This window comes from Chiloscyllium punctatum, chromosome 2 (genome assembly GCF_047496795.1).
Source record: "Chiloscyllium punctatum isolate Juve2018m chromosome 2, sChiPun1.3, whole genome shotgun sequence".
In the NCBI taxonomy this organism is placed as follows: domain Eukaryota; kingdom Metazoa; phylum Chordata; class Chondrichthyes; order Orectolobiformes; family Hemiscylliidae; genus Chiloscyllium; species Chiloscyllium punctatum.
This window is the reverse complement of record NC_092740.1, coordinates 70,784,595-71,800,426: the sequence shown is the minus strand read 5'-3', so window position 1 is coordinate 71,800,426 and position 1,015,832 is coordinate 70,784,595. Positions and strand designations below refer to the sequence as shown.

The 1,015,832-nt window shown below is 40.9% G+C and overlaps 6 protein-coding genes and 2 long non-coding RNA genes across 24 annotated transcripts; 5 read left to right on the top strand and 3 right to left on the bottom strand.

Moving 5' to 3' along the window:
- Positions 1–27,454: 27,454 nt before the first annotated feature.
- On the bottom strand, positions 27,455–69,305 carry dcp2 (decapping mRNA 2). 3 transcript variants are annotated; one of them, XM_072583808.1, is made up of 11 exons: positions 69,131–69,300; positions 57,588–57,739; positions 56,977–57,104; positions 53,994–54,092; positions 50,845–50,997; positions 49,474–49,586; positions 49,042–49,152; positions 42,545–42,683; positions 40,192–40,299; positions 36,808–36,859; positions 27,455–36,642 (listed from the first exon to the last, which is right to left on the bottom strand). In XM_072583808.1, exons 1-11 carry the CDS (start codon positions 69,181–69,183, stop codon positions 36,467–36,469), a joined length of 1,284 nt encoding a protein of 427 aa, XP_072439909.1. In that variant the 5' UTR covers positions 69,184–69,300; the 3' UTR covers positions 27,455–36,466. The 3 variants fall into 3 exon arrangements, with proteins under 3 accessions (XP_072439909.1, XP_072439926.1, XP_072439917.1); XM_072583825.1 differs by lacking the exon at positions 57,588–57,739 and adding an exon at positions 57,465–57,525 and having other exon boundaries at positions 56,977–57,071; positions 69,131–69,274; XM_072583816.1 differs by lacking the exon at positions 57,588–57,739 and having other exon boundaries at positions 56,977–57,071; positions 69,131–69,305.
- A 39,479-nt stretch (positions 69,306–108,784) lies between these two features.
- Positions 108,785–142,288, top strand: reep5 (receptor accessory protein 5). Its single transcript, XM_072583795.1, has 5 exons — positions 108,785–109,019; positions 109,671–109,764; positions 134,184–134,322; positions 140,399–140,567; positions 141,939–142,288. Exons 1-5 carry the CDS (start codon positions 108,902–108,904, stop codon positions 141,986–141,988), a joined length of 570 nt encoding a protein of 189 aa, XP_072439896.1. The 5' UTR covers positions 108,785–108,901; the 3' UTR covers positions 141,989–142,288.
- A 6,041-nt stretch (positions 142,289–148,329) lies between these two features.
- srp19 (signal recognition particle 19) lies at positions 148,330–165,214 on the bottom strand. 4 transcript variants are annotated; one of them, XM_072583748.1, is made up of 5 exons: positions 165,046–165,214; positions 161,523–161,598; positions 151,991–152,062; positions 151,792–151,900; positions 148,330–148,731 (listed from the first exon to the last, which is right to left on the bottom strand). In XM_072583748.1, the coding sequence occupies exons 1-5, from the start codon at positions 165,081–165,083 to the stop codon at positions 148,598–148,600; spliced, it is 429 nt and encodes a 142-aa protein (XP_072439849.1). In that variant the 5' UTR covers positions 165,084–165,214; the 3' UTR covers positions 148,330–148,597. The 4 variants fall into 4 exon arrangements, with proteins under 4 accessions (XP_072439849.1, XP_072439858.1, XP_072439864.1 ...); XM_072583757.1 differs by lacking the exon at positions 165,046–165,214 and adding an exon at positions 164,720–164,877; XM_072583763.1 differs by lacking the exon at positions 151,991–152,062.
- A 56-nt stretch (positions 165,215–165,270) lies between these two features.
- LOC140485556 (uncharacterized) lies at positions 165,271–174,202 on the top strand. The gene is made up of 3 exons (XR_011962384.1): positions 165,271–168,077; positions 168,520–168,696; positions 173,940–174,202. It is a non-coding gene; the product is annotated as an uncharacterized lncRNA (long non-coding RNA).
- A 24,816-nt stretch (positions 174,203–199,018) lies between these two features.
- apc (APC regulator of WNT signaling pathway) lies at positions 199,019–390,426 on the bottom strand. Of its 5 annotated transcripts, none has more exons than XM_072583698.1 (16): positions 390,268–390,426; positions 312,734–312,889; positions 272,487–272,577; positions 259,287–259,488; positions 247,640–247,748; positions 238,587–238,700; positions 238,064–238,147; positions 234,595–234,702; positions 228,039–228,161; positions 221,008–221,386; positions 217,909–218,004; positions 216,531–216,670; positions 215,068–215,145; positions 212,440–212,556; positions 209,027–209,241; positions 199,019–206,608 (listed from the first exon to the last, which is right to left on the bottom strand). In XM_072583698.1, exons 2-16 carry the CDS (start codon positions 312,869–312,871, stop codon positions 199,987–199,989), a joined length of 8,616 nt encoding a protein of 2,871 aa, XP_072439799.1. In that variant the 5' UTR covers positions 312,872–312,889; positions 390,268–390,426; the 3' UTR covers positions 199,019–199,986. The 5 variants fall into 5 exon arrangements, with proteins under 5 accessions (XP_072439799.1, XP_072439817.1, XP_072439808.1 ...); XM_072583716.1 differs by having other exon boundaries at positions 228,063–228,161; XM_072583707.1 differs by lacking the exon at positions 390,268–390,426 and adding an exon at positions 330,788–330,883.
- A 69-nt stretch (positions 390,427–390,495) lies between these two features.
- epb41l4a (erythrocyte membrane protein band 4.1 like 4A) lies at positions 390,496–728,612 on the top strand. Of its 4 annotated transcripts, XM_072583685.1 has the most exons (26): positions 390,505–390,561; positions 421,720–421,799; positions 425,298–425,720; positions 426,717–427,141; positions 547,227–547,331; positions 551,855–551,906; positions 578,078–578,156; positions 579,568–579,665; positions 580,413–580,533; positions 600,393–600,480; positions 610,641–610,729; positions 610,816–610,879; positions 640,479–640,570; positions 646,956–647,039; positions 650,446–650,567; positions 654,192–654,282; positions 666,958–667,038; positions 669,426–669,539; positions 672,279–672,329; positions 674,881–674,958; positions 681,645–681,764; positions 682,610–682,657; positions 687,741–687,809; positions 689,406–689,516; positions 717,289–717,376; positions 726,273–728,612. In XM_072583685.1, exons 4-26 carry the CDS (start codon positions 427,043–427,045, stop codon positions 726,399–726,401), a joined length of 2,073 nt encoding a protein of 690 aa, XP_072439786.1. In that variant the 5' UTR covers positions 390,505–390,561; positions 421,720–421,799; positions 425,298–425,720; positions 426,717–427,042; the 3' UTR covers positions 726,402–728,612. The 4 variants fall into 4 exon arrangements, with proteins under 4 accessions (XP_072439791.1, XP_072439790.1, XP_072439786.1 ...); XM_072583689.1 differs by lacking the exon at positions 666,958–667,038 and having other exon boundaries at positions 390,504–390,561; XM_072583687.1 differs by lacking the exons at positions 390,505–390,561; positions 421,720–421,799; positions 425,298–425,720 and adding an exon at positions 426,065–426,470.
- A 66,870-nt stretch (positions 728,613–795,482) lies between these two features.
- LOC140485474 (uncharacterized) lies at positions 795,483–825,274 on the top strand. Its single transcript, XR_011962344.1, has 5 exons — positions 795,483–795,779; positions 796,144–796,214; positions 811,331–811,437; positions 812,539–812,621; positions 823,057–825,274. It is a non-coding gene; the product is annotated as an uncharacterized lncRNA (long non-coding RNA).
- A 130,365-nt stretch (positions 825,275–955,639) lies between these two features.
- Positions 955,640–998,394, top strand: stard4 (StAR related lipid transfer domain containing 4). Of its 5 annotated transcripts, XM_072583666.1 has the most exons (8): positions 955,640–955,739; positions 956,025–956,096; positions 957,736–957,831; positions 970,740–970,846; positions 972,818–972,867; positions 980,989–981,115; positions 991,745–991,862; positions 997,996–998,394. In XM_072583666.1, exons 4-8 carry the CDS (start codon positions 970,742–970,744, stop codon positions 998,220–998,222), a joined length of 627 nt encoding a protein of 208 aa, XP_072439767.1. In that variant the 5' UTR covers positions 955,640–955,739; positions 956,025–956,096; positions 957,736–957,831; positions 970,740–970,741; the 3' UTR covers positions 998,223–998,394. The 5 variants fall into 5 exon arrangements, with proteins under 5 accessions (XP_072439767.1, XP_072439760.1, XP_072439775.1 ...); XM_072583659.1 differs by lacking the exon at positions 957,736–957,831; XM_072583674.1 differs by lacking the exon at positions 972,818–972,867.
- The last annotated feature ends 17,438 nt before the right edge of the window (positions 998,395–1,015,832 follow it).

The following is a 1,015,832-nucleotide window of genomic DNA, read 5'->3' as shown; positions in this document are numbered from 1 at the left end:
AAATTGTTATTTCTTGTTCTGCCGCAGATCTCTCGCTTTCCAAAGCTCAACGTTTGAGAGATCCCCTGCGTTTATCAACGGTGTAAACTATGTGCGAGTCAATGATTCTTTACTCGTCTGATGAAATCTGTTGTTCCTCCTTTCCGTCGGTTTAAATGGTGTTTCGTTTGTATTTCTCTTGGACGATAATTAAGAGTCAATCACATTCCTGTGCGTGTGGAGTCACAAGCCAGTGAACCAAATGTTTTATTCCCCCTACAATTGGCAACGGATTCATTCTTAATTCCGAATTTTATTGAACTTGTATAACACCATCTGCCATAGCAGAATTTGAACCCAGGTCTCCCAGCACTCCGATAATACTACTAGACTATCACCAACCCTTGCCAATAAGTTGTTTTCTTCCAACCTATATGAAATAAACAGCATGGGAAATATTGAAATAACTTGAGAAGCATGCAATCGCGTAAATTCCATCCAAGGAATGTCAGTTGAAGACTGAGGTTAAATAAATAACGACACTACACCAATGTTAAATTTTAAGGAAAACAACTTAACAGTTGCAGGATTGATGACAAAGAAGGGCAGTGTGAATATTAAAAAAAAACGAAAGGCTACACCTGTGGAAGCGAAATAAAATTAACAAGAAAAAGGGCTATAGAAGAGCTCGCAGTAGCCATAGTATTACTGTATGCAGCATGTTCACTGAAGTGGTTGTAGCGCAAGTGAAGAATGAACAGGGGGTGGGTTATCACCAGACACTGTAAAGGAAAGCAGGGAGTGTAGGAGTCCCCACCTATAACAGATGTATCATTTTAAATACTGTCAAATGGAGAGTAGAACTTCTTAGGGCATAGTAGTAGGAGCCGAAAATGTGTTGCTGGAAAAGCGCAGCAGATCAGGCAGCATCCAAGGAGCAGGAGAATCGACGTTTCGGGCCCTTCTTCAGGAATGAGGAAAATGTGTCCAGCAGGCCAAGATAAAAGGTAGGGAGGAGGGACTTGGGGGATGGGTACTGGAAATGTGATAGGTAGAAGGAGGTTAAGGTGAGGGTGATAGGCCAGAGTGGGGGTGGGGGCGGAGAGGTCAGGAAGAAGATTGCAGGTTAGGAAGGTGGTGGTGAGTTCGAGGGTTGGGACTGAGACAAGGTTTCCTGGAGGGGAAATGAGGAAACTGGAGAAATCTGAGTTCATCCCTTCTGGTTGGAGGGTTCGTAGGCAGAAGATGAGGCACTCTTCCTGCAGCCGTCGTGTTGCTATGGTCTGGCGATGGAGGAGTCCAAGGACCTGCATGTCCTTGGTAGAGTGGGAGGGGGAGTTGAAGTGTTGAGCTACAGGGGTGGTTGTTTTGGTTGGTCCGGGTGTCCCAGAGGTGTTCGCTGAAACGTTCCACAAGTAGGCGGCCTGTCTCCCCAATATAGAGGAGGCCACATCAGGTGCAGTAAATGATGTGTGTGGCGGTGCAGGTGAATTTGTGACAGATATAGAAGGATCCCTTGGGGCCTTGGAGGGAAGTAAGGGGGGAGGTGTGGGCGCATGTTTTACATTTCTTGGGGTTGCAGGGGAAGGTGCTGGGAGTGGAGGTTGGGTTGGTGGGGCGTGTGTACCTGACGAGGGAGTCACGGAGGGAGTGGTTTTTTCGGAACGCTGATAGGGGAGGGGAGGGAAATATATCCCTGCTGGTGGGGTCCGTTTGGAGGTGGCGGAAATGACGACGGATGATACGATGTATATGGAGGTTGGTGGGGTGGTAGGTGAGGACCAGTGGGGTTCTGTCCTGGTGGCGATTGGAGGGGTGGGACTCAAGGGCGGAGGAGCGGGAAGTGGAGGAAATCCGGTGGAGAGCATCGTCGATCACGTCTGGGGGGAAATTGCGGTCTTTGAAGAAGAAGACCATCTGGGTTGGACGGTATTGGAACTGGTCCTCCTGGGAGCAGATGCGACGGAGACGAAGGAATTGGGAATATGGGATGGCATTTTCACAAGGGGCAGGGTGGTCAAAGGTGTAGTCTAGGTAGCTGTGGGAGTCGGTCGGTTTATACTAAATGTCCGTGTTGATTCGGTCGCCTGAGATAGAAATGGAGAGGTCTAGGGAGGAGTCTGAGACGGTCCAGGTAAATTTGAGGTCGGGATGGGAGGTGTTGGTAAAGTGGATGAACTGTTCAACCTCCTCGTGGGAGCACGAGGCAGCCCTGATACAGTCATCGATGTAGCGGAGGAAAAGGTGGGGGTTGGTGCCAGTGTAGCTGCGGAAGATGGACTGTTCCACATATCCTACAAAGAGGCAGACATAGCTGGGGCCCATAGCTACTCCTTTGGTTTGGAGGAAGTGGGAGGATTGGAAAGAGAAGTTGTTCAGGGTGAGGACCAGTTCAGTCAGTCGAAGGAGGGTGTCAGTGGAAGGGTACTGGTTGGTTCGGCGGGAAAGGAAGAAGCGGAGGGCTTTCAGTCCTTCGTGATGGGGGATGGAGGTGTACAGGGACTGGATGTCCATGGTGAAGATAAGGCGTTGGGGACCGGGGAAGCGAAAATCATGGAGGAGGTGGAGGGCATGAGTGGTGTCCCAAACGTAGGTGGGGAGTTCTTGGACTAAGGGGGACAGGACCATGTCGGGTTATGCAGAGGTGAGTTCGGTGGGGCAGAAGCAGGCTAGGACAATGGGACAAATGTTCAACTGAACAATTCTTCCGTCGCCTTCGCTTTCGCGCCTACTTCTTCAACCAGGATTCTCGCCCAACCTCTGACGACCCCTTCTCCTGCCTCCAGGACACCCAATGCTGGCCTCTTACCTGCCCTCGATCTCTTCATAGCCAATTGCCGCCACGACATTAACCACCTCAACCTCTCCACCCCTCTCACCCACTCCAACCTCTCATCCTCGGAACGTGCAGCCCTCCACTCCCTCCGTTCCAACCACAACCTCACTATCAAACCGGCAGACAAGGGAGGCGTGGTAGTAGTTTGGTGCATTGACCTTTACACCGCTGAGGCTAAACGCCAGCTCGCAGACACCTCCTCCTACTGCCCCCTTGACCATGACCCCACCTCCCACCACCAAACCATCATCTCCCAGACCATCCATAACCTCATCACCTCAGGGGATCTCTCATCCACCGCCTCCAACCTCATAGTCCCACAACCCCGCACCGCCTGTTTCTACCTCCTGCCCAAAATCCACAAACCTGACTGCCCCGGCTGACCCATTGTCTCAGCCTGCTCCTGCCCCACCGAACCCATCCCTGCATACCTCGACATGGTCCTGTCCCCCTTAGTCCAAGAACTCCCCACCTACGTTCGGGACACCACCCGCACCCTCCACCTCTTCCATGATTTTCACTCCAATCTCCACCAGGACAGAACCCCACTGGACCTCACCTACCACCCCACCAACCTCCATATACATCGTATCATCCGTCGTCATTTCCGCCACCTCCGAACAGACCCCACCACCAGGGATATATTTCCCTCCCCTCCCCTATCAGCGTTCCGAAAAAAACACTCGCTCCGTGACTCCCTCGTCAGGTACACACCCCCCACCAACCCAACTTCCACTCCCGGCACCTTCCCCTGCAACCACAAGAAATACAAAACTTGCACCCACACTTCCCCCCTTACTTCCCTCCAAGTCCCCAAGGGATCCTTCCATATCCATCACAAATTCACCTGCACCTCCACACACATCATTTACTGCATCCGCTGCACCCGATGTGGCCTCCTCGATATTGGGGAGACAGGCCGCCTACTTGCGGAACGTTTCAGAGAACACCTCTGGGACACCCGGATCAACCAACCCAACCACCCCGTAGCTCAACACTTCAACTCCCCTTCCCACTCCACCAAGGACATGCAGGTCCTTGGACCCCTCCATCACCAGACCATAGCAACACGACAGCTGGAGGAAAAGCGCCTCATCTTCCGCCTACGAACCCTCCAACCACAAGGGATGAACTCAGATTTCTCCAGTTTCCTCATTTCCCCTCCAGGAAACCTTGTCTCAGTCCCAACCCTTGAACTCACCACCACCTTCCTAACCTGCAATCTTCTTCCTGACCTCTCCGCCCCCACCTCCACTCCAGTCTATCACCCTCACCTTAACCACCTTCCACCTATCACATTTCCAACGCCCCTCCCCCAAGTCCCTCCTCCCTACCTTTTTTCTTAGCCTGCTGGACACACTTTCCTCATTCCTGAAGAAGGGCTCATGCCCGAAACGTCTATTCTCCTGCTCCTTGGGTGCTGCCTGACCTGCTGCGCTTTTCCAGCAACACATTTTCAGCTCTGATCTCCAGCATCTGCAATCCTCACTTTCTCCTCCATAGTAGTAGGAGCCAAGTTCATGACACCTTGACTGGCTCTGCTGTACAACAGAAGAGGAAGAAGAATGGCAAGGTTGTAGTGAAAGGGAATTCAATTGTGAGGCAAACAGCAAGGCATTTCTAGGGCTACAAAAGAGTCTCGCTGGTGCTCGGGTCAATGATGACAGTGGATAGTTACTAGACATTGTGAACGGGATGTGAACAGCTAAGGGCCATTGTACATATTGGTATCAATGACATAAGTCAACCTTTCATTAGGACCTGAAACGTCAACTCCCCTACTCCTCTGATGTGCTTGACTTCCTGTGAGACTTGTTGCTCATAACATTTACCTCGTCCTCCACTTGCTGACCTGCTGCTGTATTTTCCAGCTCCCTGTCACTCTAGTTTAAACCCTCCTGAATAGCAATAGTGAAACTTCCCTGCGAGGATATTCGTTCCCCTTTAGGTTATGTGCAACTCGCCCCTCTTGAACAGGTCACACCTGTCCCAGAAGAAGTCCCAATGATCCAAGAACATGAAACCCTGCCCCTTGCACCAGCACCTAAGCGAATCATTCACTTGTCCTATTTTTCTATATCTTTGCTCAGTAGCACATGACACTGGGAATAGTCCAGAGATTAGAACCTTTGACACCTTACTCTCTAAGCTACTGCCTAGCTCCCTGAATACTTGATGCAAAACTTCATTCCTCATTTTGCCCATATCATTAGTACCAACATGTACCATGACTTCTAACTCATCATGGTCCCATTTCAGGATATCAGAGAATCATAGAATCCCTTCAGTATGGAAACAGGCCTTCAGCCCAACAGGTCCACACTGACTCTCCAAAGAGTAACCACCCCAGATCCATTCCCCTGCCCTATTACTCTACATTTACCCCAGACTAATGCACCCTAACTAGGAGAAAGTGAGGACTGCAAATAGAGTCATTCAGTGACATCCCTGACCCAGGTACCAGGGAGACAACACACCATCCTGGAGTCACATCTTTGGTCACAGAAGCACCTGTCTGCTCCCCTGACTAAAGAATCCCTCACCACTACTGCTCCCCACCACCCCCCTGCCCCGCCCACTCCACTCCATGCAGTCAGGCTGCGTGTGGTGCCAGAAGCTTGGGTCCGACTGCACTTTTCAGAGATATCAGCACCCTCACCAGCTTCCAAAATGAAATGTCAGTTAGTGAGTTGGACCCCAGAGGACACCTGTACTACCTGCCTCTTCTTTCTGGTCTGTCTGGTGGTTACCTATTCCCTTCTTTCCTGTAGTCCCTTGAACTGTGGTGTGATGATATATGATTGTCTCTTATGAAACATCAGGCTCAACATTACAGCTACTAAAGCCTCCTCCCTGAAATAGTCATTTCGATCCAAGTAGTTGGAGCTGCATTAGTACAGTTGCAATTACAAGACTAGAGAGAAAAGGGCTATCAAAGGAAATTTTCAAATTTCTTAAAACCAAACCTTGAAATTTGGAGCTATTAGGTTTTCAGGTCATGGTAATTACTCCTATACTCCCTTCATCAATATTTTTTTTTACATCTTCTTCCTGAAACTTTTCCATAGCATCACTGATATCCACTTGCTCTCGTTATGATTGTCATCCCAAATTATGCTCCCTATCCCTCCATTGCCTTGATCAGTTCCTATCTCTTCCTGCTTGACGACCATATTTTAATTTTCCATGTGTAAAGTGCAGCTCTCTATCTTGACTATCCTGAAGATCTCACCAATGCGAGGACCAGTGGTTAATGCAAATGATGCCAAATTTAAAGCCCAGCTGAAGAATATTTCAGAAACCGCAAACCAGGGACTGGTCATCATGCTATGTATTTTGACTATTACCATTAATGGCATGGCTAGGAGTAAAGGAACGCTCACTTTGAGGACAAGGACCAGGAGGTGTTGGTGGATGGGCAGTAGGGTGGTGGAGAAGAGGGCAGTTTTTTTTCCCTGTAGATGCCAAAGGAGGCTACACCACCAGACCAGAGCAGCCCGAATCCTGGTTCAGTGCTGTGAAGTATTCAGGAAAAAGGGAAGTGCAACAGTCTTCTCTCTGCTACCTCAAACTGCCAGGGTCACAACTCATCCTTATTTTGCCAATGCACACACACTCCTTGCCAAGATTTGTGGACTACAACTCACATGATTCCATGCATGATGTCCACCTAACACCTCTCACTCACCTCAGCCTCTCAAACTACTAACTCCTTTCTGAATGCACCCCCGCATCCCCCATGCTTCTTACTTACTCACTGGTATACCTCATCATCTCACCTGTTCATGTAGGACCCTGGATGGTTGTGTAAAAGGATGGTATATAAAACACCTGGTATGTGCTGTAGGTATGACATTTCTTAGCTTGGTATCATTCAGGGGCATGTTCAGACCCCTGACCCTCAGTAGCCAACCCCATGATAAGCTGCTTGCCTCTTCCTTTGTGCTAAAATTTATGCAAACTACAGAGGTCAGCAACATATAAATTGAGCACTAAAGACCATATAGACTAAAAGCAATGAGATGTAGGTGGAGGCTGACAGATAGATAGGTGCACAGTGAATAAGCACAAAGAAAGCAAGCTAAAATGCATCCAGTGTAGATGCGTGAGATGGCTGTCTGTCCTGGATACAAGGCAGCCTGGTAGAAACATGTATAAGTGTCCTTGAACTCCACAATAAAGTACTGAAGGGCTAAGATGGTGTGCGAGTTGGTCTGAAAGCAGTTATGATTTGGAGAGGCTGATGGTTTGCTGTTGCTAACATGAGAACGAAGGATCAAGGAGGATAGTGACCATGGAGAACATAATAATGTTGTTATGAGAAAGCATTTGGACAATGGCTGAGTCAAGCATTCAGAGAGTTTTAACTTTGATTCAATGTTCCGCATTTGCACAGTCTAGTTACTTGGAAGAGAGAATTGGAAGCAGTATGTAAGTGGAGACAAGGTTGAACTTTATTTCCATGCATTTGCATCTTATTAAGGTAGTTGCCACTCAATGGTGATATTATGAAGTCACTATTTAAGGCTTGAGGGGAAAATTGCAAATATTTTTCTCAATGACAAGGTTCTGAAACTTTTATTCTCGGTATTTTCTCACATTTTTTCACTATTATTCATGCCACAACATGGAGGGGAAAACTCCATAAACATTTTCAATTGGCTTATCTTATATTCTCTTCATAAATTTCATTGAATTTATAATTACATTATTTTACATTTTTCAAATTTCATCCTTGCTCTTTTGTCATTTTCTGTTCTCCTTTCCTTCTCTGCATCCTAAATAAGTAAATTTTGGCCTTTTCCAGTTTCTTTCCAGGTTTCCTTGCAAACATGGTATCAGCATTGACCTCTGATAAGTGTATAGCCTTCTATTCCTGTTTTCCCATGCTTACTGAATCTCACCCTGTATGCAAGCTTCTACACTCCGTGCCATCTCTTTGATATTGTCACCAAACAAGATTTTGGCTAGTTGGAACTTTCAATCTCTGATAAGGCCAGCTCCAGTCACAACCTGTTTGCTCCTGATTCTCATCCTATACTTCCAGATAAAGCTCTCTCATCAAATAACAGCTCCACCTCAACCTAATTCCCCAGCATTCAATTAACTCAATATTTCTCCTCCTGTCGATCTATCCGACAATTCTATTTTTTTCTATTTAATGCATATGCCCTCTACATGCTGCTGTTCTTTACAGTAAAGCTTCTATTCCTTTGCCCTTAAGTCCAATAGCACAGATTCAGTTGATTGTCTCGAGCTGAAATAAAAAGTACAACCGCAAACAGTGAAAAACAAAAAGTGTTTTACATTGTGTCCCCGTGGACATGGTCCATAATAGACCTCCAGATGAAGTGAAAGGTGGTTTGGGTGACTGCAATGGACATAGGCTCTGGAAATGGGCCAGCCCTGCACCACGAACAACAGAGAGAGTACCTCACACATGATGACAACATTTTTACCCTCAATGGAGAAGGAGCAGTGCTCTGAAAAACCTAATTTCTGCCTCACCTCAGCAATACTGTCCTCCCATATTTTTGTACATGCCCCAGCCCTTCCAAACCATATTCTCAGCACCTTCAAGTAATCTGTCCTGATGGTGAAGGGGTTAGAGGATCGGTTGGCCGAATTCCCAAAGAACATGGCCTCAGCCTTGCCTCTATTTACGTTGGCGCTCGAGGCTAGTTCAAACTGGTTGTAGATAATCATGAACCAGTGCACTGACAGCAAATTCAAGCAGAAAATGGCAACATCATCCATATACGGGGAAGTTTTAACCTGTAGACCTCCACTGCCTGGAACAGTCACTCCTTTCAGATTCTTGATAAATTTGGCAAAAAGCTCGATACAATGTACAAACAAGACAATAGCAAAAGTAGACTATTCAACCCATTGAGATCATGGCTGAATTGACAATTCTCAATTCCAGTTTTATGCCTTTCCCCATAACTTTTGATTACCTTACTTATTAAAGATATATTTATCGAGCTTTGAATATACTTAACAATCCCAACCTCAACAGCCCTCTGTGGTAAAGATTTCCATAGTTTCACTAACTACAAGAGAAGACATTTCTCTACATCTTGGTCTTAGATGAGAAACCTTTTATTCAGAAACCATGCACTCTGGTCCTGGACTGTCCCACAAGCATCTTTTCAGCATCTTTATACTCTTCTAAGGATTCACTCGATCTATCTTGTCTGTACCTGACATATGCTTCCTTCTTTTTATTAACCAAATCCTCAATTTCTTTCGTCATCCAGCATTCCCTTTAACTACCAGCTTTTCCTTTCACCCTGACAGGAATATAGTTTTTCTGGATTCTTGTTATCTCATTTCTGAAGGCTTCCCATTTTCCAGCCGTCCCTTTACCTGTGAACATCTGCACCCAATCAGCTTTTGAAAATTCTTGCCTAATACCATCAAAATTGTCCTTTCTCCAGTTTAGAACTTCAACTTTTAGATCTGGTCTATCCTTTCTCATCACAATTTGTCGCTGGCCCCAAAATGTTCCCCGACTGACACCTCAGTCACCTGCCCTGCCTTCTTTCCCAAGAGTAGGTCAAGTTTTGCACCTTCTCTAATAGGTACATTCACATACTGAATCAGAAAATTGTCTTGTACGCAAATTTCTCTCCATCTAAACCTTTAACACTATGGCAGTTCCAGTCTATGTTTGGAAAGTTAAAATCCCCTACCATAACCACCCTATTATTCTTACAGATAGTTGAGATCTCCTTACAAGTTTGTTTCTCAATTCCCCTCTGACTATGAGGGGGTCTATAATGCAAACCCAATAAGGTGACCATCCCTTTCTTATTTCTCAGTTCCACCCAAATAGTTTTCCTGGATGTATTTCCAGGAATATCCTCCCACAGCACAGCTGTAATGCTATCCCTTATCAAAAACGCCACTCCCCCTCCTCTCTTGACTTCCTTTCTATCCTTCCTGTAGCATTTGTATATTGGAACATTAAGCTGCCAGTCCTACCCATCCCTGAGCCATGTTTCTGTAATTGCTATGATATCCCAGTCCCATGTTCCTAACCATGCTCTGAGTTCATCTGCCTTCCCTGTTAGGCTCCTTGCATTGAAATAAATACAGTTTAATTTATTAGTCTTACCTTGTCCCTGGCTGCCCTGACTGTTTGCCTCACTTCTGTTCTCAACTGCACCAGTCTCAGATTGATCTCTTTCCTCATTATTTCCCTGGGTCCCACCCACCCCCCTCCCCCTCCACCTTCACCTTACTAGTTTAAATCCTCCCAAGCAGCTTGAACAAATCTCCCTGCCAGTATATTTGTCCCCTTCCAATTTAGATGCAATCTGTCCTTCTTGTACAGGTCACTTCTACCCCAAAAGAGACTCCAATGATCCAAAAATGTGAATCCTTCTTCCCATATACCAGCTCCTCAGCCATGCATTCATCTGCTCTATCCTCCTATTCCTGCCCTCACTAGCTCATATATCTGGATTACTCCCAGTGCTTACTATTCTCAAGGACCTCCTTTTTAAATTTCTGCCTAACTCTCTGTAATCTCCCTTCAGAATCTCAACCTTTTCCCTTCCTATGTCATTGGTTCCAAAGTGGACAATGACCTCTTGCTGGCCCCTCTCCCCAGTGAGAACATTCTGCACCCTCTCTGAGACATCCTTGATCCTGGCACCAGGGAAGCAACCCACCATTCTGCTTTTTCACTGCTGGCCACAGAAATGTCTGTCTGTACCTCAGACTACAGAATCCTCGAACACAACTGATCTCTTGGAACCCAATGTACCCCTTGTTGCATTAGACCCAGTCTCAATACCAGAAACTTGGCTGTTCATGCTACGCTCCCTTGAGAATCCATCACCCCCTACATTTTCCAAAACAGCATACCTGTTTGAAATGGGTATATCCACAAAAGACTCCTGCACTGCCTCGCTTACCCTTCCCGGAGTTAACCCATCTATATGACTGTATCTGAGGCTTTCCCTCCTTCCTATAAATGCCATCCATCACATACTGTTGCTGTTGCAAATTCCTCATCGCTTCTAACTGTCTCTCCAACCGATCCACTCGATCTGATAAGATTCGCATCCAACAGCATTTATGGCAGATATAATCCGCAGTAACCCTTAAACTCTCTTTAAACTCCCACATCTGACAAGAAGCACATATCACTCTACTAAAGGCCATTTTTGCTCCTTCACAGTGTACAGACCCAGAAAATAACACCATCTTATTCCTCTACAAAACACTGCTCCAGGTTAAATGAATAGTTATGGCTTATATTTTAAGTTTAATCAAGAGACATATCTCCAAAAACATTGGCAAACTTTACACAATATCTGGGACGGGAGATTTGCTAGAGCTCTTTGAGGGTATTTAAACTAGTCTGGCAGAGGATGTGAACCGGAACTATGGACCAGAGGATGGGGTAACTGGTGAACAGACAAATACAGTGTGCAGTGAGTCTGTGAGGAAGGATAGACAAAGTTGATACGGTAAAGTTGCAGTCAGTGTAACGGTTTGAAGTGTGTCTATTTTAATGCAAGAAGTGTCATGAGTAAGGCTGATTAGCTTCGAGCACAGATCAATATTTGGAGTGATGATGTTGTGGCCATTATGGAGACTTGGATAGCACAGAGGCAGGAATGGTTGTTGGATGTTCCAGGGTTTCTATGGTTTCAAAAGGAATACGGAGGGAGGTAAAAGAGGTGGAAGATGGCATTGCTAATCAGGAATAGTATCACATCTGCAGAAAGGGAGGTCATTGAGGAGGGTTTGTCCACTGAGTCAGTACGGGTAGGAGTCAGAAACAGGAAGGGAACAGTCTGTTTATTGCGTTTTCTATACACCCTCAATAGCAACAGAAACATGGAGCAGAAGATCGGGAGGGAGATTTTGGAAAGGTGTAGGAGTAACAGGGTTGTTGTCAACTTCCTTAATATTGATTAGAATCTCCTTAGTGCAAATAGTTTGGATGAGCAGAATTTGTTAGGTGTGTCCAGGAAGGATTTTGGACTCAATGTGTAGATAGGCTGACTAGAGGGAAGAGCATATTGGATTTGGTGCTTGGCAACGAACCAGGTCAGATGTCAGATCTCTCGGTGATAGTGATACAACTCCCTGACCTTTACTATAGTCACGGAGAGCAATAGGAGTAGACGGTATGAGAAAATATTTAATTGGGGGTGGAATTGCAATGCTATTAGGCAGAAACTGTGGAGCATAAATTGGAAACAGATATTCTCAGGGAAATGTACGACAGAAATGTGAAGGTTGTTTGGAGAGCACTTACTGTGAGTGCTGGGCAGGTTTGTCCCAGTGAGGCAAAGAAGGGATGGTAGGATGAAGGAACCTTTGGTGACAAGGGATGTGAAACATCTAGTCAAGAGGAAGAAGAAAGCTTACTTAAGGTTGAGGAAGCAAGGATCAGATAGGGCTCTAGACAGTTCCAAGGTAGCCAGGAAGGAACTGAAGAATGGACTTAGAAGAGCTAGAAGGTAGCATGAAAAAGCCTTGGTGGGTAGGATTAAGGGAAATCAAAGGTATTCTACGCATGTGAGGAACAAGAGAATGGCCAGATTGAGGGTAGGGCTGATCAGGTATAGTTGAGGGAACTTGTGCTTGGAGTCGGAGGAGATGGCGACATCCTTACCGAATACTTTGCTTCAGTATTCACAAGTGAGAGGGTCCTTGTCAATTGTGAGGAAAGCATGCAACAGACTAACATGCTCAAACAGGTTCATGTTAAGAAGGAAGATATGCTGGAAAGTTTGTAAAACATGAGGATAGATAAGTGCCCCATGCCAAAAGGGATACTACAGGAAGGAAGGGAAGAGATTGCTGCGTCTTCGGTAATGATCTTTATGTCCTCACTATCCACTGGAATAGTGCCAGATAATTAGAGGGTGGCAAATGTTATTCCCTTGTTCATAGAAGGCAGAGGGTGGTAGGTAATGGGAAGTATTCAGCCTGGAGTTCAGTGACCAGTGGTGTTCCGCAGGGATCTGTTTTGGGACCTCTGCGCTTTGTGATTTTTATAAGTAACTTGGATGAGGAAGTGGAAGGGTGGTTTAGTAAGTTTGCCGATGACACAAAGATTGGTGGAGTTGCGAAAATTGTGGAGGGCAGTTGTAAGTTGCAATGGAACATTGACAGGATGCAGAGCTGGTCAAGGTTAGAGTGATGCTAGAAAAGCACAGCAGGTCAGGCAGCATTTGAGGAACAGGAAAATCGACATTTTGGGCAAAAGCCTGTCATTCCTGAAGGGCTTTTGTCTGAAACGTTGATTTGCCTGCTCCTCGGATGCTGTCTGAGCTGCTGTGCTTTTCCAACACCACTCTAATCTTGACTCTAATCTCCAGCATTTGCAGTACCCACTTTCACCAGGATGTAGAGCTGGGCTAAGAAGTGGCAGATGGAGTTCAGCCTGGAAAAGTGATTCATTTTGGAAGGTTGATTTTGAATGCACATTATAGGGTTAAAAGGCAGGAATATTGGCAGTGTGGAGCAACAGAGAGTTCTTGGGGTCCATGTCCATAGATCCCGCAAAAGGTACCACTCAATTTGATAGGGTTGTTAAGAAGGCATATGGTGTGTTAGCAGGGGGATTGAGTTTAAGAGTCGCATGGTTATGCTGCAGTTCTATAAAGCCCTGGTTAGCCCACACTTGAAATTGTGTGTCCAGTTCTGGTTGCCTCATTATAGGAAGGATGTGGAAACTTTCGAGAAGGTGCTGAGGAGATTTACCAGGATGCTGCCTAGAATGGAGGCCATGTCTTGTGAAAAACAGTTGAGGGAGCTAGGGCTTTTCTCACTGGAGTAAAGAAGGATGAGAGGTGACTTGATAGAGGTGTACAAGACAGATAGAGTGGATAGCCAGTGACTTTTTTCCTGGGCAGAAATGACTATCACTGGGGGGCATAATTTTAAGGTGATTGGAGGAATATTTAGGCAAGATGTCAGAGGTGGATTCTTTACACAGAGTGGTGGGTGCGTGGAACGCACAGCCAGTAGTGGTAGTAAACATTACATTGGAAAGGCATATGGAAGATAATAAAAGGTAGCATATGCAGGTTAGTTTGATCTTAGAGTAGGATAAAAGATTGGCACAACACCAAGGGCCTGTACTATGCTGTACTGTTCTATGTTCTACATTCACTTTCCTCATCCAAGTCATTAATATATATTTTAAATAACTTGCCCAGCACTAAGCTGTGGCACTTCACTAGAATTTCATAGCATCCCTACAGTGTGGAAACAGGCCTTCTGGCCCAACAAGTCCACACTGACTCTTCGAAGAGTGTCCCACCCAGATCCATTCTATTTCTTTACATTTCCCCTGACAAATGCAACTAACCTACACATATCTGAACACTATGGGCAATTTAGCAAAGCCAATTCACCTAACTTGCACATCTTTGGACTGTGGGAGGAACCGGAGCACCTGGAGAAAGCCCACACAGACAAGGGGAGAATGTGCAAACTCCACACAGTCGCCAGAGGCTGGAATTGAACCCAGGTCCCTCACACTGTGAGGTAGCAGTGCTAACCACTGAGCCACCATGCTGCATTGTCTGAAAGAGTGGTGGAAGCAGATTTAAATGAGGCTTTAAAATAGAATTGAGAAGTTTTTTTTTGACAAGAAAGAGTTTGCAGAATGACTGAGAAAGGGGTGAGGGGATCTTAAGAAGGGAGGTGGAGTAAGTTCCCATGTAGCTCCTGCCCTTGTTCTCCTAGATAGAAGTGGAGGATTTGAAAGGTGCTATTATATGATCTTTGGTGGATTTCTTTATCATTCTATGATGCACAGATAAGCACATTCAGATCTGGTGTAGGAAAGGCATGATCAGAGAAAACAAAACTTTCACAGTATGAACTCCAATAACCCTTCATGGTGCCAAAACTACTAACCTGGGTTAACCTCAGAGACATGCAGATGTTATTCTTCTCCAGAACCTCTCCTAGGACCTGATGGAAGTCTTTATCCTTGGTCTCCATGGTGACGGTGAGTACAGCCTCATGAGGAGTGTCACAATCTGGTGTTCCCAGCCAGCAGTGGAATGAATCTCCCATCAGCCATCTGCATCCTGTCCACTTGTAGAAGGAACAATTGCTGGTCTTTGCCCTCCACCAAGACTGAGTGCATGCACATGACCACCACTGAGATGTCCAACAAACTGCTCAGTGAACAAGCGATAACAGCATGCATTTCTGTAGTGCCTTTCACTACCTCACGCTGTGTCATGGGCCTTTCACAGTCAAGGAAATGCTTTAAATTCAGTTGCTGAGGAGATGCCCTGACCCACCACCATCTTAATTTTTACCACGCTTGTTCTGGCTTTCAAATCCTCCCACAGTCTTGCCCTGCCCGCAGCGCTGGATTCAGCACTGGCCCCATTTCTTGCCAAGACCTTTATACGTCTCCAATTTTGACCTTTTGTGCATTCCCAATTTGAAATCTGTAATAATGCTGTCACTTTAAAGAGGTTATTTTGTCTTGTTTTTTTTTGAAGAGAAGTTGTGAAGGCAGAGGTGCCGAAATGGCCACTGGAGAAGGCCAATGTCAATAATTTAGGACGCCTTTAGGTTTTTTAAATTTAAAAACAGTTGTAACAATGGAAGGTCAGTGGACAGTTCTTATGGATCAGGCTTTCTAGTTTTTTTTTAAACTGTAGCAGTCAGAAGCTGTTTGGATCCCAGAAGGGTTAGAGCTTCAGTAAAATGATTCTCAACTGCATGTAAGAATCTGTATCTGAATGTGCCTTTTTGCCAAGGGGTGTGTTTATGGGATGTTACAATATTGGAACAGTTAATTAGTAGCAGGTAATGTATCTATTATTCAGTTAAGTTTTCTAATAGTTAAATTATTCTAAATTCCTCTTTCTTTTGTTTGCATTTTAACTGTAAGGTTTAAACAAATTTTTTAACATGGAGTAGTTTGACCAGTCGCATTGCATCTGGGACATGGCACTTCACATCTATCTTTACAAGAAGAAAAATTTAGGGTCTAGGTTACCTTCTTAAAACACTGAGGGGGTCTGGTCTGGTCCGTAACAAATCTCTCCACTATTTCCAATTGCAGCCTTCAGCTGTCCAGGTGCCCTCAGCTTTTGGAATTCCCTGCTTGGAACTTCTTTAAAAAATTAGTTCATGGATGTGGGCATCACTGGCTGGGCCAGTATTTATTGCCCATACCTAACTCCAACTTGAGAGGGTAGGGGTGAGCTGCCTTCATGAACCCCTGCAGTCCCGTGTTGTGGAGGGACACCCACACAGTACTGTTATGGAGGGAGTTCCAGGATTCTGACCCAGCGACACTGAAGGAACAGCTGGAACATTTCCAAGTAAAGATGGTGAGGGGCTCAGAGGGTAAGTTGCGGGGTGTGGCGTTCCCATGTTTCTGCTGCCCTTGTCCTTCTACATGGTGAAGGTTATAAGTTGGGAAGGTGCTGTTAAATGAGCATTGGTGTTTTGCTGTAATGCATCTTGTAGATGGGACACACTGCTGCTACTGAGCATCAGTGACAGATGGAGTGGATGATTGTAGGTGTGATGGGTCAAACTGATTGCTTTGTTCTGGGTGGTGTTGAGTCTTGTTGGAGCTGCAGCAATTCAGGAAAGTAAGGGGTATTCCCTCACACTCCTGGCTTGCGCCGTGTAAATGATGGACAGGTTTTGGGAGTCATAGAGATGTATAGCAGGGAAACAGTTCTGTCCAACATGTCCATACCGACCAGATATCACAACCCAATCTAGTCCCACCTGCCAGCACTTGGCCCATATCCCTCCAAGCCTTCCCTATTCATATACCCATCCAAATGCCTTTTAAATGTTGCAATTGTACTAGCCTCCACCACTTCCTCTGGCAGCCCATTCCACACATGCACCCCCTCTGGTGAAAAACTTACCCCTTAGGTCTCTTTAATATCTTTCCCCTCTCATCCTAAACCTACACCCTCTAGTTCTGGACTCCCCAACCCCAGGGAAAAGACTTTGCCTATTTACCCTATCCATGCCTCTCATGATTTTATAAACCTCTATAAAGTCACCCCTCAGCCTCCGACGCTCCAGGGAAAACAGCCAGAGCTCAAATCCTCCAACATTGGCAACATCATTGTCAATCTTTTCTGAACTCTTTCAGTTTTCACAACATCTTTTTGATAGGAGGGAGACCAGAATTGCACGCAGTATTCCAAAAGCGTCCGAACCAATGTCCTGTACAGCCGCAACATGGCTTCCTAACTCTTGTACTCAATACGCTGACCAATAAAGGAAAGCATACCAAACGCCTTCTTCACTATCATATCTACCTGAGACTCCACTTTCAAGGAGCTATGAACCTGCACTCCAAGGTCTCTTTGTTCAGCAACACTCCCTCGGACCTTACCGTTAAGTGTATGAGTCCTGCTAAGATTTGCTTTCCCAAAATGCAGCACCTCGCATTTATCTAAATCATACTCCATCTGCCACTTCTCAGCAACTGTTCATCTGATCAAGATCCCTTTGTAATCGGAGGTAACCCTCTTTGCTGTCCACTACACCTCCAATTTTAGTGTCATCTGCAACTTACTAACTTGGAAATGAAGTATTCCTGTGAAAGAAGTCCTGTCTACTGTAGAATGGAAATACAGGATCCAAATTTGAGTTGGAGGAAAACAGACTAGGAAGAGCTTCCACTTCAGTTTCTCGATGGGCCAAATAGCTGACTTAGGCTATGTCTTAGGGTCTTTGTTTCAATTTTAAGTTCTGTTCAACCTTAAAAATATGTGCTTAAATACTCAGAGAACTTGGTTTGTAATGTCAAGTGGTAAGAAAACTCTCCACTTTTCTCCCCTCCTTTAAGGCAAACTTCATTTATCCAACCCATTTGATCATCAGTCCTATCACTTTCCTAACAACACAATTTTAAAAATGCATTTTTTCATGGCATCTGGGCATCATCGGAAAAAATCAGTATATGGTGGCAAAACCGAATTGCCCTGGAGCTGAGCAGCTTTCTTGGTCAGGGGTAGTTCAGAATTCATAGTTATAGGTTACCATCCTAAAATGCCCCCCACTCCCCGTATCCCACTTTGTCTTCTATTGGTTAGCCAATCCTCTGACCATGCTAATATGCCACCTCCAACATCATGGACTCTTGTCTTAATATGTGGTAGTATGGAGATTTCACAATTCCTCCATAATGTGGCATCATCAGATTGGATGGAGCCTAGTCGAGACTTCAACATGAACCCTTTCAGAATGGTTACCTCATACAACAATGGTGACAATCCACTCTCAGAGAAAGTGTTTTGATGGTCCATTGTTAAGTTCCCGGTTATCCTTTGATAGAAAGGGAACTTTCAATCCTTTTTATATAAATCAAATCACATTAAGTCCTTGTTCTGCAATACCTGTAGTTGAGCTACCTCATTCCCCACATATGTAATTACCCTTAGATAGCATTTTTTGAGATATGGTAGACATCCCTTGGACAGTTGCTAAGTGTTTGGCTACTTTCAGATCATTTTTACTGTTTCTTTTGCAAACCAAAGATCCACGGATTTTGTATTAATTGATGAGGTTGAAGATTAATCGTCCATATTTGACATTATCATGATATCAAGGTATGCAAGGCTGAAAGTCAGAGAAACAGGTTTCACTTAGTGGAGCAGGTGAGGTGAGGATCCTAGCAGAGAAGTAAAAGGACAGACAGAACACCAGACTGGGACTTGGGTCAGAACCAAGAACATAATCTTTCTAGAAGCAAAGATAAATACACACAAGCATTCATGTCTGGGTAGTTCAAGGCTTATATTTTGACATCATACACAATGGGAAAGCCGAGACTTTCCTGGCAGTCTAAATGACCCCGTATGCAGGAAGTGCCTTCAGCTGGAGCAACTTGAGCTTTGAGTTTTGGATAATAAGCAGCAGTTGGGGGGGGGAAACAATGACACATTTGTGACATGGAGATGTTTGTGGACAGCAGCTTTCAGAATGTGGTCACTTAAGGTTTGATGTCAGTTTAAAGAAGTGCAAGCAGAGAGGGCATGGGTGACTACTAGACAGAAGGGGACCTGGCAGATAGTGAGGGAATACCATGACCATGCATAGTCCACAGGAGCAGTGAAGGGTGAAGTTATAATTTTGAACAAGTGATCAATTATAGCACTGAGGAGGGATGATATGATGGAAAAGAATAATCAAATGAGGTCTGTTGGGCGGAAGTAAAAAAAACCCAAAAAAGGACAAGCATGCTGTTCAGTGTTTACTTCAAGCCCTCAAACGCTCATAGATAATTTTCGCATGTAATAGAGAGAGAAAGGTAAATTCTTAAATTGTATTCAGGAGATTTTTAGCCAGTTCATAGAAAGCCCAACAAGGAAGGGGGAGCTCCACACCTCATCCAAAAAATGAACCTGAGCAGGTTGAAGGCTGCACTTTGGAGAAATTAACCATAATCCAATTAGTCTGGAACACTTATGAAAAAGGGAAAGGGTGGGCCAGGAATTAAAGTTATAAACCAGGGAAAGACTAATTTTACTAAGAGACAATGTGATTCACGGAGGCTGGGAACATTAAAATTAGAGCTGAAAAACGTGTTGCTGGAAAAGTGCAGCAGGTCAGACAGCATCTAAGGAGCAGGTGAATCAATGTTTCGGGCATAAGCCCTTCTTCAGGAATGAGGAAGGTGTGCCAAGCAGGTTAAGATAAAAGGTAGGGAGGAGGGACTTGGGGGAGGGGCATTGGGAATGCGATAGGTGGAAGGGGGTTAAGGTGAAGGTGATAGGCCAGAGAGGGGGTGGGGGCAGAGAGGTCAGGAAGAAGATGGCAGGTCAGGAAAAAGATTGCAGGTCAAGAAGGCGGTGCGGAGGCCGAGGGTTGGGACTGAGATAAGGTGGGGGGGGGGGGGGTAAAATCAGGAAGCTGGAGAAATCTGCATTCACCCCATGTGGTTGGAGGGTTCCTAGCGGAAGATGAGGCGCTCTTCCTCCAGGCGCCGCGAACCATGCAGCCTCCGCGATCGCCGCCCAGACAACCGTCTCCATAATCGCCAGGAAGACCATCGCAAACAGATTCACAGCCTCCGCGGGGTCCACAGCTACCAGGAACAACACCGTTTCTGCCGTTGCCGCAGCCACTTCCGCCCCCGGAGTTGCTGTCGCTGCATCTACTTCCAGCCCCAGTGATGTCACTCACCTACACAATGACCACGCCGCATGCATCTCTGCCCCCACACCCGGTCCTAGCTCCCAGCCCTGTCGAATTTTCACCATCCCTCCAGACCTCCCCCTCTCTAAAGGATGAAAGATCAGTCCTCAGCAGAGGCTTCACCTTTATCCCCCTACGCTCCCGGATTAAAGAGTTCAACATGCAGCGAGACATTGAACAATTCTTCCGCCGCCTTCGCCTCTGCGCCTACTTCATCAACCAGGATTCTCGCCCACCCTCTGAGGACCCATTCTCCTGCCTCCAACGTACCCCATCCACCTGGACACCCAGTGCTGGCCTCTTACCCGCTCTCGATCTCTTCAAAGCCAACTGCCACCATGACATTAACAGCCTCAACCTGTCAATCTCTCTTACCCACTCCAAACTCTCACCCTCACAATGTGCAGCCCTCCAATCCCTCCACTCCAACCCCAACCTCACTATCAAACCGGCAGACAAGGAAGGCGCGGTGGTAGTTTGACGCACCGATCTTTACACCGCTGAGGCTAAACGCCAGCTCGCAGACACCTCCTCCTACTGCCCCCTTGACCATGACCGCACCTTCCATCACCAAACCATCATCTCCCAGACCATCCGTAACCTCATCACCTCAGGGGATCTCCCATCCACTGCCTCCAACCTCATCGTCCCACAACCCCGCACCGCCCATTTCTACCTCCTGACCAAAATCCACAAACCTGGCTGCCCCGGCTGACCCATTTTCTCAGCCTGCTCCTGACCCACCGAAGTCAGCTCTGCATACCTCGACACGGTCCTGTCCCCCCTTAGTCCAAGAACTCCCCGCCTACGTTCGGGACACCACCCACGCCCTCCACGATTTTCACTTCCCTGGTCCCCAACGCCTTATCTTTACCATGGACATCCAGTCCCTGTACACCTCCATCCCCCATCACGAAGATCTCAAAGCCCTCCGCTTCTTCCTTTCCCGCCGAACCAACCAGTACCCTTCCACTGACACTCTCCTTCGACTGACTGAACTGGTCCTCACCCTGAACAACTTCTCTTTCCAATCCTCCCACTTGCTCCAAACCAAAGGAGTAGCCATGGGCACCCGCATGGGCCCCAGCTATGCCTGCCTCTTCGTAGGATATGTGGAACAGTCCATCTTCCGCAGCTACACTGGCACCACCTTTTACTCCGCTACATCGATGACTGTATCGGCGCTACCTCATACTCCCACGAGGAGGTTGAACAGTTCATCCTCAAATTTACCTGGACTCTTCCCTCCCCTTCCTAGACCTCTCCATTTCTATCTCAGGCGACCGAATCAACACGGACATTTAGTATAAACTGACCGACTCCCACAGCTACCCAGATTACACCTCCTCCCGCCCTGCCCCCTGTAAAAACGCCATCCCATATTCCCAATTCTTTCCCCTCCACCGCATTGGCTCCCAGGAGGACCAGTTCCAATACCGAACAACCCAGATGGCCTCCTTCTTCAAAAACCCTAATTTCCCCTCAGACGTGGTTGACCATGCTCTCCACCACATCTCCTCCACTCCCCGCTGCTCCACCCTTGAACCCCGCCCCTCCAATCGACACCAGGACAGAACCCCACTGGTCCTCACCCACCACCCCACCAACCTCCAGATATATCGTATCATCCATCGTCATTTCTGTCACCTCCAAACAGACCCCACCACCAAGGATATATTTCCCTCCCCTCCCCTATCAGCATTCCGGAAAGACCACTCCCTCCGCGACTCCCTAGTCAGGTCCACATCCCCAGCCCCTTCCCCTGCAATCGCAAGAAATGCAAAACTTGCCTCCACACCTCCTCCCTCACTTCCCTCTAAGGCCCCAAGGGATCCTTCCAGATCCATCACAAATTCACATGCACCTCCACACACATCATCATTTACTGCATCCGCTGCACCCGATGTGGCCTCCTCTACATTGGGGAGACAGGCCGCCTATTTGCGGAACGTTTCAGAGAACACCTCTGGGACACCCGCATCAACCAACCCAACTGCCCCGTGGCTGAACACTTCAACTCCCCCTCCCACTCCGCCAAGGGCATGCAGGTCCTTGACCTCCTCCATCGCCAGACCATGGCAACACAACGCCTGGAGGTAGAGCGCCTCATCTTGTGCCTAGGAACCCTCCAACCACAAGGGACGAATGCAGATTTCTCCAGCTTCTTCATTTCCCCCCCCCCCACCTTGTCTCAGTCCCAATCCTCGGACTCAGCACCGCCTTCTTGACCTGCAATCTTCTTCCTGACCTCTCCGCCCCCCCATCCCCTCTTCGGCCTATCACCTGCGCCTTAACCTCCTTCTACCTATTGCATTCCCAACTCCCTATCTTTTATCTGAGCCTGCTTGGCACACCTTCCTCATTCCTGAAGAAGGGCTTATGCCCAAAACATCGATTCTCCTGCACCTTGGATGCTGCCTGACCTGCTGCGCTTTTCCAGCAACACATTTTCAGCTCTGATCTGCAGCATCCGCAGTCCTCACTTTCTCCAACATTAAAATTCGGAAAAGAAAGACTGCGTGAGAAAGCATTGGCAAGTAGAATAATGGATATCTGAAAGTTATTTTTAAAACACTGGAATATTACAATGCACAAAGGTACCAAGCCAAACCAAATCAGTCTCCCTTTCACTAGATTTGCAATATAGCAAAATTTAAATATTCAATGACCCTTAAAATTGCTCAGTTGTTCCTAACAAGACATGACAAATAACAGATCTTGGTTACCAAGTATCTAATTTAAAGAAAAATGAACAATTTATTAGTAACTTTAGTGGATCACAAATGATCAAAACATTTTAATTAATATTTACAATCTATGGCCAATCTTCTTTGATCAGAAAACTCCACCCATACACCAGCAGGTGGAGTTAAGGTACAAATTTCGAAAACAAAAATAAATTAGCATTTTCCAGTTTGATAATCATTTCAATGAAGAATACCAGGCCTTCATGAAATGATTGGTTAATGTGTGGTATTACAGGCCTGTAGGACTGTATAGTCTTGTTTGAATTCCAGTCAATTAAACAGCTACTGAAGACATCAGTAGCATACCAGAATTTCAAGCGATCCGGGGCAGAAGTGAATATAGCAGCCACTCACAAGGTGCAGAAGAAGTTGAAAAGTTTGAAGGTGGGGGAAAAAAAAAAATCACACAAAGCAGATGGACTCACCCTTGAGTTCTAAGGGAGATAGTCATAGAGATTGTGGAGGTATTGGTCATGACCTTTCAGGAATCACTGGTGGGAGGGAGGGTGCCAGAGAACCTGAAAATGGCTAATGTAACATCCTGTTACAATGTTACAAGAAGGGAGGAAGACAGAAAACAGGAAACTATAGGTCAGTTAGCTCATTCTCAGTCATTGGAAAGATTTGAGAGTTCATTATAAAAAGGAGATTGCAGAGTAATGGAAGTGCATGGTAAAATTGGTCTCAGTCAGAATGGCTTTGTCAAGGGAAGGTCATGCCTGACCAATCTGTAAGAATTCTTTGAGGAGGTAACCAGAAAGTTAGACAAAGGATAGCCACTGAACATGATCTGTTTGAATTTCCAGAAGATGTTTGACAAGGTGAGACACAGGAGGCTTCTAAATACAATGAGCCCATGGTGTTACTGGCAAAATACTGATATCGATATAGGATTGACTGATTGGCAGAAGACAAAAGATAGAGTGCGTCTATAATGGGGGATTTTTCAGGGCAGCAGCTGGTGACTAGTGGAGTTCTGCATGAATAAGTGTAAGGAACATAACTATTCACATTATTTATTAGTGATCTGGATGAAGGAACTGAGGGCATTATTGCCAAGTCTGCAATGACACAAAGATAATTGAAGGAACAGGTTATGGTGAGGAAGTAGGCAGGCTGCAGAAGGACCTGGCCAGGCGAGGTGAGATGGCAAAGAAATGGCAGATGGAATCCATTGTGGGAAAGTGAGAGGTTCAATATGTTAGGAAGAAGTGTAGACTACTTTCTAAATGAGGAACACTTCAGAAATCTGAAGTGCAAAATGGACTTTGGAGTCCTAATTCAGAATTATCTGAAGGTTAGCACACAACTTCAAATCGGCAGTTAGGAAAACAAATGTAATGCTCACATTCATTGCAAGACGTCTGGAATATGAGAACAGAGGTGTACTGCTGAGACTGTATAAGGCTCTGGTCAGATTGCACTTGGAATCTTGTGAGCAGTTTTGGGTCCCATATCTAAGAAAGGATGTGCTGCCTTGGAGGAGCCCAAAGGAGGTTTACAAGAATGATCCCAGAGATGAAGGGCTTGTCATATAAGGAGCAGTTGAGAACTGGGTCTGTACTGGATGGAGTTTAGAAGGATGAAGGAGGATCTCATTGAAACTTGATAGGCCTGAATAGAGTGGATTTGGAGGAGATGTTTCTGCTAGTAGGAGAGACTAGGACCAGAGGGCACAGCCTAAGTGGAGGGACCGCCCTTTAGAGCTGAGAAGAGGGGGAACTTTCAGCAAAAGGGTGAGTAATCTGTAGAAATCATTGCTACAGAAGGCTCTGGAGGCCAATCATTGAATGTATTTAAGACAGAGATAGATAGGTTCTTGATTTGTAAAGGAATTGAAAATTACAAGAATAAGGCAGTAGAATAGGGTTAAGAAACATTTCAGCTATGATCAAATGGTGGAGCAGATTTGATAGGCTGAATAGCCTAATTCTTCTCTTATATCTTGCAATCTTATGGAGACTTTTACTTATGATTGGAATCTCTTTTCTCAGAACTTCCTACAGTTGATAACTGGAAAATAACGAGACAGCAAGACTAAACAAAAAACCCAGCCTAGTCCAGCAGCTTTCAGAGCAAACTGCCTCCTGCTCAAAACCCAGTGGGAGCCGGTTCACTAGGTTTTCTCCTTCCTTCTCAACATTCTCTGTGGTTGGCTGCCCAGCACGAGTCCTCCTTTGATCGACCAATTAAATAGCTAAGAAACTGCCAATACAGTGTTCCAACCACAGAAAAGGTGCAGAGAAATCAAAATTAACATTGAAGAGGTCTGTTCAAATGTCTGATAACTGCAAGGAAAAGCTATTCTTGAATCTGTTCATACATAACCTCTACCTGACAGAAGAGGGTGGAAGAGAGTATAAGCAGGATAGGAGGGATACTTAATGATGTTGGTCGCTTTCCCGAGGCAGCATGAAGTACAGATAGAGTCAGCAAATAGAAGGCTGGTTTAGGAGATGGACTGGGTTGTGTTCATGACTCTCTTTGGTTTCTTGCGGTCTTGGGAACAGCAGTTGCCATACCATGCTGTGATGTTTCCAGATGGAGAGCATCCACTCTGTTGCATCTATTAAAAAAATTGCTAAGGGTTCGTGTGGATGTACCAAATTTCCTTAGCAGAGATATTATGGTGCTTTCTTGACTGTTGCATCGGTCTGGGTTGACAAGGATAGATTGATGATTACCACTCCCAGGGACTCAATGCTGTCGACCATCCCACCTCAACACCAATGATACACACAGGGGTGTGCCCTCCACTCTGCTTCCTGAAGTCAATGACCAGCTCCTTCGTTTTGCTGATGTTGGAATGATTGTTGTCTTTACACAATGCGCTAAGGACTCAAATCTCTTTCCTGTATACAATCTTGTTTTTATTGAAGACCTGACCTACAATGGTGTCGTCATCAGCAAACTTGTTAATGGAATTGGGGTGGAATTTGGCCACACAGTTACAAGTGTATAAGGAGAGTAGTAGGGGACTGAGTATGCAGTCTTGTGGAGCACTGGTGTTGAGGATCATGGTGGAGGTGTTGTCAGTTAATCTTACTGATTGCAGTCTATGGGTCGGGAAGCCGCAAAGTAGAGGAGTTTGTTTGAAATTATGATATTCAAGACAGAACTGCAGTCATTAAGTAGCAGCTTGACGTAAGTATTCTTGTTATCCAGATGTTCCAAAGATGAGTTTAGAGACAGGGAGGTGGTGTCCGTTTTGGACTGTTACACCAGTAGGCAAATTGCAAAGGATCAAGGCAATCTTGTAGGAATTGATGTGAGCCATGACTAACCTCTTGAAACACTCCATAATTATGGAGGTCAGAGTCACCAGGCATTAGTCATTGAGGCACTCATGATTTCTTTTGGCACCAGAATGATGGCGATCTTCTTGAAGCAGGTGGGCACTTCAGATCATAGTCAGGAGAGGTTAAAGATATCTGTGAATACTCCTGCCAGCTGGTCCACACAGAATTTGTGCGCGGCCAGGGACTCCATCCAGGCCAGTCAGTTTCCTTGAGTTCAATCTCAAGAAGGCTGATCAAACATCTGTGGCAGTAACTGGGTACATGTGCATCCAAGGCTGATTGGACAGGTGACTGTTTCACTGATCTTCCATTCAAAGCAAGCACCAAATACTATGAGCATGTCAAGTGGGGATGTGTAGTTGCCTGTGATGCTGTCCACTTTGTAGGCATGGGAAAACTAGCAACAGTAAGTTTCCTTCCAAGTATCAGACCATTCTGGCAGTAATGATGATAGAATAGCTAGTATCGGAACTAACAGGGAATGCTGGCTGATCAGCACTTTGATAGGAATGGAGTCGAGAGAACAGGAAATCTAATAAACAAGATGAGCTCAGAGACAGCATAAAGTGACAGACAGAAAGTTGTCTTGGAATAAATAAGATTGTGATAGAAAAGAAACAGACAACTGATCAGATAGAATAAATTTGTGAGCCCTCACACTTGCAGAGAAAAGAATGGGCAGATATTGGAAGAAAACAGCTGTTGGTGAAGGAGCCATTGGATTATTTTTGCTTGGAGGAATGATCCTAGCACAATATGCAGCTTGGGCAGAGCAGTGAGGCTGAATAGGAGTTCCTCAAACCAGTTAATGGAGGTTAGAAAATTGTTTCTTACATGAGGTGTTAAGAGCATGCAATTGACTTCCATAAATCAAAACATAAAACAAATGCAATTTCTTAAACAAAAAGAAAAGCAGGTAATTACTCGATTGCTTTATAAATAAACAGATATCAATTTGGTGAGTAAATAGAATCAAAGCTCACATGGACAAATTTCATTGGCCAACTATCCAGCTTTTGTGCTGTAATATTGTAAATTATTAATTCCATGATGAATAGTCTGATGGTAGGAAGATCTGGAATTACTAACTGGGCTGATGTTGATAATGTACCATGAAAAATAACCGACCAGCACTTACATAAATGTCTTTTTCATGCAGAAGTTGATTTCAATTTTAATTTACAGCTTAATTGAATCATTAAACCCTCCAGTATCAACGGTGAAAATAAATATACAAGTCCCTCTCCCCAAACTGCACACAATGCTCTTGAGCCTAAAGTATTTTAAAAGTACACTAGTTCAACATTTAAATGTTAGGCTTTCTTTCAAGATCAATGCCTTCTTCAAACAGATTTAGATCAGCTACATTTCAGAATATAAAATTTCAGGCTTAAAATAAGCAAAGACGGATCACAAATTGATTCTCATTTATTTTTATATACACAGTTCCTTCATTAATGTCCAAAACATGGAAATTAAATACCTCCAAAATATCATTCCATTCACAGTTACTGTATATAACACTAATAAATTGTTGGTTTCAGAAAATAGGCTTGGACATTCTAGATGTGTTTGTCTACATACCTAGGTTTGTTACTATGCTCTCAAAATCTGAACTGGTAAAATTGGTGCTCACAAATTTTGCAGTCCTTAAAAGACTTTCCAAAACAAAAGATGTCAGTGACCATAAAACTATAAAATCATGTTACACAATACTTCAGCAATTCAATTTTGAAGTACTTGTCATTGTTATTTGTAACATATGCTAATTCAAACCAATTTTAGTATAAAAGTAAACTATCAACAAATGAACTCGAGTTTTGCACAATTATTTACATATTACAAAAAATGTAATGCGAAGCTAAAATGCTAATCAGTGTTATATAAAATGAACTGTGACAAATGAAAACAGAACATAAAAGCAAACAAACTGAACAGTTTTAAATATATTTTAGTCAACGCAGTCTGAGTTTTGAAAGGATTAGTATGCAATGTGTTAATCCTATTGTGTTCCTCTTGCTCCAGAAGGAAAACAAAAGCTTCCAATGACAAAGTTAAACATCACATAACACCAGGTTATAGTCCAACAGGTTTAATTGGAAGCACACTAGCTTTCGGAGCGATGGTCCTTCATCAGGTGATAGTCCAACTTTGTCCAATGACAAAGCCACTTTAAAAATCCAAAGAAGCATACTTGCCAGAAACTAGATATCAATTTAATATTCATTTATATAATCACTTTTGATCCTAAGATAGCATTTAAAATAAAACTAAAACTATGAAAAGTGGTTGATCAGGCATCAATGTTATAACAGACTCATTTACTATTTTAAATTGCAATATTTATTTTTGTATCAATGTACCCATCTGTCACTGGCCTGATTGATCCAAAGATAGAAGGGATGCATTCTACTTACTTGCATACATTGCCATATATTTACTGGGTTCAACTTGCAATTCGGTCAGTTCATTTCAATTTAAGAGCAGTCCATCCTGAAATGTATCCAAATATCAGTGATACTATCCTTACCCCAAATCATACAAACATCATACTGGACTTGTACACCACAATCTACACCATCTTCTAAAGCAATCATTATTTTAAACAAAAAATTGCTATATCTCTTGAATTAGTGAAATTAAATGTCTTTCTCTGACATAGTCCGTAGTTGAAATATAAATTTTGCACATTACTAGGAGCAATACTCCATCTTGGTACTGAAGTTAAAAATTACTACTGTGTTTTCCAAGAACAGAATCTAACCATGTACTCTTGACATGGAATGGTTTTAACATTGGTGTCTAAAAGCATCTTGGGGGAAGAGATATAGACGCAAATACAGGTCAGAGAGCAGGACAAGTGTGATTGAATACTCTTCACCTACCTAGATGAGTTTGGTTCCAACAACACTCAAGAAGCTCAACACCATCCAAGGCCAAAGTGGTCTACTTGATCATTATTGCATTCAATACCTTAAATATTAACTGCTTCCACCACTGATGCAACTGCAGAAGGGTGTTGTATATTGAAGTTGCACTTCAGCATCTCAACAAGGCTTCTTTGACAGATTCTTCTAAATCTGTAACCTTTACCAACTAGGACAGGAGAATAGGCACACAGAAATACCACACCTGCAAACTCCCCTCCAAGCCATGCACCATTTTACCTTAGAACTATATTGCTAATTCTTGTTGCTGGATCAGAATCCTGGAACTGACTGTGGGAAGTCCCTACACCAGATGGACTGCGGTGGTTCAAACTAGCAACTTTCACCACATTCTCAAAATCAACTCATGGTGGGCAATAAATGTTGGCCTTGCCAGCAATACTACCATCACATGAAACACTATTAAAAAATAATTTAAGTTCATAAGTATTGTGTGCTGTGTCATTTGGACTAAGAATTCCCTATGTTTGGAGAACATGAGAAATCTTTGAATTAAAATGTATCAAAATCAAAATGAAAGAAAAACATTTTCTCTCTGAATTATAGTTCTTTGCTAGAATTAAGACAGACATTCAAATGAAGCTACGCAAACTTCACACATTTACAATAACCAATTATCCAGTGATGTTTGCATTCTGATTGCATTCCAAAAGACAGTAAGGATAGTTTTAAAACTAAAAGCCCATATCACTAATCTTTCATAAAAACAATTGAAAAACAAAATAGAATTATTTGTTCTTCTTCCAAGAAGCAGAAAGCTTTAGATGTTACATTGATAAATCCCAGCTATAATATATAGCACAAAATAATTTCAGTTCAGTTCTTCAAAATGGACTTATACAAATTACAAAACAGATGCTTACTAGATTACATCACAACAAAAAAAAAACTCAGTTTATGTATTTATTGCCTAAAACAAGAATATCATGAGCCATTTTGTCTTTCACTAGTCTTCAAGGTAGGTGAGAAAATACCTCAAATTGTTAAATTAAAACATTAGTTTTTTTTAAAAAAATTTAAAAGATATAGTTCTTTTAAAATGAACGTTAACCTAAGCACAAATTAATTGAAACAAAATTATGGAAATAAAGCATTAAAATATAAACAAGCCAAACAGCAAAAAGAGAAAATTATAATCTACAAATTATTCTAAATTGGAGCCCCTTTGCACAGGGTTTTCAAGTTCAAAATTATCTTGCAATTATCACTTTGACTTTAAGTAATAAAATCATGGGTAAGTTTCATTGAAGTTTCAGTACCAGTCTGCATTGAAGTTACACTTATTCAACCATTTGTATCATTATAACTTACTAAAATTGTTTCATAAGTTATAAAGACTCAACTTAATTTCCATTAATCGCCTTGATTCAATTTTGAAACTTTCTCAAGTCTGTTTAAAAAATACAATCACAATATGAATAGATATTACGTATTCTAAGTTTATCATATAGAGAATGTATTTTGTTCCTATACTTACTATCAAGATCTCATTATTATCACATGTTAAACAATGATGTGGAAGTGCTGGTGTTGGACTGGGGTAGACAAAGTTAAAAATCACACACCAGGTTATAGTCCAACAGGTTTATTTGGAAGTACAAGCTTTTGGAGTGCTGCTCCTTTATCAGGTTGCTACCAGAAAGTACTCCAAAAGCTTGTACTTCCAAATAAACCTGTTGGACTATAACCTGGTGTTCTGTGATTTTTAACTATGTTAAACAATGATCAAAATTCTCTCCAACTAGTGAACACCAGATATATTAATTTAATGCAAACCTAAGACTAAAAGTCCATTTAAGCTGTGCTCATGGGTCTGCACACAGAGATTGGTGTGCTAATCCCATCTCCAGCATTAACTATTAGTTTTGGAAGTCACTCAGAGGTCCACCCAGAAGAAATAAAAAATAAGAGGGAAATTAGCCTGAAACTGTATTCACAGGCTCAAGTGAAGGGACACTGCATTTAGCACAGAAATCAAAGGTATGTTTCTGTGGAAGTATTTCTTTACTTTTTGTATCATCCATGATAGATCTATTCTGATATCCAAGATAAGGTGCTGTCAGAGAATATAATTAGGGGAAAAAAGTGGGAGAAGAGCTTTCCTCTTCCTCTATTTCTATATATTTAAATAGCACTGTTAACGTAGTGAAAGCATTGCAAAGTGCTTCACAGGAGATTTATCAAACAGCATGTGAAAATAAGTTACATAAGGGAAAAAGAGGTATGGAAAGTTTGGGACACAATTGCAGAGCTTAGGCCTCTAGGAATTGAGGCATAGTCAGCAATTGTGAGAAAGTTGGAGATGCACAAACAGCCAGATTTGGAAGGCGAATAGGTTAGCGGTCAGGAGGGGTTAAAAATAACAATGTGAATTTTACAAATGAAACATGTAATTGGAGTCATTGCAGGACAGCAAGCAGCGAGTTGATTGGTGAATGGTATTGGTGCAAGTTGAGACATCGATGATTTCAAATTTAATGAAAGTGCAAGGTCGGGAACAGAGGTAAGCATTGGAACCGTGGAGTCTATAGGCAATAAAAGAATGAATAAGGATGATGTATGCAACAGGGGAAAGTGAGGACTGCAGATGCTGGAGAACAGAGTCGAGAGTGTGGTGCTGGAAAAGCACAGCAGGTCAGGCAGCATCCGAGGAGCAGGAGAATCGATGTTTCGGGCAAGAATCCTTCATCGGGAGTAACGAATGCATGCAATAGACATCAGAGGTGCACTATCATATTGATGGAAGTAAGCAATCTGGGTGATGGACAGGTTAATGTCACAAGCTCACACAGAGGTTGTAGGATGACAAAAGGTTGAAAACATTTAGTTTTAGGTTCATCCTATGACTGTGGCTAGAGACTTTTCGATATGGACCAAAGGCATTGGCTTCAGTTCTTCCAATATTTTGTTGGAGGAAAATGTCTGATAATCCGGATCTGGATATCAGACAAGTAGCATGCCAAATCAAAGAAAGTAGAAGGGTCAAAATGAGGGGGCAAGGTAGATCTGGGAGTATTCACTCTGGAGAAGCAGACAGTAGGAATTGCAATTAGTAGAAGTGCTTCCTAGTTTGCACAAAATACTAACAAAGATCCAATCATGCGATCAGATCACTTGCCCCTCGTAATGTGGATTGGGAGTGCGGGGGAACAATAGTTTTCTTTGTATTTCAACAAGGCTGCACTTTAATTGTCATTATGAGTAACTGTGCTGTTGGTCAGAAAATGGTACTAATGGTGCTTGCATATAAATAGAAGTTAGACTTCTGAAATTTTCCAGTATAACTGACTGTATGAAATGAATTGATTTTCCCAATATACAATTACTCTATTTCAGTTTTCCATTTTCTAACAATGCTAAACAGCACCATTGGAGATTTTTAAATATAAATACACTAAAGATTAATTTTACCAACTAACATGAAGCCTGTGTTGAAGCAATAATGAGCCAATAAATATATCAGTGAACAACAATCACTAGAAGCTGCTAAAATATTATAAAAATGTTACTGCACAATAATTTTGACATATCTAACACAAATTTTGTGATACATATCACATATATTGTGCTGAGATCATATATAATTTGTTTGGACATTATCCAAGTGAAGTCATTTGGAGGAACTTGGAGAAGGCTGTGGGATTAAGTCATTTCTTTTAACTTAGAATCATTGGGTCATAGAGACGTACAGCATGGAAACAGACCCATCGATCCAACTCGTCCATGCCTACCAGATATCCTAACTTAATCCAGTCCCATTTGCCAGCACTTGGCCCATATCCCATTAAACCCTTCCTATTCATTTACCTATCCAGATGCCTTGTAAATGTTGTAATTGTAGCAGCCTCCACCACTTCCTCTGGCAGCTCATTTCAGACACGCACTGAAAACAGGACTTAAAACAGATTTACTTTATGTTTTGAATAGTTGATGCTTTAATAAGACATTATTTAACAGACAGAATTCTATTTTTATAATTCAGTGCTTTTGTTCTATTTATGGACGTTTTAGATAAATTGTCCTTAAGCTTCTGAAATTAAAACAAAATCACTAGCACACCAGCTTCACCCACCCACGCTGGAAAAAAAACACTTCCACATTTTTTCCCCATGACATTATTATTTTAAAAAAGGGGGAACTGGAGTATTTTTCAGCACAGTTCAATCAATATTAGTGAAAACTCCATGAAAGATTGCATTTTAAGATCAAATTGAGTTTCAATCATTTGTGCTACTTTAAAAACAAAATGTTGGTCATTAAATTTATCACATGCTCAAATTCAATCAATTAAATCACATTGGACACTTCTACTAATTGCACTTGTTTGAATGCCATTAAGGAAATATAAAACTACACCCACTTTATTCCCTTTATTCTTGAAAAGTAGACAAAACTAAAAGGAAGTTACTGCTTTAAATCAAGGAAACTGTGCAAAGAGATGGCTGCAGTTTTAAAAATCATGTTAACTGGAGCACACTAGGTTATATACAACACTGGGAGAAAGTGAGGACTGCAGATGCTGGAGATCAGAGCTGAAAATGTGTTGCTGGAAAAGCGCAGCAGGTCAGGCAGCAAAGGAGCAGGAGAATCGACGTTTCGACGATGCCTGAAGAAGGGCTGATGCCCGAAACGTTGATTCTCCTGTTCCTTGGATGCTGCGCTTTTCCAGCAACACATTTTCAGCTATATACAATACTGCTTTCCCTTGGACCATAGAGAACAAAAAACACACCACAAAGCCAATGGGTCTGAACTGAAGGACAATTGCTCAACAACAATATTCTGATTTGCTCTTAATCAAATGACCATGGCTGGTGTGGAGTTAATGCAGCAGAGAGCTATCTAGCCTGCAAAGAGAAACACTAATTTGTGTGTCTCCCTCTCATGTGGAGTAACTGGCTGTCTTCCACTCACTTTTCTCTACAAATGCCCTGTTGAAAGAGGGAAAAAAATCTTTAAAAAGAAAGTAAAAAGATGATTTCTTAACCAGTTAATGTAAAAGTATATTCTGTACAAAAAATGTTATGTCAGCAGCAAAAAACTAAAAAGGAACCAAAAGGAAAAGAAAGAAAGCAACTTGTTGCATGCTGTGGTCCAGACTAAAGCTATCAAACTGTGTTCTTTTGTCTTTAACCATCCTTAACATCAACATTTTGTATGTTTTTGTGCCTGTCTGTGAAGAAGGGAATTTAAGGGAGAGAGTTTAAGTTTACAGTTATAAGTTAGCAAATCAAATTTCCTAATTGCCATTGATTAAATACAATATATTCATAATAGACTGTCATTTTGTTGTTAAATACAGAAACCTCACAAGTGTTTTTTCATAAACTAAGTTTATCTGACTGATTAAGTCGGGAGACTGGATAGTTTGACTCAATCTTTTCACATTTGCAACAACTCTGGGAATATTGAGTTGTGACATTAGCTCTAAAAATGTAAGCTTATTCTTTTGAATGAAAGGACACTAATAAATATCTTACAAAAGATTTAGAAAAATTCCCTTCACATACTATGAATGACTGCTGTACTCCATTATAAATAATTTCTGTATACATTTAAGATCAAATTACTCATAGCTGGTAAACAGATTAAATTATTTTCATGAATAAAGCCATTTTAAGCCTTATAATTAAACTGTTCTGTTCTATTTACCACTCTTGAATATGTATGGAAATTGTTCTTAAAAATGCTTCCCAAAATGTTGTTGGATTCCACTGGTTTGAGAGAAATTTGATATTTACCAAAATGGAAGTGAATTTGAGCAAAATAACTTGCCAAAAAAAAATTGGCATAATTAATGCCCAGATTGCAGCCAAAGATGAAAATTTACCATCAGAATGTAGGACTTGCACTCAGTTTTGAAATAACCCCCCACCCAAAAATTCTATTCTGTACAAAAAGTGTTATTTCACAAGAGCTCAAAACAACCTCATACAAAATTTTATCACGTGCTTCGTTCAAACTCTTCCACTGCGTGGGAAAGATGAAAACCTGACAAACAAATGTATCTTTTATTATAACAATATTGTCACAGGCTTAAAACCCTACTGTTTTTATAAGGTTATAAAGCCTAACAAAGGTAAACTTTCATTAAACAGTTTACCATCATAATTTAGTTGGATGCTGTTTCTGCACTAACTGCATGCACTATATTTTTCCATAGAGAAGTTGAGCAGGATAAGTACAAAACTGAAAAATTCAATTCAGGAATTTGTTAAATTTCTCAAAATATAAATTTATAATCAAACAATTTGAGAGATTTTGGATTTGTAACTGGCTACAAATAAACAGGTCATGACTTTTGACGTTTCTTTTCTCTGCAATAGGATTGTAGTTAAGGTCGCATGTCTACTAAATAAGCAAGGTAACTGAAAAGGGATCTGAAATTACTCTTTGAATAATAGCCTTCATCTCACCAAGCCTATTTCCAAAACTAATTTGGATAAATTTCTGCAACGGGACAATGTTCAATAATGATTAAGTGGATTAAATTTAAAAATAACAAAATTACCATTACTTCAGATCTCCTGAGTTCAGGGTCGAGATTTGTAAGCTCACACATCAAGTACTTTGTCTAGTCACATGCTTTTTTAATAAAACATTAAGCAGTCAAGGAATTCAGTGGATTTTAATTTTTTGCTAGTAAGTCACTCAATATTTTTAAGTCAGTAATATATTGGAACTTAGAGTTCAAGGAATTCTACAGAATTGATTATTAATGGACTGTAAGTGAAAGATTGAAAGTAATAGTCTCCCACAGACTCAACAGCTTCCCATTTTCACCATTAACATAGATCTGATCCAGGAATACAATGAAGAATTTCCTTGAAACTTTAAAGCATATAAATTGAAGTGAAGAAAAAAAAACAATATGACCAGGTCCGAAACAACTGCCAGAAATAGCTTAAACATTCTGTAACTATAGCAACACCGAAGAGCACTCTAAATATCCAACGGAAACAAACAAATATCTACAGTATAATTACATGAATGACTACAGCATGAATATCATTGTAAATGGAATTGATTAAACTGCATAAAACAAAAGCCTAATACTGCAATAATCCATTCTGTCCTATCTTTCCTAACATCCACTCAAAAAAGCTCAATAACCTTCATCTGCTTAAAGTATCATATCCATGGCTAACTTACGGGGATGGAATCCAGAGAGAAAGGAAAAGATTATTTACAAAACAAAATTACAAATTTTTCCTTTCCAGGATTGCACTAATCTACTAAAATGAAACCAATGGCCAATTTCAAATACTGAAAAGGTTGCTTGCATACAAATGCTAAACTGTGTTAAACATGACCTCATCTTATTTATTTCTGCCCACTTTTAAAAACTCCACACTGTACTTTTTAAAATCCTTAGGAGTTTGTAATACTCAAGGGTCAAAAGGTCAGTTTTTCATTGATCTTGCAACTTGCTCCATGTAACCTTGTGATCTCTTTACATCAAAACTCAACATGCCGTCATAGGTCAAAGCATTTCATTATTGCATCACGATCAAACTTGAAGCTGAGAAAGGCTCTGGATGAGAAATTAAAATTGGAGTGTCTGCTGCAGGAATCCGAGGGCTCAGAACCCGATATGCACGTCCCAGTATATTCCAGGAGCTGATTCGAACTGCACAGTTCACAGACTGCATCTAAGTGAGGGTGGGGGGGGGAGAAATAAAGATAAAAGATATATTTGTATAACTAGAAATTAAAAAAAATCTTTCAAAATGAATTCTCATTAGAATCAAATTCTGCATAACAGAAATTTAAAAAGGCAATTGTAACTTTGAAAAGGTTTTACAAAGTGGTCTTACCTGTTTCAAAATTGTCTTGTAATCGTCTTGGTTGAAGCTTTTTATCAGGTTTCTAAAACATTTAAAACAAAAAAATTCTGAAGTTTACTGACAATTGGCTGTTGAGACATTATGGACATACAACTAAAATGTATGTCACAACAGAGGGAGAGGAGGACTGTTGTCACACAGCAGGAGGAGTGATAGAGGAGTCAACCTCGGCATTAATGGGAGTGTCCACAAGTTGGTGTTTACCTTCACCTCCATAAACTGTTGTTAAAAGTACCATATATTGATAACTGCACTGGGTGCTTTAATTTCAGACTACTTTTTAAAACACGATTTTATGTTTGCAAGAAAACTGTGGGAAGTTTATGAATAAAAAGAGTGGATAACTTCTGCAAAAACATATAACCCAAGCACATATTAAAGTATGAATAAATATATCTAAACCTTTTAAAATGAAACAGATGGGAACATAGGAATCCAATAAGATTTAAGGGATTATGCCTAATGGATAAATTTGATCTTGAGCACTGCAACTTGCCCTTATTCGAAGGAATCAGCAATACAGATTAAAAGATCCACTACAAACTTAAACAAAAGATTCTGACATTTTACTCTTCCTCTCCTAAATGCAATAATGCAAATGGGGGCAAACTTTCCAAGTTTGCAGAATTCTTTTGGCATCTCACCTAAAGAATAAATGTCAATGAGTGGAGACAGTGAGAGTCAGACAATAACCATGCTATGGCATCAAAATGAAGGCTAATCCTGTATTCATAGTTAAAAATCACACAACAACAGGTAATAAGGCCAACAGGTTTATTTGGAAGCAGTAGCTTTCAGGGCGCTGCTCCTTCATCAGGTGGTTGTGGAGTATACGATTGTAGGACACAGAATTTATAACAGAAGTTTACAGTGTGATGTAACTGAAATTATATATTGAAATTATATATTGAAAAAGACCTGGATTGTTTGTTAAATCCCTGGTCTTTTAGATGGGCATGTTGGTTTCAGTTCTTTCATATGTAAACCCCAGAACTTATTTAAAGTTACATTTTCAAGTGAACTTTAACAATAGGTGCCATGTTGGCCTAGATAATGCATTGAAGGTGTGAGGTGCACTGTGTAAGGTTGTCTGTGCCCCAATGTTCAGACTGATTCTAATCTAAAAAGGGGACTTACAGAATCTTACATGGAGTCATGCAGTTTTAGAGCAAAACAAAATATAATTCTGAAGTACAAATTCACCCTACAAACTTATATGTGGGTGTGTGCGCATGGGGGGTGAGAAGTGCCTGAGCGAGAGTATGTATGTGTATGTGTGTGAGTGTAAAGGGGTACAAGTCTGTGAGAGGGTGCGTTTGGGAGTGTATGTGTGAGTGTATGAGAGAGGGTGCGTGTGTGCGCGCAAGTACATGTGCATGTGCGTTCACCTGTAGTGTCACGTGAACCCAAGGTCCTGGTTGAGAACATCATGGAACCAAACTTGGCTATCAGCTTTTGCTTAGCCACTTTGCCTTGTCACCTTTCCTGAAGTCAGTCTTGAAGGGTCATTGTTCACAGCAAACTGCCCGGCTTTCAGAACAACACTATACAACCTTGTCACAGCAGACGCTTTTAGAGAGTTGACACAGATATCACCATTACACGTTGGGACACCTCCCACCATGTATGTGGCAGGTACTTGTGACTCAGCCAACGTTGTCCATCTCACACGCTGCAGACAAGGATGCCCTGAGGTATGGTACATTGGGGAGACCAAGCAGAGACTATGGCAATGGATGAATGGGCACCGCACAACAATCAGTAGACAGGAATGCTCCCTCCCAGTCGGAGAACACTTCAGAGGTCTGGGACATTCGACCTCGGACCTTCGGGTGACCATCCTCTAAGGCAGACTTCGGGTCAGGCAACAACGCAAAGTGGCCGAGCAGAGGCTGATAGCCAAGTTCAGTACCGATGTGGATGGCCTCAACTGGGACCTTGGGTTCATGTCACACTACAGGTGACTCCACTGATATATATATATATATATATATATATATATATTATCCACACACACACAATTCCTGTAGACCCAGACTCTCTCTCATATGCTCACACATACACTCCTACAGACCAATATCCCTTTACACTCTCCCTCTCACAGACACTCATACACCATCCACTCCACCCCACCCCACCCCAAACGTGCACAAATCCACAAAGTTTTGGGGTGAATTTGTACTCGCAGAATTACATTTTATTTTGCTCAAAAACTGCATGAATCCACGTAAGATTCTGTAAATTCCTTTTTTAGATTAGAATCAGTTTGAACATTGGGGCACAGACAGCCTCACATAGGGAAGCTCACACCTTCAATATATTATCTGGGCCAACATAGCACCTATTGTTAAAGTTCACTTGAGAATATGACTTTAAAAAAGTTCTGGGATTTACATATAAAAGAACTGAAACCAACACGGTCATTCTGAAAGATGAGACTTAACAAACAATCCAGGTCTTTTTCAAAATATATTTTCAGTTACATCACACTATAAACATTTGTTGTAAATTCTGTGTCCTACGATCTTATACTCCACAACCACCTGATGAAGGAGCAGCGCCCCGAAAACTAGTGTTTCCAAATAAACCCGTTGGACTATAACCTCCTCATGTGTGATTTTTAACTTTGTACACCCCAGTCCATCATCAGCACCTCTAAATCCTGTATTCATAGTCACACTTACAGTACAAAAGAAATTTACACCACCTGGCATGAAAAGGCAATTGTTTTTCTTTTGTCTAATCCAGAGAAAGCACAGAGCAGCTTTAATGCTTCTGATACTACTTCACTCTAATAAACAAATTCCACATGCCGCAGATCAAATCTGCACCTTCCTGATGCCAAATGACACTAATATATTGTAAGCAGTAATTACCATAAATACCATAAATTCTGATGTTGGCCTACATTCAAAAAATGAAAACCATATCTTTCTAAGAAAAATTTTAAAACGTTTTTGGAAATGCAAATAAAATACATACATAGCGTCTAGGCACAAAAAAAAACATTAAGCAGAGAAACAGAACATCCACAATCTAATTGAATGATAGGACAACTCAAAAGGTTAAATAGCACACTGATATTCCGATGTTCTCTCTCCACATTCCTAAATTATAATTAAAGAAGAATCGAAACATCGAACCATTTTAATAAAGTGAGATGTAGACTGGAAATGTTTCAAAGATGAATGCTAACTTTCCCCATGTAGCTGACTTTGAAGAGAGCTTTTTCCTTAATAATAAGACACTATGCTAATGTTGGAATTATAAACCTACCTTATTCCTTATTACAAATACCTTACAGCTATACTAGTGCAATTCAGAATTTTGACAGAAAATACAGCAAATACTCACCAATATCTGAAATTGCTTAACTTGCTGACTATTTACTCCATTAGGTTTCTTCTTCTGGTTTGGAGTATCTTGATACTGTTTTCTGCCATTACCCCTGACATTATGGGGCTAAAAATGTAACAAAAGTTCATATGTACAATGTAAATAAACCTGAGATCACTTGCTTCCTTCATTTAAAAATATTTTGCCAACCAGCAGAGCAAATTTCATACAAAAAGATATCTGCACCACTTACTTTGAGAAATACGAAATGAGTACGCTATAGTCATCACTTTTGAAAATACTTGACTGTTCGATGTTAATGACATTATTAAAGTGTAACATACCAGGGACTTGTGGCACAGTGCAGTGTCCTTGTCTCTGTGCCTGAATTCAAGTATCACCTGCCCTAAAGGTATGTCATAACATGCCCATACAGGCTGATTAAAAATAAATTAAAATGAGCACACCATCTTGAGTAGCATTATGAACCGCAAATAGATGTGACAGTTTTGTCAGACAATATCCAGCTAAAAGTGTATGGCGAGATGACACCTGTAATGCAAGTCCATCATCTCAATTTTCCAACATCTCACTGTACTCTGGGATGGTTTCTTTAGAGTTCGTGGAGGATAATATGGTCAAAGTATTCCTCCTCCCACCCAAAAAAAGGACCTGTGATTAAATAGCAATTTCCACAGCCATCAGAATGCAAGACTCCTTTACAGCCAATGCTGTTCTGTTGTAGGAAAAATGACAGTCTATTTATGCACAGTACACATTCCACAAGCAGCAACTTATCATGACCAGATACTTGTTGATCAAAGGAAGACCTGGCCAAGTCAGAGATAAATCCTCTGCTCTTCAAAATAACACCAAGGAATTTTTACATCTATCTGAGGGCAGGTGAAGCATTTTAATCTTTCATCCAAAAAGCAATATGTCAGATAGTACTGGCTGAGTGCTGCACTATGGAGTTGCAGCCTAGATTGCTGCACTCAAGACCTAGAAGAGAGATCTAAGCCACAACTTACTGTTTCTGAGGCAGGAGTGTTATCAACCAAAAACAATAGGCAAAATAAAAATTTTACAGTTCCCAGTAGATAGGTTTGGGAGGATAAGCAATTGGAATTTTAGGCTGCGTAAGGCCAGATCTAGGTTATTAACCCAGGGAATTATGGCTGTTGGCTTATTCAGTGAATGCTAAATCAACGAATTGCACTAAACGCAAATAAAACCATTTCAGAGTGGGGAGGAAATTGCAATATACAAAAGCTAGGCAGTGCAAGAGAATTTTCAGGGTCACAGGAAATCACAGCTAGTTTTAATTACCCAAAAGGAATCTGAGGAAATTCTCTAAATGGCTCTTTTTTTAAAAAAAAAAGCAGTTTTTCGTCTCTCCCAGATCATATAGTTTTGGGTGGCACAGAAGCAATTGTGACGCACAAGGTTTCACAGACTGTCAGTCACTATTTGTAAATTTATAGTTAACCAGTTACAAGGATTTGGAGATAACTATTTCTTGAAGATGCAGAGAGAAAAAAAAAAATGAAAACAAAGTTAAAAAAATTAAAACAATATGCAGTTTACTCTAAGACTATCTCTGTAAGGATGTCCTTGGCAGAGGAGTTAATTCCTTCCAGGGATACAGCAGATAGTGCTGTGCCAATATTTTTACGGAAAGTGGCACTGCTCAAATACAAACTTGAATCCATAATTTCCTATTATTTAGATTTGGTATATTCTTCATTTCAGCTAACACTTTTTAAAATTTGTATCACACTACTTATGTCTTGAAATTCTACTGCTTGAAATTATTGCATAAAGTTGTTTAATTATCTTTAACAATCCAGTATCTTGAAGTTATGTGCCTTTCCTACAACAGTATAAATCCTATTGAAAAGGAGTTTTTAAAAAAAATGTTAATGTACTTTACAAGAAGGCAAGCAGAAAGGTGGCAGAATGTAGGAAGACGCAAGACCAGGCTTGTCTTTTGAGTAAGGCTCAAATCTATGGCAGGGAGTTGAAGGAACTAAGAGGGGAATTTTGTGGATATGGACATCAAGCTTCAGCTGATCATATGAAGTAAAATTTCATGTATTAGTCAACGTCGTCAAAATGACAAAACAATTATTCTGTGCCTGCATTACATTAAAAGTTACATGAATAATGTGCACAAATAAAAACATGAACCCTAACCCAGTCAAAAACAGATGCCTAAAACAACCACCACAAATTCAGAGAAACAAAGCCATGAATAAATGCAGTACAGGAAAGATGTTAAAGCTACAGCAATTTAGGATAATTAACTGATTTTTAAAATTTAATTCTTAATGTATAGGCAATCCAAATATTTTTCTTCAATTAAAATTACCTTGCACTTCATGGTTTCAGAAGTGTCACACTGATTATTTTGACTGAAAGGCTTCTGCTGTGGCCTGTGTTTATTGGAGCATCCCCATGTTTCTCCTGTGAACCCCTCCAGTAACTGTGAATTCTGCCGTGTTCGTGATCTATGAAACATAAATACCCACACGTGTCAAGGAAGCTTGTGGTTTTTGGTGTAAGTGTTGAAACTTACAAATGTAAAATAATCAAAGTTTTCAAATCTAATCTAGAGCTCAGCACATAATTATGACTAACATTCCACTGCAGAGCTAATGAATGTTAAATGATCAGAGCTGTTATTTTTCCAGATGAGACATCAAGCAGGAAACTCTAACTGCTTTTGTGGAATTCACTGTGAAATACCTCTAGCCATTTAAGTAGTAAGGCACTTAGGTTCTTATTTTTCTCTATAGCTACAATGTGGTTCACGCCAAAATGTTCCTTTCAGTTCAAATTGATTATTGGATACTCAGTCAATAGTATAGCATAATTCAATCAAAGCCATCAGCAAATATGTATTTTATTACTAATGTAATATGGTATCACAACTCAATGGGGTAGCAGACTGGAAATAAAGCCCCACTATTCCCAGAATCAGTGTGAAAATGATTAAATCAACAAATTGCTCCATTTTATCACAGTGTCTAATTCAGACTCAAATAATATGCACATCAAGTTTTTGATCTTTAAAAAGAAAATAACTACTTTGTTTTTAAATAAATGACAAAAAAAGAAACATGAATTGCTAACTTATAATTCCATAATCTAAACACTCCCACTTTCTAAAATTTTCATACACATGAGAACAGATAGATGAGACAAAAATATTGATGGGGCATGGGAAAGGAAAAAAAAAAGTTAGAAAAGAAAAGTTCAGGCATCAGTCGGATTACAATGTTGACGAGTTGTTTGCTTTGGGTCCTTTCAATTTCTTTAGACTTTTTGCTGATAATGTAAGATTGTGGATTCTTCAATACTCAGTTTTGCATTCACTGGTTGAGGATTTATTCTTTCAGAGCCTTTGAAAATGGGTTCTCCTCTTTCTTTCAACTGGGATTATCAGAAAGAGCAGCTTATTTAGAAAAATATCGGACAGCAGCTACGAGGGATTTGTTTTAACTTTACCACATTGGTCAAATAGACAGTACAGACAAATACAACAGCAAATGAGAACGACACACAGCAAGAGCACGCATGTGAGATGGATGCTTTCTTTTTGCAAGTTAGACATTTCTGCTGTGTTGTCCGCACCCAAGGCTGCCGGCATCCAAGGTACCAATCAAGCTGTTGGGCCTGTTAAGCCCTCCTGAACCAACAACAATTGGTCCTAATTGAAAAGCCACTTGAAAGACTGGGCAAAATTGATGATCATACAGGTGATGCTATTCTGTCTAGAGTTCTCCCTTATTGCTGGAATAAGGCAAAGTTATAGATACAATTCGATGTGCTCCATCAACTTGTTTTCAAAACTGCAAACACCTTCTTACAGTTGCCTTGATTTAAAGCAACTTCTTTTCCATTTTTAGTCCAAAACAAAAATTGGTTTCATGATCAGAAATGCACTGGCCAATTTGCACACAAAAGGTCCCATAAACCAAGGTATAAGAGATAATGACAAGATAACTTGCTTTTGTAACATTGGTTGAAAGATAAATGTTGGCTAGAACACCAGCAAAACCTCGCCACTACTCTTTGAATCATATCATGGGAATATCTTACCTTCAAAAGAGGGGACAATGACCTCGTGGTGTTATCACTAAACTATTAATCCAGAAGCCCTGCTAATGTTCTGGAAACCTGGGTTTGAAACCCTGCCTTGACAGATAGTGGAATTTGATATTGATAAAAATATCTGGAATTAAGTATTTACTGATGACCATGAAACCATTGACGATGGTTGGAAAAACCCACCTGATTCACAAATATTCTTCAGGGAAGCAATCTGCCACCTGCACCTAGTATGGCCTACAATTACAGACCCATAGCTATGTGGTTGACTCTGAACTACCTTCTGAAATGGCTTAACAACTGAGTGGCTTGCATCAGTTGCTACAAGGTCTCAAGAAAAAGGAAATGAAACTGGACGGACCACACAGCATTGACCTAGGCAGTGAAACAGACAACAGCAGAAACAGCCCTTTCAACCCTGCAAAGCCCTCCTCAATTACATCTGCCAAAATTGGGTAAGCAGTGTCACACATTAGTCAAGCACTAGCCTGATATAGTCCAAGTTAGGAAATCATATCTGACAGATAATATCCAAAAACACTACCATTTTTGGATATGTCTTGTCCCACCAGCAAGGCAGACCCAGCAGAGATGGCAGCACAGTGGTTGAGCAACACTTGGAAGAAACACTGAGGGTGGTAAAGATGAAAATGTACTCTATGTGGGGGATTTCAATGTTCAATGAAGACGGACTCAGCAGGAACATTACCGATCGGACACAACTGCCAGTCTGGGTCTATGGCAGATTGTGAGGGACCAGCAAGAGGGAAAAGCATACCTGACCAATCTGCCAACTGCACATGCATCTACCCATTACAGTATTGGCAAGTGGATACTTGTCTGGAATGATTGCTTTATTGCAATCAATTAAATTCCCTGCAATTGGAAGTGGTCAACTAAATAAATTGAAATATAGTAAACTATGTTTTTACCAGCACCTTATGAACCAGCACTCTTAATAAACTAGCAAAAAATCATATCTCAAAAACTTTAAGCTTACTGTATTATCATGATCTCTGTGATGTTGAAGTAATCATTTGAGGTGCGAGTGAGAAGGCTCTCTGGCAGCAGGTTTGATTGAATTGAACTGAATTGATTGTCATGTGTACCAAGGCACAGTGAAATGCTTTGTCTTGCGAGCAACACAGGCAGACCACATAGTTAAATAGCATAGAGAAGTGAATAATAGGTAAACAGCAACAAAATAAAAACACAGGTACAGGCGAATGTTAAGAGTTTGAGAGTCCATTCAGTATTCCAACAATAAGGCACTAAATAAAGTATAACAGTGATGTTCATACCCCCTGCATTTCGTTTTGATTATTTAGTGTAAACTTTTACACTGATTACATGGACCTCTTGATCAACTGGAATTTTCAGATACTCCTGGTCCCATCGGTGCTGGTTAATAAAAGCTTTACTGTACAGTGAATAGTTTTGGACCATTTACATAAGAGTGATATACTAGCATTTGAGGTAGTCCATAGAAGGCTCACTAAGCTGATCCTGGGTATGAAGAGACTGTCTTGTGAGAAGTTGAGTAGGTTGGGCCTGTACTCACTGAAGTTTAGAATAATGAAAGGCGACCTTATTGAAGCATTTTAATTTCTTCGGGGCTTGACAGGGGAGATGCAAAAGGACATTTTTAAATCAGGAAGGGAATCGAGCCACCTCCACATCAGATTAACTCATTACCCAACCCGCTGTTTACTCTCACCACAAAACCATTTTAGTTCAGATGAATATCTTCAGCTTAATCTTTCCTGATGCAAACATTCACCCAATAGGAAATGTCCCTCCTGTACCAATCTTGTAGCCACTAACACTCTTTTGCTTAATATTACCAGTAAAGAGATTAATCAACAGGTTACTCAAAAATTAAAATGACAAAATTAAATTGTGATAAACGTTTCTCAATAGTATAGCATTCATGCATTTCATCACTGGAACATATAAATTGCGAGATACCAATTCCACTTGTGCTTTTTTTAAGTTTTGAAAACTAAGAAGTCTCTTTTGCTACTTCAGGGATTAAGAGGAAAGGTTTGGTTTTATTTCAGTATGTCATCTTGGACACAGAACAACAGTGTTCATAAAATACATAATATTTTCTGGTATTGCCATACCAGGTGTAGAACAAAACAAAAGGAGTGAATCCATAATAGTATGAATGAATTAAATGCTACAAGACCATATTAAATGGATGAGAATGAGGTTACAAAGACACAGACAGTAAGTGACAGAAAGAAATCATGCATGTTCTGGTAGGGATTGCACTATATCAACAAGCAGGTAGTTTTCAATGAATCAAAACCTGGAGGTGCAGATGGTGGTTAAACCATAGTCTCGATGCATTTTCAAAAATAGCACTACCAATTTAAAACATACTGCTGTATTTTCAGTTCTGATGCTCTGTAAACAAATTCAGCAGGTGAATTACAATATCTCTACACGACTGCCTCAGCAAAAAGAAAATGGCAGAATACAAGTAAATAAGTCCATACGTTTTCTAGAGGTCAGTCATACACTTTTTAAATTAAAACAATGAAAGAACTACGGATGGCGGAAATCAGAAACTAAAAGTGAAATTGCTGGAAAATCTCAGCAAGTCCAGCTGCGTCTGTGGAGACAAATCAGAATGTTTCAGGTCCAGTTACCCTTCTTCAGAACTTCTAGGAACTCAACATTGAGTCCAGAAAACTGAACAGTTCTCAAGTGGAAAATGAGGTGCTCTTCTTCCAGCTTGCTTGGAGCTTTCTCTGAGCTTCCATGCTAGAGCAGTGCAGCAAGCCAGAGACAGAGACGAACAAAGTGGAAAGTGATATTGAGGAGTTAATTTGCTCTGCCAACCTGCACGAAATTGAATGCCCTGGGGATCGGGTGGTGTGTCTTTGTCTTATTAGTGGAATATGGGAGGTTTACATTCTCATCCCTTGCCATTCAGGGATGGTTTACATTGTCATCATCACCTATTCAAAATCAATAAGAACATTATAGTTGGAATTCTGACTACGCCCTGAAGTTTACAAAAAATACAATTCACACCAGATCTGATCTTTAAGGGATGATTTGCATTACATTGTTTCTGGAGGTGAGGTGGTCACTGCATTGTGCGGCACAGTGGTTAGCTCTGCTGCCTCACAGCTCCAGATTCGATTCCAGCCTCGGGTGGCTGTCTGTGTGGAGTTTGCACATTCTCCCTGTGTTTGCGTGGGTTTCCTCCGGGTGATCCAGTTTCCTCCCACAGTCCAAAGATATGCTGGTCAGGTGAGTTGGCCATGCTAAATTGCCCATAGTGTTAGATGCATTTGTCAAAGGGAAATGGGTCTGGGTGGGTTACTCTTTGGAGGGTTGGTGTGGACTGGTTGGGCCAAAGGGCCTGTTTCCACACTGTAGGGAATCTAATCTAAAAGTGGCAGGCACCTGGAAGCTCAGGGTCTTTTTTGTAGGTAGAACACAGGTGTTTTGCAAAGCGGTTACCCAGATTACGCTTCATTACCCCAAAGTAAAAGGAGACCACATTGTGAGCAGCGAATGCAGTAGACTAGAATGAGTGAAGTGCAGGTAAAGCGTTGCTTCACCCAGAGGTCTGTTTAGGCTCTTGGAGACAGAGGGAGGGAGGAAGTAAATGGGCAGATACTACACCTTTTGTTGATTCAGGAAAAGGTGCAGAGGTTGTGGTGGTGGAAGTTGTTGAGAGTAAAGGTGGAATGGACCAGGGTGTCCCGGAGGGAACGGTCCTTGCAGAAGGCTGACAAGGGAGGGGAGAGGGATAGGCGACTGGTGGTGGTATCTTACTGAAGGTGGCGGCTAATGATCCTGTGGATGCTGGTGGGATGGTAGGCGAGGACCAGGGAGACTTTATCATTGTTGCGGGAGGGAAGAGAGGAGGTGAGGGCTGAAGGTCAGACCCAACTGAGGGCCCTGTCACCCATGGTGCTGGGAAATCCTCACTTGAGGAAGATAGTGGACATTTGAGGCCCCCTTGTCATAGTTGGCATCAGCAGAACAGATAGGACAAAGATGGAGAAATTAGTTTGTAGTGGGTATTGATGGCCAGCCAATCCCCAGAAATGGAAACAGAGGTGTCGCAAAAGGGAATGGGGGAGTCAAAGATGGACCAGGCAAAGTAGAGAGGTGGGTGGAAATTGAAAGCAAAATTGATACACTTTTCCAATTCCGGTCAAGAGGGAAGCAGCACCATCTATATACTGGAGAAAGGGTTGTGGATGGGGGATGGAGTAAGACTGAAGCAAGGAATATTCCATGTATCCCACAAGTAAACAGGGATTAATGGGGCTCATGAGGATACCCATGGCCATCCCTCTGCCCTGAAGAAACCGAGAGGAGTTAAACGACAAGTTGTTCAGAGTGAGGACAAGCTCAACCAAGCAGAAGAGGACGCTTCAGGCCTGTTTTTTCAGGGAGATGTGGAGAAGCCTGAGAGCATCCTGATGGACATATAAAGGGATTGCGTATCCATGGTGAAGACACGGCAGCTGGACCCCTCAGACTGGAAATTCTGAAACGGATGCATCAGAGGGATCATGAATATAAGTGGGAATGGAGTAGACAAGGGGAGAAAATAAACTAATCGAGATAGGAAGAGGTAAGTTCCATGGGGCAGGAGCAGGCCAACAATGGAGACACCTGGGCAGTCCTGTTTGTTGATTTTGTAAAGGAGGTAGAAGCGGGCAGTGTGGGGTTAGGAGATTATGAGCTTCAAGGTAGTGAGGAGGTTGGAGGTACACTTACCTTGCATTTATTTTTTCCAATGAAGTTTTGGATGGAGTTGCATTATTGGATACAAGGCCATCACTATCTGAAGAGTCTGCATAGTTTTTGGATATCCAGTCTCTTAGTGGCCTATGATAACAATAACACCAACAACAACAACAACAAGAAGAGATTATTTATGATACTGAACTAACTTAATGTGAAATGCTTACAGGACAAAGATATAAACAAATCTACCAAACTCAAATAACAAAGCAAGCTCTATATGAGCCACCTTGAACCAGTTTTGAAGAATGTTTTTCTATCTAAGGAACAAAACAGAATTTTAAATAATGAAAATATAATTTTGGTTTGATAGCTTATGCTATGAAGGTGAACCCAAAGTATGCAAAGGTAATTTAAAAAAAAAATTTAATTAGATTTTGAAAGTTTAAAAAAGTTCAACCATACCTTATAAATGGAATTGCCATGAAAAACTTATTTGGTGCTAAACCCAGTTTTGACTTGGGTGTCATGTCATTCCTATGGGATGGCAACTTCTCGATGGAAAACCACTCAATATTCTAAAAAACAAATACATAGCAAGATTAAAAGCTTGCAATTCTTTATCATTTAAAATCTAAAGCATGGCACCTTAAAGCATTTTACAAAATAAAAGGGGAACAGGTTGAGTGTACAGTGCTTAGAAAAATGAAAAGCAGGAGAAGCAGAAGTTGGGATAAGAACTGCATACATGGTTTAATAAGATGAATTTTTATGAAAGATTTTGAAAACAGCAAGAGGTTGAAAAGTAGAGGACCCGAGCACAATTGCAGATTACAGCATCATGATACAGAGGTTAACATCGATGGGGAAATAGAAACACTCTGGGATAAGGAGAACTCCTGATTTAGGAATAGAAAAGTACACATAGGAAAATAAGACTGAGTAAAGGTATGGCAAAATTTTAAAAGATGAGAATTTTGAAACTGGCACATGGATACAGGAGAGAGAAGATGGAACGCGGATACATTTTAGGTTTTGGCTATGAGCAAGCTGAAACTTGAGGAAAGATGATACAGGAAAACCAGACAGAATACAGAACACATCAAATCTTGAGATGAAGTTAGGGAATAAGAAGAGAAAGAGGAGAGTGGGAAGTTAAAGGCAGGCATTTTGGTAATTGACAAGGGGTGGCGAAGAAATCTCAATTTGGGGTTAAATACCAGTGACTTGCATTAGTTTTGTGAAAATATGCATCTCATGCTTTTTAATTTGTTCAGAGATTGTGGGCTTTGCTGGCAAGGTCAGCACTTATTGCCCATTCCTCATCATCCATAGGGCAATTAAGAGTCAACCAATCATTTTGCTGCAAAACTAGAGTCAGATATAAGTCAGAGTAGCTAAAGGTTGCAGATTTAATTCCCTAAAAAGGACATTACCAAATTAGATGACTGATTATGGCGATTTAGTAGTTACATGGTGCTATTAAGCTAGGACTTTTTCCTTATTGAAGATTTTGTATCATTCAAATTTCACAACTGCCATTGTGAAATTTGACCCCACATCCCCAGAACATTAGCCTCTGGTCAGGATTACTAATTCAGTGCACTATGCCGTCAACTCCCCTAAATAAAATAAAACATGATTCAATCAATTACTCTAAGAGAACTTGGATTACAGGAGATCAGAAAAGATATACAGACACATTCTCTTCAACACACTATTCAATGCAAAAGGAATCTGACAACTCCATGCACTGAAATACTCTGACAAAATTTCTGGGTTGTCTTTAAAAATGCAAATAAGCAAGGCTGATCTCAAAAATCAAATATTTTCTACCCGGATTTCTCTTCTTGTTTTAGGGTTAAACTTCGTATCCTTTGGTACACCTGGGATGATATACAGTCGAGCTAACTGATCATTGATTCTCTGTTCAATGAAGTCATCTTTACAAATGCGATCTCTTATGTCAAACCCAGTTTCTTCAAGAACCTTAAAGAAAACATACAAAACTTATCACCAAATGCTAAACATACTTTACATAAAATCAATCAAATTCCATACAATTCTAATCTAATTCCTTTTGAAAACTATTTTGTAATATTTATATTCATCAACTCAAGAAAGTCAGCACAGAGGATCTGTGTACAGGTGACCTGCCCCAGCCCTCTGAACAGCTAGATTGGTGGTGATTCAATGGTAGAGATTGATCAGGTTCTTCTTTTAAAACCAAAAAGAAAGTTGAGAAATGCTCTATAGATTTACGTGCTTCATCAATAATCATTTACAAATCAACAAAGTTAAAACAATCATGAAGAAATTCAGCAATAAGACCATAAAACATAGGAGTGGATACAAGGCCATTCGGCCCATCGGGTCCACTCCTCCATTTATAAAACCATAGAGATGTACAGCATGGAAACAGACCATTCAGTCCAACCCGCCCATGCTGACCAGATATCCCAACCCAATCTAGTCCCACCTGCCAGCACCTGGCCCAAATCCCTCCAAACCCTTCCTATTCATATACCCATCCAGATGCCTCTTAAATGTTGCAATTGTACCAGCCTCCACCACTTCCTCTGGCAGCTCAGTCCAGATATGTACCACCCTCTGCATGAAAAAGTTGCCCCTTAGATCTCTTTTATATTTTTCTCCCCTCACCCTAAACCTATGCCTCTCTCGTTCTGGACTCCCCGACCCCCAGGGAAAAGACTTTTGTCTATTTATTCTATCCATGCCTCTCATGATTTTATAAACCTCTATAAGGTCATCCCTCAGCCTCCGACCCTCCAGGGAAAACAGCCCTAGCCTATTCAACCTCTCCCTATAGCTCAAAGCCTCCAACACTGACAACATCCTTGTAAACCTTTTATGAATGCTTTCATGTTTCACAACATCTTTCTGATAGGAAGGAGGCCAGAATTGCACGCAATATTCCAACAGTAGCCTAACCAATGTCCTGTACAGCTGCAACATGACCTCCCAACTCCTGTCCTCAATACTCTGACCGATAAAGGAAAGCATACCAAACATTGCCTAGTCTATCCTATCTACCTGCGACTCCACTTTCAAGGAACTACGAACCTGCACTCCAAGGTCTCTTTGTTCAGCAACATTCCTTAAGTCCTGCTAAGATTTGCTTTAATCATGGCTGATGGGCATTTCAACTCCACTTACCTGCACTCGCCCCGTAGCCCTTAATTCCTTGCGAGATCAAGAATCTATCAATATCTGCCTTGAAGACATGTGCTCTGTGGCAATTAATTGCACAGACCCACCAGTCACTTGCTGAAGAAATGTCTCCTTATTTCCATTCTGAATTGACCCCCTCTAATTTTAAGGTTGTGCCCACAGGTTCTAGTCTCCCCACCTAACGGGAACTACTTCCCAGCATCAACCCTTTCTAAGCCATGCATTATTTTGTAAGTTTCTATTAGATCTCCCCTCAACTTTCTGAACTCTAATGAATACAATCCCAGGATCCTCAGCCGATCATGAAATGTTAGGCCTACCATCCCAGGGATCATCCATGTGAAGCTCCGCTAGACACGCTCCAGTGTCAGTATGTCCTTCCCGAGATGTGGGGCCCAAATTTGGATACAGTATTCTAAATGGGGCCTAACTAGAGCTTTATAAAGTCTCAGAAGCACATTCCTGCTTTTATATTCCAACCCTCTTGAGATAAATGACAACTTTACATTCGCTGTCTTAATCATGGACTCAACCTGCAAGTTAACCTTTAGAGAATCCTGGACTAGCACCCCCAGGTCCATTTGTACTTCGGATTTATGGATTTTCTCACCATTTAGAAAATAGTCCATGCCTGTATTCTTTTTTCCAAAGTGCAAGATCTTCCATTTGCTCACATTGAATTTTATCAGCCATTTCCTGGATCATTCTCCTAAACTGTCTAAATCTTTCTGCAACCTCCCCATCTCTTCAGTACTACCTGCCTGTCCACCTAACTTGCTATCATCGGCAAATTTCGCCAGAATGTCCCCAATCCCTTCATCCAGGTCATTAATATATAAAGTGAACAGCTGCTGCCCCAACACTGAACCCTGCAAGACATCACTTGTCATCTGCTGCCATAAAAAAGAACCTTTTATCCCAACTCTCTGCCTTCTGTCAGAGAGCCAATCCTCAATCCATGCCAGTAGCTCGCCTCGAACACCATGGGCCCTCACCTTATTCAGCAGCATCCCTGAAGCACTTTATCAATGGCCTTTTGGAAGTCTAGATAGAGGACATCCACTGGGCTTCCCTGGTCTAACCTACATGTTACCTCTTCAAAGAATTCTAACAGGTTTGTCAGGCACTACCTCCCCTTACTAAATCCATGATGACTTGTTTTAATCTGACTCTGCACTTCCAATAATTTAGAAATCTCATCCTTAACAATGGATTTTGCCAACAACTGAGGTTAGACTAATTTGCCTATAACTTTCCATCTTCTGTCGTGATCCTTTCTTGAACAAGGGGATTACAACAGCAATCATCTGGGACTTTCCCTGACTCCAGTGACTTTTGAAAGGTCACAACCAACGCCTCCACTATTTCTTCAGCCACCTCTCTCAGAACTCTAGGATGTAGTCCACCGGGACCAGGAGATTTATCAATTTTTAGATTCTCTGATTTTTAGATTTAGATTTTTAGATCAATTTATCAATTTTTTTTCACACTTTCTCTTTTGTAATGGCTATAACGTAGAAATTCAGGTCATTTCTAAATCCTAAATGGAGTACTTAAAATTTAATACACATTTACGTGAGTTGCATTGAGATAGAAAGAGGGTTTAAATGTTACACATTAGATTCTACCAATTGGCACTTGACTGAAAGCTTGTCCAAACGCTCTAAAACATTTTAGAAATAACAATGCCACTCTTAAAAAAGATTACTGAGGATAAATACAATATACTTACATAAAAAATTACAATAATCCAAATAAAAATTGATGTGTGTTCTTATCAAATCAATACCTACCTCTCTCACAGCACAGTCATGTGGGGCCTCCTCTTTGTTCACTTTACCCTTTGGAAATCCCCAACCAGACTTTGCCAAATAACCCTGAACAAGAAGGACCTATTGAAATAGGAACAGGAATAATTTTTAAATTGCTGTTTACTCAGATTTGAATGTGTTAAATACAATATCATTTTTGTTTTATTGGCACTGGGAAAGGGAAGGGAGTCAATCTAAGGCTTTATCCTTTTTTTTTGTCCACAGTATTTTGCATGTATTGTTGTCACCGAGCCATTCTCTTAACTATTCATAGCTAGAAAATAATTTGCAATGGCTTGTCTCTTCCTGCTCTTGCACCATCACTTCTGGTGTGCCTGACTCCCTATTTCTCATCTACATGTTGCCCCTTAGGAACAGTGTTAAGCTTTCATAGTATGTTCACCACAACCAGCTCTACATTATCACCATCTCCCTTGACTCCTCCACTGAGGCAATTAGTTTGCTTATGGAAGCAATTTCTTCTAATTAAATACTGGAAGGACTGAAGCAATTATTTTTATAGTCTCCTCCAAACTCTGTTCCCACTCTACCATTCTTCTTCCTGGTAGAAATCAGCGATTAAACCAAGCTGTTTGCAATCTTGTGTCATTTCTGATCGTAAAATAAGCTTCTGGTTTTACATTTGTTCTTTCAAAGCCACCTACATCCAGCTCTCCAATCTCATTGTGACTCTGCCTGCCTCAGCTGACCTGCTGCTAAAACCCTTGCTCTATCTAATGCACAGCTGGCTGGTCTCACATTGTTTATCCTCACTTTATTCACACTTCCAATTCCTTCCTGACCTATAACTTCCATATCTTTGTGATGTCCTCCAGACCCATAAACCTGTGCTCCTCTAATTCTGGCCTCCTTTAAATTCTGCTTCCTTGAGTGCCTCCAATCATAATTGCTCCACTGTTGATGTCTGTGCCTTTGGCGTCTCGCTCTGGGATTCCTTCCCTACACCTCACTGCCTTACTTGTTTCCTTTTAAGATTCTCGTCAAGAGTTCTCTCTTTCACCACGTTTTTGGTCAAGTGACCTAATATTTCCTCATATGACTGTGCGTTATTATGATAAATGTACTTTGTTGTTATTGAACCAATTAATTAATTCAAAATAACTGACTGTGGTATATTGTGCAGTGAATTCTACTTATTTCAAAGTTCTTATTTCTGTCCATTTATTTTATTTTATTTCAATGTCATAGCAATGTGGTGCTATAGAAAACTATAAATCTACAGCAGGAAATACTGACCAAAAAATTAGTAATCTATCACAATTCCAGTTCCCATTTGCTTCATTTCATTGAGGAGTCTTCCAATTAATTGGTAATTAAATATACAAACATGATCAGCGGGTAAGTACTTGTTCATAGATGGCTTCTCTTTAGAGATTGAAATTGCAGTGTTTTATTCAGCCAAGCTAACATGTTTCCCAATTTGTCTCACTGTAAGATCTTAAATGTTGTTTTGATGAAATTTTTGATTTTGTGCAAAATTTAAGTTTCACTGCTCTGTACTTAACAAAAGATGGTATATGACGAAATTTTATGGACCTAGTTCAACACATTTTCCACCTTACAGTTTAATGGGAGGCATGAATGTAATTTAGGGGGCAGTGAATTATAATGTAAATGGACTAGCATGCCAGAGAACCAAGCTAAAGCTTTACTGTACATGGTGAAATTTTAAAATCAGTCAAGTTCCGAATTAAAAGCTGTTTTAATTGTCAATTGGTTTAAGACTTATCTGGTTCCTTAATGTCCTTCAGGGAAGGAAAACTGGTGTCCTTACCTAGTCTAGTCTACATATGTCTCCAGACCCTCCCAATGTAACTGATTCTACTATTTTAAAACAAAAGTAAAGATTCCTCCACGGTGTCCCCATCAAACACTTCCAGCACAGGAACAGCTTGGTATAATTGTCTCTAAATGGCCCCTGAAGTGGCCTAGCAAGTTAGTCATTCAGTTCAGGACAATTAGGGATATATATACACTGGCATTTTTAGCAATATTTACATTCTATTATAAGAAAGAGAAAGCCCTAATTTATCAATATCCACAAGAAAACAGCGATACCCCCTGTTCAGGAATAGGACTAAAACTGCAGGACACAGTGCAGCTTGTATATCTATAAGAAATAGATAAGTTCAACTGTAACACAATCAATGGTTCTGTGAAGGGGTTCTCGTGGTGCAGTGGCAGTGTCCAGGAGGCATTTCTTTAAGTGTTATTATTAATTCTGCTTTGAGGACAGTTTCTGGTTGGGCATTCCATTTCCTAACAAGGTTTGTATTTTCGAAACACAGCCTGTACAGTCTCATTGAGTCAGTTTTATTCACCTATACTGCTTCAAAACATGTACCTGTAGGGCACAAAGCGTGAAGCTGACAACTAAATGATAGTCTAGCATGTCTGAAAGGAAGGTACTCTTCTAACCCAGGTAGATGTGGATGTTTGATCTTTGGGACAGGAAAGAAATGACACAGTTTTAAGATTTTGGGAAAGAGATTCAAGGGGAGTGTGAGGAAGAATTTTCCTTTTGCACCAATTGCTGCCTACGAGGGTGTGAACTAGAAGTGGTCAATCATTCAGACAGGAAATTAAATGGGTACTTTTAAAGAGACAAATTTACAGGGCTGTGGGACCAAGTGGGCAAACAGGACTTGTCAAGATTGCTTGCTACTTCCGGAACATCGATTTAATGGGCTAAATAACTCCATGATTCTGTTGATAAATAACTCCATGATTCGGTTGATAATCTTAAATTTATGCCTTCTAGTGACTGACTCACTAGCCTAGCACTAACATTTCATCTTTTTTAATATTATCGGTCTTCCTTATCAATTGACAAAAACCTGTCATTTATTTTATTTAACATAAACTTAGACTTGTGCACAGATGTGAATATCTTTCCCAAATATAAAATCTGGGACTGCAGAAGTCACTCCAGGTTATGACTTACATTTTCCAGTGCTTCATCTAATATAATTGCACCATATGTTGGGACTCCCATCTTGTACTCCTTCCATTCATCTAAAATCTTTTCCACGTCATCTCCTTTCCGAAGTAAAAATGAACAATGATTGAAGAGTATAACAGCAGTTAAGGAATAAGCAACATTTTGGCAACAATAGTTCAGGGATAAACAAACAATCTTTTAACTACATAACTTTCAGCCAATAGATTTTCTTGCCATGTAAAATGGATTTGAATCCAAAAGGTACCAGATTCCAAAAGTGACAAAACAGTCACAAGAAGAAAGATCAGTTTAATCAAGCACTGATTAGGAAATTTTCAGTGTAGATTTTAAAAGGTGGATTTGAATTGAAAGTAACTTTGTGGGGAGGGGAGAGGGAGGAAGAGGTGAAGGGGGTTTTCCACAATTTTGAAGTCCCACAAAAGAATGAACTGAGCGCAACAGGAAGTGTGCAAAGCAGATCAAAAACTAACCTGCTATTTCCATAGGCTGCAATATATTGCTACTCATCTAGTGATCAGTTCATCGACATGTCTGCAAGGAAAAATATTTTGCAGATGTTAACAAAATCTATCCTATATGTAGTTAAAGGATATCTGATTTGGCAAAATCTCTTATCCCACACTGAGGCAATCCTGGTGTGTTCTGCAAGTAGAAGTCCAAGTAAAACCAATGGGCCAGCTCAATCTGAAAGCATACTCTGATCGCATTGTCTCTTTCTTCACTTGGAATGTGCAAAATGAATCGGCTGTACAATAAATAAACCACACTTTTATAACATTTCATTGTCAGTTTCGCTATCATACATAAAAGGTTTCACAGTCTTGTACAGAATATAATGAAATATTTATCATGTTAGAAAGACATTGCAACAGATTAAATAGTAGGACTAGCTGTAAAGGTTATACAAAATATACCATTGAAATCGCCTATACTTTAGACAAGCTTTGTTGTTTTTGATCTTTTCACAACGTTCTCATGTTCAAAATTGCATATTATTAGGAAAATAATACTAGTTCCAAATAATATACTGTCAACTGCATAGTGCAAACTTCAATGCAGAAGGCTTCAAGATATCAATTAGAAGGAACACCATTTTGTTTAGAGCTTTGAGGATAATTAGTTCAAACACATGTACAAGCACAAATATCCACTACTTGCTCCACAAGCTTTATGACCAAAAATCAATGTAATAAATGAAAATGAAGCAAATTTGTTCTATAAAACGCTCCTTAACAAAATGGTTATGATGCAGGATGTGACAGGAGTGTGGTCTCACAGGAGTCTGACCTGAGGCCACTTTTTGTCCCTGAATTTATAATAACTTAGAGGGGGCAAATGAAGGAATGGTTGCTGTATTTGCAGATGATAACAATAGGAGAGAAAGTATATTGTGAAAAATCCCATGCCTGGTAGTATTATTGCTAGACTACTAATCCAGAGACCGCGGTAATGATTTGGGGGTCACCAAATTCAAATCTCACCATGTCAGATGTTGGAATTTGGATTAATGTAAAAAATTTGGAATTAGAAAGTCTTCATAAAACTGTGAAACCAACTATGGCAATTGTTGAAAAACCCATCCAATTCACTAATGTCATTGAGGGGAGGAGACTGTCTTTATTACTTGATCTAGCCTACATGCAATTTCAGATCCACAGCACAGTGGTTGACTCTTAACTCTCAATTAAGCAGGTAAAGCAAGTAATTAAGGCAGCTAAAGGATGCTATTCTTCATTACAAGAGAAACTGAACATAGAAGTAAGGATATGATGCTTCATTTATACAGGGCAATGGGGAGACCACATTTCAAATGCCCTGTGCTGTTTTGATCTCTTTAGTTAAAGGGGAGTTCAGAGGAGATTTATTGAGATTGATATTTGGCTAGAGTTTAGCAGAGTAAGGGTGATTTGGCTAAAGTATATCAGATCCTGAATGGTCTTAACAAGTTGGATGTTTCTTCTTGTAAGCAAACATAGAAGTAGTGGGCACTGTTTTAAAATTAAGGACTGCCCTTCTAGGACGGAGACAAAGAAACTTCCTTTGTCTCAAGTGTTTGTGCAACTCTGTAACTCTCCACTTCAGAAGATGGAGTAGTGGGCCACTGAATATCTTCAAGGCAAAAGGTTGATTATTTCATTACTGAACAATATAGAGGAACCTTGATTATTCGAATATCAATTATCCGAATACTGGATTATCCGAAGGAGGTCTCAAGGTCCCGATAGAAACATTACAGCAAAGATGTGTTTCCAACACTGATCGCATCTTTTGTTTACAGTGATTAAAAGTGCTGCTGAGAACAGTCCTGGACAGTCTCCAACTGATTGACCTCCCGCCCTCTCTCTCTCTCTCTCCCCCCACACACACTTTCCCTGGAGTTTCACACAGGGGTGTACCCTAAACCTTCCTTCCTCAGATAATCTCTCCAACATTGACCTATATAGGTGGAACTTGTCAAAAGTTGTAGTAAAAAGTTGTGTGTGTGTCCGTGCTCATGCACTATGTGGAGACTCACCACCACCACCCCAACTCCAAAAGGCAGTAGTCTTGTTGGCAGGTGGCGGGCAGGGGCTCGGGCTTGCACGGTGTGCTGCTGCCTAACCTGAACAGGGAGCAGACTTTACAGAAAACTCCAAGTCCCAGAGGAAAGACATTGAATCAGTTAACTGAATAGTCAATCATCCAAACAAAATAGTACCTGCTCATCTCAATCGAATAACCACCATTCCCCTGTAATCTAAAGTCTAGTGGAATAAATGGTGACTTTGAAACACAAGCACATCAGCTGCAATCTTATTGAGCGATGGAGCAGATTGGAGTGGCCACTTCTGATCCTAATTCACGAAAAAAAATTCATGTACATACACAAAAGCAGTTAGTTCCTGTATAGTCTTTGCAAATAGAGAACAAAAACATTGGAGTTTGACTTTTCTCCACAGTTGCAACTAACCTAAGAGCATTTCTTACTAATCAAGCTACAATTTATATTTAATTGAAGCACCAGGAGGGTCCGATAACTGAACAGATCCCACTGCACTTTGGCAGAAAGACCTCAGACCTTGGGTCTTTCCCAGTGCACCTTGGAAGTGGCTGCCCCAAGCTTTAGTGTCCCTCAGCATGTACTCCTGGACCTTGGAACATGCCAGTCTGCAATACTTGGTCAAGATCAACTGGAAGATTGACAAGATTTGAGCAGACCAAAGAACATTGTTCACCATATTGATGGTCCTCCAGGCGCAGGCGACGTTTGCCTCGATGTGTATCCCGGGGAAGAGACGATATAGTCGAGATTCCCGCATCACAGAGTTGCTTGGGACGAACCTTGACAAAAAAAAAGCATCTCTCTCCAGGAATTCTTTGCAAAGGCACATTCCAGAAAGCAATGTGTGACTGTCTCTTCACCAGTGCAGCCACATGCATGGTGGTGGTCGAGGGGGTCTGGGCGTGTATGAAGGATCTGACAGCGCTCTTCTCACCACCAGTCAAGCAGTGTCTTGGTGCTTGTTGGAAAGTTCTGCCAATGCAGCATTCTGCCAAATGGCTTTGACAGTCTGCTCAGGGAACAACCCAAAAGGATCCACCCTATCTTTCTGGATGTAGTTTTGCTCACCCAGAAGCCCACTGAAGATGTTACCTCGTAGGGTGATGAAATGTCTGGAAATGAACCTTCCAGCTCAGCCAACAAACCTACATCCAGAACCTCAACCTGAGCTACAAATCTTCTCAAAACTCACTAACACTATCTTTCGCCCCACAAGATCTTGATGACACCATGTGCTGACCACTGCCTGATGGACTTGTGGTCAAAAGGTGTTTACTTTCACAAAAGTTTCCATGAGGGGCAGGTGATGTGAAGCAGTCCAACTACTTGCAGCATTCAACAGCAACAAGGATAAGCCCATCCTTGGTAACACCAGGATCAGGTAGAACTTCAGTATGTAATAACAATTGGTGTTTGTGGTCCAGGAGACTATGCACAGCTTGATGCAGTCACTCACAAAAGGTGATCATCAAGATGAGAGGCAGCATTGTTTACACTCTTCACACCCTCGTCTACAGCTTTAAATATGGTATCCCTTTGGACCCAGTCCGTCTTTGACCTCCAGTTGAGGTGGAAGGTGGCTCAGGTGACTGGAGTGATGCAGGCTCGGGGAACAAGCCAAATCTACACCACATACTAAAGACAGAATATCTCATGCCTGATGACCAGGTTTCTACCTGCAGTGTAAGCAATGCTCACATATGACCAGTTTCTGCCTCACCTTGGCAACATGTTCCTCTCAAGTTTAGGCACATGCCCCTGCCCTCCCAACCACGTACCCAGCATCTTCAGGTAATGTGCCTTGACTGTGAAGGGTCTAAAGGACTGGCCGAGCCAGTTCCAAAAAAAAATGGCCTCACTTTTACCTCTATTTACCTTGGCAGATCTGAAGAGAAAAATGACAACATCATCCGTGTAGAGGGAGGCAGGCCCCCACGGCATGAAATAGTCACCCCTCTCAGGCTCTCATCCTATCTGATGGATTCAGCAAAAAGCTTTATACAAGGTAGGAGAGAGTGGGAAGCCCTGCCTGACTGGGAAGCTTTCTGATTCCCGCCCAGATTGAGACTGTACTACAGATCAAATTGCAGGTACACTACCCAAAGCACGTTTGAGAGCACATCCCTCAGATGGCTGTACAATAGCCTGTCAAATGCCTTCTCCTGGTATAGGCTGATGAAGCAGGTGTTCACTCGGCTGTCCTGCACGTAGGCGAATGTATCCCTAAGGAGCGCGGGAATCTCAGAGATTGTCCTGCCTAGTTTAGCACAGGTTTGGTTAGGGTGAAACACTGATCCTAGAGCAGACCTAACCTAATTGGCGATGACCTTAAGACAGTATTTACTAATCCACATTCAATAGTGATGTTGGTTGCCAATTTCTAACTTCCTCCCTCACTCCTTCTGCATGTAAATGAGGGTGATGATACCTGCTCTCATAGATTCCCACCTGTACCAGCCAGAAGCATACAGTCTGAAAAGCAACCTTCCATCACCACTCTGTCTTCTACTTTTGAACCAGTTCTGTATCCAAATGGCTAGTTCTCCCTGTATTACATGAGATCTAACCTTGCGAAACCAGTCTCCCATGGGGAACCTTGTCGAACACCTTACTGAAGTCCATATAGATCACATCTACTGCTCTGCCCTAATCAGTCCTCTTTGTTACTTCTTCAAAAAAAAACTGAATCAAGTTTGTGAGACATGATTTCCCACACACAAAGCCATGCTGACTATCCCTAATCAGCCCCTGCCTTTCCAAATACATGTATATCCTGTCCCTCAGGATTCCCTCCAACAACTTGCCCAATACCTAAAATACCTTAAAAAAAAGGTGCAGCTCTTACTGCCACAACATTTTCCCGTCCTCCTTCTTGGGGCCAGTGTGTCCACAATGGGCCAAATGGCCTACTTTCATGCTATAAGGATTCCATGAACTCACTTGTACTTGGATTGTGTGGGAGGTTGTTTAAAATTCTTGCGCAGAAACTATGTATTCATGGAATATACATGTCACTGTTTAGCCAATATTTACTTCGTCCATTCTCAAGTGCCCTGAAAGTTATGGTGAGCTGGTTTGTGAATTACTTGCTTACGCTATAACAGGATAGTCAGCATATATCACAATTCTTGCCTACAGATCTGGGAAGTGTAAAGCAATTTGTGTTCTCCTTTATTAGCATTCACTAGAGTCATGATAATATTGGAGTTGAAAAGTGTGGCACTGGGAAAGCACAGCAGGTCAGGCAGCATCCGAGGAGCAGGAGAATCGACGTTTCGAGCATAAGCTCTTCATCAGGAATGTGGGGTGAGGGGGTTGAGAGAATAATGGGGGGGGGGGGGGGGGGACAAGGTAGGTGGGAAGACAAAAAATACTGTTGGGGGAGGTGACAGTCATAGGTCGAAGAGGAAGGTGGAACAGATTGGTGGGAAAGATGATGGACAGGTAGGACAGTGCTGAGTTGGAGGGGTGGATCTGGGATGAGGTGGGGAGAAGGCAACATGAGGAAACTGGTGAAGATCGACATTGATGTCGTGTGGTTGGAGGGTCCCAAGACTGAAGAGGAGGTGTCTTTCCTCCAGGTGTTGAGTGGCTAGGATTTAGCGGTGGAGAATGCCCAGGACTTGCATGTACTTGGCAGAGTGGAAGGAGGAGTTGAACTGGTTGGCCACAGGCAGTGGGGTTGTTTGGTGTGCGTGTCCCAAAGACGTTCTCTGATACGTTCCACGAGTTGGCGTCCTGTCTCCCCAAATGTAGAGGAGAGCATATAGAGAGCAACAGGCATACTTATAACATTAGTCTACCACAGAATTTGAAAACCGTGCTTTCAAAACATCAAAAACTCGCTGATCAAAAGGAATCAAGGAACAGACTTCAGGGTTTTCTCTGCTTTTAAATTAAAATACTGAGTTCTGAAATGTGTTCTAACTAAACAACTTGAATGCATAACAAAAGAAACAATACATAACATACTTATGAAACTCACAGTCTGTGCCTGAAGAATAAAAGCCCAAAAGTACTATGCGTATGAGCAGATTCTCTTATTTTGAAATCTAGATTACATTTCCCTACAGTGTGGAAACAGGCCCTCCGAAGAGTAACCCACCCAGACCCATTTGTAACTCACCCAGACCCATTTATCAAAGAGACTAAGTATATGTTCAATATTTTAACTTTTGTATATCATAAAGCCTAGGTTTAAAGTTTAGTTTCAGCTTACAAACCTGATAAACATGATATCTTTTCTCATTAAACTAACGCAAAATACCATGGGTAACATGTAAATTGCAGGATGCATTTTAATGCAAGTAGATTTGGACCAAGACTCTGGTCCAGTTATATGACATAACTGCCACAGTCACACAACTATTTATAAATGCATTAATAAGTACTGAAATGGAAGAACTTACAAATTTAATCACTTTAACAAACTTTGTTTGGAAATGACAAACCTGCAATTCCTATAACCTCCAGTTCACTTCAAGAAGTGCGTCCCTACAATCTTGGTCGACTGAATATTTTGAAACATTTAGTAGCCAAGTCATACAGCAGGATTGTCGATTATAACAGCATGAAAAGTATGCTATCAAAGGTAACATTACTTATCATAGTTAATTTTGATCTCACTTAGCCAAGGTGCAGTCTCTCCCTATAAAACTCCCATCACTGCTGCACATGGTACACACAGTTTGATTAGACTACTTACAGTCCGCAACGACCCTCCAAAGAGCAACCCACCCAGACCCATTCCCCTACATTTACCCCTTCACCTAACACTATGGAGAATTTTGCATGGGCAACTCACCTGACCTGCACATTTTTGGACTGTGGGAAGAAATCGGAGCACCCGGAGGAAACCCACGCAGACACAGGGAGAATGTGCAAATTCCACACATGACAGTTGCCTGAGATGGGAATTGAACCCGGGTCTCCAGCACGGTGAGGCAGCAGTGCTAACTGTTTGGGGAGGGTACAACAGAATAATACCAGGTCTTGAAATTGAGACACATTTAAGGAGAATGTAATTCAACAACTATCCCTTTTCCTTGTACTGATAGGATTGGATGAAAAACAGAAGGGTTTCTCTGGAAGATAAACATCAGCAGAGACCTCTTGAGATGACTGTTTCAGTGCTGTATATCAACTAACACAAGTAATGTCAGTGTTATTAAGCAGCACATGCACAGCAATAGCCTGTTCAATGCTCATCAGTTTGGGTTCCACCAGGATCAGATAGCTCCTGATTTCAGCCTTGATTCAAACAGGGAAAAGTGCTGAACTCCAGAGCAGAGGTGAGCGTGACTATTCTTGACATCAAGGCCACATTTGACAAGAGTTTGACATCAGGGAACCCTAGCAAAGGGAGTGTTCATGAGAATCAGGAAAATGGTTTGGAGGAGCCAGTGTTGGATTAGGGTTGGACAAAGTTAAAGAGCACACAACACCAGCTTATAGTCCAAAAGGACTATAAAGGCCTCCAAATGAACCTGTTGTACGATAACCTGGTATTGTGATTTTTTTAACTTTAATCAGGAAAGGTCTCCATGGTTGAAATCAAAACACAAGGGAAGATGGTTACAGTTGTTGGAGGTCAATTACCTCAGCTCCAGGACACCTCAGTGGAAGTTCCTAAGCGTTTCAATTTGGCCCAACCATCTTCAACTGCTTCACATATGACCTTCCCTCCACAACAAGGTCAGAAGTGGGGATGCTTGCTGATGATTGCATGATGTTCAGCATTAGCCACTCCATTAGACACTGAAGCCATGCATATCCAAATGCAACAAGATCTGCACAATATCAATGCTTAGGTTGACAAGTGGTAAATAACTTTGGTGCTACAATATTGCCACAGCCAATGACCACCTCACAGAATTTAATGTGTATATTCTCCTAATATTTATGACTACATAGAACTAACATCTAGAAAGACAAGAGCAGCAGATACATGGAAACTCCATCTGGGAGATCCCCTCCACTCACTTCCTGAGTTGGGAATAAACTGTTGCTCTTTCAGTGTCGCTTAATCAAAATCCTGGATCGCTTTGCCGAACATAGCAAGTAGTCTGCAGCTGGTCAAAAAGGCAGCTTGTCTTCTTCTCAACAGCAATTAGGGATAAACAATAAGTGACCCAGCCATGAATGAATTACCAACAAAAAAAAAGTTAACACTTCAGTCTGACTGTAATCCAAAGCCAATGTTTGGCCATTGGTAGTTGAGCAAAAAGGCATGAATTTCCTCCAAAACTGTACTATAATTGGACATCTTCACATTTATCCTTCAAGGTAAATATATGTTTTAATATCCAAAGTGTTAGACAGACTTCCAGATGGTATATAGCGAACCGCTAAGACCATTTTGCACTGAACAGCTTCTGCTGCATATTGCAAAGGACACCATAGATTATTTGTGTTTTGAATGAGTTGGTTCCTGTTCTTACATTTTGTCTCTGCCTCTAAAATGCAGTTGCTTTTGTGGGAGGTCTTGAATTTATTGCATCAGTTGTAGTACCCATGGACAAACCTTTCCTAAGACTTCAAGTTACTATCAAAACTCCAGATTTGAGCCTTCAGACTCTTCTTATAGAGATACCCTTGAGCATCGCGAGGATAGAAGAAAGATCATCGATGAAGCAACTAAAGCTGGTTGGGCCTCAGAATCTCCCTGGAGGCACTTCTGCAGAGATGTCCTGAAGTTGTGATGACTGCCCTCTAAGGGCCATTGCTTAAATCAAAAGAAAGCTTTAAAACTAGGCTTGTATAGCAGCAAAAAGCTACTTAGTATATAATGATTGCACTTGTCTGACTGCATCTAGGCACACATGGAATGCCCGGACAAAAAAAAAATCAGGCCCTATTTTATCAACGACCAGTTCTGCACAATGTGAACTGAAAATAGTTGGGTGAGTTGCTACAACCAGTTTTACATATACATAATGAGGTACTCCTTCACATTTTCAGACTATCATATCGATAGCTTTGCAATGTTTGTGCTCATTTGACATTCACCAAAGTAGCACCCAAGGAGGCCACAGACATTTGTACTGCAGTTCTATATTATGATGAACTGGACACACCACCTTTATGTGGATAAATGGAACTTGTGATCTCAACAAATAGCTACAGTTGACTTCAGTTTTAACGACATCCTCCATACCCAAATAGCTGCTATTGCTATCAGCTAAACACTAGCCCCAGATGGCAAAAACATCTTTGTTCAGACCCATGAGAAACCTTTCTTCAATGGAACAAAGCCAAACTTCCTATCCTTTGAATACTTCCAATGCATAGATATTTAGCAGCTGTGATGGCCGAGTGGTTAAGGGCTTGAAATCCAATGGTGTCTCCTCACACATGTTCGGACCCTTGTTCGCAGATTTGTTTTTGTGGGTAGCACGGTGGCTCGGTGGTTAGCACTGCTGCCTCACAGTGCCAGGGACTCGGATTTGAGTCTGTGTGGAGTTTGCACATTCTCCCAGTGTCTGTGTAGGTTTCCTCCCACGATCCAAAGATGTGCAGGTTAGGTGAATTGGCCATGCTAAATTGCCCATAGTGTCAGGCGCATTAGTTAGAGGTAAATATAGGATAGGGGAATGGGTCTGGGTAGGTTACTCTTCAGAATAACAGTCGGTGTAGACTTGTTGGGCCAAATGGCCTCTTTCCACACTGTAGGGAATCTAATCTAATTGTTAAAAAAAAGATATTTTGCTATATTTGAACTGCAGCTAAACCTAGGATTTTCCTTACGTGTGTTATTAGGTTCCATCCTGTGCACAAATTCACCTTTGCAATGGAGCTCCTTTTCCACAATGTCCTAGTCAAGAAACCAGCTAGAAGCTTCTTGACTGTGTATCACCATTCCTGATGAAGGGATTTTGCCCGAGGTGTCCATTTTCCTGCTCCTCAGATGCTGCCTGGCCTGCTGTGTTTTTGCAGTACCACACTCTCTACTGTTGATCACAAGCCTACCTTCGTGAATCAATATAGATGGCTGGGAATTCCAAGCTTTACAAGATTGATCTTATCAACAACCGCATAAATAGGTCTCTATTGTTCACCAGAGCTACACTGATCACATCTTTTCTCACCTATATCATGCAAAATCATGATGAGGCCGAAGTTCATCACTTTTGGCCCTGATCAGATTTTTTCTGGGTATCTAAAAGGTTTGAGTTGCTACAGTGCAGTACCAACATGAGTAGCTTTTGCCATTAACTGCCATCAGACCAAATAAAGTTATTTGATCATCCAAATAGACAAATGAGTAATGTTGTATATGAACTTCTATATTGCTATCTCAATATACTAGGTATGTAGATAATATGCCCGATGACTAGCAGATTGTTTAAAATAGTTCATCCTTTATGCTGTTCACAATAACAAAAGGTACTTACTATACCCAATTACCTGCTTTTGCTTGCAACAGAATCCTGAACTTTGGAAGTGATTTTACAATCAAACTATATTTGCTATATAAACCTGACTGTTCTAAGAATTATGCTGACAATCAATGTAGAATGATCAGTTTCACAGTTTTGCATCCTTGCATGTATAATAATATGCACACACATATACACACAAACTGTACGAGTTCCAGCACAAAACGAGGTGACAGCCATTCTCTGGTTTATTTTTCAGGGCTTTGCAATGATCAGAATAAACTTGGTCTTTTTGAAATGTAAGCAAACAGAAGTTAACTACCATTCATCATAAACTGGTGCGTTCTCCAAAGACAATGTCACAACCAAAGTGTGCTTATCAAGGAACAAGCACCCTCTTCTCATACACTGTAAACCTTATCTTCCCTTTACTCTGGGAATCCTTGCAAATTGACCCAATGAGTGGAAGTTGAAAATGTGTTTTTTTTAAATGATCACATTACAAACGCATCTTGACCTGGTAGACTAAATAGTTGATATAATTATATCTTTAAGAAACAAAAACAGCAAGATTTTTCAAAAAAGTATAAAGTGCTAGTACATAAGATCTCTTTGTTTAAATACTTAAAGAGTGCGTGTTAAATTCTGCATTATAAATAAGGGATATCCAGGGGGGGGAAAAATGCCTAAGAGTGAGTAAAAGATGAATTGTCACCAGTTACACCTCGGAAGTAACTATTCACTTTTAAACACCCCACAGAAACACAACTGTGGCACGTATCGTTTTAATTTATTTCCTGTAAGCCCTAAGCTTTTAAAGTGTGAAACGAAACGTTTCTTCATTCTGTTTCTTCAGAACTAAAATGAGCTGTTGGCTTGTATTTTACGAAACAAAACACACCACAAAATGTCCTCTCGTACATTTCACAATTCGTTGTCGTAACCAGACTGAAAAGCGGGACTTTTTCCTCTCACTTCCTCATTTATGTAAAACAATATCCATTGATTTTTTTTTAAACACTTTACTCCTTTAAGTCGGATCCGACTCTAACTTTGGCCTTGGTCAGTCGGGCTCTTTGCTCCGAACGCATCTCCTCCTCCTCCTCCTCGGCCCTCACTTCCTCCTTTACAGTCACACTGCGCCGGAATGGGGTGGTGGGGGAACTAGAGCTTGTGTGTGTGTGTGTGTTTTCCAGGCCACTAGCTGTATGTTTACCTGCACAAGTCGTCCAGTACCCCAGTTGGAATCTCCACTCTCTTGCCCTCCATAGCGCACACATACCGCCGCCACCGCGGCTGCTGCAGCTCGAGACCGTCACCTCTTCCGGGAACCCGAACACCGCCGCCCGCTCCATTCGAGCCGGCCTTTGTGACGTCGCCGCTGATTGACAGTCGCTAAAGCCGCCAGACAGCGACTGGCAACAGAGTCACTCACTGAGCCCTATAGAGCAGAATATTCTGTACTGTGGAGGTGCCTCCGAGCTGGAATGAGTCGGTCTCACACAATTGACGGTAAATTATTTTCCCCTGTAAATAATCCCCACAGAGATCAGGTGTTCTTCCAACTCTGGCTTCCCACAGCTACACCATTTTCAGTCCGATGCCATGCCTGCCCCAGCTGAAGTCTATATTCGCTACCTGAATTTCGCTGCCCTTTTCCCACCTCTTTCCCCTTTTAAGGGGCTCCTTAAAAGCCAAAAGCGAAATATTGCCAGTGATGGAAATTTGAAATGTTAAGAAAAAAACAATGTTTTTTTCAGCTGGCTGGTAAGTTCAATTGACTCCTTCAATACTGGAGGATGATTGAAATGTAGTCGATTTTGATGGGGTAGGGGATGAAGATCAAAAGAGAAAGTGGAAAGAAAGGGTCGTGGTCATGGGAAATTAAATGACAGAATGGCAAAGGTGATGAGCACACGATTTGATTTAGGCCACTTGACCCCTCAAACCTGAATTGCCTGATATGATGTTAGCTGATCTGAATGTGACCTCAATCAACTTCAATGGTTACTTTCCCCCACCTTTTGACTCCCTGCTGATCAGAAATATATCTAACTCAGGCTTGAATATATTCTATATCCCAGATCCGTTGCTTCCTGGGAAGAAAATTTCTCAAACTAATGACCTTCTAAGAGGAAAAATATGCTCAACTCAGTCTTAAATGAGACACCCTTAATTTTTAAATCGTGTCCATTACTTGTGGACTCTTCCACAAGGAGAAACATCTTATCAGCATCCACTGTTAAGTCCATTCAAGATCTTATATGTTTGAATAGGATCATTGCATTCTTCTAATTGGATTAAGTACAACATTAAGAATCAGTTGCATGAACCTTTTCTGAACTGTTTCTAATGCAATTATATCCTTTCTTAAATGAGGAAAATAAACTCAACAGTGCTTCAGATGTGATCTAACAAAGGCTTTGTATAGTCAAAATCTGGACTGGTGTCAAACAAGGTTGTAGGATAGGCAACATACTATTTCTGATCTACCTGATGGTAGTTATTCACATCAAAGTTCAACTGTCCTCTGGTCTGAACAGTAAATATCACTTTGATGGAGAATTCTTTAACCTTAGTCACTTCCATACCAAAGCTAAACTGAGCATCATCAATAATCATGACCTACAGTATGCAACTTAGTGCAGTGCCATTGCCTACTCTAAATCAGATTTGCAAGCCATTCTTGATTCCTTTAATTCTGCATTCAAATAACTAAACCTGTCCTTGAATGTTGTCAAAACAAAACTTCTATATCAATACGAGCCTGGTAATCCAAATTTTCCAACTCTCACATATGTTGAAGGAAAGACTTTGGAAAATATTGAGCACTTCTCTTATCTTGACAGCCACCTCTCTCACAAAGGCACCAATGATGAAGTGATCCAACACTGGATAGACTGTGCCAACTCAGCCTACTACAAACTATCACAGCAAATGTTTGACAACAAAGACATTTGCAAGACAGCAAAAGGCCTTGTATTCAGAGCACCAAGTTCTTGTGATACAGTGAGCAATACTAAAAATGCCACAGAAATTTGATCAATAAAGCATTTGCATTCTCCAAATTCAATGATTCTTGATAAATGTCCTTCTTGAAGCCAGCTGTACAAACTCCTACAAAACCAACAACAATAGATTGGATGTTGCATTCAGATGGCTGAAAAGTCTCTCTTCTGCCAAGTTCTGTTTTCTCAACTCTTAAATTGTTAGTGTTCCAGAGGGCACAAAGAGAATCCTACAAAGACATTCTGAAGCTTTCCTTGAAGCGTGACAGCATTGATGTTAATGATTGGGAGGAGCTTGCTACCCATTTTCAAACTGGTGGCAACTGTTCATCGAGGTGCATCATGTTTCAACTCCAAATTCCTTAATGATAGAGCTGAGTAACAGCAGAGAGCAAAATAAAAATAAGCAAATCCTGCACTCTGGAACTCACTACCCTGTGGGATGCCACCAATGATGTTCGTGGTCTGATATTATTAAACTCAGTGTTAACTCCAGAAGATTCCAAACTGCTTAGATGAAATATAAGGTGCTGCTCTTTGGGTTTAGCTTTGAGCTTCTTTGGAACATTGCAGCAGGGCAGTAATGTGAACATCATAGTAAGACACAGTTTTGTCCTCAGCACAATCCAGGAGGATTAACATCCCTAAAGAATGGTTTATAAATATTGAGGATAGGATTGGGATATAGAAATACAAATCCAAAAATTCCCACAGGTCTAGAAAACAGGACAGATTGAGGAAAGGTGCAACATTTTAATCATTTACGTTTGAATTAAGGAACAAAGCAAACAATTGATATTATGTTCAGAGAACATTATTATTTATTATACAGTGAAAAGGTAATAGTGAAAAGATATGTAAATAAATTTCAAAAATAAGAGAATAAAGGGGCCATAAAAATAAGAGCTTTATTTATCCAAAAATGGGGAGGGGGTTTCTAAAGTGTCATGCCTTTGTGCTCAAAAGATCTGCATGTCAACAGTACCTGTTCAATTATATGAAGACCCAGGACTGAAATGCAACCTTGAGTAGATGTCATCCTAAATCAGGGATAGGATGATAAAGACAAATTTAGCAACATATTTATTCTTTCACGAAATGTGAGTGTGGCCGAGAAACTTGATTGTTGCTTATCCCAAATTGATTAAAATTGAGTAACTTGCTCATCCATTTCAGAGGGCAGTAAATAGACAATATATGATTGGCTGGAGGCCAGACCAAGAAAAGGGCAGAATTCCTTTCCTAAAGGATTTCAATGAACCATACTATATTATTCAACAATCAATGATGGTTTTATAGGATCCATTACTGGGTCTAGCTTATTTTTATAATTTCAGATTTTATTGATTTAATTTAAATCCCATCAGTTCCCATGATGAGGTTTGAACCTATGTTCCCAATGTAATAGCATGGGCCTCTGGATTTCCAGTAACATTACCACTATTCTGTACTTTTATAATATATATACTTAAATACAGTATTTTTATTAGATTACTTATAGTGTGGAACCAGGTCCTTCGGCCCAACAAGTCCACACCGACCCGCAACCCACCCATACCCCTAACCAAACACTACAGGCAATTTAGCATGGCCAATTCACCTGACCTGCACATCTCTGGACTGTGGGAGGAAACTGGAGCACCCAGAGGAAACCCACGCAGACACGGGGAGAATGTGCAAACTCCACACAGTCACCTGAGGCGGGAATTGAACCGGGGACTCTGGCGCTGTGAGGCAGCAGTGCACCACTGTGCCACCGTGCTGCCCACTCTCCTTGCAATAAATACGAGCATTCCACTTGCCTGCTGAGAAACCTGCAATACCTCTAAGCCAATTTCTTACAATTCATGGACTAGGGCACCCAGATCCCTTTGTGACCAGAGTTCTGCAGTCTCTCTAGTCAAGCAATGTAATGCTGCCAAAGTAGACAAATGCACATTTACCCAAATTATACTCCATCAGCCAAATGTTTGCTCACTCGTTCATAAATCCCTCTTCAAACTTTTATGTCCTTTTGATGATTTACTTTCATGTCATTATCAAATTTAGCTACCATATATCTCATCTTTTATCCAAGTCATTTTTATAATGGTAATGGTTGGAATGAAGAAGCAAAGTATTTATCCAGAATGTTTGTGGATGGCAGATTAATACATAACTCTATCCAAAAGCAAAATTAACAAAAAGAAGATTCAGGCTGTAGTGATTGAACACTTGGCACTGTTAATCTGTCCAATCAGGGAACCCTGACTGACAGATAGAAAGAGGAGTGTCAGACATTCTGACACTCTGTGAACTGGCTCTGAGGAAGCTGGACCGATGTCAAGGACTTTCCATGTGTAAATAAACAATGACTTGGTGACGGGATATTGGCCTCTGGAGTTATTTAATTGGCGACAAGTGTAAGGCACGTTCCTGAAGAAATTTGCTTGCAGCCGTTGTCTTTGAGTTGGGGTAAGCATTTCGAGCATCTTGTCGTTATTTGGGAAGCTTGACTCATTCAACTCTGCCCTCAAAGACTAGGCCCAGTGTAGGGAAATGACATCGGGGCAGTTGAAAAACAATGAGTAATTCTCTTGACAGCTTATAGACCTACAGCTTTTTAGGTTATTATGAGCCTAACTTTCCCTGAGGCACCAGATACTAAAACCTTTCAAGAGTTGAGAGATTTAGTTAAGGAATAGGACGACCCCAAGCCTCCTCTAAATCTGAGACACTATAGTTATTACTCAAGAACCAGGGGAATCTATATTGGGATTTTTGACTAGTTAAGACAACTGGCAGAGGCACCTGACTTTGGGTTAACCCTCATGAGATGCTGAGAGACCAGTTGGCATATGGGATTAATAATGTAACCATTGCAAAAGAGCCTACTAGCTGAAGCTCAACTGGACTTCAAACAGGCATTACATCTAGCTTTATCAATGAAAAATACAGCAAGTGGAGCATATGAATTACAGACCCTCACTAGTCCAACTGCGCTTTGGGAACACCACTTGAGTGAAGGCACACTCAGAACATATTTTGCACTGAGGGACTCTAGATCAGCCCACAGCAAAACCCCAAGACAAAGCCAATTTCTTCAGGATCTGGGTTGAAAAGCCAATGTAGTTGCTGCTGATATGAGGACTCAACACAACAAAGGAATCCTGCTAGACCTGAATTGAGTCAGAGCAGAGGGTGGTGTCTGTATGGAATGAGCTGCCAAAGGAAATAGTGGAGCCTGGTACAATTGCAACTTTTAAAAGCATCTGGATGGGTATATGAATAGGAAGGGTTTAGAGAGATATGGGCCAAATGCTGGCAAATGTGACAAGATGAATTCAGGTATTTGGTTTGCATGGAAGAGTTGGATCGAAGGGACTATTACCATGCTGTACAACTCTATAACTTAATGGAGGTCAATACCAGTACAGCCATTTCAGTGATCATGGAACCAGTCTTTAACAAAATTTTCTCCAGACTCCAACCCTTAAGATAGCGCAAGACCTGAGCTAGACTGAAAATCTATACCGGGGAACCTTTACAGATTAAGTGTAGATTTCAGTTCCACTCTCTTATGAGAAACAGCTGCTTCAATGACCAGTGATTGCAGGAAATGGCTTGGGCCCAAGTTTTATTGGACAAAATTAGGTTCAGAGAGCTTTACCTGGATTGGCTCAACTTTTTTTTATTAGAAAAAGGCTGCCTAAAAGTGAACTTCTAATTAAATACCCAGAAGTATTCCTTCAGGAAGGCCTAGGGACTGCCAAAGGAACCAGTGCAACCTTTCATGTTGACCAGGAAGCAATTCCATGATCCTGCAAGGCCTGCCCAGTGCCATTTGCCTCACAGGCAAAAGTAGAGGCAGAAATCAAAAAGTTATAAAGTGAAAGAATTATCAAACCCATACAGTTCGTGGAATGGGCAGCATCGATCATATCGATTTTGAAGCCGACAGATTGGTTCACCTTTGTGGAGATTTTAAACAAACGGTAAACCGTTTTTCACAACTGGATAAACACTCAATCCTTCACATAGTGGATTTGTATGTAAAGCTGTCCTTCACGCTGCACATGAGCCACGCTTACTAGCAATTGCGATTAGATAAGGATTCCCAGAAATATGCTACAGTTAATACCCATAAGGTTTTGTACCAATGTATGAGACTGCCCCTTCGGATATCATCAGCCTGTGCAATCTTTCAGCAGACAATGGAGAACATTTTACAAGGTCTATCCCAGGTCACCATTTTATCTAGATGACACGCTAATAACAGGGAAGACCAATAAGGAACATAGTCCTTAAACCTTTCATCCAGGTGGGTGAAGATGTAAGAAGGCAAAGAAAATGTATGTTCCAGGCACCCCAAGTGACTTGGTTGTGCTATAGAGTCGACAAAACCAGATTACATCTGTTGGAAGATAAACTGGGAGCTATCAAAAGTACACCGGCTCCCACGTCTGTATCGGATCTTAGGTCTTTCCTTGGCTTGGTGAATTATTATGGAAAGTTCTTACATAACCTGGCCTCCATCTTGGTATCATTGCATCAATTCCTAAAAAAAGGGTCAGACTTGGAAATAGTCACGTAGCGAAGCCATAACTTTCAGGGAAGTGCAAAAACAGCTATCATCTTCTAATGTTGGCAACTATGATCCCAAGCAACATCTGGTATTGACATGTGATGCCTCTCGGAAAGGCATTGGAATAGTATTAACTTATAAGTGGCCCAATGGAGAGGAATGCTCCCGTTTCCAGGACTTTGACTAAAGCAGAATGTGCCTACACCCAGATAGAGGAGGAAGGTTTGGTGGTCACATTTTAATTCAGGAAGTTTCACCAACACTTTTATGGATGTAAGTTTGTAATAATAATGACCACAAACCCCCTGCTAGGTCTACTAGGCAGTGTTGCCCTTAGTTTCAGGCCAAATTCAGCAGTGGGTTCTAATACTATGTGCATATATTTACAAATAGGAATGTTGTCTGGGAGGCCAAGTAGCAAATGCAGATCCATTGAGATGCCGCTCAGCCAGGTGGACCTCATAGAATAAGTTCCCTAATTGGGGCTGTTAACCTGGTCCAATCAGGGAGTCCTGGCAGACAGATAAGAACAGGAGTCTCAGATATCCTGTTCACTCTGAGAGTTGGCTGTGAGGGTGGATCAGTGTAAATGACTTTCCATGTGCAAATAAAGGGTGATTTGGTGACAGGATACTGGCCTTTGACAAGGTATTTCATCACTGATGCATACAGGGGAATCTCTGAAGGAGATAATCCTTCCCTCCTCACCTGGCACTTGCATATGCAGAAAAACCATCAGGGTATTAATTTGGCCTAGGCTCCCTCATGCTGTGAATAAAACAGTAGTGGAGGCAAAAAGAGGCATTTAAGAGGCTATTAATTGGCAAGGCTTTAATAAGCTCAAGGGTAATAGGCCATTTGCATGTCCACTGTCTCCTGCAAGATTGGACACGTATCAGGGTGGGTGGGCAGTTCCGTCATGAGCTGCATTTTAGAGTCCCTCACCTGCCTTCCAACATATCAGCAAAAGGCCATAAAATCTAACCTCAGGAAGGAATCAGAATAGATAAAGGGGAACTAGTAGATGTAATATGTTTGGATTTCCAAAAGGCATTCAATAAGGTACCACACATAATGCTACTTAATAATAGTTCATGGTGTTCAGGACAATATACTATAATGGATAGAAAATTGAGAAAAGATTAGAACACAGGGTTGGGATAAAGGAGGCATTTTCAGGATGGTAACCTGTAACTAATGAGTACCATTGAGGTCAGTGCGGGGGCCACAGTTATTTACAATATAGATGATTTGGATGATCAAAATGAATATAGTTTGCAGAGGTCACAAAAATAGATGGGAAGGCAAATGGTGAGGATGACAGAAAGTATCTACAAAGGGATTTAGACACGTTAAGTAAGTTAACTTAAGCTTGGTAGATTGAGTATAATGTGAGAAAATATGAGGATATGCACAGAGTACAGACCATTGAAGTTAGTCAGGCAGAAGTTATGTCTGATTCAGAGATTCACTGTGGTGAATGACTGCATCTTCCATCCTTTGAATTATAAATAACAAGTATGCTGAAACTGGTGAGATCAAACTCAGATTGAATGTTTTGTTCTGTAAGGGATGTGGCTTCACTTCTGAGTGGTGAAGTCCTTGAAAGGACAACAAGCATTACACAGATGAAAGACATCTGTTAGTACTGAATTTTATGTGAGGCTTAGGGCTTAGCATACTGCTATGACACAGTTACTTAAATGTAACCTCCAGAAAAGCTCACCTTGCCTTGTAATCTGTTAAAATATGAGTGACAGAGAGCTACCAAATTCCTCTATTTAAAGAAAATAATATAAATTTATACTTTAACTCTAAAAATGAATATTAAGCAACAATTATTCACAACTCTAAGCCCCCTTTCTCTTAATTGCTTATTATCTGCCTCCAACTTGATAACAATATACTGTTCCAATAAAACACTTATTAAAATTACATCAACTTTCAAAACCATACAACAGCTATCATCTTCAGTGTCTGTCTTCTTCTGGCTGAAGATCTCCCTGGGCTGTCTTCTTTCTTTTTACTGCAAATATATTTCATATGAAAAGGTACATTTGATAGAGAGTGTTCCTAATTTCTTGGCTCTCAATGGCAGTTGCTCTGTCTAATTTTCAAAATGCCTGCCTTTTTTATATCCCCGTCGTCGGATCATCTTATTGGTTCAATGTTGACAAAACAATAAATTTGAACTCGATTGGATTTTAGTATCCGCGGAGCATAATTTAAACTGATTCATTAAATTTGAATTGTTTTCAGAACAGCAATCAGGTATCTATTTCACAGTCAAATATTACATATTTTCAATTTTTGATGACACTCTGAGACTGTTCTTGTGAGCTCTCAGTGCAGAACAGCATTCACTGTGTCTTAAAGGTACAGTACACACAACTTCATAACATCTCCTCCTTAAGAAAAAAATGAAACATCATAATGAAAACATGGTTTCAATTTTTAAAAAATTCTTAATCCCATCACAATGAAATACATAGGCCATTAATCTAAGTTATACTTCCATATTAATTTCTGCACACATATATATAGTATTGGAATCCATCCTAGCTTATCTATAATTTATCCTTTAAATCCGCAGTAATGCATCTGCTATCACATCTTTAGGACCTGCAATGTGTAGAATTTGTAAATTAAAAGTCCGTAACATAAGACTGCAACAAAATAATCTCATGTTTTTTACTTTAAATCATTCCAAGAATGTAAGAGGATTGTGGTCCATGTACACAATCATCTCTGACACATTGTTCATCACACAGACATGAAAATGTTGTAAGGCCAGTACCAAACTCTATGGTAGAGTATTTTCTCTGGTGAGTGTTGAATTTCTTTGAAAAATAACTGCCTGACAGTTCAATTCCATCATCATCTCCTAGTAGCAGTACACCTCCAACTCCTATTTCACGAGGATCGATTGCAACTTTGAAGTGTTTTTTTAAAAATGGTATAGCTAAAACTGGTGCGGTGATTAATACTGCTTTTAAATTCTCAAATGCCTCCTGGCATTGTTCTGTCCACCAAATTTTGTGTTCTTCTTTAGTAAATCTCTTAGCGGTGCCACCATGCTGCTGAAGTGTGGAACAAACCTTGGGTAAAATCTGCTTAGTCCCAAAAATCAAAACACCTCTTTCTTTGAAAATGATTGTGAAAATTCCTTGATGGCCTTTGTCTTCACTTTGTTGGGGCCAGCCTTCCGTGACTGATGTTGTGTTGCTTTTATCACTTTCTCTGATAAAAGTACCTGTCAAGAAGCACACAGTAAATCCAACTTTGTGATGTAAGTGGCTTGTAGTCCTCTATGTAGTCCTCCAATCTTGGTATTCGATATGAGTCCGATTTTGTTATGGCATTGACCTTCCGATAGTCCACGTAGATTTAAGTTCCGTTAGGTTTGGGAACCAGCACAATGGGTGAACTCCACTCACTCTGACTTGGTTCGATGATATCTTCATTGAGCATCGCAACCACTTCCTTTTGGATTTGTGTGGCTTTGAAAGGATTAAGTCTATAAGGGTATTGTTTTATTGGAACAACATTCCCTACTTCCATCTCATGCATAATATTATTAGTCCTCCCATCTTATTCCTGCATATGTCCTCATACTGCTGTAACAAACCTTTCAACTTGGTTCTTTGCTCCTGAGACAGATAGTTCACTAACTTATCCTACTTGTCAAGGTCTTCCTAATTGTTGAACATATTTTGAGGTACATCAAAATCCACGACATCTGGATTTGCTTCCTCATTGTGCAGGGCAGTAACTAACACCCGTTTCTCCAGTTCCCAGTCTCTATTATAAGGTTTCAACATATTCAAATGCCTTACCAATACAGTTTTTTTTTCTATCCAGCATCTTTACCAGATAGTTTATCTGACTCAACTTTTTCTCAATTTGATAGGGACCACTAAACCTGGCTTTAAAGGGATCACTTGCCACTGGTAACAATACTAACATGTCATCCCCATGGGAAAACATCCAAAATTTAGAGTTTTTATCTGCTATGGTTTTTTTATGCTTCATTTTATGCCCTCTTTAGGCGCTGTTTAGCTAATTCACCTACCCGATTTATTCTTTCCCTCACCTCAGATACATAATCCAAGTGTGAGATCTCCGACTTCGGTCCTGTCAATTTTTCTTTAATTAATTTCAAAAGTCCTTCTTTTATGTCCAAATATTAACCCAAAGGGAGTAAACTGAGTAGATTCATTTGGGGCATCTCCAATGGCAAACATTTGGGTAATTTTGACAATATGCTCTTAACATGGTCTTCAGGGTGTTAAAATACTGTTCCAATAAAATCCTTATTAAAATTACAAATGTGACATACTTTCAAATTTTGAATACACTCTGAGACTCCTCTTGTAAGCGCACAGTGCAGAACAGCATTCACTCTCTCTTAAAAGTGCAGTACATGCCTTCAACTTCATGACAATACTATGCCAACAACACATCCTGGCAGAAAGTACTCTTTGGCACATAATACGAGATCAGGAATCAATTCCACTTATGTCCTTGATGCACAGGCAACCTTTTGAGGCCAGAAAGATTCATCCTAGTTACCAGAATTGGAAGCACCTTCCGAGTTGCCATATCCTGCACATGTTGCAGTCGTTGCTCTCTTCACATCTTGGTCCATAAATCATTGAATGGTACCATGGATAGCCAGGCTCCACACCTTGAATCTTTTAATTGCAACTGGACAGACATTTGCTTATGCACCTGATGGTGAAAAGTGAACATTTATTAACAAATGTGATCACATATTTACAATGAAGTGGCAGCTGTAGTCAGAAGATCCATTTTCTTTGCCACTGATTATGTTTTAGTGCAGATCTAGGCCCCACAGCTGGATGGATAGAGTTTGTTGACCTTGGAACTTTGGTCAGTTGACCTGAGGGGTATTGTGTATAAAAGGCGCAGACTTGCTGAATGTAGCCTGCCCAGAGGCAAATGCATCTCTCTCAACTTGCACTTCCATTGGACTGAGAGTGGCATGCAAGCTGAAGGTGGAAGACTTGGGTCTCTGGAGTTTCCTGGGAGGAGACTTTTAGGCACCTATATATCAGTTCCCTGTCTAGGTGTTTCCTGGTACTGCCCTGTCTCCTTGTGAGGGAGGGGAGCCTGGAGTGAGGTCAAGATCCTTCATATGTTGCTTTGCCTTATTGGTGCTATCGCCTAACACCAGTGGCTGGAGTGATGGAGTGCAGGACTGTTTGTCTATACAGCTGGCTCTCCATGGTCAACCTGCTTCCTATGGCTTCATTGAAGTCCTCCGACCTTCAGATCAGTTTGGTTCGTACCTCTAACAAACCTGCCTGTTGCTCCTGCGTCTGCTTGTGCATTTGTATGGAGTTGTTAATAGTCAATAACATGGGGTCCTCTCCTGCCTTGGACTGAGCAGATGGCATCTCTCTCTGGCAGTCCTTTGAGTGCTAGCACAGGGGTATTTCTACTGATAACCTGCAGGAGACAAGAGAGACTGCATCATGAGCAAGGGGTAGATGTTCAGGCATGTTAGCAGTACATTCACTCTAATATTGGGTGAGTAGCAGCAGGCAAGGCTTTTTGAGGTTTCAGCATCTGCACAGGAGTGGTCCAGGTTTACTTACACCAGGGCCAGATTCCTCTCTTCACAGAGGGTGAGGAAATAAATGTCAAGTACTGCACCACTGCCTTGGGTCTCTATTAAGGATAATTTTCTCTTTGAATGTGACAAAGGAAGGAACTGAGTGAGATGAAAGTAGTTGGCACAGCTGTTGTTGCTGGTACTAGTGGAAAGGTGGAGAGGTGAGTTGAGTGTGTGAATAGGCAATGCAGTGACCACGTAGGGTTAGTAGTGTAGAAGGATTGGGTAAGTGAGAATGAGTGAGGGAAGATTTTGTATGCAATAGTGAGAAGAATATTTCGTGAGGTTTGGTGGAAGGTGGGTGCAGTAACATAGTTACAGTGAGTGTGAGGTAGCTGAGAGAAGATAGTGGCATTTACTTTGGTGGTGTGGTGGAGGTCATTGAGCTTCTTCCTGCACTGCTGGCTCTTTCTATGGACCAGGAAGACTGTACTGACCAGGTAACCTCTGAGCAGGCTGATCTGCTGTCCCTCCTCTGTTAGTCCTGCAGGAAGAGGATGACACGCCTTGGCACCACCCAGTCCACCAGGGTCTTCAAGTTCCTGTCATCAAAGCAGGGTGTCGATTTACCCTTAACTTCCAAGTTATTAGATTAGATTACTTACAGTGTGGAAACAGGCCCTTCAGCCCAACAAGTCCACACCGCCCCGCTGAAGCGCGACCCACCCATGTTTCAATTAATATGTTTAATGCCTGCCATAAATTAAAGTGAACGTACTAAAGTGAAGCAGTAGATGTAGACGTCACATGATGACAGTAAGCCAGCCAGTACACTGTCGAACAATTATATTTCTGTAAAAAGCTCCATCCCAGAGTTTATTGAAAATAGGTGAGATAACAGATCATCATCATAATCTCCCAAAACATTCTTAATTCAGGAATCATCCTTTTAGACTGGAACATTTTAGATATAACTATAGTATAATACAACACAGCATAGGAACAGACCTTCAGCCCACCAATCCTGTGCCAATTTCTAATCTTTATTTAGACCCTCTACTTATTGCCCATGCACAGTTTCTATCCCTCTGTTCACCTTCTGTTCATGTTCTATCAAGATGTGCCTTAACCATTGCTGACATGCCTTCTTCCACCACCTCCAATGACAGCACATTTCAGGCACCCACCACTCTCGCTGTGAAAACTTTTCCCTGCATTTCTCCCTCATCCTTCATCTTTCCTGTGAAAATAATCTAAGTTTATCCAACCTCTCTTCATAACTAAAGCCCTGTAGACCAGGCAACATCCTGGTAAATCCTCTCCAAAGCATCCACGTTCTTCTAGTAGTGTGACAACCAGAACTGCACGCAATATTCGAAATGTGGCCTAACTAAAGTTTCTTACAGCTGTAACATAACTTGCCAACTTTTATATTCGATGCCTGAGCTGATAGTAAGACTCAAAGAGATATATAAATCTATGTACACAGTCACTAAAACATAGTGGACAAATCCAGAAAGTTGAATACAATATTGGCCATGACATTGGGATAGGCAGTTTGGAGAAGGAAGCTTTGCCACAGCCCTGTTTAAATCACATTTAGACCGCATCTAGTGACAGAGGTTCTTCCCCTGTCATCATGACCTGGTTAGATTCTCTCTCTTTTATAAAGCCAGATGCAAAGTGTTCATTTAACATTTTAGCCATTTCTCTTTTTAGTCCCCAATTAGCCCTACTCCTCCTTTTACCACGCTCACTATGTATATGCCTATAGAAGACTTTAGGATATCCCTTTATGTTCATACTAATCTTTTCCCATAATCCCTGTTTGGATCTCTTACTTGTTTTCTTTTACCATCCTTCTGACCTTACATGTTCCATATGGTTTAAAATTTTATTTTCTTCCTGACACCTGCAATCAGCACACCTTTTCGGAGGGGCACTGCAGACTAGTTGGGCCAAATGGCCTCTATCTGTACCTCCCTTCTGATATTGTTGCAACCACATATTCCTCTGTATGAAAGATTTTTGCAAAGTTACTTGTTTTATTTAAAACTCAGTGTAGGCCAGTCCCCAGCAGTTGTCTGACTGAGAGATTCTCAGGTACATGGTGTGGGCCTCAAGCCATATCCGTGATTCATAATATCCCACTGCACATTGCTCTCTCACAGGTCTGATGCTCCTCAACTCCCCGGTAATTGGTCAATGTTGTTGCTCGGATCTGATTACAGTGGAGCAGTATATGTGGTATCCTGAATCTGCATGATAATTTGTTCTGCTATTTGTAAAGAAATAGGAACTATGTAATAGTCTACTTTCTAAATTCCTATGCCCACATCTCTTTGTAGCTTTCAGTAAACGATCAATTGTACCTCCTTTCTTAGTTTCATCTGCAAACTTGGATATACAACACTTTTATTCCTTCTTCCAAGGCATTTTTATATGTATACCTCTGGTGAAAAATTGCCACCAGGGTACAGATCATCTAATGCATTAATTCACCAATTAGAGAACATTCTTTGTTTCTCCATTCCTCATTATACCAACTCTCAATATACGCCACATGGCTACCTTCAGTTCTTTGCATTTTAATTTATGTTATAATCTCTAACAACTCAAGTTACCAACTTATCAACAATTTGACAAGTTTGACCAGTTTCTTTTAGCTTTTTAGTATTATGATATTTGATATTGATTATTTTGCAAGTTAGGGTAATCATTATCTAACTTTAAAATGTCTAGCCATTGAATAAAAACCAAAAGAACTGCAGATGCTGTGAATCAGAGACAAAAATAGAAATTGCCGGAAAAGCTCAGCAGGTCTGGCAGCATCTTTGGAGAGAAATCAAAGTTAGCATTTTAGTCGAGTGACCCTTCCTCAGAATATTATGGTCTTGTCATTTAGAAGTTCATTTGTACATTTTTATTTGTTTATTTTCACCTTGCATAATTTTTTGTTAGGTTATTTTGATAAGATATATGCGTATAGACATCATAACATGAAAATTTAGATAATTAACAATCTGGTATTAAGGAATATTTAATTTGGTCTTGGAATGGTTCTGAGTCTCACTTATAATAAAGCTTCATTACTCAATAGCCTGATGAAATCATTGCTATTTTGCTATGTTACTTAATCAAATAGATCCTCTTAGTAAATATGATCAGATCTGTTGGTGTTGCTCGGGTTTGTTTGACTGCCAATCCAGATTCAATTAAGTGCAAAGAGTGTTGTAGAGGATTTTAGATACGTTTGAATTTGATAATTGTGTTGTTTTAGTCAAAGAAGGCAGTAAAGTGAGAAATTATATGTGAAAGTGAGAATAGATTGAATTCGGCCAAAACTCTAGACTACTTTGTTATTTATAAATCAGCTTAATGTAGAACAGTGGAAACCAGTGCTTAAATAATATCGGAGGTTTCAGAAATCAGTTGTGAGAAATACTTATTCATGCTTAAATTAATTGATCTTCTTCTATTCTGCAACACACAGTGGAGGTATCATGCTTTCTGTAAAGATAGTGACAGAAAACATGATACCTAGACTGTGTGTTGCAGGATAGAAGAAGTTATAGCACGAATTGGGAGAATGTCAGGAAGTCACAAGGCTCCAGCAGTTTGCTCACTCGTTCTTTCTGCAAGCATTTGTCCTTGCTGGTATCATCTACCCATAGAGTTATTGGCTTAAAGCTTCCACATTGAGGCAACCATTGTTGGATTGCTATTCCTCTTGGATAACCCCCAAATCAAAACTGCTTCAAACTTCTTCTAGAACCTTACCAATCTGGCTTTTCCAGAAATGAAGAAAGCAGTATCCATTGGAGATGTCCAATTTAGGAGAATTAGGCCAGAGGGAGGACAAGACATGCCCCTTTCTATTGGCACCGCAGTACATTTAAAGGTCTGCTTTAAAATTTAATAAATGGCTGAATGAGTGAATGGATGAATGAGTGAATATTTAAAGTAAGTAAGTTGGTGAAAAGGCAGGTGGGTGAGATGGTGGATAGTTGAGGCAGCAGGTGGGTAAAGTTTGGTTTGGGGTAAGTCAGCATTGGGGTAAGTTAGGTGGAGGGCTTATGTTGGAATGATTATCAGATGGTTATGGGTGTAGTTTGGAGGTTGAAGGGTAGTAGGGTGGTTCCAGGGGTTAATTAGAGTTCAGCATGAGTGGTTTGGTTGTCAGAGTGTTATTCCCAGATGTTAAATTAAGTTTTAATTTATCTTGCGTTTCCTGGTGACTATCCAGTTAAGCACAGAAAATTATCTGATGTCTCTGATTTTAGTTTTGAGTTGGAGACTTCCATAGAATGTATCAGGGAGCAAAATAATTCCCAATAAAAATTCGAAATTTGTTGGCAAAACTGACATGTTGGCATGGCAGGACTTGTACAGGGTTCTGACAACAATCTCCGATGATCAGGAAGATTTGGGTCATTGCATACAGTTTGGAAAGGATGTAAAGACATTCTTCCCTAATAGTTAGAGAAGAATAGTGAGGAAGAACAATGTGATCATCTGGTGAAAGAGGATAGAGGTCAGGTATAGATAGTTTTAGAACACACTTATAGCCAAATTTTTGCCAAGGGAAACAAGCTGGTTTGTTTTCAGGCAGATGTCCATCTCTAGTGTGAAACTGATTAAAAATTTTCACTGAAGCTGCTCTGTTATCAATACTGAATAAAAATTAGTATGTGTAGTGAAGCACATCAGGAAACAGGTTTTTGATTCCTTGACCTGTGATATTTACATGTTTTATGAAAGCAGAATTAATATTTACAGCTTCAAACTATCTGTCATCATAAGAGCAGTAACGCATTGCCCAGAGTTCTTAGAAGAATAACAAGGATAATTCTGGAACTTATATTGAAACCTGAATTTGTTTTCTTGATCAAAAAGATTGAGCAAGAACATGATCAGTGCATTTAACCTGATGAGTCATAAATAATAGAGTGGAGACAAGGTTTTAAATAGTGACTTGATACTACACCCATCATTGCAAGATCATGTTTCTGTGAAGCAAATAGCCAATCATATGCATTGAGACAGGAAGCTTTTCTTACTAGAGTGTAAACGCCTGTACATGTCCACCCACCTGTTCTCTGCTGCTTTTAGCTTTTAGAAATTGAGTGCTATGCTGGAGAATACCAAAACACTTTGTTTGCACCAGACTATTAAAAGCATAGAATATATTTGCATTGAAAACAGATAATGCTAAGTCAGTTAGTGGTGATAATGCTAAGCAGTAGTGGGTAAGTTACTTGAGAAAATTCTGAGATAAGATATATATGTATTTGGAAAGACAGGGTTTGATTCGGAGCAGTCAGCACGGTTTTGTGCATGGGAGATCATGCCTCACAAATTCGATAGAGTTCTTTGATGAAGTGATCAGGAAAGTTGATGAGGGCAAGGCAGTGGATGCAGTCTATTTGGATTTCAATAAGGCCTTTTATAAAGTTCCACATGGTAGGCTGCTCTGGAAGGTTAGATCGCATGGAATCCAAGGGGAGCTGGCAAATTGGATACACAATTGGCTTGATGGTGTGAAGAAGGGGGTAGTAGTGGATGGATGCTTGTCAGCCTGAATGCCTGTGACTAGTAGAGTGCCTCAGGGGTTAGTACTGGGCCCATTGCTGTTTGTTATCTATATCAATGATTTGGATGAGAATGTATGATTAATAAATTTGTGGATGACACTAAAATAGGTGGTATTGTGGACAGTGAGGAAGGTTATCAGAGATTGCAGCAGGACTTTGAACGGCTGGGGAAGTGAGCCAAGAAATGACAAATGGAGTTTAATATAGATAAGTGTGAGGTCTTGCACTTTGGGAAATCTAATCAAGGTAGGGATTTCATGGTGAATGGTAGGGCCTTAAGGCGTGTAGTGGAACAAAGAGATCTTGGAGTTCAGGTGCACAGTTCTTTAAAAGTGGAGTCACAAGCACTTAGAGCAATGAAGAAAGCTTTGGCACACTGGCCTTTATCAGCCAGAACATTGTTTTGAAAGTTGGGAAGTTATGTTGCAGTTTAACAGGATTTTGGTGAGGGCACACTGGAAATATTGTGTTCCGTTTTGGTCACCTTACTACAAGAAGTTAAAAATCACACAACACCAGGTTATAGTCCAACAGGTTTAATTGGAAGCACACTAGCTTTCGGAGCGACGCTCCCTCATCAGATGATAGTGGATGGCTTAATCCTAACACAGAATTTATAGCAAATATTTACAGTGTGATGTAAATTATATATTGAGATTATACATTGAAAAATTGATTTTCTGTTAAGTCTGTTTGAATGCCATGATTGTTTCACTTCTTTCAGGTGTAAATCACAAAACCTTTTTTTTAAAAAAATGTTGCATTCTCGGGTTGGCTGTTAACAATGGTGATAGCTAGACAGTATGTTGAAGGTGTTGGCCCCTTGTGTTCTCTGTCTATGCCATGATGCTTAGATTGATTCTAATCTAAAAAGTGAGATAATGGAGTTTTACATAAATTCATGCAGTTTTTGAGCTCAGAGTTCTACATGAATGCATGCAGTTTTTGAGCAAAGTACAATGTAACTCTGCAAGTACAAATTCACCGCACAAAATATATGTGTGCATGTGGGAATTTGTCTGTCTATGTGTGTATGTGGGTTGGGGGTTGTGAGTGTGAGAAAGTGTATGTGCGTGTGTAGTGAGTGCAGAGTGTCTTAAGTCTGTGAAGGGGTGCATGTGTGAGTGTAGGAGTATGTGTGTCTGTAAGGGTGTGTGTGGGTGTCTGTGTGCGCATCTGTGTGTATAGGAGTGCCTGTGTGTGTGTGAGAGAGTGTGTGTAGGAGTATCTGTGTGTGTGTATAGTGCAATGGTGGTCACCTGTAATGTGACATGAACCCAAGGTCCCGATTGAGGCCCTCCCTATGGGTACCAAACTTAGCTATCAGCCTCTGTTCGGCCACTTTTCTCTGCTGCCTGTCCCAAAGTCCGCCTTGGCGGATGGTCACCCGAAGGTCCGGGGCTGAATGTCCTGGACCACTGAAGTGTTCCCCAACTGGGTGGGAACCCTCCTGTCTGTTGATTGTTGTGCGGTGCCCATTTATCCATTGACGTAGCCTTTGCTCAGTTTCCCCAATGTACCGTGCCGCAGGGCATCCTTGCCTGCAACGTATAAGATAGACAACGTTGGCTGAGTCACATGAGTACCTGCCATATACAAGGTGGGAGGTGTCCCCACGCATAATGGCAGGTACTCATGTGACTCAGCCAACGTTGTCTATCTTATACGTTGCAGACAAGGATACCCTGAGGCATGGTACATTGGGGAAACTGAGCAAAGGCTACGACAATGGATGAATGGGCACCGCACAACAATCAACAGACAGGAGGGTTCCCTCCCAGTTGGGGAACACTTCAGTGGTCCAGGACATTCAGCCCCGGACCTTCGGGTGACCATCTGCCAAGGCGGACTTTGGGACAGGCAGCAGCAAAAAGTGGCCGAGCAGAGGCTGATAGCTAAGTTCGGTACCCATAGGGAGGGTCTCAACCGGGACCTTGGGTTCACGTCACATTACAGGTGATCACCATTGCACTATACACACACACACACACACACAGATACTCCTACACACACACACTCTCACACACACAGGCACTCCTATGCACACATACACACAGACACACATACAGACAGACACGCACACAGACAGCCACTCACACCCTCATAGACATGCACACTCCCACACTCACACATGCACCCCCTCACAGACTTAAGACACTCTGCACTCACTACACACACACACATACACTTTCTCACACTCACAACCCCCAACCCAGACAGACACACACACATAGACAGACAAAGACCCACATGCACACATATATTTTGTGGGGTGAATTTGTACTTTCAGGGTTACATTGTACTTTGCTCAAAAACTGCATGCATTCATGTAGAACTCTGAGCTCAAAAACTTCATGAATTAATGTAAAACTCCGTTATCTCACTTTTTAGATTAGAATCAATCTAAACATCATGGCATAGACAGAGAACACAGGGGACCAACCAACATATTGTCTAACTATCACCATTGTTAACAGCTAACCCGAGAATGCAACTCTTTTATAAAAAGGTTTTGTGATTTACACATGAAAGAAGTGAAACTATCACTGTATTCTAACAGATGAAAGGCTTAATAGACAATCAATTTTTCCATGTATAATTTCAGTTAAATCACACTGTAAATTTTTGCTATAAATTCTGTGTTAGGATTGAGCCCTCCACTATCACCTGATGAAGGAGCGTCGCTCTGAAAGCTAGTGTGCTTCCAATTAAACCTGTTGGACTGGTGTCGCATGATTTTTAACTTTGTACACCCCAGTCCATCACCGGCATCTCCAAATCATTGCTACAGGAAGGATGTTAATTAATAAACTGGAAACGGCACAGAAGAAATTTATAAGGCTGTTGCCTGGACTCAATTGTCTGAGTTATAGGGACAGGTTGGAAAAGCTAGGACTTTTTTCTTTAGCGTGTAAGAGACTGAGAGGGGAATCTTGAAGAAGTGAGAGGCATGGAAAGGGTAAATGCACTCAGTCTTTTTCTCAGGATTGGACAATCAAAGACTAGAGGGCATCAGTTTAAGGTTAGAAGGGAAAGAATAAAAGGGAACCTTAGGGGTAATGTTTTTACACAGAGGATGGTGTGCATATGGAATGAGCTGCTGGCAGAAGTTGTTGAGGTGGGTACATTAACATTTAAAAGACATTTGGACAAATACATGGATAGGAAAGCTTTAGAAAGATATTGGCCAAGTGCAGAGAAATGGTGTTAGTGTGGGTGGATATTTTGGTCAGCATGGACCAGTTTGGGCCAAAGGGCCTCTCTCTGTGCTGTAGAACTCTATAACTCGAATTCACTTCTGAAAAAATGCTGAATAAATCAGTAGCAAAATAGTGGGCTCTTATACACACACCTAAATCTGGACGGGGCAGTCTGGATTCAAGTGTGATAGCCATGTAGGTACATCATAGCATGCTTTAACATATTAATTTAAAGTAATAAAAAGGGATCTTAGATATGGAGAAAAATATCATAGTGATATAATCAAACTAATATGGTGGTTTCTGTACTATTGGAACCAGAGAAGGGTTATATTGCCACCAGTTAGAGTTAATTACTGTGAAAAATTGGATAAACTGCTGTGGCTATGTTTGACTACTCTTGAGCTTCAAGAACAAATTTTACCAAGCTTTATGCTTTTTTAGGCAGTTTTTTTGTTTACCAGTGTTTAGATGTCTGCCTCAGGTATTTATTAGAGCTTTCAAAAGACAAGTTGTATTTCAAAAATATTGTTTCAGAAATCTCTATGGCCATGCCCAATATAATGCCTATCCCTTGATACCATCTTGAACTGCACAATTTGCATGGTGAAGGTGGTTCTGTAATAATTTGGGTAAGGAGTTACATGATATTTATTCAACAATTGGGATGGAACAACAATATATGTCCAAATCAGGATGGTTCATGACTTGCAGGACATGATATTCCCATGATCTTGCTACTTCTGTCCTTCTTGGGATTAAATTCATTATTGAAGTAAGTTTAGGAAATTACTACATTGGAATTTTTTCTCCAATGGAGTTGAGCTTCTCAAGTGTTCTTACAAATGTTGCCATCCAGCCAGGCAATGAGCATTCTGTTACATTCCTAATTCAAGTCTTGAAGAATGATTACATTGGAATGTGATGAGCTGGTCTCATAAATTCAATGTTGAGTATGTGGCTTATTTCATGAAGCAGTGGTCAGTGGTGACCTCTAAAATGTTGATATTCGGGGAATTTCCAATGGTGGTGCCATTAAAAATCAGAAATAGACAGTAAGGGTTTCTTCTTGTTGAATATTCTCATTGCCTGACAGTCCACAACGTCACCATCATGATGTCACTACTTTTGCTGATAAAGCCATTTCTCATCATGCCCTTCTTATTATTCTCCATTAATATTCCCTTTCAATTTTCAATCCCACTTTCTTCAGCATATACACCTAGAATAAACTCTTCTTCAAGTCACTTATTACTCAATTTTCAAATACTCAGGTGTAAAGTTTTAGGGTTTATGCTCAGTTTCACTATCTCCACTATCTTTAATGCCCTGTCTCCATTAAGACCAAAGGTAACTCTTGCTAATCATAGTCATTCTCCTGATATGATCTCCATCACCACTCTCCTAAGTCTAAGGGATGTAAATTCAAATGCCAGATTTGAAGAGTTTGCTTAACTATACATCACCTAACTTGTTTGACCGCAAACAAAAATTGTTTCCTGCTGTTCTTTACCAAAGTTACTCAAAATTCAAAGACCATTGTAGGATGAAAAGAGAGCTCCTAACCTTTCTTCTTCATCATCACCATCCATCTTTATAAAGCCATATTGCTGTGCATTCTCCACTTTCTCATGCAACAACAAGCTGAGGAGTTCACAGACTCTTGTGACACAAAGATTGAGATCATCCATTCATCTGCCTCTGTTGCTTCTCTCCCTTCCATAGGCCTGCTGTGTCAAATTTCTGTTTATATTTCTGACTGCCCTAGCGATGAACTTGCATCTTAGTCAACATTACAGCTCATCTCCCAGCATGCTATCTTGGATCTTAACTTGTTTGGCAGATAGTTCCTTTCTATCCGATGTTACCCACAAAACTCCCTAGTGTCTTAGGCCACACCATCTTGAGCTGCTTAATCAATGACTTTCCCTTCAGATAAGATCAGAAGTGAGGATGTTCACTGATGATCGCACATTGTTCAGTACATTCACCACTTCTGAGATATTGTAGTTGTTCATGCTCAAATGTAGTAATATCCAGCTCTGGGCTGACAAGTGACATGCAATATTCACACAAGTGCCAGGCAATAGCCATCTCAAATCAAGAGAGAATCTAGCCTTAGCTGTTGTCATTGAATGGCATTATTATTGCTGTTATCCCACTATCAACATCTTTGGGTTACCATTTTGACCAGAAATTTAGCTAGACTAGCCACATAAATATTGTGGCTACAACTGCAGGTCAAAGGCTAGGAATCCTGCAGCAGTAACTCAGCTCCTAACTGCCCAAAGACTGTCCACTGTATACGAAGCACACGTCAGGAATATGATTTAATGTTCCCCATTCGGCTAAATAAGTGCAGTTCACAGAACCATTAAGAAGCGTTACACCATTCACGACAAAGCAGTTCCCCAGTTGGCACCACATCCACAAATATTCACTTCCTCCAATGTTGATGGTAAGCAGCAGCAGTATGTATAAGACGCACTACAGAAGTGTATCAAGGCATTTTAGCTGGCACCTTTCAAACCCATGACCACTACCACCTAGAAGGACAAGGACAGATATACAGCAACACCACCATCTGTATGCTCTCCTCCAAGGCACTCATCATCCTCATATGGAAATATATATCTATTCCTTGTCAAGATCCTGGAACTCCCTCCCTAAAAGAGGTGTGGACCTGTCTGCACCAGACTGCAGTGGTTCACGAAGGCAGCCCAGCATCACCTTTTCCAAGGCAACCAGGATGGAAAATGAATACTGGCCCGGCCAGCAATATACACATCCCAAGAATAAATTTTAAAATAATTTATCTTGAATGTACTCAATCACTTTCATTGAACATCTGTAGCTCTCTGTCTGCGAATTTGAATGCTGCACAACCCTTTGATTTGAAATACTCTTTCTTCTTGTTGTTCTAAATGGACAATTCCTTACTCTGAGAATCTGACTCCCTAGTTCTGGACTCCATGGTCATGGAAAACATTCTCTCAGCATCTACCACATCAAGTCCCTTAAAAATGTTTTCCTTTTCAATTAGATCACCTCTCATTCTCCTAAATTCTAGCAATACAGGTCTGTTGCTGTTAAGAAGGGTTACAGTATGACTAGTATGGAAGCGCAATATAATTGGAGCAATCCTTCCTTACCATTATACTCCAATCCCCTTTGCTTTAACAGCTAAAATACCATTTCCATTCCTACTTGTTTGTTGTACCTGAACGTTAGTTTATTGTGATGCAGGTACTGCAGCATCCAAAGCCCTCTGTATACCAATACTTTTTAGTTTCTTACAATATATAAAAACAATTCCCATTTCTATTCTTCCTATCACAGTAAATAATTTCACATTTTCTCACATTATACCCCATTTGCCATGTTCTTGCCTGCTCTCTTAATCCATCTATATCATTTGTGGACTTTTTGCTTTCTCCTTCCAGCTTATTCTCCTGTACAGCTTTGCATCATTAACAAACTGGATTTTATGGATTGAAAATAGCGGAGGCCCAAGCACACATCTTTGCAACACATTATTAGTTACAACTACCAACTGGATACAAAATACATTTAACCTGAAAATGTCTTAAAACCTGTGAATTAATCACATTCAGCACCTGACACAGAGTTCATTAAATTCACATTGAGTCACTTTGATGTGACATCATCATCAGAATCTTTACTCTTGATTAGATTTGGTGCTTTTGATTTCTGATTCATCCCTCCACAACAAATCATCATCCTCTCCATCCACCGAATTGGATTTATACTGCATTTTTTTAACATTCTAATGAAGTTTGTGTGCTAATAAGATCCCACAATGTGATGATGAAATCATACAAAACACTAATATGCTCATTTCCATTTGTCTCTGCCAAACATTTTTCTTTGAACCATCCACCTATTAGATTTGGCATGAACATGATCCTCAAATGGTTTGTTAAGGCACACTTCCAAAGGTTGAACTACAGACAATAGACTCACTGGCATAATAGCAAAGAGAACTTGATCTCTTCACAGGTGTCTCCTAATCTCACGAGATCTGGAAGTCTCCATATTAATAAACTGTATTCTTTATGTGGGTGGAAAAAGTGAGGACTGCAGATGCTGGAGATCAGAGCTGAAAATGTGTTGCTGGAAAAGCACAGCAGGTCAGGCAGCATCCAAGGTTCCTATCGCATTTCCAACGCCCCTCCCCCAAGTCCCTCCTCCCTACCTTTTATCTTAGCCTGCTGGACACACTTTCCTCATTCCTGAAGAAGGGCTCATGCCCGAAACGTCGATTCCCCTGCTCCTTGGATGCTGCGCTTTTCCAGCAACACATTTTCAGCTTCTTTATGTGGGTGACTAGGATACCTATTCTACAAATATTAATCCACGCTTTTAATTCATCCCCATTCATCAAATCACTGTCGTGGACATGTACAAAAATTTCTGAAGCAAGTTTGATATTACATGTTTTTACACTTGAAAATGACCATGTAAAAATTAGGCTATAATTTTATTCGATTAGTGGTGCTGGCAGAGCACAGCAGTTCAGATCTGTCAGCTATACAGGCTAGCAACATTAATGTTGTCTTCTCATTTCCTGGGGTTCTCACTAGAACTGTTTGTAAAGCTTTCTACTGCATAGCTTGGTTGCTGAGCATATTAAAATTTAGAGCTGTCTCATCCGTGTAGTAAAATGGAAATTCCTTTTTGCTACTGTCTGATGAATTGCTGGGAACTGGTAATTTTGACATAGTCATTGGGCGATCGTGGTCTTCTTCCATCAACAATTGACATTTTAGTTTTATACAAAAGCTATACCAACTAACTATTGCTTTGAAACCGGATTTGGTATTTGAATCTCCAAAGATTTCCTACCCTCTGAGTAAAGAATTTCCTCATCTTCACCCTAAATATCTTACCCCTAATTTTGCAATTGCGTCTCCTAATTCTAAATACTCCAGCCAGGCCAAACATTATTCTGTGTGATGCTTTAAGATCTTATGTCTCGTGTTGCTAAATACTGTAATTTTAAAAAAAGTAATCTAATGCTTGAAACAGTGAGAAATTATATCTTGGGATAGCTGTTCCTGCAATGGTTCTGAAATTGCATTCTGATTATCAATCATGTAAGAGGTACAGTGTTCTAACCATAGTCTACAGATCCAGTGTGAAAGTAATAGAAGAATTATTTTCTCTTGTAGTGAATGTTATTCAATATTTATTCTTGTTTATATCTTTCACCAATTTTCCAGAAGATATAAATAAATATTGGTTGGAGGCAGCACTCTAATAAAGATAGGCACTGTTGTGCTTTTATGAATGTCGTAACTATTTTCTCCAACATAGTCAGACATAAAATGCAGCTTTTTAGAGATTCCAGTTTTGAAAACAAACAGCATGCTGGGATCAGAGATGAATTAAGCTCTGTTGATAACCGTAATTAACTTTACATTCGGAGTCTTTAAATTTACATTCAAAGTTGGAATTCTTAGAAGAATCAACAGTTGAATGCATTTTTAATTATCCATTTGTAGTTCAGCTACTAATCTGCCACAATGCTTACTGCAATGTATGAATTATTTTAAGTGTATTGTGGTATGATAGAATGTTTTCAGCAGAGGAGGAGACCATTTTGCCTGTCATGTCTGTGCTGGCTCTATGAAGGAGCAGTTTACCTAATGGCACTCTCCTGATATTTTCCTTTTTAGATAATGACTTTATTAATTTCCATTTGAAAGCCTCATCTCAGCCTTACTGTTTGGCAGTGTATTCCAGATCCTAATCACTCTCTGTGGGAAAGGGTTCTACATATAGAGTCATAGAGTTGTGCAGCAAAGAAACAGATCCTTTGGTCCAACCCGTCCATGACAACCAGATATCCTAATGTAATTTTGTCTCATTTGCAAGCATTTGGCCAATATCCCTCGAAACTCATCTGATTCATATACCCATCCAGATGTCTTTTAAATGTTGTAATTATACCAGTCTCCACCACTTCCTCTGGCAGCTCATTCCATACACACACCACCCTCTATGTGAAAAAGTTGCCCCTTAGGTCCCTTTTAAACCTTTCTCCTTATCCTAAGCCAATGCCATCTAGTTCTAGACTTCCCCCACTCCAGGTAAAAGACCTTGTCTATTTACCCTATCCATGCCTCTCATGATTTTATAAACTCGATAAGGTCACCCATAGTCTCTGATATTATCGACTTATTTTGCCAATTACTCTACATCTGTGCACCTGGTCAATAATCCTTCTACTAATGGGAACAGTTTAATCCCTAACTACTCTATGCAGATACATTGGTCTTTTTGAATAACCATATTAAATCTCCTGTCAAATGAATGTTCAAATTCACTTGTATAGCATCAGGGAACATAACAATCTGGCTTATGCATATCAATATCAAAGCTTTAGCAAATCCTGGATCATTACTTTGTACTCAAAGGAAAGCAAAATATTTCAAATGTTGAAAATCTGAAAAAAAAAGAAAATTCTAAAGAAACTCCAAAATGGTCTAGCAGCACCTGTGGAGAAAGAAACACAGTTAGTGTTCAAAGTCTCATATGGTTCTTCCTCTGAAGAAGTGAGATCGGACTCAAAACATTAACTTGATTTCTGTCTGCACAGATGCTGCCAGACCTGCTGAGTTTCTTTAGCATTTTCTGTTTTTTATTCCAATATTTTACTAGTTTAGTGTTACTGAAGAGAATGAAAAAAAAACCTGAGAGCCAAAAGCTACATTGAATTACAAGATAAGCCAGATGACTATTTTTAATTTGTACCATTCACTGGATCTCATTAAAATCTTTATCCAGAGTGTAGTTAGAATACAGACTTGTAAGCATGTGGAATGGTTGAGGATATTAGTTATATATACAATGTGTTTTAGTGAAAACTACATGAGTACTTGAAGGAGAAAAGAATTATACATTATACATTCAGCAGAGAATAGGAGGTAAATAGGAATGCAGGAACCTCATGTGGAGCATAAATACTAACCTAGAGTGTTTTTTTATCGATATTTTTGTTGAAAATTTAACATATTTTTACAAGTTTACAAATAAAAAAAAACCCAAGTATAAACATTGATATACAATTAAATCTTAAATAAATAATAACCAAAATTTAACAAAAGAAAAATACCGAGACAAAAAACAAAACTCAACTAACTACTAATCTAACCTACAACTAACCAGAGTGTATAATTAAGTCTCTTACATTATTCAAATAAGAGAAAGAAAAAACCGACGGTTAACACAGAAATTGGATAGTGAGATACATGCTCGGAATGTATTAACATCAAATGTAACAAAACCCGTATTCGTGCGGGATTCCTCTCCCAAGGGGCCCCGGACCAGCCAGGTTCGCCATCTCAGTTAAATAAAAGCCCTTGTTAGGATGGCCGAAATATCTGTATTTATATAATTCAAGAAGGGCTGCCATATTTTATGGAATAATGGGGTCTTTTGGTGCACCATATTTGTAAGGAAGTCAAGGGGAATACATTCCATGATTAATCTGTGCCAATTTGAAAGTCCAGGGGGGCCCTCAGTTACCCAATTTACCAAAATATTTTTCCTTGCACAGAGAGAATAGAAAATAATCTCTTCCCGTGTATATCCAGGGAGGGTAAGTTCAAAAAGCCCAAAAGGAGAGATACAGGGTCCACTCTAATTTCAGTTCCTAAGATTTTCTGTCAGAGCACTTGCTACTTTAGTCCAATATCTACGGATCTTATGACAGGTACATAAGCAGTGAACAAGAGTACCCACCTCTATTTTACATTTGGGATACATTGGAGATGCTCCTGCCTTAAATTTTGCCAATCGTTCCGGTGCTATATGGGCCCTATGAAGTATCTTCAACTGAATGGCCTGAGTTCTGTTGCAGATGGTGATTCTTCTGGCGTTTTCCCAAATGTCATTCCACGTTTCTATAGAGATTTCTAGTCCCAAATCCTGATCCCATGCTTTAAGCAGATTGTCCATATCTCCCGATACTTCGTCATGTAATAAATGATAAATAGTACTGATGGAAGATACGCCCATTGGCCATAGCACTCTACGTTCTCTATCTGATTTATAAAGACAATCTAATAATGTAGTCTTCTTCTGTATGTAATCTCGAATTTGGAAGTATCGAAAGAGGTCTCCATTTGGTAATCCAAATTTCTGACGCAGCTCTTCAAAAGACATCAGGACCCCTTCTTTAAACAGATCCCCTAACCAGGAGATACTCTGGATCTCCAGAGTTTGAAAGTGGCATTTGTAAGCCCTAGTTGAAATCCCCCATGCTCCCACTATCGGAGCATAGGGGGATGTTTTATGTGAGTTGTCCTCATTTTGCCGCATTATATTCCAAGCTTTAATTGTGTTTAGTATTATAGGGTTTTTACAGTGGTCCATAATGATTTTCCTCTTGTCTGAAAATAAAAGTTTAATAAGTGGGCATTTTACTTGAGAAGCCCTGGTGTCCAGCCAGATTCATTGCGAGTCAGGTAACTTAATAGGGAACTTAACTGATATTTCCTAAAATCTGGGAAATCTAGTCCACCCCTTGCCTGTGGAAGCTGTAGCTTCTTCAGCTTAATGAGGGGCCGTCTATGATTCCAGATAAAGGAACCCAAGCAGCCATATAATTTACGTAGTGCCAGCCTCGGCAGCATCACCGGAAGCATTCTCATAGGGTATAGGAGACGGTGCAGGAACCTAGAGTGTTTTAATTTGGAGATGCCGGTGTTGGACTGGGGTGTACAAAGTTAAAAATCACACAACACCAGGTTATAGTCCAACAGGTTTATTTGGAAGCACTAGCTTTTGGAGTGCCGCTCCTTCATCAGGTGGTTGTGGAGGACACAATTGTAAGACACAGAATTCATAGCAAAAGTTTACAGTGTGATGTAACTGAAATTATATATTGAAAAATACCTTGATTGTTTGTTGAATCTTTCAAGAAGTAAAGACATTGTGATCAAGGATAAAGTGGATGAGTTGTAGGACGGTGTTTGGAGATTGGCAATTATTGTTGTTGAGTACTGAGGCTGTTGTTGTGATGCCGTCATTATGGGAGATGCTGGTGTAGAGTGCTGAAACATCCATTGTGACGAGGAATGTTCCCGGTTCGATTGATGCGTGGGTGCTGAGTTTCTGTTAGTCCGTAGTGTCGCGACAGAAGCTGGGGATCCTCTGTATAATAGGTTTCAAGGTTACTTCAACATAACCGGAGAGATTCTCACACAGAGACCCATTGCTTGACACGATGGGACGTCCTGGTGTATTGGCTTTGTGTATCTTTGGAAGGCATTAGAAGTCGCCTACATGAGATGTACGTGGGATGAGGGCAAGTAGGGAACTCCACCACTCGTCACAGCCTCCAGTCTGAAAAGCAACTCTCCACCACCACCCTCTGTCTTCTACATTTGAGCCAGTTCTGTATCCAAATGGCTAGTTCTCCCTGTGTTCCATGTGATCTAACCAGTCTACCATGAGGAACCTTGTTGAATGGCCTCATCAATCCTATTTGTTACTTCTTCAAAAAAATCAAATTAGTGAGACATGATTTCCCATGCTCAAGGCCATGTTGGCTATCCCTAATCAGTCCTTGCCTTTCCAAATACGTATAAATCCTGTCCTTCAGGATTCCCTTCAACAACTTGCCCACCACTGATATCAGGCTCACTGGTCTAGAGTTCCCTGACTTTTCCCTACCACCTTTCTTAGATAGTGGCACAATGTTAGCCAACCTCCAGTCTTCTGGCATCTCACCTGTGGCTATTAATGATAAAAGTATCTCAGCAAGGAGCCCAGCAATCACTTCCCTAGCTTCCCACAGAGTTCTAGGGTATACCTGATCAGGTCCTGGGGATTTATCGATCTTTATTTGTTTTAAGCCATCCAGTATCTCCTCCTCTATAATTTTTCAGTGGATCGCTGTTTAGTTCCCCATGTTCCTGATCTTCCATATACTTCTCCACCGAATACTCGTTTTGTATCTCCCCATCTCCTGTGGTTCCACATATAGGCTGCCTTGCTGATCTTTAAGGGGTCCAATTCTCCCTTGCTATTCTTTTGTCTTTAATGTGTTTGTAGAATCCCTTTGGATTCTCCTTAACCCTATTTGGCAAAACTATCTCATGTCCCCTTTTTGCCCTCCTGATTTCCCTCTAAGTATACTCCTGTTGTCTTTATACTTCTCTGGGGATTCACTCAATCCCTGCTTTCAGTACCTGACATTTGCTTCCTTCTTTTGCTTGACCAAAACCTCAATTTCTCAAGTCTTCCAACATTCCCTATCAGCCTTGCCCTTCAACCTAACAGAAACATATTGTCCCTGGTTTCTTGTTATCTCATGTTCAAAATATTGTTGGTAAAATATTACTACGCTCAGATCAATAGTGAGTCAAATACAGAGTTTATTGACAAAAGCTTTTGGGAGAAGTTAAGTCTTCAAACGGGTGCCTGGACTTGTCCTCGAATACAGCTTGGGCTGGTTTATTTATACAATTTTATGAATCTATGTGTACATTTTGAAAGAAACTGCCTTTGTTCCTGATCGGTGTTGTCAGCAGATGTTCTAGCTTAATATCTCCAGTGTCCTCCGTGATTTGATTTGTACACCAGGTGTTAATTGCTATATTCACACGCTCTTCTGCAAGTGCTTCCTAGCCCTTTGTCCTCCTTGATTTGATTTGCTGTACTTCCATTCATGAGGTCATTACAAGTCTGATGCTCATTTTGTGACTAACTAACACTTACAGATAACAATGGAGTCTTCCTGAGGTATTACCATGTTAATTACATTGTTACAAGATCTTAAGTATTAACCCTTTTCTCTCCGGCTTCAGAAACCTTCCGATTTTCCAGCTGTCCTTTTACTTGCCTGCCCTGTTTGACTTGCGCGTTTTCCTAACAGTACCAGTGTCAGACTGATCTCGTTCCTCACTATCTCCCTTGGTCCCACATCCCCCTTACTAATTTAAATCCTCTCTTGCATCTCTAACAACCGCCCCCCCCAACCACCAGTATATTACTCCCTTTCCAAATAAGGTGCAATCCGTCCTTCTACCTCAAAAATGTGAATCCTTCTCCCCTACACCAACTCCTCATTCTTCTAAACTCAAAAAAAAATAGTCCCATAGACTTTCTACATACATCAGTCCATGCTATCCCAGAAATCCTGTAAACCTTCACTGCACTCCCTCTATAACCAAATTATCTTCCTCAGATAAGGGGACCAATCTGCATGCAATACTCCAGGTGTGGTCTAATCAAAGCCCTGTAAACCTTCAGTAATATATCCCTGCTGCTGTACTCAAATCTACTCACGATAAAGGCCAACATACCATTTGTCGCCTTCACAGGCTGATGCACCTGCAGCCAATGTATTGGCGTTCACATGCTCCTATACCAATCTTTCACCATTCAGATAATAATCCATCTTCCTGTTTTTGCTACCAAAGTGAAAAAGCTCACACTTATCCACACTATACTCCAACTGCCATGCATTTGAAGTTTACTTGTGCAAAGCACAGTGAAGCACTTATGCATCCTCCCACTCAGCTTTGTGCTGTCTACAAACCTGGAGATACTACATTTAGTTCCCTCCTCTAAATATATTGTGAATTACTGGGGTCCAGCACAATCCCTGTGGTATCCCACTAGTCACTGGCTGCCATTCAGAAAATGGCCTATTTATTCCTGTTCTTTGTTTCCTGTCTGTCAGACAGTTCTCTATCCACATCAGTACACAACTGCCAATCCCATGCGCTTTAATTTTACATGCTAATCTCTTATGTGAGATATTACCAAAAGCTAAGAGTTCAAGTGAACTGCATCCACTTGCTCCCCCTTGTCAACTCTACCAGTTACATCCTTTAAAAATTCCAGTAGGTTTGTCAAACTTGATTTCCCTTTCCATGCTGACTCTGGCATTTTCCCTACTGCTGACGTCAGGCTAACTGGTCTACACTTCAGCTTCCCCCATCCTGGAGGGAGGTGGGATGGTGACTGTTTGGATTCTGACCTGAGCACCCCTTTAAAACTTGGTGACGGTTATACTGGGTCATAACAGTAGTGTTGACATTAGAAGTTGGGCAGTGCATTTCAAAGTACTTGGCCTTGCAGGTTAGTCAAAATGCTTTTGGTCTGTTTGGTTTTTGATGGTGACTGGCTTCCAGCACTAACCGCAAACAAGTGACTTTACTCTTTACCTGCATAACAAACTGCAAGGATGTCTAATGGCTGCCCTCAAGCTGTAACATATTCACACTAGCAGATATGCTCACTAACACACACAGACCTGGGGATGTAGTTGGTTTGTAACATTTTTTTGTGTATTCCTGGAATGGTAAAACACAAGTATGTCTTTCAGCTGATGACCACAGTCTGGATTTTAAATGTCAGAAGGTGTTTCTTGATGAGAGGAAACAATCCACCTGTGTCTTTGAGATTTCTCTCTTTTAAGCTTTCTTGACACCTTATTCATTCTGATATTCCAAGGTTTTACGTAGGGGGTTATTCAGCATTTTGTGAATACCATTCTTAGAAGTTACATTATTTTGGGCTCCAGGCTTAGTAAACATTTTTTTAAAGAGAAAACGCCAAAAATTCAACATATCTCTAAGAAATTTAGGGTTTTGATCTATCATCACGAGTAGACATTTAATCTGCACCTTCCTTTGTAGGTTAGGTTTTTACAGTCCTTTAGGTTAGGCTACTTACAGTGTGGAAACAGGCCCTTCGGCCCAACAAGTCCACACCAACCCACAACCCTACACCACAGGCAATTTAGTATGGTTAATTCACCTGACCTGCACATCTTTGGACTGTGGGAGGAAACCCGGGGAGAATGTGCAAACTCCACTCAGTTACCTGGGGTGGGAATTGAACCCAGGTCTCTGACACTGTGAGGCAGCAGTGCTAACCACTGTGCCACCGTGCCTTGTTGGATCACAACCTGACTTCCACGTGATGTCTAACACACAAATATACTGCTTAGGTGCAGTTGTCCATTCAGCCCCTCGGGCCTGCTCCATATTTAATAAACTGATCATAACTGATCTGACTGAAACCTTAAATCCATATTCCCACCTACCTTGATAACATTTTACTCCATTGCTTAACACGAACATATCTACCTCTGCCTTAAAAATAGTCAAGAACTCTGCTTCCAACAAGAAGAGTTTGAAATGTTCAGAAAAAATATTACTTCATCTCTGCCTTAAATGGATTACCCATTTTTAAAATGACCCCTACTTATAGATTCTCCCATAAGAAGAAACATCCTCTCCGCATCTACTCTGTCAAAAAGTCTCAGTATCATATGTTTCAATCAAATTACTTGCAACCTTCAGCAGATAGAAGCCTCTCACTCAGGTGTTAGTCTGCTAAACCTTTTCTGAACTGCCTCCAATGCATTTACATTATTTCAGAAGAATAGTATTGGAAAAGCAACATGCCTAATGGTGCAGTCATTTCAGGTCCTGACACCGTCATTTCCAAAATCATCAGGGGCTCAAGAATTCAGCTTTCACTGTCCATTGTAGAATTTTCACAATTATTCCACAACATTCTCAATTTTGAAATCAGTAATTTCACCAAAATAAGGAAATTGCAAACATTGCCAGGCAGTAAAGCTAACATTTAAATATTTGTGGTTTACTACAATGAGAGTGGAAAGAACTCTTAATCATGCTCACCTCTGTGCAATTTCCTGCATGTCTACATCTGTAAATTGCTTCATCTCTGGTTTAAATGGGTCACCGTTGTTTTTTTTAAAAAAGTGACCCATGTCACTGTTACTGTCCTGGTATGCACAATCTGACAATTGGTGGCTTGAATTCTACTATTTAATTTGAGAGACTTCCTTTCTCTCAAGGCCGATCTATCATCTTTATTTACTCTGATTTTTCATAGAGTGAAGCAAAGAAAGAATATGAAAAAATATTGGAAGCTAAAATCAAGGTAAATTCCAGGATGTTTGTCAGTAAGAATAAGAAGATAACTAAGGACAGGGTAGGGCTTTTCAGAGTTGAACAAGAAAATTTATGCATGGATGCAGAAGATGGGAGCAGATTTATAATTGGGTACTTTGTCTCTATCTGTACAAAGGAGAGAGATAATCAGAAGACCTTGTTAAAGAGCAGTATTATACGTTAGATTCAATAAGCATAAGGTGAGCAAAAATACTGGAGGGACTAAAATCCTCGAGGGTGGATGAATCACCAGGGTTGGATGAATTATATCCTAGATTAGTGGTGCTGGAAGAGCACAGCAGTTCAGGCAGCATCCAACGAGCAGCGAAATCGACGTTTCGGGCAAAAGCCCTTCATCAGGAATAAAGGCAGTGAGCCTGAAGCATGGAGAGATAAGCTAGAGGAGGGTGGGGAGAGAGTAGCATAGAGTACAATGGGTGAGTGGGGGAGGAGATGAAGGTGATAGGTCAAGGAGGAGAGGGTGGAGTGGATAAGTGGAAAAGAAGATAGGCAGGTCGGACAAGTCAAGGAGACAGTAACTGAGCTGGAAGTTTGAAACTAGGATGAGGTGGGGGAAGGGGAAATGAGAAAGCTGTTGAAGTCCACATTGATGCCCTGGGGTTGAAGTGTTCCGAGGCGGAAGATGAGGCGTTCTTCCTCCAGGCGTCTGGTGGTGAGGGAGCAGCGGTGAAGGAGGCCCAGGACCTCCATGTCCTCGGCAGAGTGGGAGGGGGAGTTGAAATGTTGGGCCACGGGCGGTGTGGTTGATTGGTGCGGGTGTCTCGGAGATGTTCCCTAAAGCGCTCTGCTAGGAGGCGCCCAGTCTCCCCAATGTAGAGGAGGCCACATCGGGAGCAACGGATACAATAAATGATATTGGTGGATGTGCAGGTGAAACTTTGATGGATGTGGAAGGCTCCTTCCTAGTTTGTTAAAGGAAGCCAGAAATAACAGATGTTCTGAACATTATTTTCTGATCCTCACTATTTACAGGTGATGTTAAAAATGTTCAATATTCAGGTACATTACACTTTGGTTTAAAATTGAGACAATGCATAGGCCAAGTAATTAGAGGCAGACCAGTCTGTCTTTCATAATGGAATTAATTATGAAAGATCAGATAAACGGCACTAATTAATCAGGATATCCAGCTTTTTAAAGGGAAGTTTGTGTTTTATGAACTTAATTGAATTTTTTGAGGAGCTAACAAGGAGGTTTGATGAGTGCAGTGGATGTTAACTACATATATTTTAAGAAGGCATTTAACAAGGCGCATTGGTCAGAAAAGTGTACACCCATGGAATACAGTAAAAGATAGTGAGTTAGATCCATAATTGACTCAGTGACAGGAAACAAAGTGTAATGGTTGATGGATGTTTTTACAAATGAAGAGCTGTTTCCAGCAGGATTCCAAAGGGCTGAGTGTTTGATCCTTGTTGTTTATTTGATATATTGATGATTTGGACTTACATTGGCAAGGAATGATTGAGAAATTTGTAGATGAAACAAAAAATAGTTGTGTAGTTGATAGTGAAGAGGATATCTGCTGATTTCAGATTGATATTAATACTTTGGCTAAGAGGGTGGAAAAGTAACAAATATAATACAATCTGCCAAAATTTGAGGTGATGCATGGACAAACAAAACAAGGGAGTACACAATAAGGTGGAGAATATTGGACGGGGGTAGAGGCATGGAATACATGTCCACAGGTTCTTGAAAGTGCAGAACAAATGGACAAAGGCAGAATCAAGTAGATAAAGGCAGAAACCCTCACACATTTCAAAGATGCCTGAAGTGCTGTAACCTGCAAGCTACAGAATAGATGTTGAGAGGTTAGATAATGGTGGGCTTTATTTTTAAATAGCACAAACACCCTTTGCCAGATGTTGAAGATAAGCAAATTTCTTTATAAAACCAAACCAGAAAGTGGGGAGAAATAGACAAAAGTCCATTTTTAATTTGTTTCTTCAGTCCTAAATGGTGCTTAACCATTATTCCAACTTCCAGTTCTGATGGATGGTCTGCCTCTGAATTGTCTACCATTTAAAGTTGTTACATAGTTCATTTTGTAATTTATTTAACATACCTTTAAATTGTCTGAATTCACATACCTTGAAAATTACTGGTAGCAAATTTTATAGTCTATCACCTGTGACAGAAATTTCAACCTTTTTTATCCTGGCTGAACAATATTTATTCAGTTATAATAAGGCATTCATGCCCTACCTAAAAAGACTGCGTTGTCACAGACTAATAACATAATTTTATTGTGGAGAAGTGGAGAATGAAAGCATACTGCCATTAGTGATGTACCTATTGTGTAAAATGGATTTGGAACACTCACTGTTAGACTTTAACACTTTTTTAAAATTACAAATATAAAGGATGGGTGAAATTGCATTCTACTGTTGATTTAGAATTTGTTACACACAATGGAAAGCAGCACTTCATTTGGCTGACTCATGAAATGTGCACAGGAAACCACAGTCTGACTCTTAGTACCAAAATGCTGGTTTACAAGGTCTGTGTTTTCAGCACCTCATTGTACAACTGTGAAGCATGGAAGACTTACAACTATTGTGAGGCTAGATACTGGAGGCCTGTGACCAGTGGAGTGCCACAAGGATCGGTGCTGGGTCCTCTACTTTTTGTCATTTACATAAATGATTTGGATGCGAGCATAAGAGGTGCAGTTAGTAAGTTGCAGATGACACCAAAATTGGAGGTGTAGTGGACAGCGAAGAGGGTTACCTCAGATTACAACAGGATCTTGACCAGATGGGCCAGTGGGCTGAGAAGTGACAGATGGGGTTTAATTCAGATAAATGCGAGGTGCTGCATTTTGGGAAAGCAAATCTTAGCAGGACTTATATACTTAATGGTAAGGTCCTAGGGAGTGTTGCTAAACAAAGAGACCTTGGAGTGCAGGTTCATAGCTCCTTGAAAGTGGAGTCGCAGGTAGATAGGATAGTGAAGAAGGCATACAGGAGTCGGGAGGTCATGTTACAGCTGTATAGGACATTGGTTAGGCCACTGTTGGAATATTGCGTGCAATTCTGGTCTCCTTCCTATTGGAAATATGTTGTGAAACTTGAAAGGGTTCAGAAAAGATCTACAAGGATATTACCAGGGTTGGAGGATTTGAGCTATAGGGAGAGGCTGGGGCTGTTTTCCCTGGAGCGTCGAACGATGAGGGGTGACCTTATAGAAGTTTACAAAATTATGAGGGGCATGGATAGGGTAAATAGGCAAAGTCTTTTCCCTGGGGTCAGGGAGTCCAGAACTAGAGGGCATAGGTTTAGGATGAGAGGGGAAAGATATAAAAGAGACCCAAGGGGCAACATTTTCACACAGAGGGTGGTATGTGTATGGACTGAGCTGCCAGAGGAAGTGGTGGAGGCTGGTACAATTGCAATATTTAAGAGGCATTTGGATGGGTATATGAATAGGAAGGGTTTGGAGGGGTATGGGCCTTGTGCTTGCAGGTGGGACTAGATTGGGTTCGGATATCTGGTTGGCATCGACTGAAGGGTCTGTTTATGTGCTGTACATCTCTGTGAGTCTAAATACCATTGATTTTAGGGTTTGGACTGAGAACTAGTGGCACACAGGTTTGTTCTGTCTATGAAGGGGTTTAATGATTAACTTGTAAGTATGTTTTTTTTTCCTTTAAAAAAAGTTTGACAGACTTCCTGGATACTAACGAGTTTTGATTTCAATGGGTGTATCTTATGAGTGAAAGGTGTAAACAGGTGTATTAAGTTTCTGGTAGAATTCTGGAAATTATTTTTCAGTGGGCGGCACGGTGGCACAGTGGTTAGCACTGCTGCCTCACAGCGCCAGAGACCCGGGTTCAATTCCCGCCTCAGGCGACTGACTGTGTGGAGTTTGCACGTTCTCCCCGTGTCTGCGTGGGTTTCCTCCGGGTGCTCCGGTTTTCTCCCACACTCCAAAGATGTGCAGGTCAGGTGAATTGGCCATGCTAAATTGCCTGTAGTGTTAGGTAAGGGGTAGATGCAGATGTAGGGGTAAGGGTGGGTTACGCTTCGGCGGGGCAGTGTGGACTTGTTGGGCCGAAGGGCCTGTTTCCACACTGTAAGTAATCTAATCTAATCTAATCTCATTAGGGAAAACAGACAACTGCAGAATATTCAAAATTTGCTACAAAAATATCTATAAGATTTAGGACACAGGAATTTCTGAAGAAGAAATGTGGAGTCAGAATCCTGAGATAGATTAGATTTCCTACAGTGTGGAAACAGGCCCTTCGGCCAAACAAGTCCACACCAACCCACCCAGATGACTCATGCACCTAATACTATGGACAACCCAGCATAGGCAATTCACTTAACCTGCACATATTTGGACGTTGGGAGGAAACCAGAGCACCCAGAGGAAACCCACACAGACAGTATTCCGAGGCTGGAATCGAATCTGGGACCCTAGTGCTATGAGGCAGCAATGCTAACCACTGAGCCACAGTGCCCCTAGATCTAGCTTGATTGTTCTATTCCAAAACACTGATTAATTTGAAAAGTGCTCCTAAGGTAAACCCAAAACTTGCACCTCGAACCAACCTGCAAATGGATAAAACAAAATAGAAAATGTGATATGATTCAGAGAAACTACGTGGAGATGCTCACAAACTGGACGCGAAAGCAGCGTGTAATATGACAGGCGAGGTCCCTGTTCAGCAGCAAAGTTCTAACAGGATGGTCAGAGGAAAATTTATAGTTAGAGGGACAACAGTTGACACAAAAAAATGAGATTCAGAAACAACGCCAGCACGGTGCAGTGAGTCAGGACAGTTGCAGTGGGATGTAGAGTTGACAAACAGCAGATTAAATGCGGACCCACCCGGCACCGCCTCTTCCTCACCATCTTCATCAAACACTGCAGCTGGCCATTGTGACGCAGGCGCCGTGACGCGCTCCGCGCTCCGGGCCCCGAGCCCCGCCCGCTGCAGACATTCCAAAGACGGAGCATTCGAGCCTGCAGCGCTGGGAAACAGGCAGCGAGTGCACAGACAACCAGACAGGCAAGCACACTGTGTCATTGTTGCTGACGCTAGTCATGGCCGAATCGTTCATGCAGCGTCTTGACAAGTTCCTCAAGGAAAAGAACCTGCTTGCAGATATCTTGGGGAAAATTGAGAGCAAGACAGGAGTGAACAGACGTTACATTGCGCTGGGTGAGTCACTGCAGGGTGGGGACAGCCCGAACACACGATCATTGCCAAAACTGCCTTCCAACTCGTGAATAGCAATGAAATCTATCCAACTAAGCACTAACTCAGTGTCATGCCATAGAATAATATCTACATATGATGCTGGAGCTGGAGACTGGATTTTTTAAACTAACACGCATCGTCACTTCCACAGAAATGCTGTGCAGTCGACTTTGTGCTTTATGTAGTTTCTGTAATCCGATACAATGTGTCAGAGAAGTGTGACTAAATTTGCAGCAGTTTGCACAGGGTGCTACAGTAAATGTATTTATAAACGAGACGTTTTGCCCTATCATATTTTTTGTTTAAATGTGGCATGATGAGGTGACCATTTCAAATAAACAATTTATATCCAATGGATGTCAACATCCTCCTTGAAGTATAATACTGGCAATGTCAATTCGAGGCTTTTACACCCTGAGTCGGGGAGTCACATTATAAACACAAGGTTATCTGTTATGCCACTTCCACACAGTTGAATATTTGCCAAAAAGAACGGGATTTGACGAGCATGTCGTATTTCGTTTCCGCCTTTTTGTTGTTGAATCGCATCACTAATACTCTGTGAAACAAAGAGTCATTAACATGCCTTCTATTATAATGTCTCTTTACCAGCTGTCATTGTAATCATTTCCGTTTACCTGGTGATCGGCTATGCAGCATCTTTACTTTGCAATTTGATCGGATTCGTTTACCCTGCTTATATCTCGTAAGTAACATCCGATTAATTTTAATTCGAAATTGAGTGAGTGGGATTAATTGGAGATTTAATCTTATGTTGGGAACAGTTGCTATCTTCCTAAATTAATCACCTGGTATTAATGGTGCACACTTAATCTAATCTTATTGTGTGCGAGGAACAGAAATTCCTAATCTTAATTGCTCTTATTAGTTATTTTATACTTTTTCTTTTGTAGAATGGGGATTTTTTTTAAAAAAAGAGGTGCCTATGAACTAGGGATAATTTAGTATCTTAGATATTGCCATACCAATTGTGTGTCTAGGTTGGGTGCTGTCAAATTTGTTTAACTTTAATAATCTTCTAGAAAGATTTTTGAATGTAGATAGGAGCAACTACTTTAAACACTTCTTTCACTACACTTTGATTTTAATTTTGTTACTTTGCCAAAGGTATTGAAATTGTGCTTGTGTGCCATTCCAAGTGTTCATTAGTACTTTGTTCATGTGACGATTCTTCATGTGAGACTTAATGATATTGCATCATGCAGTTGACATTCACCCTTGTCAGATGTTTCTAGAAAGGGTGGGTTTACAGTTAACACAGCCATGGGGTAAAAACAATGACTGCAGATGCTGGAAACCAAATTCTGGATTAGTGGTGCTGGAAGAGCACAGTTCAGGCAGCATCCAACGAGCAGCGAAATCGATGTTTCTGGCAAAAGCCCTTCATCAGGAATAAAGGCAGTGAGCCTGAAGTGTGGAGCGATAAGCTAGAGGAGGGTGGGGGTGGGGAGAGAGTAGCATAGAGTCACGACATGGTTGAAGAGCTTCAGGGCAGAGGAAATGACCTGGGAGTTGCAGTGGGTGAGGGACTCCCTGAGATTCTTGTAGAGAGGAGGAGGAAAACTTCTTCAAGGCAGGCATCCCATTGAGCAATATAACGCACAGTCAGCCAACATCACTGGCCCTGTCTCTTGATGGGCCGATAGTCATTTTAGTCTCTGGTGATGGAGAAGCAGTGGGATGCGGGCTGGCACCTGCTCAGTAGTAGGCCTGGGCAAAGCTTCCTGACTCTTGAAAGGTCCCATCCTTGGTAAGAGCTGCAGCAGCAGGGTGGGGAAGTTCTACTTTGGCAGCCTCCAACTCTACCTGTCCATTGTCCTTGGCCTGGTGACACCAGCAGTACATATACTCAAAGACATTTTCAAAGATGATCATTCCAGAAAGCATCACTCAATTGTGATCAGACAGGCCCTCCTTTCTTCTCTACCTTAGAGTTGCTGAGGTTAATTCTTGATCCTGCAGTCACAGTCTGAACTTGACAGATACTGATATTTGAACCAGGGGCCCTCAAACAAGGGCAGAGCTTGTACAATCAATGATAGTGCCCTGGGTAGTTTTGTAGAACAGAGAGACCTAGGAATTCAGGTACATAATTCTTTGAAATCTATGTCACATGTAGACAAGGTGTATAAGAAGGTGTTTTGCACACTTGCCTTCATTGTTCAGGCCTTTTTGAGTACAGGAGTTGAGATGTACTGTTGAGGTTGTACACGATATTGGTAAGGCTGCTTCTGAAGCAGTGTGTGTAGTTCTGGCTGTCCTTCTAAAGGAAGGGTATTACTAAATTAGAGAGGGTTCAGAAAAGACTTACCAGGACATTGCTGGGAATGGAGGGTTTGAGTTACAAAAATAGGTAGGATAGGCTGTGACTTTTTTCACTGGAGCAAAGGAGATTAAGAGGTGAACTTGTAGAGGTTTAGAAAATAATGAGGGGCATGAATAGCAAGCATCATTTCCCTACTGGAGCATATTCTTAAGGTGAGAGGAAAAAGATTTCAAAAGGACATTAGCAACTTTTTCGCAGTGGTTCATGTATGGAATGAACTGCCAGAGAAAGTAGTGGATGCAGGTACAGTTACACTGTGTTTAAATGACATTTTGGATAAGTACATGAATAGGAAAGTTTGGAGGGATATGGACCAAAGGCAGGCACGTGAGACTGGTTTAGTTTGGGAACATGGTCAGAGTGGACTAGTTGGACCAAAGATTCTGTTTCCATGCTGTGTGATGCTATGCTTCTAGTTTTGTGACTCAGCACGAGGGTATGTTTAACACTAATGTTCTTGAAAAGCTTTCAGCTTGATGGATAACTTTGCGGCAGCTTGGTAGCTATTGTGGGTGGAACTTAATACATTCCGTGGTGATGAGCTGGGAGTTTTGAAAGAGGAAATTCTTCAAATGGGTTGTTCACTCCCTAACAGCATTGTGGATCTACTTACCAAGTGGATTGCAGTAGTTCAAGAAATTAGCTCACACCACCTTCTAAGCGGCAGCAAATGCTGGCCTAGCCAGCCACATTCACATTCCATGAAAGGATGTTAAACATAAATAGGGATTTGCATGGTGAAGATGAATGGCTGTCCCAACATGGCCCCCCACGCCCTCCTCCACATGAAGTCCAGTGTAAAAGGGTCAAAGACAGTCTTCCACCCGGAGGTTAACTGAGTGCTGACTTAGAAACCTTAGCCCTGCCATGTCAAGTAGTTTGAAGAGGAGGGAGGGGTTCCCTTTTTCTAAGGTATCTAAGTCCAATGAGAGAACTCATCAATGGGAACTTCCTCAGGATGTTATCCGCTGTGTTTGACAAAAGCCTGTGTTCTCCCTGTCACTGAGCTGCTTGGCTTGATGAGCCTTCTGCCACTCCCTTTGATCCAGGGCTCCAGTGATGATTCTTCAAAACAGCCTCATTGCAGTATTCGCAGTGGCTCTGTTGCAGCGTTTAGGTTTGTCATGCAGATAATCGTGCTGTATTTAAATACAACTTTTGTTAAGAGTAACCAATGCCATAAAGTTTTTCATAAAAATTCTGCTTTCTTTAATAGTGGATGTCTAAGCTTTTATGGAAGTGTTGGTGTTCACATCGATAAGATCCAGTGTTGTTGGTATTAGACTTACTGTATTAGATATTTTTTAATTGAGATTAGTTTAGATCTTTTGAAAATCTTTGTCAAATGTACTTCTACATTTTCATCTGTACAAACACAAAGTTGATACATTTTTAATCATCTAAGCTTTCTTTATGGCAGTAGTATGGAAGGCAAGTGGTGAGGATGACAGACTGCAAAGCAAATTAGACAGGTTACGCGAGTGGGCAAAAACTTGGTAGATGGAATATAATGTATGAAACTGGTTATTTACTTTAGTAGAAAGAATAGAAGAGGTGAATATTATTTAAATAGAGAATGACTGCAGACAGCTGCAAAACAGGGATTTGTAATCCTCATCCAACATAATCTTGCATTCAAATTTAGCAAGAGTAGGGAAGGCCAACAGAATAATGGGAAAATATAGATGCATTGGGCAGGTGGTATTTAACACTGATCCACTTTGGAAGAAGAAACAAGATGAGGGAGTATTTAATGAATGGTAAGACACTCAATAGTTTTAGAGAAACAGGTTGAATGGAATGTATAGGTAGGGAGGTTTTGCCAAAACTGTACAAGGCCTTAGTCAATCACAGCTGAAATGCTGTGAACTGTTTTGTGTCTCTTGTCTCGGGAAAATACATACTGACGTTGGAAGCCTTCCAGAGAAGGTTCACTCGGTTGATACCAGCTATGGAGGGGCTGGCTTATGAGGAGACATTAAGTAGGTTAGGCCTCTGCTCATTGGAATTTATAATAAGAGACAACTTTATTGAAACGTATAAGATTCTGAAAGGACACACTAATTACAGTTAGGCTGATTCCCTAATGGGAAAGTCTGGGGCCAGAGGGTAAAGTGTTGTGGACTAGGCCAGACCACTCTAAACATTCTTAAGCAGGCAGCCCAGACCATAACTTTGCAACTGATTTGGTAAGTGTACAGTGAAAATTACCCAGAGTAAGTTAGTTTGGTTGACTACCAGGTTTTAAAACAGACAAAAATGTATTCACAAAATTCACAAAATGAGACACAAAGAATGGAATAAAGAACCCTACAGAACTCAGTCTGTCCAAACTAGACTTAATTATGATGTTCTGAATATACACAACAGTCCCAATAAGCAAAGCCCCTTTTTTGAAAAAAAAAGTAAAAATGGAAGAAATGCTTACAGGTTGAAGTTAGAAAGGCAGAAGGAAAGAATGTTTTTTGCAGCTTGTTCACACAGTCCACTGCTGTACCTCCAACTGGTTCTGGTCTGAACTGCTCAGCTTAGAGCTGACTATTCCCCTTTCATTGTACAGGTCACTTCTAAAACATGACCACTTTGGTCTGAAATCTTATCTGTTTGCATATAAACAAAATGCCTTTCAACATCCTTTTCATCTCTGTACCAAACGAGTCACCTCTGAGCCAGGAGTGATTTATGACCCCTCTGAAAAAAAGGCCAAGGACACAGTATCCTTGAGAAAAGGAAGAGCTTTAGAAAAAAGGGACCAGCTTTGTGACAAAAGTCTCAGAATAATTGCTCATTGTACAGCAATGAGAGGAATTTCTTCTGCGGATAGTGAATCTGTGGAATTCTTTACCACAGACTGAGTTGTTAAGTAAATACAGGGTTGAGATAGATAGGATTTTACCCAGTAAGGGAATCAAGGGTTATGGGGACAAGGCAGGAGAGTGGAGTTGAGGATTATCAGATCAGCTATTTCGGGTTTTTGAAAAGATTCGTAGCTTGGGTTGTGGATGAGGCCATAGCTTTGTTTGCTGACGTTTCGTCACCTTGCCAAGTGACATCGCCATCTTTATTGAAGACTTGTTGACTATGTCACCTAGCAAGGAGACAAAACATCTGCAGAAAAACACATCAGCTCAGTGAATGAATCCATGGCCCGATCAGCCGTTATCTAGCAGAGCAGATTTGATGAGCTGAATGGCCTACTTTACAGAAAAGTAAAGAAATTCTATATGTAACATTTTACTATAGGCAAGAATCTAATGTATTTATTAGTAAATGATAAAAATTGGTTGCTTCAATGGTGACCTGTTCAAAGATTGATGTATAAAAGCACAATTATAGGTGAAATTAATGAAACCTGTTCATAATGTTAGTTTTAGAATTCAGTGATCTTAATCTTAGAAAATTGGATCATTTTTATGCTTTTTATCTTAAGAAGAATTGCAGACTTACTGATTGTTCCTGCCAAAGAGACAGAAATTAAATTACTACATCGTAGTATTGAGATTTTACATCAATTCAGAAAGTTGAGCTCTTATTGAGATGAGCTACCTTTATTTAAATGTGGTTGCACCAATGTACAAAAACCAAAAAACAGCTGAGTCTTTCATTTTGAACAAATAAGGGATGTTTATGAAGTCGTTACCAGTTTTTATTTTGCTTTCTCCACCGTGTTCTCCCCCTCTTTGTCACTTGGTTTTCCATGTTCACTCATGCAATCTTGCTCAGCTATAAGGGTGTGTTAGCTCAACTTTCATGTGACTTTACTCAAGGTCACTTGACAGTCCAGTAGGGAGACATGAAAATTTGCTTATTAAAATTTTTATTACCTACATATTTAATTACCACAAAGCAGGCTTACCAAAAACTTTTAAAATCTGTTGCAATTTGAGAGGGTGCACTTTGTATTTCAATCTTGCTAAACTTTCCTATTGGGCATTGATTCTTGTCTTCTGACAGTCATTACTCATCAGGATGCTGTTGGTACTGTAATATTTTGCTTGGGTAACCCACTTTGTTGTATTTTAATTCTTGACAGTAAGAATTGGCAAACTTGACTGTAGAGCAGGCTGGTTCTGTATGTTATGACCTGCACAGGGGTAACGAGCTGAAATTTTTGTGATTGTGAGCTCTGAGGTACCAATAGTTGCTATGAAAATCTGACAATTATAACAGTTGTACATTACTCTAACAGGCCCCTGCTTTGAGACGCATGGCAATTTTCAAGCCTCTAAATAGGCTCCCAGTGGGAAATAGTTTGGGAACCATTATTGTATATTCACCCTTATCCTATGCTCACCTAAATAGACAATGCAATTTTTCAGCAGAAGGCACAGAACCAGTGGATTTACTGGTTTGAATGCACCTGTGCCATGTAATATGGTACATTTTGATCACAGACTTTTTTTTTGATATACAATGGGTGTTGATTTTTGAGTGAATGTACAACTTCCTTTGTAACTTACTTTAGGCGCACATCTGACAAAGATGGTGGTGAGCTGATGATATTCTAATTGTTGCCGCTTTAATGTTTTAAGCTTTTAAAATGATTTATTTAAGTACTCTGTGCTCTGAATATTATAGCAAATTCACACTGGTTGGTGGTCAACATAATCTTCTGGTATGAGTGAAATGAACATGGCTTTCAACATCCTTGTTGCACTAGATCATTACTGCAAGTTGACAATGATCCAAGATGATGATGTGGTAAAATGCTGCCAGTTTATCTGATCTATCATAGATTTCCCAGACAAACATCATTATGATGAAATGATGGTTCTTGGTGCTGGTAGTGATCACGAAAATGATAAAATACTGCTAGGAAACTGTAAAAGAGTAAAATCAAAACTTTGCATTATTAGGCCCATCCACAGATTAGAGGTTGGATGACTGCAGCAGCTCTTGCTTCACTTGTGTGGTTTGTGATGTAATTGAAAATTTCTGAAGACACAAATTACATAATCATACTTGTTTTGTGCTTTTTAACCAAAGGTAGTGAGAACTTCTAAACTCTTTTTGGTATTAGCAGAAACTAAGTATTAAATTGTTTACATAGCTTGTGAAAATCGAAACATATTTAGAAAGTGGAACCCTTCTAAAATATGTTATTGTAAATAGCAAAATGGAGAAGAATAATTATAGCTCCACCCTTAAACATGATGACATATAGATGCATGTTGAATGAAGTGGTAAGGAAGGGGAGGAAGGAAAGCACAACTGTTGCAACAATCTGTTTGTTTTTAACTTTTGAGCATGTCCTAAAACAAGGTCTACCTTAGAAAAGTAGCTGAAATGGATTCTTGTTTGCTTTTTCAGGTTTTAATCTTTTTAGGATAAGTTCCTTAGGCTGCAATTGTGGCTTAAGAACTGAAAACACACTTTTTATTTTTTAAAGTGGGGGGGAGGGGAGGAGCAGTCACATGAATTCATTGGAGGAGGTCATAAGCATTATTATAACAAAGTTCTGATGTCTTATTTCTGTATCACATACTGGGAGTGGGTTTTCTTTTAAAACCATGAATGACTTGTTTACATTTTAGGTGGTGTATACTCATGACTCCCAGAAGCCACTTATTTAGAAAAATGTTCTTTTGGTTTCATTGTTAACTACTTTTAGTTAGCTCCCTTATATTAACATTTTGGGCATTTGTGTCTTATTTCAGATTCTGTATTTTTGAAATTCTGTTGTGGATTGGTTTGCAGGTAAAGGGTTCCAGCATTCTTGATGTAAAATACTTCATGACTTATACATTGGCAGCAGTTCAGACAGGCTATTTGAATGCACAGTTGATTTTTTTTTGTTTCCCAGTTATAGAAAAAAAAAGTTACTTGCTTTACTTTTATATGGTAAAGTTTCCATTTAATTAAACATTTCATTTATTTAAAAGCTCAATTAAAATCAAATTGGTTTGGATTTGTACGTTTTAAAATGCTCAGTTTCCATCCAGTATTTTACAAAATAGCATATTTTTTTAACAATATACCTCTGCCTGTATTTCAAAAGAACTTGTATTACGGTACCTCCCAAATCTTCCCTTTTTTCCTTAATATTTTTGTCTGAGTTTTCACATCAGTACCAGACAGATGCTGTAGGAAACATTGAATATCTAAGTTCAGATACTTTACAGCTAATTGACAAATTCATTTCACTGAACAAAAGACCCAAAATGCTCATCCAATATCTTCCTTTTTAAACATTTTCCTCCCCCTTTTTTTAACCTCCCCAATGTATAGTTATAAATATTTATCATGTCTGAATCTCCTATCCCAATTCTGCAGAAATATACCCATTCAATTGATTCTTTGCAGCATCTAAGATTAACAACTTGAATAAGATACCATCTCTTTAAATCTTTTATTGAACTATTGAAAATAAATTCTGTTCTAGTGATGTGAAATCATGTGTAGGAATTTTGTGGACTTGCAGGTAAAATGGTTAACAGATGCCCATCAGTCTTCTGGATGTGGTTTCCCCAAAATGGCTAATTAATAATGGTGGGTGGGCCTTTGAAGTTGAAGGGCCTGAGGAAGGCTCTCCGGCTTCTTCCAAAAATCACGTTTCAAGATGGATTGAGGATAAAATAGACAATAGCCAATTTGAGGGAGATCTCAGAATGGTCAGTGGCTTGGCTTGTAAACTTGGATTGCTGGACCCTGTGGTGCTGCCAAACCGCCATCTCTAAGGTTTTATACTGGTGCCCAATGGTTCCAGGGACCTGGAGGTAATAGGCCTTAACAAAGTCAATTAACTACTTGTGGGCAAGTAAACTTTCTGATCCCTTACCCCATTCTCATTTAGTAAAATGGCCAGAGGAGAGGATGGAGGCAGGGTACTAGCACAGGCTAGTGGTGTGAAATTCTATGCCTCTAGATTCAGCTCTAAGAACTGTCATTTTTATCTCTGCTGGCTTGTATCTTTTCTTCATCAATTTTCCATACAAATAGTAATAACTAAAGACATGAGATCTGACTAAAGCTTGGGGCTGCTGTAAAAATTATTTGGACTTCAATGGGACCAATTTATTCCATTTGCTACTTCCATTGTATATCGGTACATCAACTTTGGTCACTTAAGCTTATTGCGCCTAGAATATTTTGCTGTATTGTTCCTCTCTGTATATCCTTAATTTGATCTGATTTTCTACTTTTACTAATATGTTGCTATCTTACCTTTCAACCACTGTCCTCCAAACTGCACCTGATCTCTAACATTTCTTCCAATTTAAAAGGTGTACAAAATAATGAGGGGCTTAAGGAAATGGGTCTTCCTGTCCACTCTAACAGAGGCTAGTAACCAGGAAGCGCACATTTTACGTAATAGAAGGTATAGAGGGGTGGAGAGTGTCTGGAAGTTGCCAAGCTAGTGGCTGAGACGCTAACCCTCAACTCATTTAAAGGGAACCTGGATCTATACCTGAAACTCTAACTTACCTGCACCTGGTCTGTAACCTTCTAAGTATGAATAGAATGGATGGCTAGTTTATTCAGCCATACAGATATATTTGCCTGAATGGCTTTCTGTTCTGTAATGTTTCAATACTTTTATGAGTGAAATAATTCCACGGCAGCTGGTATCCCATCACCAAGGCACCTTTTATTTACACGTGGAGAGTCCTTGATGCTGATCCAACTTCCTCAGAGCCAGCTCTGAGTGAACAGAATCTCTGGCATGCTGTTTATTTTTTTTGATTTTTATTAAACAATTCAGTTTACAAAACAATTAACATTTACAGCTGTCTACAGAGAAACAGCAATTTTACAAGGGAGAGGAATGGCAAAGCCAAGCCCCAAACCCTGGCATTCAACCTGTTTTCAGGGAAATGAGGACAAGCCTCAAATCCCGGCATGCACTAACTGCGGTAGTGCTTATTTTTTTCCCCAGCACCATGTTGTGTGTGTGTAGCTGTTTATATCTGTCAGTTAGGGCTCCCTGATTGGGGCTGTTAATCTGCTCCAATTAGGGAACTCATTCTACAAGATCCTCCTGACCTCAGAATCCCTGCATCCCTTCCCCTCTGAACCTGAGGACAAAGGCCAGTTTTTTTTTTGGGGTGGGGAGGGGGAACCACCTCCTGGGCATTTTAGCATCTGGTCAATTTGCCTGTAATACAGATGTTGTATAATATATGGTAGTTCACCCCTAGCACCCAGGTAGTCTCAGAAGAAATTCATTCTTTTCAGGTGGCTCAGGCTTTGAGGCGGTGACATTTGCCATGTTCATCTCCGATTTCAGAGGTATCTTCAATGCTTGATGGAGGGGGGGGGGGGGGGGGAGGGAAAGAGTGCACAGTTTCTAGAACCATTAGAAAGGCCATTGAACAACTGTCATTCAGCCATTGCTGAATTCAGCTATGGACAGCACTGCCTAGTAATGTTAAATACACCTAGCGGGGTTTGTGGTCTGTTATTATGACAAATTTACATCTATAAAAGTATTGATGAAACTACCTGACTCCAAATAGAATAGCCAAACCTTCCTTCTCTATCTGGGTGTATTTACACTCTGCATTAGCCAAAGTCCTGGATGCGTACACTATTGGGTGCTCCTCTCTATTGGGCCATATGAGCTAGCATTATGCAGATTTCAAATGGGGAAGCATTGCATGTCAATACCAGATATTGCTTAGGATTTTGGTGTGCCAAAACTTAGAGGGTGATAGCTGTTTCTTCACTTCCTTGCAAGCTATGGCATGACCAAGTGACCATTTCCAAGGCTGATCCTTTTTAAGAGTTAATGTGCCAGGATGGAGGCCAGGTTAGGTATGCACGTTTCTTAATAATTCACCAGCTCAAGCAAAGACCAAAGCTTCAGTATAGATGTGGGAGTCAGGACAATTTTGATCGCCATCACCTTATCTTCCAACGTGTGTAACCTTGTCTTGTTGACTTTGTAGTCCAAGTAGGTCACTTTGGGTGCTTGAACAAACATTTTACCCTTCTAAAATGTATGCCCATCTGGGAGAAAGGTCCAAGATCTATAAGTGCTCCTTATTGGTATTCCATGTTTTTAGTATGTCTTCTGGATAAATGGCAAGGTAGACCTTGTAAAAAGTTCTCCATTGCCCGCTGAAAAATTGCACAGGCTGACAGTACCCCAAATAGCAGTCTTGTATATTGGTACAAATCCTTATGAGTATTAATTGTAGCATACTTCTGGGAATCCACATGTAACTGAAGTTGCAAGTCCATGTGGCTCATGTCCAGCTTTGTGAAGGACACCGCCACTCCCCCACCTTCATGCGCCAGCTTTACTTATAAATCCTCAGCAAAGGATTGGATATTTATCCAGCTGAGAAAAGTGGTTTACAGTTTGTTTAAAATCACCACAAAAGTGAACTGATTCATCGGGCTTCATAATAGATACAATCAGTGCTGCTCATTCCGCAAACTGGACTGGTTTGATGATTCCTTCACTTTCCAGCCTTCTGATTTCTGCCTCTACCTTTGCACATAAAGCAAATTGCACTGGGCAGGCCTTGCAGAATCATGGAATTGCTTCCTGGTCAACATGCAAGGTGGCCTTGGCATCTTTTGATCTGTGCACCTTGCTGAAAAATATCCAGGGTTTTAATTGGGACTTCACACAGGCAGCTATTTTCTAATTGAAAAATATCTCTGTGAATCTTTCTCAACCAGTTTTGCCCCATCAAGCTTGGGTTCGGGCCTTTTACCACAATCAGCTACTTCTTGTAAGAGATCGGAACTGAAGATGTACTCTTAATGTGGAAAAGTTCCTCCATATAAGTTCTTAGTCTAGCCAATGTCTTACGCAAACTTAAGGGTTGGAGTCCAGAGGGAATATTGTTAAAGACTTGTTCAACAATCACCAAAGTAGCCGAGTCAATATCATCCTCCATCAGAACCAGATGACCATTTAGCCAGTTGTTTATTTTTATTGTTTCTGATTTGGATGGTGCTAAGCAATTTAAGTGTTCCAAACCAGATGTGGGTGGACTTTCCAGGGTGCGCGTATTCCTGGATACTGGCCTATGAGCTCCCTTACTCCATTTCAGTCGAATGGGACTTCTGCTGTCTCGAGTACACACAGCAGCAGCAACTACAATGGCTTATTGGCCTGGATCCTGAAGAAAATTCTAACTATTTGACTGAGGCTTTGCTTTGTTTAGAAATTTTGCTGTGGGCTCACCTAGAGTCCCTCTGTTCAAGCTATGTTTTGAGTGTGGCTATGCAATCGCCTTCACTCACTCGCTGTTCCCCAAGCTCGATTGGACTGGCGAGGATGTCCACTTCCAATTGGAAGACATTACAACTCCTATACTCCACTGGCCACATTTTCCAATGGTAAAGCCAGTTGTAGTGCCTATTTGAAGTCCAGTTGGGCTTCACATAGGTGCTTTTGCATGCTCATGTCATTAATCCCACATACCAACTCGTGTCTCTGTATCTCGTTAAGGGTTAAACCAAAATCGGATGCTTCTGCCAGTCATCTTGACCTAGTCAAAAATCCTAATAGGATTCCCCGGTTCTCAAATTGCTGACTAAAACAGCATCTCCAAATTAGAGACCGCTTGGGGTCATAATATTCCTTCACTAAATATGTCCATTTTTTGAAAGGTTTTAGTATCTGGTGCCTAAGGGAAAATTAGGCTCCTAATAACTGATAAAGCTGCAGGTCCACGAGCAGCCAGGAGAATTACACGTTGCTTTTCATCTGCCCCAATGCCATTTGTCCAGAAAGAAGAATACATTCTTTCTACGTACTGGACCCAGTCTTTGACTGTAGGATCAAACCAGCGAAGCTCCTCAGATAACAGCATGATGCCAGAAATGCTTGCCCCTACACAAAAGATGACTGTTGTGAGTGAATTTCTTTAGGACTGTGCTTTTCTCTCATCACCACTGAAATAACTCAAGTCCAGTATTCTGGTACCAAGTCATCCTTTATTAAAAGTGAGAGTCCTTGACATTAATTCAGCTTCCTAAGAACCTAGTCTAAGTGATCTGAACTTCTGGCAGTCCTGTTTTTCTTTTTTTTTTTCCCCAGCTCCCTCCGAGCCAGCTCTGAGTGAAAAGAATGTCTGACACCCCCCATTTTTTTCTTTTAAACTCCAAACTACCACCTAACTGCTGTAGTGCTTATTTTCCCCTCCAACTCTATTTTGATTTAATCCCTGCCCTCCCCTTCACTGTTTGATCACACAGCATTGCGTTTTGTGAAGGGCCCTGCTTGTCACTGGCCACCTGGGTGTTTTCCTATCTTCCTGGTGGTGGAAATCGAATAAAGATTCATGCACCTTGTGTCTCTCACTGTGTCTCACACACACACACACACACACACACACACACACACCCCATGGGTGCTGGGGAAAAAATAAGCAGTCTTGTTTATACCTGTCAGCCAGGGCTCCCTGACTGGACAAAATTAATAGTTCGAATCGGGGAACTCAGAGGTCCACCTGGCTGACCTCATTACAATCACTGCAATGGGTAGTGGCGTGTTCGTAGTCTCTCTTTAGTAATAAAGGTTCACTGTGCATTTCTTTTGTTTTTTTTAAAACAATAATTAAATTTGTTGCACTCAGATACTTGAGTGACCACAATTGTGGGAAGGTTCCCTTGCCTTTTGGTCTTTGTACAGAATTGTAGGAGTGCAACTAAAAGGTGTCTGCGAACAAATCCTTAGTAAGCTGTGCTACAAGCAGGAGGCCATAGTGTGCTTTCCAGTATCACCTATGTAGTCTTGTTAATTGCAATAGAGCTGATGTTGGTTGTTTCCTCTAATTGATACCAGATCTATGGGCCAATGGTGTTTAGAAATGCTGGAGGGTTTCTGTGGCAGCAAGATTTTCACGTCACCCAAGTATCAATACTGTTCCTGTTTTTAAAAATGGGAAGCATTTTCTACCAAAGTATGAGCTTTTCTGTCCCCTTTCATAACCTATGTAAATCACTTTTTTTTTCTACAGTCTGTCTCCAACAGCTGTTCTAACTATGGGAAACCATGGCATCGTTTCTTATCTAGCTTTGTTTACCGTAGTGGTCTCCATTTTGAAGTGTTCAACTAAATATTAAATTCCCTTTTCTTGTTTTGGACAAAAGTTGACATCCTCCTGTTTGCAGCATTTTCTGCTTTTGATTTCCAGCATTTATGTTATTCGCAATTTTTTGTTCTTCCTATCTTGTGTTCTTGCATCCTACAGCCAAATATTTGAATGCTTGACACACTCTAGGGGGGAGGGGGTGCTCATAATTCATTTAATTTGTTTGTTAGGGCTGTGTGCAAACTGGCTGTTATGTTTTCAACACTACGTTACTGACTACATTTCAGTAATCACTTTCTGATCACTGCACAGTGACTGTGCCGTGATAGCTGCCATACTAAAAACTGTCTCATACTTGAGTTTCAATATAACTAGAGAATTGCAATGTGGTAGCTGGTGGAAAGGTCAGCTGGTGGTGGCATTGTGCATGATGACAGTTTTAAACGGTTAAACCAAGCAATGTATAAAGAATTGGGAAGAATGATAATATCAGTGGTGTTCATTTTGTTCCTTCAATTTGTTTTAATTGCATTTTACCTGGTCATAGAGGATTTATTGAAGGTTAAAGTTTTTGAATGGTGAATAAACTTTCTACTATCCTGAGCTGACTGTCATTTAATAGTTACTATCTGGGTTACTATTTAAATAGTCACTTGACATTAAGCCTACTACAATGAGTCATGAAAATGGAAAATCCATCTGTTAATCTCCAAAGAGAGGTTCTATGTCTGCTATTAATATAAAGATCTGGTTTCATTTGCTGAGATTGGGGAGCAAATTAACTATCCAATCTAGCAGAATCTGCTGAAGGGAAACACTGAGCTGCAGTTATGGATTGAGGATAATGCCAATGAAGTAAACAGGATTGCGGAGAGAAGACCAGGAGAGTAGCAGAAGGGTGGGGTGAAAGCTTTTGCCGTCCTTTTAGCTGCAACAGATACTGTGGACGAAACTGTGGATTTGGCATAAAGAGTTGAACTGTTGAAATGTAACTTTTGTTTGGAAGGTGTGTTTGCAAAGATACAATTATCCTAAAATTCCTGAAAAAGAAAATCAAATTTGTACCTGGGATACAAACATTTGACTTAGGCACTGAACAGTTGGTGTGTAATTTATAGCCTGTTAAACATCCAATGGAAATTCATGTATACACATGGGCCAGAGAATTCATATACCAAGTAAGAAAAAGGTGATGTGAAAGTAAAGTGCTAAAATGTAGTTAGATATTTTCAACAGGGATTGCAAAAATAGTGGTGAAATTGCTTCCTTTTTTTTTGTTGAAAGAAGGTTTTGGTCACCTCTGTGGAGAATTCCACACTTTGATTCATGTCTTTTGGACTTTTTGTTCATCTGAATTATCTGAACAGTTAGGTGGAGCCTTTAATTTAACAGCTAATTTAACAATTATGGTACTACACGGTCTGTATCAGATTGTACAGGAAATGTGACACAAAAAAAGCCGATCAGCCTAACTACTCCATGTGCACATTCATGTTTGTGCTTGATTTGAGCTTCCTCAATCTAATTCTGTGATCATAACCCTCTATTCCTTTCTCTCTCATATGCTTGTCAAACCTTTTTTCCTTAAAAGCATCAATGTTCTTGAAGTGGATTTTAATGAATAGCTATTAACTTTAGTGAGAGGTCTTGTATTTTGTTGGCGCTTAATAGTGTTAATGGTTGTATGTCTATGTTAATGCTTGATGTATAACTTTGAGAATTTACAGTTGTATTACATCAGAGTATCATTGGCACGTGGAAAATCATATAAAAATCAATGTTCTGTGAAAAAATGTAGGCAACATTAACAGAATTACTGACGTGTATTAAAGTCACAAAGTTGGAAATTTTTTTCATCAACTACTGTTATTTTGTTCAGTGTGTTAGTTTTGGAATTGAGACTTGTGTTTTGAAGGTACAGTACCAGCTTGACTCACCTCTTGTCATTTTCTCATTGAGCACATACTTGGAAACATGAGCAGGACTTTTTTGTGAATTTGTTTGCCAGCAAATTAAGAAAGACATAAGCCTCTGATGTTACACTTTAACAATCCTGCTTTTGATCTAATTTTAGCTTTCTGAATTTTCATTTGTAATTGTCAAGGAAGGCTGCAGAAATCTACTTTTGGCTGCCTGGGGACACCATTTCAATTCAACACTGATTATAGCTACTTTTGTAACTTAAATTACATTTATGTTTATCAAACTAGTTTGTGTAATGTTAAAGCAATATAGGGAAAAATAAATACAAAAGCATTTTGGAGATAGTTTGCAATTTTAAGTTTTAATACTAACCTCTTTTGCTTTTCTTTGTTTCACTTTTGTATGCTAGGGACTGGCAGCATTGGCTTTCCTATAGGGAGAAGCAGAAGGAATCATCCCCAGTGACCAGTTATAGATTGACTTTGACTTTGGCTGAGGTTCATGATATGAGAAAAAAAACTTGCGCATATATGTAACATTTTTTTAATGTCCTCAGGACTTCCCACGGTGCTTCATGGCCAGTTAAATACTTTATGACGGGTAGTGTCTGATTTCTCTAGACAAATATAGCAGCCAGATTTATGCACACCAAGCCCCCCCACACAGAAATGAGACAAATGGACTGATTAATGTTGAGAAAGAATATTGATGAGGACACTCTGAAAAGTGGGCATTCTCCCTAAGTGTCAATGGCAACGTTTGTGTTCAACTGCAAGGTAAAAGGGTCTTGGGTTAGTATCTCAACCAAAACACAGTAACTCTAGATTTGTCAGCCTAGATTTATATGTCCAAGTCTTTGTGTTGGACCTCCTGAGGATAGTCTGCAGTGTAGAAAAAGGTCAAAATCATTTTTAATATTAATGGTTTAATCAGTAGTAATTGAACAATACTAAATGTACCAACTTGCACAATGCAACCACATTATGGAGCCTTCTGTTTACCAATGGTGTGTATCAGCAAATATGTTGGCATTGGATTCTATTGAAATCTGGACTATTGCTGTTAACTCTCTTGTTTTCTAATAATTGTGTGCACTGTTTTGGTTCTATTTGTTTTGTCCCTCAGAAGTTGGAAACTCCCAATTAGTAATCAAGTACAGCAATAGTTGAAGATTCCTTTTTTCCCTAAATATTAAAAACTACTAACTTGGTTGCAAGTACACATTTAATTTCTATAGCAAAGCATCTTGTCCTTAGAGCAAATCTTTTCTATTTATATGATTCATATGTTTTTTTTTAATAAACTATATGTTGAAGCTTTATATCTTGCATATATCAGGATACTTTTTCAAGAATATTAATGTAATGAGAAACAGTATTTATATAGAATGAGAAAAGAGTGTTGATTGCACGCTGTTGTTGCTTGGAGAATGCACCAGTTGGGATGACTGACTATTAACTGCTTCATTTATGTAAATGAACCAGAGAATGACTGTTGACTGTATTAACTAAAGATATGGGCACCTATTGTGCAATAGACCCCCGTGCATTAATATATGTAGCTTCAAGAATGTACATGTACGCCAAAATGAGAACCCAACTGATTTTAAATTGGTTGTTAGTATAATTCTTAACACAGTCAGAATAATTTAGCAAATGTCTTCCAGTTGTGATTCACATCTAACAAACATGTAAAATCAAAGCATGAGTAGGCCATTCAACCCTTCATACCTGCTCTGCCTTTCAGAATGATCGTGCCTGATATTCCAACTTTGTTCCCACTTGCCTTCTCATAATTTTTGATCCTTTTAGTTCTATGAACTTTCTCTAACTCCTTGAAAAACATTCAAATGTTTTGGTCTTGACCACTTGCAGTGGCAATGAATTCCACAGGTTTCACACTCCAGGTGAATAAATTTCTTCTCATCTCAGTCCTAAATGGCCCACCCCATGTCCACAAACTGCGACCTCTGGTTCCGGACTCCCTGGTCATTGGGAACATTGTGTTTATCCTGTATAGTTCTTTCAGAATTATGTTGACAACCAATTGAAGATTGTCATTTCAGGGTCACTGTCACGTGCTTGCACATACTGAAGGCACATCTATTAAGACCTGTGGCCCTGTACTCTGCAGACAGACAGAATATGTACACAGCCTGCTTTTTAATCAATTGAACCAAAGAGGTGAAAGCCATTCTCTGGTTAATTTCTCAGTACGATGCCTTGACCAATTTGCCTGTTGAAATTTAAGCAAAGCTTGGCAGTTGACTGTCAATGAGCTAATTTGTAAATTCTCCATGGCAACACCTCTTCCAACCAATCGCCACTCTAATACAGTATAATATTAGTGCATGACAAAGCTCTGACTGTTTGTTTTTAAAAGTAGCTTTCCAGTTCTACAGTACAAAATGGCCATTTATGTCTATTTTTATTGAAAAATAAAATCTTCACACAAACACCTCCTGCGGTGAGATAAATTAGAAGAAGGCTTGAACAGAATAGTTCAACTTAATTTTACATTTTAAAAGTAAAAATGCATGAAAGCATTTGCACTGAATGAAATTTTAAGACTATTTAGTATTTGCTGCAATAATCAATTTTTAGCACCAATATCCTGAGTCAAAACTTTTTAGCAATTCTGTGAATCGTGTTTAATGTGATTCACTTTGTTGTGTATAGAGAGCACTGGCTGAGTTAACATGCAAGGAAAAATTTTCTTTGGTTTTCTGAAGTCATAAACTAGTGTTCCTAGCAAATATATGAATAATAGGTATTGCAGGTACTAGTAAAGTAATGTGGATAATTTTTAAACACTCCAATTGCAATAAAACACGAAAGACTTTTCTGCTACAGAAGGAATAGAGTTTTAATTAAATTGTCTTCAAATTATTGGAAAATCTTTTAAATCCAATTTTTCATCTTCCAAACTTTGACAAGAAGTGGGTATTGCATGCTATAGTAGTTTTTATTGCCTATCTCTAACTCACATTGAGAAGGTGATGGTGATTTGCTGCCTTAAACCACTGGAGTCCATGAAAGGTATATACCCCCACAGCACTATCACAAAGGGATTTGAGGATCTGGGGCACATTATCACCAAGTGGAATTTCCACCCCACTGAAAGATGCACCTTTGGGCCCTGGTTGATTTTTCAAACCTGGAAAACACTTGCATGGATACATCACTGTAGTGGTGTCCTCTGTAACTGCTACTGTGCTTGCCTGCAGCTGGGGTGGAGAATAGTCTATGAAGGAGACAAGATGACAAAGTTGTTAGTAACAGATGTGCTTTCAAAGTGAATCTGTGATTGATGAAATAAATTTCTAGACTGCTTAAATTTAATGGTAAATACGTTTTTTTTTCCTCAAGGGAAAACTAGGTCCTGAAAACAAGAGAAGCTGTAGAATTCCTGCCGTGCCTGCCTTTTTCCTGTACTGAAAATTGGCAGACGATCAGCAGGATGTCTCAGCCCTTGTTATTTAAGATAACCAGCACTAACCAAGCTGTTATGGCAATTTCACCTCGAGGTTCTGGCTTGCTAAATCTTAAATAGTGAATAAAGGTGGCATGGCTAGACAACTGTTAAACATTATTCAACAAAGCGAATGTAGGCAACATTAGATCTTGGGGCTCGCCCCTGTTAAGCGCTATAAGCTACACTGGCTTAGTGAAGAACTACTGTTTCATTTTAGACACGGTTTCAATACTAAACATTCTTATGCTGTGCTCATAAACTGGACTGAATGCAGAATAAACCTCTGTTCCCTCCAGTCTGCTAGATGGTTTGCTTCACTTTCAGAAAAATAACCCTTCATCCCTTAAGGGTACTGTTAGCAATTGATGATTTATTGAAATCCATCATGCATTCATAATTTAGTATGAACAAAAAATTAAATGTTCAAGAATATTAACATATTCAAATAATTGAACAGAGCTGGACAACATTTTCATCGTCATTAAGTCAACAATAGGTGGTGGTTTCAGATCTCCAGTATTGGCAGTGAGGATGTTTTTATAAGGACTTAAGACCATAAGAGCCAGGAGCGGAGGAAAGGCCATTCGGCCCATCGAGTCTACTCCACCATTGGCTGATTGGCATTTCAACTGCACTTCACCCCACTCTTCCCCCAGCCCTTAATTCCTTGCGAGATCCAGAATTTATCAATCTCTGCCTTGAAGACATTTCATGTCCTGGCCTCCACTGTGCTCCATGGTAATGAATTCCACAGGCCCACCACTCTGTCTGAAGCAATATCTCCTTATTTCCATTCCAAATTGACCCCCTCTAATTCTAAGGCTATGCCCACGGGTCCTAGTCTCCCCGCCTCATGGAAACAACTTCCCAGCATCCACCCTTTCTAAGCCATGCGTTATCTTGTAAGTTTGAGATCTCCCCTCAACCTTCTAAACTCCATTGAATACAATCCCAGGATCCTCAGCCGTTCATCATATATTAGGCCTACCATTCTAGGGATCACCCATGTGAATCTCTGCTGGACACGCTCCAGTGTCAGTATGTCTTTCCTGTGGTATGGAGCCCAAAATTGGACACAGTATTCGAAATGGGGCCCAACTACAGCTTTATAAAGTCTCAGAAGCAAATTGCTGCTTTTATTTTCCAACCCTCTTGAGATAAATGAAAACATTACGTTCGCTTTCTTAATCACAGACTCAACCTGCAGGTTAACCTTCAGAGAATTCTAGACTAGCACTTCCAGGTCCCTTTGTACTTTGGCTTTATGAACTTTCTCACTTTTCAGAAAATAGTCCAAGCCTGTGTTTCTTTTTCCCCCAGAGTGCAGGACCTCATATTTTCTCATGTTGGATTTCATCCGCCATTTCATGGACCACTCTCCTAAACTTGCTAAATCTTTCTGCAACCTCCCCACCTTCTCAGTACTACCTACCTGTCCATTTAACTTCATATCATTGGCAAGCTTCTCCAGAACGCCCCCAGTTCCTTGATCCAGAACATTAATATATAAAATGAACAGCTGCAGCCCCCAACACTGAACCCTGTGGGACACCACTTGTCACCAGCTCCTGTTCCGAAAAAGAGCCTTTTATCCCAACTCTCTGCCTTCTGTCAGACAGCCAATCCTCAATCCATGCCAATAGCTCACCTTGAACACCATGGGCCCTCACCTTACTCAGCAGCCTCCAGTGAGGCACCTTATCAAAGGCTTTTTGGAAGTCTAGATAGATGACATCCACTGGGTTTCCCTGGTCTAACCTACTTGTTACCTCTTCAAAGAATTCTAACGGGTTTGTCAGGCACGACCTCCCCTGACTGAATCCACGCTGACTTGTTCTAATCTGACCCTGCACTTCCAATAATTTAGAAATCTCATCCTTAACAATGGATTCTGGAATTTTACCAACAACTAAGGTTAGGCTAATCGACCTATAATTCTCCATATTTTGTCTTGATCCTTTCTTGAACAAGGGAGTTACAATAGTGATTTTCCAACCATCTGGGACTTTCCCTGACTCCAGTGAATTTTGAAAGATCACAACCAATGCCTCCACTATTTCCTTAGCCACCTCCCTCAGAACTCTAGGATGTAGCCCATGAACCTCTATTGTGTCCTAAATTACACCCAGAAACCCCTGCCATTGTTGCTGTACTGACTTCCCCGTTAGGCTCTGCTTCCAGTTGATTTTCGTCAATTCCTCTCTCATGCCTCTGGAATTACCTTTATTTAACTGTAGCACCATTACATCTGATTTTTGCCTTCTCTCTCTTTCAAATTACCGACTGAACTCTGCCATATCATGATCGCTGCCTCCTAAGTTTTCCCTTACTTTAAGATCTTTTATGAAGTCTGGCTCATTACATAGCACTAAGTCCGGAATAGCCTGCTCCCATGTGGGCTCCATCACAATCTGTTCCAAAAAGCCAACCTGTAAGCATTCCATGAATTCCCTTGCTTTGGATCCACTAGCAACATTATTCACTCGGTCCCCCTGCATATTGAAGTCCCCCATAATCATCATGACCTTCTTGCCCTCTGACCTGCCCTATCTATTTCCTGGTACATATTGGGAGATCTGTACATAACTCCCATTATGGTTTATTGCATTTGTGGTTCCTCAACTCCACTCACACAGACTCAACACCATCTGACCCTATGTCATTCAGTGCCATAGATTTAATTTCATTCTTAACTAACAAGACAACCCCACCCCCTCTGTCCACCTCCCTGTCTTTTCAATTATTTGTAAATCCTTGTATGTTTAACTGCCAGTCCTGAACCCCCTGCACCACATCTGTGATGACTACCACATCATAATTATTCACGATGATTTTGTGTTACTAATTCTTCTAATTTGTTACGAATACTATGAGCATTCACGTAGAGTGTTTTAATGCTAATTTTCATATACTCGTGATTTCCAACATCTCTAGTATTATGTCCTAAGTTATCCTTTTTTTGTTTTTGCTTCATTCCTAATCTACTTTGAACTTAAACCCTGAACACATGCTAACCTGCTGCTTATCTTTCTACCTGACTCCATACTCCATCGTTTTCCCTTCGCCTCCCCGAGTCCTAATGGCCATCCTATTTATTTTATTTCACCAGAACATTGGTTCCATATCGGTTCAGGTGGAGACCATCCCAACCCATCCCATCAGTACAGATTTCCCCCTCCCCACCCCGGTTCCAAAACTGATGCCAATGTCCATGAAATGGAATCCGTCTTTCCCATACCAATCTCTTAGCCACATGTTTGCTTCCCTAATTTGCTTATCCCTATGCCAGTTAGCACGTGGCTAAGGCAGTAAACTGGACATTATGACCCTTGAGGACCTGTTTTTCAATTTCCTTCCGAGTGCTTGATACTCCCCAAACAGGTCCTTCTTTCCTAGCTTTGCCTATGTTGTTAGTCCCAATATCTTTTCAAATCAGTCGGAAATGTCCTTTACTCTGGCACTGGGTAGGCAACCCACCATGTGGGACTCCAGATCTGGCTCACAAAGGATACTATCTGTTCCCCCTAATCACAGAATCCCCAATAACAACTACTTGTCTTTTTGCTCCCCCTCTTGAGTGGCCTTCTGCACCATGGTGTCATGGCCAGCTGGCTCATCCATACTGGGAGCAAGAATCTCATACCTGTTCGACAAGGTAAAGGGCTGAGGCTCCTCCACCCCTGAACTCCAATTCCCCCTACATTTACAGTCACACCATGTTGTCCTTGATCACTAACTGAATTTGAGTCTACCAGACATGACTGCCTCCTGAAATAAAACGGCCAGGTAACTCTCCTCCTCTGATGTGCCGCAGTGTTTGAAACTCAGATTCCAGATCATCAACTCTGATCCGGAGTTCTTCCAGCAACCAACCCTTGCTGCAGATGTGGTCACTGCCGTTCACAGTGGGATCAGCCAGCTCCCATGTCGTACAGCTACAGCACATCACCTGCCCAGCCATCTCTACTTAATTAATTTATACAAATTTGAGTCAAATGATTCCTAGTACTTCTCTATGGTCTTATTCAACTAATCAACTAACAGTAAAGTTTCAATCAATCATACGATACACAAGAAATATCAATTGAAACGCCTTACTTTAGCTACACATGAACATCCTTTTTTATTTTGGTTAGAGATATACCCAGCAGTCCTCTGTTCCTCACTGTGACCTCTTCCTCAGCTGCTCCTTTAAAAATGGTTTGTGCGCTCTCTCTTCCTGGCAGCCCTCTGTTCTCTCTGCCCTCTCTCCTCGCCGCTCTGTAAAAATGGAACTTCTGGCGGACATGTTGGGAAAGTAGCCCCCTTTACCCTGAGTGGTTCTAATTAGACAACAAGATGATCGTCACAGTAAACTGAAGGTACTGCGTAAAATTGTCCTCAATCTGCTTGAAATATGAAAAGGATATCTGTTAAATTTATTGGTAAAATTAATCTACCATGTTGTTTGTGTATGGTATCACAGCCAAAAATAGAAATGTACTCCAGTCACATGGTGAGCATTCATAATAGGAATTTATCGCCTTTGTCAAATGCTCCACTGTTAATTGAGTTACAAATTCATTTGAATTTTACTTGAAAAGAGGCCTGAGGTTTAAGTACATGAATCATTTCAGGGACAGCTCACAAAACCATATTTATAACTACTGTTATTCAATGGATAAACATTATTCAGTACATCTGTGCCAGTGACCCCATTGTATTGCTCTAAGCTAACACAATCAGATAGATTACTAATTGTACCTAACATTTTCCTTCGTTTGCTAAATCTAGCATTTACAGCAAGTGAAGCTAAAGACTGCATGTGGCATAGTGAACTAGAAGATCACTGCTTCACTTGCATGGAAAATTCAACCTTTGTGCTGATTTGAGTTGATCTTACCCGCAGTAGTTCTTAACCTTGGTCTGGTGGCACTAAGATAGAGAAAAATAAGTTGAGCTACCAATCCTTACTCCTAGAATGCAAGTGATGGGACCAGAATGAAGTGACAATGGTAATGATTTCAACTCTGCCTTCTGTGGCCAACTGTTCATTCGAAGCTCAGTATCGATATAAAAGCTGTATGGATAAAATATTTAAAGTTAGCTGTTGCAGCACTATAATCCAGCAAGGGTAAGCATCGTCAATAAATAAAAATACTTTGAAAAACACTATGTACTCAATGTATACCTTCCTGGTGGGTGTTTTACAAATTTGTTTCACCAGGAATCTAGTTAAGCACACCGTGAATTTCTTAGGCTTTACGTGTCACTTGGATTGCCCATGTTAGAAAGTGATGCAATGTACCTAGACTTTCTGCAAGTTTTATTTGTTAAAGATAGATTTAAAATTAGCTTACTTTGTGCTGTTGAAATATTTGGTAAGTTTACTTTTCTTCCGTACAGAATCAAGGCTATCGAAAGCCCAGATAAAGATGACGATACAATATGGCTGATGTACTGGGTAGTATATGGTCTCTTCAGTGTAGGTGAATTCTTTTCTGACATCTTCTTTTCCTGGTTTCCATTTTATTACATGTTCAAGGTAAGTAGAAATTAGTTAATAATAAATTTGCATTGTAAAGTACATTAATGATTATTCTGGTCATTAACTGCTAATGCTGATGGCCTAAATATTCAGGCCATTATTAAGACGAATAGTTCATTTTGGTATTGAGGGAATGGAATGGAGCTGACAATGAAAGCTTCAGAGCATACTTGGAAGATCATAAAATATTTGAATGATGAAGACTAGTTGATAGTAAAGAGATCTGATATCTGTAGGAATAATAGGGTGGTTGTGATAGGGAATTTTAACTTTCCAAACATAGACTGGGACTGCCATAGTGTTAAGGTTTTGGATGGAGAGGAATATGTTAAGTATGTGACTGTACCTACTCGAGGGTGCAAAACTTGACCTACTCTTGGGAAATAAGGCAGGGTAGGTGACTGAGGTGTCAGTGGGGGAGCACTTTGGGGCCAGTGACCATAATTCTATTAGTTCTAAATTAGTGATGGAAAAGGATAGACATTATCCAAAAGTTGAAGTTCTAAACTGGAGGAAGGCCAATTTTGACAGTATCAGGCAAGAACTTTCAAAAGCTGACTGGGGCGGGGGGAGGGGGTGGTGGTGCAGATGTTTGCCGATAAAGGTATGGCTGGAAAATGGGAAGCCTCCAGAAATCCCCAGATGCTTCGGTTTCCTCCCACAATCCAAAGATGTGTAGGTCAGGTGAATTGGCCATGCTAAATTGCCCATAGTGTTAGGTGCATTAGTCAGAGGGAAATGGGTCTGGGTGGGTTACTCTTCGGAGGGTCGGTGTGGACTGGTTGGGCTGAAGTCTAGTCTAGTCTAGTCTAATCTAATCTAAATGAGATAACGAGAGTCCAGAGACAGGATATTCCTGTTAGGATGAAAAGAAAGGCTGGGAGGTATAGGGGATGCTAGATGACTGAAGAAATTGAGGGTTTGGTTAAGAAAAAGAAGGAAGCATATGTCAACTATAGACAGGATAGATAGTGAATCTGAAGAGTATAAAGGCAGTAGGAGTATACTTAAGAGGGAAATCAGGAGGACAAAAAGGGGACATGAGATAGTTTTGGCAAATAGGGTTCAGGAGAATCCAAAGGGTTTTTACAAATACATTTAAGAACAAAAGGGTAACTGGGGAAAGAATAGGGCCTCTCAAAGATCAGCAAGGCCGCCTTTGTATGGAGCTGCAGGAGATGGGGGAAGATACTAAACAAATATTTGCATCTGTGTTTACTGTGGAAGAGGAGATGAAAAAGAGAGAATGTAGAGAAATAGATGGTGACACCTTGAAAAATCCCCACATTACAGAGGAGGAAGTGCTGGATGGCTTGAAACGCATAAAAGTGGATAAATCCACAGGACCTGATCAGGTGTACCCTAGAACTGTGGGAAGCTAGGGAATTGATTGCTCGGCTCTTTGCTGAGATGGTTGTATCATCGATAGTCACAGGTGAGGTGCTGGAAGACTGAAGGTTGACTAACGTGGTGCCACTGTTTAAGAAGGGTGGTAAGGACAAGCCAGGGAGCTACAGACTGGTGAGCCTGACGTCGGTAGTGGGCAAGTTGTTGGAGGGAATCCTGAGGGACAGGATGCACATGTATTTGGAAAGGCAAGGACTGACAAGGATAGTCAACATAGCTTTGTACATGGGAAATAAATGTCTCTCGAACTAGATTGAGGTTTTTGAAAAAGTCAGAGGATTGATGAGGGCAGAGCAGTGGATAAGATCTAATATGGACTTCAATAAGCATTCAACAAGGTTCCCTGTGGGAGACTGGTGAGCAAGGTTAGATCTCATGGAATAAAGGGAGAACGAGCCATTTGGATACAGAACTGGCTCAAAGGTAGAAGACAGAGGGTGGTGGTGGAGGGTTGTTTTTCAGACTGGAGGTCTGTGACCAGTGGAGTGCCACAAGGATCGGTGCTGGGTCCTCTACTTTTTTGTCATTACTTAAATGATTTTGGATGAGAATATGAGGTACAGTTAATAAGTTTGCAAATGACACGAAAATTGGAGGTGTAGTGGACAGTGAAGAAGGTTACCTCAGATTACGATGGGATCGTGATCAGATGGGCCAATGGGCTGAGAAGTGGCAGATTGTATTCAGTTTAGATAAATGTGAGGTGATGCATTTTGGGAAAGCAAATCTCAGCAGGACTTTTACACCTTAATGGTAAGGTCCCTGGGAGTGTTGCTGAACAAATAGACCTTGGAGTGCAGGTTCATAGCTCCTTTGAAAGTAGAGTCAGAGTTAGATAGGATAGTGAAGAAGGCGTTTGGTATGCTTTCCTTTATTGGTCAGTGTATTGAGTACAGGAGTTGGGAGGTCATGTTGCGGTTGTACAGGACATTGGTTAGGCCACTGTTGGAATATTGTGTGCAATTCTGGTCTCCTTCCTATTGGAAAGATGTTATGAAACTTGAAAGGATTCAGAAAAGATTCGCAAGGATGTTGCTAGAGTTGGAGGATTTGAGCTATAGGGGGAGGTTGAATAGGCTAGGGCTGTTTTCCCTGGAGTGTCGGAGGCTGACGGGTGACCTTTGTAGAGGTTTATAAATTCATGAGAGTTGTGATAGGATAAATAGACCAAATCTTTTCCCTGGAGTGGGGAGTCCAGAACTAGAGGGCATAGTTTTAGGGTGAGAGGGGAAAGATATAAAAGACACCTACGGGGCAACTTTTTCATGCAGAGGGTGGTATGTGTATGGAATGAGCTGCCAGAGGAAGTGGTGGAGTCTGTTACAATTGCAACATTTAAGAGGCATTTGGATGGGTATATGAATAGGAAGGGTTTGGAGGGATATGGGCCGGGTGCTGGCAGGTGGGACTAGATTGGGTTGGGATATCTGGTTGGCATGGACGAGTTGGACTGAAGGGTCTGATTCTGTGCTGTACATCTCTATGACTCTAATTTATCCAATCCAAAACATATTGATAGTTCTTTGTACTCTTCCCCATATGGACAGGCCAAAGGCAAACAGGTCCTGTGCAAGATACTATCCAGGCAAAAGTGAGTAATGCATGCTGAAATTAGAGTCAAGAGTGTGGTGCTGGAAAAGCATAGCGGGTCAGGCAGCATCCGAGGAGCAGGATTATCGACGTTTTGAGCAAAAGCCCTTCAGGAATGAGGCTGGGAGCCTCTGGGTTGGAGAGATAAATGGCAGAGAGGTGGGGTTGTGGCAGGAAGGTAGCTGAGAGTGCAATAGGTGGATGGAGGTGGAGGGTAAAGGTGATAGGTTGAAGGGGAGGTTGTGTAGATAGATGGGAAGGAAGATGGACAGATGGATGGAGGCGGGTGGGGGGGGGGGGGGGGGGGTGGTGTGGATGCAGGTTTTTCAATTCCTGTGGTGCCAGGGGAAGGTTCCAGGAGGGGAGGGTGGGGGGGTGGCATGGACCTGACGTGGTAGTCGCGAAGGGAACGATCTTTACAGAAAGCAGATAAGAGTAGGGAGAGAAATATATCCCTGGTGGTGGGGTTCATTTGGTGGTGGTGAAATGGCAGAGGATGATCCAATGTATATGGAGGTTGGTGGGGCGGGAGGTGAGGACCTGAGGGGTTCTGTTCTTGTTGCGGTTGGAGCGGTGGGGTTCGAGAGCTGAGGTGTGGGAAGTGGATGAGATGCACTGGAGGGCATCATCAACCACAAGGGAGGGGAAATTGTGGCCTTTAGAGAAAGAGGACATCTGTTGTGTTCTGTGGTGGAACCGGTTCTGCAAGCAGATACAGTGGAGCAATTGCGAATAAGGGATAGCATTTTTGCAGGAGGTGGAGTGGGAGGAGTCTGTGGGTTTGCAGAAAATGTCAGTGTTGAGTCGGTCACCATTGATGTAGAGGTCCAGGTAAAGTTAAGTTCGGGGTGGAATGTGTTGAAGTTGCTGAACTGTTCAACCACCTCATGGGAGCATGAGATGGCACCAATATAGTCATTAATGTAGCGAAGGAAAAGGTGGGGAGTGGTGCCAGTGTCACTGCAGAAGGTAGACTGTTCCACATAGCTGACAGAGACGGGCATGGCTGTGGCCCATGTGGGTGCCAATGGCTACCCCTTTTGTCTGGAGGAAGTGGGCGGATTCAAAGGAGAAATTGAGGGTGAGGACCAGTTCAGCCAAACAGATTAGTGTCAGTGAAAGGGTACTGGTGGGGACGTCGGGGGAGGGTTAGAGGCCCTGGTCAGGGTGGATGGAGCGTATAGGGATGGGATGTCCATGGTGAAGATAAGGCGTTGGGGGCTAGGGAAATTGAGGTCTCGGAGGTGGTGGGCATGGGTAGTGTCCCAGATATATGTGGGGAGTTCCAGGACCAGGGGGGTAGGACAGTAAAGAGCTAAGTGGGGATGAATTTAGTGGGGTAGGAGCAGGCTGAGATGACAGGTCAGCCAGCATAGTCAGGTTTGTGGATTTTGGGTAGGAGGTAGAATTGGTCAGTCTGGGGTTCCTGAACTGAGGTTGGAAGCTGTGGGTGGGAGATCTCCTGAGATGAAGAAGTTGTTTATGGTCTGGGAGGTGAGGTTGTGGTCGTGGGGGTGGTAGGAGGAGGTGTCTTCAAGTTGGCACTTGGCTTCAGCGGTGTAGAGGTCAATGTGCCAGACTACCACTGCAGCGCCCCCTCCCCTTCTTTTCTGCTCGTTTGATAGTGAGGTTGGGGTTGGGGTTGGAGCAGAGGGAGTGGAGCGCTGCATGTTATGAGGGTGAGAGGTTGAAGATACTGTCCACCCTGACTAGAAGCCACTGGTTTAGGAGTGTTCTAGAATACACTGCACTTGCCTGAATGTGTACAGCTCCATCAAAATTCAAAGTTCAATGCCATTCAGGACAAAGTCTGTTTGATTCGCATTCTTTCAAACAATTACTACCTCTGCCGTCAGCATGCAGTGGAAATAATGTATACCATTTACATCATGCACTGCAATGAATTGCTGCCTTTGATAATATTTTCCAAACCACAACTTCTAGCTCCTGGAAACATTTCTTCTTGTATGTTTTTACTTCAAGTGGCACAGCATTCTGACTTCCTTCAAGAATGCTATGTCAAAATGCTGTCTTGCTAATAGCGCTGTGGGAATGTAGATTCCACCATTTTCAGAAGGTTGGTCTGAAAGCTCTAGAGAGTATTTGGGGGTGGCCAATAAATACTGCTGTTGTGAGCAATGCCCACATCCTGGCACTGAATAAATAAATACAGTCTAGGCTTCCTTCCTCTCTCTAGAGTATTGTCTCCATAGTGGCCTGTTTTGAAGAACAGGAAGCTCATTTGCTTTTAAAGAATTGGCTCAAAGTAAGAAACGCTTCTTCAGGAGCATTTAGACCAAGCTGCTTGAAGATTGAGAGATTGGGATGATGGCTGGTAAAGAATGACTTATAGGGTCGGGGCAGATGACGGTATTTGATAAATCAAGAGCTTGGGGAGGTTAAAAACCAAAAGAACCACGGATGCTCTAAAATCAGAAACTAAAACAGAAGTTGCTGGAAAAGCTTAGCAGGTCTAACAGCCTTTGAAAAGGAAAGTTACGGTTTTGGCTCTGGTGACCCTTGGTTGCAGATGGGCAAATCTGATAGCTTGAGAAATATTGTGTCTGACTAACTGTAATGTTGCTTCCTGCTTTTAGAGCAGATGTAGATTATTATTTTGGATAACTCTAAGTGAAATCACAAGATGATTTAGGATAATCCGTTCGAGACAGCAGAAGGATTTTGCAACAAATATTCGTAACATATTGACTTAAATCAAAATAAGTCATTAACAATCAAACTGCTCCAAGTGGTGATATTTGGAATGACAACTGGTAGGCAAACAAATTTAATAAGAATATAGGTCATTCTGGTATAACATGTTTTATCAACCTGATTAGGCTATAATGCGATTGACAAATTGTGGATGCTGTTTGGATAATGTGAACTTTCTACTGAATGGGTATAGTCCTTTTCTGTAGCGATCTTCTACAGCATGATTTTCTGTAGCAGTTTTCCATAGTGCGAAGTTGCAGAGGAACACTATTGCCACGTTATACTAGAATGCACTGTAGCATTGTGGACGAATATAGGATCTCAATTGTTTATTTTAATACATCTCTTTGATCATATCTAGTGTGCGTTCCTGGTTTGGTGTATGGTTCCCACTGCAAATAATGGCTCTCAAGTGATCTACAAGCGTTTCATTCGCCCTTTCTTTCTGAAACATGAGGCTAAATTGGATGAGGTTGTGAAGAATATTGGTGATCGGGCCTCAGAAGCTGCAGATACCATTAAAGAAAATGGTAAGATCAATAACTTATCATTTACAGCTGCAATATATTCCTTGCATGTCTGCTCCTGTTGAATAGGTCTGTTAAACAATAAAAACCTTCAAATGTTTTCTCGGTGATGATATTTTGTGTTTGGAGCTCTTGCAGAATGAATACCCTAACTCAGCCATACTTAATCAAGGAGAAAAAGAATCACTCATCAATGTCTGCTCTCATCTGAGTGGGCTGTTTTTTAAAAAAAAGCAACATTAATACGTTTGGGACAAAATTAGCATCAGCAAACATTACAAATCAGTTACTGTTTTTATTATTGGAGGTCTTTGTGGCCCTGTGAAAGTGTCGTTCGTTGCCTCTGAGCCTGGAGGCATCACTTCCATGACTTGATAGCCATGAAAACTATATTTGTAAATGTAGATTATCAATCCACACATCCTTCTGATATGTCTATGGCATATGAGTTGGAGAGTTCCTGGTTAGTGATGCTTAATGTGGAACAATGCCCCTCCAATGGAAGTGGATGTAATCAGTACTTTGCCTACTATACCAGTACAGCAAAGAGGAAAAAGACTCTTGCTTTTGTAATGGAGGACTGGTTAACATCAGTACAAGGGAATAACAATTCTTTTTTTTTTTTTGGATGAAACACTAAACCAAGACTTTGTCTATTGTGTCAGAAGGATTGATGGGTCAAGTGCTATTTTTGCAGAACAGGGGACTTTTCCCAGTCACGTGGCTAATATCACTAACACATCTAGGCCATTATGAAACAAGTTGTCTTTCCCACTTCTAGCCTATTGCATCTAGACATGTCACCTGGGTTTCTTGTTTTGCTGCACTCTGGTTTGGAGTTGCAATGCTGTCATCTCAAGTTAACAGCTTAATTTCCTGTTGAATGTGCTTTGATAACTCCCACGGAGGCAGAGCTTGAGATTTGGTGAAATACTGGATGGTGCGAACAAGGTTATAGGTGTTATTCCAGGCCCCTGCACTGGAATTCCAAAGTACTGTTTTGTATGGCTGCAATTTCAAAAGACAAATGCATACTAATGCTATTTAATGCTGTTAATCAGATCCTGATTATCATTATTCTGGAAAATGGGTGAAGATCAGATTGAACATAAGGGAAATGCTGCACTACTAAAACAGCTTCTCAACATTTACTGTTTGATCTTCTACTTGGGAGGAAATTATATGTTCTCAGTACCCCAGCATAGAATCCAATGCCTCGTAAGATGCAAATAATTCTTTGTTGTTGAAATTGAGTAAGCTGGTTTAGTTGGTAGGCACTGGACAATTGATCTATGCCAGAATGAGAATTTGTGTTTTGCTGGTTTGAAATTAACAATTTGAAGGTACTATCTTTGTTTGTTTGTGTTCTTCTAGCCAAAAAAGCAACAGCAAACTTGATCTTTGAAGAGAAGAAGAGTACTTAAACAATGGCCGATAAAACTCCCTGGAATCGAGTGCGTTAAGATATTGCCTTTGGAAATTTTTTTCAATGCACACTTTAAATGTATTTCTTTATACAACCTATTTGCTCAATTTTATCAAACTCAAAGTGGAAAAATGTATGGTACTCAAATGTAATATTACAATCAGTGTTTAATTGCTTGTTGCAAATATTTCATGGACTATTGCTAATAATGCAGATGCAGTTCTGAGAGTGGCATTTTTCTGGTTTGTCTTGTCCTTTTATTGTCTGATTTAAATGTTGAATAAACTTTTAAAGTTGACTCTCTTGTCACTTTTGAACCAAATGTTAAGTAAACTTGAAAACTGATACCTTTGAGAAAATGCAGCTTTTGCTAAAACAATTGTGTTCTTTGCTGCAGTGCTTGGGGCTTACAAAAAAATAACTAACTTTCCACAGAAACCAGACAGTTGCATGCCTTTATTTTGTGCTGTATTCATAACTTTTTTTTAATATCTGAAGTAGAGCTGTATCACTTGCTACGAGAGAGAGGTTTAACTGTGGTTTAAACCGTTCCTTTATTCAATATAATTGGTTTCTTCAAGGCCAGGCCAAGACTGCCAGCGGGGATACAAATTATGTCAAAAGTACATGGGGTTAGCTTAAAGGACCAGGAAATTGTCATCTTTCTTATGCTCGTGGAATAGCAAATAATTGAAAAGTGAAAAGATATTATACACTGAAATATTTATTGGAATTGTATCATATAGACAAAATACCAAATCATATGATGGCTTAATGTCTTTTTTTTTGTTCAGTTTGTTTCTTTGTTTTTCACATGATGTGGTGATGCTAGTGATGGACTAGTGTGAACAAGGTCAGAAGTCATACAACCAGATTATAGTCCAGCAGGTTTATTTGAAGTGACCAGCTTTTTGGAGTGCTGTTCCTTCTTCAGGTGAAGTCAGGACTTCACATGACAAAGGAGCAGCACTCCAAAAGCTTGTGACTTCAAATAAACTTGGACTGTAATCTGGTCGTGTGACTTCTGACCTTGTTTTACACTAAAATAACATTTTCACTTCAAGAAATTAATAGACTTCAATAGAATAACAATATTCATTTATAAAGTAATATTAATGGAAAAAGTGCATAAGTTTAAATTGTTAAAATTTTGGATCAAGGTTTTTTTTTGCATTCAAATTCCACCATCTGGCATGATGGGGCTTCAGAGCTGAGTGTGTGTTACTGGAAAAGTACGGCAGGTCAGGCAGCATCTGAGGAGCAGGAAAATTGACATTTTTGGGCCAGCGCCCTTCATCAGGAAACTGAAGGGCTTCAGCCCGAAATGTCGATTTTCCTGCTCCTCTGATGCTGCCTGACCTGCTATGCTTTTCCAACAACACACACAACGCTGATCTCTAGCATCTGCAGACCTCACTGTCTCCTGATAGTAATCCATAAATGGACTGAAGCCCTAATTCCATTCTGCTACACCATTACCTTGCTAAGCAGCAAGAACTGAATTAACGAGGGTTTCAGTAACATTGAGTAAATTGGGATTGGGAGGACATACACTTTAGTGGCGTAGAGGAAGGGAATAGAGATGCCAGAGTCAGAAGATGAGGACCTAGGAAGAGAGACCAGTTTGGAGAAGGCTGGCAGATCAAATGTCCTTGGAGTTTGAAAGAGGATTTAACTCACCAACACAACAATATACAGCATAGGACGTAAACCAGTGATTTGAGAGATGGACATTCAGAGAGCATCAATGCACCAACCTCAACTATCAATTACAAAGGTATGAATAATAATGTCTGAGGAATACCTCTGCCAGAAGCACATGTAAAGTAGGGAATGTTAAAGGATGAAAACTCATTTCACAATGTAATTTCCATGAACCTGTCAGATGCTGGACTCTGCAATAGGATTGATAATATATGCTGGTTGTGCCACCCTGCAGATTTGAAAAGGGCAGGCTTGTAAGGAACCAGTCCTGTTCTGCTCTGGAATGGGCATGGAAGTTTTTGACTTTTGATGTTTATTTGGAAAAACATTTCCCAAGAAATTACTATAGACGAGAAATATGCAGGTACTCTGGATCTTTCACTGAAACAGGCATAAGGAGAATCTGGAAATGATTAATCAGAGGCAGAATCCATATTGCTGTAGATGAGGCATAGGTACTGTTGGAGTATTGTTTGTAATAATTTCAGTCATTGCTACAACATAGACTTAGAGTCATAGAGATGTACAGCATGGAAACAGACCCTTTGGTCCAACCGGTCCACGCTGACCAGGTATCCCAACCCAATCTAGTCCCACCTACCAGCACCCGGCCCATATCCCTCCAAACCCTTCTTATTCATATACCCATCCAAATGCCTTTTAAATATTGCAATTATACCAGCCTCCACCACTTCCTCTGACAGCTCATTCCATACATGTACCAACCTCTGCGTGAAAAGGTTGCCCCTTATGTCTTTTCCCCTCTCACCCTAAACCTATGCCGTCTAGTTCTAGATTCCCCAACCCCAGGGAAAAGACTTTGTCTATTTATCCTATCAATACCCCTCATAATTTTGTAAACCTCTATAAGGTCACCCCTCAGCCTCCGATGCTCCAGGGGAAACAATCCCAGCCTGTTCAGCTTCTCCCTATAGCTCAAATCCTCCAACCCTGGCAACATCCTTGTAAACCTTTTCTGAATCCTTTCAAGTTTCATAACATCTTTCTGATAGGAAGGAGACCAGAATTGCATGTAATATTCCAACAGTGGCCTAACCAATGTCTTGTACAGCTGCAACATGACCTCCCAACTCCTCTACTCAATACTCTGACCAATAAAGGGAAGCATTCCAAACGCCTTCTTCACTATCCTATCTACCTGCGACTCCACTTTCAAGGAGCTCTGAACCTGCACTCCAAGGTCTCTTTGTTCAGCAACACTCCCTAGGACCTTACCATTAAGTGCTGCTAAGATTTGCTTTCCCAAAATGCAGCACCTTGCATTTATCTGAATTAAACTCCACCTGCCACTTCTCAGCCCATTGGCTCATCTGGTCCAGATCCTGTTGTAATCTGAGGTAACCCTTTTCACTGTCCGCTACACCTCCAATTTTTGTGTCATCTGCAAGCTTACTAACTGCACCTCTCATGTAAATGACTTAGATGCAAACATAAATGACAAAAAGTAGAGGACCATTACCGGCAATGTGGACAATGTCCTACAGGGCTTAGCTTCACAAATGAGTTGTGTCGAGGAGTTGTATTGAAGAGCCTGAGACTTTCATAGGTTGAAGGATAAAGTAAACTTTAATGCTCTCAGTATCCTTCAGGGAATAAACAAACAATGCTAATATTATGTTTCAGGTTATACAAACTTCAGAATTAAGGATATTACCCCTGGTGTAATAGCAGGCATGTTCTCAAAAATAAATCTGCAAATATGACTTGGAAATATGAAGGAACAAGCAATGGAAAAATCACTAGTTTTTGGGATTAGCCCAATGGACCCTTTTCAACCCTATACTTTCACATGAATCCAATTGTACTTTCAAGCTTATATTTAATCAAAACCTGACTTTGTAATGAAGCCACCTGACAAGTGTCATGCTGTTGTCTGGCAGATTGGCCTCTACATTGTGGAGGCTGAGCGCCAGTTCTCAGATATCTCCTACCTCCCCCTGGACCATGACCATTATGGAATACCAGACCATGGTGGCCACGACAGTGACTCACCTAGTTTCATCTGGTGGTCTCCCCACTGCCTCCGAGCTTATAGTCTCCCAACCCCACACAGCTTGCTTCTACCTCTTTCCCAAAGATACATAACTAGATGCCATAAGACCGTAAGACCTAGGAGCAGAAGTAAGGCCATTCGGCCCTGAGTCCACTCTGCCATTCAATCACGGCTGATGGGCATTTCAACTCCACTTACCCGCATTCTCCCCGTAGCCCTTAATTCCTTGTGACATCAAGAATTTATCAATCTCTGCCTTGAAGACATTTAGCATCCCAGCCTCCACTGCACTCTGCGGCAATGAATTCCACAGGCCCACCACTCTCTGGCTGAAGAAATGTCTCCGCATTTCTGTTCTGAATTTACCCCCTCTAATTCTAAGGCTGTGTCCACGGGTCCTAGTCTCCTCACCTAATCGAAACAATTTCCTAGCGTCCACCCAGACAGACCCATCGCTCCTGCTCCATAGAACTCACCTCTTCCTACCTGGAATTTTTTTCTCCCTTGTCCAGTCCCTTCCCACTTTCATTCAGGAATCCTCTGATACTTTACACAGCTCCAGCCAAGTCCTCTTTATTATGGATATGTAATCCTGTTACACATCCATTCCCCATCAGGATGGTCTCAGGGTTCTCCACTTCTTTGAGAAAGAAAGGCCTGAACCGTGTCCACACACCACCACCTTCCTCCATTGGCCGAGCTCCTCTTCACCCTGAACGACTTCTCTTTTAATTCCTGTCACTTCCATCAAGTCAAAGGTCTGGCCTTGGGTACGCGCATGGGCCCCAGTTATGCCGGTCTCTTTGTGGGAAGTGGAACATCCCTTGTTCCAGTTTTATTCTTGTCCCTAACCACAACTCTTTCTCTGGTATATCAATGATGTCATCAGTACAGCTTCCCTCTCTTGTCCTGAATTGGAAAAGTTCATCAATTTCACTTCTGACTTCCACTCTGCCCTCACCGTCATCTGGCCCATCTCTAACTCCTTCCTTCCCATCCTCTCCATCTGTTTCCATTTCTGGGCTTAGGCTGGCTACCACTATCCACTACAAACCAAGCAACTGCCACAGTTAACTGGACTATACATCCTCACATTCTGCTTCCTGTAAAGGACTCTATTCCATTCCATCTCTGTCCCATCTGTTATGATGCTGCTGACAGGGAGATCTCTGAAATGTCAACCTTCTTCCTCAATCAAGTCTTCCCCAGCACAGGCTGCTCAGCTCGGTCTGACCCATCTCCCACACAGCGATAGGGTCCCCCTTGTTCTCAGCTACCATCCCACCAGCATCCCAATCTACCACCTCCAGCAGGGTGCCATGTCCAGACACATTCCTCTCCCTTCCCCTATAAGCATTCTGCACACACTGTTTCCTCTGGGACACCCTGGTCCACTTCTCCTTCACTCCCAACATCCCCCATAGCTAAATATCAGCTTTCTCTACAACCACACAGTGTGTAACACCTGCCTGTTTACCTTCCCCCCCTTCTCAGAACCGAAGGGCCCAAACATACCTTCCAGGTGAAGCAGCACTTTACCTGCATTTCACTTCTCACAACGTGGTCTTCTCTGCAATGAGGAAACAAAGCATAGGCTGGGTGACCACTTCTGCATTCTATCCGCAGAAAAAAGGACCCTGAGCTTCCAGTTGCCTGCCATTTTAACACACCACCTTATTCCTTGGCCAACATCTCTATCTCAGGCTTGCTGTAGTGGTCTAGTGAACCTCAGTGCAAAGCTGTAAGAGCAGCACCTGATTTTTTGCTTGGGAACTTTGCAGCCTCAAAACTCAATATTGAGTGCAACAACTGTAGGGCTTGAGGCACCTTCTCCCATATCCTCACCCCAACCCCCACACACCAGGCCTTGTTTACACACAGGGTCTGTTATTGCACACAACCCATTGTCAGTCACTCATTATCCCCATTAGTAACTATTCATTCTCCTAGGCTGATTGCTATTCACTCCTATGTCTGTCCAAATGTTCTTCTCTGTCCTTGGGCTCTATCTTCACTATTGTTTACTCTTTACCCCCTGCATAAAACCAACCATTTCCTAGCTACCAATATCAGTTTTGAGGAAGGGTCACTGGAGCCAAAACATTAACTCGAGTCGCATCTGTGCAGAGAAATCAGAGTGCTAAGCCTTTCCAACGATATCGCAGTTCTTTTGGCTTTGACAATTAAATTTAGTTTGGTTTTGAAAATATGACACCAACTGAAAACAGAACAACTTATTTTATTACAATCAATTTGACAAATACGCCAATTTTTGTTAAAGTGAAGAAAAAGACTTTTGGCAGCTTTAACGTGCTTTACAGCTATTCATTTGTGTGGAGATATAGTGAGGGTCATGATAGAGTTCATGCATCCAGGGCAGCCAAACTTTGCAGCTTCACGAGTGGACAGATTCTTGTTTTAGTGTTTTTCCAATATTCACTTACTCGCAAAAAGTGCTTTGTCAAAGACATTCTGTTCCTGCTTCAATAGTTAAAGTTCCATTCTGGTGAGCTAGAAAACATGAATAACACTAAAATATTTTTAAAAAGTGGCTTTGCTCTTTAAAGTCATACGATGGGACTTGATTTGCACCTTACAGAACTCACAGCTGTCACAGGATCTATTGTTATATTTGTTTTATTAAACAGACATCAACTTAAACAACCAGGCAGTGAAAGGTTGATAATAGGACACATTTTTTGAAAACATTTCCAACTTAATCTAAGTAAGTGTAATAGTTTAAATTATTTGCTCCTGCTGATTAGAATATTAAAATATAAAGAAAAATATGATGGCAGCTTTGTCAGACAGTCCAGGTCAAATGACACAATGCTTATGATACAAGAATGTTTTCAAAATAAATACTTAATGCTAGTGACATTAGCAGGATTACTTCTTCTTCTTCTTCTTGCTCTTCTTTCCACCTTCCCCTGGTTGTGCGTTCTGATCTCCTCCTCCAGCCTTCTGGGTCCTAGTCTTCAGTTTTGGAATCATTTCTGCCACATATAACATTATTGATTTTCCTGTGTGAGGAGATAGAAAACAGATTTTCTTTACAAATTTATCAGTGGTTTTGAATTAGTTCATCCAGTTTAAACTTCTGTTTGCAGACTCAGCATAGAAAACTCGGGAGACAAAACAGAGGGGTCTCCTCAAACCTCATGATGTGGCCCTTTTCTAACCCAACAACAACTGGTCACTTAAAAGTAATCACTAGTCATACGTGAAGTAGTCAGCCATTCAACCCTTGTCATTCAATAAGATCATGGCTGATTGGAATCTTCAATTCCACTTTCCTACCTTTTCCCCATAATCCTCGATTACCTGACAAACTTTTAATCAGTAAATCTCAGTCTTGACAGCCCTCGGTGGTTAAGAATTTCACAGATTCATGACCCTCAAGAAGTACCTCCTTATCTGTCTTATCGTGTGACTTTTCATGCTCTCCAGTCCCAGACTCTCCTATAGCTTGGGTACCTCAAAATAATGGAGGGAAGACATTGTAGACAATGTTGAATTTCATCATCAATGTGCCAGTGCAGCCTTTAGTCACCTAAGCAACAGAACTGTTGGTGACAAAAAAACCTCAAAAGGTGTCATCACACTCATGGTCCATAGGACATCAGTGTTACTTGTCACCAGCGATGCCTCCATCTACTGAAGGGAAAGATGGTCCACGTGATACTGCTTGGCCTGCTGTGCTTTGTTCAGCTCCATTCTCTATCCACTGACTTTCCAGCATCTGCAATTCGCACTATGTCCGGGTCTATACGAGTGCCCTCTCAGCCAACATCACTAGCAATAAAGCTATTGGTGACAGTCAATTAACTGCTTTAGGCAGGCCATATATTTCCACATGTCCAACACAAGACTGAGCTTCATCATGCTGTGTTGTTACCAGGAGGGCAGAGGAAACATTTCATGGACATTCTCAAACCCTTCTTGAAAAGTGGAAGAACCACATCGACGAGTGGGAATCTTGTGCTCAAGAGCAATTAAACTAGAAAAGAAGTATCGGTGAAGGTGTCCCTCATTTTGAACACTGGCCTCAGTCAAGGTCAAACACATGTAGAAATCCAAGCATCCAACCCATTTGCCTCTTCAAACACTATTTGTGGTAGTGTGTAGGGATTCAGCATTGGATTGTGGTCATCTCAGGACCCACAACTCTGGAGTGGAAGAAAGTCATCCTCAGTCCCAAGGGACTACATAGGATGAATGAGCTCATACATCAATACAAATACAGAATATATTGTTATGTGACTGCATGACCTAATAAATGAACAAGTAAGAACGAAACAAAAAAGCCCCTGAAAATCATCTGTAGTCCTACAGAAAATCTCAAGATGTTTTCTCTCAAAAACAGGCACTCTGCTTCCTACATCTTTAGACTTTTTGCCCCTCTCAAGGTTCCAAGCTAAGCAGTCAAAAATATGTGCTTGCAAAGTGAAGTCAGTCAGATTGTCCAGTGTCTTCAATTGTTGACAGTCATTGGTAACCTCCATAATTTACAAAATAAAAGGAAGATTTTGCTGGTTATAAATACCCCATTAAAAACTCAGCCAGTGGAATCAGGAAGGCAGAGATAATAATTGAAATAAAATCCATAATGTTTCAGAGTAGGCTGGATAGGAAGTTAAAGAAAACAGGAATAAAGTATTATAGAAACAGTGAATTACAAAGGCTGCTCACGCGATGTGTAACGTGAATACAGACCAAACATCCCAACTTCATATTGTAATTTTTAGAAGTGCAATATCATAGGCTGCAGATAAAACAGAAATTGGTATCAAAAGACAAGAGGCTTCCATTCGAAATGAATATAACTCAGCACTTTTATAAATTGTAAGATCATGGCTGATGGTCAAATAAGCAAAATCACTGATAGGAAAGTGTACATAAATGAACAGAACTTCCACACAAACTGCCTCCCGTACAATTGGACACATGAAGTTCACTGATTTAAGGCTTTTGGTCTTTATGCAGCAGATTGAAAAATCAGTTTCACACACATCTCAAGTGGCATTCTTTAACTAATATAATTAACTTAAGCAGAATAAATTTTTTACTGCTACTGTAACTGAACACATTTTGAAAAATAGTCTTCACCCAAAATTTTAAAATCATAACATGGGACAGCACAGTGTGATGGTGATCAGAACAATAAGCCTGTGCCAGCTTTTTCACAGAACTGTGTAATTAGTCCCGTGCTCTTTCCATTTCAAACACTTATCATTCCAGCAAATCTCTTCTGAGCCTTTTCCAAGACCTTGACATGTTTCCCAAAACATTGCACTCAGAATTGAACAAAGTACTCCAGTTAAGATCAATCTTTTAGAAAGTAGTTGAACTTCCTTCCTTTCACATTCTCTGCTGTAGTTATTAAGGCAGTCAAGGATCCCATTTGCTTTTTAAACAAAAAAAAAGGCTTCTCCATTTGTTTTGCCACCTTCAACATTTGTGTACATGCACTCGAGTATCCCTATCATAGCAACCCTTTTAAAAGGAATTGTAACATTTTGTTTGTTACCTTATTCTCATTTTTCCTATTTAAATATATCACTTCACACTGGTGTTAAATTTTACCTGCCATTTAATCAGTCTAAGTTCGTCTGAATTCTGTTACCAATATTAACTACATTTTAGAGCTGATGTCATCTGCAAACTTTGAAATGATGTCCTTTATATCCAAGTTTGTTATTAATAGCTCTTAGATCTCCAAATTCTGAAGAATTTCATTGTATACTTTGATCCAGTATGAAAAATAACTAAATTATTACTTCATGTTTCCAATGTCTTAGCCATATTTCTACGTTTTCACTGCCTTTTTATTCCCAACAGTTTTAACTTGGCTAAAAAGTATGTTAAGCGACACTTTGACAAATACCTTAATTCCATCTTTAGGTTAATGGCACCTTAATATATTTCTGTTTTTAAATGAGTAAAAATCTAATAGTGAAACTTCTCTACTTGCTTTGAAAAAGTAAAGTGCATGGGATTATAAAAGTAAAAATTAGCTCACTCACAGAAATGACGTACAGTTAAGAGACCACTGTATATGTTTTGCAGATGGAATTACTTACGTGTGGGAAACTGTTCCAAACAAAAGGATCCATCTGCATTTTTCAGTTGAACTCGTATTCTACCTCTGAACTGTACATCTCTGTTCCACTCACGTGGGTACAGTTTATTCTGAAAAACAGTGTAAATTCTACATTAATAGGATGTGGGTAGAACACCAGGAATCTTAATATTCAGGAAAATATTAATTACAATAAGTACCTCTACAGCCACAATCAGTCCAGCTGCTGCACAAACATCTCGAATTTCTCCAAAAGTTGGGTTTTCAACAGCCTTTCACAGAAAATAAAGTTTCAATGACAAAACAGCTTCAATAGATGTTACACGTTTTGTGCAAAGCCTATACATATGCACTTCACAAAGCAAGTGCTTGGAAAACAGAAAAATAATGCTAAGAATGATTATACAAGAAAATCAAAAGTTTTACTAAAGAAGTTGACCTTCAGGAGATTTGTTAACATTTGATGAGAGAAGGAAGAGATTAAGGCAGAGAATTCCAGCAGCTAGGAACAGACAGCAAAAGGTCCCGCAACTGTTGAAGGGACTGAAGATACCTACTTTCACAAAGTTAACAGAAGGGTTTGGTGTCAGTTGTACACAATCTTCAAGCTAATCCTGTATCTGAAAAGGACCAATCTGTAACTGAGGAAAAAGGTGCTAAATACGTTGGTGATACCAATAATTCGGAGAGAAAATGAGACAATTGCTCAAATTAATAGGAAACTACTCAGCAAGTCAGCCAACTTTAAGGGAGTGAAATAAAGAGTCAGGCTTCAGCTGATGACTCCTTTGAAACAGCAAAACAAAAATATGGTAAAGTGTAAAAGTGAGAGTTGGAGCAGTAGGCCACTTGGCTCAGAAACCTGCTCCACCATTCTATAAGATTGTAGCCAATCCGATTACGTCGCATTCTGGTCTACCACATGATAACCTTACACTGTCTGAGGGAGAGAGATCCAAAAACTCATGACTGAGAAAAAAAAAAGACATCTTAAATGTCCCTATTTTTAAAAGAGTCCTCTAGTTCTAGATTTTCCTACAAGAGGAGTCCTTTCTGCATCGACTCCATCAAGACCCCTCAAGATTTAAAGATTTCAATTAAGTCATTTCTTACTTTTCTACACTCTAGCAGGTACAAACCCAGCTTACCCAACCTTCCCTCATGACAACTCATCTTTGCCAGCTACAAGGCTAATAAAGATTCTGAACTATTTTCAATTCCTTGAATCCTTCCTTAACTAAAGGAAACCAATGCTGTCCACCGTTCTCAGCTGTGGTCTCACTGTACAACTGTAGCATAACTTCCCTACTTTATGCAGTTCCCGTTATAATAAATAACATTTTATTTATGTTCCTAAATATTTGCTGTATCTACATACCAGCATTTGGCTACATCCGCAGCAACACCCTCTGCACTTCAGAACTCTGTATTTTATCATATAGATAATAGCTTCATTTTTATTCTTCCTGCCAAAATTGACAATTTATATTTTCTACAAATTATAGTTAGTTTGCTAATTTCAAGTCATTTTGTGTCTCATCCTCTTTTCTTTCAGACTTAAAGGATCATAAACTCCTAGAATTCATGGGTGTCTAGATGCTTAGACACTTCCCTCTCTCTTTACTTCCCCCTCACTTTCTTCTAAGCTTAAACCTTGCCATTTTTGCAAGTACCAAATGCAAAAATAGTCAGCATGACTTATCAGCACACATTGAGACATGTTAGGTTGCAAAGAAATTTACTGAGTATATGTATTCCTGCTTTTTCCCAGATCTTACAACTAGTTTAAAATTTAAAATAACTGTTGCAGTCTGGTTACTTTTTCTTGCGTGGAATAAATTTTGGTGACGTATGCACGGTCGTTTTGTGCCACATTCAGCAAGGTGTAACTGTCACTTTTCACACGCATGGACTGCAACACTCTACCCATCAAGGGACATTGCCCTTAAACACAGCCATTCACAATATCCTGCAACTTGGAGAATTTTCCAGAAGTTCCTATTTTTATTTCTAGCATCTACTGTGTTCTGCTTTTATGCTGGAATGATCTGACTGCACTGTGAATACACGCACGCACAGGCAGTCACACAGAGCCGGACAATGAAGAGACATTAAACATCTGCATGGTTGAAGCCAGTGAACTGGTAAGAATAATGTGAGCAAGTGAAGTCAAGTTTAAAACTAAAAATCACTCGTTAAGAAGCAGCTTACTGTAGAAGCTAAATGAAAAACTGAGGAAATTCTGAGATGGAAATCAGTGAGAGGTTTGGGCAGTGCCAGACCAACCTGGAGGATAAGATAATTAAAAGAAGGAGTAGAGGAATGCGTCAAACAGCCAGAGGTCTGCTGCACAGAAAATGGCCCTTCAGCCCATCAAGTCTGTGCGTCTTAAAAATCCCCACCTAACTATTCTAATCCCATTTTGCAGCACTTGGTCCATAGACTTGTATGCCTTGGCATCACACATGCACATCTAAATACTTTTTAGATTCCCTACAGCGTGGAAACAGGCCCTTCGGCCCAACCAGTCCACACCGACCCTCCGAAGAGTAACCCACCCAGACTCATTTCCCTCTAACTAGTGCACCTAACACTATGGGCAATTTAGCATGGCCAATTCACCTGACTCGCACATCTTTGGACTGTGGGAGGAAACCGGAGCACCCGGAGGAAACTCCGCACAGACAGTCACCTGAGGCTGGAATCGAACCGAGGACCTTGGTGCTGTGAGGCAGCAGTGCTAACTACTGAGCAACACAGTACTACAGATGTTATGGGGGTTTCGGCCTCCAGCGCCCTTGTAGGCAATCAGTTTCAGATTGCCACCATACTTTGGGTGGAAAAGAAATCCTCATAACCCCTCTAAACCTCCTGCACCCTTGCCTTATATCTACCCTTTGTAGAGATCAAGGATCACTTCCTGGTTCTTAAACTCTGTACCTTAGCTAGTAGAGGCAAGTATCTCACAAACCTTCTTAACCTACTTTATCTACCTGTCCTACTATGTTAAGGAAATGTTAGACATACACACCAAGGTCCCATTGATCATCAGTACTTCTCAGGGTCAAACCGTTCATCATGTATTCCCTTGCCTGGTTTGTCCTACCCAACAGCATCACTTATCCCAGACTGAATTTAGTTTGTCATTGATCAGCCCATCTGACCAGCCAGTCTATATCCTCCTATAGTCTAAAAGGTTATCCTCCTCACTATTTACTGCTCGACTAGTTTTCGCATCATCTGCAAACTTATTGATTAACCTTCCTACATTCACGTCTAAACAACAAGAGTCCTAGTGATCCTTCCTGAACTCCACTGGACACAGACTTCCTGTCACAAAAACACTCCCTTGATCATCACCCTCTGATTCCTGCCACTCAACCAATTCTAGACCCAATTTGCCGATTTCATTTGGAACCCATGGGCCTTCACTATCAGTCTCCCACGCGGAACCACAAGAAATAGGAACGGGAGTAGGCCATTTAGCCCCAAACCTGATCCACCATTCAAAAAGGTCATGCTGGTCCGACATTCTTCTTGTCCACTTGCCTGCATTTTCGCCAAAGCACTTAATTCCCTGACTGATCGAGAATCAATCAACCTATCTAAGTTTTGAATAAGGACTTTATAAAGTCATGAGGGCATGGATGGGGTGCATAGTCAAAAGGTAACTTTTTCATGCAGAGAATGGAGTGAGTATGGAATGAGCTGCTTCTGGATGGAGGCAGGTACAATTACAACATTTTAAAAGCATCTGGATGGATATACAAAAAGGAATGATTTAGAGGGTTATACAGTCATAGAGATTTACAGCACAGAAACAGACCCTTCGGTCCAACTCGTCCATACTGACCAGATACCCCAACCCAATCTCGTCCCACCTGCCAGCACCTGGCCCGTATCCCTCCAAACCCTTCCTATTCATATATGGGCCAATGCTGGAAAATGGGACCAGATCAGATTGGGATGTCTGGTCAGTGCAGTTGAGTTGAACCAAGGGGTCTGTTTCCATGCTGTATAACTTTATGAATCTGCTGCCACAGATCTCTGTAGGAAGAAATTCCAAAGACTCACAACACTCAGATGAAATTCCTCTTCATCTCTGTCTAAAAATTAGTGTCCCTTTATTCTGAGACAATGCTGCCTGGTCCTCAACCCTCCCGTGAGGGAAACATCCTGTCAGCATTTATCCGATCAAGCCCCTTAAGACTCCTATATGTTTCAATGAGATCATCTCGGATTCTTCTGAACTCCAATGAGTAGAGACACAACCTTTGTTCATAAAACAATTCCTTCATACTGGGAATCATTCTAGTATGAAGGCATAAACTACCTCTTATGAAATAATATACTTTTCTTAAATAGGGAGATCAAAATTGCTAACAGTGCTCCAGATGTGCTCTGGACACATTATACAGTTTCACTAAAACTTCCCAGTTTTGAAGAAGGGTCACTGAATCTGAAATGTTAACTCTGCTTACTCTGCACAGGGAAGACAGCGAGGTCTGCAGATGCTGGAGATCAGAGTTGACAGTGTATTGCTGGAAAAGCACAGTAGGTCAGGCAGCAACTGAGGAGCAGGAGAATTGACGTTTTGGGCCAGAGCCCTTCATCAGGAATGCTGCTCCTCGGATGCCCCTTTTCTCTCCACAAATGCTACCAGATCTGCAGAGTTTTCACAGCAATTTCTGTTTGGTTGCAGTTAGATTTCCCTACTCACACTCTAACCTAATCAAAAGCCTTGCTGAAGTCCAAGTAGACTACATCAAATGCATTGTCACCTACACACCTGGTCTATCTTCAAAAAATTTAATCAGATCTGTCAGACATGGTTCCTCCTTAACAAAACTATGCTGTTATTGACTAATCCCTGCCTCTCCAAATGCAGATTAACTCTGTCCATCTGAAATTTTCATCTCCAATAAGGTTAGATTTACGATGCTTAGTTTCTTGATTTATCTCTTCTTGAGAAATGGAATTGTTATCCAACACTTTTTCTGTGGCTAGGAAGGAAGTGAAAATTATTATCAACCTATTATATCCTCCCTTGACTTACTTACCAGCCTGGGATACTTTTAATCTGACATGGAGACTATTTTTAAGCATGCCAGACTACTCAGAACGTCCGACCAGAGAGAAGGCATTTCTGGATCTGGTATTGTGCAACGAACCAGAATTGGTCAGGGATCTCAAAGTGAAGGAGCCATTGGGAAGTAGTGACCATAATACAAATAGCTTCAGTCTGCAATTTGAGAGGGAGAGGGCACAATCGGAAGTGACAATATTTCTGTTGAATAAAGGGAACTATGGAGGAGGAGCTGGCCAAAGTTCAATGGTGCAATACCTTAGCAGGGATGACAGTGGAGGAACAATGGCGGATATTTCCGTGTATGATGCAGAAGATGCAGGATCAATTCATTCCAAAAAGGAAGATCGATCCTAGGAGGAGGCAGGGGTGGCCGTGGCTGACGAGGGAAGTTAAGAAACATATAAAGTTAAAAGAGAAAAAGTATAACATAGCAAAGGTAAGTGGGAAAACGGAGGACTGGGAAGCTTTTAAAGAACAACAGAAGATTACTAAGAAGGAAAAACACAGAAAAAGAATGAGGTACAAAGGTAAACTGGCCAATAACATAAAGGAGGATAGTAAAAGCTTTTTTAGGTATGTGAAAGGCAAAAAAATGGTTAAGACTAAAATTGGGCCCTTGAAGACAGAAACAGGGGAATATATTACGGGGAACAAAGAAATGGCAGAAGAATTGAATTGGTACTTCAGATCTGTGTTCACTGGGGAAGACACAAGCAGTCCTCCAAGTGGCTGAAGGACCTGAACTTAAGGGAATTTATATTTGCCAGGAATTGGTGTTGGAGAGACTGTTAGGTCTGAAGGTTGATAAGTCCCCGGGGCCTGATGGTCTACATCCCAGGGTACTGAAGTAGGTGGCTCGAGAAATCCTGGATGCGTTGGTGATTATTTTCCAGAGTTCAATAGATTTGGGATCAGTTCCTGCGGATTGGAGGGTGGCTAATGTTATACCACTTTTTAAGAAAGGTGGGAGAGAGAAAGCAGGAAATTATAGACCAGTTAGTCTGACCTCAGTAGTGGGAAAGATGCTGGAGTCTATTATAAAGGATGAAATTACGACACATCTGGATAGTAGTAACAGGATAGGACAGAGTCAGCATGGATTTATGAAGGGGAAATCATGCTTGACTAATCTTCTGGAATTTTTTGAGGACATAACTCTTAAGATGGATGAGGGAGATCCAGTAGATGTAATGTACCTGGACTTTCAGAAAGCTTTTGATAAAGTCCCACATAGGAGGTTAGTGAGCAAAATTAGGGCGCATGGTATTGGGGGCAAAGTCCTAACTTCCATCGAAGGTTGGTTGGCTGATAGGAAACAAAGAGTAGTGATAAACGGCTCCATTTCGGAATGGCAGGCAGTGACCAGTGGGGTACCGCAGGGATCAGTACTGGGACCTCAGCTTTTTACAATATATGTTAATGATATAGAAGATGGTATTAGTAATAACATTAGCAAATTTGCTGATGATACTAAGCTGGGTGGCAGGGTGAAATGTGATGAGGATGTTAGGAGATTGCAGGGTGACCTGGACAAGTTAGGTGAGTGGGCAGATGCATGGCAGATACAGTTTAATGTGGATAAATGTATGGTTATCCACTTTGGTGGCAAGAACAGGAAGGCAGATTACTACCTAAATGGAATCAATTTAGGGAAAGGGGCAGTACAAAGAGATCTGGGTGTTCTTGTACACCAGTCAATGAAGGTAAGCATGCAGGTACAGCAGGTAGTGAAGAAGGCTAATAGCATGCTGGCCTTCATAACAAGAGGGATTGAGTATAGAAGCAAAGAGGTTCTTCTGCAGCTGTACAGGGGCCTGGTGAGACCACACCTGGAGTACTGTGTGCAGTTCTGGTCTCCAAATTCGAGGAAAGACATTCTGGCTATTGAGGGAGTGCAGCGTAGGTTCATGAGGTCAATTCCTAGAATGGCGGGATTACCTTACACTGAAAGACTGGTGCGACTGGGCTTGTATACTCTTGAGTTTAGAAGACTGAGAGGGGATCTGATTGAGACATATAAAATTATTAAAGGATTGGACACTCTGGAGGTAGGAAACATGTTTCCACTGATGGGTGAGTGCCGAACCTGAGGACTCAGCTTAAAAATACAGGGTAGACCATTTAGGATAGAGATGAGGAGAAACTTCTTCACCCAGAGAGTGGTGGCTGTGTGGAATGCTCTGCCCCAGAGGGCAGTGGAGGCCCAGGCTCTGGATTCATTTAAGAAAGAGTTGGATAGAGCTCTCAAGGATTGTGGAATCAAGGGTTATGGAGATAAGGCAGGAACAGGATACTGATTAAGGATGATCAGCCATGATCATATTGAATGGTGGTGCAGGCTCGAAGGGAAGAATGGCCTACTCCTGCACTTTTTGTCTATTGTCTATTCTATCTATTGCTAACTTCTTCACAAACATCACAGTACTTCTCTCTGATTTTTATACCCTCAACGTCCCTTTCACAAGTGTTTACAAACCTAACTACATCCTCTGGCTCCAGGCACAAATTATCACAATGGTTCATAATGGGTCCTACTCTTTCCCTACAGAACTGGCTGAAAGGTAGAAGACAGAGGGTGGTGGTGGAGGGTTGTTTTTCAGACTGGAGGTCTGTGACCAGTGGAGTGCCACAAGGATCAGTGCTGGGTCCTCTACTTTTTGTCATTTACATAAATGATTTGGATGCGAGCATAAGAGGTACAGTTACTAAGTTTGCAGATGACACCAAAATTGGTGGTATAGTTGCCAGTGAAGAGGGTTACCTCAGATTACAACAGATCTTGACCAGATGGGCCAATGGGCTGAGAAGTGGCAGATGGAGTTTAATTCAGATAAATGTGAGATGCTGCATTTTGGGAAAACAAATCTTAACAGGACTTATACACTTAATGGTAAGGTCCTAGGGAGTGTTGCTGAACAAAGAGACCTTGGAGTGCAGGTTCATAGCTCCTTGAAAGTGGAGTCGCAGGCAGATAGGATAGTGAAGGAGGCATTTGGTATGCTTTCCTTTATTGGTCAGAGTATTGAGTACAGGAGTTGGGAGGTCATGTTGCGGCTGTACAGGACATTGGTTAGGCCACTGTTGGAATATTGCGTGTAATTCTGGTCTCCTTCCTATTGGAAAGATGTTGTGAAACTTGAAAGGGTTCAGACAAGATTTACAAGGATGTTGCCAGGGTTGGAGGATTTGAGCTACAGGGAGAGGCTGAACAGGCTGGGGCTGAGGGGTGACCTTATAGAGGTTTACAAAATTATGAGGGGCATGGATAGGGTAAATAGGCAAAGTCTTTTCCCTGGTGTTGGGGAGTCCAGAACTAGAGAGCATAGGTTTAGGGTGAGAGGGGAAAGGTATAAAAGAGACCTAAGTGGCAACTTTTTCACACAGAGGGTGGTACGTGTATGGAATGAGTTGCCAAAGGAAGTGGTGGCGGCTGGAATAATTGCAACATTTAAGAGGCATTTGGATGGGTATATGAATAGGAAGGGTTTGGAGGGATATGGGCCGGATGTTGGGAGGACTAGATTTAATTGGAATATCTGGTCAGCATGGATAGGTTGAACTGAGGGGTCTGTTTCCATGCTGTGCATCTCTATGACTCTTGTTGTAAAATAACTTCGGATTTTCCTTTATTTTACCTATTATTCCTTCATGCGTCCTTTTGCTGTCCTAATTTCCTTTTTGCAGTGTCCCCTGGCACATTCTGTATTCCTGTAAGGTTTCTGCTGTTTTGAGCCGTATCTGCCATAAATGTCCCTTTTTCTTTATTCAATCCCATCTCTCCCTTGCTACCCAGGTTTCACACGATTTGTTGTCCCACTCTATCTGTATTGGAACAAGTTTGCCCTGTACCCTCCCTATTTCCTGCTCAAATGCATCTCATTGCTCTGACACAGATTTACCTAAAACTATCTGCTCTCAGTCCATTCTGGCCAAATCATACCAGACCTATTAAAAAATCAGCCTTCACCCAGCTTAGAACTTGGATTTCATGCCCATTCCTATCCTTTTCCATAACAATCCTGAACCTAACAGAGTTATAATCACGGTCTGTAAAATGCTTCTTCAAATGATACTTCAACCAGTTACCTGACTTCATAACTTAACTTTGTGTGTTTGGGGGTGGGTTGGGGTATGGGCATAGTGGCTAAATATGGGTTATCCTGACCCTAACAGTCCCTATTAACAGCTATTCTCCCTCCAAGCCAGATCGTTATCCACTCCTTTGTCTGTTCAACTGTTCTCTCTTTTTGGGCTCTATCTCCACCTATCATTTAGCTCCACCCCCCCATCTTCTGCACAAAACCCAACTTTTTCCCAGATACCATCAGTTCGGAAGAAGGGTTACTCAGCCCAATATGTTAACTCTGACTTCTTTCCACAGATACTGCCCAGACCTGCTGGGTTTTTCCTGCAATCTCTGTATACGTTTTTGACTCCCTTGTTGTCTCTTCTAAGTTTGGCTATTCATCCTCTCTACCGAATCATCTCTCTATATGCCATTTCCCTGCCAAGATAGTCTAAGAGACCGAAGGTGCAACATAGAAATAAGGGCCATTATTGTTGAGACTTCATCTTCAAAACACATTCACTAATCAGAATGCAATTTATTTTTAAACAATTAGAAATCTTCCTTAGTTTCTCACCTTTTCGATTGGTATCCTTCTTCCTTCTGCTATAGTCTTTTTACTGTTTATGTATGCTGGATATATGCAAATGAACCTTCAAAGACAAAAAAGCTTGATTTAGATTTTGAACCCATCAAGAAAAGGTTTTCCTAAGTTATTTAAAATCATCTCTACTTTAAGAAATTAACTCATTGCTTTTAATGATTATTTGCTCCTATTAACATTGATTTTAACTTTTTTTCCGCATAAAGGTCTGGATAATTTTGATGAAAGCTTTTTTAAAATTCTTGTGGGATGTGGGCATTTCTGCCTGGCTGGCATTTATTCCCCATCCCTAGTTGTGAAGGAATGGTGACATGATTCCAAGTCAGGTGATGGTTCACCCATTTACCTGCTGCCTTTGTCCTTCTACATGGAAGTGGTGATGGGTTTGGAAAGTGCTAAGGCTCCTGGGCAAATTTCTGCACTACCTCTAGTAGATCATACACACTACAGATACAGAGTGTTGGTGGTAGAGGGAGTAAATAAATGCTTGTGGATGTGATGCCGATTAAGCAAGTTGCTTTGTACTGCCTGATGTCAACCTTCAAGTATTGTTGGAGCAACACTCATCCAGGTAATGCATCACACTGTTTACTTGTGCCTTGTGAATGGCAGATAAGCTTTACAGAGTCAGGAGGGGAGTTACTCACTGCAGTATTCATAGCCTCTGCTCTGCTCTTATATCCATTGTATTTATATGGTGAGTCTAGTTTCTGGAGCGAAGAGTGTGGTGCTGGAAAAGCACAGCCACTCAGGCAGCACCCCAGGAGCAAGAGAGTCGGCATTTTGGGCATAAGCCCTTCAACAGGAATGAGGCTTTTGGACCAAGAAGGCTTAGAGATAAATGGGAGGGGAGCATGGAGGAGCTAGCTGGGAATGTGATAAGTAGGATAAGGGTGGGCGTGATGGTGATAGGTCGGAGAGGAGGGTGGAACAGATAGGTGGGAAGGAAGATGGACAGGTAGGACCATTCAAGAGGGCCAAATTGGAAGGTTGGGACTGGGATAAGGCGGGGGAGGAGAAATGGAGAGACTGGTGAAATCCACATTGATCCTGTCTGGTTGGAGGGTCCCAAGGTGGAAGATGAGACATTCTTCCTCCAGGTATCAAGGTATCAGGTGGTTAGGATTTGGCGATAGAGGCGGCCCAGGAGCTGCATCTCCTTGGCGGGGGAGGGGGGGGTGGAGTTTGAGAGTTCAGCCACAGGACAGTGGGGTCGGTTGGTTGGTGCGGGTGCCCCAGAGATGTTCTATGAAATGATCTGCATGTAGGTGTCCTGAGTCCCCAGTGTCAAGACCACATCGGGTGTAACAGCTGCACTAGATGGCGTGTGTGGAAGTACAGGTGAATTTCTGTCAGATGTGGAAGGGTCCTTTGGGACCTTGGACAGAGGTGTGGGCACAGGTTTTGCATTTCCTGCCATGGCAGGGGAAGTTGCCAGGAGGGGTGGGTGGGTTGATGGGGGGCTTGGACCTGACAAGGGAGTCACAGAGGGAATGGTCTTTCTGAAATGCAGTTAGGGGTGGGGAGGGATATACACCTCTGGTGCTGGGTCTGTTTGTCGGTGGTGGAAATGGCAGAGGATGATGCAATATATCTGAAGGTTGATGGGGTGGAAGGTGAGGACGGGGGGGTAATCCTGTCCTTGCTGCAATTGGAGGGGGTGGAGTTCAAGGACAGAAGTGCATTGGAGATGGAGGATTTGGGAATAAGGTACAGCATTTTTACAGGTGTCAGGATGGGAAGAGGTGTAGTTCAGGTGGCTGTGGGAGACGGTGGGTTTGTAATGGATGTCCATGTTGAGTCAGTCACCATAAATGGAGATGGAGAGGTCCAGGAAGGGGAGGGAGGTTCAGAGATGGTCCAGGCAAACTTGAGCTGGGGGTGGAAGGTGTTTGTGAAGTTGTTTACTCCAGGGAGCACAAGGTAGCTCCAATACAGTCATCAATGTAGCAGAGGCAAAGATCGGGGATGGTGCCGGTGTAGCTGCGGAAGATGGACTGTTCCATGTATCTGACAAAGAGGCAGGCGTAGCTGGGGCCCATGCAGGTGCCCCAGTCTAGTTTCTGGTTAAAAGGTGACCCCCAGGATGTTCATAGTGGGATTCAGAGATGGTAACATCATTGTACTCAATAAAGATACAATCTATATTCAGTCATTAAATGATGTGTTGCACAAATGTTACTAGTGACTAGGAGAAAATGAGAACTGTAGATGATAGAGATCAGAGTCGAAAAGTGCGTTTTTTTAAAATCAGAAATGGCTTAAGAAGGACTTATATCCAAAACGTCGATTCTCCTGCTGCTCAGATGCTGCCTGACCTGCTGCACTTTTCCAGCACAACACTTCTTGACAAATGTTACTTGCCACTTGTCAGCTCAAGCCCAGATATTGTCTAAGTATTGCTGCATTTGAACATGGACTGCTTCAGTATCTGAGGAGTCATTAATAATGAACATTGTGCAATAATCAAACATCTCCACTTCTGACCTTATGACAGAAGGAAGGTCATTGATGAAATCACTGAAGACAAATGGGTCTAGGACACTATCCTAAGGAACCTCTACAGAAATGTCCTAGAGATGAGATGACCACACAAAGGCCAAACAACCATCATCCTATGTGCCAGGTATGACTCCAACTAGCAGAAAGGCTGCCCCCAATACCCACTGATTCTACTTTTCTCAGGGTTCCCTGCTGCCACGCTCCATTGAATGTGGCCTTGATATTGAGTCACCTCACTCTGGAATTCAGCTCACGTTCAGCAGCATGTTTGGACCAAATGAGGTCAGGAGTATGTGACCCTGGCAGAACCCACACCGGGCATCACTGAGCAGGTGCTGCTTCATAGCACTTAAATAACACCTTAAATTTGGTCTTTAAAAGCAAAAATAACATTTCATCATTGACGTGTTTCAGTTAGACTTTTTTTTTAAAAAGCCTTCATATGCTCCCAGCTATTGTTAGTCAATGTCTTTTTCAAAGGGAATTTCAGACAATGCTTGTAAGAGATTCCCCGTTATTGCAGTTTCGCAGACATCGGCATGTGCAATAGAGATCTACCAAAGACATAAACCGAGGCCTTGTTCAAAAAATTCGAGAGGCTGTGACTGCGTGAAGCCACGATAATGGTTACTGGGTGGCTTTATCCCCCACAAGAAATATCAACCAACACCAGTGTCTGTATCTCTGACTCTGGCTTCGGCATCTCCAAGTCAGTCCCACGTTATGTCCGGCCCAACAGCCGGTAGATGAGAGGCTGGGCTGGATTATCCCGAAAGGAGTGAGCTGCCGGCCACCGGCACTTCCCAAAGGAATCAGCGTGCGCATGGCCACTGGACCCGTCACCGGGCAACGCCAATCCGCTCTATGACGACACAATAGACCTGGTTGCAGAGGTTCCGGAATAGAATGCTCGGACATTCCGATACAAACCATGAGGTGCCCGGATCATTCCAAACTTCACCGCATTAAAAGCAGAGGCTCCGCCAGCTCCTACCTCTCCTTATCAGCGTGAGTTTTGTCCATATACACCATATCGCCTCACACCACTTCCCGTTGAGTCAGCCGGGAGCAAACCAGAAGTCCTCCCTCTGCACTTTGCTGACTGTATCCTAGCTCCTCAAGCCTCTCGATTTGACTGGATACTGGGGCCTTCAATCGACACAACTTCCGCTTTCCAACTGGCAATGAAAAATCTGGTCCGTCCCTGTCACATTTCCCCCAGTCACATTTCACCTTTAAGTACGGGTTCGAGAAGTATTCATCTAAAGCAGAAAAAAAACTAACAGCTTAAAAAGAAAACACAAGAACTGCGGATGCTGGAAGTCAGAAACAAAAGCATAAATTGCTTGAGAAACTCAAGTCCAGCAGCATGTGTGGAGAGAAAACAGAGTTAACGAGCAAGAAAGTTAGGCAACAGGGCTGAAAGGAGGCCATTCGGCCTCTCTTGTCTGTACCCTCATCAAAGTACCTCAATCATATTCTGCTTGCAGTCCTGCAAGTGTTTTTAATTGCATGTATTGTTGCTGTTGTTGATCACGTTAAATTTATGTCTACAGGTTCTGGTTTTTGTCAACAAGCTGTCCACTTTTTGGAGATCTCTCATGACCTAGAAAGATTTCCCCAATCTATCCCCCATAACAAGTGCTTCATCCCTGGACTCATTCTCATAAGCATTCTCTAAAACGTTTGCATCCTTCCTCAAGTGTAATGCCCAGAAAAAGATGCAATAGACTAGTTGAATATGAGCCAGTGTTTTATACAGGTGCATTAGCATAACTTCAAAAAGTGTGGCACCAGCTACAGAGAGAAAAGTTAATGTTTCAAATGTAATTTTTTAATGAACCCTCTGGCTCTTTGTAAATCACTATTAATCTGACTCTTCAGCAAGAGGAATTATTTACTCCACATCAAACTGGTCATGATTTCGAAAACCTGTTGAACCTCTTGACCTCTGTTAAAATGACAGCAACAGCAGCTTCTCCAATCTCGTCACACAACTGAAGCCATCTCATCTCTGGTACCCAGTAAATCTCTTCTGAAACCTTGCTGAGGTCTTGGAGGCTGCTGAGTAAAGTGAGGGTCCATGAGGTGAGCTACTGGCATGGATTGAGGATTAGCTGTCTGATAGAAGGCAGAGAGTTGAGATAAAAGGTTCTTTTTTGGAATGGCAGCTGGTGACAAGTGAGGTCCCGCAGGGTTTCAGTGTTGGGGCAGCAGCTGTTCACTTTATATGGGGGCATTCTGGTGAAGTTTGCTGATGATACGAAGTTAGGTGGACAGGCAGGTAGTTGTGAGGAGGTGGGGAGGCTGTGGAAAGATTTAGACAATTTAGGAGAATGGTCCAGGAAGTGGCTGATGAAATTCAACATGAGCAAGTGCGAGGTCTTGCACTTTGGAAAAAAAGAGTACAGCCTTTGACTATTTTTTTAAACAGTGAGAAAGTTCATAAAACCAAAGTACAAAGGGATCTGGGAGTGCTAGTCCAGAATTCTCTAAAGGTTGATTTGCAGATTGAGTCTGTGATTAAGAAAGCGAATGTAATGTTGTCATTTATCCCAAGAGGGTTGGACTATAAAAGGAGCGATGTGCTTCTGAGACTTTATAAAGCTCTAGTTAGGCCCCATTTAGAATACTGTGTCCAGTTTTGGGCTCTACCCCCAGGAAGGACATACTGGCACTGGAGTGTGTCTAGCGGAGATTCACACAGATGATCCTTAGGCCTAACGTATGATGAGAATGGAAATGAGACATTTGTTCAGCCAGAGAGTGGTGGGCCTGTGGAAGTCATTGCCATGGAGTGCAGTGGAGGCCGGGACATTGGGTGTCTTCAAGGCACAGATTGAAAAAATTCTTGATCTCACAAGGAATTAAGGGCTATGGGGAGAGTGCGGGTAAGTGGAATTGAAACACCCTTCAGCCATGATTAAATAGCGGAGTGGACCTGATCAGCCAAATGGCCTTGATTCCTAAAACATGGGGCAGGATTTTCTGAGGATTTGCCATCTTGCATAGGTGGAAGTAAGGACTGCAGACTGCAAAACGTGTGTTGCTGGAAAAACACATCCAGTCAGGCAGCATCTGACTCTCCTACTCCTCGGATGCTGCCTGACCGGCTGTGCTTTTCCAGCACAATCTTATATAGATTCCCAACCAGCCCTCTTTCCATGAAAGAAGGGAGCTCCATGTTTCTGATAGGAGATTCTGATCAGATTCATTTGTAGCATAGAACCCTTTTAACAGCAAATCAGTTGTCATCTTCTGAAATTCTGAAACAGCAGCTGTCAAACCATAAGGTAAGCATGATGTTAAAGTGCTAGGAGTGTACAGTTTCAGATGGACAAGGAGAGAGGGTGCCAGATCGATAGGGTTTCAGGAGAATATGGTGCCGGGGTCGAATGGCAGATAAGTTGGTGGTGGGGTGCCAGGTGGGTAGAATGCCAGTGAAGTAGGGTGACAGGTGGGGAGAGGGAAGGATGCCAGGTGGGTAGGATGGTAATTGAGCTGGGAGTAGAGTGCAAAGTAAGTGGCGCAGTGTTTAAGGTAGGTCAGGGTGAGAGAAAGGTGATCTGACAGAGTGTGGAGAAAATGGGTGTTGGGTCTGGGTGGATTCGGGTTCAGTGTTGTGGGAGGGGAAGTCGGGCTAAGGTCAGGGGTGGTTGGAATTGTTCTGGGGAAGATGTAGTTAGTTATGTGAGGTAAATATCAATTCAGTTTGACAGTTACTCAGTTAGACTATGTATTTAATAGCCTAACGTTTCCTGAGTAATCAGTTTACTTAATTTCATCTGAACTCTCCAAAATCCTCGACTTAAATGGAGACTTTAGGAGAATTCCAAGTGTAGTGGAATTGCCCAGTGGAAAATTCAGTCTCCCAGACAATTCCTTCGGAGTGTGCTGCAATGGGGATTCCACAAGGTCACCAACAACAAGTCCTAGCAGGTCAAAATAACGATGATCTGACCATCAGAAAAGCCAGGCCAATGTATCCAGAACAACACAGTATTCCACCTGAGGTCTACTGTGGATGTGAGTATATTAGTATATCTTTGAAGCCTTTTAGAAACATCTCTCACAAAGATGCAGGTTGACTTATATGATGAGCATAAACGTGAATTATGGTTTTCGATGATAACCATATTTGTCATTTGCCATCTGAGATCTACTCAGTGTAGACCAACCTTAAACTCCCACACATCTTCACAACGCAGCCCATATTGTCTGCTTGATTTTTTTACACACAGTTATAAGAAAAACATCAGTTCAAAAGTCAGTGAAAAACTGAGGTTGACTACTTATGCAAGTATAGCTGAAGAGGATTGACTTATGATTTATAGATTATATGCAAAGGCATGATTTTTGGAATCACAAAAGAGTTTGTCATATATGCCAAGTTCACTTATACACCATAATCTTTGTAGTCTGTGTTAATAAAGGCGTAGCTTAACTTGCTTGTTTTTTTGTACCCTAGGCCTCTAATTAAAAAATGCCAAGGATGTTTTTAATATGATTCTCAGACTGATCAGTCACTTTTGAAGATTTATCTTTACAAAGAATATAAGAATTTAAAATACTTTTACGGCATTCAGCTGCAGCAAATGTCCTTGTCTACCAGAAAGCAAGCATCTAAAATCTCAGCAGATCTCAGGTAATGATTGGGTTCGCCAATAAAAACCTGAAGATTCTTGGACAAATTAAGTTGTATTTTTGAATTTCATTCATATATTAGTGAGTAAACAAAAGATTGCTGTGCTTTTTAACATATTTCTATGAAGGTAGATTCAAGTTCATGAACCCACTCCAACACAGAATGTGAGAGTTGTGAAATTCATAAATAATTCTAACAGTCAATATTTATCTCTTAACTTCAAAAGCATTATATTAGCTGTAAAATTTTTTGCCATATCTGAGGTTATGCAAGTCTCTCTCCTTTGTTCTATATATTGTTCCTGAGCTTCATTGCCCAAAGGTGTATGGAGTAGTCCAGATGAACATATTTTATATCTTAGGTGAATGCATCTGCAGGTCCTGATGCATCATTGTTGGTATTTTTATGCAATCACAGATCTCATTCCAATTTGATAATGTTTTATCTGTTCTTTTTGGGGGACCAAAGGAAGGACAGGCAGTGTAATGTGATTGTTTGAGAGACCATTCTGTTCATATACAAACAGGGATTTGGTGATACAGCAGATTCCAATCTTGCAGTATCTTAAAACCGTGCTTTTCAATCCTATTTGGAAGCCAATATTTAGTATTTGGGACATATTTGCTGACTGTGCTCTGTAGGAATGTGATAGTGTAACTGGCCATGTCGGTATTACTGGAATAAGACCCTGACTGGATGAAGTGGAGGAATCATTGTAGTCTGTGCAAGGAGCAACGTGGATGGTTGGTTTGTTTTCAGTCTGTCTTTGTATTTATACTGACCAGGTGATGGAGAACTTCTTCTACAGTTCAATAATTTGGGAAGATACCATATTCTCTAGGATGTTTGGATCTTTAGCATTAAGCTTAGCATCTGCTATAGTTTTATTATATATTAAAATTGTGACTGGCTACAACATTCCAAAGGCACTGAGCACAAAGGTGATCTCATGCTTGGTAAATGTTACGTGACTCATTTAGTAAGGTTCCAAAGCATTTTTATGATTCCTGTGGAATCTGACAATCTGAAATAAAATTCAAACTCCCAGTTAGTCGTAAGATCTCATATTTTAAAACATTTACTGTATCCAATGATTTAAAACACACTCTTTTTCTTTTGAGAGGAAACTTACAACATCAATTGTAAAAAGAAATATTCCCCCTTCTCAATCTTTGCCCAAGCAAGAAATACACTTCAAGGATACACTTACTATGGTCCTTTAGGTAGATATTCAGATTTCCCAGAAACAATTCAAAGAATTCTCAGCTTCCATGGGTTTATTACTGCATTTTGGATTAGTGGTGCTGGAAGAGCACAGCAGCTCAGGCAGCATCCAAGTAGCTTCGAAATCAACGTTTCGGGCAAAAGCCCTTCATTAGGAATAAAGGCAGTGAGCCTGAAGCGTGGGGAGATAAGCTAGAGGAGGGTGGGGGTGGGGAGAAAGTAGCATAGAGTACAATAGGTGAGTGGGGGAGGGGATGAAGGTGATAGGTCAGGGAGGAGAGGATGGAGTGGATAGGTGGAAAAGGAGATAGGCAGGTAGGACAAGTCCGGACAAGTCATGGGGACAGTTACTGAGCTGGAATTTTAGAACTAGGGTGAGGTGGGGGAAGGGGAAATGAGGAAACTGTTGAAGTCCACATTGATGCCCTGGGGTTGAAGTGTTCCGAGGCAGAAAATGAGGTGTTCTTCCTCCAGGCGTCTGGTGGTGAAGGAGGCCCAGGACCTCCATGTCCCCGGCAGAGTGGGAGGGGGAGTTGAAATGTTGGGCCACGGGGCAGTGTGGTTGATTGGTGCGGGTGTCCCAGAGATCTTCCCCAAAGCGCTCTGCTAGGAGGCGCCCAGTCTCCCCAATGTAGAGGAGACCACATCGGGAGCAACGGATACAATAAATGATATTGGTGGATGTGCAAGTAAAACTATGATGGATGTGGAAGGCTCCTTTAGGGCCTTGGATAGAGATGAGGGAGGAGGTGTGGGCGCAGGTTTTACAGTTCCTGCGGTGGCAGGGGAAAGTGCCAGGATTGGAGGTTGGGTTGTTTGGGGGCGTGGACCTGACCAGGTAGTCGCGGAGGGAACGGTCTTTGCGGAAGGCGGAAAGGGGTGGGAAGGGAAATATATCCCTGGTGGTGGGGTCTGTTTGGAGGTGGCGGAAATGTCGGCGGATGATTTGGTTTATGCGAAGGTTGGTAGGGTGGAAGGTGAGCACCAGGGGCGTTCTGTCCTTGTTACGGTTGGAGGTCTGTTTGGACTCCCGCAGCTACCTGGATTACACCTCTTCCCACCCTACCTCTTGCAAAAATGCCATCCCGTATTCCCAATTCCTCCGCCTCCGCCGGATCTGCTCCCAGGAGGACCAGTTCCACCACAGAACACCCCAGATGGCCTCCTTCTTTAGAGACCACAATTTCCCTTCCCACATGGTTAAAGAGGCCCTCCAACGCATCTCATCTACATCCCGCACCTCTGCCCTCAGACCCCACCCCTCCAACCGTAACAAGGACAGAACGCCCCTGGTGCTCACCTTCCACCCTACAAACCTTCGCATAAACCAAATCATCCGCCAACATTTCCGCCACCTCCAAACAGACCCCACCACCAGGGATATATTTCCCTTCCCACCCCTTTCCGCCTTCCGCAAAGACCATTCCCTCCGCGACTACCTGGTCAGGTCCACGCCCCCAAACAAACCACCCTCCAATCCTGGCACTTTCCCCTGCCACCACAGGAACTGTAAAACCTGCGCTCACACCTCCTCCCTCACCTCTATCCAAGGCCCTAAAGGAGCCTTCCACATTCATCATACTTTTACTTGCACATCCACCAATATCATTTATTGTATCCGTTGCTCCCGATGCGGTCTCCTCTACATTGGGGAGACTGGGCGCCTCCTAGCAGAGCGCTTTAGGGAACATCTTTGGGACACCCAAACCAATCAACCACGCTGCCCCGTGGCCCAACATTTCAACTCCCCCTCCCACTCTGCCGAGGACATGGAGGTCCTGGGCCTCCTTCACCGCCGCTCCCTCACCACCAGATGCCTGGAGGAAGAACGCCTCATTTTTCGCCTCGGAACACTTCATTCCCAGGGCATCAATGTGGACTTCAACAGCTTCCTCATTTCCCCTTCCCCCACCTCACCCTAGTTCTAAAATTCCAGCTCAGCACTGTCCCCATGACTTGTCCGGACTTGTCCTACCTGCCTATCTCCTTTTCCACCTATCCACTCCACCCTGTCCTCCTTGACCTATCACCTTCATCCCCTCCCCCACTCACCCATTGTACTCTATGCTATTTTCTCCCCACCCCCACCCTCCTCTCGCTTATCTCTCCACGCTTCAGGCTCACTGCCTTTATTCCTGATGAAGGGCTTTTGCCCAAAACTTCGATTTCGAAGCTACTTGGATGCTGCCTGAACTGCTGTGCTCTTCCAGCACCACTAATCCAGAATCTGGTTTCCAGCATCTGCAGTCATTGTTTTTACCTTATTACTGCATTTCTCTTTTCTTAGCTTGGTAACTTGCAATCTTAGAATTCTCTCCTCTGTGAGGTTTTCTTTTCCTGGAGACACATACTCGTAAACCCTTCCAGCCTCATCTTAACTCCCCACGAATTTGAGCTCTTCCAATTGTGTGGAAGCTTCTGCTGACAATCCTGCATCACACACCATAGTGAGTTTTTGGTTTCTCGTAGTTTCCTGTTTCAGAGAGACTTACTATACTGTCAGTGATACTGTTTAATAGTCTTGCATGGCCTATAACCTGATCTTTATAATGGCTTCTTCTGCATTCTGGTAATATGAATCATATGGGCTTTGCATCTAGATCGAAATGCTAACTAGCTATCACTTTATTTCTTCTTGAAACTAAATGCTTAAAGCACAACTGCTTGCAATCTAACATTCTTAACACTTTTCTGAGATTTTGGACACTCAGTCTCAAATGTTAACACAGTTTGCAGCCATTATCTCAAAGCACCTTTTTCCCAGTTAAAAAAAACTAAACCTTTGATCTCTAACAATCAAACCACTTCGGTTTACTGACAGGCAGACTTAAGAAGAGGTCTCATCAACCCCTTCATTTTACCAACTTTTGTTTAGATTCGATTCCCTACGGGATGGAAACAGGCCATTTGGCCCAACCAGTCCACACCGACCCTCCAAAGAGTAACCTACCCTGACCCATTCCCTTACTCTATATTTACCCCTGACTAATGCACCTAACACTATGGGCAATTTAGTATGGCCAGTTCATCTAATCTGCACATCTTTGGATTGTGGGAGGAAACCAGAGCACCCAGAGGAAACCCACGGGGAGAATGTGCAAACTCCATTCAGACAGCCACCCGAAGCAGGAATCGAACCCGGGTCCCCCGGGCTGTGAGGCAGCAGTGCTAACCACTGAGCCACCATGCCATGATTTTATCAGAGCATAACTCTACAATAGTGCAGTTTTTGTTGTGGAGTCCGGTCGCAGGTTGACTTATATGCAAGCCAGAACATGGCGTAAGACAATGTAACGGTCCCATTCAAAAGTACAGGAAATGTTCATATGTCAGGTCTTTAAAATTACAGGCCTGCATGAGATCATCTTATTAACTGTGAACATTCGCATGTGTAAACCGGAGACCCCCTTTATTATAAACCTCGTAATTGTAACACTTTATGTGAAAGACTGTTAAAGATGTGAGATTAATCCAGAGTTTATTTTCGAATGAAGTGGTGAACATTAGGCTGGAAGTTAGACAAGCAGATTTGTGTCAAGAGACAAGCATGACTGGGTTGTGTTCTGTTACCATAATTATTCAATCTGTACACAAACAAATATTCCGTGAATATATATGTACTTCTAAAGGTGAAAATTAGAGGCAAGAACATAATAAAAATTTACAGTATACTGACCACACAGTGCCACTTTCAGAACCAAGAGAGACCCTACAAAATATTGCTTATCAAATAAAAGCTAGAAATTTAGAAAAGGATTGAGTATGAATACCAAAAAATGTCATTAAAATGAACTCTTTAGAAAAAACTAACGTAAAAATGGAAATGGATGATTTCACACTGCAGCAATTTAGGACGAATGATCACAGAAGATGGTACGTGTGATGCCAAAGGGAGAAGGGTAGAGATAGCCAAAAGCAAATTTGTAAAGCACAAGATGTGTCAACAACAAAAATCAAGCTTATACCAAAGAAAAATACCTTAAGATGTCATGTTCTGTCCACTTTCCTGCTTTCCTCAGAATCCTGAACACTACATAAAGATCTATGGAAGAAAAGAGAGACCTTTGAAATGTCGGTGCTCGGACATATGCTAAAATTTCCGCACGCAGACCATAAGACAATTAAAAACGTGCTTGAAATTGCAAAACCAAAAAGAACCCTTATGAAATGACATCCAGAAAAATGTCAACATTTCAGCCACTTCATCCGAACTGAAAAGCGACAGAGTTCTCTTCCAGGAGGCAAAGTGAAGAACAACAGAAAGAGGAGTCAACCTCAAGATGGTGAGGTAAGACATGAAAGTGGGTTACATGTAATCGACAGCGGATGTGTGAGGATTAGAGAAGGCAGATGACCATGACATACTTTGTCTGCAGACCTCATAGTAATAGTAACCAGCTACAAGTGGCAGCAATAGCATGTGACAGCCCACAGTACTAAGAGTAAATTACCTCTTGCGAGCATTTTCAATAGTTAGCTTGTTTCCATGCTTTGAGAAATAGTGCCTGACTGGTAGAGAGGTAAAGTAGCATAATTGAAATGAAACACTAGCAATTAAGAAGCTGTAATTAATTTTCTGGAGACATGCATTCATATCTTATCAGGGCATATAGGGATTGTAAGTTAAACAAAGTAAATAAAGCAGAATAAAATGCTAGACTCGAATTATCTTGAATGACCAGAAGGTTTTAAAAATCCATTTTGTTCATTAATGCCCTTTAAGAAAGAGATTTACCATCATAATGCATGACTCCAGCCCCACAGCTTTTAGTTGATTTTTAACTGCCCTCTGAAATGGCCCTGAAAGCCATTTAGTTGTATTAAACTGCTACGGTAAGAATACACTGGATGTACCTGTGTCAACCTGTCCACTGACAGTGGTAAAGGCAAACTCTTTGAAATGCTCCTTCCTTAACAATTTGGGTCTTGTGTTAAAAAGGGAGAGCTTTCTTACAGTTGAGTGAAAACAACAGCCCTACGTATTCATATTCACTGAATTGTGCCTTATACCCAATATCCTAGACTCCTCTGTCACCATCCCTGAGTATGGGTTCTGTCCCACTGACAGAACAGGATCACCAGAAGTGTCAACTCACTGGTATACAAGTAGTTGTGAAAAATGGTTGTTTTTCAAACTGGAGGATTGGCAGGCATTATTGGACGCTGTAGCACTATCAGCACTCAGACTACTGCTTTTCTGATTTAAACATCTGGCATCAATACTTGAATAAACGTTTCAATGTTGGTTCAACACCAGTGAAGGTTGCAATAGAATGCCAATAGATAGCAAACTGGGCAGACAAATGATAGATGCAATTTAATATTGAGACATGGGAGAGAACACTGTTGCATTGAAAGGATAGAAAGGCAATAGATATTCAATACTATGTAATCTAAAGAATGTGCAGGGAGAGAAGGACTTTGAGTTCATGCCCAAAGATCTTTGAAGGAGGCAAGACAAAGCATATAGGATCTTGGGCTTCATAAATATAGATACTCAATACAAAAGTCCCCAGGGAAAATTTCATGTAACTTTTATAGGCTACAGCAAGAAATGTGTGTCCCATTTCTGATCACCAACACTCAGGAATGATGTGAGCGTGCATGAGAGGGTGCTGATGGGTTTTACCAGAATGGTTCTAAGGAGGATGAATTTTTTAGCTGCAAGTTTAGGTTGGAGAAGATGGAGTTACTTGCCTTGGAATGAAGGAGATTCACAGGAGATTTGATTGATGTGTACACTATTCATGACAAATTTGCTAGAAGAGTACACTACTCATTAAAGATTTGATTGAGGTGTACAAAGAAAACCTATTACATAACTGATTGGACAGGGACTAATTGACACATGTTTAGAGTTTCTGCTAAAAGGAATAGGATAAATACCTTTCTTAAGAAGCAATGGATAAAGTTTGAAGTTCACTGCTTTGGAGGATTTCGGAAGGAGAGATGGTGGATGTTATCACAAGTGTGATGGGCACTTGAGAGTCAGAAGGGCACAGAGTGCACTCTGGATGACAGGCTTCAATGTCCATAATCAAGAATGTCTTAAGAACACCACTAGTAAGCAAACTGGCCCATATCTTGACCTTGTCCTTAACTGTTACAGATACTGTCTGTGGTAGGATTGGTAGGATTGGTAGGAATGACCACTGCTGGAGAAGTCCTTATTCACATTAAAGACACTTTTCATGATGACACAGAACCAAACTGGGATAGATTTGAAACAAATCTAGAAGCTCCAAATTGGCAGCATGTGACACAATTGGCCACCAACAACAGCAGGTCAGTTAGCTCAGTTGGCTGGATGGCTGTTGTGTGATACCAACATTGTGGGTTCAATTCCTGCACTGGCTGAGGTCACCATGAAGGACTCTCCCCTAACCTGAGTCTATGTGATCAACAGGTTAAACCACCACCAGTTAACTCTCTCTACTATGAGAGGAGCCCTATGGTCTGGTAGACAATGGGCAACCTTACCTTTTATCTTTAGAATTATAAAGAGAAATCATTGAGGGGAAAAAGTCTCCATGAAAAGGATGTATGGATAACTTAACATGATATTCAATTGAAAGAAACAATGTACAATTCTAGACAGATTAATGGTAGGCCAGAAGATTTGAGCATTTTAAGAACAAGCAAAGGATGACTGAAAGAAGGGGAGTATGAAATCGAAAGGCCAACAATAATTGTTTCCACAAGAATATTAAAAGGAAGAACAAAGCTAAAATAAACATTGGTCTCGTAATGGCTGAGACTAGGGAATAAGTAATGGGATTCAAGAATATGAACAATATTTTGTATCTGTCTTCACAGCAAAATAGATAAAAAGCACCCAAGAATAGTACAAAATTAAGAGGCTAAAGGGAGGAACTAGGGAGGATCAGTAACAATGATGAAAAAGTATCAGGAAAACTAATAAGATGAGAAGGCTATCCTGGACCTAACAGTCTGCACCCTAGGGTCTTAAATGAAGTGGCTACATTGTAATCTATCAAAACTTCCCAGGTAGTAGAAGCATCCCTGTAGATTGGAAAACTACAAAAATACTGCCTCTGTTCAGAAAAGGAATAAACTTAAAGTCAGTCAGCATAAACGATCTCATTCGATTAATGCCAATATTAAAGTAGTAGTAGCAGAACATTCAGAACATCATAATATAGTCAAGCAGAGTCAAAACGGTTTTATGAATTGGAAATTTTTCAAATTAATCAGTGCCTTTAAAAATATAATAAGCAGGATAGATAAAGGGGAACCAGTAGATGTAGCACATTTAGATTTCCAAGAAGCATTCAATATGGTGTTGCATAAAAACTTCCAGATTAAATAATAGTTCGTGCTGTAGGGAGTAATGTGTTAGCATGGATAGAGGATTGGTGAACTGAGAGGAGAAACTGTCTGGATCAATGATTCATTTTCACATTGGCCAATCAATGTTTGAGACACTATGGGCCCCAAACTGCTGGGGCCTCAACTGTTTACAGTCTGTTTTACAGAACTTAAATGGAGGGATAGAGTGTATTATAGTATGAGCAAATTGGTTACAAAGATAGATAAGAGAACAGGAAAACAAAAAATGCTGGAAATAACAGCAGATCAGGCAATGTCTGTGGAGAGAGAGGAAGCTAATGAATTGAGTCTTCATCACAGCTTTAAGCACTTTTTGTTTTCAGTACAGATTCAGCATCTCCAGTATCTTGCCCCTAGGTAAGAGAACAAGTTGTGGGGAGGACTCAAGAGCTTAAATTCTTTTCTAGGAAACGGAAACCTAGATGAGTCTGTTATTGTGTTCGAAATATTTTGGTGGAGTTTTGGATACCCCTGGGACGAGCCATTATTGACACATCTATGCACAGGAGTTGACCATCAGCCCCTCAGTTTTGCTTGGCCATTTGATAAGGTCATGACTGATCTGATTGTTTCCTGAATTCCACTTTCCCGCCTGCCCACTATGTTTCACTCTCTTGTCAATCAACTATCTATCTAACTCAGTACAAAAATACTAGATGATCATCTCTACTGCTCTCTTGGGAAAAGAATTCCATAGATCAGTGACCCTCTGAGAAAAATGTCTCCTTATTTCCATTCTAAATTGGAAACCCCTTATTTTTAAACTCTGTTTGCTAGTTTTAGTTTCCCACAAACCGGAACATTCTTTCAGCATCCACCCTGTCAGCCCTCTTCAGGATTTTGTATGTCACCTATCATTGTTCTAAATGCTAACAGATACAACACCAACCCATTCCCCTTTCTTCATAAGGAAATCAACCCAGAAATCACTCAAATTAACCTTCTCTAAAACATTTCAAAGATTTGGGGTTCACTTTAATTGGAAGATAAGTCAATTACAGTTATATAGGAGTTGAGAGAGCCAATCTCAAAGTTTACTCGTCCTAATATAGTCAGAGTATAAATGTGCTTTCACAACTTTTACAGAACTTATTAAGTTTATCATAAATTCTAAAGAAATAATGTTAAATATAGCAGTAGCTTTTTAGTTGATCCACTTTGGATTACCAGATCGCAAGACTTTCTTGTTCTGTTCTCTTGACTAAAGCTCTCCTTCTGTCTTCAGTTCTCTTTCCTGTGCCACGAAGACTACCAAGTAATAACCCTTGCTTCGGTAAAAACAATGACTACAGATGCTGAAAACCAGATTCTGGATTAGAGTGGTGCTGGAAAAGCACAGCAGTTCAGGCAGCATCCGAGAAGCAGGGCAATTTACGTTTCGGGCAAAAGCCCTTCACAGCCCTTTCCTGATGAAGGGCTTTTGCCTGAAACGTCGATTTCCCTGCTCCTCAGATGCTGCCTGAACTGCTCTGCTTTTCCAGCACCACTCTAATCCAATAAGCCTTGCTCGCCCGTGATCAGAGACATCCTGAAATGGCTTGTCAACACATGGACAGCACATCAACAATTCAAAGTCAACCTTGGATTGGCTAGATTGTGTCTGCCCAATTTGTGATTGGTTTCTTTAAAAATTATGGTTATCATAGTGACATCACTTTCAAACTGCCTCCTGGTTGACTTTGACTTGACAATCACTTTTGTAAGGTCACCCCCTTTGGAACAGCTTGTCCCTTTTAGCTTACCATTTCCAGAGTTCTTTGTCAAGGTGGCACCAATGACATGATTTATGTGTTTGCTTAAAGTATGTAGCATCACCTCCTAATGATTAACTATCACCCCGAATGTCAAATTGATACATCTTAAAAGATTTTAGAAATTACAGGACTTAATTTCAAAGCAATAGGTGAACACACATCTACCCTCATAGGCCTATTATTTACTTTTAAGTTACAAAACTAAGCCAATTTGAAACGTAATGTCCTTCAGGAAATACATTTTACCTCAAAACATTCTCATGTATGTTACCCTGAATTCACATGAACCATAAAAGCAATCATAAATCAAACCTCATAACCTTTCTTTTGACTGAGCCATATGGCTTTCTTCCTTACTGAAACACTTTTACAAATAATCACAATTAAACAAAATATTATTTACTTATTCCATTGCTTAATCAAATTAAAATGACTAATCATTTTAGGGGCAGTACGGTGGCTGAGTGGTTAGCACTGCTGTCTTACAGCACCAGGGACCCAGGTTCAATTCCTGCCTTGGGCGACTGTCTGTGTGGAGTTTGCACATTCTCCCCGTGCCTGCACAGGTTTCCTCCGGGTGCTTCGGCTTCCTCCCACAGTAGAAAGATGTGCAGGTCAGGTGAATAGGCCATGCTAAATTGCCCGTAGTGTTAGGTGCATTAATCAGGTGGAAATATAGGGTAGGGAATGGGTCTGAGTGGGTTAGTCTTCAGAGGGTCGGTTGGACTTGTTGGGCCGAAGGGCCTGTTTCCATACTGTAGGGAATCTAGTCTAATCATTGAAAAGTAATTTGCCTTATAAAATTCCATTTGACTCCCTAATCACTTGTTCTAGAGACGTAAAGCATGGAAACAAACCCTTCAGTCTAACCAGTCCATGCTTGACCATGCTTGCCTGTTTCTGGCCCATATCCTTCCAAATCTTTCCTATTCATATGCTGTCCAAATGTCTTTTCAATGTTGCAACTACTTGCATCCACCACTTCCTCTGGCAGTTCGTTCCACACATGAACCGCTCTGTGTAAAAACGTTGTCCCTCAGGTCCTTTGTAAAACTTTTTCCTCTCACCTGAAAAATATGCTCCCTAATTTTGAACTCCCCCACCCTTGTGGAAAAAGAGCCTTGTTATTCCTCTAGTCTAGATTAGAGTGGGGCTGGAAAAGCACAGCAGGTCAGGCAGCATCCAAGGAGCAGGAAAATCGATGTTTTCGGCAAAAGCTCTTCATCAGGAATACATGCAGAGTGCCTGCAAGATGGAGAGATAAATGAGAGGGGGGTGGGGGTGGGGAGAAAGTAGCATAGAGTACAATAGGTGAGTGGGGGTGGGGATGAAGGTGACAGGTCAGAGAGGAGGGTGGAGTGGATCGGTGGAAAGGAAGATAGGCAGGTAGGACAGGTCACGAGGATGGTACTGAGCTTTCCAGCACCACTCTAATCTAGACTCGGATGCTGCCCAACCTGCTGTGCTTTTCTAGATTCTGGTTTCCAGCATCTGCAGTCCTTGTTTTTACCTTGTTATTCCTCTTGTCTACCTGCATTCTCTTTTTGAAATTCATGGACTAAAACACCTAGATTCCTCTGTACTGCAGTTTTAAAGTTAATTCATGTGGATACTGAACAACTGGCCAATTAAAGTTAGTGAAGGCAGTCATGGAGACAGTTATCAGGCATCCAATGGTGGCATCATTGAAGCTGCTGGATGTCCCAAGGTAGAGAACATGTACCCTAGGCTATGTGACCACTACACCTCAAAGAACCACCACAGGAAGGCATGAGATCCTGGAGTCATGAGGGAATGACACAATGACTGAGAACCCTCCAGAAGGATACTGCAGTCAACGCCTGACTGCACCAGGAACCAGGCCCAGTTACTACAATAGCCCATCAGCTGGGATCTTGCTGTGTTGTCTAGCATTGGTAAAAGTGGCATCTATCAATTTGGTAATGGATTAGTCTGCAGCTGTCAGAGATGCTGCAGAGTTCTACAGCTGAGGAGAACACAAATGTCTCTGAACACTTGTTTTGAGTGGTTTCATTCAGCACTACGTCTCGATGTGCAGATCTCTTTGAGCATAAGATCAACTGGAAGAAACAATGTAGTGTCTCTTCCTCTGTACAGCTCCTCTGCCCCTTTGATGTTCATGCTTTGCAAGCTACTGTTAATCTCCATTGACCTTGATTTCTGAGGCTGCAGCATCTATTTCCATCTCCATCCTTCATGGTGCTTAGGTGAAGACTGTGCAGTTATTCCCACTGTTCTGATGCCTACACAATGCCAAGTTACTGCTGACCCACTCAGCTGGCAAAATTACATAGAACATAGAACATAGAAAAATACAGCGCAGTACAGGCCCTTCGGCCCTCGATGTTGCGCCGACTGAAGCCTACCTAACCTACACTAGCCCAATAACCTCCATATGCTTATCCAATGCCCACTTGAATGACCATAAAGAGGGATAGTCCATCACTGATACTGGCAGGGCATTCCATGAACTCACAACCCGCTGAGTAAAGAATCTACCCCTTAATTCTTAATGCTGCCTTCATCTGTCACCTCTGATAGGCTGCTTCAAGTTTAATTTCTAAGTATTACAAAGCATTTTTACTTACCTTTTAAAACTCTTTCTCCCTCCATGATCTCACACAGACATTGTCCTCACCTCGATAGCTGGTCTAATTCAGAGAACTGCTAAAATCTGGCCCCCTCTACACCAGGTATATTAAAACTTGCAGGACTGATGCATTTAATCAGCCTCAAATATTAATTATGACTTGAAGCTGAGATGGATTATAGACCAAGATTTTCTCAATCAACATCACACTTTACATTCCAAACAATTTACACTTGTCTAAATTTATTTAACAAAGGTTATCAATCATAGTTGTCAAGAATCTCAGTCTGACAAAATGATTAGAACCCACTTGATAGTTTAATTTGCCATGAGATGACAGTATGTTAAGTTGGTGTAGCAAGTAATGCATGAGAGATAATTTCCTGGATGTAATACTCGATAATGATAATTTATTGATATGTAGATAAATTAATACTTTTGTGACTTATAAAGAATTCCACTATTAATCCACTGAAAATATTTTATCAAAAAAACAAACGTTTAAAAGTTCAGTATGTGAGGACTGTTAGTACCGTTGAAAGTTAAAGCCATTTTGGATTGTGTGGATTTTATCTTTAAGCAATTGTATGATAATTATCTGCCTTTTTTGTAGTTTAGTTTTGTGCTGAGTGCCTTGTCTAGAATATGCTTGAGATGAGTGTTTTTGTAAACTTATAGGCAGGATCTTATGTTATAATTCACTGGGGCAGCGCACTGGATATCAAAGCCCGCTATTCTCCTCATCTTTAAGTTAAAAATCACACAACACCAAGTTTTATTATCCAACAGGTTTATTTGGGAGCACTTACTTTCAAGGCACTGCCTCTTCATTAGGTGATTTTGGATCAGGGCGAGAAGACACAGAATTTATAGCAAAAGGGTTACAGTGCCACGGAGTTGTAATGATGTATTAAACAAGCTTAGATTAAGTTTTGCATGATTTAGGATGGGATATGCTGGTTTAGGCTCTTTAATATGTAAATTTGAGAACTCCTTTTCAGTTACATTCACAAGGTGGCTTCATTTAATCTAACAATAGGTGTTATCTTAGTTTAGACAATGTATTAAATGTGTGACCTTAAAAATCTGTCCCAATGTTGAGTAGTTTTATTTCTAAAGTGGGACTTACAGAATATTACATGGATTTTGCAGTTCTTGAACAAAATAAAATGTAATTTTGCAAATATAGATCCACCCTATAAATTTGTATGTTTGTGCGTGCAGAAGAGATAATGCGAGTCTGTATGTGAATGTGATTGCATGTGAAAGAGTGTGTGTCTGTGTGTGTGTGTACGTGTAAGCTTGATGAAGTATGAGTGAGAGTGTGATGGGGGTGAGGATGTGAGAGGATGCATGTGTGGGTGTGAGTGCGGGGGGGGGGTGCATGTGTGTGTGGATAGGAGAGAGTTTGTGTATGAGCTAGGGTCAGCGTGAGTATGTAGGTGTGTGTGAGAGAGAGAGTGTATAGTGCAGTGGAGTCACCTGTAGTGTGACATGAACCCAAGGTCCCAGCTGAGGCCAACCCCATAGGTATCAGACTTGGCTATCAGCCTCTGCTTGGCCACTTTACATTGTTGTTTGTCCTGAAGTCCGCCTTGGGATGGTCACCCAAAGGTTCAAGGATGAAGGTCGTGGACCGCTGAAGTGATTCCCCAACTGGGAGGGAACAGTCCTTCTGGTGATTGTTGCGCAGTGTCCATTCATCCGTTACAGCGTCTGTTCGGTCTCACCAATGTACAAGCCTCAAGGCACCCCTGCCTCAGCATATGATTTGGAGATGTCGGTGTTGGGGTGGGGTGTACAGTTAAAAATCACACAACACTGGGTTATAGTCCAACAGGTTTAATTAGAAGCACTAACTCTCGGAGCGCCGCTCCTTCATCCGGTGGTAGTGGAGGACACAATTGTAAGACACAGAATTTATAGCAAAAGTTTAGTGTGTTGTAACTGAAATTATAATTGAAAAATACCTTGATTGTTTGTTAAATCTCTCATCTGTTAGAATGACCATGATAGTTTCGCTTCTTTCATATGTAAATCACAAAACTTTTTATTTAGAAGTTACATTCTCAGGTGAACTTTAATAATTGGTCAGGTAGGCAAAAGTGAGGACTGCAGATGCTGGAAATCAGAGTCTAGATTAGAGTGGTGCTGGAAAAACACAGCAAGTCAGGCAGCATCCAAGGAAAATCGACGTTTCGGGCAAAAGCCCTTCATCAGGACTGAAAGCAGGGAGCCTCCAGGGTGGAGAGATACATGGGAGGGGGTGGGGCTTGGGAGAGGGCAGCACGGTGGCATAGTGGTTAGCACTGCTGCCTCACAGCGCCAGAGACCTGGGTTCAATTCCTGACTCAGGCGACTGACTGTGTGGAGTTTGCACATTCTCCCCGTGTCTGCGTGGGTTTCCTCCGTGTGCTCCGGTTTCTTCCCACACTCCAAAGATGTGCAGGTCAGGTGAATTGGCCATGCTAAATTGCCCATAGTGTTAGGTAAAGGGGTAAATGTAGGGGAATGGGTGGGTGGCGGGTCGGTGTGGACTTGTTGGGCCGAAGGGCCTGTTTCCACACTGTAAGTAATGTAATCAAAAAGTATAGTAGGTGAATGGGGATGGGGATGGGGATGGAGGTAATAAGTTAGAGGGAATGGTGGAGCAGATAGGTGGGAAGGGAGATTGGCAGGTAGGAACAAGACTTCTCTACACAGGACTTCCAACCAACATTGTATACCAGATACACTGATGACATTTTCTTCCTCTGGACCCATGGTGAGGAGTCACTGATAAAACTACACAGTGACATCAACAAGTTTCATCCCACCACCAAACTTAGCATGGACTACTCTCTAGTATCTGTCTCACTCTTGGATACATGCATCTCCATCAAGGATGGACATCTCAGCATCTCACTCTACTACAAACCCACAGATAACCTCACAAAGCTACACCTCTCCAGCTTCCACCCAAAACATATTAAAACAGCCATCCCCTATGGACAAGCCCTACGCATACACCGGATCTGCTCAGATGAGGAGGAACGTGACGGGCACCTGGATGTGCTCAGAAGAACGGGGTACGATGCTCAACTCATCGACTGCCAGTTCCAACGTGCCACAGTGAGGAACCGTAATGACCTCCTCAGGAGACAGATACGGGCTGCAACCGACTTAATAAAAAAAAAGGTATTTTTCAATGTATAATCTCAGTTACTTTTGCTATAAATTCTGTGTCTTACACAACCACCTGATGAAGGCGCGGCACTCCGAAAGCTAGTGCTTCCAATTAAACCTGTTGGACTATAACTTGGTGTTGTGAGATTTTTAACTTTGTACAGCATATGAGATAGACGACATTGGCTGAGTCACATGAGTACTCGTTGCGTACATGGGGAGAGGTGTCCCCACGTGTAAAGGTGCTATCAGTGTCGACACTCTGACACATCTTGCAGTGGCTGCCACGACAGGGTTGTACGGTGTCCTGGTCAATGTTGTCCTGAAAGCTGAGCAGTTTGCTGTGAACAATGGTCTGTTTGAGGTTTGATGGTTGTTTAAGGGCAAGAAATGGAGACACTGGCAAGGTTTTGGTGAGGTGCTCATTCTCTTTGATAATAGTGTTGCCGGCCATAAAGAACATAGCATAGTCCTTCGGCTCCCGAGAAGTTCTGTACAACAAAGGGTGCCCTATCGGATGCAGCCCGTGTCTGTCTCCTGAGGAGGTCATTGTGGTTTCTCGCTGTGGCACGTTGGAACTGAATGGCCGATGAGTTGCGCATCATACCCTGCATCGTACAATACACTGTATCCTACACCGTACACTTCTTGCCTTTAAACAACCACCAAACCTCAAACAGACCATTGTTCACAGCAAACTGCCTGCCTTTAGGACAACATCGTCCATGACACAATACATCCCTGTTATGGCAGCTGCTGCAAGACATGTTAGCATTACACATGGGGATACCTCTGACCATGTACACGGCAGGTACTCATGTGACTCAGCCAACATTGTCTATCTCATATGCTGCAGGCAAGGTTGCCCTGAGGCATGGTACATTGGTGAGACTGAGCAAACACTATGATAACAGATAAATGCACACCGCAGAACAATCACCAGACGGGTGTTCCCTCCCAGGCGGGGAACACTTCAGCAGTTCGGGACATTCGGCCTCGGACCTTCAGGTGACCATCCTGCAAGGTGGACTTTCGGACAGGCAACAGCACAAAGTGGCTGTCAAGAGGCTGATAGCCAAGTTTGATACCCAGAGGGATGACCTCAACTGGGATGTTGGGTTCATGGCACACTACAGGTGACTCCACTGTACAATATACTCTCTGACACACTCAGACGCTCTCTCATGCACAAGCTCTCTCCCATGCGCACACACGTACACTCCCTGCATGCACCTTGTCATATCCTTACACCCCATCATGCTCATACATACTTGACCAAGCTTACACACAGTCTTTCACATGCACTCACACCCACATGCCACACTCACATACACACACCCACTCTGTCTCCCCGGCACACGCACACATATACAAATTTATGGGATGGATCTGTATTTGCAGAATTAGATTTTATTTTGCTCAAAAACTGCAAAAATCCATCTAATATTTTGTAAGTCCCACTTTAGAAATAAAACTGACTCAACATTTAGACAGACTTTTAAGTTCACACCTTTATTACATTGTCTGAGCTAAGATAACACTTATTGTTAGATACACTGAAGCCACCTTGAGAATGTAACTTAAAAGGAGTTCTTGAATTTACGTATGAAAGAACCGAAACCAGCGTAGCCCATCCTCAATGATGCAAGACTTAATCTAAGCTTGTTTAATATATCATTACAACTCCATGACACTGTAACCCTTTGCTATAAATTCTGTCTCTTCACCTAATGAAGAGGCAGTGCCTTGAAAGCTAGTGCTTCCAAAATAAACCTGTTGGACTATAACCTGGTGTTGTGTCTTTTACCTGATTTTTAACTTGGTCCACACCAGTCCAACAACAGCACCTCCAAATCAATTAACTCTGGTATGATTAACCAGAGGCAAGACTCTGTTGTCAACTGACCCAATTCCTCCCATCCTACCTTCCTTCTCCTACGTCTAAAGCTGTCTGAGTGGGACCAGTCATATTCTGCGTGTAGTTGTGCTGAATTGGACAGATAAGAAGTTTAAAAAAATAGAAACTGGAATAGGCCATTTGGTCCATCAAACCTGCTCCACTGTCCAATATAATCATGGATGATCTTGGCATTAATTCGACTTTACTGCCTGCCTCCAATAACCCTCAACTCCCTTGTAGATCAAAACTCAGCCTAGACTATAATCAGGACCAAAGCCTCCACTACTCTTTGTAGAAAATAATTCCAAAGACCAATGATCTCCTGAAATAAATTATTCTTTCTAGTTTCCATCAATTGAGAGATCCTTTATTTTGAAACATGCCCTCTATTTCTGGATACCTTCAGGAGCTGAACCATCCTTTCAGGATCTACCCTGTCAAGCCCCCTTGGTATCTTGTATATTTGAATATAGTCACTCTTCTAAGATCTAGTGAGTCTCACCCATACTGCTCAATGTGCTTTTCTAAAACAACCTGTTCATCCAGAAAACAGCCTGGAGCAGCTTCTCTGAAATGTTGCCAATGCAAGTGTATCCTTTCTAAATTAAAATTCACACAACACCAGGTTATAATCCAACAGGTTTAATTGGAAGCACACTAGCTTTTGAAGCGTCGCTCCTTCATTGGGTGATAGTGGAGGGCTCAAACCTAACACACAGAATTTATAGCAAAATTTAGTGTGATGTAACTGAAATTATACATTGAAAAATTGATTGTCTGTTAAGTCTTTCATCTGTTTGAATGCCATGATTGTTTCACTTCTTTCATGTGTAAATCACAAAACCTTTTTTAAAAAGTTGCATTCTCAGGTTAACAATGGTGATAGCTAGACAATATGTTGAAGGTGTTATCCCCCTGTGTTCTCTGTCTATGCCATGATGTTTAGATTGATTCTAATCTAAAAAGTGAGATAACGGAGTTTTACATTCATTCATGCAGTTTTTGAGCTCAGAGTTCTACATGAATGCATGCAGTTTTTGAGCAAAGTACAATGTAACTCTGCAAGTACAAATTCACCCCACAAAATATATGTGTGCATGTGGGTCTTTGTCTATGTGTGTGTGTGTGTGTCTGTCTGTCTGTCTGGAATGGGGGTTATGAGTGTGAGAAAGTGTATGTGTGTGTGTAGTGAGTGTAGAGTGTCTTAAGTCTGTGAGGGGGTACATGTGAGAGTGTGGGAATGTGTGTGTCTGTAAGGGTGTGTGTGGGTGTCTACGTGCGCATCTGTGTTTATGTGTGTTCGTGTGTATGTGTGTATAGGAGTGCCTGTATGTGTGTGTGAGTGGGTAGAAGTATCTGTGTGTGTGTAGTGCAATAGTGATCACCTGTAATGTGACATGAACCCAAGGTCCCGATTGAGGCCCTCCCAATGGGTACCGAACTTAGCTATCAGCCTCTGCTCGGCCACTTTTCGCTGCTGCCTGTCCCGAAGTCCACCTTGGAGGATGGTCACCCGAAGGTCCGAGGTCGAATGTCCTGGACCACTGAAGTGTTCCCCAACTGGGAGGGAACCCTCCTGTTTGTTGATTGTTGTACAGTGCCCATTCATCTGTTGTCGTAGCCTTTGCTCGGTTTCCCCAATGTACCATGCCTCCTGCAACATGGCAACAATCATGGCATTCAAACAGACGAAAGACTTAACAGACAATCAATTTTTCAATGTATAACTTCAGTTACATCAAACTAAATTTTTGCTGTAAATTCTGTGTTAGGATTGAGCCCTCCACTATGATGGTCCGAAAGCTAGTGTGCTTCCAATTAAACCTGTTGGATTATAACCTGGTGTTGAGTGATTTTTAACTTTGTACACCCCAATCCAACACTGGCATCTCCAAATCATGACGACTATCCTTTCGAAAGTATGGCAACTAAAACTGTACAGAGTAGTTTAATTGTTGTACTGTGCAGTTGTAGGAAAATTTCCCAACTTTTATACTTCATTTCCCTTACAATATTCCATTGGCCTTTATAATCGCTTGCTGTATCTTCATGCTAACTCGATGTGATTCGGGAGAATCAGATCTCTCTGTAATGCAGCATTCTGCAGCCTCTCCCCATCCAAATAATATTCCAGTTTTCTATTCTTTCTGGCAAATTATATCACGGTACACTGACCCACATTACATTCCATCTGCCGATTCGTTGCCCACTCAAATTACCCACATTCTTTTGCTGGCACTTTGTATTGTCCTTATTATAACTTGCTTGACTTATTTTGATATCATCAGCAAATTTGGCTTTGAGGCAGTTGCTTCCTTCATCCAAGTCTTTAATGTAGATTCTAACTAATTGAAGCCCCAGCAGTGAACCTTATGGTACTCTATCAGACACAGTTGACCAACTTTAGAAATGTGTTTCCTGCTGATTGGCCAAACCTCTAAAATGTCAATCCTCTTTGCTTGTGCAGGAGCCTTTTGTGTGGTATTTTATGGAATGCCTTCTGGACATTGAAATATATGGTTCCTCTTTATCCACTATGCTTGTAATGTCCTTAAATAACTTATATTCATTAATCCCATTAAGTTTTTATATTATTTGTTCTTGATTGATTGTATTTAAAATTTTCTCTCCTTTTTGTCATTTTATTTTCTAATCTTAGGAATTTAAAAAAATATCTTATGTTGTAAAGATGGATACAAAATACCTGTTCAGAGTATCTGACATTTTGTTCCTGATAATGAATTCCCAGTCTCCCCCGTTAGGGGTCAAGATTAACTGCTCTTCATTTTTATACACTTGCAGAAACATTGATTTTTTTGCTTTTATATTTCTTACCAGTTTTTTTTAATATCATGCTCCAGATTGTCCCCTTGGTTGGTCATTCTGGGCTACCACTATTCTTTGGAGTATTGCTCATCCTTTGATCCCACCGTTAAAATCCTCAGTTAGTTATAGCTGGTGTATCCTTCACATTGTCATTCTTTCTCAATCTTGCTGGGAAGTTATGAAATATCCTCTGAAATGTTCACCCTTGTTTTTTTTAAATAGTGATCTAGTTTTAAATAAAATTTTACTTTATTAAATTTATGAAGACAATCGGCTAAAGGCAATTACAAAGGTAAGACACTAGTTTCAAACACATACTGGTCACAGTCAAACTAAGTTTTGCTGAACAAAGAGACCTTGGAGTGCAGGTTCATAGCTCCTTGAAAGTGGAGTTGCAGGTAGATAGGATAGTGAAGGTGGTGTTTGGTATGCTTTCCTTTATTGGTCAGAGTATTGAGTACAGGAGTTGGGAGGTCATGTTGCTGCTGTACAGGACATTGGTTAGGCCACTGTTGGAATACTGCGTGCAATTCTGGTCTTCCTATCAGAAGGATGTTATGAAATTTGAAAGGGTTCAGAAAAGATTTACAAGGATTTTGCCAGGGTTGGAGGATTTGAGCTATAGGTTGAATAGGCTAGGGCTGTTTTCCCTTGAGCGTCAGAGGCTGAGGGGTGACCTTACAGAGGTTTATAAAATCAGGAGGGGTATGAATAGGATAAATAGGCAAAGTCTTTTCACTGGGGTCAGGGAGTCCAGAACTGGAGGGCATAGGTTTAGGGTGAGAGGGGAAAGATATGAGAGACCTAAGGGGCAACATATTCGTGCACAGTGTGGTATGTGTATGGAATGAGCTGCCAGAGGAAGTGGTGGAGGCTGGTACAATTGCAACATTTATAAGGCATCTGGATGGGTATATGAATAGGAAGGGTTTGGAGGGATATGGGTCAAGTGGGACTAGATTGGTTTGGATACCTGGTCAGCATTGACAAGTTGGTGTAAAGGGTCTGTTTCTGTGCTGTACATCTCCATGACTCTGTCAATGAAATTCTGCATGAAAATCGAAAGAACTGTGGAAGCTGGAAATCAGAAACAAAAACAAAGTGCTGGAAAATCTCAGGTCTGCAGCATCTATTGAGAGAAATCAGAGTTAATGTTTTGGGTGCAGTGACCCTTCAGAACTGATGTTAGCTAAAAAAATGTTTTTTTTTAATGCAGAAGGTAGGGTGGGGGTGGGGATAAGGAGTAAATGATATATGGAGATAGAGTCCAAAGAGAGAGAAGGACAGTTGGACAAATAAAGGAGATAATGATCAGCCTGAGAGAATTAATGGGGACAATTTGTGGCTAACAATGGGTTGTGTGTAATAGACCCTGGTGTGTTGGGATTGGGGTAAGAACATGAGAGAAGGTGCCTCAAGCCCAAAAATTGTTGAGTTTGACATTGAATCCAGAAGGCTGTAGAGTTCCCACGCAGAAAATGAGACTTTGCTCTGAACTTCATTGGAGCACTGTAACAAGCCCGAGATAGAGGTGTTGACCAGGGAACAAGGTGTGATGTGTTGAAGTGGCAGCTCAGGGTCTTCCTTGTAAACAGAGTGCAAATATTTTGTGAAGCGGTCACCCAGTTTATGCTTCATTTCCCCAATGTAGAGACCACATTGTGAGCAGGTGAATGCAGTAGATTAGACTGTGTGAAATGCAGGTAAAGCGCTGCTTCATCTGGAAGGTGTGTTTGGGCTCTTGGATACGGAGGAGGGAGGAAGGAAGGAAATGGCAGGTGTTATACCGTATGCACTTGCAGGGCAAGGTGCTGTGGGGGTAAGGTGGTGTGGAGTTTGGAGTGAAGGATGAGGAGTGGATCAGGGTGTTCCACAGGGAACGGTGTTTGTGGAAGGCTGACGGGAGGGAAGGGGAAGAGAATGTGTGGTGGTGGCATCCTGCTGGAGGTGATGGAAATGGTAGTTAATGATTCTTTGGATGTGGATGCTGGTGGGATGGTAGGTAGGACAAGGGGGACCCTATCACTGTTGTGGGAAGGGAGAGAGCAGGTGAGGGCTGAAGTGCAGGAGATGGGTCAGACCTGGCTGAGGGCCCTGTCTCCAGTTCAGCAATCCTCAGTTGAGGAAGAAGGCTCCCTTGGCATCTTCAGAACAGATGTGATGGAGGCTGAGGAAATGGAAGAATGAAAGAGTCTTTACAGGAAGCACGGTGCAAGGATGTATCATCAAGGGAACTGGGAGTCAGTTGGTTTGTGGTGGATATTGATGGCCATCTAGGAGAAAGTGAGGACTACAGATGCTGGAGATCAGAGCTGAAAAATGTGTTGCTGGAAAAGCGCAGCAGGTCAGGCACCATCCAAGGAGGAGAATCGACGTTTCGGGCATAAGCCCTTCTTCCCATTGATGGCCATCTCCAGAAATGGAAACAGAGATGTCGAGGAAGTGAAGGGAAGGGAGGAGTTGGAGATGGACCAGGTGAAGGTGAGAGAGAGGTAAACACGAAGCGAAATTGATAAAACTTTTCCAATTATGGACAACAGATGAAAGCAGCACCGATGATGGTGGATGGGGGTGATTAGCATTAGAACAAGGAATGTTCTATATACCCCACAAAGAGACAGACATAGCCGGGGCCCATAAAATTCTATTGTTTTGATTACTCTATTTAGAGGTCCTTTTATTATAAGGTCATTACTTACTCCTATCTCACTACCTAAAATAGCTGTAAAATAAATAAAATGGAAGTGTGGTAGAAACCGGATCAACTGTGCCATTCAAGAGAGCATTAGATGATTGAAACAATATACAGCTTTAAGGAAAAAGGTGGGAGAATAGAACAAAGTCATAATTCTTAATTGCTGAGCCAATGCAGACACAATTGGCCAACAATAGTATGATTCTGTATTATTCTCAGAGAGAATCGTGAATACACTCTACGAATGCATCCTTCAGACTACAGTAAAGACAACTTTTATTTGTTTGGACTGTACTGTGAAAATTAAAACAATATGGCTTTAAATCAAGAAAACTGTGCAAGATGGTGGTTACAGTTTTAAAACCAAGTTACTGGAGCACATTCTATATACTATGCTGACATATTGGAGCAGTGGGAGGCAAATATCCAGATAGATTGGCACCATCGGAGTGTTCAGGTCAGTCTTTTGATTGGCTTTTCAATTGGTACCAGTTGGTGTGGGTTAAGGAGTGCTCATTTCTTTTTAATTGAACCTATTTTTCTAATCAATCTAAGAAATGATATTATACTCCTGTGGAACAGGCAGGACACCCAGTCCAGGGGTAGGGAACTATCACTGTGTCATGAGAGCAGCCTCAAAGGAGTGCTTATCATCATAGCAACATCTTGATTGTACTCACTTGCTGAGGATCCAGTGCTGTGACAGAACAATACACTAAAAACATCTTGCCTGCAAAGAGAAAACATCTCACCCTTCCTTGTGTGTGGAGGACGAGGAGAGAATATTCTCCCTCACGTTTCTTGTGTAATTTGTTCGGTCTGCAAATCCCCCGTTGAAAGGAAATGTAGTAAACGAACTTTAGAGGCTCTGAAAGGGCAAATTCTTAACCAGTAAATCGAAGACTGGGAATCAGTGTACCCACAAATGTCATCAAACAGTTGGAAGGAATCAAAAGCAACCAAAGAGAGCAACTCATCGGTATGTGTGAGCTGCACTGTGCTACTCTGATCTTTTTTTTCCTCTTCCCCATCCATAATGTTTGAGTTTCATCTTGTCTCTGAATGTGTATGGGAATTTTAAGAGGGTGTAGAGTTTAAGTTAGAGTTACAAATTAGCAATTCATGTTTCTTTTTGGACATTGGTTTATACAATTTATTTGCATTAAATAGTGACTTATGTATAAATGAAGAAAAACCTGAATTAGACAGCTAAGAAGAATTGGGCGATTTGAGAAACAGTGGATTTGATTGACAGTGCACTATGCCCAGCGAGTTATGACACTACCATTGGACAGGGGTTGGGGGGTCAGTTTGCTGATGGTTGGTTTGTGAAGTACTGAGATTCAATTCCTGCACCACCTGGAATTACCATGAAGGATTCTCTTTCTCAACCTCTTCCCCCATCTGAGATATAGCGGCTTTCAGGTTAAACCACCAATTGTTTCTCTCTCTCTCTCTAATGAGGGAGTGGCTCTACAGTCTATGAAGAATATGGTGATACAATACCTTTGTCTAATCCATAAGATCACCCATGTTTAATGTAGACCCTTTCTTACAAGCCCTTGTTGATTTATACACTAGTGTATAGTCCTATAGTGCAGTAAGTGCTGGATGGTCGACATATACTATTACTAGTGCCTTCTTTCCTTTGCTATTTATCACCACAGAAACACCTTTATTTAACATGACATTGGTATTCTTCCTGATTATTCTTCTAAAGTGCTTATACACTAAAGTAGCTTTGCCAGTTTACTGGCTTTCAATCTTGGTTTTAAATCATCCTCTGAAAATAAGCAAACACCAAAATATTGATCATTGATTTATTACGTAGTCTGCAGTTCTGAGGTGTCCAGTATATTTTGCAAATGCCTAATTTAATTCATTGGGGTTTATTACTTGCTTTTTTGTAAATTGCTTTCTATATGTCTTTCCTGTTGATAGCAATAATTTAGCTTTCCTTTGTATGAACCAACAACCTGAATAATTTCTAACCACATACCTTTTACTTGGAATTCTTATAATCCTTCTCTTTTAACTCTGATCCTAAGTAGATAGAGATATATTCTCTCAGAGGCACACTAACATCTGGTCCACAATGCTGCTAATGCTTCAAGTTCTGGGTTTTCAGTTTCCCAGTCTTTTGAGCCTAATCCTCAGTGTATGATGATGCAAGGAGACAAAGCAGCAGACACACTGGACCTCTGAAACAAAGGCCCGTGGAAGAGCAGTACTGCTGGGCATTTACAAACAGCAGAAACTGAAAGTGGTGAGGATGACAGTGTCTGGTTATGGAAAGGTTAGGTGAGTTAGCAATAACTTGACTGTTTGTATTATAATGTGGGAAAATGTGAGGTTATGAACTTCGTTTTGTAGCTTTCTGCAATCTTCCTCCATTTAAATAATATTCAGCTCCTCCAGAGGGTCTTGGGAGTCTCCAACCATGAACTATAAAAAGCCAGCATCCAAGTTCAGCAAATAATAGGGAAAGCAACAGGAATATTAGCCTTTATTTCAAAGCGAATCAAATATAAAAGTAGGGATACTTTGTTAAAACTATACAAGGCACTAGTCAGAGCACAGCTGGAATAATGTGAAGTTTTGGGTCCCTTACCTTACTGAAGGTTTACTGGTATTGGAGGGCAGTTCAGAGAAGATTCACTGAGCTGATACTGGGTATGGAGGAACTGTCTTATGAGGAGATTGAGTAGGTTGGGCATGTACTCATTGGAATTTAGAAGAATAAGAGGCAATCTTATTGAAACATACAGAATTCCTAACATAATTGATGGGTAGATGCAGTGAGACTGTTTCCCCTGTGTGTCTTGGACCAGAGGGCATAATCTCAGAATAAGGGGTCACACGTTTAAGACAGAAATGAGGAGGAATTTCTTCTGAAGGTAATGAATCTATGGAATTCTTTACTGCAGAGTGCTGCTGAGATTGGGTCATTAAGTGTATACAAGGCAGAGATGGACAGTTTTTTTATTTTGTAAGGGAATCAAGGATTATGGCCAAAAGACAAGAAGAAAGTGAAGTTGAGTGTGATGAGCTCAGCTGAATGATCTACTGAATGACAGAGCAGAATGGCTTACCTCTGCTCCTATGTCCTCTGGTTCAAGCCTGAGTGCTTTTAATGTAATTAAAAATATTCCACTGTGCATTATAGAAGCATTGTAAAAGAAAAAGCCATAATACCAAGCCACATCAGAAGCAATGAGGGCAGATGACTAAAGGCTTGGTCAAACATGTAGGTTTTAAGAACATAATGGAGGAAAGCGAGGTGGCAAAGCAAACAGACAGAGTTAGGGAAGGAATTCCAGTAGTTAGGGCTCAGACAATTGGAGGCACAGCCAGTAACAGAGTGATTAAAATCACTATAATTAGAGGAACATAGCTATTTTGCGGAGTTTTGAGGTTGAAGGAGATTACAAGACAAAAGAGCAAAATCCAAGGAGGTTTGAAAACAAGAACGCGAATTTTAATCTCTAGCTCGCTTTTGGTTAAGCAATAGCCAATGTGGATCAGTGCCCAATGGGATGGTAAGTGAACTGGACTTGGTAAGAGTTAGGGCACAGACAGCAAAACTTTGGATGATTTTAAGTTTAAAGAGGGTACTAGTAACTAGATATTGGACTCCTTATTGCAAAAGCCAATTGACTATTACTTTCCCTTTATCGCTTATGTATAATCTCAAATTTATAATCTGGAAGTATTCAATTCACAATCTTTGCTAGGTTATGGACCTATTAAAAAAAAAGCAAAAATCAGTAGAATAAGTTCTGTCAGTAAATGTGTTTCCAGTTTCTTAACTGAGTAATCCGGAAGTTCAAGATAGACCCATTTGTAAAAGTGTAATAGTACACAGGGCTATTCCAGGTCACATCTTTCTCTTCGACTCATATTGTTTGTTGTCTTTGTATTTTGTGTAGTAATTCAACATTAAAGCTTTGACATACTGTACAGCTTTAAAGTTTTGAAAATTCACCCAGATGCTAAGCCTTATGTGAAATCCCTTGTAGTCTGTGGTTTCTTATTTGGGAGAATATGCGTTGCTCACCAAGCATTCAGGCTGTTGCCTTTCATCAAATTTAAACTTCCCAAATTAATAGTAGATATTTTTCATGTCAACAAGTTAGCGACTTTGTCAAAAGGGCAAAATTTGCAATCTATGAAATCTCTGTAAAAACAGATGAAAAGGGGAGTGCCATCATTGTACTTCGAAAAGAAAACTGCATACTGAGAGAAAATTAAACAATATTTGATTTCACTTTTACCAATTTTAAAGCACGTTGGAAATACTAGCAGGTCTGGCAGCATGTATGAATAGCAAAAGTTAAAATTTGATGATCTATTCAGTATTTCTAGCACGTTCTGTTTATAATAAAGATTTCAAGCATCTGCAGTAATTTTGCTCTCGTATTAAAATTTATGCTGTTTGCTGATCCTTAAGCCTGAAAATAAAGTCAATCAGTAAGCTGTGTAAAAAAAGTCATCCATTTCTTTGTTTCTCCAATCACAATTTCGTCCCATTCATAACAGCTAACATCATCAATAGTACACTTGTATCAAAGTCAACCTCCCTGATTTAATAAGCTCACCATGAATAAGATGCTTTCCCTAACTATCTTCCAATGTCTCTAAAGCCCTTGAAAATAATGCTAGGAGTGAAACCAAGAACCACTTCTCCACGAAGGGAAATCTGAAAAGTGTTCCATAAAAGGCTGGGTCAAATGAAAATTTCGAGTCTGAATGATAGTTTTTTTCTAGGCAACATATTCAGGCTATAAAGGAACAAAGGTAGATAAATAAAATGGACTACAAGTCCATAATAAGTACTACAGTCATGGTTCTGTAACCTAAATGGCAGAATGGGCTTCAGGGACCTGTTCCTAACATCTTCCTCCAACTCTCCCAAAGCTCCCTATTCAGGAGCTGAATAGTTTATTTAGCATTTGCAAATTAAAAATGAGCAGTTTAGAAGATTATGTTGTGGACTGTCTCTTTAATTCAATGTAACTGAGCAGTAAGGGAGAGTCATGTGAGCTGCTACAATTTCTGCTCAGCAAACTTGTGGAGCTTGGGTTACTATGGGTATGGGCCTGGTTGAGAATTATTTGGAGCAAGGGTACAAAATCTACCTGAAAACAAAGGCAGGAGCAGCTGGACAGACTTTCGCTCCATATTTTGGACAGGAGAGAGAAGGCACAAGAGACAAACTGCTGCCGTTGGTGTGGTCAGCAGGATGGACAGGGTTGCAAGTTACCAGGCAGAACAGCAAGCAGAGGATAGTCTCGGATCAAATACACAACCTAAAGATTCTAGAAGATTTGCCTTAAATAAAGCAGGGGCAGAAATCATGGACTCTACAGCATTTGCCTTGGTTCAGTCAGGAGGACAGATAGCATTATTTTCAAGGACATTAGAGGTGCTAGGCTATAGGTGATAGTTGGAGAAAGCATCTTATTCATGGTGGATTTAAGTAAATGAGGGAGAGTGTCTTTGAAACAGTACTAATGATATCAGCTATTCAGTGGGAAGATGATTGGGAGCTTGGAGAATCCAGGAAATGGATGTGTTTATTAGACAGTCTCCTAGTAACTAATTCAGGAATTCTCTGCAACTGAGGGAGGTACCGCCAGTCATTTGGTGTTATGACTCCACGTTGCCAGGATAATGAATTAATTGGAAGCTGGGAACGTTAGTAGACTGTTACCTATAAAGACTAATCCTGTGGATTATGTGCTATAATCTATTTGCTGTGGGAGTTATTGATCACATTAATCAGTTAAATTTCTGTAGTTTAGAATATTAGCTGCCATTAGGGAAAGTTTAGTTTGACACTGCTTATCATTTGTATGTATTAGTGCCAATGTTATGACCTGAAATTTTGTATTGCAATTTGTGAAAGTTGACCATTGACAATTCAAGTAATTTTTAAAAATGCTAACATCCCTAAAGGGGATTATAACATGTTTTCACAGTACTGAAACTGCCTTGTCCAAAATCACATCTATATAACTGATATTCCATTTCTTTTAACTTTACATCCTCCTGTTGTCCAGTTTGAAGGATTGCAGTAGAACCCCAGCAGGGATTATTTTCCCTGCTCACAGTTGTCACTTCTATACTTCCCTTAAAGATGTATCTTTATGCAAATAGTGCATGATTTTGGAAATGTAAAATTGTCCATTTTGGCAGGAAGAATGAAGCAGCAGCATATTATCTAAACGACGAGAGACTGCATGTTATCATTTATTGTGAGGGGAAGTGAACACAAGAATATGGAGATTATGCTTCAGTTATACAAGGCACTGTTGAGAGCACATCTGGATTACTGTGTATGGTACTGGTCATCTTATTTAAAGGAAGGATGAAAATGCCTTGAAAGAAGTTCAGATATGGTTTATTAACCACTACGGTTCAATAGAATAAGAAATGCATTGATTGAAACACAAGATCTAAAGAGGTCTTAACAGTATGGATGTGGAAAGGGTGGCAGAATCTAGAACTAGGCAGTCACTATTTAAAATTCACAGATAATGCATTTTTTTCCTCTAAGAGTTGAAAGTATTTGCAACTCTCTTCCAGAAAAGGTGGTTCAAGCAGAATCGTCCAATATTTTTAAGATAGAGATAGATTGGTTCCTCTGAAGCAAAGAGGTGATAGGTTAACTGGGGCAGGCAGGAATGTGAATTTGAGGATACAATCAGATCAGCAATGAGCAATGTTGAGGAACTGAATGACTCCTTGCTCATGTTCATTATAAGCGCAGAAATCACATTAAAAGTATTACAACATTTGTTTTATCAACATAAGGTTTATCCACAAAAATCCAACTGACAAACAAACTACATACAGTAATAATTTATTTTGAAATTTTCATTTAGTTATTCTGAAACAATTGTCCCATTCATAAAAGAGTAGCCATCTCACCTCAAATAACAATATACAACAAGTTACAGCATAGCAATGGCTCTAACTACTTTTCTGGTAAAATCTAGATCAGGAGAAAATACTCCAGTCCAAAGCTGTAAGGTTACAGACAATCTCTTTTTTTGCAGCACACACACAGCAGTGTATATTAACACACTGTAGCTATCTATGCACATCATGTGATCACAGAATTGAGTCATTGCTTCAAACAACATACCATCCAATCTGATCATGCACAAGAGCAGGCTGGGGAAGGTTGTTGCAGCAGAAATCATAAGGCTGTGAATTTCACAGCTGCATGATTGCTTAGAGGGTTAGGATACTTCACAATTACTAACAAGGAATATTAATACTCAGTTCATTCACTTTTTTTTGCATGTATATAATTAGATATCTAATTTTTAAAACTCCCTGACCTTTTTTTGCTATTAAAATGTTGAACATGATTCATAACGTTTTAATGGACTTACCTAGATAATTTCCAAGTATTTTAAAGTTATATAAGCCAAGCATTACATAAAAGGGTTATGGCAGGAACTCTTAATACATAATACAAGTAAAACTGACTGTACACTGTGTTGCTTTTATGACTTGCAGGAATAATCTCAAACCTCCTAACCAAATGCATCTGCCAAATTTCCACCAGCGTCTATATTGTTTCCTATCAAATATGGCTTCCTTAAGAGACCCTCTGCAAAGAGAAAAACAGTCAAGATATTTACAAAAGCATTTAAGTTGTTCAATATTTCATGTAAAACCAGTCACCTCCAAATATCAGCTAGTTAGGCCAAAATTATACATAATAAATCAATTTTCTACAATCACAGTTATTTCAAACAGAGGTCACTAAATATGATCCAGAATGACGCTTAGGACTTTGATTTCCACTGGACTCAGTGGTTTCAGATTTAGAGTTCTCTTTTCGTTTATTGTTGTTTACAGGTGTTGGGATTTGAGATGGCCGAGTGGAGCTGTTGTCTGTGCTACTTTTACGAGGGCTGGGTACGTAGTTGAAAGGAGTTACTCTTGCAGCAACAGTACCACTGGGTGAGTTGTGCTTGCTTGAGCTGTTTGAACTAAAAGGTGTACGTTCGGTGACAACCGTGGTCTCAATTTCTGGTGAGGTAGCCGAACTGTTCACAGCAGATTTTGCTTCTGTGATTTTTTTCTCTGGACTATCTAACTGTGTAAATGAATTTAAACATTTTTCCATTCTTAGACCATGAGGAGGAGTTCTGTGTCCTGACATTGGTTTGTTCTGTCCATCACCCGAGCCTTCTTCGTCACTGAGAAGTAACTTCTCAGGCACATCATCAATAACAGGGGGTGTATTGCCCGTTGGAGATTTTCCAGGCCGAGGATTGTTTATTGGGCAATCCTCAATTCTCACCCATACATCCTCAGTCTTTGATACAGGTGGCGCCATCTGGTATACTAAATGCTTGGATTCAACATTATTTGGTGCTGAAGAATTCAGATGGTGGTTCGTTGTTTGTGAAATTTCATTATCTTTAATTTTCCTCCAAGTTCCCCTTAAAGGAGCTTGGTTTTCCTTAGCTTGTTTATTACTGTGAGCAAAATTCTGATGTGGTCTTTCATCTTCACTTTTCGCCTTCTCACTTGATTCTGAAGAAGCTGACAGAATTGATGAAGAACTTCCTGTTCTTCGCCATGTGCTAACACGAGGAAGGGATGAAGAATGTTTGCTGTGTTCCCGTTTCCATGTACCTGATCGATTCACAGGAAGCCTTGAAGGACTTTCAGAATGAGATCGAGCTATATCATGTTTCCGCATTGGCCGTCCTTCAAGATATTCTGCAGTGAGATTCTGATTTGGAGGTACTTTTCTCCAACTGCTGGTTTGATTTGGTAAATGACTGGGCATCACATCTAGATTCTGAGATGGACTTAAAACTGGAGTCTGAGTTTGTGATCTAGTTGGTGATGCAGGCCTAGAAGGTGGTGACAAAGATTCAAATGAAGTAGATTCTTCTAATTTTCTCCTCAATGTTGGACTTGGGGCTTCTTTGATAAAGGTCGATTGACGCATTAATGTAGGCCTTTCGGATCTGTCGGATTCACTGCCACTTGATTTTGTTGAAGACATTCTTGAAAGTTCCACTCTTTTACCTGGTACAGTGTTACTGCCACTCTGGCTTAACCCCTTAGAATTTGATTCACTTCTTGTAATAGATGATGTGCCCTTTCCTAAACCTGTTTGCTTTGAGGATGCCTGCTGATTCAGTGGTCTACCTGAAGATGTGTAAGACATTCTTCCCGACCCTGTAGGTTTGGCTGAGGCAGTGCTTGGAGAAGATGTCCTTGGCAGTTGTGATATCTTGTTAGATGGACTGATCCCATTCCTACCTGGAGATATGGAGTTGCGACCAGGAGATTGCATTGGTCGTGACAGAGATTGTGGAGAAGGTCTCGATGGAGTAGAATCTCTAGATCCTGATCGAGAAGATCCTTTGCTGCTTGCTGCTCCCTGAGCACCTGATTGCTTGCTTACTGGACTCAACTCTGATTTTATTGGAGTTTTAATGCCTCTTGGTGTGTTGTGTGTGTTTTGACTTGGGCTTGGGCTTTTAGAAGTTGTATTTTTTGGTGGCATCTTCGGAATAGGACTGGTGCTAGGTGAACTGTTCCTTACACCAGGGATGTGAATCATGGTTCTTCCACGTGAGATCATTGGCATATTTGCCTGTTGATTGTACTTTGGCTGACTGGAAACAGTCTCAACATTGGAACGGGCCTTCCCAGTTATTAAACTTTTATAAACCCTTTTCCCTCCTCTAACAGCTTTAACATTTTCTTCATCATTCTTTTTGTTGTCATTGGTGATTTTCTCACCAGGTTTCACAATTTTAGGGCCTTTATTGGAACCAAATGGTTTTTCTTCCTGGTCAGGTGTAAGGTGAAAGGGTGATCCTAAAGAAATACCAGATTTAAGCGACAGAATGGAATCTGAATCAGAAGAGCCCTGCCTTGACAGGCAAGCAGCAGCCTGATGCAAGCTGCTCACGATAGAATTAGCACCCTCTTGAATGGCTTTCCAGTCAAAACTTTCAGAATCTGGCGAAAAAGCCTGTTCTGAAATAGGACTTTGTACTTGCTCTCTTAAATTCATAGGTTCATCTGTCTCTTCTACTGATGCTGCAGAAGTATCGCTTCCTGCATTTTCCCAGTTACCTTTAGCTTTCGTAAGGTGTTTTTTCTTTTTTGGCATAGCTGAACTTATGCATTCCTGTAGAAGATCATCTTCAGAGTCAATGCTGAGAGAACTAAGGGAACTGTTTCTAGAAAAACACACAGGTGTGTCTTCAACATGAAATGACTTGGGTGCATAGCCGGAGGCTGGAGGTCTGTTCACTGCAGCTTGACTATTTGTATGCTCTCCCTGTTCAGTGTGCTGTGTTGATTTTTTATTATTATTCTCTTGGTCAATATCACTGAGAGAACTTAAGGATGAATTTCGAGAAAAGCAGACAGGAGTATCTTCAATGGCAAAATTCTGCATTTTCTCATCTGTCCCAGTTTCTCGGTCACTGCTAACTTTTGGTGTTTGGGAGAAAACAGCTTGCCTCTGTAATGCAGCTTTTGACTGTCCTCTACTTGGCAAGGGGTTTTGACCTGGTTGTATTCTATCAGTAGGTTGTTCATTATTACAATTTTTTACATCAGTAGAAGCTTTGTCTTTTTTGCCTTTATCTTTTTTCAGTTCTGCTTTTTCTTTCGTGAGATCAGTATCATCGTCATCAAAGTCAAGTGAACTCAGTGAATCATTCCGTGAAAAACAATATGGAGTTCCTTCAATTGGAGTGTAATGATGTGGGGAGTCAAATAGAAAACCTCCACGAACACGGTTGTCATTACTTGATGGTTTATCGTGAAAATCCCCAACAGAATTTTTTGTGCTCTGCCTTTTACTAGCCTTTTCCATTTCTTTTCTGTGTTCTGTGTAGCCTTCAGCAGAAAAGCTACTTGGAGGATCTGATGTAGATGCTCGCTGTGAGGAACGTGCTTTATATTCAGTATTCTGAGATAGTGGTTTCACTGGAGATGTTGGTTTTCTTTTTTCAGTCTCTTGTTGATTTGCATTGTTCACAGATGTTGGTGCTTGTTGCATTTGATTCATCATTTTTTTAATTCTGTAGGGTTTATGGCTCTTTCCTTTTGGCATAGCAGAATTTATACATTCAGCAAGAATATCACCTTCCTCTAATTTATCATCTTGCCCTTGCTGAGCAGTACTGAGACCTTTGGCTGCCTCAGCTTCATCCATACTTCTGCCATCAGTTGGGATGGTATCTCTCTTTTCCATCATGGCAGGCTCAGATGCAGGCCGAATACCTTCTGAATTTGCCAATTCATTTGGAGGTGACTCAATTGTGAGATCACTTAGAGATGTAGCTGTTGAAAAGTTTATTGGAGTTCCTTCAACACAGTAGACACGTGGCATATCTTCTCTAAATAAGTCGTGATTAAAACTTACATGCTTTTGAGCATGGACTCTACTTTGATTAGAAAGTAATTTGTATACAGGCAGCTGACTAGGTTTTCTTGCGACAGGTGGTGGTATCCGTGAGGTTGAACTAGAAGGAGTTTTCTTTGCTTTACTGGAAGATTTAGTTGGCATGGCTGAATTTATGCATTCTTCTAAGATATCAATATCATCGTCGTCATCATCTTCCAGAATATCTTTCTCAGGTTCTGTAGCTTTTTCTGTTTTACATTTACTATTTACACTAGCATCTTCCTCTTTATCAAGTTCTTCACTCTTATGATCATCTTCATAAACAGGAGGCATTACTCTGAGCTCAAGATCTTTTTGAATAAATGGCTCATCAAGACTAAGAGCACTTAAACTTGATGCACAAGAAAACCCATCTGGAGTGTTTTCTGTGGCAAAATGCATTAAGCTATCACCGTCCTGAGGAACTTGAACTCTTTGGACTGCAGCATTAACAGCCTCTTGCCTTTGGCCAGTCTCTCTGCTTTTAACATTAGTTTGATCCTTGATTTTATGTACCTCTCTCTTTAGTTGAGCAGGTTGAGGTGGTGGTGTTTTACTTCTGCTAGGAGGCATTGTCTGTCCTGGACTGTCTGGAAGGTCACTTGGACTTATAACTCCACTGACCGTTTCACTGCAAGGCTCACTCTGGATGGAACTGGCAATTGATTGACTTTCAAAGCTCCCCAGTGAACTGACTGAACTACACCTACTGAATACTAAAGGAGTTTCCTGCACATAATGCTCTGGTGGGCTTTTAGGAGTCTGTGCTCCACTCTTGGATGGCGATTTGGCACCTGAAGAAAACTCAACAGCTTTTTGCCTAGAAATATCAGGTTGAGACACATTGGTGGCCTGCAGCCTACTCTGTTTCATTCGTGTATGCTGTGAAGTAGAAGAACCCTCACCTAATGCAGCCTCAGCAGGTAACTGGCCATGACTTTCCTTGAGGTCAATAATCTGCAAAGTGGTTCCATCATCTGATACATGCTTGGCTTGACCACGCCCTTCCATTTCATCCTCTGATGACAGAGATGATAGTGAACTACATCTTGAAAAGCAAATTGGAGTATCCTCTACACAATAAGTCTGCATAGTTTCTTGGTTAATTGAAGGAGCCTTACAAGTGGCTGATTTCTGTACTGCAGGAGTGGGAGTTGTTCTGGTTTGTGTAGAGCTAGGGTGAAGTTGCCTTGGTTGACTGGATGTGATTTTGGAACTTGATGTGCTTCCACGACTTGATGCTGAATGGTCTTTTGTTGCATCTTGAATTAAAGGACCTTTCGAGTACATAAAAGTTTGCTTCTGTGAAGTGGGGATTTCTGAGGAATACTTCAAACTATAATCAATTGGCTGTTCAACATGATGTTCTTCCTCTGTAAATTTTATACTATAATTTGTAGGCCTATCCTCTTCCTCCTCATGCTGCTCTTCCTCGGAGTACCGTTCACTATAGTTAGTTGGTTTGTCATCTTCATAATCATCTACCTGGCAAAGAGATGGATTAACTTTCTGGTTCTTTCTGTGCTCAGAATCTACTCTAATTTGCTCAGAATTGTTATGTGCCCTGGTGCTGTAAGAGCAATCTGCTTGACCAAATCGAGGTTGGAATTTAATATGTGCTTCATCTCCACTGCAGGTACTTTCACAGTAGATGGAATATTCAGAAGGTTGAGTTCTGGCCTGTTTATGTTCATTCCTTTTTATCTCTTCTTCCACAGTATGCTTTTGCCGTGCCCACTGTTCATTTTGAGATGGACTCTGTCGGCCAGAATTTAACTGTTCATCTGAATATTTAAGACTATAATTAATTGGTGTGTCTAATTCTGCATCATTGTCATCTAAATGATTAGCATTGTGAATTTTGTTGGCAAGATCAGCTGGATATTTTTCATAATTGCAGAATTTGCTTTCATCATCTTCTGAGTAAGATTCTATTGATGGTTTCATTTGCCCTCTTTTCCCATAGCCATCACTGCTACTAACGCTATTCAAGCTATCATTTGATGACCTTCTGTACTCCATTTTCCCATAAGGCATGGAAGTGGTTCTGTTGGAATTTTCAGGTTTAGCATAGTTAAAAATGTTAGAATTGGGATGAGATGATGATGCACGTCTCATTCCAGTCCTGTCCTCTGGCACACAGTGTAGGTCAGATGCAGACGCTGAATTCCTGTCCTCAGAGGATAAATGCATACTTGTTACTTCTTCCATCACCTTCACTATTTGAGCTGCAGTGGTAGGAATCTGTCGCCCTACTCTTTTAGAAGGATCTGGCACATTATCAGATGAAGCAGGAAAGGAGGTAGTATCTGTTCCTCTTCGATCTCTTTCTATGCTTCGGTCCTTTTCTCCTCTGGAACTTTCTACACTGCTTCTGCTGTCTCTCGAAGGACCAGATAACAAAGAAGTAGTCATATATGGTGACAGCACAGTCAAATTTCCAGTGTTGAAACTCTCTGATCTGCATACCCCATCATCATGCCGCCCAGAGTCCAAAACATACTCGCTGTATCTGCCTTGCTTGTGTCTTTGTCTGTTGCGATGGGATGTTTTAGGGCTCAAATTATCAATATTATCAAAAGTTTCTGATAATTGTTGAGCATCCAGCTCTGCTTCCAGAGCTTTTTGTTTTCGGACATGCAGAGATGGCAGACTCGATCCTGGAGACATAATATTGGCATCTTTGTATTTAGCAGGTCTGTTGGCCATTAGGTTCCTTAAAGCTGCAGCACTTCCCATTGCGATCATTTTGTGTTTAGAATGAATTAGATTTTTGAGCATGCTAACTGCTCCCATGTCCCACAAAGATTCCTGATCTTTTGCATTTCGAGCTGAGAGATTCCAAAGAGTTCCACACGCATTGCTAACTATTGTCAAACTGTGCGATTTTAAGTGCTGTAGCAACGTCTGCAGGCAATTATTTTCTCGTAGGATGTTTCTAGGAATTAGAATTAGAAAATTAATTTTTTAAATTTATAAAATCAATACACATTAGCATATATTAATTTCAATCAAGGCAAAAAAATCTAAAAATAAAAATAAGTTAACCATTCATAGATTAGTTACGCAGACTATTCTTTTCAAATTCATCAACTCAATCTTGAAGTACTTTTGAGTGAAGGAGGGAAGGAGAGAAGAGTTGAGGAAGCAGCAGTATGGATTGGGAAGGGAAGAAAGGAAGGGAAGAATGCAGGGAGGGATGTAGTAAAACAGAGGATTGCGCTGACAAAATGTTAAGTTTTCTCCTGCAAGAAAGAGACAGAGCCATCATTTACATGACTACTTTACAAGCAGCATCCTACAATAAGACTGATGCCTACTGCAGGGAATCAGCACCCTGCATGTGGGGGAACCTGCTTAGTGTATACAAGGCAGGCACATTCAAATCTATTTCCATTGACAATTCTGTCTTCAGAGAATTCCCAGAGTGAACACAGATAAATAGCCATTGCTTCAAGCTCATAACAGGACATATATTCAAATTGTTGTAGTGGTATAGGACTTTATGGAAGCACAAACCTGAACAGGACATACTCAGCAGTCTGAGATTGAAGGGGGAGAAACAGCTAACATTTCGAAATGATTATTTTCATTCGACTCCATTTCTATCTGACCTACTAAGATTTTTCCTAGCATTCTCGGTTTTTATTTCGGACGCAGTATATTGCTTTTCTATCCATAGAAGCAGATGTCTTCTATTTTTCTGTCTAAACAGAGTAAGGCTCTCAAAATATTGTATTACTGTGTCATAGACATGGTTTTGAAGTACCAATGTGAATTCACGTCTGTCATTTTGATTAATCATTTATTTTTGCCCTGTAATCAAAAATTACACCTTAGGATAATTTACAATTAGTTTTAGCTTGACTGATGTGACTTGACAGTAAGCGGTTTCCTCATATTCCTAATTTCTGCAAAATTTTTCATGGCAGTGCACACTATTATCTGTATATCCTCAGCAATTTTAGGGGGCATTAACTTAAAAAAAAATCTTGCACCTTTCACGTATCCTCTAAAATGGGCCAGAAATAGCAATGAGATAAATGTTTAGATGATCTGCTTTAGTGCTATTGGTTAAGGCATAGAAGATACTAAAGGTCCTAAGAGAAACTTTCCTGCTGTTTACTAAATTGTACCATGGAACCATTTATATTTACCTAAGCAGAAAAGGCTTCAATTTCATGATTCTTGATTACAGAAATGTACTTTTGCATTGAGGACTTGGATATATTATGAATAAATATGAATCTTTTACTTTGAATATTCTGTGCTTCAGAAAATTGTTACAAATTGTAAGTGTCAGTGTTGTTACCAAAAAGTTCAGGACTAAACATATACATGCTTTCAACAGAGGAATATTTTGCACTAAGCGTTGTTAACTGATTTAATTGCTTGAAAATAACTTTCTACATTTATGCAGGTGAACTAGTAAAATTCTTTGCAGAGATATTTTGTTTTTCTATGAAAGTATTCCCCATGTCATTAATAAATTAATAATTCAAAAGAGATTGGGGAATTTGCTTATTAAGTCAGGCAATGGTTACAAATTCATAAATGCAATCACGAGCCAAACTGTGCCTGTCCTGACAACTTTTGATCTCAAACCAGGAAAGGAAAATTTTAATATCTTAAATTCTGTGAAACCTGCAATTGTGTTAAAGGGTGTTTTAAAGAGACTAAAGTAGGGATAATAAATTGGACAATTCTACCATTGTTTCAGTTTTTCTAGAGCTAACTAAACCAAAGAGGTTTATTAAATAGTCAGCTAAAGAAGTCTTTCAGCTATCTGTAGCATCAAGCAAAGGAGATTTTACAGGAGTGTACTATTTGAATGATGATTGTTTCTGGAAAAGCTGAAAGGAGCAGAGTTCCAGTTTCTAGTGATTTGGCAACCAAACCATTGAGTGAGAACAGTGTGTGATCCAACATACTAAGGACAGAATTGTAAAGACAAAGACTGTAGACTGTGTCACATCTGTGTGGGGAGTGATGTGAATGCTTGGAATCTCATGTGATACACTTCATTGTACAGTTATTCCATGTGCAATTTATAGCTCATGCCAACTGTAATTTACTTTTAATTCATGTCTCATTTGTATTGATTCTGATTTATTTTGATGCTGCAAGTAGTAAAATCCAATTAGTGATTTCTTCACTTGGGAATTATTTGGTAAATTTGATGTGCGTATTCCCTACTGGGATCAGGTAATACAGAGGAGATGACTGAACTAATGGGAATAATTTGTTATAACACAAAAAATTTAAGAAATCATTTAAATCATTATTAGAAATCCACGTAATTGACTTTCATGAAGTAATGACCAATTATTTCCATAAATAAAGATGACACACACACCTGTGATCTTCATTTGTAGCAATCAGACTAGAAACATTTCGTAGGATTCCACCTCCACTTTCAATAATGGCAAGTGTATTAGTTTGACTTCTGTAGGTTAAAGTGCTGACCAAAAATGCAAGAGCACCACACACAGAACAGATGTCAGCCTTATTCTCAGTGCAGTGTGCAGATAAATTCCAAAGGGCACTAAGAACACTCTTCAGGGTTGATTCCTTTAAAAAAATGAGAATGATTTAAGTTCATTTTTGTTTGAAAGGCACCTTGAAAAACATTTTTGAATATTTCTATGGTATGTATTTTACATTATGCATCTTTCTGACATACTCCACATTTGAATGTTGCAACATATTTAATTTGCATCAGAACGTCTATGATCACCTCCCCTAAAACACAGATTTATAAAAACCTTGATAGATAGCACTTGTGGTATGTTACGATAGTGTATACAATCTTTATACTGAATATCAAATTCAATGAGACATTTATATCACATAATTCCCAATGTGCAATAAAAGGTATAGACATTTTTATTCCACACACCCGATAGAGGTCTGAGTAAAATTTGAGTATACCCTTTCAATTTTAACTCTGCCCTAGTTCGAATGATTCAAGGGTGGGAGAGTATATACTTGGTAACATTTAAAACAAATTTATTCCATATCTTTTAAGTTTGTTTTAATACCGTGTGCGCTAAACTTGCTAAGCAAAACAAGAGATAATTGTGTAGAGGTTAAACATAACATGGATAGGTTAGCTTACAGGAAGCAGAGATGAGACTAAAACGCCATTTTCAGGTTACCAAGATATGACAAGATCAATCAGTACTGGATCCTCAGCTATTTATATGAATGACTTAGATGCAAGAATTAAATGTATTTTGTTAAATCTGCTGAAGACACAAGATAAGTAGGAATGTAAGTTATGAAGAGTACACAGTGTGAAGAGGGATAAAGATAGGACTGTAAATGGGCAACAAATTGAAATTAAATTGTAGGTGTCATTGAAAAGAACAGCATTTATTGCTTGTTCTTAATTGCCCTTGAATTGAGTGGCTTACTAGGACATTACAGGGAATAATTAAGAGTTGACAAGGTAGATATGGCAAATTTCCTTCAAATTAATGAACCAGATGGGTTTTTACAACAATTGATGATAGTTTAAAGGTCACCATTGAGACTAGCTTTCAATTCCAGATCTAATAATTGAATATAAATTCCATCAGCTACCATGGTAGAATTTGAACCTGTTTCTCCAAAATATTAATGTGGGCTTCTGAATTACTAGTCCAGGGACAATACCACTGCATCACAGTCCATGTAATGTATAATGTAGGAAAATATGCATTTGCTCATTATGGCAGGAAGAACAGAAAATCAACAAATCACATAAATTGAGACAGTTTGCAGACATCAAATCCTGAGGGACATTGACAGGATGGATAATGAACAGATGTTTCCCCTTCTGCAAGAGACTAGAAATAAAGGAGACAGTTTAAAAATAAGCTAATTTACATATAAGGAGGTGAGAAATTTTTTAGTTTAGATCAGAGCGGTGCTGGAAAAACACAGCAGGTCAGGCAGCATCCAAGGAGCAGGAAAATCAACGTTTTGGGCAAAAGCTTTCATCAGGACTACAGGCAGGAAGCCTCCAGGGTGCAGAGATAAATGGTGGTGGTGGTGGTGGGGGGGGGGAGCGACTAGAGAGAAGGTAGCAAAGAGTACAATAGGTGAATGGGGGTACAGATGGAGGTGATAGGTCAGAGAGGAGGATGGGGGAAGGTAGCAAAGAGTACAATAGGTGAATGGGGGTGGGGATGAAGGTGATAGGTCAGAGGGGAGGGTGGAGCAGATAGGTGGGAAGCGAGATTGGCAGGTACGACAGGTCATGAGGACAGTGCTGAGCTGGAAGGTTGGAACTGGGGTAAGGTGGGGGGGAGGGGAAATGAGGAAACTGATGAAGTCCATATTGATGTCCTGGGGTTGAAGCATTCCGAGGCGTCGGGTGGTGACGGAGCGACAGTGGAGGCGGCCCAGGACCTGCATGTCCTCAGCAGAGTGGGAGGAGGAGTTGAAATGTTGGGCCACGGGGCAGTGGGGTTGATTGGTACAGGTGTCCCAGAGATGTTCCCTGAAGCGCTCTGTGAGGTGGTGTCCAGTCTCCGCAATGTAGAGGAGACCGCATTGGGAGCAACGGATACAATAAATGGCATTGGTGGATGTGCAGGTGAAACTTTGATGAATGTGGAAGGCTCCTTTGGGGCCTTAGATGGTGGTGAGGGAGGAGGCGTGGGACAGGTTTTGCAATTCCTGCAGTGGCAGGGGAGGGTGCCAGGACGGGAGGGTGGGTTATTGGGGGGCATGGACCTGACCAGGTAGTCACAGAGGGAACGGTCTTTCCCGAAAGTGGAAAGGGATAGGGAGGGAAATACATCTCTGGTGGTGGGGTCCGTTTGGAGGTGGCAGAAATGCTGGCGGATGATGCGGTTAATGTGAAGGTTGGTAGGGTGGAAAGTGAGGACCGGGGGGGGTTCTGTCCTTGTTACGGTTGGAGGGGTGGGGTTTGAGGGCAGAGTATGTCAAGAGTCTTTGAAATTCTTCTTCAGTCAGCAATGGAGACAGCTATTCAATGTTTTAAAGCAGCAGTAAGAAAGATTCTCAATTAACTAATGAGTCAAAGGGTATCAGAGTTGGTCAGAATGTGGAGTTGAGGCCACAACCGGCCTTGACCTTACCAAATGGATGAGCAAGTTGGAAGAGCCAGACATCCTCCTATTTAATATGTTTGCATGAATTGCTAGTCAGTGTTGCTCAGCAATTGGTAGAAGGGCTGGCATGGACACAAAGTTTTAACATGGGGAAATATTGAACATCACTTCTACTTTCAACAGTACTTACTCAAAATCATGAGGAAGAAGTCACTACCTTGAATGTATAAACTACCAAAACATGGCACAACTATGATCCTTCTGTAGTTACTATGTCTTTTTATGAATTACATATTTTATTTGGCTTATTCTTTTCTTGAGATACTTGTCTTCAAGTTAGAAAAGAAAGTACAGATTTAAAATAGCAAGATGGCAAGAGAGGTCTAACTTTTCACTGATTTGGAGATGCCAGTGTTGGACTGGGGTGTACAAAGTTAAAAATCACACCACACCAGGTTATACTCCAACAGGTTTATTTGGAAGCACGAGCTGTCAGAGCGCTGCTCCTTCATCAGGAGGTTGTGTAGTCCACAACCACCTGATGAAGGAGCAGCGGTCCAAAAGTTAGTGTTTCTAAATGAACCTGTTGGACTATAACTTAAGTGTTGAGAGATTTTTTAACTTTGTAACTTTTTAGTAGTTACATTTCTGTGAAAATTCTGAATAGAATATAGCTGAAATTTTAACTGTGAAAACATTCATCTACCTTCTTCACATCCAGTGCACATTCCATTAATGCACTCACACTTCCAACTTCACGCAAGATCTTTTTACTGTTTACATCAGCTCGCCAGGATAAATTTCGTAATACACTTGCAATTACCTGTAACAGGAAGTTATAGTTTACATATAAATGAAAATAATGCAATTCTTTTCCTGGAATTGCCAATTTTATTTTATTTTCTTCTTTATTTCTAATGCATGGCAGGTCATTAAATTCTCTCATGTTAATAAAAAAAAATTTCCCTTAAGTCTAACAGAAAAAGCCAGTCATAAAAAATGTTCAAGATGGTAAACTCGTCTTAGAACTCTTCTTGCAGATAAAAGGATGGCTGGAAAATGAGATAATGAGTCCAGAGACAATATATTCCTGTTAGGTTGAAGGGCAAGGCTGGTAGGTGTAGGGAATGCTGGATGACAAGAGAAATTGAGATTTCAATCAAGAGGAGGAAGGAAGCATATGCCAGGTATAGACAGCAGTGAATTGAGTGAATCCCTAGAGAAATATAAAGGCAGTAGGAGTATACTTAAGAGGGAAATCAGGAGGGCAAAAATGGGACATGAGAGAGCTTTGGCAAATAGAATTAAGGAGAATCCAAAGGGATTCTACAAATACATTAAGAACAAAAGAATGACGAGGGAGAATTGGGCCCCTTAAAGATCAGCAAGGCAGCATATGTGTGGAATCACAGGAGATGGGGAGATACTAAACGAGTATTTTGCATCAGTGTTTACTGTGGAGAAGGATATGAAGACCCATAAATGTGGATAAATCCCCAGGACCTGATCAGGTGTACCCTAGAACTGTGTGGGAACTTAGGGAAGTGATTGCTGGGCCCTCCTTGCTGAGATTTTTGTATCAATAGCTACAGGTGAGGTGCCAGAAGACTGGAGGTTGCTTAATGTGGTGCCACTGTTTAAGCAAGATGGTAAGGAAAAGTCAGAACTACAGACCGGTGAGCCTGACATCAGTGGGTAAGTTGTTGGAGGGAATCGTGAGGAACAGAATTTACATGTATTTAAAAGAGCAAGGACTGATTAGGGATGGTCAACCTGACTTTGTGCATGGGAAATTGTGTCTCATTAACTTGATTCAGTTTTTTGAAATAGTAACCGAGGGGATTGATGTGGGCAAAGCCATGGACATTATATACATGGACTTCAGTAAAGCATTCTACAAGATTTTGCATGGTAGACTGGTTAGCAGAGTTAGATCACAGGGAGGACTAGTCATTTAGATACAGAGCTGGCTCAAAGGTAGAAGACAGAAGGTGGTGGCAGAGGTTTGCTTTTCAGGCTGGAGGCCTGTGACCAACGCTGTGTCAAAGGGCCACATGTCCACTGTTTTTCATCATTTATATAAATGATTTGGATGTGAACATTGGAAGTATGGTTAGTAAATTTACAAATGACACCAAAATTAGAGGTGTAGTGGAAATCTGCCTCAAAGTACAAGAGGACCTTTATCAGATGGGCCAGTGGGGTTGTGTGGCAGATGGAGTTTAATTTAGATAAATGTGAGATGTTGCATTTTGGAAAGGCAAGTCAGGGCAGGACTTACACACTTAATGGTAAGGTCCTGGGGAGTGTTGCTGAACAAAGAGACCTTGGAGTACAGGTTCATAGGTCCTTGAAAGTGGAGGCACAGGTAGACAGGAGAGTGAAGGCGGCATTCGGTATGCTTGCCTTTATTGGTCAGTGCATTGAGTACAGTAGTTGAAAGGCCATGTTGTAGCTGTACATGACATTGGTTAGGCCACTTTTAGAATACTGCATTCAATTCTGGTCTTCCTGCTATAGAAAGCATGTTGTGAAACTTGAAAGGATTCAGAAAAGATTTAAAAGAATGTTACCAGGGTTTGAGCTATACGGAGAGGCTGAATAGGCTGGGGCTGTTTTCCATGGAGTGTTGCAGGCTAAGGCATGACCTTACAGAAGTTTATAAAACCATGAGGGCATGGATAGGATGAATAGCCAAGATATTTTCTTTGGTATGGGGGGAATCCAAAATTAGAAAGCATAGATTTAGGGTGAGGGGAAAGATTTAAAAGGGATCTAAGGGGCAGCTTTTCATGCAGAGGGTGGTATGTGTATGGAATGAGCTACCAGAGGAAGTGGCTGAGGCTGATACAATAACAACATTTAAATGGCATCTGGATGGGTTTATGAATAGGAAGGGTTTAAGAGGTATATGGGCCAAATGGCTGGCAAACGGGACTACATTAATTTAGGATATCTGGTTGGGATGGACAAGTTGGGCCAAAGGGTCTGTTTCCATGCTGCCCACCTCTATGACTAAGTGGTCTGATTGGATTAAAAGGCGAGGAACTGTACATATAACTAAAAAAAAATTGAAATGGATAATAAGCAATGTGCAGCATTTTCTCCAAATTAAAGATAGCATTACAATTATCAACGGACTATTATTTTGCTATTTTCCATATAGTTTCAACTTGGCAAGACAGTTCCCTGTTGAATGATCTGTATGTTTGATGCACTTAGCAAAGTCTTATACTTCAAATTACCTTGCTTACCCAATGTGATTACCAGAGGCTTTAAAAATTGGAGATAGTGAATTCCACTGATGCTTAGGTTTACAAATGAATACTTTTACCTGCTGTAGGTCTTCACTTTCTGACTTCAGTTGAGCTACCATTGCTCTCATACAGCCCTTCATAGAGCAGAGTGTGGCCTGTGAAGAGGAAACATCAGTGCGGAAGCAGCTCTTACACAAATGTAATTTGATTTTTTTATAATGGTAAGATTGCTGAAACATTTCAATCATGAGAAGTGGGAAATTTGAACAATAAAATGCAAACTGCAACACCAACTGCATTCTAGAGTGCCACCATGCCACGTACTTTCAGAAGCTCAAAGGCGGATGCCAGCCCTAAACGTGAGGCACTGGAAGAGCATTATTCTCCACCCCTCACCCCATTACATCTTTGGCTCAAGACCTTCAATCAGTTTGATCAATTTTAATCCAACTATTCACGTAAATTAATTGGGAATCATTATACAACAATTTAATTTCAGGTTTTTTTGTAAACCTCAAAATTTTATAGATGCTAGAATTGTGAAACAAAGCAGAAAATACTGGAAACATAAGGTAAGAGAATAGATAAGTTCAATTTTTTTGAATGCATGATTCACAGAAGCTTAGTATTCAGGTACAGCAAGTTATGGAATGTGAGGTGCTGCAAGGAGTGACATCCTTTATTAAAGATGTAATGCTTCAATAATATAGGGCATTGGTTAGCAAGTTGAGAAGACTTGTAGCTCAGATTGAGGTTCTGGATGTTGATTTGCTCACTGAGCTGGAAGGTTCATTTTCAGACATTTTGTCTCCATACTCAATAACATCTTCAATGAGACTCCAGACAAAGCACTGCCGGTGTTTCCTGCTTTCTATTTATATGTTTGGGTTTCCTTGGGTTGGTGATGTCACAGGGCATTGGTGTGCAATCTTGTTCTCCTTATTTAAGGAAGGAAATAAATACAGGTGGTGGATCAGAGGTGGTTTACTAGATTGAAAACGGGAATCAGCAGTTTGTCTAATAGTGAAAGACTGGACAAGCTTGGCTTTTCACTGGAGTTTGGATGGGCGGGGGGGGGGGGGGGGGGGGGGAAGGAGGAGGGGGGATGATTTAATTGAAATTCATAATATTTTGAGTGGTCATGATAGGTGGCTGTGGAAAGGATGCTGTCTTGTGTAGGTTAGTCCAGAAGTAAGGAACACCATTTTAAACTTGGGAGTTGCCCTTTCAGGGCAGAGATGAGAGAAATGCTTTTCCAATCAGAGGGCTGTGCGACTTTGGATCTCTCTGCCTTAAAAGATAATGGAGCCAGGGTCATAGAATATTTTTAAAGTAGAGGTAGATGCTGCTCATTACGCAAGGCGTAAAAGGTTATGGGGTAGTTGGGAATGCAGAACTTAGATGAAGAACAAATCAGTAATGGTCTTATCGAATAGCTGTGTAGGTTTCAGGGGCCAAATAGCCTACTGCTGCTCCTAATTCATGTATTGGTATGCTTAAGATACAAAATCTAAAACAAAAATTACAATAAACTGCCTACCTTATTTGCAACATCCCCAAAAGTTAAATTTGTAAGTGCCATCCCAGCATATCTTCGTAATGTGACACTGTAATGGTCATCGGTGAGTCCATACATTTCACAATCAACTTGCAACAATTCAGCTATTGCCTGCAAACCACCTGCGTATCAAAATAACATTAGTAAAAATTCAACTTCTTTACAAAAAAAAATTTTTTTATTTAAGAAGCAAAAGAATCAAAAGCATCTTAAAATGTTAAGCATGCCGAAAAATAATTCCTAATTGCATACTGTGGAATTCAATGTGATAAGCTTTGGCTCACAAATGGATAAATAGGTTCACAAAAGGTCTACAAGATATTCCAATACTTGCATAGTGCTTTCCTGAAAAGCATGTCATTGTTCATTTCAGTGTTTATGAAATCTTGTTGCACATATATTAGTTGCCTATAGTCTTTTCCGATTCTTACATATCCATATATTCCTGAATATTAAGAGCCCTGTCCTATTCTTACATATCCATATATTCCTGAATATTAAGAGCCCTGTCAAGATGTTGATGTTTCTGTGGAGGTACCGGTGTTGGACTGGGGTGGATAAAGTTACTTTGACAACGACAATTCACTCTTGCCCCAAAATCTGAATATATGGATAGCAGAGTGCATAGTTTCACAATCTTCTGGAGGGTCAGTATTACAAAAATAGGCTGGATCGGCTGGAACATATTTCACTGGAGGGCAGGAGGTTGAGGTTTATAAATTTGTATCAGGCATGATTTCCCTAAAGTGTTTACAGTTTACAGCTAGGGAGCATATTTTGAAGGTGAGAGGATAAAAGATTTAAGGAGGGCATGAGGGGCAACCTTTTCTTTTAAACAGAGTGATTCGTGTGTGGAATGAACTGCCAGAGGAAGTGATGGATATGGGTACATTTACAACACTTAAGAGACATTTGGATAAGTACATGAATAGACGGATATGGGTCAAATGCAGGCAGGTGGGATTAGTTTAGTTTGGGAACATGGTCGGAGTGGACTGAAGGGTCTGTTTCTGTGCTCTAAGACTCTATTTCTGTCATTTCCTCACATTAACTTAAAGGTGCTTTCTGGGAGGTACGATTACATTCTTACAGTTCCATTTTCTCTTTCATTCTCCCCATCATTATTTTCCCCCATTCCTGCCCAGTCATTCTAAATTAATTTTACAGATCAAATATATTGTGCTCTGATTTGGAGACCAACAAAAGGGATGACATTTCAGAGACACTGCAATTTGTTCTTGACGAAGAGCTCTTTAGTGATTCATATCAGTTGTGGTGCAGTTAAATTTTGAATACATCAAGCTGTACAGAATAGGACACACAAACTTTCCAATCTAGACAACAAGACTGCATTGTTTACCTAGTTCATTCATTGCATGTCTGTGTTCCTCATCAAATGAAAGCTTCATAAGTACGCACACTGCAGGACAGATCTGATGCTCCACCGGAGATGGCACTGTAGCAGTACAACAGATATGCAAAGCTTAAAAAGGCAATTCAAATTTACAAATGTTCTATTTTCACTACTTCAATATAATAACTCTTCCAAACAATAATTTTAGAATTCAAAGGTAATTAAAATCAATTTTAGCAAACAAAAGCTGATCTAATAGCCAGAGAAAAACTATTTGTTATTTAATAAGTTAATGTAGTTGAAACAAATCTTTGTTTGACGTCTTACAGCAGTGCAGAGTTAAAGTCAAAATTTTGAAATTATACTGCATATTTGGTTGGTATTGTTTACACATGTTAACCCGTCTACTCGCTTTAACTGGCTATGCTCACACACGTGAGCATACAAATGTAAAACCAAGGCCAAACCATCCAATGTTTTACCTTCTGTTTAAACAAAAACAGCCCTATTAGTATGCACACAGTTAAGAAAGCTGAACACTTGAATCAAATTAGTTGCTTATGAGGACAACATCCAATATGCCCCTGTGTTTTAACAGTTTATCATTCTAAGCCAAAGTCGCACCAATTAAATGAACATATATGGCAATGTTTAACTGAAGAGCTAACCATATAAGACAGAAAATAAATTACACTTTTATTGTAGAAATAGATAAAAACCTAAACATAGAAAATAGGAGTCATTTAGTCAATTGAGTCTACACTGCTATTCAACAAGATCACAGCCAATCCTCTACCTCACACTCTCTTGCCATAGCAATTAAAACTGATAGCCCCCAAAAATCTAGCTATTTCTGAAAATTATTCACTGACTTGGCCTCCACATCTTTCTGCCCTAGAGAGTTTCACAGTTCAACACCCTCTAAGTTAATACATTTCTCCTCAACATCATCTGAAATTGCCTACCCCATATCCTGAGTCTGTGACCCTTTGTTCTGTTTTTAAGTGCTCTGTTATCCCATTCTTTAGAACAGACCGTAGCATTTTCCTAACTACTGATGTCAGGCTAACCGGTCTGTAATTTCCTGACTCCTTTTAAGTATTGGGGTTTGCCACATTGCCATCCTCCAATATGCCAGTACTGTTCCAGAATTTATAAAGTTTTGGACGATGACAACTAATACATTGATATTTTCAATGGCTACCTCCTTTAGGCCCAATTTTCAGTCCCAATAGTTACTACAGAACTATTAAACTAATACTAATCTCCTTCAATTCTGCCTTCCCAAAGACCCTTGCTTCCCTGACATTTCTGGGAAGTCATTGCTGTCTTCTTCTGAGAAGACAGAACTGAAGTACAATGCAAATATCTTTTATCCACATGATCAAAAAGAAATATTTCTAGGATTCTAGGCTACGGTCAAGTGCTGTAAAATGGGATTAGAATAATTTGGTACATGTCTGCTCTGGTCAAAAACTTGATGAGCTGAAGAGTCTACATCTGTGCTGTATGACCTAAAAATTGAAGGTCTTTTTGAAAGTGGACCCAAACAGATCTGTCGACTTGTTGAATTCAGGCTCTTCAGGGAAAGAAAAGACCCTTTGCTTGCCTAAATGGACTGAATTTCTTTCTCCTCCAGAACCCAAACTCAGCATGTCCAAAGCTCTATTTGGGTTCTCAGGGGAATAAAAAGCTTGGCTGTTAGGTCCATTTGGTCAAGCAACTTTTCTCCAACTCCCCACATCCAACACACATAAAAGGACCTAAATATATTCAAACCTATCCAAAAACCAAAAATGTCCTTTCCCCAAAAAAAGCTGGTCCCAAGGTTTTGGGATAAATAGCTCTTGACCTATAATAGTTTAAATTGCTCTGCAATTTCCTGTTCTTCATTATTAATTTTCCTGTTTCAGCCTGTAAAAGGCCTACATTTATTTTCATTAATTTTAATTAGATTAGATTAGATTAGATTACTTACAGTGTGGAAACAGGCCCTTCGGCCCAACAAGTCCACACCGCCCCGCCGAAGCGTAACCCACCCATACCCCTACATCTACCTCTACCCCTTACCTAACACTACAGGCAATTTAGCATGGCCAATTCACCTGACCTGCACATCTTTGGACTGTGGGAGGAAACCGGAGCACCCGGAGGAAACCCACACAGACACGGGGAGAATGTGCAAACTCCACACAGTCAGTCGCCTGAGGCGGGAATTGAACCCGGGTCTCTGGCGCTGTGAGGCAGCAGTGCTAACCACTGTGCCACCGTGCCGCCCACTAATCTTTGAGCTCCTATGGTTGCTTTTATGTGCCTTACAAATTTACTGTCATACTCTTATTCCCCTTGTTTATCAACCTCGGGGACCTTCTTTGTTGAATTTTAAACTGGACCCAGGCCTGTTTTATATTTGAGCAACTTTATACAGTTCCTTTTAGGATTTAATATGAACAGGAACCAACCACGTCACAAATCCCTAACTTATTGCTAACCATGAGTGGATTACAATCCAGTATATTGACATAATACACTGCTAAGATGTAAATAGCCACCAGGAGTAGCCAAAGCTGGCTGCCAGGGATCATTTTAATGGCTGGCTTCACAACATGAAGGTGTAAAGGTTGTGTTTGCTGACACTGCATTTAAAGGGGAATCATCTGTTTTGGTGCGGATGACATACTGAGCAATGCCAATAATATGCTTTCTTTAGAGAGTTTCACTTCCCCACTGAGAATACTTCTGTTTAAATCTGTCAAATACTAGAACAATATCTATAACTATATGGGAAAACAAACATACTTTCTGTATAATGATTTCCCTCATGCCAACAGCTGTATCCCAAGCAGAACAGACTGAAAGGATGATCGATTATTTAAAAAAGTGAAATTCTTCAGGCTGAGACTGAGAAAACAATTTTAGACTGAATTATAAATTCAACTGAATAAACACTTAAAAGTAATTGCCATATATATGTGTATACAACTATGTTAAATTCAAAGAATTTAAAACCAGAACTTATCTACATTATTTTTCTTATTAAAATCTACTTCTTTTAATAAAAAGATGCACAAAAAAACACATTACACTGTAAAGAAAATGTCATACTTGGATTTTTATCCTGATCCACGCCTCGCTCATGTGCTTCCTGCCATTCCCAGCACGTCTCACAGTAAGCACGGATTTGTTCTAGTAAGTGAAGAACACGGGTCTCCCGTCTTCCTCTCTTGTCATCTGGCTGTGAATGGATGATATTGTGTAGTGCAGCACTAGCCCGCGCACGGGCCTCCTTACTGCCACGTGAATTGCCAAGCAGCACAGAGTCTTTATCATTGCCGTGCAAAAGCTGTATCAGCAGCGGAAGACACCCAGACTGACGCATAGCTATACAGCTGTCCTGAGAACTAGACATTGCTAGCAAAGTTCGAGACATATCATCCTTGTCGTGTGTACCAAGCATTGACAGCAGCGAATATACCATTTCCACCTACAGCCCAAGTGAATCAAAAAGGTTAAGTTCTGTTCATATCATAGGATCAATAATTAATGACGTGAAGTCAAATTACAGAAAACTTGACAAAAATTATACTCTGTTTAAAGACCTTTGTGACAGGAGCCATTTTTACCTTAGCAGATGTGGAATGAGAAAATTCTTACCAATTCAACGGTGTCTCGACAATAAACTAAATATATCCCATTATTTGCACTCCATTATTAGAAATGATATCATAATTGGACAATATCAGAAGATCCAAATCCATTTCAAATAAAATTCACCAATGCCTTTACTAAGTATTTTAAGTAATTTATAATTAACCTATTCAGAGATGTTATCACACATCTCTGGAGCAGGCAAGACTTGAACCCAATCCAAGACTTGGAGGTATGGACACTACCACTGCACCAGAAGAGCCCTGCACTCGATATTTTATATTGAGATGTAATAAATATTGTATACTACAGACTTATCAATGTTCCAGCCTATAGCACATTGGATGGGCAAATTCACAATGCACAGAAAGGGAACTTGGAGCTCTTATGGCGCAGTGACAGCATCCCTATTTCTACGCCAGTAGACCCCAGTTGAAGTCTTACTGACTCCAGAGATGTGGAGTACCATGTCTGAGAACGTTGATTAGTCAGCATCTAGAAGATGGTCTTAGCATTCTTCTGGTGTATTTGTAGCATTCCTGTCTCTGAGCCAGGAGATCCAGGTTCAAATCCCACCCGCTTCAGAAGTACACAATACCATCTCTAAACAAGTTGATTTTAAAATTATTAATAAATAAATAAGGATTTAAGGGCCGTTGTGGTACAGTGGTAGTATCCCTAACTGGTCCAGGAGGTCTGAGTTCAAGCCTCACCTGCTCCAGAGGTGTGATAATATCTGAACAGATTGATTAGAAAGCATCTAGAAGGGGGTTGTAGGACTCTTCTGGCACACTGGTAGTATTCCTACCTTTTGGCCACAAAGTCAGGGTTCAAGTCCTACCTCCCTTGGTGAGTCACAGTGTGTCTGAACAGGTTGATTAAAAATATCTACTTCCATAGAAGTTTACTAGTTCACAAAACTTGGCTTAAATAATTATGTGATCCAATGGATAAGGTGTCTAACTTTGGTGTGTTTTGCGATGATTGTAGGTTTAACTCCTGTTGCCATCGCTTTAAGGACTCTTGTGGTGCAGGAGTAGCATCCCTAACTCTGGGCCAGGAGGTATGGGTTCAAGTCCCATCTGATCAAGATGTGTGCCTGAACAAGCTGACTGAAAGTATCTACGCAGCATAGAGGAAGGCTCTTATGGTGCTGTGGTTGTGTCCCTATATCTGGGCCAGAAAGGCTGGGTTCAAATCCAACCTACTTCAGAGGGAGATATGAACACACTTGAACATGTGGATTAAAACTACACTGTATAGAAATGATTAAATTGGTTCCTTCTGGCATTTAAGCTCTATTAGTAATTTTCCACCTTCCGTAAATTAAACCCATCATCATGTCCACCTTCTTTGAACTAAACCTATCAACATGTCCTTCTATCAGTTTCTCATTTTGTAGTTTCTTCTTCAATAAATCTTTGCTACTTGCCTTAATAATATAGCAATGTATTCCACATTCTTTGGACAGAGGTTCATCCTGAATCCCTACTAGACATTTTACTTACCATGTTAGACATTATGGTCTCTACTTTGGACTCCCCACAAGTGCAAATATTTTTGCTGCATTTATACTTCATTTTCAATTGCATCAACCCTTTCATTATCTTAAAGCCGTCCCCAGCAGCTGTCTCTTTTATATACAGAAGACCCGCACCCTACACAATTCTACCTGGAATGTCATTCTTTTATTTCTTCTAGCATTTTAGTAATTTTTTGGATCTTCTTCAATGCTTCTAAATGAAAAACTGAACCATGTAAAGCATTCCAAATATAGCGGAACTAAATTTAATTTAATGTGCCTTCTCTTTAAGTCTAATTATTTTTAAATCATCCCGTTTAGATGTGTTAAGATCTCTCTCAGAGCAGGTGGCATTTAAACTAAACCTTCTAATCTAGGAGGTAGAGACACTACCACAATACCACAGGAGCTTTACACATCTAATATATCCTTTCAGAAATTAATCCCATGATTTTGATTTTTAAATTGACTCATCATCTTTTTGGGCCAGAGGGAAAAAGGATGGGCTCCCTCCTGTGCTAGATTTATTCTATGATTATGTACAACTAATTTGAACAATGTGGATCTCTATAATATTTTTGCTCCTATATAAATTCAGATTATTATCCATGCACTTTGAAGCTTCCCAATTCTTTACACTGATCATGTTTATCTATTTTGAAACTCATTTGTTAATTACTATAAGTTTGTATTTTGTTGGATTCTTCCTCAGTATTTATTATACTTAGCAATTTGGTATCATCTACAAAGTCTAAAATTGTATTTCTGATTCCCAAAACAAACTAGGAATATATAATCAACAGTTGTCTCAGTACAGATCCCTGTGGAACATGACTTGGCATTTGGATAGCTACCCTTAACATCTTTACAGCCAGTTTGTTATCGATATAATGTGCTAATACGATATGCTCTGAATCTACGCATTCTGAAATTAGTTATATCTCTACCACGTAGCACCGTTTTGAAGACCTTTTGAAAGTCCAAGCATGTTAAAGCACTCGTCTATACTTTTTGCCATTTCTTCAGAAGTGTGGTAAGTTTGATCAAATATGGCACCCCCTTCTGAAATTCTAAACGAGAATTCTATTTTTGGTTGCGAGTTGCTTTTCCATTAGGACTTAATGGCAAGATTCCACTATATTTCTTTTACTATCTTCCTTAAAGGTCAAATATTTATAGGTTTTGAACTTGTTCTTTCTTGATTTAAAAATAATATAGGAACAATGTTAGCTGTTGCCAGACCGTTAGTACTATTACATTTTTGAATAAATTGTTACATATGTATAAAAATGGTGCTTCTATTATTCTTTTTCCTAGCTTCTTCTAACGTGAAGGGATACAATCAAACCACACCTCAAAAGACAATACCTTTATCCTGGAAATCACCTTAGTGAACTTGTATGAACTACATCCAATGCAAGAATATTCTTCCTAAAGTCTAAAACTGTACTCTAGGTCTGGCCCCACCAATGCCCTGCGCGGCATTTGCAAGACTTTGCTATTTTTACACTCCATTCCCTGTTGCCTTCCTAATTACTTACTACATCCTGACCTTTTGTGATTCACGTACATCCAGATTTCTTTACTGCAGCATTCCACAGTCCATTTCAGTAATATTCTGCTTTTCTATTCTTCCTGGAAAAGTGTAAAACCTAATTTTCCCACATATTACTCCATCTGCCAAAATTTTGCCTACAAATTATCTCTTTTGTATCTTCTTCAAATTTTGCTTTCCTGCCTATCTTTGAGTTGCCTGGAAATTTTGCTACAATACAGTTTGATATCTCAAAAATACCCAATTTATCTCGACTGTTTCTTGTAGTTACCAATCCTCTATCCTCATTAATATACTACCTATGCATCTTGGTAACCTTTTATGAGGCGCTGTATTAAGAGCATTTTGAAACTCCAAATACATCACACCCTACTGACTGGTCTTTATTCACCTAGCTGTTACATCCTTGAAGAACTCAGATAGTAAAACGCTATCTTCACTTCACTAAACCATGCAAATCTGCATTATTGAAATATAATTTTACAAATGTCCACTGAATTCTTAATGATGAATTCTAGCATTTTCCAATGACAGGTGTTAATATACCTATAGTTCTCCACTTTTTGTCTCACCCATTTTTGAATGGATTTGGTACATTTGTGGTTTTCCAGCCAACTGAGACCTTTCCAGAATTTATTGCTGTTTGGAAGATTAAAGCCAATGCATCCAGTGTCTTTGCAGATACTTCCTTCAACATCATGGGATGCAGACTAGCAGATCCAAATGACTCAACAGCCTTTAAAGCTATTAGTATCCCAAACACTGTTCTCCTGGTCATTATTTGAAGTACCTCTTTTTTGCCCTTTGTTCCTGGTGTGCTTTTTGTATCTTACACTGTGAGGTCAGGTATAAAATGCTTGTCAAAGCTGCTGCCATTTCAATGCTTCCCATTATTGATCTTCCAGTCTTAGCTTCTAAGAGACCAACAGTTACTCATTTCCTTTGTATATATACTCAGAGCTTTTTGCTGTGGATGCACATATTTTTCTAGGTTTTACTCATGTTGCACTTTCTCCCTTTTTGTTTGAAAAGAAAAGCCATCCTTAAACTTGTTTATGGCAGTTTCCCAATGTTTTGGCCTCATGCTAATCTTTACTGCAATGCATGCATTTTTTTTTCAATTTACATGGTCTCAAACAGCACAGTGGCTCAGTGGTTAGCCTCACAGCACTAGGGTTCCAGATTCGATTCCAGCCTCCGGCGACTGTCTGTGCGGAGTTTGCACATTCTCCCAGTGTCTGCTCCAGTTTCCTCCCACAGGCCAAAGATGTGCAGGTCAGGTGGATTGACCATGCTAAATTGCCCGTAATGTTGTGCGCATTAGTCAGAGGGAAGTAGGTCTGGGTGGGTTACTCTTTGGAGGGTTGGTGTAGAATTGTTGGGCTGAAGGGCCTGTTTCCACACTGTAGGGAACCTAATTTAATCTAATCATAGAAAATAGGAGCAGGATTAGACCATTCATCCTTTTAACTGGGTCTGCCATTCAATATTGATTATTTACCTAACTATTATGTTCCTGTTTTCTCCTACATACCCTTTGATCCTTTTAGTCCCAAGATATCTATCATCTTGAAACTTTCAAATGTTTTGGCCTCATCCCTGTGGCAGAGAATTCACAGGCTTCACCATCTGTGTGAAGAAATTTCTCCTCATCACAGTCCTAAATGGCATACTCTGTGTTTTTAAACAGTGGCCCCGGTCTGGACTCCCTGGTCATTGGGAACAAACTGCCTGTGTTTACCCTGTCTAGTCCTGCTATTAATTACCATGAAATTCCTTAATGAGTCACAAATGGTACAACCTTCATATAGTCTCTCACATTAGAATAAAATGCTTCTGCTGCAAACTCTATTCCTCATTTAGTGATTAGCTGCAACTTTAACATTATCAGAATTATGAGGAATAGTATCTCCTTCCTGCAGCCTCCCCTAGAGGGGAAAGATATAAAAGAGACCAAAGGGGCAACTTTTTCATGCAGAGGGTGGAATGAGCTGCCAGAGGAAATGGTGGAGGCTGGTACAATTGCAACATTTAAAAGGCATCTGGATGGGTATATGAATAGGAAGGGTTTGGAGGGATATGGGCCGGGTGCTGGCAGGTGGGACTAGATTGGGTTGGGATATCTGGTCGGCATGGTCGGGTTGGACCGTACATCTCTAGGACTACGACTTTATTTGAGAATTTGAGTCAAAGCACCAAAATGCCCCATTTAGACAGTGAGTTAAAAAAGGTTGAGTTCAAAAAGTTTCACTATTGTTCTATTTGAAACAATAGAACATAGTATTCTAATCTATGCTTTTACTGATTGAGAAGGAAAGTCTCAAGAGTATTCAATATTCTCAACATTTCTAATTAGGAAGCCAAAATGCTACCGGGAGCCTTTATTCACTTATGTAGTAACTTTAAAAAAAAATACATTAATTGGAAGTGGCCACTGCTAACTAGACCAGCATTTATTGCCCGTCCCTAATTGCTCAGAGTCTGAAGTCAGGCTAGGTTAAGTGCAGCAGATTTCATTCCTTTAAAATCATTAGTGAACAAGACAGGTTTTTACAACAAACGACAGTGGTTACATGTCCACTAATCAGCTAGCTTCTCGATCCAGACATTTTAAATTAAATTCAAATTGCACCACCTGCAATGTCGCATTTCTCCAGAGCATTAAACTGGTTTTCTGGATTACTAGTCCAGTGACATTTTCACTATGCCACTGCCTTCCCAAATTCCAAATATTTGAAAAGCAATATGTAAAGATAAGCATTATCTGCACAATATTATTACTCCAAATATTTTTTAATACTTAACCATATATATCTAAATGTTGGCAGTTCAGTTCTGTAGTCCTATTGACTGGTACTATACTGACTTCTTGATTAAATTTACAATTACACCATATACAACATTTAAAGAAACAAATTCAAGCATTTAAAGCCAGCAAGCCCATTATAGAAAAGCAAGCTTTGCTACTTCTGCAGTTGGAATTAGAAGCAAAATGACAAAATATTGCCGAATGAATAACATTCAGACAAATACCCAAATTTCAGTTTGAGATTTCAAGTCATTTTTAACCTTTTGTGCAGAACACTGTCGTTTTGATTTTCTGGTTACAATATGGAAGTTATTTGAATATATTCAACAAGTGATTTAATTACTTAAGTTTCTGCTAGAATTCTGTTAGAACACTAAGTTCAATCAAATATAATCCTAATTATGAATTTCAGTTCTTCCTTTCCAATGTAGAGTACAGCTGTAATGATTGCCAATTAACATTACAAAGTATCATTTGGTAAATGTTGTCAAAGAACACAGTACAGAATACAACATGCATGTGTTAATGAAAGAAAAGCTATACTGCTAAAACAGCCAAAGCATTGTTAAAATGGATATATTAGAAAAATGCAATGTAGCGACCTGTAGTCTGGAATCTTCGGTTACCTTGGTACCCAGGTGGCTTGTCAATCTTCTGGGAACTGAGTAGGGATTACTACAGCTCATCACATTAGCAGCATCTTGTTCAACCTTTGATCCTGAATCCTAAAACACAGACAGAATTTGAAGCATTAAGTATTGTTCCTGAAATGCTTTGAAATAAATAGAATAGCAATTTATTATCACTTGTATTTATGAAAATGCAGAGAGATGTGTATTGTATGAGTCACCACAATTTGGCGCTATTTTATTTACTGAAATTATAAAAATAAATAATTGAGACAAATATTCTAATGTTACATAATTCCTTCCTTTGTAGGAATATTAGCATCATTTTTTGAAAGTGACAAATTGGGATTAATTTTCACTACGCAATGGGACTTGGTGTAGGAGTGAGCACCAAGGAAGATAGCTGTGGTTGCTGGAGGTCAGTCATCACAGCAAGAGTTATTCAGGATAGTGTCCTAGGTCAAATCAGCTTCAGCTGTTTCATCAATGACATCTCCTCCATAATAATCTTAGAAGCAGAGATGATGGCAAATCACTGCACAATGTTGAGCACCATTTACAACATCTCAGACACTGAAGCAGCCTGTTGTGTAACAGCTTTAGGACCCTAAGACAACCTTGCTATGGTGTCATGGAGCTGCTCGATGCTAGGTAGAAATAGCATAATGTGGTCAGAGTTGAGATGAGATAATACAGAGAAGTATATGGAGAGAACAGTGCTTCAATAAATGTAAAAGTAAAATTAAGAGTTTGATATATCTCTGATCGTGTATTGCAATATTAGGGCTTAACAGGCAACTAACAATGCTGTAAAGAAGCCCAAGTTGCAAGACAGCTCTTGACCTTGCCTTCTCCTCGGCCATTGTATTTGACTACTACTCTTGGATACAAGTGTAAAACCACACAATAAACAAAAGTGGCAGAGGGGGATAGAGTCATAGAGATGTACAGCATGGAATCAGACCCGCCGGTCCAACTCATCCATGCCGACCAGATATCCCAACCCAATCTGGACCCACCTGCCAGTACCCACGCCATATCCCTCCAAACCCTTCCTCTTCATATACCCATTCTCTGCCTTTTAAATGTTGCAGTTGTAATAGCCTCCACCACTTCCTCTGGCAGCTCATTCCATACACGTACCACCCTCTGTGTGAAAAGGTTACTCCTTAGGTCTCTTTTATATCTTTCCCCTCTCAACCTAAACCTATGCCCTCTAGTTCTGGACTCCCCCAACCCAGGGAAAAGACTTTGTCTATTTATCCTATCCATGCCCCTCATGATTTTATAAACTTTTATAAGATCACCCGTCAGCCCCTGATACTCCAGGGAAAACAGCCCTAGCCTATTCAACCTCTCTCTATAGCTCAAATCTTCCAAGACTGGCAACATCCTTGAAAGGGTTCAGAAAAGACTTACAAGTTTCACAACATCTTTCCAATAGGAAGGAGACCAGAATGCACGCTATATTCCAACAGTGACTGAATCAATGTCCTGCACAGCTGCAACGTGACCTCCCAACCCCTGTACTCAATACTCTGACCAATAAAGGAAAGCATACCAAACCCTTTCATTATCCTGCCTACCGCAACTCCATTTTCGAGCTAAGAACCTGCACTCCTTTGTTCAGCGGCACTCCCGAGGACCTTAAGTGTACAAGTCCTCTTAGGATTTGCTTTCCCAAAATGCAGCACCTCACATTTATCTAAATTAAGCTCCATCTGCCACTTCAGTCCATTGGCCCATCTGATCAAAATCCCGTTGTAATCTGAGATAACATTCTTAACTGTCCACCACACCTCCAATTTTGGTGTCATCTGCAAACTTACGAACTTTACCTCTTACGCTCACACCCAAATCATTTGTATAAATGGCGAAAAGTAGTGCACCCAGCACTGATCCTTGTGGCACTCCACTAGTCACAGGCCTCCAGTCTGAAAAACCACCATTCACCACTACCCTCTGTCTTCTACCTTTGAGCCAGTTCTGTATCCAAATGGCTATGTCTTCCTGTATTCCATGAGATCCAACCTTGCTAATCAGTCACCCATGGGGAACCTTGTTGAATGCCTTACTGAAGTCCACACAGATCATATCTACGACTCTGCCCTCATCAATACTCTTTATAACTTTTTCAAAAAACTGAATCAAATTTGAGACATGATTTCCCATGCATAAAGCCATGGTGACTATCCCTAATCAGTCCTTGCCTTTCCAAATACATGTACATCCTGTCCCTCAGGATTCCATCCAACAATTTGCCCACCGCCGACATCAGGCTCACTGGTCTGTAGTTCCCTGGCTTGTCCTTACCACCCTTCTTAAACAGTAGCACCACACTAGCCAATCTCCAGTCTTCCGGCACCTGACCTGTGACTATCTATAATATAAATATCTCAGTAAGAGGCCCAGCAAATACTTCCCTAGCTTCCCACAGAGTTCTAGGGTACACCTGATCAGGTCCTGGAGGATTTATCCACCTTTAACCGTTTCAAGACATCCAGCACTTCCTCCTCTGTATTTTGGACATTTTTCAAGATGTCACCATCTATTTCCCTACATTCTATATCTTCCATGTCCTTTTCTACAGTAAATACTGATGTAAAATACTCGTTTAGTATCTCTCCCATCTCCTGTGGCTCCACACAAAGGCTGCCTTGCTGATCTTTGAGGGACCCTATTCTCTCCCTAGTTAACATTTGTCCTTAATCTATTTGTAAAAACCCTTTGGATTCTCTTTAATCCTATTTGCCAAAGCTTTCTCATGTCCCCTTTTTGTCCTCCTGATTTCCCTCTTAAGTATACTCCTACTGCCTTTATACTCTAAGGATTCACTTGATCTATCCTGTCTATACCTGACATATGCTTCCTTCTTTTTCTTAACCAAACCCTCAATTTCTCTAGTCATCCAGCATTCCTTATATCTACCAGCCTTTCCTTTCACCCTACCAGGAATATACTGTCTCTGGACTTTTGTTATCTCACTTCTGCAGGCTTCCCATTTTCCAGTTGTCCCTTTACCTGTGAACACCTGCCCCCCCAGCCTGAAAGTTCTTGCCTAATACTGTTAAAATTGGCCTTTCTCCAATTTGGAACTTCAACTTTTAGATCTGGTCTATCATTTGCCATCATTATTTTAAAACTAATAGAATTCGGGTCGCTGGCCCCAAAGTGCTCCCCCACTGACACCTCAGTCACCTGCCCTGCCTTATTTCTCATGAGTAGGTCAAGTTTTGCACCTTCTGTAGTAGGTACATCCACATACTGAATCAGAAAATTTTCTTGTACACACTTAAATTCCTCTCCATCTAAACCCTTAATACTATGGCAGTCCCAGTCCATGTTTGGAAAGTTAGAATCCCCTATCATAACCACCCTATTATTCTTTCAGATAACTGAGATCTCCTTACAAATTTGATTCTCAATTTCCCTCTGACTATTTGGAGGTCTATAATACAAACCCAATAAGGTGATCATCCCTTTCTTATTTCTCAGTTCCACACAAATAACTTCCCTGGATGCATTTCCGGGAATATCCTCCCTCAGTACAGCTGTAATGCCAACGCATATCAAAAACACCACTCCCCCTCCTCTCTCGCTTCCCTTTCTATCCTTCCTGTAGCATTTATATCCTGAAACATTAAGTCGGCCAGTCCTGTCCATCCCTGAGCCACGTTTCTGTAATTGCTATGATATTCCAGTCCCATGTTCCTAAACATGCCCTGAGTTCATCTGCCTTACCTGTTAGGCCTCTTGCATTGAAATGAATGCGGTTTAATTGATCAGTCCTATCTTGTTCTCTACTTTGTCTCTGCCTGCCCTGACTGTTTGTCTTGCCTTTGTTCTCAACTCTACTAGTTTCAGATTGATCTCTTTCTTCACTCCCCTCCCCCCCCCCCCCAACTAGTTTAAATCCTCCCGGGCAGCTCTAGCAAATCTCCCTACAAGTATATTAGCCCCCTTCCAATTTAGATGCAAACCAACCTTCTTGTACAGGTCAGTTCTACCCCAAAAAGAGCTTCCAGTGATCCAAAAATATGAATCCTTCTCCCATACACCAGCTTCTCAGCCATGCGTTCATCTGCTCTATTCTCCTATTCCTACCCTCAGTAGCACTAGGAGTAATTCAGATATTACTAGTCTCGAGGAACTCTTTTTTTTAGTTCGTAGCACTAGGAGTAATTCAGATATTACTAGTCTCGAGGAACTCTTTTTTTTAAAATTCCTACCTAACTGTGTAATCTCCCTTCTGAATCTCAACCTTTTCCCTTCCTGTGTTCCAATGTGTACAATGACCTCCAGCTGGCTCCTCTCCCCTTGAGAACCTTCTGCACCCTCTCTGATACATCCTTGATCCTGGCACCAGGGAAACAACACACCATTCTGATTTTTCACTGTTGGCCACAGAAATGTCTGTCTGTACCTCAGACTGGAGAGTCCCCTAACACAATCGATCTCTTGGAACCTGACGTACTCCTCATTACATTAGGGCCAGTCTCAAAACCAGAAATTCGGCTGTTCGTGCTACGTCCCCCTGAGAATCCATCACCCCCTACATTTTCCAAAACAGCATACCTGTTTGAAATGGGGATAGCCACACTAGACCCCTGCACTAACCGCCTACCTCTCTTACCTTTCTTGGAGTTAACCCATCTATGCAACTGTATCTGAGGCTTTTCCCCTTTCCTATAACTGCCATCTATCACATCCCCTTAAGCTTGTAAATTCTTCATTGCCTCTAACTGTCTCTCCAACTGATCCATTCGATTTAATAGGATTCACAAGGCATTTATTGCAATTATAATCCTCAGTAACCCGTAAACTCTCCCTAAGCTCCCATATCTGACCATTAGTAGAGTGCTTCTTTCAATCTACAGACCCAGAAAATAGCACTGACTTATTCCTTGACAAAATACTGCTCCGGGTTAAATTAATATTTATGGCTTATATTTTAAGTTTAATCAAGAGACATATCTCAATAAAACATATAATCAAGAAAGAATGCACTCTACTCACTACTGCAGATTTACTGTAAAGGCCACGCTTAAAATATCCACATCTCTTTCTATACTGTGACCTCTCCAAACAGGTTCCTCCAAGATTAGTTGTGAATTTTAATGTTTGTTAATTTTCCCAGACACACTCCGACATCTAGTGATACATGAATTCAAACAGCAAAGGCAGAAACAGTGCAGATTCACTGCTCTGTCAATTAGCAACTTGGGTTTCTTTTTCTCTCTCCCCCCCCACTGACCTCACCATGTGCTTCCTTTGTCTGTTCCTCTCCCATTTAAAACTGCTACTGTTTTGACTTTTTTTTTCTCCAAGGTTCCAAAACAACACAACAGCATATAAAACATTAAATGCTGCTCCTGGAATTCGAGGAAATCACCTGCAACACCTAAAATACCTCAAAAAAGGAGTTGTTACAGCCAGATATTTTTCCAGTCCTCCATCTTGGACTACCCAGAATCCTTTTTTTGTCAGGACCTAAGAATAAAGGTGGATGTCAAATATGGTGACAGGGAGATGCCCCCAGATCTTGGGGCTGGTCACTGGATCCAGTGTCAGAGAGAACGGGAGATATCAGGTTCTGGTGGTTACTGGGAGGTTGCAGTTCTCAGGTCATGAAGATAAAGAGTGGGGGTTCTGGAACCTTTGGATTAGGGTAGGGTATCAGGTCCTAGGATAGAGGGGCAATGTCAACTGTAGGTTTGTAAGGAGCCTGGGGAAGGTGTAATTGTGAGGTTTTATGACAAATTGAGGTGAGGTCAGTTGAATAGTGACCCATGAGTTAGACTAGGTTTGCAGTCATCTAACTTCCAAGTATTAGTTTACATCCTCCAAATTCTCTCATTTAAATGGATATTTTTAAAGAGGGTTCCAGACATAAGCATATTGCCCAGCAAAATTTTCAATTTTCCAGACAATCCTCTCAGTGTCTGCAATATGGGGATTCCATATATTCTCCCTTTGTAACTCCTATCTATGCTGCAGAAACAATTATCAGGCCAACAGAAAATCCAGGCCATAATATTTCAGTTGGAATATAAAGCATATTCAACATGATACAAGGGTCTTCGTTCATATTTCTACAGGATTTCACATCATTTTCTAATGCAAATGAATTTTTCTTTGCCAATCCTACATAGTTCTTTGACAGGAATATTTCAGCTGACCATATAAAGTGATTAAGGATTAACATTAAATATTAGACACAAGTATGACTGTACTTCACTATAAATGTTCATCAAGTCATCACTCTTCTGTCTGAGCAATATTTGTTCATTACATCTAAATATATGGAATTAGGTCTATATTAGACAATATTGTTATTTTCATGGTGAATACTCTGAAATATAAACAAATAATGTAGATTTCAGAGAAAATTTACTTTAGGGGGTTGGTTTAGAGAAGAAAAAGAAAAAGGTGAGGAAAGAGACACAGAAGATACGTAAAATTCCTGTTACCAAATTATGTCCATCTAACTGACAATCCTCGTAATTGGTGCAAAATTGAATCTCCTTACCTGCCCACTCCCTGTAGTACCCATACTGGCTTCTGTTGTTTCCTGACAATCACTCTGTCGTTCTGCATCATGTGATGCTGTTTGTTCATGTTTACTTTGTGATGATTTCTGTTAAAGAATAGCCATGGCATTAAATTCAAAATACTGAAGTCTGGGGAATGTTTAAACCTTCCCTGTTGCAGTTCTACAATGGAACTGTGCTTGCATTTTGACTTATCCTTGGAAGTCAGCAGCAAGCACCACCCCAATCAGTGACATGACCTGATGAGAACACTGCACGTCCACAGAGAGCTCATGATGTATCACAAAAATCACAGAGCTGACTGGCTGCGCTGTTAAAATGACAGGATGTGAGAAAATCCTCTGGGAGTGGATGAGAATATACAAAGCTGTTCTGAGAGCATTTGATCACATGACAAACATCCTGAAAACCTATGGCCAATAAGCTCCTACTCTTTAAATTGCTTACATAATAGAATAGATTAATAAAATAGCTTCAGGGTGGACAGAAACACTCCTTCTATTTAGGGCACCCATTTTAGATAGCTGACCATGAAAAGATATGTTCTTAAAAGTCTATTTTGAGAACAATTGTCTATTAGGAGCACAAGTTATGACTAAAATTTCAAATGCTACAAATTCAAATGTAAAACATTCAATGTCATAATTAAAAGCATTCACTATTTAGTACAACAGCCATGATTGACTCAGTGGTAATATTCTCACCTTATTAATTAGCCCCACTTCAAAGGTCTGAGTACAGCATCTAGCTCACACTTCAGTGAAGTGTTCAATGTGTTCCAGGGTTGAAGGTGCCGTTTATTGAATATGGCACTAAACTGAGCCCTCTCAGACAGATGTCAAAAATGACAACAGTGACTCCATCTCAAAATATGCTTTGTTGTTTCTAAAGCACTTTGGGACAACCTGAAGTTCTGGAAGATATGACATAAGTGCAACTTTTTTTTTAAACAAAGCTGGAGCCAAAATGAATTGAATATTTAACAGGTGGATCACCAAGACTATAAACCTATTCAGGTATGTGATGTCAGTCAGCAATGAAACTCCAAGAGTTTCTTGTGATTTTACAGCTGGATCATTCATTAACTGCAAACCTGTGGAAAACATGAGAAAGGCTATATTTCTGTAAATAGGAAATGCTTAAGATAAATGAAAACAGCTGTACATATTGGTTGAAAATAATTATCAAATAATTTTAAAACTGTGCTATTCCAAGAGGAGATTGCATGATTTGAATCCTTTCAGTATTTAAATGCTGTTTCAGTGTTCACTGAAAAAAAAGCACAGTATTTTCCTTAATTACCATGTTTTAATACATCAAATAGGCTCACGTGATTGGACTTAAGACCTGACCATATCAATTAGAAATAAAAAGTCAAAAAATTATTTTCATTCCCTGCTGCAGCTAAAATATGATATGACCGACTCCCACAGCTACCTAGATTGCACTTCCTCTCACCCTGCCCCCCGTAAAAACGCCATCCCATATTCCCAATTCCTTTGCCTCTGCCGCATCTGCTCCCAGGAGGACCAATTCCAAAACCGAACAACCCAGATGGCCTCCTCCTTCAAAGACCGCAATTTCCCCTCAGATGTGGTTAACAATGCTCTCCACCGCATCTCCTCCACTTCCTGCTCCTCCGCCCTTGAACCCCGCCCCTCCAATCGTCACCAGGACAGAACCCAACTGGTCCTCACCTACCACCCCACCAACCTCCGTATATTTCGTATCATCCTTTGTCATTTCCACCACCACTAAACAGACCCACCACCAAGCATATATTTCCCTCCCCTCCCCTATCAGCATTCCGAAAAGACCACTTCCTCCGTGACTCCCTCGTCAGGTCCACAACCCCCACCAACCCAACCTCCACTCCCGGCACCTTCCCCTGCAACCGCAAGAAATGCAAAACTTGTACCCACACCTCCCCCCTCACTTCCCTCCAAGGCCCCAAGGGATCCTTGCATATCCGTCACAAATTCACCTGCACCACCATACACATCACTTACTGCATCCGCTGCACCCGATGTGGCCTCCTCTATATTGTGGAGACAGGCCGCCTACTTGCAGAACGTTTCAGCGAACACCTCTGGGACACCCGCACAAACCAACGCAACCGCCCCGTGGCTGAACACTTCAAATCCCCCTCCCACTTCGCCAAGGACATGCAGGTCCTTGACTGCCTCCATCGCCAGACCATGGTAACATGACACCTGGAGGAAGAGCGCCTCATCTTCTGCCTAGGAACCCTCCAACCACAAGGGATGAATGCAGATTTCTCCAGCTTCCTCATTTCCCCTCCCCCCACCTTATCTCAGTCCCAACCCTCGGACTCAGCACCGCCTTCTTGATCTGCAATCTTCTTCCCGACCTCTCCGCCCCCACCCCCTCTCTGGCCTATCACCCTCACCTTAACCTCCTTACACCTATCACATTCCCAACGCCCCTCCCCCAAGTCCTTCTTCCCTACCTTTCATCTTAGCCTGCTGGACACACCCTCCTCATTCCTGAAGAAGGGCTTATACCCGAAACGTCGATTCTCCTGCTCCTTGGATGCTGCCTGACCTGCTGCACTTTTCCAGCAACACATTTTTCAGCTTAGAGGAACTCTATACAGTTCCAAACTTCTCTCAACTCTTCTTCTGTAGGTTGTATTTCAAGAAGTGGGCATGGTTCATGTGTAACTTCAGATTGTGAGTTTTGGCAGACTGTTCAGTAGTGGGAATTATAAAAGTAAATCCAAACCTGTCTTCACCCAAGTCTATTAAACGTGCACTTTCCAGAAGGACAGGTCACCTTAAATGATACTGAAGCCCTCTTATTTTCTGATCAATCCAATGAATCGGCTTTTTGTCCCCTCAAATTACTCTGTGAAACAGCTCCCAACATCAGCGTGAAATCAGCCCTTTGCAAGCCTGGCTCCTCGTTCCACCATTATAGTTAGGTTTCCAGTTCTAATTAACTTGATGACGGAGTCAGACAGTATTCCAACACAGTAAACTTTGTTTTGGAGATATGGTAAACAATCACAACACTTAACTCATTAGCATTTAAAAATAAAAGATCTGTAAACTAAAATGTATTTGTTAAACTTTTGAATAAATACAAGTTAAACTCAAGATGATGCAAACACAGGGTTAGAAAACTGTTGAGTTTAGTCCTTTGAAATAGAAATAAATTTCCTTCAAACATGTTAGCTACATTAAAAAATGTAATCAGTATATTAAGTAGACATTTTGAAACAAAAAGTTTCAAAAATGTAGTGATCCTAAAGCCTTGCAGTTTCATACTGATTCCCCAACCAACAAATAACTATACGCAGTTCTGACATAATCATTCATAGAAGGAAAACTGACTTTCTCCAAGTTTGACGTTTGAAGTGAACCTTCAAATCAGAATAAATTTATAATTTCAATGCTTAATAAATTATAAAAAAGACATACTGACCTCAGTTTCTGTTGTTTGGGACTGCAAGTGCTGTCGCAAACGAAGCATATCCTTCTCTATTTGCTGAATTCGGACTACTCTCATCTGCATCAGGATAAACTAAAGTTAGAAAAATAATCTTTGCCTAGCCAGTTAAAACTGCATGACTACAATATTTCTGTTTTGCATATTTTATTCCTAATTGGAAAAAAACAAACTTTACCGTGTTTATAGAACTGCCACTTTATTCCTCTCAACAAAGTTTAAAATCTATGACCATTTTACCAAAAAATATTTTGAACTTTAAGCAACAATACCAACTCCCTTTTCTTTCCAACAGGTTGATAATTTATCTTGAGATTTTTATTTAAAATTATATTCCAGTGGCTAAATGATACAAATAAATGAACTATTCTGTTCAATCCCTTTAGTGCAAAGTTCAAATCTGTTATTTTCCAGCACTGTTATTTTCTCAAGTCATTTCACATTTAAGTTATTCCATATGAAGACACAACAATAGACTCTGAAATTGCTTTGATACTACCTGAGCTCGCTTCTCCATATCCTGGCAGGTTCCCAGTTGTTCTTCCATGGCAGATCGAATTTGCCGTGCTTCATACTCCAACTGTCTTCTAGTCATGTCTGTCTGCAGAGAAAACTATTCAAAGATGACCATATCAGTAGAATTATATATTATAATGATAATACAAGGAGGTAATTGATCGGATTTCACCTACCTCACCTTTGAAGTTGAGGTGTTGCACACATCCATTTCTCTTCTCTCAGTCATACTTTACTGACTTATAGAATCAGAGTCATACAGCATAGAAATCAACCCTTCAGTCCACCAATTCATGCTGAGCAGAATTCTAAACTAGCCCTACCTGCCTGCTCTTGGCCATATCTTTCCAAACATTTCCTACACAGGTTTTTAAATGTTGTAATTGTGCCCACATCCACCATTTCCTTAGGAAGTTCATGCGAACCACCCTGTGCAAAAGATTTATCTTTCATGTCTTTTTTCAAATTCCCTGCCCCCACCTTAAAAATGCTCCCCCTAGACTTGAAATGCCCAGTCAGTGGGAAAAGATAACTACCATTTACCTTATCTCTACCCGCCTCATGATTTTATAAACTTCTATAAGGTCATCTCTCAGTCTCCAATGCTCCAGTGAAAATAACTCCCAGTCTGTCCAGCCTTTACAACTCAAACCTTTCATATGTGGCAACATTCTGATAAATCTCTTCTGAGCCCGCTCCAGCTTAATAATATACTTCCCACAAGTGGGTGACCAGAACTGGACAGAGTACTTCAGATGAGGCCTCACCAATGTCCTGTACAACATCAACATGTCTTCCCAACTCCTATACTCAAAGGACTAAGCATTGAAGACAAGCATGCTAAACGCCTTTTTAACCACCCTATCTATATGCTGTGGTTGTCAGTATATTTGCCAAGCCAGGAAGATGATTTGCAGACATCTCATCCCGTCTAAGTGATATCTTCAGTGCTTTGGAGCATGTGAAGTGTTGTGGTGCTGTCGCGTCTGGAATTTATTTGGTTCCATTCCTGCTAGTTCTGGTTGTTCGTTGGAGTGGCTATCATATTGGGTCGAGGTCAATGTGATGGAGTCTGTGGTTGAGTGCCATGCCTCTTGACATTCTCTGGTTGTCCTGTGTTTAGCTTGTCCTATGATCGTTGTGTTGTCCTAGTCAAATTTGTAGCCCTTGTCATCTGTGAGAGTGGCTATGAGGGACAGCTGGTCATGGCAATTAGTGGCTAATTGGTGTTTGTGGACACAGATTGCTAGTTGTCTGCCCGTTTGTCCTTATCCATTGTTTCATGCAGTCTTTGCATGGATCTTCTAAATTACGTTTATCTTGCACATGATGGGTATAGGGTCTTTTGTTGTGGTGAGCTGTTGTCTGAGCATGGCTTTTGGTTCATGGGCTGTCATGAATCCTAGTGGTCAGAGAAATCTAGCTGTCAGTTCCAAGTTTTTTTTAATATAAGGTGGAGCGGTTAGTGTGTTGGGTTGTGGCATGTCCACATCACGTCGTTTGACTATTAGGCATCTGCAGATGAAGTTGTGGGGATCAGAGAGCAGCGGGAGCTGGGCGGAAGTGAAGGCAGAGCGCAAAGCCGGTCGGGAAGGTAAGTGATTGTTATTTGTGTGGGTGCGTTCTAGACCCCAGGTCCTACAAAGTAGAGCCTCCCTCCCTCCCTCCTCCTCTAACCTAAATTAAAAGTCCACAGACTTGCCCCAAAAAGAGGGTCCAAGAAAGTTCCTGTGGATTGAAGAGTGAGGCTTTAGCTCAGGAGTCTTTGACAAGGAGGTTGAGTGAAGTGATTACGCCACAGTTGAAGAGGGTGAAGACATGACTGCCCAGCTGGTTCAGTGTGCTACGTGCTTGATGTGGGAGGTCAATGACTCTGGTGTGTCTGGCTCATATAAGTGTGGAAAGCGTGTGCACGTTCAGCTACTGATAGAGCACATTGCAGCACTGAAGAAAGAACTTGAGGACCTTAGGCTCATCCGAGAGAACGAGATCTTTCTGGACAAGACCTTCAGCAAGGTTATTACACCATTCGTACCAGAAGAGAGCAGACGATGAGGAAGGCAGAGAGGAGACAGGTGCAAGAGACCCCGGGGAAGTACCTGTCAGGAACAAGTTGAATCTTTTGGAAACAGTAGAGACAGATGACACTGCCAGTCCGTGAGGCGGCCAGGTCTGTCAATCAAAAGTTGGCGTGGAGACAGAGCGGAAGAGTCGGACATTGCACAGAGCCGTGGTAATAGGGGACGCCATAGTTAGAGGAACTGACCAGGGTTTTTGTGGCAGCAGACGGGACTTAAGGACGGTGCGTTGCCTTCCTGGTGCCAGGGTTAAAGACATCACAGAGTGCAGGTAATCCTTAAGGACAAAGGTGAAGAGCCAGAGATGGTGGTACATGTCGGCACAGAAGAGGAGGAACATACTACAGCGGGACTTCAGAGAACTAGGAAGAAGGCTGAAAAGCAGGACGTCCAAGGTTTGCTTCCAGTTCCTTGGGCTGGTGAGGCCAGAAACAGGGAGATAATGGACTTGAACTGGCTGGGGAACTGGTGTGGGAAACAAGAATTTAAATTCTTGGATCACTGGGGTATGTTTTGTGGTAAGCATAAATTCTACAAGAGAGACGGTTTGCACCTTAACAGGTTAGGGACCAGCATTCTGGCAGACAGGTTTGCTACTGCAACACAGCTACGTTTAAATTAAGTAGCGGGGGGGAGGGGACAAACTGGATGTTTCAGAAGGAAATTGGAGGGAAAGTTAGAACAAGGGAAGTTAAGGAAGACAACTGTATCAATGAGGCAGAAAACTCAGAAAGGGATCATGCTGTAAGGTTGAGTGAAATAGGAGTTGATGGGAAGGGTGAGGGCAGAAACAAATTAAAAATACTATACATGAATGCACAAAGCATTAGAAATAAGATGGATGAGCTTGAGGCTCTTTTGGAAATTGACAGATACGATATTGTGGGGATAACTGAGATGTAGCTTCAAGTGGACAGGGCCTGGGAAATGAATATTCAAGGCTACACGAGCTATCGTAAGGACAGACTGACGGGCAGAGGGGGTGGGGTGGCCATGTTGGTAAGGGATGATATTCAGTCCCTTGCGCGGGAGGACCTAGAATCAGGGGATGTAGAGTCAGTATGGATAGAGCTGAGAAATACTAAGGGTAAGAAGACCCTCTTGGGAGTTATCTACAGGCCCCCAAACAGTAGTCTGGATGTTGGATGGAAGTTAAATCAGGAGCTGAAACTGGCCTGTCGCAAAGATGTTACTACAGTTGTTATGGGGGATTTCAACATGCAGGTAGACTGGGAGAATCAGGATGGTATTGGACCTCAAGACTTTCTGGAGTGCCTCAGAGATGGATTCTTAGAACAGCTGGTGCTGGAGCCAACCAGGGAGAAGGCAATTCTGGATCTGGTATTGTGCAATGAACCAGAATTGGTCAGGGACCTCGATGTGAAGGAGCCATTGGGAAGTAGTGACCATAATCCAATCAGCTTCAATCTGCAATTTGAGAGGGAGAGGGTACAATCGGAAGTGACAATATTTCTGTTGAATAAAGGGAACTATGGAGGAGGAGCTGGCCAAAGTTCAATGGTGCAATACCTTAGCAGGGATGACAGTGGAGGAACAATGGCGGATATTTCTGTGTATGATGCAGAAGATGCAGGATCAGTTCATTCCAAAAAGGAAGAAAGATTCTAGGAGGAGGCATGAGTGGCCGTGGCTGACGAGGGAAGTTAAGAAACATATAAAGTTAAAAGAGAAAAAGTATAACATAGCAAAGGTAAGTGGGAAAACGGAGGACTGGGAAGCTTTTAAAGAACAAGGATTACTAAGAAGGAAATACGCAGAGAAAAATGAAGTACGAAGGTAAACTGGCCAATAACATAAAGGAGGATAGTAAAAGTTTTTTTAGGTATGTGAAAGGCAAAAAAATGGTTAAGACTAAAATTGGGCCCTTGAAGACAGAAACAGGGGAATATATTACGGGGAACAAAGAAATGGCAGAAGAATTGAATTGTGTACTTCAGATCTGTGTTCACTGGGGATGACACAAGCAATCTCCCTGATGTAACAGTGGCTGACGGACCTGAACTGAAGGGAATTTATATTTCCCCGGAATTGGTGTTGGAGAGAATGTTAGGTCTGAAGGTTGATAAGTGTCCGGGGCCTGATGGTCTATATCCCAGGGTACGAAAGGAGGTGGCTCTAGAAACCGTGGATGCGTTGGCGATTATTTTCCAGAGTTCGATAGATTCGGGATCAGTTTCTGCAGATTGGAGGGTGGCTAATGTTATACCACTTTTTAAGAAAGGTGGGAGAGAGAAAGCAAGAAATTATAGACCAGTTAGTCTGACCTCAGTGGTGGGAAAGATGCTGGAGTCTACTATAAAGGATGAAATTACGACACATCTGGATAGTAGTAACAGGATAGGTCAGAGGCAGCATGGATTTATGAAGGGGAAATCATGCTTGACTAATCTTCTGGAATTTTTTGAGGATGTAACTCTGAAGATGGATGAGGGAGATCCAGTAGATGTAGTGTATCTAGACTTCCAGAAAGCCTTTGATAAAGTCCCACATAGGAGGTTAGTGAGCAAAATTAGGGCGCATGGTATTGGGGGCAAAGTACTAACTTGGATCGAAAGTTGGTTGGCTGATAGGAAACAAAGAGTAGTGGTAAACGGCTCCATTTCAGAATGGCAGGCAGTGACCAGTGGGGGTACCACAGGGATCAGTACTGGGACCGCAGCTTTTTACAATATATGTTAATGATATAGAAGATGGTATTAGTAATAACATTAGCAAATTTGCTGATGATACTAAGCTGGGTGGCAGGGTGAAATGTGATGAGGATGTTAGGAGATTGCAGGGTGACCTGGACAAGTTAGGTGAGTGGGCAGATGCAGTTTAATGTGGATAAATGTATGGTTATCCACTTTGGTGGCAAGAACAGGAAGGCAGATTACTACCTAAATGGAATCAATTTAGGTAAACGGGCAGTACAGAGAGATCTGGGTGTTCTTGTACACCAGTCAATGAAGGTAAGCATGGAGGTACAGCAGGTAGTGAAGAAGGCTAATAGCATGCTGGCCTTCATAACAAGAGGGATTGAGTATAGAAGCAAAGAGGTTCTTCTGCAGCTGTACAGGGCCCTGGTGAGACCACACCTGGAGTAGTGTGTGCAGTTCTGGTCTCCAAATTCGAGGAAAGACATTCTGGCTATTGAGGGAGTGCAGCGTAGGTTCACGAGGTCAATTCCTGGAATGGCAGGATTACCTTACACTGAAAGACTGGAGTGACTGGGCTTGCATACCCTTAAGTTTAGAAGACTGAGAGGGGATCTGATTGAGACAAATAAAATTATTAAAGGATTGGACTCTCTGGAGGCAGGAAACATGTTTCCACTGATAGGTGAGTGCCGAACCAGAGGATGCAGCTTAAAAATACAGGGTAGACCATTTAGGACAGAGATGAGGAGAACCTTCTTCACCCAGAGAATGGTGGCTGTGTGGAATGCTCTGCCCCAGAGGGCAGTGGAGGCTCAGTCTCTGGATTCATTTAAGAAAGAGTTGGATAGAGCTCTCAAGAATTGTGGAATCAAGGGTTATGGAGATCAGGCAGGAACAGGATACTGATTAAGGATGATCAGCCATGATCATATTGAATGGTGGTGCAGGCTCGAAGGGCAGAATGGCCTACTCCTGCACCTATTGTCTATTGTCTATCTATTGTCTATTGATATCCGTTCTTGAAGAAGACTCTGTAGAGATGTTCATCTTCTTTGTAGATCAAGAGTGCTGCAGTGTGTTGTAGCCCTTTTGAACAGGGTCCTAATGCAGCTTCTCTTGTGTGTGTTTGGGTGGTTGCTGTTCAGATCTAAAAGGTAAAAACAATGACTGCAGATGCTGGAAACCAGATGCTGGATTAGTGGTGCTGGAAGAGCACACCAGTTCAGGCAGCATCCAAGGAGCTTCGAAATCAACATTTCGGGCAAAAGCCCTTCACCAGGAATGAAGCTTCATGATGAAAGGCTTTTGCCTGAAACATCGATTTCGAAGCTCCTTGGATACTGCCTGAACTGTTGTGCTCTTCCAGCACCACTAATCCAGAAGCTGTTCAGGATCTGGTCTGTGTATGTGATTTTTCTGTACACTTCTATGGGCCATTCACCATTGTGTTATTTCTACGATCTCATCCAGGAATGGGAGATGATTGTTGATTTCTTCCTCTCTCGTAAATCTGATACCCGTCAGCGTGATGTTGATAATCCGTTGGGTTTTCTCTATTTCTGTTCTCTTAATAATTACAAAAGTGTCATCCATGTATCTGATAAGAGTTTGGGTCAGATTAGTGGGAGGCAATTTGTTCCAGTCTTTGCATCACTGCTTCTGCTCTGAGCCCGGAGATGGGTAAGCCCATAGGTGTCCCATTAATGTGTTCATATATTTGGTTCTTGAATGTGCAGTGTGTCGTCAAACACAGGTCTAGTAGTTTGAGTAGGAGTCCTTGTTGGTAGGATCCCCATCGTGTTGTCTATTCTGCCTGTCCAGGAGGCTGGACATTTGTCTCTCTGGCTAGAGTTTTGTCAATTGAAAATGAACAGTGCCATTACATCAAATGAGACCATTGCTTCGTCCTTGTCAACGTTTACATTATTGATGTTATCTAGGAATTCCTGTGATGAATGTATGGAGTGTTTGGATCCGCTGATAAGAGACAGCCAGAGAACACCTGGAGGCAGGTACTTATCCATGGATTGGAACAAACACATAGACCTAGACCCAATATACCGGCCATGACAACAAACAATCGGAATCAGCACCCGGAAGCAGCGGGAATGCAACTAAATAAATTCCAGTATCGCATTGTACCGCAGTGCTTCATAAGAGGCTCCAAAGCACTGAAGATGTCACCTAGACAGGAGACAAAACGTCTGCTCGGCGAATAAACCCATAACCATGGTAACTGGCACCCGAGTTACAAATCTTTACACAAACAGTCAGCCCTTTCTGTATTTGACAGAAATTTCGAAGAATTATGTACCTGAACCCCCAGGTCCCTTTGTTCTACAACACTACCCCAAAGCCTTACTTTTTGAACAAAATTGCTTCAAGTGATTGCAGACTCTCACTCAATATGCTGTCTGTAAAACCTGCCTATATATTGTATGCAACAATCCCTTCAGAATCTCTCTTTGACCAAGCCTTCATGCACCAATGCTACCTTTTTTCACTCTTTGCTGTTAATGCCTGGTAAATTTCATCTAGAGTTATTGTAAGAAACTAAAATGATCAGAATTATATACATTTCTGCTCTTGTAATCATCCATGTTTAAAAACGTTGAAGCTAATAACGTTTACCAATTCTAATAGCCAATTTTTATGAAGTTGAATAATGTTTCATGAAGACAGTTTCTTCCATCATGTGGCTCGACAATATCAATGGAACAGATTTAGAACAGATCTAGGAATTTAAAATGGAGCATTCATGGGGTCTATGGGAAGCTTCATTACATTCAACCACAAATTGTCATTCCCTGGTAACACATAGCCTTAATAGTACCTTTACCTTAAAAGGAGATCAACCCTTGAACAATGAGGAGTTAGCTGTATGTAAGGAGCAGCACCAGGTATACACAAAAATGAGATATGAAACTGGTAAAGTCACTAACCAGAGAATTGCCTCCATACCAAAAGTGAAAGTAGCTTGGAATTGGTGAGGCAACACAATGCCACACCTTATGAATCGATGTAAAGCTCTGTAGTCCTGTGGTGGACAACTAAGTAAGAGAAGGCACCATGCATAATCTGGATGCTCAATGATGATGCACTGCATGTTTGAAAGGACAGTTATCTAGTACAAGATCCATAGATGATGTTCTCATCATCAAAGAAGATAGTCTTTAACCAATATAATAAATTCCATGAGACATCCAGAAATGAAGACACTGGACACATTAAAGCCTACAGACTCCATCAACAATACTTGTGCTCAAGAAACGGGTCTCTCTTCCAGCTAGGACATTCCAGTGCACATGCAATACTGGCATTCATTTGGAAGTGAAAAAATAGTTTGGATATCACCTCAAAAATCAAGACAAATCCTCTCAAAATTCACTATCAAGACAAACTCAATCTGGCCAAGTAGAGGCCCATTAGTCTATTCTTGAACAAAGAAATGGAGTATCAACAACACAACAATCAGAACACAGACTTCCCGATAACCTGCTCACCAATATTCATATCTTCTATGGGAATCACTCAGTTCCAGATCTCATTAAAGCCTTGGTCAAACATAACCATGTGGTGATTTCAATAGTTTTCCCACTATTAAAGTTAGACTGATTGCCCTACAATTATTCAGCCTATCCCTCACATTCTTATTAAACAATGATACAGTATTTGCAGACATCCAATGACCAAGTACCATGTTTGTATCGAATGAGGATTGGAAAATGGTCCTCAGCACTTGTTGTTATAACCTACAGTGAAAATAACAACTTGGGATACAATTCATCTGGCCCTAGTGATGTTGGATGTCATTCTCTCCACTACTCCTTCATGCTTTATGCTTATTGTCTGCAATATATCTCTCTTCTTAACTATAAGGCCTACATCATCTCTGTGTCTCCTTTGTAAAGACAAGGCAATCATTTAGAACTCTGCCCAAATCTTGCGTATCTACACAAAGTTACTGTTTCCTTCCTATTAAAATGTATTGATAAAACATGTTTGGGTTTTCCTTAAAATTTTACCTGCCACAATTGTTCAATCTACATTATGCAGCTCCCTAAATTACAGCTTCATTATGCAGACTGCAGTGGTTGAAGGAGGTATTTGAATAGCACCTTCAGCATAATTAGGTTCAACAAGAAATGGGCCATTGCCAGTGAAGTCCACATCCCATGAGCGTACATAAAATTAAATGTGAAAAATTACAGGTAAGATTATTTTGCTAACAACAGAGGAATTTAACAAAATAATTCAATATAATAACTGTGGAAACAATCAGCAGAAATTCTACTTACATTTTCTGTGAGGGGGAGATTATCAATCCGCTTGGTGAGATTTTGAAGTTGTGCATAGTACCAATCCTTTTCCTTCTCTTCCTTTTCAATCTCAGCAAGTAATAAAGACCTTGCAAATCAAGAGAAACCATACATTTACAATGCACTTAATACAGAACATGTAAACAAGTCACATAGGTATTAGTCTGTTCTTGGAAGCAAATCATCTTTATGTTCTCCATTAAGTCTCCCATGGTCTTTCTAGATTCATGTAAAGGTCAAGCTGTGTTGCAAAGACTTCAGTTCAATTCCATGAAATGCACATTGCACAATGATTTTTTTTCATTGTTAAAGATGTTGTGGCATATTTATACAGTTCTTTGTGAAGCCAGTTTAGCTGCATAGGGTTCATAGGTGAGCCAGCTATGGACACAAAGTCTAATTATTAAGTAAACAAAAGTCAGGCCAATTATGACTGCCCTCTAAAGTGCCAAAGACTGTCTATGTCTGCCCAACCCTTTCCTAATTACCATCCTCTCCATTCTCTGCATTACATAAACCTGATGACTGCTTTGCCAACAAATATAGCATGCACCTGTAGGTCAACAGTCTTAAATGTTAAAAGGGAATCATGTCTCCTATAGAGTCATAGAGATGTACAGCGCAGAAACAGACCCTTCGGTCCAACTCAGCCATGCTACCTCTTCAAAGAATTCTAACAGGTTTGTCAGGCACAACCTCCCCTTACTAAATCCACGATGACTTGTTCTAATCCGACCCTGCAATTCCAATAATTTAGAAATTTCATCCTTGACGATGAATTCAAGAATTTTACCTACAACCGAGGTTAGGCTAATCGGCCTATAATTTGCCATCTTTTGTCTTGATCCCTTCTTGAACAAGGGGTTACAACAGCAATTTTCCAATCAGCTGGGACTTTCCCTGACTCCAGTGATTTTTGAAATATCACAATCAGCAGTTCCGCTATTTCCTCAGCCACATCCCTCAGAACTCTAGAATGTAGCCCATCAGGACCAGGAGATTTAATCAAATTTTAGACTTTTTAGCTTTTCTAGCATTTTCTCTTTTGTAATGGCTACCATACTTAACTCTGCCCCCGACTCTCCTTAATTGTTGGGATATTACTCATATCTTCCACTGTGAAGACTGACAGAAAGTACTTATTAAGTTCTTCAGCTATTTCCTTATCGCCCAGAACTAGCCTTCCAGCATCAATTTGGAGCAGCCCAATTTATACTTTTACTTCTTGTTTGTTTCATGAGAGTTGAAAGAATCTAGTCCCACCTGCCAGCACCTGGCCCATATCCCTCCAAACCCTTCCTATTCATATACATATCCAAATGCCTCTTCAATGTTGCAATTGTACGAGGCTCCACCACATCCTCTGGCAGTTCATTCCATACATATACCACCCTCTGCATGGAAAAAGTTGCCCCTTAGGCCTCTTTTATATCTTTCCCCTCTCACCTAAAACATATGCCCTGGAGTTCTGGACTCCCCCACCCCAGGGAAATTTATCCTATCAATGCCCTTCAAGATTTTATAAACCTCTATAAAGGTCACCCCTTAGCCTCTGACACTCCAGAGAAAACAGCCCCAGCCTATTCAACCTCTCCTTATAGCTCAAATCCTCCAACCCGGGCAATATCCTTGTTATCTTTTCTGAACTCTTTCAAGTTTCACAAAATTCTTCCAATAGGAAGGAGTCCAGAATTGCACGCAATATTCCAAAATGTACGCCTAACCAAAGTCCTGTGCAGCCACAACATGACCTCCCAACTCTTGTACTCAATGCTCTGACCAATAAAGGAAAGCATATCAAATGCCTTCTTCACTATTGTATCTACCCATGACTCTACTTTCAAGGAGCTATGAACCTGCACTCCAAGGTTTCCTTGTTCAGCAACACTCCTCAGAACCTTACCATTAAGTGTCTAAGTCCTGCTAAGATTTGCTTTCCCAAAATGCAGCACCTCACATTTATCTAAATTAAACTCCATCTGCCATTTCTCAGCTCAATGGCCCATCTGATCAAGGTCCCATTGTAGTCTGAGGTAACCTTCTTCACTGTCCACTACACCTCCAATTTTGGTGTCATCTGTAAACTTACATGTCTTTTATGCTCACATTCAAATTTATATAAATGACAAAATGTAGTGGACCCAGCACGATCTTCGTGGCACTCCACTAGTCACAGGCCTCCAGTCTGAAAAGCAATCCTCCACCATCATGCTCTGAGCCAGTTTTGTATCCAAATAGCTAGTTGTCCCTGTATTCCAGGAGATCGAAACTTGCTAATCAGTCTCCCTTGGGGAACCTTGTCAAACACCTTACTGAAGTTCATATAGATCACGCCTATTGCTCTGCCCTCATCAATCCTCCTTGTTACTTTGTCAAAATACTCAATCAGGTTCGTGAGACATGATTGCCACGCACAAAGCCACAATGACTACCCCTAATCAGTCCTTGCCATTCCAAATACATGTACATCCTGTCCTTCAGGATTCCTTCCATCAATTTGCCCACCACAGATGTTGAGCTCACTGGTCTATAGTTCCCTGACTTGTCCTTACCACCCTTCTTAAAACAGTGGCACCGTGTTAGCCAACCTCCAGTCTTCCGGCATCTCACCTGTGACTATCGATAATACAAATATCTCAGCAAGGGGCCCTGCAATCGCTTACCTATTGAGATGTGGTCTTGGACCCTGAACCCAGTTTGTGCCAGAAAGATGGCACTAACCAACTTCTCCCACATTGATCTAGTTTCACAAATATACTAATGGCACTTAGCTTCATCACCTGTTTCAACTTTTCCAGTATCTGTGTACTTTATCCCTGCTCTGCCTCTCTATCATGTTCCCCTCCTTTAAGGTAATCCTTCATCTTTGATCAAGCTTTTGATCACAAGCCTAATATCTGTTAAGGTGACTTGGTGTCAGACTTTGATATTACTCGTGATGCTCTTGGATTTTGTTTCTTCCAGTTCAGATAAACTGATAACACGATTCAACCATAGTAGTGCGATAAAAATGTCAAGGGATGATAGTTGAATTCTCTTTTGTTGGAACGGTTATTGCCTTTTATATGGCACAAATGTCACTTGTCACCCAAACTTGTATATTGTTCAGGTCTTGTTACATATGACCCAGAATTGCTTTAGTATCTGAGTCGCCATCAATGGTGTTAAAGATTGCACACAATCAAGTGAACATTCCTACCTCTGGTCTTTTGATGGAGGGAAGGTCATTGATAAAACAACTTGTGTTTTGGACGTGGATCTGAGTCTCTCCTCCAGAGATGTCTGGAACTGAAATGACTTACCCCCAACAACCACAAACATCCTTCATGTCAAGTAGGAGTCCAACCAGTAATAAGTTTACATCAGGATTCTATAGATGCTAGCTTTGCTAGGGTTCCTTGATTTCACTTGGTCAAATGTGGCCTTGATGTCAAGGGCAGCCAATGTCACCACAGCACTGGAATTCAGTTCTTTTGCTCATGTTTGAACAAGACTGTAATGAAGTCAAAAGCTGAGTGGCCCCTGTTTTATTATTTTAATGGATCTACATAACATAAAATTACTGTCATCAAAATATCTGGCATCTACATCCAGGTCAGACAACTTCTTCCACCGTGTGGGCGGCATGATGGCAGTGGGCAGCACGGTGCACAGTGGTTAGTACTGCTGCCTCGCAGCGCCAGAGACCCGGGTTCAATTCCTGCCTCAGGCGACTTACTGTGTGGAGTTTGCACATTCTCCCCGTGTGTGCGTGGGTTTCCACCGGGTGCTCCGGTTTCGCCCCCCCCCCCCCCCCCCCAGTCAGAAAGATATGCAGGTCAGGTGAATTGGCCATGCTAAATTGCCCGTAGTGTTAGGCGAAGGGGTAAATGTAGGGGTATGGGTGGGTTTCGCTTTGGCGGGTCGGTGTGGACTTGTTGGGCTGAAGGGCCTATTTCCTCACTCAGTAATCTAATCTAATCATTCTAGAAGTGTTGGGGTTGTCCTCAGTCTCTGCGCCATTCAAAACTGATCCCATTTCCTCCAGCATCACAGCTTTAAGATGAAGGCAACTTTGGCCTTTTCTCTGAATCCAAAATTAACTTGCAACTCCATATCTTGTCCATTATGAAAAGCAGCCAGTTTTCATCCATGATATATCTCTTTGTCATTGCTGTCAAAAATCAGCAGCCATGGCTTTGCCTTTTCAAAACTTGACTGTTCCCAATTTCAAGGACAGATGCACAATTGTCACTCGTCACTTTTCCTTCCCACCTTTAACTTTCTGCAGTCCCAAGTTCTGGAGTTTAAAGCCTAAACCTCCTTTAAGACACTCAATAAATAAACACTAATCAAGCTTTAAGTCATCCCTTCTAACATCTCTCAATTTTTCTCAATGTTTCTCTGAATAGCCTTCAGACCTTTTTTTTAAAATGGTCAGGGTAGGATACAAATCCAGGCTTTTGATGTTGAATGACAAATGTCTTATCTTTACTAACTCTCAAAACTTACACTGCTTGATATAGTTCCTCTGATGTTCAACAAAATAGCTATAGTGTAGTATTAAGCAGCCCTAGCAAAACTGAAATCAGTGGGTATCAAAGCAATCACTCTGCTGGTTGGATTCATATTTGCCACATAAAAAGATGGTTATGGTGGTTGCAGGTCAGCTATCTCAGTTCCAGGACACCTCTGCAGGAGTTCATTGGCGTAGTGTTCCAGGCCCACCCATCTTCAGCTGCTTCCCTCTATCATAAGTCAGAAGTGGGGATGTTGGCCTAAGATTGTACAATGTTCAGCACTATTCACAATTCCTCAGATACTGAAGCAGTCCATGTTCAAATGCCAAATCTAGATAATTTCCAGGCTTGGACTGACAAGTGACAAGTGACACTTGCACCATACAAATACCCGGTAATGACCATCTTCAGTAAGAGGCAATAGTCACTGCCCCCCGACATTCAATGATGTTACCATCACCAAATTTCCCTGGAAAAGATGTACTGGAAGAGATTGATGAGGCTGTTTCCTAGGATGAATGAGTTGAATGATCAACAACAGTTAAATTGGCTAGGTCTTTATTCAGTAGAGCTTAGAGGAACATGGGGTGATCTTATTGAAATTTACAAGTGTAAGAAGCACAGAGTCTTGTGGGACTGCAGCAGATTGAGACAAAGGGCAAGAGAGTTACTGACTGCTGTTGGAAATTTTGCTCAAAGTGGAAATACAACTCGTCTATCCTTGCCATATTCAGTTTTCAGAATTAATGCCACATTAGGACGCCAAATTAAAGGAGGTAAATGCTTGACTGTTCAAATTCAAGCCTCTGAATTCCTTTGTCTAAATAAGGTGTTGATTATTGTAGTAAAAAAGGTTCTCTGAACAGGCATTTATAGGAGAGAGAAATCATTCACTGCAGGTTAATATGCAACACGGCAGAAGAGGGAGACAAAGACCAAGAGAGTAACTGACTACTGCTGGAAATTTGGTATCAAGTGGGACAAGAGTAGTTTTTCACTAGGGTTGAATGTAAGAAGTAAACTCTCCAGAGTGAGAGATGAATGGGAGAGGTTAAAAGGAGGGGATCAAGGGCTGTCCTGAAGGGAGATCGGCAGTAGAGTATCACAAACCAGTGAGTGATACAAATACAGTGAATGCGGTGAATCAGACGGGTGAATACTTCTCGTCATTAAAAATACAATTCAGTTCATAAGATTGCGTTTAGGTCTCCAGTGTTTTTCGGCTTTCCTTCCTTAAAAACTCAAGAACTTCAAAGAGGTCCTTGCGGGTTGTAATATCTGGATTACTCCCAGTGCTATGAGCTAATGAGGGTAGGAATAGGAGAATAGAGCATATAGAGTGTGTGTGTATATATGGGGGGGTGGGGAGAACCAGGGAGATCAGTCGGAGACTGGTACGGTTGGGAAAAGGAGCAAATCAAACACTCAGGGCAGGCAGGAACAAAGCAGAGAATGAGGTAGCACTGATAAAATAAACTGAATTTACCATATATACTCAAGTAAAATTTAATCTCATGTAAAAGTCAACTTCCTATTTTTGCCAAATAACATGGCTTTTTCCACATATCTTGTGTGAAAGTTGATCCGGGTTCTTCACAGATAACAGATCAATGTTTATCAGTCAGTGTTCTGGCCGTCATGTTTTTGCTCCACTCCCAGTCTTCAAGTCCGCTGGATGTTCATTCCACTCCGGGTTTTCAGAATTACCATAATTCATTTCCTTTTAAATTCTTTTAGAGATCAGTTGGATTTCTGCTAATAATATGGTACGAATTTTGACAGGCATGAATTTCAGCCCCTCAAAAGTAGTATCCATGTAATAGTTGACAACATTAATTTAATCTCAAAAAGTCAAAAGAAATTCAACTATTACTGGAATATATACAGAATTTCAATGCAAGGGGCCTAACAGGCAAGGCAGAGAACTCAGGGACATGGGACTGGGATATCATTGCAATTACAGAGACGTGGTTCAGGGATGGACAGGACTGGCAGCTTAATGTTCCAGGATACAAATGCTATAGGAAGGATAAAAAGGGAGGCAAGACAGGAGAGGGAGTGGCATTTTTGATAAGGGATAACATTACAACTGTACTTAGGGAGGATATTCCTGGGAAAACGTCCAGGGAAGTTATTTGGGTGGAACTGAGAAATATCAAAGGGATGACCACCTTATTGGAATAGTACTATAGACCCCCTCCCCAACAGTCAGCAGGAAATTGACAAACAATTTGTAAGTAGATCTCAGTTATCTATAAGACTGTTAGGGCTGTTATGGTAGGTGATCTTAACTTTCCAAACATAGACTGGGACTGGCACAGTGTTAAGGGTTTAGATGGAGAGGAATTTGTTAAGTGTGTACAATAATATTTTCTGATTCAGTATGCGGATGTACCTACTAGAGGTGGTGCAAAAATTGATCTACCTTTGGGAAATAAGGCAGGTGTCAGTGAGTGAGCACTTTGGGGTCAGCGATCATAATTCTATCAGTTCTAAAATAGTGCAGGAAAAAGGATAGACCAGATCTAAAAGTTGAAGTTCTAAATTAGAGGAAAGCTAATTTTGATGGTATTAGGCAAGAATGCTCGAAAGTTGATTGGGACAGATGTTCACAGGTAAAGGGATGGCTGGAAAATGGGAAGCCTTCAAAAATGAAATAATGAGAGTTCACAGATATTATATTCCTGTTAGGGAATATGTCGTTGGTTTTGTCCATGGGTTGTACTGGGTCTTTTAAGTTTGTTAGTTTTTGTTTGAGAGCGTTTTGTTTGTTGGTGGGTTTGTGTCGCTACTAGGATTCCGAGGGGTCTTAGTAGTCTGGCTGTCATTTCTGAAACTTCTTTGATGTATGGTAAGGTGGTTAGGGTTTCTGGCTGTGTTTGGTCTGCTTGTCGTGGTTTGTTCTTGAGGAATCTGCGGACTGTATTTTTTGAGTATCCGTTCTTCTTGAATGCGTTGCATAGGTGGTTCTCCTCTGTTTTCCGAAGTTCGTCTGTGCGGAAGTATGCGGTGGCTCATTGGAATAGTGTTCTGATACAGTTTCATGTGTGTGTATTGGGATGGTTGCTGGTGTAGTTAAGTATTTGGTCAGTGTTTGTCGGTTTTCTGCATACGCAGGTTTGTAGTTCTCCATTGTCCGTTCTTTCTACTATGACATCCAGGAATGCGAGTTTGTTGTCGGTTTCTTCCTCCTTGGTGAAATTTATGCCTGTGAGGGTATTGTTGATGATGTTAAATGTCTCTATCTTGTTTTGTTTTGTGATGACAAAGGTGTCATCTATGTAGCGGACCATACATACATGGGTGTATGTATGGAGTGAGCTGCCAAAGTGGGGAAAGCTGGTACAATTACTTCATTTAAAAGGCATCTGGAAGGCTACATGAATAGGAAGTGTTTAGTGGGATATGAACCAAATGCTGGCAAATGGGACTAGATTAGTTTAGGATATCTGATCAGCATGGATGAGTTGGACTGAAGGATCTGTTTCTGTGCTGTACATATTTATGACTCTATTAGATTAATACTGGTTTATTTAGTTTATAAAACAAAATGTCAGTAGTGAAGTGAAAAGAGCATGAACTCAAGTGGTTAATTTATTAGTCAGATATGATCACGATGGCAGGATGGGTGATGTGTTGCTTCTGCAACATCTTGAAGCTGCCGTCATTCAGAATGAACACATCTGTTGCAAGTATTTACAGCTTGGAGAAACTTCAGATCCAAGTTAAGAAGTGGAGTTTGAGCTGCAGGTATTGAACCACATCAGGGAAGGGGCAAGTTACCTGTAACCTTGGCTCAAAAGTATTATCAGATTAGATAAGTCAAGATTAATAAATCAGGGACAGGAGAACGCGACTATAACTGAGGCTGGTATAATGGTCTGGGGTAACAACTGAGGACTTTCAATCCCTGCAGTTGTCCAACAGTTACACAGGGATTTTGTCAGATATGCAGATGAGGGAGGGGACTTCAGAGAGGATAAGCAAACTGACAGTGGCATCTTGGTTCAGGGAGCCATTTGAGGTGGGGAAGACGACAGGAATGTAGTTGTGGGAGGCGACATAATAGTTAGGGGGACATATATTTCTTTCTGCAACCAAGAGTGGGAATCCTAAAGACTGTGCTGCCTACCCAGAGCCAGGGTTAAGCACATCTCTGTGACTGAAATGAACTTGGAGAGGGAGAGGAAGAATCCCATAGTTATTGGTATCCCACATTGATACCAACAACATTGGTAGATCGAGAAAAGGGGGTTCTGCTGAACAACTTTGAACAGTTAGGAGCTAAACTGAAAAGCATAACCTCCAAGTGACTAATCTCTGAATTACTACTGAGCCACAGGCAAACTGACATTGGGTCAACTCTGTCAAGGAGAGAATTGTGTGGTTCAGATAGATGTGGGTGAAATGCCACACAATTCTTCAGTTTGTGGGGCATTAGCACCAGTCCTGGAGTAGAAGGGAGCTGTTCTGATGGGATATGCTTCATTTGAACTGTGTTGGGACCAGTTTCCTGGTCGAACAGTTGAGAGTTTTAACTAACTGGGGGAAAGACAGCAAGCGAGGGGAAGAAAGAGAAAATGTAGGCTTCCAAAGCAAAAGGAAAAGGCTACAGTACAGGGCAGCTAATTGAATAATACCCAGAGTGGCTTAGGAAGGGACAGGGTATACAAACATTGAAAACAATAGGGATGTGTGACTTTTTGAAAGGTTGGGCAGGAAGGAAAGGGTGGTGAGGTAGCATTGTTGGCATTGAATGGAGTAAGTACATTAGCAAGAAATGATCTTGAATTGAAAGCATAGAATCCAAATGGGTGGAGGTAAAAACATAAAAAGGTAGACAGGACACTGGTAAGAGTAGTCTACAGGCCCCCTTTTCATGGCTATGTGAGGGATAGAGAATAAATCAGATAATGAGGGCATATAACAAAGGCAGTATATTAATTCTAGGTGACTTGTTTTATTCATTCATGAGACGTTGGCATCGCTGGTTGACCACCATTTATTGCCTGTCACTAGTTGCCCTTGAGGTGATGATAAACTCCCTTTCTTGAACTGCTGCAATCCATTGCTGTAGGTAAACCACAAGGCTGTTCTGGAAGGAATCCCAGGATATTGACCTTGTGACAATGAAGGACTTGTGACATATTTCCAAGTCAGGATGGTGAGTGGTATTGGAGGCAGGTCATAGAATCCCTACAGTGTGAAAACAGGCCATTCAGCCCTTTGAAGTACATTGACCCTCTGAAGAACATCCCATCCAGACATCAATGCTCAGCAGCAGCTGTGTACTACCTACAAGATGCACTGCAGAAATTCATTAAAGATCCTTAGATCTTCCAAACCCAAGACTACTTCCATCTAGAAAGACAAGGGCAGCTAATACATGGAAATGCCACCACCTGCAAGTTCCCCTCGAAGCCACTTACCACTCAAATAGTAATCATACCACCGTTCCTTCAGTGTTACTAGGTCAAAGTCCTGGAATTTCTTCCATAATAGCATTGTGGTCTACCTACTACTAATGGACTGCTGTGATTTAAGCAGCTCACCACCACATTCTCAAGGGCAAATAGGGACAGGCTGCCCCATCTAACGAGGATCACTTTCCACAAGTGAATAAAGTCCCAAGCAGCACCAAACTGGAATACTTCTGTTGTACTGGGATCTTACTTTTGGACTGTTGTGATTCTGCTTACACAGCTTCATCCAGCGATATTTGGACCAAGACTCAGTGGCCCTGGCACAACCTAAATTGAGCACTGACAAGTAAGTAAATACTATGGATACTGGATATTTAAAATAAAACAACGTGCTTGAGAAACTCAACAGATCTGACACTATCTGTAGAGAAACAATGCTGGGCAACACTTCATAGGATTTCCTGTTTTGCTGATTGAAGTTTTTTGTTTTTGCTTAAACATGGCTGTTAAAAGGAAGTGATGTAACTTAAGTAACTCTTGTAGGCCCACTTAACAACAAAGTCTCACTGTAGTCAGATGAAATACCTCAGAAGCTGTTGCACAGTGCACAGCTTAGAGAGTACATAGATTTACATCCATCTTTAATCTCAAGTGTCCAGTATATGATCAATTTTGGCTTCCATCTGAAATCTGTGCCATTGTAAACTTAGACTTTGGCCAATTTCCACTACTTCAGATGATCTGAAGAAATAGCTGAGGGATCTGGAACAGTTCCAAAGAAGTCATTGGACTTGAAACATTAACTTGGTTTTTGTACCTCCACAGATGTTGCCAGATTAGAAGAGTTTCTTAAACATTTTGTTTTATTTCAAATATCCAGCATCCTTAGTATTTACTTACTCATCAGTGCCAAGACCTCTCCGTGCCTTGGTCCATACATAAGCACAAGAGCTAAATTGAGGGGAGGTGACTGCCTTGGGTTACAAGGTAACATTCAAACAAGCGTTAATGGAAATCAAGGGTAAAGTCCTCTGTGGAAGAGTCAAATTGACAAAATAAGACAATGCAGTTGTTGTCAGCTAATCATCTCATCTTAAGACATTACTACCAAACATCTTCAAAACAAATAATCACACAGAATAGGCATCAAATCTGTATCACCGAAGCTACATTAAATCTACACTAGTCCCATGGTTGTCAATGTTATGACAGCAGCATCCTGATTTCTTCAGTTATTCTATCAGTGAACCTACCTACATTGTAGACTGGGAAGAAATGTTCACTTGATTTAGTGTTCAGATTAATTCACACCAACTGAGTTATCAAACTCGCCCATTTTCACATGCAAACAACATTCATACTTAAGGTGATTATCAACACGTAACATTCATAGCACATGCCATGCAATGACCATATCCAAAGTTTAGCAAGTTTACACAATTTCATTCATAAACATAGAAAACAATAGAAAAAACTTGGTAGTAAGGTCTTATCGAAGGATCATGCCAATCATTAAGACTATCTGTAATATGGTAAATTAATAAAAATACAACTGATATTGGAATTGCTATTTTACTGTTAAATAAAATTATATACAAGTATATCTGCATTTTTCGGAACGTTTTCAGGAATTGTAGGTCCATAGATTAGGGACAAAAACTAATATCGCTATAGTTACTTCAAACATTATAAAGTAATATGTACCTCTCTTTTTCTAGCTCTTCCAAGTAGCCAGTACTTTCTCTGCTTCCATTGACTAATCCTCTTCTTGGAATTGAACCCATTGGAACTGGACTACACTCTCCTGACCGACTTGACACTGATCCTTCTCTACTTCCATACGAGTGCAGTGACATCTTTGGTTTTAATTTTACTGCAGATGAATTTGCACACTCCAAGTTCAGTTCTGAAAAATAAAAGCATTAAATAATTTTATGCAGTTTTGTAAAACTGCATTATGTATTAAGATAACTTTCCCTGAGAATTATAAATCTGTTTTAAGACAATTTTAAGACGTGACTGCATAATTCCCAAAACTAATCCATATACTTGACAAAAGAAAAACCTGTCATCAGTCAACTTCTTGAACAATGAGAACGATGAATAACCCTTCACCACTAGGAGCAAAACTTACTTACACAATGCCTGCTCAATGATGATCAGCTTTGGTTCTATTAGGTGAATTCAACTACAGACCATAATACAACCTTGTCCCAAACATGGACATTCTGAATGTGAACTATTCTTGCCATTCAGACAGTATTCTTAGAAGTGCAGCAAACAGCCCAAGTAAACACTGAAGCCAGTGTAGATGCAGGGAAAACTCACTAGTAATGGAATAATATCTAGCATAAAGATGGTTATGGTTGCTAGATGCAAATCATTTAAGGCCCATGATATTATTGATAAAGATTTCCAGCCAAGCTCCGAGGCACAACTATCTCCAGACTTGTTAATGGCTATCGCTTCACTGAGGTCAGAAGTAGAACCATTTGATGATGACGGTATTCATCTCAATTCGCAAATTCCCAGTTAAGGTACCAGTCCATGCCCACATGTAGTTAATATCAAATGTCAAGCATGACTGATGCAATACATTTTCACCATTCTAGTGTGAATGACTCTTGCCAGCAGGAGAATGAACTACCTCAGCAAGGCACCCAACCACATTTCAATTTCCCTAACATCAACAGCTTAGGTAGGAGGATAGAGAAAAGAGATAAATTGTTCTGGATCACTAGTGACTAGGTCAGAGCTGGGTCACCTCGTGGCACTTTATGATTGGATCAGTGCTTCATTTAAAAGCCTAAATATCCACCTGCTCTACTGCGTGGATCAAGACTGCAATTCATAAAATCCACAGGATAACCATAGCACTACACCATGGATTCTTCAGCACTACCTTCAAAACCTGACTTTCACCTCCTAGATAAATAAGAGCGCATGCATGGAAGCACTAACATGAGTCAGGCATATACTCATTAATGCTGAATCAATTTCCTGGAACTCATTACCTAATAGAATTGTGGAACCACTGCACTGCACGGATTGCAGCATTTCAAAATGGTCGCCCACCAGCACACTCTCAGGACAATAAGGGAAGCATATTAAAGTTGACAATTCAACAATGCATATCTATTATGCATTTTTTATTAAAGAGATGAAAACTGATATGTTCAAAATTTGGCCTTAGCTGATAGAAAAATAATAATTGGAATATGGCTCATGTAAGAACAAGCTGCATAAAACTTGTAACAAACAGGTTACGTAATGTTCTTTCACTCCAGAGAACTCCTCAAAAATATTTGAAAATGTTACATTAACAATAATTTATGCTGGGACCTGTTGAACAATATATCACCTTGAGATAAAGGAAAACCAAAGAGACAACTTTAAGTGTTCAAGTAGGCAACCAAACCATCCCTTACCAAACTGCTGTCCTCTACAGCCTCACTTCCTGTGCTTCAATTAGAAAAGATACACGACATTCACTGAACCTAGTTTGGATATGCTGCAAGTAATCAGACCTTTCTGCACTTTCAATCTCAAGCCTAATGTGTTATATTGACATATTCTCAAGTTCAAATTCAAAGCAGCATTCTTGACTCAGTGTTAATGCTCATATCTTTGAGGCAGAAAAGCATGGATTCAAATCCCATTGGACTCGAAACATTAACTCTGTCTTCTCTCCACAGATGAGTTTCTCTTGCAATTTGATTTTGTGTTTATTGGAGATAATAGGAACCAAGAAAAACAACCAAATTTCTGTTGTCACCAATGGAGTCGAAGAATGAGAGAAAAACAGTGCATTACTCCTAGCTCAGTTATAACATTTTCAGTTGAAATAGTTAATTAACCTTGATTTTTCTCACAAGTGCACAAAAATCTTGAAGAGGGAGGGATTTCATAAGTATTTTGTCCAAGTATTTATTCAAGTAACTAAAACAGATCAACAGATCATATTGTCCACTGCTGATTCTGGGGTGACATTTAAGAAAATGGAATATCAATTCTCTAAAGGACATTTATGATACTTAATTCAGCGAAAAGCACAAGAGGGCATGCCAGGAACAGCACCAGGCATACCTAAAAATGAAAGTGCTAACCTGGTGAAACTAGAATACTGGACTACTTGCATATCCAACAGAGAAAACAGCATGCAACAGACACAGAGAAAGCTAAACCACAGTCAAGCTTCTGCAGTCGTGCCACATCCAGTCAAGAGTGTTGCTTGTCAATTAAACAACAAACAGGATATGGTGGCTCCACAAATATCCCCCTCCTCAATAACGCTAGTGCTCAACACATCAGTGCAAAAGACATCAGTGGTACTTGCATCCATTTTATCGCAGAAGTTCTGAATAGATAATCTATCTCCTGATCTTCTCAGCATCACAGATGCCAACCTTCAGACAGTTTGATTCATTCTACATGATAATAACAGCTGAAGGCACTGGATGCAAAATCTTTAGACTCATACATCTAAGCTATATTACTCAAGACTTTTAGTCCAGAATCAGATGTAATTCTAGCCAAACTATTCCAATACACCTACAATACTAGCATTGTTTAACGATGTGGACAATTATCCAGATATATCCCATCCATAAAAGCAAGACCAAATCCAACTTGGCCGTCAGAATATTCTCAATCATAAGCAAAGTTTTGAAGGGGTCACTGACAATGCTATCAAGCTGCACTTGCAAAGAAGTAACCTACTCACCGATGCTCAGTTTGGGTTCTGCCACAAACACTTAGTTTCCAATTTTATTTCAGTCTTGGTCAATCATGGCGAAAAAAAAGAGCTGATCTCCAGAGGTGAGGTGAAAGTGATCACTCCTGACACAAAGGCAGCGTTTGAGTGCAACAGCAAGGAACTTTAGCAAAACTGAAGTCAATAGGAATTAAGGAAAAACTGTCCAATGACTCGAGTCATTCCTAACACAAAGGAAGGCAGCTTCAGTTGATGGAGTTCAATCAATGCAGGTCACTACTGCAAGAGTTTCTCAGGGTACAACCAGCTTCAGCTGATACAGCAATAACCTTTTCTCCATCAGAAGTTTAGAAGTGGAGCTATTTGTGAAAGATTGTAATGTTTGCCAAAAATTGAAACGTTCATTACCATTCATGAAGATTAGAATGAACCAAAGTTTCTAGTTATGATATGCATCATTAAATTCAATTGAATGTCCACAAGATGGCATGTGTAACGTATTTGCCAGATAAGTGTACTCTACTCTGCAAAACAGTATGATAGAAATAAAGTCATACAGCACGGCAAGAGGTCCTTCAGCCCGACTTATCCATACTGACCAGGTTTCCTAAACCAAACTAGTCCAATATTCTTGCATTTGGCCCATATTCCTTGAAACCTTTCCTATCTATGTAGCTGTTCAAATATCTTTTAAATGTTGTAATTGTACCCACTTCTATCATTTCCTCTGGCAGCTCATTTCATATATGCACCACTCACTGGATGAGACGCTCTTTGGAGAGTTGGTGTGCACTTGATGGGCCAAATGGCCTGCTTCCACACAGCATGGATTCCATGATTCTCAATGGTGCAGCAGTCTATGAACCTTGTCATTTCTTCATTAACAGACGAGTGCAGAGTACAGAAAGATGTAACAAAAACAGAAGTTGCTGGAAAAGCTCAGCAGGTCTGGCAGTATCTGAGAAGATAAATCAAAGTTAATGCGTTGGTCCTCACTGGACCCAAAACATTAACTTTGATTTCTCTTCAGAGATGCTGCCAGACCTGCTAAGCTATTCCAGCAACTTCTGCTTTTGTTTCTGTTTCACAGCAGTCACAGTTCTTTTGGTTTTTACACAAAGATGGAACCTTGGCACAAAGGATACGGTCAGATGAATTTGCAGGATATAGTTCTTGACCGGTTATTTATATTCATATTGAACATGGCTGGGGCCAGCACAGAGTCCTGTGGTAGCCTTTTGGCCGACCTTCTCCATGCACAAGGGTGACTGATTAGCCTAAGTGATCTTTTAGCTCTACCAATACAGATAGTCTACTTTTATCTTGCTAATAGCCATGTCCTTTTCCTCTAATGCCATTATTATTCTGCTACTGTACCTCCCTTTCCCTTTTTGAAATATAACAACATTCCAATGTGTAATTCCTCATCCTGACTTTTCTGTACCCACATCTATGTTACCATAATTTTGCTGGTTGCTTCCAATGCGTGATTGCCTCCAATTTCTCTATTTAATTACAAATATTAAATGCACTGCTGCACAAATATTTAAAATTCATTTTTAAATAAATTTCCCTTCAGTTCAGTTTTAATCAAATTTTTAGACTCAATTATTAATTCCCTTGCCATCAAATGGCCTTCTTTATCCTTTTCTACATTCTATTGTCAGGTGACTTTTTTCCTTGTTGCATTTACCTTTAAGCGACTTACATCTCTTATAGATGCCTTCCTCATTTTACTAGCTTAAAGCCTTGACCTGTTTACTCATCTGCTCAGAATTGAAAAACAATCAGTTCCATCATGGTTCAGGTGGAGCCTATCCCATCAGCACAGTTACTTCTGTTCCAGAACCGATACTGATATCCCATAAACAAAACCTATCTTTTAAGATATCAGCTTTTTATTCATGTGTTAATACTCCTCTGCTCTCATGCCTATTTCTATGTGGTTTGGTCAATAATTATTCTATGGCTATTGTTCTCAGGACTTTTCTTTTTAATTTAGAAGTTAACTCCTGATACTCTTTCAGCAGAACACTCTCCTGGTTCCTATGTAATGTCATTTGTTTCAATGTGAACCAAAACAACTGGATTTACTCCCACCATTTCCAAGTTTCTCTTCAGCCACCATAAAATAATCCTTAATTTAATATTTTGCAAGCAACACACATTTTGGGCTTCTTTGTGTAAACTGCGGAGTACATTATAATCATTCAAACCATTGTTTGGATACATTCCTGCAGAATGTAACATTTACATTTTTAGGTATCATCAATATAACATATTCAATAAGGAAAATAACTAATTTTATAGAAAACAAAGGAAACAGAGGAGAGATATCGATAAGATGTAATGGACTACAAAATGGCAGATGAAATTTAAATGTCAGTAATTGTGCTTTAAAGCAGTTTGGTCAAAAAACCTAAACTGTGAAGTATATTCAGTGCAGGGTGCAGTGGAAGACCGAAGGGACTCGAGATATAGATTAACAGGTCAGTAAAGGGAACATTTATATTGATAGAAGTTATTTTAAAATGCAACTAAAATTCCTGTTTTTACTTTGAGGGGTATGGAAATATAAAACCAACATACCCTGTGATAAGTATACATATTATCTTAATAAGGCTAAGTTAACTTAACTTGTCTGCTCGCGGACTGTTTGGCACCACTGGCAAGTCCAGCATAATGGTCCATTTTTAACTGTCTTTTTCTTTTGAGAGTGGAAGTGGTAACAATGAGCTATCTTCTTGAATTGGTGTTTCCAAAGTGCATGGATTACTGGGCTTCACATTATGGGGAGGATATAAAAGTGCAGAAAGAATACAAACCAGATTCACAAGTCTGTGAAAATAAAAATATAGCTTGAAATTGGAGGGGGTTGTCATACAGAATTGTTCTCATTAAAGAATTGTTCAAACTTCTGAAAGCAAGGAAAACTTAAAGGGAGATTGTTACCAGTAACTGACAAGAATGAGGGCCTTGTGGGCGACACGGTGGCTAGCACTGCTGCCTCACAGCACCAGAGACCCAGGTTCAATTCTCGCCTCAGGTGACTGTGTGTGGAGTTTGCACATTCTCCCCATGTCTGCGTGGGTTTCCTCCGGGTGCTCCGGTTTCCTCCCACAATCCAGAAATGTGCAGGTTAGGTGAAGGTGGCCATGCTAAATTGCACTGTAGCGTTAGGTGAAGGGGTAAATGTAGGGGAATGGGTCTGGGTGGGTTACGCTTCGGCAGGTCGGTGTGGACTTGTTGGGCCAAAGGGCCTGTTTCCACACTGTAAGTAATCTAATCTAATCTAAATACAAATTTAAATGCAAGAGATTTAGAAGAGAGTAAAAGAGAAAAACAAAGAAAACTTACAGCCCAGGAACAGGCCCTTCGGCCCTCCAAGCCTGAGCCGATACAAATGTACTGTCTAAACCTGTCGCTCAATTTCTAAGCATCTGTATCCCTCTGTTCCCCACCTACTCATGCATCTGTCCAGACACATCTTAAATGAATCTACCATGCCTGCCTCTACCACCTTTGCTGGCAACGCATTCCAAACGCCCACCAGCTTCTGTGTGAAGTATTTGCCGCGTGTATCCTCCTTAAACTTTCCATCTCTCACCTTGAAAGTTATTGAATCCTTCACCTTGGGAAAAAGCTTGTCTCTATCCACCTTGTCTATACCCTTCATGATTTTGTAAACCTCAATCAAGTCCCCCCTCAATGTCCTTTTTTCTAATGAAAATAAACCAAACCTACTCAACCTTTCTTCACAGCTAACAACTTCCATACCAGGCAACATCCTCGTAAACCTTCTCTGCACCCTTCCCAAAGTGTCCACATCTTTTGGTAATGTGGCAACCAGAACTGTACACAGTATTCTAAATGCGGCCGACCCAATGTCTTGTACAATTTTAACATGACTTGCCAGCTCTTATACTCAATACCCCGTCCAATGAAGGCAAGCATACTATATGCCTTCTTGAACACTTTATCCACCTGTGCAGCAACCTTCAGGGTAGAATGGACCTACACTCCAAGATCTCTCTGCCCATCAACTTTTCCCAAGGCTCTTCCGTTCATTGTATAATTCACTCTAGAATGCATCACCTCACATTTATCTGGATTGAAAACTAACTGCCACTTTTCCGCCCAACTCTCCAGTCTATCTATATCCTCCTCTATTCTCTGACAGTCCCTTATGCTTTCTGTTACTCAACCAATCTTCATGTCATCTGCAAACTTGATCATACTAACAGTGCCCTCTTCCAGATCATTTATGTATATCACAAACAACAGTGGCCCCAACACTGACCCCTGTGGAACACCACTGGTCACCTTCCTCCACTTAGAGAAACTCCCTTCAACTAGTACTCTCTGTCTCCTGTTGCTCCACCAGTTCTTTATCCACCTAGCTAGAACACCTTTCACAGCCTGTGACTTCACTTTCTCCATTAGTCTACCATGGGGAACCTTATCAAACATCTTACTAAAGTCCATGTATATGACATCAACAGCCCTTCCTTCATCTATCAACTTGGTCACTTCCTCGAACAACTCTATAAAGTTGGTAAGGCACGATCTGCCCCGCACAAAACCCTGTTGCCTATCACTGATAAGCCCATTCTTTTCGAAATATAAATAGATCCTATCACTCAGTACCTTCTCCAGCAACTTTCCCACCACTGACGTCAGGCTCACTGGTCTGTAGTTACCAGAAATATCCCTACTACCCTTCTTGTACAGGGGGATAACATGAGCAACCCTCCAGTCCTCTGGCACCTCACCTGTATTTAAGAATGCCACAAGGATATCTGTCAGGACCCCAGCTATATCCTCTCTCGCCTCCCTCAGCAACCTGGGATAGATCCCATGCAGACCTGAGGATTTGTCCACCTTAATAACCTCTAGCCTACTCAACACATCTTCCCTACTTATATCAACGTGATCCAGACTAATCAAACTTCTATCTCTAATCTCAACATTCATCATGTTCCTCCCCTCAGTGAACACTGATGCAAAGTAAATCATTCAGAATCTCACCCATTCTCTCAGGTTTGACACTCAGCCTTCCTTTGCTATCCTTTAGTAGACCAATTCTTTCTCTAGTGACCCACTTGCCTCTTATATAAGAATAAAATGCTTTGGGATTCTCCTTAATTCTGCTCACTAAAGCTATTTCATGACCCCTTTTAGCCCACTTGAATCCTTGTTCAAGGCATGTCCTACTCTTCTGATATTCTTGCAGGGCTCGTTCTGTTCTTAGCTGCCGAGACCTTTTGTATGCTTTGCCTTTCCTCTTGGCTAGTCACACAATTTCTCCTGTCATCCACGGTTCACGAATCTTGCCCTTCCTATCCTTTGCCTTCAATGGGACATGCCTATCCTGCACTATCTTTGAAAGTACTGGAGCAACTTCTTCATACAAGTAGTAGTCTAAAACTAAACGGTACAGGTTTAAGGTGAGAGCAAAGAGATACAAAAGGGCCCAGAGGGGCAATTCTTTTCAGAGGGTGGTGAGTGTCTGGAATGGGCTGCCAGAGGCAAGCACAATTTTGTCATTTAAGAAACATTTAGACAGGTACATGGATGGGAAAGGTATGGAGGAATATGGACCAAATACAGGCAAATTGGACTAGTTTTGCAGTCATTGTTTTTACCCAAATGGGACTAGTTTCATTGCGAAAACTGGGTGACAAGCAGCAGCTGGGCCGAAGGCTGTGTTTTCATCTTGTAAACTTCTATAGAAGACTGCAGCACAGGAATGGGCCTGTCAGCCCACAATACTGTGCCAAACATGACGCCAAATTAAATTAATCCTGTCTCCCTGCCCTTGGTCCATATCCCTCCATCACTTGTATATTCATGAGCTTATCTAAAAGTCTTTTAAAGCCCACTATTATATCTGCTACCACCACCACCATCACCACCTCCAGCAGTGCATTCCAGACTCCTACCACTCTCTGTAAAAATAAAACTTGCCCCTCACATCTCCTTTGAACTTTCTTCCTCTCATCTTAAATATATGCCGGCTAGTTTTATTAATTTCAATTCTTGGAAAAAGATTCTCACAGTCAACCCTATCTATGCATCACATCATTTTATAGATTTCTATCAAATCTCCTCTCAGCCTCCAATGCTCCAGAGAAAACAACCTGAGTTTTTCTAACCTTTTCTTATGGCTCATACCTCTAATCCAAGCAACATCCTAGTAAACTTTTTCTGCACCCTCTCTAAATCCTCCACATCCTTCCTGTAATGCGGCATACAGAACTGAACACAATACTTCGAATGTGGCCTAACCAAAGTCTTATAAAGCTGCAACATGACTCTTGTGCTCAATTCCCCAACCAATAAAGGCAAGCATGCCATTTGTCTTTTTTCCACCTTATCTACTTGTGTAGCCAGTTTTAGAGAGCTATGGACTTGAACCCAAGGTCCATCTGTAAATTAATGCTGTTCAGGGTCCTCTCATTAAGCGCATACTTTTCTTTTACATTTGATCTCCCAAAGTGCACAGTCTCACGCTTACCGGATTAAACTCCATCTGCCATTCCTACAACTGATCTAGATCCTGTTGTATCCTTTGAGAACCTTCTAAACTATCTACAATTCCACTAATCTTTATATCATCTGCAAACTTTCACACATCTACATTTTCATCCAAGTCATTTATATATATCACAAACAGCAGAAGTCCCAGTACAGACAGATCTTTGTGGAACACCACTAGTCCAGGTGGAAAACACCCTTCCAACACTACCCTCTATGCGCAAGCAAATTGTTCATGCAGCCAAGTGTCCATGGATCCCATATGTCTTAATGTTTTGAATGAGTGTACCATTGAGGGACCTTGTTGAAAGCCTTATTCAATGCCTTACTAAAATCCACGTAGACAACAGCCACAGCTCTACCCACATCCACCACCCTTGTCACCTCCTCGAAAATTTCAATCAAGTCAGTATCATTCAATCATCACAGTCTGACAGTCCCTAATGAGGCCATGCTTTTCCAAATGCACGTAAATCTTATCCCTAGGAATTCTCTCCATTAGCATCCCAAGCCCTGATAGGAGATTCACCAGTCTATAGTTTCCTGGATTATCCCTATTTTCTTCTCAATGAGTAACCAGAAGGCTGTGAAATCAACTTTGAGGCTCAGCAGTCAGGAACAAAGTATGAATGATTTGGAGGTGCTGGTGTTGGACTGGGGTGTACAAAGTTAAAAATCACACAACAGGTTATAGTTCAAATAAACCTGTTGAGCTATAACCTGGTGTTGTGTGATTTTTAACAAAGTATGAAAACACTCAAGATTAGATTGGATAGGTAATGGAAGGAAAAAAAGGCTAAACGGATATGGGTACAGGGTGCATAAACATGATTAGATTAAACGATCAAATAGAAAATAAATGCAGACTGTTTGGGGTGAATTACTAATTCCTACACGTATTTCTAAAACAGTTGTATAACAGGGTAAAAAGGAAGAATTTAAATTTTTACTGCTGTCAAGTTTCTAAATCATCTGAATTTCTTGAGTACTTGAGTTAAAGCCTACTTGTGAATCCAAAACAAGTCACATACAAGAAATTTAATGAAACTTGAATATCACTGAGAAATGGCAATGCTGAGTTTTTTTTTTACACCACACCATGTGCAACCATATATAAAATCGCAAATTCTATATTTCAGCTTTGAACTAATTGCAATCTAGTATTGAAAAACATTTTCACACAAGAAGCAAAAACAATTATAATAGCCAACTTCAGAGACATAGAACGTTATTTATTATTCAGTACTCGATCAATCAAAATGGCTGCATCCAATCTCCAGCAAAATGCTGCCTAGATATATAAGCGAATTGAAATGAAAATTAATAAATAAGCTATCAATAGATTGTAAAACATCTCTCAGAAAGCATACTAAATAAAATGCACAAAAGCCCAAACACACTTATGCATGCTTCTTGTGCACAAATGAAGTGATCAAATGTAACACTTGCATTATAGCTGAAATCAATCGTAAAAATACAGAGAGCAGATAGTTAGTTACAGAATACTAGCACATTATTAATGTGCAGAAATATACAGTTTTGAAATTAATATGGGTCATGCTTGCATAACAAAATCCATATCGTACACAGAATATTTTAATAAAACAAACAAATCAGGTGTAGTATTGTGTACTAGAATAATTTGAAAATTATTTTCACCAAAATAAGTTTCAAACTTATTTTTCCATTAAATAAATTAAATAATTACATATCAAAGATAGGGGAACAAAATAAATAAAGCAGTCATTAATAGACGTACTTCTGATCAAAGGGTAAGCTATACAGGGGACTAAGAACACAGGTCCTTCATTGCAGAGACATGGTTTCATCTGGTTAAACTAGATGGAAAACAAAAGTCTATTCCTGCTGTCCAAAAACAATAACAAAGGACAAAAAATACGGGAAACTAAACATCGAGTTGCCATGGTATATGTAGGTAATAATTTCAAGGTTAGGTCTAAGAAACTAGAACGAGTGGGGAATTTAACCTAAGGATTAAATGGAAAAGCAAAACAACAAAGGTCATAAATAATCTCAGAATGACTACCCAGGCCGCAAGAAAATTAGCAAATAAACTCAGAGTGTTGAATATGTGACTCAAAGATTGGTGTGGGAGAAATGGAGCACTGCCACTGGGAATGAGGAAGGATGGAGCTGATCTGTTGGAATAGGTTTTACCAGAATCTTGCTGTGATCAATATGCCATTAACTAGCAAGACATGTAAAATGGATGGAGTGCAGAGGGCTCAAGTGAGTAGAATTTTTGAAAACTAAAAAAGAAAGGACATGACAATAGTGCAGGATAGTGATATTGGCTATGATAACTGAGAAAGAGCCTGTCTTGGGCAGTGAATGACAGACCATAGCTACTGGATTTGCACATGCCCAGTGTTTTAAAGTTTTTGTCAGTTTTGGAGAGCTAATGATGCTAAATAGTATTTTGTAACTGATTGTACTGTATATTTAGCATTCCATCTGGTTTGACCTTTCTGCCTACCCAATTCTTGATCGCTTAATTATCCTGGATTATTCACTGGGCTTCATGTCAAAGTTCAGGGAAGTGTAATGAAGATGCACCAGCTCTTTTCAATGTGTGCTTGAATTCGTGCTGCTATTTTGTTGTTTTGTTTTAAGGTGCTTTAATTGACGGTTATAAATAACCAAACATTTACAGTAGAATCGTTCCCTAGAACAATTTATTAATTCAGAATACTAATAAGATCACCTTTAAAGCTCCAGGTGAACTGCAGGCTTTTGAAACAGCAAGGAGACATGTCAGTGCAAACCAGGAAACACTCCTGTCTCCCTACTTTCCTGCTTTCAGATTAGTTTGTTTCTACACATCTTGTACTGTTTGTGATGTGACTGAAATTGAACTACATTATTTGAAATGAAATATTATTGCACAAGAGTATATACTGTACTGAAATCACAACACATCTTATTCCTTTTATATTAGGAGTACCATACTCTACATAAATAACTGATTGGATAAATCTGATCAACTGTGCTTTCATTTCAACTGAGAGATTTTCCATTGTATTCTACAGTAATATACAACTTTGAGAATCTCAAACTACAATACCTACATGTCAACCACCAAAATCTGCTTTGTCTGTTATTGCAAATTCTCTCATTTGACGCATACCGCTGCAGAATGTGGTGCATATAGAAATCATACTACCAAAACCAAATCAAAATAAGCAAACAATCTCAAAAAAGTTGAATACAAAAATTCTAATGTAATGCAACACTCTAACCCTTCAAAGCTCAAAGGATCCCTTACTCCCTTTGCACATGAACTTCTAAGATCATCATTACTACATGGACTTAATCTCTGAAGATTAAGACAAGGATTTCCTAGAAACAAAATGCTAAAATTTGAGCTTTAAAAACATTCTTTATTTGTATTAAGTCAGTAAAATGTGAGCAGATTTTACATTAGGCACGAAAGCTTTAGCCATCCACATAAAAGTGACGATTCAGAACAAAAATCAATTGAGTAAATTACGAACAGCTCTAATCATTTATTTAATGAATAATCTGAGAAACACCACTATGCCTTTATTCATATAACTGAATCTACTTCTCTTGAAGACCATCTCGAACTAGTGTTTAAAAAGTCAGTTACCATTACATACTACAAGACTTACCTTTTAGTCGTTCCAGTAGATCAACCTGTCCAGCAGAAGCCAGAGCCAGAGCCTCGTCTTCAATGCTACCCTGCAGTTGCTTCAGGACCTCCTGCAGCACGAAGTGAAGCACAATCAGAATGGCTGTAATCATACTGAAATCGAACCTACAAGTCAGGCTGCATGTTACTTCAGCAGCCATACATTACAACCCTCAACTGAACAGAATTAACTTGCACCAAGTGCATCACAAAGATTTTTTGGGCCTATGCTTCGAATTCCATTTTACACGTGAGGTGATTGAAGTTAATTCCTTATCCAACAATTTAAATATTTGCAAGTACCTTCCACTTGAACTTGACAATTTACCTTCCTGCACTGCTTTGGATGCTCCAAATTTATCCATAATTACATACAAGTCTTCAACTGGTTAATATTTCTGCTGTGCTGCTTTTCCATTCCCTCTGAAAAGGTGCACAACTATATCTAAACTAACTTTTCATTGCCACAAGGTAGACAATTCTATGAAGTGAGGGCAAACTTTCAACCAAATCTCGACAAAGACCCACACCCAACTAACATACAGTATGCACTTGAACTGATGTGTATTACACCTGCATTGATTTACAGATTTATAAATATTAGAGATTTGAGGTACAGCTCTAAACAGGAATCCAAATCAACTACTAATTCAACTTATGCTTAATTACAAACAGTTGATTGGCACTGCCAAAAATTGCAAAAACCAAACACTTTCTTTTTCAGAGCAAAACATTCAAGTTTGCCCTTTTTGTTTTTCCATGACATTTGGGTGTTGCTGGCTAGGTTAGGATTTGTTGCCCATCCCTACCTAACTGCATTTGAAGTTGGTGCTCAACTACCTTCTGGAACTGTGGTCAGTCCACATGGAATAGGTGAACAGTGCTGTTCACTACCAAGTTCCAGGACTCTGGCACAGCAACAGTGAAGTCAAGGCAATTTGACCCCAAAATCAGGAAATGTGGCTTGGATTGCAACTTGCAGTTGATGACCTGCCCATGCATACCCTTTGTCATTCCGGGTGGAAGCAGCTGAGCGTTTGGATCGTGCTGCCAAAGGAGCCATGGTGAGTTCCTGTTGACCATCTTAAAAAGATTGCGGAACATGTGATGCATAAGGATCTGTGTCCTTGTGCGTTGTTCATAAAAAGGTAATTATATAAGTATAGAGCAATTAAGAAGTTTAATTAAATCAGAAGTAGGAAAGCAATGTTTCAGTTAAGCATGGCCACTGGTGGACTCTGTACAATATTGGTCTCCATAATTAATGATGGCTGTAAATGTAATCAAAGCAGTACAGAGAAAGTTTATTGGACTAATACCTGAAATCGGCGAGTTGACTCACGAGGAAATTTGAGACAAGCTAGGTTTTGTACCTTAAGTTCAGAAGAATATAAAGGAGCTTTATTGAAATATGTCAGATGCTTGATATGGTACATATAGGTAGGAGGTTTCCTTTCATGAAATGATCCAGATGATCCATAAGAGATCAAAAGCAAGGAATTACCAATTTAAGAGAGAGAGAGAGAGGAGGAGATTTTTTCAAGAGGGTAGCAAATTTTTGGAACTTTCTTCCTCAAAAGTTGATGGAACCAAATTCTTTTAATTAATTTTCAAGGCCAAGGTAGACAGATCCTTTTTAAGCAAAAAATGAAAGGCTATTGGAGATAGGCAGGATTGTGAAATTATTAGATCAGCCATGATCTTGTGAATGTTGACAGAATGGACTGCTCCCTCTGATCCCATTTTGTTCATGTATTTATAGGTGTGGTGCCACAGCACTTCGGTTGTGGATGTGGTACTAATCAAGCAAGCAGGTTTGGCCTGGATATTGTCGAGCTTCAAGTGTTGCAGCCATACTCATCCACAAATGTAGGAAATATTTCATCACACTCCTGACTTATACCTTGCAGATGGTAGACAGGGCATGGTTAGTCAGGAGACCACACAATTACATAATTCTGCAGAAGCAGTGGTTTGGTCAGAGGTCCAGCTACTGTAATTTTACTACCCAATTCGTTTTAAAACTATTAACCATGCTAATTTATTTTTGAAAAAACACAAGCTTAAGTGAAGAATGGAGCTTTATTCTAAAAAGATAAATCCACTGTGATTTCTAAATAAAATTATACTTTTAAGCCAGAGTGTTTCCATTGGTCTGTGTTCACCTTTGTCTCTTGGATTCTAAGTTTAGGAGTTTCATTCTTTCATTTTCTCAATAATGTGGCAGTTCAAAACTATTATATCAGTAGACAAAGCTCTTAACAAGTGCAATTTTTTTTTAATCCCCATTAAAAACTCAGTGAAAGGGCAAAAAAAAAGTGACCTTGCCAATAACTCGTATTCCAAAAGTAAATACATAATGATAGGTAAATTTTATGTTTTGTCATTTGTTGAATCTTTTCTCCAATGGAATCAAGAGTTAGAAGGTAGTGTTTTGGAAGTTCATTGACAAAGCATTCAAGGTGAAGAGGTGAGGGAGGAAAGGGCATCTTGTTGAAAAGAGGAGAAAATGACTTTGGTATATTAAAAAGAACAAGGAATTGGTACTATTTAATAACTGGCACAGACTTGATAGACTTAAGTAGCCATTTGTTGTGCTGTTCATTCAACGAATATGTCCAGCCATCTGCTAACTTAAAGATATGTTTTATCATTTTAAGTTATTGTATGTATCATGCAGATCAGCTTGGTAAAAGGCCTGTGCCACCTTGATCACTAGTATTGCTTACTAATGAACTTCTGAACTGCAGCATTTTCCAGGCAGAACAATGAGCTATGTAGTCAGAGTTGTGTCTGCAATATTGTGAAAAAACACACATGCTATTTTAGCTAAATCAAGAGACTCCAGCACAATTTCAATGAACTAATTCGAAGTGAAAATCAAACTATGTTTAATTTTCAAAAATAAGTTCATAGAATCATAGAACCCCTACAGCGTAGAAGCAGACCATTCAGTCAAGAGTCCACATTGACCTTCCAAAAAGCATCCCACCCAGGTCCAACCCTCCCCACCCCTCAAAATCTGATACCCTGCATTTCCCATGACTAATCCACCTCGCCTGAACATCCCTGGATGCTACAGGCAATTTAGCATAGCCAGTCCACTGCACCTGCACATCTTCGTGTACATGTAATGTCTATGGGGGCATAAGCCATTTATGACTAAGATAAGGAAGAATTTCTTCGCTCAGAGTTGTGAACCTGTCGAATTCTCTACCACAGAAAGCCGATGGGGCCAATTTGTTAGATATATTCAAAAGGGAGCTGGATGTGGCCCTTGCAACTAAAGTGATCAATGGTATTGAGAGAAAGCGGGAGTGGGATAGTGAAATCACATGATCAGCTATGATCATATTGAATGGTGGTGCAGGCTCAAAGGGATGAATGGTCTACTTCTGCAGCTTTTTCTATGTCTCTAAACAAATAGTTTTAAAAGTTGAGAAGCACATTTTAATGGATTAACTTTACACTGGAGCTTTTAAGGTTTTTTTTGGCAGTAATGACTAAAATAAACAGTCTTCCTTCTTAGAAAAAGCACAAAGTGAAGTGTAAAAGAATTTTACACAATTTATTAATCTGGGTTTCAGAGTCTGCAATTTGAGCATTAGAAGAGTTCTTCATGCACTGCAGCACATGCAGTGAAAACCTCCAAAATAAATTTAAATTTAGTTGAAAGATACTCCTTTAGGTCTCTTCTAGCTATAAATTTCTTCAAAGTCATGTCCTATACATACAGTCAGAATATACAACAGCATGGAAAGATGCCCTTTGCATCAGTGCCAATCACAAAGCACTGATCTACTCTCACTCCACTTCCCAGCACTTGCCCCAAAGTCTTATAATCTTTGGTGTTTCAAGTTTTGTGTAACTACTACTTAAATGCTGTGATGGTTCCTGCCTCTACCACCTTTTCAAGCGATGCGTTCCAGAAACCTAGCAACACCCTGGGTGGAAAATGCTTAATCAATTCTCTTCTAAATCTTACTCTACTTAGCTTAAGTCTATGCTTCTTGTGACCCCTCCATTAAAGTTTTTTTTTCTACCCTATGTTCCTCAAAACTTTATACTTCTCAAACAGATTCTCCTCAGTGTTCATGACTCTCAGGAAAACAACTCCTGCCTATTTAGCCTCTTATAGCTGTAAAGTTCCAGCCCTAGAAACATTATTATTTCTCCTGAACATCCTCTCCAGTGTAATATACTTTAATCGCCCTTTTATAATTTCACAACAGAGTACATTTGGTTCAAAGTACAGGATAACATACCCAGAGAATAGGATCAGAAATATCTGAAAATGAGATTCAGTCTGAAGCAGCTACAACACAGGACTACTTTCATGTCAATCAGCAGATCGAGTACGTGACTGACTGATCTAACTGATCACACAACCTGAGGAACAAATCTAAGTTTAGCAGGGCCACTACATCCAATTGTGAATGATAGGAGAAAGTTTAACTAACCAAAGAAGGAGTCTCTAAATATCCCTATTCTCTCTGATAGGGAAGCCCAGCACATCAGTACACAAAACAAAGTTGAACCATTTGCAACAATCTATAGCTGGAAGTGCTGAGTAGGTGATCCATCTCAAACTTTTCTTGAGGTCGTCAGTAATTCAGTCTTCAGCCAATTCAACTCATTGTCAATGACATCATAAATAAACTGAGGACAGTGGATAATGCAAAAGCTATGGACCCTGATATGCACCAGAATAGCCACATCCCTTGCCAAGCTGTCCTGATAGATACAATGGAATTTACCTGGCAAAATGCCCAGGTGGGTCATATCCACGAAAAGCAGAACAAATGGTTTCCTCCTGATCAAAATGATTAAAAGTTGTCATTGACAACTATCAAGAGCACTTAAACAAAAATAAGTTGCTCACTGACTTAGAGACCGCCAGAGCCATTCAACTCATGACTTCATTACACTTGCTCCAAACAAGAAAAGAGCTAATGCTGGAAGTGACATGAACAAGACTGCCATCTTGTTAATGCAGCATTTGGTCGAGTGTGGCATCAAGAAACCCTATCAAATAGGAATCAGGGAAAATTCTTGACTGGTTAGAGACAAGAGCCACAACTCATATAAAGGAAAATGATCACAGATTTGAGGTCTGCTATCGCAGTCCCAATACATAAGAATATAAGAAACAAGGGCAGGAGCAGACTATTTTGCCCTCAAGCCTGCCTTGCCATTCAACAAGATATGCTTGATCTGCCCCAGGCCTCAACTTCTCTTTTGTCAGCTTGTCTTAGTCCTCAACTCCCAGATATTTTAAAATCTAACAAACACTAAAATACTTGCAGTGATCAAGGCTCCAGAACTTTCTGGAGTAGAGAACTTCAGAGAATAACTTCTCTTAGGGAGAAGAAATTCTGTCACATCCCAGTTTTAAATGTCATCTTCTCTTGTAACTATAGCCCATAGTTTGAGATTTCCCATCAGTGGAAACAGCTACCCTGTTAAGCCCCTCAATCTTTATGCTCTCCTTTATACAATTGTGATCACCCACAGACATAGTGAATGCTTTGCAGAAGAGCAACCTCTGTCCATAGGAATGACTCTGAGCTTGCCATTTCAATAAACCACCTTGCTAACATTTCCACCCTGAGCCTGTTGCAATGGTTCAATAAAGCACAATGCAAACTCAAGTGACAACATCTCATTTTCCACTTGGGAGCTTTACAACCTCAAGTTCTCAATAATAAATTCCATACCCTCAGAAACTGACCGCATTGTGCCTGCTTATTTTTTTTATTCGTTTTTTTCTGCCCCCCTCCCACACAGCCTTGTCTTGTTTATAACAACAGAAATTGTTGGAGAAACTCAGGTCTGGCAGCATCTGTAGGAAGAAAGCAGAGTTAATGTCCAAGTTCGACATCTCTTCTCCTGAACTGGTTGAACTGTTGGCAGATCCACCATCAGGACAGTTCTGATGAAGTCACTGGGCTCAAAAATGTTAAATTGTTTTCCTCCCAAATATGTTGCCAGACCTGCTGGGTTTCTCCAGCAAAATCGGTTTCGGTTTCAGATTTTCAGCACCCACAGCTCTTCATTTCATATTATTGTCTTGTCTGTATCTTGTTTACTCTGCTCTTAGAAGACAGGATGCATTCTCTCTCTTCACACCTTCAACTCCTTTCATTCATTCACAGGATGTGGGTGTTGCTGGCGAGGCCAGCATTCATTATCCATCCTAATTGCCCAGAGAGCTGTTCAGAGCGAACAACGTTGCTGTGGGTCTGGAGTCACATCCAGGCCTGTCCAGCTACAGATAGCAGCTTCCTTCCCAAAAGGATATTAATGACCCAGATGAGTTTTTTCATGACAATCAACAATAGCTTCATAGTCATTATTAGCCTTTTAATTCCAAATTTCTCTTAGATTCAAATTCCACCATTGGGCATGGAAGGAATCAAATCCAGGTTCCCAGAGCACTACCTGGCCCTCTGAACTAATAAACTGACGATAATACCACAAAGATCACCTCATCCCCTTTCACCAGCATTAACAATTCCTTTGTCTTTTGCACTGAGCTTCTTTATCATATTACCTTTCTCCTTCTCCACCTCTGCCCAACTATATTTACATGGATGTTGGCAGGGTGGGAGGTTGAATAGGTTGGGGCTGTTTTCCCTGGAGTGTCGGAGACTGAGGGGTGGCCTTATGGAGGTTTATAAAATCACGGGGGGGGGGGGGGGGGCGGAAGAGACATAGATTTAGGGTGAGAGGGGAAAAAGACAAAAGACACCTAAGAGGCAATTTTTTCATGCAGAGGGTGGTAGGTGTATGGAATGAGCTGCCAGAGGAAGTGGTGGAGACTAGTACGACTGCAAAATTTAAAAAGCACCTGGATGGGTATATGAATAGGTAGGGTTTGGAGGGATATGGGTTGGGTGCTGTCAGGTGGGACTAGATTGGGTTGGGATATCTGGTCGGCATGGACGAGTTGGATCAAAGGGTCTGTTTCCGTGCTGTGCATCTCTATGACTCTATGATAGTAGGATCTAGTGATCATAATTCTATTTGTTTTGTAAACAATCGCACAATTATAGAATCCCTAAAGTGTGGAAGCAGACTATTCCGTCAAAGTCCACACCGACCCTCCAAAGAGCATCTCACTCAGACCTAGACCACCACACCACCCCACCCCACCCTCACTGACCCGACCCTGACATCCCTGAAATCCTGCATTTCCCATCGTTAATCCACCTAGCCTGCATATGCCTGGACACTACAGGCAATTTACCACGGCCAATCCACCTAATCTGTCCATCTCTGAACTGGGGAAGGAAACCCATGCAGACACAGGGAAAATGTGCAAAACCGATCAAACCCAGGTCCCTGTACTGTGAGGCAGCAGTGCTAGCTGCTGAGACACCATGCCGCACCAGATAGTTATGGAAAAAGGTAACACTTCCATAAAAATTAAAGTTTTTAATTGGATTAAGGCAAATTTTCATGGTTTGACACAAGAACTTTCAAATATTGATTGCAGTAGAGTGTTCGTATGTAAAAGAATGTCCGTTAAGTGGGAGGCCTTCACAAGCATGATAATGAGAGTTCCGAGTCATCATAGTGAAAGGTAAAACTGGTAGGATGAGAGAACAATGGTTGAATAAAGATAGAGACTCTCTTCAAGAGAGTACAGACAACTGGGTTCAAATGAATCTCTTGAACAGCATAAAGTTTGTAGGGACATTCTTAACAGGGAGATCAGGAAGGCAAAGAGGATATGAGATACCATCAGCAAATAACGTTAAGGATAATTCAAAGAGATTCTACACAGGCATTAAGATCAAGACAGCAACTAAAGAGAAAGTAGGGCTACTTAAAGATCAAAGAGAATTTCTTTGTGTTGAACCTCAACGAGATGGGAGAGATATTAAATGAATATTTCACAAGTTTTTACTGTGAAGAAATAATGGGGGCTAGAGAACTCAGGGAAATAAATATGGATGTGTTGAAAACAGTTAACATTACAGAAGAGAAAGTGCTGGAGGTCTTAGAAAATATGAAGGTGGATAAATCTCCTGGGCCTAATCTAGTGCATCTCAGGACATTGTGGAAAGTTAGGGAGAAAATTGTGAGGCCTCTTGCAGAAATATTTTCCTCAGCTAGAACCAAGGGTGAGGTGCCGGATGACTGGAGTGTGGCTAATGTTGTGCCTTTAAGAATTGATGTAAAGAGAAGACTGGAAACTAAAGACCGAGAAGTCGGACATCTGAAAGATAGGATTTATATGCACAGCAGGTCAGGCAGCATCAAAGGAGCAGGAGAATCGATGTTTCGGGCATCAGCCCTTCTTCAGGGGTTGGTCCTAATCATTGAGGAGAAAGTGAGGACTGCAGATGCTGGAGATCAGAGCTGAAAATGCATTGCTGGAAATGTGCAGCAAGTCAGGCAGCAAAGGAGCAGGAGAATCGACGTTTCGGGCATCAGCCCTTCCTGAAGAAGGGCTGATGCCTGAAACGTCGATTCTCCTGCTCCTTTGATGCTGCCTGACCTGCTGCGCTTTTCCAGCAATGCATTTTCAGCTCTGATCTCCAGCATCTGCAGTCCTCTCTTTCTCCTCAATGATTAGGACCAACCCATCTTCAACTGCTTCATCAATGACATTTCCTCTACCAATGCCAAAAGTGGGAAGGTTCACTGATGATTGCATAATGTTCTGTCCCATTCATGACTCCTCAGATTCTGAAGCAATACATAGCCCTTTGAAACAAGACCTGGACAATTAACTGGCAAAAAACATTCACACCTCAAGTGCTGACAATACCCACTTTTAACAAGAGAATCGAACCATTGCTCAATTCTCCACTATGAACATCATTGGCATTACCATTAACTGGAAACTTGACTGAACTAGTCACACTGTGGTAACAACGGCATGTCAGAAGCTAAGAATTCTTCACCAAGTAACTCAGCAACTGATTCTTTCAAGCCTGTCTACCAGCTACAAAGCATAAGTCAGGAGTGTGATGGAATACCCTCCATTTGTCCGAGTATAGCTCTAACAACACAAGAAACTCAACACCATCCATGACAAAGCTGCCCAATTGATTGACACTCCATCCTACACTTTCAACATTCAATTCAACAAATATACTAGCTAAACGTTACCTTGGAAAAAAAAGACGCCCAGGCTCTCTTATCTGCACCTTCCAAGCCCACCACTTCTATCACCTCAAAAGAACAAAGGAATGGCTTGTGACCCCTACTGCTGAAGTAGGAGGTCCAGGTTCAAGTCCCACCTGCTTCAGGAGACATATAACAACATCTCTGAACAGGTTGATTAAAAAAAAATTTACAAGAAAACACCACCATCTGCAAATTCTCCTTCACGCCATACAATAACCTGATTAAGAATATTTTACTATTCCTTTTCAGTCACTAGATTAAAATCCTGGAGCTCCAATGCTGTGATGTACCTATGCCACATGTACTTGAGCAGTTCACTACTGCCTTCTCAAGTGCAATTATGTTAGGGAAGAAACGATGACTGAAATCAATAATGCCCATATCCCATGAACAGATAAAATAAACTATTTTGTTAGGAAACAGACAAATGTAAACTAGCCAGCAAACTTCAAAACTGGGTTTGTTCTTGTAATTTGTAATTAAGAACAAAGAAGAAATTATGAAGAAATTAATCTGTCCTTTTCTGAATGTCAAATGTTCAGTAAAAATCCCTTTCCATGGGTTAGAGGTGAACTGCAATGCCCAAAACAGTGGAAAGTTACAATTTTTGCAGCAACAGTCCTGTTAATTCCCACTTTAGTCAGAACTTCAAGGATTGAACAGAGCTGTGAATCTTCCTTGAGAGACAAAAAATGGAAATGAAACTCAATCACTGCCATTACTATGTCCTGAAGCAAAGAATTATAAACAGGGCTTGACAGAAGTCTTGCAGGTTTGCTGCTTGGCCTATACAGAACCACCTCAGTTATCTAATTTCATATTATTAGAACAAGATCTCAAGGTCACATAAAAACATTATCTGTTATGCAATCAGTTATCCGCATAAAATACTCCCCATCCGTGTTGTTCAGATAATCTAGGTTATTCTGTCCATACAAGAAACACAATCGTATATTATTTGTTGGGGAGAGGTATGGGTTAAGGGTGAGGAACAACAATTCTTTTTAAAATGATGTGTAGAGACAGAGGAAATCACCAATTAAAATCCAGAAACTACGAGTTTAATTCTTACCTGTTTCGTATTCCATACTGCCCAGTTTAAAATTATTTAAATGGTGGTAAAAACCTGCAGTACACATCAAGTTAACATTTTTCCTGTACTTGTTCATTAGCACAAATGTAAAGCAAAACAATTACTGAAACCATAGAGACAGAATACTCTGACATCACAAACAACTGAAACCATAGTGATAGAATTTAATGTATTTTTAAAAATTGAATCAACCCAAGGGAACCAGAAAATAGCAAAGATTAAGGCATGACAAATCAAAAAATAGCAATTAGTTTCCATGTAAGTTTAAAAGCTGACAATTTTAAGACTACAGATTTCATTCTCTGATTTCGGGAAAATAATGAGTTATTTGTTGTTGGACACACCATAATGAATCCTGATCTCACTAGAGTATGAGCTACCCAGAATGATATATTAAATCATATTATTACATTTGTGTGCAAATTGTTAGCTCATACATAATTACTTAACAAGAATATCATTTTTAAAAATCTGACAATTAATCTCTATGCATAACAAGGTGGGAATTACATAAAAATTTAATTCATTTTTTAAAAGAAATTTTGTAATGGAAATATTTAGCATTTTGTTGGAATTTCTGCTTTGCAGGAATCTAATTTTGCATCTGGACTTAAATTGAGCTAATTTTCAGAACTGAATATTTTCCCAATTTCCAGCAGATCAAGCATCATAGGACTTTTCTTTTTCACATTAAATAATATTACACCTTTACCAGTGGGAACCTGTTGCAGTGTTATTAATTATCTGAAAATACATTTATGTTAAAAAGTAAATATTTTTAACAGAGTTATGCCTACCATTAAACTATTTAGATTTTAAATAATTGAAAATTACTCTAGGAAAATCTACAAGCCATTCACTAGTTTCAGTGGTTACAATAGTCAGTTTGAATAAATTCAATATTTTAATATGTAAAAGATTTTAAACCAGTATCAGTACCAGTGCACCTAAAAGAAAATGTACTATTTTAAGAGAAGACCCACCAAACTGAAAATTGCTATGATTATTAATATGATCTGCAGGCTCAGATATTCTATGTCTGCACCTACCATCTGTTCCACTTATTGCCATATATTCTGTCACAATTTGATGCAAACATTTTTCACCAAATATAAATATGTATGCCCATATTTGAAGTCAAAGTGAAAGTTAACAGAGTTAATGTTTTGAATCCAGTTCTGAAGAATTGCTGGACTTGAAACATTAACTATCTCTCTCTACAGATGCTACCAGACTTGCTGAGTTTCTACAGCAATTTCTGTTTTTGTCTCTTAATAAAAGTGTTTGCTAAGTGGGTGAATAAATGGTTCAGTGGGTCGTTAGGTAGAGGGTTTAGACAGTAGGTCTGGCAAAGATAGATAGCAGGAGTAACCCAGATGTTATGCCAGGCATTAACCTGTCTAACATCTCCTGAGTAACTATCAGGAGAAGTTGCAAATATCTCACCCAAAGCTCCACCCTAACCTCAGGGTCAGAGATTTTATTTTTCTTTTAAATTATTTATGGAGGGCCCCAAGACGTCAGGAAATCAGACCATGAGAAGTTTAAATTTCCCAGACAATTCCCATATATGTATGCAAGTCGGGACTTTTGAAGAGTTCTGAATCGATGATGTGGGTCATGGTTTTAATGATTCCTCCAAGTTCTAATGCCATCTTACATTTATTAATAAACCGATTTTCAAGATGATTGAGGTTTTAAATTCTTTTAAGCTTTTACATGTTCATATTTGTTTATTTTTAGTTTGTTCTGAAAAGATTTGTTCCTCATTGATATTTGAGCACATTGCTAGCTTGGGCTTCTCTACTGTCTGGTAGATTGACTTCTTAGGTGAAAATGGACCTAAGAAGCAAAGTTGAAAACTCTCTGATATGGTCTTCGACATTACCATCTTCTTGCCTACTCGGCGCCTTGAGTCAGATTTTCTTCACACTGCTACTGATCATTAGGTCAGCTGTTTCAAGACGTTCTTTCCACTATTCCATGTTGAATAGGTAGGGGTTCACAAGATCACAAGAAAGAGGAGTAAAGCATTCAGCCCTTTTCTTTCTATCCCAAGTTCATATACCCTCCATGTCCTTTATTCTGATAGAGTGACTTACCAACTCATAAGTATGGCTGACATTTTAATAGTACCTCAATTTCCAGACCACTCAGTGGCTCAACTAATTATTCTTGCACCCTTATTTTGTCAGCATCTTCTTGTTAAAACCAGATATAGTAGTAATTTAGTATCTTTGCTATGTTTTCTGCCTATGCGTATGTCTTAAAGAATCCCTACAGTGTGGAAACAGGTGTTTCAGCCCAACAAGTTCACACCAACTCTCTGAACAGTAACCCACCTTATTATTGTTTATTTATCCCTGACTAATGCACCTAACCTACATATCCTTTAACACTATGGATAATTTAACTCGGCCAATTCACATAACCTGCACATCTTTGGATTGTGGGAGGAAACGGGAGCACCAGGACGAAACCCACGTAGACACAGGAAGAATGGGCAAACTCCACACAGTCGGCCAAGGCTGGATTCAAACCCGGGTCCGTGGTGCTGAGGCAGCAGTGCTAACCACTGAGCCACCAGGCTACCCATTTTTGGTATTCAATTTAGTCAACAGTTTGCTCCATCTATTCCTGTCTATTTATTTTCAGTGTACAGAATTCCATTTCATTTTCACTGCTATTCTATTCACATATTCAATCTTCGCCCTTCTGTTTTTTTAATTCCTCTCTGAACTTCTATGTTCAGCATACTGCTACATGTTTGTCAGCCAATCCACTACTTCAGTTTACCTGGATCAGATCCATTCCCAACCACCTGAAATTGACACTGCTCCAATTAATTATTTTTACATTGGTTTGTTCTACATTCTTTTCAAGATATACATTAAAACTTAAGATGCTAAGACTACCGCTCCTAAATATTCTCCAACTGGCAAGTTGATCCACTCGACCCACATCAATCACTGAGAACCAGGTTCAGAATTGAGCAGAAGATTTTTTTTACATATCTACAGAATACAGACACAGCAAGAGAGAGTGCGAGAGAGAATGCAAGAGCAAAAAACCAATAAGTGAGCCATTTAGAACTAAGATAAGCAGGAATTTCTTCACTCAGAGAATTCTGAGTCTTTGGAAATCTCTGTTGCTGAATGCTATGGAAATTGTCATTAAATGTGTGCAAGACAAAGATTGATAAACCACTGATAAAGGATATGGGGATAATATAAAAAATGTAGAGGTTACTGATCACATATAATCTCGAACAATGGAGTGAATCTGAGGAATTGAATGGCTTATTCTTGTCCCTGTGTTTGTATAATGATATCTGGAATCATGCGGCTCTGGCAGAACAAACTGAACATTCAGCAGTGATTATTGTCAAGATTAGTGTGGTGCTCAAAAAGGACAGCAGGTCAGACAGCATCCGAGGAGCAGGAAAAATGCTATTTTGGGCAAAAGCCCTTCATCAGGAATGAGGCTGGAAGCCTCGGGGGTGGAGAGATAAATGGGTCATTGCTGAATAAGTGCTACTTGATAGCACTGACCTTCCATTACTTTGGTATAATTGTGAGTAGGCTGATAACTGGCCAATTTTATCCTGTGTCAGTAAATGCCAGCATACTAGCTGTACTCAAAGAGCTTTGCGGGAGACCTGGATAGTTCAGAAGACAAGGCTTCAGTAAAGCCTTTGCTAAACTCCATTCTTCAGTGCTCTCTTGACATCATGTGAAATCTAGAGTGTGGTGCTGAAAAAGCATAGCAGGTCAGGCTCCTCAACAAGCATGATGAGGGCTTATACATGAAACATTGATTCGCCTGCTCCTCGAACACTGCCTGACCTGCTGTGCTTTTTCAGCACTACACTCTCAACTCTGATCTCCAGCATCTGCAGTCCTCACTTTCTCCCATCATGTGAAATCTCCCAAATTGGCAGAAGATTTTCACCAATGAGGCTGGGGACTTTGGGAGGCAGACTTGGATCATCCACTCAGCACTTCTGACTGAATATGGATAAAAATGCTTCCACCATATCCTTTATACTGGTGTGCTGGACTCCGTCATTTTCATAACCTTGGGGATGGGGATGCTTACAAAAATCACTCCTCTGCCAATTAATTGTTTAGCTTTTCAGCACCATTCATAACTATATTTGTGCGGCTGCTGAGCTTTGGTTCTATTCTTGGTTAAGGGCTACTTATCGCTGATTATAGCGCTTTGCCTTCCACTGTTCAGCATACATGTAATCCTGCACTGTACCTTCGTCAGGGTGGTATCTCAGTTTTAGGTAATAGTGATGTTTGTCCTGGCACACACATTTCACTAAACTAGGGTTCGTTGATTTGATGGCAATGTCACACTGGGATATGCCAGATTATGCATGGTGCTTAAAGCAATCTGCTCCTCTTGGTCCAGTGTCTCATGATTCTCTGGTTCAGAGTAGATCTAGCAACTCAAAACTTTCATTTACCAATAGTATCAAATAATATGATGAAGTTTCAGTCAGAAGATGGGACTTCACAAGGGCTGTACAGTGTTCAACCCTGCTATCATTATGGGACAAAAAAAAACTGCACACGCTGGAATCCAAAGTAGACAGTCAGGAAGCTAGAACACTGCAAGCCAGGTAGCATCAGGAAGAGAAATCAAGGTTTCGGGTATAACCCTTCCTCAGGAATGGAGGCGTGGGGAGCTGGAGCTGCAGTTAAAGAGGGGAGGGGGTTTGGGGGGAATGGTGATGTTGCGATAGGTGAACATAGGTGGTGTGTACGACTCGGTTGGTCAATGGGAGGAATGGATCTGGTTGGTAGTTGAAAGGAAGGTTTTTGCAGATTGCTAAGAAAAGTGTTAAAGTAGGATCCTCCCTTCTGTTGGCTGTCTCACAACCTGCCACAAGTCTGATCTAGAAGCGAGTTTTTCTGGATTTGGTCAATCTTGCTCAACCAGAGTACATTCTGTGCATTACTACCTCTGCGCTTCTTTCAAGGTGTACTACATCATAAGTTGAGTGAAGGCAGCAGTTGAGGGTAGGTGATGATCAGCAGAATCTTTTCTTGTCAATGTTTGACCCAATAGCATTCAACTTAATGGGACTCGGAGTTTGCTGAGGATTTCAGGGACCACTCTCCGTGACAAGGATCACTATGCCTCAGGCGAGGGGAGAAATCAAGAAAGTGGAACCTTCATGGTGACATCAACTGGTACAGGAATGGAAGCCATATTGTTAGTTTCACTCTGCATCGCAAACCAGTCATCCAGCCAACTGAACTGACCCCCAAGAAAATAGTACACTGTGCATTACATTGTAGGATTTTGATTATATACCATACAATTTACAAAATATGCATAAGCATCCTTTTTCTCAATAATGGCATGACATTTACTAATAGTTTGAAACACATGATTTTGGAGTGTCTTTTTTTAAAAAAAGATTTCTCAGCATGTGGACATTACATGCAAAGCTGGCATTTAACCTCAAATGCTTTGAGAAGACTGTTCCCATGAACCAGAGCTGCCCAAAGGAAAAAGGCGCTATTACAATGTTATCCACAGGGTTTCAATGCATCTGCATGACAATTCAGCAGCATGTCAATTTTATTAACAGTAATTAGTTACTAAATTTCCAAATTTAAAAAGAAAGTAAACTTAAACCATAATCTGATGGAATGTGAATTTATACTCTTGAGATTTCTACTATAGATTGCTGGGATACTAGACCAATACTAGCACAATATTGCTGAAATGCTTACTGTTTCTCACTCCACAAACATGCCCAGACCAGCTAAAAACATCTTTCCACTAGTTTCTGTTTTTATTACAGATTTCCAGCACCTGCAGAATTTTTGTTTCCCCCCAGTTTTAGCAATTAAATACGGAATGCTGTCAGGAGAGAAACAGTAAGCGTTTTAGTACTAATTTGGTGGTACTGGCTTAGTTACCCAGCTCTGAACCAGACAGAAATACTCTTATTACACAACGAACATGAGCAATATTAAAACTGATAGAAATATGGGAATTCTAACCTCAAAAAAAATGTTATAATAGCAACTTTAAAAATCTCTCAACACCAGGTTATGGTCCAACAGGTTCATTTGGCTAGTGCTTCCAAATAAACCTGTTGAAGTATACCTCGTATTGTTTGATTTTTAACTTAATACACCCCAGTCCAACACAGGCATCTCCAAATTATTAATAGCAATTGACAGAAACATGTCTTCACTTTAAACTGTCTAAAACTGGAGTTCCAACAGAGGGCAGCAGATCTCTAAGTAAAAATGAGGTAACAAAAAAACCCCAAATCATTAAGTACAATAAACAATGGAAGATGTGAAAGAAATATATATCTGCAAAAAAAGACAGTGGCATTTTAAGTTACGTAAACAAGTTCAAGAGAGGATCAGTGAGTAAGCAATTGCGGACAAAGAATGAGTGTGAAAGCATGAGAAGAAATGAGAGAAAATTGCTGAGGAAGGAGTATACCAATGAGCAAGAAAGATCACGAGGGTGGAGAATAGAGGAGACATTCAGCTGCTCAAGATTGTTCTCCAGTTCAAGTAGATCACAACTGATCTATTTATACTCCATTTACCTGCCATGATTCCAAATCCCTTAATACCGTTAGTCCCAAAAGTCTTAATTTGACGACTTTCAACTGATCCAACCTCATAAGCAATTCCAGGAAGTTACAGATTTCCAGTACTTTTCGGGTAAAACGGGCTAGTGAATGAGATTTATTAAGTATTTCAATTGTATCCCTATGTTCCACGCATGTACAGTTTCGATGGAGATCGGGTCTGGGAATTTGCGTGAGGGGACGGAACCTTGGCAAGAAGTGGAGGAATGAAAGACAGAGTGATTGATAGGTAGGGGCAGTGGTGAGAGAACAGGAGAAACTATATTTCCCCAAAACCGAATCCCACTTCAATGTTATCCCTATACCGTGCACAGTGCGGGCTTTGCTCGTAGCGCAACGTCGAAGCTAGAGAGCCATGCACATGTGTGTTTCCGAGTGAACACAGGCGCAGATGCCCCGCAGTGTCGGCGTCCGCAAATACTGCGTAAATTCTGAGTAATTCTTACACATCCTCAATTTACGTCACCCCACGAGAGACAGCTAAACCTTCAACTACTTTGACCCGGGGTCTTGAATTCCCTCTCTCAACCTCTCTGCCTTTCCCAACACTCAGGCCATTTCTTACAAGTTACTTGATACCAAACCTTCGTTTATCTGGTTGGCGCTGACGAGTTGGACCGAAAGGTCTGTTTCCGTGCTGTATAACTCTATGACATCATAACATCTGTATGTGGTTGAATATTAGCTATTACTTGTTGATACTTCTATTAAGCCCTTGGAATGGTTTTAGTGTTAGAAGTGCTATATAAATGCAAGTTTTCGTATTAGGTTTGCGTTTGACTGTGCCAGAGTGGGAGTGTGTGTGGGATGAGAGACATTCAAATCACGAAGTGGATCCTCAACGAACTTAGGAGTCGAAGTAGACCATTCAGTCCACTGGGTCTATCATTCAGAGATCACCGCTGAAATGATAATCCTCAACTCCTTTCTTGTCTTTTCCCCACAGAAATCTGTCTCAGACTTGATTTCTAATAGATTCTATGTATAACCCAACTCACCAAGAATCTTATGTTTCAATAAGATCTCTTATTCTCCTAAATTCCAATGAGTACAAGTTCAGCTGAATCAACCTCGGTACCTGGACTGATTGAACTTAGCAAGGTCACTTATATTTTGATATTCCATTCACTTTGAAATAATGGTCAACATTCACTGGCCTTCCCCAATACCCATTTAACCTTGATGTTTGCTTTGTGATTCAAGCTAAAAAAGATCCCGAAATCCCTTGGTACTGTAGCTTTCGGCAGTCTTTCCCTGTTTAAGTAATATCCAGCGTTTCCAAACTTCCTGCATAATCTCACATTTTCCCAACTGTATATGCCATCTGCCAAGTCTTTATCCGATCACTTAACCTATCTATAGCTTTCCATTTAGGTCATTCACAAACATGGTAATAGTCCTTTTCCCGCTGTCATCCAAATGTACTATAAATAATTTCCCATCCATACTAATGCTGGTGGCATTCCACTATATGCAGGTTGCCATCCTGAAAATATCACCTTAAGCCCATCTGTCTTCTAGTAGTGAGGAAATCCTCTATTCATGCCAAGATACTAATTCTAATGCCATGGGGTCTTGTTAAGTATTTTATTATTATAAGGTACCTAATTGGATGCATTTTTGAAATCCAAATTGACAACATCCATCAGTTGCCCTTCATCTACCCTGCTTACTGTCACCTCAATTTGACAGGCAGGATTCCCCCTTGAAGCCATGCTAAACCTGTTTGATTATACTGTGTGCTTCTAATGCTCTGCTATTAGAGCCTTTACAATAGCATTATATTTTATATTATCTAATATTTTCTCAAGCCAACTGGCCTATAGGTTCCCTCCCTTTTGTATAAAAGGTTTTACTTAGGAAAACTACCAATCTTCTGAGACTTTTCTAGAACCTCAGGATTCTTGGGAAATTCCTTTCATTGCATCCACTATCACTATAGCTACTTCCTTTAAATTCCTACAATGTAACCCACCAGATCCAAAGTAGTTATCAGCCTTTAGCCTATTTGTTTCCCTAGTGCTTCTTCCCTAGTGTTAATTATTGTCCTTATTGTCACCACTACCAATCCCCCCATTCCTTTAGCGTCTTGATTATTTATAATTTTTGTAACACCATTAGTATCCTCTACTGACAAGACTGATGCAAATTTCTTTGCCATTTCTAAATGCCTCATTATTTCCCCTGCCTTATTAGCTAAGAGTGCTATTCACGGTTGCCTTTCTTTTCAGTTTTTACATATTTAAAGTAGCTTTTACTGTTTTATATTATTGCTGTTTATCCTCAACTTATTTCTCTCATTTTTAGGGCATCTTTTACTCGTTTTTAAAACTTCCCCAATCCTCTGATTTATCAGTAATCCCGGTCACGTTGTTTTACTATTTCAATTTGGTATTGTCCTCAACGTCCTGAGTTAACAATGGTCAGTTATTGCTCTTCGTGGAATCATTCTTCCTCCTCACCTTTGCTGTAAGTCATGAACAATTTTTCAAAAAATGTCTGTCATTGTTCATTAATTGACTTTTCTGCATAACTCCTTTCCCAGTCCATTCCACCCAACTCTTCCCTTATTCTCATGTAATTATCCTCATTTAAGTTTAGCACAGTTGTCTCTGATCCAATTTTTTCACTCTCAAACTAAATGCTAAAAATTCTATCAAGTTATTGTCACTATTCCCTTGGAGATCTTTTGTTGAAATCACTTATTAAACAGATCCAAAAGTAGCCTGATGCTTGGTTGGTTTCACAACACACTGTTCTCAAACTATCCAGAATGCACTTGAATTCTTCCTACGTCGACTAATTTGATTTTCTCAATTTATAAGATTAAAATTTATAAGAGTATCAGATCCATTTTTAAAATGTAAATTCTACGATGTGGCACAGGTGGAATTAAAACTGGATCCCCAGAACACACCTTGGTCTCTGGATTACTAACCTGGCAATAATATCATTATGCTATTACCTCCCCTTGAAAATAATAGGTCAGCTTTGCTTCATTGAATGGTTCCATATTTTCCTCATCTGTCAGAGAAGTGTCAGATTGCTTTCAATGACTTGGTCTAACCTCCAAATGCTTTCTCTAAAACAACTACTTCTGTGGCAGGTGGTGGAGAGGCAGATTCATTGGTGTATTTTTCTCCTTCTACTTTTTTCTGACTAAATCTTCATGAAACACATTAAAACTGTCTCTATTTAGAGGGTATTGTTATGATCCCTGATGAGCTGCCAAATGAGAGATAATGGACCAATAACTTAAAGTTTGAAATTCCAGGCATCAAGAATAAAAACACAAGATTCTACAGTTTTGAACAAACAATAAAAAAGTTTACAATAGGAAGTAAAGTAGAACACAACTTAGACTCTAACATCCAGAATTAACATGAAGTAACAATGATTTGGGGCTGACATAGCAGATGTCAATACAGATCCCACAAAGATTTAGCAAGTGCTCCCCCCCAGCTTGAATGACCATTTCACAAATCTCATTAAAACAAGGGAGTGATGATTGAGCCTCTGAAGTCCCTCAGACTGATACAACTACTTATGTTCTTGTAGTTCAATCTCCTTTCCTGTGACTAAGCCCCACCAGATTCCGGATGCTACACTTGAGCATTTACTCAATTTTATCCCCTTCATAAAGAGAGCACTTTCCTCAGGTTTCTGTGAACTCTCATTCGCCAAGTTCCAATAAAGAAACACTCAGTTGAGTTCTGAAGAGGAGTCACATCAAATTCGAAATGTTAATTGTTTCTCGCTCCACAAATGTGATCAGACCTGCTGTGTTTCTCCAGGATTTGTTTGATTTCTACACCCGCAGTACACAGTAGCGTCATCTCAGGCTGCATGTGTCCTATTCAAGTATTCAAGTGCTTCCATTGTAGGGTCCGTCATGTAAAAGGAGATCACTGGACCGGAGTTTATGAAGAGAAGCACTGCTGAATGGCTTCCTTCATCCCCACTTCCAGTCAACAAGTCATCATGGGACTTCAATGAGCCTGAGCCCCTCAGAACCAAAAGCTACACGGAGACACTTTCTTCAGCTGTTCGCCTCGCTCCAATGGGGAGAGTGAACTTTTGCTGAGTTTCCAGTTCCTCTTCACTCAAACCTCATCAAGCTGGAGAGTGTTAACACCACCTCTGCCTAGAGCATCTTTTCCTTGCTTTTAATTACCCGACTGACAAACAGCCCTATGATAGGAACCATCTGTTTAGATAGCCTCTGACCAATGGCCTGGGTTCCATGAGTTCTCTTTTCACATATACTTCAAGCCAGTGATCTGCTGTACATGACAGTCTTGACAAGGATCCTCAAGATGATCAGCTCCTTTAGGTACAAGGAAAAAAATGCTTGAAGAGAGCATATGCAGCCTGTGATGCTGCTGTGCATGTGTTGGGGATTCCCAGGGCATGCCAGGAATTGGAATACCCAGCCTCCACAGTAGTGCCACAAGTAGTAGTTGCTAAACCATCCCAAAAGCACGAAAGTTGACATTTCCTCTAAATAAGGTTTAGCCATGAACATGGAGATTCAAATATTTTAATTATCCCCAAAATCATTTCTCCCCAGCTGTCATGAAATTCTGAGTTACAGATTTTCAGTAATAGAAATGCATCCCCTTCAAGGGTAAACTAGAACAGCACCAGTATTGATTGAGAACAGGTAATACTCACTGGATTTTATATTTAAAAGCTGGATTCTTAGGGCCCTCTTGTGGTACAGTGGTAGCGTCGTACCCCTGGACCAGAAGGCTCGAGTTCAAGCGCCTTTTGCTCCAGAGGTGTGTAATAACATCTCTGAATAGGTTGATTATAAAAAATAGATCAAATTTTAAAAAAATGTAAAAGCTGGATTTTTCACCAGTTGTGGATGTGGTACACTTCTGGCCAGGGAAAGGTTGAAACTGGTGTTTGTGCTAAACATCATTTATAAATGAAATTTTTTTTTTTAAATTGCTGAATTCAACATATGGAACATAGGCGAGTTAAGTGTTTCTAGGTAAATGCCAGCTGGTGTTTCAGCCATTTATTTTGACAATTTCTCAGGGATAGACCTGAAGTTTGTGACCCAATAAATTCTCCTGGAATTCATCTGCACTCATTTTGGCTATACTTGGGTTGGGAGAATTTACAATATCCAAAGCCTGATCTTAGAGGGAGCAGAAAGTTTGGAACTTTTGTGTCAGTAATGCAAAAATTGAAAGGCAGAGTCAGAACGCAGTCTGGTTAAAGTTATTGGAAATCATGACCTGGCAGGACTAGACTCATGCATAACAGAAGGAAATCAAGAGCAACCTTCTGGACAGTAATATGTCAGGCTAGGAGATTGATTTACCACTAGAGGATTGGAAAAGTTTTACAAACCAAAATGACAGAAAAAAAAAGGAAGATCACCTTTGAACGTAAACTTGCAACTAATATTAAGACAGGCAGCAAGAGCATCTTTAAGGGCAGCACAATGGCACAGTGGTTAGCACTGCTGCCTCACAGTGCCAGAAATCTGGGTTCAATTCCCACCTCAGGCAACTGTGTGTGGAGTTTGCACATTCTTCCAGTGTCTGCGTGGGTTTCCTCCAGGTGGTCCGGTTTCCTCCCATAGTCCAAAAATGGGCAGGTCGGGTGAATTGGCCATGCTAAATTACCCATAGTGTTAGGTGAAAGGGTAAATGTAAGGGAATGGGTCTGGGTGGGTTGCTCTTCGGAGGGTCAGTATGGACTTGTTGGGACGAAGGGCCTGTTTCCACACACAGTAATCTAATCAAAATATAAAACAAAGAGAAGCCAAAACGAATACAGACCATTTAGAGAATGAGGCTTGGGAAATAATAATGGGAAACCTGGAAATGACAGAAGTATTGAATTAGCCTTCATTTTAGAAAATACAAAGCATTCCAAAATTACTGAATGATCAAGGGATAAAGAGAGGAGAGAAAATAAATAGTGACTAATCACTAAAGAAAAAGTGCGAAGGAAACTAATTGAACTAAAAACTGAACTTGATGGGATGCATCCTAGGATATTGAAGGAAGTGGCTAGAGATACTGGATGCATTGGTAGTGATCTTGTCAGAATCCTTATTTTCTGGAAAGTCCTTGAAGTCTGGAAAACTGCCAATTTAACATCTTTATTTAAATAGGAAAGCAGGCAAAAATCAGGTACAATACACCAATTAGCTTAGCATGTGTTATTGGAAAAATGTTAGAGTCTATCATAAAAGATGTAATAATAGAGCTATTTTAAGAAAAATGATCAAGCAGAATAACCACAGCTTTACAAATTTACTTGAATTCTTTCAGATGGTAACAAGCAGAATAGATACGGGGGAAGCAGCAGATGCAATATACAGTTGGATTTTCAGAAGGTATTTGCTAAGGTACCATATGTTAGGCTATTTAATCGGATAAGAGCCCATGGTGTTGGAGGTAGTACCCTCTCGTATGGCTAGAGGTTTGGCTACCTAATAGAAGACGGTTGGGACAAGGTTTGGATGGGGGTAAAGAATGGTAACTACTGGATTGCTAGTGACCAGTACTGGGGGCCATTCCTTTCAATATATGCTAGTGACTTCAATAAGGAAAATGAATGTACAATAGCTAGGCTTGTAGACTACACAAAAATCTATGTGGAGGCAAGTAGTAAGGATGACACAATCTGCAGAGGGATGTAGCCAGACTAAGCGGGTGGGCAAAAACTTAGCAGATGGAAGAATGAATGATGTTGGAAAATATGAGGTTGAGAAATTTGGCAGGCAGAGGAACTAATTATTATTTAAATAGGGAAAGACCGCAGAATGCTACAAATCAGAGGAATTTGGGAATCCTTATGCTTGACTCACAAGGAATTAACATCCACGTTCACTAGGTAATAGGGAAGACAAATTGAATGCCGACTTTTATTTCAGAATGGGATGAAGTATAAAATAGTGAAGTTTTGCTAAAACTATTGAAGACATTAATCATACCAAAACTGGAATACAGTGAACAGTTTCAGACTGACCTAAGGAAAGACATACCAGCATCACAGGTAGTCCCAGAGAAAGTACACTAGGCAGCTATTAGGTATGGGGAGGGCAAGGAAGGTGGGCCAGTACACATTAGAAGTATGAAAGGTGATCTAATTGAAACATACAAGATTTTTAAAGGGCTTGACAAAGTAGACACATACAGATTGCTTCCCCTGATGGAAGAGTCCAAAACTAGAAGATATAATCTCAGATTAGATGGTCATCCATTTAAATCCAAGATCAGGAATTTTGTCTCTGAGGATAGTGAATCCGTGGAATTCTTTACTGCAAAGGGATGTCAAAGCTAGGCTGTTTATAAGATTCAAGACAAGAAGATGCTGGTGTTGGATCAAGATGGACAAAGTCACAGGTCAAACAACACCAGGTTATAGTCCAACAGGTTTATTTAAAATCACAAGCTTTTGGAGCACTGCTCCTTCTTCAGGTGAAGGTATCTTCTGCCGAAGGAGTAGCCCTCCAAAAGCTGAAGATTGTAAATAAACCTGTTAGAATTCCCATAGCACTGTTATAGTCTGAGTGTGATAGTTAAAGCTGGGATAGAGAATATTTTAAATCAGTAAGGGAATGAAGAAAAGGCAGGAAAGTGAAGTTGAGGATAATCAGATCAGCCACAATCTCATTCAGTGCTCCTGTTCCAATGTGTTATGGATTAAGAATAGAGGAGTGAAAAACAGGTTCAATTTTTTTTGCAATATCAGATTGGTTGTTTTTTTCTGTACTGAGTCCCAGCGGACTGCTATATGTTATAATACCTCACACTTTTGAGAAGAATATTACAGTTTTAGAGAAAAATATAATTAACATTCACTCAAATCTACCTGGCATGACAGATGGTAAAGGTTGGCTTTAAAAGGTGGATATTTTTCTGTTTGAACAATGCATATGATGTCATAATAACAAAATTGCTTAATTTCACGACTAGATTGATTACATGGTTGAAGGAAAAGAAATTGAAACAATGTGGGAAATTGTATTAGAACTATTTGCTTATATGGAGGTTAGTGGATTCAACTGAACATCCTGTTTTTTGTGTTGTAACATCTTTGTATTTCTATGCAGAGTTTCCCAAAACTTTCACAAAACATTTTGTTATCTTGTTCCCTTCCTTGCAAAATCTTTTAAATAACTTTTGCCTGGACCATATTTTCTGGCTTTCATTACTGAATTTCTTGTCAACTTCTTTGTAAATCTCAGACATTATACACAATTTTTATGATAAAATACACATTTTAGTTACATATTATCTAATGATGCATCAAGCAAACCAAGGCTGTTTTGCAAATACAAAAATGTCTGCTCCATTAAGCAGCTTCTGTTCAATTTTAGATTCATAAAATGCAATTCTGGAAGCAAAACCCAGTTCAAACTCTCTCAGTTATGGAAACTTACAAGTTGATACAACAATAGGATTTAGGATTAGTTAATATTTTTCAAAAACATTATATATTATGGCAAGTGAAAGTGCATTCAATTTCAATCTTTTCTTGTCTGATTGAATGGGTTGCCCCATTGTTAAGCAGTCGATGCTTAACCACAAGCCTCAGGCTGCCAATCACCACATTGAATACTAATTTTGTTTCTTCAGTAGAGAGAGGCTGATAGCATAAAGTCGAGACAGAGGAAACTGGGCAAGGCCTAAAACTCATTCTAAATAGAAAGGAAACAAATTATGTTTAAATAGCGGCATGACCTCAGGGCATTCCAGTGCCTTACATGAAATACTTATGAAATTTAGCAACTGCCTGTATTACAGGAAACTTCACAGTCAAAGTTGCACGTGGCAAGGTGATAATGTGATAATTACTAGATTAATCTATTTTCATGTGTACAAGGAATAAATATAAATCAGGAAACTGGGGAAAAATCCTCTACTCTTCTTTGAAATAGCTTCTTTAGCAAAGTTCTACCTTTAACATCTGTCTGAGAGGGCCAACATAGTCTTAGTTTAACAACTCAGCTGAAAGCCAACACCTCTTGTAGTGTGATATGCTGGGCAGTCAGTCTATTACGCACACAGTCTGGATGCAAATCAATTACATGGTCTAATCAAGGAATTCCGGACATAAATGTATTCTTCATATCATAATAAAATGCTCATCCTCTGCATGTTTCATGTTCATTCATTAAACCTATAAAATGTGAATACCTTTCAAACATGCTGTTGGAGAAATGAGGTTGTGAAGATGCTTTTATCACTATATCCATATTTTCAGGTGTAGCAGGACTACTAATTTCACAAGTCCTTTGAAAAAATTTAACCTCACTTAGATGCGCTCTATCTTTCTTAGAATGCATTTTTCAGACAAAATAGGTCAGATTAAAAATTGGATCTCCACCGCAATTGTAGATTCTTAAAAATTTTGCATTCTTAAATGCATGAATGATAGTGAATAAGTGGAAGTCTTCAGTTTTAAAACTCAAAAGAAGAAATATACTATGTGGCTTTGTAATTTCTTTGGTTTCCAACTGTTCACACTGACCTATGTCCTTTTACACATCAAATTTGGGCATATTCTGATGAAATCATCAAATCAGATCTAAGTATCATTCCATTGATAAAACATTAGCAGTTTCAGCATAATTTTGAGAGCAATTTGTGTGGTACTCAAATGAGGAAAGATCCAGTTCACAAAGGCAAATGTTATAAGATAATTCAATTATGTTGCTTCAGTTTCTTACTGCACAAATAAAATATACAATATGATGTTATGTTACTTCTGGTAAAGCTTTATGCTGGTAAGCTAATAGTTTAGTATTTTAAATAGATCAGTAGTAAAAGGAAAGTTCAGTTGGAATTGTGAACAGGAATTTGGATTTATTGCACAAAACTACAAAATCTAGTCCTCTCACACTGTACAGTAAGGCTTTAATTTCAACAAAAAAGGACTTTATATTCCAACTTTCATTTGCAATGAATGCCCCATAGCAACTCAACAAACAAGTTGAAAGGATTTAAAAAACACAATAATTTACAGAGCAACATTTAATGGAACAGTTGTGAGCTGCTAGCTGCGGATAAGCTCAAGGACACAAAACTGTTAGTTAAACAATACATGGGACCTTTTGTTCTACAAGTCAACTTATCTGCAAGATAGCAAGGGAATAATAATGATAATGCTCACAGCTACACAATGAGTTTGTTTATTCATTGAACCTGAGCCTTGAAAGAAGTAATTAAAGCACGGAGGACTTTGAACAGGGGAGTATGATTGATGTACACCAGTCAGACCATATATCATTATGTTAAGGACAAATTGTAGCCTAGAGTGCAATCAGACATGATAGCATGTACGTGCCTTCATACTAAACATATACAATATGTATATGGTCAAACCTATATAAAAATAAGTTAACTGTACTCATTCTACGCATGATGTAAACTTAATCAATAGTAATGATTGCATTTGGAGAACTGTACACCTCTTAATTGGGATGTTAATTTTTTGTGACGGAACTCAAAAGTATAACTTCTTCTGTAATCCTTTGTGGAGTGCCTCCAGTGTCATTTTTCGATACTCTGGAGTCCCTTGCTGTAGCAAGTAATAAAGACCATTTTAAACACACTACAGATCTGTGTCTGGTCAGTCTCTGCTGATAAGGGTCAGAGGATAGTCGGGTGACTATTAGACCTGGAAATTTCCAAGTTAATAATTACAATTATAATAACTATACTTCAAAAAGGTTATACTAATAAACTGCCATTCTAGCAAAATTGTGCATACTAAGGTTTCATCAAATAGCACTGAGATATGTGGGAAGAGGTAGTCCACGATACAGACACTGATTGCAGGACAAATATTTGAGAGAATGCTGAAAGAGCTCCACTGCTTTTTGTTAAATTGTGCTATATGTGCCTCTAGTTGACAGATGTGACTCAGTTTAATATCTGATCTAATATTGGCACCTCTGATCATGCATTCACTTAGGTAATGCCCTTACATTCTTTGACTGGAACTTGAACACATGACCATGTGAATCAGACGCAAGACGTCCACCATTGAAAAATGACTAACAACGTGTGAACATTGCATGACAGTAATGTATTAATGAAATAATTTAGGATAAATAATTTAGTACAAAATATGAAGTTCTATTTTAAAAATTTAAAAAGTAATTACATACTGAAAACAAAAAGACCTTGCATTTATTCCTTTAACAATCAAAAATATCCCAAGGTGTCTCACAGGTAATTCACAGAGACAAATTCACTTTGCAGCACACGTGGTCTAATCTGGTTAAGTTTCTAACATACTTAAAAATAAAATCATCAGACACAATTGTATACAATGAATCATGTTTTACATTATGCCTCATACCATATTTTATCTATGAAGTGTCTGGCAACAGAACTAAATGTAGCTATCACAAAGTAACAAAGTAACAATCTTAAACATTCACTATCGGCTCCAAATAAATATCAATTCTAACTTCTTACGCAAAATAATTCATTTCGCAAAGGAAGAAGCCACAAAATAATTTTATTCATGGTCCTGATACATAGTTGCCACAATTTTAATGAATTTTCCATCACACAACATAAAACTTGCATTAATATAGAATACAAGTTGAGGATATTAACAATGATCTTTCATAAATGTACCATAATGCATAACATAAATTAAGAAAACTGATTTTATAACACTGTTCTATCCAAGAACAACTACCTGAAAAGTGTAGCGTTGTTAAATAAGTTTCATTATGATACAGTAACTAATCTAGAAATCAAGGGCCACAAAAGCATAAAAGTTGCTTGCAAATGTTCTAGCCTTTTTCCGGTGTTGAGTGACTGCCAGTAAATTGGTATGCTGGCTGGGAAACCTTTTCAGCCACACTTCCTTCTACTTCACTGCTTTAGCCTGGAGAACAGCAGCTGCCAGACATGCAATGTGGTATTACAATTTAGCGTGTCAAACCATTAGACTATGAATAAGGTAAGCCTATATAGTTTTCTGCAATTTCTAATGGCAATTTGATTCAACTTTATAATGTACATTCAACAAGAAACAATATGTCTTTACAACTATTCTTGAACAACTGAACCTTACCATAAGCAATTTACATTTTTTTGCCTTCAGCAAGAATTTTATTGTCTAAAATAATGACACACTTATCCCCACAGATGCTGCCTGACCTGGTGAGTATATTCAGCTTTACTCTTTGATTTTAGATAATGATCAGAGAAAGTTTAAGAAAATAGCCTTGTTTTTCTCCATGTGTATCAAATAATACATTTGTAATAACAAATTATTCAAGACGACAGAGGAATGCAAACTTATAAATGCTTTTAGATATAAAAGCTGGTACAAAAAATGAAGCAATTGCAGACCATCAGCCAGGTATTAAAGTTTTAGGTACAACTACTCGTACTGGTGTATCATAGAATCCCTAGAGTGTGGGAGTAGGTCATCTGGCCCATCGAGTCCACAATGACCCTCCAAATAGCATCTCACCCAAACCCACTCTCTACGCTATTTCTAGTAACCCTGCATTTCCCATGGCTAATCCACCTAGCCTGCATATCCTGTGATACTTTGGGCAATTTAGTATGGCCAATCCACAGAACCTGCACATCTTTGGACAGAGGGGAAACTGGAGCACTCAGACACTGGGAGAATGTGCAAACCCCACATAGTCACACGAGGCTGGAATTGAACACGGGTGCCTGGTGCTGTGAGGCAGCAATGCTAATCACTGTACACAGAAACCCCAAAGTACACAGGACAGAGAAAACAAGAAACTAATGTAGAAATGTAGTCTGCTGGACTATCCACAAAGTTATTTGGTGTTTCAAGAATGTACAAGTCACATGGTGTATAGGGACACTGGGCTCAAGAAATCTAATTCAGGAGGCGTGCCTAGAGATTATAATAAGATGCAAACAAAAAAAAATGTGCCCAGTATGCTGGCAGCAATACCAGAGATTGTGCTAGCAAACTGCATAGGTACAAATATATATAACAGCAAGGCAGACCATGGTTCAGATTGGTGTGGAAAAATCTTCAACTGGAAAGCATTCAAACTTTTCATATTGTAATATGACACAATGTGTGGATGAAGTTCTACAGTGGGAAAGTTTTAGTGAAATTAGAAAAAAAAATCCATCAAGCCATATTTTATTCTAGGATCCTGACCTATCCAGTGCCAACTTCAGCTGGGATCATAACACCATTATTAGTAATCGTGAGTGTGGTGCTGAAAAAGCACAGCCAATCAGGCAGCATCCGAGGAGGAGGAGAAATGACGTTTAGGGCATAAGCCCTTCATCAGGATTCTTGAAGGCGGCTTTATGCCCAAAATGTCGATTCTCATGCTCCTCTGATGCTTCCTGACTGGCTGTAGTTTTGCAGCACCACATTCTCAACTCTGGTCTCTGGCATCTGCACTCCTCACTTTGTCCCACCATTATTAGTAACAAATGCCTGAACAAAAACAAAAACACACATGGGAGGGTGTAAACATCATCATCAGAATCCCAAAAGATGTATATCAGGACCATTGGAAGTCACTGATTCAAGCTCCAGCAGCCAAATTAACTGTATATAGTGGGACAACCATTCTTTGTATAAGCACATGGACGAAGAAATGTAGATATGGCAAATCTGCATGGAAACCACAAGTGTTCTATCAGGTGATACACAAGTGGACCAGCAACAGCAGGGTTACTACTGGCAGAGTTTAACAATGTGTTGTTCGTAAGATTGCCAATTACACCAATAATGGCAGAAGATCTCAAAAATAATCCCAGAGTCCATCTGCGACGTAGATACACCCAGACAGAATCAATGTCATATAAACTTAAAGTGATGATACAAATTCATCAGTTGACCCTTCTAGAAAGTGCAGTATGTACTTTTAAGAGAAACTTGAGGGAATTGGATGACATGGAGCATAACAACATTATCCATTGTGATTAGCACAACTCTGATGCAGTTTTATCATTAGAGTGCTTAGTGAAAAATGACAAAGTGTGCTTCAACCCCTGATATCAATCTCAAACTTTGTTCAAAAGAGATGACCATACAAAATGCCAAAACTAGCAGAGCTGATTCCAAATTCATTAGCAATAAATTCCCAGCTCAATTTCAATCATCATACAGTACATTCACTTGGCAAAAGAATCGAAATAAATCACTGCTTTTGGGATATTATTTCGAAAATAATGTTTCCAGAGACACAGACAATCTTTTGGAGCAGGTCTTAACCTTCAGTTAAGATCTGCCCCAACAGGACACAAACAGAATACTGAAAATATTGCTGAATGCAAAGTATTGTTAATTATATTACAGTGTTGGGCAAAATGAAAGAGCACATAAACCAAGGTCTAAATTCATTGATGATAGCAACCTCAAAAGCTCATCTTCAACTGCAACAAATACTAGGTGAATGCAGATCAATATTTTCCACTGGCTGCAAAGTGCTTTGAGATATGCAGTAGCTGTGAAAAGCAGGATATAGATGCAAGTGTTTTGCTGTTTTAAATAGTTTTACTACCGTGATAAAGAATTGGACTAGAAGTTCAGTTTGAAGCTTATTAGGATGCCAACATTGCAGATTGACTGGTTAAGTTTCAGATGGTGGTCAGAGAGAACAATCGAGATGGCAGCCAGGGAACAAATGTTGCATTCGTGACCAAAGCTAATGGGCTTTGATCTTGCCAATATTTAGAGGAACCACAGAGTGGTGACAACATAACCATCATGGCTGTGCTGATTGACTGAAAGAATAACTGACTGTATTGGCGCTACATCGTGCTCCCATGAGGCGGCTGAACAGTTCATCAACTTCACGAACATGTTCCACCCCAACCTTAAGATCATCTGGACTATCTTGGACAACTCCCTCCTCTTTCTGGCCCTCTCCCATCAACGGTGACTGACTCAACACTGACATCTTCTACAAACCAGACTCCCACAGCTACCTGGACTACACCTCCTCCCAGCCTGCCTCCTATAAAAACGGTATCCTTTATACCCAATTCCTCCACCGCATCTGCTCCCAGAAGGACAATTCCAACCCAGAACACAATAGATGGCTCCTTCTTTCAAGGACACAATTTCCCCTCCCACATGGTCGATGGTACCCTCCAGCACATTTCATCCACTTCCCACATCTCCACCCTCAAAACCCACCCCTCCAACTGCAAAAAGGACAGAAACTCCCTGGTTCTCACCTTTCACTCCACCAACCTCCAGATACATCGCATCATCCTTTGCCATTTCCACCACATATAAATAGACCCCACCACCAGGGACGTATTTCCCTCCCCACCCTTACCTGCCTCCATCAACCCACCCTCCCCTCCCAGCACCTTCCCGTCACCACAAGAATTGCAAAACCTGCGCCCACACCTCTCCCCTCATCTCCGTCCGAGGCCCCAAAGGAGCCTTCCACATCTGTCAGAGATTTACCTGCACTTTCACATGCGTCATTCACTGTATCCGTTGCTCTCGATGCGATCTCCTCTATACTGGGGAGTCAGGATGCCTACTTGTGCAATGCTTCAGAGAATATCTCCAGGACACACGCACCAAGCAACCCCACCGAACACTTAACTCCCCCAAGGACATGCAGGCCCTGGGTCTCCTCCATCGCCAAACCCTTACCACCCACCACCTAGAGGAAGAATACCACCTCTTCCACCTTGGGACACTCCAACCACATGGGATCAATGTGGATTTCACCAGTTTCCTCAAATCCCGTCCTGCCACCTTATCGCAGATGCAACCTTCCAACTCAGCACTGTCCTCTTGACCTGTCCTACCTATCCATCTTCTTTCCCATCTATCCACTCCACTCTCCGGCCTATCACCTTCACCCCCCCACCTTTACCAACATCGCACTCTCAGCTACCTTATCCCCAGCCCCACCCCACCCTTGGCCTACAAGCCTCATTCCTGATGAAGGGCTTATGACCAAAACATATATTCTCCTGGTTCTGGGATGCTGCCTGACTGGCTGTGCTTTTCCAGCACCACAATCAACTCTGATCTCCAGCATCTGTCATCCTCACTTTCTCCTAAAGGAATAATTCCCCAAGTGCCATTCCCCTGCCTTCTCCCTATAGCCCCGCATATTTCTGCTTTGTGCATAATAATCCAATGCTCTCCCGAATGCATCAATTGTACCTTACTTTTAGGCAGTGCATTCCAGATCTTAACCATTTGCTTTGTAAAAAAAGTTTTACTTGTGCCACTTATGCAACGTTTGTGTCCTTTGCTTTCCAATCTTTCACCAATGAGAACTATTCCTTTCCATTCACATTATGCAGACTTCTCATTGTTTTTAACACCTCTTACTAAATTCCTTTCAGACAAAAGTCCCAACTCTTCCAAACCAACCACATAACCGAAGTTCACTGTCCCCGGTACCATGCTCAATCTATTCAAACTTCCACCTTCCTAAGTACAGTGCCCACAGTTGAATGTGGAGTCTAATCCAGTATTTTATACAAGTTTAATATAATTTACTTGTTTTCGTGTTACATGTCCCTATTGATAAAAATATTTTGGATATTTTCTAACTAATCTATTTGAGAAATGCCATTACACGCCTCCTGGCTCAGAGATAGGGACACTAACATTGTACCACAAGTGCCCTAAACACATGTTATGCTTTATTGCATGAGCTCTTAATTTGTTAACCATATTCAATGGCTTAGGCCCATGTATACTCAATTTATCTCAGTACCATGCTATTGAACCACTACTGTGATCTTGAACCTCTCCAGTTTCTGATCAACATTCCTCTTTTGAATAATACCTGTTATCTTAAGTGTCAAAGATCAATGTATAAATAATCAGTAAATAGTTTATTCCAATGGATTTAAATAGTATTGAAGGAAAACTATTTGCATAATGAAACAATTACTACATTCATTTTAATAGAGCTGGGTAAAGAGATCATCACTCCCCTGCCATGACGTTTACTAACAATTTTGCTGCACCTCAGTTTCACATCAGTAAATTTTGAAACTGTGCCTGGACATTAAGATCTAGGTCATCATTATCTATTGGGAAGAGCAGGCAACCATTTTACCCACATTTGGAGATTTTAAAGCCTCCTCCGGTCTCAAAAACAGACTTTAAATACTATTTTCAGTTTCTAGTCACTCGAATAATTCTGTACCATGTTGCCACTATCCCTTATGTTCCCCAACAATGCTCACAACTCCATTGAATGGCAATTTATTGAATGCTTTTGTCATTTCCACATATGCAACTTGAACATTATCCTCAGCAACCCAGTACATGGATAATCTAGCTATTGGTGCAGCAATTAGTTTGTTGAACTCTACTGCCACGTAAAAGCATTGCTCCAAGAATAAAACTCAATCAACTTGGAGTCCATCTCATTAATTTTTCTATAACTTAACAGGTGCATGGCATACCCATATCATAAAATTATAATAAATCTCCTGGCAAAGCGGAAAGATTTGAAAAGCCAAGAACTCTACATATTATTGTATTTTTTGACCCATCACAATGACTTTTGTGGATGTAACATACCTAATTGTACTTTGCAAAGAACAGAAAGGTAAGGATTTCAGATGTCCTAGCTAACAATTATCCCTCAAATCAACTTTCTCTTCAATTGCCCGTTTACCTCTCTTCACTAAATTAAAGCCTTGGCTTTTTAAGGACAAAATCAGAAAAGATGCAATTGATTGTTTGATACATTTGTTACATTTTGCACTTTGAAGGAAATCAGCTGACACATCACTTTTCAAGACTGAAATAGAAGTGCACTGATAAACAGCTCAGTACTACCCCATCACTTAAAAGGTCAAATTTAAAATGTGTAATAACTTGTATCACATTTGCATCAATGCCAATTTCAGAGTTTCCTGTTATACACCCAATCAAATACAGAACTAATTTAACAAATCAGTGGGAAGCGAACCCAAATGAAATAAGCTTTGCTGCTCATTAACTAGGTTTGCTGATGAAAGCTTTCTTAGGCAAGGGTCAACCGGGTCACAAAGTTGAGTGAAAAATATGGAATAATAATCTTTAGTTTCATAACCTGGTACAGTATCTTGGGCTGCCCTTAAAAAGGGAAAAGAAACAATTAGAACTGCTAAAACACACAAGTCACCTCATTGACAAATCAGTTTTTACAAAGCCTCTGAAATGAAATTACCAGAGCGCATTTCTAGGCAGTTCTGCAGATCTTCACAGCTTCATCTTTCTAGTCCCTGAAAAATTTAAAGACAACGCACCACACTGCATCTCAATTACAGAAAATTACAGGAACAAAAATGGCCTACAAACATTCTGTGTTAATGACACCTTGATAATGGGAGATCAAAGCTCAGATTGTGGCATACAATTGAAACAATCAGCTGTCATATGATCGAAATCCCACTGAGGATGTCTATTTGTACAAAGAGAGTCTGCAAAATGCAACAGTAATATCAGAAGAGCACCATGCAGAATGCAACAGGATCTCTCCCTCACTCTGCAATTCTTTAGCTTTAGTCCTAGCTCTGTTATATTTCAGAATACATCACTAAGATAGAGGATTTTTATTTCAAGGAACTTCAAGTGCCACAGCATGCAGCCAGTTTATCTATGAGAAACAAAAAGGAGGTTGCATTGACCATAAAATGTCAACTTTCAGAACCACCTGAGTGAACATTTATTTACCGCTTAATAACTTGCATTTTCTTCAACTCTTCTTCCCCCAACCCTATAATTTGCTTTCTTTTCCCACACTTGTGCATGCATGCCTCTCACCCTCTCTCATAGAATTCATAACAGGTTAATCCTTTTAATCAATTTTATTTTTTGATCAAGGGAACATTCACAAAAAACGATTTTTGGTTAACTCGACGAATCTGGCTGGCTTATTTCTTCATATACTGAAAATGTGTTGCTGGAAAAGCGTAGCAGGTCGGGCAGCATCCAAGGAACAGGAGAATCGACGTTTCTGGCATAAGCCCTTCTTCAGCACCGCGTTCCTAACCTGCAATCTTCTTTCTGAACTCTCCGCGCCCACCTCCACTCCGGCCTATCACCCTCGCCTTGACCTCCTTCCACCCATCACATTTCCAACGCCCCTCCCCCCTACCTTTTATCTTAGCCTGTTGGACACACTTTCCTCATTCCTGAATAAGGGCTCATGCCAGAAACGTCAAATCTCCTGTTCCTTGGATGCTGCCTGACCTGCGGCGCTTTTCCAGCAACACATTTTCAGCTCTGATCTCCAGCATCTGCAGTCCTCACTTTCTATTTCTTCATATAGACTTGCAAGGTCAAGAACATATTGAAAACGTAAAAAACAAAATCAGAATTTGTTAAAAGTTCAAACTTTGTTATAAATAACCTCAGGACTAGGAGAGACAAATTTATTTCCCCTCTGGACTCTTATTATAACCTCTGCAAGAGAGGGTTGAGAAAATGATAGTGAGCAATTTCAGAGGGACATTGACAAATTGGCCAAATGGGAGATGAATTTCTATGCAGAGAAATGTGAGGTAATGTATTTTGGTGTAAGAAATGTGAAAAAACAATACAGGCTCAAACGGTACAGGGGTTTGAACCTTGAGGTACAAGTACATAATTCTCCAAAGGTTGGCAAGTAAGTTGAAACAGTTGTTAGGAAGACTTATGGGATCTTTAGGATTTGGAGATGCCGGTGTTGGACTGGGGTGTACAAAAGTTAAATATCACACAACACCAGGTTATAGTCCAACAGGTTTAATTGGAAGCACACTAGCTTTTGGAGCGATGCTCCTTCATCATGTGGTAGTGGGTCTTTACATTTAGTAATAGAGGAACAGATGATAAAGGCATAGAAGTACACCTCTGCAAATCATGTGGTCTGACCAATATAAAGTAGCATGCTCAGTTCTGGGCACCTGATTTAAAAGGAAGGACATTAAAGCCCCAGAGAGAATGTAAAAGGATGATATTAAAAATGAGGGCTTTGAGCTAGAAGGAAAGATTAGAAAAATTGGGTTTATCCTCATTGGGGCAGAAAAGATTAAGAGGTGACCTTATTGAGGTGTTCAAAATTATATAAAGTCGTAGAGATGTACAGCATGGAAATAGACCCTTCAGTCCAACCTGTCCATGCCAACCATATATCCCAACCCAATCTAGTCCCACCTGCCAGCAACGGCCCATATCCATCCAAACCCTTCCTATTCAAATACGCATTCAAATGCCTTTTAAATATTGCAATTGTACCAGCCTCCACCACATCCTCTGGCAACTCATTCCATACACATACCACCCTCTGCGTGAAAAAATTACCCCTTGGGTCTCTTTTGTAGCTTTCCCCTCTCACCTTAAACCTATGCCCTCTTGTTCTGGACTCCCTGATCCAAGGGAAAAGACTTTGTCTATTTATCCTATCAATGCCCCTCATAATTTTGTAAACCTCTATAAAAGGTCACCCCTCAGCCTCCAACACTCCAGGGAAAACAGCCCCAGCCTGTTTTCTCTGGAGCAGGGAGATAGTGAACTGGTACAGTGGAGAACAAAAGAAAAGTCAAATAGTCAGGGCAGGCAGGACAAAGCAGGGAACAAGAGAGGACTGATCAATTAAACTGCATTTATTTCAACCCAAGAGGCCTAACAGGGAAGGCAGATGAACTCAGGGCATGGTTAGGAACATGGGACTGGAATATCAGCAATTACAGAAACATGGCTCAAGGATGAACAGGGCTGGCAGCTTAATGTCCCAGGATATAAATGCTACAGGAAGGATAGAAAGGGAGGCAAGAGAGGAGGGAGAGTGGGGTCTGATAAGGGATAGCATTACAGCTGCACTGAGGGAGGATATTCCTGGAAATTCATCCAGGTACGTTATTTTGGCGGAACTGTGAAATAAGAAAGGGATGATCACCTTATTGGGATTGTATTATAGACCCCCTAGAATCAGAGGGAAATTGAGAAACAAACTTGTAAGGAGATGTCATCTATCTGTAAGAATAATAGGGTGGTTATGGTAGGGGATCTTAACTTTCCAAACATACACTGGGACTGCCATAGTGTTAAGGGTTTAGATGGAGAGGAATTTAAGTGTGTACAAGAAAATTTTCTGGTTCAGTATGTGGATGTACCTACTAGAGAAAGTGCAAAACTTGACCTACTCTTGGGAAATAAGGCAGGGCAGGTGACTGAGGTGTCAGTGAGGGAGCACTTGGGGCTAGCGACCATAATTCTATTAGTTTTAAAACAGTGATAGAAAAGGATAGACCAGATCCAAAAGTTTAAGTTCTAAATTGGAGGAAGGCTAATTTTGATGGTATTAGGCAAGAACTTTCAAAGGCTGATTGGGGGCAGATGTTTGCAGGTAAAAGGACAGTTGGAAAATGGGAAGCCTTCAGAAATGAGATAAGCGTTCAGAGAAAGTATATTCCTGGTAGGGTGAATGGAAAGCTGGTTGACTAAAGAAATTGTGGGTTTTGTTCAGAAAAAGAAGGAAGCATATGTAAGGTATAGACAGGGTAGATCGAGTGAATCCTCAGAAGAGTATAAAGGCAGTAGGAGTATACTTGAGAGAGAAATCAGGAGGGCAAAAACAAGGCACGAGATATTTTGGCAAATAAGAGATAAGAAGAATCCAAAGGATTTTTATAAATACATTAAGGACAAAAGGGTAACTAGGGAGAGAATAGGGGCCCTCAAAAGTCAGCAAGGCAGCCTTTATGTCAAGCCGCAGGAGATAGGGGAAGATACTAAACTAGTATTTTGCGTCAGTATTTACTGTGGAAAAGGGCACGAAAGATATAGAGTGTAGGGAAATAGATGGTGATATCTTGAAAAATGTCCATATTACAGAGGAGGAAGTGCTGGATATCTTGAAACGCAAAGAAGTGGATAAATCCCTAGAACCTGATCAGGTGTACCCTAGTGCTCTGTAGGAAGCTAAGGAAGTGATTGCTGGGCCTCTTACGGAGATATTTGTATCATCAATAATCACAGGTGAGGTGCTGGAAGACTGGAGGTTGGCTAACGTGGTGCCACTGTTTAAGAAAGGTAGCAAGGACAAGCCAGGGAACTATAGACCTGTGAGCCAGACATTGGTGTTGGAGGGAATCCAAACGGACAGGATGTACATGTATTTGGAAAGGCAAGGACTGATTAGGGATAGTCAACAAGTCTGTGTGTGGGAAATCATGACTCAAACTTGATTGAGTTTTTTGAAGTAACAAAGAGAGACCTTGGAGTGCAGGTTCATAGCTCCTAGAAAGTGGAGTCGCAGTAAATAGGATAGTGAAGGCGGCGTTTGGTATGTTTTCCTTTACTGGTCAGAGTATGGAGTAGAGGAGTTAGGAGATCATATTGCGGATGTACAGGACATTGGTTAGGCCACATTTGGAATATTGCATGCAATTCTGGAAAGATGTTGTGAAATTTGAAAGGGTTCAGAAAAGATTTACAAGGATGCTGCCAGGGTTCGGGATTTGACCTATAGGGGGAGGTTGAATAGGCTGGGGCTATTTTGCCTGGAGCGTTGGGGGCTGAGGGATGACTTATAGAGGTTTATAAAATCATGAGGGGCATGGAGAGGATAAGTAGACAAAGTCTTTTCCCTGGGGTGGTGGGGGGGGGGAAAAAGAGGGGAAAGATATAAAAGAGACCCAAGGGACAACTTTTTCACACAGAGGGTGGTACGTGTATAGAATGAGCTGCCAGAGGAAGTGGTGGCGGCTAGTACGATAGCAGCATTTAAAAGGCATTTGGATGGGTAAATGAATATGAAGGGTTTGGGGGATATGGACTGGGTGCTGGTAGGTGGGACCTCTGGTCAGCATGGACTAGTTGAACCGAAGGGTCTGTTTCCGTGCTGTACATCTCTATCACTCTATTTGAAACTCAGTTTAATCACTTCCACCTTAATATTCAAATTGTTTAACTACAGACTCACCCATAATTTCATAGAGACTGCATGAACTCCTCTTTTGAATTAGTGTCTCTGCTATGCAAAAATGATGAATGATTTTTCCAAGATTCTTCTTGTAGGAAGGTATTATGGTAACACATATCAACCTCAACAAGCACAACAGCTGAGAAATTCCCGATTTATGGAAACAGCAAGTATAGACAGTTTCCCATATGCATATTCCACTACAAAGCCAATTGGAATTTTCAGCATTTCTTCCTTATGTGCCCATTTTTAAATCTGAATTTATCTTAAAATACAAGGACCACTTGACAACTGTATAATATTTTTAATAGAAACATGCTGCATGTAAAACTCAACTACATCAAATTTGACAACATCGACTTCCTTAAATGCCTCATATCTATTCGAGAACCAATAAGGGAAATTTCACCCAAGTGGAAAATCATCTTCAGTTTGCAGAAAACTGAGAAGTACCTTCATGTTGAATGCCTCTGTCTCTAGCTGTGTCAGATGGCTTGAGTTGTCCTCTAATTCCTGTCGCAGATTTGAATTCTCCATCTTAAGTGCCTCTACCTGCTTCAGCAGCTGATCATATGAAGCTGATGCAGCCATCCTGAACTAGACACTGACCTGTTTAAAAAAAATAAATATATTAACTACACTCCTATCTTTATATCATTTTTAAACAAAACTGACATGATTTATAATATGCTTATCAAAAAAGCATATTTGAAATATCAAGATTGCAAGTTATTCACAACACTTGCCATTTAATGATAGTGGATATAAATTTTGATATAATTTCTTCCCACTGATTTCCTTTAAATTACTGCTTAGCATTTGATGTCCAATGTTTAAACCACTTGGAACATAACTATAAACGATGGCACGAGGAGAAAATCAAGTTTATTGTCACTTTTACGTAACAGAATTCTGCCTCTTTGTAGGCATTATGTAATTTGATGGGCTGAAAGGCCTCCATCTCTACTTGTCTTATCATACTTCATATAGAAATCCACTAGAAATTTGGAAAGCAAGGAAAGTTAAATGGCAACTTGGGCCCAAAAGCCCATCCTTTCATACAACATATGCAATCTATATCAAGATTGACTTTGTCCTATTGATTTAGCTGCTGATGAATTTTTACCAGTTGTACAGATGCTTGGTTAGATCCAGCTGCAGCTGAAAATGCGTTGCTGGAAAAGCACAGCAGGTCAGGCAGCATCCAAGGAACAGGAGAATCGACGTCTTGGGCATGAGCCCTTCTCCAGGAATGAGGAAAGTGTGTCCAGCAGGCTAAGATAAAAGGTAGGGAGGAGGGACTTGGGGAGGGGCGTTGGAGATGTGATAGGTGGAAGGAGGTCAAGGCGAGGGTGATAGGCCGAAGTGGGGGTGGGCGCGGAGAGTCAGGCAGAAGATTGCAGGTCATGAAGGTGTTGCTGAGTTCAAGGGATTTGACTGAGACAAGGTGGGGGAGGGGAAATGAGGAAACTGGAGAAATCTGAGTTCATCCCTTGTGGTTGGAGGGTTCCTAGGCGGAAGATGAGGCACTCTTCCTGCAGCCGTTGTGTTGCTATGGTCTGGCGATGGAGGAGTCCAAGGACCTGCATGTCCTTGGTGGAGTGGGAGGGGGAGTTGAAGTGTTGAGCCACGGGGTGGTTGGGTTGGTTGGTCCAGGTGTCCCAGAGGTGTTCTCTGAAACATTCCGCAAGTAGGCGGCCTATCTCCCTAAAATAGAGGAGGCCACATCGGGTGCAGCGGATGCAATAAATGGTGTGTGTGGAGGTGCAGGTGAATTTGTGGTGGATATGGAAGGATCCCTTGGGGTCTTGGAGGGAAGTAAGGGGGGAGGTGTGGGCGCAAGTTTTGCATTTTTTGCGGTTGCAGGGGAACGTGCAGTGGAGGTTGGGTTGGTGGGGGGTGTGGACCTGACGAGGGAGTCACGGATGGAGTGGTCTTTTTGGAACGCTGATAGGGGAGGGGAGGGAAATATATCCTTGGTGGTGGGGTCCGTTTGGAGGTGACGGAAATGATGACAGATGATATGATGTATATGGAGGTTGGTGAGGTGGTAGGTGAGGACCAGTGGGGTTCTGTCCTGGTGGCGATTGGAGGGGCGGGGCTCAAGGGCAGAGGAGCAGGAAGTGGAGGAGATGTGGTGGAGGGCATCGCCGATCATGTCTGGAGGGAAATTGCGGTCCTTGAAGGAGGAGGCCATCTGGGTTGTTCGGTATTGGAACTGGTCTTCCTGGGAGCAGATTCGGCAGAGACGAAGGAATTGGGAATACGGGATGGCGTTTTTACAGGGGGCAGGGTGGGAGGAGGTGTAGTCTGGGCAGCTGTGGGAGTCGGTCGGTTTATAATAAATGGCCGTGTTGATTCAGTCGCCCGAGATAGAAATGGAAAGGTCTAGGAAGGGGAGGGAGGAGTGAGACGGTCCAGGTAAATTTGAGGTTGGGGTGGAAGGTAGGTAAAGTGGATGAACTGTTCAATCTCCTCGTGGGAGCACAAGGCAGCACCAATACAGTCATCGATGTAGCGGAGGAAAAGGTGGGGGGTGGTGCCAGTGTAGCTGCGGAAGATGGACTGTTCCACATATCCTACGAAGAGGCAGGCATAGCTGGGACCCATGTGGGTGCCCATGGCTACTCCTTTGGTTTGGAGCAAGTGGGAGGATTGGAAAGAGAAGTTGTTCAGGGTGAGGACCAGTTCAGTCAGTTAAAGGAGGGTGTCAGTGGAAGGGTACTGGTTGGTACGGCGGGAAAGGAAGAAGCGGAGGGCTTTGAGTCCTTCGTGATGGGGGATGGAGGTGTACAGGGACTGGATGTCCATGGTGAAGATAAGACGTTGGGGACCAGGGAAGTGAAAATCATGGAGGAGGTGGAGGGCATGGGTGGTGTCCCGAACGTAGGTGGGGAGTTCTTGGACTAAGGGGGACAGGACCGTGTCGAGGTATGCAGAGATGAGTTCGGTGAGGCAGGAGCAGGCTGAGACAATGGGTCAGCCAGGTTTGTGGATTTTGGGCAGGAGGTAGTAACGGGCGGTGCGGGGTTGTGGGACTGAGGTTGGAGGCGGTGGATGGGAGATCCCCTGAGGCGATGAGGTTATGGATGGTCTGGGAGATGATGGTTTGGTGGTGGGAGGTGGGGTCATGGTCAAGGGGGCAGTAGGAGGAGGTGTCTGCGAGCTGGCGTTTAGCCTCAGCGGTGTAAAGGTCAGTGCGCCAAACTACTACCGCGCCTCCCTTGTCTGCCGGTTTGATAGTGAGGTTGGGGTTGGAACAGAGGGAGTGCGTGCTGCACGTTCCGAGGGTGAGAGGTTGGAATGGGTGAGAGAGGTGAAGAGGTTGAGGTGGTTAATGTCACGGCGGCAGTTGGCTATGAAGAGATCGAGGGCAGGTAAGAGGCCAGCACGGCGTGTCCAGATCCAGCTGCATTCAATTTTGAGTAGCGCACTAGGAAGGAAAGAATAACCTTGGAATACTGCAGTATCATTTCAGTAGGTCTGACACTGCTGCCACACAGAACCAGGGTCCTGGGTTCAAGTCCCACGTGTCTGTGCGGAGTTTGCACAATCTCAGTGTCTGCGTGGGTTTCCTCAGGCTGCTCCGGTTTCCTCCCACAATCCAAAGATGTGCAGGTCATGTGAATTGGCCATGCTAAATTGCCCAGAGTGTTGGGTGGGGGGGAAATGTGGACTTGTTGGGCCGAAGGACTTGTTTCCACATTGTAGAGAATCTAATCTAATCTAAGGTCTGTACCCAGGTTAGGAGTTTTAATTTTGAAGACACATTGCATAAACTTGGGTTATATTCCTTCCAGTTTTGAAGGGTGAGGCATAAACTGATAGAGATGCTAAAATTTTATTAAGTAGGAAGATGCTGTTTCCGCTGTGGGGGGGGGGGGGGGGGGGGGCGGCGGCAAATAAAAATAAAGGGGTACAATCTTGAAAGTAGAGTCGAGCCATTTAGGGCCAAATCAGGAAGCATATTTTCACTTCAAATTTACAAAAGGCGCTGGGCTAACTGAAATTTTCAAGACTGAAACTGTTAAGATTTTTTAATGAAGTGAAGTGAAGATACCAAGAAATATTGAGCTAAGGTTGATAAATGAAGTTGAGGGTGCAAATCAGCTATGATCTAACTAAATGGTGAAACCAGTTCCAAGAACTGAATGGCCAACTTTGGTCAGATTGCTTTCAAGGCAAACAAAAACTGCAAACATAAACATATAACCTCAAGGAATTTTTAAAATACATTTAGAACAATTTTTAGTAATAATCAAATGAAATACTTGAATATGGCAAAAGAAACTTCAATATATCAAATAATTGCATTCCAAAATGCTACAAAATCTAGACATTTTAATGATTTTTTTATAATGCCATTGATTAAAACGAGTGTCTAAAAACATTCTCCTCGATGCGAAAAATATGAATATTACTACTTCACTATCATAAAAGAGGATGCTAGTACATAACATTCAGTATCCATTTGTTATGGACCTTCAAAATACATCAAGCAGATAGTTCAGACCTTAACAGCTTACACCAATGCCCAAACGAAAGCAAAACTATAACTGTGTGAGCATGATTCCTCCCACTCATACTTTTGTCTAATTTAAAATCAACAACAACTCAAAGCTGTTTACCCACTGTTTCTGAAGCAGACATTCCACGTGTGGCAACACCTCTCTGCAAACAAAACAGCACAGAACAAGTCTCTCCCAAAGGCACAGTATTATCACAATATAACATTAACACCCAGTCACTTTCACAAAACTAAGAATATGAAGCCAAATATTAAGCCAATAATTATTCCCAAAAAGAAACTTCAGCTTACATTATTTTGAGTAGGCATCAAGCTTATTTTAGCATTAGAGGGCCCCCAACTGAAATTAGCACTCAGGTACTCTCATGAAACATAATATCAAACGTTCACTAATGAGCAGTGGTAAAAATATCAAAGACCCATTCTGTGGCACATTTAAATATCTAGCTGTAATACTGAAAAATAAAATTATCTTGCCTAATTCAACAAAATTAGAGAGACATCTAAAACAATTAACTCAAAATTAACCCCTAAAATATAAATTAAACTGCATGACATTCATTTGAGAAAGAGGTCGTGATGCAGAAAGTCTCTAAGAACAGAAGTTAACTGATGATAGCAAACTTAAATCTAGATTTGGACGGATGGATTTAGAATGAGTCAGAGTCAATCATTTCCTCACAGAATCAGACCTTTTGAATTCCTCCACCGTAATCCCAAGCAGTTCATTTCAGCCCTTGAAAACTTTCTTTCATTTGTTCATTTATATTTGTGCCTTCTCTTTTACGATCCTTTCACAAATAGGAACAGTTTCTCACCAGCTATTCTGTCCAGATGCCTCATGTTTGAATCCTGCATTAAATTGCTTTTCAATGTTCTCTTCACTATTACTGCCCTCTTCTGTAGTCTTAAATAATCACCTTCCTGTTCTTTACATTTTTCTTGTAATTCCGCATCCATTTATGTAACCAATGACATTTATAGTTTTCCAAGGCAAGTAGGAAGTTTCATTTCTCAAGACGATTCACTTTGAAGGGAATTTATTTTATGCAGTGCACAAACTTACAAATCAGCTGCGAGAGCAGACTACTTGACCTTTCATGCCTGTTCCACCATTCAAAATAATGGCTGTCTTTATTTTAACCACACTCCACATCCCTGCTTCCCCACAAAACCTTTAACTCATATGTTTATTGAGAATCTATCTACCCCTGCTGCAAAAAAAAATTCAAAAGTTTTGTTTCCACTGACTTTTGAGGAAGAAAGTTCCAAAAGACATTCAACTCATCTGAAAGAAAACAAAATTCTCCTGATCTGTCTTAAGGATGTGACCTGTTGGTTGGATGATTGGTTTGCAAAGCAGCCACACCTCAGGAAGGACATACTGGCACTGGAACGTGTCCAGCAGAGATTCACACGGATGATCCCTGGAATGGTTGGTCTAACACATGAGGAACGGCCGAGGATCCTGGGATTGTATTCATTGGAGTTTAGAAGATTAAGGGGAGACTTAATAGAGACGTACAAGATAATACATGGCTTGGAAAGGGTGGACGCTAGGAAATTGTTTCCGTTAGGCGAGGAGACTAGGACCTGTGGACACAGCCTTAAAATTAGAGGGGGTCAATTCAGAACAGAAATGGGGGGACATTTCTTCAGCCAGAGAGTGGTGGGCCTGTGGAATTCATTGCCGAAGAGTGCAGTGGAGGCCAGGACACTAAATGTCTTCAAGGCAGAGATTGATAGATTATTGCTGTCTCGAGGAATTAAGGGCTACGGGGAGAATGCAGGTAAGTGCAGTTGAAATGCCCATCAGCCATGATTGAATGGCGGAGTGGACACGATGGGCCGAATGGCCTTACTTCCACTCCTATGTCTTATGGTCTTAATTCCCATCACTAGATGAGGTTACTATGAGGACTCTCCTTCTTAACCTCTACCATCTCCAAAGGCATAGTGGCCCTTAGGTTAAATCACCACCAGTTGTCTCTCTTTAATGAGAAAGCAGTCGTATTGGTCTGCTAAGACAATGCTGTTTTGACCCACTTGACCCCTTATTTTTGAACTGTGATCTCTGGTTCTACTCCTGATCAGAGGAAGCATTCTTTCCACATCCTGTCTCAGGATTCTCTTACCATTCTAAACTGCAGTGGATGCAATATATTAACTACATCATGAAAATTTATTTGCTGCAACAACCTTTCATGTAGCTTATCAAATGCGTTCCAAGAATTCTAAGTACTAATATCTATTGGTTCTCCTTCACCCATAGTGCTCAGGGATGTGTAGTTTAGGTACATTAGTCAGGGGTTAATGTAAAGTAATGGGGGATGGGTTTGGGTGGGATACGCTTTGGAAGGTCAGTGTGGACTGTTGGGCTGAATGGCCTGTTTCCACACTATAGGGATTCTATGATTCTAAAGTAAATAGTCTCAAAGTTTTCAACCTATCTTTATAGCTGAAGTTCTTCTCTGGATCCACTCTCAATCTTTTCTCCACTCTCTCCAATGTCTTTCTTCCTGTGCCATGGACTGGAAGCATTACTCCACCATTACTAAGATCCTATATGCTTCATAAAATGCGTAGACATTTCAATATACTACACAACCAACAGATAAATCTTGAATGACAGCTTTTTCAAAAAAAAACAAACCATAGTTAATTTCATAACAGCTCCATAACTGTAAATGGAACAAATGGCCAGTTTACATGTCTTTTGGGTGTTTATATCTTTTGAATATGGGTCATCCAGACACACACAAATCACTGCTCTCCTTTAAATGCTGTAATGGGATATTTCATGCTCACCTAACCTGTCAGAGTCTTGAGTTGTCTTGTCCAAGATTGTACCTCTGACATGACAGCACTTAAAATTCAGCCGAGATTAATTGCTGGAATAGTATATGGATCCAAATGTGTTTTTGGAAGGAAATGTGACCCAGATGGGCAAACCAAGGCTTTGAGAAGGACAGAGCCTGAGAAATAATGAGGTAAATGAAGGACTGTGCAATGTCACATCATCTTTAATCTGTTAAAATGAAGACAAAATAATAGGATAGACTGTTGCTAGTTTGGGAGAAAGGTTAATTATCAACGGAACTCTCCTCTAAATTTACTGCCCACCCTATCTGCCTTAATAGAAATGCTGCTAATCATACTCATGGTTTGTCCCTTGACCTTTCTGTCCCTGGTGCTTCCCTAATCCCTTAGTCTCTACATAGAATTGTAGACCTTTGATCACATGTATAAACATACTCCTTCTAACCCTGCTCCCGGACATGCTCATCACTGGGAAAATAAAGACTGTCCCTGGTCACTTCTAACTACACTTTTCAAATCATAGCCATCAAGCTATTGGACTTATTCATCACAATACTTCTGTAACACAAGTTTAACCACACTCACTTTTCTCTCCATGGAATAATTACTCTCAACTCATTCAATAATGCTACATGACCTCCATCTTCACTTCCTCAACTCCAAGGATTGCAGATTGGTATTTTGCACATGACTAATTCACCAGGTTGGCTAGATTCAGTCAAGCTCCATGCCCATGTCAAATGCTAGCTACTCAGAATCATCCTGGCTTATTTTCTGCAATACCAATCATCCCTGAAATCCTGAGCCATTCAACATATGCTGCTTTTCCCCCATATTTGGGGAACCAACCAAAATCTATGCTCAAACAGACTCCACATAATTAAAAAACCTATCAAATCTTGTCTGAATCTTTTGCTCTCCTAACTTCTCCAATTTATCGTCATAGCTGAAGTCTCTGATCCCTGGAACTCTTTGTAAACTTCTTCTGCACTCTCTCCAATGTTCATAATTCTCAAGTTGAGATCAAACTAGTGATTTGTACAAGTTGAGCGTAATCTTCCTGTTTTTGTTATCCAATAATAATGCCCAAAATGTTTTATTAAAACCTTCTGCCTGTCCAATCATCTTAAATGGACACAGATACCCAGGTTGTTCAAAGCAAAAAACTTGACACACATTGTAAGTGCAGATTACACAGCCACTTGTTCAAGCAATAGTGGAAGCATTGGGGTATGTAGCAATGGATGTCTGGCTGGAAACAATTAGCTAATTGGTCTATTCAATAAGAACTGGTTATTGATAAGAAAGACCTCTAGCTTGCAATTGGTACCCAGTTGAACAGCTTGGTAGTGTGGATATTTTGTGGAAGTCATGTGATCTCAAGGGCAGTTCTGCAATAAAAAGACACCTTGAGCCTCAAAAAAGCCTGCTTTTTCTTCCCTCAGCAGTTGCTACAAACTGTGGCTCTTAATCAGTGAGCCATAGACTGCATATGAGAGATAGCAACTCTATCTAGAAGCAAGTGAAATATCTAGCAAATGAGAATAGATGAGTAGAATATCCCAACAAATCAAAACAGGGACTAATGAACTGCCTTCCTAGTCTTTCCCTCCACTCATTGCAGTCATGTTTCTATTCCTTTTTATGTCTGTATGTGTACACACACGTATACCGGGAGGGAAGAAGAGTTTATATGGAGGTTAGAGTTTTAAGTCGATGATTCATAATTACTTATCATAGCTAGAATCTACTTATTTAGAATAAATAAAGTGATTGTTGTTCACTATAGAAAGCTGGTCTGTATTTTCTCTCTGCCTGGGTCTAAATGTCGAGTAAATTGGGGAATTTTGCATTCCTTAAAGAAAATCTTTAATTTTTACAACACCAGGAGTAACAGGATCGATTTCTAGCATGTTATCCCAGTTAGGTGTAACAAAATAAATAGACTAGGTATGCCATACAGCCATTCAAATCATAGCTGATGCGATTACGAACTCAACTCCAATTTTCTTGCCTGTTTCCATAGCATCAACTTCCTACAGGTCAAACACCTGTCTATCTCAATAACCTAACGTTCACAGTTCAAGAGGCTGAAAATTCCAAAGCCACCTCTGATCCTCAGAGGAGGAATTCCAACTCTATTCCCACCTGAAATGAGACAAGCACCAGCTTTTGGAATTATGTCCCCAGTTCTAGAATCCCCTACAAAGGAATTCTTAGTATCCACATTGTCATGGTCACTGAAAACCTTATATATTTGGATAAGAACAGGCCTCACATGCTTCTAAATTCCAACTAGTAAAGTCCAACTGGTGTACATTTTCCTTCTAAAACCATCCCTTTAACCAAGGCATCAATTTAGTGAATGATCATTTAGAAGAGTTCATCTATGTAAGATGTCTTTAGCAGCAGCAAATTTCAACAGTTGCATCGTGAGTGTTGCAAATGCCAGAAATTTGAAACAACCAGGGTTTGAATTATTTTAAGTGTGGAGAAGCAACAACATATGTTTCAGAACTCCCAACTGAACTGCCTATTGACAGAAGGTGCACACCCACAAAGCGAACTCTTGTCCCCTTCCTTGACATGCTCAGTGTCCTTCTTCCCTGAAATCTCAGGAGGTCTGCCCAATGCATAAGTTGAAAGGGAGCTGCAAGTTTTCAAAACTGGAATATAGTTTACTTAAAAATATAACACTGGTTCCTCTTTGAATCTTATTTTACTTGCTTCCATGTAGAATTTGAGAAAGAAACTAGGATAACTGATGTGACATAAGCTGCTTAGCAAATAAAAATCTTGTACTTCTCTTTGCTGACAGTTACATATTAGCTTTTAAAACATTACCTAGAGTGACAGATTGACAACTAAAATGTGTCCTCTTATCCTCAGCTAATTATTATTGCTTGCCATTTCCTCAGTGGTATGCAACAGGAATTAAACATCCAAGGAGTGTATAAATGGAATACTGCACTGTTTTAATCAACTATTTTACACTATTCCTGTTTTTGAATTAAAATGTCCCAAATGAACTGAAAACAAACGCAGATCCAGGAGAACGCCAGCTGCAGTTTCCCTATTTCATTTTGCAAAATAAAAATATATAAATAAGTAGATGAATAATACCACGTCAACAGTTTTGTCTCCAAACTGCAGAGAGGAGAGGAATCCTGATGAAATCATTATCATTCTCTGTCTCCTGAAACTTGTCACTACATGATGCACAAATGGAATATCTTCAAATTTTTCAATAACTTATCAGATTCATTGACTAATTAATATAAGCTTCTGAACAGTGACTCTTCCATGATAAACAAAATTTCTCTATTCAAATATTATCAACACCTGTCAAGTAGCTCCACTCTGTGAGAACATTCTAATACATGTGGACTAATATGCTGTCACTCAGAGTTAGGACATGTGCTGCAGAATGACAGCTGCTCAAGAGAATGACACATTGCTTGATAAGCTTCACAAACTAGACTTCCTAACCCACTCTTCAATCCACAGGACAAAACAAGTGCAATTTGGTGATGCTGCAGCTATCACTGCTGCACCCGAGACCTCATGAATGGTTTGTCTCCTTAGGGAATAAAACAAAAAGCTCGATAAAAAGCAAGTACTGGAGAAGGGAAGAAGCTCTATTAGAACCAAAAGATAAAAATAAAGACAGAAAAATAGAAAGGGAAAGAACCAAAGAATATAGAAAAATATAAATGGGAATGAGTATGAATCCAGCCCTTCAATTCTGTTCCACCATCTAATCTGGTCATAGCTGATCTTTCTGCAAACACTATTATCCTTCCTTCTCAACTGTTAATGCCTTTAATATTTAAAAAAATTATCAATACCTTTATTAAATTTACTCAGTAACGAAGCTTCCATAGCTTTCTGTAGAAGCAAATTTGACAACTTGATCACTATCTGAATAGGAAATATTTCCTTATTCTAAATGGCTTACTCCACATCCTGATACTGTAACCAGATTTCAATTCTCCAATCAGGAGAAAACATTCTCCCTGTGTCTAGTCTGTCCAGCCTGCTATGATTTTATATATTTCAATCAGATTCTCCCCTCTAAACTGTCATGAATACAGGGCAAAAATGAAGATGCTGGAGATCAGAGTCAAGATAAGTGTGGTGCTGGAAAAGCACAGGTCAGGCAGCATCCGAGAATGCTGCCTGAGCTGCTGTGCTTTTCCAGCACCACAATCTTGTAGTGAATACAGCTCCTATCTAATCAACTCTTTCATATGACAGTTCAACCATCCCAAGTATTAGCCAAGTAAACATTTACTGCACTCCCTGGCTAACCTCTCCCCTAAAAAGAGGAGACCAAGCCTGCACATAATACTCCAGATACAGTCTCACCATGATGCTATATAACTGCAAAGACATCCCTACGTCTCAACTCCAATCCTCTTGCAATGAAAGCCAATACAGAGGTAGCTTGATTATGCAAATGAGATGGGCAGGCACTATTTTGCTCGCAGAATTGATTCTGATGATCAATTTTACCTTAAAAGGAAGCCATGCTGTGCTTTACCAGAGAATTAAAAATCTATAATCTTAATGTATTGAGCGCAAGAGGACACAGATTTCACATGAACAAAATGATAACACGAGAAAACATTTTTAAAATGCAGCCGTAGCTAGCATTTGGCAATGAGTGGCGAAGACAGTATTAAACAAGGTCCTGAAGAGTTTCTACAATTGCAAGAGCATTTGTCAGTTTGTGAACTCAGCGTTGCAACAGAAAGACAGAAGCACTGCCTCACACATGCAATTACATTCTCAGCCTTTTTTCATGAATGGCCTGCTAAAGTGACGGTGATATGGTAAAACACTTTTGCAAAGGACTGTGTAACAACCCTTACCTAAAAAATATCCAGTTGCTGATGCTAGAGCTCCTTTTGTGCTCTTTTTTTTGCTGTTTTCATGTGTTCTTCAATACAGGTAAATTGAATATACTTACCTCTTTGATGTATTGTTTTTGCGGGACCTTGAAATCTTCAGATAATTTGGAATTCAGATAATCGATATTCGGATAATCGAGGTTCTTCTATATCATTTGCTTTCCTCACTGCCTGCTTAGTTTTATTCTGGATTAGTGGTGCTGGAAGAGCACAGCAGTTCAGGCAGCATCCGAGGAGCAATAAAATCGACGTTTCGGGCAAAAGCTTTAGTTTTATTGACCAGTGTCCAAGGACACCTAGATCCCTTTGTACAAATTCCCAATGTACCAACATTCAAATAACGTGTATGACTTCACATTTATCCACTGTGTACTGCATATGGCATGTGTTGGTCCACACATTTGTCATAATCACCCTGAAGCCTTCTTGCATCCTCCTCACAACTCAATTCCACCTAATTTTGCGTCATTAGTAAATGTGAAAATAATCATATTTGTTTCTCTCATCCAAGTCATTTAAAAATATTGGGAATATCCAGGGCTCAAGCACTGACCCAGTGGTACACCCTTAGTTGCTTACTGTTAGCCAATGTAATGTTAAAAGATTAAATTGGACCATCTCTCTGGACATGTGATAATAAAGTGCACTATCTTCCTCCAGAAACTGAACATTCTGGAAATGGATGGGGACGACATTCATGCAGGAATGTGGATGACTCCCACTTCACTTAGACAGCCATTTACCACTACCCTCCTGCTACTATCAAATTAACACTCATTCAATCCTTTTCATTCAGAAATGCTTTCACAGTCATCCCCCAAACCTAAGACATATTACATCTACATTGTCTTGGGGAATAACTGAGTCAGGAAATAGTTTGCATTGTATCTCGTGAGAAACCTCGCACCTAACACCAGGAAAAGACAGATTTATTCTCACCTTGTTTTCCGTCAACCAATTCTCAACCTATGTCAGTATACTACTCTATCCTGAGAGATTTAAATTTTACCCTTGAGCTTCTTGTGCACGACTTTTATGAAAATCATTCATGAAATCCAATTACACTGCATCCACTGGTTCTCCCTCAGCTATTTTATGAGTCAGATTTGCAAAAAAACTCTGGTCGAATAAGATTTCTGTTTCATAAATCCATGTCAAATTTGTTTCATCCTGTCAATATTTTCCAAATATGCTGTTATCATATCTTTTATAATAGACTCAAGCATTTTTGCCACTACTGATGTTAGGCTAACTGGATTGAAAGAGGCAGGAAGAAAAAGGAGTTATACAGGACTCAAAATATCAACTCTGTTGCCCTCTCCAGATAGTGCCAGAGCTCTTGAGTTTTTCCAGCATTTTCTCTCATCTTTTCAGATTTCCAGAACCTGCAGTATTTTTCTTTTATTTCTGCAAGCTATGTTTTCATGTAAGAAAACAATTTTTAGATTTAGATTTTTAAAGCTTCTAGGAATAATTTACTATATACAGTGAAACACTAATTTCATTCTTTTTTGGTCATTCAGGATCAAAGGGAATAGTGAAAACACAAAACTCAAGATCAGATGGTGTGGCTACGTTAAAGGAAAGGGGAAGCAAGATACAGAAGTTTGGCATCCAAGATTTGTCGGAACTTGCAATCCTCAACACCAGAAGGAAAAAGCTAGATGAGATGAAGGATGAAAAAGAACTCTGGATCAGCACAACTCTGAAATCGAGTCAGTCACTTGAAGAAACAGATCGTAACTTGCATGGGAACCTCAAGATTTGAGGAAGCCTGCTAGCTGTAACCATGGATGGATCTGAAACACCAAGGTTGAAATTTCAGTGGGAACCTATGTAGAATTATTAAGAATCAGCAGCAGTTGTTGTGGAGGAGCGATGTGACAATGAAACCAAGTTTTGGAAGTGACCTGATCAAACATGAGAAAGAAAATAATCAGCAGGTATTTTTAAGAATTCCCTGACATGTCTTATGGGCTCAGTCATGTTCTCAAATTCACCACTGAGAAGGAGATGTCAAATAACCTAATATCAACTGTTTGCACAAAAATAAGTCAGCAAAGTACTTTGGATTTGTAGAGATTACTGCATCCTAGCTTACAGGGGACTATGGTCTGACACGTGCTAAGATGTAAAGTATTAACAATAATTGAACAAGGCTATTTGTATGCTTTTACCATTGGATCAGACACAGTATAGAAGTCTAATTGGGACACTTAGAGGCATCTCCATTGAAAAATTAATATTGGTTATAAGTATAAAGGAGGATTTTTGGTTCAGGTGGGAAATTTAGTGGAGTGGCAATCTATCAGGCTTGTGCTGAAAAAGAGCTACCATTAAAAAAAGTTCTAAATGGCATTATGAGATTCACTTGCTTGTCTGATATTTCTCAACTAAATACAGTAAATCCTCAGTACCTGTGCATTCACAACTTACGAACTTATGTATCCATGCCAAAAAGTAAGTAGTAACAAAATTCAACATCCAGGGCAAAACTCAAGTATCCACCAGTTTTAATCTTTTAAAAAAAGTTTTATTTTTAATGGCTCCGCACTCGCAAATTTCATTGGTGGTGGCAGTGGAGGTGGTGATGGGCTCAGAACCGGATACTGAGGAATGACTAATTCTGATCATTTCTGATGACATCATTAAAAGCGAGCCTACAACCTGAACAAATATTGTCAGGTACCTCCAAAATAAAAACAAAGATGTTTTTTTAAAAAAAGACAAAATGCCAATAATCTACCAATGAAATTTAAAATAAAGTGGAAGACATATGTTTGTCTTATGTAAATCTTATGTAAAGACATATGTAAATCTTATCAGTGATTCAATAAATCAGCTGGTTTTAAATATATTTCATGTTTTCCTTCAAGCAAGCAGAAACCATTTTCATTCATTTCTATCTTATTGTTACTAAAATTTGTTTTTCTGTAGAGAATTATGTAGAGAATGATAATAAAGCTACAATTTAGAAGATGATTTAGAAAACAAATGTGATCAGAACTTGACAGGAAAGTCCATAATCTAATGAAAATATTACTTAACTCCCTCTTTAAAGATACTACCTGACCTATATCTACTTCCAACATGTTATGGTTTTACTATCCATTATCATCTTTTTGTACAGATTACAACATATAAAAATGACCTCAAAAATAATATCACAGACTTATAGGATACAATCTTTATTGCAGAATACAGATTCATAGATAAGTCAAGAAGCTTAATTTAAATATACTCAATTCTGAGTTAAAACTATTACTCCAACCAAAGGCAGCTCTAATAATTGACAAGACAAGGGTCAAGTTCAAATGTTTTGAATTTAAAATCAGATGGAGACATTAAACTAAGGACCCAGATATCTTCTCTGGTACAGGATTTCAATATACTATGTCAAGGAAAAGTAAGGGTATTCTGATATTCAGGTCAGTATTGATCCCTCAACTAATATCAGAAAACTGAACATCTGAGCACCATCCCAATGTGACAGAGACCTTGCTGTATGGAAATTGGCTGTAATTTTCTTATATTAGAGCTGTGACTACATTTTAACAGTACTTAATTGGCTGTACTTTGGGAAGTTCTGGAATCATGAAAGGCCTTACATATCTGCAATTTCATTTTTTACTTTCAAGCTCAGTGCTTTTTCAAAGTAAAAGTTTGGAAAGTCTTATTAATCCTCTACTTTACACTCACAGGTGGTTAGTTTCAGTCACACATTCTCGGAAGACTCGCATGGCCTTGGAGAGAAACTGCAAGGCAGGAACATAAGTATCAAAAAAGGCAAAGACAGCTTCCTGGAGGGTGAACCGTGAGCATAAGCAACCCCAAAAAACTGGGATAAACTTATGTTTGGACTAACCACTCCTCAAAATATTGTAATTATACTTTACCAGCTACGTAGCAAGCCTGTATAAAGCCATAATTAATAACCTTTGCAATAATCTAAATTGTAGAATTTCACAGTATATTGGACTAAATGGCACTCAACTTAATAAAAGTACATTTCTCAAACAAAAAGAAATCTGTAATTTGGCATTAAGGCATCAAACCCCAAATCTAGGCTGCAGTCGCACACTTTTGCTGAAGAGTTTAGAACATTCTAGTGGTTCAATTTCTTTTGGGTGGGGGTGAGGCTGTGCTTTCCTTTTATTGCTAATTATTCTGCTACAAAAGTGTACAAGTAAATAAGTTAAATAAAGACAGGACCAGTGTTGGTTCTAATTCCTTCCATAAAAGAACACCCTAATCTCTAACAATAATGAAAAATAGCTACTTGAATATAACACCATGGCCTGCCATAATCCCTAGAATGACACCTAAACAAGTCATACCTTTCAAGACAGAAGAAATTTTTTAAAAAAGGTATTTGATATATTCAATTTATTTTACCCAAATATGCCAAAGAAAAACAAGTATTCCACTTATTGCAATGGTGAAAAATTCAGTCGTTGAGGAAAAGTCAACAAATATCAATGAATTACTAAGTTTGTTACAAGGAACCATCACAACACCTGTACCTCCATGTTTTGCAGTTGCGTCAATTTCTGTTTTTTGTGTATTCATGCACTAGTTATACCAACTACAAATGGGATTGTGTATAAAAGACATTTTAAACAATTGCAAATTAAATCCCTTCAACACAAATGAGGGTAGGAACCATACGAAACTTGAAAAGATTCAGAAAAGATTTACAAGGATGTTGCCAGGGTTGGAGGATTTGAGCTAGAGGGAGAGGCTGAACAGGCTGGGGCTGTTTTCCCTGAAGTGTCGGAGGCTGAGGAGTGACCGTACAGTGGTTTACAAAATTATGAGGGCCATGGACAGGGTAAATAGGCAAAGCCTTTTCCCTGGAGTCGGGGAGTCCAGAACTAGAGGACAGAGGTTTAGGGTGAGAGGGGAAAGATATAAGAGAGACCTAAGGGGCAACTTTTTCACACACAGGGTGGTATGGGTATGGAATGAGCTGCCAGAGGAAGTGGTGGAGGCTGGTACAATTGCAACATTTAAAAGGCATTTGAATGGGTATATGAATAGGAAGGGTTTGGAGGGATATGGGCCAGGTCCTGGCAGGTGGGACTAGATTGGGTTGGGATATCTGGTTGACGTGGACGGGTTGGACCGAAGGGTCTGTTTCCATGCTGTACATCTCTAAAAAAATTTCTAGATAAGTATAAAGATGTACATAATTTAACCACATAACAAATATTCTTGAGGAAAACCAAACACCATAGCAAAACTCTATCATGATATACTGCAATTCAGCTGTTCGTAAGTCTTTGGTCCACAAATCTTCGTAAAAATTCTCCATTTTAAAACAGAATCTGAAAATATGTGGGGTAGAAAAGGCTTGTGGAATAACTAGAGTGACAGCACACAACCATATTACTGTAGATTCTGTTATGTTGCTGAAATGAAGTGTGGAAAATCCTGTATCTTAAATGACAGTTCATAAATAATTTAATATGATTTTCTGAGCATTCAGTTCAGAGTGCAGATTTCAGCTGAGCCATTGCATTATTTCATAGAATAAAAATCACAGCAGCTGTTTCCCTTTCCGTAAAGCCCACTTCATGGTACAATTTACTCTGACTAACATAGCTTCATTTCAGTTCGAATAATGTCATACGCAACATTTTTGTCTTTAATAGGGCTTCCACTGTAACATATAAAACCTGACTTCCAATTTTTTCTAAAATCAGCAATGCAGCAGCATTAGCTCTTACGCAGCTTTTGGAGCTGAGATTGCAATCACCCATAATAAGCACTCACTCTGTCACTATAAAGACACAGCAAAGCATCATTAAAACAAATACCTTATTGAGAATAAAAAAAAGAGGCTCATGACCACCAGATCAATAAAAAGAAACACATTGCAATTTTACCAATCTCCGCATCAAAACCTAATACTCAAATCAAGAAATCCACAATCGTTTCTTTATTCCTAATCAAAATAAACCAGGATTTCATTCAGCATGTCATTTAAATTTTTTGGGTTCATTCTAGTTTCTGGAGACATTGGTGCTTAAGCAGCAGACAGTATCAATCCTTTACAGAGTACAATGCCCCCTTCTTTCCCAACCCTTCTTTTCAGAACAGGAAAAGCTGATGTGCACAAAATGAAGCCATATCTAATCTGCTGCAATAACAAACCCATTTAACAGTAAATACAAACACAGTAGTACAATTATATAATACCGTCTAACAATAAGACAATAATTTTAAAAATTGTTTTTCACCTACCCCATTTCTGAAGCAGTGCATACCTCCATTTTCCCACCCTTCCTTGTGTTAAAGCACAAGTGAACACAGCCATTCCACTCACGTGATCACTTAATCATCCAATAAGATTGCAGACAATCTCCTTTAGTTCTGGAGGATATTTGCTGGCCTTCATCCAGAAGATTACACAGCTGCTTCCTATAGTCAATTAAATCCCTGTCTGTATGAGTGGTAGAGGCTGCTTGCCATAGCAGATGATTGGCACAAGGCCAATAGGTCCGAGCAACTAGAAGGTCACACCTGCTGTCACCAATGCTTGGAATCAGCAGCAATTTAAAAAACCAAAATCCACGTGTGCATTTGCCCAAATCAGCTATGAGCAGCTTTGTCTCACATTCGATAAAACATCCAAATCTGGCCACTGAATTCGTATTCCAAATGTTTTCTAATGGCAGTCAGAGTTAAAGAGTCATTTCTGCACAGAGATAAGTCAGTCCATTGACTCCATGTGGTCTCCCTCTGTACAGCAATGCATCAAGTTCCATTCTTTCCCTGTAGCCTGAAGAGTTTATTTCCCCTTAAGTGCATATCTGATTTTCTAGCCAATATCCATTTGAAATCTTCGACTGGCTAAGCTTCATCAAGTTCATTAACAGCAAATTTTGGGTCATTATGACTCACTGTTTTAAAAAAAATTCCTGGGAGGGCTTTCATGGCACAGTGATAGTGTCCTTACTTCTGAGCCAGGAGGACCAGGTTCAAGATCCACCTGCTCCAAATGTCTCTCATAACACATGCGAACAGGTTGATCAGAAAATATCTACAAGGAATGGAATAATCCCTGGTATTCATTCATCATGGATATAGTGAGGGGTCTCTTGTGGCACAGTGGTGTCTGAACTAGGAGACCCTCTGATCAAGTCCCATCTATTCCAAAAGTGTGTAATAATTTCTCTGACCAGGTTGATTAGAAAACATGAGGAAGTTTTCCTTCTTTCTTTAACCTCTTGCCCAAACCTTAAATCTGTGTCCTCTAGCTTTTGTTCTAGCAACAACTTTAACCCGTCCACCTGGAATACTCTGGACAGCTTTGGTCCCATTAGTTAAGGGGAGATATACTGGCTATGGAGGCAGTCCACAAAAGGTTCACAAGGTTGTTCCCAGATATGGAGGGACTGTCTTTTGAGGGGGTATTGAGTGGTTTGGGCCTGTATTCAATGATATTGAGAAGGATAAGGAATGAAATTATTAAAATACACAAGATTCTCAGGAGGGGTGTCAGGGTGGATACTGAGATGTTTCCAATAGTGTGGGGAGATCACGAGTTCTACTAGTAGCAGGGGTCATGAGCAAGGAAACATAATTAGAGAATCAGGGATACTCGCTTAAACCAGAGATAAAATCACTGAGGTCCATAGCACAGGAAATAACCTTCCAACCCATCATGTTGCACTGGTCAAAAACAACCACTTAATTATTCTAATCACATCCTCCAGGCACCTGGCCCAGAACCTCGTGGTCTTAGCATCCAAATGCCTATCTGAATATTTAAATATTATGAGGGTTTTTGCCTCTACCACCCTTCAGGCACTGATTTGAGGATTGCCACCATCCTCTAGGTGACGATTTTTTTTTCCACATCACATTCCCTCTAAACCTCATGCCCAATATCTTAAGGTAATTGATCCCTCTACCAAGGGGTAACATTCTCTCCTGTATACCTTATCCACGCCCCTCAATTTTATACATCTCAATCATGTGTCCCCCTCAAATTCCTCTGCTCCCAGTCTATCCAATCTCTCTTCATAACTAAAACACTCCAGCCCAGGTAACATCCTAATCAATCCCTCTGCACCCTCTCCAGTGCAATCGCATCCACCCTTTAATTTGGGCCCAACATTGATCCCAGCAGAGCCCCACAATACACAGGCTTGCACTCAACTCTTCGACCATCACCCTCTGCTTCATACCACACTGCCAATTCTGGATCCAATTTCCTCTCCCACCAGGGAGTCAATGTTTGGAAAACTCCTCAGAATCATGTGGAGGCTAGATCAATGCAAGTATTTAAAGAGGATGCAAATAGGTTTTTTTTAGGTACAAGAAACTATAGGCCTGTTAGCATGACCTCAGTTGTAATAAAGATTTTAGAGTCCATTATTAAGGATGAGATTGCAAACTATTTGGAAGGGCATGGTAAAATAGGCCAGAGTCAGCATGGCTTTGTCAAGGGGAAATCATACCTGACAAATCTGTTAGAATACTTGGAGGTAACAAGCAGGTTAGCCAAAGGAGAGCCGGTGAACCTCATCTATGAGGATTTCCAGAAGGCCTTTGACAAGGTGCTGCACTGGATGCAGCTAAGACAAGAGCCCATGCTATCAAGAACAAGATACTGGCATTAACAGAGGTATTGCTGACTGGCATAAGACAGAATAGAGATAAAGGGGAATTTTTCAGGATGGCAGCCAGTGACTAGTGGAGTTCTGCAGGGGTCAGTTTTGGGATCACAACTATTCATGTTGTACATTAATGATTTGGATGAAGGAACTGAAGCCATTTGTTGCTACATTTGTAGATGACACAAAGGTAGGTGTGGATCAGAGAATATGGAGGAAGTAGGGAGGTTGCAGATGGACTTGGACATGCTATGCAAGTGGGCAAAGAAGTGGCAGATGGAATACGATGTAGCAAACTGAGAGGTTATACATTTTAGTAGGATTAAGTCTGCTCTGCCATTCGAGCATGACTGAAGTGTTTCTCAAATCCATTCTCCTGCCTCTCCCCAAAACCCTTGATCCACTTACTAATCAAGAACCTGTCTAAAATACACTCAAATGACTCGGCCTCCACAGCCTTTTGCGGTGGAGTTCTACAGGCTCACCACCCTCTGGCTGAGGAAATTCCTCCTCATCTCAGTTCGAAAGAGTCATCACTTCATTCTGAGGCTTCGCCCTTGGGTCCTGATCTCTCCCATGAGTGGAAACATCTTCGCCACCTCTATTCTATCCAGGCCCTGGTGTATCCTGTAAATTTTGAACAGATTCCACCCCACACTCATGCACCAATTATTCTAAACTCTATTGAGAGCAGCAACAGAATTCTCAACCACTCCTCTTATGACAAGGCTTTCAGCCCTAGCATCATTGCTATAAACCTCCTCTGGAACTCCCTGACTCTAACATCCTAGTAAATCCTTTCTGAATCCTCTCCAATTTAATAATATCCTTCCTAAAGCAGGGCAACCAGAACTGTACACAGTACTTAAAAGTAGCCTCACAAACGTCCTGTACAACCGCAAAATGAAGTCCAAACTCCTACACTCAACAGTCTATACAATGAGGGCAAAATTGCCAAATGCATTCTTTGCCATCCTGTCTACATGTGAGACAACAATCAAGGAACCTTTTCAATGATAATTATTACCTTCAATTTCTTGTTCTCACTAGTCACCTAACTTTCTAATTCTGGGAGATCTTTTATATCTTCTTCAAAGACATAGAATACTCATTTCACTTCTCTGCTATTTCTTCTTTCCCCTCTATAATATCTCAGAGATGCACAGCACGGAAACAGACCCTTCGGTCCAACTTGTCGGTGCCGATCAGATATCCTCAACTAATCTCGTCCCATTTGCCAGCACTTAGCCCATGTCCCTCTAAACCCTTCCTCTTCATATACTCATCCAGATGCCTTTTAAATGTTGCAATTGTACCAGCCTCCAACACTTCCTCTGGCAGTTCATTCCAGACACACAACACCCTCTGTGTGAAAATGTTGCCACGGAGGTCCCGTTTAAATCTTTCCCCTCTTACTTATGCCCTCTAGATTGGGACTCCCCCACCCCAGGGAAAAAAACCTTGTCTCTTTACCCTACCCATGCCCCTCATGATTTTATAAACTTGTATAAGGTCACCCTTCAACCTCCAATGCTCCAGGGTAAATAGCCCCAGCCTATTCAGCCTCTCCCTATAGATTAAACCCTCCAACCCTGGCAACATCTTTGTAAATCTTTTCTGAACCCTTTCAAACTTCACAACATCCTTCCAATAGGAGGGAGATCAGAATTGCACACAATCTTCACTGTCTGCCTATAACTGACCCACAATTATCTTAATCAAACATTTCCTTTTTACATACTGATAGAAGCTATTGTCTAAAAGTCTGATTGTATGCTTTTGTTCATTTTTATTCAAATTCTATTCTCCCTGTCAGTTTCTTGCTCCTCCTTTGCTGTGGTCTGAAATTTTTCCAATGTTCAAGCTTTCTTCCATTTCTGGCAACTTTATAAGCCTTTTCGCTTCATTTTACATAAGCCCGAAAAACATCCTTTGTTAGCCACAGTTATCCGGCTCTTTTGGATGGTTTGTACTCTGAAGGAATGTAAATTAGATAGTAATTATTTAAAAATTATCCATTGTCTAGGTACTATACTTTCAAGTTAAGATGTAGTGAAGTCAAAAGATTTGTGTCTTATCCATGCTACATACTTCAAATCTCCAGATTAACTTCATACCCCATACTACCACTAATGTTTGGTGACCTATACTAATGCCTGCCGCCTCTTGCTCTCTCTTAGCTACATCTGGATTCCACATTTGTTCTTCCTAGATCCAAGATCCTCCCTCATATACTCACTGCATTGCTTATTAGAATCATCACAACACTACCTCCTTTCTCCTTGTGCCTGTCCTTTCCAAACGTTCAATATTCCTGATTATTCAATTCCCAATCTTAGTTATGCTGCAGCCATATTTCCATATTGGCAATCAGATCAGATCGTTTAACTTTACTTGTGTTTTTAAAACAGCATGCATTCAGGTGGAGCATCCTTTACATTGTACCTTTTGACATTATTCTGCATTCCAAGCTCGGAGGGAATAGTGTTTAAACAAATTTGTCACAAAAGTAGAACAAGAATGAAGTAGTAGTGTAGAGATCCAGTTTGGAGGGGCTTATGACACATTAACAGTTCTATCATAAAAAATACTCCAGGATGGATCAAACAGAGGAGCAGATGCAACATAGTCGATACTAGTATGGAGCATATGAGTGCAAATCCACAGTATGATAAAAAAAGGTTGACAAACTAAAAGATATAAGCAGTTACATTGCATTATGATATAATTACAAAAGGTCCAGCTCAAAGGAAGAATGGAAACTTAACATTTCTGAATAGCTTGCAACCAGGAAAGACAATAAAGAAAAATGGGCTTTTGGCAGCATAATTACTGTTATGAAACCACAAAGCAAAGAACAACAAAAGGCTTCAAAGACAGAATCTGTATGCTGTAATTTGAATTAAGACAAAAGTGAAGAGGTATTACACTCTTGGGTATAGACAATAGGCCAAATAGTGTGCAATAGAGAGGGGATTGCATATACTGCCAAATTACAGTGGGAAGAATTTTAGATAATGTTAGTGATAATGAAGAACAATTTATGTTAATAATAAAGAGAGAAATTCCTGAAACACAAATGAGAATTTTGTTCATCAGTTATGTTTCCTACAGAAGCGATTAAAAAACATTGCTGGATTGAGTTCAAAGTAATAAAGTACGGCAATGGAATGAGTTTCAGAAGGAGAACATTTAGGAAACAATGATTATAGTTGAAAGTATTTATTGAACAGATCAAAGTAAAATAAAATGTAAAGACATTCAACTCAAGAAAGGTTATTGTCAGCAAGTTGAAAAGTGAACTGGTCTCAGGGAAACAAAAACAAAAATTCGTCGGTAAAACAGTAAATGAATACTGGGAAATCTTCAAAGGGAAGATAGTCCTCTTTTTAATTCCTTCATACAGCGTGGGCATTCCTAGTTGGGTTATCATTAATTGTTCATCCTGATTTGCCCTTGGGAAGGCAGTGGTAAGGTGCTTTCTCAAACTGTTGCAGTTCATTTGGTGCAGGCACACCCACAATGCTGTTAGGGACGAACTTGGAGAGCTTTTACACAGCGACATTGAAAGAACAGCAATATGTTTCCAAGTCAGAAAGGTGAGTGGCTTGGAAAGAAATTTGCAGGTGGTAGCAGTGTTGCCACGTATCTGCTGCCCTAGTCCTTCTAGATGGTGCTGGTCACGTGCTTGACAGGTGATGATTTAAGCAGCCTTGGTGAATTTCTGCAGTTTATCACATAGAAGATACACAATGCTGCTACTGAGTGTCAGTATTGGAGGGACTGAATATCTGTGGATGTGGTGCCGATCAAATAGGCTGCTTTTTCCTGAATGATGTCAGGCTTCTTGAGTGCTAATGCAGCTGTACTCAACCAGACAAGAGAGTATTCCATCATACTCCTTACTTGTGCCTCGTAGTTGGTAGACAGACTTTGTAGAATCAGGTGAGCTACCGCTGCAGGATTCAAAGCCTCTAACCTGTTGTTATAGCCATAATATTTATGAGTAGTCCGGTTCCATTTCGCATTAATTGTAACTCTCCTCTCCCCCCTGCCCCCAGGGATTTTATAAAGGGATTTGGAATAAAACAATGACAAAGCATTGACTATTAAGCATGAACGTTATAGTCTCACTAATTGAAAATGGTCATTCGTGCAGCACTAATGTTACTTGCCACTTGTAAGCCCAAACCACGATACTGCCCATATTTTGGTGTGTTTGGACACATTGCTTCAGTATCTGTGGAGCCATGAATGGCGCTGGACTTCATGCAATCATAAACAAATATCCCCATTCTGACTTTATGATGAATGGAAGGATGACGAAACAGCTGAAGATGGTTGGATCTAGGACACTACCCAGAGGAACTCCTAGAGTAACTTCCTAGGTTTGAGATGGCTGACCTCCAACAACCACAACCATCTCATTCTGTATTGTGCATGACTTCAACTAGCAGAGAGTTTGCCCCCTGAGGCCCATTGATTCTACTTTTGCTAGGATTCTTCAATGCACTCTGCCAAATATAGCACTCTGATGTCAATGGCACACTTACACCATACATGTGGATTTCAGCACTTTTGCCCATGTTTGAATCAAGATTGTAAGGTGGTCGGGAACTCAGTGGCTCTTAAGAAACCTTAACTGATTATCAGTAGACTGATGAAGCAGTAATTGGCTTTATTTTATCTGTCCTGGTTTGGGTGCACAGGATGTGCCAGGGCAATTATCACATTAACAGGTACTTGCCAGTGTTGTAGCTGTACTAGACCAGTTTGCTAGGGACACGGCAATTTCTAGAGCATATCTTCAGTTTTATCGCCCAATTATGTTCTGCAGTATCCAATGAAAATCTGGTGAAGTGAATCAAACTTGATGAATGTGGCATCTGTGATGCTGGGGACCTCAGGAGGAGGCAGAGATAGATCATTCCCTCAACACCTCTGGCTGAAGACTGTTACAAATGTTTCTGTCTTATCTTTTGCTCTGATCTGTTGACCTCAATTATTGAGGATGGAGATATTTGTGGAGCCTTCTCTTCCGTTGATTTGTTTTGTTGTCCACTTTCAATCCATTAGTTATGGATTCACTAAGCCCATTCTAGTACTTGGTGTTTATAGGGTCTGGAGCCAATGTTAAGGATTCAGAGTAACTCCCATCCCAGCTCCATAGGATGCAAATGATGGAGGTGGGCTTTTAACAACAATTGAGCCATGGTTATCATGAGACTTGTAGTTCCAGTTTTTACTTTTAAAATGTCACCATTTACTGTGGTAAGAATCAAACCTGGGCCCCCAGCACATTATGTGACTCATTGGCTCACTTATCCAGCGACAACCTCTACTATCATCTCCCTGCCCATTCTATGACAACTAAGCAACTTTTAGGACATCAGAAAACAGAGCTTGCTGGATGGTTAAAGATATGGTGATGAAAATAAAATGGTAGAAGCTGAGGAGCAGCATTATATTTTAATTGAGTAGCCCACCAAGTTGAATACTTAAAGCACAAGGTTGTGTGACAAAGGAAATACCAAGAGCATCTGAGAATGGATTGACTAGTAATTTAAAATCAACTTTTAAAAATGACTTTTGAGTCCTTATCTATAATCATGTAACAAGTATAACTGATGGAAGAATAGGGCAATTAGACGCCAAAATGGAGATGATCGAATGGAGAAGACAGCATGGCTCGAGTACTTTGCATGGTTTTCATTAAAGTAGATGCTGCCAACGTCACAGTAAACAAGTCGTAAAATTAGATCAGGATGAAAATGGGTTGAGATTGGCAGAGAGTCACTAGCCAGGGCAGACAACTTTAAGATGATAATTTTTAAAAAATCAAAGACAATAAAGGACACAATATATGCCAAAAGGCATGGTCTGGAATGTCCTAAATAAAAACTGAAAGAACTGCGGATGTTGTAAATCAGAAACAAAACAAGAAATTGCTGGGAAAGCTCAAGAGGTCTGGCAGAATCTGTATAGAGAAATCAGAGTTAACACTTCGGGTCAGGTGACCGTTCAGAGGAACTGAAGTTTGAGGAACGGTCACCGGAACCTAAATGTTAACTCTGATTTTTCTTCAAAGATGCTGCCACACCAGCTGAGCATTTCCAACAATTTCTGGTTTTTTTTAAAATATAAAGTTATATTACAATAGGATCAAAATGATGATTTCAAATGTTTAAAAAAAAGTTTGGGAACTGGGCCACTGGCTTAAATTAATGCAAAAGTGACAAAATAAGTGTCATTTTATAAAATAATTGGAGTATCGAAAGCAGGCTAAGTTGATGCATGTAGAGTGAGGTTTACACACACTACCCTACCTGCCACAAACTCATCTTAATCTTATGTCATCAGTTTGCAATGAGATGTTGAGCAAGACTGATGTCTTGTTTAAACAAATATCACTTTCAGAAGATAACTGATGGTTAATGAGGTATGAAGAACTGACATATTATTTAAGGTGGATGTTGATAGATTCTTGTTTGATAAGAGAATTGAAAGTTATTGGGAATAAAGTGTGTTGCGGAACACAAACAGATCATTCATGATTTATTGATCGGTGAAGCAGGCTTGAAGGGCCAAATGGTCTACTTCTGCCCCTAATATACATACATATGTGCGTATATAGCTCAATTAAAAAATTAGACAAAGAACCAGAAAGAGCCTGGCATTTTATCATAAATCATTTAAATCAGATCGGAAACAAAATGGACAGAAAGAAAAAAAAAGGACCCCAAATTCCACAAACACAAGGAAAATGATTGACTAGAAGGACAAATGTAGCTTACATCCCCAGGTTCATAGGATTGAATGGTATCTAGAATCACAGAATCTCTACAGTGCAGATAGAGGCAATTCAACATATTGAGTCTGCACTGACCCTCAAAACAGCATCCCACCCACACCCAACCCTATACCCGAACCCCCCCCACCCCCCACCTCTTTCACCATGGCTAATCCATCTAGCCGACATGTCCCTGGACAATATGGGACAATTTAGCACAGTCAATTCTTCTAACCTGCAAATCTTTGGACTTTGGGAGGAAACCATATCACCAGCAGAAACCCACGCAATCAGGGGAGAATATGCAAACTCCACACAGACAGTCCCTCAAGTGTGGAACCAAACCCCAGTTCCTGGCATTTGAAGGCAGCAGTACTAACCACTGGGCACCGAGCTACCCTTTTAAATCACTATCTATGCAAGGTCTTAAGATGATAAAGATATACAATTGGATGTAGAAAATTTATTTTCTGTTTGAGTAATCTGAAACAAGAGGACATAATCTTAAAACTAAAATTAAACTATTGGGAGATGAAATCATGAAGCATGATTCACACACAAGAGGTAATGGAAATGTGGAATTTTCTTCAACAGAAGTCTGTGGAGGCTGACATTTTCAAGACTGAAAAGCAAATTTCTGTGCAAAATCATCAAGGAAAATGGAAGGAAGGCAGGTAAAAGAGATCAATCATGATTTAACTGAACAACAGAGCAGGCTCAAGTAGCGAAGTGGCCTATAGCTGTTGCTATACTTTGTGTATAGCCATAGTCATAGAGATGTACAGCAGGGAAACAGACCCTTCGGCCCAAAATATTACAATTCACTGTCGCAACGAACAACTATTTAAAAAGGAATCCCACAATGTCAATTGAAAGTGCTAGACACTTTGCACTTTTTAAAACTTTTACAGCAGCAAACCAATTGAAATCAACTTAAGTCAAACATGAATTAATGTTAGGAGACAGTAGTGGAGTGGTATTATTAGTTAATTAATAATTCATAACACCAGGCTACTGCTCTGTGGACATAACTTCGGAACTAGGGGCAGAAGTTGACAATTGTGCCCCTCAAGCCCGATCTCATCTCAACTTTACCTTTCTGCCCACACCCTATAATCCTTTAACTGATTAATTAAAAATCTGCCTACCTCCTCCTCAATTCAGTGAATTTTATCATCTGACGATCCTTTGAGAGAAACATTCCTCATCTGTTCTAAATCGGCCACCCTTCGCCTAAAACTATGACCTTTTCTTCTACAATGCCTCACAAGGGGAACCATTTACTCCATGTCCACTTTGTAAATCCCTTTAGCATTTTACAGATCTTAACCAGATCTTCTCTAATCCTTCTAAACTCGAGTGAGCATAAAATAGGACTTTCATCTCAAATTAAATCTAGTGAATCTTCATGAACTGCCTCCTACAGATTCATCTCCCATCATTGCAGAGGGTAAAATTTGAATTCAATAAAAGATAAAAAAAGGTGATTAATGGCGACCATATAACCACTGTCAACTGTTGTAAAACCCTATCTAGTTTGTTAATGCCCTTTCGGGAAGGAAATCTGCCGTCTGCACCCAGTCTGACTCTCAATTGTCCTCTGGGCAATTATGAATTGACAATGAATGCTTCCCTGCCCAATGACACCCACATCACATGAAAAATTACTTTTGAAAAGGTAAATGATATTTCAAACGAAAAAGATAAATGACTGTTTAAAGTGAAATTTAACTTTTATCAGAGTGGAATTTTGTTGATCGCTTTTTTGCCATAAGCTCAGCCACCAGGTGACTCACCTCTTGTGCATTATCTAGTACCTACGGACATTGGGTCTGCTTGACGTTGTATTCTCTCAAGTTTTTTTCAAGGTACTGAATATGTTTTTTGGCAGCATGTCGATGTTTCATCTGTAAATGGCGTCTTAACCTACTTGGCACGGTCATAGTGTTTGCCAACATCTCTGTAGAGGCGGCATTCCGGTAAGGTGCATTAGGCATCCTCTATTCATAAAATTAGATGATACCTCTCATTGTACTGTCCCTAAACAGTTGTTGCTTTTTTTTTCTTGGGATCAGACGTTTCTTTAGCAGAGTCAGAGAGATGTACAGCACGGAAACAGACCCTTCGGTCCAACCCGTCCATGCCGACCAGATATCCCAACCCAATCTAGTCCCACCTGCCAGCACCTGGCCCATATCCCTCCAAACCCTTCCTATTCATATACCCATCCAAATGCCTTTTAAATGTTGCAATTGTACCAACCTCCACCACTTCCTCTGGCAGCTCATTCCATACCCATACCACCCTGTGTGAGAAAAAGTTGCCCCTTAGGTCTCTCTTATATCTTTCCCCTCTCTCCCTCAACCTCTGTCCTCTAGTTCTGCACTCCCCCACCCCAGGGAAAGACTTTGTCTATTTATCCTACACAAAAAACTTATCCATTTCTTCTTAGAATCTAACATTTAGATAAGTGGTATGAGCAAAAATCAAACCAAAAATATTCACTGTAAAATCCATGTTTAAGGTGGAAATATCCAAGCCAGGCTGGTCAGTTCATGTGTCTCTGTACTGAGCCTGCACAGTTTCTCATCTTAATGAATGTTTAGTGCTGAATCGCCAAGTATGTACAGTATCAGAAGTCACTAGATAAGTCGGCACTGCTGCTGGGAATTTTGCAGCACAGTACTCATCCTGCCACGACATACTGTAAACCTCTGTTGTATGGTATTGTCATTACTGCTGAATTATGCTCCCATGCACTGCAGCAACATACTCTATTCATTACCACTTCAGATCTATCACATCGTGCCAGTTCTGAGACATTGCAAATGTTGCATACAATCATGTAGTTATTTATAGTATGAAGTGTAAGATGGCTATTTATCATGAATGTGACGTGCAAACAAAACAACATTTTCACAGCAAGTAGTTAGAATATGTATGGAATGACTGCCTGAAAATGTGGAGGAGGCAGGGTGAGTTGAAGATTCAAGAGGATTGTTTGGATAGAAATGGTGTAAGGATATTGGTAAAGAGGGGGAGATTGGCACTACGTAATATAACTGGTGCAAACGCAATGGGTTGAATAGCCTCCTTAACCATAGTGACCATTGAGAGATTTTTTGATCTGCCTATCTTTACTTCTTGTTCTACCCCTCTATGAAGCAACTCCATTTTAGTCAAGGATTTACAGTGAATATTGAGAAGTACAAAGGTGCATATATTTATACACACACACACACACACAATCTACTAGCTCGTGATAGGGTAATTATGCAATTCAGCTCTCCAACAATTCTCCTTACGAATCTACATGCCACGAATTTATCTTCCAAGTAATGACTCCAGTGTTACAGGCTTTCATGGTGGCAACAAATGTTACCTTGAAAAAAAATTATGATAAGACTTCGAAAAGAAGGATGTACAGACGTTATTTAAAATTGGTTAGGTAGAGTAGGATTCGTGACCTTTCATAGCACGTAGGAGCAGCGTTATCAATATCAGAAAAGTATTTATTCCAGCAGGAGAGCCAACAGATGTTAAAAACATCAATAACAAGACATATTAAGGAAACTGGTGCCCAAGTGCAGAGTTTTCATTTCTTACAATTTTGATATCTTCAACTTTGAAAGATTCACAAAACTCTACTGTAAGATACTGTGACAAAATGGAATTCTCAGATTTTGTGACAGAGTCTAAGTATTTTCCAAACTAATACTGCTCTAAGAACAGAGTTCAGCCTCAAACTGAATTTCTGTGCTGTAAATTAACAGTTCAAAATGAAAATAGTGTGTGTATTAGGAGTTCAACCACTATACTTTTATGCAAATAAGACAGCTTTCACTAGATGGATTGCCTTAAAACCATTTCAGTTGAAGCATTTCCAGTTACTCTTCAGTCTTATTCTGCCTCTATTCCTGATCCACAATGAATTTAAGAGTCATTGGTGGGAAATGCTTTGTGGAATGCTTCCAACCAAGTTCCCATCAGTCTTATTCAGTAAAGCAGTTCTTATGTTTTCACATAAGAATACAATCTTTATAAAAAGGAAACACAAAGTATATTGTACAAGAAATTAATCAATGACAAATTAGGTTTTCATAGTATCATAGCCACTTAAACAATGTTAAAGCAATTTAATAGTTGTCAGTTCAGGAAGTCCATCTCTGTTTCCTTCATCAAGAAATCTTAAGTTATCCCAGAGTCACTGAACAAATTGTTAAATGTATAAATTTATCTTCAATGCTCACTATAAAGCATCTATCAACCATAAATTCACCTATAAATCTATAAAGATAAACTATGAAGATTGATATTGCCAATGTGTTTAAAATTCACCAATTCGCGTTCATTACCTTGGCAATTAATAAACAAACCCCAACTTCCAATGGGGAAAAGTGGAATGAATCCCTGTGCAGTGCAATTTTTTTGAATGTGGCGGCATTGATAGTGGGTGGGATGACTTATACCATTCACATAGTAAAGGAGCGCTGCTCCAGTTATTGTAAAAAGTCTCAACATGCCTACAGAACAAGGAAAAGCTGACCAAAGGTTCAAATGAGAAATTTAACAAATCCATGAAAATGCTACAGCTAAAGGATCATAAAAATATATAGTCTGAATATTAGTTAGTTACGATCTGTTTGAGAATAATTAATATTTAAAGAGATATGAAAATCTCATCATAATGAATAGCACCACAAAATTCCACTTTTTTAAGAGCGCAAACTTTGCTGTAAAAGACACGTTGGTGAAGCTTTTCATCTTGAACTCCTCAGGACTTTTCACAAAAATAGTAATTCAAGATGAAAACTAGCATTTTTACTGCATGAGGGAGAATGTCAGTTGTTCGCAGATGCATCTGGCAGAGGTGTGGCCATGGTGAATGCATATATTAGGAGTGATTAACAGTTAATGGCCTTTGTTTAAATTTTAAACCAAGCAGGCTGATTTTGAATAGCCTTGAGCCACCTCATGAATATCACCTATTTTGTTGATATAGGTGCAGTGCATGTATATATTCTTTTTGTATGCAAAGAATCAGGTTCACTTTATCAATGTACAGCTTGCAGTACATGCAAGTTCATCACACTGTGAACCTGACTGACATTCTTAAATTAGTTATCAGAGTAATTTCTCACATTTTCAGGATTATCCAGCATAATATCTAAAGATGCACTTTTTGTTGCAAGTTTTCTAAGTCCTGGCTGGTTGGGTACAGTCAGTATCTGACTTGTTGTGAACAGCTGAAGCATCATGATGTTTGATATGATCCTCTAGGCTTTGGAACATACATACTATACACACACTGGCACATTACTCATTCACTAGTCCATTCCTCAAGATAATACCCTGACCAATCCATCAACCTACTTGGTTTAAAATTTAAGTAAAGCCTGGCAAATCAGAATTAACGGTTGTTTTCTCTGTGGAAGCTACCCATCAGAGATGACTTGACAATCAATCAGCACTCTCTCCTCATGCAATATAAATACTGGTTTTCCCCAAAACACAAGTTCTGTACTACCAAAACACAAACATTATTATATACAAAAATGAATACACAAAACACGTACTATTAACTTAGCAAGGTAATGTGTTGTCACAAGACTGGATAACACTAAGATTTTTCCACCAGTTTCAAATTCTGCAAGCTTCCGGCTTCGGTTCCCTCACAAACTTCAAACTCAACAGCATTCCATCCGTGAAAGAAATCAGTTATTTCATTCTGCTTACAGTGCAGGTCTGTCAATTACTTCTGTTATTTCCTCAGTAAACTCAAACCATGCAAGGTCAAAACTGAAACTACTCTCTTGGCAAACATACAAACAAGTTGAAACCAAAGATCTATCCATCACCATGACAATACTCACAAAAAGATCTTTTGATTGATTACCCTGTATTCAAAATTCCTTCTTTGACTTGATTAAATAAGAGGGTTCTGCAACATTACAAGGTTCAATAAATATTTTAAACTAAATTAACTCGACAAACTCAAAAGAAAATTAAATGGGCCAAACTACAAGGGCTTTTTTAAAACTCATTCACGGGATGATGGCATCACTGGCTGGGCCAGCATTTATTGCCCTTTCTTAAATGCCCAGGAGACAGCTGAGAATCCCCCATTGCTGTGGGTCTGGAGTCACATGTAGGCGGGACCAAATAAAGATGGCAGTTTCCTTCCCAAAATGACATTAGTGAACCAGATGAGTTTTTCCAATAATCGACAATGGATTCGTGGTCATCCTTACACTCAATTCCAGATTTTTACTGGATTCAAATTCCACATTTGCCATGGCAGGATTCACCTGTCTCACTTTCTGATTTATGATCTCACATTTCTAGTTGCTGACCTTAAGTCAACATCACCCAACCCTTTCAATGCAAAAGATTCCAAGCTTGCTTTAATAGTATTGTACAATTTTCTGCAGTTTGAGACTTGAATTCCCTAAACTAATCGCTATGCTCTAAACCTTATGAATCATGCACTGCATATTTCCAACAGTACTCAAAACATTGCTTTACTAGCTTTGGAAAAATATAAGCACATGAAAGTCCGAAAAGGAATTCCAAATACTAGTAACACAAAACTGAGGTTTTCATTTGAATGTCCAGTTGAAAGGCGGCATGTGGGATACGTGCCTAGAATAGTCAAGGCACAAGAGTGAGGAGCTTATAATGGAGTTATATATAACATTAGTTAGGTAACAGCTACAGTACTGTGTGCAGTTCTGGGTCCCCACACAAAAGGAAGAATGTGACTGCATGAGAGAGGGAGCAGAGGAGATTGACTAGGATGTTGTCTGGGCTGCAGCAATTCAGCTATGAAGACAGCCTGGATAAGTTGGGATGTTCTCATTGGAGCGGAGAAGACTGACAGGGAAGTCAACTGAGGGGTCAAAATTCTGAGCTACATAGACACAGCAGACCAGGGATAAACTTTTCCCTTAGTAGTGGGGTCAATATCCAACGGGTACAGTCTTAAGAAAAGGATCAGGAGATTTAGAGGGGATTTGAGGAAAAGGTCTTTCACCCAGGGATTTCTGGAACACAAAAGGCCAGAAATGGTGGTCGAGATGGGAATTCCCAAGGCATCTGAGAACTACATAGATGAGCACTTGAAATATTATGGGCTAAGTTCTGGAAAATCAAATTAGAGTGGATGGGTGTTTGATGATTGGCACAGGCAAATGGATCAAAGTACCTCTTTCTGTGCTGTAAAAACTCTGGCTTTATAACTGTAAAGGAAGGGGGACGGGGGGTGGGGGTTGATGGGAGAGGAAAGATGGGAAGTGTCATGATCAACTATTGAATTTTTATATCAAGTTGGTCAAGTCATTTTGTAAATTACTTTTACACTTCACAAATAATAACCTTTAATATTAAAAAAAGAAAGACAAAATGATATATAAATTATCCAACAGCTTTCCTCAATACTCTCTCGCCCTGATTTAATACGTTCCCATTGCTCAATGCATTCAAAAACTGCATGCAACTAATGGAAACACATGACCTCAAAGTCTCCATCTTTACAAAAAAAACTGTGCAGTTCATACTGGTATTCTTCATTTTTACAGCATTCCCACAAACTAATACGCACGGCCAATATATATCTTCCAGATTAAAGACAGTGCTAAACTGGCCCTTATTGGATACCTTTTCAATTGAAACCATTCAATACAAATTTGAGTAGAATAGGTTTAAAAATTAAAACAAGAGAAATGCATGGAAAAGGAATTCACCTGTTTCCTATTAATATGAAGCAGCTCAACCTGGAGAAGGCTTACAAAGTATCTATGTACCATGAATGCTGTTACAAAAAATAACAAAACTAGTACTTACAGAGCATCTTTATCGCAGAAAAAAAATCATCCAAGATGCATAAAACGAGACATAAGAGAAGTAAGCCATATGGCCCATCAAGTCTGTTTTGCCATTCAATACAACCATGCTTGATCTGATAATCCAAAACTCCACTTTCCTACCTTATCCCCTTGACCCTCAATTCCCTTATTAGAAATGTGTCTAGCTCAGTCTTGAATGTACTGTGTCTAGCTCAGTCTTGAATGTACCAAATGATCCTGCCTTAACAGCCCTTTGTGGTAATAAGTTCCACAGATTCACCACCGGCAAAGAAAGTCTCATCTGCCTTAATAAAGCAAGTTATTACTCTGAGATCATGTCCTTTGGTCTGAAACTCACCCACAAGGGGAAACAACCTCTCCATAACTATTCTGTCAAGCCTCCTATGAATTTCACGTTTTGATAAGGTCTCCTCTTATTCTTCTTAGCTCCGATGAGTAAAAGTCAAATCTACTCAACTTCTCCTCATAAGGAAATCACCATGTATCCAGAATCAATGCGTAAACCTTCTATGAACTGCCTTTAATGCCAGTACATCTTGCCTTAGATAAGGAGACCAGAACTGTTCAGAGTATTCTAGCTAACGTCTAACTAGTGCCTCGGATAGTTTTATCAAGATCTCCCTATTTTTATGTTCAATTACCTTTGAAATGAAGGCCAATATTCCAATCATCTTTCTATTCTCAATTGAACTTGGATGCGAATTTCTTTCAGGTTCGTGCACAAGGACCCCCAATTCTTTTGTGCAGCATCTTCCTGCAATTTTTCCCCATTTAAAGAGTATTCAGCTCTTCCAACCTTCCCGAGGTGCATTGCCTCAGATTTTTCCAAATTGTGCTTCATCTGCAAAATTTTTGCTTACTACCTATCCATATCCCTTCGCAGCACATTCGTTGCGCCATCCACACTACTTGCCTGCTCACCTATTTTTCCATCATCTGCAAAGTTGGCTGTAGTAAATTTCCAGAACACAGAGGAACCTCAATTATCTGAATTTCGGATTATCCAAAGAAGATCTCAAGGTCCCAACAGAAACATTACATCAAAGACGTGTTTCTGACACTGATCGCGTCTTTTGTTTACAGTGATTGAAAATGAACTTGGCTTACTGAAATGCTGTCGAAAACAGTCCTGGACATCGATGGGAGCCCAGGCACTGTCTACAAATGACTGGACTTCCCACCCTCCCTCTACACTTTCTCTGAATTCTACATAGGGCTGAACCCTAAAACCCCCTTCTCCAGATAGTCTCTCCAACATTTTCCTGTAACAGATCAAAGGGTGGAACTTGTCAAACCATTGCAGTAAAACATTGCACGTGCTGTTTTGAGACTCACCTCCCCTCCCCCAAAGGCAGCAGCAGTCTTGTTGTTGGTATCCAGTTAGGCTCCCCCGAGAAGGTGTGGGTGGGGATGGGGGCGGCAGTGGGCAGAGGGGGGGGGGGGGGGGAAACGGGGGGGACGGGGACAGGGGGACGGCGGGGGGGGGGTGGGCAGCGTTGGACAGGTTTGGGGGTGCAGACAGGAACGGCATTGGGCAGGGTTGCGGGGCGCGGACAGGGGCAGTGTTGGATGGGGTTGCAGGGATGGTGGGGGTAGACGAGTTGGGGTGGGCAGGTGGTGACGTTGGACAGGGTTGCAGGCAGGCGGGGCAGACAGGGGGAGGCGTTGGACAGGATTGCGGAGTGGGGGGGGGGGGGGGGGTGTTGGATGGGGATGGAGTGGGTGGAGGAGTGGTGTTGGACGGGGTCAAGGCGCGCAGGTGGTGGTGTTGGACGGGGTTGCGAGGCAGGCGGGGGCAGACAGGGGGCGGTGTTGGACAGGGTTGCGGGGTGGGCGGGGGTGAGGGCAGACAGGGTTGAGGCGGGCAGGTGGTGGTGTTGGACAGGGTTGTGGGGAGGGCAGGGGGTGGTGTTGGACGGGGTTGGGGACCGGACAGTGGGGTGAAGTTGGACTGGGGTTGCGGGGTGGGGGTGTACAGGGTCACAGCGTGGGGGTGGATGGGGGATGGTGTTGGACGGACTTGGGAGGAGCAGATGGAGGTGAAGGAGGTTGGGGGGGGGGGGGGGGGGGGGGGGAGAAGAGGGGCTGCTCACGCACATTGTACTGCTGCCGCATTTCCTGAATGGGGAGCAGACTTTAAAAACTCCGAGCCCCATAGAAAAGGCATTGAATCGCTAGTGCCCACCCATCTCGTTCAGATAATCAGAGGTTCCTCTGTATACACGATTTTGGAGAAGAAGATTTGTGGATCAGGTTGTAAGTTTGCTTGTTGAGTTGGTAGATTTTGTTCTTAATGTTTCATCACAATGCTAGGTAACAACATCAGTGAGTGAGCCTCTGAAGAAGTGCTGGTGTTCTGGCCTGCTTGCTATTTGTGTATCTTGGTCTGTTGTGGTGGGTGATATCGCTTCCAGTTCTTTTTCTGAGAGGTTGGTAAATGGGGTTCAGATCGATGTGTTTGTTCTGGTTTGAGTGCCAGGCTTCTAGGAATTCCCTTGCATGGTTTTATTTAGCCTGTGCCAGGATGGATGTATTGTCCCAATCAAACTGGTGCCCCTCTTTGTCTGTGTGTATCGATATTAGTGATAGCTGGTCTTGTCTTTTGGAGGCTAGTAGGTGCTCATGTATCCTGGTGGCTAGTTTCCTGCCCCTGTGTCCAATGTAATCCTTGTTGCAGCCCTTACAGGGTATTTTGTATATGACATTCGTCCTGCTGGTTGATGGTAAGGGGTCCTTTAAAATCATCAGGAACTGTTTGTGTGGTGTTAGGTTTGTGGGCTATCACGATCCCTAGGAGCCAGAGTAGTCTGGTCGTCATCTCAGAGATGCCTTTAATGTTTGGCAAGGTGGCTGGAGTCTCTGAGCGTGTCGTGTCTTCTTGTATAGGTATATTGTGTAGGAATCGGCAGACTGCACCAATTGGGTACCAGTCATTCCTGAATACAGTGTACACGTGTTTTTCCTTGGCTTCTCTTAGTTCCTAGGTACTACACCACGCAAGGGAATTCCTAGAGGCCTGGCACTCAAACCTGAACTCCATTAACAAACATACCGATCTGGACCTCGTTTACCAAACTTGAAGAACCGGAAGTGATGTCACCCACCACAACAGATCAAGACACACAAATAGAAAGCAGGTTAGAACACCAGTGCTTTACCAGAGGCTCTTCGATGATGTTACCTAGCATGATCTGAGAAACATCTGATCCAGCTCAGCGAGCAAACTTACAATCTGATCCCAAATATATATTGTAAATAATTGTGGCCTTAGAACAGAATAATTGCGGCACTCTACTAGTTACAGGTTACCGTCCTGATAATGTCCCACTTTATCCCAACTCCGTCTTCTATTAATTAACCAATCCTCAATCCATGCTAATATGCTACCATCACAGCACCTTATTAATGTAGGGTTATGGACCAGAGCAACCCCTAAAAACATACCAAGGAAGTAGCTTGGATCCTATCTTTAATCTTATTTAAAAGTAGAAGGCACTGCATTCCAGATGTGATTCAATTGCTCAAACTACTAGGTTTTAAGCAAAACCCACTTTATTCTTCCATCATAGTGAAAATACAAACCAATTGGTGTAACTTTAACTCTATTTAAATATTTAAAATATAGCAACATTTAAGAGGCATTTGGATGGGTATATGCATAGGAAGGATTCGGGCCAGGTGGGATTAGATTGGGTTGGGATATCTGGTCAGCATGGACGGGTTGGACCTAAGGAAACAGTCTGTTTCCATGCTGTACATCTAGATTAGATTAGATTAGATTACAGTGTGGAAACAGGCCCTTCGGCCCAACAAGTCCACACCGACCCGCCACCCACCCATCCCCCTACATTTACCCCTTACCTAACACTACGGGCAATTCACCTGACCTGCACATCTTTGTGACTCTGGGAGGAAACCGGAGCACCTGGAGGAAACCCACGCAGACACGGGGAGAATGTGCAAACTCCACACAGTCAGTTGCCTGAGGCGGGAATTGAACCCGGGTCTCTGGCGCTGTGAGGCAGCAGTGCTAACCACTGTGCCACCGTGCTGCCCTAACCATACTCATCAATTGTTCCAAAATAGTAGCATCCCATAAACACACTACTGGCAAAGGCAAATTCAGCAAAACAGACTTCCTTCGCTTACTATGACCTCCAGTCCAGGAAAAAAATACCGACAGAATGAATCTACTAGAGACAGAGCTCAAGCTTTTCGCAACAGAGCTATATCTAGCAACTTTGACTTCAAAAACCCCCTACTTCAACAACTGAAAGCAAAACTAAAAGCCTGACTCCATCCACTCTTGCTTCTTTTGTCCAATTTTTTTAAAAACGCAAAGCTATTTACTCCGCTTTCCATGGAGAAGACACCTCACCAATAGGTTTACAACATGCCTCTTCAAGACAAACAGGACAGGACAACTCCCTCATAAGGCGACTTTGATAGTGGTACCACATTCCACACGTTTTAGATATCCAAATATATTACATCTACTGGCTCCCTTTACCCATCCCATTGTTCCTTTCTCAAAGAGCTGTAATAAATTTGTCAGGCATGATTTCTCTTCATGGGGCCATGCTGATGATGCTTGATTTGTTTTTATAAATGCTCTGCTAAAACATCTTTTGTAATATTCTCGAACATTTCCACGACAACAAACATTATATTGGTGACCTGAAGTTTCTCTTTTTTTGTCTTTCTTCCTTTTTGAATATTTTATATGGACATTGTTAGCTGGGCCAACATTTATTACCCATACTTAGTTGCCCTTGAGAAGCTGTCTTCTTGAACAACAGCGATATATATCCAAGTCAGGATGATGATGGGCTTGGAGAGCTTGTGGTGCTCTCATGAAGCTGCTGCCCTTGTCCTTCTAAGTAGGCGTGGTCAAGGGTTCGGAAATTGCAGTTTAAGAATCCTGGGTGAATTTCTGCAGTGCATCTAGTACAGTACACATGGTATCAGTGGAGGAGCAAGTGGATGTGGTGCCAATCAACTGGGTTGCTTTGTTCTGGATGGTGTCAAGCTTCTTGAACGTTGTTGGAGCTGCAATTATCCAGGCAAGTGAGGAGTACTCCATCATCCTTGTGACTGGTGCCTTGGGGATCCTATCTACTGCATGGGCTAGTGATTTTTCTTGTTATAATAATTGTATGTTGAGAGTGAATAACTTACTTAACTATAGGCTATCAGTCTTATGAAAACTGGTAGCGCCATCTAGATGGTTATCATGGAATGATAAAAGGAGTGAATGTGATAACAGAGTTAACTTCTCTGCTGCCCTGCAGGAAATTGGATGTCCTGAAGCTATGGTAGGATGCCTGGGACTTACAGGTAGAATATAAGGAATTTACATTCTTTGCCATTCAGAGACATTTATATGGCCATCTCCTATTATTCAGAGATAATTTACATTTGCATCATCATCCTATTCAAAATTAATAAGAACATTACAGTTGGAATTTTGACGACCCCCTGTAGTTTAAAAAACAATTCACAACAGATTTGGCCAATAAGGGATTACCACCTGGTGATGGTCAGGTCACTGTATTATCTTGAGGGGCAGGTGACTGGGGGGTCTTGTGGGCATTACTGACTGAGATGTAAAGATTTTATAAAAAGGAAGGACTGATTCCTTTGTTCAGGGAGACCTCTCAACACGCTTCACAAGCATGGCAAAGAGTGTTAAGAGTTTCTCCACAGTTTGTACTGTATTTGCTTAATAAAATTTGGTTGTTCTTTGCAGAAGGTGCTGTATAGCAGCTGCATCAAGTGTGCAAGACTCAGAAAAAAGAACATAACAATCAGGAGCTAAACAGCCCTGGCGAAATCTAAACTGGGCATCAGTGAGTAGGCTGTTGCTAAGCAAGTGTTACTTGTTTGCACTGCAGATGATTCAATCATCAGTAAAGTGATGAAGGGTCAGTACACTCAAGGGGCAGTAAGTGGCCAGGGTGGATTTGTCCAGCTTTCTGTGCACAAAACAAATAGAAGTATTACCTGTCAACCACTAAACAAAGAAATCCTTGATTGGGGAAAACAATGGACATTTCTGAGGCCACACCTGCGAAAGGTCCACCTTTTCCGCCCCAACTGGGGATTCCTTGCTACTATGGTTGACAACGCCCTTAAATCTTGTCCAACCCATCTCTCACACTTCTGCCTTCAGCCCTTCTTTTGCGTTCTATAACGATACAGACCCTGGTCCTCACTTATCAGCACTAAGTTCAACATCCCGCAGTGACTGTTCTATCCAGGAAATCCTGGTCCACTCCTCCTCCATTCCCAACACCTTCATGGTACCTTCCCAGGTAAATGCAGGTGTAACGTCTGCCTGTTTACTTTCTCATCCAACTACCCAAGCCATCAGATGCACCTTCTAGGTGAAACAGCAACTTACCTGCACTTCATTTAATCTAGTATAATGTCCTTGCTGTTCACAGCCTGGTATTCTTTCCACTAGGGAGACAAAACTTCTAGCTTTGTGGAAGACCTACGCTGTCGATAAAAATGATCCTCAGCTTCCAAGTGCCTGCCATTTCAACACACCACTATGTTCCCAAGCCAACACTTCCGTCACAGGCTTGCTGCAGTGTTCCAGCAAGCCTCAGCACACACTCAAAGAACAGTCTGTCATTTTTCTGCTTTGGGACTTTGCAGCCTCTAACAATCAACATGAAGTTAAATAACTTTCAGCCTGATTCTGTCCTTTTTTTTAAACCTATGCCTATATCCTGGTACTGTCATGACATGAGTTGCTTTCACCACAGCCAACCTATTCTCATGAATTTTAGTCAGAGTCATAGAGATGTACAGCGTGGAAACAGACCCCTCGGTCCAACCCGTCCACACCGACCAGATATCCCAACCCAATCTAGTCCCACCTGTCAGCACACGCCCATATCCCTCCAAACCCTTCCTATTCATATACCCATCAAAATGCTTTTTAAAATGTTGCAACTGTACCAGCCTCCACCACTTCCTCTGGCAGCTCATTCCATACCCATACCACTCTGTGTAAAAGGTTGCCCCAAGGTCTCTTTTTTCAATCTTTCCCCTCTCACCCTAAACCTATGCCCTCCAGTTCTGGACTCCCCCACCCCAAGGAAAAGACTTTGCCTATTTACCCTATCCATGCCCCTCATAATTTTGTAAACCTCTAAAGTCACCCCCTCAGCCTCCGACACTCCAGGGAAAATAGCCCCAGCCTGTTCAGCCTCTCCCTATAGCTCAAACCCTCCAATCTTGACAACCTCCTTGTAAATCTTTTCTGAACTCTTTCAAGTTTCACAACATCTTTCTGATAGGAAGGAGACCAGAATTGCATGCAATATCCCAAAGGTAGCCTAACCAATGTCCTATACAGCTTCAACATGACCTCCCAACTCCTGTACTCAATACTCTGACCAATAAAGGAAAGCATATCAAATGCCTTTTTCACTATCCTATCTACCTGCTGCTCCACTTTCAAGGAGCTATGAACCTGCACTCCAAGGTCTCCTTGTTCAGCAACACTCCCTAGGACCTTACCATTAAGTGTATAAGTCCTGCGCTGATTTGCTTTCCCAAAATGCAGCACCTCACATTTATCTGAATTAAACTCCATCTGTCACTTCTCAGCCCATTGGCCCACCTGGTCAAGATCTTGTTGTAATTTCAGGTAACCTTCTTCACTGTCCACTGCACCTCCAATTTTGGTGTAACTTGCAAACTTACTAACTGTACCTGTTATGCTCGCATCCAAATCATTTATGTAAATGACAAAAAAAATTAGGACCCAGCACTGATCCTTGCGGTACTCCACTGGTCACAGACCTCCAATCTGATAAACAAACCTCCACCACCACCTCTGTATATGCAAATGGAGTGTTCAACCTGTGTTCCATGAGATCTAACCTTGCTTATCAGTCTCCCATTGGGAACCTTGTCAAACGCATTACTGAAGTCCATATAGATCACATCTACCGCTCTGCCCTCATCAATCCTCTTTGTTACTTCTTCAAAAACCTCAATCAAGTTTGAGAGACATGATTTCCCATGTACAAAGCCATGTTGATTATCCCTAATCAGTCCTTGCCTTTCCAAATACATGGACATCCTGTTCCTCAGGATTCCCTCCAACAACTTGCCCACCACCAACGTCAGGCGCATTGGTCTATAGTTCCCTGGCTTGTACTTACCACCCTTCCTAAACAGTGGCACCACATTTGCCAACCTCCAGTCTTCCAGCACCTCACCTGTGACTATCGATGATACAAATATCTCAGCAAGAGGCCCAGCAAACACTTCTCTAGCTTCCCACAAAGTTCTAGTGTACACCTGATCAAGTCCTGGGGATTTATCCATCTTTATGGTTTCAAGACATCCAGCACTTCCTCCTCTGTAAAATGGATATTTTGCAAGGTGTCACCATCTATTTCCCTACATTCAATATCTTCCATGTCCATCTCCACAGTAAATACTGACGCAAAATACTAGTTTAGCATCTCCCACAGTTTCTGGGGATCCACACAAAGGCTGCCTTGCTGATCTTTGAGGGGGCCTATTCTCCCCCACGTTACCCTTTTGTCCTTAATATATTTGTAAAAACCCTTTGGATTCTCCTAAATTCTATTTGCCAAAGTTATGTCCCCTTTTTGCTCTCCTGATTTCCCTATTAAGTATACTCCTACTGCCTTTATACTCTAAGGATTCACTCGATCTATCCTGTCTATGCCTTACATATGCTTCCTTCTTTTTCTTAACCAAACCCTCAATTTCTTTAGTCATCCAGCATTCCATATACCTACCAGCCTTTCCTTTCACCCTGACAGGAATATACTTTCTCTGGATTCTCGTTAACTCATTTCTGAAAGCTTCCTATTTTCCAGCCGTCCCTATACCTGCGAAAATCCACCCCCAATCAACTTTTGAAAGTTCTTGCCTAATACCGTCAAAATTGGCCTTTCTCCAATTTAGAACTTCAATTTTTAGATCTGGTCTATCCTTTTCCATCACCATTTTAAAACAAATAGAATCATGGTCGCTGGTCCTAAAGTGCTCCCCCACTGACACCTCAGTACTGTTCTGCCTTCTTTCCCAAGAGTAGGCCAGGTTTTGCACCTTCTCTAGTAGGTACATTCACATACTGAATCAGAATATTTTCTTGTACACACTTAATTTCCTCTCCATCTAAACCTTTAACACTATGGCAGTCCCAGTCTACGTTTGGGAAAAGTTAAAACCCCCTACCATAGCCTCCCTGTTATTCTTACAGATAGCGGAGGTCTCCTTACAGGTTTGTTTCTCAATTTCCCTGACTGTAGGTGATCTATAATACAATCCCAATAAGGTGATCATCCCTTTCTTATTTCTCAGTTCCACCCAAATAACTTCCCTGGATGTATTTCCGGGAATATCTTCCCTCAGTACAGCTGTAATGCTATCTCTTATCAAAAACACCACTCCCCCTCCTCTCTCGCTTCCCTTTCTATCCTTCCTGTAGCATTTGTATCCTGGAACATTAAGCTGCCAGTCCTGCCCATCCCTGAGCCATGTTTCTTTAATTGCTATGATATCCTAGTCCCATGTTCCTAACCATGCCCTGAGTTCATCTGCCTTCCCTGTTAGGCCCCTCACATTGAAATAAATGCAGTCTAATTTATTAGTCCTACCTTGTCCCTGCCTGCCCTGACTGTTTAACTCGCTTCTGTTCTCAACTGTACCAGTCTCAGATTTATCTCTTTCCTCACTATGTCCCTGGGTCCCACCTCCCCACCTTACTAGTTTAACTCCTCCCGAGCAGCTCTAGCAAATCTTCCTGCCAGTATATTGGTCCCCTTCCAATTTAGGTGCAATCCGTCCTTCTTGTACAGGTCACTTCTACCCCAAAAGAGATTCCAATGATCCAAAAATGTGAATCCTTCTCCCATACACCAGTTCCTCAGCCATGCATTCATCTGCTCTATTCTCCTATTCCTGCCCTCACTAGCTTGTAGTACCGAGAGTAATCCAGATATTACTACTCTCGAGGACCTCCTTCTTAAATTCCTGCCTAACTCTCTGTAATCTCCCTTCAGAATCTCAACCTTTTCCCTTCCTATGTTGTTGGTTCCAATGTGGACAATGACCTCTTGCTTGCCCCTCTCCCCCTTGAGAACATTCTGCACCCTCTCGGAGACATCCTTAATCCTGGCACCAGGAAGCAACACACCATTCTGATTTTTCGCTGCTGGTCACAGAAATGTCTGTCTGTACCTCGGACTAGAGAATTCCCTAACACAATTGATCTCTTGGAACCTGACATACGCCTCATTGCATTATAGCCAGTTTCAATACCAGAAACTTGGCTGTTCGTGCTACGTTCCCCTGAGAATCCATCACCCCCTACATTTTCCAAAACAGCATACTTGAAATGCGTAAAGCCACAGAAGACTCCTACGCTAGCTGCCTACCTCGCTTCCCTTCCTAGAGTTAACCCATCTATGTGACTGTATCTGAGACTTACCCCCCCCTTCCTATAACTGGACTTGAAATGTTAACTCTGCTTTCTCAACACAGACCTGCTGTTTTTTGCCAACAATTTCTGTTTTTGTTTCAAGTCCCTAACGTTTACAGTTTTTTAAAAATATAAGAAAACCTGTATGGAAATTTTAAATAATTCTGAATCAATTTGATTCCCACTTCAAATTCTTCACTGTCTCTTTCTTAAAAATCACAAGATTTTAGATCAGATTATTTTTAGATTAACTAAAGTGTGGAAACAGGCCCTTCAGCCAAACAAGTCCACACCGACCCTCCCAGACTCACTTCCCTACATTTCCCTCTGACTAATACATCTAACACTATGGGCAATTCAGCATGGCCAATTCACATAACCTGCACCATTTCTGCAGCAAAGAGTAGACCCTTTATGCCTGCACCTGCTCTTCAAATGTGCATTATATAGTGTCAATCATCTGCTTTTTCTCCACATCCAATCACGCAATGCCCTCTTGAATGCCTCATTTGAGCTACCTCCACAATTCCATGCAACCTACTCCTTACTCTAAGTACTCACTGAGTGAAAACCTTTTCTCACATAATCTTTTATTTTGCACACCAATTTAATTTTCGTCCCCTTCACAGGGATGCTGATGCACTGTACACTCCATGCAGTAATCATGCAGATGGGAAAACAGGTGACATGAAACTGAAACCATTGAACTTCAGGATCTGGGATATTCTGGCATTTTTAATTGGAGGTTCAGAAGCTATCAGAAAAATGGATAATGATCCAACAACTCATCGAACAGCGAGAAAACTAAAATTCAGTGGAAACTGATCCATAAATTTCCAGATCCAAAAAAAGCATTTGAGGGGTTAATTTTGGATGAAGGAGAACTAAAGAACAAGGCACAGCCAAGGGAGACCAACAGCGAGCTACAATTAGAAGAAATGTTTAGGATTTACAGCCAGGGATCACAATAGGTTACAAAACAGAAGTTGTGAGAACATCACAGCCAATAGGCAATGAAAGATGGACAACCATTTCATACTCCAGCACAAATATTCACTTGCTCACTAAGAGAAAAACATTCAAGAAAATAACACTATAAACATAATACATTCCAAAATACTTTAACTTAAAATGTTTCAGCTTTCACCTTCAATGTGTGTGAGGATGTGTTAGGGAGAGGAGGAAGTATGAGAAGTGCAAGCAAACTTCCAATTTCGCTCTCGATTAAAATTCAAAAGAAATATTTTTATTCAATTTTACTTTCAGCAGGGTGACAAAATTTACAGCTGAATCTGGCACATTTTATACACTTAATGGTAAGGTCCTGGGGAGTGTTGCTGAACAAAGAGACGTTGGAGTGCAGGTTCATAGCTCCTTGAAAGTGGAGTGACACAGAGAATATTGAAGGCGTTTTCCTATATTGGTCAGTGCACTGAATACAGGATTGGGGAGTTCATGTAGTGACTGTACAGGACATTGGTTAGGCTACATTTGGAATATTGTGCACAATTCTGGTCTCCCTGCTATAGGAAGAATTTTGTGAAACTTGAAAGGATTTAGAAAAGAGTTATAAAGGGTGTTTGGGCTATAGGGAGAAGCTGAATAGGCAGGGGCTATTTTCCCTGGAGCGGACGCTGAGGAGTGACTTTATATAGGTTTATAAAATCATGAGGGACATGGATTGAGTAAATAGACAGGTCTTTTCCCAGGGGAAAGGGAGTGCAAAATTAGATGGCATAGGTTTAAGGTGAGAGGGGAAGATTTAAAAGGAACATAAGGGACAACGTTTTCACACAGAGGGCTGTGCGTGTGTGGAATGAGCTGCCAGAGGAAGTGGCAAAGGCTGGCACAATTACCACATTTAAAAGGCATCTGGATGAGTGTATGATATGGGCCAAATGCTGGCAAATAGGACTAGATTAATTTAGGATATCTGGTCAGCATGAACGAGTTGGACCAAATGGTCTATTTCCACGTTGTACATTTCTATGTCTCTATTTGATCAGCTGGTTTTTTTTCAATGATGTACAATATTCTACACTCATGAAAACATTAAAACAACCTAAATTTAGACAAGACGAAGTAAACTCACAGATCTTAGTTAATAAATAGTTTCCCAGAAAATGATGTAAATGTTTGAAGACAAGCTTCAAGGCAACTAAAACTAAGGGTTATGTGTAATGAAAATGCTCCTCACTCCGTTACAGAAAATTCTAAAAATATTGCTTACTACACAAATTTCTGAACAACCATGACTTAACAAAAATTTTCCCCTTGAAAGGTACCAAAATATATTTCTTCAACAGCTGATAAAAGGATGTGATGGTACACAAGTGATAATGAAAATATCTTCTCAAAGGAAACCTAAAGGAAAATTTGACACATCTACTCGCTAATTTGTACAACAATTAAAGTGGGAATAATTTAAAAAGTTTGATTAAAATTGGTGATAAGAGTTCTGAGTAATACTCTAGTTAGTCCCATTCTGTGAAGCATCAACAGGCAGCTGCTGCAATTGACTGACAAAGAGAGACACACACCAGAAAGAAGTGAAACATTGACAAAGAAATGGATAGCGAGCCTTTCTAAATTAAAACAGTTGACAGTGCATCATGTTATGGACAGGTAAACATAATGAAGAGCTACTACTGAGGTCAGCTTGTTTAGAAAGCAAAGTTCTGAACTGTAAATGTTGAAATTTGAAATAAGAACACAATGTCCTGGAGCAATTCAATAGATTTGGCATCATCTGTGGAGGGAGAAACAGTTAACATTTTGTGTGCAATACGACTCTCCTTCTGAACCAGGTCCAAATAAGAGTCATGTTGGACTTGAACATTACTTCTGTTTCTCTTTCCACAGATACTGCCAGACCTCCTGAATTCAACTTATTTTGCAAGTTTTGTGAAATGCATTTTAAGAATTAACTCATATGATCAGCATTAGTATCCTTATGCAATGCACCACAATTACAACACAAATACATATTTCTGAGAACCAAAAGACAAATATTTACTTTTTCTTTGCAAGAATTTCTACTTTACTTTGGTAAAATCATGTGATAGCAATTACCTCCTGTAGTATGAATCATTTATTGTGTTAAGAGACAAATCTTTCAGCTGCACCTTTACTCCTGCAGTAAGTAACAACTCAGAATCAAATTAGACTGGCACAATTGATGACAGATAAACAATTTTTCTATTGCACTCAATTTATTTTATGGCAGAACAGATTTAATGGTCTAAAGGAGAATAAGCAATCTTAAAACTCAAAAGTCACAGGTAAACTGTTAATATTTTGATCCATTTGTCTAAAACATGCAAATACAATAATGTCAGGAACTAGAAAATTATTCTGAGCCCTGCATTTTTTTTTAAACACAGCAATTCAGACTTGTTAATTGGCAGTTATAACCATGGAAATATTGATATGCAATGCTTCTATTTGACAATTTTGTTAGTCATTCAACATATAATTAAAATTAATCATGAGGGTGTTGCTGGCTAGGCCAGCATTTATTGCCCATCAGGCAGTTAAGAATCAAAACACATTGCAATGTATCTGGAGTCACATGCAGATGAATCCAGATAGAAATGGCACTAATGGACATAGTGAACCAGAAAGAATTTTTCTGACAAATTGGTGATGGCTTCATGGTCATCGTAAAACTCCAGATTTTAACTGAATTCAAACTTCACCACCTGGATTAACAATCCAGCAAAAAACCACTATTGCTTATTGCCTCCTTTACACTGAGTTAATGCCATAATCCATACAATTTATCACTGTCAAATACTTGGTTACATTAAAAAAACCTCCCAATCATGAATGTTCCATATTCCTCCATCACCATCCCTGAATAAGTCGTGTCCTATTAACAAGGCATGTTGACCAGAGATGGCCTCACGTTTGGACTGGTGGCCCTAGGTCTCCAACTTTGGCCTCAAACCAATATCTTCCTCTAAGGTGCCTGGTCAACCCGAAGGTCTCCAAGGCAGGTCACATCCAGGTCAGCTCCTTCAAGTTACCACAGCTGCACAAAAACTTTTGAAAGCAATCACACACAAATAAATACACCTAAAAGCCCACGTGGTCTGGACAGTTCAAGTCAAACAACAGCAAGGAAACCTCTTACTGATTTGCACTTGCCATCTTGCATCTACCACCTCAAAACCCCGTGGATGAGAGACTTCAATGTCTCTCACCATGAGTAACTTAAGTGGCACCACTTTTCACAAGGATGGCTCAGCTCTGAATGACATATCACCTGGTTTGCAGCAGATCACGAAAAACGAATGGGAAAAACCTATCTGGCACATCTTCAATCTATTTGTCTGTTACACTTGTCCATGACAACTGCAGTCAGAATAATGATTCTAAAACAGTACCTAACAGCGGTATGCACATTCCATGATCAAATTATAAAATGAGAAATAAATACAGCAAACTTCTGAACCAGCACCCTTGACAACCCAGCAAAAATTATATATCTCAGTAAAGTTTACTGTATTATTCTGTCCAATTTTTAAAAAAATTTTAAAACTTATTTACCTCAATGTCAGTTTCCTTGTCATTCAATCAAATGACCACAAGAAATGTCAATAGTTGATTCAATTTCTCCTCAAATACCATGATCTACTGCAATGTCAGAACAGCCAGTTGAGGGTGAGAAGGCTCTCTGATGGTAAGTTTCATTTATGGCAAAGCTGCGTAATTAAGTGATTTATGTTGTAAATAAAGTATAACAGTGGTATGTTTACTCTCTGCATTACATTTCTATTACTTCACGTGGCTTTACATTTTTCATGTAAACCTCTTGATTATCTGGAATATTTGATCCAAGGAGGAGAATGGTTTGCATTATTTACTCCATCCTGGACCTGAGTATTTGTTATACATAAGTTGTAACTTATGTGTATGTCCAGAAGTTCAGATTTAACAACAAAAAAGCATCTGATTATCTGGTGGGGTAATGAGGAAAGCTAAGTACAGTCAGCGAATTATCCAACAGCTGTGGGACCAAGAGTTTTTTTTGACAGTACAAGAAATGATGTAAAGCAAAACCTTTTTTATGGAAATTAGAACACAGAATCAGATCACTTGAACCAATAAATCAGTATTGGTGCCTCCACTCTATGTGAGCAGACCTACTTCCATTCTCCTCACCATATCCCTCTGTAGCTTTTCCTTTAGCTACTATTTAGTCTATTACTAAATAATGTTGTGGTTCTGCCAACAGTATCCAACTCTAGTGGTGCAACTCAGCCTCGCACTAAAATGATTCCCCTACTCTGTTCTCTAATTTCATACTTAATGTGGTATCTATGTCCCCTTGCACCAAATCACTCAATCACTGAAAATCTGTTGCTATTTATATTGCCCTATCTTTCATATTTAAATGCTTCCATTAAATCACTCACTGCACAAGATATGTTCTCATCAAAGCAGCCTAATTTTCAAGTCTGTCATCATATTTGTACTTCATTCAAGGTAACATAGTCAGGGCGTATTTTGGAGAGGAGGCAGGCAGGAAGGACGATGGGGTACGATCCCTGGGTAAATTGCTCTTTCCTCCCCAGTCACACCTAAAGATACTAATGATCCTTTTCTTTCTACCCTTTAAAAAAATATTTTCCAAAAAAATAGGCTACATGCTTACATTCATCTGCCACAACCACATCATGAACCACATTATGTCAGGTTATAGGGATAGGAGAGAAGAGAGATTCTGGGTGGGATGTTTTTCGAGGGTCTGTGTGGCCTACTTCTACACTGTCGGGATTCTAAAGCATGTGAACAAGTTCACTCGTCCTTAATTATTTTTCATATTTTGGGTGCTTGCCACCCTTCCAAGTAAAGGAATGAATGGGAAGGTGATTGGCTAAGCACGACCTATTTTACATGCCTATTATCAAAATCTTAACTGGCAGCGGCACATAAATTCCAGCCCATCAATTTTAAGTACAAACTCCATGTCTCTGGTATGAAGGGACTGAACTTGCATGCATCCTGAAATCAAACACTAGAAAAAGCATAAAATGAAAGTCCCCAACAAGGCCTTGCAGCACATTGCAAATGAAAACAGCAATTGTTAACTGGGGTATTTCTGGCAAGAAATAAGTAGCTTTGTCTTATACATCCACTTTTACACTTCACTAAACTTCCCTTCCAGTTACATCAGAGAGCAATAATGCAGGCCAACACCCATTAATTTAATTAACACTGTGCCATGGTAACTGTTTGGTTAGATTGCACCATATTATAGGACACTACAACTTCATATTCCAGTGTCGAGGATTGGAATATTCTGGTGGCTAATGATGGCAATGAATTCCTGCAGTATGACTCACTAACTCTGAAGCATCGACATAGGAAAGACTAGTTTAAAGCAATTAAAGGGAAGGTACTTGGACATGGTGTTTTAAGAGGCATTTGCACCCCTTAAGTCAGTTACCTCAAATTTGTACCGTGATCAGGAACAAGGAGGTGTGACAAGTGAGGTATGCATAGGAATCCAGAACTTAGCTTTGAAGGAGCCTCAGCAATTGTACTTATCGGAGAGTGTGGTGCTGGAAAAGGACAGCAGGTCAGGCAGCATCCAAGATGCAGGAGATTGAAGTTTCAGGCATAAGCCCTTCATCAGGAATAAGGCTTCTGGGCCGAGGAACTGAGAGATAAATGGAAGGAGGGGTGGGGAGGTGGTGGATGCGTGTGGAGAAGGTAGCTGAAGGTATCTTACATAGAACATTACAGCGCAGTACATGTCCTTCAAACCTTGATGTCGCGCCACCCTGTGAAACTAATCTGAAGCCTAACTAACCTACACTATTCCATTCTCATCCATATGCCCCATAAAGTTTGCAACTGTTCCAGGCAGTGTGTTCCATGCCCCTAAGAGTAAAGAAATGACCTCTGACATCTGTCCTATATCTGTCGCCCTTCAATTTAAAGCTATGCCCCCTCATGCTAGCCATCACCATCCTTGGCAAAAGGCTCTCACTGTCCACCCAGTCCATTCCTTTGATTATCTTACATCTCAATTAAGTCACCTCTCAACCTTCTTCTAACGAAAACAGCCTCAAGTCCCTCAACCTTTCCTCGTAAGACCTTCCCTCCATACTAGGTAACATCTCCTCTGGGCCCTTAACTAAAGCTTCCACATCCTTCATAAAATGCGGTGACCAGAACTGCACGCAATACTTCAAGTGTGGTTGCACCAGAGTTTTGTGCAGCTGCAGCATGACTTCATGGTTTCGAAACTCGATCCCTTCGAAACGTCGATTTCGCTGCTCGTTGGATGCTGCCTGAACTGCTGTGCTCTTCCAGCACCACTAATCCAGTACTAAAAGTGTGGGATTGAGTTTCGGAACCATGCCTTCCTAACAGCCCTACCAACTTTGAGGGATCCACGTACATAGACACCGAGATCTCTCTGTTCATCTACATTACCAAGTTTCTTACCATTTGCCCATTACTCTGCATTCCTGGTACTCCTTCCAAAGTGAATCACCTCACACCTGCACTAAACTTCACTTGCCACCTCTCAGTCGAGCTCTGCACCTTATCTATGTCTTTCTGTAACCTACAACATCCTTTGGCAGTATCCACAACTTTACCAACCTTAGTGTTGTCCGCAAATTTACTAACCTATCCTTCTATGCCTTCATCCAGATAGTTTATAAAAATGACAAACAGCAGTGGACCTAAAACAGATCCTTGCGGTACACAAGTAACTGAACTCCAAGATAAACATTTCCCATCAATGTTTCGGACAGGAATGCTGATTTTCCTACGCTTTGGATGCTGCCAGACCAGCTGTGCTTTTCCAGCACCACTCCAATCTTGACTCTGATCTCCAGTGTCTGCAGTCCTCACTTTCGCCTTTCCCAATAACCACCACCTCTGTCTTCTTTCAGCTCGCCAATTTTGGATCAAAAATGCTAAATCACCCTCAATCCCATGCCTCCATATTTTGTGCTGTAGCCTACCATGGAGAACCTTATCAAATGCCTTACTGAAATCCATATACGCCACATCTAAAGGTGGGAGGTTGGAGAGGAAGGTGGAACGTATAAATGGGAATGGCAATGGGCAGGTCAAGAGGGCAGTGCCAAGTTGGAGGCTTGGGACTGAGATAATGTGGGGGGAGGGGAAATGAGGAAACTGGTGAAATCCACATTAATCCCATGTGGTTGCAGGGCCCCAAGGCAGAAGATGAGGCATTCGCCCTTCAGGTGTCAGGTGGTTAGGGCGTGGCGATGGAGGAGGCCCAGGACCTGGCAGAGTGGTAGGGGGAGTTGAAGTGTTCAGCTACGGGGCAGTGGGGTAGGTCGGTGTGGGTGTCCCAGAGATGTTCTCTGAAATGATCCACAAGTTGGCGTCCTGTTTCCCTGACATAGAGGAGACCACATCAGGTGCACCAGATATAGTGGATGACATTGGTGGAGGTGTAGGTAAATTTCTGCCAGATGTGGAAGGATCCTTTGGGGCCTTGGACAGAGGTGAGGGGCACAGGTTTTGCACTTCCTGCCGTGGCAGGGCAAGGTACCAGGAGTGGAGTGTGAGCTGATGGGGGGGGGGGGGGGGGGGGGGGGGGGCGTGGATCTGATGAGGGAGTCGCGGATAAGGGTGGGGGAGGAAATATATCCATAGTGGTGGGGTCTGTTTGTAGGTGGTGGAAGTGGCAGAGGATGATGCGATGCATACGGAGGTCAGTGGGTGTGGGAGGTGAGGACGGGGAGGGTCTGTACTTGTGGCGTTGGGAGGGATGGGGTTCAATGGCAGAGCTGCAGGAAGTGCAGAACATACACTGTATTTATCGATCTAACTGTATTGTATTTATCTAACAGGTTTGAGGTCCTTGCTTCCCAGATGGCAGTGAATATCTAGAATACCCCACACTCAGAAGGCTGTAGAGGCTAGATCACAAATTACTTAAAGAGGAGTTAGATATGTCTGTGTAATATCAGAGACTTCACAGCTATGCTCAGCTGGCTTAAAGGAGGATGAGGGGTCTGGGGCAAAATAGCCATGATCTTGTTGAAAGGCAGAGCATGGCTGCGGGAGTGAATGACCTACTTCTACTCCAATTTCTTTAGTTCATGTGATGTTCCAATTCAAATACTGTCGTGTCTCAGAAATTAATTCCTTGTATTGTAGCTTGAAATTTAATGAACAGTTCATAATTGAGGATATTGATGAATTTTTCTCATGCTACTCTTATGCGAGTCTGAATATTACATGTCAAAACAAATGAGCTAGTGAGAACAGAAAAAGGATATCCTGAAAACCTGAAAGTAACTCTAAAAATCAAAAAAGTTGTGCATGAAAAACCAAATAATCTTGACCCTGACCTTAATCTACAATTTGCTGCTCATTGCCAGGTAATAGAGGTTAAGATTTGGGAGATACTACGTTGAAACCTGTCAACAGAATAAATTGAAACCATAATGCACTAGCGCTGGACGTTTAGGCTAAGCCAATTGGAAAACCACCAACTCTACAGCATAACAGCACACCCAGTTATTATAAAAACACCCATTCCAAAACATGTGCTACAATATTCACTTATATAATTGTCACAAAAGTATAATTATAATAAAACAAAGGGGGCTAATAAATAATAGACAGCATTTAAAAATGGCAGCCTAGAGTCACATGACTGTTAATTCACTGCAAGCAAATAGGAGACAGACTATTTTTACCTCAATATTAATAGCAAAAGGAGCCATTTGGACTTCAGTTACCTCCTTTGACAACACAATGGGTCCTTAAAAGGTGTGAACATTCAACATTTTTGAAACAAGGCCGGCACTGACCAACACCCAGCGAATTCCAGCATAACTCATTTTGGTTTGTGGGACAGTGATTCATCAAAATTCAACATTGCAAGCAACTTGAGTTTTATCTGTATAAAACAGTGAAACAATTTTAAAATCACAGCACCAAAATTGACACTGATGAGACAGCATGAGTATTCTCAACAGGGTGAGGAGAAACAGGAAATCAGCCTAGGGATGCTGCACTGAAACCAGGCAATGACCACAACATGTAGTGCCAATAATAATTAAAAAAAAGATAAAAAGGTGACGACATGCACTTCAGAATGTGTTCTGTTCATCCACTTGGAAGATGCTTCTGGATCCGACTCCAAGTTTTTAACTTGCACTTTGAGAGGTAGAACTAAAAGTAACAGCGTGCAACAATTGTAGAGTGAACTGGTGTATCTTTCTAGTATCTTTTAACCTTAAATATCTTTCAGATTTTCAGGAGGTTCTTTCTCACTAATTCATTTATTAGGAGATACAGTCACATACTAACACAATCAACTGCATTTGCATTATCATACGCAATACTTAGTCGAGAGTGTGGTGCTGGAAAACACAGGTCAGGGAGCATCCGAGCAGCAGGAGAATCAATGTTTTGGGCAAAAGCCCTTCATCAAGAATGAGGCTTGGAGAGATAAATGGGAGGGGAATGGGACTAGGGAATGTAGGTACGGGTCAAAGTGATAGATCAGAGAGGAGGGTGGAGCAAATAGGTGGGAAGGAAGATGGACTGGTAGGATAGATCATGAGGGCAGTGCCAAGTTGGAAGGTTGGAACTGGGATAAGGTGGAGGGTGAGGGGAAATGAGGAAACTGGTGATGTTCACATTGACGTCATGTGGTTGGAGGGCCCCAAGGCAGAAGATTAGGCATTCTTCCTCCAAACATTGAGTGGTTAGGATGTGGCAATGGAGATGACCCAGGACCTGCATGTAGTTGGCAGAGTGGGAGGGGGAGTTGAAGTGTTTGGCCACGGGGTGGTGGGGTTGGTTGGTGCAGGTGTCCCAGAGATGTTCTTTGAAGTGCTCTGCAAGTAGGCGCCCAATCTCCCCAATGTAGAGGGGACCACAACGGGAGCAAGGGATACAGTAAATGACCCCTTTGGAGCCTTGGATGGAGGTGAGGGGGGGGGGGGGGGGGGGTGGGCACAGGCTTTGCAATTCCTGCAGTGGCAGGGGAAAATGCCAGGAGGGGTGGGTTGGTGGGGGAGCGTGGACCTGATAAGAGAGTCGCAGAGGGAGTTGTCTTTACGCAAAGTGGATGGGGCGGGAAGGGAAATATATGTTAGGTGGTGGAGTCCGTTTGTAGGTTGCAGAAACAACAGAGGATGATGCGATGTATACAGAGATTGGTGGGGTGGAAGGTGAAGACCGGGGAGTTCTGTACTTGTTGCAGTTGGAGGGGTGGGATTCGAAGGCAGAGGTGCAGGAAATGGATGAGATGCGCTGGAGGGGAAGTTGTGGTCTTTGAAGGAGTCTATCTGGTGTATTCTGCGGTGGAACTGGTCCTCCTAGGAGCAGATGCTAAGAGGTGGAGGAATTGAGAATAAGGGATAGCGTTTTTACATGACGCAGGGTGGAAGCAGGTGTAGTCCAGGTAGCTGTGGTAGTCGTTGGTTTTCTAGAAGATATCCCTGTTGAGTCGGTCACCGTTGATGGAGACGGAGAGGTCCAGGAAGAGGAGGGAGGTGTCTGAGATGGTCCAGGTGAACTTAAGGCTGGGGTATAATGTGTTGGTGAAGTTTTTGAACTGTTCAACCTCCTTGTGGGAGCACGAGATGGTGCCAATACACATCGATGTAGCAGAGTAAAAGGTGGGGAATGGTGCCAGTGCAACTGTGGAAGATGGACTGTTCCACATAACCGACAAAGAGACAGGCATAGCTGGGGCCCACGCGGGTGCCCATGGCTACTCCTTTCATCTGATGGAAGTGGGAGGATTCAAAAGGAAAAATTATTGAGGGTGAGGACGACTTCAACCAAACAAATGAGTGTATCAGTCGAGGGGTACTGGTGGGGACGCCAGGAGAGGAAGAAACGGAGGGCTTGGAGGCCCTTGTCATGGAGGATAGAGGTGCATAGTGATTGGATGTCCATGGTAAAGATGAGACATTGGTGGCCAGGGAAACAAAAGTCTTGGAGGTAGTGGAGGTAGTGGGTGGTATGGTATGTAGTGCCCCGAATGTATGTGGGGAGTTCGTGGACCGGGGGGGGTATAGGACAGTATCAAGTTATGTGGAGATGAGTGCTAACCACTCTACACCTGGAGGAAGAAAGCCTCATCTTCTGCCTTGGGGGCCCTCCAACCACATGGCATCAATGTGGACATCACCAGTTTCCTCATTTTCCCTCCCTTCCACCCTCCTCCCCCCCCCCCATCCCAGTTCCAACCTTCCACTCGGCACTACCCTCACGATCTGTCCTACCTGACCATCTTCCTTCCCAATTATCCACTCCGCTCTCCTCTCCGACCGATCACCTTTATCCCCATGTCCATCTACCTATCACACTCTCAGCTACCCCACCCCACCCCTAGCCTTAGTCCCCTCCCAGTTATCTCTCTACCCCCTGCAGCTCACAAGCCTCATTCCTGATGAAGGTCTCTTGCCCAAAAAGTCAATTTGCCTGCTCCTTGGATGCTGCCTGACCTGCTGTACTTTTCCAGTACCACACTATTGACTCTGATCTCTAGCACCTCACTTTCTCCTCATATGTAATACCTAAACTTCCATAACAGTAGAATTAGATGAATTCATCAACTTTCTCAATTATCAACTCTCCATTAAATTTCAAGCCACAACACACACTGGAAACGAAAATTTGAGCCTCCACAGTCTGTAAATTGACACTTTCAATCTTTGTATTCAGATTTATCTAATGACTGTATCATATACTACTGTAATAAATTTCAGCAGCAGTGGTTTAAGACCATAAGATGTAGGAGCAGAAATTAGGCCGTTCAGCCCATCAACTAGAAGAAAGTGAGGTCTGCAGATGCTGGAGATCAGAGCTGTGTGTGGGGTGCTGGAAAAGCACAGCAGGTCAGGCAGCATATGAGGAGCAGGAAATTCAATCATGGTTGATACGTTTCTCAACCCCATTCTCTCACTTTCTCCCCATAACCCTTAATCCCTTTGATACTCAAGAACCTATCGCAGTCTTAAATAGACTCATTGACCTGGTCTCCACAGCCTACTGTGACAATGAATTCCATAGATTCACCACTCTCTGGCTGAAGAAGTTTCTCCTTATTTCCATTGTAAAAGGTTTTCCCTTTCCTCTAAGGTTGTGCCCTCGTCCTCATCTCTCTTACCAATGGAAACATCTTTCCAATATCTATTATGTCCAGATCATTCAGTATTCTGTATGCTTCAATTAGATCCCCCTCTAAATTCCATCAAGTATAAACCCAGAATCCTGAAACGTTCCTCACATATTAAGCTTTTCATTCCTGGGACCATTCTTGTGAACATCCTCCACGGCCAGTACGCCCTTCGAGAAACGGGGTCCAAAACAGTTCACAATACGGTCTGACCAGGTCCATGCTGACCTAGTATCCTAAACTGAACTAGTCCCATTTGCCCGCATTTGGCCCATATCTCTCTAAACCATTACCATTCATACATATGTCCAAATGTCTTTTAAATATTGTAATTATATCCACCTTTGCTACTTCCTCTAGCAGCTCATTCCATAAAAGCATTACTTGCTATGTTAAAAAGTTTCCTCTCAGGTACATTTTAAATCTTCCCCCTTCTCACCTCAAAACAATGTCCTCTAGTTTTGGACTCCACTACCCTTTGAAAAAGATCTTGCCTATTCACCTTATCTATGCCTTCAATTTTAGAAATCTCTATAATCTCAGCCTTCAGCCTCTGATGCTCCAGGGACAAAAGTCACAGCATAGACAGCCTCTCCTTATAAATCAAACCCTCCAGTCCCTCTGAGTGAATTAGTTCTTATACACCTCAGTCTTCAATTTCTGACAGATAAGAGGCAAACATATTGCTGTGGGTCTGGAGTCATGTATAGGCCAAATTCAGGTAAAGTTGGTAGTTTTATTTATTTAAAACACAGTGAACCAGATGGGTTTTTATACCTATTGATGATGATTTCATGGTGACAATTATTCAGTCTAGCTTTGTAATTCCAGATTTAACTCTGAACTCAAATTCCAACAGCATGAGGAATTTTAACCTAGATTCTCACAGACATTAACACAAACTTTAGAATAACTTAGCCAGTGACATCACAACTACACCACTGACTTTGCCAAACTCAAGGAAAAATGAGCCATATAAATTCAGTTATGCTGACTATGCTGCAGATATCGGTGAGAGTTGTGATAATATTCTTGACAGAAGAATGTCCTGGGGCAATTCAAATGTAATCAGAAATAAATGAATGTAAGTAAACTGAGAAGATACAAGAAGGGGTGACCAAAAGCAGCCAAGGAATCTTAAGGTCTTCAAAGTGGAAGGTATACAACCAGGTGGTTTGATAAGTTCTAGAGAATGGAACCTGGATGACTCAAGGTGTAGCAATCAATGATTAGGAAAAGGAAGACAAGAAATGTACAAAGGGTTTGAGGAATAGAAAGCTACTGGGGTAATGAGGTTAGAAGATGCTAGACATTGTGATGACAAGGTCATGAAGGGAGTTACAAACCAGAATGAAAAAGGAAAATTGGAGTTGTTGGGAAATGGTAAGCAAGTACAAACAAAAAACAATACCATATGGAGTCTTTCACACCACTGCCATAACTCTCTTTGCTGCAAATATAGTTTGAAGATAATTTACACTTAATCATAAAGGTACAAGGATATTTGGGGGGGGGGGGGGGGATTTTAACCTACATATAGACATTACTTATCTGATTTTTAAAGATAGCTGACATGAGGAGTTCATAGAATGTTTTCAGTATACTTCCTGGGATCTTGATCAGATGGGCCAATAGGGCAACAAGTGGCAGATGGAGTTTAATTTAGATAAAAGAGCTCCTGCATTTTGGAAAGGCAAATCAGGAAAGTGCTTACACACTTAGTGGTAAAGTCCTGGCAAGTGTTGCTGAATAAAGAGACCTTGGAGTGCAGGTTCATAGTTCCTTGAAAGTAGAGTCGCAAGTAGATAGGATAGTGGAGGCGGTGTTTGGTATGTTTTCCTTTATTAGTCAGAGCATTGAGTATAGGAGTTGGGAGGTTATGTTGCAGCTGTACAGGACGCTCATTTGTCCACTTTCGGAATACCATGTGCAACCTTGGTCTCCCTCCTATCAGGATGTTGTTGTGAAACTTGAAAGGGTTCAGAAAAGATTTATGAGAATGTTGCCAGGGCTGGAGGGTTTGAGCTATAGGGAGAGGCTGAATAGGCTGGAGCTGTTTTCCTGGAGCATCAGAGGCTGAGAGGTGACCTATTCCTCAAATTATAAAATCATTATAAAATCATAAGATAAACAGACAAAGTCTTTTCTCCAGGTGGGGGAGTTGAGAACTAGAGGACATAGGTTTAGGGGGAAAATTTAAAAGGGACCTAAGGGGCAACATTTTCACGCAGAGGGTGGTGCATGCATGGAATGAGCTGCCTGTGGAGGTGGTGTAGGCTGGTACAATTACAATGATTTAAAAGGCATCTGGATTAGTGTATGAATAGGAAGATTTTAGAGGGATAAGGGCCAAGTGCTGACAACTAGATTGAGTTTAGGTTATATGGTTGGCATAACATGTTGGACTGAAGTGTCTGTTTCTGTGCTGTACATCTCTATGACTCTTGGAATAGCATCGTCTAAAGCCAAAGAGCAGGCTTTATGAGATCTTTTGTTGCACAGAAAGGATTAATTAGTGACTTCACAGTGCAGGTGTCCCTGTTTAGTGGATTATAATATGATTGAATTGTACATTCATATTGAGGGAGAGTAGTGGGGGTCCAAGACTAGTATTTTAAACTTAAACAATAGCAATTAACAGGGCATGAAAGAAGTGAATTGACAAATTAGATTAACATATAGTTCAATCGAGATAAACTGACAGATATTTAAGGGAATATTTCAGAATACATGAAATAGATACATTCTGAAAAGAAAGAAAAATTTGAAGGGAAGGGCCCACTATCCGTGGCTGCCTAAACAAAAACTACAGATCTTTTTAAACTTAACAAAAACCACATAAATGCACAAAGATAGATAACAGGTCAAAAGATTGGTCAGAATGTAAAATGCAAGAAAATAAAACAAGATTAATAAGGAGGAAAGGAAGTAGAGTAGAAAGCTAGCAAGAGTTTCTATAAATATTTAAGGAAAGGCAAGTTAAAGTAAGCTATAGAACAAGAGTCTCTGGAATTGATTATCAAAAAGAAAACATCGAATATATTGACCAGGTATTTTGCATTAGTCTTCACTGGACAGGACATAAATAATATTAGAAAGAGCTGTAACTCAGGAAATGGAAGGAAGCAGAGAATTTAGGAAAATTATAGTCACGTCAGAAAAGGGATACAGAGCAAACAGTGGGATGGCTTGGTTGTTGGCTGGGCAAGCATTTTTTGTCCATTCCTAGATGTCCTTGAGAAGGTGGTGGTGAGTTGCCTTCTTGAACTGCTACAGTCCATGAGCTCTAGGTAAACTCATGTCATTGGAAAAGAATTCCAAGATTTTAGCCCACTAACACTGAATGAATGGCAATATATTGCCAAGTCAAGAGTGGTGAGTGGCTTGGAAGAGAACTTTCAGGTGGCAGTGTTCTCATGTGTATGTGCTGCCTTTACCCTTTGGTCAAAGTGGTTATGGGTTTGTAAGGTGCTGTGTGGCAAGCGTTGGTGTATTTCAACAGATCCCCATGTGGATGGTAGTCAGTACTGCGATTGATTATTAATAACAGATGTGGATGTTTTTGGTCAAGGTACCAATCAAGTGGATTGTTTTGTCCTGGCTAATGTCAAGTTTCTTGAGTGTTTTTGAAATTGCACTCATCCAGGTAAGTGTGGTATATTCCATCACACTCCTGATTTGTGCCTTGTAGATGGTGAATAGGCTTTGTGGGGTCAGAGGTAAGTTACTAAATGCAGTATTCCTTGCCTCAGATGTGCCCTTCCAAACACAGTATTTATATGGCGTGACCAGTTCAGTTTCTGCTTAATTGTAACCCTCAGGATGTTGATAGTGGGGAATTCAGTGATGTAATGTGAACATCAAGGGTGCTGGTTAGGTAGTCTCTTATTGGAGATGGTCATTGTTGGCGTGGTATGAATGTTACTTGCCACATCTCAGCCCAAGCCTGGATATAGTCTGGATCTTGCTTCATTTAGATATAGGCTACTTCAAAATTTGAGGTGCTGTGAAGAGAGTCGCACCTGCTTAACCTTTGCTCCTAAAAGATAATTCCTCCATAGCAGGAATCATCCTGGTGAACCTCCTCTGAACTGCCTCCAACAAAATAATATCTTTCCTTAAATAAGTGGATCAAAGCTGCTCAGAGTATTCAAGCTATGATCTGACCAGCATATTATACAGTTGCAATAAGACTTCCTTACTCTTATACTCCAACTGCCTTGAAGTGAGAGCTGACATTCAATGAGCTTTCCTAATTACCTGCTGCACTTGTGTGCTAGCTTTGTGTTTCATGCAAGAGCACCCCCAAGTCCCTTTTTATTGCAGCTTTCTGCAGTATGTTTCTTCATTTAAATAACCTGTTTGTTTGCTCTTCCTACCAATGTGAACTTTACATTTTTCCACATGATACTCCATTTTCCAACTTGTTGCCCATTTATTTAATCTATCAATACTTCCCTAAAATGTTTGCATCCCTTTCACAACTTGTCTTTCCACCTATCAAAGGTTGTTCAACTTTTAAATCTTTTGAAAGAGAAGGATTTAAATTCCTTTGTTTAGAAGACAGAACTTTCACTGAATTCAGTAAACCACAGTGCCACTAACATTTGAATGGGATCTGTCTTGACTGCACAATTTATTTAAAAAATACACGGTCTGTGGAGTGTTGAACCACAGTTTGTCTATGATCTCATATTTACCCCATGTTATTCCTGAATGCTCGAATCTAATGATCAAATACATGCTGTCAATAATTTAGAAACATTACCCATGTTTAGTATACCTATACCTATTTAGTCATTCTTGTTTATTTTTCTTTGTGTCTCAAAATATGGAATCCTGTCACATTTTACTTTTGGTTCTTACATATATTCTATTTTTTAATAGACAATGGTCTAGTCATAACAATTTGACTTGCAGTATGTCACGGGGTAAACCCTCCTGTTTAATTTAAACTAGCAACACAGAAAAGATTTACCCTACACAGTCATCTGTGAAAATTTGAGAGACTAAGTAAAAGTTCACTTTATTTCTTAAAGTATAACATATTAATTAACTAACTATTTACAACTCCTTCCTCTAATCTATCTTTTACTTTTCCTTCTATAATACTAGTCTAATAAAACGCTTGATTAAGATTTACTGAAAAATTCAAATTTCAAAGCCAGCCAGCAGTCAAATCTTCTCTTTATATCTTCCTCTGTAGATTTGCTCTCTAGATTGGTGTTGATGTTTCTCTGTGCAGACTCCTTCTCTAGACAGGTATCTCTCAGAGTTTTGATTAGCAGCCTATATTTGTTGGTCTTTTGGCAATTCTCCCCCAAGTGTTCATTTTTTTCCCAGTCTTATATCCCCAAAGCATCAGATTGTGTCATTGGGCTTTTAATATTGTCAATATACTAAATTCAAATTTGATTGGAGTTTGGTACTGTTTGGGGAATAATTTAAATTGATTGGCCTAATTCAAATTTGGTTTTTTTGTCTCCAGGCAACCAGCTGCTGGACCAAAGGTTACATTGTATCTTGTTCAGAACATTTGGTGCTGTCAGGTAGTTCTTCCAGCTTTTAACTTTCTTAAAAGGTACAATAAACCCATGTCTTCATAACACCTCCCCCTTAAGGAAAAAATGAACCATGAAAAGAGAGTTTCTATTTTTTTTTCTAATATATTACCCTAACATACAGACACTTTAATATAAGTTCACCTTAACTTCTTCCTATATATAACATTAAATATAAATTGCATCTAAACTTTATCAGTTAAATCCACAATAATGCATTTGTGATTACATTCTTACAACCTGTAACATGGACAATTTTTAAATTAAATGCCTGGAACATAAGACTCCAACCCAATAGAACTTTAAAGACAATATGAAACTAAGAATGTAAGAGGATTGTGATCTATATACACCACCATCTCTGACACATGGTTTGTGACATACACATTCAAATGTTGTAAGGCCAGTACCAAACTCAACAGTTCTTTTTCGATTGTGGAGTATTTCCTCTGGTGGTTGTTGAACTTCTTCGAAAAGTAACCAACTGGTATTTCAATCCCATCCTCATCTTCTTGTAGGAGTACAGCTCCAACTCCTATGTCACTAGCATCAATGGCAACTTTTCAAAATATTTTAAAGTTTGGTGTAGGCAAAACTGGTTTGGTGGTTAATATTGATTCCAAATGGTCGAATGCCTCCTGGCATTGTTCTATCCACCGAAACTTTGCATTCTTCTTCAGCAAATGGGTTAATGGTGCCACTACACTGTTGAAGTTTGGAACAAACTTTTGAAAGAATCTGCTGAGTCCTAAGAATCGAAGCACCTCTTTCTTGGAGATTGGTTGTGAAATTCCTCAATGGCTTTTGTCTTTGCGTTCCGTGGGGTCAACCTTCCATGACCCGATGTTATGACCCAAAAACGTCACCTCTGCTTTCGCGAATTCAGTTTTATTTAAAGTTTACCAGTTTTGCTTCTTGTAGTCGTTCAAAGACCTCTGCCAACTGTACCATGTGATCTTTCCAGGATTTACTAAAGATCACTACATCGCCCAAATAGACTGCACACAGTTTGTTAACTCAGCCACAACTCTGTTCATGAGTCTTTGGAATGTGGCAGAAGCATTCTTTATTTCAAAGGGCATTACTTTAAATTGGTTAGACTAGATTCCCCTCAGATCATATTCCCTCAAGTGTGGAAACAGGCCATTTGGCTCAACAAGTCCACACCGACCCTCTAAAGAGTAATCCACCCAGACCCATTCCCCTACATTTACCCCTGACTAATGAACCTAACACCATGGGCAATTTAGCATGGCCAATTCACCTAATCTGCACATCTTTGGATTGCCAAAGGAAACTGGAGCATGCAGAGGAAACCCATGCACACACGGGAAGAATGTGCAAACTCCACACAGACAGTTACCCGAGGTGGGAATCGAAGCGGGGTCCCTGGTGCTGTGAGGCAGCAGTGCTAACCACTGAGCCACTGTGATAAAGCCCATTTGGGGTGACAAATGCAGAAATTTCTTTTACCGTTTCTGAAAAAGGTACCTGCCAGTAACGACGCATTAAGTCCAACTTGGTGATGTAACTGGTGACTTTTATACAGTCCTCCAATCTAGGAAATGGATGAGTCCGATTTTGTGATGGTGTTGACCTTCTGATAATCTATGCAGAATCGTTGAGTCCCGTCCAGTTTGGGAACTAATACAATCAGCGAACTCCACTTGCTCTGGCTTGGTTCGATGATGTCCTTGTCAAGCATGTCCTCCACCTTCATTTAGACCTGTTTGACTTTGAAAGTATTAAGCCGATAGGAGATGTTTTATCAGAGCAGTATTTCCGAAGTCTCCTTCATGTACAATAGCATTAGTCCTCCCCATCTGATTCTTACATATGGCCTTATACTGCAGTAACAAATCTTTCACCTGCATTCTATGCTCCTGAGACAGATAGCTTACTAATCTATCCCTCTCAAGGACTTCTTCATTTTTAATCTATTTTGAGACACATCAAAATCCACATCATCTGGATTTGACTTCTCACTCTGCAGGGAAGTAGCTAATATTGTTTCAACATGTTCACATGACATACCAGATACCTTTCTTTTCCATCTGGCATTTTTACTTAGCCTTTCAGGATTAAACACTTCTGTCTGACCCTCTGTCTGTTCAGGTTTTTCCTGCACCATTACATCAAACAGGGTATCCACTAACTGAACCTCAACTCCTTCATCTTTCTCTTTACTTTTCACTATATACTGTGACTTATGATAGTGGGATCCGATTACTTCAAAGTCTGGGAAAATATTAGGATAGTTTTGTTTTAAACCCCTCAGTTTCTTGGTCTTCCCCACAACAAGCGGTGTCACTCCCACCTTGGATCCTGCCAATACATTCCCAAGAATAAACTGAATTCCTGGAACTGACACGGTGTAAAATCGCTCCCACTGTAACTTCCCCAGTCTTGGGCTGGCACTCCAACCTGATCTTACATGGGGAATGCTAAAATTTCTGTCCATCTGTCTCACAAATTACCACACTCTCAGGTAGCAAATCAGAAACAGTGCATATTCGCTCATCCCTTACTATCAGTGACTGGTTAGATCCTGGATCTAACAAAATTATAACCTCTTGTCCTTCTCCCCCTGTTCTTTCTGAGTAGAGTTGACCCACAGAGGTGAATTCTTTGTAGAGATCAGGTCCTAACTCCATACCTGGCCCTTGCCTAGGTTGTGCACTCCTGCAGCTCCTCGGCTCTTCTTGGGGTCTCCTTCACTAATGACACTAGCTTAGCTTCTTTTACCACATCTTTTTCCGTAGTGCCTTTATTTAACGACCAGCACTGTGACTTTACATGTCCCACTTTATCACAGTGGAAACACCTGAGGCCTTTCACTTCCTTTCCACCCTCCTGGGCTTCTTTATTCTGTGATAAAATATTACCAGTGTATTTGAATCTTGGTTTAGTAGTGTAGGATCTCCCCTTTTCCCAACTTCTATCCCTCACAGAACGAAATACTGGCCAGAAGCTTGTCTTATACACCAACATGTGCTCATTGCTATTCAAATCTGTCTAAACCAGTTCAAATCTCAAATCCAAGACCCAAACTGTTCAAATCGCAGACAATCTGTGGCCTGAACAGACTCCTGAAACGACAAGAAGGTGTACTTCAGCCTGCAAGAAGGCAGCAGTCACGACACTGTCCATTCAGTCCAGAAGCAAAAGTGAACCTCACAACTTAACATTCTACCTTGTTTTTTGCATTGGCATCTCTATCTTTGAGAATGTATCTCATCTTTTAATTCAGCATTTTACAACCTTCAATACAGGGTTCAATAATTTCAGACTGTGAACTCTGCTGTCTCTTTCTCTGCAGTTCAATTTTTCTTCTATTCTTACTTTCAAACAGCAACACACCTGCTCTAGGCTCATCTTTTGTTTCTTTGAATTATTTTTTTGCTTTTGATTATTCCCTTTGATAGGCTCAGAGTCATTCACTCTCCTTTAATCCACAATGTCACAGATCCCTTTGTCCTTGTCCCATTCACATCTCAGTCAAAATCTATTTCTAAAATTTTACCAGTTCTGAAAGGTCATCAACCCGAAATTTAAATTCTGGTTTTCTCTCTACAGATGTTGCCTGACCTGACAAAAATTTACAGCATTTTCCATTCTTGTTTCAGATTTTAACCATGCTCACTATTCTTCTTTTCGTTCAGCATGCACAAGTTGGCTGATTGAAAGAAAAGAGTGCTGATCCTAGATTTGAATATGTAAGACACTTTCAAATTTGAAGATATCTTAAACTTTGAAACATACTAAGCTGTCATAAGTCTTTTCAATATTTGTTCATAAGACACGAGCATTGATAACTAGGACATCACTTATTTTCCATTGTCAATTGTCTTGGATAAGGTTTTGGTGAGTGGCCTTCTTGAATAGCTGCAGTTCACAAGAAGTAGGTAAACCTACAGTGCTAAGAAACGGAAATTTCAGGATTCTAACCCAGTGACAGTAATGGAACTGTCATAGAAACATCCAAAACAGTAGCAGAAGTAGGTCCTCTGAGACTTTGACTTCTCTGCCATTCATGATAATAGCCGGTCTTCCAATGCAGTATCCCATTTGTGCTGTCTCCCTCTACCCTGTGAACCCTTTACCCTCAAGAACTATATGTAATTTTCCTTGAAAATATTAAATGTTTTGCCCCAACCACTTCCTGTGACAGAGAATTCCACATGTTCACCATTCTCTGGGTGAAGAAATTCCTTCTCATCTCAGTCCTAAATGGCCTACCCTGTATCCTTAGACTGTGGCTGCTGGTTCTGAACACCCTATCAGGAACATCTTTCTTGTGTTTACCCTTTCTAATTTTGTTAGAATTTTACAACTTTCTGTAAGATTCTCACCTCAATTGTATAAACTCCACTAAACAATTCAGTCTCTATTTTTTTGTCAGTCTGGTCATCCCAGAAATCTCGCTGGTAAATCTTCACTGCACTTCTTTCACAACCAGAATACTCTTCTTCAGATAAGGAGACCAAAACTGCACACAACACTCCAGGTGTAGTCTCACCAAGGCCCTGTACTCAAATTCTCTTGCAATGAATGCCAATAAGTTGAGGTGTCAAGTGATCATATATTGTTAGTTTTAAAATAATTATGGAAAATGATACACCTGATCTAAAAGTTAAAGTTTGAAATTGGAGGAAGGCTAAATTTTGTTGGTATTAGCAAGAACTTTCAAAACTGGATTGGGGCAGATAAAGGGTTGGCTGGAAAGTGGAAAGCCTTCAAAAATGACATAACAAGAGTGCAGAGAGATAGAATGTTCCTGTTAGGATGAAGGGCAAGGCTGGTAGGTATAGGGAATGTTGAATGACTAGAGAATCAGAGTATAACAGAATCTTGATCAGATGGGCCAATGAGCTGAGTAGCAGCAGATAGAGTTTAATTCAGATAAATGTGAGGTGCTTCATTTTGGATGGGCAAATCAGGACAGGATGTATACACTTAATGGTAAGGTTCTGGGGAGTGTTGGTGAACAAAGAGACTTTGGAGCACAGGTTCATAGTTCCTTGAAAGAGAGGTCGTACATAGATAGAATAGTGAAGGCAGCATTTGGCACAGTTGCCTTTATTGGTCAGTGCATAGAGTATAGGAGTTGGGAGGTCATGTTGCGGCTGAACAGGACTTTGGTTCTGCCACTTCTACAATATGGTGCGCAGTTCCAAAGGATATTGTGAAACTTGAAAGGGTTTAGAAAAGATTTACAAGGATGTTGCCAGGGTTGGAGGGTTTGGGCTATAGGGAGAGGCTGAATATGCTGGGGCTATTTTCTGTGGAGCATCAGAAGCTGAGGGGTGACCTTATAGAGGTTTATAATATCATGAAGTGATTGGATATAGTAGACAGGCAAGGATTTTGCCCAGAGTGGGGAAATCCAAAACTACAGGGCAGAGGTTTAAGGTGAGGGTGGAAAAATTTAAAAGGAACCTAAGGGACAACGTTTTCATGCAGAGCGTGGTGTGTGTGGGGAATGAGCTACCAGAGGAAGTGGTGGAGACTGGTACAGTTACCACATTTAAAAGGCACATGAATGTGTATATGAATAGGAGGGTTTTAGAGGGACATGGGCGAAATGCTGGGAAATGGGACTAGATTTAGATAGGCTATCTGGCCAGCATGGAAAAGTTGAATCGGAGGGTCTGTTTCTGTGCTGTATATCTCTATGACTCTCAGTGGAGGTTCTGGTCAAGAAAAAGGAGAAAGAATGTCAGATGTAGACAGCAGGGATTGAGTGAATTCCTAAAGGATTATAAGGGCAGTAGGAATGCACTGAAAAGGGAAATCAGGAGGGCAAAAAGGGAACAAGACAGCTTTGGGAAAATAGGGTTAAGGAAAATCCAAAGGGTTTCTACAAATACTTTAATGGCAAAAGAGTAACTAGGGAGAGAATAGGACCCCTTAAAGATCGGCAGGGCTGCCTATGTGTGGAACTATAGAAAAAAGATGAGATTCTAACCGAGTATTTTGATCAGTGTTTACTGTGGAGAAAAATAGGGAAGCTAGAGAACTTGGAGAAATGAAAAGCAATATCCTGAAAAGCCTCCATACTCAAGAAACTATCCTATATTAATCTAGTCCCATTTGCCAGCATTTGGCCTGTATCTTTTTACATCCTTATTCACATATCCATCCAGGTTCTTTTAAATATTGTAACTGTACCAGCTCCACCCCTTTGCCTGGCAGTTCATTCCATACACACACTACTCTCTGCATGAAAATGTTGCCCCTCAGATTCCTTTTATATCTTTACCCTCTCACCTTAAACCTACATCCGCTAGTATTGGACTCCCCCCACCTTGGCAAACATATTGGCTATTCGCCCTATCTGTGCCCCTCATGATTTTATAAACCAGTAAAAGATGACCCCTCAACCTCTGACACTCCAGGGAAAATAGCCCCAGCTTATTCAGCTTCTCCCTATCACTCAAACCCTCCAATCCCGCCAACATTCTTATAAATCTGTTCTGAACCTTTTCAAGATTCACAACATCTTTCTTATAGCAGAGACACCAGAATTGAACAGAGTACTCCAGAAGTGGCCCAACCAGTATACTGTACAGCCACAACATAACCTCCCAACTCCTATGCTCAGTGTACTGACCAATAAAGGCAAAGGCACCAAACCTTCACTACCCTGTCTACCTGCATCTCCACTTTCAAGGAACTATGAACCTGCATTTCAAGGTCTTTTTGTTCGGCAACACTCGCCCTGCCCTGACTTGCCTGAACCAAAATACAGCTTATATTCATCTAGATTAAACTCCATCTACCACATCTTGGCCCATTAGCCCATCTGATCAAGGTTCTGTTGTTCTTGGAGGTAACCTTCTTTGCTGTCCACTGCACCATCAATTTTGGTGTCATCTGCAAACTTACTAACCATAACTCCTATATTCACATCCAAATCATTTATATAAATGACAAAACATTATGGACGAAACACCGACCCTTGTGGCACACGACTGGTTGTAGACTTCCAGTCCGAAAAGGAACCCTCCACCACCACCCAGTCTCTTCCCTCCAAGCCAATTTTGTACGCAAATGGCTAGTTCTCCCTGTATTCTATATGATCTAAACTTGTTAACTAGTCTACCATGCAGAACCTTTTTGAATGCCTTACTAAAGTCCATACAGACAACGTCCACCACTCTGCCTTCATCAACTTCTTCAAAAAACTCAAATCAAGTTAATGAGACATGATTTCCCACGCACAAAGCCATGTTGACTATCCCTAAGCAGTCCTTGCCTTCCCAAGTACGTATAAATCCTGTCCCTCAGAAACAACCTGCCCACCACTGATGTCAGGCTTACCATCTATAGTTCCCTAGCTTTTCCTTACCACCAGATTAGCCAACCTCCAGTCTTCCAGCATCTCACCCATGGCTATCGATGATACAAATATCTCAGCAGTGGGCCCAGCAATCTCTTCCCGAGCTTCCACAAAGTTCCAGGGTACACTTGATCCAATCCTAGGGATTTGTCCACCTCTATGGATTTTAAGATGTCCAGCACCACCTCCTCTGTAATATGGACACTTTTTAAGATACTGCTATTTATTTCCCCAAGATCTCTAGCTTCCATATTCTTCTCCACAGTAAACACCGATGCAAAATACTCATTTAGAATCTCTCCCATCTCCTGCGGTTCCACACACAGTTGGCTTTGCTGATCTTTACGAGGTCCTATTCTCTCCCCAGTTACGCTTTTGTCCTTAATGTACATGTTAAAATCTTTTAGATTCTCCTTAAACTTGTTGGCCAAAGCTCTCTCTTTCCCTTTTTGCCAACCCGATTTCCCTTTTAAGTATACTCCTATTGCGCTTATACTTCTCTAGGGATTCACTTGATCCCTGCTGTCTATACCTGTCATATGTTTCATTCTTTTTCTTGACCACGACCTAAATTTCTTTAGTCATTCAGCATTTCTACACCTACCAACCTTGTCTTTCAACCTAGTAGGAAATGTACTGTATCTGGACTCTCGTCTCATTTTTGAAGGCTTCTCACTTTCCAGCTGTTCCTTTATCTGCAAATATCTGCCAATCAACTTTTGACTAATACTATCAAAATTGGCACTCCTCCAATTTAGAATTTTAACTTTTAGATGGGATGAGGAGAAATTTCTTCACCCAGAAATGGTGAGGCTTTGGAATTCATTACCAAACAAAGTGGTTGATGTCAAAACATTATTTTCAGACAGGAGGTAGATATAGCTCTTATGGATAGACAGATCATGTTTGAGATGGGCATGCAGGGGGAGAGAGAGAGAGAGAGAGAGAGAGAGAGAGAGAGAGAGAGAGAGATTAGGGTATCAGACGTGATGGCACATTGATTGGCAGAGCAGGCTCGAGGGGTTGAATGGACTACACCTGCTCCTATCTTCTATGTTGCTACGTTTCTATGTAACTTATTCAATATGATCAATTAATGTACATAGTACTTCCGCTGAGATCTAACACGTGTCTTGTACAAGTTCAAAAGCACCTTGTTGCACTTACTCTCTGACCCTAACAAGGGGACTCTATACTGCTCTCTCCACCTGTACTGTCACATCAATGATCTGTGCAAATACTCATCGGTCCCTCTGTTCCTGTATCACCTTCAGAATTAAACTCCTTATTTAACATTGTTTTTCAATCTTCTTCTGACCAAATTACATCACCTGATACTTTTCTGCATTGAAGCTCATCTGCCAAGCTGCGCACTCCCCCAGCTTGTCAATACTTTTTGGAATCCCACACTGGCTTCCTCTCAGCTTACAATTCTTCAAAATTTAGTGACATCTGCAGACTTTGAAATTGTCCCCTGCACACCAAGATGCAATTAATTAATTTCTATCAGGAAAAGTAAGGGCCCCAGAACTGACCACTGGAGAGCTCGACTACAAACATTCCTCCAGCCTGAAAAAACATCCATTGACTGTTACTCTCTTTTTCCTGCCACTCAGCCAATTAAACATCCTTGTTACTACTGTCCTTTTTATACCATGATCTATAACTTTGCACACTAGTCTGTCATGGAACACCATCATACACATTCTGGAAATCCATATACCACATTAACAGTGTTACCTTCATCAAACCTGCTACCTCTTCAAAATTTCCAGCAAGGTCGACAGAGTTTCCCCTTTATAAATCCTGTTGATTCTTCCTAATCAATTCACCTTTTCCATGTGACTCCTAATTTTATCCTAAATAATTGTTTCAGTAGTTTCCCTACCAGCGAAGTTAAACTAACTGATTTATAATTTCTGGGATTATACTTACAACTTCTCTCAAACAAGGCAGTAATGTTTGCAATTCTCCAGTCTTCTGGGACCCCCAAGTTTAAGAAAGACTAAAAGATTATAGCCAATGCCCCTGCAATTACTGACTGAAGATGACTGACACAAACATCAAAGGCATTGTGAGAAAAACTTTCTGATGAAATGAGTGGTTAAAATCTGGTTTGCACCTTATTCCAAATAAGTGTAGGATTACAGGAAAACTGAGAGAAATTTGGACTAGTTGACTTGCTCTTAGGGAGCCAGCACAGACATGAAGAGTCAAACGCTTACAGCACAGCTGAAGGAAATTCTAAATACTCATATGAAATACTCTACCTAGAAAGAGGTTCCAACTACACTCCAGAAGTTCATCACCAAACAAGACAAAGTGGAGTGAATTAATGGCAACAAATTCACAAACTTAAAACATTCACTTATTCCAACACAGATGTACATTGGCAGCTTTATGCTCCATCTACAAGATGTACTGCAGCAACTCAGAGGCTCATTCAACAGCACATTTCACACTTGCGACCTCTACCACTGAGAAAGACAAAAGGTATCAGATGTATGGCACCAAATCGATTGCAGGTTCCAAGAAGCAGTTCACCACCACCTCCTCAAGGACACAAGGATAAGTAATAAATGTTGGCCTCAGCAGCAACATCCACCACATTCCATGAAAAAATGAAAACAAAAACAGCAAGGATGACTCCTCACCTTTCCTAGAAAGATAGGAGTGAACCATGTGGATATTTATAAATGCAGCAATTTCAAGTCAAGATTATTAAAACGAGCTTATTTCAGATTAATTCTATCAGCTGCCAAACTAGGATCTGAACTTGGTGCTCCAAAGCATTCATCTAGTAACATCACCACTACACCAACCTCTCCTTACTGACAATTTGATCTGATTATTTATTTCAATACAACATAGGTTGAAAATATTTGTGTTTTGTTCTATACATCTCAGTCCAGGGAAGCTACCGCATTAATGTCACATGCCAATGGAAGTTTGTGCCTAGATGTCATGGCATCCTTTGATACCATTTACTGATTGCACACTTTTCATTCAATTAACTTGTAGCCTCATATTCAAATACACTTGTACCTTTTAGAAGGATTTTAGCCATTGTCAAGGAGGGAGAGCAATTTGTCTATTGAACCTTAAATCAGTTGCTTTTCATCTCTCTAATACTTATTATCTGATGCTATTAATAGAGTCAGAGTCATAGAGGGGTACAGCATGGAAACAAACCCTTCTGTCCAACTCATCAATACTGACCAGATATCCTAAATTAACCTTGTCCTATTTGCCAGCATTTAGCCCATCTTCCTTTAAACTCTTCCTCTACATATACCCATCTCGAATGGTGTAACTGTACAAGCCGACACCACCTCCTCTGCCAGCTCATTCCATAAACTCACCATCCTCTAACTTAAAAAGTTACCCCTCAGATCCCTTTTATACCTTTACTTGCTCACCTAAACCATGCCCTCTAGTTTTGGACTCCCCTAACCTGGGGAAAAGACCTCGGCTATTCTATCCATGCCCCTCATGATTTTATAAACCTCTATAAGGTCACTCCTCAGCCTCGGATGCTCCACAGAAACTAACTCCAGCCTATTCAGGTTCTCCCTGTAGCTCAAATCCTCCAACCCTGGTAACATTTTTGTACATATTTTCTGACATTTTCAAGTTTAATGTCAAACATCAGATTTTGTTACGTGGATACAATGTCCTAACTTGGTAAATTGCACATAAGATGAATATTTTTGGAATATCTGTTTATGTTTCACTTCAAACTCAACATGTGCGTTTCTTACGTAAGGTTTATTCAACAGTATATATCACTAGAGAATACATCAATGCTTAGAAAATTACTTACTCAAGTTATTACACCTGGAATTACAATTCTACTTTGTGGTGTCAAGGTATTTCTTCACTTCACCTGAAGCACTTACTGTTTTTAAATTGCTTAATTGCAGGAAATCTCACTTCTAACATAATAAGCAAGCTGCCCCAATTTTGTAGAACAAACACAGCTAACAAGAGTCTATGGCTAACACATTCACTGTAGGGTCAGAATCCTCATGATCTGCATGACTTGTTCAGATTCATCATGATTTTCATCATGATTTTCATCATCATCATGTGTCATTTTGAGGTCTCTGCCACTTTACTCAGAGCAGATCAGCACAAAACAATGTTTTGTGTCTCACCAGAACTGTATACATTAAATATTCCTTAGGTCTGGCTCATTTGCTCATTACTGTCATTTGAGTTTGTTTTTTGCTCTAAGAATCAGATCTGATAAAGGAGCCATTCACCATCATCCTGTCGGTCTTAAATCCTGCCATTGTATTCATGACTGCATTTGGTGTCTGGACTATTTTCAAAAATTGATAATCATCGAGTCTATAAAGTTTGTGTCACCTGAGAATATCTTATTTGTTCCATGAAGCTGAAGGAAATTACTGTTTTCCATCTTTTTAAAGGCAGAAGACATCTGATCTGGAGATGTTTTTTTCTTAAGAACTGGACATCAGTTAAAACCAGTTGCCTGCCAATTTGCAGTATCTTTGCACTGATCCAGGGATCCCCAAACTAAATTTTCATCTTTCAGTTAAATCATCACTATCTCACAGATAGATATCCATCTCACAAAATAAACACTACACATAGATTTCTCTTTAACAGAGTAATAACCTATGATGTGTCCAATTAATTCTTCAATTGGTTTTGTGGTTCAAACTCTGAGGACACAAAGCAATCAAATTAAATTTGCTCTCTGCCCATTTTCCCCAATGGGCACTGAGATTTTAGCTTTATTTTCTTCTATTTCCAACTTTCACCTTTAAGCTATCATCCTCGACTACCGTGTCCTACTCCAGAATACCAAGTGAAAGACAGAACTGGAGTTTAATCTTGTTGCATTTTGTGTTGTTATGTACAGAAACACATGTTACAAATATAGACCATTCCAACAGCCATAGTTTCAGCCTACAGCACAAGTAAATCCATGGTTAATGTTCACTACCCAAATATAAATATTCAACTACAATACAATTAACATTAAGCATTTCATAAACTAAAAGTTCAACAGAACTGAAAAATGTAAGATGCATATATTGCAATCTCACTGACATAAACATGTTTAACTTTATAGGAATAAACAGAAAATTTGTTTTTATATTCAACAGGTCTGGCAGCAATGGAAAAAGTGTTAAGAATTGGTTTGATGGCCTTCTGATGTTAATGCCATTGACATGAAACATTAAGTTTCTCCCTGCAGATACTGCAAGTCCTGAGTATTTCTAAAATGATCCACTTTTATTTCAAATATCCTGCAAACACCTGATCACTCATTTTGTATTAATTATTTTGTTAACCTTGCATTACACACCAAATTCATCTTAACCTCAAAAGACATTATTGACCTAACAGGGGAAAGTATCGAATAAAATATTGTTATTTTCTTTGTTACACGTAAACGTGAAGTATAATCTTGTTCCTTACCAAGTGAGACTTTATTAAGAAATGACTGAATCAGCCTTAACACTTAAAAATGAAAAAGAACATGAGACAGACAATTACCTGGTCTTACTCCTAACAGATTTTAAAACGCTACCCTTTCAATATCCAAAGAGAGAACAAAACTGTTGTGTTTTTGAAACGTTAAACAAAAGCCCAGCGATGGTGCTAAAAAGCTTATATTTAAATTGATTAATTCTAAATTAATCTGCTTAATTGAAACAGAAACCTCGGAATTACGTATTGACCTTTTCTTTGGCTGATATGTTTACTTTTTGAAGTAGACCCCACCGTTCCTCTCTGTCCCAGTTCACAGCCCCGTTTCCACTCCGGTGAGTTCCTGCCCCAGCTCCCAGCTCCACCAGGGTCACAATAAGCAACGAACAGCTGCGCTCGGAGCAAAAACCTCACCGTAAAACGGTCAACGAGCAGGTTTACACACACACACCTTGTGCCGATACACCGATTATCTCTCGAAAACTCCTCCAGCCGCGTATCCCGTTTCTCCATGCGGTAAATTTAATCACACGGCCTTCCTTTCGTACTCCCTTTCTTCTTTCCTCTTTCATTCTGTACACTCCAGCGCCATGTTGGTTGAAACCGTTTCTTCTCGTGACGACCAGGGGGCGCACGTCCGCGCATGGGCAATAGCGCACCACCGCTGCAAACGCCAGGAGGTGGGTGTCCCCGGACGGCGCTGTGGTGTGTTAGCTTTGCCCGCTGGCTTACTACAAAATCATAGGTTTTTCCAAAGATTTTAATCGCTGATTTTCATTAATTATCTTGGCCGAAGGCAAACTGGAGCGCGAGAAGGGTTTTAGTATTTGGTGGTATCTCCCCGTCTGAAATAGGAAAATTCAGATGCCACAGAGAAAGGAGAGCCCAGATTCCTTATTTGTAACATCTCGCCATAGTCATCTGAAAAAAATGTTTTGTATGGTTTCTTGATAAATTGGAGGGATGGAGTGAGTGAGGGAAAGGTCCATTAATAGTGCAATTTTTATTGAGGATTTGGGTATATGAGAATTATTGAAGTGAGCTGGAGTGGACGCATATTGAAATGTTTTATAATTTATTGGATATCAAACATCAATGCTGGTTATGAACAACAATGGTAAGTCCCTTCATGCTAATAATAGTGCACATCATTAGTGATGCCTGATGACACGCATGGAACTAGCACCAAACCTGAAAGATTCTCAGAATGCCCTCTCTTACCCACTTATATGTGAAGTGTAAATAATTAATAAAATATTGTTGCTCATTAGTGTGAGGATGGATTCGACTCCTCAGCAACGGAATGATTTTATTACAATTTATATCAAAGCAGTTTTAGTTTCTAATATCTCAAATCACCAGCAAGGCATCTTTTAGGAAATAGGGATTGGAAAATCGGTGGTGCTATGTTATTATCTTCTCTCTGATATCTCACCTTTTCTGCTATTGAACCCACCTACCGCTAAGGTTTATGCTTTATTACTCTCATATTGTTTGCAACTTCTTCCCCACTCGCTGTCACCCAACCCAAAATCATTAATCCTGTGTGCCTCCTTGTGCTGCCTACTTCATTGCTCATTCAGGAGACTTCCTCACCTGTGCAGACAGTAATAACTGTGTCACCCAATTTCAACTCCCATAATACCAGCTTTGCACAATAGGGACAAAGAGTCAAAATGGATGGTGTACTGCCTTTCAATCAATTCCGTACTTCTTATTAGGATAGAATTTTGACATTGACTACCCCACGATGGGCCTGGGCTGTTATCAGAGATCACCTTTGACTTACCATGCTTGAAACCCTGAGCGAAGGCTTGTCTAAGGTAAGTGAATCAGAGATGTGCGGTAAAGGTTATTGGAGGCTGTTGCAGATTCCAATGTATGGACATGGGGTGTGTGTAGCCGATGCCTATGCAATGAACTGAGGTTTTGGATTCTGGTTTCCAAAATGGACGTCTTTCAGAGCAAGTCTGAACTGAGTCTATTTCCTGACGTTCAAGTGAGTTGGTGAGTTTGGTAAACTGGAGACTGAATATTAATGAAGCAATTGGGCAGTTAAGAAGGTTTAAGAAGATTAACAACCAATAAATCATTGTCAAATTGGCAACACACCTCTGTCAAGCAAGAATCTTGCCATGATCTTTGGTAAAAAGTAAAAAAAAAGACACAGGTTGCTCCTGACATTGAGATGGGCCTTACAGCACTTGTCACCAGATTTTTCCACACACCACACCATAACCCACATGCTCAGAAGCCTATAAACATCCACCCATAACCATTGTTTTAATTTAGGGAAGCACAGCAGGCAATTTTCTCACAGGAATATCTCACAAAAAGTAATGAGGTTTGTGACCAGATAATCTGTTTCATGCTGGTGATTGATTGTTGGCACACACCAATCCCATATGCTTTTCAAGCCATGAAATCTTTTATGTTTTCCTAAGAAAGCAAATGGAACCTTGATTAAACATCAGAAATACTATAATTCAACAATGCAACATTCCCTCAACATATAATTTTTGCTTAAATCACTGAAGCACAGCTGGAATCTATAAACGTTTTATTCAAAAATGCAAGTGCTATGTCTGGTAAGGTTGACATTGGACACAGCATTTAGTCCATGATCCATTTATGATCTCTTTGCCAGGTAAATTTCTTGATGAATGTGTGAAATTCCATCATGCTAAATACTGGGGCTAATGTCTCACACTTTATATTGGAATAGTTGGCTTGTGCAGATGGTAGTACTTTTGAGCAAAAAACGGTAGTTTTTTTGTCTTGTAAAAGACAGTCACCTAGGCTGTTTTACAATGCATCTACTTCCAAAATCATGTCTTTCTTGGGATTATCAGCTTATTTTATACCAACGGTATGGTGTGTCAGGTTGATAAAATGAAAGGCTTGATCATCTTCCAAAGATGTTCACTTCATTGATATGTTTGTGTTCATTTGGACAACTTTCTATGCTGCCATCATTTTGGTGGTGTATCGCATCATTGGTCACTTGGGTCTTGTTTGGCATTTGAGCTGGCAAGGTGCTTAAAGGAAAGGCAGTGCAAGGCAGGGATGATACAAAAATCCAGATAAATTCAGAACATGTGAGTGCTAAGACAGCATGCAAAGACCCCAAAGATACAGCCTGGTCACTGTGTGAACTGGTGCATGTCCCTAAGCAAGAAGTATCCTTACTACAGCATTATAGTCATAGATGCCGCTACAGTCTATGGTGTAGCATTGAAGCGCAGAAGCATCCTGTAAATGTTCAAAGTTTGTGAGAAGATTTGTAGCTCAGGTGCTTGTTGTTGTGGTTCTGTTCGCCAAGCTGGGAATTTGTGTTGCAGACGTTTCGTCCCCTGTCTAGGTGACATCCTCAGTGCTTGGGACCCTCCTGTGAAGTGCTTCTGTGATCTTTCCTCCGGCATTTGTAGTGGTTTGAATCTGCCACTTCCGGTTGTCAGTTCCAGCTGTCTGTTGCAGTGGTCAGTATATTGGGTCCAGGTCGATGTGCTTATTGATTGAATCTGTGGATGTGTGCCGGGACTCTAGGAATTCCCTGGCTGTTCTCTGTTTGGCTTGTCCTATAACAGTAGTGTTGTCCCAGTCAAATTCATGTTCCTTGTCATCTGCGTGTGTGGTTACTAAGGATAGCTGGTCGTGTCGTTTCGTGGCTAGTTGGTGTTCATGGATGTGGATCGTTAGTTGTCTTCCTGTTTGTCCTATGTAATGTTTTGTGCAGTCCTTGCATGGGATTTTGTACACAACATTGGTTTTGCTCATGCTGGGTATCGGGTCCTTCGTTCTAGTGAGTTGTTGTCTGAGAGTGGCTGTTGGTTTGTGTGCTGTTATGTGTCCTAGTGGTCGCAGTAGTCTGGCTGTCAGTTCGGAAATGCTCCTGATGTATGGTAGTGTGGCTAGTCCTTTGGGTTGCTGCATGTCCTCGTTCCATTGTCTTTCCCTTAGGCATCTGTTGATGAAATTGCGCGGGTATCCGTTTTTGGCGAATACATTGTATAGGTGTTTATCTTCCTCTTTTTGCAGTTCTGGTGTACTGCAGTGTGTTGTGGCACTCTCTTCTCTCTTCTGAACAGAAGTATTGAATCTTTTGAACTGAGAACCTGAACCTTCTGAAGTTAAAATAAAAGTGGAGAGTTTCAAATAAAGTTAAACAAAAGTGGTTTTTCAGTCTGCAGTAAACTTAAATGTATAAATGATCCACTCATTTTCCCAGGCACTTGACTATAATCATATGCTTTCTTGGAATTGATGCATTTAGATCACATGATTTTCTGACCTTTTTAAGTAAAAACTTCATAGAACTGACGCATGTAGATCTGTCTCTATTTAAAAATCTAACCCCCAGGATTTGGTATATGTCATATAACTTTCATCACAGTATTTAACTCAAGAATGGGGTGAAACAGTGCAGTGTCCTACCCTCCAATCTATTTTGTAACGTCTTCTACCTATACTTTCCTTGATGTCATAGCAGGACTGTACCTTCAGAAACAATCAAGTCAGAAACTCTTTAACCTATGAAGAATAGATTCAAAAACAAAAGCATACCCTGATCAGTGAACTTCTGTATGCTGACGATGCTACATTGTTGAGAGTTAAGCAGTTCTTAAACGCTCATGGATTGTCTGTCCCATGCCTGTTCATGTTCTCTATCAAAACTGGTATCAAGAAAACTAATTAGGGGAAAGGATGTTGTGACTCTGCCTGTGAACAAATTCCAGAACATGCCACTGTAAGCAGTCAATACATTCTTGTGTCTTGGATCTGCAGTAACAGACATCCTGTCTCTTGACAAAAGGTACAACAGGTCTTGAGAGGCAGCTACCAATTTTGGGTGACTAACATGACTAGGATGGAAAAGAACAAACTGGCCCACAGCATTCGGTGGCTTAACTATAGGGCTGTAGTTTAGCACATAGCTGTATGGCATGAAGCTTCAACAAATTAAACATATCAAGAAAAGAGGCTCAATAAGTTCCATCTTCAATGTTTATAATTCTTGGCATCACATGGAAAGACATAGACATCAACAAAGCTGTTTTTTTACCTCAGGCAAACAAACCAAGCATGCTAGTGCTAATCAAGAAGATCCATTGGCTCGCACAGAATGTAAGATGGCAACATCACGAAGGATATGTGAAAGAAGGACTAGCAGGGCACGCTAAGGTTCAAGCCAAATACTGTATCCTGTAAAAAGAGGCATGCAAGCCTTCAATCACAACACATTAGAAACTCTTAGCTGATGATCTGTACAATAGTGACACCACAATTCACTACCACAATGACACGTGGTTTCAGAATCTTCAAAGAAGATGCAAACAATGATTAAGCAAACATCATCCCACTCTTGCAGCAAGCAGAGTTTCACATGTGGCAGACTTTGCATTTTTCAAATTGGTTTGTTTAGTCTTCAAAAGAAGAGTAATGAATGATCTCAGCTGACCTCAATTAAGTTCTCAGGCTGCATTCCCATCTTTTCTTGCATATTGTATGGTGCCAATTACTCTTGGGTGGCCAACAAAGTTCTACCTGTCTGAGCTTATCCAAAACTCCACTGCCTATGTCCTAACTTGTGCTAAATCCCATTCACCCATTATTCTGTACTTGTTGACCGCCTCCTATTTAAGCAGTGCCTCAATTCTAATTCTCACCTTTGTTTTCAAATCCTTCCATGCCTTCACTCCTCCCTATCTCTAATTTTCTTCATCTTCACAACTCTCCAAGACATCTTCAACCCTCTGATTCTGCCTGCTTGAGGATTCCTGATTGAAATGATTCAATTATTGATTGCTGTGCCTTCAACAGCTTGAGCCTTCCTATAAATCTCTCCTCTCTGAACTTCCCTGCCCTTCTTTGTTCATTTGTGCCCCATTTTCATACTGGGTCTCATTCCCAAATTTTCATCTTTCCCAATTTTTATCTCTCCTAAGCCCCATTCCTTATCCCTCCCTCACTCACTGAACCTGTATTTCTCTCTTCCCGAATCTTCACTCCCATATCTCCTTTTCCTATGCTAATCTTGTCCTTGCCAACTCTCTAGCACCCCATCTTTAGAGGCTTCCTCTGATTCCAGGATTTCCTTATTTTGCAGGCTAATTCGAGGGTCCACCCTCCTGATTCCTGAATACACTTCAGACAGGCAACTATCCTTGAGCAGCAACTGGTGACATACAGAAAAAGCTTGCAGACAATTCTGTTTAAAATTAATGTATCATCACCTCACACTGATCACTGACATCAGCTCTGTCAGTCATTATTGATAGTAATTCAGTGCCTGTTGTTCATGTGGCTGAACGGTGATAGAATATTCATTGCTGATCTCCCAGACAATTTGTGCAGTACACAGGATAAGGAAGCTTAATTCCTGCAATCTTCTGATCATTCAGGAATGCTGGAATCTGAGTGATTAGAGACAAGACTTACCTTGCTAGATATATGAGGTCAGTTCATTTGCACAATCTATTGGTTGGGGAGAGGTGGGTTCCTTACATTGTACTTTCTCCCCAATTATTTGGTATGTGCCTTATTTCCAGTATTTGGGGATTTTTCATAAAATATTCCCTTCCACTTTCCTACAAAACAATGACTGCACCTCAAAATTAAAATGTAAAGCACTGACATTCTTGAAACCATGCTTTCTTCAATTTGCACTGGAAGCTAACTTGTCAATTTAAATGTATTTATTGCTTTCTGGTGAAAAAGAAAGCAAATAGAAATAAATTATGTAAGAAGCTAAGAAGTTATTCTGTGATGCAAGTATGGGGTCCAGTTGATTCAGTTGGCCCATGTGTGCTTCAGAATAATGTCAACATTGCAGATTCAGTCCTTGATCTGGCTACTAGTTGCTTATCTTGCCCCATGGATGATGTGGAATGGTGCCCCTCAAGATGTTACGAATTGTTTCTCACAAATGAAGAGGGAGGCCTATAGTCCTTTGTGGGCTATGGCTAATGACTAAATTATTGGCCAATAATCTCACTCAATTATAATGTGAACACTGCAACATAATCAGGAAATCAAGTAAAAGAAAATGTTGTGTATTAAATAGAAGATGCTAGAAATGCTTGTCAGAGATATATAAAAATAATTTCTAGACACAAATATATTGTTTCAACATTGTTGTATAAAATGGCTGCAGTGGCATCTACTGACAGAAAATGGGATTACAGCACAAGGTTCATTATGTGGTTTTCAAGGAACAAAAAAATGTAAATACTGTACACCTTTATTTATACAATCATAGTGCCAGAGTACTCTGATGACTATTTTCCTTTCAGTCACTGTCACTGTACAACACCATTTTGTCCAAATCTCCAGTCTCCAAAATCTGCGATTGTTCTGGTGTACCTCCGCTGTAACTTCAGGTGGAATTCTGCGGAATAAATAGAAACCATATCTTAATACAGCCTGATCCTGACCTATCAATGCATCTTCCAGAATTGCAGAGCCTCAATCTAGTCTTTATAAGATTAGAATTGTCAAGAGGGAAGAGTTGCCATTCCCCAGGCCTTTGTAATACTTTATAAAAGAATTTTATTCTGAAGAATAGGCTCAATAACCCATTATTGATCAAGAACTCAAGATTACAAGAATATGTTAAGAACTTTGGATTTATCATTATGGGAGTTGTTCCTATAAACCCAACATATTAGCTCACCAAGAGACTGATGTGAGATCCATTTTGGAGTCCAGTGTGAGTTAAAAGTTTTAACCCCCAAAGATATGTCCAATTAAAAAAAGAATTAAATGCCTTCCTTTGTAAGAGGGCTTCACAGGCATCCAAAATGTTCTCCTAAAGACATCTGATCCATTGGCTGATCACATCCTCTGAAAGTGAAGAATGAATACTCCAGAGGCCCCCAGACCTCCTAAAGACATTAAAACCACAGGATCTTTCTGTCTCAAAACATATATGGCAGTGTGAGGGTCAAGGATGGGCCATGTTTCAACTTTAACTTAGCTTTCTATTTTTCTTCATGTCAAATACCCCTTAAAATTTAGGTCCAAATTCTACTCCTCATGCAACCACATCTCTGTAGTGGCTATAAGATCATTTTTATTTACTTCAATTTGTGCTTTCAATTTGCTTGCCATGTTATGAATTTCAGATAGAGTGATTTTAGTTTTGTCTTGTTATTATCATTATAATATCTGGCATCCCTCGGTTGTTCTCTTAGTTCTTTCCTGCTATTCTCTGACTTTCATTCGTCATATTATTATTTTGCTCTCTTGCTTTGACTGTATGATTTGATTTATTGGATCCATCCAAACTTGATCTTGAAACCTCATTGTTTGATTTAAAATTCTCTCTACTTTCCTAGTTATACAGTTTGTTAGAAAACTGGTCTCAGCACAATTCAGGTGCAAACTGTCCCACTTGCGCACATGTACCCACTTACCCCAGTGCTGATGATAGTACCCCACAAACTGGAAACAACCTCTCTTGTGCCAATCTTTGAGCTACAACATCTATTTATCAGATTTTTAAAATGTTTTTATTCTTTTTTTTCCAGAATTATGACACTGAAAAGCCATCTAATTTCAAATTAGCACCTGGGCATGTTGTCAAACCAGAGAGGAAGAATGTACAAAAGTTTACTCATTCAAATATCAAAACCCTCCTCAAGGGCATTTGTATGAAGAATGAGCACAATTCTGGGTGTGATACCATCAGATAACCAGAATAAGCCTAAAAACTGTCTATTTATTCACATAAAGCACTACAGAGAGTGGGTCTAAAAGTTTCCCATCAACAACAAGTCGTGTTCTCTCTTTTTCTTCTTGCGTACCCTGGGCACAAACACACTTTTCACCTTCCTCAAGCAACATCTGTTCAAGTAACACTTCATAATCCCACTAAAGTAAAAGCAAAATTGTTCAAATGTTGGAAATCTGAAATGAAAACAGAAAGTGCTTGAAATACTCAACAGGACTGGCAACATCGTTGGGAAAAAAAGCTGAAATATTGAGTTAGGTATGACTTCTTCAGAAGTGAAGGAAGGTAGAAATGTGATAGGTTTTAGATCAGTAAAAGGGATGAGGGGGGAAAAACAAAAGGAACGATTTGGGATAGGGCAGAATTTGGGAGAGATTAAATGACAAAGATGACATGGAACAAAAAGCATCAGGGTGCAGTTGAAAACAAAAATTGCATTTACCCAGAGTTAATGTGAATGGGAAAATAAACAGCTCTGTCCAAAGGAAAATCATAGAAAACAAGATTCAAACTGGCACATAACAAAAAACAGAATCAAAATGGGGGGGGACAAAATTCATGGTCTGAAATTGTTGAACACACTGTTATAGTGTGATACAGCATGGAAACAGGCCCTTCAGCCCAACTTGTCCATGTCAACCAGACTTCTGAAGGTTGCCAAGTATCAAAATAGAAGATAAGATGCTGTTTTTCAAGTTTGCACTAATTTTCACTAAATACTGTGGTAGGACAGAGTTGGTGATATTAGAGGAAGATGGTGAATTAAAATAGCAAGTGACTGCAAGCTTGGGGTTATGCTTGCAGATTGAGCAAGAATGATCACCTAATCTGCATTTGGTCTCCCCAGCATAGCAGAGATCACACTGTAAGCAGTGAGTACACTGTACTGAATTTAGGTTTCAGTTGGAAGGAACGATTGGGACCCTGGACAGATTGCATGGGAAAGTGGCATTAGATCCTGACTCGAAATGCCTACTCATCTCTTAGAAGGCACTAGTTCAGGAATGTGGTGGAATACTATCCACTTGCTTTGATAAGTAGAACTCCAACAGAACTCAAGAAAATCTATATCAACCAGGGCAAAGCAGCCCACCTAATTGGTGGCCTACCCACCATCTTAAACAATCACTTTATTCACCACAGGCGTAGAGTGGCAGCAGTGTGTACTATCTACAGTATTCAATGCAGCACCTTACCTGCCTCCTTTTATAGCACCTCCCATAGGGAAAAAAAAGTAGAAAAAAAAGCATTAGCACATGAAAGTGAACATACTGTTCATGCTTGACTTCCATTTTGAAATACATAAAATGAGACAGATTATCTTATTCGCCAGATTTACTGTGGGGTTTTTTTATGCTTCTAGACCCATAAATTCTACTACCTACAACAACATATGCATTGGAGTCACCTCTTGTAAGCACATCTGTCATCTACATGGTATCCTGACTTGAAAATATATCACTATTCCTTCCCAGTTGCTAGGCCAAAATAGTAGAATTCCTTTCTGAAAGGTATTGGTGGCATGGTGGCTCAGTGGTTAGCATTGCTGCCTCACAGAGCCAGGGACCTGGGTTTGATCCCTGCCTCAGGCAACTGTCTGTGTGGAGTTTGCACATTCTTCCCATGTCTATGTGGGTTTCTTCCCGTAATCCAAAGGTGTACAGGTCAGGTGAATTGGCCATGCTAAATTGTCCCATAGTATTAGATGCATTAGTCAGGGGTAAGTGGAGGATAGGGGAATGGGTCTGGTTGGGTTACCCTTTGGAGGGTGGGTGTGGACCTGTTTGGCGAAAGGGCCTGTTTCCATACTGTAGGTAATCTCATCTAATCATCTACCTGCACCTAATCATCTACCTGCATCTCATCTAATCATCTGCACCAGATGAACTGCTGTGGTTGGAGAAGGTGGCTCACTATCACCTTTTTTATATTTATTTTCATACCCAAAAATGTTATCACACACAATTGAGCAACTTTTCCAATACCAAATTAGCATAATTCAACTTTTTGGGGTTTTTTGTGTAAACTGTTAGCTACCACCACTAAATCACCCGTGTAGCCAATTAAATGTTTTTGCAAAGCATATTATGGACAATACAAACCATCAAAAGTGAGGGGGTGTAGGTGTGGAACTCCTTTGTCAAAGACAATTTTAAATGCGTAACAAATGGTCACCTTGTCACTGACACTCCCATCCCTTAAACAGATTTTTAAAATGACAGTTGTTATGGACCAGACCAGATACCCTCACAATATTTTAAGAAAGTAGCCTAGACCCTAATTTTCTCTAATTTTAAAGGGAAGTGTAAAGTGCTGTGTAGCAGATGCAAACTACTGGTCAAACTACTCAAAGTTAAGCAAAATTCAATTTATTCAAACACTATATTTAAAATAGAACGAAAGGAAGAACTTAAAATAACTTAACTCTATTGGAAAGCTTAAGAGAATAATAGATACAGTAACTATGACTAATTAGCTGTTCAGTATAGTTACATCCCATAAACACACCTTTTGGCAAAAAAGGCAAATTTGGAAATCAGATTTTCTCACATGCAATACCCACAGTAGGAAGAGAAACCCCAGCTTCCAGCTATAACCAGGAGAGGGGGAAAATAGCTGCTACTCATTCAAAACTCCAGCAACTTCAGCTGGATCTGAAAGCTAAAAAATGTTCAAAATTCTGGTCTTTGACAGCTGGCCACTCTCGTCCAGATTGCTTCTATTGTTACAACTTTAAGAAAAATTCCCAAGGCCTCACAAACTGTTTACATTACCGAGGAGTTCTCGCCACCTCTCATTCTTAGAAGAAACCAGGACAAAACATACCTCTTAAATCCACGGCATCATCACAAAATTGATATCCATTGGTCAACTGCTAACCTTGACCTCAATAAATTTATTTTATTTCAAAGTTCCAGAGTTTTCAGGGGAAGAGTGGAGAGAGGAAATGGTATATTTACTGAATCAGAAATGCCTCATGCTCTTTGAGGAGAAGGCCATCTAGCTTAAAGGAAATTATTCATCTCTCGGTGGCATCGTGGCTCAGAGGTTAGCACCACTGCTTCACAATGGCAGGGACCAGGGTTCAATTTCACCCTCAGGCAACTGCCTGTGTAGAATTTGTATGTTTCTCCCGTGTCTGCATGGGATTCTTTTGGGTGCTCTGGTTTCCTCTCACAGTTCGAAGATGTGCAGGTTAGGTGGATTGGCCATGCTAAATTGCCCATTGTGTCCAGGGATATGCAGGTTAGATGGATTAACAGGGATAGGTTAGGGGAGATGAAGAGTCTTCAGGACTTGAAGTATTAGCTTGCTTTCTCTCAATGGATGCCTGACCAGCTGTGGTCTTCAGCACTTTTTTGTTTTCAGTAGGGGGGGAAATGCATCTGGGTGGGATGCTCTTTGAATGGTCAATGTGCACTCGATGGGCCAAATGGCCTGTTTCCACACTGTAGAGCTTCTGTGATTCTACTTCAGGACATAGGAATATTGATGGAATCTTGCTTGGAAACAGCTATGCGGTTATTGCATAACCAACTGCATCATTGACCCGGAATTGCTCTGAGGCACCTCAGTCATAAGCTTGCAACCACTTATATATTTTTATTCCTAAGGAGTGATGTACTACTCATTCCTACTTTTTGAATTCATTTCCCACACACTTGCCAAAATGAAGGGTGAAAACAGGTGAAATCATCCAACATTTTCCTTAATGAATAGATTTAAAGCATTCAGGACATTCCAATCCAGGGACACACACCCTTCTCATGTACACGTGCCATGCCAAAAGCATTCAAGGCTATGGGCCAAGTGCTGAAAAAATGGGTTTAGAATAGTTTGGTGGTTGTTTTTGACTTGTGCAGACTTGATGGGCCAAAGGGCCTTTTTCTGTGCTGTAGACCTCTACAATATCTTATAGTTAAAATATTTACTGATTTTTAAAAAGTGTTTTGCCATCTATTTCTAGAGACTTGATTTAGATGTTGCAAATATGGGTCTCAGAATTCAAGCACAGATTGGGAAACAGTGAAGTTCGAGCTGCCCCAGGTTTTAAACTAACAAAAAAGCAGCGACCAAGTTATGACATTGAATAGGACTAGTGGGAACCTGTGGAGTTCAACAGTGGGGAGAGTGTGCGGGTCCCGAGAATGGAGTGTTTAGGGTTTAAAGTGTTCCGGGGTTGAATTGTATGCACCCCGAGAGTTAAATTTCCAAGGAATAGTGTACTCCGGGATTGGGTTTCCACGCATAGCAGTGGCCTGCCTCGGCATTCGAGTGTTCTGTGTTTGGAGTGTCTTTGTCCTGTGATTTGAATGTGCTTGTCCCGGAATTGGAGTGTCCTGAGACTGGACTGTGCTTGTCCCAGGATTAGACTGTGCTGCAATTTGAATGTTGCGGGATTGGACTGTCCCGGGGCTGGAGTGTTCCCGGATTAGGATGCAGGGCAATGCAGGGGCAGGCGTTTGGCGAGGCTCTATGAAGCAGTGAGCAAAGCATCCAAATCTCGGAGCCGGGCTATCATGATCCGAAGGAACAGGAGCGGTGATCTGTGACAGGACAAAACACAGTGCTGGGGTTCCCAGTAAAGGATCAAAACCTGCTATCTAAAACAATAGCAAAGGGCGTGGATAACTATCACATTGTGATCCACATGTTGATTTTTTTGGTTTCATCGAATTTTCTCAGCCTTTACCTTCCCTTTTTCACTGGCTGTCCCACCGATGCCTTGTTCACAATGCAAATGCAAGAGCCATTACTAAACAAACCAAACACCATATACAAATAAACCATGCCTAATTGCTTACAAACGCCAAATAATCACCATTGAGCATCACTTTAGTATCAGTGTTTATGTGTCTCTGTTTGTCCCCATGTTTTAATACAGTGTCCGCCCAGTATTGCAGCACAGTTACAGGAAGATTGCTCACATTCTGTGGGAGATTGCATATCAATTTCCAGGATGAATTGAAGTTACTCTCTGCCTAAAAAGTCTAGTTTCACACTGCGTCATCCTGGTATAGATAGCAGTAGTCTTAGCTGTTTGGCAATAGCAAACACTTTGGTAGAAAAGGAACCATAGTACACAGATACCCTGACTGAGAATAGTAAGTGAACCCTTACAGAAGTCTGAACAATGTGGTTGTGGTGAGAATTGTGGCATACTCAGATGAGAGGTCCAGCCAAATCTTGCTCATCTTATATGTTTTTGTTAAGGAGTGGGATGAGTTTATTGCTAGGCAGTGACAATTTGCCAATTACGGGAGATTATTACTTGTTGATCAACTTGTTGATGGCCCAACTCACCTCATTAACATTCAAATTTCTATCTTAACAAATGCACCAAACAGGCTGGATGTCAAGAAAACACACCATGGAAACCAGAGTGGTACATGGCAGATTCAGCTCACTATTTTTTCTGAGGGATCTCCAAGTTGAATATGACCAAACTACATTGCAGGGTATGATCCATGGGCAGCAACTACTCATACACACACATACACCCATTCACAGACATTGGTATCTGGTCTTTGCCAACCCCTCATGGTACCTCTCTGATACACTGGCAGGGTGCTCTGGAAACACAGATTGCATTTCAGGGTATATTGGCAACTAAAATTGAATGGCTGCTGGAAGGACACAATGTGCAAATGGGCAGGCACCCAACTAATTGTCAGGATCAGCATCTCAGGGATGCTCACGTGCTTTTTTTTGCATTTGTTCATTTAGCGCCTACCTGCATGCTCACAGTGACCATGTCTTGCTTTTCTTTGTCTTGCCATTCCAGTTAATGTACTCACACAATCATGCAGCTTGCCTTGTTGGTCGGCAGTCAGTTGAGGGAGTGGATATCCTGCTCTATGGCAGTATGCTGTTTGGATCTCACACCTGCAACATGTGTTAGTAGCTTCCTTGGCAAATACACTGTATATACAGCAAACCATGTCTCAAAGTCTTAGGACAGTATTCCTCACCGAAGTCCATGGAGACACCCATCAGCCAGTGGTCCAACACTGTAAATTAAGGGCAGTCTCTGGTATTAGTCCAGGGTTTTGGTCATGGTCACATGTCCATTCAGGGTGAATTTAGTTAGGAATATATCTATCAGTAGTCAGGGGTGTGGGTAATGGTTAGTCCTGTGACTCCAAAACAGTCAGTTGGTGAGATGGAGAGGGGTGGGTGTGAAATAGACCTAATATAGTTGGGGAATTGTACAACTACCAGTCAGGGATCTGAGCACTTATTGTGCCAGGTTGTTCACTTGGTTCTTTCATGGGGATAAGGCACAGTCAGCTTCATATACAGAAACTAAGAGGAAAGCAGTTTGGAGGAGGGGAGTCAAGAGTGGCTGCTGCTATGGGAAAGAGACTCGGCAAGTTATCCTTCAGGACTGGGGACTACATTCTGCAGGAAGAAAGGATGACAACTGTGAAAGGGGACAAAAGCATAAGGCATGGTCTCTTCAAATGGCAGGATTGGAAGGGAAAGGAGGCAAGTGCATGCTGATGTAGATGGGCTTGTTGGGGAGTGCATGGAGATTACAGGAAAGACTGCTAGGAATGGGATTTGCATGGTTGGGAGCTCACTGACATGTTGAGGCAAAGGCTGAGGAGCACTCACTGTCACCTTCCAGCTTCGTGCAAATTGAAAGTGAGCAACTGAGAGAAAAATGGCTGCAACTACATTTGTAGTTAGTGTGGTAAGTGACAGCCTGTGATGGAGGGGACATCAGGACCCACCCATGTTAGGGATTTTAATGGGAAAGGAGATTGCACATAGACCCATGTACTATACTATTCACAGACCAGCAGGGTCCCTATTCCTTAACCCTTCTAATGTATTGTTCCCCCCCCTGCTTTGTGTTACACCTGCCTGCCACAGGTATTGCTGAACTCCTGGGGATGTTATATAAGAAGAGCTAAAGATGTCAACAGCATCCTTTGCCCCTGTTCCTCTTACTTCCAGATGATGCAGCAAGCCCTCAACTCAGACTTTTGTCTGTGGAACATTATTTGTAACCATCAAATTATTCTTCTTGCTGTAACAATGACATTAGAGGTTACGCAGAGTGATGAACAAACAAACATATTAGAAATCAGTGAGATTTATGTAAAGGTGCAATATCACGAATAGTGCATTGTCACCCATGCCAGCAAAGTGCCCTCATAAGTCTTTTTCCTCCTCTCCCTCTACTCTATTGCTACTAGACCACTCCTCTGCTCTGCTCTGCCCTCTCCTGTATTGAGAGCAAGTGAAGGATTGAGTGAAATGAAAGTGGGTTGCCCAGCTTTTGGTCCTGGTGTAGGTATGTAAAGGGTGGTGAGATGTTCCAAGGTAGTGAGGACGCAGCACCGAGGCCATGCAGGGTTAGTGGTATAAGAGTTTGGAGGTGGGGGTTGACAGTAGTGAAAGGGGATGTGGTAGGCAACAGTGAGAGTGCTTGGTGAACCTTGGTGGGAAATGGGTGCACTAGCAAAGATAGAATGAGTGTGAGTTTGCAAAGAGAAGAAAATGATACCTTTATTGACATCTCGATGAAGATCTTTTCATTTAGACTATGAATGTCGCACTTACCTACACCACAATCCCGCAGTCTGGTGGTGTGGCTTCTGCTGGGAAGAGGACACCCCTCCTCCACACTTTTCTCTCAACTTGTACCTCCAGATCCCAGTCAAACGATTGCAGTGTCATCTTCCCCTTCTTCAACATGTTCAAAACCTGTCTGTGACTGAACAGTACAACTCACCTCTATGTGCATATTGGCCTTTAAAGATGGTGGGGATGTTAAGTGTGCCGGTCTTGTGGCACATATCCACAAAACAGTAAGTTGTCCTATGATTGGTGTGTGATAACATCTTCAGCCAATCTGATTCACTCCACATGATATCAAGAAATGGCTGAAGTCACTGCATACATTGCCATGAGCCATGATAACACTCTGACAGTGTAACTGTGCTTCAGATCCAGCTGCACATTATCCAAGGTGTTTTTATATAGCTACAATACCATATACACCTGACAATTTAAAAACTTGCTGAAAATGTGTTGCTGGAAAAGCGCAGCATGTCAGGCAGCATCCAAGGAACATGAGAATCGACGTTTCGAGCACAAGCCCTTCTTCAGGAATGAGGAAAGTGTGTCCAGCAGGCTAAGATAAAACGTAGGGAGCAGGGACTTGGGGGAGGGGCATTTGGAATGCGATATGTGCAGGGAGCTCAAGGTGAGCGTGATATGCCGAACTGTGGTTGGGGCGCAGAGGTCAGGAAGAAGATTGCAGGTTAGGAAGGCGGTGCTGAGTTTGAGGGATTTGACTGAGACAAGGTGGGGGGAGGGGAAATGAGGAAACTGGAGAAATCTGAGTTCATCCCTTGTGGTTGGAGGGTTCCCAGGCGGAAGATGAGGCACTCTTCCTCCAACCGTTGTGTTGCCATGGCCTGGCGATGGAGGAGTCCAAGCACCTGCATGTCCTTGGTGGAGTGGGAAGGGGAGTTGAAGTGTTGGGCTACCGGGTGGATGGGTTGGTTGGTCCGGGTGTCCCAGAGGTGTTCTCTGAAATGTTCCACAAGTAGGCGGTCTGTCTCCCCAATATAGGGGAGGCCACATCGGGTGCAGCGGATGCAATAGATGATGTGTGTGGAGGTGCAGGTGAATTTGTGGCGGATATGGAAGTGTCCCTTGGGGCCTTGGAGGGAAGTAAGAGGGGAGGTGTGGGCGCAAGTTTTGTATTTCTTGCGGATGCAGGGGAAGGTGCAGCAAAGGAGTAGCCATGGGCACCCGCATGGGCCCCAGCTATGCCTGCCTCTTCGTAGGATATGTGGAACAGTCCATCTTCCGCAGCTACACTGGCACCACCCCCCACCTTTTCCTCCGCTACATCGATGACTGTATCGGTGCTGCATCGTGCTCCCACGAGGAGGTTGAACAGTTCATCCACTTTACCAACACTTTCCACCCTGACCTCAAATTCACCTGGACCGTCTCAGACTCCTCCCTCCCCTTCCTAGACCTTTCCATTTCTATCTCGGGTGACCGAATCAACACGGACATTTACTATAAACCGACCGACTCCCACAGCTACCTAGACTACACCTCCTCCCACCCTGCCCCCTGTAAAAACGCCATCCCATATTCCCAATTCCTTCGTCTCCGCCGCATTTGCTCCCAGGAGGACCAGTTCCAAAACCGTACCACCCAGATGGCCTCCTTGTTCAAGGACCGCAATTTCCTCGCAGACGTAGTCGATGATGCCCTCCACCACATCTCTTCCGCTTCCCGCTCCTCCGCCCTTGAGCCCCGCCCCTCCAACCGCCACCAGGACAGAACCCCACTGGTCCTCACCTACCACCCCAAGAAACCTCCATGTCCATCGTATCATCTGCCGTCATTTCCGCCACCTCCAAACGGACCCCACCACCATGGACATATTTCCCTCCCCTCCCCTATCAGTGTTCCAAAAAGACCACTCTCTCTGTGACTCCCTCGTCAGGTCCACACCCCCCCACCAACCCAACCTCCACTCCCGGCACGTTCCCCTGGAACCGCAAGAAATGCAAAACTTGCGCCCACACCTCCCCCCTTACTTCCCTCCAAGGGACACTTCCAATGCGCCACAAATTCACCTGCACCTCCACACACATCATCTATTGCATCCACTGCATCCGATGTGGCCTCCCCTATATTGGGGAGACAGGCCGCATACTTGCGGAACGTTTCAGAGAACACCTCTGGGACACTCGGACCAACCAACCCAACCACCCCGTAGCCCAACCCTTCAACTCCCCCTCCCACTCCACCAAGGACATGCAGGTCCTTGGACTCCTCCATCGCCAGACCATGGCAACATGACGGTTGGAGGAAGAGTGCCTCATCTTCCGCCTGGGAACCCTCCAACCACAAGGGATGAACTCAGATTTCTCCAGTTTCCTCATTACCCCTCCCCCACCTGTCTCAGTCCCAACCCTCAGCACCGCCTTCCTAACCTGCAATCTTCTTCCTGACCTCTCCACCCCCACCCCACTCCGGCCTATCACCCTAACCTTGACCTCCCTCCACCTATCGCATTTCCAACGCCCCTCCCCCAAGTCCCTCCTCCCTACCTTTTATCTTAGCCTGCTGGACACACTTTCCTCATTCCTGAAGGGCTTGTGCCCGAAACGTCGATTCTCCTGTTCCTTGGATGCTGCCTGACCTGCTGCGTTTTTCCAGCAACACATTTTCAGCTCTGATCTCCAGCATCTGCAGTCCTCACTTTCTCCTCGAAGAATTTAAAAACTTGTCCAGGGATGTCCCCACCCCCACCACAAAAAGCAGGAAAAATCCAACCTGATCAACCACTGACCCAGTAAAATGTAAAGGTATTGTGGACAGTGTCATTAAGCAGCACTTACACAGTTCACTGATGCGCAGCTTGGGTTCTGTCAGTGTCAGCTGATTCCAGACTTCATTGTAGGTCTAATGTCTAAAATTCAGTACCTTTGGGAATTGAAATGGTGTCAGATTTCACATTTTAATGAACTTTGGATGTAAGGTTTGAAAATGGCTAACAATCTTGCAGAATAATCTGCTGTGACCACTCTGCTAAGAGAGAATTCCTAACTCTGTTCTGCCAGTAGATCAAGCAGTTTTGTGTCTGGAGAAGATGGAAGACCAGGGGAAGGAAGACCTGAAAATGGCACTTCCCTGGCGTATCTATTGCTGTTCGAATCTTTGATAGCTATCTCTCGGCCCTATTATGTGCTATTTTTTCCTGTACTGAGAGAGCGAGGCAATGAGTGAGATGTTAATTGGTGGCATAGCTGTTCAGACCTGGTGCTCTAAAGTACTGAGGAGGCAGAGCAGAGGGTATACAGGGATAATAGTGTGGGAGGCTGAGGAGGAAGAGTGGATGAGAGGATGTTTTGCAGGAAACAGTGAGAGTGGTCAAGTATTGAACCTTGATGAGAGATAGACACAACATTAGAGAAAGAATGAATGTGAGATGATGGAGTGTGGTACTTAACCTGGCAGAGTGGAGAAGATCAGTGACCTTCTTTTGACATTGCTAGCCGCTGTTCTACATCCGGAGATGGCACTAACCTGGATGACAGCATCAGATTAGGTTGACAACGTTTGGTGGCATAGACTCCTCTGCCAGTCTCTATTGCACGACCCCATCCACCAGGACCTCAAGGTTCCTGTTGGAAAATGTGGTATAATCTTCACCTTCTTTTTCACATACAATTCTGTCCATCAGAGGAGCAGAGGACTATGAGAATGCCAGTGCTTGTCTGGGTACATCGTGGCATTTTAAAGATGGCACAGGAGCAAGGGATGCCACTTTTTTGGTGAATATCTGCCAAATGGTGAGTTTTTCCAGGAATGGCATACTGTAAGATGGGGTGGAAATCATACATGAGAGACACCATTGGAACATGTTAATTATTGAGGCAAGATTGTTCAGATAGCATAAGAAAACTCACAAGACCTTGCTGTGTAAAACCATTCATGAGTCATGATGAAACTTGAACTTAACCAAAAAAATTAAGATTCAGCGCATTGAGGTATACACTGAAAATTTTCCTAATTTCTTTCATAAGTGGTTTTCTTGTTTGAGTTCAATTTTATGTCAGTGCTTGTTCAGATTTTGAATGATTTAACAGAAAGGATATTTGAGTTAATGCTACTTATGTAATTGAACATGGATGTTCAAAAATCACATGGTACAATGTTGAACATCAGATTTGTGAGCATTATTATAGCTCATGGAATAAAGGGAATAACAACTACATGTACATGGAATTGACTGAGTGACAGGAATCAGAAGGTCGTGCTGCAAGCAGTTCTTTTCAAAACTTTTCCCATCACAGTGCCATTTTATTTCCAGATTAACTAATAAAACAAAGAGCAATACCTTTGTTAACAATGGTCATAGGAAGGTTCAGTAAGGTTAAGCAACCTCAGCCGTAGCATTAAAATGGTGGGTGATTTGAACCATACCATAAAATACCATAGAATACACAGAATCCCGACAGTGTGGAAACAGGCCATTTGTCCCAACAAGCTCACATTGACCCTCTAGCGAGTATCCCACCCAGACCTATCCCCCTGAAATTTTCCACAATTATTGCACCTAACCTACACATCCCTGAACACTATGGGCAATTTAGCATGGCCATTTTCATCTAACCTGCACATCTTTAAACTATGGGAGAAACTGGAGCACCCAGAGGAAACCCACGCATACATGGGCAGAATGTGCAAACTCAACACAGACAGTTGCTCAAAGCTGGAATCAAACCTGGGTCCCTGGCGCTGAGAGCAACACTAATCACTGAGCATTTCACTTTTCTCTCTTCGAAACTATGTTAAGTTTTTTTTGTGTCTGTATCCCTCGATTAATTTTGTCCATATATCAATGATCCCTCACTTGAAAACAGTTTCCCCCCCCTCGCTTTAAGTTGTTATTCAAGTGCTAAGTTCATATAGTAACAGCAATGTGCACTTACTCCTAAATTGTGCCTAATGTCTCAGAAAAGATCATCATGTATTTCAAATTTAATATAAATAGTATGAAATACAATTTAATAAATGTATACCGTTTATCAAAATTCAACCTATTTTCCACTGAAGAATTCATGTGGGCATCCTTCCTCACTAGGTATCAGTAACTAGATTGATAATAATAAGGATGAGTGGCAGTGAATCTACCAAAGGCATCTTGGATGGCTCCAATGGACTTTGCCGCACTTTAAGGCAATGTTGACAGGAGAAATGAAGCATCATTAGCTGGGCCCTGTCTTTTTAAAATGGTCTACCCTTTGTTCTGAGAGTATGTCCCTTGGTTTTAGACTCTCCAGTGAGGCAAAGTATCTTTTCTCCATCCAAACTGTTGTTACTTGTAAGAATTTAATAAATTTCAAAGAGATCGCCTCTCACTATTTGTAACTCTGGAGAATACAGACCTAGTGTTCTCAGTCTGTCCTGATAAAACAATCCTGCCATCCCAGGGATTAGTCAAGTAAGTTTTGGCTGTCTCCTTCTGTGCCAGGTATATCCTTCCTTGAATAAAGAGCTCAGACTGCGCACAATACTCTATATACAGTCTCATTTTGGCTTTACTCAGTTGCATAAATAAATACTTTCGTCTGCACTCACTTGTCTCCTGTGATGAATGCCAACATACCATCTCCCTACTCAATTGCTTGCTGCACTTCCAGGGGACGCTTCAGCCACAAGAGACCAGAAACTGGTCATAGAGTCATCAAGTAATACAGCATGGAAGTAGACCAGGTATCCTAAACTGATTTAATCCTGTTTGCCAACATTTGATCGTATCCCTCTGAACCCTTCCTATCCATGTACCCATCCAGATGCCTTTTAAATGTTGGAATTATACCAGGTTCCTTTGGCAGCTCGTTCCATACACATACCACCCTCTGTGAAAAGGTTGCCCCTCAGGTCCCTTTTAAGTCTTTCCTCTCTCACTTTAAACATATGCCCTCTTGTTTTAGACTCCCCTACCCTGGGAAAAAGACCTTGGGGTGGCACGGTGGCTCAGTGGTTAGCACTGCTGCCTTGGGCAACTCTCTGTGCGGAGTTTGCCCATTCTCCCTGTGTCTGCATGGGTTTCCTCTGGGTGCTTTGGTTTCCTCCCACAATCTAAAGATGTGTAGGTTAGGTGAATTGGCCATGCTAAATTGCCCATAGTGTTCAGAAATGTGTAGGTTAGGTGCATTAGTCGGGGTAAATGTATGATAATTGGGTATGGGAATCGGTCTGAGAGGGTTAGTCTTTGGAGGGTCGGTGTGGATGTGTTGGGCCGAAGGGCCTGTTTCCACACTGTCGGAATTCTATGAAAAAAAGAGAAATGCACTCTAAGGTTTTCTAATTATAGATTAGAGAGAGAAAAATAAATGTCATTCTTCAGAACAGCCTTTTCCTGCATGCCCCATTCTCATAATTTCTTTTTCCTTCTTGATCCATCTGTGCAATGTGTAAATCTTGGATAAACTCAGAAGTAAGGAAGTTATTTTGATGTTGCATTGACAGCTGTTGCCATTGGACTACATTCTCTATTGGAACAATTTCTAAATTAAAACCACCATTTAATTCTGTATTAGACATAGGAACAGAGGAACAGAAGTAGACCATTCAGTTAATTGACTCTGTTACACATTCAAATGGCTGATCATTTGCCTCAGTGCCACTTTTATAAACCATCTGCACATCTATTCATGTCTTTTGTCTCCAGAATATGCCCTGATATATGTCTTACACATGCTCAATGATTCAGATTCCATCGACCTCTGGAGTAGAGAATTCTAAAGGTTCACCATCCTCTGAGTGAAGAAATTTCTCAGTATCTAAATATTAAATGGCCCACCCCTTATCCAGAGATTATGTCCCCTCATTTTAGACTCACTAGTCAGGGGGAGTAACTTGTCAATATTTACTCTGTTACACTGTTTGAGAATTTTGTACATTTCAAAGAAAAAACCTCTAATTTATCTAAATGCTAGAGAAAACAGACCAAGCATCCTCGATCATTCCTCATAAAATAATTCTGCCACCCCACGGATTAATCTAGTGAACCTCTGTTGCCCTCCTCCTCTGGCAGATATATCATTTCCTTAACTGAGGAAACTAAAAGTGTACACAATATAACATTTGCAGTCTGAACAAGGTTTTATACAATTTCATGAAGAGATTTTTTCTTCTGCATTCAAATCCTCCTGTGATGGATGCCAACATACCATTGCCTTCCTAATTGCTTGTTACACCTGCGTGCTAGCCTTTAGTGATTCATGAGCAAGGGCCCCCATGTCCCCTTTGAACGTCTGCATTCCCCAACCTTTCAGCATTGAGTAATATTCTGCCTTTGTTTTTATCTACTGAAGTGAATAACTTCACGTTATAATTATTCACATAATTATTCACTTTGTATTGCATCTGCAATGTTCTAGTCCATTCACTCAGCCTGCCTTCAAAATTCTTTTGAAGCCTCCTTGCATTCTCCTTAGAATTTACATTCCCACCAAGTTTTATGTTACCAATGAATTTGGTAATATTATAATTGGCCCCATACCAAATCATTTATATCAGTTATGGGACTAACATTGATCCTTGTGGTACTCCACTAATAACAGCCTGGTATCCTAGAAGGGTATTTTTATTTCTATGATCTATTTTCTGTCTGTTGACAGATTCTCAACCAATACTGGCATATTAAATTTGCCGTAGTCCTAATGAACTATAGAGCTTCTCTGTCATTAGAGAGGCATGACTGGTGGTGCTTTAATCTGAGGATCACCACACGTCAAGGGAAGGGAGAGCTGAGAAGATGGGACCATCATTGTAACCTTAGCTGGTGCAGGAATTGGACCTGTGCTGTTGGCAGCACTTTGTCTCCCAAATTAACTATCCAGCCAACTGAGCTAACAGACAGCCCCACCAAAACAAATCTCATACGCCCTAATTTTACTTTCTAACCAGAGGGTGCGAATGTTTGAAATGATGGACGAGTCACTGGTCAAGGCGGATGCTCTTTCCTGGATAGTGTTAAGCTTCTATGGTGGACCTCCACTCTGAAATTTCGCTCTAATGTTTATGTTTGAACCAAAACTGTGAAGAGCTCTATCCAGGATAGAACAGGAGGAATACAAACTAGGCTTCAGTTATCAGCTGCTGAAAAGCTCACACAGTCCAATAACAATTCCACTCTTGAATCCGTTGAAAATTAGTGGAAAATGGAGCCAATGTTATGTGCCAACTACAGCATATGCACTTGAAGAAGAAGTGACCAGTGGCACTGCTGGTGCGAGAAAGAGGGAAATTCAGGGCCAAAGTGATGGATGCATGGTAGAGGTCAAATTCATGACTCTTCTCTGACCACTTCTGGTCCTTAGAATCATAGAACCCGTACACTGCAGAGAGAGGCCATTCAGCCCATTGAGTCTGTGCTGACCCTCTGAAAAGAATTCCACCTTCACCCAATCCCCAAAACCCCACATTTACCATGGGTAACCCACCTAGCCAACACATCTCTCGATACTATGGGGCAAGTTAGCATGGCCAATCCATCTAAACTGCACATCTTTAGACTGAGAAGAAACCTGAGCATCTGGTGGAAGCCCACAGAAACATGGGGAAAATGTGCAAACTCCCCACAGTCATTGGATGTTCGGGTCAAACCTGGATCCCTAATGCTGTGAGGCAGCAGTGCTAACCACTGTGAAACTGTACTGTCCTTGGATGATTTCATGTGCCTTTGTTAAAGGATCTAATTAAAATATTCAAGGTGCAGCCTAACTAGTGGTGGAGTTTCATTGTTTTATGACTTCTGGTTTGCATTCAGTGGTTTAGCAATTTTAATGCCAGGATTCAATTTGTTCTCTGAATTGTAGCTCTGCATTGATTAGACATGTTACGTCTTGAGTCTACTCTCTTTCAGCCTCTCCTCAGCTAATTCCAAACTTTAATGTTGTACACTTCAAAGTTTGTAGGTTTGAATTTCATCTCTATTAAAATTCATAATTTAATCATACTTGCTAGAACAGAGTGGAAATTAGTGAGCTATGTAATTTTGGATCTCTACCAAGTACAAACATTCTGCACATTTCCATTAGGCAAATTACATTACAGTTATGGCTCAAATACAGACAGACGAGTTGAACTCCAGAGTGGTGTGAGAGTGACTACCTTTGCCATCAAGGCAGCATTTAATCATGTATAGCATCAAGATGCTGTAATTAAACTGAAGTCAATGGGATTCAGGCCAAACCTCTACTGGTTGAGGTCAAACTGAGCACAAAGAAAGGTAGTTTTGGTTTTTGGAAGTCAATCATCGAAGCTTCAGTACATCACTGCAAGAGTTCCTCAGAAAAGTGTTCTAAGCTCTATCGTCTTCAGCTGCTAAAGTCAGAAGTGGGTTGTTTGCTGATGATTGGACACAGTCTAATACTATTTGATTTGGATGTGAGCATAAGACATATAGTTAGTAAGTTTGCAGATGACATCAAAATTGGAGGTGAGGTGGAGAGCAAAGAAGATTACCTCAGATTACAATAGGATCTTGACCAGATGGGCCAATGGGCTGAGAAGTGGCAGATGGAGTTTAATTCAGATAAATGTGAGGTGCTGCATTTTGGGAAAGCAAATCTTAGCAGGACTTATACACTTAATGGTAAGGTCCTCGGGAGACTTTAGTGAACAAAGAGACCTTGGAGTGCAGGTTCATAGCTCCTTGAAAGTGGAGTCGCAGGTAGATAAGATAGTGAAGAAAGCATTTGCTATCCTTTCCTTTATTCGTCAGAGTATTGAGTACAGGAGTTGGGAGGTCATGTTGCGGCTGTGCAGGACTTTGGTTAGGCCGCTGTTGGAATATTGCGTGCAATTCTGGTCTCCTTCCTACTGGAAAGATGCTGTGAAACTTGAAAGGGTTCAGAAAAGATTTACAGGGATGTTGCCAGGTTTGGAGGATTTGAGCTATAGGGAGAGGCTGAACAGGCTGGTGCTGTTTTCCCTGGAGCGTCGGAAGTTGAGTTGTGACTTTATAGAGGTTTACAAAATTATGAGGGGCATGGATAGGAAAAATAGGCAAAGTCTTTTCCTTGGGGTCGGGGAGTCCAGAACTAGAGGGCATAAGTTTAGGGTGAGAGGGGAAAGGTGTAAAAGAGACCTAAGGGACAACTTTTTCATGCAGAAGGTGTTACGTGTATGGAATGAGCTGTTAGAGGAAATGGTGGAGCCCAATTACAACATTTAAAAGGCATTTGAATGGGTTTAGGAATAAGAAAGGTATAGAGGGATATGGGCCGGGTGCTGGCAGGTGGGACTAGATTGGGTTGGGATACCTGGTCGGCATGGACGGGTTGGACCAAAGGGTCTGTTTCCATGCTATCACCTCTATGACTCTATTTGCAACTCCTCATACAGAAACGGTTCATGTCCTTAAGAACTTAAGAACTCGGAGCAGGAGTAGGCCATCTGGCCCTTTGAACCTGCTCTGCCATTCAATAAGATCGTGGCTGATCTTTTCGTGGAATCAGTTCCACTTACCAGACTTCTCACTATGTCCCTTAATTCCTTTATTGTACAAAAAAGTCCACCTTGAATTTAAAAATGTTTACCGAAGTAGTGTCAACTACTTCACTGGGCAGGGAATTCCATAGATTTACAACCCTCTGGGTGAAGAAGTTTATTCTCAGTTCAGTCCTAAATCTGCTTCTCCTAATTTTGAGGCTTTTACTTTCACCTACCAGTGGAAACATCCTCTCTACTTCTATCTTATCTATTCCCTTCATTATTTTATATTTTTCCATAAGGTTCCCTCTCATTCTTCTAAATTCCAATATATATATAATCCCAGTCTACTCAGCCTCTCCTCATAAAACAACCTCCTTAACTCCGGAATCAACCTACTGAACCTCCTCTGTACCCTCCCTAGTGCCAGTACTTTCTCAAGTAAGGAGACCAAAACTGCATGCAGTACTCCAGGTGTGGGTTCACCAGTACCCTGTACAGCTGGAACATAACCTCCCTACTTTTAAACTCAATCCCTTTAACAAGGAAGGACAAAATTCCATTTGCCTTCTGAATTACTTTTTGTACCTGCAGACCAACCCTCTGTGATTCATGCACAAGGACACCCAGGTCCCTCTGCATAACAGCATGCTGCAACTTTTTACCATGTGAGCAATAATACTTTTTACTATTACTCCTACCAAACTGGATGACTTCACATTTATTAATATTGCATTCCATCTATCAGACCTTTGCCCACTCACTTACTGTATCTACATTCCTCTGCAAAGTTTCACAGTCCTCTGCACACTTTCTCTGCCAGTCATCTGCAAACTTTGACACTCTACATGTGGTCTCCAAATCCAAATCATCTATGCAAATTGTAAATAATTGCAGTACCAACACCGATCCCTGAGGCACACCACTAGTTACCAAATGCCCACTGGAATAGCATTCAGTTATCCCCACTCTTTGCTTCCTGTTAGTCAACAAATCCTCTACCCATCCTAATACTTTACCCGTAATGCCATACATCACTGTCTTATGCAGCAGCCTCTTGTGTGGCACCTTGTTGAAGGCCTTTTGGAAATCTAGGTACACCACATCCACTGGGTCCCCTTTGTCCACCTTGTTTGTAATGTCTTCATAGAATTCCAAAAGATTGGTTAACCGTGACCTGCCTTTCCTGAACCCATGCTGCATCTGCCCAACAGGACAATTTCTATTGAGGTGTCTTGCTATTTCTTCCTTAATAATTGACTTAAGCATCTTCCCCTCTATGGAGGTTAAGCTAACCGGTCTACAATTCTCCGTCTGTTGTCTACCTCCCTTTTTAAACAGTGGCATCACATTTGCCATTTTCCAATTTGCCTCAGAATCCAGCAAAATTTGGAAAATTACCACATGTGCACTTGCTATTTCTCCCGCCATCTCTTTTAGTACCCTGCGATGCATTTCATCAGGTCCAGCAGACTTGTCTATTCTTTGCTCCATTAGCTAGACCAACGCTACCTCTTCCAAAATAATGATTGTTTCCAGGTCCTCACCTACCTTCATCTCTTTGTCAATTACTGGCATATTATTGGTGTCCTCCACTGTGAAGGCCGACATAAAATACCTATTCAACACCTGGCCATTTCATCATATCCCATAACTAAATGCCCCTTCTCATCCTCTAAAGGACCAATGTTTACTTTAGCCATTCTTTTTTGTTTTGTATATTTATAGAAACATTTGCTACCTATCTTTATATTTTGTGCTAGATTTTTTCTCATGCTCTGTCTTACCTTATAGCTCTTTTTGTGGCTTTCCACTGATATTTAAAGTTTTCCCAATCTTCTAGTTTCTCGCTAGTCTTGGCCACTTTGTATGCCTTCTCTATCAATTTGATAGCCTCTCCTATTTCCTTAGACACTTTTGGCAGATTACTACTTTTCTTATAGTCCTTCCTGTTCACTGGAATATACTTTTGCTGAGAGCTCTGAAAAATTGTTTTGAAAGTCTTCCACTGCTTGTCAACTGTCCCACCATAAAAGCCTTGCCTACGTCAGCCAAGACCTCCCTCATCCTATTGTAGTCTCCCTTGTTCAAGCACAGGACACTGGCATTGGCTTTTATCTTCACACTCTCCATCTTTATTCTAAATTCAACCACACTATGATCACTTCTCCAAGAGGATCCCTGACTATGAGGTCATTCATTATTCCTGTATCACTTCACAGGACCAGATCTAGGATAGCTTGCTCCCTCGTCGGTTCCATTACATAATGTTCAAGAAAACTATCGCAGAGACACTAAATGAACAACTCCTCAAGGCTACCCTGATCAAGCTGATTCGACCAATCGACATGCAGATGAAAAACCCCCATGATAATTGCCATGCCATTTTTACAGGCATTAGTTATTTCTTTGTTTATTGCCTGCCCCAATTTGATGTTATTATTTTGATCCCTTAAGTAGCATGACCTGGATAATGTCAGACTTAGGCTGCTAAGTGTCAATAATTTTTGCGCCGTGTAAGTGTCAAACAATGGTCATTTCCAAAAAGAGAAAATATAACCATCATCTCTTGACCATTGCTGAATTTCCCCTATTATCATCATCCTGGGGTTACCATTGACCAGAAACTGAACAGGACCAACCATACAAATACTATGACTACAAAAGCAGGTCACAGGTTAGAAATTCTGAAGTGAGTAACTCACCTCTTGTCTCCCCAATATCTATCCACTATCTACAAGGCATAGGGTCAGGAGTGTTATGGAATACTCCACTTGTTTGGATGAATGTAACCCAAGAAGCTTGACACCATACAGGATAAAGTTGAGAGTATGGTGCTTCCCTAGCTTCCCACAGAGTTATAGGGTACACCTGATCGGGTCCTGGGTAGTTATCCACTTTTATGCATTTCCAGACATCCATTTCTTAAATCCAAAATAAAACAATGATCTACCAAGCCAGGTTTCAATCTGATGTCTGATTTGTTCAGTAATAACATCAGCTGGAATCATAACAGTATCCTGAAGAAAGATGATGGGAAACCAATCATCCCAGCTCCAGAACTTTGCTACAGGATGTCCTCAGGGCAGTGTCCTGGGCCCACTCATTTTCAGCTGCTTCATCAATGACCTCAGCTGCTCTGTAATAAGTGCTGACCTGGACAGTGTTGCCCACATCAAGTTAATCTGTTATAAATTAAAGTGATATATTTAACACTACTTTCTTAATTGATCATCTGCTTTTTGAGTCAAATCTAATTTCTTTTAAATTGTCTAACAACAAACCTCAACAAACCCTCCCAGAAAAGAAGTGATTCAGGAAAGATTACACAGACATTCTCATTTCACATTCACACTTTTTCCAGCAGGAGTCACTGATTAATGATTGTAAGTCAGAATTCTGAGTATGCTTTTTGACTTAATCTGAGGACATTGATACCAACCATAGCATTCTTACCATTTTCCTGGCTTTGAACAAATAAGAGACTGAGCATAAAACTTCCTGGACTGTGTGACCCATTGCCTTAATTTTGGAGACAAGAAGGCATTTTTACTTTCATATTTCTGATTTAATTGCTGTACTATTCATGAGATCAACATAATTTATAAAAAGAGTTTTACAATGTTCTTGTATCGGGAAAATGTTAACCACATAGAATGACAGGACAAAGCTCCTTCTTTAAAGGTAGACAGGCCAAGAAAATGCTGGATTCAGTTCATGATTTCGTATATTAGCTATGTCAACTGAAAGACAGCAAGGCACAACAATAAGCCTGTAGGGAAGTACTGAGTACAAAACAGTAACATCTAAGTGCTGAGCACACGCACGACATTTCAGAGGCAACTTCAATAGAGTGAATGTTTTGCTACAACTTACAAATATTACTAATGAAATAAATCATCCATTTCAGCTTTTGATCTTTTGTTTTTGAACAATATTATTATAAAGAGTAATTTTGAACAGAATTTGATTCTATTATGATGAGTGAAAAATAACTTACAATGCCACCATTAAAAGTTATGCATTTATCAATCTTATATAAATGTACATAATATATTCAAAATGATTATAAATGAACCTTTTTACAGAAATCTGTTAAAAAATCAAATTGATAAATATTCAGTTCTGAACAGGCACATGATTTATTACCTGAATGTTGAAGTTATTAATTAGTACATTGCAGTAATGGTTTCACCTTTGGAATGTTTTGTTACTGAATACAGTCAATGACATAATCAGTCTATTGAGTGGAGATATTTGTTAAGACAATCGCTACATTTTTTGTTGCAATAAGCACCTGAAGTATGTATGAACCATAAAAGCAGTGGTTCCAGCTTGACGGGTCAAAATAATGCAGTGTGATTGTAAAGGTTGCCGCTTCATACTGAATTCTGTGCCTAAGTTCAAGAGGCATTTACAAGGAAAAATGCAACCTTTGAAATGTTTGCTATGGACACCAGGAGATTCAAGAAGATATGTCAGCGAGCAGGACAAAGATACTTGGCTTGGGCGATGATAATGGGGGGGGTGGGGGGGGAAGGATCAAGGGGGACCAGATGTTGTACTGGCTTCAAATGAAAAGGTCAATGTAATCACGAAGTATTATATACTAAGAGCTCTAATATTGAATTTTATTGGAACTACTTTCTATTAATTATTCATTGTTACTAAATATTTCACAATTTTTTTTCTCACTTACTTCATGTAGAACAATATTTCCCACACTTTTACGACACATGAGAAAATACATTGTGTGTAGCTTATCTGTGTTAATGATGCTTCTATCACACTTTTACATGGATGAATGGCATTCACTGATTTCTTGTTCATACTGCAGCTGCAAATTAGCATTCGGCCAGAATTTATAGCTGATCTACAATTAAATTGTCTGTTTAGAATTGAATCTCCCTTTTACTGATGGATGTGGTGAACCAGCTGTGAACCAATGTGATTTGAATCTGTTAGACATAAATCATTTGGTCTAACTCTTTGTTCTCTTCTGTTCTGGAAAAAAAACCAATACTGTTTTCAGGCTGGTAAACTGAACTAAAATTGGAACAGAAATTAATCTTTCAACATATTTTAAGTTTAGCTCACCTTGGTATGAAGGTATTAACATTATATTTTATCAGCAAGATGTGTCCTGCAACTGACAGTCCTGTACTGTCATTACAGATACCTCCTAAGGGGAATACTTACATCCAGAAGAAGAAGAAACGAATGTCAATTCCGGATCATGTGTGTCAGAGCACAAGGTCAACATTTTAACCAATGGCACTTTTAATACGTTCCTGTATTTAGTGAAATAAATTATCAGTAAATTTGGGAATTTTTAAAGGGCTTGATTGGAAAATAAACACAAGGGGGAAAAAGGTTGAACACAATGAGTCTCTTGAGTGATGAAGTCAGTATTTTTATTGTGAAATAGAGTGTGTAAATAAATGTCCCTTAATGTGCTTGCTGTTATTACAAACTTTTCCATAATTCACTGACACACAAACAAATTAAACATAACTGAAAATTACAAAGACTGTTTAGTGCTATAGCCTATTGAAAAACAAAGATTGCCATCATGTTTAATATATTCAGGAGCACATAATAGGAAAGTAATGTAATGAGTTCAGAAGACAAGCTTCCTCTATTGCTGTTCTCAGAATCCAGACATTAGACATGTTCTCAAGATACACGCCAACCTATTCTACAATGGACAATAAAAATACTAATTTGTGAAGCTGCCCAGGAAGTTATTTTGGTTTTACAGTGAGCCATGAGGTCAAGCCCCACTCCAGGAATATAAACACATAGTCTGGGTTGACAGTTCAGTGTGGTACTAATGGAACACTGATTTGTCAGAAGTGCCATTTATTGAACGACACCTTTAATGAAAGGGCTGATTCTCCAATCATTTCAACTTAAAGGTTTCCAGGGCACGACTTCAAGAGGAGCAGGAAATTCTTTGGTGTCCTGTCCTACATTTACCCCTTAATTAGCATCTCTAAAATAGATTAATTAATCACTTGTCTCATTGCAATTTGCCTTGCTGTGCAAAATAACTGACTGCACTTCAAATCAATTAATCAGCTATGAAGCATTTTAGACACCTTGAGAACTTGAAAGGACCTACAAAATGTAAATTCTTTCTTTTCTAACCTTGTATCAGGAATAAATGTCACAATGTACTGTGACAGACAATGAACTTCATACTAAATCATATCATTGGAAATAGCTATTGTACCATTGATTTGAACTGAAGTGCTGTTCCAATGACTTGAGTTGTTATAAAGTCAGATTTTATTTCTCTAAATGTTGCCCTTATTGATATGGAATGTTTTGATTGTTTCTGTACATAATGTTCTGAATGGCAGTGAAAATTTCAAGCTAAAATAAAAAACAGAAGATGTTGATGGAAGATTAGTGTTTCAGATGTAAACTTTGTATGCTTCACTGGACAAACAAAAGAAGGAACAACAGGGAGAAGTAAAAACTGAAAAGTTCTGATTTGTCACATGAAACTATGTAGAAGGTTGGATAGATGCACAGAAAAATAAGGAAGTAAAAGATAAAGGAAATGCTGAAATTTTTAACACAATCATCATCTTCAAAGAGAAAAATGTTGGAATGTGTTGTTGGGTGTGCTACCAAGTAAACCTTAATTCCCAAGTAACTTGCTCACCAATTCTAAATCCCCAGAACAATCTAAGCCTAGGCCTCATTCCAGCCTTGATCCAAATATAGCCAAAAGTGCTGAATTTCAGAGATGAAGTGAGAGTTAATGCTTGAACATCAAGGCACCATTTGACAAAGTATGACCCCAATGAGCCCTGGTAAAATTGAGATAAAGAAGATCATAAGACACTGTCCTGACACAAGTCATATTTAGTGCAAAGCTAGATAGTTGTAATTGTTGGATCCCAATCATTTCAGCTAAATCACATTGTTTCAGGCCTTCTCATGGAGGCATTGTATTCTGTTCCATTTGAATATTCAGGCTGAGGTTATTACTATTTTTTAGATTCCCTACAGTGTTGAAACAGGCCCTTTGGCCCAACAAGTCTACACAGACCCTCTGAAGGGTTACCCACCCAAACCCATTTTCCCTCTTACTAATGCACCTAACACTGTGGGCAATTCAGCATAGCCAATTCACCTAACCTGCACGTCTTTGGACAGTGGTAGGAAACTGGAGCACCTGGAGGAAACCCGCGCAGACACAGGGAGAATGTGCAAACTCCACACAGACGGTCACCCGAGGTTAGAATTGAACCTGGGACGCTGGTGCTGTGAGGCAGCAGTGCTAACCACTGAGCCACCGAAGTGGCAAGCATCTTTCATTCCTCGCAGGTACTAGCCAATGTGATATCTTCAACAAGAGATCACCTTCTCTTGAAATTAAAATATGTTACCATCACCAAATTTCCATCAATATCTGGGGGGGGGGGGGGCAGTCACAGTTAGCCAGAGATCTAATTGGACAAATCACATAAATACTGCAGCTGCACAAGTAAGTCAGAGCTTGATGTGCTGCACTGTTAACTCACCTTCTGACTTCCAAAACAAGTTCCACCATCTACAAGGGTCAAATCAAAAGAATGATAGAATACTGTTTACTTGCTGGATGAATGCAGTTGCAAACCTCAAGTAATTCAACACTTGTTTGTGTGTGTTTGGGGGGATGGTGATAATTAAAGAGTAGTAATGTCATTGAACTGGTAATGCAGGATCCCAAACTAATATTCTAGGCACCTGAATTTAAATACATGTTTGATTATTATTAAAATGCAATTAATTAAAACAAATATCACTCTTAAATAACGTGTGTCTTATCCTGAGCTTAAATCCCCTGGTTTTACTCAGGAGAACATCTCAACATTTATTCTGTCACACCCTGTAAGAATTTTGTAAATCTCAATGAAAACACTTCTCTTGCTTCAAAATCCTAGAAATGGCAGATCCATTTTCCTCAATCTCTCCTCATAAAACAATCCTGCCTGTTCAGGGACTGGTCTGGTGAACTTCTGTTGCATGCCCTCACTAAAGCAAGTATATCCTTCCTTAGATAAGGAGGCAAACTGTACACAATAATGCTGGTGCATCTCACCAAGACTCTTTCGAACTCTAAATCACCTTGTCATGAAGGCCAGTTTACCATTTTCCTTCCTAATTATATGCTGCACTTAGATACCACCTAATGAAAAGAACATCCATGTCCCTTTTGGACACCTACAGTTACCAGCCTCTTATCATCTAATAAATATTCCCACTTTCAATTATTTAATGAAGTAAATAACTTCACTCATATTCACATTATACCTCACCTGCCATATTTCAGCCTATTACTTAGTGTCAGGCAATCCAAGTCCTCTTGAAAACTTACATTTCCACTCAGTTTTGTCTCAAATGGAAATATTACAATTGGTCCCACATCCTAATCTTTAATTTAAGTTGTGAACTGCTGTAGACCTAATCCATCAATTGCTAAATGATAGTTTAATGTAAAAGTTCAGTATGTTCGGTACAATATATCCAGAATCTCTAGAAATGCATCAACGATTTTGTTGTTATTTTTGCAAATTTTGATCCCACCGTTCCAGTATTGAAGCGAATATGTCTAATTTTGTCCACTACAGAGAAGCAATGCTGAATATAAATTAAATTGGCAGGTTTAGTTACAAAACCCATGTATCTTGATCATGTCAGTAGCTTATAAAGAGACATGCTGAACTGTTGGTTATTATTTGCTGCTTTTTTTTAAGGTGGGAAGAAAGAAGGTCTCAAACTCGACATATTAAGAAAATCCCGCTTCAGATCAAGCAGGATTTGACGATTTCTGGGAATGGGGTCAGTGAAAATGGAAAGCATTGGACCACAGTTTCAAACTGGAGGCAGCTTTCCTTGAATTAATATTGAAGAACTAAGGGGATAACTCCTTGGTTACTTATAAACTCAACGTTAAGATGATAATGGACTGATAATTGATGACTGCTAGGAAACCTTTTGTCCAACTGAGACTACAAGTTCCAGGCTGCAAGGAGGGGGGCGGGAGCGCGCACGCTCTGGTGAACGGGCGGCGGCGTCTCCTCGGTTACCGGAGCAGCACCGGAGCTTAAAGCCGGTGTCGAAAGAAGAGAAAACGGCGGCCTGGAGCAGGAACAGGAATAACGAGACGACAGACTGCGGTAAGCGGGATCGGTCTAGAGAGGGAAGGAATAGATCATTTGTAAACATGTGAAAAGTGAGAGAAAGGAACAGTGTAACCCAGACAGAGAGAGAACCTTTGTAAAGCATAAAGAGAGAGAGAGAGAGAGACAGGAGCTTTTTGTGACCTGGAGGGAGGGAGAGGAGCTGTGGAACCGAAAGATAAGCTGTGCAACCGAGAGATAGGAAGGGAAACTATAATTCATTGAGCGAGAGAGACAGAGAAACCATGTAACCCAGCGAGAGAGAGAAGCTTTGATCACAGACACTGGAAAATAGAGAGTTGTGTAACCCACAGAGAGTAATTGAGAAAAAGACTGCGCTACACCGTTCCATTGAGAAAGAGGGGAGCTCTGTGACCCAGAGAGAGAGAGAGAGAGAGACACGGGAACTGTCACACATAACGAGAGAGAGAGAGGAAAGGGAGCTGTGTAACCCAGTCTGATCCAGACAGTGGGAGGTTCGCAGCTTCGAGCTTCACACCCAGCGATGGTGTTACCGATCAGCGGCTTCTCCCCTCGCTGCTTGTGTGTGTAACACCGCATTTGGACTGAAGAAAGTAAAAGACGAGGTCTTAAAGAATGCAGCTGAGTGTTTGAGAGATCACCGATCCTCAATGTGTGGGACGCCTGGGTGAGAATCAGGTCTGTGAGGAGTACACCTAACCCGTACCAGGCTATCATTCACATCCCATAATAGGTTATAACCAGCGATTAGTCCATTAACTGTTGGTGAGTATAGCTCACACTTATTTAGCTGTAGTCTTTTTCATTTGAGCGTAAGCTTCATTTCAATGAAAGGAGCCTGTGGAGACATGAATTTAAAAGTAACTGTTCACTTTTCCACAATTTCGAACTAATTACAGGGACGAAAATTTATTTTGGGTTTAATATTATTTATGAAAGCTCAATCGTACTAAAGTGCGAGTTGTTACGTGTAGTATTATTGAAATTCTGTCTCTATTGTTCCTCTCCCAGATTCCACCTCCAATAACCAACTCGCCGAAACTGATCAGCGGGATATTTCGAATTACATTTTATTTCAAGGATGTAACAGTTTCCATTCTATATCTCAGTGGCGATTTCGTCCGGGGGGGGGAGAAAAAAATGGGTTCAGGAGGCGGAGATTCATATGACCAGCTGATACAGTTTGATTTATCACGCTCCGAGTAACTGGAACTGTGTAATGGCATCAGCCCATGTATTTGACTAACTAAAGTTCAAGCTGGACAATATTTCGCTGAAACTGGGCTGTTATTTGACTTCACGTCTATCGTAATCTTCTCCTAGCTCTACATGCAGCGATGGGTTGCTTCTGTGCTGCACAGGAAGAATTTTATTGCGAAGTTTTGCTTTTAGACGAGACCAAGCTCACCCTAACTACCCAACAACAAGGAATCAAAGTAAGTTGATCCGAGCCCAGCCATTAAGGCACCTGCTGATTTACACCGACATGTGAATGCATACAGTTTGATTTATGTTGTTGTTATTTCCTTCTATATTCCTTTTGCTGATGGTTAACAGTGTTTGTAATAGTCGTGTATGTATTTAAGCACGCTATGCTCGGTTTGCTGAACTTGGATTTAAACCAAGTTATCTTTTCATTCATTAGGGATCTGGGTCTGAGATAAAACATTTCACATCCAAAGACAAGGACTTGAAATCAAAAAATGTTTTGATACCAATTGGCCTTGACCAGAGTCCATACTGGGCATTAATTTACTGATGTTTCACTCCTTTGTGTTGCTTCCCAAAGTGTGCAGTGATTGACAACAATTACATCTCCATGAGTTACATTGACACTGTCAACATTGCAGTAAGAACCACGAGATGATTACTATACTTTAGTACTTAGCATTGAATTGATTATGTGGTAACCTTTCCAAATACTGTTAAAACATAGGTACATATATAAAAAAAACTATCCTTTTGGCAGTGGAGTTTATGCAAATATGATCAAAGTATTGGAGTGTAAACAAGTAATTGATCTGAGATATGACCAAGCTAGTTGATCTCTCTCAGGTCTCCTCCGAGCAACAGACAATAAATATGATAACAGACTTACTATGATGATGACAATGTTCAACACCAATGCCATTACATTTCACACTCTCCAGTAGCCTTAATACAGACTTCGTTGTTTCAGCTGGTGTAAGATTTTTGCAGTGACTCTGGACACCAGTTAAAACAAAGTGCTATTTTGTGCCAGTTACTGATATTTGCAATCAATATTGCATCATTTGAGAATTGCGTTGATTATGAATTATTTGATGTGGTCTAGAAATTCTTTTACAATGTTACAATACTATACCAGGAAGTGCAACATTGGTTTATTGACTTAATTTGTTTCAACTTGGATGAGCATGGACAATTACAAGAGCAATATTTTGAAAAGAGAAAACATTCAATCGATACTAGTCGGCAATCTGTTTTCTCCCATTGGAATAAAATAATCAACATTTAATTTGTGTGACAAAAAGAAGTAGAAATTATGTTTGTCAGCATTACAATGAGAAATATACTTGTACCAGAAAAAGGAGATCAATCAGAGAATGAATTGAAAAACATAGTGTGTAGATTACTATATAGTATCTAATTTACAATGCCCACAGTTTTCAGTCATAAGGCTCGATCTAGAAATCTAGGATGGATGCCATTTGGGCACTTTAATGCCCGGTTCTTTGATCTGTATTTTGTAAAATGAGGCTAAATGTCAGGAGCATAAATTTCAAGAACATGTCCTTCCAAATATAATTCTGTTTTCATTTTGTTTAATGGGCAAACATTTCTATTTAAGTAGAGGAAAAAAAAATAATGTTGTGTTTCTTTATGATATAGTTGATTGGAAGAAATGAGAGCTACAGATGCTACAGATCTTACAGTAATCTGGTGTGGTTGATAACTATGTTCACTAGTTTGGTTTGCTTTCTCTGTGACTGTTCTGTAATATTGAGATATTGTGTTTATTCTATGTTATATAGAATGTTATTCAGGAAATTGAAACAGGAGCAGCCCATACAGCCTTTTGAATGTGTTCTGCCATTTAATTAGAACATGGCTGATTGTCTACCTCAGTGCCACTTTCCAAACACTGTCTCCACATCTCTTGATGTCATTAGTCTCCAGAAACCTATTGTATAGACCTGCTCAATGATTGAGCTTCCACATCTCCACAGCCCTCTGGGGTAAAGAATTCCAAGAGTCGCCACAATGTTTTTAGATGTCCTATCCCTGATTTTGAGATTATATGCCTTGGTTTTGACTCCCTATAAGACCAAGTACTTTGCAATCTCATCCTTAATAATGGATTCTAACATCTTACTAATAAACAAGGTCAGGCTAATTGGCCTAAAGTTTCCTGTCTTCTGTTTCCCTCTCTTCTTAAATAGGGGTGTTACATTAGGCATTTTCCAGTCTTCTGGGATCCTCCCTGACACCAGTGATTCCTGAAATATCACCACCAATGATGATACAATATCCTCAGCTGTCTCCGTCAGAAGCCTATAGTGTCTGGGTGACTCATCCATCTTCAGACCTTTCTACTTACCCAGCATCCACTCCTTAGTGATTGTCATTATACTTACCTCTGCCCCAACTCTCTTGAAGTTCCCATATGTTGCATGTGTCTTCTGATTCAGAAACTGATTCAGTTCCTCCACTACATTTTTGTTCCCCGTTATGACTTCTCCAGCCTCATTTTCCAGCAATCCAATGTCCACTCTTGCCTCTCTTACTCTTTAGATACCTAAAGAAAACTCTTGCATTCTTCTTTTTATATTACTAGATATCTTATACTCATTCATCTTCTTCCCTTCCCACCCCCCCCACCATTGCTATTTTAGTTATCCCCTGCTGGCTTTTAAAGGCTTCCCACTTATCTTCACCATATTGTACACTTTTTCTTTTGCTTTTATGCTGTCTCTGACTTCCCTTGTCAGTCATGTTTACCTCACCCTCCCCTTAGTTTGTTTCTTCTTCCTTTGGATGAATTTCTGCTGTGCCTGCCAAATTAACCCTTGAAACTCCTGCTCTTCCATCTTTCCTGCTAGATTTCCTGTCCAGTCAACTCTGGCCAGCTCCTTTCTCATGTCTTTGTAGATGACCTTTACTGAGTTGTAATATCATGTTACATCTGATTCCAGCGGGGTGAATTCTATCATATTATTGTCATTACCCCACCCCCCTGCAACCCCCAGAGTTCTTTCACCTTAGGTTCCCTAATCAAGTCTGCCTCATTATACATCACCCAATCTAGAATCATCTGTTGGCTTGTGTCTTAAGGGATTTGGGCCAAAGGCAGGTATCTGGAATTAAGCCACAGATCAGCCATGGTCTCATTGAATGGCAGACCAGACTCTCAAACAGAGTGGCCTACTCCTGCTCCTGTGTTCTTCATAAGGAATTTCAGCTCCTCTCTGGAAGAGTGGGCTCTACCACAACCTGCTCCAAAAAACCATCTCCAGACATTCACAAATTACTTTTCTTGAGATCTGCTACCTACCAGATTTTCCCAGTCCACCTGCTTATTGAAGTTCTGTGTGATTATTGTAATACTGCCTTTCTTACATACCTTTTCTATCTCCAGATTTACTTTCTCCCCAACATCCTGAAGTTGCTGGAAAAGCTCAGCAGGTCTGGCAGCATCTGTGAAGAGAATTCAGAGTTAACATTTTGGGGTTCGGTGGGGCTTCTTCAGAACTGTATCAGAATTGTTTACCCTTTGCAGTTCCTCAACTCAACGTACACATAATCTGCACCTTCTGACTCTATAATTACTTTTTGTTATGATTTCACTCATAGTTTACTAACAAGTATGGCCCCTATGCTCATCTGCCTGTCCATTCAATAGGAAGTCTGTCCTTGGATCTTTAGTTCTCAACCATAATCTCCTTGGAGCACCATATATGCTACCCACAACATCATGCCTTCCAATTTCAATCTGCGCTACAAACACACTTAGCTATCAGTCCTTTGTTGATTGCTCCCCTTCTCATAGTTGTCCCCTTATCTTCTGTGCCTGATTAGATTCTTGACTTTTTCCATATTATGTCCTATTACTTGTTCTCGAAACTTTAATAACCTCTGCTGAGCAATTCTCTCCACCGTTAACTTTGTCCATAATTTTCCATGCAACTGAACTGAAATCTCCCTCCATCCACAGCCCTCGTTATGTGGTTCACCGGGACTTGGTCCCACCATGATTCAGTTGGAGCCCGTCCTATTGGAACAGTTCCCTTCTTCCCCTAGGTACTGGTGCCAATGCCCCATGATTCAAAGCAATCACTCACCAATCTTCGAGCCACGTATTTACCTCTTTAATCTTGATGGCAATATGCTTATGGCTCAGGCAATAATGTGGATATTATTACCGTTTGATTCTGCTTTTTAATTTAGCCCCTGGTTGTGCATATTCCCTCAGCAGAACTTCTTTCTACTTACACGGTTGCTACCTACATGGACCATGATAACTGGATCTTTCATCTCCCATTCCACGTTCCTCTGCAGCCCTGAGGAGATATCCTGAACCTGGGCACCAGGCAGACAACATAGCCTTCAAGACTCTCAATCCTGGTCATGGTGAACAGAGTCTATTCCTCTGACTATACAACCCCCGATTACAACTACATCTCTCTTTTCTCCTTGTTCTTGAATGGCTCCTTATACCACAGTTTTATGGTCAATTTGCTCATTCTCCCTACAGCCCCCACTCTCGTCCGCATAGGAGGCAAGAATCTCAAACCTGTTAGACATGCTCAAGGGCTGAGGCTCCTTCAGCACCACCTCCTGGATCCATCTCCCAGCCTCAATCATAGTTATATCTTCCTGTTCCTGACCACTGATTGAATTAAAGGTAGTTAATTTAATGGGTGTTACTGCCTCCTGAAACCTAGCATCCTGGTAACTCACCCACTCCTGATGTGTCACAGTGTTTAAAGCTCCGGCTCCGTCTCATCAACTCTGAGCTAGAGTTCCAGAAGGAAGCAACACGTGCTACAGATGTAGTCACTGTGAACCACAATAAGGTCTATCCATCATGCAGTTACCACACATAATGACCCTGGACTCTATTTAATAACTTAGTTCTTAATTTGATTCTACGCTTGGCTATTCTCAGCAGTTGGACCTAGCCTCAATTTCAGCCTCTCTATATTAAACAGCTGGGATAATCAACCAAGCTTTGATGGATCTACAACTGCAAAATGGTATCTATCTTATTTGCCAACACTCAGATTTGACATGAATTAATATAAAAAGCAAATTGCATGGAATTTAAGCTCTATATTACACATTAGATGGCAGATACAACTAAGACTGATCTTACAAATTAACTCAGCAGTTCATTCAGATTTTAAAGATCATACTGAGTTACCAAGTCATTCAAATGGTGTCTTAAGGGGTTTGGGCCAAAGGTAGGTATCTGGAATTGAGCCACAGATCAGCCATGAACTCATTGAATGGCAGATCAGGCTCATGGAGTAAAAAGGCTTTTTCCCGAAACGTCGGTTTTACTGCTCCTCGGATGCTGCCTGAACTGCTGTGCTCTTCCAGCACCACTAATCCAGAATCATGGACTGAGTGGCTTACTCCTGCTCCTGTGTTCTTCAAGGGAATTTCAGCTCCTCTCCAAAAGAGTTTGTCTGATCTTTAATCACCAGCAGCACACGATCAACCTGAAGTCACGGTCTTCATCACAACTGGCAGACATTAGTAGAACCTGCTACTCAACTCAGTCTGCATGGCATATGTCCAACTTATTTTCTTTGCTTATTCTCATTTTCTGATTGAGCCTCCTGTTGAGTTTCCTTCAGTTTGTCTATTCTGCTCAATGAAGTCATTGGGGTTGGTAATGTTTTGGGAAAATATGTCACATGTAAGGTTTACTTGAACTTTCTGCTGTCATGCACTTTGAAAAGAGAAGTTACTTTTAATGCATCCAGATACTTCTATCTAAATCTTGCAGACTTTGGGGACTATTGACTTTAAGTATAAGTGGCAAATCTTTCATAATGCCAATTTAATAATCATGTGTTTGTTTTATCATTTATTGTATTTTAAAAGATATAAGGGAATAGGCAATGAGAGATTAAAAAGGCTCATATAAGATATGAATAAAAATTAAGGAAAGAATGAAGGATAGTTTAAAAAAAAACTTTCCTTAAGCTTATCGAGCTGAGTAATGGGAAAGACAAACTGATATTATAAAGTGAGGAAAAGGCAGAAGTATTTAGTTTCACTTTTCAGAGAAAATAGGTATTGGGATTGTGGAGGGATAAGTAGAATTGTTAGTGGTAATTATTATTCAAAGAGAAAAGATGACAAAAGGTGGAATCTTATAGAGGCCTGAATGACATGGAATATGGCAAGAAACGTGGCAGTTGCCAAAACCAAAGATTGAGTTTTGTTTCATGTGGTCTCCCAAGGAATCTGCAAAATGATTATAGACCAGGTACCTTTCTGTAATGAAGATTTGTTGAATGAGCTTCATTGTGATGAGCGTGAGGTCACTGTTTGTGAGGAGTTGAATTCTAGTGACAAAGAGGAAGGTCCAACTTAGTCACTGAAGATAAATGGTTCCACATCTGAGAAGTCTGAGGCACTGCTAATGCTGAATGGACAGGGAGAGAAGCTGAATCCACCTCAACATGATGATGATATTGGACCTGTGCCTCAGGTTTTTTCAATTTGAATATTAATGATATCTCCTTAAATAGAGATTTTAGCCAATAGTGGTCAGAATGAAATTGTTAAATATCTCAATACAGAAGCTGGTTTCTTTTGTTGCCTCACCAAATATCTCTGAACCAGTCTACTCCCATCTACATTGTTGGTTGTTGTGGAGTGTGCCTGGTATAACTAGGTATGGGGATGGACTAACAATCTGGATTGTGAGAAAATTGTAAAATTGGACTCTGCATTTGTGGCCTGGCAGCAAATTCAAATCAGTAATGATCTTTTCAAATGGCAGAGGAGTCTTGAAGGAGGACTGGCCTTAACTAGATTTGCAAGTCGGTATATGTAATTGATAAAATCTGTCTAAATCTCAGTATAACCCAATGAAGAAAGGAAACCTGTCATCTTAACAACACTGACTCATGCATTAACTGTAGCCCTACTCTGACATGGAGCTTTCTCACTATTCTTCACTGTTGCTGGTTCAGAATCCTGGAACTAGCCAATATTGCGGTGGGCAAATGCATTGCAGCAGTTCAAGAAGGCAGTTCACCACCACCTTCTCCAAGCTGGTTGGCTTTGCCAGTGATGCTTACATCTTGGAAATAAGTTTTACAACACTGGAGAAAGGTACTAAATGCAGTTAGCAGCAGTGGCTTCAACTATTTACGACCAGCTAAAGAGTTGCCTCTGGGATATTATTGCTAGACTTTCACTCGAGAAACCAGGTTCAAATCCCACATGGCAAATGATGGAATTTAATTTCAGTAAAAATCTGGAGTTGAGAGTCTCATGGCCACTTAACTGTTGATTATTGGAAAAATTAATCTGGTTCACTTATTCTTTAGGGAAGGAATTGGACAGCTTTATCTGGTCTGGCCTACATGTGCCTACAGACTCAGCAATGTGTTTGACTCTTAACTGCCCTCTGAAATGTCTGAACAAGGCACTCAGATGTAAGCAATCACTAAAATGTCTGATAAAAAAGGAATAAACCGGGCAGACCACATGGCATTTCCCAAGGCACCAGAACCGCAATGGTAAACACAGCCCGAACAACTCTGCGCAGTCCTCCTTACTAACATCTGGGGGCCATTGTCAAAATTGGGAGAGCTGTCTCCCAGACTAGTCAAGCAACAGCCTGACATTGTCATACTCACAAAATCATACCTAACGCACAATGTCCTAAACATCACCATCACCATCCTCGGATATGTCCTGTCTCACCCACAGGACAGACCCAGCAGAACTCCCTGCACTGTAACATACAGCCAGGAGGGAGCTACCCTGGGAGTCTTCAACATTTATTTTGGACCCCTTGTGGCTTCATGTTAAACATGGGCAAGGAAACCTCCTGCTGATGGTTGCATTTAAGTCACAGTTTTATCAGGTTTTTAAACATTTAATTTAATTCCAGTGGTTTAAAATAATTTCGATTGTACTCATCCAGTGAGTCCAGCATGAACTGAAATGGGGAGCATGGGATTTGAGGGGACATGGGAGTGAGATGGACAATCTAAGGTGGGGGGGGGGGTGGGAAGCTTTTTGGAAGGTTTGCTTTAAACTGAATTCAGAGTTGCAGTATAGTGTTGGAGAAATATGGTGGATCTTTCGATCAGCTCACCACCCCACCTGTGCTCCACACACACACCTTTTGTGGCTCTCCAAATGTGCAGGGAGTCCAACCAAAGGTGGGAAAACAAAGTTTCTAGACAGAGTTCCATATGGGCTAGATGCATTTGGGTCATTCCAGAACCCATGCAAAAATCCGGGGTAATAGACACAACTTTAAAATTTGGAGGTGTGAAGTGGATTGACTACATCTAAAGGCTCACTTTCCCATTGTGGTGTATGTCTGCCTGCCTTTTGCCAGTGCCCACATTCAAAGTTGCAACTTCTGGATCTTAACTGATTTCCAGGTCAAGAATGCTTGGCATTGTGTTTGTGATGAATGGTAGGAGAGCAAGATAAGCATGAATGAAATGTGCAGTTAATGGGAGTGTATTTATCAGCTCGTGTCCCCTCATGGTATTGCTCCAACAGGAGAAGAGATACATTCAAAGTCCTGATACAATATAATGCATTGGGGTGGAAATGCGCCTAGAAGACACTTGCTTAACTATATTTTGTTTAAAAAGCCATGAATTGAACATAAGGTATTGTTGCTATTTGATATTTTGACTTGCATATGCATTGGCTTAACTTGAAGTGAGACTTGCAAGTCAAATCAACTTAATCTAATGTAAGTGTAAAGTTAGTATTTGATGATCTGGTACTGACGTTAAGATGAGCATGAGACTGTTTGTTTGACTTTGATTCACAGCAGAAGCTAGTGGATGCTGGTAAATCATTTAACTAGCCTTTCAGCTTGGTTTCTTACCTGACTTGCACTCATCCACAAGAACATAAGAACCAGGAGCCGGAGTAGGCCATCTGGCCTGCTCTACCGTTCAATAAGATCATGGCTGATCTTTTCATGGCCTCAGCTCCACTTACCCACCCTTTCACCATAACCCTTAATTCCTTTACTGTTCAAAAAATTATCTATCTTAGCTTTCAAATCATTCAATGAGGAAGCCTCAAGCACTTCACTGGGCAGGGAATTCCATAGATTCACAAACCTCTGGGTGAAGAAGTTCCTTCTCAATTCAGTTCTAAGTCTGCTCCCCCTAATTTTGAGGCTTTGCCCTCTTGTCCTAGTTTCACCTACCAGCGGAAACATTCTTTCTACTTCTACCTTATCTTCTCCCTTCATAATTTTATATGTTTCTATAAGATCCCTTTTCATTCTTCTAAATTCCAATGAATATAATCCCAGTCTACTCAGTGTCTCCTTATAAACACACCCTCTCAACTCCAGAATCAACCTAGTCAACCCCTCTGCATCCCCTCCAGTGCCAGTACATCCTTTCTCCAGTAAGGAGAAATTGCATGCAATACTCCAGGTGTGACCTCATCAGCACCAATACAGCTGCAACATAACCTCTCTGCTTTTAAACTCAATCCCTTTAGCAATGAAAGACAAAATTCCATTTGCCTTCTTAATTACCGTTGTATCTGCAAACCAACCTTTAGTGATTCATGCACAAGGACACCCAGGTCCCTCTGTACATCTGCACAGTGCAATTTTTTACCATTCAAATAATAGTCCGTTTTACTGTTATTCCTACCGAAATGGATGACTTGTCATTTCTTAACATTGTACTCCATCTGCCAGACTTTTGCCGAATCAATTAAACTACCTATGTCCCTCTGCAAAGTTTCACAGTCCTCTGCACACTTTGTTCTACCACTCTTTGTGTCATCTGCAAACTTCGAAACGCAACACGTGGTCCCCAACTCCAAATCATCTATGCAAATTTTGAATAATTGCAGTCCCAACACTGATTCCTGAGGTACATCACTAGTCACTAATTGCAAACCAGAAAAACACTTATCCATCCCCACTCTTTGCTTCCTGTTAGTTAACCAGTCCTCTATCCATGCTAATACGTTGCCCGTAACGCCTTGCGTCTTTGTCTTACGCAGCAGCCTTTTGTGCAGCACCTTGTCAAATGCCTTTTGGAAATCTAGATACATCGCATCTACTGGGTTCTCATTGTCCACCGTGCTTGTAATGTCTTCATAGAATTCCAGTAGATTAATTAAGCATGACCTGCCTTTCATGAACAATGCTGTGTCTGCCCAATGGGGCAATTTCTATTGAGATGTCTTGCTATTTCTTTCTTGCTAATAGATTCACCCATAGAATCACCCATGATGAACCCATGATAGGCTCAATGGAGCAGTCTTTTCCAACTATCATGTGAAGCTAAGCACCAAGATCTCCAAGTCCTGTACACACCCCAGCAGCCAATAATCTAGGGAGAGGAGCAAAAAACCTAGTCAATTCCAAGGGCGGGAATTCTAGGAAGTTACTTGGTGACAACCAGCCCTACTATTTTACCCCACTTGGGACCCAGACCAATCACACAGATACCAATCGTTTGTGGCAGGGCTTACATTACATAATGAGTTACAAAGAGAAGTCGAATGGAGTCACGAACATTAGTATAAGCTCAATGCATCCTATGCTCACTTTGAACAGAAGGTCAGTGAAACAAGATCATCTATCCCACAGACTCAGGTGCACCCGTACCCATGATCACCGCCACAGATAGGCCTTCTTGAGAGTTAACCCACAGAAGGCAACTGGCCCTTATGGAGTCCTGGCTGTTCACTGAGATTCTGTGCAGACCAGCTGGTGGGAGTAATCACAGACATCTTTGACCTCTCCTTACTTTGATCTGAAGTCCCCACCTGCTTCAAAAAACTCAATTATCCTGGTGTCAAAGAAAAATCATGCAGTATGCCTCAATGACTACCACCCGGTGACTCTGACCTCCATAATTATCAAGTGCTTCAAGATGTTAGTCATGGCTTACATCAACTCCAACCTACCAGATTGACTTGATTTTTTGCAATTTTCCTAATGGCACAACAGGTTCACAGCACACACCATCTCCTTGGCCCTAAAGTCATTCCTGGAGCATCTGGAAAACAAGGATACCTACGTCAGGGTCCTATTTATTGACAACAGCTTCACATTCATCACCTTAATTCCAAATAAACTCTTCTCTAAATTCCAAGACCTAGGTCTCTGCACCCCTTCTATAACTGGATCCTTGACTTCCTGACCCATAGACTGGAATCGGGAATAGGAAACAACACCTCCTCCATCATAATCGTCAACACCGATGCCCTGCAAGGCTGCATATTCAGCCTCCTACCTACATTCTTGTTATACTCACGACTATGTGGCCAATTTCTGCTTTAATTCTATTTACAAGTTTGCTGACAGCACCGTTGTAGGTCAGATCTCATACAGCGACGAGTCAGAAAACAGGAAAGAGATTGAGTGCTTAGCACTATGGTGTAAAGGCAATATTTTCTCCATCAATGTCAGTAAAACAAAGGAGCTGGTCATAGACCCCAGGAAGTGGAATGGAGCACACGCCCATGTCTATATCAGTGATACTGAGATGGAGACGATTGGAACATCAAGTTCCTGGGAGTGATGATCACCAACAATCTATCTGCATCCACCCACATCAATGCGATGCTCAAGAAAGCACAATGCCTCTACTTCCTCAGGAGGCTAAGGGAATTCAGCATGTTCACAACAAAGCTTACCAATTTTTATAGATGCATAATAGAAAGTATCCTATCCTGGATGCATCCCAGTGTAGTAAGGCAATGGCTCTTCCCAAGACTCTGTAGTTTCTAAAATTTTGGTTAGGCTACAGCCTGGAATACAGTGTGCAGGAGAGTCATGAACATGGCCCAGTTCATCATGCAAACTAGCCATCCATCCATTGACTCCATCTATACTTCCCCACTGCATTGGGAAAACAATCAGCATAATCAAATACCCCTCCCACCCTGGCTGTACTCTCTCATGGACAGAAGATATAGAAGTTTGGATACATCAACGAGTATGGTGTGTGCTGGTTTTATCAGAATTTTGAACTAGCCTCTCAAATGTTAATGTTGACCTCTCTCTCTCTCTCTCTCTGCGGCTGTTGCTATATTTTGCACTTAATTCTGCTACCTAATGCACTTTTGTATCTTCTGATTTACCTGCAGAGTATGCAAACAATACTTTTTGCTATATCTCAGTACATGTGACAACAATCAATCAAATCCAATCTAATCACAGCAATCAGTAAAGTCCCAGGAGTTTTTATATGCAACAACAGCAGCCACTTAATTCCCTTTAGAACAGTCGCAGCAAACCTACTGTTACTGCACAAAGTGGCAATGAATTGTAGTGGTCAATGACATTCTGTGAAAAGTTCAACATGCATACTGGTATCAATCTATGCTTATATACTTTGCATTTGTAGAATCATACAGCACTTTGGCCCATTGCGTCTCTGCTGCTAAAACTATATGAAATTTACACTAGTCCCACGTTCCAACGCAAACTTTGAATGTTATGATATTTTAAATTTTCATCCAAGTAATTTTTAAAGTTTATGAGGTTACCCACCTCCACTACTTTTCTAAACAGTGTACAGACCACCATCCTCTGGGTGAAAATATCTTTCCTTAAATCTTGCTAAACTTCATGCCTTTCATCTTAAAGTTGTTAAAAAGTGAAAGTTGACCCCATCCCCTGAGAAATAAGATGGAAACACCCAAAGAGAAGCAGCTCACCCTATAATCTGTAAGAAGAGTGTGAAAAGTGGAGTAATCTGCTTTCAGCAACTTCTAGTGGTTAAATAAAACAAATCCCTGGCCCTCACTTTAAAATCAACAAGTAACAATTTATTTATCTAACTTTAACAGTGAACAAATTAACTGAACTATTATTAAACCAAATATCCCTTCTAACTACTAACTATTCCTGAATGAAACAAGATTATGCTGTTCCAATAAATAGAAGTCCTATTCTTATAACAAAAAAAAATTAGTCTCTCGAAATCACAGCCAGGTTATGTGCATTCTGGAATATTCCATGCCTTCTTCCATCGAATCTTCTGTCAAGAATGCTTCCTGTGATTCTTCTGTCAGGAATGCCTTTTTTCCATTGTTGGTACCGTTATTTCTTTATATGGTGTTTTTTTTCTAATACATGACTGTGAAAGCCAATTTCTCTCTGTTCAACTGCCCCCTTCTTTTATACCTGTGATGACATAACAATTTCTTACAATAGGATTGGTCCTGAGTTGTCAAAACCATCAGATTTAAATTCATTAGGTTTTTGACAACTCAGGGCCTGATTTAAATTGGCTAAATTTAAAATCTATTATCTTGATTAAATGGCTGCTAGGCCATTTGACACAAAATGTTTCAATTCGGGGTGCTCTCTTTTCCTGCAAACTTTAAAGCTGCTTTTCACAGACATCCATTTTCTTTCTCTCTAAGCACAAAAAAACTCCCACCATCTTTTAAAGCGTCACCCAATGGCACAAAAGTGGCTCTGACTGCCGTCCCTTGAGGAAACAGTGCCCTGATTAGCCTCAAATAGAAAACCAATTTGTGCACAGGAACACACGGGACTCCTGCACTATATACATGTTTTAATAGACTGGCGGCAGTCACACATTCTCATTTGACTCCAGGCACTTAATTTGCAGTGCGACCACCTCTCCCAATGGGCTACCCATGTTACTCCCAGCCTTGTTGATGAGCTATGGTGACTCCAGCAACTGCTGGAACCCTGAAATCTGAGTGTACGTTTCTGCAGCTGGCAGCACTTCGTGCATATGGTCATCTGGGACACCGTTCGGGTTAATGGTTCCCACATATTACAGGACATATATTCCAGTTGAATGAATGGCATTGGGCTAGGCATTAACTTTAGGTCTCTTCATTAACTTAATTTGGCTTTAGATTATTTACATTGCTTTGTTATATTGACCTTTATTTTATTTTCCTACCTTAGGTCAGAGATATGAATGAACATTCTCTGAAATTTCTGGCCACAAGCTCAAAAAAATAATTATTTAGCTTATCCCAAGTCATTTAGTTTTTCTGTCATCAGTGATTCACGCCTTACAATAATTAATTTTCCTTATTTAGAGTTATAGAGGCAACTTTTGTTTTCCTTTTGGCAAAAGATGATGAAACAAGCACAAATTGCATCATAGTCTTCTGTAATGTTGATATTACAGAACAAGTAATAAATTGATAATGTGTACACATTTTATAGAACTTGAAAATGAGTCATCCATACTATATGTAGCTACTATTTCATTCACTGTAAGGTTTAGAAATCATTGAATGGTTGCTATAATATTTTATTAGATTCAAATATTTTTGATATGACACGCTTGCATGACACTGAAGCTATTCAAGGATTGGCACCTGTTTGGTGTCTGAAAGATTATAAATATTGATAGTTTTACTTTGTCTTTAAATATGTGAAGGAAATCACTTACAGTAGATCTTCCAGGAAGAACATGTAAATTTTAGCTGCTTAACTGTGTTGTTCTTTGTGTAACACTCAGTTCATGGTCCAGCTGTAGTTATCGCTGTTGCAAGGACAAGCTGAAGTCTGAGCCAAACATTTGTCAGAAACAACTGAAACAGCAGCTACAATAAGTGAGTTTTTAGTCAGATGGGACAATAACCGTGTTCAATGTCCACTTGAAAACTGCTCATCTCACTTCTCCCAGACCTTATGACAATGTCAGGCTGTTGCTTAACTAACAGACATGATCTGTCAGGTTGGATTTTGTAAGTATGACTGTGTTTTTCAGGTGCTACCATCACATTCCCTGGATGTGTCCCATCCCACTGGCAGGACAGAGCCAGCACAGGTGGTGGCACAATGGTAAATGGGTTGTAAGTTTGCTCGCTGAGCTATTGGGTTTGTTCTCAGACGTCATCAGTGAGTCTCTGGTGAAGAGTTGGTGTTCTGTCCCGCTTGCTATTTATGTGTCTTGGTTTGTTGTGGTATGTGATATCATTTCCAGTTTTGTTTCTGAGAGATTGGTAAGTGGGGTACAAATCAATGTGTTTGTTAATGGAGTTGCGATTTGAACGCCAGGCCTCTCAGAATTCCTGTGCGTATCTTTGTTTAGCAAGTCGCAGGATGGATGTATTGTCCCAGTTGAACTGGTATCCTTCTTCATCTGTGTATATGGAAACCAGTGATAGTTCATCATGTCCTTTGGTGGCTAATTGGTGCTCACGTATCCTGGTAGCTAGTTTTCTGCCTGTCAATCCAATGTCATGTTTGTTGCAGTCCTTGTAGGGTATTTTGTATATGACATTTGTTCTGCTGGCTCTGGGTATGGGGTCTTTTAAATTCATAGAATCATAGAATCCCTACAGTGTGGAAACAAGCCCTTCGGCCCAACAAGTCCACACTGACCCTCTGAAGTGTAACCCACCCAGACCCATTTCCCTTCCCTATTACCCTATCTACATTTACCCCTACTAATGTACCTAGCGTACATATGGATCACTATGGACAGTTTAGCATGGCCAATTCACCTAACCTGCACATCTTTGGAAAGGAAATTGGAACACCCAGAGGAAACTCACGCAGACATGAGACGAATGTGCAAACTCTACACAAACAGTTGTCTGAGGCCAGAATCTAACCCGGGTCCCTGGCGCTGTGAAGAAGCAGTGCTAACCATTGGTGTCTCACAGCGCCAGGGACCCTGGTGCGATTCCAGCCTCGAGTGACTGTCTGTGTGGAGTTTGCACATTTGCCCCATATCTGCATGGGTTTCCTCCAGGTGCTCTGGTTTCCTCCCACAGTCCAAAGATGTGCAGGTTAGGTGAATTGGCCATGCTAAACTGTCCATAGTGTTCAGTGATATGTACGCTAGGTACATTAGTCGGGGTAAATGTAGAGAAATAGGGTATGGAAATGGGTCTGGGTGGGTTACTCTTCGGAGGGTCGGAATGGACTTGTTGTGCTGAAGGCCTGTTTCCACATCATAGGGATCCTATACAATCTATACAAATTCATCAGGAGTTGTATCAGTGTGGTGGTAGGTTTGTGGGCCACCAGGATACCTAGGGGCCGGAGTAGTCTGGTCATCATCTCTGAAATATCTTTGATGTATGATAGGGTGGCTGGAGTCTCTGGGCATATTGTGTCTTCCTGTTTAGGTCTGTTGTGTGGGAATTGGCGCATGGTGTTTATCAGGTGCCTGTTGTTCCTGAATGGGTTGATTAAGTGTCTTTCCTCAGCTTCTCGTAGTTCCTGGGTTCCGCAGTGTGTTGTGGCCCATTTGATGCAGGTCTGTTTAAGGATGTTGGGATGATTGCTTCTGTAATTGGGTATCTGGTCAGTGTTTGTGGCTTTCCTGTAGACACTGGTCTGCAGCTCTCCGTTGGCTTCTCGGTCTACTGTGACATCCATGAAGGGGAGTCAGTTATTATTTTCTTCCTCTTTGGTGAACTTTGTACTGGTAAGGATTTTGTTTATGTGCTCATGGGTTTCTTCTAGCTTGTTGCATTTCATGATGACAAAGTCATCCACATAGCAAGCCCAAAGCTTGGGCTGAATCATGGGAAGGGCTGTTCTAACCTCGGCATAACTGCTTCTGCTATAATTCCTGATATTGGTGATCCCATAGGCGTCCCATTTATATATTTGTAGATCTTGTCATTCAAGGTGAAGTAGGTTGCGAGGTGCAGGCCTAATATTTTTAGAAAGCTGTCCTTGCTGATGGAGTTGGTGCTATCAGGTGTTTGTGTCCTTGGTTCATCTAGCACTGAGGTCTCTTTGGCTATACAAAATATCCTGCAAGGACTGCAACAAACATTACATTGGATAGACCTACATGAAACTAGCCAACAAAAGAGATGACCATACACACAGACAAAGAGGGATGCCAGTTTGACTGGGACAACACATCCATCCTGGGATAGGCTAAACAAAGACAAGCGAGGGAATTCCGAGAGGCATTGCATTCAAACCAGAACTCCAATAACAAACATATCGATTTGGACCCCATTTACCAAACTCTCAGAAATAGAACTGAAATGATATCACCCACCACAATAAACCAAGACCCATAAAAAGTAAGCAGGATCAAACATCAGCGCCTCACCAGAGGCTCACTGATGTTACCTAGCATGGTGATGAAACGTCTGAGAACAAACCCAATAGCTCAGTGAGCAAGCTTGGAACCTGATCCACAACCTGAGCTACAAATCCTCTCAAAAATCACAAACAGTGGTATACTTTGGGAGGGAGATGCCCTGGGAGTCATCAACATTGACTTCAGACATCACAGAGTCTCATGACATCAGGGAGGAGAAAGTGAGGACTGCAGATGCTGGAGATCAGAGCTGAAAATGTGTTGCTGGAAAAGCGCAGCAGGTCAGGCAGCATCCAAGGAGCAGGAGAATCGACGTTTCGGGCATGAGCCCTTCTTCAGGAATGAGGAAAGTGTGTCCAGCAGGCTAAGATAAAAGGTAGATTAGATGAGATTACTTACAGTGTGGAAACAGGCCCTTCGGCCCAACAAGTCCACACCGCCCCGCCGAAGCGCAACCCACCCATACCCCTACATCTACCCCTTACCTAACTACGGGCAATTTAGCATGGCCAATTCACCTGACCTGCACATCTTTGGAGAGTGGGAGGAAACCGGAGCACCCGGGGGAAACCCACGCAGACACTGGGAGAATGTGCAAACTCCACACAGAGAGTCGCCTTAGGCGGGAATTGAACCCGGGTCTCTGGCGCTGTGAGGCAGCAGTGCTAACCACTGTGCCACCGTGCCGCCCACGAAGGTGGGGGGAGGGGAAATGAGGAAACTGGAGAACCCTCCAAACACAAGGGATGAACTCCGATTTCTCCAGTTTCCTCATTTCCCCTCCCCCCACCTTGTCTCAGTCCCAACCCTCGAACTCAGCACCGCGTTCCTAACCTGCAATCTTCTTCCTGACCTCTCCGCCCCCACCCCCACTCCGGCCTATCACCCTCACCTTGACTTCCTTCAAACACCGCATTTCCAACCCCCCTCCCCCTAGTCCCTCCTCCCTACCTTTTATCTTAGCCTGCTGGACACACTTTCCTCATTCCTGAAGAAGGGCTCATGCCCGAAACTTCGATTCTCCTGCTCCTTGGATGCTGCCTGACCTGCTGTGCTTTTCCAGCAGCACATTTTCAGCTCTCATGACATCAGGTCAAAAATGCCTCCTGCTGATCTCTATGGGCAACATTTGGAGGAAGGACTGAGTGTGGCAATGGCGCAGAATGTACCCTGGATGGAAATTTCGATGTCCACCATCAAGACTGGCTCAGCAGCAGCACAATTAACCAAGTTAATCAAGTCCTAAAGGGCACATTTGTTAGACTGGATCTGTAGCAGGTGATGAGGGAAAAATACCTCATCCTCACCAATCTGCTGGCTGCAAATGTATCAGTCCATGGCAGCATTGTTAAGAGTGACCACCACACAAAGTCCCCCTTTCTCATTGAGAATGCCTCCATCGTGTTGTGTGTCACTATCACTGTGCTAAATGGGACAGACTTCGAACGGATTTAGCAAATCAAGACTGGATATGCATGAGGCACCCTGGGCCACCAATGCAATCTGCAACCTTATGGCCAGGCATATCCCGCACTTAACCATTACCATCAAGCCAGTGATCAACCCTGGTTCAACGGAGAGTGCAGGAGGGCATGTCAGGAGCAGCATCAGGTATACCTGAAGATGAGGTGTCAACCTGGTGAAGTTACCAAATAGGACTACTTCGAAAGCCAAGCACCATAAAGCCACAAATGATTCTCCAATCAATGAATCAGATCTAAGGTCTGCAGTCCTCCAAAATACAGTTGTGAATGGTGGTTGACAAATAAAGATCTCACTGAAGGTGGAGATTTCACAAATATCCCCATCGTCAATGATGGAAGAACCTAGAACTTAAGTACAAAAGATAAGGCTGTAGCATTCATGGCAATCTTCAGGTAGAAGTGAATGAACCATCTGTGGGCGGCACGGTGGCACAGTGGTTAGCACTGCTGCCTCACAGTGCCAGAGACCCGGGTTCAATTCCCACCTCAGGCAACTGTCTGTGTGGAGTTTGCACATTTTCCCTGTGTCTGAGTAGGTTTCCTCCAGGTGCTCAGGTTAGGTGAATTGCCCATAGTGTTAGGTGAAGGGGTAAATATAGGGGAATGAGTCTGGGTGGGTTGCTCTTCGGAGGGTTGATGTGGACTAGTGGGGCCGAAGGGCCTGTTTCCACACTGTGTAAGTAATCTAATCTAGTCCTCGAAGTTTGTCACATTCAGCAAAACAGAGTTTTATGGAGAACAGAATTTGTGGACTTTGGAACTGTTTGACTCAACTGAAAGCAATACTGAAAAATCTAAATGTATTGCACTGGAGATACTGGGACTTACTGGTGTGTTATAATATTAATAATGTAATGAAAAAGTAACAAGTACCCAAGAATGTATTAAACCTTGATTGAAACCAATATGAATTTTCAAGTCGTCCGCGTGCATGAATAAATTAGCTGTGCTTTAAGGATAAAGACTCAGTGAAACCGAGAATAACCTGATAATTCATTTTCTAGCTTTGACAATACAAAATTCCTGAAACAAAGACACTCTGTTTCAACATATTAACATAGTAATTTGATATGTATAAGACTGTTATCTTTCACCTTTCTAAAATTTACTTTTTGTGGTACCAGAGGCTGTTTCAGCATCACTCACATCTGACAAGAATGAACACCTGCCTCTAACTTCAAAGCTTAGTGAAGATTTAGAATGAAATGTGATTTAGAATGAAATGTGAGCACAGTCTCTGTAGAACAAAAAGAACCTTTCCCTTCATGCTTTAAAAATTAATACACTTGTAAATGGTTAACTTCTTGGATGTTTGTTGACTTTTCATCCTGATAAAGATTATTTCACGTTTTGTCGGAAATATTGTCTTGTTTCTGAGATAGACAGCAAACAATTCCTTCTCTATTCTTTGTTTTTCTGTCATTTTGCTTTCTATCCTGGCATTTTCTATCTTCTGCATAAGTATTGTTAGGCTGAACATATTCCCCTGCATCATTAATCTTCAGTAGGACACTAGCTATGTTTGTTTTTGAAAGTCCATTAGAATGAAAGAAGTTACTTGACTTTACTTTTAATGATAAGAGAACAGATGGATGTTTCTCAGACTTACTGTGACTAATTGTAATGTGCATTAAGAAAATTAGTTATAAAATAAATTTTCATGTTTATTTCTGAACCTATAATTTTGTTGAATTGCCATTTCTTTCTAAAGTCAAACTTAAACAGCTTGAAAATAATTTCTGATTTGTAAAGTATTTACAGTTTAAAATGTCAACTGCTAATGCTCCTGCTCAGTAATGAACCATCATTGTCGATGTCGTCTCAGTTGGGCAGGTAGTGTCATGTTTAGCTTGTTTTGAGTTCAGGATCCTATTCATAATTGTTGAATAGTGCAGCTGGTTAATGATGAATAGCTGAATTGTACGGGCAAGGAATATGCTTTAGTTTTCAAACCTAGTTTTCACAGTAATTACTTTAACACTTGGCCTAAACTCATGCAATTAGCTTCAGCATCCCTGTTTTAAGAAAAGTGTTGGAGATTTTGGGCCTGAACTAGATTTCTATTGGAATTCTGTCATTAGTTCCACTCTCCCTACCCCCACCAAGATCCTACTTCTTGACACTATCTCAACATTTAGAAACACAAAATAGGAGCAGGAGTGGGCTATTTTACTCACTGAGGCAGCTACATCATTTAACAGGGTCATGGCTAACCTTCTATCTCAATGCCATTTCTTTGACATTGTTACCTGTTAGATATCCATTTCTTTCTTAAACATATTCTGTGATTTGATCGCCATAGCTTTCTGTGTTAGGGATTTCCACATGGTGACCATTATTTGAGTAAAGAAATTTCTCCTCTTCTCAGTCCCAAATGGTCTAATGCATGGTCTGAAGCTGTGACCCCTTGTTCTGGATCACCCGTCCAGAGAAAACATCATCCCTATATCCAATCTGTCCAGCCCTGTCAGAATAAAATATATTTCAATGGGTTTTCCTCTGATATTTCTGAACTCTGGTGAATACAGATCCATCCTGATGAAGGACTTTTGCCCAAAATGTTGATTTTCCTGCTCCTCGAATGCTGCCTGACCTGCTGTGCTTTTCCAGCATCACTCTGATCTAAACTCTGGTTTCCAGCATTTGCAGTCCTCACTTTTGCCTAATACAGATACAGTCAACTCAATCTCTCCTCATGATAAAGCTATCATCCCAGGAATCAACCTGGTGAACCTTTGCTGCCCACCCTCTATGGCAAGAATATCTTGGGTAAGGAGACCAAAACTGCATACAGTACTCCAGGAGCGATCTCCCACCAAAGTCTTGTACACATGTAGTAAGATTTCCTTACTCTTCTCCTCAAACCCTGTTGCAATGAAGGCAACCTACTATTTCCTTTCCTAGCTGTTTGCTTCAGTGACTGTGTTCAAGGACATTCAAATAAATTCGTAACTCAATATCTCCCAAGTTATCACTATTTAAATTGTAATCTGTCAATTTTCCTATTGAAGAGGACAACTTCACTCTAATGCACATTATACTGCATCTGCCATGTCCATTCACTCGACTTGAGTACAACATCTTGAAAATTCTTCATAGCCTCCTCACCCATTCTCAATCTCGTTTACTTTGTTGTTTTGGAAAAATGGGAAAATACATTTGATATATTACATGTACATTATGAATATTTGGGGCACTTGTGTCAATCTCTGTGGTACATTATGTCACAACCTTCTACTCTTAAAAAAGACCCATGTATGCCATAAAGCCATAAAATGTAGGAGCATAAATAGGCCATTCAGCCCAATTTTGTCTGCTCCATGTTGATTGAGATCATGGCTGATCTAATAATCCTCAACTCCAGCTTTTTTACTTTTCCCTCTAATGCTTAATCCCTTTACTGATTACAAACTATCTCTCTCAGCCTTGAATGTACTTAACAACCCAACTTCAACAGCCCTCTATGATAAAGAATTCTTGCAGATTCACTTGTCTCTGAATGAAGAAATTTTTGCTAATCTTGGTTTTGAATGGGTGACCTTTTATGTTGTCCAGTCCTGGATTCTCCCACAAAGGGAAACAACCTCTCTATATCTACCCCTGCAAACCCAGTAAGAATATTGTCTTACAAATGTTTCTGCTACTTGTTGCTTCTTAAGTTCATCTCGACTCACACCACATCTATAGTTTTCTGAACAAACTCACTATTGTGCTGATTTCTTTAGTTAACTTCACCAGCCCACGTCATTTTCCTTTCTGCTTGTTCTTCCTAAATATTGAATACTCTTGGATGTTCATATCCCAGCTTTGGTCACCCTGCAACCATATCTCTGTAATTGCAACTGTATCACATCTGATGACTATCATGCGCACTGTTAATTTGTCTCTTGTTGCAAATATTGCATGCATTCAGGTATGCATCCTTTAGGTTTGCCTTTTTAACATTATTTTTTACATCTTTGCTTGTACTATGGTCCTGTTGCTGCTAATTTGTTTCCCCTGCTTCCACGTTTGCTTCCGACTTTTCTGACTTTTATTTCGTTGTTTCTCTCATTCTTGTGTCCCTGCTCAAACTCCCTCAATCGTCTGCAACTCTAACATAAAGCTACCCCACAGTACTTGAGAAGGTCCCTACAAGAATATTGATCCCAATCAGTGTCCCCTCTAAACTATATAGCTTTGCACATGCATTTAGCTGATCCAATGTTCTGTGCATAGTTATTGGTACTGGCACTGGTACACCCATCACAGCATTGAGTTCTGGTTCTGGAAGTCACTGCCCCTCACCGGACTTGAATGTTTGAGCGGCCTGTAAGAAAATTAGAGGGAACGTTAGTTCTGGTCTTCTAGGTGCAACATTTTCAGTTTCTACAGATCTCATCTTCCTCAGAATCAGTCCCAGTTCCTCATGACTCTAAATTCTCTTTTCCTACACTTGCCTTACAGTCATGCATTCAATAAATCTGTTCTCCTGTTCCAAGATCTTGCTGGCAAGTGGTGCTGGGAGTAATCTCGAGATCACTACCTTTTGAAGTCCTGCTTTTTAATTTAATTTGTAGCTCCTGATTTATTCTGTTTGCTGGACTGCCTCCTTTAAATCCTCAATAATGTGCAGTTCTGGTCACCACACTATAGGAGGGATATGGAGGCTTTGGAGGGAATGCTAAAGAGGTTTCTTAGGATGTTGCCTGGATTGGAATATATTAACTGAAAGAAGAGGTTGGACCAACTTGGATTATTTTCACTAGAGTCAGAAACTGAGGGGTGACCTGATAGAAGCACATTAAATTTGGATAGGGTGGATTGTAGGAATCTTTTTCCCAGGGTGGAAATGTCAAGTACTCGGGGTCTCAGATTTAACGTGAGAGGGGGTAAGTTTAAATGAAATATGTAAGGCAAGTTTTTCACACAGAGGGTGTAGATGCTGAATATACTGCCTGGGGAGGTGATAGCAGACACAATAGCAATGTTTAAGAAGCATTTAGACAGACAGGCCGGGAATAGAAGGATACAGACCATATGCAGGCTTATAGGAGTAGTTTAGAATGGCATCATGGTCGGCATAGGCATGCTGGGCCATAGGGCCTGTTCCTGTGCTGTGCTATACTGTTCTGTCTGTGTTGTTGATACTGACATGGACCACAACACCTCTGGCTGTCCTCCCTTCCACTTCAGAATGTCCTGCAGCCAGTCAGTGATGCCATGGCACCAGGGAGGCAAATTCCATCCAATGAAATATCTGCAGTCGATTCTTCTCAGGGATTACTGACACAAGCTTGCAATGGAAAATATACTTGGCATTGATATATATTGATGAGAGAGTATTTCACGTTCCACCCTCAATTAACCTTCCCCTTATACCTTTATGAGGTCAGCACAAGAGGTTCGTCTACAAATTCTGACAATAATGCTCTATGTTTACCTTCCAGATTTTCAAGGCCAAGAAATTAATTCATAATTTAGCCTATGAAATGGCTCTGAAAGGGGAGGAAGTTTAACTGTCACTTCTGATGCGTGGAACTTGGAGGATGGTGGAGAGGAATGAAAGCATAGTTAACACCTTTGAATCCATTTACTTGTTAGATTTTCAGCCGTCACTAAAATGTGAAGTGTACATCAGTTCAAATAAAGATAAACTGCAAGGAGAAGCTTTACTGATAAGTGCAAAGTATTGCATCTTGGTTGAGAGAATGAACAGATACAGTAATGGGACAACAGTTTCACAGTTCCTAGAGTGAATCCATGACAATTTTAAGAATTGAGATAAAGTAGCTGTTCTTATCTTGCCAGCTGTGGATATAATCATTTATGATCATGTGTATTTGTCATTAGATTAAGTTTAATCATAGAATCATGCAATGCAGAACAGAGCTATGTATTTGCATCAGCTCATTGAAAGAGTTGTTAATTAGATTAACTGCTATATTTTCCTGTGTGTAAAGTTTTCTTTTTAAAGTATTTAAAGTACTTTTGAAAGTTACTGTTGAATTGGATTCCATCAATTCTTATTGCAGAAGATAACGAGCCACTTTTTAGTATAACTGCATCTACAAAATCTTCAAACAAATATAATTTGAGGTAATCTTCTCATGGACAGTCAAAAACCATTTTAAAATCTTGGGGGGGTTTGGTTTTACATGTGACATTTTCCAACATCACGTATTCTTGTGGTTGAATATTTTACAGAGGATATACGGTTAATTTTAACATTTAGGCTGCTCTTCTCCAGGTCTAATCATTGCTGAAAACCAGAGGTAATGAAGAAGACCTTGTGGAATTTGTGGAAGCTGACAAGTCTGTGAATATTCAACCAACAAAAGGAGCTTGTTTTGAAAAAGCTAGGGAAGTCCTCAATGTTCAAAGTCCAAGCAGTGTAATGAGCTTTAAGCAATGGAGTAATTTAATAGCATTCCTCTGGCTGAAAGGCTGTCTCCACAAGATTAAAGGAAACTGTGAAACCATCCTGGGCTTGTTAATAACCTGTGGGAGCAAGCGAGTTTGTTGACTATTTGATTTTTAATTTCTGTATGTGTGTTTCTTTTTCTCTTAGTTCTTATGTGTTATTGTATTTTATACATTCCCAAACTTACTTTGGATGCTTTTATTTAATTCCTGTATCATTTCTTCATTATTTTCCATAATTTGGTCCATTTACTTCGGCTGATTTTACACTTCTGCTCGTTTGTTAATTCTATTAAAAAAACAGTTTACTTCATTCTCAAAAAATGTACTCCTTGCAGGGATTTTGTTTCACAAAGCCCACTGATACCTTACCCAACTGGCTATTACTTTTGCTTCAGCCATGATAAACTGCATTGGCAGAGTATTTAATCACCAATGTCAATGCTAATGTCACCTGTTTCTATTCTTCACACATGATTCTATGACGTTTAACATATCTTAAATTTAACATCTTTCCCTGTATTTACCTTCTCCGTCAGTTTTTCTAAATTTGTGTTCAGGCTTGATTGCATTAGTAATAAAAATAAGAGGCTTGGTGTAAAATGTCACTGGCCCAGGTTAAAGTTCTGAAGACCTGGGTTGAAATCCCACCTCTGTAGCTGGTGGAATTTAAATTCAATTAATAATTCAGAATTGGAAACTTGAGGTGAATGGTTACCACAAAACGATCATTAATTTTCATCTCAAAAATCTTGCTCATTAATCCAATTTAGGCAAGGAATTCATTTTGGTGTTACCTAGATATGAGTCCAGACTCACCGTAATATGATTGACTCTCAGCTGCCCTCTGAAATAGCCAAAGAGTTACTCCATTCAGAGGGAAAAACAGGGATGGACAACAAGTGCAGGCCATTGCAAACAGCACCATGTATCATGAAGAAATACATTTGAAAACATTCCAATCCTATGGTACTTTATACACCAAATATTACCAACTATCCAGTTGTGAGCTGTCAAGCCAATTGGAAAAACTCAAGGTTGATTTTTTTTGATAGACAAGAGGGTTGAGGATTATTAGAAGGCAGATGTGAAAGTGGAATTAAGACCCCAATCAGATCAGTCCAGTCGTGATCTTATTGAATGGTAGAGCAAGCTTGAAGGCATGAATAACTTACTGCTGCTCCTAAGTCTTATGTTCAGACTGGAGTTACTAGATAGCAATCAGGAATACGAAACCTGACAGGGCTATTCCTCCCTGGAATTTGGGGATGCTGGGGACAAAATGTTATCCTTGGCTATCAATACATTTTGTATAATAAGTAATAATGGAGTAAGTGGGCTAATGGAAATTAATGTTTATGTATCTTTGATAAAGAGATGCTTCTGTATGATAAAGTCTCCATGTGTTGCAAATATTTGTATAAACCTCTCTAACTCTATGGTCCTAAGTGAGTACAAGGTTGTGTGTGTGTGTGTGTGTGTGTGTGTGTGTGTGTGTGTATCTGCATCACGATGCTGCCAGATCTGAGCCTTTCCAGCAATCTCTGTTTTTTTGTCACAGAATTCTAGGTGTGGTCTAATTGATGCTTTGTATTGTTTTAACAACACTTCCCTATTTTTATGCTCCAGTCCCTTTTGAAGAAAAGGCCAACAATCAATTTGTCTTTCCTGCTGAACTTGGATGTTAGCTTTTCATGATTCATGCATAAGGAGTCCCAAATCCCCCGTCATAGAGTCATAGAGATGTACAGCATGGAAACAGATCCTTCGGTCCAACCCATCCATGTAGACCCGATATCCCAACCCAATCTAGTCCCAACTGCCAGCACCCGGCCCATATCCCTCCAAACCCTTCCTATTCATATATCCATCCAAATGCCTTTTAAATGTTGGAATTGTACCAGCCTCCACCACTTCCTCTGGCAGCTTATTCCATACATGTACCACCCTCTGTGTGAAAATGTTGCCCCTTAGGTCTCTTTCCCCTCTCTTTTTATATCTTTCCCCTCTCACCCTAAACCTACACCCTCTAGTTCTGGACTCCCCCACCCCAGGGAAAAGACTTTGTCTATTTATCCTATCCATATCCTGTCCATTACACCTCCAATTTTGACGTTATCTGTAAACTTACTAACAGTACCTCTTATGTTCACATCCAAATCATTTATATAAATGGCAAAAAGTAGTGGACTCAGCACAGATCCTTGTGGCACTCCACTGGTCACAGGCCTCCAGTATAAAAAGAAAACCTCCCCCACCACCCTCTGTCCTCTACCTTTGAGCCAGTTCTGTATCCAAATGGCTAGTTCTCCCTGTATTCCAAGAGATCTAATCTTGCTAACCAGTCTCCCATGGGGAACCCCATCGAATGCCTTACTGAAGTCCATATAGATCATATCTACTGCTCTGCCCTCATGTTACTTTTTCAAAAAACTCAATCAAGTTTGTGAGACATGATTTCCATTGCACAAAGCCATGTTGACTATCCCTAATCAGTCCTTGTCTTTGCAAATACATGTACATCCTGTCCCTCAGGATCCCCTCCAACAACTTGCCCACCACTGACATCAGGCTCACTGGTCTATAGTTCCCTGGCTTTGTCCTTACCACTTTTCTTCAACAGTGGTACCTCCAGTGAACCTCCAGTCTTCCGGCACCTGTGACTATCTCAGCAAGTGGCCCAGCAATCACTTCCCTAGCTTCCCACAGATTTCTAGGGTACACTTGATCAGGTGCTGGACACTAGCTTTTTGCAGTTTTTCTTCATTTAAATAATATTAATCTCTTCTGTTTATCTTGCTGTTTTTCAGTATTATGTCCCATCTGTCCAGCAGGTACGATCTGGAATGCATTAATTAAGAGCTTAGGGGAGACAAGTTCAATAAACACATTCAAATAGTATGACAATCCTTCTGAAGTAAAATGAGAGGCATTGGGACTGAGGCAGGGTGTGTGAGTGTTCGTTACTGTGAGGTGAGGTAAGAGTGTGGGGAGGGGGGTGGCTTGGGTGCCTTAATAAGCTTTCAGAACAGTGCTTCCTAAATTATTTTCCTATGTGACTATTTAAAATTGACTTCTTTGAAACTTAAAATTTCTCCAGGCGCCAATTAAGTGGGAATAAAATCTTGTTCTAACATTTTGTGAAATCCCTAAGGAATTTATGGTGAGGAGATGGGGGGAAGGTGAGAAGTGCACAAATACATCATAGTAGCTTTTAAATCAGAAGTGATTTTTTTATTTAAGGCAGAAGTTGGATCTGAACAGAAGGAACAGGTATGAGTATACTGCTGTCTCTTATTGTATCAGTCCTATTACTGGTAATAACATCAGCAGTGGCTGTGAGAACACTATATGTTGATGAAAGGGTTTAAAGTGAGTGCAAGATCGAAAAGTAAGGGTGTAGGTTTGCTCGCTGAGCTGTAGGTTTAATATCCAGATGTTTCATTACCTGGCTAGGTAACATCATCAATGGCGACCTCCAAGTGAAGCGAAGCTGTTGTCTGGTGGCATGCCTTTGCTTAGCCTGTCCCAGGATAGATGTGTTGTCCCAGTCGAAATGGTGGTTCTTTTCACCCATGTGTAGGGCTACAAGGGAGAGAGGGTCATGTCTTTTTGTGGCTAGCTGGTGTTCATGTATCCTGGTGGCTAACTTTCTTCCTGTTTGTCCTACGTAGTGTTTGTGGCAGTCCTTGCATGGAATTTTTGTAGATGACGTTGGTTTTGTCCATGGGTTGTACTGGGTCTTTTAAGTTTGTTAGTTTTTGTTTGAGAGTGTTGGTGGGTTTGTGTGCTACTTGGATTGCATTGAAAAGTCAGCAGTGGTAAGAATTCGTGGAGGTTTAAATAACAAAGAAGAAGTAATGTAAAGAATTTAAAGTTACTGTAAATCACACTGTAATTCAATTTTGAAGCTTCCAGAAATCCTTTCAAAGCATTGGAGCTACTCACTTAGTATAAAATATGAACAGCTGTTGTGAGTGTGGGTGGTTGTTGCATTGAAATGTGAAAAGAACATAACACGAGTAATTCATTGTAAATTACAGTGGTAAAGTTTATTGAGTGAATCAATTGTAAAAAGATACTTAGATTGTGGTGAAAAGGTATCTTAAAACCATCAAAATTGTCATCTTAAAGCAACACAAAGAGTTCTTTCTGAAACACTTTGGTTATGGCATCATTGTAATGATCACATGGTCAATCAGATGTGGAGAATTTGCTTTCAGTAACAACACTTCCATCTAACCATCTTCCTATCCATCCACTGATTTGGATAGTCCACAATTTTTGAATGATCTGAAGACACTTGGTGCACTAATAGCATCTCACAAATTGAGATTGAAACTACACAAAATATCAAACAGGTAGCACTTTTATTTCCACTCTTTGTGAAAGATTTTCTCACCAACCAGTCACCTATTCCATTTGACACCAACAGAATCCATAAATGGATTCCTGAGGCATGGATCCAAAGGTTGAACTATGGGCATCAGCCCCCTGATTTTAACAGTAATGTAGATGCTATTTCTTTGGAAACAATTTGGATCTCATTCATTATATGGTGTGAAATCTAAGAGGGTCTAAGATATATGCACTATGACAAGATTTGGGGCTGGATTGAAGGAGAATTCCAATGGGAATATCTCAGCATCTGAAGTAACACACTGCACCTTTCATACTTTTGCTAACTGGTGAGGTGCATTTCTAGTTAGGCAGTGGAAACTTACCAGTTAGGGAGAATATTGCTTGTTAAGTGCCTTATTAATGTGTAAATGTACCTTATCCCAAATTGTTGACTTCTTCACTCCTGATGCTGCCTGGCTTGCTGTGTTCTTCCAGTCTCTTGCTTGTCTATCCTGATTTAATAATCAGCTTCCTATCTTACCAAACATGCTAAGTATGTTAGATGTCAAGAAACCTTGCAATGAAAGTTAAGAGTGGGTGCCTGGTGAGTTCAGCTCACTGCTCGTTCCGAACATCCTCCAAACAAAAAACCCTCATGCAATTTGTACTTCAAAAAAAAACAATTCAGCTGATGGGATTGGAACATGAACTATCTCACTGAGCTGCATTCTTCATGTAGGCTACCAGGACCGCACATTTTATCAATCTATAATATCAACTGTTGTCATGGACATGTATAAAAAAACTTCTGTAGAGACTTGATTTTTGGCATATTTTCATTTTTGAAAGTTACTAAACTTTAATTTTGTTCCATCAGCCATGCAATGTAATTTCAATCAGAATCTTAATTCCTCATGCTCTGTCATTTTCACTAGAAGAGATTTCACTTGAAATCTCTCCACTCCACAGTTTGGCTGCTGGGCATATGTGGTGATGACGAGTAATTTTTAACATCAGTGTCCTTTGGTAGTCTCTGAGCAATGTTAATCTTCTGCCATAACCCATGTTTGTTTCTTTCCATAGATAAGGTACACCAACTAACTATCAGTCTGAAACCTTTGCAAGACTCTGGGTTTAATTCAGCCATATAATGCATGTGTATATATTGCTTTGCCTCTGATGATGTATGGTAATGTTCCAAGAATGAGTGCGTAAGGATTCTTCAGATCAGGTCAATGGCTGGTTCCTATCCCGATGGTGTATTTGCTTGGCCATCTTCTTCAGAGTGGATGTCTCCTTCCATTCTTCTTGTAGTTTTTCAGTAAGAGTGATTTCTCTTGTGACCATAGTTACCTAACAAGTTAGCAAATGTAGCAAACTTGTAGCTTGAAAACAGCTTTGTGTTTCATTCCTTTTTCTGGAGGACTCCTTTATGTTTGTTACTCACCATACGATGTGTGGTCTTTCCTGCGTGAAATCTGTCTGAAACTCATGTGTCTTTTTCGAAACACAATCCATGTTGTCTGCCTGATCCTATATGCTGTCTTACAGTATAATTTCTAGAGTGGAACATTGAGGCTGACTATTAATGTGAGGATAGCATGCTTTGGCTGAAAGAAGAGCTTGACTTAAATGTCAAGTAATTGCAAAAACATGTTTTTTGGTGCCAAAAAATGGAATAGTCTTAACACTAGATAAATTTATATACCACAATCTGTGCTACAGCTTTTGTGGCAAAATTTGATTAATACTAGATTGAACTGTTTTCATGTATATTTCAAGTACTTGGGATTGACTAAGGGCACAAACGGATTTCTAACAATCTTCTATGGAAAAAAAACCACTTATGGCTTTATAAATAAGGAATATTTTCACAGTAACATTTTCAGCTGCAACTAAGGCAGATGGGAAAAAGGAAGCATGTGAAAAATATTGAGGTAGCAGTCGCAAATAATTTAAAATAGATAGCTAGAGAGAGTGGACTAGAGTGGAAATTGGATCCCAGCTAAGACAAATTGCAGGATAGAAAGTACAGAAAAGTTTACTGACAAAAAGAAATGCAAACTGGTGACCAGGATTAGTTGAGTAGTAGGTGATATGAAGGGAGTTAAGTATGTAATGCTGTATATAGAAATATCTGAAACACGAGAAATAAGGTTAAAGAACTAATGGCTGTTGTGGTGTTATAGGGAAATGTGATATCGTGGAAGTAATAGAAATGTGCCCAAATCTAGAAATTGGTAATGAGCTTAACATTCCATAGGTATAGAGTTTTTAGAAAATAGAGAATTCACAGAAACAACATGATATTTGAGAGGAGCATCAAGGAGGTAAATACTGCAAACCAAATTATTTGGTCAGATGTCTCCTAATTAAAAAAAAAAAGCCCATCAAACTTATACTAGTGATCCTACTGACAATCTACAGCATAATAACAACTCACTCCATCAAGCAAGAGGAAAGAACATGAAAGTTAATTTTAATGGGCGATTTCCCTTCACTAAATATAAACTGGAACAACCCAAAGTGGCTGAGATTGTGAACTAGTGAGTGTAAGACATAGCTGGTTCATAATTTGGTGTATCCAGGAAGTCTGAAGAGATGTACTAATTTTGATTTGGTATTTGTTAATGAACCAGATAATTACGGGAAATTGAAGACATAGTAACCACAGATCGACGACATTCAACATTATTTAGGAATTTGAAATATCTAAGACTGAGGGGTGTATGTTCCCTGGCCCCAGGTTTGATGGAGTGGAGGCAGAAAAAAATGGCTGTCCTGTTTTGCAGCTGGAGGTCCTCCCTCCATTCTATCATCTGAGATATTCCCTGAGGCAAGGGAGGGAGCAGGCCTCAGACAGGTCCCTTCCCATTAAAAAAGCAATTGAGTTAATTAAATTCCTGTCTTGGGGGTGTTTTAATATTTTCAGAAAGATACTGGTTGAAGCAGCTCGCTGCGTGAGTTCAGCTGCATGGAGGTGGGTAATTTTTTTTTAAAGTTTAGAGGTCTTGTCCCTTTATAGTTGAACTTCCATTACAGGAAACAGGTTAAGAACTCTGTCACAACCCTCCTTGCATCACTTGGGTGTGGACAAAGCAGTTTGCACTCCGCCTGAGTGCCAGAAGAAAATGGATACTAAGAGTACCAAATGTTGGAAATGCCCAGCAGGCCTGGCATCATCTGTGGGGGAAGGTGGTGGGGGGAAGAGAGTGAGAGAGTTTTGAGGATTCTGTTTTGGAATCCTCAAAAAGGAAGACCATTAGAGAGGGCAGCAACTGTCTACATTGGAAGACCAGAGTGAAGGATGGCTATGCACAGGTGCTTTTTCTTGTCAATATTGGACAATACATCAATATATTGGTATTAGGAGATTCCGTGATGAGAATGTTATTGAATGTCAAGGGACAGTGGTTAAATTCTCTGTTGCTTGAGATGGTCATTGACTGGTAGTTGTGCGGCGTGAATGTTACTTGCCACTAGTGAGTCCAAATCTGAATATTTTCTTGATCTTGTTGCATCTGGACATGTACTGCTTCAGCATCTGAGTGTGGTAAATAGTCTGAACATTGTCTAATTATTCACAAACATTCTCACTTAGTCTGGATGGAAGGTCATTGATAAAGAAGCGAAAGATGGGTGGGCCTTGTACACTACCCTGAGGAACTGCTGCAAAAAGCCTGGAACTGAGATGACTGAGAAAACTCAAAAAGGGATCATGCTGTAAGGTTGAGTGAAATAGGGGTTGATGGGAAAGGTGAGGGCAGTAACAAATTAAAAATACTATGTATGAATGCACGAAGTATTAGAAATAAGATGGATGAGCTTGAGGCTCTTTTATTGGCAGCTACAATATTGTGGGGATAACTGAGACGTGGCTTCAAGTGGACAGACACAGCAGGCCAGGCAGCATCCGAGGAGCAGGAGAATCGATGTTGGGGCATAAGCCCTTCTTCAGGAATGGGTTGCCCGAAACGTTGATTCTCCTGCTCCTCTGATGCTGCCTGGCCTGCTGTGCTTTTCCAGCACCACATGTTTCAACTCTGGTCTCCAACATCTGCAGTCCTCACTTTCTTCAAGTGGACAGGGCCTGGGAAATTAATATTCAAGGCTATACGTGCGATCGTAAGGACAGAGGGGATGAGGTGGCCCTGTTGGTAAGGGATGATATACAATCCCTTGCACGGGGGGGACCTAGAATCAGGGGATGTAGAGTCAGTATGGATAGAGCTGAGAAATTCTAAGGGTAGAAAGACCCTCTTTGGAGTTATCTACAGGCCCCCAAACAGTAGTATGGATGTAGGGTATAAGTTGAATAAGGAGCTGAAATTGGCCTGTCGCAAAGATGTTACTACAGTTGTTATGGGGGAATTTCAACATTCAGGTAGACTGGGAGAATCAGGATAGTATTGGACCTCAAGAAAGAGACTTTGTGGAATGCCTCCAAGATGGATTCTTAGAACAGCTGGTGCTGGAGCCTACCAGGGAGAAGGCAATTCTGGATCTGGTATTGTGCAATGAACCAGAATTGATCAGGGACCTTGAAGTGAAGGAGCCATTGGGAAGTAGTGACCATAATACAATAAGCTTCAATCTGTAATTTGAAAGGGAGAGGGTACAATCGGTACTGACAATATTTCAGTTGAATAAAGGGAACTATGGAGCTATGAGGGAGGAGATGGCCAAAGTTCAATGGTGCAATACCTTAGCAGGGATGACAGTGGAGGAACAATGGCAGATATTTCTGGGTATAATGCAGAAGATGCAGGATCAGTTCATTCCAAAAAGGAAGAAAGATCCTATGAGGAGGCAGGGGTGGCCATGGCTGACGAGGGAAGTTAAGAAACATATGAAGTCAAAAGAGAAAAAGTATAACATCGCAAAGATGAGTTGGAAAATGGAGGACTGGGAATCTTTTAAAGAACAACAGAGGATTACTAAGAAGGAAATATGCAGAGAAAAAATGAGGTACGAAGGTAAACTGGCCAAAAATATAAAAGAGGGTAGTAAAAGCTTTTTTAGGTATGTGAAAGGGAAAAAAATGGTTAAGACTAAAATTGGGCCCTTGAAGACAGAAACAGGGGAATATATTTCGGGGAACAAAGAAATGGCAGAAGAGTTCAGTTGGTACTTCAGATCTATGTTCACTGGGGAAGACACAAGCAATCTCCCAGAGGTAACAATGGCTGAAAGACCTGAACTGAAGGGAATTTATATTTGCCAGGGATTGGTGTTGGAGAGACTGTTAGGTCTGAACGCTGATAAGTCCCCGGGGCCTGATGGTCTACATCCCAGGGTACGAAAGGAGGTGGCTCTAGAAACCGTGGATGCGTTGGTGATTATTTTCCAGAGTTCGATAGATTCAGGATCAGTTCCCGCGGATTGGAGGGTGGCTAATGTTGTCTCACTTTTTAAGAAAGGTGGGAGAGAGAAAGCAGGATATTATAGACCAGTTAGTCTGACCTCAGTGGTGGGAAAGATGCTGGAGTCTATTATAAAGGATGAAATTATGACACATCTGGATAGCAGTAACAGGATAGGTCGGAGTCAGCATGGATTTAGGAAGGGGAAATAATGCTTGACTAATCTTCTGAACGTTTTTGAGGATGTAACTCTGAAGTTGGACAAGGGAGATCCAGTGGATGTAGTGTACCTGGACTTTCAGAAAACCTTTGATAAAGTCCCACATAGGAGGTTAGTGAGCAAAATTAGGGCACATGGTATTGGGGGCAAAGTACTGACTTGGATTGAAAATAGGTTAGCTGACAGGAAACAAAGAGTAGTGATAAACAGCTCCCTTTTGGAATGGCAGGCGGTGACCAGTGGGGTACTGCAGGGATCAGTGCTGGGACCGCAACGTTTTACAATATATATTAATGATATAGAAGATGGTATTAATAGTAACATTAGCACATTTACTGATGATATAAAGCTGGGTGGCAGGGTGAAATGTGAGGAGGATGTTAGGAGATTACAGGGTGACCTGGACAGGTTAAGTGAGTGGACAGATGCATGGCAGATGCAGTTTAATGTGGATAAATGTATGGTTATCCACTTTGGTGGCAAGAACAGGAAGGCAGATTACTACCGAAATAGAGTCAAGTTAGGTAAAGGGGCAGTACAAAGAGATCTGGGTGTTCTTGTACACCAGCCATTGAAGATAAGCATGCAGGTACAGCAGGCAATGAAGAAAGCTAATAGCATGCTGGCTTTCATAACAAGAGGGATTGAGTATAGAAGCAAAGAGGTTCTTCTGCAGCTGTACAGGGCCTGAGACCGCACCTGGAATATTGTGTGTAGTTCTGGTCTCCAAATTTGAGGAAAGACATTCTGGCTGTTCAGTGAGTGCAGCATAGGTTCACGAGGTCAATTCCTGTAATGGCAGGACTATCTTATGTTGAAAGATTGGAGTGACTGGGCTTGTATGCCCTTGAGTTTAGAAGACTGAGAGGGGATCTGATTGAGACGTATAAGATTATTAAAGGATTGGACACTCTGGAGGCAGGAAACATGTTTCCGCTGATGGGTGAGTCCCGAACCAGAGAACAGAGCTTAAAAATAAGGGGTAGGCCATTTAGACCAGAGATGAGGAGAAACTTCTTCACCCAGAGAGTGGTGGCTGTGTGGAATGCTCTGCCTCAGAAGGCAGTGGAGGCCCAGTCTCTGGATTCATTTAAGAAAGAGTTGGATAGAGCTCTCAAGGATTGTGGAATCAAGGGTTATGGAAATAAAGCAGGAACAGGATACTGATTGAGGATGATCAGCCATGATTATAATGAATGGTGGTGCAGGCTCGAAGGGCAGAATGGCTTACTCCTGCACCTATTGTCTATTGTCTATCGACCTGCAACAACCCCAACAAACTCCAACCAGTGGAGTTTGCCTCCAGTTCCCATTGACTAGCTTTGCTTGGGCACCTGGATGACACACCCTTTTTCACCTGGTTGTGATACATTTTTGATTCCTCTGGTGCTGAGTCGAATTGACACAAATCTCCCCTTAAGACAAGAATCATAGAACCCCTACAGTGTGGAAACAGGCCCTTCGGCCCAACAAGTCCACACTGACCGTCCGAAGAGTAACCCACCCAGACCCAATCCCTTACCCTATATTTACCCTTCAGCCCAACAAGTCCACACCGACCCTCCGAAGAGTAACCCACCCAGACCCAATCCCATGACCCTATATCTACCCCTGACTAATGCACCTAACCTACAAATTCCTGAACTCTATGGGCAATTTATCATGGCCAGTTCACCTGACCTGTACATCTTTGGGTTGTGGGTGGAAACCCACAAGCAAATGGGGAGAATGTGTAAACTCCACACAGTCGTCCGAGGCTGGAATCGAACCCGGGTCCCTGCTGCTGTGAGGCAGCAGTGCTAGTCACTGAGCCACTGTGCTGCCCATTTTTAGTCTCCTTCCCTGAATAATGGCAACTGTAACAGTGCTTGAAAGTTGTCTCATTACTGCTCCCTCTAATGTTAATAGAACAGCCAGGAAACCTATCTTCATTCAATTAAGAATTCAATTATGGAAAAGTCTGGATCTCAGCCAGTTTCCCATCGGAGGTGAGTTTCTGACACAAACACAGATCTGACTCTTGCTTCCATTTTTCTAGTGGGAAAATCCAACCCAATAAATATGTCAGTCATATTATTTAAAAAGGCCACATTCCAACAAACGAAAGAACACCCAAAACAATTGGTTTGGGATTTGGCTAGAAAACAGTTTAGTAAAGAGATAACGAAAAGCCAATGGCTGTGATGTATACAAAGTTTGAAAATTGTTATGAAAATGGAAAATGTACACCTATATTAGTTTGAACTCAGTTATGGGATGAGGTGGAAGTGCTGGTGTTGGACTGGGCTGGACCAAGTTAAAAATCACACAGCACCAGGTTATAGTCCAATGGGTTTATTTGGAAGTACAAGCTTTCGGAACGCTGCTCCTTTGTCAGGTAGCTATTGGGGCAGGATCATCGGACTCAAAATTTATGTGTAATCGAGTTTTGAGAAGATTTTTAACTCGGGTTAAGGTTCTGAATGTACATCTGATCATTGAGGTGGAATGTTTGTTTTCAGACTCTGGTGAAGTACTGGTGGTATGGCCCGCTTTTTATTTATGTGGTTAGGTTTCCTTGGATTGGTGATGTCATTTCTTGTTCTTTTTCTCAGGGGGAGATAAATGGGATCCAAGTCAATGTGTTTGTTGATGGAGTTCCGGTTGGAATGCCATGCTTCTAGAAATTCTCATGCGTGTCTGTTTGGCTTGTCCTAGAATGGATGTTTTGTCCCAGTCAAAGTGGTGTCCTTCATCTGTATGTAAGGATACTAGTGAGAGAAGGTCATGTCTTTTAGTGGCTTGATGATGTTCATGTATCTTGGTGACTAGTTTTCTGCCTGTTTGTTCTATGTAGTGTTTCATACAGTTCTTGCAAAGTATTTTGCAAATGACATTAGTTTTGCTTGTTGTTTGTTTTGGGTCTTTCAAGTTCATTAGCTTCAGTTTTCACATGTTGGAGGGTTTGTGGGCTACTATGATGCCAAGAGACTTGGGTAGTCTGGAAGTCATTTCTGAGCTGTCTTTGATGTAATGGGCCCAAACTTTGGGTTGGATTGTTGGCAGAGTTGTTTGTTCAAGTCTCTACATTACTGCCTCTGCTAAGAACCCTGATATTGGAGATTCCACCCCCCCCCATGGGTGTTTCATTAGTTTGTCTATCAGTTTTGTTGTTGAAGTTGAAATGGGTGGTAAGGCATAGGTCCACTAGCTTGACGATATTGTCCTTGCTGATGAAGTTGGTGGTGTTTGGTGTATGTGTCTTTGGTTCTTCTAACAGTGTAGTCAGTGTTTCTTTGGCAACAATGCCTTCAACTGGAACTCTATTAATAAACACATTGACTTGAATCCCATTTACCACACACTGAAGAAAAAAGAGAAAATGACATCACCACAGGAAATGATGTCACCAACTCCGGGAAACCTAACTGCATAAATAAAAAGCAGGCCACACCACTAGTTCTTCACCGGAGGCTCACTGTTGATGTTACCTAGTATGGTGATGAAACGTCTGAAAACAAACCTTCCAGCTCAACGAGCAAGCTTACATTAATTTATGTGTCATTTTTAACTTTATGAAATGAGGACAGGGAGCACAGATGCAAGGTAAGTTTTAGAAATGCAAGCAAAAATTCATCAATGTGTGGAGCAGACTTTGAGTGATTCCTAGAGGAAAATTGTGCTGGAATTTTTAAAGAAAGAGTAGAATGCTGAGATAAGTCAGTGGGGCTTTAGGATCCATGGATCGATGAAATAAGCTTTCCTCATTTCTTTATTATCTTGTGAAATCAGTTACTATTACATCAAATTGGTCTGCTTGCTGCCACTTTTGAACGTGGAAATTTTCTTTTTCTATATTCCTTCCACTGCACTTCTCATATTAGGCTACTCCTATTTGCGAACCAGTGCCTTTTACCAGGTTGTTGTTGATCATGCATGATCCGAAACAGTGACCATCACTGAATTATTCAAGCACTGTAACATTACAATTGAGTTCATTCCCAACTATTACTCATTTCTCAATTTGGAAGTTTAAAGCAAAACCCTTGGTCACCTTCATGCCAACATTAACTGACCATAATACGGCCTGCAGTATGTGAATTGCTGCAGTGCCATTGTCCACTTTGCACAATATTTGCAAACTACTCTGAATCCCTTCAGTTCTGCATACAATGATGTCTGCTTGTCCCTGGTAAAGTAAAGCTCACATATCAACCCAGACCTGATTAGTCAAATTCTCCACCTTCTCCACATGTTGAAGGTGAGATTCTGGAATATGTTGATCAGTTCCCACACCCTGGCAAAGTGATGGAAATTCAAATTATCTTCACTTTAGAACACAGGTTTTCTAATGATGTCAGATCCATCTGTAGTTTTAAGTTTTATTAGTCTACTGTGTGTATGTTAAAAAATGGAGACATAATTTTAGTTTTACTTTCAAATTCTGTGTGAGGTACATGATTGTCTGGAAATTTGTTTACATGCATTTAAATGAGGTATTTAAAAATCCTTGAGATGAACAGTTCAGTGCTTCAGAAACAAGGATAGAAGAGAAAAAAAACCTGAGCTGTACGCTCTCCTTTGAAATATGGAGATAGAGAAGTTTTCGTTTAGAAAGACGTAATCATCCAGAAGGTTAAGGAGTGGGCAGGTTTGTTTCAGAGAGCAAGACAGTTCGGAGAAAGAAAATCTGTAATAATGGTGCTTTAGTGGAGTCTAGCAATCTCGAGAATTGTCAGGCAGAAGCAAAAAAACATGTTGAGTTCTTATTAAGAAAGAACATTCCAGAAACAAAAGGCTTTAAGGTGTCTGTGAGGCAGACATCCTACAAAGCTATTGAACGTATAAGTTAAAGGAATGCATGATCAAGTGGAAGTGAACTGTGTTAGAAATTTATTTAAGAATTTTTTGAAGAGACATTAAATAATGAAGTTGACACTGAGTAAATATGGGGGTTTGCCAGAAAGAAATTAAGTACAGCCATATCTAATAATGAGGAACTTTAAAATTGAAACAAGGTGAACTGAAAGAACTGTGGAAAGATCTGAGGAAGGGTCACTGGACCTGAAGCATTAACTTTGATTTCTCTTCATAGATGCTGCCAGACCTGCTGAACTTCTCCAATAATTTCTGTTTTTGTATGTGAACGGCACTGATGGTTGAGTCCCTGTAATCTTGTTACTAAGGGTGAAAAGACTGAATCTATGCTTCTGATGTTTGTAAAAGATTATTACAACAGGTTCTTAGCTAGTCCAGTATATTTTTTCTCCTTTTGAGTATAATAAACAATGTTTTTTTCTTAAAAGTGCATTAGCAGCTTCTTGCGAATATATTCAGTGGCTGACCATAGTAAACAAATAGCAAAAATTATACTTTAATGGTCTGTCAAATCAGGCTTCACTTTGAGATCTGACTTGTCCAGTATTACCAGCAGTTAGGATCTCAATAGAAGACCTTGTGTACAGAGCAATCCTACTAAGACCTATGCTATGCACCAGTGAGTAGAGAAATTCTGCTAGCAATATCTCTATAACACTCTCTAGATTCATTGGGAGGATCTTTGATCAAACTATAATATCCTTATTGAAGCCAGGATTGCAAACATTGAGGCAAAAATTCCAGCAGAATCAGCTATCGTGGACTGGACACTGTAGCTGAATGACTGACTGACAAGTGTCACCTTCACTAGCTCTTGTTATCTCAACTCTCAAGTTCTTCTGGGTCAATGTTCTGGGGAGGACAAAGAATAAGCTGTGAAAACAGTGAATTTTTCCTTTTATTGTGGCACCATCGACTCTGAATGGCAAGGTGAAGCTTGCTACAAATGATTCAAAATTGCAATAACTTATCCATCGAACTCCATCATACTTTGAGTCCAAACAACTTAATGATGAGGCAGATTGGTAGCAGAGAAGGAAACAAAAGGAACCAAATCCTGCATCCCAGATCCATGAGATATGGATGTCCCATGTGCCCAAACATTTGCAGCTCAAGAATTCACACATTCAGCGACACAAAGACGCATGGCAGAAACTTGCGACTCTCAGCGGATGTCATCTTCAAATTGAGGTAAAGTTGATGCAGTGATTAGAATGAACATAGAACAGAAGAACATAAGAACTAGGAGCAGGAGTAAGCCATCTGGCCCTTCAAGCCTACTCCACCATTCAATAAGATCATGGCTGATCTTTTTGGGGACTGAGATCCACTTACCCATGCTGTCACCGTATCCCTTAATTCCTTTATTGTTAAAAAAAATTGACCTTAGCTTTAAAAATGTTTACTGAAGTAGTGTCAACTACTTCACTGGGCAGGGAATTCCATAGATTCACAACCCTCTTGATGAAGAAACTCCCTCTCAATTCAGTTCTAAATCTGCTCCCTCTAATCTTGAGGCTATGCCCTCTTCTCCTAGTTTCACCTGCCAGTGGAAACATCCTCTGGACTTCTATCTTATCTATCCCTTCATAATTTTATATTTTTCTATCAAATTCCCCCTCAATTTCCTCAAGTCCAATGAATGTAATCCCAATCTACTCCACCTCTCCTCATAAGCCAACCCCCTCAATTCCAGAATCAACCTAGTGAACCTCCTCTGTACCCCCTCTAGTGCCAGTACATCCTTTCTCGAGTAAGGAGACCAAAACTGCACATAATACTCCAGATGTGGCCTCACCAGCCCACCCTTTACATCTGCAACATAACCTCCTGGTTTTAAACTCAATCCCTTTAGCAAAGAAGGACAAAATTCCATTTGCCTTCCTGATTACTTACTATGCCTGCGGATTAACCTTCTGTGATTTATGCACAAGGACACCTAGGTCCCTCTGCGTAGCACCATGTTGCAAGTTTTTTTATTGTTCAAGTAATAACCCTTCTTACTATTACTCCTACCAAAATGGATGACTTCACATTTATTAACATCATGTTCCATCTATCAGACCTTTGCCCACTCACTCAATGTATCTGCGTTCTCTGCAAAGTTTCACAGTCCTCTGCACACGTTGCTCAGCCACTCATCTTAGTGTCATCTGCAAACCTTGACACTCTATACGTGGTCCTCAACCCCAAATCATCTACGTAAATTGTAAATAATTGCAGTCCCAACACTGATCCCTGAGGCACACCACTAGTCACTGATTGCCAGCCAGGATAGAACTCATTTATCCCCACTCTTTGCTTGTTGTTAGTCAACCAATTCTCTATCCATGCTAATACTTTACCCATAACGCCATGTATTCTTATCTTATGCAGCAGTTCTTGTGCACACCTTGTCGAAGGCCTTTTGGAAATCTAGGTACATCAACTGGGTGCCCATTGTCCACTGTGCTTGTAATGTCTTCACAAAATTCCAAAAGGTTTGTCAAGCATGACCTGCCCATCTGGAACCCATGCTGCTTCTGCCCAACAGGACAATTTCTATCGAGACACCTTGCTATTTCTTCCTTGATAACAGACTCAAGCATTTTCCCCACTACAGAGGTTACACTAACTGATCTATAATTCCCCATCTTTTGTCTACCTCCCTTTTTAAACAGTAACGTCTCATCTGCTGCTTTCCAATCTGCTGGAACTGCCCGAGAGTCCAGTGAACTTTGGGAAATTACTGCCAGTGCACCTGCTATTTCTTTTGCCATCTCTTTTAGTACCCGGGGATGCATTCCATCAGGGCCAGGAGACTTGTGTTATCCTTAGCTTGTTCAACACTGCCTCTTCCATGATAATGATTGTTTCCAGATCCTCACCTACCTTCGTCTCTTTGTCAATTACTGGCATATAGTTAGTGTCCTCCACTGTGAAGGCTGACATAAAATACCTGTTCAACATATCCCATAACTAAATGCCCCTTCTCATCCTCTAAAAGACCAACGTTTACATTAGCTACTCTTTTTCATTTTATATATTTATAGAAACTTTTGCTATCTTATACTCTGTGCTAGTTTTTTCTCATGTTCTGTCTTACTTTTCTTTATAGCTCTTTTTGTGGCTGTCTGTTGACCTTTAAAGCTTTCCCAATCTGCTAGTTTCCTGTTGATCTTGGCCACTTTTATATGCCTTTTCTATCAATTTTGATAGCCTCCCTTATTTCCTTAGACATCTATAGCAGATTACTTCTTTTCTTACAGTTCCTCCTTTTCAGAATATAATCAGCAGAATATACTTCTGCTGAGCACTTTGAAAAATTGCTTTGAAAGTCCTCCACTGCTTGTCAACTGTCCCACCATGAAGTCTTTGTTTCCAGTCTACTTTAGCCAAGTCCCCCCTCATTCTGTTGTAGTCTCCCTTGTTTAAGCACAAGACCCTGGTACTGGATTTTATCTTCACACTCTCCATCTGTATTCTAAATTCAACCATACTGTGATCACTCCTTCCAAAAGGATCCCTAACTACAAGGTCATGAATTATTCCTGTCTCAATACACAGGAGCAGATCGAGGATTGCTTGCTCCCTTGTCGGTTCCATTACATACTGTTCAAGAAACCTGTCGCGGATACACTCAACGAACCCCTCCTCAAGGTTACCCTGACCAAACGACCAATCGACATATAGATTAAAATCTCCCATGATAATTGCCATGCTATTTTTACAGGCATTAGTTATTTCTTTGTTTATTGCCCACCCCAATGTGATGTTATTATTTGGTGGCCTATAGACTATACATAACAGTGAGGTAAAAAGAAGACTTTTTCCTCTTAGAATTTCTAATTTCAACGCAAACCTTATTCTCCATTGAACCTAGATCATCTCTCAGCACCATCCTGATGATGTCCTTGAATATCAGAGCTATACCACTTCCCTTACCTTCCTGTCTGTCCTTCCAAGTAGTCTGGTACTCTTGGATGTCTAACTTGCAGTCGTGACCATCCTGTAACTGTGTCTTTGTAATGGCTATCAAAACATATTCATTTGCGATGATTTGTGCGTTAACTCATCAACTTCGTTATAAATGCTATGAAAATTCAGGTAAAATGCCTTTATATTAGCTTTCTTATGCTCATGATTTTCGGCATCTCTAATAATATCTCCTGAGTTATCCTTCCTTGATGCTTCTTTCATAGTCTGCCTTGAACTTAAACCCTCCTGCACATATGCTAATCTGCTGCTTACCTTTTTATTTACTATCATACTTCCTGTCATTTTCCCTTTCCTTTCCCCCGACTCACTAGTTTGAAGTCCTAGTGACCATCCTATTTATGCTTTTCACTAGAACACTGGTTCCAGATTGGTTCAGGTGCAGACCGTCCCATTGATACAGATCCTCCAGGTTCCAACACTGATGCCAATGAAATGGAACCCCTCTTTCCCACACCACTCCCTTAGCCATGTGTTTACTTCCCTAATTTTCTTATCCCTGTGCCAATTTGCACATGGCTCGGGCTGTAATCTGGAGATTTTGACCCTCGAGGACCTGTTCCTAAATTTCGTTCCTAGTGCTTGATAATTCCCAAACAGGTCCTCCATCCTAGCCTTGCCTATGTTGTTAGCCCCAAGGTGAACCACAACAACTGGATCCTTCCTCTCCCGTTCCAGTATGTTTTCAAGCTGGTCAGAGATTCCTGCACCCTGGCACTGGGCAGGCAACACACCATGCGGGACTCCCAATCCAGCTTGCAAACGATACTATCTATCTTCCTAATTATAGAATCCCTTATAACTATCACTTGTCTTTTTGCTCCCCCCTCTTGAGTGGCCTTCTGCACCATGGTGCCGTGGTCAGCCAGCACATCCCCCCCCCCCACAGCCCTTTTCCTCATCCATACAGGGAGCAACAATCTCAAACCTGTTGGACAAGGCCAAGTACTGAGGGTCCTGCACTCCTGAACACAGAATCCTCCTACCTTCCTCACTTACAGTCACACCTTGTTGTCCCTGATCACTAACTGAATTTGAATTACTTAATCAACCAGGTGTGACTGCCTCCTGAAACAAAGTGTCCAGGTAACTCTCCCCCTCCCAGATGTGCCACAGCGATTTGAAGCTCAGTTTCCAGATCATCAGTTCTGAGCTGGATGTCCTCCAGCAACCAACACTTGCTGCAGATGTGGTCACTGCTGTTCACAATGGGATCAGCCAGCTGCCACATCATACAGCTACAGCACATCACCTGTCCAGCCATCTCTACTTAATTAATTACTTTATATAAATTTATGGGTTAAATACTTTCTAATACTACTCTGCTATGGTCTTTTGCAAATAACCAATTAATAGATTAATTAAAAAAACGTAAATTTTTAACCAATTACACAATACAGAAGAAATAGAAAAAATAGAAAACCCTTACCGTACCAACACACCACAGAGTCCTTTTTGTTTGGTTAGTGGAGGAGGGTGGGTGGGAGACATGACATGTGTAGTGGCTTGGGTTCAGCCGCTGCCCAAATATATTCCCAGCAGGCCCTGATCCTCACTGTTGCCTCTCCCTCTGCTGCTGTCTGTAAAGGCGTCAGGTAGATCTCATTGACTATGAGATTCTTGATTGGGATTGTTAACCTGCACCAATCAGAGAGCCCTTGCTGACAGATATAGACAGGAGATTCATATAGTCTCCTGATTCTCAGGATAGGCAGTGAGCACATTCCTGATGAAGTGCCTGTGCTCAAAAGATCGACTCTCCTGCTCCTTTGATGCTGCCTGACCAGCTGTGCTTTTCCAGCACCACACTTTTTGACACTGATCTCCAGCATCTGCAGTCCTCACTTTCTCCCACTGGCTATGAGCTGGCTAGTCAGAGCCCATGTACTGTGCACATATAAATAAAGGATAATTTGGTGATAGGACACCAGCCTCTGTGCAGTCATTTCAGCTAAAAATGACAAGTTAAAGTTAAATATTTGTGAAATAACTTACTTTTAAAGTTTGTTGGCTTGAGATTTCAATTGGTGCATGTAGTTTGTCAAGAGTAATGGAGTGTGCCTGAAATCCGTTCTCGAGTATAGATTAGATTACTTACAGTGTGGAAACAGGCCCTTTGGCCCAACCAGTCCACACTAACCCTCCAAAGAGCAACCCACCCAGACCCATTCCCTTCACCTAACATTACGGGCAATTTAGCATGGCCAATTCACCTAACCTGTACATTTTGTTTTGAACTGTGCGAGGAAACCGGAGAAGCCATGCAGACACTGGGAGAATGTGCAAACTCCACACAGACAGTTGTCTGAGGCAGAGAATTGAACCCAGGTCTCTGGTGTTGTGGGGCAGCAGGGCTAATCACTGTGCCACCATGCCTCACATGATCCAAGCCAAATTGTGGAATGGAGTCATTTGCATGCTTGACGTATGTAACCTCCCTTGGAGATTGCTGGATGGGACCAATAAAATATCAATTATTTAAATCTTCAATCTCACAGGGAGTGGTAAGAATATTTTTTAAAATTAATATTTTTGGCTACAGCAGACAAGTCACAGTGGATGTGTGAGGATAGTACAAGGTCGATGAGAGTGGTCTATCATGACAGTAGAAAACCTGGCAAGGGGAGCAGAAGTAACAACTGGGAGTTGTGTAGTTAGGGTGTATCCAGTTGCAGAGACAGTGCACATTATACATCATTTAAATGCAAAATTTGCATATGGATGCGATTTTCTAGACTTTTAAACACGATGATTCCTTTCTTCACCTTTCTATGTGTCTATTCTGTGGGGTGTTTTGCAATCAAGAGGAGAAGAAACTGCCACAAACCTCACTTTTTATAGTTTAACTTACTAACTAAATCAACTAAATGAATTAAATGTACTTTTATTATCAAAGGGCAATCACCCAGGAGACTGGAAAAGAAGGAAGTTGTCTCATGTCCCTCCTTCCCAAAAAGAGTCACGAAACATTGAAAGTTTGTGAATTAGATTTTTTGGGTTCAGTTTCCAAGGCTGCATTTTTCCACAGCTGGTACTTAAAAAACCAGAAGTCTCAGACAGTGGGCCATTTGTTTGCTTACTATACTGATTTACATGTTTTGGGAATGTGCAGAATAAACACAGACATTTCACAACATAGCTGGATAAACGTTTTTGGCATGCCTTGCCAATCTCTTGTTAATAGTTCACTATGGTGTGGCACTTTTCAAAACATTTTTTTCCTTTACTAACTGTGGTATTGTCCAAGTTTATTTAAAACCAAACCAAACTTCGCTACAAAAGTGAATGAAGGTAAACACACTCCATATTTCAATTTCAGTGTTTTGTGTACTGTATTTTCATGAGTTTCATTGAAATACAATAAAACATTATTTTTACTTCAATTTTATTACCAGGATATGTAGATAACTCTCTGTCCCCCAATCTTTTGCTTACTAAGACTATCACTGAGGAAAAAGTCATTTATTTTACCCCACTCCCAGTGGCTAAGTCAACAAGGAGGTGTCAAGCTTTACTTCCTCATCTCCACTGAGTTAGCTGGATTAGTTTGGACAGGCGCTACATTAGTGAGCTTGAAATGTCCGTTTCCCTTGAACATACAATTGGCTTTAGGAATAATAATTGTCATAAATGAATAGGCCATTGGTTTTGACAGGTTTGAAGATGAAGCATTTAATATGTTTTATTTGTTTATGACATGTTTACATAGCTGGCAGGGCTAGCATTATTGCCCATCTCTAATTAATAGAATGGTTACAGCACAGATGGAGGCTGCTCACTGTATTGGATCTGTATCAGCACTCTCAGAGAACAACTCACCATGTCCCACTTCCCTTCCTTTTCCCCGACGCCTGCACTTGTTTTTGTTTCTGATAATCATTCAGTTCTCTTTGAAAGCCAAAACAATTGAATCTGTGTCAAGACATTTAGAGATCCTGACCTTGGCCTGGCATAAAAATGTCTTTCCACTTTTTTCAAAGTTGTATGTTTGCAAATCACTTTTAAATTTGCGTCCCTCCTACCCTCTACCAACCATCCTTCTAGACACTCCTAACAACCAGAGCAGTTTCTCTCCAATTACTCTGTCTGGATTCCTCAGATTTTGAAAACTTGCATGAAAACATCTTTTAAAGTTGATGAAGTGAATATTGCAGCTTCTTCAGTATATCCATACAGTCATCACTGGAATCATTCTCATGATTCTAGGACCATAACATGATAAGAACAGCAGTAGGCTATTTGGCTCCTTGAACCTGTTTTACCATTCAGTAAGGTCATGGCTGGTATGATTGTGGCCTTTGTTCTACTTCTCTACCTGCCCATCATAAGACTTGAGTTCCTTACGGGTCAAAAGTCTGTTAACACCGCCTTGCATATAATCAATGACCAGAAGAAATTCCTCTTCATGTCTGTCTTAAGTGGAGGACCCATTACACTGAAACTGTGACCGCTAGTTGATTTTTACTGCTAGTCTTGACCCTAGGAGGAAAAACAACCTCTCATCAACATCTTACCAGGGACTTTCAGAACCTTAGCTGAAAAATGTGTTGCGGGAAAAGCGCAGCAGGTCAGGCAGCATCCAAGGAGCAGGAGAATCGACATTTCAGGCATAAGCCCTTCTCCTGCTCCTTGGATGCTGCCTGACCTGCTACGTTTTTCCAGCAACACATTTTTCAGCTCTGATCTCCAGCAGTCCTCACTTTCTCCTACTTTCAGAACCTTAGTATGTTTCAAGAACATTAGTGCTTATTCTCCTTATAGGTCCAATTAGCTCAAACTTTTCTCACATGACAATTCCTTCATTTCTGGAGTTAACCTAATGACCCTTCTCTTGAGCTGCCTACAGTGCAAATGTATCTCCCCTTAAATAAGGAGCCCAAAATTGTACACATAGCTGTAGTCTGACCTATTCCCTGATGGATTATAATAGGACTTCCTTACTTTTGTATGCCTGAGCATCAGAAAAAATGCCAAAATTCTATTTGTCTTCCTAATTATTTGCAGTACCTGCATGCTAACTTTTAGTGATTCATATACAGGACACCCAGATCCCTCCGACTGCAAGGATTCTGCCATTTCTAGCCATTTAAATAAAATCCTGACTTTCTATTCTTCATGCCAAATTGGATAACCTCACCTTTTCCCAAAGATTGCCATCTGTCAATTTTTGCCCACTCACTTAACCTGTCAATATCTCTTTGCAAACTATTGTGTTCTTGTCACAACTTGCGTTTCTATCTATCTTTGTACTGCAAACAAATTTTGGTGCAAGATTGTTTATCCCTTCATCCTTATTATTAATATAGATTGCAAATAGTTGAGGCTTTAGCATTGAGCTCTGTGGCAACCTGAAAATGACCCACTTGTACTTACTCTCTGTTTTCTATTAGTTAGCAAATCCTCACTTCCCCCCGACAACCCATCCTCTCATCCTGGCACCTTACCCTGCCACCGCAGGAATTGCAAAACCTGCACCCACACTTCCTCCCTCACCTCCATTCAAGGCCTTAAAGGAGCCTTCCACATCCATCAAAGTTTTACCTGCACATCCACCAATATTATTTATTGTATCCATTGCTCCCGATGTGGTCTCTTCTACATTGGGGAGACCGGACGCCTCCAGCAGAGCACTTTAGGGAACATCTCTGGGGCACCCGCACCAATCAACCACACCACCCTGTGGCCCAACATTTCAACTCCCCCTCCCACTCTGCTGAGGACATGGAGGTCCTGGGCCTCCTTCACTGCCGCTCCCTCACCACCAGATGCCTGGAGGAAGAACGCCTCATTTTCCGCCTTGGAACACTTCAACCCCAAGGCATCAATGTGCACTTCAACAGTTTCATTATTTCCCCTTCCCCCCACCTCACCCCAGTTCCAAACTTCCAGTTCAGTACAGTCCCCATGACTTGTCCTACCTGCCTATCTTCTTTTCCACCTATCCACTCCACCCTCCCCCCTAACTTATCACCTTCATCCCCTCCCCCACTCACCTATTGTACTCTATGCTACTTTCTCCCCACCCTCACCCTCCTCTCACTTATCTCTCCACCCTTCAGGCTCTATGCCTGTATTCCTGATGAAGGGCTTTTGCCCGAAACGTTGATTTTCTTGCTCCTCAGATATTGCCTGAACTGCTGTGCTTTTCCAGCACCATTCTAATCTAGACTCTGGTTTTCAGCATCTGCAGTCATTGTTTTTACCATGCGAATATATTACCCAAAACTCATGATCTTTTATCTTGTGTGGTAAACTTTTACACGATTGCTAATCAATGCTTCATGTCTACTAGCTTCCGTTTATCCACAATGCTCATGACAGCCTCAAAGGACTCCAAGAAATTTGTCAAACATAGTTTACCTTTCATAAAACTATGTAGACTCTCCTTAGTTATATTTTGCTATGACTTTCTTAACTTATTACACAACCTCTTTAAAGTCCTCACACCCTTTCGAAAGTGTGGTGCCCAAAATTGCCCAAGAGTATCCTATAAATAAATTTTAACTCTGCTGTTTATTTCTGCTCTGTACCACTATGTATGAAGTCCTGGATTCTATATGCTTTAGTATCAAAACACTTAACCTACCATTTTCAATTATGTTTTTGATATATCAGGACAGGCAATGACCCTCTCTAATAAGAGACAATTCAAGCATTGTCCCATGACATTCATGGTGTTACCATCACTGAATCCCCCACTATCAACATCTGTGGGTTACCATTGATCAAAAACTGAACTGGACTAGCATATAAACACAATAGCTATAAGAGCAGGCCAGAGTCTAGGAATACTGTGACAAGTAACTTTCCTTCAGGTTGTCCAAAGCCTGTCCATATCTACAAGGTAAAAGTCAGGAGTGTGGTAGAATATTCTTCACTTTCCTGGGTGGGTGCACCTCCAACAACACTCAAGAAGTTTGACATCATCTAGGACAAAGCACCCCGCTTGATTAGCACTGCATCCATAAAATGTCCACTCCCTCCACCACTGACTTAAGAGCAGCAGTGATATCATCCAAATGATGCACTGCAGAATTTTACCAAGGCTCTTTAGACAGCATCTTCCAAATTCTAATCCCTACCATCTCGAAGGACAAGGGCATCAGTTACAGGGGTGGTGGCAGGAGTGCATATTTGTGGATGTGGTGTCAATCAAAGTGGGCAAAAAATGCTGGCCCAGCCAGCAGCACCCACATTCCACAAGTAAATTAAAAAATGCTGTTTTGGGGCAGTTACTTAATATAGGCGTTCAAGCGTTATTGGGCAATTTGTAAGCAATCAACCTCTCCTCATAAGACAGTCACCCCATATCTAGTATCAGCCAAGTGACTTCCTCTGGACTGCCTCCAATGCCAATATAGAGTGATCTAAAACTGTTCACTGTATTTCAAATGTGGTCTGATCAATGTCTTGTATAGTTTCAGCAAAACCTCCCTCCTGTAATGCTCAATTCCCTTTGAAATAAATGTCACCACTCCATTTGACTTCCCTATTACCTGAAGAAATTGGATACTATTTTTATTGTGATCTTTGGACAAGGACTTAGAAATTGCTCTGTCTTGTAGCTTTCTGCAATATTTCTCCATCTGAATAATATTTAGCTTTTCTAATCTTTCCATCAAAGTGCATAATCTCACATTTCCCTACATTAAATTCCATTTGCCAAGCTTTTGCTTACTCACTTAACTTGTTTATATCCCTCTGTAGACTCTGTCATAATACACACTCTCTCTATGAGCCAATCTGGATGCTTTCTATTCATGCTTTGTATTGCCGTGTCTTTTTGCTGCTTCAGCCAGATGTACCAGGCTTACACTACTTCTATCTTACTTGCTGTTTACTGCAAACACAAAGGTTTTCAGCAGGTCTCAGTCAATTCAAGGGGGAAGTCTCTGCTCAATACGTCAACAGCAGCTTCAGTCCATGGGCTCAGAAACGCTCAGTAAGCCTGTTGGGACAGTAGGAGTCAGGATGTTGTCCATGTAAGGGTGAGGAGCTGAATATTGGTCAGTCCACTACCAGTCCTGAGTCTTTCTGCCCCATTGTGGGCTGTTTTCCTCCTGGAATGAGAGACAGGTGCATGTCAACAAGAGTGGTAGAACATGAACCTTGGTTAGAATGGGTACAACAGCAGAGATAGAGTGAATAGTGGAAAAGGTAGTCCCCTCTTTTCATCAGCTTGATCAGCCAGTAGGATCCTCCAGGTCCCTGCCTACTCAGTTGGGCACTGATTTCCCCATATCTGGGCGATACTTCCAAAACTTCAGCACAGCTCTAATGACAGTGGGTGATAATGAACTTTTAAAGATGCTGCAGGTGCAAGGTTTAATGGTGAATCCTGGAATACTCTTTGAGTGGCAAGTTGTTTTTGGGAGCGTTCTGGTAAGGTGGTGCTGGCATTGGCCATGATTTCTGCCATCGAAGTTGGGTTGGCTACTAGTGAGTTTGATAAGATTCAGTGAGAAAGCAATTTAGGTCATGAGTTGGAAATCCTTTGAAAAACTCAATGCAATTTGAATTTTTTTAATGGTTAGGATTAAGCCCAGTGATAAGTTCCCTGTCAGGATGGTGTCTGACTGGAGTGGAAATTGCAGTGAGCGTTGTTCATGTGCATCAGCTGTCCTTTTTCTTCAGATGGACAAGGTTTCAAGTTTGGAACATGCTTGGTGAATTAGTATAGTGTGTAATTAGATGCTACCCATTGCGACTATTGTGTACGGGTGAAGAAGAATGAATAAATTTAAGGTGCCAATCACATGGCTGTGCTATTTTGATTTTAAATGTTAATGTCTTGAGTGTTGTTGGAGCTGCACTCCTTCAGTTAAGTTGGGAGTATTCCATCACCTTCCTGACATGTGTTGTGGTGGCTAAGTATTTGGGAGTCAGCAGCTGAGTTAATTACCTGGCAGTAATTTTGAATGATGAATAAACTGGCTAGCCAAAAATCATGGAGGAATATTCCAGTGTCTCTCAATTGCATTTAAGGAAAGAATGTCATGTGGAGAAAACGGAAAGTGGGGAAATAATATAATGAAGTCTGTGGAAAGGAAAGGTAAATAAAAATGCTACAATACTTCTTCGATATTTTTCATTTCCTCCTCCATTTAACATTGGTGATTTAATTCTTAAAGAAGGCAAAGATATCGCAGGCCTGTTTTACAAAGGAACTACCAGTGGAAGCCACAAAAGCAGGTCATACCAGGTTGGTCTGAGATTGTCAATGTGTTAGAGCAGTCTCAATGACCTGGAGGAATGCACAGCACTGAAGGAAGTTCAATGGCCTCCTCCACTCTGTAGTGTAATTGTCACTATTTTCTTTCCAAAACTTCACACTTACTCTATCTCAGCTCTCCACCAAGGATCATGTTCTACTTGAGTTTTCCGTATTCCTACGTGTCTTGATAATGAAATATCATATGCTAATCACAATATTTCCTTACAATATCTCAATGAAACCACAATCTGATGAACACCAGTCCATTTCTTATGCATAGTTCTAGGAGGATATCTCCACTGGCTCATCTGAACTGGATTGACTATGGTGGCGCTCCAGAACTCCTTCAAGTTCATCTTCAATGTGGGTTGCTTTTGCTAACATGCTTAACTCTGGACCTATTTTCAGGGCCTCAATTAAGGGAGACACACCAAACACTTCTTTTGAATTATCCCCATCCTGATAGAACATTTTGGCTCCTTTAACATCTTGCTTTGACTTGTGGTGCTGAACTTTGTTGAGCGTTTACTGTGGACACCACACAATGGTAAAACACCTGAAACTTGTTCCTCTGTTTCATCTCTTTAACTTCATTCAGATTCTTGTGATTATAGCAGAAATTATAACTTTTATTCTTGCTAAAACAAAATCTGGAAGTAAGTTGATTCCATGGACAATTTCTTAACTCTTTTTCTGTTGTTGGGCATCAGGTCACATTAATTGGTGCAATAGGCTTGAGTGACTGAACACCCCACTCCTGGTCCTATGTTCCATAAAGAATGACTCCACATCATTTTCCTAAAAGGTTGGTAGTACCTGTATAAATTTAAACATTCCCTAGAGTCCAGTAGGAAGTTATTAGGATTTATCCCATCAGAGCTATCTTCTGCCTCTGAAGCCTCTTTGTTTTAATTGTAACTTTCTATGACAGTATTCTTTTATATTTCTCTTTTGCCTTTCTTGCCCTTTTGCAATTCAAGCTCCATTCTCTTAAATTGTCTTTCTTGTTCTTTTCCTCTCTTTTCTTCAAGTCAAAGTTCTGATTCCATCTCTGCTTCATGTTGCTTCACTTCTTTCTCATGCTCCAGTTGCCTCAGCTGCAATTGGATTCTCTCTGACTCAAGTGACACACCCTCACCCCTTTGCATTTCAACCAACCCAAATGTGGCTCGAGTATTTTAATTAAGCCTGTCTTCCTGGCCTATGCAGGAAACTCTACCTTTCACTCCATTTCTAATTCAATTGTTTTAGCCTCACTGAAATCTTGTAAAGCAGTGAGCGATAACTCCTCCATTTGAAGCCACTTTTAATGCTTATTTCATAGTATAAAAATCCTTGCATCTGGCCTTTTAGCCTTTACAGATCATTCTTATTCCACATTTAAAACTTTGCCAAAACTTTTGTCATGACTCTAATGGGAAGAATACACGAGTAATCACACCCTGCTATTCAATGAGATGGCATGGTACATGCTCTGGTTTCCTTGTTGAGTTTATTTTGACTTCTGTCTTGTTTGCCAATTTTGATAAGATGAGAGGTTGAATATTAGTGAGGCGAGTTGTAGCATTAACAAGGTGTTTAATAAACCTTAATCCCATTAGTTGGCATTTTGCCTCTGCCCAGCTTGTAAAAAGTGTAAAAGATGGAGTGAGATCATCCTGAGGTTGAGTTGGGTTTCATTGCACTTGCTTTTTGATTCTGTCCCACATCTGTTCTATGTTCTAAAAGTGTAGTTAGCCGTAGCACAGTACGCTGAGATTTCAGGTATTTGCAGAAGCCCTCTTTGTCTGCCTGGATCAATGGAAGAATTCTGCACACCCTCTCAACGCCACTTCTACCTGCTTCCCCTATGTTAAATTACATTGTTTCAAGGTTGTTGAAAGTTGTCCACTCATTGAAGCACCTCTCAGCCACTTAAAGTTGCATCCTTCCGGTCCAGTTGGAAGAGTTCTGCTTGGCTTTGAAAGTGCTTCACTGGACAGCATTAAAAATCACATAACACCAGGTTATAGTCCAACAGGTTAATTTGGAAGCACTAGCTTTCGAGGCACTGCCTCTTCATCAGGTGGTTGTGGAACATGACCATACGACACAGAATTTATAGCAAAAGGGTTACAGCGTCATGGAGCTGTAATGATGTATTAAACAACTTTAGTTAAAAATCACATAACACCAGTTTATAGTTCTTAAGCAAATTTAGATTAAGTCTTTCATCTTTTAGAATGGGTTGTGGTGGTTTAGGTTCTTTAATATGTAAATCCCAGAATTACATTCTCAAGGTGGTGTCACCTTATCTAATAATAGGTGTCATCTCAGCTCAGACAATGTATTAAATGTGTGAAGGTAAAGTCTGTACCAATGTTGAGTCAATTCTATTTCTAAAATGGGGCTTACAGAATCTTACATGGATTTTATGCAGTTTTGAGCAAAATAAAATGTAATTCTGCAAATACGAATTCACTCCATAAACCTTTATGTGTGCATGTGCAGGAGAGATAGAGTGGGTGTGTGCCTGTGAGTGTGTGCTTGTGGGTGGGAGTGCATGTGAAAGAGTGTGTTTATGTGTGTGTGCAAGCTTGGTCAAGTATGTGTATAAGTGTGATGGGGTATTAGCCAGTGAGAGGGTGCGTGCATGGGGGCGAGTGTGGGGGAGTGCATGTGTGTGCGTATGAGAGAGAGCTTGTATATGTGAATAACTCAGCGAGTCATGAAAAATAGAAAAAAAAACACCAGCACGGATTTGTGAAGGGTAGGTCTTGCCTTACAAGTCTTATTGAATTCTTCGAGGAGGTGACCAAGCATGTGGATGAGGGTAGAGCAGTGGATGTAGTGTACATGGATTTTAGTAAGGCATTTGATAAGGTTCCCCATGGTAGGCTTATGTGGAAAGTCAGGAGGCATGGGATAGAGGGAAATTTGGCCAATTGGATAGAAAACTGGCTAACCGGTCGAAGTCAGAGAGTGGTGGTAGATGGTAAATATTCAGCATGGAGTCCAGTTACAAGTGGAGTTCCGCAGGGATCAGTTCTGGGTCCTCTGCTGTTTGTAATTTTTATTAATGACTTAGATGAGGGAGTCGAAGGGTGGGTCAGTAAATTTGCAGATGATACAAAGATAGGTGGAGTTGTGGACAGTGAGGAGGGCTGTTGTCGGCTGCAGAGGGACTTAGATATGATGCAGAGCTGGGCTGAGGAGTGGCAGATGGAGTTCAACCCTGCCAAGTGTGAAGTTGTCCATTTTGGAAGAACAAATAAGAATGCGGAATACAGGGTTAATGGTAGGGTTCTTGGTCAGGTGGAGGAACAGAGGGATCTTGGGGTCTATGTACATAGATCTTTGAAGGTTGCCACTCAGGTGGATAGAGTTTGTAAGAAGGCCTATGGAGTATTATCGTTCATTAGCAGAGGGATTGAATTCAAGAGTCGTGAGGTGATGTTGCAGCTGTACAGGACTTTGGTTAGGCCACATTTGGAGTACTGTGTGCAGTTCTGGTCGCCTCACTTTAGGAAAGATGTGGAAGCTTTGGAGAGGGTGCAGAGAAGATTTACCAGGATGTTGCCTGGAATGGAGAGTAGGTCGTACGAGGATAGGTTGAGAGTTCTCGGCCTTTTCTCGTTGGAACGGCGAAGGATGAGGGGTGACTTGATAGAGGTTTATAAGATGATCAGAGGAATAGATAGAGTAGACAGTCAGAAACTTTTTCCCCGGGTACAACAGAGTGTTACAAGGGGACATAAATTTAAGGTGAAGGGTGGAAGGTATAGGGGAGATGTCAGGGGTGGGTTCTTCACCCAGAGAGTGGTGGGGGCATGGAATGCGCTGCCCGTGGGAGTGGTAGAGTCAGATTCATTGGCGACCTTTAAGCGGCATTTGGATAGGTACATGGATGGGTGCTTAATCTAGGATAGAAGTTCGGCACAACATCGTGGGCCGAAGGGCCTGTTCTGTGCTGTATTGTTCTATGTTCTATGTTCTATGTTCTATCTTGCCGTAATGTACATTGCTCAGATCTCGATGAGTCTTCTTGAAATGTATGACTACTTGAATTGTCAAGAAAAGAGCATTCATGTCCAAGGTTGAACGTTATTTTTATAGTATAGAGCCGTTTATTGATTTTTAAAAATTGCACACATCAATAGTATCTGCAAAAAAGATCAATAGTACATACTAAATTATTTAAAAATATGAACAATAACATCATTATTATGAACAAAGGTCATTCATATTGACACAAAACCAATCCTCATCACATATGTACACTTCAAAAATTCCATATCTGTCACATCACAGGGTACTAATTGCGTATTATAAATAGATTGTAAATTATTGTTGCTTATAGCAACAGTTTCAAGGTTTGGAGTGTTAGCAATGTTAAATCAAAAAAACAGGCAAATAAATATTTTTTGTTGGTGCTTTATTTAGCAGATGGATTTTAATTGCTTTATTGATTAATAGGTTTCATGACCTTTGTGTCAGGCGGAAGACTTTTTTTCCAATTTGGCTTTTCCAGTTAATTTGCGAGGAATCTGTTAATTAGATGCTTTTATATACCTTCTGAAATTCCTGATACTTTTGTCTTTGATGGATGACCAACTTCAAACATTAAATTTTAACGTACCACCCCAAGCAGTATTACTTTGCGAGATCAATATTGTTACCTTTTATACAAACACTAATATCTTTCTTCAGTTAAAACAAAACAAAATTTCTAGTAAAATAAAATATAAAAATCTTGAAAATATAAACATCTTGAAAATATAAAAATCTCAATTTGGTTTTAAATTGTGAACTTTGCATATCTCATGGAGCCTGAAACAGAAGAGGATATAAAACCTGTGCATAGAATCCCACTGTGTGGCAGCAGACCATTCAGCCCATTAAGTCCACATTAACCCTCCAAAGAGCAACCTACCCCATCCCTATAGCCCTGCATTTCTTATGGCTAGTCCACCTAGCCTGCACACTATGGACAATTTAGCATGGCCAATTCACCTGCACATCTTTGGATTTTGGGAGAGAATACACAGATGCTGGGAGAATGTGTAAAAATCCACAAAGGTAGTCATTTGAGGCTGGGTGCGAACCCAGGTCCCTGTGAGACAAGAGTTACCATGCTAGCCATTGAGCTACCATGCTGCCATGATGAGATTTACTTTTGGGTGAGTTTCCTCTGAAGCTCTTTTCTTTTCTCTGTTAACTCCATTCATCCTGCTTTCATGATAATAGGCAGGGCATATGTTCCCAGATCCTTGTCAGTGTAGCTCGAAAATCTGAAACTCAACAATATCTGAGGGTTAGGTTTTCTCAACCAGTGGGATATCACAGCACTTGCAGAAACATGGCTCAGGGATGGGCAGGACTGGCAGCTTAATGTTCCAGGATACAAATGCTACAGGAAGGATAGAAAGGGAGGTAAGAGAGGAGGGATAATGGAGTTTTTGATAAGGGATAGCATTACAGCTATGTTGAGGGAGGATATTCCCAGAAATACATCCAGGGAAGTTATTTGGGTTGAATTGAGAAATAAGAAAGGGATGATCACCTTATTAGGATTGTATTCCCTAATAGTCAGAGGGAAATTGAGAAACACACTTGTAAGGAGATCTCAGCTATCTGTAAGAATAATAGGGTGGTTACGGTAGGGGAGTTTAACTTTCCAAACATGGACTGGGACTTCCATAGTATTAAGGGTTTAGATGGAGAGGAATTTGTTAAGTGTGTACAAGAAAATTTTCTGATTCAGTATGTGAATGTACCTACTAGAGAAGGTGTAAAACCTGACCTACTCTTCGGAATTAAGGCAGGGCAGGTGACTGAGTTGTCAGTGGGGGAGCACTTTGGAGCCAGTGACTATAATTCTATTAGATTTAAATAGTGATTGAAAAGGATAGACCAGATCTAAAAGTTGAAGTTCTAAATTGGAAAAAGGCCAATTTTGGCGGTATTAGGCAAGAATTTTCGAAAGCTGATTGGGGGCAGATATTCGCAGGTATAGGGTCGGCTGGAAAATGGGAAGCTTTCAGAAATGAGAAAACGAGAATCCAGAGAACATTAGGGTGAAAGGAAAGGCTGATAGGTACAGGGAATGCTGGATGACTGAAGAAATTGAGGGTCTGGTTAAGAAAAAGAAGGAAGCATATGTAAGGTATAGACAGGATAGATCAAGTGAATCCTTAGAAGAGTATAAAGGAAGTAGAAGTATACTAAATAGGGAAATCATGAGGGCAAAAAGAGGACATGAGATAGCTTTGGCAAATAGAATTAAGGAGAATCCAAAGGACTTTTACAAATACATTAAGGGCAAAAGGGTAACTAGGGAGAAAATAGGGTCCCTCAAAGATCAGCAAGGTGGCCTTTGTGTGGAGCCGCAGAAAATGGGGGAGATACTAAATGAGTATTTTGCATCAGTATTTACTGTGGAAAAAGATATGGAAAATAGAGACTGAAGGGAAATAGATGGTGACCTCTTGAAAAATGTCCATATTACAGAGGAGGAAGAGCTAGATGTCTTGAAAAGGGCAAAGGTGGATAAATTCCCAGGACCTGATCAGGTGTACCCGAGAACTCTGTGGAAAGCTAGAGAAGTGATTGGTGGCCCTCTTACTGACTTATTTGGATCATCGATATTCACAGGTGAGGTGCCGGAAGACTGGAGGTTGGCAAATGTGGTGCCACTGTTTCAGAAGAGTGGTAAGGATAAGCTAGGGACCTGTAGACCAGTGAGCCTGACGTCAGTGGTGGGCAAATTGTTGGAGGGAATCCTGAGGGACAGGATGTACGTGTATTTGGAAAGGCAAGGACTGATTAGGGATAGTCAACATGGCTTTGTGCAATGGAAATCATGTCTCACAAACTTGATCGAGTTTTTGAAGAAGTAACAAAGAGGATTGATGAGGGCAGAGCGGTAGATCTGATCTATATGGACTTCAGTAAAGCGTTCAACAGGGTTCCCCATGGGAGACTGATTAACAAGGTTAGATCTCACGGAATTCAGAGAAGTAGCCATTTGGGTACAAAACTGGCTCAAAGGTAGAAGACAGAGGGTATGGTGGAGGTTTGTTTTTCAGACTGGAGGCCTGTGACCAGTGGAGTGCCACAAGGATCGGTGCTGTGTCCTCTACGTTTTGTCATTTACATAAATGATTTGGATGTGAGCATAAGGAGTACATTCAGTAAGTTTGCAGGTGACATCAAAATTGGAGGTATAGTGGACAGTGAAGAAGGTTACCTCCGATTACAACAGGATCTTGACCAGATGGGCCAGTGGGCTGAGAAGTGGCAGATGGAATTTAATTCAGATAAATGCGAGGTGCTGCATTTTGGGAAAGCCAATCTTAGCAGGACTTATACACTTAATGGTAAGGTCTTAGGGAGTGTTGCTGAACAAAGACCTTGGAGTGCAAGTTCATAACTCCTTGAAAGTGGAGTTGCAGGTAGATAGAATAGTGAAGAAGGCGTTTGGTATGCTTTCCTTTGTTGGTCAGAGTATTGAGTACAGCGGTTGAGTGGTCATGTTGTGGCTATACAGGACATTGGTTAGGCCACTGTTGGAATATTGCTTGCAATTGTGGTCTCCTTCCTATCGGAAAGATGTGAAACTTGAAAGGGTTCAGGAAAGATTTACAAGGATGTTGCCAGGGTTGGAGGATTTGAGCTATAGAGAGAGGCTGAACAGGCTGGGGCTGTTTTCCCTGGAGCGTTTGTGGCTGAGGGGTGACCTTATAGAGGTTTACAAAATTATGAGGGGCATGGATAGGATAAACAGACAAAGTCTTTTCTCTTGGTGGGGGAGTCCAGGACTAGAGGGCATAGGTTTAGGGTGAAAGAGGAAAGATATAAAATAGACCTAAGGAGCAACTTTTTCACGCAGAGAGTGGTATGTGTTTGGAATGAGTTGCCAGAGGAAGTGGTGGAGGCTGGTACAATTTCAACATTTAAGAGGCATTTGGATGGGTATATGAATAGGAAGGGTTTAGAGGGATATGGGCCGGGTGCTGGCAGGTGGGACTAGATTGGGTTGGGATATCTGGTCGGTATGGACAGGTTAGACGGAAGGGTCTGTTTCCATGCTGTACATGTCTATGACTCTACGAAGAAACTCCGGAGGTGTGCATGGTAGCTTCCCATAGCAGCAACTGGGCAATTCTGCACATGAATTAATGTCTTGCAGCTGGTTAAGGTGTACAGTATATACAATATCGAGAGTGTGTAGGTGTGGAGAAACATTCTAATTTATGCATCGATATGAGCTAGCCTTGGTAATAGACTGCTCAATTCAGAATAAAACTGATTTGTTTAAAGCATCTGCCTCAACTCCAATTTCAGAAGAATGCTTCTTTCTACTCTGTCATTGCATCATTTGTCCATTTCTACAGAGGAATTAAGCTAATTTAGTACTTGTTGGAAAATTCTGTCCTGTGGCCTGGGGCAACAAAAGACATGTTTCCATTTCTTGGGAGGACATCTTGGTTCTGGTTGATCCAGCAGGAATAAATAATATGTTTAATATGATTTACCAGTGATTGAGTAACTTATTCAGACAAAGCTCTCTATGGGTTGCAAAATGTTAATTAATAAACTGAACAGATTCTTCACAATTTGTCAAGAGTAAAGTTTGAGGGACCAACAAAATAAAATTGACAAATAATATTTGCAATAATTTAAAAGAGCCTGATCCATTTCAGTCTTGATCTAATGTGCATAGAATTTTTTTGAAGGAAAATTGATGCACCTGAAAACTGTAAAGTTCCCCAGTGTCTTTTTTTGACACTGCACTGTATCATTCCGAGTCTCCAAAAGCATATATCCTTTGTCTTCTCTGTTGGGCTCATATGCCACCAATCTGCCGGATCATTAGAAAACATAAATTATGGTTCCGATATATACCTTGAGCCAAATAACCGTTTCAGTAGCCTCTCTCTATGCCCCCACTGCTTGTCAGCTTACTTGTCCAACATGCAGTATTGGATGAATTTGCAGTTTTACCTGTTAAACATTGGGAAAATCAATACCACTGTGTTCAGTCTCCACTTCAAATTATATACTCTCACCATTGATTCCACAGTTCCAGATTTCAGTTCATGACATCAACATTTCACTTGACTCTTATGGAATATATATTTTATTTGACTCCTGCCCTAAAATCCTTTGTCATGAAGTTTATGTATTTTAAGGTCTGTCGCATCATCCAGCTGCACTCCTGCCTGTGCATATCTCGTGCTGCAGCCCTGATCCATACATTTCAATTTTAGACACAATTATCTTAATGGTCATCATTCTGACATATTGTCATCTGCCCTCCATCAACATTAACTTGTACAAGGTTCTGTTACTTGTATCCTGCCATTTGTCAAGTTCTGCTCCTTCATTACTCCACTGATTACTGAGTCTCATTGGCTTCCAAACTTCAAATTTAAAATTCTCATCTTTGTGCTTAAATGCCTCATCAACTCACTCACCCCTATCTCTAACATTCTCCATACCTACAATAATCCAAAACCCCTGTATTTCTCCAGTTTTGGCTTATTGTGCAGCCAATCTTATCCTGTGGTAATATCATTGGATTGTTAATCAAAGACCCAGGTAATTAACTTGAGTTCAAATCCTGCAATGCCAAATGGTGGAATTTTAATTTGATTTTTAAAAAAAATCTGGTTTTCAAAAGTTTAATGATGACGACAACTCTATTGCTGATTGTTGGAAAAAATTTGGTTCACTAACACCCTTCAGGGAAGAAAACTGCCATCTTTACTTGGTCTAGCCTACATGTGACAGCACTGTGGTTGACTCTTCCATGCAGTTAGAGATTGGCAATAAATGGTAGCCTAATCAGCAACGTCCTCATCGAGTGAATGAATTAAAAAACTTACTAGATCTTAGAATAATGAGAGGGCATTGGATTGAAATGTATGAAATTCTAACAAGATTGGGTAGACTGGATGAAAGGAAGTTGTTTTCCTTGGTTGGAGAGACTAGAACCAGGGATTACAATCTCAGGGTATGGGGTTAATCATTTAGGGCTGAAATGAGGAAAGATTTCTACCTGTGGAATTCTCTACCACGGAATACTGTGAAGACCAAATCACTGCAAAAATTCATGAAATGGATACATTTTAAGATTTTAAAGTATCTAAGGAGTATGTGAGAAAATAGGAATATGGCTTTGAAATAGAGGATCAGCCATGATCATATTGAATGACTGAGCAGCCTGGAAGGACAAATTGGCCTACACCTGCTTCTAGTTTCTATGTTTTTATATTTTTATGCATCTGCCTTATCTTTTGCATCCTGGGTGAACATCATTGTTGGTGTTTGCTTCAGCTATGTTTTTTTCAAGCTTTTTATCTTTTAACAGATCAGAACTTTAATTGTTTCAGTATATGCCATGAAGCTTTATGGTCTGCATATAAATACTGTATTCCCATTAATCTGCATACATCTTCCATGGCCTAAGCTAGTAAAGTTTGGGTGTGCTGATTAAAAATGATCCACTAATGAGGCAAGGTATTCAGTACAGTGTTTAAGACACTTTCTGACCCAAGATTGTCAAACAGGATAAAAACAAAAGTGAACGTGAAATAGAAAACAAATGGAACTTATTTGCCTGTGCCTTCAGGGTAGGATGGCAAAGGCTAATAGCAAAATATAATGTACAGATGATGTTGGACCTTCTAAATTAGACCATTCTGAGCTGTTGGTGTAATGTCTCTGTTTTGTATCCTGTATGATATTGTATTACCCTGCCATTTTTGAAGATATCTAGCTCAGGTTGAGGTTCTGGTTGTAAGTTTGCTCGAGACACATTCAAGAAGAATGGGTACCCAATAAACACAGTCTGCCGATTTTCTCAACAACAAACCTAAACAAGCAGACACAACGTGCCCATAAACCCTAGCCATATAACCTTACATCAAAGATATCTCTGAAATGACTTCCAGACTAATCCGACCCCTTGGCATCAAGGTAGCCCACAAACCTGCCAACACACTTAAACAGCGACTAATAAACCTAAAGGATCCAATACAACCAACCAGCAAAACAAATGTCATTTGTAAAATACCATGCATAAACTGTAACAAACACTACATCGGACAAACAAGCAGAAAAACTAGCCACCAGTATACATGAACACCAGCTAGCTACCAAAAGACATGACCCACTATCACTTATATCCTTACACACAGATGAAGAAGGATACCACTTTGACTGGGACAACACATCCATCCTAGGACAAGCTAAACAGAGACACACATGAGAATTCCTAGAGGCCTGACATTCTAACCAGAATTCTATCGATAAACACATCGATTTAGACCCCATCTACCATCCTCTGAGAAAAAGAACTGGAGATGATATCATCAACCTTAAGAAACCAAGACACATAAATAGAAAGTGGGACAGAACACCAGTGCTTCACCAGAGGCTCACTGATGATGTTATCTAGTATGGTGACGTCTGAAACATCTGAAAACAAACCTTCCAGCTCAGCAAGCAAACTTACAACCATAACGTTACCCTTCTGAAAAGGTGAATTACTTTCAAACAGAATCAGGGTGATGTGATTTGATATCACTGAATGTTGTTGGATTTAGTGAAGTTATGCACATCTCCAGAGTTGGTACTGGTGAACAAGTTAGTTCCCAAATTGAGCTGCATTAAGCAGGAAGATGCTAAATGAAAGTTGTGGCACCTTCCTTGTAACAGACGGAACAGGAAGCCAGATAGCATCATGGTAGGTATCTATTCCCAGGCACTTGCATAGCCATGGAGCACATTTGTTTCTGCCTCCTACTCAAAGTAAAAATCGTTGAGGAGAAAATTATAGACAATTATGAGAAGCAAAAATCATCACATTTCCAAAATAAATTAAAAGATTGCCAAAGACTACAACATTTGATCAGTGTTAAAAATAATGTGTAACTTTAAATTAAACTTTTATTCTTTATATTATGCATTAAGAAGAGGGAGACATTGTTTAGTTTCAATGATCAGTGCTGATGTAGGTTGCTGATAAAATGTCTGGAGATCTGTTTTGTTACCCCTCATTAAAATATGTGATGAGGTTTTAAACCTTTGAGGTGAATGGTTCAGTTCACTAGGGAATCATGGACTAAACTGACTGATTCTTAAAGGACATACCTGTTGATTGGGTTTGTGGCAGGTGGTGTGGGAAAAGATAGTTGACTCATCTGCAGATGCTTCTGTCCACAACTGTAGGAGTGATCACCACATAATCCTTCTACAGGCAAAGTTCCATATTCATACTGAGGATGACCTCCACCAAAGGTGTGGCGCTACCACTGTGGTAACTGAGTTAGGTTGGGGAAGGTGGTGTTATAGTGGTTATGTTACTAGGGTAACAATCCAAAAGGCCAGGCCAATGTTCTAGGGACATGGGTTTGAATTCCATGGTGGTAAATGATGAAATTTGAATTCAATAAAATTAAGGAGCTGGTCTAATAGCTATCATGCAACCAATGTCAATAGTCAAAATACCCACCTGGGTCACTAGTGTTGTTTCAAGAAAGAAATCTGCACTCCTTACCTGATCTGGCCTATATGTGATTCTTAAGTGCCCTATGGGGCAATTAGGGATGGGCTTCAAATGCCAGAGATGCTCACATCCTATGAATGAATAAAAAATGATTTGAGCAAGTCTAGGAACTGAAAATTCAAGAGCCATTGGTTAGCAGCAGAGTTATACTCAACCATAATCTGAAACATTATGATCTGGCATTTCTATCACTCTTCCACTATTACCATCAAGCCAGGGAATCAACTCTGGTGCAGACAGTAATGCAGGAGGCCATGTCAGGAAGAACACCTGGCGTAACTAAAAATTAGGTATGACTTTGGTGAAGCTACAACACAGGACTACTTGCATATCGACAGAATATGCAGACAGTGATAAAGCCAGGCAGTTCAAAGCCAGCAGATCAGATCTAAGCTCTGCAATCCTGTCACATCCAGTTGTGAATGTTGGCAGAAAATTAAATAACTCATTGGAGGGGGAGGTTTCACAAATATCCCTGTCCTCAATAATGAAAGAACCCAGCACATCAGTGCAAAAGAAAAGGCTGAAGCATTTGAAACATTCTTCAGGCAGAAATGCTGAGTGCATGATCCATCTTAACCACCTCAGAAATCCTGAGCATCACAGGCACCAGTCTTCAGCCAATTTGATTCACTGCATTGTGACATCAAGAGACCATTGAATACACAGGAGTCTAGCTGAAGATTTGTGCTTCAAAAACTGTCATATTCTGAGCCAATCAGTTTACTCTTGATCATCAATAAAGCAATGGAAGGTATCATCAATAGCACTATCAAGCAGCACTCACTTAGTAACAACCTGCTCACTGATACTCAATTTGGGTTCTGTCGGGGCTAATCAGCCCCTGACCTCATTAAAGCATTGATCCAAACATGGATAAAAGAGCTTGACTCCAGAGGTGACTGCTTTTAACCACATCAAAGTCACATTCAACTGAGTTTTCTCTCAAAGAACCTTAATAAAAACACAATCAATGGCAATCTGCATGAATTCACTGTTGGTCAGAGTCGTACCTGGCACAAGGGAAGATCAACTCAGCCTCAGCATATCTCTGCAGGAGTTCCACAGAGTAATGTCCTAGGCCCAACCAATTTCAGCTGCTTCATCAATGACCCTCCGTCCTCCATAACGTCAGGACTGGGGATTGTTACAATGCTGTGGTAAAACCTCCTGCGTAATTTAAAATCATAAACACAGAAAAGATTTATCCCGTGCAGTAATTTGTAAAACTTTGCGTGGCCAAGAACTATCTAAAATAAAAATTAACTTTATTTCTTAAAGTATAACAGAGAATAACTAACAATTATTCACAAATCCTTACTCTAACCTATCTTTTGTCTTCTCTTCTATAATAGTAGTCCAATAAAACTCCCAATTAAGATTTATAAAACAAAACTTCTTATCTCAAAACCAGATAGTTTTTGGTTCTTCTATTTGGATCTTCCTGTGTCTTCATTTCTTCTTTATAGGGATTTCTGCTTCACAGGTTACTGATTGATAAAGGTACCTTTTTTAAGAGAGCTTTGTTTCAGGCAGTCTGTTTACATGCTAGGGCTTGGCAGTTCTCCTCCAACTGCTCAATTTTTTCCCGGTCTTATAGCCCAACACATTGGCTTTAACTCTCTTCAAGTACATCCACATCTTCATAACAAGATGTGCAATCATCAGAAAACAATGTTCAGCATCATTAATGCTCCCTCAGATACTGAAGCAGCCCAGGCCCAAATATAGCAAGACCTGGACAATATTCAGGTCTAGCCTGACAAGTGACAAGTAACATTCATATCAGAAATGCAGATGATGACCAACTCAGACAAAAGAGCATCAAACAAATAATATTTAATGACATTACCAGTGCTACTATCCACAGGCTGGGCTTATTATTGACCAGATATGGTATTGAACTAGCCATATAAATATTGTGACTGCAAGTGTAGATCAGGGGCTAGAAATCCTGCAGCAAGCAACTACTTGTGATTCCCCAAATCCTGTGCAAGTGGGGTGAAATATTCCTCACCGCCTGAATGAGCCATTCACCATCCTGAGTTTGAAATATATTGCCATATCTTCACTTGTTGCCATGTCAAAAGCCTGAACCTCCCTCTTGTTGTGTCTAACTCATATCTAGCAAAGAAACAGCTAGATTTATTTATAAATAAATGTTTATTTAACAAAATTAATATGATGATAAAACACTCAACAAACTAACAATTTACACTATAAATCTAATCAAATATTTTGCGCTTTAACTTAGCTCTGGATGATCATATACCACCACTCTAGATCTTAGCCTTGATCCATGTGGCGATGATTGTCTGGTCTTCTCCCAGTGGTCCCAGGGTCTCTCCTCTTTTCGGTGGTTGGTCTCAAGTTACTGCTCTGAGGATGGTGTTGGGGCAATTCTTCTACTTAGTAGTCTTCGTGCCGTTTTAGGAGGGTCTTCAATGTCGTCCAATAGATCGATCAAGGCTCAGTCACCCTGATTGATTGGACCCAACCAGATGTTGACATGTCAATGATCCTTGAACATGTTGGTCAGGTAGCCCTTTCCAAGTAAAGGTGTGAGGGACCCTTGGGTCTGGTAAACAACTCAATGTTTCCGATTGTTCTGGGTATGGCATTAAGGTCGATTCTATTCAATCCAATTCAAGGGTATATTGTGTTGTCTGCAGCTGCTGGGTGAATTGCATACCGTCTGCAGCTCGTTTATTTCTGAGTCTTTGAGCACAGTCACTTTTGGTCATGGCTTGTTTCAATTTCCCAGCATGCCTAATTTATTTTTCATAGATCTATCATTTTGAGAGGCCTATCCGGCCACACTCCCTAACAGTGTTGTGGGTGTAACTACATCAAATGGAATGAAGCAAATCAAGAGAGCGGTTTACTTCTCGAGGTTAAGTAGCCATGAGCAATAAATGTTGGCCCAGCTACTGACACCTGCATCTGATGAATGAAAACATACTCAAAATATGAGCTAAGAATTGTCCAATGCCATAATTCATCTGCACGATGAGTAAACTATCATGTCTGTTAATCTTTGAATCCCTGAGCTAACTCTAATTTAGTGATCAATATGTTAGTTCACTCTGCTGTTTCTTTTGTCAGTTTTGGATTTTTAAATTGGCTTGAAAAATAATTGGCTATAAAACTTAAAATTTTGCTGCTGGCTGTAACCGAAATTGATTTTAATTCTTTGATGAAATCATTGAAACTCTTAGCGAATCTTCAGCATTTGTCTTAAGGCTGCATTTAATTTAATTGAACATTCATGTTTTAACCCTGAAAGTAGACATCACTGAATATTAGAAAAGATTACTCGACATGTTGAAAGGAGTTGGCTTCTCTTTTGCATTTGCTCCAGAAGTGCTCAAGGGTGAATAACTTTTAAGAAAAGGTTGATCACACTTCTCTAAGATGTTAAATCTCACATTTATTTCTCCACTTTCCTTTGCTACTTTGTACATTTCTGCAGTGTTAAATTGACATAAGTTAATAATTAATCAGGCCACATTTGTTTGCAGTGGGCTCCTGTTGTGTATGTTTGAAAGATTTTTGTGCTGAGAGAAAGCAGAATGACCAGCTTTATGCATAGCCTGTAAAAAAACTCCTGTCCCAATTCTAGCCCTTTTCTTTTACCACAAAGACTTGTACTACAAACCATACTTCCTGGAGGGTTTTACTTTATCTCAGTAAAGTAAATTCCAACTTCACTGTCTCTTCAATCAGGAGGCAAACTCTTAAAAAAATCAAAGAATTTGGTTTGAATTCATGTGTTGCTACTTTATGTAAAAAATACAGATTTATAGTTTTTGGTTGATAAACTTGAATAATGGTTTATTTTATTTCAAGCAAGTTATATGAAAGTACATTTAGTTTGTCAGTTTGCCTATGATTATACAGGTAGACTAGGAGTCTCTGTTCAATGATCCATGCCTCCATGTCTCCATTTAATCTTCTTCCTGTTTCCAGTCCAAGTGAAAGCTGATTAACATTCTCTTAAGGAGAGGAAACGAGTTTCATGCTTTCAGATGTTATATGTTTTGAAGGATGCACTGTCTATCTCTAGTCCCACCACTCACTGCACTGGTCAGAACATAAATTTAAATATTTCAATCAGTTAATGATATGGCCAGTTCTATATTACGTTCAGAATAAAAAAAAATCAGCCAGGTTTATTCAATAAACAGCTAAGCTCCTGATTTATTGTAAGATTAGTACTTACTTGAGAAAGATACAGAATAGATTAGCACAGTTTGAAATACCTAAGTTAAGACCCCCAACACATGCGCACACAACTTTCTGTGCAGAGATTAACTTGGGGAAAGAAAGACATACTTTTGGCCAAGATATTACTCAATTCTCAGAGAAATACAAGGATAAAATATGAAATGCTCCAGATTGCCTTTAGTCAGATGTCCTGTACATACAGATGGAACAATTGGCGCTGATATTTCTCACTGGGATCTTCAAATGCAGTTGGGACAGGAGATATCCAGAGGGAGTCCTCAGAAAACCTATCAGGGAGAATGCCAAGCTGCATTATTCCATCCTCGGAGCAATGTGAGTAATGGTAAGTCATTGGTAAAATATGGTAAGAACAGAAAAATTAGAATCCTGAATTTCCACTCGATGTTTTAATAGCGAGATGAAAATCTCATGAGTGAGCAGCGAGAGGTCTATTTACATGCGTTAACATCTCTTTATTACCTAATCTTGTCACATTTATATGTAAATCACTATTTGCCCAGGCAGTGGATAGAAACTAGATAACAATTTTTGAAGTCAAAGTTTGAGCAAGTGCCTGACAGCTGTAATTTATCAATCATCCCATCATTTCAGGGCACACTCCATGAGGAGCAACTGCTTACATCCTCCATCCATAGAGGGTAGTGTGAGAAACAAAGCTCACTCACTTCAATAATTTCAGTCTGAGACAAGATCTGAATCAGCAGTGTCATTTATTTTACCCTTGCAAGAGGGTGCGATGTCCACTGTCTACAAGGCAGGGACACACACACACACCGAATTCAACGAATACACGATATTTATGTAATTTGGTTCCTTTATTTTATCCCATTGCTCCTCCCCGTTTACATCTTCCACTTCTCTAAGACTGGCACCCATTACTCCTGTTTATCTCTTGCCTTATCCGGCCTTATCTGTGACAAAATGCTTATTTCTAGCCTCACAAGGCCGTTTGACCACATCCTGCTGTGGCCTATTGTTAGGTATTATCCTTTCTTCACCATTATCTACTCCCTCCATCTGTGCCTTCCCCTACCATACTGATCCTTATGACCCTCATAATTGGGGTTTGTTCCTGTGTTTCTGTAAAAGTGGGAAACAGATGTCCATACCTACTGTTTGTGCAGGCGTATCTGGCTTAACCTACATCCTCACAGCACCTTATCTATTTGTCTGTAACATCTATCATTGTTTTGCAGTCACGTTTCATTCTTGCATACAATTTTAGTTAATACAAAAACAATTATGTATTTCCTCCACATAGTTTGCATTCTAGTTGACTCAGCTCTTAGTTGAAACAATTACACACTGGTGTGAGTTCACTTACCTTGCATAAGTAATTATAATTGCAGAAGTAACACTACTTTACCTATATCCCACAGTAGTATCGTAAAAGCATAAAGCTCCCCTCATCATCAGGGCATGTTTGGGACTGAAGTCTGGTACAAACTGAGCACTTCCATCACTTCACCTTGAAACTTATCAACATTTTCCATTGCAATACGAAAATCAGAACTTCATAGGAAAACTCAGCAAGTCTGGCAGAAGTGTCAGTTCTAGGGAAAGATCACTGGACCCAAAACTCTGGTTTGTCTCCAGAGATGCTGCCACTCCTGCTGAGTTTCTCCATCAATTTCTGATTTTGTTTCTGATTTCCAACATCCAAAATACTTAGGTGTTATTCCCGCCCTTTCAATGTTGCTGTCAGACCACTTAGAGTGCAGGCAAAGGTACCCACTTCACACAATAGGACTGGTTGCTTCCACAGACTCTTTGCTTGCTCTCTTAGTGTTCACTCACTTTGTGCTCTGATGGGTATTAAGAGAGAAAAAAAGTAAAATGAAGCCATCTTTTCATTATGATGGTTCATTTTTTCTTAATGGGAAGAAGATATTACAATATCAAAAGAGTGTATGTTTCTGGGCTGAGAGATTTTGACAGAACATGTGTCTGTAACTAGCTGACATGTGCAAAGAGTGCTGAGAATTAATAATATTTGAACATCAGCTTGGAGTTGTGTTTTGATGTTAAGGCTATCGGATTTGAATTTAACCAATTAATTTAAATTATGCCCAGCATACCAAAAACCAGTTGAGTTTGAATTTGATTGTATTGATAGCATCGGACCAATGAGGGAAAATGAGTTTTGGGGATATAAAAAGGAAAGGCATTTTGAAAATTTGTCAGAGCCAACTGCCCATTGAATATAAGAGCCCATGCCATTTGAAAGGGCTCTCGAAGAAATGTCTCAGAAGGCACCATCTATTAAAGGTACCAAGAAATGTTGTACGAAAATACTTGCAGTAAAAAAATAGAAGACAGCTCAGGAAGGAAACAGCAGATTCAGAAGACTAGAAGGAAGACAGCATAAGAGACTGTACGGACTTTGAGAGATTAAGTTAATTTAAAGTTTAAAATTGTTATTGGAATAGTATTTTAATAGAGTTGGGGTTAGGTAGTGATTAGTTAAGAAAAAGGGGACTCGGGTTTGTTAATAGTTTTTGTTTAGTATTCACTGTTAGTGTTAGAAAAATAAATTGTTATTTTCTTTTTAACCAGTGGAAATCAGGGGTTTTCTTTCACTCATTCACATTTTTAACAGATTACGAGGCGAGGTGAGCTTATCTGGGTGTGTTGGTTTTAATTAGCAGTGGGATTCGACCTCCACATCGTAAAGGATACTCATAATATCTCTGTCTTTCCTTGTCATTAAGGATAGACAAAGCCAGACAATGTGTCAAATTTGACAGAAATAAATAGCCCAATAAACTGGACTGAGGTCAGTCAGGAGGATGGTCATTGGTCAGATGAATGAGTGAGTAGGAAATGGCCAGGATTGGTAGTTTGTGGGGGCGGGGATGGCATGAGTGACAACCACTGAGGTAATACATGTTGCTTTGGGAGTGGGAGATGGGTGCAATGACACAGGGACAAATGGGTGTGAGGTAGAAAAGAGAAGATAGTGACATTTAGCCTTGAAGAACGCATAATGTCATAAAACTTCTTGCAGTATTGCTGTGCGTTTCTCCAGACTGTGCTCACCACATTGATCCAGATGATTACGTTAGATCAGGTTGGCAGTGTTTGATGGCAGCATGGTGCATAGTGGGGAATAAATATGACACCTACAGCTTGAACACTGGAAGGTCCTGTGACCAGTGAACATTTTGTCACTACTGAGTACAAGCTCAAATGAAAGTGGCATCATGGAGGTTAGATGGCTACTTAATGAGGTGAGCAGCAGTGAATTACATGAAATAGCTTGTTAGTGCTCACGGAGAGAAACTGTCCATTAAGCTGAAATTGCCACATGGTCAATTTTTAGTAAATATCAGCCCACTATTTCAGTTTTCAGCTCACACACAAAGATTCTCAAGAAGGCTTCTCAGAAGGTAGCAAAGACTGAGCTGAGATCTTATCTCTTCAAAGGTGACACTCCAACTGAACTCCAAACAAGTAACTACATTCCTGACAGCCATAAACTGAGACATATGACTTCCAGAAAGTCCAAATAGTTAGCTTAAGTCATGTGATTTTCTATGATTTTTCTTTTAAAAAATGTCATACGGTTTCCCTTCAGTGAACTTTTTAAGAAAAATGTCCACAATCTCTGCAGCGCCTCAAATTAATCAACATCCACAATCTTTCAGACATGAGTCTTCAAAAAAAACAATAATGTGTTCAAACTCTTGCTGAGTTCACAATTTTTAAAGTTTTATTCTTTTATCAATTTTGATTTGGAGTCATGAACTGTGAGCTGGAAATAACTTGTAGGCTTTTGGACAGCTTGTGGTAATAGGTAAAGAACAGACTAAACAATCTTTGTCATGAGACCAGGCCTTCAGGTTAATTCAACCCCATTGAAAAATGTTGTGTTTAAACATCAGAAGTTAGCCATTAATGAGGTCCATTCCAGGTAATTGGCTCCACAGACCTTATGCATGAGCAAAAGGCTTTTGTTGAATGATCATTGAGACTTTGAGAAGAGACAATCGATCAATCAGAGCAGAATCAGATCTGAAGTTTTGACCTACAGGTAGTTCTGGGATAACACCCATTTTGGCAGCGCGATTTGGCTAAAAGGTCGCTGAAGAATCAGGGAACAGTATTTTTGAAAACGTTTACCTCTCTTGGCAATAGTGCGATTCCAGCAGGGATTAGTTCATGTACTTTGCTCTGCGCATGTGCTGGTGTCCATGTCGTGTGCATGTGCAACATCAGTGTTGGTCTTTGTGCCGTTCTGAGCATGTGCCAATGTTTGCGCTGGTCCTTGTGCCATTCTGAGCATGTGCCAATGTCTGCGGTGGTCTTTGGCACATGCTCAGAATGGCACAATGTCCACTCTGGTCTTTGTGCTGGTCTGAGCATGTGCCAGTGTCTGCGCTGGTCTTTGTGCTGGTCTGAGCACGTGCTAATGTATGCGCTGATCTTTGTGCTGGTCTGAGCATGTGCCAATGTCTGCGCTTGTCTTTGTGCCATTCTGAGCTTGTGCCAATGTCCGCGCTGGTCTTTGTGCCGGTGTGAGCATGTGCCAATGTCTGTGCTGGTGTTTGCGCCGTTCTGAGCATGTGCCAGTGTCCACACTGGTGTTTGTGCCAGTCTCAGCATGTGCCAATATCCACACTGGTCTTTGTGCTGGTCTGCGCATGTGCCAATGTCTGCACTGGTGTTTGCACCACTCTGAGCATGTGCCAATGTCCGCGCTGGCCTTTGTGCTGGTGTGAGCATGTGCCAATGTCCACGCTGGTCTTTGTGCTGGTCTGAGCATGTGCCACTGTCTGCGCTGGTCTTTGTGCTGGTCTGAGCATGTGCCACTGTCTGCGCTGGTCTTTGTGCTGGTCTGAGCATGTGCCAATATCCACGCTGGTCTTTGCGCTGGTCTGAGCATGTGCCAATGTCTGCGCTCATCTTTGTGCTGGTCTGAGCATGCATCCATGTCAGCTCCTGGCAGAGCAGCTTTCTGTGAGAGATACTGTGCAAAGGGCAGCCATCTTACATTTTTAAAATGTGTGAAATTTGCTTTTATTTCATTAATAAATACAACTTATACCTTCGTTCAGGCTGTGCTATACCTTGTATTCACCTTTTGGGTGATTTTTGAGCGATTGTGAGTGATAATTTTTGCTGGTCTAACCCAACCCCACTTTTTCCCTAGGCCCCATTATTTCTATTAAGCAATTTTCAATTCAGCGAGGTTTCACTGGAATGCAACTATGGCGTAATGGAAGAGCTACCTGTATATTTTTTGAGGGTATGATTTGGCTGTAGATCAGACAGCCAGAAGATTTGAAAGCCCCCTGCCTAATCTGCTATGCCAGCTTCCAGAAGCCCAATGAGAAGTATCACTGTGTATCTGAATAAACCGAGAAGGTGACCTTAATAGGCAGTTCCAGAAAAGCAACCATGGATTCCACATTTATGCCTGTGAATCAATGCAATATGAAGATCATTTAAGTAATCTGGCCAGTTTTGTTATTTTGTTTTAATTATCTCTTAGTTAAGAGAAACTGTTTGTTTTCTGTCTTTTGTGTGAATGGGGAATGAAACCAACTACTTCAGACTTAAAGTATAAACATCATTCAGCTTACCTCGTTTATTTTTTCCTCTGCTAAGGTTTTTGTGTCTTTAAAATTAGTTAAGTCTTTTGTTTGAGATTAAAAAAAGTTTGAAACAATTATTCACAAAGTTAGGATTGGTTATTCAAACCTGCTGAAAAACCAATGGAGTAATTGTTGGGGGTTTTTGGTTTAATTTATCATGCTGTGAATACAGAAGTAGAAAGAAGGGTTGGTTTGATTCTGCTGTCCATCTCCGTAGCGTAACAATTGGAAGCATCTTTCTACATCAAAATTTATTCGTCCTTCAGTTTTATTATTAGAAGATGAACTCTATGCATTTTTCTAGCAATCTCCCTTCTACTTTTGGCTGATTTGTGGACTCATTTTTGTGGCTGAGTAATTTTATTGCTGGAACCCAGTACCCAGATTTTAAAATGTAAATACAGAAAACCAAGATACAAATGTAACTCTACTGTCATAAGATCTGTAAAAGCATAAAATATAAAAAGCACTCTTTCATGACTGCAGTAAAATTAAGGAAAACTAGGTCTCCCAGACTGAGTTATTTATATGAAAATGCCATGAAGGGCATAACATCCCAGTCAATATAAAATATCCTGGTAACAGGAAGCCATATAGCAGTTAGAATTTGTTTGTTGCTGGAACGTGCACATCAACCCTAACTTAGTGTCAGATACACACTGAAAAATAAAATCATTCAGGCATCAAAATCCATACTGAAAGGACAATTGAACAACTGGAATTGTAATATTACTATCCCTGGGTTAAAACTAAGCTTAATGCTAACAATAACTCCACTGATCATTGTTGTACATCATGACCGTGCTGTTCTCTCCCACTTTATGTTGCTAGAACAGGCCTCACTTGCTCATCTGTCATGGGGCGCTGCAATTACCACCTCCCACTCACAGTGACCCCTGTTGACTGCCTCCAAAGTCCCAGCAGTAAAACTCTCCCAATTGACAAATATCTTTTTAATGTGTCACTTGAATTTTCAGTTTTGACGCGGTGGCTCCAGAAGTTCAACAAACATTTTTTAATAAGTCTCCCACCAGGCAACAGTTATTCTTATTTGTATGTGTAGAAAAAGTGCCCCCCTGGGAAATCATGAGGTTATGATCCTCTGGCAATATTGAGAGCTAAGCTGACAAATTGTATCCCTCATGGTATAGTTGTGTGAATTGAGATGTTTATCTTCAAGCCACTGCCTGATACAGGGACACTTTGCTCTGTTGCTTTGTTGCTAAGTTTGCGGGTGACACAAAGGGAGGTGGTGCGACAGTAGTGTTGAGGAAGCATGGAGGCTGCAGAAGGACTTGGACAGGCCAGGAGAGTGGGGACAAAGAAGTAGAAAATGGATTACAATATGGCAAAGTGTGCGGTTATACATTTTGGTAAGAAAGATACAGGAGTGGACTATTTTCTAAATAGAGTCATAGAGATGTACAGCACGGAAACAAACCATTTGGTCCAACCTGTCCTCACAACTGGATATCTTAAATTAATCTAGTCCCATTTGCCAGCACTTGGCCCATATCCCTCGAAACCCTTCCTACTCATATACTCATCCAGATGCCTTTTAAATGTTATAATTGTACAAATGGGGAAAGGCTTCTGAAATCTGAAGCAAAATGAGACTTGAGAATCTTCATTCAGGATTCTCTTAAGATTAACATGCAGGTTCAATTCACAATTAGAAAGGCAAATGCAATATTGACATTCATTTCAAGAGAGCTAGAAAACAAGGGTAAAGGATGTTCTGCTGAGGATGTAATGGGCTCTGGTCATATGGAATATTGTGAACAGTTTTGGACCCTTCATAAGGAAGGTTATGTTGGCATTGGAGAAGACCTGGAGGAGGTTTACAAGAATAATCCAAGGGATGAAGGACTTGACATATGAGGAACGATTGAGGACTCTGGCTCTGTGTTCAATGGAGTTTAAAAGGAGGAAGAGGGATCTCATTGAAACTTACAGAGTACCGAGTGACCTGGACAGAGTGGATGTGGAGAAGATGTTTCCACTGGTTGGAGATACTTGGACCTAGGGCACAACCTCAGAATGACCATTTCGAACTGAGATAAGGAGGAATTCCTTCAGCAAAAAGGTGGTGAATCTGTGGAACTCATTGCTGCAGAGGGTTCCAGAGCCAAGTCATTGAGTGAATTTAAAACATAAATAGATGGCTCTTAATTAGTAAGGGGATCAAAGTTTACAGAGAGAAGGCAGCAGAATGGGGTTGAGAAACATATCAGCGATGATCGAATGGCAGGGTAGGCTCGATGGGCTGAATGGCCTAATTCTGCTCCTATATCTTATGGTCTTCTGGTTATTTATTTTTGACTATTGCTTTGCAAGAATTTGATGTTACAATATTAATTACCCTATTGTAATTACCCTATTTGATCCTTATTGTGAAAATTCAAGACCGTGATTTTCATGTTATTATTTTATTTAATATCATTAATAGAACATAGAACATAGAACATAGAACATAGAACATAGAACAATACAGCACAGAACAGGCCCTTCGGCCCACGATGTTGTGCCGAACTTCTATCCTAGATTAAGCACCCATCCATGTACCTATCCAAATGCCGCTTAAAGGTCGCCAATGAATCTGACTCTACCACTCCCACGGGCAGCGCATTCCATGCCCCCACCACTCTCTGGGTGAAGAACCCACCCCTGACATCTCCCCTATACCTTCCACCGTTCACCTTAAATTTATGTCCCCTTGTAACACTCTGTTGTACCCGGGGAAAAAGTTTCTGACTGTCTACTCTATCTATTCCTCTGATCATCTTATAAACCTCTATCAAGTCACCCCTCATCCTTCGCCGTTCCAACGAGAAAAGGCCGAGAACTCTCAACCTATCCTCGTACGACCTACTCTCCATTCCAGGCAACATCCTGGTAAATCTTCTCTGCACCCTCTCCAAAGCTTCCACATCTTTCCTAAAGTGAGGCGACCAGAACTGCACACAGTACTCCAAATGTGGCCTAACCAAAGTCCTGTACAGCTGCAACATCACCTCACGACTCTTGAATTCAATCCCTCTGCTAATGAACGATAATACTCCATAGGCCTTCTTACAAACTCTATCCACCTGAGTGGCAACCTTCAAAGATCTATGTACATAGACCCCAAGATCCCTCTGTTCCTCCACCTGACCAAGAACCCTACCATTAACCCTGTATTCCGCATTCTTATTTGTTCTTCCAAAATGGACAACTTCACACTTGGCAGGGTTGAACTCCATCTGCCACTCCTCAGCCCAGCTCTGCATCATATCTAAGTCCCTCTGCAGCCGACAACAGCCCTCCTCACTGTCCACAACTCCACCTATCTTTGTATCATCTGCAAATTTACTGACCCACCCTTCGACTCCCTCATCTAAGTCATTAATAAAAATTACAAACAGCAGAGGACCCAGAACTGATCCCTGCGGAACTCCACTTGTAACTGGACTCCATGCTGAATATTTACCATCTACTACCACTCTCTGACTTCGACCGGTTAGCCAGTTTTCTATCCAATTGGCCAAATTTCCCTCTATCCCATGCCTCCTGACTTTCCGCATAAGCCTACCATGGGGAACCTTATCAAATGCCTTACTAAAATCCATGTACACTACATCCACTGCTCTACCCTCATCCACATGCTTGGTCACCTCCTCGAAGAATTCAATAAGACTTGTAAGGCAAGACCTACCCTTCACAAATCCGTGCTGGCTGTCCCTAATCAAGCAGTGCCGTTCCAGATACTCGTAAATCCTATCCCTCAGTACCCTTTCCATTACTTTGCCTACCACAGAAGTAAGACTAACTGGCCTGTAATTCCCGGGGTTATCCCTATTCCCTTTTTTGAACAGGGGCACAACATTCGCTACTCTCCAGTCCCCTGGTACCACCCCCGTTGCCAGTGAAGACGAGAAGATGATTGCCAACGGTACTGCAATTTCCTCTCTTGCTTCCCACATAATCCTAGGATATATCCCGTCAGGCCCGGGGGACTTGTCTATCCTCAATAACCTGTAAAAATCAGAAGAATATAATATTTAAAATATATTAATTAAGTACCTCAGTGGCAAAGTGAGTGCATTTACTCAATACATTTTTGATTTGGACTTTGAGTAAATGGCATGGTGATTTTTTTTATACAAAGTGTGTATTGGTCTAAATAGAAATGGAATGTCATTTTCACAAGCTTTCTTTCCTTTTCAATTAGCACACATAACCACTATCCCACTCCTGCTTTTATGTCTCCAATCCCTTGCTAAACTGTTCACACTGAGAATTTTTTACCACCAGGTTATCTTTTACAGTGTGGTAACTGTTAGATAAGTCATCATTTTAATTTACCTTCCCTTTTCCATTGATGGCGGTAATTTATACTGTTATGATTGCTATTTGCTGGCTACCCTACACCATCTTGCAACACAGGCTGTTCATGCCTGAATCACAACAGTGAGCAGTCTAACTGTGAGGCCAAAGGCTAAAACAAATTTTGTCCTCCCTTGATATTTACACCAATGTGTTTTCTCACAGTGGTCATATGGATTGATATGATATGTATATGATTCAAATATGAATTAGGAACCATGCAGGCTTTGAGTACACCAGAATTAGAAATAAAAGTAGACCACTTGACCCATCTTGCATTGTGAGATGGTCATTTCTGATTTGATTGTGGCTCAATTCCACTCGTCTGTCTACCTTTTGACTCACCTATCAATCATCAATCTTTCTAATTTAGCATTTAAAATAACCAACGATCAGGAGCTGGACACTTGTCTGATATTTAGGCACCATATGCTGGAGTTAGAAGCTAATTATAGTGCCCCCTGCTTTCTGAGACCTGCCAATTTCGAGAAGAGTACGAACCAAAATTGAAGTGTTGTTGGATTGCAAGGCTCCATAATAGACATGTCATTTACCCATGAAGTCATTTCAAAAGCCTTTTTTAAAAATTTGTCGCCTTATTTAAACCCCATACTTTGTCAAATTTTATTATGTAATAATCACTATTTGGAAAATATAATGCTCCTAAACTTCAAAGAGCAGGATATATTGTCAGTTTTAGTGTAAATGGGACTAACATGGATTTAACTACACATTTTTTATTTCTGCTTTTTATTTTTTGAAAAGTTATTTAAAACGGACACCCAAGTAACAGTCAAAATTTATCAACACTAAACACATAGCTGGCAACAGTAATAGATGAAGGGATTACAGGTGTAGGCATTACAACATTTTTGGTAATCCCAGTCTCAAAGCCACATTATAGTTTCAAGACCAGTGCTTAGCAACATCTCTACAAGCTAATGTCTTCAAAGTAGGCTTTCACAAAATTAAGATTCTGAAATACAAAGTGACTTATAAATTCCCTTAAGGGTGTGTTCAGTTCACATCATTGCTTTTAAGTGCTGATTGTGTTTTTGAACATCAGTAAAGTGATGGAAGGTGTCCTCAATAGCGCTATGAAGCAGCACTTGCAAAATAATAACCTGCTCAAGTTTGGGGTCTGCCAAAACCACTCAGCTCCTGACTGAGTTACAACCTTAGCGGTCAGCCATCTCAGCGCCAGGACATCTTTGCAGCAGTTCCTTTGGATAGTGTCCTAGGCCCAACCATATTCAGCAGCTCTATCAATGACCTTCCCTTCATTATAAGAGTAGAAGTGGGGGTGTTCGCTGATGATTGCACAGTGTTTAGTGCCATTCATGACTCCTCAGATACTGAAGCAGTCCATGTTCAAATGCAATAAGAGCTGGACAATATTCAGGCTTGGTCCGATAAACACCAAGTAATATTCATGCCACACAAATGCCAGTCAATAACTATCTCTAATAAGAGACAATCTAAGCACTGCCCGTTGACATTCAATAGTGTAACGACCACTGAATCACTCCACTACCAATGTTCTGGCATTGCCATTGACCAGAAACTTTACGGACAAATACAGTAGGTATAAGAGCAGGTCAGAGGCTAGGAATATTGTAGCAAGTAACTCACCTCCTGATTCCCAAAACCCACCCACCATCTTAGGCACAAGTCAGGAAAGTGATAGAATACTTCCCACTTGCATGGATGAATGCAGCTCCAACAACACTCAAGAAACTTGGCACCATCGAGGACAAAGCAGCCGGCTTGATTAGCAGTAAATCCAGATCAGCCTATGCTCAGTAGCAGCAGTGTTTATGAGCCATGAGATACACTGCAGAAATTCACCAAGGATCCTTAACACCTTCCAAATCTATAACCACTTCCAACTAGGAGAACGGTAGCAGCTACATGAGAGCATTGTGGGTCAACCCACAACACATAGACTACAGTAGTTCTGGAAGGTAGCTCACGCCCACCTTCTCAAGGGGAACTGTGGTGGGGCAATAAATGCTGGCCCAGTCAGTGATGCCTATGTCTGACAAGTGAATAGAAAAGAATTGGTATTCTATCTTTCACTCAATTTAAGTTCCCTGCTGGCCTCATTTTCCCCTCCCAGGAACTTTATAAGTATCCAGCATGAACTAGTTTGAAATGTTAGATGCTAATTTTGCATCTTCCTCTGTGACAATTGTTTATCCCATTTCTCCTAATACGTAAAATGTTCTGCCTCAATCAGTCCGTAATTTTTCACTTGCTGCCCAGGATTTATTCAAAATAAAATTGGATATTGTGATGGAAGAATTAAGAAAAAGAATAACCTTGACAGTCTGAATAACGTCTTTTTGTCTCTCACTGTCGTTTGAATGTGGTCAACAAAGTCCCAACCCTATTAATGTAAAACATTAGAGTTGTATGGGATGGGGTGAGAAGTGAAGGGAAAGATACCAGGCTGGATTTTGCAAGGAATGGCAATCAGTCAGATTGTCACTCCACACCTACCTTTTACTGTTCAGGCTGATCTGGCAATAGGAACACTGTCAGGTTAGTGTCTGGGTAGGCTGTAAGAGTCCTAGGGAGGTGTAGTTGAGGGTGAATGATGAGTTGCAGTGTCAGCTTACTCGTTATCCAGCAGTTAGACTAGGTTTTCCTTGGAAACTATTGATCTAACTGCAGTAGAACCCTCTGAAATTTCTGATCTAAGCACATGCTGTGATTTTTGAGGAGATTTGTAGCTCAGGTTATGGATCACATTGTAAGTTTGCTTGCTGAGCTGTTAGATTTGTTTTCAGACGTTTTGTCACCATGCCAGGTAACAGCACTGAGCCTCCAGTGAAGCACAGGTGTTCTGTCCCACTTTAAAATAGTCCACTCCTGTATCCTGGCATAGGCTGAACAAAGACGCACGAGGGAATTCCTAGAGACCTGGCATTCAAACCGGAACTCCATTAACCAACATATCGATTCACACCCCATTTACCAACCTCTCAGAACAATAACCAGAAGTGATATCACCCACCAAAACAGACCAAGACACATAAAAAGCAAGTGGGACAGAACACCAGAGCTTCATCGGAGGCTCACTGATGATGGTGACAACATGTCTGAGAGCAAATCTACCAGCTCAGCAAGCAAACTTACATCCTAAGTACATACTTTTGGAAGGATCCAAGATCAAAGGAACTGCCCATTGGAATCTTCAATTTCTCAGGCGGTTTCTCTTGAGATCTGCTGCATCACGGATTTTGCAAGGTACCGACAAGTAACTCCCCTAGGTACTGCAGAAATGATTATCCAGCATTTGGAAAATCTGGGCTCAAGGAAGGATTAATCAGTTGCTGCATTAAGTAACTAAATGAATGTATAATTTTATATTTGAATGAAATATATGCATTTTAAAGATTGTGGAATCATTATTTTTATTTTCTTTCAATACTTTAATGGATTCTATAAAATTTTATAAGTTAAAAGATGTACCTGAGCATCAACTGAAGTTGCAGCTGTTTATACTAGAGTTGCTGAAATTTGTTTGTGGTTTTTAAGATATTCCTTTTTGTTACAACATCATGGTAATGTGAAATTGCAAAGTTATAAATCTTGAAGATGTCAAAATCAATACAAGCTAAATGATTCATCACTTGGTAGCAGCTTGTAGATTGTACCATTAGATTTCAGGGGGAAAATAAATTCTTGAATCCATTTGGTGAAGGTACATCCCAGTGCTGTTAGGAAGAAAGATTCAGGATTTTAACTCTGTGATGGTGTTTCAAGTTAGGATAGTGTGTAGGTTGAGGTGATGTTGCAGATGATTGCGTTCTTATGATCTGCAGAGGTGACAGAAAATACAGGACTAGAAAATGCTATTGAAGAAGTTTTGGTGAGTGGGTACAGTGCATCTTGTAGATAGTACACATCACTGCCTTTGTGCACTGCTCCCTCCTGCGGATGGAGTGCATGCTGAAGATGGTGGATATGGTCCCGATAGGTGGTTGTTTTGTACTGGATAGTGTTGAGTTTCCTGAATATTATTGGAGCTGCACTCAAACAAGTAAGTGAAGAGTACCTGATCCACAAAGGAATATGAATGAATTGTCACATGCACTAGAATGAGTGTAGTAAAACATTTGTAATGTCACCTCTTTGGTGCCATCTTAGGTACAGGGTACCTAGGTACAGATATTTGAAGTGTTTGTTACAGAATTGAAAGAGTTAAAAAAAAGTGCGGCATAGGAATACAAAGTTCTAAAAAGGTTTGTGAATTACTCAAAGTCCAGAATAAGAATAGAAAGTATCTTTAAAAGTACTTTTCTTTTCACCTGAGTCTGTCCCCACTGGCCTTCAGAACACAAGGACTCGCTGCCTCCATGCACTGGCCTCCAGCCTGGGATTCACCTCTAGGACTGGCCTCTAGGACTGGCCTCCAGGACCCATCTCCCAAGACTGCCTCCCACTGCAACCAGGCTCGAGCCCCCGACTCGCTTCCGGGACTCATCTCCCAGGTTGGTCTGGGCTCGGGAATCCTAGTTAAGGGTTCTCCAGAGATTAACATGCAGGTTCACTTGGTCATTTGGAAGGCAAATACAATGTTAGCCTTAATATCAAGAGGACTAGAATACAAAAGTAGGGATGTAATGCTGAGGCTGTATCAGGCTCTGGTCTGACTACATTTGGAATACTGTGAACAGTTTTGGGTCTCAAATCTAAGGAAGGATGTGCATATTTGGAGGGGTTCCAAAAAATGATGGGGGTGATGAAGGGCTTGTCAAATGAGGAACAGTAGAAGAACTGTGGGTTTTTATCCCGTGGAGTATCGAAGGATAGAGGGACACCTGATTGAAACTTACAGAATACTGAGAAACCTGGATAGAATGGATGTGGAGAAGAGTGAAGGGACCACCTTTTAGAATTTAGATGAAGAGGAACTTCTTCCAGTAGAATATGTGGTTCTCATTGCTGCAGAAGGCTAAGAAGACCAATATTGAGTGTATTTAAGACAGAGATAGATAGGTCCATGATGAGTAAGAGATTTAAAGTTATGGGGAGAAAGCAAGAGAGTGGAGTTGAGAAACATATTAGCCTTGATCAAATGGCAGAGCAGACTCGTTGGGCTGAATGGCCTAATTCTGCTCCTGTATTTTATGGTCTTCAGGTCTTATAGTATTCCATCTCACTCTTGACTTGTACATTCCTCTGGACAGGCTTTGGAGAGTCAAGAGGTAAATTACTGGCTGATCTAGTGAAGCTTTTTATCAATTGTTACCCCAGGATGTTGCTGGTGAGTATAGGTGGTTCTCCCATAATACCATAGTTGCATTCCAGCAACACTTCACTTAATAGAAGATCACTTTTAAGAAATAATGGGGCCTTTGGGAAAAGTGGGGTTAGGGGCTGATCAGCAGAATATATCACTCACAATCACCCAAAGATCACCCAAAAGTCGAACACAAAGGATAGCACAGTCTGAATGAAAGTATAAACCATATTAATCAAAGAAACAAAAGGAAATGTAGCACAGTCCATTTAAAAGATTTTTTTAAAAAGCTGCTGTCTGTACAGTGCCTCTCACAGAAAGCTGTTCTGTCAGCAGCTGACATCGGCACATATGCAGAATGGCACCAAGACCAGTATGGACATTGGCGCGTGTGCAGAACGGCACAAAGACCAGTACGGACATCAGTGCATGTGCAGCACGGCATAAAGACCAAAGCAGTCATTGGCGCATGTGCAGAATGGTATAAAGACCAGTGTGTACATTGGCACATGTGCAGAACGGCATAAGGCCAGTATGGACATTGGAGCATGTGCAGAATGGCATAAAGACCATGGAAGGTAGACTCAATGCAGCTATATGGCAAAATGAATAACCATGATCTTTGCAGTGCTTGTGGGAAAAGGGAAATTTAAAGTAAATGTCCCTAAAAAGGATATTGCATTTCCATGTATAATGACTGAAGAAGTAAACAGAATGATTAACTCACCTGGAGTATAAATATTCATACTCAATTTGCCAAATTAGGATTCACTTAAACTTAAACAAAACTGTTTATTTCACAGCAAGTAACTAGAGGGTAGAAAAGCTGTAAGTTCAATTATCAGAATCTTTTGAGAAAACTTTCCATGTCAGTTAAGCACTCAGTTGGGCTCAGCTGTGCCATACTCTGCAGTTGGATAGCCTCTGGCACCAATTGTCATCACTCACATCACTATTCATGTGTGAAGGGCTTCCCTGGAGCTAGATTTCAAAAGGCAATCAAAACCTTTCAGAAAGAAATTCTGAGAGAAGAGAAACTTTGAAAAGAAAGAAATTGACCAGAATGTTTTTGATATTTTAAAATATATTTCTGTTGGTACCGAAAGCCCTCTGTACCTTGATCATGTATTTCTGGTAATAGAGTGTTACAGGTCACTTTAACTTCCATACTTGCCTAATTTCAAATACTCATAATATCTTAGTATTATTTGGAAACTTAGGTACTAAGTCAGAGGAGAAATAAGTTTAACTTTTCGGTTCTGTGAAGTACTGATTTGTTTTAAGATGTCAGAAAATAATTTTGAATAGTGAGTTAAAAACATTTGTAAGAAATCATGTGTTTTTAGCTAAATTACTAGCAAATCTTCCAGGAGTTAATTACTAAGGGTTTTGCTGACTTGAGTTTTACAACTTGGAGAGACAGAATGGGTTTACCAGAAACCAGAAAATGGGTTTATTCAGAGAGAAAAGGCCCATAATGGCTGATTTGCTGTTTGAACACTGATTCTGATTAGTTATAAGACTCATTCCAAGTGCAAACATAGTAGAATCCCTTACTTTTTTCACATTTTCCTTTGGCTTGGAATTGTGAGTTGAGGTTGAACTTTGAACAGCAATTTGTTTTAGAGAAGAACAGAACAAAGACAGATATTTGCTGTTGTGAACTGGACTTGAATATATTGCAACTTCATTATTATTTTGAGGACACTGTAGACAAATCAGCACTGATTTGTTGCTATGTTCGGGGCTGGCAGCTGGTAGGAAGTCGCATTGCTCTATCAACGGAGCACTAATTGGCCAACCACAGAGAATTTTGATTGGAAACAGAGGAAAAAAAAAGTTCTGACAGGGTTTTTGGCAGGAGAGCTTCTTTGAGAGCTTCAGACACTACTGTTTTCTTTTACTCTTTCTCTTTCTATTGAGTTATTGAATTGTTGAATTTCTGAGAAAAGATTTCCAGTCTGTAAGGAATAAGTGAATATTTCTGGAGTTGAGAGTGTAGTGCTAGAAAAGCACAGCAGGTCAGGCAGCATCTGAGGAGCAGGAAAATCGATGGCCATGATCCTGATGAAGGGCTCCGGCCCAAAACACCGAATTTCCTGCTCCTTGGCTGCTACCTGACCTGCTGTGCTTTTCCAGCAACACACTCTTAACTCTGATCTCCAGCATCTGCAGTCCTCATGGTCTCCAAGAATATTTCTAGAGCTCTACTGAAACAATTTGCATTGGCCAGTGATTTTGCAATTTAACCAAAACATATATTCTACTTGACCATGAACAAACCATTGTCCAAGGATTTCATGAAGGCCTGGCATCCATAATTTAAAATTAAAAATCATACAACACCAGGTTATGGTCCAACAGGTTTATTTGGAAACACTCGCTTTCAAATAAACCTGTTGGACTGTAACCTGGTGGTGTATGACTTTTAATTTTGTCTACCCAAGTCCAACACTGGCACCTCCAAGTCATCATTTAAAATGATTTACTAAACTGGCAAATTACGATTCTTTTATTTTCCTTTATAACCAATCCCTTTAACTGTGTCTGTCTGTATGTCTGTGTGAGAGAGATGTATGATCTAAGAAGATTGGGTTTTAGATCATTAGATTACCTTATCCATGGTCTGCTAAAGTTAAGTGATTAATAAATTATCAATTTTGCTTCAGTTATAAATTCAGAATCCAAGATCTGTTATGGACTAAGCTTGGTTAGGAACAATTAAACTAATTTGAGAATCATTATTTTAATTTCACTGTGTTGTAAATCAAATGATAGTGAGGCTGATTTGGCTTAGTTCTATTCCTGAATCTAACAATATGTTTTTGCAAAGTTTTACAGAAATTATTATGTATATCAAAACAAGCATATTTGATAAATGCAGTGATTTTCAGTTGATTCATTTTGGGACACTAATCTGTGTCACTGATCAACTGGATACATGGTTCTTATTCTCTTCTATAATTGAAGTTCTCATTCTGACTTCTCTTCTGGGCATTGAACCACTTAGAAGTATCCTTTATTAACTTTTGCTAGCCGGTATTCTCTATGCATGAAACACACCCCGAACTCGAACTGGCTTGCCAATGCATAAACAGCACATGATCAATCTCAGATTGTCTGTACAGTGTATGCATAATTTGTAATTGGTTTCTTTAAAATTAATCATCATCTTAGTAATATCACTTCCTTCTACGTCCTGATTCATTCTTTGACATACCCAACATTTTTTTATAAAAGAACGATGTTACAGTTTGTCTGAATCAAACTGCCAACATTTTACAACTTATGATAATGTGACATTGGTAGAGCAATTTGTGTGCCTGTTTCAAGAATGCACTATAATTTCCTAGTAACTTAACATAGCTCCAAATGTCCCAACTCATTCATCTAAGTATTCTCCAAAACCTATCAATACTTTTTTAATTACAAGAATCACAAGTGACTCTACAATAATTGTTGAAGGCTAAAAGAAAGTAATTAAAGTTATTATCAAAAGCATCCTTTACTGTCGAAAAGAGCTACTACATATGTCAGTAAGAAAACTAAACATCTTAGAACATAATTGTGCACTTAAGTAAAGCCTTCTAACTACAAAACATTTTCACATTTGTCAGCTTAATTTTATATTCACCTGAGACATAAAAACAACCATAAAACCATAAACTCACTACCTTACTTTTGATCTGAGCTGTATAGCTATTCTTTCTTACAAAGAGTGTTTCATAACTGACCATGATTAAATAGAATATAATTTAATTCCTCACTTGTTTAATTAAGTAAAAGTGATTAATAGTCAAAAGTAGTAGCTCATTCCTTCACAGAAGAGGAGAAATCCTGACTTGCTTACGAGAAAACTCCTGAAGCAGAAATATCTGAAGGTGTCAGAGAAGAAGACATCCTGAAAGGTTGTTGAGGACATGAGTTGAAGGAACTCACATCCAGTAGTAAAGGTGGGCTGAGTAAGCAGCTTATTATAAGGTCTCAAGGACAAACATTACTTGAAACCAATGGCTTCAGGTAAGTACACAAAGCTTTGATGAAAAGGAAACTTATATCTTTGCCAGATGAACAAAGAGCTTTAGTGTGGAGACAAGGGTAACCCTTCACTGAGATAAAATAAACAAGTACAAATGCCAGGGATCTGAATTAAACAAAAAAACAGAAATTGCTGGTCTGGCAGCATCTGTGGAGAGAAAACAGAGTTAACATTTTATGTCCAGTGAACCTTCTTCAGAACCTTGCACTGAAATTTAGGTAAAAACAATGACTGCAGATGCTGGAAACCAGATTCTGGATTCGTGGTGCTGGAAGAGCACAGCAGTTCTCGGATGCTGCCTGAACTGCTGTGCTCTTCCAGCACCACTGAAATTTAGGTGGCTATTATGTTGTTGGGGTAAAAGAGTTAAATCTTTCTCTCTGATATTTGCAATGAGACCATTTCAAAATTGTTTTGGAATACATTTTTGTGCTCCTTTGTTAAGAAGTACATTGCTATGCCCTTGTGAGTATGTTCAGTGACTGATCTCAAGGGTAAACAAAAAGAAAAACAAAACCTATCTATTAAGTGAAGTCTTACCCTGGAATCTGACTTTTCCAGTATTACTATCAGTTAGCATTATAACATCATTTAACCTACTTGTTCATCACCTTTGAACTTTTTGTTCATTAGAAAACAGTTTATTATATAATACATCTGATAAATTTGTAGATTATTTCACAAAAGTTACCTTGAGCAAACATGTTTGATAAGTTTCCAAATCCTATACCAATCTAGGTAAATTCAGGATCATCCTTTTAAAAATTAATCTTGAACACTTTGAGCAGTTTCTATGAATGTACCACTTCCTGCATACCTAATAATGCAATCCAGAGCATTTCACATACCAAAGCACTATATGAATGCAACATATCCATCTGCATTCTCTACAAAGAGTAGGAGAATCCCAGGCTGGGGTGCCTGAATCACGCTTTCTGTGAAATTCCTTTGAGATGTTGAAAGCATTTTTTGATATGAGTTGCATTTGTTTCTGGAATGTGGGTGATAGTCATAAGGCTGTAATTATTGCCCAACCCTCATTGCCCTGGGAAAGTAATGATGAGCTGTAGTGTTGTTTTTGTAACTGACTGGCTTGCTAAGCCATTTGATTTTTTTCTTAAAATTATGATATGGGTGTCAATATAAATGCCAGTTTTTCTTATCTGTTAAAACAGGTTTTTAAGACAGTCTGGCGGCTTACATGATTACTTTTCTGGTGCTAGATTTATCAAATATGCTAAGGTAGAATTTGGTCTCATGCTTGCAAGTTCAGGATAGTAACTACCTTGCTACTGTACCCCATTTTACAAATAATTATTCTTAGAATATGGGCAATATTGGCTAGGTTGTGTTTCAATGTCATCCATAGTTGCCCTAAGAAGCTTGTGATGATTATTCTGAAATAATCGCGGTTGTGCTCATATGTGCGATTGGTTTTCAGGTAGGGATCTTCCTGAACAATAGCATGATTATATTTTGCACTTTATGAAAAGCCCTTTATAACCTGTTTCCAAGAGTGTTTTACATGTTAACTCATTGTTGGCTACTTTGTGAAATAAATGTGCTTTGAAAGAAAGTTGAGTTGAAAGAGTTGATTGAAACAACAAAAAAAATGTTTGCAGGAGATTGAGTATAAGACTCCCAGGAGAAAGTGAGGACTGCAGATGCTGGAGATCAGAGCTGAAAATGTGTTGCTGGAAAAGCGCAGCAGGTCAGGCAGCATCTAAGGAACAGGAGAATCGACGTTTCGGGCATCAGCCCTTCTTCAGGATTCCTGAAGAAGGGCTGATGCCTGAAACGTCGATTCTCCTGTTCCTTGGATGCTGCCTGATCTGCTGCACTTTTCCAGCAACACATTTTCAGCTATAAGACTCCCAGACCATTTATCTACATCATGTCTGTTTCAACTCGTTGGAGATGTCCAATATTCTTCCCAGTACATTGCTGTCTCCACTTTACTCTGTTATATAGCTAATTGCCCCAAAAATGTTCAATAATACTGCCTCAACTAAATCTATCAGTGAAACTCTGTAAACTTGGTAGCCCTCAGCAGAGGGAACCTTTCCTAATCTTCATCTTCGTGATCATTTTCATTTGATTTTTTTTGTCAGTGACCTGCTAACCAGAGAGGAAATAGATTTTTTTTTTCCATGTTCATTCACTCATCATTTTACAATTAATTGCTTTCCCTGTTGGAAATATAATCAGTATTATAAGTCTTATAACTGAGGTTTTCCATTCCTCGCACCAAGATGATGAATTTACCCTGTAAACACTTTGTTGCTTTATTGTCCTTTCTATAATGGGACACTCAAAACTGCACACAGTACTTAATTGTGAACTATCTAAAGCTTTGTAATATAGAAATTTATCATCATATTTTTGTACTCTGTAATCCTCTAAAACGTTACCATATGTCAGGATTTCTGCTTTTAAGGTGCATTGTCCTGCCTTGCAACACAAGTCTAATTGGGTGGTGATAATTTGAAACAATGTTCTGAAAGGCAAGTGAATTGTCAACCTCTGGATCTGTATCACTCTGGAGTCATAATCAATATTGAAAAAATAAATCTGAGAAACAACTAAAGTAGCCCACACCAAACCACCAACTGTGGATTGTTTAAAGGAAACCTCAGGATTAATTGTTGATGGATGGGTATTTACTTTCGAAGGGAACACACTGGATTCTGGGGACAAATGAAGGTGGGAACTGAGGCAGACAGGCATGTAATTTCGTGAAACAAGAACAGAAATTACTGGAGGAACTCAGCAGGTCTGGCAGCATCTGTGGGAAGAAAGCAGAGATAACGTTTTGAGGCGAGTGACTCTTCATCAGAACTGGTATGCAGAGTGGTAGGGCTCAACAGCCCAGCTGATTCTGGGCAATGATCAGTTAAGCTTTTAACAAGCTTGTCAACTTGTTAAAGGGTAGCTGTGCCAGAAGCCGTGGGTTTAAGTCCCACATGCTCCAGAGGTGTGTCATAACATGTCTGAGCAGGTTGCTTATTGATGTATGTACCAAGAGTTCATTTAAAGGCCTCTTGTGGTGTAGTATTGTGTCCCTGAACCTGTACCTAAGTTTCTTGGTTCAGATAAATTTGAAAATATCTCCCACCTGAAGACTGATAATCACAGAAGATTTATCATCATGTGGCCAAGCAGAGTGGCTATCAATCCATAAATCCTTCCAGTATTGCTAAGGTAGATGAAAGATGAGGAGAGCTCCCTGGCCAACACCAAAAGATAGTTGCAGTGCATCAGCCTCCTCATCAAAAAGATTTTGTGTGTAGTTTCTTGCAATGAACATGTATCTTCATTGTTCAAAGGAGCTCCCATATGTTGTAAGGGCAATCCATGCCACTAGTCATCACGTTGCGTGAGCTCTCTGTATTACTGTTCAATACACTGAAGATGTGCTGTCATATCTATCTTCTGGGCAGGGATCTATAGGGCCAACTTGGTTTTGTAAGTTTGAGGAAGTCTACAGAGAAGAGGCTCTTGTCTTAAACGAGTTGTAGTTTATTGCATGATAGCAACTACATACAGGTTCCACTGATGTAGCAATGCGTGAAGTTTCCCATCTTCAATTAAAGTATTTGGCAAGTGAAATTCAAAGCATCCAGCCTGCTGTAGCTAAAAGTTACTTTACTGATATAGTTTTTTCTATGCTTCACCTCCTAAATGCACATGTGGCCATCTTTCTTGTGAAATCATGCAGCTGAAGAGGTGGATGGGCTTGTCACATGTGGCACCTTCTGGCAGCATATTTAAATCTCACTTACACTTGAGGCACTGCAAGCGAGTAACTGGTTGTCATACTGTGGTGCTCAAAGTTCAACATTAACACATAATTCAAAGGAAAGAATAGCTGGCTCCCTGCCTCACCGTCTGGGATCTGGAGATATTGCAGGATGGAGAGGAGGGCAGTCCTGTTTCCAGCTGACCACCCTAGGAGCCTCTGCCACCAGCCCCAGCCAGTTTGGTTTTGTGAATGGGAAATCATGTTAACCAATTCACTGGAGTTCTTTGAATGAGTAACATTCATCGTGGATAAGGGGGGGTAGCCGTTGATTTACTATACATATATTTAAAGAAGACATTTGACAATGTGCCAGATAAAAGGCTATTGTACAAAATAGAAACACATGGTGTAGTGGGTATCATATCTTAGCATGGATGGAAAATTGGCTGGCAAGCAGAAAGCAGAGTGTGGAGAACTGGGTCTTTGACCAGGATGTGATAAACGGTTTGTCCTTGGATCTCCGTCTTTTTGCAATTTATGTCAAATAGATGGGAAATCATGTTGTGACAAAGATGTAAAGAGATTGCAGATTGATGTGGATAGATATAGTATATGGAAAAATATCTGTCAAATGGAGTATAATGTGGGGAAACATGAAATTGTGTACTTTGGCAGAAAGTATGAAAAAGCAGAGCATTGCATAAATGGAGAATCACTGCAGAATTCCGAGGTGCATGGGATCTAAATGTTCTATAATTTATTATGAGAGGATTTGAGCATAAAATTAAGGATGTATACTTTAATTATAAATAGGGCATAGTGAGACCACCTTTCAAGTAATGTGCAGTTTGGTCTTATTAAGGATGGATGTAAATGTGCTGGAGATGGTTCAGAGGAGAGTTACACGATAGTTAGCTGGAATGAGTGAGTTGTCTTATGAGGAAAGGTTGGGCACATAGAGCTTGATGTCACTAGAGTTTGGAAGAGTGAGTGGTGATTTGATTGGAGTATGTAAGATAATCTTGATAAATTGGATGTGGAAATGATTAGATTAGATTAGATTAGATTACTTACAGTGTGGAAACAGGCCCTTCGGCCCAACAAGTCCACACCGCCCCGCCGAAGCGCAACCCACCCATACCCCTACATCTACCCCTTACCTAACGCTACGGACAATTTAGCATGGCCAATTCACCTGCCCTGCACATCTTTGGACTGTGGGAGGAAACCGGAGCACCCGGAGGAAACCCATGCAGACACGGGGAGAATGTGCAAACTCCACACAGTCAGTCGCCTGAGGCGGGAATTGAACCCGGGTCTCTGGCGCTGTGAGGCAGCAGTGCTAACCACCGTGCCGCCCACTTTTAAGAGTAAATCCAGAACTAGGCAGCATTGATTTAAATTAAGGGCTGCCTTTTAAGAACATAAGAACATAAAATCGTAAGAACTATAAAATCTGATGTATGTAACTTAAATCACTCTTCATTCTTCCAAATCCCAAAGAGTACAAATTTAACTGCTTAATCTCTTCACAAGACAAACCTTTCATCTCTAGAATTAATCTAGTGAACTTCCTCTGTCCTGCCTCCAATGTAACTACATCCCTCTTCAAGTAAGGGGTCGAAAATTAAATGCAGTATTCCACGTGCCTTGTACAGCTGTAACACTTCCCCACTTTTATACTCTATTCCTTCAGCAATAAGTGCCAAAATTCTTTTTGCTTTCTTTATTATTGCTGTACCTGTACATTAGTTTTTGGTGATTCATGCACAAGGACACCCAGATCCCACTGCACTGAAGCACTGTGAAGTTTCTCTCCACGTAGATAATAAGTTGCCTTTCTATTCTTCCAACCAAAATGGATAATCTCATACTTCCCCACATTAAACTTCATCTGGCAAATTTTGGCCCATTCACCTAACCTAGCCATATCCATTTGTAAATACAGAGGAACCTCGATTATCTGAAGGACATGGGCGGGGAGTATTTTGCTCGATTAACCAAATGCCAGATAACATAGTTAGCCATGCATCGGGACCTGACAATTTTGTTTGGATCATCCGAAATTCAATTAAGTTCTGGATAATTGAGGTTCCTCTGTATCTTACTACTTCATTACAATTTACTTTGCCATCTGTTTTAGTGTGATTTTTAATTTTGACTATAGTACTTTCTTTCCCTTCATCCAGGTCATTAATACCAACCTGTGGACCAAACTCTGTGGCATCCCACTAGTTACATTTTGCCAACCAGAAATAAACACATTTATCCTAACTCTGCTTTTTGTTGGTTAGCTAATCCTCCATCCAATCTAATAAACAACCCCTATTGTCATGTGATCTTACCTAGTGTATTAGCTTTTTGTGCAGCACCTTATTGAATGGTTTCAGGAAGTCCAGATGTATTACATTTACAGGACCCCCATTATTCACATTGCTTGTTATATCTTCAAAAACCTCTTAACAAATTAGTCAAATATGACTAACTTTTCAAAAATCATACTGGCTCTGATGGATTGTATTTGACTTTCCAGATGTACTGTTATTACTTCCTTAATAATGGATTCCAGCAATTTCCCAATGATACTTGTTAAACTAATTAGTCTGTTGTTATTAATTTCTGCTTCTTTCCCTTTTCAAATAAGGGTGTTACATTAGCATTTTCCCCATCCACATTTCCCACATGCAGGGAATTTTGGAATGTTATAACCAATAGACCTGAACAAAGACCTGAACAAGTGCAATTTCATAGCTCCTTGAAAGTGGAATTGCAGGTAGATAGGATAGTGAAGAAGGCGTTTGGTATGCTTTTCTTTATTGGTCAGAGTAAAGAATACAGGAATTGGGAGGTCTTGTTGTGGCTGTACAGGACACTGGTTAGGCTACTGTTGGAATATTGCGTGCCTCCTTCCTATTGGAAAGATGTTGTGAAACTTGAAAGGGTTCAAAAAAGATTTACAAGGATGTTGCCAGGGTTGGAGGATTTGAGCTCTAGGGAGAGGCTGAACAGGCTGGGCCTGTTTTCCCTGGAGCGTCAGAGGGTGAGAGGTGACCTTCTAGAGGTTTATAAAATTATGAGGGGCATGGATAGGGTAAATAGGCAAGGTCTTTTCCCTCAGGTCAGGGAGTCCAGAACTAGAGGGCATAGGTTTAGGGTGAGAGGGGAAAGATATAAAAGAGACGTAAGGGGCAACTTTTTCACGCAGAGGGTGGTACATGTATGGAATGAGCTGCCAGAGGAAGTGGTCAAGATTAGAGCAGTGCTGGAAAAGCACAGCAGGTCAGGCAGCATCTCAGGAGCAGGAAAATCAACATTTTGGGCAGGATCCCTTTGTCAGGAATCATTCCTGATGAAGGGCTCCTGCCTGAAACATCGATTTTCCTGCTCCTCGGATGCTGCCTGAACTGTTGTGCTTTTCCAGCACCACTCGAACCTTGACTCTAATCTCCAGCATCTGCAGGCTTCACTTTCACCTGCCAGAGGAAGTGATGGAGGCTAGTACAATTACAACATTTAAAAGACATCTGGATGGGTATACAAATAAGAAGGGTTTGGAGGGATGTGGGCCGGGTACTGGCAGGTGGGACTAGATTGGTTTGGGATATCTGGTCAGCTTGGACGGTTTGGACCAAAGTGTCTGTTTCTGTGTTGTACATCTCCATGACTCTATGACTCGAATTAAAAATCCAGAATAGCCTGCTCCCTGGTTGGTTCCACAATATATTGCTCCAAGAAACAATCTCCAATATGTTATCTTTCTCGAGGCTACGGTCACCAATTTAGTAAATTCAGTCTGCATGCATGTTAAAATCACCCATGATTATTGTTTCTTTCTTATAAGTCACTAGTATCTCCTGGTTTATTCTGTGACGTACTTTATGGCGACTATCTGGGAGCCTATAGGTTACTTCCACTAGGGAATTCATTCTCTTACTGTTTCTTATTTCTGCCCAGACTGATTCTGTGTTTTGATCACCAGTGCTGATATAATTTCTTGTTACAACACTGACCTGTTCCTTTATTAAAAACTATACCACCTTCTTTCTCTTCCTGCCTATTCTTCTGAAATACTGTGTACCATTGGATATTCAATTCACACACCCGGTCTCCCTGCAACCACATCTCAGTAATTGCCATCAAATCATATCCATCTGTCTCTATTTGCACTGTTAACTCATTAATTTTAATCTGAATGCTTTGTGCTTCAGATACAAAGCCTTTAAGTTAGGTCTATTATTACATTTCCTTATTCTTATATGATTTGTTTTGTGTAAGATGATGTTCACACAATCTGTCCCTTTCTTGTCTTTTCTGGTAACAATTAGACTCATCACTTACCTGCACTCCCACCTTCCCCTTTACCTTTGACCTTTATATTTTCCATGCAATAAAATTCCCCCTCAACTCTCAATTTAGTTTAAAGCCCTATCCACAGCCCTAGTTATGTGATTCACAAAGATTCTGATTCAGTTGAGCCCATCCCATTGGAACAGTTCCCTTCTTCCCTAGAACTGGTGCCAATATCCCATGAATTCAAACCCATTTCTCACAAACTAAATCTTTGAGCCACGTGTTTACCTCTTTAAACTTATTGACCCCGTGCCAATAGCTTGTGGCTCAGGTAGTAATCCGGAAATTATTACCTTTTAATTTCTGCTTTTTAGTTTAGCCTCTGGCTGCTCATATTCTCTCTTTTTTCTCTTTCTACTTATAACCTTGGTATCTAGGTGGTCCAGAATAACTGGATCTTTCTCCTCCAACTCCTCTGCAGCCCAGAAGAGAGAGCCTGAATCAGGGCACAAGGCTGGCAGGACAACCTTCGGGACTTTCGATCCTGGCCACAGAGAACAGTGTTTATTCCCTGATAACACAACTATATTTCTCGTTTCTCCCCACCATCGCCACCTCACTCTCTCTCACACCACACACACACACACACACACACACGCACACACACCCATCCCTGTTCTCTTCCAAAACAGGAGCAAGAATCGTCAACCTTGTGGACAAGCTCAAGTGCTGAAGCTCCCTCAGCACTACCTCCAGGATCCCTCTACCTACCTCGCTAGTAGTCACCCGCTCCTGTCCCTGATCACTGACTGACTGAATTTGAGATGGTTAATCTAGAGAGTTTGCCTCCTGAAACACAGCGTCCAGGTAACTCTCCCCCTCTCTTCTGTGTCACAGTGTTCAAAGCTCAGACTCCAGCTCATCAGCTCTGAGCTGGAGTTTCTCAAGCAGCTAACACTTGGTACAAATATAGTTGCCATAAACCACGATGGGGTCCATCAGTATCCACATCATATAGTTACAACACACCACCTCGTTCTGCATCTCCATTTTACTTACCTAGATTTTAATTTGTGCCTTTTAAAATTTTCTGTAGGTCTTTTAATTTTTAACCTCCAATATTTATCCTACTTATCTGTAATCTAAAAATAGTTTAGTCAAATTAGCAGCTGTTACCAACCAATGAAGTTATGGTCTTCCTGTGATGTCATTCTTTGTTTTGTATTAGGCTCCCAGTCCTGGCCTTCAGTATATCCTGCTGAAGAACCTTACCAAACAGGAACCAAAAAAAAAGTTAAAAGAACCTACTCCCCTCTGCGCAGAATTCCCAGGCTGCGCCAACAGCCTAGAAACACACATTATCTTGGGCTGTGCCTTACTCAGTATGTGATCTCTCCCAACTGCTTGTGCCAAGCTGACTGGAGGACAAAGATGAGTAGAATTATTTTCTCATAGATTCTGCGACTTTGGCCCTGTAGGAGACAACCAGTTGATGAATTTCCAGAAGGCATTTGATATAGTGCCAGCACAGAGATGTGAGGAAAGCTACAGTAGTGAAGTCTGTCACAAGGGGCTCTCTATGTTGTCAAGCTCCTTGTCTTGCAGAAGCTTCTGTGTTGAAACCCCTGGCAGTGCGTGTGAGCTGAATGGAGCATGCACTTCCTCAGGGATCTCTGCTTTCCATGAATCTGTGCCCAGACTGAACTATCCTCCTCCATTCTCTGAGCAGGACTACACATAGCTTCCCCTTTCACTGTCTCCCCTAATCATTCTCAAACTCTCTTACACTCTGACATACTCACACTCTCTCAGACTCTCACATTCACACTCTCTCACATTCACACTCATTCTCACATTCTCACACTCTCAATCACTCTCACTTAGTCTCACACTCTATGCTATTTATACAATGCGATTTTAATTCAAATTGTGCTCAAGGAACTACTGATGAGAATGGATATGCACTGATGGAGGATGTGCTTTTAATTCTGTGACTGTGCCAGGTCTATGACTTTCTTCTCTCCACAGGTTCCTGGTGAGTTCCCTGCGATACTGGCATTCTCTGCAACCCTCCATGGCTAGGCTTGGGGGAGACATGATGAGATTATATGAACTTGTCTATGACAACTTCACTTTCAACAGAGACCAAGCATCCCAATGCAGCAGAGACATAAATATGCTATTATAAGGGAGGAATGCACTCCATTTCCTTTAGATTAGATTAGATTACTTACAGTGTGGAAACAGGCCCTTCGGTCCAACAAGTCCACACCGCCCCGCCGAAGCGTAACCCACCCATACCCCTACATCTACATTTACCCCTTACCTAACACTATGGGCAATTTAGCATGGCCAATTCACCTGGCCTGCACATCTTTGGACTGTGGGAGGAAACCGGAGCACCCGGAGGAAACCCACGCAGACACGGGGAGAATGTGCAAACTCCACACATTCAGTCACCTGAGGCGGGAAATGAACCCGGGTCTCAGGCGCTGTGAGGCAGCAGTGCTAACCACTGTGCCACCGTGCCACCCACGGTGGCTTTACTTACAGAATTCAGTGTCTTCTTACCCATGCCTAAGGTATTTTCTTTTTTCTATTGCCCACTTCCTCATGTGACCCTTCCCTCATGATATTAAAGGTTGCCAACTACATTTGAGTATGGAAAGAAAACTAATGTACTCTTGCACCTCTGCATGCCATCTCCCATGCATTCTGTGCCTATTTCCCCTTCAAATACAAAGGAAATAAAGTGAGATAAGGCAATACTGACCTCTTCCACTAATTCCAGCAGCACATCGATAATAGGATCCCGACAGTGTGGGAACAGGCCATTCAGCCCAACAAGTCCACAGTGACCCTCTGAGGAGGAGCCCACCCAGATCCATCCCCCCCTACCCTATTACTCTACATTTACCCTGACTAAAATGCTATAGGTAATATAGCATGGCCAATTCACATAACCTTCATATCTTTGGATTGTGGGAGGAAACCCACACAAACACAGGAAGAATGTGCAATCTCCTCACAGACAGTTGCTCAAGGCTGGAATCGAACCTGGGTCCCTGGCACTATCAGGCAGCAGTGCTAACCACTGAGCCACCATGCCACCCCATGAATATGATGCTACGTTTATTAGTGCTCTACTGTCGTATTATAGATTTGAGCCTTGCTCAAGGTCAGTAGTTAGATTGGGCACACATTTCTCCCATGATCAAGAGCTCTATGCATCCTTGGACTCTGAGAATTTTGTGGTGTAACGGTAGTGTCCCTACCTCTGAGGCAGGAAGTGGCAAGTCGGCAAGTCCTACCTACTCCAGAGGTGCATCATATCATCTCTGTTCAGGTTGATTAGAAAATAAAGCATGTTTGGGTTTCCCAGCTGGCCTGCAGACCTGGAGACCTGTTATCTTGATGTTGAACTGCTCTTACCTTGCCAGAACAAAGAAGACCATTGAATCTCAACAGTTCTTTTGCTCAGCAACCTGCAGCTAGACCTGCTTGATTACACTGGGTGGAGAGAAAGCTGAAGTTGTTCTTTGCTCTGACATGCTTTGATATAAGCAGAGGGAGAAAACAATGTCATTTTAATTTTTGAATCGCTTGTTGCAATGCAGAACCTAATAAAAAGTCACAAGATTGTGCTTAAGGTTTTATTGTTAGAAAGAATGGTATCAATATTGCTTTTTAGATTGTTTAAGAAATGAAGAGATAAAAACAATGTTTCCTTTTATGGGTAAGAACAGAACTATTCAGTAGAAACATCTTTATCTCATGTAAGGTGAGAATGTGGAACGGGCTAACACAAGAGATGGTTGGAGCAAATAATATCGAATCCAATAAAGAGGAAGCCAGATAAAAATATGAAGAAGAAGGAAATTGAGGGTTCTGACAGGCTTAAATAAGGAACAATTGGAGGTGACTCAAGTGGAGCATTAACACAGACTTGGACTGATTGGGCTGAATAGTGTTTTTCTATATTCTGTATCCTCTGAAATAAATTCAATATTATTTCTAAACAAAATCTGTATCCATAAGATAAAGGAGGACCACTTCATGGGAAGCAGATAATTTTGGAAGAAAAGAAATTAATGTAATGATCAAGGAAATCAACATTGGACAAATATTTATAACTTTATTCCAAACATTTTACTGCTGTATTGGCTATAAGTGTAGAAAAGTATTTCAACTTTTTTTTGGAAAGAATAACAAGTAAATTAGGACCTATTTTGGAAATTAAAACAATAATTTACCTCATAGTTTTTCAATTTGGGGGCTAACAAATGGACACCATTAGTTGACGTAATTTGATATCACATTGAATATGTCATGCAGGAAAATGGTATTGTTCCAGTAGCATTAGGAATTCATCTTTTAATAGACTTTATAAGCACCATTGTGATGCTTTTTGTTGTAAATGTTCTGCTTAATATCAGGGAATTTGTGAAGTATTTCTGTCTATTAAATAGCTTTGTGTGATTAAATTGCAGCTGGATGAAGAAGCTATGATAGTGTCATGTTGGCCCTCCATGGCTTAGCACTGGACTAGTTTTCATGCTGAACTGTGATTAAATAACATGCAGCCTTGTGGTTTAAGAAATCAGATCAATTTCACAGATGTATACTGATGATTCCATTTCAGGGTGCTGACTCACAAAGGCAGGCTTTTCTAACAGGTTACTGCAAGAATTAAAATTGTGCCAAATACCTCAAAATGAAAAGGTTTAGTGTAATTAATATACCTTTTATTCTTTGTAGCACACAGAGGGTATTTTTCTCATTCAGACATCCAAACTCAATGTCAATTACTGATGAGTCTTTGGACTAGCACCAGTGTAAGGCTCTTGAAAAGTAAACCATCTCAATTACAGTCTCCAAAGGCAATAGGGTATAACAACCTACTGCTCCAGAAGTGGACTACTTATTGATAGCCTTCCAGCGGCTCAACACTACAAAAAATGCCTTCAATCTCAAACTTGGGATTTATTGGGTAAGTTAAATGACAACCAATTAATTTTAATGATGTTCCGTTTCTGCAGACCCTTTAATTTTTGTTAACCAGACACTGGTGCTAACAGCAATATCAAATGGACAGTACGTGTAGATTTTTAAAATCAAATTGCTCAAATTAAACAATAGTGTTGTTGCTCAACTGTTATTATGAAATAGAACACAGTCTGATATCTCATCAACAATGAAGAGCAAAACAATAAAAGCAAATACTTATTCCACTAAATTAAAGTCTGAATAAATTAATGGAAATGTACAATCATTGACCCAATTTTTAAAAAAATTATTCATTTTGTGGGAAGTAGGCATCACTGGCTGGCCAGCATTTATTGCTTGTCCCGAGTCCCCCATGAGCTGCGACTAGCAGTGAACTGCCTTCTTGAGCCACTGCACTCCACCTTAGTTTCAAAATCATTCCCCTTGCAGAGCTTTCAGCTTTTTAGTTGGGGTTGATAGAACTTGACCAAATCTTTAAACACTAAATGTGTTACACAAAGGTTAAGTTGTTAGAAGGTGAACAACTTTTAAAATTGTATCTTCAAAGGGATGTGACTTTTCTACTGCTCACAATGAAGTGGATGTCTCTGACCATTAATAAAAAATTCATTTTCATAAATTGCCAGCTTATGCATGTCTGATTTATGTTTTAAGTAACAGGAATAACAGCAATGTACTTGCATTTATATGACAACCTTCACAACCACAAAATGTGCTAAGGTCTTACCACCAAATAAGTCTTTTTCAAGTATTGTCACTGTTATAATTTCGAACTTGTGATAGCTAATTTGCACACAGCAAGCTGCCACAACTAGCAATGTGTTAATGATCAGAAATTCAAATTTTGTGATTTTTTTTTAACCAATGCATATTGCTCAGAATATTAAAGATAACTTTTTCTCTCTGTCAAAATAGAATTGTTATTCCCTGCATAGACAGTTGATGAAGGAAGAGTCCAAAGTCTGTCTTTACTCAGAATAGATTTATTTAGAATGAAATAGTAAAGGTATATATCTCTATTTTATATGGCATCTATATAAGTCATTAAGTGTTGGTTTGCATATGCTTAAGGAACTTTCTACAAAGTCAGTGTTTCCACAGCTAAAGTACTTTTAAAAAATCATTTAAGTTTCTTGTTTCCAAGGCTGAAGAACAGCATTTCCCATTTTCACCCATAAAAGACTGTTTTTATCCATTCTTGCAATGTGAGCTACATTGGCTCGGTTCGTATTAATTGCCCATTCCATATTGCCTTCAAAATGAGTGGATTGTTCAGCCATATCATAGGGCAGTTAAGAGTTAGTCAAATTGCTGTTGGTCTGGAGTCACATGTAGATCAGACCAGGTACAGACAACAGATTTCTATTCCTGTAGGATGTGAAGGAACCAGATGGGGTTTTATTTTACAGCAATCATTGGCGACCTTTAAGCGGCATTTGGATAGGTACATGGATGGGTGCTTAATCTAGGATAGAAGTTCGGCACAACATCGTGGGCCGAAGGGCCTGTTCTGTGCTGTATTGTTCTATGTTCTATGTTCTATGTTCTAAATAATACATGGTCGCTATTAATTCCAGATTTTTACAAAAAAGTTAAGTTCAAATTTCACTATTTGTCATAGTGGGATTTTAACCCATGTCATCAGAACATTAATCTGGTATTCTAGATTACTGATCAGATGTAATATGACCTTTTCATGATGACGAGCACAATTAACTGGGATGGGAATAAGACTTTTTCAATAGAATGGTTGTTTTAATGTTATTCCATGTCTATTCAGCTTAATATACAAGTCATTTATTTTAAAACCCCAGAAGCTTGTCAGCCAACCTGAAATTCTTCTTTAATCTTATTAATAACATATATATCAGATTCCGCAATACCACCCTAAAAGAAGTCATCAAAGTGCTGTATGAAGATACCTGAAAGCTTTCTTTTGAAAGCCTCAATTGAAACTGCTTCCATTGCACCCTCAGGCAGGGCATTCCAAAACCTTGTCATTTGCTCATGTAACCTTTGATTCTTTTATCATTCATATTAAATTAGTTACTCTGCTTTGCTCTGAAATTAAGGCTGATGGTCCTAGTGCTGAAAGTAAGTTTTGCACTTGTTATATATATTTGATTTGATTTGTTCTTGTCACATGTGTCTAAGTATAGTGAAAAGTTTGTTTTGTATGTGGCACAGGCAGATCATACCATGCATTGTGTATTAGGGTAATAGAACAGAATAAAGAATACAATGTTACAGCTGCAGAGAAGGTGCATAAAGAGTGAGATCAACATTAAGTTAAAAATTTGAGAGGTCTATGCAGGAGTCTAACAACAATGGGAAAGAAGTTGTTCTTGAATCTGTTGGTCTGGTGTTCCAGATTATGCAAAAGTTGTTGTAAGACAAATAAAGGAAATGCAAAACAAAGTCAATTTTAAGATTGAGAAATGCAAAGCTTTTCTCTGTCCAAAAATAACAATTGTTAGTCAATCATAAAATAAGTGTCATCATAAAGGTAAAGAAGAGAAATAATTTAGCAGTGTTGTTTGGCAAAGCATTTTTCAAAACAATTCATTAAAAAATCCAATAATACTATGGAATATGCTCCAGTTCGTATCTTGTTCAACCATTTCAGGGCATTGTCCTCCTCCAAACCATCGCATAAACAGAATACCAGTGAAATTCTGCCTGGAGGTAATTATTTATAGGTTTAAGAGCTGGTTCTCCAACTGGAAGGGAAGGCTTTTGTTCTGCTTCATTTCCTTACAGTCTTTTAGTATTCATCTCTGCAGGAAAGGAGGGCAGGCTTTTCATAGCATAGTAGACTGGTTGTTAAAAATGCTTATTTGGTGTTTTCTGGAGTTTTTGATATTTCTTTCTTCTATAGACTGACTTTTAATGGTATTTAAAAATTAAAATGCATATGAATTTACTTAAGTAGACTGACAGAGAGAGAAAAAAAATCACAAAAATATAACTGTGAGTCTGGTATCAAATTATACTCATTTCACATGATGTACAAAACTAAGAAGACTGACATAATTTGTGGACCCAACATTACCAAGTAGTTTCAGGCTAAAATTTCTGTTAGAATTTTATTAACTAAGATAAATGTGAATAAAGTAAATAGTACTTGGGGATGAAATGACAGGATGCGCAGGATAGTTGTGAAATGTGAGCTACTGACTCAGATATTCAGGCATCTATTTAGGTTAGGTTAATTCCCATATATTGAAAATAATTTCATTGTGGTCGTGTTATCAAGTAAAAGGAAACTTAAAGTTAGGAAATTATAAGCCTGAGCATTTGTCTCTGGTAGTAGCAAACTGTTAAAAACCATTAGATAGCATATGATAATTGATGACTGAGAGTTTCAAGGTTATGAGAGATTCACAGTCCGACTTTAGGAAATGTTGATTCTTGTTCACTGATCTGAATGAACTGTTTGAGCACATGATCAAAACTTTGAATGAATATAGTCCAGTTGTATACTTTGACTATCCAAAGGCATTTGACAAATTACTACATTGATGGGATTAGAGGAAAATTAGATTGCACAGATGATGGGGAATGATAGGGAGGTTATCATTTGGATATATAACCAATTAAAATCATAACCAGAGGAATGTTATTGATGGAGATAGTAACTAATTTTTGACCCATTCTCCTCATTTTCCTGAGCATCCCCTTAATGCTTTTTGCATTGGGTCCTAAGATTTATTCACATTTATCTCAGTTTAAAATAAAATTAAACAATATTGTCTCATGAAACAATCCCAGCTTCACATTAGCTCTATAATACTAAACCCACTGATTACTGTATATCAGTCATCTTGGACTCTAAACTTCAGGTAGAATGGCCAAAATGTAGTTCCGCACAGCTGGGTATTGAACAATTGCTGATCATTATTTTCACAAATGATTCAGAGGAGCGTTTAGGTAGAACTATTCTTAAATTTGCTGATGATGCAAAATATATGAACCAAATTTATAGTGAAGACCAAATCAATAGCTTTCAGGCTAATTTAGATGAACGATCGAAACATTTATATTGTTGCAATTTGTTGTTTTTGTTATGTGATAGACATTGATGAATATAGGCAATATTGTGTTAGGCTCCAAGCTCCAAACATGTTTGTAGTACGCAGGGATATCTATTAAAAGGAATGAATCAGAGCAAATAACTTAAATATTCAACATCAGAGACACATAAGCAGTGTGAAGTAGCTACAAAAAAAAATAGAATTTAGGTTTCACACTAGAAATATGAAGTAGAAAATTAAGAATGTTTTAATATTATAGGTCTCTTGTTAATTTATCCAAAAGTCCATTGGTGTGGTAGGAAAATAGACATCAATCTTTTACTTAACACTCGGGGCAAAATCATATAGGAGTGTGAGCTATGACATGATGCATGGTAGACTTGCAAGAGAAGTCTGGTGTATCTAAATATTGAGATTGTTTTGCCCCCATCTTTAATGCTTTGCACAAATAGCATGGTGGATTCTTGCAAATTAGTGGCATGTTGCCAGTTGATGGCATTTAATGCTTGTTCCAGTCCAGTTAATATTCTGGTTACAATTTTACCGAACTCATCAAACAAACTAACTGTTGGAAAATCCAGAGGTGGAAACCAAAGTGGATACTTGATGTGTTCAGTTCGCCGCTTTCTGCAAATGACCTCCATCTTGCCCAAACTGTAGATTCCTGAGCGCCAGTCTCATGTACCCTTCCACCTGACTTTCAGGAATCCATCGCCACCATTCTAGCATCTCTCCAATGCATTGACACTTCACCCTGCATATCCAGCAGCGGCAACGAACAGTGTACTGCTACAACAAATACAGTTACAAAGTCCATGCTATCCACCAGGGCTGCTCCCTTGCCCTCTCCACTTCATCACCTTGTGCTTGACACCATGCTGCAGCCTGCATGCCTGCTTTGCCCTTCTGTGCCTTGCAATATCAGTTGGTGCAATCAGACAACAGGATAGATGACCGTGCTGTGCAGCAGTGCTCAGTGAAAGGCACGTGCATCTTATCTGTAGTGGAGGCCATTTGCCTTGGCGATTTGGTCAGGTTTAGCCAGGAACATTTGGGTGTGAATGGACCAGATATGCTGAGAGTGTATTTGCCAGAGGCAAGTTGACTTGTCAGCCTGAACATCCAAGAATCAGAGGTTGGCAAGTAGGGCAGAAGAGGAGATCTTGGCCACCTTGGCAAGATCCTGAGTCAAAACCTGCTGAAGAACCTGTGTGTGCAGCTCCTCTTCAATGTTAACTCTCAACTGTGCAGCTGCTTCAAGGTTCCACACACACCGGTCAGTGTCTGATGCCATTCCCAGTGTTAAACTTTCAATTTTCAAAGTCACTGCTGTGTGCACACTGAGTTAAAATGTTTAGTGTGATTATAACTCCTTCTCTATCTGGGTGGTTCCTGACATTGCCCAGGTTTCCATGTAAGGACAGGGTACATGGACTAGTGTCAAGACTCCCTGCCTACTCGCCCTGGCTTGGGACCTAAGGGAGCTGGAACTGCCTCTCCATGGCAGTCACCAACCTATCCATGAAAGCAGAGGTGCTGTTTCAGGACAGGTTACATCATTTCAGCTTCTGAGCAATGATGGCCAATGTATTGCAGGACTGACTGCATTGCTTCAGCTTTTCAGCTCTACAGGGCCAATGCATCTCGCTTGGCTATCTCCAGCTATGGATCCCTGCGTTACTCCTGCTGTAATCGTCTGCCGATGATGTGTCGACTGGCTCTCTGTCTGTGTGCTGTGATAGTTGGTGCACCTGTAACACAGAAAGGACAGAAGGCATCAGAGACAATCATTGAAGTGATGATCTGGTTAATGTCAGCATTACAATGGAATGATGAGTGGTGTTTACCTGGCTACCAGGACATGGATGTTTCAGAAGCCCCACAGGAGCCATCTCAGTCCTTACTTACGAAGCCAAGGATTTTCCCCTCGTAAAAAGTGAAGACATGGATGTTTGGAAGCTCTCTGCCCCCACAACCATTATAGAGTGTCTCTTTCTGCAATTACGTAAAGGAGGTGGGTGAGTGAAGACACATGTGTATGGCACAGCTGTCAGTGCTGGTGTATGTGGGGATGTTGTACTGAGGTGTTCTGAGGGAGTAAGGAGACAGTGCATAGGGCATGCAGGGTTAATGATGTGGGATCATAGGAGTCAGGCAGCTAAGTGAGGGTAGGCGTTCAACTGAACAGAAGGTCTGCAGGAGCAGGGACCTAAATGGCAGGTGGGTGCAGAGGCAGGGATGGATTGAGTGTGAGGTGACAGAGTAGAATATGGCACTTACCCTGCCAACGTGGGGGAAGGTTATTAATCTTCTTTCTGCATTGCAGCCCAATCCTCTGCACTCTGGGGATGGGACTGACTTAGGTGGCTGTTATTGACCAGACTGAACCCTGTTAAAATATATTAAGAGGATAGCCCATACCTCAACCTTTTCTAAATTTTAAAGGCAAATATAAGGCATTGAGTTCCGGATGCAATTCGATTGGTCAAATTACCAGGCTGGAAGCAAAACACTTTATTTTTGCACTATAGTTAAAATACAAACAAAAGAAAGAAGCATTGGAATAACTTAGCTCTGTTGGAAAACTTAACAAAATGATGGATTATTTAAACAACAACTGTTCCAATATAGTAACATCCCTTGGCAAGACGAATTCAGTAAAATAAATTGTCTCACATGTAATTCCAGCAGTAGGAAGAAAACCACAACTTTTAGCTGTAACAGAGAGATGAATAAGAGCTTCTGCATCTAGCTTCAGCATCTGCTGAAACCTAAAACTAAAAATCCTCATTCTATGGGAACTTCACCCCACCCATTCATACTGCTTCTATTGTTCTAACTTAAAAAATAACTAACAAAGCTAGCTGGGCTCTGAGCAGAACACTTGGCTGCACGTTTACAATACTTACTTTCAAAAATAAACATGACAGAACACATCCTTCTTTAAGGCACATCTCATAACAGTGGCATCGCTGACCATGCTGGCATGATAGACAATAGGTGCAGGAGTAGGCCATTCTGCCCTTCAAGCCTGCACCACCATTCATTATGATCATGGCTGATCATCCTCAATCAGTATCCTGTTCCTGCCTTATCTACATAATCCTTGATTCCACTATCCTTGAGAGCTCTATCCAACTCTTTCTTAAACGAATCCAGAGACTGGGCCTTCACTGCCTTCTGGGGCAGAGCATTCCACACACCCACCACTCTCTGGGTGAAGAAGTTTCTCCTCATCTCTGTTCTAAATGGCCTACCCCTTATTTTTAAGCTGTGTCCTCTGGTTTGGGACTCACCCATCAGCGGAAACATGTTTCCTGCCTCCAGAGTGTCCAATCCTTTAATAAGCTTATACGTCTCAATCAGAACCCCTCTCAGTCTTCTAAACTCAAGGGCATACAATCCCAGTCGCTCCAATTTTTCAACATAAGATAGTCCCGCTATTCCAGGATTTGACCTCATGAACCTATGCTGCACTCCCTCAATAGCCAGAATGTCTTTCCTCAAATTTGGAGACCAGGACTGCACACAATATTCCAGGTGCGGTCTCACCAGGGCCCTGTACAGCTGCAGAACAACCTCTTTGCTTCTATACTCAATGCCTCTTGTTATGAAGGCCAGCATGCTATTAGCTTTCTTCACTAACTGCTGTACCTGCATGCTTACCTTCATTGGCTGGTGTACAAGAACACCCAGATCTTTTTGTACTGCCCCTTTACCTAACTTGACTCCATTTAGGTAGTAATCTGCCTTCCTGTTCTTGCCACCAAAGTGGATAACCATACATTTATCCACATTAAACTGCATCTGCCATGCATCTGTCCAGGTCACCTTGTAATCTCCGAACATCCTCCTCATATTTCACCCTGCCACCCAGCTTTGTATCATCAGCAAATTTGCTAATATTACTATTAATACCATCTTCTATATCATTAATATATATTGTAAAAAGCTGTGGTCCCAGCACTGATCCCTGCGGTACCCCATTGGTCACTGCCTGCCATTCTGAAAGGGAGCTGTTTCTTTGTTTGTTTCTACTCTTTGTTTCCTGTCAGCCAACCACTTTTCAATCCAAGTCAGTACTTTGTCTCCAATACCATGCACCCTACTTATGCTCACTAACCTCCTATGTGGGACTTTATCAAAGGCTTTCTGAAAGTCCAGGTACACTATATCCACTGGATCTCCCTTGTCCATCTTCAGAGTTACAACCTCAAAAAATCCAGAAGATTGGTCAAGCATGATTTCTCCTTCATAAATCCATGCTGACTCTGACCTATCCTGTTACTACTATCCAGATGTGTCGTAATTTCATCCTTTATAATTGACTCCAGCATCTTTCCCACCACTGAAGTCATACCAACTGGTCTATAATTTCCTGCTTTCTCTCTCACTCCTTTCTTAAAAAGTGGCACAACATTAGCCACCCTCCAATCTGCAGGAAGTGATCCTGAATCTATCGAACTCTGGAAAATAATCACCAACACATCCACGATTTCTAGAGCCACCTCCTTTAGTACCCTGGGATGTAGACCATCAGGCTCCGGGGACTTATCAGCGTTCAGACCTAACAGTCTCTCCAACACCAATTCCTGGCAAATATAAATTCCCTTCAGTTCAGGTCCTTCAGCCACTGTTACCTCTGGGAGATTGCTTGTGTCTTCCCCAGTGAACACAGATCTGAAGTACCAATTCAACTCTTCTGCCATTTCTTTGTTCCGTGTAATATATTCCCCTGTTTCTGTCTTCAAGGGCCCAATTTTAGTCTTAACAATTTTTTTCCCTTTCAAATACCTAAAAAAGCTTTTATTATCCCCCTTTTATATTTTTGGCCAGTTTACCTTCGTATCTCATTTTTTCTCTGCGTATTTCCTTCTTAGTAATCCTCTGTTGTTCTTTAAAAGCTTCCCAGTCCTCCGTTTTCCCACTCATCTTTGCTATGTTATACTTTTTCTCTTTTGACTTAAATGTTTCTTAACTTCCCTCGTCAGCCACGGCCACCCCTGCCTCCTCATAGGATCTTTCTTCCTTTTTGGTTTGAACTGATCCTGCATCTTCTGCCTTATATCCAGAAATATCTGCCATTGTTCTTCCACTGTCATCCCTGCTAAGGTATTGCACCATTGAACTTTGGCCAACTCCTCCCTCATAGCTCCATAGTTTCCTTTATTCAACTGAAATATTGTCACTGCCGATTGTACCCTCTCCCTTTCAAATGATGTGGTGCAGATTCATCTGGTGGGTCTCTGGGAAGAGAATATATCTTCATTGCACAATCCCATCCACAAAGATCTCCAGATCCCTCTCTAAGAAGTGTGGTTCCCCTCTCTGCCACCTCTCTTGTCTGCTTGAATAACAACAGGGCAGCTGCCAAATACCAGCTCTCTACCTGGTGAATAGCAGACCTTCAAACATGGCATGGATACAAGGGAAGTTAATCTTTTGTTAGACTACTGCTGAGTGGGAATAGTGTATACCATGACTGACCAAAAATTGGACGTAATTCATGTCATGGGGCAGAACAACATTTAGTGTTGTTAGTTTGGTAAGATGCGGCAAAATAATGTGCTCAGAATTACAAAGAAAATTACTCCGCCAATCTCAATGCGACTTGGACTTAGCAAAGAAAATGTAAACATCAATCTTTTATTTATTCATAAGTGGAAACATTGCAAATGTCTTCCTTTTCTTTAACCAGCACCCAACATCCCAGAAATATTTCTTTATGCAATTTTGAGTATCAATAACCGGTACGGTGGCTCAGTGGTTAGCACTGCTGCCTCACAGCACCAGGGTCCCAGGTTCGATTCCAGCCTTGGGTGACTGTCGGTGTGGAGTTTGCACATTCTCCCCGTGTCTGTGTGGGTTTCCTCCCACAGTCCAAGGATGTGCAGGTCAGGTGAAGTGGCAGGTGCATTGGTCAGATGGAAATGGGACTGGGTAGGTTACTCTTCAGAGGGTTGGTGTGGACTTGTTGGGCTGAAGGGCCTGTTTCCATGCTGTAAGTAATCTAATCTAAACCAAATTAACCACTCACTCAATGAATATTCCCTCAAAGAGACACTACAAAGCAAAATTAAACCCTAAAGAAAACTTTAAGTTTGTCATTAGGATAATTTTTTGAACCAAACAGGAATTAATAACCAACTAACTTGAGAAGCAAATGAACTAATTAACTGAAGCAGGAACAGAAATTGCTGAAGAAACCCAGCAGGTCTGGCAGCATCTGTGGAGTGAAAGCAGAGTTAATGTTTCAAGTCCAGCTACCCTTCTTCAGAACAGGCCACTGGACCTGAAACTAACAGTATCATAAAATTCTTTCAGTGCAGAAAGAAGCCATTTGGTCCATCAGTCCAAAGAGCATCCGCCCAGGAATGTTCCTGCCATTAGACCCCTTTCCTCCTGTTACAAATGATTATTTTTGTGACAGATGGAGGCTTTGCCCATTGCATTTTCAGTGGAGCTGTGATGCAAATGCTGCAAATTTTCAGTCCCTCTCATGTTTTCTTAAATCCAAGCTTGTCATAGTATCTCTTTGAAGGGACAAAAGAGCTTTGCAATACTAAAACCTCGACTGATCTTTTAATGCCCATTAAGGCATGCTGCAGAGAAAAATCACTAAAGTTCATGGTGTTTTAATAAGTTATACAAGATTACTAATTCCAAGAGATATACATTTGACAGTCCCTATCAATGCCTCAAAGTGATCATCTTCATGACTGTGTCCACAGCTAATCATCAGAATCATTAAGTCTGACAGTGAGTTAATATATCAGGGTAGACCAACTGATAAGCACATACCACTTTCTCATTTGGGAAAAAAGATTAACTTCCCTTGTATCCATGCAATCTTTGAAGGTCTGTTATTCACCGGGTAGAGAGCTGACATTCGGCAGCTGCCTTGTTGTCATCCAGGCAGTCTGCATAACTGGAGAGCAGGTGTATGCAGAAAATGGGGAAATCTCGGACATACTGACTCAGTGACTATTTGATAATTGCCTAGGAAGTTTAAACTTCCAAGGGCTGATTACCCTGCAACTGGAACCCTCTCAAAATCTTCCCAAGCTTGGAGGATTCTGACTTTTACCTTAATAGAGAACCATAAAAAGAGTTAGATAAGTTAAACGCTGCTGTAAGATAAGAGTTAGATAAGTTAAACGCTATGAAATGGTTCCTCCAAACACTCTCACTGACTCAGCTGCCTCACGCCCGTCCGTCCACCTCACCAACTCCTGAGCCACCCAACCCCCTCAGCTATCTGACCAGCTGCCACCCAATCCCTTCAATCTCTTATCTACATCCTCCTCCCCTCATCATCCTACCTGCTACCCTATCTCCTCACTCATGTACTCCACATATGTATCTTCTATTGGTAACTGTCAAAGAGGCTTTAGGACCTATGAACTTTTTTCAAGTACTGGAATATGAGCAGTATTGCCATAAAATGGAGCTGTGGGTTCTGCAAAAACCCACTCTGAGGCCTTTTTCATGGTTTGGTGCATCGTATGTGTTTGGATGGTCCTTTATGAAAAGTTGGGCCTATAAACACCTGGAAAAATAGGTAGGCAACTTTAAACCGAAAGTAAAGTACCGCTGATGCTGGAGATCCGAAACAAACCAGAAATTATTGGAGAATGATAAGCAGGATTCATTCTGTTCTGTTCTCTGTTTTTCCATTGCATCTGTACTAATGATGTCACCTTTTACTGGGTGCTTCAACATGTCTTCCAATCCTCAGCTGAAGATTCCACACCCAGGACAGGGCCTGACACCGTGTCTGACCTGTTTCCTGCACTTATATGCTTACCCTCAGAGGACCGGTCATCGTCATCAGCAATCACTTACCAATGAGTCTGACTGTCCACCTAGGAAATTCCATGTCATTGGTCTGGGGGTTCTGTGCGTCCTTGTGTGCCTGATGAGTTCAATCCGAGAGCCATATCTCCCACAGCACACTTGGCAGAGGTTTCTGGGAGGTGGAATTGATCGTTGGCTCCAAGATCACTGGCATTACTTTCTCCAGTTCCTTTTTCGTACTTCCTCTTCCTGACGGGTATTGTCAAAGAATTTTATCCCTTCATACAGGAGGTTCCTCCAAGTCAGTTTCTTCCAATCAAGGGTCTTCTACAGGTTGATAGCTGTGTTGGATTTCTTGAGGGAAGCCTTGTTCACAGGCAGCAAGGGCAGCCCTTTATTCTGGGCGATGGTTTTTGCCTGAGTGTTCATATATTCCAAGTTCCGAGATTGAGTTGGACTTTGCTGTTCAGACTGCAGGTAGGTGAGACACTGGGTGTGGTTGTCCTGCCAAGGTAGTGATGAAACAGACTACTTTCATGGCATCTTTTCTAGCTTCTTCCCCACGTGAGCTCAGCAGAATAGATCCTGAAGGGGCTGCTCAGTCACGAAGAAAGCTGCCGAAATCCTTGCCTGTTCCTATTCCAAAAGCGAAAAGACTGAGTTGGATCCCATCGCCTGTGTCTTAGTCTGAAGCTAGGGGCTTCCAAATCTATCAATCCTGACCCATTACCTTTCACCAACTGCTGCAAGACTTGTGCTGTGTGGGGGGTTGTTGAATATATCTTGTGTGGGACATCTTTTGATGTGGGAGTATTGTTGCACATCAGCAGACACAAAGTCCTTGATAGGAGGTTGATCCAGTTCCAATGTGTACAAACCTCATGAACTGGGGATCTTCTTCCTGCTGCAGCCTTCGTTCACCATTGTAACTGTTGATGTCACATGAATATCTTCCACCTGAATCATCATCGAGGACTTGCTTTGGATTGTGCTATGTTTGGTTTCTCCCCTCTGACCTTACCATTATGGGTACCTCTACCAGGCGTTGAGAACTCTTGATCGCATTGCTCTTAGGATCAACGGAAGACTCAAACCTCTCCACTGCAGCAAGGTGACAATTCACAGAAAGGAGCAGTGTACTAGCCACTGCATCAAAAAGATTATCCTCAGCCATCTTTTTTTTGGTTTCCTTAGTAACAGGAATTTCCTTTCCATGTTTTCCTTTTCTGTTTCCATTTCAGTTTCTACTTACATTTGGGTTGTGCATCACTTAAGCCCCTTTACCTACCTTTTCAAAACTCCATTCCTGTTGTACTGAACCTTTCAAGTGTAAAAACCACCCAGCAGGTTTCTGTTGCATTTACCCCAATTTTCTCCTAATAAGTTTAATCTTTAAAACTACAAGTTATATTGTAAAACTAAAATTTCAAATTGAAAACGCATGAACAATGAACCAAATATTTACAGTATTGTGGAATCCTGCACACTATACAAGTACAAATCTACATGTCTTAGCAGTATTCCACTTTGTACAAACTGATTGCATATTGTTTCATTTCCTAGAGGTTACATGGAGCAGTAAATATAGGCTTGATTGAAGCATTTGGAATTAAATGAATGTGTTCCTGGTTTTTCCTTCTCCTTCTCCCTCCATTTTTGTAAATACCTCTTGTGACATTGTGCCTGTTAATTAGACGTAAGGGCAATGATGCAATGTTAAGGAGTTAGGGTAGGAATGTAATATCAGGCATTCCTGTAAATGGATGGAATTGACCATTCATCACACATCCACCCAGTTTTTTTTAATCACTGACGTCAATGCACAGAAAAATGGTTTGGTGTCTATTGGGAAATCAATCCTACGTTACCCATTTTCAGCATTGGCAAGAATTAAAATGATCTCAAATGTTAATAAGAATGTAATTATATATCCAGTGTTGGCAATAACATTTGAGGCACTGAACTACAGAAACTGAGCAAGTCAGTTTTTTTTAGTGTATTATGGAATTCATGTTTTAATTTCATAATTCATTCTAAATGAGTGGACCTTATATTTTGTATCAAGACCATTTATATGTAGCTATCCTGACAAAGTCCACTCCTTCTGCATGTCTGGTTAATGAGAAGACAATGAAGTCCCATCTCTTGGGGTTCAGAACCATTCTAACCTTGTATAGGTGGCAAATTGTGCTTACTACCCTACCTGTTCCAGGCTAGAAGGATTTGTTGGTTGAAAAGTTTACCTTGACAGCCGTTGACTGTGCTAGCCTCTGAGGTCGCAAGTCTGGTTTCAGGAGGTGGCAGAACTTTGTGAGCATCTTGGCGAAATGCAACAGCTGATCACACTCCTCCTGGCTGAGGGACAGGTAGAGTTGCTCCCTGGAGGCCTTAAAGGATAAGGCTGCCTGCTGAGGCACTCCTTCTTCTGCAAGAAGACTGTCTTCTTTGTTGTCTTTGTTCCATCATCCTCTGATGTCACTGCCAAAAGAAACTGCAACTGTGGCTCCCCTGACTGGGAACAAGTGGTGAACTCATAGACCTTTCAAAAGTGCATGATGTCTTCTCAACAGTCAACCCCACTCCTTTCAGACTGTGATTTTTTTTTCTGTACTCCTCCAAGAGCCTGTACTTCCATTAACTTAACAGGACCAAATGAATAATGTTACCAACAAGGGAGAGGTCTGGGATATTTTACCCCTTGTCCCACCTCTTGATTGCAACAAGATTTATTTTTGAGGCAGTTCTTTTTTAACTCCTTGAGCTCTGTGACTTTTGAGAATAGTCGAAAAACAGACTTTCTCGTAACTTTAGATCAAAAGAAAGGATAAAATTTTATTTTCATAGCATCTGAAATGTAATAGTGACGTGCACACATTTCTCATTTACACAAGAAATAAAATTTGCAAACATGTGGTATATTCAATTTTCTTCAGTTCAGGACTGAAATCTTTCTTTCGGTTTACTCAAAATAGAAAATGGAAGTTGGAGATTTCAGGTGAATCCATTCTCAATGGTTCACTCCAAGCAACAGAAGGCTTTTCCAAACAAAGTTGGTCGAGCCTTGCAGTGAAAGATAACATTTTGCAAGTAAAACAAATCAACTCCACCTGACTGCCTGTGGTGGATTTTCTAGCTGGGTCATTCCTTTGACTCGGTGAGATGCGTTCTCTCCAAACTTTGTACTCCTGACTGTTTCACTGGGCCACCAGTGGATTAATAAGGTGCTTCCCATTCCTAGCCAGTATTTGTCATGTGAAAAAGTATTGGTGGGCTGTATTTTCCCAGCTCCAGAGCGACATATGAAGTAGCTGGGAAAATACAGCAAGATCAGAGAAGTGAGATTCTTGATGCTGAAGGAAAAGTGATCAATTTTCCATCCAGTGATTGAATGGTGAAATGAGAATCTTGCTCGTGAGTCACAAAGGCCCATTTCCATATGCTTACATCTTATTATTACCTAATCTCACCTCATTTATGTGCAGTTTGCTATTTTCCCACGCAGCAGATATAAACTGGATGGCAGGACATGAAAATCTGAGCAAGTACCTGGCTGCTCCAACTTGCCACTTACTTACCTAGGCTTCTATCTTGGCTTCAATCACCAACATCTCAGGGCATGATCCTTGAGTAGTGACTGCCAGCATCCTTCATTCATGGACGTTGGGCATGCAGTAGCCTCACACATCATCAGAGCATAACTCTACACATTTGAATACAATTTTCTATTTTAATGCTGCATTCTGGAGTGCACTATCACCTTACATTGCAATGCTGCTGCAAGGCTGCTTTGTGCACAGCGACAGATACACACCTCATATATTGAAACAAGGTGCACCTCAGGGTTGGTATCTTGCTCTTTTAGCCCTCACTCAGTTTTATGCCTTGCCTTCTCACTTCATACTTTGCTGCATCATTTAGAACTTACAGGCTCAGAGTATTTCTGTCTTGCCTTGCATCTTAGTGCAGATACAAAGCTTGTCATGATTATCAGCAATGATCAGTCAAAGAGATGGCCATGTTACGGAAGGGCATTGTGAATGGCATTCAATATCATACCTACAATGTGAGCCAGCAACTAATATGGAAATTGCATGTCATATGCTTCAGCCAAATGCCCGTGTCTCAAAGTCTAAAGGGAGCAGTTCTTAATCAAAAAGGGTGTCACTGTCTAATCTCAATCCAAGAGCATAGACACAGTCAGTCCAGAACAGAGTCTAATTTCAGTCCAGGAACCTGGACAACAGTCAGTCCAGGGCAGTGTCTAATCTCGGTTGAGACATGGAGACATGTTTGGGGCAGTGAGGGTCCTGGGCCCTGTGTCATTACAGTCCAGGGAGTGGGCCACAGTCAGTCCAGCAGTGTGACTGAGCAGGGGATTAATGGTAAGGCACTTGGGAGCTGTACAGAGAGTGATCTGGGATCTGGTCACTCGTCAGTGAAGACTGTCCTTTCCAATCAGTTGAGGGGGAGGGCAGGCCTGGGAGTCTGTTCAATGCAAGTCCAGCTGGATTTTCAGGGGCCACTAGCTGGGCAGGGAAGTTGGGGATGTCGATGGTGGAAATTGGCATCAGCGTTCTGGGCTGATTGTGACAGGGAGCTGGCACAACATATAAGGGTGGGGAAGATGATAATGCATTGGAAGGTTTGGGTTACTGCAGGCAGAGGGGTCATCCGCAGTCACTACCACCCTGGCTTTGATGGGATTAGTGTGTGTTTGGATGGTTGGCATGGCTATACTGTAGGCCTGAGGTCAGGAGGTGATGTTAGGGAATGAAGGCATAAATGAATTGGTTATAAATGTGTGGAAGCTGAGAATTGATGGGCTCAACAGCAAGTAGAAAGCAGAAAAGAACATGAAGATCTGGGCGTGGTCCCCTAGATTTACCAGACTGAACCTGTGACTCACTGTCTTGCCTTCTATCCTCATCCAAATTGAAAATGTACACTGGAAATGAAAAGTGGCTGTACCACACCCAGCCTGGGAGGGGGAAATTGTTTTTTGTCAGTCTGGATGCTGTCAAGCGAATTGAGTGGATGGGTGCAGCTCCAAAAACAATCACGTGGACAGTATCCCATTACACTCCTGGTTTGTGCCTTGTAGCTGGTGGACAGGCTTTGGGAAGTTACTCACTGCAGGATTCCTAACCTCTGACTTGCTTTTGTAATCACTATTTATATGACTAGTCCAGTTCAGTAGTCCATCTTCAAAGATGCTTTTTTGAAGTACAATGTCCTTCTTCTTCATGAGTTCACAGGCATATGATGTAAATGTAACAATAATTAAAAAGGCAGTTTGCTGATGATGCTTTTAAAGAGCTTTGGTGAGGGAACCTCACTTGCTAGGGTGCATATTTAAAGGTTTATTACAGAGATGCTGTTTATTACAACTGCAAGATCAAAATGGCATGTCTGCCGTTAAAACAGTTTGATGGTAATGCCATGATCTACTTGTTCTGCATATTTGCTGCACATGTCCATAAAGCCTGTAATAATGCCCTCAATATCATGAATCCCAGTGCCATTCACAAGTTTTTTTCATTTACCTAGGCACCAGTAGTATCAAACCTATTGTTACCATGGAGGCCCATATGCATTATACCTGATTAAACAATTTTTTGTCAAATTAAATTATCTGGTAGTGCCTCGGAGCAAAAACTACGAGAATACAACATCACTATAGCTCACTGAATAGAACTGAGGCATTGTGATAAAGTGGGTACACTGCAGACAGTAGGTTTCACAATCTGGATTTGACTTTAAGATATAGCTGTGGGTGAAACATCAAATCCAAACACATGCTTTTGTGCCTTCAAGTAAAGGCAATGGAAGTGTTAAACAAAGAAAACTGAGAGGATACATTTTTCAGACTATTATGATATGTCTTTGTTTAATCTTGGCTGTTACAATTTCAGTGACAAAGGAAAACTTGCAGTGGAAGAAAACATTCAGAGCAAATGCAGTGACCAGCCAGGATAATATGTTCTTGCTGTAAAATAGTAGCTGGAAGGTTCTATGAGGAAATGTGATGCCATTCCCACTGAACATAGCTGTCACAGCACCACCTCCAGGAGTAACTGACACTTAACAATACTTTCAATGCTGCCCATATCTGGTATACTGAATTTGATATCTGATGTAGATCCATTGATTTAAAATTATAGCTAAGCAGCAAGTAATTTAACAATTTTGAGAAACAGAGATGGTTAGAGCTTTTGACAGTACAGCTAGAAGAGCTGGAGACAAACTGAGTCCTGGCAGGTACAGCAGTAATAGCAGAACAGGTTAAAAAGGTATTTTCATCACAAATATAGACACTGACTTTTTAAAATTGAAAATAGACATGAATATAAACATATATTAAAATCAATGTGTCATTTCATATGCTTTCAGTTTCTGTATGTTAAAATTCTTTTCTGTGCATCTCTTTCTATCCTCCAATGTAGCTGGTGTTTTTTCTGAAATGAGTCTTTGAATTTTTCCAACAGAAGTCCACCAAAGGGGCTATTGTCTTGGATTACGTATTCAGACATGCAAACCTAATGGAGACAGACTACTTTGGTTTGCGTTATTGTGACAGAAGTCATCAAACGGTGAGTAATGTAAAAAGGTGTGCAGGGACTGAGGATTTGGGAAAAGAGAGTTGCTGTGATTTATAATAAAAATTAAAGTAATTTTCAATGGAAACATTTCAGCAATTATGTCATCTTTATAATATTTTCCACTTCATCTCAGTGTTAAACTGGAAAAATTACAGTTGAACAATTTAAAAACAGTATAAAATAGAGGATATACTTCTTAGGGAGATGTAGAAGCAGGGACCTGTGTGTATATGTGCAAGACATGTAGAGATAGCAGTTAATAAAGTATTCAGTATCCTCAGCTGATAAAAGCATAGAATACAAGACCAAGAAGGCAATATTGTACTTTTTTAAGGTGCTTGTTAGACTCTAGCTGGAGTATTGTGTACAGTGCTGGGCGCCATATTATACAGAGTTGATAAAGGACTGAAGAAAGGTCCTGCCTGAAACATTGACTGTCTTGCTCCTTGGATGCTGCCTGACTTGCTGTGCCTTTTCCAGTGCTAAGCTTTATCAACTCTGATTTCTCCAGCATCTGCAGTCCCAATTATCACCGTACTGTACAGGCAGTTCTGCTGTAGCATGTCTTTCATTAACGCCAATTGGCTGAATAGGAAACACTCTTTCTAAAATGTGAACTTTTAAAGTGTGTGTTGGCTATATCGCGATTACATCACCAACACTTCAAGTGTATTTATATTGTGTGATATTTGTATAGCGCAGGATTGCGCAGGAACACAACTGTCATGTTCCAGAAGAAATGACTGTTGATAGGATGTGAATGCACTGGCAAGGATGCAGTAGTGGTTTATAGGAATGGTTCCAGGAATGAAGAACTTCAAATCTGAGGATAGATTGAAGAAGTTGGGTCTTTTCACCTTCGGCTGAGAGGATGTCTGAGGGCTTTTCAAAATCATGAACTGGTTGGATAGAGGAGATATGGATAAGTTGTTACCACTTGTAACAGGAACAAGAACTAGAGGGCATAGACTTAAAGTGATCTGCAAAAGAAGCAAGGGTGAAGTGAGGGACAACTTCTTCATCACTAAGTAGTTAGGCTGTGGAATTCACGACCTGGAAATGTGGTGAAGGCAGGTTCAATTGAAGCATTCAAGAGAGCATTGTATGATTATTTGAATAAAAAATAATGTTCAAGGGTTCAGGGAGAAAGCAGGAAACTGGCACTAAGTAATGATGTACTTAATGAGCCAGTGCAGGTAACGATAGGCCGAAAGGTCTCTTTCTGCATCAGAACAATTCTGTGGTTCTGTTTGAAAAACAATAATGCAATGGCACTGTGATTATCATGTGTATATGGTTAAGAGAAAAATGGTGAAGTGATGCCCTTTCTTCCATCCCTCAAATGATTCAAGTAGATGTATTTATAAAGGGAAAGGCATTGTTACTCAAACAGGCAAAACTCTGTTATTACGGAAAAGTTATTCCTTGACACCAGAATGTATTTACAATAGCACCCACTCTCACACAGGAAAAGGTGATTACAATAGACATAGTGTCTTAAAACAGCTGGAAGAGTCACTGTTGTGCTTGACTATTTTGAAACAATGCAAGCTTGACAATTCCATTTTAGTTCACTGATGAAAATGAGTTTATAAGCCTTTGATGACAAATATGGAGTTGATTGCTACTTGTAGCAACAGGTTTCTGGCTCTGCTTCCATCAAGGTACAATTGAGTGCCTGTACCAAAGATGGCTCTTTAAATTGCTAGGTAAAAGCTAGGTCTAATTGTCCACCCACAAGTAGATTTTAGACAGTGTTCTTTTTTTCCTGAACTGGATTTCTTCCTTCCAAGTCTCCTTGTCTCCAAAACTGACTAAATACGCTCTCAAAATTTTCCTTCTCACAAGTTGCTTTCTATTACTTGACCATTGTGCCTGCTTTCCCTTGTCTACACAAATATTCCTTGAAAGAAACACAGAAAATAGAACAGCAGTGGCCCACTCAACCCTTTGAGCCTGTTCTGTCGTTCATTATGATCATGGCTGATCATCCAACTCCAGCCTTTTCATGCTTTTGCCCCGTATTCTTTGATTCCTTTAGCTCCAAGTGCTATATCTAATTCCTTCTTGAAATCATGAAATGTTTTGGCCACAACTGCTTTTTGTGGCCATGAACGCCACAGGCTCACCACTCTCTGGGTAAAGACATTTCTCCTAACCCTAAATGGTCCATCCTATATCCTTAGAATATGACATCCTGGTTCTGCATCCTTAGGCTGAAATTTCCTGGTTCTAGATCCTTAGACTGTGACCCTGGTTCTGGATTTAAGCATCGACACACAGTTGGTCTTTTATTGTGTTATCCGTTCAATAGATATGGGTGTCATTGGCTGAATCAGCATTTATTGGCCATGCCTCATTGTCCTTGAGAGGGTGAACTGCATACTTGAACAGCTAAAATCCATTCTGTGTAGGTAGACGCACAATGCTTTTAGGAAGGGAGTAAAACAGATTTCTGTTTTTTGGATGTTTCACATGCCAGACTCTATCATCATTTCAGTTGTGGAGGGAATTGGCAAAACATGGAAGGTTTGAGTTATAAGGATAGGCTGAATAGGTTGGGATATTTTTCACTGGAGCATAGGAGGTTGAGGGACAACGTTATAGAGGTTTATAAAATCATGAGGGTCATAGGATAGGGGAATAGCAAAGGTCTTCTTTAGGGTGGATGAGTTCAAAATTAGGGGGCATATTTTTAAGGTAAGAGGAGAAAGAACATAGAGCATAGAACAGGACAGGCCCTTTGGCCCTCAATGTTGTGCCAGCCTTTTATCCTACTCTATGATCAAACTAACCTACATACCCTTCATTGTATTATCTTCTATGTGCCGACCCATGAGTTGCTTAAATGCCCCTAATGTATCTGACTCTATTAGCTCTACCAGCAGTGCATTTCACACATTCCTTGTGTAAAGAACCTATCTCTTACATCTCCCTTAAAACTTCCTCCTTAAAACTTTATCCCCTCTTGATAGACATTTCTACCCTGGGAAAAGGTCTCTGGCTATCCACTTTATCTGTGCCTCTCAACATCTTGTACACCTCTACCAAGTTGCCTCTTATCCTTCTTTGCTCCAATGAGAAAGATTTAAAAGGGGCCTGAGGAGCAACATTTTCACACAGAGGGTGGTTTATTTGTGGAATGAACTGCAAGAGGTACATGAATAGAAAAGATTTAGTGCATTTGAGCTAAACGCAAGCAAATCGTACTAGTTTAGTTTGGGAAACTTGGTCGGCATAGAAGAACTGAGCCAAAGGGTCTGTATGACTGTATGATTCTGTGAAGTTCAGATACCAAAAATATTTATCTAATTGTATCTAGTATGCTATATTCATTTAGTTCTGTCTCTGGTGCTTCAAATTATAATGCATAAAATAGAGTCAATTTTTCGATAAATGGATTTTGATATTCTGATACTATGATGACTATCTTCCCATTTTGGTGTTGCCTGGAGTTCCATGTTTCAATCTCCCATTCACATCCCAGTTTCTGCCATAGTACCAAAGTAGCCCTTATTAAAGTTACAAATAACATCCTTTATTATTGCCAGAAAAGAAATTATATCTCCTAATTTGTCTGCAGCCTTTGACATGTTTTCTCATTGCGACCTATCTGCAAAGCTTCTCATCTATTATCCAGCTGAGTGACACTGCATTTCTACCTTTCTACTTATAGCTAGTGAATCACTATATTGGTGTCTTCCTGCTCCTGCACTGTTATCTCTGGAATTCTCCAAGATTCAATCCTCAGCCAATGCCCCTCTATTTCCCATCAACATGCTGCCCTTCAGTGACATGATCTGAAAGCAAAAAAGTATCAGTTTCCATGTGCCACTGACGACATGCAGCTTTATTTCACCACCATCACCTCTCTGAACTCCTCCTTCACTGTCGCTATATCATCTGATTGGATAACACCCAGTGCTGAGTGGGCAGAAATTTCTCTAATTGAAGATCGACTCATGCTCTTAGCTTTTATGTTTTTATGAGTATTGAGGAGATTGAACCCATTGTTTATGGATCCCGCCACAAACTCTCTTCCCCAATACCTGATTCTATCCTTCAGAGTTTGTAAAAGTGAACCCTTGGACTTCCTAAATAAAATCCTGACACTACCTTTCCTAACAGCAGTGAGGGTATACCTATACTACATGGGCAGCCATGGTTCAAGGAAGCAACTTACTATCACTTTCTTAAGGTCAATCTATTGAAGGTAGGACTTCAATCTACTGTTTAAAAAGTATCTTTCAGAGAACTACTGTCCAGTTATGAGGATAGTGGGAAGACCATGATAAAGCAGAGGAAGAAATCATTAGTTAAATACCCATCCTCTAAATAAAGACATTAAATCTATTTAAATACATATTTCAGATCTAAACAAATCATGTGTCAATGGTGAAATGGGAATTCTTTTTATGGAAAGCTTTCATGTAATTCTGCTGTGACATGAATTGTTATTTATTTCTGAATCCATACATTGATTTGTTCTAACAACAACTATTTATTTTACACAGTACTGGCTTGATCCCACAAAAACACTTGCTGAACACAAGGATCTTATAAACAGTGAGTAATGATTTCAATCAATTTTTGCAATATGCATCGGCTGCTTTAAAGGGCCAGTCAAACTGAGATGGACAGCTGCCTCTGTGTATTTTTTGTGTCCTTGCATGACAGAATCGAAAAAAGTGCAGATCATTTAGACTTTCACCAGCCTGACTTGATATGTTGGGGCTTGAATGAAATGAGAAATGCAATATGTCAATTGTCTGACAAAATTTTATGACAATTTTGGCTGTAGGCCAGAACCATTCAAATTATTTCAAAGTGAGTATGTTTATTGCAATAAATGTTATGATATTAAGCTAAGCTCCATTCTGGTTTTATGGCGAACATTAAAGATTCCACAGCACTATTCGAAGAATCTCAGGGAATTCTGCTCAGTGTCCTGGTCAATTTTCAACTCTCAATTTGCATCATATAAATAGATTAGAAGATTTTTTTTGTGGGAATTTGCTGTCTGCAAATTGGTACTTTCCCTATGACAACTGTGACTAAATTCACAAAGCACTTACTTGGCTGTTTTGAAGAAGGGTCACTGGACTTGAAGTATTAACTCTTAAATCCTTCTCTCCAAGGATGCTGTCAGACCTGTTGGGTTTCTCCAACAATTCCTGCTTTTGTTTCAGATCTCCAGCATCTGCAGTTGTTTACTTTATATTAATTGCCTGGTTAATGTTTTGAGATATTCTGAGGTTGTGAAATGTAATATTTCAAAATGCAAGTCTCTTTTTCATAAGCATTCCGAGCATCTTTTGTACAGGTTGCCAGAATATTTGTCATTTCTGTTTCTAAAGTAAGTGATAACAATATTACTTCAACATGGATGAAGCAAACATGGTTGAAAAGGTTCAGAAAAGATTCACACGGATGTTGCCAGGGTTGGAGGGTTTGAGCTATAGGGAGGGGCTGAATAGGCTGGGGCTGTTTACCCTGGAGTGTTGGAGACAGATGGATGATCTTATTGAGGTTTGTAAAATCATGAGGTGCATGGATATGGTAAATAGCCATGGTTTTTTTCCTAGGGTAGGGTAATCTAAAACTAGAGGGCATAGGTTTAGGGCAAGATAGCAAAGGTTTAAAAGGAACCTGATGGGCGACCTTTTCACGCAGAGGCTGGTGTGTATATAAAACATATTGCCAGAAGAAGTGGTGGAGGCAGGTACCATTATTACATTTAAAAGACATCAGGATGGGAACATGAATAGCAAACATTTAGAGGGATTTGGACCAAATGCTGACAAATGGGACTAGATTAATTTGAAATATCGAGCTGATATGGACAAATTAGACCAAAGAGTCTGTCTCCATGCTGAACAACTCTATAACTCAAAGGCTGAAATGAAGCCAGACTTGCATTATTAAACTGGTTTGTTTCACAGGAAGACAACCCACTATCCTGGTCAAACCCATTTAATTTAATCTGGGGTGGCACAGTGGCTCAGTGGGTAGCACTGCTGCCTCAGTGTCAGGGACCCAGGTTCGATTCCTGCCTTAGGCGACTGTCTATATGGAGTTTGCACATTCTCCCCATGTCTGCTTGGGTTTCCTCCCACAATCCAAAGATAGTCAGGTGAATTGGCTATGCTAAATTGCCCAGAATGAAAGATAAGAAACATTTGTTTTTATCTGTTGTTTTCCACTAAAAACCCTTAACTGGCATTTAAGTAATTAAGAAGAGTAATTATAGTTACGACACAGTGGCTCAGGCATGACACGGTAGCTGAATGATTAGCACTGCAGCATCACAGTGCCAGGAACCCTGGTTTGATTCCAGCCTCGGGTGACTGTCTGTGTGGAGTTTGCACATTCTCCCATGTATGTGTGATCCTCCCACAGCCCAAAGATGTACAGGTTAAGTGGATTAGCAATGCTAAATTGCCTGTAGTGTCTGGGGATGTGCAGGCTTGGTAGGTTAGCCATAAGAAATTTAGGGTTACTGGGATTGGACAAGGGGGCTGGGTTTGGGTGGAATGCTGTTTGCCATAGCAGAATTCAAACCCAGGTCCCTAGAAAATTTCCTGAGTCTCTGGATTCACTGTCCAGTGATGATATCATTAGGCCAGCATCTAACTTCACTTCCTCTTCTTGCAAGAGTATAGCACTGACATCCATATCACTTGTATTGATAGTCACTTTGAATGACTTCGCTTAGTTAGGTGTGGCTAACACTGGAGTAGTGGTTATCACAGCTTTCAGGCTGTCAAATACCTTCTGACATTCTTCTGTCCACTGAAGTTTTCTGCACTTCAACAAGTACGTAAATGGAGCAACCGTTCTGCTAAAACTCGGTAAAAACCACTCCGATAAAAAACACTCTGTCACAGGAATCGTAGTACTCCCCTCTTTGTTGGCGGTGTGGGAAACTCGCCAATAACCTTTGTTTTCACATCCTGTGGGGCCATTTGTCAATGTCTAATAACATGGCCTAGGAATGTGATAGATGCTCCAACTGTTTCTTCCATGTATGACTAAAAATTACCAAGTCATCAATGTGCACCACGTTCCCAAAATGACTTTATTGGTTAGTCTTTCAAATGTGGTTGGTGCATTTTTCATACTAAATGGCATGGATAGGAATGGTAGGATTCAGGAAACATGGATGACAAGGGAAATTGTAAGCTTAGTCAAAAGGGAAAAGGAAGCATATGATCGATCTCAGCAGCTGCAAACTGACAAAGCCCTTGAAGTTGAGAGAAATTAGGAAGGAACTTAAATGCGGAATTAAGAAGGCTAAAAGGGGCCATGAAATGTCTTTAGCAATCAGAATCAAGGAGAATCCCAAAGCTTTTTATGCTCAAAGACAGAGGAGGGAAGTTATGCATGGAGCCACAGGAAGTGGGAGAGATCCTTAATGAGTACTGTGTATCACTATTCAACATGGAGAAGGACCTGATTGATGTTGAAGTCAGGGATGAGTGTGTGAATACTCTAGAGAATGGCAAGTAATTGAAGGAGGAAATGTTGGGTATCCTAAATTGTGTTAAGGTAATCAATCGCCAGGGCCAGATGGGATCTATCCCAGGTGAGAGGCAAGGGAAGAAATAGCTGTGGCATTACCAGATGACTTCACATCATTTTTGACTATAGATGAGGTTCCAGAGGACTAGAGATTAGCCAATGTTGTTCCCTTGTTTAAGAAAGGAATCAAGGATAATCCAGAAAATTAAAGGCTGGTGAGCATGGTGGCTGTGGTGGGGAAGCTCTTGGAGAACACACTGAGGGACAAGATAAACATACATATGGAAGAAAATGGACTAGTCAGTGACAGGCAGCATGGTTTTGTATGGGGAAGGTCATGCTTCACCAACTTGATTGAATTTTTTGAAGAGGTGTCAAAGATAATTCATGAGGCAAGGGCTGTTGATGTCGTTCATATGGACTTCAGTAAGGCATTTGATAAAGTCCCACACGGCAGATTAGTACAAAAACTAAAATCACATGGGATTCGGGTTACGCTAGCTAGATGGATACGAAACTGGTTTGGTCATAGAAGACAGAGGGTAGCAGTGGAAGGGTGTTTGTCAGAATAGAGATCAGTAACTAGTAGTGTTTCACAGGGATTAGTCTTAGGTTGTCTGTTGTTTGTAGTATATATAAATGATCTGAAGGAAAATGTAGGTCTAAATAATAAGTTTGCAGATGACATGAAGATTGGTGGAGTTGCTGATAGTACCAACAATTGTGAAAGGATTCACCAGGATATGGATAGATTGGCAGATGGAGTTTGATCCAGACAAATGCAAGCTGGTGCATTTTGGAAGATCAAATTTAGGTTTGAAATATTCTATAAATGGTGGCACCCTTAGGAACATTAACATACAGATGGATCTGGGCGTGCAGGTTCACAGTTCCCTAAAAGTGGCAACACAGGTGGTCAAGGTGATTAAGAAGGCGTATGGTTTCTCGGGCCTTATAGGTCTGGTTTGTTTTATATTATATCCATTTGGTAGTTATCTGTTAATTTATTGTTCTGCTTTTCTGGGTGAAGGGTGGTTACGTCTTTGGTGTAAAGATGTGTGGGGTTGAGATGTGGAGGGGGAGGGTGGACAACCATTATTCACTTGCAGGAGTGTAAATAACTTTTTTTTGGTCTGGGTGTGGGGTGCAGCCTTAACTGGAAGGTGCCAGGACAGCTGTAAGGTTGGGAGTGAATGCCCCCTGTGGATGAGTGGGGAGATCTCTGGAGATTTGTGGTTTTTGGGTTTATCTGTTCAAGTTAGGGGTAGTGATTAGCTTCTTAGTTTTAGTAGTGTTTGTAGGAATAGTATTTAGATTTGATAAAGTCTGTGTTTTTTCCACTCACCGCACATTGAATGGACTTCTTCCTCTTGGGGACTGTGGGCTGTAGTGTGCTGTCATGGCTAGCGATCTGTTCAGGTGGTGCATCTGGAATATAAAGGGGATCGATTACCCCATTAAAAGGAAGAAGGTGCTTTCAAATCTAAAGAAGGAAAGAGTTGACATCACTCTGTTGCAAGAGACACACTTAACCGAGAGGCAACATCTGAAGTTTCAGCAGGGGGCATATGATAGTGCATTCTTCTCCTCCTTCAACTCCAAAAGCAGAGGTGTGGCCATACTAGTACAAAGGAAACTCCCATTTCAGATGATAGATCAAATTAAGGATAAATAAAGACAGTTTACCATTCTCAAGGCTCTGGTACACAGAGAAAAGTATGGCACCCTGAATGTTTACTGTCCCCCGGTGCATTCTCTTAAATTTTTAGTTGACGCAGTCTTTAAATTAATGGCTGTTGAGGTGCGCCACATGATTACAGGAGGAGACTTTAATCATCTCATGGATCCTGAGGTAGACAGGATGCCAAAGGGTCTGTCAGTCACACCTCTGCAGTCTAGACAGTTAGTGAACTTGTGTAAGGAGTTGGGGCTAGTGGATGTATGGAGGTGTCCCCACCCTAATTGAGGGATTTTACCTTCTACTTCAACCTGCACAAGTGCCACACAAGCATTGATATGTTCTTTGTTCCGTCGGTTTGTTTTGACTTGGTATTGGCCGGCAGGATTGGGAACATAACTATTTCGGACCATGCAGCAGTGTATTTGGATATTAAGACAAAGGTAGTGGAATAAACACATGGCACTGGCACATGGATCCATTTCTGTTGAAGGATGGCAACTTTGTACAGTACATTACAAGGGATTTCAAGGCTTTTTGGGACATCAATCAGGGTACGGCCAGTAATCCATCAGTGCTTTGGGAGATCACCAAAGCGTTCTTAAGGGATCTGAAAGAGGCAGAGAGGAGTGCAGCAGCGGATGCCCGAGGCCTGGCTGAAGGCAGCTGAGTCGGCATATTATAACAGACCATCTGTGGTTAAGTTACAATGGGTCATGGCTCTCCAGGCTGCTCTGGACTTGGTGTTCACACAAGCGGTGAGGAGAGGGGTCTCCTTTGCAAAGCAAAGGCTGTTTGAATATGGGGATAAGCCAGGTAGATAGCTGGCTTACCTGGTTGGAAGAAAAGTGCTCTGCAGTCCATTGTGTCTTTTAGGGAGAAAACTGGCAACATCACTTGTGAGTTGAAAAAGGTTAATGCTAGATTTTGGAAGTTCTACGTAGAGTTATACCGGTCGGAGAGCTGTGGAGATGGAGTAGCGAGAATGAAATACTTTTTTGAAAACCTGGACCTCCCTGGTATAAACGCAGATCAGACCTTCCTTTTAAATGCACTTCTTATGATACAGGAGATGCAAGAGGCGGTAAGGCAGCTCCAAGGTGGCAAGGCACCCAGTCCAGACGGGTTCCTGAGTGAATTTTACAAGGGGTTTACACACATGTTAGCTGAACCACTTCAGGAGATGTATAGTCATTCGTATAGCCAGGACTGCCCACCCTCCTCTCTTAGGGAGGCTTATATATACCTTACTTTAAATAAAGGGAAAGACCCTGAGGATTGCATGTCATACAGACCCATCTTGTTGTTGAATGTGGACTTCAAAATTTTAGTAAAGGTGCTGGCTGTGAGGTTGGAAAAGATACTGCCCATTATTATGAAAGAGGAGCAGACGGGTTTTATCGAGGCCTGCAGCTCCTCCAACAATATCAGACGGGTACTGAACATAGTGCAAGTATGTCAGCAGAGATTAATTCTGGGCTTGGTGGTCTCCCTGGATGCAGAAATGGGTGGAATGGTCGTATCTTTTTACTGATCTAGATTGCTTTAGTCTGGAAGGGGCCTTCGCCAGATGGGTGGCAGTGTTATATAGAGACTCCAAAGCAGCGGTTATCGCGAATGGTGTCAAATCAAGCAATTTTAATGTGAGGAAAGGCAGCCGTCAGGGATATCCTCTCTTGCCATTACTATTTACTCTGGTAATTGAGCCATTGGCAGAGGCCATCTGAAAGGACCCTGAAATAATGGCACCAAAGGTGGGAATTGGAGACCACGAAGTTACTCCATGCAGATGATGTCCTTCTGTTTTGGCTAACCTGGAGAAGTCCTTACCCTGGCTAATACAAAAATGAAATTATTTGGCAGTTTCTCGGGATACAGGATAAATTTTGCAAAGTCGGAAGTCATGCCCATGGAGGGATTGGTGGAAGTACCGAAGCTGGAGGACAGAATGGAGTTTCCTTTTAGGTGGTCACGGAGAGGTTTTCTCTATCTGGGAATTTTTATTACCCCCCTACCTTCCATCAGCTGTACAGAGCTACCTTTGTACAGTTGTTTGAGAGAATAAAGCAGGCCTTGCAGCAGTGGGAGGGACTACCCATATCATGGTTAGGCTGTATAGCATTTATTAAAATGAATGTTGTTCCTCGGTTATTATATCCTATGAGGATGCTCCCATTGTTATTACCCAAACAGGTGCTGTGGAGGTTTGCCAGTTGGCTTGGATCATTTATTTGGTGCCATAGGTGCCCCCTAATTAAAGTTACCAAGCTGCAACCTCTGCAGGATATGGGGGGAGGGGGTGAGGGGTGGACATACCAGATCTGAAAAGATACCAGATAGGTGCCTTGCTGTAATAAGTGGGTGAATTGATGCATAAGGACTCAAAGTTGATATGGCTTGATGTTGTGGCCTCACAGGCAAGGTATCCCCTCGTCAATTTATTGTTTTTGGATACGATGAGATCTGTAGTTGAGCACTGTGTGATCCCAATTATCATAAATACGTTGAAAGCATGGAGGATATGCGGCAGAGTGAGGGCAATTTGTTTAAGACTTTGCCGTTCACCCCATTAGTTGGAGCCCCAGGATTTAGATCGGGGTCAATGGACTCCGGCCTTAGAGCATGTGAGGGTAAGGGAATCTCCTGTTTGGGAGATTTATTCGAGGGAGAGGTCTTGATGTTTTTCAACTAGTTAAGCCAGAAATACGGGATTCCTAATAGGGACATTTTCCAATACTTCCACGTAAAGGATTATATACAGAAGACCATGCTCTTGGCTCAGCCCTATGAGTCGGATATAGAAAGAAGAGTGCTCTGATGTGGAAGTGCTCTCTCAGTTAGTACCATATATCATCTGCAGTGAGGGAATGCCTTGGGGAATATGGAGATATTCCATGGGATCTGGAATCAGGAGTTAGGGGAAGAAATCTCATCAGAAACATGGGAGGATATATGGGAGAATATAAAGAAAATATGCAATAAAGCACAAGCGATGGAATTGAAGATTCTTCATAGGACCCATATGGCACCAGAGAGGTTAGCAAAGTTTAAGAAAGGGTCTTCTCTGAAATATCCCAAATGTAAAATCAGCATAGGCACCCTTACATATTGGTAAAAACAATGACTGCAGATGCTGAAAACCAAATACTGGATTAGTAGTGCTGGAAGAGCACAGCAGTTCAGGCAGCATCCAATGAGCAGCGAAATCGACGTTTCGGGCAAAAGTCTGATGAAGGGCTTTTGCCCAAAATGTCGATTTCGCTGCTCGTTGGATGCTGCCTGAACTGCTGTGCTCTTCCAGCACCACTAATCCACCCTTACATATTGCTTTGGTCCTGTTACAAGATTTGCGGATACTGGGGCACCATAGTGAATGAGCTGGAGAAGATCCTGGGAATTGAAGTTAAGGAGGATCCAGTATCCCTTCTTTTGGGACTGCCGAACCTGCCCTGTTTGGGTGAGCATGGGGAGAGGTTATTTAACATTCTTACACATTGTGCGAGGAAGAACATTCTAATGAATTGGATATTAGAAAAACTTTCAGGTCTTGCAGGGTGGTGCAGACCTGTGATGGAGCACATCCACCAAGTTTATCTGACAAGTATGGTGTGCCATGGAACAGAGCAATTTTATAGGACATGGCAGCCCTTTCTAAATTACATAGACATGGACCTATTGGTGATACTGATTAGGGCCTTTATATAGCCATGATGACCGTATATGAGAGCCCAGGGACAGTGGGGGTGGGGCGGTGGGGAGGGGAGTGAGGTTGGGTGGGGGGAGCAGGGGAGGCCTACTAAATACAGGTATAATAATTGTCGCTCCCATGGACAGGAGCTTCAGTGGAGGTGCAGTGAGTGGAGTAATGTAACGTAGTGCAATGCAATGTAATTTAATTTTATTGGATTATAATTTAATTTAGTGCTATTTCATAAATTTGAGTTTATATTAATTTGAGTTAAATTAAGTAAATACGAGATGATCGTATCTTGAAGAGTAGTAGGCAGTTTATTGTTAAGGTTAGTGTAATATAATAATGTGATATTATTTCTCCTTTTCTGTACGTCTGTATTTTTATAACTTTTCATTTTTTTTGTAGCAGTTGCAGCAACATAAAATTTTGTTAGGCCACATTTGGAGTATTGTGTGCAGTTTTGGTCACTATGCTACCAGAAGGATATGGAAGCTTTGGAAAGAGTGCAGAGAAGGTTCACCAGCATGTTGTCTGGTCGCAGGGCCATTGGCTATGAGGAAAGGTTAAAAAGACTAGGATTGTTTTCACTGGAAAGATAGTGGCTGAGAGGAGACCTGATAGAGGTCTCCAAAATTATGAGAGGCATAGATAGGGTGGATCGTAAGAGGCTTGTCCCAAGGATGAAGTCTCAGTTACAAGGGGGCAGAGGTTCAAGGTCAGATGGGAAAAGTTTAAGGGAAGTTTTTCAGAAAGAGTTTGGTAGGAGCCTGGAACACACTGCCAGAAGAGGTGGAGGAAGCAGGCACATTGGCGACATTTAAGAGGCATTTAATGGTAACATGGAGGTAATAGAAGAATATGGACTGTATAAGTGCAGGTTTTTTTTAGTTTAGTTAGGGCATGATGATTGTTACAGGCTTGGAGGGCCGAAGGGCCTGCTCCTGTGTTGTACTTCTCTTTTGTTCTTTGACTTTAAACTGGTACACTCCATTTGGCATCACAAAAGCTGGAATTTCCTTCACTCTTTTGGATAAAGGTACCTGCTAGTATCTTTCAGTAAATCCAACTTAGAAATATAAGTTGCTTGTCACACCTTCTAAATACTGTCTTCTAAATGTGAAATAGGATATGAATCAGATTTTGTAACTGTATTGATTTTGCGATTGTCCACACATAACCATTGGGTACCATCTAGTTTTGGTACCACTATTATAGGTGAGCTCCATTCACTGCAAATCACTGATTATAATGTCTTTGAGCAGGCTTTCAATCTCTTTTGAACTTGTGCCTATTTTGGAGGGTTAGGCCTATAAGGGTATTGCTTAAACAGAACAACATTTCCTGTATCTACATCATAATAAGATTAGTACTTCCCAGCTTATTCCTGTATATGATAGGAATGGCAGGATTCAGGAACCATGGATGAAAAGGGAAATTGTAAGCTTAGAATGTGATTGGCTGGAAAGACTGGGACTTTTCTCACTGGAGCGTAGGAGATTGAGTGGTGATCCTGCTGAGGTTTATAAAGTCAGGAGGGACATAGATAGTGTGAATGGTAAGGGTCTTTTTCCTCAGGTGGAGGCGTATTTTTATGGTGAGAGAAGAAAGATATGAAAAGGACATGGGGAGCAACTTTTTTACACAGAGTGGTTTGTATGCTAGAGAATGTGGAAGATGAACCCCTACCCCAAATGTAATAAAGACAGGGTCATCCTTATCCTCACTTTTCACCTCACCAGTCTACACATCCAACTTATCATCCTCGAACACTTCCGTCAACTCCAACTATACCCACCAACAAGAACATCTTCCCCTCTCCACCTCTCTCTGCCTTCTGCAAGGACCATTCCTTTCGCCACACCTTGGTCCACGCCACCCTCTCCACCGACACCCCTAAACCACCCTGTATCTTCCCCTGCAAACATAAAATATGCAAAACCTGCCAACACTCCCTCATCTCCATCAAGGGCCCCTACGTGAGACAGAGGTTCACCTGCCTTTCCTCCAACCTAGTTTACTGTACCCAGTGCTCCTGATTGGTCTTCTCTACATCGGTGAGACCAAATGTTAACTAAGGGCATGTTTCACGGAGCATGTCAGCTGGGCTCACAGTGGCTGACCTGACCCCCTGGTCACCGGCCCTTTCCACTCCCTTTCCAACACGTCCTTCCTCGGTCTCCTCCATTGCCACAGTGAATCAGACCGCAAACTGGAGGAGCAACACCTTATCTTCTGCCTGGGAAGCCTACAGCCTGGAGGACTTAATATTGAGTCCTTAAGTTTCAAATAACCTTCTCATCCACCCATGACTCCCTATCCAGCCCCGCCTCCTCCCTTCCATCCCTTTGACTGACCCTTCCTTCCAGCTACCAATCTGATTCATTTCTCCCATCAACCAACCAGGTTGCACCCACCACCTGTATTCACTTATCACGACCTCACCACTCCACCTCTCTCCCCACCCAAAACCCTTACTCCCACCCTTTATCTGCAGGTCCCCCTACCACACCTCTGTTCCTGAAGAAAGGTTATACCTGAAATGTCGACTTCTCCATCTCCTGATGCTGCCTGGCTTGCTATGTTCTTCCAGCCCCCTGCTTGTCTACTTTGGATTCCAGGATCTGCAATTATTTTGTCTTGAACAGAAAAAGTGGTGGATGCATGTACAATGTTTAAAAGATATTTGGATAAGTACACAAATAGGAAAGGTTTGGACGAATATGGGCTTGGTGCTGGTAGGTGGGACTAATTTAGTTTGGGGACACGGTTAGTGTGGACTGGTCATGACACAATACTAAGTCCAATATAAATCTCCCCTCTGGTTCGTTTCAAAATGTGCTATCTCAAAAACATTCTATTAATTACTCATCCAAGCTATTAGTGCCAATCTGATTTTTCCAGTTTATGTTTAGATTAATTCCCCCATGATTATTGATATTCCCTTACCACAAGCAGTCAATATTTTTTCTTGTATTCTTCATCCTACCTTGTGATTGGATGTCTACTGGCTCAGTTTCACCAGTGAGTTCTTTCTCCTCTATTCCTCGTTTCCACTCAAACTGATACCACATCTTAATTTTCTGAACTTAGTATATCTCTATTACACAAATGTCATCCTTTATTAACGGTGCTACCCATCCACATTTACATAGCTTTAAGTTTTTTTGGATATTGTATACCCCTCAATATTCAGTTCCCAATTCATATCATCCTGAAGTCATGTCTCTGTAATAGTTACCAGATCACATTTATTTACTGGAAATTGCACTATCAATTAATTATGAATGCTGTAAAACAGGTTTTGTCTTTTTGTTACTTTTGGAAAAGCTAGCATATATTGTTGGGGCATTCCTAGATTTTCTTTTTCTACCTCTTCCAGTTATTCCCTGATCTTCATTTCCCATCTTATTATTTTCCTCACTTACCCTGTTTCTTCTCTTTGATGTATCACATCTTTCCACATTTGCTTCCACTGTTTACTTTAAAATACTCGGTACTTTCCTAGTTCCAAAGTTAACAAGAACACTGGTCCCATTATGGTTCAGATGTAATCATCCCAAGGGTGCAGGCCTCACTTTCCCAATGTGCAAATCCTTAACCTGTCATTAATACCTCATAATCCATGACATCTTCATGAGGTTAGGTGATGGGCCATGCTAAATTGCCCAGTGTGCCCAGGGATATATAGGCAGGGTGAATTAGCCATGGGAAATGTAGGGTTACAGGGGAGAGTGATCGGCCTGGATGGCATGTTCTTCAGAGGGTCAGTGTGGACTTGATGGGCCAAATGGCCTGCTCCCACACTGTAGGGATTCTGTATTTCGGATGTTCTTTGAGTCTTTTCAGGATTTAATGCTATGCATTTTAAAAAGTATATACTTTTATTGAAAAATAGTTTTTAAAAATATTACAACAAATAGAAAACAATACAATTCAAAACAATACAAAGAAAGAACACCAAAAAAAAAATTTTAAAAACCCAAACCGCCCCACGGACAAATGTATAAATATATCAAAATGTATAAAAGACCCCAACTAACTACCTAACTAAATAAATAATAACTAACAACAAAATAATAAATAATAATATAGCTCAGCAAACAAAACACTAACTATTGAATATCAAGAGCATTACTTTTCACATATTCATACGTTCGCAGTTCCCCCTCTCTGGATATTGTGCTTTACAAATCCAATCATTACAGCTATATAAAATCCCTCATTATTGTGGCAGACAAATCTGTGTCCAGGTTGTCCAAAAAGGGCTGTCATGTCATATAGAAATTCTCAATTTTTGTGGTGTGCCATACTTGTAAGAAAATCCAAGGGGATATTCTCCATAACAATCGTACGCCAACCCAACAGGTCCAGGGGATTTTTGGACACCCAACCTAGCATGATATTCTTTCTTGCGCAGAAAGTGAGGATGTTAAAAAGATTTTTCTTCTGCGCATCTACAAGGGAATACACTGGGCAGGCCAAGAAGAAGAAGATCAGGTCTTTCTCCACCCTTACACCCAAAATCCTCTCCATTGCACCTGCCACAGTGCTCTAGTATGTTTGAAGCCTACCACAGGACCAGAGACAATGGGTAAGAGTGCCCATACTAGATTTACACTTTGGGCATGTTGAAGATACTCTTGGTTTAAATTTTGACAAATGATCCGGAGTCAAGTGGACCCTGTGGAGAATCTTCAACTGTAAAGCATGGGTCCTATTGCAAATTGATACCTTTCTTGCATTTTCCCAAATGTCTTCCCATGTCACTGAGGCAACCTCAACGCCTAGCTCTCTCTCCCACACCTTGCAGAGTTGATTGAACTCATCTAAGGGGCTGCCCTCCAGTTGATGATATAAAATGCTGACAGAAAGTGTACTCTTAGCACGGAGCACCCTCCTCTCTTTTTGGATTTGTAGGCATCAGTCAAAAGTGTAGTCTTTTTTTGGAATAAAATCCCTAACTTGAAAAAAGAGAGGTCCCTGCTAGATAGCTCGTATTTCCATGCTAACTGATCAAAAGGCATTATTGAGTCTCCCTCAAAAAAATCACCCAAGCAAGACACACCCCTAGCTGTTTAATGTTCAAATCCTGAATCCATCATCCCCAGTTGAAAACCTGGCATAGCCACTATAGGTGTAAGAAAAGATGTTTTGCCAATATTGCCTTGCCTCTGCTGTATTGCCCTCCATGCTTTAACAGTATTGGTAACTATTGGGTTGTAGCAATATTCCTTAACTGTCCTTATTTTGTCCAAAAACAGCATACACGTAAGTGGGCACTTTGACTGAGAATTTTCAATATCTAACCATATTGAAAAAGGGTCCCCACAAGCCCAATCACTCAAGTAAGATAAAAGCGAGCTTAGTTGATATTTTTTAATGTCCGGGAGATTCACTCCCCCAAGTCTGTGAGGCAATTACAGTTTAGCAAATTTAATAAGAGGCCGCTTACAATGCCAAGTAAAAGTGTTGGACCAGCCGTTCAGTCTCCTGAACGTTTGCTTCTCGAAAATCAGGGGGAGCCTCCATATAGAGTAACAAAAGGGGGAGAATATTAATCGTAATAAGAGCTGTCTGACCTAACCATACGACTGGAAGTGTCTCCCATCTTTGAAGGTCTTGTTTGATTTTGTTGAATAGTTGAACAAAATTAGCTTTAAACAACCGATCAAAAACTGCAGTGATCAATATGCCCAAACACACAAAACCCCCTTTTGACCACTTAAATGGGAATCGAGATTCGCCTTCAATACCTAGCACCTTCGTAAGACTTCACATAGCCTCTATTTTATAATAATTAATCTTGTACTCCGAAAAGGTGCCAAATGAGCTGATGCATTGTATCACGCAAGGCACTGAAACTGCTGAATTTGACAAATAAATGAGGACATCGTCCATGTACAACTAAACCTTACTTAATTTTGACCCCATTTCTGGAGCCGATACATTAGGATCCCTACGAAAGGCCTCCACCAATGGTTCAATCACCAATGTAAAAAACAGTGACGAAAGGGGACAGCCCTGCTGACTGCCCTTAAAAATATTAAAATTGCTTGATCATACCCCATTGGTGATGACCACAGTGAGAGGGTCGCTGTAGAGAGCCTTTACCCATCTTATAAAGGCTTCACCCTAGCCAAACTGCTCTAGAGTATAAAAAAGGTAGTGCCACTCAACTCGGTCAAATGTCTTCTCTGCGTCTAGAGAAATCACCATTCCCAGTATGGACTGTTGTTGACATGCTTGAATTACATTAAGCAGCCTCCGAACATTATTGGAGGAACTGCAGCCCTTTATGAAGCCCGTCTGGTCCTATTTAACAATAGAAAGTAACACAGTCTCCAGCCTTAACGCAAGAGACTTAGAGAGGATCTTAAAGTCAACATTTAAGAGTGAAATGGGCCTGTAAGAAGCATGGTCTCCAGGACCTTCCCATTTTTAAGAATAAGCGAAATACTGGCCTCTCTGAGAGGTGGCAGGAGACAATCATGGCTGTATGAGTCAATAAGCAAGTTGAGCATTAGGCCTGACAATATGCTTATAACTTCCTTATAGAATTTGATGGAAAGTCCATCAGGACTGGGCAGCTTTCCACTCTGAAGCTGTTTCATAGCCTCCTGCACCTCTTGCTCTTATAAGGGGGCATTGAAAAAGACTCTTGTTTGGGGGTCACACCCAGGACTCCAGATCCTTGAAAAAGGACTCCATCTTGGCCTGCCCCTCCTCACAAACCTCAGATTGGTATAATTCAGAGTAAAATCTCTGGAATGCTACATTAATCTTTTTGGAATCACATGTTAGGTTTCCAGACCTAACCGTTGTAATGGCTTGAAGACCACTCCTTTTCCTGGCGAGATACACTCGGTACTTTGCTCAGTTTGTCACCATGCTCATATCACCTTTGTTTTGTGAAAGTAAGCTCCTTCTTTGCTGTCTGTGTGAGCATGGAATTCAATGCAGACCGTAGCGCCGTAAACGTCGGTGGCTTGACCAACGAGGGCCTGTCAAAGTAAGCCTTCTCGGCTGCCTTCAGTCGTGCTTGGAGGAAACATTGCTGCCTGCTCTTCTATTGTTTCCTGCTGGCAGAGTAGGAGATAATTAACCCCCTGGCATATGCTTTGGCAGTTTCCCAAAGGAAGGATGGGCTACCATCCGAGCCTGAGTTAATGTCTAGGAATGCCCAAAATTCCTTGGAGAAGTACTCCACAAATGTATTATCTAAAGGATAAAGGAATCCATTTGCCAATGCCTCAGGCCCACTATAGTGACCTTAATCTGAACCAATAGGTACACTGGAGCATGATCAGAGATGGTGATGCCACCAAGTCCAGGGTTGCCACGGGGGTCAGAAAAGAATCAATCCTGGTGTGACATCTGAGTGAATTGGAAAAAGACGTAAAATCCCTGCCTGTAGGGTGGAGATGCCTCCAGACGTTCACTAACCCTAACTCCACACACAAATCCACTAATTGTTTATTTTGTACAGAGGGTATCTGGGGGGCCTTTGGGCAACCTGTCTGCCATGGGATCCATAAGAAAATTAAAATCTCCCCTATAATGATATGCTGGGACTCGAGACTGATCAATTTAGAGAACACATCAACCAGAAATTTGAGGGGATGGGCTGGAGGGCAGTAAACATTTAAAACACCCATATTCTTCCCCGTTTAGCAGGGCTTTGAGGATTACAAACCTCCCATGTGTGTCTTTAACATGCTGTAGTAACTTAAATGGGAGATTCCTCCTAACCAATATAGCTACTCCCCTACTACTGATATTAAAAGAAGAAAAGTAAACCCGATCAAAGCCATTTTGCTGTAGTTTCAAATGCTCCCTATCATCTAAGTGTGTCTCCTGTAGTAAAGTAATATCCACTTTTTCCTTTCTAAGACTCAAGAGTATCTTTTTCCTCTTAATTGGTGAGTGACTCCCCTTGATATTCCAGGTACACCACATTCCAGGTAAGTACCCGACCCATCCTTTGGTATAAATTAACTTAGAAATTGAAAGTACACATCCCAACCACTCCTGAGCATAGTTTAGACCAAATTATTGCCAATAAAAAAAAGAAAAGCAAGCCCCGACCGGACTTACTTTTTTTAAAGAAAGTAGAGACATACCCAAACAACACTACTATTTGTACATACTAAATTGTTTAGATGAAGTTAATTTGTCCACAAAGTCTCTTGCCTTCTCCAACGTGTCAAAGAGATGTACAGATCCATCTAAGGTGAACTGAAGCACTGCTGGATACCTCAGAGAGTACTGGATCCTGAGCTCCCTCAGTCTTTTCTTGATGCTGTCAGCAGATTTCCTTTTCCGGATCATCACTGCTGAGAAGTCCTGGAAGAACATGATCTGAGAGCCATCATAAGCTAGGGCTTCTGGATCCTTCCCCTGGATTCTGGAAGCTTCCACGATTCTCTCCTTATCTCTACAGTGATGAAACTGTACCAAGACAGGATGAGGACGTTGGTCCAGACCTGACCTCCGCACCGTGACCCAGTAAGCCCTCTCAATCTTTGAGCTTCTCTTTCCAGCTTCCAAGTTAAGCAATTCCGGCAACCAGCCCTCAATAAATTTCACCCATCACTCACCTTCCTTACCTTCCGGCAGACCGACGATCTGAATATTTTTCCCTCTGCCCCTGTTCTCGAGGTCATCAACCTGGTCAAGCAAATTACGGACCTGTGTCTCCTATCCTTGGAGGAATTGGTATCAGCTTCCACCACTGTGACTCTGTGTTCTACCTCATCCATTCATTTCTCCAGGTCTCCCAGCTGCTTTTCATGATTCTGCAGCAGAATAGAGATCGGGGCCAGCTTCACCTCTATCTGCTTGCCCAACATCTTGCAAGATTTTCTGAGCTCCCTTACCAGGACCTGGTAGATAATCGAGTCCAAGAATCCTGCAGGCTGAGCTGCGGGTCTGCCCTCTGACATAGCTTCTCCCTTCTTTGGCCATCCCAGACGGTGAAAACTGAGGTAAATTGCTCTCTGACAGTTTCCTGGGACTCGACAATCTTTCCAGAGTCCCAGTATATTGCAGTGATCCGGTAGGATGGATTACAACTTCGTCCCACTTGTGCTGCCGTGTGGTGGTGTGCAATGTGATCTTCCTAGATCGCCGCCATCTTGGATCTCCCGCTATGCAATCTTTAACTCTACTGTCTAAGTAATGTCTGCTACAAAATATTTATGGTTTCAAATTGTCATGGTACAGGTGTTCTTCTGACATCACTGAAGTTGAATGTGTAACACTGTGTCTTAATTCAGTGTCTCATATCACTCAACTATACCACTTTCTGAAATGTAAGCCCTTTTGTTCCAAAATGAAAAAGATTGTTGTCTGAATTCTAACACAAGATATTTGTAAAACACTTCCACATTCAGGGGCTTGTGCTGTGCAGCTGCATCTTAATTAGAATCCAGTCTGTGCATGTTAGTGAAAGGAGCCATTTCATACTAAATGAGTGGCAAAGCAAATTTTTTATTTTCACATTCCCCCCAATACAAAAGAAGAAGCTAAAACTCTCTGGCTGAGGCTTCCAACCCACAATGATCCTACTTTCAAGTCACAACTACAACTAAATATCAATATTTCTACAAGTTGCTTTGAATCATTACTTGGTTTTGAGCACTTCCTGCAGAATGACAGCATTCTGGTTTAATCTGTATCTCCCTGCTTCTAGTTCACGTGGAAATAAATTGGTTTTCTGTCTTCTAGAAATGAAATATGGAGGTAATCTGAAGGTCAGTGTAAATTAAGTTGAAATTCATGTTGGAAGTGGTCTGTCAGTAAACTGTGCCACAGCATTAAAAGGCAGTTTTATAGGAACTATTCTCCATCGGTTATATTCTGACGCTTACCTCTAAGAACAGGGGAAACTGCAGTGTAGGGCTGAATACTTCAAACACAGGAAGGAAGAGGAAATTGGAAATGGAGTCTATGCAGATAGCGGTTGCACATTGAAATTACAGCATCCCATCACCAATCACCCTTTATTTACAAATGCATAGCCTTTGACAATAGCACTGCCTGTCATAAGTCAGGCATTCAGCCTTTCAATATCCATGACTTTCACACATTCATGTCAACCAGAACTCCTTGATTAGACTAGATTAACATCTCCAAACAGAGAACTCATACAATCACTAGACACATCTCCAATAATTGCTGAATCCTGCCCATTCACCATCTTGTTTAGGTAATGGTAGTAAACTAAAGCTACAAAGGGAGACAAAGATAGAGATGTGCGTAATATTCATCAATGTTTAGATTTTAACCTGGAGGCAAGTTTTGTGCCATGGTTGAGGTGGCAGTGGGTGATCTTATGCTTCTTCTGAAATATTGTCAGCATCCTCTTCCTTTGTAAAACAAAACACTATTTAAATATAAAATACTCATGAAAAAATCTAGCTTTGCATTGCACCTCCCTTTGTAACCAATGGGATGTACCTGCTTACTTTTTACATGCCAATAGAAGATTTTGGGTTCATTTTTATTAGAGCTGCCAAATCTATTCTCATATTCTTTTTGCCAGCCTTTTTCTTTCACTCCACCTCTCCTCTCAACTAATTGAATTTGGCTTGTTTCTCATTCAAAGCATTTACTTGACATGCATCATACGTGCTCTTTTAGTGTTTCGTTATATTCTCTATGTGCCTCATCATCTAGTGAATTAGTTTCGCTCCTTTACCTTTGGTCTGTATTGCAATGTACCTTGCCTGTATCTGAAACGGTCCCTTAAGTATCAGCCGTTGTTCTGTTAAAGTTTTTCCTGTCAAACTTCGATTCCATTTTATCTAGGCTAGATCCCCTCTCAAACCATTGAATTAAGCCCTTGTACAATATTGAAGTTCTACTTCAAATTATTCTTTCCTCTTTTCTGTTACTAATTTAAATTTCCTGTCCCATATACATGGGCCAATTTTGTCCACCTAATTCCCCAGAATCAGTTTCAGCAATGCCTCTTTCTTAGTTAGTTATAGAGTCATAGAGATGTACAGCATGGAAACAGACCCTTTGGTCCAACCCGTCCATACCAACCAGATATCCCAACCCAATCTTAGTCCCACCTGCCAGCACCCGGCCCATATCCCTCCAAACCCTTCCTATTGATATACCCATCCAAATGCCTTTTAAATGTTGCAATTGTACCAGCCTCCACTACTTCCTCTGGCAGCTCATTCCATACACGTACCACCCTCTGTGTGAAAAAGTTGCCCCTTAGGTCCCTTTTATATCTTTCCTCTCTCACCCTAAACCTATGCCCTCTAGTTCTGGATTCCCCGACCCCAGAGAAAAGACTTTGTCTATTTACCCTATCCATGCCCCTCATAATTTTGCAAACCTCTATAAGGTCACCCCTCAGCCACCAACGCTCCAGGGAAAACAGCCCCAACCTGTTCAGCCTCTCCCTATAGCTCAAATCCTCCAACCCTGGCAACACCCTTGCAAATCTTTTCTGAGCCCTTTCAAGTTTCACAACATCTTTCCGATAGGAAGGAGACCAGAACTGCATGCAATATCCAACAGTGTCCTGTATAGCTGCAACATGACCTCCCAAATCCTGTACTCAATACACTGACCAATAAAAGAAAGCATTCCAAATGCCTTCTTCACTATCCTATCTACCCGCGACTCCACTTGCAAGGAGCTATGAACCTGCACTCCAAGGTGTCTCTGTTCAGCAACACTCCCTAGGACCTTTACCATTAAGTGTATGAGTTCTGCTAAGATTTGCTTTCCCAAAATGCAGCACCTCGCATTTATCAGAATTAAACTCCATCTGCCACTTCTCAGCCCATTGGCCCATCTTGTCCAGATCCTGTTGTAATCTGAGGTAACCCTCTTCGCTGTCCACTACGCCTCCAATTTTGGTGTCATCTGCAAACTTACTAACTGTACCTCTTATGCTCGCATCCAAATCATTTATGTAAATGACAAAAAAGTAGAGGACCCAGCACCGATCCTTGTGGCACTCCACTGGTCACAGGCCTCCAGCCTGAAAAACAACCCTTCACTACCACCCTCTGTCTTTTACCTTTGAGCCAGCTGTTTCTATTCGTTCAGGAGTAGAGTGGTGCTGGAATACCTGATGAAGGGCTTTTGCCAGAAATGTCGATTTTCCTGCTTCTCGGATGCTGCCTGAACTGCTGTGCTTTTCCAGCACCACTCTACTCTAGAATCTGGTTTCCAGCATCTGCAGTCATTGTTTTTACCTTTCTATTCATTCATATAATGTGGGCATCACTGGTTAGGCTCGCATTTATTGCCCACCCCTAGTTGCCCTTGAGAAGGTGGTGTGAGCTGCCTTCTTGAACTACTGCAGTCTATTTATTGTAGGAAGAGCTACAGTGCCATTAGGGAGAAGTTCCAACATTTTGACCCAGTGTCACTGAGGCAACAGCAATATATTTCCAAGTCAGGTTGCTGTACAGCATAGAGGGGAACTTGCAGCTACTGAATGTGTTTGCTGCCATGATTCTTCTAAATTGTAAAGGTGATGATGCCAATGGAGCCTTGGTGAGTTTATGCAGTGCATCTTGCAGACTGTACACACTGATGCTACTGTGCATCAGCAAAGGAAGGAACGAATGTTCTGGATGTGGTCTGAGTCAAATGGACTGCTTTATCCTAGATGGTGTCAAGTTTCTTGAGTGTTTTTGCAGGTAAGCATATCCAGGCAAGTGGGAAGTGTTCCTACAAGCTTCTGATTTGTGCTTTGTGGACAGACTTTGGGGTGTCAGGAGATGAGTTACTCACTGCAGGATTCCTATCCTCTCATCCATTCCTCTAACGACAGTACTTAGATGACTAATCCAGTCAGTTTCTGGTCAATGGTAATTTCCACAGTGTTGATAATTTAGGATTCAGTAATGGTAATACCATAAAATGTCAAGGGGACCATCTTCCTTCTTGAAGATGATCACGACCTGGAATTTGTATGGTGCAAATGTTACTTGCCACTGTCCAGGTCTGGCATTTGGATATGGACTGTTTCAGTATCTGAGGATCTGCAAATGGTGCTGCACAGTAAAATAACAGTGACAGGATAGACAGTGTGAGGTCTCTTGAGCCTGGAGTTTGTTCACTGTCTGCTTTTCCTTTTCTTTCTTCTTTTCTCCTCTATTTTTCTATTTTTAAAATTTCTTTAGTTTGTTTTTTTTCACATACCTTCTGGGGAGAGCACAGTCATGGAGGCAGCGGTGGCGATAGCATCAGAATCTGGAATCCAGCAACTAGGGTTGGGCAGTAAATGCTAGCCAAATCAGTGATGCTCTCTTTGAATGAAAGAATAGAATAAATATGTCTGGCAGTGGCTGGGGCCAGGGGGACTGCGATGGTTGGTGGTGAAGTGTCTGGTCGGCCCAGATGGCGGTTGGTGGTAAGGAACTCAGCTCAATGTGAGAGAGTGTGCCCTCTTTGGGAGTGAGGACTCAGTGCGGGGGAGAGTGTGCCTTCCTCAGGAGTGAGGGCTCAGTGCGGGGGGAGAGTGTGGCCCCAGTGCGGGGAAGAGTGTGGGCACAGTGTGGGGGGAGAGTGCCCTCATGATGAAAGCCCAGCATGGAGAGACTGTAACTGTATTTCTTTATTTTTCTCCTTTATACCTAAGACTTTGTACCTAAGATGGCGCCACGAATGGTGACTTTCTATACTTTTCATTGCTCTCCTGTATCCTTGTATTTGAGTACACATGACAATTATATGTAATTCTAATTCTAACATTGTTTAAACCTATGAGGAGACCTACAACTGATAAGAATTAAAGTACTTGCTAGCAAACTGAAGCACATATTTAGGTGGTCCAGACAAGCAAATATCTCTAATATATCATAAAGTAAAAGACACTTTGGAGGAAATAAGTAATAGTATCTGCATAATATCTAGCCATGTTGTTAGGTTAATAGTGCTTGTTTTGTTTATGTCTTTTATATACAATAGAGTTTGTTTTTTATGGCATAGTTCAACTGTTTATAACAACGTGTGTGGCCTTCTTTTTAAATGTTACTTGTCTCTACCTGGATTATATTATATGTTGAGTTTGTAGTTTTCCAAGCCACTACACCTTTCTAGAATCAAGGGAATTTTGGTAGATTAGAACCAAATGCATCCACTATCTCTGAATCGACTTCTTTTTAGACCTAATGATGCAAACCATCAGTTCCAGGGACTAGATTAGATTACTTACAGTGTGGAAACAGGCCCTCCGACCCAACAAGTCCACACCGACCCGCCGAAGCGCACCCACCCATACCCATTCCCCTAACACTTCCCCTGCATCTAACACTACGGGCAATTTCGCGTGGCCAATTCACCTAACCTGCACATTTTTGGACTGTGGGAGGAAACTAGAGCACCCGGAGGAAACACACGCAGACACGGGGAGAATGTGCAAACTCCACACAGTCAGTCGCCTGAGGCAGGAATTGAACCCGGGTCTCTGGCGCTGTGAGGCAGAAGTGCTAACCACTGTGCTACCGTGCCACCCACTAGTAATCCTTTTGTCCAATTAGTTTTCTCAATGATTATGATTGTTTTAAATTCATCCCTCCATTTTGCCTCTTCATTTTCCACTAGCACTGATATGCATTTTGCCTCTTCTACTGTGAAGATGAGTATGAAATATTTAGTCAAAGTTGATGCAATTTCTTTGTTTTCCATTATCAATTTGTAAGTCTCTCCATCTAAGGAAGTAAGGCTCACTTTAGCTATTCCTTTCTTTTTTATTTTACATGAAAACTGTTACCATTTGTTTTCAATTTCTTGCTGGGTTTTTTTTTCTCATACTCCACTTCTTACTTTATTAGTTGCTGGTTTTTGAAATGCTTCTAATCTTTTGGTCTACCAATAATCCTCACAAAATTCTATGCCCTTTCTTTCAATGGGATACCATCCTTTACTTGCTTAGTTAGATATGAATAAGGCATCCTTTGATAGAGTTTTTCCTTTTCAATAGAATACATTTTTGTTTAAAATTGTGAACTATCTTAAGTGTTTGTCACTGCTTCCCTGACATCTTGCTGTTGTCCTAACCTTTCGAGTACAATTTATCTTCATGTGTATTCAATGTGATTGACTGTTAATTGCTTTCTGAAATGGCCTAGCATGCCACTAAATCCAAGGACAATCAAGGTTGCTAGCAATGCCCAAATCCCATGAAAGGGATTTTTTTTTAGAAAACCCATTGATTGCCAATCTTTATGCTTATGACATCACTTTTAGATGTCCATTTTCAAATTTCAATTCAATGAAATTTGAAATTCTGTCATGTTATGGTCACTCTCATCTATGGGATTCTTTATTATGAGGGGGAATTTGTTTTCTCTCATCAGAGTATTATCAGGCTTTGGAGTTCTCTTCCACAAAGAGCAATGGAGGTTTGAACTTTGAATATTTTCAAGACCGATTGATGAGGTCATCAAGTTAATGGGGGTGCAAGGGAGGGGTACAGTAGGCAGAAAAATGGAGTTATGGTCAGAATCAGATTGGCCATTGAGTGGTGTTCAACCTCCTTGGATCAGAAAAAAGGATTTCTCGTACTCTTATTTCTTATGATCATTATCTTATGAAATTTATTGTTGTGAACCATGAGGAGGATAGTCACAGACATAAAGCATATAACTGATTGAATAAGTGGAAATTTTAATGCAGAGAAATGCGAAATGAATTCCCATGGGAAGCACGAGAAATATAAAACAGAGTATATGATTCTAAAGACTTGTGTAGGAGCAGGGAGACGTGGAGAGTTCATGTGCTTAAATTGTTGAAAAGACTGGACAAGTGGAAAAGTTTGTTGATAAAGCAGATGGGATCATGGCTTTTTAAACAAAAGTATATAATGCTAAACTAAGTAAGTTATAACACACTGCTTTTGCCTCAAGTGGAGCATTGTGTTTAATTTTAGGTACCAAACCTCAGGAAATACCTGAAGTCTTTACAGGAAATGTACAAATAATTTGAGGATAGATCCAGAAATGAAGTTGAGATTGTTCTCCTGAGAGTACAGAAGGTTGAGAGATTAACTTTTTAAAATCATTTAGGCTTTAGGCAGAGTAGATGGAGAAAAAAACTGTTCAATTGATGGATAAAGAATGAGAAGACACTGATTTAAGTGATTGGCAGAAACACCAAAGGTGCCAGGAGGAAAATGTTTTCACGCTGCATGTGATTCTGACCTGGAGTGCACAGCTTGAAAGATTGGCAGAGACCGAATTAACTGTGCCTTTTAAAAGAAAATTGAATAAGCACCTAAAGAGGAGAAACAAATGCAAGGCAAAAGGAGCAAATACGATGCAAGAAAAGAACTTTTTCATGTAGTGAGTAGTTCAGGTGTGGAATGCACTGCCTGGAAACTGTGGTGGAGGCAGGTACAATTGAAGCATTCAAGAAGGCATTGGATGATGATTTGGATTAAAACAATACACAAGGGTATGGGGGATAGGTAGAAAATTAGCAATAGGTAATGATGCTGATTTGAAGAGCAGGTGCAGACAGGATGAGCTGAAAGGCCTCTTTCTGTGCCATAACATTTCTGTGGGCAGAGAATGGGACTAATTAATTTTGTCTTGCAGGAATCTGCCATCGGTTCGATTGGCTGAGAGACTTCCTTCTCTATGGAATTCCATTATGAAAGGATAGCAAAAGGGAGCTAACAGAACCAAATGCAAACATCATGGGATAACTAGCTCTTTGTCTGTAAAAGGAAATTGATAAGCACCTAAAACAGAAAAACAGATGCAGGGCAAAAGGAGTAAATGTGATGTGAGACAAAACATTTTCACATAGTGAGTCGTTAGGGTGTGGAATGCACTGCCTGGGAATTATGGTGGAGGCAAGTTTAATTGAACCTATATACTCACTTGATGATATGATTTTGAACAATATTGCGATCTCATCATTGATCAATTGGTCTTATTAATTTGCTATGGAATGGCAGATGGAGTTTAAATCTAAACAAATGCGAGGTGATGCATTTTGGAAGACCTGTACAGTAGATGGCAGAATCCTTAGTAGCTTCAGCAAACAGAGGGAGCTAGGTGTACAGGTCCACAGTTCTCTGAAAGTGGTTGTACAAAAGTGGTCAATAAGGCATATAGCATGCTTGTCTTCATTGGTCAGGGCATAGAGCATAAAAATTGGCAAGTCATTTTGCAGCTGAATAGAACTGTAGTTAGATCACATTTTCGAGATTATATATTGTTCTGTTCGCCACGTAACATGAAGGACATGGAGGCTTTGGAGAGGTTTACCTGGATGTTGCCTGGTTTGGAGGGTATTAGCGATGAGGAGAGATTGGACAAATGTGACTTCTTTTCACTTGAATGTTGAAGGATGGGGGCCACCTGAAAGAAGTTTACAAAATTATAAGAGACATGGATAGAATGGATAGGCAGAGTCTTTTTCCCAGAGAAACGTCAACTACTAGGGGACATAGATTTAAAACTTAAACTTACTGTGAGAGGCAAGATTTGTACACAGAATGGTAAGTGCCTGGAATGCACTGCTACAGAGAGATGGTGGAGATGGATACAATAGTAATATTTAATATGCAACTTGACAAACACATGAATAGGCAGCATTAGAGGGATATGGGCCACGTTGACATAAAATGTTTTTAGTTTAGGAAGGCATCAAGTATAGACACAGTCTTGGTGGGCCAAAGGGCCTATTCTATACAGTTTTTCATTCTTTCTTCATATTGAAAGCTATTCCTTGCAATTCATGAGTATTTCCAGATACTGTAGTTTAATGTACATATGGACGCATTAAAATGTTTAAGTTTAAAAACATTAATATATAAATGTATTGCATTCTATTTCAAAGTTTCTTTTCTTCTAGCTGGCCCACCATACACACTATATTTTGGTGTAAAGTTCTATGCAGAAGATCCTTGTAAACTTAAAGAAGAAATAACAAGGTAATGAGATGTAAACATGAACTTTGCTTGTTACATTATAAATGACTAAACCAAACTGGAGTTCCCAAAGCTCTCCCTCTATTCCTGTCTGGGGCAGGAAAGCTTTCCTGCTCTGACACCAATTGAGCAGTCACTTAAGTACCACATCTCATGGCCACTGGCACTGCACCATTAATGGACAGGGTCTAGCCACCCAGTAAACCCTTTGGATTCCTCCTTTAAGGGCACACACCACACCACACCCCTCTGTCTGATCACATGGAGACCCTGGCTTCCAAACTCTCCTGGAGAGAGAGCAGAAATGGCTGACCAAGATATTGCCTGGTTTGGAGGGTATTAGCTATTAGGAGAGATTGGACAAACTTGGTTTGTTTTCACCTGAGTATTGAAGGATGAGGGGTGACCTCATAGAAGTTTGCAAAATTATGAGAGACATTGATAGAATGGATAGTCGAAATCTTTTTGTCAGGGTAGAATTGTAATTTACTAAGGACATGGATTTAAGGTAAAAGGGGATCAGTTTGAAGGAGGTCAAAGAGGTACATTTTTTAACACAGAGGGTGGTAAGTGCCTAGAATGGGCTACCAGAGGAGGTGGTGGAGGCATTTTGACAAAATTATGAATAGACAGGGAATAGAGGGATACGCACTGTGGAGAGACAGAAGGTTTTTGAGTTTAGAAATCATGAGTCATTAAATTTCACCCACGCAATCTTTTTTACTTATCCAATTAAAACATCCAAAACGGTCTCTGTGAGGATAATGACATTGGAGCAATTTGTTCACAGAAAACACATTTGATTCTTTAATCAGCCACAGAATTAAGAACAGGTCCCCGATAATGATCTGCTACAGTATCAGATGTGGAAGGGGTTCCCACAGAAAGTCAACCTCCACTGCCCTTGCTACTATCACCCCTCTTCTTGTAAGCAATCCCATCTCTGTGACCATGATCCCACCCTGCACTTGCCTCTCCAGGTATCTATTGGTGAACTCTGGTGAAGGCCCCACTGTAATACCAGCAATGGCCACTGCTCACAGAGGCACTGTCCAATTTGAAGCACTGTTAGCTTCTGATTGTTAGGGGTGGAATTACTGTCTTATAGGGCTAAATTCTACAGGTGGTGAGATGGAAGTTTGACATGGTCCATGGAAATGCTTAATTGCAGTCACATCAGGTTCCTGAAGAAAAACAATGTTGGGCACCCTGGTCCAACATCTCCAACTGGTGGCCAAGACTCTTGCGCTTAAATCCTAGCCAATGTTTATGTGAGTTCCTTTTGTCAAAAATCTGACTCAGCTTTGACCAGATGTATTCCAATTATAGGTTGATTTATCAAAAATGTGGATGCACTGGATGCAATTCAGCTTTAAAAATGTCTTTACTGATAACTTTCTTGTTCTCGTTTTAGATATCAGTTTTTTCTGCAGGTCAAACAGGATGTTCTCCAAGGTCGGCTGCCCTGTCCTTTAGATATTGCCTCTCAACTGGGTGCTTATGCTATCCAGTGTAAGTGTGCCTGTCTTACTCTAACAGTTTAATGATTTAAAAAATATATATATTGCATGAGCTTTAATGAAGAACACTGTTTCTATGATGATAAGAATTACGTGTCTGTAAAAATTAACTCTAATGTGGAGAAAAGTGAATTCCATTTGCAAGAGAAATAATTTGCTTGGAGTTTCTGTTCACTGCTCTTGTTAATCAGTCATATGCTACTCCTACACACAATAGTCAGAAGACCATGGATTGGGGCTGAAATTTCCTGTTCCCTTTATGTAGCACGAGCATAGAAGCTGAAAGTCCAGGCAAACGTATCCCAGTACAGTGAGACATTATAAATATTGCATGTAGTAGTGTTGAAGTGTCAATTTGCCGTGGCGATATAATCACAGACATGAGATCTAAAGTCATTTTTTAAAAACAATGTACAATTGGAACAATTGAGGTTAATTTAGAAATTAAAACATGAGTCAAAAACAGAAATTGCTGGAGATATTCAGCAGGTCTGGCAGCATCTGTGGAGAGAAAGCAGAGTTAACTTTTGGGCTCCAGTGATCATTCTGAATGAGAAGCTAGATATCATCATGTTTTTTAAATTAGAAAGCTTAAAGTCCATAGTCCATGATTTATACCTAAATATGTAAATATGAAATGAATCCCACAGTTCTAGGTACAACAGTAAGACTAATTGATTACATTGGTTGTAAATGTGAGTGCAAAAATATGATCAAATATTATTTTCTTCCTGTTTAGCTGAACTTGGAGACTATGATCCTTATAAACACACAGCAGGTTATGTGTCTGAATATCGATTTGTTCCTGATCAGAAGGAGGACCTTGAAGAAGCAATAGAACAATTCCATAAAGCATTAAGGTAGGGGCATTCTGTTTTTCACAGCAAACAAATTAGGCTTCAGGAAGTATTAGCTAATTTCAGAAAGTCCATAAGAGTTTCTGTAACCAGCAAGAAATATGTATTAGAATATTTTTTCACAAGTATAAAGTGAAATTGTTTACATTAATGACTTGAAGAATTGTAATAATAGGAGACTCCGCTATGACAAAAGTTGGCTGATGATCACACAATGTTCAGCACCATTTGCAACTCCTCAGATGCTGAAGCACTCCATGTTTAAATACAACAGGACTTTGACAATATCCAGGCTTGGGCTGACAAGTGGCATGTAACATTCATTCCACACAACTGACAGGCTATGATCATCTCCAGCAAGGAAGAATCTAACCATGGTCCTTGACATTCAATGGCATTACCATCACTGAATCCACCACTATCAACATTCTGGGGTTTACCATTATCCAAAAACTGAACTGGACTAGTCATATACATACAGTGGCTAGAGTAGCAGGCCAGAGGCTAGTAATCCTGCAGAGTAACTCACTTTCTGACTCCCTAAGGCATGACCACAAGTGTAATTCTGAAATATGTCAAAATGCTCCCCAATGTCCTGGATGAGTTCAGCTCCATTGGCACTCAAGAGCAAAGCAGTCTGCTTAATTTGTACCACATCCACAAACAATGACTCCTGCCACCACCAATGCTCAGTAGCAGCAGGATGTGGCATCTAAAAGATGCACAGCAGAAATTCACCAAGGATTCTTAGGCAACACCTTCCAAACTGCCTGGATGGCCATGGGCAGCAAACACATGGGAGAACCACCATCTGCAAGTTCTTATCGTTCCTTCACTGTCAGTGGGTCAAAACCCTGGAACTCCCTTCTCAGCAACACCATTGGAACCCATGGATCTGCAGCAAGTTTAGAAAGTAGCTCCCCACCAGCTTCTCTAGGGTAGTTAAGAGATGGGCAATAAATGCTGGTTGAGTCAGCTTCACCCACATCCCAAGAAAAAAAGTAAGAATTTCATGGCAATAATAAATGTGCAAGAACGATTTGAAGCTAATTGTGCCATTTTGAAGCTCAAGCACAATTCAATGCTCTCCCTTTGATGAACACATGATTAATAGCAGAGAGGCTCCCCCACTTCCTAGTGCTACTTAAGGGGATCATCAACTGCTTACTGGTTGGGGCTGGTTGATTTTGTTGCGCTGCTTTTGTTACAATTTGTACAGGTGTTTAATGTTTTCTGTAACTATTTGATAGAGTCATAGAGTCTGTTGCAAAAGGTAATGAATTGACAAGTGCTGAAGGTCTTTTTCTTACCATTAAGGTTTCTGAACAAATTAATTGCTCCTTGGCTTAGGTACAGTAGTATCCTGAAATATGGCATGACTTGCAGATTGAGTGGATGCTCATGCAGGACAAGCTTCTAGGTGTTGGATGAGAAGGAGGAAAATGTGTAAAAGGGCTTTTAGCAGAAGGTCTTGTCAGTCCAGTGTGTTCAGGAAACAATTCTACTACTTGAACCCCATCAAGAAGCAATGTGTAAGAAATCTATGCTTCAATGGAAAACGAGGCAGAGAATCACAAAGTCAATGTCCAAGACCTTCGCAATAGTGTGCTGTGCTAGCTGTATTTGAACGAATTCACCAAAGTAAACACTAGTGAAAGAGGGACACAAACCGTCCCTTAATCACATGACTCATGAATCTAGTGCACATTCTATGCACACATGTGTAGAATGCATGCACATTAAGCCATTGTGTCAAATTCCAAACTTCAGCAGTTCCCGGCTGTGTAAACGGGGCATTCTGTGCCCTTTCCTAACAGTTCTGCTCTACGAGAGAAACTGAGAGAGAATGGAATACAACATTTCTGAAGGAGCCCTGACTGGAATCTCCTGTCCACAGTGTGAAGCTCTCTCCTTTTGTGAAATAAAAGAGAAGGGTTGGAATAGCAAACTGAGTGAGAATTGGAAAATCCAGCCCAACGTCTCTCTGCCTGAACTGTTCGTGTATACCGTAGGGTCTTTCATCATGAGGGGACTGCCCTTACAATCAGTGAACCTGCTGAGGATGAGGAAGAGGAAGGACAACAATGTAGACAGCCACATCCTGCCTTGGCTGTTCACTAACAGCTAATGTGACTCCAATACTTACTGTGTTATCACCATCCTTCATTCACCAACCTCAGCACCTCTGTAATGTAGGAATGGGTGTTTGGTTTGTATATTAATTTCATTTTGATTTGACAATACCCTGCCTTTAATATTCCATCCATCACCTCTGTTACCTGCTGAATTTATATGCCTATTTTAATCAGTACATCACTCTTTCATATTTCAGTGTTTAAAATTGATTATTGACCTGATAAATTAATTTTCAATCTAAGTCATGCTGTAATTCTGTCATTGGGCTATAAACTTTATTTTTTATTTAATTAAGTGCCATTATTATTTATTTTCAAGTTTAGCTCTTCTTGATCATTAACCATCTGAATGCCTACTTGGCCAAAGCATAAACATAAAAGCCACTATGAAATAAATATTCCAAGCCAATTTCATGTATAACATTGTGACAATATTGTATGCAAAAGTCAATAAATCACTCTTCATGCCTGTCTTTGCTTGTCCTCGTTCTCCCCTGCAGTGTATCCTTGTAGCTTGCAACGTGGCTGGTAGAAGGTTGCCAACTTGCTATAAGTAGGAAATTACAGATGGCTTTAGAAGATGGCCTCAAAGAGTTTCAGGCCTAGAATGCCAGGAGCAAACTTCTGGAACTCAGTCTGGGATGAAGCAGTCTGGAAAATCAAACTGCAGTCATAGTCTGAATGAAAACTTCATAGAATGTTTTTGAGGTAGTTACTGTTTATAGTAACAGCTAGTAATAGCTGTAAATCAGAAGGTGGGAGGGAGAGAGGAACTCAGCAAAATGGTAGTCTCATAGAGAATGATATTGAGCAAACTGATGGAGCTGTGGGCTGACAACTCTGCAGATCTGGATGCACTTAATCCTGGGGCCTAGAAAGAGGTGCCTAATATGTTGGTGTTAATTTTTCAAAATAAATTGGACTCTGGAAAGGTTCTGTCAGACGGGAAAGGAGCAAATATTATCTTTCAAGAAGGGAATGAGACAGAAAATATAGAACATAGCACATTACAGCGCAGTACAGGCCCTTCGGCCCTCGATGTTGCACCGACCTGTCATATCAATCTGAAGCCCATCTAACCGACACTATTTCATGTACGTCCATATGCTTGTCCAATGATGACTTCAACGTACTTAAAGTTGGCAAATCTACTACCGTTGCAGGCTGAGTAAAGAAACTACCTCTGACATCTGTCCTATATCTATCACCCCTCAATTTAAAGCTATGCTCCCTCATGCTCGCTGTCCTCATACTTGGAAAAAGGCTCTCCCTGTCCACCCTATCTAACCCTCTGAATATCTTATATGTCTCTATTAAGTCACCTCTCAACCTTCTTATCTCTAATGAAAACAGCCTCAAGTCCCTCAGCCTTTCCTCGTAAGACCTTCCCTCCATACCAGGCAACATCCTAGTAAATCTCCTCTGCACCCTTTCCAAAGCTTCCACATCCTTCTTTATAATGAGGTGACCAGAACTGTACACAATACTCCAAGTGTGGCTGCACCAGAGTTTTGTACAGCTGTAGCATTACCTCATGGTTCCGGAACTCAATCTCTCTATTAATAAAAGCTAAAACACTGTATGCCTTCTTAACAACCCTGTCAACCCGGGTGGCAACTTTCAAAGATCTGTGTACATGGACACCGAGATCGCTCTGCTCATCTACACTACCAAGAATCTTACCATTAGCCCAGTACTTATTCCGGTTACTCTGACCACAAATAGGAAACTATATGCCAATTTGCTTGATATCTGTCGTGGGGAAGTAATAGAATTGATCATTAAAGGGAACATAGGGGCACATTTGGAAAAACTGAAGGTAATCAGAGGGTCAGCATGGTTTTATCAAAGGGAAATTGTGTTTTAACCAGTTTATTGGTGTTCTTTGAAGCAGGAACATGCACTGTTTCTTGCAGGCACCGTAATGCACCAAATATTTAACTGTGCATTCTCAATGATATTCTTCTGTGTACTGCTCTTCATTGTTTCCCAGGGTAGATTCACTTCCTGAAGATTTCTGAGCTGCAGCCACAAAGCACTTTCCTTAAAAGAGTATCAGACTTGCTTTCAGTGGTTTTGGAAGGTACTTGAGCCACCTGGTGATGCCTGCAGCCAATTAACACCATGGTTGGTACTTGCTACAGTCATACAAACATACAAAGAACAAGAGCCGGCCACTCAGCCCTTTGACCCTGCTCCACCATTTAACAACATCATGGCTGATCTGGTTTTAACCTCAACTCTACATTCTTGAATATCCCAACAACCTTTTATCCCCTTGGGCATGAACAGAGAAGATAGGGAGTTATCATTCTCTTGGTTGAGAACCAGAGGAACTGACTTCAGGTGATGGTAAAAGAAGCAGTGTTTAACTGTGGAAAAGTACAATGATGGGTTAGGATCTGGAATGCACTCAGAGTGTGCTGGAGACAGCATCAATAAACATTCAAAAGAGAAAGGGATATTTATCTGGAGAGGAAACGCTTGCAGAGTTATGGGGAAAAGATACGGCATGGGGCTGACTAACTCTTATTGAGACAGCAGGGCTGAAAAGCCTCTCTCTGTATTCTCTAGTTTTAATATTGCTTAACTTTAATACGAGAAGTACATGTTACCAAAGCCTGTGGTCTTGTGCTCGTCAGGATACATGCAAGAATGCCAAATTTTAAATAATCACAGCAATTTATGCTACAGGAGCATAGGTTACTGATTATTTGGCAAGTCGGATCCAAATTGTCAGGGCACGTCTTCCTATTTCCCCCACCTTTTCTGAGGCTTGAACATTTTCATGACACCAGATTGGGTACAGTTGGAAGACTGGGCTGGCGGGGTTTGGGAGCTGTTGGAGGAGGAGAACTAGAGGTAGAGGTTGTGGGAGATCTGTGAGAATGAGGATAGGAAGGTATGGGAACAAGGGGAGGGTGCTTTCAGCTGAAGGGTTTTGAATGCAAAGCATCTACCTTTTCATGTACAACAGAACTTGCTGGAAAAGCTCAGCAGTCTGGCAGCATCTGTGGAGGGAAGACATATGTCTACAAAACAAATATTTCCTTCAAAATTTAAGTCCTCCAATAAATATTAAATATAAAGTATTTTGTAACAATATAAATATGATATCCAATCATGAAACTCTCAGTCATGTATAGGTGTTGTAATAAATCTTAATAAATATTTTGCAGCAAAAATATTGCCACATCTAAAGCGACATTTATTCAAAACTAATCCATTGTCCAAATTGCATTTTGGACATTAGATACTAGATAAATGATCTTTTCTTCTTGGTGTGTTCAATCAAACTGTAGTTGAATAAGTTACTCTTTGTACACCCTCGTTTCAAAATGAATGGATCAGCTGTGTGTCCAGCAAGTTTGTCCTCCTGTCAGATGTAGGTTAAATCATTTTGTTTTATGGAGCTTGCCATTTGACAGCACTACTTCTGCATTATTTACTTTGCCATTTTATCTCTAACAATGTTACAATGTAAAGTAAACAGGATATATGATGTTTTTCCAGATCCTTAATCTGGAGTAACCCCGAGGTATTCTGACTGAATAGAAAGTTTGTTAGCTATAAGTACTAATAATATCATATTTGTAACATATTGTTAGGCATTTTATTACAAATGGTTGGCCATCCATAATTTTGCTTTTGTATTGTGTAATATTATCTGAAGTTCAATCACCTTAAAAGAGTCTTTCCATCTCTTGTGAAAAGAATAGTGTGGGCCCTCTTGTCGTGCAGCAGTAATGTCCTTCCCCCAGACCAAGAGACCCAAGTTTGAGTCCCACTCTGCTCCAGAGGTGTGTAATAACATCTCTGAACAGGTTGATTAGGAAAAATAGGTTAAATAGAAGAAATAGGATCTCGACCTGTTTCAGGCAATCTCATTCTTACCAAAATATATATCTGATTAAACTACTATAAACTCTCCCTTTTTTCTCTGCACGAGAATAGTTTTTTCAGAAACTGGAAGTCGCTTTTTTAAAATTGGTATTGTAGTGAAGAAATGGATGCCCTGATAACCTCTACCATTTATTCAGATATATTTTCATTTTTTGTAGTGACCTGGTTTGCTTTGAGATTCCTGTTCAGTTGCCTATTTACCTCGTTTAGCTTTGCTAAACTTAAAACTACTTCCTAATGGCACTTAAGGAGCTCTTATTTTCTTGTGAAAGCGGCCATGAATACTTGTAATATGCAGTTATTGTAGACATTCCAGATTCTTTGAGATTTGATAGTTATTTTAACACTGCTCCATTCTGACAAAATTTGAGGACTGGAAAGGTTGAGTTTCTGGTTTGGTTTCTTCCAAACTACCCTCTAAGGTAACGATTATGCCCAAAATGTCGATTCTCCTGGTCTTCTCCTGCTTTTCCAGCACCACACTCTCTTGATTCTGATCTCCAGCATCCGCAGTCCTCACTTTCTCCTAGTTGCTATTTGTCCATAGCAATTACACTTCATGACCTGATTTGCTCAACTCCTTAATAGATATTGTGTTTCTAATTTGAGTAGTTATCCAGAACCTCTTGAAACTTCACAGAAACAGAAAGTATCCTTCAGAAAGTAATGAGTGATATATTGAGTCAATAATGTAAGCATGAACAAAGAGTTGCTCAGAACAAGACCCTTTGCAAGTGAGAAATTCCAGTGTGAACTATTATAACTGTCTAATTGGGTACTTCTGGCTACTGGAATGGGGAGAAAATTCAGAAATCTGAAGTGCAAAGAGACTTTAGAGTTCTGTTCCAGGATTCTCTCAAGGTACACTTGCAGGTTGGGTCAATAGCTAGGAAGGCAAATGCAATGATGGCATATGTTTTGAGAGGACTTGAATATAAAAGCAGAGATGTACTTCTGAGGTGCTCTAAGGTTCTGGTCTGACTACATTTGGAGTATTGTGTGCATTTTTGGACCGCATATCTCAGGAACGATGTACTGGCCTGTTCACAGGATGTTCATGAGAATGGTCCCAGGAATGAAAAGCTTAACATATGAGGAATGCTTGAGGATTCTGGATTTATACTTGATGGACTTTAGAAGGATGAAGGGGGATCTAATTGAAACATACGGAATACTAAATGGCCTGGACAGAGTGGACGTTGGAAGGATGTTTCAATTGGTAAGAGACTAGGACCTGAGGGCACAGCCTTAGAGGAAAGGGAAGACCTTTTAGAATGGAGATAAGGAGAAACTTCTTTAGCAAGAGAGTGGTGAATCAATGGAATTCAATGCCACATAAGGCTGTGGAGGCCAGGTCATTGAGTATATTTAAAATTGAGATAGATAGTTTCTTGAGTATCAAGGGGATCAAGGGTTACAGGAGAAAGTAGGAGAATGGGATTGAGAAATTTATCAGCCTTGATTGAATGGTGGAGCAGACTTGATGGGCTGAATGGTCTAATTTCTGATCCTATGTCTTATGGTCTTATGGCATAAAGCATTCAAAATAGTCTCCAACTGCTAGCAAGAAAAAAACATACAGTTTGCCATTCTGTTTTAGACCACAGGGAACCACTGAAGCACCATCCAGTTGAAGCAAGTTGCATAGATCTTGTGGTTTTTGAGCACAAAATTATACATTGCATGAGTAAATATGTCTTCATTACTTCGCAACACTGTTATTAGGAAAGTATATATGTTAGTCTTTAGGGTGAATACATTTAGCCACAGTCTACCTCACAGTATAGCTGAAAAAGGGTGCATCTTGTCTAAGTATTTCATCTCATGCACATCAGCACAATTCACAAGAAATATCGATGTAAAGGTAAAACAAAATCTAACTATTCAAATTAGAAACACAAAATTGATAAGGGAGTTGGGCAAATCAGGTTATGAAGTGTAATTGCTCTGGACAACTCTCAGTAAAGGTAACTTATCTGCCAGGTAACTGGCACATTCAATGTCCAGACAACAATGTTGAGTACATTTCCAAGTACACTTATTCTGGAGTGGCTTATTTTGAAGTGGGAATTGAAATCAGTGGCAAAGATCTTAATTGACTGGGATTCAGAAGAGGTCGCATGAGAATATTAGAGCATAAACAATTCTTTGTTTTAATTTAATGAGGAGAGAGTTACACTTTAGTAGTCTGCTACCACTAAAGATTTAAATTCAAATTTGGAAGAAAGCAAACCAGAAACTCAACCCTTCCAGTATGATAGGCGAGTGCTGATTTGTGACAAGTCGACTCTGATTGATAGACATGTTACTATAGCATCAATTAGATGGTGGTTAGTTGTTAACTGCCAAGCGTCGTTTGAATTTTAAGCCAGGCAGGTTGATGCTTATTCATTGGTTTTCTTAAATAATGGCAATTAGGAGGGCAGGAAAGCAGAGCTGGCTAAAATGAACTGGCAAAAGAGACTAAGGAATAGGTTAATAGGAATGCAGTAGTAGACATTTCAATGGGATATTTCAGCCTAAACAGAATATGTACATTTCAACAGTAAAGGAACAGTCCAAAGGCAGGTCTTAATATCTCTGGGGAAAGTGAGTACTGCAGATGCTGGAGATTAGAGTCAAGATTAGGAAAGCCCAGCAGGTCAGGCAGCATGTGAGGAGCAGGAAAATCAATGTTTCAGGCCAAAGCCCTTCATCAGGAATGAAGGGCTTACTATCTGTGGTTGACTGAAAAAGATTAATGGTAATATCGTACTTAAAGATAAAACATTTAATTGCACAAAGTTGTTTTTTAGTGCAGAGGATTCGACAGAATATAACAAGCAGCAAATAACAACCAAATCATTAATACAGAGGGAAAAATTAGAGTATGTGGGGGAAAAAGCTAGAGATATAAAAAGAGCAAGTGTTTCTATAGCTATTGTTAAAATAGAATTAACAAAGAGAGCAATAGTCCTATAGAAAGTGAGTGTTTCAAATTAATAATAGAATTGAAGAGATATTTGTATTTTTTTCATAGAGGATACACATAACACCCTGAAAATAGTTATAAATCAGGAAATGGAAGGGAATTTGGATCTCAAGAAAATTGCAATCATAGGGAGGTACTACTTACCAAATTGTTGAAGTTACAGGTGAACAAGTCTACAGATCCTGATGGAATTCATCATAAGGTCTGAAAAGAACTGGCTAGTGAAGTAGTTAATGGTTTTAACTTTTCAAAATGTCCGAGATTAGAGGAATGTTCCATTATGATGGAAGTTACCAAATGCAACTCTTTTACTCAAAAAAGGAGGAACATGTAAAGCAAAAAAGTACAGGCCACAGCATTTGTCAAAAGGAAGACTTTAGTAGCTATTATTAAAGATAAACTGGCAAGGCACTTTGAAAAGTTCTAGGTGATCAGGCAGAGTCTGTCTGGTTTTGTGAAAGGGAAATCCTGCTTAACCAATTTATTAGAGTTTGTTGAGGTTATAATGTGTGCTGTGGGTATGATGAATCAGGTGGATTTCCAGAAAGCATCTGATAAAATGCTGTCCAAGGTGTGGGGCTTACCATTTGGCACGTGCAGAAGATTTGCTAGTTAACAGAAAAATAGTTTTCAGAATATAACTAAACATTCAATATTTTAAATCTATTTTTACCATTTTATCTAAGAACGAAAGACAGACAAAATCTTTGGAAACTTGTGACTTCAACACATTTGTACTTTGCAGCATAACAGGTAAATGCAAATTTGAAATACTTTCTGATAGTTTGAGATACATCAATAATGGTGTTTCATCATTAACATTGCATTTTGAAATGCGACACTATTCTAGCGAACTACCCGCTAACCCTGACAGCATCTTCCCATTTTATTGTTGGAAGTTGGAAACTATACAAACAGAATTCCAGTAATTTGTGCTGCAGGTCAGTCAGAACATTAACACCTACAGTAAATTCTAAATAAGTGGTGGAAACTTGTGACTTCAACACATTTGTACTTTGCAGCATAACAGGTAAATGCAAATTTGAAATACTTTCTGATAGTTTGAGATACATCAATAATGGTGTTTCATCATTAACATTGCATTTTGAAACACGACACTATTCTAGCGAACTACCCGCTAACCCTGACAGCATCTTCCCATTTTATTGTTGGAAGTTGGAAACTATACAAACAGAATTCCAGTAATTTGTGCTGCAGGTCAGTCAGAACATTAACACCTACAGTATATTCTAAATAAGTGGGGGATGGGGGAGGGTCTATATTGAAATTTAATACACTGCATTACATTCATTTTAAGGCTTAGAACAAATCAGCCAGTTGCAAGTTGTCTTACCACAGCTGATTATGAATTTCAGGTGTAATATGTATTTCACGTTCGGCACTTGCCTCATACATATTCCTAAACAAGATATCTTTGAAACACTAAAACTTATTGCATTTGAATGCATTCATATTTAAGCACAAAGTAGTAATTTAACTATGCAGAATCTATTCTTGGTAAATGACAACTTGCATTAAAGAACATCCAACTAGAAGCTTTGCACATGGATGCAAGGAAAACAGATACTGAGCCAGGAAGAGAAAGGATAAACAAGGTGACGAAAAGATTGGTTGGATGGATAAGGTTTGTGAAGGTTATTGAGTTGTAGAAGACAGGAGAATTTGAAGAATAAGCTTTCAGACAAGAATGACCGAAGACTATCCTGACAATAGTGAGATAAGAAGAAGAGAAATGTATAGACCTGAGTCAAAAGGACAAACATATAGAATTTTGCCATCACCAGTTAGAATGGGGACCTGAGTTGGGAGGTTCAGCAGCACCTTAACATTGGGCCTTTAGCCTCACTAATATCAACTAGACAATCTGTTGTTAAGTATCTCATCTTCATGGGCATCTTGCCATATGAACAAAATAAATATTGGACCTTTTACCTTGCCAAATGTATCTCTAAGATAAGTCTTGGAGTCCAAGGAGTGACAAAGGAGAGGTGGAGATGGAGATGCTACTGAAATACAATAGAGTTGGAAAGCACTACTGATGTGCTTAGCAATGTTTCTGAAAAATATTTGGTTTGGGAAAAATTATCAATATGTGTCAGATGCTGTTTATACCAAATGATCGTGGAAAATTCCTGAGCAGAACGGGCCCAGGACTGGCTGAGTATATGGAGACCAGTATCAACCATCATAGTTCTTATGCACATTTGTAAGAAACTTATCATCTATTTTAGATGACTTCCTAGGATTCACTGAATTCTACAAAGGTATAACCCACATGTAGATTAATTAATTAGGATTTTCAACTGATAAATTTGTCATCAGTCACACTGTTATTGCTTGCAAAATAGTGGTAATATGTATTAATCTCCTGCTCTGCAGCATTTTGGGGTAATGCATGAATTATAAGGTGAGGAGTTAAACCTTTGTGAGGGAGGGGGATGAGAAACCAAAGCAATAAGGAAAAGGGATGATGAACTAGGATGCATAGGGTGGAAGAGCTAAAAATAATGACTGCAGATGCTGGAAACAAGATTCTGGATTAGTGGTGGTAGAAGAGCACAGCAGTTCAAGCAGCATCCAAGGAGCAGCGAAATCAACGTTTCGGGCAAAAGCCCTTCATCAGGAATAAAGGCAGAGACCCTGAAACGTGGAGAGATAAGCTGGAGGAGGGTGGGGGTGGGGAGAAAGTAGCATAGAGTACAATGGGTGAGTGGGGGAGGGGATGAAGGTGATAGGTCAAAATTGGAGTTCGTGCAAGATAGAGAAAGGGAGGTGTGCAAGGACAGTGTAGGATTCGTGAAAGTATTAAAGCTAGTGGAAATGGAAGTGTTGAAAGGCAATTGAGTAAAGGTGCATGTAAATGCCACAGTTGGTGTGTAGTGAGAATATGTGATCTGAAATTAGTTTTGCGGTCAAACAGCCCTTGAAGCTGTGAATTGCCTGATCAGTCCTAGATAATTTTTATGTGTTTTTATCACTGTTACTGATGAATTACTAATGTTTGAAGTGAAGCATAGAAACTCAAGGATGTAACACTCAAGGATCTGATAGATCCTGACTGACATGGGCTATTCTGAGAAATATGGCAGAAAATTTGACTACTCTTGGGAAATAAGGCAGGGCGGGTGACTGAGGTGTCAATGGGGGAGCACTTTGGGGCCAGTGACCATAATTCTATTAGTTTTGAAATGGTGACGGAAAAGGATAGACCAGATCTAAAAGCTGAAGTTTTAAATTGGAGAAAGGCCAATTTTGATGATATTAGGCAAGAACTTTCAAAAGCTGATTGGGGACAGATGTTTGCAGGTAATGGGACAGCTGGAAAATGGGAAGCCTTCGGAAATGAGATAACGAGAGTCAGAGGCAGTGTATCCCTGTTAGGGTGAAAGGAAAGGCTGGTAGGTATAGGGGAATGCTGGATGACTAAGGAAATTGAGGGTTTGGTTAAGAAAAAGAAGGAAGCATATGTCAGCTACAGACAGGATAGATCGAATGAATCCTTAAAAGCATATAATGGCGGTAGGAGTATACTTAAGAGGGAAATCAGGAAGGCAAAAAGGGGACATGAGATAGCTTTGGCAAATAGGGTTAAGGAGAATCCAAAGGCATTCTACAAATACATTAAGGACAAAAGGGTAACGAGGGATTGAATAAGGGTCCTCGAAGATCAGCAAAGCGGCCTTTGTGTGGAGGCACAGGACATGGAAGAGACACTAAACGAGTATTTTGCATCAGTGTTTACTGTGGAAAAGGGCATGGTAGATATAGAATGTAGGGAAATAGATGGTAACGAGGAGGTGCTGAATGTCGTGAAATGCACAGAAGTGGATAAATACCTAGTACCTGATCAGGTGTACCCTAGAACTCTGTGGGAAGCTCAGAAAGTGATGGATGGGCTTCTTGCTGAGATATTTGTTTCATCGATAGTTGCAGGTGAGGTGCTAGAAAACTGGAGGTTGATGAACGTGGTGCCATTACTTAAGAAAGGTGGTAAGGACAAGCTAGTGAACTATAGACCGGTGAGCCTGATGTCGGTAGTGGGCAAGTTGTTGGAGGGAATCCTGAGGGACAGGAAGTACATGTATTTGGAAAGACAAGGACTGATTAGGGGTAGTCAACATGGCTTTGTGCATGGGAAATCATGTCTCACAAATTTGATTGAGTTTTTGAAGAAGTAACAAAGAGGTCTGATGAGGGTAGAGTGGTTGACGTGATCTATATGGACTTCAGTAAGGCGTTCAACAAGGTTCCCCATAAGAGACTGGTTAGCAAGGTTAGATCTCACAGAATACAGGGAGAACTTGCCATTTGGAATTAGCCATTGGCTCAAAGTTATAAGGTAGGGGGTGCTGGTGGAGGGTTGTTTTTCAGGCTGGAGGCCTGTGACCAGTGGAGTGCCACAAGGACTGGTGCTGGGTCAAATCATTTTTGTTATTTATAGAAATGATTTGGATGTGAGCATATGAGGTATATTTAGTAAGTTTGCACGTGACACCAAAATTGGAGGTGTAGTGGACAGCGAAGAAGGTTACCTCTGATTACAATGGATCTTGATCAGGTGGGCCAATGGGCTGAGAAGTGGCAGATGGAGTTTAACTTCGATAAATGCGAGGTGCTGCATTTTGAGAAAGCAAATCTTAGCATGACTTATACACTTAATGGTAAGGTCCTAGGGAGTGTTGCAGAACAAAGAGACGTTGGAAGTACAGGTTCATAGCTCCTTGAAAGTAGAGTTGCAGGTAGATAAGATAGTGAAGTAGGCATTTGGTATGCTTTCCTTTATTGGTCAGAGTACTGAGCACAGGATTTGGGAGGTCATGTTGCAGCTGTACAGGACATTGGTTACACCGCTTTTGGAATATTGCGTGCAATTCTGATCTCCTTTTTGTCGGAAGGATGCTTTGAAACGTGAATGAGTTCAGAAAAGTTTTGCAAAGATGTTGCCAGGGTTGGAGGATTTGAACTATAGGGAGAGGCTGAACAGGCTGGGGCTGTTTTTCTTGGAGCGTTGGAAGCCGAGGGGTGACCTTATAGAGGTTTATAAAATCATGAGGGGCATGGATAAGATAAATAGGCAAAGTCTTTTCCCTGGGGTGGGGGAGTCCAGAACTAGAGGGCATAGGTTTAGGGTGAGAAGAGAAAGATATAAAAGAGACCTAAGCGGCAAGTTTTTTACACAGAGGAAGTGGTGGAGGCTAGTGCAATTGCAACATTTAAAAGGCATCTGGATGGGTATATGAATAGGAAGGGCTTGGAGGGATATGGGCCGGCTGCTGGCAAGTGGGGCTAGATTGGGTTGGGATATCTGGTCGGCATGGATGGGTTGGACTGAAGTGTCTGTTTCCGGGCTGTGCGTCTCAATGACTCGAATTGCATGAAAAATCCAGAGGCCTATCTCTGTGTAGGGAACAACTCTCCCTGCATCTTTTAACTAAGTTCTGGGTGTTGAAGTGAGATTGTTGCGAGGGCATGGGGTGTTACCTGTTAAGGGGAATTATTGCTTCTTAATGACTTTATATAAACTGCATATCTCCCCTCATTAATGTGCAGCTTCCTATCCTACAACCCACTGCAAGAGTTCCTTGACATAGAAGTTGGAGCAGGTATCTGGTAACTTCAGCTCACAGAGCGCCACCAAGTTGGTCACCACACAAAGCATTTCAGGGCATGAAAAGTGGACAACAGCCAGGTGCACCCTCCATCTATGGATATTTGTATCCAATAATTACCTAACCTCCGTGACCTTTGTGACACCGCTCCCATTCAGGTGTGTCCCATTGCAGGACACTTCAGACGTCACAAGACCTGCATCACAGAGTGTACTGCCAACTTGCATTGAAAGACTGCTACAAGAACATTTTGCAAGGCCAGAGACCAGCTCATGGATTAGACCAGGCTAGCACTCAGAGCTGCTCACTTGCATTCATGCACATCCTGCCTACCTGCATGCTTTCAGCATCCATGTCTTGCCTCGCCTCGCCTTTTAGCATCATCAGAAAACAGGCAGTTTATCGTGCTGTCAGCAGTCCGGAGTGAAGGGGGCAGCCATGTCTCAAAGTTGTCGGAGATCTGTTCTCATCAGAGTCCATGCAGGCACCCATCAGACAGGGGCTCCTTGCACTGTAAGTCAAGGGCAGCCTCTGATACTGGCCCACAGGATTGTCCACAGTCAGGCATCTGGATGGAGAGTTCTTGGCTTAAGGGTTTGTGTCTCTGGTAAGTGGTTCACCATAGGTCCTAGTAGCTAGCTTGAGGGGTATGGCTAACACCGTTCAGGAGATGTAGAGGCATTGGTCAGAGGTCAGAGCTCACAGGGGGCGGGGCCAATGACTCTTGGATCCGTCCAGAGAAATTAAAGTGAAGGAAGTGGGTGGCATGTTGGGGTTTGCTGCCACAGGAAGAAGACTTGGGAACCTCTTCTTGGTATCTTGGGGATGCAGGCTGGAGGGAGGGGGATTGCAATTGTGAGGGGGTCAACCGTAATTGGTATGGTATGGTAAAGCCTGATTGGAGTGGCAAAGTGGGTCAGTGGTTAGCACTGCAGCCTCCCAGCACCGGGGAACTAGGTTCGAATCCAGTCTCAGACAACTGTCTGTGTGGAGTATGCACATTCTTCCTGTGCCTGCTTGGGTTGCCTCTAGGTGCTCCGGTTTCCTCCCACATGCCAAAGATGTGCAGGTAGGCGTATTGGCCATGCTAAATTGCCCATAGTAGGATAAAGTGAGGACTGGAGATCAGAGTCGAGAGTGTGGTGCTGGAAAAGCACAGCAGGTCAGACAGCATCCGCAGGAGAATCGACATTTCAGGCATAAACCCTTCATCAGTGTTAGATGCATTAGTCAGGGGAAATGTAGAAAAATAAGGGAATGGGTTGGGGTGGGTTACTCTTCAGAGGGTTGGTGTGGACTTGCAACCTTTGACAATAGCACTATCTCTCACTAAGCCAGGGGCTCAATATCCCTGGTCTTCTGTGAGGGCCAGGATTCTCTCCTCGAAGTGGGTGAGGTACCAAATGCCAGGCACCTCTCCACTTGTCCTTGCTCCTTCTGCTGAGTGCAAGACTGTTTTCTCTTGTAATGACAACAAAGGATGGATTGAGTGAGGTGAAATTGGGTGGATCAGCTGTTAGTGCTAGGGAAGATGGTGAGGCACCCAAGGTGAGTGAGCAGGCAGTACAGAAACAATGCAGGGTAAGCAGTGTCGGGGGGATTGGGAAGAAAGACTGAGGGATGGTGTTGCATGTAATTGTGAGAGTGTCAGATCAAGAGCCTTGGTGGGAGATTGGTGCAGCAGTAGAGATAAAGTATGTGTGGGGTAGCAGAGAGTAGCACTTACCCTGGCAGAGCAGTAAATGTCATTGAACATCTTGTGGCATTGCTGGCCATTTCTCCAGAACATAGACACAGCACTGACCCAGATGGCAATCTCAAACCAAGCTGCCAGAATCTGCTGGTGGAGCATCCTTTGCCAGCATTCCAGAAAGAGGAAAGCGCTCCTCTGGATCAGCCCATCCAGCTCCCAGTTGGAGAACGGCAATGTCATTTTTCCTTTCTCCAACATCTTTGGAATGACTGTCCTTCGATGAGGGGAGCAGTTTTGGAATGCCAGTACTTGTCTGTGTGCCCAGTGGCCTTTAAAAGATGGCACATGGTGCCCAGGTATCCAAATATCTGCTGATTGGTGAGTTACTGGGTGGTAGAAAGGAGGTGGATTGGGGCGAGGGAGAGCCATAAGGACAGAGTACGCAGATTTTGAGGCGAATTAGCAAGATATGGTGAGAGATCTCCCTTGGAGTCATTGAGAAGAACCCTCCACGAAACTTGATGAAACTGACACTTAGGACTGAATCTCTACTTTTTAATTTCTACATTTAATAAATGTCCTTAAAAATTAGTCAGAAGCTCTTTTTTTGATTTCTGACTAAGAGATGTATGGAGTTGATCTCCATCCAGTTTTGTCTTTCTGAGTATTGTTTTGGTTATGATGGTAGCCAATGAGTACCGTTTCCTTGATTGGAATATTGACATGGTGGAAAGGAAAATAATGCGGACACTGGTTAGAATCTGGAATGCACTGCCTGAAAAAGAAGCTTTCGAAGGGATTTTGGATTACTGTCTGAAAAGGACAAAGTAGCAGGGCTATAGGGAAAAGGTGGGAGGATGAAGAAGATGTTTGGTGTGCTTGCCTTTATTGGTCAGTGGATTGTGTAGGAGTCGGGAGGTCATGTTGTGACTCTCAGGACATTGGTTAGGCCACTTTTGGAATACAGCGTTCAATTCTGGTCTCCCTACTATAGGAAAAATGTTGTTAAATTTGAGATGGTTCAAAAAAAATTTACAAGGATGTTGCCAGAGTTGGAAGGTTTGAACTATAGGGAGCGGCTGAACAGGCTGGGACTATTTTCCTTGGAGCATCAGTCGCTGAGGGGTGACTTTATAGAAGTTAATAAAATCATAAGGGGCATGGATAGCATGAATAGCCAAGATCTTATCCCCAGGGAGGAGGAGTCCAAAACTAGAGAGATTAAGGTGAAAGGGGAAAGATTTAAAAGGAACCTAAGAAGCAATGTTTTCATGAGGAGGGTGGTGCGTACATGGAATGAATTGCCAGAGGAAGTGGTGGAGGCTGGTACAATTACCACATTTAAAAGGCATATGGATGGGTACATGAATAACCAGGATTTAGAGAGATATGGGCCAACCGCTGGCAAATGAAACTAGATTAGTTTGGGATATCTGATCAGTATGGACAAGTTGAATGGAAGGGTCTGTTTCCATACTATACAGCTCTATGACACGCATGGGTATGCTCCTTCAAAGGTTGAGGACAGTTAGGATCAGAATAATGATGTCCTGTGCTGTAGCAATCCCATGATTAATGATTTAACAATGAAGGCTATATCACATAAATCTTCAGTGGTATTTAAAATAATTTTGATACTTGATATTGAAACAGTTAATTAAGATATCATTTTCTAACCATTATTCTTACTCTTCTTGATTTTTTAGAACTCAAATTGCTCAGAACCAATTACTACTTAGATTATTAGTTCTTTCTTGTTTAACTTTATAACATATTTGTTTTATTTTGTCTGTACTATGTACATAAGTAATTGAGCCAACTGAGCACACTCTGTCAATCATGTCTGCAAGATCATGGGTGATCTGATTGTTTCCTTCTTCTCCTGAAACCTAATCCTAACCCTTTTACTCCTTTGCAAATCAAAACTCTATCTAACACTGCCTTGAATATATTCATTGACCCAGCCCTCCTTGCCCACAGGATTATAATTACTGTAATTAGGTCGGCGAGCTGGACTTATTAGAATATGAATTTTCTAAGTGGGGCTGTAAACCTGGTCCAATCAGGTAGCCCTGGCTGACAGATACAAAGAGAGTCAGCATAAACAGATCCAGGCAGCGGGCTGTGGAGGGGGTCGTTAGGGCCGACTGCCTGCCCCTCTTCTGCGGTTACGTTAGGGCCCGGGTGTCCTTGGAGAAGGAGCACGCGGTGTCCACCAACATCCTGGAGTTGTTCAAGGAGAGGTGGGTGCCGCAGGGAGTGGAGTGCATTATTTCCCCCTCCAACTCTATTTTGATTTAGTCCCTACCCTCCCCTTCACTGTTTTGATCACACAGCATTGCCCTGTGGTTTGAAGGGCAGGGCTTGTCACTGGCCACTTGGGTGTTTTCCTTTCTTCCTGGTGGTGGAAACTGAATAAAGACTCGTACACTTTGTGACTCTCACTGTGTCTCACACCGACACACACACACCATGGGTGCTGGGGAAAAAATAAGCACTACCGCAGTTAGGCGGTAGTGTGGGGGGTTAAAGAAAAAAAAATAAGCAGGGGATTGATGTGAAGGGCAGTGCTTGTCACTGGCCACTCGGGTGTTTAAAAAGAAAAGAAAAAAAACCGAAAAAAATCAAAGAGAGACAGCATTAACAGATCCAGGCAGCGGGCTGTGGAGGGGGTACTTTCCACATATAAATAAAGGATGATTTTTTTGGTGACAGGATACTGGACTCTGTGGAGTTATTTTAAGGGTCAAACAATCTCAAAAACTAGTGACTTTTTAAGAGAAGAAATTCTTTATCCACATCTTAAATGAAGATCCCTATTTTGAAACTATGTCCCTTAGTTCTAGATTTGCCCATGAATGGAAACATTTTCTTCACATTTTCTACTCTGAGCTCCCTCAGAATCTTATATGTTGTGTTTAATAAGTGTCAGGTTTGGAGTCAGTCTCCATGTTATAGGTTGTGTGGTCAAGTTTAGAATTCAGCATAAAATTACACAGAAAGTGCTACATTATCAGAAGAATGATCAATTGGTTCCAGTGTAAATTCTGCCCTTACGAATGTGATGGAGCCCACATCTATTTGAAGACGAGCAGAGAAGTTAATTTGGTGCCCCAGCTAGTGTAAATCCTTCAACAAAGTTCACTGGAATAGATTATGTGGTCAATGTCATTTAGCTGTTTGTCACTGTGCAAAAAGATATATATAACTTTTCTGTATTTTACAACAAACTACACATCAAAGTTACTTAATGGTTATAAAGTGCTTCAGAATGTTATGAGATTCTGAAAAGTTAATATAAGTATTCATCTTTCCTTATCAGTTTGGTTGTAAGAGCAGGCAGCCTTGCTCTGCTAACTGTGTTGACCTGCTAAATAATCAGCATCCTCTTTCTCCTGTGGTATAAATTGTTATGCTCGTTGTAAATTTGACATTGTGATGTTTGCCCTAACAAATGTAAGACAAAGAACTTTGGCAACATACCTCTGTTTTCAGCACTGTTCAATTTTTCAAATCTGTTTTCTCCTTAGGGGTCAAGTTCCTGCAGAGGCAGAACTCAATTACTTACAAGTTGCCAAATTATTAGAGATGTATGGAGTTGATCTCCATCCAGTTTTTGTAAGTACCATTTTCATAAATAAGACTAATGGAAATTGTAATTTTCAATTTGTTTTCTCTCCTAGTTAAAAATCACACAACACCAGGTTATAGTCCAATAGGTTTAATTGGAAGCACTAGCTTTTGGAGTGCTGCTCCTTCATCAGTTAGGTGTGGCCCACAACCACCTGAAGAAGAAGCAGTACTCCAAAAGCTAGTGCTTCTCATTAAATCTGTTGGACTATAACCTGGTGTTGTGTGATTTTTAACTTTGTACACCCCAGTCCAACACTGGCATCTGTAAATCATTTTCTCTCCTAGTAAGATTATGATTTTGATGGCCCTTAAATGCTTTGCCCCAGTTGCTATGATGCCTATTCCGGTAGCTAAGGTATGAAGTTCGTAGAGATAAACCTTGTCCTGAGCTTACTCGATGTCAATGTATGTATAATTTCAGGGCCTCTGGATAATAATGCAGGGATCATAGTCTTGTGACAAGGTCTAGCTGTGGTGCTGCTGTCGCTATTTTATTTAAGATAAATTGATACTTTGAAAACAGTGATTAGCCACTAATAAATTCAGCATTAAATTTTGAAAAACAGTTTTAGCCCAGAGATTGATTAGAATATAATACTCAGTACATCATGAAGTAGTTGAGATGAATAGTATAAGTGCATTTAAGGAGAAGCTAGATAAATACATGGTGAGGAAAAGGATGGGAAACTATACTGCTCAGGTGAGATGAAACAGGATGAGAGAAGTTTTTGTAGTGTATTAACATTGACCTCTAGAGCATAGTGGCTTATTTCTGTGCTGTAAATTCTACATAACTCAAAACCTGGTGTCTTCCTAGTCACCTCATGCAAAAGAGCCATTGGGAAATGTTATACTAAAAATGAAGGGAATATCCTTCCATGATGTATAATGGAGGAAGATCTATTATCAAAATACAGTGTGTACTGTAGTGTACTGTAACAACTCATTCTCCCTGGATCTGTGTTGGTTTTCTTTGGGTGCTCTGATTTCCTCCCACAATCCAAAGATGTGCAGGTTAGGTGAATTGGCCATGCTAAATTGCCCATAGTGTTCAGGAATGTGTAGGTTAGGTGCATTAATCGGGGGTAAATACCAGATAATAGGGTAGGGGAATGTGTCAGGGTTACTGTCTGGAGGGTCAGTGTGGACTTGTTGAACCAAAGGGCCTTTTTCCACACTGTAGGGATTCTATGAAAATAAAGAGGTTTCTTCTTTATTAACCAACTAGGCAAGTTTCTACTCATCTGCTTGTATTTTTATCTATCCATTCATGGTTAAAAGATCATCTGCAGTGGCTTCTGTTCTGGCACCTGTACCATTATCTCTGAAGTTCCACAAAGAACTCCCCGTAACTCCTCCTATTTCTCATTCACATATTACACTTTGGTGACATCAACTGAAAATACAACCTAGGGTTGATTCCAGATGGTATGAAGTTAAATACAATGGATGCCCAAAGAGACATGGGGAGTTCATGTGTATAGATCTTTAAAATGTCATGAACAAGTGCAGCAAATAATCAAGAAAGTTAATGTAATGCTGGTCTGAGGATGGGAGTACAAAAATGCAGAAATTATCCTGCACTTCTGCAAAACTCTGGTTAGATTCCACTGGAGTACTGTGGGCAGATATGGGCACTACACCTTAGGAAGGATATATTGGCCTTGGAGGGAGGATTTGATCCTGGACTTCAGTGGTTATATAAATTAGGCCTGTTTTCTCTTGAACTTACACGGTTAAGGGATGATCTGATTGAAGTCTGAGAAAAAGGAACTGATCATCTGTGACCAAGATGAGAATTGTTTTCAGTCAGAGAGTTGTATATCTTTAAAATTCTCTATCCCAGGGAATTTTGATGCTTTATCATCGAAAATACTGAAGGCTGAAATAGTGGGCTGGATTTGTACCATCCCCAGGAATGTTTTCAGTAAGGGGTGGGGAGGGTACATAAAATATGCCAAGTAGCCAAGCCCACCTCCTTGCTGCCCTGACTGATTCCCCATAATACTGAGGAAGAGCAAATTACTCACTGGGATGCTGACTCTAGGCCTGATGCTGATTCAAAGCCCAAAGTAGGAGGCAGTTCAAGGCTTCAGTCAAGATTAGAGTGGTGCTGGAAAAGCACAGCAGGTCAGGCAGCATCTGAGGAGTAGGAATATCAAAGTTTCAGGCAAAAGCCCTTCATCAGGACCCACTTCTGCCTACTTAAAGGCTTCAGTCTGCCTCCGCTACCATCTAATGCTTAGCTGTGGTTGATGGGTCAGATACAAAAAGCTATTTCTAAAATGATTTAAAATTGTTTAATTAAAAAAATGGGACAGCAAGAGGGCATATGAATTACAGGGTGCCCTCTGGATGTCAAGAACATCCCCCACTTATTCATGTGCCAACCTCCCTCACCGCTTCTATACGCAACCCATCCTGCTCTAACAACCTGGGACCGACTTCACTCCAGTTGCTATTATACCTCTTTGTCAAGGTGCTTCTTACCTACCCGGATCCTAACGGTCAGATCAGGGAGAGAGCATGTTTCTGTTGAGCTGAGTTTGAAACAAAATATCTAAATGTCGTCACAGGAAAGGCATGAGTTGATTAGTAGTAAAAGAAATGCAAAGAACTGCGGATGCTGGAAATCTGAAACAGAAACAGAGAGTGTTGGAGAAACATGTCAGTTCCTGAACTGCTAAGGAGTCACTGGGCCTGAAACATTTTCTGTTTTTCTCTGCAGATGCTGCCAGAGTCGCTGGGTTGCTCCAGAACTCCACTTTTGTTGTTCATGAGTTGATTGGTGTTGAGCTACTGTTTGGGAATGTATTCCAACTGCAGTAAAATTCTAATCCAGCAGAAAGTAAGACTTTATAGGCCCAGGTGTGGGAGCAATTTGTGAGTAAGGGTGAAGAACGTCCACTTTCTATTAATCTCTGAATGATAGTTAATTATACAAGAGTGAGGTTAAATTAAGCGAAAGTTGCCATAGACTTACCAGACCACAGGGCAGTTCTCTGCTTAGAGAGAGACAACTGGTGGTGGTTTAACCTGAGGGCCACCAATCGGCAAGAGGAGAGGATGGGAAGGAGAATCCTTCATGGTAATTTCAGCGATGCGGGAATTGAACCCATGCTGTTGGCATCATTATCACAAACCAGCAGTCCAACCAACTGAGCTAATCAATCCTGCACAGTTAACAATTTAAAGTTAAAGAAAGTAAAGTAATTCAAAGGTATAAGCTTACAGTTTGGCTGATGAACTCAGCCAAGCGGAATGCTCCTCTTGTGCACACGGAGTCTTCAGTGCTTCTTGTGACTTAAGCGAGTCCATGTGCAGGAAGTGTCACCAGCTGCAGAAGCTGGAGCTCCAGATTTCAAAGCTTGGGCAGCAGGTACACTCACTGAGGCAAATAGGACCATAAGACATAGGAGCAGAGATTCGGCCATTCAGCCCATCGAGTCTGTTCTGCATTCAAAAGAACTCCCCTGGTCCTCACCTTCCACCCACCAACCTCCATATACATCGCATCATTCTCCACCATTTCCACCACCTACAAACAGACCCCACCACCAGAGATATATTTCCCTCCCCACCCCTATCCACTTTCCATAAAGACCGTTCGCATCATGACTATCTCGTCAGGTCCACGCCCCCCCAACAACCTCCCCTCCCCTCCTGTCACCTTCCCTTGCCACCGCTGGAATTTCAAAACCTGTGCCCACACCTCCCTCCTCACCTCCGTCCAAGGTCCCAAAGGAGACTTCTACATCCATCAAAGTTTCACCTGCACTTCCACACGTCTTGACTCTATCCGTTGCTCCCGATGCGGTTTCCACTACACTGGGGAGAGACAGGATGCCTACACGCAGAACACTTCAGAGAACATCTCCAGGACACCCGCACCAACCAACCCCACTGCCCACTCCACCGAGCACATGCAGGTCCTGGGCCTCCTCCGTTGCCAATCGCTTACCACCTGATGCCTGGAGGAAGAACACCTCATCTTCCGCCTTGGGAGCTTCCAACCCCATGACATCAATGTGGATTTCACCAGTTTCCTCACATCCCCTCCCCCCAGCTTATCCCAGTTCCAACCTTCCAGCTCAGCACCATCCTCATGATCTGTCTCACCTGGCCATCTTCTTTCCCACCTATCCATTCCATCCTTCCCTCCGACCTGTCACCATTACACCCACCTCCATCCACCTATTGCATTCTCAGTTATCTTCCCCCGAGCCTCACCCCCTCCCGTTTATCTCTCCACCCCCGAGGCTCCCAGCTTCATTCCTGATGAAGGGCTTTCACCCAAAACGTCAATTTTCCTGCTTCTCGGATGCTGCCTGACCTGCTGTGGCTTTTCCAGCACCACACTCTCAACTCTAATCTGCAGTGCTCACTTTCACCTGTTAGGTTTCTCAACTCATTATCCCACTTTCTCCCCATAACCCTTTATCCCCTTGACAATCAAGAACCTATCTATCTCTATCTTAAATGTATTCAGTGATGTGGCCCCCACAGCCATCTGTGGCAATGAATTCCACAGATTCATCACTGGCTGAAGAAGTTTCTCCTTATCTCTGTTCTAAAAGATCTTCCCTTTATTCTGAGCCTGTGCCCTCAGGTCCTTGTCTCTCCTACCAATGAAAACATCTTCTTAACATCTACTCTGTCCTGACCATTCAGTATTCCATATGTTTCAATTAGATCCCCCGTCATCCTTTTCAACTCCATCGTGTACAGACCTAGAGTCCTCAAATGTTCCTCATATATTAAGCTTTTCATTCGTGGGACCATTCTTATGAACCACCTCTGAATGTGCTCTAGGCCTAGCACATCCTGGGATATGGGGCCCAAAACTGCACATAATACTCCAAATGTGGTCTGACCAGAGCCTTACAGAGCCTCAGAAGTACATACCTGTTTTTAAATTCAAGTCCACTCAAAATAAATTCCTATCTTATTTACAAGAAAAAGACCTGAGTGGATAGCATGTTCAGAGTGGTGGTCAAATCACAAGGAAGGGGCAAGCAGGCGAAAAGGAAATGGATGACCACAAGGCAGTAAAAGCTATAAAGGAAACAGGCAGGTATTACAAGACCTCCCTCCCTCTGTTCTGGATACTAGTGAGAGCGATAGATTCTTGAAACAATGCAGAAAGAGCCAGGCCCACAGCACCATGGATGGTTTAACTACACAGGTCAGAGGAAGAAGCATGAATGGCACTGTTTAGAGGGGATTTTTTTTAGTTAGGAAACAGATTGATGTTTCTGCAGCCATTAATGTGACTCCAGGATCATTTTTTGCCTCCCTTGTGCTCGGGTTGAAGATATTAAGAAACTGCTGTAGAACATTCTACTGTGGGAGGGCAAACAGCAAGAGGTCATGGTCCACATTAGTACAAACTTCACAGCTAGGAATAGAATGTGGTGCTGCAATTGGAATTTGGAGAGCTGGATATAAAATTAGCAAGCAGGACCTCAAAAGTAGTAATGTTCCGATTACTACCAGTGCCACTTGCAAGTGAGCACAGAAACAGGAAGGTAAAAAAGATAAATGTATGGCTGGAAAGATGTCGCAAGAGGGAATGCTTTAGATTCCTGGGATACTGGTGCTGGCTCTGGGGGGAGGTTGAACCCATACGAGCTGGATGAATTGTATCTGAAGAGAGCCAGGACTGCATTTTTCTTATAGTATTGGAAAGGGTTTAAGCTAAAACCTTAGGGATATGGGAACAAGGAGACAATGTTTGAAATTAATGTCAGGGTGCACGGTTTCTGCTCATAACGGAAATCTGGCTCAAGAAAGGGCAGGTCTGGATATTAAATTTTTCTGAATAACAAAGGGGATTAAGTTAAAGAAGAGAAAGTGTGGTTATGATAGGTGTTGGGTAGTATTTACAGTTATAAACTAGGCTGAAGATTGAAGGTTTAGAACATAGAACATAGAACATTACAGCGCAATACAGGCCCTTCGGCCCTCGATGTTGCACTGACAAAGGGACCTGAATAAGTACATAAGAGAATCCGTATGAAAAAAGACTGGCAGCTAACATCAAAGGAAATCCCAATGTCTTTTGTATGCAAATCAATAGTAAAAGAATGATAAAAGGAGAGTTATGGCTGAGTACGGCCATAAGGAGAATTTATACATGGAGACAAGATGCAGGACTGAGATGTTCAAGGAATACCTTGCATCTGTCTTCACCTAAGAGGCAGATGCTGTCCAGGCTATAGTGACAGAAGATGCTCAATCACTTGAAGAGTTTAACATGAAATGGAAGAGGTATTGGATCGACTACCCACACTTAAGGTTGACAAGGCACTGGAGATGGATGAGATGCATCCAAAGGTAGTCAAGGAAGTGAGATTGGAAATTGCAGAGCTCTGACTATAAGTTTTCAGTCTTCCCTAGACTCAGAGGAGGGTCCTGAGGACTGCAGAATTGCAAACACGCTTCTGTTCAATAAAAGATTGCCAAGGTAGACCAAACACTTACAAACCAGTCAGTTTAATTTTGGTGACGGCAATATCTATAGAAACAATTATTTGGGACAGAATAAATAGCTCCGTGGAAAGATATGGGTTCATTCAGAAGAGTCAGTATGAATTTGTTGAAGGAAATTCGTGTTTAACGAAATCACTGGAAATGTTTGCGAGGTAACTCAAAGGATGAAAGGATGATGATGTGAGGCCAGTGGACGTGGACTTGCAAAAGGTGTTCACTAGAATGCCATACAACAGACCCATGAGGAAAGTTATAACTCATGGAGGAAGAGGAACAATAACAACATGCTTAAAAAATTGGCTGAGGGTTATAATTAGTACTTTTTGGGCTGGAAGAATGTTTGTAGTGGAATTCTCCAGGAGTCAGTACCTTTTAATTTTCCTGATATTTATTAATGATCCAGATCTTGGTTTGCAGGGGACAATTTCAAAATTTGTAAACCACACAACATTGTGAGAATTATAAACTGTGGGTGTGAAAGAATAGAAATTCAAAAGGATATTGTCAAGTTGGAGGAATAAGCAGATAGGTAGCAGATTGTGTTCATTGTTGAGAAATGTGATGTATAAAGAATGAGGAGGCAGTATGAAATAAAGGCTACCATTGGAAAGCACGGGTAGAATCTGAAAGTCATATCATACAGAAGAGGCCTTTCACACCATAGAATCTTCACTGACAGAAAATGACTCTAAATCTTCACTCCTTTCACCCCCCCAGCATTTGGTGTACAGCCTTGAATGTTATGACAATTCAAGTGATCATGCAAGTACTTTTTAAAGGTCATCAGGTTTCCTGCTCCAACTATCCTTCCATTCTAGATTCAAACTAACCTCTGGGTGAAAAATGTTTTCCTGAAATCCCCTCTAAGCCTCCTGCCTTTCACATTAATGTCGAGGTGCTGGTATTGGACTGGGATGGATAAGGTCAGAAGTCACAAGACATCAGGTTATAGTCCAACAAGTTTATAGTCCAACTATAACCTGGTGTCATGTGACTTCTGATCTTTCACTTTAAAATTCGGTTCCCTTACTATTGACCCTTCAACTAAGTGAAGCAACTGTTTCTTATCCATCCCGTCCAAGTCCTCATAATTTTATACACCTTAGTCAGGTCGTCTGTCGGCTAAAGCAAACAACATGAGCCTATCCAGCTTCTCTTCATGGGACACTGCTCCATCCAAGGCAACATCCTGGTGAATCTTCACCCCATCTCCTCCAATGCAATCACATCCTTTCTAAAGTGCAGCGATCAGAACTACACACAGTATTCCAGCTGTAGCCTAACCAAAGTCTTGTACAGCTCCAGTATAACCTTCAAAGTTTGTGAGAAAATTTGTAGCTCGGGTGCTCGTTGTTGTGGTTCTGTTTGCCGAGCTGGGAATTTGTGTTGCAGACGTTTCGTCCCCTGTCTAGGTGACATCCTCAGTGCTTGGGAGCCTCCTGTGAAGCGCTTCTGTGATGTTTCCTCCGGCATTTATAGTGGATACGGATCATTAGGTGTCTTCCTGTTTGTCCTATGTAGAGTTTTGTGCAGTCCTTGCATGAACCAACGTGGTGTTCAAAATCCCATGCAAGGACTGCACAAAACACTACATAGGACAAACAGGAAGACAGCTAACGATCCGTATCCATGAACATCAACTAGCCACGAAACGACATGACCAGCTTTCCTTAGTAGCCACACAAGCAGATGACAAGCAACATGAGTTCGACGGGGAATTACTATTATAGGACAAGCCAAACAGAGAACAGCCAGGGAATTCCTAGAGGCATGGCACTCATCCACAGATTCTATCAACAAACACATCGACCTGGACCCAATATACCGGCCACTGCAGCAGACAGCTGGAACTGACAACCGGAAGCGGCAGGTACAAATCACTATAAATGACGGAGGAAATATCACAGAAGCGCTTTCACAGGAGGCTCCCAAGCACTAAGGATGTCACCTAGACAGGGGACGAAATGTCTGCAACACAAATTCCCAGCTCAGCGAACAGAACCACAACATCCAGTATAACCTCCTTGCTTTTATAATGATGCCACCAGTGATAAAGGCAAATGTCCTGGATGCCTGCTTAATTACCCTATTAACCTGACCTGTTACCTTCAAGAATCTAGACAAGCATCCCAAGATCCCTCTGTTCCTCTGAACTGCCTAGTGTCCTGCCATTCATTGAGTACTCCTTTGTGTTAATACTTCTTCCACTTCACACTTATCCATGTTACATTCCATATGCCATTGTTGTACCTATCTGACCAATCTGTCTATATTCTCCTGTAACCCAAGACTTTCTTCCTTACTGTCTACCACCTGCCCAATCTTCCCGTTATCTACAAACTCTCTTCTTATCCCTCCTCGTGTCTTTTCCATAACATTTATATAATCATGAACAATAAGGGGATCTCGCACTGATCCCTGTGATACAACAATGGACACTGACTTTGAGACACAAACAGTCTTCGTCCACCAACTTCTGTCTCCTACCACTCAGCCAATTTTGAATCCACCTTGCCAAGTTACCCTGGATCCCGAGTGCTTTTATTTTCTTTATCAGTATCCTATGTGAGACCTTGTTAAAGACTTTGCTGAAGTAGAGAAAACAGTTAATAAAACACACAGTTTCTGTAATTCATAAATAGGGGCATTGAGTCCAAGAGCAGCTATGTTATGCTGAACTTATACAGGATCCTTGTTAAACTCAGCTGGAGTATTATATACTGTTCTGGGCAGCATACTTCAGGAAGCATTGGAGAAAGTCTGGAAGAAGTTTACAAGAATTGTTTAAGGAAGAGAAACTTCAGTCTTGCAGACATGAAGGACCATATAGTCTCCTCTGAACCATAGTCAAAATGTGTGGCATCTGCAGTCATCACTTTCTCCTCTGGACTATAACAATGCTGTGATCCTGAGATGTTTACAGTCCCAGCAGTGCCCATCATAACTGTGTCCTGGTGCTGCGAGTGCTAGAGCTGCCAGCCAGTTAGATTGTAGTAGTTCTCGAGGCAGACATTTGCTGTCTCTGAGGTGCAGACCTCTGACCTTTAGCCTGATAATACTGCCCTCAGTGTGTTGTTGCTGGAGCATCTTTTTAAAATTTATTCTACTTGGAACACCCCCAAGACCCTAACAAAGGTTGATATTGCACAATGATCTACTCCTGCTATGTCTAACATTATGAATAGTTTTCATTTCTCTAGTGACAGTATCTCTTTTCCTTCCTGCTGTTCAAATACTGTTAACTATCATGACATCATTTACTCATGGGAATCCAGCCTAAGTACACAAGTTATGGATAGCATAGCACAGGTAACGGAAACAATGAGCTGATAATAACAGATTTATTCTAGAGTTATTTTATATTCAACTTGTCCTGCCCTGGCATCTCATATTCTAAGTTTCAACTCACTGAGGTTGGTTAATTATAAACTTGCACTATCTTTAATTAGTGGAAGAACATACATCATTAAGTCACACAACACAAGATTATGAAAGCATTTGGAGACAGACTTCTGAGTTTAATCCAACAGCATTAACTTATATGTATATATGCAACTAAAACCTACAGCAGGACAATAACAATCCAAACAGGAGATATACAGGTGATTTGAATATTTTAAAATAATTTCTATTAATATCTTATTAAATTCTAGGGCGAAAACCAGACGGAGTATTTTTTAGGATTAACGCCAGTTGGGATTGTTGTTTACAAGAACAAAATCCAAGTTGGAAAGTATTTCTGGTAGGTAACCTTAAGTATATTCTGATTTTTATTTTTTTGCTTCACTTGTTTATTTTGAACTTAAAAGGTTCTCTGTTTGGTAACAGGCCACGAATAACCAAGGTGAACTTCAGAGAAACCCAGTTTGAGCTAAGAGTACTCGGCAAAGATGTAAGTATCATAATGCCATGACATTTTTCTATTTTCCTTGATATCAATCCTTAAGGCTCTTCTTCATAAGCTGATTCATAAATTAGTCCTGTGCAGAGTGACCTTTGGGGTTGATTGGAGATTGTAACATTTGGGCTATAGATACTTCCAATTCTGTCGAAGAACAGGAGACAAATGTTTTTAGGATATAGCAACAGGATGGACAAGTTCAATAGCTTTATGAACAGTGAGTTTGGAGCAGACAAAGAGCTTAATGTGCACCACTTCACTGTTAACAGCTGTAGATCAGCCAATCTACAGCCCATGTATTTAGCATTGCGCTGGAGGGGCAAGGGCTTGCTAACATTTATATTCATTTCCAGTAGAGATGTACTTTGAGGGGATGAGCTCTAACCTTCTACCCCAAGCATATTTCAAAGACATAGATATCAACAATCTTGTAAACAGAGCCCTAGCCTTTTGCTCACTTGGCAAGGTTGACACAGAAATAAATTAGATTACAATATTTATTCTGATCAGGTAATTGGTCACTTTAAACGATAAAAACTTGCATGTGAGCCAAAGGTCATCATTTTAAACCTGAAAAGTATCTCAAATTTACTCTTCAAGGAAACGTATCTCAAAGTGAGAATCTGAAGTTCAGCAAGTTGTTTCATGCTGCTGCAATGAATTGGCTATGTGAGTGAAATTGTCCGCAGACCAGCCATCAGTCCAAGATGACATTCTGCCCACTCTACAATTGAGCAACAATTGAATGTGAGTGTATGAATGTATGAATGTCAGTGCCAGTGCTATTCCAGGTATGTTGGCTATAGGTCCCAGTGATTGGTTGTTTGAATCAAACGTATTCCATTTATTATTCTTAACAGCAGACTACACTCAACTAGCCATCATTTGCAAAGTCCAAAACAAAATGTCTTCTGTTAGCTTTGAGTTGAGTACATAACATGGGACCTATAAAGTTGCTAGAAGTGACATACATTCATATGCATTGCAAACAAAAGAATGTATTCAGGCTGTACGCTTTTTTTTAAATTAGCTTGGAGCTTGGGCAACCTAAGTTACCCTATTACTATCACTATGGTTACATCTCAAAAATAGGTGGCAGTTCAGAAGACCGAACAGAATTCCTAAAATTTTAAGGAAGGAAATTTTGCATCCAAGGGAATGTTAGCAAAAAATATATAAAAACAAATCAGAAAAGTTTCTTCAGATATTCAAAAAATAGTTTAAAAAGTAAGTTTTAGTCCTGTAGAAAATAAGTCTGTGGAACGAGTAATGGAGGATGAAGAGATGGCAGATGAATTGAATGGATATTTTGTGCTGGTCTTCACTAGAGAGGACATAAGTAGCATCCTGGAAATAGCTGTAAATCAGGAATTGAAGGGAAAGGAACAACTCAAAAAACTTACAATTACCAGGGAAGGAGTGTAGAATAAATTATTAGAACTGGGAGTTGACAAGTCCCCAGGTCCTGATTGATTTTATCCGAGGCTCATAATAGAAGCAGCCAGTGAAATAGTTGATGTGTTGGTTTTGATTTTCCAGAACTCATTAGATTTGTGAAAGGTTCCTTTAGGTTGGAAAATAGTTAATGTAACTCCTGTATTCAAAAAGGGAAGGAGACAGAAACCAGGAAACTACAGACAAGTTAGCTTAATATCTGTCATAGGGAAAATGTTAGAAATTTTTACTAAAGACAATGCAACTGATCACTTGGATAAGTTCAACATAATCGGGCAGAGGCAACATGATTTTGTCGAAGGGAAATCATGTTTAATTAACTTTATATCCACCCTGTCCATGCCTCTAATAATCTTACACACTTCTGTCAGGTCCCTCGTCAAACTTCTGAGAAACAAAGAAAACAACCCAAGCCTATCCAGCTTCTCTTAAGATGCTAAATCCCAAGCAATATCGGATCTCGCCTGTACCCCCTCCAGCACAGTTACATCCTTCTTATAGTGCAGTGACCAGAACTGCACACACTCCAGCTAAGACCTAGCCAATGTTATGTACAACTGCAACATGATTCCCAGCTCTTATAATCTATGCTTTGGCTAATAAAGGCAAGTGCCCCATATGCCTTCTTAACTACCATGTGATAGGGTTAGGGATTTATAGAAAACATACCAAGATCTCTCTGTTCCTTTGAGCTTCCTGATGTCCTGCCATTCATTGTGTACTCCCTTGTCTTGTTACTTCTTCCAAAGTGCATCACCTCACATTCATGGTTTGGGGTACCATATTTGCATGATAGGAGAATAGCTTGCAATCTTTATACACCCCAGTCCAATACCAGCATCTCCAAATCAGTGCTAACAGGAAGCAGAATGTAGGAATAAATGGATTTATTTAAGGCTGGCAGGATGTTGTGAGTAGTGTGTCACATGTATCCGTGCTGAGACCTTAACTTTTTACAATTCATTAAAATGATTTGGATGAACGGACTGAAAATAAAGCAGCCAAATTTGCTGATGACACAAAGATAGCTTGGAGCTTTGGAGCGTTCATAATAGAGTCATAGAGTCATAAAGATGTACAGCATGGAAACAGATCCTTCGGTCCAACCCATCCATGCTGACCAGCTATCCCAACCCAATCTCGTCCCACCTGCCAGCACCTGGCCCATATCCCTCCAAACCCTTCCTATTCATATACCCATCCAAATGCCTCTTAAATGTTGCAATTGTACCAGCCTCCACCACTTCCTTTGGAAGCTCATTCTATCCACGTACCACCCTCTGTGAAATAAAGTTGCCCTGTAGGTCTCTTTTATGTCTTTCCCCTCTCACCCTAAACCTATGCACTCCACTTCTGGACTCCCCAACCCCAGGGAAAATACTTTGCCTATTTACCCTATCCATGCCCCTCATAATTTTGTAAACATTCTATAAGGTCACCTCTCAGCCTCCGATGCTCCAGGCAAAACAGCCCCAGCCTGTTCAGCCTCTCCCTATAGCTCAAATCCTCCAACCCTGGCAACATCCTTGTAAATCTTTTCTGAACCCTTTCAAGTTTCACAACATCTTTCCGATAGGAAGGAAACCAGAATTGCACACAAAATTCCAACAGTGGCCTAACCAATTCCTGTACAGTAGCAACATTACCTCCAAACTCCTGTACTCAATACTCTGACCAATAAAAGAAAGCATACCAAACGCTTTCTTCACTATCCTATCTATCTGCAACGCCACTTTCAAGGAGCTATGAACCTGCACTCCAAGGTCTCTTTCTTCAGCAACATTCCCTAGGACCTTACAGTTAAGTGTATAAGTCCTGCTAAGATTTGTTTTCCCAAAATGCAGCACCTGGCATTTATCTGAATTAAACTCCATCTGCCACTTCTCAGCCCATTGGCCCATCTGGTCAAGATCCTGTTGTAATCTGAGGTAACCCTCTTCGCTGTCTACTACACCTCTAATTTTGGTGTCATCTGCAAACTTACTAACCTCTTATGCTCGCATCCAAATCATTTATGTAAATGACAAAAAATAGAGGACCCAGCACCGATCCTTGTGGCACTCCACTGGTCACAGGCTTCCAGTCTGAAAAACAACCCTCCAACACCACTCCTCTATCTTCTACCTTTGAGCCAGTTCCCCCTGTATTCCGTGAGATCTAACCTTGCTAATCAGTCTCCCATAGGGAACCTTGTTGAACGCCTTACTGAAGTCCATATAAATCACATCTACCGCTCTGCCCTCATCAATCTTCTTCAAAAAACTCAATCAAGTTTGTGAGACTTGATTTCCCACACACAAAGCCATGTTGATTATCCCTAATCAGTTCTTGCCCTTCCAAATACATGTACATCCTGTCCCTCAGGATTCCCTCCAACAACTTGCCCACCACCGAGGTCAGGCTCACTGGTCTATAGTTCCCTGGTTTGTCCTTACCACCCTACTTAAATAGTGGCACCACGTTAGCCAACCTCCAGTCTTCTGTCACCTCACCTGTGACTATCGATGATACAAATATCTCAGCAAAAGGCCCAATAATCACCTCTCTAGCTTCCCACAGAGTTCTAGGGTACACCTGATCAGGTCCTGGGGATTTATCCACCTTTATGCATTTCAAGACATCCAGCATTTCCACCTCTCTAATATGGACATTTTGTCACCATCTATTTCGCTACGGTCTGTATCTTTCATATCCTTTTCCACAGTATATACTGATGCAAAATACTCATGTAGTATCTCCCCCATTTTCTGCAGCTCCACACAAAGGCCCCCTTGCTGATCTTTGAGGGGCCCTATTCTCTCCCTAGTTATCCTTTTGTCCTTTATGTATTTGTAAAAACTCTTTGGATTCTCCTTAATTCTATTTGCCAAAGCTATCTCATGTCCCCTTTTTGCCCTCCTGATTTCCCTCTTACATATACTCCTACTTCCTTTATACTCTTCTAAAGATTCACTCGATCTATCCTGTCTATACCTTACATATACTTCCTTCTTTTTCTTAACCAAACTCAATTTCTTTAGTCATCCAGCATTCCCTGTACCTATCAGCCTTTTCTTTCACCCTAACAGAAATATACTTTCTTTGGATTCTCGTTATAAGGAGCTACAAAAGGATATAGACAAGTTCAATGAGTGGACAAATAAATGACAAATGGAGTAAAATGTGGGAAAGTGTAATACTGTCTTAGGCATGTATCCTCTGGACTCATAAGTTAAGAGCCCAGTGTTGGTGGTAATATATGTTGGCATGGATAGAGAATCAGCTCATGGGCAAGAAACAGCGAGTCGGGATTAAGGTTACTTTTTCAGGTTGGTGACCTATAACCCAGTGGTGGGACTATAACTGTTTACAATATATATTAATGATTTGGAGGAAGGAAATGAATGTACTGTAGCCAAATTTGCAGATGAAACAAAAATAGATGGGTAAGCAGGTTGCAAGAAGGTAAAAAAACAGTGTATAGACACGTATTGGTAGGTTCAGTAAGTGGGCAAAATGTTGTCAAATGAAATAACATATGGGAAAGTGCAAAGTTGTTCATTTTGGACGGGCTTGTTTTGGGTAGCATAACGGTTAGCACTACTGCCTCACAGTGCCTGGGTCCTTGGTTCAATTCCAGCCTCAGGTAACTGTACGTGTAGTTTGCACATTGTCCCTGAGTCCGCGTGGATTTTCTACGGGTGCTCCAGTTCCCCCGAAAATCGAAAGATATGCAGGGGTTAGATGGATTAGCCGTGCTAAATTAACCATAGTGTTCAGAAATGTGTAGGCTAAGTGTGTCGACCATAGTAAAAATACAGGTTGTGGGGATAGGTTGGGGATCTGGGTGAGATGCTCTTCAGACGGTCAATGCAGACTTGATGGGCTGAATGGCTTCTTTCTGCATTGTAGGAATTCTATGACAACAAAAGAAGAGTATTGTTTACATGCCAGTCAGCTACAACACACAGTTACAACACAAAACAAGGAAAGCCAGCTTCCTGGTACAGCAGATAACCAGGAAGGCTAATGGAACATTGGCCAATGTTTCAGGAGGTTGGAGTATAAGAGTAGGGAAATCTTACTGCAACTATACAAAGTGCTGGTGAGATCACATATTGAGAAATGTGAGCAGTTTTGGTCCCTTTAAGCAAAGATATTATTTCAGAGAATTTCAGAGTATTATTTCAGTTCAGAGAAGGATCATGAGGATAATCTTCAATATGGAGGGATTGTCTTATGAGCAAAGTCTGAACAGATTGGGACTCTATTCACTGGAGTTTAGAAGAATGAGAGATGATCCACTTGAAACATATGGGATTCAAAAGCAGCTTGACAGGGTAAATTCTTTGAAGATATTTAATCTCTCATGGGAGAGTCTCGGACCAGAGGGCATAATTTTGGAATAAAGGGGCACCAGTTTCAAACTGGGATAAGGAGGAATTTCTTCACTCATTGGGTTTTGAGGCTTTGGAGCTCCTTGCAACAGAGATGGAGGGGCTGATTCCTTGTGTATATTTAAGGCAGAGAGATCCTTGAACTGTAGGGGAATCAGGGGTTACAGTGAAAAGGCAGGAAAATGGTGTCAAGAATTGTCAGAGGCTTGAGCGGCCGAACAGCATCTCATCTTGTGGTCTTTATTGCTTTAACATCTAACGTTCTTCTCTGGGATTACACCCACTCCTCAATCTAAAGAACCCCCTCCCATTTTGGGATTGGATCACCCTCTGGGATCAAGGATCAAGCAGCTGCCAACTTTCATGGTGCTCCTTGCCTGACTGGAAGCCAAGTCTGGTTTCTGGGTGGGATCCTGTCGAACATAAATGCACAATGCTAAAACTCTACAATGAACAAAAAAATGCAGACTTCTAATCGAAACTCTACACTGTCCCCTTGGAAACCTGCCCCTGCCGATACTGGGTCACTGATCACAAGGTGTAAATTAAAGAACCTGCCCTCTAAACAAATTATTCAGAAAAACCTATCAATCAGAGGCTCGATTTCAGATGGGAGGATGTTCTTTGAACTGTGAACAAGACAGCTTGTGAGCTTTCTCAGCTTCCACTGCATCGACCTGAAACAATAATGCAGCTCTCAGAATTTAATTAAACTAAGCTCATTGTGTTCAACATTGAATAGAGGTAATCTCAATGCTGTGAATGTGGGGGATTTACAAGGCAATTACGTTTTAAATATCTCCATTAACTTAAAGTTGAACAGCACGATTGAGTGGGGAGATGGTGGTGAGAATCAATCTCTCCCCGCATTCAGTCCCAACTGCTTCGGTTGCCATGGAGAAAGATACCCAAATCGAAAAGAGCAATTAACAGTTCTCATACCTTGACACAGGAAAAGAGATTGTTGCTCTTTGAAACTGGACGCAGAAACATGGGGAAGAGGGAGAGAGAGAGATAGAGAGAGAAAAACAAAGGGGTGCCAGTAAGAATTGGTTCTGTCTTCAAAGGGAAGGCAGAGCACTGACAGGACAGTTGGAGATTTAATGACCCTGGGGTTGTGGGGAGTGATTTTGTGGAGCCCGCAAGAGCAGGAAAAATAGTAGTTTATGAACTAATTCTGCAGAGAATCATATCCAGTCACCTTTTATTTACATGTGGAGTATTCTTGACACTGATCCAGTTCCCTCAGAGCCAGCTATCAAGTGAACAGTTCTGTTCTTATCAGTCAGCCTGACACTTCTTCTTTTTTGCTGTGAGACACAGTGAAAGACACAAAGTGCACGAATCTTTATTCAATTTCCACCACCAGGAAGATAGGAAAACACCCAAGTAGCCAGTGACAAGCGCTGCCCTTCAAACCAATGGGAACACTTCTGTTCTTTTTTTTTCCGTTTTTTTTCTTTTTTTTCTTTTTTTTTTCTTTTTTTTTTCTTTTTTTTCTGTGCACACACAGAGTCACAGTCCTACACTGATCCGATTTCTCCAGAAATAGGAAAAACACCCGAGTGGCCAGTGACAAGCAGTGCCCCTTCGCATCAAAGGGCAATCAAATCTCCTGGTTATTTTTTTTTTCCTTCAAACCACAGGGCAATGCTGTGTGATCAAAACAGTGATGGGGAGGCACTCCTATTCTTTTTTTAACCCCCACACTACCGCCTAAGTGCGGTAGTGCTTATTTTTTCCCCAGCACCCATGGTGTGTGTGTGCAGGTGTAAAACACAGTGAAAGACACAAAGTGCACGAATCTTTATTCAATTTCCACCACCAGGAAGATAGGAAAACACCCGAGTGGCCAGTGACAAGCGCTGCCCTTCAAACCAAAGGGAACACTTCTGCTCTTTTTTTTTGTTTTCATTTTTTTTTCTCTTTTTTTTTTAGTTGGTTTGGGAGTCTGTAAACCACAGCAATCTGCAAACACTTCTGTTCTTTTTTTTTTGGGTAGTGCTTATTTTTATTCCCCAGCACCCATGATGTGTGTGTGTGTGCAGGTGTAAAACACAGTGAAAGACACAAAGTGCACGAATCTTTATTCAATTTCCACCACCAGGAAGATAGGAAAAACACCCAAGTGGCCAGTGACAAGCGCTGCCCTTCAAACCAAAGGGAACACTTCTGCTCTTTTTTTTTGTTTTCATTTTTTTTTCTCTTTTTTTTTTAGTTGGTTTGGGAGTCTGTAAACCACAGCAATCTGCAAACACTTCTGTTCTTATCAGTCAGCCAGGATTCCCTGATTGGACCAGATTAACAGCACCAATCAAGGAATTTATATTCAATGAGGTCCACTTGGCTGACCTCATTCCAATCACTACATCCCCCCTCTGAGTCCAAAGAATTAGGCCAATTCATTTTTTTTTGTAGTTCTTCCTGGGGCTTTTTAACACTGGATCAGGTTCCCTTAACTTTGCCTCTGATATTGTGCAGCGTGTAACACACAGTAGCAAACCTCTTGCACCCAGAGCATCTCGGAAGAAATTCATTCTCATCTTCAGATCGCTGAGGTGTCGAGATGATGACATCTGCCATGTCCATCTCAGATTCCAAGATATCTTCAACCCTGGATGGAGAGGGGTAGCCATTGGATTCCGGAGCAGTTGGAAAGGCAGTCGAGGGACGTTTTACTCCCACACCATTTGCGAGTTTTCTGTTTATGTGGTCCAAATGCTTATTCAGGACCGTCACACTAATCTGAAGTTTATACATCACTGGACGTCGAACACGCCTGTCACCCACGCAGGGCCATTCATAGAGTCATAGAGTCATAGAGATGTACAGCACGGAAACAGACCCTTCAGTCCAACTCATCCATACTGACCAGATATCCCAACCCAATCTAGTCCCACCTGCCAGCACCCGGCCCATATCCCTCCAAACCCTTCCTATTCATATATCCATCCAAATGTCTTTTAAATGTTGCAATTGTACCAGCCTCCACCACATCCTCTAGCAGCTCATTCCATACATGTCCCACCCTCTGCGTGAAAAAGTTGCCCCTTAGGTCTCTTTTATATCTTTCCCCTCTCACCCTAAACCTATGCCCTCTAGTTCTGGACTCCCTGACCTGAGGGAAAAGACTTTGCCTATTTACCCTATCCATGCCCCTCATGATTTTATAAACCTCTGTTAGGTCAGCCCTCAGCCTCTGAAGTTCCAGGGAAAACAGCCCCAGCCAATTCAGCCTCTCCCTATAGCTCAAACCCTCCAAACCTGGCAACATCCTTATAAATCTTTTCTGAACCCTTTTAAGTTTCACAACATCCTTCTGATAGGAAGGAGACCAGAATTGCATGCAATTATCCAAAAATGGCTTAGCCAATGTCCTGTACAGACACAACATGACCTCCCAACTCCTGTACTCAATACTCTGATCAATAAAGGAAAGCATACCAAATGCCTTCTTCCTATCTACCTGCAACTCTATTCCTGTGGATCCTACACCAAACTTTGCCCTCTGAAGTAACATGTTACTCTCACGTAGTGGATTCTCGTGTCCAGCATTGGCCTTCCTAATGCCATTTCGCCCTCCCCCTACCAGGTCCAGGAAGATCAGATTTAACCTGGTGTGGAGTGTTCTTCCCATGAGCAACTCTGCTGGAGCTATCCATGTAGTTGCATGAGGGGTGGTCCTAGAATCAAATCGGAACCGGGACAGTTGGTATCTTTCTGCCAGACCATTGGATGATGGATGGTATGGATCTGACCTTATATGTTAAATACCATTCAACTTAAGGAAATACTCAAATTCCCTGCTGGTAAATGATAGCCTGTTATTATTCCTTAACTAAATCAATCAACTCTTGAAAGGTTTTAATATCTGCTGCCTCAGGGAATGTTAGGCTCCTAATAATCAAAAAACCTGCAGGTCCACAATCTGTCAACAGAATTACTCATTGCTTTTCATCTGTCTCAAAGTCATTTTGCTGGAAAAAAATAGCTAGTTCTTTTCACGTACTAGCCCAGTCATCGACGGCAAGATTGATCAAATCAAGCTTCCCAAATAACGGCATGATGCCAGAAATACTTACTCCAACTCAAAGATGACTATTCCAAATGAATTTCTTCAGGAGCATGCTCTTCTCTCATTGGCACTGAAATAACTCCACACAGGCCAGTATCCCACCATCAAGTCACCCTTTATTTGCACATGGAGAGTCCTTGACACTGATCCATCTTCCTGAGGGCCAGCTCTCAGAGTGAACACCCTATTTATAATCTGTCAGCCAGTATTCCCTGATTGGACACGGTTAGCAGCCCCAGTCAGGGAACTCATATCCATAAGGTTCACCTGGTCAGTTTGTTTAAGTAGAATGTGAAATTTAGCTTTCTCAATAACAGGTTGAGATGCTGGGACAAAATCACTAAAATGTTAACCCTCCCATTTGGAATACATTTGCATGTCATGAATGATGATTAAGCAATAAGATTTAGGAGCAGAATTCAGCCAATTAGCCCATTGTCTGCTTCACCGTTTGATCATGGCTGATGTGTTTCTCTACTCCATTCTCCTGCCTTCTTCCCATAACCCCTGATCCCCTTACTGATCAATCTAGCTATCTCTATCTTAAACACACTCAATGACTTGGCTTCTGTAACTGTCTACAGCAATGAGTTCCACAGATTCACCACTCTCTGGCTGCAGAAATTCATCCTCATCTCAGTTCTAAAGTACCGCCCCTTCACTCTGAAACTGTGCCCTCGGTTTCTAGTCTCTTCTATTAGTGGAAACATCTTCTCCACGTCCATTTTATCCAGGCCTCTAAACCCTATTGTATACAGACTCAGAGTCCTCAACCTCTCCTTGTATATCAAGACTTTCAGTCTCAGAATCATTCTTGTGAACTTCCTCTGAACTGCCTCCAATACCAGCACATCCCTCATTTGATATGGGACCCAAAACTGCTCACAATATTCCAAATGCAGTTTAACCAGAACCTTATACAACCTCAGTGGTACATCCCTGCTCTTGTATTCCATTCCTTTTGAAAAGACTACAACCATTGTATTTGCCTTTCTAACTGCCAGCTGAACCTGCATGTTAACCTGAAGAGAATGCTGAACTGGGACTCCCAAGTCTCTGTGTTTCAGATTGCTAAAGCCTTTCCCCATTTAGAAAATCGTTTCCATATCAAGTGCATAATCTCACACTTTCAACATTGTATTCAATTTGCCATTTCCTTGCACAGTCTCCTAGCCTATCTAAGTCCTTTTGCAGTCTCCATGGCTCCTCAACACTACCAGTCTTTGTGTTATCTGCAAATTTAGCAACAATACCTCAGTTCCTTTGTTCAGATCATTAATGTGTATGTGAATAGTAGTTGTCCCAACACTAACCAATGCGGAACTCCACTAGTTACTGGCTCCCATCCTGAAAAAGAATCCTTTATCCCCACTCTCTGCCTTCTACTAGTCAGCCAATCCTCTATGCATGCTAGTACCTTGTCCCTAATGCCATGGGCTTTTATTTATCAGCCTCCTGTGTGGCACCTTGTCAAAGGCCTTCTGAAAATCCAGATAGACCATGTCCAATGACACTCCTTTATCTAACTTATTCATTACCTCCTTCAAGCTTTCTAACAGATTTATCAGGCATCACCTCCCCTTCATGAACCCATGCTGACTCAGCCTCATTTACCATGTATTTCCAAGTGCTCTGCAATCTCATTCGTAATATTGGATATTTACCAATGACCAATGTCAAGCTTACCAACCTATAACTTCCTGTTTTCTGTCTCCCTCCCTCCTTAAACAGGGTTTTTGTCATTTTCCAGTCCTCTGACTCACTCCCTGACTCCTGTGATTCCTGAAAAATCAAATTGGCAGAGATAGCAACAAGGAAGGACAAACAGAAGGAAAGGGTCTCCACAATTGCCTCTGCTATCTCCTTCAGAATTGTGGTGTGTAGTCCGTCTGGTTTAGGTGATATATCCACCTTCCAACCTTTTGGCTTCCCCAGTACTTTCTCCTTAGTGCTGCCCACTTCACTCCCCTCTGCCCGCTGAATTTCTTGAAGTTCTGGTATGCTGCTGGTATCTTCCAGTGTGAAAACTGATACAAAGTACCTATTCAGTTCCTCTGTCATTTCTTTGTTCCCCATTACTACTTCTCCAGCCTCATTTTCCAGTGGTTTAATATCCACTCTTGTCTCTCCCTGACCTTCTTTATGTTTTGGAAAAAAAACTCCTACAATCTGTTTTTAAATATTATCAGCTAGCTTGCCCTCAGCATAAAACTTTTGTGTATTTATGTCTTACTATCGAGATAATGTCAGCAATACAAAAGAATTTCATAGCTCCCAGTTTCCAATTGTTCTATGATGGTTTCCGTAGTCTTGTGCATTTGTGTTTTCCTTATTTAAATGTTGAGACAAGTGAGGGCAGTAGGAGAATGTAAGCTTGCATGAAGCCTCAGGATTAGCAGAGGTTGTGTGTGTGTGTCAGTGGTGAGGTGAGTGGGGGCTGTGGATGGTATGAGAATGAAGGACTGGAGCAGGGGTCCAAGGGGAGACGGAGGTTGGGGATGTGGTGGAGTGGGGTTGGGGGGGGGGGGGGGGGGGTGCATCGGGGGGTTGGAAGTATGGAAGGATAAAGTGGGAAAAGGCCTGACCTCCTGGGTGTTCTGAGGGTCAGTAATTGTTGGAAGCAGTCAGTCAAGGAAGGAAAATTTGAGGACCAAAGGGTGACATCGGTACTGTCCAAATGTGGATCCATTTCAGAGTGTTGGCAGACAGAGTCCTCATAGTTCACCTATAGTTTTTCAATTGTCCTTGCTGAAAGCGATCTTGGACAATATCTTTCCAGTGCAAACATGAAAGACCAACTAGGCCTGCAGATAATGCTATTATGTTGGGCTCTCTGACTAAATTAGCCTCAACAAATAATGCTGATGCTTATGTAAACAAAAATGAAGTCACTGTTAAGTGCCACTGTCGTGCTTTGAAATGTTAAGTGAATGAAAATGGAGTTGGGCAGGTCAGTTTTGACTTGGATGCAGAACAGGAGTCTCCTTTATAGCCCACTGCATTGCCAGCAAACAGCAGATCCCACCATTGAAGAGTATCCACATGTTCCCCGAGCATGCTGCTAGTGTTTTAAATTTTACTTGCAATCTAATGAGAAATGGCAGAAAGCAAGAGAGCAGATGTGGTTTTTGGTTTGACCATCAGGAATAGCATGCTGAGGAGTTGGTGAGATTGGCCTTGCTAGTGAAAGTTAATTTTATATTACTCAGACTGAGTGGTAGAATGTTGAGAGGATACCGGAAGATTTAAGTTGCTGTGGCAAAGAGCGATGAGCCTGCAACAAGGTTTGAGAGTAACTGGAGGCTTATTCTTTAATGCTACATATCTGTCAGAAATCTGGCGTAAAGTAAAAACATTTTGCACGGACTGTTTGAATTGTTAATTTGTTGATGCAAAAGTACTTCTTCTACAGTTTGATGTATTAATTGCCTGCTAAGTTATGATGATTTAATTTGTTGCGACAGTAAAACTCAAAACCATTATTTCCATTGGTTGTTAGAAAATGCACCTCTTTTTTTCTAAAAAAAATGTTACTGGTTCTGCATTTCTGGAATGAGATTCCGCTCATGTCTCCTTTGGTAAAATGCAGACCTGTATTCAATTCTGACCATTCTTTTGTTAGTTATAACTGTCAGAGGAAGGTAAGCAGCCAGATGCTGGGTTCTGCCATTGAAAGTTTCTGACAGCTTTTTGACATCTGCTGTCAAAGGTTAAATACATGAATTAAGTGTGATGTGTGAATGCTGCAAGGGTAGGCAAAAATAAGCTTCAGAGATAGAGTACCACCCAATATCATATATTTTTCTTTAATTAATTACAATGACAATGACCTGTTAATTGTGATGGGAGTAAACTGGTTTCTAAGCATCAAATCTTTTGCAGAATTAGACCAATTCCAGAGATCTTTGAAAATTTCGGATGGGAGCCAAATGCAGCAGCTCACCATCCATTTCCATAACCCCCCATTTCCATAACCCCCCATTTCCATAACCCCCCATTTTTTTGCAGCCAGGAGGAAGGAGCAGGCATAAATCACACAGGGGGGGAAGCACCAATGCTGTGGCCAACATCACTAAAATCAGATGTTGGGTACTACTGTCTGTCTTTGAAGCTTATTTTCCACTAAAATACTTAGAAACATTTGGAGGAGTTTTGTTAACAGTGGTTCACGATTATTGATTAACGCAGTCAAGCTACACAAAGCAGCATTGTTTAGGTGTCAGGAATTGACAGCTATGTTTTACTTTGCATATTCTTTCGGATTGCAGTCAACTCTCCCACCAAGGTTTCTAATTAAAATACCTGCAATGGAATTGGGTTGTGGCCCTTGGTCAAGGCCCACATTTTTAGTTGAGGTTTGCAAATTAAATTTTGCTGCTCTTTCAGCAAATAAACTTAATCTCTTAACTGTCCTATGACTTGGTACATAAAGAAGAACTCTTATTCAGAACAGCAATATTAACGTTTCATGATTCCAGACTTACAGCCGATTATATCAGAAACATCCTTAGTCTTTATTAACCCTTTGTTTTAGGTTTCTTGTAGATTATGCATACACTATAGTTTCCATTTTGTTTATGCCTTATTTGCCTTTGAATGTGACTTTTGAACCACCTTGCTTTCATCTTTCTACCTTTTTTTTACTAAGTCAGCTGAAAGGTTTTTGGAAAAGAGGATAATAGACAATGTTATAGTAAGGGGGAAAGCTTTTTTGGCTTTATTAAGAACAGGAGGATCATCAAGACTGTTCTGAGCCAATGAAAGATGATCAATGACAGTATTGAAAATATTAATCTGTTATGAGTAACATTGTTAACATTAAAATTGCTGAGGATATAGAATTAGATGCCAACAATTCCATGCATAGATCTGGCCTAGGTCATAGCAACATGAAAGCTCTTACAGAAGTGCAATAATATGCAATCCTCTTGCCCATACCTTTACTAAAGACTAAATATAGGTACTGTTTCTTCAAACTGTGATCATGTTAACTGTTCCAACATTTAAAATGTTTGAAAATCAGAACCAGCTAGCGATAGATCCATTACCTTAACTTCAGAAATAGGTTGGCATTGAAAAGTATGTATAGTGATGATCTCTATCACCACTTAGAACAGCATTAGTGAAGACACACAGTACTATTTGTGTGAAAGAAAATTTTCTGCAAAATTGAGTTAATTTGAACCCATATTTGGGTGATCTTTCATCTTCACTGTAATATATCTTTATTGTGAGTCATTAACTTTTTTCTTTTCTGCTACTTTCCTTTTACAGTTCATTCCTCCCAGCTAACTCTGCCCTCTCATTTTTTTTGCGATTACCCCTATTGAGGTTTAGCACAGCAATTCTGATCTGAGTTTCTAACTCTCAAACTGGTTGTTAAATTTTACTGGTCACTATTTTCTAAGGGATTTTTTACTGAGATCATTTATTAAACTTGCCTCCTTACACATTACCAGATACAAAATTTTCTGATTTTTTTTGTTGGATCCACAACATTTCATTTCAGGAAATTGTTCTGTATACACACTATGAATTCTTCCTTGTTGCTATCTCTGCCAATTTGATTTTCCCGTGATTCCCAAACTCACCCATGATTAATATGCTGTCATTTTTAAATACCTTTTTTATCTCCTTGTTGAAACAAAATTCTCCCACCACCCTTTCCTTCCGTTTGTCCTTCCAAAAAGTCCCGTATCACTGAATATTTAGTTCCCAGCTTTGATCTCCTCGTAACTATAGCTCTGTAGTGGCTATCAGATAATATTCATTCACCTCAAATTGTGCTGTTAAACCATTTAGTCTGAATGCTGTACACATTTAAGTAAAGAGCCATTAATCTTGCCATTTTACCATTTTATCCCTTTTGACCCTTTTCACTGCTGTTTTTCCAAGTTTGCATGCGCTGTCCTTTCCTGTGCCACTGTGAGTATCATTATTGAAATAGTTGCACTGTAATTCCGTCATATCCTCTTGCTTTGTAAGCCTACATTACCCCTCTCCCAACCCCACACCTAATTAGTTTACAGCCTTCTCCAAAACCCTAATTATTTTATTTGCCAGGATACTGGTCCCAGTACTGTTCAAGTGAAGCTCGTCACAACAGAACAGCTGTCTTCTGTCCCAGTACTGGTGATGGCACCCCGCAAGCTGAACCTCATTCTACTCACACCAATGTTTAACCATGCATGTAACCCCTCAATTTTATTTACCCTATGCCAGTTTCCCCATAGCTCAGGTAGTAATCTAGAGATTATTATCTTGGAGTTTCTGCATTCTAATTTAGCTCCCCAGAGTTCAGAACCTACTTTCTCGCTTTACTAATCTTGATATGGATGACCATAAGACCATTAGAAGTAGGAACAGGAGTAATCTATTTGGCTTCTCCACCCTGCTCCACCATTCAATAGGTTCATGGTTAATCCACTATCCTCATGTCCACTTTCCCTGTAACCCTTGATTCCGCTATTGATCAAGAATCTATTTCAAGATTAAATATGCACAAGGACATTGAGTCCCATCAGCTCTCTGCAGCAAGAATTTCCAAAGAATCTCAACTCTTTGAAAGTATGAATCCTCATTTTAGTCTTAAACTGATGTCTCTTTCTTCTGAGACTACTCCCTCGGATGCTAAATTCTCCCATGAGTGGAAACCTGCTCTCAGCATTTACCCTGTCAAGCCCCTTAAGAATCCTATTTCAATGAAATTATCTCTCATTCTTCTGAATCTGAACTCCAGTGAGTTGACTCCCAACCTGTTTGCCTTTGCTTATAAGGCAATACCTCCATATCTGGGATCATCTCAGTGAGACTTCTCTGAGCTGCATCCAAAGAATTAATATCTTTCCTTAAATGAGGGAACAAAAACTGCTCATAGTACTCTAGATAAGGTCTCATTAGCACTTTGTACGGTTACAGTAACCCCCTTTAAATAAGGGCCAACTTCCCATTAACCTTCCTGATTACCTGCTACACCTGTGTGTTAGCTTTCTGTGTTTTGTGCACAAGTACTCCCAAGCCCCATTGTGTTGTAGCTTTCTGCAATTTTCTCCATTTAATAAACAACATTGTTCTTTCGTTCTTCCAAAATGAACAACTTCATATTTTCCCACATCATACTCCATTTGCCCACTTACTTAAGCTATCAATATCTCTCTCAATGTAACAAAATAACATTGTTCTTCCTAATTGTTTGTATCTCTCTTGCAACTTGATTTTCCACATAGATTAGATTACTTACAGTGTGGAAACAGGCCCTTCGGCCCAACAAGTCCACACCGCCCCGCCGAAGCGCAACCCACCCATACCCCTACATTTACCCCTTACCTCACACTACGGGCAATTTAGCATGGCCAATTCACCTGACCTGCACATCTTTGGACTGTGGGAGGAAACCGGAGCACCCGGAGGAAACCCACGCAGACACGGGGAGAATGTGCAAACTCCACACAGTCAGTCGCCTGAGGCAGGAATTGAACCCAGGTCTCTGGTGCTATGAGGCAGCAGTGCTAACCACTGTGCCACCGTGCCACCTGCCAATTTGACAATGGTACATTTGCTTCCTTCCTCCAAGTCATTAATGTATATTGTAAACAGTTGCAGTCCCAGCACCAATGCCTGTGGAAGGCAAGGACTGCATTACTAGCAGTTTTTAAAGTGGTCATGGTGATAAACCTTTCAACATCTAACTCCTTGAAGCCTGGAGTGAGCATATCTGCATCTCTCACTGTTTGCCATCTGTTATTGCATAAGGGAAGCCTCTGTTTTTGTCTGGGAGAAACTGATGATGGAGTGAGTTCACAGTTTCACTCGAGTCAGAGGTCTCCCCTATGTCATAGACATTCTTTACAGTGCTATTTGTCAACTCTTCCTATATTGGAACCAAAAGGGATTTTACTCCCTCAGCATCCAGCTGGTGTGTGAACATGAGCAATGAATCATTAAGGACAGTGCCAAGAATCCTGACGAGAGTTAAGATGTTTTCATTTCTGTGGGATTCCTTTATGTAAACTGCATTTCAGTCATCACAGCAAACAAGATCTCTACAACAGTGACCACTGAGGAGATGGCTAATAACTTGCAGTATTTGACACCAAAATTGGAGGTGTTGTGGACAGCGAAGAAGGTTACCTCAGATTACAATGGGATCTTGATCAGATGGACCAATGGGCTGAGGAGTGGCAGATGGAGTTTAATTTTGATAAATGCAAGATGCTACATTTTGGGAAAACAGACCTTAGCAGGACTTATACACTTAATGGTAAAGTGCTAGGAAGTGTTGCTGAACAAAGGGACCTTGGAGTACAGGTTCATATCTCCTTGAAAGTAGAGTTGCAGGTAGATAGGATAGTGAAGAAGGTGTTTGGTATGCTTTCTTTTATTGGTCAGTGTTGAGTACAGGAGTTAAGCATCAACCATATTGATGAAGGTCTGGAATGATTATGTAGATCAGACCAGGTAGCAACTGTAAGACCTTAAGACCATAAGAAATAGGAGTGGGAGTAAGGCCATTCGGCTCATTGGATCCACTCCGCCATTCAATAAGGGCTAATGGGCATTTCAATGCCACATACTCGTACTCTCCCCTTAATTCCTTGCAAGATTAAGAATTTATCACCTCTGCCTTGAAGACATTTAGCGTTCTGGCCTCCACAGCGCTCCATGGCAATGACTTCCACAGGACTACCACTCTCTTGCTGAAGAAATGTCTCCTCATTTCGGTTCTAAATTGACCCCCTCTAATTCTAAGGCTATACCCACGGGTCCTGATATCCCCGCCTGATGGAAACAATTTCCCAGCATCCACCCTTTCTAAGCCATAAATGATCTTGTAAGTTTCTATTAGACCTCCCCTCAATCTTCTAAACTCTAAGTACAATCCAAGGATCTTCGACCGTTCATCATATGTTACGCCTACCATCCCAGGGATCATCCATGTGAGGTTTCCTCCCCTAATAGGCATTATTGAACCAGATCAATTTTTCGCCAACATGGTCCTCATTGGATTTTTAATCCCTGATTTTTATTGAATTCAAATTCCACCATCTGTGATGGCAGGATTTGAACCTGAGTTCCTTGGGTTTCCAAATTAATAGCCGAGCAATAGTACCACTAAGCCATCGCCTAGAGGGCGCACACAGGAGGATGAAAGAGGATGTATTTGAGACAGCCCTTTTCTGGCTGGGCTCTTTATAAAGGACTCATTTGAATATGAAATTAGTAATAACTGCCTCCTTGCCTTCACAGCATTCAATTACACACAATGCAAAAATCGACATTCCAAACCAAATTTATAAATGGAAGTGTTACTTTGTTTTCAAAAAAACATTCCATTTCTTCATCCTGCTAATGCTTATTTTCCTTTGCCTGTCCAAGTGCTGTTACACAGTGCTACCCCAGTAGTCGCAGCATGATTTGTGGGAAGCTGATGATACTGTTAGGACACCATGCAACCATGTTTCTATAATGGCAATGGATCTTAACCATGTATCTCAATTTGCATTTTTTGATCATCTGTCTCGTTGTGAATGCTGCATGTATTCAGGTACAAACCTTAAACTTTGTCTTTTTGAGATCATTCCATTTCAGAAGCAGATTCAATGCTCAAGCATGAACATCAAGGTCATACTCCCAACATTTCCGGTTAAAAATATAATCCGCAGCTGCTCTGTGATATCCGTGACCTCAGCACCAGGAAGTCATTATACCATTTGTAAATCATGTCATTGGCTGTTGGAATGCATGCTTGTTCCCCTAACCACTGAGCCCCCTATCACTATTGCTCTCCCACTTGTCTTCCTTCCCTCTTTGTGAAGCTGATCCACCTGTGATGCTGTAGATTTGGTTCTTGCTGCACTTCTACGTTGTCATCATCAGCATCCAGAATGGAAAATCAATTAGAGAGCAAATTCTTTTCAATGGATGCCTGCATGGTCTGTCCACTTTTCTTGGACTGTTTAATGGTTACCTATTCCCCTTCCACCTGCATGTTCCTAAGTTGTTATCATCTCCATAAATGTGCCATTCATGTAGCTCTCTGCTTCACTGATCCACCACAGTGACTGCAGCCTCTCTTTCTTGCTGCAGATACGGTTGTCTGAGTCAGGTGAAGTGTCTGTGTATTCCATATGATGGACTCTGTGCTTGGCCAATTTTTCCTGCCATACCTAAACTCTTACTGTTGAATGATTTACTATAAACTGGAGTTTAAGATTAGAAAGCAGAATTACTCACACTCACTCACTAATCAGTTCCTTCTCCTGTACCTATAAACTGGATAGTGGAGGATAAGAGTAAAAATCAACATTTTTTTAATAAAGAGGAACAATTCACTCCCCTTCTCAGCTCACTCCCTCAACTCACCAAACTCCCAAAACTCTGTTGAAGCTGTACTCAATACTAGGTCGACTGAGCTGCTGTATTTATTTAGTTGAAGTGCTTAGCTGACTCCGTTTACAGAAAATCCATACAGAACTAATGTCTTTAATTAACTCACTATAGCTATCCCACAGTGTTTGGGCATATCTCCATTTTAAATCGCTGAATTTAAAGTGTAACTTTCAGGTAAATCTTAACTATTAAATGTTAAATACAACAAATTTAGATTTTTAGAAAGGGGTTCAGATTCCACTAATTCACCAAAACACCGAGCACGCTGTTCGAGCTGCAAGTTCAACGGGGAGGCCCAGTGGTACTATTACTGTATTGTTAATCCAGAAATCCAGGTAATGTTTTGGGAACCTAAGTTTGACTCTCACTACAGCAGATGGAGGAATTTTGAATTCAATAAAAATCCAGAATTAACAGTCTAATGATGATGATGAAACCCATTGTCATCATGTTGGAAAAACCCATCTGGGTCACTAATTCCTTTTATGAAGGAATCTGCCATCCTCACCTGGTCTGGCCTACATGTGACTCCAGACCCACAGCAATGTGGTTGACTGTTAACTGACAGTTAGGGATGGGCAATAAATTCTGGTGTAGCCAATGATACTGTCATGAATAAATAAAAACAAGGTTGGGCCTGTGTCGCAACAAAGTCTGTGCATTGGTCACTCCCACCAATACTGTAATCGACAGTTGTATACACAGCAGGGAGATAGGTGAGGATGAGGTCTAGTAAGTTTTTTTCCTCCCTCTTGTCAGTTCCTTCATCACCTGATGCAGACCTAGTTTATCAACTATGTCTTTTAGGACCCAGTCAGCTTGGTGTCACACATTGAAGTCCCAGACCCTGAGTATATTCTATGCCCTTGCCACCCTGAGTGCTTTTTTCAATTGTTATTCCATTTGGAGGAGTACTGAATCATCAGCTGGGGTGGGGGGGGGGGGGGTGTAGTAAGTGATAATTAGCAGGCAGTTTCCTTGCCTATGTTGACCTGATACCATGAGACTTCATTGTGTTGAGAATAGATGTTCAGGATTCCCATTGAACTTCCTCACATTTGATTAGCACTGTGTTCCCATTTCTGATGGATCTGTCTTGCCGATTGAGCAGGGCATACCCATGGCTGGTGATGGTTCCAACTGCAAGGTACCTGTCATGTCAGTGATACCTGAACTCTTAAGGGCTTTATGAGGAGAAATTACAAAACCCAGTTTTATTCCCAAGATTCTAAAAGGTCAGGGATAATATATCCAAAATTTCAATACTTTATGGTAAACAAATATTATTTCCAGTAAATTTGAGAATGTATTGCTGGGAGCATAGTTAAAATAAAAATTGAAGACAGACATTTCAGAAATAAAATTTCTGTTTACACTCTAAGTATGGTGGAAATTTGGAACTCTTTTTCTATAATGACAATTGACAAATGGTTAACTTTCTTTCTTCACATATGCAGCCAGACCTGCTAAGTTTCTCCTGCATGGTCTGTGTTTCTTTCAGATTTCCAGCATCCTCTGGATTTTGCTTTTGTTTCAGGTTCATTATGTTCAATACTTGTTAGGCCTATCTTCCCACTCAGCTCTGGAAGATGTCTGCGTAGAATTCATTGGCTTGAAAATCATATTGAGGATTACGGAAAAATAAATCGAATTAAGCATTCTTAAAATTTTGCTTTCAAGTTCCAACTGGAGAGATTATTTGATTTTAAATCGTGCAATTGAGGAAATATGTTAACTGAAGCCACAACCCAAGGCTCATAGCTAATGTAAAATTAAAGTAGCATGTTAGAGAAATTGAGAATTCATTCAGAAAATCATCAGAAGTCAGGTATTCCTGACTTGTTGTGGTTAGGTTATTAATGTACAAGATACACTTGATTCATGGTAATGACTTTGAATGTTGCCTCTGTGCTTTGTATTAATGTTTAACATGTTTAGCCTGCTGCCTGGCAAGCTAATACTGTATACAGAGGAACCTCGATTAACCGAAGGACACGGGCGGAGAGTATTTCGGTCGGTTAATTGAATTCTGGATAATCGATGTTCCTCTGTACCTTCTTTATAGTGACCAATATGCTCTGGATTAGCAGAAGTAAATTAGGTTCATTATCCCTTATTTGCTACCACATACGTTGGAAGCTTAGAGGATTTGAAATAACTCAAACCAAAGTTTAATAATCTTTCATAGCCACCAATTTGCTTAATTTATAATTTCATTTCTTGTAGAAGGGATTTAATGTTAAAATCTTACCAAATTTTTCAGTATTGCATTCATTACTGAGGGATAAACTCTCAAACATCTTATTTCTATTTAGAATTGCTTAGAGCATATCATCAAGTGTAAGTGAATCAAATAATCATCTGGTAAATTGGCTATTTGGATTTTATAACAGGTTTTTGGCTTTGTTTAATAACAATAACATCATTGATGTGGATTTATTAAAACCTTCACGCTTAATTGCCTTATTGCTGGCCTGCTGTTATTCCAGTAGATCTCCACACCACTCAACAGTTCTCTGCTGATCCATATAATGATGTTGATCCTGCCAGGAGCATATGCTTGTCTCAAAGATTAAGCCATGCCTGTCTAAGTACTCACGGCCAGTACAGTGAAACTGCGAATGGCTCATTAAATCAGTTTGATCGCTCCAAACGTTACTTGGATAACTGTGGTAATTCTAGAGCTAATACAGTACATGCTGACTCATGCGGGGATGCGTGCATTTATCAATAAAAAAGGAAAAAAGGCGGCACGGTGGCTCAGTGGTTAGCACTGCTGCCTCAGAGCACCAGGGTCCCAGGTTCAATTCCAGCCTTGGGTGACTGTCTGTGTGGAGTTTGCACATTCTCCCTGTGTCTGCGTGGATTTCCTCTGGGTGCTCCAGTTTCCTCCCACAGTTCAAAGATGTGCAGGTTAGGTGAATTGGCCATGCTAAGTTGCCCATAGTGTTAGCTGCGTTAGTCAGATGGAAATGGGTCTGGGTGGGTTAATCTTCGGAGGGTCGGTGTGGATTTGTTGGGCCAAAGGGCATGTTTCCACACTGTAGCGAATGTAATCTAAATCTAATCTAATGTCATAATTGGCATTTAACATCCTCGCATGTCTGTTTCACATCAATTTGCTGTTTGAGTTATAAAGGTTTCTGTCAGACACATCTTAGCTATCTGATTCTTTATAGCAGTTTGATGCCGATAAATGTGTGTTATGATCTATATGTAGTGTGCAAGTAAATTTCCTGGGTCAAGGTATGTTTGAGTCTAATCTTTCATAATGCAGCACTTCGCTATGTTGTGCAGGTTTCTATTGGCCACATTGCTGGCCTGCTGCTATTCCAGTAGATCTCCACACCACTCAACAGTTCTTTGCTGATGCAGATAATGTTTTTCAATGATGAAACCATACTATGTCCATCAGCAAAGCTGTGTCAATTCAGAAACATTCAGATCACTAAGAATCTGAGCAGGGTACTGTTTCAGATGAAACTAACTGACGAAGATCTTTGTCCAAACACATTCAGCTACCTTTCCCTTTGATACTTTATTTGACTTGCTATGTGTGATCACTATTTTCTACTTTTATTTTATGTATTCTTTATTTTCACCTGGACAAAATGATAGAAAAACAGCTGCATTTAACTTGGCAGCTTAGGCTGAATTCTTGCTCAGGTCCACAGAGTTATAACAATACCCAGCTTCGAAAACCCAACACATGAAATAGTGACGGAGAAAGGGATGGGGAGGTGTTTATGAGAATCATGCTTTCAGCCTTTGGAAGGAGCATGAGGCAGCCACAAGGGTTGCTCGATGTAGAGGTGGGCTGTCGAAATGGCCTGTGTGCTGCGGCACTTTAAAAACAAGGAATAAAACAAAATATCTGCTTGGTTGCCTTTACCCTTCACACTCCCTCACTTCCCTATACTCACTCTCAACGCCACAACCATACCAACTCATGATACTTCATGCCAGCCCACTCAATGTCCCTCATACTTTGCACTTCAGCCTAAGACTTCACCTAACCCTACATGGTCTCTCATATCCTCCATAACACCTTATGGCTTCCTTCCATTATTTATAGCTTCCAAGCTGATTCAGGCCAACATATTGCACTCCTCACTCTCTGCCTTTACAATTTCCATGTCAACTCACCTAAATACCACCGTGGGCAGATGTCAGGATCCATGGAAAGATTAAATAAAGATCTTCAGTGTCTATTAATGAACCCACTTTTAGAAAAAAATCACATTGATTAAAATCCTAATCACAACATTTAACTCTCCGTAACCCTTGATAATAATAAGTACTTGCATTCATAGTACCCATTCAAAGACTTTAAAAGCACTTGGAGCTATCAATCAGACTGTGAACTGACAGGAGTCCTGCTGTGATCATGATAACTTGTGAAATTAGTCTTGCAGTACTTTAGGCTTATGTCAACAGAGTGGAATAGCAAGTATCGATTTTTATTTAATCTCTGCAGACACTTTTGTATTCAAACTTTTAAAGGGTGCAAAATGCCTTAAATGCCAGGGCAACTTTATAGCTCCCTTTGGCAGCTCCCTTTGGAAGCTCCTTTTCACAGTTCCAATAAACTTGATAGTTCCAATCCATTTACTGCACATCTTACAGACATTAAAATCTACTTTTAGTGACTGTAAAGTCACTCGACCTCTCCAAAAGTGCACCTAACTTCTCCCAAAGCTGTCCTTGGCTCATATCCAAAGGGTTGAAAATGTGTTGCTGGAAAAGCGCAGCAGGTCAGGTAGCATTCAAGGAACAGGAGAATCGACATTTCGGGCATGAGCCCTTCTTCAGGAATCCTGAAAACGTCGATTCTCCTGCTCATTGGATGCTGCCTGACCTGCTGCACCTTTCCAGCAACACATTTTCAGCTCTGATCTCCAGCATCTGCAGTCCTCACTTTCTCCTAGAAGATCATATCCAAAGGGTATCATACCTCTCTAAAGGGATAACCAATTTTCCAAAGAACTCCAATATGTTCAGACCACTTCCTTGCAATTCTAAAGAAATCATGTTTTTGAGACTCCACTAAAAAAAAACTCTGATCTGTGTGAGGACAGTGATGCTTCAACTTGTGCAGTTGCCTCCATGAACAACAAATGTGCAAAACACAAGCCACTTTCATTCCTGTGCCTACTTCATGTTAATGGTGAAGGCTGTGTTAAGGGGCAGGACATGATGTGGGCTTCCAGTACCATTTTCTCAAAGACAGAGAGCCTCTGTCTGTGGAAAAATTAAGCCTTACTGCCTGCAATATTGAATAACTGAATTAACTCATGACAACAATAATAACTATTTGCATTATTATAACATCTTTAATGTGATAAAGCATCTAATGATACTTCATAGGAGTAATTATCAAGATAAATTTTGACAACAGGCCATGCAACACATATTAGGACAGGTTATTAAAAGAGGTATGTTGTAAGGAACAGTTTAAGAGAAAAGAGGTTTTGCAAAATATTCCCCAACTTTTGGCCTAGGATTTGAACATGCTCCTAAGAATTGTTAGGTCTCACATTAGCAGATTGAAAGAAGTGGGAAGATCAGAATAGTTGTACTACATTGCTTATCATAACTAATGAAAGCCATATATCTTCCCTCAGATAGGGCTGCAATTGCAATTAGAGCCATTTATTTGTAGTGTTCTTCCTTATGACATGAACATGTGGAATTACACAAGTTTTTAATTAAGTCACATGATGTACAGAAATTATAGTGCACAAAATCATTGACATTGCTCTGAAAGCACATCACAAAGTTGTTCTTATTTCATATTATCAATATGATTTGATCAAAATCAGACCAAACCATTCTCTCTCTTCATTCTTTGAGAATTATAACAGAAATAACTCCACAGAGGCCAGTAACCCATCACCAAGTCACCCTTTATTTACAAGTGGAGAGTCCTTGACACTGATTCAGCTTCCACAGAGCTAGCTCTCAGAGTGAACAGGATGTCTGACTCTCCTAGTTTCATGTCAGCCAGGGCTCCCTGATTGGACCAGATTAACAGTCCCAATCAGGGATCTCATATTCTGTGAGGTCCACCTGGCTGACCTCATTATAATCACTACAATAACGTTAGTAGTTGCCTGCACCAAAATATTAATGGTTGACATTTAGGATATTTGCCAGACTGGAGATTTTATTTCTACAGATGTTACCATATCTCATTTAATTCTCTCTTATTCATTATGACTGAATCAATCTTTCAAAACGCTCCTTGAATGTGACTGCCCAAAAGACTGAATAAGTTAAGCAAGCTGCGGCTAGATAGGAAGATGTATGGAAATGTTGGCTGTCCAGTTTGAGTGGAGTAGATACAAATTATTGAGTTACAGAAGTGTATTTGAAGCATACACTTAGGCTATTAGGGTAAGGAATCTGGAAGCAGATTGGTAAATGGACAAGAAAGGTACTCAGGACATTTTGAGTAAATTTCTTTTCCTAACAACACTGTGGGCTTACCTACACTGTATGGACTGTGGAAATTCAAGAGGTGATTTCCCACAATTTTCTCTAGGGAAATTAGGGATGAGCAATAAATGATGGCCTTGTCAGTGACACCAATATTCCATGATTTTAAAAAAATGATTCAGCGGTTTCAGAGTATAAAGATGTGAGTCCTTGTCTTCCACATAAGTATTGCAAACGTTGTCTACTTTCCAACATTATTATATTCCCAGGATTCTGAAAATGCTTTTAATTATTATGCCAGCTAAGGATATATATGGTATAGCTGTACTACATAAGTTCTCTTTAATTCTTAGAATTAAATCTATTGATTGAAAAAATATTTATTCACTATTAATTCATAAGACTTCGCTCAATAAAAGTAATGTTAAATAGTTTAAAAAACACCTCTATTAAGAATGAGAAAAGTTTAAAATGAAAACAGTTTCTCCTGTTAACCAAAAAGTGTTGATTTATGGTTTAGAATCTGTGCATGCCCTGGGTCATTAATTCTCTTTATTGTTCTTTGACTTTGGATTTTCATGACAACCAATTGATTAGGATGATAAGACAGAAATAGGAACTTTAATTAATGTTCTGATAAAGTTCATAAAATGTCACAAGTCAGATTAAGACTTAGTTCCCATGAAGCCATTGTATATATATGATTAATCAGTGTTCTGACAGTAATCGACTTGAAAATGCTACAGGCATTGCCACACTATCAAGTTTGAGTTATGATTTCAGTAAATCTTTATTATTCAAAGCATTCACTGAACCCAAAAGACAAGAAGCTATAATGTTTAAATATCAAATACTAGTTTGAGAATATGGTCATTGTTTGCTTAATTCATAAGAACCACACGTACACATTACAGATCACTTGATAAAATTAAGTGCAATAATTTCACAGAATAAAATTGAGGAGGAAAAATTGCAAGACAAATATAATTGTATACACAGCAGATTCTTTATCATCTGAAGAAAAAGAGTATGTTAATTTTACCGAATCACAAGGAAAGATTATATTTGAAAAAATTATGAATGCATACCATTTGTATCCCTGGATGCCTGATAAACTTAATTTAACACATGGAATGTCAGAGTGAGTGACCTTGGTAAAAGCTAGTTTTAGTTCTTGGATGTATCTTTCAATCCAGAACAGTGAACTGTCACAGTTTTCACTGAGCTGTAAATGATTACCCAGAAGCAGCTTTGTTTTCAGACAAGCCACTATAGCAAATCCTTGATTGTACAGAATTCTCTTTTATTTGATATCAGCAAAGTGCGACAGCACTCATCTATCATGCTGTGATGTAAAATAATACTTCACTTTGCTATCTTGAAAATTCAATTTTCTGGCTCAAGGTTAGAGTGTTGGAATTTTAAGTATTCTAAACATTTAAGTTTTTTTTCCTTAAATGCATTGAAGCCGTGAGTTTGTTTTTGTTCTATGCTTGTCCAGAGTTCATAATCAGCTGCATTTTATTGTAGTAAAGAAATAAAAAGGTAGCAAGTTTAACTGAACTGTTCAGGTCCAATTTCATTCTAAGTAAACATTCCCAACATTTGTCCAATCTTGGGAGCATCTATTTCACCTCACAGATTGGGGATATTTAAACACCCATGAATGAGCAGGTTAGAGCTGGTGAGACAGTAACATCTTGCAATTTTTAAACCCAACCCCAACCAATTTTGGGTTGAATGCAGACATGTCAGGATGGGCCGAAAAGTGTGATGCTGGGCAAGCGCAGCAGGTCGGGCAGCATCAGAGGAGCTGAAGAGTTGACATTTCTGGCACAAGCCCTTCATCAGGAATGTGGGGCTTATGCTTGAAACGTCCACTGTCCTATTTCTTGGATGCTGTCTGATCTGCTGTGCTTTTCCAGTGCCACACTTTTTGACTCTGACTCTTCAGCATCTGCAGTCCTCACTTTCTCTCAAGTCAGGATGGGTGACTAATAAACACTCAGGAAGTCACCAAAGTAGCTGTATGTTGCCATTTTTACTGAATTTTTATTTACAACTTAGGGAGACTAGGATTCCCAGGTGTCTAAAAACCGGTGAGAGACTCTGAATCCATGACAGATTTCACTGTTTGTGAACAAGAGGAATGTTTTTCCAGACCCAACAAACTTATTTCCACTGTGTCATCCAACTTTCATTTCCAATGTCTGACTCAGATCACAGTGTTCTGCTTTATCCCTCACATTCCTCCAAAACCTCTTCACAATACCATCCTGCCCCACCTCTCCCCCCAGCACCAGGCCAGGTAAGCTTTTCTCTCCACACTTCAGGCTCACTGCCTTTATTCCTGATGAAGGGCCTTTGCTCGAAACGTTGATTTTACCGCTCCTCGGATGTTGCCTGAACTGCTGTGCTCTTCCAGCACCACTAATCCAGAATCTGGTTTCCAGCATCTGCAGTCATTGTTTTTACCTTTATCACTATCAGGTAGGAAATATATTAAAAAAAAATTGATCCTGCCATTAAGTTTGGCTGAATGTGCAGAATCTCTTTTCCTCTGGGAATAAAGACCACACTGTACCCACTTCTCTATGATCTCCCTCTTCCACTATTAATAAGTTTCCCTCCAGCTTTACTCAGCCTATTCCAGAGCCTGGCCACCCCTCTCCCTCTCCATAGCCAGCTTAGCCAATTAATCAAATAGAAAACATCTAGTATTTTCCTTCATTTCTGTTTGAACATTTTGTTTATTTTATAGAGATGTGTTTCTTCTCATTTCTGGATTTGTATGATAATTATGAAACACCAGAAAGATGAAGTAGTTTTCACCTTATGATTTGCTTTGTTTTTGTAGTGTACTGAAACATCATACTTCTTTGAGGTACCCAATAAAGCAGCCTGTAAGCATCTATGGCGATGTTGTGTGGAACATCATACATTTTTCAGGTATGTATCATTATATTCCATTACCACTAATTCTGAACAACAAACAGAACACTAAAAGAAGCTTTACTGTGACAAGAAGCTATTAGTGATGATACTCTAGTAGATGTTCATTTGCACCTAAATTATAATCTAGGTTAAGATAAATTTAAAAGCAATACCTGTAGTGTAAATTTAAGAAAGGACTCAATTTGATAGTACAAGGTTTATATAGTTTCCAGAAGCAAAATACAGTTTATGGTAATCAGTTGTGTGCAAAGTCTACAATTAGACATGCAGTTTCACCACTTATATTTTAACTAAGTCATCTACATGTATAATGAGGGGCATATGGGAAGTGTAATACTGCTCTATTTGCCTTTCCTGCATCATTTAATTCACTGGTAAATAGGAGATTACATCTTGCAAAAGGGCTCAGTATATTGTTTGGTGCATCTTGGTTCAATAAAAATACAAGCTCTCTGAGGATATCACGCCATTTGTGAAGTGCAGTAGGAGCACTATTTAACATGATCCTGAGTGTAATATCTGGTCGCTGTCATTGTATTCCCATTGATAGGGTGTAATTGCATATGTGCGGGCTGCAAAATCTGTTTGGACGCTATAGAACAAAGTCCTGAACTGAGCAACAGCACGTATAGGCAATGCTCAGAACCCTAATCTGGCACACAAAATTGGACATTTAAAGTATTTTTATAAACTAGCATAATAACGCACCTGCCCATCTGGATTCACAATCCAGTGGGATCAGTCTTTTTATTTATGTATGCCTTATATGTGGAAAGTAAACAAAGATTGGAGGAGTACAACTAAAGAATTCATTCTAACTCCTTAACCCCTGGCTAAGTGTGTTTTATACTTATTGTGTTCCTTTGATACATTAAGCTTGCTCTTTTTAAAAAAGAGATGTTATTGCTTTAAGTGCGCTTAAACCCCGGGCCTGAAAATCTATGTATTCTTCTTTCGTCTTATATCTAACTTCAGTTTCAGAAGTCAGGAGTGCTTACATGTGGTGGGCAGCCTCTTGACAGAGTTGCAACTCAAGTATTTTAAAGGTGGTGTTGGTGGAGGTAATTTGAGGTTTAAGCCAGTCACATTTGAACTGAGCTAACAGGGACAGATGGAAATATTTTCTGAGTGACCGGCAGTTTAGCTATTTTAAAGAAACTAGCCTGCAACCTTTTAGTGGAGTGTTTTTTTTCTAATAGGAATATGCATTGTGCAGATTAATCAAAGCATTTCATATCCTTACATTATCTGGAAAAAAAGGTGGATGTGAGAAATATATGAATACACTGGTGTAGGAGCATGAAATGCAAGAGGAGCAGGACAGAGATGGTGAAGAAGCAGTCACCACCATCAGTTCAGATACTAGCACTGTCCAAACTTTACAGAACAGTGATAAAGCAGGATCTAGATGTAGTAAACCACAGGGCATGACTAACTTGCAGGTAGGGCAGGAGCAAAGATAGTACAGGTGCCAGTTCTTTAGAGGGCAAGTTTGTGTTCTCCTGCAGGGAAGTCAGATAAGAGTTTGGGGCAGTTTAAAGATAAAGGCAGATGAAAGTACATAATAAAAGGTTTGTTGCAGTGGTGGTAGGCCTGCCAGAAATCATGTTGTTAGTGAGGAGAGATGTTTGGCAGCAACTTAACACAGAGCTTAAAGTTCATCCTTTCTAAGGTGGAATTGATGACCAGGACAGAACTTTTGGACCCACCCATGATGCAACAGCTAATGGACAATGCCCCAGATTCCAACTGAAACTGAAACTGCTGAGTGCTGCAGTAGAAACTCAGACGAACATCAAGACTTCTCATCTCTTGTCCTGCAAGATTAGCCTGCTGTCATCATGAAGGAGAAAGTGAGGACAGCAGATGCTGGAGATCAGAGTCGAAAGTGTGGTGCAGGAAAAGCACTGCAGGTCAGGCAGCATCCGAAGAGCGGGAGAATCGACGTTTCAGGCATAAGCCCTTAATCAGGAATGAGGGCCACCACACTCTCGACTGTTGTCATCGTGGCATAATGCTACAAATGCTGGACTTTATTATGTTTATAACTGTTTCTGACAATTCAAGGTAAAATGAAGTAGTTTGAGGAAGGGCGAGTAGGGGTGTGATTTCCTACAAACTCTGCCTAGAGACAAGCTTAAGTGACCTTGTCAGTCTTTGGGAAACAGGTTGAGTCAAAACTTTTAAAGTAAGGTTCAAATTCTAACATCTGTACACAAAAGAGGAGGAAACTGACCTTGTTGTGCCAGGACACACTGAGGCAATCATGCAGAGTTTTAGCAAAGAAGACTCAAACAGATGGTGCTTTGTCGAGTAAGGAAAACAGATACATTTTTGGGTTAACCACCAAGCATATTGTTGATGAGAATAGATCCTGTCTTCAAAGAAACAAAACTCATTGAAGGAGAACTGTTCTTCTCGAAGTCCATTCCATTATGCTCAGAAGGTCAATTGAACGGTTTTTGTTAAAAATGATATTGGAAAATTCAGTCTGTTAGTGTAACATCAAGAGATCCTATTAAATCTGCGAGGAGATTTTATTACAAGTCTACTTTTCTGAAGAGTGTATAGTGTAATGTATACACATGGTATGGAATTTCTGTTGTGGTAAGAAATTAATGTGAAGTATATATTTTACAGGTTAGTGTAGTAATTGCTGGCTGAGTAATGTTTAGCTAATTTTGACGTTTTGTTGTTTGTAACAATAAAAATCTTAACTAATGAAGTTTTTCTGTGTGAAACTGAGCATCTGTCCATCAGCCATTGGGGGGCAGCATTGTGTAGGCAGCAAAACATGGCCAAGCAAAGGTTTCTCCTTCGTCCCACTACAATCCGGGATCAATGAATTCAATACACATTGTGACATCGAACATGTCTTCCGCAACCTCTGCCTCCGGGCTTATGTTTTCCACCAGGACTCCTGCCCATTCTCCGAGGACTCCTTCTCCCACTTCCAACACACCCCATCCACCTGGACACCCTGAGCTGGTCTGCTCAATCTCCTTATTTCCAACTGCTGCCGGGATATTGACTGCCTCAACTTGTCCACACCCCCCCTCACCCACTCCAACCTCCCACCATCGCAACACGTAGTCCTCCACTCCATCTGTCTTCAACCCCAACTTCAGCATCAAACCAGCAGACAAGGCGGGTGCAGTGATAGTTTGGTGCACTGACCTCTATATCGCTGAAGCCAGGTGCTGACTCAAAGACACCTCCTCCTACAGCCCCCTCGACCATGACCTCACCTCCAATCACCAAACCATAATCTCCCAGACCATATACAACCTTGACACCTCAGGGGATCTCCCACCCACAGCCTCCACCTCATAGTTTGGGAACCCCGCATTGCTCAGCTCTACCTCCTACCCAAAATTCACAAACCTTACTGCCCCGGCCGGCCCATTGTCTCGGCCTGCTCTTGCCCCATCGCACTCACCTCAACACCATCCTATTCCCCCCCCCGGTCCAGGAACTCCCCACCTGCATTCGGGACACTAACCACACCCTCCACATCCTCCAATATTTTTCGTTTTCCTGGCCCCCAACACCTCATCTTCACCATGGATATCCAATCCCTATGTACACCTATCCGCCATAACAAAGGCCTCCAAATCCTCCATTTCTTCCTTTCCTTCATCCCCAAGAGTACCCTTCCACTGACAATCTCATTCATTTGGCTGAACTGATCCTCACCCTCCATAATTTCCCCTTTGAATCCTCCCACTTCCTCCAGATCAAAGGGGTAGCCACAGGTACCTGCATGGGCCCCAACTATGCCTGTCCCTTCATCAAGTTTGTGGAACAGACAACCTTCCTCAGCTACACCGGCATCATTCCCCACCCGTTCCTCCCTGATGACTGTATCGCCGCCACCTCGTGCTCCCACGAGGACGTTGAACAGTTCATCAACTTCACTAACACGCTCCACCCCGACCTTTAGTTCACCTGGACCATCTCGGATACCCCACTCCCCTTCCTGGACCTCTTCATCTTCAGTTAACGATGACTGACCTAACACGGATATCTATCACAAACCCATCGACTCCCACAGCTACCTGGATTACACCTCCTCCCACCCTGCCTCCTGTAAAAATGCTATCCCTTATTCCCAATGCCTCCACCGCATCTGCTCCCAGGAGGACCAATTCCACCACAGTGCATCCCAGATGGCCTCCTTCTTCAAAGACCTCAATTTCCCCTCCCAGATGATCGATGATGCCCTCCAGTTCATCCCATCCACTTCCTGCACCTCTGCCCTCGAACCCCATCCCTCCAACCGGAACAAGGACAGAACCCTCCTGGTCCTCACCTTCCACCCCATCAACCTCCAGATACATCATATCATCCTCTGCCATTTCTGCCACCTACAAACCGACTCCACCACCAGGGATATATTTCCCTCCCCACCCCTATCTGCGTTCCATAAAGATCATTCCCTGAATGACTCTCTTGTCAGGTCCACGCCCCCACCAACAAACTCTCCACTCCCGGCATCTTCACCTGCCACAGCAAAAATTGCAAAACCTGAGCCCACACCTCCCCCCTCATCTTCATCCAAGGCCCCAAAAGAGCCTTCCACATCCATCAGAGTTTTACCTGAACTTCCACAAACGTCATTTACTATTATCAGTTGCTCCTGATGCGGTCTCCCCTACATTGAGGAGACAGGACGCCTACTTGCAGAGTGCTTCAGAGAACATCTCTGGGACATACGCATGAAGCAACCCCAATGCCCCGTGGCCAAATACTTCAACTCCCCCTCCCACTCCACCAAGGACATGCTGGTCCTGGGCATCCTCCATTGCCAAACCCTTCCCTGGAGGAAGAATGCCTCATCATTCACCTTGGGACCCTCTAATCACATGGGATCAATGTGGATTTCACCAGTTTCTTCATTTCCCCTCCCCTCACCTATCCCAGATCCAACCTTCCAACTCAGCATTGCCCTCTTGACATGATCCACCTGTCCATTTTCCTTTCCAACTTCGTTCCTACCTCCTCTTTGACCTATCACCTTCACCTCCAGTTTCATCGATCTATCGCACTCTCAGCTACCTGCCCCCCAGCACCACCACCATCCCCCCATTTATCTCTCAGCCCCCTTGGGCCACAAGCCTTATTCCTGATGAATGGCTTATGCCCAAAGTGTTTATTCTCTTGCTCCTCAGATGCTTCCTGATTGGCTGTGCTTTTCCAGCATATACTCTCAACTCAGAAGCACCTACTGAATAGATACGAGTGAAATATATATGTTCGATTAGTTGATTTTTGTATCTATCACTGAGTAGTTCGTCCATACCATGTCGCTAATGCCTGAATTTCACTGAATGTCATTCACATGTACCATGCCAGATTAGGTGCATGTGCTCACTCCAATTTTGGATCAAAACAGAACTCATAGCACTAACACTCAGGATACTATGGAGCCTGGTTTTGCAGCCAATGAGCTGAACTTAGCGGTGATAACAATGGATTTCACTCTCCAGTTAGAGAGCACGTAGGATGTGTCACCTTTCCACAGGAAACTCAATACTACTTCATTTACCTGGATAGTGTCAGGCCTTCTACTGCATTAAAGCTTAATTTCATCAGAAATCCTGCCCCCAGGAACAACATACTAATCAGAGACGAGCAGCTCTGCAGTGTCAGCAGGAGCAGTGGCCATTTCCGGTATTGAACTGGGCTTTGTTCAAGCATTCAGTGATGGATGCTCTGGAGATGGGGAGGTGAGGTAGAGTGGGGTTCACAGTGTGGGTGGATCAGTCACTAGCAAAAGTTGTTCCTTCACCCATACACCCACTTTCGAGGTTTGCAATTGGCCTCCAGCAGGAAGGCTTTCCATTACCCTTCCTGTTTTGGACTTAATTGGAATTGGAGAAGGTGGAAAATGGTCTGAGCTAAGCCCTGTATCTTCCCACCCTGTCACAAGAATTATCCTGCATCCACAACACCCCCAACCCCATCACCTTCAAACTCACTCCCGAAAGGGAATGCTGCAGATATTCAATCAAGCTCTGCACCAAGACGGAAATTGCAATGAGAGATACCGCTTATTCATTTTTAAATCTATTTCAGTCTTTTGGCTCTTCAATATTTTTTTCTCATTGTTCTTCTTCTGCTGAGGCCATTATATATTCTGAATGCAACTATATAGGCTTGGGGCCGTCTGTCCAAGTAATAAGGCACTGATTATTGAATTTCTGGGTCGTTCAAAGCTGAGCTTGATACTGTCCTTGTTTTGTCTCCTTCCTCATATGAAAAATAGATATGGTAAAACTGCACCTTATTAAGTATTATGTTCATTTTTCACCGCAGGGGAAGTATAATTTATCAATTATATCTCTCTAAGTAAAATCCTTTCATTTTATTTAATCAGATTACCCGAATCTGACGAGTATTCAAATTCTATGTCCCGAAAACTTAGCAAGCTGGGTTCTCTTGGGTACAGACATCGATACAGGTAATCTGATTTCTCTAAATAATTGCTTTGGCTTAAGGGGAGAAAATTGTACAGAGCAATTCTTCTTCTGAAGTAATCTTTGTTTTTTAAAAGAAACTAAAACCTTGAATAAATTTGCACAGTGGAAGCATTGTGGTATTTTTGCTTAACAACCATGCAATAATTGTTGGGTTTCTCATTCAAACTGGGAAACCATTAACTGTAGACCTATTCTTTTGCATTAATAATGATTGGATCAGTTCATTTTGATTAATATTGATTCAAATAATCAGATAAAACATCTTCCTTTTTAGTCATGTTCTGTCTAATAAATAGCTGATCTCTCTGAATCCATTTTAGATAAGTTACGGTTTCACAATACTTTATTAACCAAGCTAAATTTAACAACATCTTTCATGAAATTGACCTTTATTGAGTGCAATAAATCCATAGAGGCTTTGGACAAAGTCAACATTCAAATAAATTAAAAAAAAACACATTTGCCTTTTGTATCACGTCATATTGTTTGTGTGCTCTTGGTTCATATTATTTGTAATTAATAGATATTATTTCTCCATTAGCAGCTAAATTTTTAACTACACTATGACAAATGACGATATAGGATCGAATTAAGACCATTTGGCCCATCAAATCTGCTCCATTGTTGAATCATGGCTGATAACATTTCTCAACCTCATTCTCCTGCTTTTTCTCCATAACCCTTTATCCCCTTACTAATCTGTCTATCTATCTCGACCTTATACACACTCAACAACTTGGTCTCCACAGCCCTCTGTGGCAATGAACCCACAGATTCACCACCCTGTAGCTGCAGAAATTCCTGCATATTTCAGTTCTAATGGGTTATCCCTTCACTTTGAAGCTGTGCCCTTGGGTTCTAGTCTCTCCTGTTAGTGGAAACATCATCTCCATGTCCACTTTATCTAGATCTCTCAGTAGTCTGTAAGTTTCAATGACATTCCCCTCATCTTTCTAAACGCCATTGAGTATAGACCCAGAGTCGTCAAATTGTTCCTAACATGACAAGCCTTCATCCTCAGAAACATTCTTATAAATCTCCTTTTAAACCCCTCCAATGTCAACACATTCTTCCTCAGACATGGGGCCGTTATGTCTGAATCCAGCTTCTACCTCTCAAACTGCAAGGTGAATTCTGTCATTTTATGGTCATTGTTCCCTTGGGGTTCCTTCACCTCAAGGGCCCTAGTATTTTTGGACTTCTTTGTCATGTTGGAATCTCCAATAGGGAGTGATGACTTTTTTTAAAAAAATGCCAGTTCAAATAATAGCTGAAAGGAAAACCTAAAAATATTTATTAAACATAAAACCAGAAAATTGTAGGTGCTTAGATCAGAAACACATTCTGTTCTGAATCCATTTATTGCCCATCCCTAATTGTCCTGAGGGCAGCTAAGAGTCAATCGCATTGCTGTGTGTCTGAAGTCACATACCAGGTGACATTTCTTCTCCTGTAAACCAGATCTTCCTCAATAATCATGATTATTATTAAATTCCAGATTTTTATTGAATTCAAATTCTACCATTTGCCATGGCACGATTTGAACCCAGGTCCCCAGAACATTTCCTGGGTCTCTGGATTTACAGTCCGGTGACTATACCACTCGGCCATCCCCTTCCCTGATGCTGCCAGACTTCCTGAGTTTTTCCAGCTATTTCCATTTGTGACCCAAAAATATTTTATATTTTAAAATTTTTACTCTCATACAAACTAAAAACGCAATTGAGTGGTTTTGGTAGACAGCTCATGCTTTAAACTATAAACTGAATTTCTTTTTAATTTTTAATACAGCCAAAAAGCCTACTCCACAGAAATCTGTAACACTCTCCTTTAATTAAGTATTCAATATTTCCAGAAACAATCCAAAAGTGATTACTAGCTCCTAAGGGATTGCCTTTGTTCTTTCCCTTTTCTAGAAGTATCCGAACTGTCCTTCATAATCAGGTTTTTTGTACCTGGTGTTTCTCCCGTCTTAATCCTCCCGTCTTAATTTTTTTATCCTCACAAATTTGATCTTTCCGATTTGAACATGTGTTCTTAACCATATTCCTGCATGGAATTCTTAAAGACTTTTGGCCTTTAGCTGCGGTCTCTCCCAGATCCTGTGAATCACTTGTGGGTTTTTTCTCTGTGGATATATGCTGATTGGATATTCTTTTGATCCTAACCATATCCTGTCTTCAAAGTAAATGGACAGTTTAAAATCTAACTGTTCACAACCTGATATTCTCAGCACCATCCTGGGAATTTGGAGACTAAGGACACAATTTTCTCCTCCCAGGATGTGTTTTTAGACTAGATTCCCTACAGTGTGGAAACAGGCCCTTCAGCCCAAACCGACCCTCCGGAGAGTAACCCACCCAGACTCATTTCCCTCTGACTAATGCACCTAACACTCTGGACAACTTAGCATGGCCAATTCATCTGGCCTGCACACCTTTGGACTGTGGGAGGAAACCAGGGTACCCAGAGGAAACCCAAGCAGACACGGAGAATTTGCAAACTTCACACAGACAGTTGCCCAAGGCTGGAATTGAACCAGGGTCCCTGGCGTTGTGAGGCAGCAGTGTTAACCACTGAGCCACCATACTGCCCCCATGTTGAGTAAGGTTCACAGAAGGGCAAATGATTGCGTGGTTTGTTGTTTTCATTTCTTATTGATAAGGATGCAGATTATTTGTGTAGTTATTTCCTCAGACTAGTTAAGGAACTAGACTTGATTAGGGGAATAACTGCATTTCTTGTTGGAAAAGGGCACATTGCTTTTGTTATCTTTTATGTTATTTGAAGGATCTTTCATGTGTTAAACACATGGTGAAAATGTGGATCTTGATAATGACATTGCTTATTAATTTAAAGTTTTGGAGAAATTTTTTACATAAATTTAAATCTGACAAGCTTACACTGTGTTCTTATTGAAGGATGTGATTTAATTTGAATGAGATTTGTTTTTGCAGTGCTGCAGAATATGATTTTGAGATTGAGTGCTGCGGTCATCCAATTTGACAGATCTTTCCAACTGAGAACTCTCTCAGTGTTTATCTACAGGCATGCATGCTTACATCCAAGTCCATTATTTGATATATGATGTGTCAGGTTAGTGTTATTCCAGTTAGTAACTGCAAACTAGGATTTTGTTTAGTAAGGAGTTGGTCTTCACATCTAGAACCAGGGTAGTTGATTCAATCCTCACCACTTGTTATAGAGTCATAGAATCCCTACAGTACAGTGAATCCCTACAATCATGTTTGGGACCATTCTAACTTCGGTGATATAAGCAGTTTATTAATTTAATAATTTATATACAGCAAATTTCTCTGAGTATAGTTATGCACACAATCTATATATATTTAAAGTAATAAACTTTAATAAATTATTTCTGAGCAGTGGTAAGACTGCATTTCAACTAAACCGAGATCAATCCATTGAGCTTCCACGGCCAGATCAGAATGTGAAAAGAACTCGCAGTAAAACGTACCCTAAACGGACAATTCATCCTCAGCAGTCAGGTAGGTGAGTTAGTCATGTTCTAGTGACTACATTTCAACACTTATTCACTGGTCGTCAGAATTGGTTGTGATGTTTAGTTTCAGCATACTGTGAATACATAAAGGTGTTTTTTTCCCACTATTTTGTCTGGCCACATTTAGAGGTGGCCAAAATATATTGTTCAAACCATTGTAGATGGACTGAAGTGTGGGGTGCTAGAAATGCACAGCAGGTCAGGCAGCACCCGAAGAGCAGGAGAATCGACATTTCGGCATAAGGCCTTCATCAGGAATGAGGCTTATGGACCGGGGGTATCTCTCAGCTCCCTGGCCCACAAGCCTCATTCCTCATGAAGGGCTTATGCCCGAAATGATGATTCTCCTGCTCCTCGAATGCTGCCTAACCTGCTGTGCATTTCCAGCACCACACTCTCGACTCTGATCCCCAGCATCTGCAGGCCTCACTTTCTCCCATTATAGGTGGACTGCTGGGCTTAATTTCTGAATGATTATACAGCTTTGGAAAATATTGCATTGTACTGTAGGTTATGTATAAAATATTTGAGAAGTTACACTGTGACAATGTAATAGTCTCTCTTTTGTGCTTTTACTGAAAAAGATTGAAGTAAATCCTCATCTTTTTTGCTTCAATATAGAAATTTACATTCTGGGAATATATGTTAGCAATTTGTTTGTGTGTCTCCTTCAATTTCAAGTCTTGAAAAGTTAATGCATGTAAAATCATGACGGCAAGTCCCTGTACTGCTGGGGTGCAAAGCTATTAGATGATCTATGATGCATGATAAAAAGGAACCTGTGCATGACAGGTAATGTAACACTAACAGGAACCCACATATTGGTGATAGAATGATAGAGTCATACTGTCATCAATTCTGTCATGCCAGAGCTGCACTAAATTTCCACCAGTCCCACTGCCAAGCACTAGGCCCATAGCCTTGAACATTTTAACTGCTCAACCAAGTACTTTTTAAAGGTGATGAGGTTACCCACCTCTACTACCGTCCCAGACAGTACATTTAAGATTTCCACCAACCCTCTAGGTGAAGACAATTTTTCTCTAATCCTCTTGTCTTATATCTAATAATTATGCCCCCTTGTTATTGACCCTTCAACTCAGGCGAACAGCTGCTTTCCATTTATCCTGTTCATGCCCCTGATAATCCTATCCTGTCAGGTCCCCACCTCTTTTTAAAACACTCCTAAGAAGTCATTGCCAGCTTATCCAGACTCTCTTCAAAGCTAAATTGCTTCAGCCCAGCCAACATTTTGGTGAATCTCCTTTGCACTGACTCCAGTGCAGTCACATCCTTCCTATAGTGTGGTGACCAGAACTGCACACAGCATTCCAGCTGTGATCCAGCCAAAGTCTTGTACAGCTCCTACATGACCTCTTTGCTTTTATAATACCTCAACAGATAAAGCCAAGCATCCTGGAAGCATTTTTAACTAATCTATTAACTTGTCCTGCCATCTTCAGGGATCTGTGGACAAACACCCCGATATTCTTCTGTTCCTCTGAGCTTCTGAGATGATATTGAAGAGCTGAGCAGTGATGTATAAGTTTAAAAATTTATCTGGGGTAAAATAGTGCATTTGTTTGCTTCCCCCAGGTGGTGTGGCTGTGACATTTCTTTAAACCGGTTGGAATTAATCCTGTGCCCTAATTTGTTTTCTTGCATTGATGTGCATGAGCATTTTCACCCTGTTGTTTTGTCAAAGGTTTGCTCTTTTAATAAGTAAGATAACTGCTAATGCCTCTCGAAAAATGTATCGAAGGTGTGACAGACAACAGTTGTTCGGGAATCCTTTATGTTGGTTTACAATGTTGATCATGTGACAACTGTGCATGCAATTTTCTGATTCAAAGCTACAGTATTATATCTTTGATCATTCTGGAGAGGGCATAAATGCCACTACTTGAATCTGACCGTATTATCAGCCAGTTGGCTGTGAAAGTCTGACCAGCATTTGAGAAGATCATGACAGATCCGTCTGTGACCTCAACTCTTGTCTATCTACCCTTATACTCAATGACTCTGTTGTCAATCAGAAATCTATTTAAGTGAACCTTAAAAATATTCAATGACCCTGCCTCTACTGCTCTGTGAAGAAAGATCCACAGACCAATGACTCTCAAAGAGGAAAAATAATTATCCTCAGTTTCATCTCACTGGGAGACTCCTTAATTTTAAACTGTGCCTTTAGTTCTAGTATCTCTCCTAAGAGGTAGCATCCTTTCACCATTCAGTCTGTCCTTAAGGATCTTGTATACTTCAATAGATCACTTCTAGTTCTTCTAAACTCCAATGAATATCGGCCCAATCTATCCAACCTTTCCTCCTGTAATGAATCAAGTGAATTTTCTTTTTACTGCATACAATGCTATTATATCCTTTCTTAAATAAAAAAAATGCAAACTATACATAAAACTATATGTCCAAAGCAAATAATTCTTACTGATATATTCCCTTCCTTTCTAATAAACAACATTCAATTTGCTTCCTTAATGACTTGTTGAAACAACCTTTATATAATTCAGGTACCAGGATACCTAGAAGCCTCTGTCTCCCAGAGTTATACAGACTCTCTCCAGTTGAATAATATGTTGCTTTTCTATTCTTTGTGTCAAAATGAATGAGTTCATATTGTTTCATACTAGATTTGTCACAATTTTGTTAATGGTAATTTTCTTTGTTGATCATTTATATGTTGACCAGATAACAAGTTATTGTGCATTTTTTTGCTATTTTCATGACGAAAGGAATATCTAGAGAAATGCATTTATACATGTACTAATGGCTTGCTATGGTCATGTAAAATTTACTATAACTTGTTTCCACCTTTGTTGATGACCAATAAACATATTATATAAAACAGCATTGCTTAAAAATGAGAGTTCTCTCTTTTAAGTCAGAAATGAGGATCTGTGAGGATCTGTGGAATCTCTTCTCCATAAAGCAGTGGATGCTGGTGGATTCAAGAGCTGAATTAGATAGACTTTAGAAAGGCAAAGGGTTTAGGGGTTATGGGTAGGGGAAGGGGCATGCAGTGAAGTGGAGTTATTATCACATTCAGATCAGCTATGACTTTATTAAATGCAAAAACGACTTGAAGGGTCAAATGGTCTAAATCTGCTTCTAAGTGCCATGTTCCTATTTAATTCCCACATGATTATTGGAAATATCACAGAAGAGAACTAATCTGATAGGTATTCTTTATTTGAATGTTTTTAAAGATGAAGAACAAAATTATTAGTTCTATCTTCCCTAGGTTTAAGTCATAGCTGTACCATTTAGTTTTTACAGTGCAGTGTCTTGATTGCAGCTTTCAAAATTTATAAGGAGCCAGCGGGAAATAGCGTAGGCAGAGATTTATGCTTACTTTTCCCATGAGATGAAGGTTTGAACTCACTTAAAGGGAACTAGTAAACAATTATGTCTCAATTCATTTTTGTTTTCTGATCTATTTTATTCCTCTAAAGGATAGGTTACTTTGCAGAACAAATCAATTGATCTGAAATGAGTTGATCATTAAGTAATTTCATGATTAACCATTTTATCTGTTTCTTAAATAGTAATCATTTAGCACTTGTATAAATCTTGATATGTGATATTGTTACCACAGGTCCAAACAGTGTTAGTCCTAGTCATATCAAAACAGACCGTACAGAATATGATGGCACCACCAAAGTTATTGCACCTTCACCAATGAAAAGGTAAACCTGTCTTATACTCAAGATTGTTGGGTAAATCTGTACAAAGCTCTTATTTCATAACTACAATTCTCAAAAATCTGTATCCAAAATTCAGATTCAGATTGAAATTCGAAATTCAAATTCTCTTTACTTGCTTTTCAATTTAGCATTGGCATTTCTCAAATGTTGTATTCCTTTTTTTCAGGTTTCTTCATGTGGTTATCACATGTAAATAACATAAAGCTATACCAGCTTGAGGGGTGTTACTCATAGCTCTAATGTTCGAGTGGATAAACATAGAAATATTCACATTTTCCAAGTGCAAGTCTGTCTATATACTATACAAATTATTCACATAAGTTGTGGTTGCATTCCTCAAAAAGCCGGAAAATGAAATGATTTTAAGTGAATCATAAGTTCTCATAGAAATCAATGTTAAAGTCAGCATTAGGTTCATTCGAACAATTTCTACCCTAGAAAGAAAAACATTGCAGAACACTGTGTATTCCTAACTGAAATTACTGCAAAAGAAAGTGCATCAGTAACTATAAAATAAATATAATACAGTACATCCTGACCCCTCTATAATACTGTTTAAAATAATTTACAAAAATATTCTCAACTATATTTTAGGATTGAATAGTCTCCATCTAGTGTTCTAACTTAGTCAGTGCCGGGAGTTACTAAGTTCCTACACTTACCAATAGGTGGGGCCCTTTGGTATGAGTTCAGAACGACAGTCAGCAGAAAGAAATCGTTTTAATTCCAAAAGGAGTAGTCTAAGGAAATGTAGAAAGAGACAATCAAGGTCAGGAGGGAAGAAGCAAAACTAGATGGCCGAGTGAGTGACAAAGAATTTTGGTTCAAGTGACAATTCTACACAAAGGGGGTGGAAGGTGTTTTAACTCAATTTTACTGCAGAAAGTAAACATTCCAGAATGAGATGTGAGTGGGAAAAGATTAAAGTGGGGATCAAAAAGCCATCCTGCAGTGAGACCAGCAGTGGACTGACATCACATACAGTAGCGTGATACGAGTGGAAGAGAAAAAGCTGATTGATTAGTAGAACTGGTGAATATTTTTACTTTTAAAAGTAAAAATGAGGTCTTTTGTTTGTGCTTAGGTCTCCAATGTTATTCTTTTCTCTTTTAAAAATAGCTAGTTAAGTATAAGATTGATATTAGTCTATTTCAAAATTTAAGAGATAGCATTATGGTAGAGTATAAAGAGCAAGGAATCTAGAATAATTAACTTATTCGAGGTGATGCAGGCCGGTGATGTGTTGTTGCTGTAGCATGTGGAAGCTGCTGGAGATGAGGGTGATTCAGAGCAAATACATCTGTAGTAAGTGTTGCTGCTCAAGGAACTTTGGATCCAAGATGAGGAGCTGAAGTCTGAGTTATGGACCTGCCATTACCAGGACACTTAGCTCCAGTGTGCAATTATACCCCTCAGACTGAGGAGTTCAAAGTTGATCAGGGAGAAGATGGTGTGACTACAGATGAGGCAGCTGTGGAGACCCAGGGAAAGGCATCTAAGGAGCCTCAGCTCCTGCAATTGTCTAACAGTTACAAGGTCTGTGCAAGCTGTGCAGGGGAGAACAAGGACTGCAGGTAGAATGAGTAAACTGACAATGGCACCTTGGTACAGCATGTCTTTCAAGTAGCTGAAGGAAATAGAAATAAAGTTGGGGTAGGGGACAGTAGAAATAGGGTAATAGATACAGTTCTGTGCAAATGACAGTGGAAGTCCCAAAGGGTGTGCTGCCTACCTGGTGTCAGTATTAAGAACATCTCAGTGCTGGAGAAGAACCTGGAGAGGGAGGAGGTAACAACAACATTGGTAGGACTAGAAAAGGGGTTCTACTGAAAGAATTTGAACAGTTAGGAGCCAAATTAGAAAGCAGAGCCTCCAAGGTAATAATATCTGGATTGCATCCTCAGCTATAGGCAAGGTGGTGTAGGGTCAATAAAATCAGGGAGTTAAAAGCACGCGTCAAAGATAGTTGTGGCTAGAATGAGGTTCAGTTCATGGGGTACTGCCAGCAGAGAAACAGAAATTGCTGGAGAAGCTCAGCAGTTCTGGCAGCAACTGTGCAGAGAAAAACAAAGGTAATGTTTTGAGTCTAATAAGACTTTGTCAGAACTGGGGTAGATGGGTGCTAAGCTAGTAGGATGGGCTTTGTTTAAACCATGGTGGGACCAGTGTGCTAGTGAGTCAAATAACTAGGGCTGTGGAGACGTTTCAAACTAATTTGGTGGGGGGGGGGGGGGGGGGGGGGGGGGGGTGAAGGTTTTGGAAGAGTGGAAATATAAGTTTACAAAGCAATAGAATATGACAGGATTATAGGGCGGCTTTGGATAACCATAGCCAGGTTGAGACAAGAAATGACAGTGATTGAAATATAGAGAAAAAGCAGTCCATGGGTCAAGGGCTTGGAAAATGACAAAACTGGCAACATTAATGGCTATTTCCTTGGAAGTATGTGTTGTTTAGAAGAACATAAATTAATGGTACAAATAGAGGCTAATGGTTATGATCTTACAGCCATTACAGAGACATGGTGGCAAGGAGGTCAAAGCCTGGAATTAAACATTCAGGGATATATGACTTTTCAAAAGCTCAGGCAAAGGGTGGTGGGGTGGCTTTGTTAGTACAGGATACAATAGGTACAATAGCAAGAGATGATCTTAGTTCAGAAGATGTGGAATCCATATGGGTGGAGTTAAGAAGTAACAATGGGTAGAAGACATTGGCAGGAGCATTCTATAAGCCCTATTAGAGGAGCTATTCTGTGGGACAGAGAATAAATCAGGAAATGATGCAATTATGTAAAAAAGGCATCACATTAATCATAGGTGACTTTAATCTTCATGCAGATTCAAAAGGTCGGATTGATTTGTGGAAGAATTAATTGCATGTATTCAGGACAGTTTCCTCGAACAATAGGCTGTGGATCCAACCAAGGAGCAGGCTATTTTAGATTTGGCAATGTGAAATAAGGCAGGTTTACTAAATTAGCTCAGAGTAAAAGATCCCCAGACAATAGTGACCATAATATGGTAGAATTTAGCATTCAGTTTGAGGGGGAGAAATCTGAGTCAGAAACAACTGTACTGAAATAAAATTAAATATGGGGAATTACGAGATAATAAAGGCTGGGCTAGAAGGAGTAAAATGGGAAAAGAGTTTAGCAGCAAAACCATTTGAGGAACAATGGCAGACATTTAAGAAAATAGTTTGTGGCTTACAACAAAGATATATTCCAGTGAGAGAGAAGGTTTCTAAGAAGGAGATAAACTAAGCATGGTTAACTAAGGAAGTTAAGGACTGAAGGGGAAAGAAATACACTCTACGAAAGATTAGTGGTAAGACAAAGGATTGGAGAAGCTTTTTTTAAAATGAATAAATGATGACGGCAAATTTTGAGGCCAAGTTTATGGGTAATAGCAAAAAAGTCAGGAAGAGGTACTTTAAATACATTAAAAAGAAGACAGAGATTAAAGTGAATATAGGTCTGTAAGAGAGTAGGTCTGGGGAATCAATAGTGGGGCATCCTGAAATGGCAGAGAATCTGAATAAATACTTTGCAACAGTTTTCGCAGTAGAAGATACAAATAGCATTCCAAAATTACTGAGTGATTAGAAGGCAAAACAGGGAGTGGAAATACATAGGATAACTATCATTAGAGAAAAAGTGTTAGCAAACTTATAGGGCTAAAGACTGAGTCCCCAGGACCTGAGGGGATGCATTCCAGATATTGAAGGAAGTAGCTACTGATATGGTAGTTACACTGGTAGTAATGTTTCAAGAATCCTTCGATTCTTGAAAAGTCCTGGAAAACTGCCAGTGTAACATTTTATTCAAAAAGGGAGGGAGACAATGTACAGGTGTTAATAGGGTATGGCTTCATGTTTGTTTTCAGGAAAGTGTTTGTGTTTACTTGAATGGATGTAACAGAGCATTTAGAAATACAGAATATGATCAAACAAATTCAGCATGGCCTCATGAAGGAAAAATCATGCCTACAGTCATTACTAGAATATCTTGAGGAAGTAACAGGCAGGACAGTATAGAAGAGGCAGTGGGTGTAATATATTTGAATTCCAGAAGTCATTTGATAAACTACTTAGAAGGTTATAGTCCATGGTGTTGGAGGTAGTATATTGAAATGGATAGAGTATTGGCTAGCTAATAGGAGATAGAGATGTGGGATAAGGAAAGGGAATATACTATACCCAAGTTTATGGATGACACAAAAATAGGTAGGGAAGGCTTTCATGAAAATGACATAAAGAGTTTGTGGAGGAATATAGACAGGTTAAGTGAATTGGCAAAAACCTGGCAGATTTGTATATAATAAAATGTGCGGTTACGCACTTTGGCAGGAAGAATAGAAGAGCTGAATATAAATAGAGGAAGACCGCTGAAAGCTACATGACTGAGGAATTTGGTCGTCCTCCTACGTAAATCAAAAAAAGGCTCCGACACAAGTTCAGCAGGTAATAGGGAAGACAAATTAAATGTTGGCATTTATTTCAAAGAATATGGAATATAAAAATTGGGAAGACATTCAATAACTGTACAAGTGACTAATTAGACCACAGCTAGAATATTACAAATAGTTTTGGTCATCTTAGAGAAGGAAAGATATACCATCATTGGAGGCAGAGACTATTCACAAGGTTATAAAGCCATAGAGTCATTCGTCACAGAAACAGACCCTTCAGTCCAATTCATTCATGCCGAACAGACATCCCAATCTGACCTTGTCCCATTTGCCAGCTTTTGGCCCATACCTTTCTAAACCCTTCCTATTCATACTCACCAAGACGCCTTTTAAATGTTGTAATTATACTCACCTCCACAACTTCCTCTGGCAGCTTGTTCTACACATGCTCCATTTGCATTGTTCCTGGTTTGGAGAGATTTTCTTATGAAGTTGAGTCATTTAGGCCTGTATGCATTGGAGTTTAGAAGAATGAGAGGTGACCTTATTGAAACATATAACATTCTTAGGGGACTTGACAGGATAGGTGCTGAGAGGTTGTTACCACTTATGGGGAAGTTCAAGACCAGACGGCATTGCCTTAGAGTAAGGAGTCACCCAGTTAGGATAGAGATGAGGAAGAATTTCTTCTCTCAGAGGATATTAAATCTGTGGAATTCTTTACTAGAGAGGGCTGTCGAGGTTGAGATTGACAATTTTAATCTGTGAGGGAATCAAGGAATATGGGAATTGAGGATTATCAGATCAGCCATGATCTCATTGAGTAGTGGAGTAGATATTGACCAGTGATAAGGAATTTCCTAAATGGACAATCAGAGTAGTTAGTGAGTGATTAGCGAATGGCCTATGTTTTATTGTTGTAGGTGGGGGCTGGGCAAGCTGGAATTAAGGACTGAGACAAAGGCAGAGGGAGGCAATGCCAGGTAGAATGAGGAAGCAAGGATGGTGCCCTTGCACTGTCTCCTTCCTGGGACCAAGCACCTCCCTGCTACCCCTGCCAGAACATGCCCACCCAGACCCAAGCAATGTAGAGCAAAACACAACAGCTCCTGTCCCTTCAACCTAAGTACAGCAGTCCCACCTTCTGACTCACGCACAGGTTTACCCCCAACATGTCCACAATGCACTCGTCCCTGACCCAAACACAAAAGATTCCCCCATTTTCAACCTGATCACAGCAGTGCTACCCCCTCCCCCACCCCTCCTGATCCAGGCACAGCAACACAACATTCCCGCCACCACCATCACCAAGCCTAGCACCTTGATTCAATCACTGCTATGTAGAGGTGCCTGTGTTAGACTGGGGTGGACAAAGTTAAAAATCACACAACACCAAGTTATAGTCCAATAGGTTTATTTGGATGCACTAGCTTTTGGAGCGCCTGATGAAGGAACAGCTCTCCAAAAGCTAGCGCTTCCAAATAAGCCTGTTGGACTATAACCTGATGTTGTGCGATTTTTAACTTCGATCACTGTTGTCACTAGCTATTAGGGATTGATGTATTCTTCTGTCCCCAGGTTCTTTCTGGAATCAATGAAATTACAACAACATTTCTCCTTTGTACAAAGGAGATTGAAGGGATTATTAAAAGTGGAATGCAGGATTAGCATAGGTTTATATCAGGTAGAGAAAGATAAAGCACTGCCTTTGTCTAGTAGTACATAGACAAGAAGACATAAGTGTAAGGTTTTAGGCATGTGGGAATGTGAGGAAGAACTTTACTTAATGCAGTGAGTGGTAATAACCTGGAACAGAATGCGCATGAATCTGCTGAAACTGAAGTGATCCACAATTTCAAAGAAAAATTGGATGGACTTTGAAGGAAGTAAACCTGTGGGATAGCAGGGGGAAATGGGACTGATTGGATTTCTGTATGGACAGTCAAAATAACTTAATGGGTTGAATGGTCTCCTTCTTTGACAGAAATGAGTATGACTTCTTACAGTAGTGTTATTGGAAATGGTTGATTTGTATCTAATTCTAAATCTGAGTCATAATAAGTTGTGAACATCCCTCTCTTGCCAAGACCTCAGCCTTCAATTTCCCAGCCAATATCCTATTCAGGCCAATGTGCTGCCACACAGTTTGTAATGACAGCTGTTTCAATACTAAAAAAATGTATGTAGTTTGTAATATTATAAAATAAATAGATGTCAGATAATTAATATGGATGGAAAGGATATAGTCTAATATTATAAAATACATATGCAAATGTTTTAGTGTTGGTGGTTTTTGTTTTATTCTATTGTAATAGCCATTTTAGATTACACATTAGGCCAAAGTCAAGAAGACGCATCAAATCTTTGAAAGTATTACCAATATAAACATTAATTGGGCCAACTTTAGCATAAGCATTGGTCTGTAAAAATTGACTGTTATATGAGCAAATAGGCAAGTACCATTTAATCCACATGAGGATGATTGGAGTGGTACTTAGTCCCATAATTTATGACTCATAGGTGAGTATGCCATCACTGACCATAGGCTGATGCTACTACGTTCCAGTTACTTTTAAATATCTCATTCACATATTGAACTCAAGACAAAATGGTACTCACAATTTACCCTTATTTAGTGAATAGATTTTATTTCTCTTTTCATAAGGCTTGAGCCATTTTTCAAGACCATCAATTATTTCTGGAAACAAGTTTTTGAAGCTGTCAGACAGCCTACTGAATTAGATGATTCATTTTGTGCTGAAAGGAAAGAAGCACTTAACAATCACTGTACATTGCTGTGAATATTCTCCAGGCATCTCTGACTGAAATGTGAGTGATAGTCAATCTGGGCCAGACTGTCCCTGCTCCTGGCTGAAGGATGCTGCTGCCTGGAAGCAAACAGACTATATATGGGATAATAGTGAAGTTGAAACAGAATCCATCCAGATTAAATTTAAGAATTAAGGATTCAAATTATTCTTTGAAGTTTCTACATGTAATCATGTCCTCAGCCCAATGTAGTAAATTAAATGAAGAATAAAACCACTCCAACACAAATGCAGTAAGCGGAAGATATATAGTATTACTTTCAGCAGTTGCAGAACATAATCAAAGTGAGTCTTTGAGCACATATTTCAGCTGGAGTGCCAAGATTAATCATTTACAATGGGACTGACTTAGCGTCCAGTCTTCCTGATTGAGTCTCCCTATTTGATGGCATCTAAATGCACTTGGTGCCAGAGTGATGGTTACAGAATAACCTGAAAAATCAGGAAGACTGTCTTGGTTTTGCTTTTCTGTAAACAGGCTAGTGAACTCAACAGAGCTCGGCAAAGACTTTACATTGCCTATTAGTTGATGTCCTGTGGCATTGCACGTGCAGAGTCATTTGAACTGTAGCCTTCAGATAAAGTAGGTTAGATAAGAAGAAAGCAGTGAGCCAGAGTGCACAGGAACAGGCCATTTTTAAAAAAAAATCAATGACTTTTGTGACAGTAAGATCACCAACACTTTTTTAGTCTCTCAAAAATTTTTTATCATCTATCCAGTGTATTCTTCACTCTAATGATCCCTCAAATTTTACTACATTGGATATAAATGCATCTCACAAACGCATTGGAGTGCGTCTATTGTAGGATGACAAGCCATGGTTTGGTTCTGTTTGGTTCTGAAGTTAGAGTCATAGAGTCATACAGATGTACAGCATGGAAACAGACTTCTTGGTCCAACTCGTCCATGTTGACCACATTATCCTAAATTAATCTAGTACCATTTGCCAGCACTTGGCCCATATCCCTCTAAACCCTTCCTATTCCCATCCAGATACCTTTTAAATATTGTAATTGTCCCAGCCTCCATCACATCCTCTGGCAGCTAATTCCATACATATACCACCCTTTGCATGAAAAATTTCCCCCTTAGGTCCCTTTTAAATTTTTTGCCTCTCACCTTAAATCTATGCCCTCTAATTCTGGACTCCCCCACCCCAGAGAAAAGACCTGTCTTTTTACCCTATGCATACCCCTCATGATTTTGTAAACCTGTATAAGGTCACCCCTAAGCCTCCAACGCTTCAGGGAAAATAGCCCCAGCCTATTCAGCGACTCCACATAGCTCAAACCTTCCAACCCTGGCAACATCCTTGTAAATCTTTTCTGAACCTTCTCAAGTTTCCTATAGGAGGGAGACCAGAATTGCACACAATATTCCAAAAGTGGCCTAAGCCCCCTTACAACAATTTAGAAAAAATACTCCAACATTGAGAAAGACACTTTTGCTCTAGTTTTCAGAATAAGATAGCTAGATATATACTTACCCAACAAGTATTTCATTGTTCATATCAAACACAAACTACTAGAAATATCTCTCAAAAACTTTTCACAAGTGCAAATCCCCAATGCCAATGACTCTGTGCAGATGTAAAGCTGCAGTGTAGCAACATTATACAAACCATGTTCCCAAATTACTAATACAGATGCTCTGAGGCAACTTCCAAATCAGACAAAGAACAATGATATTCCCACAAGTGGATATTATTGAATCTCTGTTAGAAGACAGTCTTCACATCAATCTCAGTTACTGCCATGCAAAGCTAATACAGCCAGCTATGTCAGTTGACAACTAGCTGCAACAGCTGAAAAAGATCATCATTAGTGGGAGAACTAAATACTTCCAACAAATCTGAAAGCAAGCATGTTCTTTTTGGTCATTCAGGGAGGAATTTAGTCTCTCTAGGAATGTGATCTTAAAATCCAAAAACAAGTCATAATTCCACAACTTTAGGTGAAGACATGCTAAACCATATGCATACAGGTTCTGTAGGTAAGAGAAAGCCAGGAAATTAGTGCTTGAACATAATTTTAGCCCAGCATAAATACAAACATCGATCATTAATCAAGTTATGTGTAACATGTCAATTCTATCAACTTCAAAAATAAAGAGAGTCTCTTCTTGCATACAAGATTCCTTTGGAGTCATGGTACAAAATTGATGCAATTCCAAAGACACTATTATATTCTAGTAACCAATCACTTCATTAAATTTTCTTTTGTATGACAAATTAAATATCCCACTTGTACCAAATTAGTTGACACATTGAACACTGTATAGGTGGTGGATAGAGGCTGCATCGGAGATTTAGCAGGATGCTGCCTGGACTGGAGGACATGTCTTGTGAAGAAAGGTTGAGAGAGCTAGGGCTTTTCTCATTAGAGTGAAGAAGGATGAGATGTGACTTGATAGAGGTGTATGAGCTGATGAGAGCCATAGACAGAGTGAATAGCGAGAGACTTTTTCCCAGGGCAGAAATGGCTATCACAAGAGGGCGTAATTTTAAGGTGATTGGAGGAAGGTTTAGGAGAGATGTCAGAGGTGAATTCTTTACACAGAGAGTGGTGGGTGTGTGGAATGCACTGCCAGCGATGGTAGTAGAGTCAGATACATTAAGGACACTTAAGCAACGCTTGGGTAGGCACATGTATGATAGTAAAATGAAGGGTATGTAGGTTAATTTGATCTTAGAGTAGGGTAAGCGGTCGACACAACATCACGGGCTGAAGGCCCTGGACTGTGCTGTACAGTTCTATGTTCTATATAAAATAGAGATTATAGACTGGTAAGGCTGACATCAGAGTAGGGAAAATGCTAGTGTCCGTTATAAACATTTAATTCTAGAGCATTTGGAGAACAGTGACAGGATTGGGGTTGGGGTAGGACCTTTAGTCTTGAGAAGAGGAAATATTTCTTCATGCAGAGAATGCTGAGCCTGTAGAATTCTCTGTCACAAAAAGTATTCAAGGCCAAATATCTAATATTTTCAAGAAGTAGTTAGAGATAATTCTTAGGGCTAAAGGGATCAAAGGGTATGGGGAGAAAGTGGGAACTGGTTATTGAGTTACATGCTCAGCCATGATTGTATTGATAGATGAAGCAGGCTTGAAGGGCTAAATGGCCTACACCTGCTCCTACTTTGCAATTTTCTCTGTTTCTATGACCTAGACTTGGCTGAAAGGGCTGGTAGCTCAGCATTCCTGGTTATATAGTAGTCAGACAAGATGGAGACGGAGTTTCATAATATTGATCAAAAAAAGCTTGTATTCCAATCTGGTGAGTGGCTTGTTGGCTTTTAAGGACTTTTCCCATCTCAAAGTCCATCTCCATAGCAACAAAAATCACTAGGATCTTGTATCTAGATAGAAATGCTGACTAACTATCCTTCAGACTCCCAAACCTTATATACTAAAACTCAATTGACAATTAAATTGTAACTGTTTACAAAACTTGATATTCTTATCACCTTCCTGTGACTTTAAAAAATAACAATCTATCCGTTGTGAGCACAGGTGCCCCTAACGCCATATAACCTTGTATGTTCTTCATCATAAAACAATTTAGTCTTCTCTTTAATTTTTAACGACCATACTATTCAGGTTTATTGTGTTTCAATAATTCAGTATAGACCACATGATACTCCCTCCTGATTTTTATTTCTAGATTTTACCCTAAGTTCAAAGCACAGTCCCAAAACATAGCCATCTTATAATATCTTGTGACTGTAACATTGGGTTTAGCTTGATAAGCTGTGGTGAACAAAAATATAGTGTCATGCTCCCTGTGACCCACAAAGTTTGAGCTTCATTTATACAGATGTGTACTGACAATCCTAGTAAAATTATGTTAGTCCAGTCCTATATATTTTGACCAACGATACTGGTTAGAATCTTTTGTAAGGATGGAGCTAAGATGACATTTATAAAATCTTTGATCCTTGCAGTCTCTTAAGGATAATTTCCACCCTTTGCTGCCTTACAATACTTCCTGTCTTGTGAATAATCCTGTAAATACTTTCTTTTCTGATTACCTGAGTAGCTTTGTGCTGTTATGTACAAGCTCCTACATTAATTTAAAATGCAATCTATTTGACCACCTTTACTGAAAGCAGTACTGATATGCAAATATGCAAAAGTGTGGTTATAACTCAATGTAGTTCATCTACTAAATAATGAAACAAATGAAGAGAGTACCATAGAGAAAACCTTTAACCTGAAATAATTCTGATATTACATTTTCTTTAAATAGCTTAAAACTAAAATGTGATCTGTGCTAATGCTGTGCTTTGACCCTAGTTTCCTGTTTTAATAATAGCATCAAATAGGAACAGAATAAAAACAACAACTCGCATTTATATAGCACCTCAAACATTGTAAAACATCCAGTGTTTATCACAGGCGTGTTATCAAAAACATTGACACCAGATCACTTAAGGAGATATTAGGGCAGATGAGAGACAGATTTTAAGGAGCATCTTAAATAAGGAAAAAGAAAGACAGAGAAGTGGGGGGGCTTAGGAAGGTAATTCCAGGCAGCTATGATTGCCAACTGTGGACCAGCTAAAATTAGAGATACCCTGTACTGAAGAGGGTGAAATTTGAGGAGATGAGAGACATCTGTGAATTATAGGACTTGAGGCAATTACTGAGATAGAGATAAACAAGGTCATGAAGGATTTGAAAACAAGCATGAGAATTTTAAAATTGGGCTGTTTCCAGACTGGAGGGAGTGTAACTAGTCAGCAGGATCTAGTGTGAGTTTGTATGCAGGCAGCAGATCTTTGGGTGAACTTGTGTTTATAAATGGTGGAAGGTCAGAAGCAGAAGGTCAGGAGAACATTGGAATAGTTAAAATATTAACCTATATTTATAGTAGTGTTTCTTCTAAAGAACATTACAGCTAATGAAGTACATTTGGATGGAAATGGCTTTTATGATGTGAGAAAGTATCAGCCAAATTCTGCACAGCAAAGTACCACAAACAGCAATGTGATCTGTGTTGCTGATGTTGGTATATGAGAACTCAACATTAGTTGGATCACTGAGACTGCAATTGCCTGTATGGATTAATCCTCGTTCAGAAACCTATGGGAGTAACAGATTCTTTGTCATCCAATATAAATGGGGTTCGTGTTAAAATGTGAATGGGCTTCAGTGATATCTCTACTGATATAGGAATCAAATGTGTAGAAAGTCAATCAGCATCTGTGCATTTGTGTGACAATCATTTTTATACATTACCTTTTATAGTAGTCAGAAGTCACATGACACCAGGATATAGTCCAACAAGTTTAGTTGAAATCACAAGCTTTCAGAGCACTGCTCCTTTATCAGGTGAACACTTCACTATATCTAGTGTATCTATCACTGTGGAATTTAATTGTTCTGAAAATTGAAACTTGTTATCTTCTTCTTAGCTCCAAGGTAACCAAACAGGATAGTAGTCCAGACACACAAACCAAACCCAGTGCACCATGGAAAGAAAATGGTCCCCAAGGGTAGGAATTAACATTAGAAATCAAATCGTATTTGAAATTACCAATTGTTCTCTTAAATAGTCACCAAATCACTTAAATGATTTGAAAGCATTACTTCTGATATTTTGTGACTTTGAATTGTATTTGGCACAATAGCAGTTTCTTGTTTCAAATTTTCAGGATGAATGCCTTCTTTAAGAGAAATAATATTGAATTCTTGTATACATACTTTTCCATTTAGATCCTTTATAGACAAACCTAGGGGCAAAACAAGTTGGGAGGTAGAATGGGGGGAGGGAGTGAAGCAGTGGATGGGAGACAGATGTGGGAGAGGATTTATAGTCCTTGGATTTCTGACCTCAACCCAGCTATTTTTGACTTTAATGGAGGTTGAAAGGTGACAAGTGTCCAAGATATTGTGAAACTTGAAAGGGTTCAGAAAAGATTTACAAGGATATTGCCAGCGTCGGAGGCTGAGGGGTGACCTTATAGAGGTTTACAAAATTATGAGGGGCATGGATAGGATAAATGGGCAAAGTCTCCCTGGGATGGGGGAGTCCAGAAGTAGACGGCATAGGTTTAGGGTGAGAGGGGAAAGATATAAAAGAGACCTAAAGGGCAACTTTTTCATGCAGAGGGTGGTACATGTATGGAATGAGCTGCCAGAGGATGTGGTGGAGGCTGGAACAATTGCAACATTTAAGAGGCATTTGGATGGGTATATGAATAGGAAGGGTTTGGAGGGATATGGGCCGGGCGCTGGCATGTGGGATTAGATTGGGTTGAGATATCTGGTCTACAAGGACGGGTTGGACCAAAGGGTCTGTTTCCATGCTGTACATCTCTATGACTCTATGTTAGAAAGTGGCAGATCAATACATGGCATATGATGGTGAGGTTGTGAGCTTCATTGTTTGTCAACCTATTGAATTTTTCTGATGTTGGCCTGCTCTCTTCAGGCTTGAGAAACCTGGGAGCTAGACTGAGGTGAAAATCTGGTTGATACTTGCAATGAGTGCTTTTACACCTCCCTGCTAGATTCAGCATCTGCCTGAGAAACCCTTGGGCTCATGTATCCTGATCCTAATGAAGATCCCCACAAATCCTCTTACACTCACTTACCAAAACCTCTGATTTTACCCTAAGGCCTCTGAATCCTTTCCACTGAGACCTTTAACCATTTCCAAGTCTCTGATTCCTCTGAAAGCCTTTGAATCCCTCCCAAGGGCTCTTTCCTTCCACAAAGTATCCAACATTTCTTCTCAATCTCAAATGCCCCTTGAGGCCCCTACATTCCTCCATCTCATCGCTGATATCTGATTGGTCAAATAAGGTAATGGTTCTGAAAGTGTTAATGTTGGAAACAGCATTAAGCTCCATGCAGTTTGATGATGTCATAAGAACTAGGGTAAGCAAAACATTTTAGCATCACAAGATGACAGACCATTATTCTAGGTGCCCATCATAGAACATAGAACAATACAGGGCAGAACAGGCCTTTCGGCCCTCGATGTTGCACCAACCTGTGAACTAATCTAAGCCCATACCCCTACACAATCCCATTATCATCCATGTGCTTATCCAAGGATAGTTTAAATCTCCCTAATGTGGCTGTGTTAACTACATTGGCAGGCACGCCCTTACCGCTCTGAGAGGTAATAGTCTTTATAACAACGCTTAACCTACGAATGCAAATTGCTTTCATGCAATAAACTACATCTTATTTAAAACAAGAGCTTCTTCTCATTGAGAAGCTCATTAGTTATGGCGCAATGGTAGTGTCCCTAACCTGGATCAGGAGGCCTGGTTGAAGTCCCATCTGCTCCAGCGGTGTGTAATAACATCTCTGAACAAGTTGAATTAGAAAAATAGAAAAATACTCTCTGGTGGATTTCCACTGCTACCATAAACCAAGTTGGCCCTTAGACCCAGTCAAGAAAAGGGGAGGATAACACCAAACTGACCAACCACAAGTGGTACTGGCTAGCAACTACACTTAACATACTTAACATACAACTTAATCTACCCCCAACACCCACAGCTCTGATACCCCACCCTAAGATCAGCCTGGTGTCCCCAGTACAGACGTATCTGCCCCCATAGCTAACACAGAGCAGTTTTGCCTCCACAGCTGTAGAGGATATCTCGATGTATAGTTTTAGCACAACTTGCTGACTCACTGGTTCCAGATTGGACTTGCAAGTAAAATTCCAGTTTATCATATCCTCTTCTCCCCTTTCCCCAAAAAACAAAATACTCCAAGTCTTTTGGCTCGATCTGACTCATTTCCAATCTTTTATACCAAGAAAAGCATTAGCATGCAAATTGCCAGAGTTGCTAACATACCGAATGCACCTCTCAATAATTAGAGTTAATTATTTAATCGCATACTGAATTTTTGTTTGCAGCGGATTATACATTTCTCCAAGTGAACGCAACAAATCACCAAAGTTCCCTCATCCTAAACGACGGACTCCTTCTGGAGGAAGCGATAATGAGTCCGGTCAGCCTGGGAGACGAAGGTAAGATTTTGTTATATTTTTAAAGTTGATTCCATTGCAGCTTTGACCAATGCCTGACACCCCCAAATTCTAGAGCCCACACTACAGTCCCAAATCCTCCTAGCCCCTGTTTGGACACATCCAAAAAGCGAGTTACCTGAAATCACCTCGCCTCTTGTATTTCTGGGTCAGTTCAAGAACATGCTGCTTCTCCCCAAAACCTATCTGATATGTAACACAATACTCTAAAACAGTAGAACAAAACAATGGTCATGATGTATTTCAGAAAATAAATGCAAATTCATGAAGGTAGCCCAGGTTAGCAAAATGTTGTGAATCTGGGGGTGTACTTGTATTTTGAAGCATAGAATGAGAAAAAGAGTGTGGATTAGGTAACATTGCATTCCGCTCCTTGTAAGGATCATGGTGAACAGCAGCTTTCTGAAGACTAGTTTAGTCACATTGACATTAGCAGTAGCTTGGGAACAGCTGTACATGTAACTCCATGTTTTCATACTGACCAATGATGAGAAAAAGAGAATAAATTATAGAAAAAGGAGGAAAATCTTCTAGGAAAAATAATCTTCTTGGGAACATGATGTTTTAAAACAATTACAGTGTTTATCCAATAATTATTTACAAAATAATAAATTTTATTGTTAGCTGTGCCAACCCAAGAATTTTGTATGTCATTTTGTTCCGTGGCTTCCCTCTTCCTAGTACGCACATGCACTAAAACTTGGCAGCCTTCACAGAAACATGCCAATAGGTAATACAACACCAGCTAAATGAATAAGAACGAAATTAAAGACAGTTCTTAGAAATATTGAAACTAGATGAGGATATTATAGGGTGCTGTTCTTTTTCAGGTTGCAGTGTGAAATTGTTCTGACTGGGAACTGCAACAGTGTCATGTCATAGGGTAACTAGAACAACCTTGCAAACACTTCTTGCGCCTTGCTGTTGAAACCAGAATCAACAAATGTTAATGATGATAAAGTATACAAATATGGTAGTCCAGTGTTCTTAATTCTTTATTTGGGATGTGGCCATGCTCATAGGACCAGTATTAGTTGCTGTCCCTGTTTGGCTTTGAATTTTATACCTTGCTAGGCCATTTCAGTGGGAAGTTAATAGTTAACCACATTGCTGTGATTCATATAGGGCAGACTAGGTAAGGTCTGCAGATTTCCTCCCCTAAAGGACATGAGTAAACCAGATGGGTTTTCACAACATTGATGATAGTTTCATGGTCATTATCATTGAGAATGGGTTTATTAGTTGAATGTTAATTCTACCAGCTGCTATGGGGGATTTGAGCCCATGTCCCCAACTCATTAGCTTGAGCTTTTGGGTTGCTATTGTTGTGACATTACCATAAGCCACCCTCTGGTAACTTATTATTGTTGATTATTCTAGCAGTCAAAGTTGTGATTTCAAATTCTGTTGTGGCAACCTGAATTTAATAAGTGTTATCATTTGTGAATTAGCGTGAGGAAGATGATGATGAAACCTATCATCCTGTTTTAAAACCACAAATGCTTCACTAATATTCTTCAGAGAAGATTAATGGCTATCTCGTTTGGCCTATTTGTGACTTGAGTATCTTAATTGCAATATGTTACTATTCACCTTATCTTATGAGAACCTGTCTTTCAATAGACCTTCAAGAAATAATTAAAGCTAATACGTTCAGTGATGGTTGATGGGGTTAGGCTAGGATTAACTGTATGAATCAAGAGGGCTTGTGAAATATCATTTAAAAGATGACGGGCTTTCAACATTTTGAAGGTTTAGGTCCACAGCTGATCCCTTTCTGCCAAACCTCATACAGCAAGACATTCAGCTCATTATGCCTCCCTGTAAAGGAACTATTAAGCTTCTTCAAGAGTCTATTATTTCCACATAATACAGCAATTCTTTCCACTTTAAGAATCAATCCAATTCTAATTTGAATGTTCATATTAAGCCTACATCACCCACCCTTTCAGACAGTGCAATCCACGTTATAAGCTGAATAGATTCTTAAGATTTAGGAGCAGAATTAGGCCATTCCGCCCATCAAGTTTGCTCCAGCATTCAATCATGGCTGACCTGTTCCTCACCCCCATTTTCCTGCCTTTTCTCCGTATTCCTTCAACCCATCACCATTAAAAATCTGTCTAACTCCTTCTTAAATTTACTCACTGTCCCAGCATCAAGTACATTTTGGGGAAGCGAAATCCACAGATTCACAACCCTTTGGGAGAAGTAGTATCTCCTCAGCTCTGTTTTAAATTTGCTACCCCTTATCGTAACACTATGACCTCTCGTCCTAGAATGTCCCACAACAGGAAGCAAGCATTTCACGTCTAGTTTATCCACACCTTTTATCATCTTGAATGCCTCAATTTGAACTCCCCTCGATGTACATACAAAAATTCTCATGTCACCTCTGGTTCTTTTCCAATTACCTTAAATCTTTATCCTTAGAGTACTGGTCCTTTTGGAACCATTGAAAAGCATTGGAAAGAGTTCCTGTTTACTAACTCTATTAAAGACCTTTCATTTTGAACATTGCTATTAAATCTCCTTTTAACCTTCTCTGTTTTAAGAACAAAAACCCCAGTTGTACACATCCAAATTTCTGTATGCATAAACCCTTAATCAGAGATGCTTGTTTGTTCCGTTGGAAGTAAATCCTTGTTCATTGTAGATGATTAATGTATCCTGTAGTAGAAAAAAGAAGTAATTTGATTTCAACTTGTTTGACCCAACCAGGAAGAACCAAAACAATGGAGGGAATATAGATTCAAAGCAACAAAAGAGAAGGTAAGTTGTTTTAAAAAGTGGCCAATGTGCACATAAGTACTAGAAAATGCAACAGTGCAATTACATGACTGGTTATTGGGTGATTGTTTGTTTGTATTCAGTGACATTTTCCAAGAAAACTGGAATTGTTGAGTGTCCTCATCCATCAAGTTTTGCAGGAGCTACTTTGAGGAAATAAAGTTATGATGTTTTGACCTTCGAATAAATTGTTAAGATCTTAATTTTTCAACAAACAAGTATAGAAAGCTGATTTTAAAAGATATTATTTTCTAATGAACAATCAAAATAGAGTGGTCTCCTTTTTGTTTGGCTACTGTAATATTTTAGAATTAAAGTTAGACACGTTTCCTTGTCATATGCACCATGCTTAGATAACATATATTTCTGGATTTAAGTTGTCCCTTACAGCATTCCTTCACAGTATAAGGGAGGAGAAAATATTGTAAATCTTTACCTAAAATTGGTAAAGATCCTAAAAATGCATGAATCTAAACTAAAACAGTGAATATTAACTTTAAGACTGAACAGAATCTGAGCTATTTACTTTGTGTCAAGTGTGATCAGACCTACATGCAAATGACTCAACTTTCATTTGTCAAACCAGCCATTGATCAGAAGCCAATTAATAATTTCATCCTAAATAGGATGTGTTTACCAGTTACAGGCAGAAATGGGAAATGGGAAATATCCAGACTCAGTGTGCCTGCCTCAGAAGCAAGAACTTCAAAACATATGACTTTCATTCTGGTAGGTGGGTGGCTGGCTAGGTGAATGCAAGCTGGAGTCAGTCCCATCAGTGCTGGACATTTAGAGGTGGCACCATCATGAGCCAGTACAAAGACCTGCCATGGATTCCTGGGGCTTTGTACAAGTTTAGTTTATTCAGTATTGGGCACTGTAGTCTTTTATGTTGACATCTATTTGCCTCCTCCCCACTTCAATATCCTATTCATATCAAACCATTCCCCCAACATTCAGTCAATGCCTACCCCCCCCACCAACCTCTAAGCAAACCCTGTCATTCCATGACCCCTGTAGTCCCTATGTAAATTTAATGCTAGCACATACCTCAGCTACCATCCTTTATCCTTACATCCTCCATGCCAACATACCAAATATTCAGCATAGACAGACTTCAGGAGGCACACTATGATGAAATGAAGTAAAGTTCTAAGCAATATTACAGATTTCATTATATATACACATTTTCATTTATGGAAGCCTATTCAACACATTTAAATTCCTGCAATCACTAAAACCCTTATGTAGGCAAACATTTATATTCATAACCCATATCAATTATAGCTAATCCTTCAATTATCTCTTGGAGCTGTTAATCAAACCATGAACTTTGAGACCTTCCTTACTTAGGTAATAACAGTCAAACAACATTAATCCCATAATGATAATCCTAGTCAAGAACCATCGTTAAAACTGCTTGAACCAATTATTTTTTGATGGAAACAAAGGAAAGTTTTTTTATTTAAAAGGCAGGGATTTTAATATCTTGGTAGCATGACAGTTCTGCTATCTTATCTGTGCTTAACAAGCCTTCACATCTCCACCATGAAGTTGTGAACTGTACACTGCAGATTGAGTCCATTCTTGGATTGGAAATTAGGTCTTCTTGACCTCTGCTCTAAAGTTAAATGGTTAGATTCTTGATGAACTGGGAAGTGAAAGATTATTGGTGATAGATGAATATGTGAAGTAATCAGATAGCCATGATCCTATTGAATGGTAGAACAGAATTGAGCTGTTGAGTGGCCAAATTTGTTTTTTGTTATGAATTCCTTCTGTATCTAAAAAATGTTGGTGAGTGAAGTGATGTTGCCACTGTCCACAATAGCTAAAACTGCCCACAGATTTTCTACATTCTCTTGAGCAATTCCTGGATATAATTTCCAGTGTTATATTTTTATACAGGGAAATGTGGCAAGTAACAATGTGCCTCTTCAAACAATCAAATTGAAGATTTCTCACTAAAACATACAGCCATGTCTAAACTAGGACATATAAATTAGAATATTTAATTATATATATCATGTATAAAAGCCAAATGAGAGAAAGAGAAACATTTGGTAGAGAGATAAACAAAAGATATCTTTAAAATCTTCAAACATTATTGAATTCTGAAGTAATGAGACTCCATATTTAAAAAGTTCAACATTTATATGTTTGAGAGGTAGTTTGAACATAATTAAGATTTGTTGCTGCATTAAAAGTACACTTGCTTTTGAATACACCAGCCCTGTCTTTTTCTGGCATGTTAAATGGGTAAATGCAACATGTCAAACTCTTACATTGGCTTCAATGCAGAGTCTGTTTGCAGGGCTGCAGTGTAGTACAGTTTATGGGGGAACAGGACAAATCAGGCTGCAATTGCTGGATTTCCATCTTTGATTGTATGTGTTGAATCTGGAAGTTGCTGTCCGATTACTCTGCAGTGACTCCTGACACACAATCTGAGCCAATGTTATTGTAAATTAAATTACCAAATGTTAATCCAGCTAAATCTGATGAAGTAATATTTATTTTCTTTCTGTCAAAGGTCCCGGTCCCGTGGAAACACCAGTGGCAGTGGTAGTGAGTCTGAAAATTCCAGTAGAGAGCGTAAAAGACGTAACAGGTATTCACGTAATGAATCATATGATGGATCTGGTGTTGTTGGAGTGATTTTCTCACTTGAGGCACATACTGGAAAACTCACCAAAATGTGAATGGCTCACTAGAGACAGGCTGGAGCTGGATACATGTATAACATAGGTGTTGTAGTGTGCATTTTTTTATTAAAGTTTTTCAAAAATTGTTTAAATGAAGGAAACAAGAGGAAATATTTCTAGTGTACTGTACCTTCAGTGTCAAGCCCAGGTCAATGATAGTAAACTCCATTCTGAGTTAGAGGATCGCAAGCTCAATCCCCATGCTGCAAGTTGAGCTGTTTGTCAGATCTTAATCTACAAAATAATGAATGCACTTCAAAAATAATTAATTACTTGTGAAGCCATTAGAGACATCTGAGGATGTAATGAATGCTGCATAATAACTTCTTTCCTTATGGGTATACATGAGGAATTAGGAACAAAATCTATCTGATTCAACTGACGAAACAGAAGAGACACCATGCAGCGTCACACCTCTAACCGATATGTAGTTCTGTCACTCACAGGCACATTTCCCCATGCTACACCAGGTAGAAACTTCAAGTGTCCTTTGACAATCATTCACGAGTTTTCCAGATCCAATTATCTTTCTGTTCCCTCAATTTCCAAGAGGCCTGCCTGTGTTGTCCCCTTATTTCTGAACAGAAACCAAATTGTTACAAGTGTCCTGCTTGGTTAGTAGCACAAAACAATTCACCAGCTTCCTCATAACTTCTTTGTCTCCCTGCGTTATGGACGATTTAGAAAGCATTCCCTTGAAAGTTACTTCTGAGCTATGAACTTTAATGAGCATGTAGGTATCTCCATTACAGAATGAGTTAGTTTGATTAAAACTAACGTACCAGCAAAGTGTTAACACTGAACAAGAAAAAATTAGTTTATTCTACACAGCTGCACAAAGTTACTTCAAAAATGTTAGTAAGTAACTAAATGACTTCAATAAAGATGAAATGTAGATAACAAAGGATGTGTTACTTTTAAAGATGAAATTCAGTTTGATCCTTTAAGATGTTGTTGAGAGCTTGTAGCTTGCAGTTGAAGTGTTGTTTAGAGTGAAGGGTTGACGTTTGAAAGTTGTATTCAACAGTTATGATGGCTCTTGTGGTTGAATAATTAAAGGTTGCTTTATTAGGGAGACTGAATAGGTAGAATGGATCTTGGGAAATGATTGATGGTCCTTGGTGTTTGTGTTTCACAGGTGGGCTACTTCCAGCTTGCTCAGTTACTCCCTGTCGCTGTGCTAACTGCAAAACTTGAAAAAGAGGATATTTTTAAATCAACGCATTTCAGTCATGTATTGACCAACCCTTGATACGATAATGGACAGTTGCTTTCAGTAGTAACTGGGGTACTATTAGTTCTAACATTAATCTACTTTTAGAAGCTTCTGATAGCTTGACCAACTGTAGTTCAAAAATAAAAAATCAGTGCAAGTAAAACTCAAAGTCTGGCAGCATCAATGGAGAGAGAAATAGAATTAACATCAAAAGGCCAATGACTCTATTTTGGATCTTCAAATTATCGCTCATGACTCGCTGAGCTTTTCCATACTTTGTTTTTATATCAGATCACCAGCATTCCAGTACTTTGCTTTTATTGTAGTCCAAAACATCAGACGGTCAGTGGAAGCCATTTTAAAAAGTCACCAAAGTCTCTTTTAACAATGAAGAGGAAGTACAGTTTTCAAACCATTTGTAATATCCTCATATCTGCTTAGTCCCTCTTCAGCAACAGCTGCCCTTTTTCTGTGAGAAACCTGAAAAGTTGTAAAAACTGTCCCCTGGATACTTCATGAGGTCCCTGGTTGTGTTCTCTCTTATCATGTCAACCAGCAAGCTCCAGGCAAGGTGGTTACAGACAGTCCTGATCACTGGGTTCCCAGCTGACTGCCAAACTAACCTGACTCTCTGGATGGTCAGTATCCTAAGCAGCCAATCAGAGGTACAGCCCATCCCAAGTGACAGACAAATCAACCAATGATTGCTGTTTTCTAAACAGCTACACTAGATTGAGTTAGATGTACCAGATTCCCAAGTCCCTCCTATGTTACTATCTTGTGTCAGGACTCAGGATTCATAAGGGGACTGTCCTTTTTCTGTTGGAATTTTATTTCATTTTGGATCAGGCTGAAGGCTGCTGGAGCAAAAGGCAAGCTAAAGCAAAGCTTAGTTCCTCAGTTGTACTTGTAGAAGGTTTTACCTGATCTGCCTCTTCTTGACATCTAGAGGTCCCTGTTGTAAAATGGCTGCCACAGACTTGAAGCTTGAATAAGGCAGCACTGGCACAGTTGGACATCCTCATTGATGGTAGTCTGTTGGGAGAGGTGGTTGGCATGGGAATATGCATATGGGAATTTGCCGCAGTCATCTGGAAACTGAAGGTCATGGATGTCCAAGTTGATGAGTTCTGTTTTCACCTGGAAGTGGCCAAAGTTTCTGTCCAGATGATATTGAATGGTGACAGTGGGTGGTAGGTCATCTCGGCCAAGAGAGTGAGAAAATGTATCTCATAGAAAACTAAGCTTTTGATGCATTTTATAGACTGGAAAAACAAATAGGTGAAAGTCATCTGAAAAAGAGTTAACAGAATGTTTTCAGAGTAATAACTTAGAACAGCAGTCTGGAGCTGAGGAGAAGTCAAGCAAATCTGGACCGGGTATTGTGCAACAAGGTAGGATTTCTTAAATACCACATAGTGAAGGCCCCTCTAGGTGACAACAATCATTAATTTTATATTCAGTTTGAGAGAGAGCAGAGTGGATCCAAAGCTAATATTTTAAACTTAAACAAAGACAATTATGAGGGTGTGAAAATGGAGCTCGTCAAAGTGAATGGACCACTGAAGTCAAAGGATAGGTCAATTGTCTGTGGTCCCTCAAGGTTAAGATGCTTCATGTCTGTCAGGCTAGATGAGTCTTCAGGTGACTGAGGAGCCATGTCTCATATCCCAGGTTTTACTTCAGTGGGGGACATTGTTGCATGGGGAAAGGGCAGCCCTGTGGTGGAATTCTTCTCATTCCTCTGCCACCATTCCAGCTCATCATCGAGTCATTGAGCCTCAAGGTGGCTTGTGCCTTAATGGATCAGGAGGTGCCATTCTGAGTGGTAAGCAGCTTTCTCCTCCAGTAAACGGTGTCAATGCTTCCATGATTTAGTATATTCCTGAGTATCTCCTTATGCTCTTTACCTTTGGCTATGTTTTGATCAGTGTCCAACAGAGAACTGGGAGTAGACAACTGCCTTAGGAGGCAGTTTTCAGACATCTGGATGCAACAGCAAAGTTAGGTGTTTAGGAGAAGGGATTTGATGTTGACAGACATGACTTCATCAATGATGCTCATTGGCCTGGCAGTCCTCCCATTTGATTTTCAGGATTTGACACAGACAATGCTGGTGGAAGCTGTCAAACATCTGAATGTGTTGTCAGGTCTTACAGCAAGAAAATAGAGTGGTCAACTCAACTGGCTTCTAGACCTGGAGTTTGGTTTACTGTGTTGACTAGGAAGAGGGTCCTACAGTCAGTTGTTTGTTGAAAAACAGCAGAAATAACGTTACAGAAAATCTGTAAGTTTATTGGCTGGTAAGAATCTGTTTAAGACTCTCCGTAAAATGCAATAAATTAATAAAGTGTATTATTAAGCACCTGAAATGTGTTAAAGTCAGGAGCAATATAATGAAGTGATATAACTAAACCAAAATAGGGTATAGGAAGGTGAGTAAAGTTAACATAAAGGAAGCACATTTATGGTGAGGATAGGATATATCAGGGGAGCTCAGACCCCGTGTGTTGCACAACCTGCAGCATGTGGGAAATCTTTGACATTCCTGGCAGTCTGGATGACTACATCTGTGGAAGTGACATCCATTTGGTCATCTTTAACAGTAGGTTTAGAGCTCAGAGATTGTGGTTCACAATGAGACCAATGACATAGGTTAAAAAAAGGGAATGAGATCCTGCAACAAAAATTTAGGAAGCTGACTAGCAGATAAAAAAGCAGGGCATCAAATCTTTGGATATTCCCAGTGCCACAGGCTGGAATAGAACAGATCAATGCCTGGCAATAGAGTTGGAGATATCTGGATCAATAGTTTTCATTCTAGGGTAGATGTGACCTGTACAAGTTCAGCAGTTTGCATCTGGACCAGAACAGGACCAACATCCTTGTGTGGAGATTAGCTGGTTTGGTTGATGAGGATTTAAACTGATTTGGTAGGAGGATGGTATATGGAGTGGTGGTACAGTAAGGGGGTGATGTGTGGTCAAGCACAGAAGAGGAACCAAGTCAGTGAGAAGGTAGTGTGAATATCGTCAAGTTAAGTTACAAGACTGGATGCCATTTATTTTAATTGAGAAACATCAAATGTCATTTATGCTATAGCAGACTAGATGGGGCAAATGGCTGAATTCTGCTCCCATATCTTTTAGTCTTATAGTCTTATGGAATATTGTGAGTAAAGCAGATGTGCTGAGGGTGTTGATTAACATATGGCTTAAGTATGTTATTGGAGATATGATTGAGGGAGGGGCAGAGCTCGAAAGCTCAATATTCTCGGGTATGGAAATTTTAGACAAAATAGTGAAAGGATGTAATCGAGGAAGTGGTATTGCAATATTGATTAAGGAATTAGTTACTAAAGAATAGTTCCCGATTTTGACCATTACACTTTAAGGAGTAAGTGAAGTGCAGTGCAGATTGACAAGGATGGTTCCAAGAATGAGAGAATTCAGTTACATGTTCAGGTTAAAGAAGAGATAAGATAAGTTCGAGTTGTCTGTAATGAAACAAACATTGGAAGGAAATTTTATAGATATGCTTAAAGTCATGAATAGTCTGGTCAGAGTAGACAGAGTGAAACTGTTTCCAAAGCCAGAAAAGCCAAGCAATAAGGGCTGATGATTTCAGGGGATTGACAAGATCAACATGAGGAGCAAAGTTTTAACTGAGCTAGTGTTTGGGATCTGGAATACCCTGCCTCCGAGAGTGTTAGAGACCGATTCAATCATAACTTTCAAAAGAAAATTGGATAAAGCCCTAAAAGGATACTTGAAGAGTTCCAGGGAAAGGCGGGGAGTGGGAAATCATCATAGTCATCATTAGACTAGCAGGTTTTTATTCAATTCAAATTTTGTCACTTTCACAAATTCGTGCCCCACAACCTGGGGATCTGGATTACCAATCCAGTAATATTATTCCACCATCTTCCCACTGCTCCCCTCCCCTGTGGAAATGGCAACTTACTTTTCACCTCCTTGTGACTTTCAAGATGTTACTATGTCTATAGGTTAATTTCCCATTAACATTACTAGACTCAAAATAAGTTATGGAGTAAATAGCCTTTTATTGAAATGATAATTAATGATAACTAAGCAACCTTTGTACCCCAGCAAATAGACAATTGTAATTGTACCGATACATTTATTAAAAGCAATGTCTTTTCTCACAACTTTACAAACATTTTTCATGATACATTCAGAGCAATAATATATTGGATCATATGGCAAGATAGAAAATGCTTTATTATGAATAACAAAGTATTACTAAAGATTTATTTTGAATCATAAAAATGATCCTTTTTTTTATAAAAGATATTGCATTGACAGAAATTTACTAAAACTAGAAAGCAATACTTGCTGCTATAAAAGACCACAGTGTAGAATAATTGGCACATTGGTCTTTTTAGTTCACTCGGAATATTCATTTACCAAGTGTTAAATCCACGCAGGAAAGGCAGAGAAGCAATAGCCCACTTCAATGTACTTTAACCAACTCAAAAAATACATTTCAATTCGCAATAATTGTGCAGTGGAATGATAAAACAGCCGAAACCTTCTTCTGTTCTTTTTATTGAGGAACCTAGCCTATGCAATGTTTCATTATATCCAGCTGGTGGCCCACACTGCATTGTTAGAATAAGGAATGACAATTATCAATATAAGATGTGCATTTGGGGGGAAATTTCTAATCGATGTATTACGTATACATTTTGACAATTTTTAATCTTGCCTATCTTCAAATTTTTAAAACAATCTAGCACAGTAATGAATGATTAGAAGAATAAGTTAAAACCCAAACACATGATTCTGCTTAATTTGCTGAATTTTTCTAGTGAGACTGAGAAGAAATCAAAAGTCAGAGATGTACCAAAAAAAATTACCGAATCACTGAGCATGTGTGTATTTGGTTCTAAATGTTCTGCAATAGTGAGACAGAAACTATTTTAAAGCAAGGAATACCTTTGAGTCCACCAATCGATGGCAGTATTAACTGTACTATTATGTTTCTTCCACTTCCTAGTTAAACTAAAATGAAACTTAATTATTATAATACCAGTTACCACAGATGCTTCAGACTTCGTCTTTAACTTCAATGGGCAATCTAGAGTTAAACATTACATTGACCTAGATCGCCAATTAATTGGAGCAAAGTAAATTAACTTCCTGAAGGTATAGATTTTAGCAGATAAGCTGTGGTGAGTTTAGAATTTGAATCCTTATACCACAGGGTTTGCCTCTAAATAAGTGGATCCTTATTTGACTTTGATGAATTCAGTCTTGTCTTTTGTGTTCTAAGTCTATCGAGATTTCCTTCTTGATTTGCGTTGGTTTCAAGCACTCTGCTGCAGTTAACACCTGTCATGTTTCCATTGTTCAGATCACGACAAGAGAATGAGATGGTGGACTCGGCTCCTCAATGGGAACAAGTACTAAGGAGGCAAAAAGAACGATCAATGACTGACCCCAACAACAGACGTTCAAAGCATAGGTCACGATCGTACGTGTTTAACAGCCCGTTAATATTGAGAATCTGAAGAACTAATTATGCTAATTAATGATATATAATTTATTAGATATTGATTTCATGCATTAGGCTTTCATAGGTCAAATATGGCATAATCAAATGAAAATAATGCCCAAAAAGTATTCTTTGCTCCTAATCTCTGCAAAGGTCTCCCTACTGCGTCAGCATGATTTTGTTTTTCTAGTCATTGCAGCGGTAATCTTTATCACCTTTCTAAGTGGAACTGCTGATTCTCAAATATGCTAAATGTTGATGCCCATTTGGAACCAATCAAGCATGGCCCAGATTTATATCTAAGAATCTTGTGGACTGCAGAGAGATGCAATTTTCTGCTATTGATTTTCCTAGTCTGAATGAACAATGAGGTTCGTGGCTTGTAATTCAATTCACTCATCCCCCACTACACCTTATAACCGAGTGTACATATATAACACACAGCAATTAGAATGAAACATTACAAACGGTGAGACAGTTGAAACAGAAGGTCTGTGTCAGTGTGAAAAAGTGCACTGGGATCATATTAAGTCAAACAGCAGAGCAGCACCTTGAGCCATAACAGAGCAACTTTGTACTATGTGTATGGAAATTCAACACCTACTTATTTTCATAGCTATAAACTAACACAAGCATTTTATCATGGAACTATAGAAATTTAAAAATATTTCCTTTAGTATAATCATGTAGAACCTCTGTGCACAAGTTTATTGATGTTATTTAGGACCTGCGTTCGCATCAGATTTCTCTTAAAACTGATGCTCTCGATCTCATCTGTAGTATAAGTTAACATTGCAACTATTTAGTTAGTATATTTTCTGTAGGAGAAGTCCTGACATACAAGCAAAGGAAGAACTCTGGAAACATATTCAGTGAGTATGAAATAATTTTGCATTCCTAATAATATGGCTGCTTTCCCCAGGTTGGGAGTTGTGTCATTCAGGTCATGGTAAACAGTAATAGTCAGGACATTTAAGTGCAAGGAGATTCACTAAACTGCAATGCAGTAAAAGTGGACACCTTGAGTTTGAGTCATGGCATGCAACCCAAACATTTTTCTTTCATTTATTTAATGTTGATGTTGCTGGCTGGGACCAGGCTGTATTGCCCCTCTCTAGTTGACCTTGAGAAGATGGTGGTGATCTGGCTTGTGGAATCATTGCTGTCCATGTACTGTAGATAGATTGCTGAGTGGCACCACATCCACAAATACTCACTCCACCACTGACAAACAGCAGCAGCAGGGTATCCCATCCATGAGAAACAATACAGAAACTCAACAAAGCTCCTTAGAAGGTAGCTTCAAACCATGACTGCTACTATTTAGGAGAACGCACACAGCAGATAAATAGGAGCACCTGTGGTGTGCAAGGTCCCTGCACACCATCCTGACTTGGGAATATCACACTGTTTTTTTCATCATGACTGGGTCAAAATCTTGGAACTCTCTCCGTAATGGCATTGTGGGCTTACCTACATCAACTGGACTGCTGCAGTTCAAGAGGCAGCTCACCATGGTCCTCTCAAGGACAACCTGGGATGGGCAATGAATGGCCCAGCCAATGATGCCCATATTCCATAAATGAGTAATTAAAGATTAATGGTATAATTCTGTAAGTCCAGTCTTCTCTTTAGATCTCAGTATGGGGCTGGGCTGGAGCTTTGTTGGCAAATGGAGGAGTAGTGTTGATTTTGGAAATAATTGAAAATGGCCCTCACCTTCCACCCCACCAACCTCCATATACATCGCATCATCCTCCGCCATTCCCACCACCTACAAACGGACCCCAACACCAGGGATATATTTCCTTCCCCACCCCATCCCCTTTTTTGTAAAGACCATTCCCTCCGTGACTCTGTCATCATGTCCAAGCCGCCTAACAACCCATCCTTCCCACCCGGCACCTTCTCCTGCCACTGCAGGAATTGCAAAGCCTGCGCCCATACCTCCCCCCTCACCTCTGTCCAGGCCCTAAATGAGCCTTCCACATCCATCAAAGTTTCACCTGCACTTCCACCACATGTCACTTATTGTATCTGTTGCTCCCCGATGCGATCTCCTCTACATTGGGGAGACAGAATGCCTACTCGAAGAGCGCTTCAGAGAACATCTCCGGGACACTCGCTCCAACCAACCCCACCACCCCGTGGACGAACACTTTAAATCCCCCTCCCAGTCCACCAAGGACATGCAGGTCCTGGGTCTCTTCCATCGCCACTCACTAACCACCCGACGCCTAGAGGAAGAATGCCTCACCTTCCACCTTGGGATCCTCCTACCCCATGGCATCAACATGGATTTCACCAGTTTCTTCATTTCCCCTGCCCCCACCTTATCCCAGTTCAAACTTTCCAACTCGGCACCGCTCTCATGACCTTTCCATCTTCCTTCCCATCTATCCACTCCATCGTCCTCTCTGACCTATCACCATTAACCCCATTTTCATCAACCTATCGCACTCTCAGCTATCTTCCCCCTCCCCAGCCTCACCCCCCCCCCCCCCCCCCTTCCCCTCCCCCTCCCATTTACCTCATTACACCTTTGGCTCAGCACCTCATTTCTGATGAAGGGCTTTTGCCCAAAACGTTGATTCTCCTGCTCAGATGCTGCCTGACCTGCTGTACTTTTCCAGCATTACACTCTCGGCTCAAATTTCCAGCATCTGCCATCCTCACTTTCGCCCAACGTCTTTGTGGAGCCATGTTCAGCTCTGAATTCCCTCCACCAACCTTTCAACTAATGAAAATTTTATTTTGTTAGACACCAGGAATTTCCATCTGTGTTTTTTTGGGGATGGTGCCTGATTATACAAATTCATACAGAACTTTTTTTATATTCTCTCATTTATTGCCCATCCTTAGTTGCCCTTGAGAAAGCAGTGATGAGCTGCCTTCTTGAACCACTGTAGTCCATGTGCTGTAGGTAAACTCACAATCCCTTTAGGAAGGAAATTCCCGGATTTTGACCCAGCGACAGTGAAGGAAAGGTGATACGGATGATTAAAATGGGTGGTTTGGTGGAAAACTTGTAGATGGTGGTCTTCCTATGTATCTGCTGCCCTTGTCATTCTAGATGGAAATGGTCATGAGTTTGGAAGGTGCTGTCTCAGGATCTTTGGTGAATTTTTTGCAGTGTTTCTTGTAGATGGTATACAGGACTGCTACTGAGCATTGGTTGCAGAGGGATTGGATACTTGTGGATGTGGAGTGATCAAGCGAACTGCTTTGTCCTGGATACTCAAGCTTCCTTGAGTTTTGTTGGAGCTGCACTCATCAAGGCAAGTGAGGAGTATTCACATTCCTGCCTTGTGCCTTGTAGATGGTCGAGAAGCTTTGGGGAGTCAAGAGGTGAGTTACCTTCTGTGGTATTCCTCACCTCATAGTGAACTGTGGAAGAGTCTGCTAAAGTGTAGAAGCACTGCTGATATCAAGACTTGAAACTCTGGAATTGCCTCTTGAACTCCCTTTTCTCCTCTTTTCTCCTGTTCTTTGAAAGCTACTTCCTTTCTGCCCTCAAAACACGATGTGGATCAATGTCAAATTTTGTTTGATAATGTATCTTTGAAGAAATGCATCACTTTTAAGGTGTTTTTTCTTCTGTTGCCAGTTGTGCGTTCTTTGTGGCACAGTGGCTCAGTGGTTAGCACTGCTGCCTCACAGCACCAGGATCCAGGTTCAATTCAAGCCTTGGGTGACTGTCTTGTGGAGTTTGCACATTATCCCCATGTCTGCTGGGTTTCCTCCAGGTGCTTTGGTTTCCTCCCATAGTCCAATATGTGGATTAGGTGGATTGGCCATGTTAAATTGCCCTAGTGTCCAGAGATGTGCAGGTTAGCTGGATGAGCCATGGAAATTGCAGGGGTAGGGTAGAAGGGTTGGATCTGGTTGGGATGTTCTTCGAAGGGTTGGTGTGGCCTTGATGGGCTGAATGACCTGTTTCCACACTGTAGGGATTCTATGTATTTGACTTTACACCTGGAGTTATGAATAATTATGTAAATGATCTTCGTTGGATCAGAGAATTAAATGCTGTTTACACTTCATAGTAAAAGCAGTCAAAAACAAATTATAGCTCATAAAAATCAATCAATATTTTTATAGTGCCTTTCATATCTAATCTGCTTCTCAGATAAACATCTCAATGGGAAATGTACTTTGAAGCATACTTTAAAGGAAGAGAAGTGTTGGAAAATATAGGAAGAAAGTGAAGACATTAAACTCGGCCACTAATGAGTGAAGGAAGAAGAGATGCACAAGAGTTGAGTCAGGGAAACACAGCATTCAAGGGGACTAGAGGAAAAAGCAGAACCAATGCAGGATTTAAAGCCAAGAGCAAGAATTTTAAATCTGAGACATCTGGAGATGAGGAAATAGAGCATTAACAGATGAGTGGGACTTAGTGCATGCAGCAGAGATCTGGAGGTATTCGAGTTTTGAAAACTGCAAGTGGAACTTCAGGAACCAAATTGTTAGGACAATGAAGTCTCAAGATAAAAAAAAATAAAATTTCAGAGGCAGAGAAGAACAAAGATGTAACAGGTAGAGAGCATATGAGATCAGATCTTAACTCAAAATGCAACAAAATGCCAGATTTTGATATAGTTTATGAAAACTTTAATCGGTGACAAGAGACAAGTAAATGTTTTGTGAGCAAAAGATAATAATTTCAGTCTTCCTAATGTTAACTGTAAGTCAAAGTTTCTTCAAGATTGAATATTAAGCAAGCACGTTGAGAGGGAATAATAGTGAATGAAGGGTAGGATTAGTTACTTTCCATGACAATGAGGAAGCTAACTCCATTTCTGGAGATGATGTTTCTGAGGGGCAACATGTAGCTGAGGAAGATCAAGGAGCTAAGTTAAAACATTGATAAACCTCAGAGGATACTATGTAGAGAACAAAGAAGCTGGAAATATTCAGTTAAAATTCAGAGACATAAGCATGGAACTATACTCAGTAGAACAACAGAGAAAAGGCATTGGAGGAAAATTAGGAATAATATGTGATTAGGTTTAGAATTTCACTGGTGATTTTTTTTTGTGCTGCTTTAATACATTGGGAAGGATGTATTAGAGGGATAAATTGATTAATGACCATGGGTTTCACATTTGCTGCCATAAAATGCCTCTTTCAGCCTTTATAACCTTTGCTGATTCATCAGTGTGTGATTCAAACACTGATTCATTAGCAGTTCAGTTAAAAGATTATTGAAATGACTAGCTGAAGTTTAAAAACCTTCAAAAACAATTTGGGTAGTGAGGAAGTAAAGAATTCCACAGAAAAAAACTGTTTTAAAATGTCATTTTTACAACCAGTGATGTGCATTCTCAATGAAAGCAGGGCTTTCTTTTACATTCATAGGATGTGAGTGTTGTCATTTATTATTCTTAATGCCCCCAGAGGGTGTTAAGAGACAACCACATTGCTGTAGGTCTGGACTCACGTGTAGCCTAGACCAGGTAAGGGCAACAGATATCTTTCCTAAAGGTCATTACAGAACCAGATAGGTATTTTTTCCTGATAATCAACAATAGTTTCACAGTCATCATTACACTCCTAATTTCAGATTTTTGTTGAATTCAAATTCGATCATCTGCCATGACAATTTTTGAATTCAGGTCCCATGCACATTACCTGAATTTCTAGATTAATAGTCTAGTGATAATACCACCCCTTGAGTACTATTGAGCATATTGTACCCAAACAGGTAGTTTGTAAGTCCTCCTATGCTTTATTCAAATGGCAATCAATCTTGGAGGAAGCAAGGGAAAGGTAACTACATCAACAATCAACAGAAAGGATGACTCAGGAATATACTGGAAAGGTAAGCTTGAGATGCAGATAAAATAGTGTATTTCTTTTATAATTCCTTTAATTTTTGTTGAAATTCTGTTTATATACTATACATACACTTAATGGAATAGCTTTAATTTTCTCTTGAATTCTGTTTTCTAGGAGAGAACTGGTAGATCCAATTGGTTTAACAGAAGAAGAGCTGAAAGAGATACCATACACCAAAGTAGAGTGAGTTTGTTCAACTTATACAGCTGTGCTGTTTATTTATTGTGCCTTATTGTGGTTCATAAATTAAGTAAAGGACAAATAGTTAAATATTTTAAATTAAATTTCCCTAACCTAAGCATTAAAGACAAATTTTGGGAGAATTTGAAATTAGATTATAATATTGTAGATCGTAATGTATTTACTGGTTTTAACAAAGTATTTACATCATGGGAAGTGGGTATCGCTTACTACTTACTGCTTTTATTGTCCATCCCTAATGCCCAAAGGACGGTTAAGAGTCAACCCACATTGCTGTGAGTCTGGAATCACATGTCAGCATATTTCCTTCCCTAAAAGACATGGTGATAAACCATGAGAGTTTTCACAACAATGTCATCAGACTGCTGTTTTATTCCAGCTTTTTATTGGATTCGAGTATTGGATTAATAAATATCACTGCATCAATACGTCCTGGTAAAAATACTACATTGTCCTTTGTATCTAGATTGAGCAGGGATGGGACAGGGAGCTGAATATAGTTACTGGTCTTGATCATTAGACTTGCAATTATACAGTGCCTTTCATAACCTCAGAACATCCCAAAATACTTTACTGTCAATCAAGTACTGTTGAAGTCTAGTCACACTTGTAGGTAACACAGCAGCCAATTTGTACATGGAAAAGGACAATAAGCTGTATAATGTACTAATGACAGAGGATTTAATTTATTGACATTTGCTGAAGGTCAGGGCACAAAGAGAAACTCCATGTGTTTTTTAGGATCCACTGAAAAGACAGCACCAAGCAAAACATAAAACCATTAGACATAGGAGCAGATGAAGGCCATTTAACCCATCACATCTGCTCTGATCTGATCATCCTCAACTGCACTTTCCTGCCTTTTTCCCTTGATTGTCCCTCACTGATGAAAAATCTGTCTGTCAGCTTTTAATGCACTTAATGACCATTCATCTAAAGCCCTATGTGGTACATATTTCCATAGATTTACTAACTTGTTACAGAAGAAATATCTTGTCATCTCTGCCTCAATGGGCAATCTTTTATTGTGAGATAATGCCCAATGGTTGTAAACTCTTGTACAGATAGAAACAACCTCTCAGCATCTATCCTGCCAAGTCACCCAAGAATCTTGGATGTCTCATCACCAACAAGTCACCACTCCCTCAGTGTTGCATGAGAGCCTCAGTCTAGATTTCAGATTCAAGTTTCGGGAGTGAGACTAGAAGTTGCAACATTTGATTCAAAGACAGCAGTGCTACACATTGGCCTAAAGCTGACCTGTAACTGTTTGTGGATTTTGGCTCGTGGCATGATTTAATTTGCATAGTACCTCAATTGAATAGCTTGATAACACTCAGTAGGCTCACGCTTGCAGATTAGCCAGTTAGCTGCTATATTGGAGAGCAGCTAAACCCAGGAAATTGTACCCTGACTGAGCCAGAAAAATGAGAAAATGATGGTGAGAAGAGAGTTCTGTTAATGTAGTTCAATGAACGTTTATACAAGATTTTAAATTACATAAAACGTAATACACTTTAAAAAATTTGTATGATGTTTTCTGTTTCTCAGTGATTTCCCAAACTTTTTTATCACCAGGACTCAAGGTAACCCCATACGCATCAGGCATTCACATTCACCTCGAAGTTTTCGTCAGTATCGACGCTCTCAATGTTCTGATGGTGAACGATCTGTTCTTTCAGAAGTAAAGTATGTATTCTCGGAAATTACAAATGCTACAATTGCCAATGACATCCTTCATGATTTGAGGCGAGGGTCAATTGCAAAAACAATTCACTTTGTTCTGAGCTATTTAAAAATGGTTTCTAAAACAATCCCACTTTAAAACATTTGAGATTGTAAGATTTGTACTGATCTAATTTCTGAACCATAGGCTAATGTGGCACTGGAGCAGTTGTACATTGCTGGGAATTCCGTCTGAAGGGATCATTGAAGATTTCTTATGAAATCTATTGTTGCTCAAAGATCCATTGAAACGGCTGCACACATCAGTCAATCTATTCTGTGTTATATCAAATAATTTGATGTGTAACTTGGGTTTACTTTCCCACAAAAAAAATGTATTCTGATTTGGGTGGAACTGAGAAAGAAGAAAGGGATGATCACCTTATTGGGATTGTATTATAGACCCCTTAATAGTCAGAGGGAAATTGAGAAACAAACTTGTAAGGAAACATGGCTCAGGAATGGGCAGGACTTGCAGCTTAATATTCCAGGATACAAATGCTACAGGAAGGATAGAAAGGGAGGCAAGAGAGGAGTGGGAGTGGCATTTTTGACAGGGGACAGCATTGCACTGTGCTGAGGGAGGAAGTTATTTGGGTGGAAATGAGAAATAAGAAAGGGATGATTACCTTACTGGGATTGTGTTATAGACCCCCTAATAGTCAGCAGTAAATTGAGATACAAATTTGTAAGAAGATTTTAGTTATCTGTAAGGTGGTTATGGTCGGGGATTTTAGCTTTCCAAACATAGACTGGGACTGCCAAAGTGATAAGAGTTTAGATGGAGAGGAATTTATTAAGAGTGTACAAGAAAGTTTTCTGAGTCAGTATGTGGATGTACCTATTATGCAAAACTTGACCTACTCTTGGGAAATAAGGCAGGGCAGGTGACTGAGGTGTCCATGGGGAAGCGGTTTGGGGCCAGCGAACATAATTCTATTAGTTTAAAAATATTGATGGAAAAGGATAGACCAGACCTAACAGTTGAAGCTCTAAATTGGAGGAAGGTTAATTTTGATGGTATTAGGCAAGAACTTTCGAAAGCTGATTGGGGGCAGATGTTCACAGGTAAAGGGATGGCTGGAAAATGGGAAGCCTTCAGAAATGAGATAACGAAGTCCAGAGAAAGTATATTCCTGTTAGGATGAAAGGAAAGGCTGGTAGGTGAAGGGAATGCTGGATGATTAAAGAAACTGAGGTTTTGGTTAAGAAAAAGAAGGAAGCATATGTCAGGTATAGATAGTATAGATCGAGTGAATCCTTAGCAGAGTATACAGGCAATAGGGGTATATTTAAGAGGGAAATCAGGAGGGCAAAAAGGGGTCATGAGATAGCTTTGGCAAATAGGGTTAAGAAGAATCCAAGGGGTTTTTACAAATACATAAAGGAAAAAAGGGTAACTAGGGAGCAAATACGGCCCCTCAAAGATCAGCAAGGCAGCCTTTGTGTGGAGCTTCAGGAGATGGGGGAGGTACTGAATGAATATTTTGCATCAGTATTTACTGTGGAAAATGACATGGGGAAATAGATGCTGACATTTTGAAAAAATGTCCATATTACAGAGGAGGAAATGCTGGATGTCTTGAAACACATAAAGGTGGATACATTCCCAGGACCTGATCAGGTGGAAGCTAAAAAATGTGTTGCTGGAAAAGCGCAGCAGGTCAGGCAGCATCAAAGGAGCAGGAGAATCGACGTTTCAGGCATAAGCCCTTCTTCAGGGCTTCTTCCCGAAACGTTGATTCTCCTGTTCCTTGGATGCTGCCTGACCTGCTGTGCTTTTCCAGCAACACATTTTTCAGCTCTGATCTCCAGCATCTGGCAGTCCTCACTTTCTCCTGATCAGGTGTACCCTTGAACTCTGTGGGAAGCTTGGGAAGTGATTGCTGGGCCTCTTGCTGAGATATTTGTATCATCAATAGTCACAGGTGAGGTGCCAGAAGCCTGGATGCTGGCTAATGTGGTGCCATTATTTAAGCAAGGTGGTAAGGATAAGCCAGGGAACTATATACCAGTGAGGCTGACATCAGTGGTGGGCAAGTTGTTGGAGGGAATCCTAAGGGACAGGGTGTATATGTATTTGGAAAGGCAAGGACTGATTAGGGATAGTTAACGTGGCTTTGTATGTGGGGAATCATTTCTCACAAACTTGACTGAGTTTTTTGAAAATGTGACAAAGAGGATTGATGATGGCAGATCAGTGGACATGATCTATATCAGGCGTTCAACAAGTTTCCACATGGGAGACTGGTTAGTATGGTTAGATCTCTTGGAATACAGGGAGAACTAGCCATTTGGATACAGAGCTGACTCAAAAGGTAGGAAACAGAGGATGGTAGTGAAGGGTTGTTTTTCAGGCTGGAGGCCTGTGACCAGTGGAGTGCCACAAGGATCAGTGCTGGGGCAAATACTTTTCGTCATTTATATAAATGATCTGGATATGAACATAGGAGGTATAGTTAGTAAGTTTGCAGATGACACCAAAATTAGAGGTGTAGTGGACAGCGAAGAAGGTTACCTCAGATTACAGTGGGATCTTGATTAGATGGGTCAATGGGCTGAGGAGTGGTGGATGGAGTTTAATTTAGATAAATGCGAGGTGCTGCGTTTTGGGAAAGCAAATCTTAAACAGGTCTTATACACTTAATGGTAAGGTCCTCGGGAGTATTGCTGAACAAAGAGATCTTGGAGTACAGGTTCATAGCTCCTTGAAAATAGAATCGCAGGTAGATAGAATACTGAAGAAGACGTTTGGTATGCTCTCCTTTATTGGTCAGAGCATTGAGTATAGGAGTTGGGAGGTCATATTGCAGTTGTACAGGACATTGTTTAACCACTGTTGGAATATTGTGTGAAATTCTGGTCTCCTTCCTATTGGAAGGATGTTGTGAAACTTGAAAGGATTCAGAAAAGATTTACAAGGATGTTGCCAGGGTTGGAGGATTTGAGCTATAGGGAGAGGCTGAATAGGCTGGGGCTGTTTTCCCTGCAGTGTTGAAGGCTGAGGGGTGACCTTATAGAGATTTATAAAATCATGAGAGGCATGGATAGGATAAATAGATAAAAATCTTTTCCCTGGGGTTGGGGAGTCCAGAATTAGAGGTCATAGGCTTAGGGTGAGAGGGCAAGATATAAAAGGGACCTAAGGGGCAACCTTTTTATGCAGAGAGTGGTACATGTATGGAATGAGCTGCCAGAGGATGTGGTGGAGGCTGATACAGTTGCAGCATTTAAAAGGCATCTGGATGGGTATATGAATAGGAAGGGTTTGGAGGGATATGCGCGAAGTGCTGGCAAATGATACTAGATTAGGTTGGGATATCTGGTCAGCATGGACGGGTTGGACTGAAGAGTCAGTTTCCGTGCTGTATATCTCTATGACTTTACTTAAACAATTAAATGGTCAAAACTGTTGTGGTTACATATTTGCTGAATACAAAGTCATCACCCTCACGCCACGATTGGCAAACTAAATGTAGGATCAGTGTATTTGAAGATATATTCAAAAAGTGCACAGCAGATAGATTTACCATGAAGATTCAGCAAATTTTGTCACAGCAGAGCAGCAACTCTCTCACTGCTGCAAGCTGGACTGTGTAAGGGCTACTGATCTTACCCTCTACATCTGATTATTTGCTCATTTCCTTCAATGATATCACAACATCACATTTTTATAAGATAATAGTGGATGGCACAATGGCTCAGTGGTTAGCACTGCTGCCTCACAGCACCAGGGACCCAGGTTCGACTGTCTCTGTGGAGTTTGCAGATTCTCCCTGTGTCTGCGTGGGTTTCATCCAGGTGCTCCGGTTTCCTCCCACAGTCCAAAGTGCAAGTCAGGTGAATTGGCCATTCTAAATTTCCCATAGTCAGGGGTAAAAAAAGGGTAGGGGAATGGGTCTGAGTGGGTTGTTCTTTGGAGGGTTGGTGTGGACTTGTTGGGCCGAAGGGCCTGTTTCCATACTGTAGGGAATCTAATCTAATATATCTATTATGAGTCAAAATACATCTACTGAGTCTCATGGTCACAAGATTGAGATGTTGAAATGTCAGTAACCCTGCTATTGCTGGTCCCACTTATGCCCACAGTTAGCTTGCTGTCGTTTTGATGCAGATTTGCTATGCCTGCACTTCAATGTCAAATGTATCAATGCAAGGACTAGGTAACCCATTATATACTGTTGGTTTAGCTGTTGTAGGTTGTATCATTGACTTCTTATGAACCAGAAACATATCCTTCAGGATTCTGACTAGTCAGATGTTTGTACCTGCTCCTGTGTTAACTCTGGCTGTGAACATGTGTTTGCTGCTTCTCTTCAGGCATATGATGCTGATAATAACCAAGGTTCTGGACTGTTTGATTTCACTTGTATATTGTATCACACTCACAATGAGGAAAGTTTGTCCACTTCCAGCTGGAGACATTCCGACACTGAATCTACTTGTAGATCTGTCTGGCTGCTAACCTCATGAATATGCTTGTGATTATATGGGTCCCAAGTGTATTCCTGTTGCCAGTACACTGCACATGCTTTTTATTTGGTTTTGGTTTGTAGTCTCTGGTTGCATCTCCAGAACCAGGTTTACTACATAGGTGAGCCCAATGTCGTTTTAAAGGTCTTGACTTGCAAAGGTCTTGGAACAGAGGTCAGGCATAGCAAGGGATGTGGCAGATTACACATTGCATACAATTGGCTAGCTTTCTGGGTCCAGCTACTGCATCAATATTGGTAGTTGCATTTAAAGCTTGCAATTGTTGTTTGGCTGCAATGGTTTTATATTTTCTGGTTTTTTTAGCAGTATGTCGATATTATCAGTTTTTTACCAACAAGTCTTTTTGAAAGGTTTCAATCAGCGTTGAGTGTACAACAGCTTCATCACTCAGACTGTGAAACATTTTCTTCATTCATTCATAGGGCGTGAGTGCTGCTTGCTGGGCCAGCATTTATTTTCCATTGCTAATTGCCCTGGAGAAAATGGTGGTGACCTCCCTTCTTGTACCGCTGCTATTTTCATGTTGTAGGCAAGTAGGAAGTGAATTCCAGAATTTTGACTGAGCAACAGTGACAGATCAGCAATATAGTTCCAGGTCAGGATGGAGTGCGGCTTGGAAGGTGCTGTCGGAGGAACCTTGTTTGAAAAGTTACTATAGTGTATCTTGTAGATTATATACACTGCTGCCACTATTCGTTGGTGGTGGAGGGAATGGATGTTTGTGGGTATGGTGCCAGTCACGTTGTCTGCTTTGTCCTGGATGGTGTCAAACTTCTTGAGTGTTGTTAGAGGCAACTGGGGAGTATTCCATTACACACCTGACTTATGTTTTGTAGATGGTGAGCAGACATTAGGAGAAAGAAATTGAATTACTTGTTACAGGATTCCTAGCCTCTGACCTGTTCTTGCAGCCACAGTATTTGTATTCAATACTGTCTGATCAAAGCAGACATTTGAAAATGGTGGATTTATGATAATGACATTGAACATTATTGTTGATGGTTATATTCTCTCGTGTTGGAAACAGTCATTGCTTGGCACTTGAGTGGCACAAATTTTTTTTTTAGATTAGATTCTCTACAGTGTGGAAACAGGCCCTTTGGCCCAACAAGTCCACAGTGACCCTCCGAAGAGTAACCCACCCAGACCCATTTCCCGCTGACTAATGCAACTAACACTATGGACAATTTAGCATGGCCAACTCACCTAACCTGCACACAGAGTCATAGAGTCATAGAGATGTACAGCACAGAAACAGACCCTTCAGTCGAACCAGTCCATGCCGACCAGATATCCCAACCCAATCTAGTCCCACCTGTCAGTACCCGGCCCATATCCCTCCAAACCCCTCCTATTCATATACCCATCCAAATGCCTCTTAAATATTGCAATTGTACCAGCCTCCATCACTTCCTCTGGCAGCTCATTCCATACATGTACCACTGTCTGTGTGAAAAGGTTGCCCCTTAGGTCTCTTTTATATCTTTCCCCTCTCACCCTAAACCTATGCCCCCTAGTTCTGGACTCCCTGACCTGAGGGAAAAGACTTTGCCTATTTATCCTATCCGTGCTCCTCATAATTTTGTAAACCTCTATAAGATCACCCCTTAGCCTCCAACGCTCCAGGGAAAACAGCCCCAGCCTGTTCAGCCTCTCCCTATAGCTCAAAACCTCCAACCTTGGCAACATCCAAGCAAATCTTTTCTGAACCTTTTCAAGTTTCACAACATCTTTCCAGAATTGCATGCAATATTCCAACAGTGGCCTAACCAATGTCCTGTACAGCCGCAACATGACCTCCCAACTCCTGTACTCAATACTCTGACCAATAAAAGAAAGCATACCAAACGCTGCATTCACTCTCCTCTCTACCTGCGACTCCACTTTCAATGAGCTATGAAACTGCACTCCAATGTCTCTTTGTTCAGCAACACTCCCTAGGACCTTACCTAGTGTATAAGTCCTGCTAAGATTTGCTTTCCCAAAATGCAGCACCTCGCATTTATCTGAATTAAACTCCATCTGCCACTTCTCAGCCCATTGGCCCATCTGGTCCAGATCCTGTTGTAGTCTGAGGTAATCCTCTTCACTGTCCACTACACCTCCAATTTTGGTTTTATCTGCAAACGTACTAACTGTACCTCTTATGCTCGCATCCAAAACATTTATGTAATTGGCAAAAAGTAGAGGACCCAGCACCAATCCTTGTGGCACTCCACTGGTCACAGACCTCCAGTCTGAAAAACAACTTTCCACCACCACCCTCTGTCTTCTACCTTTGAGCCAGTTCTGTATCCAAATGGCTAGTTCTCCCTGTATTCCATGAGATCTAATCTTGCTAATCAGTCTCCCATGGGGAACCTTGTCGAACGCCTTACTGAAGTCCATATAGATCACATCTACTGCTCTGCCCTCTTCAATCCTCTTCGTTACTTCTTCAAAAAACTCAATCAAGTTTGTGAGACATGATTTCCCACGCACAAAGCCATATTGACTATCCCTAATCAGTCCCTGCTTTTCCAAATACATGTACATCCTGTCCCTCAGGATTCCCTCCAACAACTTGCCCACCACTGACATCAGGCTCACTGGTCTATAGTTCCCTGGCTTGTCTTTACGCCCTTCTGAAACAGTGGCACCACATTTGCCAACCTCCAGTCTTCCGGCACCTCACCTGTGACTATCAATGATACAAATATCCCAGCAATCACTTCTCTAACTTCCCACAGAGTTCTCGGGTACACCTGATCAGGTCCTGGGGATGTATCCACCTTTAACCATTTCAAGACAACCAGCACTTCCTCTTCTGTAATATGGTCATTTTGCAAGACGTCACCATCTATTTCCCTACAGTCTATGTCTTCCATATCCTTTTTTCACAGTAAATACTGATGCAAGATATTTATTTAATATCTCCCCCATTTTCTGTGGCTCCACACAAAGGCCGCCTTGCTGATCTTTGAGGGGCCCTATTCTCTCCCAAGTTACCCTTTTGTCCTTAATATATTTGTAAAAACCCTTTGGCATCTTTGGATTGTGGGAGGAAACCAGAGCACCCGGAGGAAACCCACGCAGACACGGGGAGAATGCACAAACTCCACACAGACAGTCGGACAGGGCTGGAATCGAACCTGGGTCCCTGGCGCTGTGAGGCAGAACGCTACCCACTGAGCCACCGTGCTGCCCTAATTATTTGCTACTTGTCAGCACAAGTCTGGATGTTGTCCAGGGCTATTTCTATGTGAACAGGGACTGTTCATGTACCTGAGGTGTCATGAATGGACTACTAACCACCGCCACAATCACCACGAGATCCGCCACCGCCGAGACCAATGCAAGGTCCAACTGAGAATGCACTTCTGCCTCCTCTGTTGCTGCAGCTGCAGCCACTTCTACCCCCTCTGACATCACTTCTGACCCCTAGGTCACCCCTGATGCCACGCGTTCAGCGACTTCCGCCCCCACTACTGCCCCCACTACTGTGGCCACCACTTTCGCCCCCACTTACCTGCACACTGCCATCATGCCCCCCCGCTGCCCCCCCCAAGGATCCCACTGTCACAATCCCTGACCCCCAGAACCCTGAGGGGAACATCACCCCTGCTCATGACTCCACTCCATTCCCCCCTACTACCACGCTCCTATAGTTACAGGCTCTGCCCCCACTCCCAGCTCAACACCTATACCAGGTCCTAGCTCCCAGCCCTGCTGAGTTTTCACTATCCCCCCCAGAACTCCCCCTCACTGAGGACGAATGATCAGTCCTTAGCAAAGGCCTTCCCTTTATCCCCCTCCGTCCACGCATCAATGAATTCAATACACACCATGACTTTGAATACTTCCGCCGCCTCTGCCTCGGTGCTTACTTTTTCAATCAGGACTCCCGCCCACCTTCCGTGGATGCCTTTGCCCGCCTCCAACACACTCCATCTACCTGGACACCTTGGATGCCTTCTGTAAGTCTTGTGTAAGTCTATTACCCACCCTCGATCTCTTCATTTACAACTGCCTTCTGTAAGTCTTGTGTAAGTCTATTACCCACCCTCGATGTCTTCATTTACAACTGACTTCTGTAAGTCTTGTGTAAGTCTATTACCCACTCTCGATGTCTTCATTTACAACTGACTTCTGTAAGTCTTGTGTAAGTCTATTACCCACCCTCGATCTCTTCATTTACAACTGCCTTCTGTAAGTCTTGTGTAAGTCTATTACCCACCCTCGATCTCTTCATTTACAACTGCCGCCAGGACTGCCTCAACCTTCCGCAAAGACCGTTCGCTCCGTGTCTACCTGGTCAGGTCCACGCCCCGCAACAACCCACCCTCCCATCCTGGCACCTACCCCTGCCACCGCAGGAATTGAAAAACCTGCATCCATACATAGACCCACCCACCCCACCCCAGCCCCAAAGGACCCTTCCTTCCACATCCATCAAAGTTTCACCTGCATATCCACCAATGACATTTATTGCATCCGTTGCTCCCGATGCGGCCTCCTTTACATTGGGGAGACTGGATGCCTTCTGTAAGTCTTGTGTAAGTCTATTACCCACCCTCGATCTCTTCATTTACAACTGCCGCCAGGACTGCCTCAACCTGTCTACCCCCCCTCCCCCACGCCAACCTCTCACCCTCACAACACGCAGATCTCCACTCCCTCTGCTCCAATCCTGACCTCACCATCAAACCAATAGATAAAGGGAGTGCAGTGGTAGTCTGGTGCACTGACCTCTACACCACTGAAGCCAGGCGCCAGCTTGAAAACACCTCCTCCTGCCGCCCCCTCGACCATGAGCTCACCCACCCCCATCACCAAACCATCATCTACCAGACCATACACAACCTCATCACCTCAGGAGATCTCTCACCCACAGCTTCAAACCTCATAGTCCGGGAACCCCGCACCGCCCAATTCTACCTCCTTCCCAAGATCCGCAAGCCTGACCACCCTGGCCGACCCATTGTCTCAGCCTGCCCCTGCCTCACCAAACTCCTCTCCACTTACCTTGATACTGTCCTATATCCCCATTCCAGGAAATCCCCACATACATTCCGGACACTACACATGCCCTCCACCTCCTCCAAGATTTCTGTTTCCCCGGCCCCTAAAGCCTCATCTTCACCATGGACATCCAGTCCCTCTACACTTCCATCCACCATGACCAGGGCATCCAAGCCCTGCATTTCTTCCTCTCCTATTCTTCTCTTTCATTCGTTTGGCTGAACTGGTCCTCACCCTCAACAATTTCTCTTTTGAATCCTCCCACCTCCTCCAGATGAAAGGGGTAGCCATGGGCACCTGTCTGGGCCTCAGCTATGCCTGTCTTTTTGTCGGCTACATAGAACAGTCCATCTTCCATAATTACACCAGCATCACTCCCCACCTCTTCCTCTGCTACATTGATGACTGCATTGGTGTCACCTCATGCTCCCACGAGGAGGTTGAGCAGTTCATCAATTTCACCAACACATTGCACCCCTACCTTAAATTTACATGAACCATCTCTGACACCTCTCTCCCCTTCCTGGACCTCTCCATTTCCATCAACAACGACCGACTCAGCACCAACATTTTTTACAAACCCACCGACTCCCACAGCTACCTGTATTATACCTTCTCCCACCCTACCTCCTGCAAAAATGCTACCCCTGAATTCCCAATTCCTCTGCCTCTGCCGTATCTGCTCCCAGGAGGACCAGGGTGGCACGGTGGCTCAATGGTTAGCACTGCTGCCTCACAGCACCAGGGTCCCAGGTTCAATTCCAGCCTCGGGTGACTGTCTATGTGGAGTTTGCACATTCCCCCTGTGTCTGCATGGGTTTCCTCCGGGTGCTCCAGTTTCCTGTCACAGTCACAAAGATGTGTGGGCCAGGTAAATTGGCCATCTTAAATTGCCCGCAGTGTTAGGTGCATTAGTCAGAGGGAAATGGGTCTGGGTGGGTTACTCTTCGGAGGGTCATGTGGACGTGTTGGGCCGAAGGGCCTGTTTCCACACTGTAGGGAATCTTAAAAAAAAAACCAGATGGCTTTCTTCTTTAAAGACTGTAATTTCCCCTCCCACATGGTTGAAGATGCCCTCCAAAGCATCTCATCCACATCCCACACCTCCGCCCTCCAACTGCAGCAAGGACAAAACTGCCCTGATCCTCACCATCCACCCCACCAACCTCCGCATCATCCGCCGACATTTCCGTGACCTAAAAACGGACTCCACCACCAGGGATATGTATTCCCTCCCCACCCCTATCCACTTTCCGCAAAGACCGTTCCCTCCGTGTCTACCTGGTCAGGTCCACGCCCCGCAACAACCCACCCTCCCATCCTGGCACCTACCCCTGCCACCGCAGGAATTGAAAAACCTGCATCCATACATAGATCCACCCATCCCACCCCAGCCCCAAAGTTCTTCCACATCCATCAAAGTTTCACCTGCATATCCACCAATGTTATTTATTGCATCCGTTGCTCCCGATGTGGCCTCCTTTACATTGGGGAGACTGTATGCCTTCTCGCAGAGCGCTTCAGGGAACATCTCAATGACACCCGCACCAATCAACCTCACCACCCCCATGGCCGAACATTTCAACTCCCCCTCCCACTCTGCCGAGGACATGCAGGTCCGGGGGTCTCCTCCACCACTGCTTCCTCACCACCAGACATCTGGAGGAAGGACGCCTGGAGGAAGAACGCCTCATCTTCCACCTCGGAACCCTTCAACTCTAGAGCATCAATGTGGACTTCACCAGTTTCCTCATTTCCCTTGCCCCCATCTTACTCCTGTTCCAAACTTCCAGCTCAGCAACATCCTCATGACCTGTCCCATCTATCAATCTTCCTTCCCACTTATCTGCTCCACCCTCCTCTCTGACCTAACACCTTTACCCCCACCTCCATCCACCTTTTGCACTCCCAGCTACCTTCTCCCCAGCCCCACCCCCTCCCATTTATCTTTCCACCCCCGATGCTTCCAGCGTCATCCTTGATGAAGGGCTCCTGCCTGAAACGTTGATTTTCCTGCTCTTCGGATGCTGCCTGACACTCTGTGCTTTTCTAGCACCATTCTAATCTTGACTCTAATCTCCAGCATCTGCAGTCCTAACCTTCGCCCTGTGTCATGAATGGTGTTGACTATTATGAGATCGTGAGCAAAAGTCCCCTTATAATGGAGGGAAGGCCATTGATGAAATTGCTGAAGATAGTTGGATCTAGGACACTAACCTGAGCATCACCTGCACAGATGGACTGGAGATGTGATGATTGACCTCCAATCACAACAGCCACCTTGCTTTATGCAAGCATGACTTCAATCAGTGGCAATGTTTACCACAATTCCAACTGGTTCCAATTTTTCTAAGGCACCTCGATGCCATAGTTGGTAAACGACAGCCTCGATGTCAAGGACAGTCAGAGTGATACAGCATGGAAACTGGCCCTTTGGTCCAACTCATCCATGCTGACCAAGTTTCCCAAAATAAACTAATCCCATTTGCCTGTGTTTGTCCCATGCCATGCTTCCTAAATTCTCATCCAGATCACTTATATAAATTACAAACACAGCCCACCACCAATCCCTGCAGATAACCGCTGGTCACAGGCCTCCTATCCAAAACCAACCCTTCACTAACACCTTCTGTCTCCTGTTGTCAAGCCATTTAGCAATTCAATAATCCAATTAGATATCCAATTAGCAAACTGTCCTCATGTGGATGGAGGTAATATTTTCATAAAGTTATGGGAAATACTGAAAGTACCATTCAGGAGCAAAGATACATTGAAACAGCTTTCTGTTCAATTTTCCTTCTTTGTCTGACATGATGTATTCCCCAGCAGAATCTGACAGATATTTTTAAAATTCTAAAAATGCAATTTAACTGGAAAAAATGTTTTTTTTTAACTCTTAGCCAAAACTAACCAGTGAGCGAATGTAATAGTTATGCTTGAGTTTAATAATCAGTGCTTTACATACAAGTATGTTACTGTGAAACAATGCTTTCTCTGTAGTTTATTGTTCAGTCAAAACAAATTTCTGACTGTAAAGCCAGCATTCAGAATTGGCAATGCCTATTGCATTCTCTAGCTATACACCAAAGATTTGGCGGGCTCTCTTTTTTCTTTCAGCTCCCTTCAAACGTGTTTAACAACCGTGTGATCTAACTTTACTAACCAGTCCACCATGCGGAATCTTGTCAAAGACTTTACTAAAGTTCATATCGACAACTTCTCCCACTATACCCTTATCTATCTTCTTGATCACATCCTCAAAAAATTCAGACAAGTTTATGCGACGTGATATTCCAGGCACAAAGCCATGCTGACTAACCTGGATCAGTTCTTGCCTTACTCTCACTTCCTCACTGAACTTCAGGTCTTTTTTGTTTCGTTTTGGACCGAGGTTGTAATGAAGGCACGAGCTGAATGGCATTGCTGGAATCCAAACTGCCTCTCAGTGATCTGGTTACTCCTTTCGTTGTGCTGCTTGATAGCACTGTCCATGACTTATTCCATCACTTCGCTGATGATTGAGAACAGATTGATACATTGCAATTGGAACTCAAACTGTGCATCATTGAGCAGGTTATTGCCAAGCGAGTACTGCTTGATAGCATTGTTGATGACACTTTCAATCTCCTTGATGATGTTGCAGATTAGGATGGATAGGGCTGTTCAGTGATTGCCCTATAGTGTTTTTTTTTAGCAGGGTTGGACTAGTAATCCAGGATCTCCCACACATCTGCTTTCCTCATTACAGAGAGTGTCAGGTTGTTGCTTGACTTAGGTGTTAGTTAGCTTTCTCAGTCTTGGCACAAGCCTCCAGATATTGGTCAGGAAGACTTTGCTGGGTTGACATCTTTAATTCCTTCAGTTAGACTTTGTAGCAGTTTAATCATTTGGGCTATTTGAGAGGGTAGTTAAGAGTTAGCCACATTGCTATAGGTCTATTGTCAGATGGAGGCCAAATTAGGTAAGTATATCCAATTTCCTTCCCTGAAGGACATTTGTGAATCAGCTGGATATTAATGACAACAGACATGATATAGAGTCACAGAGATATACAGCACGGAAACAGACCCATTGGTCCAACTCGTCCATACCAACCAGATGTCCCAACCTAATCTAGTCCCATTTGCCAGCACTTGGCCCAAATCCCTCTAAACCCTCCCTTGGAATGAGCCAGTCTGCAACACTCAGTCGGGGTTTACTCCTTCAGCTGGAAGACCAGCAAGTTTCGGGTTGACCAAAGTGTGTCTTTCACCGAGTTGATGATCCTCCAGGTGCAGTTGATGTTCACAACAGTGTGCGCATCATGGAGCTGCTGGGACGAACCTCGACAAACCCCACTGCAATCCTCTTCAGACTTCCTTTGCATCGGCACCTTCCAAAAGGAGGTGTGTGACAGTCTCGTTCCCCCCCACAGCTGCTTCGAGGGCAGCGTGCGGTGCGGCTGAGAGTCTGGGCGTGCATAAAGGATCTCACCGGCACAGCCCTTCTCACCACCAGCCAAGCCATGTCTTGGTGCTTGTTGGAAAGTTCTGGCAATGAGGCATTCTGCCAAATGACTTTGACAGTCTGCCCAGGGAACCGCTCAACAGGATCCATCTTCTCCTTTTCCCGAAGGACTGTACGTGCTGACCATTTCCTGATGGATTTGTGGTCAAAGGTGTTTTTCTTCACAAATTTCTCCACGAAGAAAAGGTGATACGGAATGGTCCAACTACTTGGAGCATTCCGTGGCAGCGAGGCCAGGCCCACCCTTCACACAATATTGGTGACAGGTAGAACCCCAGTATATAGTGACACTTGGTGTTTGCGTACCAGGGATCCACGCACAGCTTGATGCAACCACACACAAAGGTGGCCATCCAGGTGAGGGTAGCATTGGGTGTGTTTTTTCCTCCTTTACCCAGATCTTTTACATTGTGTCCCTTTGGACCTGGTCCATCTTTGATCTCCACATGAAGTGGAAGATGGTGACTGTGGCAGCACAGGTTCAGGCATTAGGCCAGACCTGTGCCATATATACCAACACTGAGAGTACCTCACACCTGATGACCAGGTTTTAACCCGTGATGGAGAGTGACCATTGCTGCCATCTGCCTAGTTTCTGCCGCACGGTCCAGCCCCTCTGAACCAAATACCCAGCACCTTCAGATGGTCAGTCCTGATGGTGAAGGGGATAGAAGGTTGGTCGGCCCAGTTTCCAAAGAGCAGGCCTCACTCTTGCCTCAATTTACCTTGGTCCCCGAGGTCCGTTCAAACTGGTCACAGATGCACATGAATCTGTGCACGGACAGTGGATCAGAGCAGAAAATGGCAACGTCATCCATGTACGGGGAGGCCTTAACCTGTAGGCCCCCGTTGCCAGGAATAGTCATCCCTCTTAGGCTCGCATCCTTCCTGATGGACTCGGAAAATGGCTCTATGCAGCACACAAACAAGGCAGGAGAGAGAGGGCAGCCCTGCCTGACTCCAGATCAGACTGGAAAGCTGTCTGATTCCCAACCATTGATTGAGACTGCACTGACAATGTTGGTGGAGAGCAGTCGGATCCAATTGCAGATTCCCTCCCCAAAGCCCATTTTGGAGAGCACATCTCTCCTGTATGTGTGGGATTTTCTGTCAAAGGCTTCCTCCCGGTCCAGGCTGATGAGGCAGGTATCCATAACCCCTTGACTTGCACATAGGCGATCATATCCCTGAGGATGTGAGACTCTCAGCGATCTTCCTGCCCAGTACAGCGCAGGCTTGGTCAGGGTGAATCACCGGTCCCAGATGCCTTTTAAATACAGTAATTGTAAATTGTACCAGCCTCCACCACTTCCTCTGGCAGCTCATTCCATGGTTAGCTTTTAATTCCAGGTGCTAGTGAATTCAAATTTCATCAATTGGAATGGTGGGTTTCAAAGCCATGTTCCCAAAACATTAGCCTGGAATTCTTGATTACTAGTCCAGTGACATTACCACTGTGCCTCTGGAGGGATAAATGGAAATGTGGAATTCAAAAGACCAATACATAAAGCGTGATCATATTGAATGGTGGAGGGAGCCTGATGGACCAAATGACCTTACCCTGCTTCTATTGTTTGCTTTCTGTTTAGCAATTACTGCTTGAGGAAATAGAAACAGGAACTCTCTCAAATATTACCTGATGGAAGCTTGACAACGCAATGGCTTCTGGTCACATGGTCTGCATCCTGTTTCCTAAGATATTATATATTTTCTCGTAAAGTAATATAAAAGCATTAACAGTCCTGATATAAGCCTATTAGCAATTAAGGAAAAAAGTGCAAACTTTTGAGTGATTGCTTCCTCTGGAACTGCACATAAGCAGAACTCACAATGTTTAAAAAGGATGGGTAGGGAGAGAAAATTTGTATAAATTTCTGTGGAGAATAATAGGAACAAATTTTATGCTGGATAGAAGTTCTGCTTAATCCTTGTCTTGCCTCTAGCTCATAAGCCAGGATCAGGTTCATTTAACTATTTTGGGAGCCTGCATATCATGACACAATTTTTAACATAGAAATTGTAACTCCACTCCCAATTTTACAATCCAATGCATTCTGATTGACTGTCCTTTCAAATTTAAAGGCATTCTCTTGCAACATAGTGGGAGGTAGGGGGCCACAGTTGTTAATTGCTATGCTGTTTCTAAGGTTCAATAAGCTGTAAAATATATTTTCCTTATTTGAACACAGTTATAAAATGTACACTTATGTGGATGGAGGTACTTTTGTAAAATTATGGGAAATGCTGAAAGTACCATTTGGAAGCAAAATACATTGAAACAGCTTTCTGGTCAACTTTCCTTCATTGTCTGACACAATATATTTTCTGGCAGAATCTGACAAATATTTCCTTTTTTTTATTTTTAAAATGCAATTTGTCTGGAAAAACTGTTTCCTTTTTAATTCTTTTAGCTAAAATTAGCCAGTGCATGAATGTCATAGTTATGCTTGAGTTTAATAATCAGTTCTTTAAATACAAGTATGTTACTGTGAAACAATGCTTTCTCTGTAGTTTATTGTTCAGTCAAAATAAATTTCTGACCGTAAAGCCAGCATTCAGAATTGGCAATGCCTATTGCATTCTCTAGCTATACACCAAAGATTTGGCAGGCTCTCTATATTCTTTCTGCTCACTTCAAACATGTTTAACAACCTTTTAGTGGCAATTTAAAAATGAATTTAATGTTTCATTTCATGAATTATGTGTTAAGATAGGTTGTGCCATTCTCTTATCATGGAAACGGATGAGAGAATTAGTATTGAAACAGGCATTGGTTCTGTTTGTGTCTGCGCATTGAGGAAAAGCAGCCAAATGTAATTTATTTGTCTGCTATGAATAGTTACCAACAAGCATGGTCTGGTTTCACTGAATATCCACTCTCAAAATCACTTGTCGCTTGAAACCCAAATATGAGATAACTTTGCAATTGGACCATATTACAGAAAAATCCTTTTGAGCATGAACTTATAAGACGCATGTTGTTTACACCAAAGACAGTATTGTTGTGAATGTTTTCTCAATATAATCATCTGTTGCATTAAAGATTATCTAAAGCCTGAAGAATCTAAAACAAGTGTTTTACTTTGGGACTTAGTAATTGATCCAATTCGAATTACAGCCAAAATCACACCGTTTTGAAAACCATATTGTTTTTGAATGGTTCTGCTCAAACACATATTTGCATATTGCCAAATGTAAACTGTGTAATGAACTATCAGGCAACCAACATTTTAAAACAGGATTTCTGAAAAAACGTACTTTAAACATACAATTTTTAAATACATCAAGAAGTATTAATACAGCTGACAATGGGCTTGCTGGATAAGTATTTTAATCAGTGTCACTCTACAACAGTGAGTAGCCCAATTTTAAAGCACTGAAATTACATTTAAATGTACTGAATCCTTTGTTAGTTCTATTAAAATACAGAATTAGTTTCTAGTTTTTTTAAATTCAAAAGCTTTTCAAATGTGTCTATCAATGTTCTTTTGACCTAAAAAAGTATTTGAAGTTTTCCCAAAGGCCTGCAAAAGAATGGAGTTAGTGAAAATTCCCAAAGTGATTAATTCATCTTGGCACATAGCCAATTTTGTTGGGTTTAGGATTGTTGTGCTATTCTCCTGGATTCAGTGCATGTAATGCTTTAATGATTTAATCAGATCAGGAAAGGTGAATACATTTGTACATTCATCCTGCTGTGCGGATTATTGTAACCTCTCACTCTATTTTGTCAAGCCTACTGAATCCCATCATTCTTCACATCCACTTACCTTGATAACACACCCATCCTCACTTTCTGTGTACTCCCTCACTTTCTCATCCACTGCCATTTACTCTCAGCTTTGTGTAAATCAAGCCTTTCCCTGGTAGTCACTCTCATAAAGGCAATGCACTATTGAGTGAATACATGTTGGTACAATCACTCCAAACATGAAGTACAGGGTTGTGCAGAAATTTCAAAAGGGTGTGAGGGGGGGGATACTAAACGAGTATTTTGCTTCAGTATTTGCTGTGGAAAAGGATATGAAAGATAGAGACTGTAGGGAAATAGATGGTGACATTTTGCAAAATGTCCATATTACAGAGGAGTAAGTGCTGGATCTCTTGAAACGGGTAAAGGTGGATAAATCCCCAGGACCTGATCAGGTGTACCCTGGAACTCTGTGGGAAGCTAGAGAGGTGATTGTTGGGCCTCTTGCTGAGATATTTCTATCATCGATAGTCACAGGTGAGGTGCCGGAAGACTGGAGGTTGGCAAACATGGTGCCACTGTTTAAGAAGGGTAATAAGGACAAGCCAGGGAACTGTAGACCAGTGAATCTGACGTCGATGGTGGGCAGGTTGTTGGAGGAAATCCTGAGGGACAGGATGTACATGTATTTGGAAAGGCAAGGACTGATTAGGGATAGTCAACATGGCTTTGTGCAGGGGAAATCATGTCTCACAAACTTGATTGAGTTTTTTGAGGAAGTAACAAAGAGGATTGATGAGGGCAGAGCAGTAGATGTGATCTATATGGACTTCTGTAAGGCATTCAACAAGGTTCCCCATGGGAGACTGTTTAGCAAGGTTAGATCTCACGGAATACAGGGAGATCTAGCCATTTGGATACAGAACTGGCTTAAAGGTAGAAGACAGAGGGTGGTGGTGGAGGGTTGTTTTTCAGACTGAAGGCCTGTGACCAGTGGAGTGCCATAAGGATCGGTGCTGGGTTCTCTACTTTTTGTCATTTACATAAATGATTTGGATGCAAGCATAAGAGGTACAGTTAGTAAGTTTGCAGATAACACCAAAATTGGAGGTGTAGTGGACAGGGAAGAGGGTTACCTCAGATTACAACAGGATCTTGACCAGATGGGCCAGTGGGCTGAGAAGTGACAGATGGGGTTTAATTCAGATAAATGCGAGGTGCTGCATTTTGGGAAAGCAAATCTTAGCAGGACTTATACACTTAATGGTAAAGTCCTAGGGAGTGTTGCTGAACAAAGAGACCTTGGAGTGCAGGTTCAGAGCTCCTTGAAAGTGGAGTCACAGGTAGCTAGGATAGTGAAGAAGGCGTTTAGTATGCTTTCCTTTATTGGTCAGGAGTTGGGAGGTCCTGTTGCGGCTGAACAGGACATTGGTTCGGTCACTGTTGGAATATTGCATGCAATTCTGGTCTCCTTCCTATCGGAAAGATGTTGTGAAACTTGAAAGGGTTCAGAAAAGATTTGCAAGGAAGTTGCCAGGGTTGGAGGATTTGAGCTATGGGGAGAGGCTGAACAGGCTGGGGCTGTTTTCCCTGGAGCGTCGGAGTCTGAGGGGTGACCTTATTTGAGGTTTACAAAATTATGAGGGGCATGGATAGAGTAAATGGGCAAAGTCTTTTCCCTGGGGTGGGGAGTCCAGAACTAGAGGGCATAAGTTTAGGGTGAGAGGGGAAAGATATAAAAGAGACCTAAGGGGCAACTTTTTCACACAGACAGTGGTACATGTATGGAATGAGCTGCCAGAAGAAGTGATGGAGGCGAGTACAATTGCAACACTTAAGAGGTATTTGGATGGGTATATCAATAGGAAGGGTTTGGAGGGATATGGGCTGGGTGCTGGCAGGTGGGACTAGATTGAGTTGGGATATCTGGTCGGCATGGACGAGTTGTTTCCATGCTGTACATCTCTATGACTCTATGACTCTATAACCTGAGACCATCCTCCACAGATTCCCATCAAACAACCTCCAAGGAGGAAGTGCTCAAAATCGTATTTTTTTTTGACTTGGCCATCAGAAACAGGGATCTCCTAATCCATCCAGTCACAATTAGAGATCAGGGACCCATGGTGGCACGGTGGTTAGCACTGCTGCCTCACAGCGCCAGAGACCTGGGTTCAATTCCCGACTCAGGCGACTGACTGTGTGGAGTTTGCACATTCTCCCTGTGTCTGCGTGGGTTTTCTCCCACAGTCCAAAAATGTGCAGGTCAGGTAAAGTGGCCATGCTAAATTGCCCGTAGTGTTAGGTAAAGGGGTAAATGTAGGGGAATGGGTGGGTTGCACTTCGGCGGGTTGGTGTGGACTTGTTGGGCCGAAGGGCCTGTTTCCACACTGTAAGTAATCTAATCTAAATTATAAAACCCTCAGTCATGTAAAAGCAAAATACTCTGGAAATTGGAAATAAAAACAGAAATGCTGGAAGTCATAAGCAGGTCAACTGCAATGTGGAGAGAAATGGAGTCAGCATTTCAATTTGATGACCTTTCACCAGAACAGTCAGTTAGAATCATAGAATCCATAGAGTGTGGAACCTGGCCTTTTGGTCCATCCAGCCCATGCAAACTCTCTGAAGAACATTCCACCCCCTATCTTATACCTGTAACTCTACATTTCCCATGGCTAACCCACCTAAGCCTGCACATCCTGGACACAGTGGGCAATTTATTATGGCCAATCCACCAAAATTGCACATCTTTAGACTGTGGGAGGAAACTGGAGCATCCAGAGGAAACCCTTGCAGACCTGGGGAGAATGTGCAAACTCCACACAGACAGTCATCTGAGGCTGGAATCAAACCTGGGTCCCTGGCACTGTGAGGCATCAGTGCTACATGGAGCCACAGTGCTACCCTCTGTTATGTTGACTTGATTACATTCATAAAACATGTTCATCCTCAGAGATTGTTTGATGGGAATCTGTGGAGGCTGGTCTCAGGTTCTCACACCCTTCCTAGATGTCTGCACAACCCTGTACTTTAGGTTTGGAGTGATTGCACTAACATGTGTTCACTCAATAGCCACCTATCTGGCCTTGACCAATTTCCACATTCTGTCTTTACCACAACCATCATACATGCAGCAGGAATCCATGAAACTCATGGATGACAAACCTTTAAGAGGATTATCATTTTTCATCCGAGGATACATTGTCACAGGAATTGTATACCACGCACCCAGCACAGTTACTCACACTCTCATCAGTGAGACAGAGCTGGGATTTCACCTGCTGACTCATTTCACAAGTGAGTGCAAGCAGGAGGTGGTAGGGACAGCTTGTGGAGTCTGCATCAGAGTTCAGATTTTACTTGTTGAACAAGAGCTAATCATTATTCCAACTCTATTCCGCTATACACCACTGCTGAAAGGGAGGATCATTGAGAAGCAGCACAGAATGAATCATGTACTGACACAAAATTGTCTGACAATTATTGCAGAGAGAATAGATGAGTGTGCCACCCATGTGTTGGCTCATATCCAGAACATTCCAGTGGTATCTTGCTATATATATTGAGTGATCAGCTTGGTTGAATGTCAAATACTGCAATCACACCAAAATGGCGGCGGAGTAGGACACTCCAGCCAGAATGTGTCTGCTCCGTCCGTTCCTTTTGCTATTTTCTCTGTCTTGTGTTTTTTTTACCAATTTCTATCCATTTCCTCTTCTGTAAGATGCCCAGAGCGGAGCGGGGGTGGCAGCCACAGAGGGGGGGAACGGTGGTCAACAGGCCCAGAGCAGAGTGAGGGACGGCTAATGGTCTAGAAAAGAAATGGAGCAGGGACAGCCAGCAACCCAGAATGGGGTGGGAATGGCCAGGGACCCAGAATGGAGTGGGAATGGCCAGGGACCCGGAATGGAGTGGGAATGGCCAGGGACCCAGAATGGAGTGGGAATGGCCAGTGAACTAGAATTGAGTGGGAATGGCCAGCGATCCGGAATGGAGCAGGGATGGTCAGTGACCAGGAATGGAGTGGGAATGGCCAGTGATTTGGAATGGAGCTGGGATGGTCAGTGACCCAAAGCAGAACATGGACATTGGCCAGTGGGCCTAGAGCGAAAGTTGGCACTGGCTGGGAACTGGAGGAGTCCTTCTGGACACCCTTTTGGAAACACTGTATTATCTATCTATTTAGCTTTATTTCTTATTTTCCTAACTTACACAATGTATATCTGAAATGTAGTGTAACATTTTTCCTTTATTTTCTCTATTTGCTGTACCTTTCATTTGTACCCAGGTACTTTGTACCTAAGATGCTGTCATGTGTTGGCGACTTTGTACACTTTTCATTGTACTGCAGTTCTTTTGTAACTTGAGTATGTGTGACAATATGCCTAATTCTTACACATGACCTTAGCCTTACATTCTCTAAATGTCAATGTGTTTGCCACTTTAAACAGACTCTCATGAGAAGATAATCATAAAAGGGAACATGAAAGTGGGAACACCACTCAGAGTGCTTTCATTTCTCACCTGTTGCCACCTTCTTACTGAGTAGTCTATATGTTGCCCTGTGACCTGATGGCTGAGTTTAGCTCTGTACAGATTCAGGTGAAAGAAGCTTTGCTGGACATTTCAGACACTTCAAAATCTCAAAGTTGTCCGGCAGCTCCTCAGTATTCAGAGTAGTGATCTCAGCAACTTGTCTGTAGTTCTGCCAATATTACAAGGGTTGAATGATACAGGTAAGAAGAGGAATAGAAAATCTTTATAGTTGCATAGGAGTGTGCATGTGGATGTATGAAGAAGTGTTGTATTGTAAGATATCTGTTCTTTAATATGATGTGGAGGTGCCGGTGTTGGACTGGGGTGGGCAAAATTACACGACACTAGGTTATAGTCCAGCAGGTCTGTTTGAAACTACAAGCTTTCGGAGTGCTGCTACTTCACCAGGCAAGAGGCGCATTGCTCTGAAAGCTTGTACGTTTAATTAAACCTATTGGACTATAACCTGATGTCGTGTGATTTTAACTTTATTCTTCAATAGATCACATGAATTTATTAATCTTATGTTCTAATCTTGCCTATTTTTGCTTGCTGGATGATAAGTCATAATTGTATTAACTGGTAGACAAATGGGAAAACATGAAATGGTAATGACCAATGGGTGATCTACACGAGGTAGTTGGTTGATTGCAGGATTGTTCTGTGTCAGGGGCATTAGTGAAGGCAGGAAGAGGAGCCGTTGCATCTGCTTTACATGTTGACACACTGGTATACCTTCAGTAAACCATCTACTAACAGGGGCAACACAGTAGAAAAACTGGTGCTGTATTGCCCTCATTGGGTTCTTCTTCTTTATCTACTTACTCCCTGAAATCCAAACTTCTCTGCTACACAATGCTGTGTAACACATGACTACTAGTCTGGATAGCCTTGCTGGTATGTACTGAAGGCTACCTCTGGATCTGTCTGGGCATTGGAAACATACTTTCTCCACATGGATAGTTTGATCATAAGGCATACTATATGACATTCATTGCAACAATCATTATTCAACCTCACTGGTCAGATTTTTGTTGGACATCATCAGCCTAGCTTGAAGAAGGCATCCAACCATCCCTTAAATCTGCTAGCAGTTCAAATATATCCGAGATGTTAGAGTAACAGAAACATTCTGGATGCACTATGGAAATCTTATGCCCAAGAGTTGGAGGATTTGAGCTATTGGGAGAGGCTGAATGGGCTGGGACCGTTTTCCCTGGAGTATTTGAAGGCCGAGTGGTGACCTTATAGAGATTTATAAAATCATGATCGGCCATGGATAGGGTAAATACACAAGGTCTTTTCCCAGGATGGGGGACTCCAGAACTATAGGGCACAGGTTTAGGGTGAGAGGGGAAAAATTTAAATGGGGCAACTTTTTCACACAAGGGTGATGTATTTATGAAATGAGCTGCCAGAGGAAGTGGTGGAGGCTGGTATAATTACAGCATTTAAAAGGCATCTGGATGGCTATATAAATAGGTGGGGTTTGGAGGGATATGGATAAAGTGCTGACAAATCAGACTAGGTTAAGTTAGGATATCTGGTCGGCATGGATGAGTTGGATGAAAAGGTCTGTTCTGTGCTGTACATCTCTATGACTCTATGAACCTATCTGCAGAAATGCTTTCTGTCATTGCACACCCAGTCATGTTGATGGAGTGGGAGACCTCGTATTTGGCACATACTGATGGTTAACCCGAGGGGGCTGGAATTATGATAATTTTGTAATCAATGAGATTCTTCACCCGTGGAAAAACATCCAGAAACACAAACCAAAGCACCCACTCAATCTGGTTGACATGATCACAGGTAACTCAAAGGTGGTCACATAATTGCCAGCCCTGACGTCATCAGTCACTTGTCTTACGTATTTGTGGATCTCCACCTGAAGGGTTCTGGCTGAGAAGGATTGGGAAGCTGGAAAGCTTTGGTCACATTGTTGATGGGGGGGGGATTCAGCAATTATAATGCCAATAAACATCAATGGGTCATAGTTCAATTCTCTCCCATTAGACAAGGCTAATGCCTGGCATTTGTGTGGCATAAATTTTGCTTGCCACTTGTCAGACACAGCCTGAATGTTGTCTAGATCTTGCTGCAGTTGGACATGGTCTGCTCAGTATCTGAGGTGTCACAAATTAGGATTAAACATTGTGCAATCATCAGTGAACATTCCCACTTCTCATTCTATCATAGACAGAAGGTAATTAATTCAGCAACTAAAGATAATTGAGCCTAGGACACTACCCTAAAGAACTCTTGCAGAGTGTCGAGAAGCTGAGATGATTGACCATCAACAACCATAACCTCCTTCCTTTGTGCCAAATATGCCCCCTAGTCTTGAAATTCCCCAAACTAGGGAAAATACACCTTATCTATGCCCTTCATTCAGCTTATCCATGCCCTTCATGATTTTATAAATGTCTAAAAGGTGACCCCACAACTTCCTACATTCCAGTGAAAAAGTCCTAGCCTTTCCTTATAAACCAACCCTCCATTCCCAACAACACCCTGGTAAATTTCCTTTGAATCCTTTCCAGTTTAATAATATCCTTCCTTTGACAGAGTAATAGAACTGCACAGAATACTCCAGAAGAGGCCTCACCAACGTCTTGAACAAGCTCAATATAATGTCCCAACTCCTATATCAAAGGTCTGAGCAATGAATGCAAGTGTGCTAAATGCCTTCTTAACTACCTTATATGTTGCAAACTTCAAAGAATTATGTACCTGATCTGCTAGGTCTCCCTATTCTACAACATTACCCAAGGCCCTACTTTTAATTATATGTCCTGCCCTTGTTTGTTTTACTAAAATGCAATACCTCACCTTTACCCAAATTAAATTCCATCTTCAGTCTTCAGACTATTGATCCAATTGGTCAAAATCTCTACATAATCTTAGATGACCATCAATGATATCCACAATGCCACCAATTTTGGTGTCATCCTCAAACTTAATAACCTTGCCTTCCATATTTTCATCTAAATCATTTACATAACTGATAAACAAAAGTGGACCCAGCACCGAGTCCTATGGAACACTGCTGGTCATAAGGCCTCTAGTCAATAAAAAGCCTCCACCTTTATTCTCTGACTCTTGCCATTAAGCCAATTTTATATCCAATCAGAATCCCATATGTTCTAACTGTACTATCTAATCTACCATATGCACCTTGTCAAAGGCTTTACTCGAGTCCAAAGTAGGAGAAAGTGAGGACTGTAGATACTGGACAGTCAGAGTCAAAAAATGTGACACTGGAAAAGCACAGCAGGTTCAGGCAGCATCTGAAGAGCAGGAGAGTCGATGTTTCAGGCTTCACTAGTTTCCAAATCTCCCCTCCTCCCACCTCTTCCCAGATCCAACCCTCCAACTCAGCACCACCCTCTTTACCTGTCCTCCCGGTCCATTTACCTTCCCATCTGTCTACTCCACCCTCCCCACTGACCTATCACAATTACTACCACTGGCATCCACTTATCGCCTTCCCATCTATCTTCCCCCAGCCCCACCCCCACATTTCTATTATCTCTTAGCCCCTTTCTCCCTCCAAATTCCTGATGAAAGGCTTATGCGTGAAACATCGACTCTCCTGCTCTTCATATGCAGCCTGACCTGCCGTGTTATTCCAGCACCATACTTTTCGACTCAAGTCCAACATAAACAATGTCGATCACTCTGCCCTCATCAATCTTCTTGGTTGCATGTTGTGTTGGAGTATGATTCTGCATCTGCTGATGGCCCACAGCACCTTTTGAATGCTCAGTGCTGAGTTGCTAGATCTGTTTGAAGTCTGTTTCATTTAGCATCATGATCGTGCAGCACAACACAATGTGTGGTATTCTCTATGTGAAGACAGGACTTTGTCTTCACAAGGAATGTAGGGTGGTCATTCTTCCTGATACTTTTGTGGATGAATTAATCTGTGGCCAGCAGATTGCTGAGGACATGATCAAGTATGTTTTCTGTTCCTGTTAATTCCCTCACTACCTTCTGTAGACCCAATCAAACAGTTATTTCCTTGGGGAATCACCTGGTTCAGTAGTGGTGTTTTCAAGGCACATTATGAGATAGACATTGAAATCATTCATCCATGTACATTTTGCACTCTTGCCTCTATTTTTGTTCAACGGTGAAGATAATTCATAAACCAATTGGGAGTAGGTGGTAATCAGCAGGAGGTTCTCTGCCCATGTTTGATCTGATGGCATGAGATTTCAAGAGTTCCACAGTCAATGTTGAGGATTCTCAGGGCAACTCCTTCCCACTTTCTACCATTATGCTGCCAGCTTGGTTGGTCTGTCCTGTCAGTGGGACAGGACCTACCCAGTGACGGTGATGGTACTTTCTGGGACATTGAGTGTAACTGTTTGCTCTTCATTTTGTGCACACGCGTGAACTTTATTTTTTTAACGTTGATGGATACTTGTGACAAATCGAATATTTTCCTCAGGAATTAACTATCCTGTCAGCAGTAAGTAAATCTAGGCTCCAGATAGCACATTCAAATAAATGCAAAGTACTAGGGATGTTGGAAACTTGGAATAAAAACAGAAAATGCTGGAGAAACTTTGCAGGTCAGGTAGCATCTGTGGAGACAAACAGAGTTAACATTTTGAGTTCAAAGAATCTAAGATGAATCTTTAAACATAAAATATAAACTGTATTTGTCTGTACACAGATGCTACCAGGCTAGCTGAGCATGTCCAGCATTTTGTTTTTATATTGGAGACAGCATAGTTGATGTAGAATCAAGTTTATTTTCTTAGACCTCAACAACCAAAGAACACAAATCATCAGTTTGGCCTTTTACCATTTCCTGCATGCAGCTAATGATCACTCGTCCACTTTTCATTGTACCCACTTAGCTCACTCGTCATCCATCCTAGGACCCTGCCCATTCACTAGCATTCAAACCGGAGTTGGATATTCAAACATACTTTACTACGGCTCGTGCTGATAAAAAGGGGTTGCAGCTTATCTTCAGTACATTGGAGCTTTTCATTCAACTATTGCTGCATATTTTTGATGCAATTAGATTTGGAAGACCCAGTCAGAAATGCAGAGCTGTGTCAGTGTGTAGAAAAGTCGAAGTCAGAAGTCACATGACACCAGGTTATAGTCTAACAGGTTAATTTGAAATCACAAGCTTTCGAAGCAATGCTCCGAATTTCAAATACCTGTAAACCTGCTGGACTACAACCTGGTGTTATTTGACCACTGACTATGCCCACCCCAGTCCAACACCAGCACCTCCACGTCGTAGAAAAGTCAAAGTGGAAAAGCAATCTGACATTAATTTCCACTTTGCAGAAGATTCAGGTCATTAGGTTTTGAATTCTTGGTGACTGTAAACATCATTTCATATACACTGAAGTATTTGTGATAGTTGTGGCATTGTAACAAAGCTAATTTGATTATTGGCCAATGGCAGTATTCATAGAAATTGCACTTCTTCACAAATTACGATGAAATAATGTAGACTTCTCCACTTTCTTTCAGTGCCAGGACTGATCTGGTGCCACCACTGCCTGTGACCCGTGCTTCAGATGCTCAGGACCGTCAGGGATCGTCTTCCACACTAAATCAAGTAAGCTTAGTTCAAACCATTAAAACCATATTAACAAAGCTGTGTGATGTATTTGAGCAAGTCATAGTGAAGAAACTTTTGGCAGCATTGAGCAAGTTCCAGAATGTAGAGACAATGTTGGAAAGTGTCCCACTTTTCATCAGCAATGATTGAGAATTTGGACAAAAACTATTATTTTCCACACAAGCACAATTAATGTTTGAGTGCAAGTTTGCGGCATGTTCCAGGTGAAAGAGATTTTACACTGTGAACAGATGCTAGGAAAATGATGAACAGAATTCCTGTCAATGTAATACTTTCATTTTAATTTCCTGAAGTCTGGCTGGAATATGATGTGCTGTTGTTTAAGCTGTACAGGAATATTCAATCATGGTTTTACCATATCAATCATCACCAAAAGTTAGCCTTACTTAAATAACCCTAGTCAAATAAGTAACATACATTGGGCACCAGTTAAAGATGGCAGAGTTGGGTATGAACCTTGTGTACTTTGGAATAATCAGGACATTTTGTTTTATATATGTGTGCTGAGGGATAGAAGCCCTTATATATGTAGTTAAAAATCTCACAACACCAGGTTATAGTCCAACAGGTTTAATTGGAAGCACACTAGCTTTCGGAGCAATGCTCCTTCATCAGGTGATTGTGAGCATCGCTCCAAAAGCTAGTGCGCTTCCAATTAAACCTGTTGGACTATAACCTGGTGTTGTGTGATTTTTAACTTTGTACACCCCAGTCCAACACCGGCATCTCTGAATCATGACTTATATATGTATGCAGACTGACAGGGGCTACATTCAATAGTCTTCAAAAATACGTAAAACTGTCATGATTCTCAATTAACTATCATCCATGCAATGAGAACATGAATATAGGTCACTTTGCACCCAGGGCCACTCATGCATTGCTTGCATCTCCACAGGATGCATCTGATGACTCTTAGCTTCATTTCTTAGCACTGACTCACTCTGCAATTACTCGAAGGCTGCCAGCCTCATTGGATGCATCAAATTTTGTCCCAGAGGGAGAGGAAAACAACTTGTCATGGTTCAGAGTATTGAATAGTTAAGGGAGTGAATGTGTCATTGTGCAGCACCATGCTATGTCAATGTCACACCTCCAGCAAGTGTTAACAGCTTATATGGCAAACATATTGCAGGGAACTTAAACAAATTGCAATGTCTGAAACACAAGGGGCCAGTACTTAGTGGAGTCATTGTGGACCACAGTATCTTTGGAGATACTACCGCAGGCAGTCAAGGGACTTGTCTGCTTACAATCCAGGGCTTGACCATGATCAGGCAGGAGTTTGGTCCAATTAGGATCTGGGGATCTTCTTAATCCAGTGATGAGGTAACAGTCAGCCCTGCAGGTACAGTTCATCCAGTCTGGCGATGACAGTTAGGTCAGTCGGATCCTGTGGAAACATCAGTCAGGGGCTGGACCAGGTTTTCCAGTAGGGACCAAAGAAAAGGATTGACGCTGATGGAATTGAATGGGAGAGCTGTTAGTGGTGACGCAAGGGCAGGAGAGGTGGTGTGCTATCCACAGTGAGTGAGTAAGAAGCACAGACCACAGGAGTGGTTACTGGTTTGGGAGGATAAGCATGGTGAGAGTTGTTGAGTGCACATGCTGTGTGTGGTAGCCCGAGTTGTCGCCCATCAGCTTTGGTGAGAAGTGTCTTAGAGTTAGGGTAAGTGGCAGTCGTGGAAGTGTAAAGTAGCAGACAGATTAGCGATGCTTAGACTTGCCAAGTGTAGAAGATCATTAACCTGTGTATTGTGTTTCACCTCAGGCACTGCTCTGGCCTGAGCTGCTGTTATAGTCCAGGCTGGCTGAGGCTGATGACATAGCCTCATTTGATAGTCAACAGGAAAAAGCAATGCTCATATATCCACATGACATCTGGATTCCTGTCAGTGCACTGAACGCGCTAACTTGCCTCTCTGTGCCATGTCCTTGAGGATAACAGCACAGGACCACAGCGTGAAGGTTAGTTCCTGGCATGCAGCATCTGAAGTGCTGTGGCACTGGGGTTTAAATACAGCACTGGTGCTGCAAACATTGCAAAGTGTTGGCAACAGTGAACACTTTCATTTTTCCTGTTATGCGATTGTACAAAATGGACGCTGTGAGTTCAGTTGCATAAATAATAAAATGAAGAATGGAAGATTGTGTGAAAAAAGTCACTGTGGGCCATGGCAGACTGGATGCCACAATTTTACTAATAATGTATTAGTATTTGGAGAAAAAATGGAGTCAAACTGGGAAACGACTCAAATCTAATGTAGGATATCTGATTTCTTGATTCCTTCAAATTATGCTAAATTGTTTCTGGAAGAATGCTACATTTCTCGTGAAGCTGGAGGGAAATGCTTTACCAGGGTATTTTGTTCTATGCTAAAATATTCCTGATAACTGTACTGCAAAAATGAAACAGACACATTTTTCTGTTTTGTTTAAAAGATAGTCAAAGCATGAAAATATTGTGAGTTTTCCAGAGAGGTGATAAGTTATTTTTTTTTGTTGTAGAAACAGTTATCAAGTCTGACTTTTACTCTGGCCAGAAAGAAGAGGAAGTCCGAGTCTGAACATGTAGAGAGGACTTGGAATTTCTGAAGCATTGATAATATGTTTTTGTCGCTATCTCGTCTGGTTCTTCAAATGTCTGTTTATGTTATCTGGGATAAGAGAAATGGCCCAGAATTATGTTTGGAGAATGCAATTCATTACTGTACTAAAGGTGCCTATTCGACCTTTTAAGACTGTGTTATTACTTTGAAAGATCGAGCCATTCAATTTAAACCCAGTCCTTATTTACTAGCTTTGTCTTTTTCAATCAGTGGATCTAGTTCCTGTTTAAAAAAAATGCATTCTGCTTTGAACATTCTGATGAAGAGTCATCTAGACTTGAAACGTTTTTGTTTTTTCTCCATGAATGCTGTGATCTCCAGAATTTTTTGTTTTCAGTACTATTTTGAGCATTGTTTCTGATAGGGCACTTGATATACATTCATGATCTAGAGTTATATCATTTGGATATCAACTCAGTGGGCTGTAAAACCAGTTTCACTAAATTTACCTTGTAAAAAAAATCTAAATTTAAGCTGCTGGAAATCTGAAACAAGACTCTTCTGAAGATGAGTTGAGAGAGTGTTGCTGGAAAAGCACAGCAAGTCAGGCAGCATCCGAGGAGCAGGAGAATCGACATAAGCCCTTCATCAGGAATTCAACAGGAACATTCCTGGTGAAGGGTTTATACCCAAAACGTCAATCTGCCTGCTCCTTGGATGCTGCCTGACCTGCTGTGCTTTTCCAGCACCACAATCTCGACTCTGACCTCCAGAATCTGCAGTCCTCACTTTTTCCCTCTTCTGAAGATGGGTCATACTAGACTTGAAGCATTACTGGTTTCCCTACAGATACTGCCAGATTTGCTGAGTTTCTCCAGCCTCCTCTGTGTTTGTTTCAATTTTAACTGGCTTTACCAGATTAGTTTATCTCTACTGCAGCATAGCACTGACATCCTCCTTAATGTAAAGCACCCAAAACTGGAACAATGGTATAGAGTTTCTGTTTTAGACACATTCTACAATCCTGTGCCAAATTAGTCTTGAAATTTTCCTTGGTTCTGAGGTGAAATTATTGTTCAAGTTCCTTCTCATTTATTTGCATAATTATAAATTGAAAGTCTTCCATGAACCAGTACAACGAGGGCAGCATGATGGCTCAGTGGTTAGCACTGCTGCCTCACAGCACCAGAGACCCGGACTCGATTCCTGCCTCAGGCGCCTGTCTGTGTGGAGTTTGCACAGTCTCCCCGTGTCTGCATGGGTTTCCTCTGGGTGCTCTGGTTTCCTCCCACAGCCATGCTAAATTGTCCATACTGATAGGTGCATTAGTAGGGAGTAGGGGAATAGGTCTGGGTGGGTTACTCTTCGAAGGGTTGGTATGGACTTGTTGGGCTGAAGGACCTGTTTCCGCACTGTAGGGAATCTAATCTAATTGACACGTTGTGCAGCAGATTTATTTATTTGTTTACTTTTCTTGCACTAAAGGGCATTCCTTGATGCCTATAAGATTGGTATCCTTCTGTATTATAGTCTTATTAGTGCAAGTGAAAACAAAATGTGCATTTTTACTAAATTCACCTGGTCCTCTATCTGTGGGTAATTTGATTTTAAATATCTAAAATGACTTTAAAAGTTAATACAGTACCATTTACTAGTTTCCATAGAGTACAATGTCAATAGTTGCCCCATATCAAACCCACTCATGATTTTGAACCTTTGTTTGTGCCATTAAATCAGTTGTTTTGTTCTAAATATTATATGCATTTAAGTAATGAGTCATTATTTTCACCTTTTAACATTTTTAAAATCTTTTGACCTTATTGACTGCTGTTTTCTCACATTTGTAGATTCTGCCCTTTTGTGTCCCATGCTGGTGAAATTATGTAAATAGCATCTTGCTGCCATTGTTCCCCTCTGCAGAACCATCCCCCATTTTTAAGTTTAAAGCATGCTGTATATCCTTACTATTTTGACTAGCCATGACACCGATCATAAACAGTTCCAAGTGAAGCCTGTCCCATCGGAACTAGCTCCCTTCTACTCCAGTGCTGGTACCAGTGCCTCATTGTTACAACTCACTGGGAAGGACATTGTAAACAAGCCCCATGCTATTCCCAGGGTCATCACAAGAAGTGAAGATTTTATAAAGTACACAACAATCCCCAATTTACATGAATTTCTGACCCAGATTGATAGAAGACAAGGACCAGGTTTCTATACTGTTCAAGAGTCACTATTTATGGCAAGTAATTAAACTCCAGCTACAGCTGTTAAACAGTTCTAATCCATTGGCATTTAATACTATTGATTAAAACTCTAATCCCTCTAAGTTCTCCCTTACATACATAGACAGACGTGATTAAATATGTTATGGATAGAGAGAGAGACTGGACAGAGAGCTCAGTAGACTTTGTTTCAGCACGCTATTGTTGAGATGATCCTTATGACTTTTCTGCTACCAGTACGGAGCTACAGTTACCTTTCTCTGGTTGTTTCCACTGGCTAGTGAGTGATACAGGTGGCTTCTACTCTCAGAAAAAGACTTGGACTTATCACAGTTTACAACAACTGTTACGAGAATTCCTTTTCAATTGCTTTGTTCAAACATAAAGTTAAAAATCACACAACACCACGTTATAGTCCAACGGGTTTAATTGGAAGCACACTAGCTTTCAGAGCGATGCTCACAATCACCTGATGAAGGAGCGTCGCTCCGAATGCTAGTGTGCTTCCAATTAAACCTGTTGGACTATAACCTGGTGTTGTGTGATTTTTAACTTTGTACACCCCAGTCCAACACCGGCATCTCCAAATCATTTGTTCAAACAGTTATTTACATGATACCTACAATGGGTGTCAAGTGACTTGCTTTCAAAACAGCAGCCACTCTTTCAAATACATTTTTAAAAAAAAGTTCATTCTCATTTCAGTCACCAGCTTTTCAAAACACAAAAGTAAAAAGATGCAGTCCATACACAATGAAATGAAACCTATGCAATTTGGTATGCTTTCCTTTATTGGTCAAAGTATTGACCACAGGAGTTGGGAAGTCATATTGTGGCTGTACAGGACATTGGTTGGGCCACTGTTGGGATATTGCATGCAATTCTGGTCTCCTTCCCATCGGAAAGATGTTGTGAAACTTGAAAGGGTTCAGAAAAGATTTACAAGGATGTTGCCAGGGTTGGAGGATTTGAGCTATAGGGAGAGGCTGAATAGGCTGGGGCTATTTTCCCTGGAGCGCTGGAGGCAGTGGGGTGACCTTATAGAGGGGCATGGATAGAACAAATAGACAAAGTCTTTTCCCTGGGGTGGGGGATTCCAGAACTACAGGGCGAGAGGGGTAAGATGGAAAAGAGATCTAATGGGCAACTTTTTCACGCAGAGGGTGGTACGTGTATGGAATGAGCTGCCAGAGGATGTGGTGGAGTCTGGTACAATTGCAACATTTAAGAGTTATCTGGATGGGTATATGAATAGGAAGGGTTTGGAGGGATATGGGCTGGGTGCTGGCAGTCGGGACTAGATTGGGTTGACATGGATGAGTTGGACTGAAGAGTCTGTTTCCGTGCTGTACATTTCTCTGACTCTATTTGCCCCCACCCCAGATTCTGGGCTGCACATTTAACTTTTTGACTTTATTTACCCCATTCTATTTGTCCATGGCTCAGATAGTAATCCAGAGATTGTTAGTTTGGAGTTTCTGCTTTTTAACGTAGCTCCTGGCTGTTCAAACTCTTTCAACAGAACTGTCTTTCTAGTTCCAGCAAAGTCATTGGTACCAAAGTAAATGACAACAAATGAATAATTCCTCTTTCATTCCCAGTTCCTCTCCACATGTGAGGCAATTTGCTTAACCATGGCACCCAGGCAGGCAGCACACTTTGGGACTTCCACTTATGGCTACAGAAAACAATAACGATCCCTATAAGTATACTGTCCCTAATCACCACTCCATTCCTATTGCATCCCTCCACATGAATGACTCCCTGTATCACAGTGCCATCAACAGTTCACTCATCCTCCCTGCATGCCCTTCTTTTAGCCACACAGCCTGCAAAAACCTCATAACTGGTGGACAATTGTAGAGGCCTAGGCTCTTCTAACATTACCCCCAGGTCTCCATATCTGTCTCTTCTTCCTGATCAAATTTGAAGTGATTAATCTGAGGGGGGTGACCACCTCCTGGGAGCAAAGATTCCAGGTAACTTTCCTCCCTGATGTAGCGCAACGTCTGCAGTTCAGATTCTAGCTCCTCAATTCAGATCTGAAATCCTTCAAGCTGCAAACACTTACTACAGAATCACCTCAGTCTCCAGCAGCTCATGATCCTGCCATCACTATTGTATTTTGTGTAATTTATTAATTACTCTAATATCTCCACTCTTTTCACTTTATTGTATATTTTATAAATTGTATCAATCTTATACTTACAAAGCTACTTTTAAAATAAAGAGAGAAAGGACTAAAGAACTCAATGCAAACTAAAGAATTTGTTTACAATAAAGATTAGAAATACCTGACAATCCTATCTACCAATCAGCTCTCTCCCTGCACTCACATGTAGTTCATGATGTCTCTCTCTGTTACTGGTCTCCCTGCAGATGGGCCTCTTGATCCACAGCTTTTATCACCTCCCATTTATCTCTCACTCTGGAGACTTTCCTTCTTGCAGTAACCTTACTTGAAGCAGCTCTATCCCAAACTGCACCAAATTCCCTCCTAAAATCACATTCCCAGGTGTAATCACTAGGCCACTGTCTCACTCAGGTGAAAGCTCTTTCACACTGATCATGGGATTTAAAAATCCCTTTGAGATAAAATTTTGATCATTTTTTAAAAAAAACAGTCTGTTTATCAAGAAATATATCTGGGACAGGTGAGACTTGAATCCAGAGGGAGTAAATTCAGGACTACCATAGCACCACAACACCCAAGCAAATTCAATTTGTCACTTTCCTTTCTTTCAAAATTAGTCACTTCATTCAGACAAAGGATTTCTGGTGTTTGATAATTGTCACCATTTGGTTACTGCCATTTAGTTAGATTATTTTAACATAAAGGTCAAGATTTGAATCTAAATGTTACTTAAAATTGAAACTGAAAAATATGTGTAAGTTGAATTCCCACTTTAAACCAAATTCTTAGATATACTCCCACACGCAAAGGTTCCCTTCACTGATAGGCTTTCTCTTGAAGGGTCAAAAATAGCGGTTTCATTTTTTAAAATCTGGAGTTATGGTCAGTTTTGTGTTCAGAGCTGACTTTTGGTCTTATGTTCTTAAGTCAGTATAAAATATTCCACTTAAAATTCCTTTATCTTTATACTGACTTTGGGTATCTAATGTTGATATTGCCTCAAACAAGCAGAAATTCACATCAATATTTTCACTGCGGCATAACCAATGAATTAATTAAAGATTTATTGTTACTTTTTAAATTTGTATTATATCCATATCAATATAAAATATAGGTAATTTACTATTTGTAAACTTTGATCACTTCTGTCTTAATTTAGTCTACTATAGGATAACTAAAAATATGTTTTTCATAATTACTACTTTATAAAAGTTCATTCCTGGCTTGCATGCTAGCCCAGCATTCTTTCCTATTATTTAGCAGTTTATGGCATGCTCCCAATATGCTCAGGTATAATATATCCAGAGTGGCATGGATCTACCTGGATAATTTAGTATGTGTTAGATAGATACCACTGTTGTATCCAGCACAGATCTTCAGTCCTACAAATAGGATGTGTTGAGTTCCTTGGCCTTTGCTGTATTCAATGCTGTCATTGATTTCGTAACATCATGTGGAATGAGTTGAATTAGCTAAGGACTGGCATCAGTGATAGTACAGATCTCAGAAAGAAGTAGGGATGGATCATTCATTTAATATGTCTGGCTAAAGGTGGTTGCAAATGCTTCAGCTTGGTCTCTTGGACTGCCATGCAAAAGTGCATCTCTTGAGAATTAGGATGCTAATGGTGAGACAACATTCCCCCCCACCCCATGAATTCTTTGATGCCATTATGATTAATGACTGATGTGACAGCTGCTTATGCTGTTTCCTGCAGGTAGTCTGTGTTGTAGTTTCACTAGACTGACACCTTACTTTTAGGTCTGCTTGATTTCAGGCATGCCCTTGTGCACTGTTCATTGAATCAAGGTTACTCACCTTGATGGGAAATGCTAGTCCAGGAGATTACAGATCACAATGGTTTATGATACATCCTGCAGGAATTTCCAATTTTGTGCTGTAAAAATTGCTGTTTAATAAGTAGATGAATAAGCATTCTTTTTTTAAAATTTCTTTGTAAACAGAAGCGAAATAAATCTGAAAGTTGTACAACAGAAAGAAAGACACACACTTCAAGTGATGACTGGGATTCAAAATTCAGTGTTAAAACTTTGAGAACTATGCAGACACCACGGATCAAGACTGAGACCTGACTCCTTTAACTTACCGATTGAGGAAAGCTTTGGGCATGCAATGATGTAGGAACAATTCTACTATAGCATTACCATGAGAGACAATTTGTTTTGAAGCTAGTATCTTGGATTGTCTTTCTGGAATTTATGACCATCATTTTTTATATTGATATCAAATAATTTTCTGGATTTATATATTCCGAATTTTCTTTTAAAGTTTGATTTTCTATAGCAATGTGTCAAATGCTGTTAAGTAACTGAACACTAAATTATATTGAAAACAGACTTTGGGACCAAGAAAATATATTTTCTAAAACATGTGTACAAGCTTTTTCTACACTTTGGTATATAATGAAATGTTTGTAAAACATTGATTGTCAATGTACATGGGCAAGCAAAACATTTAAATTTAATTAATCCTGGCATGTTTAACTACTGCATTTACTGCGTTCTACATTTCTCAACGATATGAACAAGTAAAAATTGTTTTATGTCTTATGGAAGAATAGCTCTTGCTATTTCAGTACACCTTAAAAGTATTACCTTTACTGTATTGAGTAGACTGTTCCCATGAAAATGCTTTATTTCAATCTCCAAGTGTACTGTCAATGTATAAATTATACCATCTATATGAGGTGCTTCATAAATGGGCTTGCAAAAAATAGATCACATCTTATACATCATTAAATTAAAACTCAAATGAAGTGACTAACTTCTTTTAAAGCTTTTCCAGGTAAGAGAAATGCTGAACAATTGAGTGCTAGATGACAATAATTCATCTTCACTTGTTCAGAATGTAACTATTTGCTTTATTTTTGCTGTACTTAATCTCTATTAAGTCTCTATACTAATTTCAGTGCACTGAAATATCAAATATTTTACATTGTACATGTGATCAGAATTTCTTGCATATTTCTGAAAGCATACAGTGCACTCTTCTGTAAATATTTGTACATAAGGATGCGACATTAACAGTGTTGTAAAATATTTCTTCTAAAAGGTGTAGTGAATATAAGTTAGTGGAGCCTATCTACTATCGTTTGGGCATTAGGTATTGGAATCAGCAAATTTGTTTTTCCATCTAGATTGTTTAGGATCACAGTGAATATAGTTAAATATTTAAAGTAAGCCAAACAGAAAAAAGAAATGAAAACAGATAAACTGTTTTAATAGTGAAACGTATCTGGCCCTGGATTGCATTTTTAATTCAGAACAAAGTAACAACCATATTGTAAACAAGACTTTATTTAAAAATGCTAATACTGTCCCATTGATGCTTACTTGTCAGGGAGACTAAAAAAAGGGACAATAAATTTAAAAGCAGAAAGTGCTGGAGCAACTCTGTAAGTCTGACAATACCTGTGGAGAGAGAAACAAAGTTAATGTTTTAAATTCAATGACTCCCCTTCAGAATTCAATAAATATAAGGTAGTCATTAATGAATTTAATGGGAACTCAGGAGAAATGTTTTTACTTAGAAAGTGTTTGGAATGCGGAACTTGTTAGCATAAGAAGTAGTAAAAGTATAGATCTATTTAAAAGATAATTAGACAAAACATGCAAATAAAGGAATAAAAGATTGTGATGTTGGAGTTAGATGAATAGGCTGGGATGAGGCTTTTGAGGAGTATCAATACCAGCATAGATAATTTTGGCTGCATGGTCTGTTTCTGTGTTGTACATCCTATATAGTTGAACTAAAACAGTGTAGAAAATGCAGACTACAAGCTAACTGTTGCAAATCCAATAGAGATTTAAGTGAATTAACACAGCAGTGTTAATCCCTGTTACCTATGAATAAGAGTTGATGTGTGGTGCTGACCATTTAGCACATACCACTAATTGGATCCAAATCTCAAAACCCACAGAAAACTGCTGCCCATTTTGACTAAATACAAAGCAACTCTCATTCTTGCAATAAGATGTCAGTATTTTCTATGCAATGCAATTCTCAATTGTGATCACTTTCTGTTGCCAATCCTGTTTTGATTCTCTATATAATCATAATGACTACTACTAGTACTTCAGAAATGTAAGGATGATTTGTAATTTGTAGAGATGCTGGGATTGAAAGGGCTGTCAAACAGAATACCCACATGCAAGGCAATGATATGTTAGATTAATAAACTTTCAGAAAATTAAACTGGAACTTATGGTAATTGTTGTAATGTATTTTGCATGGTGTTTTGAGTTTGGTTAACGGAGAGGAAAATAAATCAGGTTGTAAGACGGTTCTCTTCTGTACAGATCTTTTCTGAGTATTTAACAATATCAGTTTGCTTATGTATGTGTTGTTTGTTCTGTCACAAATCTACAAGTTCCTTTTGAATACAAAGAGTAGCATATTCCAGGCCCATCTGAAGTATTTTAGTCTGTTTCTTTTCAACCACTTCTCATAGATCAAGTATCTTAAACTAGCTATCAATTTAATTACTTTTTTCTATGATGGATCCGATGTTACTGAACAATAACTTCTAGCTATACTGCCTCCTATTTTATAGTTTTGCTCTTACCAACTTATCTGCTTCCTTAGCACCTGAGTTCTAAGATTGAAGACTGCTTCCATTGGTTTTGAAGCCTTACAATAAAATTTATTCAAGACTACACAATGAAAAGTGTTACATAAAGCTGTTATATGAATTATAATTTATTATTAAAATCAAACTCCTCTTTGATGTGTGTTGGCGTTGGAAGAGCTGTTGATGTTAATGAGGACAGGTTGGAGGGACAAGTCGTACACAAATGTCCAAGATGCATCGCTTTCCTTCCAAGTTTCTAACTGATTGTTCATTTCATAATTGTGCCTAATAGAACTTAGGTTCTTCAAATTTGTTGTATAATAGGATTTTAGCCATTGATTAATCTGAATTTAAATGGAGATCTCTGGATTGGGGCTTTTGAAGAATTTTCCCTGTAAACAGCATCAAAATGTAGATACTGAATCAGCGACAAGGATAACTAGACTTGTACTGCCATGCACATTGTATGTTATCTGAACCATTCCTCCCTTATATTGGAGCACCTGACCTTGGAATTCCTTGCTTTGTACTTCCACCGTGCATCGTTGGAATCATGTTATGAAAAGAGATTGCCTGCTTTAAAAATGGGGAGAATAAGTAGAAACTGTGATTGCACCTTTGTTTCATTGGTCTGAATTGTGTTTCAATTCTGTTCACATTTTGTGCAGGAAACCAAAGTATAGAGTGACTGGCCTGAACAAGAATTTTATTTTAAAGGCAAAGTATTGCAGATGCTAGAAAGATGTAACAAACACAGAGAAGGTCAAAGAAACTGAACAGATCTGGCAGCGTCTGTGGAGTGAGGAACAGAGTTACTGTTTTTAGATCAATGACTCCTCTTCAAAACTGAAGGTTAGTCAGGACCCAGTTCTGTCGATGAGTCATACTGGACTCAAAACATTAACTCTGTTTCTCCCTCCAATTATGTTGCCAGACTTGCTGAATTTCTGCAGCATTTTCTGTGTCTTAAGAATTGTATTTTGTTATTCAGTAAATCACAACCATAAAGAATACGAAGAACTGCATAATAAATGATTAAGATTAATCTCAATTAAGCACTGGCATTTATATCAGTATCTTTTAATGTAGAAAAATGTACCAAGGCACTTTACTGAAGAATAATTAGACACAAATTAAATAATAAAATAAAAGAAGGAAACGCTAGATATGCTGACTAAATATGGTCAGAATCCATTTTTAAGAATATTTTTACAGTAGAAATATATGAGTTAGGGAGTCAATTCCAGAGGTTGGGTCTGGATGACTGAACACTACAAAAGCTGAGGTAGAGGACATGTGGATAGACAAGAGACTACAACTGGAGGAATGCAGTGTTCTTGTAGGTTGTCAGGCTGGAGAAAATTGTAGAGTCAGAAAAGTATAAAGTCATGAAGATATTTTAACATGAGATTGAGAATACTAATTTGGTGCAACAGGGACTTCACACTTACAGCACCCAGAGTTTTTGCTTTTGGGATTGAAGGCTGGGAATGACCTGGAGAAAACCTGGAGGTCAGCCATAGTCAGGTTCTTGTGTAGCAAAAGGCCAATGTTTCAGGTTAAACCCTTTGTGTGTGAACCTAATATCACATTATTTCAGTGGTTTGGACACATCTGAAGGCAAGTGCTTCTTACTCTGGGCCCATTGCAAATGCTGTTGGGTCTACACATTTGAAGTTGGCTGAATCTCGGAGGAAGAGGTATTGTATCCTCTGGCTCAGCACCCTCAGTAGCAAGGGCAGCACCTCCAGGAGGACTGGCAGCTACAGCATCCTATACAGCCAGATATAACTAGATAAACCAGCAGGATGAAGAGAGTGCATTATCCTGAGTACAGCTCCCAATGCCAAGGAGCAACTTTCTCAACCTCGGTTACCAGCAGTGCCCCTGAAGACTGCAGCTCTCATGTTAAGGAGTATGTTTCCTTTTGGAGGAAGGCCAAAAGCCAATTGGAGCAGGTTGCCACCATTTGCCTGTAACAGTTAAGATGACCACAGTCTTCCATTTCCATCCATCATTCCAAGGAGTAGCAGATAAGTATGGGACATCACAATCTGCAAGCCATAAACTATAACCCAGGTCCTGGTGTAACATTGTCAGGATCATCCAAATATATTAACATTGAGATGGAGGCAACCAGTCAAACCAGAGAACTGTTTGCCCTCCCCTCTTTTGCCAGGTTTCCACACAGCATTGCAGACTGCACTCATGATGATCAAGACACTATAGGAGCAGGCAGATGTTTTTCTCAATTGCAAGGGTTTCCATTCCTTCAATGTGCATCAGGCCACTGCACTGATCTTCCCAATACCAGACGGTTTCTTGGGAACAAGGGATACTTGCTCAAAACCTGTCTTCTAGCCCAGTGAGGAACACCATCACAGAAGCACATGAGCAAATCCACCTAACAGGGCCACAACTGAGCAAGTCATTGACTTGTTGTTTGACAAGACATTGCTGTGTCCTGCACAATTTGGCACTTCAGAGATCACTGTAGCACCAGGGGAAGGTGGAAAATACCAAGATCCTTGGAGGAAGAAGAGATAAACAAACATCCTGAATTGATGTTGATGCCTACAACTGGAGACCTGCAATGACCTCATCAAGGCCTGCTTTAGATGAGTACTATCATGTAGCATTGCACTCATCCCATCACAAACCGTATGGAGGTAATTTCCCTACATATACCCCTCCGTTCATTGACTACAGGCCTACCCAACCCATTACAGTTTTTGAGTGTTTCATCATCTTTTGAGAAACTAAGGCCATTCACCAGCTGTACGTTACTTGTCTTATGATCCCGGTTAATGATAACACAAGAGAAGTCAAATCCCAAAATGAAATCTGGCTTGATAGACCATAAATTTTGTTTTTTTTTTGTTGGTTACCATAGTGGTTAGCCATCAAAACACATTCACAAAAGGCTAAATTTAAACAACATGAGCCTATTACTCAAAAGTAGAAAAAAGAAAACAAAGCTAGATATACAAAAGACCGTCAGAAAAATCTTAACTCAACAGCGAGACAAAGTTTTGGCCTGTTCCCCAACACTCCCTTTACAAGATACTGAAATCCAGAGAAATATCACTTGTCAAGCCCACACATCATAATTGCTGATCACCTGTGGCCATAATGAAATTCTAATTACAACATGGCTTTTTTTAAAAAGAGGAGTCAGCCAAAAGATGACTGTGGATGTCAACTCAGTGGTTGTCTGGACAGAAATTCTGGAATGTCAGACCTAATGGTATTAAAGAAGCTTCAAAAGGAGAAATGCACTACAACCTGAACTGTAAGTGGTGTTAAAAATGAGCTTCGTCCATGGGCGGTGCATGCTAGTATGCTGAGGTGTTCGGTGTTTTAGTGAGCTGATGTGTTTGTGTTAGTGAGGGTCTAGATTAGAGTGGTGCTGGAAAAGTACAGCAGTTCAGGCAGCATCCGAGGAGCAGTAAAATTTCGGGCAAAAGCCCTTCATCAGGAATACAGGCAGACAGCCTGAAGGGTGGAGAGATAAGCTGGAGGAGGGTGGGGGTGGGGAGAAAGTAGCATAGAGTACAATAGGTGAGTGGGGGAGGGGATGAAGGTGATAGGTTGGGAGGAGGGTGGAGTGGATAGGTGGAAAAGAAGATAGGCAGGTAGGACAAGTCATGGGGACAGTGCTGATCTGGAGGTTTGGAACTGGGGTGAGGTGGGGGAAGGGGAAATGAGAAAACTGTTGAAGTCCACATTGATGCCCTGGGGTTGAAGTGTTCCAAGGTGGAAGATGAGGCGTTCTTCCTCCAGGCGTTTGGTGGTGAGGGAGTATCGGTGAAGGAGGCCCAGGACCTCTATGTCCTCGGCAGAGTGGGAGGGACAGTTGAAATGTTGGGCCACAGGGCGGTGTGGTTGATTGGTGCGGGTGTCCCGGAGATGTTCCCTAAAACGCTCTGCTAGGAGGCATCCAGTCCCCTCAACATAGAAGAGACTGCATCGGGAGCAACGGATCCAATAAATGATATTGGTGGATGTGCAGGTAAAGCTTTGATGGATGTGGATGGCTCCTTTAGGGCCTTGGATAGAGGTGAGGGAGGAGGTGTGGGCGCAGGTTTTGCAATTCCTGCGGTGGCAGGGGAAGGTGCCAGGATGGGAGGGTGGGTTGTAGGGGGGCGTGGATCTGACTAGGTAGTCACGGAGGGAATGGTCTTTGCGGAAGCGGAAAGGGGTGGGGAGGGAAATATATCCCTGGTGGTGGGGTCCATTTGGAGGTGGCAGAAATGTTAGCGGATGATTTGGTTTATGTGAAGGTTGGTAGGGTGGAAGGTGAGCACCAGGGGCGTTCTGTCCTTGTTACGCTTGAAGGGGTGGGGTCTGAGGGTGGAGGTGCGGGATGTGGACGAGATGCGTTGGAGGGCATCTTTAACCATGTGGGAAGGGAAATTGCGGTTTCTAAAGAAGGAGGCCATCTGGTGTGTTCTGTGGTGGTACTGGTCCTCCTGGGAACAGATACAGCAGAGGCGGAGGAATTGGGAATACGGGATGGCATTTTTGCAGGAGGTAGGGTGGAAAGAGGTGTAATCCAAGTAGCTGTGCATTTGTAAAAAATGTCAATGTCAAGTCGGTCGACATTAATAGAGATGGAGAGGTCCAGGAAGTGGAGGGAGGTGTCAGAGATGGTCCAGGTAAATTTAAGGTTAGGGTGGAATGTGTTGGTGAAGTTGATGAATTGCCCAATCTCCTCACAGGAGCACGAGGTGGTGCCAATGCAGTCATCAATGTAGCAGAGGAAGAGGTGGGGAGTGGTGCCGGTGTAATTACTTTTGTGTTAGTGCGCTGAGGTGTTTGTGTTAGTGAACTGAGGTGTTTGTGTCTGTTAGTGAGCTGAGGTGTTTGGTGTTTTAGTGAGCTGAGGTGTTTGTGTCTGTTAGTGAGCTGAGGTGTTTGTGTTAGTGAGCTGAGGTGTTTGGCGTGTTAGTGAGCTGAGGTGTTTGTGTCTGTTAGTGAGCTGAGATGTTTGGCGTGTTAGTGAGCTAATGTGTTTGTGTTAGTGTGTTGAGGTGTTTATGTCTGTTAGTGACCTGATGTGTTTGTGTTAGTGAGCTGAGGTGTTTGTGTCTATTAGTGAGTTGAGGTGTCTGTGTGTTCAAGTCAGCTGAAGTGTTTCTGTGTCCTAGTGAGCTGAGTGTTTGCATGTGCCAGTGAGCTGTGATATTTGTGTGTACTGGTGAGATGTGGTGTTTGTGTACTGGTGAGCTGTGGTGTTTATGTGTGTTAGTGAGCTGTAGTGTTTATGTGTACTAGTGAGCTGAGGTAATTATGTGTACCAGTCAGGGTTTGAGTGTTGGTGTTGTATAAAAGCAAATGTCAAAAAAACTATTCATTAGTCACTAATCATTAATCATTGCAGTTAAAGGATTCTGTTGCTTTGGAAGCTGATTAGTAAGTGAATTCAAATAGAAATATCACAGAAGAATTTCAGATAGTCTGCAGAACCAAGAAATCGACAGTTGAACTATCTATGTTTCACTGTCCACTTGAAGTTGAGTGCTGCAAATATGTTAGACTATAAGACCATAAGGCACAGGAGCAGAAATTAGGCCAATCAGTCCATTGAGTCTGCTCTGTCATTCAACCATGGCTGATAAGTTTCTCAACCCCATTCTCCCACTTTCTCCCTGTAACCCTTGATCCCCTTGATACTCAAGAACATATCTATCTCAGTCTTAAATATACTCAAATATATATGTTCTGGCCTTTTAAAAAAATTCCATAATTGACCAAAATCCATCAGCCTCTAATTGGAAATCCAAACACCAAATGATAATAACATATTGTATACCTTTCATCACAACTGGGTTATGATATCATAACAAGCATAATGCTGATATCATTGAAATAGACATTATCCATATGGCAGTAACAGGACAGTAAGCACAATGCAATCTCCTTTATGCAAGTAAAACTGTTCCTACACCTGCTTTCTCCGAGCTGTCATTTCACCAGGACAATAGGCAGGTAGCTCATATTCCTGTTCTGATACAGAAGAATCCTATGTTGGATGTGTTCTGGGTTGTAATGCTGTAAAGATTCTGTCAAGGATTGCTGAGTTGGTTATGTTAGTGCTGTCTATTGGAATAGCAAGTTGGGGAGGAACCTAAAGAGAAAGGAATGTACCTGGCAACAGAATGTGTAGCTCAAATAATAGCTGTCTGGGAAACTGCCAGACAAGTCAGAGAGAGAGAGTGGTGGCTAGCAGCTGACAGATATAGAGCTCACAAATTGCCAGACCTCAACAGATCAGAGTAATGTTTCCAAAGTTGGATCCACATGTTTGGACAGACTGTGGTTGCTTACCTCCTCAGTAAACTCAAACCAAGCCAGTTTTGTGCGTGTCTGGTCTTCTCCTGCCTTTCTCACCAAATTTGACTTATCTGTGTTCCCTGTTTTACTTGGTGGCATGGTGGCTCAGTGGGTAGCACTGCTGCCTCATGAAGACAGGGACCCAGGTTTAATCCCAGCCTTGAGTGATGAGCTGAATGGAGTTTGCACATTCTTTCTGTGTCTGTATGGTCTTCTGCTGGGTGCTCTGGTTTCTTCCCACATTCCAAAAATATGCAGATTAGGTAGATTGGCCATGCTAAATTGTCTGAAGATGGATAGGCCAGGTGGATTAACCATGGTAAATGTGGGGTTACAGGGATAGTGGTTGGGGGGGTAGATCTGGGTAGGATACTCTTTGGAAGGTTGGTGAAGACTGGATGGGCCAAATGGCCTCTTACCACACTGTAGGGATTCTATGTTCTCCATTTAAATTATATTTATCCCCTCTATTCTTCTTGCCAAAGAGCAAAACCTCATATTTTCCCAAATTATATTTCATCTGCTAAGTTTGTGCTCATTCATATAACCCATCTATATCCATTTGCAGACACTTTGAGTCATCTCATCCTTCCCCCTTCCATTCCCACTTATTTTTGTGTCATCTGTATGGTTGGTGACAATACATTCATTTCCCTCATCCAATTCATATCAACATATGGAATTTTTGACCATACAGAAAGCTATGTGTCATTAAATGTATTCGAAGATGAGATAGACATATTTTTATTGAAGAAGGGAATCCAAGGCCATGGGAAAAAGTGGAATTGACCTTCACTTGATTATGCCTCTTGTTTACAAAAAATATTTGATACAATATCTAAAATGATTGCAAGAAAATCAAGTGAAGGATTCTAATTTGGATTTTATAACAGTGTTTGAATTGAGATTTGTAGAATTTGGAAATCAATGTTCATAGAATAAATAGGAAATTGTCTGAGTATGAACACAGGCATATGAACTAGAATTAAATCATTCAACCACTCAAGCTTGCTTTGACATTCAGTAGCATTATGGTTAGTCTGTTTGTGTTTTGAACTCCACATTCTTATCTATCTTTGAGTCCCTAACCTAACAAGGGTCCGTCTACCTCCACCATAAAAATATTTAATGAGTCCACCTCCACCATCGTCTGAAGTGGGGAGTTCGACAGTTGCACAACTCTCTGAGAGTAAAACCATTCACATCATCTTTGCCCTAAACAGGAGATTGCATGTTTTTACACAGTGGGCTGAGTTCTGGACCCATCCACAAATGGAATAATCATTTCGGATCTTATATACTTCAATTAAGTCACTGTTAACTGTTCAAAACTCCAGTGGAAATAAGCCCAATTTGTCCAATCTTTTATCAAAAGAAAATCTGTTCCTTCCAGGTATTAATCTAATAAACCTCCTCTGAACCATTTCCAACCAATTTAGAACATAGAACATAGAACATTGAACATAAAATCTAAGTACAGCACAGAACAGGTCCTTTAGCCCACGATGTTGTACTGAGGTTTAATCCTAATGTAAAATATAATAACAACTTACACACCCCTCAACTCACTGCTATCCATGTGCATATCCAGCAGTTGCTTAAATGTCCCTAAAGACTCTGCTTCCACCACCTCAGCTGGCAACGCATTCCATGCATTCACAACTCTCTGTGTAAAGAATCTACCTCTGACGTCTCCTCTATACCTTCCTCCTAATATCTTAAAACTATGACTCCTCGCACCAGTCAATCCTGCCCTGGGGAAAAGTCTCTGGCTACTGACGCTATCTATTCCACTCATTATCTTGTATAACTCAATCAGGTCTCCTCTCTTCCTCCTTCTCTCCAGAGAGAAAAGTCCGAGCTTATTCAACCTTTCTTCATAAGGCAAGACCTCCAGTCCAGGCAGCATCCTGGTAAACCTTCTTTGCACTCTCTCCAAAGCCTTTATATCTTTCCTTTAGTAGGGCAACCAGAACTGGACACAATATTCCAAGTGTGGTCTCACCAGGGACTTGTAAAGCTGTAGCAAAACCTCGTGGCTCTTAAACTCGATACCCCTGTTAATGAAAGCTAAAACACCATATGCTTTCTTAACAACCTTATCCACTCGGGTGGCAACTTTGAGGTATCTATGTACTTGCACACCCAGATCCCTCTGTTCCTCCACACTGCCAAGAATCCTGTCTTTAATCCTATATTCAGCATTTGAGTTTGACCTTCCAAAATGGATCACTTTGCATTTATCCAGGTTGAACTCCATCTGCCATTTCCCAGTCCAGCTCTGCAAATTTACTAAACGACTCCTCAACCTCCTCATCCAAGTCATTTATAAAAACTACAAACAGCAAAGACCCAAGAACAGAGACCTGCGGGACCCCACTCAACACTGACCTCCAAGAAGAATACTTTCCATCTACAACCACTCTCTGTCTTCTGTCTGCCAGCCAATTCTGAATCCAGATAGCCAAATCTCCCTGTATCCCATACTTCCTGACTTTATGAATGAGCCTACCATGGGGAGCCTTATCAAATGCCTTGCTGAAGTTCAAATACACCACATCGTCTGCTCGACCTTCGTCAACCTGTTTTGCCACCTCCTCAAAGAACTCAATAAGATTTGTGAGGCATGACCTGCCCCTCACAAAGCCATGCTGACTGCCTTTAATCACACTATGCTTTGCCAAATAGTCATAAATCCTATCCCTCAGAATTCTTTCCAAAACTTTGCTGACCACAAACTGGTCTGTAATTTTCCTATTTCCCTTCTTGGAAAGTGGAATAGCATTCGCCTCCTTCCAATCCTCCAGTACGACTCCCATGAAGAGTGAGGAGGCAAATATCCTCGCCAGCAGCTTAGCAACCTCTTTTCTCGCTTCCCGGAGCAGCCTGGGATAAACCTGGTCTGGCCCTGGAGACTTATCAATCCAATGTTTTCCAAAATTTCCAGCACATCAACGTCATCAATCTTGATCTGGTCAAGACTGTATCCCAGCTCCTCAAAGTTTTCATTCACAACAAGGTCCCTTTCCTCAGTGAAAACCAAAGCAAAAAACCCATTTAGGGCTTCCCCTATCTGCTCAGACTCCACGCACAAGTTCCTTTGCTATCCCTGATCGGCCCTACCTTCTCCCTGATCATTCTCTTATTCCTCACATATGAGTAAAATGTCTTTGGGTTCTCCCTAATCCTTCCTGCCAAGCCTTTTTCGTACCCCCTCCTGGATCTCCTCAGTCCATTTCTGAGCTCCTTTCTAGCAAGCCTGTAATCAAGCCACACAGGAACAGGCCCTTCAGCCTTCCAAGTCTGCACTGACAAATTATACCCTTCCATACAAAAACTGGCTTCACTTACAGGATTCGTATCCTTCTATTCCCTTCCTGTCCACGTCTTCGTCCAGATGCTTCTTGAATGCTGCTATTGTGTCTGCTTCCACCATTTCCTCTAGCAGTGCGTTCCAGGCACTCGTCATGTTTGTGTGCAAAACTTGCCTTGCATATCTCTTTTAAACTGCACCTTAAACCTTTGTCCCCTAGTAATTGACCCCCACCCCACCCTGGAAAAAAAAGCCTCATACTTTCGTTTCTATCAATGCCATTCACAATCTTATAAACTTCTTTCAGGTCACGTCTCAATCTCCTATGTTCCAGTGAAAACAAACCCAGTCTACCTAAACTTTTGGCAATAGGTCGGTGCAACATCGAGGGCCGAAGGGCCTGTACTGCACTGTATTTTTCTATGTTCTATGTTCTATAGCTAAAATCCCCCATTCCAGGCAACATCCTAGCAAACCTTTTCTGTACCCTCTCCAAAGCATCCACATCCTTCTGGTAGTGTGGTAACCAGATCTATATGCCATATTCCAAGTGTGGCCTCACTAAAGTTCTATAAAGCTACAGCATAATTTAACTATTCTTATACTCCAGTAAAAGCAAGAATGCCATAGGCCTTCTTTACAACCTAATCTATCTGCAATGTCACCTTCAGCGACCTGTGGACCTGCACACCCAGATCCCTCTGCATATCAATACTCCCTAAGGGTGCTGTCATTCACTGTATAATTTCCACCTGCACTTCACAGTCTGAAATGCATCACCTCACATTTGTATAGATTAAACTTCATCTGTAGCATAAAATCATTACTTTATCCAATTCCTCTCATAATAAAGTATAGCATTCCATTAGCCATCTTGATTATTTTCTGTACTTGCATACTAACCTTTTACGACTCATGCATTGACACATCTAGACATCTCTGCACCTCAGAATCCAGCAGACATTCTCCATTTAGCAATGTTCTGCTTTTGTTATTGCCAAAAAAACTTCATATTTTCCCACATTGCACTCCATCTGCCAGATTTCTGCCCACTCACTCAACCTAAATATAACCATCTGGAGTCTACTTGTGGTTTCTTCACAGCATACTTTCCTACCTATTATTGTCATCTGATAATTTAGCTCCCATGTCTTCACACAACTCATCATATCATTAATCTATGTTGTAAAATGGTAAGGTCCCTGTAGAGACCTCTAGAATATTCTGATCATCACATTCTACCAAAAGACTCAATTAGGCATACTTTCTGTTTTGGTTAGCTAGCTAGTCTTATATCTATTTAAGTGTATTATCCCCTACATTATCTTGCACAAGAATCTTTTATATAGCACTTTGGCAAATACCTTCTGGAAATCCAAGGAGGTTTCCCTTTGTTCATTGGGCCTGTTGTACTGCAAAGAACTACAAACAAAATTGGCTAAGCATGATTTCCCTTCACATAACATTCCATGTTTGCCTTTGCCATGTCAAATATCAGGCTAAGTGGCTGATAGTTTCCTCTTGTCTACTTCCCTCCCTTCTTGAATGGAATTTATTAGGTTTAACTTAATTAGGTTGAATTTAGAGGTCATCTTTTCTAGTTTCCTGTCTAATGGAACATTTCCAGAATCTAACCAAGTTTAGAAGATTAAAAGCAACGCATCTACTACCTCATTAGCCACCTCTTAAGACATTTTGATAAATGCCATCAGGCCCTAGGGACTTGTCAGCCTACAGCTCCATCCTTTGCTGAGTATCCCAAATCTATGCCCTCTAGTTCTGGACTCCCCGATTCCAGGGAAAAGACTTTGTCTATTTATCTTATCCATGCCCCTCATAATTTTGTAAACCTCTATAAGGTCACCCCTCAGCCTCCGACTCTCCAGGGAAAACAGCCCCAGCCTATTCAGCCTCTCCCTATAGCTCAAATCCTCCAAACCTGGCAACATCCTTGTAAATGTTTTCTGAACCCTTTCAAGTTTCACAAGATCTTGATAAGAAAGCTTTCCAACTATCTTTATCCAGTTTGATCTTTTTCTTGAATGTCATACAATCCTCCATATTCTAGACCTAATCCTTGTCATAATGCACCCACATGTCTATAATGGCTGTTGTCTCATCTTTATTCACTTCAATTCATTTTACTTTGTTATCAGTGCTGCAACATTCAGAGACAGAGTCTTTTCTCATTTTGTTATCTTTGTCTAGTCATCTAATGTTGGGTGTGCTTAAGTTTATTCTCTCTGCCATTCTCTGACTCGATTTCCTATTTTACTATTTTGTTTTCCTCTGCTGACTTTACCCTTTGGTTTGTTACGTCTACCCAAGCGTGATCCCTCACCCCATTGAATTAGTTTAAAGCACTCTCTACCTTTTTAGTTATATATTTCGTTAGAACGTAGCACAATTGAGGTTCAGACCATCCAAATGATAAAGTCCACACATTCTCAGTACTGATTTTCACTTTCTACAAACTGGAACCTAATTCTCCCATCCCAGTTTTTGAGCCATGTATTTATTTCATTAACTTTGTACGCTGTGGTGATTATAACAAAGTCAGCCAACCGGACCTCATAGAACATGAGTTCCCTGATTGGATCAGATTAACGGTCCCAATCAGAGAAAAAGAAAAGGGTGAATGCCACTCGGGTGTTTCCTTTCTTCCTGGTGGTGGAAACTGAAGAAAAAAAGAAGAGAAAAAAAGAAAGATAAAAAATAAGAGAGATACCTGCACACACACACATGGGTGCTGGGGAAAAAAATTAAGCACTACCACAGTTAGGCGGTAGTGTGGGGGTTAAAAAGGAAGAAAGGAAAAAAAGAACAGGAGTGTTAGATATCCTGTTCACTCTGAGGGAGCTGGATCAATACCAAGGACTATCCACATGTAAATAAGGGTTGACTTGGTGATGAAATACAAGCCTTTTTGGAGTTATTAAAAAGAAGGGTGAATGCCACTTGGGTGTTTCCTTTCTTCCTGGTGGTGGAAACCGAAGGGAAAAAAAAGAAAAAAAGAAAGATAAAAAAAGAGAGACACCTGCACACACACACATGGGTGCTGGGGAAAAATATAAGCACTACTGCAGTTAGGCAGTAGTATGGGGGTTTAAAAGATAAAAAATAAACAGGAGTGTTAGAGGTTCTGTTCACAAAAAAAAGACAAAAAAAGAAAAAAAAAGTGAATGCCACTCAGGTGTTTCCTTTCTTCCTGGTGGTGGAAATTTGAATAAAGATTTGTGCACCCTGTGTCTCTCACTGTGTCTCATACCTGCACACACAACATGGGTGCTCAGGGAAAAAAGAAGCACTACCGCAGTTAGGCGGTAGTGTGGGGGTAAAAGAAAGAAAAAAAGAAAAAAAAAACATGAGTGTCTGAGGTTCTATTCACTCTGAGGGCTAAAAAATAAAGGATGAATGTTCCCCTTCACTGTTTGATCACACAGCATTGCCCTTTGATGTGAAGGGCAGTGCTTGTCACTGGCCACTTGGGTGTTTTCCTATCTTCCTGGTGGTGGAAACCGAATAAAGATTTGTGCACCTTGTGTCTTTCACTGTGTCTCACACCTGCACACACACACCATGGGTGCTGGGGAAAAAATAAGCACTACCGCAGTTAGGCGGTAGTGTGGGGGTAAAATAGAAAAAGAAAAAAAAGACAAAAAAAAACCAGGAGTGTAAGGGATTCCATTCACTCTAAATAAAGAAAAGTAAACCGGAATGTTCCAACTCTATTTTGATTTAACCCCTGCCCGCCCCTTCACTGTTTGATCACACAGCATTGCCCTTTGATGTGAAGGGCACTGCTTGTCACTGGCCACTTGGGTGTTTCTTTTCTTCCTGGTAGTGGAAATTGAATAAAGGTTTGTATAAAAGAAAAATCAAAAAAAAAGGGTGAATGTCAGTGATACTGACACTCCGGTACTGACTCTGAATGAGGCAGCATTATAGTCAAGGACTGTTCATGTGTAAATGAAGGATGACTTGGTGACAAGATACCAGCTTCTGTGAGTTACTTTAGTGCTGACAAGAGTAAAGCACATTCCTGAAGAAACCTGGTTGTAATTGTCATCTTTGAGTTGGGGAAAGCATTTTTTATATCATGTTTTTGTTTGAGAAACTTGACTCCTTCAATCCTGCCATTAAGGACTGGGTTCAGTATGTGGAAAGAATGCATTATATTGTCTGAGCAAACGACATTGTAGCAGAGATAAAGACAGCCAATTATTCTCCTGGTTTGGAGATGCCGGTGTTGGACTGGGGTGTACAAAGTTAAAAATTACACAACACCAGGTAAGAGTCCAACAGGTTTCTTTGGAAGCACTAGCTTTTGGAGTGTCGCTCCTTCAGGTGACACCTGATAAAGGAGCCACACTCCAAAAGCTAGTGTGCTTCCAATTATTCTCCTGACAGCCTGTGGTACTGTATTTCTTTTCTCTGTCATTAGGAGCCTAATGTGCCCAGAGGCACAGGATGTTAAAACCTTTCAAGATTTGACTGAGATAGTTAAGGAATATTATGACCCCAAGCCTCCTCTACCTCTGCGATGGCATCATTTTTACTTGATAATTGGAGAACCAGGGGAATCTGTATTGAGATTTTTGACTAGGTTAAGACAATTGGTAGAAGCCTGTGAATTTGGGTTTAACCCTTAATGAGGTGCTTAGAGACCATCTTGTATGTAAGCTTAATGATGTAACTATGCAAAAACGCCAACTAAATGTAGCCCAACTGGAATTCAAACAAGTGCTACAACTGGCTTTATCATAGGAAAATGCAGAAAGTGGAGCATATGAGTTGCAGGGTATTCCGATGGAAGTGGACACCCTCACCAATCTGGCTGAACTTGGGAACACCACTTGAGTGCAGACAATTGCATACCTCACTCAGGACATATTCTAATCAAAGGGACTCTAGGTTGGCCCACAGCAAAATCCCAAAACAAAGTCAATGCTTGGACAAATGGTTGAAAGCCATTGTATTTGTTGCCAGTATGCAGACTTGAGACTGCAAAGGAGTCCTACTAGACATAAACTGAGTAAGAGAAGTCATAGGCCAGTATCCCGTTCATACCATGAAAAGAATGTGGTGCTGGAAAAGCACAACAGGTCAGGCAGCATCTGAGGAGCAGGAGAGTTGACTTTTCGACCACAAACTCTTCATCGGGAACGAGAATTCTTATTCCTGATGAAGAGCTTATGCTCGAAACATCAACTCTCCTGCTCCTCAGTTGCTGCCTGAGCAGCTGTGCTCTTCCAGCACTATACTCTTCGACTCTGATTTCCAGCATCTGCAGTCCTCACTTTCTCATACTATGAAATGTCCACCTAGATCTTGTTTGGAAGAGTTAAATTGCTTAGCAACATCCAAATGAGAACCAGTATAAATATCTGGTTAAATTGTCATCCAGTTTCAATGAAGGTCGATACTGGCACGGCTGTATCAGTAATCACAGAACCAGTTTTTAACAAAATTTGCTCTGGATTCCAGCCTTAACTTTGCACCAGACCTCAGCTAGGCTGAGAACCTAAACAGGGAAACTTTGCAGATCAACTTCAGTTCAGTCTCTTATGAAAGGCAGTTGGTTACTCGTGATTGTAGTAAAAGCTTCAGGCCTAACCTTCATGAGATGAAATTGGTTGCAAAAGATTCACCTAGGTTAGCTCAACATTTATCAATTAAAAAATGGCTGCCTGAGTGAGGTCCTAATTAAATACCTGGAAGTCTTTCAGGAAGGGCTATGGGCTATCAGAGGGGTCAAGGCCACCGTGTATGTTGACTAGGAAGCAATTCTACAATGTTGCAATGTTCACCCAGTGCTATTTATCTTTTTTGCAAAATTAGAAGCAGAAATCAAAAGGCTGGAAAGTGAAGGAATCATCAAACCCATCCAGTTTATGAAATGGGCAGCACCGGTCACACCAATTGTGAAGCCCAACAGGTTGATTCTCCTTTATGGGAATTTTAAACAAATAGTAAACCACTGGATAAAAATGCAATCTCTCGCATCAAGAATTTCTGCGCAAAGCTGGCAGGGGGCTGTCATTCACAAAGGTGGGCATGAGCCACGCATGCTCGCAATTGTGGTTAGATGAAGATTTCCAAAAGTATGCAACAGTTAACACCATTGGTGTTTGTACCAATATATGAGACTGCCATCTGAGGTATTGTCAGCTTGTACCATTTTACAGCAGATTTTACAAGGTCTACCCCAGATCACCATTTATCTAGATGATGTGATAATAACAGGGAAAACTAATAAGAAACACTTAGATAACTTGTATATACTCCTAAGTCATTTTTTTCAAGGCAGGCATATACCTGAGAAGGGAAATATATGTGTTCCAATCCCCCCAAGTGACCTACTTGGGCTATAGGGTCAACAAGACCAGGGCACACCCATTGGAGGATAAAGTGAGGGTGATCAGAAGTGTTCCAGTTTCCACATCTGTACATCTCCCAAGCTTAGGTCCTTCCTTGGGCTGGTAAATTATTATGGAAAGTTTGTACATAAGCTGGCCTCCAACTTCTGCAAAAAGAAATTGATTGTAGGGGAACAATTCCCTATTTGTCACTGTCATCAGTAGTGGCTGGTACTTCTTCGAGACCCCCATCTGCAAGTAGGCCTGCAACAGATCCATTTTTGGGCATTTCTTCCCCCCTGCCAGTCCATTGAACAGGTGTGGAGGGGGGTATTGATCCGCACTCAGGGCTGGGTTGAACCAACTCACTGCGCCATCTGTTTTTAAGACTAAAATGATAGGAGTACTGGTGGTTACTGGCTCCAACACTCCCAGGTTCACCAGCCATTCCAGTTCCACTTCCACTTTAGGCCAGATGGCGAACGCTATTGTTTGTGCCTTCAGACTTCTTGGATAACCCTCCCACTTCAACTCAGGTTTAAATTCCATTTTTTTCATTTCCCCTACAGTTTCCTTGAAGACATCCTTATACCCATTCAATATCTCTTGCAAACACATTTTTGAGTTGGCCAACCTATTAACTATGCCCCAATTTAACTTTAATTTCTGTAACCAGAAGAGTCCAAATAATTCAGGGCAGTCATCTCTCTCAATGTAGAGAGGCAGTTCAGTTCACAGGTACCTTAAGTTGTACCTTTACCAGTACATAGCCCTTCAGTGGCACCACTTGTTCTGTCTATGTCCCTAGTGTAATCATGGCAGGCTCCAGTGCCTTTAACATTTCCCTATATATTGATTCAGGAATCATAGACACTGCTGCACCCGTATCCACTTCTAGCTTTACAGTCTTACCATTTGTTTTGATGAGAACCCAGAAATGATCAGCTTCATCCCATACTGACTGCAGGTTTAACTGAAACTCTGCTGACTCTGGGCCTTCTGGTTTTCTGCAAACCTGCCTGGCTCCCAGTCTACTCCCTGGCTGGCAGCATGTACCTTCAGCCTTGTTCTCTGAACTATCTCTGTTGGACGGCCCTTCTCTTGCTTGAGTTGTACTTGACAATTTTGGGCAATATGATCTACTCATTTACACCTGCAATACTAGGTTTCTCGAGTCCAACACAATGGCTCCCTGTGACCAGTCTTGCCACATTGGTGGCATTCTGTGATTGGTACCACCTTCTGCTGAGTTTCTGGTATACACTCCACATCTGGGCATCATCACTCAACTGTGTTGCTTCACTGGTGACCAAATTCATCAAGGTAGCAATTTCAAAAGCTGCCTTGAAATCCAGCTATCTCCTTGGTAGTAGCTTCCTTTGCTTGGCTTTGTGTCATAGGCCACAAACCAAATGTTCCCAGAAGACATCTTGGAAGAACCCACTGACACATTGTTCTGCTAACTTCTTTAAGGTGGCCATAACTTGGACAATGAACTTTCCTTCAGGCTGCACCCATGAAAAAAATGGAAATGTTCCCCGATCATCAGTGGCTTTGGTACAAAAGAAATTCCCAACACTTTGCACTGTTCTTGGTGTGTCTTCCCTATGATTGTTTCTGGTTGCACCAGTCTCCTTAGAACCATTAAGGTCTTGCTCCCAATGCTGCTCAAGAAAACTGGTACCATAATGTCTTCAGCTACCATATTGTATTTAAATGCATTCAGTGTACAGCATCCAATATTCTGTCTCTTCATCAAATGACACTATTACTCCAAATTGTCCCACCATTTTGATTTTCCACTGGTGGAGACTTTTCCTGGCACTTGAGTCTAGTAGGTGTTCGCAGCCTGAATCCCCTCAGCACAGAAGAGGTCCTTCGACCCATTGAGTCTGCACTGACTTAGTTACACTAATTCCACTTAGACCATAACCTTCAATGTTATAACATTGCAGTGCTCATCCAAGTACTTTTTAAATGTTGTGAGTTTGCTCGCCCTCCTGGCAGTGCATTCCAGATTCCCACCACATTCTGGGTGAAAAATATTTTCCTCAAATCCTCTCTAAATCTCCTACCTTTAACCTTAAAATGATGCCCCTCATCATTGACCCTTAAACTAAGGGAAACAGCTGCATTCTATCCATGCTCCTCATAATCTTATACACCTTAGTCAGATTCCCTGTCAACCTTCACTTCACGAAAGAAAACAATCTGAGCTTATCCTGTCTTTCTTCGTAGCTAAATTGCTCCAACACAGGCAATACCCTGATGAATCTCCATTGCACCCCCTCCAGTACAATCTCATCCTTCCTGTAATGTAGAGACCAGAACTGCACACAATACTCCCACTGTAGCCTGACCAAAGACTTGAACAGCTCCAAAGTAATCTCTCTGCTCTTATAATCTATTCCATGACTGATAAAGTAAGTATCCTGTCTGCCTTGTTGACTACGTGAACGTGTCCTGCCACCTTCAGGGATTTGTGGACGAGCACCCCAGGATCCCTCTGTTCCTCTGAGGTCAGTGCCTTGCCATTCGTTGCACAATCCTTTGTCTTGCTACTTCTTCGAAACTCCAACACCTCACCCCATCGGAGCCTTCTGCCTATATCCTCCTGTAACCTCAGACGCTCTTCCTCACTGCCACCCACATAATCTACATGTCATCATCAAACTTACTTGTCATCTCCCCGCAACATCTCTTCTGTATCATTTATATACATCATTATTTATATATATTATGAATAGTAAGAGTTCCACAACTGTGGTGTGCCACTGGATAAAGGCCTCCAAGTACACAAAAAGCCTTCTACCTCTACCATCTGTCTCCTACCATTAAGGCAAATTTAGGACCATCTTGCTAAGTGACAAATGTGCTTTTATGTTCTTTATCAGTCTCCCATGTAGGACCTATCTAAAGCTTTATTAAAATCTATAAAAACTACATCAACAGTACTACCCTCATTTATACACCTGGTCATCTCCTAGAAAAATTCTATCAAATTGTGAGGCATGGCCTCCCTCTGACAAATCCATGTTGACTATCCCTGATCAAGTTTTGCACCTACAAGTGGAAATTAATTCTCTCGTTCAGAATTTTCTCCAATAGTTTTCCCTATCACTGATGTGAGACTCACTGGACTATGGTTCCCTGGTTTCTCCCTACCACCCTTCTGGAAAAGTGGAACCACACTGGCTGTCCTCCAGTCCTCTGGTATCTCCCCTGTACCAAAAAGGAATTTAAAAATTATATCAAAGCCCCTGTAATTTCCTTTCTCATCTCCCACTGCAGCAAATACTATTCAGTTGTTCAGTTTTAAGCCCACCAAAACATCTAATACCTCCTCACTCCCTATGCCAATCTACTCAACAACCTCACAGTTCATCTCCCCAAATTCTGTACCTTCTTCTTACAAGTGAAAACAGAAGTGAAATATTTGTTTATCACCCTAAAAATGCCCTCTGGCTCCACACACAGATTACCCCCATGGTATCAAATGAACCCTACTGTCTGCCTGGCTATCCTCTTCCCTTTAATATACTTACAGAATACCTTGGGAGTCTCACTATAATTGTTTTTCTGCCCGTGTTTTCTCAGGCCCTGTCTATGCTCTCCTAATTGCTCTCTTAAATGCTCCTCTGCACTTCCCACTAGGGCCTCAGTTGATTTGCTCCTTTTGTACCTGCTAAAAGATTCTCTTTGTCCAGCGCTGAATATTCCTCAACACCCAGAGTCCTCTAAGCTTGTTGCTCCTACATTTCACCCGAAAGGGAACATATTAGTCCTACACTCTTCCCATTACCTTTTTGAGCACACCCCCACTATTCAGGTGTAAATATCAGCTGTTCTCAGTCTACTTTGGCCAATTCCTGCCTTTCTAAAATAAAATCTGCCTTATACCAAACCAAAACCATTATCTTTTGCAGAATGTTTCATTGCCTTTCCATAACAAACTTAAATTGTACAGTTTGTGGTCACTGTCACTAAATGCTTCCCCGTTGCCACCTCAGACACCTGTCTGGCTTAATTTCCCCAGAATTAGTTTCAGCACTGCACTATCTCTTATTGGACCTTCTATGTTGACATAAAGACATATCATAACTGATTGAATTGGACTTCCTTAATGAAAGGTGTGATGATACCTTCTGGAACAAAGTGTCTACCTATGTCTCCCTCTCCCAGATGTGTTGCAATGTTTCCATAACCCGGAGCTGGAATTCCTGGAGTTTTAGACATTTGCTTCAGACTTGTTTGCCTTTGATCATTTCAGAGACCAGAAACTTCCACTTTCAGCAGCTGTTACACATCTCCTGTTCCACCATTGTCTTTGTGCTGCTTAGTTAAATGTAATTTGTTTATCACTTGAAATTAATTGCTATTCTTAACCACAATTTGAAAATATGAATTAAATGTTGATACTACATACAATTGCTATACACCCCTTAATTAAACAGATGATAGGTCTAATGAACCCTGAAAAATACATGAAGGGGATCAAATGGAGGACAGAGTTCTCCCCATATCTTTCCACTACTCTTTCCATTTCTTCAGACTCTATCCTCTATTTTGATTAGCCCCCAAACCTCCCCCTATAATCCCAATGTCTTGTTTGCCTGGATCTACCCTCAGGACAGCTGACTTATATTTTGCTATTAACAACTAACATTAATACATACTCTTCATCAATAGCCATTCTGTCCTAACATTAGCACTGCCTTTGCATTTTTCTGTGGGACTCCTGTACCTTTAAGAGCTTTCATTGCACTTCTCAGGTCCATTTCCAGGATGCTTGTGCACTTCACTGCTGCACCGGCAACTCTCATTGTAATGCTGCTGTGATAACACTATGCATTCAGGGACACATAGACAGCTTCTGGATTGGACCAGGCTTCATCTTTCACCTCTTCATCCACTGTGATAGCATTCACTCACTGAGCTTAAGGGGTAAGGAGGTTATATGATGGTTCAGAGCTACCAGGCTCATATTACTTCTGTCTTGCCTTGTCATTTAGCACAGACACAAAGGAAGCTTTTGATTTATTCATTTGGAGCATTTGTCCGTCGCTGGGAAGGCCAGTACTTATTGCCTATTCTTAAGTGATCAGAGAGGTAAGTATGACAGTTTTCTTCCCTTACCAATGGTTTCACAGTCCTCATTAGACTCTTAATTCAGATATTGTTGTATTCAAATTCCACTATCTGCCATGGCAGGATTTGAACCTGGGTTCCCAGAATATTACCTGGATCTCCCACCTCCAATCTTCCTCCTCCACTTGATCACCTCCCACCAGCCTCATACCCACCTCTTGCTGACTGCCAACATGACAGTGGCCTCTTCAATTTCTCCACCCTCCTTGCCCACTCCAACCTCACCCCTTCCAAACATGCAGTGTTTCACTCTCTCCACACTAATCCCCATTTCACCATCAAACCCCTCCATTGGTAGTCTGGAGGATGGACCTCTAGTTGCAGAGGCCGAATGCCAGTTCTCCGACACCACGTCCTACCTCTGTCGTGACCATGACCCCACTATGACCCATCAGGCCAAAATTACTCATACTCTCCGTGACCTTATTGCCTCCAGTGATTTACCTTCCACTGCCTCCAACCTTAGAGTTCCCCACCCCTGCACTGCCTGCTCCCCAAGATCCACAAACCCAACTACCCTGGCTGACCCATCACCTTCGTATGCTCCTGCCCCACTGAACTCATCTCATCTGGCCTCGACTCTACCCTCTCCCCCTTGGTTCAGACACTTCCCATCTACATCCATGACACTAACCGCTCTCTCCACCTCTTTAGTAACTTCCAGTTCCTCGGCCACCAGCTTTATCTTCACTATGGACATCCAGTCCTTATACATGCCTATACCCAACAGAATGGCCTTGAGGCCCTCAGCTTTTTCCTTTCCATCCAGTCCCCCTCCACCAATACTCTCCTCCACTTCACCAAACTGGTCTTCACCCTTAATAAATTTTCCTTCAACTCTTCCCATTTCCTCTAAATCCAGGGGGTGGCCATGGGCACCTGGATGGGCCCCAGCTACGCTTGCCTCTTTGTTGGCTATATTGAACAGACCCCCTTCAATACTTACACAGGCACTGTGCCCCAAACTTCCGCCAATACATTGCTGACTGCATCGGTGCAGCGTCCTGCACCCACGCTGAACTGGAGCAGTTCACTGACTTACCCCACAACTTTCACCCCACCCTCAAATTCACTTGGTCCATCTCGGACACCTCCCTTCCCTTTCTTGACCTCACCATTCCCATCTCTGGTGACAATCCCCGATGGACATTTACTATAAACCCACAGACTCCCATAACTACCTGGACTACAACGCCTCCTACCCAATATCCTGCAAGAACTCCATCCCATTCTTCCAATTCCTCAGCCTCCACTGTATCTGCTTGGACAAGGAGGCATTCTACTCCCAATCATCCCAGATGTCCACATATTTTAAAAAATGTGCTTTCCCCCCACCTCATCCAGAAGCCCTCCACCATACCTCCTCCATTCCCCGCTCCACTCCTCTAAACCTCCCCTCCAAAAGCAAAAAAAATAGGACCCCCCGTTGTCCTCACCTACCACCCCATCAGTTTCCGCATCCAATGTATCATCTTTAAACACTTCCGCCAACTCCAATTAGACCCCCCCCACCAAGAACATCTTCCCTTCCCCACCCATCTCTGCTTTCCGCAAGGACTGTTCCCGCTGACAGTCCTTGGTTTGCGCCACTCTCCCCACCAAATCCCCCGATCCCCCAGGTACCTTTCTCTGCAACCAGAAAAGGTTCAAAACCTGCCGGTACTTCATCTCCATCCAGGGCCCCAAACAGTTTTCCAGGTGAGGCAGAGGTTCATCTGCCTCTCTCCAATCTAGTTTATGGTATCCAGTACTCCCAATGTGGTTTTCTCTACATCGGGGAGAAAAATCAGGGCACGTTTCACTGAGTATCTCAGCTGGGCCCACAGAGGCCAACCTGTCCTCCCAGACACCTCCCATTTTAATTCTCTTCCCCACTCTCTTTTCAACATGACCATCCTTGGCCTCCTCCATTGCCACAGCGAATCAGACTGCAAATTGGAGGAACAACGCTTCATCTTCCACCTTAGCAGCCTACAATCTGGACGATTCAACATCGAGTTCTCCAGTTCCAAGTAACCTCCCTTCCTATCCCCCAACTCCCTTCCCAGACCCTCCACCATCCCTCTGTTCCTCTGATCAACCCTTCCTTCCAGCTACCAACCGGATTCATTCCTCCCGTCGACCAACCAGGTCTGTGTTCATCTATCCCTAACTCATCGCCCCACCCACTCCAACCTAACCTACTTTATCTGCAACTGTCCTTACACCCACCCCCAGTCCTGAAGAAGAGTTACACCCAAAACGTCGACTTCTCCATATCCTGATACTGTCTGGCTTGTTGTGTTCTTCCAGTCTCCTGATTGTCTACCTTGGATTCCAGAATCTACAGTTTTTTGTCTCTGGATTAATCATCTAATGATAATTTCACCAGGCCATTGCCTCCCATTCTAAACTTGTCATGGTTATCAGCTGTGCTCACATCACGTATTTTACACTGTTTCCATGTCCATTGTGGTTCTGAAGAGTAAGAGGTAATTTGACTTAAGTACCTTGACCAAATAGGTATGGAGAGAATGGTTCCTTTCATCAGAGAATCTAGAAATCAGAGAAAGAAATGGAGGCTAGAGAACTCCAGGAAATAAATACAGATGTTTTGAAAACAGTTCACATTACAGAAGAGTAAGTGTTGGAGGTCTTACAAAATATAAAGGAAATAAGTTTCCAAGACCTGATCTAGTGTATTTGCCTTTATATTTTGTAAGACCTCCAACACTTACTCTTCTGTAATGTGAACTGTTTTCAAAACATCTGTATTTATTTCCTGGAGTTCTCTAGCCTCCATTTCTTTCTCTGATTTCTAGATTCTCTGATGAAAGGAACCATTCTCTCCATACCTATTTGGTCAAGGTACTTAAGTCAAATTACCTCTTACTCTTCAGAACCACAATGGACATGGAAACAGTGTAAAATACGTGATGTGAGCACAGCTGATAACCATGACAAGTGTACACCAGCATGTCATGGGAAGTTAGGGAGGAAACAGTAGGGCCTCTTACAGAAATATTTGTATCATCTATAACTACGAGTGAGTTCCAGATGACTGGAAGGTGGCTAAATTTGTGTCTTTGTTCAAGAAGGGATGTAAGGAGAAGCCTTGGAACTACAGACCTGTGAATCCGACTTCGTATGGGTAAGTTGTTGGAAGTGATTCTGAAAAATGGGATTTATATACGTTTGGCAAGGCAGCGAATGATTAGGGAAAGTCAACATGGTTTTGTGTGAGGGAAGTTACGTCTCACAAACTTGATTGAGTTTTTTAGAACATGGAACATAGAAAAGTACAGCACAGGCCCTTCGGCCCAAAATGTTGTGCCGAGGATTAATTCTAATCTAAAATAAAATAACCTAACCTACACTCCCCTCAATTCACAGCTGTCTATGTGCATTGCAGCAGTCGCTTAAATGTCCCTAATGACTCTGCTTCCACTATTACCGCTGGCAACGCATTCCATGCATTCACAACTCTCGCGTAAAGAACCTACCTCTGACATCTCTATACCTTCCTCCTAACACCTTAAAACTGTGACCCCTCCTGGCAGTCAATCCTACCCTGGGGAAAAGTTTCTGTCTATCAACTCTATCCATGCCTCTCATTAACTTGTACACCTTGATCAGGTTACCTCTCTTCCTCCTTCTCTCCAGAAAGATCTCAGTCAACCTCTCCTCATAAGACAAACCTTCCAGTCCAGGCAGCATCCTGGTAAACCTTCTTTGCACTCTCTCGAAAGCCTCCGCATCTTTCTTATAACAGGGTGAGTAGAACTGGGACATAATATTCCAAGTGTGGTCTCACCAGGGTTTTGTAAAGCTGTAGCAAAACCTTGCGGCTCTTAAACTCTGTCCCCCTCTTAATGAAAGCCTAAACACCATATGCTTTCTTAACAACCTTATCCACTCAGGTGACAACCTTGAGGTATCTATGCACTTGAACACCAAGATCCCACTGTTCCTCCACACTGCCAAGAATCCTGTCTTTAATCCTAATTCAGCATTCACGTTCGACCTTCCAAAATGCATCATTTCACATTTATCCAGGTTGAACTCCATCTGCCATTTCTCAGCCCAGCTCTGCATACTGTCAATGTCACGCTGCAGCCTGCAATAGCTCTTGATATTATCAACAGCACCTTCAACCTTTGTGTCATTGACAAACTTACTAACCCACCCCTCAACCGCCTCATCCAAGTCATTTATAAAAACTACAAAGAGCAGAGGCCCAAGAACAGAGCCCCGCGGGACACCATGCACTACTGACCTCTAGTCAGAATACTTCCCATCTACAACCACTCTTCTGTCAGCCAACCAATTCTGAACCCAGAGAGCCAAATCTCCCTGTATCTCATTCCTCCTCTCTTTATGAATGTACCTACCATGGGGAACCTTATCAAATGCCTTGCTGAAGTCCATATACACCACATCCACTGCTCGTTCTTCGTTAACCTGTTTGGTCACCTCCTCAAAGAACTCAATAAGATTTGTGAGGCATGACCTGCCCCTCACAAAGCCATGCCGACTGCCTTTAATTACACTATTCTTTTCCAAATAGTGATACATCCTATCCTTCAGAATTCTTTCCAAAACCTTGCTGAGCACAGATATAAGACTGACTGGTTTGTAATTGCCAGGGATTTTCCTATCCCCCTTCTTGAAAAGAGGAACAACATTCACCTCCCTCCAATCCTCCGGTATGACTCCCGTGGAGTGTGAGGAAGAAAAGATCTTCGCCACTGGCTTAGTTACCTCCTTTCTCACTTCCGAGAGCAACCTACGATAAATCTGTTCTGGCCCTTGGGACTTATCAATCTTAATGTTTGCTAAAATTTCCTGCACATTAAGTTGATCAATCTTGATCTGTTCAAGTCTGATTCTCCGCTCCTCAAAGATCCCTTAGTGAAAACAGAAGCAAAAAACTATTTTAGGGCCTCCCCTATCTGCTCAGACTCCACGCACAAGTTCCCTACGCTATCCCTGATCAGCCCAACCTTCTCACTGATCATTCTCTTATTCCTCACATATGAGTAAAATGCCTTTTGGGTTCTCCTTAAACCTTCCTGCCAAGCCTTTATGAGGAAGCAACCAAGAAGATTGATGAGGGCAGAGTGGTAGACATTGTTTACTTGGACTTTAGTAAAGCCTTTGGCATGGTTCTACATTCAGACTAATTGGTAACATTAGATCACATGGGATTCAGGGTGATCTTGCTAATTGGATACAAAATTGGTTTAGCGGCAGGAGATAGAGAGTGATGCTAGAGGGCTGTTTTTTGAACTGGAGGCCTATGACCAACAGTGTTCCAAAGGAATTTGTACTGGGTCCATTTTTGTTTGTCCTTTACAGAAATGATTTCAATGAGAATAGAGAAGGCATGACTAGTAAGTTTGTAGATGACACCAAAATTGGTGGTATAGTGTGCAGTGAAGAAGATCATCTAAGATCACAAAGAGATCTTGACTACTTGGGTCAATGGGCCGAAGAGTGGCAGATGGATTTTAACTTGGATAAATGCAATGTATTGCATTTTGGTAAAATAAACAAGGGCAAGATTATACAATTAAAAGTAAGGCCTTGAGTGGTGTTGTAGAACAGAAAAACCAAGGGGTTCAGGTATCTATTTCTTTGAAATCTGTGTTACATACAGAAAGGGTGGTTAAGGCATTTAGCACACTTGCATTCATTGCTCAGACCTTTCAGTACAGCATTTGGGACGTTATATTGAGGTTGTACAAGATGTTGGTGAGTCCTCTTCTGGAGTACTGTGCACAGTTCTGGTCGCTCGTTATGGGAAGGATATTGTTAAGCTGGAGAGGGTTCTGAAGGGATTTACCAGGATGTTGCCGAGAATGGAAGTTTGAGTTATAAGGAGAGGCTGGATAGGCTGGGACTCTTTTCACTAGACCATAGGAGGTTCGGTGTGATCTTGTTTATAAAATCATAAAGGATATAGATAAGGTGAATGGCAAGTGTATTTTCCCTAGGGTGAGGAATTTAAAGAATGGGGGCATTTTTTTAAGGTGAGAGGAGAAAGATTTTAAAAAAACTTGAGGGGTAATTTTTTTTACACAGAGTGGGTCGTGTGTGGAATTAACTTCCAGTAGAGGTGATGGATGTGGGTACAGTTAAAACGTTTAAAAGACATTTAGAGAATTACATGACTAAGAAATGTTTGGAGGGATATGGGCCAAGCACAGGCTGTGGGACTAATTTAGTTTGGGATTATGTTCGGCATGGACTTGTTGGACCGAAGGGTCTGTTTTCGTGCTGTATGACTCTATGACTCTATAACTAGGGACCACTGTTTAGAAGTAAGAGGTTTCCCACTTTAAACAAAGATGAGGTGAAATGTTTCTGTCAGAGAGGGGCATGAGTCTTTGGAACTCTCTTCCTTAAAAGATGGTGGAAGCAGAGTTTTTGGATATTTTTAAGAAAAAGGTGGATAGATTCTTGTCAAGCCAGAGGCAGGCAGGAATGTGGATTTGATGTTATGATGACATTATCTTAAACGGTGGAGCAGAGTTGACGGGCCGAATGGTTTAATCCTTTCCCTTGTTCATAGGTTCATATGTTCAATGATGCAATTTGGACTCAAATTGACATTTTTGATTGGACGCTAAGGGAGGAAGTCGTGACAACTTCACTGGTAGACCAGACCTCCCAGATAGTTCCTGAAACAGCGAGATTTAAAATGTTCTTTTAAGTCCGAATTATAAGCCTTGGTTCCACATTTGGGCTTGGGCCTCACTTATCCAGGGCAGCCCCATCTGACTCCATTGCCCCAAGTCTGAACTAAAGTTAGTGTCTACTGGGGCATACTCTCTAGTCTTCGTTCCCCAGCTGCTGTATCTTGCTGTCAAATTCTCACACCCAGCTGTCGGTCAGGTTGTAGCTCTGACTGTGTTGATTGGGTCAGGGTGCAAATTTTGGAGCTCCAGCCCTGCAGGCTATTTGCTTTGAGATTTCTGTGCACTGTTCCCATTCCCCTCTACATTAGCATTGGGCCAGGGAGTCTCTGAGTGAGTAATAGCAAAATCATAGTGTAGGAGGCACACAGCAGTAAGTTCTGACCTTAGTGTTCACCTTCTCACCTATCCCACTCACCCTCCTGTAGTCATCATTTATGTGGGAGATGAGGAAAAGAAAATTCAACCCCTGCAATTTGTAAGTACCAGTTGACTACTGAGATATTAAATGAAACTTGCAACTAAAGCCCCTAATCAAATTTCTGAGTCGCTATATGTGTCATGGTGTTCATTCAATACAATTTATTCTTACATTACATACCATTTATAATGTTGTCAACTTTTTCTTTATTATCTTTTGTAAACTTGCTTTTTCATGACTGCGTGTGTGCTTTTTGATTCCAGATTAAATAGGTAGCACTTAGTATCTGCAACGTATAAGGGCTTCAACTCAATTCATTGCACATTTATCACTGTTGCCAGAGATAGGTAACACGAATTGAGAGTTTATAATTACATAGTGGCTACATAAATTATACTACAAACTTTCCTTTTACAATATTTCTGACTAATACATTTTTGTAGGCAGCTATTAACACTTAGTTAGTCACTTGCAACTGAAATGATTCCATGGTAACAATTGCAAATACATACCAGTAATTGTTGCAAACTTTGAGTTTAAACATTTATGGGCCAGAATTTCAAGCAAATTGGGTCCATCAATGACCTCAGCTGTTGGCTGCTGTATAATGTATATTCTCTGGCTAAATTCAATCAATTTGAATTCCTTGGCAAGCTCCCCCACTAAGGACATGTTTTGAATATGCACCTTTGCCAAAAGCTGTCACTGCCAACACAAGGGTGGGGTTATTGGGTTCATCCCATTCCCTGAACTCCCCCACCTCAAAGGTCTCATCAGCTCCCCTTCAGAGTATTCAGATCATAATCCTAGGCAGAGCCCACATATGCCCTTCATTACCAATCCTGCACTGTTTACTAAAACATTGGGAATGAAATGACAATGATGGGAACCTTCATTGCTCACTTGATCTTATAAAGGCTGAGAAAAGCCTAAGCAGGATCTTCTAAAGCACCAGGAATTCATTAAGTCTGGGAGCTTGCCTATTTTCTGAATTTTCTACCATATATTTGATAGAAATATAATATGCTCACAGCAACTTTATATTGTAAATAAGTGTTTCTCACTCATCAGCTCATTTTTGCTTGTAAGTGGATCCAGTCCACTATAATCTGGACACTCCAACTTTTCTGTAATCTATCAGAAGTCACACCCCATTAAGTGCAAACTGAAATTTTACCAGCCAAGAAATGTATTTATTTACTGAACAGTGGAGATTGCAAAGCACAAAATATGATAAAGTCTAATGAGTACAGAGTATTACACATACATCAAGTAAGCAAAACCAATAATGAGTCAATTATCAATTTAGTTTTGTAGTCACATAGTCATAAAGTCAGACAGCATGGAAACAGACCCCTCTGTCCGATCAGTCCATGCCAAACATAATCCCAAATTAAACTAGTTCCACCTGCTTGCTATTCTTGGGTATAAGCCATGGTTTTTGTTGACTGTTCAGGGAATGTCAAACTCACTGCATGTGCACTTGAATTTTTGCCTTGTATGAATTGCATGCCTGCTGTTAACCTTTTCCTTACCAAATGGTGTGAATTGTATCTCTGTTCTAACTAAACTAATAAAGGTAGTGGTTTGGTAATACAGACTTGACTCTTGTCCTGTTTGTGCCAAGCCAATGACTGTTCTCAAGGACAGTAACCGGGCAACAGTTCTTAACTGTTTTGAGCATTCCCACCCTTTTTGTAGGCAATGAGTTCCAGATACCCACCAGCCTTAGGATGAAAAATATTTTCTCAAATCCCCACTAAGCCTCCTGCCCATAAAGCCTTCCTCTCCACATTTTAAGAATTCTGTGGCCTCTGTGCCTTTCATGTTTTGTGTATCCCAGATAATATTGGGTAATTGAAATCCCCCACTCTTACTACCCTATTACTTTTACACTTCATGGAGGTTGCCTTACGTATCAGTCTTCCCATCTCTCTCTGACTATGTGGGGGTCTATAATGCACCACCAGTGAATGTGATGGCTCCATTTTTGATTTTAAGTTCAATGGCCTCATTTGAGGTGCCTTATAAGATATCATCTCTCCCTCCTGCAGTAATTGATCCCTTGATCAATATTGCAACACTGCGTCTTCTACATCCTGCCAACTGACCTGAAGCTTCTATATCATGGAATAGGCTCACCATGATGTTGAACGGTTTTTCTGTCTCCGTGCCTCACTTCTTCAGGCAGGAATCCTATCTCTCCTCATCCACCCAAATCCCGTTCCAATGATCCCTTCATCTACCACCAGTATTCACCCTCCACTTGGACCCCTTCCTCTTGTCTCTTACTTGACCTTGACATCTTCATTAAGAACTGTCAGCGTGACATCAGCCGTATCAATCCCTCTGCTCCTCTCACCTATTCTAACCTTCCCCTTCACTTTCTCAGTTCTAATCCTAACTTTGTCACCAAATCCACCCACAAAGGGTGATCCCAATGTAGTCTGGCTCGCTGATCTTTATCTTGAAGAGCCTCAATGCCAACTCACGGACACATCTTTCTACCTCTCCTTGGACCATGACTCCACATCTGAACATCAAGCCATTTATTCCAGGACAGTCACCGACCTCATTACCTCTGGAGATCTTCCCCCCACTGCCTTTCACCTTATAATTTCCCAACTCTGGACAGCCCACTTCTGCCTCCTTCCCAAAATCCACAAACCAGACAATACCAATCGACCCATTGTATCAGCCTGCCCCAGCGAGCTCATTTTCTCCTACCTTGACTCCACCCACTCACCATTTGTCCAGATTCTGCCCACCTACATCTGCGATTCTTCTGATGTCCACCACCATGTTGACATTTTCCAGTTCCCTGGCCCTAACTGCCTCTCACTTCAGCCTTTATAGTCTTGAACAATTCCATCTTCTGTTGGAGGCAGCAGGTTTACACCGAAAATATAGATGTGTTTCAGTTGGATAAAAGGGAGCTGTTCCAGTGGGAAAAGCTCCATTTGAAGTGAACTGGAGTCAGTATCCTGACAAATCAAATAACTGCTGCTATAGGATTCATGGGAAGAAGTAGTGCTTTGAGAGAAAGAAAATTTAGGCTTACAAAGCATGAAGGTATGGCAGCATTACAGCGGAGCTATTTGGATAGCAATACTCAGAGTGAGACAGGAAAGGACAGAGTATACCAATGTAGAAAAGCAGCAATGCATAGGGTCAAAGAGGAAAAACAGTTAAACGGCAACGTTAGTGGCTCTTTATTTGAATGTACATAGCATTCAAAATAAAATAAATATATTTTAGGCACAATTGCAATTAATGGGTATGATCTTATGGTTATTGTGGAGACATGGTTACAAGGAGATTAGAACTGGGGACTAAATATTCAAGGGAATATGACATTTTGAAAAGATAGGCATGAAAAGAAAAGGTGATAGAGTTAGTATGGGATGGAAAAGGACAATAGCAAGAAATGATTTTTTTATTGGAAGATGTAGAATCCATTTCTACAGTGACATTGATAATGCCACTGGGCTACAAGTACAGACCACCATGTTAATGATCTAAGTACATGAAGTTTGAATCCTACCATGGCAGTTGGTGATACTTTAATTCAATAAAAATATCTGCTAGTTAAAAAAAGATAGCTTCAAGACAATTATTTTACACTATCGATTGTCATAAAAATCCATCTGGTTCACTGATATCTTTGGAGCTGGAAATCTGCCATCCTTACATGATCTGGCCATTAGGTCACTTTGAAATCTTCCCCCTCACCTTAAACCTAAGCCTCTAGCCTTCGGCTTTTCTACCCTTCAAAAAAGAGCTTGGCTATTCACCTTATTGATGCCTCTCATGAGTTTATAAAACTCTCTAAGGTCATCCCTCAGCTTCTGACACTCCACAGAAAAAAGTCCTCATTATAGAAAGGGTGCGGAAGTTTTACAGAGGGTGCAGAGGAGGTTTACCAGGATGCTGCCTGGACTGGAGGACATGTCTTATGAAGAAAGATTGAGGGAGCTAGGGCTTTTCTCATTGGAGTGAAGAAGGATGAGAGGTGACTTGATAGAGGTGTACAGGATGATGAGAGGCAAAGATAGAGTGAATAGTCAGAAACCTTTTCCTGGGGTAGAAATGGCTATCACAAGGGGGCATAATTTTAAGGTGATTGGAGGAAGGTTTAGGAAAGTTGTCAGGGGTGAGTTCTTTACACAGAGAGTGGTGAGTGAATGGAAAGCACTGCCTGTGGTAGTAGTAGAATCAGATACATTAAAGGTATTTCAGCGACTCTTGGATAGGTACATGGATGATTGTAAAATGAAGGGTATGTAGGTTAGTTTGAGCTTACAGTAGGATAAAAGGTTGGCACAACATCGAGGGCCAAAGGGCCTGTACAGTACTGTACTTTTCTATGTTCTATGTTCTGTCCAGCTGCTCCTTATAACTCAAACCCTTCAGTCTTGGCAACATCCTTGTAAACTTTTTCAGTACCCTTTCTAATTTAACAACATCCTTCCTATAGCAGGGCAACCAGAATTGTTTGCAGTACTCTGGAAGAGGCTTACCAATGTCTTGTACAACCACAACAGCCATGCGATTGACTCTTTGCAATTAGGAATGGGCAATAAATGCTGGTCTCGCCAGTGATGTCCACATCCCTGAGAATGAACAAACAAAAGATAGAAGATTAAAAGGGAAAGAAGACACTGTTAGGAGTGGCCCCCTAATTATAGCTATATCGTGGGACAGAGAATAAATCAAGAGATAATGAGGCAGTTCATCAACCATGGATGACTTTAAACTTCATGTAGATTGAGATAAAAAAATTGGCTGAGGTAGGCATGAGGAAGAATTCAGAGTATATTCAGGACAATTTCTTAGAACAATGTGTTATGTATCAAATGAGGAATCTGGCTATTTTAGATCTGATGATATGTAATGAAGCAAGTTTAATAAAAGATCTCAGAGTTGAAGATTCCTGAGGATACAGTGACCATTACATTTTAGAATTTACCATTCAGTTTGAGAAGGTAAAACCACAAGATCATGGACTACAAGAGATAGGTGCAGAAGTAAGCCATTGAGCCCATCAAGTCTGCTCTGGTATTCAATGAGATCATGGTTGATCTGATAACCAACTCCACTGTTCTGCCATTTTACCATAATCCTTGATTGCCCTAACTAATTATAAATCTGTCTACCTCAACCTTGAATACACTTAATAAGCCAGCCTCAACAGGCCTTTGAGGTAAGCAAACAGCTGTGCTAAACTTAAATAAGGGTAATGACAAGGAGTGAGGACAGAGCTGACTGGATTGGATTGGGAAAGGAGTTTAGCAGCAAAGACAGTTGAAGAACAATGGCAGACATTTAAGAAAATAGTTCATGGTTCACAACAAAGACATATCCCAGTGAGGAAGGAAGATCTAGGAAGGGAATAAGTTAGTCATGGTTAACCTGGGAAGTTGAGATAGTAACAAATGTAAAGAAAAAACTTACATTTGACAAAGATTAGTGGTAAGCCAGAGATTTTGAAAGTTTTAAAATAAAACAAAAGACAACCAAAAATAAAAAGGAAAGAAGATAAACATTGAGGGTAAAATTGTAAATAATATCAAAACAGACAGCAAGAGCATTCAAATATATGTACATACATATATATATATATAAAAGAAAGGCCAAAGTTATCACAATTCTCTTAGAAAATGAAGCTAAGAATAGGAAAGGCAAACCGGGAAATGACAGAGAAGTTGAATAAATACTTTGCATCAGTCTTCACAGTAGAAGGCACAGTAGTAATTGCTCAATAATCAAGGAGCAATAGGAGAAAATGAAATAACTACAATAGCTATCACTAGAAAAACATGGTAGTGAAACTAATGCAGCTAATGAATGATAAATCCCCTGAACCTGATAGAATGCATCCTAGGATATTAATACCAGAAACAGTGGATGCTCTGATACTAATTTTCCAAGCTCTAAATTAGTTAGAAATTGTACCTGTACTTAAAAGAATGAAGGACATTAAACTAATTAATGCAGCTGGGTTGTGAGATTTGTTTACTATTTGCCAATGTAGTTTCATTCATTCATGTAATTTCACTTAAACACTTTTTTGACATATAGTTTCTTAAAGGGTTAATGATATTTAAGAAGTACATACTAATTGGGGAAACTATTTGGTGTCCCATGATCTATTCCGGTCCAGGAGATGATTGGTAAGGGCTGATTGATATTATAATGTTTCGTGGTGACATGATGGTGGGGGTGATATTATTCTGTACACTACACTTATTCAGAGGTAAACACTGCTGTAGCAAGGGCTAATAAGGTGTGAAAACACAGTAATGGGTTTGAAAGGGTTGTTTTGATTAGAAAGGGTTGTTTTAAATTTGGTTTATCTTATGATTAAATTTGGTCTATTTTATGACTTTAGAACTGCGGTTTTATGAATGAATGAAACCATGTTATAGTAGAGTCATAGAGTCATAGAAATGTACAGACCCTTCAGTCCAACTTGTCCATGCCGACCAGATATCCCAACTTAATCTAGTCCCACCTGCCAGCACCCGGTCGATATTCCTCCAAACCTTTCCTATTCATATACCCATCCAGGTTCCTTTTAAATGCTGTAATTGTACTGGCCTCCACCACTTCCTCTGGCAGCTCATTCCATACACGTACCACCCTCTGCATGAAAAAGTTGCCCCTTAGGTTTCTTTTGTATCTTTCATCTCTCACTATAAACCTATGCCTTCTAGTTCTGGATTCCCCCACCCCAGGGAAAAGACCTATTTATCTGATCAATGCCCCTCATGATTTTATAAACTTCTATAAGGACATCCCTCAGCCTCTGACGCTCCAGGGTAAACAGCCCCAGCTTATTCAGCCTCTCCTTATAGCACAAATCCTCCAACTCTGGCAACATTATTGTAAATCTTTTCTGAACCCTTTCAAGTTTCACAACTTCCTTCTGATAGGAAAGAGACCAGAATTGCACGCAATATTCCACAAGTGGCCTAACCAATGTGCTGTATTGCTGCAACATGACCTCCCAATTCCTGTACTCAATGTTCTGATCAATAAAGGAAAGCATACCAAATGCCTTCTTCTATACCCTATCTACCTGCGACTCTACTTTCAAGGAGCTATGAACCTGCAATCCAAGGTCTCTTTGTTCAGCAACACTCCCCATGACCTTACCATTAAGTATATAAGTCCTGCTAAGATTTGCTTTCCCAAAATGCAGCACCTCACATTTATCTAAATTATACTCCATCTGCCACTCAGCCCATTAGTCCATCTGATCAATATCCCATTGGAATCTGAGTTAGCCTTCTTCACTGTCCATTACACCTCCATCTGCAAACTTACTATCTGTACCTCTTATGCTCACATCCAAATCATTTGTGTAAATGACGAAAAGTAGTGGATCCAGCACCGCTCCTTGTGGCACTCCACTGGTCACAGGCCTCCAGTCTGAAAAACAACCTTCCATCATCACCCTCTGTCTTCTACCTTCGAGCCAGTTCTATATCCAAATGGCTAGTTCTCCCTGTATGCCATGAGATCTAACCTTGCTCACCAGTCTCCCACGTGGAGCCTTGTCAAACGCCTGACTGAAGTCCATATAGATCAGGTCCACCACTCTCCCCTCATCAATCCTCTTTGTTACTTCTTCAAAGAACTCAATCAAGTTCATGAGACACGATTTCCCACGTACAAAGCCACAATGACTATCCTTAATCAGTTCTTGCCTTTTCAAATACATGTACAGCCTGTCCCTCAGGATTCCCTCCAACAATTTGCCCACCACTGATGCCAGGCTCACCGGTCCATAGTTCCCTGGCTTGTCCTTACCACCTTTCTTAAATAATGGCACCACGTTAGCCAACATCCAGGCTTCCGGCACCTCACCTGTGACTATCAATGATACAAATATCTCAGCAAAGGGCCCAGCAATCACTTCCCAAGCTTCCCACAGAGTTCTAGGGTACAACTGATCAGGTCCTGGGGATTTATCCACCTTTATGCATTTCAAGCCAGCCAGCACTTCCTCCTCTGTAATATGGACATTTTTCAAGATCTATTTCCCTACATTCTATATCTTCCATGTCCTTCTCCACAGTAAACACTGATGCAAAACACTCATTTAGTATCTCCCCCATCTCCTGCAGGGAGTTATGAATTAATGAAACAAGAACGCAGTGTTTGCTTATGAATGAGTTAGTAAAGGAGTTTTGAAAGAGTTGATATAAAGTACTTGTGAGTGGGAAATATAAAACACTTCTGAGTGGGTTAGTGAAGGGACCTAGAATACAATATCTCACAGTCCTCCCTTTTTATTCTACTGAGATCTTTTACAGGGAATCACACAATTCTTATGCTCGCACAAATATACCATGTGAATCTCCCAAATAGTGAAGGAGCTTGCGAGGACAGGGCTCATGGTGCCTGTTCCATTTATAAGGACCATTGGCCTAATAACTGAGTCATCCTGATGGCATTTGGCAGAATGGTCCTTACCCTGCAGGTCCATGTTGGAGGTGGCACATTTCTGTGATTACCTCCTTGGTGAAAGACAGCCATGAAATGCACTGCTTCTGGCAGTCAGAAACATACTCCATGAATGCAGTCCTCTGCCTCCTCTCTAGTGAGCATCTTATACCCTGATGTTTTGCTCCTTTTCCCTGTGATGTTTCTGCTAAAGGGGACCTGCAATTGAAGGGCCTGTACCTGAGATCATTTGGTATACTCAGAGACCTTCCAAAGTGCGTAGGGAAATTGAACATGGCTCAGCACCTCTCCTACAAGAATCGAGCTTCCCACTAATTCTGCAGAAGCAATAAATAATCAAAAGTGAAAATTGAATGATGATGCTTTTCAGTAGCACCAGCAGATGTTCTTTATGTCGCTGCACACACGTTCTGCTCCCCACGTTTAGCAGGAGTAGCAAGATTCAAAATGGCAGGCATCAAACTGGCGCTGATCCATGTCACAATCCTCCCACTTCACCTGCTTCTGCTGCATGCACAGGAGGCCCTTGTTATGAACCCACTGCATTACAGTCCATGTGGATCAGGTTGGAAGCAGTTTGGAGTGAATCTCTCAACATTTTCTTATTTATCTTGCCCCGGAGCAGTGAAACCAGCAGATGCTATGGAGATGTATTTTGCAGCCAAGGTCCTCTGGAAATGGTATGCAAGATCTGACAATTATCTTCTCAGATTTGGAGGAAACAGAAGAATTTAAATGCAAACAGAAAATTTTGACAATGCTCACAAGTTGGACTGCATGAGTGAAGAAAGGAAAGTAGAAAGAATATTTCAGGTCCGTGACCTTTCAGTTCCAAGGGTCGCAACTGAAATGTTAATCCTGCCATAATTTCACCACTGAGGCTGCCTGACCTGCATCACGAGTTCCTGCAGTATAGTGTTGGGAAGCATCACTTTTAGAGCTACCAACTGTAGAGACACACAACAACTTCAGAATAGTTGAGTGGTATCATAGTTCTTCAATTTTCTGGATGAAAATCTCTCCTGATATAAGAATGAACCTGGGAATAAAACTGGTTACGTTACAGTTTTCAGAAATAGCTTATTCATATCGCTGACCTGTCAGTTCATGCAGACGGTTCTGGGAACCTAGGCAGAATTGAACTACTGGAACCTTCCAACATTTTTACATCCTGTGACCTGGCCTTCCAAATGCACCTGCCAATAATAGGTATTTTCAATTAACCTGTTCAGACAGGTTATGACACTTTTCTGGGTCAATTGCATCAATGAGCTGAGGAGTGACAGATGGAGTTTAATTTAGGTAAATGCAAGGTATTACATGTTGGTATAACAAACAAGGGCAGAACCTATACAATCAATGGTAGGGCTCTGGTTAATGTTGTAGAACAGAGAGACGTAGGGGTAAATGTAAACAAGGTGATTATGAAGGCATTTAGCACACTTGCCTTCATTGCTGAGACCTTTGAGTAAAGGAATTAGGACGTCATGTTGAGGTTATACAGGATGTTGGTGATGCCTCTGCTGGGGTACTGTGTACAGTTCTGGTCACCCAGCTATAGGAAGGATATTATTAAATTGGAGAGGGTTCAGTAAAGATTTACCAGGATGTTGCCAGGAATGGAAGGTTTGAGTTATAAAGATAGGCTGGAACTTTATGCACTGGAGAATAGGAGGTAGTGGTTTATAAAATTATGAGGGGTGTAGATAAGGTGAATAGCAAGAGCTTTTTTTGTCCATAGGGTGGAGAAGTTCAAAATTAGGGGATGTATTTTTAAGGTGAGATAAGAAAGATTTAAAATAGACTTTGGGGCAACTTTTCTACACAGAGAGTGGTTTGCAAGTATAATAACTGCCAGAGGAAATAGTGGATGCAGGTTCAGTTACAACATTTTAAAGACATTTGGATAAGTACATGAATAGGAAAGATTTGGAGGGATATGGGCCAAACACAGGCAAGTAGAACTAGTTTGATTTGAGAACATGGTCAGGGTGGACTAAAGGTTCTGTTTTCATGCTATATGACTCTATGACTCTAAGTGAGACTTAACACTGGATCTTTAGATTCTAATTAACCTATGGCAGACTTCTGGAGCAAGGTGGGACTTGAACACAGGCTTCCTGTCTCAGCGGTGGGGACACTGCCACATCACCACAAGAGCTCGGTTACGCTGTACTCGGAACTTTAACTGAATCACTAATGGGAAATGTGAGAGGAGGCTGGGGTCTGGGGCCAATCATTTGAATTTATTAAATTTGTATTTTAATTAAATTTGTACAGAATATAACTCAATTTTTCCTGTGGCAAGTTTAGCCTTGAATCATTATCCAGTTATCCTGTTGTCTTTTAATGTAGGTATCTGCACAGGAATACATATTAGTGTTGCCAGGCCTCTGTAGTTGCTATTGTGTCTGGTCGCTGCAAGATGCTTATGAGCCAGTGGCAGTTTGTAGGTAGGATGGCACATGACAACCCAGGAATTCTCATAAAGATTCATTGTTGTAGAGCAGGTAATGTCATGGGACACTCTATATTGCTTGTCAGAGCAAATACAAATGATCACTATTGACAGTAAAAACCATTGGATTGACACTGCTCAAGTATTGAATTTCAATTTAATTAGAAACATCAGGCAGTTTTTTTCAAATTCAAATTATAAACTTTTTACAAATAGTACATTACCAATATTAAACATGACCATGGAATTAATTCTTAAGTGCATTTCTGCAAGAGTTTTGAAACTAATAATCTTTACCCTAATCCTATCCAGAACTCTACTGCAGTGATTTTCTTCTTTCTACTTTATACTTCAGGAGGCAAGGAATGTTGGTGGAGTTGTTTTCTAATGTTTTTCTTGGAAGAGGTGGGAATATTTAAAGTAATGGTGATGATTTTTAAGTGACAGCAGCACACCTCCAAGTCATTGTCAGACCTCTCCAAGTGAGAATGTCCAATGCACAGTATTGAAGCTGATGTTTCAGGAGCTTTCTGTGAATGTGTATGAAGCTAGTTTCATAAAGGACACTAGGATTTGTAGGTAAGTCCACTCAGGAGTACGATGACGACAACTGATCTGTGCACTTGGACATTGCTGACGTCGTAACTTGTGAAAGGGTGAGCTGGCAGTGTCATATCTCATCAATGTCTTTGAAAATGGTGGTTGCCAAGGTATGGGAAATTATCAACATATTCCAGAATCTCTCCTTTACCATCTGTGGAATGTGGAATATTTGGCTGATGGATTATGTATTGATATGAGTTTTGTTCTAGTAACATTCAAGGACAGGGCAAGTTTCCTCTGTGCAGAATTGAAGAGATCAAAAGTAACTTGAAAACTATATGCAAAGTGAGCAATGGCACTGTTGTCATCTGCAAGCTGTAGATTATACCAGGCATATACTCAGATTAATTTGTGTATTTGTATAGCTTATTTAGTTCCTATTTTAGAGCGTTCCAATTTATAACAAATCAGTGTCAAAACAAGATTTCATTAGTTTATTGTGAAACTACTGCAGCAGTAAGTTATTCAAATAAAAATAATAAAAATATTTGCTAAAAATACAAATGCAAAGATTATCAGTAGGTATGGATACAAGATTCTTATATAAGTTAAAGTAAAATCAGTCTACTATCTCTGCAAGCCTATGACTTACATGAAGATTCTCTTTCTGATGTGAAGGGATTGAAAAATTGAAGTCAGAATTCAGCAGCTCTAATAATTTAATTAGAGGTTATCCATGTAGGTAGAATCAGTAGATAGCACAGTTTCAGGGAGTATAAAAAATGTATCTGCTCTTTGTTAATCACAATCAAGCACAATGGCTGCTGATGTTAACATTGATGAATCATTATTCCACAAATTAAGCGCTGGACTTCCTTGCAGTATCTTTCCAATCTTCTGATCAACAGAAGCTGTTGAGTCGTCATACCTTTTGAGTTTTTAATAGACAGTCCTGAAATTTCATGAATTATTTAATGTCCTCTTAAGATAATACATTAGTCTGTCCAATTTTGGCTGCTGTGAGTCAACAAGAGCAGTTCTTGGTGCCATCTTGTAAGATTCTATACCCATCACAGAAAGACAGAATAGGCTTCTTTACTAAATTTATAATTATATATTTGTGACATTACTTACATTGGTCAATTTAGTTTGGGCATGGAAGATTCTGATGTTACAGGGTGTCCCATCTAGATAGTACTTAATACTCAAGCTACTTTAATGGTAGTGAGAGCAATTGATCTTTGAGGTGAGTACAGTCACTGACAAGTAGATTGTCAGTATCATGGGGGCTTTAACACGGCCTTGTTTAACATCATTGGCTTTGAAGGTATCTCTTTCAAATTTCCCATTCAAGACACTTGAAACTGTATCACCATGAAGCATATGCAGTCAGGAGCGACTACAATATTTTTCACATCAATATGGGCTTGACTGTGCAACATTTTTTTGATCCCAACTTTGTTTCTCAGATGAATAGTTACTAAATGTAGACAAATACATTTAAGCAGATTTATTTTGTAAATGTAGCTTTAGTTTCATATAAATGAATGAGTTAGAAAATTTAGTTATTTTATATTTCACACAATTGCAAGCATGGAAAAACTCACAACCCTCATTTTCCATTTTTTTTTGCTCTTTTAAAAGATGAAAGGGTGTTTTCTTTTCTGCGAAGTTCCATGCTTTCCATCATTATTATACTGCTCACCTGTTCTCTATGCAGTATGCACTAGTTGTTCTGAGCTGGCAAGGTGACTATAAGGGACCACAGTGATGAGTTAAAATGAGGGAGGCATGGGAAGAGGGTGGGTTGGGCCAAAAGCATGGTTAAGGATTAGAGGGCCCAAAATATCTCAGTACAATTGGAACAAAGTCCCAGAGAACTGAGGGGGGGCTTTTAACTAGTCCACCTTGGCACCTGCTTTTGGGGCAATGGACTTGATTCTATTGTGTACCCATCTACCCTGGTACAAGTCATTTGGTTGTCTTTTTACTGAGGGGTGGGTGAGGTCTGGCTAATAGAGAAATTCCCTGACTCAAGCTGCCTTCCATGGTAATGAAACTCTAGGCCTCAGTTTCCACCCTCCATAAAACATTTGCCCACATCACTCCAATCTTCAGTAGCATACATTAGTTCAAATTTTCAATTGGTCTCAATTATTAATTTTACATGTTAAGAACTACTTACCTTTATGGCTTTACCATTCTCCGTAAAGCCCATTTGCCAACTGCATAAAAATAGAACATAGAACATAGAACACACAAAAAAAATCACAGAAGTCTCTGTTCCTCTAATTCTTTAGCATTCCTACAAATGGGCAGACTGGTGTAGAAGAAGGTAACCCAGATTGGTTGTATTTTCTTCTGACCAACAGACTATTCCATTATTGTCCTCTTTCAAATGTTATAAATAATTGAATCCAAATCCAATATTAATTCAATTTATCAATGGATCTTCCTTATCCACAATATTCACTGTTTGCTGGTATTCTTTCACTATTCTTTTGCACAGCCATGAAATGGAGCATTTAATTGAGATTGTGCCTGCTAAATATATAATCCTATCTAAATATATAGTAGCATAGTTCAATTTATTTTTGAAACAAATCTAATGCAGTAGATATAAGAAGCAATACCTGCTAAGTATAATCTTAAAACCAACATTCCACATTGCAATATTACGAAAACCTGAAACTCCATCTCTGAAATGTTAAAATGATCCTTATGATCATTTAGGAGTACCCAGTACTTCTGAAGGATGAGTGGATTTGTAACATTACATTTATTGATTTATTCAGTTTTTTTTGTTTCCCCTAAGGTCTTTCATGTTCAGGGATTTGATAATAGTCCTATCAATTTAACAAGCCATTTTCCTCATAAGCGTATTATATTGTGCAGACCGTTATGCATTCAAAGTGCAGAATTGTGTGCCCTCCCCATGTTGAGAGTTTGGTGGTGGGAGGATATTTAATCCGCTGTAAGGGTGGCAGGGAGGGTCCCTGGAGGGATATGGGGGTCAAGGAATGGGATGGGGAGGTGGGGAATTCCTTACTCAAAAACTCTGCACTTGGTCCAGTGACTCAGCATCAGAAAGGAGCTGCCAACTGAGAGCTGTCCCTTGTCCTTGTTTCTGACCTCACCCCCATCCTCCCCTCAACCTTTGTGGCCTGCTCATTTCCCATATTCCCGGTATGCTGTGTCTACTTGGTACAGACTCTGAAGGGACAATAGCACTATTTTTCTTATAAGATAAACTCTGCCAGTCCTGCCCTGATTCTCCTGACACCTCTATTTCCATGTCCATACCCACCCCACCCCACACCCCATAGCCCCACCTTCTACCCCTTGACTGATACCAAACAAAATCTCTGTGCACCAATCGAAATCAGTGGCTCATTTGCTGCTGATGTCTGAACTTCCTACTTTGGTATCCCCAGTATATCATCAATGGCACATTTGGAATATATAAGGTAATCTCACTTATATGTAAAAGAAAGCTGGGGGTAGGATGCTACCTCCCAAGTGGAATAGAGTTGCTGTCCGGTCACAGGGTTATAGAAAAAGTGTCTTGTCCTGGAAAAAGAGGGGCCATCGAGTCAGGTGGTGGGGTGTTTCAGGTCATAGGATTAGGGCAGGGGGTCAGGTTCTAAATGGTAGAGGATAAGTGTTCACAGATTTAGGGAGATGTAAAGTATCTTGGGAGTTAGACTACGTTTTTGACAGTCTAACATTTCTTGAGTAACTATGTGCTGAACTGCACTGGAACCCACCTAATTCTCTGATTTAAGGATACTTTCAGAAAGTTCTAGGTGCAGGAGAAGTGGCCAGCGGAATCTTCAATTTTCTGGGCAATTCCATTGGAATTTGCTATGCCAACAGATTCTGCAGGCTCCTGATACACAACTCCAGTCTATGTTTCAGAAATGACTGGTATGATTAAAGATACCCAACATGGTTTTGTGAAGGGTAGGTCGTGCCCCACAAACCTTACTGAGTTCTTTGAGAAGGTGACCAACAGGTGGATGAAGGTAAAGTTGTTAATGTGGTGTATATGGATTTCAGTAAAGCATTGATAAGATTCCCCATGGTAGGCTATTGCAGAAAATACAAAGGCATGGGATTGAGGGTGACTTAGCGGTTTGGATCAGAAATTGGTTAGCTGTAAGAAGACAGAGAGGGTGGTAGTTGATGGGAAATGTTGATCTTGGAGTTCAGTTACTAATGGGGTACCGCAAGGATCTGTTTTGGGGGCCACTGCTGTTTGTCATTTTTATAAATGATCTGGATGTGGGTGTAGAAGGATGGGTTAATAAATTAGCAGACAACACTAAGGTCGGTACAGTTGTGGATAGTGCAGAAGGATGTTGCAGGTTACAGACGGACATAGATATGCTGCAAAGCTGGGCTGAGAGATGGCAAACGGAGTTTAATGTGGAAAAGTGTGAGGTGATTCACTTTGGAAGGAGTAACAGGAACACAGAGTACTAGGCTAATGGTAAGATTCTTGGTAGTGTGAATGAGCAGAAAATCTCAGTGTCCATGTGCATAGATCCCTGAAAGATGCCACCCAGGTTGATAGGGATGTTAAGAAAGTGTATGGTGTGTTAGCTTTTATTGGTAGAGGGATTGAGTTTATGAGCCATGAGGTCATGTTACAGCTGTACAAAACTCTGGTGCAACCCCACTTGGAGATTGCGTATAGTTCTGATCGCTGCATTATAGGAAGGAGGTGGAAACATTGGAAAGAGTGCAGAGGAGATTTATCAAGATGTTGCCAGGTATTAAGAAAGGCTGAGGGACTTGAGGCTTTTTTCGTCAGAGAGAAGAAGGTTGAGAGGTGACTTAATAGAGACATATAAGATGTTTCCTCAGATGGTGACGGCGAACATGAGGGGTCATAACTTTAAATTGAGGGGTGATATATAGGATGTCAGAGGTAGGTTCTTTACCCAGAGAGTAGTAAGGGTGTGCAACAGTCATAGATATGCCAACTTTAAAGGCATGTAAATGGTCATTGGATAAACACATGGATGATAATGGAATAGTGTAGGATAGATGGGCTTCGGATTGGTTTCACAGGTCAGTCCAACATCGAGGGCTGAAGGGCCTTGACTATGCTATAATGTTCTATGTTTTATGTTCTATCCAGGCCTCAGCGCATGACCAGGAGTCAAACCATACACTTCAGAAGCTGACTCAAAGATGACGTGAGAGACTGAGCCAAGCTGTCCAGGGAGTTGTAAAGAAAGTGCAGTTCACACCAGGTCCTTCCCAGGGCTCAGCTGTCAAGGGGAATGAGCCATGTTAGTTTTATGACATTTTTTACACATGCAGACAAACACATCCCATGGTAGCAGTCCTGAGCTTACACCCAGGAGCTGTGTATGAAAAGTAATAGGAAAGCACAGAAACACATCCAAGAGATGTCTGAAAAAGGGTTATACCCAAAACATTGACTTCTTGACCTCCTGATGCTGCCTGGCTTACTGTGTTCTTCCAGCTTCCAGCTTGTCTACTTTGGATTCCAGCATCTGCAATTTTCTTCTCTTTCTGCAACCCAGGACCAGCAGTGGGCCTTGTCTCATCACAGCCACCAAACCTAGAGATGCCTGAGGCATGTTGGAAGAATGCCCCATGTTTCAGCATTATCTTCTCAAAGTTCTCCTGCAAAGTGTCTATAAAAGGAAAGGTATGCTGTTTTTCATGGATGGCAACAAGAGGCCATATCAAATCACAAAGACTGGACCAAAGCAGCTGCAGAGGTTAGCACCTGTGGGAACCAGAGGTCAGAGCAGATGCAACGCTTCAAGAAGCTGAATAGTCCACTGCACATTCCCAGAGTATGGTACGTGTCTCTATCTACTCAATGCTTCATACCCCGTGTCAGCACACTGTTGGACAAGACTGGCACACAGAAGGTTGGGTCTCCATCTCCATCACATGCCTCATGTGCAAGGAATGTTTGTTACTCCTCTGCACCTACCAATGTTGTACTGTGAACATCATTGTGCCTCTCAAACATCTGCCAGAGTTTACGTATAATCAGGAGAGGAACTAAAACATTTAAAACCACTCGTTCCCAGACATTTTATCACAACCAGGAGAACCTACGTACCTGATAACTTGTCACTGAAGGCTTGCATTGGATAAGGACCCAATCACAAAAGGTGGCTTTCCTTAAAGACCCACTTTTTTTCCACCTATGCTTGATGCGCTCCCTCACCATCTCCACCTGCTTCTGGAGGTCCCCCACACACACTCCTGCTGGAAACCTGCTGATCGTGCACCCACACATTGCACTCAGTGACCAATTGAGAAGCAGTTTAGTGATTCACAGCTTTAATTGCACCATGAAGGCTAGAATATTCAATTCACATAGAGAGCCAGAAATCTCTTCTCACATCACTGGTTTGGGCCAATGGTAAGATTGGGATGATACCTACCATTTGCTCCAGATGACCTTCTCAGCCCTAACCTGTCCTGGTACCCTCCAAGGAATCGAGGCTTTCTGCAGCTCACCCACACAGGAGCCTAGGTTGGACAGCTCTCCAGGAGCTGTATGACTGACTGCTCTAGTTGTTTCAGTTTCCACCTCCTGGTCGGTCCTCTATGTACAATTTCCCAGGATGAGAATAGACCCCCCAAACACTGGATGTACTCGCCCACAACCAAAATCACAACACATAGGCCACTCCATGACTCCTCACTGCTATCCGGTTCCAATTCACTGGAGCCATACTACACCACACTCCAGGTCCCTCAATGCCACTGAGGGAGATGTTTGCCTACACATCATCCACCAGACTCTGACCCCAATCAATTCCTCTCTGAGAACTATTTCCTGAGGCTGCCTCCAGCTATTGGTTTAATAACACTTGTGTCCAGCTGCCTGGTGCCTCTGCAGGGTTCAGGGTCCCACGCATTATTTCAACTGGTATTCTGATTTTGGAGGAATTGTTTTTCAGATTGGAAGGTCAATCCCAGCAGCCATGTGATCATTCAATGCTGTTATTCTCAGTGCTTCTCTCAGTCCTCATGGACACCATTTGAATACATGACTTATCCTCGACTATTCACTCATTGACTTGACCGTCTCCACTAGAAGACATGGTGAGACCAAGAAAATGGTCTGTGGGAAGGAATGTGTCTTAACCAAAGATGAGGTAGTGTAGAGAAAAGCCTGTGGATGAGTGTAGGGTGTTATTGTAAGTACAAACTAATTTCAGAAAATACTCAGGCCACTTTCATTTATTCCTATGTGATTAAGTGCACAGAGGGTCATGCAGTATATGGTCGAAGCATTCACACTATCCATGACCCTCTGGGTGATAAGGGGTGGTGCAGTTCTTGGTCATGCCATCGGCTTTGCAATATTCCCATAGCATCACCCTCTCAGTATTGCATCCCTGTGAATCTGACATTGAAAACCAAAATGGACAAACCAGTTACACGTCTGCACTCTGGCTGCAGCTGCAGCTTATTCACGGGTTGGAATGATCTGCATGAACTTTGTGAAGTCTTCCATAAATATGAGAACAAGCTCAGTCCTGTTACTGCTGGAGTCAAAAATTGTAAGATCCATTGCATGGACATGTAGGTGTCTCTTGTTGTCCAGGGATCCCATGTTAGGGTAAAGTCACTTGCCTGCTTTGACCAAAGTACATCTCTCTCAACATCAACAGTAGTCACCAATATCAGCAGCCATCCCAGAGCTCTCCTGAACAAATAGCTAAGCTGGCCCAACTTACCAGGAAGTCACCCTACGTGGCAGAGGGCTCACCCAGAACTGGTGAAATGCCTAGTGTGGCAGCATGAGATCCTTAGTGTGCCAGTTAAATGGCACAATTCACTCCAGATCAGAATGACTGTCCTCTACATTCATCACAATGCTGACAAGAAATCAAAGGGCATTTCACTCCCTGCCAAATGATGTCAAAGCAAAGCAAACTCTTAAATTTGCCCAGTCTTCTGTGCTTTTTCAGAGTTCAATAGATGATAAACATTTGAGCCAGTGGCTATGATACTTTATTTGGCCCTTGGTTCAGTGAAATTAAGTACATAAGGAGACCTAGACTGTTGAAGAGACATAATACAACTACAAAGTGTGATATGTGAGATATGAGTGAATTTGTTACATTTTTTGATATAATGTTTTGATGCTGATAAGCCAAATCAAAGTACTAGCTTGTTCACAAGTCAGTATTTCAAAATGACTTCAATGTTAGAATGATAAAGTTGGATATTTTCTATTGTCAACCTGCACTTACACAATGCTCTTATTTACCATGGATTGCAAATGAGCATTCCTCAAGAAACTTAGACAACGTTCGGAGGATTGAACACATTAAGTACAGTATTAGTAATTTAAAAAATGGCTTTGCTTCAGTGCTGTAGGTGAATTGGGGCCTCAGTTTTCCATTATTTGTACAGCATCCAAATTTCAGCGGGAACATGTTGAGTAAAGTTGCACGGACATGCCATTGTATCAAAAAGAGTGCAAAAATGAACTTGTACATAATGTACTATAGTCCTGGACTTCGCTTATTTGCAGAATTCCTGCCAGAAATGGGGCAGGGGAGGACTTCCAACTATCAGATGACCTCAATGTGAACTCACCAAGTTCTGGATGGAGGCCAATTGCACATGCCGGGTAAGCTTTCAGCACAACGTCTCCACTCTGTTGGGACTCCATCCCTATAAAAGAAAAGAAAATACTACTGCAACATTTAATTCATGGCAGCAATGTAAAGATATAGGCCAATGACTTCGTAAAAACAATGGAAAATCTGCAAATAATTATTCAGAGGAATTGAAGAAAGTAATATAACCAAACAGGGAATAAAGGATAGCATCGTTTAGCTCACAGATTGCATGCCAACTCCCTGAACAGCAATCAAGTAGTTCAATTCCCAAATCTTCCTATAGTCCTGCCTTTTCTAGAAAGAAATTTGGTGATCTTCAGTATGCATACCGGCTAGTTGTTGCCAACAAACAAATCTGAACACTGCTGGTGAAACCAAAGTAATGATTGAGGAAAATTAAATGTGGGACTAAACCCTACTCACTTCCCACCATTTACATGTGCTAAGATGGGAAATCACTGTATGGGCAGTTAGTGCTTTCAGGGGTTGCAGAACTAAATTCCACCAGCTACTTCTAGGCACAGAAATTCAGTGGAAGCCTTGCTGGCTTGTTTTTCTGTGGTGACTTACCTCAAAAACAGGCAACAATTTACTAAAAGATAAATTCAGGTTCCAAAGTATTAGTTGGAAATTTGCTCCCAGGATAAGCATTCAATACCCTGAAATATAAGCTGAAATGTGAACCGATCTAAATCAGTAACAATCTATGACAATTCTAGATGTGAAATCACATCATCCTCCTTTAATGCCTCTTCTGTGATGTCCAATAGGATGAGAATGCACTTGTCAGGTTCTACTCTGATTTATCCAGAAAGTCATTTGCCATGGCACCTCTTTGCACTCTTACATGGTTATCACTGGCATTCCTGAAGGATGTCTTCTTTGTCCCCATATATTTCTCATTTGAACCTTGATAACATCATCCAAAAAGCTCTTGATTAAAATAAAATACTGCAGAGGCTAAAAACCTGAAATAAAAACAGGAAGTGCTAGAGAAATTCAGCATTCTGACAGAATCTGCAGTGAGAGAAACAGCATTAATTTTTCAGGTGTCTCAATGAAGGTCAATACAAGTTGGAGGAACAACATCTTATTTTTTCATTTTACAGCCTCCAGTACTTAATATTGAGTTTCACTACTTGAGGGTATGATCTTTGTGCCCCATTATTCTTATATCCCCCATCCTCCACCAGCCATGTCTTGTCTGTGCCTTGTTACCTTTGCTCAGCAGAATGGATTCATTTTCTCCTTTTCGCACCTAATATTAACACCTATTTTACATCTCTTTCTCTCCTGAAGCGGACGAAGAAGCAGTGCTCCGAAAGCTAGTACTTCCAAATAAACCTGTTGGACCAAAATCTGGTGTTGTGTGATTTTTAAATTTGTCCACCCCAGTCCAACACAAGCACCTCCACATCATGGCTACCATAAATATTGTGGATGTAGGAACAAGTCAGACCTGAAGCTAATGCAGTGAGTGGCTCAACTCCAACTCCCAAAAGCCTTTCAACCATCTACACAACAAAGGTTAAGAGTATGATGGATTACTTATGCAACTGCAACAACACACAGCAAACTGCATGGCACTAGAAATTTGGATGCTTGGGCTGCCGGTACAGATGTAAAATGGTGTCCATGCAACTCCTGTCCACTTCTGGTGCAGCTTTGAACAAACACAACATTAGAAACAAGATCTGTGACACAGAAGGAAGTAATATGGCCCAGCATGTCTATGCAGGCTGTAAAAGAACCATCCATCCTGATCCCAGTTTACAGCTTTTGCTCTGTAGTCCCGTAGATTACAGCACTCCAAGTACATATCGAAGTGTTTTTATGACAGCCATGAAGATGTTTGCTTCTAAACCCTTTAACACAGTGAGGTCTAGATGCCCAGCATCATTAACTTCCCTTTAATCATTAGATTATAATAGAATAGAATAGAATAGCCTTTATTGTCACATGCGCTCAAATGAAAAATTTGTATTATTGTCTCTCTGCGCCATCTTATGTAATGGATACCTAAGTACAGATATTTTAAGTCTTGTCATAGAATTGAAAAAGTAAAAAAAATTAGCATGGGAATACAGAGTTTAAAAGCCCAGAATGAGAATAAGAAATGTATTTAAAGTACACAAGTTTTACACCTTTTCCAACATGAGTTCATGCCTGCCGAGCTTCAGAACATGAGGCCATACTGCCTCCACACACTGGCCTATTGTGCAGGACTTGCTCTGTTACCCGGGAAGGACCTTATGTGTCTGGAACAGTTTTACTTACTCGAATGTCTGAACCTGGTGGGCTTTCAGAGCAGCAAGGCTCAAATGTGAGGACATTTCATTGAGATGTCACCATGCGGGGTGACCCAGTTATTTGGCTTGGTAGAAGGAGCAACAAAATGGTTCAGAGTGATCACTCCTTCAGACTTCCCCTTGCAGCTAATCAATAATAGAAGATCTTAATTGACCTTTCCAAGTTGTGAAAGGAACAGGGAGCAGTCGGATCTTGCAACAGTACAGTGTAATTAAAATTTTCCCAGCTTTATCCTTATTCCTGAACATAATTTAGCCCTCTTGTAAAAATTCCTTTGCTTCAGATTGAACAATATAGAATCAGTGAAAGACTGGCACGGTTTGTATTTTCTTTCTACCACATCTCCTCACTGCCAACTGCAAATTTTTTTTATACCTGGGTTCTGTTTCATCATTTGATACATCGAGTGTCCTTACACTACCCTGCTATAGCAGGAGTGGCAACTCAACACCCAACACCCACCTCCCCCACTAACCAAAATATGCTGCTGCAAAGCATCAATCTCTGGAGTAAGTGGTGAAGGTTGGAAGAGCCTGTAATATTGGAGAGTGTTCTATTCGACACCGTTTCTCTCTAAGCACAAGCAGTGGGTGGTAAGAGGTCAGTTTACTTTAAAATGATTTGGTCATAGATGAGAATATTTGTGAAATGATTAGGGTCAAGGTTGGAAACATCTGTTCAGAGAGACTTACAGAAGGTTTTTGAAATGGAACTTTGCTAGTTATTGAGAAAAGGTACTTGCCAGCAAGAGAATAAGTTCCTTCCCGACAGAAGAACACAATTATGCCAAGACACATTTGGCAGTGGTTATACATAGCTGAAGGTTTCCCATATGCCCATAACTGGCAGGCAATTGACACAATCTGATTTTGGATTTGTGGGGGAAGCATATGCTTCTAAAGCATTGCCAAGTAGTGAAACTGAAGTATTCTTGTATATGTGTGCTGGAGTAGGCGGGTGAGTACCAAAGGTTTTGCTTCAAGGTTAAGGTGCTGAGCTGAAGGAAATTTAAGGCGTCTGATCAATGTAGCATCTCTACAGTGGTCCTGCCAAACGTCCAAGGGCAAAACAATGCCTCCAACAAATCATGTTTTGAAGATATTGTGCAATTTTTGGGACAGACATTCTTCCACAACTGAACTCTCAGGTATAGATCTGCTTTATGACAATATTACTTCAAAAAATGTTCAGACTTTACCTTGTTTTGGTGTGATACAGAAAAGTTCAACTATTCTTAAGAATAGTTTCTGAACATTTTCATTCATTGTAATTTTCATTTGGTTCATTTGGAAAGGCTGAAGCTTACAAACATCAAATTCCTGACAGGCTCTGTGAATAGCAAAATTCTTATCAATCATAAACCTTTATATAAATTGGTGCAAACACGTACATATATTAATAGATAAAAAGGAGGAGCGCAAGCAGGATGTTTGGTCCCTCAAGCCTGCTCTGCATGCAATAAAATCATGGTGGATTTGTTTGTGTTTCAAATTCCACACTTCAGTGTTCCAAAGTCAAGCGACCCTCTGAGAGTTAAAAAAATGGACCAGTTTCTGAATTGTTTATGAAGAGCGAAACTATGAACATTGCAATTGTTACAGTAGAGGTTACCGATAGCACTGTCAACTTCAACAATCTTCGTTTTTCAGGTGGTTAATACTCTATTGTTCTGATTCCTTTTGAGTGTGACTGAATTTCAGCATATGTGATGAGAGAGAGTGCTTTTGTTGTTCTGGTTTATTTTGCCTGGTTTACTAGTGAGCTGGCTGGTAGCACTCACAGTGACAGACTAACTTTTCCTGGAACTCAGGGGCAGATGGGAAATAGTTCTTCAACTCAAATCCTCACACCATGGTAGTGCGTCAATACAAATTATTTTACATAGGCACCTCAGCCTTCTAGCACACACAAGAATGTGAAGTTCCACAAGCAAACATTAGAGTTGAAACAAGGTTTTTAATCCCTGGCCTTGTGTATTCTACAGAGGGAAAATCAAAAGGTGTCTGCAGTTTGGGACTTAACCTGCAGGGGTCACTTGCTGCTGAGCAGAGTTTCACCAGCATTCCATTATTACTGTAGTCACAAAGGCTCATAGACAAGTATGTTCTGATTTGGAGATGCCGGTGTTGGACTGGGGTATACAAAGTTCAAAATCACACAACACCAGGTTATAGTCCAACAGGTTTAATTGGAAGCACACTAGCTTTTGGAGTGACGCTCCTTCATCAGGTGGTAGTGGAGGGCTCAATCCTCCACTATCACCTGATGAAGGAGCGTCACTCCGAAAGCTAGTGTGCTTCCAATTAAACCTGTTGGACTATAACCTGGTGTTGTGTGATTTTTAAGTATGTTCTGATTTGCCTTTTCTGCCTTTAAAGAGTTATTTGATGTTCTCTTTTCATTGTTAGGTATGAAATTCTGTGGATCTCTGTCAAGACAGCCATTCGATTCACATTCATGATCACTTTTGGCTATTTCAACCTTCATTGAAAGAAACATATTCTGGCATTATTAGTTAAACGTGTCCATAATACTGTACTTCAGAGTTCTGATCCATGGCCATAACGGCTTCTATTATCTCATTGGCTACCTCTTCTAAGAGTGTAGGATGAAGTCCATTAGGCTCTGTGGCTCTGTCAATCTGCAGTTCCAATAGTTGCTCGATACTGCTTCCTTAGTGATTGTGATTTTACCAAGTTCCTTTCTCCTAATTTACAGCTATGGCAAGAATGATTTTTGTATGTTTTACGGCATAGATTGAAGCAAAATATTTGTTCATTTCATTTGCCACTTCCTGGTTATCTATTATTAAATCTCCATTTTCACTCTACAGAGGTCCATGCACATATTCATGAAAATACTTTTTCACGCCAGGAACATGAGTGGACATTAATTTTCAGTTTGTTCTGCTGGTGCATGTTGCAGATCTTAGTACTTCATAGAAGTTTTTATGTCACCCGTTTCAGAATACAGTTGAGGTTTTACTGTAAGGGTTATCCACCAGTCATTAATCATGTTTACCAGTTTACAAAGAAAGGTGTTACGGGTGGTCGGCTGTCTTTCTCTCCTGGCCAGTCAGCTTTGAGTGAATAAGCCAGTGCCCAGTATTGCAGTCCCTGTTCTTCTTGGTACTTTATCTGAACACCTTGTTGGATGTATCCAGTACTCCAACTTTGAGGTGTTCGCAGCATCTCCTACAGTCAGGCAACAGTGAGGTCAGGCTGTTCCAGTCTGATCTGTAAAATTGTTTGGTAACCATCCCTTCAAGGTGAGGTGTATAGGCTGCTGACTGAAAATTTCTTTGATTGGTTTTCTCTTGGTCTGTTCTTGAGGGCTTAGCATTGAAATGGAAGTTCAGCTTTGAGTGAATAACCCAGTGCCCTGTATTGCAGTCAGTACTGAGTATGACTCAAATATGCAGAGCCTCCTTTACATCACACTGGCACACCAAAATGTAGTGTATCAGATGTCAGTGCTTACAGCAGGGATACATCTATGTTCTCTTGAAATGATCTCTTTTGTTCATTATGGACAGCTGCTTTTCTGCATAGAGTTCCAAGAGTAGATGTTCATTTTCACTGCAATGGGTTTAGATTCAGAGCTCCCTGTCTGACATAGGTTGTTAATCAAGGCTTGAGGAAAATATTTTATTTATCGTTAATAAACCAACCACATTCCATGAATTATGGTTTGGCATGGCTTTGGTCCAGAAAACAATGATCACCTCAGTCATTTGAGCTGTTTGGAATACTTCTAAACTGGCAATTATCATTATCAAGGAAGACATCTGCTCAGATGACATCTTGTTCATCGTTTCTCTCCTCACTATAGTGAGATGGTACACCTTTGAGCCAACAAGGAGAGTTGGCATAGATTAGGACCATTTATGTCAGTCCACCGTACCAGTAAGATGCAACTGACTAAAGGTATAAGGTAGTACCTCCATTTGAACACCCCTGACACACAGCCTAGCACAATTAGGAACCTTCGTCAGCTTGAGATGTGCTCTCTTGAAGTCATAAGGGGGGGCAGTCTTACCAGCTTTGAAAGCTGTCTGCATCAGGACTAAAAGGGGACTTGATTGATCCTCATGGTATCTGGTGACCAAACAGAATGCCATCTTATGGGTGGGACCAATTTAGAGGCCTCCTACTCTTTTATTATCCAATTAGGATTGACAGGACGATTCCTGAGGCTAGAGGCTCTCTCAAAGGACTACAAACTGTGTATGACTGTCAGGCAGAGTGTGAGTGTGCTTCAAAACAAAGATGATCATGGAAGCCTTTTGAAAATAGGGTTGCATGTAGCTGTGTGGGGGTTGGTTCCAAAATTGTAGGGTGGAATGCTTCAGGTAGGCCCCAACGCTATCACCGAGAGGTACGGCAGCATTGGGGGCGCGGGAGCAGGAGGAGGCTGGGAAGGATGCATCGGACTTCAACAAGTACCCACCACTGTCAGCAATCAATTTGCTCCCCATGTGTGCCGGCAAGTAACCACGGCCAATAGACACTGCTTCCGGCAAAATCGCTTGGAGTCTGTGGTACGAAGGGGAGCTGACCTGACTCTACGCACTATCTTTAGATTTTACTCCCTATCTCTCCTCCAACCAGACTTTGTGAGAGCAAGAAGATTCCATCTAAGGTTTCAAAGAAACACATTGTTGGAGGCATGCTGCTTCTCACATCCTTTATTTATCAAGTTTGTATAATCTTCTGACGCTTCCTGCATACTTTCAGCCAGGTGCAGAGAGTGGGATGGAGGAGGTAGGATGGGAGAGGTGAAAAATCATCAGTCCTTTAGAAAGGATGAAAATAATTTTGAATATTTCACAGTCATTCCAAAGATTATTTGTCTGTTGGATAAAGAGACAGCAGGAAGGCAAACAGAAAAGGTATTGTGCTTGATCATTATGACAACAAACAATTTGTACCTTAATAGTATTTTAGTGCTGCTTCATTAAATACTTTAGCATATTTTTGAAAAGGGGGTAAGACTCTATGAAGAATGTGTAGCCAAATTATTTTTCACTCAGAATAAATTTGTTTTATCTGAAATATTGTATTTGATGGTACAATCTTGAGATAATACAGGGTAAAAGGAGATGTGCCAAGAATATTCACATGAACCAGACCATGACTGTAGACCATAACATAATGCCTGCCAATTATCAACAAGTGGCTTAACTTGTTCAAGGTCAATGAGAAGTCAGTTGCCGAACTTTGCCATCTGCAGCAAATAGACCATTCAGCCACGTTCAAACATCTTGTCAGCACTGTGTGGTTGGCAAGATGAATAATGCTCTCAAATGTTAGCAGTATGGCTCATTCCTGGCCAGCACTTTAAAAACAACTAATGTGCTGTTCACAGATAAATTAAACAGGTGAGTGATGCTTTAGTCAGCATAGCTCAAAACTTTCATTTCTTCTTTTTATCACATAGCTTGAAATAGCTCCTATTGTCACTGCATTGCTGCATTTGCAAACTAGAGGGAACTGTGGTTGACTGCTTTTGCCCAACCTGAAACTCATCTTATGTGGTGTGGTAAGGGTCCATATTTATGTCACAATCATTTGATATATGAATTCTTTGGAAAGTATGAGCATGCAAGATTTTGAATTGTAAATAATAGCTTAAATATGTTGTCACGAAGCTGGTTTCTTTTTCTCTAAAAGCTGTTCCTTTTCTCAAGGATACTATGTCCTTAGTTTTTTTTTATCAGAGATGTAATAAACAGCTCTTGGTTCTGAGAAGTCTGGTTTGGTACAGAGATTAAAGGGTATTGAGAGGCCTTTTTGTTTATATGTAAACAGTTGCGACTTCAGGCCAAAGTGGTCCTGTTTTAGAAGTGATCTGTACCACGGTGGCACAGTGGTTAGCACTGCTGCCTCACAGCGCCGGAGACCCGGGTTCAATTCCCGCCTCAGGCGACTGACTGTGTGGAGTTTGCACGTTCTCCCCGTGTCTGCGTGGGTTTCCTCCGGGTGCTCCGGTTTCCTCCCACACTCCAAAAGATGTGCATGTCAGGTGAATTGTCCATGCTAAATTGCCCGTAGTGTTCGGTAAGGGGTAGATGTAGGGGTATGGGTGGGTTACGCTTCGGCGGGGCGGTGTGGACTTGTTGGGCCGAAGGGCCTGTTTCCACACTGTAAGTAATCTAATCTAAGTAATCTAATCTAATCTAATGAAAGGGGAGTGGTCAGCTCTTGAGCAGAGCAGTTCAGTCCAGAACTAGTTGGGAGTTCAACAGTGAGCTGTGTGGAACACACTCTCTCTCTTTCTACCCTTCTAACTTCAACATGTAAGCATGTATTGCATTTGTACTGGTTTTTAAGGGGGTTTGCTTAATGGGACTGTTGTGTATATTCCAAACAGCATAATTATGTCTCATTTGGATAGACTGAGTTCTGTAGGGGTTCTTTATTCTGTTCTTTGTCTTTTATTGTGTAATTTTGTGAATAAACTTTTGCCTGTTTTAAAGCCTGGTGGTCAACCTAGCTAACTTACTCCAGGTAACTTTCACTGTACACTTACCAAACAAATTGCAAAGTTATGGTCTGGGTTGCCTGCTCAAGAATGTTTTGAGTGGTCTGGTCTAGTCCATAACAATGTAGTTTGGTGAGATACAGTGAGAGAGCTGTAAAGCAAATGTATTTGACATGGATAATCAGTAGATATACAGTAGATTGACAAGCACATTTTGAAGTTCACAATGGTTATTGGGTATTATTATAATTCAACATTGGTCTATATTTATTTTTGTGTCCAAATAGTCTAGCAACTTTTTTACCAGGCATTGCACACCTTTTTATAGAAGGTGTGCTCTATAATGCCAAACAGGTACCAGTTTATGTAACAAATGGGAAGTCAGGTCTGCAATGTTGTGTCATTTAACCTTTTTTCTGCCTAAACTATAGGGTCACCATCACTTGTTTTTGCCCTCCTGATGAATATTTTATGATGATATTAACCTTTTTTGAAGTCAGGTTATTTCTATTCTCCTATCTCATTCCTTTGAGTGTGCTCTACCAGACCCAAACTGCACAAATTAAAGACTTGTAAATACAATACTTGTAAATACCTTTCAATAATCTCAGAACACAAATACTTTACACAGGTACATAAGGTCCTTTCAGCTACTCTTGCTTTGCCATTCTAGATCACAGCTGATCATCTAGCTCAGTCCCATTTTCCCATGGTATTCTCATATCCCTTGATTCAATTAAAATCCAGAAATCTATTGGTTGCAATCTTGAACATAATGACAGACTTCCGTAGCCCTCTGACGACAACAATTCCAAAGATTCACTCTGCTCTGTATGAAGAAATTCCTCATCATTCAAGCCCTAAATAGCTTGCCACCCACTCTGAAACTATATCCCTGGTTCTGGACTTCTGCCCCAGAGGGGCAGAGTAGGGACTTATCCACAGGAACCATTTTTTTCTACATTACACAACGTAGCCCTTTAAATTTTTGTAAGTTTCCATAAGATCAACTATCACTATTCCAAACTTGAGAGAATACAGACCTTGTCTCAGCGTGTTCACTTAGATCAGAGCCACCATCTGGTAAGTCACCACTGCACTCCCTCTATGGCAATAATATTCGTCCTTAGGTAAAGAAACCAAAACTGTACACAGTACTCCAAGTGCAGTCTCATCAAGGTTCTGTACAGCTGAAGGAAGGCATTGTTGCTCGTATACTCAAATCCTCTTGTTATAAAAGGCAACAAACCAATTCTTTTTGTAACTTGCATGTTTGCTTTCATTGACGTATAAAAAGGACACCAAGGTCCTTTTGAACATCAATGTTTCCACACCATTAATGAAATATTCTGCACATACAGCATATACATCAGCAGTTCCAGTGCAACCTGTCTGAGGACTACTGGTAAGTCAGTCAGACAGTTGGCAAGTATCAGTCAGGAGTTCCATCACTTGTCAGTCAGGGCTGTCATTCCAGGTTGATAAGGGGAATTGACCAGGGTTAGTCCTGAGGGTTCTGCTCACTTCAAGTCAAGGGAGTTTATCAGGAACCACCACTATGATAGGTAAGTTAGGAAAATCAATTGTGGGGATTGGAGTCAGCATGCTGCAATGGACAAATTGTGAAGAGAGGTACATAACTTATTAAGTAAGAGACTACAACACATTGGAGGAGATGGATTACTGCGGTGACCAAGTTGCAGAAACTGTGACACAGTCAGTTCTGGGTACATTACCTGGATGTTTTGTATCAGGAGAGTCACACCCGTTAGGATAGGATCTTCTGATTTAGTTTGTGGTCCGAGACAGGTGAGTGAGACTCCAAGTGAAGCAGACAAGGTGGACCAGAAGAGAAGAACACAGGAACCTCATTGTAATTGTCCAGCATGTTTGAGGAACTGCCAGCTTTGGAAGAGATTGAAGGTTTCACAGTGACCATATAACCATAGAGCAGAAAGACATTCAAGTAAGGCAGCAATATAGTGAAGAGATTGATACTGTTTCTTGCAGTGGAGGGCGAGAACCCGGAAGGTCATGTTGCCTGCCAGGGCCAAAAGCCTACACATCTGTTTCGGGGAAGGATGTAGTCGTTGTAATGTTTGTGAATATCAGTGACTTGGGCAGGATGAGGGAAGTGGTTCTGCATAGGCAGTATGAGCAGTTAGATATCAAACTAAAAAAGCAGAACCTCAAAGGTTCAATATTATTAATTGATTATATGACCTGGGGCAAATCAGATTAGAGAAATGAAAGCATTCCTTGAAACCTGGCATGGAAGAAGTAGATTCCAGTCATGGTCTGGGAAAGTGGAATCTGCACCTATGGGATGGTCCTGTGCTGGGCTAGTGTTGTAGCAAGTGCATAACTAAGAACGTGAAAAGGGTTTTGAATGTAATAGTAGGGCAAGAGATCAAATTGAGGAGAATGTGGTAAATGAAAGAGGAAGACAGAAAGTGGAAAATGTTTTAATATGGAAAATGGTAAACAGGACAAGACAGGTAGGAGTAGAGAATAAATACCAAAAGCAAATCAACAGACAATAGTAAAAGTTACAAAAGTAATAAAGGGACAAAGCTAAAGGTTCTGTGTCAGTGATACACATAGCATTCAGAACAGAACAGATGAACTGATATTGCAAATACTAATTCAGTAAGAATGACCTGACAGCTACTGTAGAGACATGGCTGCAGGATGACATAAATTTGGGACTGAACATTATATTCTACAGAACATTTAACATGGTTTAGAAGCAAGCAAAAGGGGAAGGGCAGCTTTATTAATTAATGATGGTTTTAGTATGATAGGGAAGGATGACCTAAGTTTAGGAAACCAGGAAATAGAAGCAGTTTGTGTCAAGACGAAAAATTATAAAGACAAGAAGTCACTTGTGTGAGTGGTATACAGGCTTCCTACCAGCAACCACACAGTAGGATAGAGTATAAAAAAGCAATAATGGGAACATGCCACAAAGGTAAGGCAACAATCATTGAGGATTTTAATCTACATATAGATAGAAGAATTAGATTGGCAAATAGTGTTTAGAAGAGGGGTTCACTGAATGTTTTGGGATATTTTCTTTGAATAGCATGTTCTGGAACTGACTAGACAGCAAGGCTCTACAGAAGACCTGATATTGTGCAATGAGATAGAATTATTTGACAACTTAATAGTGAAGGTGCCCGTTTATTAACAGTGATCATAATATGATTGAATTTTACACTCGCTTTAAGGGAGAGAGGAGTAGGTTCAATACCAGTATTTTAGAATTTTCTTATCGCATGTGACTTGATTGAAGCATATAAGCTATGTAAGATCTTGACAGTGTGGATATGGAAAGGATGGTACCTCTTGTGAGAGAATCTAGAACTAGAGGATTACTTTTTAAAATAAAGAAAACAACTTAAGATGGAAGTAAGGTTTTTTTTTCTTCTTGGAGAATCCCTTTCTACAGAACTGACATTTCACTTTGTTAACTGTTACCTTCTTAAGATTGATAGAAACTCTTAATATATGTTTTTATTGTTCCAGTTCACTTTCTCTTGTATGTTAATTTCTCCTTTTTAATCATTTTGTTTTTTTTTGTTGCCAGTTGCATATTTCCTTCTCAACTTTCTTTCTTACTTCATTAAACAAACCTCAATCAAGTTAGTTAAACAAACTTTGTCCTTTACAGATTCATGCTGGTATTCCTTGATTAGTCTACCTTGTCTAAATGATTATAGAAGTTAAAATATACCTCTGAGCCAATTTGATTGAAAATATTTCAAAGCTAAAACAATTTGAACTTTTTTTTGAATACCATTATTTGAAAAGTTATCTTTAAAATCTACTGATAAATCAATTAACAGCAGTCTATTATTACAGAATTATTTTTCAGAGTTAATGATATTGCTTATCAAAGATCATCACAGAAACCAACCTCCCATTCTCTGACTCCATTTACATTTCTCTTTCCTACGGAAAGACTGCTAACATTATCAGACACCCCTCCCAGCCCGGTAATGCTCTCTTCCAACCTCTTCAGTTAGGTAGTCAGATACAGATGCTTGAACACATGCACCAACAGGTTCAAGAACAGCTTCTTCCCTGCTATTATTAGAATGCTGAATGGATGCCTCTAGCTTCAACTAATGCTGTCGTGATAATGTTGATCTTGCAATTGCATCTCTTGTGCAGACATAATCTTGTTACCTCACTCTGTCTAAGCACCCGATGATCTGTGTGTCCTTGTTTACAATGATCTGCTTGTACTGCTCGTAAAACAAGTCTTTTTGCTATTCTTAGGCACGTGTGACAAATCAAAAAGTTCAAATACAATAAATATGCTATTAGCCCTTAAAACATATTTGCTCCTGTTTATACAAAGAGTTACTTTTTATGAGGTCTCTAGTAAGTGTGGGATTAGGAAAGTTGAAATTATCATTGACTTTGGTAATTGCTGTAAGTGAATGTGCATGCAGGCCACATTAGAATCTGTCAGTAGAATCAGTTTTAGTGATTGATCCTTAATTCTTTGCTAATCTGCAAATACAGATCCTGAAACTGGGGGCAGATTATGAGTGATAATGAGGAAGAACTTCTTCTGTTGCCTTCATGCCCATTAATTTGAACAGGAGTCCTCTCCTCATCCCACAGACCCCTTCACCCACCTCCAAAATCTCCCTCCATCTGGACCCATTCCTCTGGCCTTGTACCTGCACTCAAACTGATCATCAGGAACTGTCAATGTGACATTGGTTGCCTCAATTTCTCTGCACACCACTCCCCTCCCCAGCCCACTGAATTTCAACCTTTCTCCCTTGGACCTAGCTGCACTCCATACTCTCAGATCCAATCCTAGTGTTGTAATTAAGCCTGCTGACAAAGGTGGTGTTGTTGTTGTCTGGAACACTAACCTCCACATTGCAGAAGCTGAGTGCTAGCTCTCAAACACCTCCTGCTATTTCCTACTGGACCATGAGCCGACCATAGAACACCAGGCCACTGTGTCCACAACAGTCATTAATCTCATTTCATCTGGTGATCTCCCCCCTGCATTGCTTCCAAGCTCATAGTCTCCTAACCCCACATAGCTCGCCTCTACCTCCTTCCCAAAGTCCACTAACAGGACTGCCTGGGCACAACCAGTACTTCTGCCTGCTCCTGCCACACAGAATGGGGGTGGCACAATGACTCAGTGGTTAGCACTGCTGCCTCACAGCGCCAGGGATCTAGGTTTGATTCCAGCCTCGGGTGACTGTTTGTGTGGAGTTTGCACATTCTGCCTATGTCTGCGTGGGTTTCCTCCGGGTGCTCCAGTTTCCTCCCACAGTCCAGATATGCAGGTTAGGTGAATTGGCCATGCTTAAATTGCCCATAGTGTTTAGGGATGTACAGATTAGGTTAGTCTACATTAGTCAGATTCTAATGTGGCCTGTCTGGCCATGCACATTCACTTACAGCAATTACCAAAGTCAATGATAATTTCATTAGTCTATTAAATATAGAATAATGGGGAGTGGGTTTGGGTGGGATGCTCTTCAGAGGGTCGGTGTGGACTTGTTGGGCTGAAGGACCTGTTCCCATACTGTAGGGATTAAAAAGAAACTCATCACTTCCCACATCGATTCACTTTTATCTTCCCTTGTCCAGTCCCTTCCCACTTACATCTGTGATACATCTAATGCTTTCCGTCAGTTTCAGCATTTTCAGCTTGTGGGCTCCAGCCACCTCCTCTTCCCATGGATATGCAATCCCTTTACACATCCATTGCCATCAGGATGGTCTCAGAGCTCTTTGCTTCTTCCTGGAAAAAAGACCTGAACTATCCCCATTCACCACCACCTGACAGAGTTTGTCCTCACTCCGAACAACTCCTCCTTTGACTCCTCCCAGTTTCCTCAGGTCAAAGATGTGGCCATGGGTACCCTCATGGGCCCCAGTTATGCCTGCCTGTCCTACTCCGGCATCCACCCACAACTCTTTCTCCTATATGTCTTTGATATCATCAGTGCTGCTTCCTTCTCTCTCCAGAATTGAAAGAATGAATCAATTTTGCTTCCAATTTGCACCCCACTCTCACCTTCACCAGGTCCATCTCTGACTCCTCCCTTCCCTTCCTCAACCATTTCCATTTCTGAGGATTCACTGGCCACCAGTATCCACTATAAACCCACCAACTCCCACAGTTAACCTTCACTATACATCCTCACACCCTACTTCCTGCAAACACTCTATTCCATTCACCCAGTTCGTCCTTCTCTGTTGCAACTGTTTGGATGATGTCAACTTCCACAAGGAAACTTTTGAAATGTCCATCTTCTTCCTCAACCGAGGATTCCCCAGTACAATGGTGGACAGTGCCAACAGCTGGGTCCAACCCATCTCCCGCATTTCGACCCTGACCCCCTTCTCTTCCTTCCCACAATAACAACAGGGCCCTCCCTCATTCTCACCTATCATCTGCCCAGTATCCACAGCCAAAGGTTCATTACTTGCCATTTCTGCCACCTCCTGCAGGATATCACCACTAGACACATATAACCCTCCAGGGAGGAGGGTGGTGGTCCTCACCCTCAACAATTTCTCCTTCCAATCCTCCCACTTCCTCCAGACAAAAGGGGTAGTCATGGGCACCTGCATGGACCCAAGCTATTCCTGTCTCTTTGTCGGTTATGTAAAACAGTCCATCTTCTGCAGTTACACCAGCACCACTCCCACCTCTTCCTCCGCTACATTGATGACTGCATTGGCGCCACTTCGTGCTCCCATGAGGAGGTCGAACAGTTCATCAATTTCACAAACACATTCCACCCTGACCTCACATTCACCTGGATCATCTCTGACACCTCCCTCTCCTTCCTAGACCTCTCCATCTCCATCCACGAGGACTGACTCAACACTGACATTTTTTATAAGGTAATAACAAGGACTGCAGATGCTGGAAACCAGAGTCTAGATTAGAGTGGTGCTGGAAAAGCATAGCATCCGAGGCAGCTTTCCTGATGAAGGGCTTTTGCCCGAAACGTCGATGTTCCTGCTCCTTGGATGCTGCCTGACCTGCTGTGCTTTTCCAGCACCACTCTAATCTAGACACTGACATTTTTTACAAACCCGACTCCCACAGATTATACCTCCTCCCACCCTACCTCCTGCAAAAATGCTATCCCGTATTCCCAATTCCTCTGCCTCTGCTGCATCTGCTCCCAGGAGGACCAGTTCCACCACAGAACACACCAGATAGCCTCCTTCTTTAGAGACTGCAATTTCCCTTCCCACATGGTTAAAGATGCCCTCCAACGCATCTCGTCCACATATTTCCCTCCCCATCCCTATCTGCTTTCTGCAAACACTATTCCCTCCGTGACTACCTGGTCAGGTCCATGTCCCCCACCAACCCACCCTCCCCTCCTGGTACCTTCCCTTGCCACCGCAGGAATTGCAAAACCTGTGCCCAAACCTCCCCCTCACCTCTATCCAAGGCCCCAAAGGAGCCTTCCACATCCACCAAAGTTTCACCTGCATTTCCACACGTCATTTATTGTATCCGTTGCTCCCGATGCGGTCTCCTCTACATTGGGGAGACCGGACGCCTCCTCGCAGAGCGCTTCAGGGAACATCTCCGGGACACCCGCACCAATCAACCACACCACCTCGTGGCTGAACATTTCAACTCCCCCTCCCACTCTGCCGAAGACATGCAGGTCCTGGGCCTTCTCCATCGTCACTCCCTCACCACCCAACGCCTGGAGGAAGAACGCCTTATCCCAACCCCCACAAAACATGGGCTGCTACCACAAACAACCCATTGTCAGCCATTAAGAGTCGCCATTAAGCAGCTATTCATTATCCCAGGCTGATCTATACCTACTCCTTTGTCTGGGCTTTATTTCTACCTATCATTTACTCCCTCCTCCCCCTCACACCATCTTCAGCTCATTCGTTCTATGTTCTATATACCAACCTTTACCTAGCTATAATTAGTTCTGAAGAATGGTCACAGGACCCAAAACATTAACTCTGATTTCTCTCCACAGATGTTGCCAGTCCTGCTGAGTTTTTCCAGCAATTTCTGATTTTGTTCCTGATTCCTAGCATCCTCAGTTCTTGATTTTTTTAAAGAACTCTGACAGTTCACTAACCCTTTCATAGGGATACCAACTCTCCTAGATGGTCCTGAGGTGCTCAGAATTAAAAGATTAATCACCAGGACACTGCTGCAAGCAACTTCAGAAAAATAACTGAGAACATTGAAATGTTTTTAATGTTATTGATTAATTGTAATATTGGATAAGGAAGCTGTGTAACTGGGAATGATGATTAAAAGTCGCATTTGAAGTGTGCAAGAATACACCTTGGTTGCAACCCGTAGCCTTCCTTCCAGGAAGATTCGGCCGGTTAACCGCGCTTGTCCTTCCACAGCCGCTGCCTGTATTTCCATCATATGCTGCTTCTACTTCAGATTCCCAGAATTTGCGGTAGATTACTTTCTAAATGAGGTTTCCATGGCAGCTCAATCCGAAAGAAAGTATGTGCCTTTCTGGACCCTGAAGTACCCGCAGAGACTCAAAGGACAGAATCTGGATCGAAAAGATGTATTACCAGTGTTGAAAGAGAAATCAACAAAATTTGGGGTTCGCTGCACTTATGTCTGCATTGTACATAGCGATTACATCATTATAACCTCGCTCGGTAACCGTTTAAAGGGACAGGAACTACTTGGTATCATCAAAGGAATTGTGCCAATTTATTGCAGTCAGAGCTTCTTGTTTGGTTTGTAAAACAATAATTAAATGGCATTTTCTTTGCACCTTCCAACTTCAATACTATGTAAATACCAATACTAAAATTGTGCCATCTTGCGGATATTCCAGCAGGAGCATATACCCAAATATTTATGGATGCAAACAGAATGCACCGATGATGATATTTTGATTGATGTTTTTTAAAGTGCAGCATATGATTTTTGCAATGATACATCTTACTTTCCAAAAGTATTTCGGAATAACGTGCAGTGCTGGCAGTTCACTGGATTTTTTGATTGTTAATATTAGACTATGTGCACGCTTTTTTTCCCCTTTTGGTATTGGCTCGAGTCTGAAATGTTGCTCGATTACCTTATATAACATCAGCTCCATGAGACCCACAACTCCCAGTTGGAGTGTCCCTGGCAATGAGTCAACACAGCAGTACTGTACGGGATATAGAAAGCGGCCCGCATCCTAACTTGCTGTGGTCTCTTGTCGCTTGATTGACAGGCAGCTGCAGCGCGCGCGACGCTCTTCGAGGCTAGCAACGTTCCAAAATAGAACGCCGGTGACGTCATGGCACCAATGGGAGGAGGGGATAGGCTGGGCCTGGGTAAGCAGGTTGGGTTGAGCGGTGGCATCGCGGGTTGGTCGTCGCTGATTGGCTGCCAGTCCCAGACAGGGGGGACTTTGAGTTGATTATTCATGCAGAGTAAGCAGTCTGGCTTTGCAGCAGCACCACTACCAGTGCTGAATGTTTGGATTAATGCCAACAAGCTACAGAATTAGCTCATTGTTCCGTACACTCCAACTACGGGCACTGGGGTAGACAGTAAACCAGCTTTTTTGGGAGCTTTTCAAACGCTGACTGTACTTCATTTTTTGGAGTGCAGTAATCAGTGCCTTTACGGAAAAAAAAATGCTCCCTATTTTGGGAGCTACATTGCAGATCTCTATGTAGGGTAGAAGGTGGAGCGGGGCAGAGGGCTTTGTCTGTAAGTATTGTACCGTGAAGCAATCTATTCTGCAGTTCAGCTTTTAAAAGCATTATTTTTATTTAACAATGTTGATTTTGCTCTGGACCAGCTCGTTCTGTAGTGGTAAGCGCTGTGTTGAGCTATCCTTACGAGCGTCCTTTTGTTCTTTCTGTCTTAGAAGCGAATGGTCCGACTTAGTTTTCTTTCAACCATTGCAGATTTAGAACGTGGTTTTATGTTGGTTATTGTACATTTAGGTTGCTTTAAATTCCATCTTTCTTTTGGTATTTCAGATATTAAGGTATATGTGTTTGAAAAAAATCATTGTTATAACATTGTAAATAATTATATATAAAAACTGTGCATGTTCTTTCCCTCATAGTTTGTTCCCCTTTAGGAACTGGGGAGACCTGCCTGCAGTCCCGCCTCTGCCAACAAAACATGCAGTTAGGGGTAAGGATTGATCGTCTCAAACAAAAATGTGTAGTTATGATTTAGAGCGTTCCTGGTTAATAAATGTCAAACGAATCACATATCTGTATGTACGCTGCTGCAAATTAAAGCCGACGGTTATTCATCTCCTTGGGAAAATGGATGCTTTTATAATTGATCACCAATGATAGTTCATACATATAGGTGTGCAGTTTTTTGGTTTATCTTATCCAAACTCCTTTAGAACGTGATCCTATTTCAGACCGGGGGGGGGGGCTTAATTCATCTATTAATTTTCATTTTCTGGAACTAGACATTTTGAAATGATATTCATTTTGAGAACCTACATTTTTAACACATATTTTCCAAATATATTGACCAATTTGGTAATTTTTCAGTAATTTCATGCATGTATTAATTTAATAAAATCTTTTGGATTTTGGGTCTTCGAATGATTTGAATTCCTGTATTTACTCAGTAAAGGCTTTATTGTTGTTACATTGATTCTTTTATATTTTAATTTGCAAAAAGTATACATCATAGAAACAGGTCATTCAGTCTTAAAGAGTCTGTGTTGGAATTTATACCCAACACTAGTCTCCTCCCATTGAATTTAGCCATGTCTCAACATTTCGGCGCAGCTTGCTGAATTCCAATGATCAGGTTCTCATTTACACTTAAAATTATTCAAGTAGTACCTTTTATTTCTTGTTAATTTTTTCATTGAGCTTTTGTATTCATTCTTAAAATAATTCTGTTACTTTTGAATAGTCAGTATAGAATTAAATTATTTTTAAACTTTCAACTTTTAAAGTGTAAATCAAGTGTTATGGCTAATAATGATTTAGTAAGCTAAAAACAGTAAAATATTAAAGCAATTACTCAATAATAAATTGTTCTTGGTTGATATCTTTCACAAACTCTGAATTATTGGAATGCAAAAATTGTAATCAATTTTTCCTTTTATTACTCAGAATGAATTGTGAATGCAACAATCTTATAGCGTCTTTGAAGGAATAAAATCTTCCAAAGAGCATTCAGTGTGTTATTTTAGTTTATAATTTGATATAAGGTGACCAAGAATTAATTCACATGTGGGTTTTAAGGGATATTTTAAAGATATTTTAGGAGAGACTTCCAAAATTTAGAATCTTGGCAAATGAAAACATGAAAATATTCTTATTAACAAAAACTATAATGTGAGTTAATTCATTCATGAGATGTTGGTGTCAATGACTGAGGCAAGCATTTATTGCCCATCCCTAGTTGCCCTTGAGGAGGTGCTGTTTGGCTGCATTCTTGAACTGCGACAGTCCATTTGCAATAGGTACACCCACAATGCCATAAGGGAGGGAGCTCCAGGATTTTGATCCAGTAACTCTGAAGGAGCAGTAATAAGTCACGATGGTTGGTGGATTGGAGAGAAACATCAAGGTGGTAGTATTTCTATGTATTTACTACCCTTGTCGTTCAAGATGGTAGCGGTCATGTGTTTATCAATCTAAGCTGCTTTTTACTCTTAAACATACAATCTTTCTTGAAGTGGACCATAGTTTTCTAAAGTTTTCATCCAACTAAGAGTAACTGAAATCCCAGATCATATTTGCTCTGCCAAAAAGACACATGGGACTAGGCGTAACTGGAAGTTGATGCTAGATGGTGCCTGTAGTAATAAATTATTTGAATTTACTGCATCCAACTTTGAATTCTACCTTTATTGACAGCCAAAATGGAAATTTTTAATTGGAGTCAATATAAATCAACAAGGACAGAGTCCTAGATGAGTGGGACTTGGTACAGGATAGAATATTTGGCAGCAGTGTTAAATGATATAGGAGTTCAAGAGTTTGGCCAGGAGCACTTTAAGAGTTTCTACAAGTGGTAGTGACCAAGACATAAATGATGTTTTCAGCAACTAGATCAAAATGGATGAGTAGGGAAGGTCTATGGCAAGGAGATTTTGCAATGAATGATTCATCTTGGAATTATTTAAGATACTATGGCTGCTAAATATCTGGTCCTGTTGACAATTGCGACTTTTCAGAGATGAAATCAATGACGAGGACAAAGGATTTGTGCAGGGGTCAAACACAGTGGTTTCAGTCTTTCCATTACTTAATATGGTTGGAGACATTCAGACATGATGTGAAGGGTAGTCTTGTGGTGAATTTGGTAGACTACTTGCATATGAGCATGGTGGAGAGTAAAGAGAGGTTAGATGTGGTGATGTAGTTTTCAAGGACAGAGTTTGTGTTAGTCTAAATAAAGAGGTGGTGTTGGTGAGTTTAAAAGAGGGGGTGATTTAATTTTGATGTATGGGTCAGGAAGGTAAGTTGGGTGATCAATATTTTATTAAGCATGGTGTCAAGGGAGTAGCAGTTGGTTCTGCTGGATAAAATGAATTGGAAAAGCTGTGAGAAATTGGAGAAAACTAAGAGAAACGAAGGTGCAGGGCTAAGATAGGTAGCAGCTAGGAAATGGAAGTTTGACATGATGGGAAAGTGAGTGCTGTATTGGTGGGAGTGGAGAGTGGATTAATGTAGCAATGGCAGATGAAAAAAATGGCCCAAATGTTATTGACAAAGAAGCCCTTGAGAAACTTGCAGGTGATGAGGGTGGAGAGGGCAGGAGAGATGGCTGGTAGTATTAGCAATGGGTAATAATTCTTTATGTGACTAACCAGAGTAATAACGAATGACTAACTGGGTCTATACCAGATATGCTTATACCTTAGGAATTGGAATTGAAGGAACATTGCCAGTGGAATGACAAGTAGAATAGAATGCAGGGCCCTATGTGCTAATGGTGTAATCTCTTAGGAAAGAGGTACAGTGTATTAACTGTTGAGGAAATATATCTTAAAAGGTTTTCTTAAAAATGATTCTTAACTCCTATTTGCCAGGTGCTGCAATGTAAATAATGAAATAATAAGATTTTAAAATATGCTTATTAGGGATTATGCACTGCTTGATATTTTCAGAATGTTCCACCAGGTGCTCAAGTTTCCTCTCACAGTCCGAAGATGTGCACATTAGGTGGATTGGCTGTGCTAAATTGCCCATAGTGTCCAGGAATGTACAGGCTAGGTGGGTTAGCCATGGGAAATGCGGCATTACGGGGATAGGATGGGGGTCTGGGTCTGGGTCTGGAAGGGATGCTGTTCAGAGAGTCAGTGCAGATTCTATGGGCCAAATGGTGTCTTTCCACACTATCGAGATTCTATGATTCTATGACTATTAGGTCCTCTATGCATCTGAACAAATGATACTTGTCTCAATTTTGAAACAATTTGAAAAATATAATATTCTTCCTCAGTCGAACCTAATGTGAATGTTACTACCATTTTTCTGTGCTTCTACCTACAAAGACATATGTACCCTTCATAATAATTGTTACATATAGACCAGCCTGGATAAGGACAACAGACTTTCTTCCCCAATGGGCATTATTAGCTAATTGGGCTTTAATGTCTAAAATCTCATTTCAGATTGCTAGTTTTGTAACACAACCACTCCACTGCCATAACTCTTGGTTTTACTGTACCTGTACCCAATGACATTTGGCAGCATTGTGTCTTTCATGTTGTTCTGATCCTATCTGATGGTAATACCGGGCAGTCAGATCCCAGAGTAAAGCCTGGCTTGATGGATAACCTGTTTTACTTTTGCTTATTTGTTTATTGTGGTGATCAGTCTCTGAACATATTCATGGGAGGCTGCCAATGTACTTTCAACAAAAGAACATCAAAGTTTATTACTCACAAAAGAAAAAAAATCTGTTTTACACTATACAATTACAATATGAAATGGTTTTATTACAATTATTAGAAATAAAAGATTTATTTATACAACAGTCTTACGGTTACTCAAACCTCAGTGAGGTGTCAACACACTTTAAAAGTTTCTTCTGCAGTTCGCATGGCTGAAATTGGTTTCTGAAGCTTTGTTCTCATTGACTTCTAAATGCTGTCAGAACAAACAGATGGATTCTCTATCCACTCAGCGTCGAGCTGTTTTCTGCTTTTGGCGTTTTCTTCCAAGCTACTGAGGACAATTTTCCCCAAACCTTCCTTTTTAGAGTTTGCTGAACTAGCAGCACTCTTTAAACAAACTTGATTCTGTCTCTGACTCCCTGTATCATAGGACACCTTGGGAGGTGTCTCAACATTTTTGTCTGTTCTACTGCTATTTCTAATGCACTAAACTGTTCACAGTTACTCCAAGGCCAGAGGCCCTCATTGAAAATACATGTATCAACAAACAGCGAAATCTGTGACGATTCAGAACAGTTTTGTTTGGATGCTATTCAGCTTCTTGAGTTTGGTGGAGTTGCACACTCAAGGCAGGTGTAGATGTGGCATAGTGGGAAAGTCATTGGGATGCCCAGTTAAGTAGACCTAATACTCAGGAGACGCAAGTTCAAATTGCACCATGGTAGCTGGTGGTTATAAATTCAGTCAGTAAAGCTGGTGCTGAAAGATAGTCTTAAGTAATGGTTGACTCTTAGCTACCTTTCATGGAATGACTGAACAAGCCATTCAGCTCAAGTGAAATTGAGGATGGACAACAAAGGCATGAGAAAATGTTTTGAAAAACTGTGTACCTAGATGATGAACAGGCTTTGGGAAGATGAGATGAGAACTCACATTCTGACATGCTCTTGTACTCACAGTGTTGATATGACTTGTCCAGTTAGATTTTTAGGTTTCTGATCAATGAAACCCACTGTTCTGCCAGAGTGTTGGGGGTGGGCTTTTCAGCAATAGTAATGTCATTGAATGTCAAGGAGAGATGGTATGATTTCCTCTTGTAGGAGGTGGTCTCAGTCTCATACTTGGTGGTTTGAATGTTATTTGTCACTTTTCGCCCAATCTTTAATGTTCACGTGGTGCATTTGGACATAGACTGCTTCAGTATCAGGAACGGTGAATGGTACTGAACATTGTCATCATCAGTGAACAGCCCCACTTCTGACCTTATGGGGAAGGAAAGGTCAGTAATGAAGCAACGAAAGACTCTCCCAAGAAAAACTCTGGCAGAAATGCCCTGGAACAGAGACAAGTGACCTCCAACAATTACAACCATCTTCCTTTCTGCCCAATATGATTCCAACCATTGAAAGGTTTGCTTTAAATTCTCATAAATTGCCTTAAATTTTAAATTAGTTTAAGATTTTCAGGACTCCTTGATGTCACACGCTACTTTGATGTCAAGGGCAGTCACTCTCACCTCATCTCTTGAATACAAAGAACAAAGAAAATTTACGGCCCAGAAACAGGCCTTTCGGCCCTCCAAGACTGAGCCGATCCAAATGTACTGTCTAAACAGTCAATTCCTAAGCATCCCACTATTCCCCACCTACTCATGCATTTATCCAGATGCATCTTAAATGAATCTACTGTGTCTGCCTCTACCACCTCTGCTGGCAATGTGTTCCAAACGCCCACCGCCCTCTGAATTGAACTCTTCTGTGCATCTTTACAGCAAAGGTCAGGAACTGAGTGGCCTGGTGGAGCCCAAACTGAGCTTCAGTGAGCAGGTTATGATTGTGTAACTGCCAGCAAGTAGCACTGTCAAAGACACCTCCCATCACTTGACTAATAATTGCGAATAAACTGAGGTGGCAATTTACTGGATTGGATTTGACCTTTGTGAATTGGACAAATATGGCTACATTTTGACATTGTTGTGTAGATGCTGGCATTGTACCCGTACTGGAACCACTTGACTGGGTCTTAGCTAGTTTTGGAGCATGTGTTCAGTACGACAGTTGGGTATTGTTAGATTTCATAGTCTTTGGTATGCCTAGTGCCTTCAGCCATTTCACAATATCACATGGAGTAAATCGAACTGGCTGAAGACCGGCATCTGGAGGCCTCAGGAGGAAGCTGAGTTAGATCTTTCACTTGTCACTTCTGTCTGAAAGTGTTTGCAAACCCTTCAACCTTGTCCTTGCACTGTTGTGCTGGCCTCTCCCATAGTTGAGGATGTTTGTGGCATCCCCTCCTCTGTTTACTTCCTTAATTGTCCACTGTCAATTATGACTGGATGTGGAAAGAGTGCAGAGCTTTGACCTGATCTGTTAATTGTGGATCATTTACTGGATCACTTGGTGTTGGTTAGCTCAGTTGGCTGGGATGCCTATAGTGTAGATTCAATTCCTGTACTGGCTGAGGTTACCATGAAGTTTCCACCTTTTCAGCCTTGGCTGAAGTCTGGTGACCCTCAGGTTAAACCCATCACTCATTATCCCTCTCTAATGAGAAAGCAGCTGATAGTCACCTAAAACTATGATGACTTTACCTTTTTACTTAAGCTATCACAAACTGGGTTCTGTTGCTTAACATGCGTATAGAAGACTGTTGCAGCTTCTTTGTGTGTGCACCTCATTTCTGGGTATGCTTGGTGCTGAAACTGACATGCTTGCCTGCACTCCATATGTAACATATAACCAGGTTTGGGTCCCTGGCTTGATGATTCCATGGCAGATCATGAAGATACATGTTATGTTTGAATACAATTTTGCTGCTATTAGTGACCAACACCACCTCCTGAGTGTCTCATTTTGGTCTTCTAGATCTGCCTGAATCTATTCCATTCACAGAATGGTAGTACGACACAAAGAGATGGTTCAGAAGCAATTTACCAGGATGTTATCAGGTGTGGAAAGTTTGAGTTATAAAGAAAGGCTGGATAGGCTGGGACTTCTTTCACTGGAGCGTAGGAGATTGAGAGGTGACTTTATAGAAGTTTATAAAATAATGAGGGGTACAGACAGTGCTAATGGTAGTTGTCTTTTCCCTAGGATGGGGGGGATTTCAAGACTAGGGGACACATTTTTAAGGTGAGAAGAGATAAATTTTTAAAAAGACATGATAGGCAAATTTTTTACACAGAGGGTGGTTCGCGTGTGGAATGAACTTCCTAATGAAGTGGTAGATGTGGATACAGTTGCAACATTTAAAAGGCAGTTGGATATCTACATGAATAGGAAAGGTTTGGAAAGATATGGGCTAGGAGCAAGCAGGTTGGTCTAGTATTTGTTGGGATTATGTTTGGACTGGGTGGACCGAAGGGTCTCTTTCAGTGCTGTATGACTGTACATCTGCGTACTGGTCTCTCCTACCAATACTGTCATGGACAGATACATCTGAGGCAATACAATGGTGAGGATGAGGTCAAGTAGCTTTTACTTATTGGTCCTGTCACCACCTGCCATAGACCTGGTCTAGTTGGCAAATGCTTTGGGATTCTGCCAGCTCAGTCAGTAATGATGTTGCTAAGCCACTTTGAGGGTCTGTGCCCAGCGTATATTCCCTTGGTACTCTCAGTATTCTTTCCAGCTGGTGGCTAGGTCAGGAAGTCAGAGACTGGGAAGTGAGACCAGTGGCTAGATTGGGAAGAAAATCAGAGGCCAGTTCAAGGAAAGTGACTGAATGGACCAGACATGAGCCAAAGAAATCCAAATTCTTTAAATGTGGAATGGAGTACTTCTGTTCTTCCTGCCTTGACATTGAGGTGATTATATTTCAAACGTATATCCCATTAGTAATAAAGGACCTATGACATGGCTTTCTTTGTGACCTAAATACACAAGCTAGTTTTTTTGCATATGCAACAGCATAAAGCCTGTTTCGTGTATGATCATTGCAAGGCAATTTGCTTACAGTACATTTCCAGTTGGAAATGTATAAATGCTTCCTGCTTTCCAAACTGTGAATAGAATAGCCTGTTTCGTCCCTGAAAAATGAGTGCTGTCATGAATACCTCATGAATTGTCAGCTGAGGTCATATTCCCTTGAAGGCAGTGTATATGCTACTTAGCAAGTAAACTATAATTTATATAAACTCAAAATACTCATTGTTTTCCGAAAGAAAAATAGAAAATTCATCCAAACATCTGGCCAGCTGACCAGATTGTTGTAAGCCAGATTGATGAATTCCATCTGAATGTTCACTACCACCTGCAGCCTGAAGCCATTACCCATGGTGCTTGAATATATTGGATCGATTCACGTCTGTGCATGTACTTATCCTTGGATGACCTCAGAAGCTGACAGGCAGCCCTTTGAAAGGAGTGCTGTGCAAAAAAAAAGTACATTCTTTATGGCCTCCACAGGAATGAGGATAGGCTAAATATGATATGTTGCACAACATTCTTTTATGTGATTACATTTGTACTGGAAAATAATAATGTTTTTATCGGTTCAGGATTATTTTGTTAATAAGTATGTGAAGAAGCTTGATTTTTCTGAAATAGTAGAAGGCTCTATTAGTGTGACTTGAAGTTTTTGATTTCTCTTTACCTCAAAGCAATATCCAACAAGTAGTCACTTTAAAATTTATTAATCACAGACATGTCCCCAATTGCAAGCTACTAAATGTCACAATTTTACTAAAACATTTATTCAAGCACTGATTAATCCACATTTTTATGTAAAAATCAGCAAAGTTTGCACTGGCCATGAGCTTTAAAACCACAGAACTTTAACTTGTTATGAGAAGCAATAGACCATAATATTTAGTACAGCCAGTGAACTGGATTCATGTTAATGTTAAATTGCCTATTTGAAACAAATGAATTGATAACAGAGAAGTTGTAGCAAAGTTCCCCTGTACATTAAAGGTAATGGAAAAAGTTAACATAGGGACTGACTAATGTTCATATTTTTAAACACATAGAACCAAATAGCATGAGGTGATGATCTAGTGGTATTACTGCTTAATAATTAATCCAGAGACCCAGGTAATGCTCTGAGGACCTGGGTCCAAATCCAGAGTGGAATTTGAATTCAATAAAATATGAAATGAAGAGTCTAATGATGACTGTGAAGCCATTTTTGTTTGTTAGGGAAAAACCCACCAGGATCACTAATTTCCTTTAGGGAAGGAAATTGCTATCCTTACCTAGTCTGGCCTACATGTAACACCAGACCCGAAGCAATGTAGTTAACTCTTAACTGCCCTTTGGACATTTGCTGATGAACAATAAATGATGGCCTAGCCAATAATACCTACATAAATGAATAATAAAAATGTAATAGTAACAGATCCATTTATTACAAATTTCCAAATATTCTTGCTTATAAAAAGAATTTGAAAATGTTTATAGGCCTCATGCATCAACATGTGAACAGCTGTAATCATGGATGGCTTTAATTTACACATAGATTGGACAAACCAAACTAGCAATGATTTGTTTTATTTGTTCCTGGAATGTGGGCATCACTGGCTAGGCCAGCACGTATTTCCCATCCGTCATTGTCCAGAGGCAATTAAGAGTCAATCACATTGCTGTGTTACATGTAGGCTAGACCAAGTAATGACAGCAGATTTTCTTCCCTAAAGGACATTAGTGAACTAGGTGGGTTTTATTAGTCAGAAACAATTACATTGCAGCTATTAGGCTAGCTTTTTATTTCATATTTTTATTGAATTCCAATTTCACTATTTGGGATTTGAACCTCTTCCCCAGAATATTAACCTGTGTCTCTGTATTACTAGTCCAGCAACATTACCACTACTTCACTGCCTCCCAAATTTTGGAGTTGAGTTTGTTGGTGTGTATACAGAGGAACCTCAATTATCTGGCATTCGATAATCTTAATCTCGGATTATGCGGACAAGATCGCAAGATCCCGATGCCTGGCTAAACTGTATTATCTGGCATTCGAATGTCTGAACATTTGATTATCTGACAAAATACTCTCTGCCCGTGTCATTCGGATAATTGAGGTTCCTGTGTACATGATTTTTTTAAAACAGTATGTTGACGAACCAACCAAAGAACAGGTTATTCGAGACTGGGTACTGTGCACTGAGAGTGGATTAATTAGCAGTCTTGTGAAGGGTGCCTTGGGGAAAGAGCATTGATAGAATTCTTCAATAAGGTGGAGAGTGAAGTAACCAAATCCGAAACTAGGGTCCTGAATCTAAATAAAGGGAACTACAGGGGTTTGAGGTGTGAACTTGCTATGATAAATGGGGAACATTACTTGAAGGGATGATGACCGACAGCCAATGGTTAATATTTAAAGAACATGTACATGATTTGCAGCAATTCTTGTCTGGCACAAAACTAAAAGTGGAAAGGTGGTTCAACCATGTCTTACAAAAGACATTAGTGATAATATTAGATCGAAAGGGAGACATTTTAGATTGCCAGAGAGAAAACAGCAATGCAAAGGATTGGGAGCATTTTCAAATTCAGCAAAAAAAGACAATATGTTTGATCAAGAGGGGGAAAATAGAGTATGAAAGTAACAATGTAAAGAAGATAAAAGCTGACCGTCAAAGCTTCTATAAATATGCAAAGAGAAAATGCTGGTTAAAGTCAAATGTTGGTCACTTACAGTCAGAAGTTGGGGACATTATAATGGGGAACAAACAAATGGCAGAAGAATTGAGTACATACTTTGGTTTTGTGTTCACAAAGAGAGCACAAAGAAGCTCCCAGAAATGTTAAAGAACCAAACGTCTAGTGAAGATGGAATTCAATGATAACAGTATTAATAAGAAAATAGTGCTGGGGAATTTAATGGCATTAAAGGCTGAAAAATCACCGGGGCATGATAAGTTGTATTCCTGTGTACTAAAGGAAATGGTCCTGGAAAAATTGGATGCATTGCTGGTCATCTTCCAAACTTTTATAGATTCTGGAGCTGTTCCTACTGAATGGAGGGTGGCAAATGTAGTCCTGTTATTTGAAACTGATGGAGAGACAAAACAGTATTGCAAATCAGTTAGCCTAACGTCAGTAATGGGGAAATGCTAGAGTCTGTTATGAAAGACATGACAGTAGGACATTTTGGAGAGCATTATGGAATTGGACAAACCCAGCCCAGCTTTGTATGGGTTATGAAAGGAAAATCATGCTTAACTAATCTATTCGAGTTTTTTGAGGATGTAACTGTTTGAATAGATAAGGCAGAACTGGTCGATATGGTGAATTTGTCAAATACATAAACGGGGCAGGATTGTGAGAAGGATGCAAGGAGGCTTTGAGGTTATTTATGGAAGTTGAGTGGGTGAGTGAACACATGGCAGATGCAGTACAACGTGTCTAAGTGTGAAGTAATACACTTTAGTATGAAAAACAGAAAGAAAGTGTATTATTTAAGTGGTCGTGTATTGGGAAGTGTGGATCTACAAACAGATCAAGATGTCCTTGAACATCAGTTAATGAAAACAGACAGGTGCGGCAAGTAATTTGGAAGGCAGGTGGTATGTTGATCTTCACTGAAATAGAGATGTTTTATTGCAGTTATACAGGATTTTGGTAAGACCACACATGAAATATTGAGTGAAGCTTTGATCTCCCTGCTATACGTGCCATAGAGGGAGTGCAGCAGAGGTTCTCTAGGTTGATAACAGGGATGGCAGGACCTTTATATGTGAAGAGATTGGCTTGACTGTGCCTGTGTTCACTTTAAAGGATGAGTTTAAAAGGATGAGAGAAGGTCTATTTGAAATGTATAAAATTCTAACAAGGATGGACAGACTAGCTGCAGGGAGCTTGTTTTCTTTCTTGTGGAGTCTAGAATCAGGGGTTAATGTCAGGAGATGGGGTAGGCCATTCAAAATTGAGATGAGCAAAGATTTCTTCATTCAAAGGTCAGTGAACCTTTGAAGACTTTGTAGCCAAGTCACTGAGTATTCAACAAAGAAACATCTGTAGGTCCATTTTCAGATTTTAGAACATCAAGGGTTTGGGGTGAAAGTGGTAATATGACGTTAAGAGTGAGGATTAGCCATCATCATATTGGGATAGTAGAGCAGGCTTGAAGGGCTGAATGGCTTACTCCTCCATGTTTCTATGTTTATTTGAGCTGATTGCAAGAGCAGAGACCCTGGAATGGCTAAAAAAAACTTTAATTGAACATTATATTTTCCTTCCGGTGTTAACCCCTCTCCAAAACATACAGGAAACGGTCAGGACGTGTGAAAATGAAAGATCACAGATCACAACCAAACACACGGCCTGTTGCCATTTTAGCATGGTGGTTACATGGTGTTTTTATGTGCTGCTGTGCAGAGGCCGGAGTTTATTATAATATTTAAATCAGGCATTTACAATTTAGTTGTGAGCCCGATCTTCACCATGCGCCGGTAAATCATTTCTTATTAGATGTGAATGGAGCACCTAAAGCTCCAATGAGCCTCTCTCCTTTCTGCCAAAGTTGCCTTGATTCTGGATACTTCCTCAATATAAAGATAACAGTAAATTTCTATTGCTCACTGGTAGTTTTCTTATTATGAACACAGATGGTGATATGATAATGTTACTGAGCTAAATTTCCAGCAGTCTAAACTAATGCTGTAGGCACTGGATGCGCACGTTCCACATCCACCGATTTTGGCATGTATCATGTGCCAGTCTGTAAACTCTTATGGCACTCCTTTGAATCCATGTACTGGTCACTTCTGTACTTTAGTGCTTCACCTTGGGCTGCACCGGTAATTGCCATTGTAGTGCTGCAGCAACGCCTAAATGTTTCAACTATCAAATCTGCTATTGTGACTGCTCTTCAAGTCTTCATTATGCCCACCTACAGCGCTAACCCACACATGGCACCATGAACCTAGCTCTGGCTGCATTCTCCAGATGGAGCTTTGGAGCTTGAGGCTGAATAGACTGGAGCTGTCTTCCCTGGAGCGTTGGAGGCTGAGGGGTGAGGTGACCTTATTGAAGTTTATAAAATCATGATGGGCATGGATAGGGTAAATAGACAAGGTCTTTTCCCTGGGGTGGGGGATTCCAGAACTAGAGGGCGTAGGTTTAGGGTGAGAGGAGAATGATTCAAAAGGGACCTAAGGGGCAACATTTTCATGCAAAAGTGGTGCATGTAAGGAATGAACTGCTAGAGGACGTGGTGGAGGCTGGAACAATTACAACATTTAAAAGACATCTGGATGGGTATATGAATAGGAAGGATTTAGAGGGATACAGGTCAAGTTCTAGCAAATGGGACTAGATTAATTTGTGATATCTGGTCGGCATGAACGAGTTGGACTGAAGTCTGCTTCTGTGCTGTACATCTCTATGATTCTATAACTGGCAATAGTTTCCTTGCATTGGTTATCCAGGATACAGGAAGCATGCTGGATTTCACACATATTACATGTCGAGTGGGACTGCCATTCCTTGGTTAAATGATAAACCTTATACTCATAAACCTTCTTCTGCTAATAATTAACTACTTATGCTAATAAACCTTTCCAGTTAAAAATCAAAGAAAGACAGGTTTTTATTATACATTCATGGATGTATATCACTGGCTGATCCAGTATTTATTGCATGTCCTTAGTTGCCCTAGAGAAGGTGAATTTAGATTAGATTACTTACAGTGTGGAAACAGGCCCTTCGGCCCAACAAGTCCATACCGACCCTCCGAAGAGCAACCCACCCAGACCCATTCCCCTATATTTACCCCTTCACCTAACACTACGGGCGATTTAGCATGGCCAATTCACCTAACCTGCTCATTTTTGGACTGTGGGAGGAAACCAGAGCAAGCCCACACAGACACGGGGCGAATGTGTAAACTCCATACAGTCAGTCGCCTGAGGCGAGAATTGAACCCGGGTCACTGGTGCTGTGAGGCAGCAGTTCTAACCACTGTGCCACCGTGCTGTGATGGTAAACTGTTGCTGTAGATAGACGCACACTGATGTGAGGGAGGGTGTTCCAGGATATTAACGAAGGGTGGGACTAGTTTGCATGGACAAATTGTACTGAAGTGCTGTACAATTCTATGAATGGCAATTTTAAAATTTTTATTTCCAAATCAGGACAGTGTGTGGCTTGGGGAGGAAACTGCACGTGGTGGTGTTACATATATGTGCTGCCCAGTGTCATTTTAGGTAATTGAGGTTGTGAGTTTGGAAGCTGCTGTCGAAGTTCCTTACATACCTTCTATTCATATCTCTTAAACCTGGAGAACCAGTACCAGTACAATCTCACAGCTGCTTAGAGTCATTCCTGAGAGGAATTCAGCAGCAATACTCATTAATCAATCCATCTTGTTTTTGTTGGTTTGTTTGATTTTTCTTTCTCCTTTTTTTTAGCCAAACTTAGGAGCATCACCAGAACACCGTTGCTCCCATTTCTCTTCCTCTCTCTTTTTCTCTTGCTCACTTTATCTTCTGCCCATTGTTCCCTGTTCACTGTTGTCGCTCCCAATTATCTCTCAAATTAGTAACAGGAACTTACCCTGTGACCTACTTATGATGTTGCGGTTTGATTCTCCTGCTCCATTTTTGGGATCCATCTCTGCTTTCCAGTCTCTATAGTGGTCCCTCTCTATTGCACAGTGATCTCTTACAGTCTCTCAGTAATAATCCTTCTCTGCTTCACAGGGTGGCATTTCTGCTGGTAGCATGCAGCTAGCAGACCCCCTTTGGAACTGCTATCCAGTTGAGGATGTCAGCTCCTGCCGAGGAGCTCCAGTACTCAGCAGTGCCACCTTTAGTGTTGGCAATTGCTGAGGCTGCATATGAAGAACAAAAAAGCCTTAGTGGGTTCATCTGTGTGGGAGCCAGGGCTAGGTGTGTGGCCCTGGGCAAATGGGGAGGATGGTTGGTATAGTGACTGCCACAACTTGAACGTGGGACAGCTGTTGTCTCCAGGGCTCTTTCTGTAGACCCCTCCACAAGCAGCCTCTGGGAGTAGGAAGTGATTCATAATTGGGCCATTGTGTGATTTGGTTAACCCCCTTTGAGCAACTGTGGCAAGAAAACTTTTTAAATCACTATTGAGTGAAGCTTTGAATGCAAATTTTAAAAGCCAAATGTACATGTTAGTATCAATTTTCAAGATTTGATCTTGGTTTTCCATGAAAACTGGCCACACCTAAATTGTGCAACAGCAATAAATGAATAAATGAACTGTCAACTTTTCAACCATGTGGTAAAGCCACCTTAAAACTTAGTATATTTTGGTATTCCTGATAAAACCAGACAGTTTGGTGTAAAAATGACTACCCCAGTGATATTATTGAAGTCCTGCAATTCAATTCCAGTAATCTCCTTTTCCATATGGAATGTCTTTTGTTGCAGCTGTACTGTTTTTCTTTACAATGCTCTCCTTTCACTCCATCTAATAAAATGCCAACACTCTTCATGCCTTTACTTCCTTAGTGCTCCCCTGATCTCATCCAGGCCTGGAGTAAATTTTAGAATTGCATCAGTGAAGTTTGCTGCAGAAAACTGGCTGCTGTAGCTATATTCTGGAATGAATCCTTATGGTACAGTAATGTACCTTTTCTCATCTCAAGATTAACTACTGTACTGAGATAAGTGTTGCATGCTTAACTTCTTCAATGTAAAAAGAATCAGCTGATATTTTCTTTGGACAGGAAGTTGCTTTAATGTAATTTTTTGCAGATGTTGCATTTCTTCCACGTGTTATCTTGGTACCATGCCAGTTGTTTAGACAACCTTACTTACAACAAAATGCAAAATGTTTGTCAAAAGGCCTTTTACAGCTTATTTAAAATGCCCTTATTTTTACAGCTCATTGTGTAGAAAATGTCACTCCTTAAGGAAACTTGGAGTACACAGTGTATAAATTTTGAGCTTATTTAATTCACTCCATTAACAATATGTTTCACAATATGAGAATTTGATTTTTTTTTGTTTACATTCAGTGGCATCAGGGTGACTCCAGGTAACTTTGAGGAGAGGTGTTTTATGCATTTGACCTTTGTATCTAAAAGTGTATAAATACTTGAAGCCTTTGTACTTGGTGCCAGAGGACAAGCTTGAGCTTTTTTGTAGTCTAATGCTTGCTCCAACTACCAGTTTAAACATCATGTTATTTATTGACTTATTTTCTGTTGTAATGGCCTTTTTTGTAGTTAACTGTATTACTGATAACAACATTTAAAATTTTGGCTACCAATTCCTTTGTGACACTGTCTGAAGACATAACTCAAAAAATGTGTAAAATGCTTAATGCATCACTTAGAGCCCTTGAAACCATTGGTGGATTTAAGTTGTTCTCTATTATCTACAACAGCTTTTTCAGTGTTTTACAGTAGGCTTGAAAACACTGTTCATTCGTAGAACCATGTCACTGCTTTTACTTTCTCATAGCCTTCATGTTTCTTACAACTCTAAATGTTTAAGCAGACTGTGCAAAGTTCCACAGCCCAATGTTTCTTAGATCTCCAATTGTGTGTGTTGTAAGAGCCACTGACTAACTAACTAACAGCCTGTTACTAAATTATATCCAGTATAATACACATCTGTCTTACAACTATGTAAAATGGATTACATTTAACTTTTTGCTGCTATTTTGACAATAGCTTAAGAAAAACAATATGTTTGTCTGCTTTTTTTGAAAGGCCTGGCAAAGTTTTGAACTGGTGTTTCCCATGTTACCTCAAGACTGCTGAAGACCAGTGCCAAGGATGGAAGCCTTCCTTCAGTAAGAGATTTAATTATGAGCATAATATGTTGTAGCTGTCACCTTTGGGAGGCACCATTGATTTACTCAATGTGAATTATTCACATGCTGCCAAACAAGGCACGGCTCCAAAGTTAACAAACTTTAGCCTGGACAGTAATGCATAGAACTGCAGACTAAATAAATACAATGAAAAAAAAGTCTTTCGACACCTGAGTTCTATTTACCGACCTCCCATTTCAGTTAGTGGTCAAGTTCACCTTATTGAACCCGTCTAGTTGCAACTAATTATCTATTCACCTGAGACATCAGTTAATACATTTAGTTGTGGTAAAAGTCAATTATATTAAAAGTGCATAAAATAGAATGCTGCCTACTTACTAATGCTTCCTGAACTGCAAGTTCAGAAATTCAAAGGTTCCCTTCATTCACTGAGGTTTATTTCAACAGCAGCACTGATGATATTAAGGTTATGATGCCTTGATTTTGCATAGTGGGAGTGAATTTCCAGGAAAGTTCATCACTTGTCAGCAATAGACTTTGGTGCAAGAGTTTCCAGCCTGTGTGATAAGACAAAGTAGACATTGCTAATGCCATTTTACCAAACTCACCCTCTGCCATTACAGCAAGTGATCAAGAAAACATTAATGGATTTCATTCTCAGTATCTTTAATGCAGCACTTTACAGAGGCATAAGGGGAAAATGCTTGCAGTATTACATCAGGACAAGTGACTAAAGAATCCTGTTATTGTGCTGAAGCAATAAAAAAAAAACACGTTTTACAGATATTTAGAAGTTACACAGCAATGCAAGACACAAAGGGAATCACAGCTAGTTCAGGAAAATTATTGACTATTCCATACCTGAAATGTATGCAGTTAAGGACAAGACTCCTCCAGATGGCTCTTTTCTAAACAAACTGATCTTTGTCTTTCTTGCACTGAGAATTAGTACAGTACCATTAAAATGAACTTTACTTCCTTTCTTTCTGAGGAATCAATAATCTCTGACCATATGGGATTTTAAACACTTTTTACAATGGAAAAAGTTCAAGAAAAAACTGTTTTTGCAGCTGGAAGGAACTGCACAGCACAATGCCTTTTGGATGTCATCCCAGATTTTAGCCTGCCTCTCACAACATGATTTTGAGTAGTAAATTAGCCTCAAACCCAAGGCCTCTTTTCCATACACGAGATGATTATTGAAATAGGTACATTTTCATTGTACTCTTTGTAACTTCCCAAGCAGTTGTTGTCACAAGACAATCAGAAGACAGAAATTGAAAAGGAGTGAAACATTTCTGGTGTATGAAAGTTTTCAAATGCAGTTTTTGAAAGGCAGAATATTTGCAAATTAGTTAGAAAATATTGTTGTCTATTTTCTATTCTGCTTGTTTCTCTTCCTCAAAACTGATTAAAATGTTTAATAATACTGGGTGTTAGAGAAGATATGATGAGGTATCAAGTGCATCTAGGACATTCAGATTATTTAAAACTGAGTGTGAAGTTGCGATATATTTTGCAACTTAACGATGAAACTAGATGCTAGGACTTTGCACTAAACTACCTGCCCTATTACAACATTTCATCTGTTCAAGGGTAGGGGAAGATGGTCAGCAACACAGAGGGTTGCCTCTGCGCTGCTTTCCTGAGGGTGGTTTTGTCTACTCTTCCATATATATTCAAAATGTGTTACCATAATACCATTGGAGTATCTGTCAGAGAGGCTTTAGCAGCATAAACAGTAGAGAGTTTTTTGGAATTGCAGTCAGAATATTATCATTTAATAAAAATACAATGGCAAAAACGTAAAGTTCTACTTACGTTTATTGTCACAGGACTATACCTTCTCAGTTTAAGCTTTGGCAGTAATGTCAAGAACAAAGGGGTTAGAATTGTTAAGTAATTGGCAGAAATGTTACAGACCACATGAGAGAAAAAAAAAATTTAAACAGCATGCAGTTCCAGTCAGGGATGTACTGACAGAAAGGGTGGTGTAAGCAGAGTTAGTCTATACTTGCAGGAGGGAATTACATAAGCACCTAATAGACAATGAAAATTGCAAAGCTGTTGGGTAGGAACTGTAGGGACCAGCTAAATTGTTCCACAGAACTATATCTAACTCCCTCTTGAAAACATTCCAGGTTCTGGCCTCAATCACATTCTGTGGCAGAGAATTCCGCAGCCTTCACTCCCTGGGTGAAAGATATTTCTCCATCTTTCAGTCCTAAATAGCCTGTCCTTAGACAGTGAATCCTGGTTCTGAACTCCCTGCATTTAACCTGTCTAGTCCTGTTCGAGTTTTATAGTGAAAAAAAACCCTCATTCTACTGAATTCTAATGAAAAGATTCTAATCAATTCATTGTCTCTTCTATGTCAGTCCTGCCATCCCAGCAATCAGTCTTCCTCTTCCCTGCTCTTCCTCTAGAGCAAGAACCTCCTTCCTCTGATTAGGAGGTCAGAACTGCACTCAGTGTTCCAGGTGTGGCCTCACCTTGTTGTATAATTGCAGCAAGACATCCTTGTTCCTGTGTTTGAGTCCTCTCATCATCAAGGTCAACATACAGTTTGCCTTCTTCACTGCCTGCTGCACCTGCATGCTCACTTGCAGAAAATGGTGAACAGGTACCCCCAGGTCTCATTGCAACTCCTCCTTTCCCATCTGTCCCCATTCAGATAATAACTTACCTTCCTGTTTTTGCTGTCAAAGTGGATTACCTCACATTTATCCACATTATACTTCAACTGATATGCCTTGGCCCAGCTCTCAACTTGTCAAAATTACAATGAAGGATTGCTGTATCTGCCTGACAGTTCATCCTCCCACTCAGCTTTGAGCTGTCTGCAAACTTGGAGATGTTATATTTATTTCCCTCATCTAAATCAATATATATTGTGAATAACTGGAGTCTGAGCAAGGTAATCATTGACTGCCTCTTGGAAAATGGTCTGTTCATTCCTACTCTGTGTTGTGTGTCTACCAACCAGTTCTCTATCCATGTCAGTACAGTGTCCCAAATTCCACACGCTTTAATTTACATGCTATTTTCTTAAATAAAAGCCTTCTGAAAATCCAAATAAACTACATCCAGTGGCTCTCTCTTATCAACTCACCTAGTTACATTCCAAAAAATTCCAATTGACTTTTCAAGCGTGATTTTAATTTTGTAAATTCATGTTGACTGCATCCAACCCTGCCTCTGTTTTTCAAGCGCTTTGTTATTAAATCTTTTATAATAGGCTCTAGCATTTTCTCTAGTATTGATCTGAAGCATTCCGGTCTATAATGTCTTATTTTCTCTCTGTGTTTTTTAAATAGTAGGGTTACATTAGCTACCTTCCAATCCAAAGTAATTGATTCCGAGTCTAAAGAATGATGACCACTAATGCATCCACTGTTTCATGGGCTACTTCCTTATGAACTCTGGGATGTGGATTACCGAGCCCTCAGGATTTATCTACCTTCAATCTCATCAATTTTCCCAACACAGTTTCCTTACTAATACGGACTTCATTCAATTCCTCCCTCTCACTAAATCCTGTGTTCACCAACATTTTTGGGACATTATTTATGTTCTCCTTTGTGAAGACCAAACCAAAATATGTATTTAATTAGTCTACCATCTCTTTGTTGCCCGTTAAAACATCCCCTGTTTCAATTTGTAAAGGACTTACATTTGCCTTCACACATTCTTTTCACCTAACATACCTATAGAAGCTTTTACAATCAGTTTGCATGTTCCCCGCAACTCTCATACTCCATTTCCCTTTCTTAATACTGTACATCCCTTTGTTCTCTGGAAGTGGTCCCACTCAAAGGGAGCGAAGCAAAAGGCTTAGGCCACTCATTTCAAATAGCTAGCTGGCAAACCAAACTGAATATACAATCATGAAATATTTTTATCTTCAGTGACAAATTGCAGCAGAAACTTAAGAAAACATGGAAGAGTGTTCTGCTAGAAACATTATCGACTTAATGAATTACAAATGAACAGGAGAATCAAGAGACTGATCCCTTTGGAATTTTGTTCATTTTCCATTTCCTGACATTCAATTTCAGCCAGTATTTGTGCTCAACGTTTAAAGTGAGTTAAAATGGCAACTATCATTTCACACCTCTTGTGCACCTTTGTGTTCAAGTGATGCCGGAGGAAACTACTTAATTCTTTCGCTCCATTAGTAAGAATTCATACAGAAAATTAGAAGGTTGCAACAGCAAGACAGCAGTTGATAATTATGGGTTGGTCCATAGATCCAAACCATTTAGCCAATTCCCCTCTTAAGATTAGATTACTTACAGTGTGAAACAGGCCCTTCAGTCCAACAAGTCCACACTGACCTGCCAAAGTGCAACCCACCCAGACCCATTCCCCTACATTTTACCCCTTCACCTAACACTTTAGCATGGCCAATTCACCTAACCTGCACATCTTTGGACTGAGGGAGGAAACCGGGGCACCCGGAGGAAAGCCACGCAGACACGGGGAGAATGTGCAAACTCCATACAGTCAGTCGCCTGAGGCGGGAATTGAACCCAGATTTCTGGCGCTGTGAGGCAACAATGCTAACCACTGTGCTGCCCTAAAGGAAATTAGTAGACCATATAGCTTTACCAACAATCAATAATGAATTGATGGTCATCAGTAGGTTCTTAATTCCAGATTTTTATTCAATTCAAAATCCACCATCTGCCATGGCAGGATTCGAACCCAGGTTCATTAGACTCAGAACTGTAGTCAGGTCTCTGGATTAACAGTCCAGTGATAATACAACTCGGCTACTGCCTCCTCTTCCAGACAGGTATTTCCTTTCTACTGCTGAACATCACAGCTAACATTTTAACCTCAGCTTAATTACAATTTCAAAGGTAAGTGTTGATATATCTGAAGTGAAAATACTTTAGATTATACTCAAATGCCTTCAGCATAGAAGTCAATCCCAAGGAGTACTCCAAGTGACATATAAATTACACCAAATTAAACACAGCAATATAAAGAGACAATAAAAAGGGGAATTTTAAATTTCAATAAGGCGCTGAGAAGAAATGGAGGAGTTAAAAATGAATTCTAATTCAAGTGGAGGTCCTACCATTGGTGGTCAACTAGAGGAAAATGAGAAGAGCATCAAACTTAAGGAAAAAACATTAAGCACAGGCGAAGGGCCAGATGACTGGTCAGAAAACAAAGAACAGCATCAAACAATAGAAAGTAAATCAGGACAAATTAGAGCAGTGAGTTTGCTAGCTAGAAATGTAAAAACAACTGGCAAGAGTTTCCATAGTTATCAAGGAAAAAAAAAAGTGTTGCACTCTAAAAGATGATTTAAAGATACGTCAAATGTAATGGTTATATATTTTGTTTCCTCAATATGATAGAAAAAAATCTCAGTAATATTTATTAAGGGGAGATTAAACTAGGTGAAATTATAAATCACTCAGGATGCAGTACTAAACAGAGTGATGGAACAACAGGTTCATTAGTTTCCAGATCCAGATGGACCTTATCCTAGGGTCTTAAGAGTGACCAATGAAGTTGTACCCTGGAAATTGATATAGGTTATATTTAAAATTTTTGTTTCTGATTAGAGTGTCTTTCAAATTCATGTGAAATTGTGTGGTACAATCATTACTTTCCTGCAGATCTTTTAACATGGCATTACTAATTATTCCTGCCTCATTACACATTAACAGATCTTTGAAAGCTTTATACCTAACCAGTTTCATAATGTATTGCTTCAGAAACTGTTACCAAAATGTTCTACAAAATTAATTCGTGACCATTCTTGCCAATTTGCTTATCTCAGTCCATGTGCATGTTAAAGTGCCCACAATGAATGCATTGCCTCTGTTTCAAGCTGACAAGGATATGAACTTGCCTGGAACAGAGGGTGCAGTTCATTACTCTCTTTCCAATATGAGTATGGAGGTGGGCTCAGGGTAGAATCTCAGCCTTTTTCTTTTTTCTGCCCTGATTTAAATGTGGGATAGGAAGGCTTGTAGATGGCATTTCCATTCTGATATCAACTGATAACATACTCACATAAATGCCTTTTTCTCCAAATGCTGGTTTTAAACATAAAGGATTTGCTTACAGGCTCCTCGTGGTCAGGGAGAGCCCTCATTCAAAGACACTCAGTTCCTGATTTAAGAAATCTGGCATTGGATCACCCTCCAACTTCCCTTAGCCAACAGCTCTGTCTCTGTGGCATCAACTCCTTCCATACTCACTTCTGGCCTGGTTACCTCAATGATCCTGGGCTTCTGATATATCCATTACTAACAATTATCAACACTCTCCTACTAATGCTGCCTGCAAGGAAGAGCTGCTGGCTTCTGATTAGCCAGTAGTTCCCTGTGACCTGGATTTCCTGCCTGGGGTTCTTGATCTCAGCAAAAATCTGTCAGAAGTCCAGCCTGGATCAATTGCCAAGATTAAATAAAATCCCGATGAAGTTTGAGCAATTTCGGAACATATCCTAAATCCTAATATGAAATGACTATCTTTAGTTCATTTGCATTTCATAGTCTCAACATTTGAGTTGAGAGGACTTGAGAAACAATGGGAAGCATCTCTTTCTCAGAGCCAGTATCTTTTGAGCTTGCAACATACATGTCGGCTTCCATGTTGCCGCAGCAACTCTGACTTCCTCAGCAAACTGTAATGCACCATCACCATCATACTGGAGTCATTTAGCTAATTGTTGAAGTTTTTTTTAAAATCCAGGGCTAACGTTGCTTTTGGCTATACATTTTGAACAATTGAAAATGGAAGCCGAGTTTTATATTGTTTCAGGCAAACATTCTTTGTGACTTTGATAAGGGCCATTCCAGTTCTGTGGCAAGACTGGAACCCTGACTGGAGTGGAATCATGGAATCTTTGAAAACTTGGGCATAGATTTGGGAAAAAAACCAGACATTCCAGAACTTTGGCAAGAAAGGGGAGGTTCATGTTGGAGTTAGAACTTACAAGGACATAAACACCAAGAGTGGGTATTAGGGGAGACAGATCATAGTGGGAGACAATATTTGAGTAGAGAAACCCATTAAAAATATCAGCTGACGTGGAGCCCAAGAAGGGCTTGGTTGGAAAAAGATTGAGGGAGCTGGATCTTGTGGATGTTCTGAGTTTGAGGGCAATAAAGAAGAGGTGAAACAGAACTTGAAATAGAACTCAGACAGTGGGAGAGGTAAGGATTATGTAGGCCTAGTGAGCTTGGAGAAGCAACAGAGACCATTGAATTGGTGGACTGAATATTTCTGCTGGAGGCCCAGTCATTGAGAATGTTCAATATCAAGATCAGTAAGTTTCTATATACTAATGACATCCAGGGTTTCTGGGATAGCATGAATTGATTGTTTATCAGCATGACGTGGAATAACAAAGTAGGTTTGAAGAGTTCAATGACCTACTCCTCCTGCTTTTCTATGTTTCTATAAGTCACCCCTTGTTAGCATGGAGGAGACAGTGGACAGTGATTTCAGAAGGCAGTTTGTGGTGAAGAGAATGCAGGGTTATCTTTGCATTCCTGAATGAATTTTGAACTGTAGGCAGTGATGGAGAGCAGTATCTGATAATGCATACATAGTGCAGCGGGTCTAGTGATGGGTGGTTAAACAAATTCTCCACCAAAAATCTGCATTCTGTAGACTTCAGGGAGTGGAAATTAGAAGTAAAACACCAAATGACCAGAGACAGAAAATAGTGGGTTTAAAACAAAAAATTAATAGTGAATAAATATGAAGAAATTCTTAGTAAGTATACATTTCTTCTATGAGAACAGCATTCTTGCTGTGCTGTTTGAAAAAGAGTTAACTATTTTAATCTCATTGTTCTGCTCTGGCCCTGTAGCCTACAGTGCCTCAAGTGCATAAAATAAATGCTTCCAAGGCCTTCTGACTCTTCCATTTGTAGAGGTAATGAATTCCGGACCCCAGCCATTCTCCAGATGAAGATTTGCCTCCACGCATCACTCTACCAGTAATGTTAAATCTGTGTTTCCTGATTGATTTCTCTTGCTAAGTCCTTCTTATCTATTTGGCTCCTTCATAATTTAAAAATCCCAATTAGTGCATTAACATCTTTCCTGCAAGTGATCAGAACCATATGCTGTACCCTTGCTGTGGTCTAGCTACAGTTTTATAAAATTTGAGCATGACCTCCTGTATTCTATACCTTGACTAAAAAAATAATTTGTCCTTTTAGCCTTCATCACTATTTTATCCACCTCTGCTGCCACCTTCGGTGATCTGTGAACATTGATTCTATGACCCCTCTACTGTGAATACCCTTCTAAGTAAACTACAAAATATTGTGCATTGCCTCCGATAGAACATTTAAAATTATGAAAGGAAGATGTGTGAAGCTGAGCACTAGATTTTCCAGTAGTTGAGGCATGTAATAATGAGAGCCAATGGAGAAAAGATTATACATAAATTATTTCAAACCGATTTGGGGGAGTTGTGAGAGTGGCATTTACCTCCAGAAACTTATATCGACCTTCAAGAGTAGATTAGACAGATGAATGAAAGAACAGCAGTTGTATCTGGAACAGGCCGGGTAAATGTCATTGAAGCTACTTGACTAAGTAGAGGTTAATCACCAGAACAAACGAGTGACTTGTTTTTATGTTGCAAATTGATTGTACTTCAAAGTACTTCAAAGCAAAGAAATTAGTTAGGAAGTGCAGTTGTTGTCAGGTGGGGAAATGTCAAATCTAGTTTTGATACTACACTGTCCAAAACAGCAATATGATAACTGGCTTCAGGACCTGGTTTTCATGGTGCTGCTCAAAAGAAATTCTGGCCAATTCCACTGCTCTTCTTCAAATGATACCAAAGATATTTACTGCCTATCTGAGACAGAAGACAGGCCTCAGTTAAGCATCTCATCTGAATAATAACATCTGCAACATGCAATCTCTCCTATAGTAAGGATTGGAATGTCTGTCCAGATTATATATTCAAGTCTATCTACTGCGGCTCAATAGATAGCACTGCTGCCTCACAATGCCAGGGACCCGGGTTTGATTCCAACCTTGGGCGACTGTCTGAATAGAGTTTCCAGTGGGTTTCTTATGGGTGTGCTGGTTTCTTCCCACAGTCCAGAGATGTCCAGGTTAGGTGGATTGGCTATGCTAAATTGCCCCTAGTGTTCAGGGATGTGCAGGTTGGGTGGATTAGCCATAGGAAATGCAGGGTTACAGGGATGAGGTAGGGGGATGGGTCTGGAGGGGATGTTCTTCGGAGGGGTTGTGTGGACCTCATGGGCAGATTAGTCTGTTACCACAGTGTAAGGATTCTGTGATGAAACCCAAAAGTCACTGCCCGAAGTTTTGTTTCTAGGTCAGGTGTACAAAGACAGGATAACGTTTAAATGGTCACCTGCACTTCCCACTGACACTCAGGGGTTACTGTAACTGGTCTAAGAGTTGAGCTGGGCTATGCAGAAAGCACTAACCTTTTACGCCTCTTTATTACTCCTAAATTAACCCAGTGCCCACTACACTTCACCCAACCCCTACCATGCCAACTCTTCTAATATCCACAAGTACCAATGAACACAAAAAAAGTTGTAACACTTAAAACTGGCTACATTGCAAACTGCATTCTATTGAGAAACACACTGACTCATAAAGCACATTGTTACCTGTTGACAGGTCTTGATCCTTCTTAACTAGTTGGACAGTTCAAAGGGCTTTATACGTTTTCCACATAATCTTCTCAACAGTTAACAATCCTGAAGGACAGCTAACCTTGCCTCCCCCCAGACGAAAACTTCCTTGGCTCTCATCACAAAGTGTCCGGTACAGGATAACTCAGTCTTCAAAAGCTATCCAACATTAATGTACTGAGAACAGAGCTGTTGTTACCTAATTTAAACTGATCAGATCATGATCATTCAAATGAGCATTTCTGACCATTTAAATGCCAGTTGTCTCTGTGAAATGCTCATGGACCATCTCCTTGAAAATATGAATTGCCAGGTTTTGGGATGAGGAGTCAGGATTTTTGATATCTTCTACCACTTTCACAAAGGTAGTGAGAATCTTTGTTGTGGCAACAATCTGGAATGCTGATTTAAAAAGGACTTTTTTTCAAACACTTGAGATAAGATTGCTAAAGTTCACTCAAAGGGGAAATGCATTTGCTGCTGTTCTAATAACTTGTTGCAGCAAATTGCAAAGTTTTAAAAGTTGGGGTGCAAAGTGGTGTGCAAAGATTCTTGATGTAAAAAGCAAATTTATCAAAATCCTACTTGTTTCCTTTACTGTCAGTGATTAATTATTGGATGTTTTGTGCATTTTGTAAAATTAAAGATTCACTCATTAATTAATGCTATCATTTGCATTCATTCTGGAAGTATAATTTTTGTGCTGTTTTTAAATTTTCTAATCTAAAAGTTTCTGAGGGACTATATCACACATACATGTTGATTTATTGTTTGTTTTTATTAAAGGGAATGCTTCATGTCTCCAACCAGGAAAAAATACTGGCTTCAAGAAGGGGAACAATAAGAGCAAAGTCTTGGACCTGGCTCCCTCAATGGAGCCAGATCCATATTTTGCCACTAGACGATGGAGTCACTGTATATTCGATCATTATTCTTCCATGTGTGTTGACCTGCTGTCTGAGTTTTGCTGAGTTGGCACAGTTTCAGAGTTTGTTTGTGTTTCTTTAAATTTTTAGATAAAACAAATTGAGGGGACTCTGAACCTGGTTGATTTGTACCATGGATAATATTACCACAAAACAACAAATATCAGTCTTACTAAACTGGAAACACTAATAAACACACACTGTGAACAACAATGTTTACAACCAATACAGGTGGGCCTTCAGGCCTTTTCGTACCATGCACCGCGCTGTCTTCCATTACTCCATTGGAAGTGTACAACCAAAGCATTTCCTCTCTTACATGTAATGTTTTCATTAGACTACAAAGGCTGAGAGTCCCTTGCATTTTATTTTTAGTGTATTCAGCTTGTTAGTTCATAATGTATGTCTAAAATCTTCAATTGCCTATGTAACCTCATATTTTAGCCATGTAAATTTTATGTATAGAAATACTGTAATAGTATGTAATGCATTGTTTCCTTGTGGTAAGTGATTGAGGTGCTGCCACGGGATATGAGACACTGATGAATGGTGCTATTTTGGATTTTAAATATGCTCCTTGGCAAGGTAGCTCTGATGGAATTTTGTTTTTATTTTCCCTGTTCTGAGAGGGTATTGATGCTTTTCTGATTGCTTTCATTTTTTTGGACTGGATTGACTTGTTTCTGAATGTGCGGTGGCTTTCATATTGGATCTATTAGGCTAGGAGCAGTACCTGTTGACTAAAGAGTTGACTTACAGCAAACTAGGTGCATGAAAGTGCCTGAGAGAAAAAGGGACAATTGCAGCATTGCAACCTTACCTTTTTAAATTACTTTCTCCCTTTAGGTACTTCTTTCATAGTTTAAGAAATATTTAAAAATGCATCTTTAAATACTCAGCAGCAGGTTGAGACAATGGTTTATTATTTTGAATTATATCCTTAAAGAATAAAACATACTAAATATGACTAGAAAGCAATCTTAAAATAACTTCTCAAGTTCAATAATTTTCTCAACTCGGAAGTAGTGTGGTGGTTGGGGAAATATGTTAGTTGAATCCATAGATTGTAATATTACATAGAATACATGCATTCTGAAGAAGAAGTACTTGCCAATGGAAGACCCTTTGTCAGCAAATGGATGGTAGCAGAATGCTTTGCCTTCAGCAGGAGATGCAGAACCCAAAACTCTCTTTTCACTCAAGGAGTCCGTTCCATTTTTTCCACATTTCAATAAGTTAGAGCCAACGTTTTTCAGATTTATTAGTTCTAAGAGCCAAGCAGATGAACTCTCACTAAGTCAGCAGAGCAAAATTTTCTGTGCCAACCTCCTTTTCATTTTAAATAGGCCTATGCCAATCTCTGATAGGCTTTGTTTTTTTAGGTGGGCAGTTATGATTTTAAGTGACAAGCTTGCACCTTCATAATTTCAGTACCAATTATGATCACGTTTGTCAACCTACAAGAAAATACTTAAGAGCTGAAGAGTCATTGCAATTGACCAGATAGCTCTTTGTGTAAACAAACGTGGTGTGGTGTCCATTTTATCCCAGGTTTGTTTCTGTTTTCCAAAGAAGCTATCCTTCATTTTGCTGGAGAACAAATGGTCTAAATACACATTGCAAACAGGGAAAAAGTGGGGAGAAAAGGATGTTTGCTATTTTGTGTTTGCTCCCTTTTCAACAAAACCATATAATACCACCAAGTATGAGGTGCTGCTGTGTTTGATACGGTCTGAAAGCCCACCTTAAGAAATATTTTAATGTCTTCGTAGCTCTTCCTTCCATGCAGGCCTTCCTGCTTGTTCTAAACTATTCCAGTTTCTGACTGTTAAATGCTGATGCATGTATCCATTATTTACTGTGTTTAAATTTATGTTTGATTAGAATTTAGTTGTGCAACTGGCGAAGTAGTATTTTAGTGGCACTTTGCAGATATATAAAAATGCTTTATGATAAAGTACGTTTTACTGAAAATGTGACCTTCAACTGCTTTACTGTTGTACCCCATATACCCAGTGTAACACTATTTTGTGCTAATTTTAGTGGGAATTCTTCAATAAATATTCAATGTAATTCAATATTATTTGAGAAGTGTGTTTATTTATACAACATTTAAAGTTGTATTAAGAATTAGGTAAGATCAAGTTAGTTCTAACTTCTGTCTTACCAGAAAATTAAGCATCTCAAATTCGTAATGGGTGAATCGACTCTGGAACTTCATTCATCCAGGCAAGTGGGGAGTATTCCATCACACTCCTGACTTAAATCTTATAGATATTTAAAAGGCTTTGAAGAGTCAGGAGGCAAGTTATTTATTGTATAGTTCTCAGCCTTTAACATGTACTTTTGAGACTGAACCAGGCAAATTTCTGTTCGATAGTAACCTCCAGGATGTTGCTGTCTTTTATTCATCTCAAGGGATGTAAGCATTTCTTGGCCAGAGTGCAGTTAAGAGTCAACCATATGGATGTGTCTCTGAAGTCATATGTGGACCAGACCAGGTAAAGATTTCCTTCAAGAGTGAACCAGATGGGTTTTTCCTGACAATTGCAACAGTTTCATGGTCATTAGGCTCTTAATTCCAGATTTTATTATTGAATTCAAATATCACCATCTGCTGTGGCAGATTTAAACCCAGGTCCCCAGAGCACATTATCCAGGCCTTTGGATTAATGGTCTAGCAATAATCTCTCCTAATAGTGGCTGAGTCAATGTTTTGCTGGGAAGGTGGTTACTTTCTGACTTGTTGGAGGTGATTTTACTGTGACACTTTTGTGTGGTAAATATTAATTGCCCCTTTTCAGCATTTTTTATAAAGGCGGGCTCTCCATTATTTCCTAGTACATTATTTTCTGAAGCCTTTACGAGATACAGAGAATCATCTACTTAAGACAATACTAGCATATTGTCTTCTCACTCAATAGACAGGAAGCATAGCACCTGAACTCCCAACACTGCAGATGCAGTTGCCTGCTCAAATCTGACACTGTGGGGCTACCTTACAATGAGGATATACACAAAGCATTCCATAAATCTGCAGTTAGTGATAGATTGTTTATGACATGAGCAGGTTATCAGTGAATACCTGTTAGCCTGGCAGCACGTGTATTCATACTGCTTCATTCAGCCCGTTGTCACATCCTCAGCCCTCCTGGGAGAAACAAAGGCTAGTTTCTTCAGGAAAAGGCTAGTTTCCCCCAGCCACACGTGGTTCAGACCTTTTCTTATCTCTCATCAGATGAGAGTGTGTGTCCATTGGAAGCCATAGAACCTAAAACATTGTTTTTTCCAAACAGATGGCCCGGTCAATAATGGTTCTGCTGTCTTGAGTACTCAGAAGCCCTATAGTATATTACAAAATGACTCCAAACATTTGTGGCAATCTAAAGCATCCTCATCAAAATTACTATAATGAGAGAAAGAGGAGAAGAAAGAAAATGGGAGGAGGAGGAGCAAGGGACCCAGTGACTTGACTCCTCCTTTACTAGGCAGATTGTCCCAAAGTCCATTATCAAGCTCCATTTGCCTGACCACACTGGGTCCATCATTTGAGATGCCCTGTTACAGTATTTCCTTGACAACCATCCAACAATAAAGACCATCAACAAAAACGTTCTCATTAACATCTTTATCTATACAAGCAGAAACAAGTGATTCACCCTTCGTTTTGCCTGTCTTAGTGCTGCTGGTCAGTCAGTGTGGGTGGGGGAAGAATGCTGACTTGGTGAGACAGCAGATGGCTTTAAGGGATGATCTCAAACAGCTCTGGGCCTCGAGGATCCTGCTTCAGACTGTACCATTGATTGGTAGCAACCTGGGTGAGCTAGCTGAGATGCCACAACCAGTGCAATGGCATAATACACGTACTGTGAGGGATACTACTGTCATTCGAAGAGAGGTCAGCTGGTTCTGCAACATGGTGCCAATGCCACTCACCGGATCCAGAACCCCTGCAATCCTAACAAGTTGCATCTTACTGGCTCCTTTGTGCACTGAGATTCACAACTATGATGGTAACTGTCAGAGCCTGCATGCCAGCCAGTGTGGATCCCACGACCTCAGTCCAAGCTGCAGGACCTGAACTAATGACCAGGCAGGAGTCCTGAAAACATAAAAGGAATGGGGAGAAATGTGCACAGGAGGAGGGAAGTGTCAGAAGGAAATCAGGAGGTCCATAATTAAACTACCTGCAGCTTTCAGGCCATCTTGGATATCAGGATGAAGCTGAGAGGGGAGTTGTGAAAAACCATGTGCTAGTAACATGCCATCATTCTCAATGATCTCAGTGATACCAGATCCCATGGGCTGCATTAGAGATGATGCCCCCAATTCATTGCACCATCTCCACTATCAGGCTCGAGTGGCAGCATCATGCCAGTCCACTGCTATTTGTTCAGTTATGGATAACATTGTACTACAATAAAGAGGGCAGAATCCCAGAGACTGTTGATTGTTGAAATCATAAGACCATAAGACATAGGAGTGGAAGTAAGGCCATTTTTCCCATTGAGCCACTCCTCCATTTAATCATGGCTGATGGGCATTTCAACTCCACTTACCTGCACTCTCCCCGTAGCCCTTAATTCCTTGCGAGATCAAGAATTTCTCAATCTCTGCCTTGAAGATATTTAATGTCCCAGCCTCCACTGCACTCCGTGGCAATGAATTCCACAGGCCCACTACTCTCTGGCTGAAGAAATGTCTCCTCATTTCTGTTCTAAATTGACCCCCTCTAATTCTAAGGCTATGCCCACAGGTGCCAGTCTCCCTGCCTAATGGAAACAACTTCCCAGCATCCACCCTTTCTAAACTATGTATTATCTTGTAAATTTCTATCAATCTTCTAAACTGTAATGAATACAATCCCAATCCCAAGTTTTCAAGTCACTATTCATTGAGTAGGTTGAAACCAAAGGATAAATTTAAAAAGACAACTGCATCTTAAGTGGCATAAACAGCAGTTTTCAAGATGGACGCTATGGGATCGTGTTCAGTAACGACTGGAATTGATGAGTGGCGAAAATAGCCTCTTTATTCAGCAATTACAGCACAAATTCAAGGCGGCAATAGAATTCCGAAATAGAGTTCTTACAACATCCCCTTTATACACGTTTCTTACATGTACGAAAATGTCATTACTATGGTGCTACATTTTTATCTATAGTACACAAAGGTTTGAAGGGCTTCTTTCCTGGGAGACAGGAGATGGTTTAAAATGTGCTAAGTGCTGGCTGCTCCTTCTGATGGAATGTCTCTCCAGTCTGCTTGCATAATTAGGAGGTGTTAGCCCTTTTGTCTTTTAAATTAGTAAATGTTATTAAAAAATACTAGGCATATATGCTCTAAATAAGTTAGAAATCGTAATAAAAGAATAAAGGGTATGAAACCGATTACTGTAACTGTGTGGTGAGATTTATTTACTATTTGCCAGTATGAATTTCATTTATTCATGCAATTTCTTGCAAGCGCTGTTTTGTCAGTTAGTTTCTTAAAGAGATCGTGACCCAGTTAAAAGGTATTTAACAGGTACGTAATCTATTCAGGTCCAGGAGATGGTTGGTAAGGGCTGATTAATATTACAATGTTTTGTGCAGACTTGGTGTGGATGGTATTGTTCTGTATGCTGATAACGTGCAGAAATGCAGTAATGGGTTTGAAAGGATTGTTTTTAAATTTGGATACTACAGAACTGCGGTTTTATGAATGAATAGATGAAACCATGTTATAGTAAATAACAGGTTAGTAAAGGGTTATGAATGAATGGGAACCCGGTATTAATGAATGGAGTGAGCTGGTAAGTGAGTCAATAGCGATAGCCTATAACACAATATCACATTACAAATAACTCACAGCACGTATCTACCTAATTACAGTTGACATTTGAGAAGCCACTCATCAGAGGCAATCAGCATGAATGACTCGCTTCCTGATAGTTCACAAAATCATTTAGGTGTAGTTAAGTGAGTTCAGATGGATGTGGACTAAGCCAAGAGACTCAACCACCGTGGACAATGGACCATGGCTCAGAAGGAGGTACCCACTAGCCATTACATCTGATCACATTAACCAATGAACCTGCAATAAGGGCTTCCCCACCCTGTTCTGACCGTGTTTGACGATCTCACAAATTTCTGAATGATGACGAATAAGCTAATTCATTTCAAAAACAGAAATTGCCAGAGAAACTCAGCAGGTCTCACAGCTTCTGTGCGGAGAAAGCAAAGTTAATGTTTTGATCATCAGGATTCAAGACAGCTAGGAAAGGTTGGTATTTATGGTGAAGATAGGGGTGGAGCGGTGAGTGGATAGGTGGAGACAAGCTCAGAGAGAGATATGAAAGGGTTAGGCAGATGAAGTGATTATAGTTAGTTGGCCAGGGCAGAAGAGAATCTGAACGAGTGAGTATGAGAGTTGGAGAGAATGGGCAGCCTGTGCTGAAAGGTGACTTTGGGAGTTGGTGGATTTGTAGAGGATACTGGTGGCCAACGTATCCCCAGAAATGGAAACAGAGATATTGAGAAAGGGAAAGGAGGAGTTAGAGATGGACCAGGTGAAGGTGGCAACCAGGTGGAAATTGGAAGCAAAATTGATTAATTTTTCCAGTTCTGAATAAGAGAAGGAAGCAGCATCAATGATGTCATTGATGTATTGGAGAAAACATTGTGGGGAAGGACCTGTGTAGGACTGGAATAAGGAATGTGCCATGCACCCCACCAATAGACAGGCATAACTGGGCCCATCAGGGTACTCATTGCCACCCTTTGATCTGAATAAAATGAGGGGACTTAAAAGAGAAGTTGTTCAAAGCGAGGATGAGCTCGGCCAAGCGGAGGAGGATGGTGGTGAATGGAGATGGTTCAGGCCTTTTTTTCCAGGATGTTTTTTTGGATCATTGGCATGTCTTCTGGGGTAGAAGTGATCTACATAAGAAGGTTGGATTGCACCTGAATTGGAAGGGGATTAATATACTGGTGGGGAGATTTGCTAAAACTGTTCGGGACACTTTAAACTAGTAAGGGGGAGGTGGGGGGTGGGACGCAGGGAAATAATGAGGAAAGAAATCAGTCTGAGGCTAGTACAGTTGGCAAAAGGAGTCAAACAGTCAGAGCAGGCAGGAACAAAGCAGAGAATGAGGCAGAACTGATAAAATAAACTGCATTTATTTCAATGCAAGAGGCCTAACAGGGAAGACAGATGAACTCAGAGCTTGGCTAGGAATATGGGACTAGGATATCATAGCAATTACAGCGATGTGGCTCAGAGATGGACAGGATTGGCAGCTTGATGTTGCAAGGATATAGATGCTATAGGAAGGATGAAAAGGAGGGGGGGGGGGAGTGGTGGTGGAAGAGAGGAGGGGAAATGGCATTTTTGATGAGGAATAACATTATTTTTAGGGAGGTATTCCTGGGAATACATCCAGGTAAATCATTTGGGTGGAACTGAGAAATAAGAAAGGGATGATCACCTTAGTGGGATTGTATTGTAGACCCCTCCCAAATAGTCAGCAGGAAATTGAGAAGCAAATTTGTAAGGAGATCTCAGTAGGAATAATATAGTGGTTATAGTAAGGGATTTTAACTTTCCAAACAGACTGGGAATGCCACAATGTTAAGAGCTTGGATGGAGAAGAATTTGTTAAGCGTGTACAAGAACATTTTCTGAATCAATATGTGGATGTACCTATTAGAGAAGGTGCAAAACTTGACCTAATCTTGGGAAATAAGTCAGGGCAAGTGACTGAGGTGTCAGTGGGGCAGCACTTTGGGCAAGCGACCATAATTTTACTAATTTTAAAATAATGATGCAAAAGGATAGACCGGACCTAAAAGTTAAAGGCCAATTTTGACTGTATTAGGCAAGAACTTTCAAAAGTTGATTGTGGGTAAATGTTCGCAGGTAAAGGGAAAGCTGGAAAATGGGAAGCCTTCAGAAATGAGTTAGAGAGTTCAGAGACAGTATGGTCCTATTAGGGTAAGACTGGTAGATGTAGGGAATGCTGGATGATTAGGTTTTGGTCAAGAATAAGAAGGAAGCTTTTGTCAGATATGGACAGCAGAAGTCAAGTGTGTCTGTAGAAGAGTATAAAGGCAGTAGGAGTATACTTTAGAGGGAAATCAGGAGGACAAAAAGGGGACATGAGAGAGCTTTGGCAAATAGGGTTAAGGAGAATCCAAAGGCATTCTACAAATATATCAAGGACAAAAGGGGAACTAGAAAGAGAATTGGGCTCCTTAAAGGCCTCATCCCTGATGAAGGGCTCCTGCCCGAAATGTCGACTTTCCTGTTCCTCCGATGCTGCCTGACCTGCTGTGCTTTTTCCAGCACCATTCTAATCTTGACTCCTTAAAGATCAGCAAGGCAGCCGATGTGTGGTGCTGCAGGAGATGGAGCAGATACTAAACAAGCATTTTGCATCAGTGTTTACTGTGGAGAAGGATATGGAAGATACAGAATGTGGGGACATAAATAGCAATATCTTGAAAAATGTCCATATTACAGACGAGCTGCTGGATTTCTTAAAATGCATGAAGGTGGATAAGTCCCTTGGACCTGATCAGGTGTACACTAGAACTCTGTGGGAAGCTAGGAAAGTGATTGCTGAATCCTTTGGTAAAATATTTGTATCATCAATAGTCACAGGTGAGGTGCCAGTAGGCTGGAGGCTGGCTAACGTGGTGTCTCTGTTTAGGAAAGGTGATAAGGAAAAGCAGGGGACTTATGACTGGCGAGCCTGACATCGGTGGTGGGCAAGTTGTTGGGGAGAATCCTGAGGGATAAGATTTACATGTAGAACTGATTAGGAATAGTCAACATAGCTTTGTGCATGGGAAATCATGTCTCATGAACTTGATAATTGTTTGAAAAAGTAACAAAGAGGATTGATGAGGGCAGAGTGGTGGACATGACCTATATGGACTTCAGTAAGGTGTACGACAAGGTTCCTCATGTATACTGGTTACCAAGGTTAGATCATACGGAATAGAGGGAGAACTAGCCATTTGGATACAGAATTGGCTCGAAGGTAGGAGACAGGAGATGGTGGTGGAGGGGGGATTGCTTCTCAGACTGGAGGCATGTGTCCAGTGGTGTGGCCACAAGGATCGGTGCTGGATCCACTGCTTTTCATCATTTATACAAATAATTTGGATGTGACTATAGTTATGGTTAGTAAGTTTGCAGATGGCATCAAAATTGGAAGTATAGTGGACTGCGAAGGAAGGTTACCTCAGAGTACAATGGGATCTTGATAAGATGGGCCAATAGGCTGAGGAGTGGCAGGTGGAGTGCTGTTTGGATAAATGTGAGGTCCTACGTTTTGGAAAGGCAAATTAGGGTAGGATTTATACACTTAAACTCCTGGGGAGTGTTGCTGGACAAAGAGACCTTGGAGTACAGGTTATTATTCCTTGAAAGTGGAGTCCCAGGTCAACAGGATAGTAAAGAAGGCATTTGGGATGCTTACCTTTATTGGTCAGTGCATTGAGTATAAAGAGTTGGGAGATCACGTTGTGGCTGTACAGGAGCTTGGTTCGGCCACTATTGGAATACTCCATGCAATTCTAGTCTCCCTTTTGTAGGAATGATGTTGTGAAACTTGAAATGGTTCAGAAAATATTTGCAAGAATGTTGCCAGGATTGGAGAGTTTGAGCAATAGAGAGAAGCTGAACAGGCTGGGGCTATTTTCCCCCAAGCATCGGAGGCTGAGGTTTACAGAGGTTTATAAAATTATGAGGAGCATGGATAAGGTAAATAGGCAAGGTTTTTTCTCTGGAGTGGGGGAGTCCAAAACTAAAGGGTATAGGGTTAAGGTGAGAGGAGGATGATTAAAAACACATCTAAGGGCCAATTTTCTCTCACAGAGAGTGATGCGTGTATGGAATGAGCTACCAGAAGAGGTGTTGGAGACTGGTGCAACTACAACATTTAAAAGACATCTGGATTGGTATATGAATAGGAATGGTTTAGAGGGATATGGCCCAAATTCTGGCAAGTGGAACTAGATTTATTTAGGATAACTGGTTGACATGGATGAGTTGCCAATGAACTGGAAGTTTTGAAATGAATGTGAAGTGTCAGAAGAATCGTAGATGTAAGTGGGAAGGGACTGTAGAGAGAAAATTGAGTTGAGTTTTGTGGGGTAGGAACAGGTAGTAACAATGGGTCTGTCCAGGTCATCCTGTTTGTTGATTTTGGGAATAAAGTAGAAGTACAGGATTGGGGGGTGCAGTGAGCTGGCAGGCTGTGGGGGAGATTCCCAGATGAAACAAGGATGAGGATTAGTGAGCTTTTGTGTTTTGAATAAGGTGCTTCTCCAGACAGTCCCTAAGTGGGTGATGTCTCATGGTGTCTTGCAAGCTTGTTGCACCTTGCCTGTTTTTTGACCACCCAGATGCTGCAAGCTGTGTCTTAAATACAACACAGAAGCTGCTAACTTCAGAAAAAAAAAGGAAATTATGCATACACAACGTTAAATCACCTCAGCATGGAATTCGGAAGGACTATCGGGTCTAGTCTGAAACCATCAACCTATAGAATTCACATACAATTGACTTTCTTGGATTCAAACAATTCCAAATGTTGGCCGGCCGGCAGTGCCACATCCCACGGATGAGTGGAAGATGGCAGATGCGAGTATGTTTTTGAGCTCTGTTGGGCCAACCCCCTTATTCAATCTGAAAATGGCTGATAGAGTTGCAGTTTGATAGGATAATGAAGAAGGCGTTTGGTATGCTTTCCTTTATTTGTCAGTGTATTGAGTACAGGAGTTGGGAGGTCATGTTGCAGCTGTACAGGACATTGGTTAGACCATTTGGAATCTTGCATGGTCTCCTTCCTATCAGAAGGATGTTGTGAAACTTGAAAGGGTTCAGAAAAGATTTACAAGGCTGTTGCCAGGGTTGGAGGATTTGAGCTATAGGGAGAGGCTGACAGGCTGGGGCTGTTTTCCCTGGAGTGTCGGAGGCTGAGGGGTGACCTCAGAGAGTTTTATAAAATCATGAGGGGCATGGATAGGAAGAATAGACAAGGTCTCTTCCCTGGGGTGGGGGAGTCCAGAACTAGAGGGCATAGGTTTAGGGTGAGAGGGGAAAGATATAAAGTGTCTTCTGACACTTCACATTCACTTCAAAACTTCTAGTTCATTGGCAACTCATCCATGTCAACCGAATATCCTAAATAAATCTAGTCCCACTTGCCAGAATTTGGCCTATATCCCTCTAAACCCTAAGGGGCAATGTTTTCACGCAGAGGGTGGTACGCATATGGAATGAGCTGCCTGAGGAAGTGATGGAGGCTGGTACAATTACAGCATTTGAAAGGCATATGGATGGATATATGAGCAGGAAGGGTTTAGAGGGATATGGGCCAAGTGCTGGCAAATAGGATTAGATTGGGTTGGGGTACCTGGTCGGCATGGACAAGTTGGACCGAAGGGTCTGTTTCTGTGCTGTACATCTCTATGACTCTATGACTCTAATTCCGACATCACACATTATGAAATGGGAGAGCATGTGTGAGTGAACTCTTCTACATAGTTTTTATTATTTTTATTCAGATTGAGTATTATGTATAATACATTTCTTTTACAAGCAAGTATGTTGTTTTGGAAAATGTAAGGGGTGATGGTTTCTCAGGGGAAAGTAACACTAACAGCCAAGTTTGTGGTATTGAGACTGGCCCTAATGTAATGTGAGATACGTTGGGTTCCAAGCAATCGATTGTCTTAGGGGACTCTTTAGTCCAAGGTACACACAGATGTTTCTGTTGCCAGCAGCAAAAAATCAGAATGGTGTGTTGCTTCCCTGGTGCCAGGGTCAAAGATGTCTCAGAGAAGGTGCAGAATGTTCTCAAGGGGGAGAGGGGCCAGCAGGAGGTCATTGTACACATTGGAACCAACAACATAAGCAGGGAAAAGGTTGAGATTCTGAAGGGAGATTACAGAGAGTTAAGCAGGAATTTAAAAAGGTCCTCGAGAGTAGTAATATCTGGATTACTCCCGGTGCTATGAGCTAGTGAGGGCAGGAATAGGAGGATAGAGCAGATGAATGCATGGCTGAGGAGCTGGTGTATGGAAGAAGGATCCACATTTTCAGATCATTGGAAGCTGTTTTGGGTTAGAAGTGACCTCTATAAGAAGGACAGATTGCACTTCAATTGAAAGGGAACTAATATACAGGCAGGGAGGTTTGCTAGAGCTGTTTGGGAGGATTTAAACTAGTAAGGGTGGGGGGAGGACCCAGGGAGATCATGAGGAAAGAGATCAATCTGAGACTGGTACAGTTGAGAACAAAGGCAAGTCAAACAGTCAGGGCAGGCAGAGCCAAAGCAGAGAACAAAGTAGGACTGATAAATTAGACTGCATTTATTTCAATGCAAGAAGCCTAACAGGGAAGGCAGATGAACTCAGGGCATGGTTAGGAACATGGGACTGGGATATCATAACAATTACAGAAACATGTCTCAGTGATGGACATGACTGGCAGCTTGATGTTCCAGGATACAAATGCTACAGGAAGGATAGAAAGGGAGGCAAGAGACAAGGGGGAGTGGCATTTTTGATAAGGGATAGCATTACAACTATACTGAGGGGAGATATTCCTGGAAATACATCCAGGGAAGTTATTTGGGTGCAACTGAGAAATAAGAAAGGGATGATCACCTTATTGGGATTGTATATGGACTTTAGCAAGGCATTTGATAAGGTTCCCCATGGTAGGCTCATTCAGAAGGTTAGGAGGAATGGGATACAGGGGAACTTAGCTGTCTGGATACAGAATTGGCTGGCCAACAGAAGACAGCGAGTGGTAGTAGAAGGAAAATATTCTGCCTTGAAGTCAGTGGTGAGTGGTGTTCCACAGGGCTCTGTCCTTGGGCCTCTACTGTTTGTAATTTTTATTAACGACTTGGATGAGGGGATTGAAGGATTGGTCAGCAAGTTTGCAGACGACACAAAGGTTGGAGGTGTCGTTGATAGTACAGAGGGCTGTTGTAGGCTGCAGCGGGACATTGACAGGATGCAGAGATGGGCTGAGAGGTGGCAGATGGAGTTCAACCTGGATAAATGCAAGGTGATGCATTTTGGAAGGTCGAATTTGAAAGCTGAGTACAGGATTAAGGATAGGAATCTTGGCAGTGTGGAGGGACAGAGCGATCTTGGTGTGCAGGTACATAGATCCCTTAAAATGGCCACCCAAGTGGAGAGGGTTGTTAAGAAAGCATATGGTGTTTTGGCTTTCATTGACAGGGGGATTGAGTTTAAGAGTCGTGAGATCTTGTTGCAGCTCTATAAAACTTTGGTTAGACCGCACTTGGAATACTGCGTCCAGTTCTGGTCGCCCTATTAAAGGAAAGATGTGGATGCTTTGGAGAGGGTTCAGAGGAGGTTTACCACGATGCTGCCTGGGCTGGAGGGCTTATCTTATGAAGAGAGGTTGACTGAGCTCGGACTTTTTTCATTGGAGAAAAGGAGGAGGAGAGGGGACCTAATTGAGGTATACAAGATAAAGAGAGGCATAGATAGAGTCGATAGCCAGAGACTATTTCCCAGGGCAGAAATGGCTAACACGAGGGGTCACAATTTAAAGCTGGTTGGAGGAAAGTATAGAGGGGATGTCAGAGGCGGGTTCTTTACACAGAGAGTTGTGAGAGCATGGAAAGCGTTGCCAGCAGCAGTTGTGGAAGCAAGGTCATTGGGGACATTTAAGAGACTACTGGACATGTATATGGTCACAGAAATTTGAGGGTGCATACATGAGGATCAATGGTTGGCACAACATCGTGGGCTGAAGGGCCTGTTCTGTGCTGTACTGTTCTATGTTCTATGTATTATAGACCCCCTCATAGTCAGAGGGAAATTGAGAAACAAATTTATAAGGAGATCTCAGTTATCTGTAAGAATAATAGGGTGGTTATGGTAGGGATTTTAACTTTCCAAACATAGACTGGGACTGCCATAGTGTTAAGGGTTTAGAAGGAGAAGAATTTGTTAAGTGTGTACAAGAAAATTTTCTGATTAAGTATGTGGATGTACCTACTAGAGAACGTGCAAAACTTGACCTACTCTTGGGAAAGTGACTGATATGTCATTGGGGGAGCACTTTGAGGCCAGCAACCATAATTCTTTTAGTTTTAAAATCACGTTGGAAAAGGATAGACCAAATCTGAAAGTTGAAGTTCTAAATTGGAGAAAGGCCAATTTTGAGGGTAATAGGCAAGAACGTTCGAAAGCCGATTGAGTGCACTTGTTCGCAGGTAAAGGGACGGCTGGAAAATGGGAAGCCTTCAGAAATTAGATAACAAGAGTCCAGAGAAAGTATATTCCTGTTACAGTGAAAGGAAAGGCTGGTAGATGTAGGGAATTTTGAATGATTAAAGAAACTAAGGTTTTGGTTAAGAAAAAGAAGGAAGCATATGTCAGCTATAGACAGAATAGAACGAGTGAATCCTTAGAAGAGTATTAAGGCAGTATGAGTATACTTAAGAGAGAAATCAGGAGGGCAAAAAAAGGACATGAGAAACCTTTGGCAAACAGAGTTAAGGAGAATCCAAAGGGTTTTTACAAATACATTAAGGACAAAAGGGTAACCAGGGAGAGAATAGAGCCCCTTAAAGATCAGCAAGGCAGCCTTTGTGTGGAACCACAGGAGATGGGGGAGATACTAAATGAGTATTTTGCATCAGTGTTTACTGTGGAAAATGACATGGAAGATTTAGACTGTAGGGAAATAGATGGTGACATCTTGAAAAATGTCCAGATTACAGAGGAGGAAGTGCTGGATGTCTTGAAACGCATAAAAGTGGATAAATTCCCAGGACCTGATCAGGTGTACTCTTGAACTCTGTGGGAAGCTAGGCAAGTGACTGCTGGGCCTCTTACTGGGATATTTGTATCATTGATAGTCACAGGTGAGGTGCTGGAAGTCTAGTGGTGCCACTGTTTAAGAAGGGTGGTAAGGACAAGCCAGGGAACTATAAACCAGTGAGCCTGACATCGGTGGTGGGCAAATTGTTGGAGGGAATCCTGAGGGACAGGATGTACATGTATTTGGAAAGGCAGGGACTGATTAGGGATAGTCAACATGGCTTTATGTGTGGGAAATCATGTCTCACAAACTTGACTGAGGTTTTTTGAAAAAGTAACAAAGAGGATTGAAGAGGGCAGAGCGGTGGACATGATCTATATGGACTTTGGTCAGGCATTCAACAAGGTTCCTCATGGAAGACTGATTAGCAAGGTTAGATCTCATGGAATACAGTGAGAACTATCTATTTGGATACTGAACTGGCTCAAAGGTAGAAGGCAGAGAGTTGTGGTGGAGGATTGTTTTACAGACTGGAGGCCTGTGACCAGTGGAGTGCGACAAGGGTCCACTACTTTTCATCATTTATATAAATGATTTGAATGTGAGCATAAGAGGCATAGTTACTAAGTTTGCATATGACACCAAAATTGAAGGTGTAGTGAACAGTGAAGAAGATTACCTCAGATTACAACGGGATCTTGATCAGCTGGGCCAATGGGCTGAGAAGTGACTGATGGAGTTTAATTTAGATAAATGTGAGGTGCTGCATTTTGACAAAGCAAATCTTAGCAGAACTTATACACTTAATGGTAAGGTCTTCAGGAGTGTTGCTGAACAAAGAGACCTTGGAGTCGCAGGTAGATAGGATAGTGAAGAAGGCATTTGGTATGCTTTCCTTTATTGGTCAGAGTATTGAGTACAGGAATTGGGAGGTCATGTTGCGGCTGTACAGTACATTGGTTTGGCCACTATTGGAATATTGCGTGCAATTCTGGTCTCCTTCTTATTGGAAAGATGTTGTGAAACTTGAAAGTGTTCAGAAAAGATTTACAAGGATGTTGCCAGGATTGGAGGATTTGAGCTATCGGGAGAGGCTGAACAGGCTGGGGCTGTTTTCCCTGGAGCATCGGAGGCTGAGGGGTGACCGTATAGAGGTTTATAAAATCATGAGGGGCATGGATAGGATAAATAGACACTGTCTTTTCCCTGGGATTGGGGAGTCCAGAACTAGAGGGCATAGGTTTAGGGTGAGAGGGGAAAAATATAAAAGAGACCTAAGGGGCAACCTTTTCATGCAGAGGGTGGTACGTCTATGGAATGAGCTGCCAGAGGAAGTGGTGGATGCTAGTATAATTGCAACATTTTAAAAGGCATTTGGATGGGTATATGAATAGGAAGGGTTTGGAGGGATATGGGCCAGGTGCTGGCAGGTGGGACTAGTTTGGGTTGGGATATCTGGTTGACATGGACGAGTTGGACTGAAGGGTCTGTTTTCCTGTTGTACATCTCTATGACTCTATAACTTCGAAGAAAATTTACCTGTATGTATTAAAACTAAACAGTAATTAAACAGTTAAACTTTCACTGAATTGCGAAGGAATTTTTTTTTAAAAACCACCAGTTATGCTCACCTGAGAGGTGGAAAGAGTGGGAAGTCATTCTACTATTTCTCATCTGATTGTAACCTTGCACCTTCCATAACCACAGAGCTGGTTGTAGCTGGAGTGAGAAAGGTGACCTGTGAGGCTGACGTTCCTGGCAGACATGTGTGGCTGACATGACGTATGTGAATGTTAGGTATGAGTCTCGAAGACTGGTGAATACTAATGGGTGTGATGAGGGTGTGATCCTTTGTGTAGGATGAGAAGCTGGTAGTTTAATGAGAACAAAATGTGACATAAAGATGCCTCCAGTGACCTTGACTACTTTATGAGCCCATTAAATATTTTTGGCGCTGCAGGTTCTCAGGGCCAGACTCTGAGTATTGTCCTACATCGGCAACAGCTCTCTTTCTGTCTGGAGGGTCCACTGCTCTTTGTCTGTCAATAGTTTCATGCTCTGTTTAATATAATACAATTGTACCATGCACTTGGTTGTAGCATTCTGTATTATATAAGTATTATTTTATAAAAAAGAATACTTGTACAATGCAGTGGCCTAATTATAAAAATCACAGAGATCTCTCTAAGACAGTTATGGCACAATGGCAGTGTCCCTGCCTCTGGATCAGAAGGTCTGGAATCAGAGTCCACCCACTCCAGAGATTTATGTTAACATGTTCTAACAGATCAATTCAAAATATAGACAAAGGGAATCTCAATTAAACAGGTCTTATCTGCAGAGTTTCAAGAGTCTGGTTGAGACTGTTAGAAAGGTAAGATTTCAATAATCTTACCTTTGCAATGTTCCCCTGCCCTGTGTATTTCATTCTTCCCTATAATATGTGCATTGCCAGCAAGGTCAACATTTGCTGCCTTTCCCTTATTTCCTGGACAAGGTGATGTCGAGCAACTGCCTTGAAATGCTGCAGTCCATCTGGTATAGGTGCACCCACAGTGCTGTTGAGAAGAGAATTCCAAACTTTTGACATAGTGACATTAGGAACAAGAGTGATGCAGTTCCAAGCCAGAATAGTGTGTGAATTGGAGAGCACTTTGCAGCTGGTCATGATTCAATTTTGTTTTTCTATTTATTCACTGGATGTGGACGTCGCTGGCTAGGACAGCATTCACTGTTACTCTTGAGAAAGTTGCTGAGTTGCCTTCTTGAATCAAAACCGTTCATGTTCATTCAGGTTCATTCAGTCCTGTTAGGGAGGCAGTTCCAGGACTTTGATCCAGTGATAGTGAAGGAATGGCAATATTGTTTCAAGTCCTTCTAGACGGTAGTGGTAGAGATAAACCAACCAGTCATCATTGTCATCTGGCATCCACAAAAGTGTGCTAACATTTGACAGTATTTATCTTAAGGTCTTAAAATCATTACTTTGGTATCTATTATTCATTTATAATGTATGATTGTTTGTTTTTCTCAGAGTTTAGTCATTTCTGTTCCATTTTTGTTGAATGACCTGCCATGACTCTCAAAACAAACAGCACACGTCACGGCATTAAAACATGACCACTACAATGGCCAGGTCATGCCCATAAGATTAATTTGGAGGTGAGCCGTTTACTTTTAAAAAGAAAGCCATATGAAATATGGACAACATGCCTTCAAAAAAATGAATTCCGGAAAGTGAGGTGACTGCTTTTGTAATTTCTGGACACATAAAAGATTTGCCCGGCAAGTTACTTTAGAATGCAAAAGTGGTTCTGACGAAGAGTTACTGGACTTGAAATGTTAACTCCGTTTTCTCGTCACAGATGCTGCCAAATCTGTTAAATTTCTCCAGTACGTTCTGGTTTTGTTTCAGATTTCCAGCATCCACAGTTCTCTGTTTTACTTAAGAATGCAAATGGCTTTCCTAAGTGCAAATTGATTACCCCTTGCCATTTCAGTTGAAGACATTTGAGGACAATTGCTGATGGAAGCACAACCCCACATAAAAATGGGGGCTTCAAATCAAGCCACTCAGTGAAGATGGGCATAGCTCAATGTTAGTGGGATATTAATCATGTGTCCGTTGTTGGGTCAATTCAATTGACTCCAAACCGTATACTGCCATCACATGATCAAAACTTACAGGAGAGGGTGTCAATAACTTATTAATCCACAAGGGAGCCCAATAAGGCAATCTGAGTCCAGCACCACAGAGGAAGAGAACCCAGCTCTAACAATTGCCAATGCATCTTAAAAACAACTATCCCAGGCTGTGAAAAGAGGCTATTTCATTTTACCTGCAAGATTATCTTTTCTCAATACAGGAGTTAAGCTGCAATTTCAATTGGAAAAAGCAGAAACATCCAACTTCGGCTTGCCTTCAAGAAACTGAGGGGAATTCACTTAGGCCTGCATCAATTTCAACCAGCTCTACAACATACACTGTAAACAAGTAGCAAATAATTTGAACTTGGATCTAGCCAATATATCAACCGATATTTTACTGTAGTAACTCACATTTTAAGTAGCATATACATGAATAACATTTGCATAATCTGTAAATGATAACAATTGGTATCTCCAGTGTCAGTAGTTACGTAGTGTCATCTTGGTAAAAAATGATTCCACTGTCATATGTATTCACTTCAGGTACAGTCAAACATTTTCTGGGGGCTTTGGTAAGGCATATCTACAGAGCTCTATCTACAAGTTGGACATCTACAGAATAAGCAGGTGGTAAACATTTAATACTGATTTGACAGTTTGATCTTCACCATAGTTGTTGATATCCCTTTCTTAACCTCATGCAGATGAACACCTATTCAACAGTAGGAAATAATCACCATATTCCCAACCCCACCTACACCATTTAAAAAGGATCATCAACAACTTACAAGCTATTTTGATGTCTCAGTTCGAATTTGTGCTGAGTGTGTTGATGAGTTGGTTGATGGTGGTGAAATCTGCAAGGAATGGTGGTACATGTGGAGATGGTATTGGTTATGACTGCAAGCACATGAGGTGCTATTATAGCTCTCTCTCTCTCTCTCTCTCTCTCTCATGAGAGATAGATGGTGCAGAGGCAACAAATAGAGGAGAAGATGCTGGTGGAGGGAGAGGGCGAGAGGATTTTCTACCTAGGGTTTTACCAGAAACATGTGCTTCCATTTAAACCAGGACCAGTATGTTCAGTGTCAGTAACTTTCCAAAGAGGTGCTTACAAAACTCTGGCACCTCTCAGAACCAAACCTACAACCACACAGCAATGTAACCAGTGCTGCCAGTTATTTTAAAGGGGACTGTGGCTCCAGATTTTCTTGTCAGAATCCTTCCAGGCTGACGCATCTCTAGTTCACCATTTAGTATTAGATCAGAGAAATCATAGACTCTCTTTATAGCAAGAAATGGGGTTTCCTTGTGTTCACCCTGAACTGAGTGAAGTAGACAGAGTTACCCACCTGAGCCATGACTGGCCTCTGAAAACCCAGTCACGTGTGGTTAGAATGCTCATAATAAGATCATACAGTGACTACAGCATTGAAGTGTTGAAGCAATAGTTCTATCACTTTGAATGCTTTAGTGGAGCCCTCAGTCCTCACTGGAGTTGTATTCTGATTCAAGGTAGTCTGCCTTCTCAAGCTGGCCATCATGAAGACACAGATCCTGCCACCAGGGATTTGGCATAAAGCTCAGAAAGAGGAGGAAAGGAATTTGTAATGAGCACAGCCTAGATACTGGATGGGCTGTTTGTGAACACCACATTCAATGCAGTTCTTGGGAATTAAACTACAGATCCCCACTGATCATCAGCTCCCTACCTTACCAACTGCTGGCACAGGCTGTCACATGGCTTTCAGTCTTCTGAAAGAAAACCTACCAGAAAACAATTATTCTATATCAATGTTATTCAGTCACACACCTGACACTCCATACCCCTTGTGCATTTGATTAATGTCTTTCCTGAAGGTGCCTTTGGCTAGCTTAGTACTCTGATATGGTGTTGCCTCAGTGGCTGTCATATAGCTGGAGGAAGGCTGCTAATGTTTACTGGTTGAGGCTATTGTATGATGTGGTAACAACTTGGTAGTTTGCTGTTGGGGTTGAGTGCTCCCTTTCTACAAGACTATTTGGCTAACAGTGGTAGTGGATAAACCACCATTAAATCTTAATATGAAGAGACACTTGTCTTTAACAATGAGACGTAGCTTATTGCATGATAGCAATAGGTAAACGTTACATTGACTAGTTCGGCATAATTAGAAAGATTCCAAAATAAATGAGAAGCCAGAGATGACACATCTGTCTCCAGCCATTAAAGCCTCAAGCTAGAATGCATTTTCACCACACACAGTGTAACATTATCAAATTGGGTGGAACTTAGTGCAGTTTCTTTCAGAATGATTATGTTATACAATGGCCTTACAGTCTGACGTCAAGCAGCTCTACATCTGGGAGTTAGAACTACATTACAGGAGAGTGTGCAGCATTATTCAGAGCTTTAGGCCTGAAAAGCACCAGGAAAAGCACTGGAGGCTCTTTCAGAGGGAGCAGATATGCTGCCATCCTAAAACAGGACAATAGGTTTGTCTTCCAAAGAAACACAGGTAGCCTCACAGTGTGGTGTTCTTGCAGTCCTAGTAGTCAGCTGGAGCACAGGATGTTGGGCTATCTACAGATCGTGAAAACATTTTTGAGCACACACAGACTGGTAATCCACCGGCTGGTGCAATTTTACTTAAAGGCCAAGCAGTTCAACTATTCACCAAGCAGTTAAAGACAAGGGAAGATAAGGAAGCTTGAGGCCATGGAGAAGTACCTCCACTGGGAGAGATAGGCACTGCTAGACAAGTGAGAGGACCAGGGACACCCAAAAAATAGAGGCATTTCCAAAATATTCCTCTTCAGCTGAAATACAAGAAAGCATATACTGTGAGCAACCACAGATTGAAAGGATGACCTTTCTGAAAGATTGCATGTGATTGTTCCTGGCCATTAGGTCTTATAACCAGCTGAAGGGGGAAGTCATTTACTGGAGCCTGGAATGATCCCAACCCACTCCCAATGACATACAAGTGACAAACTGGTGGATTTTATGCTCAACAGTAGAAAATTGCATCAGTTTCAGAAGATAGCCCATGAATGGGGACTCAGTTGACTTAATTGACTGCCCACTCATATTAAACTAGTTGAAAACTTTATTTTCAACATTCATCTCCCTAAGAACAGAAAAATGCCAGGGAGCCAACCTGAAACCCGTTTTCCTATTTTCCTGGACTCTCCTACTCCAGAACTCTATCTACAAGATCAGGAAAAGAGATTGGCGGATAAGAGGGAACTTAGATGTATCAAAATGTATTCAATTGGAACATAACTTCATCTTGGATAGCCATGACCATCAACATTCTCCCCTCCATGAGAGTGAGGCCAGGCAGCTCCCAGCCTACTTCCTGCCAGTTAGATGTTCCCCATTATGAGGACACATTATTAGAGGATATTTCAAGATGGTGGAGGCAGGGTAGGAACTGTTTGGGACCTGCCCCATCTGCTTCTTTCATCAGGCCTGCTGCATTCTTTTGTTTAATATTTTATTTTTCTAATATCAAGTTCACCTTACATTCTTTTGGCAGCTTTGGGAAAGGAGGAAGGCTGCGAAAAGCTGCTGCACTGGAGAAAACTGTGTGGATCTGGCCATTCCTCCTGGCTGCAGCCTGGTGGGTCCTTCAACTCGGCTGCTTTGGTGGCGGCTTTGAAGCTGAGGTGAGAGCCCAATAATCATCCTGGGACTCCTTTCGGCAGCTTAGATGTCGGTCTGTGACTCCATGTTGCTTTTCTTTGGCATCGTGGGAGTCTGGTGGGGGATTCCAATGGTGGGGGGAGGGGGCTGCTTCCTCGAGCCATGAAATGGACTAAGATGGACTTTGGTCATCTTTTTTAAAAATGTCTTTTTTTTTTCATTGTACTATCATGGAAAGACTGTTATTCTGAACTTTTTAGTTCTTTTTTTTCGATTCCCTACAGTGTGGAAACAGGCCCTTCGACCCAACAAGTCTACACCGATCCTCCGAACAGTAACCCACCCAGAGCCATTTCCCTCTGACTAACGTACCTAACCTATGGGCAATTAAGCATAGCCAATTCACCTGACCTGCACATTTTTGGATATGATTTTCTACTTTTGAAAGTGTGCAATGCTAGACTTGTTGTTTCTTTGATTTTATATTTTTTTCTGAAGAATTTGTACTCAAGAATCTGTGCCTAGGTACCTTTGTACCCAGGATGGCACCGTAAGTGGCAACTTGTAAACTATTCACTGTACTCATGAGTACCTGTGACAATAAATTCTAATGATTCTAAAATTATCTTGCAAGAGAGAGGTAAACGCATCAATGAGTATAGCACAATGTGGAAGTGATTAATTGGCAATTTATACAAACTCTGAGAAGGGCTCTTGAGTTGTAGTAGTAGTGTCCCTACTTTTGAGTCAGGCACTCCAAGTTCAAGTCCCACTAAAATACCTACATTAGTTATGCATGGGCTGCTGATGGCAATGTTCAACTTGTGAAGGCGAGCTGAGGTTATGTATATGAGATATGTGCCCTGGTTGATAGAGATGCTGGTGGAAGTGTGAGGGATGTGTGATAAATGGAAGTTTGTCATTAATTTGTGAGGAAATGTTATGCGAGGATGCATTCACTGCTCATGACCACTCGTGCAACCTTTAAATTTCTTGCAGCTGCCACTACATCAAGTCCTCTGAAACAGACTGCTGGCTTGAATGGCTCCCAACTTTCGCTCACTTAGATGGATCTGTCTTTTGTGCATCTTCCCACCAAGACTTCCAGTGCTTGGGACAAATTCTCATTAATTTCTCTTTTACCACTTTCAGACCCTGGTGTAGCTGAAACATATCTTCCTTTTAAGTGGTACAGGCTTATTTTCAAGGAATGCAGGCTAGCTTTAAGAAGTGGCTGCCTTGCTCAAACTTGAGACCCCTGCTGAGCCACTTCATGGCACATTCAATGCTAAAATGTGTGACACTATTATTTAAATGAGCAGGCAGCATGAAGTTTACATGATGCTTGTGTTATTGAAATGATGGGGTTTGATTACACATTACAGTCTCTGTGCCTGTTTTCACATGAGGTACCAAAACTTTATGCCAAAATATTTGACGTGTGATTCATACTGGAGATGCTATGTAAGCAGTCTCTTCGTATAAAATATACAAATAGATTGATCCAGCAAATCTGTTCACCACAAACTCTATTCAGATGCATTTAGTTAAAAATGGCTAAATGGTTCCAGCTGGTCTTCCTGCAAGAAACTAGCAAACCTCAACCCTTCAAAGAGAACTTTAGTCCTCTGAGAGACCTGAAGGAAGAGTAAACGACAAAGGACACATTTCACTATTTTAGAAACTGAAATATCATAGGAATTAGGATGCCCCTGACAAGATCTCTGTTACATGGTCCTGCTTAACATCTGCCATTTATGCTGAGTAACTCTATCGTTTTAAGAGGGAGCCAGTCCCAAGTTTCTAAGTAAGTGATCTAATTGATGCTTTGTCCTTTAAAACACCATCAATGACAAAACAGCTGTTACAACAGCTAATTCATATATGCTTTTTTTAAAAAAAAGAGGTGGAATAAACTGAATGATAATGAGTGCAGTACCTTAGCTCAGTGGTTAGCACTGTTGCCTCCCAGCACCAGGGGCCTGGGTTCAATTCCAGTCTTGGATGACTGTGTGGAGTCTGCATCGATTTCTGCTGGTTGCTCCGGTATCCTCCCACTGTCTAAAGGTGTGTGAGTTAGCCATAGTAAATGCAGAGTTAAGGAGGTCTGAGTGGGTATGCTGTTTGGTGGATCAACACAGACTTGAATAACCTCTAACTTTCCAGTGGAGATTCTAAGATCATCAATTTGAACTGTGGCATTTTGGTTTAATAAGAAAGAGGAGCAGAAGTAGGCAACTCAGCTCCTCGAACCTATTCCATTGTTTAATACAATCACAGCTGATCTCATCCCAGTCTCAGCTCCACTTTCCTGCCTGCTCCACATAATCCTTCAACTCATTGCTAATTCAAAAACCGGCTATCTCCTCCTGAAAATTGACTCAATGTCCCAACATCCACCTCACTCTCGGACAGTGAATTCCACAGATTCATGTAACTTTGAGAGAAGTAATTTCTCCTCATCTGCTACCCCTTAATCTAAAACTATGGCCTCTCATCAGAATTTCTTATGCAAGTGCAACCTATTAATGGTGCAGTGAAGGGGACACAGCACCTGAGTGAACAACAGGACCAACTGTGTATGAGAAATAAATAGAGTCAACTGAGAAGCAAGGTAAAATAAAGCAGATAAATTCAGTGTCAAATCAGACACAGACAGAGAAATAAAGAGAAGGAAAGAAAAATGGGATTACTATCACAAAATTAAAGAATTGTTATAATGCAGAAAAATATCGATTCAGTCCATTGTGTCTGCAGCAGTTTCCTGAATAAACTTTTCACTTGATGCCTTTTCCTCATAATGCTGTTCATTTTTGAATGTCTCAATTAAACCTACCTCCACTGTACTCTCAACAGTCGCATTCCAGATCTTAACCACACAGAAAGTTCTCTCTCATATCACTTTTACCATTAAATATTTACCATGTTCTTCCATTCTTGATCCTTTTACAAGTAAAAACAATCCCTTCTGTGCCTTACAACCTGAGGGTTTTTCAACTCACTGGATGAACTGCATGGCGTCTTCGGGCAAGGCAAGGGACAGAGGGCTCTGCCTCCTAATCAATACTTTTCAGTGCTCAGATGTGATGACCCTGTTGAGTTACTGCTCCTCAGACCTAGAATATCTAATGGTGAATTGCTGTCCCTATAAGTTGCTGTGGGAGTTCATCCTGCTATCCTGATAGGAGTTTACACCCTCTGCCCATGCGGAAATGAACAATGCACCTGATGAAATGTACACCACTACAAATAGCCTTGAGACAGAATACCCTGAGGCCTTGTTTGTCATAGCTGGTAACTGAACCAGGCCAACCTCGAGTGTGCTACCAAGATACCATCAACATGTCTTCTGTCCCACAGAGGCCCAAACACCCTGCACCATTACTACAGACCCATCAAAGACAGCTTTCGCTTCATTCCCCACCCGTGTTTTGGAAAATCAGACCATCAGACTGTGCTCCTTCTCCCGACTTACAAACAGAAACTGAAGCATGAGTATCGGAACAGAAAGTTGTACAACCCGTTGTGGTAAGTAGGTAAGTGCTGCATTTTGCTTGTTCTGTTCTTTAGACCAAGTTTTTTTTTTTTTAAAAGGTTACTTTTAGAGGGATGGCAGTGAAGGAAGTGCAATGTTCCTCTTGCAAAATGTTTGAGGTAAGGGATGCCATGGTCGTCCCTGCTGATAACACTTGCAGGAAGTGCACCCATCTCCAGCTCCACCAAGACCATGTTAGGGAACTGGAGCTGGAGTTAGATGAACTTTGCATCATTCGGGAGGCAGAGGGGGTCATAGATCAGAGCTTTAGGGAAGTAGTAACTCCAAAGATTGCAAACAGATGGGTGACAGTGAGGGGGACTGGGAGGAAGCAGCCAGTGCAGGGACCCCCTGCAGCAGTTCCCCTCAAGAACAAGTATACTGTTTTGGATACTTGTGGGGGGGGGGGACTTACCAGGGTAAGCAATGGGGCTCAGGCCTCTGGCACGGAGCCTGTCCCCATTGCTCAGAAGGGAAGGGTGGAGAAGAGCAGAGCAATAGTTATTGGGGACTCGATAGTTCGGGGCACAGATAGGCGGTTTTGTGGGGGCGAGAGAGACTCACGTTTGGTATGTTGCCTCCCAGGTGCAAGGGTACGTGACGTCTCTGATTGTGTTTTCCGGGTCCTTAAAGGGGAGGGGGAGCAGCCCGAAGTCGTGGTCCACATTGGCACCAACGACATAGGTAGGAGGAGGGCTGAGGATGTTAGGCAGGCTTTCAGGGAGCTAGGTTGGAAGCTCAGAGTTAGAACAAACAGAGTTGTTGTCTCTGGTTTGTTACCCATGCCACGTGGTAGAGTGTCGAGGAATAGGGAAAGAGAACAGTTAAATGCGTGGCTACAGGGATGGTGCAGGAGGGAGGGATTCCGGTTTCTGGATAACTGGGGTTCTTTCTGGGGAAGGTGAGACCTCTATAAACAGATGGTCTACACCTGAACCTGAGGGGTACCAGTATCCTTGGGGGGAGGTTTGCTAGTGCTCTTGGAGGGGGTTTAAACTAACTCTGCAGGGGCATGGGAACCTAGACTGTAGCTTTAGGGTGCAGGACCTGGAATGTAGGGAGGTTAGGAACATGGTATCAATCTCAAAGAGGGTGCCTGTAAACAGGAAAGTGGCTTGAAGTGTGTATACTTCAATGCAAGAAGTATACAAAATAAGGTAGGTGAACTTGCAGCGTTTGTTGGTACCTGGGATTTCGATGTTGTGGCTATTACGGAGACATGGGTAGAACAGGGACAGGATTGGCTGTTGCAGCTTCCAGGATTTGAATGTTTTAGTAGGGTCAGAGGTGGGGGTAAAAGAGGGGGAGGTGTGGCATTGCTCGTCAAAGATAGTATTACAGCAGTGGAAAGGACGATGAATGAAGACTCGCCATCTGAGGTAGTTTGGGCTGAGGTTAGGAATAGGAAAGGTGAGGTCACCCTGTTAGGAGTTTTCTAAAGGCCTCCTAATAGTCCTAGAGATGTAGAAGAAAGGATTGCGAGGATAATTCAGGAGAAGAGTGAAAGTAATAGGGTGGTTGTTATGGGGGACTTTAACTTTCCTGATATTGACTGGGAAAGCTATAGCTTGAATTTGTTAGATGGGTCGGTGTTTGTCCAATGTGTGCAGGAGGGTTTCCTGACACAATATGTAGACAGGCCAACAAGAGGTGAGGCTATACTGGATTTGGTTCTGGGTAACGAACCAGGCCAGGTGTTAGAATTGGAGGTAGGTGAGCACTTTGGGGACAGTGACCACAATTCGATGACTTTTACTCTAGTGATTGAGAGGGATAAGTGTGCACTGCAGGGCAAGAGTTATAGCTGGGGGCAGGGAAATTATGATGCGGTGAGGCACGACTTAGGATGCGTGGCTTGGAAAAGTAGGCTTCAAGGCAAGGGCACAATTGATATGTGGAGCTTGTTCAAGGAGCAACTATTGAGTGTCCTTGATAAGTATGTACCTGTCAGGCAGGGAGGAAAGGGTCGTGTGAGAGAGCGTGGTTTAAAAAGGAATTGGAATCCCTTGTTAAAGGGAAGAGGGCGGCCTATGTAAAGATGAGGCGTGAAGGTTCAGATGGGGCGATTGAGAGTTATAAGGTAGCCAGGAAGGATCTAAAGAGAGAGCTAAGAGCAGCAAGGAGGGGACATGAAAAGTCCTTAGTTGGTAGGATTAGGGAAAACCCAAAGGCTTTCTATAGGTATGTCAGGAATAAAAGAATGACTAGGGTAGGAATAGGTCCAGTCAAGGATAGTAGTGGGAAGTTGCGTGTGGAGGCTGAAGAGATTGGAGAGACACTGAGTGAATACTTTTCATCAGTATTCACCCAGGAACAGGACATTGTTGCCGATGAATACTGAGTCACAATTAATTAGAATGGACAGCTTTGAGGTATGTAGGGAAGAGGTGTTGGAAATTCTGGAAAGGGTGAAAATAGATAAGTCCCCTGGACCTGATGGCATTTATCCTAGGATTCTCTGGGAAGCAAGGGAGGAGATTGCAGAGCCATTGGCCTTGATTTTTATGTCCTCGTTGTCTACAGGAATAGTGCCGGAAGACTGGAGGATAGCAAATGTGGTTCCCTTGTTCAAGAAGGGGAGTAGGATAACCCTAGTAACTGTAGGCCAGTGAGTCTCACTTCCTTTGTGGGAAAAGTCTTAGAGAGAATTGTAAGGGATCGGATTTATGAACATCTGGATAGGAATAATGTGATCAGGGATAGTCAGCATAGTTTTGTGAAGGGCAGGTCGTGCCTCGCAAACCTTATTGAATTCTTCGAGAAGGTGACTAAGGAGGTGGACGAGGGTAAAGCGATAGATGTGGTGTATATGGATTTAAGTAAGGCGTTTGATAAGTATCCCCATGGTAGGCTACTGCAAAAAATACGGAGGTATGGCATTGAGGGTGAGTTGGAGGTTTGGATTAGGAATTGGCTGGCTGGAAGAAGACAGAGGGTAGTAGTTGATGGTAAAGGTTCATCTTGGAATGCAGTTACTAGCGGTGTTCCGCAAGGATCTGTTTTGGGACCATTGCTGTTTGTCATTATTATAAATGACCTGGAGGAGGGGCTAGAAGGTTGGGTGAGCAAGTTTGCGGATGATACGAAAGTTGGTGGAGTTTTTGACAGTGAGGAAGGATGTGTCAGGTTACAGCGGGTTATAGATAAGCTGCAGAGCTGGGCAGAAAGGTAGCAAATGGAGTTCAATGTAGCTAAGCGTGAGGTGATTCATTTTGGTAAGAGTAACAAAAAGATGTGGTACTAGGCTAATGGTCGGATACTTGGTAGTGTGGATGAGCAGAGGGATCTTGGTGTCCATGTACACAGATCTCTGAAAGTTGCCACCCAGGTAAATAGTGCGGTGAAGAAGGCATATGGCATACTGGCTTTTATTGGTAGAGGAATTGAATTCCAGAGTCCTGAGGTCATGTTGCAGTTGTATAAGACTCTGGTGCGGCTGCATCTGGAGTATTGTGTGCAGTTTTGGTCGCCATACTATAGGAAGGATGTGGAGGCACTGGAACAGGTGCAGAGGAAGTTTACCAGGATGTTGCCTGGGTATGGTAGGAAGATCATATGAGGAAAGGCTGAGGCACTTGGGGCAGTTTTCATTGGAGAAAAGAAGGTTTAGGGGTGACTTGATAGAAGTGTACAAGATGATTAGGGGTTTAGATAGGGTTGACCATGAGAACCTTTTTCCACGTATGGAGTCAGCTATTACGAGGGGACAAGCTTTAAATTAAGGGGTGGTAGGTATAGGACAGATGTTAGGGGTAGATTCTTTACTCAGCGAGTCGTGAGTTCATGGAATGCCCTGCCAGTAGCAGTGGTGGACTCTCCCTCTTTATGGGCATTTAAACGGGCATTGGATAGGCATATGGAGGATAGTGGGCTAGTGTAGGTTAGGTGGGCTTGGATCGGCACAACATCGAGGGCCAAAGGGCCTGTACTACGCTGTATTTTTTCTATGTTCTAATGCTAGTCTGAGGTAATGGATGCGTTCTTACATGACTGATTGGAGTTGGTGGACTGGTCCATATTCAAGATCTCAGCGACCAACCTAAATGAGTATGCCACTACCATCACAGATTTCATCATCAGGTGGCAAAGAAGTTTATCAGAATGTTCACCAACTGGAAACCATGGATAAATCAAGAGATCCACTCCCCACGGAAGACCAGGTCTGAGGCGTTCAAGTCGGGTGACCTGACCTATACAGGAAATCAAGGTACAATCTTCACAAAGTCATTAGGGATGCCAAGAGACAATGCCAGACTCAACTACAGTCCCAGACTGACCACATGAACACACGTCAATTGTGGAAAGGTTTACAGGACATAACAGGCTACAAAACAAAAACAAGTAGATTCCATGACAACAATGCCTCCCTCCCCAGTGAGCTCAATGCATTGGAATCATAGAATCTTAGAGATGTATAGCACAGAAACAGACCCCTTGGTCCAACTTGTCCATGAAAACCAGATATCCCAACCCAATCTAGTCCCACTTACCAGCACCCAGCCCATATCCCGCCAAACCCTTCCTATTCGTATACTCACTGCCTCAGAAAAGCAGCCAACATAATCAAAGAGTGCTCCCATTTCAGTTATAATCTCTTTCACCCTCTTCAATCAGGTAGAAGATACAAAAGCACATACCAACATATTCAAGAACAGCTTCTTCCCTGCTATAATTAGATTTTTGAATGGACTAAGGTTGATCTTTCTCTGTACTTTCTCTGGAGCTATAACACTATATTCTGCATTCTATCCAATTATCCTGATTTACGTATGTCGGGTAGGATTTGCTTAGATAGCATGCAAAATAATAATACATCTCGGTATATGTTGCAATTTAAATGTTGCAATTGTACTAGCTTCCACCACTTCCTCTGGCAGCTCATTTTTCATTCACGTACCACCAAGGTCAGTGAAATGATGTCACTCACCCCAACAGTCTCGGGTATAACTGTCACCACTGGAGATATCAGAACTGTCTTTTTGAGGGTGCAAGTGAGTGACCCAAATGGAGTCCCTAGCCATGCACTCAGGATCTGTGTGGACCAGATGAGGTTCTCATATTGTAGTAAGGAGAAGTTAAAGATGTCTGTATATACTCCTGCTATCTGGTCCGCACAGATGAGGTTCTCACATTGTCAAGAAGACCATTATCATTCCAGTGTCAAGGAAAAATCAGGCAATGTGCCTTAATGACTATCGCCTGATGGCTCTGACATCCATCATTATGAAGTGCTTCAAGAGATTACTTATGGCACATATCAACCCCAGCGTCCCAGATTGCCTTGACCCACCACATTCACCTGCTGTCATAATAGATGCCCAGCAAACATCATCTCCCTTGCTCTACACTAATCCTTGGAACATCTGAAAAATAAGGACACCAACATCAGAATCCTATTTCTTAATTTTAGCTCCACCTTAACACCATAATTCCAACCAAACCCATCTCCAAACTCTGAGACCATGGATTCTGCTCCCCCGTCTGCAACTGGATCCTCAACTTCCTGACTTACAGACTGCAATCAGTAAGGATAAGTGACAACACCTCTTCCACAGTAATTGTCAATACCAGTGCCCTGCAAGGCTGTGTACTCAGCCCCTTACTATACTCTTATATATTCAGGACTGTTTGGCCAAATTCTGCTCTAACTCCATTTACACATTTGCTGATGACAGCAATGTAATGGGTCAGATCTCAAACAACGAGACAGAGTACAGGAAAGAAATTGTGTGCTTAGTGGGTTGGTGTAAAGACAACAATCGTTCCCTCAATGTCAGCAAATGAAAGAGTTGGTATCCAACTTCAGGCAGTGGTGTGGAGGACAGGTTTGTCTGTAGCAATGGTGCTGAGTTGGAGATGGGTTAGAGCTTCAAGTTCCTAGAATTAAGTATCACAAACAATCTGTTCTGGTCCATTCACATTGATGATGCGATCAACTAAGCACACCAATGTCTCTACTTCCTCAGGAGGACAAGGAAGTTTGGCATAACCAAAATGACTCTTAGCAATTTTAAAGCCTTCCATCCATTGACTCTGTTTATATTCCCCACTGCCTCAGAAAAGCAGCCAACATAATCAAAGAGTGCTCCCATTTCAGTTATAATCTCTTTCACCCTCTTCAATCAGGTAGAAGATACAAAAGCACATACCAACATATTCAAGAACAGCTTCTTCCCTGCTATAATTAGATTTTTGAATGGACTAAGGTTGATCTTTCTCTGTACTTTCTCTGGAGCTATAACACTATATTCTGCATTCTATCCAATTATCCTGATTTACATATGTAGGGTAGGATTTGCTTAGATAGCATGCAAATTAATAATACATCGCGGTATATCTGACAATAATAACTTGAATCAAATTAAGAATCAATCTCTAATCTTCCCAGACCACATATGATTTTGAAGAGCTTCATGAGATTTGCTCGCAGACATCACTTCTCCAAGAAATAGCAGATAACAGTCCTGACTTTTGTAACCTGTCTTCATAACTGAAGTCCATTATTCCTGAAGCCATTCTTTTGGATCTTTTCTGCAGTCTTTCCCAGGTCCTGAAGTGTGGCACCAGAACAACCAGAAACACTACAGCTAAGGCAATACTAGTTACTGTCCCATACAAGTTCAGTATCACTTCATTGTTCTTGTAATCTATGCCCACCTTAATTAAACCTAGAACACTATATTCTTTATTAAATATTCTGTAAATTTGAATCACCAACTTCAATGTTTTATACACATATACACACAGGTCCTTTTTCTCCTCTCTCCCTTTAGCACAGTACCTTTTTTTATATAGTCTATGTTCTTCCTAGCAAAATTCATCTTCTCAGATTTTTTTGGCTTTGAACTTCAATATACCACTTACATATCTATCCCACCAACAGAAGAGGCCCTTTAATTCATCATGTCTGTGCCACCAAAAGTATACTACTCTCTACACTAACCCCACTTTCCCTCACTAGGCTCATAGCATTGAATGTTATGACACTTCAAGTGCTCATCCAACTACTTTATCAAGAATGTGAGTTTTCCCACCTCAATTAGCCAGTCAGCAGTGCATTCCAGATTTTCACCACCCTCTGGTTGAAAATTCCCCTCTAAACTTCCTGCCCCCTTTTTATTGACCCTTTTACTAAGAGGAACAGCTGCTTTCTATTCACCCTATCTATACCCCTCACTACTGTATAGACATCTATCAGGTCCCCTCTCAACCTTCTCTGCTCCAAACCCCAAGACTTACCCTAAGAATTCCATTACAAACCTCCCCCTCATCTGAAAAATAACCATTAGCCATTATGCTCTATTGTCAGTCACTCAGCCGAATTTGTAACTGTTTTACTTCGTGAGCTCTAAGTTTGCTCAAAGATCTGTAGGAGCATTGCTCTGACCAACCTTCTCTGTTATCTCTTCCAAAAGCTCCAGCAAGTCAGTTAAACAAGGTTTTCCTTCAAGAATCCACACAGGCTCTCCTTTATGAGCTAACACTCGTCCATTTGATTGTTCATTTTGTCCTGAATTATTGTTTCTCAAAATTTCTCTCCCCCCCACCACCAAAGTTAAACTGATCAGCCTGTAGTTGCTTGCCTTATCCTCACAGGTTTTTTGTTTAACAAAACTGTAACATGTGCAATTCCAGAGTCCTCTGACACCAGACTTGAATCTAAGAAAGACGGCTAAGTTATCAGTGGTGTCTCCACAATTTCCAGTCTCACGTTCCTCACTGCACACGGATGAATCTCATCCAATCCTCGTGCCCTATTAACCATAAAAGCAGATAGCTTTCCAATATATTGTCTTTATCAACTATAAACCCTTCTAGCATTTGAAATATTGCTTCTTTCACTATGCCTGTATATAAAGAAGTAAAAAGATGGAATGTAAGAATTCTTTCCAAAATCGACATTTCTTAAAACCACCTTGAAAGCTTCAAAACGTGACAAAATGAGAAATCCACATATGTAATGGTTAATTTCTGCATCACAGTAATCAGTTTACAGCCATGAACATTTAATTAAACTTCTGTCACAAATTTAATGGGAAGTTAATGGATTAATACTGCAAAAGAAAATCAGGCTAAGATCCAGATACAATTTCTGCAAACCTAATTGCAGAACTGCACAAATTAGAGCATTTTAGTATTCACAAAGTACTGAGCCTTGCTGCTTCCTTGAAGATACTTTACTCTTTAAACCTCAACGATGGTGGGTATCATTGATCAGACTTTATATTATTTTGACAGAAAATGTCAATGAAAAATTGCTAGAAACCATTATTGAGTAAAAACTGAGAATGCTGCAGAAACTCAGCAGATTTAGCCACATCTGAAAAAAGTAAGGGTAAAGTTACATCCCTTAGAGAGATGACAGGTGTTGGTTTAGCCTGTGGATCACCGTGCCTCAGGTGAGGAGGAGAGTTTAAGGAGAGTCCTTCATAGCAATCTCAGCCAGTGCAGGAACCCACGCAGTTGGCATGACTCCGCATTGCGGACCTCCTACCCAGCTAACAAAGCTCCTTCTCCCTTATTTCCTGCCACCCTCCCACTGCCCATGACCAGGCAGCATATATACAGAGGGCAGACAAGATGGCCTAGCTGATTTGGAGAATTGAGGTCCATTTGTGACTAATTATGCTCTCTTCTGTCCTGCCATGAACATCTCAGAGATTTGGGATGAGATGGATTGTCCAGTAAATTAGAATGCCTTCCCCAACCTTAAGGAGCAAAGTGAGCAGTAGGTGGCGATACCATGCATCCCTCCCTAAAGATCTTACCAGTATCCTGGCATCCACACTCTGTCGGAGTCAATGTAGGCCAAGCACTCGCCACCATTCTCAATGGTATTGCTGGGAGTGGAACTTCCTCCCATGGCAAATGCAATGTGGTAGATGGCTTTGGGTGTGACGTTGGGATTGGGGTAAAGGAGATGCTCCCCATGGACCTTTCAGTGGTAGATGGAAAACCCTTTCATGTAGAAAATGCTAGACTAATAATTCAAAGATATAAGATCCCTCAATGGCTGTTTGAGAATTGGATTCATTTTTAAAAAATTGAATAAGAAGCTGACATTAAAAGTTAAATCACTAAAACTGCTAAATTGTCGTAAGAACAATACAGGCTGAATAATATCAAAAAGGGAAAGAAATCTGCCCCTTACCTGCTCTGGCCCATATGTGAATTCAATTGGATACCAATGTAGTAGACTCTGAACTGTTATCTATAGAACTGTTAACACAAGAATGAATCATAAGAATAAAAGTTGAAAATTATTTCATGATTTTTCAAGTTTATCTATTTTGTTCTTGTCAATAATGTTTAAATAATGCTTTGGAATATTGATGATCAGTACAGCAAGGTTATGAAGCATACTGACATCCCTTTGCTCAGACTCATACCTTCCAAATTGTCCTGAATTAGATGATTTATCTCAGTATCTGACTTGAGTAGAATAGCAATGTCTAGCTAGATTCCACCCATATAATATTTGTAAGAGTTATTTAAAACTTTACTCCAGTGCTAAAAATAATACAGTTAATGTCTGTTTCTTTATTCTGGTATATTCTAGACATCAAAGGAGGAGAGGAACAGAACGTCAAAATGAAAAATGGAAGAGTTAGACCCCATCTACCAGCCCCTAAGAAAAAGAACAGGAAATGACATCACTGGAGGAAATGACATCACCAACCCAAAGAAACCCAAATATATAAATAGAAAGCAGGATTGCTATGCCTGAGGCCCACTGAAGATGTTACCCAGTAGGGTGATGAAACATCTGGAAATGAACCTCCCAGCTCAGCAAGCAAACCTACATCCAGAACCTCAACCTGAGCTACAAATGATTGTAATTCTTTTAAGTTTTCCCCTCCCCTTCAACATGTGATTCACAATTATTTCTGGGACTTTATTTGTTTCTTGTATGGTGAGGCCATATAGGTACTGTAATCTGAGATAAGGGTGAGGTGGGATGGTGATAGCTGCTGCTAGTGGCAATGGAAGTAATGGATTAGTAGCTGGTTGGTTAACATAAGTTCAGAGACATTTGCAAAATGGCTGGTTGGTATAAATGTAAATTCCACTCTAATGAATAATAATGGAATTTTTTAAAAGTACATGGTTGAAGTTAAAAATACTGTCTTTGGGATATGAAACATTGCAAGTGTATTAATTCACATGAATACTGAATTAGTTACAATCAAGTGTGCCTTTCAGTACGTCCAAATTTCCACTGAAATTGTTAAGAATGTAATTCTTACAGTATTCTGCACAAAACAATTTTTAAAATGGAACAATGAAAATTCAGGGATCATGTTCAATCACAAGAATAGAGTGTAAAATAAAGGTGCACCAGAGTAAGAAGGATGGAAAGTGGCAATAGAAAAGTTGTAAGGACTGGTGCTAATGCAGCAACTGGAAATCCTTTTTGGATTCAGTAGAATTGCCAGTTTTGTTTTAACCTATTAGATTACTTACAGTGTGGAAATAGATCCTTCAGCCCAACAAGTCCATGCCAACCCTCCGAAGAGCAACCCACCTAGACCCATTCCCCTACATTTACCAATTCACCTAACACTACAGGCAATTTAGCATGGTCAATTCACCTAACCTGCACAGCTTTGGACTGTGGGAGGAAACTGGAGCACCCGGAGGAATCCCACACAGACACCCGGAGAATGTGCAAACTCCACACTGACAGTTGCCCGAGGCGGGAATTGAACGCGGGTCTCTAGCACTGTGAGGCAGCAGTGCTAACCACTGTTGCCACCATGCCGCCAATATTTGTAGTCAACCTATTCAGAGATGTTATTACACACCTCTGATGCAGGGGGGGTGCCTTGAACCCAGGCCTCCTGGTCCAGAAGTAGGAACACTACCACTGTGCGAAAGCGAGAACAGCAGTTGCTGGAGATTAGAGTCAAGAATGTGGTGCTGGAAAAGCACAGCAGGTTAGGTAGCATCTGAGGAGCAGGAAATTCAATGTTTCAGGCAAAAGCCCTTCATCAAGAATGGCTGATGTCAATCTTCCTGCTCCTCGAATGCTGCCTGACCTGCTGTGCGTTTCTAGCACCACACTCTCGACACTACCACTGTCCCACAGAGATCCCCCAGAATTGGCAGTTCATCGTTCACCTCCAGTAGAATCCAGCTGAGACCAACTCAAAACCATTTACTACCAGTTAATATCAGTTCGATCTTGAATTGGACTTAACTATTCTGTCCTTTTCAATCAATCATTTCATTCCCTCAAATGAGTGTGGATCATGTTTCAACACATCCCTAAAATGGCACCAGATTGTTGAAGTGTATCTGGGAAAGAGATGGTGAATCCTGGCTGCCATCTGAAAAGCAGTTCAGTAAACTAAAACCTGTATGCATGTGAGGAAAGAACAACATATACTATAATAGAAGACTTGCTGTGAATTAAAAAGCACTGAATCAGCTCAGTGCTTCAATGACATCATAGCCAATGTGATTTATATTTATGGCATTCTGTTCACCATCTGCATTACTGCCTCCTAATCTTGCTGTATCATCCTCAATAATTTTTGTCGTGTCAGTTGCAGATCTTTATCAAGGTTCATGATAATTGCTTTCTATTTTCATTTTGTCTTGAAATTAAGCATTCAACCAACTCTAATACTTTAAAATTTATATCGAATAGGTATTTGTTTAACATTAAATTGTACTATTGCAGCTGTTATTCAGCAATAGGTTATTTTTAATGCTATTAAGCAATAAGACTTTGTAAAATGGTGCTTCAGGAAAGAAAAGACTTCTAGTTAAAAGCAATTTCAGTATTCAGAGAAATGTGAAATATTTGCAATAAATGTCAGATAACTTTGAAGATCATATTGGTTATTCAGAACCCATCAGATCACAATCTACCCTCAGTCAAATTAGTTACTTAAATCCAGGGTGGATCAAAAAGTCGAACTATCTCTGAATTTTGTCTTGTGTAGCAACAAACATGTTGATGTCAAAATCATTGCCTTTAATTTCAATAGGAATTTTCTATTGATGATACACTATTTGGTTGACTCAAAAGAAGCTGCAAAAGCCCACCTGCTCTCCCACACTAAGCACATCTGGTCTCCACAGCAAATCCCATTACTCATAATCTATTCCATTACATTTAAATGAAGGAGTATAGTTGTGTAAACAATCCTTTTACTGTAGCCCTGCAAAGTCTTGTGGGTTCAGTAACGATTTGATTCCACTACAAATTATGAAATAAATTTTCTCACTTCGGTATTTATGATAGTGTGCACACAATTAACACAAACACACCTCAATGCCAAATCAGTCATACTATCCATCTGGTCCAAGGGAGATTAATTCCTGTTTGTCACCATTTTGCATCGCCCACTGTTGCCCCATACCATCATGTTTCCTCCTTAAGCAAGACCAAATGGTCTGTTGACTGTGCTACAGCTGTCATAATACCATTCCTGAACTGGGCTGCAAAATGCTAGGTGCACATTTGCTCTGAAGTAATCATCCTGAAGTTTTCTCTTTCCCTTCTAAATAAAGTGACTACTTGCTGCAGAAAATTTCCTTCTGTCAGTCTGACTAAGTGCTTGCTATTTTTGCATGTGATGTTATGTATGTGTTTGGGTTCTGGCATATTTACAACACATGCCACAGTGAGAGATAAGTGCAAGGATCAATAAAATAGATAATTTTACACTACTGAATATGGATGATGTCGAACATTCAAGATGTAATCCATTTATTTAGGATTAAGAATGAATACTGCATTACACAACTGTATGTATGCAAGAGGTTGGTAAGTGGTGGCACAGTGGCTCAGTGGTTAGCACTGCTGCCTCACAGTACCAGGGACCCAGGTTTGATTCCAGCCTCAGGTGACTGTCTGGGTGGAGTTTGCACATTCTCCCTGTGTCTGTGTGGGTTTCCTCTGGAGCTCTGGTTTCCTCCCACAATTCAAAGAAGTGCAGGCCAGGCGAATGGGCCATGATAAATTGCCCATAGTGTTCAGGGATGTGTAGGTTAGGGATAAATGTAGACTAATGTGGAATGGGTTTGAGTGGGATACTCTTCAGAGGGTCAGTGTGGACATGTAGGGCCGAAGGGCCTGTTCCCACACTGCAGAGATTCTGTGAAATAACTACTTGGAAGATGATAGAGGTGCAAATTTACAGGCAAAGTGCAGAAAAATGGATGAGGACTTACTGAAATGTATAGAAAAGAACTTCCCTGATCCATATATAGGCAAGACTAGTTGTATTAGGAAGCAATGCTGTATCTAGTTGTGAATAATTAAATGGTGCATGTTTCAGCAGGAGCACTTGGCAGCAGTCTTTTGTCTTGTAAAATAATGTTTTGTATGATGATCAACTCTGTGTTAGCATTTCTCAGGAGCCCCACTCTGACATGGCAATCTCTGCAGGCTTTACTGGAGTAAAAAGACAATGGGCTGAGAAAGTGCTCAATTCACTGCCCTTTGTTTTACCTGGTCCCCCAGCTGAGGTTTACACTGTCGCTTGCCTCTTCCAATTTTCTTCCAAACAGTCAATTTTCAGAGGTCACAACACTCAGTGGCTGTCTCTCAATTGTCAATGTCAATGCTCACCTTCTTCAAATCTTGCTTGCTACAAGCACATTCCTGTAGCTGAGTATGGCTGTCCAGGAGGCTGTGACCAATTCACTGTACCAAAGACCTCCGGATAACAAGCTATCATCTATCCAATGAATGGGCCTGAGCCAGCTCAGACGCCTTTGAAATCGTTTTAGAAAACTGTCATCACAAATCAGAACATTTACAATAGTTGTAGAAAAGACAAGGAACATTCAAATGTAAAACGTCTCAACTAAAGGATTCAGTAAGTGAGAAAGGATCCAGCCTCGCTGGATTAGAATTGAAGTCTGGCAAGGTAAAATAGCAGTGGGAGGCCAAAGAGGAAATGGTTCAGATCCATCTTCAGGAGGGGCAAAGGGAGTATGTAATAAAAAAACTCTCTGAATGCCTAAAGATGTAAGCCCAGACCTTCCGATACAGAGTCTTTGCAGCAGCACACACTGCAGGTGCATTTCAAGACCATGAGGAAGTCCTGACACACGTTAAACAACCATATCTTAAATTTTGTTTTCATTCATTCATGGTATCAGTGGCTAGGTCAACATTTATTGCCAATCCTATGCCGTTGAGAAGGCCATGTTGAGTTGCTTTCTTCTCAAATGTTTTAAGCAAAATAATCATTACATTTACAATTAATGAAATTGATTGTTTAAAAGAAACAAAACAAAAAGCTATATAATTTCTGGTAAGTGATCTGGAACCCTCCATTATCTCAGATTTTAACTCAGTTAGAGACCTTTTTAAAAGATTCCAGACTCTGGGTAGTTGACATTCAGAAGTTTAACCTTCCAGGCAACTCCTACAAGGTCAGTTGCATCAGGACAATGTATATCTCTTGCCTACACTGCTGAAGCAATGTTTTTCCAGTTGGAGGTTCTGGGCCATGGATGCATTAGACTGCTAACAAGAGTTAAGTGTGGTGATGATGGAGGATCTGGCCATCATTTTCCAATCATCCTTGGATATGGGATTAGTTCCACAGGATTGCAGACCATACATCTCTGATCGAATAATGTGACAAGAAATCTGACCAGTCGTTAATGACCGAGAAACTTTTAAAAATGATCATCCAAAACAAAACTCATAGGTATTTGAAAAACAAAATAAGTGACAACCAATATAGGATCTTAAAGTTAACTGGTTTTGAAAAAAAAGGTAGAGTTAATTAATGAAGATTGTGCAATTAATGTTGTGCATATGAACTTTCAAAGGACATTTGACCTGATGGATTTCTTAGAAAACCTGACTCTATTGGGATTGAAGTATGGATATGAAATCAGCTGGGAAACCACAAGCAAAGTCATGTTGAACAGCTGTTTTTTCAGACTAAACAGACATGCAGATCCTCTATGAGTCAGTATTAGAACTTTGGTTCTCTTGGTTTACATTAATGACTTGGTTCATTAGAACTTAAGTTCAAAGTTTGCAGATGATACAGACCTCATCAAAAAAACACAGTGAAGACAACACCAAAGACTGATGACATGACTATGAGAAACCAAATGCAATTAAACATAGAGCAGTACAAAGTAATACATTTGGAAAAGTGAGAAGGCGCAATATAATTTAAATGATAAAAGCATCAAAGGGGTGCATAAATGGGTGGCATGGTGGCACAGTGGTTAGCACTGCTGCCTCACAGCACCAGAGACCCGGGTTCAATTCTCGCCTCAGGCAACTGTCTGTGTGGAGTTTGCACATTCTCCCCGTGTCTGTGTGGGTTTCCTCCGGATGCTCTGGTTTCTTCCCACAGTCCAAAAACGTGCAGGTTAGGCGAATTGGCCATGCTAAATTGCCCGTAGTGTTAGGTGAAGGGGTAAATGTAAGGGGATGGGTCTGGGTGGGTTGCTCTTCGGAGGGTCAGTGTGGACTTGTTGGGCCGAAGGGCCTGTTTCCACATTGTAAGTAATCTAATCTCTAAATAAAGCCGGGATTGTAAGTACAATCCCTGAAGGTAGCTGGACATGTTGAGAAAAGTAAAAAAACCTGAATATACTGGAAACCAAGGTAGAGAAGCAGGAGGCTGGAAGAACACAGCATGGCAGGCAGTATCAGGAGGTGGCGAAGTCAATGTTTTGGGTATAACCCTTCTACAGGACTGGGGGTGGGTTTAAGGGGAGCTGCAGATAAAGGGGGTGGCGGGGGCAGGGTGGTGAAGTGGGGATAGGTGAAGACAGGTAGAAGGTACGACCTGGTTGGTGAGTGGGTGGAATGAATCCGGTAAGTGGCTGGGAGGAGTGGAAGGGAGGGGGAGGGGATGGGAAGGAAATCGGGGGAAGAGAAAGGAAGCGAGGTTATTTGAAATTGGAGAACTGAATGTTAAGTCCTCCGGGCTGTAGGTTGCCCAGGCGGAAGGTGAGGTGTTGTTCCTCCAATTTGCGGTTTGGTTTGCTGCGGCATTGGAGGAGGCTAAGGATGGTCATGTTGGAAAGGGAATGGGAAGGGGAATTAAAATGGGTGGTGACTGGGAGGTCCAAATGACCCCTGCAGGCCCAGCTGAGATGCTTGGCGAACCATTCCCTAAGGTTACATTTGTTCTCCCTGATGTAGTCAAGACCACATCGGGAGCACCTGATGCAGTAAACTAGGTTGGAAAAAAGGCTTGTTGAGAAGGCTATTTTTACAAAAAAAATGGTATTTTAAATAGAATGAGAAAACTAACACTGTCGGCCCTGCCTGCAGGAAATATAGATGCACAGCAAACAGCAGGTGAAAAACTGGTGGAAGCTTCTCTGATATTCAATCATTGATGCTGGCAGAGGAAGACAGCCTGGAATTTCAATCACAAATGCTGAAATAGGAGCGTCGACCTGAGAGAGTGAGGAGGACATACGATTTATGTGTCCACCATGGACTCTTAGATCTCCACATCAGTGATAGTTGGGATGAGGCAACATAAGGCCCACAATCCCTAAAGGCTTGTGTTTTCTCAGTGGCATGTCTCAACAGCTGACAGGACATGAGGCACATTGGGAACCTCCCTTTCTTTGAGCCAGAGTTTTTCACCTCATCAGAACACACATGAGTACTTTACAAAGAAAGCCTAAAGGTACTTGGAGGAATGGGTGTTTAAACTTTGTACTTGAAATGCCAATAATTTAAGGTCACTATTATTGTTGATTACTTGCTGCCTGATCAGATATTATCATTACATTGATCACTCAATGGGCTTCTGGTAGGCTGTGTTTGATCAACTCATAGAACATTTTAGAACATAGAACATTACAGCGCAGTACAGGCCCTTCAGTCCTCAATGTTGCGCCGACGTGTCATACCAATCCAAAGCCCATCTAACCTGCATTATTCCATGTACGTCCATATGCTTGTCCAATGGCGACTTAAATGTACTTAAAGTTGGCGAATCTACTACCGTTGCAGGCAAAGCATTCTATACCCTTACTACTCTCTGAGTAAAGAAACTACCTCTGATATCTGTCCTATATCTATCACCCCTCAATTTAAAGCTATGCCCCCTCATGCTCACCGTCACCATACTTGGAAAAAGGCTCTCCCTGTTCACCCTCTCTAACCCTCTGATTATCTTATATGTCTCTATTGTCACCTCTCAACCTTCATCTCTCTAATGAGAACAGCCTCAAGTCCCTCAGCCTTTCCTCATAAGACCTTCCCTCCATACTTGGCAACATCCTAGTAAATCTCCTCTGCACCCTTTCCAAAGCTTCCACATCCTTCTTATAATGAGGTGACCAGAACTGTACACAATACTCCAAGTGTGACCGCACCAGAGTTTTTACAGCTACAGCATAACCTCATGGTTCCGGAACTTGATCCCCCATTATAAAAGCTAAAATACTGTATGCCTTCTTAACAACCCTGTCAACCTGGGTGGCAACTTTCAAGGATCTGCATACCTGGACACCGAAATCTCTCTGCTCATCTACACTACCAAGAATCTTACCATTAGCCCAGTACTTTGCATTCCGGTTACTCCGACCAAAGTGAATCACCTCACACTTGTCCGCATTAAACTCCATTTGCCACCTCTCAGCCCAGCTCTGCAGCTTATCTATGTCTCTCTGTAATCTACAACATCCTTCGTCACTATCCACAACTCCACCGATCTTAGTGTCGTCTGCAAATTTACTAACCCACCCTTCTACACCCTCATCCAGGTCATTTATAAAAATAATGAACAGCAGTGGACCCAACACCGACCCTTGTGGTACACCACTAGTAACTGGACTCCAGGATGAACATTTTCCATCAACCACCACCCTCTGTCTTCTTTCAGCAAGCGAATTACTGATCCAAACCGTTATATCTCCCACAATCCCATTCCTCCGTATTTTGTACCGTGGGGAACCTTATTGAATGCCTTGCTGAAATCCATATACATCACATCAACCAGTTTACTCTCAACTACCTGTTTGGTCACCTTCTCAAAGACCTCAATAAGGTTTGTGAGGCACAACCTATCCTTCACAAAACTGTGCTAACTACCCCTAATTAAATTATTCTTTTCTAGATGATTATAAATCCTATCTCTTATAATCTTTTCCAACACTTTACCAACAACTGAAATAAGGCTCACTGGTCTATAATTACCGTTGTCTCTACTCCTTTTCTTGAACAGGGGAACCATATTTGTTATCTTCCAGTCTTCTGGCACTATTCCTGGAGACAATGTCGATTTAAAGATCAATGCCAAAGGCTCGGCAATCTCCTCCCTGGCTTCCCAGAGGATCCTAGGATAAATCCCATTCTGCCCAGGGGACTTATCTATTTTCACACTCTGCAGGATTTCTAATACCTCTTCCTTGTGAACCTCAATCACACCTAGTCTAGTATCCTGTATCTCAGTATCCTCCTCGACAACATTGTCGTTTTCTAGAGTGAATACTGTCCAAAAATATTCATTAAGTGCTTCCCCTATCTCCTCTGACTCCACACACAACGTCCCACTACTATCCTTGATTGGCCCTCATCTTACTCTTGCCATTCTTTTATTCCTTAAATAACTATAGAAAGCCTTAGGGTTTACCCTGATCCTATCTACCAACAACTTTTCATGTCTCCTCCTGACTCTTCTGAGCTCTCTCTTTAGGTCTTTTCTGGATACGTTGTAACCCTCAAGCACCCTAAATGAGCCTTCACATCTCATCCTAACATAGTTAAAAATCACACAACACCAGGTTATAGTCCAACAGGTTTAATTGGAAGCACACTAGCTTTCGGAGCGACGCTCCTTCATCAGGTGATAGTGGAGGGCTCGATCGTAACACAGAATTTATAGCAAAAATTTATAGTGTGATGTAACTGAAATTATACATTGAAAAACTGATTGTCTGTTAAGCCTTTCATCTGTTAGAATACAGTGATAGTTTCACTTCTTTCATGTGTAAATCACAAATCACAAATCATGTGTAAATGCAACTTTTAAAAAAAGGTTTTGTGATTTACACATGAAAGAAGTGAAACTATCACTGTATTCTAACAGATGAAAGGCTTAACAGACAATCAGTTTTTCAATGTATAATTTCAGTTACATCACACTATAAATTTTTGCTATAAATTCTGTGTTACGATCGAGCCCTCCACTATCACCTGATGAAGGAGCGTCGCTCCAAAAGCTAGTGTGCTTCCAATTAAACCTGTTGGACTATAGGGTAAAAACGATGACTGCAGATGCTGAAAATCAAATACTGGATTAGTGGTGCTGGAAGAGCACAGCAGTTCAGGCAGCATCCAACTAGCAGCGAAATCAACGTTTCGGGCAAAAGCCCTTCATCAGGAATAAAGGCAGTGAGCCTGCAGCATGGAGAGATAAGCTAGAGGAAGGTGGGGGTGGGGAGAGAGTAGCATAGAGTACAATGGGTGAGTGGGGGAGGAGATGAAGGTGATAGGTTAAGGAGGAGAGGGTGGAGTGGATAGGTGGAAAAGAGGATAGGCAGGTCGGACAAGTCAAGGAGTCAGTAACTGAGCTGGAAGTTTGAAACTAGGATGAGGTGGGGGAAGGGGAAATGAGGAAGCTGTTGAAGTCCACATTGATGCCCTGGGGTTGAAGTGTTCCGAGGCGGAAGATGAGGCGTTCTTCCTCCAGGCGTCTGGTGGTGAGGGAGCGGCGGTGAAGGAGGCCCAGGACCTCCATGTCCTCGGCAGAGTGGGAGGGGGAATTGAAATGTTGGGCCACGGGGCGGTTTGGTTGATTGGTGCGGGTGTCTCGGAGATGTTCCCTAAAGCGCTCTGCTAGGAGGCGCCCAGTCTCCCCAATATAGAGGAGACCACATCGGGAGCAACGGATACAATAAATGATATTGGTGGATGTGCAGGTGAAACTTTGATGGATGTGGAAGGCTCCTTTAGGGCCTTGGATAGAGGTGAGGGAGGAGGTGTGGGCACAGGTTTTACAGTTCCTGCGGTGGCAGGGGAAAGTGCCAGAATGGGAGGGTGGGTCGTAGGGGGGTGTGGACCTGACCAGGTAGTCACGGAGGGAACGGTCTTTGCGGAAGGCGGAAAGGGGTGGGGAGGGAAATATATCCCTGGTGGTGGGGTCTTTTTGGAGGTGGCGGAAATGTCGGTGGATGATTTGGTTGATGCGAAGGTTTGTAGGGTGGAAGGTGAGCACTAGGGGCGTTCTGTCCTTGTTACGGTTGGAGGGGTGGGGTCTGAGGGCGGAGGTGCGGGATGTGGACGAGATGCGTTGGAGGGCATCTTTAACCACATGGGAAGGGAAATTGCGGTCTCTAAAGAAGGAGGCCATCTGGTGTGTCCTATGGTGGAACTGGTCCTCCTGGGAGCAGATACGGCGGAGGCGGAGAAATTGGGAATACGGGATGGCATTTTTGCAAGAGATAGGGTGGGAAGAGGTGTAATCCAGGTAGCTATGGGAGTCAGTGGGTTTGTAAAAAATGTCAGTGTCAAGTCGGTCGTCACTAATGGAGATGGAGAGGTCCAGGAAGGGGAGCGAGGTGTCAGAGATAGTCCAGGTAAATTTAAGGTCAGGGTGGAATGTGTTGGTGAAGTTGATGAATTGCTCAACCTCCTCGCGGGAGCACGAGGTGGCGCCAATGCAGTCATCAATGTAGCGGAGGAAGAGGTGGGGAGTGGTGCCGGTGTAATTACAGAAGATCAACTGTTCTACATAGCCAACAAAGAGACAGGCATAGCTGGGGCCCATACGTGTGCCCATGGCTACCCCTTTGGTCTGGAGGAAGTGGGAGGATTCAAAAGAGAAATTGTTAAGGGTGAGGACCAGTTCGGCCAAACGAATGAGAGTGTCAGTGGAAGGGTACTGTTGGGGACGCCTGGAGAGGAAAAAACAGAGGGCTTGGAGGCCCTGGTCATGGCGAATGGAGGTGTAGAGGGATTGGATATCCATGGTGAAGATAAGGCGTTGGGGGCCAGGGAAACGGAAGTCTTGGAGGAGGTGGAGGGCGTGGGTGGTGTCTCGAACGTATGTGGGGAGTTCCTGGACTAGGGGGGATAGGACAGTGTCAAGGTAGGTAGAGATGAGTTCAGTGGGGCAGGAGCATGCTGAGACAATGGGTCGGCCAGGGTGGTCAGGCTTGTGGATCTTGGGAAGGAGATAGAACCGGGCAGTACGGGGTTCCCGGACTATGAGGTTGGAAGCTGTGGGTGGGAGATCTCCTGAGGTGATGAGGTTAGTATGGTCTGGGAGATGATGGTTTGGTGATGGGGGGTGGGGTCATGGTCGAGGGAGCAGTAGGAAGAGGTGTCCTCGAGTTGGCGTTTGGCTTCAGCGATGTAGAGGTCGGTGCGCCAGACTACCACTGCGTTTGCTGTGGGTGGGAGATCTCCTGAGGTGATGAGGTTCTGTATGGTCTGGGAGATGATGGTTTGGTGATGGGGGGTGGGGTCATGGTCGAGGGAGTCCGGGAACCAACACATTCCACCCTGACCTTAAATTTACCTGGACTATCTCTGACACCTCGCTCCCCTTCCTGGACCTCTCCATCTCCATTAGTGACGACCGACTTGACACTGACATTTTTTACAAACCCACTGACTCCCATAGCTACCTGGATTACACCTCTTCCCACCCTATCTCTTGCAAAAATGCCATCCCGTATTCCCAATTTCTCCGCCTCCGCCGTATCTGCTCCCAGGAGGACCAGTTCCACCATAGGACACACCAGATGGCCTCCTTCTTTAGAGACCGCAATTTCCCTTCCCATGTGGTTAAAGATGCCCTCCAACGCATCTCGTCCACATCCCGCACCTCCGCCCTCAGACCCCACCCCTCCAACCGTAACAAGGACAGAACGCCCCTAGTGCTCACCTTCCACCCTACAAACCTTCGCATCAACCAAATCATCCACCGACATTTCCGCCACCTCCAAAAAGACCCCACCACCAGGGATATATTTCCCACCCCACCCCTTTCCGCCTTCCGCAAAGACCGTTCCCTCCGTGACTACCTGGTCAGGTCCACACCCCCCTACGACCCACCCTCCCATTCTGGCACTTTCCCCTGCCACCGCAGGAACTGTAAAACCTGTGCCCACACCTCCTCCCTCACCTCTATCCAAGGCCCTAAAGGAGCCTTCCACATCCATCAAAGTTTCACCTGCACATCCACCAATATCATTTATTGTATCCGTTGCTCCCGATGTGGTCTCCTCTATATTGGGGAGACTGGGCGCCTCCTAGCAGAGCGCTTTAGGGAACATCTCCGAGACACCCGCACCAATCAACCAAACCGCCCCGTGGCCCAACATTTCAATTCCCCCTCCCACTCTGCCGAGGACATGGAGGTCCTGGGCCTCCTTCACCGCCGCTCCCTCACCACCAGACGCCTGGAGGAAGAACGCCTCATCTTCCGCCTCAGAACACTTCAACCCCAGGGCATCAATGTGGACTTCAACAGCTTCCTCATTTCCCCTTCCCCCACCTCATCCTAGTTTCAAACTTCCAGCTCAGTTACTGACTCCTTGACTTGTCCGACCTGCCTATCCTCTTTTCCACCTATCCACTCCACCCTCTCCTCCTTAACCTATCACCTTCATCTCCTCCCCCACTCACCCATTGTACTCTATGCTACTCTCTCCCCACCCCCACCCTCCTCTAGCTTATTTCTCCATGCTGCAGGCTCACTGCCTTTATTCCTGATGAAGGGCTTTTGCCCGAAACGTTGATTTCGCTGCTAGTTGGATGCTGCCTGAACTGCTGTGCTCTTCCAGCACCACTAATCCTGTTGGACTATAACCTGGTGTTGTGTGATTTTTAACTTTGTACACCCCAGTCCATCACCGGCATCTCCAAATCATCCTAACATAAGCCTTCTTCTTCCTCTTGACCAGAGATTCCACTTCCTTCGTAAACCACAGCTCCCACGCTCTACAGCTTCCTCCCTGCCTGACAGGTACATACTTATCTCGGACACGCAGGAGCTTTTCCTTGTATAAGCTCCACATTTCTAATGTGCCCATCCCCTGCAGTTTCCTTCCCCATCCTATGCTTCCTAAATCTTGCCTAATCGCATCATAATTGCCTTTCCCCTAGCTGTAACTCTTGCCCAGTGGTATACACCTCTCCCTTTCTATCACTAAAGTAAACATAACAGAATTGCGATTGCTATCACCAAAGTCCTCACCTACTTCCAAGTCTAACACCTGGCCGGGTTCATTACCCAGTACCAAATCTAATGTGGCTTCACCCCTTGTAGACCTGTCTACACACTGTGTCAGGAAGCCCTCCTGCACACACTGGACAAAAACTGACCCATCTATAGTACTTGTACTATAGTGTTCCCATATTTGGAAAGTCAATATTTGGAAAGTTGAAGTCCCCCATGACAACTACCCTGTCTCTCTCACTCCTATCGAGAATCACCTTTGCTATCCTTTCCTCTACATCTCTGGAACTATTCGGAGGCCTATAAAAACTCCCAACAGGGTGACTTCTCCTTTCCTGTTTCTAACCTCAGCCCATACTACCTCAGCTGACGAGTCCCCAAATATCCTTTCTGCAACTGTAATACTGTCCTTGACCAACAATGCCACACCTCTCCCTCTTTTACAATCTTCTCTGTTCTTACTGAAACAACTAAATCCTGGCGCCTGTAACAACCATTCCTGTCCTTGCTCTATCCATGTCTCTGAAATGGCCACAACATCGAAGTCGCAGGTACCAACCAATGCTGCAGGTTCACCCACCTGATTCTGGATGCTCCTGGCGTTGAAGTCGACACACTTCAAACCAACTTCTTGCTTGCCAGTGCCATCTTGCGTCCCTGAAACTTGATTTCGGACTTGAATTACAATTTTGGCTCCCGTCCCCCTGCTGGATTAGTTTAAACCCTCCCCAATAGCCTTAGCGAATTTCCCTCCCCAGGATATTAGTACCCCTCTGGTTCAGATGAAGATCACCCTGTTTGTAGAGGTCCCACCTACTCCAGAAAGAGCCCCAATTATCTAAGAATTCAAAACCCTTCCTCCTGCACCATCCCACTAGCAATGTGTTCAACTCCTCACTCTCCCTATTCCTCGCCTCATTAGCACATGGCACGGGCAACAAACCTGAGACAACAACTCTGTTCATCCTAGCTCTAAGCTTCCATCCTAGCTCCCTGAATTTCTGCCTTAAATCCCTATTTCTCTTCCTACCTATGTCGTTGGTGCCTATGTAGACTATGACTTGGGGCTGCTCCCCCTCCACCTTATGGATCCCAAAAAGACGATCAGAGACATCATGAACCCTGACACCTGGGAGGCAACACACCAACCGTGAGTCTCTCTCGTCCCCACAGAATGTCCTATCTGTCCCCCTAACTATAGAGTCCCCAATGACTACTGCTATGCTCCTCTTCCCCCTTCCCTTCTGAGAAGCAGGGACAGACTCTGTGCCAGAGCCTTGTACCCTGCATTGTGTCTGGTGAACCTGGCAGTTGGGCATAAAGTATGAGATGAAGGAGGCACCAGCGGCCTGAATCAAGTTAAGTCTTAATTTCATTAACTTTAAGAGGGCATCAGTTTACAAAATGTAGTTATGCATAGGATTGCCCCAAAACTGCACTGCATGTATCCCAGTGCCCCTCACTTCAGGTGCAAGCGTTTCCTCATACTGCTGCCAGCTGCTTGGTCCCTCCTCCATATGCTCCATATTGAATGAGGACCAATGATCCATGATTGCTTGGGATGGCATGGCAGCTCAGTGGTTGGCACTGCTGCCTCACAGTGCCAGGGACCTGAATTTGATTCCAGCCTTGGACAATTGTGTGTAGAGTTTGCACATTCCCCCCCCGTGCCTGCATGGGTTTCCTCTAGATGTTCTGGTTTCCTTCCACAGTCCAAAGATGTGCAGCTTTGATGGATTGGCCATGCTAAATTGCATTGTAGTGTCCAGGAATATGCAGGCTAAGGTTGGCTTCCCCGCTCGCTACAGGAAATGCGGAGTACCAGGGATGAGGTGGCTTTCAGTGGGATGTTCTTTAGAAGGTTGATGTGGACTTGATGTGCTGAATGACCTGCTTCCACACTATTGGGATTCTATGATGATGGCCTCATTATTTAAAGCTTCTCTGCTGTCCTTGGTTATGCAGAACACAGCAGACCACTGCAATACATGAGACCCATACTGTATTATACTGCATGGCTGCACCAGATCAATTTATGCAACGAAACCTCATCAGCAGCAGTCCAATGTGCTATTTGATTGTCACTCAGGTGGACCTGTAGCACGTACTGTATATCTCTTTTGCTGCAGTATGAGGTTTCTCACATGAGAAGGCACCAGAGGCCATATCTTAAATTGGTTGGCCAAGTCATCTAGAATCCATCCCTGTAGCTGAGCAAGTGGCAGAAACAGCTCTGCAATTTGTGATATGGGTATCATGGCTGCTTCCAGGAAACTTAACTGAAGAATCTGTTTTTGGTGGTTAAAGCAGTTGAATGTTGGCAGAATGGAAGTCCTTGTTGTGAGCTGCTAGCTGCTCCATTGAAGCCTTATGTTCAAGCAGTGGCACCTTGTTCCTGGAATAATGCAGAATTGTCCCTGAATCCATGAATGTTACTGCCTGACTGCTCAGGTTGGTTCAGTAGTGCACACAATTGCCAGTTTTCTTGAATAAACTGTTAGTCAGCTCTTTGATTCAGTGATGGACTGCTACCTTGGAGATGTCACAAATGTCCGAAGATGGATCCTGAGAAAGAGTTGTATAATAATTGAGTGCCATGGTGATCATCAGGACCATGGGCATTGGATAACAACTGATGCCCATTGGACTTAGCGTGGTGCATAAGTCAACGACAGTCTCTCTTGCGATGTGAGTTGACATTGTCCCTTGGACATTTGCAGTTGGGTGAAGTCTATTCAATATCCCCTCAATGTTGTCACATACTTCTCATCCAGGGATTGGGCTTCCTTCTTTGCCTACAGTGGAATGGCCCTGCCTTTCCTCATTCTCTGCACAGGAGTCCTTGAGTTAGGACCATGTTAGGTGGATTCTCTACTGAGTAGGGCAAGCAGCTTGACACCTATGCATGGACCAATTAAGCTCCCTAAGTGGCCATTTAAGGGTGTCCTTCCACTCACAGAAATATTACCAGTACTGGAAAAGGCCAGTAGTATCAATTGATTCCTTTATCGGCACCCCATGCTTATTGGAGGAAATCCCCAAGGTGGTCCCCATACCTATGCCAGGATTACACATCCTGGGCCGCCAAGACACCAGACTTCTTGTACATCCCTGCTCCATTATTGAATACCTTCCTTTTGATGTTTCTGTAGTCACAGCAATGGTTTCCAATCTGATTGGTGCTGCCAGGTCATGGCAGTTGTTGGCCATCTAAATGGTTGGAAAGTAAGTGAGGTGGGACTTCATCTTGGTAAGGGGTGGACATCCACTTCAAACCAATTAACAGCCCGTGGACCTTTTAATGGCTGCAAAACAAAGCAGCCAAGCAGAAGAGAATGCTTCTCGAACTTTTACCTGAGAGGGAGTAACCATGAATAAATAAATGAATGAATGATTTTATTGCCCCATGTATTTTACAGTGAAAAAATCAGAAAAATACAGTGAAAAGCTTTTTCACTGTCGCCACAATCCTGCGCCATTTTAAATAGATTTTTGAATAAGAAAAAAATGAAAGATTTTGTTTAAAGAGAGTCCATCAGTTCTGAGCGAGCTCATCATCAACGATGCCTGCACCGCCATCCTTCCTCCATCACCTTGCCACCTACACCAGATCCAACCAACGTTGAAGTTGCCACTCTTCAGGTGTCATCTTTCACTCCTGGGCCAATTCTCCTGCACCAGCGCCTGTGCCAGACCCACCAATGTCAGAGTTGCATCTCTCGCCACTGGTCTCACCTCACTGATGTCACCGCAATGTGCATTCTGCCACTGCTTTACCCCTGCCGGCACTGGACCCAACCAATGACAAAGTCATTGGCACCATCTCAGGCACCATCTTTTGCCACTGGTCTTACCTCACCAATTTGCTCCTGCTGATATAGTAACCACTGATTTTGATGCCAGATCCTGTGCTTGCCCCATAAAGTAAGTAGGGGCTCAAGCTGCCACAAGGTCCGCGCAGGGCTCTCGCTATCGTCAATGCCATCCGAATTCAGAACGAGAGGTAAGTAAAGTAAAGTAAACATGTAAAGAAAAAGAAATCACAGAAGTAGAGAAAAAAAATTAGGTCGGAGTAGACAAGCCCTGGAACCAAACTCTGCTGCCATCTTGATGATATAAGCACTGCTCCATCGTTAAACTTACCTCTTTGCATGAGATGAATGAACTGTTGCCAGCAACAGGTGAAACTGCTGGAGGGTACAGATGTATAAAGTGGATGTTTTGAAGGAATGTGGACAATTTATCACTGTAGCTGATAATGAATGTTTGGAATTACATGTCATGGCTTTCCACATGGTCTACCTGATGGATTTATATATTTTTGCATATTAAATGACACACATGTAAGTTCATCAACCTAATATGTGTTAATTCTGTTTTTCTCTCTCTGCAGACTGACTTGGGGCATATTTACATCATTTTCTGCTTTTACTCCAGATTTCTAGCATTTGCAGTATTCTATCTTTAGCCATGAGAACAGGGGTGGTCAGCTGCTTTGTGGTACGAAAGCCTTGGGAACTGAAATGTCACTGATCTCATGATAGCTTGTTCCTTGGCATTTGCTATTGCTGACTGTAGAGTTGGAGCATATGCCAGAGCAGCTTGGTGTCACCTCCTACACGTCACTATATGGTGCTTTGACAGGGGGATGAACAAATCTGGCATGTGTAGTTGCCCTGAAAAATAACAACTCCAACTGTTGTCCATTTCACAACCTCTGTTCTTATTCTATCTTCAGCATTTTGACCTTTTTAACTTTTTCCATTCACTGTTCCTTATAAGAACATAAGAAATAAGAGCAGGAGTAGGCCATCTGGCCCATCAAGCCTGCTCCACCATTTAATAAGATTATGGCTGATCTTTTTGCGGACTCAGATCCACTTACCAGCCTACTCACCATAACCTTTAATTCCTTTACTGTTCAAAACTATCTTTGCCTTAAAAACATTCAGCCAGGTAGCCTCAACTGCTTCACTGAGCAGGGAATTCCACAGATTCACAACCCTTTGGGTGAAGAAGTTCTTCCTCAACTCAGTCCTAAATCCCCCTCATTTTGAGGCTATGCCTGCTAGTTCTCGTTTCATCCGCCAGTGGAAACAATCTCACTGCTTCTATCTTATCTATTCCTATCATAATATAAATGTTTCTATTGGATAACCCCCTCATTCTTCTAAATTGCAATGAGAATAGTCCCAGTTTATTCAATCTCTCATTATAAGCCAACCCTCTCAATTCTGGAATTAACCGAGTCAACCTCCTCTGTATCCCCTCCAGTGCCAGTATGTTCTTTCTCAAGTAAGGAGATCAAAACTGTACACAGTACTCTAGGTGTGGCCTCACCAGCACCCTATACAGCTGCAGCATAACCTCGCTATTTTTAAACTCTACCCCTCTAATAATGAAGGATAATATTCCATATGCCTGCTTAATTACCTACTGCACCCGCAAACCAAATTTTTGTGATTCATGCACAAGGAAACCAAGTTCCTCTGTACAGCAGCATGCTGAAATTTTTCACCATTTAAATAATAGTCCATTTTGCTGTTATTCCTACCAAAATGGATGACCTCACATTTACCAAATTCTGCCAGACCCACGCCCACTCACTTAACCTATCTCTATCCCTCTGCAGACTTTCAATGTCCTCAGCACACTTTGCTGTACCACTCATTTTAGTGTCATCTGCGAACTTTGACACTCAATTTGGTCCTCAATTCTAAATCATCTATATAAATTGTAAACTATTGAGGACCCATCACTGATGACTAACCAGAAAAACACACATTTATCCCTATTCTTTACTTTCTGTTAGTTAATCAATCTTCTATCCATGCTACTACATTACCCAAAATACCATTTACCTTCATCTTATGCAGCAGCCTTTTGTGTGGCACCTTGTCGAATGCCTTCCAGATATTCAGATACATCACATTCACTGGCTTCCTGTTATCCACTGTTTTTGTAATGTCCTCAAAGAATTCCAATAGATTCGTTAAATATTGACTGCCTTTCATGAACACATTTGTGTCTGCCCAATGGGACAATTTCTGTCCAAATGACTCTCTATTTCTTCCTTGAAGATAGATTCAAGCATTTTCCCCACTGCAGAAGTTGAGCCATGAGGCCTGTAACTGCCTGTCTTTTACCTGCCACTTTTTAAAAAAATTGTGGCATCACATTTGTTGTTTTCCAGTCTGCTGGAACCACCTTAGAGTCAACTGAAGTTTGGTAAATTACCACAAATTCATTTATTATTTCTCTCGCCATCTCTTTTAGTACCCTGGGATGCATGCCATCAGGGCCAGGTAACTCGTCTACCTTTATCCCCATTAGCTTGCTCAGCATTACGTCTTTAACGATAATGATTGTTTCCAGGTCTTCACTTGCCACAGCCACCTTATCATCAATTGTTGGCATGCTACTGTGAAGACTGACACAAAATATCTTTTCAACATCTTGACCATTTCCTCATTTCCCATTATTAAATATCTCTTCTCATCCTCTAAAGAACCAATGTTTGCCTTAGTCACTCTTTTGTTTTATATGTTTGTAGAAACTTTTGCTGGCTTTATATTCTGAGCTAGTTTACTCTCATAATCCAACTTACCTTACTTTATCACATTTTTGATGGCTTTCTGTTGACCTTTAAAGTTTTCCACTAATCTTTGCCATTTTGTATGCATTTGCTTTCAATTTGATACCCTCCTTTATTTCCTTTGTTATCCATGACTGATCATCCCTTTTCCTATAGTTCTTCCCTTTCATTGGCATATCCTTATGCTGAGCACTGTGAGAAATCCCTTTGAAAATCCTCCGCAGTTCCTCAATTGTCCCACTATATTGTTTTTGCTCCCAGGTAAAAACAATGACTGCAGATGCTGAAAATCAAATACTGGATTAGTGGTGCTGGAAGAGCACAGCAGTTCAGGCAGCATCCAATGAGCAGCGAAATCAACGTTTCGGGCAAAAGCCCTCATGAAGGGCTTTTGCCCGAAACGTTGATTTCGCTGCTCGTTGGATGCTGCCTGAACTGCTGTGCTCTTCCAGCACCACTAATCCTGTTTTTGCTCCCAGTCTACCTTAGCCAACTCCTCCCTCATCCCATTATAGTTTCCTTTTTTAAGTACAAGGCACAAGTGTTGGATTTTACCTTCTCACCCTCCGTCTGTATTTTAAATTCAACCATACTATGATTGCTCCTCTGAGAGGATCCCTACCTATGAGATCATTAATTATTCCTGTCTCATTACATAGGACCACATCTAGGACAGCTTGCCCCTTCATGGGTTCCAGCACATACTGTCCAAGGAAACTATCCTCTTACTATTTCTAATTTCCACCCACATTGATTCCACATTTTTCTCCATAGAAACTATATCATCTCTCACTACTGCCCTGATGCCATGCTTAAATATCAGAGCTACATCACGTTCCTTTCCGTCCTGTCTGTCCTCCAGAGTAGTCTAATACCTCTGGATATTTAACTTCCTGTCATCACCACTGACATATAAATGTACCTTCCCTGTTCTTTTCCTTCCTTTCTTTCTCTTTTGCCTGTAGTTCATTATGATAGGTATTAAACTTGTAAAAATGTTTTTGAGACTTTCTTAAATTCCACAGATATTTTTAAGAAACTGCACATTTTCCATACTATACAGCATTTCAGTCAAAGGTCATCAGGATAATAGTTTATGAGAAATAATTTTCTTCTCTCCTGTTCTCCTCATTCCATTTGACCTGAAGGAAAGTAAGATGTTCATTAAGAATTGGTGGTAAAATTTGGTTGGGATTAAGGAGACAGAAAAAGTTATAGAAATTTCTGTTTCACAGAGATGTCACGGAATAGCTCGGTGTGCATTCAATTGAAACATCACATTGACTTCATCATTATCCACAGCTAGTGGAGAATGACTCACCTCACTATAGCTTATGGCTTGTTAATCACTGAACATAGTTTCAATATTTACATCCCTGATATTTCGTCCATTGACTCAAATCCCATTTTAAACATTGTGAGGAAGAGAGAAATCTTGTAAGAGTATAAAATTGAAATGTAGGTAAAGATTTATTCATATCAAGTCTACTTTCCAACATGTCAGTTTCACATTTATTAATGTTTGGTGTTAATTTACATCTTGGAAGAAAAATAGCTCTGTCAAAACAGAACTTTGACAACCTAAGATGATTCTGACCTAACAACAGTAGAGTATCAGTGAATTCCTTTAATTGTCTTAGTAACATCTGTCCAAGTGCAATACCCTTAAATATAGAGATATTAAAAGAGTTGCCAAATAATTATTGATTTTACATTCTCATTGAAAACAAATTAATAAACCATTCAACCTCTAAGGAATCTAAATGTTGAGCTAGTCAGTTTTCAGGATGACATTAATCCAGAATATGTTTTGGCACAATCTAGATCCTGATCAATGCAACTAACCTTTTCTACGTTTAAGCAAATTTTGTTTGTGGACATATTGTCTGGTTTATGTTGCAGTCATAGTTGTGATTAACGATGTGATAGTTAAACTTAAGGAAAGCTCTAAGGACAATTTGGAAGCTTTCACACTATCCACTTGCTTGTTCTTCATTCCTTCCATTAAACCTGAATTATGCTAATTCAGGCATAATTGTAAGCCACACAATGATGTGTCATTTCCCAAAGTTTCCACTGTTCATTTCTAACATATAGTTTTAATCTTGACATAAGGGTCTAATTAATAATCTAGATTATGTTTAAAATGTTTTAATGAATTATGTCCTGATATTATACTTTGAATAAATATCATCAAGTTTGTGAGGTGAGGTTGATGAATTAGCTTTCCATGATGGTCAACAGTAATACTGGCAGGTCTTGAAGTTAATTCTGACTTGTTCAGATCCCCCTTCATTCTTTGTACTATGATTGCAAAACAATAGATTACAAAGTGCAATATATTTGTCCAATTTGATTAGTTCAGAATGTAAAATTTGAAGATATTTGAGGTCTTGTAATCATGACTATAGTAGGTTGCCCTGATATTATGGAAAAAAAACAACCTATGCATTGGCAAAATCTTTTTTGTTATCTAAAACCAATAAAGACATTAAGAACCCTCTCCTTCTTGGTTGATGAATCAGTACTTCTCCATGGCAGAAACACTGAGGGTGGCAAGGGTGCAATATATACTTTGGCTCTGCAGAACTATTACTGAATGAGCTGGTCAAGTCCTAAATAACATAGGGATGTCAGGACCAACATATGAAGAGTAAATTAATCTGTTAAGATTATATTCACTGGCGTTTAGAAGAATGAGGGGAATCTCATAGAAACCTATAAAATTTTAATAGGAATAGACAAGGTAGATATAGGAAGGATGTTCCTGATGATTAGGGAGTCCAGGATCACGTTTCGCTGTCTAAGGAATCTAGGTTATGCCATTTAGGACTGAGATGAGGAGAAAGTTCTTCACTCAGAGAGTGGTGAGCCTATGGAATTCGCTATGACAGAAAGCAGCCAAAACATTGAATTATTCAAGAAGGAGATAGAGATCGTTCACAGGGCTCAAGGACTCAAAGGATATGGTGCAAAAGCACAAACAAGATATTGAGTTGGATGATCAGCCGTGATAGTATTGAATGGTGGAGTAGGTTGAAAGGGCCAAATAGCCTGCTCTCGTTCCTGTTCTTTATGTTTCTAAAGCTGCCAGACTGGGTGTGCAGCAGGTGTTGAGGGAACCAACAAGAGGGTAAAACTTACTTTATCACATTCTTACCAATCTGCCTGCTGAGGACGTATCTGTCCATGATAGTATCACTACACATATTCCTTGTGGATACGAAGTCCCGTCTTCACATTGAGAATTCCATACATTGTGTTGCGTGGCACTATCACCTTGCTAAATAGGATAGACTTTAAATAAATCTAACAACTCAAGACTGGGCATTGATATGGTGCTGTGGGCCATCAACAGCAGCAGAATTGTATTCCAACACAACCTGCAACTTCATGGCTTAGCATATCCCCCACTCAACCATTACCAGCATTACATGCAGGAGAGCATGTTGGGTACAGCATCGGGAATACCGATAAATGAGGTATCAACAAGTTGAAGCTACAAAACAGGATTACTTGCATGCCAAACAGTATAAATAGCATTTGAGAGACTGAACTTAGTAATTCCACAATGAGTAGAGAATAGATCAGATCTAATGTCTGCAGTCCTATCACATCTAGTCATGAATGGGAGTGAACAATTAACAACTGATTGGAAGAAGCGGCTCCACAAACATCCCCACTCTCAATGACTGGGGAGCACAGCATATCAGTGAAAAGATAGGGCTGAAACATTCACAACAAGTCAGGAGTGTATTGGAATATTCTCCAATTGCCTGGTTGAGTGCAGCTCCAATAATATTCAAGATATTTGACTCTTTTCAGGAAAAGTAAGCCCACTTGAATGGTACCAGATCATCAAACATTCACTCCCTCCACTAATGCTGCTCAGTAGCAGCAGTATGTACCATCTATAAGATGCACAGCAATAGTCCACTAGTGTTCCTGGAAAGAGTTCAAAGGCAGCCACACGCTGCCAGGTGTCAGGGCCTACTGTTTAAGAGACCACTGTGTCAAAGTGGAATTTTATTTACAGAAAAACTAAGATATTCCCTCTAGCCTTCATCCCTCACTTCACCTCACTCCTCACACACACTGGATGCCCCTATCAATGCCAACGTATGCTATCTAATGCCATTCACCCAACATGGCCCCTTTTATTCTACATGCCAATCTATGAATCTACTCACATACCCAAGACCCTCTATGCAAATCTATGATATTTTAATGCCCACTTGTCCACTATACACTCGTACAGAACAAATCCACCTTCCAAACTGGTGACCATTTCCATCTGGAAGGACAAGGGCATCAAATTTATGAGAATACCACTGCATGCAAACATCCCTCCAAACCACTCATTATCATGACTTAGAAATTTATCACCTTTCCTTCATTGCTGGTGTGTCAAAATCCTGGAAATCTCTACCTAATGGCATTGTGGGTCTACCTACAGCATATGGACTACAGTGGTTCAAGAAGGCAGCTAACCGTCAACAAGGGCAAATAGGACAGGTAATAAATATAGCACAGCCAGTAATGCCCACATTCAATGAGTGATTTCTTTTTTTGAAAATGACTCCTATGGTAGCAATAAAATATGCGATAACATTTTGCAAAAAACATTCTTTCCTAACTTGCAATATTTTTTGAAAAACGTACACTATAGCCACATTAAAGTGTCAATTATTCCGATTACAAAATGCAATAGCAAAAACAACAAGCATGAGAATGCTTAGGATGCTCGGTTTATTCAAAGAAAATTATACAATTGTGAAAGAATTGAGAAGTCACTTTATAAGGTGAAAGAACCAAAGCCAAAATGAGAGCAAATAACTTTTTTCTACATACTGAATGGTTAGGGTTTGCAATGTTCAGTTTGAGAATGTGGTTCAGGCATATACAGTTGTGGCTTTCAAAAAGCTATTGGACAAATCTCTGAAGAGAGATAATTTGCAGTGCTCTGGGAAAAGGCAGGAGAGTGGGATTCATGGAGTTGGTCTGACATGGACTGCTGTAGCCCTTCTATGATTCTATGTCTGGGAAGCTATGGGGCAGATGGGGCAAAGTGCCAAATGAATTATGAGAAACTTTTGTCACAATAATGTCATTTTCAAACTTAATGATCAAGTGTTTTAATTTTACAAAAAAACCTTACATTACTCCAATAAAATAAATTCTAAACCTAGGTTTTAACATAATAAAGCCAGAAATATCATCATTTTATGTTTAGTATTATTCATAACTACATTTATTACCTGTGAAACATGTTTAACTGATCCTTGTTTAATTGCTTTACTGATTAACTTGATTGCCAATGAGTGAAGCAAATGATTGTTAGCATTTTGTTAAATCAAGGCCTCGATGTTTGTGAGGCTATCATTGGCCTATGTGTCTTGGAAAGGCTGGTCAGTTATGGTTCTCACTTTTGATCCAGTGACCCCTGCTGGTAGAAGTGTATATTTAATCCAGACCAGGATTGATGATGGTTGTTCAGGATTCCGCAGCACTCACTATCTAGGTTCAGAAAGGAAGGTTTGGTCAATAATGATACTAACAGTGGAAGTGTACCAGTGGCCATAGAACCATGTTCTTACAGCAACGAGGAAGAGATGTAAAAAAGGAGAAATAATTTGTAGTCCTAGTTAGGGATTGCAAGAACAATATTGGTGAATCAAAGATAAGCTCTCATTATTTTAGCCAATTTGTGCAATTATCAATAATACAAAACTTTTACTCAGCACTAGTGCTGAAATTCATTTACCTTTTTTCCAGAGGAAACCCACACTAATGATGTCAATCTGTCTTAACTCTTGATAGCTGTGAAAAACTCTGTATCCTATCTGTTGAGAAGCCTGTAGGATCTTTACCTCCTCTTGATGACTTACTTTCCATCCTATCTTGGTATTATTAGCAAATTTAGGTACAATATATTGCGACAGAGACAGGATGCAGAGCTGGACTGAGAAATGGCAGATGGAGTTCAACCTGGATAAATGCGAAGTGATGCATTTTGGAAGGTCGAACTTGAATGCTGAATATAGGTTTAAAGATAGGATTGTTGGCAGTGTGAAGGAACAGAGGGATCTGGGTGTGCAAGTACATAGATCCCTCAAAGTTGCCATCCAAGTGGATAGGGTTGTTAAGATGCATATGGTGTTTTGGCTTTCATTAACAGAGGGATCAAGTTTAAGAACCACGAGGTTTTGCTGCAGCTCTACAAGTCCCTGGTGAGATCACCACACTTGGAATATTGTGTCCAGTTCTGGTTGCCCTCCTATCAGAAAGATACAGAGGCTTTGGAGAGGGTGCAAAGAAGGTTTAACAGGATGCTGCCGGGACTGGAGGGCTTGTCTTATGAAGAAAGGTTTAATAAGCTCGGACTTTTCTCTCTGGAGAGAAGGAGGAAAAGAGGAGACCTGATCGAGGTATACAAGTTAATGAGAGGCATAGATAGAGTCAATAGCCAGAGACTTATCCCCAGGGCAGGATTGACTGGTATGAGGAGTCATAGTTTGAAGGTATTAGGAGGAAGGTATAAGGGAGACGTCAGAGGTAGGTTCTTTATGCAGAGAGTTGTGAATGTATGGAATGTGTTGCCGGCTGTGGTGGTGAAACCAGAGTCACTGGGGACATTTAAGCGACTGCTGGACAGGCACATGGCTAGCAGTGAGTTGAAGGGTGCGTAGATTAAGTTACTATATTATACATTAGGATTAAACCTCTGCACAACATTGTGGGCCAAAGGGCCTGTTCTGTGCTGTACTTTTCTATGTTCGATGTTCTATATTCAGTTCCTTCATCCAATTGATGATGAACTGTAAATAATTGAGATTCAGCACTGATCCCTATGGCACTAACTAGTAACAGTTTGTCAAACCCCAAAAAACATTTCTCTCTAATATCTGCTTCCTATCAACTAACTAATCATTTAGCCATGCTAATATGTTAACCCTTATACCATGAAATCTTATTGTGTTTGGTAACCTTTGAAATGGCAACTTATTAAATGTTTATCGGAACTCCAGGTGCAATCTACAGATTCCCCTTTATCCACCTTGCATGTTACTTCCTCAAATATCTCTATTATAAGTTAGATATGATTTTCCTTTCACAAAACCACACGTTGATGCTGTCTGATCCCAATACGATTCTCTAAGTACCCTGCTACAATGTCCTTAATAATGGATTCCAGCAGTTTCCAAATGACCGATGTTAGGCTAATAGGTGAAGAGCTTCCAGCTTTCTATATTCCTCCTATTTTGAACAGAAGTATTATCTTTACTATTTTCCAATCCACTTAGACACTTCCCAAATCTAAGGAACTTTGGAAGATTACAGCCAACGCATCTACTACCTCTGCAGCTAATTCTTTCAACTTTCTTCAGGCAGCATGGTGGTTAGCACCAGTGACCTAGGTTTGATTCCAGCCTCAGGCAACTGTCTGTTTGGAATTTGCACATGCTCTCTGTGTCTGCAGGGATTTCCTCCAGGTGCTCTGGTTTCTTCCCACAGTCCAAAGGTGTCCAGGTTAGGTAAATTGGTCATGCTAGATTGCCCATAGTGTTCAGGGATGTGTGAGTTAGGTACATTAGTCTGGGGTAAATATACAATAGTAGGGGATTACTATTCTGGGTGGGTTACTCTTCGGAGGGTTGGTGTGGACTTATTGGGCTGAAGGGCATGTTTCCACACTGTAAGATTCTATGATTGACTTCTATGAACTTAGTCTTCCTTTCAAGGATCTTTACATATGTTTAAACCACTAATTTTCAAAGTAGTTGAAATTTCTGTCATGTTATGATCACTTCCCAGTAGCTTCCCAGTAGCTTCTTTTTTGTGAGATTATTGATTCATCTTGTTTTCATACCATGTATGGAATTTCCTGCTGCCTGGTTAGTGCTAGAATCTAATCTATATGTAAATTAAATCATATGTATGATCATTGTCATACCTTTCTTACATACACATTTATTTCTTCTGGTGTACTATGTCACACAGTGTAACCATTCTTAGGACCTCTATAAATATTCCTTTTATCATTCTTACGTCTTATCTCTTCCCAAACTGATTCTGCATCTTAGTCTTTCAAGCTAAGTCATTCATCTGGTTATATTAATGGTAAACTTTAATTAAAAGAGCTACCCCACCACCTTTTCCTGGCTTTTCAAAACATGAAAAAACTTTTCAATTTTCAGGTCCCAGCCTTGGTCACATTGCAGCCATGTCTATGTAATGACTATCAGCTCATACTTTATTTATTTCTATCTTAGATAATAATTCAATTTTATGAATGCTATGTTCCATCTGATAAGAAGTTTTATTTCTGTCTTTTTACCATTTTTGTAATCTCTGACCTCTTGTGTACTTTTGAAATTGTAGGCTGCCACAATCTGGTTATCATTACCCAAATTGCTACCCTTCTTTCTTACCTTATCATTTACTTTCAAATTGCTACATCTCCTTCTCAGATGATCTCTTAGCACCCCACTTTCGGCTAAATCCTTCTCTACCAACTGAGTTATATGACTCACTAGAATGCTAATTTGAGCACAGTCCAACTGAAGACAATCCCATCTGACACATCTCCCACTTTCCTGCAGTACATGGTATTAATGCCCAGTGAACTGAAATCCACTTGTCCCACACCAGCCTTTGAGCCAAGCATTCACCTTTCTAATCTTGTTTATTCTGCTCAATTTACTTGTGGCTCAGAGAAGATTACTTTTGATATTAGGAATATTGGAACAGGAGTAGGCTATTCAGCACAACAAGTCCACTCTACCGTTTAAGACAATCATGGATGATTGAACACTGCAATACATTTTAATCACACTATCCCTTTGACACCGCTAGAAATCAGAAATCTATCAGTCTGTACTTTAGACTGAACTTCTATAGCTCTCTAGGAAAGAGAATTTCAAAGATTAACTACTCTTTTAGTAAAACAAACTTCTCCTCATCTTGGTCGTTAGTGACATCTCTCTTATTTTTAAATTGTGATCCTTGGTCCTAGACTCCCTAACTGGGGGGAGCTGCACTCGCTGTTCTGAAGAACAGTCATCCTGGACACAAAACATTGATTCTGTCTCCACAGATACTACCCACTATCATGGAATCATATATACAGAAGAGATCCTTTGGCCCATCGAGCCTGTCCCACTAAAAATCCATTAAATGTACACTTAGACACACTTCCCAGCACTAGTCAAGGTCAATGGAAAATTTCAAGTCTATGTAGATCGGTTTTGTTTGTAAGGGTAATAAGGATACAGATATAGAGGGGTAAATAGAATTAAGATATACTTCAACAATTAATTTATTAAACAGGTTTAGAAGGCTAAATGATAAACTCCTGTTCTACCTTCATAACCCTCAGTTTGTTTAAATCTCCTCATAAGTAAACTTTGGTTGGCATAAGTATGGCAACCAAAATGAAACACAATGGCCTCAAAATTGGTTCCATAGCAATGGTGTTTTTGGTGCTACAATTGTTGTTTCAGGTCCAAAATGGTATCTGTGTCATGTGCATACAATTTTAGCAATGTGAGGGAGGACAGATTGCTGAGCTGCCTTCTAGCTTACCAAACTCTTTTTGACAGTGTTTCCACAGTTATGATAGTAGCTGTCTAAAAATTCAAGGAAACCACCTGAGTTTGCATGACTTACTGTGGGCTTGCACTGCAGTAGTAAACATTGGGTGATTATGCTGTAGAGCAAGTTGATCAACATCAGACCTTGCAACATGGTTGGATTTGCAAATGTGTATGATGGACCCGGCCACAAGATCTACACTAAAAATGTTAGGCTCTAAGCTCAGTATAAAACCCTGTCATGCACGCTAACCTCCTCCACATTGCTTGCAGTAAGTGTAGGCTTTTTGATAGGCTTGCCAGTGTGCCAAGTCTTTCTAGTGTATACCCACTAGCTTTATTTTTGAGATTGCACCATAAGTTTCTTCTAAGTGCCGTAAAACAGAGTTCATGGAACACCACCCTTCTGATTACTGGCAGATGAGTTATTCTTTCCCACTTTCTAGATGCAGAACACTTTAAGGCCTGTATCTTAGCATGTGCAAATGTTGCCTTTAAGTTAGTGACTGAATAATGGCAATCTCAACTAATGGCTGCAAGTGTGACAGCAAGTGAATGTTTCTTTTTCAGCACTGCCTTCTTGCTCTTTCACCTCCTCCTCTTCCAACATTTCCTGGCCAATTGTAGTAGTTGGGTTTTTGGAAGGAGAATGGTAAACTGCTGTGGTTCTGGTGAAGTGAGGTGTGAAGAAGAGGGTAAATAATAAATACGCAGTTGAGGCATTTTCAGCATTTGTATCAGGAGAAACAATGTATTGAGGGGTAAGTATGACATGAGAAGCAGGAAAAGGTGTGAGCATACGTAATCTTCAATGCTTTCAGCCCTGCAGTCAACCAGGATGATATGGCAGTCAGTGTTGAATAGTTTATGCAGCCTGTAGGTGTGAGACTGCAGAAATGCTAAACGTGTGAGAGTGAGGTAAAGCATATGAATGCGATCCACGGTTGACAGAAACTCTGGTTGGTGAGTGATGGAACTATACTGATTTGAGCAGCATGTAAAACCATTGGCACATTTGTTTAAGATACCATTTAATGATATATTCACTGATTCTTATCATATTTCATTTCTGGATGCCAACCACTGGATGTTTGGTCGTGATAGTTACCTGACACTAACCAAGTCTTAATGAGAAGAGGTTCTTACCTTCATTCAAATGTAGCTTTTAGGAAATAGGAAGGACTTACATTGGTAAGGTAAACATTGATAATAAGTCCATAAGGAAACCTATGGATATGGGTGTGCTCTTCATGAGATCCTGTATAACATCATCAGATTGGGTGGGGCTTAATGCAGTCTCCAACTTTAACTCTGTTACAACAGTTACTTTTTACAACTGCTCCCAACCTTTTGCCATAATTAATATTTACACATTCTTGTACATTATTACCTTTTCCACTCTACTGTTCTCTGTTGCAGAAGGGGTTAAAAATTCTTAGTTCTCAGTGTTTAAAATGTGACTAGATTCTAGTGGTACACTGTGACAGCATATTGAGATACTGTACAGTACAACAGATGTGTAACTGTTTATCAGTTCTGCAAATCAAAATTAGGTCATAACTACAGTGATTAAGTAGAATGTTTTTAACATCAAACAATATTTTAAATGTAGATAATGATTATGGTATAACAGCTATGCTTTGCAATTACTTACCAGGAATGTGAGCATTTGTGAAGTGAATAAATGAACACCACATGTTTGGAAATCATTGTTGATCAGTGCTGCTTTAATATCCCTTATATCAATTTTAACTTCAGTAATTAAATAAAATTGAAATTACTGATAATACACTAGATTCACTGCATCGAAAATATAAAAAGATAACTACTAAAAATCATAAATAAAAATCAAAACCAAGAAATGTCATGTATATGTTTATTGGCTTTACATCCAACGTCCAATGTTGCTAATCTTTTCTGATCAATTTAATTTTTAAAAATTACTAAATATTTTTGCTTTTTAAACATAGTCATCAACATTAGAGACATCATTGCTCAAAATGGCCAATTGTATTCTTCCAGGGCTGCTTGAGAAAAAAATAGCACAGACTCCTGAGAGTGTTCTCTGTAGCATAGGGGTTAAAAGCTGTTACACTAATAACCAAACTGCAATATCAGTGATATTGGATCACATGCAGTAGGAACCTAAGGAAAGGAGGTTCTAACTGAGTCCTGTTGAACCATGTCTCTGTAAATAGTGTCAAAAAGTAATAAATGTTCATCAGCTGCCACTAGCATGTTTCTGCCAAAAACAACCAGAACTCTGTTGTATTATTTATATACTCTCCTCTAGGAATTGGAGTCAAGTTACAGAACATATCAGTAAAGGAGATTGTCTGGAGAACATATTTTTTTCTACTGCATGGAGACAAAAGAGGAAGTCTGAGAACAATTTAGGCATCAAATACACTTGCACTGCAGAGGAGTGGCATTGCAATCAAAGCTCATGATAGAGTCAAAAAAATAAAGTTTATTGCAATTAATTATGGACAAAAGTTTATCTATGCACCAGCTGAGATGAGCTTTTAAATGACTTGTTTGTGCCAGAAGCAGTCATTTACATGTTGTGCATTAAAATACAGCGTTGCCTGGGAATAAATGTGAGCTGTTGTGTCATGATGGAATGGCTGCCATGCCACAAGCAGCAATCAAGAATTTTAAGAAGCTGGTAAAAAAAAAAGGCAACCCAGTGCCAAGCAATATGTAGAAGAGTAAGACTATCAAGTGTGGAAATGAAGATTGATATTTCAGTATTGATAGCAAGGGTTTCATTTTTATTACAGATAATGCGGAATATTTTTGTAATCAGGAAGTTGAAGGAGCTTCCTAAACAATGACAAGGAACCTATAGCTGAGGAAATGGCCAGACAATGATTTTAGTCATTGTCAAGGTGGCACCTGGCTGACACCCTTACTTTCCTCCAAATAAACTATATTGGCAAAATGGATTGGGGAATTGCACAGCACAGAACACATGATCCATCATTACATATAAAGGAATAACAGCATTCTATCGCATTAAAATAAAATACCTTTTGTCATCTCTCAGATACCATGTGTCAGCCATGGCTGCTACTGAATCACAAGTTTTTGGGTTCAAGTCCCAATCTAGGGTTTAGGCACAAATGTATTGGTTGAAACAGCATTAAGGGAATATTATGCTATTGAAGGTACTGTATTTCAGATAAGATGTTAAATTAACTCACCATCTGTCTGTTATATAGATCTAGAAGGTGCAAATGGCACTATTTGGATGAAGACTAGGGGAATTATCCCTGGTGTACTGGGTAAAATTTATCCCTCATTCAGCATTACAGAAAACAGGTTACCTGGTCATTATTACATTGCTGTTTATGGGAGTTTGTTTAGTGCATATTGAGTCATATCGCCATAGGGTTTTTTAATAGCACAAGAACAGACCCTCTGGACCATTGTGCCTTTGCTGATTATCAAACATCCATCTATTCTAAACCCATTTTCCAGTTCTTGGCCTGTAACTTTGCATGCTATGGCATTTAAAATGTTTTGTCTACATAATTTTTAGATACATTGTGGGTCCAAAATCTCAACAAGACTTTAGAAAGTAGGTTGTGTATGCCCATAACCCTCTGGGTAATAAAAACCTTCAAAATGCCTCTAAACCTCTTGCTCCTTACCTTAAAACTGTGCCCTTGGTTATTGACCCCTCCACTAAAGGAAACATTTCTCATTATCTACCCTGTCCCTGGTCCTCATAATTTTGCATACTTCAATCATATCCTCCCTCAGTTTTCTCTGCCCTAAGGAAAATAACTACAGCCTAACTAGTCTCTCTTCATAGCTGAACTGCTCTGGCCCAGGCAATATCCTGGTGAATTTCTTTTGCATTCTCTCTAGTGCAATCATATCTTTCCTATAAAATAGTGAATAGAACTGCAGTTGGTGTTCCAGCTGAGACCTAACTAACGTTATATACAGCCTCAACATAGCCCCTTTGCTCTTATATTCAGTGCCTTGAATAATAAAGGCAAGTATCTCTTATGCCTTCTTAATCATCTTATCTGCTTGTACTGCTACCTTCAAGGTTCTATGGAAACGCACATCAAGATCCCCCTAATTCTCTATATTTCCTACCATTCAGCATGTACTCTCTTGCCTTGTTCGTCCTCCCAAAATGCATCACCTCAAAAATTTCAGGTTTAAATTCCATTTGCTACTATTCAGCCAATCTGACCATACGATGCATATCATCCTGTTGTCTAAGGCTTTCCTCATCACTATTCACTACAATGGCAATTTTTGTATCATCATAGGATCATTGCAGTGCAGAGAGAAGCCATTGGGTCCATTGAGTCTGCAGCATCCCACCCACAGGCAGCATCCCACCCACACTCACTCCCCCACCCTATCCATGTAATCCTGCATTTACTATTGCTAATCCACCTAGCCTGCACACTCCAGGTCAATTTAGCATGACCAATCCCACATCTTTGACTGTGGGAGGAAACCACATCATCCAGTGGAAACCCATGCAGACATGGGCAGAACATGCAAACTCCACACAGACAATCACCCAGGGTCTGGAATTGAACCTGGTACCTGGCACTGTTAGGCAGTAATGCTAACCACCAAGTCACTGTGCCGATCCTCAGCAAATTTACTGATTGCACCTCCTATAGTCACGTTCATGTCCACATCATTAATGTACCCTACAAACAGCAAGGAACTCAGTGGTATGCCACTGGACACTAGCTTCCAGTCACAAAAACTGCCTTCGACTACCACCTTCTGATTCCTGCCATTAAGCCAATTTTGGCAGCAATTTGCTAAATTACTCTGGATCGCATGCATTCCTAGCTTCTTAATCAGTCTGCCATGCAAGTCCTTGTCACAGCCTTACATGACTCCATGCAGATTATATCAACTGCACTACTCCCATCTACATGCTTAATCACCTCCTCTAAAACTTCAATCAAATTTCTTAGAAATGATCTCTCCCTTACAAAGTCATGCCAACTATCTTTGATTAATACTTGCCTCTCCAAATAGGGATTAATTTTGTCTGAGAGAATTTTTTCTAATAGATTCCCTACAACAGATGTTAGACTCACTGGCCTGCAGCTTCCTAGCTTATCCTTATCGCCCTTCTTGAATAATGGTGCCACACTAGCTGTCCATCAATTATGTGGAATCCCTTCTATGGTCACAGAGGATTTGAAAATTAACGTCAGCTTAACCAGTTTTTCGGTGAATAAATTCCTTCTCAACTCTGTCCTAAAAGGCCTATTCCTTATCCTTAGACTGTGACCCCTAGCTCTGAACTCTGGTCATTGAGGACATCCTTCCTGAATCTATCCTGACTAATCCTGTTAGAAACTTATAGGTTTGTATGAACTGGACCAGCCTACAACACATATAAATACTGTAGTTACAAGAGAAGATCAAAACCTGGGAATTATCTGGTGATTAACACACCATCATAAACATTCATAACCCTCATCACTTATGCATGGTGACAGCAGTGTGTACTACCTACAACGTACACTGCAGCAACATGCCAACCCCTCCTTCCAAACTAGTGATATCTACCATCTAGAAGGACAAGGACAGCAAGCACATCAGAACATGCATGCTCTCCTCCAAGATACATACTTTCCTGACTTGGGTCTGTTGCTATTCTTCCACTGTCACTTAATCAAATCCTGGGATTCCCTTATAAACAGCATTGTGGGACCACTGATACCAGAATGACTGCAGCAGTTCAAAAGCCAGCTCACCACCACCTTCTCAAGGGCAATTAGGGATAAGCAAGAGATGTTGTCTTTGCCAGCGACACCCACATTCTGTGAGAAAACAAGGAAAATGAGCACAATCTTCTTCAGTGAGCTACAGGAAATAAACAGAAGAAACTGTTGTTTACTCTACAGAAATATTGGCTTTCAACCAGATCTAATCCAATAAGGCAGGGACAAACAGGAAAACTTTTGGCACGATTAAGAAAAGTTCACAGCAGAGAAAGCAGTTGTTTCAAGTCAGAACCTTAAAAAAAAACACAGGATGCTATTCATTACAGTGTTTCACATAGTCTGCAAAATAGATTCTAAAACAATAGATGGGTGTGTAATTCTGACCCCTGTACGAAGCAGAATTTACACAGGACACATTTGTAACCCTTGAAATGTGTACTTTAGTGAGCACCTCATCTCTCTGTACCTTATTTGACATCGAATTCCCTCATTAACTCATTCAATGCCCTGCCACATCAAGTAATGCCCTAATATGTTGCAGTGGCATCGCAACAAATCTGACATATGGTTTGGTTAATGGCCAGTGCATAGATCCCATTGTCAAGTTGACTCACTCCAAAGGAAGAAGCAAAGGAGCGAACGCTTTTATTGTTGTTTTATCTGACAACAGCTAGCAAAAGACTAGCTAGCAAATTCTTAGTATGCCTTTTTATTGGACTGTAATCACTAATATATTTTATCCATTTTAGTAATTGCAAAGTTCTCAACATTATCTGAGACAATAAATATGTAAAGTATGGAGAGATTTACATTTTCTGCACACTTCAATACATGGTGATTTTAAGCAGCATATAACAGTCTTAGCACTTTCGACATAATCTAAATAGAAATTGTAATTCATATATCAGGAATCAAGATATCTAATGAATATATTCACACTCGAGATTAGTGAACCTTTCATGCATTGCCTTTGGACTCACAACTGCGAATAACAGTAACTCAATTGGAATTAGCTTTCTCTCACAGTAGGTTGTACCAATTCACACTCATCAAGTTTTCACATCGTCAAAATGAGATGAAGTTTGTAACCAATACACACCTGTTTCTTTTTTTTTGAGTGTAAAATAATTTGTTTCCTTAAATGCAATCTCTAAATCACACAGCTGCCAGGATTCTGATATCATTCTACACCACAGACAAAAAAAAACCTCTGTTTTTAATCTTCGCACATAAACACTTCACCAGTTACTTGAGCCAGATAATTCAGAAATGTAGTGTATGGTTCAGACTAATACCAACAAGAATGGATTTGATACCTGTACCAGATAAGGTACTTGGAACCTTGCTCTGCCTCTCTGGAAGGAAGGCAATGGCAATCACCATTGACACAAACTGCCAAAATAAGTGGTTCAGGATGAAGCATCAGTGAACACTGAGCTAAGGATCTGGCTTCAGGAAGAGCATATAACATGAAAAACGTTAATTGCACTTATAAAATATTCTTCTGTCCCTTATTTGAATGCAGATGTTAATCTGTATTTTATAAACTGTTTTATTAAAAAGATTACATTATGTTTCCTACAGTACAACAGTGATTACCCCAAGAAGTATTTTATTGGCTGTAAAGTACATTGTGGCATCCCTAAGGATTTTATTTTCATTGAAAGGAAGGTCATGCAAATGTAGTAACTGTTTCTTTGTTCATTTTGACATTAATTTCAAGGCTCTTGGTTTACAGGGACAGCAACAAAAACAGAACATGAAAGATTCGGGGATCATCCTGTGAGCTGTGGAGATATCTATCTGGGGGCCAGGCTGTTCTCAGTTCAAAACTGTGCTCACAACTCAGTCCTGATGAGTGGGCTATGGTCAGTCATGGAGATTTGGGCATTAATAGTAAGAGGGCTTATCAGTCCTGGGGAAAGTGGGAACTTCACAACTGGTTATGGACTTCAGTGAACTGGGTAACTGAGGCAATAATTACAATGAAATGTAGCATTTCAAGATAGGACAACGTGAGGTATTTTTATTATAGGAAAAGACCTTGTCTATTTACTCTATTCATGCGCCTCATGGTTTTACAAACCTCTTTAAGGTCACCCCTCAGCCTCCGATGCTCCAGGAAAGCAAGGTCATGCAAATGTAAAACTATTTCTCTTCTCATTTTGAAAACACTAATATCAAGCGATCACATTGTTACCAATTTGCTCCATGTATATGTCAAATAGATTCCTTAAACAAAGAAAGAAAACAATATCAACTTTGATGATATCTACCAAGTTATTTACATAGAGAAGAAACACATTAAGATGGAATTAACTTTTGCATGTTCACCATAGGTTTTAAATTAAGATTAAAAACAGTCCTTTCATACTGATCCAAATCTGTGTTCCACCCAATTCAAAAGCTTATCAAATATGCAACTGGAGGCCATTTTTTCAATTTGGTAAGGCTGATACATCTTCTCGAAGGTTTTAGAAACATCAGTAGCGTGAACGTATTTGGGCAACAAGAGAAACACTTTTCTTTGAGAGAATGTCACAAACCAACAGATTTATTTTGATAATCAGAATCAGAAGCCCAACCTCACAATTGGAATGTTGCAGGTTCTTCTCTTTTACAATGAAACTTTATTTTAATGAAATTGGAAGCAGATTCCAGCAGGTAATATTGTGTCTGATTTTGAACTCCTTTTATGAAAAATTACATTTTCTTTGCCTTCCACCTAGATGGAAAGAAACCAGAAGATTGGGAATAAAGGAATAAGAGAAACCACAAGTTTCTTTGATGTAGCATTGATCATCTACTTGTTTATTTATGTCAAGTAGCTTCTGTGCTTTCAGGCTTTTGAATTAGAATGCTTGGACTTTATATAAGTGATAGTGATGCCACCCTTCAACTAAATATTTAAAATATGGTCTTTAGAGTTTACATAAGTAGCAGCAAATATAATCTTCAATAAAGCTGTACAAAGAAGATTGACAAGTAATCCCATTCCTCTCAATAGGAGATTGTAGCCCAGGATTGAAGCAGATATTTGCTGTCTTTCATCAATCAGACCACTGGAATTAGACCACGTGTTATAAATTGACATTCAATGCATATGTCTGATAAGCTGATTATTGAGACCCAGTTTGGAAATAGCTTTCACTTTTGTTTGCTTTTCCAATTATTCCCATTCGCCAGCAGCATTCAACTGTTGGGTTATGGCTGCAACATTTCTTGTAGTAAGCCAGTCGTTTGTTCATTTTCTGCAGCTTGAATGGAATTTGTCCCATTATAGTTGAAGTATAAATTGCATTGTTTCAGTCCAGATGAATTCTAGATGTTTTGATTGTGAAAGGGCTATCAGTCTGAGGCAGAAACATTTTTCTTGAGACCATTCCAATTATTCCTGTCCATTGAGATGAAACTTGCATTTAGCATTATTTCCAGAATAATGAGGAGAAGCCGTTTGGATGCAATCCAGTGTGTTACCTTGTGTTTTTTGAAGTGCTTTCAAGTGAGAACACATGCTGTCAATTCTAGGACTAAGCAGGCATTGCCTCTAACTGGACAGCAAACTTATTGGTTGAGATACAATTGAAAAAAAGAATATAGCATTGTCACGATAATTTTGCTCCCTTGATCACTGTGAGCAAAGGTGAGAAAACATGGCAAGAATGAAAACATGCAAATTCAGAATCACACTATTAACCTTATTTCCAAACATTTTAAAAATCATATTCTTGGCACTACCAGCCTCTTTTATATGCCACTGCCACTTTCCATTCCCTTTCTCCTTCCCAGAGATATGAGATGGCACTAACTCCTGACTTTAAAAATCAGAGCAGTTTCCTAGCAGCAGCCCGGCTTTTCTGGATGCTGTCCACCTTCACCCTTCCTGCAAACAGTCAGAATTAGCAAGCCAGCTTCACCACAACATCTTGCCTGCCCTCAGAACGTCACATCACATCATCACCTCAGAACTTCATTTTAAAGCCTGGGGACACCTACAACTTTCTTGCTTCTACCAGGTTGCTTTGCATGAAGGGACACATACCCATCATTTGAACCTGACTTTGTTAGCACTCACCCACTTTGCATTTACTTGGAGATTGCTGGGTCTGTGGCTTGCATTACTTTTTATCTGAGATGGAGAGGCAGACAGCTTGTCAAGTTGGAACACTGAATATCCAAGAGGCTAGATATATCACCAGATGGCATCAGTTGGGGATCAGGAAGACTTCGAGGAGAAAGTGAGGACTGTAGATGCTGGAGATCAGAGCTGAAAATGTGTTGCTGGAAGAAGGGCTCATGCCCGAAACATTGATTCTCCTGCTCCTTGGATGCTGCCTGACCTGCTGCGCTTTTCCAGCAACACATTTTCAGATCAGAAAGACTTGGCTAAGTCTGAAGCCTGGGCCTCATGTACTGGCAACATGCATCTCCAAACTTTGGAAGGCACAATGAACTGTAGCATGTGAAGGGAAACATACATAACTGCTTTAGGAATTAAAAGAGCCACCCCTTTTCACACTTAGACCAGGAGATCTTGGATCTGATAAGCCACAGGCACAAGGCATTTTTTTAACTAACTTGAGAACTAGAAAGCAGCTGTACAATTGGTCAAAGGTTGCGGCCCAGCAAAATACTGACAACCTGAAGAACAATGGTGGGTGGAGAAACTACAGGAGATCTAGCAGTTAGCCAATATCCACGATGTGTGTATTTCTATTAACACAGTCATGACACCAAAATTGGAGGTGTAGTGGTCAGCAAAGAAGGATACCTCAGTGTCCAACAGGATCTTGATCAGATGAGCCAACGGGCTGAGGTGTGGTAGATGGAGTTTAATTCAGAAAAATGTGAGGTGTGGCATTTTGGAAAGGAAAGTCAGGGCAGGACTCATACACAAAATGGTAAGGTCCTGGGAAGTGTTGCTGAACAAAGAGACCTTGGAGTGCAAGTTCATTGTTTCTTGAAAATGGAGTTTCACGTAGACTGCATATTGAAGAAGGCACTTAGTATGCTTTCCTTTATTGGTCAGAGCATTGAGTATAGAAGTCGGGAGATCATATTTTGGCTGTACAGGTCATTAGTTAGGCTACTTTTGGAATATTGTAATTCTGGTCTCCCTCTTATATGAAGGATGCTGTGAAAGGGTTCAGAAAAGATTTTCAAGGATGTTTCCAGGGTTGGAGGATTTGGGCTATGAGGAGAGGATGAACTGGCTGGGGCTGTTTTCCCTGGAGTTTCAAGGCTAAGGGGTGGCCTTATAGAGGTTTATAAAACCATAAGGTGCATGGATAGAGTAAATAGACAAGGTCTTTTCCTAGGTTTGGGGGAAGTCCAGAACTAGAGGGCATAGGTTTAGGGTGAGAGGGGAAAGATATAAAAGGGACCTAGGCGGCAACATTTCACACAGAGGGTGGTATGTGTATGGAATGAGCTGCTAGAGGAAGTGGTGGAGACTGATACAATTACATTTAAAAGGCATCTGAATGGGTACATGAATAGAAAGGATATGGGCCATGTGTTGGCAGGTGGGACTAGATTAATTTATGATATCTGGTCACCATGGACGAGTTAGGCCGAAGTTTCTGTGCCGCATATCTCTATGACTCTATAACTCTAAGACTACCCATGGTCCAAGCAGCCAATGTCACACGCTATTACTGGCCAAGAATGGACAGATACTCATGGGCAGAGAGGCAGTTGGTACCCACTGGAATGAGCACTTCAAAATCCTCTTAACAGAGACTGTGCCTACAACCCAGCTGTCCTCAACACTATCATGTAGTATGCTACCCACCACCATCTCAGCACAAGTTCAAACTGGCATGAGGTAGAAAAGGGCTTCGACAGCTAAAGAACAACAAGGCATCAGGAGCATGAAATCCTCATGAAAACATGAAAATATGGTGAATAAGCACAGTTAGTGAAAATACATGACCTCGGTTTCCTTATCTGGAAGGAGGAGAACACGCCCGGAGATCTCACAGATTCTCTTATTGTGCCCATCTTCAAGAAAGGTGACAGTTCCGACTGCAGTAACCACAGAAGAAGTTTCCTGTTATTGGAGACAGGGAATATTTTCACAACTGTCCTCTTCAGTCACCTTCTCTGCATGTCTGAGTAGTTCCTTCCACAGTGTTGTCCATGCTCTGGACACTTCAATTAGTTTATGCATTAAAAACAATTTACCCAAATGCTGTTGTCAGTGAGGTGGACAAAGGGACACAAGTTTCAGTTTGCAGATCAACTCGATTGTATTAACAAAATATTCCTTATTAAAAACTATGAGAGCACTTCTCAGAAGTCTCATAATACTTTCTCCCAGTCTAGCTCTAACCAGCTGAGAAAGGATATTACCCACAATGATCCACATGCTTGAGCTGGGCCTTTAGAATCTCCTTCTTCTTCAATGTAGTGCTGGCTCTCTTCAATGAAGGAGGGTTTCATATGTCTGGGTTAGGGTCTTAGGCTGTTGCATGGTTTTCTGCCACGAGTCTGTAAGTCTTCACTGAGGGGTGACTTCCGGAGACTCTTATTCCCCTCACCATGGACCTTACAGAATGTGCTGTGGCCTTGGCCAAGCCAATGGGTCATAAGTGAAGTCTTCACCCTTCACAGTTGCCATGCTGTATAGTGTAAAGTGCACAACCTCAGGCACTGGTTGAAAGTCAAGGTGCCAGAAAGCCTGACCAATACTTCCTTCAATACATACCCTCAGGCTAGCTGTAATGGGTAACCCTAAACCTTCGTGACCTCCTTGACCTTGGTTTCTACTGTTCTCTGCAGCTGATAGCTGCTGCTTAATTTAGTTTGACTAATTTTCTGTCAGGCCTGATTTCTCTGGCTGTAGGTCAGTTTTAAATGTCCAGTTTTGGTCCCATAGTCACTTGATCACAAGAGTCCCAATGCAGATTCCACTCTCTAAGGTACGATGGTCACTGTGTGGTTACTCCAAAAGAAATACAAGAAATAGCACCAATTCTTGTGCATGGCCTTCTTTATTCTTATAAAGGCCTTCAGTAGTGTCAAGCATGAGGGAATATGAAGTATCATCCTCTCTTTCAGCTGCCCCCAAATGTTTGTCTTCACTCTCTGCTTACTCCACCACAATGGATCCACCACAGAGCCAATGACTAGGGTCATTGCTCCAAATCTCTTCTTCCTTGCTCCAATGTTCCACCTCACACTTCACTTGATGAAGGAGCAGAGCTCTGAAAGCATGTTATTTCAAATAAACCTGTTGGACCATAACGTGGTGTTGTGTGACTTCTAACTACCTCACACTTAGCAAGCTCCCCACTGAAGTGGAACCAGTCTGTGAAATAAATTTGAACCTTAAACCCTCCTTGAAAAAGTCCAATATTCCCTTGGCACCTGGAAGCTCCTAACCCAAGACTGCCCAAAGTGAGGAAAAACATTTGAAAAGGCTCTGTATAAGACCATAAGATATAGGACCAGACATTTAGGCCATTTAGCCCATCAAGTCTGCTCTGCCATTCAATTATCACTGATAGGTTTCTCAACCCCATTCTCCTGCTTTCTCCCGATAACCCTTGATCCCCTTGATACACAAGAACCTATCTATTTCAGTCTTAAATTTACTCAGTGACCTGGCTTCCACAGCTTCCTATGGCAACTAAGTCCATAGATTCCTCACTATCTGGCTGAAGAATTTTCTCCTTATCTCCATTCTAAAATGTCTTCCATTCACTCGAATGCTATGCCGTCAGGTCCTGGTGTCTTCTACCAATGGAAACATCTTCCCAACATCTACTCTGTCCAGACCATTCAGTATTCTGTATTTTTCAATTAAATCCCCCTTCATCCTGCTAATTCCATCGAGTATAAACCCAGAGTCCTCAAATTTTCCTCATATGTTAAGCTTTTCATTTTTGGGACCATTCTCGTGAACCTCCTCTGAATATGCTCCAGGGCCAGTACACCCTTTCTGAGATGCGGGGCCCAAACCTGCACACAATACTCCAAATGTGGTCTGATCAGAGCCTTACAGACCCCTAGAAGTACTTCCCTGCTTTTATATTAAAGTCTTCTCAAAATAAATGCCATAATTGGATTTTGCCTTCGGAACTACTGACTCAACATGCAAGTTTACCTTGAGAGAATCCTGGACTAGAACTCTCAAGTTTCTTTGCACTTCAGATATCTGAATTTTCTCCCCATTTAGAAAATAGTCCATGCCTTTATTTTTCCTACCGAAGTGCATGACCTCACACTTTCTCACGTTGTACTCCATCTGCCACTTCTTTGCCCACTCCCCTACTCGCCTCCTCAATGTTTTCTGCCCCTCTACCTATCTTTGTATCATCTGCAAACTTAGCCAGAATGCCCTCAGTTCATTTATCTAGATCATTAACGTATAAAGTGAAAGGTTGTGGTTGCCATCCTGAGAAGGACCCTTTTATCCCCACTTTCTGCTTTCTGCCAGACAGCCCCTTATCTTACTCAGTAGCCTCCTGTACACCTCACGTTTCGTCACCAACAATAAGCTGAAGTCAAGCGCTGGCAGACAATGGCATGCATGGTAACCTGGGATTCCCAGACTACCATTCTCCCAGCTACTGCCTGCACTACCAGTGACAGTGATTGTAGGTCTTGCATCGTACCTTTCAACCACTTAAGAACTCATTTTAGTGTGAAAGCACATCATTTTTAACCAACAGGGACTGTCTAAGAGAAGAGTAGTGTGTGTCACTGTGCCACATCAATGTCATACCTGGAGCATGTGCCAACAGCTTATATAGTAAGCACATTGCATGTGCTTCAACCAAATGGCCACACCTGTAAGTCAAATGGGAATGGTCCTGAGTGTGATCAAAGGGGATCACAGCCAGCCAGAGGATGTCACCACTCTCATTCAATGTGCTTTTGTGATTCGAGCCCAGGATTTGGGCTACAATCAGTTAAGCACTTGATCCTGCTGGAGTCCGGGAATCCATGTCTAGTAGTTCGTTGATTGGGCTACAGCCTTTCCTACAGGTCAAGTTAAATCTGCCAAGGATTATACTTACAGATCATCAGTCAAAGAGCTTGGAGATACCACAAAGGGCTATTCTCACAGATCAGTCGAAGGGGTAGGCCACTGTCCGCCCCAAGAATTTGAGTATTAATCATCAGTGGATTTAGAAACATGGAAAATAGGAGAAAGAATAGGCTATTCAGCCCTTTAAGTCTGCTTCGCCATCCAATATGATCATGGCTGATCATCCAATTCAGTACCTGTTTTCCCACTTTCTTTCCATACCTTTGATCCCTTTAGTCTTAAGAATTGTATCTAACTCCTTGAAAACATTATGATTTACTATTTGTGGCAGAGAATTCCTCTCAGGCTGAAGAAATTTCTGTCATCTCATTCTTTAGGGCCACCCTGTATTATTAGACTGTGACCCCTTGTTCTGGACTTCCTAGTCATCAGGAATATTCTTCCTGTATTTACCATGCCTAGTCCTGTTAGAATTTTATAGGCTTCTCTGAGATCCCACTCATTCTTCCAAACTCAACTGAATACAATCATAATTGATACAACCTCTCTTCATATGTCAATTCTGTGATCCCAAGAATCATTCTGGTAAAACTTTGTTGTACAGATTTGTGTCATCTGCAAACCTGGAAATATTACTTTTTGATTCCTCAACTAAGTCATTAATATATATTGTTAAAAAGCTAGGATGCAAGCATTGATCCCACTAGATACTGGCAGCCACTTGGAAAAAGGCTTATTTGTTCCTACTCTTTGCTTCCTGCCTGCCAAACAGTTCTACATCAGGATGCAAGTTTGCTCGCTGAGCTGGAAAGTATTTTTTTTGGACGTTTTGTCACCACACAAGGTAACATATGGCCTGCTTTTTATTTATGTGTTTAGGTTTCCTTGGGTTGATGATGTCATTTCCTGTTCTTTTTCACAGGCGGTGATAAATGGGATCCAAGTCAATGTGTTTGTTGATAGAGTTCCGGTTGGAATAACATGTTTCTAGGAATTCTTGTGTCTCTATTCGGCTTGTCCTAGGCTGGGTATGTTGTCCCAGTCGAAGTGGTTTCCTTCCTCATCTGTATGTAAAAATACTAGTGAGAGTGGGTCATGTCATAAATAAAAAGTCGGCCAAGCCACCAGTGCTTTACTAGAGGCTCACTGATGTCGTTACCTAGCATGGTGATGAAATGTCTGAAAACAAACCTTCCAACTCAGCGAGCAAACTTACATCCAGAGCCTCAACCTGAGCTATAAACCTTCTTAAAATTTGTTAAGTTCGACATCAGCACACCACCATCAATCCCATGTGCTTTAATTTTACATGCTAATCTCTTAAATGAGAGCTTCTCAAAAATCTATTTAAATTTCAAATAAACAACATTAGCAGGATCCCCCTTATCAACTGTACTAGTTATATCCTCAAAAAATTCCAATACACTTGTAAAGCAGGAATTACCTTTTGTGAATCCATGCTGACTCTGTCCAATGCTGTTCTTATTTTCCGCATGCTCTGCGATTAAAACTTTTATACATGGACTATAGCATGTTCCCTATTACCAATGTCAAGTTAACTGGCCTATAGCTCCATGTTTATCAGGGGACAGTCCTTGGTGTGCTAGGGGAAGTCAGAATCTCAGGTCTGGAAATGAGCTTCATTGGACTGGGTCTCTGAGAGAATGATTACAGAGAAAGGGGGCTTTTCAAGGTAGAAAAGTAGGTTCTCATAGACCACAACAAGCTGGGGGTGGTGGGGGCTGCTATTTTTCACAAATTACCATCACTGTGGATGCAGAGGAAATAGGAGATCAACAGGAATCTTCACTAGATAAAGCTGAAGATAAGGATCAAGACATTGACTTGGTGGAACATCCAAAAAGAGCCTGATAGAGAAATGCATTGTTGAGATCTGTTAGCCAGAGAACTCTATTAAACCCACTTCCAGGATGAATGAGTTGGGCTTTGGTTTCCTTTCATTCTGCAACATTCAGTCCACAGTACACGTGGTCAGTCCACAGTACACGTGAGCATGTGTTTTTTCTGCTCTCTGTTGCTGAATAAGTATTTTGTTATTATTTGAATGCATGCTGAATGTCTTCAAGTGATTCCACTTTCAAGTACCTGCACATCACACGTAAGGGAGAAAGCAGTAGTTAGTGAGACATCAGAAGACACTAAGCTAACATTGATTTTCATCTTTCATGCAAGATTTGATATCCCAATCTTGTGCAGTGAAGTCTGTAATGTAGGGAGCAGGTTGGGACCAATCCTGATAATACCTTCTGTCCCTTCCATCATCATTTAGCTTTCAATGTTTCAGAGTTCATGCTGACTGTTAACCTGCCCTGAAATACTTGCGTATCCTGTAGGATAGAGTTTAACCTGAGAGATAGAGTGCTGACAGACTTGTGTGCTATGAAGAAGAATGTGAACTGCCCATTGTAACACCTTCCAGCCTAGAATGGCAGTGTACTCTCTGGAAAAGCTGGTAGGTAGAATGAGCCTGTCTTTCCAGAGATGTATGGAAGATCTCTGATTTTGCACTCTCACACCTAGGATGGTATAATTGTGGATTAATGTGTGCAGGCTGGAAAATCCCTGCTATTAGCCTCAGCATCTTCTGCATTAAAGTGCAATGCATTAGCTGCTGTCATCAATGTCCTGGTTCAAGGATCAATGCAATCTGAGGCTGAGTGCAGTCAAGGAGTGGGTTGCTTGTGAGAGATGAACAACATTTAGCTATTACAACTTCTTTCATCCTTGGGATGTCTGAAGAGGCTGTCCCTTTACCCTTGTGGAGTGCACAGGCTCAATAACCTTCTTCTTGACTGAGGTTGCTCTCAACATCCAGCCTGGCTGGACCTGGTGATATGGCCCTCTTTGCTGGTCAGCAGGATGCAGGACTGCCTCCCTCTCTACCTGCCTGATCATCAGCACATCCGGCCCTAACTGACCACCTGAGGAACTAACTTGCCTTTCTGGACCAGTTCCTTTGGGTATTGGTGCAGGACCACAGTGTAAAGAGTGGTTCCTGATTTACAGTGTCTGAAGTGGTGTGCTGCTAGACTTTAAATGTGGTGCAAGTACCATGACACTGGAAGGTATCGGCAGCGGTGACCACTTCTCCCTCTGCTGCCACACAATTGCATGAAATGCCCACTGGAGAACACAGACACTTACGGAGGTGGACGGCAGACGATTGCATGAGAACGGTCACCTAGAGCCATGGCAGACTAGCAATAAAAACACTTTACCTGAAAATAGGAAAATTCAATTCATTGTTAATCATCGTAATGCCAATTGAAATTGTTAATTCAAGAATGGCACATCAGAAGTCATAGGTTGAATCCTGCTGATGCTAGTTGGCAAATAAGTTAATAAGTAATTATTGCTGCAATGCTGGAATAGTGGTGAACATTGTTCCCTTCTAAGCAGTTCACCTGGCTTCAACTCTGGGCCTTGGCAAGTTGCATGTTTCAAACTGATCAACAACAAAGACTAAATTAGCAATCATTAAAAACTGATAGAGGTTTACGAAAAGGGATTTTCCTTGTCTTAATTAACAGGGCGAAAGTAAAGACTGCAGATGCTGGAGATCAGAGTCAAGGTTAGAGTGGCGCTGGAACAGCACAGCAGGTCAGGCAGCATCCGAGGAGCAACAAAATCGACAGGCAAAAGCCCTTCATCAGGAGTGAGGCAGGGAGCCTCCAGGGTGGAGAGATAAATGGGAGGGAGTGGGGCTGGGAAGAATGTAGCTAAGAGTGCAATAGGTGGATGAAGGTGGGGATGAAGGTGATAGGTCGGAGAGGGAGAGTGGAGCAGATAGGTTGGAAGGAAGATTGGCAGGTAGGACAGGTCATGAGGATGGTGCTGAGCTGGCAGGTTGGAACTGGGGTAAGGTGGGGGCAAGGGAAATGAGGAAACTGGTGAAGTCCACATTGATGCCCTGGGGTTGAAGTGTTCCTCCAGGCATCGGGTGTGAGGGAGCGGCGGTGGAGGAGGCCCAGAACCTGCTTGTCCTCAGCAGAGTGGGAGGGGGAGTTGAAATGTTCGGCCACGGGGCGGTGGGGTTGATTGGTGCGGGTGTCACTGAGATGTTCCCTAAAGTGCTGTGCAAGAAGGCATCCAGTCTCCCCAATGTAAAGAAGACCACATCGGGAGCAACGGATACAATAAATGACATTGGCGGATGTGCGGGTGAAACTTTGATGGATGTGGAAGGTTCCTTTGGGGCCTTGGATAGAGGTGAGGGGGATGGTGTGGGTGCAGGTTTTGCAAATCCTATGGTGGCAGGGGAGGGTGCCAGGAGGGGAGAGTGGGTTGTTGGGGGCGTGTGGACCTGACCAGGTAGTCACGGAGAGAATGGTCTTTGCGAAAGGCGGAAAGGGGTGGGGAGGGAAATATATCCCTGGTGGTGGGGACCGTTTGGAGGTGGCGGAAATGTCGGCGGATGATATGGTTTATGCGGAGGTTGGTAGAGTGGAAGGTGAGGACCAGGAGGTTTCTGTCCTTGTTGTGCTTGGAGGGGTGGGGTTTGAGGGCGGAGGTGCGGAACGTGGATGAGATGTGTTGGAGGGCATCTTCAACCACGTGGGAAGGGAAATTACAGTCTTTAAAGAAGGAGGCCATCTGGTGTATTCTGTGGTGGAACTGGTCCTCCTTGGAGCAGATACGGCAGAGGTGGAGGATTTGGGAATACAGGATGGCATTTTTGCAGGAGATAGGATGGGAAAAGGTGTAATCCAGGTTGCTGTGGGAGTCGGTGGGTTTGTAAAAAATGTCAATGTTAAGTCGGTTGACATTGATGGAGAAGGAGAGGTCCAGTAAGGGGAGGGAGGTGTCAGAGATGGTCCAGGTGAAACAGGACCATTAACAGGTTAGGGTTAGTGCTAAGACGGTGATTTCTGAACTTGGGAGTAGGTTTGGGTGGGAATATAAAGGAGGGGAAGGGAGCATTCCTGCTACTTTTGGCTCATTTAAATGCTTACCTCCTCCCTGAATGATGGACTTCCCTAGGTCTGGGAAGTCAGTTTGGCCACTGTTAAAACTGCTTAAATCAGTTGAAATAGTTAACTTAAAACAGTTTAAATTAGAGGCTGCCAGTCTTTATCAGATTTTAAAATGGACAAACCCTCCCCACACACATCTCTCGGAAACAAACAGAAAATGCTGGAGAATCTCAGCAGGTCTGGCAGCGTCTGTGGAGAGAGAAACAGAGTTAATGTTTTGAGTTCAGTTACTCTTCTGTTTGTCTCACCCTTGTATCATTTCCACAATAGGGCAGCTCCGTCGCTTTCAGATTGGAATAAATATTGAGGCTTAAACAATCGTAACCCGTTCATTTCTGAGGATTTGAAATTCAGACACTGAGAAAGATTTGACCCCTTTCATTGATTTGAACATTTAGTAAAAATTATACATTGCTTGACAAATGTAGATAGTGAGAATATTGCACAGTGATGCAAATGATTTAAAAAACTCATCTTATTGAGATGCACAGATTATATAAATTGCAAAAGACATTGTTAAATGATACATATTTGCCAGTTAACACTCATTTGCTTTAAATAACTGTTATTTTTCATGAAATAAGCCATTGACTTTGTTTTATTCTGAGTCATTTTCTTTTGCTTATGCTGCCTTGATGATGACACAGAAACCCACACTTTTCATGTAGTGGGTGGTCATGACAAACTTGGTAAAGAATAGAAGGTCATGATGAAATTACTGTATATTTATTCAGTTAAAATTCATCAATTGTTACTGGGAAGTAACAGTCAGCACATTTTGTGGAAACCAGAAGACTGGGAATTCATTATATATAATTGAAAGAATGAGAGCTCTATTAGTTTTAAATTTGCTTTTTGAGTTATGTTTCATTTCATATTATCATTGTAAGCCCCAATGTAAGATTTTGTCAATGAGTAATTCCTTATGAAAGTTGCCAATGATTGTATTTCCAGTTACAGCTTTAGATGTTGCTCTAAAGTGGTCATTTCCATTTTAGTTCTGTCACAATGATGTTAGGCAGAAAAATAAACCTAGCTTTGATATTGAAAACCAATATAAATCTACCTTCCAGCATTTTCAAATATTGGGCACCTGCTGTTACTGCAGGAATTAGTCAAACAGCAGGAGTCAATGTTTATAGTAAATGTTTAGTGGTATTGGATAGAATCTTATAAAAATCTGAGTGAAGTGGGTGATGGTGAGATGCACGACAGGACTTTTTGCAATGTGCAATGACGCTCATCTCAATGTTGAGATTATCTCCCCATATCTTTTGCGTGGAATGGTGACTTTCCCACCCACCAGTGGGGAGTTGCCAATTACAGCAATTAACTTTATTAAGCTCTTTGTTGACAGTCAACTCATTCATTAATACTCAAGTTATGATCTTACCAAACAAACTAGCTGTTGGAAAGCCTTTCTCAGCATGCATTTACCTGGTGCCTGTTGGCATGCTGCAGCGTTCAAGCCTTGCCTAACTGTGCGTTGCACCAAAATGTGGCTGTGCTGTGCAGGTGCTCTCAGTAAAGGGCACATGCATCTTGTCATACATCAATGTGGCACATCGGTCATTGTACCACATGATAGTAGTGTTCCTGCTAAATTTATGGTATTTACAGCAAACAGAGAGACTTGCCTGAAAGTCTTAGTGGCATAGTTTGCTGTGAAGTCCATGGGGGCACTCATCAGTAGGTGGCACTCAGCATGATTAGCCAAGGGCAGTCCCCCATATCCTGGTCTTCAGCCACAGTCAGGCCTCCAGTCGGAGTGGCAGTATGCAGAAGGTACATACTCCAGGGAACACGTCATCATCAGTCCTTTGTCTTCACAAAGGCCAATCCAGGGAGGAAGGTCTCTCACAGTAGGGGACATGTATCTACCAGTCAGGTATCTGAGCAGGTCTGGATTGTGCTGGCAGATCAAGTCAGTCAAGAAGGTGGGCCTCACCTCCCATCAACTCTGTTCGCAGAAATTAAGAGGGAGCAGGGTTGGTGTGTAGGGTGGAGGCAAGTAGGCAGGTAAACAGCTTGGCTGATGAGCTGGGTCAGTGTGAAGCTTCTGGGGTTTACTGAATGGGTACCTTTGAAGGAAAGGATGATTGTGGGGGTCTCAGCAGCTTGCTAACACTGAGGCTAAAGCAGAGGACTGTTTGCTGTCATTTCAATCGGGAAGCACATGAAAGTTGCACAATGTGGAGGAGAAGGACAATGAACACACTTGCAATGGGTGGGACAAGTGAGGTTACGTGTGAGGCAAGGAACTACATCTGCAACCAGTCACTGGACATTCCAAAGGGGAAAAGCATTGGCCGTGAACAGACGATACAGGACACAGGATGCAAGGTGCCTACATTGTGGCCAACCTGCAGCACTGACCCTCTCTTTGTGTTGCAGCTTCTAGTCACCATCATTGCTGGGAACTGTCTGAGATAGACACCCCTGTGCACACAACAAGCTTGGCCATAGGCATGTTGAAGGGGGATGATTGGTGTTGCATGTTGGGGGTGGGTCAATGCCATGTACAGATATTGATAACCCTGTTTCTACACAAATGTATTTGAAGTTCATTCCACAATTGTGCCTTATTATTCCTCAAGGAGGGATGCCATAGAGCATAGCAACACGTTTAAGTCCTACACAGAGACACAGAAACCCCATGAATGGTGAAAAACAAATGAATATGAACAGAACAAATTATTTATATAGCTGCCATCTATGGCCCCCGGTGTCTCAATATAATTTCCTCCTCCTCTCCTTTCCACTATGTCTCACTGCTCCATCAAAGAAGGTGATGGCCCTTAAGTTTTGGTCAGGTGATCTGGGGGCATTTTTTTATCTGAGTCTTCTTACTAGAGGCAAGTTGACCCTTCTTGGCCTGAACTTTCAGGTATCAGAAGACGGCAAACAGGGTGGATATAGAAGGCCTGGCCAACCTAGCAGTTTGCTGAGAGGAAACTACTGAAGGGCTTGTGGGGCCCTCTTCCTAGCAATTCCTTGTCTCCTTGTAAGGAGGGGCAACTGGACTAGGGCCCAGGCTCTGTCTTCAGTTCTCAGGACCAATGCCTGGGTGAGGGAATGCTGGTATTTCTAACTGTCCTGCATTCATGAGATAGCTGGATGTCTCTCTCCATGGCAGTCACCAAACCATCCATGGAAACAGACAGATGCTCGCAGGACTAATTTCATTGCTTCAGCTTCAGAGCAAGGACAGCCAGTGCATTGCAGAATGGGCTGCATTGCTCGAGTTGTTTTAGCTATAAGGGCTAGTGCATCCCATCTGCCTTCTTGTGGCTGCTGTCCCTGTATCCATGCATTTCTATAAAGTCCCTAATTGCCTAGAACGCAGGGTCCTCCCCTGCCAGAAGCTGAGCAGGTGCCTGGTTTCTGATACTCTTCTGTGCCTGTGGTCTGGGATGTTTCTCTCTCACCCATCTGTGCAACAGGTCTGAGGTCCTCAGCAAACTCCAATACTACACTTAGTTTTCTATCAACCCTACTGATGTTTCAGTATTAGAGCTGGTGCAGGGTCCAGAAGGCAGCTATAATAATGCTTCCATTCGGTCCTGGATGCTGTTGAACACAGAGATCAAGGATGCCAGGGCATCTCCACAAGAGCAGCCCCAATCTTCTCCTGTGAGATAGGAATGCTCAACTTGTAGAGAGTGAGGATGTGGATATTGGGCAGGCAGGAGAAACAACTGATAGGATGTCAGAACATGAGCCTTGGTGGGAACTAGGTGCAGTGGCAGCAATAGAGTGAATGGGAAATGTCAGACAGCAGAGTTCAACACTTACTCTGATGGAGCAGAGAAGGTCATTGACCTTCTTTCAGCTCTGCAGCCTGGTCCTCCACACCCTCGGAATGCATAAATACTGGCTTCAGAATGTGTATTTCACATGAGTATGAGGCACATACATTATAGAAAGTTTGATTGATTTGCATCATCTCTTGCCATTTTATCATACTCCTCCACCTTTCATTCTGAATCCTCTTACCATTGTTTCACCTATACCACATTTTATTGCAAATGTTACACAATCACAGGTCAAGGCATTAATGGAGGCAAATTACTCATGTACCCATTCTAATAGCAGTGAATCTCTGTACCCTTCTAGAGGAGGAGAATTTGTATAATCAATATGTCCAGTGGGAACCAAGGGGAGCATTCACATGAGGAAGGAAAGATTAGACATCTGTAACCATCTAGTGAGAAATTCTCCAAGAAGTTAGTTCCAAGGACCAAAATCTTATTTAAAATGTGCATAATGATTTTACCTTGCAACACTAACAAATCATTATGTTTTTTCTCTGCAGCTTTTAGGGATCTGATCACAATAGAAGAATTTTACATACATTTGCAAGTGAAGTAGTTTATTCTAAAGCAAATTTGAATAAGGGGCATTACTGAAGGCATTGAGCATAATTTGGCTGAGGAGGATTAGGACTACTTTAAGGAGCATGGCTGAATTTAGGCAATGGATAGTCTTTACAGAAGTATTACATGACTAACTATACGTTCCTGTAAGGTGCAAAATCTCAAAGAAGGTCAGTCAACCAGAGCTAACAAAAGAATGTCAGGGTTGCATAAAATTAAAAGAAAAGGTCTATAAAGTTGCCAGAAATAGCAGTAATTCTGAAGATGGGAAGGTTTCTAGAATATAACAAAGATGGCCAAAGAAACTGATCAGGAAAGGGAGAATAGAATATGAATGTCATCTAGCAAAAAACAATAGACAGTAATAACTACAATAGGTACGCAAAAAGAAAATGTTTGGCTAAAATGAATGTGGGTCCAATAAAGGCAGTCAGGAGCATTTATAATAGGGAAATAGAGAAATGGCAGAGAAGCCAAGTCATTACCTTTTGCCTGTTTCACTAACAAAGATGCCAGAAATAACCCAAAAGTACAGTTTCAAGTTGCTGGGGACAATGAAGAGTTGAAGGAAATTAGTAGTAATAAGAAGACTGAAGAAATTAATTGGGCTGAACAATGATAAATTCCCTGAAAGTCTGCATCCCAGAATGTTGAAGGAGATATCTATAGACATAGTTGGTAATCATCTTGCAAAATTCCATAGATTTTAAAATGATTCTTGTGAATTGGAATGTAGGAAATGTCACCCCACTGTTACAACACTGAAGCAAAACCCTCTCTTAATTAAATCAAACGCCCAGAATAGTTTGCCTCGCCTCATAACCTGTTAAAATATAAGTGGCAGAGAACTCTCAAATTCCACTATTTAAAGAAAATAATATCAATTTGTTTTCTAACTCTAAAAATGAACATTAAACAAAAACTATTCACAAATCTAAACCCCCCTTTCTCTTAACTGCTTACTATTTGTGTCCAACTCTATGACAATGTGCTGTTCCAATAAGACACTCATTAAAATTACATCAACTTTATTTCAAAACCACAAAGTTGCTGTCTTCTTCTGTGTTCTTCCCCCTTCAGACTACTGACTTCCCTGGGTCATCTTCTTTCTTTTTTACTGCCAGTACATTTCACATGAAAAGGTACATTTGATAGAGAGTGGTTTCTAATTTCATGAAGCAAGATGCCAGATGAGCAATTAGTTCTCCATGAGTTTCTCTCTCTACGGCAGTTGCTCTCTGACCAATTTTCAAAATGTCTTCACTTTATACCCCCAACATCAGATTGTCTCATTACTTCGATGTTAGCAAAGCAATAAATTCAAACTCGACTGGGTTTTAGTATCCTGGAGCATAATTTAAACTGATAGGTAAAATTCAAATTGTCGTCAAAACAGCAACCAAAACACAGATATCCATTGCACAGACAAATGTTACATATTTTCAATTTTCCAGTACACTCTGAGATGGCTATCTAGTTATATATACAGGTGCTTATAAGCTCTCAGTTCAGAACAACATTCTCTCTCTCGTAAAGTTACAGTACATGCCTTCAACTTCATAACACTATGACTTAGAAATAGAGCAAGAGAGAAACCAGGGAATTAAGTACTTCATTAGTAGGAAAAGTGCGAGAATCCATTATAAAGGTTGGGATAAACAAACAGTCACTTGGATAATAATAACTTGATTGGGCATAATCACCATGTTTAATGAACTTGGGCTTTTCAAAAAGATTTTATGACCAAAATTGATAATGGAGATGGACGTAATATACTTCAATTTTCAGAAGGCTTTTGAAAAATTCCTCTTAAGGGAGAGAATAGAAAAAATAGAGCACATTGGATCAATGATTGACTAACAGGCAGGAAACACAAATATAGGAATAAATTAATCATTCTAATGATGGAGGGCTGTTACTAGTGGAGTACTGCAAGGATCAGTACTTGAGCCCCAGAAGTTCCCAATGCATATCAAAAATTTGGAAATGACCAAGTATAATATTTCCAAATTTATGGATGAAACAAGGCGAAGTGGGAATGTATGCTATGAGGAAGATATAGAGAGGCTTCAGGAAGGCTTAGTGAATGGACAAGAACATGGTAAATGGAATATAATGTGGAAAAAATGTGAAGTTAATTAATTTGGTAGGAAAAACAAATGTGTGGAGTATTTCTTAAATGAAAAACAGTTGGAAAATGTGGATGTCCAGAGGGATCTAAGTAGCCTTGTCAATAATGAAGAGGAGGTGCCCGTGTTGGACTGGGGTGGATAAAGTCAGGAATCACATGACACCAGGTTATAGTCCAACAGGTTTATTTGAAATCACAAGCTTTCAGAGTATAGCCCTTGACGTCATCTGACAAGCGCTACACGCTGAAAGCTTATGGTTTCAAATAAACTTGCTGGACTATAACCTAGTGTTGTGTTATTTCTGACTTTGCCTTTGTCAACAAGTCATTAAAGGCTAACTTGCAGGTTCAGGAAGCTATTAGAAAGGATAATCAAATGTTTGCCTTGACTTTGAGCATTTAAGTACAGGAGTAGCAAAGTATTACTTTAATTGCATGGATATTTGGTGATACTGTACCTGGAGTACTATGTGCAAATTTTGGACTTGTTATCTCCGGAGGAAATTATTTCCATAGATGAAGAGCAACAAAGGTTCACCAGACTTGTTCCGAGGATGACAGAACAATTTTGTGAAGAGAAGTTTGTGCAATGGCGGTCTGTATTCTCTAGAGTTCCAAAGACTGAGAGGTGATCTTGTTGAAACTGACAACTAAAGAGATAGACAAAGTAAATGCAGGTAAGATAAAACAAAGAGATGTGAATGCAAAAATCTGAATCAAAACAGAAGTTACTGGAGAAATTGAACAGGTCTAGCAGCATCTGTGGAGAGAAACCAGAGTTAGCATTTCAAGTCCTGTGACCTTTCTTCACACATGCAATTAATAAAGTTACCACAGTCAGATTCTTGTACCAATCTTGTATAAATACATAGATTGTATGCCATGATGTGGAGGAGCTGATTTCACAGGGGGGTGGGGGCGGGGGGGGGGGGCTGGTGGTGGACAAAATTACAAATCACACAATAGGTTTCAGTTCATTAATATGTAAATCCTAGAACTTCTTTTAAGTCACAATCTCGAGATGACTGAAGGTTTTATTAAAAAAGGTGACATCTCAGCTCAGACAATGCATTAAAGGTAATAAGTCAGAATCTGGTTGTATGGACAGTTCAAAGTGTCTTTTGAACTATAAGTTTACAGGGAAACATCAAACTTAAAACAAACATGAATGTCATAATTTATCCAGTCAACAGCCAATTGTCTTGAAACTTTGTCAGTTATGAAACATATAAACAAGTCAAGGCTTATGTGGCTTACGTGGCTGGATTTGTTCTTCAGACTAAACTGAGTTATCACAAGATAATTGAATTGACACCACACTTTGCAATAAACATCCCTTTCATAAATAGATATTGATTCAATTCACTTAAAACTGATATGATCTATTGCTTTGGAAAAAGATACAGCATTTTCTGAAAAAAAAGAAGTGATGCTTGTACTTGTATAGTCTCTTATAAACATTTAAACATTAAAGTTTGTCTCATTGCGTATTAATTTTGAAGTGTATTGACTCTTTATTTTTCCTTTAAAAATCATACTGGCTACTCTAGCCTTATCTTACAAAAAAAATGCAACATCGTCAAACAGCTCTTGAACATTGTCTCCACTACCGATGTTGGGCTGATTGGAATTACTCCAAGATCAATCAGGAAAGTGGAAGACACCACTTTAAACTGACATGCATGCTAATGCCTCAGCACTTGACTTACTTTCAGCTTTCATTGAAATACTTCACCAGTAATAACTCTTCATGACTTAAACATCCCAGATGGACATACTGGCCAGTCATAGATCTTATGTTTTGTGCAAATAAATAGAGCATTTTGGTATGCATGTTAGTTTTGTTAGTTGATATATATCTCCAGAATAAGTTGTCATATCAGTTGAATTCTGAAATACAAGTCCAAATGGGAACAGAAATGAAGAACTGAATCATTTCTCTAACTGGAAAATAATTTTTAATTACACAAGTGGATAGTCTGTGAATACTTTTACTGGAGCTATACAAAAGAAGGTGGACTGAGTGAAGCATGGATATTGCAGCTGCTCCATAGTTTCAGACTGTCTTGGATAACTCTTATGGTTTTTATGTTTCAGAACTATAAGACTTTTATTTTGAATCATTTTGGAACTCTTGTGGTCCAAATAATTATAAGAAAAAAAGCAAAGTATAGATTTATTTCTTTTTAACAGTTTGTCTGGGAGGGGTTCCACATGTTTGTGAAGTATCGATCTGTAGAGAGACTTTCACTTTGTTTTAAACTTCTTCTAAAAATATACATCGAAAAAAACAAATGAAAACAAAAAAAGATGTGAAGGAGACTTCTTTTACAATTGCGAAGGACAGATTTTTTTCAACAGTGTTTGTGTTTATCGAGTTTCAATCGGCAGAGTGATTTTTTTCTGACAAAAAATTTATGTTAAAAAATGTGAAGGAAAGGATGTTTATGTACAGAGAAGCCTATATGTGGATGGCTTTGGAAGGAATTTTTAATCTGGAGATTTCAAGGTCAGGTTGGAATATCTGAAGAGGAGTCATTTTTTTTGTTTGTTCAGCTAAGTGCATGATTTCTTTTTAATGTTGATATATTTAAACTTTTTTCTATGTTTTGCATGCTTAATATAAATCTGTGGTTAAGGAAAATAGTTTAATTTTATATATAAGGTGCTACTGAGAGTTTCTTTTTAGGCTAAATGTCACTGAGGGCATATAAGAGGTGCTGAGTGATGACTGGTTGATTTAGAGAAGTGTTTACACAGTTGGATGGTTGACTATCAGAAAAGGTCAGAAGGTAATTCAGAAGTCTAATGTGATATTCCTCTCTCAGACAGATATTCTGTTTTGAGAGATAATCTGTCAGGAAAAGTGGAAGTGTAGTCAGATAGAGTCATAGAGTCATAGAGATGTACAGCATGGAAACAGACCCTTCAGTCTAACCTGTCCATGCCGACCAGATATCCCAACTCAATCTAGTCCCACCTGCCAGCACCGGGTACTATGAACGAATCTTATATTAAATGGGTGGGTGGGCAGCATGGTGGCACAGTGGTTAGCACTGCTGCCTCACAGCGCCAGAGACTCGGGTTCAATTCCCGCCTCAGGCGACTGACTGTGTGGAGTTTGCACATTCTCCCCGTGTCTGCGTGGGTTTCCTCTGGGTGCTCCGGTTTCCTCCCACAGTCCAAAAAATGTGCAGGTCAGGTGAATTGGCCGTGCTAAATTGCCCATAGTGTTAGGTAAGGGGTAAATGTAGGGGTATGGGTGGGTTACGCTTCGGCGGGTCGGTGTGGACTTGTTGGGCCGAAGGGCCTGTTTCCACACTGTAATGTAATCTAATCTAATCTTTAAAAAAAAAGGGATTGTCAAGACTTAAAAGAATAATTGTTATAGGGGACTCTCCTGTCAGGGGCACAGAAGGAGATTCTGCAATAGTGAGTATGAATCGAGGATAGTATGTTGCTTTCCTGGTGTCAAGGTTAAGCACGTCATATTACATTTGACACATATTGTCAATGGGGAGAGTGAGAAGTCAGAAGTTGTATTTATTGGTAGGAATGACATAGTTAGGGAAAGGGTTAAGGTTTTGCAGAGTAACGTAAAAGGTTAGGTAGCAGGTTAAAAAACTGAACATCGCAAGTAGTAATCTCTGGTTTACTTCCAGTGCCAAGGTAGAGTCATAGAGACATATAGCACAGAAACAGACCCTTCAGTCCAACTCGTCCATGCGAACCCATCCAAATGCCTTTTAAATGTTGCAATTGTACCAGCCTCCACCACTTCCTCTGACAGCTCGTTCCATACATGTACCACACTCTGACTGAAAAAGCTGCCCCTTACATCTCTTTTATATCTTTCCCCTCTCATCCTAAACCTATGCCCTCTAGTTCTGGACTCCCCACCCCGGAGAAAAGACTGTCTATTTATCCTATTCATGCCCCTCATGATTTTATAAACTTCTATAAGGTCACCCCTCAGCCTCTGACGCTCCAACCTATTCAACTTTTCTCTATAGCTCAAATCCTCCAATCCTGGCACCATTCTTGTAAATCTTCTCTGAACCCTTTCAAGTTTCACAACATCTTTCCGATAGGAAGGAGACCAGAATTGCATGCAATATTCCAACAGTGGCCTAACCAATGTTCTGTACAGCCGCAACATGACCTCCCAACTCCTGTACTCAATACTCTGACCAATAAAGGAAAGCATATCAAACACCTTCTTCACTATCCAATCTATCTGCAACTCTACTTTCAAGGAGCTATGAACCTGCACTCCAAGGTCTCTTTGTTCAGCAACACTCCCGAGGACCTTACCATGAAGTATATAAGTCCTGCTAAGATTTGCCTTTCCAAAATGCAGCACCTTACATTTATCTAAATTAAACTCCATCTGCCACTCCTCAGCCCATTGGCCCATCTGATCAAGATCCCATTGTACTCAGAGGTAACCTTCTTCGCTGTCCACTACATCTCCAATTTTGGTGTCATCTGCAAACTTACTAACTATACCTCCGAGGTTCACATCCAAATTATTTATATAAATGACAAAAAGTGGTGGATCCAGCACTGATCCTTGGCATCCCACTGGCCACAGGCCTCCAGTCTGAAAGGCAACCCTTCACCACCACCACCCTCTGTCTTCTACCTTCAAACCAGTTCTGTATCCAAATGGCTAGTTCTTCCTGTATTCCATGAGATATAACTTTGCTAACCAGTCTACCATGAGGAATCTTGTTGAATGCCTTACTGAAATCCATATAGATCACACCTACCATTCTGCCCTCATCAATCCTCTTTGTTACTTCTTCAAAAAACTCAATCAAGTTTATGAAATATGATTTCCTATGCACAAAGCCATATTGACAATCCTTAATCAGTCCTTGCCTTTCCAAATACATGTACATCCTGTCCCTCAGGATTCCCTCCAACAACTTGCCCACCACCGATGTCAGGCTCACTGGTCTATTGTTTCCTGGCTTGTCCTTACCATCTTTCTTAAACAGTGGCACCACATTAGCCAACTTCTAGTCTTCCAGCACCTTACCTATGACTATTGATAATACAAATGTCTTGGCAAGAGGCCCAGCAATCACTACCCTAACTTCCCACAGGATACACCTGATCAGGCCCTGGGGATTTATCCACTTTTATGCGTTTCAAAACATCCAGCACTTCCTTCTCTATAATATGGACATTTTTCAAGATGTCATCACCTATTTCCCTACATTCTATATCTTCCATACCCTTCTCCACAGTAAACACTGATTTAAAATACTCATTTAGTATCTCCCCCATGTTATGCCATTCCACAGATAGGCTGCCTTGATGATCTTTGAGGGGCTCTATGCTCTCCCTAGTTTCTCTTTTGTCTTTAAAGTTTATAAAATGGCTTTGGATTCTCCTTAACCCTATTTACCAAAGCTACCTCATGTCCCCTTTTTGCCCTCCTGATTTCACTTTTAAGTATACTCCTACTGCCTTTATACTCTTCAAAGGATTCCCTCGATCTATCCTATCTGTACCTGACATGTGATTTGTTCTTTTACTTTAACAAAACTTCAATTTCTCTAGTCATCCAGCATTTCCTACCTACCAGCCTTGCCTTTCACCCTAACAGGAATATACTGTCTCTGGACTCTCATTATCTCATTTTTTAAGGCTTTCCATTTTCCAGCTGTCCATTTAAATACACACCCAATCAATTTTTGAAAGTTCTTGCCCAATACCATCAAAAGTGGCCTTTCTGCAGTTTAGAACTTCAACTTTTAGATCCTGTCTATCCTTTTCCATCACAATTTTAAAACTAATAGAATTATGGTTGCTGGGCCCAAACTGCTTCCCCACTGACACCTCAGTCACCTGCCCTGCCTTATTTCCCAAGAGTAAGTCAGGTTTTGCTCCTTCTCTAATAGGTATATCCACATACTGAATCAGAAAATTTTCTTGTACACACTTAACAATTTCCTCTCCATCTCAACCCTTAACACTATGGCAGTCCCAGTCTATGTTTGGAATGTTAAAATGCATAACCACACAATTATTCTTACAGATAACTGAGATCTCCTTACAAATCTGTTTCTCAATTTCCCTCTGACTATTAGAGCGTCTACAATACAATGCCAATAAAGTGATTATCCCTTTCTTAGTTCTCATCCAAATAACTTCCCTGGATGTATTTCTGGGAATATCCACCCTCAATACAGATGTAATGCTATCCTTTATCAAAAATGCCAGTCCCCCTTTTCTCTTGCCCCCCCCCCTTTCTCTCCTTCCTGTAGCATTTGCATCCTAGAACATTAAGCTGCCAGCCTTATCCATCCCTGTACCACATCTCTGTAATTGCTATGATATCCCTGTCCCATGTTCCTAACCATGCCCTGAGTTCACTTGATTTCCCTGTTAGGCCTCTTGCATTGAAATAAATGCTGTTTAATTCATCAGTCCTACCTTGTTCTCTTTTTTGTTCCTCCTGCTCTGACTGTTTGACTCTCACCTTTTCCCAACTGTACCAGTCTCAGATTGATCTCTTTCCTCACTATTTCCCTGAGTTCCCCCTCCACCTCCCCCATCTTACTAATTTATATCTTACCAAGCAGTTCTAGCAAATCTCCCTGCCCATATATTAGTCCCCTTCCAATTCAGGTAAAATCTGCCCTTCTTGTACAGGTCACTTTTATGCCAGAAGAGATGCCAATGATCCAAAAATGTGAATCCTTCTCCTCTGCACCAGCTCCTCAGCCACACATTCATCCACTCTATCCTCCTATTCCTACTCTCACCAGCTCACAGCACCGGGGATAATCCAGATATTACTACCCTCGAGGATCTCCTTTTTAGATTCCTGCCTAATTTTCTGTATTCCCCCTTCAGAATCTCATCCTTTCCCCTTCCTATGTCACTAGTTCCAATGAGTACAATGATCTTCTGCTAGTCCCTCTCCCCATTGAGAACATTCTGCATCTTCTCTGAGATATCCTTGATCCTGGCACCAGGGAGGCAACACACCATTCTGTGTTTTCGCTGCTGGCGAAATGTCTGTCTGTGACTCTGACTAGAATCTGCCATCACAGTCGATCACTTGGAACCTGACGTACCCCTCATTACAATAGAGTCATTCTCAGTACCAGAAACTTGGCTGTTCATGCTACATTCCCCTGAGAGTCCATTATCCCCTACATTTTCCAAAACAGCAGACTTGTTTTAGATGGGGATAAGCACAGGAGACTCCTGCTCTACCTGCCTACCCCTCCCTACCTTTCCTGGAGTTAACCCATCTACCTGACTGTATCTGTGGCTTTACTCCCTTCCTATAGCTGCTATCCATCACATCCCCTAGCTCCTGTAAATGCATTATCACCTCTAACTGCCACTCCAATGATCCATGTGATCTGTTAGGATTCACAACCAAAGACACTTTCTGCAAACATAATCATCAGTAACACAAAAGCTCCCCCTAAACTCCCACATCTAACAGGAAGAGCACATGACTCAACTAAAGGTCATCATTGTTCCTTCACAATCTACAGACCCAGAAATTAGTACCATCTTATTGTTCTTAAAAAAACAGCCTCAGGCCAACTTAATACTTATGGTTTATATTTTTAAAGTTTAATAAAGAGACACATCTCAGTAAAACATAAAATCAAGAAAGAACCCACTCTACTTATTATTGGAGATTTACAGAAAGGTTACATAAAAACTATGCATTTATCTATTCCTGTGCTGTCAGCTCTCCCACATAGATTCCCCCAAGGAATTTTGCTGTTTTTAATTTTTCCTAGACACACTCTGATGTCCAGAGATACTTGAACTCAAACAGCAAAGGCAGTAACTGTACAGATTCATTGCTGTGTCAGATAGCAGCGTAGGTTTCTTTCTCTGGCCATGTGGTCACTGCCTTTATCTGCCTCCTTTTTAAAGTGCTGTTGTTTTGATCTTATTCCCCCAGAGTTCCAAAACAATGCAGCAGCATATAAAACAGTAATTGCTGCTCCTGAAATTCAGGGAAATCACCTCCAGCACTTAAACTTCCTTAAAAAATGAGCAGCTCTTACAGCTACAATGTTTTCCTCTCCTTCATTTTGGATTACCCAGTTGTTGGGAAATAAGGCAGGGCAAGTGATGAAGTGTTAATAGGGGAACACTTTGGAACTAATGATCATAATACTATTATTTTAAAATAGTTACGGAAAAGGATAAGTCTTCCATAAAAATTAAAGTTCTTAATTGGAATCAGATAAATTTTAAGGGTATGAAACTGGAACTTTCAAGTGTTGATTAGAGTAGACTGTTCACAGGAAAGGGGTAGCTGACAAGTGGGAGACCTTCAAAAGTGTGATAACAAGAGTTCAGAGGTATTATATTCCTGTTAGAGTGAATGGCAAGTATGGTAAGATTAGGGAACAATGGATGAGCTTCTAGTCAAGAACAAAAAAGAATCATTTGTTAGATTTTGACAACTAAGATCAACTGAATCTCTTGAATGGCATTTTCAAGAAGGAAATCAGGAAGGCAAAGAGGGATATGAGATAGCCTTGGTAGATAAAGTTAAAGATAATCAAAAAAGATCCTACAATTACATGAATTGCAAGAGAACAACTAGAGAGAGAGTACAATCCCTTAAAGATTAACAAGATCATCTTTGTGTTGAATCTCAGAGGTCGGAGAGGTATTAAATTAATATTTCATTTCAGTTTTTACTGTTGAGAAAGAAATGAAGGCTAGAGAACTCAGGAAAATACATATTGATGTTTTGGAAACAGTACTGAAGAGGAAATGCTGGAGGTCTTAGAAAACATAAAGGTGGATAAATCTCCAGGACCTGATCAAGTGTATCCCAGGATGTGTGGGAAGTTGGGGAGGAAATATTTGTATTATCTATACACATGGGTGAAGTACCAGAGCACTGGAGGGTTGCTAATATTATGCAATTCTTTAAGAAAGGCTGTAAGAAGAAATCTGGAAATTATAGACTGTGAGTCTGACAATTGTGGTGGGTATGTTGTTGAAGGTGATTCTGAAAGATAGGCTTTACATGCATTTGGAGAGGCAAGGATCAATTAAGGATAGTCAGTATGGTTTCATGCAAGGAAAATTGTGTCTCACAAACTTGATTGAGTTTTTTGAAGGAGTAACCAAAAAGATTGATGAGGGCAGAGTGGTAGACATTGTTTACTTGGACTTTAGTAAAGCCTTTGGCAAGATTCTGTATGGTAGACTAATTAATAAAGTTAGATCACATGGGATTCAGGGTGAGCTTGCCAATAGGAAACAAAATTTGCTTTATGGTGGGAGACTGAGGGTGGTGGTGTAAGGTTGGTTTTCGGATTGGAGCCTGTGACCAGCAGTGTTCCAAAGGAATTGGTGCTGGGTCCATTCTTGTTGACATTTATATAACTGCTAGAAAAGTGGTGGATGCAGGTGCAGTTACAATATTTAAAAGACATTTGGATAAGTTCATGATTAGGAAAGATTTGGAAGGACTGGGCCAAGCACAGGCAGGTGGGACTAGTTTAGTTTGAGAACATGGTCGGCATAGACGAGTTGGACCAAACGGTCTGTTTCTGCTAAATTGCATATTTGTTAAAGGTTGTTTGACTTCCTCATATGAACATATAAATAAGGAGAAGAAGCCATTGAGCCTAGTCAACCACTTAATGTGATCATGGCTGATTTGATTCCAACCTCAAATCCACCTTCCTGTCTATCCAGATAATTGTTCACCACCTTGCTGAACAAGACTCTATTTGCCTTAAAAATATTCAAGGAATCTGTTTCCACTGCATTTTCGAGAAGAGCGATTCAAAAATTTACATCTCTCTGAGACAAAAAAAACACTTAATCTCTGTTCTTGTTTAAGAATATAATCCTAATATCATGCAAACTTTAAAGTAACTGCTATAGTTCCTTTCCATGGAAAGTAGCCAAAAGTCCAGAATGTAACAGTTGACAATCATGATGCTGTGAGATGTTGACATGTCCAGGAATTTCCACTGTGCTGGTAAATCTGTTCTTGCAGACCCAGAATAACAGGAAAGGAACAAATGTCAAATTACTGCAAAGACTAAACATTTTCAGGTAATGTCTGCATTGTATTGAACTTCGCATATTTTGTACTATTACAACAACAATTTATATTTGCTTAATGAAATGAAACATCCCAGAGTGCTTCATGTGAGCATAATAAAGCAATGGACGAAAGCAAGCCAGAGAAGAGATGTAAGGCCAGAATACTAAAAATGTGGTGAAAGAGGTCAGTTTGGTGGAGCATCATAAAGGATGGAATTAAGTAACGTTGAGATGTGGAGAGGTTTAGGGGTGAAAATCCATAGCTTGGGCCCTAGGTAGGTGAAGGCACCAATACTAGATTGCTTAAAGTTATAGCTGCACAATAGCCTTAAACGTCTATGGGGCTGGTAGAGATTAAATACAGAGAAGTGTGAAGACACAGAGATTTTGAAACAAGAATAAGAATTTTAAAATCAACACATTCCAGTAGTTGGAGCCATAGTAGATCAATGAGCACAGGGTGATAGGGGGAGGGTGACTTATAGCAAGTTAAAACATGGGCAGCAGAGTCTATGATGATCTCAAACATATAGAATGTGAAAGACCAGTTAGGTATACATTAAACAAGTTGAGTCTACAGGTAACGAAGTCACGAAAGTGGGATTCTGCTATGAGTGTGATGAGGCAGCAGTGATTGGGCAATGTTATGTGCTGGAAATAGATGATCAAAGTGATGCATGAATATGAGGTCAGAAAACCTTCTCAGGATCAAATATAATACTGAGGTTGCAAAACAAACTTAATCTTACACTTTTGGCAGGATAAGGGATGGATTCAATGGTTATGGAACAGAATTTGGAGTGGGAACTGGTTAATAAATGACAGGTTGAATAAATGATGACATCAGAGTGAAAAATCCCCTCAGAAGTGGTGATCATAACATGATAGAATTTAATATTTGGCTTGAGAGTGAGAATCTCAGGTCAGAAACAATTGTGTTTAACTTGTAAAGGAAATTAAAATGAAATGAGACTAAAATTAGCTAAATTATATTGGGTGGATAGATTAGCTGGAAAGACAGTAAACAAGCAGTAGCAGTCATTTAAGGAGGTAATACATGACACTCAGTAAAATATATATTCTAGTTAGGAGGAAAGATATAAGGGACAGATAAACCAACCATGGGTAACCAAGGAAGTAGCTTATTAAGTTGGAAGAAAAAGCATATGAAGCAAAAGACTGTGATAGCCCCAAAAGCTAGAATAAATTCAGAATCCAGCAGTGTGGGGCAAAAATACATTAAAGATAGAGAAAATAAACTTCAAAAGCAAACTAGCAAGGAATATAAAATTGATAATAAGAGCTTCTTTAAATATATTAAAAGAAAAAGGGAAGTCAAAGTGAACATAAATCCCTTAGAAAATGAATCTGGGAGAGAGTTTTGGGGAACAAGGAAATGGCAAAGGAGTTAAACAGATATTTTGCAAAAGACTCTATGTTGGAAGATACTTTGAATATCTAATTAATACTAAATAATATGGGAGAGGAATTAAGTACCATCACCATCACTCGAGAAGAAGTATCAGACAAACTAATGAAACTAAAGGCAGACAAGGTACCCGTTCTAGGATCCTAAAAGAAATAGCCACAGAGATAGTGGATGTATCGGTTGTCATTTTCCAAAAATCCTTGTACTCTGGAGAAGCACTTGAGGATTGGAAAACTGCCAATGTAAAACCCCTATTCAAAAAGAGGTTAACTTTAGGCTGATTAACTTTACATCAATAATTGGAAAAAAATTGGACTCATTTATTAAGTAAGTAACAGTAGCTCATCTGGAAAATATACTCAATCAGAGTCAGCAATGGCTTCACAAAAGGGAAATTATGTCTGACTAATTTAGTAGAGTTTTTTGAGCAATTCTCAATCAAAGTGGATACGGGGAACCAGTAGATGTGGTGTATTTGGACTTCCAGAAGGCATTTGACAAGGTAACTAACAAAAGATTAAATAAAAAAATGAGAGCCTATTGTGTTGGAGATAGTACATTGACATGAATAGAGAATTGGCTAATGGGCAGGAAGCAGGAAATTCTTTGTCAGTTTCTTTTTCAGGTTGGTGATCGGAACCCAGTGGAGTTTCGCAGGGATCAGTGCTGGGACAATAACTGTTTACAATGTATATGAATGTCTTGGAGGAAGGAAATGGATGAATTGTAGCCAAGTTTGCAGGCAACACAAAAATAGGTAGATAGACAGGTTGTGAGAGGAATACAAATGGTTTACAGAGAGGTATTGATATGTTAAGCAAGTGGGCTAAAGTTGGCAAATAGAATATATATTGTGGTAAAATGTGAAGTTGTGCATTTTGGACATTATTTGAAAGAAGAAAATCTGAAGAAAGCTGCAACACAAGGACCGAGGGGTACATATGCACAAAACACAGAACACTAGCACACAGGTGCAGCAGGTAGTCAGGAAAGCTAATGAAATGTTGGCCCTAATTTCAGGGTTGGAGAGTAAGATTAGGGAAGTCTTACTGGAACTGCACAAGGAGCTGATGAGATCACATCTGGAATACTGTGAGCAGTTTTGGTCCCCTTATTTAAGAAAGGAAATTATTTCACTGGAGGCAGTTCAGAGAAGGTTCACTGAGATAATCCCTGATATGGAGAGATTGTCTTATGAGCAAAGATTAAACAGGTTGGGACTCTACTCAGAAGAGAAAGTGAGGACTGCAGATCTGGAGATCAGAGTTGAGAGTGTGGTGCTGGAAAAGCATAGCAGGTCAGGCAGCATCCAAGGAGCAGAAGAATTGAAGTTTTGGGCAGAAGTCCTTCATCAGGAATCTTGATGAAGGGCTGATGCCTGAAACATTGATTCTCATGCTCCTCGGATGCTGCCTGACCTGCTGTGCCTTTCCAGCACCACACTCTGAACTGGGACTCTACTCAGTGGAATTTAGAAGAATGAGACGTGACTCATTGAAACATATAGAGTTCTTAAGGGGCTTCTCAGGACAAATGCTGACAGGATGGTCCCCTCATGAGAGAGTCAAGGATCAGAGAGCATGGTCTCCAAATAAAGGGGTACCAACTTAAGACTGAGATGAGGAGGAATTTCTTCTCTGAGGGTTATGAGTCTTTGGAAGTCCAGGCGACAGAAGGATGGGGCCAAAGTCAATGTCTATATTTAAGGCTTAGATAGATAGATTCTTGATCAGTAGGGGAAGGAAGGGGTAAAGGGTATAAAAGTGAATCTAAGGAAAAACAGAAATTGCTGGTAGATCTCTGCAGATGTGGCAGCATCTGCGGAGAGAAATCAAGGTTAATGTTTCAGGTCCAGTGACCCTTCCTCAGAAATAGGGAATATTGGATCAGCCATTGAGAGGCTGAATGGCTTACGCCTGCTCCTATTTCTTATCGCCTTATGTTTTTATGGTCTTATTCTATGAATCCTCTCTCCCTCAGGTCCTGACAATCTTATGTAATACTTTGTCAGAGTTCCTTTTCAACTGATGAATAAAATAATATCCTGCTTCAAAGTTTGGCCACTTCTAGAAAAATACACAGTCCTCCTGTATCTATGATCTATTTTCACAGGCTTTCAAGATTTAGTCATTTTAAGCCAGTTCATACAATAAATCGAAATATAGAAACTTTAATTTTACTTGAAGTGATTTGCTTTTCCTTCTCCAAAGAGTTTTGCTTGTTCTTCTTTGTCTCTGTTTGCTTTCTCTCTGTGCCTATATCTGTTCACTAATAGTTTTCACCCTCCAACTTCTCATTGAGGGTCTTGTCTGTCTAGTCAGAGAAGACCCTTCAGGCAGCTCTTTGTGTCTACCAGCCACAAGAGTTCTTTCTTAACTTCCTGACTGAATTGAGAGTGTGTTGCTGGAAAAGCACAGCAGGTCAGGCAGTATCCGAGGAGCAGGAGAATCGACGTTTCAGGCCAGAGTCCTTCATCAGGAATGAGGCCTCGGATGCTGCTTTATCTGTTGTGCTTTTCCAGCAACACACTCTTGACTCTGATCTCCAGCATCTGCAGACCTCATTTTCTCCTAGTTGATTCCTTCCTGACTGAATATCAGCCAAATTAAGATTTGCCATATATCATTGGCCAGTATTTCTTAGTTAGCCAGAAAATTGAGCTGGAGCAAACTCTTAAAAGGTTTTTCAGACATTCTTAGAAATAATTACCAATTCACAGAACTTTTAAAGAAATTACAGATTGTCCTTATTATACACTTTTCAGGTCAAAAGTCCTCACACTTACAGTCATAGAGATAGAAACAGACTCTTCAGTCCAACTCGTCCATGCCGACCAGATATCTGAAACCAATCTAGTCCCATTTGCCAGCATGTAGTCCATATCACTCTAAACTTTTCCTATACATATACCCACTCAGACGCCTTTTAAATATTGTAATTGAACCAGCCTCCACTACTTCCTCTGGCAGCTCATTCCATACATTGTTGTGGTTCTGTTCGCCGAGCTGAGAATTTGTGTTGTAGCCGTTTCATCCCCTGTCTAGGTGACATCCTCAGTGTTTGGGTGCTTCCTGTGCAGTCCTTGCATGGGATTTTGTACACTACTTTGGTTTTGCTCATGCTGGGTATCAGGTCCTTTGTCCTGGTGAGATGTTGTCTGAGAGTGGCTGTTGGTTTGTGAGCTGTTATGAGTCCTAGTGGTCGTAGTAGTCTGGCTGTCAGTTCAGAAATATTCTTGAAGTATGGTAACGTGGCTAGTCCTTTGGGTTGTGGCATGTCCTCGTTCCGTTGTCTTTCCCTTCGGCATCTGTTGATGAAATTGCGGGGGGGTATCCGTTTTTGGCGAATACATTGTAGAGGTGTTCTTCTTCCTTACTTTTTGCAGTTGTGGTGTGCTGCAGTGTGTTGTGACCCTTTTGAACAATGTCTTGATGCAACTTCTTTTGTGTGTGTTGGGGTGGTTGTTTTCATAGTTCAGATCTTGGTCTGTGTGTGTGTGACTTTCCTGTATACCTTTGTGGCGAATTCTCCGTTCGGTGTTCTCTGGACTATCATGTCTAGGAATGGCAGTTGGTTGTCCTTTTCTTCCTCTCTAGTGAATCTGATTCCTGTGAGTGTGGCGTTGATGATCCGGTGTGTTTTTTCTATTTCTGTGTTTTTAATGATTACAAAAGGTGTCACCTACATATCTGATCCAAAGTTTGGGTTGAATTTCCGGTAAGACTGTTTGTTCTAATCTTTGCATTACAGCTTCAGCTATGAATCCAGAGATGGGTGAGCCCATGGGTGTGCCGTTGATTTGTTCATATATTTGGTTGTTGAATGTGAAGTATGTTGTGAGGCACAGGTCCAGCAGTTTGAGTATGCAATCTTTGTTGATAGGTTCACCGTCCTGTTGTCTGTTCTGTATGTCCAACAGGTTGGCTATTGTTTCTCTGGCTAGGGTTTTGTCAATAGAGGTGAACTCATTCGATGTAACGGCACTGTTCACCTCTATCGATGTATGGTAACATGGCACTCATCCACAGATTCTATCAACAAACACATCGACCTGGACCCAATATACCGACCACTGCAGGGGGCAGCTGGAACTGATAACCAGAAGCGGCAGAGCCAAACCACTATAAATGCTGGAGGAAACAACACAGGAGCGCTTAACAGGAGGCTCCCAAGCACTGAGGATGTCACCTAGACAGGGGATGAAACGTCTGCAACACAAATTCCCAGCTCGGCGAACAGAACCACGACAATGAGTACACGAGCTACAAATCTTCTCACAAACTTTGATCATTCCATACATGCACCACCTCTGCATGAAAAAGTTGCCCCTTAGATCTCTTTTAAATGTGCTAAGCATTGAGCCACTGTGAGCAGCACGTTGGCTCAATGGTTAGCACTGTTGCTTCACAGCACCAGGGACCCGGGTTCAATTCCAGCCTTGGGTAACTGCCTGTGCAGAGCTTGCACGTTTTCCCCGTGTCTGCATGGGTTTCCTCTGGGTGCTCTGGTTTCCTCCCACAGTCCAAAGATGTGCAGTTTAGGTGAATTAGCCATGCTAAATTGCCCACAGTGTTCAGGGATGTGTAGGCTAGGTGCATTAGTTAGGGAAAATGTAGAGTAATAGGGTAGGGGAATGAGTCTGTGTGGGATATTCTTCAGTGGGTCTTGTGGATTTGTTGGGCCTATATTGGTACCTTGGAACCTGTTTCCATACTGTAGGGATTTTCTAACTTCTATAAATCTTTCCCATCTCCCTTTAAACCTATGCCCCCTAGTTCTGGACTCCCCACCCCAAAGAAAATACCTTGTCTATTTACCCTATCCATGTCCCTCATGATTTTATAAATCTCTATACCATTCTCTTCACTGTTCCATTCTGTAGCTATGTTTGAAGGGTTGAATTATGATGCCATGTTTCTCAGTGCTTCGAAATAACTGTTCTGTACTGGGCAATTACTCGGAAAAAGTCAGAACTAAGGACCATACAAACTCGACATTTGCTGCGATCTACCAGGAAGGTTTTATTTAGAGCTCACATGACTCAATTTTAAAGGGATACTGTTCCAACATTACATCCACTAATTACAATGCATAACAACAACAAGATGACCTTCTTTCAGAGTCTGTTCTGTTTGAAATGTATTTTTAAATTTGATCTGAATTCATGACAAAATCATCTTCAAAAAATGAAGTCTTTGGCACTTTTTGAATATTGACACTGCTCCAAGGTACGAATGGAGGTGTCATATTACGAATCCTCTGGTACCTCTTCAAAATCCAATTATTTTTGATAAATTATACCCAATTTCTGTAGTTACTTCTCTTAGGATCCTAGAATGCAAGCCATTAGGGCAGGAGAACTTATCTGCTTTTAGCCCCATTAATTTGTCAAAGGCTATTTCTTCAGTGATGGTTATTGTAATTCCTCCACATATCTTTAGTATTAATAGAATGTTCAAAAGTACCTTTTATCATCAAGACTGATGCAAAATATCTATATAACCCCTCTGCTAGTTCTTTTTTGTTCAAAACTATCTGCCCAGGTTCATTTTCTAAAGGGCTTATGTTCACTTTGACCTCTCTTTCTTTTTATATATTTAAAGATACTAATGTCAGTTTTTATAGTTTTCCTTAAAATTTATTTTCTCTATCTTTATTATCTTTTTAGTCTTCCTTTGCTGAATTCTGAATTAATCCCAGTCTTCAGGGTTATCATTTTGTTTGGCTTCCTTATGTACAGCTTACTGAAAAAGGGAGGGAAGCAAAAAGTAGGTAACTAAAGGCCTATTGTTAGAAAAGTATTGGAATCAACTATTAAGCAATTAATAGCAAAACATCTGGAAAATCATAATCCAATCATAACCTAACTAAGAAGAATTAACAAGACTTTATGAAAGGGAAATCCTGTCTGATAAATTGATTAGAATTTTTCATGTAAGTATCAACCAGACTGGATAGAGGGGAATGAGTAGATTTTTCTTCCAACTTAATTCCCTGCTTAACTTCTTTGGTTAGCCATGGTTGATTTATCCTTCTCATAGAGTCTTTCTTCCTTACTGGGATGTATTTTTACTGAGTCATGAATTACCTCTTTAAACGTCTGCCACTGTTTGTTTACTGTCTTCCTGTTAACCTGTCTGCCCAGTATACTTTAGCAACGTCTATACTTATTTTATTGTAATTCCCTATATGTGAGTTAAGCAGTTATTTCTGACCTGCTTCTTATTCCTGAATTGAATATTACATTCTATCAAGTTATGATCACTACTTCCGAGGGGGATCTTTAACTCTGAGATCATTTATTAAACCTGCCTTATTACCCATTACCACATCAAAGTCAGCCTGCTCCCTGGCTGGCTCCATTATATATTGCTCTAAGAAACTAATGCACTCTATGAATTTGTTGTTGTCGCTCCCCTTTCCAGTTTAATTAACCCAACCAACCTGAAGATTAAAGCCATGCATAGTTATTGCTCCATTCTTATAACATGCTCCTACTATTTGTTCATTTATAGCCTTTCCCACAGAATGGTTACTGATTGGAGTATGCACACTAGAGTCACAGAGACGTACAACACGGAAGCAGACCCTTCAGTCCAATTAATCTATGCTGACTGGATATCCCAACCTAATCTAGTCCCACATGCCAGCACCCAGCCCATATCCCTCCAAACCCTTCCTATTCATATATCCATCCAAATGCCTTTTAAATGTTGTAACTGTACTAGCCTCCACCACTTCCTCTGGCAGCTCACTCCATACACATACCACCCTCTGCATGAAAACATTGCCCCTTAGGTCTCTTTTATATCTTTCCCCTCTCACCCTAAACTTATGCCCTCTAGTTCATGACTCCCCCACCCCAGGGAAGAGACTTTGTCTATTTATCCTATCCATGCCCCTCATGATTTTATAAACCTCTATAAGGTCACCCCTCAGCCTCCGATGTTCCAGGGAAAACAGCCCCAGCCTATTCAACCTCTCCCTATAGCTCAAATCCTCCCACCTTGGCAACATCCTTGTAAATTTTTTCTGAACCTTTTCAAGTTTCACAACATCCTTCTGATAGGAAGGAAACCAGAATTGGCAATGACCTCGCAATTCCTGTACTCCATATTCTGGCCAATAAAGGAAAGCATACTAAACATCTTCTTCACTATCCTATCTACCTGTGACTCCACTTTCAAAGAGCTATGAACCTGCACTCCAAGGTCTCTTTGTTCAGCAACACTCCCTAGGACCTTACCATTAAGTGCATAAGTCCTGCTAAGATTTGCTTTCCCAAAATACAGCACCTCTCATTTATCTAAATTCAACTCCATCTGCCACTTCTCAGCCCATTGGCCCATCTGATCAAGATCCCTACTCCTAGCAATTCTACCATTTCTTTCCCCTGCATCATCTGAGCCAAGACTAAAACTCACAAATGCCTTGTTTAGTTTAAAGCTGTTTCTACAGCCCTAGTTAAATGACTTGCCAGCACTCGGGTCCCAACATGATTCAGGTGGAATGTATCCCATCAGAACAGCTTTGAGACATCTGCATGAGTATTTGAATAGGAAGGGTTTAGAGGGAGATGGGCCAAATACAGGCAAATGAGACTAGATTAATTTAGAATACCTGGTTGGCATGGAGGCGTTGGACCTAAGGGTCTGTTTCTGCACTGTACATCTCTATGACTCTAACTGGTGCCAACATCCCGTGAATTCAAACCCATTTCTCCCATATCGATCTTTGAGCCATACATTTTATTTCTTTAATCTTATAGATTTTGTGCTAATTAGCTCATGACTAAGCTGGTAATTCGGAGATTCAAGGAAGAATCAAGAGAAAGATGGATTTCCAAGCGAGAACAGGAGGATACCAAACAAATTGACCCAGTGGGATGAGGTAGAGAGATTACCATCAGAGGCAACTGAATGGATGCCTCAATCTGTGACAATGCCAACCATGAACTTCATGATGAAGCATTTAAGAAAATAATATGTTTAGATTAACTCTGGAAGAAAAAAACTGCAATTTTGTCAGAAGAGAACAAGAGCTGGTAATGCTTTGTGTGGTCCAGCAAAACCTAACAATGAGTGGATAAACTGTGTGTCCATAATATCCATTCAAGTCCACATCCCTTTTAAGGGAGCAGAGCTGAGGGTCTAATTGGGCAAAATTAGAATGAAGATAATAGTTTTAATAATATTTGTGGCAATGAAGATGTACTTCAGGGTGTAGTTAACAGTTTAATAATGATGGAAATGTCATAGTGAATGGAGGGCCATTGGCTAAAATTTCGGTTTTTGAAAGAGCATTTGGAGTAAATGAATTTGGAGAGAGTAATTTTTCCAGGGGTGGTGACAAAGAGAGAAAGGGTTGAGGGGAAGAAAGATGATATGGGCAAGAAGTTTCAGAAATTGTGTTATCTGCGATTGAGTAGGGAGACCATGAGAGATGGCCAAGTCAAGCGATGGCTATGAATATGGATTTGGGAGGCTTTTGTTTAATCAGGGAAGAGATTAGGACAGGATAGAGGGTGTGAACTGAGGCAAGACAGCGTGAGGATTTGAGGTGGAAATTGAAATCATTGAAGATGAAAAGTTGCAAAGTGCAGGGAGAAAAGCAGTTAAGATATTTCAATGAGAAAATATTTATGGTATTTGGGTGAGCAGTAGGGAGTGAGGATTTAAATGAGAAGCAACAGGATTGGAACAACATAAGGTGTTTTAGGAAGAGTGAGTGCTAGAGAAGTAGAGGATACAACAAATTAGAGGATAAGAGCCAGACATAATGGTCTTCACAGGGTTTGTCATGGAAAACAGAGCCAAAAGAGGAGGCTTCGTTTAGGAGGAAGATATCACACCCATTTGCCACATTTCTATCAAGGCCATAATGTTGATATATTAATGCACAGTATGGTCCTCAATGGCAAGGCCTTGTTCAAACATTTCACAAATTTTTGCAGAACAGTGAAAGTTGACTTACCTTGAGCAAGAAAACTCTTGGCATGTGTGGCTTGTTCAGACACAAATGCCCCTGAGGTTATCTGACTAAACCTCAGGGGCCAACAGGCTCCACTTTGTAACAGGCACTTCTCATCCCACGTGTGGAACTGGGAAGTGCAGTGCATCGCAGTGGGAGGGAGAGGAAGAGGAAGAGAAAAGTCTTCTCTTGCCTTGTGAGAGTGCTAGCTAGAAAGCTCATGTACATAGCTTGTTCAACATACAATGTGATGTGCATAGTTTGTGTTGCAAGCAATGTTTGAAAACTAAACTTTCAACATGACAATGTTATATCAATCATTATTACATTTCATAAGCCCTTGCATTTATCTGTTAATGTAGTTGTCCCTGTATCTATTTGCCTGTAGATGCCTTGTTGTACACTGTCATGTCACTCTTGGCCTGCTAACAAGTTTCAATAGTTGGGATTGTACAATGAACGCCACTTACGTCATGTGGGGGCAGGTGTAGTCATACTCTGACACCTAAGAATCCCATTTCAATATTGCCTACTGTTCAGCTAGTTGTGTGCACAGAAATGTACATCTGACAGTGTTCCCCAACACTGACAGTAAAAGGAGAGTTACCCGCTTTTTGCTTCCCTCCCATTTTAAATAGGGGTGTATAAGGAGGCCAAAGTCAGTGATAGCGTTTTAAGATTGGGATAATATTCTATATAATTTCTTTAAGGACTCCCATACCTCTGAAAATAACAACATTTAAAATGTTTTCACCATTTGAAAAAGAACTGCCGTTCTTCCCACTGAAGTGAATGATTTTACAATTCTCTACATTATACGCCTTCTGCAAATTTACTGCACACTCACTTAACCTTTTCAGCCTTTTTGCATCTACCTTAAAGAAAGTTGTTCTGTTTGGCTTTATCCTTCATCTAAGCAGTTAATATAGTTTGTAAATACCTGAGGCTCTGCCACTGATCCTTGCAGCACTGTACTTGTTCCAGCCTGTCAACTTTAAAATGCCCCATTTATTCGTATTGTCTTTTCTCATCCATTAGCTGACCCTTTATTGCTGCTAACCCATTACCACCAAAATCTTGAGCCCATACCTTATTTATGTAATACAATGGCCAATTGGGATATACATCACAAAATATCTTGTTAAAATGAGATCCTTTCATCAGTGGCTCTGTCTTGGCATTTTCATTGTCAGCAGCTTCTTCAGCTTGCTGGACCTCTTGAGATTTTGGATCAGTTACAATGCCCAAAATTTGATTATCTGTCACCTTCTCATTTGTAGTTTCTTGGACATTGGTATTCAGGCATGCACTGATGCCATCAGAATCTTGTTAAGCTCCAAGTACAGACCTGACACTCACTAGATTGTGCACATTAAATATAAAATAGTCAACAGTTCTCTTCTCATTTTCATGTATTATCTTTTCAATGAAGACTTCAAAATTATTCTTGATATTACAGTTGGTTTGCACCCTGAATATAGCATCTTGTTCCAGGAGTTGCAATACAGTTAATTAACATCTCTTACAAAACAAAATAACCAAATTCACTGAATTATCATCCAAAGAAGAAATTAGTGACAACAATCCACTTTTTGTAGGTTTTATTTTGATGTGTATTGGTAGCAATGCGTATTAAACATGAATTAACAGTGGTACTTCAAATAAAAATATAAAATTCATTTTAAGTAGTTAATGCAACAAAGATGCACCTTACACAACCGTAGGATTTCTTCTTCAGCATGTGTGACTTCATGTAGTTACACAGTTCCACAACATTCTGTTCCTTATACACACAGGGTAAGTCATGTGTCTGATCCACCATCAGCGTTCAGTTCTGAGTTGCACGGTCAGGATTATCATCTGTTCAGTCACATACATCTGTGTCCGAATAAGATTGTTCACAACTTTTATATCATACTGACTTCAAGGTGAGATGCTGACCACATATTCACCTCTTCACTAAAACTATCTCTCTGAAAGATCATCTAACTGTGATCTTGCCTCAGTTCTGAAAACTGCAATTATGTCTTTGGCGCTCTTTTAATTTTTATTTCCAAAACATTCCTGGTTGGCCTCCATAATTCAACCTTGCAAAAACTTGTTTATGCAATACTCAACAGCCAGCGTGCCAACTCATAGCAAAATTTGTTCACTCATTATTGCTGTTTCTCACTGACCTGTACTCAAACTGACTCCAGACAAAGCAACATCTCAATTTTAAAATTCTTATCCTTTCAATCTGTGCGTATGTTTTCAACGCATACACAACTGCAAGGATAGATTTTACCAACTATGTCACACAAAATCTCTCTTCCACTCAACGACTGTGTACAATGGTTGCCATGACTTGGAAGTGCCTGTATTGGACTGGGGCGGACAAAGTTAAAAATCACACAATACCAGGTTATAGTCCAACAGGTTTACTTGGAAGCACTAACTTTTGGAATGCTGCTCCTTCATCAGGTGGTTGTGGAGATTAAGGTCAAACACATAATGAAGGAACGGCGCTCTGAAAGATAGTGCTTCCAATAACCCATTTCAACTATGACCTGGTGTTGTGTGATTTTTAACTTGTGTACCCCAGTCCAACACAGGCACTTCCAAGTCATGGCAACCATCGTACACAGTCGTTGAAGTGGAAGAGAGATTTTGTGTGACATAGTTGGTAAAATCTATCCTTGCAGTTGCTGAAACATGTTGCTGATGAGTTGTACAATCCTACAACTTGGAAAATCTTCAGTAAGATTTAAAAGATGAGGATTTTCAGGTATACTGTTCTTAGTATGGAGAAGAGTCACCGAGGATTATATCTGCAATAAATGCTGTTGTTTGCAAATCCAAACAGATCAAATGGATCTGCTGGAGAGTTAGAGGCAATGAGGAATTTACAAGAGCAAGGGGGTGTAATGGATAGCAGTTATAGGAAGGGAGAAAAGTCACAGATACAGTCACACAGATGGGTTAATTCTAGGAAAGGTAAGAGGGGTAGGCAGGTGGTGCAGGAGACTTCTGTGGCTATCCCGATTTCAAACAAATATGCTGTCATGGAAAATGTAGGGAGTGATGGATTCTCAGGGGAATGTAGCACAAACAGCCAAGATTCTGGTTTTGAAACTGGCTCTAATGCAATAAGGGATAAGTCCGGTTCCAAGAGATCGATCAGATGTTTCTGTGGCCAGCAGCAAAAGATCAGAATAGTATGTTACTTCCCTGGTGCCAGGATCAAGGATTTCTCAGAGACGATGCAGAATGTTCACAAGGGGGAGAGAGGCCAGCAGGAGGTCATTGTACACATTGGAACCAACAACATAGGAAGGGAAAAGGTTGAGATTCTGAAGGGAGATGATAGAGAGTTAGGCAGGAATTTAAAAAGGAGGTTCTCGAGAGTAGCAATACCTGGAGTAATTCCGGTGCTATGAGCTAGTGAGAGCAGGAATAGGAGGATAGAGCAGACGAATGCATGGCTGAGGAGCTAGTGTATGGGAAAACGATTCACATTTTTGGATCATTGGAAGCTGTTTTGAGGTAGAAGTGACCTGTACAAGAAGGACGGATTGCACCTAAATTGAAAGGGGACTAATATATTGGCAGGAAGATTTGCTAGAACTGCTCGGGAGGATTTAAGCTCGTAAGATTGGGGGGGGTGGGGAGAGGTTTGGCGGGGTGGGACCAAGGGAGATAGTGAGGAAAATGGTACAGTTGAGAATAGAAGCGAGTCAAACAGTCAGGGTGGGCAGGGACAAAGCAGAGAACAAGGTAGGACTGATAAATTAGACTGCATTTACAGTATTTAAATGCAAGGAGTCTAACAGCAAAGGCAGATGAACTCAGGGCATGGTTAGGAACATGGGACTGGGATATCATGGCAATTACAGAAACATGGCTCAGGGATGGACAGGATTGGCAGCTTAATGTTCTAGGAATCAAATACTACAGGAAAGACAGAAAGGGAGGCAAGAGACAAGGGGGAGTGGTATTTTTGATAAGGGATAGCATTACAGCTGTACTGAGGGGGAGTATTCCCAAAAACACCCAGGGAAGTTATTTGGGTGGAACTGAGAAATAAGAAAGGGATGATCATCTCATTGGGTTTGTATTATATACTCCCTAATAGTCAGACAAAATTGAGAAACAAATTTGTAAGGAGATCTCAGTTATCTGTAAGAATAATAGGGTGTTTAGGGTAGAGGATTTTAACTTTCCAAACATAGACTGGGACTGCCATAGTGTTAAGAGTTTAGATGGAGAGGAATTTGTTAAGTGTGTACAAGAAAATATTCTTATTCAGTACGTGGATGTACCGACTAGAGAAGGTGCCTACTTGACCTACTCTTGGGAAATAAGGCAGGGCAGGTGACTGAGGTGTCAGTGGGGAAGCACTTTAGGAGCATAATTCTTTTAGTTTTAACATATTGTTGGAGAAAGATAGATGAGATCTAAAAGTTGATGTTCTAAATTGGAGAAAGGCCAATTTTGACGGTATTAGGCAAGAACTTTCAAAAGCTGATGGGGGCAGATGTTCGCAGGTAAAGGGACGGCTGGAAAATGGGAAGCCTTCAGAAATGAGATAACGAGAGTCCAGAGACAGTACAGTCCGATTAGTGTGAAATGGAAGGCTGGTAGGTATAGGGAATGCTGGATGACTGGAAAAATTGTGGGTTTGGTTAAGAAAAAGAAAGAAGCATATCTCAGGTTTAGACAGGATAGATCGAGTGAATCCTTAGAAGAGTATACTATAGGAGTATACTTATGAGAGAAATCAGGAGGGCAAAAAGGGGACATGGGATAGCTTTGGCAAATAGAGTTAAGGAGAATCCAAAAGGTTTGTACAAATACAGTAAGGACAAAAGGGTTACAGAGAGAGAACAGGGCACCTCAGAGATCAGCAAGGCGGTCTTCGTGTAGAGCAGCAGAAGATCGGGGAGGTACTAAACGAGTATTTTGAATCAGTATTTACTGTGGAAAAGGAGTTAGAAGATATAGAATGTGGGGAAATAGATGGTGACATCTTGAAAAGTATCCATATTACAGAGGAGGAAGTGCTGGATATCTGGAAACACAAAAATGGATAAATCCCCAGGACCTGAGCAGATGTACCCTAGAACTCTGTGGGAAGCTAGAGATGTGGTTGCTGGGCCTCTTGCTGCAATATTTGTATCATTGATAGTCACAGGAGAGGTGCTGGAAGACTGGAGGTTGGCTAATCTGGTGCCACTGTTTAAGAAAGGAGGTAAGGACAAGCCAGGGAACTCTAGACCAGTGAGCCTGACGTCAGTGGTGGGGAATTTGTTGAAGGGAATCCTGAGGGACAGGATATACGTGTACTTGGAAAGGCAAGGACTGATTAAGGACTCATTAAGGATTGAGGTTTGTGTATGGAAAATCATGTCTCATAAACTTGATTGAGTTTTTTGAAGAAGTAACAAAGAGGATTGATGACGGCATTAGACATGATCAGTCAGGCTTTCGACAAGGTTCCCCTTGGGAGACTGGTGAGCAAGGTTAGATCTCGTGGCATACAGGGAGAACTAGCCAGTTGGATGCAGAACTGGTTCAAAGGTGGTGGTAGAGGGTCGTTTTTCAGACTGGAGGCCTGTGACCAGTGGGGTGCCACAAGGATCGGTGCTGAGTCTACTACATTTCACCATTTATATAAGTGATTTGGATGCGAGCATTAGAGCTATAGTCAGTACGTTTGCAGATGACACCAAAATTGGACGTGTAGTGGACAGTGAAGAAGGTTACCTCAGGATACAATGGGATCTTGATCAGATGAGCCAACAGGCTGACGAGTGGAAGATGGAATTAAATTTAGATAAATGTGAGGTGCTGCATTTTGGGAAAGCAAATCTTAGCTGGACTCATACACTTAATGGCAAGGTCCTAGGAGTGTCGCTGAACAAAGAGATCTTGGAGTGCAGGTTCATAGCTCCTTGAAAGTTGAAGGTAGATAGGATAGTGAAGGCAGCGTTTGGTATGCTTTGCTTATTGGTCAGAGTATTGAGTACAGGAGTTGGGAGGTCATGTTGCAGCTGTACAGGACATTGGTTAGGCCACTGTTGGGATATTACGTGCTATTCTGGTCTCCTTCCTATTGGAAAGATGTTCTGAAACTTGAAAGGATTTACAAGGATGTTGCCTGGGTTGGAGGATTTGAGCTATAGGGAGAGATTGATTATGCAGTGGCTGTTTTCCCTGTAGCGTCAGAGGCTGAAGAATGCCCTTATTGAGGTTTATAAAATCATGAGGGGCATGGATAGGATAAAGAGGCAAAGTCTCTTCTCTGGGGCGGGAGAGTGCAGAAATAGAAGGCATATGTTTAGGGTGAGAGGGGAAAGATATAAAAGAGACCTAACGGACAACTTTTTGACGCAGCGGGGTGATACTTGTATGAAATGAGCTGCCAGAGGAAGTGGTGGAAGCTGGTACAATTGTAACATTTAAGAGGCATCGAGGGATATGGGCCAAGTGCTGGGTTGAGATATCTGGTGGCATGGACAAGTTGCACCGAAGCATCTATTTCTGTGCTGTACATCTCTGTGACTCTTAAGAGTCAAAAAGTGGAAAACTGGAAAAGCAAAGCAGGTCAGGCAGCATCCAAGTAGCAGGAGAGTTGACATTTCGGGCATAAGCCCTTCACCAGGAATATGGAGGGACCCTGGTCCTCACCTTTCACCCCATGAATCTCCAGATATAACATATTATCCTCTGCCATTTTCACCACCTACAGTCAGACCCCACCACCAAAAATATTTTTCCCTCCCCAACCCTATATGCATTCTGCACAGACCATTCCCTTTGTTAGTGCCTCATTAGGTCCATGCCCCAACCAACCCACCCTCTGAATCCTGCACCTTCCCCTGCTGCTCCATGAGGTGCAAAACCTGCGCCAACACCTCCCCACCTCCTGCACCTCTGTGAAAGGCCCCAAAGGATCATTTCAAATCTGGTGGGGGGCTTTGTTGAACATCCACCCACCTCATCTACTGCATCCATTGCTCTCATGTGGTCTCCTCTACATCAGGGAGACAGGACACCAACTCGCAGAGCAGTTCAGGGAATATCTCTGGTCTGCATGCACAAAAAAACCCCACCGCCCTGTGGCCAACCACTTCAACTCCACATCCCACTCCCCCAAGAACATGCAATCCTGGACCTCCTCCACTAACAAATCAAAGTCACCTGCTAACTGGAGGAAGAACACCTCATCTTCTGCGTCGGGACCCTACAACCACATGGTATAAATATCAACTTCACCCCAGATCCAACTTTCATTGTCCTCTTGACCTGTCCTACCTGTCCATCTTCCTTCTCACCTATCCGCTTCACCCTCCACACCAACCTATCACATTTACCTCCCACTTGCATCCATCTATTACCATCATACCTACCTTACTCCCAGCCCCAACCCCCTATTTATCTGTCATTCCCCTTCTCCCTCCACATTCCTGATGAAGGGCTTACATCTGAAATGTTGACTCTCCTGCTCCTGACCTGCTGTGCTTTACCAGCACCACATGTTTTGAGTCTGACTCTCCAGCATGTGCAGACCTCACCTTCTCTCAGTATAACATTCAGACATAAAAACAGACAAACATCATCCAATTAAGTATTTCAGTTTTTTTTAAACAATTAAGAGTGCACATTGTTACTTGGTGAGTACTGCTTTTTTTCCTGGTAATTAATGGAAAAATAGAAAACATATTTTAATTAAAACACACCAAAGCCACTGCAAGTACTTTCTTCCAAAGTTCTAGCTTCTGCGAGAACAGGGCATATAAAATATTTTTATCTTACTTGATGTAGAATCCAATTTAAAAAAAAAAGTCACTCAGTTTAAAATGGAAGAGTGGTCTTGCGAGAACAGTACAGAATTTGTTTGATCAAGAATGAATTGAGGTTAAAGCTTTATTGATTGGGGTATGAATTGAATTGAATGGCATATGGTTCCTGCCTAATGTGTGCTTTATATCTCATTAGCATTCCATTAGATTACTTCATGTTATTGTGATTTGATATTAAAAATATCTAAAGTATTCTTTGATCATTCTTTGGCTGAATCCTGTGCAAACAGGTATTGGTAGATTCACATTATATTGTGCATGACAAATGGGAGATCTCATTTCTTCCAGTCTCTATCGCCTTCACGTTGCTATTTCTATCTTCCTCATTCTTTCTAGGTAGCTCTCTGGGCTATTGCAAAGGCCAGTTAAGAATTAATCACATTGCTTGGATCAGAAGTTACATGTGGGCTAGATCGTGTAAGAATGACAGATTTGCCACCTTAAATTAGATAATTAAAGTGAACCAGATAGCTTTTTAATGATAGTCTCACAAGACAATTCTGAGAAGAACTTTATATTGCAGATTTATTAATTGAATTTTAATCCCAAGAGCTGCCATGGTTAGATTTGAATCCAGAGCATTAGCTAAAGCTTCTGGATTACAAGTCCAGTGACATCACCACGATACTACATACTCCCACTTTCCTGCTCCTTGTTCCCATCCTGACTCCCGTTTTCTACTACTTTCTCCTTTTCCATCACTACTTCCCTTCTAATCCATTATCTTAACCTATTTTTCATTTGGAAACTTTTCAAGAAAATTCTTACAAGAACATGTCCTTGAATAACTCTGCCAGAAGTTGCATGTTAGTACAGATCACAGCAGGAACTTCTCATTAATTTTTGTCCCCTGCTACCAAAACCAAAATATAATTTTCCTTCACAGCAAGACTTGTACTTGGCAGGACTCAATGCTTACTTCTCTTAGTCCCATGGCATTTGCTTTAGGTTAAAGTATATGACTTCATTATATATAAAGGGGTTTAGTCCATCATTGTGATTGGGTTATTTTATATCCCTATATCACACAGACTTGACAAACTTACAATACATTAATAATCTGTTAAAAGACATGGCAGGACATTTCATTTTCATTACAAATTTTAGGATGCCAATCTGTCTATTTTCAAATATGTTGCCTGCTGTACTTTTTAAATTTTTTTTTGTTTAACCTGACCTTAAATAACATGAGTCAGTCTGACCTTAAATGAGCTCAACTTAGAGGTGGAGCTTACCTTGAGCGAACTTTTCTATTTATACCTAAGCTAGAAATGAAAAAAAAGTACATTTTACTAAAAAGTGGATAGTTACTTTAAATAGAAATGCCTTGTTCCATCAAGAAAATGATATAATATGAAAGCAAATTGTGTACAACCGTTTTAAACTGGATTTTGTGTGTATATTCCTGAACAGTCTTAACAACAAAACATTTTGCAAGTCTTATTTTGATCAATAAGTGAGGAATACGGGAAATTCATCATCATTTTCATCATAAAACACAACGGATTTGATTGATTCAATTTGAAATAATACATGATAATGCTATTTTCTTAATATAGATATTTAACAGTAATTTATTTTCCTGACTAGATTTATGTAGAAAGTAAGAACTGAAGTTACTATATCATATCAATTTTTATGGTAACTATTTTCAAAACTTTTAAAATATTGATTTATGGGATGTGGGCGATGCTGGCTGGCTAGCATTTATTGCCTGTCACTAGTTACCCTTGAGAAGGTGGTGGTGAACTGCCTTCCTGAATCACTGCAGTCCATCTGCTGTTGGTTGACCCACAGTGCCATTAGGGAGGGAATTCCAGGATTTTGACTCATGTACATGATGCAATATACTTTCCCTTTTTAATAAACTGCATTGGTCCAAAATTATGAAACTGCAAAAATAAACAGCCCAAAAACAGACCCGTCTGTCCAACTTGTCCATGCTGACCAAGTTTCCCAAACTAAACAAGTCCCATTTGCCTGCTTTTGATCCACATCCCTCTAAACCTTTCCTATTCATGTATCCATCAGAATGCCTTTTAAATGTTGTAACTGTACCTGCATCTACCACTTTCTCTGGCAGTTCATTCCACACATGAACCACCCTGTGTAAAAAAGTTGTGTCTCAGATTCCCTTCAAATCTTTCCCCTGTCACCTTGAAATTATGCCTTCAAGTTTTGAATTCCCAAACCTTAGGAAAAAAAGACCTTTTCTATTCACCTTACTCATGCCCCTCATGATTTTATAAAAAACTCTACATTCCAGTGAAAAAAGTCCCAACTTATCCAGTCTCTCCTTATAACTCAAAATTTCCAGACCCAGTAGCAACCTTATAAATCTTTTCTGCACCCTCTCTAATTTAACAATATCTTCCCTTTAACAGGGCAATCAGAATGCACACAGTGCTCTAGCCCAATAACTTAAAACCAGCTGGAAACTTTAAATTCAACTAATCAAATAAATTAGAAATACAATGGCATTATCGGAAATGGTGACCATGAAATTACTGGATCAAGTTTAATGATCTAGTTATCTGGTCTAGCCAATACATGACAATGAACTTGATACTTAATGGTCTAGTAAGTCACTCAGTTGTACCAAATTGTTATGCAAAACTCCTTAAGAATAAAATTGAACAGATTACTCAGAAATGACCTAAACATCAAGCACAACAAAGGTACAACTTTTCCTGCTGACCTGTGAAGTCCTCATCTGTAACATCTGAGGACTTGCACAAAACTTATGAATGATAACTGTCAAGTTAGACTAATGGAATGGTAAACAATAACAATGACTGAAAAAGATCCAATCTTTGTCACCATTCCTGGGTATGCCTTGTCCCACTGCCAGGACAGATCCCATAGACATGACAGCACAACAATATACAGTTGCATGAAATGTCTCTGGGAATACTCAACATTAACCAAAATATAATTTTCTTTCACAGCAAAAATTATACTTGGCAGAATTCAATGCTGACTTCTCTTTGCCCCCTGACATTGATCCCCATGAAGTCATATGACGTGGGGACAATCATAGTTGAAGAAACCTCCTGTTGATTATCACCTACTGCCCTCCTTTGGCTGATGAATTAGAATTTTTTGTTAATTATGCTTGGAAGACCACTGAGAGTAGCAGGGCACAGACTGTGCTTTGAATGGATGATTTGAATCATCTAGTTGACGTAGCGGTCACATTGGAGGAGAAAGTGAAGACTGCAGATGCTGGAGATCGGAGCCGAAAATGTGTTGCTGGAAAAGCACAGCAGGTCAGGCAGCATCCAAGGAGCAGGAGAATCAACGCTTCGGGCATGAGCCTTTCTTCAGGAATCAGCCCTTCCTGAAAAAGGGCTCATGCCCGAAACGTCGATTCTCCTGTTCCTTGGATGCTGCCTGACCTGCTGTGCTTTTCCAGCAACACATTTTCAGTAGTGGTCACACTAACAGTTTAACTGACCTACAAAGGACATGCTAGACCAGGCCTGCAAAGACTGGAGGGAAAGTCTTCCCAACTTCTAAAGTTCAGGTATCATTTGTGATTCAATTGGTTTCATTTTGCTGCTGTTTAATTCTGGCTCTCTGTTCTCAAATCTTCTTTCACTAGTTTTATATCTACCTGCATCAGTTTCTCATAAAAACATACTTCTGGTCCCCTCTATTCTTCTACTGTCCCACCATATCCCAGTTCCTTGAAGGTGCTGTCTCCTGCCAAATCTGTGCCCATTTTCACTGAGTCATACATTTAGGTGGCTCCAATCAGTTTACACAGTGCCACAATGGCCCTTATCAAAGATACAAACCAGTAAAAGCCACAACAATAATTGGACATGAACATACTGGACATTCAAGAGCTTCATTTTGAAGTATACAAGTTAGGTTATTATGTTGCATTTGCAAATTTTAGCAATTTTTCCTTCTGGGTTGAGACTATGGCAATGGCAAACTGCTTGTCCTTCTTGACTGTCTGTAACTTTACAGTTGTTATTTTACACCTCTTATTTCCCTCTTTGGCAATGACAGTGTCAATCAAGCCAAGAACATACCCCATACTCCAGCTCAAATAAATGGAGAACCATCACATGATCCTATCCTAAGGAAAACATCCCCATACACTTGTTGATTTTTGGGATTTGCACTCAGAATTATCTAATAGTGATATTTTATAAGTATTTTTTATATTGTTTAGATATGATACGTTAGTTAATTAGGTAAAGACTGTGACAACTGGGGAAGGTTCAGTGATACCAGAGGACCAACAGGCTGCCAGTGTGGAATATTATTGTCTTGTTGAAGTGAGGGGGGCAGCATCCTACTATATAGTTGCAGTATTAGGTAACTCTTCCCTTGGTCATCCTCCTCTCCTTCTGGTCTGTTTTCTATCTGCCTAGTGAGGGCCACTCAATGAAGACTGCTCTTTGGACACCTACCGATGAGAAGTGCCATCTACTAGATCAGCTTGATGAAAACTCCCCAAAAACAGAACTCGTCTCACCCTGGTGTGGTATAGCTAAGTAACTCCCAAAATTCCATACAAAGAGAAGACTTACATAAAACAGGTTATAATTCCCATTGAACCAGCATCACTAATTTATCTGATGCTAATCACAGCCTATTGAACTGTGTTTTTGTTGAAAGCAAGTATTTGTTCTTAGAAAGAATGGTAAACTAACTTTCAGATGAAGGCTGGCAAGGGAGTAATGGTCATCCAACATCATGATTGGCTATCCCATGCATAAAGGGCAAAAGGTGGATATGACCTATTCTATGTTTAGTCCCCGTTCAGATATTCCACTGTGGATCTTACCTAACCTCCATCCTGGTAAACTGTGGAATCTGGATCCTGAACTCTTTGGCCCCTGTGTGTTTTTTTCCAATGCAGATTTGGCTTCTTTAACTTCCTTGGCAACAATGTGGTTATTCCAGCACTGGAACTGGCCAGACCCAGCAGGCTTCCCCTGCTGCCTTCTATCCTGAATAATCCTTTCAGATTCTTTTGATACTTAAATCACATTTAGGCTTACTTCACGAAATATGGATGATGAAAGACTCACCGCTCTTGCTCATTTCTTATTCTTTCGAATTAGGGGCAGGCAGTTTGCGTTGTGGCACTCAACTGTCTGAAACGTTTTGGCCAATGGGCATGAGACAGCCGCTCATGGTGTTGGATGATCATTGTTTCCTTGTCTGCCTTCATCTAAGGGTTAGTTTACCATTCATTCTAAGAAAAAATACCTTTTCTCGTGTGACAATACTCTGGCTTTAAGAGATGCATTTTGTCCTGTTTTTCTTTAAGAGAGATTGTGTGATAGAGGTGATGGGCAGTAAGTTCCAACCCAATAAATAGCTTCTGAGGCCTTGGGATTTCTTTTTAAAGTTGGAACAATAGAGTCAGGCTCCCCACAGAACCAGGGTCTTAGTTTATCTTTCAGGAGTTGTTGGGGCTTTTGAAGTTGGCCATGGAAACCCTCTCTCTCTCTCTATACCAGAATTTTGTCTCTCTGCTGACAGAATCGCACATGAGAATCTATTTTACTGAACCTACCTTTGCCAAAGGTGTATTTATGGGATGTTACTATACTGGAGCAGTTGCTGTTTAGCAGTTAATGATCAATTACTCTTAAGTTTTCATAAAAAGTAATTAATAATTTTTCTTTCTTTTGTTTGTATTTTAACTAGATGCAAGATTAAATTCTATTTTACTTAAAGCTGAATAAATATCATAGTCATTCAGACGACATAAAAGTGGTAAAAAGTATGAGGAAGCTAAAGCGGAGTCTAACATTCATTAAGTCCACAAAAATGGTCTCTTTCCAGGGAAACACAGACAAGTCTTAATTAATATGGTCTTAACTGAATTAATTGATCAAATTGAGGTAGATGAGACATTCGTGATGTTTTCAGTGATGAAACTGAAGACTGGATAGTGTAAACTTTGAATAAACTGCTTATTTGTTTGGCTGTATTCCTGATGAAGGACTTTTCCCCGAAACAACGATTTTACTGCTCCTCGGATGCTGCCTGAACTGCTGTGCTTTTCCAGCACCACTAATCCAGAATCTGGTTTCCAGCGTCTGCAGTCATTATTTTTACCTAATTGATCTTAACCCTACTGCGAATCCTCTTGCAAGGATGCCTGCCTTGAAGAAGTTTTCCTCCTCTCTCTACCTGTATTCCTGATGAAGGGCTTTTGCCCGAAACGTCGATTTTACTGCTCCTCTAGGCTGCCTGAACTGTTGTGCTTTTCCAGCACCACTAATCCAGAATCTGGTTTCCAGCATCTGCAGTCATTGTTTTTACCTGTTTGGAAAAAGAGTCAAACCAACAGCCATTGCAAAATCCATTGCAAAATACCAACACAATTCATCTACCATTTACTTGTTTTTCATCATTAATTATCCAGTTTCACTTCCTAAAGGACCAATACTCACTTTGTTAACACTTTTCTTCCGTAAATATTTATAGATTTTCTTGCTATCTTTTTCTGTTCGTATACATCCAGCTAACTTTCTCTTGTACTAATTTTTTTTGTCATTAGTTTAACTGTTTTTCACTTTTTTGTAATATTCTGTCTAATCTTCTGCCCTGCCTCCTGTCTTGGCACAATTTTATGTCTTGTCTTGAAGTTTGACACTATCTTTAACATTTCTAGTTAACTACACCTGATGGATCTGTTCCTTGGAATTTTTCTTACTCATTAATTATATATCCTATGTATTTTGTCTGTCACAGTACTCCATTGACCTTTAACCATTTTTGTCAATTCACTTTAGCTGCCTTTGCTTTCACGTCCTCATAACAGACCTTATTTAAAATTAAGAGAGCAGAAATAGTCTCAGACCCTTTCCTCCCTCCATCAAACTGAATGTAAAAATACAACCCTAATATGACCACTACCTCGGGGTGCCTTCACTAGCATATCATTTATTAACCCTGTTTCATTACAACCACCTGGTCTACATCAATGCCAATAGTATAACCTTGGCAGTGATTAGCACTGCTGCCTCACAGCACCAGAGACCCAGGTTCAATTCCTGCCTCAGGCGACTGTGTGGAGTTTGCACATTCTCCCCCGTGTCTGCGTGGGTTTCTTCCGGGTGCTCCGGTTTCCTCCCACAGTCCAAAGATGTGCAAGTTAGGTGAATTGGCCATGCTAAATTGCCCGTAGTGTTAGGTAAAGGGGTAAATGTAGGGGTATAGGTGGGGTGCGCTTCAGCGGCTCGGTGTGGACTTGTTGGGCCGAAGGTCCTGTTTCCACACTCTAAGTAATCTAATCTAAAACCTGATGTCCCTTCAGCTCCAGAAAGCGATACTCTAAACATGCATCCAAAAACATTCTCCGAGCTCTTCAGCTTTGCTACCTTTGTCCTCCTGATTTTTCCTAGTTGATTTGTGAACATTTCCCAGAATTATTGCTGTGCCTTTCTGACAAGCTCTCATTATTCCTTCCATTATGCAGCACCCTCCACATAGCCACTGTTTGAGGGCCTGTACACCACTGCCACAATTAACTTCTTACTGTTATCATTTCTTCTTTCTACTCAAACATCCTGATTTTCTGAACTTAGATTATCCTCTTTGTTATGTTAATACCATCATTAACTTCACATTTTCCTAGCTTTCTACTCTTTTTTAAAAGAATAGAAATCTAAAAAAAGATGGAGTAAATGATGTTTCCTGTACTTTTCAAGATTCAGGTTTCAATTCATGACATCCTGTGGCCATGTTTATGTGATGGCTATTGAATTGTAGTTATTCATTTTTATTTGCGCTCTCAGTTCATCTGTTTTGTTTTAAGTGATGCATTCTTTCAGATTTGGAGCTGATAATTTTAGCTCTTTACTCTCTTTGAGAGTTCTAATATTATTTGTTGATTGACTCTTTTTTCTGTAATAATACCTCTTTGGCCTTTTCTCTGCTCTTTGGTTGATAAGATCTTCCTAAATTTGATACCTTACACCCACTATTTAGTATAAAATCCTCTTTATTTTTCTTGTTATGCAGATGGCAAGAACCAACAAGATCTGGACAGTATCTGGGCTTAGGCTGACAAGGTGCAAGTAACATTTGCGCCACAGGAATGCAGGCATTGACAATCTTGATTAAGAGACAATCTAACCACTGTCTCTTGACATTCAATAACGTTACCATCACTGAATCCTCCACCATCAACATTCTAGAGGTTACCATTGACCAAACTGCATTTCTCATTGGGACAGCATGGTGGTTCAGTGATTAGCTGCCTCACAACATGAGGGACCTGGGTTCAATTCCACACTTCGGCGACTGTCTGTGTGCAGGTTACACATTCCCCTATGTACGTGTGGGTTTCCTCCAACAGTTGAAAGATGTGCAGATTAGGTGGATGGGACATGCTAAAATGCCCATTGTGTCCAGGGATGTGTAAGTTAGGTGGATTAACCATGGAAAATGCAGGGTTACAAGGATAGGGTGGATGCTCTTAGGAGGATCAGTGTGGACTTGATAGGCCAAATGGCCTGCTTCCACAGAGTAGGAATTCTATGATGACATTAGCAGGTCAGAGACTAGGAATACTGCAGTGAATAACTCATCTCCTGATTCCCCAAAGCCTGTCCACCATCTACAAGACACAACTCAAGAGTAATGAAATACTGCTACTTGCCTGGATGTGTCCAGCTGTAAAAACAGATGACATAAAAATTGATAGTGTGGTGAATAGTGAGGAAGAAATCCTTAGAGTATAATCCAAGTCAGTCAGGTCTGATAGATCGGCAGATCAATGGCAAATTTAAATTTAATCCAGAAAAGTGTGTGGTACAGAGCAAGACAATACATAATAAATGGTTGAAGCCTTCGAAATACAGAGCAGAGGCCTTTTGGAATCATAAGAGTTTTACAGCACAAAAAGACCCTCTTCAGCCCATCATGTCTATGCTCATAATAAAGCACCCATTTACTCTAATCCTACTTTCCAGCACTTGACCCATTGCCTTATTTACTATGACACTTTAAGTGATAATTTAAATACTTCTTCTTTGAGGTTGTGATGGTCTCCACCTCGACTACCCTTTCAGGCAATGAGCTCCAGACACCCGCCATGCTCTGGGGAAATCATTCTTCCTTAATTCCCTTTACCGGAAATCTACGCCCCATAGTTAATGATCTCCCTATCAAGGGGAATTATTTCTTCCTACCTATCAATGCACTTCATTATTTAGTACTTTTAAATCAGATCCCCCTTCAATCTTCTCTGCTGTAAGAAAAACAATGACAACTTATCTAGTCTCTATTCATAGCAGAAAGGTTCCAGCCAAGGCAAAACATCCAGATGAATCTACTCTGCACCCAGTCTAGAGCAATCGCATCCTTGCTACATTCTGCCAGCCAATCCTCCAGCTGTAGCCTAACGGCTTGGACAGCTCCATCATAACTTCCATGCTCTTATATTCAAAGCCTTCATTACTAAAGGCATACATGCCATATGGCTTTGTAACCATCATATCCACCTGTCTTGCTGTCTTCAAGGACATGCCGACTAACAGCCTTTTGATTCCAGCTGTACAGGATGTTGGTTAGACCTCTTTTGGAATACTGTGTTCAGTTCTGGTCTCCCTGCTATAGGAAGAATGTTGTGAAATTTGACAGAGTTCAGAAAAAATGTACAAGGATGTTGCCAGGATTGGAGGGCTTGATCTCTAGTGAGAGGCTGAATAGGCTGGAGCTATTTTCCCTACAGCATTAGAGGCTGAGGGGTGACCTTATAGAAATTTATAAATGCATAACTCTATGACTTTATATGCCTCCATATCCATCCAATTGATGTACCTGTCCAAATATTTCTTAAATGACATAATTGTACTTGCATTCACCACTACCTCTGTCAGCACATTGTCACCACTGTGTGAGAACAGACTTGCCCCTCTAGTTCTTTTGTATCTTGCACCTCTCTCCTTAAACCTATGTCCTCTTGTTTTAGACTCCCATAACACAGGTAGAGCTGTTGGCCATCTACCTTACCAAAGTCTATCATGATTTTGTAGACTTGCATAAAAATCACCTCTGACCCCTCTACATTCTAGGGGGAAAAAAAAAAGACAGTCTCCTTATAACTCAAACCTTCCAGTCCAGGCAGCATTCAGTAAATCTTTTCTGCAATTTTTCCAGTTTATTAATATCCTTTTTGTAGTAGGGTGATCAGAACTTCATGCAGTACTCCAAATGTAGCCTTAACAACATCTTGTACAGCTGCAACAAGACGTCCTAACTCCTATACTCAACACTCTGACTGATAAAAGCAAGCATGCCAAAAGCCTTCTTCACCACCCAACTAATTATGACTCTACTTTTGAAAAGTTATGAACCTGTACCCATAGATCTCTTTGTTCTGTATCAGTTCCCCATGGTCCTACCATGGACTGTGTAAGTCCTGCCCTGATTTGACCTATCAAAATGCAAACCTCAAATTTTTCTAAATTAAACTCCATCTGCCAATCCTCAGCCCACTGGTTCAGTTGATCAATATCTCACTGTATTCCCAGAGACACTTCTTCACTGTCCACACCCACAAACTTATTAAAGATAACTCCTAAATTCTCATCCAAATCAGTTATATAAACGACGAATAACAGTGGACCTAGTACTGATCCTTGTGGCATACTACTGATCACAGGCCTCCAGTTTGAAAAACAACCCTCTACCACCAGTTGAAGGTCTTCTACCTTCAAGTTAATTTTCCAACCAGTGGCTAGCTCTCCCTGGATCCTGAGAGATTTAGGTTTACTCAACAACCTACAATGTGGTACCTTGTCAAAGTCCACATAGACAACACCTATTGCACTGGCCTCATGTACTTTCTTAGTCACCTCTTCAAAAACTTCAATAAAATTCATGAGACACATTTTCTCATGCACAATGCCAAGCTGACTATCCCAAGTGAGTCCTCGTCTCTCCAAATGCCTAACAACTTACCCACCACAGATATTAAGCTTACCAGTCTATTGTTCCCAGGTATTTCCTGCGCCTTTCTTAAATAGCACTGCAATTGCCACCCTCCAATCTTGGTGCACTTCACCTGTGGCTGTTGATAATACAAATACCTCCACTAGGCATCCTGCAATTCCTCCTTGCCTCCCATAAAATCCAGGGATACACTTCAGTTCTAGGCCATTTATGTACACTACAAACAAACAAGGGACCCAGCATAGAACCTGTCATACATCATTGGACACTGTGTACCATTCATAAAAACAACCTTTGTCACCTGCCACTAAGCCAATTTTGGAACCAATTTAACAAATCTCTTGGGCTCGTATCTTTTTGGCCAGTTTTTGGTGCAAGACCTTGTCAAATGTGTTACTAAAGTCACGTAGGCTTCATCCACTACAGTGTCCTCATTGACAGGGGTCAGCAGTGGGGCCTCAGCTTTTTACAAATTGCATAAATGATTTGGATGAAGAGGTTGAAGGTATGGTAGCTAAATTTGCTGATGGCATAAAATAAGATAGGAAAATGATTTGTGAAGAGGTCATAAGGATCCCATAGGTTAAGTGTGTGGGCAAAGGTTTGACAAATGGAGTACAATATGGAAAAATGTGAAACTGTCCATTTTAGCAGAAACAATCACAAAGCATTATCTTAAAATTGAGAGGCTGCAGAAAGATCTGGGTGCCCTAGAACATGAATCAAAGAAGGCTAGTATGCAGATATAGCAAGTAATCAAATAAAACTAATGGGATCTTACAGTTTATTGCAAGAGGACTTGAATGCAAGAGCTGAAAGATAATGCTTCAGATGTACAGGGCTTTGGTGAGACTATCTGGGACATTGTATATCACAGATCACATACATACAGAAGTATATTTATGAGTTAGGAGTTCAGAGGTTTACTAACCTAATACCTGGATTGAGAAGACAAAAGGCTACACAAGCTAGTCCTATATTCTTTGGAGTTCAGGAGATTCAGAGGCAACATAATTGAAATAAAAAAGATCCTGAATTAACTGGATTGGGTGGATGTTGAAAGGATGTTTAATCTCATGGAAGAATCAAGAACTTGGGAGGCATCATTTAAATAAGGGGGTCACCCATTTAAAAACACAGACGAGGAAACATTTCCCTCAGTAAGTTAAGAGCCTTTGGAACTCCTCAAAAGGCAATGGATTTGCAATATTTAAATACTTTAAAACATAGAAATAGATAGATTCTTAATTACCAAGGTGATAAAAGATTATCAGGGATATGCAGAAATATCAAATTTCTGTTAGATTCAAATCATCCATGATCTTATTGGATAGCAAAATGAAGGGTCAAGTGGCCTATCCTTGTTTGGATGATTCTAGTCAACTCCTTGAATAACTCAAATCAAACCTGTCAGATACGATGCCCCTTACCTTGTGATGAAGTAGTAATTCCCTTAAACCTGAGCTAGGAGACCAGTTCAAGACCTATCTTCCCTCAGGGTATGCAATAACATATCTGAATAGATCAGTAGAAAATATCTACGAGGTTATTGCAGAATAGGCCTTAGCTAAGTAGGTGCTTGATATCTTTTAAAAAAACACAACTGACTGAAGGGCCTCGTTCCATGATATAAAACTCTATGAAGAAATAATGAATAGGTTAACTCAGTTATAAATATTCCGAAAAAAACTCTTTCAAGCAGAGTCAGCTCAACGGATATTCAAAAACATGGTCCCATCTGTCAGATTAACTGCCCACATGTTCTCATGTGACAGACGCATCAGCAGATACCAGTCCAAACCATCCGACCGCCTAATGGCCAATCAACTCGCGCTGTGCCTGATGATCGCGGTGTAACGGCCTTGAGGCAAACGCGATTTAGCCCCGCCTTTATTCGTGTACGTCTCGTGGCGCAGATGTCACGTGGTACCTCCCTCCGGGAAATGGCTGTGGGCAAAGTCAAGCCCCGCCTCTGTCTCATACCCATTGGTACCTAACAATATGGCGTCACCCGCAGGCAGAATGACCGCTTCTGATTGAATGTGAGAGCCGTCAATCCAACACAGACCGGGAACGGCTCGAGCAATGTGGAGGGACTTTCAAGCAAGTGAATGAACGGTGAGTGAGGGTGAACAGACGTTTGATGTTTGGTCTCTAGTACCGAGAAGTGTGTGAATGATATAATATGGCTTTGCAAAGGCCTTTGATCTTGGTAACGAGCGAAGGTGGCAGTATGGTGTTGATGTTAGTGGTACCCAGTGCTAGTGTCCGGTGATGGTGCCTGTACCAAGTGATGGTGATGTTACCGTGTAGAGATCCTTCTGGATTCTTGTCAGTTGTGTGATTTTTTTTGAATACAGGCATTTGTAGCGCTGACTGATATCGGACTGATTTGTTTTGTAGGTAAACGGCTCGTGTCACTCTCTCTCAACAACATTTGGTGATCTTGACTGCTTCGCGTCTACTGTTAAAAAGGTATTGTTTCCAGTTCAAAGTGACTTTAAAGGATCTGGTGATATGCAGGGGGTAAACAGTGAGGTTGTTGCGCTCGAGAAGCAGAATGCTGCGTCCGTAAACGAAACAAATATAGAACATTGTGGAAATACCCAGGAGAGTACTGAATAGAAAGGGAGAAACCGAGTTAACAATTCAGGTCGATGACATTTCATCGGAACTGAACTAGAGATGTAATAGGTTTTGTGCCGGAGTGGGAGAGACAGAAGGAGAGTTTGTGATACGATGGAAGTCGGGGGATTGGATGATAGAGAGTCTGTCTTACAGGACGAAGAAAACTGTGATGGGACACGAAAAGAAAGTATAAACCTTGTGCCGGTATGCTGCTGTCTGACAACGAAAATTAGATAAAAACTGAATCGCGCAAAGGCAAGAAAACAAAAAAAAGTGTTTAAAGTGCATGGACAACTTGCTAGGTTGTTTTTGCCCAGAAGGCGGAAAACCACTTGATCGAAAGATGAACTTCCTTTTACCGACTGAGAGTTTCAGTGGAACAGTGCTGCAGATTAATAACAGAACTCTTAGTGTGAAAGCAAGGTGGAGATTTTAAAATGACAGGCAACAGAAGCTTGGGGTCATGCTTGAAAACTGAATAGAAGTGTTTGGCAAAGTAATCACCGAGAAAACCATAAGATGTAAGAGTAAGTAGTTCATTCAGCCCAACCGGTCGGCTCTGACATCCAGTGAGATCATTGCTGATCTGATAATCCTCAACTCCACTGTCATACTACTTACATACAACCCTTGATTCCCTTACTGATTAAAAATCTGTCCGTTTTGGCCTTGCATATACTAAATGACACAGCCTCGCTATCCGTCTGCAGTAAAGAATTCTACAGATTCACTACCGCCTGAGAGAAGAAATTCCTCTTTATCTGTCTTAAATGTGTCACCCCTTATTCTGAGATTATGTCCTATGATCCTAGACTCTTCCACAAGAGGAAACAAACTACTGCATCTACCTTGAAGACCTCCTTAAGAGTCTTGAATGCTTCAGTAAGGTCTCCACTCATTCTTTTAAATTCGAATGAATAGAAATCCGGTCTACTCAACATCTCTTCATAAGATCAGCTGAATGAATCTTCTCTGCCTGCAATGCCAATATATTGTTCCTTAATTATTATTACTTTTCACAGTATTCCAGCTGTGATCTGATTAGTGTTTTATATAGTTCTCACACAAACTCTTTATTTTTATACTCCATTCTCTTTGATATAAAGGCAAGTATTCCATTTGCTTTACCTATCCACTGAATTTGGATGTTAGTTTTTAGTTATTCATTGATGAGGACTCTCCTATCCCTCTGTTCTATAGCTTTCTGTAGTCTTTCTCCATTTAAATAATATTTAGATCCTCTATTCTTTCTGCCAAGATGCATAAACTCACATTTTCCCACATTATATTCCATCTCATTCCAAGGTTTTGCCCACTTGGATATTCCAACAAAGTAGGCAAGATGGCGGTGCCAGAGAGGTAGGCAGCATTCGGGCTCCTGCGCTCATCCGCTCCAGACCGGATGCACCTTCCCTTCTTTTCTTACCCATTTTGTCTTTTTTTCTTTTACTTTTTTCTTTTCTTCATCGTTTTCTGTCAATGGCAGTGGAGAAAGTGACATTGCAGAGGAGGGTGACTGGAGTGGAACTCTTGGCGAGGTGGCAGCCTAACCTAGAAGCAGAGCCAAGGACTCCTGGTTATGGTAGGTGCAGAGTGACGCAGTGGTGGTATGGAATGCTTGGAGCAAGGCCACAGGTGTTGACCAGGCAGTGGTGCTAGCAGCGGAGGCGGGGACTTCTGGTTGCAGTAGGCCTGGAGTGGGGACTCCTGGTTATCAATGAGGCAGTGACAGCAGCTTTTAGTTTTGGTAGGCCTGAAACCAGGACACGACATTAGGGCCTATTGGTGAGGTGAAGCCAGTGACGAAACGATGGCGCTTGAAGAGTGGTGACTCCAACATTGGGTCCAGTGAAGGTGGTGGAGGGGTGGCAAAATAAGGGTTGTGGGTAGCTGGCTCAGGACCCATGGGTGAGGCAGCAAAATGAAAATGGACTCTCTTTCAACTATTCAAAATTGTGCTGGATTGTGGCAATAGATTAGATTTCCTACAGTGTGTAAACAGGTCCTTTCGGCCCAACAAGTCCACACCGACCCTCCGAAGAGCAACCCACCCAGACCTATTCCCCTACATTTACCCCTGACTAATGCACCTAACACTACGGGCAATTTAGCATGGCCAATTCACCTGATCTGCACATCTTTGGATTGTGGGAGGAAACCGGAGCATCCAGAGGAAACCCACGCACACACGGGGAGAATGTGCAAATTCCACACAGACAGGCGGGAATCAAACCCAGGACCCTGGAGCCACTGTGCCACCCATATAGTTGAAGCATTTCACTGTATTTTACTGTTTAGAGTCATTGCAGAGTACAAGTGATAATAAATCATCATACATTAATTCATTCACTTTCTTAACCTGTCTATATTTCTCTGCAGACTCTGTGTCATCCTCACTACTTAGAGTCATAGAGATGTACAGCATGGAAACAGACCCTTCGGTCCAACCTGTCCATGCCGACCAGATATCCCAACCCAATCTAGTCCCACCTGTCAGCACCTGGGCCATATCCCTCCAAACCCTTCCTATTCATATACCCATCCAAATGCCTCTTAAATGTTGCAATTGTACCAGCCTCCACCACTTCCTCTGGCAGCTCATTCCATACATGTACCACGCTCTGCGTGAAAAAGTTGCCCCTTAGGTCTCTTTTATATCTTTCCCTCTCACCCTAAACCTATGCCCTCTAGTTCTGGACTGCCCGACCCCAGAGAAAAGACTTTACGTATTTACCCTATCTATGCCCCTCATAATTTTGTAAACCTCTAACAGGTCACCCCTCAGCCTCCGATGCTCCAGGGAAAACAGCCCCAGCCTGTTCAGCTTCTCCCTATAGCTCAAATCTTCCAACCCTGGCAACATCCTTGTAAATCTTTTCTGAACCCTTTCAAGTTTCACAGCATCTTTCCAATAGGAAGGAGACAAGAAGTGCATGCAATATTCCAACAGTGGCCTAACCAATGTCCTGATTAGCCACAACATGACCTCCCAACTCCTGTACTCAATACTCTGACCAATAAAGGAAAGCATACTAAACGCCTTCTTCACTAACCTATCTCCCTGTGACTCCACTTTCAAGGTGCTATGAACCTGCACTCCAAGGTCTCTTTGTTCAACAACACTCCCTAGGACCTTACCATTAAGTGTATAAGTCCTGCTAAGATTTGTTTTCCCAAAATGCAGCACGTCACATTTATCAGAATTAAACTTCATCTGCCACTTCTCAGCCCATTGGCCCATCTGGTCCAGATCATGTTGTAATCTGAGGTAACCCTCGCCTTACTTCATTATTTTGCTTCACTATCCTCAAACTTGGCTATATTACAATCACTCTCCATCAAAGTTATTAATGTATATTTTAAATAATAGTGGATTCTTGGAACATTACTACTAGTGCACCATTATCTCTGTAGATACTTCCTTTAATGACCTAGGATACATCCCATCAGGTCTAGGTGACTTCTCAATCATTAGTGCCATTAGTTTCCCTCGCAGTTTTTTTCTAATGATAGTTATTCTATTTATTTCCACTTGCCTTTACCCCTTGATTATTTGGTCATTTTGGAATGCTACTGTAGACTTTGATGTGAAGTGTTTATTCAGCTCTTCTGCCATTTCATACTTTCCCATTCTTTAATTCCTAAGCTTTGTTCTCTAAGACAGCCAAAGTTCACATTGGCTTCTCTTCCTTATATATACTTACAGAAGTTTATATCTTGTTTTCTTGATATCTCTTGCATGTTTCCCCTCAAAGTTTATCTTCTCCCTCTTAATTGTTATCGGTCATCTTTTGTTTTAGTTTTAAAAATTTTCCCATCCTCTAGCTCACCACTAATTTTTGCCATATCATACCTTTTTTTTTGTCAATTTGATGCTATCCTTGACTTCCCTGGTTAATAGTTGGCTTATCTAGTTCCTAGAACATTTCTTCCTTACTGGGATATACCTTTGCTGTAAGACATGAATTGTTTTCCTAAATGCCTGCCATTGTTCCTCAACTGCCTTTGTTGCTAAACTCCTTTTCCAGTCCACCCCAGCTAGCTCTACGCACTTTCCTTTACAAATATGTTGATTTAAGCTTGGTACAGTTATTTCCAACCAAGTTCTCCCCTCTCAAACTGAGTGCTAAATTCTACAATGTTATGGTCACTGTATCCTCAGGATCTTTTACTCTTGAGATATTTATTATACTACCTCATTATATATTACCAAATCCAAAACAGACTGATCCTTGGTTGGATCCAAAACTTATTGTTCCAGGTAACTGTCTCAAATACATTCTCTGAAATCTTCCTCATGGCTACCTCTGCCAATCTGATTATCCCAATCTACCTGTAAATTAAAGTTACCCATGATTATTGTAATGCCTATCTAACATGTTCTTCTATCTTCTGATTTATTCTCTGTCCTATCGTATAGGTACTTTTAGACAGCCTATAGACTATTCCTTCCATCGTTTTCTTTCCCTTGTTATTTCCTCTCTGGATTCTATGTCTTCTGATCCAAATCGTTTTTTGCTGTCATTTTATTCTATCTAGTACCAACAATACTATTACAGCATCCTCTCCTTCCTGCCAGTTCTTTTGAAAAGTCTTATATCCCAGAATATTTGGTTCCCAGCTTTGATAATTTTGTATCCATGGCTCCATAATATAGGATAGGATAGGACCATAAGAAATAGGAACAGGAGTAAGCCATTCGGCCCCTCGAGCCAATGCCTCCATTCAATAGGATAATTACTGATCTGACATTCCTCACATGCATATCCTGCCCTTGTCCCATCACCCTTGATTCCCTAACTTATCAAGAATCTATCTCTGCCTGAAGTGTACACGAGGACTCTGCCTCCACAGCTCTCTATGATTATACCTATTCATTTGTATTGGTGCTGTTAATTCATTTAATTTGTACTGAATTGAAAATACATTGAAGTAAAGAGATATAAATTCTATTTTGTTTAACATTTTTTGTCCTTTTCACCATGTTTACTGTTGTCATCCTGTGTTCTTATACTCTATCCCTTCTTGTCCTTTAGCCAAATAGCTCTTCTGTATTACTACCATATCCTCTTGCTTTGTAATCCTTATTTCCCCTCTCGAGACTGTGTTGCTGGAAAAAGCACAGCAGGTCAGGCAGCATCCGAGGAGCAGGAGAATTGACATTTCGGGCATAAGTCCTTCATCAGGAATCCCAGTCAGTGTCCATTCCCCTAATTATACTGTTTCCTACCACTATTACATTTCTATCTGCGTCCTCCATCAGCCTACGTTTGATCTCTCCCAATTGTGAGCAGCGGATACTGCAGACTAAATTAAAAGAAGTAAACATAAATTGCTATTTGACTCGAGGGAGTGTTTGGGACCTTAGATAGTGAGGAGAGAGGAGGTAAAAGGACAGGTGTTGCATCTTCTGCATTTTCATGGCAGCGTGCTACACAGATGGAGACTTATCTTTCAGGTGACTGAAATGTGAACTAGGGAATTAAGGAGGAGTGGTCCCTTCAAAACACTGAAAGGGGAAAATGTATGTATTGTGATGAAAAGTGTATAATATGTATTTATAACTTTTATTTTTGGAATTTGGATTACTTCATGAAATGTTTTCTTTGAACAGAAAGCAGGTCAGAGAGTCCCTCTGAAATGTTTTAAATCCAACATTTTGTCAGAGAGAAGTGATTCTGGAACCTTTTGATGTTAATGGAACCGCCTTTATATTTTTGTGTTTACAATAGGTAGGGTAACATTGTAAGGCTCTTAGCTCTTTGTAAAAATCCAATTTGAGCATTTTTTAAAATTGCATTCAGAAGACTTTAGAAATTTTAGAAGTAAGTTTAGTTTCTCTCTGAGAAGTAGGATTTAGGGCAGTTCAGGGAACAAGCCACCTAGTTCCAGAGGCAGTCGGAGGAGATTGGAAGCGGCAGCTTCAGCGGTAGCGGCAGCGGCGATGGCATTGTGGCTTTGTCAGGTCCAGAGCATGGACTTTGTTGATCAGAGTTGTGCGCAGCATGGGAAAAGCGAGTGGTAAGGGAGCCCTCCCCCTGTATCTATGGTGGCGGTGCCAAGAACAGGCAGCTGAGGTCTCCCAGAGTGCGAACTAAGCAGAGGAGATTGTGGTCTCATTACAGCAAAGTGCTCAAGACTTTGAACTTGTAGTTCTATTTCTTTATTTTTCTAGTTTCTATTAAGAAGAACTTTAATGTTAACTACCACATTATTTCTTTCCTATGATGTAATGCTTAACCTGTTAACTTGGTTTCTGTCTTTTACTACTTTGTAGTTATGTTTTTTTGTCCCTAGGTTGCCTTTATACCAAGATGGCACCGTGTGTGGTGACATTATACACTTTTCACTGTATTCTGAACTGTACTTGAATATGTGACAATAAACTCTAAATCAGCTGAAGGGTTCAGTTTGTGACACTTTCAAATCAGGAGAATAAGAAGTCTTTGTGTTTTTAGAACTGAGAAAGTTTAGGCTGTCAGACCTGTAAAAAGTTAATGTTGGCAGATTTGACCATGGCAAGGAAATTTTCAGGTATCAGTTAAGTTGAGACAGTGTTTAATTTTTCTGGGCTTGAGTCTGTAATGGATCATGTCGAGGAACATTTGAAACTTTGTTTTTCTGTGTGTTTTGAAATCATGTAATTTGTATATATTTGTAGGTTGTTTTGTTTATTTTATTTCTTCGTTTGTGTAATAAACTTGTGCTCTATTGTTAAAGAAAATCTGCAACCCACTGTGATTATGTTTCAGTCACCGACCATTAACTAACTAAACAAAAGAAACGTATCTATCAAGCCAGGTTTCAGAATGGGATAGAACATAGAACATGGAACAATACAGCACAGAACAGGCCCTTCAGCCCACGATGTTGTGCCGAACATTTGTCCTAGCTTAAGCACCTATCCAATTGCTGCTTAAAGGTCACCATCTGACTTATCCAGTAGTACCACCGGCAGGAATCATAACCTTAGGAAAATGTGGGATCAATCTTGAGTGGCAAAAATGCTGCAAAATGATGGCTAGTTGCATGGGAGGCAAATCTTTCCTTTCTTTATTTCTTTTCTTGCCTCATCACTATTCCCCTTGAACATGTTTGTCTCAGTTTTCTGTTATTCAGTCTTTCCTTCTCTTCCACCCTTTAGAAACTGACCTTGCTTTTGACCTTGCCCCAGCCAAACTTATTGTATCCTTTGCCTTTCCTGAAAAGCCATCTTCTTTTACCTCCATAATATGATTGACACCCTTGCCAGTAATTTCTTTCCTTAACTAGCTTTCAAACCTGACCCCATGAACTGAACTACAAACTTAATGATGATGTCCACTTGGCTCTGCAACAATGCTGTCAACCTTGCTACTACCTCATGTGTGTTTTCATCAGCAGACTCAATAATGTCAGCATGATTACTGCTACCCTCCCATTTCCCACCACTCTTCACTTCTGGCTTGTTTTCTTCACTTGGATGCCCATTACCTGACCCAAAGTGCTGCTCAATCATCACACAGTCCAGAATGATTTTAAAGTTCTGAAGAAGTCATACCAGATTTAAGATGTGAACTCTTTCTATCTCCACAGATGTTGCCAGACTTGCTGAGTTTCTCCAGAATTTTCTGTTTGTTTCTTAACACTTTTCAAACAAATATTTGTTTACCCTACTGGATGAATAGCATGTTAAAAACATTGAGGTAGGATGCTAAAAGCGCAATATAAATTAAAGTTATTATTATTGCATAGATAATGAATATCCTTATTTCATATTATGGTCACAAAATATCTGAAACTATTTGTCATAAACCACTACACAGCATTAACATTTTTTTGCATACTCCTCATGGCTAGTATGTGCTTGATTTCCTATTAAATTTGCGTTGTCTTCCTGAATGGTTTATTATTCATTTAAAATAGTTATTATTATAGCAATGCACTGATAGCTTCTTGCATTCCTTTTTCCTTGTAGGACATACTATTCTCTCATTGTTTAAAGCTAACAACCAATTCCCTCATTTCATATTTCATTTCTGCTCTGCAGTTTACTTTAGAACACAAGAACTAGGAGCAGGAGTAGGCCCTTCGAGCCTGGTCTGCCACTCAATAAGATCATGGCTAATCTTTTCGTGGACTCAGCTCCACTTACACACATTTTCACCATATCCCTTAATTCTTTTATTTTTCAAAGTGTATCTACCTTAGTTTTATAAGTGATTACTGAAGTAGAGTCAACTACTTCCCTGGGCAAGGAATTCCATAGACTAACAACCCTCTGGGTGAAGAAGTTACTTCTCAGTTCAGTTCGAAACCTGCTTCCTCTAATCTTGAGGCCATGTCCTTTTGTCCTGGTCTCATCTACCAGTGGAAACATCATATCTATTTCAATTTTATCGATTCCCTTCGTAATTTTATGTTTCTATAAGATCCCCCCTCATTCTTCTGAATTCCAATGAATAAAGTCCCAATCTACTCAGCCTCTCCTCATAAGCCAACCCCCTCAACTCCAGAATCAACCTAGTGAACCTCCTCTGCAATGCCTCCAGTACCAGTACATCCTTTCTTAAATAAGGAGACCAAATCTGCACACAGTACTCCAGTGTGGCCTCACCAGCACCTTGTACAGCTGTAACATTACCTCCCGGCTTTTAAACTCAGCTCTTTTAGCAACGAAGGACAAAATTCCATTTGCCTTCCTAATTACCTGTTGTACCTGCAGACCAACCTTCTGCGATCCATGCACAAAGACACCCAGGTCCCTCTGCAATTCAGCATGCTGCAACTTTTTACCATTCAAGTAATGATCTATTTTGTTGTTACTCCTAACAAAATGTATGACTTCACATTTACTAACATTGTATTGCATCTGCCAAATCTTTGCCCACTCATTCAATGTATCTCTGTTCCTCTGCAAAGTTTCACAGTCCTTTGCACACTTTGCTGTGCCACTCATCTTAGTGTCATCGGCAAATTTTGACACTGTGCATGTAGTCCCCAACTCCAAATCATCCATACAAATTGTAAATAATTGTGGTCCTAACACCGATCCCTGAGACACACATCTCGTCACTGATTGCCCACCTGAATAGCATTCATTTATCCCCACTCTTTGCTTCCTGTCAGTCAACCAATCCTCTATCCATGCTAATACTCCACCCCTAACACATACATCCTTATTTTATTCAGTAGCCTCATGTGCAGCACTTTGTCAAAGGCTTTTTGAAAATCTAGGTACACTACATCCACTGGTTCCCCATTTCCCACCTTGCTTGAAATGTCTTCATAGAATTCCAAAAGATTTGTGAAGCATGACCTGCCCTTCATGAACCCATGCTGCCTCTGTACAATGGGACAATTTATTTTGAGATTTCTTGCTATTTCTTCCTTGATAACAGACTCAAGTATCTTCCTCACTACAGAGGTTAAGTTCATTGGTCTATAATTCCCCGTCTTTTGTCTACTTTCCTTTTTAAACAGTGGTCTCACATTTGCTATTTTCCAATCTGCTGGGACTGCCCCAGAGTCCAGTGAACTTTGGAAAATTACTGCCAGTCCACCTGCTATTTCTCCCACCATCTCTTTTAGTACCCGGGGATGCATTCCATCAGGGCCAGGATACTTATCTATCCTTAGCTCCATTACCTAATCCAGCACTAACTCTTCCGTAATATTAATTGTTTCCAGGTCCTCACCTACCTTCATCTCTTCGTCACTTACTGGCATGTTGTTAGTATCCTCCACTGTGAAGACCGATGCAGAGTACCTGTTCAATGCCTCCACGATTTCATCGTATCCCATAACTAACTGCCCCTTCTCATCCTCTAAAGGACCAACGTTTACTTTAGCCACTCTTCTTCACTTTGTATATTTATAGAAACTTTTGCTATCTGCCTTTATATTCTGTGCTAGTTTTTTTCTCATACTCTAGCTTACTTTTCTTTAAAGCTCTTTTTGTGGCTTTCTGCTGACTTTTAAAGTTTTCCTAATCTTTTAGATTCCTGCTGTTTTTTGGCCACTTTGATAGCCTGCCTTATTTCCTTAGACACGCATGGCAGATTACCCCTCCCCTTACGATCCGTCCTTTTCACTGGAATTTTACTGAGCACTTTGAAAAATTTATTTGAAGATCCTCCACTCCTCGTCAACTGTCATGCCATAAAGTCTCTGTTTCTAGTCTACTTTAGCCAGGTCCTCCCTCGTTCTATCATAGCCCCCCTTATTCACCCACTTTTCAAAAATAGGTTGAGAAAAGGATATCAGAATATTTCAAAATGAAAGTAAAAATGCTGGCTGGATTCAGCAGGTCAATGATGACCTATATTGATCAAGAGTTAGGGATCATGTCAATTATCTTCCAGCAGAACTGGAGTGGTTAAAGATTTAACAGTTTATTAGCAAGTACAGAAGTATGGAAAGAAGGAGAGATAAGAAATAATCAAGGCAGTCTGGATAAATTACAGTCCAGGAAATATTAAACGACTAAAGGGATGAAGATGCAAAGCAAGGAATATATAATGGAACAAGTAAAGAAATAAAAGTTAAACTGAATACTGGGATTTTTCAGAGCTGCATCTTTTACAGGCAATTGACTGCACATGAATGACATGAAAAGAAGCTGAAACATTATAACTGAGGATAAGAGGGCACCAAGTAGTGGTAGTTGTTTTTAGAATATATGGGTAATGTTGACATTCTTGCTGGAACCTTGACACATGCTGTCATGATGACTGAGAAGCTAATGGAAAGAAGTGAGGTTTTAACATCAGTTTTCCAAAGGTCAAATTTGTGTAGTATATGAACTTCCCCTTCTTTATAATTATTTTTGAATGAGCTATGGTAAAAGTTCTAAATTGAAGGAAACAACTGCTCCATAATTTTTAACATTGGAACATCCGTGCTCTTCCAATTCATAATAATTGCTATACCTCAAATTATTGCAAAACCATGATGGCTGATACCTTTTTTCAGCTAGTTCAATCTTCAAAATCAGACTTTCTACTTTCTAGGAAATTGTCCCATCAGTCATTATTATTCCTTCGATTAAGAGGTGGATAATATCATTTGTAGCTTGTTCCTGATTGCAGTTACAGACTGTGATCAGCTCACCAAAAGCATCACTGGTGCCTATGAGAGTTCAACCTCCACATAACCAAACAGGATTTGTTTGAATCTAGCCTGATAATCTGATCACTGGGGATCAGGTGAAAAGGTAAGAGTACTGAAAAAGTATGGTCCTTTATCCTAGTTTCCCAGAAATTAACTGAAATTTACATCATTATTTGGATCTAAACATCATCTCCAATTTAATTCTTATTGCTCCACATTTGAAAATTACTTCCACCAGCTCAAGGGAGCTGATTTTCTGTAAATTTGTTTGAAAATTTTAATATAATCATGATACTGTTCCAAAAAGAAGCTTGAGCTGTTGTTTGTGTTATGCCTTCCTTTGTACTCATGGTAAACTTACTGTATTTTGGAAAATCACAGGTACTCCTGGGAGAAACATTTCCTTGATACTGAAATGATTAGTTTAATAACAAACTCTGAATGTAGGGACAATACATTCAATGTCTATGATACTAAGCTGCTTGTGATCTAATTTTAATTTAATATTAACTTAAAACATTTTTGCTTGTATGTTTTACCAGTCTCGAGTAGGTAAATAGATAATAATTTCCATCCTTGAAAAATAACTTGATGTACAATTCTGAAGTTTGTGAGATCCGATTTATTGCTTAATTTTAAATTATATTTCAAATATTTGTTCTGCTAAATAACAAGACATTAAAATTGGCAAAAATCTTGCCACATGGAATGTAATGTAGGAAAATGTGACATTATGGTTTTTGGGAGGAAGAATAGAGTAGCTGAATATTATTCAGATGGAAAAAAGATTACAAAAAGCTGCTTCACAAGAGGATTTGAGATCCTCGTGTATGAATCACAAAAGGCAAATGGTCTTTATTTCAAAGGGAATGGAACATTAAATATAGAAGTCTTGTTAAAACCTTGGAAGGCAGTAGTCACACCATATCTGGAATACTGTGAACAGTTTTAGTCTCTTATCTAAGAAAAAATACACAAGCCATGGATGCAATCCAGAGAAAATTCACTGGGCTGATCATTGGCATCAGGGATTTTCTTATGATGAGAGATTAAATATGTTGGCCTTGTGGTCATTGGAATTTGGAAGATTGAGAAGTGACTTTATTGAAACATACAAGATTCTCTGGGGGCTTGCCAAGGTGGATATGGAAAGTCTCCCAAATAGATGTTTCCCCTTGTGGGAGAGCCTAAAATCAGGGGGCATAATCTCAGAGGAAGGAGTCACCCATTTAAGACCAAGATGAAGATGATTTCTTGTCTCGGAGGGTAATGAATTTGTGGAATTCTTTACTGCGGAGGATTGTCAGTAAGGGTCGTTAAGTATATTCAATGCTGAGAATATACATTTTTAATCAGTAAGTGAATAAAGGCAGGGAAATGGAGTTGAGGATTATCAGATATCTCATGATTTTATTTAATTGTGGAGCAGACCTGGTGGACCGAATGGCCTACTTCTGCTACTGTGTCTTATGGTCTAAAACATCAAAATTTTGTATTAAAATATGTCAAGTAAATTTTGCATTAAGTAACATTTTAGAATATTGCTTTTGGAGTTGGATGTTTTCAGGATGAGAAATTATGCGACATAAAATAGCTTATTTCTCAGGTGGCAGATTAGTTGAAGGCTGAATTTACAGATTAGTTTTTGAGAGGCAGAAAACTATAAAATCTATAGTCTTTTTGGGCAGAGCTTCTGGATCTCACTCCAAACCAAATGACTCTTTTTCTTGGATTGTGGTTGATCCTGTGACTATAAAGTCCAGAGATCAACTCAAATCAGCATAATCATGTGCAGTGGAACATATTGTCCAATTAATTCTAACTTCTCTCCATTCTATTCATGGGAAGGATAAAATTGCTGTGAAATTTACCAGATTTTTCTGTAAAATTGTCAGCAACATTTATATTAATCATGGCAATATTCTGAAAAGGAGCTTAAGCTGTGGTTGTTATGGTATGTTTCCTTTGTACTCATAGTAAACCTATTTTATTTTGGAAAATGTCAGAAATTTCTGTAATCAACCGGGAACATTAGTGGACTAAGTGCAGAATATTCCATTGCTGCTGTGAGAGACCTTTTTATAGGAGCATTAGTGTCTCACAGATTGCATCATGTCTTCCACTGAAGGCCATGACTGAGACCAAGACGGTAGCAAGAAGAGGCTACTAAAATTCACTTTTATAGGACACATAAAGACATTTAGCACTGTTTTCTGGGTCCTCCACCACTTTGCATATATAGAACATTAGAAAGTGTAGAAACTAAACTCGAATGCGGTGCTGAAAAAGCACAGCCAGTCAGGCAGCATCCGAGGAGCAGGAGAATCGTTTCGGGCATATGGTCTTCATCAGGACTCTTTTCACTCTGATCTTCAGCATTTGCAGTCCTCACATTCTCCTAGAAATATAACTAGACTAGCATGTAAATATAATAACAAGAAGAGCAGGTTAGAGGCTAAGAATCCTGCAATGACTCTCCAGAACCAATCCACCATTTACAAGCCGCAAGTCAGGAGTGTGATATTATGCTCCTCACTTGCCTTTATGAATGCAGCTCCAACAACAGTCAAGAAGTTTGACACCATCTAGGACACACAATCCTGCTTGATTAGCATCACATCCATAAATATTCATTGTCTCCGCAACCAACACTCAATAGGAGCAAATATGTACTATCTACAAGAGGCACTGCAGAAATTCACCAAAGCTCCTTAGAGAGCTCTTTCTTAACCCACAATTACTATCATCTAAGGAGACAAAAACTGCAAATTCGTGGAAACACCATCACCTGCATGTCCGCCTCCAAGACACTTGCCTTCCTGACTTGGAAATATATTACTGTTCCTTCTGCGTCACTGGGCCAAAATCTTGGAAGTCCCTCCCTCATGGCATTGTGGATCTACCATTAGCATGTGGATTGCAGTTGTTGGAAAAGGTACCTCACTACCATCTTTGCAAAGGCAACCAGGCATGGGCAGCACCAATGCACACATACCATGAGCGAATAAAAAAAGTTGCAGGATAAGGGGAAAAGAGCTCTTCTGATAACATGGAGCCTTTGTCCTCTCTGGTTTTAAGATGGCTTGGGACATCCAGTGGTGGTTTGCTGGGATGAGATGGGAATGAAAATTGGGGTTGGGAAATTGCCCATCATAATAGGGAGACAGTGATAATCTCCACAGCCAAAGTTTTCCCGCTGCTTATTCATAGTTACATCTGTCTAACTAGTGTTCGATATACAGTAGTTGTCAGTATTCTGTAAGTGAGTTGAGAGTTTGGGCTGTGTTTGACACTTTACAATAACACACCTCACAAATATCATCTAAAAATTTAGCTAAAAAATGTTCAGCCTTTCAGTGGAAATTGTCTGATTTAATTTTTAATTTTGCATTTTACTAGAAATGGAAACTTTACTCGATTCACAAAGATTGGCCGAAGAAGTTGAAAGCACTCTTATTAACTATTACTGCAGTGGAGACAGTGAATGGAGAATTGGAAAGAAAACAGTAAGTATGTCCTGCACTGATCAGTAATAGATATTATTATAACATGTACTATGTCTCAAATATTTTACTGTCTTTTCAGATTTGAGGCCTTTGCTGTTTCTAACTCTTACCGATGTGTTTCATTCCATTTATACAAAGATAGCATTTGCCTATGTGCCTGTGTGAGGATGGGAAAGTTTGTGTGGTTTGGGGGACTCCATGATAGATCTTGCTCTTGCCTCCTATAGGCATGATCCAGCTCTACTGACAATGTCTTACCAAAGCATTCAATGACTTGACAGTAGATCTTATGGCTCCATTCATACCAGGGAAGTGGTGTATTGTAACTTTTTTTCTGACCAATTCGCTAACATTGGTTAACAAAGATCATTTCCTCAAGATTTAGTTTAGCTATCAATGGAAATTATTTAATTATATAGACTATTTAGAATTTTGAATATCTGTCAAATTTAATGTTAAGCTTCTCAGTTTGAGAATAAAGTCTTTGTTTATCTCGCTATTTCTCATAACTGAGTTCCCGTAAGAATCATCTTAGTAAATGTGAGTTGCACTTTCACAAAGAATGTTATGTTGTTCCTATAATGGGAAACTACAAATTTCATGCATACCTCAGATACGGCCTTGACAACAAATTGTATGGTAAACTTTGATCATAACCTTTGTGTTTAATCCTTCTCTTTATACATTATAAAACCAAATTTGTGTTAACTTGTTCATCTAAGTTTAAATACCAGAAACCTAATTTTAGATTACTTACAGTGTGGAAACAGGCCCTTCGGCCCAACAAGTCCACACTGCCCCACCGAAGCGCACCCACCCAGACCCATTCCCCTACATTTACCCTTGCACCTAATACTACGGGCAATTTAGCATGGCCAATTCACCTAACCTGCACATTTTTGGACTGTGGGAGGAAACTGGAGCACCTGGAGGAAACCCACGCAGACATGGGGAGAATGTGCAAACTCCACATAGTCAGTCGCCTGAGGTGGGAATTGAACTCGGGTCTCTGGCACTGCGAGGCAGCAGTGCTAACCACTCTGCCACCCAAAATTTTCCTCTTTTCTTTACTTGTTGATAGCTTTAGCATTTGTGGAATATTTTAGTTCTTTATTCTTGCTTCTGCAATATATTGGCAGAGATTTCTCTGCTTTCTATCATCAAGTATGACAGTGAAGCTGGTTCATGCAAATGTTTGTGAATTATATCTCTTTCTGCCCAAGGAACAGGAATAATTAGTACATACACATTGCATGTATCAGCTCAAGTCTTCTGAGTCAGAAGGTTCTGGGTTCAGTAGATACTCCAGAACTTTAAGATGACACTCTGGACTCATTTTTCAGATAAGGCTTTGAAATAAGGTCCCGTCTGTTCTCTTATGTGGATATAAAAGACCCTATAATACTATTTTGAAGGAGGTTAGGTGAGTTATCCCTGTGTCCTGAATTATATGTATCCCTCAAGCAACATCACAGAAAGCATGTCATTAGGTTGTGGTCATATTGCTGTTTGTGGGATTTTGCTGTATGTAAATTGCTGCAATTCCTACATTATCACATTGATTACACTTTGAAAGTACTTTATCAAGTGCAAAATACTTTGGGATGTCTGGTAGTTGTGAAAGGGAGATGTAAAGGCAAGTCTTTCTTTCTATACATTCATATTTATCATTTTGCTTAATTACACAGTGTTGTAGGTTTCAGCCTTTCTGTGCTACCCTGCCCTCTTTGAGACCTCCCTCAGAAGGGAGATAACATTTTTAATTTATTTGTGTTCCTTGGTTTGAATTCTTGTTGTGTTACCCATAATTTGGAAAACATTACCCTCTTTTGCTTCTTTGTATTCCCTTTTAATTTACAAGTGATGGTTTAGCAATTCTGGAGCATTCTGAGAGCTGCTGCTTCATTAGCGAATGATATATTTTTGATATTTTAGTTCACAATATGACTGATTTACTTCTTGACTTCATAGAAAGACGTAATTGTTTGGAGGAAACCTTCAGAAGAATTTGGAGGATATTTGTAAGTATTTTTAAAAGTAGTCAGGAAAAATGTAAAAAAATATAAAATGTAAAGAGAGAGCAAAAAAAGATTTAGAAAATATATTAAATGAGTTTGGCAGGCCAAATAAAGAGAAATAGCAAGTATGAGGGAGACTTTCATTAACACAGTACTTTTCACAAGTTTGGGATTTCCCAAACTGCAATGCAGCCAATGAAATACCTGTGAAATATGGTAACAATTGTAAATGTGAATTAATAAATAAAAAGATTCTTATAAAGAGGTGGGATCATTTTGAGATGATAAAAGACATCCTGAGATGGAGAAAATGTGAGAGATCCTAAATAATATTTTGCATTAGTTTTTACAGATAAAGATGAAATATTGGAACTTTTAAAGATATGGAAAAGCCATTGCCAGAGATAAATATTCAAAGAAATGTTTTAATTTAAAAACCTAGCAAAGGCACCAGATCATGCTAGTAAACACTCCAAAATACTGAAGGAAGTTACAGAGGAGATAAAGTAGAAAGAAATGGTAGCATTGTGGTTATTTTGTGGAGAAATGGCACAAGCATGAATGTAGTGATTTGAAGTCCAAATGGGCTTCAGCTAGTAGACGCTTCTGCATGGTTACATCATTAATCTCTCTCTCGTCACCACTGAAAGAAATGCACAGAGGCTGGTATCCCGCCATCAAGACACCCTTTATTCTGCACAGTACAGCTAACTCAGCATCATTTCCTTCTACAAAGAAGTTTCTGAATCCCTTGTTTATATTGGTCAGCCAGGCCTTTCTGATTGACCCTAAACAAGGATCACATAGTCAACGAGATCCACCTGGTTCTAATCACTGCACTCATTATGGACATGTTGAATTTCCTTAGCTTTCTGAGGAAGAAGCACTGGTGTGCTTTCTTGATTGTAGCATTGACATGGATGGATCACTATAGATTGCAAGTGATATTTACTTATCGGAACATGACCACTTCCACCTCAGCACCATTGATATAGACAGGAATGTGTCCTCCATTCCACTTCCTGAAGTTAGTGACAAACTCCTTCAATTTACTGACATTGAGGGAAAGATTGTTGTCTTTATACCATGCCATTAAGCTGTCTATCTCTTTCCTGTACTGTATTTCATCGCTATTTGAAATTGGACCCACTACAGTGGTCCCAACAGCAAATTTGCAGAGCTAAATGTGGCCACACAGCCATGACAATAGTAAGGGGCTGAGTATACAGTCTTGCGGGGCACTGGTGTTGAGGATTATTGTGGAGGAGGTGTTGCAACCTATTCTTACTGATTGTAGTCTGTGGGTCAGGAAGTCGAGGATCCAGTTATAGAGGGAGGAGCAGAATCCTAGATCCCAAAGTTTGGAGATGTGTTTTGTTGAAATTATGCATTGAAAGTGGAGCTAAAGTCAATAAGTAAGGGTTCTGACATAGGTGTCCTTGTTATCCAGATGTTCCAGGGATGAATATAGGGCCAGGGCGATTGCATCTGCCAAGGACATATTGTAATTGTAGGCGAATTGTAGTAGGCCAAGGCAGTTTGGGAGGTTGGCATTGATGTGTGCCATTACTAACCTTTCAAAGCACTTAAAAATGATGAATTTCAGAGCCAACAGGCAGTAGTAATTAAGGCACATTGCCTGATTTTTCTTTGGCAGTGGGGTGATAGTGGTCTTCTTGAGGCAGGTGGGAACCTCACATTGTAGTAAGAAGAGATTAAAGATGTCTGCAAATACTCTTATCACCTGGTCTGTGCCGAATCGGAATGCACAGCTGGGGACTTCATCCTGGCCAGTCGCTTTCTGTGGGTTCACCTTCATGAAGACTGATCCGACCCATCTGTGGCTGTGGCTGGGTACAGGAGCACCTGAGGCTGTTGTGGTCGGTAATGTCATTTCATTGACCATCTGTTCAAAGTGAGCATAGAATACATTGAGCTTACTGGGAAAAGACAGTGATTCTACTTCACTTCAATTTGTAGACCCCCATTATATCATGTAAGCTATGCCACAGTGTGTTCATGTGGTTACTCTCGGACTTTAGTTTAGTCTGGTTTTGACTCTTGGCATCTCTGATGGCTTTGCAGAGATTTTATCTATATTTCCCGTATAGGTCAGGGTCATCTGACTTGAATGCCTGAGACCTGGACTTCAGTTGGGAATGGATCTTCTGGTTTTTGTATGGTTCTGTTTGGGGAACACTCAGATTAACGTCTTTGGCATGCAGTCCTCTACACATTTATAGATGAAGTCTGTGACGGTATTGGCATACTCATTAGGTTGGCCGCTGAGTTCTTGAAAGTGGACCAGTCCTTTGACTCCAAGCAGTCACGTAGGATCTACAATATACCTTGCAGTAACACACCAAGGCTTCTCTAACAAGACATTCCAAACCTGTGGCCTTGACCACCCAGAAGGACATGGGCAACAGGTACATGGGAACACTACTACTTTCAGGTTCCTGTCCAAGTCACGCACCATCTTGGCATGGAACTGTGTTATTGTTCCTTCACTGTGTCAACATCCTGGAACTCCCTTCAATATTGTGGGTGATGCTATGCATCAAGAACTGCAGCAGTTTAAGAAGGCAGCTTGCCACCATTTCTGTCAGGACAATTAGGGATGTGCAATAAATGCTGGCCTTGCCAGTGACTTCACATCCTATGATTGAGTAAGAAATTGATAGATTTGGAGATGGTGGAAGCTGTGCATTGAGTAAAAATTGATAGAATGTACTGGAAAGGCTGGCTGTTCTTAGAATGGTTTAGTTGTCTGGTTTGGATGGTTTGCATCCCTGGTTGCTAAGGGAAGTAGGTATGGAGACTTCTCTAGCTTCTCAATCACTTCTCTAGCTTCCCACAGAGTTCTAGGGTACATCTGATCAGGTCCTAGGAATTTATCCACTTTTATGCATTTCAAGACATCCAGCACTTCTTCCTCTGTAATATGGACATTTATCAAGATGTCACCATCTATTTCCCCACATTCTATATCTTCCATGTCCTTCTCCACAGGAAACACTGATATAAAATATTCATTTAGTTTCTTCCCCCATCTCCTGCAGCTCCACACAAAGGCCGCCTGAGGGGCCCTATTCACTCCCTAGTTAACCATTTGTCCTTAAGGAGAATCCAAAGGGCTTTTACAAATACATTAACCCTATTTGACAAAGCTGTCTCATGTCCCCTTTTTGCCCTCCTGAGTTCCCTCTTAAGTATACCCCTACTGCCTTAATACTGTTCTAAGGATTCATTCGATCTATCCTGTCTGTATCTGACGTTTGCTTCATTCTTTTTCTTAGCCAAACCCTCAATTTCTTTAGTCATCCAGCATTCCCTGCACCTCCCAGCCTTTCTTTTCACCCTAACAGGAATATACTGTATCTGAACTCTTATTATTCCATTTCTGAAGGCTTCCCATTTTCCAGCCATCCCTTTACCTGCGAACATCTGCCCCTAATCAGCTTTTGAAAGTTCTTGCCTAATACGGTCAAAATTAGCCTGCATCCAATTTAAAACTTCAACTTTTAGATTTGGTCTATACTTTTCCATCACTATTTTAAAACTAATAGAGTTATGGTCACTGGCCCCAAAGTGCTCCCCCACTGACACCTCAGTCACCTTCCCTGCCTTATTTCCCAAGATTAGGTCGAATTTTACAACTTCTCTAGTAGGTACATCCACATATTCAATCAGAAAATTGTCTTGTACACACTTGACAAACTCCTCTCCATCTAAACCCTTAACACTATGGCAGTCCCAGTGCATGTTTGGAAAGTTAAAATCCCTGACCATAACCACTATTATTCTTACAGATAACTGAAATCTCATTTCAAATTTGTTTCTCAATTTCCCGCTGACTATTAGGGGATCTATAATACAATCCCAATAAAATGATCATCCCTTTCGTATTTCACAGTTCCACCCAAATAACTTCCCTGGATGTATTTCCAGGAATATCCTCCTTCTGTGCAGCTGTAATGTTATCCCTTACCAAAAATGCCTCTTCCCCCTTCTTTCTTGCCTCCCTTTCTGTCCTTCCTATTGCATTTGTATCCTGGAACATTAAGCTGCCAGTCCTGTCCATCCCTGAGCCACATTTCTGTAATTGCTATGATATCCCAGTCCCATGTTCCTAGCCATGCCCAGAGTTCATCTGCCTCTTGCATTGAAATAAATGCAGTTTAATTCATCAGTCCTACATTATTCTCTGCTTTGTCCCTGCCTGCCCTGACTGTTTGATTTGCCTCTTATCTCAACTGTACCAGTCTCAGATTGATCTCTTTCCTCACTATCTCCCTGGGTACCACCCCCCCAAGCTTACTAGTTTAAATCCTCCCAAGCAGCTCTAGCAAATCTCCCGTATATTAGTCCCCTTCCAATTTAGGTACAATCCATCCTTCTTGTAGAGATCACTTCAATCCCAGAAGAGATTCCAATGATCCAAAAATGTGAATCCTTCTCCCACACCCCAGCTCCTCAGTCATGCATTCATCTGCTCTATCCTCCTATTCCTACCCTCACTAGCTAATAACATTGGGAGTAATCCAGATATTACTACTCTTGAGGACCTCATTTTTAAATTCCTGCCTAACTTCCTGTAATCTTTCTTCAGAATCTCAAACTTTTCCCTTCCTATGTTATTGGTTCCAATGTGGATAGAGTTTGTAAGAAGGCCTATGGAGTATTATCGTTCATTAGCAGAGGGATTGAATTCAAGAGTCGTGAAGTGATGTTGCAGCTGTACAGGACTTTGGTTAGGCCACATTTGGAGTACTGTGTGCAGTTCTGGTCGCCTCACTTCAGGAAAGATGTGGAAGCTTTGGAGAGGGTGCAGAGAAGATTTACCAGGATGTTGCCTGGAATGGAGAGTAGGTCGTACGAGGATAGGTTGAGAGTTCTCGGCCTTTTCTCGTTGGAACGGCGAAGGATGAGGGGTGACTTGATAGAGGTTTATAAGATGATCAGAGGAATAGATAGAGTAGACAGTCAGAAACTTTTTCCCCGGGTACAACAGAGTGTTACAAGGGGACATAAATTTAAGGTGAAGGGTGGAAGGTATAGGGGAGATGTCAGGGGTGGGTTCTTTACCCAGAGAGTGGTGGGGGCATGGAATGCGCTGCCCGTGGGAGTGGTAGAGTCAGATTCATTGGCGACCTTTAAGCGGCATTTGGATAGGTACATGGATGGGTGCTTAATCTAGGATAGAAGTTCGGCACAACATCGTGGGCCGAAGGGCCTGTTCTGTGCTGTATTGTTCTATGTTCTATGTTCTATGTGTACAATGATCTCCTGCTAGTCCCTCTCCCCCTTGAGAACATTCTGCACCCTCTCTGAGACATCCTTAATCCTGATGCCAGGAGGAAATACACCATTCTGATTTTCCGTTGCTGGCCACAGAAACGTCTGTCTGTGCCTCGGACTAGAGAGTCCCCTAACACAAACCCAACATACCCCTCATTACATTAGAGCCAGTCTCGATACCAGAAACTTGGCTGTTTGTGCTACATTCCCCTGAGAATCCATCATCCCCTACGTTTTCCAAAACAGCATACCATTTTGAAAAAGGGATAGCCTCAGAAGACTCCTGCACTACATGCCTACCTGTTTTACCTTTCCTGGAGTTAACCCATTTATGTGACTGTATCTGTGACTTTTCTTCCTTCCTATAACTGCTATCCATCACACTCCCTTGGTCTTGTAAATTCTTCATTGCCTCTTACTGTTCCCCCAACCGATCCATTTGATCTGATAGGATTTGCAACCAATGGCAATTTTTGCAGATATAATCCTCAGTAACACGTAAACTCTCCCTATACCCCCACATCCAACAAGAAGAGCATAACACTCTACTCTGGGCCAATCTTTGCTTCATCCAGTCTACAGACCCAGAAAATAGCATTGTCTTATTCCTCTACTGCTCCAGGCTAACTTATTACTTATGGCTTATATTTTGAATTTTAATCAAGAGACATATCTCAATAAAACAAGAGGATGAAAAGATGGCAGACAAATTCATCAGTTTTGTGTCAGTCTTCACTAAACAGGAGACAAGTAGCATCCCAGAAATAGCTGTACAATTGTTTGACTTAAATCTAAGGTAGATAAACTTTTGTTAAGCACAAGTATTAAGGGAAATGGGCCAAAGATAGTTTATGAAGTTAAGCCACAGATCAATCTTGATCTCATTGAATGGTGGAACAGACTTAAGGGACTGAATTATCTACTCCTATTCCTAGATGAATTTTTGATAACCAAGGGGATGAAAGATTATCAGGGGTTTACAGACATGTAGAGTTAAGGTTAAAATCAGATCAGCCATGATCTTACTGAATGGCACAGCAAGCTTGAAGAGCCAAGTGACCTATTCTTGTTCTTTGTTTGTATATTCAATTGTGCAAATAGAAATAAGCATGAGCTAACAGCTAATCCAGAGACATGGCTGGAGGATGAAATAGATCAGTACGAGTAGTTCTGCGATAACACTCATTTCAGCAGCACAATTTGGCTTTAATGTCGCTGAAGAATTAGGGAATGGTATTTTGGAGAACGCTTACCTCTGTTAGCAATTGCTTGATTCCAGCAGGGATCAGTTCGCATTCTTCATTCTGCATATGCACCGATATGTGGACCAAAATCTCTGCACCATTCTGCACACGTGCCAATGTTCTTGCAACTCTATGCATGGACTGGTGTCTGCACTTATTTGCTGATGGTGCTGGTCTTTGCACTGTTCTGCATATGCACCGATGTCTGTTCTGAAGTCTCTGTGCCATTCTGCGTATGTGTTGATGTCAGCTGCTGACAGAGCAACTTTCTGTGAGAGGTACTGTACAGAGAGCAGCTTTCTTACATTTTTTAAATGTACCGTGTTAGATTTGCTTTTGTTTCCTTAATAAATATGATTTCAACCTTCATTCAGGCTGTGTCATACTTTGCGTTCGACTTCTGGGTGATTTTTGAGCCACCAAGAGTGATATGTTTTGCTGGTCTGCCCCTGACCTCACATTTCTCATACGCCCCATTGTTTTTATTAAGCAATTTTCTATTAAGCAAGGTTTTGCTGGAACGCAACTATGGTGTTACAGGAGAACTGCCTATACTCTGATGGGGATTGAGGGATGCACGATGCAAAATCAGCTTCAGGAACGCATTTGATTTGACATTCTTTTCAGCTTTGAAGAAAAACTAATTGGAAATGACCATTCACACATTAATTACATGGCCCAGCTTCACTCAAGTCCTATAAAAGCCACCTCCCCTTGAAGGACAATTGGACAAATATTCTAGTATTTTCTGCACAGGACATCCAAAGCATTGGCTATATGTCCAGGAAGTCTCCTGCATTGATTTATGGATTTTCAGAGGCAGTTTGTTATGGATCATGAGATTTATTACTAAAAGTACTGAATATGCTATTAAAGGGAATGAAGCTGAGTGGCTAAATAGCTTTTGACTTTCAGAACAAAAGGAAAGTGGAGTAATGAGTGGAATAGTTTTAGGTTCACAACCTATGTGATTGTCCTGGGAACTCATGCTTTTAATATATACAAGTGATTTCAGCATAGGCATAAAATCAGTAATATCACAGTTTAACATTATTTTAAGGGGGAGCATAATAAACTCTGAGTACGAATGCAGGACATTACAAAAGATAGAAGTCTGTGGTGAGATAAATAGGATTAGATTAGATTAGATTACCTACAGTGTGGAAACAGGCCCTTCGGCCCAACAAGTCCACACCGACCCGCCGAAGCGTAACCCACCCATACCCCTACATCTAGATCTAAATCTACCCCTTACCTAACACTACGGGCAATTTAGCATGGCCAATTCACCTGACCTGCACATCTTTGGACTGTGGGAGGAAACCGGAGCACCCGGAGGAAACCCACGCAGACACAGGGAGAACGTGCAAACTCCACACAGTCAGTCGCCTGAGGCGGGAATTGAACCCGGGTCTCCAGCGCTGTGAGGCAGCAGTGCTAACCACTGTGCCACCGTGCCACCGTTACCTTGGTTTAAAACATAATTCTTGTGACAATAATCATTTCTTTATGAGAAAGATTTGCATTTTCATGTAAAAGCAACATTGATTCTAACAAGGCAATTGAATATAATTTCCAGGTACAAAACTCAAGGGATTGTAAAGGAGCTTCCAAACAGGATAGTGGATTACATTCGCCCGGGTCCATATAGGTTAGATTGGGACAGTCTAATGACATCTTTGGACATTATTGGGGAATTTGAACAGGTAAGATGATTCATAGAATACTGACAAACAATTCCTGTATTTTTTAGCAACTTGCCTTCTCCATTTGTGAGAAGATTTTAGTCTGAAATCCTGCACAAAGTGAAAATCACAAATTGTCATTCGATTTTTAAAAAAAAAGTATAAGTTTCAAATGTTCTTTCTTTCTCCTTCATGCTTCTCTTCAAAATTCTTAGCTTTTCAAGCACTTTTTCTTAAATTGATGACAGGCTGTCTTCCTACTAAATGAAATTGCAATTTTATTTAATAAACATTTTCAGGATCTAGATGGAGGAGCTTTATCTTCGGGTAGAAGCAACATATCTCATGTAGTCAACAGGATTTTTTCTTTCAGTTTATTATTAATGGATTGCTAATTCATAAACCAAAAGTTGCTTGACTACCTCTGCAAGATGTTACAACTCTTTGGGGTAGTGCATGAGAAATCCAGCCCTGTTTTTGCCAAAGTCATCACCAGAAGTTAAAAATTTTTTTAAAATGTGTAAAATTCCCCAAACTACCTGACTTTCAGAACCGAACTGAAAAAAAAACATGGACCAGGTATACCTGCCAGGTCAACCAACCTGGTTTTTGAAGTTTCCTTTAAAACTGTCAGTGACATCTCTGCCACTTCCTTTGCTATTTCCAGTGCCAAATCTTAAACACAGTGCAGAACCTCATGTTTTCCTTCACCTGTATTCCAAAGCAATGCAACCCTGACCAAGAACTTTAGCAAACATTGTTACGCCTCACAGAGATATAGCGTTGGAATTGAGCACTGCTATTCCTGGAATTGTCACCAGAAGTTAAAGATTTTAAAGTTGATGTAATATTTCACAATTTATCTGGATGGTGGAACTCCCTTCCTGACAAGATTGTGGGCCCATCTACACCAAATGTGCTTCAAGAAGGCATCACTTCCTCGATCACTTCCACCACAAGTGTGCGCTGACCAGGAAATTCAGACTGAAATCATGCAAGCCACAATGGCAATAGATTATATTCTACTAAAGGACTTACAGTATGTCACAGCAAGTCAACAACCTATTCTCCTAACAAACAATTGGGATTGTTGTAGCACAGTCTAGGATAATGGCAGTGGCTTCACAGAACATAAACCAGTTATTCAGTCTCAACGGACAGCATTTGACCTCCGAATCAACCACTGCCCTTGCTATTTCTGACATGCAGTGCCAGGGAGAGAAATAAAGTCCTGACGCGTCTCTTGTTTGTAGGTCTTTTATTTGTCCCCATTTTATTGTCAGTCTCAATCATGCATGTTGAACTGCAAGGTTAAAAGAGATGCTTTTTGAAGCTTTTTGCTTCGGAATGGCATTGCTGATGTTAGATCAATGTTACTCACTGATTGATGTCATGGTCTGTCTACTTTGCATATTTCCAGGAAATAGTAAGTGTGTGTCACTTAGTTTTACCAATATGGTACCTGGAACATTTTGAAAGTCTGTGCATTGGGCTGTGAACTCAAATTTGGATTTTTAAGGGAACCTGTGGAACACAAAATGTACAATTACGCCCTCAGCACCTGGTCCTTTCTGTTTGTAAGTTTTGCCAAATGCAAATTTGGTGTCAGAGTTTCCTGTGATGTTTACTTCAAGCTGAAATGTACTTTTGTGAAATTGTGAAGGGGATTCTCAAATGCAAGGTTTTTTCTATTTAATATAGTAACAATACACAGTTGGACATGAAAGTAAGATAAATGTCTAACAGGTAATATAAATATAGCATCCCCTTTAAATCTAGTCACATTAACAATATACTATACTTCTATATTACTTCTGGGGGGATAAACTAAAAATGAGCCATATTTAAGAAAAGAATGCCTCTGTAACTTGGAAGTTTTGCTCATAATTGGTCAGGTTATCTGTACTGCTTCCGACAATTAGAGTCTTGAAGCACTGCCAAGAATTGGTTTATCTCATTTTCATGAACTGCTCAACCCTGTCATGTCTGCTGCATTTTGTTTCTGCTAAGTCCCTTCATGATGTACTTTGATTCCTGTAATCCTGTAGTGGGCCAGCGTCTGTACAGGAGGTGAGAGCATGACCTTGGTCGTCAGACAACATTACCCAGAGTATACCTGCCAAAATAACTGGTTGGGTGGATTTATGTTTTTGCTCTACGTCAAGTAGGTCTTGCATGCTGGAACTTTCTCCTGGAGTAGAGCAGGCACTGGGCCTTCCAAACTCAGGAGTCATTGTAATCATGTGCTTACACAAAATCTGCGAGGCTGCACCTTGGGAGGGAGAGAGGCAGTGCTTCCAGTGAAGGCAAAGATTGAAGCTGCAAATTGAGTCAAAGCTCCTCTAAGCCATGTAAGCCAGTGTTTTGTACTTGTGAAACTCCATCTCCACCTGAGGTGCTGCAGAATGCAGCTGGGATTTCAGACTTAGAGCTGCTCGAGGTCACTCTCCACTTCAACTCATGAGCCTTCTACCACCCATGCTACAACCACTGTGATAAAATTTTACAGGAGCATGTGGGCGGCACGGTGGCACAGTGGTTAGCACTGCTGCCTCACAGCGCCAGAGACCTGGGTTCAATTCCCGCCTCAGGTGACTAACTGTGTGGAGTTTGCACGTTCTCCCCGTGTCTGCATGGGTTTCCTCCGGGTGCTCCGGTTTCCTCCCACAGTCCAAAGATGTGCAGGTCAGGTGAATTGGCCATGCTAAATTGCCCGTAGTGTTAGGTAAGGGGTAAATGTAGGGGTATGGGTGGGTTGCGCTTCGGCGGGGCGGTGTGGACTTGTTGGGCCGAAGGGCCTGTTTCCACACTGTAAGTAATCTAATCATGAGGGCAGGCAAAGGCACAAAGGAACTGCACAAAGTTTAATGTTTGTATATAATGTGGAATATTTTAATTGGACAGGAATTGTTGTCATGGTGGCTTTTATTTTTATGTTGTAGTCAATTGGATGCTATGATAGGTTGTGGAACTGTGGATACAGGGTCGTTGGAGAACTGATGTTACAGTTAATGGTCACCTGGTTAGCCCTACCTAGTAAAAGTAAGGGGTTATTTAAGTTGTCTCCTCTATTCTTCTTCCTTTTCCTTATACACCTGCTTCTGAGCTACTTGTTGTATAGCTGGTGGCAAGGGCTAGTCTCTCATGGCAATGTTATGCAGCATGCAGTAGATGACAATGAATTTTGACAATTATTCTGTCAGTAAAAGCAGAGCTTCTCCTGAGTGATTCAAGCTGCAAAAGCATTGTTTCATCTTGCCAGCGGTCTGCTTTGTAACATTTCACATGCATGCTGCATGGGTTGCAGACTGCCTACCATTAGGCTTATGGTCAGTAATAAGTCTGTGGTTTGAATGGTGTCTCAAGTGCAGCTGGTCAGTGAAATACCACAGTATAAAGCCACTATGACTGCTGCCGGCAAAATGAACATCGAACTGGGTGGGTGTCCTGGTTAGATCACTATTTTCCTCCTTCGTCTTTCAGAAGCTTGTCCTGTTGTTTGTGGCTTATGTTATTCTCCAAAACATGCTGTATTCCAAGGGGAATGCCTACTACTTCATGCATCTCTGGGGCTACTTGTTTGTGGAGGAATCTTAATGTCAGTAAACGCTTGAGCATCTGTCACAGCACTTCCTGTAGATATTGGCAACTGCAGAAAGCACTGAACTCTTGTAAAATCATAGCAATAAGAAATCAGCCAGCAACTAACTGTTGATGCTCTTTTAAAATATTGTTGGTTGGAAATGAACTTTCCGTTGGCTTCAGTTGAGCAAGTTAAGAGAGTGTTAACTAGAGTTTTGAGCTCTTAAATGGCACTGTTGACATCAGTTAAGGTTACACACTGATTGAATGAAGAGTGAAAATCTTGTCCCCGTTGCAACATTTGGATCAAATGCCACTCTAAGCTTTGGATGAATAAGTAGCAAATAACAATTGTACCACACTTGTGCCAACCTCTAACCATCTCTAAGCAGTGAAAATCTAAGAACTTCCAATTACATTCAATTGAATCATATTTTCAAATTCCTCACTATTCTTATCTTGGTGAAGTCGCTATTGATTAGAAACTCAATGAGACCAAGATACTGTAGATAGAAAGCAGGTCAGAGGCTAGATATTCTACAATACAAGGGTCACCCCCAGACTTAACTGTTTCACTATCAACAATACACTTGTCAGTTGTGTGATGGAATACTCTCCACTTACCCTGAAATTCAGAGCATTCAGGATAAGTAATCCACCACTGTAAAATATTCCTAGTGCACAATAGCTCTAGGGCATTCCATTTACAACATGTGCTGCAGCAACTGTAAGGTTTCTTCTATGTCACCTCACAAATCCTCAATTTTTTTCATCTAGAAGGAAAAGGACACGTGGGAGCACCACTACTTCCAAGTTCTCCTCCAAGTCATGCTATTCTGAAGCATTTATCACCATTTCTTTATCATTGCTGGGTCAAATTCCTCGAAATCCCTCCCCAAGAGAACTTTGGGAAGCACGTTTACCACACAGATTTATACAGGTCGGGTTGCCAGCTCTCACTAAAAGTAAAGGATAGGGAATAAATGTTGATGTCACCTGCATGTCAAGCATGAATGTTTAAAAAATATATTCTACATTGGCCTATCAACATGCATTATTCTTACTGTTCTGGTTAGTTTCCTGCACTGAATGAACTTGATCTTGCCTAATGTTTCCAGCATATGTCCTAATTTGCAGCAAGTCCTGTTCACAATTCACCATTGTGCTCAGTGATTTGTTAAATTGATAATGTTATCACAGTGATTGTAATGAGGTCAGCCAGGTGGACCTTGTAGAACATGAGTTTCCCGATTGGACATGATTAACTGGCCCAATCAGGAAGCCCTGGGTGACAGATAAGAATAGGAGTGTCAGACATCCTGTTCACTCTGACAGCTGGCTCTGAGGGAGCTAGATCAATGTCAAGGACTCTCTACTTGTACATAAAGTGTAACTTGGTGATAGAATGTTGGCCTCTGTACAGTTGTTTCAGAGGTGAAGAGAGAAAAGCATGTTCCTAAAGAAATTTGCTCGCAACAATCGCCTTTGAGTTGGAGTAACAATTTCTGGCATCATGCCATTATTTGGGAAGCTAACTCACTCAATCCTACAATCAAAAACTGTGGAAAGAATGTTTTATTTTTTTCCAGGCAAATGACATTGGGGCAGATGAAAACAATGAGTAATTCTTCTGACAGCTTGTGGACCCACAGATTTTTAAACTATTAGGAACCTAATTTCCCTGAGGCACCAGATGCTAAAATCTTTCAAGAGTTGATGGATTTAGTTAAGGAATGCTATGACCCCAAACCTTGTTCAATTCTGAGGTGCTATCAGTTTTACTTAGTAATTTGAGAACCAGGAGAAACCAATGTTGGGATATTTAAGATGATTAGGAGATGTAGTGACTTTTGTTTAACCTTCAATGAGATGCTGAGAGATTGTTCTGTACATGGAATTAATGAGGTACCCTTGCAAAAGCACCTCCGAGCTGAAGCCCAATTGGACTACAACTGGCTTTATCATTGGAAAATGAGGCAAGTGGAGCCAATGAGTTGCTGTGTGTTCCGATGGAAGTGGACATCCTCACCAGTCCAACTGAGCTTGGGGCACATCATTTGAATGAAAGCAATTACATAACCTCACATATCCTGACTAGAGGGATCTAGGTCAGCCTACAGCAAAACCCCAAAACAAAGCCAAGCTTGGCCAAATGGTTAAAAATGTTCATCAGGATCCGGGCCACTAAGCAATTGTAGTTGCTGCCAGTATACGGACTTGAGACAGCAAAAGAGTCCCACTAAATCTAAATTGAGTAAGAGAACTCATAGGGAGAGTGTACACCCTGGAAAATCCACCTACATCTGGTTTGGGACAGTTAAATTGCTTCTCAACATCTGAATCAGAACCAATCAAAATAAATATCTAGTTAAATGATCACCTAGTTTTAATGGAGATCAATGCAGACACAGCCGTTTCAGTCATCATGGAACCAGTCTTTAACAAAATTCACTCTGGACTCCAACTCTTAGGTTTGTACCAGACCTCGTCTTGATTGAGAACCTATACCAGGGAACATTTACAGATTAAGGGTACAACTTTGGTTCTGGTCTCTTATAAGAAGAAACTGATTCAGTTACCATTAATTGTAATAAAACACTTGACCCAAACTTGATGAAGTGAAACTGGTTAATAAAAATTGACTCAACATTTTTCAGTTAGAAAATTGCTGCCTGAGTGATGTTTTCATTAAATACATAGATCTTTTTCAGTGAGGTCTAGGGTTTAGCAAAGGAGGGATTGCCACCTTGTATGTTGACTAGGGAGCAATTCCACAATTCTGCAAGGGCTATCCAGTGCCATTTGCCATATGGGCAAAAGTAGAGGCAGAAATCAGAAAGTTGGAAAGAGAAGGAATCATCAAACCCATCCAATTTGCAATTGGGCAGCACCTGTCATACCGTTTGTGAAGCCTGAGGGGTTGATTCACCTTTGTGGGGATTTTAAACAAATGGTAAACAGCTTTCTGCAGCTGGACAAATGCCCAATCCCTCGTATTGAGGATTTATCTGTAAAACTGGTAAGGGAAGCCATCCTTCACAAAACGGACATGAGCTCTGTGTACTTGCAATTGTAGTTTGATGAGGATTCCAAGACGTATGCTACAATTAATACCCATAAGAATTTGTACCAATATGAGGCGGCCATTTGGGGTACTGTCAACCTATACAATATTTCAGCAGACAATGGAGAGCATTCTGCAAATTCTATCCCAGATCACCATTAATCTAGATGATGTGTTGGTAACAAGGAAAACTAATAAGGAGCACTTAGATAACTTGGACATAGCCCTTAGATGCTTCTTCCAGGCAGATGCATGCCTGAGAAGGGAAAAATATGTGTTCCAGGCACCCTTAGTAACTTACTTGGGTATAGATTCAACAAGACCAGGTTACACCACTTGGAAACTAAAGTGAAGGCAATCAAAGGTGCCCCGGCTCCCATGTCTGTACCAGAGCTTAGGTCTTTCCTTGGACTCCATCCTAGCACCTTCGCATGGATTCTTTAAAAAAGGGTCAACTTTGGAAATGGTCATGTAGCCAAGTCATAGTTTTCAGGGAAGTGAACAAATCAGCTATGGTCTTCTGAGGTGTTGGCGAACAGTGATCCCAAGTGAAATCTGGTATTGACATGTGATACCTCCCTGTATGGCATCAGGCTCGTATTAGCTCATAGGTGGCCTAATGGGGAGAAACACGCAAAAGCGTATACATCCAGGACTTTGGCTAATGCATTGTGTAAATATGCTCATATAGAGGAGGAAGATTTGGCGATTATATGTGTAATCAGCAAGTTCCATTAATACCTTTTGTGGATATAAATTTGTAATAATAACAGAAGCAAACCCCTGCCATGTCTACTTCAAGAGGGCAAAGTTAAAAATCACACAACACCAGGTTTAGTCCAACAGGTTTATTTGGAATCACTAGTTGACAACCACCTGATGAAGAAGTAGTGCTTCGAAAGCTAGTGATTCCAAAAAAACTTGTTGGACTATAACCCGCTGTTAGATGAATTTTAACTTTGTCCACCACAGTCCAACACCAGCACCTCCAAATCAAGAGGACAAGACAGTGCCACCCGTAGCTCAGGCTGAATTCAGTTGTAGGGTCTAATACTTAGTGCATGTAATTACAAGTTGGAACATCGCCTGGGAGGCCAAGTAGCAAATGCAGATCCATTGAGCCGCTTTGTACTGGCAGATACACCACTGGTAGAGTCTGTAATGGCTTTAAATTTTCTGAACACACTTCTGGTCACAGTTGACAATATCAGACTTTGGACACAGGTCCGATCCTGCAAAACTGAAACTGCAAGTGGTGATGGGGAAAACCAAAGGGCCATCACAACCAGCCATAGAACCTTTTTGGACCCTGAAAGACAGAACACAGTAAAGGATGATGTGTGGAGCAAGAGTGATTGTCCTGAGCAATGGTTGCTGCCAGATACAGTCTGAATTCTAACAGGGTCATTCAAGAGTTTCCAAAATACAGATGCTGGCAAGAAGCTATGTCTGGTTGCCAAGATTGAATGCAGGTATAGCCACATTGGTGAGGCAGTGCCCAGAGTACGAACAAGGGCGAAACTTACTGCCACCTCACGTTCATGGGAATGATTGGGCAAACCCTGGACTCAGTTACACATTGACTATGCAGATCCTTTCATGGGCTCAATGTTCTTAGTAATTGTGCAAGCCTGATATAAGTGGCTGGATGTACATAAAGTCATTAATCAAACATGGGGACAATGATAGAACGTCTGTGCAATATACAGACTCCTGGAAGTGCTGGTTACAGATCATTGACAATCATTTACCAGCAGGGATTTTAAGTATTTCCTAAAGTCAAATGTGAGGTAGATAGGATAGTGAGGAAAGCGTTTGGTATGCTTTCCCTTTATTGATCAGAGTATTGAGTACAGGAGTTGGGAGGTCATGTTGTGGCTGTACAGGACATTGGTTAGACCACTGTTGGAATATTGCGTGCAGTTCTGGTCTCCTTCCTATCAGAAAGATGCTGTGAAACTTGAAAGGGTTCAGAAAAGATTTACAAGGATGTTGCCAGGGTTGGAGGATGTGAGCTACAGGGAGAAGCTGAACAGGCTGGGGCTGTTTTCCCTGGAGCATCGGAGGCTGAGGGGTGACCTTATAGAGGTTAACAAAATTATGAGGGGTATGTATAGGACAAATAGACAAAGTCTTTTCCCTGCGGTCAGGCAGTCCAGAATTGGAGGGTATAGGTTTACAGTGAGAGAGGAAAGATATAAAAGAGACCTAAGGGGCAATTTTTTTCACACAGAGGGTGGTACGTATATGGAATGAGCTGCCAGAGGATATGGTGGAGGCTGGTACAATTGCAACATTTAAGGGGCATTTGGATGGGTATATGAGTAGGAATGGTTTGGAGGGATATGGTCCGGGTGCTGGCAGGTGGGACTAGATTGGATTGGAATATCTGGTCGGCATGGATGGGTTGTACCGAAGGGTCTGTTTCCATGCTGTACATCTCTATGACTCTATGACTCTAAATGGTATTCATCATACAAGGACAGCTCCATACCATCCACCATCTAATGGTCTGGCAGAAAGAGCAGTCCAAAATTTGAAGGCAGGCTTAAAGAAACAGCCTACAGCTCCACTGGATAATAACTGTTCCGGTTCCTATCTGACTGTAGGATCAACTCTCATGCAACTACGTGATTAGCTCCTGCAGAGCTGCTAACAGGGAGAAGACTCCACACCAGGTTTAATCTGACCTTGTTGGACGGTGAAACAGCATAAGGAACACCAATGCCAGTCACAAGAGTCTACAAACTGAGACAGACAATTTACTTTCGAGAATACACTTTGGTGTAGGAACCACAGGAATGGCCCGACATGGATAAGACAATGGTTGAGGTGAGTTCAAGTCCAGTGACTTATAAAGTTTGGGTAGGTGCAACGTTCTTGAACAAGCATGTGGACCATATGAAAGCTGCAAACTCGCAAACAATGTGGGAGTAAAACATGGCTGGCTCCTCAACTGCCTTTCCAACTGTTCTGGAACCCATGGGTTCTCATCCTCCATCAAGCATTGAAGATACCTTGGAATCTGAGATGGACATGACGGACGTTGTCACTGCAATACTTTTGCCACCTGAAGAGAATTAATTTCTTCTGAGATGCTCCACACGCAGTGGGCGAGCTACTGTGCGGTATACACCGCCCATATCAAAGGCAGAGTTGGAGGAACCTGATCCGGTGCTAAAATGCTCCAGGATGAATTACAAAAGAAAAGAACCAGCCTAATGTCTTGCACTGTGAGGGGAGGGATGTAGTGATTGTAACGAGTTCAGCCAGTTGGACCATGTTCCCTGATTGAGGCTGTTAATCTGGTCCAATCAGGGAGCCCTGGCTGACTGATAAGGACAGGAATCTTCAGAGGTTCTGTTCACTCTGAGAGCTGGCTCTGAGGGAGCTGATCAGTGTCAAATACTTTATACATATAAAGAGAGGGTGACTTGGTGATGGGATACTGGCCTGTGTGGACTTATAAGAAAAAAAAAAGAACAGGAGTCTAAGAGGTTTTGTTCACCCTGACAGCAGGCTCCGAGGAAGCTATAGTGTCAGGGATTCTCCATATGTAAATAAAGAGTGAGTTGAAGTTGGGGTACCAGCCTCAGAAAACATGACAGTAAGATTCGTAATAAAGAAACAAAATATTATGTTTGTGTGCATGCAACCGCAAGAAATGCAAAACTTACGCCCACAACTCTCCCCTCACTTCCCTCCAAGGCCCCAAGGGATCCTTCCATATCCATCATAAATTCACCTGCACCTCCACACACATGATTTACTGCATCCGCTGCACCCGATGTGGCCTCCTCTACATTGGGGAGACAGGCCGCCTACTTGCGGAATGTTTAAGAGAACACCTAAAGCCTTCTTCAATGTATCAGATTTTGTGGATAATATTTGTCAAATGCCTTGGACTGTTTTACTATGTTCAAAATGCTATATAAATGCAACTTGGTTGTACAGGAAGGTAGAAAATTTTGAAGAACTTAATATATTAATTTTCTCCTTTACAGCAGGGTTCCTGTTTGATGCGTTACACTACAGCAGGACAGTTGTGGAATCTCATCGCACCAAGAGAGTTTATCGACTTTTCCTATACCACTGATTACCAGAATGGACTGCTATCTTGTGGTAAGTACATGAAGCTAAATTTACAACCTTCTGATTCCTGCTTTTCCTTCAAGGAACACCGGTCTTCTGCCTGATTTCAATTCAGTCAGTTTGGGATTCTAAAAGTGTGCGGAATTGTGGGTAGAAAACAATAATAAAACAGTCTAGAGCAATAAGAAGTTATAGCTTCTAAATGCGACTGAATTCTAATGGAGAGACTTCTGGAGGTTTTAACTTCAAAGGCAAACAGAATTGAGGTAAATTTTTCACTAATCACAAATTAGTAGAAAAGTGCTGTTTACCCATTCATTTCTCATGCAGATATTTATTTATTGATCTTCAAATGCTGGTTCTCTATTTGAGATATTTGTAGCTGAGTTGCTCCCAGTTGCTTGCTGGCAGGTGGAAAAGAGAATATTTTTGATTTTTAGTTAAAAAGTCACACAACATCAGGTTATAGTCCAACAGGTTTATTTGGAAACACAAGCTTTCGGAGCACTGTTCCTTCATCAGGTGGTTGTGGAGTATAAGTTCGTAAGACATGGAATTTATAGCAAAAGTTTAAAGTGTGATGTAACTGAAATTATATATTGAAAAAGACCTGGATTGTTTGTTAAGGCTGTCATCATTTAGAATGAACATGTTGGTTTCAGTTCTTTTATATGTAAATCACCAAACGTTTAAAAATTTACATTCTCTAGTGAACTTTAACAATTGGTATCGTGTCAGCCCAGGTAATGCATTTAAAGTGTGAGGTGCCCTGTGTGAGACTGCCTGTGTCAAATGTTCAGACTGATTCTAATCTAAAAAAGGGATTTACAGAATCTTACATGGATTCATGCAGTTTTTGAGCAAAATAAAATGTAATTCTGCAAGTACAAATTCACCCCACAAACTTTTATGTGGGTGTGTGTGTGTGTGTGTGTGTGGCGGGGTATGAGTGTCTGTGAGAGAGTGCGTATCTGTGTGAGTGTGAGTGTAAAGGAGTATACGTCTGTGAGAGTGTGCTTGTGAATGTAGGCATGTATGTATGAGAGCGAGCTTGTGTATGATAGAGCGTCTGTGTGAGTGTATGGGTCTGTAGGAGTCTGTGAATGTGTGACTGTCCGTGTGTGTCTGTCTGTCTCACACAGACAGATGCAGACTTACAGACAGACTCAGACACTCCTACACATACACATTCTGACAGACCCATACACTCAGGCAGACCCTCTCTTAGTCACAAGCTCTCTCTTGTATGCTCACACATATACTCCCGCACTCATAAGCACCCTCTCACAGACTTGTATCCCTTTATAACCATACACACACACACTCACAGACACTCATAACCGCCTCCCTACCCCCTACATACACATCCACATATAAATTTGTGGGGTGAATTTGTATTTGGAGAATTACATTTTATTTTGCTGAAAAACTGCATGAATCCATGTAAGATTCAGTAAATCCCTTTTTTTGGATTAGAATCAGAACATTGTGGCACAGACAGTCTCGCTCAGGGCACCTCACACTTTAAGTGCATTATCTGGGCCGACATGACACCAATTGTTAAAGTTCACTTGAGAATGTAAATTTTAAAAAAGTTCTCTGATTTACATGTGAAAGAACTGAAACCAGCATGTTCATTCTAAAAGATGAGAGCCGTAATAAACAATCCAGGTCTTTTTCATTGCATAATTTCAGTTACATCACACTAAACTTTTGCTATAAGTTCCGTGTCTTACAATCTTATACTCCACAACCATTTGATGAAGGAGCAGTGCTCCAAAAGCTAGTGCTTCCAAATAAATCTGTTGGATTGTAACCTGGTGTTGTGATTTTTAACTTTGTACACTCCAGTCCAATACCAGTATCTCCAAATCATTTTTGATTCTGATAGTTTGAACACTCAATGCTAGAAAACTTTAGGAATAATTACTCCCATAAGTTCATTGTACAAATTGTGCATCACATATCGCCTCGCAAAGGACTAGATTATTGATGTACGCTCCCAGTGGTAAGGCTTTGTGTAAGGCTGTACATTAGTAAAATTTTCACTGTACGAATAGATGAACATACAATTTAGGAACTGGAGTTGGTCATTCAAACCTGATCCACCATTTCATAAGATCATGGTTGATCTGTTTGTGCCCTCAGCCCCATACTCCTATCTATCCTGAAAACCTTTTGACTTCCTTGTTTGTCAAGAATCTATCTACTTTGCCTTACAAATATTCAATGACCCAGCTATCACTGTTCTCTCAGGAAAATAGTTGCAGAGAGTCCCAACCTCTGAGAAATAAACATCTCATTTTCATTTTAAATGGAAGAACCCATATTTCTAATCTGTATCTCTTAATTCTAGTCTGTCCCATAACAGAGAATCCTTTCAGCGCTTACCCTGTCAAGTCCACTCAAGATCTTTTATCTCTCAATAAAATCACCTTTTATTCTTCTAAACCCCAATAGGTACAGACTGAGCAAAAGTGAGGACTGCAGGTGCTGGAAACCAGAGTTTAAATCAGAGTGATGCTGGCAAAGCACAGCAGGTCAGGCAGCATCCGAGGAGCAGGAAAATTGACGTTTTGGGCAAAAGCCCTTCATCAGGAATAGCGGCAGGAAGCCTCCAGAATAGAGAGGTACATGGCGGGGGGGGGAGTAGCAAAGACTACAATAGGTGAATGGGGGTGGGGTGAAGGTGATAGGTCAGAGGGGAGGGTGGAGCGGATAAGTGGGAAGGGAGATTGTCAGGTAGGACAGGTCATGGGGACAGTGCTGAGCTGGAAGGTTGGAACTGGGGTGAGGTGGGGGGAGGGGAAATGAGGAAACTGGTGAAATCCACATTGATGCCCTGGGGTTGAAATGTTCCGAGGCGGAAGATGAGGCATTCTTCCTCCAGCCGTCGGGTGGTGAGGGAGTGGCGGTAGAGGAGGCCCAGGACCTGCATGTCCTTGGCAGAGTGGGAGGGGGAGTTGAAATGTTGGGCGACAGGGCGGTGGAGTTGATTGGTGCTGGTGTCCTGGAGATGTTCCCTGAAGTGCTCTGCGAGGAGGCATCCAGTCTCCCCAATGTAGAGGAGACCACATTGGGAGCAACAGATACAATAAATGACATTGGTGGATGTGCAGGTGAAACTTTGATAGATGTGGAAGGCTCCTTTGGGGCTTTGGATGGTAGTGAAGGAGGAGGTGTGGGCACAGGTTTTGCAATTCCTGCGGTGGCAAGGGAGGGTGCCAGAACGGGAGGGTGGTTTGTTGGGGGGTGTGGACCTGACCAGGTAGTCACGGAGAGAACAGTCTTTATGGAAAGCGGAAAGGGGTGGGGAGGGGAATATATCACTGGTGGTGGGGTCCGTATGGAGGTAGCGGAAATGTCGGGGGATGGTATGGTTTATGTGAAGGTTGGTAGGGTGGAAGATGAGGACAAGAGGGGTTCTGTCCTTGTTACAGTTGGAGAGGTGGGGTCTGAAGGCGGAGGTGCGGGATGTGGATGTGTGGATGAGATGCGTTGGAGGGCATCTTCAACCATGTGAGAAGGGAAATTGCAGTCTCTAAAGAAGGAGGCCATCTGGTGTGTTCTGTGGTAGAACTGGTCCTCCTGGGAGCAGATACAGCAGAGGCGGAGGAATTGGGATTACAGGATGGCATTTTTGCAGGAGGTGGGGTGGGAAGAGGTGTAATCCAGGTAGTTTGAGAGTTGGTAAGTTTGTAAAAAATGCCAGTGTCAAGTCGGTCAACATTAATGGAGATGGAGCGGTCCAGGAAGGGGAGGGAAGTGTCAGAGATAGTCCAGGTGAATTTAAGGTTGGGGTGGAATCTGTTGGTGAAGTTGATGAACTGCTCAACCTCCTCACGGGAGCACAAGGTGGCAGACTGAGTTGATCCATGGTGGCTCAGTGGTTAGCACTGCTGCCTCACATTACCAGGGTCCCAGGTTCGGTTCCAGCCTCAGGTGACTGTGTGTGGAGTTTGCACATTCTCCCCGTGTCTGTGTGGGTTTCCTCCAGGTGCTCCGGTTTCCTCCCACAGTCACAAATATGTGCAAGTCAGGTGAATTGGCCATGGTCAATTGCCCATAGTGTTAGGTGCATTAGTCAGAGGGAAATGGGTCTGATGGATTACTCTTCAGAGGGTCAGTGTGGACTGTTGGGCTGAAGGGCCTGTTTCCACACTGTAGGGAATCTAATCTAATCTTCCAATAAGATAATTCCACACCCCATCCAAATTATCAATCAAGTGAACCTTCTCTGACCTGTTTCTAATGCATTGATATCAGTTCTTACATATTAGACTAAAACTGTACACAGTATTCCAGGTGTAGTGTCACCAACATCCAACATAAATGTAGCAAGTCATTTCTACTTATATATTGTGGAGGTGCCGGTGCTGGACTGGGGTAGACATAGTCAGAAGTCACATAACACCAAGTTGTAGTCCAACAGATTTATTTGAAATCACAAGCTTTCAGAGCGCTGTTCCTTTATCAGTTGAAGTGGAGGGAAGCGCACAGGCATATATATGGGCAAATATATTCCATTCCCTTTGTAATAAACAACAATTGTCATCTTCCTGCTATATTGGGAGATGATAACATGGTGGTAATGTCACTGTATTAGTAATTCAGCAGACCCATACTAATATTCTGGGAATAAAGTTTTAAATACTGCCTTGGCAGATGGTGAAATTTGAATTCAACTAAAAAGTTCTGGAATTAATCAATGTTGACCATGTAATCATTGTTTCAGCAAAAATATCTGGTTCACTAATATCCTAGAGGGAAAGAAATCTGCTGTCCTTGCCTGGTTTGGCCTGCATATGACTTGAGACCCACAGCAATGTAGTTGTTTCTTCTATGGCTTAAAAAGAGAGTGCCAGAGAAACTCTGCAAGTACAGTAGCATCTGTAGGTAGGGAAACAGAGTTAATGTTTCAAATCCAAAATTATTCTGAAGAAGAATCATAATGGACATGAATTGTTAACTCTATTTCTCTCTCCACAAATGCTGTCAGACTTGTTTTTCCATCAGATTTCCAGCATCTGCAGCATTTTGCTTTGATAATCAGTCCAAGGAAACTAGGCATGGGCAACAAGTGCTGACTCAGACAATTCCCACAGCCCCCACAAGAATAAAAGATCACTTGCTATACCTGTATACTAACTTCTTGTAATTCATGTACCGAGGTTTGTTTGAACCTCAGATTTCTGCAACCTCCCTTTCTCTCCATTAAAAAATATTTTTTTCTAATTTTCCTGCCAAAACGAACAAGTTCACATTTTCCTAGTTGTACTCCATCTGCCAATTTTTTTGCCTGCTCACTTAAGGAGTCTGCAAAGCATATACATAGATTATTACTATTTCACAACTTGTTTTCCTACAATCTTTGTGTCATCAACAAATTTAACAACCATACAACTAGTTCCACCATTCAAGTCATTGACATAAATTGTAAATAGTTGCAGTACTCCACTCATCACATTTTGCCAAACCAAAAATGATCGATTTATACCTAGTCTCTGCTAGCTAGTGTGAACTTTGCACAGTGAACCTTGAGAAAGTGACAACTGCAAATGCTAGAGATTAGAATCAGGAGTGTGGTGCTGGAAAAACACAGCTGGTCAGGCATCACTAAGGGCTTATGCCTGAAATGACGATTCTCCTGCTCCTTGGCTGCTGCCTGCCTGGCTGTGCTTTTCCAGCACCACACTCTTGACAGTGAACTTTGATGTGGAACTTTGTGTATTGCCTTCGGAAATTGTGAGTACAGTATATTCAAAGATCCCTCTTCATCTTTCCTAGCTTGTTATTTCCTCAAAAAAACTCCAATCACTATTTCAACTTGATTTACTTTCCATAGAACAATATTCTAACTTCATTGAAAATTTTAATATGTCCTGCCATTTTTTCATCAATAAGGTTCCAGAATTTTCCAACCCCACTTCAGTGGACCTACCTAATACTTGTAACTAAAATCAGTATTTCTCTTTTTTTTTTGAAAAATATCATTAAAAAACAACGTTTAAGCATTATTTCCCAGCCAAGAGATTTTTATGGTAAGTTGAATGTTTTCAGTACATATAATGTAGTCTTGAAAAAAACATTTAATTATTTTGGAGAGTAACATTTGAAATGTCTACTTCTATTAATTGGCAATCTTTTTGATGACCTAATGCAGGAATAAGTGTCGAATATGGGCAGGAACAAACAAATTTTGTTCGTGGATTTAATCACCCATGTGGATGGTTTTGCGTTCCTTTGAAGAATGAACCTGACTACAGCCTCTTGACTGGCTTTATTCAGACCGATTTACGAGGAATGCTGCCTCAGACTGCAGTGGACTCTGCAATGGCAAATTCATTAGTCAACTTCTACATTGAACTCCGGAATGCTTTGAAAATTTAGATTTAAATGAAAATAATAACTATTTTCATATTTAATTTCTTGACATAAATTCCTTCCTACTGTGCTACAGAGCTTGGGTAGGTAATAAGTGCAATATTCTTTGGCTGCGGCCATACTTAGTGTTTCAGCATTTAATGTATCTTTTCTGCGTATAAAAGCAATATTACAATTTTGATGTATTGAGATTAGTAACTGTTTATAGATAATCAACTTAAATTCTGATCACTATGTACTTAATATATTTTAGCGACATTATTTGAAATTCAAAGAGTAAAATATTGTAATTCAACAAACTAAGAAAATCTGTTTAGACTGGAGGCCAAACATTGAAAGGCCATAAATTTCAAATGCAAAGTGCAAATTTGACATTGCAGGTGCCAGTTTATCTCCAAACTGGCATCCATAGTGTGAATAGGAACATCCAGTGCTGGTTGCACCAGAAATAACTTTAGCCAAGCTCTTACCATGCACAGGAAGGGAGTAACCTCAGGAATTTTGAGGGATTGGCACATCATGACATCAGTTAATGCTGATTTGCTGCCAGCAATGTAATTGAAAGTTCAACAGTCCAGATAATATCCTATGTTAAAATATGCTTTCAGTAGCAGAAAGAACTTCCCCCTCAGCATTATTTAAATAAATCAACAGCTTCCAAATTATTTGCTGATTAATTCCCATTAGCTCTTGATGTGACTGTAAACATTTTTGATGGCTTGCAGAGTTAAGAGATGCTAAAGTACACAAGGAGTGCTGAAGGACTTTGCCATGCCTTAAAGGAATCTGCACTATCTACTCCAATCAGAAATGTAGATCTTTTCAATGCTCTTGATCTGTGGGATGACACGGAAAATGAGTAGAAGCAGCACAAAGCAGGGATGAAAAGGGCTCTTGGTAAGATACCGTATTTGACAAATGTTCAGGGAAAGGGCGGCACAGGGGCTTAGTGGTTAGGCCAGATGCCTCTCAATGCCAGGGACCAGGGTTCGATTTCAGCCTTGGGTGACAGTCTGTGTGAAGTTTACATATGCTCCCCATATCTGCATGGGTTTCTGCCAGCTGCTCCTCTTTCCTCCCACAGACCAAAGATGTGCAGGTTAGGTGGATTCCCCATGTTAAATTGTCTGCAGTGTCCAGGGATGTCAGGCTGGGTGGGTTAGCCACAGTAATTGTAGGGTTATGGAGATGGGCTAGTGGGCTTTGTTTGGGTGGGATATTCTTCAGAGGGTCAGTGCAGACTTGATGGCTGAACATCCTCTTTGCACACTGTAGGGATTCAGTGATTCTCTGAGAATTCTACTACCAGAACCTCTCAGTGAAGAATAGTGTTAGATATCACTACTTAGCTAAAGATGTTTACTCTGAAATCTGCTACCTGCTGCAATCACACTACATCTTGAAAGAAGGATGAGGGTGACATTGCCAGTTGTATGGAAGTGACCCAGCCATGAACTTTAATGAGGATTATAGGCTTCTCTGTGATTCAACATATCATTGACTGCATACAGACCATTTTTAAAAACATGGCCTCTGAGTGTTATATGTACAGCAACTAGAAGGGAGTCCCATCCCTCAAGGTCCTACTATTTTGTGACCATATGCAGCAAATCATGCAGGTCATGTCTGGTATCCTGGAAGCAGTCCTGTTACATTCTGTGGCAGCCTGCCCTCTGCAGCAAGGGACTTCAGCTATCACTGCAAACCAGAAGTGGATGCTTGGTTGCTTGGGCTGTTCTCTAATCACGTGATTCTTGACAGGCTTTCTGGCAGGCCTACTCTTATGCCAAGTATTTTGTTATGCATAAGTGTCACTCCATCAAAGTCCACACCTGAGTTCATGATAGCAGCATTCGTGTGACTTTATTTTCAGGAAAGTTGACATCTTTCCTGCTGTCCTCTCACACCCGATGTCTGCGTCTCAACACCTGCAGAGATTTGTGCACTGTCATTATCTGAGCTGGTGGCTGCAAGGTTAGAGTGAGTGACACTGTTCCTTCTCCATTATTGCCTTCCTGCTTTTCTAAATTCTCCTTTTAGGATGGGAGGGTAACTTACTGACAATTAATTTATCAAGTAGAAAACAAAGCATACAAAAATGGGTCATTTTCATGCTGAGACCTCACCTGTTTAGAATCCGTATCAATGAGTTTGGTGAATAAACTGAATATACGTAGCAATATTTACTGATGTCACAAAGGTAGGTAGGAAAGTAAGTTGTGAAGATGTAATTGGCATCTGCAAAAAGATATAGATAACAGCTTAAGTGAGTGAGCAAAAAGTTGGCAGATGGAGTGGAAAATTAGGAATTTGTCTGTCTTGGAATGAAGAACAGAAAAACAGCATATTATTTAAATAAAGAAAAAGCAGAAATCAGAAACAGAGGGATGAGTGCCTTAGTACTTGTATTTCAAAACAGTTTATGTACAGGAACAGTAAGTAATTAAGAAGGCAATTGAATACTGTTAATTATAAGGAATGGAATATAAAGTAAGGATGTTTTGCTGCAGTTGTACACTGGTGAGATCATAATTGTACAGTTTTGTTCTCCTTATTTAAGAAAGGCCATAACCAAATGAGAAGCATTTCAGAAAAGGTTTACTTGATTGGTTTCTGGAATTGTTTTGAGGAAGTTGAGCTGCATGGATCTGTACACATTACAAGATGTGATCTTATTAAAACATAAGATTCTGAAAAGATCTAATAGGGTTATTACCAAGTCAATATTTCCACTTTTGGGAGAGACTAGAAGACACACTTTTAAAATATGGCATTTCCTATTTAAGATGGAAATAAGGGGAGTATTTCTCTCTGAGGGCCCTGATTTATGGAACCCTTCCCCAGAAAGTGGTGGAGGTTGGGCCATTGAATATTTTTAAGGTATATGTAGATTGTGACTAACATAGCTGAGAAAGTATTGGGGGTTTGCAAGGAAGTGTAGACCATAATCAGATCAACTGGTATTGAATTGTTGAGTAAGTTCATGGGGCTGAATAGCCAATCCTGGCCCTTTTCCATCACACTCTTATTCGGTATCTGAAAAGAGAAAGGCATAAGTCTCAGTGACAGGAAGAGTGGAGTTGTGTGGGAGAATGCAGTGCGTCCTTCATCATTTATTGGTTGTAGATCGAACAAGCTTGTGATCAGATGAGGGGAAAGCAGAATGTAAGAAGGATAGGTGAACTCATCAAACTCTAATTGTATCAACACTATCACCACTTCCAACATCTCCCTTACTGGTCAGGTCTCAAGTTATGTGACACTGTGTCCAGCATGAGAGGGAGAAATAGTGTCAGTGACCGTCCTGTAATCTGTTTTGTTGACCTGACTGTCATGCTTTAATAAATGCCAGTGTGAAACTGTATGAGATGAAGTGAACCTGTGAAGTAAGAGGTATGGAGCATAATTGATACATAATGTTGATAGGTGAATAATTGGATTTTGTGTATTGAGTCCTGTGAGAGGCCCATGACAGTTATGGCAATGAAGATGTATTTATTGACCTTAGCCATAGTAGTGACATCACCGAATCTCTTGAAACTCTGTTTCTAGGACCTAAGAACTAGACTTTTGCCACTGTTCACCACAATTACCTGCTCCCAGTGTCTTCTGAATGTTGTCTGCAGGGCCTCTTGAGAGATGACATTACCCCTCCACTGTACCTCCTTGACCAAGGTTTCCAGTGTACTATTTGAAAGCCCTGTTCGAACTTCCGCAACAATTTTCAGCAGCTGTACCTCCCTTTTAGGGTGGAGGCAGGTATTAGGTGGTGTAGACTAACTTTAATTTGTACCGACCTCTAATATTTTCCTGCATACCTGAGCATGAATGCTAATCAACAGGATGCTTGGCACTGATTAGATTCTAGAATCATGCAAAAGAACAGTCAGATAAAAGAACAGCATCCAAATGTTGAATGTTGCCTGCATTGGAAGTCAAAGATATGACTGAACTCAGTGAATTATAGAGGTGAGTAGAGGCAAAGGACTCAGGCTTCAAATATTAGTTTTCTAAGATGCTGTGGAGTACTTACTACTACTTTTGTTTTCCAAAATATCCCAAATAAGAATGTTTATATGTGGATAAGTAAATATTTTGTGATAAACGGGTAGTTTTCTATAAAGTATGGGTTGCAGCATTATGGAAAATTTGCTTTTTAGAAACAGCATTTAAAGTGTTGGTGATGTAACCATGTTACAGTCAACACACATTTTAAAAGTTTGTGCTTTTGAAACAGTGTCCACAATTCATCAATTGCGTTTCAGTGAATTTGCATTAATGAAACACGTGATAGCAGAACGACCTGTACATACATATATCTAGAATATCTTTTGTGAAGTTTTGTTTGTTTCATAATGTTTCAAGGAAGTGATTAAAAAGTAGAAAATGCTAAATTAACACATGAATAATGAAACCTAGAACAACACAGTCATTTGACCAGTTTCCAAAGAAAACAGCGAGACATTTTTTTTTGGACATTTCATTGTGCTTCAGTGTCTAGAGTTTATGCACTTTAACCAGATACTTTTATTTTTTGCATATAGTGAATGTCCCCAACTTTGTGACTAACTACTGACCATACACAGATATTGCTGATTCTGTTCCCATGATTTGTCAATACTCAAGTAAACATAGGCAGTTAGTATTGTTTCCATTATTTCAAGGTCCTTTTTGGGCAATGTGCCACCAGTTTCCAAGATTTTAGGATTTGAATAATAGTTCAATACTCACAATTAATTATGCTGCACTGACTAAATATAAAATCTTGACCAATCTTATAACAGTAGACTTGTCATCCTGCAACAGCATTATGCATGTAGCAGTTATGTTTTAATGGCTAAATGTTTGTTAATTATAACCTGACTTACTCCATTAAAAATGAGGGTTGGTTTATCTGATTAAAAATAAAGAACTGCAGATGCTGGAAATCTGAAACAAAAATAGAAAGTGTTGGAAAATGCAGCAGGTCTGGCAGCACTTGAGAGAAAAACAGTTAACTTTTTGAATCCAGCAATCCTTCATCAGAATTTTACTTTATGAAAGAATTAGTTTTCTGATTAGGTCTATAGAATTTTTCCCTTTTGAGACTGTCTGCATGGCTCAGTAGGTGTATGCTGTTGTGTGCTTATTGACATTTGAAGTGGTTAATTTTCCTCCAATTTTCCTTATGTATCCCTTTCAATTCATTCTCATCTTTCCAATCCTCAAAGAAACACAAACAAAATCCTGCTTTGATCCTTTTTTCGGTGAAACCTACCTCTCCACTCTTTCCTCCTAATTTGATCTGTATATCTGTTATAAATGTTTGAATCAATATGAAATTGGTGTAAACAATAGTTCTGTCGTTGGCATACCACAGCATCCTCCCTACAGTGCAATTCCAACTGCATAGCAAAATGATTCCATGGCATAATTACTATATCAAACTGAGAGATCCCGCTTCTGAGGTCCCCTGCATCACAGATGCCAGTCTTCAGCTGGTTTGATTCACTGCACGAGATCTATAAATGGCTAGAGGAATTCTAGTGTGAACTCCATGCATTCTGACAATATTCTGGCACAATTCTGAAGACCTGTGCTGCACAACTTGCCCCTAGCCAAGCTGATCTAATACTGGTTTTTATCTGACTCTAGAAAATTGTCCAGTTATGTCCTTTACTCGAAAAGCAGGAGAAATCCAACCTAGTCAGTTACCACCCAATCAGTCTGCTTTCAACCATCAGTTAAGTTACGGAAGTTGTCATCTACAATACTATCAAGCAGCATGTTTGAATAATACAGCGCTTTCTGATGCCCAGTTTTGCCAAGGCCACTCATCACCTGACCTTATTACAGTCTTGATTCAAACATGGTCAAAAGAAGTGAGGTGAGAATGACTGCCCTTGACAGCAAGGTTACCTTTGATTAAATGTGCATTTAAGAAGACTTACTAAAACTGGAATCGATGGAAATTGGGGAAAACTCTCTGGTTGGAGTCATACATGACACAAAGGAAGATGGTTGTAGTTGTTGGAGGTTAGTCATCTCCAGGCCACCTCTGTAGTTATTCCACAGGGTAGTGTAGTGTCTTAGGCCCAACCATCTTCATCTGTTTCATCAATGATCTTCCTCAAGTATTAATGTCAGAAGTGGGCATGTTTGGTAATGATCACACAATATTCAGCACCATTCACAACACCTTATGTAACAAAACAGTCTATTTCCAGATGCATCAAGACCTATACAATACTCATACAGTTGGTTTTGTTAAAATGCAATAGCTCTGTTCTCGTGTGACCGCACGTTATAAGAAAGTAATGCAGTAGCTGCACCATTTAAATTAATGGCACCGAAATTGCATTATAGCCAATACAGGTAAGGAAAATTCACATTTTACAAATAACAGTCTAAATCCTTCAATCGCGTTAGAGCCAATTGGCATTGAAGAAACATGCGTTACAGCAGAAGCAACTGTACTTGATTTGATAAGTGGCAAGTAATATTCACACGACGTAAGTTCCATCCAATGACCATATCCAACAAGAGTGAATCTAACCATAGTTCCCTTGTGTTCAATGGTATTACCATCAATGAATTCCCCACTCTCAATATCCTTGGCAATTACTATGACCAGAAATTGAACTGAACTGGACTAGCCGTATAAACACTGTGACTGTGAGAGCAGATCAGAGGCTAGGAATCTTGTAATGAGTAACTCTCCTCCTGATTCCATAAAGGCACAAGTGAAAAGTGTGCTGGAATACTTCCTTGGTTGGATGAGCTCCAATAATACTTGAGAAGCTTGGCACCATTCAGGACAAAGTAGCCTACTTGATTGGCACCACTTCACAAACATTCAGTCACTACACTTCCAATGCTCAGTAAGAGCAAGATGCAATGTTAAATTCACATTGTTAAAGATCCTTCTTGGACAGCACCTTCCTAACCCATTATCAATCCCATCTAGAAGGATAAGGGCAGCAGATACATGGGTACACCAACATCTCCAACCTCCCTCTGAGCCACTCATTGTCCTGATTGAAAGCATTTTGCTGTTCCTTCACTGTCACTGGGACAAATCCTGGAACTTCATAACAGCTTTGTCAGCCTACCTACACCAAGTTAACTACAATGGCTTAAGAAAGCAGCTCACCACCATCATCTGAACGACAACTAGGAATGGGCAATAAATACTGGTAATGCCAGTGATGTCCACATCCACTTAATGAACAAAACAAATTTGAATCCAAATCAGAAAGAATATTACAGGCCTGGATATAGTGTAACTGCAAAGGAATTTTCTACATAGCGTTGATTATTAAGGACACAGAACACTTTCTCAGATATCCAGACAGCTTTTATAACTGAAATTTTATTACATTGACATCTTACAATATTACACAACAATAGACCTTGAATGAAAACCATGAGAATAATACATTTTCTCTCATTTTTCAAGCAGATCTTACACAATATAATCAACCATTGTCATGTACAACATCAAAAAACATAATATATTCTTATATGTAACAATTTCATCCTGATCCAATGGTACATAATTATATTCTAAGAAGAAATTTTTTTTTCAATTTCCACTCCATTTTAAGAGATGGTTGGCAATGATGAATCTTACCAGAAATACTGGTAGGTACCCTGGAAAGGATATTTATAAAGACTAGTCGACCTATCCTTCCACCATCTCAACTTGTCAAGAATTCATTTGGAATTTGTTAACCAGGCATCAGTATAGGAGTGAATGATGGATAAATTTGACCTGTCAAAGTCTGATATTAACATTTACAGTGCCTCCACTAAAGCTACGCAAAAGTTAATGAATTAATCTGTGTTTTCTTGTTTCATCAAAGATAAAATCAGACAGTAAAGTTATGAAGAATTGTTTATTAACTATGTGGTCAAAATTTGCAGCACTTAAATTTAGACATTGAACATCGTCACTTAATAATTAAGGTTGAATAATGGATTGAATGAATTATGGGGTTGAATAAAATGCCTAATCAAGGGTTATGGGGAATGGGCAAGAAAGTGGGCATGAGGAATATTGGACCAGCCATCATCCTAATGAATGGTGGAGCAGGCTCAAGAGGCTGAATGGTCTAATTCTGTTCCTATTTGTTATGGCTTAATTGATATAATTGGTGGGATTCATTTACAATTAGCCTGAGGTAACACTTTAAGTAATCTGATGAATAGGTTAACGTCTAGGGCCTAGAAATTCAATCAGTATGGAGTCTCCTGCCACTTGGAATGCAATTAATTGCTGGCCTTTTTCTGTGAGGTTTATGTGGCATCGTAGTGGAATTGAGATATGCAGAAGTGAAACCCCTGCATGTGCTGGATGACTTTGAATCTATGATATTACAAAGCTGCTATGATGTAAGAGTTTAAAAACATTTAAAAGGTAAGAGGCAAGAGTGTCCACTGGACTGCTGGAAAATTAGGCTGGAGAAGTGGGGAACAAAGAAATGGCAGAGGAACTGAACAGATATTTTGCATCAGTCCTCATGGTGGAAGACACAAGCAGTATACCAAAACTTCAAGAGGTCAGAAGGCAGAGATGAATTTTGTGGCCATTACTAAGAAGAAGGTGCTAGGGAAACTGCAAGTTCTGAAGATGGATATATCACCTGGACCGGATGAACTGCATCCCAGCGTTCTGAAGGAGATAGCTGAGAAGATTATGGAAGCATTAGTGGTGGTCTTTCAGGAATCACTGGAGTCAGGGTGGGTCTCAAAGGATTGGAAATGGCTATAATAACACCCCTATTTAAGAAGGGAGGGAGGGAGGCTGAAGCTGAGAAATTATAGGCTGGTTAGCCTGACGTTAGTCATTGGTAAGAGTCCATCATTAAGGATGAGATTATGGAGTGCTTGGAAGTGCAGGGTAAAGTAGGGCTAAGTGAGCATGGCTTCATCTAGGGCAGGTCATGCCTGACAAATCTGTTATGTTTTTTTTAAGGAGGTAATAAGAAAGTTAGACATAAGGGAGCTAGTGGAAATTATCTATTTAGATTTCCACACGGCTTTTGACAAGATGGCACACAGGAGGTTGCGAAATAAGATTTTAAAAAACCCATGGTGTTAGGAGCAAGTACTGGCATGGATATAGGATTGGTTGGCTGGCAGCAGGCAGAGCGAAGATAATGGGGACTTTTTCGGCATGGCAGCTGGTGACGAGTGAAGTTCCACAGAGTCAGTGTTGGGAAAACAACTATTCATGTTCCACATTAATAATCTGGACAAAAGGAACTGAAGGCATTGTTGCTAAATTTGCAGATAACTTGTTGGAGGGACAGTGCTGAGAAAGGAGCAAGGCTGCAGAAGGACTTGAACAAATGAGATTAGGCAAAGAAGTGGCAGAGAGATTACAATGTGGGAAGTTGTGAGGTTAAGCGATTCATTAGGAAGGTTAGAGGTGAAGACTATTTTATAAATGGTGATAGGCTTTGGAAATCTGAAATACACAGAAAATTAGGAGTTCTATTTCAGGATTCTCTTAAGGTAAACATGCGAGTTCAACTGGCAGTTACAAAGGCAAATGCAATGTTAGCGTTCATTTCAAGAGGGCTAGAATACATGAGTAGAGGTGTACTGCTGAGGCTGTATAAGGCTCTGGTCAGACCGCATTTGGAATATTATGAACAGTTTAGGGCCTTGTATCTAAGGAAGGACATGCTGGCATTGGAAGAAGCCTAGAGATGGTTCACAAAAATGATCTTGGGGATGAAGGGCTTGTCATATGAGGAGTGATTGAGCATTCTGGGTCTGTATAAATGTTTAGAAGGATTGCTGGGATGGCAGGGAATCTCATTGAAACTTGCAGAATACCAAGGACCTGGAATGGAGAAGGTGTTTCCATTAGTAGGATAGACCAGGACCTGTAGACACAGCCATAGAATGAAGGATGACCCTTTCGAACTGAGATGTTGAGAAATTTCTTTAGCCAGAAGGTGGTAAATTTGTCAAACTCAATGCCACAGGTGGTTATGGAGGCCAAGTCATTGATTGTATTTAAGACAGAGATAGATTATTGATTAATAAAATGAGAAGACAGAAGAATGGGCTGAGAAACATGGCAGCCATGATTGAATGGTGGGGCAAACTCAATGGGTTGAATGGCATAATTCTGCTACTATATCTTATGGTCTAACATTACTGTGCCTGCATGGTAAGACCATTTTTTAAATAGGATTTTTAAAAGGATTGGCAGTGCTATCTTTGGAGGATGTCTTTTGCATTTCAAAGCATTCTGCCAGATGATAAAACCCTGCCTTCCTTTTGCCATGCCTGAACTTTAAAACTCACCCCTTTGGCCCCCATCTCCAACTCCTTTTCTAGGATGTTCAAACCCTGCCAGCCTAATACTCCAATGTACCTAGATCCTGGGATCCAGTGGCACATTCATCCTGGGACTGGATTCAGTCCTAGCAGCATCCACTCCCAAGCTTTGGTGCGACTGGGTTGGGGAATGTTGGTGCTGCCAAATTCCTCCTCGTGAGTCCCACTCTGCATTCATTACACCTGATTGCAGTGCATTATGGCTTATCCTGTTGACTGGCTTGCCACTGTGAGGATTCTGCTTTGATGAAGTGAAAGCTGACGCAGCAACTACCAGACTCCCCATCATGCCTCTACAATGCTAAAATATGTCGCTTCCATATTCTGGTCAATAATCTGCCATGTTGGAGTCTAAATCTCTCCATGCTATTAGACAATAACAGGAGGTGTCAAATTTGGAATAAACAAAATCATCTCAAGTGAAATAAACATTTTTTATCAAAAGACTCTGAAATTAGTAAAGTATGTCAAAAGTATGAAGTAGTAAAGTATGAAGAAATCTGCATGAAATTAGTAAAGTATGTCAAAAGTATGAAGTAGTAAAGTATGAAGAAATCTTCATCTCCTATTTTCATTGCCCTATATGATAATTTTACATACGGGAGATATAAGACACTACCTACAATTATCAGGCTTGGAAACAACAAACTCAGACACTAAAGTACACAAACTAGCCAGAGAAAGTGCTGCCATGGCATCTTAAGAAGGACTAAGTGGCCAGTGATAGATTTGATTGATATGAAATAGTAGAACACTGAGAACTCAAGGAATGACTGCTGAATTGTTGCTGCTGAAGATAGCAGACATTAATTAAACAACCGTGATCTTAAGTCAAAACCTTTCAATCTCAAGGCCACCAATTTAACCTATTTATTCCTTTCATATTCCTTTGTTAACTTTGTACCAGTGTGTATGCACACTTGACATTGTCTGTTTTTCAGTGTCATCTAATGAAACTGCTATTTCTTTCACTCAAGAAAATACTGGAATTGACCCCTTACTTATATATTAAACTTTGGATAAAATACATTTTTATTGGAGAGGAGTATATCCTATCGCTTAAACGAATGTAAATCTTAACTGCAGCCAACCAAGTTTGCAAAAAGCAGAGCTCATGAATACTTCCTCACCTGGTTGTAACAAGCCACAGGTCTGATCACTCAATCGTTCTATTTCTGTACTCATTGGCATGTGAGTAATCCTAAGATTACTGATATAGAGGTGTTGCTTTTCAATTTCTTACCTAGCTGTCCAAATTCTGTTTTCAGGACCTCATCCGTCTTTCTGCCTTTAGGTTGGTACCAATGTGGGCCACAACCTCTGGCTATTCATCCTCCACTAAAATAATATCCTGAATCTGCTCAGTGATGTCCTTGAGCCTGGCATGTAGATAGGCTGTCTTTCTTTATCAACTCACATACAATTATTTGCCTTCTATTCATCTTAATCCTCAACTGTGCAGCTAAGCTATTTGTGATACCATGGATATTGGCTCTTGCTACATTTCTCCAAGGAACCATCATCCTCATTAGCCTCTGAAACGAAAAACAGGTAAGAAAAGTGAGAAAGATTTAGGGGACTCCTTCAGTACTTAGAGATAGCCTGGTGATCACATATTCTCTTTCTAGTTCGTAGGGTCATAGAGATGTACAGCATGGAAACAGACTGTTCTTCATCTGCAGAATGACCACCTTCTTAAACATGCTACATAGATTTCACCTACAGAGATGATCAGTGGCTTCATCTACCACTCAGGTTGCTTCACCAGGAATTCAAACTTTTGCAGCTGGTGACACTGCATGTTTTCATTCAGGCCTCGTAAAGTGTCCATGACTCCCTACAGGTCACAAGATGGGCATCCCATATGGCCAAGTTGTCCTGTCATGCCTTAACTTACTTTCAGACTATTAATTTAAACTGGAGAATAGAAAGTAGAATGACTTACTATTATTCACCATATGGTCATACTCCTGTGCCTAATTTAGGTACTTTAGAATTATGTAAACATTTTTTTTGGGTAATCCAGTTATTTACACACCTTATTTACACAAAAGTAGTGGAAGGATCTAACTATTTGCACACAGACTCTTAAAGTAGATGCTCACTGACCAAGCAACTTACAACTTTGCTGGGACGTCAGTTTACTCTTTGACTCTTCTTTCCTTCAATCCTTAAGTAACAAGAGATTTCAAAGAAACAAGCAAAACACTCACTAGCCAGTCACTGAACCGTTTCCCTGGAAAAGTATGGTTTCACAGCAGCAGTCCAGAATGAATAGAAGGTTCACTTTAAATTCTTGTTCTTTTTTGAAGTCTTTGAAGTTCTGTAACTCTCACCAATTATTCACTTGTTACTTCTTATTGCTAACCTATCAGTTGTTCAGGCTGAACCTCACCCCTGACTGCAGCGAATTCCTTTACTGATTAAATTCAAAGCCTGTACTCTGTATCTAGCTGTGCCCTCAGTGACAAGCAGCTTATCTTTGCTGCTAATTTCATGTACTTTGCAAAACCACCTGTATTAATACTTGTTTAAATTCTACAATGCATTCAGCACTGCTGACTAGAATAAAACTAGGTCAAACTAACTCCTAATTAACAAGCTGCAATTGTCTCTCCAGTATTGAGCTTGTTACTCTCTGACTAAGACTGAAATAAATTTTAACTGTAAATTGTAGTTAAATATTGAGTGCAAATTCGAAGAGATTCAATAAAGCGTTATGCCTTAAAATTGCCTTATCAAACTTACAAGCTCAATCTCTGCATCGCTGCACTTAGTAAAAGGCTGCTGTTTTGTGCTGTTGAACAGCACCAGTATGGACAGTACAGCTTGCAGATGTCTTCACTTTTTTTGTCCCTTTAAATACAACTGGTAAAGTTATAAATTGGGACTCTACAACCAAAATATTGCTCTTAATTGCATATATAAGCTTGCCTCCCACTTGGTATAAGAATGCTGCACAGTAATCTAGAATAGCTCTTTTTAAAAAAAAACTCTTTCTTCGGATTAGACATTGCTGGCAAGACCAATAGTCATAGAGATGTACAGCAAAGACCCTTCGGTCCAACTCATCCATGCCAACCAGATAGCCTAAATTAAGCTAGTCCCATTCGCTAGCATTTGGATGGTATCCATCCAAACCCATTCTGTTCATATATCCATCGAGATGCCTTTAAATGTTGTAATTATATCAGCCTCCACCACTTCCTCTGGCAGGTTACTCAATACACACACCACTCTTTTTAATATTTCCCTTCTCATCTTAAACCAATGGACTGCAGTTTTGGACTTCCCTTCCCTGGGGAAAAGACCTTGACTATTTACAATATCCATGCCCTTCATGATTTTATAAACCTCTACAAGGTCACCCCTCAGCCTCCGAAGCTCCAGAGAAAGCAGCCCTAGCCTATTCAGTCTTTTCCAATAGCTCAAACCTTGGCAACATCCTTGTAAATCTTTTCTGAACCATTACAAGTTTCAAAACATCCTTCTGATATGAGGAAACCAGAATTGCATGCAGTACTCCAAAAATATGCCTAACTAATGTCCTGTACAGCTGCAACATGACCTCTCAACTCCTATACTCTATGCACTAACCAATAAAGGATAGTATACCAAATGCCTTCTTCACCATCCTAGCTACCTGCAACACCTCTTTCAAGGAGCTATGAAGCTGCATTCCAAGGTCTCTTTGTTCAGCAACATTTCCCAGGATGTTGTCATTAAGTGTATATGTCCTGGCCTGATTTGCCTTTCCAAAATGCAGCACCTCACATTTATATAAATTAAACCCAATCTGCCACTCCTCAGTCCATTGGCCCATATGATCAAGATCCTGTTGTACTCTGAGGTAATCTTCTTGGCTGTCCACTATACCTCCAATTTTGGTGTTATTTGCAAACTTACTAACTATACCTCCTATTTTCACATCCAAATCATTTATATAAATGACAAAAAGCCATGGACCCAGCACCAATCATTGTGGTACACCACATCCATTAATTTCCTCACTGGAATAGCAGAATCCCAGCTGTGGCATCAGAAATGCCCTCTATCAATTAGTCAACACCTACCAAACACATGGCCACTACTATCTAGAAGAACATAGACAGCAGATACATACATACTGCTATGTATTTAGAGAGACTGGATTGGTTAGGACTATATTCACTGGCTTTTAGAAGAATGAAGGGAGATCTCGTAGAAATCTTTAAAATTCTAACAAGACTAGGCAGGGTAAACACAGAAAGGATTTTTCTGATGACCAGGGAGTCCAGAACCAGGAGTCACAGCCTAAGGATCTGAGGTAGTCTATTTAGGATTGAGATGAAGGAAAATTTCTTTATCCAGAGATTGTGATATTCTCTGCCAGAAAGAATGGTTGAGGCCAAAATATTGAATTTTTTTCAAGAAGGATTTAGATATACTTCTTAAAGCTAAAGGATCAAAATGTATGGGGAGAAAGCAGAAATAGGTTACTCAGGTGGATGAAGGGCTTTTGCCCAAAACGTTGATTTTCCTGCTTCTCGGATGCTGCCTGACCGGGTGTGCTTTTCCAGTACCACTCTAATGTCGATTCTGATTTTTAGCATCTGCAGTCCTCACTTTTGCCTATTCAGTTGGATGATCAACCATGGTCATATTCAATGGCATAACAAAATTGAAGGGCTAAATGGCCTACTGCTGCTCCTATTTTCTATATTTCTAACTGATTATTTATTGGATATTTTAAGTAACTGGCAGTTGAGTTAAGGTAGCATTTTAGCAAAGACAACATTTTCACTTTGGTTAATGAGGAACTTAATGTTCTATAATTAAAGGATGTTAATAGATGAAAATCAGCAAATCAAGTATTGCACCAGACATTAACAAAAAGGTCATTAAGGTATTGTAACATGCCATTTTTTAATTCACTCATGGAACATGGGTGCCCTTAGGAAAGCCTCCATTTATTACCAATTCCTCATTCCCCTCAAGAATTGGTGCAATCTAATGGTGGAGGTCGTAGGATCATACAAGTTAGGATGAATGGTTTATTACTCAGCCCCTCAAACTTGCCCTGCCATTCAATAAAATCTCGTCATTCCACATTTCCTACCTTACCCTAATAATATTTCACACTGTTCCTCATCAAGAATCTATCTGCATCTGCCCTAAAAAAATTCAAGTCTGCATTTGGAGAAAACATTTTCAAAGACTCACATACAAAAATTTATCCTTATTTCTGTCTAAATTGATAACTCTTTTTAAAGAGTGAGGACCAGTACTAGTTCTCGCACAAGAGGAAACATTTTTCCCGCATCAACCATGGCAAAACTCCTTGGGATTTTACACATTTTTAATCCCTTACTCTAGTTCCAACAACTACATGCCTAACCTGTCCAACCTTCCCTCGTAAAGGAATCTCACCTATTTCAGATATTAATCTGGTAGACCTTCCCTGAACTACTTCCAACATGTTTACATCCTTCCTTAAATAAGTCTAAACTACAACAGAACATAACATTGTAGTTTCCCCAATGCCCTCTGTAAATTAGACAACTCCTATCAAAACCATGTAGATGGACAAGGGCAGCAGATACATGTAAATACCACCAACTGCCAGTACCCTCCAAGCCACTCACCATCCTTACTTGCAATTGCATTACTGTTCCTTCAGTGTCACTAGGTCAAAATCCTGGAAATCTCTGCCTAACAGGATTGTTGGTGTACGCATCTCAGAGCTCAACAATTTTTCACCATTTTGATAATGTTTCTTGTTTATTCTTTCTGCAGAAATTGGCTTTAAATGGCTGGTCTAGTTAAAAGATTTTCTCAGGAGCAACCTTTGGGGTATTGATAGTGGGGAATTCAGCAATAGCAATGCTGTTAAACATCAAAGAGAAATGATGAGATTTTCTTTTGTTGGAGATCATCAGGATTTACTTATTGTCAATATCTCTCTCTCTTCAGGTGTTTTCCACTTTCTTATAGGAAGCACAGAATGACCGGTTCACAAATTCTAAAGTCTCTCACTTACTGGTCAAAAGCAACAGCTTGCAGCAATAGGCGAGGGAAAATAAACTGGCTGTTTTAAGGCTTTAGCTAGCTTTTACTACAGATAAAATGACTCTATCTAATTTCCAGAGGTCCAATTGCTTCTGGCTATGATCAGTCACACAGTTGTCAGTAGACAGAAGGCCTGTGTCATTTAAAACTGGTCACCACTCCACAGATCAGTCAGCTACATGTTGCATCTCGTATACACCCCATGTTTCCACTTAACTTGCAACCAGGCCCCTTCTGGAGTACTGTGTGCAGTTCTAATCACCCAGTTGTAAAATGGAGAGGGTTCAAAAAAGATTTATCAGGATTTTACTAGAGGGTTTGATCATAAGGAGAGGCTGGGAATTTTTTCATTGGAGCATAGGAGGTTGATGTTTATAGAGTCATAGCGATGTACAGCACGGAAACAGACCCTTCGGTCCAACTCATCTTTGCCGACCAGATATCCTAATCTAGTCCCATTTACCAGTACTTGGCTCATATCCATCTATCCCTTCCTATTTATATACCCATCCAAATGCCTTTTAAATGTTGTAATTGTAACAGCCTCTACCACTTCCTCTGACAGCTCATTCCATACACGCTCTGCGTGAAAAAGTTACCACTTGGGTCCCTTTTAAATCTTTCCCCTCTCACCCTAAGCATATATTCTCTAGTTCTGGACTCCCCCACCCCAGGGAAAAGACCTGTCTATTTACCCTATCCATACCCCTCATGATTTTATAAACATCTACATCAGCCTCCAACACTCCAGGGAAAACAGCCCCAGCCTATTCAGTCTTTCCCTATAGCTCAAATCCTCCAACTCTGGCAACATCCTCATCAATCGTTTCTGAACCCTTCCAAGTTTCACGACATTCTTCCTGTAATAAGTAGACCAGAATTGAACACAGTATTCCAAAAATGCCCTAACCAATGTCTTGTATAGCCACATTCTGACTTTTTAGTACCTATGGAAATGCACTGATTTCAGATGCTATACTTCCCAGACTTCCGCTGCCCATGTCCTTCCAGCTGATAGAGGTCACAGGTTTGAAAAGTACTGTCGTGGGAGCCTTGATGAATTTCTGCAGTATGTCATATAAATGGTAAACACCGTTATATTGTATCAATAATTAAGATACCCAAAATTGAAGATGGTGGATTGGGTGTCAAGCCTAACAACGTGTTTATACCTACCTCACATAGTCTGCAGTAGTCCATGCCAGGGCATCAGACCTCTAGTAACACTATGCA

Bases quoted from the DNA above. Each gene is read 5' to 3' on its own strand.
- reep5 (XM_072583795.1), top strand. From the start codon at position 108,902: ATGGCCGAATCGTTCATGCAGCGTCTTGACAAGTTCCTCAAGGAAAAG. The intron at 109,020-109,670 runs GTGAGTCACTGC...TCTCTTTACCAG, and splicing joins CAGACGTTACATTGCGCTGG to CTGTCATTGTAATCATTTCC. The intron at 134,323-140,398 runs GTAAGTAGAAAT...GATCATATCTAG, and splicing joins CATTTTATTACATGTTCAAG to TGTGCGTTCCTGGTTTGGTG.
- dcp2 (XM_072583808.1), bottom strand. From the start codon at position 69,183: ATGGAGGGCAAGAGAGTGGAGATTCCAACTGGGGTACTGGACGACTTG. The intron at 42,684-49,041 runs GTAAGTGTACCT...TATGTTTCATAG, and splicing joins TTGGAAAAAATAAATGCAAG to ATCACGAACACGGCAGAATT. The intron at 40,300-42,544 runs GTAATTTTAATT...TTACATTTTTAG, and splicing joins CTGAAACCATGAAGTGCAAG to CCCCATAATGTCAGGGGTAA.
- apc (XM_072583698.1), bottom strand. From the start codon at position 312,871: ATGGCTGCATCAGCTTCATATGATCAGCTGCTGAAGCAGGTAGAGGCA. The intron at 212,557-215,067 runs GTAAAAGTATTC...TTCCTGTTACAG, and splicing joins AAAGTGAAGACCTACAGCAG to GTAATTGCAAGTGTATTACG. The intron at 206,609-209,026 runs GTGTGTGTGTCA...TCTAATTCCTAG, and splicing joins GCTACAAATGAAGATCACAG to AAACATCCTACGAGAAAATA.
- stard4 (XM_072583651.1), top strand. The intron at 972,868-980,988 runs GTAAGTATTTTT...TATAATTTCCAG, and splicing joins GAAGAATTTGGAGGATATTT to GTACAAAACTCAAGGGATTG. The intron at 981,116-991,744 runs GTAAGATGATTC...TCTCCTTTACAG, and splicing joins TTATTGGGGAATTTGAACAG to CAGGGTTCCTGTTTGATGCG.
- srp19 (XM_072583748.1), bottom strand. From the start codon at position 165,083: ATGGTGTATATGGACAAAACTCACGCTGATAAGGAGAG. The intron at 161,599-165,045 runs GTAGGAGCTGGC...TTGTCTTTGAAG, and splicing joins ACTCACGCTGATAAGGAGAG to GTTCATTTGCATATATCCAG. The intron at 152,063-161,522 runs GTGAGAAACTAA...TTTCTGTGAAAG, and splicing joins GAAGGATACCAATCGAAAAG to GCTGTTGAAAACCCAACTTT.
- epb41l4a (XM_072583685.1), top strand. From the start codon at position 427,043: ATGGGTTGCTTCTGTGCTGCACAGGAAGAATTTTATTGCGAAGTTTTG. The intron at 650,568-654,191 runs GTAGGTGAGTTA...TTGTTACCACAG, and splicing joins AATTCATCCTCAGCAGTCAG to GTCCAAACAGTGTTAGTCCT. The intron at 717,377-726,272 runs GTAAGCTTAGTT...CTTTGTAAACAG, and splicing joins CGTCTTCCACACTAAATCAA to AAGCGAAATAAATCTGAAAG.